Below are 1,153,433 nucleotides of genomic sequence, written 5' to 3' on the forward strand. Positions count from 1 at the left end.
TCCTTTGTGACTAACGTCACACCGAAGTTAAATAACTCATTCCATGGGGCTATCATTTCTACTATGCTGCAGCAACAGTTATTAAAATAAATAATAAGTGAGATGCTTCTGTTTGGGTGGCTGGACTCAGACTCAGTTTAGAGCCCTAACTGAAAGATTTGTGCTTCAAATACAAATGCTTAGGAGAAATTAAGATTTTTTCCCTCAACCAAATGTGCAAAAGAAAGCAAGGTTGACTACATTAGTCTGTAATCATCACATTGAAGAAGCATCTCATTCTTCTTTGAAAAGGGAAGCAGGGGAAAATAAAGACTTCAGAAAAGGGGAAAGAAAGTATATGGAGTAACAAAGCCAAGTCTCTCTGAAGAGGAATGGAGTTCAATTGTTGTGTCCAGGAATACTTGTCACATTCATGTTATATTCAAGCAACAGGAAGTGAGATTAGGGGAGGAAGGATTGATTTCTAAAGACATTTATGCTTCTGTGTATCTGCTCTATAGAGCCACCAGTTGGGATATTTTCCTGGGGTTTGTGGCATTCATTGGGCAGATTGACTTCAGATTAAGGAAATTTTACTAAGTCTAGAATGAGTTTTAATTATTGTCATGAATAAGCCTGCAGAAGCTGAGGTCTGACAGACAGATGAACATGAAATTTGCAATAATATCAATAAAAAGTTTCCATTAGATCAAAAATTTGGGTATTTATGGTTTTAATACAAATAGAGGGAAGATTAATGAACAAAAACCAAGGGATTCAATTGAAGTAGAGATTTGACTATGTGATTATACAGGACTTTTCACATCTTAAAATCTTTGGATTTGGACTCAGAGTTCCCTCCAAAGTGCATTGAAGCCAGTGGAACAAATGTCTTTTACTTCATATTTACATTTTGGATGAATATACTTCTAAACAAAACCAATGCAAAGGTAAATGACCTTTTGGAGAAGTTCCTGCCTCTGATTTTATGAAAGCATATGGAAGCAGCGTACGGAAACTTGTTAACACTGAAAAGTAAGGAGAAAAGTGGCAATGAGTAATGAACTTCCTGGAAACATTTAAAAACCTGAATCACAGTCATTTGCAGAATTCCTGATGGAGCATGTGGAGATTGATATGAAGTCAAGAAATTTCCAAAGCTCTCCATCACCTGAATGATAGCAAAGGGCCAGACACTAACCATATGTCAACCACGCAATGCAGGAAGATCTGTCTCCTGAGAAAAGAGGGTGTGAAATCATTAGCAGCCCAGAAATGTGAAAAGCAAGGGATTGTCATGTAACCTCACAAAGAAAACTACCCACAAAGATTATATCAGCTAATGAGCTTTTCGCACTCCTGGCTAGAACAAGGGAAAGTTTTGCATTTTTATCTCAAATAGAATCAGAGGAGTAGTTGAAAAAACATCTGTAAGATCAGCAGGGGTGAATTTGGCACCTCTGCATGGAGAAGATACTCTTACTTTAGCAATTTATCATGGAATGGCAGAACTGAATCCAATAGTAATTAGTGTTTAATTGACTTTGCTGGCACTTTCATTGCTTTGTACCTCCTCTAATTATGGAATACCCTCTGTGGATAAGCATTTTCTTCAAAGCTGATTTTTTCAAGAATACTGACTATATTAGAATGGCTTAAGGTCTTATGTTACAACTGATGGACTAGTTTATGAGTCATTCTTGGCACCATCCCTTAGAAAGTAATAAACAAACAATAGCCTCTTTCATCTTAGTAAATCCCAAAGTTCTGTACAAAATAAATAATAATCAAACAGATGAACATTTAATGAAAGTGTCTACATCAAAGAAGATTCATATCACATTAAAAATATATTTAGCTTCAAAACATTCCCACCATCTTGCTATTGCTTATCAGGTTCAACCACATACAGTGATGAAAGAATTGTCTGATTCCACAGCCTTTATAATTAGTGATTCTTTTCCCATTACCTTCAAATTTGGCAAGTCTGTATTACTATTATTCTACTGTATCTCTTCCTAAGATGTTATATTGCTTCTGTATTTTACTATGCCGATTAGGGTTTGTGTCTTGAGGCCTGCTGAATCCAATGAGAATCTTTTCAGTTACTTCAACAGTTGCTGGATCAGGATTACGGTAAATTATAACTTGTTTCTTTATGTCTGCTTCATTTGCTTGCGTAGCTGGGGCCAAGTGCCAGTACACTCTCCTTGAGACTAGTGTTTGGTGTCCATTCATTTTCAGTTGTTGTTTGGATGAAGCCAAAAATGCAGATTCATGCATGAAGTAGTAAAAATATCAGCTCCAGCATTATCTGGAATAATGAGATGCAGATGGGTTTACATGATCTAAATCATATTTTTCACATACGTGGAAAAGCCAGCTGTGGAGAAAAAAGGACTGCCCTCAGTGGACTTTTCCATACATACCCTTGAAATTTGTTCATGTAGTGCATGATTTTTGAAAGTTTCATAGCCTTACTCACCTCACTGAATCATGAAATCTATGGCTGTTGATGCTGTGGGGACTGGCAAAATTTGTTGCCAGCCAGGAGGAACTACATTTCTTTATGAATGGTGATGTCCACAGGCGCTCCTGTTCTACTGTCCCAACATGCTGTGCAAGTTGGTTTAGAGAATTTCTCTTCCTGCTGTTGTTATTAGTTTACATCTTCTCCATGGAAATAGATTCTGTGAGTGGGTCTAGCACAAGGTATGATGGATAAGGGCAAACCACTATCAAGGAGTCTCAAAATCTGCATTAATCTCTGCAAATATGCGCTTATGTTTTTCTTCCTAGAAAATAATGTGCAGTAAAAGGACTGATACCTGGAACTGTGCATGAATACAACAGATTATCTTCTACTGCCACCCAAAAAAACCAGTGCCTTCTGTTACAAACAGATCTTTCAGAAACAGCAACAGCAGTGGAAACTGTCCTTTCTGAAGTAACTCATTGAATTTCTAAACAATTGCCTAGAAATCAGTTCAGAAAAATAAAAATGGGATGGCTAATTATGCTTTATTTCATTTTGGTATTGGTGTGAATGTGACCCAGCAAACCAGGTGAAAATTTTCCATGTAGAGACAGAGGAAAGTCATTGAAATTCTCTTAAAGTTCCTTCTTTCCTGTCAAGATCAGATCAACAATTCGAAAGTTTTCAGAAACCTAGCAGATGAAGAGGCAGCCTTATCTATGCGATGGGACTGTAGACTTCTGCATTTTATGTATATTCTTTTGTCCTGAGTAAATTTATGCTCCCTTTGAAAGATAAAGAGCTTTACAACTTCAGCAAATTTTAGCCACCTTTCTTCTAACTTTTCCATCCCTAAGGGTAAACTGAAGTTCACATCATTTTAAAGTGAACTCCCAGCTATAAATCAGGTATGATTCAAGTCCTACTTCAGTTACACGCTTTCTCCCCACCTACCCACTCAGCACAGGATGACAATCTTTAAGAGGCAGTATTTTAGACTAGGGGCAAACTGTTCTCAGAGGGCAAGAAAACACCATCACTTATTTTCTTCCCTCTCTGTAGGCTTCTTTTTCTAAACCACCTCCACCAAACACAATCCAAGCCCAATTTATTAATGTTCAGCAATTTTACCAGCATTCACTGCCTGGCTCCATAAAGCCTCTCTCTGTCATGCTGACCTATGGTGAAGTTGTGGTGTTAGGTTAGCCTCAGAGAAGCCCCTAGGAGTTGAAGTAGATGTAATTAGAGGTTTTCAGTTACAGGGCTGTCAAATCCTTTTGTATATCTGTTTTGGCAAGTACTTCAAATCCTACGGCAATATTAAATAGACCATCTGCTAACCTTCGTTAGGCTCTCACACATCAACAGCACTATTAAATATAACTAAGCATGCGAAAGGAAACCTTGACATCTGAGTTTTCGATTGGAACAGTAATCAATATTAATAAGAAAACTATTTCACCTAGATTTATTATTAATAGAAAGTTAAATACAGCATAAATATGCATGTTTTGCCCTAGAACACGCCTTTAATATGGCTAATCTACAAGATACAGTGAAGTTCAACTTTATTACTATCAGTATCTCTAATGCCAAAGGTGCCTAAAGAGCTCTGTAAGACTGGCACTGTTCTGAAAACATGTGAAAGATTGATCACTGCCTTCTTTGTTAAAAGACAGTGTAGCTGGGACCATGATAAATGCAAGGTGTATAACAGAAAAAGAGCTACAATTACAAAATATCCAGTGGATTTTGGTGATATATTGTTCCCTTTTTCTTTTTATCAGTTCCTTATATATCTGAAAATAAAATATGTTCCTTGATTGCTTCTTGTATGTATCAAAACAAGTTTCCTAAGTGCTCCTCAGAGTGCTCACCATTTTCCTTTGGTCTCTAAGCATTTCCTTTGTCTGTTATTGAAACATGGAGTTATTCACCAATTCTTTACTATACCAGCTGAGGGATGTCAGACAAATTCTTTCACAAGGTTAACCCAAAATACTTGCATTACATAATAATAATTTTTATTTATTTATTTTCTTTCCTCTAAAGAAGGACAAGCCTTATCATTCCACATTTTGTGTCAGTATAAATAATTCTTCCCAGTCTGGGACTGGTTTTAATCGTTTATTACTATGCGACATTTTATAATTTTATATTCACATAAATATATAAAAAATATTCCCTAGAACATCTCTGTAACCAAGTTCTTCGTGTTGAACTTATTGTATCGAAGAAATGTCCAAGTATTTATCCTGTTTTTGCATGATAAAATATTTTTGTGAGTGAGATGTGATCCACATCTGTTGGTTTACATTGCTGATGCAGCTCCAAGCATAGTCATTTATCAGAATCCTAAATACAAATGGACAGATGCACAGCTGAATTTGCTACACCACATTCCAGTCTGGCCTGCTATTTTGCCTGATTTCCTTCATACTGTAAACAAATGAAGTGAACAGGGTTCAGTACAACTCCTGCTTTCTTCAAAAGCTATCCAGCCATAATTTGAGTCTTTCTACTTTCAGAGATTGTCTGGTTTATATTTCATGGCAATTTAACCTCCTATGAGAAAAATGATCTGTTTCATTCATGCTATCCTGAAAAAAAAAAAAAAAAAAAAAAAAAAAAAAAAAGGAAAAAAGAAAACCCACCACAGATTAAGTTTGCTATTTTCAGAATAAAAGATTTTTATAAGTGGTTTAAATTGCATTAAGTCTATATGATTATGTTTTTCTGTATTTGTGCAACTAGTACCCAATACTTTAGACAGTCGCATTTTATGACTCAATATGCCCTCAATTTGCCCTAAAAAGAGCAGCAGAGAGAAAAAAAAACACGAGCTTTTTCTAACCTAAGTCTTTTCGAGAGCTGTGATTCTCCAGGTTCATGGATCAACAACAAAACTGTTACAAGTAGGTGTAACTCAAATCAGAGAGCAGTTAGTTTACAGAATTTTGTCACATGTAAATCAGATACCATCATCTAGATCAACTGAGAACTATTCTCAGGTCTTACAATCCCTTACCTATTTCTGTAACTAATCCATTACATCACTTCTATCACAAAAGTGAAAACAATAAGCAGAAGCATCAAAAGCCAGTGGAATATCTGGGAGAAGTCATGGAAAAAGCTCACCAGAAAGCTAAGACTGAATAAAACCAAGGCATATATCATTTCTCAACTGCTGTATTGTCAAGGAATGTAATTTCTATCTTATAGTTAGCTGTGATGTTCAATGAATATGATTTTGCTTTGGTACCTAAGGATACTTAAGCAATCTGAGCATTTCTTAATAACTGAAAACAGAGAAAAAAGCCCCTGAGCATAATTAAAAGATCTAATTGTTTACATAGAATTTACAGTTTTCATGGATCCAACATAAAAACAAGTATTGGGTCATCTACTTACATGGTACTGACCTTCACACAATACGGTTTGTGGCATGTGCAATGACAATTGTGACTTTCCTTTACCTGTCTGCTTTCTGCTTTGCATTGGTGAAACAAAAATACAGTTGGAAAGATGTGGCTTCAACATGCCTTCACAAAGCACAGACTGATGGTTCCCATGAACACTACTATTGCTTAAATGACCGAGTGTGACATGTCAATTTGTATTCTTCAGCATTCTTGAAGATGGATCATCTTGATTAATTCTCTGACCTAAATGCTTGAAAAATACAAATGAATGGAGTGTTTCTAAATCCCTTTTTAATACTGCATGCCTTCTATTCATACCATCTCACCATTATACTGCCATGAAGAAAATTTTTGAGTTATAGTCCTGATTACATTTCTATGAAAATCTTTTGCTTTAGGTGTGAACTGTGACTTTATGATCCTTAAAATTGAAGGACATCTTTGCATTACTTAATAAGAAACTCCATAGTGTGCATGTTCAAGTTCTGTACCTATTATGACAAAGTGAAAAGTAATGATAGAGTTCTGATTTTCTCTATCTAATTACTGAACTTCAAACTAACAGATCCTCTTGGGCTTGAAAAACTGGGCCAGACATGCCATGAGAATAGATTGTCTCCTGGTAATATTGCATGAAACAAGGACATATTAATAATGGAAAAAAAAAATGAAAAATAATTAAAAATAGATTGCCCAATTCTCACTGCGTCAGAACTTCCATTGGTACGTTGCTGGAATGTGAAGTCTTGTTTACCATAGGACTGGGTCTAAATTAGCTATTGCTTTTTTTTTCTTTTTTCTTTTTTCAAAACCAGTTAAAGACATTTCTAATTCTCAATAAAGGTGAACCACATTTTTATTTCCTCTAAATGAACTCCCATTTGCTTGTGTATTATAACTGAAATAATTCTGTATTGTCTAGATGAATAGTTTTCTGAGGTTGAACTAGTAGCTAAGGGTGAATAAATTAAATGACTCAGTCATTCTCTTCTGTCTTCATTCTGCAGCTGTTCAGAGCCTGTGTAATGTTTCTACGACCTTCACTACAGGATTAATGGGAATTATTTCCTCTATTGGTGCAAAGCAATTATGCATGCCATCTTGCTTTGAGATGGTTTAAATAAAAGTTGCCACTAGAAATGTTAACCTTCACCTGTCATAATGCTATTATGTTATCTTTGGCTAATGGTGAAAAGAAGTCATGATTTCATTTTATTTAAATTTCAGCTGACTATTTGACCATAAAATTATTTATGAAAGGAAACACAATAAAGACAGTGGATCAGGAGTTCAACAGAGAAAAAGAAAAGTGTTGTTCTATTGTCTGGAATGTAATTATAGAAATAGCTTTAGTGTAAACCAGAATGTAGTACTCAAAAGATTCTATGGAAGTGAAGGGGCTGACTGTGTTATTGTTCTAGGAGAATTCTAGCATTTGCCTATTTTATTCTCATGGCTTTAGTAAGTACTAATGATAATAGTTGAACTGGTATCAAACTTTAAGTTTTGAATCAAAACATCCGTTCTCAAATAAATCTATCCTAAGAGTGAGTAAGACCCTTACGACAAGACAATTTTAATATTTATTTAGTATTCTCTTATTCTTTATAAGCAGTGGTTTGATGAAAATGGAGACTAGATAGTAGGGACTCTTCAAGAGTAGCATTAAACTTAGAATAGTGCTGCTACATCTGATCTTTTGCTTGCATGTGTGATTGCGTGAGAGAAGTGTAAAAAACGTAAATCAGAGCATGTGGGTTGAAGTGGAAATGGGTTTTCATTTGAATATATATATCAAATGGGTTGGCTGAGAATATATATATATATACATATACACTAATTGTAGCTGTTTGAAGATATATGAAAACTAAAATATTATTCTGGGCACAGTGTAGGAGAAACAGGCTCCACAGTCCAACTCTGTGACTGGTGTTCAGATTCCTATTTTAAATCGCTAAAGCAGTGTTTGTTCTTGGTTATAGAAGTCTACAGGAATGTATAGACAGAAGTCCCACCGTTCACCAATTTCCAGTGATTGTGATCAGAGGCAATTTTTCATTTTTTCATGATCAAACAAACAGAAATGGATTCAGTGGGGTATATCGTTCTGTCTTGTAGCAGATATAATTTCACTGTGCATTCCATTCTCCTTTCATAATTTGCCTGCTAGATTTTTTAGACTGGAAATCCTCTGGAAGGAGGTTTGCTCACATAGTATGTATACAGTGTGAGATCTATAGAGCTTCTGTTTTGGCTGGGAGCTGTAAAGGCTGCTGTAATACAAATGATTAATGAGGATATCAGATTGAACATATCCCTGTGGTTTTGTAACTTAAAGACTTGGTATTTAAAGATAGTACAAAGATACCGTTTTTCACTATTTGATGCTTGTACATATCCAGTTTCCATGACTCATTTTGTTCTCAGGGAGAATCATATTTGGAGAGATATGTGAAAACTGTGCAGTTTTGTCACACATTTTCTCACTTTTTTTTTAATGCTATTTTTCTTAATATATTTTAGAATACAGAGGCTGGAAGTACATGGTGGTCAATGTGTATAAACACAGAAAATTAAATCCAGCTGCCTTGGCCAGGGAAAGGTGGCATCATGATATACTTGTTCTGTTACTACTGATCGTAGGCAATGTGCCAAACTACTGCATCCTCCTGGCAAAATGGCACAAACAAAAACCTGCAGTCAAGAAAAGCATAAGAAGTTAAATAATTCAGTGATAGGAATGGATTCTGTTTTAAGGAAGTTCTGGAAAACCTACTCTTCACCAATCCGGATCATTTTATGTTTTCCAAAATGTATGAACTCCAGCCCCACTTCTGGGATTTTTTCATAACTTCCAGTGAAATACAGTCATAGCACTTAATAGCATAATTTCATTTTCCTAACGATCCATACTAATTTTTAATCCTTGTAGTTCATTTAGATTATGCTCTGAGTGGAATAATCATTTTTCCCTTCCTTTCATTATGAGGACAGGAGTAGAGAGAACTTAGTAAATATATCAGTGAGACTTCCCATAGGATAACTATTAATAACTATACAGAACTTGGGTCAAGCACAAGATACAGTCTAAGTAGCAAACTTGTAGACAGTTAAATTGCATCTTGGCACCTATGTGGAATACCTTGTACTGCTATAATTACATTATCAAGGTGAAAGATGGGCAAGTATGAAACAGTCATTGAAATGAATAGCATGAAGTGTAGTATTTACAAAAGGAATATATTATATTTGTTTCAGCTGATGTTGAAAAGGGCATGTGGAATTACAATTTTGTATCTTTTAATATCTTCCAGTTGTAAAGGATCTTTTGTTTAATGTCATCTCAGCAGGAGTTTAGCAAATATGTTACGAGCTTTTATAATGAGATCGTTTTAGGGAGATATTTCTGCTCTTATTCTCATATCTACTCTGTATTTCTTCTCCTGAAACTTCTTGCCACATTTTTATGGGCTTTTAGAGAATACAATACTGCCAGCCTTCTCATCTTCGCATGTCTAACCTGTACATTGTTTGTAGTGTTAGAATATGAGCACATGCTCATGGTATCACTGTGGTGAAGCTTACACTTTTCCACTGAAATTTTCTGCTACTGTATTGCAGATATGGTGATGAAGTAATATAGCTTTATTTCAAAGTCTAAAGTAGGAGTAATAGAGACATTTATCAGTTATTTATTAGTTACTGAACTTTTATACAGAACAAGTGTAAAAGAGGTTAAAATAGTTGATGTTTTTTGATCATACTTCTAAGCTGAGCAAGGAGCTGTGCAAATGAAATGCAACTTGTTTGCCTCAAAGACTTTTTACTTAAAATGACAACACAGATAAAGGGAATACTACTCATGTTTTAATGCAAAAGATAAAGTTGCAGATAGATCAAATGATGTGTCTGGATTCAAGCAGAGAGATTGCTGGAGACCTGGCACTTGACTTGAAAACCTGCATTATCAGGCAGCATTGCACTACAAAATCACTGGGTCTCCTGACCTGTCATTCAGATTGTCCCCTAATTTCCAATGTACTTTCTCTCCACGAAGAGATTGAAACAAATTAAAACAAGTCAGTTTCTTCTGAACCTGCGTGAAATAATTAAATGGATGCATATACTTGCATTTATAAAGTTCAGCTCTATATGGATGAATCTTAGAGGGGTACATGAAATGTTCTGGAAATGCATGTGACTTGGTATAAACTCTTCAGATTTATTTAGAGAACTTAGTATTTAACAACATTAGTAATTATAGTTGAGTTAGAATTGAGGGAATGAAGAAATGTCCTTAAGATGGATTGACCTGCTCTGATTTAGAATTATGGTGTGCTTGCTCTCAAACAAAAATCTTCAACCCAATGAGCAACTCCAGTTTTCAGGACCAGAATGTGTGAAAGGATAAGGACTCCCAAGCTGATTCGTTTACTGCTATTTCTATGCTACCATTAGATGAGAATTAAGTACACACACCAAAATTACGTGATAGGTGGAAAATAAAAACTAAAAGTATTACTTCAGAGAAGCAATTTCTTAGGACTTCCTTACTGGTTCATCATACCCAGAATTATGAGGCAGGAAATTACCATAGTATTCCATTTCTCATGCTGTGTGAAGATCAGACCAAAGCAACACTTATTTCAATCACCCAAGCAGAGCAGAACAGTACTTGTCTCTTCTACTCTGCAGAAAAATCACCAGCTCCTTTGTTTCAGAAGGAAGAATGAGTGCAAAGTGAGCAGCCACTTGTCTTTACTTTGTCACTGTCTCTCCTATAGTCTACTCGCTTAACAAGATGAGGTACAACCACATGTTGTGGGCTTCTCTATTTGATAGACAGAGCAGCAGCACCTCCAACCTGTGAGGCACTATTTATAGCTACTATTTATAAAACACTTTAAGGCTTTCTCCTGGAAAACATTCTGAAAGAAGTCCTTCAGTGCTGCCACAATACAAATATCATAGGGCAATGTTTACTATGTAGTTAAGCTACCACCTGATGATACATCAACTTCCCACTCCCTGTGCTATTCTGACACTCTAATGGCAGCATTACCTTAGAGTGCATGCAAGTCGCTCACATCTGCTTGAAAAAAAATAAAATCAGCAGTATATGCAAGGCTGGATCAATTCTTCCTCATCCTAAAAACTCCTTATTTCAGTGTGGACCCATACATGCGTATAAACCAGCTCCTACCATTTGCACTGGCTGCCCTGCTGCTGTCTTGCTCTTCAAGCACAGAAACAAGCAACAAAAAACAATAATATCATGAAGGGGAAGGAGCAATATGAACAGGCAGCAGTTCAATTTTGCTGGATTTCAGTGAGATTGAAAATGAGTTGAGAAACCTGCACTCAACTCAAATACAGCTTCAGTTGGAACAGGAAACGTCAGTTATAGGTTGCACCATTTTGATGACAAGGAAGTAGATGTGAAGGACTATATTACATGAGGAAGTTGCAGACCTTAGCAAAGCAAGATTTTTTTGAGGAAGTAAACAAATATTTGTCAGGGTTATTTTATGTATGGTTTCTCTGGCTCTGATATAGCCAGCACATCTCCTGCAAATATCTTCCAAATCTACTTGTCTGTTATGCTAGTCACTGTTCAGTCCAAGCTCAAGAGTACTGAAAATACCTAGGAAGAACTGGAAAAGCATTACATAAATTATAGAATTTCATTTTATTCAAAATTTATGCATTTGAAATGAAATTGAAGAAAATTTTGGAAAGTCATTTCAGGCTGTAATGATGTTTAATGCTGAACAGCTCATCAGGAGCTCTAATTACCTAACAACCAGTTATACAGAATTTTGCTCATTTTCAACACTGGTGTTCATTTTTACAAATTCTCAGTATTATTTAACTTACATTTGATATGTGACTCATAATGAGGACTCCCAGATCCTTGAAAAACCAGCAGATAAGAGATTATAAAAGCAGAAACAAGCAGATTATAATGACCTTTAATTGAGTTAGATTACAGAAAAGACACTGATTTCATTCTTCATCATCTATTCTTAAATGCATTTAGATGCTTCATACTATTAAATGGTGTTTACCTGTTTACTGTCTCCTCACATGACATTTTTTATGATTCAAAGGGTGTCAAAGAAAGAGAGTAAATACAGAAAGATGTAAAATATGTTCTTTTGTGTTATGGTTCTTAGATATTTTTTCTTCCTTTCAGTTGTTGGATCATCTCTTCAGTAGTATAAAATTAGACTTAAATGGGTGCACAGAGCTAATTTTCCTCAAGTAATCCCTCAAATTAAGGGTCGTGTTGATCCTGACATACTGTATCAGCACATTTGTATACTAAACAAAGGCTTTTCTTCCCCCTAGGTATTAACAGATATTTTAATGAACTCCCAATTAATTTTATCAAAAATATCTAAATAAATAAAAGATGAATAGAGAGATGATGTAGAACTCTGCTCTCTAATGTAGAAAATGAGCAGAAATAAAGGATTGGGTTTTTTTCTTCTTCATTTTTGGTTAATTAACTTTGTCTTTTGGGAATGAATTTGAGACTTAAATTGAAAAAGCATATGAAAGAACAAAAGTGTATATAAATCAAGATTCTCAAAGGAATAAATGGAAGGGGTAAAGAAAAGCAAGCAATTTTTTGAAGATCCCTATTGTCTTATATTTCAATGTATTAAATTTATAGTTAATGCCAACATCAGTTTAAAATTGCTAAAAACCCAAATTACAGTGCTTAAAGTTTAAGGCAAGTTATTTTGACAGCATCCTATGCAACCTTACTTCACAGTAATTGTGAAGTAAAAAACCCACTCCTCTTCCTTTGGGTCACTCCTGATCATTACTTACACACTGGACTATCTGGATTACAGGCCTGAGTTGCCAGAGACATTCCTAATTTTTTGATGCATTATCCAAATAAAGGGAAAAGTGTGCTCTTGACAAATGATGTATTCAGATTAGTGTGGGGTAGAAAAGGCAACTGTTCTACTCTTTCAACACACTTGAAAACTTATCAGCTGAATATTCACCAATGATTATGACTCACTTTACATTGTAAAGTGTTTTATCTTCCTTCTTTTAGTTTCTAATATGCAAAGGTCTTTTTCTCTTTTCCTCTTCTATCTTCACATCCATTCAAAGCAAAGTTCTCATTGACTTTGTTCTCCCAGGAAAAACCTACTTGAGTTTTATGCAGGCATTTTTGTATACAATCACCTTTTTTGAAAAAATCTAATCCCCACAGCTCAGGTCTGAATTTTGGTGTTGGTTATTTGGAATTGACAGTAATAAGCACTGCATTTTTGATAACACATTTACTGGTGTGTTAGACAGGATAATTTATAAAGGTTGCATAGGAGAGTTTGATGAATTAGGTGAAATATTTCTCAATCAAGCACTGCCACACAGTTTAACTCTCAATGCAGCATTAGCTCACTCTGGTGAGAGCTCTGAGATGGAGGCACACCACAAGATACAGCAAATACTGCACTGTATAAATCCATCAAAGGCAGCTTGTAGCCACAAAGTATAACACTACTGGAAACTGCTAAAACTCTAAGCTCTCTGCAGTGAGGAAAAAAATCTCAGTGCACAATCATTTGCTACTGGGTGTTATGGACAAAATATTTTAGTTCTATTGGGAGTAAGTACTGCTCCAAGCAATATCAATCAGTAACCACTTGATTTTTCTGCATCGAGGCAGTTTGTCCTCCATCTTAGTGTAAATTCAAAGGTAAAAATCAGAAGCTGTTATTCACATAGAATCAGTTTGATAGAGATGTTTTATCTCCTGTCTTACACATATCAGATGTTAATATCAGTAAGTCAGGACTCACAGATCAGGCAGGCCTACAGATACTGTTCCACTGCTTTTGTATTTTTAATGTCTCTTCCATACTGAACTATGTAATTTCAGTTCCCTGTAACAGTATTTGGCCTTTGACCTGGTGGAAGTTACCAACACTGTGAGGTAACAGCAAGAAAACACCTTGTTTCCTTCATATCTACCATTTTTTTTTGGATCACTGTGAGGCGAATACAGAGAAAAGTATGAACACTGAGAAACAAGAAGATCTAAGTAAGGATGAGCCTCCAGCATAGGTTCTGGCTTCCATGATCTTTTGTTTAGATGAAATAAATGACCTCAGACCGTGCAGAAACATGAATGAATTTGTGTGGATTCCTCTTTTGAGGACAGTAATCATTCTCAATGTTTTCAACCAATTTAGTTTTTGTCTTGCTTTCTTTTTAATCCTGCCCATTTTATATCCATTGTTTTTCTTCTGAATGGGACCTCTTCTCCTTAACCTATTTTTCTATGAAAATAGAGAAATCCCTTCCTTCTTCAGAATGTGCCCTAGTTAATATTGCTCCTGGATTGAGAAGATATCAGACTGAAATAAAATCTCTTCCTCCACTGTTAAGGACTTACACGCAGGATTCAAGGACTTCTCAGACGATATAGTCACACAAAACCTCAGATCCATAGAAGACAACCAGTTCTCCACCTCCAGAAAAAACACACTCATCTAAGCTACAGATTGACACTAAAGCTTTATATATAATAAGACAAACAAACTTCCAAACACAGCAATATGTACTCCCACCAGCTCCACAACTAAATGCTAAATTTGGTCTGCCAATTTATAACTGATTATTGCCAAACTGGTTTCTTATATTGTGCCTTGAATACTAAAAAAAAAAACCCACGCAGGTGTTTATGTTTCACCAAATCTCTGAACCAGAGAGTGTCAAGGTGCTTTCCAGGTTCTAGAGCTGGACTCTATGATAGCCTATTCCAGGCAATAGCCTCATAGTTAATTTATATCAGATACCTGATTGCCTTAATATTTCAATATTTGAATATGGAAAAATATCCATGCTTATGTCATTCAGCAATATTGCCAAGGCTACCTTACATTTAACTACAAGAATGCTTACAATTATCTATCCATATAAAAATTGATCAGTTGTAAATGTGAAGCTGTAGCACCCAGACAATTTTATTATGCACAAATTTATGTTATTCTCTCTTCTCAAATGAAAATTCCTCTAAGTTTTCATTTAATCCCTGCTCAAAGTGCAAATTCAGTTTAATTCATTTTTAACCATGTGGTTAGCAGTGGTCCTTTTTTAACAAGGTAGAATCTTCAAATGTGGGGAACCAGCTAGAATCAGAAATTGTTTGGCCTTGAGGATCTATTATCTGTTACCATTTATTAGAACAAGTGTAACTAGATTTACTGTATCACCTGAAGCTACTCAAGCATGGGAAGTCTAATGTAACCTCAAAAAAAATTATTGCACATGCACAGAATAATGATATAACAGAAAATATTTAACACTGCCTGGGAATCTTGGATAGAAATAGACGAATACTACTGAGAGCCTAAAGGGAGATTGAGGTAGTACAATCTCAGGCAGAAAAGACACTTCTGCCTTATGGAGGTAATTGATATTTCAAAATATTTTTTAGTTCTGTTAGGAGAAGTAGTCCTCAAACTTTTCAATTATCTGTGAAAGACTATAGAATTCTTACCATAGGTATCTCCATAGTTAACTGTTGAGCGGACTACCCTAAACTCTGACTTGAGGGAGGACTCAGACAAAATACCTGATAAATATCTTTAGAATTAAAAATGATGAAAGCCCTGGGATTCTGAAGCTCACAAAACTACTTGTTCCACAGTTCTGGAACATAAAGCTCTGAGATTACTGAGGCAATTTCTTGTCCAGAGATCATGATATAAAAAAACTTTTGGTATTAACTACCTCCATACTGTCTACAGAATGGAGTGAAATCCATTGCTGAGACCAAATTTCCAGCACAGTGAAGAGATTAATCAGTAGGAAATTATTTAGGTTGCTCCGAAAGTAATGCCTCCTATTTATTTCCAGACGGATACCTTATATGGTATGCAGAATGTAAAATATACCTTACAGATACAAAGATTACAATTAAACTATTTAATAGAGCAAATTCCCATTTACAAAACACTATTTTGTAACACAGTCACCATCATTGGCCAGTTTGCACAAATGGGCCAGCTGTGCATGGCTGTCTGGAATATGACTTGGTTTTCACATTGCTTTTGCCACTGCTGAAATGTACCATCTACTGCCTCACCATGATAGCATCACTGTTTGGTCTACACAGATATTCAGCAAGCATTGATGAATGTCAGTGGGAGCAAGTTTTTCCATATGAACGATGGACACACCTTCAACTCATATACACTTCCACATCAGAAGCTGCTTTGTCAGGCTGTCCCTCTGCTGCCATCCATCACACAGCAACAAAATGTAATGAAATATTGTGGAAAATGTTCAATCTCTACTGCCATAGCACCAACATCCACCTCTGATATCATAGGCCAACTTCATAAAATAGGAGACATTACTTTTGGAGCAGCCTCCATTCTAAGTATAGGAGCTGTGTTCAAATTTTATGACCAATTCTACCATACTGATAGCGTTAATCATTCTTTTTCACACATACATGAAGATCAGCATGTATAGAAATGTAAAAGTTTCTTAGTTACTTTAGCATTCCTAATCGCCTTACTATAGAAGCCTCTAATAATAGCTTTAAAAAGGTCAGACCAAAAAAAAAAACACTTTCCAAGATTTTGTTCAGACTTCTAAGAATATTACCACCAATTCACTCTTCCTTTAAGTTGGACCTTCCTGAAACATGATTATAAGACAAAAAATGAATCTAGCCAGGAAAGAAATTACAAACTTGATAATACAACATTTAGGAACTCAACAAATACCCTAGTTATTCTTCAACTATTTGTGTGAGCTTTCATCCCATTTTCAAGAAACTGCTCAACTGGGCAGTACTGGTATGAGAAATTTATTGCCACTTTACTCCCAAATAAAAACATGACTTGGTTTTGGATAGTAATATAGATAACTGGTAATATTTTGTCGCTGTTCCTACCAGGGTTTACTTAGGTATATTAGCATTAATGTCTCTCTGGTAATTAGTATTAAATTATATTAATTCATATTCATATAAAATTCATTTTATATCATCTACATAACGAATATCATTGTTCCCTCTCTTTTTTTTTTCTCCACAGTACTTAATTAAATTTAATATTTTCTGGTGAATGGTCACTGGAGAGGAGATGAAATATCCATTTCAGCTTTTGGAACCAAGAGTAATTATTCAATAAAACTGAATAAGTAAGAGAGACAGAAACACTTTAATGGTCTGCTTGTTAAGGAGTGAGAAAAGTTGATGGTGTGAGAGACATGGCCCAAATTTGATCATCAGAATTATGGATAAAACACTATTGCTGGTGAACTATCTGATAATTTATGGAGTTGAGTGGATCTTGGTTTAACTCTGTACATGTGCGTATGTGAGTATACAGTGAATACTTCATATATACAGTTTGACAGGACAAAAGGCAGCTTTAAAATAAAAGAGGGTAGCTTTAGGTTAGATTTTTTTACTCAGAGAATGGTGAGTTGCTGGAATAGGTTCTCCAGAGACGCTCTGGATGTCCCATCCCTGGAGACATTCAAGGCCAAGTTGAATGTGATCCTGGGCAGCCTGATCTGGTGGGTGGCAACCAGCCCATGGCAGAAGGATCTGAAATAAACGAGTTTTAAGTCCCCTCCAACCTAAGCCATTCTATGATTTTACGAATGTGAAACTTCGTGCAAAAAGCCGTTTTACACTATGTAGATATTTATATACTTGATACAGACTGGCCCAGTGACCACAGCACAGCTCTTCATTTTGCCAGTTCTCTCCTTCTATCATGTTATTGGGGCATTGGATTTTGATTTTTCTCCTGCAAGCTTCAAGTCATCTGGAGAGTATTTAGAAAACTTCTGTGGAGTAAATGTCTTCTGGGCAAGCATAAGTTGGCATTTCTTATACACTGTTTCATAATCTTGAGATTTCCCAGAAACAAGGGTTATCCTCAATGCTTAGAAAGGCCCAAGCAAGTTACAGGTGCTTTCCTTAAAGAGGCCACCAAATGCAGTGAAGGTGTATTCTAGCCTTTTTTGTACGATTCAGTATTTTTCTCTGTTAAGAAGTAGAAGGGAATGGAGAAGTCATGATTTATTCTAGCCAAAAATATTCAAATAGAAATATATCTTAAAGCACCACCCTATGTATCTTGTCAGCAACTTGTCTTTTCTTTACATGATGGCTAAAATATATTTTTTCCCATACCCCTTGATTTGTTAAACCATAATCTTGAAATTGAATTACAGGACAGGCACGATAAAAATAGATGAAACTATTATGTGTCATGGAGAGGCAATTATACTGTAGCTAATGATCTTTACTAATAGGAAAAGATATACTGCCACATGTGCCTTGAAGATCATCATTCAATAAAATGGAGTAATCTATCAACTGAACCTTTAAGGTAGTGTTTAATTTGAGAAGTGAAAGAAATGAAATTGGGCTTTGGAGAATGCTGCGAATTCCATCCATGTAATGAGATAGAATACTGATCTAATGAATTATTTGAAGTCTAGACCATGGAGCCTTGACCTGGAGCCTTGAGCAATTGGTTGTACACACATGCATAACCAAAAGCATGGTGGAGGAAAAATTAACATTTCTTACTCAAAGGCATTACGGTGTTCTGTATAAATTTGAATACAATTATGTCCACCATCATACAGGATTTCTACTGAATTCTGCATGATTCAATCAGAGAACCTGGATGATGGGATTCTTTGGTTCTTTGACAGGGAACAAATGATATAACATTGGTATAGTCACTTTGGTCTATGGTAACAAGTACAGCAGTGTAATAAGGAGCACGTGGGACAATCCAGTGTTAAAGTCCATTTCCTGCTACATATTTTGTATGTTCTACTTTCTAGTAGATCACACCACAGACTACATTCTTCTCAATGATAGATGTATACATGAGTATCCTGATGATGATCAGATGCTACTTTTTAGAAGACTTTTCTCTGTTGTCCATTGCTCTGCTTCCCTTCTCCCATCCTTTCACATTTCTTTCCTTGTTGCCCTCTTCCATCCCCTTCTGCCCTCTCCATCTTTACTCCATAATCACATATTTTGAAACAGAGACTGATAGTGACCGTAGACCTACAAGTTTGAGCTACTATCATCACTGTCTTATCCACTCTTACCTTCTCCTCGGTTTAACAACAAATAGCTATGAGGCAAGAAAACAAATTTCTCATTACACAGTCACCTCCAAATAGACTAGGCTTTCTTGCTATACAAGGCTGTCATTGACTCTGTGAGCAATGAACAACTCAGGATTTGTGCGTAAATAAAAGGACTAGGATTGAAGGATATCAGAAGAAGGCCTTCGTATACTTATCAGCTGTGTTTTTCAGGGATCTTTAGCCAGAAGTTTAGGGAAATTTTGAGATAATTAATAGATAAAACTCCAACCCGGGATAAGAAAAGAGGTGTGAGATTTGAGAGAGTTTTCCTAATATGGAGGGAAAGAATTTGGCTGGCTTTGCTGGTGCTTTGAGGACATAGGTTTTCTTAGGAGATAAATTGGATGGAGTAGGTTGTTACATTGATGGGAAGCTGAAGGAGGACAGATTGTATGTAGGGCTGGCCTGGTCTATACAGTCTTAAAAAATCAGAGTTAGAAGTATAAATCTTTCCCAGGAGACAAGAGGAAAAAAAGGTTTTTTTGACAACAGTCACGGCCTTTTTTGTGTGTTTTTCTTTACTGGTTTATTTGCCTTTTATTAGTTGTATCCATTCATCCATCATTTTCTGCTACGCTCAGCTGTGAAACTAATTCTTTAGGCCGCTCTGTCCAATGGCAACAGAGGTTACTCTTGGGCCACTTGCACCAACAGAGCTGTCTGGTTATAGCTGATAGCAAATGGTTGACTGGATTATTTTCATGATGAATATCCTTATGCACCAAGAGAAGGAGGTATTTAATTTTGTATCCAAAAGAGAAATGTCTATGTGTAATTGTGTGGGGGATAATTTTTTTTTTTTTCTAAAGTCGCTCATTAAACTGAATGGCATCTAAAACAATTGCAATTCATTTTCAACAGCCTGAGGGAAGAAAATGCCAATAGACAGAAATGACATTTATAAATACCTACTAACTGAACAGTGTAAAATCCAAATAAACCCCAAATCCCTGTGCTTTTCCCATCCTTCTCAAAAGAACTCATTCATTCCCTTCAACCTTTAAAATAAAGACAATAAAACAGAAAGGGAATGATCAACTTTTTAAATATTAACTGACTTTTTTTTGAGTTTTCCATGTGACATACATTTAGAATTTGTGTGTAAATCTGAGCAAGAAGGGCTAATAATGAATACCTCCCATTTACCTCCACTATTTATTTCATGCATATTGAGTATTGACAAAAACATTATTGATTAAGGAGTTTGGAAAAAGCATGCTTTCATTCTTAGAGCAGTGGTAAGTCTGATATAGGCTCCCAGTATATGCCAGGGAATTTGCACAAGCCTGAGTCTGTTACCTAAGATTTAACAAGTGAAATGGCAGGAGAAGACAATCGGAGTTAATCTAAACAAGTTCAGTTTGAGTCAAGAGGCTGCATAACCTCAGAAAGGTATGAACATAATTCTGGTTAAATGCAATGTGAAATGCAGAGAGATTCAAGACATCAGTGAAAGAGTTGAGAAACTACTGATGCTTCTGGCATTCTTGTTTTCTTCGTGCATTTAGATGTGTTTCCTATAAATTGTCACAAACAGAGGATTAACCTAAAGAAAATCTCTAACTCGCTATGGATTTCCTCTTAAATTATATTATCTAGCATAATTACTCCCTCAAAGAAAGTACTTCTTGCACTTCAATGTAATAAAAACAACTCATAAGATAATCCTACCAATTGCTTGTTATGCCTTATTTTTTTTTTCCACTACTGTATAATCAATGAATATAAAGATGCTATAATTATAAAATAAACAAGATTGCTTCAGCTAAAGAGGTTATAATAACAAAAAGAGAATAGATAGAATGCTTGCCCACATCCTGGACTCACTGCAAAACTCCAGAGAAGGGATATCCAGAAGAGATCCTTTCTCACTGGTAGTCAGCTCATAAATGGGTCTAGGAGAGTGGAGCCAGGCTCCACCCCTTCTGGCACAGGTGAATTGCCTTCACCTCAGGTGATCAATCAGAGTTTCAGGCCACGATTCAGCAGTTCCCATGCAACTGCATATGTGAGAGAGACATCAGTAGCAAACAGCTATTTGAAATTGTTAAAAAATTCAGTCCATCCTGATAGAAGAATCTGTGAAATTTCACTTTGAATACACTTTAAATCTTCTTCTCTATCAATTAGATGGCATAATATTAGTAAATGATTAATCATATTAAATACAAACAAAAATTGACTGGAAAACAATGAATGCTTAGTGGCATCGAGGACTAAGCCAAAGAGTATAGTAATTTACTGAATTTGAGTCTTCTACATAAGATAGAAAAATAAAGTAGATGGGAATTTACCTCACAGAGGAAAGTAGAAGTGTGATGTGTCAGATCTACAAATCCCATGAAGTACCATGGAGCCTCATAATGTAAAAAAAAAATATATATACATATAATTTCAAAAAGTCTGATTTTCACTGCCAACCATGAGCGCTCTTTAGCTGCTGGTTTTATATTATGATCCAAACAGCAGTAATTAACCCACTGGGAATGTCCAGAGCAGATAACATTGGCGTATTTTAATGGAAAACCTCCAGGAATCTTGGATGCCTGTTTCATCTGCGTTCAACCAATATGGATACACATTTAATCTATTAGACACTGCAGTATGTATATATATTCCATGTAAATACGGTGACAATATCAATGTCCTGACTTGGTTTAATTAAATTTTCATAATTTTCTCAATTTCTGGATACTGAGAGAATCATGTTTTTTGTGAACATCTTCTCAAATTCAGGCTTCAGACTTAGTTGGCCAGATTCGAATCAGATTCCCTGGAAAGTGAATGTTTAATTTTTCTGAATTTTCTAAGCTTTGAAATTTTCATCAGGAGTACATGTTTCTCTGTACACCATAGATCAAAGTAATACTGTTCTCATACTATAATGATTGATTCAAAAATGAAGATCTCTTAAAATTCTACAGCAAGTAAGTTTAGGATTTTAAGGAACTGTTTATGTATAATTAAATATTCATGGCTGCCTTTGCAAAAGACCTGGATTTACTTTCTGTCCCAACATTTGTCTGAGCAATCCCCTCCAAAATCAGACACATTGAATCAGTGTAATATAGCCTAGAATTTAAATGGTATGGAAAAGGGAAATAAGTAATTTTTTTATTCATTTTCTTATTAGAAACAAAATCAACTTGCATTTTGAGATAATCTAGAATGACTTTTCTCCAAGCTGATACTCAGTGAGATACTGCATCACACTGGGCTAACCCACAGTTTCAGCCTTACCATAAGGAATTTCTTTATGTTCACATACACTTTTAGAGTGAAAACCGGTATAATTTTAAAATATTGCATAATGAGTTTTTTTTAATGCCAAAAAAAATTTTGTTTTTCACCATCTTCCTGTATTTTTCCATCCAAACTAATTGAAAGTATAACTTCAAATGTCTCAGAAACAACGTGAAATAATGCTATTCATTCTCTTTATTTCTTCTCCATTTCCCTTTTACATCAGGGTCATCATGCCAAGGCTTAGTGGTCAGCCTGACGTGCAGTTTCAAAACCTTATGAAAGGTATTGCTGTGACAGGTTGGATGAGACATGACAAGATAAATCCATGTAAAACAATTCTAGATGTTGTTAGGCCTCAATTTAGGACAGGAGTTCTAAAGAATTTTTGCCCTGTGGGAAAGATCTGTAAAAGCCCAACAATATGAAGCATTCCACTTGTTCCACAGTGAAGGTGATACTTAATTAGCGTGCTGGCATGAAAAGTACCAGAGGTTACACTGGCTCCTCGGGGAGTTCTTCTTTGATTAAATACAAGCTCTTAGGTTGCTTTAGTGCAGGGGTCAGGAAGGCAAAAGATGCAAATTCATTCACCCACATTGTTTGCATTTTAATTGTCAAGCTTTGCTGTTTTAATGTGAGCTAAGAGTGAGCCCAACATGTAGATGTGTCTACAAGAAACATTAAGTCTTTAAGTCATTCTTCCTTCCTTATGCTGGTATAGGACCCCCATGGACTTGACCAAGAGAGCTGCTGCAGGATTGTAATGGAGTCCATGGAAGAGGGATATGGTTTCTGACTGGCCATGAGAAAGTAAGCAATCCAAAACTCAAAATGAGCTTTTGCTTATTATTCAACTTGCTGAGAGTGTCCTTGGGCATATACAAGAAAAAATATAGTGAAGATATTATTCCTTAATATATGATATTCTTTAATATATGATGAAATCCCCATTGCAAATGCTTCTCAAACCTGACTTGGAGCTACATAGTTCTATAGCTAACTTACAAATAATATGTACAGCAACGTGTCACTAAACTCTGTAAAAGAGAAAGTGAGACCAAGTCACTGACTGAAAATATGCCATGAAGCAGGTAATAACAGGAAACTTATCAGTCATCTCCCTTAAGAACACAAATTGCTTAAGGGTGACTTTCCAATGATTTTTGAAATACTAAAAATGTTGCTCTTTTCCCTGCATATAGAAGTATTTAAATAAGTTGATGTGAATGAAAAAGGCAAAACCACCCCTCCTCTCACTCTTGTTTTAAATATTAAGCATGTGAAAAATTGTCCTTTTTGAGGTGCTTAGAATTTTATTTGGCCTGAGACACTTTAAATAAGTTTTTGATAGAATTTCAAATAAAGCTGTCCAGGATTTATCTTTCATCTTTTAAAAATGTTCAGCATTTGGCTGGTTACTTAATTTTACAGGAAAAAAAAAAAAAAAGATTGGAAGATTCAGGGACAGAATAAGCTCCCACCCACTACAGAAAAGTTTTGGTTAAAGTACCTCTCCAAGACAAAATGTAGGTCCAGTTCTTGCCTGAACCTATATACTTCAAAATATCATGTGTGTCTCTATGGAACATTTTTTTACTTGGGGACTTCAGTTGAATGCAGCATACAGTAAGAAATTAATGTATAAGGAAGTGATATTAAATGGAGAATGGAAACTATTGCATGTATATCATTTGATAGGAGATTCTGTGCAATTAGAAAGCTCACAATAATGTGAAACAAAATCAGATGAAATCAAACCTAGGTTATAATCAAGAGAAGGTATTTCATATTTCAAAATAACTGGTGACAGAAGGAAGGTAGCCCCAACAATAAAACTACTTCCTTTACATTCACTCAAGATGGAGTCAAGTTTTCCCTGAGCTTACTGATAGTGCCTTCATTCAATGTTCAATTTTCTTTATCAGATCACTGCTATTAGGGTAGTATGTTGAATAATAGCAAGCAAAGTCCAAAATTGCTTTCTCACATTTCTCTTTTCCTGTGATTGCTCTCAGGCTATTATTTCAAGACATTGTTCAGCTTGTACTGTAATGCCCAACTTGGGTAATGGGAATATATTTCTAAAGTTTCCCACTGCAAAGAAGAGCCTGCTATGGTGCAGTTGGCCATGTTCCATTTGAACATTATCAGTGTGAGATCATCACTGCCACTAAAAAGTAAAGTGTTAAGCAGAGTGCACAAATATTCTGGGTTTTAAGACAAAAAGCCACCACCACAACAACAAAAATACAAGAAAATCCAGGATAATTCTGGGCAACTAAATATCTGAACATTTTAACCACTTTTGAGCTATGCACGAATATATGAAATGGAAATTAAATTAGATGGCTCGATGTAAACCTTCTGTTGAGAAAAAACAATAAAACAAAACAAGAAGAGAGCTTAAAAGATAGAGAGAATGAGAGGAAGAGAGAAAGGACAGTTGAAACTGAGTTGAGTGTCCCTCTAGGCTTTAGTGAAAATTGAATAGACATTGATGGATTTGTTTTCCTTTCAGATTAAATTGAACTTTTGATTTGAAATTATTTTGCCTGCTCCTGCTTTTGAAGGCTACATTTTTCCTTGACTAATTTTCTCTTGTTAAGGCATTCTAGTTTCAGAGTGGTTGATAGTGTTTTCCAGATTGGCACTGTAATCCCCTGGAAAGAGCAAGGAAAGAGAATCACATAAATAACACTGAGCTATACTTTCTTGTATTGCTTTACCCCCACAATGTCATGGCTTTTAAAAATTCCATCTTGTGCAGTTATGATTTTAAATACAATTGAACCGTTTCCTAGGATCACATGTTACCAGTTCCATGGAGTTAAAATCTTTCTGGACATTTTAAAATTGCTGCTGAAGTATAAATAGCAAATACTTGTACTGTTCTCCAAATGATTAAGCAGCCTACACTATGGCTGCGCAAACTACTTTATGGTCTTTGTGGTTTCTGCTTCTCTGGCCCTCACGGTCTCAGCCTTAATCTCAGATCAGCTTTGCTTACAGTGGAGACCCACTCAGCATAAGTCAGGGAAACATTTTGCTCTACCCTCAATCTTATGTTAGTCTCAAGATTATGCTGTAGATCTAGGAATAGGCTATTATGCCCCACGCCTGGGCTGAATGTCAAACTTGTCCCAGCTACTCTGTGACAGCACCATGTGCTTAGCTTTGGGAAGACTGGAGTGATTTCTTCCCACAGTGATCTCATCGTTGCCTGCCTAAGTTAGAGAGGAGCTTCAAAATGTGTATAAACTCATGCTATGTTGTTGCTACTTGCAATGCAGCATAGGTCTGGGTCTCACTCTGGAAGGTCTGATTCTGTCTAAATTGGGCAAGTATGCACTAAGTAACTGTATGGGAACTGCTGAGTCACGGCCTGAACCTCTGATAGATCACCTGAGGCAAGCCATGAGTCAGCCAGAGGAGCACAGGTGAAGGCAATTCACCTGTGCTGCTAGAAGGGGTGGAGCCTGGCTGCACCCCTCCTAGATCTATTGAAGAGCTGGCTAGCAGTGGGGAAGGATCTCTGCTGGAGATTGCCTCTCTTGGTGTTTTGTGGTGAGCCCAGCTGAAGGGTAAGCTCTTCTACTTATTCTCTTTTGTTATCGTTGTCTACTTTGCCTAACTCTCTTGATTATATTGTGATTATAACATCTTGATATCCATTGATTATACAATTATATTGTGATTATAACATCTTGATATCTATTGATTATACAGTAAGCAAGCTGAAACTTTGATCCACAGTGCATCTCAGGGAATATCTGTCTCAAAAAGAGAAGTCATTGTACTTGTTTTATTGGGCTTGTTTTATTAAGTGAAGCTATATTCGTTTCTAGAAAACAAACAAACAAAACAAAACATAGATCAAAGCAATTAAAAAACCCAACCAACCAGCCAAAAACCCTTTTCCAGATTAAATACGCTAGAGAGTATATCCTACCGTTGTGCAGGGAAATTAAGGCACACAGACCTTGCTTAGCTTGACAGAATCTCATCTTATAATGACAAAACTAAAAACAGATTTCCTAAGAAAATTCCAGTAGTCAAACCAGGTATACCAGCCACCAGAACTGTCAAACTAAATAACATGACTCTATAGGCTCAGGACATTTTGTCAGTAAATTCTATGGAAATAGCTACAGGTAAGAGACTGAATTTTAAACTCTGTAAATAAAAACAAACAAAACACCTAAAACTCTGCAGAGCAATCTTGTTACTATGTTGAGAATGTATTCTTAGCACGTAAATGATTTACTGCATGTGGATTGGTTGGACCAATCATTCAGAAACACCATAAACTATGTCTTAATCCTTCAGGAAAGGTACCAGATTGCCTTTGTTTTGCACATTCCTTCTCTTTAGTACTTTGCATGTGTAGCATCTGTTCCTGGGAAATATCAATCAGTGGGTTCTCTGTTTCATGCACAGATTAATCTCATAACATCAAAGATTAATGTCATATGCTCAATGAAAAGTCAGAATTTATTTATTTACCTCAGCATCCTGCCATATTCCTTGTTACTTCTTGCTCTCCAGATCCTTGTATCGTGCAATAGAGGAGTGGACTTGTAAAAAAAGGAACTGAGATAACCCAATAAAATCTTCTGAAGCATTAAAAAGAAGCTTTGGGGAGGCAGAGTGAGATGTAGGTGGGTGAAAATTAACACTGTTTTGCATCTGCCTGCTAAAAGCATCACACAAAAAAAAAAAAAAGGAAAAAAGCCAACAACACACCCATAGCATCTTTTTATGCCCCTTGTCATTTTCCTGAATACGTTATCAGATTATAAATTGTGAGAATAAGAATCTGGCTTCAACTAGAAATCTCTCTCTCCTTGTTTCATTTTCAAATACACAGACATAATCAGCCTAGAAACATAATTTGATTTTTTTAAATGTATTTTACAAAGGAAATGATTTCCTGCAGCATCAGTTGCCCAGGGCTCAAATATTCAAGAGAAGTACCTATCTGGCTATATTCTCTTACAGAAAAGATGTGATCTGTTTGGTTATCATGATCCTTTCAGTCTAGGAGTTGCTTCAGAAGCTTCTGTCTCTAGTGGTAGGATTTAGGGAGGTATTCATCTCCAAATTCAGCCTTGATACCCAAACCATCTGTAGAGGAACTGTTATGTCACAGCCTGAACTGATGATTGAGCACCCGGTGAAGGAAGAGGAGGGGGGAGGGGAAGGGGGGTTTGGCTGGCTCAGGAATTACAGGTACAAGCCATTCACCTGTGCTTCCCACATGACTGGAGGCTAGACCTTAAATGAGCCCAGGGTTCTCTCCTCCCCATTCTTAGGGCTAGCTTCCAAAAGGAGAATGACTCTTGGATGATGGTCACTTCCTGAAAAGTAGTGCTCTATGGCTAGAGACTCTATCTGTAGCTGGGTGAGTTGACTTCTTTCTGTATATGCTTATTGATATTCCTAACGGTGCTCGGCCTGATATTCTCAGGATCAATGATATCAAATCACTTCTAGCTGATAACCAGTTTTGTTAATAGATAAAAGGCAGGGGATGATTATGAGGCTTTAAGTTAAACCTTACGTATAATTAAGCACTTATGTTATGGTTTAGAAGAAGCTCTGCCAAGCAGAGATATGGAGCAGCACTTGCAGGACAAATTCTATAGCTGCAGTTGGTGAGTCTCTCAAACAGAGAGAGAAAAAAAAAAAAAGTTATGGAAGAATTTTAGTATTGCACTGAGAGAAGTAGATTAAAAGATGCATCTTATTTCTTAATCTTCTATGATGTAATCAGGCACTCTTGTTTGCTTGTTTTCTAATTTTGAAACAAAAGTGTGAGAGCTGGGAAACAATGGTGAGCCTAAAGTCTGTTTCTGATGTGTAAACCTTAAAATTTTACCTTTTGAATAATCCAGCTAAAATAAAATTCAGACAAGTACTTCTTGCAGAGTACCAAGAGTTTATATTTCCCCTGATTCTTAGAACTAGGGGATCCCACCCTTTAACTCATTTGTTTTGGGATATAGGCAAATAGAATGGCTACTGTTACTTGTGTAAAAAGAGCAGATGGGAAAAATCAATTCTATAATTTCTGGAAGAAAATTCAGTGCATCTTCTGAACTACAAGGGATAAACAGTGGAAAATGTTAGAACTTGCCTTCAGGTATTGATGTTATAGTTTGTTTTGAGTCTTGTTTAAGATGTGAATTAAGGTTTCAATAACAGTCTTTGCTCTGTCTTCTGAGCAGCTAACACATTCCTTGTTGTTTCCTTGTTTTAATATGTGATAAAGTAATTCAGAAGGAGAATAGTGAGTGTCAGGCTGTGTATTCCACAAAAACCCTCTGAGCTGCTTTTCAAGCTCTTTTAAGTAAGAATTTAACTTTTTCTGCAGTGCTTGTTCTCTTCTTGCTGTTTCCTCCTCCAAGAACTCTAGGAAAGTATTCACAGACAGCAAAGATATCAGCACCAACAGTGGCTCAAATTCATTTCTGAGCAGACTGAAATACTGTCGGAACAGCTGGAGTTTCATCAGGAATGTGTGCAGCCATGTGGGCAGGAGAGCTGCACGCACTTACATGTACTTTCTTGATCCAAATTCAGGTGGAGTTTGAGTGAAGTTTTTAAAATTTCTGTTTGGGAGGTCTAGGATCACAATGCTGTGTAGTACGATGTATCATATTTCATAATATAAGGCTTTTATTTAAAATCTGTGACAATGCCAAATGCTGCTGCTTACTGAAATCCAATTACTTGAGAAACATTCAAGACATCGCACTTGAAGATGTCATCTCTAAGGGGAACCAACTGCATTAAAACAGTCATGAAACTTCAGGACCAAACACTTAGAAAAAAAATCAGCTGTAAAATTTTAAGTGCTGATTTTCATTTTCCCTCTTCTTCAGTAATGTTATGCAAATACATTTCATTGGGATTCACCACAGGCACAATTATCAATATTTTTTTCTGCTGTATTGCAACTGGAAAAAGTATGTACCCAGACGCTTGATAAAATGCTTCTGATTTCACTCTTTGTGAAGCACAGGGTTATTAATTATTACTGTTCTCACTCTTCTGGATATGGCAAAGAAATAGCAAAATCAAATCAAATTTGTCTCTGTATTTAGCATACGATATTTTGATTAAAGAAGGCACTATAATAACTGGAGTATAGTTGCATCAAATATTGATTAATTGGAGATCTCGCAACAAATTTAAGTGCTACTCTGTTTTTATGTAAGGTTGAAAGTACTCTACAAAAACTCTGTTTTACATCCCAGGAATTATGTCATTTTTGCTAACATTTTCATAACTTGTTAGTTGTTTATAAGAAGCAATATGGGATAGGTTAGCAAACGTTAATATTTTCACAAAAAAATTGTTTCTTTAATTCTTTTTTCCTAAGCAAAGGAGTCTTTAGAAAATGCAATACAGCTTAAACTGAGATTGCCATAGCGCAAGATGTGTGAGGTCATGTATCAAGTAATGAGGATATGTTAAGCAGTTAACAGGAAACACTAGCCATCCCATTACTTGCTTATGTATTCAGCTCTTTTTAACACCAACTATTTCAGGCTCTGAAAGATTCAGATGTATTTTATCTCCTGTTGTTCTTGTTAACATAAATTTTAATGGCAGGCTAAACTTTCTGGGCTTTTATTTTTTTAAATTCAGCTTTTCTTTGCCTTAATTCACTTTAATTCATTTTTCATATGAATTAAATCTGTTAGGGTGAGACTATGAACCTCTCGTCTTTAACTGACTCCAGTACTGGGCTGGATGAGATCTTCAGTACTGAGAATTGCTTTACTAATTAGTACAAATTACTTCATTTTCATAATTGATTCTTTCATAGGTTCTTTCAAAGAACCGTTTGAAGCACCTTTGGTAAACATGCATTCTTTAAATATGGCACTCAGGTAGACTGACAGCAGATCAAGTGTTAGTCCAGGCTAGTATATGTAAAGTAATCCATGAAGTCTTCTCTAGATTTCTTGTTAAAAGTTTTGCTCTTCCTCCAGCTTGTTTATCAACAGAAGACCTAATACACTGAAATACTTTGACGTTATAGTGGATACTTGAAATTCATAAGCCAGCATCCTACTCAAGTCACATCTTAACTATCTTTAGAAAATGAGCTACAGGAGGTCTAACCAAGTATCTTAAGAGAAACAAAAATGAGCATAAGCAAAATAATTCAAAACTGTTGGAACAGCTTTGGTCATGCTTGCATGTGGAGTGTTCTTTAAAAGGTGATTACAATTTGTGAGAGTGTTGGCTTTTTGACCTCAGGAAGCAAGTGAAATTCTAGGAAAAATTTTATTTGTGGCTGTTGAGTGTATAATAGTTTTACTGCAAGAAATAGGATGATGAAGTAATACTCAGAAGTTACTAAGTGGCTTCTCCAAAATATATTTTTCATAAATTGCTCTTTTCTTCTAACTCTTTCTACATCAACCTCCAGGGGGCTTTCAGAAGAGCAAGAAGAAATGAAGATGCTCTTCACCTGAATTTTTTCTTTAAGTCCTATTTTCAATGAGCAATAGAAATAAAAGATTTTCTTCCATCAAATACTTTCTGTGATGGCAGCAGTTTGGTGTGAATGTGTGATAAGAATATCTGCAATGTAAAGATAGCTGGGAACTTTGAATCAGTCCCTTGGCTGACAGTGGGCAGCCCAGTGTGTTACAAAGGAGGGTTTGAGAAATCCTGTGCCTGGCAGATGTGAAACAGTTTGCAGCCATGCTAATTGCTATTGCCTTGGAATTGATTTGACCCTGGAACATGAAGTGAGGCTTTATTTTCGTCTTCTCTTGCTTGCTCTGGATATTTTTAACAGAGTAAATGCTTCTTTTCCCCCCTCAGTCTGAGATAGAGAGCTATATTTGTTACTGGTGAAAACCTGTAGCAATGAGTTTAACTGTTTAACTATTCAGTAAGAATACAGGTCTTTTAATATGGGAAATTATCATCTTTTATCAAAATATTTTCCCTTTTCTTGTAGTTGCTTCCTTTGAATTTAAGTATCACTCTTCCTTCTCGTACTGAAAGATGCGAAATCGCAATGCTTCATTTTTCACTTCAAGTACTTTTTTGTAGACTGCCTTATTCATCTACATATTTTCTCAATGTAAACAAGCCTGGTGCTTTTAATTCCTTTTCTAGGCAAGTTGTCTTGATGATTTAGCCACCTTTGTCTGGACCTCCTTTAACTACTCTGCTTTTTGGATGCTTTTCCTTAATCTGAGTTGCTTCTCAAGGTATTACATCTCATTTATGTAATTGCTTTATATTCTTAGACTTCAGTCAAACAAAACAGAGTTGAATCTTCAAAGAGATTGACAGATGTCATACTGCCTGCCAAAATTATCATAGAAATATGTACACAAATTAAATTCTACTTCAATGCACGCTGCTTTATTTTTTTTTTTTAAGGCTCGGTGAATATATATGTTATTTGTCATAGTTTTGTCCATTGATCTTGTTAATTTAGTTAAAGGTCTGACTTCCCTAGCCCAATGATTTAGGCCACCTACTCATTTTATGTCACTTACAGTTTCCTATAATTAATTACTTCATTCAAGTCGAAAGCTTGCAGCACAATTACTGATAAATCTCTTGAGAAGAATAGCAGAAGAACAAATAATAGCCTAGAAAACAAAGAGTAGATTTTTCTTCGAGTAATCATTTTAATTTCTTTGCAAGTAAAAAGATTCATTGATTTTCTTAATTTTCCACTCACGGAGAATTCCAGCTTATCCATGGGCTACTTTTTGAGATGACTTCACTGAAGCATAGAGAAGGCAGACTTTCATTAGGATGCTGCTGACAAACCACGTGCAACACCACAAACTATTGTTCTTAAAAACAATCAATGAAAAATCACTGAGAAGGGCAGATGGGGAACAGAGGCTTGTTAGCTAAGCTGAATGTATTGAAAAATACATCACTAAGATATTAGAGGATCTTATACATTGTAGCTTTCTTTAATTGCAGTGACACTCAGCATGTCTCCAGGTTCCATTGAGTTGATAACATAGGTTTGCTTACATGTGTCCTTATTTCCAGACTTGAGGAGCTACTGTTAAAACATTTCAGGCAAAGCAAGCAGCTGTAATGTTCAAGGAACATAGAAATTCCACCTATTTTACAGATGAAAGGAAGAATCTATGTGCAAAGAGCAATTTCATGCAATCACTATAGTTAAAAATACATAAAAAATTAGGTTGATAACAATAATATTCATGTTCTTGACAGTAATTAAATTGGAATGGATGTAGCTGTGGGGCTAGGGCTCCTCTACGGAGTCAGCAAGATATTAGGTGTAGATGAAAATGTACAAATTGTGGCTTTTTATTGGTTTGCAGTGTGTAGATGTGTAATTATGTCTTTGTGTCCAACATAATCATAAGATGAATGACAACCAGCTAGAGGAACACAGGAGGTCATCAGTTAGATTCCAGTCTGAGAACTGAATTAAAGGTATAAAAATCTACTCATGTGTCGTAAGCAACAGATTGCACATGGAGGTTTGCTGCAGAATGAGATGAAGTTCTTAAAAACACTCCTTATGCTACCTTCAAAATATGGTGTTTATGGATAGAAAGCCTGCTTGCTGCTTATTTGGCTTGGAAGAAGTGACAAAGCAGAACAGATGCTTTTTCTTTTGCTGCTTGAGTGGAATAATTCCAAAGAAATTTGGAAAAAAGTACTGGAATTTTAAGAGTCTTCAGAGAGATGTTACTGAAATTTATCTTCTACAGTGCATGTGACTTAGAAATTCGTTCTCAGATAATAAAATAAAGCAGAACAGTATTCAAATAGAGCTGAAAATATATTTCTGCTGTGAAACTAACAGACATAGGCAACTAGGAAGGGTGGAGGCAATGCCTCTGTTATATATAATAAATGACTTCCTGTGGAAAATGGTAGGTATATGTAGGGATAAGAAAGCCTAGAAAACCCTTTTTCTTTGAGGGTAGAAAGGGGTTTCCGTAAACTTGAATTTACCACTAGCATGGGCATGTTTATCTTCTGACAATTCATGGTGTGAAATGGTGGAGAGGGTTTATTTTAACCACACAAATCCCCCTAGGTCTCATTGCTGTCTCTATGTTTGGCTGGTGCTTGGCACAAAGAAAGTTTTTACTGAGCAGACCATTGGCTGAGGCATTTACTAGGCAAACTTGAAAATCTAATGCCACATATGGTTAATAGTAAGAGTTCTGCAAAGAGAAGATATCAGAATTAGAATCATGTTCAAGCACTGTATGCCAACAGACTTTGTTCTGTCACTCAATTACAAATAAAGTTATCCATCATTGATATTAAAGATGCACATCATGGATAATGTGAATAGTGGATAATGTGAGATCCTGTAGGAAATGGGTTTTTTTTTTTGTTTGTTTTTTGCTGCAATTGCAACCAATGTCCTTGCCAACTTCCTGTCATGATCAGAACCCTGAGATCATGGATTTCGTTTCCCTTGGGGGGGGGGGGAAAAAAAAAAGATTTGGGAGACCTTTGTTTTCATGCCACTTCTGCTGTTGTATACATTATCTAACTGCCACAGTGGTCACTCAGGCTCTATGCCAGGGTAACCATAAGCCTTCAGGATGAGAGAGATGGCATTGGTATTCAGCAGAAATACCAGCACAGAGGAGGCAACTTTCTGGAGTCCTTTCACTCCCATTTCAGAGCAGATTGCATGTGCCGCTTTGAGAGATGTACAACATTTCCCAGAAGTTATTTGGTAGGAAGTCAGACTACAAGCCAAGGACAATGAAATGAGTGAACTGAGGGGGTATTTTTGGACACCTTAAGTGCAGTTCCTCTGAATACACAGGCATTGCAACCAATGTTCTGTGATCAGCTGTTTGTATGCCTCTGAAATGTGCAGGTATGGTACCATCAGTGGTAAGCCACATGGAGCTCATAAAACAAAGCCTAGAAGTTAATTATTAATCAAAGCCAGCAAAAAATGTATTTTGCTTTAATATGACAATGCAGTACATAAACTCTTGAGTTAACAGACACTTTAGAAAATGAATAGTGATTACTGTTATAGCAGCTGTTTTGTCAGCTGCTTTAGAACCACAATATGTTAGCCAGCAATACATTAGCAAATGACATAAGGACAGATAAGAGTTGAGACTTTCCATGCTGCTAGCTCCTCTGAGATAAGTAGCATCAATAGATACTCTGTTTAGAACCTCAACAGACAAACTAGAGGCAGGGTATGGGAAGGGGTCATCACAACAGTGGGAGGTGTTGGATATTGCATATTTGAACAGTTGTCTGCCCTCTGAAGAGGCTTAGTTAAGTGAGTGTACAACTGGGGACAAAGGCGGGGAACTTACCTTTTTGTCCTGCTTAAACTGTAAGCTCTCTGGGGCAGAGACCCTCTACTGCACTTTGCTTTGTTCTGCACTTCACTTTCAGATATTGTTGTACTATACGCAGTATATTATTTAATTACAAGGGCTTTACTTTTTGACGGTTTTCAATTCACTACCTATACAAGTTCAAAGTTCTTAAGCTGTGCCTTATGTATGTTAATTCTACAAATGTTTATTCAAGGGATTGGAAGAAGTCATTCTTTAACAGGTTGAAATACTGAGTAGTGGATTTGTGAAGATTTTAAGATCAACACTGGCATATCCATTTTAAATATGACACTTGTCTGCATTTCACACTAAAATAAGTTCTTGCATTTTCAAGTAACTTGCTTATGATCTAAGAACAGGATCATCCTTAAGTTATTTTGTTGGCATTTCATGTGGAATTGTAGGCATGAATTAATAAAAATGGCTTCAGAGATAAACCAAACAAGGTGGTAGAAGCCTTAATGTCTGTGTCTGTGGGGAGGGATAGGGTGAGGGAGGGAACACTTGCTGGTAGACAAAGTAAACCTACACTCACAAATATATGCTTATTTCATAGTCTTTGTATCTTCTGGTATTTGTCATCACAGTTTTTTTGAGACGTCAGTATAATATTTGTATAGTGGAAATTGACTTGAAGACTCTCCTACCATGAAAGTACAAGAGCCTGTTGAAAAGTATAATTATGACTTCCCCTCTCTTTCTCTTCCCTTTTTCCCCTTGCTGCTTCACAGCACTAATGAGAAAGCTTACATTAATTTCTTGCAAATGGTGCTGATTTGAGCAGTTTAGGTAAGGATCTCAGTTTGCATTTCTTGAGTTTTGTTCAGTACCACATGATGGTAAGAGACTTAAAAAAAAAAAAAAAAAAAAAAAAAAAGTAAAAGAAACTCCACAACTCTGGAGGTTTTACTCTGAAATGTGTTCTGTATTTCTGTGCTTTAACTGCTGTGTATGCTCAATATCTGTAGTATTTGATGCCATTTATCTTGAAGTTTCAAGGTAGAAAGAATCCACAGAAAATGAATGAACAAAAAAAACCACCCTTAAGTCTTTGTGCTTTATTCTTTTTCTTTGCATTGAGAGACTCAGGGGAAAAAAAGCAGTAAGCATGTTGCTTTATAATAAGTCTGTCCAACAATGAAACAGTTGTGCTTACACCCTTAGCTTCATTGTCTTACAAGTTTTCTAGACAGTTTAGGGAAGTTCAGCACTCTGCAGTGGTAAGTCTCCTGTAAAAGCATTGTCAGCAAAACCATACAATGATTAACCTTTGATATGGAATCAGTGCTGTGGGAAGCAGCACGGGGCAAAGAGAGGTTCACTTGGCCATAGTCAGAAGCAGACATAATTCAGATTGACCAAGCACTATTTAGAAGCTCCTTTGTGATTCACCTGTTTGTGTGCACAGGTGCTGAGAGGCATCAAATTCTTATTCTGTTAATTTTAGTTGCTAAAGGATTGTTGCCAATATCTCTGTTACAGATCAGATCCATAATGTATGCTCAAATTTCATTGAGATGCCCTTTTTTTTTATTCCACAGCTAAAATTTCAGCTGGTTTATGGTACCAGACTCAGTAATCTAGTAGACAGGCATGGCGTTATTTACTTATGATGCTGAATTAGTCATAGTGGCAGACCTGAGGGCACATCTATTTCTAGAATCTCCAATTTAATTTATGATTCTATCTTGTTTTTCACTGTTTTTTTTTTTTTTTTTCCTCAGTAATGCTTCTAATTCCACAGGTTTACCCATCCAAGGAATTTCCCTGACAACAAAAATATGATTCTGCGCTCTCTCATAAAGATGTAGACTGTTATTGATTCACCCCTTTTTTTTTTTTTTTTTTGAGCATTGGTTTCTCTGGACGGTATGCAAAGGGTAGTTCTCAAATTCTCTTCCATTTCTGGCCTAGATGAATAATGCCAGCAATGCTTCAATGCAGAATTTATTATAGTGCACTCTTTGTCCTCTTGATCGTTATTACTCAGGCACTCTTTCCACCTGCTTATTCTTTGCCAGCTGCAGTAAGTATTCACAGGCTGACTAATAGGGCAAGGAAAAGACTTCACTTTCCCTGCTGAGTGGGGAGACAGCAGGCATGCCTTCTAATCTTTGCGCTGCCTTTGAGCTGTGACACAGTGATTACTTCAGCAGCTTTCTTTTTAGGGTTCATTATATTCATTGCATGTAAGTTGAACTGGAAACTCCCTGAAATATATAGAAGTAGATTATGTGGAAGGTCTCAGCTTGTCCTGATGTGGACAAAGATCCTGTTCTACATATGGAATTTTTCTGACATGGAGAAATTTACTGTTCTACAAGCAAGATTTCACCATGTCATTTCTATTGCTGGTGTTTGGCTCACTTATACAGTTCTGGTAGAAGACTATGCCTATAAATCTACATTTAGAACCTGTAGGGTTACTGTGACATTAACTGGCAGCAGAGATATTTGCTTTTCTGTTTCAGAAATATCATAGAGAATTTCTTCAGATTATTTCATATTTGTTCCATACTTCTGTTTTCAAAACCAAACTCTATGATTTCCTACAGTTTCTGTCGAGTCTGTGATGCTCTACACTTCCAGTTGGTACCTATCATGTTGCCAGCTCTTCCTTGAAGTCCTGTAGCATACTAAGATTTCAAGTAGTATGTATTATATTTAAATGTCCGTATTTCTTGATTATCATATTCTGCACATGCTCCAAATATGACTTCATATTACTTGGCATAATGACAGAAATGTCATGTACTTACAGGAAAAGGAAACCACATCTGATTTTTTTTTTTTTTTTTTAAAAGAGCACAATTTCATAATTTTTTTTGGTACAGACATTACAATGAAATTAGAATGTAATCTTTGGATTCCAGAGCTTTCCTCTTGGTATGCCTGTGTGCTTTAAGATGAAACCCTCCTGTTGTTAAAATGCGTTTTAGAAACAGTGTTTCCAGTGCATATGACTTAGAGCTGCTATCCAGATCTTATCTATATAGTGGACTGCAGTACCTGAAGGGGAACCTAAAGGAAAGATGGACAGGGACTTTTTACAAGGGAATGTAATAACAGAATGATGGGAAATGGCTTTAAGCAGGAAAAGAGTACATTTAGACTTGTAATTAGGAAGAAATTCTTCACTGCGAGAGTGGTGACACACTGAAACAGATAGCCTGGATGTTGTGGACAACCCCTCTCTGGTGGTGTTCAAGGCCAGGCTGGATGGGGCTTTGTGCAACATGATCTGGAGGGAAGTGTCCCTACCTATAGCAGGATAGTTGGAACTACGTTATCTTAAAGATCCCTTCTAACCCAAACCATTCTGATTCTATGATATGCTGTTTTTTAGCATGATGTGAAAAGGCACTTGTGGAAATTCTTTTAGTTGAGAGTGTGCACGAGTGCTTTCTCTGAAGTAGAGGAATGGGTAGATATTCTTTTTGTAGGTAACAGGAGAGAGATTCTTATTTAGGCAAATAGTTAAGAGATGCTTTAGTGAAGAGGGCAAAATGGCTCCCCAGGTCTCAGAAGCACTCTATGTTCATGCTGTCATTTTGAATTTACTAACTTGCAGAGTGGATGGCTTGTAGCTGTCAGTCAGCAGAGTAACGTGTGTTAACAAGATTAACAGTGTTTGAACGCTGCCTCATGTGCTGACAGTACTTCATTTGAAGTGCACTTCAGTCATTCACCTAGGCAGAAGAAATCTGTAGGCACTTTTGGGCCAGGTTTTGCTCTATTCAAAATCAACTGGCGTTTTGTCATTGAATTTAGTAGGTGTTGGATCAGACCCTTAGTACTGCCTAAGTGGTAGACAGAAGAGAAATTGAGACTGAGTGGGGGAAAAAGGTATACTGTCTTTATTTTTATTTGCCAATGAATATGTGCTAGTGAATTCAACTGTCTGATTACAAAAACAGAAGCTCTTAAAATGATGCTGTATTGCAGCCATTCTGTGTTTGCTAAAACTGCAGTCTTGTTACCCTGATAAAAGGTAAATCTATTTGCAGGGTTCATTGTAATTTCAAGCTGAAATTTAATATTTCGGTTTGTTCTACCCACCTTTAAAATTGCCATTGTGAAAAACATTGCTTGCATAATAAAAAAAATTCTTACATGCAAAACTTCAGATGATGTCATTCAGTGATACCAGTGCGCACCTCTTTCACAGCAGCTCTTGACTGATCACCCACATAATCAAATATGCCTCTGGTGGTAGCTGTTATCGTATGTCCCTTTTCAGTAGTAGATAATCCCAGACCATGCTTGCATGCTTCATGGCACAAAAATACAGAGATCACAGGAGGTTTCCTTTAACTTTAGCTGCTTAAGCTGCAGGCACTGTCTGCTCTTCCTTCTGAGTTGTTTTGTGTGTGGTGAAACTAAAGTGTTGCACCAGAAAAGGTGTGTTCTGAAATGGATTTTTTTTTTCTCCTTATTTTGCATTCTTCAGAAAGAAATGCAAATAATTCTGTTAAGCTTTATGCTCATTGATAGACAAACCCCACAGGAGGTGGTGAGGAAGAAAAAGAAAGTATATTTATAGTGGAAAGTGAAAGGAGAAGGTAAGAAAATATTTGTGTGTGTGTCCAGCTGTCCCAAAGTTTAACAGGGGAATCCATAGCAATGATGACTGTGGAGTTCTTCTTGTTTTTAGGAAAAAGTATCTTCACTTTATTGCAACTGTTTCTAGTATGGAAACTGAAGAACCAGAGCAATGAAGTTTGGCTTTTTGCCTTTTCAGGAGGAGGTTCATTTCTAGCCTAGCAAATGTGACTTATGTAACAACAATGATAATCTGTCATCTGGGAGATATGGAAGCCCTATTAGTGAGAGATGAGAAAAGTATGTTCAGCTGCAGTAGGCTGCTAGAAACATGTTTCGGAAAGAATCCTAGCCTGATGTCCCAGGAGGTAAATATTGAGTCTGTCTCAAGTCTTAGGTGGATGTGAGAAGGAATATGTTGCGACCGAAAATGTAACGGTTGGAGTACACTACAGAAGGGTTGCTGAGATGTGTGGAACATGACTGAGACTACTGTTGTTCAGGCACCACTGAATTCGTCTAAATGTATCCACACCATAAGGAGAGGAGAAGATCTTACTGTTGGCAGCATTCACTAGCTAGTGTAGCAGTTGCTTCATGTGACAGACTGGAAGATGGTTCAGCTGTTTCTAATGTAACCGATCTGTTCCAGATGGAAATTCAAGAGATCTGGTACATTCAAACTGGATAAAGAGGCATCAGCTGTGAGTTCTGTACCTCTTGTGCTGTCCTTGCTCTTTTAGGCTACTCTGCATTAACTATGTGGACAAACTTATTTATTCAAAACAGCTCATTTCCTAGCTTTTGATGTTTTACTTTAAGTGCATGTCTCCATCTGTATCTCTGGTCTCTGCATCACCTCTTTTGGGAGGCCTTGTCACTGCTCTACCTGCCAGGTGTGTTTCAGGCTGGACTTTATGGATTCTGTGGTTAAGGCTGACGCAGCATGTGAAAATGCACTGCTAATTCTGTGGTATCAAATCCTGCTGCTTATCTCTAGCTAAAAGAGTATAGATAGATAATAGCGCTAACCTGTCAGAAGAGATCTGAAGGCTCTACTTCAGGACATAGACCTGTATACCTTGCAGGTATTTTATTTATTTTTGGTATGAGGTTCCTGTCACTTTTAGACATAGAGAACTGGATTAGCAATATCACGGTTATCACCACATTGACAATTCCTAATAGTAATAACAGCCTTTGTTCAACAGAAGGAACTTTGTTGTTGGATATGAAGATATTAAGAGAGACCGCTAATTAAGTTATACAATTTTTTTTGCTAATAAGAAAATTAATTTGATTTTTTTTTCTTTTTGTTAAGCATTTGGAATACATGTAATTCCAAATACGTGTGGGTGTTTGGTCTGGAAAACTAAAGTAGGAATAATGAAAAAGCAGAGTTTATGTGAGAAGAAAGGTGAATAACAAGAGAAGTGTGGGTAGATAAGGAAAGGCTTAGAATATTTTAAGGCTAACAGATGAAAAATACAGTTTAGTATAGGTAAGTGATGAATACTGAGTTAATTGCCAGTGTTCCTAGCTGCTTCATACACTTGGAGAAATAAAAACAAGGGAACATAGCATGCTGTAAATTTGCATAATATTATAATAATATATTTGTATTATATATTATACAATATATAATATAATAATAATATTGCTTGCACTGAGGCCAATAGAGATTTGCAGTTTTACACCTCTGAAGGACTGGACACTTAAAGAGCATCAGCTATGAATAGTGAGAAATATAGAAGTGTCAGCTTTTTCAGAAACTCTGGATAGAGGAATAGGGTTACATTATTTGCTTTCTCATTAGTATTTAATTTACACAAGTTGTTAAGGCAATAGAGAGCATAATAAACATTCTGTATGCTACTTTAGAAATAGTTGAAATAAAAATTTAGAAATCATCTGAACTCCCTAAGTCTACTGAAGGAAAAGTTTTTACAAGTCCATAAAGAGCTGCTATACTTTAAACTGTAAAGAAAAAAAAAAAAAGACTTGGAAGTGTTTTCAGTTACTGTTAGATGTAGTCTGAAGGCACTTGATATCTGTGCAGTTCTGCCTTGTTTATTTTGGCAGTTAATGTTTTCATCATAGTTAGATTGTTTAATTTAAGCTGTAACTGCTTTGAGTATTTACAAGATTAAAATATGGCACAGAACTACAGAATTGTAGGGGTTGGAAGGGACCTCTAGAGCTCAAGTCCAACACCCTGCTAGAGCAGGTTCCCTACACAGGTCACAGAAGGAGGTGTCCAGTTGGGTCATGAGTAATTCCAGAGGAGGCGACTCTACAAACTCTCTGGGCAGTCTGTTCCAATGTTCTGTAACTCTGACAGTGAGGAGCTTCTTCCTTGAATTAGTATGGAACTTTTTGTTCCAGTTTCTGCTCACGGCCTTTTGTTCTACTGTTGCTTGCCAAATTTTACATGTGTATGGGAACTGCTGAGTCACGGCCTGAACCTCTGATTGATCACCTGAGGTGAGCCATGAGTCAGCCAGAGGAGCACAGGTGAAGGCAATTCACCTGTGCTGCCGGAAGGGGTGGAGCCTGGCTGCACCCCTCCTAGATCTATTGAAGAGCTGGCTAGCGGTGGGGAAGGATCTCTGCTGGGGATCACCTTTGCTGGTGTTTTGTGAGCGAGCCCAGGATAGGGGTAAGCTTTCTATTTATTCTCTTTGTTATCTCAGTCTGCTTTGCCTAACTCTTTTGTTTATTTCGTGATTATAACATCCTGAAATTCTTTGATTATACAGTGACAAATGCTAATTTTCAAGGATGATGATCACACAGTACCATTGATACACAGCGGTATCTGTACAGGGCGAAAAGAATTTCTATCTGCCACTTCTGTTCTAACAAATAATCAGTGTTATGTTCTCAGTATTTCATAGCTTCAGAACTTAAGTGTATACACTGCATGTAGGGAAGCACATATGAAAAGATACAGAAACTACTTCAGCTCCTCACTTGCAAGAGGTTTTTGCAAAGGGTCGCTAAGCACCCACAATGGAAATTCTATCTGTGCCTTCTATGTAACAGCCTGGTTTTCAACATGGTGTAAGGGATTTATCTCTGAAACTGGATGATGTTTGGAAGGAGAGAGTTGTTCATGGATATCCCATAATTGATAACATAATGGAGAAAGATAAATACAGAAACCTTCCTGGTTCCTGAGGTTTTTGAATTCTTTTACTAGATAAAACTGTTTCCTACTTCATGTTGAATACTGCTTGTGACCAACCTTAAAGTTGAGTCCATTTCACTGCTAGTATTTCCTGAAGGTAGCTTGTATTTACTAAGTCTGATCTCATGAAGTAATGCCACTGGGCTTATTACTTAATGTTTCTCGAACTTGTTTCCCTCTTTCAGTGGATAAATAAATCATTTCAGATCAAATGATGGAATTTACCAGAGCTTGCTCTGCAACAGTGCTTAATTTCCTTCTCAATTCCACTAGTGGATCACAAGTAATTCCTCTAAATTTGATGAGAGCTATGCTAACTGCAGAAGTGAAGTAAGCAGCAGAAAATCCAGCGTTTTCTGGATAAATTTTAAGAGCATAAAGCAATTAGCTGATCAGTCAGCTACATAAACTTGAACCATTGTACAAAAACTGAACTTGTGATAAAGATGTTTGCTCTTTGAGTGTTTATTTAAAATGAAACAAATTCTGCATCAGCTTTTAGTAGTGGGGAATTACATCACTGTAGTGTGTATTTGACTGAAATAGGGCATGCTAACTCATACAGTGTCATACAAAGCAGTGCTCTAGATTTTGTAATGAAACTATTTATTATCTGTGGTAGTTCATATCCAATTCACAGAAGTGTGATAACATTGAGGTTTTCTCTGCTTTTGTCTTTATTTGAGATGAATTTGACCTCCCTTCTTCAGCCACGTTAGCATTTCTTTTTCCTTTTTAAAATCCTTTTGCATAGTCCTTGGCTGTTATGAGATTAATGTTTGGTGCCCATCCTACCCTTGTAGCTACAGGGATTGTCACAAGTGGATTGATTTCATCTATTGTTCTAGCCTTTAAAATATATTTGTCAATGAAATGTATGTAAGGAAAATCCTTTGGGACAAACATTGATTCATTTTCACTACCATGAAACTGGTTGGAAAGGATATGAAGTAAAATAATCTGTTCCTGTGATAAACCTGGTTGTATTTAGGATAAATACTACTCTACTTCTCTGCTGAAGGCAAAGTACATTATACTGAGAAATAGAAACTGAAAAAGATAAAATTACTCTCCTAACCTCATTTGTTTCCAGATGCACTTCAATTCTTCTTATTTGAAGAAATCTATACCTAGAGTAGAACAGGAGGTCTTATAATTTTTGCCACAATTATTGCGTTGACTGGATGTATCTTCATCTCACCCTTGCAGCAGTGGAAGTATGAAATTAATTTTCTTTTCCTGCTCTTAGTAACTTCGTGTATTCGCCTAGTGGTGGTATTACATCTTCAGCTGATGTATCAGACATTCAAATACCACGTGATTGGTTTATGTGTACTAAGGTTCTTGTAAAATTATATGTTTTGAACACAGTTAATTTTGCTGTCCAGACCCCACAGTTCTTTGTGCTCCTTTCCAATTTTCAAAATATCTTTGCAGCTCTGGCTGGAAGATATTTTTATATATAAGATATTTTCATATATAAGGGGAAAACAATTTCAAAAAAACCCCACCAAATCTCAAAATCTTGGAGTGGAATTTAATACACTGCCATGCTTTCTTGCCAAAGTTTTCTGAATTGAAAAATATTTTCATGTTTTTTATTCTTCTAAATTTCCTTGAAATAATCACCTTTCTTGTAAGATGATTGAAACGATGTGGTGTCTTAAGTGTACATTCAGCAGTTTGGGGAATTTTAGTATGGAGAGAAGAAACTGGAGCTTGTTCTGTAAAAGATGATGTAGTAACTCAGATGCTTCAAGCATTAGATCCAATGATCTCAGCAGACAGAGCAAGGAAGATGTGGCCTACCAGCCTTAGTCTTCAGAACATTTTTCCCAGATTGGTCAACTAATCTGCCTTTATAGACAGTGGACAAAATTGCAAGGAGAGATTCACCTCATCCTAAGCCCATGCCTAGAAGCTGCAGCTTGAGCTTCTAGATGTCTTCTGCAGTGTTTTTACACATGAAAAGGTAACCCTGCGGTTTTCCATCACCCTGTAATGCAAAAAATAGCCATGATAATAGCTTCTGGTAGACCCACTAGTGGACACAATCATGTGTGAAATGGGGGTAGGGAGAGTTTTCTTCTTGTTAAGTATGCAAATTGCTCCAAAAAGTAATGCCCCCTACTGATTTGCATGGAAAATACCACAGCTAGAAAGAAAGCAATAACATTATTTGTTTAAGCAAATTCTCAAATACAAAACTTGGTTTCTACATAGTCACCACTATTAGCCATGTGTTTTCCCTAGTGATGAATATGAGCCTACATGACATGCTTGTAAAAATCTATGCCAGTGAAGGTGACCTACTGTCTCTGCTGCCACTACTGCCTCACTGTTCTCCCTTCCACTGTTTGGTCCCCATCACATTCAGCACGCATCAATGAATGTCCATGAGTGCATGGAGGAATTCAGTGATACTCTTTTGCTTCATATATGCATCCATGTCAGACATTTTTTTTTGTCAGACTGTCTCTTTGCTGGTTAGAAAAAAATATGTAATGGAATTTTAGTGTGAAGGTTCAACCTCTGCTGCCATACCACCACTAATGTTGTGGGGTGACACAATAAAATAGGAGGCATCATTTTCAGAGCAGTCAATATAGCATTGGTGTTGTGATAAATGTTCCTTCTAAGGACACTGGGGTAATGCTTTAGCTTTCAGATTTTTTTTATGAAGGTGCTTCTTGAACAACTTTGTCATTCAAAAAACAGACAGTACTTAAGGAATGGTCATGCTGATTTTGATCAATATTTATTACATAAAGTAATTTTAATATAATCCATTGTTGTCACCTTCTGACCCTTCCAGTACTGCTTTTCTCTTCTCACAAATTCCAATCTCCCTTTCTTTTGTCAAATGCACTCTTTTGTTTGAACTTAATATCTGGCAAATAATAGTTTCATAGACTTTTATATTAAAAGAGTGCTTTCTATCTAGACCATTACCAAGACCTATATACTTTCATTTATAAATTATGGATCAGTTCTTTAGTCAGTGCTAAGCTTGCTTAAGATCAGTAAGGCTGTATTGAATTGCATCATTTTAGACTCCTATGTTTTATGGAATAATTTTATTTTCTATTATAGTGCAGGTAGCTATTGCCAGAATATGATACAGCAACAATTTAATAGTTTGTAATTGGAAGTAAGACTTCTCAGTCCTGTATCATGTGACTTCCACCTTTTCTGCCATCTCCCCCCCTTCCCCGCCCCCCCCCAAAAAAATCGTATCATCCGAAGTACAACTTGTTCTATCTTGAGTGAGAGAAGTGAACTAAACAACATCTGAGAATTTTCTATGCCTACCTTCTACATTTCTGTGCTTTATAACTTGAAAACATACTGACCATTTGGTAATTTCATCTTAATAACATTATTTATATGCAAATTTGGCAAGGATTTTCAATCTCACAAAAAAAATGAAGAAAAAAGTGCTGGAATTTTTAGGTCAGTGCTAGTGGACAAAAGCTGGTTTATATTTCAGCTGTGTGATTAGAAGCCTAACAGTGCAGTGTCCATCAGAGTGGAGGGAAGTGATTTAGTCTTGAATTACAGAGATGATACTTGGTGATGCTACAAACTCTTACTTATTTCTCAGGTTTAGGATGTATTTTCTACTTGGTGAAAACTTGGTGTTGGAGGGTAGTATTAAAGCAGAAGGATCTATTATTCTGACCAGCAGGAGATGATTGAAACTGTTTTATTTTGCTCTCTATATGGAATTATTTTAGTTTGCTCAACTGAACATGCATTTTCTATGTTAGCTATATGTGCTCAACTGCGGAAGGCCTATCAATTTAACAGTATGAACTTTTTTGCCTTAGCAAGATGCATGATCATGATTTGGTCCTTGTTCTGACTTTCATTGCCATTGTAATGCATTTTAGTTTCAAAGTTAGTCAGCAAAGATAGACGGCATCATATGGTAAAATATATCAGATTACCAAACTGACGAACCAGCACTAGCAGGTACATTCAGAACTATCAAAATCCCAGTATGATGGATATGAAGGATAATTTCCAGAATAATAAAGAATAATGATTGATGTCCAGCTCATATAACAATACCCTAAAATCCTAATGCTATTCTTTTTTCAATCTCATATTGTGGTAGCCATGCATGAATTACTCAGCTGCCTATATTAAGCCTTGAGAATGAGAGATTTCCTAAGGGTTTTTCCAGTGAACCGTTGACAAGTTTGCTTCCATGAAGTCTGGACAGATAGTGCTCAATAGCACTCAACAGGCTTGAAGGCCATACCCTATATTTTTTTTTTTTGAGAAGGATTAATCGTCACAGTGCAAAACGGCATTTTCTGAAGTATTCTTCATTAAAACAAGTTAACAACATAGACACCAGGGAACGAAGAGCAATCTGTTGGGATACCAAAGCATGACTGTTATAGCACATATACATACATGTATATGTAAGCCAGAACTTCCTGTTCATGTCCAGAGTTTAACATCTCCCATTACCAAGGATATTTGGAATTACTCCAGTCAGAGACAGGACAAATTGAGAAATTTTTCTAGATTTCAGGGAGGCTTTAGAAAATCAATGTCAAAAGAAATCGTTATTTAAGTTGCGAAGTCTTACGGAGGTGAGTATTATTGGCATCTGTTAGAAATCATGATTTAGAGGAATAATTCTGATAATAACATTTTCCACGTTACTGAGTGCTGATCAATTCAAACTGTTTTTCAATCATCTTGTCAGAATTTTATTTCATTTTCATAATGATTATTAACATGTGCCCATGAACCTGGTAAAAGCATTTCCATCGTAAATATGATTTCAGGTAACTTCATGATTTTCTAGTTATTTGTGGGGAAATATGGGAGCAGATTAGTTAAAAATATCGATGATGAATTGAAACTGAATTCTTCCACTTAGTTCTTGAAAGATCTGTAAATTATATCTTATCTAGTACTTTAAGCTTGCTTATTCTGCAGATATATAGTATGAGAAATGGTGAGCAACATTTGAGTATGACCTTGATGTACAATCTCTTTATTTATAATACCTATTGGGAACAGAATGAGGTAGTTTACACTTTCCTCACATCAGCCTCAGTTAATTTGCAGGAGAATGAGAAAAACACCAGAGCTAAGTGATTTGTTGTTTTTGTTTGTTTTTAATTACCTTATTCCTCAACTATGTGTTTTTTCAGTCCCTTCAAGACCCTCTTTAGTGCTGATGTTTCTCATCAGCTTTCAGCTTCTTCTAGCTGAGTTGAAACATCTTTCAGTTTGGCATTTAGCATTTCTTGTGGATAGAGGGAGTTTGGTCTTCATGAACTGCTGAAATAAAGGAAAAAATCTGAATGATCTTTTGAAGCTACTGAAGGAGCAGAAGTTCAGAGTATGACTATTTCTAATTAATCACTAAATCCATTGTTGTTAATGCTTGTGAAGTACTTGATCTATTAAAGTATTAGAATTCGCTTCTAGTAATTCCTGCAAAATATAAATGACAGGCATGTCAGCCTTTCCCTGCTCAAACCAATATGCTTTACTGCAGAAAAGGGAAAGTACACAGAGTAGATTTGATTACCATTATTATTAACTTCTTGATAAATGTATAAAAGAGTATTCATAGAGGCTGCTAGTTGTCTGCACAGTGCAAAGTTGTTTGCATTTTATACAAACTCATTGTGAGGAAGGAATCATTAGTGTGAAAAGAATGGGTTTAATCTATAAAACTACTCACAGTCATTCTGTGGAGACAAAGGAGGCTTCAGAATAAGTTAGACTGTGTTATAAGCTTAGAAAAAAATTCATGCTCTAGTTTACTTTGTGGTAGCTTACATTTGCACAGAGATATGGATCATACAGAACATATCACATCAAAGAATGTCCATCCCATCTTCCCTCTGTGACACTAGGTTATTCTGCTGCTTTCTTACAAAACAAGGGCTAACAAGTGCAGATCGGCAGAATTCTAAGCACAAGAAAATGCATTGATGATTTATGATTTCTTCTGGCCTATTTCTCCAGTTCTCCCTTGAAGAGAAAACATGGAAACAGCTTTTTCTCAATAACAGCTATAAAATAAATCTCATGTTCATTTTACAGTTAAACAAAACTATATGTTAAACTCGTTTGGATATAAGAAACATGAAATGAGCTTATACAATCTATTATACTTGAAAGGACAGATTTGCTGGTGCATTGTAAACTGATTGTTTAACAGCATTCCAATAATGGCATTAAAACCATACTTAAAGCCACTGAATGTCATTTGAAAGGCAAGAACTGTGTAGTGCACTTTAGTCAATTTATTATTAATCCAGCAGAAGACATTACTGATGTTTTTCTTTTTACCTTTTGAGCTGCCTAGTGAATGTGATCTTAATCTAGGAGAGAACTTATGGCTTTTCAAAACAAACTCCTGAGTAAATTCCATCAACATTATTTATATAAATAATAGAGTAATCCAGCAATTAAAAAAAAAAATCTATTAATTGTGACTAGAAGTGAAAACAAAGCAAACACTGAGTTCTGATCTCTGAATCTTAGCAGAGTTTAAATATAAAACAGACTTATGGAGAAAGTGTCATTTCCTAAGTTTTGTTAGTATCAGCTGGCTTAATGAAAAACAAGTACTAAGGACATAAGAATACTGGAGACAGTTAAGGAATTACTAACATATCTCAAATGATTCAAATGTATCTCTTTCATTACTCTATCACTACTTTTCTAGCATTGTTTCAGACCACCCTGTGTATATGTGTTTGTAATGTTACACTGCCAGGATGAATTTGCCTGGTTCCTTGCTTTAGGTCTTCAGGTTGGTGAAATTCTACCAGTGTGCTTTAATGCTACAGAAGTCATGCTCTCTACCCATTAGGTAAACCAGCTTTTCTTGTTCAGTTGATTTACTGAATGGTGTATGGTCTACCATATGAGTGTGAAATCTCACAGCTCTGTCCCAGCATGTATATCTTTAAAACCCATTGTGTAGAGTGTTCTATAGATCTCATTACCATTGATTAGTACTTTTATGCTGCTGTCTAGCTGTTACCATTCTATACATTGTGTGAGAGTGCTTTAAGAAGTTTGGTGTCTAAGTAGAAAGGAGAGACATGAGAAAAGAAATGAAGACATAGACGACTTAACCAAAGCCTTATTCATGCTTTTGGGCTTGGTATTAGAATCCAGATCTCCTGACTTAATTTGATGCCCTGTTTTTATACATTTCTGTACACATGATCTTTCATGCTGGTGGTATTTGTAAGAATACCCGCTTCATTCGTTCTCAGCCTCTTCTCTGAAAAAGGCTTTCAGAGCAGCCCTTGTACTTTCTTGGCACATTGGAATATATCAAGACAGACTCTGTCTCAGCTGATATCTTAGGATTTTCCACTTCTTTTTCCAATTTGGATATATTGCTTCTATCAGCATGTCTCTAGCCAACATATGTCCAAAGATTATTTTAAAAGCCTGACCTATCAAGCTGCTTCCTGTACTGCTTAACAGCAATTTGGAAGCTCAAGCACCACAGATAGCAAGCAGGAATCATCAACCTAAAATTCTGACCTAGAGGCCCTTCCCTAGCATTGGATTCATGTTTATACAAATTGCCAACAAAAAGCTATGCCTCTAAATCTGGGTAATAAGTAGCTCACTGCATAACATGGGTATTTTAAGACTTAGTATTTTATTTATAAAGTGGAACAGATGGTAATGACAAAATTGTGTTTTATTGCAACTTTATCTTGCTGGCAAATTTCCAAAATTTTCAACCAGCTTTAACTGTAAGAAAGAAATAATTTTTCCTTATCAATATTTTTTCTATTTTTGCCAATTAGTGGGCGGACAGTAGAACAGTTTAAAGTCAACTATATTGTCTTTGTAGATTTGTAGTAGTTTCTGAGTGAAATGAATTTATATCCCCTATTATAACACAGGAAAGACCAAGTGTCATGATTGGTTGAATGATAAATCTACTGACTGCTTCATATATAATGTAGTAACATGAAAGATTTCCTTGTGGAAACTTTTTTCTAAATGAACTTCTGGACTTCCAGGATGACGCACAGAGAAACAGATATCATTCTTTGGGTAATACCTTGTGCTAGTTGGAGTAGCCTCAGGCAATCTGGATTAATTTGTCAGTGGCTTGGAACTGGCAGAATAAAGACAAAAATGAAGTTAATTGAAGTTATTTGGTATACTGTAGAATGAAATGGCAAAGCTCTGTGTGGGTCAGGATGACAAAATTATACTTCCAAAGACATTCATCCAGCCTTGTTTCTTAATTTTATTTCCTGGGAAACTCTAAATGTTCCCAGGTCTACCAGTATAAGTTATAGGTAGCTACATTCCTTGCACAACTGACTTGAAATGCCCCCTGTAGGATTTGGATTGATAGGCACATGTCAAATACTACTTTGGTGTTGTTTTTCATGCGATTAGAATCTTAGGCAATAAATCAGGACCTCAGTGTGCAATTTTCATAAGTGCATGTCTGGTGTCATTAAACAAACAAAAATGTAATATACCAGATTAGAGGAGTGAATGGAAGAATGATACATTGACTTAAGAACACAATTTGAAGCAGCTGTTAATAATCTATATTTCTCCAATGATTACCCTTAAACACAATGTTGACCTGACTGATGTCTTTTATCACTTGCCTTGTTTTTTCCTTGGTTTTACACTTCATAAATAACTTTCTGAATCAGCCCTTTCGATCTCTTTAGATCGAATATTTTACACAATAGATGAATTACAGTAACAAATGAAGAGTAATGAATAAGATCATTCTGACCCATTCTGGCAATAACATCTTCACTTACATCTGTACCTGTTTTCCCTTGTTCAGCTGTGTTATTACAATGACTTCAGAAAAGACATGGGCTCTTACAGTAGGTACTATTTAAGCAAGGGCTTTGCCTGAAGAAAGTAGGTACTGACAAAATACAGAAGCATCAAATCTTAGGGAAGAACCATATATAGTTTTGGAGTCCTAATTGGAAATTATGCTGCATGAGATTTTTTTTTTCCTCATGTAGAATCACTATGTATTTGGTGGCAAAAAATTCAGAGTAAAGAGTTTATGTGAACCTCAAAGAAGTTCTTCAGTATTATCAGCGAGAACTTGACTGTTCAGGGAAGCGTGAGATAAATGTTTGCTTGCTTCAGCTTACTTCAGTGGAAGAAACATTTTACCAAGTGAAATGTGAAGAACTTTAATTGCTGGGTATACTACTTAGAGTTTTGTCCACCTATTAACCTTTTAAAATGTTGTAATAAAATCAACAATAGAAATGTCATCTAATATCATTTAGATGATTGAGTTTGTAGATCAAATGCTTTGTTAAATATTCTGTGTCAGAAGTACTACTTCTGCAGACTTAGTTTTCCTGGGTCATGCATTTAGTCATGCATATATCTCGGATAACAGGGTGACAAGTTTCCTTTCTGTTGACAAATAAAATACACTGCCTATCTGAAAGGTAGACAAGTGAACCAAATAAAAGGTTATGTGCAAGCTAAATTTTCAGTTTTAAAGTACAAAATCTTCTGGGTCAGAACATGTGCACTTATGTCATCAAAGCTTATCAACAAAACCAGAACAGCACTGCTTGATGCAAGTCCAAAAAAAAAAAACAAAAAAAAAAACAGTGCAGTAAATTCAGAAAACTGCTTTTTTTTTTTTTTTTTTTTCAGGTTGTGATGATCTTGATTTATCATCAGGCACAAAAGTTAACTCTTGTCCTTGATCAGGTTGTGTAAAGTTTGTTATGTTTTTTGTGCATGTTACTTTTGTGTACTGTATCATTTAAGTTTGACAGACAGGAAGAGATTGTAATTTTCTTTTCAGTGCTATCCATATCACCACTGTATTTACCTGTCATCTTTACATATGTTAATAAGCAGGTCTAAAATTTTCATGGAGTTGTCTGTTCTTTTCACTCCTGCCCATGGGTAGAAGTCTAGGTGAACATTTGGAGGCCACATAGTCCAGCCTCTGAAACAGAACTAGTGCCAGCACTGAAGTGTTGTTTTGTCCACCACCTGTTCCAATGTCCAGCCTGAAGTCTGCAAGATGAAGTTTGGCTCTTGTTTCACTGTCTGGTGCTATGTAGCACCACTTGACTCCATCATCCTTGTAGCAACCCTTCAAGCAATGGAAGATTTCTGTTAATTGCTTCTCAGTTTTCCCTTTGCCAGACTGATCAAGTTGGATACCACTAATCTCCTTGTGAAGGTCATACTATCTGTGACCTACTGTTCCTATTGCTGTCTGCTGGATACTCCCTAGTTTCTTCAATAAGAACCAAAAATGGGTGCAGTTGTCCAGCTGGTGCCTCTTCATTTCTGAGTACAGGGGAAGATGAATCAATAATTTTCACCCATATCGTAATGATTTTATAGAACAGAAAAAAGCATGACCAAAAAAAAACACCTTCCCTTCAAAAATAAGGTAGTGAATTTTTGACTTGCTTTGTACCTTAACGTAGACTAATTCCAAAATATAAAATGTCCTTCATAGTGTTTGTCCTCTCAAGTAAGATTACGCGAATTCTAGAAAGCTCTACTTTTCTGGAATAGCCAAGGTAACCATGATTTGTCTCCTGCCTGTACTAGTCAAACTTGTAAGAAACTTGAAGATAATTGAAGGTCACAACTATAAATTCAGGGGGAGAGATAGGTGCTTATTTGCTGCAAGTAAGCCCAGTCCTATCTTAACTTCTCATTCTGTCTTTAATAGAAAACACATTTGTTACCTGAATTCTGCTTACTGGAGAATCATCAAGGTTAGGTTAGTTCTGCCATTTGTAATGCAGTAGATTCAATATTATCACACTGAATGAGCTGACCAGGGAGATAAGGAAGAAAACTTCCTTCTCTTCTCCCTACTCCAATCACATGCAGTGCCATTAAATACAGAAGCTTTCAGAACAGATCATTGCTTATTTGATGCAGTGGATGGAAATTCTCATTTCAATCAGGCAGCAAGCCTTCAAGGGAAAGGATGATCAGGAGGAATGGGAGAGACCTTGATATATCAAAACAAGCCTTTAAATAATAAGCACATTTCATACCCAGGGCTTGTCCCACATATAAAGCATAATATCTAGAAGCATTTCAATGTAAGAAGTGTTTATAAGGCTATTTTATATGCAATACAAAACTGGTTACTTTTATACTCACATATAAGGTATCTTTTCATCCTGAATCACAAATAAATAGTTCTTCTCATGAATCCAAAAGAAGATTTGCGGTTTTAGTCCCATATTTTGGCACAGAAAATTGACACCTCTTTGAAACTGCCAGCATAATAATAGGTAGGAAGAATCTAGACACCATGAATCTTTCTCAATACGCTTAATGGATTTTGTCTGTCCTCTGTATTTTCAGCCCTGCTACTTCAGAACAAAGAAATGCGAAAAAGCTTCCTACAGTCTATTCTCTCTGGGTGAATGCTTGTTTTAAAGAGGTGCAGTAGAAAGTTGCTGTGTTCAGAGTACCTTTGTATTCTGTTTGGTCCAACCAGGTTATCTTCTTACACAGTCTATGGAGAATAGAAATACAGATTCTCTTAGGCACCACTTAATGTAATATGGCCAAACAAAATAAGATCTAATTTCTTTATTTTTTTTAAATACCAATATCCTCTTTTAGACTATGTATTAGGAGTAATGGGTCAAAAAATGTGCCCTATTTGTATTCCATAACATTTTAAAAGACATTTTAAATGTAAGAAAAAAACTTTTGTGCCCTATACATACATATAAGGTGTGTGCCAATAGGAAAGGAACATGTGATGGCAGAACTGTTATAGTAAATCACAGCAAAACAGATCCTTAGTTAATATCAACTGAGCTTTGAGATTCAGAATAGGTACAACATTAGAGGAGATTTAAAAGTTTAGAAAGACTGCATATGCCCTATGTGAAGGTATTGGTTTGACCTGAAGATCTTCCCCTTGCAAGGAAGAATATATATGTTGGATGTCAAGGTCAGCATTAATGGAAGTGTATCAGTATAAGGGCATCAATAAATTCATAGATTATTAATGTTGCAAAGTAATAGAGAAACTTCAAGGATAGTTTTGAAAGTGAGTATGGGAATATTTTTGCTACATGAAATGGGAAAAGGAACCTGACATGAGACACTGACAGAGGTGACTCGTCTAAGCAGTGGATATTTCTACAGCAATGTTCTCATTGGCCTGAAAGAGAAAGGGAAACAAGATTATCAAAGCCAATATAGAAAAGGTTCAATTATTGAGTTACTATTGCTCCATTATCCTGTTGGCTATGCGTTAGTTTTTATTATCCATGAGAAGCAGTGGTTATTGGCTGCATTCCAGGTTGGTACTTCTGTAATTGCAGCAGAGCAGTAAAAATAGAATAAAAGAAAGAAAAATTAATTAAAACCTGGAAGTTGGATGTACAAAGTTGATGGAAAACGGAATGTTCACAATTCCTAACTTTTAGAGTAGGAAGTCTAAGTTCCAGCCAAGAAGTGAGGCTCTTGGAGAGTCAGTGAAACTCTCGATAGGTTTCTTCAAGTAGCAACTCACAGATTAAGTCCCTGATTGTTTTTCCCTCTCAAAAAATCTGCGCCTTCCTAAAAAATGTACTTATAGTAGCCTTGGATAGATGACGTGAACTATTTTCCCTGTCCTTATCCAAGCTTCTGTTTCAGGTATCATCTATAAGTAAAAAGTTTGGCTTAAATAATGTGTTATTTACTGTATTTTCTTCTCACTGAATGTACAAGGAAGGAGAAGAATCTGTAGTAAGCACTTCTTATCAAATCAGTAGAAGAGCTGTGGAAAAAGTTTTGATGGGAGTTCAGACATATTGATTTGCCATGCTGAACAGAAAACTGCACAGATTGATGTATGAATAGCATACGTTGAAGAGTGGAGACAATCACATAAATCATTTCCCTCCTGGTTATTTTGGGGGAAATTATCTCTCTTCCTTCAGAAAATACTCTGTGGGATGCATCCTTCTCAAAGTGACATAGACCATTATATTGATATAAGCTATTTTATCTTATTAGTCTAGCTCTACGCCATAGTGACTGAGAGCAGAAGTTGGACATATATTATCTTGAAAGTTATTCATTAAAATTTAATGAACAGTAACCCCCCATCCTTTCACCTCCCCCCTCAAAATACTAATTACATGAAGGATGGTAAGACTACCATGCTTCTCACTATTTTCTTCCTACTATCTATTTAATTAGTTACGTAGAAAATCTCCAGTAAGACAGCTTGAGAAAGACAGTAACCTGATGGGTAGGATCCTTTTTCTTTCTGTCAGAAACATTTGAATTCCTTGTATACGTAAAGTGAAGCAGCACTTGAGCAGACTTTAGCAGATGCCACTTCCTATTTAAAATAATCAGAATTTTGCCAAGTGTGAAACATGGCAGTTTAAAAACAACTGTAACAGAGAAAATAAATCTTTGATGGATTCCAGTATTCAGCTGGAATTTTATGTGCATTTCTTATAATTCATAGATGTTTCCAAAACTGAAAAATATAACAAACAATGATGGTTTGTTTTTGATTTGACACTGGGAAAAATAGATGTTTATTGTAAAACACACTAGTTTCTAAAATAGACTATATCTTAGTCGATCTAGCCTTTGCCCGTAGAAATCTCCTAAGAGCTATAGAGCAAAGGTGATTTTCTTGTTACATCTTATTGTGGGACTCACTTTTGGAGTGGGAAAGATGCAAGGTGTTTCAGCAGGTCATTTCACTGCATATGAGCTCAAAACAAAAAAAAAAAAAAGGGAATTTTCACAACTAAATGAAGAGTTCAGTGCTTTGGACTTGCAAGGTTCAGAAAAGCCCTTTTTATTAAGAAAAGTAATCCCTTTTTATTGTACTTCAGAATCCTATCATCCCTCATGGTTTCCAACCTTGTCCTCTTTATTAGCATTCCTGGCAGTTTTATAATATTCAAAATAATACTCTGCTTTATTGAGGTTAGTACAATAATTTCACAGTACTAGTTAGCAGCGTATGAGCACTGAGTTCCAGGGCGTAGCAGACAGATTCTGGTTTTGTTATGCAGTAGACATTGCCAAGACAACCTTGTCAACTGAATTTTATAGTGGTATTTAATTGCTAGAGGTAATCTCTCTGCTTTTACCCACAGACAAAGTCTTCTCACTCAGATTCATAGTAATGCATGTATAGAATGCATGGATTCACTAGCATTGAAAGAGTTTTTCCCCAGTGACTTCTGTCTGTTTAGGGAACTAACAATTCTGTTGAAGTGGAATTTCTTTCTGCTTCACTGATAAGAACAGTTTTGGTACTTTTATCCTAACTTTCGAGGTAAGATGTTTTGATGAAGCATACAATGCAATTGGTTATTTTCTACCAAAGTACACATGTCACAAAGCTTTACTCTGAGGCTCGTGCTTTTCTGTTCTGCCCTGCTCTGCTGCTCATTGTGTTGCTGAAGTTCAGCAAATGTCTACATGAGCAGATCAAAGTGTAATCTTGGCTTTTGCTGCTTCTCTGTGGTTTCTGGTGCTTATGTTAATCCTACTTAGACTAAGTGGTCAGAGATTTGGGAGATTTGAAATACAAAATATATTCTAACCTTGAGATGGATTAGGGTTGTCAGATGATACAAAGCTGTCATGTAGGACTAATGTTATGAAAACAAGAGCTGAAAATACTATTTTAGTGCAGCTGACAACAGAGATTTACCTTAGAAGAGACATGGATGTGTTTGAATAAAGCATCTTCTCAGCGAAAATGCAGCCTGGATGCCTCGCAAGGTTATTGATTATGTAATTAAGTTAAAGAAACAGATTTTTGTCCAAGAAACTTTATCATTTTCATCAAGTAAACACAATAGCCTTCAGAACATGGATATGTTTTTTAACCAAAAGCTTTATTTTGCATGATAAGGAGAGGATTGACTTGTATTGTAATGACTTATCTTTGACCTTTTCTTCAGGAAACCCTCTTGTATGGAAACTTATTTTCAAACAATATTGAAGCTTCCTAGCTGAAACTCATTTAACAGGACCCAATGGGACAATCTGCTACGCTTTGCAAGGGGGAGGTGACATTGGATGTGCTCCTGTTGGCTATTATAAAGGAGGAAACCATTACAATGTAGGCTATGAGTTTAAATTATTGTTAAGAGAACAGAAAATAGTTTGTAGGCAAGTGTTTTTACTTCAACAGAGGCTGCAACCAGAAAAGGGTTTTATGAATCTTTCAAAAGATTTCTGCACCTTTAGTTTGAGAAAAGAAAGCCATCTCAAAAGGATTTTCTAGTGTTTTAAGACTTTTATCTCCCTTTTTTTGATAGTAACATAGCTTTTTAAAATGGATTTTTTTTTTCTGTTGCTAATAGTTACAAAGTCCTTTAGACCAGAACTAAGTGGCTTGGCCATATTTGTGACTAGTGGAAATTAATATCCATCCTGGATTAAGCCTATTCTGTAAGCTTGAACAGTTGCCGCTTTACTCACAATTCTACTCAGAAATGGTAAGAAATGTGATGCTAACATAGTGAACCTCCTGTCCCCCTCTTCCCCGCTTTCTACCACAGCTTTCTAATTTATACAAACACTGATCAGGAGAGTAATCTCTCTCTTAAAGACCTTAAAATAGGCATGAATTTGGATTGAATGGTACCTCTTACAACTACACTTAGCTCATGTCCAACCTTGGATTTCTAGGTCTAGAGAGGGATCTTGAGACTTAGACTGGGTCGGGGAGAGACTGCATAAATTTTCTCAGCATGTATTGCTTGAAGAATAGGCATTTAAATTTTTTTTTCCTTTTGCTCTTAACAGTAGTGTAAGGATGCACCAAGATACACTGGAGCACCCAGCTTATCCCTGTTCTGTTTTGGTGGACACTATAAAGTAAATTTTTGGAGGAGACTCACCATATCTTTACAGTAGATGCATGTCTAATGTAGCCTCTGTGCTGGTGGGGCAGTATTCTATGACACATACATGTTTTTATCCAAGTTAGATGTTTTCATTAAATTCAGGTATGGCTGTTTCTTGATATGAAATAAATGAAACCCACCCAGAACTGACCTTTTGTAGTAGGAAAACATGCTTTCTAAAATCTGGTTTTCCCTATAGGAACCAGATATAATAAAAAGTGACAATATCCATGGAGGGGTTCCCCACACTGCCCTGCAGTTTTAAAGAATTGCAATAATACGGTCTTTTTCAGGCTGGCTGTTGTTACGTATCTAGATTTGGGAAGCAGGTGGTAAAAAATTATCAAGGTAAAGAGCTACTTAGATCAATCAAAAAAAATGCAACCTTCCTAAAATAGAGGACATTTGTGATGGAGCTGTCTTTAGCTGTCTTCAGTGTGAACAGAGTTGGTAGAAGAACCATGAGAAAACAAGAAGAGGACCCTGAACAGCCCCCAGTTCTCAATCTGCTGCAGGACTTTTCCTTATCTTTTCCAAATGTAAGCATTTCACTCTTCTATTTGCTATCTGGAAAAAACAGTCAATATCTGCCACTTTCCACCCAAAAAGGGCTGAGGCAGGTAATGCAGCAGAGCTGGGGATTTCTGTAACGCATTACATATACAGTGTGAAATTGCAAGAGATAAAATTGCCTTGTATCCATTGTAGATTTAGTGTAGATTTAAATCCATGTAGATTTAGTGGATGAACAAAACATTGGAAATGAAAAGATAGAGCTAAATTTTAAATTCGTTACTCTGAAAATATTCTTTGAGAAGTAACTTGTATTTATTTATTTATTTATTTATTTCATCTGCTTGCCAATATTCTATAATGAAGCTCCATTCTGGATGAATAAACAGCAAGGGAAAATGTTTCACTTGTTTGTAAATTGCAGGTGAAATGCATTCTTATTTCCTGGTACAGATCTGCAGAATGAATCACTGCTAAACTGTATTGTGTAAATAACAAAGCTATAAGGACAACTGTCTTCCTTATCCAGACTACAGAAAAGATTTAAATCATATCTCCTAACATATTAATAACCTTTAAGCATCTGTTATTTCCTCTTGTAGACAAGGAAAATCATCTTGGAAAAGATGTAAAGTAGTCATGATCAATTAGGCAAGAGATTTATACTCATGAAGGTTCAGAATGAGATACTTCCCAATTTAACACATCTTTCATAATTTTTGTAGAAAATGAACCATCATAGTAAGAAACATCAGTATGGTGAAAAAAATCAAAGTTATTTTACAATGACAAAAATCTTATGTTATCTGTGCTAACAACTGGAGCAGTCATAGATATGGGACCAAATATCCTGTCCCTCTAAGAATCTAGGCAACTGTCAATGCCTTTGTGTCTTCAGTTCTCAAGTGCAAACGATAATAGCTTCCAAATAGGAGTGAACTGATCCAATACTAATTGCTCTTCATACACTTTCAGACTAAACCAACAATAAAGGATGTTTCCTAAAAATCGCCTAAATCAGTGGAGATCACTTTTGGCCAGATACAAGAAAAAAATCCCATTTTATGAGTCACACCTCAATTAACAATGAACACAATTTGTACAGTATCTGTGAATAATATATCTTTTCCCGAATCAGTGTATAGCAGCCAACAGTTTTGGGGAAAATATGATGCACTTTCAGAAAATGTGTTTTCTTCTCCTTCAACTAATTTTGCTGTCAGGATTAATTATTTAAGTTGCTTTGGTGATGAATAACTTGGTCAAAGGTATTGTTCATGATCACAGTGAAAAAACTTTATACTTGTTCATGTGATGGAACATACTTAATTCTAATTCTTAGAAAAGAACAATAAAATAGAGCTGTTTATTTAGTGATAGAGAAAGACATCCACTCTGAAATCGAGGTTACATTATAAAATATACTTAATATGGAGCATGTCTCCTTGTTTTAATTTGAGGCCAGGGATTTAAACTGTATTAAGTCTTATGTAGCAATGGCCTTCCAGGGCAAAATTTCAAGAGATGTTAGTTTTAAATCTTTTTGAACTATCTGTTTGCTTTTGTTTTTGATGTCATTTTATACATTTTTAAAGAAGTCTTTGAGATGTGTGCATGGCTGAAATCTCTGTATCTGTCAGCTTTTTTTTGTCAGCCGTTCTTTCAGATTTATTTTCTTTCTTTCAGTCTCAGCAGAAAAAAATAAAATGACAGAAAATAAGCTCCTATGGCTCACATAAGGCAGTGATTGCCCCCAGGTTATGCATTTAGAAACACTACATCAATTAGTGTGTTCCTTTATATTGGTTTATTAGTTCCATTTCATTCTTATTTCTTTGTTTCCTCGTTTTCATATAAGCATGCATGTGTTTTTGATTTTAAGTATTTCATCACTGTGTGGACCAACATATGATATGACATGTTTGTAATTCGGATATGATTACCTTCTCTGTAGAAATATTGATAAAAATGGAACATAAATATGCAATGGACACCTATCTATTACTTAAATCATGTAGAAATTATATTATGATAGAAAAGTATTAGGAAGTAAACAGGGATAGGAGGACTTATCAAAAAGAAGACACATTTTTTGTTGCTGTCTTTCTATCTTATAGGCTGCCAGAGAACACATTCTGCAGCTGTAGTTTTGACTCCCACTTGTAATATTAATCTTTCATTATCCTCTTTGAGGAACTTCCTTTCTCATCACAATTGACTACTATGCCAGGCACAGATAAATATTTGGTCTTGGATGAGTTTTATGATGAAATGTAAGCAGTTTTAAAATCCTAAAGGGAAGACTTGTTTACTGTAGTGTGAGGGTTATTGATCTGGGGAAATAATAAAGGTAAGACCTCTGGACAAAAGAGTTAAACTAAGAACAATTCAACTAAAACTTTTAATTGTTATTCTATACTGTCAGAACTGTTTTGAATTAAAAAAAAAAAAAACAACAAAAAAAACCAACAAAACAAATCTCTCTCTATGAAAAACACCACAATGAGATCACCTTTCATTCAGAAAAGAGGAACAAATCTGAAACGTTAAAATGTCCTGTAATAAAAATGACAACGTTTAAGAAATCAAGTTTTTTTTTTTTTTTTTAATGCATTACCATATTTACTGAAAGTCTTGTTTCACCCCAAATTTGTCAAGCTATTTTTATGAGCTATTTTAAGTTATGACCTGAAACTGCAATAAGATGCTTTAGACATAGCAGTTTAGGAACAGATATATCCATACACTCAAACTAGCACATATGCTATACTTTTGCCTTATTTATGAACCTTATTCAACATAATGAGCTTTTATTTTTTAATGTACTCTTGTTTTTTCAGAACAGTTTTTAATGGATACAAATTTGATGTTAATAGCTTACAAATGATTAATGGATAATATTTCAAGACGCAAACAACAAAGAGGCAATTAGAAAAAAGCCATAGTAGATTTTCTTTTCCACAAATCATATAGCTTTTCCTATAGGGATTATGTATTACCAATTAAAAAGGTTATTGAAGATTGTAAAAAAAAAAAAAAAAAAAAAAAAAAAAAAAAAAAAAAAAGGCAAATGTATATAACAGAAAAAAGTATTGGAAATAACACAATTGGCCATGCAATGTCAATCTATCCGCATTTTAAAACATACAGTATTCAAATGCCAAGAATGGCAAAAAATGTGAAGGGTTAGAGAAGTGTTAATAAAGCTAATTTGGTTACATGATGCTAACTGCCACCAGAATTAAGTCCATAAATGAATTAAGAGTTTATCAGAGGAAATGTTTGTTCTGAGTTAATAAGTGTCTAGATGTGCATCCTGAATGAAGCAGTGAAGAGTGTTGCTGAAGGAATTAAACCAGCCTGCCAGTTCTAAGCAGTTACAGGCTTCTAGAAAGTCCACTCTGCCTAGCAGAGTCGCAACAAATTTCTTTGCTGAAGTGTAAAGTCAGAGCAAGGCTACAAAAATTCTCAAAGTTGGAAGAAGGATTAAATCAAATTAACATTGTGCGCTGCTGAATTTGCTCAGTACTATAAGAATTTAATTCCATAGGATTTGCTCATGGGAAGTGAGTTTTGCCTGTGGGATGTATGGGGAGGCAAGGACATCATAAAATCATAGAACAACTTAGGTTGGAAGGGATCTCAGGGATCACCAAGTTCCAACCCCTCTGCCACAGGTAGTGTTGCCAACTGCTAGACCAGGTTGCCCTGGGCCCCATCCAACTTGGCCTTAAACTTCTCCAGGGATGAGATATCCATCATTTTGTGCCTGCTGCCTCCTGCTCTAATTTGGGTCGCCCTCTCCCAAGTCGCAGGATATACAGATTCTGGATTTTCTCCAACACTTTACACAGTGGAACACTAAAGCTCTGACTGCTAATGAAGCATACAATACTCCTTGTAATCCTTTAGGATTTTTGATGTGTCTTTTTGTTCTGCTTTAAAAAGTGCAATTATGTGACACTTCTGTGTTGGACTGTGCAGCTAAAATTCTTCATAGCATTAGATGAATGATCTTCTTCAAAGCTCTTTTCTCATTTTATGATGAACACTCTCATGAGAACAGATAAATATTGTACCATTTTATTTTCTTGACACAATCATTGTTACACGAATGAGACAGTAACTCTTAATGTCTCATGCCTCCTGTGAATTACAGAAATCCGATGTTAACTTTCTGACCTCTGCAGTAAGCTATGTTTCTGATACTTGGCTATTCTGCTCCATTTTATCAGCTACAGCTAATTTGTGGGGAAGGAACAGGTGTATCTAAAAGCAAATACTTGAAAGTCTTTCCTGTTGTGCTCGCAGGATGATATTTCACAGGTGATATTCAGCATTAGCATCCTGATGAGTTATCAAATTAGGAAACAGAAAATCAGGCAAATAGTAATGTATTCTTACAGCATCAATGAGAAGAACTGTAGAACCACAGAATGGCTTGGTTTGGAAAGGACAAAGATACCACAAATTCCAAACACAGCTAAAGGGATTGCTTCAATTACTTATTGTACTTATTGTTCTAACTTATGCATCCAATAATATGATTGCTATAATTGTAATTACTTTGTCTTTTATTTGCTATGTCAAAATACTCATGGTAGTGAAATTTTGTTCACCATGTTGTAATAGGCACAAATTGAATGGAGCTAAGAGCACCTGTGCAAATCCAACTATAATTATGCACGTTTTCAAAAAAAAAAAAAAAAAAATCAAATCCTGGTGGGCTTTGTAGTTGGTCAGGTTTATAGATGATTTTAGACAGCTAACTGCAGACTACAGGTAAAGAATTGGAATGGGAGGCATTCAGTCACATAATGGAATTTTTGAACAATCCATGGATTTGCAGCATTAATGAAAAAATGTTTATTGAATAGTTGAGATTAATGAATGCTGCTGTAGATGAATGTCTGTTATTATTTTGTAAGTATAAAAGAAAAAGGCTCAGTTTGGTGCAGCTGGTTCAGCTGTAAACCTGTGAACAATTTTATATGAAATGCATTCTTTTGAGATTTTCAGGTTTGAGTCTCATCATTTATACAATAACATCCAGTACTGTCAAAGCTCTTCACTAACGCTAACAAGACTTTCCTCCCTATTGATCTTCTCTAGAAAGGGAACCAATGTTAACAATTAGAGTGTTATATAAGTGCCAGTGTTCTTGAAGTAATTGTTTGCCATTAAATGAAAGTTCAGTTCATACTGGATATAAGAAAGAATATTTTAAGACTAAAGGATGTGTCAATTTCTTGAATGCTAGTGTTAATTGTAGGTAGACCACTAGGAAAAGCAGCCTGTGACTTCCTATCTCCCGGTTCTTGTTTAATAATGGTTTGCACAGAGAAGCACATCTAACTCCTAATACAAAATGCAGCAAAGAAAAATAAGTTCAGATAATTTTTAGTGTTAACTGTAGATCTTAATGTTTACAATCAGCCTCTAAACTAAGAACAACTGTGCTGCTGATTTATTTTTACCCAATGCACAATTAACGCTCCATTAAATATTACAGTTGCAGTGCATTTTACTTTTAATCTGTTGCTGTCTTTTTTCCCATTCTCCCTGCACCTTAAACAAGCATGCTCTGGAATGTCTATGGTTTTTTTTTTTTTTTTTTTTTTTTCTTCTCTTAATGATTTCAAGTTCTTGGCTGATAAAGATTCCTTATTTGCAGAATATGCATAAGAGGAATTCCCCAGTGTATGTAATTACTTAGCTAGTATGAAAGAAAACAAGAAGCACAGAACTGTATTTTCCCCAGTGTGTTTTCACAGGCTACAGAATATGGATTTCTTGAGTTAGAATTTGTGATTGTGGAACCATTTTTGGCTACCAATTCTAAGTTTTCTGCAAACATCTAAAGAATTAGCAATTGGCTAAGTTTGCCCACCACTGTGTTCCCCTCTTCTCTTGGATGGTTCCTGCTGGGGACCCCACAGAGCGCAGATGTGCTTTCTTTTGGCTTGCAGAAAAGGCCACTGGAGTGTGTCAGAGCAGCCTTGTGTGGAAACTGAACCTGCTCTGCTTGGATGCATGCTCTTAGCACTCACTTAGGTTAAACTTGGGGTACTTTTCTTAAAATTGTCTGAAGATCTGGGTTATGATTTGCTATGTTTGAAACAGCCCAAGCCCTGCACTGTTGCTTTCAAGATAATCAACACAGGAAAATAGTTGTCATTCCTATCAATCTGATTTCATAGAATTATAGACTGGCTTAGGAAAGGACCTTAAAGACCACCTAGTTCCAACTTGCTGGATAGGTCTGGTAGAGGGCTGCTACCTACTAGATCAGGCTGTCCAGGACTCCATCCAACCTGACCTTGTACACATCCAGGGATGGGGCATCCACAACTTGCCTGAGTAATCTGGTTTGAATTAGCTGCAGGTAGGTCAATAATTCACCCCAACACTGACTTTTCAGCCTCCTCACAGAAACCTTGTCTTCTGAACATAACAGGTCTTATTACAAATAATTCAAAAAGAGCATTTGGACAGGGGGGAATTCAACCAAGACAAGAAAGCGTCAGGCTTACAGACTTGCAGACTTACTTCCCATCACTTAAACATACTGAATTCAGAACTGGATGCAGACAACTGCTGTGGTGTGCGCACTTGTCCTGCCTGCAATCGGAGCCTGGCAGACGTATATAGGCTCTGACCTGGAAAAATGCTTAAGCTGCTGTTAGTGCAGCACTGGACCTGGCTAATGAAACCACATGGGGCTGTCAGTCTGGATGTGCATGTCTTTGGCTGGCAGGGCACATGGGTAGCATGCACTCACATCTGTCTGCCAAAGCCCACGTAGATGCACCTTGAGTAAAGTCCATCTGGAGGGAAAAACATGTTGGCCTTTTATTTAAAGGTTGTTGAACTGAGCTCTGCATTCACAGTGTTAGCTGTTAATATTATTTCCCTAGTCTACAGCTTTAGGAAAGACCTTTATGGGAAAATTTACTGCACACACACTTTAATTCCTTGTAAACCAAAAGCAAACAGTTTAATCCCTGCTGGTATTACTTGTGCTCTGTTTGTCAGAGGGAAACAGAGAGGTGTAATTAATTGTCATGTTCTGCTGGGACAACTGGCTCACAAAGAAAATAAATAAATAAGGTAGAAAGTGAAACTGAAGGCCTTGTGATGCCCCTGTATAGTATTCCAGACTGCAGTTCATGTTTTTAATAAGAAAGATGGCTCATATTCACAAGGGCCTCCCATTTGGGTCTTAAAACATAAAGGTTTTCCATAATTGCCACCAACCTTCTCTTCCTCTTGATTAACTGAATTTACAGATTAGATTTGGGTCTGTTTAAAAATCACTATAATTAAGCAAGGGAAAAAAAAAGACCTTTCCTATGCTTACTAGTGCATTTTTCCTCAAAAAAAAAAAAAAACCAAAAAAAACAAAACCCCACCATAACCTATTTTCTACACAACAGATTGCAATGTCTTCCAGTCTGAAAATGACAAGAGCGTTATGCTGTTACATGCTTTCCTGACTTCAAGCCCAAATAGTCCGATTCATATTCAATTCATCAGAAGTATGTTTCAGTAGAGGAACAGCCAGATGATTGTCTTTTCATCTTTCAGTGTGGAGACTGTATGCTCCAGTCAGCCTCCACCTGTGCTGGGACAACTGATGAAGTTCCCAGTTTTCTGTACAGATGAGTTGACTCGTTATTAGGCATCTATACATATGTGCAATAAACTTATGCTGATTTCATATAAAAATGAGGAATTACATAATCTTTCAGGATTAGAATAGTATTTAGACTTAATCATCGATAGTACAAATGAATAGGAACAAGCTGTCATTAATTTGGGTGTTTGTCAAACTAGAGAAAAGGTGTAGGAACAAGAGATAAAGAAACTTTCTCATACTTGTGAACTTAATTCAGTGCATTATGAACAGCACAGCAGGTTTCCTCTTGAGTTAGGTATGACTCACCTCTCCTGCCTACACCTACTGCCTCTCCCCTGAATGAGATTAAATAAAGATCTAAAGATCATTAAACAAAGCCCAGATACTAAAAGAAATTCAATTCATCATATAGATGAAGATGAGCAAAAAGAACTATCAATCTCTTTTAGCTTCTGTGTTTCTTCCTCCAGTCATTCCCTCTTCTTTATGGCTCTTAATTTTTGCAGGTTTAATCTATTAGTTTTAAACCCTAGGAGCATTTGAAGATAATATATGTCTTTGATAAGGTACCCACATCTGATTGACATGCACAATGCTGCTCTAAAAAGTGTGATGAAGAACTGAAAAAATCAGAACATCTGATTTTGTTTTGGCACCTTGGCTTATTTTTAATATCTTTTTCCCATGTTCCACTGTAAGTCTTAATTCTCTTGAATTTTGAATTTACTTTTCTGAACTCACAGTAATGTTTCTTCTGTTTTGAGATTCAGATAACAATTTTTAAATTTTTGTTTGGCTTTTATGCATCAGTCTGTATCGTATAACTATCTATGGTTCCTTGCTGTTATGTCATTCAGCTAATTCTGTTGTTACCTTTGCTATTAAACCTTATCTTTAGATGCCAATTTTCAAGCTTTGAAAGTTTGTTATATCTGTTAATTAGAAAGATGATCTCTCTTCAAGATCTACCTGTCATGCTGACTAGACAGGAATAAGTGGCATCTCTCTCCAGAGACAGGTGGAGATCTGAATCTAGTCTCCAACTCCACCAACAGACTACACCAAATAGCAAACACTTGATGGGTACAAAGTAGAAGGAGAGGTTAAGAACAAGGCACTTTAGAAAAATCAAGAGCACCTGAAGAAACTGTAATGTGAGGTGAGAGTGAATGAGAATCATAGAATCATAGAATTGCTCAGGTTGGAAAAGAGCTTGAAGATCATTGAGTCCAACCACAAACTAACTATATTACCCTAACTAACAACTCTCTGCTTAATCAAGTTCCTGAGCACCATATCCAAATGGATGGTGACTTACCCACTTCCCTGGGGAGCTTATGGGAGGGTATATTTGGATATATTTACTTAACTGAGCCTCCAAGGAGGAGGAAACAGTTTCTTTGGTGTATGTGTAAAGTTTGTCTGTGATATCAAAACTGAAGCTAGATGTAATGTTGGGCAGGATGCCACTTATTCCCTGTTTGGTTAGCTAAGTCACTAGAGGAAGAGGCAGAGGAGAGCATCTTTACAGCTTATCCTCTTGTATTCCCTGACGGTATTTTAACTATATAGAATAAATACAACAGTTATACTTTTCTCTTCCTCAAATTTTCTCTACTTCTATGATGAAGACACAGAAAATCTCCTCTCCATTTAAAATGCATAGATGTTTCCTGTTGAAGAGTACACGTGAAAAAATAACAAAAATATTATTTAAGGAGTCATCAGAATCTTAAAAAGACACCTCAATTATTTCTGTAGTGAAGACAGCAAAGGGAGCCGTTTGAAGAAAATCTGTGAATTAAAAGGAGGAAATAAAAGAGAAACTGGTCTAGTGGAGGCCCTGTGATCTTCCTTTACCTGTTCATTATTCTTAAAAAACATTTTAGTCTTTTTTGTCTACTGTAATTCTCTACCAACACTCCATCAGGATGCAAGAAACTGTGCAATAAGGCACAAAGAATATGTTTCATTTCATTATATTATTTAGCACATTTGGAAGAGATTTATCGTAATTAATCTCAAGAGCAAGAAAATGAATTAGATACTTCTGCTGTAAATCAGCTTTGCAAATGATGAGCTAAACAATTTTATCTTGGGTAATTAGAAATGCAAGTTTGCCACAACATGAATCCTTCAATTTAAAACGTATGTTTAAAAACCTATTCCTCTTCAGAACTGAAAAGTGAAGCATATACTTAATTTAAGCACCCAAGTTTTGCAGAATGTGCTTTGGCACTGCAAAGAAGAATGATGGATTTAGGTACTTTGAAGTGCCTTCCTGATGTCTCATTTTCTGGTTTTACAGTGGCCATCATTCTCTCCTCCACCCACATACAGTTTGTTATGGCCTCCAGGTTTGAGCCTTTCTACCTATAAAGTTTTTTCCTGTCTGACATTCTGCTGTTTATACAGACTTTAACAGACACTGCCTACAAATATATCTCTGATGTATGCAGCCGCAGCCTATATCTTTGCACTGCACCCACCCCAAGAGTTCAACAGCAGCAGTTCAGTGAGATTCTCTGATTGCATCTACCTTGAAAGGGCAGCTGGTACTTTGAGCCCAGTTTGGCTATTGAGTGACTGAAAGTAGTGAAAAGAAACAGCAAGTTCACCAATCTCTGTACTCATATTTGTGTTTCATACTGATAACTGACCTTAATGTGCAATTTAGTTTATATTCAGAAATGTACAAACAGCCATCGCTTATGCTTGCTTCTTACTTTATCTCTGTATGAAAGAACTTCTGCTGTGAAAGATCCTCAATGTGTGTCAAGACAGAAATCCATGAAGTTATATAGCGTTCAATCCAAAAGGAGTTTCAGACCAAATCCTCCTAGAGATTTAGCACTGGCACTTTCCTTGCCTGGTAGGCTAGATTTCCTCTCCAGGCTGAAGGCGATTTTCATTAATTTTAAATTATCAAGTAATGGGATGAAATATTACGAACAATGTAAGTAATTTTTCCCCCCATCTTCCAGTTCATTCCCAAAAGGATATTTACCACAGCAAATAATATGACATACAGCTGGCTTGATCAAAAGAAATCAGTTTTTGATATTAAGGTTGCAAGCAAAATTCTTCCTTTCTTGTCTAAAACCCACCTTCCAGGGAATTTTATTTGTCCCTTGCCAAATGAAAAAACTTTCTGTGTTATGAAAGGCTTTATCTTTCTCCTCCTTTTCTTGTCTACACCAAACTAATTGAAACTGAAACTGCATGGTAGGCTGAAATGGCTGCTTAACAGATTGACCAGTGTCCAGCCTTTATCTAGAAGAAAACCATTTACCAAGAACTTGATTGTAGTAATTGTACTTAACAATTCCTTTAAATGAGTATATCGTTCCAAAGTGCAGGATACCAATTTTAATTAAAAAAAGCTTAAACAATGTTTAAATTGACCAGATAAACTGAATCCCTAATGTGAAATGTTCTTTGTGGCTAATGAACCATTCCCTTGACAGTAAAATCTTGGTACAAAATCACTGGTGTTCATAATGTGCCCAACAATAACACTGTTCATTATACTGCGATTATTTCTTGCTGCAGTGCAGCTTCAGGGGAAAGAAGTTTCATTAATAAATTCCCATTCTTTTTTCTTCTAGAAATTATTACCTTTCCTTTTTGAATGGGCATGACGCTTAGATTCAAAGGTTAAATAACCAGCCCTAGATATGAGATGGTCCTATTGCACAGCTGAGGATATAGTATCCATGGATATTTACGTGATTCTATCAATATCTGAGGCTTCTTGCACCAACTGTGTAATGAGTTTATGATACATCACATCAAAACTGATGTTAGATCTTCATATTTTTCTCTTCTAGGAGAATTAGTATTGCAAAAGGCTTGAAAATAATATGAAGAAATGAGAACAAATGGACACCTTCCTGTGGGAATATGTAGCTTCTATTGTTGCTAACAGCTGGGATACTCTAGACTAACTATGAATGTGATTTTGGCTTTGCAAATATATTCATGTAAGCAGTAAAATATAAGAGATTTTGCATGTCTTCTTTCACTGTGACCAAGAGGGAGACTTGACAGGACATTTTAATGCTAGATGTTATGATGAAGTATTGCAGGGATCTGCCTCTGATGGCAGCACTTGTTTTCCCACTGTGGTAGTCCAGATACCTTTTTGGTCATCTTTGGAGAATTCATTATAAGGACATAGTCCAAATGAATCCATCTCATATGTGGAGTCAGGTCTCTGTTACAGCTTCCATGAAACAAGTACTTTTATTTTTTTTAGGGTACCAAGACATAGCACAAAAGTAAAGCCAGTGTATTAACCTTAACTTGAATTTAATCCACATCTCTCTTCTCACCTTATTGAGATTTCAGGATTCAATTACTTTCCTTATTTTGTTCAAAGTAGATGTAATGTCACTGCCATTACCAGTGCAATGCCCATAGACTGCTCTTTTCTAACCTCATTTAAGTCCTTGGAAAACTTTTACTATTCATTTTGTTTTGAATTCACTCAAACCCTGGGAAGACAGATGAATTCTTTAGCTGTGTGCTGTTATTTCTCTTTGTTTGTTTGCTTCTATGCAACAGTATGTTCACGGTAGAGGTATTTTGTCTGATCATTCACCTTTATTTGATTATAAATAGTTATACCAGCAGCACTCTGATTTCAGTGTGTAACAGAAAAACATAGTATGCTTGAGGTTATTTGAATGCTAGTATTACGACATAGTTTGGATAATTATGTGTAAAAATTCTTTATAATTCAACACTGGATTTCTACAGTAGACTCCTATCTCACACTTGACTGGTGGGGAAAGTTTTGGGAGGAGAACATTTGGGAGAAGTGCATGTTTTTGAAGGAATGATGTTCTGTCTTCTTTCCCAGGGTGTCTGTGAAGTCTGGATAAAATCCAACTATATTATTGACATTGTTAGGAGCTTTAATAAAATAAACTGTGATTTGCTTTTTGCAAAAAATGGGTTTTTATTTGTACTGACATCTGAACACAACAGAGAAATCTGATTGAACTTCAGAGATAGAAAGAAGTGCATGTATCCCTAAGGTCAGAAAAGAAAAGCAACACTTAAAGTTTCAAATGGGAAGAAATTATATAGAATATGAGTAATGTCAACAAAGAGAATACAATAAGAGAAGCAGATCTTCCTGGGCAGGACAGGCATTAAATATACTGCAGAAGAACTATAATGTGTTGCACCTCTCTTTTAGAAGTGAATTTTGGAGACTCTGCTGAACTCCACCAAAACAATGGGCTGTGCTCTTAAAATGCCTTCATTTCTTACTGTCCACAGAACATAGAAATAAACACAAATTAACTGGTTTACTTGGCATATAACGACTAGAAAGGTTGTTGCACCATAGGAGGTGCTCCATAAACTGTAGGAGCCTGTCATTATGATAAGATATTAACGATTCTTTTTTACATCACTTTATGAGAAGAAGTATTTTTAAAGAGTTACATTTACTTAGAGGAGTGTGCACACTCATACAAATATCACAAAGACTTCAGAACAAAAACACAGGGAAACAGGAACCAGAGGTGAAAATGAACTTTACATACTAAAATGATGTCACCATTTTCAGCCTGTATCTTGATAGAGTGCTGAGTCCAGTATAAAGCAAAACAGATTATGTCTTTTATTTGATATTTCACTTTAAAAAACTGATTGTGAAAAGGAAAAGTTTGTTTGTTTTTTCACTGAGAAGGATGGGACTAATTGGACATGGAAAAAAAAGATATATTGAAAAGATATGAAAGAATGAACAAGGTAAAGGAAGGGACAGCTCAAGTGGAAATCACAGCTATGGACTGTCCCAGCATTAGATTGAGTAAACAAATTTGGATTATACCACTCAGTACTTTCAAACTGAATCTTCTTAGAGAACCATAAAACTGTTTCAGTTCCTCTTCTACTCTCATCCATTGCTTAGTTGCACCCAAAACTGAAAAAACAAGTGCTTGCAAAGTCATAGCGGGACACATACTTGTGGCTATATCTGTTTCTTGTACAAGAAGGTAGTTTCAGTTGTCTGAGGTTATTGTGAATTCGGGCTGAAGTACATTTAACAGTCTGAGTCACAATGCATTTAAATGTTTGCTTTTAAACAGAATATCATTTTGACATTTTCAATATTGTTTTCAAATCTGAATTCAAAAGGATAAGAAGGAGAAGGAAGAACTGAAAATATACATATTGTTCTAAGGTAGGCAAAGTACTTACATTGATGAAATCATTGCTATTTTTGTTTGATAAATAATGCAAACTAACAGGTGTTCCAGCAGTTATAATTTGGACATGTTTAGTCCTTTTTTATTAGACCTCTTCCTAGGAATGTCTGTGTCAAAGTCTGTATACATTTTATTAAGAAACTGCCTGTGAAGAAAGATTGCAATTAGAATGAGAAAATAGAAAAGGCGACCATTACTGGGTTTGCTGCTCTGCTCAAAGACATTCAATAGGAATTGGACTCTAAATCTCTAGTCTTAAATAATTTGTACTATGCATATTTCAGAATATGCAAGTTCTAATTGTTCCAACTGCTATAATCTTTGGGATGAAACCAAGAAGTTTAGTGGGATAGACCAAAAATTAAAAGTAAAGAGCACTTTGATTATCTTTGTAATCTGATGAAAATTTTCCTCTACTAAATGCCTACACTTTAGTTGTCAAAGTCTATTGAAAATTTTAAAATTACAGATTTTTCGGTACCATTATTTTTTCCTCTGCTGTTGAAATCAAATGATTTTATCATATCTCTTAAATTCTGTTCAGGGAGGAGTTTTGTGTGGGATGCTGCCTGGTTAAAATCTTTGATGTGATGTGTTCATTTAATTGTAATAAGTATTTCCTATTCAGTGATGTTTGTCGGAAAAGCTTGGTTAAAAGTAAGGATCTTCCTGCTCATTTTTGGGGTAGGCAAAATTCCAAAGAATGGTGTAAATAACGTCAGGTCAGTAGCTCAGTAATCATAGTCCTTTATAGTCAATTTGAATGGGACGTGCTATAGAAATCTTTAGATGTGCTCAAGGCTCAGTACATCTTTCTAGTTCTCTTACCACAAGAAACTTGAAGCAACAAGAGTTGAAATATGTATCATAAGGAGAAATATAATTATCAGACAAGAAATTAATCATATAGCAGTAGATGAGGAAAAGGAATTTTTCCATGTGTAACATCTTTGATGATCCTATTATCTTTGCATATGCATCATTTATGTGATGAGAGCGTTTAGTGTGCATTTACAAAAAACTACCATTCTAAATTTGAGAGAGATGTGCCTCACTTGAGAATCTTTTTTAGCGAGAGGACCACAAGCAAAAAAGCAAGCATGACCTTTTGCACCACAAAATTAGATTGTAAGGGAGATGAATGTCTCCTGACAGAGGGACAAAGACAAACTAATGAAGCAGGGATTTGATTGACAGCATATTGACTGACAAAAATATTATCCATGTCATGCTGTAGCTTGCTTTGCTGTGATTCCTTAAATTGGAAATCAAAGACATAACAGATCCAAAGTCTATGAACTTCAGGGTGCAAAACTAATTTTTCTTATGATAACACCTAACTGGGAAAGATATGAAAGAATGTTCTATTCAGTGATGAAAATATTAACTAAGCTTTAACACTGAGAAGAAGGAGAGGTTTTTGTTTTTTATTTTTTCTGTGATTTGATTGGTTTTTGTTTGGTTTTTCATCTGCCTTGACCTGCCATGCTTTCCAAATGCTCTCTGTGGCCCTTATTCTTGTAATTTCTAGTTTGGTCTTCCTTTAAAAAAACATAAATCTGAAAAAAATTCAATCACAGAGTGATTTAAAAAAGAAAGTTTTTACCCAAAGTTATGAATCAAAGGCACTTTTTTCACTTTACAATTTGGAGAGTTCCATGGTTCTTCAGCCAGCTTGGGTAAAGTTCCTAAAAAGAAAACCAGAATTTACATATCCATGAATTCAAAAACAGTGAAAAGTTCTGATCTGCAGATATCACTTAAAAAATCAGCTTAAAAAATGGAATCAAGAGGAACTTAACAGGGTTGCAGTTGGTTTATCTTTGAATTCTCAAATATACTGGAGGTCAAAATTTATTCCGGGACCATCTACATAGGTACAAAAAAGCAATGTGAAGATGAAATCAATGCCATAGGAAGAATTGAAACTGCTAGAGAAAATAAGATGATTTTTAATTTAATTTTATTTAATTTTTATTTTATTTTATTTTATTTTATTTTATTTTATTTTATTTTATTTTATTTTATATTATTTTATTGCTGTTTGAACATCAGTGCATCCTCCGTAGGATAGGTTCTGCTTACATCACTGAGACAATGAAAAGATGAAATATTGAGAATACTGGATGCAAAGGGTTTTCACCTGCTCAGGAATAGAACAGACAAGTGTATTAAGCAGAAAGTTCCACATGGGTTTGACTCACCACTATACTCTTAAGCTCAATAAATGAGGCAAAATTAAGTGATTAAGCCAAGAAAATATATTCTCTTTCTATGGGTACTACACAAGAATTATTGTCAGTCTTGAAGCCTACGACATATCCTTATAGAAGTTTTCTTGGCTAAGATATGAAAGGTAAAACAGCACTGGAGACCTGAGATGGCCCTTAAATCTACAAACTAAATGCCTGTATTTTCCCAAAAAGCAAATGGAACAAAAAACCAATTATGGACCTCTACTGCATGTCCAGCCACACCACTGATCTAGTCTTTCATTTTAATTTGTGCTTTATTTGATCCTGATGTAACGTTGTACTTCATAAGAAAAAAAAGTATTTTATCCTTTCAAAGCGTCCCTCACAGTGACAGTAGCTTAGTAAAGACATAAATAAGGTGTCCATCAGCTCTTTGTAGTGAGTGAACGTGTGATGTTTAAGTAAACAGACTGGGTATTTGATGCAGTATTTTGTATTTCTCTGCTAGCTCTCACTGATTATACATAGCTCTTGAAAAAAATGTAGAAGAAACGAAAATGGTATGAGACGGCAGGCTGTTGTTGTTTAACCTGACAAGCAGCTAAACACAACATACTCTTTTACTTATTCCCCTCCTTCCAGTCAGATGGGGGAGAAAATTGGAAGAAAAAAGGTAGAACTGATAGGTTGAGATAGAAACTATTTACTAAGGCAGAAAAGGAAGAGATAAGTAATATTAATTTTAATTACATATGCATTTATATATACAAAACAATGCACATTGCTTACCCCATCGGCCAATACCCAACAACTTCCAGAGCACTCTTCTGGCCAGCTTCCCTCTGTTTTATAATTTTTTCACATGATGTCATATGGCATGTATTATCCCTTTTTCTAGTTTAGGAAAGCTGTCCTGATTCCATCCCCTTCCAGTTCCTTGTGTGCCCTGCATCCCCCTTCCTGGCAGGGCAGTATGAGAAGCTGAAAAACTGAAATGTCCTTGGTTCTGTGCAGCACTGCGTAGCAACAACTCAAACATTGGTGTTATCAACATTGTTTTCTCATAAAGCCAAAACATAACTTCATATCAGCCACTGTGAAAAAAGTCAACTCTGTCCCAGCTGAAATATGGACACAGACTAATTCAGTCTCTACATAAAAAAAAATAACTGTCTACATTATAAACCTTATCTATGCTTGTAGTTTTGAAGCATATTTCAAAAGGAAATGGAATTTGAAAAATTAGGGGAAATTTAGGGAAAAGCCCAATTGGCAAAATATGATTAAAATGTCACCCCACTGCTGCTTTCCTTCATTCTGCCACTAACATAGACTCAGCATTGCAAGAAATTTGATTTCTGGCCTTGCTCCCTTTATAACTGGTGAAAATTTCCATTAATTTCCATAGAAGTAGGCTCAGATTTTTCATTTGCAATATCTGTTTCCCAGTGGAAAGTATACGTTGTCTCAGCAGCACGCTTCTGTGCTATAATAGCTGTTGGGGACTGGGAGCTGACTCAGCTTCTGCCCTTCTGACTGCTGTTTTTAAGATCTTGAAACAAAACTTCTCTTGAGGTGCTGATATCTACATTGGATTGGTAATACAGTCCAGTGAAGAAAAAAGTCCTGAGAAAAAAAGAAAGGCCTCTAGATTTTTACTTTGGGTGCTAAGAACATTCATAACTAGGAAAGAGCCCATCTGTTTCTGTCTCTGCCCTGGAAGCATTTTCTTTACGTTTGATAATGAGAAATATCAACAGAAAATCCAGACCACAAGGACAGAAATCCACATTTCCTGCTCTGATCTGAAACCAACCAATGTTAAAAAAATAAACTCATCTAGAGAGAAATATGCCAAAATAGGTTTGTAAAAGATAGCCCCAAACATACAACGACATTTATGAAGAATAAGAGAAGTACAGAGCAAGAATCAGAGGTGATGTATGCAATTATGTGTATCGAGTTCAACTCTAAACATTTTGCATTACTGCACTTCACTGAGTGCCATGGTAGGAACAGCGAATGCACAGTACTGCCTAAGAAAGTTTTCTGACCCCTCCAGCAGTTACTTGGACTAGCATCTTGGAAAACATATTGAAGTTTATTCTGACAGGAAACATTTTCCTTCTGTCATAAATGACCTAATAATCCTTTGTGAGTGGCTGAAGTTATTGAAACTTCCTGCACTGAAGTAATATATTCCTTCCTCCAACAGACAAGACTTGTTTTCTGAAGGTTTATTGAAAAATGAAAGTCTCTCATAAAATGTGCTCTAGATCATTTAACTGTTCTATCTCCTTTTATAATCCAATGAATTTTATTCATTTTAGTAATCTCCTTGTGAGCCTGAGTACTGTGGGGCTCAGATTAAAATACAATGCGTAAGAACCTGTGTTCATAAAAGAAATGAAGGCTCTTCTTGCTTATAAGTTTTCAGTCACTTGAATCAACCGATATAGGTGAGAAATAGGATAAGAGTAAACTGCCTGCTAACTAATTTTTGTTCTCCTGTGCCTACACAAATCAAGTTCAGATAGTTCAACTACTATCTAAACTAAGGTTTATAAAGCTGACGTATATCTGCAGGGAGTTCTTTCTTGTGATTATTAAAGCCTGAAGTCCATATCAGTATTTTTGGAGCATTCCCAACTAGTGTGATCAGTGACAAAGATTAGCTGTGAGCTGATGTCCATGACGATATTTCCTCACTCTGTTTCAGCAGAGATGAGTGGAGAGCTGTAAGCACAGACATGACTGATTGTAAATTTGCAGCCCTTGACTTACAACAAAAAGCTGAAACACCTAAATAAGGTACTTATTCTAGGAACTCTTGTTCAAATTCCTTCCTTTGCTATACTTTGCTAAAATGACATGTATGGACTCACTCCTTTGAAGTATGAACACTGCTTCCTGCTTCTGTAGATTAATAGGAAATTGTTTCCCTAGCATAACAGTGAAGGAATGCATTTCAATTTGTGCTGCTGTTGGATATTTTGTCCCTAACCCAAAACTACTTCTCAAAGAGCAATTTCTCATATGTCCCATTGAGTACCATCTTTATGTCTGTTGTAATTTTATTCCTACAGATATATAGCAATCAATGCCTATAAAGTGATTGGAAGCATAATTTTATATGACACTAAGGAAAATGGTCAAAGCTGTTATGGAGAAAGAGAAATACAAGCAGAACTTTGTACCATTAAATGAAGAGAAACATTTATTGGACAATCAGAAATCAGAATATGCTCTAAGAAAGGAAGGTTATGGAGTTCATGACTTGCAGTGAGATTTACCTGCCACTGTTGTATTTCTATGATAATTTGTATGCAATAAGCAAACTATTCAGAACTGCACTGTCTTTCTGTTGAGTAAACTTCCCAAACTTTTTTCCTTTACATATAACTGAAATATTCATTAGAATAACATAGACTTTTGAGACTTGAAATGAAATGAAAAATAGATTTGGATTCAGGGTGATATAATTACAGTTTTCCATTATACATGGTGAGCAGAGTAAGTTCAGGATTAGTTTTTCTTGCTGTATTATACAATTTGAAAGAAAATGTCACACACATCATGCTAAAATAGGATGGAATTCTTCCTACACAAGCGCAGACAATGCACTAATGAGCTGACTCTTCTGTCAGACTGGGAACATGCAGGAGTTGACCAGAGAGCATCAAGGAAGTTTCTGAAGTATATAATTTGACCGGTAAATAATTGGGAAAGTAGCTCAATTTGTGTTTACTACTCTCCCCAAACAGTGAATTTTCTCTGAAAAAGATTGGCTAAATGGCATTGAAAAAAAGTTGTGTTAAAATTTGGAACTTGTAAATTAGTAGAGCATTGCCTGAAAATCAGGAGAGCTGAAGTATTACAATGAGGCATGCTCAGCTGATGAGAGAAAAACTTTTCAGATAACTTTGGAAACAAGAATGCAGCCAGAATCAAGAGTCATAAATGGATGATAAGATGTGAATAGCCACCCACTTTTCCCACTGAGAGAATCTGATGTAGTTGATCCACAGTAGTAGTTCTTAATGGAAAACTGGAACTCCGTTCCCAATTTAACAGTCTTATGATGGTCAAGCTTAGAGTTGCTAATATTGTACTGAGGCTTGGACATGAAATGCTGATCTCCTAAGCTAAATTTTGTCTTCAGCCCAAGTATAAAAAAAGTGTGGGTATTTTCATGTTTGTTATCCTTGTGGTTTATAACGGAGAAGAAACAATGGCTCTTGATCCACTTGGCTCAAAATTAACAATTTTTGATGTACTAGCAAGCATTTGCCCTGTATTGCTACTGGGTTCTGTGTGACATCCTAACGCTCCTAAGTCAATATATAATTATTCAAGCTAAAACTTTGTTAGTACAAGATTATATCCGTATCTACAAGCCTAGTATTTGGGAAAGGGAAGACATTCATAAGTTCCACATTTTGTAATTAATTATTAACCTCACGCCCTCACGCTTCAACTGAATTAACTTCTCCAATTAATCAATATTAGGGGTACCTCAAAAAAACAAAAAAACAACAACAAAAAAAAAAACAACCCCAACATGTTGCATATTCCCCATCCTGTAAGTAGGTCACAAAACCACATAACTTCTGGGGCTGGTTCACACTATAAATTCAAGCAGATTCTGAAGGTGTTTATCCCTTTCCATGTTGTCCAAGTCACAGTGCAACTGTGATAACTTCTTTTTAGCAAGCAAGGTATTTAGAAAAAAGTTTGCATGTCAAATAATTTGGCTCATTCAACCAAGCTAGGCAAGGGATAATGAAACATATCAAGACCTTAGTTTCACTAAAATTAAAATAATTCCTGTTACTATGACATAACTTCTATGCTTCATTCAGAGACAAGTCAAGGAAGGCAAATAGGATGCAGCTGAACAACTTAGTCTTCATTTTACTTGGGTTGGGAAAAAATAAAAGAAGCCATACACATTTCAATTTATGGAGCAATAAATGGACTGAATAGTGGAATAAACATCAGTAGAGAACATAAAGATGCCATGAAATATTTCCACCAAAATGGCTGAAGCCTCCCTTCCCTTACAAATCCACCAAGAGACATTTTTATTCCTCTGTATTTTTGTAAAACTAAATATAGTCTGAACAAAGGAAAAAGATATCATTAAGAGATTAAAAACAAAAGAAGTTTTAACTTTACACATTACATGTCTTTCAGTGATGCTATTAGGGAAATTAATGAAACCCATTTTCCTTACTCTGGGGCTGTGGAAAAGCCATTAGATTGGAATGAATATATAACACTACATCAATCTAATTTTGAGAGAGGGAATTGGCAAACCAATGAGCGGATGTAGCTTCAAAAAATTCACCTTAATGGCTGCAATGTAAGTTTCATGAGTTACAGTAGAAAACAAATTAAAAACAACACAAAGAGACAATGATTCAATGAAGCACAAAAACAACAGTTAAGTTCTTCTGTCTATTCAGCATCAAGTTGACAATTAACCATGCCATTTTACTAATCTAAGTATTTGGCTTGTCCTATTTGTCTGGATGACTCTCCCTGCACACTCTTCCTAAAATACAGATTGAACGTGTGTTCCTTTGAAGAGCTGAGCAATGGTGACTTTGAAATTCCACTAAGGACACAACTTCTCAGGATGTTCACTTCAGGGAGGGGAGAAAGGATTTTCTTGTAGAGTTTTAAAATTTAATTACTTTAAAACTGTACCTACTTTCAAACATCTATTTGAAACCTTAGTACATTCTTTTTCTCTTTATGAAGTACGCATATTTGTTCTTTTAATTACTTTTTATTGCTAGTACTTGCTTTTTATGAGTCACTCTGTAGCCAAAATAAAATAACACTGATGTGTTAATACAACAAAACAAAATTGAACAACAAAAAAAACAAACCACATACAAACATTACTTGTCTCTGTGGAACCAACAAAATCGGGGCAGCTGAAAAGAGAACATGCCAGATGATTGCTGTATTAACAACTAAAGCTCCCACTTCCTTCTGAAGTATCACAAATGAAGATTCCTGTTGATTTTTAGATATTTTGCACACCTCCTGTCTATACTAACATTTGAAAGAAGCTCAAATTCTTCCTAGAGATTTTGTCAATAGAATAATACTTCACAATGTAAAAAATGCTCCATAATTCCTTGAATACAGCTGAGGGACCTAGTGCTCCCTGGCAACAACGAGCATTTGATCTTACCTTTTGCAGGTAGCTGCAAGCAAATATTGGGCTCTTCTGTGAACCCATAAACAGTGTGAATAATGCTGTGTCAGGTTTGTACTGAGAACAATATCACATTTGACAGCTTCTAGCTTAGCCTTTGGAGATGGCTTTTGGGCAAGTGGCCAAGCAAAGCAAAACCAAACCCAAGTTCCTTTTGTGCAACCAGACAGGGTTTTCAGACCAGGTTCTAGCACAGCATCTCCTCCCACCAACCTCTACTTCCTTTGTAAGAGTTTCTTGGATCTTAACACCATATTCTGCATTTCTATTCAAAATTTCAGAGGTAAACAGTTCTACGTTTGAAACTCCTAATTGTTATTGATGAGAGTGAAATAATTTCTATGAGTTGTTCTATGATATGTTGTTAATACTAACATTTAATACTCATGTGTGTATATCCATACAGAAGGTAAATCATTCTCGATTCCTTCTTTACTCCGTTTGTCAGTGCTTTTTTTTTTTTTTTTTTTTTTGTAGTTTAGAATAGTTCATCTTCTAATTAATCAGTATCAGTACAGTATAACAGAAGGAGTGAAGCACGCAATGTGAATATCAAACATCAACACTCCAGTTCACTGAAATCTGCTGCTTGTACTTTTGCTGCTGGTGAGAAGCAGTGAGTAATGTCCAGTGGAAACAGACAAACTGCTGACATCAAATCAACAGCAACAGACGCTAAGGTTTCTAGACAGCCATTTAACCTTAGCAGCGATTCTTGGATCTTCAGGATATGCTCAAAAGAGAACAGAGATCACAAACTGGCCAAAATAATCACTTGTGCAGTGACTGTAACTGATGCTGTCTACCAAGTGCCCTTGTATAAAAATAAAAGACTGTGTGACCCAGCATCTCTCCAACAGATATGATTCTCTCAACAATCCTCATCAATCTACAGTTAAGATTTAGTGTGACAACTGACTGACTTGCCATAACAAACAGGTTTGGAAGCAGTATATGTTGCATCTTCCCGTGAAGATATTGTATGTTGCAGAGTGGTAACTGTCACTTTATGAAATTTAATGAAAGCCAAGTATACATCAGAGATTTACAATCCCATCCGTTTACTGCTTCTGCAGCAATGTTTTTGTAATCAACAAAGGAGCTACCCTGTAAATGTACTTTATACTTTTTTTTTCTGGCAGAAAGTTTTTATAACACTTTATAAATGTCAAGAAAGGTAGAAAAAGAAAAAGAAAAAGAAAAAGAAAAAGAAAAAGAAAAAGAAAAAGAAAAAGAAAAAGAAAAAGAAAAAGAAAAAGAAAAAGAAAAAGAAAAAGAAAAAGAAAAAGAAAAAGAAAAAGAAAAAGAAAAAGAGGGGTAGAGGAACCTGGAGGAAATCTTAACTGTTTATTTATTTCTGTCTCTTGACTGTTGAATTCAAGATATCAGAATGCAACTTCTGAATAAATGGCACATTTTCAGAAACAAGCACATTGCCATGAAAAAGAAGTACTTGAAATTTTTTGATGCTAAAAGGAATTATTGTAATTGAGAAACGAACAAACAGAAAAACACCTTCTAGGCTATGCTTTAACATATAGATTAGAGAGCTAAAAAGATCTCTACATTTTTAATATGCCTTTTGGATGTGGTTTAGGTAAGTACTTGGAGCAGATTCCAACAGAAAGAGCAGTGCTTACTCTTTGTCCAGCAGAAGTTGGTCTGCAATGACAACAGTAGTCACTGTCATCAGTGAAGAGAAAAAAAAGGTAGCAGATTCAGGTTAGAAATTTCTTGCTAGAAAAAGCATTGACAAAGGCTCCCTGCACTGACAGAGCTCTACATTGGTTCTTCTCTCATGTGATACCTTAGGAGTAGGAGTGAGCTGCCCATGGAAGGTGAAGAAAAATAACCACTCTTTCTGCATCAGCCTATTGGTTATCTGAGGTAGCTGTTATGTAAAACTGATCTTTAGCCAGAATACCTGCTTCTGAGACTGCTCAGACTGGACACCAGTCCCAGTTAGTGTGCTGTAGTCAAGCAGACCCTGATGCAGTGTGAAACCTGATGCAACAAGTTCAGCCATCTGAATATTTTTAAACAAGCTTGAGCTAGCAGTGTGGCTGATGTCTATTCACACAGCTGTGACATTTTTGAAGTGATATTAGGGGATGGAAAACTGAATTTACTGTATCATCAAACCTTAGCCTCAGGCATGATGCCTCCTGAGACTCCTTTTCAGCTGGTGAACCTTATGCATATCTCATTGCCCAAGGCCGAGCCTCAAATTCCTTGGATTATTAGAAGAGAAAGAAGTAACATAAGCAGAAATGTTTTACATTGAGGAAGCAGAAAGTCCTCTTAAACAACCACTGCTCTTAGTACTAATCTATTTATAATATTAGTCTCCAGATGCTAGCTGTTAATGGACGTATTCACAGCTATAAACAGCTACACACACGCAGCTCTGGGACTAACTTTTTGAGAACTTTGTTCTGCTCTTTTACAGGAGGAATTATTGTTGCTGCTCAGGTCTTAGAGAGACCTTATATTTGGGAAAAGTTCCCTATTTCTGTGTAGTTAGCTATTCATCAATATATCTCCCTGTCCAAAATTACAAGCACCTTCCTTACCAAAATGCTGGATAAAACATGCCTTAAGAAGTCTTCCTACTCATCTTAACTGTTTTTTGTTTTAATGGTATGCACACAGAGGTATATGAGCACTTGTGAACATCTTCTGCTCTTCTTGTATTGCTGTAGAAATACTGTTCAAGGAAGTTTCATAAATATGAAAAGCAATTCAGATCATAAGATTATGGTATTTTTCTTATGAATCTTAGACTCTGCTTTCAGCAATTAACTAACTCAAATAATGAGATGGCCTGGAGGTGGGCTGTAGATTGGGATGTTTCTTTGACTATTGATTTTTCCTCACTGACTCTTATCTGTCTTCTTGGGATTTCTGGGGAAAGAAACACACAGAAAACTATTGATAAGTAGTGGTTCAAGCTATTAAATTTGAACATTCAGACACATGGCTCAAGGAAACCTGAATGCTTTTACACTGTCAGCTTATAAAGTAGTGCTTAAGGATAACAGCGGCCATGTTTGTAGAAAAGCAGATCTTACAGCTCAAAAGCTAAAAGCTATTGGTTTTTTTTTCATTGACTCAGAATGAAGCCTATGAGGGAAAGAGCCTTTCTCCTTGATTTGCGTACTTAAAGAAACCCTGTGAACTCTTAATCCTTTCTGAGTCTGCACATTAAAACTAGTTTACATTTTCCATGTGTGTTACACTGTTAGAGTCTGTATCTCGTCCTTTATCTTGCAGTGATATCCCAGCCACATGAAGTCATGTTCAAAAACCCGTGAGAAGAAAAAAAAAACCCAAACAACAAAACAACAGAGTAAGGTTTATGTATTTAAAAACAAGAACTGCTGTTACAATCACTTTAGGCTAAAATAAAATTGATAATAACTGAGATCCCAAGAGTAGCTGTCTGACCTGAAAATGCCAGCCTTATTCACACATTCATTCGTACAGCCTCATTTTCTTTACTTGTAGAGTAGGTACTATTCAGTATGCAGAAGCATGAAGCACTATGAATAGACGTGGGCTTAGACTCTGCTGTTTGTACTTGTGATGATTAATATTGTACCAGAGCTGTGTGAAAAATGGATTTCTTTGTTTGTCAGCCAACAAAGTAAACAAATGGGAAAAAAATGGTGACTGAATAAATATTCAATTCTAGGCATTTAATTTTTTGGGGTCTCCATTTTATTTATTTTTAAAAGCAAATTTTGTCTGAAAACACAATTCAGATGGAAACATACCAAAGTATTATTGGTAGGAAAAAAAAAAACAACAAGAAAGGGCTTTTTTGCTTTGTGAATTCAGTTTTCTCAGAGTCTGTTTGCTGCAATCAGTTTTAATTCACGAGCTTAATTGCAGTTGTCCTATGATTTTTGATGCCTTACTCTGCCTCAGACTTTGTACTGCTATGAGCTTTTCCTCCACACAACTGTAGCATGGCACAGAGCTGTTCTGCTACTGCTTTGGGGAAGTCCCAGTGACAGCCCTGTATCATCCTCCATGCCCCCAGTCTGAACTTTTGGCCCCTCAGGGGCTGCCAGCATGGCATCTATCTGAATTGGAACTAAAATCCCTTTTACCTGTACAATAAGTGTTCGCAGGTGTGGTGGGAGAATAGTCAAATGTAGCATTGTTTGTCTCCTGAAGAAAAACCCAAAGAATTGAACAAAAGTCTTCCCAACTTCAACTCACATATCTTCTACCTTGTGGACTCAGTTTGGTTTCAATTTATTTTATAAATTTTCTTAAAAGAAGCTTAGCTCATTTTTCAAAATATTAAATAAGAAAGAAAGATAAAAAGTAGAATTAAGGATCAGGAGTGTAGGAAAAAAGACTACCCTGACAACACAGGCAATCAATACAGGTGGATAGGTCTTGGGCCACTGTCATCTCCTTCCTTGCTTTATTTCACAGCTCAGTGCACCGTATCTTCTCATCTGGTGTGAGGTGGGCATTTACAGGTCATTTCAAACATCGCATGCAGCTCTGAATGTATCACAATTAACAACACCTGCTCTACACCACTGTGCTCATCTGCTAGACACATCCAATGAACAATCCTTAACAGCGCTTGTATTTTTAGCTGTCAATTGGTAGTCTGCTGATTGTGAATTTGTCTTTGATGGTAATAGAGGCAATGAGTCACTGTTTACCTTGTATGCAACCTGCTTGCAACTCCTAAAATGGCATGAAACTGCATCAGGAGAAGCTCAGGCTGAGTACTAGAAAAAGGCTCTTCATTGAGAGAAAGGTCAAGCACTGTCACAAACTCCCCAGGGCAGTGATCAGAGTCCCAGGCTGCCACAGTTAGAGTATTTGGACAATGCTCTCAGAAATATGGTTTGAATTTTTGGTGGTGCTGTGTGTGCCAGAAGTCCTTGGGGGACTCAAGGACCTCAGTGGTCCTTGGGGGTCCTTTTCAACTGAAGATGTTCTGATCTCTTCTTGTCATTACTGCAGTTGATGGACTACTAGGAATTCAAGTACACCTGAGGTCAGGAAGAAAGGAGTATTTGTAGTATAACTTATCAGCTGAAGAGAGTAATCAGTGCCAGTTGGTACATTAACACAATTCAGCAAGTAGTATTTCCACTGAGAGAAGATACCAAGTCCTGAGGAATTCTGATACATGAAAGACATTGCAAGAACCAGCAATGAAATAAATAAACAGAAACAGCAGGTGGAATTCTGTGGAAGGGTTACTATATGGTCCTGCATGCTGTTCCTGATCCTTTGTAATGTTTGACCCCATTTGCACTACCATGCAAAAGGTACTCTGTAATTTCTCCATTGCTGGTTTTGTAGCTTTTTTGGAGCCAGTGGAGGAGAATGAGATCTGTGTTTTTCTATGCATGAGATGTTATGCATTCTGCTGATAAGCACTTCACACTTTTTCATTCCCATTCTCAGAACTTTGTATCTCACAGTGTTAACAGAATAGGTTTAACCTACTCGTGTGTTTATCTGTTTTGCTTCTTGCAGATTTGCTTTATCTATGTCATCCCTTTGAATTGAAACATTGAGTTGCTGTTCCTTGTTACCTGAGATAAAATCTTAATTATTGCAAAATGAATTTCATTCTGCAGTCTTAAAAATTCATAGCTGTCTACATTCATAAGCACATAAGAAGCAGACACCACTCCTGCTGCTACTTCTAAGGCTTCATTGCACTGAGGAGTAAATACAGTCACAGCTGATGACACAGGATAACAGGGCTCTCTTAGGACTTCCTCCAGCCACCTGCTTCTTGACATAAAATATCTTCTCTTTCCTTCTGAACACTCCAGGGCAGGGGAGTGTTGGCAAACAGCTCTGTATTTGGCGTATTCAACATTCAAATGGTTTGTATGCACTATTCCTCAATGATTCCCTCCCTCACACCCTGCTTTGCATGCAAAATCATTAGTTCTTGCTAGTATACAGGACATGGAAATGATAATGAGTGATTGACAATTATTTAAGATACATTGAATGGCTGACCTTTAGCTGATCTGATCTCTCCTCACACATTCCTGTGACTGAGCATTACCCAGTGTGACCCATGTGGGCCATTTCCTGAAGGTCTGCTCTTAATCTGAGGAAAGAGGAGACACTTCAGGTTTTCTGAAAGCCACTGTAACATTTATGGGACAGAAAAAAATCCTGAGAAAGCCTTCATGGAAGGCTGGCCCAAACACCTGCAGTTCCCCTCTTAACATGATTCTCCTCTCCAAATGATGCAAGGGAAAAAAAGGTCTTACATGATCCCTTTCATTTCTATGGTGCCTTTTGAGTACTGTTGTTGCTCCTGTTAATTCGTTCCAGTACCTAAAGGGAGCCTACAAAAAATGAGGAGAATCATAGAATCACAAGGTTGGAAACGACCTATAAGATCACCTAGTCCAACCATCTCCTCATCACAATTGCCACCACAAGTACTAAACCACATCACGCAGTACGTCATCCAGACGCCTCTTGAACACTGCCAGGGATGGCGACTCCATCACCTCCCTGGGCAGGCCATTCCAGTGCCTGACCACTCGCTGAGAGAAATAGTTCTTCCTTATGTCCAATCTAAACCTCCTCTGATACAGCTTGCAGCCATTTCTCTGGGTCCTGTTCGTTGCTTGGGAGAAGAGGCCAAATCCCTCTTCAGGAAGTTGTAGAGTGCAATGAGATCTCTCCTGAGCCTCCTCTTCTCCAGACTAAACAATCCCAGCTCCCTCAGCTCCTCCTCATAAGGTTTGTGCTCCAGACCCCTCACCAGTTGTTGCCCTTCTCTGGACACGCTCCAGGACCTCAACATCTTTCCTGTAGTGAGGGGCCCAAAACTGAACACAGTACTCGAGGTGCAGCCTCACCAATGCTGAGTACAGGGGGACAATCACCTCCCTGCTCCTGCTGGCCACACTATTTCTAATGCAGGCCAGGGTGCCATTGGCCCTCTTGGCTGCCTGGGCGCACTGTCGGCTCATGTTCAGCCGAGCATCAACCAACACCCCCAGGTCCCTCTCTTCTTCAATCATCCCCAAGCCTATAACACTGCATGGGGTTGTTGTGCCCAAAGTGCAGGACCCGACACTTGGCCTTGCTGAATCTCATCCCATTCAACTCAGCCCAGTGATCCATCTTATCTAAATCAATGCTTTACAAGGGTAGATAATGTCAGGACAAAGGGAAATGGTTTTAAGTTGAAGGAGGGAAGATTAAAGTTGCATATCTGGGGGAAGTTCTTTAGCATGAGAGTAGTGAGGTTCTGGAACAGGCTGCCCAGAGAGGTTGTGAATGCCCTGTCCCTGAATGTGTTCAAGGCCAGATTGGATGGGGCCCTGAGCAGCCTGGTCTAGTATTAGATATGGAGATTGCATGAGGCAGGGGATTGGAGCTTGATGATCCTTGAGGTCCCTTCCAACCAAAGCCATTCTATGATTCTATGATGATGTTGAACACATTATTCAGGTATGCTGACATTCAACTTGCTCAGGGCTGAAGAAAGCTACAAGTGAGCAGAACTCTAAGCCAGCCAGATGTCCTAATGTAACTGTTGAGAGGGTGTCACAGTCTAACAAGCTTTGTTTTACTTAAATATCAAGGTGGAAGAGGCATGAAGGACTCAACACAGATGACAGTAACATAACACACGTGCGTTTAAATCTGGATCATCCAGACCATCTACTATCATCATTTCTTCATCCAAATTCAATTGCTCCCTCTTCTTGAGCAGAGATTTGTAGTGATCTCTAATGGAAAAAAAAAAGCCAAATTGCCACAAGCAGTGTGAATAATTTATGCTTATATTCGAACACAATAATCCAAGGCTGTAATTATGCTTATGAAATTTTATGGTTTCAGTGAACATAAAACTTAAATATTTCTATTTCAATTGCATGATGTTGAACTTAATAACAATTCTAAGACTTTATAGACCACACTGGTACAGGAAAGTGTACCAAAACACATACATACATTTCTATTCCTCTATAATCCACACGAGACTTCTTTTCAATGAATCCCTATGTTCCCTGTACACATTCTGCTCCTCCCTATTAAAATGCCCATGGATATTTTTCTCTTTGTCCCACAGACAGGAGAATTTACCAAATGTATTTCCTTAAAATGGTCGCTCATCTTTTCCCTTTGAGAAGCCATCAAAAATTCTCCATTTCCACATCATAGAATATACCTGTCCAAAACTTTGCACCTTGCTGATGGGATGCCTGGTCTGTAGTCATCTGTTCAGAGTCTTCCCAGTCCACTTATCCTTGCGGAACAGACTTGACACAAATTACAGGCTACATCATCAATCAATTGGAAGCTCAATGCAAAGTAATATGATCAAAAGTATATGACAGATATTTTCAATCTAAATAAAAAATGTATAACCTTAATATAGGGATTATACACTGGACTTGCAACGCATCTTCTTTATTAAAAAAATAAAGCACATACAACTAATGTTGTCGATAATGGCAAGTTGTCTTCTCTAACAATCAGGTTTAATTGTTCATTCTGACACACTCCGGCACTCTATTAAACACAGATTACTCAGGACTGAATAAATGAATACAAACTAAACTGCCCTACTGCTCTGCACACATCGGTGGAAATAATGAATTACATCATTTCATGAAAATGCATAAGGGACCAGGGAAGGTCAAGAGCTTGTTATAATTTCACGTTGACCATTCCAGTTTTCCCAAACAGAATATGTTCTGAGAGTGGATTATTACTTGCATGAGAAATCATCCTATTTTTTAAAAAAATGGATTTTTTTTTAAATGAGAATTTTATGCAATTCAGATGTTAGAATATTTGCTTTTAAATGTTTTAAAATTCAACAGCCCATATACATATGTGTCAAGAAGCATTTATAAAATGATTTTTGTTGTTGCTCCTTAGTATGATAGTTGGTTTTGCTAGCGAATGCATAGCAAGCAGAACACAAACATCCACTAGCAAGGGGACCGGAGTTAGAGTCTTAGGGTTTGTTTCCATTGTTCTTGCAGAACCCTGAGATCACTGCGGAGGATCCTGTTTCCCAGGTACAAGTATGCAGTGACAGAATGAGGCAATCCTAGCACTACTGGCTTCAGAATTTATATAAATACAAAACCTTAATTGAAAAAAAAAATTGAGGCTTTCCAAGTTTATGCTTTAACAGATTTGGTTAGTTTGTGAGAGAAAGCATAAAAAAACGAAACCACCACACAAATAGAGAGACCATCAGTGTTATTGCCTTATGTGCTAATAAACTCAGTGCAGCTATTACACAGGTAATGTTCTGTAGAAGTTACAGTATACAAATGATTCACATGAACAGTGTCTGGTTTACTAATCCCACCAAATTCTTGTTCAGTCTGTGGGACAAATTCATGTTTTCTGTAATATTCCACATCTGTAATTGAACAGAAATAATGTCCTTTTTCTCTCACCAGTGTTTTGATATTTTTTTTAGTCTATGCATTTGAAAGTTATTAAATTCCTGGAAAGTATAAAAGCAGAAGGTGTTATAACAGTACAAATGTTCCCTAAAGATTTCTTTTTCCTTTAAAGCATTTAAGGAAAATATTGAAAGCTCTAAAACATTCTGTATAAGAATTTCATCCAACTGAAAGCAGATCGTTCAAAAAAACATTTACAAATGTGTATATAAAAAAAAAAATTAGCATCTCAAACTGCTCCTTTGGGCAAGAAGTGTGACTCCAAATCATGACTCAAAATTATAAACACAAATTATGACTCTTTATGCCCTTTATGGACTTTATGAACAGAAGGTAATCCAATGCCTCTTGTAATCATCAAAGCTCATAATAACTAATGAAGACTCAAATAGCAAACCTCTACTTATCTGGGAAGATCCCAGTCTTCTTCTGTTTTATTTTAACTACTTATATTCCAACACCATACAGAGGTCTTAACTGAAAGCACACACTCCTTCACTCAGCTTCCTACCATACACCCACACACATTTCTAGACAATTGGATACAGATCAGACAGCCTTTGAAGCTTCAAATTGTCAAATATTCCTTCAGTTTCTGTGGAGGAATTCGTGGTAATATTTATTAGTAAGAGAGATGTTTGCTCTGCTCTACAGCTAGAGATCCTGTCTTTCCCAAACAAAAGACAAGGTTATAATTTTTTTTATATGTTTCTTAAAAGCATAGTCAGATACACTCCAAAGTCCATGGCTCTTGAGAACATGGGAAGCTGCATTATGCCCTCCTGGAAAGAGTACAAGCTCACCAAAGTTACATGAAAATGCAATAGGATAAAAGAAACTATCACAAAGCCATAGTAAAGAAAGTTGTGGGAAAGGCATAGTGGAACCTTATTCTCAGGCCTAATGTTAGAGCCTGAGACAGAGCAACCCAGTGACTACCGCTAATTGTTGGATATGCAGGATGTCCAAGAGCCCTGTCTTTTGGTTACAGCAAAGGCTTCTTCAAAACTGTTTTAATCACAGCAGACAACAAATAGTTGTACTTGAAACATATGTACAGTGATTAAAAAACTTGCAAGTAACCAAAAAGCACTGCTACAGCCTGGCATTCTGAATCTAAATGATGAAATTATGTTTTCTTTCCCTCATATGCTGTGTCATATCATCTTGTATTAATCATAGCCTCCCATTGTGTAATTTCAAAGTGATTAATTACCTCATCCATGCACAGTGGGAACACAAACTGCAGTCATTAGCAACATCATGTGTTCAGTTCATGTCACAGATCTTTAAATAGTGCTCTGGTCTGTCCCCTGTACACAGCAGCAGTGTCCTCCATGGTGTCTTGTACAGACATTTGGCAATCATTTGATGGATGACAGGCATCTTGCTCATTAATTTTCTAACCATTTATCAGTCATACTCCGAGGTCCCCATTATTTCAATTGCATGACTACAATAATTAGATTTCATGTCTTTAGCCCTCCTTAGGCTTGCTTCAGGCCATGGTGCTGACCTCTGCTGAGTTTAAAGTTTACTCTAAAATTCACGTATTTATTCATTTCCCAGGTGTTGTATTCTAATACTTAGTGGAGCTTTCCAAACACTTTAAAGAAGATAGCTAAAAGAAATATGAATCCCAAAGCCACCAGAACTTGTAATTGAGTAAGGTTAGGCAGTAATAACCTCAGATTATTACATGTGGATTCATTAGCAGAATGACTCGGTATTCATGAAATAAACCACAGAATAACTAGATGGACCAAATGCCAACTTGCTAAAGATGCGTGACTCAAAATACATCTCTTCATTTTTTCATGATTTATTACTACTCTACCAGACTCATCACATGTCTATTACAACACATGTCCTCTGTCCCTACAAAATTGTGGATCTATGTACTGTGGGAGGGCAGTGATGAGACGTGTGCCTTGGGACTGGTACTCTTACATCTTCATCAGTGACATAGATGATGGGATCAAGGTCATCCTCCGCAAGTTTGCAGACAGAAACAGATTGAATGGTGCAGTTGATATGACAAGGAAAGGATGCAATCCAAAGAGACCTAAAAAAACCTGATATGTGGGCCCACATGAACTAAATCAGTTATTTTCAACAAAGCCATGTGCAAGGTGTTGCACTTAGGTTAGGACAGTCCCAGATAAGTGTACAGACTGGGAGAACTCCTTGAGGGCAGCCTTGTCGAGAAGGACTTAACATGAGCTAGCAGTGTGCAACTGTGTCCTGGAAGGCCAATGGTATTCTGGGCTGCAGGTGTTCAAGGCAAGGTTGAACAGGCCCTGGGCAACCTATGTGGTGCTTGAGGTAGTGGTTGGCAATCCTGTCTGCAGCAAGGAGGTTGGAAATGCATGATCTTTGAGGTCTCTTCCAATCTAAGTTCTATGACTTTACGATGAATGCTTTGTATTTTCCTTCCATAGTGATTTTTAGACTGTGTGAGTGTAGAATAAAATCTTGCTGACCCATTGTAAAGAATGAGATTGTATTAATGACCTGAAATAAATTTGGCATCCTGGTTAGTATTTATTTTAAATACTTTTCTATTGCCACAAAATAACAAAAATATTCATAAAGACAAACAACTTGAAATTAAAGGTCATAAATTTGATTAAATATAGGCAGGAATAAACCGATGTATTTCTACAGATGAAAATACAAGTACAAAAGAACAGTGGGAAGCAATGGGAGACTTAATCTGTTAAAAATTCCAATTCAGCTCTAATAAGTACTTGAAATATTTTCAGAAGTTGTTTGAGTAGATGCTGTGGGTGTTTTCCATCATTACTGAGATATAAAGTAGCAAAGGTAGCCAGTGCAAGTCCCATTTAATTTTTATCTATAATTAAAGAAAAACCTAACCAGAAATCCCATAACCGTAAGAAACAGATTATCTGAACTAAATAAACCAAACCAAGAAACAAACAAAAATAAATAAATTAAAAAAATAAAATAAAACCCCATATGAACCACAAGACTTGCAGGTTTTTGAATCCTTGTGATACATTTCCTGGTTGTAGTTTCTGGAACAGCATTCTGGAATGTATCTATCTATAGCTTTGACAGGCAATTCAATTGGCTTGTATCTTCCTTTGTGCATAATGAAAACACCTGGAGAGAGTTCTTTCCTCAGTATCTTGGCATTTCTGACTTGTTCCTGTGAGTTCTCAAAAAATGATTTGTGTATAAACATGTGCAAATAATATTTACTGTGGTGGGGTTTTTTGGTGAACATCAGCATTTACTAGTGTAAAACATATAGGATAACAAGACGCATGACTTGTAAATGAAACCAGTGCAGACTCGCAGATATCTTCAACATGTCATTCTGAATATGCATGATGAGGAAGGGTAGAAAAAACTTATAGATTCTGGCCTGAAAGTGGTCTCTCTTCAAAATTCTTTATAAGCCTACTTACTCTTTGTGAACTATAAATTTTGATGATTAAAGTTATGATGGCTCATCTCTGACTTTTGCTTATCCTCAAATACATGAACTTCGCTTACTTACATATAGATTAATTTTACAGCCTCATTATGCTCATGAGAGGGATGACATTTTAAAATTCTACTTAATAAGTGCATCATCTGATTGCATGTATTTTAACCCTAGTTAACCAGGCTTTGTCTCATTGCATAATTAGATTATTTACATAAAGCCTTGAAATCTAAATGGCATTCTTTACCATGTAATCATTTTGTGTGCATAAGTTGTCAGAGCTGCAGTATAACTACAGTATTACTTTTTTTTTTTTTTTTAAAGAATAAAAAAAATGCTTTTAGAATTTGCAGCATAAACAGAATATATTTGAAATTTATAAAAATTGTTACTAATGAGAATATTAAAATAATATATTAATTACTTTTTTTCACTCTTCAGAACAGTTCTTTACTTAATGAAACTAGTAGCACTATTCAAAGAATAAAATTGTATGCAAAGGTGTGAGAATTTCAGGCTGTAATACTTTGTGGAACTGGAAAAGTCCATCAGAGTTTGATGGGGGATGAGAATGGGTGCAATCTTATTAAAGTCTGCACACTTTAATAAGATGGAGAAAAGATTCATAGTCTGTTTTGTACAAAGGCAATGATAGCATTTGTGTTACTGAAAAGCATACTGACAGGAAGCAGGAAAGTAAAAGAAGTGCAATTTCAACTGTTAATATTAATAATATTAATAATTGTTATTAATAGCAAAAAGTCCTTTTTAAAAAAATTGAAATGCTTCCTTCATGTTTCTCATTGCTTGTAAAACACAAGAGTGTAAGAACCCAGATGAAAACTATTCTGAATTCAGTGAAGGCAAGATGAAGAAATACAATCACTTGGCTGACAAATCATGGGGAAAAAAACGCAGAGGTTTCAGCCCCCAGAAAACTTTACTGTAGTTTGAATAAAAGAGGTAACAGAGAACATCTGGGCTAGTTTCAATTTATGCTTTTCAAAGTTGTACTGTCAACCAAGAGTATGCTAGAGAAAACAACATGTTTATGATTTATGCAGTATTTGTTTTGCTTTACATAGCATTCAGGAAAAAAGTACCAGGAATTCTCCTATGTCATGTATTATTCTGCATAGTGCTGGTTATTATAGTGCTGAAGCACACAGAACAATGAGAAGAAAATACAAAGGACAACAACAAAAACAGTGCATAGATTAGAAAATGAGATAGATGAGCTGACATGGAGGGAGCTAAACTAATATATGATGGAGAAGGACAGACTCAGGAGGGACATGATCAAAGTCTATAAATACCTTCTACAGTCTATAAACACCTTCAAGGTAACCATAAAAATAAAGGATAGAAGTCTAAAGCATCAGAAGATGTAGGAGAAGGATCAATGAGGTGAAACTAAAGAAGGAAAAAAAAATCAGATAAAATGTTGGGCAACAACTGACCCCAAACCAGCCTGGCAATACAGTACTATCCCTAATGATACTCCAGAACAGGGTTGAAGCTATTACTATTAATATTTTATAATAAATACACCTCTGAATTTCATGATGACTGAAAATAGAATGGGCTTTTTGGAACCACCGTCTAGACAAAGAATTAACAAGGTGGGCATATTTTTAAATGCAAGGACAATAAGTTGCATTTAAACACATAAATCTGTTACCAAGAACCCAAAGTAATGTAACAGAAACGGGTACACACCCGAAAGTTATCTCTGAGAGCCATTGAAAAAGTGTAACAGTGCTTCACAGAGTTACCCGAGTAAGACACATTCTTTCTGACCTTTTGTTGGTACTTTGGGTTTTAGTGAACAGGCTGGGTCCCTGACCTCATGTAAGAGTAATGAAAAGCTGGCCCTACTGAAGTCAGTAGCAAAACTTTGGTTACAGTAGATCCAGGATTTTACTGTATGAACTTCTGATAAAGCACTAACTAATTTGACTATAATGTTTGCCTTTTTTTTTAGGATTTGAAATAATAGAGATCTCCTGAAAAGCTTCTTTTTGCTACACCAAGACTACAGACAGAAAAACAAGCCCAGTTTTTCTTGGGAGTCAGTGGCAAAGCATCAGATGTCTGGATCTATCCTAAACAAAGGTAAGTGAAATGCAGACTAGAAACCCCCCTTTCAGGAGAGGGAGTTCAGAATTTTGCAAATATTTACAAGCTACCAGTGCAATGGATGGCACAAAATCTGCAACTAACATGCTGGTTTCTAACTTACATGTTAGCTCTTTATCAGAACAAGAGAAAAAAATGAAAAATACAACAGTAGAGTGCTGATAGAGTTACTGAACAAATCCCCATTTAGTTTTTTTTTTTTTTTTTACAAGCTACCAGTGCAATGGATGGCACAAAATCTGCAACTAACATGCTGGTTTCTAACTTACATGTTAGCTCTTTATCAGAACAAGAGAAAAAAATGAATAATACGACAGTAGAGTGCTGATAGAGTTACTGAACAAATCCCCATTTAGTTCTATTGGAGACTCTGGTGAACTTATACTCTTAAAATCTTAAAATAACATGTGATATCTCAAATCAGTGACAAATTAGTTGACTATTTTCCAGTCAGTTGGTTTTAATTGACTTTCCAAATTTACTCAACCAGTATTTGGAAGAGAGAAAACTCTGTAAATCTGCTTGTAAATACAAGCAACCACCAATTTCACCTGTGTTTTTGTTGTCGTTGTTTGTTTTCCTACATGAAACAAGTGACAGCTGTGAAACTGCTATTATCTGAAAGTAAATAAGGAGCAGATTTGAAAAGCAGGGAAGTATTAATCTTCAATATTAAGAAAAAAGTCTGTGGATTGTAGAAATCAGGCTAAGATAAATTTTGAAAGAAAAATGGGAACAGAAAAAGCATTAAAAAATATGATAAAATGTATCAGTCATTAAGAAGCAGAGATGAAACTATTTTAAAAATTCTGCACTATGGTTAAAAAAAAAAAAAAGGTGTCTGTTCTTGTTAAATATTTTTGGTCTTTGATTTCATGTTAGAAAGAGAATATTTATGTATAGGTCAGTCTTCAATATTATTTTCAGAACAAACGTTCAATTTTGCCTGAAAATCCTTGAATTAGTCTGGAAATGTCAGAAACTTCTTGGTAACTATGGTTACTTTCTGGCAAAAGATAAAGAAATGTTGCATTGTTTGTGACCATCGTGACCAATCTGGGACAGAAGTTATCTACTCTCGAATTTTACTTCTAATAATCATCAATGCAAAGGGTTCAGAAAAGAACAAATTGTCGTAATGCAGTTGAAGTTCTTCTAGTTTGTTCTGCTTCAGTTTGGTTCTTTTCAGTTAAATAACAATTCTTTAATTACTCTTGTGCTCTTGAAGCACTGGCATAATTGATACAGTAAATTATAGCAGTCAGTATATTTGAAACTCTCTTCTGAGAGTTCTCTGTTTGCGTGACATTCCAGAGACTTTTGGAAATTATCTAATCCAGATAATTTATTTGGGTATATTTTACTCATATGTGTGTGTGTGTGTGTGTTTAGATTTCTTCCCATAAAGATTGAAAGGATGTATTTCAGAAGTGAAAGAATGTGGGAAGAATTATCAACATAATGAGAAGTACTTAACCTAGCTAGTATGGTACATTACATTCTACCTTAATTCTGGATGTTTTCTTAACTGTAGGGAAATCTAAGTAGTTTGGATTAACAGTTCTAAACTCTGAATTGTTAGGGAACTTCATTCTCAAATGCACAAAGGCAAGGAAAAGTGGGACTGGTCCAAGTTGATGATTAGTGCCCTTGCCCGGCATGAGGTAAGTAATTCTTATGACTTCTTATAAAGACATAGCAACAACTAAACTAGATCTGTGCTAAAGAATTACAGGAAAGTCAGACTACTCTTGTTCACTTTCAGATACTGGTGATTTGCAGGATGTTCAAAATGCGTATTGAAAAGATTGAATTAGATTGAATTAAGAAAGCGTGACTGCTCTGTCTGTTTATGTGACAGACTTGACTCAGGTTTAAATATTGCAGTGTATTAAATCCAGTTGTCCACACAATTTATTTCTTGAGGATGTTTTGTATCAGGAGGGTTTTGCTTGTCCTTTCGTGAAAAAATAGTGGGACTACCAAGCAAGAATTAATAAAACAGAGGAATATAACTGAAGCATTAATTTTTAAAATGAGAAATCAAATGAAGAGGTATTGTTCTATCAAAGCAATCATACAGTTATGCAATTATTAATTAACTCTGTCTTGTACGGAAGGTTCATGAACCTAGACAAGATATAACCTTGTAATGAAATCAGAAACCAGGATCAGTTGTCATGGTTTCCAGTGTTATAGCAACATTTCCACAGAGCTGCAGAGATAAAACAATTGAATACAGAAATTTAAATTACTTTCTTACACGTTAATATGTTAAAAAAGTGTGATGTAAAGCATAGTAGTATCCCGTTGGAAATTTTAAAATTGTATCTATCATAGGATTCAATAATTCATGCTTAAGTAGGAATGTTTCTACATTTGCATAGTATATAAAAGCAACAACAACAGCTATCAATATTATTCATCAAAACTGTAAGGACATTTTTGGTCTTTGCTCCTCTGATGATCAAAAAGGCAATTAATCTATTTCTTATCTGTTAATTTTATCATACAAAAAAAAAAAAAATCCATCCTTAGTCTGATTATGTAGAAGTTACGGAGATGCTGGGCAGCTTGGGCACATGGGAATGCATTTCCAGAACTCCATGACCCCATGAAATATATAAACATCTTAGATTTTGATTCTATCACATCAGATTTTCCAGCATGATATTATTCTCTCAACTGACTCCTGAGATAGGTTTGTGTTATGCAAAGAAGAGCAGTAAAGTAGAGTCCACAGATATCTCAAAGCCTGTGAGTGAATACTTCAAGATTTTTTTTCTTAGCCTGGTCGATTTCAAATATGGAGCTAAATTTATGTTTGAATGAAGCTAATCTTGTATTTCCCATGATATGGTAGCTTGCATCACAATCAAAAATCACAAATGATTGACTCTCAGCTCAAGCATCTGTATAAATAATAATTTTCAGAAAACTCGAAATCGTGAAGTCTAGATTTTCTTAACATTTTGTATGTGCCCTTTAATGACTCTTGCAGTACTATTTATAAAAGGGGATATTCTTTTTTTTTTTTTTTTTTTTTTAAAAAAAAAAAACAAACCTTGCTGTGAAAGAATAGGACCTTTTCACTTGTTTTGCAGTGAAACTAGTTTGGTACTAAGTGTGTGTGTGTGTTTACTTCTAATAAAGTAAGGTGGAGAGGAGGTAAAGAAGAGAAGAGCGGTTTTCATTTGGGGATTTTCCTGTTCCCTTCAGTGTTATGCCCATTCCTCAAATTCAGAAAACAGGGGTCCTTCCTTATGAGGCATTCCTCATTCTTCCTTTTTGAGGTGACTGAAGTGTGCAATAAATACTGCTCTCAAACCAAATCTTACAATTCTTTAACTCATACTAGATGAGGTTGTGAAGATAAAGAAATGGGAATATGATGGGAAGCATGCAGTGAGTTTTTTGATTGATTTGCATGTAAAGGATTTGCCCAGAATTTTCATGTTTATAGTCCTTTAGAACTCTCAAAAGTTCTCAGGTTTTGGTTTGTTTTTGGACAGGGTCTCCAAGTAGAAGGCAAAGATTATTTGAAAGACCTGGTTCTGACAAATCAGAGGACCTATTCTCTTCTTGAATTTGAGACTCTAGTAGGAGATGCACTTGAATGCTGAATAGCTTTTTGGATAGATGCCCTTTCTCCCTGGAAAAATAAATGAGATCCTCCTAAAAAGGAAACTGAAATTGATGTTGCTGAGAAGTACCTCTGAGTGTTAGAATTAACATTACATCTGGTTACTTCAGAGGATTTCATCTGTGCATAGTTTCCACTGTTTCTCATAATTCTCAAGTGTATGTTTCAGCAAGATCACGCTGATTCTGTTTTTCTCTACATACTTCAAAAAAAGATTTATATTAGGGTTACGGTCGTGTGAAAAGTATTCTTTTAGTTCTTGTTGAGATTGGTTGGCAAAAGCAAGGTATAGTAAGTTAGATATTTAATTAAAATACTGTTCAGTGTGGACTCAATAAATATCAATTTTCAAATACATTAAATACAGCCAAGAGGAATCTGTTACTGCATTTCTATAGCTTCTGTAACATCTAGTGTGGATTTGGCACATTTCTTAAAATTCTCATAATTAAATTGGTAGGAAGGGGATAGGATCCTTACTATTAAGCACTTCTGGTTACCTATACTGGAGTTAATGAGAGAGACTTTCTGCTTTTTAAGTTTTCTCATTAGTTGCTGGGCAGTAGGAGGAATATACTGCAACAAATCCGTCTCACATTTCTGACAATTAAAGTACGGGGTCATTTATTTTCTTGGTTTGTCAACAACAACAACAAAAAAACAACAACATGCTTCTCCTGCCAGGATTGCGCATACTGTCATAATTCCTCCCACAAAGGATGCACATGCAGTTCAAGTTAATGGAATGGCATCGGTATAGAAACAATGCCATAAGATTTAATGGAATCATATTACAGCTAACCATACACTCATCATTTTAAACAGTTTTGTTTCTCTAAAACCCTTTTCTACACGGATAGTAATAGGAATTGTATGTAATAGCAGGTTTTACAGTCAGCAATTAGAGTCCACCTACTAAGATCTGAAAAGGTACCAGTGCTCCAGGAAAATTATCTTTTGCAAACAGAAATCATTAATGTCTTGGTAAAAGGATTTTCTTCTTGTATGTATGCATGCGTGTGCGTTTATGGTTACATATTTGCTATGAATAAAATATAAAGTGAAACCCCAACTGTAAAAACTAATTACATCGTTTAGAATATTGAAAGTCTTAAAAGAATACAAAACAAAAAAAATCCAAACCCACACCAACAATGTTTTAGGCATCATTTCATCTGAAGTTTATAAATAATAATGACTAAAATTCAGCAAAATACCAGCTAGTTATTTATACAAAATAGAATACAAAAATATATGCATTTAATTCATCCTCTGAAAATACTATTTTCAGCTCATTAACCTATGCAGGAGCTTTTATTGAGTAGTCATATGTATTTTTATTAATATTTCTGTCTCTCTGTCCCTCTTTTTCAGTCCCATCTCATTACTTTCTCACTAAGTGTAACTGAATGTTTGTTTGTAAGGTCCTTGAGAAGAGTTGCAGTGTGTCTTCCTATTCTGGGAGTATACTGTTAAACACTGAGAACAGTAAAACCAGTGACTACAGTAAACAATGACGGTTTTGCTGAATTTCTCATTAGAGGACTTGCCATATCGGAAATCTTCAAGTTGAAATAAAGGCTCTTGAAGCAGTAAAAAGCCAAGCTGGTTCAAATTCATGGTAGCTTAAAGCAAGATGGAGCTTTAAGATGTAATTCTGCATCTCTTGAATGATGATATTTGGGTTTGTATTTTTTTGTCTGCAAATGTGCTAAATATGTTTCAGTGCAAACATTTCACTCAAAGATGCCAAAACTTTTCATCAACTTCATTTGGCTAGGGATGGAAACAGTAATAAGTTTAAAATACAGATCAGTATTAAAATGTTCACTGGGAGGCTGTCTGCTGAGGTTAGTGAGGTTCTTGCAAATGCTGCTTTTTACCTGAAGAAATGCATTGTGAATGAAATATTTAATCAAGCTTGTGATCCCAGAACATTTTCCTATACTCATACCAGATGGACTAGATTAGATTCTAGTGAGGATTAGCTGCAAGGTAGGTTCCCTTGGTTTGTTATACAGAGAGTTCTATGTGAGTGTGGAAATACAGAAATACAATAGCTTTGGAAGACCATGGGAGATCGTCTTGTCCGTGCTTGTATACAGAGGCAGGATCAAACACAACCACCACTGAGACATATGGAGGAAATTATGATTTCCTTAGATTTCTTGGTCTAGTATTTATTGATTCTTTGAGGAGATATTAACTTGGATAAAGCCCTTGTGACTTTGCTGATTTTGTCTTCACTCATAGTTGTGCATCAAAATGGCAGGATGCAGATTTAGGATGTTTTCTATTAAGAAAATACAGTTTTCTGATTATTTCAATGGTGGAAAAAAAAGTGCAGCAGTCAGACCACTTGTGTTCTTGCAAATATCTCCATGTGACTTTTAGCTGTAAGGTTATGATGAAAGGAAAAACCATTGTGAAAATATCCCATGGCTGTCTAAACCTTTCAGCACTGAAATATTTCTAAAGGATTTTACATTTACAACAGGGAAAAACAGGATAGAATTATAGATTTCTGGCTATAGAAATCTTGATGGACAAATCATAGAATTGGTTTGTCATTTTATATCAGCTGCCTTCTACCCAGAAGGAAAGAGTAGTGTTACTACAGGTACTTATTCAGTTCTTCACCGGACTATTTATTATGAATTTTACATGATTGATTCCCAAAGAAACCTGTTAAACTTTGTTTCATCGGAATAAAAATCACATTCTTTCCCTAAGAAAATTAAATTACCATGTATTTTCTAACAAGTATTTTACTTTTTCCAGGCTCTCCTTTTTTTTTTTCCTTTTTTTTTTCTTCAGTTTTTCTTTCTCCTTCTGTTTTTTATTTTTCATTTCATGTTTTATATAGCATTTGTACAGTTTCAATACTGATTTATATATATGAATAATTTATATTATGGCATTCCTGTGGAATCTTTCCTCATACCATTCAAATGCATTCTGTATTGCTTCAAAAGCTGAAGTGAAACTTTCCTTCAAAGCAATGTTTGTCTAGAAACATTGAAAGAAATACCATTTCTCTGGAAGGAGTTTCAAGTAAAGCATCATCTCCATCATTTTCATAAGAAGGAGCAGAAAGGGCCTGGGCAATTAAAAATAGACAAGAAAGTGTAAAACCTTGGCCAACTTAGGTGCGAACTGCTTGTGCTGTAAATTTTTCCCTTCTCCACTTTGGAGTCTGAGGCACCAACAGATTAGTCCTCATGAATTCTTCCTACACACTATTGAAAGAGATATGTGGTTCCAAAAATGCAAGGAATTCTGTGTTAGTATGCTATGTTCCAGAATGTCTAACTTAGGTGACCTAATGCTAAATACTTGAGTGTGGACATATGTTTTGAGATTGTAATAAATCTATAAAACATATCCTTTCCTTAGGACTTTATCTCGAAAAGCATTCTAGGGACTATTAGAAGTGAACGTGACTTTGGTTAAAAGTCTTATAATGAGAAATACCAAAAGTACATTCCATGGACAGGACTAAGAATTGGTGTCAAAATTAACAAACACTAATGACAATGGCAGCATTGGCTTTTTTGCCATTATCTAATAGCCAAACTATGCAACAACAGTGGCTGGCATGTCAAGATGTAGGGATAAAAAATATATATCCTCTTCTGTGGAAAATCTCAAATCTTATATTACTTATCTCTGCTTGGAATACTTCTGGGATTTGTCAAAGTTATCAGCATTCCTTGTTTAAGATAGTCTACTCCATTGCTAATGGTAAGCCTCTAAAATTCATTTCATCATGTATTCACATATAGGACAGGATGTTTTATTTCACTCTTGCATTCAAGCTCCATTACTTCACATGAAAAAAACTATCAGAAAACCTACAAAAGAAAAAGGCAAATTCTCTTTATGAATAATGAGTTTATGGCAGATACCTTTGCATGTATCCTCTTGTCTTCTGGTCTGGGTGAAAATTAAGTAGTGGAAATTACCTTATTCAAGTTGTTGAAAAGAATTTTCTCATAATCATAATGATGGACTTCACTGTAGAATTCAAATATGCATGTGCAGTTTTCCAGCAAGTCAGCTGTCTACAAGTCAGTAGACAGTTAGGGTAAGGAGAATTTAAAAGCAGATGGGATCTCAGATTGTGTAGTCAACAGTATTTTAACTACTAATCTTGAGCTGTTTCTGTTTGAATATGTATAAAACTGTGTGTCCTGAATGATCAAATTGTGATTTACAGTGATCTTGCCAGCGTTTAATTCTCAGAAGCTTTCAAAGCAGGCTAAGCTTAAAAAATTATCCTGATATACACTTTATATCCTTTATTGATTCTAGCTCTTTCAAAAAGTGATCTATGTTTCTTTAACTCACCATGACCTCATGATTTCAGACAGAATTTGAGTTCTGCTCACTGGCAGCACATTGCAGGGGAATCTGCATTCTGTCTAATCCCTCAAGCAGCCTTCACTTTTGTCTTTCTTGTTTTACCCTTGTCAATGCTCTTGTGCCTTTGAAAGTCTGTGGGAAAGCTTTCAGATTTGAACAGGTTTGGGATCAGATATTTCGGAAACAGACTTATGCTTAGAAGAGAGTTCTGACTGTGTGCACATAAGCAATAAGAGCTCAGAGAAACGTAATTTTTTTTAAAAATTTTCTTTTACTATGTCCAAATGCACTTTATGGCATTAGTCTAGACTATTCAAGTGATACTTTAAAGGTTTCAAAAGAGCACTGATTTATTTTTTAATCCAAATAAGAGGTTATCTTCCTTCAAAGTAAAAGACTCATGCACTAGAAAATTCTTTATTCAGATCAATACTTCCTTATTGAAATGATTTACTGACGTTTTGTGTAATTGTGGCAATTTTTATTGAGTAGAGTAGGACTATCATAGTCATACTGAGTATTGTTTTTTTGCTACCACTTTGGTGTTTGTTTGCATATATTCCTTGGCCAAATAACGCATTTTCAGAGTGCTTTTGAAAGAATCTTACCTGCCTCAATAAGAAGTTAAGGACTTAGTCAAGTCATCGTATGATTGCAAATCGTGACTATACACAGCATGTTGTACAGGTATTCTGATTTTAGCTGGGATAATTATAATTTTCTTTGCTAGCAAAGGATACTGGGAACACATGAGAAGCTGGGAGGGGTCACAGCCAGGACAGGCGGTCCCAGCTGACCAAGGGGAAATCCATACTGTATGACATCATCATGATCAGTTTTAAAAGCTGGGAGGTGATGGCATTTGTCTTCCAGAGTAACTGTTTTGCATGATGAACGCCCTCTTTATTAAAATTGGTGAACATTTGTCTTTCAGTGCCCTGCTTAAATGTGCAGCTTTTGCTTACTTATTAAAGTGCCCTTATGTCAATCCACAAATATTCTCTAACCTTCCCAATTCTCTCCCACATCTGACTGTAGGGGAGAGAGTAACTTGAGCAGTGCTGAAGTGCCTAGCAGGGTTAAGCCTCAAAACAGGTCCACCCTGTTGTTCTTATATCATCCACTAACACAAGGGTGCCCAATCTTTTGACTTATTTAGGCCACACTGAGTGAAGAAGAATTGTCTTGGGCTGCATAGAAAATATGTAATTTGCTCAAATATAATGCCTCCTCCTTGTTTCCCTGGAAACTACAACAGATACAAAGAATACAAGCACACTGTTTGATAGAGGAAACTCTCAGCTATGCTGAGAAAATGCTGATTTTCAGCATATTTCCCACCATTCTCTATGCACTTTTACCAGGGATGAACAAGAGCCTGCATGCCATGTTTGTCAAAATATGCACCAGCACAGATAACACACTGCCACTGTCACCACTTCTGAAATGCATCACCCACTGCCTCATTGTGCTCACATCTACTGTTTGGTTTCTGTAAACATTCAGCAAATGCACATGAATGTCAGTGGGAGCCATTTTTTCTGAACAGAGGAATTCAGTGACACGTCTTTCCTTCACACGCACTTCCATGTCAGACGCCATTTTGTCAGACTGCCCCTCTGCCGCCATCTGTCTCACAGTGACAAATTGGTGGGAAGGTTCAACCTCTACTGCCACAGCACCGACATCCACCTCCCTGTTTTGGGCCAACGTAATAAATTAGGAGGCATTATTTTCAGAGAAGCCCTCGTAAGTAATATAGTTAATGTATATAAGAAACAGTTTTTTTTTTTTTTTTTTTTTTTTAAATATTATTTATTAGAACGTAAAAAAGAGAGAGAAACAAAAGCATAAAACTAGTGGGATACATGACCTCATTTCTGTGAAACCAATTCCTCAGCCTGGTTCTACAGAAGTGGTTGCAATTCTTAGCGAGTTCCCAAGGTGCTCAGCAGAGATTTTTGATGAAACTTCACTTTTCCTGTGCTTCATCCTTGAAATCAGTGGTTCACAAATCACCAAAAGGCGATGAGGTGAAGAAGGTGTAACTGCAAAGAGAGGGACATTTCTCTCTGATAAGATAGGTGTTATGGAAGTCTGGTGAAGACACATGAGCAAATATTTCAGTTGAACGTCTAATTGTCATTTGAAAATTTGAAGATAGTTTATGTTGACTGAAAATGGAGTTGCAAATATACAAAAAAATTGTGATTTTTTTTTTTTGCAATCTTGAAATCTATTGTCAAATTCCTGTACCAAATCACACAGCGCAGCTGCATATTTTTCACTGTTTCAAGGATTGTGTATGGATGGTGTGCCACAATGCATACATTTTTTTGGTGCTGGGCAGGGGGTAGCTGCAGGACAGACAGCTTGGACATGCTGGTGCTAACAAAATGAGTGGATCTCAAATGCAGTAGACACACCATCTGTGTTCAAACCACGTGCGTGGGACATGCACAGATGCTGCTTCTTGCTGCAAACCACACACAAGTGTCTGGTTGGGAAATTCAAGACAGATAGGTAACACTTTCCTAGGAGATGGGAACTCTCTGACGGAATTGTGGAGAAATTTTGAAGCCACCCTTGAGAGAACATAGAGGTCAGTGATATAGTAGAACAATATTACACTTTAAAACTGTCTAGCTCCTCTGAGCAATTGAGCTGCATGAGGTACTGAGAGTACTACATGAAGTAAAGCTCAGGAAGACTTATGTTTCATGACATATTAACAACTCAGACAAATAATAAAGTCTGTTCAAATCCAGTATTCTCCATGATGTGCTCTTTCACTTTTGTTTCATAATGAGGCAAAGAAGAAAAGTCCTGGAAGGATATCATTGTTAAAATATGATGGTCTGAGTTAACTGTATCTTGTACTGTATTCACCTAGAACCTGTAAAAGTCCACACGAATTATAAAATTTGGAAAATGAGAGACAGATGACTGATTTGCTGATGACCATTTTAACAGTTCCTATTCAACTCTATAACACAGGTCATAATATTTCTGTCACATCAGTACTCCTGAGTGGAAGGAAAAATGAATGACTGAGAAAACACTTGCACTTAATTTGAAAAAAATCTGAATATTAAGTGCATCATCAAGAAGTCATAGCAATAATGCAGCATCTTAGAACACACTTTTAGGAATATTCACTTGCTTGCAGAGAAATTGGCAATTCCTCTCCTGGTCTGGGAAGATTTAAAAATTCAAGCGTACACATACCCAAAGAACAACAACAAACTTAAATGAGAATGCTTCAGATACAAGCAATTCTTTACAATCTCTATCAAAAGGTTACAATAGAGAGGAAAGACTGTGGATGGTAACTGCTGAAAGTAAGCAACTAAGATGGGACATAATTAAGCATCTGAGATTTCCAGTTTTGCAAGAACTTATTCTATCATAGAAGGAACTGATTTCTGTCTCAAGGGAGTAATTATCAGACAGGCAATTTACTAATTTATTATCAAACAGGCATTTACTTACTAGGTCCCTTCTTTCTCCAGGCACTGCTACAATAGTTTGGTGCTTGTTATAGGGAGGGCAGAACTGCAGCACAGAAAAGCCATGGTGGTGGATTCATAACACCTGAACACAGTGTACAGTTCTTCTCTAAGTACATTGCAGCAGGTTATAAAAAGAGCCTGAGAACATTCAGGGATTAGAAAGATTTTTTGAAACTTTTTCCATTCCACATTACCAACATTTCCCTTTCATATAAAAATTAACATAACTGATAATTAATAATAGCAATACTAGCACTAATGCAACACACCCATCATTACATAACTTAAGAAATTGATGTTATATAAACTATAAGGTTATAATTGTTACTTGCTTTGCTTTTGAAAAACAAATTAGAATAAGCCCTATATGCAAATGAAAAATGGTGATTCACTGACTAAATTTGCTTCATATAAACTTGGCAGCCTTGATTGACATTGTAAAGAATGTCTTTCACATCACATGGAAGACTGCGTACTCACTGGTAACACAAATTAGATGCTTTACGGATAGGTGTAGAGAGAGGGTTGGTAAGGTAGTGGTAAGTTTGGCCATAAAAAGAATCTGTGATGCTGATGTAAGTTCTTCAGTATATATAACTGAAGATGTGTGGGTATTTGATTTAATTTTATGATATGCTGGGACAAAGGAAAAAACTGAGGAAACAATTTGTTCAAAGATAAAAGTCCAAAAACATGACTGTAGCAATTATATGCTTTACATCTAATTTACATTCCTGAACAATGATGCAGAATATCTAGAGAAAAGACTTACTGTGTGCTTTAAGAACAACTGTGTCACGAGCAATGAGAAAATACTGACAGGCAAGAAATGTCAGTGCTTTTTTAAAATCAGAATTACCATTTATGGGATGATAGGAATATAGCAGAGGCACTGTTAGTGACTAGAGCATTTGATACTGTGAGATGATCTCTTGGTGAAAGATTAATTCCAAATTGACTTTGATGAGAATGCTTATGGAGACTGGTATTTTAAGTCCAAATAGCAGGAGACAGAAAGTAAGTGAAAATGGCAGTATGTAAAGCCTAGGGTATATAATGTATATAAAGCATAAAAAGGCCTATGAAATAGTACAGTTGTTAATGTGAGGTCTTGTCTGGGAAAAATCAAAATATTGAAAACACACACTGAGACCATCCACTAGAATACTTGCACTGAACTTGGGACACAAAAGGGCTTGTTACTTTGCAGGATCATGTGTTAAAAATAAAACACAAAGTCAAGGCAGTGGAGATGCAAGTCCAAGAATGCCATCTGTGCAGTACAAGCAACATTTTGCACAGCAACAATGCAAGAAGACACATTGTCTTCTTAGATAGATGAAAACACATTGAGGTGTTATACAGAAAAACACTTGCATGGAGAGTGCATATGTCTAAAGAGTTATCCTTGTTCCTAGTCTGCTCTTGTTCCACAGTGTCAGTAGACAGCTACCCCTTCTAAACATGGAGAAAGTGTAAAGTAGCGCATTCCTAAAGCTACATTCAGCTGAAGCCCAAAACTGTGCCGTCTCCTACAACATTGAGGTCTCTTCCCAACTTGGCAGCATTACCTGTGTTTACTTCTAAAGGGGAAAATTAATGGGCTTCTTGAATGGCTGAGCTTCATAAGCACCCTTCTTTTTCAGAGAAGTAAATTATTTCAGCAGAGCAAGTTACTGACACTTGTAACAACCATCATCAGTAGGCTTTATCTGAGTATTTCAGAGCACCAAAACAATGAACTGAACCAGACCTTTTAATTTTTTAATTATCATTTTTTTTTTTTATTCTACATTTTATCACCTTTGTAAAATGGAAGATGGGGAAATCCAGCAATTTGAGAAAAGCTAAACAATCAATATGGGCACCAGAAATATAATGCATTAATACTAACTACACATTTACTCTTTACTTTCTAATAAACACCGTCTCTCTAAATTTGATAGTCAGAAGGCCTGATTTAACCATACTTGAGCTTATTCACTTTCACTTTACTCTTTATTGTATTTCACTACTACTTCTTTATATTTCTCTTGTAACTCTGATGCATTGTGTGCCATGTAAAATCCACAGAGAGAAGTGAATGCTTGTCACTGATGGTATATGACATTGCAGCCTCCCAAACTTCATGCTGTTATAGAAAACATATATTTCTGCACATGTAAACAAAGAGTTTTATGGCTATCATTTTGGTTCCAGACTTGTTCAGTACAATCATCTTTGTTTGACTCTGGGTATGTGAATTTCTGGGATTGAGTTATTTTCTCCAGATGGAAGCAGATAAAATTCTTCAGAGTAACTTCTGTAACTGTTGACATATATTCTGCTGACAACCAGCCTTGCCAAGCAAAAAACTTGGCGCTTAAGATCCTAAGAAAGAAATCTTTGCATCCATGAATTTCCACTGTTTAATCATCTTTCCATGGCTTTATATTATGTGTTGATAAAGGCATTGAAACAAAGATATTTCAATTTTTAGTCAAACTAAAGATCTTCACACCTTCTTTCTTTACAGAAAGAGTAAAACTTGTGATCATTTGAAACAAGTTACAGGTGCTGATTTTGTTCTTCTGTTTTTGTATAAGTGAAGTAACTCTAGTCTGTGGTGCCTGATTCTGGTTAATTCTCCTATATACTACTATGTTCTCTGAGCTACAATGGTTTAAGAAGGCATTATTATAAAAATGGCTTAAGTTGACTGGAATTATGTTGATATGTTGAAGCATGGGGGAGGACATACAGACCCCTAAGTCTTTCAATTATAGTGCAAAAGTGAATGGAGTGTCAAGATGTGGTTTACTGAAGAATGCATTGGAAAAAATTCACTGGATCAGCTGCTACCCATGCTTTTGTTGCAGGTAATCTCTTGGCCCATATTTACCTGAGTTTCTTATCTGATAAGGGACAATCTGGTAAAGTCTCTTGTCAACATTACACATTTGTGTAGGAGCACATGGCACTGGAGGCTACTGCTGCAGTTTTGTGGTTTAGAATGCACAGAAATACCTTTTTATTATTTTTTTTTCTTTTTTCTTTTTTTCTCCGGGTAGAACCTAGAACCCTCTTTCTTACTTTTCGGGAAATGTCATAATTAGGTCTCAGCAGTATTTAGAGTCTAATTACTAGCCACCATTTCACAGAAAGACGTCACAAACAATGCAATAGGCAGCAATGGCTGCATCTATCTTTTAAGACAAATTGAAGGGTGAATTACATTCTGCTGAATACTGCTGTTTCCTATTTATTGTGGAAGTATCTTTTTTTATTTCTTGCAACAAAATTAATCCCTTTAAATGTTTTTGTCCTCTCCAAAAGCAGCCATTGTATCGATGAAGTTTGTGAACTGGTAGTTTACTTGAAGTAGTGCTTGGTTTGGGCTGGGATAGAGTTAATTTTCTTCCTAATAACTGATCTGTTGGTGTGTTCTGGATTTATGATTAATAACGTTGATAACACACCAGTGTTTTAGTTCTTGCTGAGTGGTGCTTACACTAAGTCAAAGACTTGTCACAGCATCTTGCCTGCAAAGGGGCTGTGGGTGCACGAGAATCTGGGAGGGGACAGAGCCAGAACAGCTAACTCAAACACACCAAAGATATATTCCATACCAGGAATCTATGACAGCTGTGTCACTCTGAACAACAAACCTCAGGTATTTAGCTGGGGGAGGCTGCCACTGCTTGGGAGCCGGCTAGATGTAGGCCAACAAGTGGTGAGCAACTGCTCTGTGCATCACAAAACCATTTTGTAACAGTAAGTTACAGTATTCTCTGGTCCATACCTGTGTGGACCTAATGGCTAGAACAAAGCATGGATTTATAAAACAGATGGAGAAAATGTAGCATAAGCAAACTGACTCGTGATGTCCAAAAGTTGTGAAACTCAAAGATAAAAACCTTAATCTGTTTCTATCTGGTAATATTATTCCAGAAGTCCCTTCTCTCCTTCCTCAGAAATCTGACATTCCATATTTATTTCAGATGGCCTGCAGTATGGCCTGCAATGTCATTCAAGCAGTGTTCAGCTGGCTGAGTAGCACTAAAATTTGTGCTGCTCAGCAAATATATTACTTGATTTACTCATCCTTACAGAATGGCCTTGTTCATTCCAATTGCCACTGCATCAAGCATAAAAAAATCATCCACGCAGCTCTAGCTTTTATTATTACTCTTATCTTATGAAGAGGTAACCTGGATAAAGATACAGTTTAAGTGAGTAAAAATTCTTTGCATCATCAGCTAATAGTTTGGATATTAATACTAATCTGAAGGAGAGCTACTGGTCAGAAAAACTATAACTGAGGAAAACAAATTGGAGTTTAGATTAACAGTGAGGGTATTTGGAGAGAATAAAACTGAAATGTGCGCTGCACTGAATGGCAACAACAATAGTGAAATCAGATATCATGAAAGTACCAATTCTGGCTGGGCACCATGGCAGTCAATGGTGACAAACAGAGATTTATGTAAAAGATGTATCCTGGCAAAGACAAATGGGTCTGATTTATTCATTTAAAATGTTACTCTCTGGGATAGCCTCAGGAGACATATATCTCATTTCCCAGTGGACCTTAGAAGGATATGGTATTAGAGTTAATAAACATGATTTTTTTTCACAGAAATTCAGTTTTATTCTTTAAGGAAGATGTGTTGCTGCAGAAGTTATATGATGCTTATTTTTTAAAAGTTAAATCAATTTTAACAAACCAGCAGGTTTGACAATCCAGAGTTCCACTGGAACAAGAACACCAACTCCTCTTCCATAGTCTGCTCTGCTGGAGAAGCTCAGCACCATCAAACAGGGAAATGTGAGACAGCAGATCTGAAGCACTGTCCCCGTGGATAATTCATTCTGCAGCATTAATTCTCTGACTATCAATATCAGACTGTCCAATTAGACCCAGCTGCACAGAGATTTTGACACATGCCCTTTGGCAAGCAGGTTAACACCACGCCATCATTTTGCTCAGGCTGTAGCCAGCAGTGAAATGTTTTTTAACAATGAGTGAACCCATTTTTTGCCACCTACATCCCCCCAAGGCTAAAAAGATCCACAGAGGCGTTAGTAGTCCTGGCCTCAGTTTTTCTAAAGCACTTCTGTTTCTTATGAGAGAGATAGAATTGTCCCTCTCCAGATAAAAAATTAAAAGTGTGACTAAAAGAAAATATTTCTTTATTGAATTGGTGCTGTGAACATGTGACATTTGGGAATAACTGTAGCCCCCTCACATTAGGTAGTAAAAAGAAATTGTTAGACTCTGTGTCCAAGTGGATCATTTCCAATACAAGCACTTCTTGCTTCTTCCTGTATTTCCAATTCTATGTGGCTTCTTTTCTCTATTGATGTATTTGCTCTATAGGTGAAAACGTTGTAAGTAGTTTTGTCCAGTTAATGTATTGAGAATTGACACCATAATAAAACAGCAAAGCCTGAAGGCAATATTTGGTGGAGGGATACATTCCCTATGCTTATCTTTAGTGTAGAAGGCTTACCTGACTGTTTCTAAGTCTTTATCCCAGTCAGTTCATGCTAAAATAAGCATAAAATGGAAAAGCATCAGAGTGCAAATCAGCCAGAAATAAAAGTTCTAAATAGGCAGGCAGTCATTTAACTAACAACTCCAATCCTATAATTCTTAATATTTTATCTTTTTCAGTGCTAATTACACTCTCTAAAAGTGTGCAGAGTGCACCTAAGATACTGGAAAAGTCATTAGCTCATTATGTGCTTTAGGTAACACATTGGTCATACTGGAACAAGCTTTCTAGATAGATGGCTGATGTCCCAATACCTATCAGTGTTCAAGAGGTATTTGGATAACATGCTTTATCGTTTTATTAGCCCTGAAGTTGTTGGGCAATTGTGCTGGATGGTCTTTGTAGCTCCCTGTCTATGGAACTATGCTATTGTATTAAATATGTGTTTTTAACTTCTGGAAAGACAGAAATATATGTTTGTTTTGTTTTGTTTTTTCCTGCACCTGAATTAAGTATTTTTTAAAGTCCTGTTGGGTAAAAATGAGCAAGTAAATTAAAGTAATAAGATATATAATTATAAACTAGATCTACATCCTTGTAAGCTTCCAGGTGTCTGAAAACTAAGCCTGGACTTTTACAGAAAATAAGCATTCCAATAGTCAATGTGCTTGTATGTCTCTTAGTAAAAACACACGGAAGGTGTTAATTCCTTTCTCATTTTACAAGATCGTCTGAAAGCAAAAGATTTCACTACAGAGCAGAGTACATTAAAAAGAGTAAGCATGCATTTGGTTATAGAGATATTTAATGCAATCACATAACGTGTAAGTATTATTATCTTTGCTAGAGGATCAGTGTATTTATTCAGAACTTTTCTGCATCTCTGATGTAACATTATCTTCCTTAATTACAAAAGAACATATTTACCTATCATGTTTTATGGGGTTATAAAAGAAGCTACATTAGTAATAAGATGCAACCTCATTACAACTAGACTGTGCCTGTGAGTATACCAGCTAAGCTGAGGAGTCTAAGAAATATACCTTATTCCCCTCTTCAGCCTATTGTCTCCTGGAGCTGACAAACTAGAATCTCATGCACTTGAATTTTGAAGATAAACAAGAAACAAATGACAATAGAAGAAATGTAATTCTACTTTTGTATGGGAACTGCTGAACCACGGCCTGAACCTCTGATTGATCACCTGAGGCGAGCAATGAGTCAGCCATGGGAGCACAGCTGAAGGCAATTCACCTGTGCTGCTGGAAGGGGGTGGAGCTGGCTCTACCTCTCCTAGACCCATTTCAGAGCTGACTACCAGTGTGGAAGGATCTCTTCTGGAGGTCTGCTCTGCTGGATTTTCATAAGGATATGGGTAAGCTTTCTGTCTGTTTTCTTTTTGTTATCGTAATCTGCTTTGCCTAACTCTCTTGTTTATTTTGTAATTATAGCATTTTAGTATTCATTGATTATACAACTTTTTGTCTGTGATGTCTTTGCACTAAAGAAGAAGTAAAAAAAGAGAAATTGTCTTTCCATTTGTGTTCTTTTCTCATAAAATGGGGAATGTCTGCATCAGATAAGCAGTGTAAAGCATAATCAATAAGTACAAAAAAATCAACTGCAATTTGAGGGTGGAAATAGAGGAATTTTGTGATTTGCTGTGTAACCAAACTGAGATTTTGCTCTAGAAAAACAGTTGAAACTGTAAGTGATACATTTACCCTGACTGTGAACTATCAGCAGCAGTTTAAGTGTGTGTGTATATAAATATATAAACACATATAAAAGTTTACATTTCTGTGCACCATCTATAGATAAAGCTGAAGAGAACAGCAAGGAGTTCTTCCTTGGCAACTTGTGGCTGAGAGGTGTTTTCTGCAATTTCATTAAGTCAGGGTGAAAAGACTTCTGCATAGTTAGCAGAAAATGCCCTACTGTTTATTCTGCCCACTGGGCAGAATAACGTTCAGAACTAAAGCAGGTAAATTGTGAACAGGGTGTTTGTATTTGACACCAAAAAAAATATTGAATAGACTCATAGAACTATAATTTTTTTTTTCATTTTCAAAGCAAACAATTAGATTCCCTACCACTTCACTACAGAAGTTAAGAATGCACTTTTTGTAGCTATAAGAGAACTGTTAGGTCACAGCCTGAAGCACTGATTGAGCACCTGGTGAAGAAGTGTGGGCGGCCCTGGGAGCACAGGTGCAAGAAATTCACTGGTGTCACCCTGGGTTCACCCCTCCCTGACATCGTTTAAGGGCTGGCAGCTGAGAGGGAAACATTCTTATTTGGAGATTGCGTTCTTCTGTGACTTTTCTAGCATGTTTTTATCTTCTGAGCAGGGTAAGTTATTCCTTTTTATTACCAGCTTGTGACTTATATCTTTCTTGGGTTATCAGAAGGCTGGTCAGAAGAAAGGATGTATCTCTATTTCAGATGACACAGTAACCTTAAAATGAGAGTAGTCTCTACAGCACCTGAGTTTTGATGGTGCATTGTTCATTTATTAAATCATTTTTAATGAAATTAAAGTAGATTTCTGAGTGTGTTAGGAGCTGATAACAAAAACAATTAAAAATAAAGACAAAAATTGATTTCTTCTACATGTGTTGCACATAAATTGATCCAAGTGTAATGCTTCCTTTTCATTTTCACCAAAATCTACAGTAGGTGCAAGAGCAAGATAATGCTTTATCATAGAGGAAATTCTCAACTATGAAACAGTTTCTTAACGTAGTCATTACCATTAGCAGTATAATTTTGTCCATGCTGAATAAAAGCCTGCTTGCTGCACTCATAAAAATCTGCACCAAGGCACATGGCCCACTGTTGCTATCACCACTGCTGAAATGTACCACTTGCCACCCCACTGTGCTCACACTGTGTTTGGTGTCCATAAATGTTCAGTAAGTGTCAATCCATGTCAATGGTGTACTTTTTTCCAGAGGAATTCAATCGCATACCTCTGCTTAATGTGTGCTTCCATGTCAGAGACAGCTGCTCACAATACAGGCCATTAGGATTTAGAAGACCAGGGACAGTTTGTGCAATGTGTTTAACAAATGCTAACCTACAATCATAATTAATGTGCAGGACTGTGTATTTTTGTGTTTTTCCAAGCTGCTTTGGAAGTTCATGCAAGACAACATGATACGACTGTTCAGTTTATCAGAGTTCATTGAGACTTCATGCTGCCTTAGATCTAGTCTTCTCTATTTACCTTATTGTTTCCTACAACTGGGGAAGTGTGCTCCTACCTTAAGCACGAATTGTAAACTCAACTAATGGCAGAGGCAGTTCCACTCCTCCCAAGACAAAAAATTGTCTGAACAGTAGGAAGTGGGAAGACCAGAGGGATGAAGAAGGAAAGCAAGGAGCTGAAGTAGCACACAGCTGTTTATAAAGAAAAACACTTGTGCAGTGTTTTTTTTTTTTTTTTTCCATACCAAGTAAGGTGATTTACATGTGGAGTTGTTTGCACAAAGGCTTGACTGGCTAGTGCTCTAGATAAAGATACATAGTTTTACTGTGTTCTCAGTACTTCAGATAAACACTTTAAATGGAATTTTCTTTAAAAATACTATGCTTACAATTGTAGTAAGGAATTTGTTTCAAATTACATAGTCATCTTTTCCAGTAAAGAGTCATTTGCAAAACTTCTGAATATCAACTAGCGTGTTTGTTGCTAAAATGTTTCTGATTTTTACCACTTAAAGAAAAAATAGCCGAGACTGTCTAACTGCATGGATTAATTTGATGCTTCATCTTGATGTAGTAACAATATTTAGCATTCTACCAGCTGGCCAGCAAGATTGGAATGGTTTTCCACTCTGCAATACATTGCAAATAGTGTTATAATCAGGAAGACTGATTGACAATAACTTGATTGGTTAACTTTATTTTAATTTTTAAAATTCAATGAATAGTTAAAGCATCGATTTAAGAAAACTTTGCTAAAAACTGATTTGATTAGGAATGAGAATACATAAAATCTGAAACTTATTTTCTTATAATTATGATGAAAATCTAGAGTTCTGGATAGTTACTGGGATAGAACTATTTAAAAAAATAATATCATTTCCAATTGCCTTAAGTTCCTTTTAGGCTTGGCCCAAGAAAAGGCAATATTTTTATATGCTATGAGAAGGAAAAAAATACACTGTTACTTGCAATGGCACATCTGGCCTGAAGCAGGCAATAGATCCATTAAACAAACATGATCACACCCACCCACCCACACCATGTTTTGTAGAGTTTGATTGCCTACAAGAACAGTAAATCTAGCCATTCCAATTTTGATGGTCATTTGGCCAAAGGCTTTACAACTGAGAAATCTCTGCTGCCAAAAATAGGCAACTGAACATCAGTACTGACAGCTGCAATCTCATCTGTGACAGCAGGGAAGGGAGTGCTAAGGACCTTAGGGAGGTAGGCCACAGCTTAGCAGAACACTTGAGTATATTCTTTGTGGTAGAGAACTCAAAAAAAAAAAAAAAAAAGAAAGTAAACAACAACAAAAAAAGTGGGATTGTGACTCTAACATCATTAAGCACTAACGTCGTTAAGCATATACTTAAATGTTCTAATGAAGGAGTGGCTGCAGGAAAGTGTGTAATAGAAGATGGCATTTTGCTATTTAGAAATTAGATTATACTTCCTTAACTAGAGTGATTTGTTTAGTGTGAAACTGTTGTATAATGCCTGGAAGTGATGCAGGAGATAACTTACACCTAGGACTCTAGGAATGAGGTTGTCATGGGGAAGGAGAAAAGAAAAAGTCATAAAATCTGTTGTCATCTTTTCCTTCTCATGGGCAGAGGTTGTACCTTGGCTTCATTTATTTATTTGGACTTCATTCCAAAAGTGGCCAACAGACTTCTTCAGTGCTCTGATGTTTATGGGTTTTCTTTTGTCCTCCAGGTTAATCAAATCCTTTCTGCTTTTTTTTCTGATTTTTTTTTTTTGGTAACTAATGCAGTGACAAATACAAGGTGATAAGCTAGGCACCAGCTACTTTACATAACTCAGCCTGTCACTCATTGTAAGAGTAGATTAGTAAGATGATAGTAACTGACGTTTGTTTAGTTTCAGTTAGCTCCAGAGTTAAGCTACAGAGCTAATAGAGCAGCTGAAAACAAGAGTTCACAAATAAGGAGGTATAAGATTAATACTTGAATCTGTTCTGTTGTTCTGTTTTAATTAGCTCTACCTAAGTATTTGGAGACTACAGTGTTTAGCCTTATTCTGATTGACTTGGAGTATTGGCTTGCGGAATGTTTTTGACAAAGCTTTTTGCTGACACTTATTCTGCGGATGTTCACTGCAGTTATGTGATTCCTAATGAGGTTCCACATGAAACCAACACCTGATGTGTTTTATGCATAGATGTGACAGCTGAGTTCTGTGCTGAGCCGTTTTTTAGTTCATCTGTGACTAAACTTGAGAATAAGTATGATAAAACTTTTTATCTTAACTAAAGGAAAACTGATTTTACAGGTGGAATCTTTTACTTCTAGGTCCAGGCTGGATTTTCTTGCCTTACTTGTGAGCAGGCAAACATCTTCCAGAAGAAAAATCTAAGAGGTCCATGTCCACTTAGAGATACATCATGGTAAGTTTGCATTTGAAATTTTTGTTTTATTCTTGTTATTAGTTTGAATATGTCTGACTTTTTTATTTTTAAAGCTTGATGTTGGTCAGGTTTGCATTTCCTACTCAAAAAGAATAATTTTTGGTGCATCTCATGCATAAATGTATCTGAAGGCAGTCTTCGGGTAAGCTGCCAATCATAAGTTATGTCCTCTGAATGATGTGTGATGCAGGGGAATGGTAGATGTGATTTATTTTTTTTTTTTCCTCTGAGATAATAAACATTATGTTAATCCTATTGTCCTTTGAACTTGGCTATAAAGTACTGTACTGTATTCTATGTCAAAGAAATGTTTGGTGGTTGTTGGTTTTGGTTTTTTTTTCTGCCACAAAACAACTGAGACTGATGTTGCTGTATTAAGTGCTCGTTATAGTCATGTTGGCAATCAATACCTCTTTCTGAAGAAGCAGAAAAGTGAATGGATATTTATTGCTACAAAATAATTTGTTTGGTCAATTACATTACATGTTTTAATTTTTTTAATCAATATTTTGGCTAGAAAATGATACTGACTTAGTGTCAAGCAAAGTAGTAGAGATGTGGATACTTCTTCATTAAGCAAATAATGGAATTTTAGTTAAACGAGGGTTCACACATATAGCTTTTTCCCATCATAAACAGAGAATACCTATTTTTATGTTAATTAGAAACTTTTAAAAAATCATTTATTAGGAGCCCAGGTAGGTGTTAACATTTAAAATCCTGTAGGTGATTCCACTGATTTTCAAACTACGTAATTTTAAAACATTTATATTTCTTAAACTGTGTTGTTGAGAGAAGGCTGCAGTTTCTTTTTGCTGTGGATCAAAAAGATGCAGAACAAAACTACTATCTGTGACCCAGAGAGTAGGACTAGAGACTACATGTATCTTTATTATATTCCTCCGAGTTCCTATAAAGTTCAAAGGAAGATAAAACAGGGAAAAAAGCTATGCACTCAGGTTTCAGTGAAAGATTCTTACTAATACTAACATTAAATGTAATCATAAGGAGCTAGAAACTCAAATTTTCCACGTGTTCATCAATAACATTACATGTTTTGACAGAATCCAAAGGTCAGAGAGTTAAACCACATATACCTCAATTCAGAACTGCATTTGGAAGTTTGGATTTGTAATGAAATGGAGTTGTATATGAAATTTTTATTCATCAAACTGTATTGAGGTCTGGAGAAGAATTGCAGTTGAATCCAGTTTATCTGGCTTACAAGGACTGGGGAGTTATTTTCTGTTCTTGTTTTTAAGATCGACTACAATGAAAGAGAAATGAAAGAAATCTACTTTTCAAATGGCTTTTCATTGAAAATCTAGCATCAAATAAAAAACAGTGCTATGGAAAATGTTGGCTTTGAATTCCCTTCCTCAACTAATCACTGCACAAAGCCAATTTAGAATTTAAAATTTAGGATGGATGAGCAGTTTAGGAATGAGGAAGAGAACGAAATAAAACTCCTATCTGTATGGGAGAGAGCAGGTCTTCTGTTTCAGTGTGACAATACCATACTGTTCAGAAACTCTAATTCTAAATGCTGCCCAAACCATTGCTGGTATTGTTTTGAGTACATTATTTAGCCTAAAAGTCAGTAGTGTTGCCAAGAATGTGGCTTATTTTCAGTATAATGGGATTTTTTTTTAGAGAGATATGGATAACTATGTGAGAAATTGCTCAAAATTGTCCATGTAACATTATGAGATCCCTATTAACATATTTAAGTATTCAATTTGTCTTAAGATTTGCAGTGTCTGTCAGTAAGAAATATTTTATGTAAGTTTATTGTATGTATGCATAATGCTTAAAGAGTAAAGGGAACTACTCATCAGATCAGCCAGCTGCACCTCAGACACCTACATTAAATGCAATTTGCAAACAGAGCAGGTCCATTTGTTCCCTTAAACTTATGGCTTTGTGACTGTTATTCATCTAAATGTTTACGGTTCTTTCAAAGATGATATTACAGAAATGTATCCATTATCTTAGAAGATCGTGCGTCAGAATCCTTGTTCTAGGAAAAGTCTAACAAGGGCTGTTATAGAGAAACCTTCCTCAGCAGTTCACTGAAATATGTGGTTATTTGTACATATGTCAGGCCCTCTTTGTCAGAGGCAGCATGTTAGAGTAGTTGGGTTTCCATTTTGATTTGTTTTGGCAATTACTGTAGTACCTTGCACATATATTTCATTCTCATTTATGTTAAAATTACATATGTACACTTAAAAATAAGCCAGCAGTAGCTACTTGGTTGTCTAAGTTTGTGTTTTGTACAGAGCTCAGCCTGGGAAATAAAAGCAAATTACACTTCTGTTCAAATAACTTTCTTTTCTAATGTGTGGGCAAAGACCTGAGATACATTCAGGTTGCAGTAATGATGATTGTTTCCTTTAATTCAAGTAAAATGCTGTTTCAATGCAGAGTGGATTTGAAATACTGAAAAGCAGTATGCACATAGAAATATAGCCCTCATACTCAGGGGAATTTGGGTAACTCTGTTAGAAAATATGAAAAATGTTGATCTGCCAAGTATAATACGACAGACCACAAACATCTTCAAAAACCCAAATGAAGAAAACTTTAGTCAACAATCTGTATGTATGTTTATCTATGGTATTTCTCTTTTTAATTTATCCATTTATTCCATCAAGATCAAAATTTTCTCTGAGAAAAATGAGTTTTCTTACCGAATCGTTACTACTTCTGGCACTGTTTTCTTTCACATTTCATTTTTATAAAAAAGCTCTTGGGGATGAAGAGTTCAACTTCCATAACATCAAGAAAATAGCAGACATAGACACAAGTAACATTCTTGAAAGCCCAAAGAATGCAGCTGCTAATTATACCTTAATGCGTTGGAAAGAGCCTAAAAATCCATTAACAGTCAGAGAACTTCATTTTCTCATACAATCTTCCCTGAAAGGAAACTATGAGCAAATAGAACTGCTAAGAGGTCTCCTGGGATCAAATCTTTGATGGTTTATTGATCTCATTTGATGCTTTTAGAATCATTAAAAGTCACCTTTCTTTTGTCATTCAGTCCTAGGGAGTAAATTGAACATTATGTTCGAGTAGGTCATTGAGTACTTTTTACAGTAGTTTATTCAAGCAAATGGAGCAGCGTGCTCCTACTAACTGACTGGCAAGATTAGGATATCAGAGAAGAACAAAGATTGTTAAAGAGAAACAAAGCACCAATTTGCTTTGGAATAGGCTGCTCTTGAAAAGCAAAAGATTCAATTACTTAAGAAAGCAAAGTGTCTGGGGGGCATGGACTTTGTATCTGCTTTTTTTGTGAAAGACCTTGTCTAAAACAAATCCTTATAGTAAAAACCACATTTCTTTTTTCTGTGCTAAGGAAGCAAAAAAAAAAAATCAACAATAAACAACAACAGCAATGTTCTTTCGCCGTCTCCAGGCAATTAACTGTTTAAAAAAGCACGTGTTCCAAATAAAACTTTAAATGAAGAGATTATTCTTGAGAAAATGAGAGCAAATACCAGCAGAAAAAGTGTCTTCTCCTGGGAAGAGCTTCAGTATGTGTAGTATTGAATAAAGCTTAAGACAGCTGCTAAATTAAGACACCTTTATTAAAAAGTAAACACAAGAAAATACCCTGTATCTGGATTAAGTTTTCTCCAGCAGCAGGAAAATATGATTGTTTTGCTTACAAGTATGTCGCTACCCAAAAAACCAAAAGTCACCAAAAAGGACTTAACTTCTGTAGTACTAGGCAGTAAATGGGTGACAAGAAGTCTGGTTCCCACCCACCCACCCACGGGCTCTGCTGTTACACTGAATTACAACACCCAGTGGGAACTTCTTATTGGTTGCAAAACAAATCAGTTTGCTCGAGGCTAATTTAACAGGTACCTGCCAATTGCATCTGCCTGTTTTACCTCTCTGATTTAAGAGCACTTAAACTGTCCAGCTGAATGACTCTCCCTTCATTAGAGTGCAACCAAGGTACATAACCTGTCATCTGCATTACTGACCGCAGTCATGATCTTCATTTGTGTTGTAATATAAGCCACTTTCTCTGGTGGTTTCTTTACCTTTTCCAGTAAAGACCCTGGCTTAGAAGTGCTGTTAGGTTCTGTGTGCAGGTAGTAAACCTGTTTCCTGGCATGTTGAATTCATCCTGTATAACCCAGCAATTATTAGAGCCTTATTAACTTCTCCTCTCAGCTTTAAAAAGATGGATTCAGATGAAGTTTTAGCAGTTCACTTTGTAAGCTCTAGAGGATACATCTATTATACCCCATTTGCCCTTACCTCTGTTTAGATGTGCTGCTTATTTCTGTGTATATAATAAGTAAAGTGTATGTGTGAGGGTTGATTTGGTGGAAAGAAAACCGCCAACCTCTGATCCAAGGATTTCTTACTTTCCATTCCTTCGTTTGCAATTTGAAGTCATTTTCTGAAGATTATAGTTCTTGCTTCTAGGCAAGAACCCTCATTGAATATATGCTGCTTTGAGCCAAACCTCTTATCAGTCCTGCTTCCCGCTCTTACTTTGGAAAAGTTAATAATAATATTGAGATTTACTTTCTTTTTCTGTCTACAGTGACCTAATCTTTAGTTCTGTGTTTGACTTCCGAATTTAGGAATGCATGAATTCTTTGGCACGTTGAACAGATGAAATTCTGTTCTTGGAAAGTACATTGTGCTTCATTATGTGGTCCTTTAACTGAAGTGACCAGTGATTTAATTATGTCACTCTACAATGTCATAGTGTATACATCAGGCAGATATGCTGTTTTTTTTTAATAAATGTTCTAATGCATGAAAAAAGTTCAATGCCAGGGCTTTTAAGTTTTCAAATTTCATTGTTAATAACTTCAAGAACAAATAGAACAGGAAAAGCTTATTTCTTTGGTGGCAGGACTTGCTATCTTTGTCTTCTTGCATGCTTTTTTAAAGATCAATACCAAATATTTTAAGGACACAATATAGCAAGTGATTAAAACTGCATATAAAGTGTCACTTTCCTTTTTACCTGGAGATCTAGGTGCATCAGAAGATTGCTGATTTAAATAAAAACAAAAAACAGTGGCGCGTTACTAGTCAAGCAAGATTTATTTTTCCTCTTTAATTCTCAAATTCCATACATATGAAGTTGTTTGTCTGTTTGATCCTCTGTCATTCTGACACCCCTCGCCCTGCAGTTTTAACTAGAGCAGCTAGCAGATGACATACCTTTTACTGCACGTTTCATCATTGTATAGTGCAAAGGGCCCATCAGATGCTGATGCCACTGGGAAATTGCTATGAGATAGATGGAGATTATTTTTGTTTTACTTTTTTTTATGTCCCCTGTTCTATTCTCCCTCTTCCCTCCTTTTGCTTAAGGGGATCATGGTGGAGGAATTGTAAGTGTGTGATGAATCGATCAGCAGGGTGCGATAGCAGCATTAAGCTATCCATCCATCAGGTCTGCAGTGTATTTGTGCAAGAGGGTACTGGTTGGCTGGTATCTCAGGACTGTTCTCTAGTGATGGAGAGGCTTTCACTTCTGAATTCCAGACTCTGCTGTGTTAGAAATCTTTCTAACTTGAAATTGTTTCTGTGTATATAGAAATAGTAAATAATAGGATAAAAGATTTGTTCTCAGGGGGATATTTCTGCAAAGCACAAGAAGCTGCTTTTATATTGACTGTTTAAAAAAAAAAAAAAGACATCCATTTTTTTTATTGTAAAGAGGTCACTGTGGACTTGAAGTAACAGATGAAAAGATCTCTTTATCTAGTTTATTTGGCTGTGGAGTATAGAATGGATTAAAATTCCCAAGTACTGTAGGACTTGTTTTATCACTTTGGAGTTCTGTATATGTTGTCAAATGACATGCTGCCACGAACAGATATTGAATTGCAACTATGGCTATAGTAATCATATGAATCTTGCTGGAGATGTATCTGAAAATCTTGCAGCTGCATGGAAAAAAACCTTTATGTAGAGATTAGCCAATGTTTGGGCTCCTGAGAATAGTGATAGCTGAGGAGTGTGGATATCTGACATATACGTGCTATCTTACTGATTTCATTAATTCTCCCTGAACAACTTGTGACTTTTTTTTTTTTGAACACTCATAAATTGAGGCCGCTGTGCTGAATGCTATTCCTTAAAAAGGGAAGTTATTTTCAAATGTTAGACTTCAGTTTGTGCTGCAAATTTTCCATGACTTGAACCATTAGAAAGCTGTTTAGGATAATAAGCTTAGTAGTGTAAAATCGAAAGATAATAAAGATTGTCTTCACATTTTCCTTCAGTTAAGGAAAAAAAAGGACTGGAACCAAACAGAAATCCAAAAGACGCTGTGTAACAGAGATGAGACTTCACAGTGATGAATCAGAAAAGGGATAAAAATGCTTCCCCATAAGTATAGGAACAGTCTTGTCAGTGCTGACCTGCAAAGTGTCTCATATTTCCAACAAATGAAGTGAATATAGACCTGATGTGAACCTGTCAGAACAGATTTTACCAGAAATGATTCTAGTGCATCTTGTGTCTGGAAAAATTCAGTGATTTTTAAAGCACATTAATAAGAGTAGGCAACAGATGATCTGGAGAAGCTCTCTGGTGACCTTGATTCAGACGATGAAGGCACCCTTACAAAGGCAACTATACTGGAGGAAGACCTTTGTTAGCCTCCTTCCTAAACTCCCACTAGAGGAATTAGAATTCATTGGTATAACTACTAGTTGCTGTAGAAACCCATTTAAAAATTTCTGCTTTTTGCCAGAGAATGGGAAGTGATCAGAGTACGGAGAGCCTCTTGTATCACACATGAACCAACCGTGAGGTGTTTTTCAGAAGTAGAATGATCTGATATAGATGTGCAGTAAAAGGAAAAGTGCATGTACATTTTAATGAGGTCCATTTTCCTTAGGGAAAAATCATGCCATAATGATAAAAGATGTAAAAGCCCCAATCAAAATTGAATGTTTTTTTTTATTTTTATTTTTCCTACAGTAACATAGTATTCATTCCATATTTATTTCAACACTATAAATATTCTGTAATGACATCAGAAGGTCTCTCTGTGCTACAGACTGTTATCACAAGTAAGTCTTTGTTCACATGTGCTGGCTTAGGATTAATACTAATTTATTTGGATAGGGTTTTATTTCAAGCAAACAATGTATCCAACAGACCAAATTGATTGAAATCTTAAGACCTAATGTACAACAGTAAATTTTTAAATGCAAGCCACTAGATATCAGAAAAAGACCAGTAACTTGGAAAAACTCAATATGAAATGCCATACCAAAATGCCATTTTATGTGCTGATAAATAAATAGAAAACATTAATAAATCATATTTGCTTCTGCTTTTATAAACCTGAGGTCGATTAAAAATTTTGCATGTAGACTGGATTCCAGGCACAGCTTAAATGAATGTGTAATGAAAAAAGTTAAATTTATGGCATAAACACTAACTGAAATTATAGCAAAGTAGATCAGTGCTAAGCTACTGATTTTTATAGCACAAAAGGGACGTCATTTGTAGAACAAATTAACAAAAAAAAAAAAAAAGAGAAAAACCAAGTAAAAAAAAAAAAAAAAAAGCAAAAATATTTGAAAATCAAGTACAGACTGGTTCCAGTGCGCTCATTTTCATTAATGATATTCCCAAGTGCTTTCTTATAACTCATCATTGCTAGTGTTTCATTTTGACCCCACTGTTCAGAGCTCAAAATATTAGTACTTCAGATGGGCATTGACATTATCAGCTTTATCAAGCATGACATCTCCTTGGAGTCTGTAATATTGCTTACAGATGGTGTGTCTCAACATGAACCACTTTGTCAAATGTGACACTTATTCACAAGGTTGCTGTCCTGCTTGTGGGACTTTGCTGTACTCACACAGCTCAAACCCTCCTAGGCAGCTTTGCACACTCACTAGGGGCACTAATCTTGGTCGTCCTAATTGGATAACTTGCTTCTTCATTTGCTGATCTGCCTTGCAAGGCTGTCAGAAAAATTTAGTGGTGATTTTAAAAAGTGAAAACTCCAACTTGCATTTCTGCTTTTAAAGACTGCTTCTGCTCTGGTTTTTCAATCTAAATTGTTGCTGAGAGAAATTGGTCTAATTTTAAGTTATGCTGACAGTATGCTACAGTTTTTACTGTGCCTTTTTCTACACTCTTAAATAAGAAAACTGACTTTAAAAAAAAAAAAAGTCTAGCACAGGAGTAAGTTTCTTCGTGTCTTTTAGGAATGGTAGAGGTTGTTGCTGGAGGAGTTACTCAAATATATTTTAAGCTTATTTAGTCTTAACCTTAAAACAAGAGCAGATGTCTGGAAGTCTTTATTATGTGAAACATGACAAGAAACTGAACTAAACAGAGTTTAGTCCCCCTGCATTCCCCATTGGGCACTGCACAGCAGGGTTTTCTGAGTAGGAAGATTTTTGTGTGTGTGTGTGTGTGTGTGTGTGTGTGTGTGTGTGTGTGTGTGTGTGAGGTTTGTACTTAGTTTCCTACTGTGTTGTCTGTAAGCACCAATGTGCATTTAGAGAAATTCACAAACTGGTCCCCACTTTCACTTGAACCATCACCTAGTCTCATGCTTTTATAATCAGGGTGAGTTTATTCATGTTTTATTAGAAGTCAGTTGGTTGGTTGAGATTTAAAAAAAAAAAAAAAAGTTGTGAAGGAAAAAAATATTGGTATTTCAATAATTTCCCTTAAATTTTCCCTTTGAACCACTGAAATTTTCTTCTGTGTTAAACTGCCACTGTAGTTTATACAAAAATAGTTATTTCTGATCATGTTTGTCCACACTAGCAACAAAAAAGAAGTGATATAAAAGGTGACACTGATTATCAATGTTTTACTTTCTCTTTTACCAGTAAGATTCAATACACTGAAATTTTTTGGTTTTTTTGAAACTAAAATTAAATTTTCCATCAAAATTTTGAGGTTTTTAATAAATTCAGCAGCTCTTGTTTAGATATGTTTCAAGAATTTTTAGATTGCATACAATTCAATAATGCATGTGGACTGAAAATATGAGTAACTGGATGTGTTTTCATTAAAGATAATATCATATTCCAGAAACTGGGAATATGGATTTGCAGTTTATAACTACTCATTCCCTTTCCTTTAGACACCTGATAAACCTGCAGTCACTATGTACATCTTAGTGTCAGGCTGTGTATCTTAATCTTCAGTTCCCAATAAGGTTTCAAAACATGCTGTTCATGCGCATTCCAGGAGGTGATGCACCCTGTTCTGCAGTGATTTCTTTTTTCATGTTATCATGACTGTGTGTATTCTATCAGTAGTGGGATCAGGCAAGACTCAAAAAATTAAAAAACAAAACAACAAAGGAACAGCACCACCACCAAAAACCAAAAAACCCGAATAAGACCAGCAACAAAACCCACAAGAACAGAAAGAGGTTTTCTGGTTTTACTCATCTGCATTTCAATGGAGACTGACGCTGCCATTTGAATTCTCCAAAGGAGTTCAGGACACTTGTTAAGAATTGGGATTCTAAATCTCCTTTTGACAGTGGATGCTAGTTATGAATTATATACTTTTTAAAAGCCACATCTTTTTTTATTCACTTTTGATTTCTTACAACTTTTGTGGACAACTGATCAAATATCACCAGTGACACACACAGCTGATAAGGCAAAATGCTGAAAGCTAGGCTTTTCACTAACAGACGGTATAAACTCAGTGGAATTTGACAGATATCAGTGCAAATTTCATTAATGGAATATTTATAGAAATGTAGACCTGATATGTGGCAGCAGGTGTATTCCTATGTGTTAATCATTTCTTATCATCTTTTATTTCTTACCTCTGTTTAAGACCTTTGATGACAGGATGATGTTTTCCTGGCATCTTGTCAGATTAATGGTGAAAGGGTTGGTGACTCTTAAGAGTGACTGAGAAAAGAGGCAGTTTTAAGAAAAAAAGAGTTTGATTAACTCTTAGTAAATCAGTAATCTTATATAAGCCTATTTTAACATCATACATACCTATTCTTTTTTACTTCTTGTGCCTCTGTGCTTGCTGTTTCAGATGCTACCTTGGTAAAGCAAACAACTCCTCCACATCTTGGTCTTAGTATATATGTTATATATATGCACACATACATAGGCATGTATACCTATATCTGTAACTGTACATTCAGATGTTCACTTGACTGTTCCAGACTTCCAAATGTAATGGCTCAAACTCCATCAAGATCTGATAGCCGTCTGTGAGCAGACTTTATACTATGATATATTTTTGAGAACTGATGTTGAATGAGATGCTGCCATGTGACAAGTGGCAAAAATTCTGGTATGTGCACCACTAGGAGAGTAATGAGGTATTCATGAGAAGACAGTGGCCTTGTCCTTTTAGTCTGCACAGTGATGACCTGTGCAATTAACACTGGTTGTCTTGCATTTTATATAGCACCAGAAGCTAACAGAAAGACAGGGTGATTTGCTCTATTATGAAATATTTAAACATGATTGAAATGAAAGAATTAAGTCAAGCACTTATGTATATCTGTTTTCATTCCACTTTACTGGAAGTGCTTATTTTTTCTTAAGGAAGAAGAATGACTCATTGAAAGTCTTCATATGTGTAGTAATTGTCCTCATTACTTGTCTAAGATTTAAATTTGAAGTAGATAAGCTGCTTGCTAAGTGTAAGCAAATGGTTTCATAAAAATAAAATCTTTTGGTAACCTCTATGGTTACAGATGTTACTGTAACACATTGAAGGTCACTGAAATCCTGGAGGGGTTTACTGGAACAAGTATTTTCTCTCTGTGGAAGGAAGTGTATCAGCTCTGATGTGTGCGTGGCATTTTGGATGAGAACTAATCTACAGCAGAAAAAAAGCCCATAAGCGACCAAGCTAGGAAAACAACTGTACCAATCCTTGCACAGTATTTAGTAAAGCTGATAAGTAGGAAGGAGCTGTGAATGATGTATTGGTGGCTTTTGAAGGAAGTAGGAAGCCTACTTGATTGGCGGAAGTTTCTTCCTTCTTTTCTGCTACTAACTATAACTTACCATCTGCTGGAATTATTATAGAAGGCAGTGTGTACAATTAGGTGAAAAAATAATGGATGTATAGGGTGTCAAATGTTTTCTGACTTAAAGAGAGGAGGATACTTGGAATGTTTCTAACAGTTTTCTGACAATCTTGAGAAGATAATAGCAATAAACTCAACATACTTCCATTACTGAAGCTTGTAGTAACCCACATAGTCTGAACAAGAAAAAGGAAAAAAAAAACAAACTCCATCTTCCCTTTTTGGGATTAATATCCATATTGTGTTTTGTTGTTCAGAAGTTCTTTTTGCCTTCGTATGACCAAGATCTTAATTTAGAGGTCTAGCGGTCTGGGTGGTGGAGAGAGAACAAGATGTGCTCCAAGTTCTCACAATGCCTTAAGCTGTATTTGGTATGAATTGGATCATTACAATCTCACGTACAAATTCCTGATAGATCAAGTCTCTGCTGTGATTCAGACTCTTTGCTGAACTACTTCATAACTCTTGATTAGCTATGGATGTTATAGAAATTGGGTCTTTTAAATATCTACCTTTCCAGAGTGGTGTTAATTAAATTGGTTCATTAAAATAATAGCCATAGAAGAAAAATGGAAGAGAGAACCCAGAGATATACACAATATTTCCAGATCTTGCAATTCCTTCAAATACTGTATCCATAAACCCTTTGAGAACGCTACAGTGGTTGCTACTGTACAATTAACTTGTGCTATTAAGTGGGTGCAGAAAATGTCTTCATGTCAAATGAAAGGACAGGAGCAAGTATTTTTGCCCAACACTACAGATTTTTATTACCCATATTCATTCAAGCAATAACCATGCTTGAAAAAAAAATTTGTGTCCAGATGCCAATTGACAAAAGCACAGGGACTCATTAAATCAGTAATATTGTGACAAACTGTAGAATCTTGTGTATTTGGCTCTAGGGAGCTAATCCAGTGAAGCATTTAAGAAACTGCTTAATTTTAAGCAAAGAAGGACTCCCCAGAGGAGGCATAAGCAGATGCTAAAGCGTCTTCCTGGCTGGAACACACAGTTGGTCAAAACTTGATTGTGTGTGTATTTCTTGTTTTCCTTTGTCTTATAGAAAGTTGTAAATATTGTACTGATGCCTAATAAACATCTAAATGAATGCTAAATACTCAGATCGTAATACAAAACATGAGTAAAATAAATAGGAGCATTTCAACATCATGAAGAGATTTAGTAAATATAAAAAAAGCTGTGCTATATATGGTGCTTACATAAAGCAAATATCATTAGTTTCAGAACAATTTGAGGTAAATGGCCTTAGTCTGTAGTTCTCAATGTGTACTGTACTACTTTACTAGACTAGGTGTCTAGTTCTAATCAATGGAGATTATGACAATGGAGTATCTCTTGGTTGGAAATGGTTTAATTTGATCCAAGCTATTATTTAACGTGTTAACAACAATATTTTTCTCTCTGTATATGTGGTTACGTGAGCGCCTTATGTTCCCAGTGCCATGCTATGAAGAATCACATAGCTGACAAACTATTGCACTGCTTATGCTCTTCAATGCACAACTATTCCTCCCTCTTGATTCCTTGTAGCTCAGTTTCTATTCATGTAAGCTGGTCTGGTAATGAATTTCAAACACTTGTGTCTTTTAGAAGTTATGAATCTGACAGTACAATAAGTGGACAGAAGAAAATATCCAGAATGACTATTTACTCATTCTAAATATAATAATTCCATAGAAACTGAGGAAAAACTGTGCAATAAAAGCTTAGTACTTGCTCTTCATTAAAGATTTGTTGTAACATCCTAATGCTCTTTAAAATTAACCTGAAAGGACAAAAGTTGTATCTATACTTCCAAAGCCCTGCTTACAGAATGATGTCTAAATCAAAACCAAGAATATGATTCTTAGTTCACAGGCTTTTACTGCCTGCATCTTATTGTCTCTAAACAACAGTGTTTTTCCTATTTAAAGTCTCAGGACTTCTTTGATTCTGACCTATTTTTATTCCTGTCCTTCACTATTACACTAACATGTAATGAAAAATTGCATTTTTTAAATTTTAAAAAAAAGTAATTAGCATGGCACCAGTGGAAGATGAGAGTTTCTCTTTTCATTTAATTGACAATCCTGAAGGTAATCAATTGAATCAGTACTAATTAAGTTACAAAGCATGTTCAGGAACTATTCTGATTTACACCAGAAAACAATCTTAAATAGTTTATAGTATGTCTATTTTAAAAGCATAAGCAAGGTTATATTATACACTATATTTAACAGGAAACATGAGTTCAAATTCTTATGCAATAAGAGCTTGCATAAGAACTCCACAGAACCATTTCAATTACCAGAAGTTTTGTTCATGTGATTTTTTTCTTAACTGATTTCAACTTGTTCTAGCTGGTTCCAGCCAATGGAAACTAGTTCACAATAATTTGAACAAGGAATCTGCACAATAATCTTTTTTTTTTTTTTTTTTTCAAAAGATGCTGATGATTGTGGGCCATCATTGTCCTGCGAAGAAAGTAAACTACAAATCCATTAATCTGCCTTATATATCACATCCACTATGGTTTCACAGAAAAAATAAAACACTTCCATGTGCATCTTTGTAGGCTAATGACCATAGATTTTTCTGTTAAGATTGTTCTGTGTAATAAACAAAACCAGCTTTGAGAAGGTGTTCACTAAGAAAGGAAAATAATCTGGAGAATGTATGTTTCCATTGTTTTCTTTTGATCTTGTATTATTTCCTTAATGATACATCAAAATATCTTCAGTTATCAAATAGATTAGAAGTTGCATTAATTCTATTTTCTACCAAGGGATGCTTGTCTAGATTAGAAGGCAATGTCTGGGACTTATTCTGATTTGAGTTAAAGAATTAATTACATTATTAATTAAGTTTTTAGACAGAAGGATAATTGAATCATGAAATCAGACTGACATGTAATTTTCTGATGACAAATTTATTGATAAATCTGAAGCCAAAAATTCAGTTTTATTATTTACCACATCTGATATGTACAATACCTTAATCAGCGTGAGAAAACAGAGCAGTTGGAATAGAACAGGTGAAAAGTAAATGAGTTGCTTTATTTTAAATATCTTTTTAATACATACTTTTTAGATCCCTGAAGAAAAATGACACGCATCTGAAATATCTCATTTTTACCTGAAAGATGTTAATACACCTAGCCATAAATTCGTTTTTTTCTTATTGTACCTTGCATACATATTAATTCTGAGTTTTGCACATTAAGCCTACATGTAAATTCACTTGATAACTTGTTATCAAACTTTGTGTGGAATCAGAGTAAGCTGATTTTCAGATGTGTTTTTTTTCTTAATAGACTGAATATGATTATAAAATGGCAAAGATGGTTAACTGAATCTCTGAGCAAAATCTGCCTCTAATGGGGATGAAAGGAAATTGCCATTTACTGATAATGAATGTGTTAATTTGATATTGAAAACCATGTGCGATCATTCTGCTTATCTTCTTACCTCCCCAGAATTAGGAGTTTTCTTCCTAAGGCTCCAGTAGTACTCATAACATGTATATGTTTATTTGTGCGTTTGTGTCATATATGTATGTTTATACACATGCATTTAAATACTACATGTATATCCAGGGATTTTAATAATTTCTCTTCACAACACAAGAAGTACTTATAGACTCCAGGTCCTAAAATATGCATCAAAAATCCATTTGATTAGATCTTCCTTCAGAGATTTTACTTTTGCTGTGGTTGAGTAGCCAGATATATTTTCTTCCTTTCTGTAGCAGAAGAAAAAATCTGAAGCCCTCTGCAATTTTTTTTCTCCTTGTGACAGGAATTTTTATATATTCCTTTTATATTCCTGAGTTGAGGCTAATAGAGCCCATTTGTTTTGTCTGCCAAGTGAGTCAGCAATGTAACTGCATTTCTAAGTAAGGTGATAAAGAAAAAATACAAATGTGATTTCTTTAAATATCTGATGAAATACTTGCTGACACAGATGATTTTTGACAACTTTAAAAGACTTTTGATGCCATCAATATAAATTTCGGGCACTTATTTGAGCCAGACTTAAGAAAAAAAGACTTATAAAAATGCCTCTTTTTTTAGTGCTTTTTTTTTTTTTTTTTTTTTTTTTTCCAGTGTAGCAGTTTAGCTTTGTTACTCATTTTCAAATCAGTAAGTAATTTACAGAGAGATCAAATCACATGCCTGAGGTAAGAAGGGAAATGTGTGGGAATAGACCTCAAGTCACCTTACACCTATTATTGAATTCTTCTCTGAAGATGATGGAAATGTGTAGGAGGTAGGCTGGAAAAGTCAGGCTGAATTCCTGTTACCTTGATTCTTTGAGGCTGTGTGGTAAACGCTGCATCCGCAAGAATTCCAGTAGGAAAAATGAGTGAGCTGTAATTAAATACATGATACATGCATGGAGATAGAATAACTATAGTGAGTTCTTTGGAAATACACAAGAAGAGGAAAAGAATGCAAAATATAGGTAAGATTTCTTTCTTTTTTAAAAAACGAGGTAGGCTTATTAGTTTAGAAAGCATCATAAAATAAACAGTATGCAAAACTAATCCTCTATAAACCAGCTTTTCAATATGCCTATAGCAATCTTCCAAGATGATTTATTTAAAAAAAAAAAAAAAAAGCTGAAATTTAATTCAGTGTTGCCCTAAGAATTTCTTGTTAGCTGGACACCCCACTCCAGAAGTGACTTAAGTATTCCATAAAACGGATGTTTATCTACTTCATCTGAGATAAGTGGCCAGGTCACCCAAATACAGATCATCACATTTGTGAGGTCAACAATGGATTTAGGCCTACTTACACAAGCTGATTGTTAAACATACAGTATACACACTGTGGACCATACAGGTAGTGTTTCTTCTCATAAAATGTACTGGACATATGAAGATCTAGATCTTAAACAATAAATCAACTTGTGGAGCAGTAGGAAATGGATTGCTGTGTATTTGTCTGTTTAGGCTCCAGTTTTAATGATCTGCTTTACAGTGCCTCATCACTGATATTCTGACAAGGTCTATTTGTTGCTTTCTGTTGTATTGTTCATAAACTGTGGTAGTCTAGAGATGCTGAGAGCAGCAAGCTCTTCAGAGAAGAGGTCACAAATGAATAGCACTGGATTTCAGAAATACAAGTGACTGCAGTGGAGGAATGACACGATAAAATGACTGGAGGGGCATCAATCCTGCAAGTTAAATTTGTGTTTAAAAAAGCATAAGAGATAAGTGCAATCAAGAGTTCTAATAACCTCCACTAATAGTTGTAGATGCATTTTACCTTTACAGGGTAACATTGTTAGTGATTTTTATATGACAGGTTTTATCGAAGTATGTCACACAAAATGTTCTTTGACCTCACTTGAAACTTATCTGTTTTTTGACGTTGGCAAAAGCACATCCTAGAAAGGTAGTTGAGTCAATCGAGAAACAGCAAAACATCCCAAAATTATCAAATACTCTGATAATTATCAAAACATTTAGTTTATACATCTTATTTACTACACGACTTCTGCAATTGCATGTTCATAAAATAAATATATACAATACGTGAAGGATAGCTCATAAAAGAGCAGTTTTGAGAAACAGAGCGAGTGATCATTTTGAAGAATCCAATTAATGTACGACCACCAACCTTCCGTCCAGTGAAAAGTGTCTCTACTTTAAATGAACTGGCTTCATAATTTGTACTTCTACATGGCTTTGTGTATCTTGTTATCAGATCTATTGCTAAAGATCTATTACTAATTGAGATTGTAATATTGTCCTTTGCCCCTTTCGATCCCATAAGACAGCTGAGATAATCTTTGCTAAGCAGGTTTAAACTCCTTAGAGTGGGTGTGAAATACTGTGAAAAAATATTTGCACTGTTGCTGGAGAAATACTCAAAAAAGTTTGTGTCTTCTAATGCACTTAATCACAGTAAAATATTTAGTCAAACCAGTATAGCAACTGTTAATTCACTAAGTTGTAACCAACCTGATGAGGGCTAGTGACAGATTTAACATGTATTAGAAATTCTTTTAACTCTTCCTTTTTTTTTCTTTTTTCCCTTTTTCTTTCATTCTTTTAAAATTTCTTTACTATAAGGATATAAACAGGTTTCTGCCATAGTTGAATTACTATGTAGTCAGACAGTACTAAAATAAGAAACTTCACTTACACAATTTAAAATTTAATTTTAAAATGCGCAATATGAAGTTGTATGACGTGACTTCAAATCTAGGAATACGGCCATTAAGTGGGGAGTTCAAATGAAAATAATTTCCGTCCAGACTGAAGGCATAGAAAATATTTAGGTGCCAAATAACACAAGTTTTGAACAAACTCAAATAATTACAAGGAAAACAAACAAACAAAGCAAATGAAAGTCAGGCAAAACTTTTATGGATTTGTAGTTAAAATGTATTTCTGGATTAACATGAAAGTTCTGATGTAATTGACTGAAACTGTAAGGATTCGTGACATTCAGATCTCCCATATTTTCTCAATATGCCTGTGTGCTGCCTTCATACTTGCACTTCACTGCTTAGGCGAAGGGTATCCTAGAGTTCTGTACTGGTCTGGACATTTTGGTTTCCTACCTTGGTGCCCACAAAAGTTTGTTTGGCAAACTGTTCCTGTGACTTAATGCTCTAAGCACTCTGTGCAATGCTTAACATGGTGTGAGTAGACACTTTCTTAAGATTAAGCTGATACTGCAGTGTCCGTAATTTGTGAGCTATTTGTTTCAAAAGGAACATAGATCTTTAAAGGAAAGACAGGATAGTTACACACTGAAATACCTTTGAAAATCAGAATCTTCAGATTTTCACTGATAACTCAGGCGACTGTATTTGTTAATCTCTGAAAATCTTTTGGAATTTTGATTTAAAGTTCATAATCATAAGAAATTCCCTACTGCTTGTGAGAACTGAGGTCTATTGCTGTGTCTTAAGCCAAAGGTTATGTTTATAAAGGCATCCAGAGAATTTTATGAATTTTATTCTTGGTTAATTTATGGAATTGAGTTTCCAGCTTTTGCAACAAGTGGACAGTTTGGAAAATATTACTGACCTATTATTTAACAAATTTACAGCTGACAAACCACCTACATTTCTTCTAACATATTCTAACAGACTTTTTACATGGCCTGGTAGTAATAGGACAGGGGGAAATGGTTTTAAACTGAGACGGGGAGGTTTAGGTTGAATATTTAGGAAGTTTTTCACACAGAGGGTGGTGACGCACTGGAACAGGTTGCCCAAGGAAGTTGTGGATCACTGGAGGCATTCAAGGCCAGGCTGGATGTGGCTCTGGGCAGTGTTGTCTGGTGGTTGGTGACCCTGCACATAGTGTGGGGGGGTTGAAACTAGATGATCATTGTGGTCCTTTTCAACTCAGGCCATGCTATGATTCTATGAGAGTTTTAAATTAGGTGTTAAGGGAAAATTTTTCTCTGAGTAATGATGTTCTAGAACAGGCTGTCTAGCAAAGTTACAGATGCCTTATTCCTGGTGGTGTTCAAGGCCAGGAACAACTTGATCTAGTACTGATCTTCCCTAGTGGTGGGAAGGTTGGAAACTGATGATCTTTAAAGTCCTTTCCAACTCAAGCCATTCTACAATTCTTTATAATTCTTTCTTTCTTTAATGGATTCTTTTATAACTAAAACAGAGAGCTGGGGCATTATTATTTGAGCACTATGGTATGATAAGCAGTTCACTAAATAAAATTTATGTCTTGCAACTGCTACAAAAATATGTTTTAGGAAAACACTACCAAAGCACGGAAATCAAATTAGATCCTGTATGCTTGTTTTGGCTCAGATGAGTTCTTGTTTACTCTTGGCACATTGTTTTCAAGATGTTAAGCTTCAATGCTGCTGTATTTCCAGCTTTAAATAATTTTTCATTGTTCAGATAGTTAAACCTTCAGAGCTTCAGCAGAGCTGCAACTAACAGGTATCTTGGGATGCTGTGAATCCAAATGTTGACATTTTGTAGGAAAGCTTGCTAGAGCATTTGCCAGGGAACTAAATTCTGCAGCATTTTCAAGTGTCTGACTGTTCTTAAACACCTTTGGCAGTTATGTTATTCCTTCCAAACATTTTTGGAGTTGGATTGGGATTGTGCTGCAGTGGCCAGGCAATCTGTCTACCAAATATCCATTTCTACTCTCCATTTGTTAACAGTCAAGTACACAGGTGATAGATTTCTCAGTGCCAATTAAAGTGAAAGAGTCACCTAGCTAGAGGGGATAATGTGAATAAGACTGCTACAGCATTTTGCATTTCACTATATTTTTAATTTCCAAATCTCAAAAATAATAGGTTAACCAGAAGTCCTTCCAATTGTATATTGTTAGCCTTTTGAAAAAAGCTAGAATTAGATTCTTAATTAACATCAAGTATATGAACCTGATATCCGCATCTTGTATGGTCGCAGTTGGAGCTCTACTAACCATGAAAAAATTCACAATCCAAATGTGCTAGCAATTAATATACTTCATACAAATTAACAATTTTTTTTTTTTAAGAATAAGAACATATTTCTATTAATATCTAATAATTCAAACTGCTCAGAAAATCATCTGCAATGCAAAGGAATACTTGTTACCTTGAAACATGATTTCATGCCATGCAAATGTTATTTTTAATACGAAATTTTTTAATGATCCAAGTTTGGGAAAGTACCCAGAACTGAAATGTGGAGTGACTGTTTTTGGATCTCTGTAAGTTAATTTAAACACTTAAATATGAAAATGAAAGGCTGCATCAAAAGTATATGCTTTCCCCCCTTCCCCCCCCCCCCCCCCCCCCCTCCAGAAGTGCTAATCAGTGATCAAATATTCCATTTGACTCAAGTTAACGTATTATTGCGTATGTTTATTAATTACCTGTTTCAGTTTGAAATGTTATTTTGGAATTTTCATTGTTGCTTTGGAAAAACTTTCTTTCAGTATGAAAATGTGTGACATCACCATAGTACATCAATAGTTATTAGGAAAATTTGACAGAGGTTCAAATGTAACATTTAGAAGAAATTGAGGAGTAATCCTTAAAAAGAGACAGGTATTAGAAAAGAAAAATGAGATAAAGTAACAGCAGAAATACAGTCTTCTATATACAGAATTTTCTTTTTATTTCAGTGACTTCAAAAAAATCTGCTCGTTTCTCACAATCCAAGTAAACCAATGCAAAGATACAGGCCGTTATGAAGCAGATTAATTCTAGTATAAGCAGTAAAAAAAATCCCTAAAACAACTAAAAATATTTTTAGTGTGTCAGTCTTTTTTTTTTTTTTTTTTTTTTTTTTTTTTTTTGCTATAACTACTTACTAATATGTTTTTGTTTGTTAAAAAAAGCCTTAAGCTCAGTGTAGTATGTTAGCACAGGATACCAAGAACTTGCCTGACCTCCACATGGCCGGCTCCATACTGATGCTCAAATAGAAAAAGATTCACAGCACCTTATTCAACAACTTGTGCTTAGCTGTAGAAAACAGCTACAGTATACCAGTAGCTTCTGGGGTAAAAGGGAAGGAGGAGGTAATCACTGGGTTATGGTTGGAGGCAGTCTAAAGAAGCAGGTCAATGTTGAGGCAGTTCCATTGTGTGTGGCCTAGGGAGAGGCTGAAATGCAAATAAGTTTTGGAGAAATGTAGTTGCTGTCTTCTGCTGGTGCTTTTTACCCTATGTGAGTTAGGTTTGTTGATCAGGTAAGAATGCTGTTATTGTTTTCCCTGCAGCAACTGTCTCCTGGCTAATTTTCTGCAATTCTTTTTTTTTTTCCATGGTGTCATGTGATATTGAATGTATTTCTGGCCAGTTTGACCATTATCCTGGTTTTGTACCCTTCTAGCTCCTTGTGACTTTTCAGTCCCTCACACTAGCTGGACTGTATGAGGTTGAAACATCCTTGGCTCTGTGCAGCTACTGGTCAGCAATAAGTTATATACGATTGTGTTATTGTTTTTTTTTTTCCCCCAAAGCTAAAGCATGGCATCATACTAGATAATATGAAGAGGAAAAATTCTTCTGCAATGCAGGCTCTTGTTCATAGATGGTGAAAATGCATAGCAGTTAGTAGTGACTGTACTGAAAAATACAGCTTCATACCTGAGAGTTTACCAAAAAGTGTTATTTTTCTCTTTGTGTTTATTGTAGTTTCCTTGAAAATAAACAAGAGACAACATTTTTGGAGCAATGTATGCCTTTTCAATTTACACCCATGCGCTAGGAAGCACAAAGGCATGCATTGTGACTTGTGCCTTTCTGCAATATATGTTGTTTAGTAGATTGAAAGAAAACTGACAATCGTTTTTATTTCATGTGAACATCATATGAGCACATATATGCTATCTTATGCATTTCACATTGAGCAAAATGAAAGACTGTAAAATAAAAGGCAATTAGACAGACTCTTAGACTCCTATCTATTACTATTATTCTTAAAACAAATCAATAGCAGCCAAATTCCAAATGCAAGTCGGAAAGAATAAAGGCTTCCTTTCTCATTTGTATCCTAAAATATGATACTGCATAGCAACTCTCAGCAGGAAACTCAGAGAGAATTATATAAAGCACATTAATGCAAATTGTCAGAGCATAGCTCATTGCAAAAGTTGCCATGTAAAGGAAACAAGTTCCTCTAATTAAATCTAAAACCTCTACAGCTGTGAAACTATGAATTTTTATCTACACTACCAATAGCTGTAAAATTTTATCTAAATTGAAGTATTAGGTTTTCCTCCCTCTCCCAGATAAAGACTTACATGAAATTAGAACATGCTTTTTAACTTCTTCCACATGAGTACTGCCTCTGAGATGTCAGTGTGCTCTTCCCAGCAGAAATGTTTTCTAGATTTATGCTCATTAACTAGTCTCTTTCGTCCTCTTACTTTCCTTTGCTATCCATTTGATTTTCAGTGAGAGAAAAGCACAGAGTTTTTGTGATCTTGGTTCTGATGCTTCTGCCTTGAAAAGCATAGAGTCTGAGTGGTGCTGACAGCTGTGTCAGCTTTGGTTCAAGGCAGTCTGGTTGGAGGTGATTTATAACTAGTGTAACTTGGTCACAGTTTCTTGTACTGCTTATATCAGAAGATCCCTGAAAACTTGCTACGCCTCCAGACTTGTTTTTGAAACTTCATGAGACAGATTTGTAGCAGTTCAAATCAAAGTATTCATGGATTTTAGTAGATTAGGTATTCACTTGTAAAAATAAAGATCCTAGAAGGTGTGCAGGTGGAAGGAATAGTTTTCACAACCCAAAAATAATGTGATTCCTCTCTTGCACCCATAGACTCGCAGAATCATAGAATCACTTGGGTCACTAGACTAAAGGTCACCTATTCCATCTTCCATGTAGTGAACAACAAATTTCCAATTTATCAGGTTCTTAAGGCATTTTCATATATATCTTGATTTGCAGTTATAGTGCTCATTGTTACTACTTTTCATTTCTAACTGTTCTCAAGTCATACAGTATTTAAAGATTCTGTAAATGCTATAGCAAGGAGAAATTAAAACCACAGTCTTTTTGTTTTTAATTTGGACTTCTAATATGCATTCTTGGGCAGAATAAGCCCATTGCTTTTTCTTAATATCAAATATTTTTCAGCCCGGGCATTAAGCATTTTTTTTTCTAGACGCAGAAACAACCATGATCTACATTCCTCCTTGGAGTAATCTTCTCTTGTAACAGGACTCAGAGTTCTGGTGGGGAAATGGAGATCTAAGCTGCAAAATAAGTTAAACTTTAATGTACTTTATGGTGATAAAGAAGAAAGATAGTTATGCTCCTCTCTGCTTCAGTATTGTAAGTACGTAAGTGCGCTGCTTAGAGTGTTCTTGACAGATTGTGCTGTATAGATATGAATCTGGCTGATGAAAATCCATGAGGTGCCTTTTGCCTCCAATGTTTGAACCTAATTTTCTGTCATTCTCCAAGCAGTAGCCTTTTAGCTGGGACGTAATAATCTTGTCCATTGTAGTCCCCTGCTGGACCACATTCAGATATTTTGCAAGCCAAAGCTTCTCTACCAAAAGTGCAGTCATACTAACACTGGAGCCACCACAGTCTACTAGAAACATGCTCTGAGAATTGGGGATTTCTGGAGTGTCTTAGAATCCAATCCTCTGGTGAAGGCAACAATGCAAGTGTGTCAGTGTTATTCTCTGCTGATAGTTGTGTGAGGGGTGCTGCCTCTCCGTATTAGCTGGATGTCTATAAACACGTCAAAGTGAAGGAAAATATCACTGCAGTAGTAGAAGGCTATGGGGAGGACAAAGTACAAGGGCATCAAGGTATGAGTGATATGTCTTTGTTTGTTTCTTACTGAGGGCATAGGTTATGTAATATCGTTCTGTGTTCATTCTCAAACTGCAAATGAAATCCTTTTATTTTCTGTAAGACTATAAAGCAAAGCTGAGGATGGACTTTTATTATGCTGATGTGTAGCACTTAGAACTCTTAATAACCCAATCCTAAGTGAAGTGTCCAAGTACTATGAATAATAATCAAACCATAGCAGCAAGAAGGACCTAATGAACAGAGTTAATGTATTCCTTGTTCCAATTTTGTAAGATTAGTAAACTTGCTACAGTCCTAGTGATGAATACCTGGCACTGACATCCTCACTATTGGAGGATCTTTTGATTGCATCTTCTCAATGTTAATTTCCCTTTTTCCCAAAGGACTTGCTGGATATTAATAGCTATATGCCCAAGATCACGTTCTTGTGTGTCATTCCTGACTGATCTGTTGTAAAATTAGCCTGAAAGCTTCTCTAGTATTTTCATTTCCTGGTCATCAATATCTACACTTGAAACAGTACAAATAAATAAACTTTTCTTTCACAGTAAATCAAGAAAATATTAGCTTGTGTTAGAGGTTCTTATTTGGACTATTATTCCTACAGACAGAGATGAATTGACATGATTCATTTTGATGCAAAACAATTGTTTAGATATATTTTATAAACACAGCAGAAATGTGTTTTAAAAGCAACAAAACTGTTTTCAGAGCTCACACATGTAAGGCGTTGTTTTCCATTATTTTGTTGGAGAACAGGAGCAAGTGCATTGAAGATATTTATCTAATTCAGAAATGTAATAAAAGACCAGAAAATAAGATACACTGCCAGAAACACACTTTTCTCTTGTCAGTTCTTTGTCTGTGACCTGTGTCAAGTCTCTTTATTTTTTCCAAATCATTCCTATTTGTAAACATAAAAAAATATTTTATTTTTCTTCCAAGTTTCAGATACCGCAGTGGGAATATTTCTTAGTAAAGCAAAGCATCAATTTTCAGCTTAAAAAATGACACTTAGTATTGCAATATTAGCTGGCATAAATTATGAACTTTGCAAATTTAGTTCATTTTTCTGCTTCCAGCCATTCATCTTAGGAAACACATCTTTTTAATGCTGCACAATTTCAGTGTCTCAAAAGAAATTCGCATCAGATCTCACTTTGAGTGGAATGACACTAAGTTGCTCTAAAAGCCTTAATATATAGCAGGAGAAGTAGTTGGATTTCTTAAGTCAAGGAAGAGGAAGCTAAGGACGGGGATGAATCTTCTTGAGGCTTTTTTCTTTCTAAAAGGACAGAAGACAGAGCCAGGCTCTTAGAGGTGTAAATTGAAAGGTATAAATTACCAATGGAAGTAAAACTCCAAGCAGTTAATGGGGAGGAAAAAAAAAAAAAAAAAGAAAAATCACCACAAAAAGTGGTCAAATAACAAAACTGAAGAGAAATGTTATCTCCATTTCTGGACACTTCTGAAGCCTATCTGGAGAAACCTTATACATCCCAAACTTATTTTATGGCTAAATCTGCTTTGAGCAGGGGGTTGTATCAGACATACTACAGAGCTCCCTTACACCATGCGCTGTTCTGACTGCAGATGGGAAAAGCTGGGAAATGTTGATCTATGTGTGCTTATTATAACGTATTGCGTATAACATTACATAAAAAATGCAATATGTATAAGGAAGTGTACCAAATAAATTGACAAATGTAAGATGAAAGTCTATTTTTCATAAAGGTACAGACATCTGTCATGTTTTTTATATTATTTTGTTATTAATTTTTCCTTACCCTCAAGGGCTTGTCTGCATATGGATCTCAATTTGCAGAATGCACAGGAAAAAATCTGTAGTAGGGTTTGTGTTTTATACTATCTTCCTCCATCCAGACACCATTCCTGAGGGACAATTTATGCTGGCAGATCTGAGATCTGTTTGACCTACTGTTCCTGCAGGCTTCTCAGGAAGCAATTTTTTCTCCCCCTCAGTTTACGGCTGTCTTTTAAGAAGAACCAACATGCTTCAGACCAGCAGTCTCTCCAGATTCTTGAACTGTTTTCTCATGGTGCTTTCTTGTCTTTGAGATGGGGAATAAAGTAGGATATTTAAAGTAGGATTATTATTATAAACAATAACCTCAACAGGCTTGCAGACTTGCTTTGTGTACTGTAATACCATATTTATCATATCTTTTCTATGAGGATCAAAGCTAATATTTCTTACTTCTAAAACAAAGGTTTAACCCTATGAGCATACTTCAGTGTTTGTTCATAGGGTAAGCTTTGCTATTAACTCCACAAAGAAAAACGTTTGTCACTAATTACCACTGCTGTCACCCTGAATTCACCTGTAAATAATTCGCCATTCCGTCTTCAAAAAACCACATGTGCATCACAAGTTCCTAGTAGGGTGCTATGTCCAGGTAGTTATTTCATTTGTCTTTTTCAAGAAATTCCTTCCTCAGATTTATTGGTAAGCTTCCCAATAGGAATTTTCTAATTTTTTTTATTTTATTTTTGTGTGTGTGTGTGTGTGTGTGTGTGTGTCTCTGCTTTCCAATGCTGGAAGAAAAATAATATACATTTACTAGAAACAGTTTGGGGATAATGCTGAATCTTTAAAAATATAACTAGATTTTCATGCTTTCATCAAAAAGATAAAACTTTAATTGTATTTGCAGTCTATTCCAGAAACACAAAAGCTACTTGTATTAGGAGCAAAAAACTTTTCCAAAAAGTTTTAGCTGTATGTTGTGTGTATCAATTAACTTTGAGCTTATATTGCTTGCTTACAAATGAATGAAGGATGTCAGTGCAATTAATTTGATATATTTTAGTTTAGTTCCCATGACTGAATCCTCTACCTTGGTTAATTCATGATTTGAGGTGTTCTGTGCATCATTACCTGGAACCTTGTTTTTTGTGGCGATTTCTTTTCCACCTCGCCCCAACCTAAATATTTATGATCACAAGAAGGGTTGAAAACACCTATTTTGGAAGGATATAAGAGCACCTAGTTTTTTTTTCCATTGTGTGACAAAAACCAAAGCAATCACTGCACAATAGCAATGGCTTCTTATTCATACTATGAACAATTGTTAGTTTTAAAACTTTTCAACAAATTGTAACATCAGGGGAATGGATTTCAAAAAGCAATTACACTTCAACTCATGGAAATATTACTTCCCAAATGAAAATTCACATTACACGAATGAAAATTCACACAGGAGTCAAAATAAATTCTAATGCTAAGGTTCCTAAACTAACGCTAGCTAGAGCTGGCTAATGTTGCTGATACCTTTGAAGGCAAATCAGCACTGCCAGGAATTCATATACCTATGTTTATATAAAGCAGTTCCTGATAAAACATATATCATAATGTCAAGTACTGCTTCTGGAGCAGATTCTTGGTAGCAGTGGCTACAATAGAAATAAATATATTAGTCCTGTTCATATGTAGAAAGTTCTCCGTCCCTTTAGTAGCTTTATTGTTTGTACTAGGATATTATATAGATATTGGATATAGATGTTGGATATAGATTATATCCAACATGTATCCAATCCAATGTAAAATGGATTTCACACCTGACATTTAGCAGAACAGCTTCTAGAAACTTAACCTACAAAAGGGCAAGCCTTGGTTCACTGGTAGAAGTGATACAGCTGCCATTTCTGACACGGGCCTGAGAGAGTAGAGAATATAACATTATGTGATGAGTTTTACGAAATTCTGAGTTGCGTTCAGCCTTTTAAATTCGGTAGGGAACTTAACATAGCTTCAGCTGAGCAGCTTTTTCCATACACACATCTATAGACCGATAGGCGTTATTTAGCTATATATTTAGGCTATTTTAAAGCCTGTTTGGGAGAGTCTTAGTAATTAGATAGGGGCTGGGATGATTCCTGTACAGAAGGCCAATCACTCACATCAGTGAAGATTTATTTCATAATCCTGGATGCAGTGAAATATTAGTGCCTGATGATGAAATGGGCTGTTGAATCTGTGGGCTTGTATGCTAAATATTCTTTTGATTAAAAAAAAAAAAAAAAGAAAATGAAAGATGTTAGAGAACAAATTAATGTTATTTTTTCTCTTGATTAACTGCTTAATATTCCTAATGTGCTCAAGGTACTGGAAACACTTGGAGGGTAAACAAAGATAGAACTGGGGACCTTGGAGTGAAAGCCGGTGAGGACAGATCTTAATTAAATTTAAATTAAAAAGAGGAAATTAAAGTATCTAGCACATTTAAAAAAATAAAAAAGAGTCCAACCATGTTCAACACCTAAAACAAACAAACAAACAAAAAAAGCCCCAGTTGAAAACTAATGCTTTAATCTTAAGCAATCCACAGATAATTTATTGTCACAGCTGAAGGAATTTTCATGATCTTCTAATGTAAAAAAATCATTTGGTTCTTATGCTGCTAAAGAATCAGTATTCATATAAACGTATAGCATAAAATTTAAGGCAATTTAAAAAGTGGAATCCTGATGAGACTGTAACTTTGCCAAGGAAAACTGTCCATGTAAGTGAAGGCAAAATTTAAACTTAAGTGCTTTTGCTGTGTTTGAATTCCAGCCATTTGATAATGTTACTATGTTGCATATTGTTTACAACATTTAATTAATATGTGTGAACAGTGGACCCATCTGCTGCATTTGAGTTCACTGAAAGTTACTTTAGAAGGTGGCTGACAAAGGGGGAAGAATAAGAGGTCCATAAACTGATGTGTGCTTCCAGTTACAAATATGGTAAAAAACTTTATTGTATTTAATTTAAAGTATTTTCAACCTTTTCAGTTAACAGAAGTGCTTTAGAGGCTTGCCAATGAACTCTGCCCCTCCCTTTTTGACTGCAATGCTCTCACTGATAGCTCTGACCAATTCTCAGGGAGCAGTATATCACAAGACCTATCAGTTGTTTCCAGCTTGCCACGTTCCTTGTCTGATTCTGTTCATTGTTATCAGCTATCATCAAACTTGTAAATGATTGACCAGTTAGTTCTATTCAGGTTTGAGCTTCTGGTTTCAGATGACTTCATTGAAAGTTTAACAATCACATCTACATTTTCAGCTCTCATTAGCATCTTATAGGTATAGCTTTCCATAATGGAATAAGTAAGTTTAAAAAAATACTTTTATTTATCTGTTGGCAATTCGCCTCAGGCTGTTATTCTCCCACAGCTGTTAAATTTTTCATTTTCAAAAAAGGATCATTGATCTCAGAGATTTTGGTCATTATCACATTTAGTGATACCAGCGTGGATATGTAGTGGAAATGCCAAGTCCCAGCCTGGACCGGTTATTGAGCACCTGGAGGGAAGGCAGGGCCAAGCCAGGGTAGCTCAGATACATGCAATGCACTTGAGTGACTAGAAGGCATGGAGCCAGGATCCACCCCTTCCCAGACCTCATTTAAGGATTAGTAGGGGAGGTAAGGGCATCTCTTGTTGGAGATCCCTGCCTACCTGAGGCCTTCTAAAGGTAAAGTAAGCAGCTCTTTTCCTTTACTTCTGCATCCATGGCTGCTGCTTTTGGGCTCATTCTCATTTCCTGTGGTCAAAGACTTTGCTACCCCATTATTAGTCTGGTACTTTCCATCCCATTATAGCATTACATGGTACTTCTAGATAAATTATCTGAGATATTAATCATAATGACATCCATCTAAAGGGACTAAATCTTATACAGGCAGTCTTAGTACTTAAAGTGACAGGTCAGATTTCTTTTTGATTTTTATCCTCTGCTGTGTTACGTTCTTTTGTTTGCTTACTGCTGCTTAACCATTTGAACTATTCAGCAAAACAAAAATATACAACCGCCAGGCCTTGTTGTGCAGTTTGCTGGAAAGAAGGTCTGGGGTGTCCCTGAAAAGAATGTTGGATGACTTACCCTGAATGCAGAATGGCATAATGAAAAATTCAGACTTCAGTTGCCGCAAGGCAGAAAAGGAATATTTCTTGTAGGTTTGTGCATTAGGGCTAAGGTGGTTGGTTTTTGTTGTTGTTGAGGGGAAATTATACTCAATTTCAGTCCAGATCTAATTAAGTACTTCACAAAATTTATCCTGATGTTTCTGTCTTTTGTCTTGATGTTTCTGTAGTTTAAAAAAATAGTGATAATTTTCTGACAGGAATGCAAAATCCTTTTGTCTACAAGTTACCCTGACATTTGTTTATATATGTGTACTGAGAAACTCCTCAGCCACAGAATTAAGTGCCTATAATAAATGAGAACTTTAAGCAATACTTCTGTATACAGTGCTTAAAAGATGGCTTTGCACTTATGGTTAGTTGAGAGGTAATCTAACTTTTACAGAGGTAGTGCTGGAGCTACATCTAGTTGTTTGTTTCCCTTGTGTTACTGGAACAGCTCAATGTTTTTATATGGTATTTTTATTTAAAAAAGAGGAATACAAGAAGGAAATTATGCTTCAGGCTGGCTGCAACATTTGCATTAAGGAGGAAAATAATGATATTTGTTATGGGAGGATTTACTCCATGAACTTTACACAAACCAGAGGAGTAAAGGTGGGCTTTAAAGTGCTCCAGCTAGACAGAGTTGAAACCTTCGTACTGTTGGGTGAACTGTTTTTTTTTTTTTTTTTGTTTGTTTGTTTGTTTAATTCGTGATCAATATGAAGTAAGAATTTCATTCTATAAAACATAACAAGACCTTTTCTGATCACATTTTCACTCTAATATAGATATGTAAGAATAGTCAACATCAGCAACTTTATTTCTTTCTGAGGAGTGACTTCTGAGCAGCTGGAAGATGAAGACAGAAAGAGAATAGATAGGAGATCACATTAAAATCCTATGAGCCAGAATTTTAACCAGAGTAAATCGGATGAACTCCCTGGGGTTAGATGGAGTCCTGCTTTTTGGAAGCAATCAGAAATTCTTCGCCTTATCTGCACTCTGAAATTCTGGTAACATTCAAGTGACTGAAAGTTATATTTCCACTAACTATTGTGCAGAGTTTAAGCCACAAAACTTCCATTACAGTTAATGCTTTTTTTTTGTGGCAACACTTAGAAAGCATACAAAAATATTCTTAATACTTTAAAGGGAATACTTACCGGTGGTGATTTTCTTGCTGAAAACTGGGATGCAGTTGGTGGTGGTAGTCAAATGCTGTATTGAATGTCATCCACTACTTGAAGAATAAACCAGATAATTTGCTCTCTCTTTGTTTTACTGTCAAACCACAAATATTTAGCATTATTGTGTGATAATAGAAGAATGTTGGACCAAGCAAAATTCTCTTCAGGGCTTGATGTGACCAAAAGGCATTGACAAGATGCAGTGTAGCACAACAAAGGGAGCTGTCAGTGTAGGATAGCTGCTTTTTCAGCCTTGTAGTGTCCTTGTCTGTTTTCTAGCCTGCGTATACACATCAGCCTGATTGTCTGCTGCACTGCCTTATGTTTGAAGTCATGTTGGTGGAAATCTAAACCTGCAGTAATGTAATGAGTGATCAGGCCCAGAATCAGCAAAGATCCCTTGTGTGACACAACATCACATGAGTCTTGATAGTGTTGACTTCACCATATCTAATTTCGCCAAAATTTACAGCTGCTTCTGTACTGTTCAGTCTTAGTAGGCTTTGGAGATAATATACTTTGTGGAAGAACATACTGAAAAGCAAAGTACCTTGCTGAAGCATCAATGAGTTTTGAATTCTTACACCTGTGCAACTTGGCCAATTACTCAGTTGGATGGCATCCTACAAGTGCTTATTACTCTTTTCTCAATGTTGAACAACTTTCTGATTATCCTAGCAAAATCAGGACTGGATTCATCTGTCAAGGATCCTCATTAGTGCCTTTTTTTCTTCTAAATCCGATCTTCAGTACACCTAGACATTTAAGATCAAGTGATTTCAATTGAGTAGTTGTACTACAGAGAAAGATGATATGGTATAGATATACTGTTTGCCAATGGCATACTTAGCTAATAAAATACAGAGTACTCATAATAATAAGTCAGCTGTCATCTCTTTTTAAAGGGGAAAAAAAAAAAACCACGAGAATTTTGATGGAGGGATGTCTATGGAGAAAGTACTCATTTTTTCTTGAAGTATTATTTCTTCTTCCCTTAGGCAAAAGTACAGCGTAATTTCTTCAAGGTGTGGGTGAGAAACTTCGCTAGAAATTATCTGTGCGATTTTCATATGTTTTCTGGAGTTCTGATTTCATAGGAGTGAGTTCTATTGCAGAGTATTGTGTAGTCATTTTGAAAAACTCTGGGCAGTCTGGGAAAAGTATTGATGAGATGAACTCCATCCCGACATTATAAGCCAGACTGATGGTCTGTGTTTGAATAACAAATTAATAGAGATTGTATTTTGTTTCTGATTACTTGTTCCTCCTGCATACATAAACACAAGGAGTAATTGGAGAAAGAAATCATCTAAGAAAATGCAAATTATGAAAGCATTTGCTAAACCATTTGGTTTGTACCCATAAGAAACTTCTGTACTAAAAAGGAGACGTGTCTGCTCTGTCAACATTACATTGATTGTGTACAGTAGGGTAAGAAAAATTTCGTTAGTTCTCATCTTAAGTACTGTGTGCATAAGAATAACAGGTAAAAAATCAACTTCTTAGCATCATTAAACATAACTGAACAGAATTTGCTATCATAAGTAAATATTCTTCAGCATAAAAAGGGTAGTAAAATGTATTTCTTTACTGTCTCCATACTCTTTTTAAAGTGATGTTATTTAAGTGGGTTTCTGCAAAGCAAGCAAGAAAATATTGTCTTTGATGGAAGTGTAAACTCCTCTACTGAAGGTCATCTAAAGGCTTCTCATTGACTGTTGGGCTTGGATTCAGCTCTTAATGTACTGTGTCAGGCATCTTAAAAGAATGTTTATGTGGGTAATAACTTCTCCCAACCCTACATTCTCTATTTAAGGTCATAGCAGATCAAGACTTTAAGACTTCAAAGAATCCTTCTTCTGGCTTGCTTTTGCAGCTTCCTATTTTGCCTGGTTTTCCATTATTGAAAATTTGTCTCCAGTCTCCATTCACATTGATCTAGGCTGCTGTTGAAGGAGTAACTTACAAGCTCGTAACAGCAGATCACAAAACCAACAAGAAAAAAAGACAGTAAGTCAGCATGAAACTTTCTGCTGGCCAGCACTTCTGAGGAACAAGCTGTTGAAGGAGAGCATTGAAAAGAAGTCAGCTGTGCAGTGGACAATAATGTGGGGCACTGTCCTTATTTCTTTTAAGCACAGTCTCTGAAGAGAATAGAAATATTGAGGGAACTGGTTATGAAAACTATTTGCAAGAAATTCTTTCTGGTAAATTTGGTTTTACAAGCCCAGTGACATTTTTGTTTCAACTCTTCCAAAACATTGTTGCTTTTTAATATAAAGGATTCAGTAAGTAACTGCTGGATTGGCTTGAATGAGTCTGTAGCTACATCTATTTGAAACTCACCACAGTATGACAGGTTTAGGTATGCACTGTAGTATTCTTAAAAACGAATGTCTTAAGGTCTACAGAACTTAAAATCTTTGCAGTATTTATGCAGCATAGTGACTATGCAATTTGTATGCTTGCAGCAAGGGAATGAACATGGCTGCCTACATAGTCTCATGGAACAGCCCCTCACAGAGCCCTTTCACTCAGCTGTCTGATCAGACACGCTTCTGAACCACTGATCATGAGCTGATCATTAATTTGTCAAATTAAACTCCTGGTTATACTGTAGAGGTCACATCTTTTGCTGAAAAGTTCTCCTTCCTGCTGCTCTGTGCATTTCATTTCTTTCAGCTTTTTGTATTTCATTGTTGTTTTTTTTTTTTTCTAGCCAAAAAGAAACTTGTAATTCTGACCCTATAACAGTAAGGTCTATGTAGACTCTGGATGATCTCTCTAGGAAGATAAAAGAATGTTTTCTTAGAGATCACCTCCCAACAAAAAGCAAACTACATATTAATAAAAATCATCTTCTTGAAAAACAGAATTATTTATATGAAAATAAATCCATAAGGTAAAAAAAAATTGTAGGTAAGTTGAATTATCATGCCTATTGTGTGATGTTTAGGTATCAAATCTGTATAAGAGTAGCTACTTACATAACTTTGTGTATTCATTTTCATATACTGCTGTAGGACAGAACAACATACTATTTTAGTAACTGACAAGTTATTACCAACTTGTCTTCATCTCTGCTGATTAAAAAAGCTATAAAATACCAACTGTATTTCCATGCATGTCATTTATATACTTCACTATATTAATTGTCCAAAATACATATTTAAAAGAAGAGATTTCAAGGCTAATGTCTTTCTGACATAAAAATGGACAGTTGTCACAGAATCACAAAAATCACAGAAAAACCAAGGTTGGAAAGACCTACAAGATCATCCAGTTCAACCATCCACCTATCACAAATAGTTCTCACTAAACTATATCCCTTGACACAAAATTCAAATGTTCCTTGAACATCTCTAGGGTTGGTGACTCCACCACCTCCCTGGGCAGCCCATTCCACTGCCTGACCACTCTTTCAGAGAAGTATTTCCTAATATCCAGCCTAAATCTCCCCTGGCGCAGCTTGAAGCCATTCCCTCTAGTCCTATCACCAGTCACATGAGAGAAGAGCCCGAACCCCAGCTCACTACAACCTCCCTTCAGGTTGTTATAGAGAGCAATAAGGTCTTCCCTGAGCCTCTTCTCCAGGCTGAACATTCCCAGCTCCTTCAGCCGCTCCTCATAAGGCCTGTGCTCCAGACCCCTCACCAGCTTTGTCACCCTTCTTTGAACCCACTCCAGGGCTTCAGTGTTTTTCTTGCAGTGAGGGGTCCAAAACTGGGCAGTACTTGAGGTGTGGCCTCACCAGAGTGGATTACAGGGGTACAATCACTTCCCTGTTCCTGCTGGCAACACTATTTCTGATGCAAATTAGGAACAATTAAGAAAAATGTAGTTTTATGGAAAAAAAATTTTGCTGCCTGCAGCTATAATCAATTTGAGTTGTAATTTTAACTATTTAGCTTAAATTTCTATACTTTGCCACTATAGTATAGTATATTTTGAGACAAAATGGAATTTTTAGAGAACATGACTTGATATTTTATATAGATACTTTGTGAATTACTTACAAGTCATGACATGATTTTGCATGTAATGAAGTGGTACAGAAGTAGAAAGTAAATTTTGCTGTTACTTCTGATTTCTACCAGCATCAAAGGTAAGTATGTAGCTTGATATTCCTTGATTTCGGAGATCTGTTCCCTTATTACATAGTCTATTAAATTTCCAAATTTGTATGTTTGGAATGAAAATCCTCAGAGCTGTCACAAATTTCTCTCTTTTTTCAGTTTTGATATCTTTTCAAATATTTCCCTTCTTTCTTGGCATGCATTATTTCTGAATTTTGAATCTGGTGAAAAAGAGGAAAGAAAAGGAGCCAAGATTTTTTTAAAAGATCATATTACTCCCTAATAATAAAAAAAAAGACTGCTATATTTTATCAGACCTGTAAAATATGCCGTAGAAGAGGGTATCTTTTTAGTGAGAATGAAAGCCTATAGTTTAAATGTAAACAAACTACCTTAGGCAAACCCTTAATGAAACTTGTTTCCTGTGTAAGCAGTCTAAATGTTCGCACTTTAAGATTTAAGGACTGAAAAATGTTACACAGTATTTATGACATCTAAGAAAGATTTTCATTTTGAAGGTGAATATCTAGTTGCTATTTCATGCTTGAGCATGAAATTATTTAACATTGCAAAAAATGTTTGCCTATTAGGCTTTTTCTGCCTAATGGAATTTTTCTGTACATTACTTTTGCTGAATATTTTGCTATTTTGCCTGATATTGTGAGTAGTGAGATGATGTAGGTAAAATGTAGCAAGTTTACTGATAATCCTCAATTTCTTTCTAAAATAACAAGCTGTTTGAAGTTTAAAAATATGGAGATTAGTTGGAAAATTACTAATTATCTGGCAAGACTTAGGCAACATCTTACCAAAATATAAAGACAGGCTTTACTTTGCCACTGGTTGATAAGAAGAAAAGACAATGGTTTCTTTGAAGTCTTCTTTTTCTAAAAGTCTTGAAGTGAGATTTCAGTTTTTTTAAAAAGAACTATTTTTAGAGCATAAGACTTTAATAAAACTGGAGCATGAGCTATTTTGAAACTAATTTCCACTTCCTATTTTTAACTCTGATTGATATAAATGTCATAGAAAATCATACCAAAAAGAAGAGAAACTCTGGCTTTAAATATAGCACAGGAATTTTCTCTTAAGTTCCATACCAATGATAAATGTGCTGTATTGGCAGCTGCACACTCAAGACCTAATGATGCTAGCAATACCACTTCAAATACACTGTGCCAGCTAAAAGAGTTGACAACCCATAACTAAATCCAATAAACTCCATAGGGACGTGCTTAGGATCATAGATAAAACTCTCGTCACCATTCCTTCCAAAAGCAGATTCCTGAAGTGGTTCCAAATGGCAGCGAATGAAAGCATCTCTGTACTGTATGCCGCTAGTCCTCAGCAGTGTTGTGAGTCGTCCTGGCCTGGCAGGCCACAACCACTTGCTCATATTTACCTTTCAGTAGGACAACGAGAAAATGGAGAAAAAGGAGCAAGACGCAAGAAGACATATGGATTAAAATAGATAAAGGTCACTTACAGATTACTGTCATGGGCAAATCAGCTGATCCTTTGTGGGTCTTCCAGAGGCTGCAGTCCTTTCCAGTCTATCTTGAAAGGCTTTAAGGGTGGATATGACAGGAAGACAGGCAGTCACAACTTTCTGCTTCACTTTTCTGGATGGTAGATGAAAAAAAAATGTGTGTCCTGCTAATCCTGTTTCCTCATATGGCTTCCAGTGAGGTTGGCCGAGGAAACGGCCAGAAGTTGTACCAGAGGAGGTTTAGGTTGGACATTAGGAGAAACTTTTTCTCTCAGAGGGTGGTCAGGCACTGGAATGGCCTGCCCATGGAGGTGGTGAAATGGATGAGGAGCTACGAGATATGGTTTAGTAGCTTGTGGTACTAATAGGAATGGGACTAGGTGATGTTGCAGGTCGTTTCCAACCTTGCGATTCTGTGATTCTGTGGGTGTTTTCCACCAGCTTGTATGATATGACCTTAAATTACACGTGAGGCAAACAAAGAGATGCTGAGAGAGGTGGAACCATATAGCCTCAAAAAGAGAATGGTCAGAGAAGATCTTACGAAAATGTATAAATTCTTGATGGAAGACTTAAAAAGATGGTGATAGACTCTTCAGTGGTGTCCAGTGGTAGGATGACAGACAATGGACAAAAAAGCAATGCCTTAAGCATAAGAAAACAATTTTTACTGTGAAGAGCTGATCTATCTATTGCTTACTTTATTTCTACTGCTGTTTCTATTACCTATAATACCCATTCCTACCTATGTAACAGACTTAGCTTAAAATAAGATCAAATACATCTGTGGACTATTCAAGATCACAGTGATATTTAGTGTGACAATGTCATCCTTCTATTCATCATATCACAATAAAGTGAAAGAAATGCAGTCTGTTGCTTGCATCTGCAAAGTTTTATTAGCTGCAGTACGTAAGCATAAAGGTGTTAACACGTGACAAGTTTGAACATTTGATTTAAAATTTGTTCTATGAAGACTAATAAAATGGAACAACATTGACCTAATAGGTTTGTTATTTTATGGATCAAGTCAAATGGAGCACAGAATATTTTTATTCTCACTAGCTAAATGTATCTAGTTATGTAATGGTCAGAGTATTGCAGTGGGAATACTGATAACAGTAAACAGACAGGATACTCTATTCCAAATCAAATGGGCTCAGAGATTACTCATTTTCTTTTAGAATAACAAATGGACTTGTCAAGAGTAAACAGAAGGAAACCATAAAAATGAAACACCTGTTATTTCTTTTTCACAGATGTGGATGCATATGGGCAGAGATACATAAATATAAAATGCTTGAAATATTATCCAGAAAATTAATCTCTCTGTGGTCTCATAGCATCAAACAGAGCTAATAACAAAAGCAAGGGACCTCTGAAATCTTTACCCATGCAGTACCAATGAATCTTCTGTCAGTACTACATTCATGTTATTGTTTTCCCAAAGATTTTTATGAGATATTTGTCTTTAAGCTTCAAATTGTCATATGATAATTTGAATAGCAAGTCATTAACATTGATAGTTTGATTGTTCAGTACACTGAACAACAGTATCAGATATGTGCTTCATCTGTTGTGATTTAACCTTGCCAGTAGTTAAGCACCACACAGTTGTTTGCTCGCTCTCCATGCACCCAGTGGGATGAGGGAGAGAAATGGGAGAAGGGGGGGGGGAGGGGAAGCAAAGTAGAACTCATGGATTGAGATAAAAAAATATTTACTAAGACAAAAGAAGAAAGATGAAAAAAAGGATAATAGTTACTATAATTATATTTATATAAATCTAGTGCTGTACAAGCAATTGCTCACCACCCACTGATTGAAGTCCAGTCAGTCCCCAAGCAGTGACAGCCCCCCTAGTTAACTCTCCACTGTTTTTAAGTTTTTTTCCCATTATGCTACATGGCATGGAAGATCCTTTTGGCCAATTTAGGTCAAGTATCCCTGTTTTGTCCCCTCGTAACAACTTATGTACTCCAAGCTCTCTTGCTGACAGGTCAGTACAAGAGGCTGAAATATTTTTGGTTCTGTACAGCACTGCTCAGCAACAGCCTTAACGTTGTTGTGCTATCAACATTTTCTCCTAAAGATATATTTAATATATTAAAGATACTTAAGATATCAAATACGTAAAATGTTAAATTTGTTTTTTTTTTGGAACCTAGCACCAGTCAGATCTAGATAAACTGTGATAATATTTAGTTAGGTTTCAATGCCCTATAGGAATATTTAGGCATAATTTTGTTCATAGTCAACCAGCAACTATTGCATAGATAACAGAATTTTTTTAAATATAGAATTATGATTAATTAAATGGTCCAAAATATAAAGAATATGAATTTAACTCTTCCTTCAGACTTCCATACAGTATGCATCCTGACACTTTTCCATATCCACAGTTGATGTTCTCATCATCATGCATCAATAGTTACTGCAAATCTGTAGTGGAATTTTGTCTATAAGGAGTTTGTGATAAAGTGGGAGTCAGCCTCTTCTCCCAAGTAACTAGCTATAGAACAAGAGGGAGTGGCCTCAAGTTGTGCCAGGGAAGGTTTAGGTTGGATATTAGGAACAACTTAATCTGTGAAAGAGTGTTCAGGCAGTGGAATGGGCTGCCAGGGAGGTGGTGAAGTCACCAACCCTGAAGATGTTCAAGAAATGTTTATACATTGTACTAAGGGACATAGTTTAGTGGGAAAATATTGGTGGTAGGTGGATGGTTGGACCCGATGATCTTGGATTTTTAGATCTTGATTCTTTTCCAACCTTGGTGATTCTATGCTGTTTTATCCTATATCTTACTTGCCATTTATAAAACAGATGTGTAAGTACTTCTAGATGCGTTCCCTATCTCTCATTTGGTTTTATTTCTTAATAGGTAAATATGCCATTCACTGTGACCCCTGTTCCTGCTAGGATAAATCATTAAAATAAAAAAATCTCAAAAAGGTCCTTCTTCGATCACCCCACTTTGGTGAAAGAAGTGTGATAGTGCCTCATAAAACATTCCTTCTTTTGCATAAAAGTCTTTTATAACTAACTATTACTATTCCTGAAAGATTGCTGAAAGTTAATGTGATAATATACGATTTCATGTAGGTTATATTCATTAGCAAATATTCAATTATAAGGTACAATACATCACATGTGTAATTTTGAAAGTGTCACTGTGTCCAAGTCCTAATTTTCCCATTCTCTGTGCTGATGAGAAGTGGCTATTTCCAAACATACTGCAACACTTGAAAAGAGTGAGTGTGATATTCTTGGAAATGGTAAATGAGACAAAAAACCAGAAACAAGACAGATTCGATTAAGTATGAAAGTTAGCTAAATGATGAGGAGAGAACTGAATGATGAAGAGGTAAATAAATCTCAGGATAACAGAGGGTGAAATGGGATAGTCCTAGTGTTTGGGGATATTATTTAGGAATTCTCTAGGCAATTTCCTAGACCTGTACACTTACTTTCTACAACTCATGCAAAAGGAGTCAAGAGACTGTATTTCTATCTGTGAAGATTTTCTCTCTGTTTTCCTTCTTCAACTCCTGTGCTATTCCATATCATCCCCCATGAGGTGGGAATGGTAATATAACTGTAACAGAAGGCTGTGAGTGTATACTGTGCTGTGCAGTGAGAGTGCTGCCCAGGTACAGGAATGCACATGGGTTGACTGACCTCATTCCCCTAGTGTTTATCATGCACTGTCTCTGTTGTTGAAGATAAGAGGTTATTTGCTGGATGTGCTTTCCACTGAGCTCTTTTCTGACACAGAAAATTACTGCAGTGCTTTCAGAGCTGTCTGACAGAAGATTACTCTTTTCTCTCTCTGTGTCTTGTTTCCCAAGAGTTCCCAAGGGTCTCATTTGTGCTTGAAAACAAAGGTCTCTCTGCAAAAGTGTTTGTGGTGACTAAGATGAAGAGAGGACATAGATGGATAAACTTGGAAAGCATGCAGGTGTAGCTCATACTTTGAGTGTTTGCTGACTTGCTTGTCCGTATGGCCCAGTAAAGTGCTGGCAGCTAAGATCCTGAAGTTGTGTACATATAACTCATGCCTCTCACTGTGCAAACTGGCTTCTAAGATGTGTGCTTTGGAGCAGATGATGAATCATGATTAAACATGGTTATACACTTAGATATCTAGTTTAATTCGAATAAATCGTCTTTTCAGAAACTTGAAGAAACCTTTGAATTCTTGAGTGATTCTTACTCTGGCTATTTATTTCTTCTGGGTTGGTCAGTTAACTCAATCATAAATATTATTTACTCCTCTAAACTACCTTGCAAAGAATAAGCTACATTCAGGCCTGTAATAATTCAGTAGTAAATCATTTATCGCTCTTCTGTGTCTGTGGAAGCTGCTTCATTAATTCAGTAGACTTTACTGATAGTGCATGTCAAAAGTCTGATAGATTAAGATTATAGCAAGAGTAAAGGTTTAGCTAAAATTTAGGCTTAACTGGGTGTGCTGATGTTGTTTTACTGGATATTTTACCTATGATATTTTTTGTACAACTTACAATTTCTGTGAACAAAATGGAATTTGAAAAGCAAAACAGTACCAGACTGCTGAGCAGAAACACTCATTTGTCATCATTGTAAATAAGTTCAGCTGTAAAGGATATTGTTACCTCAATTTCAGAGCAACCGCTGGTTGCAGGTCTGGCAGGTCTTAGGTCAAATAGAATGGAATAAAATACTCCAAACCATAACGAAATAACCAAGTGTTTTAGGGAACATACAGAATGTTTAATGTGTGAAGAAGTCAGAGTCATTAGGGTGCAAATAAGGATTATGGTCTGATTAGCCTCACCTGCATCCTCCAGCCACACCTGTGTCATCAGGAGCACTATTTAGGCTTGAGTAGTAAAACTTCACATGGGTTTCTCAGTCTGATCTCTGCATAGTTATGGATTTTGCTGCTCTTGATCCTCTTGGTCTAACTTCCTAGAGTTGTCTGGTGCTCGAGAGTGCTGTACTTGTAATCTTCCTCAGCTTCCAGCCCTCTTTGGGCACTGGAAAAAAGAAACAAAACAAAAATCAGCCAATCAAGAAACAAAAGCCATAAGAGGTAATGTTTTTGAAGCTATTTTAATAGAATATGAATATCTCATTAACTAAATGGAGAAAGAAGTATTAGACTTGTCTTTAAAGTGAAATTATTTTTTACTTTTAGAGAGTTGTCTGGTTCACTCCTTATATAGCAATGTAATAACATTAATTCAAGTGTATTGGTATTCTCTAGAAACCTGTTGTAGCCCTGAAATGATTGTAACAAACAACTCAAGGAGGCAAAATTATTATTCGTCAAGGTGACTCCTGTGTTCTTGGCTATATATAGCAGTTAGTTGTTCAACAGTCTTGTTCAGGGTTTTTGCTTATAGCTAGATATCTAGCATTTTCGATAGCCCTTGGGTGACTCTGGGAAGTGTATTGCACTAAGTATTATTAACTCAGTATTCATGAAGAAGACCTTGTTAGTGCGCTTGGCCTTGCTAATCAAATACATCAGATTGGTGCTCTCATGACAGCTGGTTTTGAAATGAAAGAAAGCACTTAGTATTTTAGCATAACGGTGATTGTACTCATTAGTAGTAGAAAAAAGACTCATGTGCCTCCTACAAACAGTTTGTAGATAATGGTTAGTATTTGTTAGCTGTGCTTAGCAATTCTTTAAACCTAGTTATAATTATTTTGCACGCCTCCATTCAAAGCTTATGCTAAGATAACAATCCTTGAAACTCTCATATGATCTTAAGGCACAGAAATCAAAGACCAGAATGGGAAGTTAAGCACTTAAAAGGCCATTGAATATAAAGAGTAGTGCACGTTATTCAAGTAGATTATGAAGTACAGATTTCTACAAAATCTTGGGAAAACCAGCAGCACAGTAATGCTAACAGATGTTGCTGGAACTTAGTTATAGATGAATATACAACTGTACACGCTTCTATGTTACAATTTTAGATCAACCAGATTTCGATGAATATCATATTTGCTTCATATTTCATTCCTGCTTTGTATTTGAAAATTTCTCTAGTGTTTTCAAGAGTCTGAAACTAAAATCTTAACACTAGCTGTGTATAAATTATCAATGTGATCCTATCTTTTGCTCACTTTCTTGATCCTCCCTGCCCACTCTTGCAGTTTTCTAGTAGTTCGTTGGTAACCATCTGAGTACTCTGAACACATGCTGCTCTAAAGCATGATGTATTCTCAGACTCTCTCAGCTGGTGTACAGGTCCATGTGTTTTAGTCCCTGTGAGCCCAGGTATTTTGAAGTATCAACTATAAGTCACGTGGTGTCAGGTTCCTCACATGAAAGGACATCACTTACTGGATGTAATGCAACCTTTGCTGCTTATCCATGCAGAAGTTAGAGGTGACATTTATTGGGGATGTCACTAATCCTTTATTGGGGGTGTCACTAATGGAGGATTAGTGTTGTAGAACATCTTCACTTTTCTCTGCGCAAAAGTTTTCTGAATCATTTTACCTAAGTCCAGAACTTGATACAGTATGAAGAGAGACTCGTGAGTTAGTACAGGAGATAATAACTGTACTTATGCTGTCAGGGAGTCAAGTAGGCTAATAATTTGAAGGTGGAGCTAGGGGCTTGTAAAGATTTGTCTAGGGCTGTTTGAATTCTGGCCTGAAATATCTTCAGTTATTAGCTATGCTGGTGCAACTCCAGTTATGCTTGGCTGCAAAAAGTTACTTTAACTGTAATACAGACATATGAGAAGGTGTCATATGACAAAAAATTATTCTCATACTTTAAATTAAAAGGAAGAATCACTTTGTGTGACATAAATGGCTCTTTTTAAACCAGTGTCAGTAAACTTTGGATTGGGAAACTTGCTTTCTGCTGTTGCTTTTTTGTTTGTGTTCCTGAATTCAACTCTTTTCAGTAATTTAATTCACCATGTTGGTCTCCTGCTAGACTTAGTCAACAGGGCTACCAAATATATATGGAAAAATACACGGCACAAGAGTGAGCTTAGAAACCCAGAGCTTCAAATATTTCCTAATAATGCATTCTCTAGAGTCAAAGTACACACTTCTGTGAGAAGAACCTGTACAAGACCTCATAACTGTGTTCTTAACCCTTGCCTGTCCTGCTAATATTTGCAAAAGCATGTTTTCTTATTAAGGAAAATAAAATGTATATATTAATATTAGATCAGAAGCACAGAAGAAATGATAATCTAAGGCATCATCTTCACGGTTTTTTCCTGTTTGTAGATAGCTGTTTCTCTGAGGATTCAGTTGGACTAAGTATTATTACATTCTGAATTTCTCTGTAGATCTTTATTCAACATGCCTCAGACAAGAAAGTTTGGAGTAGAGATTTAAGCAGTCACTGTTCCAATTGGAATCACTTTCAGGAGGAGCACCAGGAGTATCTTAATGTTTCATAATTCAATTTTTTTTCTAAATTGGCAATAGATGCACTGTGGCACGTTGGAAAGATCTGGATTTTCTTCCTCTGACTGTTGCATGAAGTTATTACATTGCTTTGCAAAAGTTTCTATACCTTCTTCGTAAGGGATAGGTGATATTAATGCAAAGAAGATTCTGTGAACATCTAAAAATGAGACTTGCATATTACTCTGAAAGCTTTTCATAAAAGCTTGAATTACCAAATAAAAATCTTTTTTCATCATTTCCTATTATATTTGGAAGGTTCAGAACAGTTGGTTTTCAATGACTTTTTTGAAAGTGTATCAAATATGGAATCTTAAAGATAATTTGGAGCCTGAGAGACCTAAAAAGTACCTTATTAGCCTTATGGTGAAACCAAGAGTGTGAATTCAATGTGAGTGAAACATGATCACTTTGATTTGTGGGATGTCATGAAGTAGAACATACTGTACACCAGAACAATTTAAACATTTTTCTTTATTTGGTTATATATACATTTTTTTTTTTTCCTACTCTGTGTTGCAAGAAACAAGTTAAATCTGGGAAAAGGAAAGATATGATTGAAAATTGAACAGCGAAGATCACAATATTCATTAGCAACACTCTAATCAACGTTTGTTTATTAAGTACCATTATATTTATTTTATATATTCTGTGACTGTAAGCATAGAATAGCTCCAAAACTGTCTGGGGGAAAAAATATTGCAATGATAACATGCAGTTTAAGTATAGCATTCAGCTTCTGCAACAATCCACAGATGGTCTGCTTTTAAGACAAGGAAACAGATAGAAGCATCAGTTTTGTGCCTATCACTGTAAGAGGCTGGTGTTCAATGGGTGGTTTATTTGGTTTTGTCAAGGAGGGATAAGTGCAGCACTGAAAACTTCCTCTGCATGTTTTGACAGATTTCTATATAAACGGGTGGTGCTAGTGAAGGGCTGGTATGAGGGACTGGTTTTGTCTGCTTAGAGCATGTTAGTTAACTCCATGCCTTGTAGGAATATTATTTTGCCATTGCAAGTCCTTTCGTCTATGAAGGTCTAATTATATAAGGTAGATTAGAGAACAATCTCATTGCAAGAATAATAAAGAGTTCTAACAGCATATACTTAGGCTATTGCTTAGCTATAGTAGTTGGCATGAAATAAGTAGAAAAACTTAAGACCAGAACAAGACAAAAATACCCAAATGAAAGCTTCTAAAAATTGTGTCCATATGAGGTTTCCTTGAGAATTGTAATTATAACCTTTAGGTCATAATGATAACTGTCAGGGAGGACAGGACAGCACCCAAACTTATTTGATTCCCTTGCTTGTTTTTAAAAGTGCCCCTTCATACCTTTTACCCTTTAGAGAACATAATTCTCCTTGTTTACATGTGCTGAGGTCATTTGTCCTTGGTAGAATTATTTCAGCTTTATACCACTACAAGGACAATGTCAAGCCCGGTGAACCAATGTTCGCTCAAGTAAAGAGAAGGAAATCTCCATGCAGTCACAAATCAAAGACTTGAGCCCTTCCCTGCACTGCTGATGGTTATATAGTGCTGCTCACATACAGTTAAATTCTTGAGGTGCTTGGCAGCAGTTGATCATTCACAGCAATGTATAGATGCAAAAAAAAGTTTCTGTATATAGGCACTGGTGTATGCATAGGTATGTACAGACATGAGCATGTATATCCTTGTGATACTTATTTTATTATGAGGAGCTATTTCTAATATTTCCAAATACAAGAACTATTTCAGTAAAATGTTTGAAGAAAACAGTTAAGGCGGATCTAGATGCTGCTAGTTCTGCTGTTTGTTTGTTTGTTTGTTTGTTGTATTTTCCTAGTTCTTCTGAGAGGAGAGCTTTATAACAGTTTTCCCAACAGTCTGCCCTTCTCATCACTTCCTTACTGTAGGAGTTTGGATGAAAGCTTAAAATAAAGCAACAGTTCCCTTGAATAGTATGTACTGATGTTGAGTTCAAAATGGATGTTTATTCCCCTGTGACAGCTCACTACACCTCTGATCTAATGAAAATATAAGTAATGTTTATGATAAAAAATTATCTTGAAAACAGTGCCTTTTTGGTCAATGTGTGTGAAACTTACTGGTATCTCCTACAGTTTCACTTGCAAATAGTTCTGTGTAGTTTAACTGGTCTACAGGTGCAGTGGCTAGGTTTAGGTAAACTGTCGAAGCAATTCAAGTTATGCAAGTAATTGGCAATCGCATATTCAACATGCAGTTACAATATATATCAGGCTGAACTACAAACATTAGTCTTTGGAAAGAAATCTCTAACCTGAGAGATATTGCTGGCCTTTCAAATTTTTTCCTCAAAAATTACACTATTGTAAAAAAATAAATTAGTTCAACTCTAAATATTAGGAGACATTTAGCCAAGCACACTTGCTGGCTGCAGAATCTGGTTTGACATAGTCCTATTTTTCTGCAGATTGACAACTTTTAAACTAGGTTCTCTACAGTCTGTAAACTATGATTTTATTTCCAGCAGTGATTTGAAAAACTAAAGTTAATGCAGATTTGTAATAACCAGTTTTCAGTGAATATCCCCATTAGCTGCCCTATTTTCAAGACCTCTCTTCTAATATTAAAAGTTGCCTTTTTTTACTTAATGCGATTTTTTTTTTTTTTTTTTTTTGTCTCGCCTTTTTGCTATTACTGTTTTCAATAGAAAAACTCCTAATTATCCTGACTACTCAGTCCCTTCTACTTATAATGGTTTCCTTATCCATCATTACAGTGTGATCACACTAATGATAGCTTCTCATACCTCTGTGGTGTCATTAATGTAATATTGCAGGCTGAAAAACATCATTTTCAAAAAGCCTCTTAACTTTTATATATTCATTTGCAGCTACTAAATAATGTGCACTGGAACATAGGAGCTGTCATACGAGAGCCCAGCAGAGGTCCATCTAATGTCCAGTCCATAGCCAATCACATATATTCCAAAACCAAAATAATTTCCCTATTGACCATTATAGTGAAAATAACTGAGTTATAGTACCTTATCCATAGGGAAAGTTTGTTGCTATTACCTTTAAGTGTTATAGCATATAGCCTGTAGAAAGCCCTGCTAAATACAGGGATGGGGCATTCTAGTTATCAAGGACGGTAAAGTTGGGGAGGTATCTGTGCCACAGTGAAACAAAAGGATGCCTCAGCAGTCATTCCCTTCAGTTTAACACCCAAAGCATTTCCGGGCTTTGCACTCTCTTTCCTTTCAGTTTTTTATGGGACAAGCACTACTCTCAGGACTACCCAAAGAGGTCTTCATCCTAATGGAAGTCTGGGCTGTGCATATATTTCGGTATTCTGCACACTTCTTGCTACCTTCCCTGGTTATGCTGTGATTTCCTGAATTTTCCTGAATTTTATCCTGTGATTCAGGATGGTTGATGACAAAACATAACATTTTTTGACTGGTATTTATGATTATTTTCAAATGCCAGTTTGTTAATTGGAATGAGGGGATTTGGGAAGTAGAGCAGACTCAGACAGTCAAGTGTGGATGCATCTTCAATATTGCATCTCCATGTGATAGTGCAACCTTATCTGAAGTTGTTAGGTAAACTCGGAGAGGATTCACAGTGTAGAGCCTTATGTGGCATGAACTTCACTTAATTTTCAAAAACTTCCTGCTCATTTTTCATTGGAGGATATTAATCTAGGTCACTCTGAAATTAATGCTTCCTATTTATTTCCGTGGAAACTACAATGGATACAAAGAACACGATAACAATTTCCAGAGCAAATTCTCAGCTACAAAATGCTTTTTAAACATGGTCACCACCACTAGCTATGCTTTTGCACCAGGTGGGAATAAGAGCCTGCATGCTGCACTTATGAAAATCTGCACCAGTGGAGATGATCCACAGTTTTGCAGCTGCTACGATGGCATCATTGCTGAAATGCACCATTCACCACCTCGCTGTGCTTAAATCTGCTGCTCGGTCTCCATAAACATTCAACAAGCATCAGTGAATGTCAGTGGGTGCCATTTTTATGCATAGAGGAATTCAGTTCCACACCTTTGCTTCATGTACTCTTCCATGAAGGGCACCATTTTGTCAGACTGCCCCTTTGCTGTGATCTTTGATATGGCATCAAAATACAAAGGAATATCGATGGGAAGGTTCAGCCTCTCCTGTCATATCACCGACATCCACTTTCAGTGTTGTGGGCTGACATAAAATAGGAAGCATTCCTTTCAGATCAACCCTGATAGACACCTTTCTGGCATTCTAGCCTGGCTGCTATTACTTAAGTCGCCGCAGTGCCTGGTCAGCCCAGAAGTTGAAGGGCAGTATATATATAGACCTTTCAAGCATTAACATTGTTACTTTCTAATACTTGGGCAGACTTTCACAGTCTCTTGCTGCTGCAAATCTTTCAAATGCCTGTAAATTTTTCCCTTGTTTCCAGCTGAATTGCCGGAACTCCTAATTTCTCTGTTGATATTAAAGTAGCTCTAATTCTGTGGCAGCTGGTGGGAGATTTAAGTCATTACAATATCATCTTAAACCTAAAGTCTGTCTGTGGAGTGACATTTGCCAAATAAGTGCCGTATAACCAGCACACAAAGAATTTTATTAAAACCATTCCTAGGCTCACACCATCTGTTTGGAAGGAAGACAAAATTCATCAAGCAAAGTGACCCAATCAAACAAACTGATGTGCAGAATGTTATAGTAAAAACAAAACAAAGCAAATACAAACTGGCAAATCCTGGGTTATGTTATTTTCCTCTGTGATGTGTACCCTGCTTTTTATTTTGGAATTATGGGATATGAATTTGATGGTCATGGTAAGCTTATTTGGATCATGATGCTCAGCCCACAAGTGTTTGCATTTGTTACTCATCTGGGGCTAATTTAGTACAGCTCTTCTCTAAGAAGTATTTGGTCCAGTGGGTAAACAGTCAGGAGGCAGGCCATCTACTCCTGCCTTCGCTAGCATTTTAGTTAGTGTATTTAGACTTGTTGCTTTTTCTAGGATATTTCTCTTTTTGTCTATTTACTCCTGTCTGTACAACAAGCGCATAGTATAAGGGTTCATAGTGAGCACTAAGATATTGGTTGATACTATAATATTTGGAGATACATAACTCACATTGGCAATCTCTTATTGCTTGTTTCCAAAGTCAAATTCAGAGTTTTCTTTCTTTCCTTGAATTAGCTGCAGAGATGCTGTGCTGCTGCTAATTCCAAAGGAATTCTCTCTGATTGGAGAGATGACCAAAGACCCAAATGATCAAAAAGCTGTTGAGTTTTAACTTCACTCTTCCAAGTCCCATTTGCAGTGAGATTTCCCTCACAGACTGCAAACCTACTTTGAGTCCAGCACTAGCTTTGGTCTCTGTCTAGCAGACGGATTTGACAACTTCTGACAACTTAGTTAAAGATGTGTCAAGGCATCACACAGTCAAAGAGCTGTTGGGCTTGCAAGAGACCTGCTTTAAGCTATTATTTTTAGTTTATATATAGCAAGATGAAGAACAAAAAATCATTTTGCTTGGGTTGGATCTAATATCCAAAACTTCTTTTGGTCTTCACTCAGGTATTAAGGTAAAGCCTTATAAGAGTGTGGTGAATGACCAAGGGAAGTTACCACTATAAGCTGTCAGTTCTAGCTTTCAGAAAACTGCTCATATGCTTACTTCATATGGAAACATTTAAGATGCGAAACACTGTATTCTCTTCTGTGTCAGGAACAAATGGTGCTTGCAGCATTAGAGAGGTCTACACCATTTAGGAGATTTACCTTACTGACCATGTGTATGTAAAGCAGGGAAATATTTTATCTATAAAGGGGAAAATTTTAAATAGAGAGGCCTTAAGAAAGGCAGATTGGCCTGAAATCAAGCAAAAATTGTCTCAATAGAGTACTTATTTTGATAGCCAGGTTGTCTACACCCAGAAATTTTCCTGGGGTTTTGATTAATTCTTTTCATTACAGTCAACTTCCCTTTCCTGTAGAAATAAAGGTAGAATTGATTCCAAGACTCAGATCTCAGCATTTGGATTTTTCATTTGGTTATTTCAAATTGGGAAATCACATTTGCTGAACAGTTATGATACCCTCAGCAGTGATTCCAGTCTTGGAAATCAAGAGTAAGATGGGATCATCCTTTAAAATAAATCTCAATAATAGATTACCTTTCCTTCCCTGTTCGCAAATTGTTGTCTAAGCACTCATCTGGAGGGAGAAATCTCTCAGCTGAGTTTCTAGAGACACTTGCTTCCCATTATCAGAGCTGACGTTTTCTGGATCTTATTCATTTCTGGGAGATGGTGGCTTAACAGATGGAAAGACATTTGTGACTTTTGCAAATAAGGACAAAAGCAACAACAGAAATCAGGAGGAAGATGAGAGGGATGTTTCCGAAGTAGTAATGCTTTTGCTACTGTAAGCATAGAAGGTGATATATCTCGTAATTAGAGTTTTGTTTCCTCGTTTCATCATACATTTACTGTTCTCAGATGTATTCAGGAGGCAAGTGCTATGGAATGCTTTTAAATGACAAGTGATGTGCTTTCCTTTCTCAGCTCACTTAGCTGAAAAGACTAAATTCCTTGACGGTGTAAGGGCAAAATGATAGGTATGATGGAATGCGCACAATTCAAGTTGTGAATAGCAAAGCACTTGCTCAGAAATATATCTCTGGGATGAACTTCTGCAGAAATTAGTTCTGTTTCAGGGGTGGGGATATATTCACATGCATTAACTGCAGTTGGACTTGACAAAGAAACATTCTCTATTTCTTTAACATGTGAATTGCAAAAATGGGTTTTCTAAATGAAAGATTTCCACCACTAAATCCTCTTAAGTGTGTCCTAGTTCTCCAAAGACAGCTTGGAAATTGCTCCCAGGCAGCAGACACTTATTTCAATGTGCAATATTCAGTGAACCTTTCAAAATATTCTTAATAGCAAAAGCCCCGTGTGTGGACATGAGACTAATATAGGTGATTTATTGATTACATTTCCTCTGAAATATGAACTGGACTGGTTGACTTGATGCCCCTATAGAACCTGAGAAGTACAAACTATAGAGGACTGACTGGAGAATATAAACAGAAACACCTGCCTCTGCAAATTAAGAGGTGTGTGAATCCTGTTCTCTAAGCAAACAGCAGAAGTAGTGATTTAAATCCTTGGATAACTTGCATTTCTGTTGCAGAAGAAGAGAATGGCCATGATTTTGGTAGTGAAAAACCACCTAGTCAAGAGTGGTGGACGTATTATAATACATTTACACATCAGATGTGCATTGTATCTTTGTGAACTGTTACTTACCTCTCCAGTACTTATTCATACCAGGCATCCTTTTAATTTTAATAGGATTACTTGAGGTGAATCTCAGCATTCCTTTTAACTTCAGACATGGCATTAAATAAAAATAGTATATTGACCATATAGGGTGGATTCTAAAAAAAAAACAAAACAGTGAGGCATAGGTAAGTTGAATTCACCCATAGAGCAGAAAAAGCAAGTCAAACTGATTTCCTGGGAATTTCTAAATATTGAAGTTATTAACTTGTATTGGCCAGACTATCTTCAATTCAGAAAATAGAATGCAAATAGTTGCTCTGACTTAAAGGTTCAATCATACAGTGGGAGCTTTTATCTTGTTTATTAGAGACTACAGAAGGGAAACTGGTAACGGTTTCTGAAAAGCTGTCACCTTAAAAAGAAAGTCGGTGGATCTGGGAAGTAATGTTGAGTAACTGAAGGAAATGGTAAAAAGTTCCCAAAATGATTTGAGTTTCCTAAGATGAACAGGAACAAGTGTTAGTGGTGCATCAACAGTGTTGAAGAGATGTATCTTCTGGCATATCTATCCATCTGCAATTGTAATGGAACAAAACAGAACAAGTGAGAGATTGCAGTGTGCAGTTATTCTGTATATACTAGTGTGAATAGATTAAAAAAAAAATCTCTAGGAAATTGACAGCAAGCAGCCAGCAGAAGATGGATGTTTGCGTATTACCATTTTATAAGATGTTTTCTGAGAGGTAGACTTGAATCTGTGCAGAACTTATTCTGGGAAGATTCAAGCTCTCTGGGTTTTTTCTTTTCCCTGTACAGAACATGACATAATTGATTACACTGAGAATGTCCCTAATCTGTGCATATTCAAGTTTTAAACCTAACTGTCATGTTGAGCTGATGTACACCTGATGGAACCTTCTGGATTGCTGTTCCTTCAGCTGCATAATTGTATGAATTTCAAAAGGCTCTTTATGGGATTACTCAGGCAATGTGTTTGCACACAGTTTTTTATCTTAATGCTACAATTTAATGATTTAGGTCCCAAAGTATGAATGCACAACTGTGTTACATACGTGTAATACCATGGTACATAAATGGACATTGTAGAGGATTGTTGTAGGTGTTTATATCTTCTATATGGAAATTTTTTGCTTAGTACGCATTACTGTAATCATGCGAGTTACTATCCTGTGCACCTGACCCTGTTATATTTAATACAATAGTGACAACTGAGCACAAATTGTACTGACAGACCCTTCCTGAGCATAATTATTTCCCCAGATTCCATACTGAATCAATTAATAGTGTAACTCAACTTTAATTTTGAGGCAATCTAGAATTCAGAAAGGTAATCAGTCTTGTGGCATGGAGCCAAATGTTGTACTGCCCACCAGTAGTTTTTGACGCAAGGGAATCACTTATTTATATCACGTTGGCATAAGGGGAATGAATAAAATGGCCGAGTTTAAACCTTGTGCACTGACTCAAGGCAGTTCATCTAGCCAGCAACATAGAGAAAGATATTTTCATTCTGCTTTAATTTTCAAATCTAATGAGGTCTCCATTCACAACTGCCTATGGGCGTGAAAGCCTCAGTAAAAGTGGTAACTACATTTTTTTTTTTTATTGCCCTGTGGCAAGTAAAAGACAGAGCTTTTCTTAATATCCAGAGCATGAGGAACCTCATTACCATAAGGTGTACTCTGTAAAAATAAAGACTGAGCAAAAGATGGGAGCACTTCTTTGCCCCTCTTTTCCTTCAAAGAGACCTTTCTCACCCTCCCTCAGGATGGTCGTAATATATGATGTTATAACATGTCAAAGATGACCACCATGCTGATGAATTGTGCAATGCTGCCTAGTTAATAAGGAGCTATATATCTTCTCTAGGTAAATAATGTTCATTCCTAAGGTTGTGAAAGGGGGCAATTTCCATAACCATTTTTCCCCAGTGTATTTTATCATGTTTTGCTTAAACATCTGTTAAATTAATATTAGTGGCTACTTAAGATAGCTTGTGGGCCTGTATTGAGGAATAAGTAATAATGTGGCAAAAGGAAGCCACAGTAGATAAGTATTATCCCGTCAAGTCTGAATGATTCTTTTTCATATATATCATGGTTACTCATTATTACCCTGACCCTTGGGTCAAGACTTCTATAATTTCAATTCACTTAGAAATTAGAGTTGAAATATTCAACCTAGATATCCTTCATGAGAGGTTCACTGTGGAACTGCTCTTGGATCTAAATGCACGTTTCTATCCCTGAAGTCCTGAAATCCTTTAAAGTTGTATCACAGATGTCTTTTTTCCAGCAGAGAGTAATAGTATGTCTTTGTGAAGAGAAGGAATCTTTGAGTATCAGCTAATACATGCTGCTAAATACTAATATTAAAATGCAGAATTTGAGTCTTAGATGGCAATAAGCACACTACAATACAAAAATGATTATTAATAATAATTCTTGGACTCTAGTAAATATTTGTCCTCTATAATTTTTTCAGAAAATATCTGATGATCAAACTTAATTTTTCATTTTGATGGGTATAGACTAAAAAAGGAGAGACAAAAAACAAAAACCACAGTATAACCACAAAACCACAATCTTTGTAAAATTATCTGATGACCACAGCATTGCACTTCACTGAGCAGTTTTCCCTTTGTGTAGGGGATTATGAACACCTAACCAAAATGAATTCTGCAAATCCTAGTTTTCATTACTGTCCTTTTTGATATTATGCTTTTCTATAATCAATACTATATAACAATGTGTATGCATACATACATATTGAGTTCTGCAGAATATTTAAGTTAATGCTGGAGTGACTATCGAGTAAATAATATTTGTCATCTCCTTCTGTAAGCCTGTCCTATAAAGTGATCGCATGAGAGCAGCTTTCCTTGCCCCATTTACTTGATGAGTATGATAGCTGGTGTCCAGTAATTTTTGGTGCTGAAATTAAACGAGATTCTCATCTCTGCATGTTGAGGGATTCTCATATGTATTAACACATCTACTTGTCTGAGGAGAGAGATTCATTCTCTAATTAAAGTAAAAATGAATTTTTTTCATTGACTTGTGTAGTGGCAGGATGACTATTATTGCACATATATGATATAGTAAATGACAGTCTTACTCATAAATGTTTCAAAAATCCTGTGTGGTCAATAAGGTGATACAGTAAGCAGGTAAAAGCTTCCTTAAAAAAGGCAGTAATTTTCCCTATTTCTACCTGTTATGAATAACAAGTTCTGGTGTGTAATCTCTGTAAGAGCAAGAACAATTTTTAATGAAACTAGCTACAGTTTGGGAAAACATGCAGAAAAATATTCTCTGCAGTATATTGCAGGTTTCAGGCAAGCTTGGCCTTCCCAAGGTTATGACATAATTTTTCATTTCATAAAATATTTTATCTACTTCTATCATGTTATGTATTTATCTTTCTCATCCATAAGTGTATTTTTTCTCCCTAATACAAATACTTTTTTTGTCTGACTAAATGGAAAAACAGAAGTGACTAGGGATCAGCTTTTCTACCAGGTTCTCAACCTGTAAATGAAACAGAACTTCCACAAAAAGTCCTTTCCAAAAATTGATTTTTCATTCTCACCCCATCTCTTACTATTGTAGTGCTAAATTAGCTCCTGATCAAACAAGCTCAAAAGGTTTTCTTTCACCTAGCACCCTGCAGGAATGGGAAATTCATTTCAACAGTGACAACTACTCCCTTCATGCTTAACTTTTGCCATATCTGCTGAAATCTGCTTGACCAAGTTTTAAAGCTATGAAAGAATGTTTGTAGTAGTGGAACGAGATAGCATATAACAAGGAATTCATATAATTGAGTTTAATTGAGTGCAAACAATATTAGAACTAGGAAAACTACACTGAAAAGAAAATCATATTTGTTTACACCTAATGACTGCCCAAATTTACGACATGCTTCAGTATCTTTATTATACAGAATTGATTTTTTTTTTCGCTTACAGTCAAAATCTAGAAATAAAAAAGGTGTTTCAGAAATATCTGCAGTATTATTAGGAGGGTTAGTGGTGAGCAGCCTGCTCATCTTTGCTGTACAATTAGCATGGAGGTGGAAGTTTTTCCAAGATGCCTATCCTCTCTCACGGCTTAATTTGATAAGTTCATACTACATCTTCAAAAATGAAGTACAAAAAAACAACAGCACTGCCCTCTCCCTACCCAGTGAAGACTCAAGCTGAGTGAGAGGCTACAGAAAATGCCAGGTGTGATTTCCTTTTACTTGACCTTTCTCCATACATCTTCTGATATTTGCCCTTAGTCTGCTTTTTATTTTTTGAAACAAACCAAAAATCACATTGATGACGAATCCCAATGGAAGAGCTTGTCTGTCTTGCTGAATCTGAGAAAACCCATAGAGAAGCTAAAAAATAGTGTTTCTTCGCTTGTCCTTCGGAAGGCATAAACCCTGTGTGAAAATATGATACTATCTTATCACTAACTGCTTTTTTGCCCCCCTGGCTTCTGTTTTATTTTACTGCAGGTGAATTTTTCCAGCTGGGATTTCTTAATTGCTGCTTTCTTCTGATTCTCCCTTTCTCCTTGGTTTCTTTCTGTTTTTGTTACACTTTCTACTCAGATGAGGTCAGCTTTGTCTATTCACCACATGCCCAAGCTCATTCCTTTTACATACATATTTTACAATCACTTCTCCTGCAGATGTACATAAACACCTTTTTTTGGTGGCCCACAGTTATTTGTGATCTGTCTTGGCATCCTGTCTTCCTTTTGGTAACAGCTTTCTTGTTAGCAACATGAGAATAGCACTAAGGCTGTATCGGCTATTGATGTGTTAATTGTCTGTAACGTATGATAACAAGTAGCTTATTTAGTGCAAGAAGGTATGTCCCTGAATGCTTGATTTTTCTTGTGTGTTAAGGTAGGTTTAAGCATAGGCAAAAGTCTGAATTTTATTTGGTTAGTGTCTGTTGATATCTTTGTGGGGTTAAGTCCAGCCATCTTTCTAACAAACAAGTCCTGTAGCTTTTAAAGAATCTAACTGAACTCCGTGGTTCTTGACTGGCTCGAGTCCGATCCATAAAGTGATGTGGAGTTTTAAGGAGAATCTGATGAAATCTCCATAATCTTACATCCTACTCTTCTGTATGTTTAGTGGATCATAACTTCTGGATCAAAGATGCTTAATTGTCCCTCGTTGCCTTTCTTAGAGCACGGGTTTTTCTTTCTGCATTCACTTGCTCTTTTCTATGACTCCTCATCACAGACTGGAAGGTATCCTTCATGAAATACTGCCACCTGCAATGGTTTGTATTCAGTTAGTCTCTTCACCATCCAGGTAAACTATGAATTTCAATAGGGCCAAGAGTTGGGTCCTGCATTTTGTTCACAGCGACCCCAGGTAACCCTACAGGTTTAGGGTAGAGTGGCTGGAAAGCTGCCTGATAGAAAGGGACCTTGGTGTACTGATGGAACAGTTGGCTGAATGTGAGCCAGCATTGTGCCCCAAGAAGGCCAATGGCATCCTGGCTTGTATCAGGAACGATGTGATGAGCAGGACTAGGGAAGTAATCCTGCCCCTGTACTCAACATTGGTGAGGCCTCACCTCAAGTACTGTGTTCAGTTTTGGGCACCTCAGTACAGAAAGGACATTGACCTGCTGGAGCAGGTCCAAAGAAGGGGAACAAGGTTTGTGAACAACTTGGAGAATGTGTCCTGTGAGGAGAGGCTGAAGGAACTAGGGCTGTTAAGTCTGGGGAAAAGGAGGCTGAGGGGAGACGTTATTGCTCTCTTCAAATACCTGAAAGGTGCTTACAGCAAGAGTGGGGGTTGGTCTCTTCTCACTGGTGACAGGTGGCAGGATGAGGGGAAATGGCCTCAAATTGCTCCAGGGTAAGTTTAGGTTGGATATCAGGAAAAAGTTCTTTACAGAAAGGGTTTTTAAGCACTGGGATAGGCTTCCCAGACAGGTGGTTCAGTCATCATGCCTAGATGTGTTTAAAAACTGTTTGGATGTGGTACTCAGGGACATGATTTAGCAGAGGGCTGTTAGGGTAGTTTAGTTAGGTGATAGTTGGACTTGATGATCTTTAAGATTTCTTCCAACCTGAGAGATTCTATGATTCACATGCTCTCATAATTTAGAGTGATTTCAATATCTGTTATGGAGCTTACTACAAGGTGCTTAAACAAAGCTTTGACTTTTTTATTATGAAACATGAATTAATTTTCTGTTAATTTGTTTTTATGATAACTTTTTAAAGAATCCACATGATAAGTTTAAAAGTACCAGCAGAAGCAAAAAATAAATAAGTGAATGATAATGTCAGTTGATTGTGTTGTGCATTAGAAAGCAAGAAGTTTGATGGCACAGTGAATTTAGAATTAAAAGGAGAAAAAACAACCATTTTTGCAACTATGGGCTATGATTTTTCCTGAACAATTTTTTTTTTTTTTTTGTAATTAAAACAAGTTTTAATGGCTCTTATTTTGCAGCCTTGCAGAATACACAAGTACATTGATCCCTTTGCAGTTTCCTAGAAATACCATCTGCACCAAAGCAAAGCACTCTGTCCTCTATATCCTGTTGCCTCATCCTCAAACGAAGTGTTACAGGCTCACTTCAATTCAATGCTAGCTCTCAGCATCAGGCTTTAAGTGGCTTATTTCTTATATGTGTAAGTTCTCCATCCAGGTTACATAAAATAACACTCTTTCTATGATTTCTAGTATTCATAAAGCTCTGGAAACACAAAATGAGGTAATCCTTCATTCTAACTTCTGGGTGCCATACCAAGGATCCTTTAATTTTCTCCTCTGAGAAGAGAAATAAGCTGTGTGACATTCTTTCACTTTTCCTTTACAACAAATTCTGCCAGAATTCCATAGACAAATGAAAGCTAAATGTCCTCATCACTCCTGGGGCTTGAATTTGTAGTGTCTTACATGTATTGCTTAGCACTTCCCCTTCTCGTCTTGACTTACAGATGCAAGTGCCCCAATCCATCTCCCAACCCCTCTTTTTTTTTTTCATGTAGATGCTATATTTAAGGAAACAAGCTTAATTCTTTTATGAGATCAGATGTTCAAATGAGGTCTTCATGAATCTCTTCTCCTTTGGAATGAAGCCTACATAATCACCATTACAACCATGAAAGAAATTGGAAGAAAACTAAAGCAGTTGAATATCATCTTTTTGGAAATTTTTTTCTACAGTGAGAAATTTCAAGCTTATCTCAGGCAAAAAATTAAATTGTCCCTAATGTTTGAGCGGCCAATAGCAGCAGGAGACTTTGACCTGGGGCTGTAATCAGAAGGATGTTTGCCAGAAAAGAGAAGGTAGACCCAATTGCCCTGGGAGTGCAGGCTGAGCTTTGCACAGATCTCCCCCTCTTGTATTCTGGGAACCTGAGCTACCTGCAGTTTCTATAGGAAAACTATTTCATGCAAGTGAAAGTATCTGTTAAGGAAAGAATAAATTTGAAAAAATGCTAAAGGTTTTTTTTTTGTTTTTTTTTTTTTTTTTAATCCAGATAATTGAAGAAATTTTGTCAGTGTTGGTGGAAAAGAATCAAGATATAATAGCAGGAAAACTGGCTTGGAGTTATTGTTGGTACATGAAGCTGAAAAATAGAAGAATTAGGAGGGACAAAAATCCTTACGTATTTCTAAACACGTCAGTCTCATATTAATCATGTGTTTCTTTGAGCAGGCCAGATGAAAAAAAGGAAATGCATGTTTTGCTCTCAGTTATTCTTGAGTAATTCTAAAGACTTCTCAGTTACCCAGTGCAGTTAATGTAGATTTACTCCCAGATAGATGGCAGCAGGATTTCCTTCACTTGTTTATGAAGAGAGATACAATTTCTCTTCCAACCTTAGCAGCAGAGGAATGAGCAGGTGCTGGGTAATGGAGAAAGGTTCAGAGCAAACCTCTCTCATTACTAACTACTGGGAAAGCATTCTTCAATTATTCACTAAGCCTAAAGGGATGTAACAATTGTGAAAGGCTATTTTTGTCCTATTGGAGAAAAGCAATTTTCTCTGGGGGAAAAATATAAATAAATAAAAACAGAGTAATAATCACATTTCCCCAAGTATGTCTTCTAAAAACTCTGAGAAAAAGGGCGGAGAAAGGAATGTTGTGCAGCCTCAGAAGAAAGTAGCCAGATCAGAGAGGAAAGACAAAGAGAATAAAAAATTGTGACTGCCTGTTTAGGATTTGGTTGTTTGCCTTTCACGTTTGTCTGGACATTTATTGAATATGACTTCAATAGATAAACTCCACAACTGCTAATCTTCTTTTCCTCATTTATATACTCTTCCTTTAACTAGTTTTTCTCATCTAGTAGTCGTAAAACCTGCTTTCTTCTATTTACTGATTACACTGAGCAGTACATACTTTTTTCAAGGTAGAGTGAAGGGATTAAAAGAAATCTGCATCACTTGTTTTTAAAATTCAATGTAAATTATTCTTAACATGAATTCCCCTACAATCTAATTACCTGTGCAAATTTTAATGTGTTCTCTAAAAGTAAGTCTTCTCTTCACTATTATTAAAAACAGTTACTAGTTTCATAAACCTTAGCACTTAATTAGCAAAAAAGGATCATAGCCTTGCAGACTCATCAGCTTCTTCATTGGTTTTATTATGGCATTAAAAATAAGGTTTTAAGCATTTACAAAATATCCACAAATAGTGCTTGTCGGTGACACCCACTTGTGGGAGCAAACATACTCCTATTCTTTAAAACACTTGTGATGAATATTTTCCTCATTAGCAACAGGAACTGTTAAAACTTGGCACTTTTGATCTTCAGCAGTTTACAGGATGTAGTTTTGGTTCCTAGGGAAATGAAACTTGCACTTCTACTGTCTGTCTTTAATTAGTTGAATAGCAAAGAGAGAACCTATTTCAGTTGTACCTGAGCAGCAAGCTCTACTGTCGTTTCAGGCACTGTTAGATATTCTAACCCTGTGCCTGAGTTTCTCCATGCAAGGTGGGCCATTTGTGAACTCTGTTGTCTGGCTGGCACTTCTTTAACATGGAGGATATTTTTGGGTGCACAAGACCCACCTTCTAAAAGAGCAAGGCTGAGAGCAAGCCATCTCATCGCAGCTTTGGAAAAGGTCAGGACATATGCATGAGAGATAAGGATTGCAGGATGTCTGCAAAACAGGCCTGTGCTCCTGTACTGCTTGAGGTTTTTTTTGTTGTTGTTGTTTTTTGGTTTTTTTTTGTGCCAAAATAGACGACAAGACACAAATCCTAGGTAAAATCAATCTTGAGTGGTTCCAGTGTTCACATACTACTTGCTTCCTTTGTATCCTGCTTTGGAAAAATGGACAAGTGGTAATAATAGCTAGTCTGCTTGAGCTTGCAGGCATGTCCATGCCTGTTTAGTAAGTGAGAGAGCACTTACACATGTTCTACTAAGGCTTGTAATGTCTAAAATGAATGGAGGAAACTGAATACACAGGCAATAACCAGGAATTGAAAAATGCGTGTATCTCATGCCTGTGCCTCTACTCAGAAAGTGGTTTTAGATTCAGATTCTCATGCTGGTGAGTTTGGTCTGCAAATCTCAACACAGAGCTAAGATTAGTATATCATCGAAACCCTAGTGTGAAGATTCAAAATTCATGTCTGAAAGAGTCAAAGAACCAGATGGAGTTTTTTAGTTCCAGGAGTAGCAGAATCTTTGTGTAATTTCATGACTGTTTCAGACCCCCAAATTTACTGTCTTTGGTATTAAGCTTTGTACCTTTTAGAGGGTTGAGTATCCAATTGAAGTTATTGTGTATCTGCATACTTGCAAGACTTCCCATTGAGATTTTTAGTACCAAATAATGTAATACTAAGCATTAAGAGAATATCTAATCCTCTAAAAAGCATTACATTAACTTTTGCAGAAGAAGCACTGCTTTTGAAAAGCACAGAAAAGGAATTTTAAATCTATAGGCAGCTCTACGTTACAGCTTGTCATACACAGAGGATGCCATAAGAGACACTGAAATTTTTTACATCCTTTGTCCTGGGTCACAACCTCTCTCTTTTAAACAACACTATATTGAGGTAGTGGGTCTTTTTTTCAGCTTCTTCCAACAAGCACGCCTTTCATCTCAGTTGAAAGCTTTTTCCTGTCATTTTATCTTAATAACCTTTTAAAGGTCGGCACATCTGCCAAATTTTCTCTTCCCGTTTGTTTTTCTGGATGACTCCCTACTATTATCTCTACTCTAAGTACAACCAGGAACAACTTCTACTTTAAATCGCCCACAGTTTTGTTGAGCTGATCCACATCTACTGTGTTCAGATATCACTCGAACCTGTATAAAGCAGGAGCCACTTCTCTCCAGAGAAAGGAAAAGGCCACTAAGACTCATGTCTTCCTGACATGAAAATATACAACAAAACGAGTGCCTAGAACCTCAGATCCTTGTCTGAGGCTTCATCACCCCACTTTTAGAGTCATTTGGGCAGAGGAATCTCAGAATTTTAATGCAGGTCAATGAGTTCTTTTCAGAGTGACTGAACTTTCCTCTTTTTACTTCAGCATCTTTACCATAAAAGGTTATATTGATTCACTGTCATGTTTTTTTTTTTTTTTTCTTCTCAGCTTCATTGTTAGTTCTCAAGCTCTCTCAGTAAGGCTTTAGAGGCTCCAGGTTGTTTATTGATGTGTACGTTGAGGTTTTCTTCTTTCCTGCCTAGTATCTGATCAAAGCAATCAATAAATGAGTGCTGTTATTTTATTTCCAAACTCTTTGAGGATCTGTTACAGAGAAGGCATTGCCTGCTTAATTGATGGAAGCAAAGCTAAAAAGAGCCACATTAGTGGACCATATAGACACATGAGAAGTGAAGAAAGAAAGACATCTCCCTTTCCTTTTGACCTTGAAGTTTGGCTTGAAAGATTTTAATTTTGTTGTGTGCTGGCGACATTTTGTCTTAGAAACCTCTGAATCATCTGCAGCCACAGCTGCATCATACTCCAGGTTGGCAGCATAAGCAAAGTACCACATCCTCTGTGTTGTTTTTCTTCAACACTGTTTCCTTAGTTAGCAAAAGTTAGAAATCACTAATTTAGTGTATGTTCAGTGAAAAGAGCTGAGATATCTGAAAAAAAAATTGCAGAATTGAATTGTCATACCAGCTAAAATGTTGCTTAGAATCATAGGAATTAGGAGTTCGAAAGTACCTGATTTGCATTATTTATAATTACAATAGACAGCTTATAATATTTTTTCTTGTGTCACACTTGACTTCTTAGGCTTTCAGAAGACCTTGATCATTCTGAAAATAATCCCACCAAAGCTTTTTCACTATAAATCTATGGATTTTAGATCAACTCTGAAGTGTAATTAATTTAGAAAAAGGCACACCCACCTGATTGACAGTTCTTAGCATGCACAGCAGAGACTGGTTATGTCTTCTGATTCCTCTATTGTATCTGTAGCATTATTTCATTCTTGAGAGCTGAAGTCAGTTTCAGTTCTCAGTCATTCTGCTTTTATTTCCCATTTTGGTACTGACTTTGCCTGTGAAATTGTTCTGTTGGGACATTTTGTAGCTACAGACATGGGGTAAGTCCATCCAGGCCTAACATTACTGACCCCAGTATTTTAACTTCTTGTGTTAGGTTGCCTCAGAGTAGAATTAGCAGGCTTATTACAACATCTTGGTGAAACACATTGCCTGGGCACATATCCTCAATGTTTTCTGAAGGCTGAGCTTTCTGTGACAGTGATCTCATAGAAATGTTGAACCTATGTTCAGCCTATGACAGCTGAAATCTGTAGGGCTGCTCCTCAACAGAAGTGCTCCTGGGAGATCATGGCTCCTGGGAGGTGCTGGCAGTGGGATGTGATGGAAAGTAACAGCAAGGAGTCCAAGAGGCCAAATTAATTTTCATTTGGGGATATAGGAAGCAATGTTGTAGCTTATTTTTTTTTAAATATGGAATACTACTGAATAATTTTTTTTTTCTTGCCAAAGCTCCAAATGGCTGTCAGAAAAGTAATGTTACATTTATTTTTAGTCTGTTTTCCCAAGGAAATATGGCTACTTTGATCATGCTCTATGTGTCTGTGCAACAATGTGTGTATAACTGTCTAAATGTCTGATTTTGTCCCTCTCCCACCATAATGTTGAGCTGACTGGGCAATTTCAACCACATTTTTGACAGGAGGACAGTGGTCTCAGGGAAATTACTTTCTACATCTTGAAAATAGAATGGCAGGTAAAGGCAAGAGACCCATTTAATTTGCTCCCATGAGAAAAAAGCTATACCATGAGCTCATTTCTTATTAGATATTTGAGAGTGCACATTGCTCAAGCTGATAGCATAAATCCACCAGGTTCCTTCTGCTGCTTGCATATACATCAGTTTTATTCAGAACTCTTTCCCTCTTCTAAGGACTGTATGATCTTCTGGAAACTTTTCCTACACTCTTTTAACAGATCACATTTCTATTTAGAATAACAATTTGAATCTAAGAGTTGGAAGGTCCCCTGAATGGAGCACTGAAATTAGGAATATGAAATTTAGGTTGGCCATGAAGCTGCCAGCAGATAATAAACTAATAAAATCTCTGGACCCCAGTTTCCCCTTGACACTTCAAAGTGTGTAGAATACCTTCCCTTCTCTTTTTGGTTTAATATTTATGTACTTTACCACACCTCCTTGCAATACAGCTGGAAAGTTTTACATTTCAAACAAGAATTTGAGATGGGAGTGTATCTTCCTTTTTTATTGAAGCAATTTACTCAGGGTAACAGTGCAAACTGATAAAATTAAAGCATTCTTCCAGAAAGTTCCACTAGGATCTTAACTTATCAACGTGTGTACTCTGAAAAGCACTGAACTCACAGCTTAAAAGCCTTTGTTAGATTCACAGTGATATTTGTTTTAAAATTCGTGTGCTGTGAAGACCCCAGGAGTGGTCTTTATAGGACTAAACTTACCAGCCTCTGCAGACATTAGTGAACCTAAGGCAACAGAGGGGATATCGTAAGCCTTTTAATATCACCAACTAGAGTAGAACTGATGAAAAGAAAAATCACACTACATGTGAACTGAGAATATAAAAAAAGGAGTAACCCCCCAATAATTGCATTCTATTTTAAATAGATATCAATAATTACCAAAAATGAAAAAGAAAAAAAAAGTGAAATGTCACTCTTGATGAGAACGCTAATATAAAGTAGAATTTCTGTCTCACAAGAGACTGATATTTTGCCACTTGATTCTAGGTCAAGATCAAGAAAAATTCATAGGGAAAAAGACTAATGCGAAGAACTGGAGTCTGTAAATGAAAATCACAATAATTTGATTAATTTCATATTGATGATAAACATCCACTAGTCTCTTGGAGTGGTGGCTCTTCATCACTCTTTCCTAAAGGATTTCCCCTTGCTTATTTCAACCCTGTGAGAAACTTCTCCCTTTCATTTGGCTAAACTCTCCTGGGAGCTGAAGTGCCCGGCTCAGATTGATCAATTTCTCAGATGCTAATTTTCTCTTGAATCCATAATCCACAGAGGAAGAAATGATCCTTACAAAATATTTTTCCCTAGGATAAATCTCAGTCAGATACTAGGGAAGGTACGTGCTAAATATGATTTTCTTAACTGACCTTATTTACTGAGCTTGTGGAAATAAGCAAAACAAGGCCACACAGCTTGTTCAGTCTCCTCCAAACAGTAGAAGTGTGATTCCTTTCTCATGGACCCATCTGGACTTAAATACCTTTAACTTGGCATGTCTTGATGACAAAGGTTCTTCATTTGCCATGTGACATGAGTACTGAAAACACAGCCCCAGCATGGTTTTCAGATCTTGTGGGTGTTGGTTTTTTTTTTTTTCATTTTCATTTGCTGTTCTCTGCAAACGTTATCTGTAAACATTTGCACCACTGAATTTCCTTAGTAAATTCCAACTAGACAAATAAACAGAGAAAGCAAAGTATGTAAACCACTTAATTTACCTCAGATATAGATACTTAGGAAAAACAAAACTTCAGTTTGAATTCTCTTCCTTTGAAAACAGGATGCTATATAGATCCCAAGGAGGCATAGGTAAGCACTTTTCAGTATTATTTTCTTAAGCAATATCCAGTTGTAGTTTATTATTACGGGGTGCATAGAAATATGATGACATTATAGCTTGGGATTGTTCAAATTATTGAAAGACTGAGTATCTTGCCTTGATCTTTCTCACCCAGCAGTCAATTTCATTGGAATTAGACTTGTCCCATTAACATGTTTTTGTTTCATTTGTTGAGACGTAGATAATTTCTCTGTATCTGATTGAGTTTATTGTATTTCCAGGCTTTTTTCTCAAAGAAAATACTTCCTAGAACATACTTCCTATCTCCTTATTGTTGAAATTCTGGGGAAAACAAAAACAAAAACAAACAAACAAAAAAAAACAACTACAAACAAAGAAATCCCACAAAATGAAATAGCACTGATTCTGTGGGGAAGTTAAACATATGTCATTTAATTTGCCCTGGGAGGTGATGGAGTTACCACCTCAGGAGGTTTTCATGAAATGTGTACGTATCACACAGACTGACATAGTTAGTGGACATGGTAGCAGTGATGAGTTGACAGTTGGACTAGATAATCTTAGCGTTTTTTTCCAACCCCAATGATTCTATGATTCTTTGTGGTCATTACAATTTTGTTTTGCTTTGTTTTCTGTGGAGATGGGCAACATTTTGGATTTTTTTATTTTTCCCTATAAAAATATCTGCTAACAGTTAAAGCATCATCTACATCGTCTTCCATCAGTGAGAAGAAGGAAAATGTTTTTCTTATGTTTTTGTGCTAGATGTTAATTAAGCTATCATCAACGTCAACTAAAAGCAAACAAACAAAACCAGGAGCACTTGTGACTTCTGACAGTTGTACAGCAGTAAAAATAATTCCATCAGCCTCTGTAAAGATGATTGTAAAGTTTCCATAGTACTGCATGCTTCAGCCTGACTTATACCCTTGTGTGTTCATGTGTGGACTGAAGCAATGGAACACTGCAAGCACTAAGCTGACAGCTGCCCACTGATACCTTGTAAATGGGTGATTAAATCCAGTGCTTCTTTCGAGAACTCTTTAAAACGATGCCTCCAGCTGGTCAGAGCACTCATTGCAGTCTAGAAGACTTTAAGAACACAAAGGTTACTCCGTGCGACTCAAGAATGGTTTCCATGCCATTATTCCCCAACGAGGCTGAGCATCATTGTCACCACCTGCAAAAAAATATCCAGCTACTGTCTCTATCTTGAACATGCATGTGAGGAGGAAAATTTCCTTAGAAAGAGGATCATAGATGAGTTCCTTCTACAACAATAATGGCTGTCTAAAATTAAAAGGGTTTTGGTTTTTTTTCCCAGTTTTGTTTGTTTACTTACTTTCAGTTGCACAGGTAAGAGGAGCAAATACAAGTTTTGCAAGTTCTGTTACCATCTTCCTATTCGAAAAAAGTTATGTTCCATATTTAATTTTAGCCAGCTCAGCTGCCAATGCCCTGTTACGGTACACTTTCCATGTAGAATAAGAATACATTTGTGCAGTCATTCTTTTGTAGGTAGATAGAGAACAAGGCAACTTTTGGTTTTTGTGAGGAGGATTTAGGCATTACCAATTCAGCCCTGGATGTTGGTGACAAATTCTTGGCATTTAACTGTACCCATCCGTTCAGACAAATGCATTATTTCTACAAATTTTAATTAATTAATATTGCTTGTCATTGTTATCTTCTCTGTTAATGAATTAGCAATTATAATGAAGTGCAAAAGCTGGATGAACTATTAAAAATTGTTTTATGTGAGAAGAGTACGCCATATTTAAATATAAATCATTCCCTGTATTTTCTGGTAAGCGCAATGGGCCAGGTTCTCAGTGGTAAGGTAAAGGTGATTTAAGAGAGATTCCCAAAGGCTGTCTGCATTATCTGCCTTCACATCTATGCTTGAAACTGTTTTGTGACAGAGTCGCAGTAGTTTGGCTGCTGATCTGCTGCATTCTGGCCAATATTTTTGGGACTAGTTGCATATGTCTGTTTTGGTCACTTATGCTTAAAATGTAAACTCTTTGGCACAGGGAATGACTTATGTTGTGTCTTTTTACAGCCTGTAGCATCACAGGCTTTGATCCAAGCCTGAGAACAAAGAAATTTTATGGCTTTGTCTATGCTACAAGACCATGAAGTGCTTCCCTGTGCTCCTGGGACTGGGTGAATATTTTGATGCATCCAACCTCTATTTTCTGCCAACATTTGAAGAATGAATCATCCCTATGGGAAGGAAAATCCAATTAGTGTGCGATGGCATGTTCTGGTCTAGGCGATCAGGGTACTGAACCTTTTTGTGGACTTATCTAACTTTGAATACCTTATGCAGTGGTCAGCACTGAATTATAATGATGCAACTAGGATTCAGTATGATTAGTTATATTCAACAGAACAACTTCACGAGAAAACAAGCATCACTGTAGAAAGGGGAAAATAAAGGAAACTGGTATTTCTTTTTGACTAATAATATTTTTGATTTCATAAGATCTTTCTAATATTAGAAAAGTAATAACTCTAGTCTAAGAATGGAGAATCATGTTCTTAGTACTAATTAATCTACAAATTACACAAAGTGATGCTGAATATATATTATTTTGAGGAGGTAGAGCAAGAAAACATGTTTTAAAAGTACATACATTTTCTGAATCTGAAAGTGCAAGTCATCACTTTAAGGTGCATGGATTTAATTCAAACCCACTGTGGGGAATGGAATAACTACCATTGACTTTACTGGGTTCTGGGTCAAGGAATGTGGCTTGAAGTCCTAACATATTGATTTTAATTAAAAATGCCTGTCTTCCCTACTTCATAGATTCTTCAACACAGTTTAAAAAAAATTAAAAAAAAAAAAAATCAATCAACTAGAAGGAAAAATATATATTTGTTATATATATCTGTTTTGAACCTATGATCTTTGATCCCCCCTGAGTGTTTCTGGAAGCAATTTTTTTCTTTTCCTGTGTCTTTCAGGCTTGGTATTTTCCTTCTCTACTCTTACGTAGATATAAGCTAGAAGAAAGTTAAGTAGTTTACAGAATGTACAAATGACAACTACTTTCTTTCCATGACCTATGCTTTCCCACTATGCTACACTTTTTAAAAGCAGACAAAAACCCCAACACACTGAGAACATCTTCCAACTGAAGAAAGATGCACCTGTCTCTTGTACTATCATGATGGATCATCTTGTGCAGGCTTTGTAATCATTGTCTTAACCCCAGCTTATTTTCCTTCCTACCGTCTACTAGTATCTGAAACCCTCAACCCAAAACCAGATCCTTGGGGAAAATATCTCCCCACCATTCCTTCTCTTTATATTTATCAGAGCCCTACAGTTTCTCTGTCTTGTCAAGGGAGCCAGCTGTCCTGCACTGGCAGGATGGAAGAAGGAACCTTCCTAAATCCTCTGAGCGTCCTAGAAGTTGTACAGCCTGATAGAATGCCTTTGAGGGATTTTCTTGAGCTTTGATCTACATTATAGTATTTGGCTACTTTGGTAAGCTCTCGGACTATGCTGATGGAAATACTGGAGAAAGGCTCTGCTTTTTCTCTGCAGCTTGTCTATGAAAGGAAGGAAGATGGGAAGGAGTGAAGGCATCTCCCTGCTTAGTCAGCTACCTGCTAACGCAGTACTTGGCTGCAAAATCTGTATTGAAGTGCTTCTTGATATGTGAAGAAGCATGATTCATGTAACTGCAGGGGAAGCCTAAAGGAAATGGCTAAGGTGTTTAGGCCAGTATGTGGGACTTAAGGGTGAAGAGACAGATCTCTCAGGAAAAAAGAATAGAGATAAGGGAAGAGAAATCTTAGGAAGGCTTACAACTAATGTCAAAGCTTCTACCTGTGTACCTATAACAACTGTAAACATTTCAGCAGTCATAAGATTAATACAAGAAAAAACTTTTTGTACGTATTCACCTCTGCTTATGAGAAGGAAGAGTTGTCAAATTCAGCTTTTCTGTATGAGTTAGGGAAGGGCATATATCCAGACTCTTTTTTTTCTCTTGTATTTGCACAGACACATTAATAGACTAGTTTTGCTTTCACTTATAAGATTTCCTATTTGCGTGCTAGCTGTGCAGTTTTTCCCATTTCCAGCAGTGCTGGCAATAAGACAGTGGCTGACTGACACAGCAATATCAATAGCATGCCTTATTGTGGCCTTAATGAAAGTGTGTGGTATCTGTATTGCAGTACCTATAGCACAGTCTGTACTTGTTTCTTGCCTCGTCCTATAACAGCTCCCTCTGCATCCCTTGAGGAGCTGAGCAAATCACAATTTTAGGAATTGCTCTCCTATTGCTACAGAAATATTTCCTGTTAGAGTTCACATCACCATGATGTGAACTCTAACAGAATTCAGAGGAGTGGAGAAAAGGAGTTAACCTTGAACCTCTCCTAAATGTCTTGCTCGTTCTCTAAGTGTACAATTTTCTGCTTCTCTTCCCAAAGATTCTTCGTTTACAGTTACATAATTGATAGCTTAACCCTCTGTCCCCTCAGACCATTTTAAAATCCAATATAAGTAACACCTCAGAAACAACCTCTTTGGCCTTTTACTCTTGGCAGCAGAAACTGGGTGTGGGTTGCTTTTGCTTTGCTTGCTATGTGAAAACGGTTCTTTTGTTTAATAAAATGTTCTTAAACTCTCTAGCCATCCATTTAACTTTGTAGCTTCCAATTCCCTAGGCACGTGATTCCTTTCAGCACTTCATGTGAAGATAAAGATGTTAAGATTTCATTTTCTATGAGAAATATAGTGAGTAATGCTGCATGAGAAAAATGGCATGGAGAATTTTCAGACCTCTTGCTTGCTTTTAGCTTGATTGTCTGATTAGCTTTAAAATGGATTGGGACAGGGAGGGGGCAAGCAATCCTGACCAAAGACAGTTAAAGATGATCCATACTCTTTCACTTGCTTTGGCTTGTATTTGGAATTTTAAATATTTTATAATACTGTAGCAGAATTCTATAGATCAAAGAACAGTTTTCCTAAAATATGGGTAACACAGACGCTATAAAGTAACAAATAGTTTTTGTAAAGACAACACAATAAATGAAATAGGCTTACTCATACTTTGTTAAGGGTTCACATCTCTAGAAGGGACAGGTCCTTGACTTTGGATATTTCTAGGAAAAGGGAACAAGAAACTTGTCTTACTGTCGGCTGGGATAGAATTGTTTTCTTCAGTGTACGGTATGAAGCTATTTTTTGGATCTAGGAGAAACGTTGGTGATAACACACTGCTTTTTGTGGTTTTGCTAAGGAGCCAAGGTCATTATCAGCAAAGGACCCAAGAAGCTGGGAGGGAACAGAATAAGGAGAGCTGACTTAAACTGTCCAAGGAGATATTCCATGCCATATAACACCGTACATGAGGAGTTTTGAAGGGGGTAGGATTTCATTTTACTCTTTCCACTCACTGAGGGACTAACTAGGCAATGACATGGTGAGCAATTGCTCGAGAATCACTTGTTCTATACTTTTATATATAAACATATATGTATGTGTGTGTTATAATTATTATCCTTTTCATTTTCTCTATCTTAGTAAATTGCTTTGTCTCAACCCACAAATTCTACTTTTTTTTTTTTCCTAATTCTCTTCTCCATCCTACCGGGAAGGGAGAGGAGTGAGCAAATGACAGTGTGATGCTTAGCCACCTGTAGGGTTAAACCACAAGAACAATTCAGTAGGATGTCCAAGATTCTGTGCAGCAAGATAAGTGAGAGAAACTTTATGACATGAGGATTGAGCACTGCAAAAGAACCCTAAGAGCATAATCTCCCACACTGAGACCACATGGAAAGCACAGAGTGCATGCTGTTTAAGACATCTCCAGAAGCCTGAATGCCTGTGAAGGACGGCTTAAAAAGAACAACCATCTTGTTGACTCTTTTTCAGTTTGCTGGTGTCTCATGTCCTTTTCCTCCCAAACCACAATGTTCTACAAAGCATATATGTGATGTTCCTTTGGTTTCAGAAAAAAAACCAAACATATCTTGGAAGGGTTCACGCTTAGTAATTTTCCTCTCCTGCTGCACAAGTGCTCTTTTCTCCTCATCAGTGCAAGTTAGTACATAAGCAAATGAAACCATTGGCTGATTAATGATGAAAGTTAAAATGTAGGTATCATTATTTTTTTAATCTCTTGAGCAGTATTGGACTGAACTTGGTAATTCTTGTCTTGGATGTCATCAGAAAATTAGTAATATCTTTCTTGCAGGCCACATACCACAGTCATGGTTTAAATATACTTGGATCATTGTTAAGCTCTTGAAGTTAGTAGCAACTAAATTCTTTAGGATCCCAAATAGGGAAAAAGAAGAAAAAAATTAAGACAAAAATATGTATACCCTCAATGAAGCCCTTTTAGTTCTCCAATATAAGCACTCTGAGATGCTATTAACTTAGATAAAGTGTGAGGCTCTGAGTCAGATCCTCAAATTTGTAATGAGTAATGCTCAGTCTTTTGGAAAGATGCTTTAGATTTCTTTTTGTGTATTTTCCATATTCAAATCCATCTTTACTTTCAAAATTAGATTTTCTCCTTCATTTCCATGAATCATTTTGCATACTTGTTGTGTATGCTCCAAAATTGCAAGTTATATCTAGTAGTTTAACATTTCAAAACTATTCTAGATTCTCTGCTAACTGGAAAATATATTATTTGGGATAAAATACTGCCCTCAACTCAGGTTTAATATCAGTCTTATTTATCAGTGTGAAGATTGTAGTATGTTTTCAGTCTGCAAAAATGCAGAAAAGAAAGGGCAAAGCTCCCAGAGCCTTCAATGCCAAGCACTGTCAGCCTGTGAAAGAAGAAAAAAAGATTGTTCGAATTAGATGTATGCTGGATCTAGCCTAAATGTTGCTAGTTGCTACACACTGTACATATTCAGTGAAGAGCTAGAAAAAGAAAATACCAAAAAGGAAAAGACCACTCACTTGCCTTATATTTTGATGGTCCATATCTAGGAAATGGCAAGTGGCAAAGGCCATTGGCCAAAAATGGGAAAGGCTAAGGCAAGTCAGGCAAACCCAAATACTTTGATAATGAATTCCTAGTGTGACTGTGAATAAAATCCATCACGTATAAAACTGTTCTTGGAAAACTATTATTCTCAAATAACTTTTAAAATGATATGGATAAAATATTTTTAAGACATTCATGTTATTAATTTTAATGAAATGAGGGCAATATTTAATGGAAATATTTTTTACAGTATCCATATGTTTGTCAATTTCCTCTTTTCTGAGTACTATTTAGATTGGTAGCTGTAACCAGACTTCATGACATAGGAGCAGATTTAAAGTGGAAGAGCCACTGGAAATTGTCCAGCCATGATCATACAAGGAAACTGTTCTGTACCAATGTTAGAAAGCCATACCCTGTGGTAAAAGCAGGCTGTACCAATGAAAGTATAGTTTTACTGTTAGATCCTTGCCTATTGACGGCTAAGCTGTTCTTTTCCAATATCATATCTATTGAACCGGTTGACTGCAAATCTGTTTATGTACATCTTTCACGTCTACACGATTTTGGAACGACCCGATGAATATAAAGGAATATCCTAAGAGTACAAAGCTAAGCATAAAGCTGATAAAGTAGTTCACAAGTTTCTAGTGAGTTTCACAAACTGACTAGATCTCCCTGCTACCTCTGGCTTTTTTTGTGAAAATCTGTGGATTTGGGGTTAGATCAAGAAAACAATGGGATACTCTGTTTCCAGATCATATCAGTTCCATGGGTAGTGCTTCTGGGAGCTGCTAGTATGATAATTTGTAGAATAGGAAGAACACGATCACTGATAATGAGCCACTTTTATTTCTGTGAGTGATATAATTAACATATTTCTGTACAATTATGCACTACAACTAGAAAATGTTCTCTTAAATCTTACCAAGTGTAGAATTCTTGTTCTCTAACAATGCAGCTCTGGGCGTCTGACTGGTTGTAATGTGTGCTGATGCCTTTCTGTTATGGCTGTTCTGTGTATAAAGACAGACAACTAGATCTCATAGAGAGTCTTGTTAAACAAACGTAAATCTTGAATGATTCTATTGATTTCACGATATACCAATTTCAGTGTTGTTATTTGGAATATTTATGCTTCAGATTTACACTAAATGACTGAAAAACCCTGACTGAATATTTTCAACTAAAATGGAAACTTCATATTTTGCCATTTGTAATACCAAAAATATATAGAGACCTTGCACTGTTATATCCAACAGATTCATGTTTGAAATTCACTCTATAGTGAGATAATAAGAGCTGTGATTCCTCTTTCACAAGCCCAGGCTTTACACCAGAATAATCCCAGTATTAAAAATGAAGTTACTCCAAATTTATCATGTTGGAAAAGCAATAAGATTTCCGTCTGGAAACTCAGTGTTACGAGCTAAAGAAAGAAGAAATGCTTTGTGCCTTTCATGGTACTTTTATATTGATAGATGATTTTTTTTCTCAAGGCTAAGTAGCGTATGCAGAGGCAATAAGAGCTTTTAAAATTCTGAGTGGAACTCATTTTAGTTCTTTCCACTACATAACTTTATGCAATTGGTGTGATGGTTTATATAGTCACAGGCTGTAGGTTCAAAAGGAATGAAAAGCAAAAAACTTGTTAAAATAACTTTAAAGTTGAGACTGAATGCTTCCAAGAAACTAAATATGCTGCAGTGCAGCCCTTGTTTAACCTTCATGCTGTATAACACTGCTGTGCTGAGGTACCAGCTCCCTTAAGGGAGCGAATAAAAAAAAAAAAAAAATTAATATCAACTCTCTTAAGGGAGAGAAAAGAAGAAAAAAAATTCAAAGTCTGAGCACATGATTTTTTTTATACTGAAAAATTTTTACTGTTCAATTTCTACTTTTTTCCCCTTGAAGAGAATTAAAAAGTGAAATCAAGACCCAAAGCAATTTAAAACAAATTACAAGTTTCCAAGGTGAAGAAGAGGATGTTTTCAAGAAGAGCATAGATGTGACACTGAGTGACATGGTTAGTACACACGGTGAGAATAGGTTGATAGTTGGACTAAATGGTCTTAAAGGTCTTTTCCTAATTTAATGATTCTATGATAATAAATAAAAGTAATTTTCCAACTGGTTCTAATCCAAAAGGAGATACAAGATAAAACTCTCTTAGTTTTACTGAATGTTCTTTTTGACTCTGATTCACAATCATACTTTAAATACTAGTGCATTCCATCATCATTTAATTTCAGAAAACTGTGATTTAGAAATAAGAAATTAGTGTGATACTGTTATCTACGTTGTTATATGTCTTGTTAATTGTTATTGATATGAGCAGATGAAATTAAATGTCACTATTTGGCTCTTTGTATCACTTTTAAATGTTCTTTTGTATGTAAACCTAGGAATTCCAATCAGGGGAAATGTACTGTAATTCCTGCTAATTCAGAATGTCCTTAACTCAGTAGAAGGTTTCTGAGGAAAGGAATAAAATGCCTAAAATGGAAAACTGATATACTGTCAGGACTTCTTGGTTTTGGCTCTCATGCCAGAACTTGCAATACTTTGCTTTCTATCTGGTTTGCTTGCTGCTGGGACATTGTCAAAAGGTGGTGTTATAACTTATTTTACATGTCTACCTGAGGTAAAGGTCTTTGCTGACTGGCAAGCTCAGTTGCTTGTATGAATTGCTTCTTCACCCACTTGAGTCAAAATGATCTACATTTTCTATGTCAGTTGAAGTAGCAGGTCCTTACTAACCTCATTTATTTTTGCTCAAGATGAGTTAGGAGTGCTCACATGAGTGCCTCAGCAGGCAGAGGTAGGGGGAGTAAAAAACTGCTGCATAGCTGGAGGGAGATGATGTGAGAAATTTGTTTAGCTGTCAAAGTGGCAATGGGAAGGAATATGGGGGCAGATTTGCATTGCTGAAAAGCAGAATGTGAAGCACTTTGGGATTCAAAGTATGGAAGAAAAACACTAGGGTTCACTGGTGACAGAGAAGCAACATCCATTTAGGTACAGCTTTGTTTTGGAACAGGCTTTGACTCCTGTGGGGAATTGAATTGAAGGAGCCTGTGTCAGTAGTTCTGTGTTGGTAATCCCCATAATCTCATCCCATTGGAGACTGCAAGAAAATATGAGGCGGTTTTTTTCTGGAAACAAGCTAAATTTGTTCCTTGGTCTTCTCTTTTTGTCTTTTGGTTTCTGACTCTTGGTCTCATTCTGAGGCTATTGCTGCTGCTGGAAAATTTCTCTGAACTATCTCTGCTTCATTTCATAATAACGTTTCATTCCCCATTCCTGGAGATGTGCAAGGAGAAGGATTGGATGGGGCCCTGGGCAGCCTGATCTAGTGCCTAATCTAGTGATTGGCAACACTACCCATAGCAGGCGCGTTGAAACTAAATAATCTTTAATATTCCTTTCAACTCAGACTGCTCTATGAGTCCATGTTTCTTGGAATGTGAGAGACAAAAATTGTACTTTAAAACATTCACCCACTGTATGCTAATTGCAGACTGTTGATGTATTGTAAGGTCTTGTTTAATCAGAGTTAGTTAATTCTAAATTAAATACAATCAGGAAAATATTAAATTGCTTTACATTTATTTTCCTGTTTTCTACATTTACATACAGCTAACAGAGTAACTCAGTCATTATACAACATCGGATCTCAAGGAAGGAGAATTCAGCTGCTACTGAGCCTCTTTAAAGTTTTACTGTCAGATTCAAGTTTATTAATATTTCGCCTACTTAGGGTACATAAATACAAAGTCATAAGATAATTCTGTCCTGTTAATAAATTAACCAAGCACTAAATGTTCCTTAATGGAGATTCCACAGAGACATATGGGAAAATTTACCAGGGACATGAAGTTTGTATAACACTGAGATGTAGGTCCTGAGCAACTGAGAGCCGGTTACTGATTTCATTTTTTCCTATCTGGTTTACTGAGGAAGGGAAATACTCAGGAAAGGGGTGAACAACTTTGGGTAGTCATGCTCAGGGAAAGGAAACGGAGTATTGCATTGGTGGAGTGCAAGACTCCAGTAAAGAGCAGGAGAGCTTCCTGGATTGGAATAGAAAATAAAAGAAATCAGGGAATGGCCTGGCAGAGATTACTTTTTTGATTCATAAGGCAGAAGATGAGATTCGAATATGACTCTTGAGCATCATAGCTTGGTTCATTGGTGTATTCCCGGAATAAATAGAAGTAACCAGGATAAATTCAAAAGCATTATGTTCTAATATGGCAAAGAATCTTGAATAGAAATTTAAACCATCAATCATCTGAGGTTACATTAAAAAAGCTTAGTTCTACATATATGTTAATGTTTTTGCTTCAGAGAATAAATTTGTCAGGAAAATGAAAGTAATAGCTTTGCTGTCTTTGAGCACTTTTTTTTTGGTGTGCATGTAAGGTATTCTTTGACAAGTGTTCTACGCATCTCACCCTGACAAAACCGAGCATCCTCACTCAGAAATGGACATAAGTTCAACATCTGAGAAGTATTAACAAATTAAAAAACAAGGCACTTATGTTTTCCTTATATCTTGAGTCCAGTACTAGTTTAAGGATCTAAGTTAGGACTAGCACTGTAAAAGACAAATAGAGATACCATCTCAAAATAATGCATGTATGAAATCTGACCTTATAATTACTCTTTATGCAATCTTTATGACTGTGATCAAAATGCTAAAGCAGAATTTCTGTGTTTGATACAACTCAAATCATACAAAATACGAAGTCAATTCTAAAAAAAAAGCCCACAAAACATTCTGCCATTAATCAAGAATCTAAAGCAATTCTAAATTGCTACATTAATTTTATGAATTACTGTTTCTTTCTTTCTTATAATTTAATTATTAAAGACAAATTGACTGCCATCCACCACAGTAGTATTTCCTGTTTAAATAAAGTTTAAGAAATAGTAAAAGGTTTTGAATAACAAAAAAAGAAACAAACAACAAAAAAAAAAAAACAACCAAGAATTCTTAGTATCATGAGCTACTAAGTTTGTGTGTATTTTCCTAAGTAGATCATATGCATGTATATTAATGCAGTTTCCCAGCTTTCAAAAGTACAACTCCTTTAGACTGCAAATTAGATACATTTAAATTTATATATATATATATTTTTTAAGTACTGAAAGTAATTAACTTAGGAATTATGGCTGATCTTCATCAGCAGCAACTTTTAAGAATGGACATCATAGTTTTCATGACAGAATTTAGTTCAAATATTAATTCAAGCTATTTTTGTGACTGTTTTGTAAGAAAACAGCTTAACCACATTGGTTTCTGCTGGCCTGAGAACCTATGAGAAGCATCAGTGTGTAGTGAAAATCAGAATGATTTCAGTATTTTATCTGAATTTTAGGCAGACATGTATTGCTTTCACATGCACACACATGATAATCATTAGCCAAACAATTACTGTGATTTGCACATTGTGACTTTGCACATAGATAACTGTGATTGAGTTTCACGGCAGTCGGCAGCCAAAGATGCCTTTCTCTCAGTAGCAGTCTAGAAACAAATAAGCAATACTCACATGAGGGAGCATTATAGTTTTCTATGCAATTAACTATAGCTCATTCATACATAGGCTGCTGTCAAAAATTGGTGATACTAGCATCATGCAGAAGCTATATATTGACATTCATTTTCCTATGGAATATGAGTACATTTCAGATCCCTTTAATCTTAGGCAGTCTCTTCCTTGTCTTATGCAACCTGATAATTTTTCATTGAAACTGCAGAGTGATAGATATGTTTTTACATACATATATATACACACAGGAACACATGTACATTTCCTTAGTATTTTCCTACATGGGACGAGATTTGGTCCTGTAAAATGTTTCTAAAGTAATGCTGTACGTGATGTAGCAGAGGGTCTGAAAGGATGATTGTTAAGTGATTGTAGTTGCATTTTATCACTGAATCATTACTGTTTCTATGAGCACTATCTCCTAAATTTCAAACACATTTTTTTCAAGGTTATCTTTTCCCTGAGTGAAGAATTTTGCACCTAAATGCACTCAATACTACTTGACTATTAAAGGTCTGGTAAAATGTCAGTGTGTTCTTCATAAACTTTCCCTCATTCACCCTTTTCCTTTTTTATTGCTTTTTCACTTCTCTCTTGTCTTTTCCCAATTCACAGCTCTTTGTGTCTCTCCTGATAAGTGGGGTTTTCCAGCCAACACCCAATCCACTTAACAGATGGCTGGCAGGCAGAAACCAGATGTGTAGTGAATCCTTGTCCAACATTATGACTTTGGCTCTGTTGCATCCCTGGCTTTTCTAGGCAAGAGGCCCAGATTTCAAGAGCTGTGCCTTCATCCTCTTTTGGCTTCAAGTATGTTGTACCAGAGGGACTGACACACACAAAAGAACACAGATTAATGGTGACTGATAGAGCATTTACAGAAATTCTTCAGACTGAGAAAGAATGGTCTCTTTCTCATCTTAAGGGGAGTCAGGACTCTCTTTAAATATCCTCAGTCCCTGTTAGATTTGAAGCTTAAGAAGCAATAACTTTCAGGAGCATTCAAACTGGTGAACTGAGTAATTCTCAGCAATCTTTTGCTGCAATGTGCCCATGACCTTGAATGCTTGCTATATAGGTTATAAGAAATGATGTTAAGTTAGTGTCAGGAAGGTTTTGTTTCTCAAAATTAACGTGGAAAAGATGTTACTATGGTTTCCTGCTCTGTTTGGTGATTATAAACGAATGGGAAAATGGACACAGAAGATAGTAGCTAAAAGCAGGTTTGTGTACTACAGAGCAGCTTGCACACCCTCCTTGGACCAGGCAAGATTATTTCTGAAAATGATCACAACTAGTGTGCCTGATATACCTAGTTAGGAATCATTGTCACTCTTGCCGATAGAAGCTAAATCCAAAGAAGTTAAATGAAATTGCTCTGGAGTGCTTACTAACACAAGACAACATTTGTGAAAGTCTTGTGAAGTCTGAGATGGCTAGTTAGGGACTGTCCTTGTGGAAACTGCTAATTTTGAATCAGTGAACAATTCAAAACTGCTTTTCCTGGCCTCTGTCTTTGTTTTGAAGTGTCCTCCAGAAAATCTCTGGAAAGTCAATCTCTTTTCATGTTTTGATGCATCATACCGCTCATATCACTGTGAAAGATGGTCTTGTCTGTTGCTGTTGGTCAAAACAGAGTAATGAAGTTTCTGCCATCACAAAGGTGGACACCTTTGAAGTCCAGGGTTGAATTTGGCAAACCAAATCTGAAATCTGTGTAGAACCATAGTGATAAATGCAATGTAGTAATCAGACATAAAGGTAGCAAGGTGTTTCATTGAACCATGTGCAAAAGGAAAGGGAAAGGGAAATATCTATTTTACATAGTTTGTAATGTTGTAAAGACATTTTGTTGTTTTCTTTTCTATGATTGAAGGGGCTGGTCACAGGGTGTTGTATATTTTTCTTCTGCCCTGTTTTCCATTTGAATCAGAACTCCACAACAGATCACAGCAGCTGACAGAAATTGGTGGGGTAGGACACTAGCAGCAGAATTTAATGGATGTACAAGAAGGGAGCACGTATTCTTCTAGCTTTCAAACTTCAAAACCTGCTCATCAGAAGCTAAATATTTTTGACAGAGCAGAACCTAATGCCTTTCTATGAATCTTAATGGATTGCATTTGCTCCATGGCAGTGTTTATAGAGAGCATGATTTTATACATGATTTGTTAATTAAGTAAATTACTGTTAACAGCTTTCTCAAAACCCCATTACCTTTATATCAATTGACTTTTTACAAATTAACATGATTAATTTAAAAAGCATAAAAAATGAGAAACAAGGCTAAGAATGTAAGGATGAATCTTGAGGCCACTCTGGATGTAGAAACACTTTCTTGTATGAAATTTTCACTAACTGTCCACAGCAAAATTTTAAAAACATATTGAAAAAAGAAAAAAGGGAGAAATTTACAGTCAGCTGTATCAAATAATCAGCTGTCTGTTGACTTTAAAATCACCTCCAAACTTTTGGAAAAAAGATGAGCCAAAACAAGAGTAAAGAACCCCCTTCAGAAAGAGAACAAAAACAAAAACAAACAAACAAGAAACAATAACAGAAAGATTATGAAATCTTCTGAGAAATTGAGAATGGAAAAAAAAAAAAAAAAAAAAAAAAAAAAGAGAAGCCAGATCTAGCTTTGAGTTTGTCTTCGCTCTGAGTAGGGCTGGTGGACCAGGTAATTTCCATTGTTTCTTTCCAGGCTTATTTTGGGAATCTAAGTTTCCATATTCTCACTGATGAGGACGGTTAACTTTGGGAGCACACATATAAAAGGAACAGGACTCTCCTTCACTCTTCTACTGCCTGCAGTTTAGTAAGAGAGGGCTTAGCAGTCAAGCACAAGTTAGTAAGCTGGAAAAGTGGAGTTAGGCAAGCTTGTGTTATTTCAACTGAATAAATTAAAAAAAGAAAAAAGAAAAAAAAAAAACAAAAGGAAATGTTTTACATGATCTCTGCCTTGAACAATTTACAGTTAAAGTAGATGAACCAGAAGGGAAGGGAACAGTGTATTGTTCAGGGAAATAAAGTAACCAACTTTGGGTTAGCTGAGAAGTCAAGAGAAATGAATTTAGTTGTCAGAATCCATGTTTGTCAGTAGAAACATGAGACTATCTTTCCACTTCAAGTCTAATCTGTCAAGTCTATAAGTAATAGTAGGAAAAACAGTTCCTCTGCACTTTTTCAGTATGTTTCCTCTTTCTATTTGACCTTGCTTTCACTCATGTTCCCACATTCTTTGTATAATTTTTCAGACAGCATTGTATTTTGGTATGGATATCTTAGGCAGCCATGAGGGAGGGGAAAATGTATGCAACAGAAAATATGTACTTGTCAAAAATTGGCTTGGGGACTGTGGAACCTGCACCTATCCTGAAACTGCTTTTAACTTCAGTTTTTTGCTGACTGCATTTTTCTATACATACACAGAAGGAATTGTAAAATTCCAGTTTGCTCTGTATGTTTATTTCTCATTTTATTTTTACAGTATGTTAGAGACCAGTTATGGCAGTAAATTCTAGTACTGCAAATCTGCTTGTATTTGCTGACCCACTTTTTCTTATGATAGAAAAGTCTGTTGGCTGGGGCTTATCCATACCTTAAAAAAAAAAAAAAACAACCAACAAGAAGTTCATATGTTTAACACGATATTGTACCTATTCTAAACATCTAGAGTACTTTGAACCCTTGGACTTCATATTTATCACCAAGTAACTGTAAGAAAAGAGTGTAATGTGATGCCACTAACAAGTAACATTGTCCCCTTTGGATCAATTAGAATAATAACTACTGAGTACTAAACAAATTTATAAAGGAGATAGAAGTATTCCTGACTTTTCAAATCTCAGCTGCAGATGGTTTTAATTCTGCTTCCTACTTCTAGATGGCTTCATTGCAGTATTAGTCATGATTAGACTAGACAGTCCTTTACTGAATAACAGAAAGATATTACGAGAAGGACCAAAGCCATCCAGATACATTTGGGTTTATATTCCCATTTTTTGCCACTGTCTTCCCTTCTTGCCCATACAGTATTAGCAGTTTGCACACATTGCTCTTGCAAAAATCCTGATACATCTATTCTTGTAAAGTGGGTCTCATTTCCATTTAAGAACTCCCACTTCATTTATTGTGTGTACATGGTGAAAATTTTATCCTGTATCATGGAGCAGATATTCTCTTGGGTAATGATTATGAATTTGTTCCCAACACAGTGAGATCTGAAGTTTCAGTACTAAACAAAATGTCATGGTAGCACTGGACTCCCAGTGACCCTGGGAGTGCTGCCCATTAATTTTTATGGTTGCTAGTTTTTTTTCAAATCAGTGAAAATTCATTTCTTACCAGGGCCTCTGCCTGAGGCAAGGAATGTCTTATTGTTTTCTGTTTACACATTTGCAACACCAACTTTTGTTTTCAATGAGAAGATGGTTCATATTTGTACAGATACAGCTACACAAAGAAAAAGATTTCAGCACAAACAAGGAAAGTCTGTTTTAGCAGAGACCTGAGAGCATGATCTGAGATGTACTTTCATTGTTATACCTTCCTGCAGGGAAGTGAAAATGACCGCTTAAGTATTTCAAGTACTTCATTTCAGAAAGCAAGCAGCTTGACAGAGCAATGCATGTTGGGTTAAAGGGAAGGTGTCTAGCCTTTGAATAACTATGGAATTCAAAGAGCTCCGTCTGGATTTAATTTTATTATTTTACTTTATTTGTTTTATTTTATTTTATTTTTAAATGTTTAATTTAGAAGGCTTTGGTGTATATTCAACAGCCATTCAAATATCCATGCTGGCATATAATATCCAAATGAAGCTCCTACTGGGAAGTATCGGGGCAATGACAGCTTCTACTGAGATACTACTCACAGTTATGGAGCTAGTAAAACTGAGCTGTATAAATGCAGTAAATCTTTATTTAAGCGCCTGTGGGTCAAAGCCTGTAAAAGCAAGCACAGGAAAAATAATCAACCTGGGATCTAAGGTGAGGCTGAAGGATGAGGCAGTACAGCATTCAGCCCCCTGTGGTATTTTGTGCAGATCCACAATTGCAGTGCAACTAGGAGGGCTGTAATTTTCCTGTGAGGTAATTTTTTAAAAACAAAGCAAAGCAGGCTACGGAGCAGTTGTTTTGCAAACAATGTAACATTCAAACAGAAATCACAGAATCACAGAATCACCCGGGTTGGAAGGGACCTCAAGGATCATGTATTTCCAACCCCCCTGCCTAGCAAGCTAGAAGAACAATGAACATAGTGCAGAAGAAAGAAAACCTTTAGCTGTTCTGATTTCTTTTCAAAAAGTCTTCAGTCTCTTCCCATCGTCACATTTGTGTGATAGCACGGGCAAAATACACCATTTCTCCTCCTTCTGGTCATTCTCCTCACCAGTGGAGGGGATCTGTATTTGTTTGCTTAGCATCAATCTCTCTGTAACTCCAAGAAGTAGAATCAGCTCATACTGAGCATTGTGCTGCTGCAAGGTGACTGAGTCTCAGGATCTAACCCAGCTCATTTAAAGCAAACTCAAATGTATTCACACAGCACTGCAGACTGCAGTATAGACACATCCTGAGTAAAGTACCAGGGAAAATTTAAAGAGTTTCTTCATATCTTGTGTCTTGGGAGCTATAAAATGAAAAGAAAAAGGGGAGATCCAAGTGGAAGATGTGTTTTTGGGAACTGCAGCCAGCAGTTTGTCAGTGAAGTTTTATCTTCTTATTCACATCTTTTCTTTTCAAGTAGTAAATCATGCTCTGAGGCAACGAGCCCTAATAGGACCTGGCTGTGGTGCTTGCTTCTTTTCTCTCCAGTGATGACACAATCCCTACAGTTTAAATATTACGAGCTCCTGGTCATTTAAATCCAGGCAAATGGTTTCCATTTCCAGCAGAACCAAGACACCTAATGATGCTTCTAGATGACAGAGTTTGATGTCTCTAGCTGTAGGGAGATCTTTAAGAAAAGTTATCATGTACGGCCACAGCACTGTGACCTCAGACTTCCAACAATGTAGCTAGAAGTGTTATCCATATGGGCAAAAATATCCTAGTCGGTTAGGTATCTAATAGTGTGATTATGTCACTGATTTCAACTGCCCTGTAGGTTTTACAGGTAGCATGGTCCATAGCTCTTCACAGGAACTTTACTAGATGCTTTAAGAGTTTATTTCCCTTTGTACCATTCCTTTCCTATCTAAAACCTGCAAGGAATTAAGGCAGGAAATCCTTTTCAAGTTAATGTTTTCTTTGTTGTTAACGATTTCTACAGAACTGGTCCAAGAACTGCACATGGCTTCAGGGACCAGTATCTGGAGAACTAGAGGAAGAGAGATTTCTGTGGGACACAGATGAAAAATAATAATAATAAATGCTTGTTCTAATGTTATGCTTTGGAGTTTAATACAACATTGATGAAAATGCACAGTGGTCTTTGCATACAACCCTTAATGGATAAGCCCACAGTCTGGTTTCTGATATCTTGTTCTGAGAGTAGATTCTGGGGAGACAAAGAGACATAGCAAAAATCCACTAGCACACTGTAAATTATTACAAGATAAAAGGAAATGGAAGCAAAACAAACTTCCAATTAGTAGTTTTTCAGTCAGTATTTCCATCTTGGCTCACTATGTTGCTCATAAATAAGAAGAATCATGACAATAATACAGGAGTGTTAAACCAGATCTCTGGGGAAGAATGAACAAAGATATCAAATAGCTTTAACACAGAACTTAGAACCCAATCAAGTGCCTGTGAGGTTCTCAACTTGAAGGTTGAGAAGTGTGGATGAGTTATGAAGCTGTGCTTAACAGATTAGGAACAGGATACATTTAGAAGACAATTGTCCTTTCAGAATTCACATTGCTTTCAGATTAAAGAACAGGTACAACTGCTTAAAAGCCAAAATATTTGAGGATCTCTTCAGAACAAGCCTTCTGAATACAGCCAAACAGATAAATACTCAGTGACCGTTGCTCTACTTCTAAAAATATTTTAACTGTTTTTGGTGGGTGAGCAGGAAGGAGATTTGGATTCCATGTTAGGGACCATGAAAGATTTCCTGTATAATCATAGGAAGACCCTTAGAGCACATTTTAAGGCTCTAATTTTTTTTTTTACTTGCCCACATTGTGGCAGCCAAATCCAATAAACTGAATCTAGAAACGAGGGATAAAAACTGTTTAATGCTTTGAAGGCCTTGACTTTAATTTCCTTGTGCTATAGATTTTCCAACTATGATCTCTGTTTTTCCCAGAGTTGGTCTACAACTAATGTAACCATCATTCAGAAAGAAGCTGGGCTATTGCTAAAACTATAAATCTGTGTTTGGAACCATGAAGACTGGAGTACATCTCATTGTTTTGCTGTTGCTGCAATATTTTTGGTGTTGCTACTAATGCATTTCTGTCTACTGAGTTCTAAAATTATTTCACCAACATCCTGTGTTATCTATTAGGGGTGGGTAAAACTTTTCATGCACACTGATGAAATAATGTTCATCTAAAACTGAATCTGAGCCAACTCTGAGAGATAATCAGCAAGACTCTCTTATCCTGAGATTTTGTCAGGGTTGTGGGGTTGAAAGCACGGTCAAGAACTGACCCCTCTAGATTGTATCTCTGAATACTTTCCTGAGCTTTCTTACATGTCCTAATTTTTATGATTCAGGTTCATTTATCTGACTTAAGACACATTATAAGTGAGGTGATATTTTAAATGAGTTGGATACTCACTGCTCATCATTGACTATATAGTTTGCTTCAGGCATCTGTGTTTAACACTTAGTTGTCTTACGTAAGTGCTTAAAGCTAGGTGAAGCTGGATTTCTCTGAACAGAATATTCTCAGCAGATTTTAATTAAGGTTTATAAACTGAAGTTGTAATTTTTGTATTCAGCTTCCTAAAGAGTGAATATATGATGGGTATATATCACAGATTCTTTTCCGTCTCATGAAAAAATATATATATATATATATATATATATTTATATAAAGATCTGAACATTAGTACTTGGTCTACACAATTATTCTTCATATGGAATTAAGAAATGAATGACAGGCTGATGCAAAACACTTTGCTGTTTTAAAGAAGTATAACTAGAAGCAATTCACATCATGTAAGATACAAACACTTTATGCATATTCTGTTTTATGGCTTTTCCTGATTTAATATTCTCAGCAATTCTGCTTTTTGACAAAGAAATATTTTTCTACTCAGCATTTCAAAGACAGTCAGGAAGAAGAAGAAGAAATACTGTAACTGACTTTTTACTGTCATTATCAGAGGAAAAATATTATATTACTGCAAACATGCCAAACATTTCAGAGCACAAAATCTCAATGGCTGTCTGCTGCCAGTGATATTTTAATAGGACCACTACCTTACTTCACTGCATACCTTGGCTGGCTGCAGGGAAGTTAAAACTGAAAATACTTTAGCTTTGAAATACCTCAAATATGAAGTTTGGCAGGATACTTAGAAGACAAAAAAAAAAGTTGTGCACAATTTTTTTAATTGATGAAATTAAAGCATATCAGAAATGAGTAAGATGCAGAAGTCTAGAAAATATATGCTGTCAGACCTGAGCTGGCCCTGTGTTGGTCTAGGGTGAATGTTTCTGCACAGAGATTTTGAAACCGAATACGCTTATATGACAATTTAAATTCAGTAATATCTTGCTGATAGGACCAAAAAGAAAAAGATCTCAGGATGAGTAACTGTAGGTGATCCTAGATACCATCTAATAGTAAATCTGTAATAGTGTGCTTCTACAATACAATCAAAATTAAATTCAAATGTAATGTAAAAATGTTTCCATTCTTGAAGGCAAGAACCATTTTTCCTTATTAATAATGTACTGGACTTGACATACAGGATGATGTTCCCATTCCTTCAGTGGTCTCAATGTTAGCACATTTTCATCTCCAGGAAAATAGAGGGGAAAAATAAAAGGACATTTATTTCAGAAATAGTGGTGAGGAACTCGCTGTGAACCAACACAGACAATTACACCTCTGCACTCTGGGATGGAATTTACTTGCATTGATATACCCTAATCTGGAAATGAGTACACTTTTATCATCTCTTGTTCTTACTTTGTGGTCCAATTTCATACACAAGCAAGATGCTAATGTAATATTTTCAGTCTCTAGTCCTAGGTAATTTTCTTTTCTACTTTAATGGGATTAGCATGGAATATGCCATGACTTACTTTAGGATATGAAATTTTAACTGCATACTACACAGCACTAAGAATAGCTCAGGCGGTAACAAGAAGAGAATGATTTATCATTCCTACTCAGTTTGTGTGAGAATACATCTGGAGTGTTGTGTCCAGTTTGGATATTCCCACTATGGGAAAGAGGTCAGCTAACTGGAGGAAATTCAAATTCACCAAGATTTGTGAAGCACTGCATGCCTTGGGAGAGGTATCCAAACTGGAGAAGGCCATGTAGAGTATTTTTCTTCAGTCTTCATCTCCTCTATAACCAATAATTATGAAGATAAATCAAACTCTTATTAAATCACAGTGGCTGGAGAGGAGATGGACACAAAGTTGCAGGAAGGAAAATTCTGGTTGGATTTCAGGAAAAAAAATCACAGTGGTCAATTCTCTGAGTCAGAACACATAGAGAAATTAGAGAATTTCTATTCTTTGAAATATATATATGTATATATCTATAAAAAGAAAGACTTTCAAATGCTAAAAAAAGTTGGCAATTTACATTGGTGGTTTGTTGATTTATTTTTGCATGATTAGGGGAAGAAAGGAAAAAAATAGAAACAAATAAATATCTTCATCACAGGATATGTGAAAAAAAAAAGACAAAAATTGTTCCAGAAAAACGTGCATTTAAACACTTTCAGTGGATAATTCAATTAATTCAATTATGTTTTTCTCCCTGCTGATACTTTCTTTTGGAGAAAAGACCAAGACATCTTCCCTGGCATCTCAAATATTGCCATCATTTTTCCGAGGAATAGTGCAAGTGGGAAGTAAAATAAAACTTCTATTTTTTACAAGGTTTTTCTAGAATTTTTCTTGTCTGTCATGGCAGTGCTGATACCTAGTAAATCAACTGCAACGTCTGCTAGCACCTTCCCATCCCAAACTGAGAATACTAACTTTTCATGCTATGTATACATGATACCATGACCAAAGTTTATATTTTGTGTTCTTTGTGGACAAGAAATGGAATAACAGATGGTTCCAATTAAAAAACTACTGAACACTATTTATTTATTTATTTGTTTATAGATTTAGACTGTATTATATGGGTCATAGATGCGTGAAAAAAAACCAAAAAAACGCTGTTTCTTTGTCTTCTGAATGATCCTGAAATTGCAAAAGTGAAATTGAAAAGTTCTAGATAAATAAATAAATAAATAATGACTAAAGATCTGTGAAAAAAAGAACTGTAATTAAATTTAGTGGAAATCTGGCTGCCTTATAATATCTCTTAACAGGCAGAGGGATGGAATAAGACCTAAGGTAATATAAGATATCCTTTGGAAAACGGAGGAATAACATTCCCTCCTCAGTCTGTATTGTATTTCCCTGTCATTCCCAATGCTTTGGATAATCTAGCATAAATGCAACTTGTCTATATAATTTGTTCAATGTAAACAGCTTGTGGGTTGGGAGGATTACTATTTTTCTTATTGCTAAACAAATGGTGTTGATCAAAACACCTCACTGAGTGCAAACACACCAAAATAAAATAAGAAACATTCTTACTCTGCTGACTGCTCACAGAAATAGTGTTATGATTTATGCTAATCTGTCACTGTGACAATCTGGCACAGGAGTGTTATCATTGCCAAGGGTTGGTTGTACAAGAGATAAGAAATTTATGGCGCTGGTGGCGAGGTGATCCAGTTTCTGAATGCGGCAGAAATCAGTGGCAAGAGATCTGAAATCAGAGCTGATCTTCAACTTCTGCGCAGTTTGTATGAGCGTCTATTGAATATTCAGGATATCTTGGATAGTCAGTACCTATGTCTTAAATCAGAGCAGAACTGGTTTACACAGATAATGGAAACTAATTTCCACAATCTCATAAAAGAGCTGCTTTTTAACTTCCAAGGTCTTAGAATTCTGTCCTGATATCTAAGATGCTTGCAGCATCTTAGCATTAACATCAATCGCCCTGCGTATAAAGTGTTTACCATATTTCTCACTGCCAGTGAGAAATCAGCCACTTAAAACTGAAAAATAAATACATTGAAAAGTAGTTGTTTAAACTAGAAATAGCACCAGCAGTTAAAAGGTGGTGCTTTATGTAATTAATATCTAGCAACTAACATATTTCTTTAATAGTAATTAAATGCTAATTAAATATTTTCCTCAGGAATATATTTTCTAATGGTATTACTAGATACTCCTTTTCCTTTTAATGTTTCATTGGTGTTGTTGAGTAATTAATGTTCACTAATTAATTTTGAAGTAAGAGTCTTGACCTTCAAGCAATCTAGGAATGGAATTCCCTTAGCTGATGTGTATTCATTTGAAACAATTCATATCATAGTACAACCGAAAAATAGGATGCTTAAGACTCCTGTAACCAATAGATTCTCGGTGAGGCTTGGACTCCTTGAGGCACGTGTACAAAGATTCAGGCTGGGAATACTTTATGGGTGCTTTAAGGGCCGCCAGGAGCATACAACTGGTCAGGTAGGTCATTAGGTCATCTTCCCTATGTCAACCTTGGGCACAAGATTCCCAAAGGAATCAATGCCTAGTCCATCCTACTCACTGGAAATTTTGCTGATGAGGACTGGTTTTTTCAAGGAATTGACAACTATATTTGGGTGGTGAATTTTTCATTTTCTCCCAGTTCCAAGAGGAAACCTTTTCCTCTTTCTCTATTCCCCAGTTTCTGACAAAAAGGAATCTGTCATGAAGATCAGGAGCATTTCAGTCTGAGAGATATTCATGGTCCTTGAAACTGCAGACATATCCTGGCAAATAGATAAGGTTTCCACAGTCAACCTTGAGGGACTGGATGCAGAGATTTGAAGTAGTCAGTGCCAGATACATTGAAAAGGCAGTTCTGCTTTTTGGATGGAGATTCAGTGTATGAAATGCCTCTAGCCTCACTTTCTGAGGACTGCAGCAGGACTCTCTTAGCCACTGCTGTAGAAGTTAGCTATATGAAATGAATTAGTTTAGGCTTAAAGTATTTTTAAATGAAAATTTGCATTGTTTGAAGATTTCTGAGCATGTCTCTCACATCAAGGGTAATTCTTCAAGGGGCTACAGCTTATAATAGCATCTCTAGCTGGATTTTTGGCAGTAGGATTAAATATGGTGGTTTTAATTTTAAAGCACAAGCTGCAGCTCCAATTTCACAGGCTGAAATCTCATTTCCATTAACAATGGCTGTAGAAGGGTCAAGAAGCTCTGTCTCAGTCAGTCAATATCACAAGATCATGGTTAACACAATGAATGGGTTACGCGCATTCAAGCAGCTATGACCTGTGCTTACTGGTAATTAACTTCAGACTGACAATAAGTAGGCATTAAGTCAGATCATATTCTTAAGTTCATGGAGGTACTCAAAGGCAGAGCCTTGTCTTCAAACAGTGTTTTTCAATCCGTATAGATCTATAGCATTTAGCAACTAATGAATTACAAAAATCACCCTACATTTTAAGTATTAAAAAAAAAAAAAATAGAACAATTTGTTTCTACTTCTGCATTGAAAAGCATGGATTTCAGTTCATTATGGCCCCAAGATAATCATAGGAAAAATAAGAAAAAGAAATAATCTCAACCTGAAAGGTAGACTCAATTCTGCTTTTATTCATGCGGTGGTAAATCTGGAACAACTCATGTACAGCCTGAGGGTGGCCTTTATTCTTAATTGCTGTGTTTTAGTGCTATTTATTCAGCACAAAAAGGGAAGGAATCAGCCTGGGAAGCAGAGGTGGTGATATGTGAAAGATAATTCTATACTGTGAAAATCCTGTCTTTGGAACAGTAAAAAAAATACCTGTGACTTAGCAGGAAAAATAATTAAGGGATATTGGTGACATATTCTTTTTTCCAATTGAAAATGTATACTTTGCTTGCTTTCAGTTGATGAAACAATGACTAATTTCATCAACTAATTGCACTGATAGAGAACTCTGTGTTTTAAGTTGACATACCCCTTAATTTTGCATTATTTTTCATGAACCTAGTAATTTCAAATGAGTATCATTTAATTCTAAGGACAATGAATGAAATAAAAGAGACCATGGAAGATATGGTACAATACAGGGGAGTTTCTTCTACTCTAATCAAGCCTATATCATTGCTTTTCTCCTGCTGTTTTTATAATACATTATTCTGCGAAAGTCTCTGTGAGGTCACTTTCTACAAAGCCTGCAAAATCCTCAAATTGCTAGCTGTGAGGTGCAGCTCTGCTTACTAATCCTAACTTCACTTTGAGTCACCTATGGATGATTTCAGCAAACTAGATGTTTTAAGCTCTGTCATTCTGCACTGAGGTGGAGGCAAGTTTGTTGCAGCATCGCTACTTGTCCCTAAAGCCCTCTCTGGCATTCCCAGTGCAGGTCAGGCAAGTTCTCTGAAAGTCAGCAGAGAAAGGCTCCTAATATGCATCCTGCTAGGAATCATAGGGTGGAGAAGCACTGTGCACAAATGTCTGGCTGTAAATTAAATAAGTTTACAGTAGCACAGGAAGACCGTTTCTGGGGGAACAGTGGTGGCCTTTGTGATGCTACCACAGGCAAACTGAACAGCAAAAACTCATCAGCTGTGACAGGCAGAGGGTGACTGGAGGAGCTGAAAAGAAGCAATAGATGAAGTTGTATCAGATGTTAATAAGACATACTGGATTAAAAGCACATGTTCCCTGAGTCTTGGGTGATTCTCTTAAACCTAAGATTATCTGCTCATCATTTGGCCCCAAAGGGATTCTGTGTGAGGAGCAAAGTAGGAAAGGAAGCTGCAGCTGGTGCTCTGACAAATGCTTACTTAATTTTCTTTGTATCACCTATGCAACTCTCCTGTGCAGCCAGGAAATGTAATGACAGTTTTGCTCAGTAAATTAACCCAAATGACATATGTATTGAAACTGTAGGCATTTCTTAAGCAACATCCCCTCCCCAAGATAAATCTGAATATGCATTAAAGCCATGTGGGAATTTTGTAAATGCAAAGAACAGATTCAGATGAAGGACAGCACGATATACAGCTGGGATCTTGCTGCTTATTGCTGAATTTGGACTGTGCAAGTAAGTGAGAACAAAATGTGCATGTTTAGCTGTGTCTCCCAGCTGTGTTCATTTATTAAAAACTGTTTATGTGCAGATGGGATCTTAAGCAATAAAGTATAGTGAATGGTTGTGATGCTCAAGTGCTGGGCACACCACACTGATGAAAGAGCTTGCATTTCTGAAGGTGCACTTTGTGAGATGTTGCCCTCTAGGTGCTTAATTTCTGCTTTGAGATTGTGTTGCACAGGTAGTCATATAACCTGCATCTGCATTTCCAGCATGTAGCATTAGTTTAAAATCAAATTCCCATCCAGAACTGCCTTGCAGAACCTAACTGGCATGAGCAGGGAAATGTAAGGTAGCTTGGAAGATTCCTTGTCATAAGTGTTTTAGAGGAAGTCATTGTGTGTAGTGACTTTCCAGACAGTCTGAGTAGCACAGGAGACATGAAGTAAGATAATAATAACAAATGAAACAAGCAGAAAAAATTGCAAAATAAGCCTGCTGTTCTCACCAAAATTTTTCTTTTTCTTTTTCTTTTTCTTTTTCTTTTTCTTTTTCTTTTTCTTTTTCTTTTTCTTTTTCTTTTTCTTTTTCTTTTTCTTTTTCTTTTTCTTTTTCTTTTCCTTTTCCTTTTCCTTTTCCTTTTCCTTTTCCTTTTCCTTTTCCTTTTCCTTTTCCTTTTCCTTTTCCTTTTCCTTTTCCTTTTCCTTTTCCTTTTTCTTTTTCACCATTTTTACCTTAAGAAAATTAATTTTTATCTCCATCTGCTTTGTGGATATGTAAGATAAGATCAGTATTTAAATTTGAGAACCAACAGAAGGTCAGCAGTTAAAGCAGTTATCCAGCCAAGAGGTATGAATCTTGATGAGACAAAAATAGTTTGGCACTATTATATCAAAAAGACTTGAGTTCTGCGCATCAATTAAATATCATGAAGATTTAGCTGAGCAGGAAGAGAAACTTTACTTGGCTTTCCTTATGTTTTGATGAAAGTGGAGATTATGTAATGACTTTATATTCCCATTGCTCTTCAAATTTCAAATGGGCTCAGATTCATGAGACTGTGAAGTTGGTTCAAGCTGGCAATAATTTTTATTTCTAGAAGGATATGACCTAGATATCAATCTAGAAGGAGTGACCTAAAGGTTAACCAAGTTCACTTACTGCTTTGGGAGAAAATGGGAGTAAGAAAAAAGTTTATGACACAAAGGAAATTGTCTGGTTCTGTTCTCTGCTATTCAATATCTTTGGTCATGTATGTGGACATCCCAGTTATGTTTCAGTTTTCCCACTTCTCTAAAATGTGTGCAATTAGGTGTATGCTTACAACGATGTTTTAAAGAATGTCAATAAATGCAGTTATCACTTATTTGAGGGTTGATTATTTTGACTGTTAGTGTTTTTTTGAAGGCAGGTAGTGACCTGACTTGTATGGGTAAACTGGCATGAGAAGGTGAAAGAATAGTTTGAGACACAACAAAATAGCATTAACCTTACATCTAGAAATCTTATCTTCCTCTTCACATCAATCACTTTCAAAGGAAAGAACTGTAAGGAAGGATCACTGCTTAAGAGAGTACCTGATGTGGAAGCATCAGGATTCAGGAGGCAGATGAGAGAAAAGGGCCTGCTATGGGGTTAGAAGATGTAGATAAAGTTAATGCTACTTTGTTGTGTCTCAAACTATTCTTTCACCTTGTCATGCCAGTTTAATAGATCGTCTCTATAGACAGCAAGGTTTTCTATTTGAATGTATCTTTAGATTTTCTGTTCTAGCCCAACTAGAACAGAATCTTTCTTACCTTTCTCTAACAACTTGTTTTTATAAGGGATAAAATTATTGTTCATTAACAGTGTAGTTTTTGTGGTTTTTTAAAACTCCATCTATCCTTGCTTAGCATAAAGTTGTCAACAGTTCTGCGACTTCTGATTTGCATCATTTACATTTCTTTGTCGCCTTTTTCTGCTGAGAACTCATACTCTTCTGGCTGAACTAGTTGAAGGAGAGTTATGACTAGACCTTCCAAATAAACTGGAGGAAGCAATTATAAATTATTCAAATAGATGTGTGAAGATCTTTGAAGATGGGTACTGACTACTGCTGTTTCTTCTGAAAGCTTCCTGCCTTATTAAGAACTTCTCCCATCTTGCAGGTAGATGCACTGCCCCAGTAGAGAGGGAGGAAACTGAAACCATCTTGCTGTGGCCAAACCTGGTGTGACACCAGATCTTTTTGCCTCCAAATGGAGATAATCAGCTTCTTGAAGTTTATGTTTTAGAAATGAACTTGATAATGAAGATGAAGTTAATGAGAACAGATAATAATGAGGGATGGAAAAACATGATAAAACTTTACTTCTCTTGGGAGGGGGAGTTGCACAGAGGGCAGCAATTTGTTAGCATTTGTATATATTGGAGAGTGGTGAAGATAAATGAAGTTTCAAAAAATGTGGGGAAGAAATAATGTTTCCTGAAATGCCTTTGATGTCTCAGACTTGTCTGCAGCTCATGACTTATAAACTCATTATTTGACCTTCAGCTTTGCATGTTTTTCTGGTATTAAATAGAACCTTAAGTCTGCAAAAGAGGGAAAGAAAATACATTTTAGTTGGTTACTGTTTGTTACCAAACACTAACAGCTAGTTTTGTAAGTATTTGAGAGCTAAATTCTCTCTCCAGAGCATATTTGATACCACATCCTCTAGTTTATTACTGTGTGAATACTTGTAGTTTCTATGTGGTCTTTTTTTTTGGTTGTTTTTTTTTTTTTTTCAGGATAAACATCCCCATTATGCTCTGTTGCTTGGTAGTTAGCTTGCTCTTCTGGTAGGGAAGGCATGAATTTGAATTCATATTTTGGAGTGAATTGATTAGATTTTTCTTTTATTTCATGCAATTCTTATTCTGAATAAGTAAACAAATTTAGGAGAAGCCAATGAAATAGGAAAGGTGCCCCTGATAGCTTATCTGAATAGTTTATACAGAACTCAACACGTGTTCTGGATATGCTTACCAGATGGGTATATTATGGCAGAGGAGCTATATGTTTCTTGCCCCTGAGTAGACCTGGGCATCTGGTTCAAACTCTGTTAAGATGAAGACAACCCTCATTCAAGCTTAACAGTAGAATTCCAAATATCCAGGAGATGTAAAATTATTCTGCATGTGGTACTCAGGTGACTACAAGAAAAACTGGTAGCTGAAATCAGGAATTAAGTGTTGTGTGTGATTCACAGATCAAGCCACCAGCCTTTGTCTGTGAAAGTATAACAAGGCAATGTTGTTTGGGTGGTATCCATACCTTCTTAAGTTATTTAAGTGCATTTTTACTGGTTTAAGTAGAGTGATAGTCCTGTAAACTGTCATATTTACTGGGAATATTCAATTTGATTGTAATCAGAGACCTTTGGTGAATAATAAGATCTCGCAAGCAGAGTACTAATTATATGAAGGATGAATGAGCCCTAACTGAGAGATAAAATAACCTGTTTGTGAGTGATAGCCCAGCAAACGCCAACTTGAAGCCACTGAGATTCCTCACTTACTGAGTTTCCAGGCAGCTTCCTAGGTTCAGATGTGATACATGCATTGGGTTTGACAATGTCCTTATGGGATTTTTGTATTTTAAATGTTGCTTTAGGCTTAAAAGAAGAAATGTCAGTGCAAGTCTTTGCAGCTTGGTAGACAACTTCAGCTTGTCAGTCAGGTCTTCTTAATGTACCCTGCTGCTTGAAAAGATATCTTTTCAAAGGGATACTAGGCTGAGCCCTGTGATTATCTGGTGTGAGATTTTTACAATGCATGAGTCATGCTGATAATTGAGTACCATCTGATATGACACATAATAGGTTCCATGAATCTTCATTCCATTTGGTATGAGTAATACACCATTTAGCATACTTCACAGCAATCACAGACTGTTTTTTTTCAAAAAACTTTTTAATCCGACTAAGTCAAAGTTTATCATTAAACAACCATGAAAAGCCACTAGGGTTTCCATTCCATGCAGCTCAAGTGTATTTTTTCCCCCTCTTGGCCATTTCTGAACTACAGTGCCATTTTAACAGGCTCTCTTGAGGTCCAGAAGAGCATGTAAATTTCAGCTACTCCCTGATGTCCAATTCAAGAATTCCCAGAATAAGGCTGTTTGTTAAGCAACAAAGTAATTCTCATTTTCTAATTGTCCCTGTTTCTAATTGTCGCCTTCATTTGTCTTGAGGGAAGTCTAGTCCTTGATGACTAATAAATTTCTTTTTGTAGAGTTTTACTGAAGGGTTTAAGGTTCCTCTTGGAGAGATGGTTAATTATAAGTCACATGCAATTTCTGGCAAACCTTAGGGATGTTAAACTAATGATAACTTCTGGCTTTGTCAGTCAAAGAAAAGTTAGTAACAAAAAGTTTTGCAGCAAGAAGATGCCTGTGTTGATATCTTACATAGCCTAAATTTAAACTGTTAGCAGTCCTTCTTTGAGATGAGAGAGCTTTTAGGCTGCAGATGGTATCAGGCAGTGAGCATCAAGCATGCCATAATTTTCATTCTTTAAAATAGCTTTGGAGTTCAAATGATTCCCTGGATTGTACATCCTTTACCAATCAGAGAAAAGAAAATCATATTCTTTTCAGAAAATCGAAATTCTCTGGGGAAAGAAAAAAATACTGATATTTTTACAAGTAAATATGAAAAGTTCTGTTCTGGTTAACTCTGAATAAGTCATTAAGTTGAAATTGGCTTGACAACACTTGTGAAAAAGGAGGGAGTGCACCTCTAGGTTTAACAATAACTCTATAAACAGTGGGTCTTTCTTTCATGAAGCTTGCACATGGAGACAAATAACAAGTAAATAATGAATGCAATATTTGACAGTAAAATATTTCCAATCAAAGTCATTCTGTGGAGAAAACATTTGAAAAGGTGGAAGCTGGCTGTACAATTTTTAATGCGAAGTGCCCATATTGTTTTTAAATTGCAGGAAAATTATTCTTTTACATGCTAATTACAACAGTTACTGTAAGAGATACAGGAGGATCTATATAGCATATACCTCAAAGATATTAAGATTTTATAACAGTTAAAAAACATATATTCTTACTCAGATTATAGTCCAGCAAATATCATTCAGAAAAAAAAAATTAAAAAGCAGCTATAAGAAATCAATATATTTCATGAATTTAATAAACATTCTCATTTATCTCTTGCAGCACAAAAATGTCAGAAGTTTGAAAAATTTATAAAATGTGACTCATTTTTATGGACACATTTTTTCAGTCTTCCTTTTACCAAAAGCTGTGGTCATGTTAGCTAAATAAATAAAATGCCAAATAATTTTCATTCCTGATTTTGCTTTTGATGTCTTCATGTGCAACTAGCATGAACATTTTAAAAGGTTAAATAAGGGTCAACATCCAACCTGGCAATAGCTGGCCTGAAGACTTACAGCTCCTTGTAACGCTGGTCTGACAACCAATTTATTTCTCTTCTCTCTTTGGTGAGAGTTCAGACTCATTCAAACTGAACTATTTCAAAATGATTAAACTGAGTTTCTAGTGCTCTAGGTAGGTTTTCACCTTTTTCTGCTTGGTTAAATTATGTTACCTTGAAATAAGAGTATGGAGAATAAGCTTGTATAATCTCTTAAGTATGAGAGGTATTTGACTGGTGGGAGTTGCTCCATGACTGAAAGCAGGAATATTCCAGTCATTGATCTAAAGGGAGCATTACCAGTTTTGGTGAGCTAAGTAACTAGCAATTTTTCCCCCTCTTAAAATTAATCTTTTCAGGACAGTAATCAGCTGAATTGCATTAATACATGCTGGATAGGAACAGATTGCTGAACCAGAGCTTGTAAAACATTGGTGTGGAAGAAGGAGAATATTAGAAACTGAAGTTCTACAATTTTTTTTAGTTGTCAACTTATTTTGAAAATTTCATTTTGCTGAGAATATATTTTTTTCAACTGTTCTGTTTGGTGATTCTAAAAACATTAAGTTTTCCAAACCAATCTGCCTTTAGGGCCTCTCATCTTTTGTCCAAGAAAATTAGGGTCTCTACCCCTCAGATTCCCTGCATTTAAGCAGCCAAATTATCAACAACTTGGGGATTTTTTTTTTCTTCCATTCTGCAGCATTTTTTTGGTCTCTCTGAAACAAGCCCATGTAACCATCCATTGTTATTTCTCTGATGTATGGAAAACTACTTGAACTGGATCCAGAGGAGGCTATGAGGATGATCAGAGGGCTGGAGCAGCTCCCTTATGAAGAAAGGTTGAGGCAGCTGAGTTTAGCCTGAAGCAGAGAAGGCTCCAGAGACATCTCATTGCAGCCTTTCAGTATTTAAAGGAAGTTCACAATCGGGAGGGAGACCAGCTTTTTACATGGTCTGATAGTGATAGGACAAGTGGCGATGGATTTAAGCTAAAAGAGCGGAGACTTGGATTAGATGTTATGAGGAAATTCTCACAGGATGATGCGGCACTGGCAAAGGCTGCCCAGAGAAGCTGGGCATATCCCATCCCTGGAGCAGTTTGGTGCCAGCTTGGATGGCGCCCTAGGCAGCCTGATCTGGTAGTGGGCAATCATGCCCATGGAAGAAGGTTGGAACAAGGTGATTTGAATGTCCCTTCCAATTCAAACCGTTCCACGATTCTATGATATTTTTCACGCACATTGCCTCATTTCCAAGAATTCAATTTTTCTGCTAGTTTCCCTGATCTGCCTTGTCTTGACACATTTCTGCCAATAGGGTGGAATTATTTGTCAATATGAGTATGTTAAACATGAAAATATCTTATCTGAGAATGGAGTTTTTCATCTTCAAGTTTCACGTATCTTTCTCCTTACAGGGCTATGATACTACAGTGATAAATGCATTAGAAATTAATGATGGCTGTGTAAAAACGACTAAAATGACTTTGCATTTATAAATAGTAATCTTCCATAAGTCTTTCCTGTCTTTCTCCCACAGAACCTATTCCATTTTTAAGCAAGATCACACTTTGTGAAGGTAGAGTTCATGGACAGCCTTGTATGATCTCTGTGAGCAGGGATATAGAAAGAGTTTGCAATGAAAAGCCAGAGCTGAAGGATGAGAACTAAATAGCAAGTGGTCAATGAACACAGGAATAGACAAGACGATTTGGCTGATTCTTTTCCTCCTTGGCTCACAACAGATTTTAAAAACTCTACTTTCTCCAGTGAGTATTCATGGCAATGATCCAATTCCCATTGCAGCTGCAAGGCCAGTGCACCTGCTCATAAACGTTTTTGCCTATTTTTAGTAATTTGATATGTAAAGTTAGTTAGCGGGATGGAGAACTGGTACAAGGAATGAAAACAAGTATGCTGATAGCCAAAAGCCAGAACTAGCCCCTGCCCTTCTCAAGCAATTGCATATTTATATCCTCCATGAATTGTCATTACTACATACTCATCCTTTGAGTCTGACTTCTTCCCACATTTCAGAAGGCTTGGGAGCAAATTGCTTGCCCTCTGGTGATCTCATCCTGGCCAAACAATGATCTTTGTAAATCCTCCTCCCAAACAATGTGGAAGAGTGTGTGTCGGATATAAGTAGTGTCTTATGCTACCCTACTGTAGGCCATGGCCTTAAAACAAAAGGATACAATGCAGATTACTGTAGTCAAGGTAACATCATGCCTTTAAATGGTTCCTGCTGTGCCTCTCAGGGTAGGAATAAAGAGCAGCTGACTAGGACCTCACTCAACAAATAAGCCATTTTCACACTCCCCTGAAATCCTATTTTAGGTCTGAGAATAGTGATGCTGCAGTTTAAGTAGCTAATAAAACCTTCTTAAATTTCTTTTGTTGGCATCTGCATTGTGAGTGTCCCTTGCCTTTATCTGTTAGAAGTAGCTTGTTGGAATACTGCAGCATTTACCTTTGTACTGTTGGCTGATCAGTGCTATGCTTAATACAACTAGAAAATGTGTATGCTATTTTAAGAAAAAAAAAATTGGTTTTGGCCAATTTACTTTTTGAATGAGAATTTTCTTCTGTCCAATATGCCTCTGAGAATAGGGCTTAGATTTGTCTTTTTCAGCTTTAAGAACAGAAAAAAATTCAATACTGGCTAACAAAGCATTTCAGCCAAAGTTCTGATTAGTATAACAGTGACAACCCTGAGATTTCTGGGATCTTGCTTCTTTTCAAATGACACAAATAGTAATTATTTCTTGAAATATGGAGTGATTTTGAGTCTTGTATGTGGCAATTGTATGTGTATGTTAGCTTCTATGTGGCAATTTTATGGCATACAGCTAAAAGTCAGTAATGAAGATGAAAGGTTTTCCATGGCTACACTCTTACATGTCAGACACAGTGCTACTCAGCTCTGAGTGCTGGTCACAAAGGTAAACATAGAGCTGCTCAGATTGTATTTGATCTCTAGGATGAACTGGAAGCAATTTGAACACTGTCTTGAATTAAGCAGCTGTCAGGAATTCTGTACATTTCAATGGCATCTGAGTTATAGCAGCAGATGATAGCAGCTGTATCCTGCATGTTAGGGGCAAAAAAACACCCATATTTTGTACCTACTGATATCAAACCTACAGGCTGGTCTCAGTTCCATTTTTTTTAATACCTACTTTGAATCAACTGATGAGAAAGATGTCCTAGTTCATAGATTTGCAACACTAAGTAAACTTTCATCATAGGAGCTAAAACTACTTTTTTTTTTTTTTTTTTTCAAGAGACCAAATCATAAAAGTGACACTTATTCCACTACAATTTTTTAGATGCTTTCCTGATGTTTTTCTCTTCTTCCATGTAGAATAAATGGAGATCAGATATGTGTCTATAAGCATATACATAGTACAAAGTGCATATGTGTGTATATATAAATACATATATATATAAATATATTGTATATATACAGAAATATTCTCATAGATGGAGGAATTTAAAATATCTAAACCAACTATAGATTTTTAGTTCTTATTTTGATATTTTTGTGCTTCAGCTAATTTTGCTTTGGAGTGGAAGTGGCAGACAGAAGAAAAAAGGAAAACTTATCTTGATAAAACCTTTAGTGGTATTAGCACATTTGTCTTCTAACACAGCAACATGCAAGATAATTGTTCATAACAGATTTGCAAAAATGTAACTTAACTGTACAAGTTGTAGCATATAATAAGTTTCTTGGGAGGAATACTTGAAAGGAGAGTGAACTGTCATTCTGGATCTGTCCTGGATTGAAATCTGAATTGAAATGTCTGTGCTAGGTAATGTGATTAGTAGAGTTAATGACTGTTAGAGTTAATGGCTGTTATCTGACCTTTTATTGTCATAATCTGTCACAATTTCTTCTTTGGTAGAAGCTGTGTTTGAGAGGATCTGTATTTTAATGAAAGCTGATGGTGAGCTGTACCAAGTACAAAATATATACCATTCGGATCTTTGCTTTACTGGCTTCATGTTTCTAATGTGATTCTTAGAAGCTGTGCTTCATTTACTTTTTTGAATGTCTGTCACAGACAGATTGCATATTTGCAACCCTACAAATGTTCACTTATCAATTTTATTTCCTAAAAGAGGGACAAAAGACAAAAGTTTTACGACTTCTAGAAAATGTACATTAGAGGAGAAAGAATGCAGTAGGCTGGTGTGGCATAACCCACATAGAACTGTAAATAAATATATTGTTTCTGCTACTTGGGATTTATTAAGATTGCCATCTATTGATGTGAATATCGCTTAGGCTGCACTTTTCATCGCTAGAGCTCTTAATGAAATGCTGGATGCTGATCACTCCAGGCAACACTTGCAGCTTCAAAATTTGTTTGATATCTCAGTGCAAACGAAAAATATCAGGAATTGTTTCCAAATGCCTGTTTTTTTCAGATTAAAGCCCAAGCTTTTAACTTCAGTAAGTCTTGTAGGCTTGAGAGAGGATGTGTTATTGAATGCCTGGATCTGAGAGAACAAGTATTACATCCTCACTAAGGTAATTCAATGCACTGCTTTCACTTTAATTCAGCCAGATGGAAAAGTCTCAAAACTGTTGAGACTATTGCCTTAACCACAGGGGTACAGATCCTTCTTTGGCCACTGCTGGAACATTCTGAGTCTATCAAATTTGATTTAATTTTTTCATTATTATTATTTGGTAACCTGAAGTGCTGTACGTCTACCCAGGGAGATGGTGGAGTCACTGTTCCTGGAAGTGTTCATGAAAAGGGCAAATGTGACACTGAGGGACATGGTTTAGTGGGCATAATGGGGATGGGTTGATAGTTGGACAAGATGATAATAGTGGTCTTTTCCAACTTTAACAATTCTATGAACCGTCCAGCCAGCTGTCCAGCAAATTTGTCTTTATGAGCAATGAGTGTGGCTACTTTGCACAACTGCACTAGATATAAATATTTACTTATTTTTCGTAGTACAAATCACAGAAATCCATTTGTTCTTGTTCCGTATTCAATCTTACTCAAACGTATCCAGCAAGAGCTTTTATTCCTTAGCTGTTATATCTGAAGTACTCATAGCTTCTCTGCATCTTAGACTTCGGTGCCATTTTTGGTTAAATATATTTCCCAAACTGCTGTAACCAAAGTCTGCTTTTGGCCTTAATAGCATAAAGAATCACTAAAGAAATAAGTACAAAATGTGCTCTAAACACCGCATCAAACCTTTTAATCACATAGTTTCCAGTCACATTAACTTATAAAATTATTGTTCTTTTTTCTAAGTCAACACAACCCTGAGAGGAGTCTGTCATGGAGAGACAGATTAACTAGCAGTATAGACTGCATCAAGGGCAGCCTGCCTCTTTTACCTCATGCAAAGCTACTTGGAAGCATGGTAAGGTGAAGTGGGCTCCTAAATCCTGCGAGGGAGGAAGGACTTATAGTTGTATCCCAGCTTTCTGTAATGTTTATAGCGTTACATCTTAACAGGATGATAAATCTGAAATAAAAGCCTCTCAGTGAGGGAAATATCCATAGGACCTCTAGAGACAAGGCTGTCCACAGGGAAATAGCTAGATCAAAAAGGAAAAGGAAAATTGGGTCCAGTTGTCTGATCACAGACAGTCTTGAATTGGCAGACAGAAGCTTGTCAGTGGGCATGAGGCTAAAAAGGAAACAGGGAAGGGAAATAGGCCTTCCTCCTGAGAAGGAAGGGCAGTGAAGGACGTAGGTGACCCTTTCCTTTAAATGGCTATTTCCGTTGCAAATGGCTCTCCCTGTGGCTGCTTCATGTACTTTTAAAATACAATTTGACTACAGAACATACTGGAATGGAAAATACTGTGGTTTTCAATTGCAGAAAACTAAAAATGGGAAAAGAATAAAAAAAACCTCCAAACATATTTTGCCCTTGTTATTGCTATATTAAATATAGAGGGTGAAAGCTAATACATCCCAAATAACTCTCATGGGTAATACTGCAGTTGATGAGCAAAGTACAGAGAGCTGAATGGCTGTGCCAATGGCACAGAAACTTCTTTAGCTGGCAGAGCCTCACTGCATTGTAGTGGTGGAAAGAGAATAACAGCTTCATCTTTCTTATGGATATGCTGGCACATCTCCCTGCAAGCTAAAAGCAAACCAACAGAAAAGAACACCAACAAAACCAACCTGAATTTATACATGGGGTTTGAGACTGTCCAGCTTTTTAAAATAAATCAGCCTGAGTTGCTGTTACAAAACAACCACTCCATCCAACTGAAGTGGAAATGCATCCTGATTGCCTGTGAAAAATGAAATGTCAGCTGTTGACCTTCACCTAAAGAAAGAAATTTTAGGAGAAGCACATGCCCAGATCTGTGTCCTGCCTATATTTTGTGTCAGGATGCAGAGCATCTTCAGGTCTGAGGTTGATGCCAGCAGTACTAGGGGAGAAGTTAAACAATGGGACAAGTTTTAATAAAACAGGAGATTTCTGTACATAATGTCAAGATTGACAACAATACTAACAAAGTCCAAGGTAAGGAAGCAGCAGAGGGTACGTTTAATAGCTCCTTAATGGCACTTAACTCTCTAGTGAAGCAGTCTCTTCTGATTTCTAGAAGAAAACAGGCTGCATCAAGGAGGAAAGAGGGGGAAAGAACATCTTTAAATGGTAATGGACACAGAGTGGTAAAAATAGAGGATAAGATTTGTGAGGATGAGCTCTAGTGCTAACACCACCAAGAGGCTTACCTAGAATTTGAAGTTAAGTCACAGTGCTATATATTGGAGAATTAATCAGGAGGAAAATTGCTTGTGATTCAATCAGATTTATTTAAATGCTAGAAAATTCCCTGTTATTATCCATTTAACAAATAACAATTCATAATATTTGATATGAGCTTTATTCTTTAGAACAGTGTTCTTTTAATCTAGCAGTTAGCCTAGACAGCCTAAGCTTAAGCAGAGGACAGAAATATGACTGTGAATCTGTTCAGCAAGTAGTCGTATGTTTGTCGCATAGTTATCAGTTGTGCTCCGTTTCTGTTGCATAGCTCACTTTTTGGACAGCACTTTGATACCTCAATTTTATTCTACCAGATTAGTACAGAGCAATTCTAGATTGACACTTGTACATGTAGTGTGAAACTTACACATGATGCAGTTTGGAACTGAGCAGATGTTCTTGTCTTGTGCTGTGATCATGGAGTTTACTAAAGCAAGCGGCACTTCCTCACTGCAGTCTTTTGTATACCAAATTATTTCCACAGTAATTGCTATACATCAGTTACCACCTAGCTCTGGTATGTTTTGTTCCAAATCCAGCCTCTGTAACTCTTCTAATCATTACTTTTCTCCTTATGAAAGATAACTATTGGATGTACTTGCATTCCTTAGTTTTCTTAATAGATGTGAATCTGCTTCACTGATCTGACTTTGCTCTGAGGACCTTATGGAGAGACTAAACAAATTATTATAGATTTGATGAATGTCTTTATAACTCTGAGTGAATAATTCTGAAAACGAGGTAGTGTTTTGTCTTTTGTTCAGCAGTAATGTATACAATGCAGGAAGGAGAGCTTTGAAGTGTTCAAGTGGTGGGCATTCTCTAAACACAGCTATCTCCAGCTGGTACCCTTAAAACTGTGTATAGGGTTTTGTAGGTCTAAAGGCTTACCCCTGAAAAATCCTGGGCTCTTCTTTCTCTGGACAGTAGAGGAAGGTCAATGAATAAGTGTTTCAACCCGTGCGATCATCAGATTTTGTAAGATGATCTGTTGGGCACTGTCATGTTCAGGACTCCCATCTCTGCTAGCTGTGGCTCTTGTTCTGAGTTCTGAGCCATTCAGTGGGTCATGCTGGAATTGGGAATCAAATCCCAAAGGGATGCTTCTTAAGGGAAGAAGAGGAGATGGAAATTGCTGACAAGAACACGAATTATTTTGATGTTCTTGTGCAAAAGTAGAAGCATTTTGTAACAGTTTCTTGTGGTTATTATTTACTTGTACACCTGGAATCCTTAGAATGTTCTTATTCTGGATAAATCCTGTGCTCTGTGGACTCTATCTTGTGTTTCAAAGAACAAAATAAACAACTCTGCTGCTACTATACTGAATAATGCAATAATAAATAAAGATAGCAATAGAGCCTGGTGCATTCATATCATGCAAAGCAGACAGGATCAGTTGATTACATAAATGGTGTCATACTCCTGAAATATATCTATCTTCAGGAAGGGATGCTGCAAGTATTGACACACAGCAGAAAAAAAATTGAAATAGGAGTGGTAAAGATACTAGATAAAACAGTCTCAGTGCTTAAATTTATACAAAGATATTAGATGTTTCCACTATATTGTCTTGCATATAAAATTCAGAACTATATCTGATTCAGAAAAAAAGTCAAAGCGGTGCATGATTATCCCTCTTCTCCCAGTCAGTACAATCACCCCAGCAGAGTAGTTTATTCAAAAACACTCATCCTATCTCCTTTGTGTTAAGAAAGACTCTTATCACCTCCATATGGTTTAATGACAGCGAGTATTTTTCTAATGCTTCTTCCATTTCAGGCATTGAACATGGATCAGGGTCACAGATGTGGCCAGAGAAAAACAAACATAATCCGCTTTTTGCAAAGCTAAAAACTTTGAAAGCAACCATGACTCACTAAGTTTACAGTTATGAATTGAGCCTTACTAATAAATCATAGACTTGTGTTTCAAGCTGAACTGTATAGTAGACCCTTGCCTGCCAACTTTCTTCTTCACTGGGGTAACTCCCTCTTTCTTCCTTTGAAAAACTCCATTTACATCTCTCAGTCACTAGACTGTATTTCACTTTCCTTCTGTGCTTTGGAGGAACCTCTCCTTATATTTCTTGCAGAGTCTCTACATTCATTTTTGTGTTGCAGACATACTTTCTTAGCTAAAAGATGTTCACTAGCAAAGCAGGGTAGAAGGGCAAGTGTACTATTACTTAAACATGCATCCAGGCCTACTGCTACAACCAATTTGCCATCCACCTACACTATTACATTTCAAGCCTTGTTAACGTACTTTTTTTGAACTGTTGGCTGTTTTTGGATAGTCAGGAGTTCTGACGTAGCACTCAGTGCTTCACCACACTTTATTATTGATTTTGTCTGTGTCTATTTCTTTGGTGAACTGAAAATAGCCACCTCACCTCTACAGGGTGATTTAGTTCAACTGAAATCTAAATCCAAGCAAGCGAGATCTCATCAAGTATCATTCTAATCGTATCATTGATTGCTTACTCTGGCAAAAAAAAAATCAGCACCACAGATATTGACTAAGTAATTAAGGAAGGCAAAGATATACAAGAACTGATTAAAAAAAGATTTAATAAGTATCATAAAATATCTTCTTGCGTACACTCAGTTCTGAATGGGAATTTGTCAATGATGTTAAAAATGTCTCTTGTTAATGAACATATAGGGCTAAAATTAACTGTGAATAGAGGAATACACCAATTCTTTCTGTGCAGTTTGTGATCTGGACAATTCATGACCTTTCTATCACAGCAGCAGCCAAATATCTTAACAATCACATGAAACTTAACCAAGAATGATAACAATGGTTTATTTTATTATAAATGTATTATTGTTAAAATGCTTATCTGACAAGTGCATTTTCAACTCCACATGCAGTGAAATGCATTTTCGTCAGCCTCTACTTTGGAAGGTCTATGCACTATAATACCATCTATTAGAATCTATGTGCTGTATCATTGCACATTATGGATAAACTTATAGATTTTCACCTAATGTTTAGGGGGTTGTAAAGAAGGAATAGAAATACAGAAAATGCTATAATCTCTTTAGCTTCTTTATGCACTTCATTTACAAAAAATCATAAAATGGATAGTAAAATATTTACTAGTACTTTGCAGTTCTCAAATAGCAAAAATTGAACTGTATAGTATCTCACTTCTGTGGAAAGACAGCTTGAGTCCCAGGAGTGCAGCCATTGAAAGAACCAGTGTGCTGTGAGGACTAATACAAATCTTGTATTTGTTCCTGCATCACTGGAACTGGGGCTTTTAGTGTTTACTGTAGCTGCAACAGCCAGATTTGTGGTTGAGTTTTATTATGATTATTTCAGTATTTATCAACTTAGTTGAGAAACTAAGAGTATTTTTTGAGAAACTAAGAGTTTTGATTGCTGCAAATAATCTAATTGAAGTGATACAAGAAATATAAATTTTCAGCGAGACTATTGGATTTTATATTATAGTAACCTGTGAGCTCATGTGTAAATGTATACCTACTGCATCTCAGCTGAGGAATGATAAACGTTTAATTCTGTGTAACTGTACATAACAAAGTACATGTTTTGGTAGGAAATGTCTTAATTCAGTAATGGTCTTGAACTTGTACCTTATCAGAGCAACTTATTTAAGTGACACAGAGTGTGTGTTTCGAGTTCGAGTCAGAAACTTCTCCCAGCATTATACTTCCACAAAAGTAGAGATGCTGTTATGATTTTGAATCATAATATAATGCAACGTGCTGGAAACACACTATTTACAGTCATTATTTTGAAAAGCTCTATTTCACAGACCTTAAAGTTGCAATCGTTCAGATCAGCCTTTTTCTAATTTCACCTCTACCTTACATGAACCAGGGTGTCCAGCCTAAGCTGTTTTCATTTCAGCTGGGCTGAAAAGCAACTCCTGCCTTGATTGTACCACCCACAATAGCGATGCAGGGATAATCCTCTTTCCAGTGCAAATCATAATCTGAACATAGTTAACTCATGCAATCTGTGTGGATTTTATGGATTTTTTCATCCATTTGATGACACTTGAGGATGACTCTATAAAGATTTAAGCACATCCCATTGTTCTACTACTTTACAAATTGATTTCTACTTCTCTAGGCAGAAAATCTTTTATATTAATATTTTAGAGGGCTTAAAAATTCTGTGCACTTCATTCTGTCCTCTTCCACATGTATTATATTTCCTCCATTATCTTTTTTCAGTGAAGTAGTGTATTCTATAGGAAATGTAAATATATGCATCCTGACATTTCACGCCTGGGAAAGATATCTAGCATTATCATTCTGGAAACCAGCTCAGTATCTACAAAGGTGTGGAAAACCACAAAGAGATATGAAGTAGAAATGTATATACACCTTGGAATTGCCTGCAGAATACAGAATAGAGGAAAGGCTTTATTAATTTAATCTTTAACAAGATTTTATTTGACAAAAAAGTTTGTTCATTGAGGGAGAAAAGACTGCTAAGACATTACCTTCATTAACTGCACCTCTTGTTGTGTACTGGACTAACTTCCATACGAAATAGCCACCACCAATTGTTAACTTGAGCCACAATGAATGAATGCATCCTTGTATGAAAAGAACAGTATTATCTCTTTTTACCAATAGAGGGTTCTGCTCACTAAGAGTTTTCTCTGTTAGGCTGCCCAGTATTGATGCTTCCATTTCCAGTGTTTGGCCACTGAATTCCCAGGGACGCAACTGTGGCACTCCAGCTGTTAGTAGGTGAGCTAATAGCTCTGTCCTACTGGGAGAAATGAGCACAGTGGCATGATTTGTCTCTGACATGACAGTCTGATTCTTCTGAGCAGGAATTCACTTCAACTGGCCAAACAAATGCTAAAAAGTATGGATTACCAAATCTTCTACCCTTTCTGGGAGCAGAACATTCTCCTCAGAGGGTGGGGTTTAGGTTCTAGTTTTGTCTCACTGAACCAGGGACACTGTCCAGATGTTGGTGAGTGAGTGAGTGAGGTGACTGGGTGGCCTCTTCTTGTCTACTGACATTCAAAAAAAAAAACACAAATAAAAACATGCTGAAGTGTCATCTGTAAAATCACAGTCCTGGTGTGGCTCCTTTTGATTCTCTCCTAAAGAGATAATTTTCAGCTCCTTTGAATGTGGCCAGTTTTTAGTCATATTTCTGAAATACTTAGATTTTTTTTTTTTTACATAGCACCTAAATCTCCTCTATTTCTCACATTGCAATCTGTTTTGGGCTGTATTGATAGACACTTTGAGGTCAACCACAGTTTTTATGTATAATACATAATGTAAATAAATAAATATTTGTATGTGAGGAAAATTACCATTGCTGCAAGACATGATTATGCAACAGCTTGGAGTGTAATCAGCAAAGATTCTTTTTTATTTTTTACAATTGCTCTTGCAGTTCTCAAAACATGCAAATGAGCTCATAAAAACTACTCTGTACTTAGACAAAATAAAATCTTGTTGTTGCTGGCAACAACGGAAAGATCACTTTAGAATTATTAAAATAGCTCAGAAGATGTTATTTCTCTTATGAATCAGAAGGTGAAAAGCAAAATGAGATGAACAGATTTCACAGCCACTTTAGTTAATTGACGGGAACTCTGTCAAAATTCTCTGAGTTCACTCAACCGTACAAATAAAGAAACATGAGAGCTGCTCCAAAAGTTTTTTTTTTATTTTACAGTGTTGGCCTACAATGTCAGAGGCAGACATTGGTAGTATGGCAGTAGTAGCTGAACCTTCTCAACAGTATTCCAGTACATTTTGTTGCCATGTGACAGATGGCAGCAGAAAGGCAGTCTGACATGGAAGACCATATGAAGAAAAGGTGTGGAATTGAATTCCTCCATGATGAAAAAAATTGCACCCATTGCAATTTTCATTCACTGATATTTGCTGAACGTTCGTGAATACCAAACAGAGGATGTGAGCACACTGAGAAGGTGGTTGGTGTATTTCAGCAGAGGTGATAGAAGCAATGTGTTACTTCTGATTTTGCAGATTTTTATTACTGATGGAAAAAATGCATAGTTGGTGGTGGTGATTTCTGTTGAAAAATAGCAATTTGTAGCTTAGAATTTGCTCTTTGTATCTGTGCATTTTGCATAGAGATAAATGGAAGGCATTACTTTTGGAGTGACCTACATATATCCACTTGTACAGATACAGATATCTCAATACAGTGATATCAAATGTGGTTCAACTAAATATCCTCTTTCTTCAACTAAATATCCTCTTTCCACAAACTGAGTCTTCTATGAAGGAGAACAAGAATTGCAAAAGGCAGCCTGAGATAAGACTATGCCTTGAGCTTGGTTGTGATTTATGCAGGGTAATTGCAGCTTTTTCATTTTTTGTGTTTGCTACTTTAGTTCCACCAACATAAGTAGAAGATTTTCCATTGTTTCTAATGAAACTGTAGCTTTTACTGAAGATTTACCAAAGAAGTTTTTTCAATGTTATTTACTGAATGTTGCAAGGTCTAGATAATGGACTTGGCAAAGGATTTGTACCAAAAAACTTTTTGAATTAAGCTGACTGAGTTTGCACTGAAGTAGGTGAAAAGTTCTTCTACAATCTGTTCTGCAGTTTCAGCTCTACTTGGTTGATTCTGGTTTGAGATATAGCAATGGACAGCAGTGGTGGGTGGAAGATAACAGCTCTGTTGCTGCAGATATCTTCTCTAAACTTTTCCCAAAACATGTCTAAGGAGCAATCAGAAAACTCACTAAGCTGAGACTTTTCTGCTGCAGCTCTTTTGGTGGTCTGTCCGGGTTTTTCAATTCCTTTGTTTAATTTCAATTCCTTAGTGCAATGCAGCACAGTGTGTAACATGGCAGAAACTTTGGCCAAAATGAGTATATAAAATGTACCTAGATATACTTTGCTTTGATGCAAATGAGTGATTAAGTTTAGGCAACACAAAAGAATAGCCCTTGTGGAAACAGGATTAGTGAGATGTTTTGTGTTGTGCTTTATGTGTACATAAGGTACTTAACTATTAAATGGCTTTCCTTTTCATCAGCAAGTTAAGCTGTCAGAAGTTTATGGAATGCTGTAGCATGGGGGAAATTGCTTGAACTGTTAAAAAAAAAAGAAAAAGCCAAATCACTTATTTATCATTTATCTGCTTTTATCATCTGTCAGTATAATTTTCCTGTCTCCACTGATTGTATTTTTGCTGTCTGTTCCTTAACAGATTTTATTTTGATTGCTTCTATTCAGACTTATTCTTTCATCCCAGTGTATAAGCCGACCATATGCTAGCTTGACCCACTATCAAAAAATATTCACTGAGAGTTCACTGGAGAAGTTGCTCTCGTTATTATTTGCAGATTTATTAATTTGTCAATAGCATCTGGTCTTTATCACCTATCTTGAAATCTGCTCCTGAGTTTTTAGTGCTGGGTAAAAATAATATTTCCTTCAAACATATTCAGAAATAATATTTTTTCGAGCCTTTCTTCCTGCCATAAGGTGTTTGGCAAGAAGAAATCATCTTTGTGCTACTGAAATGTGTTCTAGCTGAGACCACAGTGGGGAGAAGTACTACTGCCATTTTGTCACTTCAAAAATTGGGACATAGATGAACAGACTGATTCAGCTGACATTAGTCAAAAAGAAGGTGGTAAAATGAAGGCTACTTCTAGACTTATCATCATTGATGGAGAAGAATAATACTTTCTCCTTAATCTTTGAGGTGGCAGAATTCAATCAATCAGAAAGCACAGTCTTCAAGCTCTACCCTCTTTCATTTCTTGGTGAAGCTTACTACTTCCTTTACATCTCCTGCAAGAGCAATGGAGGAGATGCCAAGAATGGTCTAGAGGCTCAACACTGGTATTTTGTCTGTCTGTACCTAACACTGGCTTTGAAGAGGATGACAAACTGAGCCACTCTCTCTAGACTTTCCAGCTCATGGCATAATAATTCTCTCTTGCTAAATGAGACGCCTAACTAAAAGTTTGCAAACAGGGGATACTACTTCCATTCAGCTACTTTGGCAATACCCCAAGGATTGCACTTTTGGTCATTCAGTCTTCTGATAAAAATTCCTCAAAGCTTACATCTGAGTCTTGTATTTCTGCATGAAGATGAGACCTCTGCACCTCAGATGCAAAGTTGCATTTGTTGTAATGAATTGTCCAACTTCCCTCTTTAATTCTCTGCTGAAACACTGCTGGTATTATGTTTCATTGAGCTTAGCCCTTCGAAGCAGGATGATGTATGTGAGCCATATGTGCTGGAAAACACCCATGACAGTGAAGATACCCCAGGTGACTGTTGTGCTAGAAACAGGTAGTTATTATTTGAACAATACGGGGATTTAACTTGCAAATTCATTCTTACTATAATGACCACCACTGAACTAACAGACACTGAAGATAAGTCAGACCAAATATCTCTCTTGGAGAGATTTACTCTTGGAGAGTATTTTTCCCATGTTTTGACTATATAGTTCCCATCTTTTCCCTTCCACTAGCCAAATAATATACAGCACCTTTGCTAAATACTTGTGTTGTTTGTGTTGTCTCTCCACTTGCTCAGAAGTATAACAGGGTGTTTATCTACTGAATAAAAAACAGCTTCTCATTTACTCTGCAAAGCACTCCACTGCCTTCACAGTATCTGTTGCTGCAATTATCATTGTTGGCATCCAGAGACAGTGATTTTTCTATTTACACTTCATGTCTGGCCCTTGTGAAGTTTAATAAATGAAGTCAGCAGTTACATTATCGTTTGATAGACTCATCACTCGAATAGTAGATTTCAGTAGCTGCTGAAATATGCAATAAATATTGTCCTAGAGAGAAGGAAAGAAGCTAGAAAAAACATTATATTTTTTCGAAGAGAATTGCTTCTTTTTCTTTACCTTGTATGAAGAAATTTAATTACACTTTTTCTGTTTTGTATAGTTCCTATAAGAAGTCACCTTCAGGAGTTCATTAGTCTGAGCAAAATTTATCTCAGGTTGCTAGACATGAATGGAAAAGTGGCAATGAGAAGAGTGGCTGGACAGTTTTCTCCACTGGCTGCTGATGGGTTGGACTTGTGTATTTTTGATAGAGGCACTCCAATTGGGAGCATGCTTCCAACAGCATCCTCTAGTACGGATGATGTGATGCTCCATTGAGAATTTTGAAACTAGATTCTCCCCCTGGAACCAGCCAAACCAAGAGGAGGCAAAAAAGATTTAGCTTTAACATCAAGCGCAAGCATGGAGAGGAATTGTTCTTTCTAGAGTGAAGTGAATGGCAAAAATCTCATTTCAGCGTAAGGTTGAAGATCAGTGAATTTTACCAGTTTATCAGGGGGGTTTCTTGGCTTATTTTCTCTTTGAGCCAAGCAGCAAACACTATCATGACCAACAGTGTTTTTTTGGTAATAAATGCTGAGCATAAACTCAGACAGACTATTCACCACTAAACAAATTCTAATGCCAATCTACATACATATATGTTTATCATGGATCCTCCTCTCGTATTTTTCAAGCAGGCAAGTGATAAAGTCATTGGAAGAGTTTAGCTCACTGGCTGTTAAAGAATTTCTCTAGCTGGAATGCAGAAACGAATAGTTCTAGTCACTGCAAAATCTTAATGAGAAATACAGTAGAAAGGTTCAGATGGAAGGGACCTATGAAGATAATCAAATCCAACTGCCAGACCACCTTATAAATACCTAAGATTAAAAGCATATTACTGAGGTCATTGTCCAAATGTCTCATGAACACTGACAGACATCGGGCATCTACTGCCTCCCTAGAAATTTTGGCCAATGTTTTACCACACTCATGATAAAGAAACTTATCCCAGTGTCCTTTCTGAACCTCTGTTGGTGCAGCTTTGTGCTGTTCCTATGTGCTTTGTCATGGATTACCAGGAGAGGCCAGCAGCTCCCTCTCCATTTCCCCTCTTCAGGGAGGTACAGAAAGCAGTGAAGTCTCCTCTCAGTCTCCTTTTCTCTACACTCAACAGATGATACCTGCAACTCATATGTTTCTATCTGGATCCTTCAGGGAACTTTGGATGAGCAGTGATTCCTACAAGCTGAACATTCAGAAGTTCAAAAGGTTTCAAGGAAAGGTCTTAATGAACTAATAAATTCTAGGAAATGTTTTCCTTTTCTCAATGACATGATCAGAGATGGCCCAAGATCATTTGTGCTGCAGAGTCTGCTAATAAGTATAGCAGTGATCACCACTCCCTCTAGTCTACTGTGATGGTTAAAACATTTAGGCACCTCAGCCTTTTATTAGAAACATTTGGGGTTCTAATTCTCATTCAGACAGTTAGCCTTTCTTGTCCATCTGACCTTCCTGAGTCCCAGCCAGTGGCTGCAAATATGACCTTTAAATAATAAATATATGTTAAGAGATATTTTCACAGATTAGATATATGTGATATCACGAGATATATAAAATATAAAATAATAGAAAATATAAAAATGGTCCTGGCAACATAGACTTATCACAAAGCTGTTTTCAAAATGTTTGAACTATCTATGCTTTCATTTTACTCCTTAATAAAATAAAAAAAAAATGTGGAAGGGCACAGAGCTGAAGCCTATTGCAAACACCTTTTTAATAACTATTCATAGCTTTGTGTGTTGGGCATGAAAGCTGTTACAAAAAACTGACTTCAAACAATAACTGCAGAAAAATGGAAAGATTTTAAATATATCTGGATCAGGTATTCTGATAAATTTCAGCCTAGGCAATTGTCAGTCATAAAAGAAATCAATAAACAGAAAATGTAAGGCACTGCCAAATCACTCAGAGTGTTCTTTGCAAATTCTGTGGTACACAAGAAAAGCCAAAAAAGATTAGACTGCTTCACACTAGATAGCAAGAACACTTAAATAATCATCATAATAAATCACCTAAGCTAAAATTTTCACAACCTAACTTGGGTGGAAGATGTTATGCTTCCAGTTTCCCCAAAATAATTTGTTTTTGTAAACATTGTTTTTTACCCATGATCCCCAGTAATTGTGCTGCCAGTCTCAGATGAACTGGAACAGAAGCTCACAGGTGAAGACAGAATATGTGGAGTGACTTCTCCCAGCTGTGTCACTCAATGGTGCAGGGCAGGGCAGGTGCAACGTGCAACTCGGGAACATAGTTTAATACTTCTCACAATACAAAAAGATATCAGAAGTTTAAAGTATATGTAGAATTTGTGATATTCCTCATTTTTTACCCAGTTGGAAAAACTAGGTAGAGCAAATAATGCTTGAAACTGCCATAATTAATTTTAATCCTATGAAACCTTGCTGCAGTATCTTATGATAACAAAAAAACTACTACACATTTCTCTGTGTAATGGCTCAGGGTGTGCATTTTACTCAATGCAGATAAGCCGTTTGGAAGGAGCAGTGCATTCTGAACAGTAGGCATATGCAATATTTCAAAGTCACCAGAAATCTACAGGAGTGTGTTCTTTTTCTACCATGAGTTTTGGATAAAGAGCGTTATGAAACATTGCCTACTGACACCTTCCTGTTCCACAGAGAAATGAGTTTACCGATTAAGACAATTTCTGAACTGAATTGAAACTTATACATTATGGATGATCTGATTGTAAGTTTTAGCATGAAAGCCAAGCCTCTTTTATATCAATACGAAAGCTCCCATTAAACTCAATAGGGTTAAAATTTCTATCTGGATCCTTGAGGGAACTTTGGATCAGATTAGAATGTTAAATCTAGCCAGTTCCCAAAACAGGCAGAAAAAATGCAAACACACACATGCCAGGAAATTCGAAGTTAACATAGCTTTGATGCTTAACTCACCTTGGGAGCCTTTATTTTTAGAAACAACAAAGATAGGGAAAAGATGGTGCCTGTTGAGCTTTAACAGGCTTTGTCATTTTGCATTGCAAAGTTACTTAGATCTTAGGATTTATATTATCTGTGAATATCAACTCCAGGTTTGCAATTCTAAATACTATACAGTGAGAAAAGCTGCTGAAATGTTGCCTGTCTTTGTGATGCTGAAACATGCAAGTGTCTTTCTGAGATGTCAAAAGCAACTCTTACAAAACACCAAATCCTAATCAACAGAAGATATCATAGTAATTTTTTTTATTACTCTCTATATCAGCTTGTTTTCATAACAGAGACATTTTACTTTATGCAAGAACAGATGTATTTGTGACTATTTGCACTGAAATATCCAAACATTGCAATAAAGTAGCAATTTACAGTTGGCTGACTCTGTCATCTTTAGTATACAATTAGTGAACAATGAAAAACTCATTTTCTTCTTATTTCCTTACAGTTAGGGAAGCAAACAATTAAATTTGGTGGGTTAAAAAAAAAAAAAATACAAACAAACAGAAAGCATCTTGACTTTCCAGAAAGAAAAAAGTGCAAGTCTTTCTATCAACAGCGTTGAACCAAAATTCATAAAAGGTTAAACACAGTTGCTCTTAAATGCTTTTTTTTTTTTTTTTTTTTTTTTTTTTTTTTTTCACTTTCAGGCTTAGATAGAAAATAATAGAATATAGAATTATGCATCCACCACCATCAAGATAGTTTTAATATAAGATGGTACATATATAACAAGTATAAGAATATAAACATCTCCAAGAAGTCTGAAAATATTTTGTTTTCATTTATTTTTTTTTTCCTTTTCATATTTGGTTGATGTTTGACTTAGGCCAAGAAGCAATAGATCTTATTCCTAAAGTGTTCTCTGTAAGCCTCTGTATCTATAGCTGTTTCATTAGCTGTAGGAATGATTAGTTATTGCCTGAATCTCAGGAAACTCATGGGTATAGAAGATTTCATATTGCAGAAATGTAGGAAGGTTAATTTTTGATTGATGAACTCAAATCACATAGTTTTAAATATATTATTTCCCAAATTTACTTATAATGTATTTATTCTCATGCTTATGTTACTAAAGAGAAATAAGTAAAATCTCAGCACAATGAAATCCATCAATACTGCTGTTAGTATATAGAAATCTGTTCTACCTCTTATCTTTCTGGTAGTAGCTTTTCTTTTATAAAAGTCAAGTATCCAGGAATCTTCATTGTCATCATCAAGACATTCATATTTTGCATGTGAGATACAGTAACTCAGGCAATTATCAGATTCACAGATTAATCTACCTTATCTACCTTATCTACCTATCTATCAACTACCTTAGCAAAAAAGTGGACCCTGTTCCTCATACATCCTCATATGCTATAACTTGAGTAGCTTGGATTTAGAATCTGCATGGTAGACAAGGATTGCTTATTTTTATGCAGGTCTGTCAACACTGAATTTCACCAAGCTATCCAATCTCCTAGTTCAATAGTTCGATGCTCTGGAATGCCCTCAGTTTTTTTTCCCTTCCTTTCTCCCATGTCATTGGAAGGAAAAAAAAAAAAAAAAAAAAAAAAAAAAAAAAAAAGAATAATTCAAAGTCTTCCTGCAGTCCAGACTCTTCTGTAGTACACTAAACAATATGTGTCCTAAAGTGCTAATTTGTAAAAGTTTGTTTGAACTTACTAGTGCTACTTGCATACCACTGAACAGAGCCAAAGGGTACAAAGCCACTGCAGTTTGCAACACTGTGATAGATCTTTTCCTCTATGACTCAGGACTGTAGAGAAAAAGATGTTCAAAAGCAGAATGAGTTGTCATTTCTTACTTCATGTTGATATTCACAAAGAATCAAGAAGGCTGTAGAGAACTTTCTTTTATCAATTCAGGCTTACTTGTCCTTCTTATATCCTATGTCATTCTTCAGTCATTTTTTCACCACTTGATATTGACTGATCCTGCTCACTTATTGCCCTTTAGCTTTCATGACCATCCACTTTTAAAATGTTAATTCTATTATTTGAGGAGACTTGCCTGTGAATAGACACCTAATCTCATCTACTTCCTCCATGATAATCAGAGGAGAGTACTAGAATTAGGAAGGTGAGTCTTTCTGTGTGCTCTTACCATGGAGAAAGCTTTCTCTGGTAGAACCTACGGATACTTAGGGAACAAAGACGATGCAGTCTCTGCTGTGATTATTGACAGAGAATGGCTGATTAGCTTCAGCTAGGTGCCTAACTTTAAATGACTCACATTAGGTATGACAAATTCTGTCTTGGTGCTAAAAGGCAAACATAAATTCAGGATGATACATCATGATTTCTTCCCAGCCTGGGAAAAAGCAGATTGTAGCAGAAAGTAAGTTTTGATAACTAAACAGCACATATATCAGGCGTATATGATACTGAAGGGGACAGATTAGATTAAGTAATGTGGTCCCTTCCTTATCTTCTTATTCCATACCTTTTATTTTTATTTTTATTTTTTTCCTGAATGACAGAAAACCAACAGCAGTTGTTTTGAAGGCAGATACAAACGTCAGAGCAAAAGCTATTGAAAATGACACTGATTACTGCTGTTCAAAATCCCTATCCCATGGGAAGCACTGATATTTTGACATCTGTTTTCTTATCAAAATGAGAATTGAAAGGTTTAAATATCGGCAATTGTCATGATAATATTCCTTCACGAATGCTGAAATGAAAAGCAAATACTTCATTTTGAAATAGCTACGCTTTCAACATTTAAAAACATGATTTGAAATGTTTCATTTTAGTCTAGGGTTTCTATGTTTAAAATACTTATTTATGTATACGTATGTGTGACCATGTGCATGTGTGTATGCAAATTAGATGTAGATGTGTTCCTTTTGAGACTAAAACAGTGATTTTTAAAATTTCTGCATCTTGCAAGGAAAATGCTTCAGTCACTGTGTTTTGATCAGTCACAATAATCACAATAATGGCACAGCAGTCCCATTCCTTAAATGAATTCCAAACACCAAGTCAGTCACCATGACAGACAGAAAGCTGCCAAAGACAGAATCCCATCAGAAAATGATTCACAGATTGGTTGTGAAATTTTTCCTTTTAATAGTTACATATCACCATCTTTCATTTTATTGACCTAGCAAGGGGCAGGGAATAATCTAATCAATATCTTGCAGGAAAGCACACTAAAAGAAAATTACAATAGCAAAAGAAATACAAATAACAATTTTTTTCATAATGTGTTCTCCTAGCACCTTCATGGTGCTTTATACTAAAATAAAACATAGAGATGGAGATAAAGATGTGTTTGACTCTTTAGTACACTCTAAAAAAGGTTTTTAAATCTGAAATATAATCTAATATTTAGAAAGAAAACAACTACTATAAATAAATAGGCACTATTATTAATGCAATAATGATCTTTCAAAAATGGTATTGAATAGAGAAATCTTTCAAATGCTGTTTATGAGAGAAGGATATCTATATTTTTGCTAGGTAAGATGAAAGGATGAAAGACATTAATAAACATGCATAAATAGTTAATAAAGAAGCGGGATCATTCCTGAATTAATTCATTGGCTATGTTCTCTGATACAGGACCTGTATCTTGTTCTATAGGTGACCCAGAACCTTTTTGAAACTATCATGGATGTCATCCCTGACTCTGTCTATCTGGACATTTGCATGGTGAATTCACTTTCTCAATCAGCTTGCTGTAGATTTACAAAGTTGTAGGTGAGGTCCCTTTGGTTAGAAAGTATATAGGAACTGATGAACCTCTGATTGATCACCTGTGGCGAGCAATGAGTCAGCCACAGGAGCACAGCTGAAGGCAATTCACCTGTGCTGCCAGAAGGGGTGGAGCCTGGCTGCACCTCTCCTAGACCCATTTAAGAGCTGACCAGTGGTAGGAAAGGGTTTCTTCTGGAGATCCCTCTACTGGAGTTTTGTGGAGAGCCCAGGATACAGGTAAATTTTCTATCCTTTCTATCTATTTTCTTTCTGTTGTTATGTAATTATAATCTGCTCTGTCAAACTCTCTTGTTTATTTTGTAATTATAACATCTTTGTATTTGTTGACTATACAGAGATCATTGAACTCTGTTTGGTTAAGACAGGGTGAAAGTGTCCTTCTTTCATTTTAAATGACAGCTGAATCCATTTAAACACTCAAAGAGGAGGTTTAAAGAGCCAGGCTGATTATGTGTAGATCTAGAACTCCACCCAAGCAGGGAACTTTGAAATTAATTCCTTTGGTTTCTGTCAAAACTGACTTTCTAGTTTTTCAGTCAGCTTCAGCATCAAACTCTTCACTGCAGTTGTATAGGCTGGGTTACCTCGTTTGAAAAGGTGTATTTTGCTCTATAGCCTCTAATTCATTGCTTAGTACTCTGGGAGTGTGAATATAGGCCTGCTAAAATTAAACTTTTCAAAGACTGTTATTACATAATCGAAGTTAAGGATCTGCTTTCATAGTAAGAGTTCTTAGACTCTGAAAACATTGAACCACTACTACGCATTAATTGTTTGAGGTTAGGGAATCCAAAATATACTTTTAAAGTTTCCTGGCTTAATGCCTGCCATGTTTATTTGGAGCCTGATTATTTTAGCACAGGCTATTTCCAGGGCTGTGCTTAGTATCTAGGACACCAATGGAACCTGTTCAGGTTACTGGCTGCCATTGTAAAAGCTGTCATTAAAAACACAGCAGGAAACCAACTTAGTGACTTTACATCAGTTCATAATGGATGTTTTCACCTCAAGATGTGGATTACACTAGAATGTTTATTGGACAAAAGAAAAGTTTGTGAAGTTCAAATTGCAATTGATTCATAGTCCATGAATAGCAATAAGAAAGTTCTTACTAATTTGGGGGGGGGGGAGGGATTTTAATCTCTATTTCCATACCTCAACCTTCAAAACTGCATTAGCTTGGGATTTTTTTCTTCGAATTGCAAAGAAAAATGGTAATTTGTCATAAATGGTAATTTGAAAAAAATGGACAATAAATGTTTAGTATCATAAATGATACTTATATGGGAATATGTGCATGCATTAAATTAATACAATGAAATGTTAATTTATTTCTTGCCCCAAAACATATGATTGTGCAATATTATTGCAATTTCCTGTCTTTAAAGAAAAGTATTAACCTGAGTTGTGACAATGTAAAGAAAGCGCTATGTAGTAACAGTATGTATTTCTTTTAAGATCTTTTCATCTCAGAGAAACCATATTAGAGAAACATAGACTCATTGAATCATTTTAGTTGGACCCTTAAAGGCCATCTAGTCCAACTCCCCTGCCATGAGGAGGGACATCTGCAGCTAGATCAGGTTGCTCAGAACCTCATTCTGCCTGACCTTGAATGTCTCTGTGGGTGAACATACACATGTATAAAGTAGGAATGGGCACACTGAGTAGAGTTCATGTGTTAACATCTTTTTCTTACTTGGCAATCTAAGATGGAGTAGGCGTAGAGGATAGTTTTGTTGGATGAAGCTCAATAGTTGCACATGACACTGAGTGTCTCAAAGAAGTCAGATGCCGTTTTGTGAATGTTATGGTTTTATTATTTTTGGTTATAGGCTGAACCAACCTGTAAACCACTGATCATGGGATAGTATAATGAAAAGGAAGACATTACTTTCCGAGTAGTGCTCATATTTCCAAGATACCCTATATACGCATGATGCAGATATTTCTTTATTTAAGAAATCTAAATCTAATCCACTTTTTTGGTAATATTTAATTGTGGGATTTCAGCTTAGAATATATGTTTTCTACTTTTTTTTGGTAGTTTTCCCTTTTGAAACATTAATTTTTTTTAAGAAATAAAAAGATAAAGCAACTCAAGAAGATGAATCGGCATACGGCAGTAACAAGAACTACATTCTCTTTACTTTAAAACACAGACTTTATCAGCAGCTCTTCAGCTTTTGTATATAAGTGGGTATTGCTAATCATCACTGCAATCTGAATTGTGGTCTGTGAGTGCAAGCAATGCTAGAGCAACAAGAAATAACAAGTAACCCACAATCCAGTCTCAAGAAAACAGAGACTGTAGATGTTACCAATCAAAAATAGAACTGTTCAAGCACATATACAGAGAAGCACTGCCACTCTCTTAGCTATAAATCCAGGGTTTCTGCGATGCAACCCTTATCTGCAACAATAGTCATTGCTTTTCTTATATATCTTGGCTGTTGCAGCTTATCCTGCCCTGGGTGGCTGATAGGGTAGTTGAAGTGGTTCAGATGAAATAAGGAATGACCCAGAGTTTCACTCCAGACCTGAAATGAATTAATATATTTGTTTGAAATACTTCTGATATTTTCTCTGTTTTTAAATAAATGCAGCGAACATAGGAAAACATCAGACAAAAGAAAATAAAGAAAAATTAAAATAAGGCTAGTCTTGCAGGATTTCATGGTCCTCATCCAAGCAGATATCCACAAATGAATTCAGAGTAAAGTTCCCCCATTTCTCTTCGGAGGAAACTTATTCTAAAATGAATGAACATATAAATTTTATTTCCAATCATTCAAAAATTTACCAATCAGATTGCCAGTAGCTGGTGAGCTTTTGGTAAGGTATTTTTGGAAGTCTGAAGACTGACTACACAACAAGGAAAAAAAAGAGCATCCAGGTGTTCCAATCTAGCATCCAAAAGCAATATTTTGCAAAAATGTTTATTGTCAGTGGTGATCCAATTATTTTTAGAAACAAGCATTGTTACCAAAAGTTGTTCTCTTTCTCAACAATCCCCTGCCTGAGGGTATGCTTGTTCTGTGTTCCCAAGGTATGTTTCCAGCTCAGGTAGTTATATTGTAGTTATATATATATATATATATATATAATATATATATATATTGTTTTAGGTCTAATTTAGCTGGTGCAAATAGCAATAAAAACTAAAGAACTTCATAGAGTGCATGTAGGTACTGGGCTTTGGGTGCTGTCTTGACTTGCTACTGCAGCACAGCCTGTGCTGCTGCATTGTCATTGCTACTGGTTAAAAACTAATTTATGGAAACGTGTCTCCTGTAATACATAGAATCATAAAATGGCTTAAGTTGGAGGGGATGTTAAAGACCACCTAGTTCCAACCTCCAGTTGTGGACTGGTTGCCCCCCACTAGATCAGACTGCCAGGGCCCCATCCAACCTCATCTTGAACACTTCCAGGAATGGGACATCCATAACCTCTCTGGGCAGGCTGTGCTTTGCTTCACCATCCTCTGATTTCTTCCTAACATCTAATCTAAGTTTCTCCTCTTTTAGTGTAAAGCCATTCTCCCTTGTCCTATCACTATCAGACCATTTAAAACATTGATCCTCCTCCTCTCTTTACAGAGAAGTACTGGAACAGGCAGCCTGGAGAGGCTGTGGATGCCCTGTCCCTGAAGGTTTTCAAGGCCAGATTGGATGGGGCCCTGGGCAGCCTGCTCCAGTATTAAATTGGGAGGTTGGTAGCCCTGCATGTGACAGGGGGTTGGAGATTCATGAAGATTCATGATCCTTGAGGTCCCTTCCAACCCTGGCCATTCTGTGATTCTCCTGCTTGTAAGCTCCCTTCTAAGTGCTGGGAGCCCCAGACCTGGATGCAGTACTGCAGATGGGTCCTCACCAGAGCAGAGGGGAACGTTATCTCTCTTGCCCTGCTGGCCACAAATGTATTTTCCGCATAAGTAGACACTTCTCTCTTTTCTTGGCAGAGTTTATGGGTGCCAGCGTTCCTCCATTTCAACAGGAACCAGAGATTTATGGTTATGGATGGGCTGAATAGCTAAGCAACTCACCCAAAATGTTTTGTCTCATAATCTTCTGACTCACCAGATGTAAGCCACAAGACATTAGAATGTTTAATCAGTGGCTGTAATGTGAAAGGCTCATGTTTTCCCCTGCAAAACTTGCTGTGATTGAAAGCATATTTTTTCACAGTTTTTTCTTTCTTGTTCTGATTTTAAGGACAGTTTCTCAAAGACAAGCAGTCTTTGAGCAGTGATCTTGGCTACAGAGGATGTCAAGGACTGATTTAGATTGCCTGCCTGTAATGATGGCTGGAGGGAGCATCAGCTCCATTTGCTCTTGCAAAGCTTGAGAGGAAAGAGAAATTTCAAGTTTCTTCTTCCTCTTGTTTCCTCTCCTTTGTGAAACGGGTATATTTTCCTGAACTGGATGTTTTGAGACTTATTTTGAACGCTGCTCTGCTGAGAGCCTGTTACTGTCAGGAAGGGTTTCCTCCTACACACTGTTAACAAATGTTGCTTCCTGGCTTTGCACTTTGAAAGGCCATGGAGCTCATGCTGAAAACCTTGCAAGCCACCACTGGAAAAGGAGAGGTCTCTTGTCATATTTCTTCCCTTTTGCTCCCAAGCTGAAATGATTGAGAGCATGGAGATTTTCCCGGTGGCTGGAACACCTTTCTCCTTAATACATCTGTGTGACCAGGGCTAAACCCCAGCTATCGTTGATTATGTTTCAGTCTTGCTAATTTAGGTTGCAACATTTCAGAAGCATGAGTTTGCTCTTGTTTATATCACACTGCTGAGGCAGAGTCATGACGTCAGTTAGTAAGTGCTGCTGTACATAGCATCCCAGCTGCACGGAGGGGTCCTTTAATAGTGACAGAAGGAAAGAGATGAGATGAGTTTTTCCACAGAAAAAAGCTTGTATTAATCTGTATTTAAAGTGAAAAGTTCTTGATTCCTTGCTCTTTATTAGCTGCTAGATGTTTCAGTGCTGAATCATCCAGGCTCTGCCTGCTCCAGAACACCAAGTGACACTATATGACAAAATGACATATTGCAGTTGGACTGAAGATATCTATGTTTTTCACTGAGAAACAAATTCAGATGAGATTTTATGGCCTAGTATGGTAACTATAATTCTAGCTTGCCATTAACCTCCATGATATGGAAGTCTCTGACACCCAAACTTTGCCTGTTTTGAGGTGTTTCTGAAAAGATGAAGGGGAGTAACAAAGTTTTCTGTTAGTCATTGGCTTGGAAAATTTGCATTGTATTCCTGTCTGGAAGTAAGTCTCTAGTGTTACCCTGGGTGGGTCACTGAGATTCTCACTGGGCATCCTCCATGTCCGTTTTCCCATATTTTGACTATTTAGATTGACAGCTCTCAAGTGGAAGCTAGGCTCTTTCTCAGTGCTAGCACTACATGTAGCCCAACCTACCTTATTTCTTGCTTGCAGCTGGTACTGCACTGTAAAACAACAATTATATGTTCATGAGAAAGCTGTATTAGAATGATGACTTAAAAATAGAGGACTTAAAGTGCTCCTTAAGGATTTAAAAAATGCCCTTTTGTGGAAATGCATTAAGATGCTGCCTTTAGAGTGCTTTTTATTCCTAGAAGACTGCTGTTTCCTTTCACACAGAAAACAAAATGAGCTTAGAGAATGACCCAGCTAATCAATACTTTGTCCAGCCATTGAATCAGGGGATGTTGATTTTTGTCTTTTATTTTCTCTCTCTTCTTTTCCTCTTGAAGCTGACCCAGAGGTTGCAAAGAATGAGTGATTGATCTTTTCATGAAATTATGAAGTTCTAGAGAACTCTTCAGCAAAACACCACATTCTTCCAAAAACATGAATTAGATAATGTAAGTATTATGCTGCTTAGGCTGTGCCAATAGAAGGTGCAAAATTAATTCTCTCTGAAAGGGACAATTTACAACATGCTGAGAACTAGGCATTAAGTCCTTCAGTAGAGTAAGAAGATGTGAATAGGTGCTCTTCTCTGTGGTGCAGAAGCTGGATGGTTGCTTCATGGAAATTAAATATTATGTTGACGAGTATGAAACCTAAGTTACCATTCTTTTAGCTATGATGTGGTTTCTTTTGAAATTTCACATCCTGCTTTATAAGTCACTGGTACTTCAATGTGTCTTATTTTACATCTTGCTATAAACTTTGAGGGGAAAAAAGGGAAGGCATTAGTTTAAACAATATGTTACAATCATTATTTCTGTTCCTTGACTTGAGTCTTTAAACCAGCAATAATATCATCTTTTTAACTTAATAGAATTTTTTTCCCATGAAAGAATGCTTTCAGTCATTCTGCAAAAACATCTCATTGTGGTTGCTTTTACTTCAGAGGTTTTGGACCTCATAATAATTTTGTTTTTGTTGTTGTTTCTTTTTACTTCCTAATTATCCTGAAAAGATTAAAAAAAAATTTTCTGAATTGACTTTAAAAAGCTTCCTTAATATATATGTACATATTCACACTTTTTTTTTTTCTCCCTTCTGATTTTATGCCATGCATACTGCTTACAAGATATCTCTTATTCCAGGTCATAAATTAAGGGTTTATTCTATCCCTTACAGCCAAAGCATCAGAATTACAGAATTACAAAGCAAGAAAATGGTGCAGTAATAACAAGCTGGCAACAAACATGGGGTGCATTTCACACATCTTACATCACTCTTCTCACTCTGTGCTTTTTCTCCTTTTCCTTTTCTCCATTTTTCCTTTGATACCTGATAATGCATGTATAACTATCAGCATGTTTCCACCACCTTTTACTAATGTTAATGAGTAGAAGTTCTAAACATTTCTAGCCATCTTGCATATGCCTCTTTACTCTTTTCTCTAGGTCATCCACTTGCTTCTTTCCTCCTACTCTAAACATACTTATTACTAGGTAGCTCACAGCCCTTTGGGCATATATTAATTTATCTAGGAACACTTTCCATTTCTCCTCTATGCCCTTTACCTCTGTTGCCTCATTCCATTGATTTCCATGAACAGTTCTAGCATGTCTGCACAAATTCTCTTCGCTGAAATTCAGTGTCTTTACTTATTATTTTTTACTGTCTTTATGGCCCCTATAATTTATATCATACATTTTTCTCATTTCAGCTATCATCAGTTCGTTCTGCAGTAAGCTAATCAGGAATTGCTGCCTTCTTACAATACTTTTAGATCATTTAGTCATATAGTAAAAAGACTCCAAGGACTTTCATACCACCTACTATTTCTCCTTAAAGAGTAGTAGGATTGATCTGAAAAAAAATCTCATTTTTTTTAAGGGAAAGTTCTTTTTGAAAAATGTTTTCAAAATACAAGTTCTTCATTTAGGAAGTTTGTCGACCTTTTTCATTCTTCTAGAAAACTGAAATCCTTCTGGGATAGTTTACAAACTCACGAATGAATCAGCGTTCTACAGGAAATGGCAGAATTCTCAACATCATAGGAAAAATATACCAATTTTCTGACCAATTCATTCTTCTCAAACATGAATTGCCTTTTTTCTGGAGACTGAGACATCCTTATTTAAAAAGTTATTAGTAAATTTTTTTGTCTTTTCAGCAAACATAAAAATAATAACTGGGATGGATTCTAAACTGGAATGAATTCATTATGTTAAATAAATGGAAATTTTTGGTCAAGCTTGTTGTGATCCTAACTGAATGTTATAATTTTAAAATAGACTGATTTTGGTATTTTGTCTTATTGGATATAAGTGTAACCAGTAGCTGTATGGTGAAAAACAAGTAGCCATGCTATGGTAAAGAGGAAATTCTAATGGAAGTTTTCAATGTGTTTGTGAAGCTCCACATATTACTGGAATGTTTTCCTCAAATTTAGGTGAAGTGTTAGGTAGAAAACAAAAAGTGTTCTATCATGAATTCCATTGCCCAACTTGGTCTCTGGGTGCTAACAGGTAGTAGATAATTTGTCATCTGCAAAACCTGGTGATAAGCAAGGTTTTTAAGGAACTTGATAGGTTTCATGCTTGTAGAGGTTTGTTCTTAAGTAAAATTATGTTACTCTATGCTGTCTCTTTGGATCATAACCCTGGACTTGCCTAATGTATGCCAGAATGTCTTTAGGTTTTGCCTACTTTTAAAATATTTCAGGCCCACAGGAATTCAGAGCCATGGTAAAGGAGGCACTTCTTGGTTCAGAGAGATGGGAGAAGCACATAGATCAAAAGCGATGGGCCCACAGCAGCTTTACATGGATAGAAATAGATAACATGCTCTCCTATTGTTTTTTTAATAAATTAGTCACTTCCATTTGTTGGCTTTGTTCTTAGATGCCACTTTCCAGTTTGTTGTTCTCACTTCCACTGCTGATCCACCAGAACATCCTGGTTGCGTTTTCTCTGTCAGCTACTTACAGAGTAAGCTGCTCACTGTAGTGATATTTTCTATCTGCCAGCTTTCGTGTAGATTCTCATTGCAGCTGTATTTTTCTCTCTTGCTCTTTGCTTGTGCATGGTCTCTCCTAAGGATACTATATATTCATTATGAGCTAGAATTACCCGTGCTGTAACTCTCAATACTCCAAAGCCCAAATGTATGACTCAGGCTTCTGAAGTAAGTGAGAGAGACCTAGGGCAAGGTACATAACAAAAATAGCAGTGGGAATGATGTGAGATTATTAGATACATATGTGTGTATATATATATATATATATATATATATATATATATATATATATATTTTAATTAGAGATGGTCCCAAACCAAGTCAGTCATTCCCAATGCACTCAAGTTGAGTGAGTTTGATATGAGATCTGGATATGAACTTTGCAGTTCAGTCTCACCTCTAATTTTAATATTTATGTAGTTTTCTACAACCTCCGCTTTGAAGGTCAAAACTGATAGCCAGCTATCTAAGCAAAGGAGGTTTTTACAGCCAGCTTTTGTGGAGCACCAAACGGCTATATAGTAAGAATGATCAGTGTTTTATCTAGCTCACTAAACCAATGTGAGTTTTTAATATGAGCCTCTTATTGAGCTAGACAGTACTACGAGATGCACTGATGAAGAGGCATTACCAACTGCCCTAGAGTCTGAGGAATCAGTGCATCCACTTGTGACATAGAGGTAGTCATAATTAAATCTTTATTTTCTTTTTTTTTTGGCCTGTTTATGCTGGTGTGGAAAAAATGTAGTCATATGTTAGGAAAAAATGGATTGCAACTCAGACTGAATTGTAAATAAGTATAGAAGGCCTTTAGGTTATTAAAAATAGGTATCCAAGTGGAATATTGTGTCCATTCATTGTATCTACTTACAAAGACAGTATGCAGTATCTGGAAGAGTTGGAAGTGTTGCACTGTCTTCAGCCAACTAGGCTGAATTGAGTAGCACAGCTCTGTTCTACTGTACATTCATTGTACCTTTATATGGGGGCTGCTCTGAAAGTAGTGCTTTCTATTTGATTACGTTGGCCCACAGTATCAGAGGCAGTGTTGGTAGTATGAAAGTAGGGGCTGAATCTTCCACCCAATATTCTGTTACATGTTGTTGCTGCGCAACAAATGGCAGAGGAGGGGCAGTCTGACAATATGGTGTCTGACACAGAAGTGCATATTAAAAAAAGGTGTGTCACTGTGTGTGTTCCTCCATGAAGAAAAAAGGTCCCCTCTGCCATTCAACGATGCTTGCTGAGAATTGTTGGAGACCAAACAGTGTATGTTAACACACGGAGGGGATGCGTGGTGCCTTTCAGCAGCAGTGACACTGACTACAGGTCACCTCCAATAGTGCAGATTTTATGAAAACAGTATGCCAGCTCTTGCTCACTGCTGGCAAAAATGCACAAATAATGGTGATGATTCTGTTGAAAAATATTTTTCTGTAGCTGAGAATTTTCTCTATCAAAGAGTGTTATTGAGCTCTTTGTGCCTGTTGTATTTTCCATGAAAATAAATGGAGGCATTAATTTTGGAGCAACTTACATACAATCTGTCCCTTCCCATGCTGCCTGTCTTCGATTACTCTTTTTTTAAGACATTAAAATGTATGAAAACTGTTGGAACGTGTAAAATGGAAAGTTCACCTGAAGTGGCTGCTGCCTCAAAACTTTCACTTGAAAGTTTGAAGTGTGGTATTAAGTTTGAAAAATGAATGAATGTGGTGAAAAAGCAAGCTTTATGCCCAACAGCTCAGTAGAATTGATTAGGAAAGATGGTTTACAGGCTTTGGTGGCATATAAGTGACATGAGAGTTGACTCAGATAATAAGTTTAGACCTAGCTGTGACCTCTGCTGCTGCTTTTGTTTGTGTATAGTTATTTGCACCCCTCTTTATTAGAAGCTATTGGGAAGATGAACATGCAGAGTTTTTTAAATCTTCAGGTTTCCTATCCTTAAATATTTTAGAAGTGCTTTCAAAAGATATTCTGTCCACCTTTGTACTTTTCTGTCAAGATTTTCAAATTATTTTGCAAGCGTTAACATTTTGTAATTGACCTGTTAACTTGTTTAGTTAAAAACTCGTTTTATGGTGTGAAGGCTTTATATCATGGGCAAAATTTATGTAACATTTCTGACATTCTATGGCTTGGTGATGGGCTTTCAGGTTTTTTTTCTTTGCAGGTGCACATATGTGTATGTTTGTGCACACATTTAAGTCTGTGTGTGATAACATCCACATGCGTACATTATCCCAATTTATCCTGGGAGGAGAATATGTTCAGTAGATTAGATAAAATATGGTTGTTTAAGCAATGATTTCCCACTTCATTTACTCTCAATTTGTTTCAAATCCAATTCTTAAAATATACTTTGTCCTTTGCTTGTAATTGTTAATTTCCTATTAAATATAATACTGTCTTCATAAGCAGGAAAAATGCTTAAATATGCCCATCCTATGATGTAGTTCTGGAATTCTTGTCTACAGCTTATAACAGATTTCTATTTGTTCTGTGCTGTTTAAGGACTCTGAGGTCTGTGCTGCAACAGAATGCAGTTCTTCTAAGGTATGAAAGTGTTGAAATCAGTTGAAATCACTGCTATTTTAGAGAATGAATAGAAAAGGAGGTAAAACTAACTCATAGAATGGAGAAGCCATTTTTTCCTTTACCTGTTTAGTGAATAAGAGAATTCTTGACTGAGAAGGTTCTACAAGAAAAGGAATTTATCCTTTAGCTTCTCTAGCTGAGTATTAATTGTAATGGTTCCAACCAGCGTGATGAGAACTGTAGGGCCAAGCATGACATTTTGCCTTCAATTTAAAAATCTGTATTCACTGTTAAGCAAATTAGTTTATCTTGCTGCAAAGATTACTGTATCTTCTCTTAATATCTAATATATGCATGAAGACATATGTGTGAATACTGCTTCTTGTCCTCTTGTCATCTGCATGGACAGTCCAAATCTTTACACGCCAGGTCATAGATGTATAAAGTCTAGTTAGAGCTATAAACCTAATCCAGCAATGCAACTCAGAGAGACAGCCTGAAAACTGTGCCTCTATGACTTACAGGATTTCAGAGTTTTTTCAGCCAAATTGTAAGTTCAATGTAAAAGTTGCATAAGTGACATCAAAGACAAAATGAAAGGAATGCTGGTGGTGATGATGCAGTATCAATAAAACAAAGCTTGACTGGTATGATAACACAGACAAATTAGTTGATATTCAAGGGTGAAAATAAGCTACTGGGTTTCCAGTGTTTTTTGTTTATTTTTTGTTTTTTTAGGAAATCATTGTGAGAATAAGAATTGTAAGAATTCTTGAGCAAACATTGAGATGAAGTAAGATTTAACTCACAAAAGCACAGCACAGGGTCCCCCTCCCTTACAATCATTACATTTGCACAACTGTCATATCAACATAAGAAAAAATAGCTTCTCTAGGTACAAAAAAGACAGTTCTAAACATGCATATGGAATGGATCCAACCAAGCCTGCAATAACTAATTACCTTTTTAACAGTCAGAGTGAAGTGAAAAAAATCTTATCCCTAGACACAAACCTTTATATTCTCACCCAGGATTTGGTTGACAATTTTTCCCAAATGAAAATAGATTGAAAAATTAAACATTCAAGTCACAACAATTCAATCAGGATCATTTATTTATGAGTCATTTTGCAAAACACTCAGTGTATATTTTCTCATCTCTTTCCTTGGATGCACTTTGAGCTTTCTAGTATTGTAAACAGTGCATGCATTATCATTTAGCACAGAGGAATTTGAAGTGGGTTAATAAAGAAAATTGTGCCTTTCATTTCACCTCTCTAAAAAAAACCTGCACAGCACTTCAAATGCTTGTTAATTATATGTAAAATGAATCAAAATTTGACATGTGTGTATAGTGAGAATCTGTGGCCATTTCAGGATGTCTGAATTTATTTAGACTACCCTTCACTTAGGGTTTATTTTAAGCTTATTGCGAACAATACCCATATTAGGCCTCTCCAACCATCATCTATCTTTTTGTCTGTCAAAAACCTCTCCTTATTTTCTGCCAATCTTTCTCTCCATGTCCTTGGGCGACAAGAACAAATAGCAGTTTAGAAAAAACCTTTCTCTGATGCCTGAGCTAGTCCTTCTCTTTCCAGGCTGAAGTCTGGTGGGAACCGTAAATCCTTCAGTGTAAGTATGCCTGCTCCTCTTGTTCTGCGGATTACTTGCCTTTGCACAGATGATGAGTGTGTTCTCTCAGTCACTCTGCCAACTGCTTTGCTCCCTTTGAAACCATACCTACATCCCTTGTTCTTGATGTGTCTTAAACTTAAAAAGTCATTTTTGGGCCTGACCTTGTACCTCTCATCTTGATCAGAATACCTGTATTCACTCAGTTCTGGATCAGAAAAATTACTGAAGCAGGGAAGAGAAGGAACTCTTTCTCAAGAGTGAAGTTATGGACATGTCCCTTGTAAGTGTTGTTAGTAACCGTACTTTCTGTCTTCTATTACCCTGGATTCCTGTTCTCACACCTCCTTTTTAGTTTTGCCACAGCAACTTCATGTGAAACTAGGCAGGGAAGTGAGTTATGGAACTGACCAAAGATAAAAGTAAACCTTAAAAAAAAAAAAAAAAAAAAAAAAAAAAAAAAAAAAAAAAAGGAAGAGAGAAGAGTATTTTTATCATGGGTAAATCTTTTAGACTGGTTCCCTGCCAGCCACCAAAAATGTCCATGTAACATCTATGTAACACCAGCATAAAAAATGAGTGATGCAGGGGTGAGAATTTGTATGTGCAATGTTGGAGAGGAGGCAACACAGGATGGGTGCGAAATGCTCTCATGAAATATACCCTTGGAATTATGACTGTACTTAAGTAAAATACAGTCCTCTCCAATTACCCTTAAAAAGGTATCATTAAAATGCAAAGAAATGCAAAGAAACCAAATAAGGAAAGAGAAATACTTGGAAAGTATACGTTTGGTGTACCGCAAAACACTTGAACTAAATACAGCTCAAGCTCCAGCTTTGTGCCTCTGGTTTATTAAAGGCTGTCACCAATCCTATATTTCCTGTATTGCTAGAAAAAATCCAGTGGCTTCATGACAGTCTGAAAGCAAATGTATTATTGCAATACCAGTTGAAACCGGGTTTCAGGAAAATATTCCTTTAGACAACACTCTCAGATGTATGGTTTAATTTTTAGTAGTCCTGTATGGAGGCAGAGTGGGACTCAATGATCCTTGTACATTCCCTCCAACTCAGAGTATTCTATGAGTCTATGATTCAAATAAATATTTACATTTTGGTACTAAACAAGAATATGTAACAGAAGACAAAATCTAGACAAAGTTGCCTGAAATTTAATAAAACTAAAATAATGTGACCTCAACTATTCTGGGAGATAGACTGTGCTTGCCCGGCTTGCTGGAAACTGGCAGCATTTAATGGATATTGGGAATTCAAACTTTCATTTGGTTTCAGTACAAAAGCGTCAGATCTGAGTGAAAATTCCAGGGTTAATTGCAGAAGGCGAAGGATATTGATGCCTTTGAAAATGTTAGTGACTTTTCAGAGCTAAATGGGCAATATCTGGTTAAACATAATGTTGGTAAGCAAAAGGAGATGTTGTGTGACCTGTTCTGCTGCTTCTATTTGAATAATTTGAACAAGCTGAAGAACTGTGGATCAGAAAAATCCTGGTGTAAAAGAAACTTTTTAAAGAATATCTTGCTTTGCCTCACCATTTCCAGTTTTTTAAGCTCACAGACTAATTTCTTTATTCATCCCATTGTTAAAGAAAAGAATGATTTTCATCTTCCCCAGGTTATATATTTAATTGCAATTGTGAAAACATTAATGGAGATACTGGGATAGTGAATAAAATAGTTGCCTTCTACTTCTCATTAGTGAATGCAAGCTGTGCTGATGCATGGCTCTTTCCCTATAGTCTATTCCAGAAAGCTGTAATACATTTTGACTCTGTCTCAGTGCTGCATCTTCCAACGTTCTGGCCAGATCTGTTCCTTCAGGGCATTGCACTGTATTTGTATTATGTATATGCAAATGTACATGTATGATATTATACATATGAAATATAATTAGAGAGATCATAGATCCACTGAATAATTTAGGAAGAGAACTCAGATTCTAGTCCTTCTTGAAACGAGGTGGGATGGGTTGAATCGGATGACCTCCTATTAGATCATGCTTCAAAGTTAAATGAGCTTACATAGGGGCTATTCCTTGCTTGAAATGTATGTAATACATCTCATCCATATAAACGTATGTATCTTTGTATATATGTACTAGGGCCGCAGCTATTTGAAAACGTTCATTCCCCAAACTGAACAATAATCTTGCACTAAAAAAGCAGTACTGAGGGTGATACATAAATTTGCTATTCACTGAACAACTAAGGTCTTAATAATACACACTCCTACTGATTTTGAATACAATACATAGCTGTATAAACCTGAAAGGAATTAAAACTGAACTGAGGAGTACTTTCTTGTTTAAGGTGTTCACAGGGACTTTTGGAGTTTTTCTAAAGCTTGTTTACTTGCTTCATCCAGATCTTTTAGATCTCCAGCTGACAGATATGCATCAAGGAGAAATGATTTTACACTGAAAGCAGTAACTGCTTATGTTGCTAATGACTTCATTGATCATAGCAGCTGAATAACACATGTTTACAGCTGTACAGACAGTGATAGCTCTTTGCCTTTGTCTTAAATGGTATTGTTTGTGGACAAGTAAGCTTTGAGTTATTGAGATTTGGTTCAGATCTCATTTCCCACAAGCACTAAACTGGCATATCCCTATTTGTTGTGACAGAGCTTTTCCAGGTGTACCCATGTGTAAGGATCCAATCTATCCTTTGTGGTCTTTACTACTGCCATGTATTAATACATGTTGTACCATTTTCTTCATCCTTTGTTCTCTGAGTTTAATAGTTAGATTTCTGCACAAAATGTCATCATCTAATGTGCTTTAAAAAACCTGTTACTTATTAGAACTGCGACTTGATGCTATTGGGGACATCTTATTTTCCCACCAGGAAAATTAAAATGTCATTCAGATCTAACCAGACCCCTGAGGTTTTCAGACAGAAGAAAATTGTTTCTAGGTTTCCCTGCAGGACCTGGTAGCCTTTGTGCGCACACAGTATGTCTGAAATACAATCTCCCATTCATTTATCCCCCCTGTTCTTCCCAAAAACTCATGACACTGTACATTAAGGCTCCTAGTTCCGCTGTATTATGTTGCTTGTTTAAATGTGACACTGGATCTATGAGATTATCCTGGCAGGAGTCATCGCTGCATTTTTTAGTTGTTGCTCTAAAAGCTGGGTTGCTATCCCAGGTGCAGCCCTGAGCAAGGAATCATGTATAAATTTCCTGTTTCCTTCTCCTAAAGTAACTCAGAGGAACAGTGTAGCAGATATGCTAGGATTTCCCTGCTTTTTCCCATTTAAAGCAAGACTGGTTTGCTTCAGCTTTCTGTGCAAACCTCCTCTGTGCCTCTACCACTGACTCTACCCACCATGCTGTGTAATCCTGGATGTGAACTTTCATGACTGGATTCTCCCACCATTCACAAGATTAATCTTCAATACTCTGTTGTTTGGCTACTTTGTTCCAAGCTCTGTGCTTGTTGGAAAGGGATGAAGTACTTGACACATCACCACTCATCTTTGGTCATACTTATATGATCTGGAAGCAGAGGATGGCTAGCAGAGAACCATCAATTCTACCAAATGGTGTTCTGCAGTTTAAGTTCTGTGCAAAAATGAAAAACGCAAATGAGACTTTCAAATGCCACAGTGAAAACTCCAGAGCTTTTGGTGGTTCAACTATAGAGATCTCTGGCTTGGGTCAGAAGCTCTGATCTCCAGGTGAAAGCCAGATGAATCACTTCAGCTTTGCCTGTTGCTATCCCTGAGAGACTCACTGCAGTGATAGATCTTTTGGCAACATGAAGATGTGTAGATTCATGATTCAGAGAGAAAAGTGCCCAATAGCACAGTAGAATTTAGCTGGTAGCTGGTTCAAAAAATGATACTCAAGCTATAAGCCAGACCTCTTATATTCTCCATTGGGTATTCCTTTTTGTCAGAGTTGAGAATGAAGTGGAAACACTGCAACTGATAATTCAACTACGTCTCTCTAATACTGAGTGTTTCCTCTGATAATCTCTATCAGAAATAGTGGCTGCATTGCATTTTCTAAATCCTAGATCATAGAAATGGAGAAGTGACTCACAGAAATGTTTATTTTTTTTAAAATTTGGCACTACTAAGAACCTATCCTCTAATGAGTAGTAATTTCATAAATGAAGATGATGAAAAGCACCTGAGTTAGAGCTAGTGAGAGTTCTGGGACTGAATGTTTTTTAATTTAAAAATATTTTTTATATTCTCTATAGGAAGTATTCATTCTGCTTTACATTTCCTGAATTTCCAATTCAGTGTTGCGCACCATTGCCTGCAATCAACTGTGTTGCAAAGTTGAATGAACTAGACAAGGATTCAAGCTTTGCTTTCCTTCTAATTCATTAGCAGATGCAGTGAGTGTTTGTATTTATCAAATGTCTTTGTTTCCTACTTTCCTCAGATTTAAACAAAATGTGACTTTAATAGATAAGTCAAATGTTTGTGAAACAAAAAAAAAAAAAAGGTAAGTCAAATCATGTGTTATAACAATGAGCAATTTAGCAGTTTAGGTATTCCAAAGATGGAATTCATTTTAGGAACATCTAATATTTCTGTCACTTTGCTTTTCCTTTCAAGTTTCCTACCTAAAGGCGCAGAGTTAGCTAAGCTCACAAAAGATTTGATCTGTTCCTATCATAAAGGTTAGAAAGAAGCAGGTTTCATTTGTCTTTCTCTTTTAAGAGTGTCTTCAGATGTGTATATTGTAATTTAAACCTAATTTACCAGAAGGACTTGATGTGACCTCACGGTATACTTTTGCTCTTTGTATTGTTTTCATTTCTGTCTGTGTATGGACTCGGCAAATTTGAAGCATGACAAACATTTTACTGATGTCCACATAAAATAAGCAGTATTTCTCAATGTGAGTCACAGGGATTGTTCTAGATTTAAATAAATATATTAAGATTCCAACATTAGAGGACAAAGAGATCAGAATATTGTGTCTTAAAAAGCAATGAAAAATCAGCATATTTTATGAGCAATGAAAAGATCAAAACCTTTCTTATCTGCTACGGGTGAAGACAAAATTCACAGAGGAAATCGTATCAAGCAAAGATGAATAATATAGTTATGTAGCTGGTCAGAATATGGAGTTGGTCATCACTAATTAAGAGTATAGAGAAGCTTTCTGTAAACAGATCTTAATTTTCAGTCAATGAGCAACAATGCTGAACAAGTAATGTGCAGTGACCTTATTGAATTGTGCACTTGCTGTTGGCTTCAATTGTAGGTTTCAAAATTCTTATGAGTGAGCAACAATGAAGAATCTCACTGGTAATTTGTCATCTATGAGTGCCGGGTTGCAGATCACTTCTAAAAGGAATTAAGAGATCATATGAAAGCTTTTTTGGGTTCCTTCCAAAACAAAGGTGAAGAAGATATATAGACAATAAAAAGAGGTAGAAGTGGTGTTTGGAGCATGGAAGATGAACTATGAGCAGCTGAAGGAGCACCTTGAAGCAGAAATCCATTTCAGACAGAGAGAAATAAACTCACTTGAAATTATGTAGGCATTTGTGAGATTTTACACAGGAACTGCTCAGAACTATCTGGCAAAAATGAGTAAAGCACAAACAGCTGGACATCTGCAGACAGTTGAAGTTTTCTTGTAATTGCAGGATATGGGTCTTGTCCAAAGTGACGGGAGACAGAAAAATCAGGGAAATCATTTGAGCAAGAAACTCATGAAGATTTACAGACCATCTGTGAGGTTTAGAGCTTGGAAAATGAAATACAACTACAAATCGAATACAGACTTAATATATCAAATTCAGGAGGAAATGCTGATATTAATTATGATCTATCCACTGAATTTAATTACTATGTTCAGGAGTTCATCTTGTGTTGAATCTTAGGCTATCTGTTTTTCCTAAAGGAGCTGGCAACTTTAAGGAAGTTTTGTCCCTTTGCGGTTCTTATCAGCTCCAGGTGGTTTCCACTGTTTTCCATATGGAGGCATATCCTCTTATGTTTGTGGTTTAGTGGACAGTACTGATGTTGGTGGATGATTGCACTAGATGACCTAAGGGATCTTTTCCAACCCTAATGATTCTATGATTCTATACAGTTGGGTCTTCAGGGCTCTAATGCCTCCTTCAGTGTCTATTAGGATCATATTTGATTTTGCTTCTTCATATACTGTAAACATGTGACAGTTTTTAATGGAAATATTACTTGGAAGCTATTTTTTACTTTTGTGAACTTTTGAATTCCAAATCAAATACTAAAAGATGAACAATGAGGGTGTCTTCATTTTCAAATAACCCCAGAAAGAGCCTCAGCTAATTGTGCAAGAGAACACTTGAATTTGGTGTAGAGAAGATAAGGAAGAGAAAATTGATCTACTTGAACTGGGAGAGCAATTAAAAGCATTAATAAGGGAAGATAAGGGTTTTGGGAAAGTAATTTTGAGCTGGCACAATGCAAAGAGAGGATTCTTTTAGCATACTGGAGAAAAATATTACCCCTAGAGTAACTCTACTACACCTAAAGCTATATTTAGTAGATTATAAGGAAATCATTCTATAAATATTAGTGTTCAGTATCTGAGAAGGATGATTTAATTTAGCAAGTGAAAATGATAAAACATTTTTCAGTTCACAGGTAACTAAGAACTTTAAGGTAAAATAAATTTCCTTTATAAGGAATATATATTTTAAAAGACCAGTTTCAGACCAATTCACTCAGGATTCCCCAAAGGTTTTGCTGAGAAAATCTTCGTTTAGCCATTACTCTAATTCCTGGAGAAAAATGAAAAGCTTTGGAGGGAACATGAATGACTTTAGTAGCTGTGGACTTTTAGTCTAACAGTAATCATATGTAAAATAATGGGAAACTGATTAAGTTTTAAATTAACTTACAACTAAGACCTAGGAATGAAACCAAAGTTATGTTATGGAAAATACAACTTTTCAAATTCTTTCTTCTGAGTTTGTGAATAATTGCAAGGATGAACTAGTTTCCAATTTCTCTGGGACATTTGATTAAGTACTACAAAATATCCTGAAAAAAGAAAAACCTCTATATAATATTAAAAGAACTCATAATTAACTGATTAATAATTGCATAACTGAATGTCTTATTGCTGGATCTTGTGGTAGCTTGATGCTATTGATGCACTGATTTTGACAGTGAATTTTGTGTAATATTACTGGTTATAAATCTGGGATATGACATGGACAGTGGTAAAATCATGAGCAATGGCAAAAAGAAAGCAGATAAGAAAAATATGTTTGAATAAATCCAAATTCTTAGCTTTACACTTTTCGCTATATATGAAGCCATTCCATAGAGTAGTTGGAAAAAATGCCTGGATAAAGATATATAAACAAGAAAATCTTCCATCTCTGACACGATGATGAGCCAAACCTAAGAGAATACGATCTTTGGATTTGTAAGCTGTGAGGCAGTAGCTACAAGGAGCTGGTTTTTAGCCTTGTATATCATGCTGATGAGACTGATAAATTAGACTGAAAATCTGTCTACTTCTGGTTTTAGTTTTAATTGGTTGTTTGAAAACTGGAACAGATGCAGAAAATAATAAGATGATTAGGGAAAAGGGAAAATGTTTTACAGTGACCTTACATGGACATCAACTTAACATCTGGTTCGGAGTGCAGCCTTTCTAGAAAGGATGCCCAGAATCAAAGGGAATGAGTGGATAGAGAAATAGGATGTTAACTGAAATGTGCGAAGCAAAATCTGCCTTTCTGAAGTGAGTTGGTACAGAACTTGCTTAATTTAACCTTGTAATAATATGAAGCCTAGACTAGATCCATAGGCTCTTTCCCATAGGCAATGCAGAGGATTGGTCACTTCTTGAAGATGATTTATCCATTTCTCTAATCACCATTTTCGATTGGGCTTGTGTTATGCTCTTCATATATTCCATGCTCCATGGATTGCAGAGAGCCTGGGTAACTAGATGCTTAACTTTTAGAAAGCTAAAAATAAATAGAAAGAACTTCACTTGTAATTTTTCTCTTGTGTGTGGAAAATCATAAGCTGAAAATCTATCATTTATGCTGGATCTATCCAATTTTAATGAAGGAACCATGGAGCTATGTTAGTTCTGCGTGTAGTTGTAATCCTGGCTAAAAACCTGGGTATGTTCATTACAGGAAAACATTCCTTTCACGTGGCTACACAGCTTTTTGACAGGTTAATTCTGTGTTGCAGAGGAGGAAATTTTATGCAGCTACGCAGGCACATACTTAAAAACTCAGATTCCTCATTCTCATTCTTGAAAGTCTACATATCCAGGCAAATTTTTGCAGAATTCTCAATTGCCAGGAATTAAACTATGGTGCCATAAACTGTCTTTGCCATCTGTGACTGTATAAGTCATACTGAAGTTTACTTCTCCAAAATGTGCCTGCTGGTTACTTTTGTACTGTAGCAATACACTCTGAAATTATGCCAGTTTATTTTAATTACTCTGGCTTATTATTCAGACCACTCTCAGAAGGAAGGCAATTATCTGTAGACACAAATGCAATATTGTAGTAGATGAGCCTTCTGTGATTAGAACAGTAAGAACAATATTAATCACATTATGAGGTATTACAATTGCTGCTTCCTTGGATCAGGAAGAAAAAGAGAAGCACAATTAAATTTATTGCTGTATAAATATGTCATGTTTATTCAGCCACTAGCTAGGAAATCTCTCTTTTTTAATCATCTCGGTTTGAAAGGCATTTTTTCCAAAATGTAAGATTTTTTTTCTTAACACTGATCAGAAACTGTCTGGAGGCAACACCCTTAGCAGGTATAAATCAGCGTGACTTCATTGGAGCCACCTTACCGTCTGTTCTTGCATTGAGTTGTATGGACCCTTTCTACTGAGAAAAGGAAAAGACCTGCATGCTTATGAGTGACTTTTCTGTACCTATTTAAAACAACAGTACAGATCTTTGTTATTTATGAATTTATCCTATAGACATGGGGGGCAAATCCTCCCTTTGCAGAAGGAGTGTTTGGACTTCCTATGAAGCAGAAGAGATGAAAAGAGAGGCAAGACAAGATTTTGAGTGTTCCCTGAATACTTCAGAAATGTATAAAGAATGAACCAATTATTTATTTCAAAATTATGGCAGTTATTATTACTTCCTTATCAGTCAAATTAATATTCATTCCCCTGGGCAATGAAACAAATAGAGTATCATCCTCTGTTTTCCCAGACTGATAGGAAATTCTGTTTAGATTTAAGGGGTTTTTATCTCCTGATAAAGTGTATCTTAAAAGCAACATGGTGCAGAAAATAAACACAAAATCAGATAATGGGTTTTTCTACTTTTTGTTTTTTCTTTTCCAATCTTCGAACAAAGAAAAAGAGTTTCTTTATTCTTGTTTCTTTATGCTTTAACACCTCATCCTACGCATGTCACTTTATTGACAATGTCAAAACTGGAAGACTGCTGCAGCAGTTCCATTTGAAAATTTACTGAGTTGTCCCTAATAATTAAAAAAAATATTAAAAAGCAGTATAATTTAGTTATGTTATTTTCTCTCTCCATTTACTCTGGAGTAAACACTGGTGCAGTGAGCGTAGTTTGATATCTGAATCAGTTTGTGAGAGTGTACACAGTTGAACTGTTGAACAGTTTCTTCAAAGCTTAATGGTCAGGAATGCTCCAGGAGCTGATGGTGTCTTTTAAATAATAATGTATGCATTTAATCGTTACATATCAGTCAACATTTAGTTTGAACTGACTGTCTACGATCCTTCTAGAACCAGTAAATAGACAGAAACCAAACACATTTTCAAAGAAGATATATGTTAGATCTACTGAATCCATTGACAGGATATGCCATATGGCATTAACCTCTACAAGGAACATGAAGTTACTTGAGGCAGGTCCCACCAAAGGCTTCAAGAGAATATCTTCAATTTATGAACTGACAGCAATAGAGACTATACAGGATCTGATGTTGCCAAGTTTGGCATTTTGACCTGGACCTGTCATTTAAACCATCAAATACACTGGTAGCATTGCTAAAAGTATTTGTACCGAGTTTTGTAAATATAATCTCTGGAATACATTAGTCTGCATCCTAGGAATCTGATATAGCACAGTAAATCTGATTTGTGCTTAAATTTAATGTTATTAAAATATAGAATATGAATACGTTTTTGTTAAATATTTGGTAGAAGTTAATCAGAATGTAGGAAAAATATGAGACTAAAAGCCTAGATGCTGAAGTGCTTGAAGGAATGAATAAGCCATCCATCCAACTAAATTTAGTGTCTTGGTCCTCAGACTACTGCAAGATCTCAGAGAACTTTATCAAAGGCCTATGTAGAATGAGGGAACGGTTAAGAAACAGCTAATGGTAGGTGTAGCAACAAGAATAATACTTTCTTTTTCTTTTCTGCTTTTCTGCTGGTGTACATCTGTTGGTGCCATATTGTGTATTGTACTGGCACAAATAAAATTAGACTTGACCATTATAAAATCATGAAGAGGATTAAAATAACTGTTAAATGGCCATATTTACAGTGTCTGATTTTTAAGATTGTAGAGCTGTTTGTTTATTACGAGGGATACCTCATTCTTGCTTTATAGATAATGTCTATCTTATTTCTATTTTTTTTTTTAATTTTGTTGTTTATTTTGTTGTTTTTGCATCTTAGTGAAGTTAGTGCAGAGTAACATTTTATTCCTTTTTCCATTGTGCACAGATAATTGTGGGGTTATATTAGACTACTGGGAATTCTTGTAATCTTCTGTGATTATGATTAACCTTAGCAAAACAAAAATTGTGTTTGAAAATGAAACAACATAGAACACAGAAACCAATGAAGAACAGAGAAATTAATTTAATTTACTAATTAAGAACCCAGTCTGTGTGATGATGGGACAATACCTAGCTCAGAACGACTCAGGCTTTCTTTTTTTGTCGGTTTGAAACTCCATTATATCATATTCAGCATAGAATTATATACTACTGGGAATATACTTGACTGAAGTACCCACATGTCTTCTGTCTTCAAGGTATGCAGCACTCATTATACTCCTAGAGTATGTAATTGTCTTGTAACAGCTACAAACCTTGGTGCATTATATAATCTCTTTAAAACTTTATACTTATTGTTTCCTTCTAAAGCCTCAGGCAGACAAAAAGTTTGTAACAGAACGATTGAAATATCTTGCTACAAACCTGGAGATTCAAATCTCATCCCACTTGAACTTATTTGGAAAGCTTCTTTCAGTTGGTAACATTTTAAAAGAGAATTTGTTTCCCTGTTTCAGGGAATTGGTTTAATATTGAATCTAATAAGCTGATCTGACCTGTTATGTAGGGCTGACCAACAAAAGAAATTGATTTGCTATACTAGCTTGGCGGACTATCCGAGTTCCTGGGAAACACTTAACCTAATATTATTCATAACAAAGTTTTCAAAAATTATGTTTTCCAAATCTATGTGATTCTGTGACTATTAAAGATAATGAAGATGTTTTCTAATACTGTCAGAAGGTTTTGATCAAGACTTTTATTTGTTTTGATTGCCTTATGAGGAGGAAGGTCCTTTTAAGATCCTTTTCCAGTTTTCACCATCAACCCTCACAAGGTCATAGAATCATAGATCATCCCAAGTTGGAAGGGCAGTTATTTTGAAAATCTGAGTGATGAGCAAAGCTTTATCATTTCGCTGATCCCTCGCTTTCCCAAATCATCAAGAATACTGAATAGATCTCTGCAACATGTTACTAGTGGCATCCTTTCCTTTGCATTTGCCACTAATCTTACATTAATTTTCCTTTTTAATTCTCAGGGCGTAAGAGTTAATTCAGTACAAGAATGCCTTATTAGTCACAAAGCCTTAGGCAAGTCATTGCTTACTGTCAATGGAAGGTTTAAAAAAAAAAAAAAAAAAAAAAGCTGTTCTTTTGTTTTAAATTTACCTTTGGATTTTTCTTTTCTGTTTGTGCATTACTCTTGAAGCTAATACACTTTTTCCCTTGCTGTAAATCTATCATGTCTTGCATATAAATGAATATGAGATTTTTCTGTTCTCAGTTGAGAAACAGGAAAACTTCAGCTGTTCATGGCTCAGTTTCACAGATTCAGCACTTGTACCATAAGAAATGCAACAGTTTCTCAGTGAATTACATGAGTTATTCCAGATTTACATCAGGAAAACATAGAATGTGGTTCAGTCTCCCACAAAGATTTTCATGCTACTTTGATTTACAAGCTGCTAAGCAGAGGTATCTAATGCTTATTTACTTTCAGTATATTCATGTACTGCTCTTACTAGCACATTTATGGTCAGTTACAATAGCTTTTGCTAGTAAACTAGTTGTCAGTAGTGATTTATGAAACAAAATACGTTCACATAAGATGGCAGAAAATAAAATCCTTCAAGTTATTCTGTGCTTTCAATCATTTCAAGTAATCGTCCTCGCTCTTGATTTTTTTCTTCCCTACTGTATATATTGATTTTGTATTAAATGTTGATTAACAGATGTGCCCATTTTGGGGGATTTTAAAAATCAGAAACTAATGACATCTGAAGAAATCAGTCAATCCTAAAAGGTATACGCCAGTTACATCACGTGGTGTACTGTCATAATCTCCAAGCAAAGATCAATTGCTTTTTCATATATATTTCCTTTTACTTTGTTCAGTGTAGTTTTAAATGACACATGCAATAGAATGCTGATCGGGACAACAGAGGTTATAGAGCAAGCCGTAGACTAGTTTTGCCCTACTGTCTACACAATCTTTGTCATGGAATTAGTGGTAGAACTTGTGTTAGTGATAGAATACTTGTGTTATCCAATATATCCTAGAGACAGAGGTAAATTAAGGCAGCAATGAACATTGAAAAGGAAGCACAGGCCTACAGAAAAATACTTATTTGGTTTTGTTGGAAGATCAGCTATAGTGTTCATTAGAAAAAACTTTTCAGTATTCCACAGATTCTGTACTTTTTATACAGACAGTCATTCTTACTTGGCTATTTAATAACTCCCTCGTGGGGCAATAGGTTAGCTTGCATCTCTGAGCTGAGTCAGGGAGTTTCTCAGTAAGGGTTAATCAAAGCTTCAGACAGTATTGCTAACAAAGTCAAAATTGCAATAAGTGCCTGCTTGCTTTTGGGTCTGATGTAATTTGAATTTTCCAATTAACTCTTTTTTACTGATGCAAGATCTTTGGATTTTCCCATTTCTAAATCTTCCCTTGTTTTGTATTTCCTCTCTGCAGTGAGAGGTGAGGAGAGCCTAGTTTCTGCATGATTGGCATGGAGGCTATGTATCTATCAGATGCTAGTAGCAATGATGAGGCAATCAAGGTGATATATGTGCTGTACCTTTTGCACACAGATGTGAGAGGTGCTGGTGGGTATCTCTATAATCTAGCTACTTTTAAAAAAATACAGCTAGGGACTCCTTGTATTTTCCCACAAGTATCCTTCTTGTTGTGTACAGCAATGTATCACAAGTAGTCTTATTCCAGAGTTGACTTCAGCTGTGTTACTTTGGTCTGTGATATGAAACCCTTGATTGTGCAAACCAGAATCCACACCAGAATTTTTCCCCCTGCTAATGATTTTAGCTGAGGTTTTATTTTTTTTTCTTTGCGTTGGGCCCTTATTGCTACATAGTTTTTCAGATTCTTTTTATTTTTTTTTTGTTTGTGTTTGTTTATTGTCCAATATATTTTTGTTTGTTTCACTTTATCTATCATGTCTCTGCTGATACTGTCTTTCTGGGAACTTCCATCCATGAATATGTATAAATTAGCTTTCACTCATCGCATTACATGCTTTAGGCCAAGGTGGAGCCTGTACTGATTTCTGCTGATTTTCAGATCTCTTTCTGCTTGTATAATTTTTTCTTTCTCACAGTTGTTTGCAAAATATCCCAATTCAGTTGGATCCACAGACTTTCATTAATGTCCTTTTAGGTTCTTCTACAAGGCCAGTAATAATGCTGTTAAGTAAAAGCAGGCCTAACATCTAGTTCTCTTTCATATTGCTGAGTAGGCTTTCATCTTCATGACTGATTATTTTTGCCTCGTGTTTATGATCCTTTAGTCACTTCTCAGCCAACAAGACATTGTTCCCCTTCAAAACTGACTGTGATTCAAATTTAAAACAATTTCTGGAAGAAAATATAAGTATTCATAAATGTTGTTGCTTGTTTTACTGCAGTCATGTGTCAATCTTATGCAAGAAGTTTACTGTCTGCTTTTCTAAGTAGCCTTCTATACTGGGGGTATTATCTCACTTGAGTCACTGTACTGGAATGTGCACTCATATAAAGAAAGCAATGGTGATAGAGCTACTCCTATAAAATACAAAACAAACTTGAGTCAAGGTCCAAAGGGACAGCTGGTATTATTTATGATATCTGCACTGAAATCAATAATCTTAAGCTCTTATTTTTATATCAAGAAAAATAATCACTGGACTGATCCTGCATGGTATTTTGGAGGTTTCTTTTATCTATCTTTTGACTAAAGTCAAACTGGAGAATGGTTTAAAGGAACTTGCTGTAATAGAGCATTTTGGTTCGTATGAAGTTACATGCTTGAGTCTAAATTCAGCATAGTGGTGCAGTGCTGCACCTAACCTAACTAGCCCTGAGTGATATAGTCATAGATTTGAACTGACTCTTACAGTTTCAGTCCAAGAGCTACAGCGGTAGGGCAAGCTCTTCCCTATTCCTCTTTATCGATACTGCTCTACCAATAGTGCACTTAAGGAGGACTGAACAGGTTTAAGTAGACTTAACACTGGGCTCACAAAAAATCTGCCTAGAGAAGGTATGGTTTGCTATGGCAATTACAGTTCTTGAAATACCCCAATTCTGGAACTGTCAGTTTTGTTTTTTTTCTCTACAGCTTTACAGCATTGTGGTAATACTGGGTGTGGGTTTCTTTTTCCCTTTTTTTTTTTGATTTTTTTTTTTTGTAATGTAGGATGAATAACGATGAGGTAATTTGCAGTCTTTATACAACTGGCAGATGGATTATATTAATATCATAAGAACATATTGTTCCCAATGCATGCTTAAAAACAGAAATGCTATATCAGGCCTGCGTTCAGCAAAGTGCCAAGGCACGTGCCTGTATTTATTCCTCTTTAGCAAAGTAGCTATGTATATACCTGACTTAATTGAAATGGACATTTTAACTAATGTTCAACAGGGTAGAGGTGTTAGTAGCATGTGAGAAAGTTCATTATCCTTTCCCAGTGCTTTTCTTCTGATTGTTTAATAGCCTTCCCTGACTCAGCATGAAAATGCTACATACAGCTTCCTTAAAGTAAATGCACCAGGATGGTGTTAATACTTGAGTACATGAAAGATTATAAGTACCAAATATGAAAGGTTATAAATAACAGGACTTGGTATTTTAAGACAGGGGAGATTATTTCAGTTGTTGAACTGTGATCTCACAGATGTGCAAGACTTCCAATATGGCTGAGATTCTCATACATTGAGTCACTGGGAACATCATCTCAATTTCTTTGTTTACATGCATTCAGTGTACAGACACCACTTATACATACTATCCCTCTGCACTTCACATGAGGGAGAGGGTTGTATTGTGATGGTTGTGCAATCTTAAATTCAGAATAGACATTGTAGTACACAGTTAATGAACAATCAGACACACCAGTAGCTTTCTCATAACTCCTATTATATGGGCACTTATGGTGTTTTCTACAGCTATTGTAAGATTCATTTGTGTGTGATAATAGCTCTAACATGTCTTAAAACTATGCTGCTACTTCAAATCCTCAACCTTATATCTTGGAGGGACTCATCAGTTCACAGATGAAATGATTTCTTATTCACTTGTCAGGGATCTGCAGAACACTTCTTCTTTTTGGTGGCCTTTCTCCAAAGAAAGCAAACAAGATTTCTTCTTTTATCTAAAAATCACATTATCAGCACAGAAAGTACAAAAGGAAATATTTCTGACTAGATCATATCTTCTTTAGTTCTTCTTCAACCTCTATAACAGGAACAGCATTTCTAAGCTTTGAACAAGTTGCATTAAAATTAATACTGATTTATTGAAAAAAGCTGCTACATTCCAGCAGCTCTAGTCAGGATGCACAGAGATTATAAGGTACCAGGGGTAGAAGAAGATTGTTCTGGTTGAAAGGCATTGTTTGTATTGCAAGTTGACAATTAAACAAAAAATAAATGAACACAAATATGAGCATGGGAGTTGCTCTCTTTCTCTCTCTCTTTTCCTGAAGGGAGGGATGTAACTGTGATAACAGGCCATTTCCAGAGGATTAATAACCTGAACCCTCAGCCAATCTTCTCTTGTACTCTCCATGCATTCTATTCAACTGTTTAATTCTGGCTTGCAAAATGGATTGCAACAAGGAAAAAGGAATAATACTATTCTGATTCTTCAAATTTCTCTGCACTGGAATTTTTATTACTATATTATTTATTTATTAATGTATGAAGAGCATGGAAAGCCTTTGGCTTCTTTATGTCAACCCCTGTACTGTCATTTGACAAAAAAGGCAGTGCCTGGGAACATTAGTTTAATCAAAGACCTGTTATATTTACATTATAACTGTGGGACTCAAGTACACAACTAATTGCTGATTTTAGGTAACAAAGGCTCCTTTACCACTGGATAAAACAGTTTTGGGTGAAACAGAAAGATAGGAAGCTGAACACTTGGATTTCATTGCTCTTGCCTCCAGGAGACAGCTAACCTTTCAGAGGCAGGGACTGTGGAGAACATATTCATCAAGGAGGGAAGGAAACTGATGGATTTACTAGCATCTTCTTTTTATTTTATTACCAAAACAAACAGCTGTCTTTTTGATATACAATTCCATAGGTTGGCTTGCAAGAACATGTAAGGTGAAACACTGAAATGTAATCACCTCTGATTTCAGCAAGGCCGAGACTTCAAGACTTCAATCTACTGTGGGTTTCACTGAGTGTTTTAACTTAGGTCTTCAATATCCATCTTCTCTATCTGTTCTCCTTTTCTTTTTACTTTTTTTTTTTTTTTTCCTTCCCCTCTCTTTTTAATGTTTTCTTTCTTTTTAGTGAATCATAACCCCTAATGCTTTTTGAAATTACTGAAGTCTTTTGACCAAATATGGCAGGCAGGCAGGCAGTTATCTGTTTTACAAATCACCCAGCTAGAGGATAAATATTTAGATAATGCTTCTAATTGCAGAAAGCCAGTTCATACCTGTATCCATTTTAAGAAGAAGAAGACAGTGGCAGGTGTACTGTCTACACTGTACAAGTACAGGAAAGATTTGAATGTATATGAACTAAGATCATATGCAGATCAGATCACAGACAGAATTCCTACAATTTGCCTAACCAAATTTATAAAAGATTTTGAGGAAGGTAAGCAAGATTAGAGGAGAGGGAGCAAAAATTCTTAACTCGGAGTTTTAGTTCCAATTTTCACTGATCTTGTTAGAAAACACTACTAATTCTCTATCGTATATGATCCTTTTCACAATTGTTTTATACTTCTGGACTTTCATTTGGAAGAACTTAAGCCAATCTTTTTCTTCAAAGTGCTAAAAATCTGGAAAAAACTTCACAAGTGTTGAGGAAACCTATTTACTTCAATGTTTAAAGACATGATGCTCTCTTCTGTCTTTCCCAGTACTGAGTTGGTAACAAGACTTCTACAGAAGAGTTCACCTTGAATTTGTTGCTTCTACCTCTCTGCTGATGTACATAACATTTTCACAGAAATTTATAGTAGGGCATTCAAACGAAGCTCATTGTAAACAGAAGAATTTACTAATAACAGGAAGAAAAGAGCTTCAGCTGTAGAACTTAGATTTCTTAATTGAATACATAACCCTAATCACTCTTACCTATAAATCAGTGGAGTAGCCTCACTTATAGGTCATTTCTGTCAGACCTGAGACATTGAAAACAGCCATGGTACTCGTACATGCTTTTTTTTTCTGACCTGTGGGGAAATGTGACAAAAAGGAGCCAGGTCTGTACTCCATTTCATGTGCTGACATACTTGTACCTGCTCTGGCTTATAAAATAGGGCTAGAGAAAGATACTGGATGGTTGAGCAGTAGAGCTACTCAAGGGGTGCTGATTCAAGGTCTCCCTTTTCATGTTCCTAGCTTAATGATCTTAGAGCAACTGGTGAGGTACACGGTATGGTAACTGCCTTGGCAGGCAGATGATGCAGTCTGTACACTTTTGGATAGAATGCATGTCTGTGTGACTCTTTAACTACTTAACTGCATGGAGAAAGGGAATGCTGGTGGGTCCTTCTGAAGCACCTTGTGTGGTGTCCAAACTGCTGCTGTGGAAAATCTAACTCACTGCTGAAAGAAATGTCTTGCCCTGGAAAATCTATGGGTTTTATCTACTGCTGAGTTTCACAGTTTGTTTTTTGGACCTTTACTAATATTTATTATTCGAAAAATACAGGATCTGTAGGTGTTATATTTTCTGAGGGCTACATTAATGAAATTTGGGTATTTGTTTAATCTAGGTGATCTGATCTATGGCCTGTCTTGGGGCTTGTATATTGCTGTAGTGGAGCAAATTCTTGCATGGAATAAATCATTATTTACTTCCTTGGCTGTGGTAAGATGCTAAATACTCATATGATTTGAAAAGATTAATGCTTGCTCAGACTGAAGCTAGTAAGATATTTGTTGGTCCTTGAAGATTTCGTAGGACCTGTCAGAAGTCTGGAAAAGTTCTTCCAGGTAGAAACACAACACAATCTCTGGGCTTTCTCAGTCAGCTGGGGCTAATTAAGATAACTGGGCTATAAAATGGCAATGGAAAGCATTTCCTTTCTCTTCTGGGTAGCTGGGTTAGGGGGATGATCTTTGTTGTATTGCAAACTGGGAGAGATGAAACATGCTAATGCTATCAGCGAGGGAGAAGGGGAAGTTGTGGATTTCACTGCTGTGCTAGAAACTTGCCCTCTTAATGAGATGATCGTAAAATGCCAATTCCCCAGAGCCAGCACATATTTTTGTGTAGTGTTTTTATTTTTATACGAGGTAGGGATGGTTATTTTTCCACTTTCTCTGACAGCAACCTGACCAAATACTACTCTAAGGACCATTGTGGCTGCTCTATACTTTCCTCTTTCCTTTGGCTGTACAGTTCTCAATTAGCTTTTAAGTTGCATTATAGATCTGCTAACAGTTGTGCAGTTAAATCATTAATTACCTTCTTAGTCAATTGGGAGCACAATTTGACTTTGGTTTGCAGTTTGTGCTCCTCAGTAGATTACTTAGCTAATCCATAAACATCTTCAGACAATATAATTTAAAGAAGTTACTGATGAGGAAGTTCAGACAATTTTATCACAAAATAATTCTTAGTTAGACTTGTGAAATAAAAAGCATTTATGAAGGAGAGGGTTTTAGCTATGCAAATACCAGACAAGTCCTTTTGGTAAATGGAATGAGAAATTATGAGGTTGTGTTTTTTCCTCTCAGAGAATATTAGATATTAGAGAATTAAATATTAGAGAATATTCTAGAATGTCTAGAATATTAGAGGAGAAATATGGATTCAGCAGAACTGGACTGGGAATGAAAACATCTGGGACTTGTTTCTAGCTCTGTTCCTGAACTCATGTGTTCTAAGCAAGTTTGTGCTTCTATATTCTAGTCTAATTTCTGCCTTTCATCTTGTGTATTTACATTAGAAATTCTTGAGCACAGTCTGCTTCTCTTGCCTATATTTTTACAGCTACCACAATACACTCTTAATTTCAGTTTGAATGCTAATACTCTAATGCTCACAACAAATGTACAGTCAAATGCAGAAAGCTTTTAGATGTGTTACAGGTTTCCTCTTGGAATGTGAATGCATGCAAAGATTTCTACCATAAGATTTTCAAAGGCTGTTGACATCCTAATTAATCTAATTTCTCCACTGTGTTCCAAAGCTGCCTCAGTCTAAGCATTATCTATTTCAGAGTAGTGGCCTTGTTTCTGAAGTCAGGAGAGAAAGTCTACCTAGAGAGATTGTTATCACCCTGTCTAAATACTAAATCATGATAGCTGCAGTGACAAGCAGAGATTTGTATTATTGCCTGATGGTCATTTAATGGGAAGAAGGAATTCCAAGATGAAAATTTGACGGGCTGATAGTAAAGGAATTTTTCTCATTTAAATTTTAGGAATAAACTTCTGCTAGATAGTTACTTTCTAAGAACTGCTGAAACACTTCTGCAAGAGGTGTAGCTTTGAGAAAGCACTTAAAACAAAAGCTGCTGCTTCATCACATGTTGTCAGGGAGGGGCAGTCTTAAGTTTCCTTCTCCCCCAGACTGAAAAACAAACTGCAAACAGAACTCCAACTCATGTAGCTGTGCTAGAGCGAGAAACAGTGGAATTATCTTTCTCCTGGGACATGAAGCTAGAACAGAGATATGTTAGTGGAGAAACTGCTGTGTGAATGTGGGAGATTTTCACTCACTTGGGAGAAGATGATGGATTGAACAGTGCAGAATCAGTCACATGAATCGAAAATGGAAGTATAGATTATGCACCTGGGATGAAAAAGGTGGGAAGAGACACAGAAAGCCATGCAGAATTATAGAAAGTTGGTCAGGTTTTATGAGCACTGATCTGAGTTTTATTTGGTCCGAGCAGTTAAAAATAGAGTATGACAAAGAAAATGATGTGGAATATAAAATTGAATGATAACATAAATACTGAACAAGGGACACTGCTCATATCTTGTTTTGAGTTTAACTCCCCACTGTTTACTGGGACAGGCCAGCATATAAAATATCTTAATATTCCATCAATAATAATTTTTCTCAATTATGTCAAGTAGTCTTGTTCCTCTTGTGCTGCAAGAGGGTGAAAAAGGTTTATTTCATAATTATACTCATTTTATTGTTATTATACTAAAAAGGGAATGTTATGTTAGAAATACATAATTTTCTCTGTTTTCTGTAGTCAATTTTTAGCTGTGGCTCTAGACAGTTGACTGATTTACTAGCAATGAATTATTAGCTATGATTGAAGAGGGCAGCAATGAAAAAATGCACATTATTTCACATATTTTTTTTCATATTTTATCTTTTTTTAAATTACATGTAGAAAGTACTGAAAATCAAATAAGGTTTAACACTTCTTTTTCCCCTGAAATTGCATCTTCACTAAAGTTGTGTCAATCTTAATACTGGGACAATATCGAGTAAGGTGTTTTGTTTTATCCTATTTGTAGATCCCTTCTTCATTTGCCCTGCTTTTAGGAAAGGATTTGTGATAATTACGTATTTACTAAATTGCTCCCATTCTGGCTCCTCAAACAACTATCAGAGCATGGTCACCTTTCCGAAAGGCTGATGAATTGTACAGGCCAAATTAATTGTCTAAATAATATATTCATCTCTCTAGTCTAAGCACAGATATGGGATATGTTGTCCATCTGTCCATGTGAAAAGTCACACCTCTAGCAAAGCTCTGAGGAAGCCATTGTAAATGCTCTCATCTGACTAACAATCATATCAGGAGAACAGCTGTGTCTTCTGTCACATTTTTGACTGTAGCATTTGGCATTTAAGTGTTTTATAATAAGCCTCATGATCTACACCTCCATGTGTTACGTTAACAGGAGCTTGATATTTGTGATTTATTTGGATCCTTGATGTGCAAAGAAAGGCTCACCTGGGCATGTATTTCCCCTCTTTGCTAAGGAAGTAGAAACAGGAGAAACATGAACTTCACATAAGAGTTTGCCTCAAACTTCCAAGGCGATGGAATTGTACAGGACTTCCTTGAAGTCTTTATAAATGGGTTGGCATAACACAATAAACAGAGTACAGAGGCAGCTTTATGTTCCACATGGCAGTAATAGTAAAGTTACTAGCTTTCATTGCTCAAAGTAGGTTACTGAAACACCTTCAAAAGAAAAACAGGAAGTTAAATTCTCCCCATGCTGGATCACTTAAAAAGCAATCCTTCTTAGGAGGATTTTGTGTCTGAATTGTTCCCTCTTGCTGATGAAGAGTATCTGCAGAATTTGGCTCTCCTACAAGTACAACTATGAATAATGCATGGTGACTAGAAAAGAATGGACAGCAAATAACAACAGGAAACAAATACCACACTTTGCAGGACAAATTTCCAGGTGCACAATAATTCCTTCTTAAATCTGTGAACCTCTCGGGATTCTCATATATTTTCATGAGCACCTGTGAGCAATAAATATCCTGATGCTGCATATTGCAGCTGAATTTGCTGCCTTCAATTGTGGGGGAAAAATCATATTCATATAACTCATTTATCTCCTGTGTCAAGCTCCTTTGCTCTGCTTCCCAGTTCTGCAATTCAATGTAAACAGTGGGCTAGTTTGCAACTACTGCACTCACTGAACAGCTTCTAGAGGGTATTATGCTTGTAGGTAGGTGAAGTATTGCCACAGGAGCTGATTAAATTTCTAGGGAGTAATGGACATTGCTGGGGTTCTATTAAAGGGTCTGATCCTTTCTACTCTCAAACTTGGAAGTTTTCAGGAAAAAGATAGACGTTGCACTGAATTATGTGCTTTAGAGAGCATGGTGGGGTTGAGTTTATGGTTGGACTGGATGATCTTACTGATTTTTTCCCTGGATGACCTTAGTGATTTTTTCCAACCTTAATGATTCTATGATCCTATTCAGGCATCTCCTATCCAACTGGTGTAACAAATAGTGATATTAGAGGGGCTTTTTGGTCTGTACCCAACAGTGAACATTTATTCTGCCATCTACTATATTTTAACAGTCTTAAGAATGAGACACATTCTTAAGAGTCTTGTCTTTGGATAGCATTGATAAGACCATGACTGCAGTGGCTCTTGAAGTTAAGGCTGCTTAGATGATACAGGCATCTATATGTTTGTGGACTGCATTGACAAAAGATTTTCAGGAGCAAAAGGAGTGCACAAAAGGTTCCTATATTCTGTATTATCAAGGTGACATGGACCTTCTCTATGAAGAACTGCTACAAATGCTGTGATTTATTTATTTATTTCAGTTGAAAAGAGTCTTAAAATAAATAAATGGAATTACAGAGAAGTTACTTGCAGAGAAGTGCTGTGCCAACAGTGGTATTTGTCTGGAAAGTAAGAGAAACACATCCTGAGAAGGCTGGAGTTTGTGACTGAAGGAAGAGGGACAGGGTTGCCAAATCAGCAGGCTTTAATCTAACTTCAGCAATGCTGTTCAGCTGAAGCAAAATCACTTCTGTTAGTGTCTTCTCAGTTTGCGTTTCTGAGAATGTCTTCAATTTAGTCAATGAGAATGTTAATCTTTATTCAGTTCAGGTGGAGAAATAGGGGTAAAATATGACAGGAGTCCATCTGTTTGACTTTTGGATTGTTGAAATAGACTTAACAGAACTTCAAAGGCAGGGGTAATACTGTGTAAATGAAAACAATAGATCCAAGAAAACGCTCTGAAGATGAGAAAAGCACTTGCATCCAGGGAGATAAAATCTGTCTTTTTGAGAGAGATTCTGAGGCATAATCCAAGTCGGTGTACTACCAATCACCAATCCTACAATTTTTCCACTCCGTATTTTTCAGTGTCCGTACACTGAGATGGTTGCAGGATTTCAAATACTTGAACAGAACAATATGTTTCCGTTGTTTATTCTTTAACTTATTCTTTCTTCAGTTCTTTTAGGGGTGAAAGAAAAAGCTTCAGTGAATTCTGGTAGAATTAACCTGTTTCACTCACCCCAAGGTGAGTCGATGTCTACACAAATTGGTATAAGAAACATTTCACACAAGTGTTCATGGCTTGTTAATTTACGTTTGTGCCAAGAGGTATTTTCATGAGGAAGCAAGTAGACCAAAGTGGCCTTTGTAACAGATCCAAATATATTGTCTTGGGTTTTTTTGTTTGCCTTTTCTCCCCATTAAACACTTCAATAAAGAATGCACACGCTTGGTCAGTGCAGAAACTTTGTAATCCATAAGCGGAAAACCTGGAGTTCATTAATCAGTCTGCAAACAGCAAGGAGGTGAGCCTCTGGCTGTATGTTTTAGAACTAAAGCCTTTAGTTAATATAAATGACGTATTTTGGATATTTCACTAGCTAAGAAAGCATTATGTAAATAGTAACACAGACTTCTCAGACTGGGATAATAACTGTTTTGTTGAAAGAAAGACCAAAAACATCCAATATGAGACAAAAACTAACTTAAGTTATTCCATGAGGGTGCTTGTATGTCCACCTATCTGCATTGTCTGAGCCCAGTCTTCTTGTTTCATGTAAAAAACCTTAGCTGTTCAGACTGGTCTCACAGAAGGTGATGAGTGGAGAGTATTATATTTTCACTTGCTGTCTATTCCCTGTGGCCATTCCTTACACAAAGATTGGCTATGCTAACCTCCTCCTTTACCTGCTGCTTAGGTGAACATATGTGTGCTGTCTTGAGGGAAATAACCTTTTCAACACAGAAGCAACATCCTCTTGGCAGAAGATAAGGAAGAAAAGTTGCAGTTTGTTCTTACTCCTTTTAAGCTATTTGGCAACGTACTGTTTATTCGTATTTAGGGGCCATGTATTCTGTAGTTGGTGACTGTTCCTGCCTTAGAACATTTGCACTTTAATTGATGAGGTGTACTAACTGGCATAAACAAAGCGAGGGTGGAGAAAGGAAAACATCTGATGGTGAGGTTGGATGCCGACTAACTGTGAGCGTAGCTTATAACGAGTCTGTGTCTGTGATTCCAAAGAGTATAACATATTTTTTCCCTTGCTCATTTGGAAAGATGAAGCTGCAGTTGAGTGGGATGAGATGGATTTCCCACACAATGCAGAAGAGTCGCTCTCTAAGACAACAGGCAGCAGGGTGCAAAGGTAAGCAGATGTGAGGTTATCTCTGCAGAGAAGATAATTAGAGTTCAGGGACACCATTGTGGCTCCAGACTTCTCTAGGTTCAGATTCTTTAAGAGTCATTCCAAGCCCCTGGGAAGATGGTACCATGTGGTATATGGTGCATAAGACCCAAGGGAAAGCCAAGGCTAACCACAATGCCATCATGGCACAGAGAAGGGGAAAAAGGCTGAAAAAAGGCTGACACAGGGAAGGGAGAATAAATGTACTTTTTATGCAGATAAGATGAGCGCATCCAGCAGATGAAATAATGTTTAATTCCTCTAAGTCAGCTTCATTTTGGTAAATAGTAAGGGTCAGCACAGAGCACTAATAGTGCACTGCGTACTACTGTTTGCTGACTGCTGCTCTGAAAATGCACTGAGCTGCTTGCAGCAGTGAAACAAACAGTGAGAAGGGCCTTACAAACATGACTGCCGCATAATTCATGGATGATTTCCCTCAAAGTATATATTCTTTTAATGAGCCTCTTTTAAGTGCAGTGATTGTAATTTTTGGTAAGCATTTTCCTTTTGAGAAAGCAATAAAATGTAAGTGATAACATAAAAAAAAAAAATCCTTATTCCAATTGCAGTGCACAGTGTTTCTGACTATAAGTTAATGGTTTACATATTAATTTTCTCATCTCTCTGATGGGCAGAAAATTGCTTTAATATAAATTGTGTTAAATTTGTCATTTTATATCTACACAGCTTAAGTTTAGAAATTTATTACAAGCAGTATCAAATTGTTTCACAGCAGCTTAGCAGCTTCTGTGGAAGGAAAATTCTTCTATTGGAGGTCGAGGTAAAAGTTTTCTTGTGCCATAATTAACGTACATTTTATGTTTATTGTCTAATCAATTATTTTAAAGGATAATTGAAGAATGTAATAGTAGCATTTGATTGATTCTTGGAGAAGTTAGGCTAGGTTTCCGAGTGGGCAGTGGGCTTTATTTTTTTCCACTCAAATTAAAAGAATTAAAATTTACTTTTTTACAAGGAAAGATTCTATATTTCACCAAGATCAGTCTGAAAGTTCTCAGCTTTCCTTTTGAAAACTGTTCTTCTGTCTCTTAATGCTTTCAGCAATTCACTGGACAATCTAATAAAGCGTGGTCTTGTACTGGGACTTATTATCAGCTTCTGTTAGGCTGTTCAGAACCATTTCATATTCACTTCACATATTCACATATGCACACGAGCACTTTTGTTGCTAAATGTGTGATTCAGATCTGGTCATATTCAAACAGAATTTGTTGTTTTTCTTTTCCAACCTGTATAAACTGTTGGGCTGACCCAGCATCTTCAAACTTGCTTACATCATTTGATGTTAAACGGTTCTAATAATTCAGAAATATAAATGAGCATATTGTAATTCTCATGAACATATGCTACGTTGATTGTTCATTGTTCTTAGTCAAAGGGTACCAAGTGAAATGCTGTGCCCAAATCTGTTACACTTTTTAACTGAACTGATATGTCATAAAAATATGACATCAATTATTCGTAAAACTGTAGATTGGCATTAATTATTTCAAATTTTGTTAGTTCTTCATTAAGTCTTGTACTGCTGTTCTGGTATTTTGCCCAAGATCAGTGTGATGCTGACAGACCTACAATTATGCTACTAATTCCATTTATATTTTTCAAATAATTTTTCTAAGCTCCTGGAGGAAAAAAAGGACATGGTTAAAAAGGGATGGATCCTTCACATATTATTGTTAGTGCTTTCTGTATTTGTTCTTAACTGTTAATTTTTTTTAAATATAAAATGTGTGGGTTTTTTTTTTTTTTTTTTTTTTTTTTGGCTATCATTTCTCCATCTCTCTTTTTTTTTTTTTTTTTTTTTTTTTTCTCCTTACTGAAATGTTTTCAAATTTACTGTGGAGAATAAGCAAGAGATATAGCAAAAACTTTAATACATATATATCAATATATATAAAAATCTAGTATTTCTATGCCAGTGCAAATATTTTAACTTCTTTAACTTACAGTAATTAATATCTGGAAAGTTTAAAATATTGAACTGCTTCAGTGGGAATGTAACTTCAAAAACGGCACTAAATGATTTTAGTTTTTTTTTTTTTTTTAAATGCAGGCTTAGTGAGCTAGAGCTTTCTCTGAATGCAATTCTTTGCTACTTAGCAGAAGTAAATACATAGCTAGCCAATTTGGTTAACAGGGAAGTTCAGTAGCCCTATAAAGCCTAGGAGCATTTCAGATTTAAACTGAAAAAATGGGTAAATTTAGATTGGCTATTTGGAAGAAAAATGTCATGTTGAGGATTGTGAGACACTAGAATAGTTTGCCAGATTCATGGATGCCCTGTCCTTGTAAGCATTCAAGGACATGTTGAACAGAACTTTGATATCCTGAGCCAGTGAAAAAGGCTCCTGCCCATGGGAGGGATGTTGGAACTAGATGATTCTGAAAGGTCCCTTTGAACCTAAACCATTCTATTATTCTGTATGAATCTATGAATTCTCTCCCCTCATCTAATTCCAGATATACTCTGGGTAATAGTATTTGTCCAGCAGAAGAGAGTCAGACTGGCAAGGCCGGACTCTTTTCAGTGGTGAGTGGAGACAGGACAAGGGGAAACGGCTGGAAATTGCAGCACAGGAAGTTCCGCACAAACGTGCGCAAGAACTTCTTTACAGTGAGGTGACGGAGCACTGGAACAGGCTGCCCAGGGAGGTGGTGGAGTCTCCTTCTCTGGAGATGTTCAAGACCTGCCTGGATGCCTACCTGTGTGACCTGCTGTAGGGAACCTGCTTTGGCAGGGGGGTTGGTCTCGCTGATCTCTGGAGGTCCCTTCCAACCCCTACAATTCTGCGACTCTGTGAAAATCAGCAACTGTGGTCTCCATGTTGTCAGGTCTATCAATCTTTCATCCTGGATGAATCCTTGCAACGTGAAGAAGGGGCACCCAGAGAAATGCTTAGAAAGTGGGAGAACGTAATAAAATATAAATATTTTGGACCAAAGAGACAGTCAAATCTCATAAAAGAGTCATAGAGACCTATCTGTAATTCTTATTTAATAATAAAGTGAGGCAATTTACAAGGTTGAGTGAGATTTTAACCCCTTTGTGGAAAACTATTAGCTGACAACATGTAATACAAAGCATGTATGAGAACAGCCTGTCTCAGAGCTTGCTAAGTGCTTTGGATTTTATACCATCTGCGTGCTGCTATCTTTAACTAGCTAAGGATTTTGTTTATGCATCTATATTTAGTACATTGAAAAGAAAAAAAAATAGATATTGATTTTGTTTTCTATTTTCAAATTAACCTAGGACAAGATCCCAAACTCCACATTGTAGAAAAATTGAACAGGGACAAATCTCAGGGTAAGACTGGCAATGATTTGCAATGTAAGCACGTGATTTTCCTTCAAAGAAAATATTTATGAAATCAAGAGAAAAGTAAAATCCTAACAGCCTTTAAACATCTCTTACATGAGAGACAACTTCTTGTTCTTAAACATATATGTCAAGGCAACCTATGAATCTATTGAACACTGACACATGCAACAACAGAACTAAGGGAACTGTGTCCAGGAATAATGAGACTCGGAGGCAGGAAATGGCTGTAGGGAGTGTTCACAATGGCACTGAATTCTGCTAGTATTCAGGTGAGATGACCAGAAGACAATAGGGTTGAAAAATCCTCAAGGATGCTCATGGGACTGGTGTCTCAAAAGAGTTATACAGGATTGGAAGGGTGAGGAAATATTTGGACCCAGTCAAAGACCCTATCAAAATACCTCATTGAAGTTTAGTGGTGTGAATGAATCTTGACTAAGATTAGCATAATTCACTCACTGTGTAAGTGGGAAAATCAGTTTTGCTTTCTGTCTTCTTCCCATTGGAATGGAATTCAAACTCATTTTCAATTCATTGTTTTGTAGAAAATGAAAACCATGACTCTCAGATGCTTTTCTGACACAGGTATAATACTGTGAGCTATTTTCTGGATAAGCAAAGCCTTTACATGACAAGGCAAGGGACTATGTGGGTGGGAAGGCTTGAACTCCAAGTTCCTCTGCATGCTTTCTATTGAGATTGGATAAATAATTTAACGCCTGTATGCCTAGTTTGTTAGGTGGCATTTGGAAGAGGAAGGTCAAATAAGGTTTTCAAAAGATGCATAAATCTAATCAACATAATTTTTTGCATGCATCTATAATTCTAGGAAATTGTATCTAGTAATCTTAATTTTCCAAGTAAATGGCCCAACATTCTTTTCTCTTAGGAGTTTTAGATTTTTTTTTTTTCCTTTATGGTTTTTATACCTATTTTAAGTGACAAAGTTCTGCTATTTAATTAAACCAATTTTAACTTAGACTGACCAGGAATAATAGTAAACTAGAAATAAGAAAAAAGACTGGGGAAGAAAGATTTGTATTGTAAGCTGCAGTCCCTTGATCAGTAGTAAGCATTTGTTTCCAATGTGTGAGTAACTTGAATGCTTGGCAGCACATCTGATCAGTCAGGTTAGTTTAGCCTTGTTTTAAGCAAAGTCTGGCCTGTGTTGGGATTTTCTAGGGATTTCATTAGCAAATCTTTCTTGTAGTCCATGGCTTTCACTGGTTTTCCACTCTAACATTTATACCTGGGGGAATAGCTCCTAAAAGATGCGGTTTCTTTCTGTGACTTTTTCTAGCCAGTGGTGTCAATTAAAAAAGCATTTGTCTGTTCTCTCCAGAAAGGTATTGTAGAATGCTAAATGAACAGATTTTTAACTCTTCCTGCTCAGTGTAGTTTCTCTCTAAGTGTTGAGTTATGATGGATTATTATGATAACAGTCTGTGGACTACTTGTGCTGCCAAGACGTATCCCATCAGAGAAGGTGGAGTGCTCAGTTTTAACTCTGCTGATCTTACTACATGATACTGCATCCTAAAAGACCCAGAAGTCACAATGCCAGCTGGGATAAGAACAAAGAATGAGACCATATGGTGCTTTTATATGTTATAAGATGCAATTGTGAAATTTGGCATGTCTTTCTTTGTCAACTAAGAATGCTGGGAGATAAGTCATCTTGCATATACAACACAAGACTGAAGCTCACATCTCTGCTAAAACTGTTTTGATCTTATCTACAAACTTATCCCCATACTACGTTACAGTACTGTCAGTTATCAGTGGCATATCGTATCTGCAGAAAAGCTGAAGTTTTGGATTTCAAGCCATCACGAAGCAGAATTTTGCCACTGCTGAGCTGAGTGACAGATGACTTATTTAGTCTTTTCTACAAAGCTGGGTGTTCATGACCTCCCATAGCATGGACAGCTGCCTATCTTTTAAAATTACCAGACTCTCCAATCTTTTCTGTGTGCCTCTGTGTAAAATGGGTTTAGATGAGTGGAAATGTAAAGTATTATTTTTAGAGGCTATTTTCAGTATTTAGCTTGTATTCAGGGACAGAAATACTTCTTGCTTACAAAATCATTTGGTCTGATAGAGGTGAAACAACACGTATGGAAAGGTAAAGGGAAAAGGAAAGGGAAAACAAAAGGGAAGGGAAAGGACTTAAAATTCAGGCTTCTGAAAAAGCCTCTTCATACTGACAGATGAAGTGGGATCACGAACAGGAATCAGTGAACTAACTTGTTCACCATATCAGCCATATGCAACAGAAAGGCATCAAAATGACTTTTTGATAAATCATTCATACCTTATAAATGCATTTGCATTGCTTTATGCTGATACACCAATGCATGAGCATTTGATTTAATCTGATGTCACTCTCCAGCCACAGTTCTGGTCTCCCAAGCTCTTACAGCTGCTGTGAGACAAGGCAAATGCCATCAACCAGGGAGGAATATGTGGCAGAGCTTATTTCTAGAGCAGGTATAATTACCATTGTATATGCCAATTAATATTAGATTAAAAAAAAAAAGACATCCTCCAAAGGAACCTATTTATTATTTAAAAGCCCCCCAGGGTATCTTCTGACATGGATTGGTGATATGAGGCATGAAAGCAGCTGAAAGCAGACAAACTGTTAAGCAGCATTTAATCCTTTATGCATGTTTTATACATAAACAAATTGGAATGTGTAGATCAATGTCCTCCAGCTGTTTTTCAAACCCCATTCTGCCTTCATTAAAGATTTAGAGAGGAAGCTTCCAAACATAGATATGATATTGGGAAAAACAGGATAGGATTTTTTCTATTTTCTTCCCTGAGAGCTTTTCTTAAAACCACCACTGCCTCTCACTCGAGTAACAGTGCATTCTGAAGTGTTCCTTTGCCACTGCAGCCTGCACATTAAATCGCTTATACAGTCTTTTAGTGCTGAGTCCCATTAATTAGACAAAAGATATAACTCCCTGATAAAGCGTCCTGAGAGAGCGCCAATTTGGCCACATTAAGTTCATATGGGAGCCATAAAATACCAGGATCGAATCAATTCAATGTAAACTAGGCCTATTTTCAATAACGTAGTGTTCTATGGCTCCTTGAGCATTTATTCTAAAAGCCACGGTGAGAATTCATTGATTTAATCAGGAGGGTTTTCTATTTAGTCTTCCTTGTCTAGAGGTTTTTACTACAGGGGAATAATTTTGTCTCAAGATTGAGGTGGAGCAGAGCAGGGTGAAGAAAGGATGTTGGTGGCCTGCTCAGTATTTAAGAGGTCAACTTTGCAGGGACACTGACTTTGTAGTACACTGCTCTTCTTACTCCATAGACCTTTCCTCTCCTGAGGACTGAATTTCTCTCTCAGCCTGGTGGCATGTTAGGGTTTCAGAGCAGGGAGATGTCATAGCCAAGTCTCTACTGCAGCTATCAGAAGGCCGTTAGGAAAACATTTTTTTCAATAGCTTTGTCCATGCAGCTGTAGGCTTTACCTGCTACATACTCACTGTAAGTCCCCAAAGCTGAATCCTCTCCTACCTTTTATGCTTGTGAGTAATGTGGTGACTTGTTGAGATCTCCTGGCAAGGCATGTAGTCTTGTTTCCTGGCTCCTTCATCCATCAGCACATGCCTCTGCCTTCACCACATCCCATTAATGGCAGCTTGAGTTTTCTGTATTTACTATCTATTTGTGTGCCTGCTGAAGATACTAAGCTCGGTCCTGAAACCACTGTTAGGAAATGTGGGTATCTGAGCTCTATGCAGTGTAATCCCTTCCTTTTTTTAGATAAACATTTCAAATCTGGCATGAGTTTCAGAGTCAGATCCCTTACCTGGCTACTACCTGCAGTTAGTAAAATGGTCCTGAAACCACTGTTAGGAAATGTGGGTATCTGAGCTCTATGCAGTGTAATCCCTTCCTTTTTTTAGATAAACATTTCAAATCTGGCATGAGTTTCAGAGTCAGATCCCTTACCTGGCTACTACCTGCAGTTAGTAAAATGGGCTGCCACAGTGCCAGATGGGTTTGTTTCTCACTTTTCCATTATTTGGCTCCTTCAAATGTACAGAACAGAAAGAATAACCTTTCCACAGCAAAAGATGAGCTGGGATTTCCACTCTGTGTGCCTTGAATTTAGGTTTATGAGACCTGATTATTTAGAGGTGCATGCAGCAGCACTACAAAGACAGTGAGTCTTGCAGATGCTCCAAATCTGTAAAAATCATACACACAGAAGCATCTAGAGACCTGCCAACTCAAAGGCCTCTCAGCAGCTGCTGTTAGATACAGCACTCATTTACCCTTTAATCCTTCACTAAGGTTATTACTACTTAGAATTAATATACAGCTGCTGTATCCTAGAACTGTGGGCCACGTTTTTGGAGTTAGTGATTCCTGTCCACAGAAAGCTTGCAGAGTGCTTTGTGTTGAATGGCGCCATATAAATGTGGTAGATTATTAGAGCACGCAGCATGTATTAAGTGTTCCCAGCACATAAGCACCCTAGCCTTCCTAGCTGGAGAAATTAAAATGTAAACACAAGATGCTGCTTTCCTATAGTCACATCTGGTATTGTAGCTGGTGTTTTCCTGTGAATATTTTGAAAACAGCCAGATTGTTCCAAATAAAATTGCAAATACTACATCTGCTCCCTGAGGCCGCTGAAAGCCTTGCACCCGGATGAAGGCAAATAAAAGGAAACTGAGCAGCACTTGGTAATATATCAAGAAATATAGGGAAATTTAGTCATGAGCACTTTGGCTGATTTTGCATTAGGAAGAAAATTACTTTCTGACAAGACAGGCTACGTACCTGAAATATACCAAGTATGAAATTTCATCACCTTTGTTGTATATGATCTGTGTTTTAATAATATAATTTGCAACTCAATTATCTAACTCCATTTGAGATGTAGAAGTAAGAACGCATATTAGCTGGAAATTCTGGGCACATTGTCTTTTACTGCAATTTGCTTGAAAACATTTTTACTAATCAGAGGAAAGGGACATTTCTATATGTATAGCTACAAGGAATTGTCACTGAAGTGTTTTCCTAGTCAGTTTCCTATCGGCTAACACAGGGGGTGATAAGTGGAGAATTAACTAGCAAGGAAGAAATCTGTAATGTTTTTGCACTGTTTGCTGTCTTGAGGTCAGAATGTTGATCTGTCTTCCCAATCATCTGCAAGATTGGAATTCCTCCTTTCCTTTACTTCATCTTGCTTCTAGGCTGCAATGATGCTGCCCTAAACCCGGGTAATTTATAGATACCTCTTTCCACTCCTGTCTCAGGTATTCTTTGCAATGATCTGAAGATCCAAGAAAGAAAATGCAATTTTTCACAGATCTACTAGCAGGACTATTATTTTATTTATTTATTTTAAATAGCTGCCCATTATTTACCTCCCTGCTGTGTGAAATCTTCACCCCTATTTACCAGTGATATAACTGGATACTGTTGCTTGTTTGCAGGGCTATTAATAGAAGTTGGCTTTGGCTGAACTTTTGTGAGCAAAAAAAGATAACACGAAAAATTTCATGTCTACATAGTACAGTCTGTGATTGCAAAGATGCTTATAAACCCATGTGCGTGGGTTTGAATCCTCAACGTCCTCTTAGCGTCAGTCAGTTTTAAAATTGTCAGCATTATATCAGCTGTAATTGAGCCCAACAGACCAATCTAGAAATTAGAACAACGAAGACACAAGCTGTCCAGCCATCACTGTGCATTGTACTGATTTGGTGTCACTAGACAATCCTTATCTGACAAATTGCTGAGTTTGTTCTAAGTTATGATGAGTATAGAAAATTTGCTTATAGATGTGGGCTAAACTTGAGCCTAGGTGTCTGTCCAAAATATTTTGGGTACAACATACTAATATTTATTTAATTAAAAAAAAAAAATAACACCCAAGAGTCAGTTGATTTTCTGAACTGATAAATAAATAGACCTTTTTGGTTTTTTTTTTTTTCCAACTAGACTATCTGCAGATCTGCCCTTTGTGGTCTTGTGGTGTCTTCTTGACCTTGTTTGCTTGTTTGGTTTGGTTTTTTTTTTGGTATAATCCATTTTCTGAAATATAAACTTGAACAAAATGATTAAGAAAAAAGGCTATGGCTGAGATAGCTCATTCTTTGGACCTAGCCAAATTCCTTCACTTAAACCAAGCATGGGTCTCTAGCTGTGGTTTTGCAGATTTCTGTTCCTGATGACTTTTATTATGACATTTATTCCCCTGGCAAGATTTATTTATTTATCACCAAGAGGTCTTTGATTTTTACTGGGTTACAATGCATGCTGTTGCATGCTGCAGTTAGTTCATGAATAGTACAGTGGGTTTTTTTTCTTAACAGCAGCTTGTTTGATTACATGGGTTATAGGCTGTGAATTAGGCTTTTCAAAGCAATAGAATACAAAGAAAATGAGTGCAGGATATACAATCTGGTAATTGCTACTTGAGGTAAATAAGCACAAAATTGTCACTAAAAATAGATGTGTATATATTAATTCAACAGACTTTAATCATTAAATTAAATAAATTAATAAAAACAAGATTGACAATAAATTAATTTATTGTCAATAACCAATTCTTTAAAATGGTCCCCTGCTTTTACTGAAAAACAAATAAGCTACTGAAAAGAAATACTTTCTGTATTACTGCTGCAGTGCTCTACTTTTCCTTGTTAAGATGATAATTTTTCTAGTGGTATAAGAGTGTCTCTTGTGGCAATTTCAGGTAATTATGATATAGTATGAGGAAAACTGGAAAACGCATGTAGAAATGACCGTAAGGTTTAAAAATCACTGTGGAGAACAAAAGTCATAAGACAGCTGACAGCCAGGTTGTCTGTATTCCTTTATCTCTCCTATCTTGTTTAAAGGCAAAGATTTTAATAGTGAAGGTTTTTTAGTTATTTTACAGTCCTTTTCCTAGGGATGTCATCTGAGGGTGCAGGCTCTGCCTAAGTGGATCGATAGCTTTGCAGTTCAGCCACTATATGCTTACATGGGCATTTTGAAGGGAATAAGAACAAGATGTGTGAGAAGGTGGTAGCTTGCAACATGCAGATGTGTGCAGGTGCAAGAATCCACAAAATAAAGCCTTCCTTGAGTAATGATGACTATACAGGCTTATGAGTTCTCTGAAGCAATCTACTGAAGCAACAGAGATATAAAAGCAGTGGGGAAAAACAAAAAGCAAGGCAACCACACTTGCAAACTTCTGGGCAGTGAGCAATCTCCCTCTCTGTAAGTATCACTGTCTGGCCCAGACATAACAATCTTACTTTTGTAAAGATCATCTGCTGAAACTTCATCAGAAAAACAGTTATTATACTAAAATTGGCATTTAACTGTGGAAATGAAAAAGACTATTTGCAGGCCTAGGGACAGAAAGGATTATAGCAGTCATCTGAACTTCCATTGCATTGTAATTGGTCATAAATATCTAGCTTCCTTTGACCCCAAGAAGTATATTGTTATCTCTAATATGTTTTCTGATTCTGCGGTTTCCTTCTGCATTTTCTTTTGCTAATTCTAGTCTTTACTATGAAAGTCATTGTTGCTGTTTGAGCTGTGAAGTCTATAATGAAATGAAACTAAAAATTACATATGCTTTATAAACATGATAAAACAGGTCATAGCACATCCTGCTTGAGCACTACATTCTCTGTCAACAATCCATAAGGTTGCCTGTAATCTGAATAGTGTAAGTCCCTTTTAAAGTATGTTATATGGCAAAGAAAAACAAAACAAAACAGAAAACTCTACTTACTGGCTTATTGCAAGAACTACAATTCTTCGATGTGATGTAAAACTTAAAAGCAGAATATAAGAGCCTAGCCTTGTCAGTAATATATGTGTATTCAGTATACTCAGAGATAATCTAACTTTTGAATGACTGCCTTCAAAAAGAGAAATGAAGCAATTTAAATGTAACTGAATGAACTTCAGGTGATGAAAGAGAATATACAAAAGCAAAAAGCAGTAGAGGGATAATTTCAGCTAATAAAACTACACTTTATAACAGCTATAAAGTAACCATTTCTGTGAATCAATATTAAGACCTAGTATTTGTGACAAGATAATAGTTAACATTTTCAAGTTAAACATGCTGTACAGAGAGTAACTGATGCTTGAAATAACATGGAAAGTGGGAAAACACATATTTTTGTGATTTTTAGGTTTTATAATCAGGGATCCTAAGAGATACAGTCAATGTGACTCACCCAAAACCAAAAAATAGTCAATGGTTGAATGAAGTCTAAAAATCAGGACTGCCTAATTTCTACTTCTGTATTCTTTCTCACAAACCTCTCCACTTATCTTTTAATGGAAAAGCTATTATAAAATATGAAAGTAGATAGTTTTTCCAACTATCCCTTCAAATTATTCATCTCCTCATATTCTATGAAGTACAAACAGTTTAATTTGGAATGCTGGCCTCAGGGAATACCCAGAAAAGATTAAAAAAAAAAAATATATATATCTGCCCCCTTTTTATCAGTCTTGGTTTTTATTAGTTAAATATTCATGTCACAACTTTTCTTAGCTGCAACTTTTATTGCTGTAGATGCTAAGTAGTATCAGTTGAATGCCTCTAATGAAAACCAGCATATATTTACTTTCAGTATAACCAAGATACGTTTCATCCAAAAATTCACCTGTTGCTGGACACAAAGCATTGATAATTTTTGTGATTCTATCTCAGTGTGATAGACTCATAATTGATCCTGTATCCATGCTTTTGAGACGTAAATACAGAATAAGAACAGAGGTCTACCTTCTGCATCAACCTTTGGAGACACCAACTAAGTCCAAGAGGATAAGGATTTCCAGCCTGGAAATCCCTGTGAAGCCACTGAAGGCAAGCAGGGATGCAAAAAGCACAAGAAAGCTTTTACTTATGCACCCATTCTTTATAAAATGAAAAAAACTAGGCTCACCCATCCCACAGTCTATTTGGGGGTTACATTAGCAAGCTCTCCCTGGCAAATGTGAGAGTTAGTGGGCAGAAGCAAAAGAGGAACAAAAAGAGATCTGGTTGCAGTTGAGTATGATGAATCGCATCCAGCCTGAGCCAGAGTTGGGAACATGCATCTCGTTTACCTGAAAGGTATTTAGTCTGAGCTTCTAAATCAGGGTGCTGTCACAGTTAGTGGAAAAAGAAAGGCATCATGGAGAATGAACCATCACATCTTAAACTAGCTGCCTGTAGTCAATGAAAAGACTGTTCCACCATGGCTCAACAGACTCTCTAATCAATCAGCAGAAAGTGGCTGCCTATTAAACATTTCCATGTAGATCCAATGAACTCTTTGTTCATTTGCCTTTTGGGATATTTATACCATAAAGCAGGTTCGGATTCAGTAGTTTAAAGAAAGCTTTATTACCATTCTTTGCAGACTGTAAGAAGTGCAATTCACATCTGACTCTTCTTTCAACACATCAAAGATCATACTCTCTTTCTCACCTTTCACTTGGTCGCTCTTGCAACAGTCAAGATGCCTTCAGAGTTCCCAGGTGCAAAGTGTTCTGTAGCTTCATTCACTGCTTCCTTTTGAAAACTCTTGAAATATTTTTCCTTCAAATATCAATAAAAAAATGATCACTCACTGGAAGAAGTCATGATGGGGTGTGTTTCTTGGACCAGAATTCAACTCTGTTCAGCTTCATTCAGTCCACATAATTTCTAGAGGAAATCTGTTACTATTATTATTAAAAAAAAAAAAAAAAAAGCATTGAAAAGATAAAGAAGTCTTGACTCTGTTTGAATTGCTGAATGATTATTCTTGTGGGTTTTTATTTATTCTGCATCTTAAGTGTCATTGCCAAAAAGGCACAAATTGCATCATGAAATTGTTCACTTAGTGATCTCATCAGCTTAAGATTTTTCCATAAGCAATTTCTTAATGCTAGAGATTACACTTTGTTTTTTTCCCTTTCCTCTCTCCTGTTTCTTCAGCTGGTTTGAAGGATAAACAGATTTTAAAATCGAGTGTATTTTGAAAGCTGTGTTAGAAATTTGCATGTTTATTTGTTTTGTTATTGTATGTTCTTGGTTGCTTCTTCTTTTTCATTATAAATGATTAAGTTGTTTTTATGTAGTAAAAGTTTGATTTTCTTTTGCTTGGCTAGCCTGGTTTTTGGTATCACAGAAGAACTGGTAACCTCTGGTTCTTGTTCTTCCTATTGCTTTGGCCTTCTAACCTATTGCACAATGAGATTTTAGAAGAGCAGTTCAACATCTGTAAGAGGTTTTTCTTTCACTAAACTATTGAGGCTAAGTTATACTTCCCCTGCTGCCTTTTATCTGGTATTAATTTATATTTCATAGGAAAAGGTGGAAGGGAAGGGATTATTTCATGTTTCACATCAAATGCTGGCAGTGGATTAAAAAAAAAAAGAGCAGGGGAAAAGAGCATTATGCAGCTCTGTGTTTCTGCTTACTTCCAAATTCACTTATTTCTTATTAAGAGGAAGAGTAGAAAGTGTCCATGGTAACAATGCTATCTCTATTTATAGAGGCTGCAGAGAGCACTTGGCCCTGAAGGATATGAATATTTTGGGAATAAGGTTTTCTTCCTGTTAGATTCATAATATTTCTAATGTCTTGTGACTCTGATAATCTTTTCTGACCCAAAAATTGAGAAACATTAGTACGGTTGGTGCAGGGATCATTCCTTGAAGAACCGCTGTGAAGGAAGGTAGGGTTTCAAAATCTTTACCCTTCTGATTGATGTAAGCTTGATAGGTGAGAGAAAATAACTGGCCTCGGCCCTGTTATTTATGGTCAGTATCCACAGATCTGACATCAAAAGCCTGTTCTAACACGTAAGCATGGTGTTTGACTTCACTTGGGATTGAGAGTCTTTGCTCATCACTGCAAAGCATACAGTGATGTAGTTATATTCTTTTCTTGTAAGATTTTCTCTTACCATGTGGTTGGAACTCCTTCTTGCATTCAAATTCCTTATGTCCCGTGGTTGTGGCCTGAATGTGATTTGTACTTAAACGGACCTCTGTTTCTAGCTTTGCGTCTGAATTTCTACATAAGCAGAGAAAAGGGACACAGTGTCCTTGTCCTGTTTGGGCTGCTGGTCAATCAACTCTCAGAATGTTTGCCTCGATCCATATTCCCAAGTGAGAATATATAAAATCTTTCATGTGCAATATCTAACTCCAAGGAAGAAGGCACAACAGTGTTAAAGCCTGTTGAGAGAGTTGATTTGTTCCTATAACACTGTGCATGGAAGTAAATGCAAGGAATGAGTATTCTGGAAAGTGCTTAGGTGATCTTCCCCAGTCCACACTGCATTGAGAAAATTTTCAGTGGCCGCAAAAGCCATTTTCTCCACTTGAAGGTTTTCTTCTTAACAATCAGATATGACTCTTACCTCAAAACTTCCATGTCTTTTGCTGAGATGAGTGATTTTTTTCTCCCTATGGAAAGTGAAGGCATTTATAGATCCCAGAGTTAAATCACACTAATCTTATGAGTTAGACAGTTGAAGGGAAATAAAGGTTATGCTGCTTGATTCTCTACTGAAAAGTTTTCTGAAAATAAATATCCACGACCATTTAACTTCAATTGAAATACCAACCATTTAAGAGAACGTATCTAAATTACATGAGTGTGTATAGACAGTGAATGGAGAATAACATTTCAAATTCAAACTGCAGGGGAAATTGAGTAGGCAGAACATTATTGCCTGGATTAGAATTAGTTTCTGTTATCAGTTATTAGCTTTAAATACTACAAGCTTTGTATGCATACACATCGAAACACATGTGGAAAATATTTGAGCAATTTCCTTCGTCTTTCAGTAACAAAATAATGTATTTTTTTCCAAGTTATGGCTCTCTGTATAAACAGACACAAGGCTTCCTTAATAATCCCATTTCCATTCAGACAGGTTGAGTAATTGTGCAAGCCAACTGAACATAGTGAAACCATTGAAAATTTGCTCATAGCAGCAAAGAAATTAATAGAGGGGAAAGTGGAGTGTAGATTTCTCTTTAAGAGATCCAAAAATGAACCAACAGAATAAGCATTTTTCTATTGTTTGCAGACTTTCTTACAATACATCATATTCAACCCTCACAGATGTGCAAAAAAAAAAAAAAAATTTAAAAAGCCTTTAAGGTAAAATATTTATCAGACCATTTCATTCTCACCATAGGAAATCTTCATATGCACTTCTGGTCTCATATTGTTATCAGTATTATTCCTTTGTTTATGTATGACATTTTTAGGCTTTTGGGGTGATTTTTTAATTCATACTTTGGAATTTATGATATATGGTGTAGAATAGTGTCATTCTGAGTTTCTTCACTCGTTATTCTGTGAAAGAATCCTGGAAGAGCAGTATATGACTTGCTTAGTATTTGTTATGCCTAAAAAATAAATTATGACAGTTATTGAATTATTAAAACTGTGACATTTTCAGAAACTGAATCTGATTCTTTCCAACATTAAGAAACTTTGCCCTGGACTCTCAAAGGAATTTAGACAACAGACTCAGTTTCACTGACAAAGCTGACTAGAAGTTTTTTAGCTACCTTATTTATGAGTAATTGATTCACAGTCTCCATTTTAGAATGTCTAATATATTAATCAGAATTATGTAGTAAATATGTGCTGTAGTTTTTAAATTCCTCTCCATAGAGACAGCTTCAGCTGCAGACTGTCTTTATTCCGAAATACATGCACTAATTCCAGAATGCAAATATTTTTCTATTTTTGAGGTACTTGGCTGTCTATGCAATAAAAAGGGGGAAGTTCTAATTGTAAGTAATATAGTCTTATAATTTTTATAAATAAAATAATCTTATAACTTTAAAAACTTTGCAGTTTTTCTCAAATTCGTGTAAAGTTTGTCAAATTGTTTTATTTCTCTGAAATGACATTATAGTTAGAAATTCCTGCAAAATATTCTTAATTGAGTGGCTGTTCAGAATAGGAAATGTTTCCCAAATCAAACACAACGCTTTGGTCACAAAGGGAATGAATTGGCTGGCCAGCAGTAGTAATCAGGTTTCAGAACTACTACTTCATTGAAAAGTATGGGAGTCTGCAAATCTCTGCTCAATAACGTTGCTTTCTGAGGAACGAGGAATTCAGACAATTTTCCACATATTAGCACTATACTAAGAAAAGTAAAGCTGAAGGATTGTAGAATTCAGTGTGAGCTGTGAAAATTATTCAGGATACTGCAAACTTGTAGATGTACTGATTTCTATGGACTGTATCATCCATTGCTACTGGTACTCATGCTTTTGTTTTTAAGTCCAGTTTGTCCAAGACTAATATGCCTGTACAAGCTTCACTTGGTTCTATAAATTATAGTATTGATTTATATGGGCAGAAAGAAATGAACTTGCAGACCAATTTTGGTGCCTCATCGCATGAAGTCCTTGATGTCTCCTTCCAGCTCTTGTTGTGAGGAAATATATCTCTTTTAAATAATATATTGGTTGCAGCAGTAGTTGGAAAATTTGGTATGTTTGTGTTAGACTCAAGCAGCACAACCCTGTAGCTGACAAAATCAGTGAGGATCAGTTGTCTTCAACAGAGTATTTTTTCAGATGATAACTGTCTCCAGTGTTTAGTATACCTCGTATCCTTGCTAATTTACAGATGTTTTTCTATCCAAACTTTCTCTTCCTCTGCCTGTTATTGTTGTTAACGAAACAGCTGCTTACACAAAACAGCTTCACAACTTCGGTAAAGGAACAATAATGATCTGACCTGTCTGTGTCATAAATAAGGCACTGCAGAATCATTGTGTTGCACATAATAATGACTATAGCTGAACCTACTAGTAACTACTCATTGACTAACTCTTCTAGCATGTACAAATTATTAGAGAGAAGACATATTTTTCTAATTTCACTAGCCACAAAGGGTGAAAATTTAATCTTTACAATAAAACATAAATTTTAATCTTCTTATGAATCATAGAATAGCTTAGGTAGGAGAGGACCTTAAAGATAATCTGGTTCCAACCCTCTGCCATGGGCTGGTTGCCACCCACTAGCTCAGGTTGCCCAGGGCCCCATCCAACCTGGCCTTGAGCACCTCTGGGGATGGGGCACCAGAGCTCTCTGGGCAGCTGTGCCAGGGCCTCACCGCCCTCTGAGTAAAGATTTTTTTCTCACATCTAATCTAAATCTTCCCTCTTTTAGTTTAAAGCTATTACCCCTTGTCCTATCACTATCAAACCATGTAAAATATCAGTCCCCTTCCTGTTAGTAAACTCCTCTCTAGTGCTGGAAGGCCATAATGAGGTCTCCCCAGAGCCTCCACTTCTTCAAGCTAAACAAGTCCAGCTCCCTCAACCTTTCTTCACAAGAGAGGTGCTCCAGCTCTCTGAACATGCCAAATCAAAGGTACTTTGTACTGAAATCAAAATTATGTTTGCAAATAAAGGATTCATGTACATTATGCAGTCCCTATCCCACAACTTCAGTTATGAAAATAACCTTTAGAAGCAGGAAAATAACTCACTCTTAGCAGCTGCTCAGTGGTTTAAAATCTTGGTCTGTGTCATGAATAGGGTTTCATGAGAGTAACAATTCTAATCCCCTCGTACTGATGAGTGAATATATATGAAATATTGAGCAAAGGTAATCAAATTCCCTTCATTTCTTACAAGAGGACAGAAAGAAGTGCCAGAAAAAGGAGACAGACTTGCACTAAACAGATGTGGCTGCATATGTGCAAGGTGAAGAGTCTTGGAAAATTTGGTTGTTTATCCTGTCAACGTAGCCCATTAATGCTCTTTACATCATACAGAAGATATATACTTTGCAGTGGAATTTCTTAATTTGTGAATGTTTATCAATTCCATCATTTAGAATTTGCGACAGTGGCTGGGATTCCGTTGCAGGGACTGAACTCTGCAAAGATGTTCTTTTTAAGATGTTGCATCTTAATAGATTCATGGGTAGATACTAAATTTGTTGTGATGAACTGCAAATTTTTTATGGTGCACCTAAAAGGTCATTTGCTGGAATATTGCCCTTAGAAATTCTTTTTATTTATCTGGCTATTGCATTATTTTTTCTCCACACTTAGCTTTTACAGGGTAACCTGCAACAAGCCAGAGCTGAAGCAGTCTAAAGGTCTAAGAAGGTTTAAGTGTAGGGGAATAGGTTTTGATGTGGTGAGACTTGAAGCAAATGAAGCAGAGAGATGGTACTGAAGCAGAACTTGTAATTCATATTACAAGGCAAAAATTGTTCTTCATTCAGATGAAAGCCCATGAGCAGTGGTTATAAATTAATTAATGCTACATAGCCTCCTAGTTTTGTATTGTTTTGTAGAATTAGTATTGTAGAATCACTGAGGTCGGAAAAGACCCAAAGATCAAGTCCAATCACGAACTCACCCCCACCATGCCCACAAACCATGTCTTAGACTCATAGGATTGTTAGAGTTGGAAAAGAGCACTAATATCATCCAGCCCAACCGTAACTCGCCGCCACCAACCACATCCCTCAGTGCCATATCTCCACGTTTCCTGAGCACCTTCAGGAACAATGACTCCACCATCTCACTGTGTAGCCTGTGCCACTGCAGCACCGCTCTTTCAGAAAAGCTAACTTAATGCCACTCCTTCTCATCCTATTGCTGCTACCTGGGAGAAGAGGCCAACTCCCACCTTACTGCAGCTTCCTTTCAGGAGCTGTAGAGAGCAGTGAGGTCTCTCCTAAGCCTCTTCTTCTCCAGACTGAACCATTCCATTTCCTCAGTCACTCCTCATAAGACCTCATTGTGCTCCAGATCCTTTACAGCTCCTTTGCCCCTCTCTGGACGCACTCCAGGGTCTCAGTATCCCTAATGCTCTAAAAAAAAAAATAATAATAATAAAAGAAATTGTCCAAAAAGAGATTAAGAGAACTTCATAGCCCATTCACACAAAGAAGCATTTTCAATCTGGGTGGTGGAAGGAAGAGACTACTTTTGCATTAAAGTAGTCATGTGATGAAAAGCATATATGGTATTTTTAGAGAGGAAGACCTACATTTCTGTTTCCAAGTGAAACCATAAGAGCATAGAGTCAGGCTCCACTGCAGTCTTTCTCATCCCCTCCAATCTTCTGTGCAATGTGGAATAGATTTTTACAGAAGAAATGGAAAATGCCAACTCATGTTAGCCAGTTGATTAGCGCTTATTGCACTCTCAAGAAGAGTAGATTTTCATCTTAAAAAGAGTTAAATTTAGTTTCCCTCCTTTTAGCAGAATACTTTAGATGGATGCATATTGTTTATATTACCACATAACTGACAAGTCCCAAGAACATCTGTTGAATTGGGTGCCTCTCTGTGATACTTGGTGGAATGCCAAAAGTATGGACCACAAAGGGCTGAGGAGCTGGATAGTCCTTGTGTGAATCAGACCTGAAGAGCTACTGCATGTTTTACCTAAGAATATGTAAAAACAGAACTTGAGGCAACCAGAGCACATCACCTCCAAATTTTGGTGCCAGCTAAATGGAAGTTTTTGAGATTATGAACCATGTATTTCCTGCAGAGGTCTCTTTCCTACTTCTAAAACGTCTCTATTAGTAGTCAGCACGGGTTCACAAGGGGGAGGTCGTGCTTGACCAACCTGGTAGCCTTCTATGATGTTGTCTCTGGCTGGGTGGATAGGGGGAGAGCAGTGGATGTAGTCTACCTTGATTTCAGCAAGGCATTTGATACTGTCCCCCACGACATCCTTATAACAAAGCTGAGGAAGTGTGGGATAGATGAGTGGACAGTGAGGTGGGTTGAGAACTGGCTGACTGACAGAGCACAGAGGGTCGTTGTTGGTGGTGAAGAGTCCGGTTGGAGACCTGTAAGCAGCGGTGTTCCTCAGGGGTCTGTGCTGGGTCCGGTCTTGTTCAACATCTTCATCAATGACCTTGATGAGGGGATAATGGCCACCCTCAGCAAGTTTGCTGATGATATGAAGTTGGGAGGATTGGCTGACACGCCTGAAGGCTGTGTTGCCATTCAGCAAGACCTGGATAGGCTGGAGAGCTGGGCAGAAAAAAACCGCATGAGGTTTAACAAAAGCAAGTGTAGAGTCTTGCATCTGGGGAGGAATAATTCCATGCACCAGTACAGGTTGGGGGATGACCTGCTGGAGGGGAGCTCTGTGGAAAGGGACCTGGGTGTCCTGGTGGATGACAGGTTGGCCATGAGCCAGCAGTGTGCCCTTGTGGCCAAAAAGGCCAATGGCTTATTGGGGTGCATTAAAAAGAGCGTGTCCAGCAGGTCGAAGGAGGTGATCCTCCCCCTCTACTCTGCCCTGGTAAGACCTCATCTGGAGTACTGCATCCAGTTCTGGGCTCCCCAGTACAAAGAAGACAAGGATCTCTTGGAAAGAGTCCAGCGGAGGGCCACGAAGATGGTGAAGGGCCTGGAGCATCTCTCCTATGAGGAAAGGCTGAGTGAACTGGGTCTGTTCAGCCTTGAGAAAAGAAGACTGAGAGGGGACCTGATCCAGGTCTATAAATATCTAAGGTGTGGGGGGCAGAATGGTGAGGCCAGACTGTTTTCAGCGGTGAGTGGAGACAGGACAAGGGGAAACGGCTGGAAACTGCAGCATAGGAAGTTCCACACAAATATGCGCAAGAACTTCTTTACAGTGAGGTGACGGAGCACTGGAACAGGCTGCCCAGGGAGGTGGTGGAGTCTCCTTCTCTGGAGATGTTCAAGATCTGCCTGGATGCCTACCTATGCGACCTACTGTAGGGAACCTGCTTTGTCAGGGGGGTTGGACTCGATGATCTCTAGAGGTCCCTTCCAACACCTACAATTCTGTGATTCTGTGATTCTATTTCTAGAGGCGTGATACTGCAGAGCTGTCCATAGTATCATCATAGCTATGGTCTATGAAAATGTCAGACTGCTTAGAGGGAGAAGCTTATTCTTTCAGAGCTGGACTTTCTTGAACTACTTTTTATGGTTTTACAGAGTGCCCGTCATATACGTTAATAACACTTTTTTTTTTTTTTTTTTTTTAAGAAAAGCAAAAAAAAATAAAAAATAAAAAAATAAAAATCATCAAACTTGGAAAACAAACAGGCAAAGAATTCCCAGCAGCCAAAATATTGTTAACAGCATTATATGTAGTAGCTATGTAGTGGTTCCAATTAGTTGGAACCACACTAGACATCATGAGGGAGAGTAGGAGCAGTTCTGACTTAGTAAAAAAGTGACAAACTAAACAGGACAGGTGGAAATCGTCTTACTACAGGCCTCAGAAGTACAGGATAAAAGCATGAACTGAGGTCCCTTGAATCCCAGGGTAAGACAGTGGATTACAATTTTTGTGGACACATGTTGGAAGCTGGAACATTAAGATATCAAATGGTTATTAGCTTTTCAGAAATAATTGGAAAGAAAGCAGCTGCAACACCATTGACTTTCAACAGCCTCTACTGTTGCCAGCTGTAGCCCTTAATAGTAGGTTTGAGAGGTAACCTGATCTCTGTCAAGCAGCTGTTGTTTTTTACTCAAGGAAAGGGCCGTTCTTGTAGAGTAACACAAAATTTGTTTAGCATTACCCATAACATTTTATGATTGCTTTCATAGAACTCCCACTTACTGGCAGCTTTTCTTATCCAATAAAGTGTGTGAAGAAAGGAAGTAGAACCAAGAATAGTTCTTCTACTCTTTACCAGAGGACTTAAGATGGAGGAAAGTCTTTAAATAGGGGGATTAACTCAGAAGTGGGTGGAAGAAAATTTGTATGAATTTGCCTTCAACAGTTTTATTTACCCTGACTTCTTTCAATCTGTTTTTATTTATCTACTGCTGAAGAAGTGTGTCTCAACCTATTTTTTCCCTCCTTTTTGTAGTTTTAAGTTATTTTTTTCAAAAATAGAATTAAAAAAAATAAAACAGAAAAAATGCCATGGCTCTATCAGGCATCCTTGACAAATCTTTCCTGTGATGCAGTTTTTCCTAAATTATTTGCTTTCATCTCTCCTCCACTACACTATGTATAAGGTTCAACATAATCTGGAAGTATTCTACACATCACATTCACTGACTGACAGCCTGACTCATTAGCTCAACCTTATTTTATCAGCAGTTCAACTTAGGAAGTGAAGCTGGGTTCTGGGGTTGATAAGCTTCCCGTTTGCCTTCTAATTCTGCTCCAGGGGTGATTCTATCTGGCAGGAGAGCAAGTGCAATAACATGTTAAATCAATCCAGGAGTCAGACAGAGGTTGCCTGTATGAAGATCAGATCCCTCTATCTATCTCTCTGCCTCACAGCAACTTTATGGTATTTTAGAATTTCCTTGTTTCTTCCACATCCCTCAGGGAGGCTAATTTCATGGCTGAGTGCATCTCCTCTGTCCAGATTATTGTTTTTCCCTTCTGGATAGTTAGACTGAATTTCCCTCTTACACTAGCCCTATCAGTTACTTACATGATTAAACTAAGTGGGTGAGCTTGACAGAGTGTGAATTGTTGAAAATCCTCCAGTTTTGGAGAGTGTGGGTTTGCAATCTGCATTTGATTTGTATAATATTCTTCTGATTAAATTCTCTGTTGTCATGGTAATGAAAAATTAAAAATAAAAGTAATTGAAATCTATACACAAAATCAACTTCTAAGGTAAAAAAGGAAACCTTTACAGCTTATTGTGGCGGTGATCTGATTGTGAATCCGGGATCCCTTGAATGAATGTCTTCTCATTTGTATTATATGCCATCTTCTACCATCTCAATAGTTGTCCAAATTATTTTAAATCCTTTTAGTCTATTTTCTTAAACAGAGATTTAGTCTCTACTTGAATTGAAATAATTTAAGGGAAAAAATTCTGCTATTTACTGTACTCACTTGTTGTAAGTGTCCAACATTTTTCCATTGTAGTGCTTCTCTCTTCTTCAGTTATCCAATGTTCTGTCATTTGCTTCTTAGTTGGGTGCAGGGAAAAATAAAACAAGCTAAAACCTTCCACTAAACCCCTGCAGAATATGATTGAATTCTCCTGTATCTATCATTAGGTGCTTCATGAGCAAGAGAATAAATCATTTATACAGTTATGTCCATGTTTCCAAAATAAAAAATAAGTAATCTTGGAGTAGGAGAATAATAAGAGAGAATTCCTCATTTTTTCTCCCAGATTTTTGAAGAATGGAGTGTGTCTGAGACCATAGGCATACAGTGTAAGCACTGGATCTAATCAAGGTTAATCAGCTTGGTTTTATAAATGAGAATGTTTTTTCAGGGCATCGATATTTTTTTGCACATTTAGCCATCTCATTTAAAAATATGCCAGCACGATGTTATTTATTTATAATTAAATATTACAAATTAACACCTATATGATATTCATTGATATCACAGAGGCAAAAAATAATTTAGACCTTAATTGGACCCCTGAAGGTAATTACTTTTGTGGTGATTTTTGATAAGAATATTCTCTCCTTAATTTATTAAAGCAGAAGTCTAACTAAGATGTTCATGCATCTGAGCATACTCCGGTCATAAATAGAGAGCTTAGGAATGCCCCAAACTCTTCTTCTACTACTTTTTTTGTCTTCTTTTTTTTTCTTTTTTCTATTGTGTCAGTAGACTGTGGCATGGAAGTCGTAGGAGTACAAAAGTTATGCCTTGAAAGATTTAGTAGCTGAAGCCCTAATCCATAACCAAATATCAGTACAGGCTGACATTTAATATGAGGATTTATATTTGAATCTAAGTCCTTGAGTGTGTTTATTTAATGGAACATAGTGTATTTACTCAGAGGGACCTAGACTTTTTACTGAACTGAAGCTTAAATGAATAGAGAATAAAGGACATGAGGGAAGTGGGACAGTAGTTTTTGTGTTTGGGATATACAGATCCTTAGAAGATCCATGCAATATTTCCAAGAGGTTTGTAGCTAGGAAAGACTAGACTGTTTTTAATAGGCTTGCATTTGTTGTAACTGCATGAATATTATCTAACATTACACAAAAACATACATACAATCATACAAACACATACAATCTGTTGTGTTTTTTTGTTGTTGTTGTGGTGGTTTTATTATTTTTTCTTGCAGTGGTGTTTTTTCTTTTCCCTTGTAAGAAAAACTTTAGTAATGTAATGTAAGGACTTGGCTCAATAAGACACTGCGCTCTTCCTTTAGGCTTCATTTTTTACGTGAGATCACAAGGCCCTTGCCTCAGAACACTCCCCTGCTCGCCCTGTGCACTCATCCTCCGTGTGCTTACAGCTTAGGCTTCATTTGGAGCAGTTATTTGTAGGGACTCCCAGATTTTATTCCATACATACATGAGCAGCTCTAAAGCCACTTCGTGCCACTCTTAAAGGTACAACGTGAAACAGCAGTCCTTTTTGGTCTTACAGTGAGCCATGGCAGCAGTTCCTTCTCTCACTATCTTACAAATTCATTTAAAATCTTGTCTTTGCTGTAAGTCAATGGTAAGATTCCCACTGGATACTAAGAGATGTTGTCACTTCAGGTTGCACAATCATCAGATGGTGGAGATAGTGTTAATCTCAGCCTAATTCTGCAACAGGGCAGGTAATGTTAGTTGGGACTGTGAAATGGTTGGAGAATATTTTCTCCTTCTGAGAATGCAAATAATTGGCACGTGTGTAACTTTTTAACGGTTAAATGGGGAAGCTCTAGTCCTCAGTAACACCCTTAGCAAAATAATAAAAAAATCCTTACTATTACACAATCTGTTGAAAACTGTGTTCATCGAGTTTGCTGGCTTCAAGCACATAGAAGAGGTTATAACTCTTGTTTTGCAGTAGAAAAGATAACTGCTGATTCACTGATGACCAAGGAATAGAAAATAAAATTCAGATATTTGTAAATAAATGTCTATGACAGTTATCAAGAGCACTTTACTTTAGAAAGGGGGCAGGTTGCCCAAACTGCTCAACCTATTCATATGGCTGGAAAGTTGGTTTCACTGGCAATGACAGAATTGAAACAATTGCTCAGTTTCTTCTACATTTTAAAAGAAATAAATTACAGCAGAATAAAATTGTTCAAAATAGAGTACAAATTTTCCTCGGTGCTCATCCCAATACAATGCAATGAGGTAATCCTCTAACAATCAGCATGAGACTTTCCTTTTCTTTCTCCCATGAACTTGTAACAATGCTTAATTGTTGGTAATCTTAATCTAGCCAGGCAGTTGTTTTCTTTAAGCCTATCTAATGATTACAAGACTCAGGAGAAAAAAAAAAAGGCACAAGGCAACACCTTCAGCCCTGTACAAGCAGAGGAAAGTACATTTGATTTCAAGTATTGTCACAAGAATGCTCTGAGGCTAGAAACTGGCCATTTAAATTGTACTATTTTCCCTGAGAAAAGATAGTCTCATAATTCAGCAGTATTTTCTGTAGCTTCGAAAACTCTTTTCTAGTGACTTAAGCAGGAGGTAGTAAGCGTATCTACTGCTATCTGATCTGTGCACCAGAATTAGTGTTCCGATGTCCCAGCAAAATGACCCTTACTGAAGCAAGGGAACTCAGTTCTCTAGTCTACCAACTTACTTCTGTGACACAATTTAATTGTCTCTGACTTATTAAAAATAATGAGTATTATTTGGAAATTAAATAAATTTTAATTTTCTCCTTGTTGAATATGCAGAGCAAACATTTAAAATCCTATGGAGATTGGTGATCTGCTGATAGATAGCATTTCTTGCTCTATATCATCAAAATGAGTTAGTTAATTATTGCAAGTCTCACACTTAGCATGACATATGAACAACTATATATTTAGATTTATAGCTTATGTATTTGTGACCAGAGGTGCTCATGAGTGAATTTTTCTGTATGTTAGAGTTATAACAGGGGATATTACATAAGTTTTATTTAGATATTCAACTGCTCTACCTGGAAAACTACTCAATGTGCTTCAAGCATAATAGTGACTTCTGTGTGATTTTCTCCTTGCATTTACTAAAGCTTTCAAATGAATATATTAACATACGGTTAATTATAACTTCTGTTAATGGAAACTGCAATGTTCAGTAAATTTCCTTCTAAACTGATGGTGGAATTGTGATTTCTGTGGAATTTCTAAGGACTGAGATAACTTCTGTCCTTACTCAGAACATGTAAAGAATCCAGGGGACAATTTCCTGTGCAGAACCTCAGCTGACACAGGCTGACACTGCTCCTTTGGTTTCCTACAGCTGAAGATGGGACTCTTCTCATGAAGTTCCCAGGAACTTTAAAATGGGCAGAGATTTCCTGCTCAATTGAAGCATGCATTAAAGTAGTGTGGGATATTACTTTTGATTTCTGATAATCTACAAATGACAATATAATTTCCATAACAACAAGGAGCAAATAGCTTACTGATAATTTCCTTTGGCATCCTGAATCTGATCTAAAGAAATATCAAGATACTCAAACATATTGAGTGTTTATGCCCCCAACCCCCCTTTTTTTTGTTTCGGGATGATTTGTTTATTGTCAATCCAGATGAAAAATAGGCCCTGGGGATGCTTATTTGTGAAAATACTGATATTTGGAATTAAACTTTTGATGCATCTTTTTATTTCTGCATCTTGATTCTGTCATCTTTGAACTTTGAGATTACATAAAGTGTAATCATCTTTGATTTCAATTTTTACAGTAACTAGATAAAAAAATTACTGGAAGTGTGGAAGTCTTAAATTACATTAGACCTTTTCCAGTATTACTTATTTGAGTAGACAGAGAGCATTAAATGGATGCATTTAATGATTATAATTTTGTTTTGATGTAAATCCATAAAACATCATTCAAAGTGAGAAAATGGTCGTGAATTGAAACAGCCAACATCTAGACAGTTTTAAACTTGAAAGTCAAATCCTTCCGATCCGTGGATTCAAGTGGAGAATAATGTCTCTGTGGGCAGTTGTCATTATGTAAGGATTATATGGAAAGGTCTGGGTGACACTGATTTTAGGAATCCAGGACTTTGTATTTAATTCAGCCACATAGGATACTCACATCCCCAGGCTTTGGCATCAAAATGAAGGGTTTTGATTAGAATGAGTTAATTTATGCAAAAGAAGAGAAAAAACCTAGCTGTAGTAAACTGAAAGCTCTGTTGATCAGATGGGAAGAACAAAAATCTCATCTAGCTACCAAAACAAGAAGTTTATAGATCTCTTGGTATAAGAACACTCTGCTATCCCAGAAGCAGCCACAAGTTAAGTTTGAGCTGTTTTGATCCAAGTTTTTTTTCTCTAGAGCAGGAAAATGTTTATAACCTTTAGAAGGACTTTACATTTCCATCTGTTTACTGAAGAAAAGAGCAAGAATCTTTCAACAGCACCTTTAAATATTTGTTTATACAAAAGTTGCTGTAAAGTGCTAGTTATTAAATGCTTGCTAGGCTTAGCAAAAACAGATCTCTTAGAATTAAGTAGATATGCCACTAGCAAAAAGACATATTGAATAATAAAATGCTCAGTATGCCCAGCATTGTTTTGTGTAAGTCTAAGTTTATTTATAGATTCTGACTTTATAATAGACTTCAGTGTATCTCTACTTTATGGTTTGCCAGTGTACCCACAGGGAAAGTTCATTCTAATCAAATTTAGTATCACAAAAATAAGCAAAGGAGCAAAGCAACAAACTTCTAGCATTGTAAACATTGTAAAAAGACAGATTATTATTTTCCTAACTTTCTTCTACCTTGAAACTAATTCTCCATGGTTCAGTTGTTGCTTTCCTAACCATGCTGCTGCAGTGACATCCTGTCCTCCAAGGCAGAGAATTACAGTGTGTGGGTAGGAAATGTGGCCAGATGAGACATCTTTGCATTGTGTTCATGTCTGGAGTCATTCATTAGGAGACGGGCCAGTGAAACATCTCACATTATTTGGAAATGCCTAAGATAAAGTTTTGGAACATAAACAACTCTTTTCTTTTTGCTCATAGAATCATCATCAAGAACTGTTGCAGACAACTTTTTTATAGATAAGGATGGGGACATGGAATTTTTGCTGTCATTAGCAGTAGTTTTCAGCTGGTTATCATCTTCATTTTCTCTAGAAAGTTATTTAATCCTCTTCAGGCTTTCTTTAGTTATCATAACATTATTCTTTCCAGGAGTTTCTGTTTTCTCATACTCAATACTGCTAAAGAGATGGCTGCCTTTACTCATGCCATTTGTCCTTGCTGTGAGAAGCTGTGCTGGTGAGATAGCACTTCAAAAAGGGAGGGTCATGGTGCTAATTGGTTAAACATATCCTGGCATTTTGCTGAAACTCTTATGCTGATTGAAGACCTATGTGTTTTCAGGAGATGATGGTACCTGGGACATATGAGAAAAAGGAAATGGTAAAGAAAATTGTAAAGAGATCTAGGTTGACCCTCCAAGTGCTACTTGGAAATATTTTGTAATTGCAAAAATACATTTCCTATTTTTATATTATATGTAATATTTTATGAAAATGTATTTATATATGAAAGCTTTTCAGAAAGTAATGCCTCTGTTTGATTATGTTGGCCCACAGCATCAAGGGTGTTGGTGATATGGCAGTAGAGGTTGAACCTTCCCGCTAATATTCCATTACATATTGTTGACATATCAGAGATGGCAGCAGAAGGGCAGTCTGATAAAATGGTGTCTGACATGAAAGTGCAAACAAAGCAAAAGTGCGTCACTGAATTCCTCCATGAGGAAAAAATGGCAGCCGTTGACATGCACTGATGATTACTGAATATTGACAGACATCCAACAGTGGATCTGAGCACAGTAAAACAGTGAGAGTTTTGTTTCAGCAATAATGACATCATGGCAGCTGTGAAACAGTGGGTCACCTCTGCTGGTGCAGTTTTTTATGATTGCAGTATGCAGACTCGTCTTCTATCTATGCAAAAATGCATAGATAATGGTAGTAATTATGTCAGAAAGCAGCGTTTTGTAGCTGAAAATTTTCCCTAACAAATAGTGTTATTATGCTCTTTCTATTTGTTGTAATTTCCATGGAAATATGAGGCATTATTTTTGGACCAAAGATCATATATCTATTATACGCTAATAATCCTCAGATTAAAAAGAAAGTCTCTAGGAGTGCTTGTATTTCTTCAAATAAAAAGCTAATATGTGTAGAAAGCAAATTCTGTTTGCAAAAATTATTAGTTCTAATCAAAACCTATTACGTTATCAAAAATTTTCAGCAGAAAACATTTACCAGGACTCATAATTAGTTTTCAGTGTTTTCTCATCTCCTATATCCTGTCTGTTTTATGCTATTTGTACTGTATTCTATTGTTAGAGTGACAGACTTCATTAAATACCATGGGAGTGTGACTACTCCCTGTCTAACGAGCCAAGAAAATCAAACCTGAGAATTTCGAGAGGCCTTTTCCAACCTAAATGACTCTCTGAGTATGTGATTTTTCTGCCTTTTGTGAGTGGAAAATATCAACCCATTTTGATATTATTTCCAGCTACTTAATGTAAATGGTTGTGCAGTATCAGGATACAGGCACCTACAGTGCTTGATCTAGGCAAATTTACAAGCTCTTTTTCTTTTATTCACCACTCTTTTTCTTTTTTCTTTTTTATTCACCTTCTTTTTGTGGGTTCTCAGCTAAGATGCAATAGCTGCCAAGGGCTGCAAGTGAATGAACTATATTCATTTAAAACAGGTTAGGCCATGTTATGTCCTGGAGAATTTTGTTGTACTTGACCTTTGGCTTCATGTGTTACCATGAAATGATCACCTCCTGTACTTTCATTAGTATATCATTTAAGAAACAGAATATGTAAATACACAAAAAGGTTATGGTTACCTATAGACCCAGAAAGCCATAGAGAAGCCAAGTTATTCATCAGTTTGTTTGTTTGTTTTAAAAAGATGACAGCTAAACCAAACACATGCAATTATTAACAAAGATTACTTTTTTTGTAGTATTATAATACCTCAGGTATTTGTGCCTGGAAATCTCGCAGCTGAGAATCTGACTGAAATATTCCAAAACTTGGATGTAGAAGGAGGAGTCCATGAAGGGTAGATAACCAGCTAGGGAGAGAAATTAAACTAGGTGTTACTAAAAAGGATTGGGACTTTTTCTTCACATGGTGGAATATCTGCACATCTAAATTTCATGGTTTGTTGTGTTGTAACTCCTTTGAGACCACTTAATGCTTTATCAAAGAAAGACTCACAGCATCATCCTTTAGGTGCACTTGTTGAGTTTGGCATTTCACTTTTGTGTTCAAAAAAATGTCAGTGGTTTGAAGAACACAAAACCCATAAACTTTGGATAAGGTGAATTTGATTCTGTCATCTTCATGACCATGATCTCTAAGCCTTAAAAGTTGCAGCTGGCTGTATTTCACTCTGTGCTCAGTATTGATGAAGCAATAAAAGGTGGGTATTAACATCAAAGAACCGATATCCAAATAATTGTTTAGCTGTGTGGGAGACAGCTGGTCTGCAGTCAAAAGTACATAAATTTGAAAACAGCATGCAAGCCAATAGTGAAATCTATGGAGAGATGTCAGAAAAGGCAGGTTAGAAAAATCATATGATGTTCAGAAACTATTATTCTTTTCCATGATTTATCCAGTGTTAAAAAAAAATAAACTAAATGAGTGTTTTAGAGACAGGTCTGAAGATAGGATAGGAATTCAAATGGTGAAAATATTTTTTTAGTGTTTAATAATGCAGAGCATCATCTAAGAAAGATCAATGTGCATATATTTTGTTCATCATTTGCTTTTCAGTTTAGGTCACAAACTTCTGAAGGGCCACCTAACTTTGCAAGCCAGGCTATGAATAGTGGCGCGTTAACTGATCTGTGTTAAAACTAACTCCTTTATCTGCTTGGCTGAGTGAGGAAAGTGCTTTGTGCTCATACATGGATGCAAACTAGAGCAGATGAAAGGTGGTCACACTGCTCACTTTGCAGTGAACCAGGAGCTGAACTTGAATTTTCCACATCCCAAGTCATCTCTCTGCCTCCAGGGAATATTTCACTGAATGTCTTTGCATAATGGATGGAAAAGCAAGTGTTTCCTCACTCCTGCTTTTTGGGCTTGTCTAAAGCAAGCAAGGACTCATGGCATTTCCACAGAAATGTCATTTCCTTGCATGTTTCTGTGCCAGGATTACAGGCATCAACTCCTGCAGAATTATCTTGGGACTATAAAAGGAGCTGCCTGCAGGTAGTTATCATATTTGTTTCCCTGATTTTCCAGTGATTCAGACTTCCTAGAGAATATATGGGGACAAAGATTATTCCACGATTAAAAGCAAAAACAAAGAAGTAGACACATCTCAGGAAACATTCCTATATGAAAGGATGATGGATTGAATTTGTCAGTGGGATTTTGTTGTTGTTTTCAAAAGGTAAATTAAGGTACAGATTCAGAATCCTGGCATTTCAAGATTATTCTCTTGGAACTTCTCTTTGTCAGGGACATTTCAGTCACTTACAAGAGCCCTCTGTTCATTTCACACTCTAGATTACGTATGCAGCAAGGTCCACATCACAGCACATCATTTCTCTAGCTAGTATGAAGAACCAGAGGCTGTGGATAAACGCTAACTTGTAGGGCCATCCCATAATTCACTGAAAGATTTAGCTGCTGAGTCTGAGAGGGTCAATTCCTCAGTCTAATGCCTCATTTACAATAGCAATTCTAGCCTGGATATGGATGCTTAATCTTTTTTCATTATTATTATTCTTTCTGAACAATAGTAATTTTTAGATTGTGGATACGCCATGCTAATCCCTTCTTTTCTCAAAGGCTGCATAAATTATTAAGGTTATATTTTGTTTTGCAGGAGCCACTACTGCTGATATTAGTTTAAAAAAAAATGTAGCTTAGTTCTAGCTCTGATCACTGAATGGCCTCAAGAAATAATAAAAGGCGTATAAATCATTTCCTGTTACAAATTCAACTGATGGAGAATGAGAAAAAATGTTTTTAAAAATGCCTACTTTGAAAAAAAAAAATTGGCCACAAAAACAAATGTTCATATCTTATAAAAAACGGAACATGGCAGCTAAATGGGCTAACTAGGACAAGTCAACCTATTCCAGTTTAAAGGCCTGCAAACAAAACTGGAAATCCCTGAAGAATGAGGTAATCCACCCAAAATAAATTTACATGTAGATTATTTGAAAATGACTTTGATTCTTTTCTTGTTGAAATGTTAAACCACCAAGTGCACTGTGCCATAGTCATCCCCATGTCTATCAGTATCTGTGTATTTACAAGGCAGACCAGCTACAGTCAATGATTTACATTAGGAGAGTTATATTTTTTGGAGGAATCTTTAGCATCTGATGTTTTTATGTGATTTTCTAGGCCATTCCAGTAGGAACCAGAATGAAGCTATTGTTGCCACCCAGCTTTCAGCTCTCCTGGTAATGTTCATGAAGCCTGAAACCTGTTTAGAGATGAAAGATCTGCTTCTATGATACCCAGGTATGTGTAGCTTAGAGATGCTTCGTTTGCATTCTTTATTCTCTGTGAAAAGACAGTGATTCCTAATGAAAAATACTCTAAATTAGTACCATGACTGAAACTGTAATTTAAATGGGAAAATCCATATTTTGTCTAAACATAATTATGTGAAAATGTTTCAAAGGAGAGCATCAAATTGGGAAAAAAAAAAAAAAAAAGGTAGTGCAAAAGTATGTAGAGATATGGACATACAGATAATATCTTATGCAACTGGTTAGATGTATCAAAGCAACCACAGATTTTGTTCAGTATGTGGAAATGTAACTGTTTCTGATTAGCTTTATTTCTAAATGAAGATTTTGAAAAAAAAAATGGAATTGTTGCTAGATCCATGTGATAACAAAACAGTTTCAACTTTAAAAAATTGGAAACAGTAGAACTAGTCACCTGCTTAATGTTGAGTGCTTAAATAGATTAATAGAGTAGGTTACCTTGTTCTCCAAAGAACAAAACTCTTATTTCTTTGTTAATCAATGGTATCTCATTCATTAAGGTTATAATGAGCATTCACAAGCTAAATCCTCTCCTTCTTATCTTTGTCAAAGCATATTGTCCTAGCAAAGGAACTAAGATAACAGAAGCAAAAGGCAGGATTTCTCTAAATTTGGGATGCCCAGAGAATTGTGTCCACAAGAGCTGAATAAGGTCTCAGGGAAATTTAACATTTTATGTTCCTTGATATTGTGAAGAGGAACTTTTCTAAAGCATATCTATCCATCTATCCTTATAATATATGGGTAAATGGAAAATTCTTTTGAAGAAAATTATTTCTGGTTTTCAATACCGTATTTATTCCAATAAGGTGTTTTCACTGGAAAATGTCCATTTGTAGGAAGTAGTACTTTTCATGAGCTTCTCCTTCAGTGGTGTAATTTATTTTAAAAGAGAAAAGAAGAAAAAAACACAAAAAACTGCCAAGATTTATAAACTAAAGTATTTAATTTTGAAACTATTTCCAGATGAAGAACTTCCTATTTTAAAATAGCAGCTAAAATTCAGCTCAACAAGATAAAAAGTTGAAATGATAAGCACTGTAACATCATATAGCAGTAATATTTGTTTTGATCAAAGCTATATTTATGATTGTATCACAATTATTATTGTTTTATTCATATGTTAAAAGTTGTGCCTCAATATGAGAGAGAAATATGTTTCAGATTCTCAAAAGTTTTACAATGGTGGAAAATATTTTATATTTAAAAAACCCTCTCTTTCCACCAGTGACATCCTGGTATACAGACTGAATTCAAAATTCAGTTCCCAAAAGACTGGTAGATATGTCTTCCTTGTTACTTTCATTGACACACTAAATGTTCATCTCTTGTTCAGTCATAGCGTCTTCCTCCATAATAGTTTTGTATGAACTTGAGAGGCTGACTTCCTTATTTAAGGTTCCCTTGATCCTTGCACTTTGAACGTTGTTAGCAGTGGTGCTATTTATCAAACATACAATTTTTGAAGTTGCTACTGAAACTGCTTCCCTAGAGAAGTCTTTTCTTCTTCAGGCCTGACAGTACCATAAATTATTTTAAGATGTTACAACCTTTTACATTTACTAGTGAGTTGTACTGCTAGTTAAAAAGGGTTCTATGTTTCTGCAGTCTCCTATCTGATTGCTTGATCAGCATTGAATGTGAGCTTGAATGTGAGCAGCATTATAGAGAAAACCCAGCCACTGGTCTTGGGCTCAGATATCATCTCATAACAAATGGTCTCAATTAAAGGCAATTTAGTGAAGTCTATGGAATTATAGTGGGAGAGAGTTGCATTTATCAAAACCTGAGAGGGAAATGCTTTGAAAATTCAATTCAGCTTAATTTTGTGAGTTATAAAAAAGTGTGCAGTACAAATACAACAGAAAAATAAAGTCATACCAGGCAGAAAACAATGGAATAGAATACAGAGGAGACCCGGTTTTCCTGCACCTGAAACTTCTTTCCTAACTTCATTAATAATACATAAAATCCTTACTTCTAGTAAGCACTTGAATGAGTTTTCATTTAAGTCCATCTAGTCTGCTTTGTCTGAAATTTATTAAAAGTGCCACTTGAGTCAAAAGTTAAAGGCAAGGTGAGGAACCTGAAAAATTAAAATATTTTGCATTATGAAGGAAAGCATTCATCTTGTCTCTGCAAACACCCTCAGCTGTTTTGTGAGGCATGGAAAATGAACACCACTACAATTATTACCTTAACTTCATCCAGTTCCTTCGGAATCATAAGAAAATAAAGATGCTGATATAATAAGGAATAGTACTTGTTATAGTTGTACTCATCTACATTTTAACAGAAGTTTCAGTGCAATAGCAATTTCATATTTAATATTAAGCCCAAATCAAGGTATTATTTTGGGCAGGAGCTAATGTGTTACATCAGAGGCATTCTTATAAGTTACAATTAGGATGTTTTGTATCAGGCATTTCAAACTACTCAGACTGAGAATAAAAGTAAATATGTGTAAACATAGTTATCAAAATTCATCTGCTGAAAATGTCCCCAATAGGAAACAATTTGAAAATCTCCATCAGATTCTGCTCCTATTTTCAGAGCTATCTAAGGGGAAAAACAGTGCTCCTGAAAAGCAGAAGGATGCTTTTAACCACTGGCTTGATCCAGCAAAATTCCTTCCCTCCAAAAAAAGGAGATGGATCATGAGCTTAACACCAGCCCTACAGGATTTAGACATGTGGAATGGTATTTCATGAATCAAGGCCAAAATATCTTGTGTTGTATATAAGCACCTCACTTGAAGGCAGCTGGGTTTGGAAATGTTTTTCTAGTTCCTCTGCAAGCTGCCAGTTTGTTTTGGCTGCTGCAATCCAATAAATAACAAAAGTAGCAATCAAATAGTAAATATTTAATACCGTAAGAACAACATTGCTGAGTACACAGCATTCTAAGTGACAGATCTGTATTTGTTAGTAATATTAACTAAAGAGAGAGCGCTTTGCCATTCCTTTAATAGTTACAGTATTAATCATACGGATTAATATTGCTGCCATTCACAGATGGAAAATGATTTCTTCCAGCACTACCTTTCTTCTCGCTAAGAAGAATGTTTTTGGCTGAAATACATAGCGACACATGAATGAGTACCTCAGCTCCTTAAAATCAATATATATATATATTTTTTTAAATCCACAAGTTTTCTTCAGAGACTCAGTTTTTCCATTCAGACGGGATGTGCTCCACATGCTGAGAAGTCAAATAATTTTATTCATCCAGAAAGGGCAAAGTGTCTCCCCACCATGGCTCATCCCTCACATGGTACCCCACACTCCACTCAGCACAGGGTAGATCGCTCAGCTGGTGCGGTGCAATGGGAGTGCAACAATGAGCACGAGGAATGGAACTTCCCCACCCAAGCACATCCTGGAGTATGTGTAAAACATTATGTGAAAAAGAATAAAGATGTTTTTCTTGGTCTGGATCAAGACAGTGGTAAAGACATAAGCAGCACAGAATAGAAATGCGTTAGCTAATTCCTGTTGTAAAAGACAGAAAAGAGATAAGCACAACACTTTAGAAGCCTAAAATCCTTGATTAGGAGCGCTGTGCACTGTCCTTTTCTCTAGCCAGATTGAAATGGAGACAAAGTGACCCATACTGAGCCAAAGTCCAAGGCAGTGTTTTGCTGAACGAGCTTCTACATTTCTGTGCTATCCCCACAATTACAGCTGGTTGCCACATGAAGCTGATGTGCATTGAGTGGATGACTTGGTATCAAGTCTGACTCTGAGCAATAATGAGTTTTACTTGAAGAGCCGTTGTTTGAAAATTCAGGTTATGTGTTCAAACAGCTGTATTTGATGTAGGATTTCTAGGCCATATAAAGGCCTATTCTAACTGTATTCAGGGACAATACTGTACCCTACAGGATCAAAGTACAATGTAACACCAAGTACTACATAAATTATTGTCAGACTGCTGGGAGAAAAAGCAGAGTCATTAGTTTTCTATAAGAAATTTTTACTTTGGAGTTTATAGTCTCCAGTAGCTTGAAACGAGGGATGCAACTGGCTAAATTGAAGGTAGGGTTTTATGAATATATTAGATGCCCAGAGAGTCTTACATATACACACACACAGAGAACCTTGCATTGCCTTTTGAAATGAGAGAAACAAAGTGGATTTCTTTTGAAAACTGGAAGCTTTTTTGCAAAATACCCTTTTTTCCTACAGCTGTGATAAAAACTATTGCTTTGCAGATAACTCTTTCTAACAACAATATTGAATAATATGTCACATGCTATGCAGTATTATATCAAAGTAAAATTCCCAAATTCAGAATAATTCAGCCAGCAGGGACAGATACATTTGGAGATGAGATTTCAGCTGTGATGAGAAACTTCATTGCTCCTTTCAAGGATTCCTTGAGTAATAAACTTTGTTTAAAAATAAGAATAATAGAATGTATAAAGGGAGAAATGAATGGTAGTGTTCCGCATGCATTATTCTAATTAGAAAATATTTTACAATTGAAAGCTGTTAAATATTTCCTTAAAAAATTGTATTTTATCTGCATGCAGAAATGTTTGTTTATTCACTTTCTTTTTTGCTATTGAAGCCTTTACACAAAATCTCATCACAATCTGGATACTTCCTAATAGAATTTGAGAATCTGAGGACGGAAAGCAAATTAGCAATGCTTGTATTAAAAAGGAAAGTAAGAATGTCAACAGATTCACTTCTTAGATAAAAGGAAATAGTCTGTTTTCAGTTTAAATAGAGATTATTTGCCTGAATGTTTGGTCAGCAAAAATAGAGGAGAATTACGTAGTTCCCATGGCTCCAGAGCATCTCTAAAATTAGAGGAAGTCCTAAAATAATTCCTTTATTATTGTCATCAACTCCTAGAAACAACTTCATCAGTGTTTTGTACCTTCTGGTCGCAGTGAACAAAACCACCAGTGATTAATGGGTAATATGGGCCCTAACATCCTTTCAGTCCTCTTCACCATTAATTTTCCAGTATCTATTATTCCCTAAGTTCAATTCAGAGCAGAACTGACTCCCATTAAGTAATGCATTCTGTGGTAACTGAGAGACAGTAGATAAACTAAGAGCCTGACCAAAGCTCCATTGCAGTAAATCAGATTTCTTTTGTACCAAAGTCAGGCTGAAGCATCTTGCTCTTGTCCTGTAATCCCCAATCCTTGAAATGCTGCCATCAGTGTACATCAGTACACTGTACATCAGTGCTGTCTGCTGAAGGTATGAACCTGCTTTTGAATTAACATGCTTTGAAAACAACTGCAATACTTCATTGCTTGATGCCTCTTAAAGAATGGGGGAAAAATTATCAGGAGTTGATTGCTCTGATTCTAGAAAGAAGTTTTATTTTATTTCTTAAGTGTGAAAAAAATAAATAATGAATGCAAATACTGGTATACTGGTGAAAAGAAGAGGCAAATCTGCTTCTGTTCACTGGAAGAATGAATTTTAAGTTGCATGTCAAATACTTAGGTTGTTCAAATAGACTAACATTATCATTACTGTTGTTACTGTTGTTGTTTTGGAGATTTTTATTTTATTCCATACAAAATATATAAGTTGTAACAAATGCCTTGAATTTAGATTCAAGTAATTAATCTTATATATTCCTGAAGAAAATAATAATAATAATAATAAAGAAACAGAATAGAAGAACAGATCTGTTGGCTGTTTGCTCCTGTTCCTGACAGGCTTTCAGAGATGATTTTGAATGATGCACTTGTCTTATGAAACAGAAGAAGTACCCTAAGTCTTCTAATAGAAGAGGTATTGCTGAGCATCTTGTTTCAGCTTCCTCTGTACCCCAGTGAAGAGCAAAGATTAATCGCTCAGAGGGTGTTTGTTCCCATCCAAAAGCTGATGCATAGACTGACTATAAAGCACAGCAAACCTGCATTTCTCCTTCTCTCCAGTGAATATAAAGGGATACTAGAAAGCCAGGTTAGATTGTACATCACCATTTTACCAAAACTTCAGGAACTTTTAACCAAGGTGAAAGAGAAGGTGAACGACTGGCAATGTCTTTACTGATTTGTCAATGTGGAGGTGGTATTTTAAATAGATCTAAGATTGGCAAACTCACCAGATTTCCTTTAGGGTATCTCTAGTCAGGAAATCTAGTCCTGCCTACTAAGGAGGATTTCTGTTTTTTTTTTTTTTGTTTTTTTTTGTTTTTTTTTTTAAGCAGTAGATGTTGGGAGAAAAGGAAATATTTGGAGCAACACTAATAACATATGTAGAAACATTAAAAATCTCATCAGAGTCTCACATGACAACTGGAGTAAAAAAAAAATAAAAAAAAAATTAAAGAAACAAATCCATGCAAACAACAACAAAGATCTAGGGAATTTGTTTAGTTGTGGTCAGGAGTCAGTGGCACACAGAGTTACCAACAGAACTTCAGCTCTGCTTTTCCACTTGCTGAGACCCATTTAATTGTTACTTTTAAGTAGTCTGTATATAAAGACAAGACAACGGAACCAGAACTTGACTAGGTTCAGAGATCTGAGCATTTTCCCCCAGTATCAAATGCCCTTTTGCCAAAACATTAATAAAATTGTGATGCAGAATGAATCTAGCAACAGATCTCCTTTTGTCAGCTCATTTCTGTGATCTTCCTTGTCTCAGCTTGTCTCCTCTTGAGAAAGTTATTAGCGTTATTATCATCAGTAGAGTTCCGCATGGATTCACAGCCTCTCCCATGAGTCCCTAAACAAACAGATTAGCTGCTGCAGGATTTCCCCGGGTGCACAAAGAGGAAAATGCCACAGACCTTTTCTGTTTGCCTGGGAGCAGCCACACAATGTTTGTTGGTACTTATTCTCTCAACTTACATGCAAAAATAACAAGTTCTTTCCATGTAATGTATTTTCCCAGGTTATACAGTAGCAGAAGGTTCCAGTTCCACATATGTTCACTGGAACTAATGAATGTATGAAAATTTATGTGAAGAAAGCTTCTGAATCTGCAGAGATTTTTCCTCCCTATAGTGCTAGTGGAAATAACCATGTCTGCTTTTAACCAAATTTCATGCTAAGGCAACTCAATTTTGAACTTAAAATGGAAGATGACTAGGGAGAATTGCCTTTAAAGGAGACTTTTCTGGCTCACTTAAACCAAAGAAATAGCAGAGTGGCTGTGTATGAATCACTGTTTAAAGCAAGCAGTGCTGTAGCTGAGCACACAGTTTCTGGCTCCAGGTGTGAATACTTGGCACAAAGCAAAGGAAACAGCAAGTCTGAAATTAGTCTTGCCATCCTCTATCCTCCCAGCTTTCATCAAACATTTTAGAGACTTTTTAGCAACATGTTGCATTTAGATGGTTACATTCAATAGTTGGTGATGAGTTCAGTCTCAACGCATCTGTCTGATCTCTATTTTAAACTTAGACTTGGACCCAGAGCAACCAGATGAACATAGGAAAATCACAGGCATCCAGCCTTGACTCTTGTATATCATCATGTAGGCATATTACATGCGATCTGCTTTGCTATGTCTCAGCTCCTTTCAGCTCCTCTGCCTTCAGTTAGCAGTGTCCCCAACAGAGATTTTTGTAAAATAGGACAAATTGTTCTCAGTTTTCAGACCACAGAGGTGGTCTTTGGGGGTGCTTTGATGGGGCTGCTGAGAGTTTCTGCGTTCACCATCTTGAAAACTCTGAAGTGAGAGTGAGTAATTCCAGATCAGGTCACTGCACAAAGCTCTCTGCCAGACTGGGTTCACAGTACATGGCATGCAATCCTGTTGTTCCACACTGAAGCCATTTTTGGAGTTTATTTATATACCTGAGTTTTGGTTTTGTTTTTTGTTTGTTTGTTTGGTTGGTTGTTGTTTGTTTGGGGTTTTTTTGTTTTGTTTTTGTTTTTTAATTGAGATGAATATAATAATGGGAATTCATATTAATCACCCTCTTTTCTGCTCTTCAAAGAGCTAAAGAAGAAAGAAGATATCAGTAATACTGTCCAGAGCTCAAACTAAGACGTCTCTCAGTCCTCATCATTTTAAAAAATTTTGCTATACACTGTGGCTTATCTGAATAGGTAATTATTCTGTCTACCCCACAATGGCAACATTTTGGGTGGAGCTACTCCTCTCTTACATATAAGGAAATGATCTAATACACTGTCTAAAAAAAACCCATAATATTCTGAGATATTTACTTTTTTAATTTCCGTAAAAAAAGTCCAGGTTATCCTCCAGTTTTTGCTGGCATTGCATTGGAAAGGGACATTTGAAAACATTTTTGTGATGTTTATTTTCCAAGACAATTACATCACAAAATGTCATTTAGTCTTATTGAATGCTTTTTGACATGAATTCTTGCCAAAAAATGATATGGCAGCAACAGTTACTGCAGCCAGGCTCCTTGTATCCAACATTGTGCTCAGAAAGAACTTAGCTGCACAGATGGGTGACAGGAGAATAAAACATGGACAAATTCATTGAGTGCATATAACACAGGAACAAAGGAGCCAGGTGGGTGCAGAAATCCTGTTTTATAGTTTGCCTTAGGTGATATCATAATTTCTCCTAAAATACTCATTTAAGCCTATACAAACATTGTGACTTTGGAGAAGTCCCCTCACAGATTTTTAAACTAACCTTCAAATCTGTGAAATTATCTCATTTTACTTCCAATACAGCTGACATTTGCATTGATGTATGTTACCTCCAGCTCTCTTTCTTATGATTATGTAAGATACATAAAAATTGGAAATAGTTAAATGTGTAACTATTCATTCTATAAGGACTTAGATTAAATGACAGTAATAAGGAGCCCTTTGTACACAATTCTTCTAGGAGAGCTGTACAGTGATATTAAAAAGCCCTCTCAAAAAATGTAACTTCAAAGTAAAGTAGGAGTCTCAGTGTGGCTTCATTGTCTTTCCAATGCCCTATTAAATCCATTAAGCTTGAAAACTGAAATCATTTATTGCTTCTGCAATATGATCAGCCAAAAAATTGTTAGCTTTAATTTCATTTAACCAACTTGGTTTGGTGTAAAGGAGTGGGAAATGAATCTTCATCTGCTTTGTTCTTCCTCAGCAAAACTGTCGGCCAGTTCCCAAAGCACTTCTGTTCAAACTAGTTCATTAAAACAAAGAACTATACAGAGATATAATGTACAGTTGTATTTGGCCTGGAGTTGCTGGAGGGGCTCCTGTGGGGAAAATGTCCTGACAGCTTTGATGCAGAAATGCTTCAATATAGAGATTATGAAGTTGATACTACAGAACAACTTTTCCTTCTCTAGTGATTATAAAATGTATAGTTTGCCAACACATAAGGAACTCCATAATTCCCTGGTACTCCTCAGTAGGCAGTAAAAAATGTCTAGACAGACTGAAAAAAATAAGACTAACATTTAATGAAGAAGTGATTTGTCATTGCAGGAATATGTGGGGAGTCAGCGTGTTCAGATTTCACTTCCTTCTTCCTTCTTTGTGCCTGTTACTCTATCTGAATGTTTGTGACTCCACCATTTTAATTGATTGTTTTGGCTGTTAAAAAGCATCTAATGCAATTGGAGCAGAATTATTTTAAATAATTTTTGTGTTCTCAGTAGAAAAACCTATTAGTGAAATAATGTATATTCCACTAGAAGTGGAAGTATATTCCACTACAACTAAAGTTACATAGAAAAAATATGTAAGCATTTTTATTAATATATATTTGCATTAGATACTTGTTCTTTATATGTCTATATTTTACTTTTATCTTTGGATTGCAAGAAGCAAAATATTCTCCATCAATTTGCCAATAAAATCTTTCAGGTAGTTCTACCACATATAGGGGGTACGTTCAGCTCTCTTTACCTTTCTTTTACCTTTTCTACACATTTTTATCCATGCAAATCCTCCTCTGTAGTTTCTCTTGTTTTATTTTCTGAGTGATTTCACTTCTTTTCCAGTATCTTCTCCAAACTCATTTCGAGCTACTGTCCAGCTATTTCTGTCCCTATCACCACTACCTGCTCCTACTCCTCTTCTAAATCAATAAATAAGTAAACAGTTGAGAGATGTGTAAAAAGTTATATGATCAGGTTTCTGCAAAAAAAAAAAAAAGATCTCTTCTTGTGTTTATTCTCACCTTTCTTAGCTCTGAAAGTCTATTATGGATAATGATGGAAGAAAATGAAATAGCTTATTATTGTTTAGAGAGGAGTAGATTTGGAAAATTCATAGTATTGAGAGATATGACCTAAAGAAGGTAAATCTGACATTCTTATTTACTCTCCCAGAACAAAGAAATTATTCTGTCCAGATGTAAAATTCAGAGGATGAATTACTGTTCGATAGAGCACACTCTGGGGCTCACTGCCACAAGATATTGAGGGCACAATAAAGATGCTGCAGGATGAGTGGGAAAAGACATAAAGCTATGAAGAAAGAAAAACGCGATGGTGAACAGAACAGTGGGAAATCTCCTTTTGTTTATTACCAGACCCGCAGCCATGGCAGTTTGCTCACTTATCCTATGCCTGGCTCCTGTGGCCAGGCAGTGCTACGCACGGGGAGCTCGAGTTGCCTGAACAAAGGTGAAATGAAACAACAGCTTCTCATCCTTGGGATCAGGAATTTCCCAAAGAAATGCAGGCGCATACCTGGGAGAAGAAAAGTCCTTGGCTCTAAGTAAGCACTGCTCTGGAACAACTGAAATATTGGTTAGTTATCACCACTATTTCCATCAAAAATTCAAAACATGGCATCACGTAAGATTCTGTGAAGAAAATTAAAGTTTATCTCAGCCAAAACTCTGATAAAGGAGTTTGAACTGCTGAAATCTCTGTGTGCATATCAATGAATTCACCATCAAGTTCAGTATGCATTGGTTAAGAAGCATAAGAGAGGACACACAAACTAGCTTGTGTATTAACATCCCAAGAGTGCCTCACCATTTGAGAGGCAGCAAAAAGAGATGATGCACAGAAGCATTCATATGGCTTGCTAAAAAATACAAACCACTGCTTTGAAAACGGATCAGTCCAGCATGCCTCATGGCCATTAAAATAATCACAGAACAGAAAGATTTTGAGATGAAAATTCGTAATTCATGCATCTCATATTCAGATTTGATATGAAGGAAATGGAACACGATATTGTTAATTTTTAAGGTAAGGCTTGAAAATGAAAGGAACAGGTGTCTGAGATTGCCTTAGATTCTCTCACAGGAAAAAATCAGTGAAGAAAGATCTGAGACTAACTTTACTACGGTGGGTCAGATTATAAATGGCTATAACCAAGTGAAGTGTTACCCTTGATTTTGCATTAGTCTGTAATAGCAATTTGCCTTTTAAGTTCAACAGACCTATCTTATTAGAAGAAAACTATGTCTCTGAGTTACAGAGAAGAAACGTAAAAAAGCATATCAGAAAATCTATGAATAAATGAGAACACAACACTATGAATTGACTATGAATTGCAACACTATTATTGGCAAAGGCTGCCAAGGTAGATGATGGAGTCATTGTCCCTGGAGATGTTCAGGAACTGTGGAGACATGGCACTGAATGACATGGTTAGTGGGCATACTGAAAGTGGGCCAATGGTTGGAATGGATTATCTTAGTTATCTTTCACAACCTTAATGATTCTCTGATTCTATGATCTGTTTACACTAGAAGCTCATGGTGCGGCTCATTTACAACATAATTAAAAATCTCATAATTTGTAGACTGTTTCTTAAAGTTTAAGCTTTTCACGTTTTCAAATTTTGATAAAAAGGATGAGCCAGAAACGATACCGTACATTTGTGAAGGTTAAGTTATCCATGAGCAAAGTACTGCAATATCTTCTGGTGATTTTCTTTATGTAGGTGAGGTATTACTGCAGAGTTCAAAGTAGAAAAGGATCAAAAATACGTAATATTTTTTGCTGTCAATCTCACAGTTTTTAAATTTTTTGTCAAAGGAAAAAATTGGAGAACAAGGGGTAACCTCATTTTATTGTGCTCCAAAGGACCCCCAAAGAGATGTCAAGGATGTAGGTTTGGCAGCCATTCTTCCAGCTCCCACCTAAATCCCTGGGTCTTGCAGGCAAGCTTGAGATCTGCACTCAGTTAGAGCTGTAGCCAAGTTTTTCAATTTTCAAAACCCTAAGTCACAGTTATTATAGACTACTTTTACTGCAAACCTTTGCTTTCTGGCTATATACATCTGCACTGAGACTCAGACTCGCTATTATTCATCTGCCACTTCCCAACGTACCAGATGACTGCTCCAGTATCTAAAATATAAAGTCTCTGCAAAGTTCCAGATAACAGATACTGAATGAGAGCAGCAGTTTGCTCACCTGCATCCATACAAATAGCAATGGTAATGCATCCCTTAATTAACTCCAATCTGGACAGTTTGGACAAAGGCATGTTTCTCTCCTTTCTCCTATTCAGTCTTTCATATGTTGTTATTAACCACTTGACTTCATCAGCATCCAGTAGAAAAATAATTTAGCTGAAAATGCAGAATTAGATTAGAAAGATTAGAAAACAGCTGTGACTTTTTAACATTGGGTAGCTGGAAACAGTAACAGCCATGAAGCTTTCCTACATGCCTGCAGTTTCTCTCAAGGCAGACACTTCCATGTACAGCTTCACATCAGACTGCAAAATGCCTGTCATATCTCTCTAGGTCAGAGCTGAGAGCAGAAGGAACACAGAGTCTGTACTTCCACTTTTTTTTATGGTTATCATTTATTTCTGTCTTTTCATATATATTCTTGTATTAGTCACACTTACTTATTAAAGTCCAGAGCATCACTATATAGTCAGAGGAATAATCAGAGATTGGTATCACTCTAATCAAGAGCAGAATAGAATTTGTTATTTTGTACTGATACAAGAAGCACAGCATTGAATAAATACACTACACTTACACAGTGCTACCTTGTATCTCGAAAGTGTACTACACATATATGAATGTGCTCAGCATAATAGTTACAAAGGACAGCATCTAATTCTAATGCAGAAGGTCCACTTTTTCAGACTAGTTGGAAAACTGCATGAAAAAAATCAAAAGACTGTTGGAGAGCTGTGGTTTGTTGATGAATTTGACTGTATAAGCTAGCACATGCATCTGTAGGGTTTCAAAGGTGAAACCTCTCATGCATTAACCCAAATTCTTCAATGAGCCTAACAACTTGGTAGCTGAATTCTCAGTCTGCTAAAGTTCAAGCTCTTTTTTTTTTTTTTTTTTTCTTTTCCATTTTGCCTAGTGGCTTCTTCATGCAAATATAGATGATTATAAACAGTCACATGCACAAAGGCTCTTAATAAAAGATGGTGAATAAAAGATTTATGGAGGATTGTGCATACAGTTTGTAGCAATATGCCAGATAGAAAACAAAACGCTGGCAGTAGTTCCTTCCTTCATCTGTTTGACAAGAACAAAGGAGATGGCAGATTACACACAAAGGAGATTTTAAATGCAAGGTAAAATCTCTAGAACAAATCTTAAAGTAACACCTCTGTTATACGGGGGAAACAATTTAAACCCAAGTTGAATAATCAGGTTCTTATTTTAAAGAGGGAGATCTTCATCTAACATTCTTTCCCCTCCTAAGTTGATTATCTGACTTCTGTAAGGAATGATTGTTGAGTTTCTCTCCCAACTCAACATGCAGATAAGAAAGGTACCTTCATTTACTAATTTTATTCTTGCATAATGTGCTATTAAGCAGTTTGGTACATGTGAATTTGAATGTAGATCTGACCAATACCAACCATACAGACATAGGTAATTTTTCATGCAAAGACACTGCTTTAAAAAACGCCAAGCTAAATTGTTGAGATACTGTGTGAAATAGCACACTGAATTTTGCACCCTGCAATGGAAACAATTAAAACAGAATATCTGATGGATGCAAACCAGCCAGGACACACCCAGATGCATCACCCATGCTTACAACAAGGCCAGGGCCACCATGTGACAATGGAAAACAAACACATGACAGAGCAGATGGGAAAGATTGATGGGTGTTGAAGGCCAAACTTTGTTTCCTCTCTTCTCCCCCAGTTCCTGTCTGCTCAGCTCTGAGAAACACATCCTTCACATGACTTTCTTTATCATAAGCGAGTGAGCGGTGCAGAGCTTGAATCCCTCTGCTTGGAAACACCTCATTTCCAAACTTTCTAATTTTTACCATGGACTGAGGGATCTTATCAGCACTTGGTGAAATTCTTCCTCTTACAGGACTTGCTGCCGTCATTTCTCTCAGTACTAGTACAAGGGCCCCCAGGATCTGCTGTACAAAGAGCCAGAGCTTTCTTCCCTCTTGTGCCGTTCACTTCCTCCTTATGAAATGGGATAGGACACCAAGAACCATTAGAAACCTGTCTGTATGGAGCGTGTGCCATGCAGTCTATGCCAGTGTCTTAGGATTGCCTCTCATAAGGCATTTCACAAGCTGTAGAGCTGTGGAAAAGTTTAAATCTTTTGTTTGATCAAAGGATATGTCTGGCTCAAGCTTTTTTTTATTTTAATGTGGTCATAAATAAACATGACTTTCCAAATTTTATAGTGATGTTGGAAGGTTTAGTAACTTGAAATCCATAGGGAATGGATTAGCATTCCCTAATCCATTTCAGACTAAATGAGTGGGGGTAAATTCAATCCACTTTCCTTAATGTCTTAATGAGTCTGTTTGAAGCAGATTAAGGAGAGGTCATGCAACCTCAGTGTCTAGCAGAGGGACAATAAGAAATATTTAAGAGTGATTTGCAGAATGAGCATCTATTTAACTGCTGTTCAAATCAGTGACTTCCTTCGGTAAAGAGTAATAAAGAAAACAGTCATTTTTATATTAAGTTTTAATAATTTATTTAAATCTTCTAAATATGAGACAGTATCCCCTCTTGTAACATCTTTTACAGCCTACTCTCCATTTCCATGTCTCACCAGCTGAGGAGAGGCCAGCTCACCAACCCCACCCTGCCCTGGTACCAACTTTCCAGCAAATACTCTTGGATTTCATGCTTCTCTGCATGCTGTCTGGGAGAAGCTTCTCAAGGAACCCTAAAAACATCCCCACTGTACTTTGTCAAATCCTCTGTTAGTTTTTTTTTAGATGCCTGCAAAAATACTGTCAGCAGATAAATTGTGAGACCATGACTGATCTTACCATCGAATATTCTATTGGATTCAGTTGTACTATTCACTTGTTTTCTCTTACTTTATTTTCTTGTGGAATTGGAATGAATGTTCTCTTTTGGTTCCTAATTTTGATATTATGCTCATAAAGAAAAGTCCTAATTCAAGTCTAAAATTTATGAAGACTGTGATAAAGCTGCATAATGATCAGGAGAGCATGAAATGCTCTATACCACTTATTCTTCATGCATCTGGGATCTTGCTATGGGGATATCAGAAGAAAAGTGCATTCATTTCACATACAGCTTCTTTGAAGTTCCAGTAGGTTTTTTTTTGTTGGTTTTTTTTTTTTTTTTTTTTTTTTTTGTGAGAGCTGAATTGTTCAGAAACATTTCTGGCAGACAATGCTAAGATATTCACCAGTCCCTTGATCTAATTCAAACTCACATTTGCAAATTCCTTTATTCCTAATTCTAAATGCCGGAGAGAGAATAATAGGTGTATGCCGCCTTAATACTTGCTGCGTTACTTCTCTTAAAATACTGGAATTACAATACATGCTCATTTTTAAGCATTACTCAATTATCTGCAGTTGAATAAGGAATCTCTATAGTGTTAAAGCTCCAGTTTGCTGACATATCAAAGTTACTTCCTGCAAACCTTTTGTTTGAAGAGATGTTTGATACAATTTTCCTGAAATACGAGAAACTGGGATTTTTCTGGTCTTGGGCCATTTATTTATACAATGCAGCTTTGTGCAAGGGATGCCCATTAGACTGATGAACAGGGGCTGCTGAAGGTGAAGCTTTGCTGCAAAAGCAGACATCACAATCTTACTGAGAGTGACATGAACAATGAAGACAAGCTGTTTTATTGGTGAACTCTTTTTTTCTGTCATAATTACAAAAGAACAGTAACAAACCAGGAAGCTGCTTTGCAAGTTAACGTGAGCTTCTGTTGCCTGGATTCCTGTTTTGTTTTGCTTTTTATCTTTTCAATTCACGTAGAGAAATAAAAGGAAAATATAATATCTGAAAGGTCTTGTCAAAGAGTGAATAGTGTTAGCAGAGTACCTGAGAATTTGCATAAATAAGTTCATAAGTAGTCCCACTAGGTCTGAATTTATCATCAAGTGGTTACATGCATGCTCTTAGACTGGAGTCAAGGAGATGTTTATTAGACAGCTAAGTAATGGAGGAACTAAACAGTGAGCCAAAAGTTCACCACCTGATTTCTCCTATCAACAGAGGCTCTTACTACAACTCTGTTGTAGCTTGTTCCATCCTGATCCTTGCTGAAGTCAAAGAGAGATTTCTGTAGAATAATTCATTGCAAGCTGGACTGGGCTCATTTTATCCATATGTTTCTGTTCCCTGTAGGTAAAAAAAGAGGCAGTGAAGTTCTATGTTTAGCTGTGAAGAGTGGGTGCAGGAGCTGGCAAAGATATATTTAGTTAAAACTTTTTTAGGAGACTTGTGACCCCTTAATTTCCAAATTCTAATTCCCTCCTCTATTCCTCTCTTGTATGTGTCAGTAGGTACATAAATAAATGCACACGTAATCCTCTGAGATTCCTGATAAAATCTAAATAGATAAAATAGATTAAATAAAAACAAACTTCATATAATTACTGAGAGATTACTGAATGATTTGCAGCTTCTAATTATAAAATGGAGGAATTATTTCACTAAAATATCCATAAAAACGTAAGAGGGATTGGCCTTCCTCCATTCTGAGCCTCAGCTATGTCATATGTTAGAAAGCTATGTTTTATCAACCAGGATTCACTCTGATTTCCTGATGAAAAGCTCAGCACCTTTCTTTATTGATTTGTGGATCCAATAACCTGGGGTGGACCAGCACTGCCTTCAGCACCCCATGTATTCAAACACAGAACCAAACCATGTATGAGTTATGTCTTTCTTCCATCCCTTTTTAATGGACACACTGTGTGTACTCGTCCAGCTACCTATTTTCTGGTGTCAGTGACATAAAATGAATTGTGTAGGGCACTTTCTCTGAGTCTGATGGGCAGAGATTCAATGGCATTTGTCTCTGGGCCAATGAGCAATCTGGCACAGCCAAAATAAGGTTTGATGTGTTAGCTGGGGAGGAGTTAACTCCTGGATCAGGAGTCACACCCAGTTCACACACTGTTTGCCATCTCCGGGCTTCTTCCCTCCACTGACGTATATCTGTGTCTACTGATTCATACAAGGCTTTTGAATTCAGTGATATCACACAAGCAGGAGAGACACAGCAAGTGCTATAAGCACAATGCCCCTGTCTCTGGTGACTGCCTTTTCCATCTGAAATACATAAATTCACTTCCTGTGCTATAGCACTCCCGGCACAGTGCGTTCAGAAATACGGCCATCTGGTGGCCACATCAGAGATATACTGCTGTTATCAGAGATGTTGTCTCTTAAAGGCTTGTAAGATTTTAAAAATTCTCATTAGGAACATGTACATGGCACAAGAATGTGTCTCAACAGAATTACTCCCCTAACTTGTATTAAAACAAAGTTTTACTTTCTCCTGGATTCTGCTGGGACACAGAGGCCCAGATCCTTGCCTGATATAAATCAGTGTAGCACTCCTACAATCAATAAAGCTACATCAATATACACCAGCTGTGGGACCCATTTGACTTACACCAAGACAAGAACTGCTCTGAATTGCTGCATTTTTTCCACACATAAGCAAGACAAAACTTAAGGGAAAACATAAACATTTTTCATGACACTGAAAATTCAATCTCCTTTACTGATTAGTTATTCTAAAGTTCCTTTAAAGTGAAATTTCCCATAGAACTTCATGCAGAGTATTAACAGAAGTAATAGAGGAGAAATGTGTAAAAATTGCTGTCTGTAGTCCCTGCTCTGCTGGGACATTGTCATTTCCCAGAAAAAGTTGTGATGTCAAAGCATTCTAAAGGTGATCAAAAGTAGGGAATGGTTTTCTTTTGAAGAATGACAAAAAAGGACCCCTGAGCCTCAAACAGAGGCACTGGATGTAAAATGAGCAAGGAAGATCAGTGATTGCTTATGGCTTTTCAAAACACAAAACTTGGAGGAGCCCAGTGTAACATTCATGTGATGGGTTCCACACAAAGAACAGTTGGCATTTTGCAAAATGTGTTTGCATAACTCATGCTGCAGAAGGCTGTGCATCCCACAAAGTGCTTCTGACAAACAGATGAATAAAAACTATACAAGGCTGTCAAACACCAAGACTTCATCTCTGACTCAGAAAGTTTCTGAGCTGAGAATTAGGTGAAACAGAGCCCTGGGCAACCTCATCTAGTACCTGATTCATTGGGTGGCAAGCCTGCCCATGGCAGGCAGTTTGATCTGTATGATCTTTGAGGTCTCTTCCAACCCAAACCATTCTGTGATTCTACAATCCTGTGAAATCAGAGAAGATATTGTAAGAAAGCATTATTCTTTTCTTTTTCATTCCTGTTTTTTTTTATTATTCCCTTTCCCAACTATCTGTGACTAGTCCTGCCTGGACACTGAGCTAAGTGAACCACAGTCTGAATGACTGTGACCATCCTGCTGTTAATTTGTGTTTATGAACTCTTACAGCTAATACCATATGTAGTTGTGATTGCATTGATTTGGTACTTTGTATATTCAATATTTACAAGATTTACATTTCTTACAGGAGCATAACACCTAGAGCAAAGTCTGGAAGACTCTGCAGCCTGTGAACGTGGGCAGACTCAAATCACCACAACTAATCTGTGCAGGTAACAAAGAGTTCCTTCTGAAACTAGTTCTTAAAAAACCTTGAGGTGACAATAATGGCGTGGCACAATAGGCAGAAAGAATCTGAATCCTCAGTGCCACAAAAAGGAGTCATTTCATAAAATATCTCAGATTAAGAACAGCAGAGAGCTATAAAAATAGAGCATTAATGTTTCATGAGGGAGGGACACTGCTAACCAGTACTAAATGTAGAAAAGCCAGGAAACATAAATAATAATTTCTGCATCAATATTTAATCAGAAAATTTATCTTTAGTTGTTGTTTCTTCAGATTATTTTTATTATTTGGGCTGAGTTCTCTTGAAGGAAATGCAGATATGATCAAATATTACTGAGTTAGCATAATACTGATAGGTAACTTCACAATTAACAATGGCTTGAAGGTTAAATGGGGTTAATTTCCACTCAGTGCAATGGTATTTGAAGTATAAAGTTTTTTTTGAAAGCAAGAAGAAAGCCACTGTTTGCAGCATTTACAGTTGTTCAAATGTCACTTATTCCAAGGTCTGTAGTTGTTACTTATTTTGTTTAGGAACTCAGTAGCAACCATAATATGGTGATTTTTTGGTTGTTTGTTTTGTTGGTTGGGTTCTTTGTGGCCTGTGAGGTCACAGCTATTTGCCCTCTCACTTGTGAACTGCACAGTTTTTAGTGGGTTTGTACTAGTGACATTTTCAGGATGAACACTGAAGCATGTTTTGAAAATAGAGAAGGTCAGAGAGTGAACATTTCCAAAAGTATTGAAGTAATGAGGGACCTAATTTCGTTCAGCCTTTAATTAAGAGTCTTAATTTTATCCTCAGAATTTTGCCCAGATTAAACAAGAATTTGTGGTAGAACAGAGAATTAAACCAGATCATCTCAACTCATCCGTGTCTCATGGGATTCACACTAAGTCTTTGGGCCCTTTAAAGGATTACAATTACCATTTCTGGAAACATATCAAAATCTCTTTCAAGTTCGATTGTATTTTGAACAAAACTTTTTATCAGTTTCTGTTCTAAATGGAACACCTCCCACTCCCTCCTTTCACCCCTTTAGCACCAGATCTATATGCAAACATCACCATGCTCAGTTGTGCCCGTTTTGCACTAACACAGCACTAACAGTTCAGCTTTAAAGTATCACATGTGACATGTGATTTCACATGCCTAATTACCTCACCATGCCAAGGCTTTAGGCAGTAATATGCACCATTTAGTGAGATTTGGTGCAATTCAGAATTTTGAAGTCTTGTGGAAATGAGGGCCACTCAGTTACTTGACTCCAAACAGGGATTTTCCATGCAGCCTGCTTTTGCAACTTGAATACATAAGAGGCAGGAACTTCATTTTCCTTTAAAAAATGTAATACATAATTCATACAGGAAAAAAAAAAATATGTTGGAAAGCTAGCTGTGAGGTGGGAAAGAAGAGAATATAGCAAGGTGAGAGGGCATGATGAGAAGAAAAAAGATAGGGAAGAGATGATGAAAGACAGGACTCAGGGATGGGTGGGGACAGAAAGAGAATCATAGAATCATTGGGATTGGAAAGATCACTAATATCATCCAGTCAAACTGCAACAACATTATGCTCACTAACTACATCCCTCAGTGCCACATTTCCACAGTTCTTGACACCCCCAGGGATGGTGAATCCACCACCTCCCTGGACAGCCTGTGCAGTGCCTGACCACTCTCTCTGAGAAGGAATTTTTCTTAAAATCCAACCTGAACCTCTCCTGGTGCTACTTAAGTCCATCACCTCTCATCCTATGGCTAGTTATATGGGAAAAGAGGCCAGCAACCACGGGGAAGGGACTGAAAGACCTCAACGACAGTAAATGGGATTCCCAGGAAGAAATTGCCAAGTGATGTGACAAGCACAAGAATGCTGTGGGGGGAATGGAAGTATGCATAGAGTCACTTTTGGGTGCTCTTCGCTCAACACACATTTTCAGAAGCCCCCAGGTTATATTTCATTTTGTTTCCTGGTGGATTTAAATTGAACTGAAAGAATTGGCTCATTTACATCTAATTTCCAAGCACCTCAAACACAATTCCTCTCTACTGGTAATAGAGGAGCAGAGGGACCTTGGAGAAGGACAACATAAGTCAGTTTTTTTCATCGAGATCTTTTAACATTAAGTATAAAGGTTGCTGGAAGGGAAACGAAATGTAGTCAAACCGAGCAACATCAGTTTTTTACCCAGTTTTTTGTAATCCTCCTACATTCACCGTCATGTCTTGCCTGGGACTCAGGTTTCTGTGAGGCTATACTGTTGGTAGCTAGACTGCTGCTGTTCCCAAAATGATGATGGTAATCATAAAAAGAAAGAAATTATGCATTTTTTCAATAAAAGGAATCTATAAGAGAGTAAGTGTAATGGAATATAAATCACACCAACCCTTTTTTTTTTTTTTTTTTTTTTTTTTTTTTGCCTTTCTTGATGTCTTTGTTATTTGCTTCTTTCAGAAGCGGTGAGTTGTCTAAAATGCAAACCCAAGCAAACCCTAATTTTGCTGACTACAGCCTTGTGTATTCTAGTAAATTATGGCCTGCACAACTAACAGCTGCTTGTACAGTTCCCAAATTGTGTTTATTTTTTAAACTTTAAAGCCCCTAGCTTTTTTTTTTTCCCCTCAATTTTTTTTCTTCTCTTCTTCCAGAATAGCAAAGAGAGAAGAAATGTTCTAGAGAAATTTGACAAGAGCTAGCAAAAGGGAAAGGCAGAAAAATAAATAAAGGAAAGCAGAAAAATAGCTGACAGCTCACCGCTCCTGCAGGGAAACTTCACTTTTTATTAGGAAGTGCATTCGTGTACTTTAAGATGACTTGAGCTGAGTGATGAATTAGGATCTGAAAAGGAGGGGAAAAAAATGCAATACACTACAAAATATTCTGCTATTTTATTACAAATGATCCCGGAAGAGCCTCAGTCACTTTTCACAAGTATTTTGCATCAGGAGAGGCAAGGGTTAACTCATGTGTCTCATGTGTTTCTAGTTGTGAGTAATTCTGTGAGAAAGGCCTGATACAGTAAGGAGTAGTAATGATGCACTAAGAATTTCAACTTCTCAACAGTCTGTGGCCCAGTATTATAAAATCACTGCTTATTCAGTATTGTCATTTGATTAAAAATAAAATTCCTAGCTAAAGCGGATCTGGAAAAATTAAGGCTATCTTTAACCAACAGCTGCTAATTGAGGCATTATGACCAGAGTGCTTAAAAAATCATAACTGAAAGGGAACAATAACAAATAAAGATTTTGCACTATAATTCTCATATCCCAAGCAAGCTGCATGCATTGACAGCTACCAGAGCCTGTGCATGAATGAAACTTCTTTCCTAATACTGAGAGGGCAGAGGAACAGATGCTGCTCTTGGTAGAGATTGTGCTTTCAGGCTTCTAAAGAGCAGAACAGATACTATCACCACTCCCAGCGCTCATACCACTTAGTGGGGGTTCCTGAGCAACAGTGGAACGTGGTCCCAGAGCTGACAAACCAAAAAGCTATGATTGTTACTGGTGAAAGGGGAGCGGGAAATGGGTCCTCCAAACTGATGCTTGCTCACATCAGTGTAGCATTAGTTAGCCACGGGCATTGAGGGCAGCCAAAGCCAGCTGCATGAATAATGGAGTGGTAGGAGTGTCAGTGACAATTATAATATCCACTGCAGCCAGGCAGGCAGTGCTAATGCAGGAGCTTTAGTGCTCTTGGCCATCATGGCTAAATCTGCATCTGCATTAGAAAACATAGAGCAGCAATTGCAGACTTACTAGAAACACCATCAAGCCAGAGCAGTCAGTATAGCCCAATGTGTTGTCTCCAGCAGTGGCTGCTGCAAAGGGTGTAAGAAATGGGCAAGCATGAAGAAACAGTATAAAGAATATCAGAGAATCCTATAAATGTTTGAATTGGAAGAGACCTTTAAAGGTCATCTTGTCCAACTCCAAATACAGTGCTACCTGAAAGTGATAATGCTAACCTGACAAGAAGAGGATCTGGATACAGGTCCTAAGAGTGAGAAAGAAAGGGGCATGTAACACTGTGGAAGATTATCACCACCTTGCAAATATTAGAAACTATTCACATCAATTTATGGGGTATGGAATAGAAGATAATTGCAGTTCACAACAATCTGACAAGTGATCCGTAATAGGATGTTATTAGATGTCCCTGACACGCTGTGAATTATATGCTGATAAAAGAGGATGTTCCAAATGTTTAATTGTGCAATTTACATTTTGTTTTTACAATAGCTGTGAACAAAAAGCACAAACAAAACTCAAATAATGAGCATAAAAAGCAGAAGATGACTTCTTTTTCTGCTGCCTTTGTAGTGTTGAACTTATTTTCTGACTCCTAAACCAGTTCTTCTGTTTATTTAAATGAACCCTTGAAAAAATCTAATTAAAAATGCAAGGAAAAATTAACTGTATTTTCCCATTTCCAGAGTCACTTTCATTGAAGGAACAAAAAATCCTATAAAATGATTTACATCTCCCACTTAATACTTGTTTCTATACAGTAGGTAAGTAATCATTAGTTCTGCTGTACAATGGTTTTCCTAATGAGGAAAGCTTTAAGGCTGGCCCCAAACGAGATAGAGAAATTTCTCAAGTCACTGATATCTGCAGTGACATTGACTGGAAGTGGCAAGAGAAGTACTCAGGGTTTTTGAAAATTATGCCTGGCAGGAGTTAAGGGCAAAAGCTTCAATGTGCTCCTCCAGCAGCTGGGTTCTTCCCCTGCTGCTAAAGAGTCCTTTGGAAGAAAGCACCAGATAGTTCATGACCCTAACTAATGATAGAATCATAGAATTATTAAGGTTGGCAAGACCAATAAGATCATCTAATCCAACCACTAAAACATGTCCGTGACCTCTCTAGACAACAGGATTAGTTCATGTCAGCCTCTCTTTTTCCACATGCCAGTTGTACTCACACTACCTCTTCAGTATCTGCAATAGATCTTGGAAGATTTTTATTGGCTTATCACAGTATTTCCCATTTAAAAAAATCACAAAACAAACCCCAAAACACATGTGTTTCTCCCTTCACATTCACATAAGGAGAACATCCCAAAATTTCATAAGATTTGTTCAAAGGAAAGAAAATTATTTTAAAGCTGCAAACTTCCCTGGGCAAAAACATCCTCAAAAGAGTCCACATCAACACTGCTGGTTTAAAACTTTCTAGTTTCTGTGTTTCTATAGGAAAAAAAAAAATTCCTTTTTATGGCAAATGGAAAGGAATAAAAAAATCGGATATCTTCTCGTCAAAAAACATTCTGGTTTGATTACTTTTTAGCAAAAAATCCTACATATGCTTATCTAGAAAAGCAAAGACTGCTTAAAATCTTGACTGCAAAAGAGAAACATTAAACTTGACTTTAACAATTCCAGGACAACTCTGTGTTCACAAAAGATCTGAGCTTGTTTCTTGTTCTCTCAGACTCATGCTTTCTGTGTGGTTTCTCATAGAATTGTTTTGTTTGTCTGCTTGCTGTTCTGTGGTTTGTGTATGTGTGTGTGCTTTATTATTATGATTATTATTGTTTTATTTTATGAAGGATTTCTCTGAGAATAAGGGCTCAACCTTCTGGGAAGTTTCAGCTTCTCTGGAAGAGTTTGTGTTTTAAATAAGAGGAAAGAGGAGAGTGTTCTGAGAAAGAGATAAGAGTCTATGTAGGATCTCTGGCAAGCAGGGCTGCGTCAGCTCTACCCATCCTGGATGAAAAAGCTTGCACTGCTTGTACACACACACAGAGGCTGGCAGGAACTGTGATTCGTAATTGAAGTCAATGGAGGATGAGGAGTGCTTGCGAAACAACGCTTCACATTTTTATGCTTGGACAAAATCAGAGCATTGAAAGCACTCACAGATGCTGTTTTAAGGGCTTGCTTTTCACTCATTTTCTCCTAGTCTCTTTTCTGCTTCTGGGAAAAGATATGACAGCTTCCTACCCTGACTGCCATCATTTCTGTGTACTGAAACCCTGTTTTTTTCAGTAAGTGAACTTCTTCATCCATGGCTTCTTTTATTAAACCAACAGCAAAGGCATTCAGAAGAAGAGGATACTTTTGGAGACAGTCAGTAACCTCAGGATCCAGAGCTTAGCTTGAGGGCAGATATCTTTAAGTGACTAATCTAGAGAGAAGAGAGAGACTTGCTGCCCTGACCATCAGTCTGGGAGAGATGGTGGTGAAATGATCTCTGCAGTTGCTCTCCAGTAGGATAGAAATCCTGTAGATGACTTTTTGCTTTTATTTCAAGCCACTTTGTGCTATCTGAACTCTAAGACAGCCAGAGATCTGCCTTTGTATATTCAAAGCACTATGCAAGCAACATATAATTAATTCACACAAAACTCTTATGAGGGATAAGTTGTTGTGTATGAATTGCTCCCCACTAATCATAAAAGAGAGAAGGCTTTGGAGAACAAACGCCTTATATCTACTGAGCTTTCTACGTGAAACCTTTGTTACCACTGTAGCATCACTGAGCAGCCAAAAAGCTCCAGCCAAGATCAGGGACCTGTTTTAAGCACAGCCTTGTGTTGTTGGTTTTGTAAGTTTCCCCAAAAGAGATTTTAGCTTAAAAAGAAAAGGAGAGTGAGAAGAATCAGAGGCAGAAAGAGAAGAAGCCAAGATGCCCTCAGCAATATAACTGGCTACCAGGAGGAACATGGGCTATTACAGGAACTGTTTTATGGCAGACTGTGAACCTCTTCCAGGGATGCCTACTGTCTAACCTATCTTTGCTGATATAATTTAACAGCATATCACATTGACAGCACCCCCAGCTCTCACCAAGGAAAAGCCAGATCTTTCCTCCAGAATTAATGTGATAACTTCAGAAGTATCCTTCAATCTTTAAACACTAAAAGTTATATCGTGCATCATCCTTGAAAACAGGAAAATAAAAATCTATAAAATGTGAAAAAAACAACACTTCAAATATTAAAAATCAAAGTATTTTAAAAGACTGAAAAAAGCAAGGAAAAAAAGCTTCTGGATATTTTTTTTCAGATTGCAAATAATTGTTTCATACAAAATCACAAAAAAACTAATTTCAATGGCTAACAGACTATTGTAATCGTTAGTAATTCCTCAGAGTATCCCTGCTCAAGCTCCATTTATCACTTTTGGTTTTGCATTACTGGTTCATCCTACGTGCTATCACAGCACACATCATGCCTGCAATTTCAAGCCTTATTAAAATAATCATTTTTATCCAAAATGGAGAGCTGTTACTTACCACTGGAAATATATTATTAGCTCATCCAAGCTAAATCGTTCATTCCTCCCCACTAAAAGTTAGATGCCTGTCAACATTTCAATATTATCCATAACATTGTGAAACTCTGTAATTATGGAGAATTTTGTTGGTGGCTTGTTTATAAAAGATAATAGGTGGAAAATTCTGTCTTGTCTTTTCCATGTTTGGAAGGGAAGAATATGTGCTAGGAAAAATGAGCTGTATTTTACCTTCTATTTTTTTTTCCACCAGAAATGTCTTTCTTTCTTTCTCATATTAATTAGAATAGTAATCTGTCGAGGCACTGGCACAAGCTATCCAGGGAGATAGTGGAGTCACCATCCCTGGAGGTGTTCAAGAACCATGGAGATGTGGTACTGAAGGTCATGGTTAGTGTGCATGGTGGAGATGGATTGTGGTTCGACTGCATGATATTTGTGGTCTTTCCAATCCCAATGATTTAATGATTCTATGATAATCCAGTAAAATTAAAATAGGTCTCAGATCTTTAAAAGAGGCACTGTGAAAATCGTTTGGGGTCTGTATTTCTGAACAAGTGTATGCCAATCTCACATAAATGTACATAGGGAATGTTATTACAGAATGGACTACAATCTGATTCAGAGGAAAAATTTAAAATAAATTTTCCAAAAAAAAAAAGGTTTTCCAGCAGAAGATTATCCAGAAGATCTATGGTAATGAGCAGGCTTTTTTCTCAAGGTGAGAGCTAAGCAAATGACTATCAAGGAAAAGGACATAGCAGCCACCTCACATGGCAGGTTATTTATCTGACCTCCATGTTGGCTGGAACAGGACTTCCTGATGAGACTACTCCTCATTCTTTACACTGCTTGGTTTCTATTTTGCTTATTTCCATTTTTCTATTTTATGATTACTCCTGTCTTTACATTTTCACTCATTCTTTATTTACATTAGGTAGATGTCATGCAGGTTTATTTCTCATTCTCTATAAGGTGCACTTCCATCAGTGTTCAGCCTCTTTCTCTTACAGGTTCCATTTTCAGGTAAGCCCCTCAACCAGACTCTTATGTACGTCTTGAGAACACTATAAATAACAAAAAAACTTCTTATTTTTCCCCTTCAAATCACTTTCTAAAATTTTCCTCCAACTCAAGGTCCACAAATAAATCAGTTTAACTGGTGCCGAATCCACTATCCATCCCTTTTACTGTTTTTATGTGATGCCCAGGATGACGATGAGGGTTTCTAGTTGCTGATAACATAAACAAATAAAGTAAAGCATGAAACATCCTGACCAGTGTTCTGCCTGAACACAAAAGCTTGGGAGCAGTTTAAAAAAGGTTAAGATGGCAGGATAAGAAAGGAGATGCCGTGTTGTTTATCACAGCCACTGAATATATGGTAGAGTACACGTGCCAAGGTAATGCATACAGCAACGTGAGATATCTGCATGGAGCACAAGGCCTGTGTGAGGCTTGTACCCTTCTGGAGAGGCAGTAAGCAGCCCAACAGGAACCTCTGCAACATCTCAGATAACACTGTGTTCTCATACTTAAGTGGCTGAGTCCCACCCCTAGAGCCTTTACACGATGGAAAAAAACATTTCATCAGATAAAAAAGAGCAAGAGCAACTACACGCACCAAATAGCAAATACATTTCGACATATACACAGATGAAATATGAAAGCACTAGGCCAGATGAATCTAATACGTGGTTGCTTCACAGTCATAAAACAGCCATCAATCAAGAAGACGAGGTTGTAGTGAAATCTTGCATAGAAAAGTTTGAACATTTTAGCCATTGGCTTTAGCCCTGCAGCTCTACTATCAGCAATATTTCCTTCATGTAGCGAGATGCACAGCCTGCCCTCCACTTTTTAATTCAAGGGCAGACAGTGACAGTGAAGATAGGTTTGTAAAGATAGTAATAACAAAACAACATGTAAAGCAATGAAAAAGAGTGAGTAGGAAAATTACCCATGGTGGGATAGAAGTGTTTCTCCCAAACTGGAGAACAGGAAGCAAAACTGAAGCTATCAAAGCTCTCACTGGAGCTGCCTCAGCCTGGTGGAGTTTTAATGGAAGAGTCAGAAAGCAGAGATAGAAATGCAATGTGGAAAATATGATAGACTTTCAGGGAAGAAAGAAGCAATTACAAAGAATATTAATTTCAAACAGGAAAAATAAAAAATAAAAAGTAAACCACACATCACTAATGATTTTAGGAATAGCATGAGAGCCAAAGGGATCTTGAGCATGGGTGTAATTTTATGGCATGTGACCTGACCGGTCCATGAACTACTGGAGAAGAAAAAGGGTGTTGATAGACTACTGAGAAGAAAGTGGATGGGAGACAAAGAGGTGAAAAGATTCACACAGGGAAGTATGGGAAAAAAACAGGGAAGCATAAGAGAAGTTCAGCCATATTCTGTCTAGACAGATGAACAGCAGTAACTTACAAGACACACTTCCCTGGGATTCATGCAGTTCCTCTGACTGCATGTTTAACAATTACTATCTCAATTGTGATTTCTTTACAAGTGGGAAAAAGTCATGGAAGGGAAGCTCTTTACAGCTCTGGGCTTCCTGTGAACCCTGGGAGAAAGCACCATGGACACATCAGCAAAGTAACATTCAAAGTATACAACAAACACAACTACAATCTCCTGCTGAGATGCCTGCCTACCTCACCACCCACACCAAGAATATATGTGCTATTTGAAGTGAAATTCCCCCAATAATTGCAGCCTCTCTTCCAACATACAAAGAATGTACCTGTTTGCTGATTAAGAGACTTTTTAAAAACTCAACAAAGGCTTTGTTTAATTTTGTTGCACAGTGGCATCTCCAATGACCAAAAATGCTAGCTCTCCTCTGAGAAAAGAACTTGCTCAGCATGGCATGGTGACAGGAGTGGCAGAACAGTAAAGCAGTGTGTCAGGGAAATGGAAGGTTTCAAAAGGAAAAACATAAAGGTGCCTCCAGGTTTATCCAAGTCTATTTTTTTCTTTGAGATTGTAATTACTCCACAGTACAAGATTTCTTCTGAATATCTGCAGGGGGTTTTGTGCTGTTTTTTTTTTTTCTTCCTCTTCTTGAGAGCATCTCCTGCTGACATCAGACTGACAGTCATTACACCTTCCTAGTAATGTCGATGAAAATCTTCCCAGATGTATTTTTGCACTGTATAGCTCATCTGGACTTAAACAGAGAAACCCACAGATGGCAGAAAGCTCAAGGACTTCACAATGATTATGCAATCTCCTGTTCCATTAAAATAACTGTTTATCTTTAGAAAAGTATATAATAGAGAAGGAAAGCATATAATTTAGTCATTCAGCAGACAAAAAGCTGAACAGCAGACATGTGGCCATTTTTCTTGCCTTCAAGGAATTCTGAATTGAGGGAAGTTTCTAGCTTGTCATCTTGGTGTGAGAATGTTTGGCCCCATGTGTGGGTGAGATAGAATTTCAGTCAACAGCCCGAAAAAAGAAAGACATTAAGGTCAAAGCAATGATATTTAATGTCTGTGGTGGAGTTTAGTTCAACTTTTTCAGACCATTTTAACATGCAGGGGATCCACTGTTCAGCACTCATGAATTACATTGTGCAATGCCCTCCAATTCCAAATCCCTTGACATCAAAAAGGCAAAACTTGCCTTTTTCTTAATATGTCTTTCTCACCACTGCTTTATGGTTCATCGTTTGATAACATGGATGCAGATTATTGGTTGTATTGAAGGTCAGATCTCAAGGAAAAACAGGGCTAGGAATCACTTTTTGTTTCAAATGTTGGTGTCCTTATAAAATGAGATACAATAAGAGATATGTATATTCAGCAGTGTCCTCCTAACTGGATTGTTTTAAGAAAAGCTTATAAATTAATTAATTTTTTTTAATGGTGAAGATTAGCACAGAATATAATAACATCCATTTGCTCCATGTCTTCTTCTTTTGATGTTGACTTGTTTTGTATCAATGTGAGACAAGTTAGCACAAGATCCCCAGAGCTAAATGCCCCTGATTTCACCAGATAGTATGAAATGATATAAAACCTTTAGAATTAGGTTTTTGCATTTTACTTTAGTGCCACATGATATCCAGCTGATGTAAGTCAGCATTAAAATTAGCTGGAGCCACACAGAGTTCCATCAGGGGATGCTCTAACCCAGAAAATTTGGGAAGTAGCTTTCAAAATAGCAATTCCCAAGGGCAACGTGGTATATTCAGCAGGTATCAGAGTTTAATAATTTTTAGAAAGGAGCACGTCTGGAAGTCTGGAATAGGTGCAAGAAGCATAAACTGGAATCCTGGTATATAATTTAACAAACATAACATCACAGACATCATCTTGACCTTTTATTTCTATGACAGCTGAGGTGATAAACAAGAGAAGGGATTTAACTGGGTATAGCCAGTGTTTAATTTGTCATTAAGCTTTCTTTTGTCTTTTCACACTAACCAAGAATTTAATTTTCAAAAAACACATTTGCTAACATAGTACCAAAATGATTGTTAAATAGTCTATTCTGGATTTAAAATCTACAGACCTGAAACCAGTATGTTATGGATTTGCTACAGTTGCTGACATGAAGTAGTATCGTTTTTGTAAGATACCTCAGTAATGCAATCATCACAAGTGAATGTGTCAGCAAAGAGGAAGGTATCCACTTAATGAAATGGATACAAAAGTAATGTTAAACCACACAATACATCACCACTAACATGCACTCCTAATAGAGGAGTTAACCCTCCATCCACCCAAGCACTTCGTGACTCCTATTTCGCCTTCAGCCACCAAACTTTTTACACACTGCTGTGCTTGCACATTGCTGTCTCTGTAATGACTGACCTACTGCAATATCATCCAAACATTTACAGCTATCTTATTTGGGACAGGACTACAGTATGTATACATATAGAATGGAAAAAGTCTTTCTCAAAGGCTTATGGTCTAAATGGAAGAAAAATGTAGACAGAGGAAGAGCAGAAGTAGAAGGACAATGACCATAGCTGGTCATTGCCACAACTTAGCTTTTGTCAAGGAGAACCTGATGAACAGAATGGCTCTCTTATACTAGTTTTGGAGATGCTAGTTTTAGCTTCGCTAGTTTTAGTGATACTTATATTAGGGAATAACTTAATTTGTATAATTTACACATTCATATTTCCTTGTCTGACAGACTTTCAAAGCTTTATTAATCAGTGTTTCATGCAAACAGTTAAAAGCAGTGAAGCTAGAATTATGTGATCATTGTCATAAAGCGAACAGTATATTGCATCTTGTTTATCCATCTGCTATAATTGCACTATGGGAATTGAGTTGCTTATAATAAATGCAATGACATAAGTGGTACTAACACATTTAGAGGGTACGTGTCAATACCTACTGTTAATTTCCACTTTTGCTTTTACACAGTAGCCAGTGTCAAAGGTTTCTGAGTGGCACATCTGAGTACCTGTCACTGCTGAGACTTCCTGCTGCCTGGATCTGCCTGGGGTGAGCATCATAACCCCCAAAATGGAGAAACAAAGTCAAATGAGAGTTGTATGCTGTAGTTCACTGCCTATTTGGGTATGATTTTAGTCATATGTTGATGTCCCACATGAATATAATCCTCTTGAGTTGATGCATTTACAAAACTAATTTGCAATCTGAAGAAGAGCGAATGGCATAGATTACAATTGAGAAAGCAAAGACATCTTGGGCTAACATCCTAGCTCTGCCACATTCTTCATCTCTGGCATAATGCTGACTTTTGACCCCAGATCTCTGCAAACTTTGAAAGTAAGCCTAAATCTAGTATCAAACTGAAACTCACCTCATGTTCAAACCATGTGAATGACAGCTTAAAGTGAGGTCTGGGATGTTGGTGGGCTCCAGGGCATAACCTGCTGCTCTTTACCCTCTGCCTTCAGCCCTGCACACAGCCAGGAGGGCCTTCCTTCATGTCAGCTCAATGAAATCTCAACGGCACTGTTTCACGCTTTTTGCCTGAACCTCAGCTGACTTGACACACATCTGAGGAGTGAACAGAAAGTTTGACTGTCTGTGATTTTCTCCCCTTCATGGGAACCTAGAGGGACTTGTTCACTCTTATTTAAATCCGGTGCGTAAAAACTCTCAACAGAAAGTTTGATTTTAAATCCTGGGCATTAAAACTCTCAACAAGAAGTTTGATTTTCTTTTCCTTGCCTTGGAATTCACAGCATCATCCCAGTATCATTAAAACAAGCAGAGAACAGCCCCTGAGAGTCAAGAAAAAAATGCATCGAATAGGAATTTTTTTAAAAATTTTGACTTAGTTTTGATAGTGGCTGCTCAAAATCACTAAGGATTTTTTTTTTAACTAATGCAAGCAAAATACATTGATTGCAGAAGAACCCCTGAATATCCAGTGCTCTACATAGCTACATTATTTTAATATTCTCATGTTGTCAGCAGATCTTTACGAACTAGGAGGGATTCATTAACTCCAGTGTAATCGGCAATTCAGGCTGGCAGAAAGCAGAGGTTCCTGTACTTCAAGCTGGCTCTAGTCAGAAGTAATGTGAGCGTATCTGACTCAGGCCTAGACATTATGGTATAATCAGCTAGCCCTCATGGAGTTAAAATCACTTTGCTTTGAAAAGACAGTGGTAGGTCTACACGGAATTGTTTTGTTCTAATGCAAATGCATCCACTTCCTAGAGGAAATAAACAATTTAAGTCAGTAAGTATGTGATAAATTGATCTCCTAGAGAGAGGTGAGTTTACCTTGTTTGATTTCTCATTTTACACGTATTTCTGTGTGTGTATATCTATGTGCATATGCATATATACATATGTGTGTATATATATATGCATATATATGCAAAGTAAGATGTATATATATACTTCAGCCCAGGCTTTCAGCCCAGCCCTCAGCGACAACCTTGTCCAGAAGAATCCCAAAGACACTGTGATTCAGCCACCTCTAATAATCCCATTTTCTATTCCATTTCCTGCCATGACTGCATCAGAAAATGCAACCTCAGAAAGGCAGGATGCTTTGAAAACATCAGCTCAGGACCCCAGACCATCCATATATGGGCCTGAGAAATGAACAACACAGGAGTACTCAGGTGCAGCTCATTTCTGCAGGATTAAATGTAGAAATCCTGATGGCATATGAGGGTATATTCAGAGGAGTTTAAATTACAGTCTTACCTCCCATTATTCACAGTTGGCTCCTTCTATATGGTAATTGCAGCAAGGTTAAAAATGACCTAATGATTGCATTAGTTTCCACATAACTTCCCTCTCCTCACTCCTCTCCGACCTCTATCATAACAGAGATTACTGAAGGACAAGCAGAAAAGTAAAAAGAATGCCTGAATATAGGTTGTCATACCCAGCCCAGCTGTTGCTAATAATAATTTTCCGAGTCCTAGCACTGGATGAGCCGTTTGTCACAAATGATTTATTTGGTGAAATTAGCTCTCTTTCACTCCTTGCAAACTTCCTCTGCCAAATGATGGAGATGTTCAAAATTGTTCATTGTGAATGTAGGCCCAGGTGGCTGTTTCCCTCCTCAAGCATGAGTCTATGGATTAAGTGGTGTTCTGAGGTACAAGTGTTCAATGGACTCTAATGATTGTGGATGTCTCTCCTTTTAGTTCTACTGTTTGGGCAGACAGATCATGGTACTGATGTTCAGCAGGCAAAGGCCACATTGTTCTGAAAAACTGCCCCTTAAGGGATATCCTGGTTGTTCATGCAAAATCAGTAATCGCTTCTGAAAATTCAGCCCGGTATCTGTTCATTTATGTCATTACTTACATCTGTAATGTGGCAGGTATTATCATTCCACGACTGAATGAATAAATTTCTGCAAAATGAAGAGCGGGTACCCACTAATGAATGAAAAAGAAAGTTGCTTTCCTTACAGATGGAAATAGGTGTTCATATAAATAGCTTTTGCCTCCCTTCTGATGCTACCAAACTGAGATTTTTTCCTAACATACCTGTCATATTTTATCATTTTATTCCTCTAGTTAGCCTTGAAGCTTCTGAGAACTGGAGGATAGATGCTGGGCTTTGACCTCAGCTGGGACTCATAGTTCTTATTATATTACATTCCTATTAGTTAGCACGCTTTTCTTCAAGGATTAAATTCATCCAGTGACAGTGTCCTGGGACCATTCTGGGCTTTGTTTGCTCCAACTTCAAACTGTATGACTTTGAAAAAGGAAAAAAAAAAAAAAAAAAAAAAAAAAGCATTATTTAGTTTGTGTACATTCCTCCCTTTAGGGATGATTATTGTTGATTTGATCACAGGAATGGTTTTTACATTTATGCCAGTGCCTTCTAAAGTCCTTCCTTCCATTAAGCAGGTTGCCCAGAGAAGATGTGGGTGCTCCACCCCTAGAGATGCTCAAGGCCAGGTTGGATGGAATACTGTTCTGGTGGGTGGCAGTCCTATCCATGGCACAGGGCTTGGAGTCAGATGATCTCTATGGTCGTCTCCAAGCTAAGCCATTCTTATTATGTTATGATTTTATGATCTTGTCAGTGCCCATCCGTAGTCCTTACACTCACAGGTCTTCCCTGAGTGGTGGATAAGAGCTTCTAGAACAGTAAATGCACCTGGATGACTGCAGTTAATTTAAAAAAACAAAAAAAAACAGAAACACAGCTTGGGGAGAACTGTGGATGGTCCACATGAAGAATGTGTCCTATATAAGGCCTATTGAAGTCCCTAGCCATTTGTAGCCAGTTTTTAGCCACTTTGTAGCCATTTGTACTATTATTTAGTCAAGTTATAGATCTATTAAGCTTGGTAGCTATATGTAGCCATGATTGACACATATGCCTTTAAAGGCAGATAAGATAATGTAATGAAAACCATAATAAGAGAAGATAGGGGCAAAGTAAAATAGGGAAAGGCAAGGGGGAAGAAAAGGTGATTTTAGTTCTTTGTCTTCCAATAATCACTGCACAGCTTGACAACTGATTTCTTTTACCCTAATCTCAGCATGCATCTCAAAAATGCTACTGGCCATCAGATTATCCCAGCAGATCATTAAATTTTCTTATCCTCCGGACTTATGTATGCTGTGGAACCATCCACGGATAATGAGCAGCCTGCTGTTGCACTCACCTGGTGAGGGTCGATGTGTTTTATGGAAGCTTTCCACATATTCTCTTTAATGAATGAGTCCATTCTTTTTATAGAATTCTCCAAGGGGAAAAAAAAAAGCAAAAAAAAAGCTTTTTTTTTTTTTTGCTTTTTTTTTTGAGTAGAAACATGATATTCTTCAGACAAATTCCGTGTTATCAACAGGAAACAGCAATAGGTGATCCAAAAGCCATCTATGATAGTTTGTGGGAATATATGCTCTTCAAAATTCATATACATAGTGCTGTTCTCTGTGAGGGCTCTAAGTTTGGGGAAAGACAAATATCTGTAATCTGTAAGGTTCCATCTGTAATTACTCAAATAGCCAAACAGATTGAACACGAGGGCTGAACTGTTACAGCTTCTAGTGACAAACTCTACCTGGGCTACAGCAGTACTGACACTACTTGCTGACACTACTAAAGAAAATCAGTGTATCTGATTACAGACAAACTTACCACCTCAGATAAACAAGTGCAAGACACACTTTTTGTCTGAACAGCTTTAATAGTAATTAATAAATTTGCTCTAATAAAAATCTTGCTGGCAAAGAGCCCTTAAATGTGACATTATTTACATAATTTCCTGCAAAGAACAGCTGCGTAGCCCTCCACTCTGGCCATAACTTCTCAGTTGTAGTGCTTATGCACCCAAACATTCACAAATCTTAATGCACCTGCCTGCCATTTATGATGCAGAGCAGCTTATGGAAGAGGTGCGCCTCTGGGAAAGCAGCACCTCATATCTGCAACGTAAACATCAACAGAGTCATCTGGGTCCAGATCTGCAGTCAGATACATACTGGTAACCACTGGGATGTATTATATTGGGCTCATATTTACTGCTGGCTTTTAATTAGTCTGCATAGTTCATTTCCACATCTGCTTTCCTATAAACAAACCACTAATTAGTTCAGTGAGTCAGTTAAAAACTGTACCATTGTGCCAGATAGTTGAAAGAGACTGAAAATATTTGAAGCACAGTCCATTTAATTTTAATTATTTTTTAAAAGGAATGTATGAAAAAAAAAATAATAATCTCCTTCCTCTGAATTCCTCTGCCAATTTCAGGATAGATGAGAAGTTGTGACTGTGTCAAAGACTTGTGTGTCTCCTGAGCAAGCCCACTCTGGCTTTAAGATTTCTGATATATTCTGCTGCTTAGGTTTACTCAAGTGGTAGCTCTGGAAGCACTGCTGGTACTTCTGAAGCCTGATTACTCACCTGAAAAAGTCAAGTTAATAACATAATTTTCTCAATACTCAGCCCTCCTGACCTGCAGTAAAGCAATGCAGTTCTCTGAGCCAGATTATTGTACGCGCTCTGTACAACTTATGGAGATAAGGCATTTCTTATAGGACCAAAAGGTGAGAACATCTCTCTCCCCACTCACCATGGGAAATGAGCAGAGCTCCCTATTTCCTTCTCAGGGAAGGTCCTGTCTGCATCCTTGCACAAACATCTCCTGGATAAGCAATTCCTTCAGGGCGTTTCAGTATCTAAATGGGGTTTGTAAGAACGAAGATGACAGACTCATAAGCAAAGACTGTTGTGATAGGACAGGGGGAAATTGTTAAAAACTAGAAGAGGGGAGATTTAGACTGAATATAAGGAAGAAATTTTTTGCAGTAAGAGTGGTGAGGCACTGGCACAGGTTGCCCAGAGATGCAGTGGAAGCCCCATCCATGGAGATATTCAAGATAAGGCTGGAGGGGCTCTGAGCTCTGATGGAGCTTTAAGTGTCCCTTTTCATTGCTGGGAGTTGGACCAGGTGGACTTTAAGGGTCCCTTGCAACTCAATTCTACAAATCTATGATTCTTCAGATAGGAGTGCAGACATTTCATTTAGAGGTGTTATTCTCTGACTGATCCCTACCCCAAGCTTCTGAAATCTCAGTGGGTTCAGGCATTAAGTGAAGAACAGAGGATTGGGTCAGGCCTGCATGGGGACAGATACAACCTTGGTGTATGCAAATGCATTTAAACAAAAAATGAAAGACTTAGAGATCTAATTAGACTTTGAGGTTCCTCATAAGTCTTGGTTTTACATAACTAAATCACTTATAGATTCTGATTGAGAGCCTCAGGACAATACGACTATCCTTCCTACTTAACCTTCTATCACTTGTAACAACAGAAGGTGAAATAATTAGGCCATTTTTTTAAACATGGGCTTTTGCTTCCCAAGCTGACTGCTCCTTCAGAGCCAAGAGCCTAGCTTTGGGTGTCCCCCTGATGCCTGCTCTTTGAGCTAGCGCCTAATCATAGAATGGCTTAGGATGGAAGGGACCTTTCCAGCCCTCTTCTGTCGGCTGGCTGCCATCCACCAGATTGGGCTGCCCAGGGCCTCATCCAACCTGGCCTCATACATCTCCAGGACATTCAAACACAACAAATTTCCTCCATCCTCCTTACACTAATATGAACCTGCTAGCATGCCAGCAATTCAAATCTCTGCTCTCCACTGGTGAGACACTGGCTCAGATAAACTTCTAATTATTCCTCAATAGGAGACTGTGGCTGAGGACCAGCATCTTTACCTCACAAGGACTTTAATGGTCCAAATACACTCTCCTTACTCACATAAGGGGAATCACTGATGCAGTTTTGACCTCACTTTGATGCAGCGATCTATTGATGTGAGGTAACGCTGCAGCAAAGCAACAAGGTTAGATCTCAGCAGTGATTAAAGCTGAGTTCCTGAAGGGATGTTTACATCCTGTGTTTGCAAGCATGCAGGGAGGTGACTGCAAACAGCACAAGGTGCTGCTCTGAGCGTGCTCTAGCTGCCTGCACACAAACCAGGGGAAAGGAAGATGGTTTTAAACTCAGCTTTCCTTTACCCTCCAATTTCTCACCCCTCTGGGGAATAACCACAGCCTGTCCACTCGGCTAATCAGTCAATCAATCAACCACAAAATCCAGCTGGGTGGGAGGTTGCAGTACTTTGCACGTGGTTCTGGAAGCACCCAGAACCAGGGGCTCCAGTTGAACTAGATGATCTTAGAAGCCTTTTCCAACCTTAACGATTCAAAGATCCCCTGGGGGTGATGCCGAGCACCGGGACCTGTAAGGATGTATTGACACTACAAGCAGTAAGATATATGAATATATTATTTGAAAGGAAACAAACAACCGAGCTGAGGGCGCTTTAAAAATGTTCCAGCCACGGCGATACCCGGGTGGGAGGGAGGAGAAAAAAAAATTTTTTTTTTTCTTTCCCTCCAGGCATCTGATTTACTCCGTGACTCTGATGATTATCAACAACGCGTGAAGATTGCAATAAGGATCCTCCCTGGAAGGCGAGGAGGAGTGACTTCCAGGGGGTTGGGAGGAGGTGGAGTGCAGCTCTCGCCTATAAGGAGGTGCCCAGCGCCTGGTGCCGCTTCTAGCCGCAGCTCGCGAGGTGCATTGCCGCGGCGGCAGCTGGGCTGAGCGCTCGGCTCGGGCGCTGCCGCCGCCGCTGTTCGGAACGACTCCCCCCACCAGGGCCTCCGAGCGGCGTCTCTCGCCTGCTCCTGCACCCGGAGTGCCTGGATGCTGCATGGAGTAAATGAGCGGAGAAAAAGGGAGAGCACAGAGGCTGAGAAGCACTCAGAGAGCGAGAGCGGGGGAGACAGGTGTGCGTCTGCTGGCTTCCCCCCGCTGGGCTGAAGATGGATTCCCCAGCCCTCGGGGCTGTCGCTCTGCTGCTCGCCGGTTTTTGGCGCCTGGGATTAACGGCGACAAATTGTGAGTAACGGACGCGAGCAGAGTTCCTCGGTTTTGGGATGGGGCTGGGTGGAGGCGTGTGAAGGGAGAGAAAATCCCCTGAAAGCTGAGGTTATTGCACCGTAACCTCTAAGAAAGTTAGCCCGGCTCCGGTGTGCTAACCGAGCTAGGAAACGCAAAGTTGCGGCCAGATGGAAGGGCTGGCTGCTCGCCGCCGTCCTGCCGCTGTGGACGCGGAAGCGAAGGGGAGCCACCAGAACCTGCACTGCCGGCTTCTTTTTGCAGCCGCTGCCCTCCCTGCGCTGGCTGCTGGACCGGGCCACGCGGCAATGCGAACGGACGGCTCCTATATCCTGGGTCGGGGCTGTTGGGTTTGGGCGCGTGCAGCCGCGCTTCAACACGAGAAGTGGCGGCAGGGTAGCGCGGGTGCCGTCGATTCTCGCTTGTCGTTCCTCTTCTTTCTCTCCAGCATTCTGGTTGGGAAACCGCGGGTCGCGCCTTTCTCCTCCTTTTTTGTCCTCTTGGAAGTTTCCCACGCGCTAAGGGCGGTGCCGCCGGGGTCCGCCCGGACGGTGCTGTCGGGGGGAGCGGAGCGGCACGGGGCGGAGGAGCCGCCTGGGCGCGATAGCCGCCAGAGGGCGCTGTTGTTCCGCCGACGGCGTGGGGCTCTGCTAGGCAGCTGCGGGGTGCGGCCTCGCTCGTGCCCTGTGCGCTCCCAACTTCTGTACAGAGCAGGAACAACTTCTCTATTCCGTCCTTTTTTTCTTCCTTTCTTCCTTTCCCTCCCCCCTTTTTTTCTTCTCAGTCGATTAAATTATGGTTAATATGTTTTAATAACGTTCCCTCACGCTAAATGGCAGGCGATTTAAGGCTGAGGCTTGCCGTTACTGATGCAGTAATAAAGTTAATTCCTAACACTTAAAAAGAAACTCTGCATTAATGAGTTTTAGTATTTCACGGGTGACAGCTTAATTTCCCAGTGCCAATAAACATTGAATACACGCTCCTTCCTAAATATTTAGGAGTCAATCTTTTTAAAGCATAATGATCAATGGTTTTATTATACTGTACGGTTTTTACTTATTCATTGCTCTGTGAATTAGCACAGAATCAGCTGTAAGCGCTTTCTTAGGAGCTGAGTAAAGGAGCCTGTGAATCTGCAATAGCTGCAAGTTCCCCAGAAACCTCATTAGGTTTCGATGTGCAGATATCTGTATGCACGTGGGCCTCAGTAATTGCCAGAAATTCATCACCTTCTTAAATAAATCATCTCTGCATCTCGGGAAAGCTGGAGATGAGTTCTGGGAACATTGGCCCTTCCTCAGCTTTGGGCTAACAAATCTCATAAATACTTTGAATGCTAAGTAAGGAGGAGTGCTACAGGATATTTAAACATCTGCATTGGAATGTTATTCTCATATGGTTTGTTAAGCTCCTGGACATGCTATGCGTTTTCCAAAAGAGGAAATCTCCAAATTTCACAAATGGGAACCTTAGCACAGGCTACTGTCAGGGATGACTTAAGTGCTGTTTCTTGCCATCTCCAAGCCATCTCCAATTTGAGTGGTTTGGTTGAAGGAATCGCATTCAGATGTTTGTTTGCTCGTTTATCAGTGAGCCTTTAACAGGCTCTTTTCTGACGAGTTCTGCAAACAAGAACAGAATAGGAGACAGATTATTATAGTGGAAAAGGAATATGCTTCTGGGAGGCAGAATGCAAATCATTTAGTTTTTTCTGGATATCTAACTCAGCATTAACTTAATTAATTTTCCTTTTCTAAATTAAGAAACTCTTAAAAAATGACAAAAAAGGAAAATCCTGATTAAGTCAAAACATTTCTTACCACTAGTATGTGTTTCTAATTTCTTCTTTGTGGAGTTTGTAATTAAACAAAGAATTGCTAAAGAAACAGCTCTGAAACACAGCTACAGGCTAGGGGTCAGTAGACATCATTAGAGAAGATCAGAATTCCCAAACTATTAACAAAACCAAGTAATTTCCTCCCAGTTTGCTGCTTGTGATTAATTTGTGGCATTAGGATTTCTCTCCAGGACACTAATTAGTAGAAAATGGCTATATATATACACACATACATAATATTGGAATGGGTTGTATACACAGTCTGGTGGAATTGGAATTTCTGCATTCATCAGGTAGACAAGAAGCCCCAGTGCCTCTCCTGCCATGTAACTTGTTAGTTGCCCTTTATGGTACTCTCTGTCACCCGGAAGCATTAGTAGCTTTAGTAGCTCTAGATGGACGGTTGTTGAACATGGCTTTTGTTTCTTCCTCTTTTTCCAAGTGAGCTGGAAATGGGCCGATGCTTCTTCCTGTTGCCCTGAGTAGCATTGCTGGTCTGTGTCTGCGGACAGGAAATATGGATCATTCCTGGGTTATGGTCCTCAGTCTGGTGTTTGTTTCCTTTTGTTATTTTGCACATTCTATCCCCCTCCTTTATTTAGCTTTCTTGACCGTTCTTTCCTATGTGGCAAGGAAGATGAAGCAGACTAAATCACCTCCTGGAGGACTGACACCTTCCAACTCTCATTGCTGAAATTATTCTCTGTAACAATGGCATTTCCATTCCTAACCCCAGCCCTCTCCTCCTCCCATAGAATCACAACCATTTATTACCTGAACAAGAGGCTTTCAAACCTTTCAATTAAATCCAGTCGTGATTGTCAGCTGAAGATACAGAAATCCAATGTGTTTTAGAATTCCAATTCCTATTGAATTTATTGAAATATGTGGGCAGTGAATGGTCCACTAATCTGCTGCAGATTTAAATCTGGCCTTGGAATAGACAGCCTTTTCAGTTAAGGGGCAGGCAGTATGTATCGGTCTGTCTCTTTATCCTGAAAAAAAAAAAAAAAGTTCTTTTTGGTTTAGAAAAAATCAAATATTTTCCTGGAAAAGCAGCCCTTTGTTTGGTAGTGTTAACTGATGATTTCAGTCTTCCTTTGTGGTGATCTGAATTGACAACAATTGTGTAGGAATCAAACAAGTGTAAGTGAAAAACTTGGAGGGGAAATTCTGATTCTAAATATTAGAGCCATCAAGATCAGGAGGTGTATTTGGGAGTCGTAATAGCATGGATGAGACCTGTCAGGTCAGCATTGATAAAGACAAGGGGTCTGATAAAAAGTAACCTTTATATACCTGTGGTCAGCAATGCTAAGTTTTGAAAAGATCTGCTGAAAAAGGGAGAACATTGATCTTCAGATTGTGGTCTGAGGCTTATTTTCTTGGAGGCTGAGTAAACAGAATCAGATGCACATCTCCGGTTCTTCCTCTGCCTCCAGTACTTAAGTATTCTTCACAAGGGACAAGTATTCAGATGTGCTTTCTTCCTCTTAGCTGCATGGAGGGAGAAAAAGGCCTATTCAAATGTTAGCTTTTTCATGCCTTCCCATGCAACGATGGAAGGAATGAAATTTCCTGAGAGACAGGCTGTGAATGCCATTGCTGCCACAGCAAAGTATGGTAAGACTGATGCTGATAAGTGCCTCTGTTGCATGTCTGTCATTATTGATCATTCAAACAGTTTGACTCAGCTAGCCCTTGTATACTTTTGATGCACATTCCTCCAACTGCAATGGTTTTTGCCACTGCCAGCCCACAGGGATCTTTCCTTTTGCTGGTGGGAAACTGAGTCAGTATATCCTAAGCATGCATGGAGATGGATACTTAAATGTATAATCAATGTGAGAATCTAAAATAAGTCCCTTGAGGTCAATTGAATTGATCCTGTTTGGTGTGATCTTGTCCCGTGCTCTTTTGTGTTGTATTCATTTTTGCCTAGCTACATATAATCTAAATCCATAGTTTATTCCCTTCTTCCTCTTTCCCTCCTCTATCTCTGCTGATATTTTCAGCAAGTGGAGCCCAAATAACTAAATACTGAAACGAGTAAGAGTATGAATGCAGTGGGAGCATCACTTTGTAAAGCAGGAAGTAGCAGCAGACAATTTAGCATGCCTCCATAGTGTCAGGAAAAAGTAAAAACAAACAAAAACCAACATTTTTTTGTTACACATTGGTATTATTGATAATTAATTTGTTTGTATTAATCTTCTCTGAATTTGCTAATTGCCCTGTCCATGTTCTTGTGGGCTGACAATACCATCTGTTCAATGGATCAGCACAATTAATGATGTTTTAAATAATGAAAACAATGCAATGTAAAATACTCTCTAGTTTTAAAACCATGTGTTGAAACTCAGATAGCATGGTCCATTTCCTGCAGAACTTCGTGCTTAGATATAGTCAGAACACGATCTGAATAAAACAGATTCTTCTAGGTAATGGTGCCTTTTATTTCACCCAGTGTCTATTTACCATAATGAATATTTCACCATGGGCACTAATAACCAAATGTACCAGAATGTATGTGTGCTCCATACAGTGCAAGAGAATGTGATGAGTTAACAGACATCTGCAAGAAGATTTCTCTTCAGTGATAGAAGCTGTCTCTGGAAAAGGGATGCTTGTTTCACTTTTTTCCCCCAAGGGCTGTCTATGTATTTTGAGGCTATTTCCCAGATAAGAGAGGACTTAGTTTCAGGAAGAGTGGTCAAGAAGTGGTTTGCATGGCTACCGTGAGTGATGCCAGTGACTTAATCACCTCTATCAGTTGCAGTGCATCTGTGTAGATTTTGCATTCATCCTATGTTGGCGCTAAATAAGGGGAGGAGTCGGGCTTATTTAGGTGTCTAGTGAATGGGAGTGCAAATGTTCTTTTCAGGTGAACAAATGGATTTCCCTTTGATTCAAGTCTTATTGAAACTGGCTCTGGGTAACAGAAGCTTGAGGAGTTGTTTTGTGGTGATGATTACCTAAGTAAATAAAGGATTATTTAGCAGCAGCATTGTGATTCATGATGAGGATTTTGGCTCCAGGCTTGTGTTGGTGTGTTTGTATTGAGCTAGGGAGGTCCAGATTCTGGGCAACAGAACTGATTCACCAATGAGTTGGACGCAGGTGCTGGAGACTTTCTGGGAAGAGTTTCTTTGATTCCCTCCTGTCTTAGTCAACTGCAGACACATTACCCCAGTAACTAGTTTTATAATGTGCCAACAGTATTTGTGTTGCACTGCATAGCTCCAAATCTGTTATTATGGGATATTCTCAATATGGATTCTTAGCAAGTTTTCCCTATTATTGCTACTAAGTTTCAATTGCTTGTTTAATGCAATTCTTAACTTGAAAAGGCTTTTAGTGGCCAGCGTTAATGCACTCTTTTCCAAACCATTAATTGTGTGGATTCTGTGTAATCTTTATGGAATAAAAAAGCATCAAGATGCATTGGGACACACTGGTCTCCTCTCGATCCTGTGCCCAAAAGTACCCAAAATGTTCAGTAACACATGTAGCAGTGGAATCTGCTAACTACATGGTATCATGGTGGGGGAGACTTCCCTTTTGACATGATTGAGTCTGGCACAGAGCCTCAGAGCATGATACAGAATTGTATGCACTACTAACTGTTGCAGCACAGTAGGAATTGCAATGGAAAGGAAATAAATACGTTTTCATGCACAGTTCTATTATATGTATTGAGAAGGATTGAGTGTGGGCCCTTAGGAATTCTGGAGCATAAATTTTTCTTCCAAAGGTGCTCAGTGCACTGTGTTGCCAATATAGTAGTAAATAATAATAATAATTTTCAGATGGGTAAAATCCTCTATTTGTTCCCAGCTGGGCTATAAGGAATTAATGAATGCTGTACTACCTGGATAAGAATTGGCAAGTTTCATTTGCTTCTGCTCTAAATGGTGAGGTATTGTTCTTTGATGACAGTAGTTCTTCAGTGATGACAGCTCATCAGCAGTCCAGGAACAGAGACTAATGCCATGTGATGTATGTCAATGGTGACATAGCTGTAGTCATTCTCATCTTAGTTCAGTGATATCTCTATATGTTTGGACATAAATTGCCCCCATTTCTGCTGTAGGTGCTACAAGCCATTGCTCTCTGTTCTCTTTCTAGGTCAGAAAATCAATCCACTGAACATTAACAAAGCTGTTGTCTTTCTCTTCATGCAAATTTATCACTGGAGCAGCAGGGGAAAGGCATTTTGTTATTGGAGAATATTTGGCATGTCTGTAAAATTATGCGTATGGAAAGTAGATGGAGATGGAGATGCTTCTTTGTAGAGAGAGAGGCGAGGTCACAAGGGATCTTCTCCCAGTTTCACCATTACATGTGGCAGCTTCCTAATGCACTAGAGGAGGTCTGAATTAATGGTCCAAGTGAGTCATCAGTGAACCTTTAGGAGTAACACATGCATTTATAGTAATCAGGATTGATTTATGAAAAGGACAAAAGGGACTAAATATGCTCTGAAAATGCATGTTGCAGCTTTTCCACCTCCACACCAATGAATAATTCATCCTCTCTTAGTATCCATGAAAACAAAAACACTGTGCAGAAGAACCCATTAGAAAAGTTAATCCCACAAATGGTTGAACACAAAAAATCAGCTTTTGTTTTAAAAGGTAGATTTACTCAAATCTTCTCTAATTTGATTTGCCTGTGGGATATAATTTAAATCAAACAAGTTTGCAGCGTCACTCGCAATATGAAGATCTAAATATTTAATAGATGATGTGTATCTGCCCCACGTGATAATGAGCTAAGGAGCACTCCTTCTCCACAGTCCTAAAGCAAAGGGAATGCTAAAACCAACAGAAATATTTTTTGATGCACCTTAGCTCCTGAGGACCATGCTAACTGGAAGGGGGGGAAGAAGCCTAGAGCAACATCAATCAATCAAATAAAAACTGATAGAATATGAAACCGGACATGTGCTACCTTAGGCGGGCACTTGATTGCTAGACTGCCCTATACTTGGAGCAAGTGTTTGTGTGAGCACTAAACAGAGCAGCACAGAAAAGAGTGGAGAGGCCTTACATAGTCCCTTGGATTTCTTATCTGTCCTGAAGAACTCAGTTCAGTCTGTGTGGTTTTGTTTACTTATTTATTGTAAGTTTTGTATCGAAATAACTTTCTTTTTAATTCTAGAGGAAGAACCTCCTTCAGCAACCCCTAGCAAGATTAAACAGTTATGACGCTTTTCACAGAGACTGTTTGTTTGGAAAAGAAAATGAAAATTTGATGAATTTCAATCAGATGTAGCTTGCAGTATTCAAATATTTATAGATCATCAAATCCCTTTTCCCCAGCTCTGCTTCTTAAGTGCAGAGCTCATCTTATATGTAATATTAATTCTCATTATTTTTGGACAGTTATTCACTGAATTTGTGTTCAGACTCAGTTCATCTAGGACCTGGTCGAAACTCCATGAAAATGAAAGGAATGACTCTTATTGAATTTCAGATCAACTTTCCCTCAGAAGGCAGATTTTCCAGTGTGTAAATCCTTGTTATTGTTCTCCTGTGAAGTTTATTTTTCTTAAAACCTGTCTGCCAATGTATGCAATATGAGGTGTGTTTGTACCTGTCAATACGAAGAACTATTCATTTTCCTGATGGCTGCTGTTCCTTTGAGTACGTCATCTAAAAGTGCTTTGCTCTGCTCTTTTGTCAGATTTTATGCCAACTCCGTATCCAACTCACTGACAACAGAATAAGTTAAAGATGCACACCTTTTTGTATTCTTTATATATATTTATATATATATTACTAACAGCAGTTAGTAGAAATACAGGTATTTAAATAAATAACATTACGTTATTCTGTCATAATCATTTTTGCACAAGCATCACAGAAAATACTTTAAATGTTCTTAAGAGCAAATAGTCTAAAAGATATTCTTGGTTTTCTTTCTTCCAGGCAGGAGCCTGGTTGTCAGTGCTGTTGGATGGACAGATGAAAGCTTATTGCAGTCTGCAAACTGTATAGCTAGCTGTAATAGTGTTATGTACGTGGTGTTGCTTATCACAGTGCTCAGAAGTCTGCATAGATACACTTTAAAAGTTTCAATCTCACATTTTTTACTGTCTCCTTGCTCTGAAAAAATGTATTAATGGTTATTTCCATCCCAAGGTTTGTGCTAGCCTCATCTTTAGCATTGGCTGAGCCTGTAAGAACAGGGAACTTCTGAGGCACTTTTCTGACTTTCTGTTCTGGTTTCCTAGTGGAGAACTACAGCATGATTTCTGTACTCAAAGCCACCAAAACTTTATTTGGCTTTGTCGTTCAAGAGAGACCCATTGGCTTGGAAGCAGGTATCATGGGCTGAAGGCTAGTATTGTCAGTCACATTCCTGAGTTCCAGATGCCTCTAAAATAACTGTAACACATTAGGTATTTTAACTAAAACATGAGATTTGTTTGCAAATTATAAATGCTTGTCTTGAATTTTGCATTTGGTAGCTGGTACTGCTCCATAGGGCCTTCTTCAGAGAGTCTGTGCATGAGTCCGAGTAATCTATTTACTGCACCATTATGAGTTTGGATTACAATCTTCTTACACATCCACATTTTCAGTGACAGTTTTCAAAAGCCTAGACGTTTTTAGACAACTAATGGAGATGTGCTTTTCATCTTTACTTTTGCTCAGGAGCTGCAGTTGGCTTTGTTGGGCAAGGTCAACAAGTATGAAAGACATGTTCTACTTCCTTAAGACCTGAGCAGAAATGATAAAAAAGGATTTTTTTTTTTACTACACTGTAAGTAATTTTCTACTTTAGAAGGAGGTAGTAACCTCCATGACTCATCTCATTTCAAGACAAATGTATGCAATTTCACTTGCTTTGACAGGCTTGATCCAAGCCCCACCAGTTCTGTCATTGGGTCTGGACTTCAATGACTTCTGTGAATTAAATGAGGAAGTCCTGATTTGACAGCCTTTCTCTGATTACAAGCAGACAGTGAGTCAGAGCTATAATAGAACAGATTTTCCTCCTACCCTCTACAACCCCTAAGCCTTAGTACAATGTGATGTACAGTACTTGTTTTCTCAACTTCATCTAATTAGCATAGGCACAAAGGTCACTATTCTAACACCTGACAGACTTTACAAGGCAACACCACAATTACAAGTGCAATTATCTGTTTTTCTACTGCAATGAAAAATGTAGCATATGAAAATTAGCATAAAGCCCCTAAATGTTAGGATAAAGGATGGATGTTAGAAGAGAGAAAGGCCTGGGTCTGCTGCTTGGTGTTTTTAAGTTTCTCTGGATATCTTTGTGACACATTTAATTGCTTTGAGCTTGAGCGTACCTGATTTATCTCACCATAGTTAAATATTCATCTCTTAGTGTATAAAGAGTACACTAGCAGTTATTAGAGAAAGAGACCCTTATGCCTAGACAGTGATGTAATACAGGCAATAATACTCTTGGTGCACTGCTTTTGAAAGTACTTACAGTACCAACAAAAAGTTTTGAAACCATTGTAATCTGTGCTCCCTATGGAGACTTCCCTAGGGGTCTGTATGCAGCAGCTTTTAGAATCTCCATGTAAACCTACAGATACAAAATGTGAGAGCTGTGTGGTTGGCTGTGAGTCAGGAATTTTATTTTTTATTTTTTAGTACTGTTCCCTTCCAGTCATTTCTGTATGGCATGTGGGTAGAGCTAACTTGCCACTGGTGCTAAACTAAAATCGTTTGGCTGGAATAGCGCATTTATGTTAAGTTAAAGAATAATAACCTGTTAAATATGACTATAAAGTAACATTCTGATGTAGCCAAAAGAAATGCACAATAGAAAGGTTATTCCCTTTTATTTCTTACGTTAAGGGAAACTATAATCTTGGCTTAGACAGAATTTAGAGCAAATCTATAAAGTCATGTTCAAGCTAAGCTTTGTAAATTCCAAGACATGCACTTATTTCAGAATTCAGGCAGAGAGAAAAAGTTCACAGCTGGAAATGCCTGTTCTTTTCCATGAGATGGATTTTCTTGTGTTGGTGATGATAGAAGTAGAGTCTGCTCTAAAGACTACCTACAAACACATCTCATCTTCTACTGCCACTGCATATTCATACATTACTGTTCAGTGTTGTCTTTGAGAGCTAGTGAGGACAGCCTGTTGGTTTGCAGGGCCTAGAGCACTAACTCACAAACCTCAGGGAATGGAGGTTGTTTTTGTGGTTTTTTTTTTTTTTTTTTTAACAGCTCTTAACAAAGGGACAGTAAGCTCACTAATGTAGTTCCTAAGGCAGCAATGTTTAGCTCTTGTTAGGCACCTACAAGCTCAGTAGAGTTGTGGAAATTCTTCAGAATAATGATGATAGAAAAGCTCCACTTCTTCACCAATTCTTAACCTACTTTTGAGAGTAAGTGTATGGAAGAAGGTGGGAAATATTCTTGATATTCCAAAGCCGTGCTAATCAGTAAGCTCTTTTGTTTAATTGAGGATATTCATGTAGGAAGCAGAGTACCAAAGAGAACATCTGAGACTATGCTAGTATTTTTAAAGCCAAATGCAACAATGACTTTTTTTTTTTACTTTGTGATAGTTTTGTTAGAGTGATAGTTTTTTTTTTTTTTTTTTTTTTTTTTTTTTTTCTTGTAATATTCTCATATATACTAGCAAAAAAAAAATCTTATCCTTTTACTTAGCATAAGTATTATGAATAAACAGCATGTAACACATAGCCTCACTTCATTCTCTGGAATGACCAGGAAGATCAAAGCAAAGACAAACAGTCATCAGTTATGCAAATGAACAAGGCTTAGAGCAAAGCTGCCTCTGTTAAGTCAGTAATTTGATGGGTTGTTTTTTTGATTAAGCTTCCCTGGAGGGAAGGAAAGATTTAATTAAAAAGAGATTCAAGAGGAATTCAGAATAGTAAGTCATGTCTATTTCTTTGTTGCCAGAGCCTTGGAAAGTTGGTGGCTGCTGATGGAGCTGCTGAGGTGCCAAGAGGAAGGTGGGGGAAGTTGGCCCACCTCCTTCATAAGTTTGGACCCGATCTGTGCTACCTACTGTTTTCAGTCTTTTCTACTCTTCCTGCAGTATATACTTTATATACCTTATTCTTTTAATGGCTAGAACAATTTCGGTGAATAATAAATTGCACTGGTATTTTACAGGCAGGTAAAGTATTTTTTTTCAAATGCATATCAGCTAGCAATGGCAGAAGAGGTTGTTGATCAGTTTTGATGAAAGAAACAAAGCAAGAGAGCACTGTGGTTCTAAGGTTCTTTGGGGAAAATGGTCTTCATTTTTCAAGTTGCATTAGGTTTCTGTTCTTGGTGCCCTGTTTATTTAATATTTAAATATCTGCCATTCTAGCTCTGAAAAAGTAATGGCTACAAAATCTCATTAGGACTGTTGAAGTTAAATTTTACATCATAAATGTGTTTCACTTGAGCCCAGTGAATTTAATTCTTAGTGTATCACTTACAAATGTGATAGGGCATTTTGCAGTGGTACCCAGGATGAACTGAAAAGTTCTCTATATGCTCACCGAAACCAAATGTTCTGGTAAACAGTGTCAGAACCCAGAATGGTTCAACTGGAAGAAAAAGGTTTTATTAGTAATTCCTACTAGTTTCCGAACACTAAAATTTATGTAGAGCTGGTAAAAAGAAATTTTCTCTGTTCCCCTTCTTTTAGGAGAATTTGACTTTTTTTAAATTTCCATCATCAAAACTTTTGTTTATTCATCTTGAATTGAAATAAACAATGTTGAAGCCTGTCGATGGATATTACATCCTCAAAATATGCTGTTCCTGATTTCTGCTGACTGCTCAATTCACAATTTCCTATTGTAAATATAAAACTTAATAGTGTATAGGTATACCCAGATTCTTTTTATAGATTTCTGTGTGTGAAATTATCAGTACAAGATGTAAATTAACACTGAAGTCGTATGTGTATGTAACTTCAGTTCTTTGTATGGAGCAGGACAATATTTTTTTTACAGAAACCCATTTCTTTGCAATTAAAAAAAAATGTAGTGGAATCAAAGAGTTTCCCAATTAAATAATGCATTTCCATTTTGATATATATATACTTTTTTATTGCCTTCATTATATTCTTTCCTTTTGGGGAAAGAATCTTATTCTCATCTTGAGTAGCTTCAATATTCTGTTTAATGTCAGTTACAATTTTTTAAGATGAATCATTAGTTTTTTGAGTCTTGCATGCAATCTTTTCAGGGTATTTCTCTAATTGTGACTTTCTAATATTTCTCATTTAATGATGTCTAGTAAGCCCTTAATGCTCTGCAATACCAAGTAAAATATGTTGTGATTAGCTAAGAGAATCTGCTTTGATTAAAGTCTCAGTTTTCCACCATGCAATTCATACTCAGGAAATTTTCTGTGGCGTGAGGGGTGGATTGTTTGCACTGATTTGATTATGCTTTTATTGATTTGATTATGCCCCATATTAGGAATACCAAAGAAATTGCTTAAGAAAGGACAGGGGATTGCTGTTTATTTCATCTTGCGTCATAGCTTCATAGTTACCCCTGTACCTTCTGAGCCATCTTCTCAGGAGCTTGCTGCTTTTTTTTTCTGGTACAAAGAAAGATCAGATCCAGAAGAACCTTTATGTAGGATGTGGGCTGTGATTCATCTCTGCTTTCTCTAGTACCATTTAGTGCATTCTTTTCTGTTTGTCTTCAGTCCCACTCTTGCTTGCTCTGTTCAACCCTCTCATTCAATGACTAATCTCAAAGTATCTCAAAGCCAAAGAAATCACATGATGAACTAGTTTTTTTTTTTTTTTTTTTTTTTTTTTTTTTTTTTTGCCATCATCTCTTTAATTCTCATCACTTTTAAATGCAGTAACACTGTCCTTTGTGTCCTTCAGGCTTACCACTGCAGGTTCCCTCTAATTCAGCCTGAGAATGAATCTTTTTACTTCTGTCCTGAAAAGTAAATACGGTTTTCAGCCCTTTCATGTTGTGCAGAGGGAGAAAATCCTGCTCCCCTACTATTGGGTAAGATTAGTAGAAGTGATGGCTTATGATGAAGTCTATGTGAAGCAGGAAGAGGTGAATCTGGGAGTCTTCTGATGTAATAATGAAAAGTACCAGCAATGTTCTTGCTTTAAAGGAAACTGCCTTCCAAACCAATAGTCACAGCCCCTATTAGAAGAAGGAGATGCATGTAAATTTACCTGAAAATGCAGATCAGGTTTGCTTATCTTCAGGCTAAATGAGCAGCTCATAGAGAGGCATCAGAATCTGCTATATTTATTTGCTTAAGTCTAGCACCTCCCTACTGTAGCTGTTGCTTATCTGGCTTTGGAAAACCCTTTCCTCCAAGACATGAGGTCCAGAACCTTGTAAAAAAAAAAAAAAAAGGGTGATGACCATTTCCTTTGACTGCATTTATATTTGCTTATGTGTTGTGTGTGTATGTAGATTGTATGTAGATAAGTATCTACACCTTATGAGTGCAATTATATATATATATGTACTAACAAACATATATATTATTATACATATTTTATGTGACAGCTTTCAGGTGTTTATGTTCCAAAAAGAAAAAAAAAAAAGTCTCTTCTGCTTCTTTTGAAGCACAGCCTGGGCCCTACCTTGAGATATGTCACATGTAGCATCTCATCTGAGGGGGGGGGAAACAGATTCTGGGTTTTAAATTCATGGAATTTGCCTGCTTTAAAAGATCTTGCAGTTAAATCTAAGACATAAATAAGCTCCCTGCAGGCTATTCCTTTTTGTGACAAATATATGGTGGTTTTATGTGGTAACAAGAATTTTAAATCCTGCATCTAGTATGTTGGCTGGACAGCAACATGATTAAGAAGAAGAGATTTCTTGTGTGGGCTTGAACAAAGTACCAACTTGCTCTGTTCCCCTGTTCCTGCTGGAGCTTCCTACATGCTTTTCAGAAGCACAGAGAGTGGCTTGGCAGTGCTTTAATCACCTTTTCTCCCTAAAAAAATGCTGACTCAGGCCATGGAAGATTTGTCAGGGGATGTTTTAACATAACATGGAAGTTATTTGCATTATTGAACTACTAGTATTTTCTTGTTTCATATTCTATATTAATTAAAATCGTATTATGCAAATTATTTTTATTGTTACAATTTATGTTCTATTTGAGAGTAAAGTGGGAGGAGAAGAGGCTGATAACATATTCAAGATTAAATTTTTACAAGAAAGGTTGACACTACTTTCTGGATCTCCTTAGAAGTATCTTTTATAAGATAAGCTTTACTTTTTTGTTTTGGTTTGTTTTAAAGGAAAATTTGGTGCAATGTGAAATATATAGCAAAATAACATTAGCAGAATTGTTGTTTATATATTAATGCAGCATGACTATACATATGCAGTTGCCTATAATATAATTAAGGTTTATTGTTAAGGAAAACTAACGGATAGAAATATTTTAACTCTCATGTTCAAAAATTCACATAATTTTTTCTGTCTGCCTCACGGGAAAGTAGTTGCTATACCAGAATAGTGGAAATAGAATATGAGACTGGTAGACTAGCCTGAATATTCATAAGGATGTACGTGTGTACACCAACACAGTGACACATTGTGCCTCAAAGATCAAGTGAGAGCTTCAAACCAGTACTTTGGAGGCACTGTGCCAGTACTTCCATGTACTATACCTGCGTACATATTGGTTGTAAATATCCTACAGCTTACTTTGCTTGCTCTTGTTGGCAAACACAGGGCTTAAGTGTGATCCACAACTACCCTGGGGTCTTTCTCATGCTTTCTTTCCTGAACTTCATACAGTATCTTATTTTTCATCCCTAATCTCATTACCTTGCACTCTCTAGAGGGAGCTGCACAAGACTCCTATCTGCCAGTAAGACAAATCCACTTGTGTTATTTTGATTTTGATTGTAGTGCCTCCTTCATTGGTGTGTGTGCATGTGTGTCATCAAGACCAATACAGTTCAGGATGAATTGGGGGATATTTCTCAGTTGGTATCAGTGAAGTTACTGCTATAAATCTTTCCCAAGCTCTTCTTTGAAACATGCCTTTTTAGACTATTTCTAATAGGATTTTGCCCCCTCTCATTTCCAATCCTGTATCATTTGCCTTGGCAGACTGACCGTACCAGGGATGACTCAAAGTGAGACGTTTGGCTGGTAATGCCTTTTCTTTTTTGCTTTTCTGGCAAGGAGAAAACAGCATGGTGGCAGGATTTCCAAAACCTTTTTTCTGTTAAGTAAGCTGACCAAACAGGAACCACATTGCATCTCAGTTGCTTGCAATCTGAGTTATGGAGGATAACTGGTATGAAATGAGGAGCATTTTCTCCATGTACTTTTTAAGCTCTGTCTTCAGTATTCAAGTATGAAACTCAAGCTAAGACTTTGGAATCTCTTGAGAACCAAGAAAAAAGAGTTCAGTAGTGTGAGTGTGAAGTGTGTGGAGCTGTATGTCTAGAAGATGTTTTTTCTGGAGGAAGGTCCAGTTTCAGAATCTGTGGCAGGAAATAAACTTGTCCACAGTGTGAACAGCAGTATTCATCTCATTAAAAATAAAGTAAAATGAAGTTTTTGTCTGAATGTTATTTGAAAACAAGATGTAAATTTTGATGACCCCTTGCTGAGAACTATCTCAAGCAGAGCAAAATGAAGATGAGAAGGAAAGGGAGGTGGTTTTAAATTCTCTTTATCCTTTCATAGGGACACATGCTTTGAAAGCCATTAACAGGGCAAATGTATGCGGAGAAAAATCTGCAGAGAAATACTTATTTCTGTAATGCACAGAAGAAGTGGAATAAGCATGATTCAGAGTATTTTTACACGGGAAGGTTTGGTAGTTGGAATGAGAAGTTTTGTTACTGAAAAATGTGTTTGATTGTTAATAAATTTAGGCTTAATAAATTTAGGCTTGTCATTTAGCTCTGTTTTTAGTTCAAAGAGTCAACATCTTAGGTTTTCTCTTTTCCCTCTCTATTTTTTTTTTTTTTGCTTTACTTCCTTTCGCTTTCTTATCTTTGTAATTCTCTCAAAGCTGTAGTAGTTTAAAAAGAGAATAAGTCTCTCCATCTGGAGAGAGAGAAACAGAATTAAGAAAGAATGACTTGTTTTCCGCTTCAAAACCAGTTTCCATTTTTTAACATAAAAATGAAAATTTGAATTCAAATGGAAATATACCAAACAAGAACTTGTAAGAGGAGGCTTTTTTTTTTTCCTTCTCATTGTTTATTCTTTAACATTTATTTGATTGTTTCTGAAATGCATATCATAATATTCTCTGCCAGGCAGCCTACTAACAGCCATGGACTTGAACATTTTTATCAGACAGTGGATTCAGTCTTCCATCAGCAAAGTGACTGGAAATTTATCAGCATCATTTTAGCATGCTGGCTTGATCAAATGATGCTGTAGATTTCTGTTTCTACTTGGCATTATCCTTCATGCCTTGCAATTTGTGCTATTCATGTAAATTGCTCCCAACAATGGTATTCAAAGCCAAATTTAAACATACCACTAAACTATGGGAACAGAGAACATAAGTTACAATGAAATCCAAGAAGTATTGGATCACATGATCACCTTCAGCTTAGAAATACCTAATGAATGGTAAATGCAGTTCAGTTCAGCTAAATGTTGAATAATGAGCTCAGAAATAATGATGAAAGAAAGCTGATCTGATGAAGGGCTGGCAGCACAGTAAGTGAGGAATAAATGAAAGGGAGTTATAAGATACACGTCTCCTACAACTTTGGAGCAATGATTGAGGTTTGCTGCAAAGCAATAGCTTAGGAAAAAGAAATGTGCAGCCAGAGAAAAGCAAACCACAGGATACAAGATGTTTACTTGTGATTCTGCAGTGGTGAACTGAGAAAACTTTCAGTTGTAAACAAAATATACCTTACATGTGAGGTAAAATATGTAAGTAACCTATACTGCACAAATTTATCTCAATCAACATAGAGAAAGGGAGCTGTCAGTCAGGTTAATGAACAGTTATAACATCTTCCTTGGGAGGTAGAAGAGAATCATCAACTGGTGGCTGAGTGGGTCTCCAGGTAGCTCATAACCCTCCAATTAGTATTGCCTACTATTGCCTGCACGCATCATTTGGCATGGAAGGGAGTGGGTCACCACACAGTGCTCTCAACCCAGGTTGGGTACAACTCAAGTTATCCCCTTTTTCCTAAGTGCTCTGGGCTCTACCTGTGTTCCTTTTTTGGCATCTGGCTCTCTCCCTCTGGGGATTTTACTTTTTTTTTCTCTTTTCTGCCAACCAGATCCTGTTAATCTCTTCCTAGCACTGAAAATCTGGCATCCATCCACGTGTAAATGCTTCTGGGTCCAGGAGTTGAAGTACAGCTCTCCTTTCCAGCATACAAGAAGCCTCCAACATGATAGGGATTGATCTCACACTTATCATATACCAGGGTGGAAAAGCTGGGGGAAATGTGTAATGAACTTCTAAGCCTGATGTCAAGGGGGTAAAAAAAAAAAAAAAAAAGAAAGCAAATTATTTTGGGTACAGTTCATATTGAGATGGTTTAATTAATGTACCTGCTGCAGCCTCATTTTTATGGCCTGTGTACTCTACAATACTCTGTTCTCTGCTACAATACTCTTTTCTCTGAGTATGGATTTTATTTTCCTCCTTATTTCTCTTCCTTTTTCTATGCAGTGGGGAAACAACAAAACTTTTGAGGTAATGGAACATTTCAGTGTCATTTGTGATGAGCTATGGTCCTCAGTATTACAAAATACTTCAAATAGGAGGTGTTTCTTTTTCTCTAAGTAATATTTAATTAAAATTAATGTTTCAGTGAAAGACTATAATTACAAAAGAGCATTTTGCAATGGAAACATTTTCCATAGGTAAATAAATATTTGCTTATTCTTAGATATTTTAGGTATTTAGATATTTTCAATAATTTCAATACTTTCAAGCTTTCTTCAGTGAAGCATTTTTTGTTAGACTGAATCTTTTTAATTGTAAGAGTGTGCAAATACAACTCTGCTCTGCTGAACACTGCATAGTGCAGATCAACTCAGCAGCTGAAAGACAGAGACACATCAACGCTTGACTTTTTTTTCTGGTGTCTGCAGAGTAGACCTGCTTGCAGGATCAGACCAAGTGTGCTGATGCTCAGAGATTCAATCTCAAGGATACAGCAGTGCAGGAGAAAGAAGGTTGGGAATTAAAGGCAATGTGAGTGGAGGAAACAGTGTAAATTGTAGTGGAAATGGTAGCAGAGAGAGTGAAGGCAAATAAAGGATCATACTTGGGGAGAAAGAATAAAAACAGCACAACATGATATTTAATCTTTTCTACATTTCTTCCTCTCCCTACCTCTGATCCTGTGACATGTCCCTCTTCATTTAAAAACCCATTTGCTGTGCTGCGCAATTAATGTTCCTTTAGCACTCACTTTCTCTGAGAATCATGGACATATCTGTTGAGCCTGTCAGAGGCTTCAGGGTACCTTAAGTGAAGCAGCAAGCTCTTGGCAAGGGTTAAATAGGCACCAACACAGTAGCACTCAGTTGTCAATCCCAATGTGCTCTGTGAGCAATTCCTTAGAAGCCTTAAATTGGGAGGAAACAGCTCTATATTACTGGATCTTTCCTTTTTCCACTGCAGTCTCTTGCTTGTCTTGTAAGTGTGTGAACTGCAAGCAAGAAGACTGTCCAGCTAAAATATAATTTGCTCTGCAAGGTGCTGAATGAATAATTTATTGAGCAAACTATTTGAGTACAGCATATCTAAGCACTTGATCAGCTACCCTTAACTTTTTGTGTGGGTGACAGGGAAAGCCAGGTGAACTTTATACCATTACAGAAGCTGATGAAATAACCTAAGAGTAGCAAAATTCACTGCTTTCTGGGTATGGAATTGCAGGTACTTATTGAATAAATTTAAAGAATATGTTTTGTAGAAACTTCTGACATTCTGATGTGTTATATTTATCAGTGCAGGAATAGTGTTTGTGTCAGTGATGCTGTGTATTCTAAAATGCATGGTGCATAAAAATTATTGATCCTTTCTAGAAGCCCAGATTATTTTTACCTTAGCCTCAGGCTCTATTAGCAATGTGGAAAATTGAAAAGGGCTCTCAAGAAAAAACTAGCATGAGATTGAAACTGCAACCAAAGACCTGTCAAGTAGAGAGATACTTATGAATTATAATGAGCATGATCTAAAGATGACATTATCCTTTAGGAGCCTGGTTAAATCTTTCCTCCTGTTGTATGACTCATGAAGTCCCTTAGAACAAACAAACCCAACCAATTTAAGAAATGCATTTAGAAGTGGTGTACAACAAATACAAAAGGGCTTATGGTATAATGGGCAGTGGGAATAGGGCTGGAAGGGTGCTACAGGAAAGTCTCAAATTATAAGGCTGGCACAGGGATGCAAGCTGGCTTTGGCAGAAATTCTCTTACATCTGCAGAAATACATACATATTGCAGGATTCTCACTTCCACATTTATTGATATCCATGTAGACATTTAACTTTGGAAGGAAGGAGGAACTAACTGTTTCAGAGGTTGCCTGGCCTTGGCTGCGTACTGAAGTTGCATGTGGTCTGAGGTGAAAGGAAACTTGTCTTTTTCTGAGGGTGTCTCAAATACCTTTCACAGGGTGGCACATTAACAGCTATGTTGGCACTCACTAGTAATAATATGAGAAAAAAATATTCCTTTGAAATATGACTGGCTCTCTGGGCCATGTTTTGTCCACTAGCCACTGCCTTAAGGAACTGGCTATAAGCACCTCCTAACAGTATTTCATTTTGAGGAAATCTTATTTATATGGCCTTTTTTTGTGTGTGTATTCAAACCATAAACGTAGGTTTGTATTTAACCTCATGCACTCAAATTGACCAAACAAATAGACTTTTTACGAAATTGCTGCTGTGTTGATAAAGTGGAAGACAAATGCGGTAAAAGCAGGTTCTGAAACAATTTTTTTTTTTTTTTTTTTATCAGAAGAAGGATTCTATCAAACTTCCACTACATACTTTGGTTCTACTAATACTGCTTTCTTGGATGTCTTCCAGGTTATATCTGTTTGGGTTTGTTGCCAAAGGAAACTGTTTGGTTTTACTGTTGTCAGCACTCTGGAGACCGTATGAATGTAGAAAGACTCACAGGATTTTTCTCTGCTTCCATGCATTTGAGAATATATAAATCAGAAAATTGCTGGCATTGAATTATGTGACGCAGGAGATGCTTGGCCCTTTCCAGTTTCCATTCCAAAATCAGTATGTGAACAACCAGTTAGAAAAATCTTAACTTGCAAGGTATCATGCAACCCACTGAAAGAAAATAAATGCGGAAAAAGAGAGTTTTTTACCACTGTTTCTATGAATACATCTCAAGTGCTGGTCCAGTCTTTTAGTGAAAGACTTTAGTACCTCCTGGAGTTACTTCCTCACACCATACAAATATCTGCTTCTTTCAGAAGTAATGCATGAACTCATGATGCACCTATGTTTAGACAGCTGTAAACAAAATTAATTGTAACACAATTGATAAAAGCTTGCTAGAGAGATTATATTACCAGTTAAACTGTGATGCATTAGACATACTGCAAATCAGTTTTATTTTCCACTGTTACATAACCCTGTCAAAATTTCCTGTGGTGACTGAGCTGAGATTAGAGATAGCTGAGATTTCTCCATTGACTTTGCTTTTACGCAGCAAAGGGATGGAGCCTAGCCCCATGTGTTTGCCTGGAGGTGAGACTGGAGAGAGATTTAACTGTCTTGTTTGGCTATTTGTTGCTTATCTGCCAGATGGAGATGGTGGTTATGCCAGGGAGTAACCTAGCTCTCTAGTAGGGCTGCTGTCAGCTGCTCTGCCCTTGAGAGCACAGAACCTCATGTCTGTCTCCGTATTTATGTATATAGAGGCAAGTACTGGTGTTCCCTGTGTGCACACTTCCACTGTTTATTGTGAAAATAAATGTTTGGGTATGAATTTCAGAATCAGAGACCAAGTAGGCATAATGATGCACACTGCTTCCTCTTCTGCTTTGTTTGAAGGTCTTCAAGAAAAGATCTTGTGTTTGCATCTGTTCTAGTTAGATGTTAGACTAACTGTACCCACTCTGAGTTATAATACTGAAGAAATATGGTAGAGAACTGCTGTTTATCTCTTTGTCAGTACTTAGGCAGATACCTTATTTAAGGAATATTTCTAGATGGCTAAGATCAAATAAATTCAACTGTTTTTCTTTCGATTGTTATAATTATTTCAAAGTTAAATGCAAGCTTCCCACAGACTTGCTAAGAACATACGTGAAATAAAACCTTCCTTTTGTGAAGCTAAGAAAGTGTTCTGTAATACTGCCTGCACTGAGCAAAGTGCTTTGCCCTGCACATTACTCTTCATCTCCTGGTGAAGAGTAAGTTCCATTGCTCTAAAGCAGTCTCTTTTTCAGAGGGCAATGGGAAACCAATCTCATATTTAGAAAGCTCAGTAAAGAATTTTTTTTAGACATTAAATTCTATGTTAGGGTCTAATCTCAAACTTGGGGAAAAATGAGGGAGTGTCAGATTGCGTCTTATCACTTGGGAAGCCTTTATCAAGGTAAATGGATAGTGTTGTAATTACATTTCCAAAACCTTTCCCCCAGCAGAAAATTATTTTTCACTGATTAAAACGTGCTTCTCCTGATACTGACTTGGTGCTTGGAACTAATTTTGAACAGCTGCCAATAGTTATATCATTTAATCTTTCATTTTCTGGCTACTTTAAATTATGTTCATTTGTTAAGACTTTTAATTCCTGATATGCTGTCTAAAAACAATAAGCTTGTAAATCTTGGATGGATTTCATCTATTAGGCATATGAATGGTTTTGTCATGATCTGTAAAGTGTAGCTTGACATCAGTGTTGAAGGCTACCTTGCTGCAATTTGAATTGTGTTGGAACAGCTTTGCCAAGGCTGTGCATGGAGAATTTGACCTTGCGTGGATGTCAAAGCCTCATGGGCGAGGGTCTTTGCACAAGTCTATTGTAATCCTCCTTTGAATTCCTGCATGCTTCATCCTGCTGTTTCATCTTTTCTGTAGTCAGAACTGAACTTCTGAAGATGGGCCCTGCCCTTGTCTATAGAGACCAACACAGAGGGATAGAAATACAAATGAAGGGCTAGGGTGTCACAGGGTCTGGCCTAGGTGATGGCTGTCATGCTGCTTGCTGATAATTTCCTTGCGGAAAAGTTAGTGCATCACAAACATCAGTGTCAGCTGTTTCCCTAGGGACACCATTGACAGCTCATCTCTGCCAAGGTGAAGCTTGCTCTTTCTTACTGGAGAAATTATTTCAAGATAAAAGCTTTCTTTTAAGCAGCTTTGCCTGTAATAGGTGCTGAACATACACATACTGAGGAATCTTGGAGTAGTGAATAGTGTCAGAGTATATGCTTTTATTTTTTTCAGGTACATTCCCAATGTCTTTACTTCTGCTCAAAGAGGAGCAGGCTGATAATGTTCAATTGTTCCTAAACCCACCTGGTAGATCAGCAGGCATGCTCTACTCTTTTTCTGTGCTGTCCTATAAAATAAAAGTATTTACTCATTGGTTATGATGAATTCTTTGTGGCTATTTTGTGCCCTGCTACTATGGTGTGTTCAAATAGTTAGGAAACAACTGTTAATCTACAGGGATTGTTAATGATCTTTTAGTTGGAGGAAATTTGGAGAATGCAGGAATAGATGTTGCTGTGAGCTATGCAGAAGAATTCCTCAACCAAGGCTAGCTGGATTTTATCATTCCCTTTAGTGTCCAAATACAGTTGTTCTTTCTCATAGTAGTGACAAAACATAGTTTATGCTTTTTCATATTTTGCAATTGGCAAGTTTTATGCAAGTCATAACTGGAACCTCATGTGAGGAGCTGCTATTTGCAATCACTAACGTTACATCAGCATTCAATAATGTTCTGTGGATCTGGTAACTTATCACTGGATGAGGGTAAAACATGCAGAAGAGCAAAGAAGGCTGACAAAATCTGTATTCTTTCAGACAGTTCTGAAGGGTTAAGATAACTGAAGGAAAATTTGGAAAAAAAAAGTCGATTTTTTTTTTTTTTTAAAGAAAAAACATCTGGACCTCATTTAAATGTACATTTGTAACATCTTCATATCTAATTAGTGATGTTCTTGCTGTTACTGTGTGCAACATTTTCTATAGATCTGAGACTTTTACAAATTGTTTTTTAAGTACAGCAGTTGTTAGATTCAGTTTTGTAAATAAAAATACAGAGAAAGAGAATATTAGGGAAATGTTAGAGTATTGTTACAATTTAAAATGTTTTAGGTCAGAGTTTGGGCTTCAGGTGAGAGATCAAGGCATTGTGTGAGTTCTGAATTCTGTGAAAGTCAGCCAGCAAAGTGCATGGAGAAGAAACACTGCGTAAGTAAGATTTCAGAGGTCACACAGTAGAAGAGATTCCTACTTCAAGGTTACTTCGGTACCTGATTTTTCAAGTAGCTTCCTTTAAATGTCAGGAAAACAAAATGATTTCATTCTACTCCTGATGTCTCCCTGTTGCATGATTTGTCAAACATTAAATCACACATATAAAATACTGTAGATTTCTAGTAAGAATTAAGGGTTCTGACTCAAATTGAACTCCGTATGTGAGTAAGAGTTTTTCCTAAACATAAAAAACAGGATGTTCCTAGCACTGCTCTTAGTTGTTGCTTTTTGGCTATATGAGGAAGTTTATCTTTAAAAATAAAAAACTAAAATGGCAAGAAGATACTGTGTAGTTCTAGCTTAATGAGATTCAAAATCTTTGCTTCAGTAGTCTTAAAACAGGGAGGGGAAGAAAGAACACTAGAGGACACAATAACAGATGCCGTGATTTGATGTAGCTGCTCTTGAGACATTTTTCTTCTCAATATCCTGCATTTCAAAACATAATGGGATGAAGGAGGGAAAATTTTCATGTTGAATTTTTGCTAATTTGTAAAGGCCAAAGCCTAACTAATGTACATTTCTCACTACAGTGCCTCAGCAAGTTCATGTGGCTGTTCATTCAAAAGGCTCATTAGGGATCTAATCCATCTCTCATGCTGCTGTTGTAATGAAAGTAAGAGTTACAAGGACAATGAGATTTTCTTCATTTAGGGAAAAGAGGTGCAGTGCTATTAAAGCTTTCACCATCCTAATTAAGTTGTGGAAAAAATACGAGTAGAATCTTCATGGCATTTACATTAATTGCACTTAGGCTGTGGCTAGTAATGATGGTTTCATTAATGCAACAGTAGTTTTGGAACAATATACAGAAAGTTTCCATTAGATGAAATGCTACTGCATTCTCTGTATCTATTTATTATCTGGTTAGCCACAGAAAGAATTCTGTAATGATAGTACATAGACAAACGTTAACTTTAGGCAAGTTCAATGGTGTTTTTAAACAGTGCAGAATCTGACTTTTTTTCCTTTTTGTTTTTGTTTTTAGGGGTTGGGACTGGGGGAGAGGGAGTAAAATTTCCAAACAAACAATGAGAAGTACAGGAGTCTTCAAAATAATGAAGCTCATGGTTATAACTCAGAATCTGATAGTTTATTTTCTTCTTCTAAAATTGATAGCAGCAAATTTCACAAAAATTTAGAAGTCCTGCTTAGAGGTGTCAGGTTTTGCTTCATTGTCCACATTTCTGGGCTTTGTATGTCTGGTAGTAAGGGCTTTTCAAGAATACATCTGAGTTCCTTTGGAAAAATGGCAGTGATTTATAAAAGGAGCTTTAAAATGTTGAATACGTATTTCATACATTACAGGTGGGTGTGAGCTGCCTTGTCAAGGAGGTGGGGAGCATACTTAGTCTTTATTGCCCATTTGACATATTCATGTTACCACACAGATACTAACTAATAATTTCGATAGCTCTAAGGTAAATTAATAAATGTTGTTAACCCCTTTTTTGTACAGGAGGAAATGGATGAATTGCCTTGACCCTTGCAGAAAATAGGTAGAGCCATGGACAGAATCTCATTTATTACTCACGCATAACCTCGTACCATTTCATTTCATCCTTACTATCTAATGCACTGAATAGACATTCACAATGTAAACAGCTGTATCTGCTGGAAATACCAGCCCCTTTACTTTAATATTTTTTTTGCCCTTGGGCACTATCTTTGTGACAGCTTCACTTCAGTGAGTTCACCTGCCTGGCCTCACCGAGCTGCTCTGAGCAGGACCAATTGATGTGGCCTCAAGCAGACCTCAAAGGAAGAGCAAGGGCCTCTTTACCTGTTAAGGAGGAGGGAACATCCTGATGGCAAGTGGTGACAAGTTGTGGGGACAAATGCCATCTAGAGCCAGTTAGGTCTAGGAGAAATAATGTAATTCTCCTTTAACAAGTTCTTAAAAACTTCGTATCACCTGTGATTAACAAATCTATTAGCAGATACTGTTGCAACACTCAATTTGCTTTACTCAGGTCCATCTTAAGAGCCACTTCTCTAAGTTAGAAAGCTGTGATCACATTTACTAAGTTTAACCTGAAGGTTTTGCAAATAAGATGACATTTACTTTGAAGATAATAAAAGGCAGCCACATCTGACACCATTAAAAAATCTGGAATGGTTTTCAAGATAGACTACATATATAGCAATTTCATTGAGAAAAATACTCTGTAAATACTGATGTACTACTTCAGTACAAGCAGTGGAATAGGATTTTTATGCCAACTCCTAAACAAGTCCTTCCTTAAATTGGTTGAATGTTTACTGATATGGAGGGCTTCTGAAAGCCTTTCCCATATTCTTGTGGGTTTCACTTTTATAGTACCAGAAAAGATAAGGAGAGAGATCAACCTATGCCAAATATTTGTTCTTCAGGTCTTTATATGCCTAAGTTCTTCTCCGTCATTCTGATGTTATGGAGTGTGTGTTAGAAGCATCTTATGCTATGTCTGGAACTAATAAGATTGTTCATTGAAGGAAATCTATGCAAGATGACCCAAATCCTTCTCTCATGCTGCTCTAACTGTAAATAGACCCATGCATTATAAGGCTTTTGGATTTTGTTGATTTAGGATTTTTGTGGTAGACCTGGAACTGCAAGCCCCCTTCAACAGAGGACAGAAGTATTTATTTCTACTGCTCTTCTTTCCCTTAATTTTTTTTTTAGCTTCTTCTTAGTACTTCTACTGCTCATATAATGTGATAAGTTTATCAGCAGGGAAAAAGTGCATCTTCCAATTGCTATCAAGTTAATAAAACAGAAAATGGAGGAAATATCTAAATACATATGTATTTTTAAAATATTTCTTCATATATATTTTTTTTCTTCATATATATAATATGTAATGATCTCAGAAAATTATCTATGAGATTTTTGCATTTTTGAGATGAGAGAAAAGTTTTAGTTAGCTGCAAATTCCTGCTATCTAATTTAGGTTCAGATCATACAGGAGATTGTGCTTTCTGAAGAAACTGACAGTTTGAGCAATCCGAGATTCTCTTTCCAAGTCATCCTGAGTTTTGACCTCTATTTCCTCATATACTGGAATCTTGTAATTAGTACACCCTATACATAATTTTAGTTTCAAAGGTAAGACATATTTTGATGATATTGCCAGTCCTCAAATCCAGGCTTCTTTCTCTGTAGCTTTGCATGGAATGAAAAAATACAATACTTTTTGCTTTCCTTAGGAGTTTGCATGTTATTGTGATGAGCCATCTATGCGTAACACTGAGATAGAGGCTGAGAACAAGCATCTCTACTTGGAGAGATTCCTCTCTTCCCTAATCTCATTTTCTCTTCCCCAAATGCAGTTATTCAAGCTGCATGGAAGGGATTAAATTTATCCTTTTGATATTTTCATGTCCTACAGCAACATAATTAAGATGGTATTGCTATATTCATGGTTTAGTGGAAAATCTACCATGATCTTGAACAGTATGTTATGTGTGGGTAGATTTTGTTCAGGGAATTTAAATTGGATCAATTTCACATAACTGCATATGGCAAATAACTCAATGTAAAAATAGACATCTTGTCCACATAAATACCATTCATTTCAATTGACTTTTATTTTTATGTTTCTTTAGAGCAATTTCTGTCTGTCAAGTTGTATATATTTTCCTGCAGCCTTTAAAAAAAAAAAAAAAAGAAAGAAAAAAACACTAGTTATTTCTTAGCTTTGATTTCCATTAGGCATCTAGTAAGGAAGAGTCTCTCTTTGTTGTATATATAGAAAAAGACTAGTAATTCAGTGAGTATACAGACTATAATTCAGGTTTATCAATAAACTTAGATTAACTAGTGCAGAGCTCATTTAAAAAAAAAAAAAAAAACAGAAAGCTTTGAAGTTTACTGGTTGAGCAGCATCGTTACCACAGGTGGCCACTCACACCTGGTGCAGCCTGCAGGACCCTGAATGGTTTCACCTGATTGCCCCAGTGTGGGCTTCACATGGGTTCTGGAGAGAACACTTTTGCAGTTGGGCTGTTGAGTTGCAGCCTCGAGGTGTGGACTGAGAAAGGAGTGAGTAAGTGGGATAATCTGCCAACGTCGAGAGAGGCTTGCAACTATAGAAGGTTAGTGTTGTTTTTTTCCCTTCAGAGTGGATGTTCCAAAGAAAAAAATGCCAGGTGATAGCAGTTGCAGGCTGGGAAGTGGTTTTATGTCTCATAGTGCAGTCTTGAGGTACTCTGTGGTGTCTTGGAAATGTCCTGTTATGCATTGTAAGTAGAGGTGGTACAGCCTTTGCCAGCTCTGAGTGGCACAAGTGGGAGACATTTTGTTGGAGGACAGTTATGAGGTGGTGCCTGACGTGCCAGTGGAAGCCTTCAGAGAGCGTGGCTATTTGATCAGGTTCTTAAAAGAAAATTAGTTCTGAACAGTTTAAATTGACTTTGTTGTGGAAGCACTTTATCAACTGTGTGGAACTTGTGTAGCTGTGCTATGCGTTGGTCTCTGGGAAAGATCTGCCAGTGAAATAAAGCTCCTGTAACTTTGGTGTTTTAGTTAAGCACATCCCGTACGAGCGCTTAGAACTGTAACTTTTACTAGGATCTCTGTGAAAGCCAATCAAGATAGACGGTAGCTAAAGATTTTTTGGTATTCAGAAAGCGGTGGGGAGAGCTGTTAACTTCGATGCTCTTGTCTTTGTCATCAAATATGTTACCAGCTCTAATTTACAAAACAATAAAAGGTCAAAAGAGCTCTAGACTTTCAAATGCCTTTTTCAGGAGAAGGAAAGAAAAGCTGACGTTTCTGTGGAGTGTAGAGAGAAACAGCTTTTGAAATTAAAGGGGCCACAGGATCCAAATTAGTTATACTAGGAAATGTATGAGACTTACTTAAGGGCAGCAAAAGCAGGGCTGGCCAAAGCGTGACCTAATAGTTGCAGGTGGGAGGAAGCCTGAATGTAGCACAGCTGAGAGCAGGGTCAACGATCTGTCGTTGTACGAAGTTCCTTGTCCAGCTGAGGATCTCAGTGTGGGCTGTAGGCACCTGCATGTTTTGTAGAATAATGCAAAATTGCCAGCTGATCCATGGGTTCAAACTGAATGTACTTCTGCAGACACTGGTAGTGAATTTGAGATGGCTACAAAGCAATGAGTTTGCAAGCTGTGACCAAAGCACTGTTACAGAGCCCTGTGTTTAAGGTTAACAAGAGGCAATTTCCTGCTTTCTGCTGTAAGGTTTATAAATTTATACTCCATCAACTACAAGAAAATCCTATATCTTCCTGACAGCATACCATGAGTTTCGCATCTTGACTGCACTGCAGTTTTGTCTGCTGTAGAAGTTCTATGTTTCTCTCATGAAATGTTTAAATAATAAATTGTGCTTTTAATATTTAAATTGCTCAAGCTGTCTTTCTTAATTACTTGGGGGCTTAGGGGCATTTGAACACTTGCAACAAGTTGGACAAACAGCAGGTATTTCTTTGCCGGCATGTCTACTTTTCCTTTGGAGTTTTTTTTTATGAATTTTTCAGAGACTGCAGTGCAAATATCACAGCCCAAAGAGGCTTCAAATGTATAGTGCTGCAAACAAAAACAGCGGGAGCATGGACTTGTGGAGTTTATGCCACTGAATAAGACTGGTGTCAAAAATAACGAGGCAAACTAAAAGGATATTCTGTATGCTCCCCAAAGAAAAAGGGGAAATGATTCCTATTATTAGCAAAAGGGACTGGGAGTGAAAAGGAACTGAATTATGGAAGCTTCAGCTCTAATAAAAGTTAGTAAGGCAATAAGTGAGCTGCATCAGTAGAAAGATAACAGTTTTTTGCAGAATTTGTAAGTAAAAAGGGTTGGTAATATCCAAATAATTTTGTCAGGACAGTATCTCTGATAAAAGCAGATTTTTTTTCGCAATTGCAATGGTGGACATCCCACAAGCAGGAACATTCATAAGGTCACAGTGACAACTTTTGTACCTTGTTTCCCCATTGGCTGTGTATTCCAGGTTCACAATCTTATCAAAGTTTACATCTGTTAGTTGGTGTGTTATCTGGTGTCGGTCAGTAACCATCCTGTTGTTTCCAAGATGTCTCAGTGCTCTTCTTGTCGTATTGATAAGGTGATTCTCTTCAAAGTCTTCACTAAACAAAGAGTGCCGGGAGGCGGGGGATGCCGATGTCTTTTTAGGCACTTCCTAGGGCATGCCATGACTTTTCTGGCTTGATCAATATCATGCAGCATATTCCTAAAATCTGTGTGATAAAATATACATACATACATCTATATACCGAGTGTGCATTCCTGGGGAAGGTTCGTCTAGAGGATAAGTGCAAAAAGAGGATAATGCAAATTATCAGAGACCGCCCCCCCCAACTAAAGTAGAAAGACTCCCAAAAATAACTATGGCAGCGAGACCATGAAATAAAAAAAATATTGTCCAATTCTAATGCAAAAACAATGTTTGATTCCCACAAAGGGAAGTCTCAAAGTTTAAAAGATAAATGACTGCAGTTTGGAAAGGAAGGATTAAATTTGTTGCACCACAAACTCATTAAACAATGAATGAAGAACTGATATCCATGAAGTTATTTGCGTTTTTTCCTTTTGTCTCTTATTCTAATTGCAATTTAATTTTTTTCCCCCTTCTGTGTCAGAGTGATGATGGATTTCTGTTGTTGCTGCACTTTAAGCCTAACCTGAACGGTTTTTAGCCAGTTTGCTAGTTGAAGGTAGTCATGTTGTGGTAGAAACCAGAGGTGTTTTTCTGTGTTGTTAAAGCCATTTAGTTGGATAATTGGAAAATAACTGGTATATAGTAATAATCTTTCACTCCCTTTATTTTTCTTCTGAGTCATTGTTATGCTAGCTGTAACTCCTTTAGCTTCAGTAGCATTATTCATTTCTTAGTGTTTTTTGTTGGTACCTCAAGGGAAGATGTTTTTGAAGGACTATGTGTGCTGTTTGGAGGAAGAGAGATTTGTAGAGCTTTCAAGAGAAGTATCATCACCAAGTGTAGTTGTTCTTTTGAGTGTCTGTAATTTAATTCCCAAAGCAGACAAGTTAACAGATGTATAGTTGAATGATGTGGAGAAATTTGAAGAATGTATTTCATTCCTCTGTAGTGGGAGGACAAGGAAATACCAGGAAATGTTCAGAATGAGACAGACTTTTTGTGTTGAGTCCAACACAACTGCTCACTGTATTTATAGCTTCTTGATTCTGCTTTCTTTAAAAAATGTGAAGCCTTTTTAATGCTAACGTATCAATAAAGACCACCAATTGCTATGTTTGCCTCTTGTTCCTAGAAGAGAGAAGTGCTCGTTCTTGTCAGAAAGTCCATTTGTTTACCCAACATTAATCAGACTGTACCAGACAAGGAAACCACTTGTTACATTCCCATAGTAGAAGAAGGAAAGTATGTGGTGCCTCACTTTCTTCATGCTGTGGTGGAGGGTGTGTATTGTTTTTCCCCCTCTTCAGGTGTAGTCATGGTGTAACTTGCATTTGCTCCTTCCAGATTGGATTGTTACAGCAAGCTAGATCCTTACAAGAGTGATTTGTTCAGTGTTTTCTATTGGTATTTCACATATTCCATTTTCTTGGTTCTTGAAGTATGTTGATGAGATGAGTTGCATAGAATGGAGTAGTTCAGTTGTAATGAACCTACAAAGGTTATCAAGTCCAAAGATGTTCTACAGTAAAGACTTGCTCTGTTCACAGCTTACTGAGAACATCCTCTTCTGTGAAGGTGTAAGGAGGAACATCAAAAACTCTACAGAGGAAATAATCAGGAGCTTCTTTGTCTGAGATGGCTAGGCAGGATCGAAACCTGTGTTGCTGATAGGGAACTATCAACTTGTACAATGAAAGGAGATCCAAAGAGGAAAATCAAGCGAGATTCTCCAAGCACGGTGCTCTATAGTTCTAAATGGCTGTATTTGTATTTTGTGTCTTGATGCTGTAGTGTAAGGAGCTCTGGCAATAATGACTATGCAGTGCAGGACTGTGAAAAAGATACCAACTGAATTTTATTGTTCATTTTTTTAAGCGGGAATGGAACTAGCTGACTCTCAATGGATTTTTATGTTTCTTAAATTACACTTAGTGGGTCTTTATTCTAAAGTATCTGAACATGTATCATTTTTTGTAATGTTGATCTGCTGTGATGAAACATGGTTATCACTGTAGCTTTGCATAATGCTGTCCTCTTTCAGCAGGACTATGCCTCAAGAGCAAATGCTAAAATTTAATACACTTTAAAAGTATCTACTATCTCCCTCTATTAAGAAGGAGACATACTCCTTTATAGTGTGTTTAACTATCCTTGGATTTCTCAGAAACTATTGTAAGTGCTTTTTTTTCACTGTCTAAGCATTCTTTACTTAAAAAATAAGTACTATTTAAACTAGTTTATTTATTTATTTTTTTTTTAAGCCCAATTAGTCTACAGTCTCTCCAGTTAAGACTTGTTCTGTTTCTGGTTAAATCTTAGGTGCTGTTGTGTGCATGCCTCAACTAAAATTGAGTGTCTCATTTATTTTACTGATCTGTTTTATTGGGTAACTGCCTGTTTATCTTCTCCACCTTGAGTACTGGGTGATGTCTCTGCAATTTCTCTCCTGAAGTCTGGTGTTCATTGAGGCAAATGATGTTCTTTCAGTCTGGAGCTTCAAAACTGGGAGGATAAAACCAAGATGGCCACTGTTTTATCCATTCACTACTGTCCTGTCCTTGTCAGGAGGGATTCAGGTGCTCCAGAAGCTGGAAGCAAAGTGAGTGAAGGACGAATGTAGAGTATTAATGTTGCTGGTTGCCTGTGGTAGAGTTCAGTGTGTGTGTGAAGTAGCAAGGTTAAAAACTGTGTGTGGGGTAAACCACAAGATGTTCTCTTGAATTCTGCTTTTTACTTATAAGCATTGACTATTAAGCACATACTCCCTGGAATACGCTGTAGTTAGTCTGATATGTTACATGCTTATGTTTTTACTCTCATCGACTATGTCAGTAGTGGTTCTGTAATTCAGTTGTTCAATGTCTGCACAAGTCAAGTACATTTCCATGGAGCTCAGCTTTTTTTATTCTGTAGCAAGCAGCTGCTGGTGCAAATAATAAACATTCATGCTGCTTCATCTTTTAATTCCTGACAGCTGTAGGCACCCACATTGTGCATTGTTCATTCCTGGTATGTTTTTCTATCTTATAGCCTCTTCATTTAATCCTAATTCATTCAAAACAGCCATTAAATTCATTCATAATTGTGCTTGAGTGAAATACAGTCTGCCTGGGAAACTGAGGAGGATCTACGTGGTGAACCAGCTCAGTGTCTATCTTGATGTCTCTGAACATCAGGAAATGCATTGAGTAGGAGTAGGATTTATGAATGAAAGAAAGCTCCCTTGCACCATGTCCGCCATTCACAGCCAAGGTGGTTTGGAGGTAATTGTTAGAGCTTTTGGTGGGAAGACTGCAAGCTGAGTTGAGAGTTTGTGTGTGAGATAACCACAGAGTTTGCAGCTCTGTGGTTATCAGCTGGTAGATGTCTCCAGTGCAATTGAACTTAGGTTTTATTTTTTTCTGTCTGCAGCATGAAAGAGAGAGGAAGTGAGAATTTGCACACCCTCATGTCAGTTTAAGATCTCTGAGAAACCAGGAAGCTTCTTTTATTTATTTTTAATTTTTTTTTGGAGATGAAAGAATATGTAGCATATATTTTGTGAGTAGTAGATTAGAAGCTGCTTCTTATATTGGAAACTGATAGTTAAGATGTCTTCACTTTCCAAGTCAGGATTTTCAATAAAAAATGTTGGGGGTTTTTAAAATTAATACCAATACAGCAAAATTAAGGCTTTGAAATGTAAAGGCATTTTTCCTTTTTCTACAACATAGTTGTCTCTTGTTTAGAAATTGCTCATGTGAAAGAATTTCTCATTTTCATTTCTCTGTTGTTCTCTTTGTTTGGAGCTTTAAGATGAAGAAAAGCCCCTTACATTTTCAGATTCTTTCGGAAGACAATTTAGGTGAGCATGTGGAAATGAACCTACAGATTTTGGGTGACGTGTCTGAATTCTGTGTTGGAAAGTTGTGCGTTTCTGAGGGACTTGGGAAGGAAGGATAGAATGCCTGAAAAACCTCTCTTGAATTTCACCAGTGTTGGACTGCAATAATTTTTTTCCCTTTTCCCCACTGCATCATTTTTGGTGTGTTAGAGCCCTAGAATTAAAAAGACCTAAGGAAGCATTTATCATGCTAAACAAACAAACAGGGAAAAAAAATAAAAATAAAAAAAAAATCCATATTTTTACGTGCAAGATAAACCTGGAGGGGAATATCAGTCATTCTTATTAGGAGTTTGTGAGAACAATATTTTTTTTTTTGTTTTGTTCTTTGTAATGATACTTTCTGTCTTTTTAAAATGAAAAAAGATATGCTGTATCCCTCTAAGAGAAGCTCCTAGCAGGATGAGAGGTTTCGTGTTATATTAGCCTTTTCTTTATCACCTAATGGCAGTAGGGAGGGACTGATTTTGAGAACATGACTGCCTATCCTTCCGATGTTGAAACAGACTGTAGTTTACTTCTGGATGCCAGTGAGGAGAGTGGATATGTTTATGGTTTTAGTATCCAGTTTTCTTTATTTTTCTAGAATCATGGCAGCTTTGGTCTCTATTTCAGGATAGAGTCTTGTACTTTCCTCTTTCAAAATCTGCTGAATCTATAGGAGGAATCCCTAAGCTGATAGTTCCGCTTTGGTCTTTTCGTTGATACTCTATTTCAGTGAGAACAATGTATTCAAGGGCCACTGCTTGGAAGCAGTGCTTCATAGTATGCCATGTTTAGACTTGACACTGAAAATTTCTGCACTTTCCAGGTTTGGTGGGGGATGGTGTTAGCTGTGGAGGCTGTAACTGTACCTGGACTTATCTTCCATGTGAAATGATTGCCTTTCTTTATCATTTTTAACTATTGCCTATTAAATGATTGCGATGAATTGGATTTAGATTTGTGCAGTAATGTAAAATAACAATAACTTTCCTGGAACTTTTCATTCGCAGTGAAAAGTAAACTTTATTTAGAACTAGCTGTAGCTCATTGTAAAGGCTTTTCAGTACAAGTCCATATGGGATGGTTGATTTATGTGCTCATAAGTTAAAATAGAAATGGCGAGAAAGCTCTGTGGCTTAAAATGTCCTCATTGTGAGAGCACAAAAGATCCAGAAATGGGTGGAACTGGGGCTCTTATGACTTCGTATCAGTGTTCAGAAAAAGTAATTGTCTCCATAAACAGGTGTATGAGGCAGTGCTGTAGTTAGCTGCTTATTTATCTGTGGGGCACAAAAACAAGCCAGTCCTACAGTTAGCAGCTGTTGAGCTGTATGCAGGGCATGGACTGCATTACACATGCTATTGTTCAGTTTAAAATTAACATGCCACAAACCTCATTAAAACATCATATGTGAAATTTAATTCTGGTTATTATACTGCTCTCATTAAGGCAAATTTTATTTCTGAGTTGCATTTAATAATGCAATGCACTGTAACAGTCGCATGTACTTCAATTAGAAATCAGATTGTGCCTGCAGGACAACTTAACATTTTGTTTCACTCTTTAACAAGTTAAATTTTGTATGTGGAACACTCACGTGTTTGGGGGTTTGGATTTTTTTTTTGTTTTTTTTTTTTCTGAGATTCTTTTTTTTTTTTTTCCTTGTTTGTTCAGGTGTCTTTGCCACCTCACACACAGTCTTTGCAAAGATTTTGCTTTAATGCTGAATGTCTGGATGAAGGTGGAAATAACATCAGCAGGACAAGCTCTGAGAGGGTAAAAATTAGTCATGCTCTGACTACCTTTTATCTATTTTTCTAAGTGCACAGGAAAATTTATTTTCGCTGCAGCCAATCTCTGCTTCTACTAGCTTTTAATTTACCATAGCTCTAGAAATTTAAATGTAGTAGGTCACATTCTTATCTTAGTGAAGCCCTGGGCTGCTTTTTGCTGTGAAAGTGGCCTGGTTGTCATCATTACCTTCCTCCAAGAATCAGCTAGGACGTGGTTAAAAATTTTCCACAGCATCGCTGCAGCCAACGTAAAGTGTCAGGTTCAATTCTGGTCTTGTTGTTTTCAGAGCTCATCTTTGGTCTGACATTGTGTGTTTCACTGTGAGTCTGACACAACCTAATATGTGAATTTTCTCTGGAATTTCCATATCAGCTTGTTATACATGATCAATAACAGATGCCTAAAAGAGAACACAGGTGCATGCTTATAGGTTCAGGTACTTCCCCCCCACCACCCACCCACACACACACACACACACACTTCTGGAAACGCCTCTGCTCTACAGAAAAGTGTGGTAAAATCTACTAAGCTAGTTAAGGAGGCTAGAGTTAAGTGTGTATGGGCTAGCATCAACAGCCAAAATGCAAGTGAACTGCAGCTGTTTGTAAATATGTGTTCCTCCTTTGGAAGGCTGGCAGACCAGTTTGCATTCAAATTATGGATTTGTGAGAGAGGTGTCTAATTCTGTAAGCGAAATTGTATTTACATAGCTATTGTGCAATAAGTACTGTTGGAAGATAAATGCATGAGTGAAAAAACATATCTGCGTCACATTCATATGCTCTCTGCAGCAGTGCACGCGTGATGAACAGCTTCACACCCAACACATTTGAGGTGGGATCGTCTTTGCCTAGTGTAGAGTATCTGAAGAAGAACTAAGTTACTTCTGTGCCTTCACTCCTTTTCACAACTAGATAGCAGAACTAATTATTTCACAGAACATCTTCTGCTTTTAATGTGTTGGGAATATTACATTCTTTAGGATGATCTATTATAAGACTCATGGGGCCATAATGCTGTAATGGACAATGTCACCACCTCAATAGAGAAGGGCATACTTGTGCTCAGTTACACAAGAGCCTAGAGGTAATCTTAAGAGACATCTCCTGAAGATTGTGCAAAGTATGTGGGGACCCTGTGCTGCTGTGTGTAGTAAGAAAGGCTTTAATGTGGAAAAATTAACAAACTCATCTGGGAAGAAAAGGGCTCTTGGTGCAGTCTCAAACAGTGTAATTCTAAACCAGAAGTCATATCCTTTAGCCCTTACTCGTTCAGCTTTACCTGAAAAAAAATAAAAACAAACTGAAAAGAAAGTTGGAGCCAATTTAGTTCTCTGAGTTTTCTTTGTACTCTGCTGAACACAAAAACCTGGACAAATGAGAGAACACTTGTGATGGACAAGGGCCTGAATTTTCCTAATGTTAAGGACTCCTTGCCTGTGCACTCTTAAAAAACAACCCCAGACAAAGGCTGAATTTTCTCTTGATTGCTGCTTAAAGGATATGGAGTTTGACTGGAAATGGTAGGCTGTCCCTGCCATTAGTTAAGCAGCATGATAGGAAAGAATGTGAAATGATAATTTGACATCTGGACATTAAGGAGTGGAAAAGAAAAAAAGAGACAAAATACGTCTGAATGTAATCAGGGGACCTAAAAAGAAAAATAATAATAATCCGTAATATTAGTTAATGTAGTATGATACCTGGATTATGAAGTCTGGAAATTCTTGTCTCTGAGGTTTTTCATGTTTTCTCCAATTGCCTTTGGGCTTGTATATGGTACTAATTTGTTAGTGTTTACTTCCTTTGTAATGGGCAGATAAAAGTATAAAGTGTATTAGCATTTTCCATTATCTTTGTCTTCAACAAAACTAGGAGGAAAATTGTTTCTTTGCTCTCCTGTTTGTCATAGACCATGGAGAGTTCTCATTGTAGTGGAAGGCTTAAGTGTGTTTGCAGTTTTCTCTCTGCTGTTTCTTTATGCAGTACTTGGTGCACTGATACAAATTTCCACTGAAAATGTGGAATGATTTAAGTATTAATAGTGCTTCCTGGTGATGATATGTGTATGGAGACTGCACTCCCTTGGTGGGAAAGAAAGGGAAATGCTGAAATAAAGTTATTGGCAAAGCAGCTGTTCAAAATGTTATTAGCTGTTCAATGGGAAGGCATTAGCTTTATGTGAAACAAAACAAAAACAAAAAAAAACAAAACAAAAAAAGCAAAAAACCATCCTTATTTAATGACTTGAAAATGTTTCTTTAGGAAATGTTTTTTCTTCTTTCACGTCTTAGCAAATTGCAGTGAAGAAACTTTATATATTTGCTGTGTACAAAAGGGGATAGAGAGCCTTTGTTTTTCACTTCTTTGTCAAGTGAGGAAGTCCAGGCTGTGCAGAGACGTGCAGGCAGATGCTCTGAGTCTGCCACACTGGAAGTGTGCTGTTTTGAACTGTACTGGTATACTGCAGTGAGAAACTACAGTGTCATGATGCACTGATTTTCAAAATGTGTATTGTGGTTACTTTCTATTTATTTATTTATGCGTAATTGAAGAAAATACAATGTTTTGCTCTGTTTAAATAATTTCACTTTAGCTTTCGTTCAGAGAAAACATATGCTATGGGAGATTGAGGCTTGGTAGAGACTGCTTTTGAAATCAGGAAACTTTGACAGAAAAGTTCCAGTGAGCTCTAGGAATGCAGAGAAGGGATCTTAACTTACATACTATACATACTATAATAGTAATGATATAAAACTAATTATACTTAAAGGGAATTAGATATGAAGAGGAAAAAAAAATGATAACTTCAGTACTATCAACTTGAAATGTTGTGCTCAACTTAGTGATGTAGGAGAAGATATTATGAACGTCTCATGTGTAGTTTTACATTTGTCCTCGTTTACTTGCTGAGCACTACATAAAAATCCTTCTGAAATAAGTTGTGTCAGACTTTTGGCTGAAATAACTGAACTGAAGATGGAAATATGTCAAGCTGGGCTCCCAGCCACATCACGTACTTGAAGGAGATGTGGAAAGATATAACATTTTGTATACAAGCCACACTATTATTAGGAATCATGGCATCATTATTTAAATGTTGAAGTCGTATTTAGAAGAAATAACTGTACTTTGCTGTATATTCTTGCTTATATCCATTTCCATCCTGTTTGGGTGATTCAAATTCCTGGTTGAAACCAGAAAAAATCTTAAACAGTATCATGACAGAATCTCTTCCTCCATAGTGTGGGCTAAGACCAGAAGCTGTAGAAGTTTGACTGATTTGCTTGTCCCTAAATAATTTACTGTTTAACTGAAGAAATTACAAATAAAGCTGAAATAAACCTCAAGTTTCATATCTCACTGTTGAGGTGAATTTTAGACTGGAAGAAAGAAGAACTATGTTTCTAGAAGTGCATGTCATGCATATTTATTAGTTCCCAATTGAAAGGTGACTTTAAATCAGTGTTCAGCTCGTAATATTAGCGTAGAATTATTCTAGTATGAAAATGCAAAACCAGTTGACTTTCAAGAATACTCATGCTTTTGCTACCTGTAAATGCTTTTTTATTTTATTTTATTTTATTTTTTTAAATGCTGTTTCTTACAGACCTGGGAAGTATGTAATAATAGAAATTAAGATAGCATTCTGAATATGATTATCTACAACAATCTAAGCAGAGTAGAGGATTTTCTAGCCTGATTTGTCTGAAGGCATGTGTGCTCTAATTTCCTTTCACTCAAACCCTCCAAAACCTCCACAGCTTTCAAAGGATTAACAGAACTTCAGTGCATCTTTGATAAATTTTATTTTTTTAGGCTTCAGCAGCTGTTACTTTACCTCAAACTTTCTCCCTGCAGCTGATTATACATATTATACAATAGTTCTTTCAACACCTTTGTCCAGTTCAGGTAGATCTTGGTAGAGAAATGAAAATGTAACTTGTTTTTTCTGGTGATTTTTAGAAAGCTTCTCCTCTGAACTGTTTTGATGAATGTCTTTTGCAGCAATTAAGTTGGAAAGGAAGTTGATGAATACAAAGATTTATTTTTTTTTTATGACAAAGCTATCTTTAAAACTAAAGAAATCAATAGCAGTAATGAATAACAACCTTATTCTTGCATTAAAAATAGATGCCTTTAAATAGTTAAGTATGTCATATGCCTTCTACATGAGAGACTGAAAATAGCTGTAAATCAGAGCTGGCACTGATCCATATCCCATTTTTGCCCAGGGAAGTCCTTAAGCAGTTAATTAAGCTGGTTCTGTGGTTATTTTGCACAGTGGCTGATGTTAAGCCCCTCTCTACAAAGGAGAGACAAGTTTGCCTCGGCTTTTACACTTTAACACAGTATTACCTTTTAGAAAATGTCTTGTTCTATTTTCAGCTCCCTGAAAGATTTTTTGGGCAAAGGTAAGGGCTGAAAGTGCCTCAATCAATCGATCAATTTTCTCCTCTATCCGCTAGGTATTTTCCAACATGAGCAAGGAGGGCTGGCCTGCAGGAAAATTCTGTAGGATAATGATCCTTCGTGCTGTCCATCTTACAAACTTTATTCAAGAGCCTTTAATTTTCATCTTGTGTGCTGAGTGATCAAGAAACTCCAGAATAACTAATGATCCTAGTGGTGTGTCATGAAAGACTTCAGATTCAGGAGAGTCTAATCAGAGTTTTGTAAACATCAATCATTCTGGCACTTCTGAGACTTTGCAACCTTTCATTTATTTAAAAAAGAAAAAAAAAAAGCATTAGCTGTTGGTTATAGCACCTTTAAATACCTCCATGTTCCTTAGTTCTTTATAAAAACAAATTGCTTGAAAGTGCTCTCCAGTGAAATAGTTCACTGCTTGTAGTTCATGCGTCTTATGATTGACATAATTATCTGCAAAGCTCCTTTTCACCACTCAGCGTTTGCAGTAGAAATACTGCCATTTTAACTTTGAGTGCACTCAATTTCAGCTTCAACCTAAGAGGGCATTTCTTTTGAACAATGAAGCCCTGTATTTCCTCATAGGAAATAATGTAGCTACCCCAGTGGAACTATATGTTCCACCTCCTCTCCCCTCTACTTCTTCGGTGGAGATTGTGTTCAGACAAAACAAGCTTTAAAACAACTGAGATTTCTGTTTTAACAGAAATACCTGCAAAGACAAATGCTTTTATTCTAACCAGAGTTATGGAGAAGACAGCTTCCTGTGTACATGACAACTTTCAGTACTACCAAGAGACTGCTTTTTATAGATGTAGGTAAATATTTGGTAGGCAGGGATAGACTAGCAAAGGCTGTCTTCAGCATAACAAGCTGATTATGCAGGTGAATTTGATGAAAGGTCATCTCTTCTTCAGGGTAAGTTACTTTATGTTCATCAGGTGTCTGTTCCCTTGCTCAATAACACGTGGATTACAGCAGCGTTCAATCAGAAGCTAAATTCCATAAAGCTGTTCAGAACTTCAACAACTTCTCCAGTGTTTCTTCTTTAAGCCATTGTGTGGCACTTGCTTTAAGACATAGTACCTGCACTGCCTGAGCAATTAAAAACACAGGAATTCTTAGGGAAAAGGAAAAGGGGAGAAATAGATGTTATGCTACTGTTAAACCTCAGACTGCTCACATAAAAATCAGAGGTAGAAACTTGTGTGTGTTCTACACGCGGTTTTAGAGGGCTTGTAGTACAATTTGCTGGAAATGTTGGGCGATTGATTTTGAGCTAAGAGAAAGTGGATTTCAGTAGTGTGATTATGCTTTTTTGAGTTCAGATATCAGGAACTCAAGTATATGAAAGAATACCTTATGATGAAAATCTGCATTCTGGACAGTACAAAGCAAAGTGGGGCACACGTTTGATTAGAATTAGTTCCTCATCTGTGCTTTACTTCTTTTTAAAAATTCATTTCCCTTATCTGTGAAAGGTACTTGATTTAAAAAATTTGTTTCCTTCTCCTACGTCTTCCTGACTCTGTGTGCAGTAGAACCATATCTCAATTTGGAATAGTCAATAGGAAAGAAATAATAAAGATGAACAACTGTCGGTATCTGTTGGTTATGTTTATAAAGTCTCCTGTTTGTTCATGTGAGTAAGGGTTTGCATTTTGATGATGCTGAGTCATCAAAGGCAAAACAATTTTTGCAGTTGTTTGAGATATTCTGGAATGGAAGTTTTCTGCAAATTCCTGCTGGCATGTCTGTTCTTTTCTTAATTGCTTAATATCTTTATGTTGTGAAGGAGCCAGATTTCAGTCTTTTCCTTATTTCCTTGGTTCCCTTTTACAGACATTCTTTTCCCTTTTTAGAAAAGGTGAGGTGTTTCATGTTAGGAGAGAGGATTCTTTTAATTTTTACTTTAATGTGGAAGTTTCTTTTTTGCATTAATTTTTTTCTGTATCCCTTCTTTTATTTGTAAGTAAGTAATCTACACAGTCTTGTACTTCTAATGCAGTTACTGGTGCTGGCATTGGATACTGGTTTTTTGGCCATAAATTTCTGCATACTACACTCCTATCTGTGGAGTGTGGAAAGGATGGCTGTTGCTAACTGCTCTTATCATTGGACAAACATCTGCAGTTGACCTACTCTGTTGTATGCCCTGTGGATGTATCCCTGAATGTTGTTTTGTTGAACTTTCCTATATGTGAACAACTCTTCACTTCTCGCTGTCCGTTCAGTGAGACTCAGAGAGAATCAAAGCTTTGTGGGTTAGTAATGCGCTGAAGCTTTGTAGAAGTATTGCTCTGGTTTCTTGCAGTCTGAGTAATCTTACCTCTTCAGGTGGAACTCAAGTTGTAGGTCACTCATCTATTAAATATATCCTTCATCCAGTGTGCATTTTGCACTGTTTGTCCCTCTTTATCTACTTTCTATTGATGCAGTGGATAATATCCATCTCTACACTTACTTCAGACTTCGTCCTTCCAGAGTTGCACGAGGCCCTTGATGGCTTTGGGGGAGTACTGTCTGTGCTCCTGGTAGTTTCAGCTTTGTATGGCATTGGTACCAGGGTTTATTTATTGATGTTTTGCTTTGGTGTATTTTCCCTCCATAAATAACAATCAAACCCAACATTGGCTTAATTATAATACTTAAAATTATTTAAGCTAATTTTCTTCACATGCCTTTCCCCGGTTATCTGCAATGTGACGTAGGAATGCAAGTGCTGGAGATCTTGACCAACAGATTGTACAAGAAGTGTAGTAAGGTTCATAGGGATATGCATGAAAAACAGAACTGGCAGAATCTCATGTAGGAGCCAGTGTGACCTTCGTTCTTGTCATCTTACCAGCACAGCTTTACTTTTGCTCATTTACATAGCAATATCATTCAGTGATTTGGAGGGATCTTTAAATAACACCTTTGTTAGGTTTCTTATGCAGGAAAAGCACAAAAAGGAATGTCTTCAGACTTGCTTTTAGCAACTGGATGTAGTCAGTGCTGACCCTGCAAATGTTCAGAGATGTAAATAATGGTTGGATTATAGCAATTCACAGAGCAGGAAGGAAGCACAAGATTGAACATTAAAGAAAAATAATAAAAAAAAATCCTTGTGCATCTTAAAAAAAAAATAAAATAAAATACTGTGAGTTCTTTCCTATATCTTTTTGCTTTGGTAATTTTCTTTTCTCTTACAAAATTAATATTTGTGCTGTTTGCCTGTTTATAAATAAAAAGTCAAATAAGTTTTCCAGTATTTTAGGTAACTAGAGTCTACTGCGTTTGGTGTAAGAGTTGTTGTCTGGAATTACAAAGCTCAAGTTACTTGGGAGCTTAACCTCCAAAATAAAAAAAGTGTTGCAGCTCTTTTGAGTTGATGCCTTGGGTGGAAGAAGCTGGTGGGTGGTACTCGATGCATCTCATTTGGGGAATTAGGAACTTGTGGCTCTTTTCTCTCACATGTTGATCAAATAATCTGCAAACCCATGAAGGAGTAGCCTTTAGGGAAACTTACTCAGGATGTTGTGTGATGATTAATTTTTTAGCAAGTCTAGCTAAAAGCTTATCAAAGTTTGTTAACTGGTGTGTTATCTGGTGTCAGTCAGTAGCCATGCTGTTGTTTCCAAGATGTCTCAGTTCTCTCCTTGTATTGATAAGGTGCTTTTCTTCAAAGCCTTCGTTAAAAAAAGAGTTCCAGGGGGCGGGGGATGCCAGGCTTTCCCGAATCTCTTCAGATGCTTCCTTGGGCATTCCATTACTTGTTTTTTGGCTTGATCAATCTCTTTCAGGATATTCTTAAAATATGTATAGTAAAATATATACACACACATCTATATACCAAGCGTGCATTCCTGGGGAAGGTTCATCTAGAGGATAAGTGATGCAAACTATCAGAGACTCCCCCCGCCCCCAAGTAAAGTAGAAAGACTTCCAAAATTAACTATGTCAGCAGAGACCATGATATAAAAAATATTATCCAATTCTAATGTAAAAACAACATTTGATTCCCACAGAAGGATGTAAATAGATATAACTGAAGTTTGATAGAACAAATGCTGGATGTTTCTAGTTTACTGCTACACTTCACATCTTAATTGCTGAGGGTTTTCTCAATACCACATTTATTGAATTATAGAGAGAATACTTCATGTCATGTTAATAGGAAGGTGTTATAATATTTTGGACTTGTATTTTCTTCTATTTGCCTCATTTGCAAGTTTGGATTTTTTAAAATCAAAACAGGCCTAAAATGTAAAAGTTCTGTACCTGTCCTGATTACCTATGTTTTTATGGGGTATTTGCTGAGATATAGAGCTCTAATCAGCTTGTGCAAGAAGTAAAGATAGATAAATATAGTAATTAAAAAAGGACAAGGTTTACTAGTGGTTTAAAAACAAAACAAAATAACTCAGACCTGCTCCATACTTGGGTGATCAAAAGACACTTTTCTTTACAGAGATCTTTGTTCTTAGGAGAAGTGTTATGATAATAAACATAGCCAGAAATCCATTTAGACTATGTGAGGTGTGAAAAGCCTAATTATGAATGAGTACACACACTCCATTTGGTGTGGAGTTACAGAAGGTAATTTTGCGCCTGTCATATTTTCATGCTGCAGTTGCTTGGCTTATTAGCTGTTACTTTTCTGTTAGCTCCAAGATCCAAACTCTGCTTTCTGATCTTCCAAAAATAATGAAGTTGTGCTTTTGACGGGGGACTCCACACATGGGAAGCATGACAAAGTCCACGCAAGACTTTGTCTTGTTTCTGAAAAAAATATCTTAGTTTGAACTCAAGTGGCTCACTTTCTTGACTGTTGTCCTTGGTATATTGAAACTGAAGATGTCTAGATGCTGTAATGCAGACCACTGCAAAGTAAATAGACCTCACTAAGTACTCATGAGTGGTTATGCATACCAAGTTTTCCAGAGTAGTGCCTATTTTTTTTTCCCCAATTGTACTCTGGAATAACTGACCCTCTGTGCTCTTGTTGAGAAATGATTTTGATTAGTACTATTTGCAGATATAGCAGATTTGATTAGTACCATCAAGATGGTAAAGAGAAACTGGTAAGAACCAGTTTCTTGGACATACAGAGTACACAGCAGAATTTGAATCATAAATAAATCTGGCCATACACTGCAGCTATACAATCTTGGCTTTATAATGAACCAAAAGAAGTCATTTCTCTTTTGGAAGAAATATAAATAGTAGCAGGCAAGCAGGCAAATGGGTGTTCTACAGACATATCTGACCAACTCTAGTTTTGATAAGTGAGGCTAATCCAATTGATGTCAGAGATACTGTTGAAACTTAAAGATTTTATTTTTGGAACGTAATTACATCAGTGGTGTTGTAGGAAGTTGACAGTATGAGTCATGTTTCTAAAAGTTGCCAGTGCTGTGAATTACTATGAAAAAGAGCATGTACACTGGTGACACAATATATTTAAAAACAAACAAGTAAACCATAACAACAACCACAAAAGATTAAAAAAAAAAAATCTGCATTTTCCAAAAAGAGTGAAACAAGATGAACTCTTATTCAACTTAAGTCTTTCAGACCATCTATAGGGCAACTTACTTGCCTCTAACATTTGTCAAATTTGATATTTATGGAAGGGGAAAGACCTAGCAGATTGGACAAGTGATATGAGGCACAACACCAAATAACAGTTCTGTTGAATGGCTTGCACACGGTTTAGTGCATCTCCACAGGGTCTTATTTGAGATAGTAAAGTACGTAAAAGCAGAAGTTGGGCATTGTGATTATTCTTACAAGATTAGTGTCCTAGCTCTGAATTCAAAGTAGTTTCCAGCTTCCCATATGTGTCTCATAGGTACTGCTTGGTAGGCAGGTCTAGTGATGGGAAAAGGCAGTGCAATTTAATTCATTTCCCCCTGTGAATTTTCTTGATTCTACAATCTGTTAATAAAATTAAAAAGGGTATTTTCAAGCTAATTGTCATTAAATCTTTCAAATTTCAGAGAGGAGGCTCTGAGTCTTCAGCAGATGGTTGGAAATGAAATGCGCATTGGGGGGAATAGAGGCCCTGCCAAATCTGGACCTTGAACAGAGCTAGTCAAATAAGCAGAAGTGAGGCACAGCAGGGATGACTTGGAATAGGCTTTATTATGGTCAGAAAGCTTCAGGCTGTGAATGACCTAATCAACCCAAGCTCCATACATGTGCCTAAATTAGCTTCTACTCTACCATCCTCACAGCACTCAATTTTGCTTCATTCAAATACTATACTAGCAGATCTGAACTCTTTTAAAAGAGGAAGGTTGTAACTGTTCTGGCTTTTCATTTTCTCATTGAATCTGTCCTCTTCAACTTTTCTAATACCTGTGTTCTTAATTTTCTCCTTTTAGTGTCCCCTGCTCTTTTCCCAGGCTTAATTCTAGTACTTTCCATTCATTTGATGAGTTTCAAATGACTTGTTATTGTGATTTCTTGAGAACAAGAAGGAGAAGTAATGGTAGCAGAGCTGCTTGGTTTGGGGGGCTCCAGAGGACAGTTCAGTTCAGAGTTCTCTCAAAGAGTTCTTAACTTCTGGGACAACATTAATACAGTTTTGCCATGAATTCAGTGGTTCACAGAGTCATATGCATAGTTTATGGTAGATGAGATAGGTTTCCCATTGTCATTCTGGTTTTGAAGTCTCCATAGTCAGAATGATTTACTGGGATTTAAATTCCCCTTACAATTAGCAGGCATGTTGGAGTCACCAGCTTTTATTTGGAGCCCGTTGAAGTTAATGGAGGAGGAAAAATATCCCTTTGATCTCATTTGGCATCAGCTCAAGCCCTTTGTGGCTGAAGTTGATGGCTTCATCAAAATCCACTTAACCTTCCAGGGATGAATGTGTGACAGGGGCTGCTCAGATCATTCTGGAACTTCATGTGTTTCTTGGGAGAGGTTGATCATTTCCCCTAGTTAACATTCTTTATTAGCAATCTAGGTGAAAGAAACTATTAGAAAAGTAGCAACAGCTTGTGTGATAATTCATATTGCCTCTAATAACGTGTGATCCAGTCTCAATGTTTTTTGGGCAACATAGGATTCGTGTGTTAAAAGAGTCTAACAGGAAAATGGAATTTAGAATTAACTTTATTGCAAGCTTCTTTTCACAATTTGAAAAGTCTTCAAGGTGAAAAAGCAGATAACCCACCTGCAGTTATTCAGGAGTACTTCTGAATGTTTGCCCATTTGAGCTCTTCTCTTTCTCTCTCCATTCTCCTCTTTAATGGGATATTTGGAAGGAATGTGACTGTGAAGTATAAATTTACCTGAATAAAATATCTAAATGTAAGCAGCTAGCTTTCTGATTTGAAACTTGATTTTCATTCCTCCAAGAAAACCAAAAAACAAACAGAAAGAACACGAGATAAAATGAACTTACCTCCTTTACCCTTTCTAGTAGACAGGTGATAATCTGTATCATCATCTCTGTAGTATATTTCTCTGTATTATCATATATACAAAAATTCTGAGACACCATTAGCATATAAGAAATTTCTTCCCTGGAGAACTAATTTTTTTCAAGCTTTTCCACTTGAGTTAATTTTTTCTTGAAGTTCAACTTTGTACCACACAGAGTATGATATTTCATGGAGTTTCTTCTGCTTACAGCCCTCCAGGACACTGGAAGAGAGCTTTGTTATTTCTGAACGATGTTTTGTATATTTCTGTAAGATAGGACAAATGCAATGAATCTATGAAGTGGACTTTATTTCTCTGTCCCTAGAGTTAAGAAGAAAGCCTTACCAGCACCACTGTATGTACGTACGTGGTTCTGGGCAGTCTGCTATAGGAAACCCTGGTCAAGCAGTGAGACTGGACCAGATGACCTCCAGAGGCCCACCTCAGCCACTCTGCAATTTTGAGTTTTATGAGTAAATCTGTTTAGTGGCAACAATAAAAGAAGTAGGAGCTGAATGTCAAGTGCTTCAGGGCAAAATAAGGAAAAAGCTCTCTTATGGTTTTATTTTGTTTGTTTTTTTGTTTGGTTTTGTTTGTTTGTTTTTACTGAACTGTCGTACTGAGTTAAGATGCTGCAAAGTCAGTTGTGGTAAGACAGCTGGGCATCTCATTTCTTAGTCTAGAGGCTTTGACCATGGATCTTCCAGTACTTTATTCCTGGGTCCTTTGAAAAGTGCTAGTTGTTATCTGCTTCCTCTATGGAAGGGTTTGTCTACAAAGCAATGTGCAGGACTTTGGTGTGTGTGACACCATTAAATGTTAATGTGCATTTTTCAAAGAGAGCCTCAAGGCTACAGTTAATTCTTTGATCTTTAAAAAGCTTGCCACGCAGGGGAGTAAGTTTGAATGTATACTTATGTGTGTGAACACTTGCAGGTAATTAGACTTAGTTTCAAGGCTGCAGGACTTTGCAGAAATGATTCAGATTTCAGAAGGCTCAAAACAAACACTTATTTCTTATTTATCTCAAGGGATTTAGAGAAGTATAAAATAAACCTTTAATGACTTGAGCCATCCTTTATTAATTGCTTTGCCAAAGAGATAAAAACCTGTGGGAGTTCATGTATTAAAGTGGGGTGTGAAGCTGCAGAAATCTGCAGAAGGATCTGAATTGAATTTAAAGAGTAAGAAAACAAACAGCTTGGTGTACCTCTGCATTTAAAGGTTATTACCTTAATATAGACAATTTCTTTGATTTTAAGAAAATGTCCTTGGAGTGAGCCATAATGGTATGTGAAAGCATTTATAGTAGTCATTTGGTATCAAAAGAGTAGGATGTCTAAACAAAATGGCAAGTTGTTATGGAGCCTGGGGGAGTTCTCTATTTGTCGTACCTAAAAATAAAGTTATCAAATTATTACTCAAGTAATGTTTCAAGTCTGACATCTGTATCTACAAAGACTCCTCGCTATATTTTAGCATAGATGGATTTTTTATATTGTTCTTGACAAGGGACAATGGAATGCAGTACTGTGGTTTTGTGTTGGTATGATTTTTTTTTTGTAGTTTGATAGTTTTGGGGTTTTTTACTAAGGATTATCATTTTTCCCCATATACAAAATCGCAAGAAGTACTGATAGAGGATGAACTTTTTTCCTTGTTAGGTGCAAAGTGGCCTTTTTCAACAAAATGAAAGATACAGTCTTTAAGACTTTTTACCTGACTGCTGGAATTCTGCAGGCTTTTAAATTGCTAGTCAATATTTTAAATTTCCTACTTTTCATTTTTTACTTCCTTGTATATGCAGCGTGCTTTTTAAAATGACAAAAGGATGTTTTTTTTTCTTTATTTGATTTAGAAAAAGTACAGCATTGCAATGCTTTGCCTATTAAAATTTTCAACTCTGCTGGTGTTGGTAATCTTATTACAGAACAAATAAATTTTGTGAAGTCTCAATGTGAATGGTCCTGCAGTATTCTGTATAGGGTGTGAGTTTTCTCTCTTACCCTCCCGTCCTCCTATACTCCATGTTAAATCCAGGAAATCAATCTCTTTAACAATGTCTTTAACACTGGAATCAAGTTATCGCCATAATTTTTATGAAACATATATCCTTTGTTTGCCTGTGAAACTTGTAGTTGATTTGGGACTGGACTGGGATGTGAGGCTCTAGCCAAGTGTGACAAGTGTGGTCTTGGCAGCTCTGCTCTAGTTGGCTTCTATGATTGCTACTTTAAAAAAAAAAAAAAAAAAAAAAAAAAAAGTCATACTTTGGGACTGTCAAAGGCATTCCTGCATTCATACAGATTTTTCTGGATGTTGCATTCATCAGTGTGGGTGAAGAGAGTACTGAATCCACAACTAATAGATATTATAAATATTGGATCTTCTGGGGGGAAATATCTGTTTTCTAAAGCATCTTTAGTATCGATTTGGAAAGATACTGTGCACACAAAAAATTTAGTTTTTAATAATCCTTTTGGCTCCTGAGTGGCTCTGTGTATTTGCCCAGGTTGGACTCTGAACTCTGTTACCCTTTCCTCCACCATGGCTGAGAAACATCTTGTCCTCCATCCTTCTTCATTGGCTGTAGGGTTGCAATTGAGAGTTATGGATAGGGCATGACTGGAAATGTTGATGGTGCCATCAGTCTTGCCATGTGCCCCAGTCCAAGAGAACTGCTTGTTACCGACTCCTTTGTTTTTGTGTTTGCGGGTGTCTTCTGGCATACTTGCTTAACATCAGCAGGTGATGAAAGTTTTTCAAAAGGCTGAGTAATAACTTGCACATTAGAAAAAAAAAAAAAATGAAAAATAAATAAGTATATAAAATCAATGACATAATAGCTGAAGTGAGTCTAAGGCGTGGATCATATCTTTAGTGATGTGAAAATTGAGAAATGTGATAACTTAGTGCCAGGATCTTGTTTGTGTCAAGGTATGGATACAGAACAGAAAGTAAGAATGTAAGCAAAGACTATGGCACAAGGGGTTCATTACTAATCCCCAAAGTAGTCATGAATGGTCAGAGACAAAAAACAAGATCTGTATAGAAACTTTCTTGTCTACTTGACAACATGCTCAGTGGTAATAGGCTAGTGGGTTTTTTTTGTTGGTTTTTTTTTTCCCCCACTTAGATGAAGAGAGAACACGCTGTCCTAAGAAATGGCAGAAAATTTTCGTCAGTAAATTGACATGGAAGGTGCTTTCACCTTGGCTAAGAATGGGAATTTCTAACTTTTTTCAATACAGTTCCTTATCTAAGCCATTAACTTGCACAGAAGAGTCTTAAAAATGGGTATTTTTGAGCTAAATAAGGTGCTTTTGTTGGAGGTTACTGAGACATGAAATGATTACTTATCATCCCTTGAAATGACATTACATTTAAATTCAGTGGTACATGGGCACTTACTTACTACCTTCATCTCTGTTAATCCTTGCTCACAGCCTGCAAATTGAACATTCTCTCAGCCTTATGGGATATACTGAAATTCTCAGAGTTATAATTGCTTTTCAGTATGCCGTCTTGTATGTTGCACAATTTGAAGAGGTTTTCTTCTAAACAGAAAATGTTTAGTGAACCCCATGCTCTTTATTTTTTCCCCTCTTTAATCAATTTTATCCATGAATTCATCAAAGATTCAAAGGAAAAGTAAAAATTGAACTCACTTGACCGTGATTGATTTGAAAATTCAAGGGACAACCTCTAGGTTATTGATGGCTTTTAAATTGCTGTTACCTGGGTATGCCTCAAATTCATCAGCATTCTGTGCCTTTGTTGTTGCTTCTGTTGTTTGCTTAGGCATAGGGGCTGTAAATTTAGATATCTGCAAAATAACCTCATAAGACAAAGGCACAGAATTGTCTGAAAGTCTTTGCCTGAATAAATGAACCCTTTTCACAGAGGTTCGTAGGAAAAATCAGAACAGAAAAATTTTGTTTAAGAATGAGAGAGCTACGAACTATTAAATTTTATCATGTGATGGAGACTGCTGAAATTCATTGCCCTTCTGGAATGGTGTTTGGGTTACAGGGAAAGTGGGAGCGGAGCATCCAGCGCTCGTAGGTCTGGTTCCATGGGAATCGGATCACGATTTTTGTTGTCCGAGGCATTTCTACTGGCACTGCGTACTTCTACAAATCCGGTATAGTGTAATGAGAGCCCTCACTTAAGGGGCTTGTATATCTCTGGAAACAGGTGTGAAGGTCAGTGTTAAGATGTTTCACTGAAATTTGCAGCAGTGCTTCTGCATGCGTGCTGAATTTGAAGACCACTAAAGATGTGAGGAATACCGCAGATGTTTATCTGAAAGATCTGTCCAATTTGGAGAAATAGAACTGTATTTCTGTCTCTGGGCTGGAGATCAGGTGGTGCCAGAGTTCTACTAAGGTTGTTGAAGCTGTTTCCAGATTGGGCTAGGAAACGGACTTCTCCCCCAAAAGTGTTAGTTACCCACTCCCTGCAGATAAAGCATTTGCATTTCCCAAATTTGCTTTGATGTGCCTGTCAGCATGCAAATTTATTTGCTGCTCTTGCTCCACAGATTAAAAAAAAAACTTTTTTCCTGCTCTCCACTCGTTTCCCAATAAACTTTGAAACAGGTATTTACATTTCCATTTCAAAAATTGTATTTAGACAACATGCAAAAACTGCTCACCAGTGAATTCCTGAATAATCTTAACACAGAGTTACATTAGCAGAAAATCTGCCTTAGCCTCTCTGCATTTTAATTTTAGGCTGTACATGCCTGCACTGAACTCAGTTCAGCCGCCTCTCATCTTTCTTGTATTTTTTTTTTCCTCTAATAATGAGACTGGCAGCTTGCTGATGAGTGCAGATGCGTTTACATTTCTGTTCTGCAACTGCAGTGCTTTAAATTTACATATTATGGTGTTTTAAAGCAAATGTTGTATTTTTGTATCCACATAAAAAAAAATAACAATATTTATGAAGTCCTGAACTCCTGTTTCAGTTGTGACTTTTGAAGGATGATTAGGTGCAAGCTTGTGCATTTGTGTTAGTACTGCTGAAAGTTGTAAACTAGAAGACAGTAATGATCACTGAATGATACCAACAACTTCATTATGATGCACAACTAAGGAGTCTCATGTAGATAAGGCTAAAAGGAATGCTTATGGTGCTATGTGGCCATAATAAAGAATCTCTGTCTTCTTGTATTGACTTCCTTTGTAACATGGGAAAGTCTGTACTGTCCTATAGAGAAGGGCAACCTCTGGCTCTACTGCTCTCCTAGGGATGGAAGGGATTTATGCTGATTGTCCACTGAAGTGTGCCACAAGATGAAGGGGCAAACTTCAGATACAGAATCCCGTCTACCTGCTGGGTCAGCTTTGTAGCTCTCTGATTTCATCTCTAAGATAGAGCACTCTTAAATAACGCACATGCAAATTAAAACAAGCAAATAGGCTGAAGAATGATATTCTGCAAGTAGAAAGAACCCCTGACAATTGCTGTTCTACCTGCTGAGAGGAAATCACAGCTTTGGGCAGTGATCTGCTTTTGCAGATTTCTTCGTTGAAATATGTGTTGACAAGCTGAGACACCACATCCTTTTAATGTGTTCTTTTGTGTTGGTTTTTTTTTGTTGTTTTTTTCCTGTTTTTCTTTCCTCATGTACAGGTAACAACGATTTTGGTAATTGTTGAGATCTGACTGTCCTCTTATTCAGCAGATCTCTCTCATGGATTTGCTGTTGTTGACATCAGCTGACATATCTGTTTAAAAAAAGCTTAAGTGATCTAGTGAAAAGCACATCGTAGAGGATGTGAATGGAACTTCATTCTGCTTATGCAGTCATCATGACTAACCTAAACAGCGTGGACAATGACAGGGCTGGAATCTTTTGTTACTTATACATAAGAACATTTTTCCTAACTTTTCTCAATATTTAGTTTGTCAAATGTTCTTTGACCCTCTTGAAACAAAATTCTGTATCTGTATTTTAGTTCATTACAGCTGCATTGATGATTATTTGAAATTCACCTTTTGACTTTATGAGCACAGATATTGCATGATTGCTTTGCTCAGCTCTGCCTTCCTTATATAAGTTAGATTGCTCATTTCAGAGTAAATAAAGAGCTTTTTGAGAGGCCTTTGCATCGTTCAAAACCAAACTTGACTGCTTTTTGTAAGGCAAAGTTACTAGTACATAATGTGTCATAAGAAAAGATGCTCTATAAATACTGTGACTGAATAATAGTTGTATGTCAAAATTTAAAGGCACATTGAAGAAAATTTATGTAATTTACAGTCATTTGGGAAGAGTTCGTGATTAGCTAAACTATTGGTTTTTACTTGCATTACAGCAAGGCAGGAGAAAGGAACACTGTGCTGTTAACTACCTTCTCTTATGTTTTACAACTTGAAAAATACACAATGTCTATCTGCTAACAGATGGAGTTCACAGCTGTGCATGCAAGTGTAGGCCAGTCTCAAGAAATAAAAAAAAAAATAAAAGAAAAAATATCCAACAAAACCCATAGAGTTTTCCTTTACTGAAATAAAAATATATACATTTATATTTTTTTCCTGCACTTTCCCCAGAATTTCTTCCTACATATTCATGGTAGTAGAACCTAGTAGAATCAGATAGGCATGAGATGCTTTGTGTAGGGACTCTTGACATAGATATCATCTCCAAATCTCTATACGCTTGTTTCTGCATTTCCTCTTTCTTTTGTCTTACTGTGTGTCTGTTTTGTTTTATTGTGCTGTGGTCTTCCACCTCTTCTTTCTCCCTTGGTGAATGTTCCAGAATCTCCACCTTCTCCCATATACATAAAAACTTCAACTGTAAAGGTGGAAGGTTAATTTTCATATTAATATTCAATTATTTATTTCTCGTATTTACAAAGAAATGTACCTGCAGAAGGGAGGAGAAAAACAGATGAACTGGAAGTCATCAGTTGTCATTTCTGAACACTGTTGGAGGCATTGTACAAAATGCATGTTTTATGTCTTTAAAACAAAGTACACCATTAAGTGTGTGGTGCTAAAGAGAATTTTTCCTAGCCTGTAAATACCAGAGAATCTTTTCAATTTCAAATCCCAATATGGAAACAATTTACAGTTGCAATCAGATGATGCACACAGTTTAACTTCAGCATTATCTGTAACTCTGCTGGTATTTTGATAATGAATAAAATTACGTCTTGGCAACAAAAGTCGTGCTTAAATACCTTTAAATTCCAAGCAAGGCCTTGAATAGGAAGCTATGATGCCACTTATTCTGCCTAAAATCTCCTTCATGTTTACTATAAAATAGTAAACCACAGTCTTAGTTTGGCTTGTCAGATACTTTCTTTTTACAGTGGAACCAGCTTGTTGCAGCATACACGATCCTGACTAACAATATAATGGGGAGAAGTAATACAAACTTTCTAGTCAAAGATTTCCTGCAAATTTGTCTCGATGAGGACACACAGTGTTATTAAAAGTAGTTCAAGTTTGAAATATGGGAAATCCATGAAACTCAAGGGCTAGTGATCTTTCCCTGATTGTGTCTTCTTCATCAAAACTTTCATTAAGGAAATGTTCATGTCCTTTCTGGATGGCCTTCACAAATGGAAATCAATGTGTTTTGTCCTGCTGACTCTTTAAGCAGACAAGGAAATAGCAGCAGGCTGAGTTTGTTAATGCATCTCCATGATGACTGGTAACTATTAGTCTGTGTTCCAGGGATTGATCCTCCTCAAAAGAGGGTGAAAGAAACATTAGTGTAATCTGGGAGTTTACTGCTCTCTGAATATCTTCAGAGCCCACTGATTGGAAATCTAATTCACATTGGTTGCTGCAGCAAAATATTATCTCAGAATTGAAGAAAGTTAAAAGCTGGATCCCACTTACATAAACTTGTACTGGAAGAATTAGCAGAGTGGGGCTGTCCATATTCTATGCAGAAAACAATTTTGCTAAAATACCAGCTTCATTCTGCATGTTTATGAAGCATGGTAGACTTCCGATGTTCTATTTCTCCAGGATTTAGATGCATTTTTCTAAATAACTTTTTTCATAATCATAATTCATTGCATTTGGTGAACGCTGTCATAAAGTGTAGATCTTAATCAGATATTTTGACACAAAACCTTTAACAAAGTTCACAAACTTATGAATTTTTAGCTAAAATTTTTATTAGCTGGCATCTTTCACAGGGTCCCAAAATTAGTATCTAAGTCCTAATTAAATGTCTTTGAAATTTAAAATGATGATGTTCATATTTCTGTTTTAAAATGAATGTTGTTGAACAAAATAGAAATATGTGGAGATTAAAGGAAAGAGAAGACATTTTTACTTGGAAGGAAATTAAAGCTGCAAGAAAGAAATGAAAAACAATAAACCAAACAACTTCTTTATAGACTGGGAGTTGTTTGGTTTTTTTTTGTTAACTTATTGTCATTTTCTAAAAAATAGGAGTGAATAAAAATCAGAAAAATTGATTCAATGCAGGTAAATGTGCATTTTTTCCCCTTTCAGAAGCAACATTCAACTCAATTAATTTACATTAAATTGCAAATGTTATCCATAATTGCTTGTTTCTCAGAACTTAACGTAGTCAAGGTCAAAATCCATTTCTGAAATGCTAGTCAACATCTGTATTGTCATGTGATTTGCATGTAGAATGCAGTTATAGGTACAATTAGATGCTCTTTTTTCATGATTGTTCTTTGCTAATTATCTGGCTGGCAAGAGAATGTAGGGAAAAAACAACAGGATAGCAGTGATTTTCTTTGTCCAGATGTTTTAAATGATTTTGTAGAATGGAATGGTCGCTTCGTTAAAATCAATACATTCTATGGAATGCACTGACTCAAAGAAGTAAAGCTTTTATTATTCTGACAAATTTCCAGAGCTTTTTTGACTAGTAGAGTAGATTGAGAAAGTAGAAATCTAGAATAAAGGCTTTTTCTGTCACAGCAAATGAGAGAGAGAATATTTCTTGAAATGTTGGCTTTGCTGTTAGTATTACTGTGAATCCTCTCTGACCCTAAATGTGTGCAAATGTTTCACCTCTTTCTAATTCTACGCTATCAAAAAAGGAAATAAAATAAAATTCTTTCTTAGGGAATTTTGTAACATTGATATATGTATGTGTGCTTTCTTTTGACTTTTCAAAGACGTGGGGATTATGGGATGATCCCCACTCTGTTCACATCCAACCTTTTTGAAACCCATTGTCTATTTCAGCAAAGTGAGGAGATCTCAATCTGTACATTTCATGTGTGTAGCGTGTCAGACAGGGACATACCAGAGCATATGGCCTGGATTGTTGACTGATGCATCCTAAATACTTCGCTCTGCTTTAACATTATATTTAGCTTGTAAAGCTATGGCATGCCCTGAATTGTAAGTCTGTATGTTTAGGGTTGTTAGGTCCAGACTCTGTTATTGTGAAATTAGCTTTGAAGGAAGAGCAGAAGAGTGGAAGAAAGGAAGGAAGAATGACCTTGCATCTTGTCAGAGTATCCACTCAAGAATCAGCTTTGCTTGGAGGCTGTTCCTTAAAGTCAGTCATTCTCTTATCTGTAGAGAGGAAAACTGTATTTGTTCTGGAGCTCTCTGAGCTATCTTCAAATTGTTAATGCTCTTCCTAAATCCTAAAGCCTTAAAATTACATGTTTTTATATTTAGTTATGGATTCCTTCTCGTAGCACATTCTTTTCTTGAGAAAACCATTAGAGGATTCCAGAATTTGGTGTGAAAATGACACTATAATGTTGTAGCAGCTGCGATCCAGGTGACTGTGTTTGGGGACTGGAGCAACAGCTATGGAATTGTAGATAAAGCATCTGGCAGTTAAAAGAGGTAATTGTCATTTTCCATGATGTATCCTCCAGAGATCTTGGCTAACCTCCTGAATGCATTGCTCTGAAAAGGTTTACACTTGCTGTAGTTCTGAGATGCTTGATGTCCTATATGTATCTAATGATGACATCCAATAATTGTTAGAATCCAGATATTGCTGTTGTGGTTCTAGTCATGGGCAGCTGGTGGATGACAGACTGGTATGCTCAGATCTGAGGTGAGCCAGCCATTTAGACATTACTTACATTAAAATTTCCTCCCTTATATCCCAGCCTCTATTTCCAAGTGGTGCTTAGTAGTCCTTACGACAGTAAGCATTTACAGCTAGAGAAAGCTATCTTGTATATGATAGATAATGCAATTTTAATATTTGCGATGCCAATTTAAAATGTAAATATGGTTCATTTACAAATCTAGGCATCATTGATGTTGTTACACAGAGGAAAAGAACAATGTTTTTTTTGTCGATTTATACTATGTGTGAAGCTGGCAGGCAATTCCCTGAGCATAGTTTCATTAAAAAATACACTTGGCATTTTTTAATAGATAAAATCAGGGCTCTTAGTTTCATCTCCTCTTAATGATCTAAGAAGGGTATTCATGACAGTTCATTTGGTGTCAGATAACCAAGCACAGAAATCTCAGGGGGAAGGTGGTTTCTTGGAGGATGACCAAGAGAACGATGGGGGTCTCTCCTGGAGCAGACTGTCCTACTCTTTGGTCCCATATAGGCACTTTGGCAGTGTAACACAGAGCTGATGTCGCTTCTATCTTAATGTAGATCTGTCACATGGACCTTGAACCTCTTCTTGAGAGTTTCTAAATCCCTTTGCTGGAGTTTATAGAATGCTGAAGTTTGAGGGAGTTTGGTGTGCTGATATATGTACTGGTTGACATCTTTGTTTAAATTGCTGTTCAGGTCACAAGTGAGAGTGAAATTAGGAGGCTTATTTTAATTTACAGGTTGCTTTGAGTTATATTGGTTATGCTGATTTTGATATAGACGTGGTTTTAATCTAGACATGAGTAGTGTTAAAATACTTTTAGAACTAAGTGTAATAAATGTATGTTTCCTACTCTTACTAATTACAATGTCTTAATGAAGTAGTACTAAGCTTGTTTAATTTGATTTTTTCTGGGATAAATGTGCTAGACAAAACCTCTTAAAGCTGACATTTTTATCTCCTCGTGGGCTGAATTTCTCATCAGCCCTTGCATTATTTTGCATGAAATCATTCTCATGTAACCTGGCCTGTGGTTCATGTTCTGCTGTTTGGAGCTTAAGTTCTAAACTAGTGAATCAAATATTTTAATCCAGTTTGTGGGCTGGTAACTAAATCTGTATTAATAGTTTTCCACGTCTGCCACCCCCTCTTATTTGCTAATCCATCAGAGTATTATTTTTGTACACATTTAGAAAACTAATATATCATCCGGATTCTTTCAGAATATCAATTGGATTTATGTTTAATATTATTTACAATCCATCATGAAGATCAGTTTTGCAATGTATTTGTCAGCATAAAAATCCATACTGAAAAATCTGCTGCGTTAAAAGTGTTCTTGCCTAATGTTTTCAGCATTTTGAGCCATGTGCTCTATGTTCTTTTAGCAAACCTCACCACGATTTTTACTTTCTAACTGCTCATTTAGAGCTGCAGACTTGAGCTTATTCATCTTTCACAGTGGTGTAATACTTGTTTTATTTATACTCTTTTATGAACAGAGTAATTTTCTTGAAAAGCTACTTACCTGTATATAAATGCAGAACTGAGTTAATTTTCAAACAGTTTTTCCCACTGTTGTTCACATAAAATTCCCCACTACTTTTGCACAACAATTATTTTCATTTTATGGAAATTTTCCACTTTAAAACATCCAGCATATGTTTAAATGACCCAATCAAACATATTTGCATTTAGAAAGAGATTTATGGCTGCTTCAGGAATTTCGTATCATAATGTTTGTTAGCTCACATCTGAGTATTAGTAAGATAATTTCATTTTACTTCCATGTGTGGATTGATAAAGGAGTAGTCCATGCTACGGAATGGATCCAGAGGCTGCCTATTCTTCCTCTCTAGCAGAAGTTTATTGATGGAAGTTTCCTATCTGTCCCTCAGCCTAGCATGCACAGGGATGCTGAAGGTAGCTAGCAGTGTTGTTCTCCCACTGAGCAAACAAGCAGAGAACCTCCTACAATAAAGGGAGGACTTTGACAAAATATCCATGCTGTTCTATAGAAAAATTGCAGAAAGAGATGAATAGTATTTCAGCTATAATCAGGCTAATACGGGAAACATCTCACGCAATTCTGGACGATCCTACGCTTGCTGTCACAACCATGAAGTCCTATCTGTTTCCATTCCTTGCTTTCTGTAACCATAAAGTACCACTCATGCATCTCTTCCTCACCCGTTGCAAATTAAGTATTTACTGTGTGAGTTTGAGAGCACTGCGATGTCTGAGATCTTGCTAGCTTGCAGGACATTTCCAGTAGTTTGATCTGTGTTTCTTCCATGGGAGATTCACTGAAAGTGTGCCATGGGTTTGTTCCATGAGGGGTTATTTTAATTTTTTTTTTAATTGTTATTCCCCATTGAAAACCTGCACTATATTCTTGAATATGTATGTGACAATGATATACAGAAAAAAAAAAAAAAAAAATACTGTATCTAATTTCATTGTTCTTCAAACATTATAGGCTTGAAATTTTAATTGCATTGTGTGGAAGTGTGCAAGCATACTTGTAGTTGTCCTCAGATGAGAATATGAAGGAGGGGGAGGAGGAGGCGTCCCTGACCACTCACTTGACTTGTAAAACTAATTTGGGATATAATTTTATGTGTTGTGAAAGGTCCTATATTCCTGTGTGTTGCTTATGTACAGAAATAAGAAGTTGTAACTTCTACGTTGTATATCTGCTCAGCAGATAAATATTTTACTGCGCACAGCACTTGCGGCGTTACATAAAGTCTGCTGGGCATTACTGCATAGTTTCAATGGCTTTTGCAACCAGAAGTGCTGCCTTCTTAAAGGAGAATGTATATCACAAGATTGCATTCTCTGAAAGGAAATATTTTCAAGTATTCAGTGTTTTAAAAACAATTTACATCAGATTGCAGTTCTACCAGACTGCTGGTCTGGAAGATAAATTTCACTTGCATGCAACAGTGATGATATACTTCATTCTAAGAGATTACACACAAGTTTAATCCTTCTCTAATCTGTGTCTACTGAGTAGAAACATAGACCACTATGGAATAGTAGAAGTTGACATATTCTTGTTTTTTGCTTTATTTTAGATAATTGTGACGGTGCGTTGGTGTCTACCTTACCTTCATCAGCCTTTACCAGTTCTTCTGAGTTCCTCAGTACGCACAGTCCCAGCTTTGCGAAGCTCAACAGGCGAGATGGTAAGGTTGCAGTGGGAAATGCCTAAAATATTCATTCTAATCATTGTGATGAAGAATAATTATTTGTATGCAGTGCATTCAGAGCCAAGTTTTAGTAGAGCTGTTAACTTCAGCTTTTGTGAGATCTTTATTTAGGAGCAATTCATTCCTTTTATTGTAGAAAATTTATACTTAATTTGAAGTTCTCTCATTGTAGAGAAATTGTGTAGGAAGCTTGGGTTGTTATTTTGCTTTTGAATAATTTTGCTATGATTTTTAGAGCTTGAAGCTTACTAGACTTGAGAACTTATTCTGAAGTGTAGGTGTTTATTAAGGGCAGTAGCAACTCGATATGCAACTTCTAGTGGAATTCAGTGATTACGCAGCTCAGCAGAAATATTAACAATGAATGGAAAAACTGCAGGCATTTGTAACAAGGAGTCCTTGAGGCCCTGATAACGAGCTCATATTTGAGGTGAAACTATTGGGATCTAACTTGATATTAGAAAAAAAAAAAAAAAAAAGAAGTCGGCAATATCTAGGACATCATTAGACATTTCGTTGCAGACTTTGGTTATTGGGTCTCATTCCCAAATTAGAGCGTCAAAAAGAGGAAAGTCCTGTATGTCATAATGATGCTATGTATGATTATGATTATTAAAAACACTAATTAGTATGTTACTAATAGAGAGACTTTAATTGAAAATAAATGAGAATTTTCCTACTTGAATATAATCTATGCAGTGTGTCATTTAACTGAACATTATTGTTTGGTAAATCTGTAGGAGGGTACTAAAGGAATCTCACTTAAAGAGTTGGCACTAGGGATTGGGAGTTGGTATGTCATTAAAGAAGTCTTAAATGGAAGCCACTGTCTTAAATTTAAACTCCTGAACCAGAGATCCTCAGCAAGTAGAAAGTGATACTGTAGTTGCCTGACATACAGAAATTTTGAAGACATTGACCACAGAATTTCAGTTTGCTTTGCCTTTATCTTGAGCAATAGCTGAGATAGTGAGTAGGCATGCTTATGTAACTTGGCTTAAATCACTAATTTTGTCTTCTGATAAAAGGAAAAGATTTGAAATGAATCTTATTGCAATTTCAGCTTTGGGTGTACTGAATCTTAAAATCAACAATGCCTAAAATAAACTTACATGGATCGTAAATTTAGTGAAGGAAAAAATAAAGTCTTATTTAAGTGTGCTAAGATAGTATTGCCACGTAGTGGGCAGTCATGTATTTTAGTTCTTTAGATGTACATTATTACATCTGTAAGATTCATGTGGTTTATGGATGTATAAGCAAATTCTGTTTCATGTTTTGAAGTTTTATTTGATAACTGAGGAGCTAAACCCAACAGAGAGACCTAGAATTTGATTCTACTTTGCTTAATTCTTTTATTGCATGGACTGTTTTAGAAACACGCAGGTGTAATTCCAACTGACTTCACGTGGCTTGGGAGAAGAAGTAGTAATAGGTGGTGGCTGAAGGAAATTGCTTAGGCTGATATTTGATTAAATAAAATAGACACCTTTGCAAGAAACATCATTTTGAGGAATTATATAATTCTTGTATTTTTAGTTATGTTGGAGTGTTTTGATGCATTTTATTTTCATTCATAATTGATATAATTGATAAAACATGGCTGTAAGTAATGGTACTTCAAGATAGAAAGCAAAATAATTGTATTTGTTAATATGAATTTATTAATGTAAATACAAATATAACAAGGAAATATGAATTTATAAAATACAGAATGTTTAAATTCATTTATGTTTAAACAGAATGTTTAAATTCATTGAGATGATTCAGTAGAAGATAACAATAACAAAAAAGCTGCATTTAAAAAAAAGCCTGCGGCAGTGGAATATGCCATTAAAAAAATAATAATCACAAACACAAAACAAACAGAAAATAAAACGTAAGGAAAGCTTAGCATGCAGTCCTGAAAGTGCTCAATTAAAATGCTGATAAATCTGTACTTGTAGTAGTACAAGCAGTTAATAAAATTCTGATGAACATTATTCTGAGATGTGATATATATTACTTATCCATGAGAGGGATTAATCAGTCACTTTGTTTTGAGTAAATAAATAATTAAAAAAAAAGAGAGAGAGAATTGCTACAATGAACTGAGCTTTTCCAACTCTCTCTTAGCTCTCAGTTTGAGTAGTCAGAATAGGTAATTATGTATAGGAATATAAAACATACGTAATGTCAAAAGGAATTTGTCTTGTGGCTGAGAAGTATTTGATCTGGGCATTAAAGTAAAACTGTGCAGCAGGAATGCACTTAGCTTCAGCAGGAAGTTCAAGAGTTTGTAGCACAATATAAAGCTATTTGAGCTGCTTGCAAAACACTGTGGAATGGAAAAGAACGTTTCCTTTTGGTTAGTGTTAATAAGATATAAATAAACATGGGCATCTTGAGTAGTTCTGTGGAACATCAAGGAACATTGATTGCATAGCTGTGGACTTAAGTGGTGATTTTTGAACAATTATAGCAAAATATACAAATATGGTTTGAAAAAAGTGTTTGATAATATTTTTTGGAATCATTTGGATCTCCAGCTGAGAAACCATGTGATCTTCTTCCTCATTGTTCTAGTATTATTCTTTGTTGCCATGGAGCAATATGAACATGGAACAATATACATTCCTATGGCATGATATTTCTACTAGGATATTTCTTTTCTACCACACTGAACCATTTTCTTGCTGTTTTACTATGTACTGGATTCCTTTAATCCCAGTGGAAATCTGGTAACAGAATGGGGAAATGGCCTACTTCTCAGACATCAAATTGTGAAGTGCCAAATGTATTGACTTTGATCACGCTCTCTCACTTTCTTGAGAGAGGTAATGTGGCATCTTCATACATTATTATTTTCCAGGTTACCTAAAAAACCAAAAATCATGATTTAGTAACTGTAGTCTGTGCCACATTTTGTCCATTTTATGTTTATGCCACTCTATTAATAAAAGATGTCTGATCCTGTTCAATTCCTTTGTCATAGAATCATAGAATGGCCTGGGTTGAAAAGGACCACAATGATCATTGAGTTTCAACCCCCCTGCTACTTGCATGGTCACCAACCTCTAGAGCAGGCTGCCCAGAGCCACATCCAGCCTGGCCTTGAATGCCTCCAGGGATGGGGCATCCACAGCCTCCTCGGGCAACCTCTTCCAGTGTATCACCACTCTCTGTGAGAAGAACTTAAGCCCAGTTGGAGGAAAGTAACATCAGGGTTTATAGTATCTATTCAGAGGACATTGTCTTCAGTAACACTGTTTTTGGTAGTCTTTGTTGCAGAGAAATGTTACCTGCCATTCTCACAAGTCAATGTAATTACTGCAGAAATTATAATGGTGAAAGATTTGGGAAGGGGAACAGTGTAGGTTTTTGGGGTGCTTCTATTTGGCTCCCTCCCCAGGGAAAGTGTGAGGTGAAAGGGTGCTATCTGTAACCCCTAACATCTCTTACAAGTCTGGGTTCTTGACTGCAAGATCAACAAAACCTACAGAGGTAATGCTAAAAGATGTCATTGCTGCATTATTTAGTGCTCATATGTAAAGAATGATACTTTTTACAATGTGTTACAATGACGAATGTGCTCATGTGAAGTGAAATGCTGTTCAGAGATGTCTTATAATCTGTGATTTGAGAGCTTTGAGCCCAGTGCAAACCTCCACATTTCCATTCAGTGTCTATCATTCTTTTGACTTCCTTCCAAAGGATAAACCTATTGTGCTGTGCTCAGAATGGAAAACAATGGTGCATAATAAAGCAGAATACTTCCACGCAAAGCATATCATAATGTCTAAACTAGCAGTAGGAATAGGAGAGTACAAACAGCATAGAATGGGTGCTAGTTATAATATTTAACAAACTACTGTAAACTCATCTCAAATAAGTTATGGGTGACTTGTCACCATCTTGTAGTTGCTGATGTGTTGGAGAATGACTGACTGAAGATAGAACAGAGGAAAGAGGAAAATGCCCACATCTCTCTTAATACTCACTGAATACATCTAGAATAAGCTCTTTAGAGTGGTGAAAGGAACAACTTTGTACCATTACCTGCCAGAACATCTGAGGTAAATTTCTATGGCCTTCTGTGTTGATTCAGTCTGTGCCAAGGATGTGGAGGTTTTGTCTAAAAGGTCGTCTTTGGCTCCAAGTGCGTTAGTCACAATTCCTTATAAGCTGAATTTGCAGCTGGATGATTTTGAACAGTAATATGTTTGTGACTTAAAAGAAAAAAACAAAAAACAATAAACCTTAGTATAGTACTAAAATAATAGTACTAAAATATATTTTAGGAGTTTCAGCTGCAGGCTTCTGGGATTCTTCAAGCTGTGTGTCTGCACAGGGTTGAAACAGTCAGATAATAAGTGAAATTCCTAATATTTTGGTTAGATTTTCATGATACACTAATAGGCAAGAGGAGTGTTCTATTTTAGGCAAATAAAACAATATTTTTGGCAATATTAAGATGTACGTTGTCATTGAAAAAAATAAATTTTGGTGTTAGCAAGCAGTGCACATTGGTTTGGTTACAAACTGTTTTCCCTGGAGCATTCTGGTAGAGCAGTGCAGACTGAGTCACTGAGTATACACCAAGTAGGTATCATACTCAATTCTAGCTGGAATAAGCACACTTTTTCAGGAACTGGAACTAAATCCTATTTTAATGAAATGAATAATGAAACTTTTAGTATCTATTTTTAGACAAAAAAAGAAAAAAATCACTTTTGGGTTGTCAAATCCAATATAGTCCAGGGAAATCAAGAATGCTTTTAAAAGGCAAAGTCGTTGAAATACAGTTCTTTGATATCAGCCACACTTATTGATCATTTAGCTCAGTTCACTTTAATACTCTACTAAAAGGATCAACTTTGAGACAGAGTAGTTAATAAAATATAAAGGTAAACCCAGATGTTTATAACCAATATTTATTGATATTTTTTTTCTTTGGAAGTGTATATTTGGAATATTCTTGTAGTTTATTTGTAGATTTGTTAATGCTCCATTCTCAACACCATATTTCCCCTTTCTAGTGGAGTTTCATTAATGTAATTGCATGAAGCTACTCTTGTAAGCTTTGATAATAATGGTGAAGCAAGATGATGAGTTGCTGAAGCAATGGCAGCCTGAAAATTTGCTGCTTTGAGTACTTTGGAACAAGTGCCTTCTCTGTTTTTCATAGCTGTATTGTTGTTCACTTATTTGTAAGGCTGGAATGAATGCTGAATGTATATAGAGAATAAATGTGTGCAAGTGGAAAACAGGTAACAGAAATACTAACTATAATTAAAAAGCATAGGAATAAGCTAGAGAAAGTGAGATTATGTATTGCAATCTGGGAAAACTTGCCTTTTTAACAATAAGCACACATTTATTGTAGTGAGTGGAGTGTTATAATTGAGGCAGTGATTGCAGTTCCATGTTTCATTGCTCTAACATTATCCAGTGCCAGTTTAACTACTAGAAGCATTTGAGACAGTATTCAGGTATTGTAAGAGATTTGTTACACTTGAGTTACAAACCTTGAGCTTACATGTGGACATGACTTCAAAAATCTCCAATCAAGAACGGAGAGTGGAAGTTGATAACTGTTGATGCTTGTAGTTTATTTTAAAAGAGAAAACAAAATCTTCACATGCAACTTGTATGAAGAAGAGACTACTATGTGAAGGCACTCCTTTTAGTTATTTGTCCAAATGTTCTCTAGCTTTACAATGTATTATTTGCGTGCATTTACAACCTCTAATGGAACTGTTTTGTTTTTTTTTTTTCCAACACTTAGGGCACACATGAAGATAACTAACATTTTTCTTCATCCTTCAAAATGCAGCAAAAAAGAAAATACCAAATTAGAAATTAGACATCATTTCCAGAGCTGTAGAAGCAGCTGAGGGAAAAGATGATTTCTGTGTGTGTGTGTGTGTGATGTGCCATACTTCATAACCTTTTTCCAGCTGACAGTGAATAGATTTCCTAAAAATTCTTCAATTCAGAATTCCTTATAAATTTTGGGTTAAGGTATTTTCTAATATAAAATCATGAGCGAACAATTTTGCATTTAGGAATTGGACTCCTCTCTAACAACCTGAATTAATAATGTTCTTTTTTCTTGTGTTTAATTTCTTGAGTTCCTATAAGTTACCTACACTGCTTTTCTACTGTCTCTCCTAGGAGCTGGAGGCTGGTCCCCTCTGGACTCCAACAAGCAGCAGTGGCTCCAGGTTGATCTTGGAGACAGAGTGGAGATTGTTGGGGTCGCTACCCAGGGCAGGTATGGGAGCTCTGACTGGGTAACCAGCTACACACTGATGTTCAGTGACACCGGTCGCAACTGGAAGCAGTACAGAAAAGATGACACTGTTTGGGTAGGTGTGAACTCGAGATACCTTTTAGATTTTCTGGTTTAGGCTCAATAAGGAATTTGGAGAAATGGCTTCAGTTTCTGATCAGAGAACTGGGATAGCAGTAAGGAAAGCAGACGTGAATGAATTTACGGGCTGTTTTGATCTAGCCTGATTGTGTCTTCATTGCCAACTGTGTAATATATGTTTAGGCCCTCAGGACTACGTTGTTTTTCAAATTATGAGGATACTCAGGACACTTGAAATGACCTGCATGCTTCTTTGCATGCCTGGCTTTGATTCAGGCACATAGGACTAAATGGGGGCTAATCACATAGGTACTTTCTCTGAGAAGTATGGAAATTAACTCAATTTTATGCACACTTGCTGGTCAGAACAACGGCACGCATGCTGGGGGAGGCGGATGGTAAATTGCTCCTCAGCTTGAGAAAGTTGGAACTACAGCATGGCTTGTAGGATGATTTAGCAGATGAACTGAAAATGCTTAAGGCTTTTCCTAAAATTTTTATGCAGGAGTCGTACTTGCTGTGTTGCAGGTTTAATCTGTGGCCATAGCAGGTGCAGTTGGCAAGTCTATGTGCCATTAGCAGTACAGCAGTACCACCTCATATGTGAATGGAGAAGCTTAAAATATAATGTGGAAAATATGAATTGTTAGTGAGTTTTTAATGAGTTGTACTATCTTCTCCGTACTGTGTTCACTGTTGTGAGGATCAATAGCTTTGGTAGCATGGCAGTATTTGGTGGTTAATGAAGTATATACTTCATGAATATAAAAGGGAACATTATAAGGATGATCAAGTAAACTTCTGGCTTTGTCGTATTCTTGTTTTTTTTGGTTTTTTTTTGTTTTTTTTTGCTAACACCTTGATTAAACATTGTGTTACAGAAGACTATTCCAAAACATACTGATGTTGAGTTAGGAGAGTTGAGGATCAGCAGGAGGAATGGAGAAGGGCTCCATAATTCTTTTCTTGCGCATGTTGCAGACATTTGAAATGCATGTATAGGAAGGTCAACTTCTGTGGTTTCAAAATCCACTGCATTGTCACTGTCTTTGTTTTATCATAGTTTGATTTAGGGAAAGCTAATGAAAGCTGGCTTTCTTTAGGAGAATATTTTGGTCCAAAGATGATCATAAAATTGTCAAGTGTGGCTCTGCTTCATGTGTCACTTAAGTTATATTATGTTAGCTTCACTCCCACTAGGTATACTTTTAAAAAATGTTTTAAAACAATGAAATTTCATTCTTAACTGAATATAGTTGAGAACTTAATCTAGTACTGGACTTCCACATTTAGGTCTCTGAAATCCAAAATGGAGAGAGATTTACAGCTTCGGTATCATTAAATGATGCTTCCTTCTCTGATATTATGTGACTTGTTTAAATTATATATTAAAATTAAATTTAAATATTTGATTACATATCCAGCTATTCAGTCTGTCTCTTTTTTGTAGACTCCTGGACCTTTTATTTTATTTTTTAACTTTCTTCTTAAGTGGAAATTTGAAAAGGCAATACATAAAACTTAGCTAATCTTCATGCCCTATGGATTCTGTTTTGTGAGTTTCTCATCTAGCACCAGTATTGCATGCAAGAATAAGAATAAGCCCAGCAGGAATTTATCAGCGAATCAGAATTTACGAAGAAACTAAGCTCTCCTTTATTTGTTAAATGATCAGGCATGAAGGTGATTCAGGAGAATCTATAATGAATTTACAGCTTCAGTAGATTTTTTTTTTTTTTTGAGAGATAATTTTTGTACATTCTTGTAATGAAAACCACAAAGGAAGATACTTATTTAGTTGAGGAAAATTGAAACAGAACTTCGTTGTGGAAGAACGTGGTGGTAAATTAGGGGAAGGATTTGGATATTCTTCCCCTGCACATTAGTTTCTAAAAGTCACGCTGACTATGCATGCCAGTAGTATAATTCTAATCCAGAGGAGCCATTTTCTCCATGTCCCAAGGCGGAGGGCTTGACGTAGTTTTTGGGATGCATCACTAGACTTGGTTGCAAAAATCTGACAGTGAAAGTCTGAAATGAACTGACTTTGTGGTTTGTTAGAACCTGCAGTTTGGATAAACTGGCACAAGTTTAAGTAACACAAGTAAGAGTTTGTATGCCTGCCCATGCAATTAATGAAAATCAAGTTAGTCCTGTACAATCTGTATTCCAACTTATGGGACCTGCTGAATCATGGTCTGAACCTCTGATTGATCACCTGAGGTGAGCAATGAGTCAGCCCTGGGAACACAGGTGAAGGCAAATCCTGTGCTGCCAGAAGTGGTGGAGCCTTGCTCTACCTCTCCTAGATGCATTTAAGAGCTGACTACCAGTGGGAAAAGATCTCTTCTGGAGATCCCTCCTCTGGAGTTTTGCAGTAAGCCTAGGACGTGGGTAAGCATTCTATCTATTCTCTCTGATATTGTAACCTGCTTAGCCAAACTCTCTTGTTTATTTCATAATTATAACATCTTTATATTCATTGATTATACACAACTAAAGAAAAAATTGTTTTGCTTTTTTTTATTTCCTTGAAACTTTCAGAGATCTGTGCTGTTCCAGACTATGCGTGGGCAGTTCTGTGACTCATGTCTCAGAAAGGGCTCTGAAATCTAAGCCATCATTGCTTGAGGTTTCTGACATGGATTTTGCTGCTGTATCAATATAGGATATTGTTATGTGTTGGATCTGTTAGGGTCCGTGATACAGCGTTCAGGTGTTGTTTTATTTTGCTGGAAGTTTGTGTTTGATGTATGGCTGTTACTAAATGCCTTTCACCAAGCACTCCTTGTTGATAATTAGTCACTTATTGCTGTTGGGAGTGGGAATTATGTATCAGTGTAAGGGACCTATTTGGTAAATCAATTTTTTTTTTTTTTTTTTTTTTTTTTTTTTTTTTTAAAGTAGTGGAGCTTTGTTAGGAGCAGTCTGATAGAATAATTATTAATTGAAGTGGAAAGAGAGGTGTAGAAATTACATTTGATAGTTATCATTTGTTTCTACGTAGAAACGTGTGGCTTCTTTCATTTTTATTCGTTTCCATATCAGTAAAGGAAAGCAGGGTCTTGAAATGCCTTCTCCACTCTGTTAGAGTAAAAATGACATGAATTCTTAACATATTCTCAACCCTAATCAGATTGAAACTCCAGTTTTTCCCAGTCTATCTGCATGACCCAAAGATAAAGTTACGGGGCGTTATCAGCTGCTTTTAACGTAGTGCTCTCAAAGAAGGGTTTACTGGCACAGCCCTTCCCCCCTGCATGTTATGGGCCATCAGCCACATTTGGTGGAATTAGCCAAATCCCTGAGTAAATTTGATCCTGGATGAAACTTTTCATCATAATTTCTTCATTAATGTGTGATATTCCCTATTGCAAGTCATTCTCCTGAGTTGTTTTCAGCCATTGGGGTATAGGTTTTGTCTGCCCAACTAGTGTATGTGACCTTCAATGCATCTGAGACCTCGGTACAGAAGGTCTTTATTGGACTGCAGTTAAGACAGATGTTTGCACACCAGTTCATATGACCATATCACTAGTTTAAATTCCTTTCTGTTCGTAGATATTACAAGGCTTGCAGAGTGCATTATCCTCCTCTCAAAGAGCTCATACAGCTCCCATCAACTTCACCATTAATGAGAGCACTGCACAGACAGATCGCGAGGAGAATCGGAAAACCTCTTACATTTTCACTCAGCTTGTGTTTATGATGTTAGTAAATTCTGCAGCTGGAGCTGAAGACAAGACAGATTAGCCATTTAAAACCTATTTTCTACCCCCATTTGTATTTAAATAATCTTGTTACAAAAGGACTCTGTGGTTCAGGACAAACTAGGCTTATAATTATGTTTTCAATATGGATAAATCAGCTGTGTGTGGACACACTAGCTATTGATTGGGAGACATAAAACATTAATCTTATGACTTGTAACAAGAAAATGATTTTCCAATGTTTTTAAGTGTTGAATAATTCAGAATTTTACTTTACCTGCATATGTGCTGCAGCTTGAGTTGGTCCAAGTTGTATATATTAGTGGGACAAAATATAATGCTATTTCTTTTTAGGTAGCAATTTTTATGCCATTTGTATTGAGAAAGCTGAAAAACACAATTATACAAAAAGATACAAAGAAATGGAGGGAAGGATGCATAGAAGTATGTAGTAAAAAGAGAAAGGGGATATTATTCAGTAATGGTTTTGAAAAGAAAGAATGGAACTGGAAATGAAGTGAGACTGTTCTGAATGTCAGAGCTGGTTCTTATATCGGGACTATGAAGCTATGTGGAAAATAGCATAGTTAGCAAGGAGATACTCCACACTCTGCTCAGATAATTGCACTAATGAAGTACATGTTTGAGTTCCCTGTTAGCTGATGAAGTTCTTCCACTGTGAACAGCAAGTGGAAGGGACAAGATGGCTTTGGGTGGAAGCAGGGAACAGTGAGATCACAAGACAGGAAGAGCATCTGTGGTGCTGGACAATGATACCTTGTTCACAAGAGGTATAGAGCACAACTTACGTCAAGAATTGCTATAACACCAGCCCTACATCTTGCAAGTGCTTATGAGAGGACTGACAGGAGGCTAACGATGCCTTAGAATATGTAACTCTCAGGGGAGTAGGAAGAGTCTTTAATAGAGGTGATAAAGATCCTTCGTGTCCTCTTTCCTCAGGAAAACCCTTGCATGTGTGAGATTTTGCTGAATCAGAGGCTTTTCTAATGAAATCTAGAGGAGGGTCATTTTTAATTGGCTTATAAATCTACTGAAGTGCTGTAAACTTTTCCATTTCCTCTCTAGCTGGATGATGATTGTAGAACTGTTTGGTGAGTTAATTATTGTCAACACAGTTGGAATATTAATCCTCTTGTTAGATTTATAGTTGCACTGATGTGTTCTCAAGTATTTTTTAGCTCCAACTTTTGTTGCCCTCCAAGTAAGATAAGAGCAAAATTCTACCTGTAGTAAAGACAGGTCCTACATAGTTTACTTAGATGAGAGAACAAGTTTGCCTTTTTATAGTGTTTCATAGTGTACTAGTATTCTGATATATTTAATCTCCTTTATACATAGTAATTATTGCCAGGCAAGCAGGTGTTAAAAAAATATCTGTGGATTATTTTCTCTTCAATTACAATTTTCTCTCAGAAGTGGAAAAGGTGAAGTCAAGAGAATTTAATGCAGATATTAGCACAATGCCCATCACAGATGTTTTTAGTAATTCTCTGTGCTTGGTATGTGGCATCCTAACCCAGGAAATGACAAGAAATATGGCTATGTGCAGGCATTGCCTTAATTACTGACTTCCTAAACCTGTTTGCACGTTCCCAAAAAATTACCTATTCTGTAACTGTTCAGCTCAGAATGGCGATGGAAGCACCACTTGCATTCCAATTTCATACTTTTAGTGGAGAGCTGTGGTTGGACTCAATAATTTTAGAAGTCTTTCCCAACCTCAATAATTCTATGATTCTATCCCTTAATTTATTGAAGAACTGGTCTCTTCAAAAGCCAAATGATATCTCTTGACACTACTCCAGTGTGGTTGCAGTGCTGTTTTTTATCAGATTAGAATGTGAAGTGGTCGTGCGTGGTTCTGGTTGTTTTAGACTGATCATAAAATATTTGTGCCCTCCGAAGATCTTCGGCAGATTTGTGTGCCATAATCCCAAAGCTACTCTTTTCCCTTCCTCGCTTCCAAGAAGAGAGTAAATGTTCGTGGCAGTGTGTTAAGATGCCCATTGTGGTAAACAGTGAACATTTCCTCTCAGATGAAGGATTTCAACCATATCGCTAGATCAAATCTCTTTACTATTTGCAAATCATATTGAATGGCATGTGAAGCTATAAATACGTACCTTTACAAATTATAAATATGGAACAAAAAAAATGTTTCCGTCCACTTACACTTTCACTTCCGGTGAGCAAATGACCGCTTGCATATGGACTAAAATGAGAAAGCAGCATAGAGCAAAGAACAAATAGTAAAGCTGTTTAGTTAAAAGAGAATGCATCATTAATTTGTTTGTAGCAAACAATTTACAAAGATTAGCCAAATAAAGATGTCCCAGGGATAAGCACTAAAGCTGATCCACGCACAGCTGAAAGCCATTTTGAGACAATAATAGTTGGATTGACTGCAGTGCTGTGCAGAGAGGTTACCTGAGTCCTTCAATTGCTTCCACAGCCAGTTTGTATGTATTCAATCAAGAAAGAGCCTTTACAGAATACAGTATGCAAATATTTTCTGCTACAATGTTCCCAATGAAGTCTATGCTAATTTCCGTAGTCCCTTCTGGGTCATATTAATCAGGATTGAGTGGCTTCTGGGGTTAGTAATGAGATCTGGAGTTTTTATAATTATAAAAAGCCTGTTTAAATCCAAATGAAATGATTCTAATGCGAAAATCTTGCTTACATTTTGTGCTGCTGAGTGGCAGGCAGATGATGGTGAAATGCACAGGGAGAAGCACTTGACATCCTTGGCAGTTATTTGTGTGGAGTCCTTAGTGTGAAGAGAGTGGGATCTTTGTTCGTGGAGTATCTTGTTTGTTTGAAAGGAAAACTCCAGAAAATAGCACCATTAGTCAGAATATATTTCTAGAGCCTGATCTTGATGATTTCTTTGCAGTTGTTTGGCACTCTGGGGGACAAATGAGAATGGATCTAGTTTTCCTAACATCTAATTGTTTTTAAAACTCTTGTCTTCTGACTGTTCTTTCTGTACTGTTCTGTACTATAATATAAGATGGCTTGTTCTGCTGCTGAAAACTGTGCTGCTTCTACTGATTCTTTCTTAGTAAGATTAATCTTAAGAATTACGTACTTTTTCAGCTCCTCTCTTTGACTTGGAATGTTTGGGTCTTTAGTAATTGCTATAGGTTTGTACCTATTTTTCTCTGAAGCCTTTCTAAACTTTGGATTATTCCTGCAGCAAGAAGCTCGTGAACAGAGAACTGGAATCCTGTTGCTTGGGACTTGTCAAAATGACATGTAATAAAAAGAGCTAAGCTATAAATAAGTCCATTGCAAGCCATTCTAGGCCCAGAATTTTACTGATATTAAACATCAGAATATTAGCTAAGCAAAGGATTGTGGTGTTGTAGATATCAGACTTACTAATAAGACATGATAATAAACTGGTGGATGTTTTGGAGGGAGAAATGAAAAAAAATTAGCATGATACTTGTAAGACGGAAGAAGATAGAGATGGAAACTGAGTTGTATTTGATGGCCAAAGCTTTAATACATAAAGTGGAAATGAAGATCTGTTTCATTAGTTTGTCAGTAAGATTACCAGCAGAGAAACCAAGAATCTTCTATCTCTGCTTGTTCACTTCTTATTTATGTGGTTAGCAGATTTCTATCCTATTTTGAGTTAATAGACTCACTGTATCTTACCTCTAGATTCCCAACAGAAGCAAGAGGCTATTGATAATACTTCTCCTGAAAAAGTACTGTATTCACAGAAACATCTCTTCAACATTAGAATTGGATTTAGGTGATAGAGGTGATGCAGGGGGATAAAAAGTCAGATATCGTGCAAGGGTCTGGAGGGCTTATAGAGAGGACACAGAGATAATGAAATATTTTTATTTCTGTATATACAATTTAATATTTGTATTTATACTTTTTAGGATGTTTGTTAAAGTTAGTGTTGGCAATGCACTCTTTATAGATTTTTCCTCCCTGCCCAAATTCCTGGGAGTTTCAGCATATTGTTTGTTTGGTTTTTTGGATGCTGGAAAAAGCTTTTTTTTTTTTTTTTTTTAACTTGTGGAGAGAACTTAAAAATTCATTCTCATTAAGCAGCAATTCTATCAGTTCTTTTTTAACTGTCTGTGCCTATAATAGAGTATTCCAAGTTGGAAGTAGAATTCCCTAATGCCTAATACAAGCAAAATATAAATATTTAATATATTCTATTGGATATGTTTCCTAATTAAACAAAAAAGAATTAGGGGTATTATCAATATTTTAAAAGAAAAAAAAAAAAAAGAAACAACGGAACTATCATTCTTAACATGGAACAGCTCTTCTAATTCGTTGCCTTTCCAAATGTATGATGTATGTTTCATATTTTTTCAGTGGCTTCCAAGTGTATTTCATGAGAACTTTTTTTTTTAAAAAAACCAAACCATTAATAATCCTTCATCAGGAGGGTCATTACATTAATTGCAGTTTTATTCTCAAAGTTGTTTGTCATGGGAGTGGGGAAGGAGATAAACCCTTAGATGGACACTAGGAACAAATACTGTTATTAGCAGGAGATGTTCCTTTGAAATGTAACTTAATAGTGAAACTTCTAATATGTATCTGGTGCTCTTTAGGGAGCTGCATATGCCTGTTTCGCAATGTTCAGATTTTGTTTCTGGAGTTAACAAAATGTAAGCAAACCAAGATAGACCATAGTCCTTATTACTTAAACTTCATCCTTCAGGGAATAAATATTCATGATCTGGGAGCACAAATAAAAAAATCCTGAAAATACTATAAAAATTGCATATATATACCTTTACATAATACCTCCTCTCTTGGAGGGGAGATGAGATTCAGCTCAGAAATAAAACTGAGTCAAGCACTCGAATGTACTAAGGGAACACTTAATGTGAGCCACTTATTTTTTTATCCAAATATGTAGATTTCTGCATCAGTGCTAAGAATCAAAAAGTCTTCTGTGGAGAAGATTCTTCTTTTCTTTCATCAGAGTTTGGTAGGTTTTGGCAAAATTAAGTGGGAAGTCCAACTTCCTTTGAGAACTAAACCTAAACATGAAATACCATAAAATAATAATTTTGTTAACAACGTATATTTGTATATTAGACCCATTGGTTTAGAAAATGCTTCACAGTTGTTTCAGGTGGGTCACTGTCTTGATAGTAAAGTCAGAATTTGTACCAGTTCACTAAATAAAGCTGATCCAAAAAGAACTTCATATCTTCACCTCAGAGTTGTCTTAAAGACTAAAGCTATTGTGGCAGAGTATAGCAATTCTGTATAATCTCCTTCAATAAATCCCTGCAAATCTGAGGTTCAGGTTCTCTCTGATGTCACTGAGATGATAACTGATTTTGGCTGTTGCTTTCAATTTTTTTTTTTTTTTTTTTTTTTTTTTTGGATGATATGGGGGGATAATAAGTGCCTTGAGATTGCAAGATGGGAGTTTTATAGCAGCATCAAAAGAAAACTGCAGTCTGACTTCTGGATCTTGCTTTTCTAATTCTACTTTACTGTCTTGTTGTCATCAAGAGACTTCTAAATGTCTCCTGATAATACACCAAAGTGAATGTACTATGTTTTCCAAGCCAGACCCAAGCCTATATTTTCATGGTAGTTTCTGGGCACTGATGTTCACTCCCTATTGCAGTGCTGGTCCACAGCTATTCAACTCTCCCTGTCAAGTCATTCATACCTGATAGTATTTTAATGCTAGTCATGTATAATATGAGCCTGGTGACCAAACTATTTCTACTAATCATTTAGTGATAACAACTGTGAGTTACTTGTGTGTCACTTAGCTTCCTTGTTTGGATTTCAGTTTAAAAAAAAAAAAAAGAGAGAGAAATAGTGCCTGCTGAAAAAGCCTTCAGTAGTTCATTACTCAGTAAATACGGATACAATTTAGTCAGGGGAGCCAATACCAAGATCCATCCTCTTTGAAGGATATTCTTCAATTATTACTTTTTTGCAATTAACTGGTTCTTCAGGGTAAAGATTTTCTCCCCAAATAAGAGAGAATTTTTTTCTTCTTCAGTGAAGCAGTCTTTCTATTCAGAAATTTAAGAAAAGTTTCTACCTCATGCCTTTGAAGTTCTTTGGCAATAGTATCACTGTTCAAGCATCAATCATTATATTCATTGCATGTCTTTAGAACAGATAGTTTTCCTTTCTTCTCGTTTGTGACTCAGAACACAAAAATTTTGTCTCTTTTTTTGTGTATCCATTATGTGCTTTTTAATAAGCACTCACTTTAAACTTTCTAATTTTGATTTGTTTCATATTACGAGGTCACAAACTCAAATGAAAGCAGAAATGCTTTACTCTGAAGAAGAGTTGCAGCCAATGCAGTGTTAAATGTAGTCCTCTCTTGGTTTAGCTTTCTGTGAAAGAAAAATCAAAACTTCCTTATTTTTGGTATTGAAAGCAGTCTGTAACATCCAAGCAGAGTTGGGAAATGATCTAAGCTTTTCACTCCTTTTTGTCAGTGTAGACAGATGAAGTATGCAGTTGACTTGTGTAAAGAGCACATTGTATTTACAAATTATACCCAAGAAACCATAGCGAAGTTTAGTCAGCCAAAGCAGAAACTGTCCTAGTAGAATGATTTAGAAAATTTCCAGTCACTGTGATTTGTATAGCAGTCATGTAGCTCATGATTGACACATTTACATGTAGCAACTTCTTGTTGGCAATAAACCTCAAGATTTGGTTACTATAGTGAAAGCATTCAGATGTGCTTTCCTGTCTTGCTGTCTTCAGAACCTTTGGGAGTTGTAAATCCACACACGCAAAAATGTATGAATTTTAAAACAGCAAGCACAGAATTCTGCATCTGGGATGGGGCAACCCTGAATGAATGTAGGGAGTGTGGCCAAGAGGCTGGTGAGCAGCCCCATGGAAAGGGATCTAGGGGGTTCTGGTTGGCACAATTTGAATCTCAGTTAGCACTTTGCCCTGAGAGAGAGAGAGAGACAGAGAGCCAGCTGTACCCTGGGGTGCATCAGGCTCAGCACTGCCACTGGGTGAAGAGAGGGATTGTCCCACCCTGTGCTGTGTGGTGTTGTCTCCAGCACTGGGAGCAGCTCTGGGTAGTGCAATATGGTGGCTACAGCTTCTCACAGGAAGCCGAGGGGCAGCACTGAACTCTGCTCTCTGAGAGAATGGCTTGGAGCTGTGTCAGGGGAGAGTCAGGTGGGGAGATAAGATAAGGTTCTGTGCCAGAGGATGGTGTTGGGCATGGCACTGAACTGCTGGAGTTCAAGAAGCATTTGGGTCAGGATTTCATCTGAAACCTTGAATCATGTGCTGAACATTACCTATTTTAGTCTGGGAGCTACACAATTATGTACTTTCTGAACTTGAAAGTTACTTGTTTCTCTCATTTGCTTTGAAGTTTGTTTTTCTTTTTATCTAGAAAACAGTTTTGCTGCCCATTTTATCTAGAGAGGTTTACTACATTGTGTGTCTGTCCAGACTTACTGGAAGTAACTGTGTATCTGATGCCTTATTGTTAAGACAAGACATGTGGCAATGCTTTTCAGTGAAATAAGGCTTGGACTTTTCACTGTCTTCCACTCAACTCTGTATTTTCCCTCTGGAGGTCAGCTTTTAGTGTTAAGTCTTGGTATTTGAAGGCTTATAATAGTACCTATGTTTATAATCTTTATTTGGATTATCCCAGACATTTGGTTACGGCTTTGTGAAATATGTGCTGCTTCAGCCTGAGATGTGTGTATGTGGTAAAGCATACATTGCTATAAAGGTTAATAGAAATATTGCTCTTATGAAATTAGTTATGAAATTAGTTTTACAGATACTTAAGACAGGATTGAAGAATTATTGGCAAACATGCTGAGCAGGTATGCATGTATATTGTGTAAAAGTAAATGTGTGGGAGAATGGAGAAGCAAATCAGAGAGATGGAAAGCGGAATTTCAGGTGGCATTCATCCAGCTATGCCTGCAAGAATGCGATGATGATTTATAATTACTTTGAAAATAACGATGATTCTGCTGCCACATTCTAACTATGGCCTCATGAGTATCAATCATTATGCAATGATCAGATGATTCTACATATTTACAATTTAGGTGTTTATCATAATTGGTTTATTCTCTTGGATTTTGTCCAGACTCTTATTTTATACACTTGGTTGTAAAAAGGGCAAATGGAAAGAAGCAAATTTTCTTCTATTTGCATGTACCAAATCAAAGATGTTTGTACTAATGGAAATCATAAGATCAATTGCAATGGCTTTTTATTCCAGGTTTAAAACAAACAAAAAATTACCAAACATACGCATGCACACAAACCAACATACACACTGCAGTTGTTATAATAAAAAATATCTTCTGTGACTCTTCTGTGTGAAGAGATACCTCAATCACTCCTTTGGAGATTTTCAGTGTTTGCATGAAGATAAGCTTATTAATACTTCACTCTTTTTTCTGCCTATACCTATATAAAAGTTGGCTGTTTAGTGATAAAATTAGATGGAATTCAGAAGCTCCAGCTTTCATATTTAATTCCATGACTAGCAAAGCCTTTCTGTGTAGCTATCTCCATCTCGGTATTGTCATCCATGAAAAAAAAATGCTGTTTAGGAGCTTCAAAAACCTTTGTTTCTTATAAAGCCATTATATTATAAGCTGTTTTTTAATACCTTTGTAAGTGCCAGAAAATATTTTGTCCCAACCACTTTGCCTTCCCAAAAAAAGACCCCTGGTTTTGACGATAGAAAGAAAGGGACGCACTAAAAATCTTCTGGTGGATGTTCAGGTGTATGGACAAATTGCACATTGTGTTTTACACCGATCCTTTCCTGCTGTTTCTATAGTGTTACAAAGAGGCTGAAGTATTAAATAGATGGAAAACATTATGTTCCAAATTAGTTGTGACAATTTTACTATAAGTTTCATGTCTCTTTCAAAGCCTTAGATTTTCTTGTTGTTGGTTTTTTTTTTTGTTGGTTTTTTTTATTATTTTTATTTTTTATTTTCATTCCACAACAGGATGTCAAATTTCTACCATCTTGACAGTTTGGACTTAGGCAATATTTCTCTTACAGTTTTCTGGGGTAAAAAGAAGAAAATCAGTGAAAAGACACTTTTCTGTATTTTATTTTTTATTTAATCCCAGAATCCATTGACATACTGGAACACACTTAAACACTTAATATACGGATAGTGGCTTCCTGCAGTCTAACTGTACTTTATGTACAATAGCTATATTTTCTTTTTCTATTTATTTGAACACCGATAGGCAAGCTGCTTATCTATCTAATGCTGGCTCTTGCATGATCCTCTTGCTGCCCTCTAGGGGCTCTTGTATGTTCAGTCACAAAGCAATGTAGTATCAAATGGTTGTAGAGGGTTTCTTTGCTTGGGAGGCAGCAAGCAGAGTAATTAAAAACAAAATCATAGTGCTGCTGTCAAGTAGCAGCACCATCAGGTCTAGACGTCTAGCAGCCCTGGTGCAAGGACAGCAAACCATGGCCTGCCTTTTATCATTTTGTCTTAAATCTTCTGTTTACACGTTTCTTTATATGTTAATCACTATCCTCCTGGCCCAATTATATTTAACTAGCTTTCAAGCATGTGGTTTTATGAATGGATTCATCTTAATTCAGATTTGGCAGATATACTAAATTTTTACTATACTCTTTAGAGTTGGTTGAAATCTGAAAATCTAGTGTTTATATAATGTCATTTGTGTGTAGCCATATACTCCCCCCTACCGTGGGCCCTTCAGGGATCAAAGCATCACTGCTGCATTGCTGTGCTGGAAGCAGCTTTGATGTACAGTGAATGCTTCATTTTCTGAGACTTCCCCATGACAAGAGTGAGGGGCTTTGGCCCAGAGTTGTGCTTGGTTATGTCTTTCTTTCCCATCTTCTGGTCCAGTAAGCCAGAATGAAATGACCATCAGGAGCAGTAGCAGACAGTGGGGGAAACATGACTTGGTGGTGAGGCCTTTTGGATGAACCCAGAGCTAGACTTGGCTGGCTGAGGATAGCACTGAAGGTATCTGTTTTTTCTCCTGGCTGCTTAGGTGTGTAATGGCACCCGGGGTGATGATAATGTTAGAAAGTACTTAATGGTACTTGTACCTTCAGTTAGTACTAGGTTAGGTAGCAGCAAAATGTACCACTGCTTGGACTCACTTCTATCGCATGCATTGAAACAGAGCTGTAGGAAACTGGGGAATTTCCAGGTTAAGTCGTCAAAGAGCTGAGGAATCTCCAGGGTTGACCATATACTTAGCTGAGAAGTTTAGAAATATGATTTTGAACTTCAAAGGCTTAAATCTGTTCAAAGTCTTTACTTTGAATCTCATTTTATGGTCATATAAATTTTGGGGCAGTAGTAGAAGAGATTGTTTCATCATGGAAGAGTTGTAATGAAAAAGCAGTAGACTTAGGCAGATCAATATCACTTTTCTATACAATTTAAAAAAACAAAAGTTGAGAAGTCAGTTATTGCAGTGCTACTTAATTCACTTAGTAATAGAGTGCATTGACTGTTATTGTCATAAATAACAAAATGCTTCATCTGTCCCTCTTTGTCGCCCTATCACATTATGCATTGAGACAAAAAAAAAAAAAAAAAAAAAAAAAAGCTACAGCTCTTCTGAGCCTCAGGCTAACAAGCCTTATTGATTGTGCTTGTCATGAGTAATCTGAAACTAAAGGATAGCAACTCATAGGATTTGTATATAACTATTGTAGGCCAGGCTTGAACCTACCATATTTTCTATAGGGGCAGTGTATATAGAAGCTGTCCTGATGTCTAAGCAGGTGACACGTTTTACTGGAAGCAGAGTGCAAACAGAAGCCTCATGTTCTAAGCGGTGACTGGTAAAATCAGTCTTAATTAGGTTCAGATATTCAAGGCCGCTTCTGAACCTGAGCCTTTTCTTGATCCCCTTTAATTACGTATTCAGTTCAAAATGACATCCTGAGCTATTATCCTGCTTGTTAAACCCACTCAGTCACTTGTTGTCTGAGTAAATGCATCTACATTTTACTAAGCAGCATAAATGGTTTCCTCTGTTGTTCCTCTTGCTGTGGGAGCTGCAGCTGTGTCCTTCAGCATCTCAGTTTCCTGAGCTTGTACAAAATTTCAGATTCATTCAATGGAAGTTACTTTCTGTTCAGACCGTCCTGAGCTGTCATTTATCCTCTGTCCTCTGGATTCCAGGAGCACCTCAGTTCCTGAACTGTAGGTCAGAATATTTTTAAATCACGTGTAAGGAAACAAAAATATTTCTTACGCTTATTTTATATTTATCTCATTTGTGATTACTCACTCCCTTGTACTTCTCAGGAAGAGGCAAAGAAGGACACATTAGGTGTGGGAGCTTGGACACTTCTGTTTTCTAATTAGCAACGCTGACATGTAGGAATTCAGAGCAAAGGGAATTAAACCCAGTGTGAACTGGGATTAAGTTAGTGTTGTACATGTGACCTTTTCTTTAAAAACATGCTGCAAATACTGATTCCTTGGGTCTCTTTGGTATATTGAGCTGTGAGAAGATAAGTGAAACTGAACAAATTACCTCAGCTAGTATAAAATTCTCTCTACTTACATACAGGTAAGATGCAGATGGAATAGGAAGGTAACAAATTTGACAAAATTTGATTTCTAATCTCTCAAATTACCATGGGAATACCATGAGACAGGGCACCATAGTCCTGAGTCTGCTCATTTGGTAGAGAGCCAACTTGAATATGAAAATGAATATTAAGAAAATTGCAAGAGTTTAAACAAAATCATTGCTACTGGTGGCACTGGCCACCAGTAATGTCAATAAGTGTCTTTGGTTTATGTGGAGATTAGCACATTACAGTGATTATTCAGACCAGCTGCTCATATTTCCTAGTTATAGACTAGTTCTAGTTCTAGAGTTATATAGTCTAGTTATATGGTTCTGTTTGGCAATACTCTTATTGTAGGAGCTCTTCTTGTTTATCCCCTTTCATTTCAGATTTCTTTTTCTTGTTTGTACTCCTTTTAGTGGATCCTTGCTACTTCTATTATTTAGTCCTTCTTGTAAAGTTTTGTTAGATGTAATTTCCGTAGTTTATTGTAGGGGTTGTATTTACTATTATAGGAGTAGTTTTACTAGTACCTAGATCCAAAACATTAATACAGTGCAGACAAAAATATACTGAATGCTACCTCTGATGAATAGTGAAGGGAATACTATCATGCCAGCCCTGTAAAAAATAATATGAACTCAAATTTTCTGAAATAAAGTAAGAAATAATTTCAGCTACTTCAAGCTTAGTTCTCTGTATCCCAATTTATCTAGAAGATACAATTTCAAATCTGGAAAGTTTTTACTTTGCCTTCAGGATACAACTGATAACTCCATTCCACTGCTGCATTCAGAAAGAAAGCTGTGAGTAAAGCTTTTATTTCTGTCTGTTGTATTGGACATTAGAATTAAATCTGTGATGCACTAAATAAGAAGAAAGTGTTCTTGACAGTTCGAGGATTTATTAGTCCTTTGAGCTCTTTAATTTTCTAGTAATGGTTAAGACTTCTGTGGACCTGCTACACAGAGAGCAAGTCTTTGGAGAACTGTTTGGACACGTATAGAGAATAATGTTGTTTATGTACTAATATGTCTTGATTTAGCTGGTAATTGCTTTCCTCAAACTTTGTCAGTAGCTTGGTTTTGTTTTTAGTTTCTCTAATATCAGTTTTGACCCAAGTTATCACTTTCGCTACTTTGAAATAGTCTACTTTTTAAGCTGCTCTTGCCATGAAAAAGTCGCACAGGAATTCCCTACTGTGCTTGAGGGAGGACCTGAGAAGTATTCTGACCAGGTGTCAAAATCAGAGAAAAGATCATGTTGTGTGCATGCATGTTAATAGATTGTTTGTTGTGCATTGCTATTCACTTTTTTTGTCTCCAAAAGATTAAATACAGTGAGATAGTTTTGTATATATATATATATATATATATATACATATATATATATATATATATATATATAAATAGATAACATAGCTTTATAATATGGCTTATATTTTTGAGTTGCAAGCCTGGTTGTTAAGTTGATGTTTTTTCCTCTTTTTTGTCTTTGAAATTTGAGAAGAAAAACTTGCGGAGCTGAGAAGACATTATCTCTAAAAGACATATCTAAAATATTAAGTATCTTAAGTTACATACTGACTCTTAATTCATTACCATATTGGTGAATACCTCTTAGTACATAGTCCTGCAGTCCTATTAGTAAACAATGAATCAATAATTCCTAACAGTTTCTTACTATACCCTTTAGATAAGCATTCTAAACTTCACAATTGGATTTCATACTGTTTATTTGTAATCTTTAATATACTTTTTTCTAAGTTTTGACATGTCCTGGAAAGTATTAGGCGAGATATTAGGCGAGATATTAGGCGAGATATTAGGCGAGATATTAGGCGAGATATTAGGCGAGATATTAGGTGGAAGTTTTTCACACAGAAGGTGGTGATGTAGTGGAAGAGGTTTCCAAAGGAGGCTGTGGATGCCCCATCCCTGAAGGCATTCAAGACCAGGCTGGATGTGGCTCTGGGCAGCCTGGTCTGGTTGTAGGTGATCCTGTACATAGTGGGGGGTTGAAATTTGATGATCATTGTGGTCCTTTTCTACCTAGGTGATTCTATGATTCTATTAGGGACTTATTTATTTACTTTTGCCTTCTGGGCAAAATCATGACCTTCAGTTTTCCAGCACTGCTGCTTGCTAATTACCAACTTTCAAATTAATATTCTTCACTGTAAATGATTCACAGAATCACCCGGGTTGGAAGGGACCTCAAGGATCATGTAGTTCCAACCCCCCTGCCTAGCAGGGCCACCAAACATACACATTCAGATCAGGTTGCCCAGGACCCCGTCCAACCTGGCCTTGAACACGTCCAAGGACGGGGCATCCACAGCCTCCCTGGGCAGCCTGTTCCAGGGCCTAACTACTCTCCTTGTAAAGAACTTCCCCCTAACATCCAACCTAAATCTTCCCTCCTTCAACTTGGATCCATTTCCCCTAGTCCTGCTGTTGTCAGCCCTTCTGAAGAGTTTACTCCCCTCCTGGGTGTAGGTTCCCTTCAGGTATTGATAGGCTGCAATGAGGTCACCCCGCAGCCTTCTCTTCTCCAGGCTGAACAAGCCCAACTCCCTCAGCCTGTCCTCATAGGGGAGGTGCTCCAGCCCCCTGATCATCTTAGTGGCCCTCCTCTGGACCCTTTCCAAAATCTCAATGTCTTTCTTGCACTGGGGGCTCCACACCTGGACACAGTATTCCAGATGGGGCCTCACAAGAGCTGAGTAGAGAGGGACAATCACCTCCCTGTCCCTGCTGACCACCCCTCTCCTGATGGAGCCCAGGATCCCATTTGCCTTTCGAGCTGCCAGAGCGCACTGCTGGCTCATGTTCAGTCTCTCATCCATCAGGACCCCCAGGTCCTTCTCTGCTGAGCTGCTCTCAAGGACCACTCCTCCCAGCCTGTACGGGTGCCTGGGGTTCTTCCGGCCCAAATGCAAAACCTTGCACTTTGCCGTGTTGAACCTCATTAGGTTCACCCGAGCCCAGCTGATTCTTGCAGCATGACCTTAGGAATTTAGCTTGAATTTTAGTGCGGATTCGTGTAGGTCTAGATTTATAATGCATTCTTGCTAGGTATACATGAAGTATACTTTGTCTTCCTGAGAATATCAGACACTCTCAAAAGTAACATGCAGTAGCAGTAATGTTATTTTTAGTAGTCGTGATCTTGGTTGTCTGGAAGCCTTAAGAAACACGTAATGATCCTTGGGATCGGAGCTGAACCTGACCTTTTATCACCCAGGACAAAACAGAGGGTAAACAAATATTTTCAGATAGAGATTAAGATTAATTCAACCTCGCCTTCTCAAACTGCCAGATATCACAATTTGTCTGGGCTATTAAAATGCTAGACGTTACACTTCACAGACTGAGAGGGGGGAAAAAAAGAATTACTGGCTCTTGGCGAAACGATTCTTTCACCCACCACTGGAAATCTGTTTATACTGAGGTCTTTACTTCCCGCTTTCTCTAGATTACATTCATGAATGTCATGTTTTGAAATGATAACTTGGTGGAGCGCTGAATCTTTATTTGAGCTAATTAGCTACTCTGTCTTTGATATGAGCTTTTGACAGTGTAGCATTATCCCTTCAAGAAGTATCCTGTTCTGCTTCCAAGCATACTGATTTTCCAGCTATGCTATTAGCAATTGTTTGCAGTAACACATCAGTTTAAAATGAAACTATTTGTCTAAGAGTTATTGCTATAAAGCTCAGTGCTTTATTACCATAACTAGCCAGTAACGGATGGGAAGAATCAGGCTTGGAGAAGCTAGAGTACAAGCAGCAGAACAACTTAACTGAAGTCAAATCTAAGAATACAACTCCTTCCAATTTCTTCTTTATGACGTATTTTAATTGTCAGACTGTGCCTAGTGTAGAAAATGCCCGAAGGCATATTGTCCTTTCTTTTTCCATTTTGTTCAGGATGCATAGGAAAACACCATCAATGCAATTCTTAAGTAGATTAGGCATCTAGGATTGATTCTTTTTCAAGAGGGATATGAACTAAGTGATTTCCCAAGGTTCTCTGGCTGCATAAGTGAGGGGGACTTGAAAGAAGCTGAAAAACATACTCATGCACCCTAAATTTATTTAGCTTGGATATCAGCATGAGACATATTGTCCTCCCCATTCTGTCATACTAGCTGCCACTGGAAATCTGGGATTGGCCTGGAAGAGCACACAGCAACTTACAAGTTCCCGCAGTGAGCAAAACTGGGGGCTAAGGCAGTGAGGCTGCCTGTGAGACTCTCGTTCTGCTTTTCAAACAGAGCTTCTGTATTTTCATAGTTATGCACCAGTAGGGATTTCTGTTTGAAGAGTCTGATAGTAACCGTGACAGATAACTTCGAAAGTGCCCTTTCGTTATTGCAGGCTAACGTGTGTGTTGCAAACTATAAAGTCACACATAACATTTATGATGGTGAAATACATCACTGATATGCTACAACAGTCTTGCTGCAGGACCCAGTTCTGTGAGTCATCGGCAATTTATGGAAATAGGATGATTTATTTCCTCCCAGACAGTAAAAGTAAGAATCTAGTTGATGATAAAGCATATTTAGAAGGAACAACCCCTTTGTTTCCCTTCCTCCCGTCCCCCCCGACCCTGTTCCCAAGGTGAGCTATTTAAGATGACAGAACAAGAAAAGAAAATGGTCCCCATGAATACAGGACTCTCTTCCTGTTACTAAGTTAAGAGCCACGCAGAACCAACTTACTAATTGTGTAAGTCTTGCTCTCTGCTCATTGGTGATACTGCATCTGGGCAACTGTGTTCAGTTCTGGGCTCCCCAATATAAAAGAGAGATGGAAATAGTGGGGAGAGTTTAACAGACACAAAGTTGATAAAATAACTCATGAGAAAAGGAAGAGTGAGATGAGATGGAACTCCTTAGTCTGAAGGAGGCTTGGGGGGGGGGGGATCCACATCAGTGTCTGTAAATACCTGAAAGGAAGATGCAGTGAAGATGGAACCATGGTCTTTTCAGTTGTGCACAGCAACAGGATAAGAGAGTTAACTGAGCAACAGAACAAACACCCTGGAGAAGTTGTGGAGTCTCCCTCCAGGGACGAAGCAACTTGCTCCTGATCCCAGTGCTTGAGAAGGACATTTGGCCCAGCTGTCCTCCAGGGTTGCCTTTCAACCTCAGCCATTTTGTGATTCTGTAATGGTAAACTTTTATTTCTGAGATTAGTGTGTAATTTAACACATAACATCTTATGTTTACAATAAGAAAGGTAGCACTCTGCTAGTGATGCATGTGGTATCAGATGAGGCAAAAGTTTATCGGGTGGCGTGCCTAAGCATGGTCTATATGTGCACCTCTTAAATTTTCTTTTGTGGGAACTACTCCCAAAGTGTATGCCACTTCATTTGATGTTTTCTTTCTCCCACAGAATTTTCCACTTGGCAATTTTTTTGCTTCGTTGTGAAGTATTTGGTGTTTCTCAGTGCATGACATATGGATGGAAATTATATTTGTGTTTGCAAGGAGTTATGTCTTTGCCTGAGACAGGAGAATCTTCAAAAAGCATGGACTGATTTTTCCACTATTAAAATTACTAAGGATGAATTTCTGAAGTTTGCGCTACGTTGCATTAAGCAGTTCTGCTATTGGTTTATTATGATACAGATTCTGTTTTCACCTCCTGTTTTCTATATCTCAGTTTATCATGGTAATTCTGTTCCTTCACCCCATTCTATGCCGTATTGCAGGGAGTCTCAAATCTTCATAAGAAAGATCACCTAATAGTGTGAAAGAAATTAAATATCATTACAACAGTGGAACAGTGTCTCATCCTGTATTGCAAGTGTGGGGAAAAAAAAAAGCTTCCTATAGGCTTTGGAGTTGTTTCTAGTTTCTCTCTGTAGTTTAGGACTATATTATTAATTTCGATATTAATGAGTGATACACTTAGCACAATAGGGAGCACTTATCTGTGCATATTGCAAACTCTTACAAATCTATTAATGATCATGTTCAGATATGCAACTATGTACAGATATAAATAGCAAGGCTACAAAGTCAAGCAGATTGTTAGGAAACAGCAGAGCTTGTTGCCTGGGTAACATTAATCAGGTTCATTTAATTACATGTGTTTCATGTATTTTGATCTAGACTTAAAGGCCAGATTGGTGAGGTTTTTTTTTTGATTTTGTTGTTTTTTTTTATCTGTATGGAAGATGTCTAGCAAGAAAAAGGTAGAAGTTTACAAACTCTCATATTAAGCATGAGATAACTATAATAAGGGGCTCTCACAGAACTCCTGTAATAACCTTTATCTTTATTGCATAGATGGAATGAAAGGTCAAGATCTGTTCAAATAGTATCTTCATGTAACAGACTTAGTGTTCACTCCATGCTTTATATACATAATGGGTCCTCAGAGATCACCAGGAAAGCAAACAGACCTCATCAATTTCTCTAACGATTCCTCTGAAAGATACCTTTTTTTTTTTTTTCCTGGTTTGTATTTTTAGCTCACTCTAGCAACACCTCTATTACCAGACTGTCAGAGACCTCGTACATAGAATTTATGTTGGCTTTCATAAAGAAAAATTAGATGCTATCTCAAGGACAGACTCTACTTTTAATGTCATTAAAACTAAATGAGTTATTGTTGACATTCACTGAGGAACAGCAAATAGAATTAGATGGAGAAAAATCTTAGTGATAAGAAGATGCGGTAACTTAAACTGTCCGCTGCTGAGAAGAGGTAATTTATAAGAATTGCTTTCTTAATGTATGTGTAACCTGTGCTTTATGCTGTGATCGCTCGTTCTATTAATCACTGGGGAGGGAGGAAAGCTATGGAGAAGAGGTGTGGATTATACTTATAACAGTTTGTGTTTTTACAGTAGTATTAAGTTCTGGGCTTCCTCAGCAAGGTGGCAAAGGAGAAGGCAACATTCAGGGCCCTTGGTTGCTGGTGCCTAGTTGCTGTCAAACTGTCTGGAGGAAAGCAGAGTTCAAAGAAAGGGGAAAGATTTTAAATTTAGGAGTGAAAAATAGCTTTTGTAAACACAGTACCACATGACATCTCTGTTTTTGGGTCTGCAGTTTTGTGCTTCTTGAGATACAGTAAGAAAAAACCTCACTTTGTATTAGAATAAAGAAAGAGACCAAAGATAGCAATGTTTCGTATGCAAGAGGATTCCCATGACTTTTAAATTTGTGCTCTTTGCTTTCAGCTGTCTGGTTCTGTAGAAGAGAAACGAGAAAAGCAACTTGGATTTGAAGATGTGGTCTTACTTGCCTTGCCCAGGCTTATAGGAAAAGCAGAAGGCTCTGGAGAAAGAGTTTTGTAAAACTCTGGGAAATGGCTGTTCTGTATGCTAATCCCATCTATTTGTAGATCTGTGGTACAGATGTTCCCAGCTTTGTTTCTTGTGTAACTGGGAGGTTTTCAGCTGTTAACTCCAAAGCCAGAGTAAAGCTAAACATGGATAAGCCCACAGCATAATCTAAGGGCTCAAAATATCTGGGGAAAAGTGAGATCCTAGGTTTCCTGGCAGGCATGAAAGCACTCCTGTGACATAAAGACTGAGAAGATGTACATATGTGTATGTGTGTATATATATATATATATATAAATTATTTTTAAGTACGTATGTTATACATGATATCTTAATGCTCTGGCAAAACATTTATACATTGTAAAGAGTTATTAAAAATGAAGAAGTGTTAAGAGAACATTATTAAGCTGTGAAGTTAGGAACATGAAGGATAGAAAATGTCACTGCAAACTTAATTAGGCCCCCTAATGTGAATTCAGTAGGAAGGACATTAATTACCTGATCACAGACTATTTTTGCACAGCATTCCCCAGTCCTTTCAGCATAGAAACTGGATATTAATAATCAACTTTTAGGTACTTCCTTTAGGTACTTTTAGGTACTTCCTTTTCTCCTCAGTGTGAGGATCTAAGTTTTATTTACTGTATACTCTTCAAACCTAGCTCCAAAAACACAGTAATTTATTTCTTGATGGGAAATTCTGAAGTACACTTCACAGGAAGATTATTTCACAAATATTTATTTTCACACCATCCACAAGGGATGATGGGTTATTATGATTTTTCAGACAGTGAATTGTCATAAAGAGAAAGCATATGTTAATTAGGGAAGCTTATTTTAAAGCAGATAAATTTATTTTTCAGCATTATATATGCATTTCAAGGAAAAAAATTAGGTTTACTTCCATTCCCTACGCTAACTGGTGAAGCAAATCAGGTCATAGAATTCAAAATAGGTATTTTTACCCACTCATGTTCCAGAAAAAATGACCTTGACTTGTTCAAAGTAAGTACGTGCCTTCTTCCAGGTTGCCTCTCCTCTTGCTCACTTGCTGCTGACCATGAGTTCTGCAGGAATGAAAATGTTGGGGCAGCACTTGCTTTACTGAGGAATTGCAATTAGCACTATAGCTTTCTACTAGCATTTTCCACTGTCTGACTGAAACCTGTTGGCCGGGAATGACAATGTGCTCAGGAGGGTGGGCATCCACCCTCTCTCTAGTTATAGAGTAGTCTCTACAGCACTGAACACCGACATTTCCTGGTGGGTTTTTCTTTTTTTTCTTTTTTTTTTTTTTTTGAGTAGTTGCTTGGCAGCCTTAATGCTTTTGATGAACAATAGTGAATGGATGAATGTGTTGATATGTGTTTATTTGTCTGTATGTTCATGCTTTAAAAAAAAGCAACAAACAAATTTGAAGAAACAAGCCTTATTGTATAGCATCATCTGTTTTCGCATAGCTCAAAACCAGTTAGAACTGCATAACTGCTACTCAGATGTCTGCCACAAGCAGAAGCACCTTGTAATTCCCTGTGCAGCTGTTGGCAGAAGAGCCTGAAAAACTTGACGAGATTTTTTTTTTTTTAAAGAGATACAATTAACACAATAATTTTGAAGGGAGGATGGCCACAACAGAATTACATTATTTCTTTGGGTCATTGCTGTGAAGTCTTATGTTCTATAGGGCTGAGTAAAGCATTCAAATAATCTGCTCTATATCTGTTGGTGAGGTCTATTGCTGTGTTCCTCAGAGGCAATCTCTCTTATCCCTGGGATGCCTACTTATAAAAGGAAATTCTATCTTTTGGGGATGGAAGGGATTAATCTGTGATGAAGAATTCAGCATGCTAATTGCTAGCAATTCTGCCTTCAATCAAAAGTACATGGAGAGACTATGGGGAAGAATAATAATGGTCTCTGGATTACGCTTAAATCCACTGAAATGTGCCACTCCAACTTGTGTCAGCACTTTCTGGTTCGAGCCAGATAATCAGCACATTTGTCTTGCCAAAGAAATAAGTTACTCCAGTTTTAAACACGCATATGACATTCAAATCCACCTCATTTGTTTTATTTAATCCTACCAAAATATGATCACTTTTTTCTTTTAAAGATTTCAATCAGTCTGTACATTTTAGGTGATGATGTGGAGCCTCAGGCAGTTCAATTCCTTTAACCTAAAATGTGACACTAAACAACATAGCTTCACTGCTGCATCATGGGATCATTAATTATGACTTACTTCATTTATAGCTGAGAGACACTGCTTAAAATATCCTCTATAAAAAGATTATGCAACATTTGAATGGGTTCTAAAACTAAAGAATATTTTTAAATTTTAGTTTTAGTGTATGTCTGTGTACATATTGGACTATTCCATTAACTTTTTTTTTTTTTTTTACAAACTATGTCCTTCATGTTTAGCATCCTCACAACTCCTCCATCCATTTTTAAACTGTTTAACTATTGTGGTTTTTATGTACCTTGAAAACAATAGTGCATTTACTTACAGATTAGTTCTTTAATTTTTAGTACTTTACAAAAGCCTCAAGCTTTTTTCTATCTATGGTTAGTGGCAGCTACTTAGTGTACTCTGGATAATGATTTTCTAGTGAAGGAGAAAGAAGTACTTTTTTTTCTGAGCTATATGAAGAGCTAAGGCCAGAGCTGTACTTAGCCATACACTAAAAAAAATCTCATGAAAGATTATTTTTGCTAAATAGAAATTGTCAGTTGATAACCAAGACTGATATAGTAGTATTTCCCCTATTTTACAAGTGGGGATCCTTGACATGCATGCTGCCTGGTTTAAGCATCAGGAAAATAAGATAACATCCTTGGGTGCTGGTGTGCTCTGTTGTTCAGAACAGGGTCTTGGACTTGGAGTATCCTAGAAGTTCCTTTTGGTTTATGCCATCATGTTTCTCTGTTATGGAAAGTAGGATAGAGAAGAAAATACTGATGAGTAATCAATTTTGGGACAAGGGAAAGGCATGCAAACGGACTGAGGAGCTTGGTAAGGGCCCTGTTGATGCAACCTGGGAGATAGCGTACCCTGCCTGTGAGCAGCCAAGTCTGTTAAATTGCAGACTGGCAGTTAACCAGCCAAATGTCTTTAATGGTTAGTTCTGATCTAGCAGGTGCTAAAGTCACTCGTATAGAACCCATTAGAAAACCCTTTTTCTCACTTGAAATATTCTATTTTCAATTTTAATTTTAGGAATAGCAACTAAAAAACCAACAACAAACAAACACAATAACCAGCACAACAGTGCTATATTTGACAGAAATAACTTTTTTGTTTCTTTTTGGAACAGAGCCCCATAGACAAATACCTTTTCTTCAGCAAATGCTGGAGATTCCTGTACTATAGTTCTCACTTTGGTGGGATCATAGTAGCTTGAACTTGACTGCAGGTGCAATAGCTAGGCATGTCATTTTGTCTTATTCACTTGAAACGACACTACTGCATGAGAATGCTGAATTAGCTCTCCTTCTGTGCAATCCAAGATGAGCTGGAGTTGAGTAATTACAGTGTCAGAATGAGAAGTAGCTCACTAGCGTAAAGGGAATGTGATTTCTGTATGTACTTCATGGCTCAAAATAGCATGGGTTGGACTGTTCATGGACATCACTTGTGGGAGGGAATATTATTTTCCAGCTATCTGTAATAATATTAAATCTAATTAATGCTTTCACATTCATTGCTGGACTGTTATGTAGACTTGGCAAGTAATTACAGACAAAACAGTGTTCAGTGCTCTGCAATGAAGCAGAACAAATCAAGACTCTGGGGTCTTCAGCAGAAAGTTTGTACATAGAGTGGAAAGAACACATTGCTGTCTTGGAAATTTTGGTGCCGAGTTGTAGCCTGAGCAAATCTTGTCTGTCTGGAAGTGTCGTGATACTGCAGTAAATTAGGTACATTTTCTTGTACATAATTTCAGAGTGGAGAGTGCAGGATAAAGCAACTGAAAAAAAAATCATACCGTCTGCCTTTTTCCACATCATGAAATTCAAGCTGTGCTATTTCTTTAGAATGTTTGCTGCCCATCTCCTCTGTCAACCTGAATGTGTTTTAATGCACCTCTTCACCACCAAATCCAGTTTCAGTGGAAACTATTTCAGCTTTTCTAAAAATAGGTTCCAGGTGCATCTTCATTACTACTTTGCTACAGTACTGCTTCTTCAATTGCATGCTACTTTAACAGCCGTGTCCACCTGATAGGTGACTGTGGCTGAAGAAATGTAGTTCTGAATTGGGAAGAGGAAGGCACAGGATTTTAGGTGTAAGTGAAACTAGTTTTCATTTTGCTGCCTTTATATATATATATATATATATATATATATATCCAAAGCATATTGAAAATCATGATTACAACATGTAGTGCTTTTGGTTTGTAGCAGTGCTAAAGCAAACTTCAGGTGTGAATTAAAATATCTCCCAGTGAAAGGAGCTTTATTTCAGTGATAAAACAATGCATTGCTGAGAATCATTTTAATTCAATTATGATCTCAGAAAGTGACATTGTATACATATTCACATTGTAGTAAATGTTGTCATCCACTCTAGCATATTGCTTGAGAGAGGTATATGTGCATTGATAGCAGTGTTTAAGCTTCTGCATGTCACTGAGTAGAGCCTGTTACTCCTTCTTATCCCATCTAACTTTGCAAATTCAAGTTGGTTGCAACATCCTCCTACAATGAGCAGGCTGAGGGCCAAGGGTTGGCAGGCCTTCATGAGAGGCTGGTGGAGAACACTGAATCACCATGAGTGAGACCAGTCAGTGGTATAACACATGCAGGAATGGTCTTGCCAGTGGTTGTTGTAAGTGCCTGTGAAATGGTTTTCATATTGTCAGCATTCTGTGTGAAGAGCCCAGCTGAAGTGAAAGTATCTAATTCCTGCTTTTTAGAAATCTAATAATGGTAGAAATATCAGTAGAGACCTTTAGTCACTTAAAGTACATTACAGGTAGTCAGTAGAACAGAATTGTTTTTTTCTCAGTCTGAATTTTTGTCTCCTTGATATCAGTTAGGTGTATTTCTCATAGCTGGGAATTTTGGGAACTCCAAAAAAAAAAAAAAAAAAAAATTTGCAACTCCACTCTGCAAAATAAACAGCAGAAATGAGTGAACAAAAACAGCAAAACAGCAACAACCCTCCCCCCCCTCCAAAAAACAAAACAAAACAAAAAAACAACCAACAACCAACCATTCAAAACAAAACAAAAACCAACAAAGAAGCTCCATGTACTCTTCTCTTGTAAATCATTATCAGCACATTGATTTGCTTGGTTTATGTCACGTTCCAGGCCCTGTTAGTTCATATACCTGCAAGCAAGTATTCAAGGGGTTATTTGTGAGACTGACATTGGGGCAAGCTGCAGATCCTTTAGAATATTTGGCTGTGATTCCTATTGAGTAGAATATAGTGGTGGTTTGTCATACAGGAAATGAATGCCCTTTTAGGAGCTCTTGAAATGGATAAGAGATTGTTATTCTCCTTAAATATCTAGGCAATGCAGAAAACCAGAGGAAGAAATGAAAATATAATTACAATAGGCTTAGCCTAAAAAGGACAATAAGCTCATAGTTCAAGCTGATATTAATTATGTTTTGATGAGCTCATAGTAAAGAAATTTCTGACAGCAGCATTTTTAAGAAACAAGATATTGTCACTAGGATATTCTTGGCTGGAAGCAGCCATCATATCCACTGAGACTTTGTAGTAATGTTTGTGCAAAGTATGTTTTTCTTTCCTTAAAAGTGAAGAATGCCAATTTCAAATCCTGGTATTGTGTTATTTCAAGTTCCAAGATGTTGGTTACTCACTAAACTACGTACAGACAGAGGATGTCTATATATGTACAGGTGAATTTCAGTGTTTAGCTTCTGGTTTCATTATCCCCAAGAGTTGCAAAACTCCTGTAATTATTTGCCAGTACCCCCATCAATACTTTCTGGTGAAGTAGGTTTTGTATTTGTGATTTCCTTTTGATTTTGTGTTTAAGTTTTGAGTTCAGTGACATTCACTAACAATGCTGGTTTACAAGATGTAAGGTGGGTTTGGGATTAGAGGAAAACTGCAGCTTTGAACTTCACTACCTGATCATTCCTGGTTTTGGAGCTGAGGGACTGGATCAGCAGGGTTACCTAGACTTGTTCATCTTCAGAAATGTTTGGTTTCGAATTTTGCAACTTCCAAAGCAGGGAGGCATTTAAAAATATGCACTCATTTGGATGTTTTTTATTTAAATATGTAAACTGTGATTTGAGACAGATGATTAATTTTTGCTAATCCTACTACAGACTCCTTTCCTGACTTGGGGCAATTTTCTTTGTGATTCAGCAACCACTTATGACAAGAGAGATGGGAATTTTCTACAGTTAAGCTTTTGTCTTCTACATGGACTTGGGAACATTTTGTTCAGAAGAATCATCCTTTGAAATTCCTGGTAGAATGCAGTCTGACTTCTGTCTGGGGTTTCTGTATTTGAGCATTATGCAGTGTCATTTGGGGAAAATAGGACAGCTAGGAATATGGCATCTTTTTTTTTTCCATCATCAATGTTTTCTTATTTCAATTTTTTCTTGTTTAATTTCTTTCCTTCATCAAATATTTAAAACTAACTAGCAGAAACAAACTGGAAGAAAAGAAAAACAGCTTGAAAGACTAAAAATCAAACAAACCTTCTAGTTTATATAATTTAATTGAACATACTCTTCCAATGATGCATTGAGGATATGTGTTATTACAAACACAAATCATTTTGTAGTGTTGCATTATTAATTGCTTCTGGGACCAGATGATTTTTCTGTCATATTAGACAGAAGGACAAACAGGTTATCAGTTATCCTAGTTGTTATACCTCTTTCAACATTAGGGAATTTGGGATTGGATAAGTTTGCAGAAAGAAAAGGAAAAGATGTGCTTTTTTACACATACTACTGTAGGCCACACTTCTGGGTAAGGGTTTGCCCTGGAACTTGAGGATTGAAAATATTCGATCATTGTTACTTGGTGGCAAATTGCCATTCATTGTACCCCAGGAAACAGCGATGTGGTTTTGGCAATATAAAGTCTAAAGAACTCTCCTCTGAGAATGAGAGGTGCAAGCATTGTTTGGTATCTTAATAAAATCTTTATTTACTATAATCGGCAGGGTAGCGAATACATTGCAGGAATTCCTTGAATGTTGTTTTGCTTTGCTAATTCAAATATCTGTAGATTTCATTAAAATGCCAGATAAAATTATCACAGAAAAAGATGCATAAAGTGCATAAAGCACCATAAAATGTTGGAGGACAGAATTAGGTGATTTAAGGCAGCCTTGATCCATCAACCTGAGTGGAGAGAGAGAGGCAAGTACCTCCAGCATCACAGTAGCTGATAGGTGCATCTAGATGTCCTGTCTGAGAATAGAAAGTGCATATTACACTTGGAGAAACTGATGATGGAAAGCCAGTTATTTAATTAAAACTCCTTTATTTTGAAGCCTCCTTCACAGTTTTCTTTCCAAGAGATTTATTCCAGTTATTTCAAAAGTCCTAAATTTCAGAATTTTATTTTAAATTCCCTGGAGATCGTCTCTGTGATAGTTGTGCATGCATTGCCTGGGAATTAAAAATAGACTATTTATAATTAATTGGATGGTGGAATGCTGGAGATTTCTCACATCACTCTGATAGCATATTTAAGATTTTACTCATGTCTAAATAATGCCATCTGGATTTGTTTATATCACTGATAGCCTGTTGCAGGAGACCAAGTAGCTGTCTGAAAACCAACATAGAAGCAAACTAGCAAGCAAACAGTAAGCCATGCAACATCCCCTTCCAGTTTCTTGAACTACAGAATTTTTTGCTTATGTGCAGACTGGAAGAGTGGGTGCTATAATGGGTCAAAGTTGTAGAAATGAAGACAGTGCTATAAAAAAAATGATACATGACGACATAGAGTTTAGATTAGAAAAGACATTTAACATCCAGTCCAAGCATCACCTTACATTACCAAGTCCAGTAATAACCACATCCCTCAGCTCCACGTCTGCACATCTCATGAATGTCTCCAGGGATGGTGACTCCGCCAGTTCCTTGGGCAGCCTGTTCCAATATGGAATCATAAGAATTAGAAGGTCAAACCCCAGTTTTCAACATTTTTAATGTCTTGCCTTTTTTCTTTGATTTTTTTCACCTCTGAATCACACTGACTTACATGGGCATAAATTTATTTTTCTTACACATTTTATGTCATCTACCAGTATAATAGAGGGTGCAATGGATGTTAGCAGGAAGTCAAGATAAACAGGAAAACTGACTCTGCAAATTGCTTGTAAAAGATTCAGGTGAGGAGAGGAAGCATTCCAAAACACTATATCATTGGAGTTTTTTTTGCAAGGGAAGGAAAGGAAGAAACAAACAAACAACGCAACAGCTGAAGATGCTCAAATAAGATTTTAATCAGCATGATCAGATTTAGCCTTGAGTGTTTTCTGATAATGAAGTGCATGCTTTGCAATATTTGATCCAATTGTGGTTAAAAGTAACACCAGAGGTGACCTTACAAATAAACCTTAAGAGTATACAGAAATGAGAAAAAAAAAAAAGTTCATCAATTTAAAACGTTCAGTTTTGTTTTTCCTTAGTAGCTATCAATTGTGCTCAGTAATATTTAAGAGTGCTCCATCTGCACAACAGAAGAGTAAAGTCAGCATGAATGCCTTTATCGTAAAACTGAGGAAAAGAACAATAAGAAGGATTTTCAGTAAAGCATCCTGATGTGCAAGGAGGATAAATTTGCAGTTCAGTTGACCATCACAGCTCTGTAGCAGAGCTGTGTCCTGAGAGAGGATGTTAGCCAGGCCTGGCTGCCTGCCAGGCCTGGGATCACAGAAGTGTTGGAGCTGCAGCTCATGGCTGCATCCTGGCTTTTCTGAGTTCTGCTCTTTGCAGAGGAGTGAGTGGCCGGTACTGTCAGAATTGAACACCTGAGTGTTTGCTGCACCTCTCTCCATCTGTTTGTATTTGGAACTGGAAATATCATTTGGACTATGAACCTTGGAGAATATCAACGTGTGAGCAGCACATCCCCAGAGCTGTTGAACACTGTACTTGTCTGTGGCTGCTATAACGCCTTTTGACTTGGAGGTAGAGGGGAACATAAATAAGGGTTCATTGTTGCTGGGATGCAGCTGGGCTTGTCTTGCCTTGTCTAATCCATGGCATAACAGTGACATAAATTAGGTTTTTTAAAGGGGCTGCATTTTGTAGCTAAGTAGGACTTGGAAACATCAATTGATGGCAACTGCCAGCAAACAAAATTTATCCACTTGTAAATTGGGATTATGAAGGGTGCCCATAGATTCCTGCCTAGAACACCCAAATGTGGAGATTACTGGTCTTATAACTCCCATTCAACTGCTCCTTGGGGAAGCATAATAAGACCTTAAGAACAAGTCAAAAAAAGATATGTTTTTTTTTTTTTTTTTTTGTAAAAGCCATTAAAAATATTCAAATAATGTATTTCTGCTTGATTGTTTAATATTTCTTTCTCTGATTTAATTTGAGGCAGAAATATCCCTTTGAAATAATGAATATATGCAGGGAAATTAGGCACCATTAAAAGGAGCTGTTTTCTTCAGCTGCGTGAATATCCATGGAGCTACTAAAGCTTCATAAACATAATATAAGATATGAAGATGGTCAGCTATGCAGGAATTCAAGGAAGCTAATGGACTTACAGTAAAAACCGTATTTGGTTTTCAATAACTTTTCAGTTATAATTCCAGGTTCTGACTAGTTAGTTTTGGAGGAATTTTCCCTTTGAAAAACTACACGTCAGTAGCATTTTTTTTTCCAAGGGAAAAGAACACTTTAAGTGGCTTTTTTTTTTTTTTTTTTTTTTTTTTTTCCCATGGAGAAAGTTTAAAAGAAAATTCATTTTCTATTTTTTTTTTTTTTTTTTTCCAGAATTGTTCTGTTCAGTAGTTGTTGGAAAATAAGCCTATGAATAGATATTCTGGAAATAAAAACAACTTTTAATTGGAGCCCAAAATTTCCTGTGAGATATCACCAACTCCAAATAAGAAACTTTTTAAAACGTCTGTCTTCACTGAGGGAAAAGGAGTAGAGTAGAGGTTGTTGAGCTCTTTTGTTTGTCAGTGAATACCCCCAAGGCACTGAATAATTGTGAATCTATATAACCACCTGTATCTAAACATTTATTAGTTTTTTCATTTCTATAATCTTTTTTTTTCTATGTTGATCTCTTCACCAATTCTCTAAAATTTAGCAGTAGGCTTGACACTTAATAAGACAAACTTAACAGTATGATGAAAAAAGACTGAGAAATATGAAGAAAACCAAAGGTGCCAGGTCTGCAAGTTGTCTGAAAATGTTATTTGTTTAGGCTTAAAGTGCTAATAAACGTGGATAACATTTCCCCAATCTCCTATGATGTCTTTATATCATTTCTTACTTTTTTAAAACCCAGTGTTGTATCATACTTCAGACTTAATTTCTTCCGGCTGAAAAGTCTTGTTTTGTTCAAAGACACTTGATGCCATTGTAAACTTTGTTTCCATTTCTTTTTTCTTTTTTCTTTTTTTTCCCAGTTTTAGAATGTTTGTTTTTTTTTTTAGATAGAGCAATGAAAACTTCAACATTTCCAAGTTACAAGCACATAGTCGTTCAAATTATATGAAAAGATATTGATACTTTTTGGTTTGTTTTCTCTATTTTTTTTTTTTTTTTTAACTATTTCTAATAAACTCATTGGTTTTTTTGCCACATATGAATTTTTTTTAATTTTTTTTATTTTTTTTTATTTTTTTTGTAGATCTGCATTGTACATCTTGCTGTTAAATGTAAAACTTGGTTTCTCTGAGGTGATTCTCCTTGGTAAAAGCAAAAGAACGCAGCTCATTTTGAAGGGTTGTGGGCTGTCCAGTATAATGCACTCCAGTGTGCATATTCACAGGTAACTGTTGCATACAAAATCCTCTAGTTGCAAGAAATAAATTCCAAATTCCTTCCCATACATTAAGCAACACAGTGGCTGTGCTCACTTTGAAATATGTTTTCAATATGTCCTGAAATTTCCAATTCACCAAGCAATTCCTCTCCTCTTTCCATTTACAAAAATAAAAGTTATGGAACACTTTTTATTTATGGCCTATTCTGATCTTGGACCTGCCTAATGCATCATGACTTGATTTAATGCACTGCCATAACAACAGTTACAGGCTTTTTGCGTATGCTGGTAAAATTTACGCTTCAGAGTCAGAATGCCAGGCTACCTCCTCCTTAGATCACTAACATAAAGTTCCCTTTTATGTGCTGCAGCTGAGAGAATGTCATGATCTTCAGATCCTACTGCTGAGGATTTTTGGTGTGGTTTGCCTAATAAAATGTGCGGTTAAAACTTAATGAGCAAAAGTATTTGAAAGATATTGTACGTATGCCCACAGAAATATTGCAAAAGCTCATCTTATTCTATTTCAGGAGGAAGTGAAGTGGTTTCTTTAAGTTGCTTTAGTGTCCTAGAGATTAATTTAATGTGTTCGGTGATGGACCCCTATGTGAAACTAGAATAATAAGTCTCAAATGTAGGATTCTACAAGCTTTACATTAATGGCTTTCTAGGAGGAAGCTATGTCAATTAGATTTAATTCTCCTGTGGTAAGGAAGTAGCCTATGTAACTCACCTTGCCAAAGCTACCGTCAGTGTACCTGAAAATGGCTTTGCTACTGAGAAGGATGCTGTAATGATTTATTCCAATGCAGGCTGCAAATCATGATCTACTGACACAGCAGAATTTACAGTTTAGTGAAGCTTAGTTAAAAAGTCTAGAGAAATACATGTGCAAAAGTCTCTGTTTTTCCTAATTTGCAGCTACATTATGCTTTTTCAAGTAGAGCATAGCAAGCATTAGAAATGGTTGTTGTTGTTAATGTATTATTATTAACCTTACATTTGTTTACTTTGTTCATGATGATGGCAGTCCTGAGAGGAGATCATGAGTAACAGCACAGTGAGGTCAATTAGAGTGCCCTCTTGACAATTTAACTCTTGTTGACTGAGATATGATTTTTTTTCCTATTCATATGAGGAAAAAGCAGAAGGCAGCGTATGCCTGAAATATATGTATGCACGTGCACTTCAATGCATTTTACAGCACTGGGGAAAATGAAGGCTACCTATTTGTCCTTTTCCACAGGGTATTACTTTACTGATCCAAATGAAACTGCCATCTAACTCTGTAACAGAGCGTAATGTAAGATAATGAAGCACAATATTCATCCGAGGTCAGTGTTGCATGCAATAGCTAACACCTCTCTGGTGTCATCTTGTTGGATCTGTCTGGCAAATTATGACCAGAGAAATACTATGTATCTATTTAAATGCACTTTGTTGAAGCTAATACAGAGAAGGTTCCCAGAGTTCCCCAATATTGCTAGATATAAACATATTCATTGTGTTGTTAATCCTACTAATTTAATACAAATCATGAAGGTCTTAATGTGATTAATGCAAAAGAATAGCTGAAATCTGTGATTAACATTGGCAGTGGAAAGAGCAGTTTCAGTGTGTTGGCTAAGGTTAATCTAGTCAAGGTATTGGGGGAATATTTATCCTTTGCTGTGATATAGCTTAAAATGCTAGCTATATATAGGATTGCCTTTAAAATAAAGTGCAGGAAGCTGAGCAGAAACAGGAATTAGCTGCTGATTTTTATCTTAGACTTGTAATTTAAGTGTTTAATTTTGCTGCTTCCTGCTTCCATTATTATTAATTTATGTAGTAGTGATTATAATAAAAACAGCAATAATAGTTTCACCTCCAGTTGCTCTAAAGACAGAGATGATACTAAAAACTGAAAGTGGGGATCAATTCTCCATCACTGAAATGCACCTGTAGGTGAGACGCAGGGTCACATTTCTTGACATAAAGTGTCTCAGTAGGCTAAGAAAATTGTGCTTAGTCCAACACTGAAAATGGGCAGACTGCCCAGCTTCAAGTTGGATAAGGTATTTGGGCTATGTCTGCAGAAGTAAACAGAAATGTAAAGAAACAACATTGTAATCCTGAAGTCAATTGATTTAACTCAAAATATTCCCCATTCCCAGCTGCCTGTTGGGAATGATCTGTGGCTTATTGACACCAACAAAAACTATACCGTGTCAGATGGAAACAGTTACATAGCATGGATATTTATGATCAAATACCTGAATCCCTTCCTTTCTCTGTTTTGTTTACTAAGTTATTAAAAAAAAAAAAAAAAACAAAAAAAAAAAACAAAGCCACCACCATCAGGAGAAAAAAACTATTTAGTAAATAAAATTTATTTTGGTACCTAAACGATGCGAGTAGTTCAACATTTAAAATCATACTGTCCATTCCAGCTTAGAAATCCAACATTTTGTTAGGTACTGCTGACTACTAGGAAAGTAAAACAAATTAGAATTTTCTAGGCGTAAAGTAAAGCAAAAGCAAGCAGATAAAATCCACAAAAGTTTTGCAATATTTTTTTTTCATTTTATTTGGTCTAAGTAGAAAGGTTTTATTATCCTGAATGGACATACGAAGCTTCATGTTTTTAATGTCAACATCACTAAATGGGTGTTTTCTTTTTTGATACAGACCTCTGGGAGAAAAATGATATATTATGTCAATGGATACTCTTTAAAGATTGTTTTAAAATATTTTCTATTATGAAGTATTTGCCATTTAAAAATTGATGTTCGTTTATTAATAGTTTTAATTTTAGATAATAGTTTTAATTCCAATAATATAACTTAATTGGAAAAATCTTTGAGCAGTTCTGCTCATTCTTAGTACAAGGATAACAAACAGCATCCTTAATATAAGTATGGTTTGTTCTGGGCAGTCATCAGAGACTAATGATATTGCTGACAGTATTTGTTCCTATATTTGGAAAGTAACTAACCAGAGAGAAGGGTGCTCGGCATAATGGTTCAGCAGATTGGAGGCAAATAGCCCTCCCACTTCTGCAGGATGAGGTAGTATGAATTTCATTGTATCTTCTTTTCCCCTGACCACTGTCATTTCTTCAGCTATTCTGTGATGGGAGGATAGTTTTGACAGGTGTCCCTTATTTTTTTTTCCCCCATGTCCCTCCCCAGCAGCAGCTTAGACAATGTGCCTGGGGATGTTGCTTCTGAGGTCCGTGTCAAGGGCAAGTGTTTTGAAGAGAAAAAGAGAGGTGCTATTAGGAAAGAAGAAAAGAAGATATAAGCAGAATGTTCTGTTCTTTATGAAGATGTGAAAGGCTTTAGGCTGGTGTTATGAATCTTGTTTGTCATTTAGACAATGGTGCATTAGCAGGAAAGAGAGATGTGAAGTAGAAAGTGATGCCTGGGGATGAGCAATGTGATAAAAGGACACATCCACCCCTCCTGATTCCTGTTCTGGCCTCCAGCCTTTGGACCATGCTGGCAGATGGCTCTTGTGGGCTCAGCCTGAAACTTCAAAACAATGAAAAAAGCTTCTATGCCTTTGCAAAGTAGGCAAACTTTTACTTCTGTTTTAGAGATTGTGTTGGGTTTTCTGAAAGAAAAGTTGTCTCTTTAGGAGGAAAAGATGAAATAAAATATATAGGGTTATATTGCGTATGCCAAATGTCTGCTTTGTAGTTGATTGCAAAAAACCAAGAATGCAGGTCTCTAGAGTCATGCAACCATTTGTTGTCTTTTGCTTTTCCTTTTAGTATGGCCCCCTCTAATAGCAAAATAATTTTTTAGACTGAAGGAGAGCAACATCCTGGGGCCAGGTCTTTTTATGAACTCCATTCTGGAGAGCTGCTTTAATTCGCTTTCCAAATGAGTTTAGATCTTTTAGTGGCTCCCAGCTTGGACACAGGGTGATTGAGACAACAGGAAAGCCATTTCAGTGCATGTTTATCATGATTGATATAGGTATGGCTCTGGCTCGATGGGCAGGGCTTTTTCCTTTACATTAGTAAAGCAACATTTTTCACTGTTGAAATGCATGGTATGTAGAAAAGGTGAAATATACAAATACATCTTGACTTTGAATATTATTTTTTTTTACTTTCACATTCTTTTCTCTTTTTTCTTACATCTGTGTCTATGCTCTTAAGAGACTGAGGTGTGAAAATGAAAGTCTTCAGTCTTGCCAAAACCAACAGTTGCTTTTATTGTGCAGTTGAAACCTAATAGAATTCTTGATTTTAATTGCCATAAGAAGTCAAAACATCTACCAGAAACCCATCCAGGCCCTAGGTGTTCCTAGCAGGCACTGATGCAATATTATTATTTTGTGAAAATAGTAGCATCACATTAAAATCAGCTGCTGAGTTTCCATATGGTGCATTGTGGCTTGCTTTTTTTTTTTTTTTTTTTTTTTGTCCTTGTTATTGTACCATTCAGTCTTTTTCCATGCATACAGGTAGAGATGAACAACTCTTACCATAACTTGGTTTCAGGTTCTGCAAAAAACTGAATTTAATTCCCATGCTTAGTAGTATCACAGTTGCATCACGGTAAACACTGATTTGAGCAGAATTGAAATGCTGTTGCCTCTTGCAAATATGACAGCTGTCTGTGACTCAGAGCTTATTTCAGCGTAGAATATGTAGAAAGTAAGGCAATGTTTTCTCCTTCATGCTTCAAATTTCTTTGTTTCTTATTGAAAATTCATGTTTTCTTGTACAAGTATTGGAGGAAGTCTTGCAAGGAGTGGAATAATACAGAATGTTCTGTATCTCAGTGCTAAGTTCTTCCAGGTTGTGATCTTTCCCACTCTAGAAAGAAATTTTGAAGTGGAGAATGGTATTGTTTTACATTAAGTGTTGCAGTTCTGGGATTTATGACAAGCTTGGCTGCTTTTTATTCCACTTTGGTTCCTTCACTAACCTACTGGATACCTTGAATTAAGTGTGCGCTTGTCCTCATTTCTTTAGACAGGGGATGAAACATACCATGATTTCATGGGTGAAATTTGAAGGTGGAGTACTCTTTTCTGTATCTGTATTCTCTTTCAGTGAAGATTGAAATGTTGTAAATTGCCAACATCTGTGTTATGTGCCCTTTGCACATTTCTAATCTATTTTGTTGGGTTTCTTTTCCTCAGCTCTGTTCATCAGAGCAACTTTGGCAGATATGAGAGTACTCAATGCATCCCTAGAAAGTAGTTAACCTCAAGTCTGCCTGATCACCATTCAGGGCTGATAGTGCCTATGTTGCTGCTCACATACGGATTTTGAACCCGTCCCGTTACCTGCCTAACAAAGTAGAAGAGCAAAATATATTCAGCAGAATCATTATGGGAGCCACCTTCTGCAGGTCTGTAAATAAGTTGCTGTTTGGTGTGCAGAGTTTGTGTACAAGGAGACTGAGATGAAGTCCAGAGTCTGATGCTATTTTTTGAATTGACTGGACTTTCATGAGCAGAAAATTTTCTTGCACCAAAGTTCCATGTCTGTCTTCTCCTGCAAACAAGTCTAAGAGAGTTTTGTCAAAGTGCAATCTGAAGTTGAGCACGTCATATGCTTGACTGGTATGATCTGGTATAGATCTGAATTAATATATCAAGTAGAGAAATAAATGTTTGCAAGGTTATTAAACAGCTGTTGCAGTTCATCACAGTTGCGTGACATTTTCTTGAGGTGCCTATAAGTAGCTTTTGAGATCTCTTTGAATGGAAATGTTGTATAAAAAAATTCATTTGCATTGATTCTGTTTTTCCTGTGGGAGTTGCACATCTATGGTTCTAGGCATTACCAGTGATTTTCAAACTAGAACATCTTTTGAAATCTTCATTTTTAATGTGTTTTATTTTCATTCCTAATACAAAACTAAATTGGAATTCTCTTTTATTCCCCTTCAATATAACTCATAAGCAAGCAACGGCCTGGCTAGACCCTGCTCCAAACCACAGCAGCTGTTACTATGTCACCTCTTCATGCAAGTGGGCCCTGCCTCTGCTGACTCATAAAAAACACATAAAATATTACTGTTGTGCCACAGCCTGGGTCACAGTGGGGCACCATGCAACCAGGCACCATAAAACAAACTTGGTCCAAGGTGAAGCCCAGCTCATGGTAAGCTGTTAACCTTACAGCTGCTAGCGCTAAGGAAAGGGCTACACAGTGCCTTCAGGAATCTGGTAGCAATATTTGGTGCTAATGGAGTTTTCTTATTTGTAAGCCTCATATAATTCCAGAACCAGAATATCCCAGGTAAATTCTCAGTCTGCTAAGTTTACAGGGCTTTTGAGAAGCCTCAGATTTCAGTGTTATATTCCTTCCCAGAGCATCTGCATCATTTGGGAAATTCCATATGAGTGCTTCATTGCCTGTGCCAGTTTGCCATTTTGTTCCTGTGAATTAATCCCTGTCAGCAACAGGTTGTTACAGAGCCTGTTTCTGAATAAGTATTTCTGTCATTCTTACTGGTAAGTTTACTGTTAATCAATATTTGAACCACTAGGGCTAAGAAATCTGATGCTACATCCTTGTTTCATCTTCTTTAATGGATGGATCATTTCCCTGTCAGCTGTGGATCTGAGTTTTCAAGTGACTATCTGAAGCAATTGGTGTTATTCAATCAATGGTCTCCAGCCCACAGGTGGTCCATAAAACATCAGAAGATAATCTGTAGAGCAGTGGGAATTGAAAGTGAAAATCAAAACAATCCTGAAGGCGTGCACAGCAATGCCCTGTGGTTAGCCACAAGCAGTGTTCTTCTGGCTGCATGCAAAACTATATCAATGGTGCAGGTTGATGTGGATTATTTTTTTTTCCCCAAGTTTCACTGAGAAGCCTGAGAAACACCACTACAAGGACATCTTGTTTTTTTTTTATGAAAGGTTTGTTATTACCAGCTCAGTTTCAGTGTGAGAAGGGTAGTTAAGGAGTTGCACAGCAGATTGGGTTCTGACTATGTTGCAGTCCTGAGGCTTGCTACTCTGGCTCTTGAGGTGTTATGAAGGAAATATCTTGGCATGGATGCCTGTGAACTAGGCCTATGGGGGCATACCTGGGCCTCGTTATAGACAGCAGGGTACAGATATCCCTGTGCTATCTCTTGAAAGGAGGTTGTATGGAGATGAGATTTTTGCCTCTTTTCCCAGGAAACCAGATAGAACAAGAGGTAATGACTTTAAGTTGTGCTCAGGAAGTTCAGGTTGAGTGTTTATTCTCAGCAAGGGTGGTTGGGCACTGGAACAACTGCCCAGAAAGGTGAAGGCATCACTGTCCCTGGAGGTATTCAAGAAATGTGACACTGGGAGGTATGATTAGCAGGCATGGAGGAGATGAGTTAATTGTTGGTTATGGTCTTAGTAATCATTTACAGCCTTAATGATTCTAAGATTCTATACCTGGCACAAAGGTGAGATTCCTTTGATAACACAAAGCAGTGCCTGGAGTGTGCTGCGCACACCAGCTCTATCCACCATGATGCTCTCATGAGTTGGATCTGATTGTCTGGTTTGTGTGAACTCTGGGGGGAAAAAAATGTCATTACACGATTGTCCTGTTAGGATCCCCCTTAGCAACAGCTTGGAGTAGTTGTGACCTGATTCACCAGTGATCATGAGGGCCCTCTGAACAGCATGAAGTGTGTGTGTGTGTCAGCAGGCTGCATTCCCACTGGCTTCAAAAGCAGAAATGTGTGCACTGTTCAGAGCACAGCCATATGCACAAATCTCACCTAGCTACTGTTACCTAAATATTTCTAGAGATGTGGTGCTTTTCATCATGGTCTTCCAGAATGTTTCTTTTTCGTATATATCAGAAAATGACTACCTTGTGGCCTATGATGCAGTGTGCTCTACTGATAGCTCTGTGTATTAGAGTATTACGAGAAGAAAAGAAATCACAGACTCTGAAATTGTTTCACGGTACTGCTATATTGAGATGTGCTTTTTCTTTTGTCTCTTAATTTTCACCTCTCGCTTACATTCTAGTTATTACATTTTCAGCTTTTTTTCCCACAACTGGTAAGACTCAAAAATTTTTGCTTCAACTTTTGTGTTTTTCCATTCTCCTTTTCCTTCCTATGAAAGATGAAATTTTTACATAATCACAGGATTTCAGGTGATGAGCTTTCTAAATATACATACACTTCCCTTCGACCACCTTGTATATCCAAGAGTATCTTAATAAAAATGTGAGTGCTGCCACAGCTCCGACTATGAGGCTTATTTTCTGTTGACGGTTTCATTACTGAAAAGAACAAGATCATTTCACTTGAAATATACGGGAAAAAAAACCCCTCTGAAATTATCTCTGCTGGAATTTGAATCGGACTCCCATACAGAAAGCAGAAAGCCCTTGAAGTAGCCATCTTGAAGTGCTACTTGTGGTACTCTTCAAAATGTATCTGATGGTTGCTAAATTGTCATTTGTAGCTAACATTTAATTAAGTATCCCCATCCAGATAGTTTTAATTATACATTGGTTGTTCTGAAAGTAATGCCTCTTATTTTTTTGCGTGAAAACTACAATAAATATGAAGTTCACAATAATACAATTTAAAATAGCAAACTCTCACAAAATACTTTTTTTTTTTTTTTTTTTTTTTTTTTTTTTTTTACACAACATAGTCATATCCATTAGCTACATGGTTTCACCAGTGATGAACAAGAGACCGCATTTCATGATGTGACAGCTGTGCATGGCTGTCTGGAATATGGCTTGTCTTTCATGTCACTGTTGCCTCTGCCTCATTGTGCTGCATCCACTGTTTGGTCTCCATAAATGTTTAATGAGTGTTGACGAATGTCAGTGGGAGCCATTTTTTCCATGTGGAGGAATTCAGTGACCTCCCTTTGCTTCACACACACTTTCATGTCAGACCCATTTTGTCAGACTGCCCCTCTGCTGCAGTGTGTCACACAGCTACATAATGTAATGTATTATTGTGGTAAGGTTCAACCTCTACTGCCTACCTCCAACATCCACCTCTGTTGTGGGCCAACATAATAAAATAGGAGGCATTACTTTTGGAGCAACGTTCATGTGATATGGCTGAATATGAAAGAAGTTTGTCAACCATCTGCAACCAACAGCAATGTAATCCTTGCCAAAAATAAGATCTGGTGCATAGAAAAAATAAGAGATAGGAAATGACTTGGGAGACAATTGGAATTAGGTATCAGAATTATGTACCCTTTTCAGCCTCATAAGCTTCTAATAAAAATAATTTTACAAATCACACGTTCCTCTTTCCTTCATTAAAGTACCTGGTGTTGTGGTGATGATTTCACTAGGATTGTTGATCTTCACAGGAAATCAGTGCCAGCAACGAAAGACGCTTGCTAAACATGTTTTAGCAATGGAGGTATATGCTATCTTTTGCTGTCATGACCAGAAAATAAAGCTTAGTACATAAAAGGATTTCTTATTTCTTTTCTTATTTCAGAGTTTTTAAGATAAAATGAAAAGAGCATGATAAATTTTCAAAGCATTCTGCCTTATAAATGTTCAAGAATATTTTTTGTTGAATGTAGATCTAATGAAACAATGTCTTACTGGATCTAGTAAAACAAAAACTTTAAAATAGAAGTTTTATTCCATTTCTAATAACATTTGTGGAAAAAAAAGTGAATATTTGTCTTTGAGTAAAAAATTTAAATGGAAAGTTTCCTTTTGTTAAGTGTTAATTCTAAGTAGGGCCATTAATTCTGTCTTGCAGTTTCAGGCAATTAATCAAACAGGCAAGAAAAAAATTATTACCGTTTGCAAGCTTAAATTTTCTTGAGTGCAAACCGTCAAAACTCTCATGTGTCCTGACTCAGGCTTTCATCTTTTCCTGAGTTTGCAGTGGTGTTCATCTTTCCTGTTCTTGCCAGTCTCTGACCAACCACAATATCTCGTGGCCACCTCTTTCTGCTAACCTGAATGCACCAAGCACTAATCTGAGCCCTGTCCCTCACTGTACTGAAGGGACTGTGATTTATGTTAGAGGCTGGTGGAGCATTATGAAGAATATCCTGAGCTTGGGGAAATAGTGCAACATCTTCCATAATGTCTGCTTCCACAACTTACTTTAATAACATCCTGTATGTGTTCCCCCAAATCCTGCTGAGGCACTTTGTGTGCTCTCATGTCCCTCTTCACTGTCTGCAAAGATGCACAGAACTTAGAAGAAAACTTAGCAATGAATTTAAATAATTCTAAGCAATTTTTTTAGAATAAAAATTACAAAGTTGTTTATGTCCTTAATTTCAAATTTAATGTTAAATGTTTCACCAAGGCTCTCTGTCCTTCCAGGTTTTCACAGGAAACAGCAATGCTGACAGTGTGGTTCACCACAAACTCCTGTACTCCATGAAAGCTCGCTTCTTGCGCTTCATCCCTCTGAAGTGGAATTTTGGTGGTCACATAGGGCTGAGAGTGGAGGTCTTCGGCTGCTCTTATAGTAAGTGGCTAGCTCTTATCTCACGTTTTCTTAAGAAGCTTTTGTTGGTGGTGTCAATACTTCAGTAGGAATCCAGCAAGGAATGAGTTAAAATCTAATATGAATTATATAACTGTTATTTCTTTTTCTTCAGCAGTAGTGCTTGTCTTTCTGTATGGGGATGTGCTCCCATCTAGCTCTGCTGGTAAAGCTTTGTCAGAGATGAGTAAAACTGTATGATGCTATGATCTCATGTCTCACCTCTTGCTTCTATGGAGGTTTGTACAGGGTTTTATTTAGGAATGTCACTGCCATCTCCTTAAGGGTAGTTTTTGCATGTGATGACTTATTTATATTTTTTTAAGGCAAGCTATCTAAGGAAAGTGCTAAGCTTGTGCAGCTAGTGTTTCTGTTTGAGACTGATGACTTTATAACTCTAGAGACAAGACAACTTATCAGCTGCTTTACAGTTTTTGCATGGTACTTTTCTTCAAGACAGGGTGATGACCTTCTGAGACACCATCTGCAGCACATTGTCATGGGATCAGTTTATAAACACTGTTACTTCCAGGCATTTCAGCCACATAATTATCTCTGGGTGGTGCAAATGTATGATGTATGACCATGTTAGTGTATGAAAGTAAAGAAAAAGGCCCAGTGTTGCTCTCAGACGCAAATACAGACAAGTCCCCAAGTGAGGAAACAATTACAATATTTGTTCCTTAGGTGACTGTGGGTTTATTTCTGCTGAGGTCAAATATGACTTCATAATGCACAGAAACTTCTGGAGACAGGCAATGTTTGATTGAAAAGCTCAGAGGATTAACAGCATTTTGGCCAGTAAATTTGACGTGATGTGGAACAGCTTACCATTATGTGACGGTACCATAATTCTATCTCTGCCCATTTAGATTTACTCCTCATCTGCTGCTCATATGTGAAGAAAAAGAGTTGTAAGATAAAAAGTGGGAAAGCTGTCTGGGAGAATTGTTGAATTTGTCTCAGCAGGATGAAGAGTGGAGTGTGTCTCAAAAGTTTTGGTTGTCATGATCTCCTTGAACAGAGCGTACACTCAGATCTTAAAAGCAGTGCACATGGTTTCACATTAAGGTCCTTGTTATTTGTGTGTAGATCCAAAAGCCTCATTCAGCTTTTTTTAGATGCTGTCTCTCCACCTACTTTTATACTTAGACATTATAAACTATTCATTACATAGTGACCTGCAATGTCCTGTTCTAGACAGACTGCTGCTTACATAAGATACCTTTTTCCGGCCACACCAATGAACATGGAAACTGAAACTTACATATAAATTAAAACTAACTGCCCTTGATGTCGTCGTTTCAAAATAACTATCTTGTCAATTTTCAAGGAGCTTTTTTCCATTATTATGACCAAATCTCTGCCATGAAGAGTGTAGTCCAGTCTTGCAGCAAATGAGACTGAAACTAAAACTTGAATTTTTTTTAGCTGAAAGCATTTTGATGTTGCTCCATGTGAAATGCTATATGGGCCCTACATCCATGTCAGTCTGCGGTTGTATCTTCTATGATACGAAGAAAACATCAGAGTGACTTGCTGGCTGAGTTTCTTTATGCTAATATCATCTAAGTCTTCATCTTCATCCTGTACCCTGCAGTTAACAGGGAATAAAAATGGTTGTGGAGAATTAAGGTATGAAGTTGAAGTGAAGCAGAAAAGAAATATAGGGATTCATAAAAGTTTTACAGGGTGTTGAAATATTCATTCCATTTATATAAATGTGCCATTCAGATTTCTATTCGGCAAATTTTGTATGCCAAGCAATTTCTGTCTACAAGTTTTGTTTATATAGCTTCACAGTCTTGCCTACTCCTAAAGCCAGGCACTCCAGCATGATACAAAGATGTATGATCATTTATAAAATGTCATCTTTACTCTTAAACTGATGGAATGTCTACAGCGGATCTTGAGCTGGTGAACACCTACAAGTGCTTTTTGTATTGCTTGACAGCATACAGGCTCATCCACTGTGTTCAGTTCTGGGAGAAGAATTACAGTAATAATTGGGGGAAAAAAAAATTAAATGACAAAAATAACACTAGACACAGTGTGGTCACAAACCAGGAAGAATGTGGAGCTTAAGAGAGAACGATGGACCAAATGTACAGCATGTCTAAGAGATGACCCTTTATGCAAGTGTCTCTGTATATGAAAGAAGGGACGTGAGGCCTGGGAGTAGGAACAGCATTATTATCACCTTCAAGTACCAAAAGCTTAAACTGATATAAGTTCATCAATGAAAATCTATTTCCTATTGATGCCCAATCCTCTCTACACTGTTGGAATGCTTGTCAGGCTTCAATATGTAAAAAAACCCAGAGTATTTGCTATTAAGTCCACCAAGGTTGAAAAAAAAAATTTTTCAGTGCCATGTTTGCTTTGGATCCAGTTGTGAAGCATAAGAAAAACTGAAAACATGCATGAGGAACACAGATGAGCCAGATCATGCACAAATATTCACGTGCAACCGCTGAGTTGCACTGATAGCAAGTTAAAAGTCAGATGGTGCTGGACTTTTGGTTGTCTATTCCACCTTTCAAGCAACTTCTGTCCCTAATGTATGGTACCTGGTCTGAAAATGGTGTTGCGTTATATTGATATCCTGGGCAGAAAATTGGAAAAGCAATTATTTGCAGGCAAGCTGGAGGTCCATTTTGTGGAAGTGGCAGCATTCTTTGAATGACTTAAATAAAAGTTTGAGGGTACTGACAGCTTAGGCCATCTGAATTTAATGAGCTGCTGCACATCTGTTAAAAATCTTGGGACTAATGCCAAATATGCAGCTGAGCACTTCAGTAGTACACCAAGGAGTGCAAAATAGCCTGTGGCCCTTTGTATGGTCTCCAACCACATCAGCTCCTTTTTAACCTTGTACATTTGAGCGTAAGATGGCAGCTGAAGGAAGATTTTGTGGTTTTGCTGCTGCATAAGCATTTTTGTAATGGCAGATCTCAGTAAATGTGACACCTTTGTGCCTGCGCAAGGCTTTGACTTTTCATTTTTTGGAGCGTGACTGTCCTCTGCTGAAAAGGTCCCAGGAACACAACCTTGTGCTAACTTTTGGCAAATGCAGCTTTCAATGTTGACTGCTTAGCAGGGAGCAGATGGAAGGCATCCGTCAGGCCTTCTTGGTCTCCAAGATCTCTACCAGGACACAGTAACAAATAAAAAATATTGAAGAGTCATATTATAGATTAAGTACAATATGCACAGGATGCCAAAGTGGCTAGCTTAGCATTTGACTGCAATGTACTGCTGTGCGGCATTCACTGTTGTTTACTACTCCTGATATAGGCCGTTTACTGTTGTGAATTTATCCCAAGCACTCCTCTGGAAAACGAAAGTACTTTCAATTTTTTCTCGTTTCTTCCTGTTTCTTCCCTTTCTCTCTTTAACTGGCTACCAGTCGACAATGTTTATTTGGAACATACAAACATATATTTACCAACAAAGCTGTCTCATGCAGATGAGTATCTTGACCTTATCATAATATGGATCAAAGCTCCTTTGGGTAAAAAAATCACATAAGGCTGTCAGATAAACTGGAATTCACAGAGGATGTGTGTGTATTGATGTTTTCTTTCTCAGAGAAACTATGTATTTCAATGAAATATAATTGCATTTATTTGAAGTTTCTGCAAAAGTTCTATCCTCAAAACAGATACTGAAATAGGAGCAAGATCTCAAAAAAATCTCAAAAAATATACAGGGATGCTTTCTGCTCAGGAAACATAATATGTGTTGTGTTAAGTGGAAATTTCCATCTAGTGGTGTGTGTATGCTTCACTGGCCATTTTCAGTGAGGAATCCAGAAGCAGTGTGCTTGCAACAGATAACTGGAGTTGCCACAGAGGAGGTGTTCAGACAAATGGCAAACCAATTGCTTTGGATGCTGGAGGGAATGGGTCTATCTTTATACTTGGGAATAGTCTTGTTAGCACAGGGGAAAAAATCTGACACAATTGCTTTTATAGAATAAGATTTATAGTTGCGTTGAAGATGCTGATTTGTATTCTATAACTAGTTAAAGGCCCAAAATGCATCAGCAGGATCAGGGAATGTTCAGTTAACAGGCTGGGGAATCACAGGAGAAACAATGATAGGATCTGAGATAGGGTATCTTCTGCCTTTGAGAGATGAATTTTCATTTGCAGTTCAGCACTCTGATTTCTCATCTTTTGCTCTCCTTGCTTCAGGGAATACAATCTGATATTGTACTCTCGATGAAATGATACTTTTGCTTGATCTTTCTTTTTGCCTCTTTCTCTTTCCCTCCGTGCCCCCTTGCCTTCTTCCATCTTCTCCTTCGTCTTCTGACAAGACAAAAGAAGGAGAACACAAAAAGCCACATCCTGTGTGAGAGACATTAACCCAGTCTAAGTCAAATACCCAAAGGAGTACTTACCAAGAGACAGAGAGATTTGTGATTAAAAACAAATCTGCCTAGCAGAACAGTCACCTTTGAGGTGCTCATCCACATTTTTCCCTTGAGATACACGATTGAGAGAACTGTGGAGCAGGAGGTTGTATTGCTTCAGATGTCCTGAAGCCAGCAAGGCCTGGACATCTGTTCATACAGAGAACAGAGTTCCTACCTGCCACAGGGAGCCAAGGCTTCTGCTCATTGATACAGGTGCAAGAGTAAGAGTTTTTATCTCAAATTGCAGCAGTTCTTAGAAGATATTTTCATATTGAGAAGTAACTTTGCTGAGTAACTAGTGACTTTTCTCCAAAATAATTAGTAGGAGCGTGTTTGTAAGAAAAAACATGTATCTTCTGTTCTGCCTCCTTGTTTGTTCCTGCACAAGTAAACTCCATTCTCTCACCTTGTTTTCAGTCTGTCATCTGCCAGCATAGCTAGTCCCGTAGGTTGAGCCCTTAGGTCCTGTACTTTTATGCATTTTATTTATTCTTTATTTTTAGTGCTGAATTAACCTGATAATTCAGCTTCAACTGACTGTTTCTACCCACCGCTAAGTGATTTTAATGTTGGGATCTGTTTTGGGAAAGCAAATTGAAGCACAGGAAGCATATGAAGACTGAATGAAGCCACAGAGTCACAGAATTGTAGGGGTTGGAAAGGACCTCTAGAAATCGTCGAGACCAACCCCCCTGCCAAAGCAGGTTCCCTACACCAGGTCGCACAGGTAGGCGTCCAGGCGAGACTGGAATATCTCCAGGGAAGGAAACTCCACAACCCCCCTGGGCAGCCTGTTCCAGTGCTCCGTCACCCTCACCGTAAAGAAGTTCTTGCGCACATACATGTGGAACTTCCTATGCTGCATCTTATGTCCGTTTCCCCTTGTCTTGTCTCTACATACCACTGAAAAGAGACTGGCCTCACCACTATGGCCCCCACACCTCAGATATTTATAAACCTGGATTAGATCCCCTCTCAGTCATCTTTTCTCAGGCTAAACAGACCCAGTTCACTCAGCCTTTCTTCATAGGGAAGATGCTCCAGGCCCTTCGGCATTTTTTGTGCCCCTCCACTGGACTCTCTCCAACAGCTCCCTGTCTTTTTTGTACTGGGGAGCCCAGAACTGGACACAGTACTCCAGATGAGGCCTTACCAGGGCAAAGTAGTGGGGGAGGATCACCTCCCTCAATCTGCTGGACACGCTCTTTTTAGTGCACCCCAGAATGCCATTGGCCTTTTTGGCCACGAGGGCACACTGCTGGCTCATGGCCGACCTGTCAACCAGCAGGATGCCAGGTCCCTCTCTGCAGAGCTCCTCTCCAGCAGGTCATCCCACAGCCTATACTGGTGCATGCAATTATTCCTCCCTAGGTGTAAGACTCTATATGTGCTTTTGTTGTCTCTCTTCAGTGAGCACCAGAAAACCAGCATGTAGTGCAGAATGAAATCGCATCTTGTATTTTAGTTTTTTTACTTCTGTAGATTTTCTTAGACTTATATTTCTTATCTTTGTCTTTCACAGGTGAGTTACAAACATATGTGTGTTCTAAATAAATACAAACACTCCAGTTTTCTGCAATAACTACTATATTAGCACTGGATCTTCCAGTTTTTTATAGGAAACAATCATTTGTTGTCATATAAACTGCCACTAATGAATTCTGGATGCCAATATTAGCATATATTTGATATATTCACATTTTATTCTGGGTTATTTGTTGGCTAGTGTCTTCACAACTGATAATGAGTGAAGGAGCACTTACCAGAAGTAGATTTCCTGTTGTACTGTTCTTTGTAAATGTTGAGGTCAGAACTGTTCTAGAAATTATGTTATCTTGTTAGAGCTTAGAGTTAAGATTTTAAATACAAACCTCTTTACACGTTAGTCTGGTTTAAAATGTAAAAAAGGAAAAGAAAAATGGAAAAAAAATCCCAAACTCAAACAAACTATTACTAAAAATGAAAGTAAAATTAAACTCCAAGGAGTTTAAGAACTCTCAAAGGAGCTTAAAAGACTTAAAATCAACATCTTTAATACAGTTGCTGACCTGGAAGTCTTGATTATTTTACATGTGGACCTTTAAGTTATTTTTAAAAGAAAATAAAAAACTGATTGCTTTAGGTTATCATTAAAACATGGTTTGCAAACAAAGATAGCCTTTACTTTTTCTTCTTTGTTACTGCAAAGATATTCTTTGTCTTTACACATGTATTCCCAGCAGTTTTGTAGCATGGTAAATGCTTGTTCAGATTTTTTTCTTCCAATGTCCTTTAAGATTTTTCGTAACAAAGAAAAAGCTAATTTACAGAATTTACATATTTGTAATTTACAAGTAGATACTTCATTTGTAATTTGTGACAGATTTGGATAGACTTAGAACTGAATTTATGTAGGTTGCTCCGAAAGGAATGCTTCCTATTTATTTCCATGGAGAGTACAGTGGATACAAAGAGCACAATAATGCTATTTGATAGAGCAAATTCTCAGTTACAAAACACTGTTGCAGCTATCTTTCAACATAGTCACAACCATTAGCTATGCATTTTCATCAATGATGATCAAGAGGCTGCGTGCCATCCATGTAAAAACGTGCACTAGCAGAGATGACCAACTGTTTTACAGTTGCTGTAACAGCCTCATTGCTAGAAAAATGTTGGCCATGCAGTCCGATTTTCATTTTGCTGACATCCACTATTCGATCTTCATAAACGTTCAGCAAGCGTCAATGAATAGTTAGTGGGTGCCATTTTGGAGGAATTTAGTGATACACCTTTGCTTCATATGCTCTTCCATGTCAGACAGCATTCTATCAGTCTGACCTGTTGTTGCTGTCTGTTGAATAGCAATAAGATGTAATAAGAATATAGTAGGGAAGGTTCAACCTCTTCTGCCATATCAGCAACATCTGCCTCTGATGTTGTGTACGAATGTAATAAAACAGGAGGCATTAGTTTTGGAGCAGTCCTTGCATACATCAGTCATATTTCACTATGATGCCTAATTTAAGAGTACCTCAAATTTTCTGGCTATATATGGAGAAAAAGAAAATTTTCCAAAAACATATTTCACTTAACATACCATTTTGTTATGCAAATAGAGTATTGTATTCTTCTGTGCTGAAGGAAATATTTATTGGAATTGAAGAGCTGGTAGCTTGTTTCCCATCACTGTGATTGGGTTTTAAAGTCTGGCTGAAGAGGGAAGTATGTTTTCAAATAGGATTTTCAAAAGTGTGTAATCAGTTTAGGTGCTCAGTTCCCATGAAATCCCTTCAAAAGTTTTTGAACTGATATTTGAACAGTTCTGCCAGCATACTCAATTTGCATGCAGAAATATGATTGATAAAAATCCATCACAAGCATGCAGCCAACCCTAGAGGCTAAGATGGTGCTTATTTGCATGCAAAGGTAGATGCAGATATGGCCGTGCAAAAACATCTCACCAGGCATTTCTGAAGGTACAAAACCTTGAGTGAGAGCTCATGTAATTCAAAGTAATGAATAATATCCTGGGTGTGTTTAAGAGACAAACAACAAGTGTGACAAGGAATGCTCTGGAGTTCTGAATCTAAAGGAAGGTTTGTTTTAAAAAGTGAAGAGACAAAACAAACCTCACATGAGTAGGAGGAGGAAAGGTGCAGAGTACTTCTGTTTTTTCATAGTGTTTCCCTTTCTCCCAAACAGAGCAAGAGTGCTTGTAAATGAATGAAATGTTGTTTGGTTCCCGGGTTGCACAGCTTCTATGTATGTCCTGTGGATTTATACTTCTGAGAATACCAAGCTCCAAGCAGTAATTGAAACAATCCTGAATCATTTTGGTCCTTCTCCTGATGCTATCTCCTCTTCATTTTGTCATCTTCTTTTCTCCAGAGTCAGATATTGCAGACTTTGATGGCAGAAGTTCCCTCCTCTACAGGTTCAATCAGAAGCTTATGAGCACGTTCAAAGATGTGGTTTCCTTAAAGTTCAAGAGCATGCAGGAGGATGGAGTCTTATTCCATGGAGAAGGACAACGAGGAGACTATATTACCCTGGAACTACAGAAGGGGAAGCTCTCCTTGCACATCAACCTGGGTGAGAGCAATTAAGCTTGCTGGTTCACATATTAGTCTAACAAGGATTGCCTTAGTTTTTGTTGTTGTTGTTGTTGTTTCTTTGTTTGTTTTGTTATATTAAGCACGAACTAGAAAGTTCAGCTCAGATCAGTAGTGATTCTATGGCTTGGAGTTCAAAGAGTTTATTGTCTTTTTTTTTCTTTTTTTTTTTTTTCTGTTTAGTAATCAAAACTTTGCAGAAAACACAGAGATGAAATGAAGTATCTTTGATCAAAATATTGTGTATTTGGATATTGCATTGTTTCTAGAGATGGTTGCTGTTGAGTACTGTGAATATCTGGAAGACTATCACCATGTGATCATGTTGGGTTGCAGGGGCAGATTAAAGACTGGATTAGTTTCTCTTTGTAGAAGAGCATTTGCTTTTTACTGGTGAATGTACTAAAGCACTTTGATGTCAGGTGCAACTGTAAGTAGGAGTGATCAATCTCTATCCTCTAGCCTTATTGCAAAAATCTTAATTAGCTTAAGTTGTGGGAGAGCCGTGGTTATTGTCTCAGCAGTCCTTGCTAACTCACATTTCTCATACTGATTTGTCCTCTGCTCCCAAGTGTTTCATACTGGGATAAGAATAAGATATAGTTAAATATATTGTTACAATTTCCTCAGGAGAGACTCTGTGAATGCGTCATCTTAGATAAGAGTTATTTTCTTTCAGCAGTAGCCCCAAATCTACAGATTTTAGTCATTTCATATTCTCTGTGTGCATTCATGTGCCACAGACAAGGATTTTGATGTCTATTCTTCAGTGTGCTTGCACATTGATTGGCAGTTTTGGAGCAGGTCGTCTTTCTATTCTGCTGGGATATATAAAAGGACACACGCTCCTTTTCAGACCCTCTGATTTAAGTGTTTAGACATACAGCCAGCCAGAATACAGAAGAGTGCTATAAATCAGTGAGGTTAGGGCCTAAATATTTTTATGATTCTTGATCTAAACTTGTGGAGATCTGGAATGGGTTTAAGAATCTTTTTGAACTACATGAAACCCTTGCATTTATGCTTCTCCACTGATTTGTGATTGTATTGCTTGTTTTTCCTCCAAAAATAATCATATGCAATATTATCATTAAAATACGAGAAAAACACATAGTTGCAACTGAGACATCAGGTGTAGCTTTTTTGTGTGAATAGGCAGCAGATTTTAGTGCTACAGAAAGGGGAGCTCTTAAGACACGAAGGAAAGAAATGTCTGTGTACATGCAGGTATAAATGAGAGGCCCAAAGAATCTAAGAGGGAAGCTTTGTGAAAGATCTGTTTCTGGACAGGATCTGGTTTGTTTTTAGTAGCACATGAGCTCATCTTGAGCCCTAATTCTTTAGATAAGGGCATTGAGGTTACTCTGGTGTCTTACGCCTGTTTCTTCCCCTTCAGGGGATTCCAACCTGCACTTCACTAACAGCCACACATCCATCACCCTGGGTAGCCTCCTGGATGACCAACACTGGCACTCAGTTCTCATAGAGCGCTTCAACAAGCAGGTGAACTTCACAGTGGACAAGCATACTCAGCATTTTCGAACGAAGGGGGACTCGGATCACTTAGATATTGATTACGAGGTGTGTGAAACCCTTTTAATGAAAATCTGGGTGTAAAATGAATGTGATGAAAAACATCCACTCAGCAAAGCTGTTTCTTTCCAGCAGAGATCTTTATTTAATGTTTCCTTCCCAGAAAGCTCCTTTAGCAAGCATAAAGTATATTAGTGCAATTCTACCTGTGACAGTCTTAGTAAATAAACAGTCTGTTGGCAAATACATACTGGATTATGATTATATTAAAATTAAGCGAGAATTTGATCTAAATCTGTATATCTGCCTTGGTGGGGATCTGGCTTTTGGCCAAATCTCCAGGGAGAACTCTTGTATGCAGAAAGAGATTCTGTGACACCATCTCCAATATTATTTTAATGGGACCATTGAGCACTATCCCTGCATCCTCTGACTGACATGACTAGGGGCATTCTGGCTCCGAGCTGTGCCACCACCATACTCAAATGATTCTATGTAGAGATGAGCAGGTAGAGACTACCCCCTTCCTTGTAGAAGTGGGAGGCTCTGACAAAAGCCATTGAAAGATCTGGCTGTGACCCAGGCCCCTTCATATTTAGGGGTGTGATTCTGAGCATACTGGTAAACAGAAGAAACATCCTTCCCATCAAAACCAGTTGTACTCCTCTGTGATGATGCCGAAGTTTGGCAGAGAGCAGCAATTCAGTGCTTATGGCTCATAGTGAAAAATAACTAGAAAATAAAAAACAGCAACGCTCTTAAATCTACATCATATCTATATGCAAGACAGTTCATCATCTGCTCTTTCCACTTATACACACCTACTTGCAAATTATACATGTTCATTTTTATCCCCATGTGCTTGTCTACCAAGTTTTGTTAGCCCTCAAGGTCATGCTTGCACAGTCAGAGCCATCACCCTGCCTGGATCTGCTGAGGTGTCATGGTTCATTTCTCCGAGACCAGAAGCTTCCTCTCTGCACTTTGAATTCATTTCTCTACAAAGGATCAATTCCCAGTGCATGTTAGTGACAAATGTGGATGGCTCAGTAGTGGCAGGTACTCTACTCCTCTCATGTTCCAGCTGAATTTCCCCTCCATGCATTTCACAAAGCATAGTGAGGAAAGTAGTACCCATCTCTGTTAACTAACCATTTGGGTAATAAGATTTTGAAACAGCTACAGACAACACTAACCAGAGTCAAAGCTGTATCTGTTTTTAAGGTGAAGTTGGGAAGACCAAACAATTAATTCATCAGCTTTTCTAATTCCAAAATCATAAAATTTCTTGCTTTCTGCTGCAAGATTGATGCCAACTTGGGAAAACACAGGCTCCAATGTAATTGGCAGAACATTTTTCCAGATGTTCTGAAATGGGAAGCATAGTGAAGATCTTCAGCAGAAATAAATCACCGTGTCAGCACTGACCTCTGTGGCACTCAGTCCTGGCCCCTGGTGCTCAGTATTTTATACAAGGTGTTTTCTTCTATTTGCACTGATATGGTCTTTCAATTGAACCTAACACCAATATATTCTAATGAAAGTTTATCTCAGCACACGTTGGGGATTAAAGGCCTTACTGAAGGTAATAAAACCATTAGTTTGGTAATTAAAATTATTACCAATCACAAAAAAAAAAACTTTCTTTATAATGCACTGTTGTAATTAATACTGATTTTTCTTCTGGTTTTGAAACCCAATGTGGAGTCTCTAAACAGCAGATGGAAAGAACAGAACATGAAAGAAGGAAAGTATGGTGCTTTAAGGAAGAGCTAATGTTTCTCTCTGGAAAAAAAACATTGCTTATAACATAGGCCTGCATGCCAATAACAAATTTGCAAGTGATGCAAAGTAACTGTCTGTTCACTCTTTATTTCTGCAAAATTATCAATTAATACAACTGAGGCACATGTTCATTAAGGACTTGTTTTCAAAGAAGTGCTATCAAGGTTATCCAGGGAGATTTAACTTGCTCATGTGTCCTGGCTTGCTAGATGGAGTGAGAGGAAAAATAATCCCCAAATTTCCCTTTACTTTTGTAATAATGAGCTGAGGCATTAGGAGTAGCAACCGAGGAATAAGGTTGACCAGGTTCCAGCAGCCATCAGCATCTGTGGTGCCTCACAGCACTACTGTGCTGAGATCAATACAGTAGGTTTGGAGCATAGCTCCCAACATGCTGAAAACACTAAGAAGTGTGGGAGCTGCAGAATCCTCTCTTGCATTGTATCATTTATGAAGCTGCTTCCTGCAAGGGGAAAATGAAGGGAAAGAAAAAAACAAACAAGAAAAGAAATGAGAGGTGTAGACAATAAGATTTTGCAAAAAAAGCTAATTAGAAATGAGCTGTGTGTCTGGAAAATGGAAATATGCTTAATGGAAGTTTTAGGCTTGGAGTTGGTGTTGTGTTAAAGGACAACGTTCTGAGTGATGCCCAGTTTGGCACAAGAAGTCCAATTGTGTTCAATATATGAATGATCACGATTATAGATTCACGAATAGTACAAATAATTATTTTCAATTTTCTTTAGGAACATAATGGGATTGTGTTCCAAGGATTTTTAAAGCTTTATTGACTTACTTTCTCTGTTCCCTGTAAAGTTTTAGCCCTCCTCTAAAGTGATTAGTTGTTACCTGTGTAATACATATTCTAGTACTTAAAAAATAAAAAATCTTAACTTTTGTTTGGATGCGTAACCTGCAGTACTTTTCCACTACACTGCTCACTCTCAAATACTGTGTGCAAGCCCAAACCACAGTGAAATTTGAGACAAAACATTTGCAAGATGTACATGGGGTAGTCTATGAGCTGAAGCAAGAACTGTTCAAATACCTGGTGGGTGGAAAGGTGTGACTCCAGTTCACAGGTACTTCCATTGCACTGTGGGAATTTTATTTCCCTATTTCTCCAGCCTCCTATTGTGTTTCCTGGCTGCTGTGCTTTGCTGCTCAGTCCCCTGGTCAGAGGGGCTTGGAGTCTGAGTGTTCCTGGTGGAGGACTAGTTGATGAGATGCTGCATAATGGCACATGAAAGCCTTTTGCAAATGAGAGAGCTCACTGCGGCAGCAGTGTTTCTCAAACAGCTGTAATGCTACACTGTGTAATTCCCATGCTGAGCAGCATGTGCTCTACTCTGTGCTCAGATGTGATGCTGTAAACATGATTTGTCTCTGAGATAATAACCCAATTGTCTGTATGGAGCTTTCGGTGTGGTAATTAAATGCTGCTCTTGTTCTTTCTAAAAGCTCAGCTTTGGAGGCATTCCTGTCCCAGGGAAACCAGGAACCTTTCAGAGAAAAAACTTCCATGGCTGCATTGAGAACCTCTATTACAATGGAGTCAATATAATTGACCTGGCAAAAAGGCGCAAACCTCAGATCTATACTGTGGTAAGAGACAGTGCTGTTTACTTTCCTTCTTACTTCCCTGCTGTTGGTGCTGCTGGCTGTACTGAATGAATGGAGTTCAGATTTAGATAGCTATCGCATATTTACTTTGTTAAAATAGTATTGCTGATGCTAGCAGTCATCTAGCTCTGACTGCTGTTGGACATGTTAAAAGCTACATGTGTAAATGAGTTTCTCTGACTTTGCAAGTATATTAGAATTTGTTTGGAAAAACTTTTTACTTGTGCAAGATGAAAATATATCTTTCTGATGGCATGAGAGGTAACAGAGTTTTTTGTCTGAATAACTGAGATAAAATCTTATTTTCTGAGCCATTCCCCATCTTTATTGTGTACACTAGAAGCAAAGTTTTATTCTGCTATTTCATTTGGTATTACAGAGACAAAAGATTGTTTTTCTTACTAAGAAAAATATTTTCCTTTATAACAACCCTTATATTTAGTGTATTATTAACAATTCTGAAAGCCATTCACCTGTTTCTTATGTCTCTAAATGTGAGCAGAGCTAAAGCAAAAGGAATTAGTCTTATCCAGGCTGCTAAGATAAGGTATACAAGTAACTCACACCTAATAGTTTCCAAAGTTACAAATTTATTTAATTATAATGTAAGCAAAATAAACCTTTCATATTGTAATTACAGAAAGCAGTACGCTCTTGAGCAGTGTTCAGAAATATTAAATAATTCATCTGTTTATTTTGCTTAATCCTTACTCCTTCGCCATGTTTGCAATCAAACCTTTGGCTAATAGTGCGTCTTTGGAGAATACTGAATCAAAAGTACTTCTGGCTTTCATTACGTTTTCTGGTTTGTAGTAAGGCGTGTGAACAGATTGAAGGTGCAACAGAGCAAACCAGAAATCCAAGAGAAATCCTTACTTTACTCACTTTCCCTGCCTAGGGCTAGACTGAATATACAAGGAAACAGACAACAGAACATGGATAGGTAAGAAGTCCTGCATCACGTTGCTGGCTGTTGAGATTGTCTCCAGGATGCTCCCCTAGCATGAGACTGAGACCTTTCTTTAACAACTCAAGTTTGATTGCTCTGACTCAGGAATCTAAGGTATAAATCTTACGAACTGCATAGGCTGGCTGCTCTACTGCATTTTGCAAAATTTGTGAGCTGTTATGTTCTGTGTCTGTGCCACTTAGTTTACACACAGTACCCAGAAAATTACTGCATTCACAGATGCCTCATACTCTTGTTTGAAAATCCTTCCATAAGTAAGCATCTCCTGCAAATCTGCTATCTTCTAGCATCCTTTCTACCACAGCTATTTATATCTTCTGGCAATTTTCAGGTACTCCTAGCCATCGCAGGTTAATATCCCTCTCCCATCTTCTTGCTCTTCCCTATCCATTAGGCATTTGTTTATTCAAATTAAAATATCTTGTTCTTGCTAAATGTACTTTTTTGTCTGCCAGATTTCTTCTGTGCCTAAAAGCAGAAATACTTCAAATTTGGAGTAAAAACTCCAAGTTCATTGAGGTTTTCAAGCAGCAGTCCGTATCCATAGGGAGCTACAAGCTTATAAGCTTTTTGTCTCTGTAGTTACTAAGGCTGTCTGGAATAGAAATGCAATTAAAGGAACAGCACAGGAATAGAATTAAATATATCAAGGGCTTTTGATCATTTCTTCCAACAACCTTTGATCCTTTCCCCCAAGCTCGAGATTGCCACAGGAGGTTCTGTGTTGTTAGTCCACAAAATATCTTTGTCTCCGAACAAAAGATAAGGACAAGCCAAACAGATTGGGATTAGAAAGTCTTTAGTGCTCAGAGACATTATTTTTTTGGCCTCCAAAGTGGAGGTGGCCTTCAGCACACAGACTCTGCTTCATTCTGTGTTCATTTGGGCTCACTGACACAGTTAATGGGCTGAACTTGTTGGATTTTCATACCCAGCAACTTCTTTGTTTTGTTTTGTTCTGCTGCTTACATCTGTCGGAATGTCAGCTTTAGAAGTATACGTTTCCTGTTATGAAGTTCCTCATCCATAGAAATAATAGTCCCGCATCAGCTGCATTTAAAGTCAGGGTAAGAAACTAGGGGTTGTCAGTGACAGAGTGCTGTGCTACGTTGTACTCTCAGGTTGTGGGTATGATCATCATTCTGACTGTTCTTTTCTATAACTCATTTGCAGTTGTCAGATTTGCAACAAATCCTCTTGAGAATACATCTTAAGATAATAAGGCAACTAATCTCTTTTGGACTGCATTTGCCTTCAGAATTACTTTTTTTTTTTTTTTTTTTTTAATTGCTTCATGTTTCACCTCTCTCTGTGGTGGCCCTATTTGGCCAGACCATCTCTGGTGCTCCTTCTGTCACCAATGGCATGTTGCAATTTTTAAAAAATTCCCTTAGGTTCTTGAGTGTGGTGAAATGCCAGGGGATCTTTTATTTTTTCTCCTAAGCAGTTACTAGTTTAAATTGCAAGTGGTCTGAAGAAGTCAAATTTCTGAAATTAATACTTTCATGATTATAAGGCTGTATCCTCGGGAAGCCTTTGAAAATACTTTGAAATAGTAATTTAAAAATCTTTCCTATTACTAGTTGTGTCTGGGTTCTCAACATAAAAGCAGCACAGACTGCTCATCATGAGGAGTTACAGCAGCCACTCTTCCTGGGCCGCTAGTTAGGAGCAGGAGCTACGTTTACAAGAAACAGAAGATTTTCCCCATGGGTTACTTGAGTTATTGATATCCGAGATTCTGAAGTCCATGCTGAAGGATTTTGACTATGCTAAAAATGTATAAATTCAGGAGCAGACTGAATAAGATTTAGGAAGGTAAATCCATTAATGATTGCTAAATAATGGAAACTGCGTTTTCAACCCAGGCCATTCTATGATTCTATTATGTCTGACTGAAGGAGTAGTTAGTGGAAAATAGTTAAAGACTCAGAGATCACTAGCAGGAGATATCAGCTGTTTTGGTATTCTTCTTCAGACAGCCATCTATAAGTGCTTATGAAGGCAAGATGGACCTTAGGTCTGCCCCAATACAGCTGCTGTTATGTGAGGGTGCAGAAATTTCTTTAATGCGATTCTCACTATGGTGCTGGGTGTCACTAGGTTGTAGACAGAGGAGTGTAGGGAATCCCCAGATTCATACACATCTTACAGATGAGAATAGATAAATTTAAGGAGCAGTAACTATTTCCTTCTCTGTACTAAATCCAAAGGGAAGTATCTCTGGCAGAGTAATTTAGGCACCATTTTCTACTTAGATCTGTATTCATACCACTAGAAACTGCCCTAACATGAAGACCTGTGACCAGGGTGTAAGACTTGTTCTGTCTCAGTTGCTTCTGGTGCCAAAATAGGCAGCTGTCTAGCTAAAGGAAAGAAATGAAGAGGTCATGAAAACTTGTAGTTATGATCTTGTCAGTATTCTACTGTATGCATTTGGTGTAATTGAGGAAAACACTCTCCCTCTTTCTCTTCCTTTACCTTTGCCTAACAGGAATTGTAGTTGTATTTTTATTTAGCAGACTAAAACATACACTGACTTGAGAGGAGTGCAGGATATTTGTACGTTAGAAGTTGTCGGCTCTCAGACATGCTTGAATTTCTACGTCAGCTTGTAGTGTTGAATCTGGGACTGACAATTCAACACAGCAAGGGATGTGATGACATGTAAATGCATCACTGTAGTGCCTCAAGGAAATAACCAATTGTGAGCATCAAAGAGCAAGGAGAGATACCTAGTGACAGGAGAATGTAAACTAATAATTCATTCCCTTTATAGAAAATCCAAACATGCTGTTTTATCAAGTTGATTTGAGATACCTTCGTTTTGAGAAGAATTTGCTTGTCTATACACATTTCCTTTTACCAAAGTGTTCTTGTGAGTGTTAATTTATATGTGAATATCAGGCTGGTAATCCAAGAAGGTATCTACTATGGTTTGAAGAACCAGGAATTTGATACATAAAATATTTTTTTTTCTCTTTCTTTTAGTTTTCAACTGCAACCAGACTGTAGGAAAGATTAAAAAAAAATAATAATAAAATGAAACTATTCAGTGACATTGTTCACAAATTCCTGTAAGTCTAAGGCAAATGTATTAAAAAAAAAAAAATGTCCACTTATTTAATGAATATGTGTGTGTTTAACAACTGTAAAAAAGAGAACAACTGAGTTTGCTGTTCTTTTGATAAAGCACATGAAAACAGACTCTGGAAATATCTGGTTCCTGTAAAAATACCTAACAGACTATAGGACAGCCAGAAAGTCTATATAAATAGCATTCATTAAGGTCCCATTTTGTTGTTGCTCAATGATGTGACAGAACAGCTTAGGAAGAAATTTTGTCACCTCAATCAAAGTCTTGAAATAAAGTGTATTTAAATGACAATTTTTCCATTTATTTCAGTTGGTTTTGTCCACAATTCTAAAGACTTTCAGTTTGTAAATATTTAATCCACTAGCTACAATAATGCACTTTTCTTTTCTTGATAAAATAGTTTGTGTTAGGATTTTGATAGTTGTGAAAAAGCCAATAGAAGCAAATCTTTCAGCGAGTTCTACCGTATTTTTTTGTAAGACTAGATAGCATGTGCAAAAAATGACAAAGTTCTGAGCAAACAAGGCCTCTTTTGAAAGTCATTAGCCTTTGGCAAATTGCAGGTTAGAAACAATTCAGAGATTAATTTATTACATGATCTGCATAGTCAAAGTGAATGAACGGGGCAGTTGGTACCCACTGAGCAGAGGAGAATGTTACAATGAGGGAGGTGATAAGGCAGTTTGTCTCTGTAGGAGAGCAAGAGAGATGGCTAATTATTGTCATAGAAGTTAGTAGGGTGTAAAGAAAGTGGGGGAGAGTGTAATTTACAGTAAAGTCAAGGCTTAAATGTCTTTTTTTTAAGGTCTAATTCCAATTGGCAAGGTCCAGCCTGATATTTGGCTGCCTAGAAAAACAAGAGTGCAAGCTGATCACCATCAGTGAGGAGCCTGAAGTCTAGGCAACTCTTACCAACCATTTAGATTGGTGCTGTGATATGGTAGAGAAATGACTGAAATTTGAAAGAGGAAAGCCTAATAAAGAAAACTAATAATAATAATAAAAATCTGATCAGAATTGCTTTCTATGCATTTCTCTGTTTTAAGGTAGATGTGACTCTGTTTCAACAATAATAATTTAAAAAGTCTCCTTGCTGCTATATTTTGTTCCAGATAAAACAAAATAAACATAAACCAGATCAGTTTACCCTGAACTGGAAGAAAAGAAAGAAAAAAAAAAAAAAAAAAAAAAAAAAAGGGCTTGCATTATGCTTTTTTGCCTCCTTGATTTTAAACATCTGTCTTAAGTCACTTTTAGCAAGGTGATTTTGAAAGCCTGGCTTCATTCCTGCTCATTATTTAAAGGATGGAAAATGCTAAGTGATTCATATTTTGTTTGCATTTCCTGCTATATACTTATGGTCTTTTTCTCTTTCTGTGTAAACAATGTATGATTTTTCCAAATTAGCTTTTATTTTCTCCAATCTTTTGCCAGCAAAACTTAGCTACCGTGACATAAAATGAAACATCAAAGTACAGTTACTATGATCATAACGATGGTAAGATCCTTAGTTTTGTTGTTGTTCAGAAACCTAGTCAGGTTAAAAGACAGAGAATGCCTGAGCTAAAGAGTATCTGGAAATGTCTAACCATGCATCTCATCCCTGATTCTGTCACAGTCAAAATGCTTTGGGTTTTTTTGGAAGCTTGCATTTTGTTAAATGCTTTTTCCACATAGGAACATTATCTTAATGTAAATAACTAAAATCGACATGATAGACAGTTAGCTTTTTGTTGACAAATGTTATGTCTAGGGTCAGTGAAGACGGGAGTTGTCTGTCATAAGGATGATTAACACAAGAATGTGTTAATTTCAGAGAAAGCTAGGTCAGGATAGCTTTCAGTTTTCCATCGTGAAATTTAGATCAAAGAAAGAGAAACCCGCATCAGTATAAGAGTTTTTCTCTTTTCACTGCTTCTGCTGCGGTGGAGTTGGACTTGCTCACTCAGAGGACAAATCCTAGCTCAAGTAACAGCAAACATCTTGGTGTTACCACATCTCATTTGAAGATAATTTACATCAACATGCCAGCAGCCTGAAGCTGGTATCTCACTTAGCAGTGTCTTGACTTGAGATGCTTTTTTAAACTATGTTAAACTATTTTAATCTATATTAAAATATGTCTCATGATAGTTTTGCTTGAGGTAGTTACTATAAAAAAAAGTAAAGTTTCCCAAGATTCCCCATTCTTGGAATCTGGTTACTAAGAGATAAGTGTCAGTCTTTCATTTTACCATTTTAAAACTGTCAGAAATCACTTTTTTCTTCTATTACTCTCTTTACAAATTCAACTGCAACCTCACTCATCACAGCTAGAAATACCTTCCGTTTTCCAACCTGGAGATATTCTTGCCAATTTATTCTTGTTTATATCTCAGGCAGGGCTGGGATTTTATTTCCCTAACCTGTCACGTGAAATCTTCCTTTCTAACCCTCTACAGAAAACTAGATATCCTTGTCATTGGATAGTATCCATAGAATCATTAATGAGGAAGCTTTGTGCCTACTCGATGCTTCAACCCACGGGTAGAGGGAGAGGTTAGAAATAGTTGTTTATTTGTTCTTCCTTTTCAAGCTGTATCTTGGTCTGCATTCTTTGGTACGCTAAATGTTGAGGATTTCAGTTCAGCTGTCAATTTGAGTAATTTCCTGGTGCATATTACTTTGGATTAGTATTCCATGAGAGCAAGGAAGATGTATTAGAAACTTATAGAATCATAAAATGGCTTGGTTTGGAAGAGACCTTAAAGATTATCTGGTTTCAATCCACCTGCCATTGTAACAGTCCTCGGCCAGAAAAAGCTGAAATGGTTCGTTAAGTTTATACAGGTTTTATTGAAGTCCCACAGAAGTCACTGGGTAGACTCCAGTCAGTTTCAGATCAGGCTTATGGTTCAAAGGGTTTTCCTCTGTGTAATCCACTAATATCCTCATCACGTAGCTACTGTGTTCTTTCATTCTTTTTTTAACGGGCGAAATGCTGATTCTTTCTTAAAATACTGTAAATTTCTGACACTTGTTCAACAGCTTACTTAAACAAGGGCAATCTCTGCAACTGTACAACTTGTGCAGAAATCTGGAGTGATTACACTCTTTTCTTGTAGAACTGCCATTTTAAGTGTTATGGCAGCTATTGAACACATTGAGAATATATCAATTTAATTTATAAGTTCAGATAGTTTCTTATGTAAGTTATAATAAAAACTCTTTTGGAAAGATTTAATTGCTTATCAGAGTAATCATTAATCAGTCTGGAGACACTGAACTCAGTGGAATTCTCAGATGCCGCATCATAGCTGGAGTTCCTAGCAGCTGTGTAGAGCCGATCATCTTCTCTAGGGATTACAATCTTCTTATCCCATTTTCTAGCCAATGAACATTTACTTTTCAGTTAAATGGGGTTCAGTTACAAAATCAAGTGTCTGCCAGAAATCTTGCATGTGCCCTGGAGAGTTCAAGAACTGCTTCCAGTTAAAGCAAAATGCTCCTGATAAAAAGCAGGTTTAGAGGGAACTGTTTACTTTTCTGATTAGACCTGCTAGAATAATTTCTTTAAGGATATAATTCAGGGCAAATTTAGCAGTTTTTATAATTGGAAACTGTCCCACTTGTGAATGAAAATTTGCTGTTATTTCTTTTACAAATGTTCATGTTACTGTCCCTAGGAAGGTAGAATCATAGAATGTCTTGAAAGGGACCTTTAAAGATCATCTAGTTCCAGCTCAGCTGTTTCTTATTTCCCCAACAAACTGGCTGAGGGGACCCTCAGGATAGCAGCCTATCAGTGCTGGTGAATGAAGAGGATGGCCACTGGCTCACTGGCGGAATGTGCCTCCCTTCTCGTGTTTCCCTTCTTAATGGACCTGTTTAACTGACTTAAGTTCCCATGATACAAGTTGGTTCCTTTAAACTTTTCTTTTTCCCAAATTCTTTGGCTTTTAGCTCTAAAATTATTTTTCATAGAATTGTAGAATTTCTCAGATTGGAAAGGACCTTAAAGATCATCAAGTTGAACCACAACTTAACCATACTACCCTAACTATAACAACCCTCTGCTAAATCATGTCCCTGAGTACCACATCCAAATGTTTCTTAAACACATTCAGAGATGGTAACTGAACCACCTCATTGGGAAGCCTATCCCGGTGCTTAACAACCCTTTCTGTACAGAACTTTTTCCTGATATCCAACCTAAACTTACCCTGGAACAACTTGAGGCCATTTCCCCTCATCCTGTCACCTGTCATCAGTGAGAAGAGACCAACCCCACTCTCGCTGTAAGCACCTTTCAAATATTGGAAGAGAGCAATAATGTCTCCCCTCAGCTTCCTTTCCCCCAGACTAAAACAGCCCCAGTTCCTTCAGTCTCTCCTCACAGGACACATTCTCCAAGCCCTTCACAAGCCTTGTTGCCCTTTTTTGGACCTACTTCAGCACCTCAATGTCCTTTCTGTACTGAGGTGCCCAAAACTAAACACAGTACTCAAAATGAGGCCTCATGAATGAGGCCTCATGGGTAGAGGGGCGGGATTATTTCCCTAGTCCTGCTCACCACACCATTCCTGATTCCTTGGCCCTGTTCATAAATTCATACAGTTGAACTTGGCCCATTGATTAGTCATCTATCCAGGTCCTTCCGTAGTGCCTTTCTCCCCTCTGGCAGATGAACACTCCCTCCCGACCAATTTTGTTTTAACCTACATAATTGTCATCTCAATCCTTTAGCAAGGGTAACAAAATTGCCTTTTTAAAAGAAATTCCAACTGCCACTCTGAAACCCAAAGTAAGACTTCTCCAAATGTGCGGAGAACATCACGGCAAAGATTTTGTATGTTCCCACCTGCTTACTCTTGTGGCAGATGGGATCAAACCTGTTCCATCTATTTTTAGTCACAGGGGGCTGCAGTGCCTGAAGTCTCTGCTGGATTAGCAGGGCAGGGAAGAGCATACGTTCTTCCAGAACGTCCAAGCATGGGCTATGGGTTCACTCCACACTTGCTTTCAAATTCTTTCCAGCTATAAGCTTCTGTGTAGTGCAAATGACTAGTGAGTGTTACTGAGTTTTGGAAGGAGTTTAAGTCTAGTTGCATGTATTGAGAACCTGATATAAAAGCAGATGGAAACTTGGCCTTACATTTCAGACCATGCATGTGCGTCAAGGATAATTTGCTTTAAAATCTATGATATTATTACAAACAACTGAAACTACGCTTACTATTGGCTTATTTTAAGGTCATCTGAAAGCTTGTTATACATTGGAAACACCTTTTTTCATCTCTAGTTTTCATTTTCATTGACATTAAGTCAGTCCAGTCACAGTTTGTTCTGCTGGTAGTTAAAATCTGCAAAGAACTTTGAGACAAATATCCTGCATGTTGCCAATTTTTTCCTCTTGCAAAGCCTTTCATTGCCAGTGAGGTGAATTAGATACTTGAGTGCAGACTCAGCATTTAAAATTTCCTCCAACCTCCAACATTGTGTATTTATAAGATCTGTAAATGTCTTTAACTACTTTGGTTGGATATACTCGAATCACTGTAAATGTCTAAGATTCTAAAGATTTGTCATCACATTTCAATTTGTAAATCTTTAAAATGCTCTAAAGAAAGATAGCTTTATTTGTTTATATCTTTGCAGTTGACTGCTTTCTGTAATTTGTCTGTCTGTCATGAATTAGATAGAAAATGGAGGTGGAAATACAGCAACAGAAATAACTATGACAACAACAACAAAAAAAACATCCAGGGGAAAAAAAACCCAGAAAACAACCAAAACCCTCTGGTGTCTCTTTTGCAGAAAAACCCAGCAGGTAGCAGAAAAGGCTGAGAGAGCAAATTTCCATTTTACTTCCCCCCTGACTAATGTTCAGATAAGTTTGGATAAGCTCTGGATTATATTTCAAAACTCATTTTAACATGATATACCCAAGGATACCTTTTGCATTCTTAAATCTTCTCTGTAGCATTTGCCTAACAAGGCAGGGAATACATAAATTGATATAGATATATATCTGTCAAAGGTTGTTTCATGCAGAGATAAACTCAGTCTCTTTCTGGCACTTTATTTATTTTCCATTTTAGAATAAAGGTTAGAAAGACATTTGAAAGCAGTAGGGAACTAGTTCCATCAGCTGTCTTAGATTTCAGTAAGGAATTCCCCAAGTACTGTACAACTTCTACACATCCATCAAGTGCTGTTCATTATAATTATCCTGTTAGAGCGAGATACCAGCTCTGATGAGAAGTGGTACCATGGAGGAAGCCATTTATTCAGATATTTTTATCAGATTCCAGTTGTATTTTAGAAAGACTAGTTCAAAGCAACCTGGCTGCAACACTTGCCTGGAAGTGCTTTGAAAAACATAGCTCCTTGAACATATTCTCTCTTTATACGTAGGTAAGGTTTTATTGTATGGCTTGAATGACCTGTTTGGGTTATATGCAATGGCTGAACAAAACAGCACAGTTGGTGTTTTACCAGCACTTATCACTACCACAGTGATATATGCTGGTACAGATTCTGCTATTGCTTTGAGTAAATGTGGTGGCAGATAGCACCATTGTTTCAGAGTTGAAAGACTAATGTAATCAATTAAGCTTAGTGTTGAAGTGATGTTGGATTTCACCATTATTGCTGTATATGTAACATTTTAATATTTCCTCAACATTTCCCCCGTAAGTAGTGAGACCTAGCATAGGTCAAGAAATCTAACAAATATTGTTTCATTCCACTATGAATACTGTATTTAAGTGACTTCTAGTTTGAATTTTCTTATGAATTTTGAATTTTCTTTTTTTTTAAATAATCATTTCTAACTGTGTTATTATTAAGTGGACTCTTGTTATTTTGGAGTAGCGTAAGGCTGTGTCATGTCCTTTATAGGCTGTGCCACACTGGGTGAATGAAAACATTACTACTACTGCTATTGCGGGTTATGTATTGAATTTTGGAATATAGCCAAACTTGCCTCATGTTTGGCCCCTTGAATTCAATTGAATAAGGGAGACTTGAATTAAAGATTTTATGCTATCAGTAAATGGGCAAAAAACTCCAAAACTATTATACAGGTATGTTTTAGCCTATATTTAGAATATATCTAGTCTATTTTTGAGGATTCCTGTGCATTTGAAGATACTTTTTCAGTTGCATCTTTCCTTACTCGCAGCTGTGTAATCCCATCAGTACAGAGCCAATGCAAGACCTTTGTATCACGTGCCACAGTATGTGAAGGTTCAGGAAAATTTGCTAGCACTTCAGTATCAGTTCTTGAAGTCAGCATAGATCCAAATGACATATAGCTAAATTTGGGCTTAAAAATTTTGAAATGAAAGGCTCTTGGAAACATGGAGCAGAGACAGCCACGTGAAGATGGTCCGTCTGGGCTAGAACTGACTTGCACAAATATGCCCTTCTGCACCTAGGTGTGGACCTGATACAGAACATTTAGAGCATGTCTAAATCCTTATAGGAACTCAGATTTTTGTTTTATGTATGTATGTATGTATTTTATTTTTGAGGTGAGAATACAAACTTTCATATATATTTTCCTTAAAAAAATACGTACCCTAATGAGATCCAAGACTTTGAGTAAAAATACCAATTTCAGCCTTTAGCACCATTAGAAATCCAATGAATTTATTTAAATATGATATTTTTAAAGACATTTTAAAAGTTTGCTTTCTATTATTTTCAGGGGAATGTGACCTTTTCCTGCTCAGAACCACAAATTGTTCCCATCACCTTTGTCAACTCCAGTAGAAGCTACTTGTTACTGCCTGGAACTCCTCAAATTGATGGGTTGTCAGTCAGTTTTCAGTTTCGAACATGGAATAAAGATGGCTTACTCCTGTCCACCGAATTGTCTGAAAATTCAGGATCTCTTTTGGTTTATCTCCATGGTGGGAGATTGACACTTCTTATTCAGAAAATGGCAGAAGACCCAGTGGAAATCAGTGAAGGTATTTTATTTTTGTTTTCTCTCACCTTTCCCTATTAAAACACCAGAAGCTTGACTCCATGGGAAGAAAGGGTAACAAAGTGAGGAAGTACTGTACATTCCTCTTTGTTTACAGATTGTTTCTCACTTTTCAGTGGTAGAACCATTCCGTAGATTGAGATATATCTGAATATAGAAAGTTGGCATCCTGAGATCTTCAGGCTAATTGTGCTTGACAGTTATCTTAGTCGCTGTGTTTTCTAAGTCATGCTAAATCTTCTTCAGTCAGGTCACATGAAGACCTTAATGCTACTTGTCCTCATATTGTGCTGAAGTCAGCTGGGAGCCAGTTTGGCAGCAGTGCCTTTCAGCACAAGTTAACAGCTTCAGAGCTGATTTTCTTCCTCTTAACTGTTGCTTTGTATGAGAATACTACCCTTTATGCTCCACTCAGAGAAGACCGACCATAGGCTTCCTCTCCTCCTCAGTCCACCTTAGCCAGTTTGCAAGATGTTTTGTGCAGCTGGAGAGATGCAAGTGGGTGAGATTGGGCTTATCTCTGGCTTAAAATTCAGGAGAAGTTACTTGTATACGCTAAACATGAAGTTGTGCTTTGGCTCCAAGAAACAACAAGAAAATTTCAGACTGAACACCAGCGTGGCCCAGCTGCCATCTGAGTTTGCCTTGTATATGTCCTACTGATGATCCGAGCAGAAACATTCTGTCCTAGGGCCTTACACATCCCATGCTGCTTTGCACCCACACTGAGTGGGAGACCCAGAAATTTATGACCACATAGACTGAATACTTGGTTCCTAAATGTGGATGGATAATAGGCTGATGGAACTCAGAGGTCTGAAGAATAACATTATTTTCTAAAAGAATATCTGTTTAAAAATATGTAATGTTAAAATATTCCCAGTGCAGAATTAAAGAGGACAGATGTGTCTATTAAAAGAAGTAAAGAGAAAATCTGAAGGAGCTGTCAAAGATGAGCTGTTCTGTATGTGCGTTTCATTCCCTTTTGTAAAAAGAAAATGAGGCAGCCGCGGATCTATTCTTATTCATGTGGATTGTTAAAACCTCTGCTTGCCAAAACTGAATGTTGAAAATGGCGTTTCAAGTCTTTATTGCAGGTCCTAATGAGACTGTTGACAAAGCTGAGAGAGAATGCCAATATTTGGTTGTATTTGCTTTTATGTAGTTCTGAAATTATGAACCCGATCCCAGCCTTTGGTGCCACCCAAAACACTGCTAAACTGCCTACTTACACATGGAAAATATGCAAAAATTGCAAATACCACCTCCTACATATGTTGGATTCTCACAATATACTCGTGCATGCTCAAGAGTGGACCTGGTTTTGACCCAAATGTAACCTGTGTTGTCATGACATCTTTTCAAATTTAACCACAATATTTCACTTCAAAATTGACTTGTTTTAGCTGAAAACTCATTCACATTTCTCTGGGAAATTGCTGTCTTATTGTATGAAAATTGTGTCTGCGTTAGCAGCCGTTTCTCTGGAAATTGTCTCATTTCCAAATTCATAATGAAATGGCTTTTCATACATTTAACACCCGCAATTTTTTTATTTTGTTTTGAGCTGATCTCACACCTCTTTGTGTCACTAAGTGCTCGTTTGTTTCTTCTGAAAGCTACAATAACAAAAATTGTCCAATTAGAGAGGGGAGTAAACGCTAATTTCCTCAGCCTGGTCTCAGTGACTGCAGTTTGATGATAGCACATGTCGAAATGCGATTAGGTTACTTTTGATCTTCACTGCTGTATGTGAATTTATAACTTTGCTCACTGGTTTTCCTGGCTTTCGAGAAGATGATGTGGAGTTTCTTTTTAGCTTGATGATGCCATTTCAAGAACACTGATATACAACACTGATTTTCAGAATATGGAGAGAGGTTATTTCACACTGTGCATAAGTACGTAACAGGGAGAGAGATTGCTCAGTACCTTAGTCTCCCACATCCCTTCATAGGTTTCAGGACAGAGCAATAATCCAAGCTCTCAGAAAATCCATGTAAAAATCCATAAAACATATAAGAGACTTTGGTACATGTTTCCAGTAAGACTGTGTGCTAACTTAGTGCTGAAAGTTTTAAAGAAAAGGTTTTAAGAACAGATCCTACTGAAACATATTCGAGCTTGTCAGCTTTCATGTAGTGACCAAGATAGGATATGACCTTCTCACTGAATCTAGTTTCAGTCACATGCTTATTCCCAAAAATGCAACAGAAATCTGCTCTGCATACTCCAATGAGCTATTAGCTTTTCCTAATATACTCAAAGTAGACCTAATCCCAAAAAACACTATGTGCTACCATAAATGTAAAGAGTCCTGACATCTTGCTGAGTGCCTGCAGAATAGCTAGCAGATTGGATTAATAGGATCTGCTTACATGTTCTCAGAAACTTTCCCCTTCTTAGGCCTTTTCTCCTATGGCAATTTACTTCCAGAAGTAGAGGTTTTTCAAGCTACCAGTTCAGGCCATGTTGGATTCTGCTGTACTTTTATAGTCACAAGTTGGAAGCAAAGATTTGAAGTATACAGTTATATCCAGAGCTTCTATTATCTCCCTTCATATATATATTTTTTTTTCTAGGCACCAATCTCCATGATGGGCTTTGGCATTCACTTAGCATCAACGCTAGAAGACATCGCATTACCCTGACACTGGATAACAATGCTGCCACTGCTAACCATGCAACCACTGTCTCAAGAATTTACTCAGGGAACAGCTACTATTTTGGAGGTAGGTTGTTTCAAATGGACACGTGGCAGATTTTCATGATATAGATTTTCAAATGCTGATCCCTGGAGTCTCCCAAGTATATTCTGCAGCCACATGCAAATTCTGCAATAACTGATTTTTGTCTACCTATTGTGTTGCATACAGTGTTGTGTGTGAGACGATCAAAGATCTTGGTCAGGAGAGGAGGGGGGAGAGAAAGGGGGAGAAAAAACTAACACAGCTGTAGAAGTGAACTTGCCAAGGAGTAGCTACACCTAGCTGGAAAAGCATTAAAACGCTACATAGCTGTGTTAGCCACGTTTGGCACAAAAAAAACACTCAATATAATGAGCCTCTGAGCTCTTGCATTAGGGAATCCCAACAGGAAAAGATAATCATTCCAATATTTTTTTCTGCTTCATTTTTTTTTTTCTTTTTTTTTTTTCCCCTACAGGGTGCCCTGACAACTTCACTGATTCCCAATGTTTAAATCCCATTACTGCTTTTCAAGGCTGTATGAGGCTCATCTTTATTGATAACCAGCCCAAGGACCTCATTTTAGTTCAGCAAGGCTTCCTGGGGAATTTTAGTGATTTACACATTGATCTATGTGACATCAAAGACAGGTAATTATTGTTTTCTATTTCTTTTGTTTTTTTTTTTTTGGTTTTTTTTTTTTTTCATCCTAGTGTTTTATAAATACAGATCACATTAAGTGAAAATTCTAATCTGCCAACGTTACAGATATTAGGCAAAATAGAGCTGCTAATAGAAAATATCATGACAAAGATAGAAAGGACTGGAGGGGAAATGATTTCAATTACATGAGGCTCTCTCCACATTGACTTGTAGGAAATAGAGTATGCAAATCCAATAAAATGCAGATTGATAAAATGATTAAATTTTATGCATAAACAACGTTTGATTGCTTTGAGTTTTAGAGAGAAATGAAAGAGAAGGAAAAATTATTTGATTCATCAGAACATGTCATCTTAATATAGTAGCTGTTTTTGTTTATGCAGAACATCTATAGTTTTTCTTGTTAGCCATTATAGCACATTTATAATGAAGATATCATAGAATCATAGAACAATTTAAGTTGAAAGGGACTTTTAAGTTCATCTAGTTCCAATCTCCCTGCTATAGGCAGGGACAACTCCCTGTTAGACCAGTTTGCTGAAAGCCCCATCCAGCCTGGCCTTGAATGCTTCCAGGGAGAGGCATGCACAGCCTTGCTGGTCAACCTGTACCAGTGTCTCACCCCTCTCACAGTAAATAATTTCTTCCTTACATCTAGTCTAAATCTATCCTCTTTCAGTTTAAAACCATTTCCCCTTGTGCTGTTGCAACATACCCTTGTGAAAAGTCCCTCTCCATGTTTCCTGTAGGCCCTCTTCGGGTACTGGAAAGCTGCTATAAGGTCTCCCCAGAGCCATTTCTTCTCTACACTGAAGAGTCCCAATACTCATAGCCTGCCTTTGTAGGGGTGGTACTCCAACCCTCTGATCACCATTGTAGCCCACCTTTGGGTCTGCTCCAATACTTCAGTGTCCTTCTCATGTTAGGGGCCCCAGAACTGGCCACAGTACCTGCACATGGGTGTCATGAGAGCAGAATAGAGGGGCAGAATCACCTCTCTTGACGTACTGGTCACACTTCTCTTGATGCAACCCCGGATGTGTGATTGGCCTTCTGGGCAGTGTCCCCACTTTACTGGCTCATGTTGAATATTTCATCAACTGACAATGATGGTACACCTCATTATGGCATAAAGTCAATATGGTACAGCTCAGGTAGCATATCGAGCATTTGGTAAGAAAGTGTTATTATGAAATATCTGTATCTACCAAAGAAATATTTCATATTTGTTACATATTAATATGGATCACTCATAAGTTGAAATCTGAGAGGAAGCCCAGCTTTTCTCACCAAATCTGTAAGCTTAACTCATCAAATCTGTAAGCTTAACTATGGCAAAATTCATGCAGATGCAAATTTCACTTAGTGTTCCTAGAATGGTAGACTGAATTTGCAAGACGCAGTTGATTTAACATATAAAAGTATAGACGTCTCTAGGAATTAAAAGAAAGAATTTTGCTTTTTTCTTGGAAGAACAGATTGTTTAAGATTAAACGGGCCATTTGATTTAAATTCATCTGTTGAAACAGAAGACTTCTGGTATGTGGCAGAGGTGTTTTGAGGCATCTTGACGCTTTCATTATCACCAGGTTTGGACTGCAGTGTAAATCAGTGGTGCTACTCTAGCTGTCTTCCATATCGTCAGTATCCTAAGCATGACAATCGTAAGTCTGTGATCATGCAATAAAACTACTTAAGGCAAAGATACACACATAATAAGAAAAGTGGGTCTTTATTTTACATAATGATTATCTGGAATCTATTACACACACAAATAAAAACTATACATAGTCTAGTGAAGATTTAAGTGGTGTCTTACAGTACAATTCTCTGGATAGGCTTAAGTTTATGTCTCCACTATATGATCTAGGTGAAAAAGAGAGAGCCAATTAAAAAAGAAAAAAGAGGGTTAGAGTCACAGTTGACAAAAGTGATTCTTTTATAGCTGAATTCAGTATATCAGTGCAACTGCCATGAAGGGGAAGAAAGAAGCTTGCAGTGCAGTAAAGTACCGTACTGAAATTCAGAAATTCTCCTGATAAATGAAAGGCATGAGCATTGCTAAAGCTTGTAGGGATTGCAGCTTTCACACTTAGTGAAACATCCAATGTGCTCTCCCTTCCTGAAATCTCTAATAATTATTCTGGAACAGTTTTGTGGGGAAGAAAGGAGGATTTTTTTTTCTGAATCATGTTGCACATTTCAACTAATCTGGGATAGGGTCTTGAGAGAGGCTAAAGTTACAAAATTGATTTCAAGAAGTTAGAAAAGTTGTTCTAAAACTCAGAGGGTGAAATACTGCTAGTGCAGAACTGAAGTCCTGAGTGGTCATAGCAGCAGTAGTTGGGAAGAGGTACAAAATTAAAAGAAAATACAGAAAATAAACAAATCCTCTGTGCTATTTGTCAACACAGTTGATCCTAATTCAGTCCTAGATAGTTAATCCAGGAAAAGGCTGAAAACAAAAATGTTCTTCTTACTAACCATTTTTAAATGGTCTAGGTTCTACAAGTCTGTTTTATGGCCTAATTAGTTACAACAAATTATACGTGAAACATTTGGGAGAAGATTTGAATTCAGAATTCTGCCAGATTGGAAGTCTGCCTTGTTGTCCAGTCTAGCGTAGAATCATTGAATCATTAAGGTTGGAAAAGACTAGTAAGATTGCCTAATCCAATCATCAACTCATCCTCACCATGCCCACTGAAATACATCCTTCCATCACAACAGCTCTTGGTTTTTTGGAAAGTTGGGATCTAACTCCAGGTGTGCAACACACGGTTGCTCGTTCCTATTATATAAGGAGTGTTAAAATTCTGTAAAAGCACTATCCACAAGAAATATAATCTTTCTTAATTGTAAGATTTATTGCTATGTGCACTGTAAAGCACATGTTTTTGTAATTTTAACGCGTGTGGGAATTATGTTTCTTAATTAACATGTAAATAAGATATTTGTCTTAGTTATCTGTGCAAAAAAAAGCTCTTTGAGGAATATGCTGCTATTTAGAAAGCAATTCGTTTGTTACAGAGTTGTAGGCCAAGCTCATTCAGACCTGGGCTCTGAAAGCAATGCTTAAGCAGCTCACTGCAACTTGTGCCGGCCCTTAAAAAGAAAATGAACAGGTTTATTTTGAAAGATGACAAGCTGGGACTACTGCTGATGCCAGCAGTATGTTTTTGAGAAAGCATCTAATTGTGTAAGCTTATTATGCACACGCTGGGATTCCCAGAATAAAGCAACGAGCCTCCATTAATCTAAATGGAGTGATTTGAGGGACTAAAACTTAAAATCTCATCACTTCATCTCAAGTATTTGAACTATATGTGTGCTCAAGTGAACTTCGGGTGAATGCCTTCTGTCTTCTTCTGTTTGTTATTTCCATCCTTCGGTTGCTTTTTCTGGGAGATAAATACTGTGACACTAGCTGAGCTATCAAGGAATACACAGAAGAGATGGAGTTGTCTCTAGGAATATTCAGAGTTTGCCTTTCTTTCCATTGGTGTCTGAGTAGACAGTGCCTACTGAAAATGCTTTTGCAGACACAAGAGAATCTGCTGTCACTGATTCTGCTTTGCCAGAGACCTCCAGGATTGCCTTTCAGCCTCAGCCATCCTGTGAATGAAACCACCCAGTAGGCACTCTGGTCCTGACTGAATGGGCCAGAAGGTATATGGGAAAGCTGGAATTAGCAGATAATATGCAGAAAATTCACTTCTCTGCTTTCAGTGGGATGTTAAGACCTTGTCTGAACAGTCTGGAGTTCAGCACAGCAGTCAATTTAGCCTTTCATCATCTTTCTGATGATCTGCTATCTCCTATTAAAAGACTGCCTGTTCCCAGCCCTAGCTGCAGTGTCAACACCACTTATGTTTATCCTATGACAGTTAAAGTTGTTTCTGATTTGCCGCCTTCTTGTTTGGTACCTACATATTGCCCTTAGTTGACACATCCTGTGCGAAGAGCGGCATCCCCAGTTGGTTCATATCAAAGCACTGTCTGCTCCGCGAGCCCTTAAAAATAGTGTCATATTCCCTTTGCCTCCTTCAAGGCAAAGTTCTTGTTTCCCAACACCTTGTGTTGGGAAAGTAAAATCTGCAGAAGAAAATAACATTTCTTATACTAGTGCACTTGTAAACCTCATGGCATGACTCCCTCTGCCTGTGTGCATTTAATCCATCCAGCAATGTTTTGTTTACAGTAGGTGTATTTGCTGTGGTTGTCCAAATACGCAGATTGCTCTGTGTTTTCTGAGGGTATTGCAAAGTGTGGTGCTTATACTGCTCTTGTTATGAAGCATTAGATGTCATAGAGCTTTCAATGCATTTTTCCCCAGGTAAAGAAAAAATGAGAAAACGAGATAATATCCCACTAAGCTAGAGAAGCCTGTTTCATATTTAAAAGAAAGTGGATATGTTACATTTTATCTCTCTTTGTTGTTGCCTCTTCAGAATTTCTGCATGATTAGGAGTGCAGATATGCAGCAGGGTGTGTTTGCTTTACACTGAATTAATGAGTGAGAAAATACAGTGTCTTGCAGCATGGTACAGAGCAGAAAGTAACAAGGCAGAGGTGAAACATGAAGTGAAAGTGCCATGAAGTCCCCAAATTCAAAGACTTCTGAGGAGGGTAAGAGGTGTCTGGGTATCTATGGATTCTTTTGGAGCAGTATATGTCCAACACTGACCTTTTCTGACCAAAAGTCATCTAGTATAGGCCCAAGCATATAAATAGAACTTCTCTTTGCAGATTTATTTTCAGTTTAGAATAAGATAGATAAAGTTCATGACTACAGGGACTGTACAGCCCTCATTCTTGGGACTTAGCACTGTTTTTTGAGAAAGAGAGCATCTTCTGAAGTAATATATCCAACCAAAAAGTTTCCAGGGAAAAGTTTGACCAAGAGAAAGCTTAATGATGACAGAATGATGCTTTCTGTCTTTAGTCTTTAATCTTTACAGTTTATTAGCACTTTCGCTCCTAAATTTCTATTTTTGTGAACATATTCAGAGCCTGAACAGAATTGAAATAGAAAACATTCTCTGCAAAGAAAGATTAAGTGTGGTTCTTTAACCAGAAAAGTGATTGCTGAAGGAAAGCATCATAATGGGCCTCAGGGGTAAAAGGCTGCTGTGCAGAAGGGACTGATCACCTCAGCCTGGATGTATGGAGAGCAGCCATGGCATAGGCTGTCTGCAGGAACCGCCAAGTCTCCAACACTGGTGGAAGGCTTTAAGAACAGGTTAGGTGAATCTGTGAGAAACAGCAAACACGGCTATAAATGATCCTGCCTTGGGGTATAGCATGGACTTACTGATCTCCTGTGTTCCCTTCCAGCTCTGCATGATTCCGTTGCATTTGCTCAGGCTTCTCCTCCAGCTAGAACAGCTGTGGCTTGTTCTTGCTTTAGGGGGGTCTGAAATGTCAACAGCAATAATATTGCTTAAGGGAAAAAAAAAAAAAAAAGAAAAAAAAAACAACACCAAAAAACTGTAGGAAATATGTCAGGAATTCAACTCAGAATTTTATTGCATACCTGTGAGAGCTCATTTGGGATGCATCTCTCAGATGCTGTAAGGAAATGCTTTGGAAGAGGAGCAGATAGCCCTCAGGTAAGGTATTGGTGAGGGTTTTTGGTTTGTTTATTTTTTTTAATAACTTGGGAAGTATGTGTTACGCATAGAGTGTAAGGAAATAAATGACCAGAACGCTTCTTGCTTCTAACAACACGCTATTCTTTTTAGTGGCTGTAGTGTGATGTTCTGTGAATGGCCGAGTTTGTTTTTCCTTTTTTCTTAGGATTTCATCTTAGTGGATTCCATGATGTTTAGAATGAGGATTCATCCCAGGCTGTATGTTTTCCTTTGATGATCACTAACTTGATTCCTTTCTATCTGACTCTATTTTCATGAGATTGTGTATCGTCTTGGACTTTATATGTCTGTCCCTCTTACAGGCGTGGTCAAAAATGAAGGTGAGGAGTTTCTGGGGTGTTAGGAGGAGGCAGGGACTAAGACACTGAACAATTATGGGAACATCTTCACCTTTGTAAATCAAGCAAATGACTGTGTGTTGATGCTAACATCTGTGTGTTGATCCCTTCACAACCTCTGTGTTAGATGTAGAAGAAGGAAAAATCTAGTTGGATGCATTCACAGAATCACAGAATCACCCGGGTTGGAAGGGACCTCAAGGATCATGTAGTTCCAACCCCCCTGCCTAGCAGGGCCACCAAACATACACATTCAGATCAGGTTGCCCAGGACCCCGTCCAACCTGGCCTTGAACACGTCCAAGGACGGGACATCCACAACCTCCCTGGGCAGCCCGTTCCAGGGCCTAACCACTCTCCTTGTAAAGAACTTCCCCCTAACATCCAATCTAAATCTTCCCTCCTTCAACTTGGATCCATTTCCCCTAGTCCTGCTGTTGTCAGCCCTTTTGAAGAGTTTACTCCCCTCCTGGGTGTGGAGGCATTCACTGACCTCAGCCTTGGCCTGACCAACCCTTTTCAGGAAGTATATTCTCTTCAGGTCACTTGGAGTTGATTTTGTGTGCAACTCTTAAGACTATGATTCAGGTCATATGGCTGTTTCTAAAACTGATCCTCTGCTCTTATGTGTGTCACAAACTGCTCTCTACAAGGAGAGTTTAAGTAGGCTTGTACTGTTCTGCCTAGAGAAGAGATCTAGGCAGAGTTGTGCAGTGAGGAAGAGCTTGAAGGATGTGAATAATAAACAGCTATTTGCTGCTTCTCACAAGTCAAATCTTACACAGCATCAAAATGGGTATCATTAGATGATATAAAGGTGAAATATAAAGGAAAAGAACAAAAAGTCATACATGAAGCCTTAAGGTGCAGATTGGTGGAAGCTAGCCAGGTGGTCAGTGAGATGCTCTTAAACTCACTTCATCAGCATTGTTGACCCAAAATGAAGTCTGGAGAGAGGTAATCATTTTAAGATTGAGAAGCTGAAGCTCCTTACTGTTTTAAAAACATTCTTTTTCCTGTGGGCAACTCTTTCTACCTCAATTTTTCAATGTAGAAATGTCATAGCTGTGCTCATCGCAAAGTATGCTGGAATCTGTGCATTTTATTAGGTAATGATTCTTTCTGCACAGCGTTTTCTCTTTCTGCATGGCAGTGGGTCAGTGGGCGCATGGATCTGGCTCTGTATGGATGACAAACAATGGAAGGTACAGCCTAGGAGAAATTCAAGCAGCCTCTCAATTAAAAAATAAATGAAATGGGTAGGAATATGCAGGTGCTGAGAACTTGGCCACACTGTTGAGAAGCTCTGGGATTTCCCTTTCAGCAATTGTTTGGAATGCCAGATTTTTGAACTGGAAATACTAGCTTCAGTCCAGAAGCTGAGTTGGTTGTTTACAGTAGCTGGCATCCCATTCAGTTAATAAATAGAGGAATGTGGGCTCATGAGATACTGCAGCTCAGGAGTTGTCATGGATATTCAGAAAATCATGCCAGAAAGTCATTAAACTTCAGTCCAGAAACAGTCATTTTCCAGCACTTCATCATATGGCACAGATGTTCCCTTTGGGCTGCGCAAGGCTCTTATAGCAGATGGACCCCTTGGTGTACAGCAGCAAGGGCTGAGGTGTTGCCGGCAGCTTGAAAGCATGGGTTCACTTATGTAATACTCTTACTATGTCTAATGGGACAAACTCTGCTTTGCAGTTTTAGTCACAAAGGAGAAAATTTTGTTTCCAGAAGTTCTGAAGAGATGAGATCGGGCATGGTTTCTCATACCAGCTCCTCCAAATTCTCTAAAGAAACCTTCTTTAGAAGCCCTGACTGCAATTGTGATAGCCTGCAGCAGACAACTGTAGTGAGGAAAAAAAAACTGGCTTTGTTTCCTATGAGTTCCAATGAGTTCTCGTTAAACTAGTCCGGTCTGCCTCTCAAGATGGTGCTAGGTGAATTTTGCTTCCATCAGGGTTTTGAGAGAGAAGGAATAAACACATCCTTAATAAAGACATTGGTTTCATTAATGCTTTTGAACTTCTCAACCTGCATCGCAATGGACATGCTGTTTGGGTTGTCCATTGACAGAGAAATCCGTTAAAGACCCTGGACTTCTCACATGATTCTACCCTCCCAGCTTTGTCTGAAAAAGCTTAAAGCTGTTGACTTTTTGATAGTAAAGTTTAACTGGACAGAGGTAGGACTAAGGAAAATGGAGAAGCATGATACACCCATTTTTGTATTGTTTAAAGTTACACTATTTTTGCTTATGTATTTGAGACTTGATAATCTTGGGATTAAGAAAGGCAGTTATCTGTTGAACCTGTCGTTCGTAAATGAACTATGAAGGTAGTGAGAGCCTCCTTTTCTTTAGGCACAGATCCCTATGAATGCATAAATACATTCATTGCTGTCTGCTATGGGTACTTAATCTGATTGCTGCAGTTAGTGTTGATTTTACGCTGATGAAGCTTTCACTTTGTTGTCCTATCTTTACTTGGCTGGCACCCTGCCCTCACTATAGCAAATACTGACAGTACTTGTCAAGGACAACAGTGAGACCTTCTCTTCCCTTAAACAGCCTAAGGGAAACAAACAAACAAACAAACAAAAAAAGAAAAAAGAAAAAAAACAACAACAAAAAAAAACACCACCAAGAATGAAACACAAAGCTCAAAAAAAGAACAGGATTTGTGCTAAATCCATTGTGGTGCATGGTGATGGTGTGTCTTGCAGAGCATCCTGGGAATTCCAGGGATTTGCAATTAGGAAAGCAAACTTGACCTCAGACATCTCCTTACAAATCCTGACAGTGTTCATCACTGAAGCATCAGCAGGCGGACACAAACACACACTGCTATTGCCATCCTTATTAAACCAAGATCTATCTGCATATTTCAATTCTCCTAGCAAATACAAGTGGAGAAAACAGTATGTGGTATACATAATAATTACTGCAATGGGATTGGCATTAACAGTTTACTTCGTTAGGGAGAGGCATACTGAGTTGATTCATGAGTTTTCATCTCTGTGCTACTTGAGTTATAGAGCACAAAGAAGTGGAGGAAAGTAGTGTCTTTCATTCCGTACCCTTTTATCCTTGCCCATGTTTTATCTGTGAAAGTTCCTCATATTTTCTAAATAAATTAGCTTCAAGTGTTCTTTTTTTCTTGCCAAATAGAGGCGACCTTTTAAATCCTGCTTTTTTACATACTTAGTTTGTAGATTCCATTAGATTTTATTATCAGTTTTTACTTGTAAGAAATAATAATTTCTGACTTTTTCCTTCTTTTCTTCTAGTACTGAACTTAATATTCATGTGTTGTACTGTCAAAATGGATTTTTGGGAAATTAATTACTATTACAGGTGAAGCAGGTTAGAATAAATCCGATAAAAGTACAAACTCTTTTTGCATTTCCCAGATTTATTCTAAGATTTAATATATGCCCTACAGCCAAAACCTAACTTTATATGACTTTTAAAAATTGATCATGCAAATGAGAAAAAAACCTATTTAGTTATGCCCAGTGAGTTTTAATTGTTTACTACAGTCCCAAGGTAGGACTGAAAAAGTAAGCACATGATATAACATTCACTAGCCCATAAATATCTGCAGTGCAAGTCATAAGGAATTTAAAAAAATAAAATAAAATAAAATAAAAAATCTCATCCATTCTTATTCTCTCTACTGTTTCTGTTTTCAGTATTTAGTGTCTTTTCTGCGGAAATGATAATTATTTCACAGCTCAATTTTTTTTTTCCTCTTTCCAAAAGTTCCTCATCCTCTAAACATTTCCCTTTTTGGTTTTATAACAATGAGTCATACCTTTTAGATCCCACTCCTTGAATTTGGCCAGTGATCAAAACCAAGACAAGTTGATGACGTTAAAAAAAAAAAAAAAAAAAAAAAAAAAGGATGTCATTCTTCCCCTTTAATTTTATTTTTCTTATTATTATTATTATTAAATGTGTATTTTAGATGTGTATTTAGATAATTAAGATGTGTATTTTAATTTTGCCAGTCTATAACATTGTCAGTAGAGTGTTTGAAACAGCACACCTCCAGATGCTGGAATACATGGATATTTTATTTTAATTATTCCACTGAAATGCTATGGGGTCAGATAATTCAGGTTAAAGTGTGTCTGATCTTGTGTCAGTTCTTTGGATGATTATCTTTCTCCTCTCTTTTTGTCTGTCTTACCTCTTTCAAATGTAGGCTCCAGTGGACATGTTTACAAATAGCACTAAGAGCACTGAAGATCCTTTCTGTTTCTATTTTAATGAAAGAAATGGAGGACAGGATTTTAAAGAATTTCCCCTTCTCCTTCTTATTTTGGTTCTTTCTAAACACTGATCATTTGTTCTATGTGTTGCAAGTTCAGTATTGTCGGAAATTGCTCTTTTTCATTGAATTTTCCTTAGAAAATTTTACTTTTTCCTTTTTATTAAAAACAAAGCAAAGTAATGGTAAGGGAAGGGAAGGGAGGAATTCTTTAATCCAAACTATGCTATGTGATGGGAAAACAAAAACAACAAAGTATGTTAATGACTTGCTTGTAAGGATAAATATGCATTGGAAAAGAAAAAAAGGTGGGCAGGGGAATACATGTGTTCTGTGCAGATGAGGAATCCCTTGGTATCTTTTCCCTGCTGTATGTTTCTACATCACTAATTAAACATGCAAACATATGAATGAATGAAACCATAGAAGGTTGCTCATTCTGGGGTGTGTGTCTTGGAAATCCACTCAACAGCACACTAGTTTTAGGATGAAAGGGTAGTGTTTTCAGTAAAACTGAGCACGATTTAAGTAAATGAAATCAATTTGAGCCACCCCAAAATCTGAGTGTCAGATTTTAAATCCCTGAAGTTCTGCAAAACATCCCCACACCTTCTCTGGTTTAAAGGAAGTTCTCTGTAAAATAAGCAATCACGCTGTAAGTTGCTACCTCTGAAGAAGAGGCAATTTTCTGTCCTTTGTCTATAATATGAAAAAAAAGTTAATATTCAGTTTATTTGGATGATATAATGAATTGATTTTGCTTATCCTGAGTAAATTTTAAAGATTTTTGTTTTCCCTGACTTTGTTTCATACATGCAGCTCCATCTGCAGAAAACAATGATTTGAGACCACTAATAGTACACCAGTCTGTAGATATACTGTGTTTCAGAGCAAAATAGGTTCTTCAGACTCATATGCTGCATTCGTATCCTACATCTGAATTGAGGATATGCTGTAAGTTAACTTAGTCCTGTTCTTTTCTAGATAAATTTGACTATTTATTTTTTTATTTTTCATGAAAAATAAGAAAATAGTGTTGACTTCAAATCTCTATTATGTGCTGTCAGCATAGGGTAACTAAAATCTGATCCTTGAAATGTGTTTAATAAATGCCGTAAGGGCTAATTACCAAAACTAGAACAGCTCTCATAGATTCTTTCCTGTATCTGTGTGACCCATATATGTAGATATAGGAAGATGATGAAGTTGGAGATACTTACCTTTTGTATTTGATATGAAGTGGAGAGCCTCTCCATTAATGCTGCAGAAAGGCTTTCTCACTGATTGAGGCCCCTGTATAGAAAGAAGGCAGCTGGAAGGTTGATAGAGGGCTTTTGAAGTGCCATTTGAAATCCAACTGGCACGTGACATTAAGTTTTTAGGGGGACCTAAGTAGTGTTTGCTCCCACTGTTAATCATGCAGTGTGCAACCTTATGCTTTATTAAAGGCTAACTGTGTGTATATATATATATATATATATAGTAAAATACCCTGTCCTTGTTTGTTTGTTTGTTTGATTTTTGCAGATCGCTTTTCTGCTTTTGCTTTGTAAAATGATGAATTCTAAATGGAACAGCTGTCTGTACAGGATGGTTTATTTGTCTTTTTTTTTTTTTTTTTTTTTTTTTTTTAAGTTTTCAGATTTATTCGTATAAAAACCTGTCTGCTGATGCCAAGCCGAACTGTCAGCACATTTACCTCTATTAAAATGTAGGTGTTCTGACAACAAAGCAAAGAAATGCTGAAAAAATGCCTTTTATCTAGGCATGGATAACAGGCTTTTTTTCCTTGCACTTGCATCAGTCCCTGAACAGCCTCCTCCCACAGTTCTGATGTACCTGTGGGCAGTTAGCCTCAATTTCAGATCTACTGAATTTTGGTCTCATGGTGGTATTCAAGTGTAGAAACTGAGAACCGAATTGTCCAACAGTAGCAGGTGCTTATTTTAAAAGTTTTGTTATTAAAGTTTTGTAAATCTCAGGAATAAGAAAAAACCATCTTTGTGCCACATTATTCTAATGATCCAAAATGCTCTTCTTTAGCTAATTTTATATCTATTAAGTATGGTACAGTAAATGACTTCTAGCACAGAAGAGAAAAGTCCTTTGTTCATGTTACTCTCGTTCTTTTTGTACTCTTATCTTAACATAATATATTTAGAGAAGAAAATAGAGATGACTTTAAAATTTTAAAAATGAAGTATGCCACAACAGTTTTTTAAAGTTGTAGAGTTTTCTAAAGCTGAATGAAGAGGGAGAACTTGGGAAGTACAGTACAGTAAGGAGAATGTGCTCTGAGTTAAAACAGATCTGGAAAGCATTAATTCTTTGCTGCTTATGTTAATATAGTGTAGAAACCAAGAGAAAAGAAAGAAACAACACAAGTTTTGAGGCTTACTATTTCATAATTCTCTCTTCTGCTTTGAGTAGTTCTCTTTAGTTAAGGAGATCTAGCTCACAATATTGCCACAAATGGGTATCAAGAGAAAAACAGCTTCTTTTGGGGTACCTTCTTTTCTAATGCAGTCTAGTCTTCATTTGTTTTCTCTTTGGTAAATCCCTGAGGTTATTATACTTTGTCAGTGTAGGATTTTTTTGCTTTCATCTTACCTTTCCCTTTCAAATACTCGCTTGGAATTCCCTTGCATCCATTTCTTATACCCGAAATGTACATTGGCAAGGAATTCAAATCCGCCATTCCACAGAGTAAGGCAAAAAGCTGTGTTCTTGTCATTGGTCTGAATCTTCTGAATTTAGTGGGAAGACACTATCATGGCAAAAGTAGATTGTTGTGATAACATCATGAGTTTCATGGTACGTGAATGCTAACTATATAAAATCATCACTGTTAATATTCCATGTTGTTGGTTTTACATGAAATAGCCACTGCCCTGAAATAAGAAAACATGCTGAAAGGATGGGAATTGTCAACAATTTAAAGCAAATGCTGCATATGCTGCATTAGAAAAGATGCTTCTCACTTTTGTATCTTTTCTTGTTACAGTATTATTGAGTTGCCTCAAAATGATACAAATTGAGTATCTTAATATTGGAAGCATGCCCTCTGGCATGTGGTTTTCGTGGTTTTTTTTTTTCTTTTTTTTTTTATGGTGGATTTTTCTTCCTCTCAGATTTTTCTTTTCTTTTTTTTTCCTTTCCTTTTCCTTTTTTTTCATTTTTTTTTTTTTTCTTTTCTTTTCTTTTTTTTCCCCTCTATATTTGGGAGGAATACAGAGTGGTATAGTCAGGATGTGTTGTGCCGATTGTAAAAAAAATCTGTGCAGTGCTTATTGAAAGTACCAGCTTTATTTCCAGTCAAGTGTAGAAATACATAGAATCCCTTCAGCCTTCCCACTCAGGTAATTTTGCCATTGTTATTTCTTCCTCGTTCCTATCAAAGGGCCAAATTTTGCCTTCTCATATCTATGTGGCTTGTGCTTTGAATTTAAAAGAAGCACATACATTTTTTTGGAGATGTTTTATCTACAGATAGTGAATGCTTTTGTGCAGGCCTTGCTTAATGCTCCCTTAGATGGCTAACGTATGTGTTTTCTAGCTTGACTGAAGGAAGCAAAATTTTATTTGGCTCATTCATTTATTTGAGAAGACTCATTCACCATGAGATACTTTATGAATTAATCTGGAATCTGGAAGATCAGAGTCCCTGGACTGTCATAACTTGTTTTAGACAAGTCATTAAATTTCAAAGTGTTCTATTTATCATGTTAACAAAAAATCAGCCAATTTCTGTGCTCCTTTCAGTTACAAATAGGTCAGAAGCTGCTTGATGCAAATTTTTGTCTATGGAACTTTCTATGATACTACTGTGATCTTTGCTAGAATTGCTTAATTTCACTAAAATGCAAATATGAATCTAAACTTTAAATATATATGTATTTGAATGCTTCAACATAATGATCCAGAACAATAAGCAAATAAAACAACCTATGATTTATCATGTCCTGATTAATTTTAATCATAGTTATTTCTTAATTTAGACCTCTCCGATAATTAGGGTAAATTTTGCTTCTAATGAGGACACAACTGCTTGCTTAGAGTGGGATTATGGTAATTATTAGAGTTGCAGAGAAATTTGTTCCATAAGCTCTTAGAGGGGTTAGTTATCTGACCAAAACCAAGATCAGTATGGTTGGTGCTAATTAAAGCAAATAGACTAAGGAATAAAAAAGATTTAATTGTGAATTTATGAATATCATTAAAAGCTTACATGGCTAGTTTAACTTGTGTTATGCATTGTTGGGGGAAGAAAGAGCATCTGCATTCATAAGACAAACAGAAATGAGAAGTGACCTTCAATTTTGTAAAGCCTTTATAAGGAAGTTGTTTTAATGGAATAAATGTGGCTAAGCCTCTGATGTGGGCCTTTGGCAAACCATAAATGATGAGTAATTAGCTCTACTGTGTGGGGTTAATTAATAAGAGATAGCTTAAAAATAAGCAGAAAATATGTTTGTCCAATACACTAGTAATGTAAATTACGATGATAATAAATTGCTGGTATTTTTTTATCTCTTTGTAGAGGTTTATAAATGTCAGCCATTTCTTGTCTTCAGCACCCTTATGACATGAATATAGCTACTTCTCTTTTGCAGGTGACACAAATGCATGTTTATCACCAAAGAGCTGGTAGAAGTGAAGGCAATATGCTGAGGGCAAAGGCAGGCATGACCAGAGTGTAAACGTGAGCAAATATCTCTTCCAGGCAGAATTTATATATAGGTAGATATGTCACTGTAAAGCTGTTGAGCCACAGTATTTCTTCTTCAGCCTCTGGGAAAAAGCAGATGGGAAGGTGCTGTTTTGAGAGATCTTGCACCATCCGGTCCTCCCTGTGAAATCCCATAGGCTGCTCTTGCTTCTTCAGAAATGACCCATAGCTTAATATCTTCTCCATTACCAAGAGGAGATGCAACAGCAGAAGGGCTACTTCAGCTGTCACTTTACTGGCTAGATGATTCCCCAGCATACAATTGAAAACCAAAATTTCATCCTTTCTCAGATTACCCTGTCAGGATGAGCGAAGTCAACAGCTTTGCTCATCCCTTCTGTCCTTTAAAGTGTCTGAATAAAAATCCTGAGAAATGGTGTACAGTACAGACTAACAGACAAGTTGGAGTTTTAGATGCAAGTTCTTACTTCCCTTGCAGTTCAGCTCAGGTTCACCCTCACAGTTTTCACCCAGTTCCTTACAATATTGCTAGAAACTCCTTGATGAGCAGGAAAACTAGGCCTACATTTACCTTCTCTTTCCTCATTCTATATTTGAGCCCAATAATTAGTGGAAGCTATAAAGTTGATTTTTATAAAAGCAGTGTACCTTATAATTGCCTCAGTAGATGTTACTGATAATTTTAGTAACATATTCTCGTCTTGAATTTCTTATGTCTCTAATATTTGAATAATAAATAATGACTGTATTGATTAAGCAATAATAAAAATGGAATAATCTTTCGCTTGATATTTTATCCGTGTAATTATATGACCACTAGTGACATGCCAGTTTTCTGTTTCCACACAAGTGTGCTTTAATTGTCAGGATTCTCAAAGAAATGTGTTGAAGGACACAATTAAAGACAACGTGCACAGTTAAATGCAAAAAAATGTTTGCTTGGGATGAGATAATCTGCAAGAAAGTCAGATCTTCAGCTGGTACAAGCCGAAGTAGCTTCATTGACTTTGTCTCTTGCTAATGTTGTTGAAAAATCTGGGCTATAAAAATGATTTTGAAGTTCTGTTTACAGCCAAGCAGACCCTAATGAAATGCTGACATGCGTGAGATGGATTGATTGTCTGTTTTCTATCTACCCATCACAATTGAATCAGTGATATAAATAAGTTACTCAACATACAGTGTAAAAGAGATTATCTAACATACAGTAAGGGGAAAAAAAACTAAAAGGGAAGAAAAGATGAACAATGCAATAAGCTCTGTTACCACATAGGCTGGTGTAACTCCATTATTCTGCCTGCATTTACACTGTTGTTGTTCAGATCAGCATTCACCTCTTGTCTTAGAAATTGAATTTTTGTTTTTGTTTTTGCTCACATCCCAAGTTGCATGCTGCTATGCCACTTTTTTCTTTTAATAATTTGTTTTGTAATAATTCTTTGGAGGCATACCAACTGAAACAAGGAAGAGAGAATACAAAACTCGTAATTGAAGCATATTTTCCCCTTCACTTTAGAGATTTCCATGAGATTTGTATTACCACAAAATGTAATGCAGCCTAATTTCAATAACAATTCCTGTTTAATGAGAAAACTGGGGATTCTTCTTTGAAACAAGATTTCAGGAGCATTTTCACCTGTTATTTGTACTCTTTTGCTCTCACATTGTGGCACTTTTTGCTGAAAGCGGAGACAAGTTGAATATTTTTTTGGATCTTTACTTTCTTATTGACTTTATGAAACATTGTTGTCTTTAGTGCTTGCATTCGAAGTGAATCAAAAATTAGAGGAATAGTAATTATTTCAGGTACTACACAGCAATGCAGCTCTGGGAAACTCTTCCATGAATGGGGAAGAGGGACAGTTCTTTTTGTGTGTTTTGTGTGTGTTTTATTTTTAATGAAATATTTACAATTAATTACATTTTAAAAATTGTCTTTAATTAGATGTTTGCCTAACTACTGTGAACATGGAGGAAAATGTTCTCAGTCCTGGACCACCTTTTACTGCGACTGTAATGACACGAGTTATATGGGGGCAACCTGTCATAACTGTAAGTAAACCCACGTGTTCAATGTTTTCTACTACGGCTGGTATCTCAAAGTGAGTGTAAGTCAGAGAGGAGTTTTATGAAAGATAATCATATATCATAGGATGCTATATGCTGTGACATAGCTATACCAGGTCAAGGATTGGTCTAGGAGTACCCACAGAAATCCACTTGTACATATGTTTATTTATGGACAAATATTTTGGAGAAAACAAAATCTAATTATTTTAACTGTTTTCCACATTCTTTCCTACTTTGTATATTGATTTGGGAAATCTTGCATTCATTTATATTATATATGCATCACTGGCATGTTGGTCATTAGATTTTCTCACTGGGTGATGTATGAGGGGAAATGGCCTCAAGTTGCTCCAGGGAAGGTGTTTAGGTTGGATATCAAGAAAAACTTTACAGAAAGGGTTGTTAAGCATTGGGATAGGCATCCAAGGGAGGTGGTTGAGTCACCATCCCCGGATGTGTTTAAAAACCCTTTGGATGTGGTGCTTAGGGACATTATTTAGCAGAGTCTTGTTAGATTTAGGGTAGTGTGATTAAGTTGTGGTTGAATTTGATGATCTTGAGGGCCTTTTCCAGCCTGAGCAATTATGTGACTATGTTTCATTGAATTTAGCTAGGCTAAGATGGGTGATGTTTATCTCTTGTTGGGATTTTAAGTTAATTTTGGCACCAGTAATGAATATCTGATATAAAAATTATTCGCTTTTTGTTAGTCTGTCTTCTATTGTTATTCTGCACCAAACGTGTAGGCCAGTAGAGGGTATATGTGCCATCTTTCTTATATGTTATCTTGAAGCTCAGATTGCAAGCATTTTGGTGAATGATTTAGATTGCTGCTATTAGGAAGGATACAGGATCTGAAATGCTGGCAGTACATGAAGCATGCAGCTACTGAAATCCATGGCAGTGAGTATTAAGGTGATTGAAAAACTTTAAGAAATGTACCAAATGCAGCACACTGGTAATTCTAACAAAACATATTCTAACAAAACAGAAAGGAGAAAATGGAATAACATCAGTTCATAAAGCAAACTAAAAGAAAAAAGCAACAACAGCAACAAAAAGCCAAAATGAATGCAAAACTGGAGAAAAAGGGGTGTTATAAGTTCTACAGTTCTAAGAATACAGCTGTAATCTCTCCAGGTGTTTGCTGAACACTCAGGGGGCAGACTGGGTAACATTGATAAGATATTAATTTTTCTGTTAAGATAAAAAGTAGAGGAGGAGATATTCAGTGGTATGAAGCTAAGAATATTGGCAACTGTACTCTAATTCAGGAGATCCTAATTATTTGCTAATTAATAATGACATCATTTGTGGTGTGGAGTCTGTAGTAAATGGAAGAGGTAGTTGAGAGGTCTATTTATAGATTTGCCTTCCAAGCTGAGAGCACCTGACCACTACATTGTAAGTACAAAGCAAGCTAAGCAGTACAAAAATCATCTGGATTATACCAAGTCAGATTGAAGGATGTGAAGAAAAAAGAGTTTATAGTTTGGAAAAGAGGAGTTACTGTTTGCCCAATGTTTCTGTTGTTCCAAAAAGCATGTGAGATCACTGTGGCTTGTGTCTGAAGGAGGAGACCATATTTATTGCTCAGGGCTGGTTCTTGGCTAGTTTTCCATACAAACATTCATATAGAGTTAGTAAAGCCTCTTCTATGAACTCATGTATTTGCTGTCCCTCAGCTCTAAAGGCACACAGAGATCTGCAGTTATTTAAGGTTTACTGATGTAAAAACTGCTCTGAAAAGTTTCTTGAGAAGATCTATGTTAAGACTTTACAGCAGATCAAGCTGTGCACACGTGATATGCAGCTATTCAGCTGCTGAGCTTATTTACAACCACATTAACAACTAATTTGATTCCAGCTGGATTGTGGAGCCAGCGGTCCTGTAAGCCAAGCAACACTGATAAACAGCAACATTAAACCAGAGGAATGCATTCATTTGCTTGAGATGTCTGATGAAATCATTTCAAAGCCAGTGGGCAAATGTTGGCTGCTGATAAGGCACCTACAGAACAAGAGACATTATCGCTTTCAGCTGATAGTGGTTGACATACAGGAGTAGCTTGTAGCAGGGTGAATGAAAGTCTCAGATCTGATCACTATACCAGTACTATACCAGAATATCCTCACTATATAGGCAACTCCTCCAATCATGTTATTCAGTGTAGTTCTGTCAAAAGCAAGCATCTAATTTCCAAGTTTTGAAACATTATCTCAACAGGTTTTGATTTTTACTACAACATGAAAGCTAACAGGCCTGAAATTGAACTAGAAACATTTTATTTTTTTACTTATTTGTACAAAACTGCCCTTCAGACATAAGTTTGCACAGAAACAGTGGAAAGATTTAAATGACAATCTGCTGCAAATCGAAATTAGTGTGAGTAGTATCATTGTCAGCTGTATTTCCTCTCTTCTAGAGTTGCATCAGTGTGATTTTTTTTTTACCTGTCACTGATACGAGAAGGCAAGCCTGTAAGAAGTTTGTCTTGGTTTCAGGAAGAACTGCATCATGCATATTTACAAATCAGAATTAAATGGTTTATGTTTTATCAGCTCTGACTGGGGGATCTTACCATTTAAGAAGGGATATCTGAAGATATATTGACCCTGACTGTATGCCTTCATTTGTAAAATTGTGAGTGATATATTTCATGTTCAATAATTAAGCAATCTCAGTGGTTTCTTCCAAGAATTCATGGGATGCACTGGATCCCACTGTGAGGAACAGCTGATAGTATAGATTATCCCTGCTCCAAAGAGTTTTTCCTTTATGTTTTTGAGGGCAGAAAACATCCTGATGCATAGGATGGAGTATCAGAAAGTCTTCATCAGCATCATGTGCAGTGATTTTAGTCTACCAGGTACATAATTATTATGATGCTTCCTTGTAGGCAAAAAGTAATAAGGTAGATTAAAAAGAGGAAGAAATGGAATGCTCACAGACATGAAGGAGTTATGTAGGAGAAAGCAATAATGTACTTGTTTGAAAAATATAAGGTTGTGGCCAGAGTAGTCTTGACATTTTTGACAGGGCAAATGCCAAAGTCGTGACAGGTAGACTGGTTGGTAATATGCTGTGAAAAGCAAGGATAAATAGTTTGCCTTTGACACAACAGAAGGAAAGTATACAGTGGTAGGACAGAACAATAAGTTGATAGAAGACACAACTGGGACAATGTTTGCATGACCACGGCAGATAAATGGGACAAGATTGTGTCTGCCATGACTCAAAATGGGTATAGCTGAAATTCAAGATGTGTGGATGAAGAGCAGAAGCACACATTTCAAAATAAATATAAAGAACTAGGTGACCTGCACATATAATCCTTCCAGATATAGTCTTTCCAGCAGCGATTCATGTGCTTCAAACCTCAGGCATCCTCCTGCTCATTCAAAATCCCTTCTGATTCTGATAAATCTATCAGAAACAGTTACAGAAGGTATGGCAATCTACCTTATCCAGATAAGGGGCCACCAACAAAAGGGTGTAGGGTCATGTACCTTTAAGTAGATATTCCACAGCAGACAGGTTTCACCTTGAAGTCTCATTTAGTCCTGCTTCTCCTCTTCTCTTGTCTGAACTTAACTGTCTATACAAATAACAAATCCTTTAGTGTTTTTTGGATTTCTGTGACATATAGGAGGAGAGTGAAGGCAGGTTGTTTGCTTGTGCAGCTTGTTGCCCGATGCATAAGCCCATTTCTCTTAGCAACCACTAATTCTCCTTCACACATTTCCACGTGGAATATTTACTAACACCTTCCAAGTCTTCCCGTCACCCCAGTGGAGGAAGAGGATTTGAACTTACCTTTCATCCTTCCAGCTTCCAATGGAATTCATGTCTCCTTGCCAGCTTGTCACAGCACAGGTTAGCAATGATGTGGATATGCAGTACAGTGGGAAATAAGGAACTTGTGCCGACTATCCCCAGATACTCATTTCACTGCCTAGTTTAGGGAGATAAGTCAGGGAATAAACCCGTGTGACATGCTCATCTATGAGTTTCACTGTGCTTTGATTTCTCTTCCTCTGTTGGGAATAACATCCAATCTGCAGGTATACTGGAAGGTGCATAATCCATATGTTATAAAGAAATGATACGATTTATTTCTCTTGAAACTACTGTTTGCTTTCTGCTTCTTGAGCTGATCCAGACTTAAGACAGTGCTTTGAGCATGCAGTCTTTGTATCAAGCCTGTAAAATGCCTGGTTTTGATTTCTGGTTAATCTTTTAAGTGTGCTTCACCCAGCTTGTATTTACATAGGTTAGGAGTTTAGGTGGGTCAAAAGCTTAATTAAATATGCTTTCCCAGTTGTTCTGTGTGGTGTGTAGCCTACTGATCTGTCAGCTGCTGCACTTCATTGCTACATGTGTGAAACATGGCAGAGTATATGGTAATGTAATCTTTGTTTTCTGTTTTTCTATTTTAGATAGAAACACTGATTCTAGTGAACAGTGTAGGAAAAAGATCTGGGCAGGGTTCAGTTCATTTAGTTTTCACTCTCAGGTGAACATCTTTGTGACATCTAATCTAAGTTAGTGATCTCACCTCTGCAACAGAGTGAGCTATTTTGTGAAGTTAATTGCATTGTATGACAGGGTGTCCATGGCAGGAACCTCCACTGCAATGTGCCAGTTTGTCTATTGGCTCCAGTTGCAGGCTGTCCTACCTTAGGCAAACAGTAGGCACTGGATCAGAGTTATAGGTGTATATATACAGAGAGAAAAGAACAGAGAGAGGAATTGTAGGTGTATAGATAATGTTTTAATTGAAAGGTCACAGTTTAAAACCTGAACAGTCATCTCTTTCATGCTGTTAAATCTGCTTGTAATTACCATGTGACAGAGAAAGCAATAGACCACTCTAAAATAGCCCTGAGATACAGACTGTTATCATTTTATTGCAAGGTAATGATTGGTAATTTCCTCTTTCGGTGACTTATGTTACTCCTTTACAAAGCCTCATCTTCCCCTTCTGTATTTCTGTTATTTTTATGTATGACAGTTTTCAAGATGACCTTTAGTCTTTTTTTATTCCAAAGAATACTGAACATTGATATAAAGGATGATGAGAAATATAGAATAATGGTTTTATTCTTCATGTTCTGGGGATGACAACATGTCCCAAAGCTTTGCAAGGTGATAATTAACAAAATATAATTTAATTCTGGATGTTTGCTTTGGTGTGTGATCTATCTTGCACATACAGGCATGTGTCTTACTGGCCTAGGTAATTGCTGGAGGAAAGATCCATCTAATAATGGAAATGTCATAAAGTCACTGAACATGACAAACTTAACATGACTTCAGGCTTTGAAAATGTATTTTTTAATACTAATATACTTACTGAATATGTAATTTTCATCTGAAGAACTTAATATAACTTCAGCCAGATCCTTAGAAGCCCTGGAATTGCATCTTAAAGAGCCAGCCATGGATTTCATAATTCTCCTGTGTTTCAAAGCAGGGAGATGTTTACGCAGTTCATTGGCTTGGCAGTCAAAGTTCAGAGAGCTTCAATCTGCCAGATGTCTAATGGTGAATCTGGTCATGTAATTTGTATGTCCTGAGGAGCCAATTCTCCTGTTTGTCCTGTTGGATATTCTGATATATTTTTCCATGTGTATTTAAAAACATTTCTATTCTTTAACTTAAAAAAAAAAAAAAAAAAAAAAAAAAAAAAAAAAAAAAAAAAAAGTTTAATATTTAATATTCATATCAAAGGCTTTGGTGCAGTACTTGATATTCCTGCATATTTTTATTCACATCATGGTTCTGACATATGAATTTTCATTGTTTATTTTGTAATAAGATACTGTCTTATTATTGTTCTCCCCTCAGTTTGTGTGAGTTGTACGTCTGTGTTTCTCAGTAGTGTTTGTTTAAAAAAAACAAAATTTTCTCTTGCCTGACTTTTTCTTGTATATAATGTAGAAACTTTGGGCTGTGACTGCAGATTAGAATATGTGGGAGACTGAGTCAGTACCATTTGAAGGCCGCCTTTGTCAGGCACAGCTATGACCCTATGAATGCCAGTACTTTAAGAGTAAGACTGAAATGCTATGCTTAGTGTCCTGCAAGTTGTCAATTTTTACCTGCCCTCCAGCATTACTCTTAACAACGTAGATCTCCCTGACTGCACACTCAGCACAGCAAGGCATGCAGGTCACCCTGCATCAGCTACAGGCTGTGGAGGGCAAGGGTCTTACACAGCTGCCTTCAAGCCTCAGTAGGGAAGCAACAGAGGATGGGCTTACCTGGCCTTTCCCTATCCAAGGCCAGGGACAGCCAGCATTTGAATTGTAGGAAATGGTGTAATCCCATATTGAATGGAAGGTTCCCTTCCCAACATCCATTTAGGTGACATTGTGGTAGAAGTCTTTTTAAAGCTATCTTTATTTATCAGGTGAGTAAATACACATTTTTAAAAGGTAAAATAAGCCATCTGTCATCTGTGTACATCAGAGTGGGGACTGTATTATTAGTCTGTCAATAGCGGGGCTGTCGAAATCCAGTTTTGGAGAGTATAAATTTCATTTTCTGGCATTTAACAAGGCAATTGAGTATAGGGGTAACAATAACAACCATTCCCAGAATTCATAGCTTGTGTAAATCCCTCTGCTGTAGAAAAGAGAAGAAATCTACGATTGCACACCGCTTAGTTGATATTTAGAAAAATCTGTGACTGAATGCTCATTATTCTGAGCATGCAAGAGCAAATTTGTCAGGCTGGAGGTGTATAAGTAGAGGGTGAAATAGCCATCTCCAATCTGTCTCCCAGGAGTTCTGAGAATTTTGTTGTGAACGCTCAATTCAGTTTGTGGTGAGTATTTGTGCTTATCAGCTTATCCAAGATCAGGTTATGGATGGTTGCATATGCAAAGAGGATCCCCAGATCTTTCTGGACTTTCTGGTCTTATCAGAATATTTTTTTTTTTTGCACCTGAGGCTGCATTGTAATAATGGTTATTATTCTAAGAGTTATTTTTACTTTTTGCATTGAAGGTTCAAAGTACTATGAAGTAAATAAATGAGTCTCAAATGATCCACCAGCATGTATTCTGCCTACAGTATTCCATGATTGTGCAATTGTTAGGTGTGGTAAAAGCAACATACATCTCTGCAGTATTCTATCTGGGGCCTGAATGATGTTAGCTTATGCCAATGACATCAAGAAATAATGTTCTTTAGGCATATTTAACTTATTATAGCACCATAAAATGTAATCTCCCTTTGAGTAATTGAAAATTATCAGCTGCTTTTATTAGATTATGAGAATTCTATCTAGAAATAGCAATATCACTTCCCATTTTGGTAGTCATAACTAGTGCAACCCAAAGATAAAAAAGAATTGGTTGTGATTTGCATTTTACAGTTTGGGTTTTATCTTTATTGGTAACATACATGTGGGTGAAGGAGAGAGAATAATCTTGCCCAGTCTCCCAAGGTAAAACTGAAGTCCAAGTGTAGCTTCAACCTTTGTAATGGGTCCAGCGCCCAGGGAGTGGGTCTATTGGGTGAATAATAGGTTAATTCTTTCACTGAAGAGACTTCAAACATGTTGCTCCCTAAGGGTCATTTGCCAAAGATCAATTAGTTGCACCAGAAACAGACTTATCTCTTGCCAGGATAGAGTCAGGAATGGAAAATGAGGTGAAAGTGGTCTGGAAGAGAGGTTTTGTAAATTAGGAACACAGAGCAGAGGAAACAGTGTTGTTAAGTACTAAGGAATTATATTAAAGATTTACATGCAAGGAGTTCAGTAATGAAACAGCAAATGTGTGCTTAGTGAAGACTAACTTGACGGCAGATAAACTGTTAAGGGCAAAAAGAGATTGGGATCCAGTGTCAATACAGTAACAGGTTGTCAGAACAGAACTGGATAGAAACATCTTTTATTGGAAACGATTGAGAAGCTTGACCTTGCAAATATTTGTGCTCAGATAGCACAAGTGTCTCCTGTTAGTGCAGCACAGTGGGAATACAATCTCTTCTAGTTTAAGGACAATAATTAGAACAGCTGGATTAACAGGTTTCAAATAATTTAGAGTGAACGCTGACAAAAATGCTTGCACTTAAAACCATTCAAGCTCTCACGGCATATTGAATTAAGTCTGGAGTTTCAACTGCAGAGCTGAGCTAAGAAGGATATGACTTTTCGGGGGGCAGTGAGTTCATGAGTGTACTGACCATAAAGGCACTTGATGCAGGAGTTAGAAAATGAGTTCTGTAGATAATTTTACTCAAAAGTTTGAAGTTGATTGTTAAATAGGCATTCAAATCCTTTTTGGCTTTGAAATCTTGAATCATGAATCTATGTCTTGGACATTGATTAATCAAACATGTTTAGAGTTTTGCTAGCAGCCTTCCATAGGGAGGCTACATATGTAGTGTATGTAGTGTATGTAGAGTCTTGGAGAAAAAATTAAGGGATGCATACATCTCAGTATCAGGCCGTATTTTTTATTTTTGATCTCATGAATCTTCATATCTCTGGAGAAACCATCTAGAGTTGAGTGTTGTTGCTCTGGCTGAAAAAAAATATGTTTTTTCTTTATAAATGCTGAACAAAATTTCATATATCATTTCTTAAACACTCGGGAAGATGAAAAGTGAGAATGAAAGGAAAAGATAGCTATTATGATTGGTGAACATCAAAATTAATACTTGGATGAAATGAGGAGTTGTTGGACTGAAAAGCCAGCGTCATTTGAGATACTTAAGACTGCAATCTATCTCTGAAAATATGGATGTGGAGGTGGATCATTTTGAACTCTGTCAATACTGTGTGTATCTGCACAGGATCAGCACAGCTTGTACTGGCAAGTAGACAAGAGCACATATAGCACTAGGGAAGCAGCTCTTGATATGAAGGATGAGGCTCTCAGGCTGCATTAGTTTAAGTAGCCAGATCTGTGAGGATTTTAGATTTCTCTGTAAAATACAGCAGTAGCCCTTAAAAATTTCCATAGAGTACTGTCCTATGTGAGCTGCAAAAATGTGACTAAGTAAAACACATTTCTAATCTCCAAATTCTTGTAGTAAATTCGGTTCTAACATTAAATATTCCTACCTTCCATGTCTGACTGTATTATTCAAACCATACATGCAGAGGGACAGCACAAGTTATTGTGTGTTGCTGACAGCTCTTTCCAGTGGCCACTAGAATAATGCAACTCCTTGAAGCAGACAATTTCACATCCAGTGCCTGCAGAAACTCTGTGGTAGGGATTGCAGTGCTGTTGCTCCATGGCCACACACCTTGCTTCTAAAAGTGCCTGAAGATATGCAGCAGGGGCTGAAAATCACAAATTACAATTTTCTGTGGTTGGGACTCAGTGTAGCAAATATCTTTGGGAAGTTGTCTTTTTGTCTTCAGTGGTTGATACCACTGGAAAAAAAAAAAAAAAAAAAGTGTGGGACAGTTAGAAAAAGAACACTGATCTTGTTTCCTTGAGACAAATGGCATCTTATTGGTTTCATTTTTGAAAAAGGATTTCAAGAAGTGTACAATTAAACATTTTAATGAGTAAATGAGTTCTCAATGAGCATTCATTTTTTTTAGTCCCATTTTGGTAAACATTTTGAAGTTTGTAAACAAACTTGAAAGCGTGAACGTGAACACTGTTAAAAATGCTTCAGAAAAAAAGGAATAGCTTTTAATTTAAAATTTAAAATAATGCTTGAAAATTGTTGCCAAATTCTACTCAGAATGAACTGAGATGAAATGCTCTCCTTTATTAAAAAAGGTGTAATTACTGTACATGTTGTTTGACATTAAAATGTACGCATTCTTTCAATACTTCCATAATTACAATTGTTGCTTGCTTTTTAAAAGTTAGGCCCTGTAATGTGCATAAATGAGTGGTGACTCTTTAATGACAACTACAGTAATGATTTCCTGTTCCCAAGATTACAAACATCTTCATCACATCAAAGAACTTTGGCACAAAGTGAAACATAAATCTGAAGACAATTCTCTAAACTAAGGCTCTGGGATCTTAATAGTCACAGTTGACTGTCTGGTTTTCACTTTTGTGTGACATTTCTGATTGCAAGACGTGGCAAATGACTACGAAGAGATCTTGTATTTCATTGAACCATAAGATGGCTTCATGTTGTTGTCAATGGAGTAATAAGGCTTTTTCAGCAAATGGAGTTCTGTAACTTTATTCTCAAGCAACCAACACAGCCTGCAAAAATGATGAGGAGAACATGGAATGGATGGTGCACATGAAATGTCTGAGAGGGGATCTGCCAATGACTGAAAATATCATTCAAATATCATTTTCTCCTATTTAGCATAAAATAGGAAGGGGGAAAAAAGACCTAAAAGCAATGGCCCATCTGGTTTAGAAGTGTAGTACCAATTGCCTAAGATACAAAACTTGATATGTGCAGCCACAGAATGATCTGTACAATAAAAGAACTATTCTTTAACTCATGATAATTAGAATATGTTTTATGTGCCAGAACTTGAGGTTTTTAGCTTTTTCAAACTTCTACTGCTGTTCCCTAATATCTGCTGTTAGAATACTCATTTAACCAAAGCAAAAACATAGCAGAATAATTTTCTTCTGACAAACATAACAAGCTTCACAGAAGCTTGCACATCCTTCCTGACTTATGCCCCTTGAGCACCTCTAGTCTGAATTCTTGTTCTATTCAGCCTTTTCTCCCTACTCTCCCTAAAAAAGAAGATGCAGTGACAAAGAGGCTATCTAAAGTAAATAGATCATCTCTGTTTGTGTCTGTCCACATTATTAATGGTTGAATCTTCACATCTTTCCTTACTAATTAAAAAAAAAAAAAAAAAAGAAAACATGTAGGCTCCAGGCAACATGACAGTCAAAAACCAGGAAAGCACAAAGGAATAAAAAGTTTATGATGAAGAATGACAGTTTACTGACAGCATATTCTTTTTATGTATCTGCTCCTTGCACTATCCTTTATCTTCAAAAATACTCACCAAACAATTCAGGGGAGGCAGTTGGCATGGTTCCTAATGAAACAAGATAAAGTATTCTGTAATGATGATGACAGCAAATTCACTAAATGTACTGCAGCTTGTGAACTCTGCAAATTGATCAAACCAAGATTCCTCGATTGCTTACTTAATTGACTGTTACACTTTCTCTCCTGACCCTCTGTAGCCCAGTTGCTTTTCTCAGCACTTTGGCAACTTATGGACTCCCTGTTTCCTCCTCTAGTTATGAATACTGGAAGAAATGAAGGCCCAGCTGGATGTGGCCCTCGGCAGCCTGGTCTGGTGGTTAGTGACCCTGCAAATAGCAGGGGGTTGAAACTAGATGATCATTGTGGTCCTTTTCAATCCAGGCCATTCTATGATTCCTTGCATCGGCCTAATGACCTTCAAGAAGGAGCTGTCTTAATTAACTTCTTGATAGAATGGATATTAATTGAAGAACTATTTCAGCCAGTGGTACAACTCATTGTTTTGGAGAGACTGTTACTTCATAGCGATGTGATCCCTTAGAATTGTGGTTCTGTTTTGTTGGCAGAAGCAAAGAAATTTCCAAATTTTGTTAAAATCTTAGTGATGATTTTCTATTGTAGAGATTTCTTCATACTGAGAAAAATGAGTCAGTAGTCAAACTAGTCTGCTTCAAGTTGGCCATTCAAGTCTTTCTGAAACTTGCTTCATTGGGGAAACTTCCTCTAGGGAAACTGGGGGAAAGAGGGATGCCAGTTTTTGTGCATGCACAACATTGGGAATGAGGAATTATTCTTGCCTTGTGCAGAGCAATTGCTGCCTTCTACAGGAGAGGCTTAGATGGCATTCAAAAAGCGGTGAAGATATGCTCTGCCTATGCTCAGTCTGCAAATCTTCTGATCCTTCCAGATGAAAGATACTGGGAATTTTGCAGTAGTATTTACGACCTCAACTCAGCAAACATTATGTATATCAATTTTAAGTGTAGTGCTCTGATGCCTGAAGAATTGAAGGGGCTTGCGAAAAAATTTACAAGTGTCTTACAAATGGCCTATTCATAAGTTCCTCTGGGTATGTTTCAGTCTGTGTAACTCATGTATTTGCTGTACGATGATGTGTGAATGTGCAAATAGTGGTTAAAATGTGCTCATAAAATTAAGGGGTAAAGAAAAAGATAGTTTTGACCTTGTAACAACCAAAAATGATGTCCAAATATATTGCTGTGTGTTTTGCTAATGGTAGCTCTCAGAAGCTTACCAAGAGAGCATTTGCTTACATTTCTGTTACTGTCAACCAAGTAAATGTCCCAAAGAAAGAAGAAGGAAGGTTCTGATCCATGTGTTAAGTCAGTCTGATTTTTATTTGTTAACAGCTGAAAAATTGTAAGCTTGTCTTTACTAATGATGTGGGTTCTCATAGGCAATATCCTCTAGAAGAAAAATATTGATAAGCAGAAAGGAAGAGCTGGTTGTGTAAAAATAGGACTAAAGCATAAAGATGTCTCCCTGGATGGAGGACATACCTGAGCTCAAGCTTTTTTGCTAGACGAAATAGCTTATTTTCATTTGGAGTAGTAGAAGTGACAGGAAAGCTGAGAAATAAAATTGTCTTTTATCTTGACAAGACTTAAGTACTTGTCCAAGTAATAGATAATGTATATGCATGTGTTTGTATATGTGCATCTGAAATATCATGTGGATGTGTGTGTATATCACTCCGCTATTGAATGGGAACACCTTTGAACATTCTTATTTCCTTAGGTTTTCACATACTTTAGAATAAGAACAACATTCATACTTATTAAAGCAGTGCCTACTCAAGTTCATGAAGGCAGTTACCTTCATGCCTGAATTTGAGCACAAACTCAGGACCAAATGCAGTAAATTTTCGCATGCTAGGCAGCAGTGAATCAAAAGGTTTTATTCCAGCAGAGTTTCAAGAAATGCTGTTATCTATAAAAGGTTTTCCCTCTGTTTATGTGAAACACTTTCTGTATCTCTTTTTAAGCCATCTATGAACAATCATGTGAGGCTTACCGGCACCAAGGGAAGACGTCAGATTTCTTCTACATTGACTCTGATGGAAGTGGACCACTTGGACCGCTTCGGGTTTTTTGCAATATAACAGGTAACATGTTTAACATGTAATGTTAAAGACTTAACTCTGCACTTGGTGCTTTATGCGGGCTCTAATGTTATTGTCATGTCTGTCATTGTGCTTATGAAGAAGATGCCAGAACCATTATTCCTTCAGTAGTGGAAAAAACAGAGAACTGGTAGTAACTGAGGTTTGGTTTTGGAGTGTTTCCTTAAATAGGATCCAAGCAAAATTGATTTCTAAAACTTAAGCTTAAAGGGTTCACTTCCTCCTGTTATTACTAAATGATATTAACAATGGTATTTGCACCTTGTAAAGGGCACAGCATAGTATCATAACTTTCAGTGAGATGTCTGTGGTTTTTACTAAAGATCTGGAGACTTAGAATTCAACCTTTCTTCAGTAACTGAGTAGGTCTTTTGCTTTAGTAAAACACTACATGTGGAATTCAAATCAAATCCTGCAGAAATAAATCCATTACATGGAATCTGGACCATTCACTTTCCAGACTAGCATACAGCTTCCACTAAAAGCAGAGGGTCTACTTGTGCCAGAGTCTTGAAATAGAACTGTGCCTTTGTAAATGGGGCGATAAAGAGAAGCACAACAATAAATAGATTTTGTTTAAATAAAAGGAAGTTGTTATTTCTCATCGTAGCCTGAGATCATTGTCGAGACATGGCAGAAAAAGAGCTGCCTGTGGTCTCTCCAGATATTTAGCTGGCACTACATGTATCAGAACAGGAGGTTCACAGACACACAAAGCGGATCTTTGTTCACAATTAGAGAATGAAAGTCCTTGCCTTATAAACTGGTGATGATTTTAAGATCCTTGTACTGAGCTGGCTGTTGATTTTTCCAGTCTAGCCCTAACAGGAATTCTTTCCCTCACGTGAGTGTGCTGCTTTTGGTGTTTAACAGTGTCACGAAGTTAACTAGATCAATCTATGCCCATGACAGGAGGGCAGTAGGCCCCTGCCACCCCCCCTAGCCCCACAAAATTTGGGAAGGAAGGAAAGAAAAACAGCGGCAACGATCTATGGAGGAAAACTTATTTTACTAACTATGATATTGGAATGTAAGATAATACAGTGTAATACAATCCAATTGAAATTGAGACTAATAAATCAAATAAGATAGGAGAGAGAGCCTGAGACCGAGTCAAACCTGAAAAGCTTGGAACGGCTTGGAGGAAAGCACTCTCCAGCACCCACTGCAAGGCAGCAAGAGAGTGCCCCATCCAGAAGGGCCAGATCCCATGACTTCTGTGATATATAGGGTTAGGTACCTGGAGTTGGAGCATTAACACTTCAATTCCCAGCGCACTACCTGATGCGGAATATTGAAGACCAAGAAATATAAAACCGTGACAAAGAGAATGCCTTCGTCTTTGTGTATAGATGAGGAGGAATGATGCTGTCAGGAGTAGGGTCACCGAAGTAAGAGAGCAAGTGCAGAGCAAGTGCCTGGAAGGGTGACCTATTCATTAAGACACCTCAAACTTATAGGTCTGTAGTTTTAAAATAAATGAAATCAAATGAAAATCCCTATCTGGCAAAGTCTCCCTACCAGTAACTGGTGCCTGCTTTGTATGTAGGGCTGTCTTGCGAAATATCATAGAGCCTTGTTTCTGCAATACAGTGGAAATTTCCTGCACTTCTTCCTATATGACTTTCTGTGTTTCCTGTGGCCAGGCGAGAGTGAAAGAATACCTTATTATCTAAATTGCTAATTCTGCATGAGTATAGTTTGCTAAATATATCAATCCAGAAAACAAAGCACTCAGAATATTCATTTTTCCTTAATCTCCTTGTACTTAGAGTGTCTCAAATCAAATTTTTATTTTGATTTAATTGAGCAATCATTATGTTCATTAAATGCACGCTAGTTAATTATTAAATATGTTTTTCATTCAAGTGTAACATATATTTAACAAGATTTGTTGTCTTTGCTGTCATTGGATTTCGTAAGCATTGGAACTGTTTCACCTTTGTCTGAATATCCTTCCTTGATCTCTAGTGTGGGAAATGTGCTCATTTTTATTATTTATCAGATAAATATCTGTGATCAAAACATTGTCAGTACTTTTTATGTCTGCTTAAAATGCAGAATTTTTTACAAACTCCTTGCAGAAAGCACCTGTTTTCTTCAAATAAATTTTATTTGGCAGAAATCCAGAGGGCCTGATTTTCTCTCTGTAGTGAACTTGCTGACATTCTTATTTTATTTTGGTTACAAGAAAATTGAAGGTGGGGAAAACTGACAGAACCTGCTAGCCTGGAAAATTTTATTCTACGTATTTCTACTTTTCCCCTAGATATCTCATTTAAAATAGGGGAAGGTCATTTGTCTTTGATACCTCTGTTATTCCTAGTGCATAAAAGAGGACCAAGACACAGAAGAAGAATTACTATTTTTTTAATTATCTAGACAGCTTGTGGTACAATTGGATTATGTTTTTGTATCATCAAAATATATGAGGGCTTCTCCAAAAGTAATGTCTTCTATTTTATTATGTTGGCCCACAATGTCAGAGGCAGGTATTAGTGGTATAGCAATGTGGTTTCCATCAATATTCTATTACATGTTGTTGCTGTGCAACAGATGGCAGCACAGGGCAGTCTGACGTGCAAGTGCATATAAAGCAAACGGATGGAATGGAATTCCTCCAAAAATGGCGAGGGTTGATATTCATTGATGTTTGGTGAATGTTTATGGAGACCAAGCAGTGGGTATGAGCATGGTGAGGTGATGGGTGGTGAATTTCAGCAGTGGTGACAGTGAGTTACCTCCACTGTTGCAGGTTTTTATGAGTGTGGCATACAGGATCTTGTTGTTGTTGTTGAAAATGCATAGCTAATGCTGGTGACTCTGTTGCAAAACAGAGTTTTGTAGCTGAGAATCTGTGCTATCAAATGGTGTTATTATGCTCTTTGTAGCTGTTGTCATTTTCATGGAAATAAATAGGAGTCATTACTTTTGGTGTAACCTATGTAGTTTGGGCACCTTAATCACAAAAACTTTATTTTCCTGGGAACTTCTGCAGATAAGAATTAAATGTGTACAGTAATAGACTAAGTACAGGACAGTGGAAAAAATAACTTTTATCTTTACCCTCAAAGACATAGATTCAGAATTTTGTTATTACTTTCAGATTATATTCCTGTATAGTTTTCTGAAAGTATAGATATTCAAGGAAAGTGAATAAACTCATTTCGATCTTGTTATATTAAGGAAGAAATAAAGGAGAGGACCACATTACCATTCAGTGACATACTGCAGATACTATGCATGGAAAAATACAGATAGTCAGAAATGTGGATGGCTATCGTGTATGGAAAAAGTAAATAGACTGAAGAGATGATGAAGGGAACTGCCACAGGAAAGCATGGAAGATATAAGTGTGAGGAAGAAAGAAAAAAATAAATTGATTCCTTCTCATAATATGGGAGCTAAGGAACTATTCAGTTAGCCGGATTTAAGTATTTATTATTACTATTCATATTTTTATTCTTGACACAACCAACAACTCAATTGTGATTGTGTATGTTGAGAAGGAATTGAACAGTCAGACACAGGGTAAAGAGGGAGAAAGAAATAAGAGAAAGGAAATTCTGCAGGGAAAAAAGGAAAAAAGAAAATGTATAGAGCCAATTTTCAGCATGGCAAAAATTTAACAGTATAGTGTCACAGGATATCTGCTGATAGTAGAGTGGATAAATATATTCACTGTCTGGAGAAGTAGCTGAAAAAGCAAAGTGACAAAAGTTATAGGTGACATGCTGTTATTTAAGTTGGTCAAGAATAGGGAAGAATATGTGAGGCACTTCAGAAGGATCTTGTCCTGAAGGCTGTTTATTTCAAGTCAAAGTAAAATACCTTTTTGAAAATAGGCAGTGATCAAGAATAGTAATAAGCCTAATTAAAGTCATAGAAAGACATCTGTATAAAGAGAGGCTAGAAGTAAATAATCCATGGCTATTTAGATTAGAAAGACTCTAAGTGAATGGGCCTCACTTACAGCAGTGATGTTCATTTGCATTTTCTTACAATAGAAATAAAGAGATAATTCAATGACAGTGAAGGACGACTAGATTAAAAAAAAAAAAAGGACAACACCTTATTAACATATTGTTTTCTTCACCTTTTATACCCATTACACCCAGAGCAAAATCACTTTAATAGAGTAATTCAATAGTTGTAATAAACAAAGAATGTTCTACACCATCTATGTGCATATTGAAGGAAGAAAATCAGGCATGTGTACCCAAACCATGAGAACGTGTAGGTAGATGATAGGAGAGGCAACATGAGGGAAGAGTTTTTCCCTGTAATATGATTGCTTGATGATTTGCCCAATCGAATTAATTTTTACTTCCTGCTGAAATGGCTGATAACAATCAATATCAGAAAATGGCTAATGGACCACCTCAACCTCTCATGCTATCATTGTGAGGCTTATTCTTTTTCTCTTGCTTAGAAATCTATTGATGTCTTCATCTCCTCTGGAGTAGTTTTTACCTTTGATCTCTCAAAGATTTGCTTACAATATACTGAGTCATTCTGTTGTCTTATTTTTTTACTGATACTGGTTCACTGTGTGCATACCCTGGGCTATCAAATCAATAATGCTTAGAAATCACTACGAAAAGTTCAGTGCTTAATTTTATCTTGGCCAGATATTTATGCAGTTCTCAAATGACTTTCTCCTTTTCCTCCAGAAGTGCAAACTGAAGAGAGATGAGTCCTAGTCTTAGCCTTTGCTGCTAGTCAAAGGTCTGTTCTTGAAAATACTGTAATGAAAAAAACAAATCATTAATGAAAAAATCTTTTCTGGTTTTACATTCTCCTCTGAAAATGCAATTACTGCTTATTTTCCTGATGCAAGACAAGTAAAGCTTTATCTTCTCTATTACAGACTGTTATATGCAAAATGTGTTTTTATCTCGATCCAGTAAGGAATTGTAAAAATATGCGAAGGAGATTGCAATAGTTGTACTTGTAATACTTTACAAAATTGCTTCTAGCCTTCTATTCTCTATTTGTTTAGCTGACAATAATAAAGATTATATTTTTCTACTTGGTACATATTCTATGGTATTTAAACAGCCAGGGCTGAATTCAGGAAGATAGAAGTTATGTTCATAGTGAAGTGTCTAAATACTTCAGATATCTCAATAGTCTCTCCCTCATTTGATATCCTAGCAGTCATCGATCTCTGATGCTCCCAACATAATTGTAGGACTGGTAGTGTTTCTTCCTCTGGCATTCATCTTTTATTTTGACGCAGAAATCTAGTTCATTAGCTTATATAAGTTATCTATTTTTTCCATATGATATTATTGCCTCTTCTTAATTTATATAGCAGTTACGCTGGTACAGAAGTCAATCTGTCAGCTGAAAGTAGGACTAACATCAGTTAGGCTGAAGCAATAAAAGAGTGGAGCAGGATATCATGCTCATAATTCTGATTATGCTACCTGCAACTATGTGACTGTGGGACAAGAACTATAATGGTGAAGTCCCTTAAATTGTCAAAATGAGCTAGATACAGCTTTTAATATCTCTGTGAAGTTTTCGGGTATGGTTGTTTTTGTTTTTTGTTTTTGATTGGTTGCTTTTTTGTTTGTTTGTATATGAATATACCTTGCAGTTTAATGTCTATATATAAATTGTGATTGACTTTATCACTGGAGAAAACAATGAACAGGAATCCTTTAAAAATTATTTACTACAACTTAGATAGAAGACAGTCCTTAAAAATTTAGTTTATCCCCTCAAACACTGCAGGTTTTTTGACACAATGCATTTCTGACAACTTATACATTTCTGTTCTGAGTTTTCATTAAAAATTTCAAAATATCATAAAATGAAAAACATTTAATGTTATGTCAGAAGTGTTGTGCTGTCACTAGCTGCCTTGCCGTTTTCAGCAAACTCTGTGCTGTGAAACTGCTGTGTTTCTGATGAACTTTGCAGCACGTGTCCCACAGGCTTTCTTCACCCTCATATATGCAGGAGACCACTGTGGAAATTTTATTACAGGTGAACGTAACAGATGTTTTACTCTAACCTTTAACCAAGGCTTACTGCAACTTGATTGATCTCCCATGCTCACAGAAACTGTAAGTAACCTGTGGCTCTCTGAAAATCACTCCAGCTGTCTCACCAGGTTAGGATTCATTTTCCCCCAACACAGTTGCTTTGTGCTGTGTTGGAAACCTTCAGATGTGCTCTCCAGCTCCTGGTGTTGCTGCAGAAGGGAAGTAAGTCACCCGTGGACTCTTCTTCTTCTCTGCTGGATTCATGAAGGTGCTTGAATCTCATAAGGCATCTGAAATACTGCAAGAATCATATGTTCCAGGGGAAGTTCAGGTTGGACATTAGGAAAAATTTCTTCTCAGAAAGATAGTGAGGCACTGGCACAGAGGCGCCCAGAGATGTGATAGAGTCAAAGTCCCTGGAGGTGCTCAAGAACTGTGGAGATATGAGGCATGTGTTTTTAGTATGATGCTGATGAGTTGGCAGTTGGACTGGATGCTCTTAGAGGCTTTTTCTGTTCTGTGATTCTGTGCTGAGGCTCTCAAAAGTCACCTGGCATGAAGCAGCTTGAATCAGAGAGGACTGAGTTGTTGTCGCCATTTCAGTGGACATGAGTGCAGGAGATAAGCATTTGTTTTGCGTTAGGAATTAATTCAGTAGCTCCATCTATTTCTCACTGTTTGTAGATACCATGTACTACAAGAAATATGGAAGTTGGCTGGCAGGGTGATGGTTTAGCATCTCTGGCCTTCGTTATAACGGGGGAATGAGGGTGCAGGGAGTCTTGGATAAGGTAGCTCACTCTCATCTATCAGAGCCAGTGCTATCATGGTTGTTATGCCGTCAGACTTACCTTAAACCTTAAGCTTAGATTGAGCAAGCATCATGCCTGGGGAGTATGGAGTGCAGTCCTTCCCCTCCCTGCTGGGGCTGGGGTGGGGTGGAACTGGGTATTTCATTGCAACACTTGTGCCTTCGTGATGCTGGCAACTGAGAGCTGGGAGGGATTCATAGGATGGACACCCTTCTAGATATGGACATTCCTGGGGAACACACATCTGAAGGTATAGTATTGCCAGCACCATTAGAGAGCAGACTGCAATGAGAGGTGGGGGATGGGAACCACCCCAGAATAGTTTCCATGGAAATGTAGTGCTTGTGCACTGTCTGGAAGTAGCTGAATCATAAACCAGGAGGAGGCTGAAGAGCATGAAACAACCTGCAAAAAGCACATATCCTTGGGTCAGCCAACAGAAAAGAAAATGTGTGAGAGGAGAAAGAAAAAAAAAAATTAAGTGGGTTTCCTAGCAGTCTCAGAAAACACCTTGGAGTTAGTGAATTAAAGCTTTTTGCTTAAAGAAATTATCTTTTATTGTTCTCCAGGGATATAGTAGAGTGTCTGGGTTAAACTGCCACTGCAGCTTTAAACAATGCAGTGTTAAAAGGGAGAGTCTGTCTTTTGTGTAGTTACTCCTGTAATTATAGGTACAGCTTTCAGAACAGTATTTGGTATTCAGTGTAGAGCAGCACAAAACAAATGCATCGTATGAGCTCTCAAAGCAATTTCTCTCTCTCTCATGTAACATTTACCGGATGTTTGGCTTGTTGGCAATTTAATCAGTCTGAACAATCTTGTTTGGTGACAAACCTCCTAAATCACAAAGGAGTGATGCAGTTTGTATGGGTGAAATGTGTTCCACAGAGATATTTCAAGTTGAAAAATAAAAATGAGAATTAGACAATACAGAACTCATTGAAAGCCAGTTTTCCAGCTGTTCTAATTTCCCACAATTTAATTTGTGTGCCATCAAAAGCAACTTGGAGACTTCTAGAAAGATGATAGAACTAAGGTTGAGACTAAGTAGAGGGTCTAAATTGTGCTGAATGCATTGCAGTCCCATGCTGTAAAAACATCTCCTAGGACCAAATACAGGCAGCATAATATCCTTGTAAATTGGACCATTAAATAAAACTGCAAAGTCATAAAGCTGTAGCATTACCCTGAAATTAATATATTGTCACCTTTGAATTATGAAACAATTTAACAAGCATTTAGACAATCTGCTTTTCAAGGCTGTATCTAACTATTCCAGGTTATATAGCAGAAGCTGTGGCTATGCTCTCCTATCGGGTTTTGAATTACTTGCAGCTTGTGTGTGGTTCAGAATCTTACCAAGCTGAGAAACTAATAAAATAAAAAGGTGGAATAATAGAAGGTAAAAATAAACAGTGACCTTTGCTTAGAGAACAACTTTCTTGTTCTCACTGCAAATTCTCAAGTGCAGAGAGAGCTCATTAAGTTGAGTAAACAGGAAAAAAGCATACAACATGGACAGATAGAAAAAGATAATGATAGTCTCTTTGTTGAAATAAAAAGGGAGAGCCTTATCTGCCTAGATTAGCAGTTTCCAAACATTGAATTGGCTATAAGAAGCCAGTGACGCTCAGTTTGGCTTGTGTCTATGTCACTTCCAAAAAATATAATGAAACCATACCCCAAAATAGTAAAGATTTTAAAAGCAAACACAAACAGAGTGAAATAGGAACATTGTTTAGAGACCCACTTGCAAATAACACAGGTGTAATTTTTACAGAGATGTCTCTGCAAAGGTATATGCAAATTGCAAAGTTAATCTGCAGACAGCTGCTGTACTTCTTTCTAACTGAAATGATGCGTGTGCATGTCCAGACTGCAGCTACACTACTTGCCTAGGCCCTGAAGCATGTCTGAAATGCAAGCTCACAGATCACTTTCAGTAAGTTTCAGAGTACACACTGACTGAACTGTAGGAGGAGAATTCATTGCCCTCATTATGAGGCAGACAACTCTATTCTGGGAGCAGTCTTAGCTAAAATTGCAGATGTGAATTTGAGAAAATAGATTGATCTTTTTCCCACAGACCACTGGGTTTCAGGTTGAGAAAATGGTATTAGAATAAAGAACTTGACCTTAATGGTGAGGGTCTTCAGGAGAAAGGTTGCCCTCTGATCTGCAGAAGCCTATGGACGTGGTTTTGCTCTCATCTTGAAATGGTCTGAGAATTTGTTGTGCTCCAGTTCAGCTGTTTTTCCTTCAGTTAGAAGTCTTTTTCATTGACTCTGGGGAGGAAAAAAAAACAACAAAAGGTGCTGAGGTAGCAGAAAATATGTACAGCAAAGGTATGCAGGCAACAGAAAAAAAACTTTTAAGAGTTGGTAGCTTTTGTCATCTCACATATATGCTTGATAGTGACTCTCCTTTAATTAGATCAGTGGGATAAATATTTATATCTTTTGAGGTTTGCTGTTCATTATCTTTACCTCAAAGATGGAGCACAGAAGAAATCTTGGAAGTAAAACACAGATCTGACCTATAAAACTAATGAGCATAATAAATCAGGCATATGTAGATTAGAAAACAACTGAAATGTAACTGTGATTTTTTTCCTTTCTGCTTCTCCTTTTTCTTCTTCCTCTCTGTTCTGATTTACTTGCTAAATCACAATTACATTCAGTACAGACAGAAATTCAATTTGTTTTTCCTTTTCCCCTGCAAACCAGAAGATGGATAATCTGCAGTTAATTTCTCATTTCCACAAAATACTGTGGAGAAAAGCAGCCCTTAAATGTCAAAGTTCAGATCTCAGAGTCACAGATGAGTGCATCAGTGATGATAACAAGACCATTGAAAATTAATCCATAGTTAGGGAGAAGACAAAAGAGAGACCAGTCCATCTTGTCTGTTCAATATGTTTGTCAATAAGTAATTGTCTCTGATAGTATGTTTTCTGATGCTTTGTCCAACCTCATTTCAAACATGTCAATTGATTACATTTCCAATGCTCCTTGGGAAAACTGTTTCATGTTATGATAATTTTTTAGGGTGTTGGTTGGTTGGTTTTTTGGCTTTTCAAGTACCCGCATGGCACCATTCCTGGTGTACAAGTACAAAACCTGGAAAATATTGAAGTGTTAATCACTCTGCAACTCTAATATTAAAGGTCGTTGTATTTCCTAACTAGTAGTGTAGACAGTATTACAAACATTGATTTTATTATATGAGGATTGTTCTGAAAGTAATGCCTCCTATTTTATTATGTTGGCCCATGAAGTCAGAGGTGAATGTTGATGTTAGGGCAGTGGAGGTTGAACCTTCATACCAGCATTCTTTTACATGTTGACTTGTGACAGATGGCCACAGAGGGTCTGTCTGACAAAATGGCATATGATGTGGAAGGGTGTATGAAGCAAAGGTTTGTCACTGAATTCCTCCATGTGAAAAAAATGAATTGATATTCATTGACGTTTGCTGAATGTTTATGGAGACCAAACAGTGGATGTGAGTACAGTGAAGCGGTGGGTGATGCATTTCCACAGTAGTGACAGTAACATGAAAGAAAAGCCACATTCCTGACAACCATGCACAGCTGTCACACAATGAAACGAAAGCATCTCTATGACCTCATCCACACAAATCAGTGGATTGTGACTAGGGAACTGCATAATGCGTACTGACTGCAGTGCGTTGGAAACAATAGTGAAAATGATAGAATATCACAAGGATCACAAAGTTTGTGCCAGGGGAGTCCCACAAATGCTCACACAAGAATGGAAAAGAACACAGTATGCAAGTTTGTCAGAAACTATAGAAGCAATACGAAGCTGAAGGTGACAATTTCCTGGATTATATCATTACTGGTGAAAAGACATGTCACCACTATGAGCTGGAGTTAAAAGGCAGTCTGTGGAGTCGTGCATTTGAATTTCTCACTGAAGAAAAAATTCAAGACACAGTCCTCAGAGGTAAAGTGATGTGCACTCTCTTTTCGGGTGGGAAAGGGATGATCCTTCTGGATTTCCTGGGACCTGGAAAAAACATCAATTCTGACTGCTACATCATGACGTGAGCTGAAGGCTCCAACTTCAGAAATTGCATCAGAGAAGATAGCCTTTCACTTGCACAATAATGTCAGGCCCTATACCAATTTAAAGACCATGGAGCACATTGTCAGTATTGGCTGCACGTACCCACCGCACTTACCATGTAGTCTAGATTTGGTGCCTTCTGACTTTCATCTGTTCATGCCATTGTAAGATGGTCTGCATAGGCAACATTTTCCTAATAATGATACCATCATACAATAATAATAGCAGCTGTGAAACAATGGCTCACCTCTGCCTGTGCTTTTAGGTTTTACAAGCATAACATGCAGGCTCTTGTCCATTGCTGGTGAAAATGCACAGCTAATGGTGGTGACTGTGTTGAAAAATAGGGTTTGGTGGCTGAAAATTTGGTCTGTCAGATGATGTTATTTTGTTCTTTGAAACTGTTGTAGCTTCCGTGGATATAGATAGGGGACATTACTTTCACAGCAGCCTACATAGTTTCTCAAATGTGTGTTAATGATGCTCAATAGAAGAGCTTATGACTGCCCATCTGGAATTTCTAGTGAACAGCTCATTCCCTTCTCTTGTTTTACATCTCACTTAACATCTGACTTATAGTACTGGCAACTTAACATTTGTTGTAATGTATGTTTTTCAGTGAAAGCAAAGGTTTCAACTTTCACCAGCTTCATTGAGAGGAATGCTGGTTCACTCTCAATTACTTGGGAAAAATCCACTCCATTTATGTCAATCCTTAAGAAAACAAATGAAAAATAAACAAAAAGACTTTGGCTGATGAGAATCACTTTTTCAGATATGTAAGATGCGTTATGATTTAATTGACTTATATCGTATTGGAAGCTGTCTATTGTGCAGAGCTGTGTAGTTTTATATTGTGCTACTGCATTGCCTGTGTTACAGGCACTGGGGCAAGATTTAAAAACAGTAGATTTGTAGTATTTCTTATGGTTTTAATCTAACCTTTATGTATTACACATTGCTCAGTACTTTCTTGACTTCCATCTCAAAGGATCCACAATCAGCATCCTGAACTCTGTAAGAATCTCATAATAATAGATCTATGAGGAAACTGCTTCCATCCACCATCGCAGAAATGATGAGAATGCTGTGAGTAGATCTCTAGTTTGCTGAGTATAAATTATCCTTACAGTCTCCAGCGTTCAAGATCAAGTTGTAAATTACTCAGAGAAAAATTTCTTCCAAAGTTGGGCCAGATGCATTTGTATGATTCTCAGATGCTGCTCATTACTTGCCTGTCATCTGAATGACTCTATAATGGCAATTCAATAACTTACGAGTGTCTTTGAAAAGATTGTCCACTTAGGGTTTATATATACGTGTTAGAGTTCTATGGAAGTCATCTGTGAGATGTCTGAAGCTTAAAAAGTATAGATCATCTGTAACACATAACAGTGGCCACAAAGCTGCTAAGCTCATTGTAAAGATAGTGCTGTATGAGAATCCACCCACGTTATTTGGCAGTAAAATCATCTGAATACTTCAGTGCACAGTTTTTAAGAGCGGATTTGCTTCCTTTTATTTTTGCCTTGTGTCTTCCCTGAGTAAACACATTCTTGGGTAAAGAGGGATTTTACTGTGTGTGTATCTTGGTAAGAGCATGTGGAAGACTCAGTCCTGTGAATCCTCGTTTAAAAATTTGCCTTTTATTCTGGGTCAGCTCAGCAGACTGGCCATTCAGGCTTCCCTTTTTATCTTGTCCCTTGCTATCTCATGTGAACCTACTGGGCAATAGCCTCCCTGCTAAGCTAATTGCTTCTAATTGCAATCTTCTTATCACACCAACCTCAATGCTGGTAGTGAGCTGTGCTGTTGCAGCTTGAATTGTGAGTAAACCTAGATTCTGCTTTGTATGACCTGAGAAATACACTGCCTCATCAGTAAATGCAGTGAAAGAAGTGAGGTTGTGGTCCCCAGCATGGGCAAGCATCAAAATTTACACTTATTTACAGATGCTGAGTCATAAATTGTTCTGCATTGCTCAGCTTTCATGCTGAAAAATGTGACAGTTGAGTAAAATGCATTCTCTGCCTTGTAACTGGGCAGTAGGAACACGTTCACAATTGCAGTTTTTTGTCAGTAATTCTGTTTGCGATGACTCTGTGTGAGCTCATCAGCTGCAGTTACTATTTGTTATAACAGTGGTCTGTTCTCTTAGGTAAAGCTATGTTTATAAAAGATGAATGTTACCATCCCGAAACATATTACTAAGTCTTTTCCCAGGACTGAAGCCAGTTGAAATGCATCTAATTTTCTCTGTATGCTGGCAACAGAAGATGCTGAAGATTTTCCATTTTTCCTGTGAAGTTCTAACAATTTTTCTCCAGCACAGCAAGCTGTAGCATTTGCTTGAGCTGGTTCAGGGAGAAACAGCTCTTGGGCTCTATGTTGACCTGCAGGTTTTCATCACGTAGGAACCATTTCAGAGGTGACCTTGTCTGTAATGCAGTAAAATGTTAGATTTGGGTTGGCTTTTGTGCCCTGCTTGTTGCAGATTTTTGGCTGTTAACTTCCTGTTCAATCCCTTTTTCATTTAACAGAAGACAAGATCTGGACTGCAGTGCAGCACAACAACACAGGGCTAACCAGAGTGCAAGGAGCTGGTCCAGAGAAGCCCTACACCATGTCCTTTAACTACAACAGCAGCTCAGAGCAGCTTGAAGCTGTGATAAACAGTGCGGAGTACTGCGAACAGGAGGCAGCCTACCACTGCAAAAAGTCACGTCTCCTCAACACCCCGAGTAAGTGTCATGAGCCCAAGTCTTTCCTTGTTAACTGCTATTGATTATACAGCAGGTGCAGGCTGCACTGCGACTAAGGAGAAAGAAAACTGCCTGGATAGTAGCAATTCAGGCTAAAGTGAAAAGCCTTTGACTTCCTTGGGTCCTGCTGTGTGCTGGCTGTCCTCTGACATCAGATGGACAGAGCTCTGCAGGGGAGTTTCCCAGTGTGTAAGTCCTTGAGTACAAAGGGTCTGAAAGCTTCTGCAATGGAAAACAGCTCTTGGAAAGCACTTACGCTGTGCCGGCTGGTGGCAAATGATTGTTGGTTTTTTGCTTGTTTGTTTGTTTTTGTTTTGTTTTCATTTACAGGTTTGTAGCTGTATTAAAAGGAAAGTGTAAGACTCTAAACTTACGTATTTCTAGTCAGGAAAGTTGTACCAGTCCAATAGTCCTGAATGTGATGTTTAAAATGCTTAAATAGTTCCTGGGGCAAAAATTATTTTTACCTCTTGGTAGAAGGAACCAATTTTTTGCACTGATTTAACATGGTAGCAACTAGAGAGCAGAGAGGGTCTGATCAGTTTGTGTCTTTTTGTGATGGCAAATCACCAGTGGCTACTCAGGGTGGCTATTGTGTGACCTTCTGATGAAGCCTGGAGTTTACATCTGGTAATCCAAAAAAGGAGGAATGTCCTTGAAGGCAGGCTTCTGGATGCTTCCAATTTTTTGTTTGGTTGTTTATAATCTCTGTATGGTCCCAATGATTCTCCATTTATTAGGAACCCTTAAATTTATTAGTAGGCTAGGAGAGATCCCATGGGAAACCTTACGGGAATCTTGTAATGGGAGATCCTATTGTGTTAAAAATACACTGCCTAATGAGATGTAGAAAAAACTTGACTGGTTTCGGTAAAGTTATTATAAATCTGAATATTTATGGATCCAGTAATCTGATGCCTTACGAACAGTTTATTTTCAAAAGCTGCTAGTCATGTCTTTTGTTACCATCAGAATTTACCAGTTGAGAACTGTTTGTATTGCTGATAATTTTTTGAAGAGTGAAATTTTAGCATCAGCACCCAGAGTAGAGCAGAAAGGGGAAATAAAGCACAGACATAGCTGCTCATGAAAACAAGGAAGAATGTTTTGACAATACTTTGTGTCATTGGCTGCTGTTATTCCACGCCACCCATGATGTGTTACAAAGACATAGTCACCACAGAGATTATTTCTGGATTATTTCTTTTTTTTTTAAGACCACAGTGTTACAGCAGGTCTGCATATATTTAATTCTTCTTCTGTCTGATATTTTTTTCATGTGCATGCAGAAAGAAACAATATATGTTGTAGTACTTCTTGTATATAGAACCTCTGTAAAGCAGCTTGCAGACTTGCTAAGACAATTCCTGATAGGCACTTGTCCAGGAATAAAGGTGTGACACCAATACCTTGAGGGAGAGGGTATTAGGATGATATCCTGCATACCAGCTTGCTCTCTTGCAGCTGTTGCAGTGCCACTGGGCTCCTGACAGTTGACCATGCAAGACTCATAACTCTTTAATACATGATAAATCAGAAAAAATTACAATCTTGAGCTCTGCATGTGGCAGACTATCATTTTTCCCCTTTCTCTTTCTTCTTTTTGTACGCTTTTTAATTACGCTTTCAATTTTTCATCGTGAACTTTCTCTGTAGCCTGAGGCTATAAGTTTGACTAGACTTGGAACATGCTCAAAAATAAATTGTCTGAGCTGCTGAAATGATGAGGTTTGGGGAACACTCTTGTTCTTAGCTTAGTGTTACATGTTTTTAAGTAGTAGAAAGGAATATATTTCTCCAAAGCCTTCTGTATTTTTGTTAACTGATATTCATTTTGAGGTGAACGATTGCTGTATTAGAGAAGAACCTAGAGCCTAGTGGTGCGTATCTTGAAGAGTCCTAAGATTTAAAAATTTCCACTACTAAGCTTATAGGTGTGTGTGTATTCAGGGCATTTTTCTGGGCACACTGTGGAAGACTCCCACCTGTTTATGCCCAGTAGTAATTGATCGCTAAAATTGATTAGTACAAAAATCAGAACTCCTGGGGTTTGCTTGTTGATTTGGCCCAGGTTTCTGAATACCTGAAGCATTTTGTTCTGCAACAGTAATGCTTAATTTTGATTAACAGACAACATTTATATATTCCTTCAAAAGTCAGTATATAACTGCATGTGGTGATGAGAACGTTGCATTCATGGGCCAGTAGGGAACATTATGTCACCTAATCCATCTTGATGAATATCATCATTCGTTAATAGTTCTGGACCAAGCCCAGCAGTGTGTATTTGATGGAAAGACATCTTCCAAAAGTGTATCTGATCTTGACAGATGTACAGAGTTCCCCCGCCATCAAGGGATCTAATTCATTTCTGTGCTTCATCTACTATAGAATTTTGTTCTTATTTCTTTTTCTTTTTTTTGTCCTAGGAGATAGAATATATGATTAAGATATCTCAGCTGGTAGCAACAAAACCCCAAATCCTTGCCTTCAGGATCTAAACACTATCATGCTTCATAGAGAAACAATAAAGAGATTTCTCTTTTCTTTTTCTTCCTTGACTTCACTTTGCAAGGAAGATTTGTGCTGTTACATAGTAACTTTGACTTTCATAGCTTTGACATGGCAGGAAAGAAAGACAAAAATTAATGTGCCCAGGCAAAGGGACAAGTACTCTGGGCAGCCTTTGAGAGAAACCAAGGGAGGTTTCTGGCTTGCGTAAGATTGTTTGAGTTTATATCAGGGAATTTGTCTTTTTGTTCTTTTTCCTACCTCTTGCCTTGAAGGCATAGGCACCTCCTCAGTGGGTGTAATTCAGCGTAGTCTCCCCATTGAGTTACTTGGATTTACATCTGCAATGTGTCAGACAGGCAATCTGGCAGTTGGCAAAGGAGTTTACTCATCTCCACCTCCTGCTGTCTGAAAAAGGCTTATCAGTTCTCACTGTCATACTACAGCTTAGCTGCAAACATGTCTTTGAAAACTGAAATTAAATTCCTTTGAACTGTGTTTTTGAGCATCTCTGCTATCAGCTAGATTTTCAGGAGGTTTTTGAATGTCAGAATAGATGTCTGTTCATCAAAGCTGGCTTTCACAATGCTGCCAAATGAAACTTCCAATTTATGACCAGTAATTGTAATTCTCTTGTGACTTCTCCATTCCTGTTGGAGAGACACCCACATAACAAGAGCAAGTATGACAGTTGGCATTAATTAGAAAAGTTATCCACAGGAGACTGGAGATTTTACCACTGCCTCATCCTTTGAAGCACATACTGTCTGCTGAGGAGCAGATGAGCTAGTAGGAGAAGAAGGGGTGTGGGCAGGAAGCTTGGGTACTTCTGTATGTGCTGTCTGTATGCTTGGAATTTGAAGACAGATTTAGGTCATAGGGGTCTGATTTCCTTTCCTTGAGGAGCGTGTCAGGTAAGAACTTAGGACAGGAGTACATGAACAATAATAGGTATGTGTGAGCACTTTTAATTACACTGTTAGCAGACAAGATTTTTGAAGGTATGAAAACAGTTCATTAATCAACTAACATTAATTAGCTGAGCTATGACTCAATTTGCTCAGGTTTCTAGAAGCAGTGCATTCTTAGGAGTAACCTCAAAGGCTTAACGTTTGCAAAGAAACTTCACATCCACCATATCAAGGATTTAACACAGTGATAGCTGTGTCAGTGGCAGGATACTTGGTTCACAATACATATACGTGGCTGACAGTCTGTCAAATTTGTAGCATATTTATGTAGGCAGAAACTGAGAAAAGATCAGTCTTAGAGCAAAATCAAAGAAATAGGAATGTCCTTTTTTTTTCTTTTGCCTTCCTCCTTTTATTTTTTCTTGTCTCTTTCCAGTATAATCCCACACTACGTTGCTTTAAGTTTGGATTTCAAATGTCTATTCTAAAATACACGTCTTTTCTGAACCTTTTCCCTGTCTCAGCACTGAGGTGTACCATATGTTGTTTCCAGCTCTGTGACCCTATCGTGACAGACATAGCTGTTCTTCCCTACCTCTGTCCTTTTGTGTTTTGTACCCCTCTTACCAGAGGAAAACACAGTTGCAAGAAGTGTGTCCTACTCTGAATTTAGACTTGATTCTCATTGTTGAGACAAATTGGTCGTATCTCCGTAGCCCTTAGCAAGCAGTAATTTACCCTTGGGTTTTTGCTCGTTACTACTTTGTGCCATCCAAATCTGTTATTCCATGGTTCCAGACACTTGAAGTTGTTACTGTGTTACCAGGAGAAGATTTGCCTTTGTCTATAACAGGGCAGTCTGCCCTGAAGAAGTGGATCGTATTAAAGAGAGTGTTGGGCAAGCGGCAGCTCTAGATTGCATGATGTAGTGATTCCAGGCTAACTTGGATCCTCTTCTTGAGAGTAATTGGCTTGGCATCTGTGTTTCCACCAGTGCACTTTGTCTCTCCCCTCCAGTGTAGCAGTTCAGACAAACTGCTGTATTTAGAGACTTTGAACAAAGTTTGCCATAGTAATTTAATATGGGTGTTTGTCAGCTCTCTTTCTCACAGAGACCGATTTAGAGGCCATTTTGAAAGATGCTATATTGTTAGCAGTATGCAGGTGGTCTAACAAAAATGAAAAACATACTGCATGGACAAAGTAACTTGACATTTAGTACTCGTGCACCTGTGAGTAATGGAATATCATTATCCCAATTTCTGACCTTGTACCTCCCACACACAGTCCCTCCTGAGTGACAATAGACAAATATTGCTATATCTGCTAAGGAAAGAATACCAGCTGCTTGGATTACTTCTGCTCTAGTCCCATTGGTGTTCTCTGAGACTGCAATGCAGCAAAGAGGCCAAGCAATGAGAAAGACATGGACAAGAAATCTTTGCAGGGATACACTGGGTGACTTCTGATTCAGTGGAAGGAAAATGCACTCTTGTCTTGAATCTAGCTGCAGAAGACAGCCTAATGCTTCCTGATGTGTTTCTGGAATGACACCAGAAGGGCACAAGTCTCTTCACCATTATCTGTGTTTGCCTTAGGCATGCTACGTCAGGTGAATTTAAAAAATGCTTATTGAGGGGATGTCTGATAGAAAGGTGGAGGAGCTTGTATGGTTAAATGCTATTTATTTATGTGGAATGTGTCCTTCATATTTCTGCTATACTTCTGCTGCTACTGAATATTTCTGTTGCAAATCTCCCCTCATTTTACTCTGCAGTAAAAATAAGATTTTAGAAATTGATAGTCTTATGAGATACACAAGTACACCAGAACCAAACATGTTCTAGTGATACTTGAGATTTGATGGACGCAGTCATGTAAGTTTTTTGCACACAAATTTTGAAGAAAGAAAGAAATACACAATTTTTTCAGACTATTCTAGGCAGCATTCCCTAATCATGAGCAGTGATAGTCTTTTTTAATTTGCAGAACTCTGCATATTGTTAACAATAAATACTGGTAATTATAAAAGCAGCTAATCTATTGTTCATTATAACACCTCATTAGCTATGACAGCAACCTCTCCACCATTCAAAACAGAAAGCAGTACTGCTCAGACTGTGCAGAAAAGTGCACTTTTTTCCTTATTAGAGCCACAGCAGGGAGTATGTTCTCATCACACTTGTATTTGTCTGCTTCATTCACCTGTCCTACTTTGAGCATCCTGGGCTCCATTTGACTGAAAGATTCTTACTGACATTAAACTAATTTCCCCTTCAAATTTGGCCTTAGGTGTGTGTGTTTGTGTGAGATGTTTCCAATTCTGGAGCATGGAAAATGTAAATTATAGCGGTGGAAGTGTTCACAGCTGCCTTGATGCCATATGAGTAAAGAAATAATTTACATTTCTATTCATGTTATCTTTAAGGATAGCAAAGCATCTCGTGTTGTAATCTCTGTTTTGTGGGTGTTTGGGGTTTATTTGACTTCAATTCTATATCTGGAGGAGAAAAGTATGTTCAAAGCAAGGTACTAAATGAAAGTCAGGTGGAACTGACTGAACAAGTGAGAGGGACAGAACCAATAGTTGCATAATTTAATTATATAATGTTACTAGGAGAATGGAAAGTGTTAGCATAATAAAAAAGGAATCATGTTCTTTGTCTGACTCAGATCCACTGCCTGTGAATTTTAAGTACAGGAATTCCATCCTTTTTACTGTGTGAGGATAGCCTATTGGAAATGTGTTGTTTGTTGTTTTTTTTTAAAGTATGAAGGCAGAGACAGAGGAAAAGAAACAATGAGAATCAGCTGAATGCTGTGCTTTCAGATTACTTGGTGGTTTTTGTTCTAACAGCAAGAGAAAAAGAGTCTTCCCTAGGAGTATATATAGCTCAGTGTTTTGCTTTTGTGAACCACCATATTTTTATGCAGGGTAGCATAAAAATAGTCCTTCAAAGTGTCAGTTTCTTTCTTGAAAAAAAAAACCAAACCCACAATCCCTTTACTCTAAAAAAAAAAAAAATCTTTGAGGGTAAGGAAGCATGCAAGGAACACACATATTCAGACCTTTAAGGAAAAATTGCATTCCCAAGAAGCTACTGAAAGCAATCAAGAATTGCTTACCTCCCTCCAAACCAGACTGATGTGTGTGCTGGGGATGGATCAGACTTGATAAGTAGCTATAAGATGTGTTGGGTTAAAAGAAAGAAAACAGCCCTTTTCAAATTTTCCTTAGAGTAGCTTTTTAATGTCTGCTGGGCTAGAAAGATGGAGAACAAAACAAAAAACCTTTCGAGCCTGAATGTGTACTGAGCTGCTGTGACAGGAGGAAGACTCAGACTTTAATGGGGACTGATTTAGGCAAGGAGTGTGTTTCTTCTTGAGCTGTCCGGGTCTTAAAGCCAACATCAAGAGCCTTCTTCCTTTGTTATCAAGAAGAGAATTCAAAAGTCCCAGAAGAAAACTTTCTTTTTTTTTTTAACATTAGCATTTTTAAAGGTCAACCAATTAATCTATATGCAGTCCTCCACTAAAAGTAGTTTTCTTACCTCGTTTAACAGAGAGGAAAAATGAGGCATGAGTCTTCTGCTGGTGATGGCTTCTACTGAAATCAGTTTAAGCAATTAAATCTATTTGAAATTAGCAATTCAAAACAAACGGCAAAGTTTGTCCAAGAATTAAAAAGAACCATAAAAAGAGTGATTCCTGCCAAATCTGCAACTCTGAAGTCTGCACGTGAAATGTAAAATCTAGACACCTCCTGTGCCTTTTCCTTGTGCTGTTAGGGCAGAATAAGCACACTGCCCTTGAGTGGTACATTTGTTTTTTGTGGACGGTAATTGGGTGTATGGTGTATTCTGCTGGGTAAGGAGAGAAAGCTGTGATTCTGTAGCTTAGCCCTTGGAATAGTTTCTAGTATCTGTCAAGATTCCAAATTTCTTTTTTTTTTTTTTTTTTTTTCCTAGACAGAATTTATGTTTTGTTTTGCTGCAGTGGTTGGTTCTAAAGGGAGAGGTGTGAGTAACTTTCTTTAGACTCTTGGATGCCATGCAGACAGGCCTGTCTTTCTTTTTCAAAGATGTTTTGAGAAAAAGTAAGCTGACCTGAGAATGTGTGCAACACATTGAGAAACAGTTGGCTTTACAACTATGGCTTCTCTAGAAAATCAGGTAAAGATTCATATCTATAGCCCATTAGCATTAACAGGGTTAGAGCATACTATATTGATCCTTCTGTCCCTAAATGTTCTAGAGCTGGTAGAAAATTTGGGCTAAAATGAAATGCACTTATTTTTTATCATACCAGAGATACAGATGCCTATCTCCTCCACAACATAAGAACTTTAACAAATACACATTCTAAACTTAATTAACCCATCAGTTTTTCATACATTTTAGTCCACATGCTACTAGCAATAGCTGTGCTAGGTTTCTTTCAGACTGTTTCCAATCTGCTTCATGTCCTTTATCTGACGTGTTTAATTCCATGTCTCCCATTCCCTATGTCTTTGGTCTGCCTAAAAAGTTTAAAATGACAGGGCTAGTTTACAGCATCTAGTGATTCCAATCCATTATCATTAATAGTGCATGAAAAGTGCTCCCAGTAGCTTAGTCTGCATTCAGTAGCCCTTTTTTATTCTTTTATTGTTATTGTTCAGACTGTGTCATTCAGTGTTATCAAAATGTTGGTGGGAAAGAAAACATTATAATGGTTCCTGCCTGTCCTCCTCCTTAGTTTTCTGTAACTGAACCTAATTCAAGCCTTACAGGTGTGTTTTACTTATGAATTGTAAGCGTATGGAGGAAAGTTTTCAAAAATGAAGGGAGGTTTGAAAGAAAACTGAAGAAAAAGTGACATCAGTTAGGTTAGTAGGTTTATTTTAGATATGTACCTTTATTTTACCTGCTGTTTCAAATGGTCAGAATAATCTTGTAAAATTATCTCTTGCTTATACATACTGAGTACTCTCTTTTTCAGAAAGTATGTGTTTGCATATTTGTATAGATACGTGCAGATAGGTTAGGAGAGAAAGAAGAATGGTGATTAACTGTAATTTACTTCTTTGTGAATGATCTACTGTCAGAGTTGGAAGGAGATGAGATAGTTTGGTTACTCTTTCATCCATTGAACTGAAGGCTTTCTCTACATAGCATTTCCTTACTTTCCATTGTTACTGTGATTTCAAGCTCTGATGCAAGCAACTACTTTGATGTGTAGGAAAAGTTTAGGGGCTGGCCTCCACAGAAAGATGTTTGTAAATTAATGCTAACATTACAGCAAAGGGTGGGATTCTAGGGCAAATTGATGTCTCTTAAAGTAGGTTCTGGTTCAGCTCTGTTGGGCCTTTTCTCTGGTTCTGGATAGGTAGTTTCGCTGTCCTGCTTTGCCATTTTAACAGCTATCACTGAACTGAGATGGTTCTCTTGGCACTGGTATTTCTCAAGGCTTTATTGTAGACTTTGGTTCCTGGAACATCTGTCTTTAAAGCACAGTCCTCTTTCTAGCTCACTTCCCTCACAGTGCACGTTTATGCTCAGGATTCAGACAGAGAGGTTCAGTGTTGTATTTTTGTTTACTGCTTCTGTGATTCAAGCTATGGCCACCAGTCAATCCTCAGAACATTAGAAGTACCTGCTTAATAGAGGTAGAATTTTATTGAGTGAATCATTACATCCTATTATTGTTGAAGTAATCACCTTACGTACAGCCAATGCCTCCAGAGGGAGGTATGTTCTTTCCAAAATGCTGCCATTCTGCTTCTGTACAAAGCACCAGAATCTCTCTGACCATATTGTACTACAGGTTGCCATGTTTTCAAAGAGTGAAATTTATGTGCCATGAAGTATTCCATTGCCAAAATTAATAGGTAAATGAACAAAGTGAAACAGACCATTAGACCCACTGTAATATTGTAGTTGCTGGATTGTGGCACAAAAACAGAAACTAATGGGTAAATATAATCATATTATAGTGACAAGAGCTATCTATGCATAGTACACAACTATGATTCTACAATTGAAGGCAGTCAACCATTATGAAATATGATTTAGTAGACAGACCAATTGCAGGTAATCTTGCTTAGAACAATACTATCGTTGGTCAGTTTGTTTTAGCCGATGGAAAATGATAAATGGCAGCTATTTCTTTTCTAGCTTTTCAGAATTTCATTTCAATTTTGCTGTGATAATTTTCATAATCCTTTACTTTTTTATATTATCCTGGACTACAGCACTTGAATTTTTGTTTGCAAAAATGTTCCTGAGGCACGAAAAGTTTGTTCCTGAATATTCATGAAAATAAGAATTTAGCCAGAGGTCTTCAGTGTAAATGTTCACTCTACCACCCTGAAATCTTTCTGATGCCCTTTTCTATTTCTGCTTTAAAATAATGCTTCATGATTTTAAGTGAATACTCAACATCTAATCAAGGTAAGCATTTCATAAGCTGAACTATGTTTGTATAATAAGATTAAAAATCTCTGAATAGCTAACATAATTATAGATTCTTTTAATGACCAGCTTGAGAGAGGCTGCAATATTGAATAATTCAGAGGAAAGGATACAAAAGTATGCAGGTTTATTTCCATTGGACTTATTATACTGAATAGGCCAATAAGATGGTGAGTTAACTCCTTAGTTACTGCATCTTTCATGAAGTTTCACTCTAGTATGAAATAAATGAATAACTGCAAAAACACTAAAATTCAGATACATAGAGAAAAGAATATGTCAATCCAGAGCTTGTTGTTAATGCAAATTGATGGTCAGAAACTAAACACTGATGGATTGAAAAAGCCAATGTTGTGTTCTTGTATGGGAATAGACAGGTGTATCTTGCACAATTTAAATGAGCACCTCTAAGTCTGTTTATTGGAGTCATCCAATGTAACTTAAAACACCTTTTTGGGCCATCTCTGAGAGCCAGGAAAGAGAACGAAGTTTTTTCAGATTATGGCACTCAAGAATTTACAAGTCACATAAATAGATTTAATGCTGCTTTATTCTGCTCAAGTATATCCAAATATTTTAAAAGCAGGAGAGAGTTGAGTTGCACTCCATAGATATGTGGAAATGATCATTTGCTTCAAATTATTTTCACTGATGAATAACTTTTGAAGAAATATATAGTCATAGTAACGTGTTGTAGGTTCAAGGAGAAGTCTAAAATAAGGCACATAACTAGCCTGTGCTAGAGCCAGCACTGCTCATTTCATCTTCGATGGCAGACCACCCATGGATTTTTCTATACAGCAAAATTAAACTCTGCAGAAATACCTGAGATAATTTAGAGGGATATCTAAATATGTGTTTTAGCATACTTTTCATACCTGTTTTCACTGAACAGTACATTAATTTGTATTGCTAATGCCATATGGTTTGTTACTTGGATCCATTTTTTTTTTTTTCCACTGGATTTTATTGAATGGACACACTTTTTTTAGAAACAAAGAATGATTTGGGTTGGAAGAAACCTTTATATATCATCTAGTCCAACTCCTGTGCAGTGAACAGGGACGCCTACAGCTCAGTCAGTTTACTCAGGAACTGGTCCAGCCTTACCATGAATGTCTCCAAGAATCTCACAGAATCACAGAATGGCCTGATTTGGAAGGGACCTCAAAGATCATGAATGTCCAACCTCCCTCGCCACAGGCAGGGCCACCAACCTCCACTTTTAATACTAAACCAGGATGCCTGGAGTCCCATCCAAGCTGGCCTTGAAGGACCTCGAAGGACAAGTTATCATCCACACCTCTGGGGAATCTGTTCCAGTGCCTCATCACCCTTATTGTAAAAAACTTTTTCCTTATATCCAATCTAAATCTCCCTCTTTTAGTTTGAAACCACTTCCCCATCCTTTCACAACAGAGCTGCTATGACTCTGTCCCCTTCCTTCTTGCAGCCCCCCTTTAGATACTGAAAGGCCGCTTTCAGGTCTCCCCTGAGCTTTCTCTTCTCCAGGCTGAACAGCCACAGCTTTCTCAGATTGTCCTCATAAGAGAGGTGTTCCATCCCTTTGATGATTTATGTGGCCCTTCTGTGGATGCACTCCAATAGGTCCATATCTTCCCTGTGCTGAGGACTCCACATCTGGATGCAGTACTCTAGATGAGGTCTCACCAACACAGAGCAGAGGGCCAGGAGCACATCTGTGACTCCTGGCCATGCTGCTTTTGATGCACAGTTTTTTATGTTTTTCTTTTTATGTCGAGAGGGCACAATTCTGGTTCATGTCCAACTTGCCATCCACCAATACTTCCAAGTCCTTCTTGAATCAATCCTTTTATCCTCAGCTTGAATTGATAGTGGAGTTTGCCAGGACCCAGTGGCATGACCTTGCTGATTTGTTGAACCATAAGAGATTCTCCTGGGTCCACTGTTCAGCCTGTCTAGATCTCTCTGGATAGTATCCGATCCCTCAGACACATTGTTTGCACCACACAACTTGGTGTCATCCATAAACTTGCTGAGGATGCACTTGATCTTACAGTCTGTGTCACTGATGAAGGAAAAGCAGTTGCCAGTGAAGACTGAGGCAAAAAGTTGTTGAATACTTTTTATTGCTTTCATTCTCAAAAATGAAGGACAGCCAACAGAACTTGTGAATACAGATGTAGATCTTGAAACTTTAGTCCTCAAAGTCCTGCTTCCATTTATCAAATAACTATTGTTGCAGCACACTGCTTAATGTGAGCCATTGCTATGATGAGTGAAACCTATGACAAAACAATAAAATCTTGAATGCTCTAAATGCAGAATTAGGTGGCTAGTTGAGTGATAATATATTGCCTAACCTAATGAGAAGACATTACCTTTAAATAATGGACCACATCATAGATTTAATTATCCCAAGGCAAGGTAGTAGGTGCTTCATGCAGACAAGGTCAATTACCTTATCCAGAAGAGCCTGTTTGAAGTGTATTATGAATAATTCACAGACTTAGAAATTAGCTTTGAAAAAGTGTCCCAACTATAATGTGGTGAAAGCATTCAATTTCTTTCTTAACGTATTTAAGATAACACCCAAAGGACAATTATGGCTGCTTAACCATAAGACTACTCAAGTGACAAGAAATGACAATTGTATGGTCAAATTCATGTTCATGCATTTTGCAGAGCGAAATATTGTCATCGTAGCATATTCATATGAGGTCACAAAAAGCTGATTTCAAACATCATCTTGGTAGCTTTAAATGCCAAATGAAATTTAATCCAATATGGATACCTTTATTAATCTTTCTCAGTAGAGAAAATCAGTTGTCGCTGTACTAGCTTTGGCTAATAAGGGTTTTTACTTCTTTGGCTTTCTACTCTTAAAACAAAGGTTCACAGAAATTGACTAACTTTTATAGTTTTGTAGTGTCTGCTAAACCTGAAAGTGGAACCAAAACATTTCATTTTCCATCTTTAATTGGAAGACCAGTCTTCTGCTGTGAGAGCTAAATCACGCTGTTTCAAGGAAAGTATTGTTGCCGTCTAAGACTATTTAGCATTAGAGTTAAAATGTGACACTAGCTATGGTAACAAAATACATACTCACTTGACATATGGTGACCTTATGTGTGAATTAGAAATGCAATAAACCTGAAAGTCTGGGGAATAACGTGCTCTCTCAGCATATTTTGATTCCACAGGCAAAACAATAACCTTAGCTTTCTCTCTTTGACTTTGCAATAAGTGATAATGGCCAGGGGAAATCCCTTGGGGGCTGCAGAATTCTAAGATGCCTGGCAAGAAGATGGCTAATTTGTCAGGTACCTCAGTTTAAGTGTCTAAATGTAATCATGACATTTCATGGCCTTTGAGTTTACTTGTTTTATTTGCTTGAAAGGGAAAGTTCAGCAGAATTTTAGAGGGTGCTACAGAATTGCGTATCTAATGAGGCATACAGCCAGCCTAATCCTGTTTCCATTCAAGTCAATGTCAAGAATCCCATTTAGTTCAGCAGGCACTGGCCCAGGATTCCTAGCACTTTCAAAAGGTAATAAGCTACTAAAATAAGTGATGAAGTCGAAACAACCAAAAAGAGACAGGAAAGAAAATTTGCATTAATGCAGAAATAGTGGAAAACAGAAAGCATGGGAGCTGTGATTTTGGTATACTCACTCATCTATCCTCTGTTTTGAACCTATTCACAAAAAAAAAAAAAAAAAAAAAAAAAAAAAAGCCTCCTTTACGCTGTCACAGGCCTCCACCCCAGTGGTTTCTGATAAGACAGGAAGACTTGATGAAGATGAGTTTGAGTTTAAGAGTCTTGCTAGGTGATGTACTTATCCACATGCATTAATCTGAGCAGATGTTTACATAGTAGTGTTAAGTAAACCAGCTGTTTGGGAGTCATCTATGTATTTTATTTAGAAGTAAAGCTGTATGTTTAAATGCTTAAAAACCTTTAGTCACAACGCAGAGAAGAAAAGAAACCCAATTTTAGATGAATAAACCTCATCCTGTATTTGGGGATTGTTACCTTTACATGCATCAGCTTTCTATATATCTGAATTTACAGTGCAGTAGAGCTGTATCTTCCCTGAATCTCAGGGCATCTACTTTTTGTCTTGAACAGTTGCACGTGAGTGGAGTGGAAGAAAACAAAGAGCACAGAACCAAATGCTGAGTTGAGGGGGGGGAAATAATCACACATCACTTTTCATTACGAGAGGTTGTATATTGCTAATTATTTTTGCATGTCTGTCTAATAATAAGGCATGCATCAGGGTAATGTTCATCTTTGTGTTTGTTCTACTTTTCAGATTCAAGAAAAAGTGTAATCTTTAGGACTGTGTTACAGCCATAAGCATGTAACTTTTTTTTTTTAATTCCTTAATGTCAAAGAAACTGAAAAAGCTTCTTATGTGAAGGCGTGCATAGGTACAGAGAGAAGAATTTGGAGACAGAAGCTCTTGCATGTTTTTCAGAGTAGCTTGCCTTTCACAGACTCCCTCTATGTTCAGTGGGACTAGCTGTAAAATCTGAAACTTTGCTATGATTTTGGTACTACTGGTTTGTACTCGTTTTGAGTAAGGCACATTTACTTAAGGAGAATTACTGTTGGAAGGAAAAATGATGGTGTATGTGGTGATCTTGTGGGATTCTGTTTCTGTTTCTGGTTGTGATCCAGCTTTCAAGATTCACCTTTAATCATCAGCAATTAAAGACCTGTGGTAGAAAGAAGTGTTGTGCGTGTAAAGGTCTTGATTCTTATTTCATTAAGTTTGTAGGCTGGCTGAATTGTTCTGATGATGATTCTTTCATTACTCATAGAGAGGACACCTAGAGGTAGCCATCTTAGTTGTGGTGAAAATGAGAGGAAGTAAACATGAAAATAATTACTGTGGAAAATTAGGACTGTAAACCCGTAGAGTGTATATTCCATGAGAAGAAGAAAAAAAAAAAAGAAAAAAAGAAAAAGTATTTTATTCACTTACTGCAGCCTATAGTGCTGTGGCAGCTAGAGTCCTTGAAGTTGGGGGCTCTGCTCCAGTAGTGCCAAGAAATCAATAGATGAGGCCAGGTCATCTTCAGCTGTACTGGGGTAAGATGCGTGGAACTTTCACTGAGAACAGAGAGTGTGATGTCTGAAAACTTTCAAGCTTTGTGGCTTGATGCATAGTTATTTTTGTTTTGTAACCTCTGCCCATTCCAGTATTCACTACAGTGGTGAAGCTACAGCCAAGTTCTTCCTTCTGCTTCAGGAGCAGAAAATTGCCTCTTGAGCTGAATATTATTCCGCGTTAGTGAGTCTAGATCTACAGAGTAGTTCATACTCTATCCGGTGAAGAAATATAAATACGCACTTGTATATATATTCCTCAGTTTGCTGCAGTTGTACAGAGATATATACAGGTGCCTGAGAGCAATTAAAAAGCAAAAACTAAGTAGAAGATCTATTTTAACGATGTAAACTCATTTTAACAGGGTGAATGAAAAAAGAGCTGCAAATTGATTAAGCTGCTCCACAGAGAAGACAGATTGTTGTCATTCTGACCTTTAAAGCTGTTCAGGATCTAACAATAGGAGGATCTTCTGAGTACAGTGTTCTCTAATTTTTTTCATTTATATTCTCTTGTTTTTCTCCTTACATGCTGGCTTGGAGCCAGTTCATTTCATGGTTTTGCATATGTTCTGCTACAGGCGTATTTTTCCAAAGTGCCCAATTTCACTGCACTGCAACCTACCTTAGGATGATAAATGATTCCCCTACTGCTCCAACCAACAGAAGTGTAATTGCAGGCTGAGAAGGGAACAGCTGAACCAATGCCATGCTATTAGTTGGAGTATATCCTTAAGTTGAAACTGACTGCATTTGTTTATTGCAGTTGAATTTCCAGTTCCTCCTCTTAAGGCATTAACTACTGACGTTAATTGTAACATTGAGAAAAGCAGAATTGCTTAGCAGTTGAAAGCAATGTCAAATCAACAGTTATTTATTTACCATTTCTCTGCAATGTAACACATCAGACTATAAAGAAGTTTAACGAGTTGCAGTAGTACTTCTGGCCTTTCAGAGATACCGGAAAGCTGTACGAGTGGTTTTGATAGTGCTTGTAGCTGAGCATTCTCCTCTGTGGTGCTGGGCATCTAGATGAATGCAGTTAGGATCATAGAAAGTGCAGCTGAGTGTTGTCTTTTTCTGATTAATGTGTTTCGGGGGCACTAAGTAAACATAAAGTAAAGTTCACTTGGCTCTCAAAGAGTTCAGAAGAGTAGGAGAAGAGGGGCTGAATCTGGTTTTCACTCTGCTTGCTGGCCCCCAGTTAGTATAAGACTTGGAATTATGCCTGGAATATTCTCTAAACACTGGGTATTTGTCTCTTCCCTCTTTTTTTTTAACGTTGTTCATCTTCTAGAGTACAGCATATTTTGTGTTCTTATATTTTAAACAGTCTAGTATAAATCTAAACACATAGCTATGTTGCGCTTTTTTTTTTTTTTTTTTTTTTTTTTTTTTTTTTTTTTTTTTTTTTGACTCTGACCATTATATAAAGCTTTATGGAGAACAATACCAGATTTCTCCAATCAAATATACACACTTGCCCAATTAATGTTACAGGTAATTTCAATTGTTCACATCTAATTTTCCAAACGGCTCTTTCCAAAACAGAAGCACTATACCACTAATGATTCTGATCGCTATTATCAGTTTTGAGAAAATCCCCTCATTTATTCAAGTAGGGATTTCAGCTTCAAAGTGATTAACAAAATGTTATTACCTCTTCTAATTCATGTTCTAATAGGAACATTTTTAAAAAATTTTCATTCCTGTTCAAAATTTTAGCATATTTACCAATGACGATTTGTGATTTCTTTAAGATTAATCTAAGTCTTGGAAGTCAGTACTTATTATCAGTCACATACAGGAACCAGTTCATGGTTACACTTCAAAAAGACACTGTGGAAATGACACTGTCTCAATGACTTTCTGATCAAATTCACTATGTGTAAGTAGATGTTATTCTCTGTCTGGCATGCTGGTATTAGAAAGGCAAGGTGTGTTCTTGTGGTTTTGTGAATCAATATTGCTAACAACTATTCTCTTTACCTAAATCTAGTTTTTATTATTCCTATAGGCTTTCATCACAAGTTTGATGACAACAAAATTAACCTGTCTTTTTCAGAGAGTTGTCAAACCAAGACAATGTATTTCAGTCACTAGTAGCTGTGCTAGTGCAGTGTAAGCAGGAGAGAAAAAAAAAGGGGGGGGGGGGAAATAGTAATAAGGATACTTTTTTTGTTAATGCGTATCCTGGAAGAAGTTCTATTGAGTAAGGTAGTTCCATTTTTACTCAGATACTTTTCAAAATAAAGGGATGGAGGGTAACTATTATTAGCATATGTAATATCTCCCGAAGGACTAAGCAGAGATTGCACTCCACAGCATGTTTTCCTGTAACTTACCCAGTTTCTTATTAGATAGCCCAAGTGTCCCCATTTTACCCATTTTCATCTTCTAATCTATCAAATTGCATTTTGCTGTGGGCATGATCCAACAGACTTCCACAAATAACTGCAAGTATTGGATTAAGCCTTGTATTATTTCCACTCAACCTTAATCCAGTTGACTTGTGACTATAAACTTAGGCAACGTACCAGGTTGTAGACCCGGATTTTTTTAGACTTCGATTTCTTGACAAAGAGCTTAAGCAGACAGACAGATGAGAGTATATGGGGCTGGGAGCTTTGCAAATTTGGGGACTTTGCTGTACAGATTCACTGTCGCAGCACATTGAGTGTGTGAGATGTAAAGAGTTGTGTGCAAGATCTCTCTGTTACTCTCCATCCGTGCCCCATCCCAAGTGCTTGAGCTCCCACTATGGCTCTCTCAGGATCAAATGGATAAATACATAATTATCTTCCCTCTTCTACCACCTTCAAAAATGGATTATTCAGGTCTTTTTTTTCAGTCTCTTAGTACTTATGGATCTTCGTCTTTTTTTTTCTGCCCAGTGACATCCATTCATTGTCTAATGAATTCTTACAGCCTGAATCTGTTTATAAAAGCTTGAAGCAGTCACTAAAATGGATGCTCACAAAAGGTCCCATCCAGCTTCAACCAGTCTGTGCTTCTGTGAATAAGTCATCCCTAGTGAGCACAAGTAAGCCCAAGTAGCCTGATTTCCCTGGAACCAGATCCACTTGTAACAGTTGCTGCATCTGGACAGTTTTATCCCCAGAAAGTTATAGTGAATGGATGAGCTGTGAAGTGTTTCTTCTTGGCAGTATTGCCAGGGGCAGTTGCTTGTAATATCATTTTTACAGTGCTGTAAAAGTAGTTGCTTTAACATTTCCATGAATAACAGGTGCACACTAAGTTTTCTCCTGATGAAATGATTGGCATACAGTTTGTTGCACCATTCACAGTCTTTGATGCTTCTGCTGTTGACCCCTATCCAGTCTGATGTATTTCTAGTCTCCGAAATTTCTTCCTCTATGGAAACTTCAATGGCATTTCCCCATTGCAGGAGATGGCCTTCCAGTAGAAATGAGCAAGTTGGTACTGGTGAAAGTATGAGGCTGAGGAACAGAATAAGCAATTAAATGACAACATATGCGAGCATCATCTTATTTCTCTTGTTTTTGCTAATTATACCTTTAAACTCCAGACTTTTTCTGAGCTGGACCTGCTTCTCTGGCCCAGGCAGGGCCAGGCTAGAAACACTGTGGCTTACCCATTGCCATTATTCACTTGCAATTGAATCCAGACCACTGGCACAGATCTGGACCCAGCACAGAGGAGGGATGTGCAGTGATGCTGTGGGCCTATCTGTTAAGGAAGTGTAGAGTTGGTTTATCTGAATTTACTAGCTAGTATTAATATAAACAGAGAAAATGAGAATGGGAAAGAAAACTTGAATGAGGGAGAAAGATTTGAAAGCATGACGGACAGATCTGAAGTGAAACTGAGCTGAAATATGGAAGATGAAAGGAATGAGGGAGAATGCTTTGTTTCAACAGGATAGAATATCCAGTCCATTATCAGCAAAAGGAAAGCTCCTGAAGGTTCACAGCTGAAGTTTTCTGTTTTCTAAATGTCTTGAAAGCTGTAATCTTCTCTGCATTTTTTGTTTTAGATTGTTTTTGTTGTTGGGTTTTCTTCCTCACCTGTCTTAAGCTGTTCACATAGTCTCTCTTTCTGGCTCAAGTCCCACTTGGCATCTTTCAAGAAAGTTGTCACTTGGCCAGAAATTTATTGAGAAAACAATCCAGCCTGAGCTGTCAGGCTGCTCATAATATTTTCAGTCATCTTTGGCCTTCTGCAAAAATGACATGTACTAAGCATAAAATTTTACTCTGGTTCTAGATTCAATCTTCCTCATCATATAAGACTCTTGGAGTCTCAAATCCCTATCTGTTCTCAACTCTGTGTCTCCAAGGGTTGATGCTAATTTTGCTTTACTGAAGTACTTTAAGTGTGGTACAGAATAAATCTGTCATTGCATTGGCATGGGGAACTTGTGGGTAAAACGGAGTGAGTATTAATTGGACATTATAGATTTACTGAAAAGAGAGGGAGAAAGCATAAAACAAGCATGTGTCATATAACAGCATCGTAGTATGGTACAAAAGTATTTGGACAATCTGGTGGCTCAGTAAACAATGTTCAAAGGAATCAGTCACTGGGGGATTTTTTTCCATGTATCATATTAAATACATTATTGTTTTCCAAGACCTTAAGTTAAAAATAGGGTTTTTGTTGTGATATGCAGAAAACTCAGTATCTCCTCAGAAAAAGATGCTGCTTTCTACCTGCTGCAGCGGAGCCACAAGAATCTCACAAGGGTCTGTAAAACCAAAGAGCAGTTTTTTCACCATTAATTCCCAGAACCTGCTTCAAGAAGAGACAGAATATACTAGTAAATGCAGCACAACCCAAGTTCCTATCACTATGTATTAGAATGATATTCTCCCAATGTTCTGAACTATTGTTCAAACCAATGCAGGTTGAGTCATTAGTACTGTAGACTTCTTTGTTGAGCAGATAGCTGATACAAATTTTTATTTTGCATTATTCATTCAGTGTAGAATAATTCTCCAATTTATCCAAAATTTTGACCAAAATTATTGTAAACATTTCTTCTATTTTTTTTTTCCAGCTGAAAAGGTCAAAGGGGCTGACTTAGATTGCAGTTCAGGCTAGGGATATGTTGCAATGGAAACAAATCAGAAGCATGGTAAGATCTTAGAAAATACATCTTTGGAATTCTTCTTTGTTCTCACTCTCTTACTACTTTCTCCTCTTCTTTTGAGAGGTTTTTAAGAATGGATCAGCTGGGTGCATAACTTGGCCTCTGAATTGGTTTTTGGATTCAGTTATTCAGGTTGGCATTGCAGTGTGTATGCGTATATGTCTACTAACTAATCGTTTCATGTGACATACAAGATACTGGGTGAGGTTTCGATGCTGTTGAAGCGGTTGATGCAAACAGATATTTTATATTCTTGACTGCTAGCAGCCAGCTGCCTTCAATTGCTTTATTCTATTCAACAATCAATATTTTTCCAGTTTTCATTGTTGAGGTGTTTTCCACTTAAGAGAAAACAGCATAGATGTAACTTAGTCTATTTTTTTATTGATAGGATATGTAGGATATGTAAACATGAGATTTAATTCAGTTCTCTGCTGAACTCAGTGTGACTTCAGAGAGAAAACTGAACATAAGACTGCCAAAAGAATGTTGTTTCAGTACAATATGGTTGGTTTCAATAGTTCAAATACATACAAATAAATTGGCTTGCTGTGGTAGTTGAAAAAACCTTAAACTGACTTGCTTTAATATCTTGGATAACCCTAGAAGCCTTCTCTGTGTTAGCATATGCAATTATTGGAGATGGATTTTCAGTTTGTACAGCACAGGACTTTAACATGGAATATACTTTATCTTGTTATATTTCTATCATTAGATTTTTGTTTGTAGCAATAACAAGAGCCACCTGGCAAATGATGTCGACAAATCTTGAAAAATATTCAAAATATAATACTGTTAAAAACACATGGCTTATTTTAACTCATGCTTTATAAACATAAAAGTCAATGGCAAGACTTTCTGCCTATATATAAGTAAATTTTCTCCATGTAAGTTGCTAGGGATCAATATACACTGTAATTTAGTGCAAAATGCTGTTTCAATATGCTGCTTTCCCCATCCTCCAGCTTCTGAGTGTCTATACAAAAATATTTTTGAAATAACTTCTGCTATTCAAACATGAACAAACCTAAAACCTTTAAAATAATTCATATTTCTAGCAATACCAATGTATTCTAATAGAGAAAGAAAGAAAGAAGGGTGAACTGTCACTACAACAGAGATTTAAACGGACAGACATTTTCTAGTAAGTTTTTTAGAGGGACATCTAATCCCAGTATGTGCTCAGCCACTCTCATGACTAGAAGAGCAATACGCGATGCAAATGAATTTAATCTCAAGACCCATCTCCTTCTAAGGATCACTAGAGACAACCTACGCATGTCTCACTGCTACTGTCCTCATAGTCTTCAGCCTCTGTGCTCATGATCTGTACTGACTGCTCCAATTTTGCTTCAGGTGAAATACATTTTGTAGAACTAACAGTGAACTGTGCAGTTAAGCACACTGATAGAGCAGATAGTGGCAATCTGCTGAAGAACTGGCATCTGAAAGGAGCTTACTTTGTGCCTCTCAGGATGGAGGAAAATTGAGTTTTTGTCTGTGTGCTTTAGTATGCCAGGGTATGTGTATATATAACAAGGTTTTCAATCTTACTTGGGCATCTGGATGCTTAGTATGCTTAGTAGCTGTTGAATAAATCAGTAGATGCAAAGAGCAAGACTGTAGAGGTAGAAAAAAACATCAAGATGGTCAACTGAAGATAAGACCTCTTACTCTTTCCTTTCAAATACCTATGCCAACTTTTCAGTGAGCAAATTGAGCAGATGGGAAGGAATAACTTGTAAGAAACTATTTTCTAGTTTTCTTAGAGATTGACTTGGTCACTTAAGGCTTGTTTGCTTTGTCTGGTTTGGGATTGTTCCACGCATTTTCTCCTTTGGTACCATGGTATGAAGTTCAAAGACAGCCTTAAAATAATTATTATAACTGATTTTTCTTCAGCTCTAAATAGACAAAAATGCATAGGAAATTGTACTTTTATTTATTCCATAGTGGTTTTACTTCACTGTTTGTTTGTTTGTTTACTAAATAGGACGTTATTGGGTACAATTTAAGCAAATAATGAAAAATTAATAACATTTGATTTTAAGTGGACCTTTTGTCTTAGATATTTTAGGTGAAATTCTACAGACTTATGCAACCATTATTAGTTTCTTGGACAATTTTAATGAGGAGCTATTGGGAATAGGTGAACGGTTGGACTGGGTGATCTTTTAGGTCTTTTCCAACCTTGGTGATTCTATGATTCTATGATTCTATCCTTGATTAATGTTACTGGCCTAAGTCAGAGGCTTCATCATTACAGAAGTAAAATTGCTTTATGTAGAGATGGAGAAGAATTGGTAATGCTTTGAAAAAAAATAAATAAAATCATACCAGGATGACTGAATGGAAGGTGTTGTAACACACTTACAGACTTAGAAGAACCTTAGTGAACAACTATTGATCGAGCCCAGTCTCAATGCCGGACACCGTCCAGTATAGAATTATATAAAATTTCTAGGAAGAATTTAAGGATAGATTGATTGGTGTTGTTAGTGAAATATTACATTACTTCAGCATTACAAGTATATAGCATACAGTTTGTCTCAGTAATCCCTAAATGCTTCATGTATTGCTTTGAGTCCCACAGATTTAAGAGCTTTGCTTGAATAGCTCAGTAATTTCTCATGTGTTATAATATAAACAGATGGAAAAGATTTTTGAAGAAACTGGGCATAATTTTCCTTAATAGTACAATTGATCTCAAAGGGACCAGTTAGGGAGAAAGAATTTTCTCATCTTCTCTAAAGGGCAACAGAACTGTGCCTAATAAAAAGAATTTTTGAGAAGATTTTGGTTTGGTCTGTTCCCTTGACAAACTAAGACTGTTCCTGATAGTGTTGAATTCCAAGTTGTTTTTTTTTAGCATATTTAATTCAGTTTTAAATGACTATGGTACTTCTACAACTTCCTCGCTCTATATCATAAATCTATATGTTTGCTTGATATTGGTTGATAAAACATATCAGAAATTGAAAGATGTTAGAAAACTGTTAATTCTTAATTACTGAGATTGATTGCTTATTTTACTGTTATGCAAAGGTATATAATTATTTCTGCCAAAAAAAATCTAAGAAACAGGTTGAATTTGGTTAATGAATACTATTATTTGCTTATAGTCTGAAAGGCTTATCTTAATCTAAATTTTTTTTTCCAAAATGGGCACTTTTGAAATTAAATTAAACATATCTATATAAAGGCCTATTTCAACTGCTAGACAAATAATTCTCTCATTCAGTACAGGTTACTATTCCAAGCTTTATCAAGTAATTTCCCAATAATATAGTAAACTGTTTCACTGGCCACAACAATCAACTTACGCAACAACAGCTAAAGGGAAAAGAATAAAAACATTCTTTGTGTTGACAGTAATATGAAACAGAAAATGATTGTGCACGTTTTTGTATGATGAATCCTTAGATGTTCTAGGATTATGGTTTTGTAATGAGTATCACTGCATATTGGTCAGAATCTTCTTGTTTTAATTGTTTGTATCATGAGAAAGGAATTACTTCCTATTTTTATTTTCCTTTTTTCATGAGTTTACAGTTCAGCAGCCTAAGCTTGGAAGGAAAACATATATGAATTAATTTTACCATGTGATTCTAAAACTCGTTTTAATTAGTCTCTTGGAATCTACTGTTAGCCTTGATTGCATTTCATATTTTACACTTTCTTGCTTTGTATAATGGGGAATGCTGCCTACTAATAATGTTAGTAGAGCAGAAGAACATACTGATACATTTTTCTACATTAGATTTGCATTTTATTTTTGGAAGCACCTGTGATCAGAAAGTCTTGATATTTCAATTTAGCTAATTTTTACCATCTACCTGTACAATGTAATTCATTATATTTCTTGATTTAAGGATTAAGAAGTCAATGAAAAAGTTATCTGAGCTGGAAGACAAATTCAATTTTAGAAAAATGTTAATCTGAGGATTTAATTGTATCTGAATCTGCTTGACATATCTATTAATATTGGATGTTTGATGTATAAGAAATTATGAAATTTAAACAAAAACTATTTTGGTTTATATAAATACATAGAGCTCCTGTAGATAGAAAATAGTTTCATAGAGATAATTCATAAGTAGGGAAATCTTTTTCCACTCTTATCTCCTACCTGAGTCCTTAATCCAGAATGTTTGAATGTCTCACAGAGCTTAGCATTAGCAAATTTCACCCTTGGAAATCATATTAAAATCCCAAGTCCTGCTCCACTAGAAACTGATAAAATTTTTGTTCTAGTTTCACGAGGAGCTGAATTAAACTCATAGTAATAGATGAGAATTTGTGTTATTTCAAAAAGATTTTTGCACCTTGTATATGATTTTAACGTAAAGATCCCATTCTAAGAGCTGGAATTTACTTCACGAATGGCCAGTTTTGCAAGAAGTCTTTGGTCAATACTAGGTGGTTCAAGATAGCTGTGTAGTGTGATTTCATGTTAGAATTGCTATCAGACTCCTTCAGTGGTGAGGTCTCTGCTCTAGCATCATGCAAACTCTCTGGATAGAGGTGATGCAGACAGTGATGTTAGGATTGCATGTCAAAAATCCTTACAGCTGAAATGCACCAAAATTCTCAGGGTCAATTGGCACGTAAGCCTTGTGAGGAAAACATCTGCTCCTCAAACCAAACGGTATTACCACAAAGCTACTCTTTTCCCAACATGTATTCATTAAAATAGAATTTGGGCAAAGTTTATGGTTTGTTATTTCTAAAGTTTGCATCTTTTCTTTCAATATTATTTAACACGTCCACTTCCATTCTCTTTCTCATTCTCAAGAGAATCAAATTTGCTTATCAAATTCTTTCTTTCTCTTTTTCTCTTTTTTTCCTCCTTCTGTACCTTTCATCCAGATGGAATACCATTTGCTTGGTGGGTTGGACGTGCCAATGAAAAGCATCTTTACTGGGGAGGATCACTTCCGGGCATTCAGCAGTGTGCATGTGGACTCGAAGAAAGTTGTCTGGATATGAGATATTTTTGCAACTGTGACGCAGATAGAGAAGAATGGTAATAATTTTCACAAGTGTGGTGTTTTGTCGGTGTGACAACTGCTGGTAGGAAGCAGGGCAAGAAGGATTAAATCTTCTGTTTTTCTATGTCTGGGGAAATCTGAATGGTTTGAGTGTAAACAAATTAGAAGGAAAGTCAAACTAGAATTTGGATTCTGATTTCAGCTTATTTTTCTTCTTTGAACCAATGACATAATATCTGGTTAAAGAAGATTTCTGGGATGGGTTGTCCTCAAAAACATTTGTTGCTAAATGTCAATTCCAGGGTTTTTATTTTTTTGAAAGTTTCCAGTGATTCAGTCGCAGCACTGCATGAATAAAAGCTATAGGAAGTTGGTGCGTGATGATATGTGACAGCAGAAGTTTCAGGCATATACTGCAAAATTCAGGTACAGACAGTCAAAGAACAAGAAATCTGTACTATCAGAAGAGTTTGTATTTCTCTTACGAAACAGCATATCTGTATATTCCTTAATTTTCTTTTAGGTTGAGATCCAAGCTTTTTAAAGTCAATGGAAAAACTTCCTTTGGCTTCTGTAGGTTATGCTTCAGTCTCCATAAGAAGTTTTAGATTTACGACACCAAGACTCAAAGCCTTCCATGGGTTTAGAGCTTTCTTGTGCCCAGATGTTTCAAACTAACAAACAAAAAAAGTCAGAAATGACTTGTCATTTGAAGTCTTAGGCTTTTTTTGGTTACTCACTGTGTGGCATTTGCAATAAGGCCTCATTTCCAGACAATGTGCTTATTCATCTGGGCATCTTATATCCCCAGAGTCACTTTTCAGTGTCAAAAATCATAGTTGTAGGGATTTCTGTAGAAGCTCTTTATGTAAATGTTGGTTTATGAATGTGATTTGTATCAGTTTGTTTAGATAGGCTTCACTGTACACGTTCATCTATCTTTTCTTTAATGTTTGGTTACCAAAAACACTTCATGAGGTTTGTACATGAGTATCAAAAGCATCTGATTTACACAGTTCCTGATTGTGTCATCCACGTTTTTCTTTATTGGGTGAGCTGCTGTTCTAAACTGTACTGTGGTGGCAATCTGAGATTGCAGGACAGTGCACTACAAGGTCATAGTAGCCAATGCTAGGTGAAGGCTAATGTAGTTTTATAGCATTTCTCCTAAGAAATGAAGCCTAAGCAAGTTATGCTGGATGTGTTTATCTCTATCCCCACAGTGATTTTGAACAGGCAAACACTTTTCAAATATATTTAACAGAGGAGCAGTAATTACATATTCTATGAAAAAGTATGCCAGGTTAAGGAGAAAAAAAACAATTAAAATCTGCAAGAAAGAAGTTAAGGAACAATAAGCCTATACTTAGATGCTCACATTAAATTTTGGAAAACCCTCATGAGACAAGGATGTTACATGTCAGGGTTCATTATCTTGATTGCTCACAGAGTTTCCCGTCTCTCCTAATTTCTTGATAATATCAGGACACACGTAGAGATTTCCTTAGCTAAACTACCCTACTGTTTGTTGGGGGGGCAGATGTCTTTCTTGGGTTTCTTTTTTGTTTCTTTTTTCTTTTTTTAATCCATTAGAAGTCTGGTCATCTGTTGGGTGGTATTCTAAGTTGCAGGTTGCTTGTTTAAAACCTAGAAATTCCAAGATCTTTGAAAAAAGTTTCTAAACATAAGAAATTTCATGCCTTTTGAAGATTACTCTTCTGTTTCTCTGCTTGAACACTGATTCCCCGATATATAATGAGCATTTGAATCTGAAACCTGCTGAGATCTGAACTGTGACTTTAACCCACTATACATTATCTTGGAAGGTACAAGTAGTAGATGTATTTATTTGCCTTAGCATGAAATAAAATGAGTGCTACAGAGTGGAAAACCAGAAAATTGTTTTAGCTCTTTTTAGATAAATCAGGCTGCTCAGGGCTGCTCAGAGGTAGAAATTCACCAGAATGGCTGAAGCATCCTTCTGAAGCTGAGAAGGCTGAAGACTTTCTTTCCTTAGACTGTCTTCATGCAGAAGAACCTACAAATTTCTCAGAGCAGCAAAAGAAACAGAAAATGAGAAAACAAATCTGAAAGAAGTCCTGAGCCAGGTGTTTGGCAGAACAGAATATGCACTTCTAGGCATGCTGACTTTTAAATGACACCTGAGCCCAGCTGCCAACTCCAGTCTCCTGCTTTATGTTAGTCTCCCTGGAGTTATGCCAGCCAGATGAACAGGAATGTAATTAGTTGCATTATATATGAGGAAGGCTTTTGCATTTTTTCCCTTTTTAATTTAAATCATTTTAGTGAAAAGTACGTTTTTCCATCTAGATCCTCACTTTTTTCCATACTGCTTCCAAACTCCAGTATGATGACAGCTAATTCTGTCACTGCAGAACACTAAAGCAGTATCATGGTATTTTACTAGAGAATGAGAGACCACCTCTGCCGGGGGAGCAGAGGCATGAACTGGCACCCTGACCCCACGTAAGGGATCTGGGAAGATGCTAAATGTGACCATTCTGTAGTTTATGCATATCTTCAAAAAAGAGAGTCCTGACTATTGAAAGCTCTTGCTGGTGGATGGGAAAATTCACTGAGTGGCTGCAAGATGAAATAAAAACTAGTCCAAAAAATATTTTCTTTTGCTCTATCACCTTCCCAGCAATGAGAATAGTTAGCTGTTGAAACAAGTTATGTATAGGTGATCTGGATTTGCCATTGCTTCAAGTGTTTCCATTAAAAGTGACTAGCTTCCTAAAAGCTATGGACTATTTCAAAAAGAAGGTGTGATCTTGGTGCAGGCATTACTTGGGGAAAGGTATTAAACTGATCTAAAGAATAAAGCATTTATGAAAAGCATGAGAGTTGAACTATCTTTAGTCCCTTTCAGAGGTCTTTAGATCCTTTACTTTCCCACATTGTCTTTCATCTCAAGCAGAATTCTCTTGCTTTGGCAATAAAAGACCTGCTGCTCACCAAGCCTTTCATTTAAATGGGAGGAATCCCTTTCATGTCTTGTTGGCGCATTACTGTTCTGAAGTCTGCTACTTGGATTCTGGACACTGAGACCATTTTTGACTTCAAATGCAACTATTTGATTGAAGACAATCATCAAACCAGATGTATTTCTTGCCGACTGAATTCAATGGCAAACCTAGTGAATTTGGGGAACTTTATGGCTTTTTTCTTTGTACAGAAAAAATGCTGTGGAAGTCTTTTGTACAGGAAGTTCAGATGTCTCAGAAGAGTGTGGTGAGTGGGCGCTTGTTGATTATGACCAACAATGGATTGGCCATCTTTTACTTAATTTTCTAGTCTTAATTTTCAAATCACAGAAGTCCCCTATGTAGAACTATATACAATAAACTGGTATAGAAATATCCTCCTCCAGTACCTTCTAGAGCAGACATCTTCACTGGGAAACTAAGCCTCAGTCTTCACATTTCCAAAAGAACATATATTCATTATGCTTCACATTTGTACAGAGCCGTTGCCAGAACTGGGATGCTAAAACTGAAAGGGCTGAGGAGAGCAAGACAAAGAAACTCAGCTGCTGATGAGCTTGGTTTTGAGAGGTTTTGTTTGCTTATGCACTATCCCATGCTGACTCCCCTGCCTCAGAAGCAGGATAGGCAGCTCCACAGAACACTGCATTATAGGCTCATAAATAAACCCTGACAGACATGACCCAGCCTGTATAGAGCTGTCTTGGATATCTGCCTTCACAGCTGCATTTGTCAACAAAGTAGAAAAGCTGCCTGTGGAGAGCTGACTGTAGCAGGCCCCTTGAGGTGATAGGAATCATTTCATTATTATCATTACCAAACTCTCTATTCCTGTTTTCTAATTCCAGGAGCAACTGCATTTTGTCTTCACCAGTTACATACAATCATGTCTGCTGCTGTTCTTTATTTAATGGCCTTTAATGTTATTTTACTCAAAAAAGCATTTTGGATGCATCAGATAGGCAAGATAGTAACTAAAATTTATTCCTTTGCATTATGATCTGTCCCACACAACATTCAAACCTTGCTCTGAGGGAAACCTGTTTTTCTCGCTCATTCGTAATCCTGTTCATTGACATCTGCTGCTGATAGTATTCTTTTTCCCAAATACACTCTATTCATGAAAATCTGTCCTGAATATCTGAGCTACTGAAGCTCAGACCCCACCAGAGTTTTCATTACTGTACAAAAAGATAACATACCAATAGGGGGTCGTATAAGAAGAAATTACATTTAGTGGCACCGCTGCTCTGCCATCTGTTTGAAAAAAATAGGGAAACAGCTTCTTTGAGGTTACCAATTTATGATAGTTTATGCTGTCAGTATACCACAGAATGGGAACTTCTGGAGTGCGCTTTTATTACTATGCAGGAAAAAGAAAAATGCTATCAAAACAGTTATTCATCGTTTACAAGTAGGACTACCTGTTCTGTGATTGAAAGTATGCAGATGCTGCGCTCTCATTTTTGATATTGTTGCATTTGCAATGAATATACTTTTTATATGAAGAAAATTTGATTAACACTTCTCATAACTTATTGAAGAAGTCCTTTGCATTTTTAAGTGTATATGAAGTGTTAAAATGCACCTATGTAAAATCTAGCTTAGGGAACAAACACAAAATTAATGAATCTAATGAGGTTTTGTTTTTGTTTAAAATAATTTGTGTGCATGTTGTCCTTCAGATGCTTTCTAACCTAGTGACAACACCTTTTCCTTGAAACCTGAAGTAATTTAAAGGGAATCCCCACACCCTCTTCAGTCCAAAATCTAAATGTTTTGTCTAAACTCTGGAGTATTTGTTGTGCCTACAGGAAATTATTGCACAGGTACACAAAGCTCTCTTGCTCCTCTCTCAGACGTGATAGGCTATGTTTGCGAGGCTGCCATGATGCACCACTTAAGGAGAAAGGAATCATGGTACTTCACAAGCAATTGAGTTTGAAATAAGTTCACTTTAAAGAAGACTGAGAATTAAGACACTCCAGCTGCAGCTCCCGTAAGGCAATTCATAGTGTCTTCAAATCTCTTTTTTGACTTCTTTAGCTGAAACGTGCTAGGTGTTGAATGTTGCCCAAAACTCACCATGAAATAATGATAATAATAATAATAGTAGATATTTTGTTTCCATTATTAAAGCATTCTCAAAAGGTTATAATAAATGTTATGTCTGCTTATATGAGAATATGTATTCTTCCATAAGACTTATTTTCCATGTTTGGGAGAGTAAAATACATAAAATGTGCTTTTCAAGCTTCCAGAGGAACTTGATTGAGTTTCCAAGACGTTACCATAGAAGTGATGATTTTTATTAGTTATAGAATATTTTTCTTTCTCACAGTTGAGCTGTGCTGCTGGAGTTCGCAGTAACATTGGCATATAACTAGCAAAAATTCTGAGTCATAAAGTTCGGTATAAAAGAACTTCATGCAATATAATGGAATATCTAATAAGCAATGCAGTTCTCAGAGATGTGGAATAGATACCTTTAAAATGTCACCATTTTCTTTTTCTTTTTTTCTTTTTTTTTTTTTTTTTTTTAAATCTTCAGCAGTAGCTGCAGGAAGACGGTGATTTTTACTGCAATACAGATCACTGCTAGTCAAAAGTTTACATTATTTTTTGAATTGAAATGAATTTGCAGGAACACCCCATGAATGTATGGTGAAAAATCTTTTTATTTTTTAATGTAAATGCCAGCTTAGTTATTCCTGTGTATACTGCATATTTTATGTGCTCTTTCTGTGCATCTTTCTGCCTTTCTTTCATTCATTCTGCCTACTCTTCTTCCTTCCATGCACACAAAAACCTCATTTAATTACCCTCCTAAGAAATGCAGATCAGCTTTTGTTACAACTGTTTCACAGTCTGCTGAGAGCATTTGCCTTAGCTTTCAAAGGTTGATGCAGTAAGCTATATGGGAATGTTTATAATAGACCTTAGTAGAGAGATTTAGAGACCATGTATTTTTGATTCATACATGGTACCTTTCCGTGTTACTCTTTATTGAATGTATCTCTCTGCTTTCAGTAGAGTGGGAGTTTCATCTTTCTGCACTTTGTAATTAACTGGATGTCAGACACCACCTGAAGCAAAAAAAAAAGTTAAGTTTAGAGAAAGTACCTTTACTTTACTCCTTGGAATTACAAGACAACTAATTGTGCTGCATGCAGTTAGAAACAATGAAAAACAAATGAAATATTTACAGCCTTTATCAAAGAGATGAAAATGCCCCTTCTATTTCTTGTAACATTAATCAGAATAGGGTACTTAGCAAAGTAAACACCTGAGGTTGTGTGTCACAGCACAGCTGTGTTGTTCATTTTGATTGTTTCTTTGCTGAAATGCCATCTCTTCCCACAGCTTGGAACCATAAGGAGGGGTATGTTTGTGGATGCTGGCATTCTGAGCCACATAAAGCTAATCTGGGAACCTGCTTGTGGTGTCAGACTTCTCAGCAATGGTTTCATTGAAGAAGGGAAAGCTATTTCCTGAGGTTTTCTTTCTTAATTGTGTAAAAAAACAGAAGCTGTAAATTTGGAATTACTGTTATCTTGTATCTGGTCACTCTTGCTGTGCCCATGTGCACCATGTAGTCTTAGACCTGTGAGCATGTGGGTGAGAGCAGACCCTGCATACAGGTTGTTTGGATCTGCAGAGCTGGGGTTCCTTTTTCTCCAAAAATACGGAGACCTGGTTCAATGGTCTGACAGGTCTACGTGCCCAGATTCACAGCAGACTTCATGCCTGAGCAAAAGAGATGAGAGAAGAAAAGCTCGTCACTGTGGAGATGAGATGTAATCGCACTTGTCTTTCCATGATCAATGGATAGAAAACTATCTCCAGAGGGTATTTCAGCTCTGGTAAGGTCAGGTTTGGGTGCCTGAGGGACTCGCTGAAGTTCAGGAAAAAGGGTGGGATGAATGCTCATCTGTACACAGAGCCAAAGCTACTGAATCATTTCAGGGACCAGAGGGCTGCCATGAAATGTCATGCGTCATTCTGAGGACGATGGTTTCCCCAGGGCTCTCAGACTAAACAGAAAATGATCTTCTCATTCCTCTTCCTTTTTAACAGCCATGTGTAGGTTACAGCTGAGCAATAAACACTGCTGATACAAAGAAAAGGCTGTTGTTGGGTGTTACAGTAAATCAGCCTTTATTGTTTCAGTTGCTGAACAACAATTTCACAGGTGTGTACTCACTCTGCCAATTCAACCACCTTCATAGTGTGCTGAGTCAATTATATGCTAGCTGTCTCGAAGCTGGATCAGACATAGTCTGGCTGCCCATGCTAACAGTATGCTGCAGCTGGTATCTCATGTTCCCCTGCTGCTAGGACAAACCATAATGCCAGAAAAGTGCCATTATCTGTCTCTGGTTAACTTAACAGGAATGCATATTGAGCTTATATCAGATCACAACAAATTCATCCTGCTGAGAAAACCCACTAGGGTCTGTTTTACATTAATGTCCATCACACAGAAGAACAGCACTCTACCTCTTCTTTACCATCATTCTGCACACTAAAACACAGCTAGAGTTTATACCATGTCAACATGCAGCATCTTCAGGGTCAGCACTGTGTATGAGAAAAGAGCACAATCGTGCACATAGGTATCTTAAGCAATGGGTGCTGGTCACAAGTCTTCTAGGTAAATCTGTAAATGCCTTAAGTAAGCATCTTTCAAATATTGCCTTCTGTGAGGAATGCTGGGCATCTGTCTGTGCTTAATGTCTCTTTTTGTTTGTTTATTATAATCCAGGACAAATGATACTGGCCTCCTTGCTTTCAAAGACCATTTGCCCGTAACTCAGATAGTGATCACTGATACAAACAGATCAAATTCTGAAGCTGCTTGGAAAATCGGTCCTTTGCGTTGCTATGGAGACAGTGAGTACTAGCTCTTCTCAATTTCCATAGGTACAGAATGTTCCCATTTTTGTGTTTTCTTTTATTTCATTTCTTAAACACATTTCATGAAAGACATCTTTCCACATGCAGCTCACAGCTGCTGTCCTGTGCCAATTAACTATAGAGAAAGGGGGTTGTGTTTACAGGGCAGTTCTGGAACGCTGCTTCCTTCAACACAGAGGCTTCCTACCTGCACTTCCCAACCTTCCATGCTGAGGTCAGTGCAGACATCTCCTTCTTCTTCAAAACTACGTCTCTCTCTGGAGTATTCTTGGAAAACCTTGGGATGAAAGACTTCATACGAATTGAAATAACATGTAAGTTTTACAGTGGAGAAATGACAATTTGTTTCCCAGTTTGGCAGGCGTAGAGAACTGAGAAGGATATTTTTTTGTCTGTCAGGGGGCAGTTGGAAGAGGTTGGCGGGGATGAGACGTAAAGAGACTCATTGGTCTAGACTTACTTCCTCCTGTCAGTGTTTCCCTGTATAACCTTGGTCAGTTCATATCACTTTGTGATTCACTATGTCTTTCCTAAACAGAGAAGTGATTACATTTACATGATTTTTCCCTATTTTAGCTCATTGGAGGAAGGACTACTTGGCAGATACACTGTAGGCTGTAATTTTATTTGAGAGATGAAAAATTTAATACATATAACTCTTATAGTTACTTTTATTTCTGTGTCAATGATATATGCAGTGCAATGCAACCTCAGTGTTTCAGATGAATTTGATCGTAGGGTACAGTACTGTGAGAGTGTATGAAGGACATGGTGCTAGTGTGGAGTAAGTCATTCGCAGCAGTCGTTCGTAATGGGCCTTGAATGCTCCGAAATCTGTTAAGTGACTGCAGTATGACTGCAGCTTAATGTGTAAAAGAGATGAGTAAGGAATGTATTTAGTGAGTAGATTTACCTCATTCCAGTTCTGATTACTTCAAATTTTTATTAGTGGCAAAAGGGAACTGTGGTTTTGACACGAAATATTACTTCTGTTTTCCGAATTCTGTCAAACTTAGGAAAAACAAAATGAGCGCTATGCATTTTATAATATGCTTATAATAACCCCAATATAAAATTTAATATAACAGGGCCCTAAGGCCCTTTGATTCATCAAACCAATGATAAATGTCACGGTGCGTTATCACAAGGTAATGAGGTATGATTTAATGCTAACTGCGCATCTAAGTCCTATTTGGATGTACTTTGGTGTACTGCATTTTATTTGCAGGGATACGGAAAGAAAAATAGGCATTTTGGTATCAAATATGACAAATACTATGAGTTACTAAAAGGATTGTTTAGTGAAAGCTTTAGTGTATGTGTTAAACTCGTGCTTCCCAAAAAATGACTTACTTTAAAGTTTGGGGAAATACTTGTCTCTTAAACATACACTTCTCATTAGTAGTTTTATGTTGTGTTTCTTGCTGCCAGATGGAATTTGCAGCCTAAAGGCCTCGTATCAAGGAAGCTCCACAGACCAGCTGCTTTGAAAGGAAACGGCCTTTTTAGCAAATGCAGGGGCTCAGAATAGATCTTTGTCTATCCCTATGGAGTGTTTCCTAACTTAGGTGTCTAAGAAGTGGCTTCCAAAACCAGACCTATCCAATTTGTGGGACTTGAAATAACAGGTTTTTATGAATTTTCAATCCTCAACCTTGTGATTGTTGTGCGGTCTGTGGACCTTGTTCTTATTCTTTCTGATGTCTTCAGCATTATAAGAAGAGGGAAAAATAATAGAACAAGAATGCTAAAGAGTTCTGGCACCCATTCAGGTGGCTTGCAGCAGAGTGAGATAACACTCCTTCTTATGACTGTTATTTTTCGTGTTACCACTGTGTTTCTAGGATCCTTGCTATTTCTGGACACCAATTAGTGATTTTTTAATCTGTACATCCCTGCTCCTTGAGTCAGGCTGATTTGTGCAAACAAATGCTCGAGGTTCTCTTCTTACCGTATAGAACCACATTTTGTTCTTGTTAAGCACATGTATTTTGAATATTTAGTCAAAAAGAGCTCCTCCTTCATCCTTTCCACCGTATTAGCATTATTTGTTCAAATACTTTTTGTGACGTTAGTACAGAATTTGACATTTTTACTTCCAAAAGAGAACAAATTACAATTTGTAGTGCAGCATGATTTTTCTGTTAAAAAAAAAAAAAAATCTGCAACCAAGCTTTGTTACAACAGAGATCACACAGTGAGGCCGCAGATTCACATTTACATATAAGCTGCTGGGTAAGACGTGGGAGGTAAATAACGATAAAAGCTAATGGACCCTATATTTATGTAGGATTTCTTGAGGTCAAAAGCACTATTTAATTCAGACCGTCACTTTCTCTTTGTCTCTGTTTGTCTACTCCAGCCCCCAAAGAGATCACCTTCTCCATAGATGTTGGAAATGGCCCCGCAGAAGCAACCGTGCAGTCTCCCACACCCCTGAATGACAATCAGTGGCACTATGTCCGAGCAGAGCGGAACCTCAAGCAAACCAGTCTCCAGGTGGACAACCTCCCTGAGAAGGTCCTGGAGGCACCTGCAGAGGGGCACTTTCGGTTGCAACTCAACAGCCAATTATTTGTAGGTACGAGCCATTTAAGAGCTTCAGCAGGTGTATGCAATATTTCTATGTTCGTACTTTGGTAATGCTGCTATTGTGTAGCTGAGCTCGGATGTGGTGAACTAATTCTACTGCCTCCTCTTTCCCTCCAGCACAGACTACACAAAGCAAACCCAAGCTACTACCTACACTTAGCACTTGCCGAAGAATTCACTCTTTCCTCTTCTACATTACTGATTGCGTAATTTACTGTAGGAAATGTGATCCATCTTTTGTGATGAAACGTAAAAGGCATGCATTCAAGTAGGTTACTGTGAGATTGCAAAGGGTCTTCTTTTTAAATATCCAAACACTACTTTTCTGAGTAGTTTGCACTGTGGTGGGAGTGGGTTGAAGCCCATTTCTTATTCAGAGCCATGCAGATAATTACAGATTCTTTCCTTAAAACAGATTCTCATATTTGACTGAAATGCTATACTAAGTATCAATCTACCAATTAGTTTTAATGAAATTTACCTGCGTATCCACATCCTTTGAATTAAGAAGATTTTGAGGCATTTAAGTTAGCTATAGTGTACACGTGCAATCATTTCTGGGCTACGAACAAAAGGAAAGAGTTTGTTAATAAATATATATGCAGTTACTTCAATGGCTTTCCCTCATAGCAGTTGGTTCAAATGTTCTCTGATAAAACTTGGCTGAAGAACTCACTAATTTTCCATTAAGACTCACAGAGCAGTGTTTCTGCTTTCAAGTGAGAGGCAAAGTCTGGAAACAGTAAGGATGAAAAGCTAAACACCTTAAAAACACCAGAGAAATTTAACCAAGGTACTGTTTGCAAACAGAAGACATAAGAGTACTTATTGTGTGGACAGAGTTTTGCAAAATTTTAGTCTACTTCTTTGTAAAGGAGTAAAAGTGAAGGTATTATCATATGTCATTATCAGAATGTGACCTAGCTGCTTCCTATCTCACATCTGGAAAGCAGTATCTGCCTATAAGCTTTCTTCTCTGCAAAATGAACAGATCACTTGAACCAACTTCACAGTGACTTTAATGTGGTGTAATCATTGAATTGCATCATGGAAATCTGGGGTAGTTAAGGACCTCCAAAATTTGAGAATTGTGCCAACAGAAACTTTTATCAGTAAAGACAAATGCAAAGCCCTGTACCTGGAGCAAAAGTGTCATTCATCCAAACAAGCTGCGGATTGATTGGATGGGTAGCCACTGTCCAAAAAAGGTCCTTTTGGTCTTGGTAATTAAGTGAATTTTAAAGTGTGCTCTTGCAGAGGTGAAGACTGACCACAGACTGGGCCAATGAACAAAGATGTAGCCCACAGACTGCAGCAAAGGAAGGAAAATAGTGATCTTCAAAATGAGAGCAGTGCAGCACTGAAGCAGAGAGACTGTGGGATCTCCATTCTCAGAAACAATCAAAACTTTCTTGGAAGAGGCCCTGAGCAAACATGATCTAACAATGAATGTAGCTGGGTTTTGAAGAAGAGGTTGGACTAGTTGATTTCCAGCAGTGACTTCCATCCCAACCTATTTTCCCTGATTTTACTTAATATTAAAAAAACTTTACAATAACCTCGGTCATAGTTACTTCTCAGCTGAGGGATGAAAACTTCTCACTGCGCAGTAATTTGATTGCTGTTATCCATCCACACTTTTACTGAACTCTGAACAAAAGGTTCAGTAAAAACTGATGCTTTTAAGAGTTAAATGTTGGCCCTTAAATCTACCACAGAAAGCCTTAATGGAGGTCAAAACTGTCTGTAACCATCTGAGTTTTTCTAAGCGTGAACAGAAGAGATGGAAACCTGAACAGTCTTTTCATTCTAACATTGTCCCCGGGTCCTTCAGGGAAAGGTGGCAGAAGTCCAACAATGCACAGATGTGGAGTCATTTGTCTCTACTGAAGGTCTCATTCCAGTCTCTAATAGAAAGCAACTGATTTAATACCTGAACCACAGCAACAGAATTTTATCCGATCTGAAAAACAAATACATAAACAACACTGATTCTATTTAAAAGGACAGAAGTAGCAACACATAATATTATTCTTCTCTCCTCCTCTTCAGTCCCCATAACAACATTTGTTTTTGCAGCATTATGCATACTGAGAGTGATTAAGGAGTTTCCACAATCAGTATGCACATTCTTAATTAATAATCTAACTGACGTGTTTTGCTATCTTAAAAATGTTTCAAATATACTTTAATCTCCTTGTTTCCATAGTAGAGTTAGCTACTCATTAAGATATAACCTCTTTTTTTTTCTTGATTCTTCTTCAGAATCAATTCATACATTTTATAAATCTCATAAATAAAGCTCAATGTCAAGAATTAATTCAGTTTATTTATCTTTTGGAAGGATTTATTGATCCTTTGAGTGAAGGAACTATATTAGTATCATGTAGCATTATGATGATGATTGAACGGAGACTTACTGTAGCGTTCAAACTATGGTCATTTTCACATTACATGAGAGCCATCGGCGTACGTACAGTATACGTCTGTCAGTTTTGTCTCTATTCATTTGGGGAAGTCATATACAGTAGATCGCATGTGTGAGATAAATTTGGACTTTTGTAAAATTTGACTATGGGGGCAACTGGCATCTAATATAAATTTAAATGAGTTCTGCTAATCTGGATCAGCTAATTCCTCATCAAGCATTTCTACCTGTCTTCTGACCAATTTGTTTAGTTCATTTTGCTCAGATTTTTTATCTTAACCCAAGAATCAAACACCTTTAAGATCACGTATAACTGAATGATTTTGCTCCTTGAGTTTTGTGTTCATGGTGGTTTTATTTTGTTTTAAAGTTGGCCTGAAGAGCAAGCCAATTTTCACACTTTCTGTAATTCGTTGTGAAGAAAATTGAACAGAAGCCTTCTCCGGAAATATTAAAAAAGCTGTCAATTATAAACAGCCTTGGAGGTGTGCTTCATTTACTTCTGATTCAATGATACTGAAGTTCTGAGCAAGTTAATTGGCCTTTAAATATTTCCTAAGGATTGGAGTTAAGAAGGCCTGGCTTTCCTTGGAAGTGTATGTTGAGATTGACCAACCTTGGGAGATTTAGTGTTTGCTGAAGATTTTCCAACAACTAAGCACATAAAAAGATTTCTCTTTTATATGTGTTAGGCTCTTTTATGTCTAGTAAGGGCTGAAATCACACTTTAGTCTTACTGAACGGAGATTGTAATGCCGTTTCTTATTTGCCTTGCTACTAGTTTTTGTGAATTATGGGAGAACATTATATTCTCTCCGTTAAATTTGGAAAAGGAATTTAAAAAGACTGGATTCAGAGATAAAAATAAACCACATGTATGTAAGTAAGAAACTAAATTAAAAAAATTCAAATCACAATAAGGGTCCAGTCCTGGATGGAGAAAATACTGATTGTGAGTTAATGCAAAGATGTGTCCTGAACACTGAAAGATGTGAGCTTCAGTTGTCTCAGAGGGATGCTAACTGTATTCAGACAGTGAATTCAGCGTTGCTACATCGTGATTGCTCTAGCAGAGAAATTCAGATCCCTAGAGACTACAGGCTGAATCTAGGAATTTCACTGATTTGTGTCTATGCTAATTTTGAGTTGTGCTTGTTCTTCAACTTCTGCCTGCCTGGGACACTGCTAGGCTACAAGTCAATTTTCAGTTTGCTCTTGTGTACTTCTGTATAACCATTGGTGTGTTTAATATTCCTAATCTGCAATTTGATGGTGTAGCTCTGAATGTTACTCATATCTTATTGATACAGAACTGACGTCGCATATCTTAGATTCACAGTGCTGCCTGCTAGAAACTTTCCTCACTCACCTAAAGGCCTTGAGTTCCACAAAGTAGCCATAACTCGTTATTTGCATGCTAATGCAGCCACAGATATTTCTATTTTAGAGCTTATACAACACTGCAGGTTGAGGAGTTCACACCAATTTTACACTGCCTGGAAAGATGCACTCACGTGATTTTTGTTTACCCAAGGCCTCTTACATAGATTAGTACTGTATGAAAGGAATTGATAGAGCTGTTTCAGATCCATACGCTCATACTACTCTGTTTTGCAGAAATGCTAGAATCACTTCTTTTCATACCATCTGTTCTCCATCTAGGTCTGTCCTGACACTGTTCATTACTCAGATATGGACTTACATCAGTGTTCTTGACTATTTTGCATTTTGCCAGGCTGGCATCTTCCCTGCATATCTGTCTTGGGGATGTGCTCCCCCTTAGGGGAGCAGAACCTAAGCATTTGCTCCAGCTGAGCATGTCAGCATGCCACACGCTGTGTGCAAGAAATCATCAGTGCCTGACATTACTGTAATTCCACTGCAACAATGATTTCTTTCACATGTTATTCAAAATAAACCACAGAAAATGGACTCTTCCTTTCTGGACTTACCTGGACTTGAAATAGAACAGTACAAATCTAATCTCTCTCTTTTAACTCCCTCTCACCCATAGCAACACAATATGACTAGGTTCAAATTCACAATTCTTTTTTTTATTCCATCACTTCCTATAAAAGTCAGACTATATTCTGTACAGTTTGAGTATATTAAAATATAATTTCTCTCAGTTAAAGGAAAACAGTTATGCATAGTCATTAAAAGTAGATTCAACAAAATATGTACAATTAACTTATTTATTGTGCAGTTAATTCTCAAGGCACTTGTGTATTTATCTAGAAAGCTTTTTTTCTATGGCTGCTCTCGTTAAAATAATTTAGAATAAAAACAGTCTGCTTAAGGCTAGCACTGGCACACTTTGAGTATGTGAAAGACTTCTGAGATAGAATTCTGTGTGTGTGCATAGCGAAAGGAGAAATGAATTTTCATTGCAGTATGTTGAGGATTACTTAAAATCAAACAAGTTGAAATGTTAAAGCAATCTAAAGGGGTTGGAAACCCATTTCTCACTTTTTTTCAGAGATTATTTGGAATTTAACTGCTTCATACTGCTAATCCACAGGAAAAGGTTGGATATCCTTGCACCTGGTTATATTTCTTCAGTTAAATTTTAAAAATCGCCATACAGAGAGCAAATCCCAAACAAATTTACAGGCTATATTATGTCAGCTTGACCAAAATATGTGCAGCGGTAGGCCAGTTTGGCACAAGACTCGATCTGAATGGAAAGGCTAAAATCCTTCCTTTTTACAAGGACATTACTAAAAATTTTGTGTGATGTGTTTGGTTTTGAAACAAAATCTCCAACAAAAAGGGTCAGGTGTGCACAATGCAGCAAATGCAGAAGGCCCAGTTGTTATCTTCAGTGGGCCTGAATATAAGTAAGCTAACATTTGTTTGTCTGGAGAGAGTAATCGGCAAAAGGAGATTGTGAACATATTTGTTTCACTGTGAAGGGTACCATAAACTTAGTGTAAAGTAAGTCTCTCACACATTCACACATCTAGAATTTAGTTATTCTAATTCAGATCCAGTATTTCAGCTATTAGCGTAACAGATAGAAAAATATGTCAGAATAATATGGCAGAACAATAGGGTTTTGGTGAGATTGATTTTCAGACTGCTATTTCATTCTCATCGTTCTCAGAAGTCTGCTTTAATTAAACAATTTATGAGAGAACAGATCTCTCAAAAAAATCTGTTATCTCATGCATTTTGATATAGAACAAACTTCTATAGAAGAAAAATTTGGAAAGATAACTTTTCATGTTCTTTACTTATTTACTGGTGCATCACCAAAAAAACTAGCATTTCAGAACCACAAGTGCTATTAACTCTTTGGCCAGAGTTTGATTTCGTAGTGGCAATCAAAATTGCAGTGAATTCAGAAGTAAAGCATTGGCAACCACCAAACAAAGCCTACAGTATCAAAGATGTTGATATTTTCACAGTCTATCATCAGTAATTATAATCTCTGTGAGAGACCATCTCTTAAGGCAAACTGTTTTCACTGTTAGCAATTGCAGTGAGTTGATAAGAACGTAGCCTGTCGAGACTAGACTGTGCTCTTGCTGAAATCTGTACATCTATATTCTTCATTAGGAGATGCAGTTGTGTTTCACGGTTGTAATAAATTGCAACTGTAACCCAAAGTCACATTTCTTGCCTACACCAAACATTTACGTGCAACATCGGGTTGATCAGTCATGCATAAATTCTGTCTCTAAAGTCATTTCCCTTCATCCAGCAAACCTGGTGTTGAACACAATTCATCTGTGCTATCTGGACTCATCAGCATGTGTAACTCATCTGCTGTTGGAATTAGGGTGTTATTTGTACTCTGGCAAGAAATAAAAAAAAATAGTTTGGGATTTCTCATGTATTAGATGGTATGCAGGCATATGGTAAAGAGGGGTTTTACCAAATGAATTTGCATTTTAAATACCTAACAAGATGGTAGATAAGGCAGAAAAGAATGGCAACTGGAACCTCACAGACAGCTTTAGTCCTTTCTTAAAGGAAGAGACTCTTAGTTTCCTGGGCTGTCTATACATCCATCTTTTGCTACAATGTGCACTGATACGTAATAGGTAATATTTTAAAGTTCTATGGATTCCTGTTTGTACCTCTGTATTTGTATCTTCAGGGCTTTGATTATTTTGTGGGCTGTTCAATGAATGCATTTGATTTTTTTCTTCTCTGTTTCAGGAGGAACAGCTTCCAGACAAAAGGGCTTTTTGGGATGCATTCGATCTCTGCACTTAAATGGACAAAAACTTGACCTTGAAGAAAGAGCTAAAATGACTCCTGGTGTTAAACCTGGATGTCCGGGGCACTGCAGTAGTTATGGTAATCTATGCCATAATGGAGGAAAATGCGTGGAGAAGTACAATGGGTATTCTTGTGATTGCACCGGCTCAGCCTACGAAGGGCCCTTCTGCAAAGAAGGTAGGCAAAGAGCTTTGATTTGAAGTCTTTAGTGGTTTCCGAATGTCTGTAACACAATATCATCCACATCAGCTTGTCCACTGTACTACGAGGGGATGTTCTAATATGAGCTTTCCCTTGAGCATTAAGTGTTTACCTTAAGTGGACTTGAATTCCTCCACTTGATGACTTCAGTACTCAGAAATTACAATAATGCTAGTTTTACTGTTATTTAAATTATCAACAGTATCACACTATGATTCCTCTATTCAGTTGCATATAACGTGGTCCAGATATTTACAGACAGGGCTGAAAGTTTCACTGATAGTTCTCTGCCTGTGTCTGAATGTTTCATTTGCTTGATTTTAAACTTCATCTGATTTTGTCCACCTTGAGAAAATAAGATCTTTACAGAGATCTAAGCAATGGTGTGACAAAAAGGGGGAGTCTTTTTACGTTTGTCGTGATCCCTGTCTCAACCCATCTAAACTTGGCCACAAGAAGAATTATCAAAAATAAATCCAGTTCAGGAAAGAAACTGATTTGTACGGTTCGCTTTCTGAGGATCTTGTCCACACTGAACCTGTTTGCTGGCTTTTAGAAGACATTGCCAACACCTGAAAAAGGAGTGGGGCAAATAAAGAGCATCCAATTTTTATAGCATGCTCTTGGAGAAAAGAAGAAACCACCAAAATCCCTTTGCTTAATAGCAGCAAATTGCAATGCTAGTATTTTAATTTCCATGACTATCCCTCATCTTACAAGTGTGACAGGTTGACTAAGTGGATCACATCATCTGCTAGTGTAAATTGGCTTAGTTACACTGAAGTCCACGGAACTGTGCCCACTTCCAGGAGCTGAAGATTTGACACCAGTGTCACGAGAGGCATAGCAAATAACCATGTAGTATCCTGTTAGGAGATGCTGCTGTAGAGGGTAGATCTACTTTACTGGAAAACAGCTATTGTAACTTGCATGTGTTTTGTGGCCAAATTACGTTGTGCATCATGAAAACACAATATGAGTTCTTGTGTTCTGAGCATCTAATGGCAGTTGTTTCTCTTGGAGCTGCTGCTCTCCCTCAGTGACTTTCTTTGAATTAATGTGTTGCTTTAATGATTATTTTGCTTAAAAAGAAGACCAGAAAGGGCAATTACGTTGTTGTCTTTTCTGTAGGGGGAAGATAGAGAATATTGCCCAACAAATTAACAGTGAGAAGATGGTAAAACTAACAATTTATTTGACTAACAAACTCTTTGGGCTGTTTGTAGAGCAATGATTCAAGCACTATAATAGTTGAATATATATGCTTGCCTGTATATATTGCCCTTCTCTGTGTCAAACATACAGTCTGTGAGGAAGGGCTTTCTGCTCATCCAAATCAAGGAATGTTGTATCAGCCAGGTCAAGAGCATTTTGCAGTGTTCTCTTTCTGAGGCGGCCAGTTTGTGTGCATACCTGTCTGAAATGTCTGAAAATGCAGTAGCTGAAACTGTTCCTTTGGTTTATATATTCTTTCAGAGGTTTCTGCTTTATTTGAAGCTGGCACTTCTATTACCTATATTTTCCAAGAACCTTATCCTGTCACAAAAAACGCAAGCACTTCAAGTTCTGCCATTTATGCGGATGCCATCATGTCCAAGGAAAATATCGCATTTAGCTTTCTTACGGCACATGCTCCAAGCCTTCTGCTCTACGTCAACACCTACTTTCATGAATATTTGGCTGTGATTCTCTCCAAGAATGGTAAGCACTCTTGATTTGCTACCATAGCGAGACCTGTGTGCACCGTGTTTTTTTTTGGGAGAATGCTATCTGCAACTTTATCAGCTTTGTGGTATTCAGCTCACACAAATAGCCATCAGTCTTGTTTATGTCGTTTTATTTGGCATTCAATGCTACACTTGCCTAATTGCTCTTTGAATAATCACGTTGTTGGGGCTTAAAATGTGCTTTGACTCCCATTTGGCAAGACTGTACAATGGCAATTCCCTGCTATTTATTCCACAATGAGATCCATTAGATCTCCAAGATAAGGGAATGAGAAATTCCATGACTGTACATCAACACTTGGTGCAGAAATATGTTTTATCTTTTGCATTCTTTCTTTCCTTGTTTATTTCTCTTTATTGCATTATTTCAATGGAATATGGCCAGTATCTATGAATATTAAAGCCAGAGAATGTCTCGATCTTCTAGGTTCATAGTCAAGAACACCAGGTGTAATGTCATTAGTTATTAAAAGGTACATGGTATGGGGACTTTCTGAAAAGATGTGAAGATTTTAGGGCATAGACCTTACGTATTCTCAGTATGAATCTGGCTCCCGAGTTCTCACAGTGCATTCAGGAAACTCAATCTAGCCACACGCTATCCTACTCAGAAGACAACGTTTGAATTGTTCAAGAGATATCAGTCACTGGAGCAGTGGTAATGATGAGTAAGCTTGTTGGTGAGTCACCAACCTGTGGCAGAAATGGAAAGTTTATGCTATATGCTTGAATATGCACATTTGACTGAATGACCCAGTCCACAATGAAACTTCACAAATTCCATAACAGCTGGGGTCTCAAGTACCATCAGCTTAAAGTGTAAAGGGGGAAAAAAAACACCTTTTATTCTCTATATGGACTTTGCTGTAGCTTACCTGGTTATGTAACAGTATTTGAGCAGGCACGGAATGAGTATCCAAATGTCCTGGACCCGTCTCCCACTTTGCTCTTAGAGGCAAGCATCAATGTTCATGATTCTTAGATATATGAATATCCCAGTGTGTAGATTCATGGTTGGAGGGGTTAGTCCCTGCTGAGGTGATATCTTGGAATCTACTTCTCAGTTACACTCAAGTCTTTTTATTCCAATTAAGCAATGAAAAATAGCCTTAAAGTGAATGAAAAAGTAATATCCGATCACTGCAATATTGCTATTACTAAAAGCAATATTCAGATCACTGTAATGTAGTGTAAAATAGCCTTAGAACCATGAGCCAATTGCTGTTTATTGATGAAATACTACCAACTGCAAACTGCAGTTGTGAGGTCTCTGTTCTGGAGTTAGGAACTCCCTGGCAGCGGTTGGAAAAGGAGCTGGGATCAGAACACTGAGATTTCTCTTAATAGCTCAGGAAGATCATAGATTTTACAGTGTCTTGCATTTTGGCAGCTGCACCACTTGCAGATCTCCTCTTTGGTTCAGAAAGAGATTCAGATTCTCAGCACTCCCTTAAATTAGGTGGAGCAGCACTCAGCACACTCGGAATCAGGAATCAATTTAGACAGCAGTGCCTCTCTCATCTCTGTACCTCTCTCTAATCATTGTAAAATGAAGATAACATTAGTTTAAAGGGTTGGTGAGCAGTTAGGTTCCAAAATCCTGAACTGTGAAACATAGCACTGTGCTCAAAGAATTATTAGGATAACTAGGTGACCTTGATTATGTCTTGAAAGTCTCTTTCAGAGTTGCTCTGTGGCTTTCTGTCAAGACAGTCATTTTAGTCATGTATATTCTCTGCATTTTGTCATTAATTTAGTCATTTTTAAAAAAAATCTCATATGCTCTTATTTTTCAGTCATGTTGGAATTGAAATTATTCCAATGAAAATGATGTTAAGATATGTTACTCTTCCTTCCTCCAAGAGGTTTATGCTTGCCATAAAGTTACTAGACTATGAATAATAATGTCCTTTGTAGCATTAAAAGTGAGTGCAATTCCTTCTCTCTTATTGGCTCATTTTCAATGTATTTGCTGAGCCTGGCAGTGTATAGCCGGACCTAGATGGGCCTGTATTGGATAACTGATAGTTACATAAATGTTACTCTCCTGGTGAAACAGACATTCTGATTCAAAATACAAGTAGTAGTGTTTTTTGCCATAATCCTAAGACTCTTTCTACTTGTTAAGAAAATATATGTCTATGTATATATTTTAATGCTTCACAAGCTAACATTTTAAAGTATTTTTTAAGCTGCTAATGAGATGTCCTGTTAGATCTCTTTTCTATTATCCATAAAAGAACTGCAAATTAGTAGTTAATAAAAATAACAATAAGAAAAACATTCCTGGTATTTTAAGTTTCTCATGTTAAATTATTAGCATAAAACAAGTAAAATTAACTGTGAGGGTTGGTTATGTTTGGACAGTATCGAAAGGGGCTTGTGTGAAAATGAACTTGTGTAGACAGCTTGCATAGTCAGGTGTGAAGTATTCCCTGTAAAATCAATTGGCTTCAGTAAAATTAATAAATAATCACATTTAACCCCAAGGCAGTTTCCAGTGTCAGTCTGTAAAGGAGGTCATATCATTAGAACTTGCAGTACATATTGATTGAGACACCAGAATTACGGTTGTAAAAGGATTCACTTAGAGTTATCCGTTAGGTCAGTTTCAGATTTAGGAATGGAAATAAAATATCCTCATTCTTGGTCAGTGTTTTATGTATGCGGCACACCGTCAGGCAGGCAGAAGGCCCTTCCAGTGTCTTGGTGTAGTAGAGGACAGGTACTCAGAATGAGGTAAAGGTACAACTGATGTTGGGTACCATCATGTGTCCGTTTACAAACGACCATTCTGGGTCTATACAGATGACCTCTTTCTCTAAAATTAGATGCTCTGTAGCACCTGGAAACTAGTATTTATAGAAGCAATCCCCATCCAGAAATGTATCTACATCACAGTATTGTCCTTGTCTCAGCTGAAGAATTCATACCATGAAATCTTATAGGCAAGTTTTCAAAAGTTGATGTTTTTAAAGATGGCTCAGGAGAGATTCTTTGTGTCATTAGTTAGTTTTTGGTCTTCTAAATCATGCATGCTCCTTTGAAAATGTGCTCAATAACATAGCGTTGTCTTCTCTTCCCCAGTTCTACCTATTATATCCATGGATTTTTAAATTATATGTATGTATAAATAAATGTATGTTGTATACATGTGCATACATATTATTAACTTACAGCCATTTTGAAGAGGACTTTTTCTAGCATTTTTTTCAGAGGATGCATGCCCTTGAACACCTGTATTTTTAACACTGATTAATCGAAAGATTAGAATCAAATAGTGAGGAATCTGGTTTAATTAATTAGAGGGAAGAAATATATTCATACCTTATAAAACTGCGCTCTCTTATGAGTAGTGCCACGAGCTCATGTGCTTTGAGATCTTTCACACTTGACAAGTGTCTGAATAATTTGATTATACTATATATAATAATCTCGGGAACCATCACGGACCAATTAAAGGTCAACAAGGGGATCAGGCCCAGTCAGCATGGGTTTATGAATAGTAGATCCTTTCTGACAAACCTGATTCCATTCTATGACAAGGTGACCCACTTAGTGGATGAGGGTTAGGCTGTCAATGTGGGGTCTACCCGGACTTCAGTAAGGCCTTTGACACTGTCCCTCATAACATTCTCATTGAGAAGCCGGCTGACCATGGTCTGAATGGGTGTACACTCCGCTGGGTGAAGAACTGGCTTGATGGCCAGGCCCAAAGAGTCGTGGTCAATAGAGTTGGATCTAGTTGGTCACAAGCGGTGTTCCCCAAGGCTCAGTACTGGAGCCGCTTCTGTTTAACATCTTCATAGATGATCTTGATGAGGAGATTGAGTGCACCCTCAGTAAGTTTGCAGATGACACCAAGCTGGGAGGAAGTGTTGATCTGCCAGAGGGGAGAAAGGCACTGCAGAGGGACCTGGACAGACTGGATCAACGGGCCAAGGTTAATGGCATGGGTTTCAATAGGTCCAAGTGTCAGGTCCTGCATTTTGGTCACAACAACCCTGGGCAACCCTACAGGCTTGGGGAGGCGTGGCTGGAAAACTGCCTGACGGAAAGGGACCTTGGTGTACTGATGGACAGTTGGCTGAACATGAGTCAGCAGTGTGTCCTGGTGGCTAAGAAAGCCAATGGCATCCTGGCTTGTATCAGGAATGATGGGGTGAGCAGGACTAGGGAAGTCATCCTGCCCCTGTACTCTGCACTGGTGAGGCCTCACCTCAAGCACCATGTTCAGTTTTGGGCACCTCAGTACAGAAAGGATGTGGAGATACTGGAGAAGGTCCGGAGAAAGGCAATGAGGCTAGTGAAGGGCTTGGAAAATCAGCCCTATGGGGAGAGGCTGAGGGAGCTGGGGCTGTTTAGTCTGAGGAAGAGGCAACTGAGGGAAGATCTATTACCCTCTTCCAGTACCTGAAAGGTGCTTACAGTGTGAGCAGGATTGGTCTCTTCTCACTGGTGACAGGTGACAAGATGAGGGGAAATGGCCTCAAGTTGCACCAAGGTAAGTTTAGGTTGGACGTTAGGAAACACTTCTTTACAGAAAGGGTGGTTAAACACTGGAATAGGCTTCCAAGGGAGGTGGTTGAATCACTATCCCTGGATATCTTTGAGAGCGGTTTGGATGTGGTGCTCGGAGATATGATTTAGAATAGGATTGTTAGAGTTAGGGTACTATGGTTAGGCTGCGGTTAGACTTGATGATCCTTGAGGTCCCATCCAACCTGAGTAATTCTATGATTCTATGATACTGTGACTGTGGACAGAGTTGTGGTGCAGGAGAATTGCTGCAGAAGTGCTGTACCCTCCAGGGTTATCTAAGTAATTTGAAGTCCGGTCCGTTTATAAATAGCTCTCGGCAGTACCAACATTATAGAAGGGCACTGTGTTATGTAAACACAGCTGATCACCACTTGGAGATCATCTCTGATGGGTACTGGGCCTATTTTAGGGGAGCAGAACCTGCTTGCTTGCTGTAACTGCTGCATTGATCCCCCATCCAAAAGATTAACAGTGATGCAGTAATTGCAATAACAGTGCTGTAGAACTTTCAAATAATAGTGCCCATTACCAAGCTACAGAAAATGGCTAAACAGCTCTAATTAGCCTTTTCAATCTGTCAGTCCACGGAAGTTATTCACATCACGGGAATCTACTGCCAAGAATTTTTTTTCTGTCTTTCTCAGGTTGAATTTTCACTGTGCATTTTGGCTAATTTTCATGATTTCAGTAAATTACCAATAACTTAGTATTATAATGCACTCAGCTTGATACCTAAAGATAGTAATTGCTGGGGGTGAGGAGGGGGGTATGTTAGGATGGAAATTGTGTCTCTCCCTTCTGCATTCTTCCTTCCCCCTGCAAGTAATCAAACGCAACGTGAATATAATGAAGTACGTTTGTCTAGAAAATGCTTCCCTATGCATTCTCCAATCTCAGCGCGTCTGGATTTCTCTGACTCCAAACCTAGAGATGAAGCAGATAGTTATCATCAAAGAAAAAAGATAGAATCTCAAACTATCCTAGAGTGATTGAAAATTTATCTGAATTTATTATCTGACCTCCTAAGAATCTAAGCAATTTGAGTCCTTTTTTCTATCTCCATTCTTCTACCCAGGACCTACTGGCATTTGAGCAAGCTCTGTTCTCTATTTTGGAAAGCAAGTCTCTGAAATTGTGTAGGAAAGATTAAAGGCAAGAAAAAAGCACATTACAGGCAAAAGTAAAAATGAAAACATCTTGTGAAGTTATTCAGTGAGGTCTGAGATATGCAGCATATAGAAGCAGGGCCTAGATCAACTTTAGTGACCTCTCCTAAAAGCTCTTGAAGTCAACCCATGCTTAAAGTAAATAGGAAAATGAACCAAAAGCTATAATAGATGTAGCATTAATTAACACTCAAAAAAAAAAAAAAAAAAAAAAAAAAAGTAACTGAGAAGCTACTGATTTTTTTTCTTTTTAATAAACTACTAATTTACTTTCTTGAAGTCAGCAGCTGTCCTTTCTGTTGAAAGTGTGTAAATTCTCCTTGCTTTTGCCGTGTTGAGCTGCATCTCCAACAACTTTTCTCAAATAAAATTGAAGACTTTGTCATTCAGAGATAAAGAGGCAGGTAAAGGAACTAATTCATTCTTTGAGGCAAATAATCTTTTGATTCTGTTCCTGCTGTACACTCTGAGGTTTAACAGGGCAAAGCTAAATTAGGAAAAAATAGGTTTTAGTGCTGATTGTCAAGTCTTTTCTGATTCTTGGGGTGTTAGCACTTGGTGTTTTTTTATTTGTGATGTGCATATCACAGAGCATAACTGCTCTAGAAAGACCAACTAGAGTAAGTTATTGACAGTGCAGTAATTTTATCCTCTGAGAATACCTTCTGGCTTAAAGAGTTTCACAATCCATTGAACAACCTGCACAATTTATGTGACTGTGAAATGGAAAATGATGCCAAGGTTAAGGTATAGTTATTTTTAAGAGACCGGGAACAGAAAAGTGAGTCAGGTTGGGAAGACAGCTTTGTTGTGGAGGCTCAAGCAACTCTGTGAGGAGACTAAGTATTGTTCCTTGTCAAACTCTAGGTTAACAGCCATTGAATTGTCTTTCATATGGCAGATACAACTATATATCTTCTAACGATCTTTCCAATCAATTACTGTCCTAAATCTTATGTTACATATTGGGGGGAAGGGAGTAGTGAGAGTTTGATTGGGAATATAAAAGAAATTGTCCCAGATCGACTGTAAATGGGATGTTCTCTATGGCACAAGCAGTAGGGAGGATTGAGTGGTAGATTTTCCAGTTTCTTTACACAACTAGAGAAAGTTCTGTGGTAGAAATACCTCATATCCGTTGGGTGAGCACACTTCACGGAAAATGGAAATACTGATTAATTTTCAGTTTGATTCCGGCCACAAAAAGTTATTAAGACAGTAGCTGCACTGGGCACCTAAAGCCTTTTTTGCTTATTGTCTTTAGTTTTGCTTTCTTTCAGTACATGACGCTGTAGATCTCTAAGTGTGTAAGACTTCTTTGAAAGGAGCTATTCAGCCAAGGACTTTGGCAGATTTTTTTATCTGCTTTCCAAGAGGAGGGAAGTGGAAGTCTGTCTCATTACCTCAATTCGTGGACATATTTGTACTTACAAAGATAATTTTACTTTACTGAAGGGTCAAGTGATGTTCTGGAAACCCAGAAGGGAAAAACAAGGGAACTGTAATTGGATTGCACTGAGCAGAAAGTGCTGAGCACGCAGTCAATAATTGACCTGTGCTCTGCATACATAGAGACTTACTTTGAACTTGCTGGTATCTGGCATAAAACCCCAGACCAAAAGCTTCAGATAATCAGCTAGAAAGAAAATAGACATTCACTTTTGCTAGAAGGAGATCTTTATCTCCCGGAAATAAATACCTGAAGCAAAAGTGCAAAGAGGACAGAGCCAGTTTCTTTTCATTTGTGCCTAGAGGACAAAAAGCAGTGAGCAGAGCCTGAAACACAGGAAGTTCCTCCTGAAAAGTGGGAAACACTCTGTGGGTGGCAGCAGTGAAATGGGCTGAGGTGAAGTCTCTGTGGAGATCCTCAGAAGCTGCCTGGACACGGCCCAAGGCTGCAATCTGTGGTGCACTTGCTTCAGCAGGGTTTGGACTAGACGACCTCCAGATGTCTCCCAGTTTCAACCGTTCTGTGATTCTGTGCAAAATTCCAGTAGATAAAATAGCAAACAGATCTGTGTATAAGCATTCATTTTGCTAAGAAAAGGCATAATGCTACCATTATATAACTCTTGTAATAGGATTGTTATCTGAAACTCAAATATATCCCTTGAGAACTTGCATTAATCAGGAGAGGGTCTCCGGTTAGAGAGTCTAACTTCTGCAGTCAAGGAGGCTGGCAAAACTCATGAAATAGGCAGTGCTCAGATGGACTTATTTACCAGAGGAGCAGAACGTTTCCAAGAGATTCATGACCAGCAGGGAGTGCTGTTAAAGCTTAACACAAAGATCATTAACTCCAGAAAGTCATTAATCCACAAAGTTCTGTTCAACCTTTATTATGCGCTGAGAATGTAAAGGATGTTTGAGAAAAGAGGCACGATTATTTTTCTCTTGTTTTATTTAGAAGATTATTGCTTACTTTCCTGTTCCACTGACATCATATAGCACTCAAATTGATTCTTTTTTTTTCTGCTCTCTTCAGACCACCTTTTTCCGTGTTCTCGTTGCTAAACATTACAGTTTTTAGGTCAGTATGCGAAATGTTCTTGACCGAACAGGAAGATATTAGGAGGAGAATGGAAACTGTGAGCCAGGATCTTGGTGAGGGCAGGGTAGCGTGAATTTCTCAGGGTATCACAGCAGAGGATCTCAGTCCTTTTCACCTGGGAGATGTTCGTGCAGACTTGGAGATACGTATAAGTTGCAAAGCTGAATTGAGCTTGTGGAATATAACTCGTAGGATGATAGCTTTTGTTTTGTTGACTGGATAAGAGAAAAAGTTCTTCCTGCAATCCTGGCTGCAACACCAGTCTTAAATGAAAAGTGCAGCATGAAATCAAAACCCAGCAATAGAAGATGAGTAAACCATAGGGCCTACTGCGTGTCTGACCATGAGAAGACTCATGGCATCCGTTGTGTGTTTAATGATGGGAAGAAAGAGATCTAAGCATCAGATTATACAGATGGTTTTTGTTAATGGAGGGTTTTAAAGCAACCTAAAGGAAGTTAAACTTGAAGGAACTTAGGAAGTATAGAAGAGGTGTAGATTAAAATTATACAGAATAAATCTCACAATCTGAAAGCACGTATTTTCGGGGAGATTTAAGTGCATCTGGTGTTTTGAGCTCTCCATCTTTACATTAGGTTACCTTTGGGAAAAAGTAGTAATTGATGATGTTGCAACATGTGAAAGAAAATGTAATCAGTAATTCACCAAGAAATAGCTAGAGATGATGTTAATGACTAATAATGTTATTTGAAACTGCCTCATCTAGAGGTTACCTGTAATTTTCCAAAGGATATGAGTATACATCTAATTCATCAATGGATAAACCGGAGCACAAAGAAAGAAAATTACGTCAGCAGGCATCAATCCGGTAGATATAGAACAGTGGCAGTGACAAGTATTATATTCCACATCAATTGTTTAGCGCTGTTTCCATTATAGTTCCAGCCGTATAAGCATGAATGTGGGTTGTTTTGTTTAGGACGTTTCCCTTAAAATCACTGAAATAACCTTGGTGTATAAGCCTCTGTATGATGAGCTCTTTGACTGTCGTCATCTTTTAGACATACAGTATTTCAATATTTGCAATATTTTGTAGCTTTGGAGCGAGAAGCATCTGCCACTTGCTTTTGGCTTGCTGGTCAGCCTGTGTTGAGCCAACTGGTGGCCATTGGGAATGAAAATCCTACAAGGTTATACTCATCTGTCAGTCACAGATGGGGAACAGTAAGGGAACCAGCCACATTTGCTGACGTTTAAACGATATTCCCAATCTGGTTCCAGACACCTAGCAGAATTGCAAAGTAAACTGATGTCATAGACCTTCAGGCAGAATCTTTTTCTGTTTTTTTTTTTCAGTTCGGTTTTCTGTCAGGGAAAGGCGAGCGATTTGTTAGGCTTATTTCTCGTTGTTTCAGTACAGGTTTGGTTTTGTGTGGATTTTTTCACCTCTAAACTGAAGAAATGCAATGCGAAAGTGTGTTGTCTATACAGGATAGCTTGAATATGATCCGTAAGTCCTGAATGTATTTGAGTGGGAAGTTTTGAGTGAAAAGCATTCAAATAAGAACCTTTTTTCCCACTACTACAAGAGATTAACAAAAATTGGGGAGCTTTGATTTATTTATTTTTTAACCCCATAAAACAGTCTCTAAACCAATGCTGTAGATAACCAATCATATCAGCAAACAGATTTGGTGGCTTCTCCTCTTTGTTTTCCCTGAGCAAAGCAAATAGTAAGAGTCACCTTCTAAAAATATGCAAGTACTTTCTTAGTTAAAAGCCAGTGGATGGGAAGAGATTGGCCCCGTTCTTTGAATTGCCAGCAGCACTTCCATTGAAGAGTAATTTACTGAGGAAATATCCCTGGGGAGAAACTGCTAATTAAGGAGCAGGTTTCTTAGCCAGCTGCTCCTAACCAAGAAAGCAGTTGTTCATTTTTAAATATCTAGACTATAAAGAGTGACGCTGAAGTTGTGCAAGTTGTCAGAGAGGTATTTCCTGGTAGAGATGACAGAAAACTGTCATTTGATATTCTGCAACCAGCAATGAACAAACAGCATTTTCACTTGATGAGTTTCAAATGGCTTTCTGGCCTGAATACTTTAATTTTTTCATAATTGCAATATCAGTAGCCTCACTAATGTTTCCCTCCAGTTGTTTAATTGGTGCATTCCTTCTTTATTTTCTTTTTTATCAGCAGCTCAGATATGTGCTGAAGTTGGGTAAGGATAGCATTCTTAATACTTCACTGTCTGTTACAAGTAACCATTGGTTTGAGCCAACTGCACGAGGTTCTGTTGCTCCTTAACATCTGGGTGCTTCTGTTTCAGTGAGACATGCAAGTATATTCTAAAGTCCTCATCCTAATGAAACATTTGATTTTCTACATATATATTTCTCTCAAACTGGACCTGTCAGCTGCCTTGATTTAAATGATATTTTTCTGAGTTATAAGATGATGATAAAGTTGTACATTTCACATACACCAGCTACACGTGCTCCCTGGACTAACTTCAGCTTCTCTGAGGGGTGCAAGATTTCTTGCCAGCTGCTCCAGCCAGTTTGAGTCATTAAAAGCTGCTACTGAAGTTGTTATAGATATTGGGTTCAATCTGGGCTCGTTTAAAACCTGTTTCTATAAACAGAAGTCCTGCAGAGGATTCCCAGACCCCAAGGGCATGTCATTCCCTTTCTCGCTGTTTGGTTCTTCATGACAAAATTACACAATACCTGTAGTCCCTGTGATGTCTGTGTCAAGAGCGTGGCTTACAAATAACATTTGTTCTTCAGGCTAAGCACTTTGAAGTCTTTATACTGGCATAGCATCCTTGTATTACCAGTGCCCTCAGGAGCTTCTGCTTCATCATTCTCATCCTCAGCAAAAAGATGAGCAGTTGGAAAGCACCACGCTATTCCTGTCACTACCTGGTGGTTGGTTACGCTGACACTGATAGTTTGTGTACTGCAAGCAGTAGCCCTGGCCTCCATCATCGCCGAAACAGTTTCTCGAGCGTTCTGTTTCAGAAGCAGCATCCCCTACCTATTCACCAGCATGGGGTGGCATAAATACTGCTGTTTGGTCTCTGTTTCCTGAAACTTTACTCAGCACACAGGGAGCCCTCAGAAATCTTGTTGAATTGGCTCTGCAGCTGCTTGATACAAGCACAGCGATGTCATTCAGCCCTACAGGCAGGGATTATACTGCTGAAGATTTCAGTCTGAAAGCCACAGTGGTGTGTAGAAAGCCATCTTTGATACCGGCTATGGCCTAGTCACAGTAGCATTGCAGCCCACATGGACTCGTTTCCTGCAGAAGTAGAGAAGAGAGGTCATGCTGTGGCTGAACTATGCCTGTTCCAGGCCGTTCTGGAGGGTAGCACAGCACATCTCCATGCTGATCTGCAGTCTGCGATGGTACCTACCTACGGAATTCAAAGCTAAAAGGGATGGCTGTAATAATCAAGTGAGAATCTACTCTTACCTCGTACTGCTGGGGTAATATCCTGCATAAAATTCTCCTGCCTGAGGCTGAAGCCATGATGCCTCTCTCTTTTCTTCCTGCTCTCTTTTATGGACTTTATAGAAATTGCCTCCAGCAATTCCACATATATTAGAGAAGGAAGAAAACACAACATGCAGTGCATTACTTGAGCATTATGGCACTCCAGGTGTGCATGCCCAGACACAGGCAACTGAAAAGAGGTTGACAAGCATGACTGTGACAAGACTGCCAGAAATTGCACTGGTTATGGTTATCGTGAATCCTTTTTTTGAGGCAGAAGTGATGCAACAGTGAGAACAGTGCTGATTTATATATGCAGATTTTTATTTGTGATTAGTGACACTGGGATGATGTGAATAGATAAATTCAGTAGACCGGATAATCAAAATTCAGAGGAAAAAAAAAAAAAAAATGCCTAATAACTATTTAATTAATAATTCATTTATTTTGCTAGTCAAATAGCAAAATGGTAACGTGTATTCCATCAAATATGTGATTCTGTATTCTGCCAACATAAGAAATTTTGATAAGTGCGTAGCAAAATTAGCTCTCAGCTACACTGATGTAAATTCCCAAACACCTCTGGAGACACAAGCCCATGTGTTCCTGACTTACATTAATGCAAAGCTGACTGCAGGAAAAATGCCAATTTGAATAAAATGATTCTGAAGACCATCAATCAGAAGAAAAAAAAAAAGTTGCTATTGGAATTTAAAGGAATTGATGAGAAGCTATTCATTCATCTCTTTAAACAATTGAAGTTTAAAATTGTACCTCTATAGACATGGAAGATGTGTTTTTAATGGACATCGAGAATCTGCTCCAATGTCCCCCAGCAAACGGAACGAATGATTTCTGCTTTAAAATGGAGTTTCTCTGATCTAACACAATGGGTAAATCCGTACCCGAGAGTTGAGATAGATCACATATCTGATGGCTGCGTTTGAGCACAAACACACTGTTGACTACATTGATTGCCTGACCATAGGAGAACTGTTTATATTTCAAACTCTAGTGTGACCGTAGCATTTGACAAGAGCAGACAAGTGCATTTACATTTACAAACTAATCAACTGGTACAAGGTCGTGCTCCATTTTCTGCACTAAGATCCTTTCAAAGGCTTCGGGTAAAAGGTGTATGAGTGGCTGATAGAGTTCCGGGACACGATTTTCAATTAGAATCGATCTGTTTCTCTTTCGCAATGCATTTCAGCTTACTCCGTGTGGTCATCTCAGCTGTGGTGCGCAGGGTCAGGCAACTTTTCCACTTTTATTGACTCTCCGCTGCCCAAACAAGCAGGTCTGAAAAGGTCCCTTAACTTCTTTGCACTATGGCTTCTTTTCTCATGTTTTTCTGGAGTAAAGAGATTATAAGACATTTACATTTTTATTCCCTGTAGATGCATCCTTCATTTGGTAGCAGGAAATGGGATTAAGATTTAAGTATGAACTTGCAAGTGCAACAAGAGTGGTGATAAGCAGCAGCTCCTTGGCCTGGCTGTGAGGGGACAGGAGCTCTGCAGTATGAATCGAAGCGGCTGAATCTGGACCTATAATATCACTTTGAATAATGTAGTAGTTGTTACTGACCTTGATATCTTCAAAAATATTCCCCTCTGATGTGTGTGAGAAAATGCCTTTAAATCATTTTTTTTTTTTTTTTTAAACCTCACCCGATCCAGTAAACCTCTCAATCAGCTAAAAAGCCTTCATCCTAATAATGTGTTATCATGTTCCTTCTCATCTTTGGTAACTTCATCTCTGTCCTGCAAAGCTCAGAAAGAGATGGGGGCTCAAATGGGATTGTACAGACTGTTAGAAAAAGACAATCTGAGTGAGCTGTTTTTTAACAATTCAATGATTCTATGACGTTAACAGTACTTTGAGTCTAGTTTGGCAGAATTATTAACAATAACTGTGAGTTTTATAGAGGTGGTCAAATTCTGCAGGAATTTTATAAGTTTTATTTTAAAATTTTATAATTTTATAAGTTTCTCTGCAGGAACTTTATAAGTTGTTTTAAACTCATAAGGTGGTTTTGCAGTAGCCTGTAGGACAGGAAAGTTGACCTTATCGCAGGAGAATTTGCAAGGCTAAAAAGAGAAGTTGTGTCCATGCTATGCAGTGAGGAGAGCAGCCTCTTGTTGCCCCTCAGTAACATCACTATGCACCACGCACTTGTGACAGCTCATGCAGCCATGCCTCAGGCTGCTCTTGCCGCCTTGTGACTTGTATGCAAACATTGCCTCTGTGAACGCTGAGGCCAGTCTTAGAGCTAACGCTGCGTGAAAACATCCTTCCGTGACAATGAGTCAGTCAGTCCCCTTCGTTCAGCATTGGTAATGTTTGCCTGTAGCCTTCTGCAAAACCTAGTGGCTCTTGGAATAGTCTGGCTTTGCGCTGATGCGAGCGAACACTGAAATGGAAGGAGATGGGAGTTTTTACAATGGTTTTCCAAACAAGGAATGAATGAAAGAGCCTTCGCTCAAGGTTGCAATGCCGTCCTTTGCTTTGTCCTTTGAGACACTAAGAAAATAGCCTTGGAAAAGCTTTTTAACTCTCTAGTACCGCTGTTGCTTGACCCGTTTTGGTTGCAGTGCATAAAAAGCGCCCCAAAAAAGCTTAGTATTTTTTTTCTCTCCGCTGCTTTATTCACAGAAAAGTAAGCTTGACAGGATTTTATCTGAACACTTTCTTCCCTTCTAAATTTTGTGTCTGTAGTTCTTCTGGTCATTTGTGAAAGATAAAAATTCATATTGAATTCCTTGCTTTCTTATGCATTCTGATTTGTTATGCTACTGTTGTTTATATCAGTTTTCTTTTTTTCCTACAAAGACTAAAAGAAATACTTGAGATTTGTTTTTAACTTAATTGTTTTTTAAATAGTTTAGTTAACCAAGGTCAAAGTTGTTTATTTTCTGACATCTTTTACAGTATATCTTTTCTTGCATCGCTTATAAATCACAATAAGTCCAGGCATTTAAATGCTTGAAATGAAGTTACAGCTGTCATGGTTTTCATTATTTTCTGTATTGTCTGTTACGTCTGGGTGAAACCTTTACTTGAAGCAGTAAAGTCTGCAAGTATTAGTTTACCAGAACAGTGCAAGACCTGCATGCCCTCTGGTGGAAGCAACCCTTCGCAGACTAATGTACGAAGATAAAACTCCCAAGGCCTTGCTTGGTCTGGCTTGTGGACAGAAACTCTCCTTTGATATACTCAGTTACTCAATTAAGTTAGTTTCTCCACAGCAGAGTTTATTAGCTAGTAAGAAGGAAAAGTCTTCTATGAGTCTTCTTTCATTAGAGTGTGAATTCTTTCATTTCTTCTCAACCTTTTTCTTGACTTTTTAACCGTGTTTCTTCACTGTAATAAAAAGAAAATGAGTTATATGTTGTATATCTCATTGTAGACACAGATTTTATAGAATTCTGTTCTTCTTTTAAGGAAGTTTACAGGTTCGATACAAGTTGAGTAAGGATGGACTGCTCATCTTCACAATTGACTCTGGAAATTTTGCCAATCGAGAGATGCATCATGTGAAGATAAACAGAGAAGGCAGAGAGCTCATCATTCAGGTACGTCATGGCTTGTTTTTGGGTCTAGATTCCCATGGGAGATGAGGTCTTTGCTTTGCCCTGTTCCCACACGTCGCCTGTTTTACCGAGTCAGGATAAAGAGGACCATCTTACTCCTCGTGTTTTCCTTCTGAGCCTAATTTCTACACTTCAAATTACAAAACAAAATTTGGCAGGTCTGAGCCACACCCATTTAATAGAGAAGAGTGGCGGGGACTGAACAAAAGCTGAACGATGATAAAAGAAAAGAATGAGAAAGGGAAAGGAACGCATGGAGTGCTGTCATTTTTCTTTCCTTGGCGATTTCCATTTCTGGGTGGTAAATGATCCATGGTTAATGCAGCAACTAAGATAGGTAGGCCTAATTCTGCAGGAAGGAGGTTTACGCTGTCAGGATTCTCCTCTAGTAGCAGTCTTCTATTGTCTGCTGCACCGTGGTTTTCTTTATTTTATGCAGACCTAATTCTCCACAGCAATTTACAGAGAAGCCTCTTTTGTGTGCACTTTGCAGCACCTAGACATGGATTTTGGGAAGCAGAGGAATTTCAGCATTAAGCATTTAAACTTTTCTGCAGGGAAAGTTTCTTTAAGGCCTTTATATGACTATTCTTGTGCGCCTTTCAGCTTCTCATGCAAGAATCAAAGTGTATTCACTTGGTTATCTTTAGAAACTGAATCACGCGGACAGAATTATTTGCAGCTGGGGTTCTTCCCACAAGTCTGCAGGACAAAGGTCTAGGTGTGTCTACGTGCTATTGTAATGAACTAATTGTACTGACCTCTTCCAGGTTGATCAAGTTATCAAACTCAAACACAACTTTTCTGAGATTGATTTTAAGGCCATCAAATCTCTTACTTTGGGCAAGGTCACAGGTAGGTTTTACTAAAAACATTCCTGAGTCATCATTTTAATAGCGTTTAAGTTAACCTGTGTTATGTGCTGGATTTTTAATAGAATTGGGTTTTTTTTGTGTGTGTGTGGTTGATTTAGCTGCAGGGGTTATCCGAGCAGTCTACTACTCTTACTTATATAGCTCATCAGTGCAAAAATTTGGCAGCTCTACTTGTTTGTACTCATAGCAATGTTAGCGTCTCCCATTGCTCATTCCAGTAAAGTGATTCATATTGCCTGTGTGGCTGCACAGAGTGGCATCTTGGCCTAATGATATCATTTTGCTGACTGTAGCTTGCTCCTCTGAAGCCACTTCTGTTTCCTAATGATAAGAAGAACAGCGCTTTGAGCCTTCATCCTCTTTACCCTTTTGCACTCCCTGTCCTTTTCTATTTGAATTCTGCAAGGAATTTTTTTGTTACATATTGCACTGCCAGCACAATTTTGCATGCTCTGTGCACGTATGTTTTTTGAATTTACTCTTTCATGCTGCAAAGCTTATACAAGACTGGGAAAATTTTGCCAGAAATTTGGAAATTACAATCCTATTTTGCTGTCAGGTTATGTCTTATTTCTTTATATAAGTCTTATGCATTCCCAGTAAGATTCTAAATGTTCCTTTGGTTATAAAGATTTTAGTCCTTTGATAGAATTGGACCTCCATACGAAGCTTGCCATCTGTTTCACTACTTCAATTTATATGCTTTATTAACAGCACCCACAGCCTCCAGGACCGGTAGCTTGACAGAAATAATAAATGTCCTCTAACATCTACTACAATGCAATGTAATTGTATATGATGACATCAGTGCATTTTGCACTACGTAGGTTAAAGACAGAAACTGATTTTCCCCTTCAATAAACTCATGTTTATCTAAAAAAGCAGCAAGCTTTCAAACCCTTGTGGGTAGGTTTGAGAACCTGACACTTTTCAGCCCAAAGCAGAGCTGAACTAAAATCTCAGTTTGTCAAGTTTCGTCTATAGTGATGAAAACAAATATTGCTCATATCGTGACCACTGCATACAGTTCCACCTATAGATAACCAATCAATAAAACTAAGAGAAGAACCATCAGATGGAAAATAGCACAAAGACCTTGAAAAACGTAACCAGAAAATTTTCAAGGTGCAACTCAGCCTCATGGGGGAAACTAGATGTAGCCACAAAACTAGGAGTACTTTTAGAAGTTTCTTGCAATGTCAGAAAGCCCGTATCTCTAAGGGTTTGGCACTCAGTTAACCACCACAGATTTGTCTCTGGATAAATTTTAATGGATATGTCCTTCCCCATTTTTTTTTTGTCTTTTCTCCAAGGTTTCTAGATATTTCCATTAGTAATAATAAGGTAGCAATAATTTTATGTAATGGCACTAGAGCAATAAACTTGCTCACCCAGCTCACTGGAGACCTTATTGTTGTACCAGGAATCACACAATCCCAGAAAGTCAATTTAATTTCACCCTAATCCTAGATCAGGTTTCTTCTTCACATATTAAATGAAATTCCTCAGACTTTTCTCTTTTGTGTCAGGAATTCATTTGCCAAGTTAAATCTGACAGCTGTGCTAACGAGAGTCCTTAAACCTTCCCAGAATAGCAATTCAAAGGCCCAGCGCTCTCTCATACATTTCTCATAGAAAGGACGCTCCCGTTCTTTAATCATCTGAGTAGGCCTTCTTTGCTGGACTCTCTGTAATCAATCCGTCATCTGCTCGGAAGCCTAGAATGGGAACCTATATTCAAGCTGCACAAAATCCAGGCAAGATAGAAATGAAGGAACATGTTCTCTTTGCTGGCATTGCTCCACACAAGAATGTTCTGATGCCATGCAAAAATGGACCACCTATCTAGACAAGGCATACTGGGGTCTCATGGTCAAGTGTGCTGCCATTATACAAGAAATGATTTCGTGTCGCTGATTTTCTGAGAAGAAAAGAGAGGGGAGGAGAAGATGAGGATTGGGATAGATGGGATGGGATGACATGGGATGAGATTAAGTTAGACGGGATGAGATGGGCATGAGAAGAGGATGAGACGAGATGATGAGATGACATGAGATTGAGATGAGATGATTGAGATGAGATGAGATGATTGAGATGAGATGATTGAGATGAGATGATTGAGATGAGATGATTGAGATGATTGAGATGAGATGATTGAGATGAGATGAGATGATTGAGATGAGATGAGATGATTGAGATGATTGAGATGAGATGATTGAGATGATTGAGATGAGATGATTGAGATGAGATGATTGAGATGAGATGAGATGAGATGGGATGAGATGGGATGGATAGTTTAGTTGGGATGGGATGGGAATGGGATGGGAATGGGATGGGATGGGAATGGGATGGGGAATGGGATGGGATGGATAGTTTAGTTGGGATGGGATGGGAATGGGATGGGAATGGGATGGGAATGGGATGAGATGGATAGTTTAGTTGGGATGGGATGGGAATGGGATGGGAATGGGATGGGAATGGGATGAGATGGATAGTTTAGTTGGGATGGGATGGGAATGGGATGGGAATGGGATGGGAATGGGATGGGAATGGGATGGGAATGGGATGGGAATGGGATGGGAATGGGATGAGATGGATAGTTTAGTGGGGATGGGATGGGAATGGGATGGGAATGGGATGGGAATGGGAAGGGAATGGGAATGGGAAGGGAATGGGATGGGGATGGAATGGGGATGGGGATGGGATGGGGATGGGAATGGGATGGGAATGGGATGGGGATGGGGATGGGGATGGGAATGGGATGGGAATGGGAATGGGATGGGAATGGGATGGGAATGGGATGGGAATGGGAATGGGATGGGAATGGGATGGGAATGGGATGGGATGGATAGTTTAGTTGGGATGGGATGGGAATGGGATGGGAATGGGATGGGATGGATAGTTTAGTTGGGATGGGATGGGAATGGGATGGGAATGGGATGGGAATGGGATGAGATGGATAGTTTAGTTGGGATGGGATGGGAATGGGATGGGAATGGGATGGGAATGGGATGGGAATGGGATGGGAATGGGATGGGAATGGGATGAGATGGATAGTTTAGTGGGAATGGGATGGGAATGGGATGGGAATGGGAATGGGATGGGAATGGGAAGGGGATGGGATGGGGAATGGGATGGGGAATGGGATGGGGAATGGGATGGGGAATGGGATGGGGATGGGAATGGGATGGGGATGGGGATGGGATGGGGATGGGATGGGGAATGGGATGGGGATGGGGATGGGGATGGGCATGGGGATGGGGAATGGGGATGGGCATGGGGATGAGATGAGATGAGATGAGATGATGAGATGATGAGATGAGATTGAGATGAGATGAGATGAGATTGAGATTGAGATTGAGATGAGATGATGAGATGATGAGATGAGATGAGATGAGATTGAGATTGAGATTGAGATGAGATGATGAGATGAGATGAGATGAGATGACATGAGATTGAGATTGAGATGAGATGATGAGATGAGATGAGATTGAGATGAGATGAGATGAGATGAGATTGAGATGAGATGAGATGAGATTGAGATGAGATGATGAGATGATGAGATTGAGATTGAGATTGAGATTGAGATTGAGATTGAGATTGAGATTGAGATGAGATGAGATGAGATGATGAGATGAGATGATGAGATGAGATGAGATGAGATGAGATGAGATGAGATGAGATGATGAGATGATGAGATGAGAAGAGATGATGAGATGAGATGAGATGATGAGATGATGAGATGAGGTGAGGTGAGGTGAGGTGAGGTGAGGTGAGGTGATGTGATGTGATGAGGTGAGGTGAGGTGAGGTGATGTGATGAGGTGAGGTGATGTGGTGAGGTGAGGTGATGAGGTGAGGTGAGGTGAGGTGAGGTGAGGTGAGGTGAGGTGAGGTGATGAGGTGAGGTGGTGAGGTGATGAGGTGAGGTGGTGAGGTGAGGTGAGGTGAGGTGGTGAGGTGAGGTGAGGTGAGGTGAGGTGAGGTGGTGAGGTGAGGTGAGGTGAGGTGAGGTGAGGTGAGGTGAGGTGAGGTGGTGAGGTGAGGTGAGGTGAGGTGAGGTGAGGTGAGGTGAGGTGAGGTGGTGAGGTGAGGTGAGGTGAGGTGAGGTGGTGAGGTGAGGTGAGGTGAGGTGAGGTGAGGTGAGGTGAGGTGAGGTGAGGTGAGGTGAGGTGGTGAGGTGAGGTGGTGAGGTGAGGTGAGGTGAGGTGAGGTGGTGAGGTGAGGTGAGGTGGTGAGGTGAGGTGAGGTGGTGAGGTGAGGTGAGGTGAGGTGAGGTGGTGAGGTGAGGTGAGGTGAGGTGAGGTGAGGTGAGGTGAGGTGGTGAGGTGAGGTGAGGTGGTGAGGTGAGGTGAGGTGAGGTGGTGAGGTGAGGTGAGGTGGTGTGAGGTGAGGTGAGGTGAGGTGAGGTGGTGAGGTGAGGTGAGGTGAGGTGGTGAGGTGAGGTGAGGTGAGGTGAGGTGAGGTGGTGAGGTGAGGTGAGGTGAGGTGGTGAGGTGAGGTGAGGTGAGGTGAGGTGAGGTGGTGAGGTGAGGTGGTGAGGTGAGGTGGTGAGGTGAGGTGAGGTGAGGTGAGGTGGTGAGGTGAGGTGGTGAGGTGAGGTGAGGTGAGGTGGTGAGGTGGTGAGGTGAGGTGGTGAGGTGAGGTGAGGTGAGGTGGTGAGGTGAGGTGAGGTGAGGTGAGGTGGTGAGGTGAGGTGGTGAGGTGAGGTGGTGAGGTGAGGTGAGGTGGTGAGGTGAGGTGAGGTGAGGTGGTGAGGTGAGGTGAGGTGGTGAGGTGAGGTGAGGTGGTGAGGTGAGGTGAGGTGAGGTGGTGAGGTGAGGTGAGGTGAGGTGAGGTGAGGTGAGGTGAGGTGAGGTGAGGTGAGGTGAGGTGGTGAGGTGAGGTGAGGTGGTGAGGTGAGGTGAGGTGGTGAGGTGAGGTGAGGTGAGGTGGTGAGGTGGTGAGGTGAGGTGGTGAGGTGGTGAGGTGAGGTGAGGTGAGGTGGTGAGGTGAGGTGGTGAGGTGAGGTGAGGTGAGGTGGTGAGGTGAGGTGGTGAGGTGAGGTGAGGTGAGGTGAGGTGAGGTGAGGTGAGGTGAGGTGGTGAGGTGAGGTGGTGAGGTGAGGTGAGGTGAGGTGGTGAGGTGAGGTGGTGAGGTGGTGAGGTGAGGTGGTGAGGTGAGGTGAGGTGAGGTGGTGAGGTGAGGTGAGGTGAGGTGAGGTGAGGTGGTGAGGTGAGGTGGTGAGGTGAGGTGGTGAGGTGGTGAGGTGGTGAAGTGAGGTGGTGAGGTGAGGTGAGGTGAGGTGAGGTGAGGTGGTGAGGTGAGGTGAGGTGAGGTGGTGAGGTGAGGTGGTGAGGTGAGGTGAGGTGAGGTGAGGTGAGGTGGTGAGGTGAGGTGAGGTGGTGAGGTGAGGTGAGGTGGTGAGGTGAGGTGGTGAGGTGAGGTGGTGAGGTGAGGTGAGGTGGTGAGGTGAGGTGAGATGAGATGATGAGATGATGAGATGAGATGAGATGATGAGATGAGATGAGATAGATGAGATGAGATAGATGAGATGAGATGATGAGATGAGATAGATGAGATGAGATGATGAGATGATGAGATGATGAGATGATGAGATGATGAGATGAGATGAGATGAGATGAGATGAGATGAGATGATGAGATGAGATGAGATGAGATGAGGAGATGAGATGATGAGATAGATGAGATGATGAGATGAGATAGATGAGATGAGATGAGATAGATGAGATGAGATAGATGAGATGAGATAGATGAGATGAGATGAGATAGATGAGATGATGAGATGAGATGAGATGATGAGATGAGATGAGATGGATGAGATGGGATGGATGGGATGGATGGGATGGGATGGATGGGATGGGATGAGATGAGATGAGATGATGAGATGAGATGAGATGGATGGGATGGGATGGGATGAGATGAGATGGATGAGATGAGATGAGATGAGATGAGATGAGATGAGATGAGATGAGATGAGATGGATGGGATGGGATGGGATGAGATGAGATGATGAGATGAGATGAGATGATGAGATGATGAGATGAGATGATGAGATGAGATGAGATGAGATGAGATGAGATGGATGGGATGGGATGAGATGATGAGATGAGATGATGAGATGAGATGGGATGAGATGAGATGATGAGATGAGATGAGATGAGATGATGAGATGAGATGAGATGATGAGATGAGATGAGATGATGAGATGAGATGAGATGAGATGAGATGAGATGAGATGATGAGATGAGATGAGATGAGATGATGAGATGAGATGAGATGAGATGAGATGAGATGAGATGAGATGAGATGAGATGAGATGGATGGGATGGGATGGGATGGGATGGGATGAGATGATGAGATGAGATGATGAGATGGGATGGATGGGATGGGATGGGATGAGATGATGAGATGGGATGGATGGGATGGGATGGGATGAGATGATGAGATGGGATGGGATGGGATGGGATGAGATGAGATGGGATGGGATGGGATGATGGGATGGGATGGGATGATGGGATGGGATGGGATGGGATGATGGGATGGGATGAGATGATGAGATGAGATGATGAGATGGGATGGATGGGATGGGATGGGATGAGATGATGAGATGGGATGGATGGGATGGGATGGGATGAGATGATGAGATGGGATGGGATGGGATGGGATGAGATGGGATGATGGGATGGGATGGGATGGGATGATGGGATGGGATGGGATGGGATGATGGGATGGGATGGGATGGGATGATGGGATGGGATGGGATGGGATGATGGGATGGGATGGGATGATGGGATGGGATGGGATGATGGGATGGGATGGGATGGGATGATGGGATGGGATGGGATGATGGGATGGGATGGGATGATGGGATGGGATGGGATGGGATGATGGGATGGGATGGGATGATGGGATGGGATGGGATGGGATGATGGGATGGGATGGGATGATGGGATGGGATGATGGGATGGGATGGGATGATGGGATGGGATGGGATGATGGGATGGGATGGGATGGGATGATGGGATGGGATGGGATGGGATGATGGGATGGGATGGGATGGGATGATGGGATGGGATGGGATGGGATGATGGGATGGGATGGGATGATGGGATGGGATGGGATGGGATGATGGGATGGGATGGGATGATGGGATGGGATGGGATGATGGGATGGGATGGGATGGGATGATGGGATGGGATGGGATGGGATGATGGGATGGGATGGGATGGGATGATGGGATGGGATGGGATGGGATGATGGGATGGGATGGGATGGGATGATGGGATGGGATGGGATGGGATGATGGGATGGGATGATGGGATGATGGGATGGGATGGGATGGGATGATGGGATGGGATGATGGGATGATGGGATGGGATGGGATGATGGGATGGGATGATGGGATGATGGGATGGGATGATGGGATGATGGGATGGGATGATGGGATGGGATGGGATGGGATGATGGGATGGGATGGGATGGGATGATGGGATGGGATGGGATGATGGGATGATGGGATGGGATGGGATGATGGGATGATGGGATGGGATGGGATGATGGGATGATGGGATGGGATGGGATGATGGGATGGGATGGGATGGGATGGGATGATGGGATGGGATGGGATGGGATGGGATGATGGGATGGGATGGGATGATGGGATGATGGGATGGGATGGGATGATGGGATGGGATGGGATGGGATGGGATGATGGGATGGGATGGGATGGGATGGGATGATGGGATGGGATGGGATGGGATGATGGGATGAGATGGGATGGGATGGGATGATGGGATGAGATGAGATGAGATGAGATGAGATGAGATGGGATGATGGGATGAGATGAGATGAGATGGGATGGGATGATGGGATGAGATGAGATGAGATGAGATGAGATGGGATGATGGGATGAGATGAGATGAGATGGGATGGGATGATGGGATGAGATGAGATGAGATGAGATGAGATGGGATGATGGGATGAGATGAGATGAGATGGGATGGGATGATGGGATGAGATGAGATGAGATGAGATGAGATGGGATGATGGGATGAGATGAGATGAGATGGGATGGGATGATGGGATGAGATGAGATGAGATGAGATGAGATGATGGGATGATGAGATTGAGATGAGATGAGATGAGATGAGATGAGATGAGATGATGGGATGATGAGATTGAGATGAGATGAGATGAGATGAGATGAGATGATGGGATGATGAGATTGAGATGAGATGAGATGAGATGAGATTGAGATGAGATTGAGATGAGATGAGATGAGATGAGATTGAGATGAGATTGAGATGAGATGAGATGAGATGAGATTGAGATGAGATGGGATGATGAGATTGAGATGAGATTGAGATGAGATGGGATGATGAGATGGGATGATGAGATTGAGATGAGATTGAGATGAGATGGGATGATGAGATGGGATGATGAGATTGAGATGAGATGGGATGATGAGATGGGATGATGAGATGGGATGATGAGATGGGATGATGAGATTGAGATGAGATGGGATGATGAGATGGGATGATGAGATGGGATGATGAGATTGAGATGAGATGGGATGATGAGATGGGATGATGAGATGGGATGATGAGATTGAGATGAGATGGGATGATGAGATGGGATGATGAGATGGGATGATGAGATTGAGATGAGATGGGATGATGAGATGGGATGATGAGATTGAGATGAGATTGAGATGAGATGAGATGGGATGATGAGATAGATGGGATGATGAGATTGAGATGAGATTGAGATGAGATGGGATGATGAGATGGGATGATGAGATTGAGATGAGATGGGATGATGAGATGGGATGATGAGATTGAGATGAGATTGAGATGAGATTGAGATGAGATGGGATGATGAGATGGGATGATGAGATTGAGATGAGATGATTGAGATGAGATGGGATGATGAGATGGGATGATGAGATTGAGATGAGATTGAGATGAGATGGGATGATGAGATGGGATGATGAGATGGGATGATGAGATGAGATGAGATTGAGATGGGATGATGAGATGGGATGATGAGATGGGATGATGAGATGGGATGATGAGATGGGATGATGAGATTGAGATGAGATGAGATGATGGGATGATGAGATTGAGATGAGATGAGATGAGATGAGATGAGATGATGGGATGATGAGATTGAGATGAGATGAGATGAGATGAGATGATGGGATGATGAGATGAGATGAGATGAGATGAGATGAGATGATGGGATGATGAGATTGAGATTGAGATGAGATGATGGGATGATGAGATGAGATGAGATGAGATGAGATGAGATGATGGGATGATGAGATTGAGATTGAGATGAGATGATGGGATGATGAGATGAGATGAGATGAGATGAGATGAGATGATGGGATGATGAGATTGAGATTGAGATGAGATGATGGGATGATGAGATTGAGATTGAGATGAGATGATGGGATGATGAGATTGAGATTGAGATTGAGATTGAGATGAGATGAGATTGAGATTGAGATGAGATGATGGGATGATGAGATGAGATGAGATGAGATGAGATGAGATGATGGGATGATGAGATTGAGATTGAGATGAGATGATGGGATGATGAGATTGAGATTGAGATGAGATGATGGGATGATGAGATTGAGATTGAGATTGAGATGAGATGAGATTGAGATTGAGATGAGATGATGGGATGATGAGATGAGATGAGATGAGATGAGATGATGGGATGATGAGATTGAGATTGAGATGAGATGATGGGATGATGAGATTGAGATTGAGATTGAGATTGAGATGAGATGAGATTGAGATTGAGATGAGATGATGGGATGATGAGATGAGATGAGATTGAGATGAGATTGAGATTGAGATTGAGATTGAGATTGAGATTGAGATTGAGATTGAGATTGAGATTGAGATTGAGATTGAGATGAGATGAGATTGAGATTGAGATGAGATGATGGGATGATGAGATGAGATGAGATGAGATGATGGGATGATGAGATGAGATGAGATGATGGGATGATGAGATGAGATGATGGGATGATGAGATGAGATGAGATGAGATGAGATGAGATGAGATGAGATGAGATGATGGGATGATGAGATGAGATGAGATGAGATGAGATGAGATGATGGGATGATGAGATGAGATGAGATGAGATGAGATGAGATGAGATGATGGGATGATGAGATGAGATGAGATGAGATGAGATGAGATGATGGGATGATGAGATGAGATGAGATGAGATGAGATGAGATGAGATGATGGGATGATGAGATGAGATGAGATGAGATGAGATGAGATGAGATGATGGGATGATGAGATGAGATGAGATGAGATGAGATGAGATGAGATGATGGGATGATGAGATGAGATGAGATGAGATGAGATGAGATGATGGGATGATGAGATGAGATGAGATGAGATGAGATGAGATGAGATGATGGGATGATGAGATGAGATGAGATGAGATGAGATGAGATGAGATGATGGGATGATGAGATGAGATGAGATGAGATGAGATGAGATGATGGGATGATGAGATGAGATGAGATGAGATGAGATGAGATGAGATGATGGGATGATGAGATGAGATGAGATGAGATGAGATGAGATGATGGGATGATGAGATGAGATGAGATGAGATGAGATGAGATGAGATGATGGGATGATGAGATGAGATGAGATGAGATGAGATGAGATGAGATGATGGGATGATGAGATGAGATGAGATGAGATGAGATGAGATGATGGGATGATGAGATGAGATGAGATGAGATGAGATGAGATGATGGGATGATGAGATGAGATGAGATGAGATGAGATGATGGGATGATGAGATGAGATGAGATGAGATGAGATGATGGGATGATGAGATGAGATGAGATGAGATGAGATGAGATGAGATGATGGGATGATGAGATGAGATGAGATGAGATGAGATGAGATGATGAGATGAGATGATGGGATGATGAGATGAGATGATGGGATGATGGGATGATGAGATGAGATGATGGGATGATGGGATGATGAGATGAGATGATGGGATGATGGGATGATGAGATGAGATGATGGGATGATGGGATGATGAGATGAGATGATGGGATGATGGGATGATGAGATGAGATGATGGGATGATGAGATGAGATGATGGGATGATGGGATGATGAGATGAGATGATGGGATGATGGGATGATGGGATGAGATGATGGGATGATGGGATGATGGGATGATGGGATGATGGGATGATGGGATGATGGGATGATGGGATGATGGGATGATGGGATGATGGGATGATGGGATGATGGGATGAGATGATGGGATGATGGGATGATGGGATGAGATGATGGGATGAGATGATGGGATGATGGGATGATGGGATGATGGGATGAGATGATGGGATGATGGGATGGGATGATGGGATGATGGGATGATGGGATGAGATGATGGGATGAGATGATGGGATGATGGGATGATGGGATGATGGGATGATGGGATGAGATGATGGGATGATGGGATGATGGGATGAGATGATGGGATGATGGGATGGGATGATGGGATGATGGGATGATGGGATGGGATGATGGGATGATGGGATGGGATGATGGGATGATGGGATGGGATGATGGGATGATGGGATGGGATGATGGGATGATGGGATGGGATGATGGGATGATGGGATGATGGGATGGGATGATGGGATGATGGGATGATGGGATGATGGGATGAGATGATGGGATGATGAGATGAGATGATGGGATGATGAGATGAGATGAGATGAGATGAGATGATGGGATGATGAGATGAGATGAGATGAGATGAGATGATGGGATGATGAGATGAGATGAGATGATGGGATGATGAGATGAGATGAGATGAGATGAGATGAGATGATGAGATGAGATGAGATGAGATGAGATGAGATGATGGGATGATGAGATGAGATGAGATGATGGGATGATGAGATGAGATGAGATGAGATGAGATGAGATGAGATGATGAGATGAGATGAGATGAGATGAGATGAGATGATGGGATGATGAGATGAGATGAGATGAGATGAGATGATGGGATGATGAGATGAGATGAGATGAGATGAGATGATGGGATGATGAGATGAGATGAGATGAGATGAGATGATGGGATGATGAGATGATGGGATGATGAGATGAGATGAGATGAGATGAGATGAGATGATGGGATGATGAGATGAGATGAGATGAGATGAGATGAGATGAGATGAGATGAGATGAGATGAGATGAGATGAGATGAGATGAGATGAGATGAGATGAGATGAGATGAGATGAGATGAGATGAGATGAGATGAGATGAGATGAGATGATGGGAGGATGGGAGGATGGGATGATGGGATGATGGGATGATGGGATGATGGGATGATGGGATGATGGGATGATGGGATGATGGGATGATGGGATGATGGGATGATGGGATGATGGGATGATGGGGGGATGGGATGATGGGATGATGGGGGGATGGGGGGATGGGGGGATGGGGGGATGGGGGGATGGGGGGATGGGGGGATGGGGGGATGGGGGGATGGGGGGATGGGGGGATGGGGGGATGGGATGGGATGGGATGGGATTGAGAGATGAGATGAGATAGATGAGATGAGAGATGAGAGATGAGATGAGAGAGATGAGACGAGACGAGACGAGACGAGACGAGACGAGACGAGACGAGACGAGACGAGACGAGACGAGACGAGACGAGACGAGACGAGACGAGACGAGACGAGACGAGACGAGACGAGACGAGACGAGACGAGACGAGACGAGACGAGACGAGACGAGACGAGACGAGACGAGACGAGACGAGACGAGACGAGACGAGACGAGATGAGATGGAGACTCCAACACCATCTGTTTCTTTTCATTTATTCAGTTTCTTTTCTTCAGAGCTCTTCTGTGCTGTCTCACTCTGCTGTCCATTTCATCATGTACTTTTCTTCTGTGGCAATACCTGTAATCTTACCCTTTTACACCCATGCTCGTGGCAGTCCACCATTTACTCTTTGGTCTTACTGGGAAGCTTCGGTGTCAGGCTGCTTTTGTGAGACCGACTTGGAGGCAGACATTCTCCAGCTATCGGTGTTTCACTTATATGTCTCTGCACAGCCCAGCATGGTTCCGTGGAGCAGTATTTTACACATAATCCTTGCAGCTATTTCAGAGTGTTTTAGGAGCTAGTTTACTCTACTGAAAATAACCAGGCTACAATAACACAACCGCTTCATGCAATCCAAGGCCCGTGTTTTTTTTCCCCATTCCTTTTTTTTTTCCCCAATATGTTACATTTCAAGCTCATGCAGAACCATGTAGGGCTGGCAATGTTGAGACTGATTTTATTTCCTACATTCCAAACTTTCACATCATGAATTTCACAGTGTAATCCAAGGTGAAATTTCTTCTTCTGTGACAAGCTGTCTTTTTGATACCATACCAATTGCGTGACCAAAATTATCTTCTCTCAGGCCAATGAAATCATTATCTCAAATCTTTCCTCTTGGCACTCTTTTTTCAGTTGTTTGCAAGGAAATCCTGTAATATTCTTTCCATTCCTGGGAAAACATGAGAACAAATACTTTCAGTTCCTTCTCATTGTCCTTTCCTGATTCAGAGCTATTTCTGAAGTACATTTCATATCTGGTACCCTACTTCTTGATCAAGCTTACAGTGTACCTAATGAAGAGGAAGAGTAATTTTTTTCCTCAGAAATACAAAGAACTATGTTTTGAGGGATGAACAGTTCAATTCCACAAAAGCACAATTACTTTTCTCACAATCCCACTCCTCTGTACACAAGTCATTTAACTTAACACAGTTACATCCTGTTATCATCTCCGACATACATTATCCACACAAGGATTCATAAAGCACCTGATACCATTTGCCTCCAAGTCCTATAGGAGTCTTGTTGACTGCAGATAAAGACCTGATGTCTCAGAAACCCCTATCTGCATACATGGAATTTTTACCAGAAGCCTCCGGTGTTTTTGTCAGTTTTTTCCTTAGATTTTTTTTTTTTTTTTTTAAAAACCCTAATTTCAAAACCTTCTAACAAATCACCTCTTTCTCATTCGTGCAAAGAATAGTTCAACAACAGACTATAATAATTTGCCCATAAATTGACTTTCTTTTATGAATAAGTCTTCAACAGTACTCCTGGACTTTTCAAGCTATGGTACCATAAAAAAAAAAAATAATTCAATACTTTATTTTACCTTTTGCACATTGGGACAAAACAGAACCATTTAGATTGCCTGATGCCTGAAAGACACCAACACATCCACTGTTTGTGTCCAAGTTAATAAAATAGTAAGTGCTGACAGTACTGATGTTTACACACAAAACATCAGTATACAACAAAAAGGTTTTTGTTAATTTAACAATGATGACAAATACTACAAAAAAAACTATTTTCTATAAACCTTCATGCAGAAACTTGGACCCTTGTCTGCTTCTTAGGACCTCCACCAGAATCTCATTAAAAACCTGAATGCTACAGGGTTTTTTCAGTGTCCAAGTCTTACTACTTACCTTCACATCTCTCTGGCAGTTGTTCGGTCATTCCCAGCCCAGAGATTGTCCTCTTAACTCCTCTGGCAGCAGTAGTTCATCCATCCATCAGAGTATTTAGTCTTCTAACTTAATAGACTTTTCTTGTTCCCTCTGGCTGCATGACATCATGGACACAGATCCTAAGTGCCAAAGTTCAGATGGCTTAGTATGGTTTTACACATAAAAGATGTCTTTGTTACTCAGGTGGCAAAATCAGTTTCAAAGATCAAAGAGGCACCCTACTTTGTTCCTAAATTCCTTTGGCTGAAAGTTTGATAGTAGAAAAACTGGAGTCCATTTTAACGTTTAACATCATTATCTTTCAAGCAATGAAAATAAACTTGAAAAGCTGAGAATCCTTGTTTTCCAGCATTGTCGGAACTACTTACGTCCGGAGTTTTCAGTGCTGGAGTACTTTCCACAGCAGGTAGTTTCTACAGTTCTGAAGAACTACTGATACTGTTTTTGAACACATCTAGGTTTTGTCTTGTATCAAAGTCAATTAAAAGAGAAAAGAGGAAAAAAAAAAAACTAAAAGCAAGCCACTTGTGCTTGTTCTGTTGACCTCTTAACAATACAAATTTGTATTTCTGCCAAGTAAATAAAAGCTTCAGGGAAAGGGATGATGGCTTTGCTGTCCTTCACAAGCTTAAAAAGAGAACCTTTGATATTAAGTAAAGTAACCAAATAAAGAAGGCCTGCTTTTGAGCTTACTTCATATTTGTGAAATTTAAGTAAATGCAGACACACACATTAATTCTACCATCTCATCTTTGGAGAGTACAGAGGCACTAGTTTGGCTTTGGATGCAGAGTAAACCAAGTATAGTTTTCAATTTTTTTGTCTCAGTGCAATAGGGCTAACGACTGTTATGACAGCCAAACTCGTAACTTGAATGATTCTTAACAACTCAGACTATAAAAATAACAAATGCCAATGCTACTGACATGATTAGGTGGACTGCAAAAGTAAGTTAAAGAATAGACACCCAGAGAAGGGTGGAAGGCTATATTAGTAAGCTATTTAATACTGAGCCAGATAAAGTGATGTTTAATAGACAATAGAGAGTAATCCAAAAGCTGAAAAGGATCATCTCACCGATTCCGTGATGTTCATTGTTTTTCTTTTTACTGTTTACTACTATTTTTTAATTGCTACTACTGTAGTGATTCACATCCACTATGTGTTACGTACTGTCAAAACAATAGAAGAAAGGGATAAGAAAAGAAATGTAACGCAGTCTGCTGTTCAAGCCATCTTGATAGTAAGCTAAGGGAACACCTAAACAACCACTTGAGATTAAATGAAATAAAGCAGTCAATACAATAAAATAATTAATAATTTTTTTAACCTGTCTTCCTCAAACTGACAATCTCCAGACTGTTTTTCTGTTGTGTCGCAGACAGTTTAGCACTGGACCCTGAAGTCTCAAAGGCAAATGTCTACGGTTTCACTGGCTGCATGTCTTCTGTTTGGTATAACCACATCGCTCCCCTGAAAGCTGCCTTACGCCATCCCAGCATTGCTCCCGTGACGGTCAAGGGTTCCTTGACCGAATCCAGCTGCTCATCCCTAACGGAAGCAGATGTGAACACAGCAACCACCATATACTCCTCTTCAGGTACGTCCTGCCAAAAGGAAAAAAGGAATTTAAAAGAATACTGGAGTGCAATGTTCCCTTCATTTTTACTGTAATGCACTTGTGAGAATGTTATAAACACTGGAACCGCTAAGTTACTTTGTCTCTAAGAATTTAAAGTGTTAAGAATGGGCATTAAGATTAGCCAGTGCTGCTTTAGAAAGACATTTACCACATTTTCTTTAAAGCGAATAGAAAACCTGTCATAGCATTCACAGCATCTGAAGTATGGTTATGTGCCTCATTGGTCGTTCCCATCCACTCTAGGTAGCTCCAGTGCTGCAGATCTGAAAGGAAAACATAAACATCACACAGATTTCATATCCCAGTGGCGATCAGCCATAGGCATCTTATAACAATCAAATCTGTTTCTGCTCTAGCAGAAAGGAGGAAAAAAAAAAAAACCTTTGTACAAACCCCTTGACAGATATGTATGACATCCACTAAAATCACTACTTGATTCTCTCAGGCAAAAGAGAAGCAACAGCGCGGAGTGTTATCAGTAAGGTGATTCCAACAGTTTGCATGTGTCTTTCAATCCCGAGACCGTCCTCTGAAATATTTTACATACATGAATTTTATGCAGTCAAGGAGACTCAGAGCAGCTGGGAGCATCCTCACCACTGGCAGGGGTAATTGAGTTGCCACTTCAGTCTGCAGCAGATGCAGCAAGGATCCTAACAACCAGAAATGGGTACAAATTAACAGATGGTTTTTGCCCCTTGACCACCAAAGCCTCTTTGTCTTCTGAGAACTATTATAAGCTCATATCCTATCACGATTCCTTTTACATTTGGACTTGCATCAAATCTCATTTTCCTGCAGCTTCTAATTAAGATATTTAACAGAAAACAAATGATGCTCTTTTGCATCAGAGGCTGCTGATTACTCTGAGCGCACTGCTTATGTGCCGACTCCCACCTCTAGCTTTCTTCCCTCCACCCAAAGGAGTCTGAATTGTCTGCTATGAAGCACACCAGAAACATGCACCGCAAATACAAAATGGACGGTAACACTGAAAATATCTCCCCTCTTTATAAGGTTTAATTTGACTTGTATATGTTCATCTACAAATATAGGTCAGAGTTACAGCATTCCCATATTTCCCTTCTTTTGGTATCTTTTCTTAGGTATTAAAAAAAAAAAAAAAAAAAGAACTACGAGTAAAGCTCCCAACGTGCTATTTAGCTCAAATTTCTATCAGTGATTTCACTACAGATACACTGAAAAAACACTTTCAGGTGTTAGAGTAGTTGTAAGCTTTTCCATTTTTTCTTAAATACATCTTTATCAGTGAAGATGTAGGAGAAATTTGTCTCGCAAGCTTAGAGACATTTTCGGTTTAATTTTCCAAAACCCCAAATGACATCTTCCTAAAAAAGTTACAATTCACAAGATTAAGAGGACACTTCTCTCTAAGCCACATAAAAAAAAAAAAAATGAAATAGTTGATAGAAATAATTCATCTTATTCCATTTAACCAATAGATCCATTTGGGAAGACAGACGAAAGAGAGCCTCTCACCAATGCTGTCAGAAGTGATTCTGCTGTGATTGGAGGTAACAACTTTTGACTATTACAATTGAAAAGTAATTGTTAGATGATAAAACACTTTTACCTAATGCACTTCCATTATTTTCTTGGTACATACCTATAACTAAGCTACCTATGTAGGAATATACACTTTCAACTAAGGCAATAGTGGGTATCCACCACATTAATCAGTAACTGCTTTGCGCACCACACCGATGAGAGCCTCAACACCTTACTCACGCATCCTCTACTCCTTGAGCACTCTGTGAGTTGGTGTTATGGAAGAGCTTGCTAGATTGTATGGAAGCATCTATATAGATAAGGAAAGTTGTCTTTATAGCTTTATGTAGGGTTTTCATCTTCCTTTAACAACCAGGAAGGCAATTCATCTCTGTTTATTATTGAAGGCAGCTCCCTACAGGGCATCCTATAAAATAATCTAGAAGCTATAAATCTAATTGTACAAGGCTCATGCCAACTATGTTATCTCTGAAAGGAGAAAATACGACAGAGCAGGGATTTGTTTGAACATACGTATCTAGTTTTGTTTTTATAAACAAACACTGATCCAACTTTGCTTCTAGTGAAGTCAGAAGTTGATCCAAATCAGAAGGTCAATTATATCAGTGCTCACTGTCCATGTCACCCAAGTAGATAAAAATCCAAATACAGCTAATCAAGAAGAGCACAACAGAGACAGAAGACTGAGTACAAAGATTCATTGTTCTATCATATCGTTGAAACTGAAATGCACCAGTAATGTATTTTTTACATAACTGAGTCTTTATTTCTGCATTTTACCCTTTCTACCCTTCCCTTTTTTTTTTTCCCCACCTCTCCTCAGGTGTAATAGCAGTTGTGATATTCATCATCTTTTGCATCATCGCCATCATGAGCAGATTCCTCTATCAGCACAAACAGGCACATCGAAGTAGCCAAACAAAGGAGAAGGAATACCCAGAAAATCTTGAGAGCTCTTTTAAAGCTGACATTGACTTGCAGAACACAGTGAGCGAGTGCAAACGAGAATATTTTATTTGATGGACAATGCAATTTCTTTTTACTCTTACTCCCCTGAACTTCCTTCCTCCCTTCCTTTCTTCCCCCTACTCTTCCTCCCTCCCCCTTCCCCCCCCCCACCTTTTTTTAAATGTTCATTTTCTTTTGCTTCATTTTTTTTTTTTTTTAATTTGGGAAAGATCACCCTGCAAAACAAACACTGACAACAATCGCAGTGCCTCATTCTCTGCATAACAACCTGGCAATCGCAGTTTACTTCTGTGGCTCAAGAGACCTGTTATCCCACTCTAAACAAAGTTAGGTCCACACACTCACCTAGTTTCTGCTGTGACTTCCTGGATGTTCTGAAGTCCATACTTTAACTCTTGTTAAACTCTTGTGTTTTTTGCATTGTGTTGTTTCCCTCCCCCCCACTCTTCAACCACACTTACACTAGTCACACTTACAATAGAGCTGGACTACGTAAGTACATAGCTCCACAGATCCTGGGACAGCAGAGAGGGAAAGAGTGAGACCAAACCACCTGACTTACTTCACAGGCTTATTTAAACAGCTGTAACAAACAAGAACAATTCTCAAATGATACGAACAGACATATCTCAATTGATTTCAGCAATCACATTAATTTATACCAGTTGAGTCACCAGTATGAGGTAACAAAAAAAAAAAAAAAAAAAAAAAAATCAAACTGTCTTTCTTATTTAAGTTCCTTCCCCCAACCTCCTGTCCTTTTACTGTAACTTTTAGGCTTACTGATTCTTTTCCAAGAATGTATGTATCAACAACAAATATCATTCCCATACACCTCTTTCACCTCCATCTCATAAGGCTGGCTTTGTAGACCCAACATACTCTAGCATATCTCTAGCTGTAGCATGGTAAGTAGTAGCTTGAATCTCCAAGGGTTTTAGGAAGCTGCTAGGACTTAGGTGTACTATATTTGTCTGAAATGTTATAAATGCAGCATATGTTCATGACATATGGAGGATTATCACATGCTGAGGTTAAACACTGTTACCACTGAGGCAAATAAAATACACAAAAGGAAAAGTAGCAATAGTTTTATCTTAAATGTTATTCACCAGTAATTAAAATAAAAATAATTAGAAACAATTTCAAGTGCTCAAAAAAATCCTGCAAAAACTGCATGAAAGATTGAGTGATAGTTCTTTGTAGAACAGAGGTTTAACATTATGTCTTAAAAGGTTAATATTTAATCAAGCCTATGAAATCTGTGAGAAAAATCCCAAATGCTACAATTAAGACAAACAGTAGAGAAGATTAAAGCCTTCTGTCCTTTCCTGACTAGGAACACCAAAGGCTCAAATCCTGCCCATTTTAATCGTTCTGCATAGCTTTAGTATGAGCCTTTTTAGTCATAGATGTTGTAACGCTAGGGAATTGAGAAGTCCCTCCAAGGTGAGGTTTTTCCACACCTCGCCTATTTTCTTCCCAGGGCTGCTGAAGAGTATTTAGAATTTGCTGTCAGACACCTGCATCTGTGTTAAAACATTTTCATTTAGAGCAACCCCTGTGTGTGCTGACTCTGATAACCTAATGTTCTTAATAAGCTTTATGAAGAACAGAACAGGAAGGAAGGGAAAGCATACAGGTGCTTTTTTCTCATCCTGTAAAACTATCTTTCTCCATTCAGACTGATAGACACAAGCCATCCTTCTGCTTTGCTACACGTTAGTTCATAGGAATGAAAATACTACAAATTGCAGCTATAGAGTTCAAAACACAGCGGAATACCTGGAGAAGGGATGTTAAGCAATGAAACAGTCCTCTCATTTTTGAAGTAACTAGATTGCTTTCAGTCATCAGAATTGGATTCTGCAAGACACTTAAATTTCTCAAGGAGAATCGAGTTCCCATCACCAAATGTAGATACTAGCACATTTCAGATAAACTTCAGTGGCTTGGTTCTGGGAGAGGTGTAAGTGGTATGCTATGTGCAAGCACAGAACAGGAATACAACATGTCAGCTTGATTTATTTTCCTTTCCCTAGTTCATTATAGTACAGACTGGTAAAACTTCTTGAAAGTACATCAGTGTACTTCTGTAAAGAAAAAGAACTGCACATACATAAAGGCATGCTCAAGTATAAAGAAACACATGCATCTGTACCCATGGATGTAGTGAGTGTGAATGTTTATATGCTACAGAGCTGGATAAAAGAACACTTCTGTAGAGGCATGCATGTAAGATCCTGCTTTTAAATCAGGTTGTTGATGCTCTAACTAAAAAAAAAAAAAAAAAAAAAAAACAAAAAAAACCAAAAAAACAAAAAACTAAATAGGCAAGAAGGTAAGATAAACCCTTCCGCTATTTATTTAATTTGTTTATTTATTTTATTGCAGTGCTTTCTATAGTGAAGGCATCATTGGTTTACTTTAGTAAAAGTTAGTGACAATTAAAATTATAAAAAATAAATATGATTTTTCAAAAATCTCCCAATGTTAAGACTGCCTTCATTTTTCACAGCTCAAATTAAATCACTACCCCCCCCCCCCCCCCCCCCAAATTGCAAACCGCTCATGCTATTTTTATTAAAAGGGCTTTAATCCAAAGGTGGTGGGGGGGTTTCTACCCTATTTTTTTTTTTACTACCATCCTAAGTAACAGCTTTCAGTAAACATCAAGAAAAATACTTTGTATGTATACAATGTCAGGACTTATTTTAATATAAAACCAAAGAGCACTAGAGGTTTTTGAAGGGTTTCTGTTAGGGAAAAGAACAGAAACTATTCCACAAGAAAAGCCTCAGAGAATATAAGGGGAATTCGGAAGGATCCCAAAACCCTTTTTTTCTTCTAGAATTCTGTAACCTCTGAAAATTATTTTTTCCTAGGTATTTTTAGGCTACCAAATACCGAGATACAGATTTAGGCACTGCAAATTCCTATTTCCCAGAAATGACTTAGTCAGTAATAGCCACACTTTGTGCATCTGCTTTGCTGCGAGATGTTTTAAGTACTACAAAGCATTTAAGGACCTCTGAAAGTTGAGTCTCATTTCTCTATTAGAAATAAAGCATTAGTCCAAATAGCCAGCAGTGTAATCTGCAGTAAGTTTTTCCACTGTCCTTATTTACTTACTGGAGAAAGGACAAGTGTATTTTTTAAATGCATACCCCCTCCCCTCCCCTCCCACCCCCCCTTTTTCTTGTCATGGCACTACAATGAAGACTAAGCCAATCAGGAGAAAGGCTGTCAACTCAGACTAACTAAACTCATTTGGGTGAAAGTAGCTTTTAAAAAAAAAAAAAAACCCACTATTTAGAGCTATGCTAAGATTAACTTCAACCACAAGACTCCCCTAACAATTAGTTATGTTAAAATAGATGACAAAAAAAAAAAAAAGCATCATCTCTATTTTAACTCTGTCTTTCCAGACTCAACCCATCCCATTTATCAATACTTAGGTTTTCATAGTGTAGGCCAAAACATTAAAATAATGACATTCGCCCACATTAGCATTTACCTGATCGTACATTTGGTGAGGAACAATTTGCGGAATGTGGTTTTGCTAGGCTGGGGGGAGGGGGAGATGTGAATCTTCACACATTGAAATCTGCCAGTGATTTTGCTAAGCATAGGATTGAGCCCTAGGCCACCAAGAAGTTGAAGGCTGTCTTTGAGTCTTTTCCTTTTGTTTTGGTTGGCATTTGTTTTCACAGGTTAATTGTTCCATGCTTGTCATTAAGCAAGGACAGCAGGAGTCTCACACTTAAAGATGAAAGATCAGGCTCCAGAGGTGAATCTTTCTCTCTACTGATCATAGAGAGAGAGGAGGATCCTGGCAATAGGCTAGCTACATATACCAGTATTTGCCTATATAAAGGAATCTTGAACTACCCTTGCAGCTCCAGTAGATGCATCTGCACAAGGCTTACAAGAAATGCATTCCTTTCAGAGGTGCCAGCTGGGACTGGGGAACATCCTCCTAGTATCTAAAACAACCCTAGGCATCTCTGGTTGGGAAATGCCTGTGTCTGCTTATAGCTGAACATATGAAAGTAATGTGTCAAAGCACCCTTTTGAGTCAGTAATCCAGAGCTCAGAGATAATAGGTCTGTCTCCAATCTATTCAAGATCCAGAATCCATTTGCTGATTAGTATGGGAAATTGACAAATAGCATACATGTAAACAGTTCTTCACATTTCATAATCCAGAGCTAAATCAGATCACCTAAAGATGCCTTTCTACCCATGTAGGTCTGGTGCTATTTGAAATAAACCAGATTTTCTGCAGCTGTAGCATGAATGAGAGTCTCCCAACTGACACGTCTGTTGTCTGCTAGCCCCAAGCAGCTACATCACTGATGCCTGTTGGCTTTTCATATTACAGTAAGCATCCCTCCAGAATCCACAACATCTAAATGAGATGAACCTTGAAAAAAATAAACAAAACAACTCATCTTCAGGACAAAAAAAATCAGCCTTCCCTCCTATCACTGTAAGCCAATTGGTTGAAGTACTTTCTTCACCCTGGATAGCAGAGTCTAAGAGGAGGCAGGATTTGACTCCTTCAGACTCTGCCATCTCCTGCCATCGTTGTTTCTTGTCTTCACCTACACTAAGTTTACACTGAAGATGAATTTCAAGTATTGTTTTGCACTGCTACATTTCCACAAAGTCTCTTTTACTACTATGGTTTTTCAGAAAGCAACACTATAAAAGAGTTGAGCAGAAGCTGAGAGCTTGTGAGGCTCTCTAAGACAAGTGCTATTTCAAAGCTTTCATGCAGTTTTGCAATGCTTACTTATCAAACAAGCCAAGCAGTACAGCTACATCCATACCAAAACAAAAGCCTTATCCAGAGCTCTTTGAGGTTGGTAGGAGGCCTCTTGGTTGGCTACTGTTCGAGTTGCACCATGCCCCTTGTTTCCTTGACAAGTTACTTTCTCAGCCATGCAGTTTTAAAGTATAATTTGTTTCTTTTGGATATGAATTCTGTTGGGCTTCCTTTTCCAATGAAAAGTCCTCCGTGTCCCCTTTCAGTGCAAGTCCCCTTTTCTGTGCTCCTTTTGTACATGAAATTTCTAAACACTCTCTTCGGGGTCTGAAAAGTTCCACCCCCCCCCCCCCGGTTGTTTATTTTTGAGCCATGCCTGTAGGAGTCTGGATATTTCTACGTATCAGTACTTATTTTTGTGATCTTTTGCACAAAGTTTCTGACAAAAATTGGAAAAAAAAAAAAGCACTGGAACTATCGTAATTTGTAAGCTTGTTATTTGTCATTTGTAATGTACTGAGTCTACAAGCCAAGCTAAGGAAGGATTAAGGCAACAATTTCTGCTGACAGTTGCTCCGTATATAATTCACCTTCGATTTATTTCTCTCTCTTTTTTCTTTAAACCAGGGGGCTACTGAATTAGTGGTAGGAGATAGAAAAATTCATGTTGTCGTGCTAAGGTTGTTGCTTTTCTCCTGGCAGTCATGGAAACCAGGAATTTGAAGAAATGACATGATTGTCAAAATGTCAGCCAGATAATCAGCTACTACTCCACCACAAGTTGTCGTCACCTAGGGATGGTGACCTGTAAGAACAAACGGGGACGTGACCTCACCCAATTACAATTGCAATGGGGCAGTGCATGAGGGATATACTCTCAGAAAGGTAAAGCTGTTGGAACTCATCCATGGTAACCCTCAGGTGAAAGTGGGTGGTTTCAATTTTTTTTTTTTTCCTCTCTCCACAATAGATTTTTCTGTGGAATGAATTAGTAGTTAACTGGCCAAAACATAGCTCTCATTTTCCCAACGATCTGTAAAATATTGGTGACGCGCTTTGGCCATTGGAGAGAATATCTAACCCCTACCTGGTAATTATCTGAAGCTCCCTAGTAGAATCACTAGGGTTCTCCCAGATACACGGAAGCAGAACAATGCTGTCCTTCAGACAATCCTAACATTTAATGCGACGTTGGGTACGAGAGCAGTGTTTGCTTGGAGACTCTCCTCTTCCCCATCCCCTTCTCACCTGAGGTGCCAACAGCTTTTTTCTAAGATTACTGTTTGCATATCAACACCCTTTGCTTCCTGATATGCTAGTCATACAACGCTAATGAAAGTCCATTTGATACGATTTCTGCATGTGAAATTATTTACTGGCTTTCATATGCCACAACCTATTACAATGTCACCTCATATCATTGAGGCACACTGTTTTCTGGCACGTTTTGTCATTGCTTCCAAAGCTGAGCACACCTATCATTAAGAAAGAAAACTGAGGTAAAGCTTATACGCAGTGAGCTGCAGCCTTGAATGCCACTCACAACACAGCTAACACACCTGAGCCCACTCCACAAGCTTTCAGATAGAGGTTAAGAGAAGGTTAAGAGAGCAAGCAGGGGTCTCTTTTTTTTTTTTTCCTTCTTTTTTCAGGCATCTAGCCATAGAAATCTGTGAGCTTTGCAAAATAAATATTTGACATAGACTATAATACCTAAGTGATAGCAAGAAGATAAGTGTCATAATACATGCTCAAATACTGCTTTGAAACTCATTTTGTGAAAGAAACAGCCAGCTTCAGACCTGGTTGTAATCCTGTTGAGGTCAACATAGACGCGTCACAGATGAATTTAGCCTTAGGTTGCCCTAGGCAAGGGCAGCAATGATCTCCTGCAAACCGAGCCTGACATGCACGAATTCAAGTCAGGACCTTATATTCATCATCCCCTACTGCTGTCAACAAGAGTTGCATTCACTGCAATTATGCGCGTCTTCTAGCAGAACTCTGGTTAAAATTCAGGATAAGGCAATGTGCTTCAGTTCCACTTAAGCCCATGACATGGCTTAAGTCACTTTCAGGAGTCCCCAAATGTATACAGGGGGAAGGGTGCTCTGCTGTCAGCCAGCCCAGGAGCCCACACTGACTCAAAGAGGATTTTATGGAGCTTAATGGAACCCACATCTGAACGCAATATTATGAACTGTAAGCTACTTGAAAAATGAAGGCACCCTAAAAAAGTTGGGGGGGGGGGGGGGGGGGGGGGGAGAAGGGGGAGGGAGAAAATAGGAAGCATTTCAGGATGAAAGCTAGCTGAGATTAAGTACTTATGAGAATAAAAAGAATTCATCCTTCTGGAGAGGTACCCTTCGTCATTCATTTCACTTTGTTCTACTTAAATTACGTTAATTAAATCTCTCAGAACACTGCTTATTTCCATAGCAGAGCAAATACTAAAAAAAAAAAAAAAAAAAACGACTTTTCTTTTAATGGTCTGTCAAAGGGTAAAGCAAGAGTCTCTCAGTTACAGTAAAAAGCAAAAATGGAGATTTAGGATATTCCCCTTCCGCTATCTGGTTTTCTAGACAGAATTCCACAGGACATTGCCTCAGTCCAAGTCAGTTTTATAGACAATGTAATATGTCTTAATACACTGTTCGGGGATTGAGAAGATTTAGCCTTAGCTTCTTTTGTTTTCTATGGTTACTGTTGTACAGAAAAAAGACTTAAACTGTAAATAATGTATATTTAATAAAGAGAGACTTTTTGTATGATTTTGTGTGGAAGACAAATGCCTCCTGCTGTGTTTCTATTTTACCTTATAGCTGAATAGACGTTGAAGAAAGCGGTGATTATGGGAAAACTAATTCTCAGAATTTACACGTTAACTCTAAACTAACAGATCTCACTGGATATTAATAAAAGCTGAAGTGTCCATAACTTAAGATCTCTTTATTTCAGCTACCACTAAAAGTTATTGTCATAAGACATTTGATCATCACCATATCCCTGACATAAGTCATTAATGCAGGTTTGTGACACCTCCCTGGAGCATAAAAAACAGTTACCCAAGGAGTTAAAAGTCACATCTGGAGACACAGTTTAGTTCTGGTTAGGAAGCATGTTTCAGCATAGCTCCGTAGCCTTCCAGGTACTCGTGCACATACACTCTCCCTAGCCTGCCATATGTGCTCTGCAGCATCCACGTGCCTGTGTGCAAGAACCACACTTCAGCAATTCACACACACTGCCACCATTACACCCATCCCCGGGGTGATGAACAACAGCTGGCTTACAGGGTTCTGCCCTGACATCTGGCTTCCAATCTCACTACCTAGCACATAGTAACTGAGCACACAGATCTCTTACACTCCCTTGAAAAACCACAGCCTTCGATACTATCACAATGAACCAGTACAACCAGTTTAGGGTTTGAAAAAAAACAAAAAACAAAAAAAAAAAAAAAATCTTAAATACAATGAGGATTTTTTCCAAGACCTTCACAGAATTCGACGTGGGACTGACTTCATTCTGAACTTTCAATACTTACGCATCCTATGTTTCCATCAGTCAGATTTCTATATTAGCTGATGAGCTCATTATCTTAGGAAATTCTCTAAAGTTTTTATTTATTTACTCTCCCCTCCCCCGCGGCATTTTTGGGTGGCCTACCACAACACAATGGAAAGCACAGCAATGATAGCAGAGTAGCAAAGCCCCACGCTGCAGTGAGCAAGCATATCTCAAACGTAATAGCTGTAGACACATAAACAAAGGAAAGAATCTGCTTATCCTTGGAAGGCTTCAGGCACACTGGGATCTCCAGTGGAATCCCCCCACCTCCACTGCCAATCCTTAGACGAGGTCAGGATGGATTCTGCCTCTACCACTCCGGTTCACTTAACACACTCCGTGCACCTGAGCTCCACTAGATTGCCCCTGCCTTCACACCAGGTGCTCAATCACTGTTTCAAGCCCGTGATTCAGCATTTCCACTATGACTGCTGTCCAGAAAATGAGGTTAACAACTGTCTGCATTCCTACACAAAGCTGTGCACGAAGCTGTGAACTGTCAGGATAACTTTGCAGTACATATGTTGGGGTTCTGCTGGAGACCACAGTAAAAAGTTCCCATCTCACAGGATGCTGTAACCTACTACAGGCATCCCAGTCCAAAGCCAGCCATACAACACACTGAGAGGCAACAGCCACATTACCCAGCAGCACTCTCCTACTATCCCATTGCTCCTGATGAATGGGAGAGGAGGGGCTTAGAGAGTACACAATCTAGCACAAACTGCCTCAGAAAGAAGGATGAGCAAGACCAATGCTACGGAGTCAAACAAACAGCATAGCAATACAGTGGGAGCAGTAAGTTTACAAAGGTGAACACTACAATTTTAATTGTAATCCAGCCCTTGGAAATTGACTTTGCATGGTTTACAGCCTGAAAATATTAGCATGACTTGTTTTCTTTCTCTGAAAGAGTAGACTTCCTTTTTAATTCCATAGGGGAATCTTTAGGCCTCCCACCTACGCATACTTTGTTTTCCCTTAAATTCTCATGATGATGAACAAAGACTTCATTTAGGAAATTGTGTAGTTAATTCAACTGACTTAATGGAAAAGCATACATCTAGTTGGTGGGCTAACAAAACATTGTTAATTGCAATATATGGATAGTTAGCCACATCTGAGAGAACACAAGATACTATACTGTTGTCATCAACCTCCCTCAGCACTTGCTGTTTTTCTTTCAGGCAAAATAAAAATAACCATCTTCCTCACAACAGCCACATAAGCAGAAAGTTATAAGCAAAAGAGATGGCAGATACAGTTCCTTTAAACCATTCTCAGATTACCCAAGAAAAGTAGTAGTCTCAATTCAGTAATAAAGGAATACACTTACCCCTTCCTAAGGATTGGGCTCACCAAACATTCCAAAGAAGCCAATCTCCAAGCTGATGCCTCTCTAGCAAATGCCAGCCCTTAAATGATGTTAGGGAGAGGTGGACCCTGGGTCACACCCATGATTTGCTTGCACCTGTGCTCCCAGGGCTGGCTACACCCCTTCACCAGGTGCTCAATCACTGCTTCAGGCCGTGACCTAATGGTTCCCATTTACTATGTTATTATGTTTTTACATTAAAGTCTTACCCTAAAGTTTTGTTGATTCATCCAAAGTCCCATTGCAAAATGTACATAGGCAAATACCATTAAGTAAAAACTGCTGAGAAAGAAATGCAGGAGAGCCTTGCTGTAGTAATCTCCAGTATTTGCTTGCTTTTTCCACACAGCATAAGTACTAGGCTGATGCAGTCAGTGCTTATTTTTTTACACCTGTTCGCCTTGCAAAAAGTCATAGAAAGCAACTGCACAAGGTCACGTTGTTCTTGCAGCCCTTCTGATGATGTCTGTATTTAATTGTTCTTAAGACTACCACTCTCTCTTTCTCAAAATGTAAGTTAAACAGCCTTTGCCACAACTTGAGCCCATCACGTTTTGTCCAGTTCCCAAGGGAACAGAAAGATCACCACACTCCTTTGCTGTCATGCAGCAGCCTCTTTTCTCTAACAGCTATTGTACTCCTCCAGCTTCACCACACTCTTCAGTTCTCATCTTTTTCACACGCTCCAACCCCACTTCCCTTACAGCTTTTCTTGCACACCGTGTTTTTAACCCTATAGAATCATAGGAAATGCTCAGATAAGAAGAACTTTTTATTAGAATTTTACCCTCTGCAGTGTCAATGTGCAGAATTGGTTGGCAACCCTGCACATAGCAGGGGAGTTGAAACTAGATGATCATTGTAGTCCTTTTCAACCCAGGCCATTCTATGATTCTACGAATTCCTTTTCCTTCTCTATGTTTCTTTTACTCAGCCTTACTCCCTGCACCCTTTCCCAACAAGACGTCACTAAAGCTATGCAGCAGTGCGGGCCGAGCCTTGCTGGAAACCATACCCCAACAGCAAGGAACCAACAGTATGACCTTGAGTTCACTGCAAACAGCTCATATGAATATTTTGTCTTATATAATTTGTAGTACTATGAAGAGTAATAGATGGGACAGATCAGAAAATGACCAAGATACGATAGAAAGAGCATGCATTCAAAAAGAACGATCGATGCAGGAAAGGCAACAAGTTGCTGTACAACAAATGAAGGACTCAGTGTGAAATTGTTCAGCTTCAGTAGACTAAACTAACAATCTACTTGCAAACTGATTCAGTTTAAATGAGGCATTTTTTCTGAATGAACAGCTGGATCTAGAAGCTGGTGTCTTCCAGACCAAACAACTGCTGGAGATGGGCAGACAAATTCGTTTCCCTACTGAGTGTTGAAGAACTTGTTACATATTATATATATTTAATTTTGGATCCCAGTTTCAGTCCTGGTTAGGACCTACTATTCTTCATGTTCCCCCATCACCTGAATTTTGTAGAGGAGTCAGACTACTATGAACAATCTCTCTACCCATTTCCCTCAGTCACTCTAAGCCAAGGTAAACACACTGGGAACAAGGATCGTGGGACTGTTCTGCCTCTGGACACATCTAAACACACACACACACACACGAGCTGTCTTCCATGGATAGGATTTACGGATTTACTTGAGTGTATGGGAACTGTTGAATCACCACCAGTGCCTCTGACTGATCACCTAAGGGAGGCACTAAGTCAGCCGTGGCAATTCACCTGTGTGACTGGAAGGGGTGGAGCCTGGCTCCACCTCTCCTAGACCCTATTTAAGGGCTGACTGCCACTAAGTAAGGATTTCTCTCTAGGGATTGCTTCTTGTGGAGTTTCTTCTGAGTCTACAATACCGGTGAGCACTTTTTAATCTCTGATCATCTTTTCCAATGTAATAATCTTATTAGCCTAACTTCTCTGTATACATACTGATCATACAACATCTGTATACTTATTGTACATTTGAGTCTTATGCAAAAGTTCCACAGCTGCCAATTTTACTTACATTTGTTAAAAAAAATCCTTATACACATCAGATGTAACTAATAAGACTGTGCCTTGCAGGAAGTTTCTCTGGTTGTGTATAGAGCCACAGAATCTAACCATAGATTAAGAAAGACATTAATATCATCCTGTCCAACTACCAACCCACTCCTACCATGCCTATGAACTGTATTCCCAAGTACTACATCTAGGAGAGAAAGAGGTATTGTGTGTGTGTCTATATATTTGGTTGCAAATACACATGCTTATACACATGTTTTTACCTACGTATATGCATATATATATTTACACACACACACACATATATACATACATATATATAAATACACAAACAATAATATATATCTAGATGCTGCCTCTGTCTGGCTTCGGTTTCCATTTCTCATGCAGTAAAACTTCTTTGATTCCTATGTCCGTAGAATAAGGCTTCTTCTTACGCAGTAGGAGAACCAGGTTTCAATAAGGAGGAAAGAAAAAACTCATCAAGCTATGCAATGCTTCCTGCTTCTCCCCCAATACAGTGTTTAAAATCCCAAACCCAGATTGCTGACTAGCGCTAAGTACACCTAAACTCAATGCATTTGAGATCCAGAGCCATATGCTGAGCTGCTGATTCCAGGTACAAGAATGTGAAAGGAAAGTCTGACTCTGATGATCTGTTTTGGTGAAATCTAGGTTTGTAAGCTCCTAAAGAAATTGAGAACCATTCTTAGGATGGCAATAACAAGGCTAATTAGTGAAGGTATTATGATGCACCAAAATGAGCAGGTGACAAAGACCGTAAATCAGGCAGAACATAAGTATTATGTTCAAAATTAAAAAAATATATATAAATAACTCATTTTACTTCAGCCCATTTTTCCAGATCTGCCCAGTAATGATTAGTCCTGGAGAGCGCCTGTAGACATTGTACATTACCATGCACTTCCCTGCATGGGAAATATTCACAGAAGCACTGTGTGTATGTACTAAGGAAGTGGTTTCTGCACCTGGAGACATAATCCAAGTGGATTTTCTGAGTAGGAATTATGTTTGACGCCCAGCCTATCAATGTGTTAATGTAAACTAATCATCAAAGGGTTCTGTTCTCTGGTAGGGAACTAATTACATTTAAATGTGCATTGGACTTGCTAAAGATCTCATAAAACACCAAAATCTATTCAGAAGACTGGTGATTGACTGAATATTTCTGAGATTTTATGCACGTGGGACCTAAATCTCCATGATGTCATCTCTTCTACTGACATTTGACAACCATGTGCCAATAAACCTGTCAATGTTTGCTTGTCTCCTAATAGAATTTCTTTTGCTGAATGTCCTTTCATTCAGTCTGTTGCAGGAAAACATCTCTAGGGGAATACTATGAACAGCTAACTTGTGGGCTGCTAAAATGCAAAAGATGGACCAAGCTTGCCCTTAGCTCCAGGCATATATAAAAACTATGTTGCAGATGCTATGATATGGGATACAGAAATAGGATAAAAAAAGGAAATATTCAGTCTCAAGGACTTGGATCAGAACAACTTCCATTAGTATTCGCTGGTGTCTAAACTTAAAGTTTCAATATGACATTAATTGAAACAGTTTGGTTATGATAAGTGGTGGGAATCGCACAAATGTACCATTTGTTTCCCAAGGCTTTTGGGTGCTCAGCACCACCAAAAAGCCTGGCATTGAGAGTGCAAAAACATCAATGTAGTTGTCAGTACTACTCTTCGGTTTAATGACATTACGCATAATTGGAAAACTGGCTTTCCCGTATAGAATTTCATACTACACGTGCATTTTGAAAGTGGAGATTTTGTATTTGTGCGCTCTCACAGCTATTTTCTCATGAGAATTATCAATACACCTGACTAAGAGACTAAACACAAACTTACAATGTTTGTAATCTCATAATTACAGTGACAGGGACAGGACTGGAAAGGTCTACTGAAAAGTTGATGGGGTACCTATGCTTGTCAAACATGGATAGAAGAGCCAGCACAGAGCTCATGTAATTGTTAAATAGAATGCAATGTCTTTCTAAGGTTAGACACCTACCTTCTCTACTTAACAAGTTTAAGATATGAACATAAGGTTGAAATCTATTCTGACTGCTCGACCAGGATGTGACTCAGCTTCAGACAGACGCACATAATCTAGAGGTTCAATTCCCACCCTCTGCAATACTTGACACAAACACATAGTTGATGAATATGATAGAGGACTTTTGAGAGATTAGTTTCCTCCTGAAATTGTAGTTTGACTTGAGGTAGCGTGTCCCAAACCACCTACAATGGCTCCAGATGCCAATATTTATGAAGCCAGATTTCACCCTTAGCTCAACCATCGGCACATAAATGTGTCACAATTTGCAAGGCGAATTCCAACACAATTCAAAGCTTCGCAGAAAGGGCGAGGAGCAAAAGCCAAATAATGAAAAAATCATTTTCTGAAACATAGAAGTCTGAAGCATAAAAGCTGCATGAAGCTTATTATAATCTCGAGAATGCAGTACATTCTTCTGTGGAAAAAGTCAAGAGAAAAGGAAAACAAGTGCTGCTGCTAAGCATCTATAGGCAAAGAAACACATTTCAAGTGGCAATTGCCAGAAGTCAGATTTCTCAGAAGCACAGCGCTAAGGATTAAAGAGATAGTGAAAGAAAAGTAATCAATGTAGTTAAAAAATATTGAACAGTTGGATGTTACAGCTAATGTTCACCTTATTCAGGCTGCAGCTACTGTCATTTAGGTGAAACAATGAAACTGACTGCTCTTCAAAAGAAACACCTGGGCTTTCAGGACTGGCTGACATTTCAGCTCTAAGTTGTCCCCTGCCTTCCTCCCCACTGTACCCCATTGCTCCAAGAGCCTTTGGGCAGTTCATCAGTACCTGTGTCAAAGTCACCTGAAAATCAGCAGGAATTTTTCCAATGGCTCCAATAGGTCACAAGTCTCTTCTCAGTCTGAGGCAGCTGTATATAGGAAGCTGTGGCTTTCCTATTATTAGGCAGAGCAATCAAAAAGTCCAGCTCAGCTCTTCCAGTATCTTCATGTTTTCATAGCTTCCTCCCATTCAAAGTACTTGAAAATTACTTTTCTGGAAACGGTGTGTTTGAGTTTTACATATTTATATTTGTATTATTAATATTAACACTTATTTTTATGTATAAAAAGCGTCTCCTGCTAAATAGAAGCCTCCACTTTCTCTGCCCAACAAAAAGATCTTTCCTCCTGTTTGCACTACAGACCAAGATATTCAGAGGAAAAAAAAAAAAAAAAACCAAAACCTGAACCATAATAAATTCCTTTATAGTTCAATGGAATTATTACAGCAAAGAACTACGTGCTTACCTTTCACCTCATTAGCGTCTTTACAGGACGGTTAACTAATGCAAGGTGGGGGTCAAATTCGCCAGTAACTCTTAAGGACTAGATCACCTTGAGAGCTCTGCATTTACATCATTAAAATCCTAACAAAATTTAATGCAACTCAGAAACAAATCAAGCCCACAATTTCTCCCGACTAAAGCTGAGCTGAGTTTTACAGCCTTTTGTCAAAGTTGCAATAGAATAACGTAAAATAATACACGATTGTCCACCTCCCGCATTTACGCTTCCCTGGAGACCTGGGAAAAACCCAGTTCATTGGGTTTTTTTCCTGTTTTGTTTTGCTTTTCTCTTTCCCCTGAGTCCCTAAAGCATTCATTAACTGCTTATACTTTTCTCCAAATAATAGATAGTGACACACTTTGGCAACCTAGCTAGGGCATTTATCCTAGAACCAGTATCCCTTGTTACTAATACACAGCTTTCCTGGGATTACAGTGTGGGACATAGAAAGTCATTACCTTGCAAATGAATAGACAAGCTTGGTAGCTACTCGTGCCAGATGTAAACATGCACGAGGTGTCTAGTAGGTACATGTGACCAAGGGGTTGTTGCACAGGTATAAAAGGTTGTAAGCACATGCAATGAAGGTCTTTGTTCTGCACCAGCAGCAGAGTCTGTGACTCTTCGGCCACATTACAGTTTCTATTACCTCCTGAACCATCACCCGTGTCTCAGCAGGAATTTCCCCCTTAGCATTTCTTAGCTCAGCCATAGATTTGGGGTTGGTTTGTATTTGTTTGTTTTGTTTTTGTTTTTTAAAGTTGTCGCTTTTTCAGTTTTTATGCAGTTTTCAGTCTTTAACACCCGTGTATTCCTACCATTATCCTCCAGAGATGCATTCAATTCTTGCTGTTTGCTGAATTCTGCAGTTAATTTTTTAGTTTTTTGTTTGTTTGTTTTGTTTTTTTACCTATTCAATCTATGCTCAAGGCTCAATCAGACCTAAACAAGGTCTCACTCTTTGCCTCTATCCAGGCCCTATTTCTCCATCTATCTATTCACCTCTCTGCAATCTTACACAATGTTTTAGTGCTTATTGTAGGAGGTCAAATTAGATTACTTAATCTCTCTTCAGGATATAAATTATATGAATTTAGGAAGAAGTGAATCTGTAGCACAAGTCCTGCAATCCATTCTGAGCTGACTTACTTTGAGAGTCGGGCAAAATAAGTCCTCAATCCAACACAGGCTGGAGCAAGTAGGAATATTTACCTGGTTTCAAGGAGAATACGATTGGATCCTTTATGATTAAGGGTCTGTGTGCGAGCTTTGTTCACAGAAAGATTCTCACTGGCAGAACAGTGCTTGAAACAATAAGGCGTTATTGTCCCTGTTCACCGAAGAGGAGTTGGACCAGATGACCTTTAAGAATCCTTTCCAATTCAATAGATTTGATGATTCTATGATCACAAAATGGGAATATAAATTTGGGTCACCAAGTCTGGATGCAAGGTTTCATGAAATTCTAAAATAGCCTTCCAGGAAAAGGTTTGTAAAAAACAAATGCAAATTTAGGCAATAATGAGAATTCTGGAGAAAGTTCCTAATGGAAAAAAATGTTGATTTATTTGCATATATACAATTTGTGGAAATGTACAGCAATGTGAAGATTTTGTAAACACTTTCATGAGTAAATTATTCAAAATCTTCTACACAGTATAAAGTAGGTGATATTTATAAGGCTAAAAAAAAGGTGCTCAAATGTATTGTATTATGTGGCAAAAAAGTAAAGGTGAAATTGTTTACAACTATGTGAAAGTAAACAAAAAGGGTTTGACCTTCTCAACACTGTGCATTTGCTTCAGGATAAATTATCAAAAATGTTATTCAGGTGTTCATTTGGGATGAAAAGGTGCTTTGCAATGCTTGGCTTTCCAAGGGGCACAGATGCATAATTTTGCCAATTACTCTGGCACAGTGCTAGCAGGATTTCTCTCACACATTAAGGCATGCTGTTGGCCTCCATCTACAGCCCTGAGGTCCCTTGTGGTAGAGCTGCTGGAAAAACAGTAAGTCATATCTACGAAAAAATGCATAAATTCCATATTCATAAACAAGCACACCTTATATTTATCTCTCCTTTTTTTGTTTTTCAGCCACAATAAATCTCTCCAGCCCAGCCTTTGTTGTAGAAAGGAGTAACAGGCTGTGGAACACGTAACTTACGCAACTTATGTAGTGCAAAAGCAGCATGAAAAAAATCTTTGTAAGGTACCTTGAAAGCCTTTCAGCATTGCTGTACAAAGCTTTGAAGAAAGTGTGAAGACTGGGTCAACGGGAGCAGGAATGTTTTTTTGCCTTGCCCTTAATAAAAGGTATCTGGAGAGGCAAAGTGGAACACTGCCTTTTCCTGCAATGGGATCTCCTGGCAGCCACTGTCATGCATTGGAATATTTCACTATGCGATGGCTGTAATCTCTTCAAATGGCAGCACGATGCATGAAGGCGAGGTGCCGCTCCTTCAGCATTGATTTCCACCAGCATCAATAGTTCTTAATTTAATGCTCTTCTGCTGTCACTACTCTCTCAAGACCTCCTTCTGCTCATGTTGCATTCTGTGTGCAGTGTTTTGCTGTGGAGGCTAATGGGAATGACTTAAGCAGGAGAGAAAGAAGCAGAACTATAAGGAGGGGGAACTTCAGGTAAGGTCTTATTTCCCAGGTAAACCTTCCTCTATGCTTTCAGAGCCACAGAGCCTGTCATTCAAGAGGCATAACAGCATCTCTGTATTGGAAGGGTACAATAAAATGTCAAATTTTCCCAGGGGAAAGGAACCTGCCCCTTCATACTAGCCTAAAGGTGGCCTTTAGCATTCAGAAGAAAACAGAATATCTGCATGCAAAACCAACGTCCCTAACAGGACGGCGCCTGTTGCAACCAACTCCAAGCTTGGCACAGCTCTGCGCAGCTGGCAGGAGACTCCTGAGAAGGGGCCCCTGGTGCTGGTGATAGGAAAAGTTCTACCCACATTATACAATCACAGCACAAAAGAGCAGCATTTATCCACTACAAAATCCGGGAATAGCACTGCATATTCTCAAGCGCCATCTACTGGTATTTTACCCAAGAACTGCTTGTATGTGAACAATCAACCTTTATTTTGAATCAAACCCTAAATAAGGAAAAGATGAGGGTGTGAGAGACATGCCAAAAGTTCCACGGTTATGGGGGAGGGAAGAGATGCACTGCTTTAGCGCTGCATGTAGGGAAAGGTATTCAACCTGCACCCAGCCACCTAAACACATCAGACATACGCAAAAGTTTAGACTGTGTGTCCGTTAGTGTCATTCTCGCTCACCTCTGAAGCTTCTGCAGTCACCAGATAACAGCGATGGCATTCACCAATCAGAGTGAGTTTTAACTTTTTTTTTTTTTTTTTTTTTTTTTTTTTTTAATGTTCCTATGAGTTTCAACTATACAGCCAAGCCAATCACAAAAAAAGTTAAGAGGGATCCTTCCTCCCCTCCTCCCCTCTTCCACTGATTCAAGGCTGCTGCTAGAACCATCTCCAGGAAAAGCTTCAGTCAGGTTATCATTAGATGAGCTCAGATAATTCAATCAGGACATCCTAATCCATGTAAAACCAGACTCCGCTCTTTTTTCTGATTCTGAAACAGTTTGCTTCAATTTCTTTGCATGTGGAAGGAAAGTCATGAAACACGACGTGTGTATTCAGTAAATCAAGACCTCCTTGATCATATAAGTAAAGCCCCAGAGCCTGCAAGACTGTTTTTCTACAAAACCTCCCTAAATGCTGAATTTCTCTCACCCCAGTGAAGCAAAATATCTTTGCTGGCTGACCGGTGCTGTCTATCATTTCCATCAGCAAAACTAATTACTAAAAGCCATTTACTTTTTATTTTCTTTCCTGATTATCTATCTTCCCTCCCATCCTTTTAAAAACAGTTTTATGAAAGCACTTTTTGTTTCTTTTCTGTTAAAACTTCATTGAATTTTAGCTACATTTGCCAAATTTTTGGTTAAGATAAGGATAAATGCTTACTAAGAAATGCATAATGTAAAAGGCATATTCAAGGCACCTTTGAATAGTCTCAATTCTGAAAAAAAATCCTTGAAGGTACAGTCCAAGTTCTCTCCCCTGGGACTTCCTTACCCTGAAGAAGCAAAAACAAGTATACAGACTCTCATTCTCTCAGAAATCATTATGATACCGCATTCCTAAAATGTGAGAGACTGCTTCCTGGCAGAAATCATTTTTACATATTTCTGAAGTGTGCAGAGCACATACGTAGTGTTGACTACCATTACAAATTGCTAATAGGTGAGCAACATTCAATGGGTTTCAAATGCCCACACTTCCCACAGTGGTAAGATTACCTGAGAGGACCACAGACTTTCATCTACTCTCAGTCATAATAGATTTGGAAAATAGGTTAATATAGAAAGGCATAAGCCTTTGCTCAACAGTCAAAGTCTCTGCAAGCACTGTCTGCACAATATGGATTGAAGTGTACCTTTGTATGTTCCCAAACAGCAAGTTAAATCCTTATTAAAGAATGGAGTGGTTTTCAAACCATTTTAAAGAAACTGGGACTTGAAATAAAATTCAGTAGTGACTGCCACTAAATTATTTGGTATAAATGTCCAAACTTTGGTGAGATTTTGATGCAGAAATCTTTCTCTGCCCAAGAAGTCAATTAACTGTACAATGGTCCGCACGGGTCTCAGAAGATGGTTTGGTATCAGTAATAGTCCTTCTAAACAACAAATTGATGCCATTTCCCATGAATGAAAAGAATAAATCACAAAGAGAAGTAAAGTGTCCTGAATAATGGATTCAGGAACCAATCTCCTCATTGAGGGGAAAGATTCCAGAGCAAGTCACCGCTGAACCTTTAGCAATAGACTTCTACCATGGTCCTACATGCTTTGTCACTTGTGAGAAATTACAGCTCTTGAAAATATATGGCACTTCAGCTGTTGCTTCTTGAAATTAATGAAATTGCTTTCATTCATTGGAGCCTCTGTAGAAAGAGCAATGTTGGCCTGTGGCTAACAAACTTTCTACTTCGGACAGGTTGCACTGTTAGCCAGGCTTATCAGAGAGGCTGCATCTTTCTGCAGACAAATTAGACTTTGTGGCTTTTGGTTTGGTCTTCGCAAAGTATTCAGTGGCTGAACCGACTTGATATGTATTTTTTGGGTTAGCAGATTGGCTTTATATTGTGAGAGTCAGTGATGATTACAGAGATCCTAATCTTATATTGCAGTACAATACAACAAATTCCTATTTCAAAGGAGGCTTTCATAATGTGGGTGTACTACTCAAATTGCCTGTTCTCTGATCTAAGCCCCAAATAAAACTAATTGTCACAGCAATCCTTATATCCTGGTTCCCTCCTCATATAATAGCTATAATAAAAACAAACTTTTAGTATCAAAAATCTACCTCTTTGTCCAGTTGCATTTTCCTTCATGTCAGAGGTTAGTGAGATAGTCATAGAAGAGTTGGGTAAAGGTTAATTTTCTTCTCCTGTTTACTGACTAATCTTAAAATCCCAGACGTTAGAGGAAGTAAAGAGCAATTTCAAAGTCATTTTGCTGAGAACTCTGAGGATACTTCATCACTGTTATTATTATTGCAATTGTTAATGCTTCCCCCCCTATGGATATGTAGAGCATAGAAATTGTTATGGCCAGCGTAGACAGACTACACATTTGTGCACTAAAGGTCAGATAAGATTTTAAAAGCTAGTGATTTTGTAAGTGTCTGAAGGAAGACAGAATGAAACTGTTGAGCTTCATAGACTTCATTTAAAAAAAATACAAGAGATAAGCAGGGACCTTTGTAAGTCATCAGGAATGAGTGTCAGCTGATTACTAAGGCACGCTTCACCTAGAGTAATCAATACGTTATAGTCCCAGCAAAAATTGTACCAGGAAGTGGTCAGATATGCTTAAAGAATGGTCAACACCTGAGGTAAATGTTTCTGGGTTCCTCTGAAATCTGATAGTCTGTCTTCAATACCAGTAATGCAGCAGTTCTATGCAAAGCAAGCCTGTCCTCTTATGTCCTACAACCATACTCCTTCTTATGCTCTTAAAACCACCAAATTCTCCTCACAGAGAATGCCACTCTCAAATGACTTCAGCAAAGGCCAGACATAACATGGAGAACGTATTAAAATTTAACATGTGTGTTTGGCAGAATTGTATTGGCATTTGTTTCCTATCTCCTCTCCATGCAGGCATCTTTTGCTGCCTTACAAAAATTCTGCAGAATACAAATGCTCTTAGGCACCTCAGAGCCAGTAACTGTACAGTTGAACCCAATCCATCTAACTGTTTCTAATAACAGGGAATACTGCAGTTGACATTTGGGACAGTCAAAGAGCTCTTTGGGCATGCTATATCACAGTGTGTAAGGAGCACAGGCTCAACAACACCACAAGCTTTCTGGCCTCAAAACAAGCTGCAAGCCTAAGATTGGCCATGCCTCTTGTGCAATGCACCTGCACCTGTAACAACCCTAAAGCAGCCACAGTTCAGTATATTGCAGCAATTCCTATTGACAACAGAGCTCTCCCAAAAAACCATGGCTTACTGGGCTGCTTCGTGTCAGCCCCATGACTTTTCCATCAGTTAAAATGGTTGTGGTTAGCTGCACTGCTGGATGGGGTGTACTTGGCCTCCATGTTTTCTTTCCAGGGTTCACAGCTCTCAGTCATTGCACCGCACAGAACATCATTCACTTACATCTTATCTCAGAGCCAGGCTGGATGAGGCCCCAAGCACTCTGATTGAGCTGTAGATCCCTGTTCATGGCAGGGAGCTGGACCAGATGACCTTCAATGCTCCCTTCCAAATCAAATGATTCTGTGATTAGGACAGGAATATGTACCACAGTTTTAAATGCCATGCTGGCCATTCCCTACACGCAACTATGGAGCAGGTGAAGTCTGTAAATTCTTGCCCTCGCTCCTGATATTTTGTTTACACATTTTGTCAGATCCTGCCTCTGTACCAGGTCTATGGCTATGAAGTCCCCTTACAATTCCCAGCAATGCTTGACTAATGTTCCTGCCCATTAACCCCCGTAAGCCTTAATGAGCTTAACTTCTATTTGTCCTTACTCATTTAATCCATAGACTATCACTAGTTCTTACAACACTCTGGATTTTACTCTTTTTTTTTTTTTTTTTAATTAGCGGTAGCTAATTAAAGAATAAATGCTGGATTAAAAAACAAGACCAGAAAAATCCCCAGAAAATAAATGCACGGAACTGCTGTACTGTACCAAGTTACTAGAAATGAAAAAACTTTTACTACATCCTTTTAAAAAGCAGCACTTTCAAAAGCTGTATATATACACCTGCATGTGTATACATATACTTACACCAGAGAACATAATTCATTCACCTTTTTCAACTGGGCAGGAGGAGAATGCTAGCATCCATGTACAACACAATCATAACCTTCATCCCAAGTGCCCATGAGAATTTTATGAATACAAATATTGTGCAGGAGTTATTTCAAACACTGCTGACATGAACGCAGCCATCTCTGCAGCAGTAGAAATAAAACCACCCAAGAGCACTTAGTAAATATTCATAGGGGCACACAAACAATAATAAAAGTAAAACAGAGTATAGTATTCCTACACGTAGGAAGACAGGACCAGCAGGTGCCTTATAATGGAACTAGGACTAGCAGCCTCATCTCACCATCTACATTCACACTGAGGAAAGATCTATGGCCAGGCAGCACTTAAGGATGTTCAGTGAGTCCTACAGGAACCAGTACACGGCTACTGAAATACTTGTTTCTTTTTTTAATGGCTGTATGGGAATTATTGAGTCATGGCCTGAACCACTGGTTGAGCAGCTGGGGAAAGGATCCAGTCTGCCCTGGAAGCACAGGTGAAGGCAATTCAGCTGTGTGACTAAAAGGGGTGGAGACTGGCTGCACCTCTCTTAGACCCATTTAAGGGCTGACTGTCACTGGGGAAGGATCTCTTTCTGGAGATCCCTCCCTGGTAGACCTTCCTCCTACAGACCTACAATCTTCTGATACAGGTTAGCAATCTCCTTCCCTTCCTTTATAGGACCTTTCTTCCATCGTTACACCACTGGTGGAACATCTTATCCCATCATATTGATCTGTCCAATTACTATAGTGAATGACCTTTTTTGTGATGTTGACTATAGAGCTCAGTTCAATTGCCTCTTGTATATTGCAATCTCAAACCATAGCTAAATGTTCCCAGAATTAGGGTACTTCCTTAGCTGTACTGCCAGAGATAAGATTCTTGTTGATGACAAAAATTACTTTATAATTTGAATATTATTTTTCTTAATTGCTATAAATGTCACTGCAGTTAATAGATGACATTCAGACTCTCAAAATTATTTAAAAGCCTAATGCCAATTTAGTTCCTTAATTCTCACTGGTTTCACTGGGAATTAGAGAGCAAAATACCTCTAAGAAGCTGGGCTCTAGTCCCTGTCAGAAAATTAACATATGCCCTCAAGAAAGATTATAAATTATTTGATATGAAATATGCCAAAGTCAATGGCTTTATGTTTTATAAATGGAAGATTTGTTTCAAAAGCTTGAAACCTTTTAAAGCAAGACACAGTTTCTGAAGACATGATCTCATTATTCCTTAGCCAGCTTCAGAGAATGCTATATCTATGCACACAGCCACAGATACTTTATCTATTTATCTACAGATATATATATATATAGATTTAGAAACAGGCTATTAACACTACATTGTATTCTAAGAGAATTTGAAAAAGGAATGTGTCCAACTCAATAGACTATGTCTCCAACTCTTATTTTGCTTAATGCTTTTCTAGATAGAACATTCTGTTTAACTCCAGAAAACATCGTGTTTAACAGTAAGTTCAGCTCCTATAAAAAATTATTGCAGGTCAGAGTAACTCAGATTGTATTGAATACATCTAAAACTAATTGATTTGACACAGAAGACCAAAACATCTCAATTCAACGTGACTACACAAAATATCAGAAAAAATACATAGAATATCTCCCAGAAGCACCAAGTTAGGCCAAGAAATAAGACAATGTGCTTTTTTTCCCAATTTTTGTTCAGAAATTTTCAGTTTTCTGCAACTCTGTTTCCAATAGAAAAAGAAAGGAAAGAGTTACCAGAAACCCTAAAATCTGACAGATGCTGGGGGTGAGCAGCAGTTGGACTGAGGGCTTTCTGTGCACATAATAACTTAGTGCTCCAATTACAAAGCTCCTCAAGTTGTAAAAGCAGCTAAGTATCTACTTTAGAGCTGCTGGAAAATGAACCTGTGTGAAATGCAAGTGGAAAAATTGTTAATTGAATTGTTAATTCAAGCAAAGGGAACAGACTCCTTAGCAGGAGATCACAGCCCCTTGTTGCTGGAATTTAGAAGTGGCATACTTAGAATAATTTAGGGTATTGAGTTATTTCTTTCTGAGGTATTGAGTTATTTCTATAGTCAGATTAGCAGGTTTTCTAGTGATCTGAAGCCCAGAAAGTCTCAGGGAGTAGAAGAAACTTGACAAAGATAATGGATAGGAAACATCAATGAAAGTTCAGGCATCTCAACATCCAGTCTTTGTTATAGTTTCTGAGCTTTGCTGACTATCGGGGAACATTAAAAAAATGAAATAAAATAAAAAAATCACTGCTTACAAAAACAGGCTCGAGCAAAGTCAGTAAACCTTCCATGAACAACTATCTGATAGAAAAAGCAGCACAGTTGCCACTTTTGCACTAAGGGCTGAGAAGTTTTTCCTGGTGTTTTGCTCTCTGCCGTCTTTCCCATTTGATTCATATTCCCTTCTTACCTTTCCTGTACTGTCAGCAGAAGCAGTGGCGTGCTTTCTTCTTTGCCTTCTGATGTAGACACAAACCATGTACAGCAAACTTCAGGTTTAGTCCAGCAGAGGGTTACAGAGCCACAGTATGATAGCCAGTCTGCAAAACACAAAATGACTGAACTCGTGCTGCAGCATGAAGCATGCCTAAATGTCATCTCCAGCTGGTGGGAAGATATTTACTGGAAGGGGAACCAGTGAACAAGAAGTCTTTTTGTTCATAAAGATCTTCATTCTCTTTATTTGGGGAAAAATCTCTGGTACACAAGAATTGGGTATGAAGGAAACAGGAAAAAACACGGGGTATGATATTGGATAATCAACGTAATAGCTAATTTACCTGTGTGAGGTTGGAATATTTTGGGTAATGACACCACAGACTAATTTTGATTATTGAAAATAATAGTAAAGATGTGGTTAAAAAAGGGATGTAAGATATTCTATTGCTTCTCTCAATCATATGGGCACCAAATGTTTGATTCCTTTGACATCCACCAGTAGAAGAGAGCAGTAAAAAGCGTAATTTCCATTTAACTACAAAGATAACTGCTGACCTATTAGAATTTGCAGAGTATGTTTATATTATTCAATTGTCTGAATTTCCTGAGGAGCACATATTTTCCAATCTCAGCTACAGTTCATATGAACTCTATTGCCTACCAACTAATTTACTGATATGGAGCTTTCAAGTGTTTAATTGGAAATATCTTCTCCTCTGCTGTCACTCCATTACACTGATACAGAAACTTCATACCAAATGCTTTCCATGAAAACAATTTCTAAATCAAATTATTTTTAATGTTGTGAGTTTTTTGCACATGAATGAGTACCTCAATTGAGATGTATAAAACCAATTAGACCCCCATTTATCTCTGCTAAGCAACTTGGTTCCGCTAATTTCTTTGGTCACCGTGTTTCACTTTGGAGCTCGCTCTGTTCATACATTCTGATGATTGAATTACTCAACATTTATTTTAGATTGCATCTATTTATTGGTGTCCTTCACAAACAGTTTCTTTTTTACGTAATTCTGAAAGCCCTGCAGTATTATTGCATGAAACTGCCGTAAAGAAAATGCATTAATTACTTGTACATGCTTGCATAATTCAAAAATTTTAAGCAATAAACATTTAGTAATTGTCAGAAAGAAGAAATGTACTTCATTGGTTTCCCATTAGCATAGTAAATCTTCCTTTCTGTAAAACATCTAAACACAATATCTGGTTGTTTGGCAGTTCTTTGTTTCTTTTCCGCCAATCACAGACAAATCAGGAATCACATTACAATTTTCTTTCATGCCCACAATGCACTCTCTTAAACTTCTATGTTCTTCTTTGTCACCTGGATACATTGGGCAATGACTCTTGCTCTGTGCCAGATAGAAGAGCATCTTTTTCTTTAGGTAGACTTTTTTTTTTTTTTTTTTTTTTTTTTTTTTTTAAATAAGAATACAGATCGCAAAAGAAGGAAGTTATCCTTCCAAAGCTGTGCCAGTTGTGTGCTGATACTCACTTTAAAAAGTTAAAAATAAGTGGTATCATACAGCAATAGCCAGATGCTGAAAAGTGATCTAGTCCTCAGGACAAAATATAATTATATCATGACTAGCAGGTGTTTTCTCAGCCTATTCATATTCATTTTCTGCAATGTAAGGGAGCCTGTTGCGTATGATCCACAAGTTCAGTCATTACAACTTTTCCTAATGTCATAAGGAATTGCATTCTAAGCATGCTGTTTTTCTAGGAATATGAACAGTGTTATTTCTTTTTACACACACACACATTTTGGAAGCATTCTATTTTAAATCTATATAATATGTGCGTATATTGTACATAATATTTTATTTACTTCAAGTTCTTTTAAATTCCTCCTCCTGCCTTTTTCACTGACTAGTGTTATTCATTATCACTTGAACCATGAACAATCAGCAAGAAAATGTGTATTAGTAGTTTTTATGAATTATAATTCAGCTGAGAAGAATTCAAAATATCTATGCATCATGAATTCATAACTCATTTATTTAAAACAAAGATGCCCCATTGGACATTTAATTTGTTACCTTAATCTTGCAGGCCAGTTGTTCTTAGCTTCTTGTCTCAGCCAGAATATCACATTTTGCTGGTGAGCAGGCTACAGAGATATCTAATCTTGTTGATCTCATGGTACAGTGGGCCTGATGATGAAGCATGAAAAAGATATAAACATCAGGAGGAACATTAATCTCATCTTAATTTTCCAGTCAGTATTTTCCAGATGTCCTAAAGAACATTAATATTTGATATCACATTGTGAATCATCATTACTGAAGTACAGAACACACATCTTCTCCATTGTTTGTTTAAAAAATAATTTAAAAAAAAAAAAAAAAAAAAAAAAAAAAGAGGAGCTCTTCTCCATGCTGAGGAAGCGGTAACACAGAAGTAAATACAGTCACTGCCCCTGGGCTCGCAGGAAGGTCTCACCTCATCCAACTTCAAAAACATGCAATAATACCAGGTAGTAAGGTTTTTTTGTTTATTCACATTGGGCTTAATACATCCCAAAGTTGGGGAGCACTATGCTACTTCGTATGATAGTAATAATAATTAATATTATCATTACAACGTAATTGTTGTAAAAACAATAGCAATCATATGCTGTCTGAGATTTCAAGATCTTTGGGCAAGGACCTGTTTCTTAGTTAATACACATATAGCAAAAGAGACCCTGGATCATGGTAAGAGAACTTCCTAGTGCAAACGAATATATGTATATATATTTTTGTTTCTAGGGACATCAGGATCTAAAATAGATCCTGTAGAATAAAACCAAATTCCTTTCTATGAATCTCCTGATGTCATCTTTTAAAGGGAGAGGAATCACCTTTGTGAAGTCACTATTACTAAATTAACTGGAAATGAACCAAAGAACTACAGCTGCATTTGAAGCCAGAATCATATATTGCTACAGAATTTTTGTTTGGTTCTGTAAGAAGGGAAAGTTTATCTTGGAGCCATGCAGAGAATAGCAAATTTACTATAACTGCCACAGACAAGTGGGCATGAAAAATGATCAGTTCCTAAAAGCTTTTAAAGCAGCAATGTTTGTCCTTCTCAGCTTTATGAAGGTCATAAGTCTCTGGTATGATCTAAGAAATGCTATAACAAGGTTCACTTAAATGCAGCTGTGTCCTGAATCTGTGCTCAGAGAGACAAAATTCCTTTACAGAAATAGGCACTCAACTTTTATCTCTGGGAGACAATATTCTGCAACAGACTTATTCAGAGATGCTGCCAACTTAAGACCACAGGCCAGTGGCAGAATGATATATAGGACTTTTCCTGCCAGAAAAGCACTGTCCAAAACTAACATAATCTTTATATACTATTTGCTTGGCTTAGAAATTTCTTTACTGTGGCTTCACGTGCTATACAGTGTGTACACAAACACACACACAAATATACATATGCATATTTTTATAGATAGGTACATATACAGACTATATGTATGCAGACGTATATACACGATTGATTTCACACGTTATCTAGGGCACTGTACAGGATGGCACAAACAAGGGACTGGGCAGGGATGTGCAACCCCTAGCGCAAAGAAATGACTGAGCTAAAGTTCACTTTTCTTTCAAGGAACTCACCTGCAGGAGGTCTTCCTTAGCATAACTAAGTCCTATGTTTGTGTTGACTTTACTATTCTGGACACAACCCGAGCAGAAGGAAGAACTGCTCATCTAGACCCCAGTCTACCCATCTGCATGACATGGGAAACTGGCAGCTCTCTGGGTCCCCACGCATTATTACTCTCTGTATCTTCAGAGATGTACAGCAAGACTAAAGCAAAGCCTACTGAAAGAACTTTCTAATGGGTAGCAGGGTTCCTCCCAGTATCCTCTGTGATGCAGTGGAGCAGATATCATGTATAGTGACTGATGTTCAGTGCCATTAGTTACGGTCCGTGGAATAACTCCTTGCAATATTATTCCAAAGGAATAGCTGGCAGCAAATAATTCACAAGTGCTGGAACTCGTACCAGCAAGAATAACATCAACTTGAACATCAGAATGGTCTTGGGTTATAGAACTCTTGCTATTTTGCCTCAAGCTACTTTTGGAATGAATTCCAGAAATAACCCCCTTTAGAAGGGGACCTCAGCTTGCTCTCTTCTCTGTGTGACCCCAATAAAAGTGGCCTCCTTTCTGGTGAATATCCAGAATATCTGGTTAATATCTCTGAACTCTTCTTCAAAATGCTCAATTATAGAAAATTCACAATCTTTCTAAGTAAAGACTGTAGGGTATTGTCAGTGTCAGTGCTCCTCGTCTTATTAATCTGTGTGTTGCAGTCAATATGAGGTGAAACTCGGAAAGTGGCTTTATCCAGCTGACTTCTTGAACTCAGAAGACACAAATATGTACATAATGTTAGAGAAAAAAGAAAACAAGTAGGAACCTCTTCTCTATCTACTTCTTCAATAGCAGTTTACCATCAGAAAATTCATGCGGATTTTATAAAGAAAAGATCTGCTCTGTAATTCCTTAATAGATGTAGCAAACGGGGCAGTGTGCAAAGTAATTTCCAAAATTCTTCCACTAATTTACTGGAGGGGTGGGGGGAGGGGATAGATATGTTTGACTAAACGCTATCTGCTTTCATACTTCATTCTTTTGAGGCTGTTTTGAAAATAGTGTCCCAAATGACCGAGGGAAGGTGAATTACAGTCACCTAAGGTAAATCCACAGAACATGGAACTGAAGATATACCTTTCCATCAACTTTAATGGATGTTAGATGAGATCCAGAAGCTTTAAAGTGAGTGTTTATAGTGCTGTTAGTACCTTGGAATAAAAAAATTATTTACTCAATCATGAATAATTACATGAGCTCAACCTTTCAAAATATGAAAAACATCTCTTTTTATCACCTACCACATTTATGGTTATACTAACGGAGTTGGGAAGTACATTATATAGTCCCAAACTAAAGTTTGATGATTAACCTTTCGAAAGAGCCATGTAAGAAGAAGCAATATGCTGTGATCTCCTGCATCTGAATAGCTTGAAATACAAAAATCCAGGTTAACTCATCAATGCCAAACATGCAACTGTTTTTTAATGCTTTGCTTTTACTTTAAAGGTACAGTGATATCTTATCATCACAGAGTAACTGCAAGAAGGAATGGATTCAAAGGATGCTTCATCTTCAGAGAGTGATATGAAGGAAATAATCATCATGCTGGCTCTAAGATAGACTTTTTCAATTAAAGACTTAGGCAAAGTAGGGACAGCGAGCAAATGGTGTCACTTCAAGAAAGCAGTTTAAAACTACTTTATATCCCACAATCACACTTGGATATCTAAATTAAGTTGGACTTCCCCTTCCTTCCTTCCTCTATTTCCTGGTAGTAACAACAGATAGTAGGGCATGGTGAACCAAGGGTAAAGCTTGCCATGCAGTACTCTGAGAGTAAAGATCTTCAATGTGTTGTTAGAGAACAGCTGAACTCTCCTAAACCTTCACCCTTCAATCCCTACTCATGAAATGAGGAGCATAATTGTAATGGTCGCTGTGGGATTAAAAAGATTTAATTTAAGAATAAAAGACTTATTCTGAAGACCAGGCTGGAAAAACACCTTAAATCAAACACAAAGGGTTTCTACACATTATAACTCACTTTTACCTCTTCCTTTTTTTCTTTATTTTTTATTTTTTCTTCTTTTTCAAATTCACAGTCTATATCAAAGGTATAAGACTCAGCTGGAACCTGAAACCAAATTCAAAACACAATAACAGTCACAGTTAGCTTGGGGGAACTGTGAGAAACAAGAACAAAATCACACTTTCTGACAAGTAGGGATTCACAAATCAATGGAGGCAGAAAGAAAGCAGCACGAAGCTCACTTTGGAAGTCTGTGCTACAATTTGACGACAGGGAGGCTGCCTCATCATTTAGCCATTCCTCCAGGTATAGTAAACTTCGAAGGACTGCAGAATCACTAAGTATATCAAATACTACAGCTATATTTAAAACAAACAAATAATAAAAACCAAAAAAAAAACCAAAAAACAAAAAACTACAAACCCTAAAACTCTGAACAACAAATACACAGGCCAAAAATAACAGCTTTCTAGTTTCAAATCCAATATAAATGAGGGTAGGTTTTTGTTGGGTCATCCTCAAGACTTTAGGGGATCAGCTTGAAAATTTGCTTTGGAGAACACAACAACATGAAGTACAACTAAGGTATGAAAAAAAGGCTGAAAAAAATATGCGTCAATCACCTGCTGGCTCTTAATACCATTTCTGAGCATATCTGAAATTCCTTTTGCCACTGAATGCAGCAAACACTTTCAATGTCTCTCTCGTGGAGCCAGGATCTCAAGATTAAGAATATAGTAAAAATACATTCATAATACTGCTAATGTATTTCTGGTACTAATAAACTAATAGATTGTTAATATCACTCTTAATCTCCCCCTGGAAGTCTTCAGAAAATGAGAAGATGTAGCACTGAGGGACACAGTTTAGTGGGCATGGCGATGATGAGTTGATGATTGGACTAGATGATCTTAGTGGTCTTTCCAACCTTAAAGATTCTATGATTCAAGTGGCAATGCAGTTGCCACTGTGTAAATGTGTGCCTGTCAATCAGTAGAGTAAAACCAAGACATTTCAGTGTACTTCAGAATAAGGGGAAAAAAACCAGTATTTTAAAATATAATTTGCAATTACACTGTTAAAAATTTTTTTTAGCAAAATATGAAGGCTAATTTTAAGACTGCATGGACTGCTTTGAGTCACAGTCACAGTTGTGAGGTACTTCTTCAGAGGGACAAAGTCTCGTATCTGATAGAACTTCAATAAGCATTTGGGCGCTTCACACATATCAATTCATTTCAAAAGAACAAACCAATGAGAATGGAAGAGGCAAATTAAGTAAACTCAGATCAGTTCAGCTATACTGACATCCTGATTTTATCATTGGGAAAATATATGAAGTTTGATGATTAAGTCATAACTGAAGTAAGCATCAAATGTAAGTGCTAGGAAACATTTCAGCATGAGACAAAAATACTATACTAAGCCATGGAACATATTTAGAAGAGAATTGCAAATATATGTTATGGTTGTTTGTTTTTTTTTTCCTGACGTGCTCAGGTGTTAATATAAAGATATAAGTATCATGAGCACTTCTTTCTTTTCCCTAAACACAAGAGCAATAAACAATAATCGCTACAAAGTACTCCCAATACCTCCTAGAGATGAACAAATCTACAATTACAAGAACAGTAATAATAAAGAATGAAAAAAATTCTGCAGCTCTCTCTTGAGGTCAGAAAAGTCAGGCAGTAAACAGCAATCTACTCTTACAAAAGGAGTGTTAAGAAAAGAAAGATAGCTCAATATATGCCTAATTTATACCAGTCACAAGCCAGTGCGTGTTCATTCTTGCACACTTATATACAAGCACATAGACATATTAAGTGTTGCTAGGAAAAATGAAAAATAACTAGTTTCCTTTCCTGTTGTTGAGAGGAACAAGAACCTGTGTCAAAATTGAGATTTTGGAGCTCTCTACAATCAGCTCTGAAGCGGTTGCTTGCAGGCAAAAGAGCCCATTGTGTGACCTCGCCAAGAATTATCGTGGTATGGGAATAAAGAAAATCACTGACACAAGAAAAATGTGCATTTGTTTGCTTTAGAGCTCACATAGTTTACAGCAGCAGAAGGCCAAGTGCATAAAATTCAAGACACTGATGCTGTGCCTGATCAAATGAAAATTTCATGTCAGATAAATGCTTGAGTGAGTCAGCTTGGTTTTATTTCCACTTTCTAGAGTATCCAGCAAGAGATGGCTGGTGCCATCAGTGCAAGTTGCCACCAAAAATCAGCACACAAGGAAAATTTACCATGGTACTTAAGCTACTTCCTTGGATTGAACAGGGAATGTCAGAATTTCCCAGTCTGGATAATGATTGCGTAGATGATGAGTAAGTCAGGCTGTAACTGAAGTTCATGTTGGAATTATGCCACCTTTATCCTTTTAAGAATCCCTCTTTTCTAGCTTCTTTTCCCCCCTATTTTCCTCAAGCCATTTGGTATACACCCAAAGGTGCAGCTTTACAGGCCAAGAAGGGAAGACACTCCATTTCTGGTAGAGATTCCTGAAACCAAGCATATGTGCTTTGTGTTTGGTAGGAAGATAATAGCTTTACCATTTCAGAAGACTTTTGCATCCCAGAATCTGCTTCTGGGAAATGTTTGCAGTATATTATAATTATCTGCTTTGCGGTTTTGTATTTTTATCCAAGAAGTAAACATGGGAAGATGGTTAACTCTCACACTTGTTTCATTTCATCAGAAAATCCCTTTCATCTCTCAGACATATTCTAAATGTTTCTAGCCTTAACAAACCGTTGGACTAGACACTTTGCTGATAACCTGTCACCTGCTTCTTGCCACACTTTTTGCCTCTGATAAATAGAAATTAGCACCCAATCACATGCAAAGCTATATTAATGATTTTGACATTTCATATACCGTACCTCGTTTCACCTACACGAATCTACCATCTGAGTGTGAAAAGAAATTACTTCTTCCTGTTCTCTGTTCTGGCTCACATACATTATATAATATTTTGTTGGAATCTAGCTAATTTGAAAGGATAGAGTAGGATAAACTCGAGAATGGCCTCAAGACCAGACATGTTACATCCTACACATTGAGCTATTGACAGCGTTCATAGTTGAACCCCTCTGGGCTACCTAACAGTTAGCAGATATTTTAGCATCCCACATCTCTTCATTTCTTTCTCACAATGTTCCCTGTGAGATAAGTTGCATTTTTCAGTTAAAAAAAAAGGCAAACTAAACTATTCAAACTAAACTAAACTATTCAGACAAGAATCCAAGATCTTTTAAATTCTGTTGAACTATTTGGGGGGAGTTCTAGTCTTTTGTCCCTCTAAGACTAGGAAACCACCATTCAATTTCCATTATATCTACGTAGTTTATATATCTATGTAGTTTATGCCCATTTTAAAAAACATTAACATTGCCTGCCTTTTTGTTGATTTCTGGATTTTTTTTTCTTTTTTTTTTTTCCCCTCAAGGTAAGTAAATAAAGCATGTACTGTAAGGAAATATGGGAATATCCATCACCTTTTTCTGTTGTTCCTAGTGTCAGGGAACCAAACACCTTCACCTATGATGCCTTTAGTAGAGTTTGAGTTTGCAGAGCCAGTGCACTCTATCAACTGTATCCATGCTGCTGGACACAACTGAGTGAGTTGTACAACTACTGCTAGATAGGACTGAGTTGGCAAGCAGACTGGTCTCACTATTGGGATGCTCCCATACCAAAATGAAGCCTCCGTGTGCACAATGGGGCTAAGCGTAGCCTCGGAGTAAAGCACATCACTAGCTAACATCTCCATATATACCTTATCTAGAAGAGGAATTGAAAAAACAGCTTGAACTATTAGTGGAAACCCTCAGCAAAACAAACCAGCATCCTTTCTACAACACTGGGCTGTAACTATAAAAGCTAATGTCTGTTTTATAATCCACCATAATAATCATTCGTGATGGAACTTCAAGCTCTTTTTTTCTTTTTTTTTTCTTTTTTTTTTTTTTTTCATAATCTAATATGTGCGTGTGTTAAAACCAAATAAAATCTTGAGTCATGACCAACAGTAACATTACAGAAACAAAGAAATCAAAATTGAGTGAAACAGCATAGTCAAAATGCCCCCATTTCACATGTACCCAGAGATTAGGCTGCTCTTCACAATGTGATAGAGTGAAAGTTAGTGCAGTACCATGCAGATCTCAGCTCCACAGAAGGTACATGCATACCCCTAGATAAATGACCCTCATCCAAAACAGTACCTAAATATCAAAGAAGACTGCAGCCTTGGAAACTTGTGTCTGTGAGGATCTGGGAGTCATTAAAATATGTCTAAATTCTCTAAATTCTGTTAAGAATAAGGTGAGTTGATTTTTTCTTACCTTTTTCCATTGCTTTCTTATCTTCTCATATCCTATCATCTGTAGACCGGGACTCCTCCCTCCTGTATGCACATGGAATCTCATCTTCACTTATCTTCACTTCTCAAGGCCTGCATACATCGATTAAACAAAATCAGTGTCATTACTGTATTGCATCTTTCTGCACACTAATAGACACTAATGGTTCTTCATTCTTTCTTCTCTATCCTGGTTTCCTAAGCACAGAAATCTCCTGTGTTTATCTGTCATTTACAAGCCCATCCTCCTTGGTAATATTTTACCCTGCTGACTATTTTCCATCAAATTTGTCAGAGCTGAATGTAAAATTTTCCTACAAATTCCATGATCAGATAAATGATGGAGATCCAAAAATAATTCCACCTTATTTCTAGAATTATCTTAGCTTTACTAGGAATGTTGCCTCAATCATATGTCAGGCTCAAATATGATCTCAAAGGTAGATTACTCAACCTAGTCAAGAAACTAATTACATCAGAACTCTACAAATACATAAATTGCAGGTACTTTGCAATGTAAACGAAACCAATCACACCTTCAAAATACCTGAATGTTTCAATTTATTTTATTTTTAGTTAGAAACAAGGTTCATAGATCCTGCTGTATGAGAACAAATTGAATGAAACAAACATAAACATTCCATAAAGAGGTCTAGAGAAAAACAACATTATTAAATTCAGGGGTTCTGAAACAAAAGAAAGCCAAAACAAGCTATGTGAGAAAACCATTTATCTAGGCCAACCCAATCTTGCAAGAAAGGAAAGCTCCAAAAGGCATTAATTCCACTTCTGTATTATTATCCTCGAAATACATCACTGCAATTTGAACATAAAAAATGCCTCCAACAAGCTTGGAGAGTAACATGTTGACAAAGAAATATGTGTTATTAGTTTGAGCTGCTAGGTCACCTGTGGGCCAGCAATATGAACAACCTGGCAAATTTAGCCAAAAATTAAGCGAGCAGTTCAGACTATAGGCAGAGTAGGAGCGGGGGGATAAAAGAATCACTAATGTAATGAAGAAGGACAGAAAATGAATACCAGGTTGAGAAGAAACACGTTTGTGGAACAGGTGTGTCAAGAGAAATAGCTGCATAGTTCATCTAAATGACAATATGAATGCTCTCTCCATGGGCTCCATTTCTTTCTTTGTCTTATATATTTATTTTTTTCTGATGTTCTTGCTTACAGCAAGTTGCTAGAAGGGAAACAGTATAAACCAATGAATGACTACCTGAGTGGTCTTTTAAACCTTCAGACCTAAAAGTATTCCCCTCTCCAGAGGCAACCCAGAAAATAAAAAACAATTATTTTAGGTAGTGTGGTAGTATGGTAGAGAAAAATGTAACACGTTTGCAGTTTTGTGCTCAACCCTTGTTAATAGACAGTTTTAAAGGTGAAAAATTATAAATTATTAAGTTATCTGTGGGGCTGCTGTAATCATGCACTTATTTTCAATTGATTATTATTTTTTGCTATTTCTCAATGACCTGCCAACTGTCTAAAGGACCCCATATATCTTATTTCAGCTCCTTCAGACTGTACTCTGATGGGGTTTTTTGTTAGATACATGGTAGCAGGGAGAAGACTTCAGGAGAAAAAATGCAGGAAATCTTTCAGTGTTTCTATTTGAAAGAAAAGCAGCCTAGACCAACAGTATTCTGGGCTTCATCATAAGAGGGGTGGTCAGCAAGAAGAGAGAGGGGATTGTCCCCTTCTACTCTGCCCCCTGAGGCCCCATCTGGAGTACTGCATCCCAGTTTGGGGCCCCCAGAACAAGAAGGATATGGAGCTGTTGGACCAGGTCCAGAGAAGGGTCAAGAAGATGATCAGAGGGCTGGAGTACCTCTCCTATGAAAAAAAAAAGGTTGAAAGAGTTTGACTTGCTTAGCTTGGAGAAGACGTGGAGGAGGCCTGTCAGCAGCTTTCAAGCAAGAGATGGAACTGGATGATCTTTGAGTTCCCTTCCAACCTAAGTTGCTGAATGATTCTGTGAAAAGCATTTAGAAACATGGAAATATTGGAATTCACTTATAGGTAAACCCCCTGGGGCTAGAAAGCACTATAACATGCATTTCACTTCACATCTATATTACATGTGGCAATGTCTGTATCCAGCACGGACTAGTGCTGATGGCTCCTATCTGTTCAAAGATAATCAATGAGGGTTTGTAGGCTTCTGTTTCCTCCATCCTAATGTCAAAAATAGCTAAATGTAACAAGGAGAGGGATACAGCAAAGTAGGAGCAATGGATTTATGAGAAGAATCTTACTCTGAGGGTCAATCACATGAGTCCCCTTGAAGGATCCTAGAAAAGCTTCAGCAATGATCATGATGCTGCATAAAGAAGAGTAGCAAAGCCAGTGAATGGGCTAGAAAACAAGACTTTTGAGAATTGACTGGGGAAATTGTTAAGTCTGAATTGTTAAGTCACCATCACTCCAAACAACCATGTGAAAGGGGGTTGCAGGAGGAAAGGAGGGTACCAGTGGATTTTTGTTTTCTATCTAGGTGATTCCATGATTCTATGAAAAGTATGGGATTCCTTGAAGAGTTCTCAAGTTCTAAAACAAAACAAAGTGAAAACAAACAAATCTGGAACCTGTAAATACATTTAATTTCAGGAAAATTTTTCTTTGAGATGTGTATGTATTTTATTCTAATATAGAACTGAATATCCAGCTTATAAACCATAGACGTTACCAGGGCTATTCAAAGTGTGCTGAAAGCTGACTGAATGATATTACCACATTAACAGAAATAGCACATGAACTGCTTTTGAAAAATCTGATCTCCAAAGCCAACCAGAGTGCTTAATCTATTCCTCAAATCCAACATGAGTTTGTGATCCAAATTATATACTATTATTTGATATATTATTATATCGAATTTTTAAGCAACCCTCACCATAAAATTCAGTATTCTTCCACAGCCTTATGAACATTCTCCCTAGAAATATTTCCTTACCTTCAGACCATTTCTAACTGTTCTAGCCTTACTTTCAACTGGTTTTGGTGTCTAGGCAGAAGAGGCATTAGAAAGCCCTCAAGAAAATTCCCTGCTAGGCATTGAGTACTACCACAGTTGCCCACTGTACTGAAATGAATGTAGAGGGGAAAAAAAAAAAAAAAAGCAAAAGCTTTCCATTCAATGACACAATGAAATGAAGCAGAATGTTGAGAAAGTGTGACATCAAATTTGTCCACACTTCTCTTAAGTCATCCTTTATATATGTCCTTTTTTTTTTTCTTTTTTTTTTTTTTTTTTCTCCTCCCTAAACAAGATGAAAAGCCAAGAACTGGGTTGATTCACAATGTCTGCATTGATTCCTGCTAGGATGTAGTAACCATACATCGGCAAGATCACACATACAGTTTGGATGCGAAACAAAAGCAATCTCAGCTTAGTCATATTGAGGAAGTGAAAAAAAGATAAGTCTTTACAATCATATTTGCAAGTTTAGCTGCTATTGCCTGCTAGTCTCAAATTTTAATGTTGACAATCACACGAGTGCCACAGCAACATGCCACAGACCCGTACACAAGGCTCAGACACAGCTGAAATGGTAAAGTCCATAGAAACTGCAGTGCATAAAAGCTTTTTCCTCACATGTCGTTTCCAAATAGCGATACCTCTTCAAGACAAGCCTGAACATGAGCAGATCAATAAAACAGGTATACGAACTACATGAACTAGTAAAGGAGGTTCCAGATTGGCCCATATTTCTAGCCCAGCTGTCACGTGACATGAAAATAGAATTTTACTCCAGAGCACACTAAGAGAGGATTTACCAGGTCAGCTAAGGCAGCTACGAGTTTGCAGTTCCTTTCATCTCACAACAAAGGCAGAAGGAGCATATTTCTTGTGAGCTACTATGCTGTTGAAGAGCATGTAGACAGCAGAAGAGGAAAGATTAGGCTGAAACAACCCTATAGAAAGTATGTGTGATGCTACAGAGCTAGGAACATTGGTTGTGCAGCGCAACAGCCTTTCCTAACTTGTAGTACCAAAGATAAATTAGAACTGGCAAATATTCAGGGAAGAGTAACAGTGTATAGTAAATATGTAGAAAATTCTTAGAATGAAAAAAAAACCAAACAACCATGGAAACAGGAGGAACAAGAAGAAGATGGGAACTGGTTGTTCAGTCCTCCACCAGTATTAAAATTAGAGCATACTATATGAACCAACTCAGTGCCAAGCTCAAACCAAACACAAAAAGAGATTTGTAGCTGCTCAGGACATAGAGCACTTCTAGAACATGTTGCAGTTGTTAAAATATGTTAAATAGCAGATTGGATAAATTCAAACCAGATCATACACTGACAATTAGAAATATATAGAAATCACATGTGGATAACAGAATCTCTGAGCTTAAAAGAGCCAGCATTATAGAAAACACTGGGGAAGAGACATACGTGCTTATTCTGTTTTTCATCTGCTCTAGATATTTACTTGTAAGCACAGTTAGAGACTGTGCTAGAAGGATTTATTTTTTCCTTTTTTAATCTGACACACTACATCTTTTCATACATTCAAAGAGTGTGGCCACAACCAGGGTAGCTTCAATGCAAATGCCAGCAGGGCTGTGCTGACTGGGAAGGTCGGAGAAGTGCTGAGATGAAACTCACTTTCTTCACCCCAGTGAGCTCAACCTTGGAGTGAATCTGGAGAAGTTTCCTCATCACTGACAAAGCAAGTTCAGATATTTCTTGCTGTCATGCTTTCCAGCTGGCATGTAATCTCCCCGCTCCCTTTCAAATGACTTTTTAAAACATTGCTTTGCAGCCATTGTTTCAGTCCCATTCAGACCCATTCGCCTGGCAAGAGGGAACACTGGAGTTGGATAGAAGCTGCAAGTGGATTGGGAAATGCAGAACTAACAAAAATTTGGTATGGCGTTTTTTCACATGTGGGTTTTTGTTTGTTTGTTTGTTTGTTATTGCTTTTTTTTTTCCCCTCAGGTTGTTGACAGAAAGCACTGCCTGTAACAATTCTGTGCCTAATTTGATTTTCAAGCTGTTAGAGACCTGGCACAGGCCAGCAGGTTCTGTCAGTGTTGAGGAATTTTTTTTTCCAAGAGACTAAATAAACTCTGCCTTTTCTTCTGAACAATATTGACTTATGTGGAGCAACAACAAACAAAACCAAACGAAAAATACTCAAAAGGTCTGACCATGCAGAGGAAGAAGAGCAACTAGATTCCTTATTTTAGCCTGCCCACAGGTATTGGCAAACCTTAGGGTGAGACACAAACGGAGACACCTGAAATGAAGCACTGACCCTTTGGGTAATGTGTTTTTTTTTTTTTTTTTTTTTTTTTTTTTGTAGCTTGTTTTGTTTTGTTATGCTGAACTCTTCTTTTTCTGACTCTCCCAAAATATTAATCTGGAACAGACAGTATTAAATCATCACCTGTAATAAACCATTTCTTAGAGAAAATTGAATAAATATATAGTCACAAGAACTTCCAGTTCTCCTCTTGTTGAGATACAAATGCCAAAATCTAAAGTGTTACACTTAGCTGTACTTCAGTAGGAGAAAAAAAAGGGATGGACTCACAGGTGTTACTCAGAGAGATATACTGTATCTTTAGATAACTGAGTAAACTGAAAATATTTCTTGAGCAACATTAAGTGTGCTTTGTGGAAGGGCAAGTTCCACAGGAAATCTTGCCTTTAGCTGCATGTTTCTGGAGATACTCAAAGTCAGGCTAAACCAGCCTCAGAGCACCCTGATATAGATGTCCCTGTTCATTGCAGGGGAGTTGGATCAGATGTCCATTAAGGATTCCTTTACACTCAAATGATTCTACAATTTTTTTCCATTCTTTTGTCTGTGAGGGATTACTACTTCCATATTTGATAGAGCCTTGGAGGATCTGTATATGAAAAAAACAAAAATAAAAGCAGGCAGTGAAGAGACCTGAATTCAAATCCTGATGCCTCAAAAGGACCTAATTCCTGGACAGCAACAGACCTTGCCACTGTTTGGTTCTCTATAGAATCAGAGCATCCAAGCCCATAGCAGATCCAGTGCAACGAGCATAGGAACGGCCACTCTGTGCTCAGTTCACCTCTGCATAACTCAGTTTATCTTTTTTTTTTTGTGAGAATTGTGAGATGTGAGAATTGTTCCTCTTACACAAGCGATTCGTAAATCACCTTGAGGAATCTGAAAATAGCAACAGCAAAAATTTGTATCTTAAACTGTGAGAGTCTATCTTGCCTGTTCACAAGTGAGCTGAATTTCCTAACAGGCTTTGTATTTTAAGAAATGTCTCGCTTGAACACATTTTGGGCCACATTTTTCTGATGAGTATTTTGTTTCCTGAGTCTTCAAAGACATGAGGTGCAATGCTAAGAAAGGCAGAAGATAAAGTTGTGGATTCTTTTTTGACATGCAGGGCAACTAATTGCTAAAGAGAATAAGCTTTTGAATAGCCTTGACATTTTCACTGAATGCACACCTGCAGATTCTGTAGTTTTCTTCCCTCATTTCTAGGATGTGCCTACAGAAAAGAGGAAGACAAGGCCCTTTTTCAGGGCTCTGACCTTCAGAGAGAAATGGAAAGATGGGGGTCAGCTACCTATGTACCTGCATAAAAGAGATAAATCAAATTCTCTGCTCCAGAGGGAACACATGCAGGGTGTCCTCCATATGCAAGCAAGGAGAGGTTGAGAAAAAGGCACTGTGGTGCATATACCTTTCACCAGGCAGCCTAACAAATGACACATTCTGGAAATTTAAAGTCTCTGTGATTTTATCTACAGTAAACTTTTTTTTTTTTTTTTCTCTCCCCTATTCATTTCTGAATAGAAGTGAAAGAGAAAAAACATAAGGGTATTTACCCATCTGCAGTACGAACCAAACTTATAGCTGATTTTATGAGGTACAAAGCTCCAATGAATGAGACATTCAACTGTTTAAGCCATATATGCAGAGTGCCTGGAAGCCACTGTTATTTCTTAGGGAAATAAACTATTAATACAAAATTATTGATATGATAACAGTATAAAATAATATACAAATGTATCAGACAAAAGCTGTACATATCACTGACAGTGGAAAGTGGCCATGTGCATATAAGCAGAGTAAGCAACAAGCTGCGTTTGCCTACGCTGAACCAACAGGATATTAAGAGCCAGAAATACCATCCTTTCTTCTAACACCATCCTGCTATTTATCTTGCCAGACAAAATTAATTAATGTGAAAATTAATTTTAAAAAGGGCTTTCTAAAGAGTTTTTTTTTCCCCCACTTAATTGATTTTACTTTCACTTTCCTTTCTGTTTCCTCTCCTTGAAAGAAGCGCTACAGGCATTAGAGGAGGTACCTTAATACCAAAATTATCCTAGAAAATAAGCGTAATCACACACCCCAAGTTTTTCAAAAAGGAGGATGTAAAATATGGCATATTTTGGCAAATGCAAGGAAGAAATATCTTGAGCTGGAGTAGCTGGAAACTTTTCTTGAGAAACTCCTGTTTTGTCCTTTTGTTTTACATATTTTTTGAGTTTCATATAACTTAGATGCCGGCTTCTTCCCGTGTTGTGACAGTTCATACATTAGGTTAAGTTCCCCACAAAACCATTCAGACACAGAGCAGTGATGCAGCTGCAGGACAATGCTGAGGAGTAGGAGGATTCCTCGATACTCAAGCACTGCTGCTTTGCTCCGTACTCCCACAGTTCATTTGTGTCACAGACAGTGAACAGGAAGATTTCTTCATCCTATGAAAATGGGACAAAACCAGCTCTGCAGACACAGGGCAAAAACACAAGCCTGACTTCTGAGCCTCATTTCAATGCATTCTTTAATTCCACGCCTCTGAGACCTTGAGCACTGTGACAAGAGAGGCAGCTCAGCTTTCAAAAAGCACAGGAGGACTGAGTGGGTGAAAAAAAAATAAAAGCAAACCATCTGATAAAAGCATAACTCAGAGACTGGATAGAAGCCAGGGAAGTGTAGCAAAGTGCTGATTGCAAAGCGATAGACAGAGGTTTCCATTTCACACACTGTCATTATAATCTTGCGGATCCAGTTCCACAACATCATGACAAATTCCTCCTACAGAGAGGAATTAGAAAGGAGTGAAAGAGGAGAAATAACTACACAGCCCAGGAAAGGAAACATAGGAAGGGGAGGGAGCATTTGTTTATGCATGCAGCAATTTACAGCATAGAGATATTCCATTCACAATCTGAACTCTCATGTTACTGAAGGCAAAGACAAAAGGGCAAGATAAAACTGGAAAGTGTCTTGGAGTAGCTGGATGACATGTTCCATTTCCAGATATAATTGACACAGACTAAATTCCAAGAGTGCAAGTGCCAGGAAACTCACAGAGCTGTCAGACAATCAGAAGATCCTCTTATGACTCACTCTAATCCTCTGAGATAGCTGCCTGTCTCTTGTGAAGAGCCAGAGCCCTTCAGAGAAGAGGACGATGACATAACAAATACCTCTGTTGCCCAGCTCTTAGGAGCCTCTATATGCTCTATATGAAAAAATTTCAATTTCAGTCTATCTATGGAGGTACAATTGAGAAAATGCTATAGCTCAAAATCCTCAAAAAAAAAAAAAAAAAAAAAAAAAAATATATATATATATATATATATATATATATATATATATATATACACATCACTGGGAGTCTTGCCTTGAATGGAAGCAAAAGCATATTGTAACACTAATTGCCACAGAGCGTTGTTAATAACTGAAAAATAAAATCAATGACAAGGGAAAGGGGATGTTTGGATCTCTGTTTTGGGTTTTTTTTTCCCCATAGGAAAAATAGAGAAATAAAATGCAAAGAAGGAAGAGAAGTTCACCTTAAGGCTAAAAGCTATTCCTGTGCTTCCTTCTGTTTATAAAACAAAACTTGAAAAATACAGAGGGGCATAAAAGACATCACGGAGAAGCTGAAGGAGAAGACAGAAAAGCAGATGTCACACCTGAGAAGAAAGGAAGTGACCAAATGGTGGGCAGAATGAAAAGTAAAGTCATTGTTCTTGTCACTTGCGCTGTTTCATCTCTAGCAGTAAGATACAGTGTTCATGTGTTCATATGTATTCATATTCCCTAAGAACACTCCAGACTCTCCACTGCTGTACTCTTAAAAAATGCGTCTTTAAAATGATAATAATTCACTAAATACTTACATCAGACTTAATTTCATTTCAAGATTTCAACTGAACTGGAATAGAAAACCTTCATTTTCTTAGTAAAACTTTGCACCTCATAAAGGTTTTATCTGTTGCTATGGCACAGGTTTTACCCAAAGGAGTTACTTGCAGAACAGCACAAGAAGGGGGAATTTTTCAGTTCCTTTCACATACACATTTTCATACCTCAGATATTTTAATTTAGTTGTATTTTTCGTTCATCCTTTAGAGAGTTTATTTTATTTCTGAATAAGCTGCATGTCTACCTCAGCAGCATAGAGGGATTCATTCTTATCCTCCTCCCCACTGTAAATCAAAATCTACTTTTAATTACAGAATATCAGCTATTTCTCTTTGATGATATTCAAGTGCTTATTCTAAATTGAAAGAGCAATAGAGCAACTGCCATGGTATTTTCATACATAGAGCAATGACCTTTTTAATATGATTTCTTGGAAACAATGGAAGTACATTCATCAGGTTATACAGAAATTGGTGCTGCTTTTCTTTTTTTCCAGACATTCCACTTTCAATTCACAATGACATTTGATAAGAGACATAAAAATGTCAATAGATCGGCTTTTTTCTTTTTTTTTCCTCCAGCAACCTCATCTGACAAGAATTCCCCCATCCCTGTTTCTTTTTTACAGCACTATGTTGTTCACTCATTTGGACCTACTTCAATTCGCTTATTAAATATGTAAGATCTTCATTATGCAACCAAGAGTTGAATCATGTAAGATTAAAACAAAGCCCGAATGAGAAGATTCTTTTTTAACATTATTAATATTAATAGTATGTGCAGCTCACATATTTCTGTGCTTCCCAAACCCAAATGTCAATACAGTGGATAAGTTGTATTTTCCTTTCTCATCTTGTCTTCTCTAAAAAAAGGATGACATTCAACTTAAATAAAAGCAAAAACTCACACATTTCCTCACAGCTAAGTTCCATTTCTGAATCCAAAGATTCATGGTTACGATGGACTGCCTAGCTACTGATACAAGAGAAAGGGTAACCTGAGGATATAGCTAAAAGCATTTCTATTCCTTGTATTGACTTGTGCAACTTCATAAATCACACGGTTCATACACAAGTAGAGGATTTTGCTAACGACCTAATGGGCATTGTTATGTTTTACTAGAAGGAACCTGGTCTTGAATCCTTGCAGGGGACTTGAGGAAAATTGAGATGCTTAGATGGTACACAAAGCAGACAAGGCAAGGTGAGGAGGAGCAGCTTCACTGCTTAATCAGTATGCAATCATGGAAGAAAAATCCATCTTAAATCTACTCTTGTCAGACTTTACCCTGAAACTTGCTCCTGAGAGGCTAGCTTAGACACTCTTTTTTCATAGAGCTTAACACACCTCAGTCCTCTCTTTCCAAGAGCACATGGAGGAGGAAGTATTACATACTTCCCCTGGACACACAGTAGCTTTAGCAAGTGAACGTTCACTCAAAAAATGGCTTCAGTTTTTTTTCTATGTTCTGCCATGACTCAAAGTCGTATCTCCTGGAGAAGATACAGTGAAACATTTTAACAATTATTGTGTTTTTCCACACATCCCCATCCCATCTTTTGACTTTTTTTTGATTACCTCCTGCTTTCACAGACTACAGCATAACTGTGGGATCTGCTCTTGGAAGGCAAGGATAGAAAGCAGAGAGAGCCTGGCTCTACTTCAGCGCTCTTGGTTCTGAGGGCCAGACTCCTGAACAGCTTTATTGGCAATATGCAAACAACCTTCTTGTCCCTATAGAAAGAGTTCTCTCCTCCCAGAGAGAACTCTCTGGAGAACTCTCCTCTTTCCATTTCTCCTCCCAGAACAAACTTTTACCACCAGACAAAATACAGAACCAAATGTTAAGGCTTCTTCTAAAGAACAGCCTTCCCTTCTCCCTAAAGGAGAGAGAGCTGTTAACTGGCATGCAGAATCCTTCTCTCTCTCACCTCCTGTTTCATGATCAATTAATGTGAGTGCATATATATAAATATATATATAATATATGTGCGTGTGTGTGTGTGTGTGTGTGTGTGTGTGTGTGGCTGTGTGTATGTGCTTTCTTTTACAGGGAAACAGTTTCAGAAGTGGAAGACCTTTATGGTCTCATACCTGTGTCACACTGCAGGGAGAGAAGAGGCACAGAATAGCAACTGATAGAGGCAGGAACTGAAAGAATCTGATTATTCTCCTTACTTCAGGTTTTCTATAAAGGAGAAAAAAAGTATAATTAGCATGTCCATCTCCAGTTACATCTTAAAAGAAAGTGAAAGTACTATTGTGATCTCTGGAGGATTTACTCTATGTTCACATTCTGTGACACTGATAATAAAATTCATAACATTCAAATTTATATTTCAAGTCCAGAGCCCAGCAGAAGAGAACGGAAGTTCACTGAAATCATGTTGGATGTACAGCACTGAAGCTGTAAAAGAATAAAAATACTTTGAAGTATTATAGAGTTAATCCTAAAGCTGTCAGATAGGTCAAGATGAGACAGTTCTCTTAATTCAAACTGATACCAAGTGACAACTTGTGCGTAGCTTCTACATTCAGAAGTGACCAAAATGACTTCCTATTCAGACAACTTGCTTATTGCGGAACAGATCATTCTTCCAAGTTTAATGTTTTCAAATATTGTTGCTGGTGGGCTTTTTTGTTATAGATATTCTTCTTTTCTTTCTTGATCTCTTCTGCTTCTGACATACAGGAGTGTCAGGACTAGAACTAAACATTTTGAACAGAAGAGTAATTTAAAAAATATTCACACTGGGCACAAGACGCATTGGCATTGTAAGAAAGGGTCTTTTCACGTAATAGTTGCTTAGGACACTCTCAAGATTTTAAGGGTAAGATTTTGATAAAAAATAAAACATTCAAAAATCGATTTACTTTCACTCTATGCTGTGAAAGGGAACTTTTATTTATTTAACCCATTGGGACAACTCTTGATTTGAGGTGGCTATGGCTTGAACTTGAAGATAAGTAAACAAGGAAAGAAACTCTCTTCTGTGACGAAAATAAGTCTTTACAGTGCATATACATGTAAACTAATCTGTGTTCTCGGAGTGACTCAAAATCAATCACATTTATAAGCATCTTGTGACCTTTACCCATTTCCCTGGAAAAGAAATAAAATGAAGACAATGGTACCTTAGTTTCCACAGTGTTGTCTAGGTGCTTGATTGGAAACAGACTGGAAAATGATACAGACAGCTAGATAACAAGAAAACCCATTTATCACTGTGACAGGTACTTGGTTTCATATAAGTTTAAATAACCAGTGATGGAGTGGGGTTATCTTTCTCTCGTCTCAACCTCATAGCCAATGTTTAGACTCAACTAAAGTTTCCACTTCATAGTAATCAAGTTACAAGGGTTCAAATTGTTATTCATGAATTCAAGGAGGTTAAAGCTTGAGATTCATTAATGCAGCATTGTCAGCAGCAGCAAGCATGTCCATGGCCTAGAACAGTGTGGTGATTGGTAAATCTGAATGCTGGCTGGTTAATGGCTGTTTATTAGCCTCTAATACATTCTGCGTTACAAGATTTGACATTAGATATTCCTACTGAGCCACAGCATCCTGGCAGTTCACCTTTCTTGTACGTCAGTGGACACGTGTCAGAGCTTAACTGTGCCGTGGAGAAAAAGGAATACAATTCACCACTCCTTATATATATATACTTGCATATATTCTGCCATGCAGTGTGGTCTTCCCCATTTAAACACTGAGACTTAATGAACACTACAGCCCTGAAACACAGAGCATCACTTATCAACAAGAATATATCAGGCAGTGTCACTTCTCTCATTTCTGTGTGTGTTGAGTAACTACAACCTATTCTGGTGTATAACAGATGTAGGTGTTTGTTTATTCATTTTTTAAGGAAACTCTACCCACTTAACTGGCAAGAGAAAAAATATTTATAATTTTTATGAAACTTATACTTTTCCCAGTGAAATAAACTTACAGTTTATATAGAAACATGACCTTTGTCCATCTATTCTGATTCAGTTTTGAAGCACAAAATTCTAGAAAGAATGAATCTGTAGCAGGAATATCTCTTTTCACATCTCTCCTTGTCTGCCTATGTGAAAGTCCACAAGTCATTCACAGCATAACACTCAACTATAGAGGAAGGCATGTGTAAGCCTAGGCAAGATTCAGCTGAGTCATCAGCTCCATCACAGGCTATCAGAGTCCTGTCAACAGTTGCCACCTTGAATAATTTCTTCTACTGATATAGATCTCTGCTTATCTTTGCTTACATAGGCAGGTTTCTCATCACTCAATATAGGATAGACTATCATAACTCTAAAAATGAATATTTTTCTTCTGATTTCCAGCCTGAATTTAATTATACATACTTTGTTCTTTGCCCACCATGCCCTTTATATCACATCATTTCTGCAGGTACTCTCTCCTGAGAAATTTACAGAGAGCAGTCAGACTCGAGCTTATTATATGAAAAAATGTCAAAATCTTACACTCTTCTACATGAGAAGCTTTCCAATTCAGATGTTTTCTGCACACTTCAGTTTGAATTATTTAAAACAGATGAATAGAAAAATATATAGGAAATAACAAAATAGAACTATACAAGCTTTACATAGGTTTGTTAATCCTTTGCTATTTCTATTTCACATACTTTGTCTAAGGCACATTAGTGCCAAATCAGCTTCTTTCCATAGGTGTTCTGTAGTAGTATGACAATTGACCGAAACACTCAGGATATTTTTCTTCTTTCCTACTGCTAAATACTGACAGGGCTCAGTATTTTGTATTAATTCTGGCACGCACGACCTTCTGTTTTCATCACTGCAGGACCTCAAGGTCACTCACTAAATTCTGCATAGTATCTGGATCCTCTTTCTTTATTGGCATCCTTTCTACCTTCAGAATGTTAACACATTTCAAAAGCATTATTTACCCTGATATTCATAATGACTAGTGCAATAGACAGTACTAAACAAGATGAGGGTGTGAGGATTTCAGCTACTAAACTCCCTTCAACCTAATGATTTTCCTTTGTTGCATTCACAGAATTACAGAATTGCAGTTGTTTTAGAGGGACCTCTCTGAAGATCTAGTCCAAACTCCCTGCTAAATTCTAGTTTCATTGGTAATCTACAGTTCTTTTTTCTAATTCTTTAAGGTTTTGTGTGGTTGTTTTTTTTCCTATCTTGATAATGCTTACAGTAAGATATGAAAAATCTTCACTGACATCCAGCTAGATCAGATCTGTGGAAGTTAAGACTGGCAGGGAGTTTTCCACAGTATCGTCCGATTGATATGCTTTTATCAAAAATACATACCAGTATTTAAAATGAAACTCAAAATAATCAGAAACACCCTGGTATTTATGCTTTACAGTATACTCTGGATTCTTGCCTAGTTTCTCAGAAGGCTCCACATATATATCAAGCCAGGTTTTTCACAAAACCCACAGATTTACAAAGCTTTTAGTAAAGTAGAAAAGAAGTAAAATCAGGCAATTCTAAATCTTTTGCCTTTCATTTGGAGTAAAGGTTGTTCAGATGCAAACTCAAGGCACAACTCTGTGTGCATGTACTGAGGCAGGGTTAATTGAAGGTCTTTCAGTGAAACTCTGTAGTATTAAACTTACACAAAGCTCAAAAGCCTAACTATGAGAAAATTAGTTTCCATGTATACTAAGAGCCTGACTGCTCTTTATGAAGTGTATGTAACAAAGGTATTGCACACATAAATTAACATTTCATATATCTTGAAAATATGAACTAGGATGGAGGCTAAGAAAAGACACTGAAAACTTATTTAGAGTGGGTGATTTGGCTCTTAAATTGCATACCATCATGAGAACAACAACAGTAAAATAAACAATTCAGGCTTGATACATTTCATATTGAGATGCAGTGCCATGCATGTTAATCACCATAATGAAACTCATCCCAAATTATTCACGTGCTGCATAATCAGCTTTGTAAAGTGATGCATTTCATTTTTTGGCAATAACACAATGTTCAAATCAGTAGCAATTGGAGCAAAAACTGTCTTTGTACTATTGTCTTTGTACTAATTTTCTTGATCCAAATAAAGTTTTAATAGAATCTAAAGATAAACCTTGAAGAAGTATGAAAATCCTTCTTTTTCTCTCAGTGAGCAATGGACTCAGCATTAGACAATGGAAGAGTGCTAGACTATTACAAAAAGCTGCCACACATGATGGGTTAAACTTCCCACTCACAATGGGTTGTTGAGCCCTTCCAAAATTATCACAGCAGTCTCTATTCATCCATGTACTACACTGGTAGTACAGACAATGAAAGTGACACAATTGCTTTCATTATTAGTGTCATTAAATGATCTGTAACATTATTAGCAGCAAGAGTGCAAATACAGGAGGCAAGCTGCTAAAGTAATCAGCATCAGACAAACGCTGAAAAGTTGTCAATAATCTGCAATCTGCATAAAAACAGATGCCTACTAAAATCAGAGAAGAAGCAAAGAACTCAAAGGTAAAGGCAGAAGTTTTTCAGGAGAAAACACAATAAATCATACAAAACTTGGAAAAGGAAAGGCATCTTTCAAATGTATTTTCTGCAGCGTGACCATAAATAATAACAATAATTAGTATTATTGTTGCCATTTGTAGTGCTATTACTTCAAGTAACCACAATCAAGAACCAAAATCCTGCTGAGGCAAACTGTTTACCCAAGTGTAAAACACCCTGTTTGCCCCAAATAGATGATGAGCTAAACTCAGTGGGACAAATGCTTAAGTGGCTTGTTGAATAGGAACTACTGCAACATATGCCTAAGGTTGGTATGTACTATACAGTCTTTCTCTTACTGGGAATTTATTTATTTACATAGGTCACTCCAAAAATAACGGTTCCTATTTATTTCCACAGAAACTACAACAGATACAAAGAGCACAATCACACAATTTGACAGAGCAAATTCACAGCTGCAAACCCTGTTTTTCAACACAGTCACCATCATCATCTATGAATTTTCACCAGCAAAGAGCAAGAAACCAGCTTCTTGTGCTCATAAAAATCTACACCAACAGAGGTGACCCACTGACATTGTCATCACCGCTGAAATGCACCATGGCCTCACTGTACTCATACCCGCTGCTTAGTCTCCATAAATGTTCAGTAAGCACAGATGTCAGTGGGTGCAACTTTAATTTTTTTTTTTTTTTTTTTTTTTCAGGGAGTAATTCATATACATCTTTATTTCATATTCACTTCCATGTCAGAAGCCATTTCGTCAGACTGCTCCTCTGCTGTCATCTACTGCACAGCAACAAAACATAATGAAACATTGGTGGGAAAGTTCAGTTTCTACTGCCATACCACCAACATCCTACTCTGACCTAGTGAGCCAACATAATAAAATAGGAGGCATTGCTTTCAGATCAGTTCAGTATAATATAAATAGCAAGGTTGCAGCCATGACTGGTTCAGTCAAATTGTTTAGACCAAATTTTTACAAAAACAAAGTCCTTGAATACTTGTTTTTAACCCATTAATTCTTCTTGATCATAAGAAAGGAAAGAAAGCTTCCGTTTTCAGCAAAACTTCATTATGACTGACAGCTTAGTGTGTACTTCTGAAGTCTAAACTTGAACTATGGCAAATCTGAAGCAAAATAAAACGAAATTGCAGGAATGCAACAACACACTCAATGAATTTTACCAACACTTGGTTACTCCAAAGTTTATCTTGCATGCATGGTGATGCATGGCAATACTACTGCCACATGATGAAGTCACCATATGGCAAGATCCATGAAAGTGTTCAGACCATTCATCTGGGCAGAGGACCTGGATAAACTGCATGCCTTTTGCCTTTTTGTTCTCTTCCAGGTATAAACTGCTGTAGCCTCTATGTTTTTGCAGTATTCATAAATCAGTGGTTTTAATTACAGTGTAGGTTTAATCTCAGCCACTAAGGATAAATGTTTAAATACTTTATGTATATAAATATAGTGATGACTTCATCAGAAGAAAAGTTAGGGTCTTTAAGGATGTTATGGCTGTTTGTTAACTGGAGTCAGGGATGGGTTAATTTTAATGAGAAATCTCAAGTACCAGAGGTCTCTGCAATTTGCTGTAGTACTTGTTTCTCAGGGGAACTGATTCTGAACTAAACCTCAAAAAATTCATCATAAAAATATTACCATAAAACCGGATAAGACACACAAATCCCTCTTCAAGAAAATAAATAAAACATCAGGTTTTATCCCTCTTCTCTAATTAACACAGCAACCTTTCTACTCCTTCCTCAAGCCTCCAGGGCAAATGATGTCAGACAGTGACATGATGCAAACACCCCAGTGAAAACAGGAAGCAGCTGGTGTGTTTGAAGAGGGAGTTATTGCCTAGAAATGTACACTGCTCTGCAACTCATTTCACACCTTTTGCGAATAAATAAATTGAACATGCTGACAGTAAGTCAGCTTTGGAGAAATTATAGTACGTATAGTGTGCAAATTTTATAGAGCCACCACACATTTTGATTTTTTTCCCATTTGCAGAAATGGGAAAGATATACAACATAAAGAGAAACAAAGAGGACTGTGTAGTCACAGGCAGAGAAAACCATCAGTAAATGATGACAGAGGAAGACACCCACATCTGACATTCTGATAATAGGCTTATAAAGGTGAGAAAGACTTACAGTCCTCTTATCTCCCACTCTGGCAAGTTCACATCTTGCAGTTCAAGAAATATTCGTTACGATAAACATGTGGATGACTATATCTCCGGCATTGGGAAAGTTTAGACTGTGATCAAAATAATCTCTTTGGCCCTTAAAGTCTGTCATTACTTAGTCTGCATTTTAACGTGGTAGAGACTAACCAATATTCTGAACTGTCTGGATAAATACCGATTTTTTCCATCCACCTCATAACTAAATAGTGAAGTCTATCTCCAGACTTCTCTCCTAGGACAAGTTAGTCTGAAATTTGGTTCATATGGAATAAAACGTACAGAAGACAACACTGTGACAAGCAATCCTCTGTACATTTTGATAGCAGAAAAGCTTTGGTGATTATTTCTTCAGCTGGGCCTAAGTAGGAATCTGATCGAAAGATTAATGCAATAGGATTCTTTACTTTGAGTTCAAATGTCTCCAGATCACAGGAATTATTCTAAACTACTCTCAACTTCTTGGCCAAGACAACGGACAGAGTATCACAGAATCATTTATGTTGTATTTCCTTGTAAAAAAAAAACCCTTAAGATCGTCGGTTCCAGACATCAAACTAACTCTACCAAGTACATCAATAAACCAAGTCCCTATGGATCATATCCACATGTCTCTTAAATATCTCCAGTGCCAGGGACTCTACCACTTTTACTGACAGTCTGTTCCAAAGCCTACCTACCTATTCCATGAAGCAATTTTTTCTGATATTTAATCTAAACCTCCCTCGGCTCAGCTTGAGGATGTTTCCTCATACGTGTAGACAGCAGTCAAGTATCCACAGTCCACAAATCCTGATAAGACTTTAAAGCTTCTAGAACCTAAGCAGTAGCATAATTAGATTGGAAATCCTGACGTACAGGGAGAGCAGTGATAGCTATGTTTCTGTAGTATTCCCACACTGTTAACAGTATTTTGAGGAGAGGGACCACTGATAAGTCAGATCACAGTCAATGAGTATATATTGCTTCGAACAAGGCTGTCCAAAGATCAAATTACTGAACACATTGGTCCTTCTTTGGTTGGCATTTAGCCAACAGACTGGCAGCCGCAGGGCAAAGTTAACATGGGTGCACATTAATGAGCAATGTCTAATTCAAAATACCTCTTCTGACGTTTTCTAAGAGGCCCAGAGGAAGCGCACAGTGAGGATATACCAAGACAAGATCTTATTTTGGAGGAAGATCTGCCATACAGCCTGCCATATTTAGCATTGATGAAGAACGCAAAACAACTGTTCCTTATTAGTTTGCAGCTTTGTTAACTTTGGAGCCACTACAAGAGGCAGGAGGTTATATCAGTAGACAACAGACAATGACAATGGTGAGAAAAAGATGTCTGTTTTCTGGATATTATAAAGAGCAAATCACAACATCCTGCAAATTGCTAGTACACAAAAGGTGGGATGGCAATATTTTCTCAGTGTTAGCGCCTTTCACCAGAGGTCACAATTTTTTTGCCTTTATGAAAGAAATCCGAAAGTTAATGGTAACAATACCCCAAAGTATGGTTGGATGAGGGGAATGAATACTACTGTATTTGGGGAAATCTTGAGGATGTGTAATAGACAATGCAAAACTTCACCACACTTTTGTGCTGCAAAGGGCCTGAAGGCACATGCACAGACACTGTTGATCCTACCTTGAGTTCTGCAAAAATCTGTATCAGTGTCACAAATCTTATGCAACAACAGTCAATAAATTGGAGTACACAACAGGAAAGAACAAAGCAAAGGCAACCTACAGTGTAAATAATTGGTTGATCAGTGAATCCAACATAAAATGCAGTGCATTAACATCTTTGCAGATGACATGTAAGACATTTTACCCTATTACAATAGCAATCCCAGAGAGTTTCAATTCATCCATTTACCATCATGCAGTAACCTAGTACAGCATCTTGGCAAATACTTAATTTAAGAGATAGTACTTATAAGTATGGTATGATTTGTTTCACAGATTAAAGAAACTTGACTCAAAATCAAACTTGACACAGGAACTGTGTTTTCCTTCAGTTTCATCAGAATTTTCAGAGTCTGCATGAAAGGATGAGGGTGATTTTGAGGGAAAACAACAGCAGTAGAAACAGCAAGTCACGTTAGCATTCTGACTTTGATAAACTATTTAAGGAGCATATGTTCCTAATTGTCAAAATGCCTGTTTAAAATGACCTGAAGTATCTAATGTGAATTCAGCTTCACAGCGTAGACAGTAAAAGTGTGAATACTTTTGTTTTCTTCAAAGAAAGCAGCTCTGAAACAGATTGCATGTGACACTGGAACTTAATTCACATCCAAAGATCTCTACTTTGCTGAAAGATACAACATCATACATGTAACATCAGCTCCTTGTCATCCTGCCACAGCACGGATTCCTGTCTGAACTGATGAATCAACAAACAAATTATACTACGAGCATAATAAGTGCTCGTAGGTGTGAATGTTCCAGAGCAAGAAAAAGGATAGCCAGAAGATTCTAGTTATTTGAGTACTGTATGGTGAACTGTGAAATGTCCTTACCATTCTTCACTCCTAAAAATCAAGAGACGGGAGGTTCTAATTCTTCAAGCTTTTACTGTAGTATCAGTAATGTGTAGCCAGTCACATATTTGTATAGCATTTTAGCAATCTGTGCGCAAAAGATGTTTATCTATGGATTCAAGAAAGCCATTGTAAATTCACTATTAACAGCAGCATTTGCTGGGTACATTTCTTAAGATCTGGATACGTTTTCTTTGAAGAGTGATCCACAAATGGATTGTTAAATAAAAATTAAAAAAAAAAAAAAAAAGAAAAGAAAAAAAGAAAAAAAAGTGTTTTCACTTTTACAGTTTCTGGGAGGTTCCAACAGCAAACTGCAGAAAACTGCAACGTTGTTGCAAATACAACAAAGAATATCCTGGCGTAAAACAACAGTAAAAGAAAATAAGAAATCAATAAGTTTTTAGGACGATGATAGAAGAACCAATGAGATAATTTGGACAGAATAATATAAGATACATCAAAATAGTCTTATTGATGCACGTCTAGGTGCCAGTACTGTCATTTAAGGTATGTCTAAGCATTTTGACTCTAATCAATATGTTCTGCTTGCTGTAAGAGAGATTAAGCCCCAGTGATATATGACTACTTTTTATACATGTTCAATATAATTGCTGATCCACTGTTTTCAATCAGCATTTCCAAGGACATGATAGAGATCCCCACTTAATCATTCTTCAGCCTCAGAAAGACGAAAGAGGAGAGTCAATAAATACTTGTAAATAAGCACTCTGGAGGATGGGCTAAAGTTACCTTCAATTTCCCACTGAGAGAATGGATTGTCCACACCTCATCCTGGGATGACAGATAGAAGTGTGGAGGCCCTTCAAATGATTGTGTATAAATCAAGCAATGCAGACTCTGCAGAAGATGCCTTCGTAACATAAGGAGCAGGGTCCAGCTGCAAAAGGAAAACAAAACAAAACAGTTAGAATTCTGGAATTCTAACAAGATGTTCTGATTTTCAATTTTGATAATCACAGAATTGTAAAGGTTGGAAAGACAAACAGATCTTCAAGTCCAACCATCAACTCGTACCTGGGACCACTCTAAACCATGTCAACTCAGTGCCACATCTACTGTTTTCTTGAATATCTCCAGACACGGTGACTTCACCACCTCCGCCACTAAAATTTTGTTTTAAAATATAAGGTGTTGTTTCTTTAACAGAAGTACACACCAAGTGATTGCTTGCTATACTCATTTGTACTTCTCGTTGGTCATCACAGTGGTTTCTGAGGTTCTTCACTCAATGGAAATCAAACACATTTGTGAACTCCTTAGGCTATTAATGCACACATAACCAAACAAAACTTTGCTGCTATTGCACAGAACAACAAGCATTCTTATAAGCTTCTCATTCCTGACAATATCTGATGGAACAAGTGTGCCTTATATAAAATCAAAGCAGAGCTGCTGCATGTGTTGTTATTTAAATATTTATCAAGAACCATGTATGCATCCTGGCGTGGTAGAAAACATAAAAGTACACGATGTCCATGCCACACGGAACGTACTCTCTCAGCATACGCGGTGGTGTGCGACTGTGGATAGTAATTGTTTTGCTCACTAACACTTTAATGCTTTATCTGACACTCAGATTCTGAACGTGTTGAGCCCTCCAGTGTTCACAGTGTTTGAGAAGCTCTAGATAAACTCAAAGAGAACTCTCCTTTTCACACCTGTTTTTTTTTCTTTTGCTGTATGCTTCATGCCACCAAAACCTAGGGCCGGTATGAGAGAGTAAGTACAGCTAGCAGCTACAGTACGCTGAAGTATCAGTGTTAGCCTTTTAATGGGCTCAAATTGTCCTTTCCTGGTATGAATTAGCCTCACATTTACACTAAAAGTCACAGGAGACTCTCTGGGGCATCATGCTGTGCCTCTGTTATTTGGGCTGCCTGCAGCCATGCCCTGCGGGTGCACCATCTCCTGCTGGGCAGAGCCTGGGTGCAGCAGGGATCAACAACCTGCATGCATGCAATGCGAGCATGCAATTCAAAAGCAGTAATAGATTGAGTCAGACCAAACCCTGAACCTTTCCTCTTTTTTTCTTTCCCTTCCACTGCACTGTTGGGTAACGTATACAAATCTGGGAATTCTGCCTTTTATGTACTACTGATGCAGGTTGCAACCACAGTCAAGGCTTATGCCCAAGTGGCAGTGGATATTACACCTAATGCATGTGACCTTTAAATAAGCAGCCTGAGTTTAACTGCTGCTTATCTCTGAGATTTCCCAGTGGCAACCTTATATCGAAAGCAAGGTGTTATCAGCACTTAGAGAGACCATACCAATGCATCACATCTTTGCAAGGATCACAGGAGCCTGAAAGGTCTGAAGGAAAACCGATAGTGCCATCATTTGTTTCATCTCAAAACTATTGTGTTTTTGAATGCTCTTTCCCTTAGGATGCACTGCAGAAATGAAAATGGGATATTTTTTGCACCATCACTATGTGATTTAAGTCAACTAAAGCAGGTTTCTCCAAAGGCCTGTCTCACCTAGTAATCCTGGTTGGATTGTAGCTGATGATAGTTACTGGTAGATGTAATTACATAATGGGTTCACTCTGTAGAACAAACAATAACGATAACAACCACATATCTAATTTCCAAGGACAGGAAACAAAATAAACAAACAGTAGAACAAAATGGAATAATGTTTCAGAGAAAGTTTATAAAGATTTCAAGGTCAGTCACAACAGTGCTTTCTGTAATGAAAAATTCAATTCTAAAATTAGGATATATTTTACACTGGAATTTGGCTTCCAATAGAGCTTAAAGGATCATCCTGCAAGGTCAGTATTTCTGTTTCCCATGCCCACAGCCCATAAAGGAGATAACTATGGCATTTTGAAATTCTCATGTTATTACTGTGCTTAAGTCACACATTTTATTTTCATTTGGTTGCTTGGTTAGTGATAGATCCCACCGTCACTCACGTGTAGAATACCCTCCTAAGGAATTTTTTAGTGCCTTTAGTGACAGGTCCCAAAACACTCTGAGTTGTATAGAATTTATTATACTTAGCACAAACAGCAATTTTGGCAGCATCTGTCACAGGAGTACAAGTGATATCTTGTTATGAAAAAATATGCAGAGAGAAGAAAGCAAGAAGTTTTGGTGCAATGCCTCCCAGGGGAAATGGTCTGCCTGACCATATTTTGGCTCATTTGTCCGTGGTGATAGTTATCTGCTAAGCTGCCATTATCAGGAAATCTGAAGTGAGAGCATGTCACTGCTGGCAGAATTCCCAGTAGGTATAAATCAAATTCCAACTTCTGAAATGCCGAATCAAGAAACAGATCTTTCTTTCTCAGAGTCCTAACTCCCATAAGCAGGCGCTTTTATCCAAATAAACCAAAATAATTAAAAACATATTTCTTTTTTATTTTTTATTAAAAAGCAAAACTTGCATGCAACTTAAACACGAGGTTGCAGCAAAGAGATAAGGTGTACTATAATAAAGGTTAAGATAAACACAGACTAATAGTTTGTTATAAAACCTAAATTATAATATGCTACTAAAACATAAGATTTATGTAAATAGCAGCTCAGATTAACCATTTTTAAAGTCTAAGGTCTGTATGAGACTGTGATCCGTTCATTTCTTCCAGTGCTCTCTGTAGTACAGGCTAAATTACTTTGTCTAGCAATTTCTACATCAAGGCTACAATTCTAATTTGATCTAGATTTCAAAACATTCTCAGTCTTTGATTTCCAGGGATAGAGATAAAAACATATCCCTAGATATCAATTACGCCAACAATTAAACTACCCTGTACCAAAAATGTGCGTTCTGTCCTTGGGATGAAATTGTCTTCAATTCCCTCCATCAAATGCCATTTTCTGATATAAAATAACCATCTACTTTCATTTTGATATGGTCAGAGATCGTTTTGCCTGGTCAGTATCTCTTGACCTTGCTTGAATCATATCCTAATCCATTCCCTGTCTAAAATACAAAAATAGCTGTTGTGAGCAGTGGACTCAGAACAAGTTTGCTTTATGTGGAACATTTTTACAGGTTATATTTGAACCTTTCCATTCCAGTTCTACAGATAAATAACTCACTAAAAAAAAAAAAAAATAGTCTTCCTCCATCTCAAAAGAATTGAAGTATGCACCAAAACATTTTAGCCCACTGGACTCTGCCAAACTTCAGAACTATAAACACATTGATTAGGTATCAGATCAGATCCACATGGAGAGTTTGCTTTCTACTATTACATTTCTGAACCAGTGCTTAGTGATATATATACTGCCCTCTGAATAGTTATAACATTAATACATTGAAATGAAAAAGCATCTGCTTCTTCATCTTTGTCCCTTTGGTATTTCTTTTTCATTTTTTATGACAGATACTTGTTTCCATTCAACGTTACATGCAGTACATTCTTTGACCTCTGTGCTAAGACCTGGTAGCAGGTCTGTAAGTAAAATGCTATTTCCCATTACAGTTTCTGATACTGCCATCAGCAGTAAGCCAGTGCTGGGGAGGCTACTGTGAGGTCAGAATAAAATGGCCATCCCAGCTGAAAGCCTGTAAATGCTCTGGAAATTCCCTTCTACAAGAAAAACAGTTTTCCCAACTAGAAGACAAAGTGACATACATGATTTTTTCAACATTCCTAGGTTTTAATACCACCAAAGATACACATACAAACAGAAACAAAGAAAGAAAAAAAAAAAAGATGCCCAAAACATAGCAATTTTTAATATGAAATGCAGTGTTTACTACTGGAATGGTCTTGTTCATTATCAGGGATTAATTAACATAATCAGAGAAGCACTTTATAATATGCTTGAAGACTCATTACCTACATTTATGCTTAACTCTGAATTTTTGCCAAAAGCTAGGATGAAATGTTTTGTTTTAAAAGAATGGATTTCAACACGTTTAACTGACTTGTCAAGTAGAGTATCCTTTCAAATCAATGAAGAACCTAACTTCTACTAAATTATTATTGGTTTTGAATTTGTGCTTTGGAGGAGCTGAGCCAAAGGTCTGTGGAAAGGATTAAAAACATAAATCATAAGCATGATAGTTCTAAAATATCTAACATAAGATACTGAATAAATAAATTAATTTTGCTATCTTGTTACTGTGATAATTTTATGCATTAAACACAGCCCATTCTTGTGAGGAAACATTAGCCACTATAGTATTTTGGAGCTTGCATAATGTAAGAGTTCAGGAAAAATATGCATGCTAGCTGATAATAGCTTCAAGAGCTTATTTTTCTTTCTTTTTTTTTTTTCCTCCCTTCCTTAAAGAGGATTAATCTTACTTTGTCTGGTTCTTAGCAGCTAAAGACAATAATATGTATGAAATTAAACTGAAATTACTTTCAAAATATAAAAGAATGTTTGGGGAATAAAGTTATAAAAATACGGTCAACAGCCTGCAATACAATTAAATCCAGAACCCACCACCAAATAAACTCTGCAAGTCAATGGTCACAAAACTGCTTATAGAAAGTCACTAATTTTCCAATTTTTCACAACAGATACTTAATTAAAAAAGAGATATGTACTTCAGATTTGTACATGTATTAAAAAAAAAAAAAACCAAAAAAAGGAAAAATAGGAAAGGAAAACAGGTTAATGTTGCTTTGAGTGAATGAGGATTCAGATCACCTACAAATTACAGGCATTCACAGAACTGAGTATAAAAGAGTTGCATGGTAATCACAAATGAGAACTGCTTAAAATTGAAGGGTTTGGTAAGTGCCAACTAATTAATGCTCTTAAGAACACTAAGTTCTAAGTCAACAAATATAACCAGTTTCATCTTAAGTGAAGCAACATAAAAGATGGATAAACTCTAATCATCCCAGCCCTGACAGATGTTTCTCTAATCCATTAGTTCCTATACACCCTTGGCAATCCCTCATGGCACCCTGATTTTTTCCAGAAGTCTAACCTGGATGTACCTTGATTCAAATCAAATTCACGGCTTCCAAAGCCATCCTCAGAAAGCAAGTTTTCTCTTTGCCATTTCAGGGACCTTTTTAATATTTTAACATCACTACAACTTCATTGAGTTTTCTTTCTCTACACTAATAACCTCAAATGTATTAATTTTTTCCTCTTTCTATAATGCTATAATGAACTTTGAACATTCTTGTCCAGTTCTGGACTCTCATCTCTACACACCTTCCTAAAAATAAAGGGTTTGTATGCAAACAAACATTATCATCCCCATCACCATTGTACTGAGATATTAAATTATCTGCTTCTAAAAGTTTCAAGGCTGGAACGAGGCAGATTTGAAAAGGAAACAGTTCTGAGCAGTTCTGGATAGTAATGACTGTTTTAGGACTTTCCAAATCAAATTTTAAGTTTCACAGAGAATTTGCCATTAGCCCTACAGTGTTGATTCTAGATGATCTAACATCCACTGCATTTATTAAAATACTTTCACTAATTTTGATGGGCTTTCAGAACACTTTCTCCACCCATTCCTCTGGTAGGCAGACATTGGTTCTTGTGAATGATTAGGGAAGAACTGATGAAAATTTTGCATTTCTAGAATTTTTTCATTTGAAGTGCTGGAATTAGTCACCTCTGCACTTTCAAAAGATCGAGACTTTTTGAAATATGTTGGTCGTTTATACAAATCCACAGTAGTCACCTCAAACTGCAGAATTTATCACATCTACATTATCCTTCTATATGTAACATTCACTGCAAAACTGTCAGAAAACCCTTTGACCTAAATACAAACACAGAAAAATGCATCTTTCTAAATAAGAGTGGTATGGAGCGCACAAAACCAAAACTGGTTCATACACAGGTGTGGATGATAATCAGAAATCAGATACAGGGGTTGAAAAAAAATTGAAAGCTCCAAATATTCAATTAATATTTTTCAGGGAGATAAACCTAAACCAAACAAAAAGTCCAACAACTCTGGATGCTGTGCTTTTAGATTCTAATACATTTCTTATAAATGTCAATAGAAGTGTCCTATTATTGCTTGGGATCTTTTCAAACAGTCTTATCCAATTTCTAATGCCGTTAGTGGTGGTCTTTCTGCTTGCTTCTGTGGGATCTGGATTTTCATTTCACCTTAAATCCCCATGAACACATCCAGCATTAAGTCCTACACATCAAGTAAGTCCTTTAGCTCTTATAAACGTGACTCTAATCCAAATCTGGGGCCTGACAAGGGGCTCACAGGAGTCATCAGAAAAGTAATTGCCCAGGAGATCCAATTCTTTATTTGCAAAGGGAGTGTCAGGCAGCTGGTAATCTGTGTTTGACCTAGGTTGATGGAAGGAAATGCAACCTCAAATAGAAGTTGGAATTAGCGTCCTGTTGCTCATACATTCTAGCATTAGACAAACAGGCTTCTACCCACAGATAATAGTGATAAGGTAAAAGCAAGTCTTTACCTTCTCTCACCTACAGCATCATTTTTAAAATTTATTTATATGTATATTTTTAAGTCACAGCTAGTCATTCCCATGAAAATATCTGAAAATAGAATGGCTGATTTTGGTCAACACTGAAAACTTTTGGTCCTTTTGTGAACTATGACAATACAACAATATAACATTTGTGGATGCCCCACCCCTGGAGGCATTCAACACCAGGCTGGATGTGGCTCTAGCCTGGCCTAGCAGTTTGCAACCCTGCACATAGCAGGGGGGGTTAAAACTAGATGATCATTGTGGTTCTTTTCAGCCCAGGCCATGCCAATGATTCTATGATAACAATCAAAATGATAACAAAAACTCAACCTTTCATACAGGATATCTGTTACTTCTCTGCTACCCACTGAACAATAATCAAAGATGTACATAAACACTAACTATTGCAATTACCACCGTTACAAAAAAAAAGTCTACAAGGTAAGGATAGATAATGTGATGGTCAAGCTTTTTCAGCTGAAACATTTAAATAATTAATCTTTTGTTTCTCTACAATTTGTAGGCAGAAAGAACAAATTATTAGCGTTTTGAAAGTTTCAATTTCAATGAAATACACAACAGTATTTTGCAAATCATTTTTCAAACCACTGGTACTGGTATTTGCAAAGAAGGAAAAACAACACATTACCTATTACCTCAGCATAGCTAGGAAAACTGAGGTGAGCATTACTAGAGTGTTTGGTCACTGAGATGTTCTTCCAGTTTGCTCTTCCACACTGTCCACCAAACTGTATGAGTATTGTTGTTCTTACTGAACAGGAACAGTCCATCCAAATGAATTACTGAAGAGTGCTTAGGGATCACCTTTGTTTACTAACAAGCAGACTAAGACATCTATGATCTTTTTGTTGGAAAGTGAGATGCTAGCTAAAACCCAAAGACCGAACCAAACAAATAAAAAACAAACAAAAAACCACAAACCAAAGAAACCCATGGACTCAGTTCTTCCTCTGCTCAATTTTTTTTCAGCTAGATGCACAGTTATCAAAATAAAAAATATGAACAACTACTTTGAAGCATAAAGCATTCAAAACAACAAGAAAGGCCAGACTCTTAGTTACAAACAAATCTAGTTCTCATACCATGTCTCCTCTCTAAAGCACAATGAAGTTGACAAACAAGGCACTGTTCTTTTCGTTTTCCTTAATCAGAAATCAGTAGAGTAAAAAAAAAAACTAAAAGACAACTGTGTACTTAGAAAATGTATATCCCCTTATTCACAAATGTACCATTTTAGTAAACATGTAAAACTGTATAGCTATTGTCAAACAAAAGATGCGTTGGGATAAATCCAACACTAAATGTATCTGACCATAAGGAGAGCTTCAAATAAAAATACTAATGTGATAATTTAGATGATGTCAGGTTCCTACATTAAATGATGACTGTAGTCAAATGTGAAAACATACCATATTTCAGGAGTCCCACATATGCTACTAGACTAAAGTGGCAGAGATGGTGTTGAAGAATAAGCATCAACATGTCTTTTGTGTTTATTACTGTATATGATCATACTGATTGGACATAACAGCCTACAAACATGAACTGAGAAAATATCAGATTGCCCAATTATGACCTCTTTGATGTAGATGTGGACTAGTGACCCAGCTGTTAGGCTTGAAGGGTAAAAGGGACTTACAGGGCTCAAGTTTTTCTGAGCTCTCTTGAAATTTACTCCAAATGTCAGATTTAAATCTACAATACAGCAATGCTTGAAGTAAGAAAGTTCAAAAAGTTAAAAGGGTTAGGGAGACTTTTTATTTTTTATCATAAATCAATACTTCAACCTATTTTAGAAAAATATGAACACAATGGATTAGCTAAAGGTGTTTCTTCTTGATAGTCTCAGTTTAAGAAGTCACAAAGTTGAAAACAGTTTTACAAATGGAAACCAGTGTTTTGGAATGTGCAGTTCACGTGAACATAGAGTCCAGCAAACTCAAATCTCTCTATTTTATAAAAAAACAAAATTCCACATGCATTGACACCAAACACTTTACAATGATAAATTTAACAGCAAAAAGTAGCAGTAATTGGGGAGGAAAATGGAAGAGAAAAATCAGTGCAAGAATACAGACTCCAGTTTTGTTTTTCCTTTCTAAGACTTTCCTCCATGATGATTCCTGCCATAACACTGAGGCATCTGAAGTCACTGCAAGTGATTGGAAACTTGCATGAATGCAAAATGATTTCCACTGACTGGCAATGGCCAGCTAAGACCTATCAATTTTGTCAGAAGTTTAGATGATAATTACAAAAAGCTGGTTGACTGCTTAGATAGTTTGCTGCCATACGTTCCACTGAACTCCTATGTTAATATTTCTCCTGCCACGTGAGATTCAGTCAGTCCCCAAGAGCAGATTTCTGGACCCAGCCCACGCTTCCTCTACTCAAAAAGTCTACAGTTGCAGAGGTCAAAAGAAATGAATAACACTCTTGCAGGAAGAAAGCTGGAAATATCTCAATGTTGTCTGTGACTCCTCCATGAAAAATGTTTTTAAAAAACATGTTTAGATTTCAGGTTTTTTCTTTGTTCTTACCGATAGAAAATTATAGCATTTTAGATATATTTGTATTTCTTAGCTTTTCTATGACTGCCTCTGTGGAAACAAATTTGAACTTTGCTTATGCAAGAGGAACAGCAGTATAGTTGTCACTCTCCAGGGCTAGTCATATTTGGAAGATTTGTCAGAAAGATGGTATTTGTGGCCATAATGCATATTTTCCAAACAAACAGCAGCAGTTGTTTTTCAGGTATTACATATTATAATGACTTCTGCTTATCTGCTTATTTATTTTGCTTAAAACAAATGCATGTAAATATATGCCATTTCAGCCGTAAAATCATCCCTCCTCACCCACTGGTACCATCCTATTTTTTTTATTTTTTTTTTTAATTTTTTTATTATTATTATTATTTAACATTTTTACATAGTAGTATGACTATCCAGCGTGGGGAGTAGAGCCTTTCATTGACAAATGAGACCAAGGAAAGCAGATGAATCAAAAGTCCATGGCGAAAAAAGCGTATCAAGACTTAAAAATAATATAGGTAATGGCTTCTTCCAACATGTAAAATCCTCCTTCCCTTCAGAGTATTTGTATTTCTATCAGTAACGTCTAACTAAAGAAACGCATATTACAGTGTTTGAATTCAGTAATTCAGCATTGTTTCTGTTTCTTCACATACGTAATAATCATAACAAGCCTATCAGGGCATCAAGTAATAAAGCTTTTAATTTAGAACTGAAATTTCCGTACATATTCAATGTTCTTTCTTACCTTTTATTAGCTAAATACTTAAGTCAAGATACGTGACCTTTTTTTTTTTTTTTTTAGCTTATATGGACTACATCTTCTATGTTTATTTATATCCTGTAGTCCTGGAGAACATGGATATAACAGACTGAAAGTCAGAAGCTTTTTTGATCCAGTTGTATGAATAATATACCATAAAGTTTATATTAAAGACTGACTGTTTCTCAACAAAAGTGACTTAGAAATAAAGATGGAAACAAAATATATGGAAAGATTTCTGAAATCTAAACACGGGGTTTATACTATTACAAAAAGATAGAAATTGTCTCAGACTGCAAGAGAAAGGGTCCAAAAAGGGTTTCTAGTAATTGAAATTAGAAGTCATATTTTAACACAATCATGTATGTTTTGCCAAAGGTTAATTCTTCTAGGTAGGTAAAGTATTATTTTAATAAAATGTTAGTTATCTATCATTTTCTTTTATTCCAAGGAAACCAGCAAAGCATTTCTGGCTTTTATAAACCATTTCTTATAACATTAGATGTTTCAAGCCCAACAACATTGAATCAATTGAGGTTTCTGCCTTCATTTTCCATCTTCAGCTTTTTCAATGTTTTTAAGCAGATTTTATTGCTCGTGATTTTGAAGAAAAGAAAGAAAATGTGATTTAAGTGCAAAATGAGCACTTTGAAATGATAAAAAATCCATCAAATTGAAATTAGACTTTTATTGCTATTAAAAGAACAATCACACTTCTCTGGTTTCTCATAATCTCTTGGGATCTGAGATTTAAATGCTTTGTGGTAGACACTACAGCTTTTTCTTTTCTTTTTTTAAAGTAGCCTCAATATATTTAAGAGCACACAGAAGAAACAGTAAAATGTAATATGAACGTCTTGAATAATATTTAGCTTAGTTATCAGCCAACAGAATACCTGCCTTATAGAGGGCCATTTCCATGTGCCTGGACTATGTAAAGCTCCCTGTTCACATGTTCGGAATGGCTGGTCATTCTGAAAGCTTTCTGCTTACTGCATGGAAGTAGAGAAGTTGCTGATATAAAACAGAATCTTCAAATCGCACTTTAAGCCCATTGCTGCGGGTTGGGGGGGATGCTGCCAATCCAACATCATCACAACACACTTGGGCTTTCTGTACCTCAGAGATACTCAGCACAAACTATACTTCACTCACTGACCTCAACATTTTGTCACTAGTGGTTTTACAAGGATCCTGTCCACATCATTCAAGGATAGAAGCTGCAAAAGTTGGCATTCCACCAAAGATTTGAAGAGACTGATGCCCACTGCCAGAACAGATCCTCCTCTCTGGGTCTGAGGGGGCAGATAAGTTCTGGTTCAGGCAAAGGCCACACAAGAAGCACAAGCAATGCCAATGGCAGAGGTGGCATTCTCTTGGGCCAAGCCTAACTTTCTGTTTCATGGTGAGAAGCAGAGAGATATTGACATCTAATGCTCTTCAATCTTTTGGAAATGAATACTTTTATCAGGAAACCTCAGACAATTTTAGTCAATTACCAACACCTTTTTCATGTTTACTTCTCAAATGTAGGAATTTTTACGCTTTTTAAACATTATTTGCTAGCACAGAGATTAAATGACTTAATGCATAAAAACTTGCAGATTAGAGTGCTCTTAAGTGATACACAGATACACACTACTCATTGATATCTGTCAGGTAGATTAAGATCATCAGGGATTTTCACATCCTCTCCCCTTAGCTGGTCCTTAAGAACATGGATTTATTACGACATGATTCTATCATCACTTACTCTTAATGCTCTGAGATTCAACTCTCATAGTTCTCTTTACAAAACCTTAATGCTTTAGCCCTTGAAGTTGCTAAGCTCATTGCACATTGCCAGGTATAGGTAAGATGGGAAGGAATTCAGCCTTGTTACAGACTGGAGTACCACACTGCACAATATTCTTTTAGAGCCTATGCTTAATGAAATCCCAAATCTACTTAGAAACACTTCAAACTAATTTAAGTGAGCAATGTCATAAGCCGAAATGTCATTTGTCGTATGTTAATGCTGTACTATTCCTGGAGAAAACAAATTTCATAAATAGCCTAATTAAAAAGGATTTGCCAGAACGTAAGTAAGCAAAGTCAAAGAAATGAGTTTTGTGTTTTAAATATGGACATTCTCAGGGGCAGGAAGGAAAAACACAAGCTGTGTGGAGAGAAGAAGTGGGATAGAGATCTGTGTTTGCCAGCTCTGCATCTATGCAGGCTCTCAGGCCAAGAGAAGCAGCCTGACAGCTTCACTCAAGAGCCACATTTACTGCCAACTGACACAAAGCACTCATTTTCTGCCTTTTCAAAGGGTGCTTTCTCTAAGCAAAGGCAGAATAAGAGGTACAGCAGAACAGCATTATTTATTCTTTAGATCTGCATTATTGTTGTTATTCAGAATGACCGAAGCTTCTGATATCTGCAGAACTGGCGAGAAAATCTCCAGAGCATTGCAATAGCAACATTCCAAGTGAAAACAGCCACCAAGGGTGTTCCATGTCCTGCTTTGCCTGGCAGCAAAGTAAATCAAAATTAAATTTTCTCTCAATAAGGACCACAATGAGAATCGGGTCATCTGAGGATAAATATGATTTTGTATCTCCTTGCATTTACATTTTTTGAAAAATAAAAACAAGCCTATTTTACCCGAACACTTCGTTTCCAAAGCTTTCTAAGAGAAAAAAAAGTGATGAAGACAATCAGTGAAACGTCAACAAAAAATGAATTCCATTTCACTCTGCTGCTCAGAAGGGAACAGAAAATAATCATCTAGTTTTAACTGGAAATCAGAACCTTTTGCTTTCCTGTTCTGAAGAACTCAAGATGTTTGTGGCTGCTGTAACAATTACAATCAAAGGGACTGATCAAATGCTCATCCAAGTACCCTGCAAAATTTCACCAACTCCAGCTGGTACAAAACGGCAGAGTTCCTCCAATCAATGAAGTAAGCAAAAAAAAAAAAAAAAAAAAAGCACTGGAAGGAGCAATATAGCAATATTAAATTATTCCTCACAAAGGCACTGTCTGGATCTGGAGTAAGAAAATACCTGCCCACATCACTTCCCAGCGAAACGAATTCTGTGAATTCCCAGTGATACATCTGACAAATCTAACCTATTATTTTTGCTCATCTGTTGGGAGGGTAGACATCTTGAAGCATACTCACCATCTAGAATTTTATACTGATTTATTTGATTCAAATATTAAGCCAGTAGAGGATTATGAGCCATTGGAGCTGCCATTTTGTTCAAAGGGTCAGAAGAATCATGGCTAGTTCCACAGTCTCTTTGATAGAGTGCTAGCTTCAGATATTTTTTTCACCAATTCATGCATGGCTTTGAAATTCTCTGTGATTGCTCGTGCTAATCAAAGCTGATTGGTGAGATGTCAATAGAAGGTGAAATTCTGGTTGATTGTGTCAGGCTGCTGCATTATTGAAGTCTGGAAGTACTTAAGCCACATTTTTGTTGTAGAAAAGGAAAAAAAGACATACTAGGATCATAGAATAATAAATGTTGGACAAGAACTTTAAGATCATCTAGTCCAACCACCCACCCAACTTTACTGAAGGGTTTTTAATAACGAAATCATATTTTGTCCTTTTTATGTCATGCAGAGCCACACCATATGTATACAAATACATACAGAAAGCAATTAGTATGGAGATAGTAAGATTTTGACTCAAATTGTACACAGATTAATTCTTTCCTCATAGCTTTGATCCAGCTGTCACATTCAGTAAGTACCTGTGATTGTATGGTACAAAAAGACATCTCTTAAAGCACAGTGACAGTGCTGCCTTTAATTGCTTCAGCCAAGCAGGCATGCAGCTCACCTTGGAGCAGAAGGCAATGCTGCAAGACTGGTTAACCTGCCCCTGGGTGAACCTGTTTTGTTGTTGCTGCTTTTGTTGTGGAAAGATGAAAGCCAACCAGAGAATGGCTGGAAGGGAGCCGGTAGCTGCACTCCTGGCCTGCTTTGCTGGAAGCAAAGGTCTGTCATGTCAGGTGAGTACTGGCTAGAGTGCGGATCTTTAGAGAAGGACAAAGCAACACTATTGTGTAAGCTCACCTGGCATCCTCCAGCAGTGGGCTCCCGGTCCTTCTGCAGGGACAGTGAGACAGACCTTGCCCTGACCCACTGGGTCACACTGCTGCTCACGCACAGCCAGGTTCCCTCCTCACTTCCCAGGCAAACCTGCTGAGAAACTTCCAACCTCAAAACTACTTGTCAGATGGCTGCACTGATTTATTGATGTATCGTGCAGTCTGTGAGCACTGGAGGCAAGGCTGGGTGAGAATGTATAGCACATCAGCTGGCTACAAGCCCACTGCACACAGAGAGGAACAGGGTAAGCTGCTTTGCATTTACTGTCAAGAACAGCCAGCACACCAGCAGTGACTACAGGGTTACTTGCTCTGCATTCACACCCCCGTGTACCTCACATTAGCCACATCCTTGGGCTGCTGCACTGAATGTAAAAGCAATTTGCTGTTCTATTTCTGTGCAGAAGACCCCATCAGCATACTCTTGCCTGGGGTGTCCATATATAACATCACTGATACTTGTCTTGCAGATTACTAGTATATGCTTATGCCACAAGAAAATTTTCAGAATCATGGCTAAGATGACAACATGCTCTCCCCTGGATAGAGGTTGGCAGAGATTTTCCAGCTCCTGCTCTCTTGGTGAAGGCAGGGCAGAGATAGTTATAATTCCCTGGCTTCTGAAACCATCTGTCCCATGTTCTAAATGCAAGAACTTGCACAAGGTTGGTGAGGCACTAGCGCAGGATGCCCAGAGGTGTTGTGGATGCCCTGTTCCTGAAGACACTCGAGGTCTGGCTGGATGGGGCTCTGAGCAGTCTGACTGAGCTGCAGGCGTCCCCGTTCTTTGCAGAGGAATTGAACCAGATATCCTTTAAAGGCCCCTTCCAACTCAAATAATTCTTCAATTCCGTGGGAACCATAAGTGCCCCAGTGGAACACAAGGAAATGCGAGCACCAGACAAATGGCAATTGTATCATCTCACACATGAATCATGAATCGCATGAATCTGACCACCAAGAATTTAATGCAACATGCTCGTATTTTAGGAACTCCAGCTGCACTGATTTGAGACCTCTGCTGTCATTGGTTGATCCCAGTTCCTGCACTTCCCACTCCCATGAGTCATCCAAGTAAGAAAGAACCTGGATGTGTCTCCATGACTAATGCCTCTAACATCAGCCGTAGCAGAACTGATAGTCCAGGCTGTTCTGACATTCAAATACCTTGAAATAAAAGAAAAAACCTTTTTAACATGAAGCTAGTTCAACAGGTTTCCCAGAGAGGCTCTAAACTTTCCATCCTTGGAGACACTAAAAAAAAACTGGATAAAGCCAGAGGCAACCCTCTCCCAGTTCATTTGGAAAGCAGCTTAGAAATCCCATGAGCATGTGCTGGAGCTCTGGATTTAAATTCTCACTTGAGAAAGGCAGAAGGGTTATGAAGGCAGAAGAGACTGGAGCTCTCAACTACACATTTCTTCTCAAATAGACACAGCAAATCTACTTACTGATTCCACTAATAGTGTACCAACTCCTGATTAGTTTTCGGATTTGTTTCCTCAGCAACAGAAAATTGCAGAGACAGTTATTTAGTGAACAAACTGAGGATTAGCTTGGAAAAGAGTTACATTCTGCACACTTTTCAGCAAACATTTAAATAAGTTTCCTTGAGATATATTCATAAACCTCTAGAAGTTTCATCACCAAATTCATACATGGGCTTACATTTTTACTAAAAAAAATTTAAAAGTAAGAATATTTCAGATTTAATGCAAAGAGCAATTATTTTTTTAAAAAAGCTCTGCAACTCTGCTCCTGCTTGCTTACCATTCAAATAGGAGACACAAAGCCTCAAAGCTAGAGAACCTAATTGAAAAAGCTTGAACACTGAATCTCAGGGCTCAGTAAATGCTGTCCTTATAGAAGATATATATAGTCAAAGAATTATCATTCCTTCTTCCTTTTTCCAGTCAAACTTCATACTTCTATGTCCCTAATTATTCTCACACCGAATAACTTTGAGAAAATGGCGATCTGCTCACCAGCAGTCCACAAATAGAAGGGGAAAAAAAGGTTCATTTTCAAAAAAAAGTGCTGCATTGTACCCAGCCCTACAAGGTAGTTAATACTGAATCCTGCAGATAGAATTTGAGCTTCTGTGGAACAATAAGGAAATAAGGGGAAAACTATATTTAACTGTATTTATGTTCACAGCCTCCTACAATGTGAGAAAAAAAATCCTTTAAGATCAAGAGAGTAGGCACAGATAGCCCCTTGTTATCTTGCTCCAGGTAGGATAAATAATAGGCACTGAGCACAGCTTAAGTAGGCATAATTTTAGGGCTGTAGACAATGAGCTTGAACCTAATCTTAGATGTGCTACTGCCAACCCTGGCCAAACTGCTGGGCTGGGGAAAGGCTCCCAGGGAACTGGAAACAGTTCTCTGTTGGGAAAATCTCCACACACTTCATGCACAGCTCCCACGCTTTGTTATACCACAATTAGGTGTAAATGATTATAAAGTTCCCATAGATTTACAATAACTCAGATTTTCTAAATTCTCTATCCTTGGGCATATGTAGGATTGTGTTAATATTTTTTGTCACACAGGGAAGCGTGAAGGAGATTTTTGCATATCTACTTTCAGATAAAAACCTTTTGGGATAGAGAGAACATTCTTGCTATGACTGATTTTTCAGTGCACATCTGCTCTTGTACAAAGCATAAAAATTGTTCTTGTTGGAGCCTAAAACTAACAGAATAGTTGCCAACATGCATCCTCACATTTTGCCCAACAGCTGTTTGGCTGAAAAGTGTCAACATTACACTAGGGAACAGCTTCAATAGGTCAAACCAAATCCTAGTAATCTGCCTCCAGTGGTAACCAAAAGATGACTAGTAAAGAATATGCAGCTGGAGCAAGCATATTTCTCCCTCCAGTCATTTTCAGCTCAGGGATTTTCTGGAAAGTGTTTCAAACCAGGCTCAGAAAAAGAAAATCTCTCTAACCCTTGAAATTAGTAGATATTATACCTAGTATGAAAATTAACAAAATGAACGTAGCTCAAAGCTTTCATATATAAAATCATAGAATCATTTTGAGTTGGAGGGACCATGGAAGATTACTTTGTCCAATTCCTCTGCAATTAATAAGAGAACCATATAATGGCTTGGGTTGGAAGGGACCTTAGAATCACTGAGCTCCAACCTGCCTGCCATGGACAGGGTTGCCAACCACAAGATCAGTGGTTGAGTAGTCTGATCACTATATATATAACCCATATATATCCTTAAGATCAGATGTGGCTGTTGCAACTAGTCCCATACACAGTTGGTCCAATTTCCAATGTTTTCTACTGGTAAGTCCAGTAGAATCTAGAGTCCTAGTAAGCAGCTGCTCTGGAAAAACATACAGATCAGCCTTAAACTCCTAATAGCGGAGCTCACATGCAGTTGGAAATATCTGGAATGCTGTGCTCTGCCTAAGTGCTAGGAAGTACACAAGAAGATTCAAGAAACAAGGAAGTTTTAGCCTTAGTTACCTGCACAGCCTTGCTTTGTTGCTGGCCCTGTTATATTCAGTGTCTAAAGAGAGGCTATAAGAAATAAAGGGACAGATGCTTTAGCACAGCCTGTGGCAATGAGACAAAGGGAAATCATTTCAAACTAAAAGGGGAAGACTTGGACTGGATATAAACTTTTTTTTTTTTTAATTAAAGGGTGGTGAGGCACAGAACAGGTTGACAAGAGAAGTAGTAGGTGCCCCGTCCCTAGAGAAATTCAAGCTGAGGCTGGAGGGACTTTGAACACCTGATCGAGCTATAGGTGTCTCTGCTCATTGCAAGGAATTGAACCAGGTGATCTGTAAGAATCCCTGACAACTCAAACAATTCTATGATTTGTTGGATGACTGGGGCAGCATTGCAGGAACCCTTTTTACCCACTGTGTGCTTGTGAAGAAATGCAAGATTTCAGAGGGCAGCTGGAAGCTCAATCCTTCCCTTCTAAATATTCATCCAGAAGAGATGTCTCTGCTGCCTGGGAGGAGTGCTCTCCCCTGATATCAAACATGCTTAATACAGTCAAATCCAGTACCAAGTTCTGCAGGCAGCAAACTGTACTGGGGAAGAAGGCTCTGCCCCTGCCTGTCTACTTACTGTTGAGGTTGCAGCAAGATAGTCTCACTAAAAGATGCTTCTATTTTTTCTTTTTTTTTTTTTTTTTTTAAAATGCTAACGCTTGCCAAAAGGCATTACCGTTGCAGAAAAACTCATCTCTAATATCTGCATCTTATTCCTAAAACAGTTTAGCTTTTTATTGCCACTGTTTATAGGAAGCCTACAGTAATATAAACTGCTTTCATAAAAGTTGCCAGGTTTTTAGCAGCATGCTGTGCCTCAACAGCAGTTACAACAATTCTGCTGCTACGAAATAGGATCCAATTGCAGTATCTACTGGCAGAAGCACAAATTGTTCTCTTAGGTTGGGCACTGCTAGAATAAGACCACATTTGCTAACACCTTTGTTGTTGCTGTTTTTGTTTTTTTGGCAGGATGAAATGTTTCTCTTTCTTTTGCCATATAAAAAGAAAGGAATGGGGAGTTGTTTGGGTTTGTGCCCTGTTAGGGGAATGATTTTGTTGTTCTTCTGATATGAGGCTTAATTATGCTTCCCTGCTTGATACTAATATTAGAAATTCAGCTTCCAACAACTGTATTTCTCCATGGAAGTTATTCAGTGTGTCTAGAGAGACCCGAACTTCTCTTATGACACGATGCCAAGACTTTGAACCATACTACTTGCTCTCAGGCACTCTAAAGGGCTGCCTTAGAGATAACCAGGCATAAGCCTGTTTTTTCCTCAATAAGTCAGACTATACCCAAAACAACTACTGTGCTGGCGAAACCTATCTGGTGGAAGGATATCAATAAATGTAAACGTACAAATTAGAAAAGAGCATGAGCTTTGACCTACAGAAAGCATTTTGATGTGCAATCAGAAATCTACAAAGCCAGTACCAGACATCAAAAAGATTAGAAAACTTTTCAGTGTAGGATAATGTCCCTGGACAATTTCATGCCCTGTACACATTTATTTGTAGGCAGTATAGTGTGGCCCCTCATACATCTAGGGGGATAAAATAAGTGATTGCAGGGCACAAAAGGCAGTTCCTTGTCAACCCCATCTGGCAAAATTATCTCCAGCAACGCGCGTTACCACAGCTTTTGAAATCTCTCTGTAACCAAATCAGAGCTGCAGTGCATTTTTGCCCTCTCTCTTCCAAGAAAAAGCACTGAAAGTTCATGAAACTGCTGCTGTGATCCCTGCAAGTGGCCAGAGACATGCCATTTACTACCAGAGCCTTTTGATCTTAAGACTGAGAATAGGGTTTGTTGAGAAAGATCTCAGTACCTTGAAAGGATGTGTGTTTTTCGCAGGTTCACAGACTGTTTATGATGGCCTGTCTGGCATCTGGCTGTAGCGTTGAATTTCAAATTTGTTTTTCCTCCAGGGAGCCAGAGTACTAATCTACAGTAACACAGGCTGTAGGAATCTAATCATTGTACCATGACCCCAAATGATCTTGTTATGCATTCAGCTTCTGCCCAGTCTATCTCAGGGATTGACAAAAGTTTCTGCAATGTGAAGATAAGGAACACAGTTGCGTCCATTTACTGTCACTTTACTAGCCTGGAGACAGCAATATATTCCAGTCATTCAGATGAAAGGCTTTCTGATGAACGCATGGGAATAAATGGAAACCAGTGAATTGTGTGTTAAACCACGGCACGGCTCTAGCAAAGGGGGAAGTGTACAGTGACATACTGCAGAGAGAATCAAAAAGGTTAAGAAGACATCCCACTTCATGGGACACATTGCTTACCATAGTATGGTCAGTTTAGGTAATTTCTGAAGTCACAACTGGCCAGTTTTCCACATTTTAGTGTTGATTCCACAGCGTCATTCCCCATTGTCAGTCTTTTCCACTGACTGTGTTTCACAGGAAAGCAAGTAATCTGCCTTGCCCCATAAATCCCCCTCCCCTCCACAAGCCTTATTCTATGTGCATGTAAGTCATGGAAACAGCCTTCAGCTTCAATGAGATACTGCAGGTAATCTGACATATCTTCAAGAGACAAGTGTAATACAGTATGAACTAAGTTACTTTGATTCTAGCTTGGTGCACTGCCAGTGAAATAATTATCATTTAAAGGTTAATTAAAGAATCTGCTTTTGAAGGTTGTGAGGAAGATACTTAACAGCAGGAACTGAGCTCAGGAATTGCTGGGTTGTGTGCATAATGTTACAGGCACTAAAATTCTTACATCTCCCAGTCTCACTCTGATCTTGCCTGTAGTAAACACCACTCATCTCCTCTGGATTTGGTGGAACTACTCTGGATTCACATGCTATGCATCAAAGGAAGCTCAGGAAATAGAAATGCTCAAAAAAAAAATAAAAATAATAATAATAATAATTAAAAAATCCATAATCTCTTCTTACTTGCAGTCCCCTATTCCTGTCCTTTTTCTGATATAGGAGAGTTACACTCCGAGTAATACACTCAGCAGATAAAACTGCATTTCTGGGTGATGTTCAGCTCTCAAGAGCTGTTCAATGAATGAGTGAAGGACTGAGACCTTACACCCTAGAATTACATGGCTCACCCCATTCTTGCTGCAAGGAGTAACCCCAAAACGGTAGTCATCCATTTAGCCTTCAATGCCACGGTGAAGAAGTCTGTACGACCTGTACACAGTAGTTTATTTTATTCCTTCACTGACATACATTACTATCACTGGAGCTATTCTGAATTCCTACCTATACTAAACCAAGAAGAACAACACTTTTGAAATAACTTTTTTGCTTGGCCTCCACACTGAATCTGCATGACCTTGTCTGATTTCCACATGTGATTTCACTGCATCCTCATTATATAGATACGTCTTAAGTGTTTTCTCCCTCCTGTTTTGGAATGTTCTATTGCAGCAAAAAAGTATACATTACGATTGTAGTTATTTTACTTGAAGTAGTGTGTGCACTACAAGTAGTGATTTACTTTGTTGCCTCTGCCTCTGTTCAAGAGAAGAGCAAATCAGAAGAAGGGAATCCCAGGAGTAGAATGAGATGAGGGAGGAAAAGAGAAAATGTAGCAGACAAGGAAAGAGTCCAAAACAAACTGAAAATGTGAACATAACATGTATGAGACCCAAATCTCTAGGGCAGCCATTGAGGCTTTTCCATAGTTAACTTCCACTATGTCCTTCAGTTCTGTTTTCCTTGTATTCGTTTTATCTGAGCTCCAGCAACCCAAAGGTGAAAACTTGGGAAAAGATGCTATTACCAATTTGGAAACAGTAACTAACAAGCTAGCTACCTGAGATACACCTTCCCCCCCCCTCCCCCCCCCCAGTCAAACCTCAAAAGGTTTTATTCATGTGATGAAGAGCAGACAGAACAACTGTGAAGCAGGAACAATGATAAACAACAAATCTAAAGCTACTTAGAACCACATACTAAAAAATATGTGGTTTAATTTATTTATTTATATTTAAATAAGGCAGTCAGCATCTTATCTTTCTGATAAATAGCTACTGTCTACTAGGAAAGACTTTCCTGTAACAGCTAGCTACTATTTTCTTATTCTTATTTTTCTACTGGGATCCAACATCAAGGATGTGATGCCCTTACACTTAGCAAACATTTAACCAATAAATGTTTAATCATTTAAAAAAAAGCATCATAAATAAAAATGCTTTGTGAATGAGAACCGTCAGGGAGTAATTAGAACTCCTAATGCCTACAGAATAAATATCACATCCTCCTGTTTCAGAATCACTTTCTGACTCTCCCAGAGAGCAGAAACACACAGGAAGCAATTAAGCAAACAACAACAAAAAAAGAAAAATAGAAAGAGGTGTTTTAAGGGGAAATAGTTGAGTGTGTCTGGGGACTCTGGGCCCCCACAGAGAGCAACAACCCTAACAATCATTCTGATTTCAAGTAAAGTAGTCAATTTGGACATCTTTTGCCAATGAACAGACTCAGCTTTGAATGATCAAAATGACCTCAGTTGGTTTTAGAGTGAAAAAAGTGAAAGTAAAATTGGCACCTAGGGGAAAACATTTCCACAGCACGTCCATAAGTGTTTGGCTGCTTATTGGCATGATAGTCTCAGAGTGCCGTCACCTGGCACTCAGTTGAAGCCAGTGGAAAAATCTTTAAGCTACAAAACAGGGGTAGGATGTGCCTGGAACTTTTGAACTCTGAAAACTCGGTCATTCCAGTGTCAATCACTATGAGCAGCAGTGTCATTTGCTGTCTCTCATTGATTTTTTTTAAAGAGAATCTTTAAAATCTTGATGGATTTTAAATCCATCAAGATCTTGATGGATTTTGAATCAAATCAACAGCATCCACATTTCTTCTGAAAAGAGATACTGAGGTGCTTCACTCATTTTCCCAATCTATTCTTTTGTCTCATAACACAACTAGAAAAAAAATCAAGCTTCATAAGCTGCATCATTTTTAACAGTAATAGTCAGAATTCACCCAGCACTTTTTTTAAAAAAATGATTTTTTAAGAGAATATATTTACATAAGCCACAAAAAGAAATACTCTTCAAATTAATCCAGTCATTTTCAGATCTCCTTGCCAGAGTACCAAACACTATTTGCTACCCAGCACATCCTGTGCAGGAGAATAAGAGACCGCAAGGGAATTGTATGAACAGATTATGAGTTATTACCAAACATTTCCTTCTTCTTCACAGATAATTCAAGAAAAGCATGCTTTGAAGTCACAGAGGGAACATCTGAATGCATTGTGGAAGCACTTCAACATGTGTTACAATGCACATTACTTTTTTGTAACATTCATATTAATACATAAACATAAAAGACTGGCTGAATGGAACCATATTCTCTTTGTAGCTGGAGGTGAATGGGCAACTTCAGTTTTCTCTTCAAAATGGGTAATAAGGAACTCCAAGAGATAGACAGTATAACTGCAGCATTTCTTCAAGAATTAAATATGAAAACTTGGAAAAGACATCCTCTGAACTCAACCTGAGGGAAACAAAAATGGCATCATCCTATAAACAGAGAATCACAATTCAACAAAAGCTCCACAGATCACAGATTTCCTTTTCTGTCAGAAGATGAGGCCTACTGCACCTCCACAACCTTGTATGAGATTAGTTCATAGAAAAGGGGATGCAGAGATCTCATGGTCTATTCTACCTGTCTCTTCATTTCTACATCCCACTTCTCAGACCTGCATGTTCTTTAGTGATCTCAAAACTTCTGCCTTTTTTTTTTTTTTTGAGTAAAGACAGGATAAGACATAAACATCTTCACTTTTCAAGAAATTTCTCTTCAGTCCTGCAGCGTGTTGAGATTTATTTGATCCTCCCATTCCAAATCCTTTAATTTGATGTGGCTACCTGTGCTTCACATTGGCAAAATCAAAGAGCTTGTCATGGTCTTGTTTTTTTGTTTTTTTACTATTCTACATCATAACAGCATGTATTGATGCGTTAATGTAGAGTGTGGGGCGGTTTCTAACTGCCTTGCAGTGGGTACTGGAGGGTGCTTTCCTAGCCGTTCCAAGCTTTTCAAGTTTGACTCGATCTCAGGAACTCTATCTTACTTGATTTAATAGCCCCAATTTCAATTACATTGTATTACACTGTATTATATTGTGTTATCTTGTGTTATCTTGCATATCTTCCGATATCATAGTTAGTAAAATAAGTTTTCCTCCATAGACCGTTGCAGCTGTTTCTTTCTCCCTTCCTGGAGCCCAGCTCCCATCTCCCTATCCCTTTTCCTTTTCCCTTCCCATTTCGTGGGGCCCGGGAGGGGAGAATGAAGGCAGGGGCCTACTGCCCCCCTGTCATGGGCATAGATTGATCTAATTAACTCCGTGACAGAGTTTCAAAGGAAAAAGCAGAAAACAAATCTAAGTCTTGCCAATCATCCTTCCTGCTTTGTAGGGCTCTAATTTGTGACTAACCCTAGTAAAATCTCCACTAAGAAAAATGAGTGAGATTATGGACTACTACTTTTATCTGTAGTGAGACAGTGCGTGCTCTGGGGCTGTATGAGGAGGGCTATTTTCTTTAAGTAATCCAGTTTGTTCTCTCTGCGCTTAGATTTCAGGGACTGCCTTGCCTTTAATGCTTGCATTTTGCCCTTTCTAACCAAGCAAAGGTCCAGCCAAGCTAACATGCCCTGTGCTAATGCTTATTTTCAGACCTGGTCTAAGAAGGAACTAGTTTCATTAACTAGTTACCACCAGGCTTTAGTATAATGTAATGAAGGCAACGGAAAGGGTCTATCTGGATTGTTTAATTTAGTAATTAACATTCCAGATTAAGAAATAAATTCATGTTATTTAAGTTCAAGGATGATTTAAATTTAGAAGAAGCTGCAAACAACAAGACAAAAATAACAAAGGACTCTGAAGTGATTGTGGAGAAGAACAAAAGAAAATACAAAGATTTTGTTCAAGAAGTAATGTCACAGAGTGATAATAAGAAGAGGAAGTTACCAACCAGATAAGTAAAGATAGAAGGAAGGAACTGCAATAAAGTTTTTTCAGTGCTACGGGAGGGTAATAAAAGAAATACCAACTCTATCTCTGGCAAAAACAAGGATTCCATTAGCAGTGCCATACAGTTGAACCCATAGCCATACACTGGTACCTTGTGGGGACGCAGGGAGAACCTACCCTGCAAGGCATCACACACATCCTCCACAAAGACCAGTCTTTGTTTTCACTTAGCCATTAACCACTCACCCATGCCTTCTCCATTTTTTAATTCTTCTATTAGTCACTTCTTCTCTATCTCATCCTTACCACCTCCCAGCTGATGGTATTAATCCATTGAGAACACCTTGGCAACAAGACAGCTTATAAAACTACAGGCCCAGTTGGCCAACCCAATAAAATATTTGCTGACTGGGAATCTGTACAAACTTTAAGTCAGTAAAGCATAAGCACAAGAAAAATCAGGTCCAGAAAAATCAGGAAATCACATTCAAAAAAAAAAAGAAGTTTAGAAAAGACACAAAATAGGAAATGGGATAGGGATTTTATTTTCCTGGGAAACTTGGGAAGCAGAAACAGACTTTGGGTGGGCAGAGTTGGGAAAAAAAAATAAGCAATACAGTATGGAAAAGCTAGGAAAAAGATATGGGTACATTTTCTGTAGTTTTTAATTATGTTGTCCTTATTTGAAACGGCAAAGCTATTATTATGAATAGTTTTTGACCACCCCATCTCCCATCCAGACTCCACTACTTTCTTTCTAAGAAAATAAAGGAAATACAAGGAGAAAATTCACAGAACAGTGATTTGACCCCAAACCTATCTCCCAGTCTCTGGCCTGGTATATTATTCTAACACCTAAATTAGCCCGAGGCATCTGGTGGTCAAGCAAGACAAGAATGAGAACTAATTATTCAGTCCTGTTTCTTCAGGAAATGCTACCAATAACATCTGTGCATGCAACCATGCCTCCCTAATAATTTCTTAGCTCTTTGGCAAGTATCAGTCAGACTTGATATCAGGAGATTAGGCTGAATGATATTAAATTTTCACACGAAAATAAATAGCAACCATCTGTAGGAAAAGTAATTATCTCACAAGGAGAAGAACAGAAACTAAAATGTGAGTTCAGATGGTATTAAATGGCCAAAATCTAAAGGAGAGAGGGAAAGGGAAATAGCCCATGTGCTAGAAAGTTTTTAATCAGGTTTCAAGGTTTAGTAAGGAATGGAGAAGACACCATAACAAAACCCATGGAAACCTGCTTTCATCAGGATTGACCTTTGTTTGGCATTCTTGTCAGTTTGGGCATATGAGATCTACGTTCAGATAGGACTTGTTTGTGGTTATCAGCCTTGCTGGAGAACAAAAATCAGTAATCAAGTTCCATCAGCTGAAAAGCTCATTATTTTCCATTAAAAACAGATACATAGCATTTCATCTCACATGTCAAGAAAAGAGAAAAAGCAGTTTTTAAAAATATTTCAACTCTATTCTAAATTGTGTACAAGAATATAGTTTGGATCATGCAGATTTTGCTTGCCAGAGCACAAAGCTTACTATTTAGCTAACTCAGTAGACATTATTACATACTTCTGCTACAGCTGTTTATTACATTGAAGCCCTTGGATTTTCTGTAGGCATTAATTTTTCAGTACCCCTGTCTGATCAAGCAGAATATTTTCCTAATTGGCACATAGACTTCTGTTCACTACGTACTTGACTCTTAGATTCTTGATTCAAGCTATGATCTACTGAGGAAAAGTGTAGACGATAAGTTCAGTACTGAAAGAAAAAACAGTTGACATGGGGAAAGATGCATTACATCTGTAATTGCAAGGACTGCTGATTAGGACACCTAATTTCAGCAGCTGAGCTGATAATTCCCCCCCACCCTTCAATCACAGGGCTTTTTTCAGTGCTAAGTCAACAGCTATTTGTAGAGACAAATTTCTTGGGCTAAAAATAACACAGAAAGGTAATAATATTCCACTGTTAAAAAATGCAAGACAGAAATAAACAATAAGCCACATTATTTTTCATGTATGAACTATCATTATCTCATTTTATTACACGTTGAATTTTCAGCATCCTTTCATTTCTCAGATGAGGCTTTTACAAATGAAGCGATTCTGGAAAAATATCAGGATTTCTGCTAGGCATATCAGAGTGCAAGGAAGATGTCTCTCCTATTTATTCTATTTTAAGAGGTCACTGATTACAGCAACTTACTTCCAAATTAAATATCTCAATATAGTTTTAGATGGTGGGGCCTTTTCAGATGGAAGCTTTACATGAAATCATTGATACCTGCAGGTGGAAAAATCTGAAAACTAATCACTTCTTCATAAGTCTGCTGTACTTTGTCAGTATAAACAGACTAGCTCTCAGCAGAAGATTATTTTGATTTTTTTCTGTAGATTTCTTGCTTTATTTTTTTTAAAATAGACAAAATGCAAAATCTTATTGCATTCTGAGTAGTACTTAACAAGAGATAAAAAGCGAAAACATCTCTTAGCAAGAAGATTATACCATAGAAAATCTCATACAGTATAATTGTGCCTGAGATCCTTGGTTACCTGACAAAACAAACTAGAGCCTGGAACCTTTGTAAGCTCCTTAACCTCAGTCAGATTTGGGGAGAGAAGCTGCTATGCAATTTTTGAACAGAAGCATTTCAGACCTTGCCAATTAGACTACAATATTCATTGAATGACTCTTACGCTTGATTAGCTTGATGTACCAGCATATAACCCAGAGAAAACAACCTTCACTTAATTTACACCTCAAGAAGATATCACAAAGGTTAGAAATAACAGTCATCCCTTGATTTCAAGGCATAAGTAATATAATTGCTACATGATGTATCCAGCACAATATTGATTTTAGGATAAATCAGCTCCAAAGATGAAAACAAATCTGAGTTCTGCATTATGCTAAGCACAGGTGATTTCAGCCTTCCAGTACTCCACTTTCCTCAACTCTATCTCATGTTACCATTATAACTGAGAGTGAAAGATGAAAAGAAGATGAACAGTTCATTCGAGTCTTCTGCATTTGCAAAGTAGCACTTCATAATCTCATTAGAGCCAATGACTTCACTTAAAGCATGGATTTTTCTTAATTCAAGATGTTGAGGCAACCACCACACTTTCTAAGAAAGTCCTTCCAGTAGCAAATCTGACAAGCTTTGAAGTAATGAATAGTAACCAAAAATACAGAAACAAAACATATCTTCTATTACCTGAAATCTATTCCTCCAATTGAATCCATTAAAAGTTATTTTTCTAGTTAGGCATACAAAATATGCTTATATACAGTGTAAATTTTCTTTCTCAGTAGACAGCTCCAAATAAACATGTTTAATATGGTCCTTTGAACCATTTGCCTCCAGGTTGTACAGTAGGTACAATAGACAAATTTAAACAGAGAACAGACTCTGGACAGAAGCTGTACATTCATCTCTATGGCTGCTTCAAGATTTGGCAATACTGCCAACAATATATAAGCCCATTGGGCTTCCTACCTCATAATCATTCACCTCAAAAGATTGAAAAATAAGGTTGGGCAAATACCAGCACAAAATCGTCATGGCAAACAAAGGGTAACACAATAGAAAGCTTTACATTGACAGCAGAGCAGTAAGATCCTAGGCTGCAGCAAATAAGGATTTGCTCCAACACAACAGTCATGAGCACAGAAACAAAGGAAAGAAGCTTACCTTCAGAAGGCCTCAGGTATGCAGGGATCTCCAGCAAAATATCCTCAACTCCAGTGCCAACCCTTACATGAGGTCTGGAAGGGATGGAACCTGGCTCCTCCCCTTCCAGTCACTTAGGGGCATTGTTTGTACCTGCACTCTCCTGGGTTGGCCCTGCCTTCCCACCAGGTGCTCAATCATGCTCCAGGCCATGACTCAGCACTTCTGCTAGACAAAGACATCTCAAATTCAAAGTAGAAGCTCTGGATGTGCCTGCTAGAAGCTATGAACTTAGCTTCACCTGTCCTATCACCAGTAAATTCAGAAAAGGGGAAATTTTTATACCAAAAGAAGCACAAGCCTTTCCAAGGCAAAAATACCTATGGAATTCATGTACCATGCTCCAGGTCCATATCTGCTAGGGCTGTAATTAAAAAAAAAAAAATCAAGAAAACAAAGCAATGGAAAGCATCAAATTTTGCAGGGAAAATTGCAAAATAAAACTAACATCCTGGAGCTTCAGGTCAAATTAAGTCTCTGGTTCCTCTCTTCCAGGGTAGCAGAGAAGAAATTCTTCCATTTGAACTTATCTAACTGCCAAAATGTTTAAAAACTCCAAAGAAATAAGTAAAAAGAGCATTAACTGCTTGACAAAAGCTTCAGCATCCCTTCCTTCATCCCTTAAAGAAACATCCAATTTCCATACATTATTTATCACGCTGCTATTTTCTTGAGCAGCTAAATTTGCCATAATTTCCTTCTTTATTCAAAGTGATTTTTAGTGTTTAGTACATCACTCAGCTTAGCAGTGATGCCATGCCTGCCTACAGCGCCTTGAGCACAGATCTGAGGCTCCTGAGCACTGCACTAGGAGCCATGCAGTAGAGCACGAGACAGTAATCACCCCACATATCCCTTCAGTCCCACAGAGAGCACATCAGGTTGGATGTTAGGAAAAAATTCTTCTCTGAAAGAGTGGTCAGGCAGTGGAACAGGCAGCCCAGTGGAGTCACTTGGAAGTATTCAAGAAACAGAGATATGGTACATAGGGACATGGTTGATGGCTGGATGGATGATCTTATTATTGGTATTTGGTAATTGGTATTATTGGTATTTTCCAACCTTCATCATTCTATGATTCTATGCTGAGGACTTCCCTCTCTCATTTTGAGGTCACAGTTTGGAATACAGTGAAGCTCTCATAAGTAATGGGAGAAAGGCTTTTTCTGAACTGCAGTTGCGTTCAGTGCTGTTGCTACTCTGGCCTTACAAAGGCAAAGCTAAAACTCTGCCTCAGAGAGAGCATATCCAAAGGCATAGTACTGTGAACACAAAAAACCCAACCATTTCCTTGGTGTTAGTTCAGGGTTTTTCAGAAAGCAAATGAGCTTGAGCTAATATGCCATGATCAAACTGACAAACTGAATCTGGGTTTTTTTCAACGGTAATCACAATAACTGACCTTCAGCTCCAAAATACAGTATTTTTTTGTAATGGCAGCTCAGAAACCCTTCCAGATCCCTAACGCAATTAGTGGAGAAATAGCATTTTTCCCGCTTTTGTTCCTATTATTGCCTTGCTCCAAAATGAATACTTACCTTATTGTTGACTTTCTCCCATTTGCTTAAAAACTACAAAACTGGGTTTTTCAAATGCGCATTATCCTACCCCTTCTCCCTTAGACCTGGTATGAGATATTGAATCCACACGGCATCAGAGATCCCACTCTTAGCACCATCTCACCCTCCCTGAGCACTCTTGAACTTTCCCTTCATCTTCTGCCACACTTAGAGCCCAATAACCCTCACTGCAATGATCAACACAGCAGGAGCTATTTTTTAATTTCCATTTGCTGTAGTTCTGCTTCTCCCTAGTACAGCAAGGCTAACCACTCATGTAAACTTTCCCTGATTATAAGGGCTTATTTATACAGATCACAGAGGCAGCCTATGGATGGCAAACCTATTTTTGTGAAATTGGGTGGTCTCTCCCCACACTGATTTTCTGAAGTCAGAGAAGATGCCTGAGCAGCTCTGAAGCAGTTATTTCACTCAAGTCAAGATTCATCAAGATGATTTGGGAATTCTTCCCTCCACTACACTTATATCACTGTGAGTGAAAGTTGAAAGCTGAATTTCAAAATCGACTGAAGCAGATAGTTATAGCCATATATTAGTTCTGAAACCTTAAGATCATGAATGAGAAAAATGAAAGAAAAAGGAAGGAAATCACTTTAGCCTAAACCGCGATGAAAAAGCAAACAAGACCATTAATGTTTTATAGCATCAAATGCACTTATTTATCTTGCTTTTGTACAGGAAAGAGTGTTTGGTATTAATTGATTTGAGGTGGCTGCTAAGAGGAAAGGATCTCAAACTTAGCTGTTTCCTACCATTTTTTCCCCATTACGCATTTTAATCCGCTGCTTTAAAGAGCTTTAATAGTGATGGGTTTGTGGTGCTAATATTGATAACTGTATAGTGCCATGACTATTTGTCAGTTTAATGATTATCTACATGAGAAAAAATGTTGCCTTCCTTCAGAATATGATGAGCTCTTCAACACAATATTACCAGAATAAATGTGAAAAGTAAAGTAAAAATTTTCAGTGGAGGGAGTAATTAAACAACCTCACTACTGAATTTTAATTAGTGATACAAGGACTATTTCATTGCTAAGCTCTAAATGTGCTTTCTGATGAGAGCATAATATCTAAATAGATCTTGCAGAATGCTCCTTTTGGAAGACAGGGAGAAGGCTGTGGTGTGAAGCTAGAGCAGCATTCCTCCCAAGTCGTAGCCTGCTCAATTTCAGCAGTAACGTTATCAGGATATACTAGTTTTAGATCGTTTTTAGAAAACAGAAGGAGGGGTTGGATCTGCCTCTGGGAAAGCTTCAGGGTCACACAAGCAAGACACTGAACAGTTTAGAAGAAAAGGGAAGTTCAGCTCAAGCTCAGCTCAGTATTTTGCTGTGTGTTGCTGGATCCTTAGAGATATGTACAAAGGAGCATCTTGAGGAGCACCAAGCTGCCAGAAGCGTTCAAGAGCTTTTGTGGGATCTAGATGCAAAAGATGTTCCTGATAATTAAAATCTGAAGAGAGAAGAAAGTTGACTGTTTAAAAAAATTAACATACTGCAGAAGAAGAAATAGAAATAAATTATATTAAGATAAAGACATTTAAATATTGGTGTTAAATATTAGTTGGAAGTTTAAATCATTGATTGACTGATTAGCCACCATTCAAATTTTAAAAAATATGTATAGATTGTCTTTCAAGAAAATCAAGGACAAACTATAGGTTTACCAGACTAAAGATAAGGACTGTAGTCTGTAATACACACAGGTGGGGGTGAGAAAAAAATGATAACAAAAGGTCCTTCCTTACCCTTGTACCCTTAGAAATTCAAGGCACAAAAACTAATCACAGACTGTCTCTTCTACTAAGGGAGAAAAATGCAGTTTATGCCAAAATTTGAACTCCTCCAAAAGCTGGATAGCTCAAAGCTTTTATTATTTTGCTGTCATCAGAAAGCAAGGTTGACTGTAAGACTGCTTACTACAGCCCAGTTGTTCGCCAAAATTTTGCCCCAGAAATCACGGCTAACCCTCAAGATTTCTCAGAAAGCATCATATCCCCATTTTTAATCATACTCTCAGTGTTATATATCTAAGGTGTGCATTTACCATAAGCTCAAAGATCCTTAATGCCTGAGCACCTTGCCTAGCAAATACTACTCATGTTTTCTTCTACTATGCTGTCCTGATATCCTACTCATTTCTAATGGCACTGTGTTTTTTTGTTATGAGGAGAACACTTTCAGTGAAAAATGATCTTACTTAAAATACTTACTTAAATTCAAAATACTCTTTCAAAGCTTTGAATTCACTGGATCAGGATTTGTATGTGATTGTCTTTTTGCATGTTTATACATACATGTATGAGTGCTAACCCTGTGCTATCACATGACATTAATGAACTCAAAACCACAGGCTGCAGTATTAATATGCAAAAGCCATTAAGTTCCTGAACACACTACTGTGATGAAACTCTTAATAGGATGTAGACTGCTGAATTAATGACATTCATCGTGATTATAGTGAGGTGCCAAGACTAATTGGAAAAGGTGTTTGATCATAAAAATAACTATCAGGGATTTTTTTTCCTAATTTTTTCCATAATGAATTTAAATGTGCAATGAATAGAGAGGGAAAGCAGGGGAGGTTAAAAAATTATGGCTGGTATTATGTGAGTTAGAAATACAAGCTAAATTAATTGCACATTTAGTGCAACAATCTTTCATGTTTTGTCAGATTTCTGTTTTTAAAGCCCAAGTCTAGATCAATCTTTGTGTAAGCACAATTCTCTTGATAGAGTTACACACCTGAGCAAAACTATTCAGAGTTGTTTCACCTCTACAGAGATATACATGTAGGTAAAAAATAGAAAATTAAACACGGGACTAATTTCTTTATCTTCTCCAGATTCTTATTAGCTTGCAGCTCACATGTTTGAAGAGCTGGCAATTTGAAATTTTTTTAATGATTTTATACATGTGAAGACTAATAGTATCTAAAATAATTCTGAACAAAGACCAGAGTAAGAATAATTTTTTTTCTATTTTAGCCCACAATTAATTTATTCTAAATATGAGATTTTAAGTTTAAAAAGAAAATAAAATTTAAGAAACTTTTTCTCCTCTCTTTTTTTAATAGAAGAAATTTGTTACTATTTTCCTTTCCTAGAGAACATTTTCAGGAAGAGGTCTTGAAACTAATTATGAAGGAGAGGGAGAAATCCTTGTGTACCTGTGATGCAAGAAAATCAGCTGCAAATGGAATCAGTAGTATTCTTTATCTCAGCTTAACTTGAGCAAATCAAAGATATTTCTGTAAAAGCTACCTCTGTGGTGAAAACAAAATATTCTTCTTAACTTGAGCTGAATATTAATTCGGAAAACTAAGGATCTGACCATTTAACAGAGATGTGTCTACAATGAAGCAGGTTTGCATGATTCAGATTAAAGCCTCCCTTCCTCCATACCTCTCTTCAGGATGCCGTTCTGTAAGTTCATTAGTCAATGCTTAATTTAATAAAACAAAAAAGAAGAAACACATTTCCTTTAATCATTTTTAATATGCTTCTGGAGAGCTTAATTATAGTTTGATTATGTAATAAAAGAAAATGGAAACAGACGTAACTGGGCAACCTTTCTTCAGATATCTGTCAGCTTCCCTCAACTTTTCCTTTCAACTTATCCAATGCTTTCAGTCTCCTTTTATACTGAATTCTTCTCATGCTTCCTATCCTTTTTATTTCCTCATTCTCATCCCCTACCACTACAGAAGCCTTAGAAGAGCAACTGAAAGTGCTCAGGCAAGATACAGGCAAAGGTCATTTCCAGTCCATTTTGTCTTGCTGATCTATGGTAGCCTCTAGTACAAGGGGTGCCTCTTCTCCAGAGATGGACCACATGCACAGGAGGAAGCAAACTGAAGACTCCAGTTCCCTTAAATTGCACTACAGCTGTCTCATGAAGTTCACCTTCATTAGTGTAAGAGCATTTATTTGGTAACTTCAGGCCAGGATCAAAGTGTCATATGATGCATCACAACAGTGCTACGTGTGCCAACTTATATTTTTTTCTTGGCTGATTCAGACTCCCTTGAATATTCAGGTATTTGAAAACAGCTCTCAGATACCCTCTACCTCATGAAGTTTCTTCTCAGGAAGAAACAGAGCAACTCATGGAGAAATCAGAGAACTCCAAGATGGAAAAAATCTCTAGGTTAAATCTCCTCTTGCATGACAGACATTTATCACCATCTTAAATTGTATTTACAAAAATGTATATGTAAGTACGTACACACACACTGCAAAGGACTTTATAGAGCAAGCTGCATCTCCAGACTAAATCAAGTAAGACCTTGTGAGATTCTCTTGAGACATGACAAGATCATAACTTGAGGTTGAATGGTTTTGGAAAACACCAAGTATGGCAAAGACCAAATTAGTTGTCTTTACTTGAGGATTAACAGAGATAAGTCATTTGTAAAAATACAGTAAATAAATAAATATTGCTAAAACTGTTTGGTACAGGCAGACTAAGCAGACATGTACAAGCTCCACGACATTTGCAGACTAAATGAAAATTTCTGCTTAAAAACCTGCAAGTACACTGATCTTTAAAAGGAATGGGGAAAACAAAGTGATTTGCCTCAATAACACTTCTAAACTAGTGGCATTTTGCAACATAAATTGATCTGAAATGTTTTAGTGACTGAAGTTCTTCATTTCAACTTTAAATTGACTATTTATTATATTAAAACTATATTACAATGTAAAACAACAACAAAGTTTTAATCTTATCAGGGAGAAAAAAAAAAAAAAGAAACAACAAAAAAAATTTCCCTTCATGCATTCTGTGATATTATAACTTCATGTTACTCTGTTATAAGGAAATTTGTAAACATTGGAATTCCCTACGGTTGAAAATCCAAGCTTAAGAAAATACCCGAAAATACCCAAGCTCAGCACATTTTACATAGTCTTACATAGAAGACCAGTGCACTTTAAATAGGGAATTTCAGAGATGAAGTTCTACTTCATTACATTATCTTCTCATGCAAATGTATGCAATATTGCTTTTCTGAATCATTTATAAACATTGCATATTAAGCAGAACCAGAAGTCATCAGTCATTGTTCAATAGAAAGACGATGTATCAAAACAAGAACATCAAGAGCAAAAGAAAATAGAAACTGGTGCTCTTGAATCAAACACTTCAATATATACAGGACACTCTGGAAGTAATGCCTCCTATTTATTTCCATGGAAACAACAATAGATACAAAGAGAACAACTATTTGATTGAGCAAATTCTCAGTAACAGAAAGCTATTTTTCAATATAGTCACCACCATTGTCTATGCATTTTCACCAGCAATGAACAAAAGCCTGTATGTAGCACTCATAGAAACCTGCACCAGCGGAGGTGGTCCATCTTTAGCTCTGCTGAAACACACTGTTCACTGCCTCACTGCTCTCACTTCCACTGTTTAGTCTCCAACAAGCATTAATGAACGTCCATTTTTTCCACAAGGAGGAATTCAGTGACAGACCTTTGTTTCATATGCACTTCCAGGTCAGATACCATCTTGTCAGACTGCCCCTTTGTTGCCATCTGTCACACAACAACAACATGTAATAGAATGTTGGTGGGAAAGTTCAATCCCTGCTGCCATACCACCAGCATCTACCTCTGATGCTGTGGACAAACATAATAAAATTGGAGGCATTACTTTTAGAGCAGCCCTCATAAAATGCACAGACCTAATTTCAAGATAGCTACACTATTTCATTGTTCCCTATATTTGAAGACAAATAAATAATTAGAAAGAAGCACAGCCTCCAGTAAAAAGACAAAATTGTCAAGCCCGAGCTCTTCCTCAGGCTTCTCTTTGCACAATCCAACAAGGAATATTTTACAAAACTGCCAATCTCTCACACTTTCCTCTCTGCATTCCTGGTACACCAGAATCCATGGAAATTCTAGCAAGATGAAAAAGGGAAGTATTTGCAGATATTCAGCCAACTGAATCAACATCAACCCCAAACTTTAAACTAGAAGCTTTGAGAATGAGAAGATAAAGATATCCTTGGCGGGGCAACTATCCATAGGATGCGCTTGAAGATACTACTGTGTTTGTACGCAGTGCACACACAGGAGGAATATATCACTGGGCAAAGAACAACCAAGCAATCTCTTAATAAATAAATAAACACCTCAAGATAAAGCATGCAGTTTTACAGTGTGTGTTTTAGCAGACTCCATAGTATCCCTTCCAGAAGAAGAACATGATGGAAAGAACCATGGCGAAGGAAAGCATAGGAGATGGCAAATATCTAAGTACACTGAACGAACATGAAAAAGGAAGAGAAACTGTGCACTAGGGAAATGATGTACCACAGCCACCGGTGTTAGTGTAGGGAAAGGGATAGAAAGAAGCAGTACAAGAAACAACTCTAGCTGATCTAACATTTAAGAAGTGCTTTTGAAATGTTGGTACATAACAGTAGATTTTTGTGCATAGTAATGAGTATGAACTTATTGGATGGAGCTTATAAGGCATGTGAAGTTATTGAAAATTTAATTCATGTTGTATTGCCTTTGGAATCCTGCTCTAATCATAAAGGCTGAAAAATGTAAAAAAAAAAAAAAAAAGAACTTAAAAAAGTTTAACTTTTTAAAAGAGAGAAAACAAAGCTTTGGGAACAGCTTTTATTCTGGCAGAGTTTTCACTACTTGTTTAATTTGGTTCTCAGACTCTGTCCTCTTTTAATTCCCTTGTCATCCAGAATCTATTACAGGGAGCTAATGCCCTCATGGCACCATCTGGCATTATTTAATATGTAACACCATCTTATAAATCAAATTATAATTTATAATTAATCAGACAATTTGTATTTTTAATAATCAAAATCTCAATTAAGAAAAAAAAATGAATATATTAACCTATCATAGCATTTTGAAAATATTTACAGTCTGTGACTTTTCTTTTTTCACCCTTTTCCTTCTTGAAGAGAAAGAGTTTAGTTTCAAAAGCAGTTATTAATTGAAATGAGTCTTGAAATGCAGTACAAGAAATTCTTCCAAAGTTTTGCAAAAATACACCAATGGCTTTCCAAATTGTCATCTGAAATAACAGACGCTTTAGATAGTCTTGAGTACAGTTTAACTAGAAATGGCTTTCCACTATACTCACTGCCTTTGTCAATCAATCACTATAAACCCTAGACGGTGTTTTGTGTAGTTGGAACCAGCAGCAGGAATCTTCACCCTCAGTTTAAGTGTTCCCTACTACCTGACTCTTCAATGTATCCAGCCATACAATCATGGCATCATTTGTGTTGGAAGGGACCCTTATTGCCATCTGGTCCAACTCCCCTGCAATGAACAGAGACAACTACATATACAAAGACAAACATATTTATCAATTAGATACTGACTGTGCCTATTCAATATTTAGTCTTTCTTTCATCCTGCACTGAAAAAACACATGGTGATTGGCATAATGAAAGGAGACCAATAGGATATAAGTGTCGTACCACAAAACTCAGTATCATCACCTTTTTTCTACATATAAATCATTAGATATATACTAAACCAATGACTATTTCACTCTGGGATAATTCACTCAAGCTCTGAGAAGAGAGCTAAAAGCAAAAGGCCTAAGCTGAGAAATTAGTAATGTCTGAGTCATGCTGCTTCACATTACAGTCTGAACTCTGCTACAATGATTTTGAGTGCGCACATATAGGACATAGATTAAGATATTTGTCCTCAAACACTCCAGTACTATAAAACTTGTTTCTCAGACAGTAAGTCTCCGGGACTTCTCCGGGACCTCCGGAAGGCTTCTGCTTCCATTCTCAATGAAATACTGGCAGGGGTTGCAAGGCAAAAACGGCTTTCATGAAATTAATGAAGAATTGTACAATTACAAGAATTGTAACAGAGTCAGAAGGCACCTTGCAGCAAATGCTGCTCATCTTGTTCTGCTCAGAAAAGCCTGGGGCAGGAGAAAAAGAGCAGAGAGCAGCCATTAGTGTCCCTCAGCTCCTTTTGAAAGAGCAAAATGAGTTGGACATCTGAGGTTCTCATCCACAGCTGTATCTCAAACCATGGCCTTAACCCTGTGGAGACACATGGTTGAACTGAGTTCAATGCTAGATACGCATTGACAGGCAAGATGGCAAGGAAAAGCAGTAAAGATGTGAAGAAAAGGAGTGCTCTGAGCCTGACCAGATCCCTATTCAGAAACCAGGTCATGTGACACATGAGCTTGGTTACAGGGGACACACTGGAGACAGGCACCCTGTGACAGCACCTGGGTTAGTTGAGCTGAGCCTGGGAAAACAGATACTGAAAAAAAAAAAAAACAAAAAAAAAAAACAACCAAAAAAACAGATTTTATGTCCATTTTCTCATTTTAGCGTCAGAACGTGCTTTTTGTTTAAAAATTCCTTCAAAGCCTCAAAACTGTTTCAAAGAGACATTCCCAATCAGGTTTTAAAAGAAGCAATATTCACTTAGCTTGATGACTTCACACAGCAACAAAATTTTACACTGGTTTTCAAACAACACCTGGTAAATGTTATCTTGCATTAATCTTAGTAATTTTTTTTTCATTCTTTTACAATTGTTTGTAAGACACATGAAAAACAGGAACTTAGGCTAACAGAGTGGAAATTTAGATTAGATATAAGGAAGAAATTCTTTACTGAGCAGGCAGTGAGGCAGTGGCACAGGCTGCCCAGAAAGGTCGTGGGTGCTCCATCCCTGGAGGTACTCAAATTCAGGTGGGATGGGGCCCTGGGCAGCTTGAGCTGGTTGGGGGGCAACCAGCCCACGGCACGAGGGTGGAATTTGGTGATCTTTGAGGCCCCCTCCAACTCCGAGCCATTCTATAATTTTGTGATTAAAGAGACCTTTAAAGTGCACGTTTCTCTACTACCCATTCCCTACCTGCAAGCATAATCCTCTGTTTGTAATGTTACAGTTGGTGCTTGCGCATAGAGAAGATTAATTTGTAAGAACCAGAGGATTACATGCTGAGCAGGGTGGAGACAGGGTAGTGTGGTGCACCCCTGGGAGGAGAGCTCTGCCAGCATGCAGGCCTCGTATTTAGTCCTCCTAAGGAAATAGCCCATGGAAAATTGAAGAGCTGGAGCAGTAAGAAGAATCTGGCACCCAAAAGTTGTCATAATAAAAGTAATATACAATATTAGTATCCTACAATAAAGATATGGATCGTGAGATATGTGGGTATGGGGGACAATGGGATGGAATATGGGGGGACTGGGATGAGATATGGGGACACAACGATGATGGATGGGGGTAAGAGGATAAATAAAAACAATAAAGTTCATGGTACTTGCAGAACATGGGCTGTCTCCTGTTTGTAGAGAAGAAATGATAGAATCATTAAGGTTGGAAAAGACATCTAAGATCACTAGTTCTACCATCACCCATCCCAATAACCATGTCTCTAAAACCTAATTTCCTCTGATTAGAAGCGAAGGAGTGCTCTAAGTCTTCACCTCAGTCTTACATTCTGCTGTGCAATTGACTCCAGGTGACCAGCAAAGCACTCTGGGTTAAAACTATATTGTTCTTGTACTGGTCAGTACATGTGAGAATAAGGCCTGGGATGTGAGATCCAAAGGACACTTACAGCATTGTCAAACAGAGAGAGACCAGCATCTGCTGCCTCTGGGAAGGACAGAGCTGGAGGAAGAATACACAACACTTTGTTTATTTGAGGGGCAAAATCTTTTTGTTCCCTCCTAGCTATAGTGCAATTCAGATCACATCATGGAAAAAAAAAAAAAAGAAAAAAGAAAAAAGAAAAAAAAAAAAGCAGAAAATGGATTTCTGTAGAAAGAAGAAAGCTGCTTTCTATGCTCTGCCAGTGTAAGAAGGGTTTTAGCAAAGAGCAGAGGATGTGAGATATTTACCTTTGGATCCATTTGTATTTTTCTCCCTCCATTCTTAGAGCTTTTATTTACTTTGTTACAAGCCAACTAAGGGGCTAAAATAATGCACGCAGCTTACACCTTTTGTGAAGCTTTTCACAAACACTGGTCAGACACAGATGAGTCCTTAGTCTGCTGTAATGCACAAACAGTCCCCAGATGCCAAAATGCCTACAAAAGCAACCCTGAGAGCCAGCAGCACTGTGATGGCAGCTTTTTGCTGCTCTCAGTCCCCTTGTCTTTTCAGGCCTCCTTGATCAGCAACGGTAATGAATTAAGCAGGAGATTGTGGAAATGGGCTCTGGTAAGGTGAAGTAAATCCTTGCATTTTATTCTAGCTCATATAATTCATAATATGTTGCATTCAGGATATTCAGATGTTCATGGATTTGTTCAGTCAGACTGAGGTCCCATTATAGCACATCAGGGAGTGGAGCTTGTACCAATCAAGCTATGTGGCTACACCAGTTTGTAGCCAGCTATAGAAGTGCCTTGGCTCTTCCTTGCTTGAGCAATGAACAAGAAACAAGCCAGGCTTCAGGCTTTGTAATGCAGCCAAAGAGGAAGATAGCTTGCCTCTGAGATGTAGGCACTTGCAGCTGAGTGCCTTGCGCCCTGGTGAAAGTCCTACAGGTCAGTGAGAGGTACTTGTTCTATAGGTATGTATCTAAAGCCTATTCCAGTTTGGATAACCAGAGCACTCAACTCCATTCAAATCATGTGCATAAATCTTCCTGGAATTGGGATCTTTAGGAGTCTGTATGTTGCTACTAACAATATATTATTGCAGGAAGAGAATGCCTACAAAATTGCAGGTTACACTGCTACTAATTTATTGCTGTTGGCACCACTTTCTGCCTTAAATATTATACAAACTTACTTTTCAAATACACTTTGAGTATATATATGTCTAAGGGTGAATATTTTATCAGATGGACATTTCAATGAAATACTTTATTTCTAAGGTGGGACTAATGGAAAGTAGTTAAAGAAATATGCTCATACTAAAATATACAGTCAAGGAAAGCACTTTGATAGCAGTAGCAGCAGCTGTGTGAATGACTTGCAGAAAAGAATAAATTCTGTTTTATAAATAAGCACATGAGGGTAACTTTAATAGATATATTTAATTGAAACCTGTAAAGCCAGTGAAGTTTTTATCTCCTACACTTCAGCACAGTTTGTACCTGGGAAAAAAGTCTGGGAAGATGGTGAGGGGGAATAAATGCAAAGCATGTGATGCTTAATAAAAGGAAAAAATGTTGCCCTGGTTCATGCTTACCTATTTGCCTCCTCAGAAACATGAGTCTAACTCTCAAATGAATCTAAGTTGCACATCTGCAAATTAGGTTGGGATCCTGTTGTCCTCACTCCCAAATTAAGTACTTATGGAGAGCAGTGATTTGGGCCCATGACACTGGGATTTTGCATAGGAAAAGCCATGAGCTGGGGGTAGCTCTGAGATCCACCAGAAGAGAAGCTTTTTAGTCCCCGTTCTGCCACCAGATGAGTAACTCTAAGACACAGTCAGAAGCAGAGTTTTCTGTATTAGGTTTGATGTGGGCAAAAAGCAGCTTTATTCCATGCATGGAAAAGAATGAGCACAATAGCTGCTCACTCATTCGTCACTGAGTCTGGTCCAGGCTGCCTTTTATTCATTCTTTCATATTTATTCCTTTCTTCCACTTACTCTAATTAGCAGCTTGTGTACCAGACCCAACAGATGTCTTGTTCTCTTTGTTTCTCTTGGGACCTCAAGACAGAGCCTTGGGTAAAGGTCTCTGGGCTCTGCACATCCTGTAATACCTCCTGCACAGGGAGGGTGAGCCCCAACTGTTCCCCTTCCCCTGCAGAGACTGGTATCAATGGGGATAACAAATGACTTTCCTGGGCAGAAAGCCCGAGAATGAAGGGAGAGGCAAGATGCAGGCAAAAGACCTGCCATCTTCCAGTTCTCACCAGTTACCATAATGGTATGAAAAAATACGTGGAGAAAAGCTAGATGGCAGAGCTTAAATTGCCTGATTCTTCTTTGCATTTACTTCCTTTAAACTGTTCACTTTTCTAGAAATTTGACTTTGTGTTTTCATTTTATGGTACTTGCAGTTGTTTCTCCAAGAATAATTGCAGTATCTCTGCTTTTCTTGATGCCGGTTGTTTTTTGTTTTGTTTTGTTTTAACTTAAGGACATTTGACATATGCTAAACCTTAACTTGATCTAACATTTCTATGTTAGGTGAAAATTAATACCAATGCATTCATCTCCAGCTTCCTGAAATCTAAAGCAATGCTGTGTTTAATGGATACAGAATTTGCATGTGTCCACTTTGTGTTGTAAATAAAATCTGCTTAATCACCCTAAGGAAGTAATTCCCTCCTTTCTCTTATATCTCCCATAAACCTATATCACCCTCATACTGTGGCACACTCTGAAAATGTTATACGCCTTCACTCCTCCACTGCTACTTCATAAATATATTCTGTACCTAGTAGAAAAAATGTTTCATCAGATGGTCAGCTTGCTAAAATATTTTACTTCTAAGAGGGGATGAACAGCAGGCAATGAAAGAAATACAGCTACAATAAAAGACACAGGCCGTGAAAAGGCTGTGGTAAAATCAGCATAAATGTCACCCCTTCCCCCCCCAAGCCAGAATAAATTTTCTTTATAAATAAATATTGCAAGAATAACATTAATATCTTTAGCTGAGAGTAGAGGGGTGTAAAAACCAGTAAAAACTGTGCTCTTGTGTATGCATATGTATCTCTTAAAATGCAGGAGATATAGGATGCAAGCTGTAGCACTCATTTAACTCCAGCTTGTTCCATAATGAGTTCTTCAGATGGAGATGAGAATGGCCACTCCTGTGAGCCTTGGACAAGAGTAGGCCAAATATCTGGTAGTCAGCAAGCTTAATTTTAGTCTTTCTTGGCTACTGACCTATTGCATGGTATCATCTAGTTTTATTCACATCTTTAGACTTTCCTCCTCACTCTGCTTTGTTTGTTGAGAGTGTTTCCAATTTAGGGCCATAATTAAATGCACAGTACCTCTCCCACCAGGTCCTTCCAAGAGCCACCGTATCACAACTCAAGGTGAAGGGTGTTTGCATTCTGCATTACATTCACTGGTGAAACAGAGTTTGAGATAACTGAGGCATGTTATTTTCTATGAGTCTTTCTCACTCTCTCTAGTGTTTTATTTTTTAAAATTCTTTACAAATAATGAACACATCATTAGCAAAGGAGGACAGGAATTTGGTTGAGAAAGCTAATTAATATAAAGAAGGTTGATCAGCTGAGAAGCAGCAGCAGAGGAAGCATCAGGTAAAACCTATTGCTTCTAGGAAACAAACTAAAACCTGGCTTCTACTGAGACTAGTGATGGACTTAGATGGGAATATATCTGTAGGACATCAACTTAGTCTGTGTTGGAACTGTAAGACAAAATAAGAGATGAAAAGTTGAAAAATTGGACCAAACATCTTGCATCTTGGAGGCGGGGTCTGTCTCAAAATTAAAACAACAACAACAACAAAAAACCAACAACAACAACAAAAAAAAACCACCCTTAAATGCTGACTTAAGATTATGTACATTATGTTTGACTTGCTGATTTTGCTTACTTTCACATTTGCTTCAGTACTCGCACTATAGTAGCCTATAAGGAACCCAACACCTGAAACCCAATTGGTTTTGGGGTTGGGAGGGATGGTCCAGTGGCAACTCTTGCTTCGGTAGAACTATTTAGATTCGAAATACCAGTCCCTTCACATCAACTCAAAACTTCATATGGACAAACGTGCAATTTACCACATCCTTAGCGGACACACAGATGTACCCACAGTAACATGTCCACAACTTCAGTCTCTAATTCATTTCCTGTTTTTTGACTTGTGTTAGACATACTGCTGACAGTATAGTAACATTTGAACTGCACCCAAAAAACAACCTGAGCTCCCTGCTCAGAGCCCCCAACCTCCAACCAACAGCCTCTTAGTCCTGGGAGGCTGTTTAGACCAGACAGACCTTGATTCACTTTCAATTTACAATGGAAAAACTGAAAGAATGATAGTTTTTCCCCATCACGGCTACAGGTCTTTTCATCATATAACAGGAACATCTGCTGTGGTGATACCAGAAACGTTAAGCAAATAATTTGAATACTGTCAGAGTTTATACCTAGGGCTATGGAGTCCTGGCTTGTCTTCTGATGTTGTTCACCTTTCCTAGAGCAGGAAGTTACTGAGATGGGAAAAAGGGCAGAGGAAAGGAGATGCTGTGGTAGCAGGGGACAAGTGGAAGAGGCTAAGATTATTAAGATTTGGAAACTTCTTTTGAGGGAGAAATTCCTTGCTATTCTTACTGCATGATTCTTCACCCCCACCCAACTCATCTTTTATTCACAATCTATCTCCCACCCACAATGACAAATTAATCCTTCAGTCTATTCTCCTGTGCCTCATAGTGAAAAAAATGACCTGCTGCATATTTAATTAAATGCAGAGAGCTCAGAGTGAGTAATTAGAAGATTTTCTTAACCTTGTCTTAAAATTCTGAATCAAGTTAAACATCGGGGTGTGAGGGGCAATTCAGCAGTTCATCTTGTGCAAAATTACAAATACATAAACCAAGATGTAGATTATACATTTTTTGTATTTATTTCTACCTAGTTCTGTGTGCTTGCTAGCATACATGATATGGGCTAGTTGGATTTCTTTTGATGAATCATTTTTATAGCCTTTCGGAGCCCATAAAGAGTTGATAGAAAACAGTGATTAAATACTACAGCTATCTAAACACCTTCAGCTTGCTAATTCCTTAGCTGCTTTTAACTGCCCTTGAATTTGTGACTTCTCATTTGCACCTTGGTTTTGACCCACTTGTGTGCAACCAGGAGAGCAAGAAACCTACAGAAACATTCATTTATTAGGTATGTACACAGCCCTGATGTGTGATACAGCTCTGATATGTCCTACAAATGTATTCTGCCCCACTGGCATCATCTTGAACACCCAGAAAAGCCAAGCCCTCCAAGTTCAGTGCATGACAGAAGTCCCTCAAAATATCTGCAGACTTGATCAGCACTGAGCATCGTGAAAATGGACTGAAACAAATGGAATGGAATTAAATGAATGGAATGAGGATTTGTAGCCAAATTAACAAAATTATTTAAAAAAAAAAAAAAAAAGAACAAAAAAAAAGAACAAACCCAAAGATTACTTTTGAAGTCATTATAGTTTGGCCAAAGTTTTAATAGCTTTCTCCCTAAAAACAGAGGGTCTGGAATGATACGACAGAATCATGTCACAGAGCTAAAATGAGTTGAATAGTTTGGACTTGATACCATCCTCTACTTGATAAGAATAACTTCGATTTTTAATTACTATGGAAAAAAGAAAAATACAGGCCAATTTTTTACCTTTATGTATAATAATAGTTGTACTTCCCTTTTTCATTCTCCTCGAAAACTTTAACAATTCAGCCTAAGGCAGACACCGTTTGGCGCAGAAAATGTCAGGACATAAAGAGTAGACAGGGGAGAACAGAATCAAATATGAGAAAGGCCTTAGCGAACGTCACTGTAGAGACATTTAGACAGACTCCACACACAGAAGAGAGACACAAACAAGACAAGCACATGTCAAAAGTGAGAATTGCATACTGAACACTGTCTACCCTTCTCTATCTGTTTTCCCTTCTTGCTCCCTTGTTCCCTCAGCTTGGAAATGCCAGCTATAACAAGAAGTGAAAAATCAAAAAAGGAAGGAAAAAAAAAAAAAAAACAACACAAAAAAACTACCTCCAGTTCTCCAGTTTCTGTTATTGAATATGTTTCCTTACATTCTCAGTATGGAGGGTTGTCTGAGTGGATCTTTATGCCACAATCTGTTAGACTATGCACGAATCCATTTTTGGTGTCTCCCCATAAGGCTGATGCTAGAGAGAAAGCCAATAGTGCATGCTAATATTTCAAGATATGTCCTGATGAGATATACAAAGCAATTTATTTCACAAGGAGCAGATAGCTTGCAGAACAGAAGCAGATGGGTGATCTCAAATCATTTCAAAAATAAAACATGGAAAGTTCACAGCATGCCAACTATAGCATTACTACATGCTTTAACAACTGGAAGTATTCTTCACATATATTCTCCCACCACTTTCTTTCATTAGTGATAGTTATATTTACATATCTATTATTATAGATCTGCTTTGTCTGCAAAGGAAGCTGCCTTCGTTTCACTGTATGCTGAGCATACACACCAACGTGAGTTCTCCACATTTATGTCTTTTCTCTGCTTCTGAGGGCCAATTCAGCCATCAGTCTTATCCCAGTTATTACTTTCCTAGGCAGTGCAACCTGGTGAGAGTTACTAGTCAGAAATATATAGTTCCTCTAAATCACAGTTCTGCTTCTGTCCATGGCCACAGGTCAGATGTTTGGTTTTTACTATTGTCTGTTTTTTTTAAGATATTATTTGAAAAAGGTGATAACTTTGAAATACAAATCTTTCTGAATATTTTTTCCCTTAAAAACACATTCATAACTAAATAGTTTAAAATACAAAAAGCAGTTTGTTTTCTTGATCAGTGCTTTCACTTGAAAATCAGTTGATTCTGTGTAGAAGAACCACATCACAAGATATGCAACTGCACCTGGGTCATTTTTACCATGTCCTTCATTTAGAAGTGATGGACAGGAACCACTGTTCTTGTGTAGATGCTTGTTAGTTTTCAGGGATGCACAGCAGCTATTCCATTTTCACTGCTTCCTGTTGATTCTCAGCTGTTTGTGGTGAGGGATTGGAACAGGCTACCCAGGTTGGTGGTGGAGTCACTATCCCTAGAAGTGTTCAAGAACAGGATGGATGTCACACTGAGTGATGTGGTCTAGAGAGGTCACAGGCATGGGCTGATGTTGGACTAGATGATCTTAGAGATCTTTACAACTATAATGATTCTGTGATTCTGAGTTTGCCTAGCTTGTTATATTCCCACATGAAATCAGAGTGGATGATGTGACCAAAGATCTTTCCATGACACAAGGCAACATACAGAGGTCTTGAGGGAAATCACTGCAGTGCCAGTCTGCAGCATTTTTCCCAAAGGATTTTCCCCACTTTCTCTTCTCAAGCTGTGAACTAAAAGACAAACCCATTCCCACTACATGTGCAGGAACAGAGAAGCCAGACTAGAAATACACTGACCAAATCTGCTAGGTCTGGTAGCCTATGCAGGCAGAACATTTCATCTGATAGCCCCTGGAGCGTTATCCCTTGAATACCTTCCATGGGGGAACAGATCAGCACAAAACAATAGTATGGCCATCCAGGGATCTTTCAGGCTCTGGTAATGCACGTCATCTGTGTTCTTTGCTACACAGGTGGAGTGAGACAACACAAATATTGTCAGACAGGTTAGTGTAATGGTACCATCCGAGATTCACTCATTTCTCTTTTTGTACTTCACAACTATGTTTTTACTGGAGTTTTCTGCTGTCAGCTACCTACAAAGCCAACATAAATCATTCGCTAAACCATATCATGTTTATAGCTATTGTACCAAATTAAGCGCTGGTGTAAGCGCGTGCAACTCAAAGCCATAGCTGGCTGTAATCCATTTTGTCTAGAAAGAAACATTTGTTATACTCCCAGTGATACTTTTATACTGTTACCTTAGTAAAGACTACTGTTCTTGTAAATCAGTGCATTTTCATTGCCTTCAGTGGATCTATACTGACATAATTCTTTTTCATCTTTATCTGCCATCATACTTGTGATTCTACCCCTATATTTTCTGCCTAGTTGCATTGTTCCTGCCTATGTCAGACTCTCTATATCAAACTCAGATTTTTTTCTATAAAGTTTTACATGTATGGTGGACAAAAGCATTGAATTGAGGTGGAGGTGAGTCCATCCAGTTCAGCTTCCCAGCTCCAGCAGGACTACAGGACTATTTATGAAATAAAATAATCAGAACAAACAGAGAGAAATTTTTTTCCTCAGCACAGTTTCTTGGCTTATTGTAATTAGTGGTGCAGAGGCACCTGAGGTTGAAAGTAATCACTAGGCTACTGTTAAGAGGAATGAATTCGTCTAACCCTTCAGAGAACAGAATGCTCAGTCAGTGAGCGGTGCAGAAATCTTTAATGGGGCAGGCACAAGCACCAGCCTTTCACTGCTCTAAAAAAATGTGTACCCGAGGTTCATTTTTACAGAATGAAAATCTGAGAGTGAAAACAGTCCTACCTCTTGGAGTTCCAGAAAGAAAGATGGTGAAATTAAATACGTTTGCATTAAACTTGGAGGTAAATAGAAGTTGTTGGCGTATAGGACTATGTGGTGCAGAACTGATGGAGATGCAATTTCCCCTACACCAACCTGAAACTGTTGTTCTCCAGGTGCCTTTATGACTGCTCTTTAAAGTTTTTTCTGTAGTTTCATCCATCTGAAAAGATGCATCAAAAACAGGCCTGAACTCCAGCCCATCTTTTAGGATTTGTATTAGTAGCTTTTCATCAGCAATAGGCAATCAGAAAAGGTACAGAGTAATAAGAAATTATAAGCCAGAAGGGACCATCTGAAACAAAGCTTCATTAAACCTGCTGAAAGCATTACTGCATGCCAAGTGTTTACTGTTCTTCTAGCAGCAGTGAGCTCCAGGTGCATCCTCAAATGTTATACATTAATTCCAGGTCATTTCTGTACCTGAGCTTTCTCTCATCCTACTAACCATACTATGAGTTCAGATCAGAGTTTGTCTATTGGCCTGCATGCAAAAAATCTTTGGAAAATGGCAGACCTCACAACAGTGCGATCTCAGTATGTAATTTATTCCAGCCTTGTAATTTCTTTTTTTTTTTTCTTTCCCCTTGTGTGTGTTCATTAAATTGGCTTACTGTGAAGTAAGGCTTTGTTTTTAAAAGGCCTCCTTTGATATTCAAATGTTTACAGAACATTCACTCCTGCTTGCTTGGTTGGAAAGCTGAACTATTTCTTCCCACTTTCAGGTCATTTGTACAGGGCCTTCTGGTGGCTCCCATGAACATGTTTGCAAATCCCTGGATAATCAAACTTTGTTTTGTTCCCTTTTCACATGCAGCTAACCTTTGAAAATCATTTCTGAGGGCTATTCTGAATAGCAGAACCCCAGCTGGAGCTTTTTAAGGTCATGACATAAGATTTATCTTTAACACACATTCTGATTTTATTTGCTTTGCTTTTCTTTGATATTTTTTTCTCTGCTGTTTTGCTTTGTATAGTATTATGCTTTTTGTGACCATAAACCATTACTGCTGGCTTGCAACTAAATTACTTTATTGTAAGCAGTGCCTTGCTATTATGTAAAGCTGCTCATTGGTGAGGGAGGATGTACACCAGGAGATAAAAATGAGAAAAGAGAGGAGAGATCATCATTTAGTCTTCACCGTGACAGAAAAGAATGCAGCTTTTACTGTGCAGCTAAATGTTTACCACCACGAAGTGCACAGTGGTAAATACTGAGTGTGGTAAGCAGAGAGTTTATAAGGGCCAAGAGCCAAAGGACTTCTAGCTAGAGATGTGAGGATTCATAGGACCTTGGTGCTTTTCTGTTACAGAATCACTTCTTCAGGCAGCCCCCAGCAACAGAGTTTCAACACTTTATTGTACAACATGGAACTACTGGGGAGAATTACTTAATATCATTGAGATTAGTGGAAATTTCATGAATGAGTTTACAAAGAATCACAGAATCACAGAATTGTAGGGGTTGGAAAGGACCTCCGGAGATCATCGAGTCCAACCCCCCTGCCAAAGCAGGTTCCCTAAACCAGGTCACACAATTAGGTGTCCAGGCGAGTCTTGAACATCATCAGAGAAGGAGACTTCAAAACCTCCCTGGGCAACCTGTGCCAGTGCTCGGTCACCCTCACTGCAAAGAAGTTCCTTCACACATTTGTGCGAAACTTCCTATGCTGCAGTTTCTGGCCATTTCCCCTTGTCCTGTCTCCACACACTGCTGAAAACAGTCTGGCTTCACCACTCTACCCCCCACACCTTAGACATTTATTGACCTGGATCAGGTTCCTTCTCAGTCATCTTTTCTCAAGACTAAACAGACCCATTTCACTTAGCTTTTCTTCATAGGGGAGATGCCTCCAGGCCTTTCATCATCTTTGTGGCCTTCCACTGGACTCTTTCCAAGAGATCCCTGTCTTTTTTGTACTGGGGAGTCCAGAAGTGGACACAGTACTCCAGATGAGGCCTTAACAGGGCAGTGTAATTTAGCGAAGAGGTAGACAGGCCTTTAAATACTGTGATCTGAACATACTCAAGGTAATGAGGGAGGGACAGCAAAAAACGGACATTATCAAATAGACAGGAATTGTACAATACACCACTCTAGGTGTCAGAACAAAAGAGGTCATTCCTTCTTGCCAGTCATACATTCAGGGAAGATAGGGGCTCCTCCACCAGACATTCATTCACAGTACTTCCATTAAAGCCTCTACACAGATTAAAATATCACCCCGAAATGTCTTATTTATTTTCCTTTTTCTAATTTTCCCAACATTTTTCTGGAGCGAGGAACATGTGCAGCTGAAGACACCGAATCCCAGTAGCACTGCACAAGCCAGTGCCCACAGAGGAGTGACAGAGAGTTGCAGCATTTTGTCTGGATGTAGAGTCCCAGTTGCCCGAGATTTGCCTCATAACTAATTAGTAAATGTCAGACAGACTACCTTGAGCTTACATAAATTAATAATGAGGTAAAGCACACAATTTCTGGTTGTGTCCATCTTGTGTTGACTGGTCAATTACTTTCTGCCGGCAGGCCATGGTTTAGCACATATTTAAAGATTAGCTTATTGATCTAGCAACTCAGCTCCTAACTTTGACTTCAGAAATAGAAACAAAAGGCCGCTCAATATTCATAGGCTTGGCATTCCCATAAAGTCAAGTGCATTCAGATTTGAGTGCTAGCAGAGTAAGGTTTAGTCCATCGTGAATATAATATTAATGGTGCATGAGGTGTAACTCAAGGAAATAGTCACCAAGAGGAAAAAAAAAACAATTAAGTTACATTTTAAAGCATCCACTACATCCTCAAATATATTGACCACATCCTCATCTGATACAAACTGATTCAGTTCTGCTGGCTTCAGCAGAGTTCTTCCTATCCAGATTAGCAAAACATGAAGACCTTTAGCTACTGACCTTCTTGGCTCAGCTCAGGAGCATGCTTTTGAATACCAACTGTATCTGAAAAAAATTCCAGTTCTATGTTGTGAAAAGATATTCTTTGTGTTTGACAACGAGATGTAGCAAGAAAAAGGATTGACTGCTTGCTGTCTATCTAGTAAAACATGAGATCAGCAGACTTTGAATACAAAGCCAGAACACATCACTACAGACTTGCAGATTACCTATCCATATCCTAATGAAATGGCAAATAAAGTTTGTTGTTTTTTTTTAAATAGAATGTGTGCATGCGTGTGTACGTGTTTGTTTATGCACTGCCTTTGTGAAATCTCATGGGGAAAGGTAATTAACCATAGAAGAAAAATGATCTTCTGAGACCAGTCTGCCTAAGAACAGCTAATGAATTTCAGCTGCTATTGTAAAGTGACAACAAATAGACATCATCTGATAGTCCAGCGTGAAGTCCAAATTCCAGTGAAAAAGATTCTAACTAGTTGGGGCCAGTACAATCTGCTCACTGCTTTCGGCAGGAGAAAAATATAAGTAGAAAAATGTTACAGCAAAACTCCTTAAGACAGTGACAGACAGACTATACATTTTTGCTGCTGCAGTTTAATGTCTTATCAGCTTCAACTGCAAGCTTCATCTTCTGTGGGGAGCTTACTTTTCTTGCAACAGGCACAACAAAGAGAAGCCATGCTGACTCCTCAGCTATTATACTTCAGCCTGGCACTTCCCGTCTAAGTGCCAGAGAAGGTGTGTTTGCACTGTGACAGTGAAGAAAACCTGCTTCCCCTTTCCCACTGCTGCTACGAAGTGCAGATTCCCTGTGAAACAGGCAAGGCTGTGACTTGTGTTTTGAAGGCTGGCTGTTTTCCACTTGAATCAGTCCAACAGCACAACACAACTATTTTGGTGCTTGGATGTAAATCCTAGGGTCACAAGCAGAGAGATGGAGTATTTGAATACTTTCACTTCCCACCACTGCCAACACTGTGCAAGCCACAGTTCTTACAAGGCATTCTGGACCCAAATCAAAACCTGCCTGCTCATACACCAGTACAACAACACAGCTCACAAAAACTTCATCGACATATCAACTCACAAACACACAGTCAAAATCTAAGATAGGAGAAGATCATAGAATCATAGAGTGGCTTGGTTTGGAAGGGACCTCAAGGATCATCAAGCTCCAACCCCATTGCCACAGACAGGACCACCAACCTCCATATCAAATACTAGACCAGGCTGCCCAGGATGACAATCCCAAATAGGGATGCAGTATCTAAAGGTCAACCACAGCTCTTCTGTATGCTCTCGATTTGTTGGTGAGATGCTATATACTTATTTCAGTCACCTCCTTTCAAATCTGTGCTTCACAATATTTTGACAAGATCATTTATTTGCTAATAATTAAAATAAATATTTTTGTGCATCCTTGACACTGACAAAGAAGTTCTATGAGCATCTTTAGAACCTATCTGTATCTAGATTGATATTTAAATGCACACATCACAAAAAAATCTACAGTTATTTTCTGCTAGGAGTTACTTTTTTTCTCCAATATATTTTACATTCAAATAAGAAATTTAAGTCAGTCAGGATCAGATACTGACTACAACACGGTTCTTAATTTCTCATTAACTATGTGTCAGAAGAACTGATTTATCAGGAAATCTGTCTTCCTGTGAACAGCATTACAAGAGCACCTGTAGTTCTCTTTCTAATTGATTTAGCTATGGAACTCTGCCTCTGGTTCATCTCCAGCAAGAAAAAAAGAAGAAAAAAAAAAAGGATCTGTGATTGCATTGAAATACCTATTAAAAGGATGTCGTTCTCAGAGGAGGAATAAGGAAATAATCCAAGAAGACCCGTTTGCTAGTATCCTTTACCAGATGCCCACGGCTCTTGTGATGTGAGAAACAATGGAATTCATACCAGATGTCTGCATTTCAATTCAATTACTGACATACTATTTTAAATTGTTAATTTCTGGGGGGAAAGAAAAGACAGTTGCAAAAATGCTTGTGCCATTTTTTTGAATTTTGTATTATTGTTAAAGCTACATTAACATTATACAGATGCTTAAAATATTACAGGCAACAAAGTGGGGTGATCCTGCAGAGGAAGGCTCGAAAGCATGGATTTCGACACTCTTCCTCAGAAGCACTTTAAGTGCTGCATATTTCACATTTCCAAGCACCAGGAAGCATTTTGGAGTCATGGCTGATTGCTTGTGGGTTTGGGTGTTTGTCTTGCTTTTTGTCTGAATGACTCAAGGGACTCACACAGCACTTTATGAAGTTCATGAAGGATTTTTAGGCTGTTTTGGAGAGACCCAGCCCAGGAGTGGGAGGCATGCACCACATGTTCATATATGTTGATATATGAACTAAACCAACAGTTGGATTTTGGATCTATTTTTGACTCAGCAAATCCATCTGTAGCAGTCTGGAGCAATGCACTTGCCCTCCCTACCGCTGCTCCCTCTCTGAGTGAGGCATACCCTCCTCCTCCTGTGTTAGAATCATTAAGGTTGGAAAAGACCTCTACAATCACCTAAAGCCCAACCAACCATCTACTACCAACACTGCCCAGTAACCCACATCCCTCAGTACTACATCTGCACATTTCTAGAATCAACTCCCTGGGCAGTCTGATCCAGTGCCCTCATGTTTACTTGTTCTTTCCTAGATCTCTGTGCAGGAAACTGAAATGAGTTGGCAGAAATTCCAGTGCCCAGCTAAGCCAGTAGAGGTTTAACCTCCAAGGGGTCACAAAACCCACCAAGTGGTTCCAGTGACCACAGGGCATCCAGTGTTAGAGCAGTGATCCCCCAGTCAGGAAATTGCTGCAATGTAAATTTCTGCAATGTAAAAGCACATCCCATTTTTTTCCATTGCACTACTTCTGAGCTTTGTTTTCGCATGAAGATTTTGGTCCCCTAAACTCCCCCCTCTTTGTAGATTAAATTATTTTGTAAGCAAGTACTATGAGAGAGGTTCCTCTTGAGCATGCACAGAATGGAAATTAGTCATTAATCAACTGAATCCCCACAGTACCACTAACTTAACGCAGCAAAATGAATGATGGAAGGAAAAATGAATGCTTCTGAGTTTAACAAAGCAGAAATATTATCTCAACGAAAACACAACACACACAGGCTGTGTGTGTGTGTAGGGGGGGAATCTTTTTTAGATTTATTATTTGGATTATTAATACTGATGTGTCTGGGAGAAGGAGTGAGAAAATCAGTCTTCCATTCTGTGGTGCAGAAACAAAATATCATGCAGCCCAGAAAGGAATGTCTGGAATGATTTTGTAGCAAAGATCGACATTTTGTGTGTGTTGTTGTTTTCCCTCACTTTTCTTATTTATGAAGGAATCTGTGTAAGTTTTCTGCCACAAAAAAAGAATTGTGCACCGCCAAGATCTGGAAGATGGGTCCTGTTAGCAGTTCTCTGTACAAAACTAACCTGCCATTTCAGGGTAGGAGAGGATTAGAGAGAAATGAGATCTTTTGTGAAGTGATTCTGTATCCATTTTACTGAAAAAGTTTCTGCTGTAATGAAACAGATCCCAGACAGGCCAAAAGAACCAGATGCACCTTCTGGTTTAGAAGGTTCTAAACTAGAGACATCTCCTCATCTTGGGATGTGAGAAAATAAGCTCGCACTCTTGGAAAATGAGATCTTGCATATGAAGCTTGATATTCTCTGCCTTTGGGGCACAAAGATTTTGCTGAGAGCCTGATCCTCAGTCCATCACACAGTGCATCAGCCAAGGGCTGGCAACGCTCCTCTGCTTCCCCATCAACCAGTCCTGCTGGGAGCATCACATTCTTGGTTCTTTATGAAAAGAAATAAGTTCTGGTAGCATGGGACCAGGGAAGGGAATGAAGAAGACAGAATAGCCTCAGGCCTTCACTCAGGCCCCATTTGTGCTCTTGTTGGTTTATAGGCTTTGGTTGGGTCCAGGAAAATTAGCTTCAAATTAAAATGAGCTGCTGTGAGTTTCATTAGCTGTAAATAATCTGTGTTTTATTAAGAGGCATGAGACCAAGAGCATGAGTGGCTCTCCTAGAAAAAAAAGCTGTACTAAATCAACAACTGGATATTAGAGGTATAAAATAGGGAGTACCACAATATGGGAGGGAAAAATCAGAGCTTCAGAGATGCAAATTCTTCCAATTTTTTATTAAACACACTAGAGTCTGCAGCTGATCAAAATTTCAGCCACTGATGAGAGAACGGATTAGGATTTCAAAAAGCATTTGAAATCAGTCCAGTTGGGATCAAATACTATTTCTGGCAAGAGGATTTGCATATGGACTTTCATATCTAACTGCATGGCAAGGAAGTGAAGATACTGAACATCCTTACACGCACCTTTTCCCTTGAGAACAAGTTCTGTTAAAGACCTTTATTTTGTCTGTATCTAAGATTTCCCACACATGGTCCACTCCATTCAAAAAATTCAGTTTGCACTTTTCTGTCTCAGCTGAAGAGTGCCCCAGCAGCAAGCTGGTGTGCAAGCAAATGAATGAGATTCCAACTAAAGAAATGCGCTGTAGCAAAAGCCACTCCATGCCTCTGTGCCAAGCAATGGGTAAAATCAGCCCTAAACTCTTTCTTAGGCTTTACTGAAATGTGCTGGTTTTTCCATACAGGACTGCTACCCCCTGATATGTACAATGCATTACAAACTCACAGTTCTGTGTACATGATTTTGGATAATCAAAAGCAGCAAGCATGCCAGAAATCTGTTTACTCTATGCAAACAGTGTTCCCTTGTATTGATTTCCATAGTGCACGTTAACATAACTCTGACATTAACATCAGCTCACCCACTACTCTTTTCATTAAGGAGACACTGATCTATAAACTGTGTTAACACAGGCTGTTTTCAGACTAACAGCTCTTGGTACTCCCAGCAGAGCAATGGGGCATCCTTTGCCATCACCAGTCAGCTGCCTTGACTGTGCACAATTTTTGTCTGATTTCTTTTTCTCTGATGGCTTTGTCATATTACTAGTCTGTTTTTCTGGGTTCTACTATAATACTTTGCCATTATGCCAGGCAGCACAAGGACTCAATTAAATATTCTTTTTTTTCCTAAGATCCCAACAGGGATGACTGCAAGGAAGCACTCAGGAGATGGACTTGCACTCCTATAATTTATTAGATGTCATATAGTCACTCAACCTTCATTTACGTACCTTAAAAACAACTTGTCTCTGCCTCCCCAAAGAGAAAAACCGCCACACTTATTCACAGCTCATTTGACACATTTCCTCTCTAGTTAAAACTAGCTCCCTCTTCTATTCTATTTGATGACTTCAAACATGTTTTCAAAGATAATTTCAACTATTTTGCACAGGATTATGTGTTTTTAACAAGATTTCTCTCTTTTTTTAATCTTCCCTTTCAGGGAAGGCATACCAACATAAAGAATGCCTTTTGCAGAACATTTCCAGGATTCCAGAAAGACTTGATAGCAGCTTTCAGTATCTAAAGGGGGGCTATAAGAAAGAGGGGGACAGACTCTAGCAGGATCTGTTGTAGTAGGAGAAGGGGAAATGATTTCAAAGGGAAATGGTTTCAAACTAAAAGAGGGGAGATGTAGATTGGATACAAGGAAAATGCTATTATGAGAAGGGTGGCAAAGCACTGGAATGGATTTCTCAGAGAGATGGCAGACGTCCTATCCCCTGGAGGAGCTCTGAGCACCTGAGTGAGATGTAGATATCCCTGCTTGGTGCAGGGAGTTGGACTAGATGGTCTTTAAGGGTCTCTTCCAATTCAAATGATCATATGATTCTATTAGTCTATTTTTTCTGGCATTCACTCCATTGTAGGGTAATAAGTGTCTTACCTTTCTATCTTTGATAAAGAAAAAAAAAAAAAAGCAAAAATTTCAATTAAAGACATCTAACCCACCCAATAAAACATTGCCAATAACTACTGGCTCCCGCAGTAGTTATTGGAGACTTGGCAGCTGGGTACAAAAGAAAGAGAGAGAGGGAGGTATTTGTGAAAACATTTAAATTGCAAAGCTGTTTGCTTCTATTGGGTTAGATGCTGCAAATGAAGCACTTTGTGTGTCAGCCCATAAAAGTGCAGTGGCAGAATCGTCAAAAAACAAAATATTTTTTCAAAAATAAAAATAAATTAAAATTGTTCATTTTGTTTTGTTTTGTATACGTAGTCAGTACTACCCAATAATTAGCCCCCACAATACACACACACACACACATATATATATACACATACACATATGTGTGTGCGTGGTTTGCACTGTTCGCAGAAATGTGAGGTTGTGTTTTTGGCTTCCACAAGGTGGCCCCTTCCAGTAACTTTGCCTAGCGGAGGTACCTCTGTGCAGAGCTGTACATCTTGTAGGCACAGCCTTACTTCTGCTTCCTCCCTTCAGCCCCTCTTTCCCTGAACCAAATGGATGGATAGCATTTGAGAAACATTTTAATATCACGAAAACAAAAGGAACTTCTGAAAATTTGTATAGTTTTCCCCAGATCATGCCCAAAGTTGCCAATCCCTAGATTTTCTGAAAATGCTCCAAACCTACTGGCATCAATAATTCTAACAGCTCAAACCTACAGATTGTGCGAGCCCACCTTGGTCTGCTACATTCTCATGGGATCTGCCTAGCTTCACATTACTCAGTCTGTTTCTCCAGCCTTGGGGACGTTCAGGGACCATAAACAAGTAAATCCAGAAAAATAGTAACGCCTGGTCTGTGCTGGTATATGCTTTCCTACACTGTTCATGCTGAAAAGACAAGATACCTCTTTTGTCTCAACTAGCACTGCAAATGATCACCAACCATAGTGGTCAGGGATCTAATCTTATAGTAAGGTTTTAGTTACTCAGATTCTTTTTTGGTACAGATCCACTAGATACAGGTCAGCAGAACTCTTTTCACATAGAGAAGCCTTCACAATAAACAGTCCATTTCCTGCATTTTTTTTTTTTTTTTCCCCCTAAACTCCATACAAAATAAAGCCAGTATGGCTCTAGGAAAAAATAAAATGCTGAGGTTGAATATCAGGTGTCAGCACAAATATCAAATGACTGCAAACTTCTGGATGAAGGGATATTTTCACAATCGTGATGCTGTCCTCAGATTCAGAAAGCCTGGTTAAATCACAACTCTTGGGTGACCTTGATTGAGGACTGAATTTCAGGTTCCAGCACTCACAGAAGGGCTGGATCTTCTTTTCTCCTTCTTGTCCTTCTGTCTATTTGCCCTACTTAGTTTCTTCAGCATAGGAAATGTAGATATTGCATCTTTATTCTGTCTCATGAAGTGTGGGTCTGTTTCTCTAGTGACATTCACTTTAACTATAATAGAATAAATAAGGCAAAGAGGGAGCCCATACAAAAAAAAAAAAAAAAAATCATTTAAGCTCTAATTCTTTACCTGGAAACAATTCATACAGCAAGGTCATGAGCTGTTTTAAGTCCGGGGTTGTAAAATTGTTCCATCTTTGACATATGTGAGAGACCCCTAATTCTTTTAGTGGCATGATGCAAGTTATACAAGCAAAAAAGTTACACACAGTGTAACTCCCCATTCAAAAAGAAAAGCCAGAATCCTCACATTTCTATTTTGGTAGTTTCCACAATTACTTCATAAATGGTCAACATCCGTTTAAAATAGAGCTCTTTGTGCAAAACTCTATATTTTATTCACAGCATGATTTATCTTCTGGACAAAAACTTTTTCTATTGTAATAAACAAACATATCAGAGAAAAGATGAAATTAAAAGAATGCTCTGGGTTTCAGCAGATTGCAGCTTACAAGTGGCTGTGTATTTTCTCCCCCATGCAGTCTCTTTTTGGCCATCAATTGCCATGTTTTCCAATTTTTAAACTCACTCCTTCAAAGCTACAATTCTGCTGCAGTATTTCTATACACAAATACTGAGGATGTCATATAAATGAACCTCCCAGGCCTAAATGAATCTCTGGCATTCATGACTGAATTTGAAGGCATTGATTGTCCCTGCAGGAGACCACTGTGTGTTTGTTCAGAAGGAAGACAGAAGTTGGTAACAGACTGAAAGTTGGGGTGCAGAGTCACAGTGAGGGCAAAGGACTGCCTCAATCTGCAATATATGGCCCTGCCTTCATGGACTGAGAAGGAAAAGCCAGAATAATGAGGTCAGAGCTATTGGTTAGGACTGGATAGGTCTAGAAATGTGTTTCTACATTTTTCTGGGGGAAAAAAAAAGCCACATCGTATGCTATGAGAATGCATGAAGTTGGAAGAAATGAGACGGAGAGCATCTGTGAAAGCAGAGTGCACATCATCTCCTGACAAAACTGCAGAAGCTTTGAAAGCTTATCAAAAATAGAAAGCAAAAGAGTTCTAAGTCATAGCTTGTATATCGAAGTGAACTTAGGAGGAAGGCAAAGATTTTATGTTAGGATCTGTTTCACATGGTCTCCATACTTGCAGATAGCCTCCTGGGGATGATGGAGAAAACTGGCTTGTGGAGATTGTTCTTCATCAGGAAGACCTTGGCTAATCATATAAGACTTAGCCTGGTAAGATAAATTCATTGTCAAGGGAAATAAGAGATCCTGATCACTGATACATTCCTCTCATCTTGATTACATTTTTTCTGTACTGTTACCTCACATCTTCTCACTGGCATTCCACTGGCCTTGCTAAATGTAACAGAACAGGCATTCCCAAACAGGTAAATATTCCAGAGCAGTCTATATCCCTTATATCTGCTATGGTGAAAAATGGCCTTAAAATCACCCTTCAGAATGAATTTTTAGAGAGTAGCTTCTTACACAAAATGGACATGAAAAAAAGTAAGGAGCTTCTAATCACAACTAGTTTTTCTTCACGTTTTCTTAATCAAAATTAAGAAAGAAACAAGCTGGACACATTTTATCCCCTTAAAAATCCAGCTGTATGGGAAGGTCCTGGAAATCTACAGAGGTGCCCAAATCTCAGTATCCATTTTTCTCAGATGGGAATCATATTCTCCTGCACTCCTGAGAGATTCAAAAGAGATCAAGTACTGCCTCAGTGTTCAAGCAGGGCAGAAATTGCAGGTTGGGAGGAAAGGTCTTCAACAAGAAATTGCTTCCAATCTCAAGGTAGCACAACCCCAATTTATCTATCTTCCACCACCAAATAGTGAAGCCCATCATATTTTCTTTATTTTTGAGCTTTATTTCTGCTCGAATGAAGGACTAGACACAGATGACTGGCATTGGTATTTTTTAGCATGGTGACTGGGAGGATGTTACCAGAATTTTAAAGTCATTTTATTTTTGTCATATTTCTTCATACATTCTAATACCAAAATAAATAAAACAAACCTCTGCTGTATTTTCACTCTTGAACATAGGATAAAAAACAAATGCCCATTTTCAACCCTAGAAATGACTACAGACACTTCAATTTTTCCAATCCTTATTTGAAAATTCCTCACAGAGGACAACTCCTTAATGTTTTCAGACAAGCATTCACTGAAAAACAAACACTTTTGCAGCCATCTAAAGGAGGCATTCAATTTCAAAATTCAGTGTGCACTGAAAGACATTGAACTGTGCAGAGAAGCAGCTACCTCATATCATCACAGTATGTTTAACCTGCAGAGTGACAACAGAACAGCTTTTTCCTCTCCATCACCAGAAGAAATATTGCTCAAGCCTCTATTTTCACATGAACTTTTTTGTCCCTATTTTTCTTAAGCTAATCTTGTTTGTTCAGTGTATTTAGAAGACATTTATCTCACTCTATCGGCAAAGATTAAAGACTCATACTACCTAGTAATCCAATTACCTTACATGAGAAAAGTAAATGTATCTTTGGTCAGCTCCCACAGAACTCCAGGAATTCATTGCAACAGAAAATGAAATCTAATTAATCGTGTGCTTTGGTTTAGCTTCATCCACATCATTATTTTATTTGTTTTAATGCATATGTTAGTAGAGATTTAGCAGTCTTAAATACAAAGAACCACTGGGTCAGCATACCTTAGGGTGAATGTCTGAGTAATTATAATGCTAAAGAATAATATCTGAAAAAAGTAACTTGCGATGAGAGTCTTAAAAAAAAAAGGAAGACAGCTACAGACCCTTGAAAGACAGCTACAGACCTTTGGGGTATTGTAGTTCTCATGAAGAAATCTAATCATTTCACCAATTCCACTAACCCTTATTTTACATTTCTGCTATTTCACATTTTCTGCTTCAGTGGAAACATTTATTCTCACAAGACTTATCAAAGCATTTAGATTAACTCCAAAATAGCACAGCATATTTCTTTATCAGAAGCATAGAGGTAACCAAGTATCTGAATAAGAATTGGTGGAATAAAATAACCCCAGCAGCATGATACTGTGGATTAAAGGGTTGGCATGATACCTTGAAAGTACTCTGTAAAGGGAAAGAATTTTAGTCCTCCCTAAGGTTATGGTGGAAGAGCAACTACATCTAAGGCTGAAGAGAATCACAAAAGAACTGTAAGAGCCATTAGAGGACAAGGTAACACTGTGCATGAAGTTCCAAAAGCAAATAAAGCCTCTTAATATCAAGCAACTTGCCTGCAATTGACAAGCAGGGTTTTAAGATAGTAAGAGCAAATTTATGTATATCAGAGTATGAGAGTGTTAACACACTGTTAACAGTGAACCGATTAGCCATTAGGAGAAATCATCAATAGATCAAAGCTAGAGTCTTTCTAAAATGTATGGTATAACTCAAGTAGAAGTTACAAGGTTAAAAATACACAGAAAGCATTAAAAATGGATCAAATCAGGTAATAATAAAGACTTCCTATCAACTTTTGAAGTCAGTGGAAACAACATTATTTACTTGAACTTATTAATAGGCAACTTCTTTCATGCATCTTACTGTCTCTGAATGCTTTGGCTTCAGGAAAAAGAGTGCTTTGTAGCCTTTAAATGGTTAATACCTTGTTTAATCAGTGCTTCAAATTTATGATATACCATAACTCTAGGAAAGTAATTGGAAAAGAGCAACAAAATCTGTCCCACCAAATAAACACACTCTTACAACTATTAACATATATACTTTAAGAAAAATATGAATGAAATTTAGTTACACAGCCCTATTAATTTTCAAAAGGAAAAATTACCAGCTGTGTTGTCCATAGGTTTTTAATAACTGAATACTCTGTCATCTGCTATTACCTTTTTGTTGTTGTTGTTGTTATATATCCCAGAAACTCACACTAAGAAAACAAGATTCTCTTAGTCTATGCACCAAGAATATGTTTTTTATAAATTGTTATTCCAATCTGTAGGTCAATACACACTCATAGAAAAGAAAACCTTCTGTTTAATTTTAATATCAAAAAACCATTTAATTCAAACTTTGTTTTCAGATTGTTGAAGATGTTATTTTAAATATCAGTTGCTGAACATTCTTTCAAAACAAAGAACATCTAATAAAAAAACAAACTACAGTATCGCACAAGGATCACAAAATTTTATTTTTCTTACATGCAAACCTCACTCAGGAGTCTGACAGCTCCAGCAGAGTCAACACACAGCCACAGGTAACTATAGAGATGATGCCAACTGCCATGTATTTTACAACTCCAAACTCAAAGCCCCCCTCTAGAGAAACGCTACGAAGCACCTGATGTGGCAAAAGAATTCTACTTTTACAGGAGCTTCTGAGCTGCCAGGCTATCATATCCAAAAGCTCTGTAGAGAGAAGTCATGGGAAATGGCTTTATTCCCATAGCAACTATCAGAACAGCATAATTGTCACACAAACTCACGCTGAGTTTGTGTTCGTGCATTCACATATGCTGCATTTTGAAGACAAAGATGTGGCATATGCTTCCAGCCTTATGTTCTGGATCCAAAGCCAGTTAGAAACAGCAGCAGCTCTACTAGTGTCATGTGCATCATTAATAGAAGGCAACACCCAGACACCCAGCCCACGTGTTCTGCGTAGGCTTGGACCATAACAGAATGAGGGTATTAAACCAACCACAAAACACTGATGTAAAAATAAACAAACAAAACAAACAAACAAAAATACATCCTAATAATAAAACGGGGGGAAAGAAGTGAAGGAGAAGAGGATAATTAGAACAGTTTACAACAACACATAACAAAAAGATGACTACTGCTGCTAAAGCTCTAGTGCTGGTATTGAAGTTAGCTAGTTTACAATGCCAATCTCAAAGACAGATACAAAGGGAAAGTTAGTAAAAAGATTAATGCTAGTCTCCCAATTCCCAGCAGCTCTATAGCATCCATCAATGAAATAACTTATGCAATCAATACTTCTTCTACAGAGTGGGATCTTAAAAACGGTAGAACGAACCACTACAAGAAATTACATGAAGAATCATGGAAAGCTTTTACAAAATTAAATTTTTTTTGAGAACTCAAATGAAGATAAATGATGACTCATTTAGCCTTCCTTTGCCCAGGGGAAGCTCAGTAGGGAATCCCATCCATGTGTTCACAACTAAGACTTTCTCATTCTCGTTAATAAAAAGCAAAAATCCTACTGAACGGTTTGCAAAGTGACCAGAGGCACAAAACTACAGTTTTTCAAAATCACAGCTTGTATCTTTCCAAAAGACTGAAGAATGGCTAAAAAAACAGGGGATTTGTTAACTAAAAGCAAATGAACCTTATCTGAACTGAACATAATCTATTAACTGACCATCATATCTATACATAAAGCAGTTATGGAAGAATCAAACAGCCTCTTAAACTGCAAGGAAAATATTTCAATGAACCAGAACTGGAAGCCTGCACAGTTTTTTCTACTTAACCTTGGAGAAAGGTTATATTAAAGCAGACTAACTGCAAAATATTACAAAGGTATATCCACCTATTGGACTGAGGTAAACATAGAGAACATAATTGCAAAAGTGGTGGCCCAGATTTAGGACCCAGGTTCTCAAAATCAACACAACGGTGCCTTACTGACATCAGATACATGATTAAGAAATAAGTTTTGTTTCTTAAAACTTTGCATAATTGTAGTTGGAGATACCACATCACAAACTCCATGTGTCAACCAGTACAGAAAAGCTGCATAGGCTTTGGATACCAGCTGGAATAGTATAGCCACTTACATGCAACAATTAACCAGTTTCATTTTCCTGGCAGTAAAGAAATGGTGCTTGACTTTCTATTAGGAGGTATGTTGAAATTACAACAGATGTTACAAGGTAGTTGTGAGTTTTAACAGCTTTTGTTATTACTCACATCAGACAATCCCATCAAAGAGATGGGGGTACAACTTGGTAGCTCCCACAGAGATCAGTGGGATTTGTGGATGTTCAACAACTGCATGGATATGGCTCTGTGATGCACATAATGCACTACACCTTGGAAAGCAACAGCACAAGGAAGGTGAAAAACACTGTTTTCATCAAGGAAGCCTAAAGATAGTATGGTCCCTGGGGGTCCCAAGGTTCTCTCTGCCTGCAAAGCCACAGGCTTTGCTCAAACAAGAATACCTGCAAAGGAGAAAAAGGTGTGTAGTCAAGTTCTTTGCACATTTCATGCTGAAACAAGCTGGTGCCCATCATGCACCTTTTCTAAGTGGTAATATGAAGAGTGAGTTTTGAGCAATGGAGCTGATGCCGGATATAGAACTATTCCCAAGGTCTGAGATACAAGAGTCTGTCAGCATCTTTTATCAACACATATATTGCTTAGCTAATGGAGCTTGGAAAGGATCTACTATTTTTCAATATTTTTCCCATTACTATAAATAGATGAGATTCTGCTCCAGGCCACATATGAAAGATGAAAAATTAGGAGAAAGACATGAATAAGTACAGCGTATGTGAAAGAAAGAGTGTGATTGCTCATATTCCTTTGCCTTAGAAAGGCATATTCTTCCCCTTCATGAAATCAGAAGTTTCCTCAAAGGAAGAAAGCTGGTGTTACAGGTTTTGGTGAGCAAGAAGGAAATAGTAATCAAAAGAAGCAATCCTTGCAGAAAAAAAAAAAAAAAAAAAAAAAAAAACCAACAAACAAAAAAACACCACAACCAAACAACAAAAACTCTTTATGGAAAAACAACAATTAATTGATGAATTTCTCAGCACTTTAACCTGTATAAATACCATATAAAATTATGGAAGCACTCAAAACCAGACAGTCCTTATTTGGAGAAAATACGCCTCCATTTGCAGGTTTAGATGATTTTCAGTGTTGGGTTTTTTTCCTGAAATTATTTTTACCTTTATCTTCTGATAGAAGCTCATTTAGGCTTTCAGTATTCCTCAGCTGGCATATGTTGTATATATATTATATATGCTTATGTTTTTCTGTGGATGTTATAAGGAAAACCAAAACAAATCTGGGAAGAGATAAACACCATACCACTTTCAGTCCTGACAAGTCCATGCTGCAAGAAATTCAGAGTTTCCTTGCTCTGGAGAATTCATAGGGAACTTTAAAAGAAGTAAACAGATTGGTAACCCTGCCATAATATTATTTCCAAAAATACAATCTAGATTCCCTTCCTTCTCTATTTTTTTAAGAATAACTTAACTAGTTAGGCATAGATTCTTCAACACAAAATGAACACAATAGAAATTATAACATCCCAACTACCATAGTCCTGGCTGCTGGGCTGAATTCTAAGGGTATGATTTAGTATTCTTATGCTCAAAATTAGATTTAAATAACATTAGGGTGAGGCTGTGGTAAAAAACAACAGATGTTGGCAATTCAAAGTTAAGGATGACACTTCATCACCACTGTTCTTAATACAAAGAAGGAAAAGTGTGTATGTTAAGGACATAATTTCAGCCTTTCACATGAATTCTTCAGGGATTATTGGCTTGTACAATGGTAATGCTATTTTAAGCACAGTTTTCTGTACTTTAAATGCCAAAGGATTTCTCCATATTCCAGTAATGATAAGTTTACAAAACTGAAAGAAAAGCAAATGATAAAACTGAGGAGCCACATTCCCAGGGAAAAAATTAAAAAAAAAAAAAAAAAAAAAAAAATCACAGTAAAATCCATCTTTCTGGGAGGAGTGGAAAGAAGGAAGTGATGGTGCAAACATTTGACATGATGCCAAATGCAAACACAGAACATGATGCTTGACAAAAACTCTGAATGAACGGAACTGAAATACTACTCACATGGGGAACATAAAATATTGCAGAATTTATAGTTCTATTTAAACTCTCAATTTTATAATTTTTTAATTGAGATGTAAATACATCTGCAGCAGTAAGAGTCAGACAATACCAAGCTTAAATGAGCAGAACTAATTCTGAGACAACCATAAGTATCAGCAGCATTCATTTTAAAACACAGAATTGAGAAAACAGTCATTTTCTCATGCACAGAGATTAATTCTATACCAGAAAATACTAAGATTTAATTTAAGTGATAAATAAACAAGAAAAAAGGTGGTAGAAAAATGGTGGGTTTGATTTGATCATTTCTTTGCTTTCTGCAATTAATTGCAGTTATCTAATTTATTAAACTAGAAAAAGTCCACATGACCCTTTCAAGTTAAGTCAACTTAATATGATAAGATCACAGAATCACACAGAATCACCCGGGTTGGAAGGGACCTCAAGGATCATGTAGTTCCAACCCCTCTGCCTAGCAGGGCCACCAAACGTACACATTCAGATCAGGTTGCCCAGGACCCCGTCCAACCTGGCCTCGAACACTTTCCAGTCACATCTGACCCTGTTCAGGAAAGGAAAAGGAAAGAGAGAAAAGCTGTAGCTTTTATATATAAAGCTTATATAGAAATATAAGCATATTTTCAACTGAGAACTGAGATTTTTGAGCTGTTTGCAAGTTGAGCCACACCCACAATACAGGCATATGTATAGAAATTATTATTAAAAAAGAGAGAGAAAAAGAGACTTCAACAATGCAATGCACAAACTTGCACGAACGTGAATTAAAGAAAGTGACAAAAAAAGAACTCGGGGGAAGGAAAAGTATCCAGTTCAGAAAAGATTACAAGAGCAGATAGTGTAACATATTCAAAGTATCTAAACTTAAAAACACAAAGAAAGTCTTTCAAACATATACATGCAAAGAAGTACTTAAGAGGTACAGATAAAACTGTAACATAACTTTTGAGACAATTCAACCGTATGTTCGCAGGATTGTTTTCCTGTATCCATAGCCTTTTCTTTCAATGCTTTATTAGAAGTCAAGGCACATGAGACATTTCCAGTTCTCTTTAGGGTTAGATTTCTACACAAAATCCCACTCAAAATGAAAGATTTAGGCTTGGAGTGACAATGCTAAGAACTGCCCAAGTATCACGAAGAAAAATAAAACCAAACAAATACAAAACAGAATACTTGCTAGATGGAAGCAGCCAGAAAGCAACAGGTCTTTGTGATACAGGTACAGAAGAGGAAATGGGGAGAGAGAAAAATTAATAATAATAATAATTAAGCCCTGTTACACCTCTTTGTCCCAATTTAAAGAGCCAGCCCCACCACAACTGGTGGAGAAGAGCTCCTGTAAGAAAACTGTTGTATGTGAATGATCCTTCCAGAAAAGAGAATTCTTATCTTGTTATGTTGGTTTTAGAATAGTGTGTTAAATAAAGCATTTAAAATTGTTAGTGGTAACAAATTTATTCAGGTTCTTAAGAAGAAAAGTATAATCTGGAAAGAAATGTATGTTTTTAGTTTCACTGAATTGCCCTACTAAAGTCTTTTGAATTTGCAAGAGAGAGGATGAAAGCAGCCCAGACTTCTTTGATTATAGAGAACTTGAACGTTAGGCTGTCCAAAGTTAGAATACGAAATAGTTATTTGATAAAACACAAAGGAAATTATTCAGCATGCAATCCACAATCCATCAGCACCTATCGCTAATGTTATACTTGGGGATATAATTACTGGGCATGGTGGTGATGGCTGGACTTGGTGATCTTAAAGATGTTTTCCAACCTTAAGGATTCTGTGGTAATATTCTATGAATCACGTAGTATTATAGTATTAAAAAAAAAAAAAAAAAAAAAAAACAAAAAAAACTAACTAACAAACAAAACACAGAAGAAAAAGAATAATAGGAAAATAATGTATTTCTAAAGGAATGTGTTCTTAAGCCCTATTCTTTGTATTGGTTGAAAAAAGATAAACAACATTAAAACTATTTTCAACTGTTTCTCAGACCCAGAATATCCCAAATGCTTTTCCTCCTGCAGAGCTGTAGCATCCCAGCAGCAACCAGAAATAGGCCAGCAGGACTTGCCCTTCGGTGAGTGGAGGATTTTCCCCTGCATCCTCCTCTCACAGGAGCAGAGGCTTGCTGCTTCCAGCCCACTAGCATCTCCCAAGGATGATGTGCAGGGTGTTTTCTCACCCTGAAGCAATTTACTGACACATTAATGGGAAATCTGTGGGCTTTCTTTTGTTTATGATCGAGCTAATGAAGTGTTTGTTCGTCTGTGTGCCAGTGCTTTAGAGAATAAACTTGCAATTTATCACACTTGTATTGATGTTTCTTCATCTGCAGCCTAAATACAAGCAGAGATTGCACAACAGTCTTGTGGATGGTTTAATATCTTATCTAGAGCAGAAATGAGAGCCAGCTGGAAAAATAGCCAGTTTGAAGTAAGCCTTTCTCTAATTTACCACTGGATTAGGATTTGTTTAGTTGTATGACACAGGGTGTTCTTGTTCTTACAGCCTGGTGAAGAGTACAAAGAATAGTGGAAAAGGAACAACTTGATCACCAGAGCAACTTTTCTTTAAAAGTTCCCTTTTAAAGTGGCAGATTATTCAATATACGTATCTGTAATAGGCTTGAACTCATTGGGAAATTTACCGCTGTATAGGAGAAGGCAACGTGCTGATGAACAAAAGCGCTGCTGCTATCCAGGAGAAATAAAGTGAAAAGGAATAGGAAAAAGAAATCAATCTCTCTTATCACTCTCCAGCTGCACATTGCATTTCTGCCTGCCACGCTTATAGGCAAATCATTGTATTACCTTTCCTCTTGTGAACAGTCCCACTGAAACATTTATGAAATGGAGGACATATATGGCTCATCAAAGGCTATGACCCCGTGGATAAATCTATGTACCTTTGTGAAGAAGTCCTTACCATACTCCTCTTGCATTGATGTGCACTAGAGCACACAGGCTCACTGACAGCTCTATAACATCTGGGGGCTTTTCATCTACCACAGAATTCAGTCTGAGACAAAGCAGAGTTTTAAAATATTTGCCATGTCCCTGTCAGCTACACTTTATCATGGTGCTTGCAGAAGCTCTGCAAAATCTGCAGCACTGGTCAGGCCACTGTGAAAGGGGTGTCCAGGTACTGCTTTGACCATTAGCCACTGTAACACATACCATCTTAATAGAAAATGTATTTACCTGTCTCTCATGAGTACAGCAATTAATGCTAAGAACTGCTCTCTCTTTGTGAAGGAGCATGAGACTGAATAGCATAGTTCCTCCTCACAGCCTTTGCAGGCATGTGCCATCCTTCCCACCCAGCCCCAGGAGTTCAGCAGCATCCTTTAATACATATGTTCTTTTCTTTTGTTGTTGTTGTTGCTCTTGAGCTCAGGACTAAAATGGGATGAACACAATGGGACACTACCATGGCATGGAGAGAGCTGCTAGCTTCCCTGGCCTGCTCTTAGTCCCTATTGCCACCATCTTTGCAGCAAATGAGGATTCTCACAGTACAGACAGCCCCAAGAAGCTCCTGCAAACTCTGAAGTACTGGTCGTTTACATTCCTTTACCCTCTGAGCAATCAACATTTAAATAATAATAATTAAAAAAAAATTATTAGGGAACCAAATTTTCTTTCTTTGTACTGAAAATTGTCCTATTTTTATAGTTCACAATGAAAGACCTGTGAGCAAAGGAATACTTAATGCATAGTAAACAGGCACAAGCAACATCAGAGAAGATTTGATAGCCTAGTGCAGCTCAGGATCTTTCCCCATCTCCTCTCCCAACCCATAAATCTGTAGTCATTCAATTAAGCGTCTTAGGATTTGGGGTTGGAAGGTGCTAGGAGGATGCCAGTCATCATTAGTATAATTATCAGGCTTAGACATTATGTATTATTCCAAATATTTATTCATTATTGTGTCCCAGCTTAATATAAGCTACTTCATGCAAATATATTTCTTACAGAAGTATTACTAAGAGAAATTCTGAACTAGAGAAAACAAACAGACAGATATAAACAAGCAAATAAACTTTGCCAAGTTCCTTCAAGGAAGAGAAAGCAAGAGAAAAGGAAGTTTTAATAAGATGATCGATCCTAAAGCTGTCAGCTTGTATTACTGCCAGTAAGCAAGCCTGTTCTGGGAGCACAGATGCTGATCTAATATATCTGGTTGGTGATCTAATTTAATACGTTAGATCTTCTCATGGTAGACAGTAGTTTTTTTCCAATTCTTCAGGGGAAAAAATAAGAAAAAAATATCAGAACTGTAAAAGCCATATGCTCAAGATTTTTTTAGTAAGTTTGAATGTTATGTAATGTAATCTGGCACAGTTCTGTTGGAACCAATAGCACTATTTTGATTTCTGTCTGTCAAAATCCAGTTTAGCATCACTTGCACAGAAAGTGGCACTGTAGTTTCTAAAAATTTCACCTTAATTTTGCTGTCTGTTGTTGTTCTCAGTAAGATTTACTATTTTTATTATTAGCATTACAGTGACAGCAAAGGACCAGAAGGCAGTTCATCTTATGCATTATACAGACATGCAGTGTAACAGAAGATGGATATTCACCAAGAGGCAAATGTTAGAAATACCTAGAACAGATCAGTGGTGCAAGCTGAAATGGAGGCAAATTAAGCTAAGCAATTTGCTCAGTTTCTTGGGCTCATCACCAATAGTAGAGCCAGCTGAGCTCTGTAAGCTTTTCTGAGTTGATGTTATAAAAATCTACCTTAAAAAATGGCATTTTCTTTGTATGTACATTTTTAAATGAAATAGCTTTGCAAAATAAAAAAAATAAATATAATATATGGAGGTGCAAAGACATTAGCAACCCCTATTCCTGAGGCCACTGCTCAATTCTGTCATGTTTTTCATTAGTATTTTCCTATAATTGCATTTGTCTATAACCTCTTATATTTACATTGGAAGCCCTGAGGAAAGGAAGAAATCTTTCTATTCTGTGTTTGCACTTCATCTGGACACAGGAAACAATCCCATATACAATCCAACACAAATTTACCTTACTTTAGTGTATTTCCTCTTTTTAACTATTTCATCTCCTGCATTTTTAAAAACTCATAAGGGATCAAAAGTGATGGAACAAGAAAAATAAATTCATATGTCCCAGTGCAACACAAACACCAAACGTGATCTGATTTGCTCTTGCTAAGTTCCCTTTCCTCTGTCTCAACATTTGAAATGGTAAGAGAAGATGCGGACATATTGAGCAGTCCTTCCACACCACTATGTAATGAAGACAGGAATCGTTTACTTGGCCATATCTAACCATAATGTGCCACTCTATTAAAGATCAAAACTCAGTTAGGCTTACTTCTGTTGCCAGTCACTGCCAGGATACACAGACTTTCATGTAAAGCAAGATCAGTGCTCCTGTACTTCCAGGGAAGGCTCCCCTAACCACCAGAAAATAACACCATTAGCAAACATCAAGAAATAAACACAGAATTAGCACTATTCTATCATATCTCCTTGGGATACTCCAAATTTCCAGTGATCTGCTGGTAGTTTATTTTTAAAACAAAAGTGAGCCCAGTGGCTGAATCTCACCAGGAATCTCTTTGGGTCTTGATTTATGACAAGTAAGAAGGAAAAACCGTGATGCTGTCATGACATAAATACACAAATGTTTTCATCTGAGAATACATAAAGAAAAAGGTGAGTGGCAGGTTAATTGCATTCTAATGGGAAATTCTATTTCTTAATTTTGGTCTCTCTGTTTCTCTCTTTCCCTAACGCTGTCAACTTCTTGCTGTTGGCTTACTGTAAATGGGATTTAAGTAATACATATTTATATTCTTGCTGTCATGGTTCACATTATGGTTGAGGAAAAGTAAACAGTAGCCTACCAGCAAGCTGGAAGCAGAAGGGAAAGTGAGGGAAGAATGTGTCTATTTTACAGAAAATTAGAAAACTTCCTCAAAGGATTTAAAACCAGATTGGTATTTGTATGTGAATGACCTGTGTGTTTATCACAGCAGGAGACTGATTGATGTGAACACATCAACCCACTGTATATAGGTCTCGGGGATACTACTTGAAAGTTTCTCCTGTCCTGAGGCAGAGCAGAAAAGTTCTGCCTTATCTCTTTTAATTCAAATCATGTAAAGAAAGGAGAAAAGAAAGAGGCTGCAAATCTAAAATTTAACTTCAGAAAGCAAGAATAAATAGCAGGCTCAAATTCTCCTTTTTTACCAAGAAAGGGACAAAAACCACCTCCTATTAACTTAATGATGAGCAATGATTTTGACTGAGATTATCTTTCAAATAAAGATTTTTCTTTTACCATTTTCTGTATGCAAATACGAGGAAGAAAAGATGAAGCATTTTTAACTTTTCAAGAAAATTCTACTTGGATTTCAATTTAAAACAACTTTTCAGATTTCCGTTTGACCATTTAATCATTCCCTCATGAAAAGGCCTTACAAGATTCTGCATTTGTCTCATCCTACCTTGTTTCATGTCTACAGAGTTAGTATGAGCTATATTATTTTAGCAACCTATAAACCATGGAGTCTGACTACGGCATCATTCCTCAAACATGAAAGACCATCTTCATCTAGATTAATATGGGTTATTTGAGGTTATGTTATATTTAATTGCTTTCCCAGTCCTGCAAAAAAGTCTATGATTAAACAGAGAATTGAAGCCTAATCTGAAAATCAATTCAGAAACAAATGTTTAAACTCATCTCCTATCCAGTATGGATGAAGGAAGTAGCTGATGGAGGGTTACATATTATTCAATCACCTTTTAATGGAGGGTACTCAGAGACATGATGCTAGATCTGAGACTTTCATATCATGATTCCTTGGCTTCTTTCAGATCAGAAAATGTATTTGATTTTTGTTATAACTTTGCTATGGCCACACTTTTAAAATAGTGGCCCTACTTCTTAAAATGTCCTGGAAGAGTTTGCAAAACAGAGAAAAAAAAGAAAACAGACTAAATTAGGCTAAAGAAAGACGAAAGTCAGAACGAACAGCTTGCGCAAAGTTGCACAACAGCAGTTTCCAAAGCAGTGATAAGATAGGTTAATGATCTCTTCTCCAAATTCTTTGATATTGAATATTTCCATCTGTCTCCCTTAAGGAAAAAGAATGTCTGATCTGAAAATGCTCAATACAACTTCCATCTTTTAACTTCTCTCCTTTCACTTATGCTTGAGTAGCTCAACCCTCTCACCTCTTCTTTATCTTTTCCCTATGTTACACTTCTGTTTCAATAATGAAATACTCAGCATGATTTTCCTGTACTGTTAGAGCTATTCTAATATCTTGTCAGATGTTAGGGCTACATTGGAAAGCCAAGAATGGAAATAGTGGTTGGGGTGGGGGGGGGACGACAAACCTTAGGACACCTGAATGGCTGACAAACATTTCTTTGAGATGAAAGTGCTATTGTATGACAGAAAGCACAGCAATACAGAACAAAACCAACAATGTTTTGGCACTAACAGAGGGAAGGAATGTCTACAGAGAAAGCTTGGGAGTACAAGCTGAATGCTGCTGGAAAGATAGTGCGGAGTTGAGCTTAAGATCTGCATGAAGTAACTGACTAGAACTAACTTACTGTGCCTGCTATGTTCTCAGTGATACACAGTTCTAACCACTATACACGGTTCCACTGCCTCTATATTTACATATCAATTAGTAGAGCCGGGTAATGCCAGTTTGGCATAATGCAAAGTGAATTTGCACTTCGTCAGGTTCTGGTTCTTAACTTCATCTGAAACTGGAGATCAGACTAAGCTTCAGATGAAAAACATAATGACCTATAACCATTCTCTGCAATTTAAAGTGATTGGTAGAAGATCCAGTAGAATGATGTAAAAAGTGGTGTCAAAGATCAGTAGCTCTTCAGTGGCAAAAAAGACACCTTTCTAATTAAAACAGAGGTGACAGCGTAATGTATCTTGATTCTTACTTCATTAAAGTGAGTCTTGCTCCAAGACTTTCAGAGACACAGTGGACTTTTCTACATCCAATTTTCCCTGTTTACTGAACCAGCTAAGCCAGCAAAACTATTTTAGTATTTCATTCACAGAATGGTTTAAGATGGAAACGATCTTAAAAATCATCTAGTTCCAATCCCCTGCTGTAGGCAGAGAAGTCAACTGCTGGAATTCTGTTGGAGGTCTGTCTGGGTGCCTATGTACATGTGGATGTGCTTACGCTTCTGCACCTCTTCCTGCCCCACAGACTCATTAGCTTTCCATGAGGACTGATGGCTCTGGGTATCTCTAGATGGGTCACTCCTTGCCCTGGCTTCTTCTCAAATGCCCTCTCACATAGCAATTCCCCTGTCCACTACAAAAAGATTACCACATTGATGAAGATTGCCTTAGAATATCATTCATTGTGTTTTAATTCTGCCAAAAAAATCCATCCAATTCTCCTTTAAGATTTTGAGATTCTCCTACATGAATCTGTCAGCAGTGAAAAGCAATGCTATTGAAAAGGAAAACACAGCAGGTCTCTGTGATAAATAGCAGAACGGCCTTTGGTGACAGTGATGTGCTTTATTTATTTATTTACCTACTGTATATTTATTTATTTTACACGAATGCATTCAATAGCCCTTACTTATATAGCACAGCTTGTAATGTCCTATGGATATTCCCTAGCTGTGATATTCCTCCCACCACTTGGCTCTGATGCCCCACGAACTGTCATTTTCAAATGTCCACATCAGTTCATCCCTCATAAATTCAAGCCCTTGCAGCACATAAAGTCTGCCCACGTGACTCCATGCTCTTGTTCTCTCCAAAATTTAGATTTCAGCTGTCAGCTGAATGGCAAACTTCTCATTGAAATGTCATTTCATGCACTGCTAGGTTTCCTCTTCTCCCCCCCCCCTCTCCTTGTCACTAACAGAGCTGTTTTGAATCCAGATAGTCCCGATCTACATGACAAAAGGGTAACAAGACTTAACTGCAGTTCACATTTCTACAGATGCAGCAGAGAATTTCAGGTAGACAAATGATGGGTGCTGTCTGGTACCCGGATTGGTTCCCTAAACACATTGGACTTAGAGTCATCCACACATTCAACTTGTGGGAAACAGCTGTCACAAAGGCAGAACATATCTGATGTGGATCAAAACAAACACTTAGGAAGAAAATCCCTGGCCAACAATCAGTCAACTGGCAAAATCTGTAAGAATCCTATGTACAATCTCTAAATTTTAGATAAACTCATAGACATACCTTCTCTTTCTACTGAATACAACAGGAATTCACTGTGCATACACCCTTAATCCCATTATAAATGCCTAAATTTAGAGTGGATTAGTTTGGGATTAAAGAGCCTAGCTTTGTGAAACGGATGCTATAATAGATCATTGATGATTGTGAACTATCCTTCTTGATTGAATCCAAGAAGATTTAGGAGTTTTTCTTCCTTTAGCGGTGCTGTGACTGAAATATCCATATGTGAGTCTAGTGCCATTCTGTGCCCTTGAGTGCCTGATACTTTCAAGCTGTACTGCTGGCTGTGCTACTCAAACAGAAATACTATTAAAACAGCAGTTCAGGGCGTGGTGGAGTCCTCTAGATGGTTACATTATGTTAATCCCACTCAAATACAGACTCAATCTATTGCAAGCCTGTTTATCTGATCCTGTTGCCAGATCTCTGATGTGAGTGCAAAAGAGCCTTTCTGCCACGGGCTAAATGACAGCTCAGAACCTAAAAGCTGAGCTTTTAGGTGCTGAGCTCCACATGCTGGATTTACTACAGCATTATTATTCCAGAGGGCTACCAGACTGCTGTAAGCAAACCTTGAGGCCCATTTAAAACCTTTATTCTGTCTGAAGAGTCCTGCCTTGTTGGTATGGAATTGAATTTTGAAGTGGTGCCTTGGCTTCTGGGTCAGTGATTCTGGTTCAACACAGCTTGCTGAACTTGGCTCTCGGGCTGGATGATGCTAAACTGCCTCAACCTAGATCAGTGCCTGAGCTAATAATGAGAAAATCCAATTAAACTGCACTGGGATCTGGACTCTCACATATGCAAGTAGTTCAGGTACTGCTGGGTAGACACAATCATGACTCAAAAATTAAATCCTGTTTCCTCTGTTGTATTCTTTATGCAATGATACAGTATTTGGGAAGGAGTCAACTTCAGACTCAGTGCTTCAAGAACAACCTGGTTTCTTTTATATGAGTAGCAATTAGCCAGAAGAATGATTGCTAAGAGCTGTAGTTTTACTAGGCAAATTAAAGTTAAAATGGTAAGATTGTGTGTTCAAACTTCAAAATCTAAATGCAAACATCTTTCCGAAGTAACAGAATTAAAATCACAGAATCATAGAATGGAAGAGGGGAAAGGGACCTCAAAAGACCATCCAGTTTCAAGCCCCTCTCCATGGGCTGACTGCCAAACACTACATCAAGTACTAGATTTTTAAAAGAGAGGAAAAAGAGAAAACCGGTAACTTCGAAATTAAAATACTTTTATTTGACAAGTACTTTCATATTCACTCAAGAGAGGAGAAATATAGGAATATATATTTTTCCCTCATGTATTAGCGAGACTGCTGATTGTTACATAAAGAAATGCCACAGGTTAAAAAAGACGAGGGTTATTTGTACCAAAAATGCTTTGACTTTGTGCTTTGTGATGCCCTGAAAACTGAAGTAAGCATTAAAATGAACACTTTTCCCCTGCAAAGGTTTGATTTTTCTTTTGATGTTCTGGGTTAGGGAACAAAGACAGTAAAAAGTAAAAAAAAAGCCATCCCAAAAGAACTAAACAAGGTGAAGAGGAGAAAATGGAAAATAACATATTCTATGTTAGAGTCTTGATGTCCTCTAACCTACACTTATCACACCTTCAACAAACACAGCAAATAATTGGAAGGAAACTATCATTTGTAAACAGAGATAAGGTGCCCAGAGGACTGTTTACAAGCAGAAATGCAAATTTTTATTGCAGTTGAAAAAAATGAGCTAGTATCTCTTCATAAAATATATAATTATATTGGAAAATGTTCTATTTGGTGATTTTCCCATGCTGCCTCCTCGTGGTCCAGTTTGCCATCATCCTTAGGTGATGGACGCAGATTTGTTCATATTATTCACCAAAGCTGAACTATTTCATACCTGTTTAACCCTCCTTAAAATTCTTTAACTCAGGTTTTAAATCTAAAAGTTAGGAAAAGTGTTATGTTTTGTTTCTTTCCTGCATGTGAAATATTTCACAGCCAAATTACTCCTCCAAATGCTCCGTTGTGAAAAGAAACTGATCTGACAGCAAATGGAAGCTCCTGGTATCAGACCCTTTCTCTTGTATGGAGCAGACTGAGTGCTCCTGTTCTCCTGCTGTGCTCTTTTCTATTCAGGAGGAGCTTTGAAGAAGTGTGAGTCACTCTGTGCTCCTTCCCCATAGCATCACAGTAGACCCTAAGGAAGGAATAGTAAGACCTCACAACAGAAGCATGGTACACTTCATAGCTGCTGATGTTTCTGAAAACACCATGCAGGAGAAAGCCAATTCAAACATGGGCCAAAACAAAATTCTACAATGTGATGGCAGATTTGGTGAGGTTTTTGTGTGTGTGTGTGTGTGTGTGTGCATATGAAGACATCCACCTAGTCTTTTGATTGGTTTCTTATAGGAACATAGACCAATATAATCTATAGTACAGCAAAATGTTTAGTAGCAGTTACCTGGGCCACGTAGCATGAAGACCTCCAGCCCAATATCTACACTCACCAGCATCTCCCCAGCCAGAACAAAGCAATGGCCTTTCCCCATTTATCTTTTCAATTCTGTCACTCTTGAGAAGGATATCAGAAGGACAGGAAGAAAGAGGGGTTACAAAGACCGTAAGAGTTACAGTTGGGCTGTACAGGAGTACAATGAGTGTGAAGGAAAGATGTGCCATTGGGACAGTTTTCTGAAGGACTGCACAGTTTAAGCATTTTCTCCTGGAAGTAGAAGGCTTCAAGCTTGGAAACAACATCGATTAACATTCTGAACAGCTCTTGCTGCCAGAGAGGAAGACAGATAATCTCACCTTGAGCCTCTGCATACTGTTGCTTTTCTGATTATTCCTCCACGGAGTCAGATGGAAGCCATAATCTTACAGTGCTGTTAGAAGGTTTTCACTCCAATTAAGAGGTGAGTCAGCAGCAATGTATTTCTTTCAACCTTGCCAATTAGAGCCAGCTATAATAAATCTATTTTCTAGGAGAGCATAAGAAAATGCCAGTGAAGATAATTCAATCATCATAGTTTGTTATTTAAATGATTTATTACATATATTTATTATAGGTATCTAATTTGTGCAGATTTATCAATCTACTACCTAAGGAAATGACAGGAGAGTAAGAATCATAACCAATTTATTCTTCTAGCTCCCAAGATAGGTATACAAGAAATTTAAGATAAGTGTGGGTATTTGCAGTCACACTACCTGCCATTACAAAGCACAGAATGATCTTTTCTCACTTGTATACAATAGAAGGTCTCAGGCTATCAAACAAAGGAATAAGGAAATCAGCAACCTAAAATTCTAGTATCTAATCTGTGTTACTCACGTCATCTTTCACTAGAGACAAAAGAGAAAGATTATCTTCTAAGATGATTAATCCCAACCTGAGAGGAGTGTCTGAAACTGGAGGTATTCTTCACACTCTGCTAACTAGAGAGGGAGCTCTGACAAGAAGGTCAGATTAGACATGTGCCCTGCAGATAGCTAAGGTCAGAGAGACAAATGCTTGCCTATTCACTCTGTTGAAGTGGACTCTCATTATCTACACATGTTGCATTTAGAGTAGCTCAGTTCTGTTTCAGTAGCTGCTCAGATTGCAAACTGCAGTAATATTAATCGGAAATGTTTCTAGTCCCTTGTGTTGGACATATAACTTCAGAGTTTCATATGCACAAATTATGTTTGGGAGATCCTTGTTTACAGCTCCACTTTTTTTCTTATTCTAGATGCCACTGAGCATCATTTGCTTGCTGCTACTCACTCACTAGTTGGAAAAGAGGGCTCAACCAAATGACTGAAGTCATATGAGAGATAAAAACTTCCAACTCAGTTTTTTCTGTGATATTACAAAACCATGAAGTGTAAACTAGAGTCTAGCAAGTACAATTTCACCTTTGAAACACAGTGAATTTTCCAGAGAAAAATAGCAGCCATTTAAATAAATACAGAAACAGAATCAAGTCACAATTCTTCAGTTGCCTAAAGCAACTGAAACAATGCAGGAACAAACAGGATGGCTCAAACTAACAGTCACACTGCAAGTCATCTGAGCAATCCCCTTTCTTAAGTCAAAACTGGTTGGGAATTAGATTCATCACTTGGATGAGAGCAGGTAAGACAGCAATGTCATTGTACATTGCTGTCAACCATAATATGGTTATTGGACCGTCTACACAGAGTAAATGAAGGTTTAGATTTTTATAAATTATTTTTGCTCCATCAATCTGTAATGAGTACTCCTGATAAGCACTTATAACTGCTGTCTATTTAAAAAATAACAAGATATGGAGGGACAAAAGCGGCAGACAAAAATCGGAAAGCCCAGAAATCCCGCAGGTTTATAGCCTAACACGTCTTTCTACTTTGGGGTAGGAAAAACCTATTCCACACACCATGCTGGAGCTGGTGTCATGCTTCTGACCAAGGCCCATGAACAAGGCTGCAAAGAGTACTGAGTATGAGCTAAGATCCAACCAGAGGGATCATCACAGCCTTCTGGTTCTGCTTCTCTCCTCTGCTCCTCCCCAGCCACCGAAAAACAGCATTTCCATGCATGACCAGTTCGGGAACACGAGCAGCATTGGTTCAGTTTAGTGAAATCCAAAAGGACAGCACTGTGAAAGGAAGGAATACTCTTACTTGATTTGGCAGTAGGATTTCTAAATGTCCAAAATAAGATGACTAAAAGCAGGCACGTACATGTGACCTGGATGGTCCAAAGGATGGTCCAAAGGAACTTTATCCATTCACTCTCTGTGGCTACACTGATCTTTGTCATTCAGTATCTGTTCTACATGCTAGAGACACTTTTCAGCAGCTCCCAGACTAAGTGTGAATGCCTTCAGCAGAAGCAGAACATTTCCAGTAAAATATGTTGTGGGAATCAAAGGCAGAGCTTGGAGTGAAACTTGCCCCAAGCCTTGCTTGGTCTTCCTCCAGCATGGGTTTTCCCTGGTAGTGAAGTTAGTTTAAAAGCATGGAACAGTAACCACCTCCTGCACACACAGTGAACTTGAAACTTCTGACAATTTTTCCCTAGTTTAATATTGAATAAAGAATATCAACGTCAAATTGGTTCCTACATTCTTGGAGCTCCTGATATGTAAGAAATACCTTTAGGAACTGCCTATTGATCTATTGTGAAAAGTGAACAAATTTAACCAAAAATGAAAACCAAAACACTTCAAGAACTGTTCTACGCACCAAGTGGTTTTTCTGGCAGTTTCACTGTTAATATCAGGTTATGGCCTTTTGTAGCTTTCTGCATTTCAGAAATCTTCTAGTGTGCACATCCATTGTCCTGCAGTAAGTTAACTTTCTTGCCTACCTGCTTGTTACATCTGTCAATCATGTGTGAAAACCCATGCCAGAAAGTAATCTGATGCCACAGTTATACTCAATAGCAGTGATAATGATGAACTATAAAGCTCAAAGGACTTTGGTGGCAGCAAACTATCCACGATCCAAACTCCAGCATTTACTCTCAGGATAACTTTCAATAAGCCCTTACCAGCAAAAGAAAAAAAAGAAAATCCTAACAAAATAGAAAGAAACTAATATTAAAATGTGAACTTCTGACAGGAGCTAAAGCTTACACAAAGGGTTTTTTTCCAAATCTTGCACAGAGAAAGACAGTGGGGAAACTTAAGCAGAGGAAATTATTCTTCATTTCCTATGCACTCTTGATTCCTATACATATTCTCAGAAAAACAAGCTTGCTCTGTACCTACATGAAGCGTTTTGCATCCAGAGGGTTGGAGCCATGCAGATGGGCAATTGGAACCCAGCAGAAAGGAACTTTAAACAAAACAAAACAACAAAAAAGGAGGGAAAATAACACCTTCACCTAGGTTCTTCTCTGCCTATCTTTATATCTGAGACACTAGGAAGTACTTGACTTTACAGGAGACAGAGATAGATGGAAAGAGATGTAAGATATAAAATGTTTTTGTTTGTTTAACTTGTCTGACTATTCATGTAATGCTTTCCATCAGTATATAACAGCTCAGACCATCTCGACAAACAGGTCACAAGTCCAACTTGAAACAAACTTCACTAAGACCAAGAGAGTCTTGTGATTTAAACAAGTGAAAAGTATTTTCTATCATATTTCCTCCCTTACTTCCCAAGGAAAGAAGAATTATGTAGAGAAATATTTTCTGCTCTGTAGAAAGTCTGCTCATGCTTGACCCCAAACACAATCAGATGAGCAAGAAGCCTATCATGATGTATGTATACCAACTACTGTCATCTGGATAGACCTCTCTACTTTAGATTCTACAAAACTAGACCAATGCATCCATCTAGGTCTGGGGTACGCCAACCACAACAGGGCAGCTTCTTATAAGATAAGCACGAGTGCACCTTCCATGCCAGCATCAGAGATGAGCAAAAAGAAGGAAGTCTTGGCAGTCTGATTAAAGCAAACTCCAGGGTAAAGAAAAGCAAAACAAAGCAGAAAAACAAGAGAATTAGTAGTAAAGGATGAGAAGTGTCTTAAATGCCCTTGAGACCCCCTTCTTACCTATAAACCTGCATGTACAGTCTGCTACAAGACTGACAGAGAGGCTGGGACCAAACTGGTTGACGCATTCGTCTCCCTAAGGACTGGTACTGGCTCACTCAAAGCTGGCAGCAGCACTTTTTAGCAAGGATGTACACCCACCCTTACCTTCCCAGAGCCTTCACAGTTCTACGCAATTAGAGCTGAGACAAAGTTAATTTATTAGATGACGTTTTTATAGATATTTCTCTTCTTCCTCCTACTCTACCCCATGGAGAAGTTGTGTTTAAAAGTATGGGCAGAAATAATTTCAGATACAGATATACTGTAGATTTTGACAGTAGCTTCAGCACAAGCAACTTTTTTCAATTAATGCGTTATCATATTTTCATCATGCATTGCTTTCTATCTGGAGGGGAAAAAATGTAGGAAAAAAGATTTAATTAAAAAAAAATAATTTATGAGTTTGCGGTTACTAACACAGCACACATTTTAATTAGTATTGGATGCGTCCTCCCAGAAATCCTGCATTAAATATTTTAAATAGATACATACAAGAACGGTTCTTTTTTTTTTTTTTTTTTTTAACCTGAGGGCAAATCTCTCATTTACGTAAATCAATATGTATTGATTTATGATGATGTTCGTGTCTTTACATATTACATCAGCTTGGACTGATTCCTTAGCGTTTCTTTCTAGATTCACTCGTTTGCCTTAAAAGATAATGTGCTTTGTTCAACAAAGGCAATAGAAACACTGCTCAAACATGCATTGTCATTCACATCTCCCAGTCTGTATTTAAGACAATATCTCTGGTTTACATGCTTGTACAATTTAAATCAGGCATGCACAAAAGCTCAGCAACAACAGACCTTGGTAGAAAGATGGACCACATGGAAAACCCAAGTGTCTGTGTATAACCTGGAAAAGTTTTGGCCCTGGACTTCATGGAAAGGTTAGCAAAATGTCAGCCTGTCACATCTTATTAACAGTAATAGTAACAACTCTCACTTCAAAACACAAATGCCACCTGCAGATCTTAAAGTTCTCAGCAAACGTTAGGACATTAGCCGTAGAAAGGTAATGCTTTGCTTTTATCTGCCTCCAACTCAGGCAGGATGAGCAGAGAATGATTCCAGACTGTGCCCAAAGATGTACCAGAGGTGAGAGCAGAGAAAGGAGAAAAAGCAGATTTCACAGAGGAAAACACTGGAGCAGTCAAGGCAGAATCAAATGCAGCGGGAGAAAGCTCTCTTCTTATTTCACTATCTTTTATTTTTAAATCATACCCAAATCTGGTGTAAACCAGGGTTAAACTGAATTGTGCAAGTGTTATACCCAGCCCAGCACAGTTGTTCAGTAAATATCAGAAGAGATTGGTAACAGATCGACAGAGTGGGTTTTTGATCTGCTTCATACTTCACACATGCTGCAGATGCCCTTTACTTAAAATAAAAGAGGCCAACCAAAAGCAAATTTAGCAATAAGTTTCACTAACTTGACTCTAATTGAACTGTCATGTGTGTAACCATTCCAGAGAAATGGCAATCCCTGCAATCAGCTCAAAGCAAAGAGGCTGCAGGAAAAATAAGGCAGAGGCACAGATAAGAAGATTTTATTCTGCTTTACTTGACAAGTTTTATTATACTGAGAAAACATAACATATCTAATCTCTTCGCAGCTGTTGCAGCCCTTCAGCCTTTATTACTTAAATTCTATTAGATATAAAATTGTTTCTATTTGTCAGTGGCATGATATCTTCTTTTATTATTATTATTATTATTATTATCATCAGAGAGTCTTGCAAGTATGGCTAGGAACATAATTTCTGGCCCATCTTCTCACCAATAGTTAAGGTTACCCTGTAATGTTTGCCTGTTTAAATGACATACTTTTTCAAAAGGCCTAGAAAGCAGCGCATGTTGTTAGTACATACACAGTGGCACTAAATAAAACTCAGCAAGTAATGAAAACCTCTGCAAACTAACTGGGAGAGCTAATTATTTCTATTATGGGTGCTGAAATTACAGTCACACTGGGCTCAGCTGAATACCTATTCATGTGAAAGCCTTGAAACAAAGCCTTTCACCACTGTACATGGGTTTTTCTGTTTGTCGTTTGTGAAACTTTAATTCTCTATTTTTGATAGAGATGAAGGACATTCTTTTCCCAACAGGAATTCTTTCTATTACCGGGAAAGCAGTAGGCAGTAGCTACAACAAAGCAGCTGCACTGCCTGTTTCTCTCTTTGTCCCTAGTACAACACCTGAAACCCTAACTGGATGAGAGGGGAGCACTCATCACAATTTCATGGTTCATGGAAAGCTGCGACAAAAAGCTATGACTACCCTCCGCCCTTGGCCACAAGGTATGCACACCTCACTTCCACATGCACACACTTTTCATTTTTGAGGGGAAATATTTTACTTTCTGGGAAAGTGATTTTCCTAGCATCACTGCCAAAGAAAATCAGAACATGTCATCATAAAAATTCGCTTACAGCTGGTTTCAACAGACGATTTTTGACCAGATGTTCTTGCAGTGTCAGCAGATTAAGACAGAGAAAGGGTAGGAGAAACATTAAGGCAAATGTGCCTTGCCCACAAAACTCCAGCAGACAAAAATGTAATATTAGCATCTCCCCAGATGCCTGCTCTTGTTTGCACTGGGAGCATCATATTCATCCTGCTAAAAAGGGCACTTTCATACTGAACAAAATTAGTATTTGAGATTCCCAGTGCCATAAAAGTTTAACAAATGAGTAAGATACTGATTCTGGATGCATAACAATAAGGAGAGGGAGTTGTTTTCTCTTTTGCCTATTGTTTTTTATTGATATTGTAATCTCTTTCTCTCTTTTTATTAGTTTAATTTTCTTTTGTGTAATTTTGTTTTTATGGAGCAGATTTGTCCCTGCTGTACCTCTTGTAGAATTTCAGTAGAAACAAAGATATCCCGTTGTGTTTTCAAGAGATAAATAAAACATTAATACCTTTCTCCAAGCTTTCATATTTAGATATTATGGGTAATTTTTCTGTAGCTTCTCTTTATTGCATATAATAGTCATGGCCAAGACATGGCTCATGAGCAGTTCATGATCTGCTTGCTTATGAAATGTGCTGATTTTCTGACTGCATATTTTAGTATGCTGAAATGTGAAAAGCATTCATTTTGGACAGCAATATGTATGGAAATGAAGTGAAAAGTTCAGGAGCTGGGAGTCACTGCCTCAAGCAGGAACAAGACACTGTGAAGCAGTTGATCTTTGATAACTTGCTCCCCTAGGAATCAAAAGCTTTTCTCTCTTGCTGTCCAACTGTGCAACGTGGAGTGTCTCACAAATTAATTCCCTCAAAACAGTGACCAACATTTTTGAAAGATAGGCAGCTCTCCTAAGTGGCAGCAGAGGGTCAAGAAGCTAGATGAGATCACAGATGTAAGAACGAATACATCCAGAAGCAATCAGGTCTTCCAAGACAGCAGGTAGAGGTATGCTTTGGAGAGGTAGAAGGATATCAAAGAAGAGTGAGAAACACATGAAAAATGCAGTGATAAACCTGATTTTGAAAGATACAGGTATATGGGGGGGGAGTTAAAATTTTACAGAAATATCTGAAGTAAGACTGGAAAGAAGGAACAAGAAGTCACAGCTAAATGGTGATTTTCCTAATTAGCATGTTGTGAAGGGTCATGCTTTCATGAAACACTATTTCAAGGCAACTTGGTGAGTACATGGTAAGTCCTCAGAATCATGTATTTTATCAATCATGTATTTTAGTGACCTATTCGATCAATGTTTTAGGTTGTATTTCTGATAGTCAACCACAGTTTGGAGATAAAAAGTCCAATGAGTGTCTACAGAAAGCCACGACAATTCGCATACAATTAGAACTGAGTTACTAAAGGAGGAAGACCTCACCTACCTCCTGCCTGCCAAGCAGCATGGAGAGTACAAAACAAGGGCTGCGATCAGCCCATAATCTTTCCTCTCTGCTGCTCCTTTTTGGTCACTGTCTGCCCCTGCTCTAGCATGGGATTCCTCCCACACAATAATTCTCTCCTGTACTGATCCTACATGGACTTGCCATAGGCTGCAGCTTTCCAAGAACTGCTCCAACAAGTCTGTACTACAGGGTCCATGCTTTATGAGTGATTGCTCAAGCATGCTCACAGGTGGCAGCTCCTCCAGACCTTCTACTCCACTATGGGCTCCTTTCCATAAGCTTCAGCTCTGGCCCAGAGCCTGCTGCTGCTTGGATTCTCCATGGGCTGCATCCTCCTTCAGGCTATATCCACTGCTGCACCATGGGCTCCCCTCCACAGGCTGCAGGGACAACCAGCATGGTGTGCTAGCTAAGCTCTGGCCAGCGAAGGATCTCTTTTGAAGTCAACTAGAGCATTCTTCTATCCAGTATAGAGCAGCTGCTGGATTCTGCTCACAGACACAAACTCCACAGCCTCCTACAACCACACCTTGCCACATAAACACAATATAACACATCAAACTGCGCTTGACAGTAATATTTAAAACCTTGTAGGGATGGAGACTGGGATATCCTTAAAGTACGTAAATATCAACTTCATCACAAAATCCTTCTGTCATAGCCAGAAGTCAGGCCTCCTCCACCTCCATGGTGTTCCACCACTGTGCTCTGAGGGATATACAAAAAGACATCTACCTGCCCAGGGGCAAATTCAACAGGACATACATGATCAAAGCACCAGTGTCCTGAAGGAAGAATATGTCTTTTTAGTGCAACAGTTAGAGCACAGCACATAGGGCATTATCAGAGGCAATTGAATCATATAGTCATTTTTGGAATTGTTTCTATTTATTTATAGCACTTTTATATATCCAACAAAACTTAATGTGAAGTACTTTCACAATTTCTAGACCCCTTAGTCATGTTCTTTCTTGCTTTGCTCTCCATCCCCTGTAACTGGGCTGTGTGGAGTTGGGTTGGTAACTATTTTGCTTAGAGACTCAGGCAAGTGGAATCAAATAAATGTAACCCACTCAAAATGACAATGCTCATTACAAGTGGTTGCTAAAACCAGAGAGTGTGGAGTGTTGAGGCCTGATGCCACTGACTCACTATAAAAAAGAACAATCTTTCTCCTGCTAGAATATTCAATGACTCGGTTTTCCTATTTTCTTTTCTTGAATGCATATACTAAAACTGTTTTCCAATTAGTAAGCAATGAGCTTTTATTAGACTTCTCAACACTACTAGAGGCATGGTTTTGAACACATCTGAAATTTAATCATATAAATAACTCTATCCTCTGAAGATGAATTTGGAAATAACATGAAAACACAGTTCAGACCACAGGAAGATGACAGAAAATCCAAGAGTCTTCCTGAGATTACAGAAAGCATGGCAGGATTTTTTTCATCCGGTTGGGTGCTTTTGCCAAATTTCTTTTGTTTGTTTTTATAAAATGATAGGGTTTCTGCTGTGTTAGGAGCAAATAAAACATTGCATGCACTGGAGTATTAGAATTATTAAAATGTAATATTTCTGTTTTGATATTTGTTGCTTTGCACACAGAGTATTATTCAGATTTTTAGAATCTAAATATGAAAAAATAAAAAGCAAGCAGAGCTGCAAGGAGGTGATGCAACATCAACTGTCCAGAACTGATACGTTAAATAATTATAAGGTTCTTAGCACAGACAAACTACAGTCCAAGCAAAAACCAACAAGAACCTTCATTACACTGCTCTGAGACAGAAACTATTCCTACTTTGTAGATGGGAAAGTATTAAAAAAAAAAAAAAAAAAAAGCAAAATCTTTATTGTTCTATAATAACTTTGACCAAATGATTGTATTGTCCATCACTCATGTTAGCTGACTTACACAAAGTATTATGCAAGAATTAGAAATGGTTTATGCTAAAAACTACAACAAAAAAAAGGCAATAAAAAGCTCAAAACCTGAAAAATTTCACTTATCAACAATAACAACAAAAACCCTGGTTTTCTGTTTGCTCTGGATTTAGTCTACAAATCTACATAAAAGGAATGTATGTTTTCAAAGACATTATCATTCTGGGAGCATAATTATGTGGCTCTACAGAAACTGGAATGTTACTTCTGAAAAGAATCACATTTAGTCCATAAAGACAATCTAATTAATTTAATAACATTTAATAGAAAATGATTTTGCCCATCTCTGGAGGACTTGCAAAACCAACAGGTGAGATATAATTATATAGAATCATGATTTGGAGGGAAGAATCAGTGTCCTCTCCATCTTTGGCACCCTACTCTTTCTAAAGTACTTCTGAGAACTGGTTCCCATTAAAGCTACATCTAATATAAAGCATCTTTATATCGAGGCCACAGAAGTGAGACACTGATGCATCAGTGCAGGCTTTGGATAGAGGACTCTTCAAAGCTATGCTCTGTATAACAAACAATACTTCATCTTTCCTGCTTGTTATGACAGTGTATTCAAGATGGCATAGACCTGTGCTAGGTTCAGTGTACATTTTGAGTAAGCAATAGGATGGCTAAAAATAACTATGAAGATTAATCTAAACTAATACAGCTGCTGAAAAAAAAAAAAATTGTTTCACTGCAGCTGGTTGTGGATACCTGTCTTTTTCACTGCCATGAGAGGTATCAGGGTACTCAGGAGAATGCAGGTTATTCTTTTGTTTCTTCGGTTTTTTGTGTGTGCATGTATGTGCGTCTTTTGTTATTGTTTGGTTGGTTTTGTTTTTTGAAATTAGTTTTGAGCCAGCACAGCTCTGTGATCTGACTCATCAGACACCTACACCAGCATTAGGTCTGGCCAAAGGAAGATGGGGAAACAAATAGCCTGGGATGAAAGGAAAAGCAGCACTGCTCTTTTCCAGCTTAGATTTAAACAGCATTAAATCCAGTGCAAAACTGCAGCTATTGAATCTGCTCCCAAATAACAAAACAAACAGTACAAAAACATTAGGGAAATAAATACGGTCAACAGAAAAATACCACCTCTGATAGCTAAGAAAAGAAAACCATACAATTCTCAGCTCTATAATTCAATCCTAATAAGCAGTCTGGCTAATAGAACTGGATAATATATTATATTTGATGATTTATCAGTTACTGAAATACATGGACACTTCCTGTAATTTTTCAGCTGAAAGGACTGTGGAGCTGTTAGCATAAACACACGTGGCAATGTTATGAACAAATTCAGAAAAAGGGATCTCAGTGTACTTAGCAGAGAAAAGGGCTGGCCAAGGCTCAAAAATGTTATTGTGTGGTAGGTTCAGTTTGCCAAAAAATGGTGTTCCTGGAAAATAATCACTTTTTATTATTTAAACAAATGCCTAGGGATTTGCTATCACCTCATTTGATAATCAGTCCACTCCAGTTTTGTTTTATATATATGTACGCACAGGATCACAGAATTGTAGGGGTTGGAAAGGGCCTCTGGAGATCAAGTACAAGCCTCCCTGCTAAAGCAGGTTACCTACAGCAGATTTAATCTCAAATCATTAGTAGTTTCACAAATTGGAAGAATACTGACCAGTTTTACTTTACAGTATGTCTTTTTTTTTTCATGTAAGAAATCTGAATTGCACATAAACCTCACTAAAATTGCTCAATTTTAATTGTAGTTCACACATTCTGTACATACACACAAAGCATACACACACATAACTAGTCTGTTTTTGCTTAAAAAACAAAACAAAACCTACTTTTCCACCCCCACCGCCTGATTTTGGGAATCTGAGTTACAGACAGTCTTGTGTTCTATGCTGGTCAGACTTTCCTGCTTCACAAAGGATTGCATCTGAATTTAGCCAGCTTTATAAACTGCTGTGTACTTAATTAGACTTTCCAACAGAGTAGAGTTTCATCAACATGTCAGCAAGGGATTTCAACCTTGGGAACAGTAGAATAAATTACTGATGCATTAACTAACTTGTATATCTGGTACAATAGCTATAAAAGGATAAATAGGAAAAAAACAGATTTTTCTACCAGCTTTCTATGCTGAAAACCAAGATGGCTTCCATTTCTTTTTCATCTGCTTACTGTATTTGTTACATTTGTGATTCCTGATCACATTCTGGAAGCCTTCAGGCATGTTCCTAACATCTCTGCCAGTTAGAAATCAGGCTCAGAGAGATTATAGGCTTTCCAAATCTAATTCAGGACTGTAAAGTATTATTCCCCTCCAGTTTGATCCACATTCTGCTACTGGTTATCACCCTAAGTATTGGACCCTGATAGGGAACATGTGGTTATATTTTGTATACCCAATTCCGGAGACAGCACATTAGCTTAAGTCACACTTGAGGCTGTCCTTACCTTAGAATCATAATCACAGAATCATAGAATAGCTTGGGTTGGAAGGGACCTCAAGGATCATCAAACTCCAACCCTCCTGCCATGGCCACCAGCCTCCATATCTAATACTAGACCAGGCTGCCCAGGGCCCCATTACCTGCTAACATGAAGATTTCAAAATATGTTGGGGGCAACTGCTTTTGCCAGCTGAGAGTGGGAACACTTCACTTCAGTACACAGAAACGAGAATTGCAAGGGCCACATTTTGAGATGTGCAAAATCTTCCAGCTTGAAACAAAGACTTGAACACACTCTGAAGTAATTTCACTCAGTACCTATTCTAAAAGCACATGAAGCATGAGGATTTGATGTGTTTTTGGTCATATGTTGTGCAGTGTGCATGGCAACAGAAAAACACTACAGAGTGAAAGGTTGCTTGAGAAGTCTCATGAAGACTCACTGCATAACTCAATCTTTAAAAGTACTTCCTTTGTTAGAGTTAAAACGGTGCACTGAGAATACAGTTCCTAGATTTTAATCACATGAACGTGCTATTTCCTCATTTAATACACTACGGATTTTCCACTTACATACAATATTTTCATTAGCATTTTCCCAGACAATCTAGCTGATATGTTGGAGAAAATCCATTTTCTTCAGGATGAAGCATTGCTTTCTGACTGAAGGACAGCTTTTCAATTTTGAAAAATGAATAGACTAACAAAATCTCAATAATTTTTCCCAGATTATTCCTTTCTGAGGGTATTTTCACAAATATATTTTATTCATGCAAAACAATATAAACCAGTAAATGGAAACAGCTGAAATATGTTGTTGCTCAATAAATGGTCTGCCTTATGTCACTCATATAAGCCCAACTGCAGCATACTCTTGAGTTTTACATAGTTGAATTTGAGGAGATAGTAGCACAGGATGACTTGCTGAAATCTGCTCAGAATTCTTCATTACTTTTTTTATACACACACATGCATTTAGGAAGCATCTCCTTCTAGAAAGGAATGGATGATGAACCAGGAAATGGACATGTAAAAAGGCAAGAACAAATAAATCCATGTCATGAACTATACTATAAACACACACTGACCAAGAAAAATGAAAGTCTTCTCTTTCTATGCATGAAACAGTTATGGGAGAAACTGTATGGTACTGACTGACTTTTCTTTGTGAGAAATAGGCTGAAACTGACACGCACCCATTAGAGATAACCAGATCAGTAAGACAACAAGATACGGGTAGTTGTTTTTCCTTACCATAAAGCTCTACTGTAATTAGATCCCACAAGCAAATCTGAACTAGGGAAAGAGCTTCCAAGATACAGCATGTTAAAAAAACCTATCACCTTTACAGAAATTTAACTGACAAAAATCATACCACTCAGGCAGTCAGCACCTGCTTCTTCCCTTGCACAATATGGCAAGAGCCTTAGCAGTATTACTATTATCAGTTTAGGCTTCATAAGGAAGAGGCTTTATTATATACACTTTTCAGGAGGAACTAGTGTAATCAGAAGATGACTGCTCAGAAGTTAGCTTTCCCTATTCTGAAGTTTCCAAAATAGCAACAATTCAGCAGTCCCCAAATGCCTGTCTTTCTATGTGTGAATCAGAAAAATGATAAGGTGCCCCGTGAGTCCATTCCTTTGAAAGGATCTGTCACTCGCATAAGAAATAGTTTTACATTTTATTTCCTATCTATTTGCACTCAGATATGTTTGGGGATAATTTCACTTCAGACCCTGCAAATAGACCGCATTGGCTACAGATAGTTCTTTTATGTTCTACCTGTCCCACATCAACATTTAAATAATCCAGCCCTCTTGTAGGACTTTATGGGATCTTTCTGATTAATGATCAGAGAGAAGTCTGAAAGCTTTCCCAGTACGTGGAGTGAGTCTAATTTACAGAATCAACATTGGGTGTCTTCATATCTATGTAAAGGAGAAGTTCTTTAAAACAGCAGCAACTCAGTAATAAACATCATCCAGTGACTTTAGTTCAGCCCTGAAATTCTCATGTCACCTCCTGAGGGTCACTGGATTTGGCCTGGAGGTTTCTTCAGTCAAATAAGCCCCAGTCCTGACCCTACTTAGTTTGCAAAATCTGACATCACTATTCAAGTAGCATGGCTTTAGGCTTATTGCAGCTCTAAAATATCTGCAGAGAGGAGGTGAAATGCAAAACCTCATATTTTCTAGGCTGTCCACAAACTTGCAAAGAAACTTTCTGTGAATGCTGACGTTAATATATAACGTGACAGATTAGCACTTACAGGTGTGGGTAATGTAAAGAAGAAAATTCATCTAGTTGGCAATTTTTTACACTTTTTTTTGCTCAGATATGAATATGCTTTAAAAGGCTGCACAGAGCATCGCCTCCCAAGCTTTTTTTTTTTTGTTTCTAAAATACAGCATTTGCAGGAGTGAAAGAGATACAGGTTTCTTTCTCATATTTTTTCCTGGTTTTAGCCCAAAGCCAGAGAAACATGATTTCTGCAATATCTTTCATCAACCATTTTCACAACTTAACTACCCCTTGTGTGAAGGCTTATACCTTATAACTTGGCTTTCATAATTTTCATCATTTCACTTTCCCCACTTTTTCCTGCTCCTCAAGATAATCTCTCTTTGATAATGTGACAGAGCCATGCAAGAGGGACATTAAATTGGGAGGTTGGTAGCACAAGAAAAGCCACTAAAATGCTGCATATGGAAAACTGCCTTCCTCAGCCCTTCTGAGTTATTTGAACCCTGAAATTTAAACTTAACGAACTGATGGTCATAAGCAGATAAGCAGGCCTAGAGAAACGGTGGTGAAGCTGAGAGTTGTGACTGGTTTCAGAGCAAGCTGTTGTGTAGTGGGCACCTCTGGGATGTAGTGAGCTGCAGTGAGGTGGGAAGTGGGAGCCAACCATTCAGGACTTCATTTCTGCACACTTTGCAAGAGAAAGTCAGGCAGTAAAGAAGTTTGTTTTTGCTTTTTTCCTGAAAACAAATACAGAAGATATAAATGGTAGGTGCTGCCAGAAGCCTTTATACAAACACAGCTGATATCTCATTCTTTCAACCTGCAGGGAAATAAAACACCCTCTTTGCCAATATGGAATGCCAAACACTTAGGGTGGCTCCAGAGGCACTTCAATTCACAGATCCTCTCATATGTCTTTCCCTGGGAGCCTAAATGTGTCCATCATTCTCTCTTTCTTCCCAGATGGAGGCCAGGGTATCCATTTTTCACATCCGGTTGGACTAAGACTGAAGGAACTGGGGCTGTTTAGTCTGGGGAAAAGGAGGCTTATTGCTTTCTTCCAATATCTGAAAAGTGCTTACAGAGAGAGCAGAGTTGGTCTCTTCTCACTGGTGACAGGACAAGGGGAAATGGCCTTAAGTTGTGCCAAGGTAAGTTTAGGTTGGATATCAGGAAAAACTGATTTAAAAAAAAGGGCTGTTAAGTACTGAAATAGGTTCTCCAGGAAGGTGAATGCACATCTCTGAATGTTTAAAATCTGCTTGGATGTGGTGCTCAGGGACATGATTTAGCAGAGGGTTGTTAGAGTTAGGTGGTATGGTTAGGTTGTGGTTGGATTCAATCTTCCAGCTCTTTTCCAACCTGAGCAATTCTATGATTCTATGCTGCAGTTTAGCCTCCAGCTCCACTTAGTTCAAACCCAGAGTCTCTCTTCCGTATTCCAGGCACCTGCTTATCACCCACCTTCCCTTCCCCTCCTCCAAGATCTCATTCTAACCAGGAAAATAAATGAAACAAACAGTGTTACTGTTGCCATTTACCTTAATGACATCTAATGCCTCCTCTGATAGATACTGACCAGACAGTAAAAATAAAATGAGCATAAATATGGCATAAGAATCTGCTGTTAATTAAGTGAACTGATTGCATGAGAACAATTTCTCATCGCTTGTAATCCTTTTCAATGGTCCTGTCTTTCCATCCTGATCCAGCTGATGTGCGAGTACAGCACTGCCCTCTCCTGGTTGTTGTCTGCTCTTTAGATCTCATAAGCAGTTAAACTGGATACTATCACAATTTTAAAAAGTTTCACACAAATATAAATCAAACTTTCTTAGGGGATGATTTGTCCTGATTTAGGCTGTACAGACTGCTCCAAATCTTTGTCTGTGTCTCTGCTGAAGATCGGTCACGATGCTGTACCTCACAAAGATAATACAACAGTGTCATGGTTTTGTGATTTTTGGTTTTCGGTATTCTGCATCATAACATCATGTGGGGCACTGCGAGTTTAATTGTTAATGCTCAAGTTCTGCGTGCCTGCCCAGAAGAGAAGAAGAACTACATTCCCCACGGGACTTTGCAGTCACAGAGAGGAGATAGAATTCCTGGCAAGGTCACCTGATGCGCTCTTTTTCATCTGCTCCTTCTTCATCGGCTCTCTTCCCATCTCCCTGCTGCTCAACTGCACTGCACATCTCACCTCAGTGTTATGATGAGGCCTATCCACCTTTCAGACATTCTCTCTCTCATTACATTTGATTTATTATTTTCAATTCTGATTATATATTATCATGGTGTGTTATCTTGTATTCCAATACTATATTTAGTAAATTAGTTTGTTTCTCCTCAGATCGTTGCTGCTGTTTTTAATTATTTTGGGATCCCCTGTTCCCTTTTTCCTTGGGGGCATGGATTTTGCAAAATCCCTCTACCCCCGCTAGTCACGGAAATGGGCTGAACCAGCCCATACACCATTGACAAATGCCAATTTCTTAACAATTCCTAACCTGTACTGAATTTTCTGGTTCCACTTGAAACACACCTGGAAAAGCCTTGCTTTAGTGTATAAGTGGTGTAGATGCTTGCAGAAAGCTTCCTGCTAGCACAAATAACATCCATCTGCAAATACCCTTCCTATCCAGCCAGTCACACTCACCATCGAAAACATTCATGAAATCAATGACAAAGTCAATAAAACAATCATTATCCAAATGAATGACGTAGACAACAGCTTAATGTACACAATGTAGAATTCCCCAGTAATTCGTGGTAACCAGACTTGAAGTGGGAAGAGGTCTTCTGATGGTTTTAAATGAGTTATAAATGCCCCACCTCATCTTCACACAGCAGTATTTTGGGAAATATCCCTAAGTAAGGCAGAAAATTTTCAACAATAATCTTCTATCTTCTGTACTAGGCTGCTATCACCTTATTCTCTATTTTAAGATATCTGAATCCAGAAAAGAGAAGATGGATAAGAGACTTCAGAGACCGTCTGAAAAACAACCCAGCAGCTGTTCAGCCAATGTGCACTGTATACAAATGTTGGAGATTATTCCTATCTTTTTTTTTTCCAAAGCCTTAGTTTTCATCCAGTTTTACTGTCAAATGACAAACAGCAAGGAACAGCCACAACACCCCACCTCCAGCTGTGATAATTAATAACCTGTCAAGACAGAGATCAGGCTGTCTTAGGAAATCTAATGTCTGGCTAGAGGTGATGAAAAATACTGAAGAAAAAAAAACACAAAGAGGGGGAAAAAGTGCATTATTAAGTTACACTCAATGGGAGAAAAAAGCAGAAACACAAACTAAAAAAGAAAACATACTTCTTTAATAAAACAACTTTTTTCTATATTCATGCATATTTAAAATGGAGTTAAAGCTTGTTCAAGGACTCTGTTTTCTAAGAGGGACAAAATCCTTAGGGGAAGAGTTCTGTGCAAACTGTTCCTATGATTTCCAATTCAGTTGTAAAGGCTGTTCAGATACTCTTCTTCCTGCAAAATTAATTCTTTCCACTTATAACCAAAACCCACTGAAGTTCACACAGTCTTCCATCAATATTGGCAGACTTTAGATTTTTAATAAAACAGATTTGGTTCACTCTAACATTGAATACTCATTTTGGAAGTATATGAAGAAAGTTAATTTTGAAGTCTGTTTTTGAATAGCTGATCCATTTCTTTAGAATTATAGGACTTAAACCCCTCCTGCAAGCCACAGTGATGTAACTCTTAAACCTAGGAATAATCACTACTGCTCAATGGCCTACATGACAAATACTAAAACAACAAAAAAATCTGCTTTGGTCTGAACAAACACAGCTTTGTCTTCTACCTTTGTTTCTTCAGACAGAGATATTCCTGTTTTAATCCTTGTCATTACCAGTCAATCAAAAGGGGCCTATTCTAAGGTCATCTTGCTGCGGAAGCTCAGTATCACAGCATCATTACCAAAACATTGAAAATCAGCCTGGGTAACGAGCTGAACTAACCTATGAGGCCAACAGTTGTGCAAAGAGAGCTAGAAGATATACAAGCAAGTTGTTCAGCAAAAACAGTACAACTATGTTTTTATTCAGAATGTTCCACAGGAAGAGCAAAAAGCAGAAAGACTCAGTATGCAGGTACCCTTCAAAGCAGGCATACATATTTTTCTACTACTCGTATTCTAAGATAGAGAGAAACTGAAAAGCCTTTCCTGCACACAAAAAAATGAAGTTGAAATAGACCTTTTATTTGGAATTTGTGTCACTTGAGAACTGAAGGTAGGCACACATAGGGGAAAATAGCTTTTCAATTTTATGTTGCAAAGCACTCTGCTCTCCAAGGAAATATGAGTACACGGGAACTAATTGAAACCAGCAGTCACCTTTGACTAAGTAGGATGTGATTAGCAAACTAGAACTTCGCCAAGCATCCTGATCCACACTTCTACTCTTCTCTATCTTCTTTCTTTCAAAGTTCTTGACTGCAATCTATCACTGTACAGGTATATTTAGCTCAGCTTTTCATTCCATTGGAGACAATTACATGTGGAGAACACCTGTTAATCAACTGTGCTAATTTAAAAGGAAAACAAATCCAATTTAATTTCACAACATGTTCCCATTAAGATGACGTTACAAATTTTAATTAATATCTTGATTAGATACTATTATTCATAGTTCTATTCCAGTCAATGAGATCAAACCTTCATTGCAATATTGCTATTTTGACACAGACCTATGGTGCTTTTCTTACAAAGGCAGATGTAAATCAGAGTTAAGCTAATTGAAACCACTGGCACGATTAAACCAGTGGGAGTGTCAGTCCTTGTTTGCATTTTGTCAGGATGTAAATTTATCTTGATGACAACTGCAAATAACGTGTCCAAGAGAGAATAACAAAATTAATTAAATAATTAACAGCATTACTTGTACAGGCAATAATATCTGCAGTATGAACCTCACCCAATGGTGAGTCATCTGCAGCATTTGGCTTATGAACAACTAGATGAAATATTAGTTATAATCAGAAAAACGCTTTAGGCTATAATCTTTACTTTTATGGTAGAAATACTCTTTCAGACTTTAGCACAGTTGTATACAAGCAGAGTTAAGATTCTTCTCCTCCACTGCACCTCACAAGAGAAGCATCCTTGATTTCTAAAGAATCCCCTGCAATATCTGTGACTCACACAAGGAATACAACCTCCTTCTTTGGAAATCCTGACTGTTCTGCACAAGGGAGGATTCCACATATCATCCTCCAGAACTCAGGCAGATTCTTGCTGGTGTTTCAAGACTGCCGAACCTCATTGCTCAAGCCAATGCTGACCCAGAAGACAAACTCATAAACACAGCCAGACGCTGCCCTAGAAGAACCCATGTACCCTTGACTCTATATTGCTTGATTACACACTCTGGAAAACATCAAAATAGCCAGAACAAGTAGCCAACAGTCTGCCTAAAAGTTTGGAAAAGCTGCCAGAGAGCCTCTTCTAAGCCATGAGCAGGCAGGGTGGCTCTTAGAAGGGGAGTTGGAGCAGCTGGGCTCTGCATTGCCCACAGGTGGGACAGCCTCACCTTCTGTTCCTTCCAGGCAAGTTTTGCTTCCCCACGTGGCACCACCATGGTCCACTGATTCATGGATATTAAACAAACACAAAAGACTCAATTTCCTCCTGTCAGGGTGCTCCGTGCTGCTGACAAGCAGTAGTCAACTGACATTTAAAGTGGGGAAAGCTTGGCTTTGAAGCCTCAGCAGATCCTTTTGCCCTATTGCTTCTTGCTCACTGGCTTTGTTCACATAAAACAGGCTGAAACATGCTGCCAATCATAGCAGAGGGTGAGGACTACTCCTCCACAGCATTCTGCCAGCTGGAGACACTTATCCTGACCTGCTCTCAGAAGAAACAGACACTGGATGCACCGCTGTGGGTAGGAAGAGGATGCTGACTCCTGGTTTTGTGCGTTTGCTTTCAAGAGGCTTAAAGACAGACTTCAGAATAAAAAAAGGCCTTTTTTTTTTTTTTTTTTTTAAGGTAAAGAATGAGTGTATTATAATCCAAAATTTGCCGAAAGAATAATGAAATAAAGATCAAATATTGAAGCACATTCTCTGTTTATTCACAATGGTGATTATGCAATTAAAAACACTAAGGAATTCACACGGTTTTATTACTCTGTTCCTTTCTTCAGAAAAGAACAAAAAACAACAACAACAAAAGAAAAAGATGATGAAGTTATCTAAGCAACTCTTGAAATGGAGTGAAAGAACAGTGGGAGTTCAATAACGACTGGAGTCAGACTTACAAAGTTAAATTTTGATTAATTTCATACCAAAGAACTTGGGATAGATCCAAAAAGGGAATAAAAAGGACACAAAGCCCTCCAGTTGAAAACAAAATCCAGAACAGTCCTAATCACGCTGTGTGTGTACTCAGGAGCAGTGCCTTTCGGTGAACTTTCTCCCTTGGCCAAGATTTTTCACAGACCGTGGCACAGAATCCCAAACAACCAAAGTGATCTGAGATCTCCTGGCCTACACCCCTCCCTGGATCTCAGTCATATAGGCAGACACATGCTCTGCTCTGACACCGTCACAGGTGTTTAATGCGCACCAATGGGATCAGGCCCTTGTGAAATACAACAAGGGAAATACAACAAGAATTTGAAGAGCATCAGCTAGACCTTGAAAGACAAATATTCTTAATGTTCTCCTAATATCCCCCCTGATTTATGTACCTTTATTCTATTCCTACATTCTATTACATCTCTGCAAAAAATACACACAAGCTGTCTGTTTTAAAGTGACAGTAGAGGATCAGCATACACATATAACTTCATACGTGAGCTATTTAAAACACTCATGAATTTGAATGATTTCTTATGGTTAATTAAGACAAATCCAGCTGGACTCACGATGAATCTGCAGGATACTTTGTACCCCATAATGCCTTTGCTACAGCCATAATTTCCTCTAATAGAAAAATCTCTGTTCTCTGCTCATTTTCTTTCCTCATCTAGGAGGAATGAGCCAAACGCTCAGTCAGAATGACTGCCTCTACACAACCTTCAAATGAGAAGGACATATTGAAATTGTTCATATCAGAGTAACTGACACTGAACTCTGTGTCTCACTTCCCTGTAACACTGAAAGAAAAGAAAAATATTACAATTTGGCTTTGAGACCCTGATAGTACAAATGATCAGTGTGATTGCCAGGTAAGATTTTTTTTTTTTTTTTTTTTTTTTTAATATCTACATTAGATTATACTTGAACTTGAAGTCACCATTCAAACTTAAGTTCATATCTTTTTTTTTTTTTTTTCCTTTACTTAACTCATTTATCCAATTAGCCCATGTGATGTTTTGGATTTATTTCCCTCTGGATCAGACTTTAAGAAGTCCCAAGATTGCATTTAATTAAGCCATCATCTGAGAATGGAAAGTACTTCATTTATATAATTAACCCTCTCCTAAAGACAAATACTACTTTATTTCCCCCCTCACTTTGGAGAACAGGGTGAAGATGTTTATTAGAACAGTCAGCTTCACAAAGATGAAAGCTTCTCCTATTTATTTGATGTTTCGGTTCCTTGTTGGACATTATCAGATGAAATAGAAAAGATTCTCATTACCACATTGAGATGTCAGCTCTAAAAAAATGGGTCTTGAGCTTTATGAAAAAGGAGCACAATATTTCTAAACGGAAGGGTTGGCCCATGAAAATACTCCAGGATACGATTTGCAGTGACACTCACAGATAGAAAGGAGGAGCCTGGACTTCAGGAAATAGGCCTGGGTGATTTTCTCCCTAGCAAGTTCTTTAAATATTGATTTTGACCCACTGTTCAGAGCCTGGGTGCCTCCTCTTGTATGTGATTGATAATCAGAGAACTTTCTTGAGAGTACAGAACTCTTAATAAGGAAACAGAATCCGAGAACAAAATTTTCTACCTGAACTGAACAAGAAGAGGAACAGAATGAACAAACTTTATAAGACAGTAATTCAGATACCACAGCACCTGAGACAAGGATCTGCACTTTTAATTCTCTCCAAGAACCTGATGAAACGTTATGATTCTGCAATTGGTCAGACTGGGCAATACTGATCAGTTATTGTTCTTTCCTTGACTCCATATATTTAAGAGATTAAAAAAGAAAAAAAAAAAAAAAAAAGGCAACTTAGTTTATATAAAGAAAGCTAGTACTCCAGAGCTAATAGAAAAATAAATGATAAATAAAACATTATTTCTCTCCCCAGAGAAAATATTATGACTTAGAACACACTCACTGATGTGTATCATTAAGTAATAAGGCAGCATTTTTTCCCTGCAATAGTTTTCATGCTAATAATCTCAGTTTGAATACCCAATCCACAAGCAAAGTTGATCATAGTAGCATTTATGCTTATTCAACAAAAGGTAAATTTTATTTAGCCTTTGTCCTTGAAATTATATTTCTCCCATGCTAAGAAATTAAGAAATATTCAGCTTGCCATACAAATGTAAATATATCAGAATAAAAAACTGGAGTTTCATTTCTTAAAACGTAATTTAAATATTTTCGTTACAACAGGTCACCTCAAAATTCCATGCATTTTTCTAAGCAAACTTCAGAATACACAAAGCAATCTTGAAATAATTTACTGGAAATCATTCTTATGATTCTGCAAGTATATTAGCAAATAAAAGTAATAATAATAAAAATAATGCTTTCCTGTTGATAGTGGAACTTAAATGCTTTTACATAATTTCTAGGCGCAAACAATTCATCCAAAAACACATTTTAAAATGTGTTTCTCTGTTCTATTTAATGCATCACACATAGCTAATAAATTGCTAATACAGCTACTATATTAGTGCTTTTACCGACCATCAAAACCATTTGTTACTTTGTGTCTTTTTCAGTCAAAGATGCAACAGAAAATTGAGATTAGAGATGCATTAACAGCATAGAAGATATTTTTTGAGGTGCTGTTTCAAACTAATTTCTGTATTTGCAGAAAACAAGAAGATAGACCCGAGGTTACTGCTTTGTTGATCCCAGAAAAATATGACAAATAAAAAAGCCATTTCTCATTTGCATTTATTTTCAACACTAACTTTGTCTTGTGTGAGACAGGTTGACCCTGAGATACTCATCTGAGGAAATCAGGTGACTGAGAAAGTTTGTCAGCTATATAAAGGAGTGCTTCTCATATAGCTCAATCAAGAACTACTATTACAAAACAACATTAATATTCAAATCAAGCATTCCCTCAGGCACACTGTCTCTGGAGAGCAATAGGGCAGAATTCATGCGCATGTGTTGGCAGGGTGTTTTCAGAAGGGCTACGAAACCATCTCTCTCCTTCTCCTTAATCCTAGTGCATGGAAGTATTTTCAGTTTTTCCACCAAATGTTAAGATAGGGAGGTCTGTGTAGCTGCTGAGGTGCGTTGGACCAGAAGACTTCCAGTGGCCCCTTCAAGTCTCAACTGTTTCGTGATTCAAAAATTCTTCATACTCACACTAAACTCAATGAGAATAAACAATGACCGCTGATTTTCTCCAACAGAAACAATCTAATAGAGAACTAAGAGAGCTCGTAAGGACCTTTTCAATCACCACAAATTGATGTCTTATCTACAAATGCAGGTAGCTCTCCAGTACTTCCTGGTAAGTGTATCCAGGAATGACTGGGCTTGGAGCTTTTTTAATTTCTCTGTATTTAAAGGAAAGAGTAAAAATTATACATTTGTTTGCTGGCTGAGTAGGCTTTATGGAACAATCTTTTGTCTGCAACAATTACACATACAAAAATACATTGAAAGACAGATACACAGCCCTCTTAGTTTTATGTTAGGGATTCAAACTCAATAGCAATTTGCATTCCTGTAGTGCCTAAGGATTCAACTAGTTTTAGAGAAGTGATTAAATCTATGGTTGCAAGACATTAAATGAAATGACTATGAGAGCATTCACCATGGCTGAAATCCCCTTGCATCACATGACTACTGAAAATTTTTGCTAATTAGGGGAGGACTGGGTTTCATTACTTCATTTATTCAAAAGTATGGGCTAGATTTCGGCAGAGACATCAGTGTGAAAAATGCCATGACTGCAGTTGTACACTGTTGGATGGTATTATCTTAGAAAAAACTGGTCTCATTCACCAGTAATTGAAGGGGGAAGGAGAAAGGAAAATTCTGCTTCATTTCCCATTGTTTCTATTTTGGCTAAGAATAGGAAAAACAGACCCATTCACAGACAGGAAACCAGACATTTTCCCTAGTCTGAAGATTTGAAAAAGACAGTAAAAAACAAAGAGTTACATGGATACTTCTATCCTTTCAAACACCATATTTTATACCATTTAAGTATGGATACATTTTTAAGACAAGCACAGTGTATACAGAATTATTTGTTTATCTACAATGATCAGATTCCAGTGGATTCTCCCTGACTTGAAGGATTCACTAACTATTATTACTCAGGTTTCCTCTTCCTTTTTGCCTCATGCTCTTGAGTTTGCTTTCCAGCATCAAATGGAAAATGGGAATTTTTTCCTCTAATTTTGTACAGTGTACTCAGATGCTTTCAGATAATTCCTTTAATAATTTGGTTAAGTAAATGCATAAACATATTGCAAGACCTGCAGGGCTTTGCTTCAGAAGGTCAGTGTTTCTCCAGCTTAAAGCAGTGCATAATTGCCATCCAGAAGCAGCAACACAGCTGCCATGAGAGAGAAAGGCTCAGAGCTTGCATGCCTCCAAGATAACTGAGGTGAAGAAAGTCTCTTCAAGCAGCTGTTGTTTCATTTGCTTGACCACTCATCCCATGGTTGAAGATTATAATTAGCACTGCAACCATAGGAGATTTTGCAGAAATCACAGTGGGTAGGAACTTTGGGAATGACAGAATTCTCACAAGAGCCCCATGGAACACAGAGTTGTTATTCTTACTTTACAAGTACAAGCAAGTACTATGTGAGACACACAGAGCACAGTATTCTGCATTATGTTGGGAATTAGAGACCCAATTGTTGTTCATTTTGGTTGAAGTGAATGGAAACTCAAAATGAAATAAGCCTTCTGAGTCTCAACCCACTCGCTACCAGATCATCTTTCTGAACATATCTTTTATTTAATATCAAATACAAACTACTGTGGGCATCTATGGCTTTATACAGATTGTCTGCTAAGGAGCTGACACCAAAAGAGAAAGCTCTGGCGTATGTAGTTACAGACATGTCATTTCAGATTAAGTTTCCAACATCCTGAAAACAAATCACTATCATAGGGGATATTTCCTATCACAAGAAAACAGTTTCATCTTCCATTTGTATATGAATCATAAACACAATGTAAGTGATGCAGGCTGTGTTCTGAGACCTACATACCTTTATGCTACTTCTCTCCCCTAGCTGTCTCTATGATGCAATTATGAGTTACTTTTTCTCTCTCTCTTTTTTCCTACTTGTAATTAGAGGGCAAAACAGATGCTAGTAGCTTACTTTAAAGTGGTGTCTTTATTAAAGCACTTCTCCGTATGCTGCCTATGTTGTGCACAACAGCAAAGAAATTAGCCTAGTTATGGGCAAATCTTAAAAAGCTTTGATGTTCATTGAAGAAACACATCAACATCTCAGAAACTTTCTGGCACTACTGCCAATCACATGTATGTAAACATTAAGAGTCAGAATCTCTCCTTGCAAATTTATAAGTGGCTTAACCATTAAACTCCTGAACAGAGACAAAAAGAGAATGGCATTTACTATTTGGTATTTAAAGCATTAGAGAGCAACTACCTAAAATTGTCCCATGTCTCCCACTCTTGTAAAGAAACAAAATTCAATCTTATAAGCTCTAGTGCCATGTACTATTCACTGGCTTATTTCACTTCAATTACTGTTCCTTGTAACACACTATCATCCCACATTCCTTCACACTGTACTCCACCCCATTTCTTCCACCTTCCACATCCCCTGCAGGTCTCCAGCCTGTCATGAAAGCCAGGAAAACAGTAGTAGTTTTGTTTGGGTCACATAAAATTATAGAATCACAAGGTTGGAAATGACTTATAAGATCATCTAATCCAACCGTCTTCTCATTACCACTGCTACTATAAGCTACTAAACCATATCTCGCAGCTCCTCATCCAGATACCTCTTGAACACTGCCAGGGACAGCAATTCCATCACCTCCCTGGGCAGCCATTCCAGTGCCAGTCCACTTTGAGAGAAAAAGTTTATCCTCATGTCTAACCTAAACCTCCTCTGATACAGCTTGCAGCTATTTCCCCGGGTCCTGTTTGTTGCCTGGGAGAAGAGGCCAAATCCCTCTCCACCCCAACCTCCCTTCAGGAGGTTGTAGACTTCCCCTGAGCCTCCTCTTCTCCAGGCTAAACAATCCCAGCTCCCTCAACCACTCCTCATAACACTTGTGCTCCAGACCCCTCACCAGTTTCGTTGCCCTTCTCTGGACATGCTCCAGGGCCTCACAGTCTTTCTTGTGAGTGAGGAGCCCAAAACTGAACACAATACTTGAGGTGCAGCCTCAGCAGTGCTGAGTAGAGGGGGACAATCACCTCCCTGCTCCTGCTGGCCACCCTATTTCTAATGCAGGTCAGGATGCCTTTGGCCCTCTTGGCCACCTGGGCACACTGTCAGCTCATGTTCAGCAGAGCATCAACCAACACCCACAGGTCCCTTTCTTCTTCACAATCATCTAGCCACCTGTCTCCAAGCCATAATGCTGCATGGGGTTGTTGCAGCCAAAGTGCTGGACCTGACACTTGGCCTTGTTGAGCCTCATCTCATTCACCTCAGCCCAGTGATCCAGCTTATCTAGATCCCTCCATAGGGCCTCCCTGCCCTCAGGCAGATCAACACCACCTCCCAGCTTGGCATCATCTGCAAACGTACTGAGGGTGCACTCAATCCCCTCATCTAGGTCATCAGTAAAGACACCAAACAAGATGGGCCCCAGTACCGACCCCTGGGGGACACCACTTGTAACAGGTCACCAGTTGGACTTCACACCATTCACCACTACCCATTGGGCACAGCCCTCTAGCCAGTCTCTTACCTAAAGAAGGGTAGACCTGTCCAGACCACAGGCAGCCAGTTTCCCCAGAAAAAGTCTATGAGAGACAGTGTCAAAGGCTTTGCTGAAGTCTAGGTACACCACATCAACAGCCCTTCCCTCATCTACCAGACTGGTCACCCTGTCATATAAGGAGATGAGGTTGGTCAAGTATGACCCGCCTTTCATGAACCTGTGCTGGCTTGGCCTGATCTCCTGTTCACCGCACACGTGCCGTATGATCTCACCCAAAATGATTAAAGGCAAATGTAAAGAAGGCATTGAGGACCTCAGCCTTCTCCTTGCCCACAGTGGCCACACTCCCTGCTGCATCAAGTATAGGATGAGAATTACCCTTGGTTCTTCTTTCGCCATTGATATATTTATAAAAGGATTTTTTATTGTCTACATATGTTTCTTTAAGCAAATAAAGAGCAGGGCCCTAGGCAGCCAGATCAGGTGGTTGGCAACACTGCCCACAGAAGGGGCTTTGGAACAGGATGATCCTTGAGGTCCCGTGATTCATATTGTTCACCCCCACGAAGATCACAGTCATACTGGAATCTTCAAAATAGCAATATACAGTGTACTTAGAAAAGACTCAGAGTATAGAGACATCTTCTCCTTTACAATATCAAACTGCAAATATAGGGAGGAATGAAATCAGTTCAACTCAGAGGGTTTCCCTCTAGCCCAGATGATGGGTCAGCTAAACTGGGTGGCACCTCCAACCACTGCTGCAGCATGCTGAGCAGAGCCTACTCCTGTCTTCTTCTAGCACCTTAGCTTCTGTTTTATTCTATCTTAGAAGTGTTGGCTTCAATGATACAGTCCTTCAGGGAGCACTAACTAATTTCTGGCATCCTCAGACAAAAATCCCCATGATTTACAAACGCTAAATACAAAGTTTCAGCTGTTTAATGGTTCTGAAACCCATACTGTAATGATATATTTGTACTATATGTAGCATGCAGCATTCATCATTATGCAACAGTTAGCAACTTAATAGCTATCAGAAAAAAATACTGGTCAGAGCTTTGAGGGATTTTGTGTGCGCCTGCCCAAATCTGGCTCACTTCTAGCTTCCTTGTTACAATGTCTCCTCTTTAACTCAGCCTTGTAAAGAGACCAAGATTTCTAGGAGTAATTCTAAGTAGGAAAGCACTATTACATTTAGCAGCACAATTTAGTAACTGCTACTCACAAGTGTCTCAATTCCTGTTATTAACCACTCTGTATTTTAATTTCTCACCATGACTGAATTCAGCACTTGGCAAATTTTCTTGTGTATTTCCAGACTAAGACCTAAAAAAGACCTAAATTAGCTCAGGACAGACAATGCAACAAACAGAACAGATGATTTCTTAGTCCCATTGTACATGTATTAATAATACATACGTTTGATGGAACACATGAAAATTGATTTTATCGTTCTTTGATGCTTTCTACTTGATAATTTGTCTAGAAAATTGTATTACAAAGCTATGATTACAAGGGTTAAAATACAACCACCTTTAGCTCTGTATAGAAGCATGAGAATCAACAGTACATTTTAATGAGGCATATCCCTAAAGGCTCCATCAAATTCAGTGTTTCATTCCAAAAACTTTAGGGTGACCTACTGCTTCACAGGTAAACATTTGTTGATTTATTAGTAAAAGAAAAGGGATGCTCCAAAGACTCGTTCTCAAGATTCTAGATTAAAGGCTTGCCTCATCATTTTAATTTGCTACTTTTTCCTAACTGATCAGTACACCACGCTCTGCTCCCTCCCCCCCCCCCCCCTTTTTTTTTTTTTTTTAAATGCTTTCCTATTCTCTCTCTTGTCACCTATAATTAGCTGATGAAACCAGTCAGAAATTCACAGTACTAATATTCACCTTGCAAATTAATTAGAACTAGTTAGCAAAACAGAAGAAAGCAAGCAGTGATGCTGCTTCAAGACTTTATGTCCATGTCTGCATTATATTCTCAGTTCTTCATGTTGTATCATTTTAAAACCTATATTAATTGCTAAATCTTACTGTGCATCTGGTTCCTAACACAGATGTTTTGTCTCAGCCAACCAGAACATGCCAATAGATGCATTAGCACCATGTCTCAATAATGATTTAGTCTAATTACAAATACAAGAGCTGGGCTTAAAAAAAATAAAGTAATCACAAAGAAGTGCTCAGTACGCAAAGGCCAAAGAACTCTACGTGTGGAACAGTGATGCATACTGAAAATCTTAATTAGTAAGCATGGAGAACATGGAAATGAACCTCAAGATTTTGCTGTAGTGTTCCATGGAAGTGTCTTCCAGACTTAGTTTTTATTTAAGTACCCAGTGAGTAAATATGGATTTTCTTCTAAAAACAAAACAAAACAAAAACAAAAACTTCACAGTGTAGACAATCCATGTGTCGACTAGCTAATTATAGTGTGGTTTAAGTAAATCAATGCAAACTCCTCTATTTATCATTGTTGATATAAACCTCATAAGATAGTATCTATTTGGACTGGACTGCAGAAATAACAAGCAGGGATAGGAAAATAACTTGCCTTCCTTCTCATCACAAAGGTTTAAATCTGAAGAATATTTTATTGATCAATCCTGTTCTTCATCCCTCTACTTGGCTTTGTTTTATAGCATTGTATTAAACACCCAAATTGTGCACCTTAACTAGAAGGCGTGACTACGCAGCTCTGCAGATAATATCAAGGCCATATTACCCACTAAGAAACTCCAACAATTTCCTCTACCAAAACAGCAAATGGAAATACCCACTGATACTAAGAATGATCGTTTCAGATACTTCATCCATTAAGGACAAAAACACAACATCAAGTAATCAGAATTATATTTTCAGACTAGATTTGGTGTGTATCTAGGTAAGGATTTTCACTAGAACTATATATTAGGCAGGATTCCTTCACACTGAGATCTGAAAGAACATTAATCCTTTAACTTGGAAAAGGAAGCTTAATCAACATTTGACAAGACTTCAGTTTTCCTGTATTTGATTGAACAGGCTTCAAATGAAGAATCAGAAAAGGGATGGATAGTCTTGCAGAAAGCAGGTAGCAGGAAACATAGTTGGATAATTTTTCCTCAAAGCCAGGGCAGAGGGGTTCTACTTTGTGCTAGAAACATAAATCACTCATGAACCAACAAAATAACACATCCTTACGTAACTGCAGACAATGGAAACACTTCTCATTCCTCAATTTATTACAGAACAGAATAGCTTCAGGTCAGAAAGCCAATGGCATGCACCAGGCAACAGTAGTACAGGTCACTATCATTGTCCAAGGCCTTCATAACAGAACTTAAAAACTTACCCTGAGCAACTTTACTCAGTTACAACTTAGTCTAACAAAAAGCTTAACTTCACAACCTTACCCACACTTTCCCTTTTTCCTTAGTAAAGAATGAATCCTTCTGCTAATGAATTTTTGTGGATTGAATACTGAGACTTTTCATTCCTCTTCCCATCGTTCAGATAGGAGCCTAAGGATGAGAGGAAATCAAGGGAATCTGCAATCTTATATCTCTTTTATATCTTGGTAAAGCTGTGAAGACAACCCCACTGTCGACTAATTCAGCATTTCAGCATACAGGTAGTCAAATAAGAAAAAAGCTCAGTGTTTCTCATGGCCCCAGTCCCTAGACCACTAAGATTTTCCTTAAACATTTCATGATGTCTTTATTTCATTGTGCACGTTTTTTCTCTATTTGATTGTATCTCTAAATTGCTTTATGTATCCTGATGTGCTTAGAAGACTGGATATACCAATAAAATGTACGAGAACAAACTGAGAGAAATAATTACTGAGATATAGGATCCAATATCTTGGAAAATCAATTTAGAGTAATTGTTGAAGAGTAAGATGCATCCCTTGTATCTATTTAGAATAAGCTATCAGAGGGGAAGGGGGAAGGGAATTGGAAAAACTGAAGAAAATTTGTTTTAAATTCATCTTCCTAGAAATAATAACTTTAGAACTTCTACATCGTACTGCAAAGTAGGGAAAAGGTCAAGTGCTATAAAACCCAATCAATTTAACAAATAAAAAAAACCACATAGGTTGACAAAATCAAAATGGTCTTTTCCAACAACACTCAGACTCCAGGACAGCAAGTTTCTTCGCTTCTTTGGCACAGAAATATTTGCATTGCTAACTTTTCATGTGGCAGTAACTTTTACTGAAGTACTATCAAAAAAGTACCAGTAACTTCATTCTGTTGTAAAATGTTCAAATATTTTCCTTCTCAGACCAAATCTTACAATTTAGGGACAGTTTTCAAGCAAGCCTACTGGCCTGCTCATTCCTCCTGCCTCAATCTCCAACAGCCTCTTCTCTATCTCACAGAATATCTAAATTCCAAACTTTGCCTGCTACTGATATGAAATTCTGTCTGTGTAAACAGACGCTACTTCTATCAACATAGGGTGTGAATTTCCATTCCTCAACGTCTACAAAGTTCAGATTTAAATAGAAATGTTGCTCTCTACAGCAGAAAGCTCAGGAAGCTGCTGGGAACCATGAAGTGAGGAAAGGGAGAGGAAAAAACAAACAAACAAACACAGAGAACAAGGAAGAACTAAGATTGCCACAAAGGGAAGAAAGGAAAAATGCATCTGGTCTTATATCTCTTGGAGACTGACCTGACATTTGAGATTATATAAAATATGACAGGATGAGGTACAACACATTCATTTCTCAGTCTGCAACATTATCCTCATGACTTTTGCCATATTATGTTTACTAAGTAATATCGAGCACGTCTGAGTAAATGGAGGAGAGAACAACTTGGAAACACAAGGTTGTGCTGACAGCAGGAGCTGTCTGTAGTGCTCTTCCCTCCAGGGCTAAACTGAGCCAATCTCTTACAGCAGCAGTGCTGGTGGAGGGGGTGGACTTCAGTTGCAGATAAAAGAGGAAACCTATATCTTAAAAGCTCCGGTATTCTCTCAGCAGGAGGCATTCCTTCTGCAGCCAAGTTTCTCTCTCTCTTAGATGTGTGTAATCGACCAAAACGAATGCATGCTACCCAATACGTGTCGTCCCTCTCTGTCTCTGAAAGCTTGGATCTCCTCCGGGTTCCAATTGCTCTAAAATACACATTTCACTTCCCTGACTTTCCTTTGAGGATCAGCATTACAGGTGAAACTGTGAAATATTAATTTATAGCAAAGCAAAAGACCTGTACATAACTGACATCATCTCCAACAAATTAGGCTGGGGAAGGAATACAGAGGAGCAGACAGCTGCCAATAGGGAGAAGGCAGTAGAACTTAGACCACAAATTAAACATGGACTGGCAGCACAAATCAGGGAAAGGATACATGCAAATATAAAAAAAAAAAAAATGCTGCTGACTTAGCATGTATTCTGATATTTAATGTAAAATGTTAACTTTGTTCAAAAAAGGAAAAGTTTTTGTAGTTAAACACAGCTAGAAGACTCTAGCTTTTGAGACTCAAAACTCAAATGAATAAAGCTGGCATCCTGGCTATCCAAGTTGTTTAGCTTTTCAGAACCTACCATCTTAAAGGAAAGCAGTAGACCTTGCTTTGAAGGACATCTTGAAGCTTAGAACTTTACCCCTATTTTATTTATGGAGACTACACTCCCTCAAACAACACAGTAAAATTGCAAAGGTTCATTACACAAATAACAAACATTCCCTTGCAAGATCCATACATTTGAAGTTTGAATTGTTTTGCTACCAGCATCTAATGCATGAAGTTGGCAGTAATCTATTAGTTGGCAAAGGATCAACAACTTTGTTGTTACAGCTAAAACCATACATCTGAAGATTGCAGTGATGGAATATTTTAAACTCTGCTAGGTGAAATTTTTAGATGTCTACTACAGTCATTAAGGAAAAGGTCTTGAAGAGATCAATTGCATCATTGGAAAACTAAAAAGAGTGGATGTGCCACATTCCTTCAATTGCTTGGTAATTTGGTAGGACAGAGTTCTGCCTTCCATCTTCAATGAACTCAAATAACTAGACCAAAATTATATATAACAATACAACAAATTATTTGTTATGTATTGCACAATTCTGTCTTGTAAAGCCTTCAAATGAGGAAAAAGAAATGAAAGACAGACAGACGTGCAGACAGCTTTCAAAAGATTCCTAAGTAAGTTCTGATGTACTAATTTTTGGCATCAGATAGATCTTAGATAGATCCCTTCAACATGCAAGCCAGTGGTCTTACCAAACAACCCAAATAACCCAAACAATCCAAACAAACATGCTCTGGCTCATTCCCTGATATCAGATGAAAGAAAGGAATTTGAACAATCATGAAAAATCCCTAAAAACTTTAGCACAAAAGTTGTTGACAATAATATATCTACCATGAAATGAGCTGAACTAGGATGTTATGTGCAGCCCATCTCAGACCTAAGGAAAACCTCTGAAGAACCACCTTTGGCAATAAAACCTACAAGCTCTTACATGCACTAAAATCTGTACATTATGCAACTGGTGCATTACCATTTTTTTAAGAAATGCGATTTTGAAGTCTTGTTTAAACATTTGTTTTATACTTAGGTTGGAGGAGCCTGCAAAATCTCTCACTAGGAAGAACTCAGAATTGCATCAAAGAAATCATTCCCCCATGTAGCACAACTCAGTGTAGGTGCCTACAGGAAATTCTTTCTACTGGCAGATTTTATAGCGTCCTTTCAGCCAGAAAATAATGGCTTCAATGCTTTTGTAACTTGTGGCATACTAAAACTGTCATCTATGGATTGTTTTTTGAGGAAGACGTTTGTTAGACTCCGAACACTCTAACAAATATTAGGACCAAATGAACAGTGAAATGCTGTCTTCCTGAGAAGTGTTATATTCTCTGAATTTCCCAGATTGAAATATAAACTACATACACAAACACAAATACAGAATGACCTATTTAATATTTAATATGCCTATGTAAATCAACAAGAGAATTCATTTTATGACAATCTCCCACATTTTCATGAATTGTTGGACTCATACACAACTAACTCACATGTGAATGGAGAAGTGTCAGCATGCAACAGACATGCTAAAGGCAGATAGCACACTAACAGGTATACAGACACATAATTGTCAAATGGAAAACTAAATCTTGGCTGTCTCCAAAGAGGAAAACAATGACAGCAACAGATCTCAGACATGTAGCAACCTGAAGAAAGGAATGCAATACTGTAAGCCTCAAGTCCTGATTTCACAACTTTCCCAGCTCCTCTGCACTTGAATTCTCCTGCCTCTTTCCCCACCCTGAAACACAGACCACAGAATACTGGAGAGATTGTGTACTTAATTCATTGTATCCAAGACCCCTGTCCACCGTGGCTGCAATACAAACTCTTTGGGCTTCAGAATAGCATCTTCGTGGGTTTTGCTAAAAATTTTGCAAGTTATGGAGCATTCCTGAGCAAGTTTCACAAAGCCCAGCTTTTATTCCAAAAAAAGGGCATAACTGTGTTTTCAGAAGTAGAACGTAACCACTTCTTTTAACATGTCAAGGTATTTAACTTTTTCTCCACATAAATTGAAATGCATGTAATTTAACTCTGAAAATTATACTGTTGTCACCATCCTCTCTTGTAATGCCTCAGTCCCCAAAGAAAATGAATCTTAGGTGGGCACTTAATGTAATTTCATGTCTAACACTTAAGATAAGTAAAACACTTCACACCTGTAGCTATTCTCCTACCCTGTACTCACTCAGCCACAACTTTGCTCTCAAGATGGCATGTGGACTCTGGTAAAATGGAAAGGCAATGAACTGGTGAGGAGTTCAATATCTGGAGCACACAAAACAGCATGCATCAGGTCTAAGTCAGGTTTTGTTTTAAAATAGTTACTCCTTTTACAGTCTATATTTTGTTTGTTTCCTCTTTTAAGGACCTTTATTAAAAAGCCAATATAAGCTTTATTAACTATTTCTGTCTACATTAGTGAAAGGCATTTGGAAAATTAATAAATTCTGAAATCGTTTAGAATACCGAATAATCCTTACTTAAATAGCAGAGGTTACAAACAGGTATTAAGCATGTACACATTCAGCAGGAGATGACTTGATGTAAATGCCCAATATATCAATCTGTCGGTGCAGCAAAATAATCCCACAGAATAAGTGAAAGTGTTTTAGAAAACATTAAAAATTCATGTTTTTTTTTTTTGTTTATTTTCTTTTTTTAATTCAGGAGTCTTCTTAATCATACTGATCTTTGCTTCCCAACTAAATGGGCTTCTACAGATGTCAAGATTCATAGACAAAACTGAATTGATTTACATCTCCCAGTGATGTAGATAGCTTTGGTACTGCTACAAAGGGATGGAGGCACAATGGGCAAACACAGGTTTGACTTTCATCTTCTACCATTACAGAAAGGCAAGTCTAACATACAGTAAATAATTCACCTTGGCTAAAATAATCAAAAGGTCTCCTGTGGTGCTTGAGATTAATGCCTTTCTCAATAATTTCTTTTAATATTGAAAGACTAAAGACCGTATGATAATTGACAAGATTGTCCCTGACACACTACTTTCCTGACAAGCTAATCATTTCATTGTAGCACATTCACTGAAATGCAGATTCTCTGCACAGACTACCTCTTCAAAGATGAATGTACCTTAAATATCAACACCTCTAGATACGCACCGATCAGAAATAATACTGTTAGCAACCTTGAACAGAGAAAGACAAAATTGCTTTATATTGACATAAATTTCCAGACATATCACAAAAATAATACACAATTATCTTAAGAAACTTCTTGCTCATAATCAAACTGAAGGTCCTCAGGGCAGTTAAGATCTTGAAACTTTCTGATCTCAGCTAAGAAAGCACATGAACATTTAATGGCATAAAGATAAACCTTCAGCCTGCTTGACTGAAAAAGGAGCAGAAGACAGCTTGCTTACTGTAGATGCTACATAAATATGATAACATCACACCTTTGATAATAGAATCACAGACTTAGTAACTAATGTTGTGCTATTACTTCATTTAGGCTTTACATTTCCCTCAGAGAACTGCCTCTGTTGCTTAGAGGATGCTGATTTTAGCTGGAGGGTAATAAATTAGGTTGCCTTTGCACAACAAATTTCAGAACCGAGTTTTCCAGTGCTGTGAACAAACATGCCTCTAAACTATACTGGTTTCCACCAGCTGAGTATTTAATTCATAGAAGGTACCAGTTGAACTTTCACGAAGTGCAATTTCTTAAATAAGAAACATTTGTTTGTGTTATCTTCATTGACCCTTCATTATATCCATGGTGATGATACAGACCATTCAATGAAACTGAAACCCTAAATCTATCTGGCTTTGCTATTGCACAGATTTGCTTATTCATTTCTTCAGGTTACGAAAAAAACCTCTTGTCTTCTGAAACCATCTGTCTTCCATAAGCACAGGCTGACTAACTTGCCAGCTTTAATCTTTGGTCTTCCTTTACCGTTGCAAGTCATTAATCAGTTACTTCCATCACTGTAACCAGTAGTGACCCTATCTATAATCATCTCCTATGAATCTTTGAGAGTTTGCTATCCTACAGTGTCAGTGTCACTTAGGTTATAAAAATGCGCTACTCTAAATGTCATACATGCATTAATCACTTGCCAAGGTTTTGCTGTTACAGTTTGCTGAGTTCTCACTGCAGCTATGCATCTTTTACACAGGATGGTATTAATTGTAATAATATTATAAGACATTGCTCCAGGAAAGCCAGATAAAGGTAATCAAAAGATAATTAATCTTGCAGTTCTATATCTGTCTTGCAGCAGCCTGAGCACAAGTATTCCCCTTGTTATTCTTACTGTGCAAGAGAAGAGGAAGACAAACATTTAATTTTGATAAACTGAGCTGGTAATAGATTCATAGATTTCATGCTAGGAGGGATCATTAGCTCATCAAGTCTGCCTCCCCGTATAACATGCCAAAGACTGTCAACTCTAACTGCTACACTGGCCAAAAAGTAATGAGAATCCTAGTGTTCAACAAATACCACATATTTCCAAAAAAAATATAAATAAATAAATAAACACGCGGCCTGGTTCTTTACTTGAAGGAGCATTGCCAGCTTTGCTAAGACAGTTAAAAATGAAGAATCAGAACACATCTTGCCCAGTAATCTAGACCTTTTGCATCATTTTCAGGCTGTTTCCCTGTTCAGTTTTTGTCAGCATTCACACAACAGCTCTTTCCCCTGCCACTACCACCACCATGCCCCTCAATTCTCATTCTGCTTCTACCTACACCCACCACCTACTTGCTTTTCTGTCCAAAAAATGTATGACAGGAGGCTGGGCTCTGACAGTATCTGGACTGAGGCTGCAAAAGGAATGATTGCTTGCTTCCTGTATCCAGGATACTTTTGGTTGCACCTAACAGGTTCCTTTCTGTTTTCAGACCAATGCAACACACAATTACTTTAAAATAATGAAAGTGTATAGAATAATCAGAACTCCTGTTAACAAATAGACACTAAATCTGCAAAATCTATTTCCTCCGATAGTTTCTCCTAGTAGCTGAATTTCTTCACTGCGACCTATTTGTGACTTGTTTCTCTACTGTTATTTGAATTGCACCAGAATTAATTCCCTGCTGTTCTTTATTAGTTTGTTTCCCAGAATAAACACAAAACTTAAATATTATTCGCATTTTCTTTAATTTTAAAAAACATGCATTGAGAAAGGAATAAAGATCCCCTTCTCTCCATCATCGCCTATAGTTCCAGCACCTATCTCCTTGATTTTTTTCCCCATAAGAAAAAAGTGAGGAAGGAAAGCTGAGTAAACACACAATGTGAAAAAGAAAACTTGAAATATTAGATATGTTTGAGGTCAACTTACACACACTTCAAAAAAATTCTCCTTCCTAAGGAAAAAGATGCTTAAAAATCTTTTGGCTTTCGCTCTAAGTTCAAGTTAAATTTCTACTGCCATTTCAGTGCTGTTGGTGGTGCAACTATTTATCACTCTGTAGTCCTATCTCTAAATCTCCTCTGGCTGCCCTCAGTACACAGCTCTCAAGCTACTTATCCTGGTCAGCAAGAACATTCACAGCTTTGCTGCTTATCTCTTTCCATTCCTTATTCATCACCTTACAGCAGTTTCAGATCCCACTTGCCATCTTTCTCAATCACATTCATTCTGTTCCCATCTCCCCCTTCACACAGAGCACTTCACTTAAAGATGCCAGTGTTCAACTTCTTTTTAGACTCAGTAGTTCATGTCTCAAAAATCTTGTTGCATTGATTTATTAAGTAAATTAGAGGTAGTACTTAAATCCACTGCTCTCACAATTTAAGTGAAGCTCAGATACACAGTTGTCATCCAAGCACACAGAAAAGGGAAAGCTTCATTGTCTTATCAGACAGGTTATCTCCCTCTAGATGCTTTCATCAGCTATTGACACCCTAGGAGGTACTACCACATCAGCCTAGGCAGCAGCTTCTTCCTGGGAAGGGCAAACAGAAAGGACATATGATGACCGACTTCTGGCAGAGTAGATGGCCTCATATCTGCATTTTGCTTCCAATCCATTTAACTTGTTTAAATTATAGTGTCAAACTAGGTACTTTCACTAGACATCTGGTCTTTTACAGGGCTTTTAAGGTTAACAAAAATACATTCAAATTCAATCAAAACTAATTCCATTGACTTCCAAAGTGAATTACGTTAAACCAACTTAAAACGGCTTTAATCCTCTTTGAGAGCATTATCCACAGTCTTACTCCAGTTTAGTAATCCACTTGAAAATTAACAGGTTCTCTTGATTGCAAGAAACTGTCCCCAGTATCTCTTCACAGACAAATCTGTACTGTCTTACAGGCAATATCTAGCCTAGGAAACACCAGTAGTAACAGACAGTATACCAGTAGCTGAATCCAATTTTTTTCAGGAAAAGTTATTTTCTTCTGAAATACTGATTTGGTCAGAATCAGTTTTGTCAATTAAACTAGCACAAGAAAAATCACTATATATAAAGTATTTCTAAGTACTTGTTGCTCATCTTAAACATGAAGTCACGCTCATAAATCATATAAGGACAATTTAATCTGACGAGAGGAAAAAAGATGTTATCACACAAAAAAGAAAATATTGGGGCATGATTATTAAAATCTGTTTCAGGCTTTTGAGAAACAGCTTTCTGATATGTACTTCATGCCACTCTGGAGGCATGCAGCATGAAAATAAAAGCCTGGATTTAAATTCAGACATTACTGCGGTCCTAGCTTGCCTGAACGGATGTAGGTTTTGAATCAGGGAAACAGACAGCAGACAAGAATAAGATGACAAGGGTTAAAGCATCTTAAACTGCTAAATAAATGGGCCAATATTTAACCCCAGATGGCGTTGATGAGTCAACACTCATTTATGTTTCACTAACCTACTAAAGACTTTTCACACAGCTGCTCAAATCTCAGAGTCAGTCAGGAGAGATCAGGTTGGTGCTCATGGCCACTTGGGAGATGGAAATGCTGAGAAAGTCTGAGCTCAGGGGGATTTGGAAGACTTGTTTAATTCTTTGCCCATATCCCAGGCTGGATAAGGCCAACCTCTGTGCTAAACAAGACTTGATCTGTGGGGCTAAAATGAAAAAGGAACATTATCCCTAGGTACAGCAGTCATCCTGCTACCTATCAAATGGGAAAGAAAATGTTCCAGGAATCTAGAGAAAAATATGGTTTGTAAAAACTGCCTGCAAAAATGTGACACTTCTAAAGGGAATTCATTTTAAAATAAACCAAATGCACAGAATTATTTTTCCCTTCTTCTCATAGCTTGTAACATATTGTTAATATCAAAATTCAAGACATGATATAGTAGGTAGAGATTTCAAGACTACCATAGTCAAAGCTCTCTAGAATTTTGCATAAGACGAAGCTGTTGTACAGAGTAAAAATCACAGAATCATAGAATTGTAAGTGTCGGAAGGGACCTCTAAAAATCGGGACCAACTTCCCTGCCAAAGCAGGTTCCCTACACCAGGTCGCACAGGTAGGCGTCCAGGCGAGACTGGAATATCTCCAGAGAAGAAAACTCCACAACCCTCCTGCGCAGCCTGTTCCAGTGCTCCGTCACCCTCACCGTAAAGAAGTTCTTGTGCACATACATGTGGAACTTCCTATGCTGCAGCTTATGTCCGTTTCCCCTTGTCTTGTCTCTACATACCACTGAAAAGAGACTGGCCTCACCACTATGGCCCCCACACCTCAGATATTTATAAACCTGGATCAGGTCCCCTCTCAGTCATCTTTTCTCAAGGCTAAATAGACCCATTTCAATTAGCCTTTCTTCATAGGGGAGATGCTCCAGACCCCTCACCATTTTTGTGGCCCTCCGCTGGACTCTTTCCAAAAATGAAATGTTTTTTTTCTTTCCAATTTATAGATCAAAATAAATCATTGCCATAGTAGGAAAACAAATTATTTTCCTGAAAAACATCATGATTTTGGGGATACCTTGACAAGATTTATAAAAATTTGCTCTTGAATTGAAAACAATTTGACAAATAGCATCTAACCAAGGCATCTTGCAGTTGCCCTTTCTGCCAAAATGAATGTCCTGAATGAAAATTCTTAATTCTGTGAAGCATTTATGGAAGTAATCCTTTATCTTTTTAAGTACAGAATGGTAAGTGGTATTTCTCCTTAGATTTCACTTAAAAGGGCACAAGATTTAATCCTATACAAGTTCCTAAAAACTTAGCCTTGCATCAGTTGACTGTTTGGTCCTCAAAGTCAAATTTAATTGGCATAGAAAAACAACTCCTATTAACTCTACCACTGTTTGTATTTATGCCCAAGTGGAGTTTGCTGTGTGGAAGTTATTAGAAGATTAAGTCATTGATATCAGAGTATTCATCATCTTAGAGGAATTGAAAGATATTAGATTTAGAGTAGACTTTATGGTAATTTATTAAGTGATAGAATAACTTGCATGTCTACTTATTTTGAATAATTGCATAAAATATCGCTCTAATTACTGGAATAGATTAGTCCTATGTTGTCTATACAATCTTTATTTTTCTATTAGCATTTTGTCTTCTAATTTATATGCTTAATCATACTGCTGAGAAGTAAAAGAAGTGCATTAAAGGAGAAGAATCTTCAAGTCTGAATGATGATACCAGTAAGTCCTTTGTACTGCCAAAGTACTGCAGTGCTTTATCTTTACAAGGAAATGTGTGTACTTTATACATGCATAACATGTTAATTTACAAGGACATATAATGCATGATGTACTACTTCCCAGATGCTACACAGATCTTGGAGGAGAGAGGAAGTTTCTTTCAGATGGGGAAAGCCTCAACCAAAATGATCTTCAGAACACATCCAGAAAATTTACTCCTCCATTTTAGAAGCTATTGCATCAACACCATTTCACCAGGAAAGAAGAGAGCATTTAACTTTCAGTGCTTAACAAATGCTTCCCCTATGAAAGATGGGAGATGCCACAGCATGGATCCATGGATGGGGACCAGCAATACGAAAAAAACAGTGTATGAAAATCTTAATAATACTATTTCACAAACAACTTCTCTCATTTATTTTTAACCAACAAAAAAGAACCACAAAGAAATCTCCCCAGGCCACACCCATATGTCAGCTGTCAGGCTTCCTGTGTGTTATCCGCATTGCTTGTACTGCTCTTTCAGTGAAAACTGCATATTCCTGAAACAGAAAATAACTCTCATCTTTCATAAGAAAAAAAAAAAAAAAAAAAGGGGCCTACATTTTATAAAACAGTGCTTTCTGTTTAAGCAGCTATTCTCTTTTTCTAATCCAAAACGGTACCTTGCTACTTTGCTTCTATGCCTAGGGACCACAACAGCTTGCAAGAAAAACTAACCATCAGAAGAAAAAAAGGGACAGAAATGCACATTCAAATTTTGCTGGCCAAAATAATTATTTTCCTGTTCTCTTTAGTCCAGCACTAAGTTATATTGTCCTCTACTTAAACAATCTTAAAATCTACACAGTAAACACACAAATAAAATTTGTTTATTTTTAAATGTAGGGATTCACTCTTTCCTAGTTTGTGAGAATTTTCTATTCCAAATGTGGCTTTTCTAAGTGCCTGTTACTTTCTTTCTTACTTTTATCCTTTTACTTTTGTGCTCAATTTGCCTCACTGCATTCTTATATTTGCATGTTCATTATAGCTTCCACTTCAAAACCAAAGAACAAATCATTAGACCTCAGAGAAATTATATTATTTAATTTCAAAATCAGTAGCTTTTTAAATCATAATAGACAGCTATGAGATATCTTACAATCCATAAATAAGACGTGAAGTTTCCCTACTGAATTTTTATTTAATACTGTGATTAAAACTTAAGGGAAGATAATCAATTTTCAGATGGAAAAAATTAATGGATAATTAGATGTTTATTATACCCAATATAGACCAAGTAGTATATTTATACACAGTCAATTGTTATTGGCCATCATAGCATGCGAAGTATTTAGGAATCAAAATGAAATACTCTTCTGCTATTCACCTGAAATCCAAATATCTGCTATTTCTTAGAGCTTTTCAGGCTTCTTAGTTTAGTTACTCTAGCAAAACAGCTAAGTCTTCTTCTGATAATTAGGCCAAGGTCATAGAAAGTGCCAAGTTAAAATCCTCCTGGAGAAACAAGGCAGAAAACTTCAGGACCTGAAGGGGGACCATGGGAAATCTGGGGAGGGACTTTACAGAAAGGCATATAGCAACAGGACCAGTAGAAAAGGCTTTAAACTGGAAGAGGGTAGATTTAGATTAGGTATCAGGAAGAAATTCTTTACAGAGATAGTGGTGAGACACTAGAATAGGTTGCCCAGAGAGGTTGTGGATGCCCCTCCCCAAAGCACTGAAGGCCAGGCTGGATGGGGCTTTGAGCAACCTGGTCCTGTGGGAGGTGTCCCTGCCTGTAGCAGAAATGTTGGAACTAGATGATCTTAAGGATCCTTTCCAATCCAAACCATTCTCTGAACACAATATTAGTAGTAGAACTGGTTCTGAAAATGCTGACTTTATATTCCATAGATTCACTGCAAAAAAAAATAATAATAATGATTAAATGATTATGGCCTTAAACATACAAACCATGCGGAGTTACTCTGATGTTTTATGTTAGCATGTGGAGTAGAAATAGTAATATTTATATAAGTACAAAGGACCAAAGAGCCTTCCCTTGAGTTACACTTTCAGGCACACTGCACAGAAGACAACTCAGCTATCCATAAGGTAGAACCGTCTGGACTTTCTCATCAAAGTTAAAGTTCAAAAACATGTTCCTTTTTGGCAACATAACAGCATTATGTTCTATCTCTGAACACTACAAGTATTGCTTTCTGTGGCTAAATTTCTTATGATTTCCTCAGTCTTTCTGCAAAAAAAGTACAAAATAACATTTTAAAAAATAAAAACCCTCATAGCAATAAAGTTTTTTTAAAAATGCTATTTTACTTTTAGATGGAATTAAAAGAACCATATCAAAAATCGGTTAAAACTCCAGGAACACTTAAAATTCAGAATTATTTTTTCAGATTCAAAGCCATGCCAGTTGTTAATTTTCCAAATTCTGCTTGAGTTATCTTTCTTTTAAATGATTGGCATTCTGTACAAAAGGATGAGAACAAAAGTGTCTAGCCTGCATACCACAAATGGAAAAAAAATTCATTACCATCTGATAGAAACCAAGAGACCAGAAGTGCCTGCGTTGCTAACTACAAAGCTGTTTTTTGTCAGCATCTACATTAGAGATGTGCCTCAGAGCACAGTTGTCCCTTGTTGGTAATCACCTTCTGTTTCAAGAGAACTAGGTTCCCATGGTATGACAGAGTTCCATTCAATGCAACCCCATTTATTCCTACTTGCTGCAAATCCCATTGGTGGCCCAGTTGACTTGGTGCTGTGCCCATACACAACACCTGGAAAGCTGGCTTGATGAACTCAATGTTTCTTGGATATTTGCTTTCTTCTGAATGTGCCTCTGATGGCTGTAGCATTAGGCCACTACCGTCTCCCCAGGAGCTCAATTTTGTCATTCTGAGACAAACATTTTGTTAAAGAGTATACAGATGATCTTGGTTGGAAGGCCATGCAATTAATGATGAGTTAGTTAATTAATGGTGAATGTTGTAGCAGGTGGCAGTTCTACTCCAGCTGGTCCAGCCACCTGCTAATGGCTCTCTGTTAGCCTGGCTGCCCTGCACCTAACACTAGGAAATTTTTATCCCAAACTGCAATTAATAAGATGCCCTTTAAGCACAGTCCCTTTAGTGGGGATAAGAGCATGAAGCACCACTCCAAATTCCAAAACATTTCTTTTCACAGAACCCCTTTGTACATTTTGTATTAGCACATCAATGGAGGAGGGAATAAATCATCTATCAGTCTTTACCTTTTATATCAATAAGTGTCTAAATTGCACACAGGAGTGTCCTTTTATAGGAGTAAGCATACATATTAACAAGGATATTATACATAACTAGGACAAAGAATAATTTAAAAAATCCTCATCTGTTCAGGAAACAAATCCATTAAGCAGTAAGTCACATCATGAAGTTATGCCTCTATATCTACAATGTTGGTCTCTTTGATCTATCTGATAAATGAACTTACTTATCAAAGATACCTGGAATTAAGGTCATGACACTATTTCACCTACAATGATAGGACACATACCTCATAAAAAGAAGACCCCAAATTTACTATGAGGAATGTTGTCCTGAAAAGTCTTCACTAAGAGACATGGCCTTCCCTCCCTTCAGGGGCTGAGTCACAAACACTAGGAAGCCACTTCAAATGTGATAGACGTGGCTGAGAGATTCCAGAACTAATTTATTAACTTCATACATATAAAGCAATTCTTCAGAGCCATGTTCAATCAGAACAACACTGTATGAGATAATGGAAAAAAAAATATCAAAACGTCACTCATAGAAATTACCGTCTCATTATTACTCCGTCCTTCCAAACACACTGCTACAATAAAATTTAACTAAAATTTAGTGACAGGAAAGGCCGTAAACACACCCCTTATTAAAAGTTGTTTATGTATCTGATAATTACGTATACTGATCATCTTTCTTCTGACCTGCTGTAGATCACACATGAAGACTTCATTGCACTGGTTCATTCAGTAGTTAATCATAAAAAAGAACCACAAAATCACAGAACTGTAAAGGCTGGAAGGTATGACATTGCAGGGAACGTGGAACGATTCAAATAGATCTAGATTGGGATACTGGCATTTGATTTTTTCTTGTTCTTTCTAAAATATACTTCAATCTTAGGAAAAAATATACACTTCTAACTTTGAATTTTTATATTAAAAATATTTTTGGAAAACATGTAGGAGACCTCTATCACCTTCTCAGCAAGTAAGATAAGGATTAAAGAGAGATCAGATTGAAAAGTGAGACATTTTTCAAGGAATCACTTTTTACCTCTCCATCTTGGTCTCAAGTGAAAGTTTTGAGGATCAATAGAACAAACTAACTAGGAAATGAGAAAAAACAACTACTGTGATCACTTTTGTGATCTACTGAACAGAACAGACCAGAGAATATCATCCAAAAAAGACATCTACAAGTAGCTCATATTTTTCCCTGAAGTTAGAACATATATTTTTAGACAGCCATCCATTTTATATATAAAGATTCCAGATAACACTGGCCTCACTACATTTTTTAGATATGCTTTTCCATTAGACAGCCATCCCTCATGTGAAAACCATACACCTTATTTCTAATAAGACTGCCTATACCTTCTTTTCCAGCTATTGGATTTCATTATGCCTTTTTCAGACAAATTGAATATCTTCCTGTCACTACTATTTCATTTGTCATTGCTGAGGCATGCCATTCTACCTTACGTGAGCTTTAAGCGTGAAGTATAGAATAGATGGGAGGTAAAAATCTGTGGAAACCACTCACCACACTGTATGACAGTTCATCCCTGCCAAATTTAATGGACAGCTACTACAAAAGCACGTTAATTAAAAAAAAGTCCTTGAAAGGGCAGGCATTTCAGTAATGATATGGTAATTATTAAGATAAAACTTGCAGGAAGGAAGTAGCGTCCAGATTTTATGAAAGCACGAGACCTTGCCAGGTTCGTCTAAGTTTCAGAGTTAAATCATGCCATTTCAAATAATTGTAAACTTACGATTCTGGATTTCTTGAGATATATATACATATTCAAATAAAAAAAACCTCACTTTTTATTATCTCTCAATTGCACAGAACTCATATACTTTTAGTTCTGTCAGAAGTTTTAATGCTTATTTTATGTGTTCATTATCAGTGAAATCAAAGAAAAACTCTTTGCTGGATCATAATGACTCAGCATCATAATCTTCTTTCTCAAAAGAGACCATACAGCAAATACCACAATATTGTTAACTACTATCACAACTGCAAAAAAAAAGTAAAGTGTACTGATAGGAAATAATTATTTTAATAGGAATGTTAAGAAGAGCTAGCTGGAAATTCCCACAGGTCTTTGCTGCAAGAAGTCACGGACTGACATGGTAAACTTCAAGGTTCAATTCTTAAGTCAGTTGTTAAGAGAGTTGATCACTTTAAGCCATGCAGCTACGAAATCATCTGCCTGCCACAGTTCCATCTAAAGCATGGACAGCCAGCTACGCTGCATACAGAATTTCAATTTGAAAATGTCTTTAATAAGCCCCAAGAGTTCAACTGTTCTTTCTTCAAGGCTGTGGAAAGGAGCACTGATGAATTACTAAAACTATTGCTACAGGTTGCCACGAGGTGAAGTTGGTATTATTGAATTACGCTGAAATCCAGACAAGTGGGACAGTTTTAGTAAATCAGCAGTATTCATTTTTAATCACTGTTGGTTGTGCCATAGAAGGGTCAATAAAACAGACACTACAAGCGTCATTGGAACATTGTAGCTATGAGAGATATAAGATATTCAAGACCTATTGATATTCTCAAGCTCAAAAGTAATGATTTTAGACCAAATCATTCTTTTCCAAACTCCTCCTCCTCTCCGATAACCAGTTGTAGTCTCAGTCACACACAGAGTAAGAAATATTGCTCCCTGGGATCTTTGCTATCACTTTTCAATCCTTAATGTGCAAGATTTAGACTTTCTCCATAGGCTTCCTATCCTACCATTGCCCCTGAGAAGCAATTGCAACAGGATGTACAAGCCTTGTCTCCAAACAAGTAGGGTTTATTCTGGTTCAATTTGTTTTAAATAACTTTTCATACTCGAGGCAAATTTCAACCAAATTTATTACAGAAGTAGAAGTACCCAAGATAATAAATTTCTGCACATCTATCAAATGGCTAGATGACTAAAGAAGATAAGTGTTCTAATTCTCTTCCAATTAGTGAAAAGAAAAAAAATACCCAACTGAGATCTCAAATATTTCAAAAGCATAACCTAGCAGTCCCATGGTGACTTTCCAATCTGTACATACACATTTCTGAACTAGACAGTATGAACTATTTCAACCCATACACATAAGGGATGTGGTACAGTATCAAAAATACACATATTTTAGTGAGGGAGATTACCGAACTTATAAGCAGCTGGAATGACTGAGGTGCAGAGAGAAGGACATATGAAATAAATGCATACATATGCAACAAGGCTTCATTTGTTTTGAATGCCCTCTATTTTAATTTGTGGTCACAGGACAGAAATATGAGTACAAATGTATTTTGGAATTCTAGTGCCAAAAGGACTAACTACTGATTACATCATCTTGATTCTAATTAGATATTAAATAGCATCAAAACATCTAGTGATTCATCTAGTTACTTAAATACTACTAAAGCACTGCACTCTACTGAAGTTTACATTCTTGTATTTTTGTTAGAAACTAAAAATTGCACTGATGCTGAAGGCAACTTCAGTGGCATTGAGTTGATGGAGATACATCAAGATTTATTGTTTATTAAAAATTATTCATAGTAAAGAAGACAGCCAGCTGTGTGAAAATGCTGAAGGACCTTACCACTGCAACATAAAGTGGGAGCTAAAATTCAGTGTCTATTAGTACAGCACATGAGGGACCAAACAATCAGAGCTTTACCAATAAAACAACAAACTCTCAGATGTAGTGAGATCTTTGGGTTTACTGTCAAAGTACCTATTAACAGCTGCTTGACAGCTCTGCTCCCATCTAGCACTAATACTTCCTAATATAATACCAATTCCTTCCTTGGGCAGTCAGTTGAAGTGAAAAGGTTCCTGCTCTTTCCTGACAGAAACCTGTTTTGTTGGTAAATTTTAGCAAACTGCAACATTAGCTGCTAAATGTCTTGCCAGTCACTTGTGTTGGGTTTCACACAGTATAAGGACCAGAACTTGAAAGAGTAATCTGGTGTAGCTTCACAGCCCTGGCCTCAAACAGCTCTCAAATGATGTAAGTTCCCCTCTTATACACTATATTATATTTTTACCGTAAATGAATACATTAGCCTCCTATTGCTATGGCAAGATCTAGGATGAAGAGTGTCTCCCTACAAATTAATGCATCCAAAGTTGATTTTATCCAAATGCAGTTATGAAACCTCGTTCTCAAGTAGGCCGCAAAAATGTTAGAAAACTGCTTAACCTATGACCTCTAAATTGAGTAATTCTGATCACCTTTCAAAGTGTTCTTTCCTCCTCTTTTCTTGCTATCCTGTCAGTCATAGCACCGTCCTTTGCTGTTTCAGTGTGGACAAAAAGCAGTAAGAAATGGGAAAAAAATACAAATACTGCAGCCGATTCCTTTTCTTTTCAGATAAATATTCTCAAGTTTACCAGAGAAAAGTCAAGCATATTTGTGGTTTATGAGAAATCATTGAAGAGAGATTGAACAGGCTTTGTCAGAGAAAACTTATTATGCATATAGGCTAACACAGAAGCCCAAACTTTTGTGAACCATATTCTATGTGGTTTGTTATAAACAGAATCACAGAATCACCAAGGTTGGAAAAGACCTACAAGATCATCCAGTCCAACCATCCACCTATCACCAATAGTTGTCACTAAACCATGCCCTTCAAAACAATGTCCAAATGTTCCTTGAACACTTTCAGGGTAGTTGACTCCACCACCTCCCTGGATAGCCCATTCCACTGCCTGATTCTTTCAGAGAAGCAGTATTTCCTACCATCCAGCCTGACTCTCCCCTGGTGCAGCTTGAAGCCATTCCCTCTAGTCCTAACTGATAAAAACCAGCTGACAATTGCAAGAATAGACTAGTTTAGGGAACACATAGTCAACTGGGAGCGGCTTTGTGTCTAGAAGGCAGGTGATGAGATTTGTCAGTTGCTACGCATAAGAAATGTGGCCACTACACTCATTAATTCCTAAGCACACATTAACGCTTACAAGGTGGTGTGACATTTAGGTCACCTTTAGTTTGAAGCTGGCATTTGCCTTACAATTATAATAGTGAACATTCACGGAAAGATCAGCAAATGCTGGAATTCAATGCAATTAGAAATGCTTGTGTTCACCCTAGCAGTTACATTTGATCAGATAAGAAAATACATTTCCTTCGTAGCCACAGAAAAGAGTGCATGTTTTTCCATTGCATCCTTTCTTGGATGCAGGAGTACACCACTTTCCTATCCTCCATGTAGTAATAGAATTATGACATCCTAGAGGGTAACCTGTATCATAATAGAATCAAGACAACCTTATTCTAAGTTCTATGATCCTGATAGATTCCACTCAGCTTTAGCTAGGAACTTCTAGAGAAATACCTGTCATTCACATACTTCAGATTTAAGCATGTATTCTACAGATAGCTGTCTTCCAGTAACAGTAACCTATAAGGCTATTTGTGATTCACTATTTACTTAGACTTTCCAGCCATATCTCAATTTATATTTTCAGATTTACAGGTCGTGTATGCCCATTCACGTACTCTGAGAAGACTAGTGCTTCACATTGCTAGTTTTTCATAGCAACACGTTTTTCACAGAATCAGCTAAGATGGTGACAATGCAAGTAACTAGATAATAATAATTCTAAAAAACCAAAACATTTAGAGTACCTACCACACTCAGCAGACTGATCTGGCATGCCTGGCTTTAGAACTCTGAAGGGAGGAATATCTTAGTAGAGAATCAGAAGACATGATAAAAACCACCGTGAACTTTAAACATCCATGACATCAAAACAACCTTCAACAGTTCCTTCAATAAACATACCTCGAATTATTCTGGATAGCATAAATCAATTCTGCATTCTTCTACCCTTAAATCCACCAATTCTTTTTCTGTTTAGATTTTGATGAGATTTTATTTGATATACTAAAACATCTAAACGAAGAAAAAATTTTTGTAACATGAGAGAGAAACTTGCTATAAAAAGTTACTCATTACTTCTGAGATATACAGGTCTTACCAGCAAATAGGAACGGAAGAACCAATACAGCCTCAATATGTATATAGACTGTGCAATCATTTGGGCAATCTGCATCACATGAGAAAGCATGCATAGAATAAATTGGTAGTACTGGAGATGGGGCTATAGACACTTCTCCCTGCTCCCTCTAGTAAACCGAGGCTAATTCAATGTTCTTATATCTAAAGATGAGAGACTTTTATAAGCTCTGTATAAAATGTAATATCGTAAAGTAACAAGGTCATACTGATAAAGATTAATAACAAGACTAAGATGGTATCTCACTGACTAAGAAAAAATAAAGGGGAAAGACCCTATGTGAATTGTCACTCCAGGGATGATGATGAGCAATTAATTTTGTGTGACCGTGAAAAAGGCAAATGCAAAGACAAAAGTTGAGGTGCTTCCACCAATGATACAAGAGAACAAGCAGGACTGTACAAAGCCTCATCGAATTCTGCACATAGTTCTGACTACATATATTCAAGATCTCTTGGTTCAAATAATAACAGATTAAGAGGTTGGCTACTAGGATACCCATGGGAATGGAGAAACCAGAACTATGCCTAAAGGAGCTCATCTTGAATACTTAATTCTACTAGGAGTGATAACACAATATTCAAGAAATGAGATATTCTAGAAACTGACCTTAGAATGAGTTGGTTTCTTGTCTGTCCTCCCAACCACACCCCTTTTAGCTCTTCTTCCAGGAGAGCCAAAAAACATCTTCAAAGTCAGATAAATTATTATCTTCAGAGTCTTAACAATTAAGCCTTGCTTTGCTTTAGTAATTCTATTTTTAAATATGACATAATATATTCTTACATATTTTAAAGATGTTTTGTATAGAACTACACCATGCAATTAGGTTTGCTTTATTGGGAGAGTATTTTTAAAATTATCTTCTGATAACCTCTTAAAAAGGAACAACATTGTATATATAATTGCCTAAAACAGTAAACACACAGGATACAATAACCCAGGTCTCATCCAGATTCATATTCTAAGAACTACATTGTGTGTTGTTTCTCACAATTTTCTGAAGTTTTCTATTTTGCTTTTTTAGGTCATTTTCCTAGTCCTCCCAGTAAATCTGTTGAGTACTTAAAGATGAGAAAGCAATAGTCTTTTCTTTAGTCCAGACTGCAACTCATGACATCTGCTTCATTATCAGTTAGTTGAGCTTGGAATGGCAAAATATTGTCCAAAGGTTCTTAAAAAGAACAACGAAGATGACTTTGCTAAAAGGTTATATGCCTATTGTACAGGGTACATTATCTTAGTACAAGTAAAACTATACTGCTTTTAATCAAAACATACCAAAAGAAGCACATCCAAATCGATATATGGAAAATGTAATCCTACAAGCTGTCAGAATCACAAATAGAGAGGATGAATTTTAAAGACAGGAAAGCAAACATACTCAATGTGAGAAAGGTTACTGCTGAAAAGACTAATCTGACTTTTTAGAAGAGCATGGAAGAGATATTACATTTTGACCTTAGAATGTGTCACCAACCGTTCTTCAGAAAAACGTACCAAGTTCTAACACTCTTTATGTTTTCCAGTAACAAAACACATCTCTAAACATCCAGCTTGTCATCTCTGCAACTTTGCCCTTTACGTGCAAGAGCTCCAACGTGAATATGCGTATTACTACAGATTTTTAGCTCTGGCTAAAAAGACAATAACAAAGTCAGTTGCCCTTAGCAGTTGTTTATGAGGTGGGGTGGCTGGTTTCACTCCATTTTTTTAATTTTTTTTTTCAATTAATATTTTTTATTTAGCAGGCTCTATATCTAGTTTTCAGCTTATATAATATCTCAAGAAACCCTCAGACAGAGTTAAAAAGTATATCTCTATATATCTTTACAGCTAGTCTGTAGGTATAATTTCACAGGTATAAATATTTCTGCCCAAAGAGAGTTCTTAAATTGCAGTCTTGATTCAAGAAAGGAGAAATCATGTAACTTGGAATTTAATTCTAGTTTGCCTAAGCACTGTATCTAATGTTAATTAAAAGAGTAGATGCGATTAGACAGCACTGCAGGAAATCTGGCCAGGTTCCAGAGAAAAGGGGTGATGATAGAGCTGTTTACACTCTACGAACTATTCTGGATATCTAGCTTAATCCTACTGACTGTGTCGCTCCAACTGAACACGATAATACCATGTTTATGTGAGCTATTCAAACCACTTGAATTTGCAAGGTATCCTGAAAATCACGAGAGAAAAGCCAATTTACTGTTTTAGTGTAATACCTAATTTCTTTTGATGGAAAGCAGTTGAGAGAATTGTTGTATTTCCAGAGAAAAGAGACAACAAATCAAGAAATATTGTATTTTGAATGAAGAACCCTTGCCCATAACTGCAACAAAGCTCCTACTCACATAATACAAGAGCTTGAAAACAGTTCTTCACCTAAGAAAAAAGGTCCTGTTTTAGTTTTACTTTAAGTTTTGCATTCATTACTCTGAGAGGCCAGGACACTCTCTAGTTACAGTGAAAGATATTCTATATCATGAAGCAATGAGTCTTGAACATCTTCAATGGCTGACTGCCCTCAGATTCTCTTATCCCACAAAACACAGGTTCCCCTCTTTCTCCAGAGGGGCTGATACAAAAATAAAACTTCCTATCTATTCCTTCTCCATGCCATTTTTCTAGTCACAGGTGAGAGCTCTGGTCTGTGGGAGATAATGGAGGAAGAAATCTGTGCCTTCTCTTAAATGGAATAAATTAGATTAGCAGCTTTAGTTCAATAGCTGAGCTGTTGCTTCAGTGATGATTTTTGCCCATAATTAATTGGCTGCTGTAGCTGGTAAGTGACCCATGGATTCATATTACCTCCAATTGTCATCAAAAGAAAACCTTCCCACATGCAAGAGCCCAGAAGAACTTGGAGTTAGTTGATTAATGGATTTACACAGACTAACTTAAAAAAGAGAAGAAAAAATGTGAAAAGTAGAAAGAAATAACCTTAAAACTCTTTATGTGAGATCAGGAGACATGCAAAAGACAAGCACACGTCCAAATGAGCATACAGGGAATCTGATATCCTTCCAGCAATTAAGAACAAGAACACAAGAGAAAGCTTCAGTGGTTTATAGGTCTAACAAGACTGGAAGCTACTCTTCTTAAAGGCTACACTTCTCTGTGCCTTTCCATGTCAGAAATTACTACATTACAGGTAAAAAAGAAAGTCTGCAAAGAATATAGTAAGACCAACTAGAACTACACAATTTTTTTTTTTTTTTTTTTTTAACTGCTTTATGATTTGATGAAGTTTTTGAGTAGCTAATAAAATTCAAAGCCAAATACAAAGTCCTGCATCTGGATTGGAGCCATTCCTAACATGAATATAGGCTGGGCAATGCCAGGATTGATAGCAGCCCAAGGAAGAGTTGGGGACATTGGTGGATAAAAATCTGAGCATTAGACAGCAGCGCACATTCGTAGCCCAGAAAGCCAACCTTGCTGAACGAATTTCAGGCCCACCCAACCACATGTTAAGTATAACTACTTCTAGAAGAACTAAGAGACTAAGAGCTCATTAGAAAGGCATGTACTGAATTGCAAAGACTATGAAAAGATACATCCAAACTTGCTAACAGTTGCTTTCATGAGAGCTTTCTAGTGAAAAAGTTGCAGAAGAGCTTGACTTCTCTGATACAATTTACCATGAAATTCTGCAGTACTTGGCTTGAATTACAGGAAGTTCTAACGTGGAGAGACTTAGAACAACTAGGGAGAGAAGTTTCGAGAATCAGAGGCAGCAAGGTCAGTGTTACATCTGTGGCATTCAAGACAATGATAAGATAAAGAATATGGGAAGAATACAGCAGATGTATTACCACATATCATGCTTAACTGATACACAGGCATGAAGATACACATACACGTGCATACATCTATGCTTAATTTTTTAATCTATAATATGCCTCCTCATACAATGAAAAGAGGCCAACTGGATGCAGTCTTGGATTAACTCCTTGTTTTACAGGAAGCTTTACAGCTCATCCATTCCTTGGAAAGTAGGCAAACAGGAGATGCAGCCCTTTGAAATCCAAGTGTTACACTCACTTCACCTCTTTATAAAGCAGACAAACAAACCACCATCGCTATATTTGACATTTTCTTCTTTGAAGTTTTTCCTCAGACCTCTACTAAGACCAGCTTGATTTGTACAGATGGATTTGTACATTTCCAGGGCTAGTAATACAGAGTTCAAGATTCCCTGAGCTCTGCTAGATGAGAATTTCACACATTGAGTAGTGGAAGTCCATAGTTTTGGAAAATCGTAGAATCACCAACGAAAAGACCTGTAAGATCATCCAAGTCCACACTGCTGGCTCACGTACAGCCAAACATTGACCAGTTCCCCAGGTCCCTTTACTCACTGCAGTCTTCCAGTCACTGCCCCAAGCCTGTAACATTGCCTGGGGTTGTTGTGGCCAAAATGCAGGACCTAGCACTTGGTCTTGTTGAAACTTATCCCACTGGCCTTAGACCAACTATCCAGCCAACTATCCAGATCACCCTGTAGAGCTTTCCTACTCCCAGGCAGACACTTCCTGCAAACTTGGTGTCATTTGCAAACTAAGGGTGCACTCAATGCCCTCATCCAGATAACCAACAAAGATACTGAACAGGACAGGTCCTAATATCAACCCCTGGGGAACATCACTCATAACCGGACACCAGCTGGTTTTAACTCTACCCACCACCACTCTTTGGGTCCAGCCCTCCAGCCAGTTGCTTACCCAGCAAAGAGTGTACTTGTCCAAAAAACAGACCACCAGCTTGCCCAGGAGAGTACTGCAGAAGACAGAATCAAAGGCTTTGCTGAAGTCTAAGAAGACTATGTCAACAGCATTTCCCTCAACCATCAAGGCGGGTCACACAATCACAGGAGATCAGGTTGATCAAGCAGGAATTGCATTTCATGAACCCATGCTGGCTAGGCCTGATCCCCTGGCTACCCCACCTACATATGCTATGACCTCCCCCAAGATGATCTCCATTGTTGTTTCACTCTATTTGTCTGTGTTCAGGGTAAAGCTGGTCCATTAAAAGCTTTATGTAACTTCTATCCCTCGTTCAGACAAAGAATAAGGCAAGAATTTTATTTACTCATTTTCCCTCATCAAATGTTATTTTAAATCCTTCCAGCAGGTTACAGATTAACACCAAATACAAATTTCCTTCCTTTCAGTAAGTACTGTGAAGGAAGTAGAAAGCCTTTGAGCTTTGGGACTATCATCATATGATACGGGACATACCACAAGGCTAGAAGTAATGGAAGATCTAACAATAAAAGAAAACATCTGTTAGAGCCTTGCCTTATTTTGCTGCTGTGGCTGTGCTATTAAAAATAAAGTATCTTCCAGTCATGTCAAATGAAGTCACAGATCTTATTGGATCCACAAGCTCTCCACCCCAGTATCATGATGACTCTTCTTCACCTTCTTGAAGTTTATTTATCCCCTTTACTGTATAAAAACAGCCACATCACAGGTGAAACCTGACAGCATAAAAGGTGAAATTCACTCATCACATTTACAACAGACATGTCTGCCTGATTTATCTGGTAAAAAGACCATGAAGCAGAGGACTCGGGTCTTGTTCTTCCATTGATACTGGATACACTGAAACCACAACTTAGTTACAGAGAGTGCTAGAAAAACTGACAATGTGACCAACGTTAACCAACACAACCAAGAAAATTCAAACTTTCTTGGGTTTCCCCTCCTGAAGATTATGTACTGTTTTGCTGGCTGGTGAGAAGAACTAAGCAACACAAACATATTGCTGCAATTCCTTTTCATAGCCAGCATATATAAATTGAAGTTCAAGTGCAAGTTCAAGTATAAACAATAAGTTAAAGGCTCATAACAAAGCAGTAGGTCAGAATGGAAGATATATTCTCCAGAAGGAAATATTTAAGGAAAAATAAAAGGATCTATATGCTCCACAACACTACTTGAACTAGCTGTACTATAGATGCTCTAGACATTCCTGGTAACCTTCCCCATTATAAGCACTCCAGACTAAGAACTCATTAAATGACACAGGGACTGTTTCTAATGTTTCCATTGTAATACCAAACGAGGGATCACATTCTCTCATAAGTACAGATTTGTGCACAGCTTGAATAAGCCTCCAGATGGGAAGCTCAAGATTGCTAGGTATTGGCAAACACACCACAGCGGGAGTTAAGTGATCCAGCAGCCTGAAACCAAGCCTCAGATCCTCTTCTAAACACAGTTAATCAGGCCCTTCTGTAGCACACTAGTCATCTTACTGCCAGCCATCATCCTATGTCATATATTTAGCCCTCATTTCAGACAAGCCAATGATTTTATGTAGTTTCTGACTTTCACATACATTCTTAAGATCAATGCAGGTTCAGCTCATGCCGTATAACTATACTTGATATATTCGTATGTTGTCCTGTCAGCATCAACTCCTTGTGCTCATATTTCCACCACACTTTCAGTACATGAACATTCTGCTTTTTATTCTATTTTCTCACTGCTCCTCAGTCACAATCTGAATTTTCACTTTGATTCAATTGAGAGGAACAGTAAACAGCTGACAAACACATGCTCAAAGCTCGCAAACCACTTTAGCTTTACATTATCACAGGCTTATTCAAAAAAAAAAAAAAAAAAAAATTTGAAAAATCAAAAGAGTTTAATGATTTTAAATTGCACTTACCTACTTTCCAGGATCCAAACTTGGATTTTCCTCATAATAGATCTAAAGGACCGGTTGTTCTGTTGTTTTCAAGTTCTTAAGTTGGCAGTCAGATCCTACAATAGAACACAACACATTTGCAAAGCTCAGCCATGAAATAGAAATTAATTTCCACAGCTTTAAGGTCATTGTTTGGGTAAGTCCTGCTTTTACAGATATACATATTATTCAGCTTTGACAACTACTTGCTGCAAATAATTTCTCCAGGAAAATCATCATCAGATGAGCAAGTTGTATCATTTCAGAAAAGTCTTACAGTATTTTTGTATTGGATTTTCTGAATACATAAAAGATTTAAGCAATACAATCTCCATGTGTCACTGTCATATAACTTTCATATGTCCTATTGGAATAACTTGAAACATTAAGCAAATTTCAGCTACGGATATGAGACTACAACAACTGTTTTCATGTACCTTATCTATAATGACACATATCACTTAAGACATATGGTATTTCAAGAATGGAACATACAAATCCCACACATAGTAACAAAGGATGGCTGCAGTTATGAACTGCAAAACCTTGAGTATTCAAAGCACTTTTGCAGACAGTACTCAGACAGATGCCAATACTCTGCAGGCTCTTTTTTAAGGTCAGCAACCACTTAAGTATTTCTCACTCTAAAATCATGTTCAGCATCAAATGAGTTAACATTTTCTGCGATCATTTTTTAATGTTCTTCTGTGAACAAGTTATCTGAAAATAAGGGCTTTTTAAATGTTAAATCTTCAACCTTCTAAAAATATTTCATATCAAAACCTGCATCAAGCACAAGAAAAAAAGACACTAATTACTTACTTCCAGTTGGCTGAATTAATTACTCTTCCAAAAATGCATATGCTTAGGAAAAAAAAAAACCTGTCAGCTTTTTGACAGTTTGATCTAATACCCTAATACAATATGCACCAGTGGCACATGATGAATGGAAAACTAAACCAAAATGGAAAACAAATGAGAGAGAGAGAGAGAGAAAGAGGGAGAGAAAGATTGAAAAGATAAATGATTTTTTTCTTTGGACATCTCCTCCTAAAAAATGATACCAAAATGTTGCTTCCTGTAGTTAGATTCTTTGTATACAGGTAGAAATGAAGCATTACAAAGTATGCAGCAATTTTTTCTCTATACAATGCCTGCAGTATCTTTTCACCTTACAAAAGCTGCATATTGATAGCACTGTCATATGCAAGGAAAATAAATCCCCAAAATTTCAAATAAATGTTTAAAAATCATTCAGGACAGAATAGATTCTATTTGTATGTTTCCAGGATGTGGATTTTAGTAAAGTTGGTAATTTAGCAAATAAAGGCACTGAAACAGTCACGTAAATATCTTCTTTAAAGACATATCCAAACTTTGAAATTGGAGAAACAAGAGAAAAGGGAGTAAGAACCTTCCCTCTAATTCTAAGCAAGTGGAAGTGTAACTCATTGAGACCTAGAAATCATTTGCAGTCTGGTAACTTGCTATTGAAGAATTTCCCCCCAAAGAGGAGAATGAAAGTCTGAATTGTATGCATTGCATAAAGGAGACAGCTATCTGACTTGTGATACAAAACCAGGGTTATCTTCCCACACAGATATGCATTTTTGTTATAGTTGAGTCCTGTTCCTTGGTGCCTGCCGCTAGACACCATTTAGCAGTTATTTTTCCATTGCCTGCAGACATCCCTCCTCCAAGGAGGCGACAAGGCCAGCTGCCCAGATGAAGTGTCTCTACATTAAGGTACACAGCTTGGGAAACAAAGAGCAGGTCAAAGAAAGTGATCCTGCCATTCCACTCCACACAGGTGAGACATCTTTTGGAGTACTGCACACAGATACAAAGTCCTTGGTACAGGAGAGACATGGATCTGTTGCAGAATATTCACAGAAGGGCCACAAAAAATATCCGAGTAGTGGAAAACTTTCCCTATGAGCACAGAATGAGAAAGCTGGAGCCATTCAGCCTGGAGAAAAGAAGGCTCCAGGAGCAGCCTTTTGGTATCTAAACAGGGTCTGTAAGAAAGAACAGACTTTATCAGGGTCTGTTGTGATAGAACAAGGGGAAATCAAACTTGAAAGAGGAAGATTTAGATTGGATATAAGAAGGGGTTTTTTTTGTTTGTTTTTGTTTTTTTCCCCAATAAGGGTGGTGAAACATTGGCACAGTTTACCCAGACAGGTGGTCAATGTCTCAACCTTGGAGACATTCAAGGTCTGAGAAGCTGATGAAGCTGTTCCTGTTCACTGCAGAGTATTGAACCACCACATGTCCTTTAAGGGTCCCTTCCTATTCAAACAATTTTAAATCAGTTTAATCTCATGAGGAAGCTTTAATTTTCTGACATTTATTTTCCGCAGATTTTGATTATTTTATTTAAAAAAAAAGATATACAAAGAAACCTCCACAAAAGCTAAATACCGAGCTACACGCTTTCTTGAATATATATATAGCCAGAATCACATCTCAAAGTCCGCAAGCAGAGAGCTCCCAAGCTTATGAACTCATTCTTATGTTTAATAACATCTATCCTGTGCTTCAGAAATCTTAACAAAGTCAGAATTCTTGCCATAATAAAATATGTTCAAGCCAGAGAAACACAACTTCCATCTTATTTTCCTTGCTTTACTTGGGTGAATTTGAAGTATTTTTTTAAAGCTTGATTTGCAGTTGCAGACATGCAGAGATTCAATCCTTACCATATGGGAGCAGCTAAAAAAAAAAAAAAAAAGAAAGAAAAAAAAAGCATAGACTGAGAAATACCATTGGGAAAAACAATTTAAACAAATGCATGCTACAGGAATAAGTTGAGCACAGGCCACTTCAGAAAGCGCTGTTTCTTATGAATTTTTTCTGAAGGATAGATTGGACACTGCCTAAGCTGTAATAACAATTATCCTGTCATTGTTTCAGATATTACTGAAATCTGGAGCAACATCTTTTTTTTTTTTTTTTCTTTCCCAGATATACAATATCAATCTGAAATTATAGGTCTTTAAAATGCATTAAAAGAACAGCACTGGCATCTATTGTTTTCATTTCAAGCACATCTCTAGCAGATTTGAAAACACCATAGCATTTCAAAAGCAGCCTCTAATTATTCCAGCCCTAGAAATGGTGGTCACATCAGCTTACAATATTATTACAGAAATTTAAAGAAGCTATGCACAGAGGCTTCAAACCAAGGGAGTTTACAGTGGAAATATCGATGGAAGTCTTAATTAAAATGTTGCCCTACTGTAATACAATGAAAATCACAAAACATTTTAAAAGGTGTCAAATTGCCATGAGAATTCACATTCATAAATTATATAACCAATCCCCAAACGTTTACACCTTCAGTTCTCCCGATTTATTTTAATATCTTTAATTACCTTAAGACAACATGGAAATAAAAGCAACGTGATTCACACTGACCAAAAACAACAGAAGTTAACGGCCTAAGATGAAAATGATAATTAACAGCGATAAAGCAAAAATATAACTCATCAGAATCCCCCCAAGGAAGTTCATTTTTCCTAAGCTTTTGTATTTCGAATCTACTTACCTGCCATTCTCTAGTTCTTTAGTACTTTTGCTACAATATCCTCACCATACTTCCATCATTAAACACTACCTGACAATAGTCCAAGTTCTAGAAACAACTGGGAGACCACACTCCCAGTATCTTTAGCTCCATTTCACATCCTTAGCTGAGAAATAAACCAATTTGCTGTGGCTAAGCTCAAGGTTTATATTTTGACCATGAACTGACCATTCCCACTGAACAAACTAAGTAAAAATCACCAGGAGCTCACTTTTCTTCACTATCCTCTCAGTAGATTTCCCTCATCTACTTAGCATCTGACTGGCACCAATCCTGTAGGAATTTACTGTCTATACACACCTGCTGCATTTACACTGAAATCAGCTAACACATTTCAAAGTTATTAAAGGGGCAAGGGAACTGACAGCCATCCAGTTTGGTCATAATAATCCTCTTTTTCTAAGAAACCAGGTTTCCCCACTCTTTTCAAGCTTCAGAAATACATAAAATTATTTTAGCAAGCAAAATGTGAGAAAATTTGCATTTTGAGATGAAACTAGACATCTCAGCAAGAACATCTGACCAAGTTATAGAAAAAGCATTGACAACCTAAGAGATGGAAGCATTCCCTTTTTTCTCCCTCTCAAGCCTTTCTTTTTCAACTTTTCCAGTTTATCTACCATATTACAATCCTTTACTCCCAGGCTCTTGTTCAGAGATTTTGTTAATTGAAATGTAGGAAAATGATAATGGAGCAAACAGATTTTGATTCACAGATGTTTAAAGCTGCAAGAGATTGTTTAAACTATTTATTTTGATGTCTCATAACTGAACCACTTGTTTCCAGCAGTGGAAGAATAAAAAAAATATATATTCTGCATCAAGGAAATGTTCTGACATTCCTTACTTGTCCCACATATCACATGCAGATATACAGACTCAGAAATTCATTAACCAAAATATTCAAAGTAATTCAACTTCCAGAAAGCTCAACAAGAATGTCAGTATTGCCAGAAAATGCTGCAGGTTTTGCTTTGTGCCTTAGTCCAGAGCTAAGGAAAAATAGTCAGTGAAAGTGACCTTATTACTGACAGATCGGAATTTCTGTCACATCTTCAAGGAGCCCTGTCTGTTCACTGTGAAAGTTAATTTGAATAACATCAGATGAAGATAAAACTAGTAAGGTTGTTCTACTCTGGTTTCTGACAAATACCGGAAAAATATACTTATGTATTTTGCAAAACTATGTATGCATTTTTCTTGTAATTTCAGCCTTCAAATGAATGCCTCCACATACATCTTGGATCTATTCTGCTTGTTTTAATTAGGGACCGGAAAGGAGTCCCATACTCATAAAAAAAGAACATCAGAAAGAAACTCTAGTAAAGCTCTACATATACAAGAAACATGGACAGTGATAGTCTCTTACGCACACTAATAACAAAAATAATTATAGTAACAATATAACTACAAGTTGTGGTTATAATAGAAAAAAATGATAGCAACACTTGCTAAAATTTTTGCAAGCATTCGTTATTTAACTAACCTAACGTGGGACAGGGGTACACATGGGAACAGAAACACAGGGGCACAAGGATGGAAGAACTTGATTTCAAGAATATGAGAGTTCAGAGAAGAGCCAGCACTGAGTACAGGTGTCAAAATCCCTCAGCCATCAGAATCCCCGACTCTGCCATAGTCTATTATATTCTTCCTCATGCACAATATTCCCACAGGACTCTGCTCCCCCTGGGAAGAGTTTAAGTTTAGACATCATCTTATATCTCAAAAAGAAGGTAAGTCAATTCCAGGCACATATATCCTACTGGGAAATGACTAGGTAATGCTCCTTATACCAGAGCTGAATTTGGCCTGGGGGCCTGATTTACAAAGGAGATTTTACTTTTGATCTCCTTCGTTCCCTTTGAGTAAACCATTTTTACACGACTTGTCTTGCACAGAGAAGGAGGGAATGTTTTCTGTGAACTCTTCTACTGAAGCTGAGCTCATAAATATCAAAGAGGAAAGAAATTTAGATGAGTGGCAGCAACAGTGAAAATGCTGGGACAAGGAAGTGAAACAGGATAACAGGGAAAAACACGTAGGAGAATCATTTAAAAACTGTAAAATAAAGCTATTTGTTTTCCAGCAATGGAAACATCTGAAATGAAAAAGCAATTTGCAGGCTATTTGGTCTCAAAGCTCTGGCACAATCAAATAAATACACCTGCAAAGAAAAAAATACCAGGATCTTTTATGTTGTTAAGATCCTCTCTTCCTGGTTTCCCACCTCCCTACAAAATTACACAAGTGATTCTCAGTATTACATTTCCCTTCCTGCATTTCAATGACAGGTCCAAACCAGGTCACCCTCACTCCAGAACCTGGGGGTTATATTTCTCAGACAAACTCAACAATCCCACAGATTGAGAATGAAGTAATGAAACAACCCAACTCTCCCCACCCTTTTCAAATTTTTCCTTTTCAATTCATTTTTTCTTCATCTTAAGTTCTTCCTTTCCTCTGTAATTTCCTTCTCCCTCCTTGTCAACATTAACTACCTCGTGTAACACAGGAACAAACCTAATGCACAACTATACTAAGAAGGATCCTCATTCAAAGTAGGCAGCTAAATACATTGATATGTAGATAGCAAGTAAAGACCAAAGGATCAGCCTAATGGAAGGATGCTGGTGAAGGTAGCCACTGGAGCTGCTGAACTCAGAAAACTCAGCACTGGCAATCAGAACTACATTAATCTGGTTAACTGTGATTTAAGTCTCTTAACACTGAAAACAACTAACATAAAGCCAATTCGCCTCAAAATGTGGTGCATCCTTTCCATCACAATAAATCCAGTTCCACCAGTATTTACCAGTCCATTCACTACTGACAACTACTATAGCTGACCACTACTGAGAGCTAACCAGTTGGTTATAGATATCAGGACAAATTTCCAATAGTAATTCTTCCCACCATCATTACCCCACACACTGTCTACAACGAGCTCCTGTCTCCTGCTTCACAGATAGAAAGAGATCCTGTTTTGTCACAGCATTTCTCCTCTGAGGAACTTGTGCAACCTCATCCTGATAGAAATGTGCAACACCAATTGTAGTGACCCAAACAAGAATTCAGAGGAATACATCTTCCAGGAGTAATAGTCTAGATATTATTCCTTCATCCAGTTCCAAATCAGACCTAATCATCAACTACTGAACTTCAACTGCATTATTGGAATGCCCTGATAACATATCTTTGATGCCTATATGCAATAGCCTTATGGACACAATGGGGTAATACATGAAGGGTTATAAACGTGACTTAAAGCTGATTGTTACAGAGACATCAGTCTTGAATCAATTCAAGATTTCATCTTTTCTTCAGATCTGAAAAGGCCTTTGAACATTATTTATGCAAGCAAAGAATACTGCATTGCTATTCAGTTAAACCAGTAGAAATTTACCCAAGTGAAGGCAAGAATTAGATGAAGAAAAAGTTAGTTTACACTTTTTTGTTAAACTACAGAAACACACACTTTGATGCCATCGTATTATGAAATCAGGAAGTGAGATCATTCAGGTATAAAACACAATTGTCACTTCAACAGACATAATTGCTGAATTAAAGTATCTGCAGTATGTGTTTATATTATTTAAAAAAAAATTCTGAAAAAAACTTGAAGTTAATTAGATTCAAATTGCATCTTTTTACATGCCTCATTCTATCTCATTATAGGAAACAATTCTTGTCTGGCTTCTTACCACAAACCATTGCTAAAAATAAATGCAAACTTCTGGCAAAGTCAAGAAAAAAATTAGATAAGCAGTTATACAGATATTTTTTTTTAACCAATTATCCATTAGAGCAACATGCTATTTCTAGCACCTGTTTGTTGTGAGTTTTTTGCTTTTGCTTTTTTTTTTTTTTTTAAAAAAAAAAAAAAAGACAACAGCTAAGGACACAAAATTGTATAGTAATTGTACAGTGCTTTACATAGGGAAAAAAATAAAGTAGTTCAGTGATATACTAATGCCCTGAGGCATGAACACAGACTAACCTGATCTTGCAGGTAAAGCTAAAAATTTTATGGATGACCATAAAGTTAGGTGGCACCCTTTAAAGGAAGTGCAGCTATACTGTTTGATTCTGACCTCCAGCATAATCTGAAGTGCCTTGTGAAGAAATATTTGATTTCATATGCTTGAAATTTACCCATGATTAGCTTCGTGTGACCTCATGTTCTTTAATTATGAAAGAGCGTATCAAGTCTAGGGTTGATTGGTTTTTTAATATATCCCTTATATCTCCAGTGCTTAAATTAAAGCCATGCTAGACTTTCCACTGCTAAGAAATCCTAAATTCTGAGAAATGTCAGGATGCAGTTTGTCATACATCAAAATGACATGTTTTCCAAAATCTTACTTGCTCACATAATTAGAATTAGACTTCCATATCATATGAACATCTATTTGATTTTAAGATATTCCTTGTTTTATGAAGGATTACTAGAATTAGACTCCCACTGACATGAACAATGATGGAATAAAATAAGAATCTATGTAATCTTCTTTGTGAAGGAGCACAAGTGAGTAATGGACATTGGAAACTGAAAAAGCAGTGAGCTCCCCTGTTCCAGAAGAAAGTTACGCACTATGAACCTGAATATTACTTCAGATTTGTTGAACTCTCTGGTAGACAAATCCATCACTTTTCACTGGCATCCCAGCTCCCAAGCTGAAGTGTATCACCCTCAGATCACTGGACACCTGCTACAGTATTGATAAATCTTGCTAGTGTCAAGTACAGACAATTTAAAAAAGCACATTTTTGGTTCTAGGGTTTGTGTTCTTTTCAGGAAAGAGAAAAGAAATTATTATTACCTACAAAGCAAGTAGATTTTAGACCTGTCTTAGGCTTGGTAATACATAAATACAAATAGTAGCTTTACTAATCAAGATTTCACTCTAGGATTGGAAGCTTCTAGATCAATCTGTTCACCTATCTAAGTCATAGAAAAGATGGAAAAGATTCTGGAGAGAGAAAAAAATACAAAAAGAAACATCTCTACTATCACATACCTATTAAAAACATAAAGGCACTGGTGGTCTGGTGGAGTTCTTCTAGTTATCTTAAATATAATCTGACTGTATCCATAAAACCATGGAGCTTCTTTAATTCCCTTTGATCTTGAAGTCTTATTTATAGAAGGACCTTCAATTGCTTTTAGAGAAAACTGCTAATACTAGAATATTTAGAGTTCCCAGCATTTAATAGTCTCTGAAAATATTAAAATTAAAATTAAATAATTAAAAACAATAGAATTAAAAATGCACTTCAATAATATCCTATGAGGAATAATCTTAGAAACACTGATATATCAACAGATAGCTGGAAATGTATGGGGACAATATTTCATAGACAAAATCATTAGTTCAGACTAAACATCACTAATTATTCATAAAATATCATTCAATGCCAAGTATCATTTCAAAGACAAACACCTCTTTTAGTGCATTTTTTTTTAACACCGGGCTAAGGATTACTCATGAACACAAAAACGCTCCTTAATTACTTACATTGCTCCTGCCTACAGTCTCCATCAAGAATGGCTTTGCCATTGAGTGGGTCTGCTAGGATCACAGATAGAAATGTCTTTTCAAACATTTAAGCTCAGTTTAAACACCAATCTTCTTAACCTTACATACTCCAGAAAATTCCTGCCTTCCTTTCCCAAAGTCTTCTGAAGTCAGGCCCAAGCCAGTGGATAATGGCATCCAACACATCAACAATTCACATACGGATTGGTGAAAGCAAAGGTCTGGATTGGTGAAAGCAAAGGTCTTAAAATGTATGAGCAGAAGTCATTTCTTTCTCTCCTATGAAAGTTTTTTATTCCTTTGCTTTTTAAGACCTGTTAAGAAATAATTTTGGGCATATTTCTCAAGGACCAACCCAGAGAGGAGACATGTTTTAACAAAATCTATTAGTGGGCAATAATTCACACTATCTATCATATTGTACCGTTCATTCATGCATTATCTAACAAGATGACATTTAATACAAAATAAGAATGATGAAGGTCACAGGAATTTGCACAATTTATTACTGGTGTCAAGCCAGATTAGTTTAGCTAGTGCTTGACTAAAATTTGCTTAGTATGTCTGAGTAAAACATTCTTTTTCTAGTGGATTTTTTTTCCTCTCGTACTCTATCTTAAACTAAGTACTGAAGTGACTGTATGGAGCTCTCTGAATCACACCTGAAGAGGGTTATTGAGGTGCATTCATCACACTTCTGTTTCAGCTTTCGCTTACTACGTCTTCAGATCCCAACAGTCACTCTCAAGGGTCCGTGTAAGGACTGTAATGAGATGGAGTAACAATGCTAGGCTTTTGGGCAAGTCTGATAGATAAAAACCCTTGTAAGATGATGATCTCAGTTTAAGATTAAAAAAAAAAAACAAAACAAAAAAAAAACCTTCATATGCACAAGAAAAGTCTTTTTCCAGATAGCCTTTTTTCAAAACCTTTTTAATCTACATTTGAGTGCTGGCCTGAATAATAAGCCATGGAAACTAATCGCCCCTACAGCGGTTTCACCTGGTGAGCAGCTGAACACTACACAGCCTTTTGCTCAATTCCTCCACCACAGTAGGATAGGGAAGAGGATCAGATAAAGGAGAATCCATAGGTTGAGATCAAAACTACTTTTAAGACAGAAAAAAAAGAGATAAATCACAGTAATAATATGTAGCAATTACATATATAAATTTACATAACAAGTGATTCACAAAACAGTTGTTTACTATCCACTGACCAATGCTCAACCAATCCCCAAGCAGTTGCTAAATCCTCCCTCCAAAGATAGAATATAGCATCATATAAGCCACTATGAAGAAAATCAATTGTACTGTAGCTGAAACCAGGACAGCCCTACTGAACACAAATCAAAAGACTCCACTTCATTATCAACCCACCTGATAACTCCAGGTAGAACCAATTTTGTTCTTTGGTTGGAAGAAGTACAAGTTGAAACGAACCCCAGTCTTTGGTGGAATCTAATCTCTAACAGGCAGCTCTATAAACAACATCTGTTCAACACTTTTCAGAAAATTAACCAAGTTTTCTTCCTTTAAGATTCTTGCCACAAATGTTGTTGTGGTTTTTATTTTTTTATTTTTTTTTTTTTTTTTTTTATTTTTTTTTTTTGTGTGTGTGTGTGTGTGTGTGTACCTTTTTAAAATGCCACATTTTTGCTTCTGTAAACGATTTAGACAACTCTCTTATCTACCTTTAACGAAGTTGTCAGAGTTACTCCAGGGTTAATTAAACCCAAGAGGTGCAAAACTACAGCATGGCTTTGAAAGGATACTTCACAATTGTTAGATATGCAGATGAATAAAATTCAGAGCTGACAAACACTTCTCATTCCCATAGCATTTCTGCACATATCCAGGTCTGGGTCTCGCAGCACATGACAGATGCAGAGCTCTTGGAGCATTGGTCAGTGGATGGCATACTTGGAGGGACACAGTACTTTCCTAAAAGGACAGGCTGAGAGAGCAAGGCTTTTTCAGTCTGGAGAAGAAAAGACTCTGGGGAGACCTCACCTGCTGCTTTCCAATACTTACAGAGATATTATAAACGGGAAGAAAACGAACTTTTTACCTGGATAGATAGTGTCAGATAAAGAGATTTTCCTGTGATAAGGTGGTGAGGTGTTGGAACAGGCTGCCCAGAGAAGTTATAGATACTTAATGTCGTAAGAGCCCTAGTACAAACTTTTTTTTTTTTTTTTTTTTACATCAGTAGTAACTATTTTCTTAAAACTGAAGTTGTTTGGATAGATATTTTATTATTATGTAGTTTAGGGCTAAAGAGGAATTTATTTGTAGAGTGACAGAATAAGGAGGTGTGACTAGTGTATTTGCCAGGGATAAGAGAGCAAAACCAAATGTTATTACACTTTCTCTAAGAAGTATTTCCTTCTCTCCAAGTCACTTTGCTCACAGAGTTACTTTGCTCAACTGTGTGGAAGCTGGGTTACAGAACAAGATAACTTTTAAAAGTATTCTTCAGGCAGACCAGTTTTCCAATCTGACTTGCTAGACTGACATATTGACGTTAGACCAGCACAAAACAGTGTGAGAGAAGAATAACTGACCAGGGCACCTTCTGGTGATACTCTGTGCCATGCTTCGGCATATCTCTGAGTCAAGGCCTCTCACAAAGTTAAACATACTGAATAAAATAAACACTTTCCTTCAAAGGTAAGTAGACCTGCGTGACAGGGCACATGCAGAAATCATAACGTAGAAAGTGAAAGTGTTGTTTCTGCATTGAACATTGAAAAGGACAATTGATCTAAAGAATTAAGCTGTAACATATCCTTAGAAATAGCTGATGTGGAAAGTAAGAATGCCATATACACATTAGTAACATATTTTAGAAACATAGTTACCGAATTACTTAACAAATACTTTCTCACAAAGCTGCAACAGATTTTGAGTGTTCTAATCAATGTGGGTATAGTATTCTGAACTAGGAAACATATTGTAAGGTTGTTCATTAGATCAGCAGAAGCAAAATACATTTAAACAAACTTTCAAGGAGTCAGGGCCTTTACACAAAGCAGAACTGCCCCACCTTGTGGGAATGTTAGGATGCCATAGACAGGCTCCAAGATACTCCCCTCTATCTTCCTTCTGAGCTTATCTCTATGCAAGGAAGATGAATGATCAGAACAATGACCCAGGAGTACAAATATTAGGGGGTAATTAAACAATTCAGACTATGTCTATGTTGTAAAACTGACATCCGAAAAGTTATGACCAAGTGTTTGTTAAGAAAGCAATTGTTAGAAGCCAATTAACCTACTAAGACATTTGTTTTTGGGCAGCAAAGATTTGTGTCTACTTGGTGTTTGTATGATTAGTGAGGCGTTATGAACAAGTGTGAACCTGCAGTACTCAGCCAACGAGGAACCAGGGGAGAAAGAGATAAGCGGCAGGTAATAGGGGATAAAAGATGTAACACTGTTTTCTCGGGGCTCTCCTGCTTGCAGGAGGCCTGCCATTGCAAATGCGAATAAAATCTGCTTTATCAGAGAAACCATCCTAGAAAATTATTTGGATATTTCCAACAATAAGAGCCAAGAGGAACAAGCCAGTGCCATCTGCTCACTGCTGTAGGATGAACAGATGTTCTTACATCACCTTCACTAAAATCCAATGTATTTTATGAGTTAAAATCCACCGCTTGGTGTCCCAATTCCTAGCTCAACAGTATTCATTCAGTCACAGCTTCCAGACTGCAAGGTATCACCTTTCTGAAGGGAACCCCCCTGCCTGCACATGATCTCATAGAAAAGAAAGCCACCAATTCAGAAAATAAAACAAGTCCTCAGGCACAGAGACTTAGCAGAGATTGCTAAAGCAGTTTCAGGCAAGCTAGCTGACTTTGCACAGAGGAGCATAAGGAACCTTCCAGTAAAGATAGGCAGCAGCAGATATTGTTGCCTTTGATCAGTTTTGAATTACTCAAGAAAGGCAATGGTCGCAGCCTAGTAACAAAGAAGAAATAACTTACCCCTTGCTAAGGATCAGGATTTGTTAGAAACTTCCAAAGGAGGCAATCTCCAAGTAGAGATCCTTCTGTTCTGGTTGTCAGCCTTTAAATGAGGTTAGGGAAAAGTAGACCCTGGTCCACCCTTTCTGGTCATGCCAGATAATTGCATGCACTTGTGCTCCCAGGGTTAGCTACACCCCTTCACCAGGTGCTCAATCACTGGTTCAGGCCACGTCCTAAGGTTTCCCACACAATCCCATAATCAGGTTCTGTCAACCTCACTACACAGGCAGTAGCTAACAGCAGAACTGTTCTAATGTACTGGTGGAAGAGGAAAAAAGGAGTAAAGTCAAGCCATCAAAATTATTTTGGAAGAAATGGTCTGATCTCAGCTGTTCAGAGTACTGTTCACACAGACAGGTGTCTGGGTTGGGCATCATAAGTTCAGAAGTGATGTGCATTTCCTTATCAGTGAGGCAAAGCAGGCAATTTCAGCACCATTCAAACTCTCCCCATCCCAGCTGATGTGATTTAAGTTCCTTTCCCCCACTCCACTTCACAGGCATGGTAGGTCAGAGAAGTCACTCCTGAGTACCATTTTACGCACTTCCTCTCTTTCCCTCAGTTGTAGTAGTGCAACTAAAAAGCTAACTCTGAATAAAATCAAGCCTGCAAAAGACTCTGTGAAAGTACTAATGTCAGATCATTACTAAAGTATTCAATTTTGCACTGCTTACAAAACCAACACAACTGACGAAAATCAAACTCTGCATGTTACTGGTTACACCCAATCACATCACATTTTGAAAGTTTCTCTTGGGTCAGAATTGCTTTTCACGTGTTTTTAGGTAAGAAAAAGCCATGCTCAAAGCACACAGATGGGTCTGTATAACAGTAACCATGAGCAGGCCTGCTGCCTTAGTAGTGCCACAATAACTCCATTGATCATGGTTGTTTTCATTTTTAAATGAAGTATAACATTTTAATTAAAGAAATTTAACTATAATAAAACAAAAGATAAGCCCATGAGGAGGCAGTAACCTTCAGGGAAAAGATTTTCATGTGAAAGTCCTTCAGTACAACATACACACCATACTTAGCCCTCAGTGAAGGACATAGTATTGTGCCCTGTACCTACAAATCTCAAGTACATTTTGGTCACTCGGTGAAGAGTAACAAGAACTGGACACCAGATTATATTCCAAAATCCTGTACAGAGTATGTAGAAAAATGTAAGGACATTTATAGAAAAAAGCACCTGCATCTTTATCCTGGGAAAATCACACTTCGTTTATATGCAATTATAGCTGCTTAAACATGTAGCATGATATGTGGAAAACGTTTGAGTAGGTAGAGGTTGAAGAAATTAACCGAAAAGATTTCACTTTTTCTGACAAACCTTAACAAGACTTACTGGTTTTGGAAACTATTTCAGGTTCTAGGCATAAAGATGTTGTTCATTACCTACTGTGTCTAAAAGATTCTTTGCTAGCAGTATCATACCACATTAATACATGAAACTCGGAGCTTTCAATTTCATACTCTTTGAGTTCATAGTAGATTGGAAGATACATCACCACAAAAAGTACCAAAAGTGCAGAAAAACCCATGCACAAGTTTTAATCAATAAACTGTAAGACTGTTTTTTTCATTGGCAAGTACAAGATGTTCACATCTAGTGCCAAAGATTCTCACACCTGTTGAAAATTAAGTGAGCAGATTTCCCAGTCTGTAAAATAACAGAAAGCTAAAAATAATCAATCTTGGAAATGACTGGACTATCAGTATCTGTATCCTACCAAATAAATCTATGTGCTTTGAAACTTCTGGAAGCTGTTTGTGTAAATTAGGATGTCTTTTTTCCAAAAATCAAGAACAAGCCATTTGCACCACAAGAAAAACACTTTGTAGGTATTAGCTCACGACCCATAGACTCTCCATTATCAGTGACCAGTAATAGAACTGCACACTCTCCAGTTTATTATCAAGGAAAAAAAGATCTTCAGAAGTAAAGGATGTATTTTTTAAAATATAAGCTAAATTGAATCAGCTTAACTTTCTTTTTCTCAGCTCTATTTCCATCTCATTTCACATTCTAAACAAATACCAAAGATTCTTCTCATGGTCTGGAAATTAGATATAAATGAAGACTAACAGGAATCCCCTTACATTTCTTGCAAAGGCCTTCCAAGGAGATCCAAATAAACCTCTTGACATCAGAAGTGAAATCTACCTAAAACCAATCTGGTTCTCAGTAGGAAATATAGGCATCACCTCTAGTAGTGGAGAGGATTTTGATCTGTACTGCAGAGCTTAAGCCTTAATCGAATAATACTTTTATAAAGCCACATGCTGCTTGCACATGCACAAGCTACTTGCACCATCTCCCACCTCAGTGTATTCCAGCGCCAGCGATAGTACTTCACCCAATAACTCCCACGGACTAAGCCAGGAGCTGAATAAAAGAACCTTCCTCATCTATATAAACCTACTGGGACTTACCAGAATAGGTTAAGGTGTAGAAGTGAGTCAAAATCAAGGTGAGAGGAAGAGGATTTTACTTCATTATGAAGTTGGACACCCTTTGTTTATTCTTACAGAAATTTTGGTATCAATGACTACAGTATTCCTCAACAACCCTAACAGAAGTCTGTTCCACCCTTACAGACTAATTGCTCAGAACTGCAGAGGAATCCCTATTTTCTTTAATCCAAGGAGAAGTCAGCTTTGAGGTTTCAGAGCATTTTAAGTCAGTGTCCACCCAAGGTAGAAAATAATACAGCATAAGAGATTCACCTGCACAGCAAGGTGAAAGAAGGAAAGATGCTTTGAGCTGAAACAGGCAATTAAGGCAGGGCTGCAAGGGGAACCTCAGGATGATTTCTCAATGTTTTCAGTAAAGTCTTCTCTCTGACTTTTCAGTGATCAAAGGCAGAAGAATCTATGGATACAGATATGTGCTTTTTGCCTGTGGTTGACGGTCTCATAGGGAGCAGAAAGCAGACAGACTAAAGTTACACAGAGCACTCAGCAAACAAAGGTGTCTGACAGCAGTGAAGGCACCTGACACAATTCTGCAGTCTGTGAGGTGAGCACAAGCAGCATAGGGCATGCAGCAACACACTTTAAGAGCAGCTGGCTGGCCTTGTGAGAAATGCCCACCTTCAGTGCTGGCACAGCGGTGGTACACCAGCAAACACACAAGCCCATGGGCGCAGAACAGCAGAGACATGAATGGTAGAGAAAGGCCAACAGCTACAATATGCTTGCTCTGATCAAGTCATGATATTTATAAAGCCTTGGCTTGATTAGGAGATTTTAAGCAGTGGGGACTGAAATACTACAAGATAACCTAAATACCCCTCAGTACGTTCTGCTGCTTTCTTGGTACATCTCTCACGTACTTACCTGTGTAAGAAAGCCCAGTATGGGAGGACTGCTCTTACAGCTTTCCATTAGAGGTACTCTCTGGACGTGTCAGAACATGTCCTCTTACACTCTGAATAGCCAGTCATTCAGAACTTAGCACATTTCTGAGGCTCTGCTTAAAACACTAATTTAAAAGAGAAGCACAGAAGCACTATTGAGACAAACTGCTTGCAGGAGGCCAGAGTAAAACCAATGCCTCTTCATTTTCCACACGCACACAGGGGAGAAGAATTTAGGTTTAAAACCACTATGCTTTTGTCAGAATCTTGGTTCGCTTGGCGGTGGACAGAGACACTACTGGGCTGTAGGACATAATTTGCATTCTAATTAGCTTGTATTGCAAGTACAAATCCATGCTCCATTTACACTGAGGCAAGAGCTGGGATTTTATCTCTGTGTCAGAACAGTAGCAAAGAGGTTTGCAAGGCCGGGTGCAAAGGCTCAAATCCTCACCCTGCAAATGATCAAACAAAGCCTGCCCATCTTGTTTGTCAGTTTGACCATAGGGCTGGAGAAATTCTTCAAACTGTCCTCTCGTTCCAAGGTAATGACTAATGACATGTTACACAGAATCACAGAATCACAGAATCACCCGGGTTGGAAGAGACTTCAAGGATCATGTAGTTCCAACCCCCCTGCCTAGCAGGGCCACCAAACGTACACATTCAGATCAGGTTGCCCAGGACCCCGTCCAACCTGGCCTTGAACACGTCCAAGGATGGGGCATCCACAACCTCCCTGGGCAGCCCATTCCAGGGCCTAACTACTCTCCTTGTGAAGAACTTCCCCCTAACATCCAACCTAAATCTTTCCTCCTTCAACTTGGATCCATTTCCTCTAGTCCTGCTGTTGTCAGCCCTTCTGAAGAGTTTACTCCCCTCCTGGCTGTAGGTTCCCTTCAGGTATTGATAGGCTGCAATGAGGTCACCCCGCAGCCTTCTCTTCTCCAGGCTGAACAAGCCCAACTCCCTCAGCCTGTCCTCATAGGGGAGGTGCTCCAGCCCCCTGATCATCTTAGTGGCCCTCCTCTGGACCCTTTCCAAAATCTCAATGTCTTTCTTGCACTGGGGGCTCCACACCTGGACACAGTACTCCAGGTGGGGCCTCACAAGAGCCGAGTAGAGAGGGACAATCACCTCCCTGTCCCTGCTGACCACCCCTCTCCTGATGGAGCCCAGGATCCCATTTGCCTTTCGAGCTGCCAGAGCACACTGCTGGCTCATGTTAAGTCTCTCCCCAAGGTCCTTCTCTGCCGAGCTGCTCTCAAGGACAACTCCTCCCAGCCTGTACGGGTGCCTGGGGTTCTTCCGGCCCAAATGCAAAACCTTGCACTTAGCCGTGTTGAACCTCATTAGGTTCACCCGAGCCCAGCCCTCAAGCCTGTTGAGGTCCCTCTGAATGGCATCCCTTCCTTCCACCGTATCAACCGCACCACTCAGCTTGGTGTCGTCAGCAAACTTGCTGAGTGTGCACTCAATTCCCTCATCGATGTCATTAATAAAGATGTTAAAGAGCAAAGGAGGTGGAAGAACAGAGCATACTGCAAGCAGCCTCCTTTCTTCTCCTAGGCATGACAAATCGTTCCCAACCACAGCTACAGCTCTGATTAAAATACACATTTCTGAAGCACACAAGTGTAAACTGTGAAATCTGTATTACCTGATACTTTATGAAGAAAGGCAATTTTCATTCTTAGGGAAAAAAGATAAACAAGTCCAGCTTGACTTCATTGAACTGTCCTAGCACCAGGGAAGAGTATAGCCTTATATTTTCTGTTCTAGGGCAAATTTTAACTTGTGCTCCTATAATGCAAAGATCTACACGAAATTTGAGACTACATAAGAAACAAAACTCACCCACGGAAACTATACTAACAGTAAGCAGTCTGTGCCACTAATTACAATTGCTTAGGGATCCTACACTGGAAAAAATGCAGTAGCTCCATTGCTAAAGAGTCAGGGAAGACAGATATGGATTTCCTCTGGTACACTCAGCATTTACGTCTTTTGACTTATATTCTTGTAATAACTTTTTGTTTCTGTTCATTAGAAATTGATTAGATAATTTGAAAACTTGGGTTGGTAGTATAAGTCTCAAACATCATCACATAAAGCTGATAAATGGCAACAAGTTGCACTACTCGTAGACATCCTCACTTAAAGAAATCAATTTACCAGGCTGAGGCTGACAAATTTGAAATGTACACAGGATCATCTTTGATTTTCATTTTCTTACATACTGAGGTTTTATTGTAATACTTGTGCAAAAATATTGTGCAAGTATTGTACAAGCACTTGTACTTCTACAGGTATTCATTTCCCACTCTCAATAGTAGTCTGTGCCGAACACTTGAGAAAATGCCAGAAGCAGCACCTGCTAAGAAATTCACAGAGCCAAACCACCAGGTAAATCATATAGTAAGTCAGATGCAATTGATCACCACAAATGAAATTTTTTTCTTCCATAGTCCCCCTGTCTCTTCCCCTCTGCATGTATTAAACGTAGGATAATTCAAACTCCTTTTAATTATGTGTCTTGATTTTTAATACTCCATTTTTGTTGTTGTTTTAAACTAGTGCGAATACCACTTCAGAAAAATTCTGATAGATGAAAATAAAGCTACAGGGAAAACAAAACTTCACATTAGAACTAAGAAGAAATTGCTGCTCTTATGCCTGATTCAGGATAGTCTGAGTTCAGAATGTTGTCCAGAAGAATTATGGTCAATGAGAAGAATAGAATATTTCCCTGATTTATATCAGCTGCAGGTTTATTCAATTAATGAAATATGGGCAGTTTGGGCAACAAGCCATGTATCATTGATTTCCAAGATAACGCAGTTAAATTGATAAAACAAATGAAGATATGTTTACATAATTCTGAAGACAAATTATTTCAGCACAACTTATTCTCTCATATTTTAAATAAAATACTAAAGCTGAAACAGCAGTTTTCTACTAATAGGAGAGCACTTCTATCTGGAAGCCACTAACTACAGCAGTATCTAATCAGTATTACTTTAAAATCTACCGCACAACTATATTTGGATCAGACATAAGAGAACCCTGGGGGATATTGGGATAACTGATCCTGTTCCGAGAACACGCTATGTGACTTCTCTGGGAATCAATCCTTTAAGGTTTCTTTTATCATTTTTTAATGTATTTCCTGACTTCCATTCAGCATGTCCCAGAGTTGATATTTAATAACATAAAGAAAATGCACAGGTAGGCTTTCGTGCGAAGCTGCCTCTCAACAACTTCTGCTGACAAAAGGGAAACTCAAGAGCTGGCTCTGCAAAGTTGGCTTTTAATAACTGTTTCCTCCTCTTTTTAGATTTAAAGACCAATTTGTGTTTCTTCTGGAAATGACTATTCTGGGACAGCTCCAGAACTCCTGACAGCCCCAGCCCTGAGCTGCACTCCACAGGCAGTAGCTGGTGTGCTCACTGCTGTGTTTCTTCCCTCTTTATCAATCACTGTCTCTTTGATAACAACACTGAGATCATCATCTTCCTTTAATTCCCCAGCTATACCACACAAAAAAAAAAGTCTCTATCTGCTCCCAGACAACTTCCCCAAATTTATATGCTACTCCCTTATTTTTGTCCATTTCACACTGCTGCTGACTTCACCACAGAGAACCAGGCCTCTTCATCTAAATTGTCCCAGTTTCTCATCCTTGGACATTTCTTTATAAGTAATTTTACCATAACCACCACACTTGCTCCATATTTTTGCATGCTAAAGCCAAACTAATTTTACAGTCCAATCCAGTAATTCCACCTCCACTCAAATACTCCTTTTTTTCCCCCATGCATAGGGGGGGGGAAAAAAAAAAAAAAATCTACTTTCAACTGCTAAAGAGAAAAGTCTGACCCAAGTGACAAGGGATAAAGGGAAGACATGGATTCCCCTTCCACCTCCCCTGGAATTTCTGTAAATTTGAAAGCACTGTTTCCACCAAATATTTAATGCAAATCAACATAAGCCCTGCTTATGAATTCTCAGAAGTCATACTGTCTCGTTTCAGCACAACAAGACCATATACTGACACACATCCAGCAAAGGAAACGGCACTGCATGGAGCTCAGGAGCTCTGGTACCCAAATTGAGATTTCTTAGACACACTGCCTCCAAAAACTGAACCTTACAACAAACGCGCAACTGGAGAGTTCATCTCATAGTAAGTGAACACTCCAATGCTTTGAGTCAAAATTAAGTATTCCATGCATCATTAATACATGTTAAGGTTGAACCAAATAGTTTGTCAATAAATGTCTTCAAAACTGCATTAAGATTTAGAACTACTGTACTTCAGATAGTTGCAACCAAGCATATTGGAAAAAGCCTGCCTGCACTCAATTGTACCAACTGAATTAAGCAGCACACACACACACACACGAAAAATCAAGCTGAGTAGAAAATTGGTCAGAAATTGGAAATCAAATTGTAACGGGTAATGGTTTATGAAAGAGACAAACAGGATAGAAAATGAGGCTTCTCGTTCTCCATCTCTATCAATTACTTAGATGAAGGAACTAGAATCTACAATTCATGTATTTGCCTCAACATTAGCATAAAAGATATTGGTTCCCAAATGCTGTCCCAGCAGCACTTTGATTTTGAAGTCTAAAAAATAGAATTTAATACACATAAGGGGACTTCGCATAATGGAAGTTAAATATTAATTGTAACCACAAAGTAAAGAGCAAATAATGCAGACAACAAATATTAAAAGGATTAATGAAGTGTAATAGATTGTTTCTCTCTAGCTGCAAGAGCAAGAAAATAGGAGAGCACGGTGGTTGGCTGACCGCAAATCCTGTCTATGTTAGATAATAAGTAAAAAAAAATCTATACTTACTGCACTAAATTCAGTTTGGGCTCATTATTTATGAAAAGGTATTTAGGAAATAAAGCGCACTGTATGTGTTAGCATAGTCACAGCCATAATAATTACCGTGGACTTTTATTTCTCACTGTTTTTAAATGATACCGCAGTAAATGCTTAAGAGTAGATGACAAAGTACATATATTAATATCAACAGGTTTATTATTTCTCACAGGTGCTTATTTATGAGGGTTCCTTTAGGTTGAAGCAAAACATATTCATTGCCTGGATTTCATTTAAGTAAACATGTTTATTATTACTGATGGGAAGAATTATGTGACAGCAATGCAGAACAGTGAAAACACGCAGTAAGACTCACCAAGCTGCATTCATCCAAACAAAAGTGATCGCATTACTAACAGCCAGTAAGCGTACAAATTCAGTGCTCACGTTGCATTCTGTGACATGAGGGTCAAGTATATGAAATAGACTGGTATAACTAATTTAGAATCCTGATATATTTTGATGCAACTTTAAAAGTTTCCAGCAGAGCACAGGATATAGCATAGTAAGCCATTCCACTCATAAATGAGGATTGTCATGTCTAATAGAGCCAGGACTAAACTCTAGAAAACATATATTCAAATTAACTTATTTTCCTCTCAACCTACCTTTCCATGAATTCATTTTCTATTTCTCTACTATTTCCATTGCATTCTTTCTAATCATTGTCTAGATTGTTTTATTTAAAACAAAAACAAAACAATCTGAACTCAAGCCATCAAAATATGCCACAGGAGCAAAATTCTTGGATTGAAAGCCTGTGACTTCTGAAAAGTAGGAATCCTCACCCAGATCACTAATTGTCCTACAGAATCTCTGTATTAAAAGTTATTGCATGAACAAAATAACTGTACCACAGATTTCTTACGTTACTAATTTATGTCCCTAATGTTTAAACAGGCAAGATATTCCACTCATACAAGATTCCAAAGCAGAGCAGTATGCTTTCTTCTTCTGCGGCTTTCACTGTTGTTGGAGGTCTTCTTTCTCAGTGTGTTTAAGGAGCAATGCTTCCACTTTATTTTTATTATTATTTTATGAATTTTGGCAATAACCACCTTTGTTGGTAAGGCTCGATTTCCCAAACTGGATCAAGACAATCTACTCTAAACAAACAGTAATAAGTATGTCTAGAAACAGGTTCCAGTCACATCAGAGAAATCCTTAACGTATATATAAATAAATCTATAGAGGAGCAAAAAGCCTGTAAGAAACAGCCTCAGGAGGACATTTTTACACCCCCCCCCACCCCCCCCCCCCCCCCCACCCCCCCCCTCCCAAAAAAAAAAAAAAAAAACAACCAGAAGATGCAGTTTTCTGAGGGACTTTTGTACAGATGTTTCTCTGCTATGTGGAGATAACACAAAGTGTTTTCATTTTGCTTAAAAGGAGCAGAGTTTAAGAATTAAAATGTGCATATGCTGGATCTGAGTGGAACTTTGCTCCTTTATGGGTTGCTCAACATCCAGTTTCACAGACAGACCACTGGAGGATGAGCCAAGACGTTTATTTCGACTTCAAAAAGAATTGGAAAAAAGAAACTTAAAGAAACAACTGTTCAGTTAAAATAATGGCAGTACTTCCTCACAAGGCTGGCATAATAGATGTTCCTGTACAGAACTCAAAATGCATGCTTTGTATTTTTGCTAATGAATGACTGAGCCAGTAATAGAAATTTTGATAGACAACGGTGAAATTAAGAGTCTTATTCAACTGCAGATTTTATTTGTATCCAACACAATGAGATTTTCATGATGCATTGCAACCCTGGGCACAGTATATCATTTCAGCAACATGAATACGATTACAACTCAGAGTCTAAGAATGACTCTGTGGACAACCCTTCAAATAGAAATGTATATTTAAAAAAAAAAAAATCAATTTGTTTGCATTAGTTGAGCTTCTAAATTTTATCAATAGCTGGATCAAGGCCACTGGACCAGATTTGCAGCTGATATAAATCAATATAGCCACTGGAGCTCCAAAGTACTGCAACAGCAGACTGTTCACAATAGTCATAATGAACTAAGATGAGTGAAATCACAATGTAACGATTCAACTGGTGATTGAATTTTCATCCCAAAGGGGAGAGGGGGGAAGAGAAAAAAAAAAAAATTAAAGAGAGAATCGGGTGTTAGGGAATCCGAAAAATGCTCATTGAGAACGGACTATAGAAAGCCATTTAAACTAATCAGGAAATACACTTTTGAAACCCTGTTTCCAATGTTAATCTCTAAAAATGTAGGTTTCCACTTAAACTGACAGTAGAAGATACTTAAGTAGAAATGATTAAAGACTAGTAACATGAAACAACCACCCCCAAGATGGGTAGATCAATTGCTACTGAAAGATTACAGTCAGTGCTGTGCGCAATTTAAATCCAACATTCTATTGGCTAAGTTTCAACTGATTTTGGCCCTCTGTGAGTAATAGACTTAGTTACTTTTCCTTATCCCTTCCTCATTAAGGATCATAATCAATTGCAAAATCAATACGTACGGGATAATTCATTTTACATTGAAAAAAATTTGGTTTATGGATAGAAATTTGGGAAAGCATCATTCCTGGTTTGATTTGGAACTGGGAAAGCATAAGCACCACATATTGCAATAACAATATGAATGATTCTATAGAAGTACACAGCACAGATAGAACAAGCTTCCTATATTAACATCTGACACAAAATAAACTAACATCCTGAAACTTAAGCTGTGGCTAACTAATCCAATTTATTTAACTTAAAGCAGTTGAAGTTACTGGACATGAAAATGCAAAACAAATTTATCTGAGAAATATGAATCAGCATCTGTATCAGAGACTAAGTTCTTGCACATCCAAGATTCTGTATTCAGGAATGGGGCAATTCTTCTATGCAATCTTTTTGAGAGTATCTCCTTCATCCAGAATTTTTCTCTACATGAAAAATAATAATCCTTTGTTCTTACAAGCAGATTCATGCCAATGATACGCTCTCTATCAAAGGTTCAGCCTATCACCAAAAAGATTAAACAAATCACATTGTGTCTGCTTAGAATGTTTAATTGTTGCAGAGAAACACTAACTTGACTGGAAAGGACAATACAAGCAGATACTTTCCTGTGTAATTTGCTCTTGGGAATCTCCTTTCGCACAGGTGTGGGTCTAGATATCTTCAGAGGGTCCATTTCAATCTCTATGATTCTGTCAAGGAAAAATCTCTGTCCAAATACTAGTGAACAATTTTTACATTTGCTCAATGCACAGCAAGTGAAAGGATGCAAATGACTCCAGTTGAATGGATAAGCCATCTCAGACCCGAATTCACGTTTACAAAAATAATAAACTTCTCCCACCACACAGCCATCCTGAATACAAAGCCTATGATTTGCAAACTCAACTTATTAAAATCTTACATTCATAGAAAGACTTGATTTAATGACTATGGCCCATGCCCTCAAAGGCTTCAGTTACCCATACAAATTCCCCATCACTTCTGTCAAAGTGAATTATGACAGTTTTCCTATACATTTCCTACACTTTAAGTTTACATTTTTTAGATCTCTCATGAATCAAGCAGGCACAGAAATTAATCTCGTGTTCAGAAACCTGCAACTATATCCATTTATTTAAAATTTGCCTACATGGCCAGACTTACTTTTGAAAAAAGTCTCCCACAGGACAGGATTAATTCAACTCTTCCCTAGCAAACTTTATTAAACTCCAACTAACACCGCAAAACACCCCTATCAGAACTGAGACAGTACCGAGATGTTACAGCTTAGGCTCTATTGTTATGCTTGGAAAATAAAGGATTATAAAGCTTCTTAAATCTAAAAATATCTCTCAGGAAAAAACACTTCCTGATTAAAAATTAAGAAAATAAATCCAACAAATGCTTAAAGAAAGTAAATAATACAACCTTCAATCAGCAAATACTGAATGAATTCCTGCGTGGAACACCAGAGACAGCTATATTTGGTTAATGTCCTAAATCAAAGTGGGATGTAAATAATTCATAAATCCTGTTTTAGGTCCTCAGAGTTAAGTAAGCTTTATTGCCAACACTGTCCACATACCTTCTCTTTCCTCTCCCACTCTTGAAAAATGGGGAGAAGGGAAGGAAATATATTTGCGTGGTCTGGTATTCTCTTCTGTGTAGTCAGCAAGGGCTGACCACAATCTAGAGATAGTTGGTCTCTTCCATGTAAGAATCAAACACTATTCCTTTTGGAGAATACTTTGTTTTCCTTCATTAGATGGCTGAAGTCACCGCTTGTTTCCTCAGGTGATCTTTAACTTCAGATTTACACAGTTAATAGTAAATTCTCCAACAAGCTATACCAAAGTCATCCAGAAAAGATCTCAGAGTCCTTCAAGAAGCAGAAACTATAGGCAAAGTGCCTGTTCACCTCTATCTAATGCCCCTACAAGAAGTGAACTAGAGGAAAGAAAAAAAAAAGTTTCATGACCTTTTGTTAATAAATAGCAGTGGATTAAATTTCCTGTTTCAAAACAGATTGATCAAACATTGATATGTAGTGCAGACTTAAGACTAGAAAAGGCGTCCCTAAACAATCCTAGAATGATTCCGATTGGATTTTCAATATTAACTAGTTACATCTCCCTTGCCATGGACAGAGATACTTCCCATTAGACCAGGCTGCCTAAAGCCCCATCCAGCCTGCCCTTGAACACCTCCCCAGGGATGAGGCATACAAAGATTCTTGTCATCTTATTCCAGAGTCTCACTACCCTCAGAGGTGAAGAATATCTTTCAAATATGTGATGGATGATCCTGCCAAGGATGTGTCATCAAATAATGCAAACATCAAATGACATCTTTCAGATAAGCATTATGTAAGAAATAATAGTAATGGTGGATCATCCTTTTTGTTAAGTTCAGATTGAAATTTTTCCTTAGCCCTAGATGCTTGCCTATCTATCTCAAGCCACAAATACTAGATTAATCCTAAAATTTACATTCAATCTCTGTTCTCATGCTGATCGAAAAATAGCTTTTTAAAGCCATGATTGATTTTAAATCAAGAAATCAAGTCCTGGCCTTCCATAATTACATGGTCAAAAATTTACTCTTATTAGCAGTAATGTTTAACATCCAGTAAACTTCACTTTGCCACCAGAATAACTCCACTACCCTAAATAGAATCAATCTAGTCAACATTATGCTAACAATTTAATAGAACTCATCTGAGACACATGAATCAAGCTTTTTTACTCCAGCATACTCAAACAGTAAGATTTAGTGGATCCAAAGCTTCATGGCCTTAATTTATTTACCTCATTAGAGGCATTCATAGAAAGCTATCAAAAACTGTGTTGTAACAGAACACACAGAACAAGACTTTTGTTAAGATGAATCCATAAGGACAAATCTTTCTTAACTGAAATTGCCACCCAACAGCTAGCACCTCTGGGTGCCAACATGAAATGCAGTCACATGGAATTCAGCAGCAAAGGTCTGCCTCAAACGCTGCTAACTTCATCAGCTGACATGCTGCTGCAGTCATTTTGGATTCTATCTTTCTAATTAAGTGTGTCTACTCTTAACATTTTCAAAGACCTGAAAATAAGGAGGTCCTAGTTTTATCAACTGTCCTAAATTTTAAAGGGAGTCAATTTGCAGCAACAGGTTATCCTTAAATAGTTTCATTCCTTGCTGCTAAAGCTGAAATTGAATATGATAATATAACAAGATGAAGAGCATCACTTGGAATTTTCGTATGTATATACGTAAACAAACATAGGGATCCTCATTAAAAACATCTCTCAAGCATTATTTTCAGAAAACTCATTTGTGAACAGTAGAGAATAACTGACTTCAGCCAGTTCCTCCAACAGTGAAATTTCTAGGTTTCATGGATTACATAAAATCACTGTAAATGATGAATTCCAACCATGCCTGCTGGGTATAGTGAGGAAGCAACACAAAGAAAGATAAGCAACTATAGTTACGCAAATTTTGCCTGGTTTATCTTTTGCTAAGGTTAACAACAATGCAGTTGCACCAAGCATTATACTATGAAGTATAAAAATGAAAATGCCAGTGGTAAGAGACTATGATGAAAGGAAGAAAGGAAAAAAAGGAGCGTTACCTTACGTTTCATTCACAGAAGTGTTTTAAAGATATTTGATCTCACTTCCAAAAAGAGCCTGTGCAATCATAATCTTTAGATCTCGGCCTCAGTTGTAAGCAACTGCAATATCTGGATTCTGCAGTTTTCTGCCATTCAAAGTAGATATTTAAAAGATATTCCAACCTTTCTTATTTCTTTTTGCTCCTGTTAGATCCTCCAATAGCCATAAAAGATGTGGGATAAAACTCTGCCTTAACTGAGCCATTGTAAGAAGTCTACTGATTCCTGCAGAAGCAGTTCCATTTGTGATTAAAAGAATTATCTTGGTTTGCCCAAACTCACTGTCACTGAACCTCTCTGTTAACTTCCCGTTCATGATGTATGTAGCAACTCTTATTGTTTAAGGACATGCATTCACCCTACCTAGATTCCACACAAAACCAGACTTCATATTCTGCCATTTATTCATAGGGCTCCAAAGAGAAACTACCGACTCTTCATTTTTTTCTATATTAACAGCAAGAGGTCTTCATGGCTACTCAGTTTCAAGGCATAGAGAGCTTACTTCCTGTCTGAATTAATTATAAACACTATCTCATCCAGTTTGAGCTTCACTAAACAGTTAATAGTATTCACAAACTTGTGCTTACATTCAACCTTTTTTTCTCTGCTGCATAAAAGATAAGAAACTGAACGACATATCGATACTTAGAAACAGATCTAGCATAAACAGGTGAGAATACTTCCATCTAGGCTTGCTGTATAGCCCAAGGACTTAAAATAGTCAGTACTCCAACTAACACTAACGCACCCTGAAGAACAGGAATGGTCCTCCACATCTTTCTTGATGTTTGTCAGTGCTGAAAGATATTCAAGAACTTAATTCTAACGTCAAAGTTCCACTTTGCCCCAACTAGATCCAAATTATCTACATACTTCCTAGATCGTGTTTTGATTTGAACTTCTTGAGAGCAAACACAGAACAGAGGAAACAGATACACAGCAAATGCTAGGATGCTATTTTGCCCTAAGCCCCATCATGCAGAGGACAGCAACTCAGCAGCTGCCAAATGCTTACAGATTCCAGTCTCACACACGCACAGTAAGTCTTATTCCAGAGCAAAAGCACTTATGGCACCTTGAAGCTGCTGCCACAGACTAAAAAAGAAAATAATTTATTGAGAAGAATACAGCAACACCTCTAGCGCACACCACTGCACATCTCCTCTTATACACACATTCAGCTACATCTCCTCCTCTTATCCCCTTAGTATTGGGGTTTGCAAGAAAAAAAGTTGCAGTCTGAAAATGGATTTTTAAAAGTTTCCCCATTATAAACAGCATTAAAATCTCAACGCTGGCTGTTATAAATCAGCAGTACTGTCACGGCTTTGAAACTGTCCTGAATTACAGTGATGGAGGATCTAGCAATACACCCACTGTATTTTCAATTCCTGATATGATTCAAAAAAGAAGAAAAACTTCATTTTCATGGTGCACCTGAGAACACACACGTAAGCAAGCAATCTGTCTAAATTAAAGCTATATACTGCATCCAATATTGTTCACCATCTCCAAGATTAACAAAGGTAAACTAAATTGGAGCTCCACAGATAGGAAAGCATGTTAAAAGGAAGCACTTTTTTTGTTTGTATGGTATTCTCCAAGGGACCTTTATGACAATAAATCACATTTAGGTTCACATAGAACATTTAGCAGACTTGCGCATGATGCACTGAAACAGAAGTAAGATATAATTAACTAGTGATATGACAGCTAACAAATGTATTTCTGGGCAGTTACTGCATGCCTCATGTGGCATTACGAGGCACCAAAGCCAAAAGCTCTGGGCACATTAACTATCAGAAAGGGGCCATAACTCTCCCCAGCTGTGCATCCTGCCACATTTCTATTTTGAATTCACAGAATCACATTTTGAAATGTGATTTGTTGATGAGAAAGAAAGAAAGAAAAAAGGAAAGAAAACTAAACCTGTGCGTTGCAAAATATAAGCATGAAATTCACAGCAGGCTACCTAAAGGTCTTCCAGATTTCACGGTCATCTTGGAGTAAACCATATGGTGGATACCAAAGACAGATAATAAGTTTGAGATCTAGTGTTAGGCTTCCTTTTAGTTGAAGAGCTTTCTTTTTATGCAAAAAAAAAAAAAAAAAAAAATTGTATAAATGCCAGACTTCAGTAGCATAACCCACAATGTCGTGAAAAAAAAATTATTAAAGACAACAGCCAACAGTACAGCAGCCACTAGAATTTTGGAAGGAGGAAACTTTGCTGAAGAACTCGTGCTCAAGCAGATTAATGCTTCCTCTGCCTGAATCATAGTCATGCTGGGAAAAAAATATATATATACTGTGATGCTGGAGTTCTGGAAAGTGTCATTCCTTCACATAGTATATGACTGCAGCACTAGTCACATAAATTCAACAGCACCAGACACTTAAATTCAACGGCAACTGTTAATTACTTAGCACCTACTGGCAGTTTGTCCCCTGTAGCCAATAAGCAGGGCTGCAAAGGTCTACGGGCCCCATCATGCTGATTAGTGGTGATTAACAGAGATTTGCCTGTTTGATCCAGGATTTATACACAGCGCAGGCTGTGCTGGAAATCAATCTGCATAACTGGGATTTACATCCGAGCTGCTGTGGAAGATGTCCCTGTTTTGCTGGTTGTCAGAAATAGGCAGCATGCCAACAAAAGAAATCAAGCATGCAAACAAACACTTTAATTTCTGCCACTGGAGCCTGCAGCATCTTCAGTGAACATTGCCAGCATTGATACTTCAACATGCATAAGAGTATATCTGAACATGGCAGAGTAACAGCATTTTCAGAGCCTGCTCCCTAAACAATACAGTGTGTAAAAAAAGTCCTTGTGCCACAAACCAGTCTGTCACACTCAATATATTAAGAGCAGCGTTCACACATCTCAACTGTAAGCAATTACCTTGGACAGGCACGTTAAGCTCTTCATCTCTCAAGATATGCTCTGGAGTCGAAACACCTGCCACTTTCCTTCCACGGAGATTAGCCTTGTAAATTCACTGCACAAAATTTAGTTTCTCAAGCACTAACTTGCAGTACCACCTCTCACTGATTTTTTCCTCTAAACAGCATTTCAAGTAAGCTTCAGTACAAATAGAAATTTTGATGAAGAAACCAAGTCCATCCCAATGAAGAGATCTCAGCTGCCCCATGAGGCAGAAGGCCAAAGTTTTTTTTGCTGACTTTAGAAGTCAAGCAATTGGGAACCTCTCATAAAACCAAATCAGTTAATTAATACACACACACACCAGAAATAGTTTTAATTTCATTAAACTGCTTTCAAAGACTGTCACCGCTAAGCCTATAGTTACAAGACAAACAATTCATTACACATTGTGTCTTTTTTTTCCTGAAGACATTCATTGTTCTAATACTTCTTATAGAACATCTTAGAAAACTGCCTTACGATTTAGATTTTGAAGTTGATGCTTTATTAACTGTTAAGGTATATTTTAAGGATTACCAGTCTTAAATTTTAATTCACAGAAAATTATTCAGATATTTTGTTCTTAAACTTCCGATTAAACAGAGAAATCAGCCATTTGCACAGTTGTGTTGCAGAACTACCCAAGAGAAAACAAGGTGGCTCAACTGAGGTTAAATGACATTGAACACTCTCAGGGCCTGGCTTCACCAAAGCCCTGAACCCCAGGATGCCAGATGGAAAATCAGAACAGCACTGCAGATCACCAGAAAGAATTTGACCTCCTGGTATAGGAGAACATTCTCTACAGAGCTGGGAAGTTATAGCCACTGCTCAAACTGTCAACTCAAATGCCCAGCTCTGGACATTTTAGTCCCAGTTTATAAACCAAGATGACATTGATTAAACACTCTCCTACACTCCTGAGCTGCTTTGTTATAAAGTCCTCTTCAGCCTCCCTCCTCTTTTGTCATTGAAATAATTTGATTGCATTAGTGCTGTAATTAAAGTCAAGTTCCCCTGTGCAAATCATCTGGGTAAGCACTTTCTGTCTCTACACAAGAACATCTCTACATCATGAATGCCCGTGGTTACTGGGTACAGGACAAGCTGCAGAAAATGTGAATTAAATATTATTACACCTCATCCAAATGCCTTAACATGAATTTCAGAAGGTGCTTTATGAGCTACAACAAAAAGAGTATTAAAGCACCCTTCCCCCACTCTTTTATCTCTGCTATCTCAAGGACTGAAGTGCTCTGCCCAAATGAAAAGTAGTTTAAGTAAGAGTGGATTTTCACTATAACAGCAAACAGCCATATTAAATAGGTCTCAACAATATTACAGAAAATGAAGAGACCTTAAGCACGCAGTGCAGCTACATCAGACACCAGATGGACAAGTATAATACGAGAAGATGGAGGCTGTGAAGTACCATAAGAACTTCAATTAAAAGAATAAATCAATGGATGGTTATAAAATACAATCTTTTGCCACATTCGCTGGAGGTCACAGATGCTATTCAGGATCTAGAAGGATCAGTATAACCAGTAAGAACAAAACTCAGCTATCCCAAGTGGCCAATAGCCACCCTTGATGAGAAATACTGTACATGATTCTCTCCTGTGTGGTAAAGGAGAATTTTAGTTTGAATTCTTAACTCATTGAAATCTAGCCACTCAATGTTTGCTTGTATTTGATCCAACAGAGACAACTAGCAGAAGTGAAGGTGTGCAGAAGTGAAGGGGCTGACTGCAAATATGCATGGGACAAAAGGAAATCCTTGATAATTAGCAAACAGAACAGGGAACACTAAGGAAAGCTAAGTCGTTCAGCCTGACAAAAAAGACCATTCTTCATCAAAAAGTACAAAAGGCATAATATTACCACATGGACCAGAAGGAATGAGTAATTCTACACTTCTTTAACATTAACCTCCATGTTGCATTACTTCCAAACATCCTTACCATACTGTGTTGTAAAGGATTTACTGCCTTCAAGCCTTCAGGTCTTGAAGATTCAAAGATCAGGCTCAGCTGATCCTCAAATATTAGTGTGGTCAGCCAACAGGAAAACCCAGCAGTAGATGTCTTTTTCTAAGCTTTGGTGCATACTCAGAGCAAAAGCGGCCATAGTGAGAAACACCACATGGCGTACATAAGACCTCCACTTAAGTCCTTGTTCGGTCAGGTGCTTGGCACACTCCTTCCTCCAGATAGTAGGGGTGCTGATGGCCAGGGATTCATCTACATTTGCACAGCACAGCCTTGATCTAGGTACAACACTTCTGCCACAAGAAATCTATTACTTGAAACCTTAAATCCATTCAGTATTTTCCCTCACCCACATCATTAAATCACATTTCTAATTTCCAAAGATGAATTGGGGCACAGAAAAGTCTGGATTTCAGAAATGCGGATTTTGAAATGTCTAACCCCACAGCTGAATTCATCTCACAGTTTTTGTCTCCAGGGAAGCACTTACTCCTCTCCTCTACACTTTTCCTCACCGACTAGTTCCATTAAAAAAAGAGAAAAAAACCCTACAACCACACATATCTCCCCCAAAAATACCATACATCACACCAGCTCTGATAGTTCTATCCCTGCCAAATTTAGTTGAAGTTGGGCAACAAGTTCCTAAATTTCTTGGAAGAACTAACAAGCATACACAAAGTACTACATGATGAACTTTGTTTTCTCAGTAAATCTTCTTGATAATAGAAAGCCAACAGAGCAGGAATTAGAATTAAGCTTCCCCATCTCAGTGCAAAACAAAAAACAAACAAAAAAAAAAAAAAACCCAAAAAGCACCAATATAGTACAAATATCAGCAATTCTTTTTAGGTTCAAGTCTTTTAAACAATATACTGTTTACATAGGAGCTTTGTCCCTACTCCACCAGTACTATTCTTATTAGTTTTATGTAGAAGTTTTAGGAGACAGCGTCTCCTAAAAAGGAGTATAAAAAAGTAAGTAACTCCATTGGAAAAGTTTAACACAAGGTAAATTTCAAACAGGTTATAGCTTCCTAAATACAGAATACAGAGGTTGCCTCTAGTAGCCTTAAGTAAGGACAGAAGTGTTTTGTTTTTTCTCTCTAACAAAGTTACAATTTCTGCCATAACAACGGTCCCACTCATCTGCGCATGAGTTTCCCAGTCTCACCATCAATACTGGTGATCTCACATCCCATGTATAAGGACCACAGCTAGCAATGTACCTTCCGATCAGCCTTGCAACAAAAGCAGAAGACACAAAGCATGAAGGACCATGTCTGTATAAGTGCATGATTACTCTCCAGCAGAATCCAATTATACTCTTTTTGCTGCAGTTAAGAAAAATTAAAGCAACCCTCTGGATTGTCGTCATCAAAAAAAGAAAAGAAAGAAAGACACATGCCATTTTAACAAGGCCGTCATTCATATCACTAGGTGTAGGAGACGTAAGCAGTCAGAAATCAACTAGAAATAATCCAGCCGGTGGGAACCAAGTGAAAATGCTCATCTTTATTTGTTCCAATGCATACTAAAAAAAAAAAAAAAAAAAAAAAAAAAAAGCTGATTCTGAGGAGTTTTACTTAAATCCTATTAAAGCTAAAAGGGTTTGCTTTGCTTTGTAACTGAATCAAAGATGACCCTTGCCAACAGTATGGCAGTACAGCACAGAGAAGGGTTAAAATAACAAAGGCATCCATTTGAAAGCACATCTACCCCTCATGTACATGACAGATTAGTTTGTCCCGAAGCCTATAACTAGTTTTGTTGAATTCACAACCTTACACACTTTTAGGCTAATCACAAAGTTGTTAGTCCTTTGCAGCCACCACACGCATTTTTTTTCTGATGCACACAGGTCCCTCATTCTTACCTCATTCTCTAAATAATTTCTCAACAAGCAAGTTCAAGATCTGAAAGCACCCTAGGCTTATAGAAAATAGAGAATCTTGAAGGTGTAAAAGATTATTCCTCTGCTACTCATTTTGCAAAATGTTCGTTTCTCTCCCACAGTGCTTTGCAAGTACCTACATCAGGTGGAGAGCTTTCTCTTTGAGAAAACAATTACTGACTTCCTTACCTTCCTGCTGATTTCTGTTTGTGAATAATAGCCAGTCTTTCCCCTCTAGTTACCAATTAGTACCTTCGATGAGAAGGTGAGAAAAACCACTTACCAGACGCATTGTGACTTTGGTCAGGGCTTTAATGCAGTTTCTTATCTTATAAAGGGTCATTTAGAGTGAATATCCTATTGTATCCAGAGTGAAGGTTAACTGCTATTCTTTGTGATTCTGGGGATACAAACAGCATGACTATACTAGAAAACAATGTTGCTTGAAAGGTAGTAGGGAACAACATTTTCCATTCAGTTTTCACTTTTACCTCCTTTTTGGCCACAACAGAAAATACAATGACACTTTGAAGCACCACGCTGTTTTCAATACTTGCGTTTATCTTAAACAAACAAACAAAAAACTCTGTACAATTGAAATATTTGTGTTATAAGAAAACATCCTAAAAATAATTTGCACATTGTATTCCCTAATTAGTGTCTTCCATTTATATTTTAGTTAAAAATGCTTTACATAGAGCTTTTTATTCAACATCCAGTCCAACCCTTTCTCATATGAATTTTTTTTTTAATGCTTAAAATAAAAAGAACAAATATATCTTGCTGAATTTTCACTGAAATCATAATGCTTGCATAAATCATTTGGCACTGATACATTTTACATATTCCCAGTAACTGATAAGATTCAAAACATTCTTATGCAAAAATAAAAAAATACATGGTACTATTATATGTCTTTAAAATGTTATGGAAGAGGGAGAGAAAAACTTCAACAAAAAAACTAGTAACTTCAGCTAGTACCTAAGCAGAGCACATATACCAGAGATAAGCACACACTCACTGATATAGACAGGACACTGACATGAATGGTCACACAGGTTGCCCAAGCCAAGGGGAGCCTTTAGCAGCATTTAAACACAGGACTCAAGTAAAACTGTAGACAGTTGAGCCCCCATCCTCTTCTCCAGTTGGTAGAGATAGAAATATACGAGCAAAAAGATAGAGATATACGAGCAAAAAAATGCATGCAGCACTCTCCAGGTGCACAAGCATTCACACATTCATGGATGCTTTGAGCACCAGCACCCCTACCCAGATCCTAAGCTCCTTACCCTATTCGTGGGCTGCTTAGTTCAGCTTGAAATTCACTGTGAGCATATGTCCATTGACTTCCTTGTCCCTCATCTGTCAGTCATACCACATCCACAAATGTTTCTGAGTGTACCAGCACGGACTTCTTGTCTGACTGATGTTCTGGCCCAGACCTGAGGACCTGCTGGCTGGGAGTGCAGAACCCCAGCAGCTGACACAGACATCCTACTTGCCCCAGTAGTTTACAGCACAGTTAGCAGCCCTACACCCAAGGTCTGACTTCAGGAGCTGGTACCTAGTTCACTCACCAATCCACCAGTAGCTGTCCAGGCTAAAACTCTGCACAGTTCACCCTAGTCCCAGAGAGGACCATCCAATCAGCAATGCCAAGATCCTCACTCATTCCAGTAGCTGGAAACACAGCCAACAGCAGCTGTACCCCCAACCTCCAAACTCCAGTATGTGGTACTAAATTTTACTCAGAGACCCACTTGCTACCTGGTACTGTGGGTGCATAGTCTGTGGAATCATTCTTAGATCCTGAGAGCTATGGCCCCTCCAGCTGCTGAGATTAGCCCCCACTCTCACCGCAGTAGCTGGCAACATCATCTGCAGGCCTACAGCCCTGGCCTGACTCCAGTAACTGGCACTCAGTGCACTCACCCACATCCAGGTATCTGCACACACACACAGGAGAAAGTATGTCAAACACACTGAAATAAACATTCCCATGTGCCATCATTATTTGGTGGCAATGACTAGATTTGGTTCCTATCTCAGCCTCCCTTTCTCACTATCCCTTGTTGCTTTGGAAAATGTCCTTGGCCATGTACACTCAAAGGAGCAGACACTTCGCTTTTCCATATCCTTACATTCTTAACAGTACATTTTTTTTTTTCTTTCTTTCTTTTTTTTTTTTTTTTAAGCTTGACTGGCACTAAATCTGTCTTCAAAGAACAAAAGTAGAAGTAGTATATTGCAAGAAGCTTGATAAGGAATACGTTCACTGGAATAGGATTCCAGAGAGGTGGTTGATGACCCATACATGTCAGCATTTAACTAATGCTGCAGCAATTTAACTTTTTAACTTTTAAAATTTTAACTTTTGCTTAGCCCTGAGGTGATCAGATATGGATGATCTTTATTGGTCCCTTCTACCATAGAATAAACAATATACAAATAAATAGAAGAAATCTCTGCAGAATTTTGTCTTAATACCTCTGGAGATTGGATGAAAGGAAACACTATGTCTTACAAATGAACATTTTTCAGGAAATTAACATTTTTCAAGAAAAGGAAAAGGGAAATAAGTAGTTGCAGACCTCCTCTGTTTCGATCAGAGTTGGATATTGCCTCACTATTTTAGCTTCTGCTACTTTGTTCAAAGATTTTAACCTCATCTGATCAAACCAGTTGCCTTACAGCAATAAAGCTCCCAGATGAATCATTTGCACATCATTTGGTTAAGTACTTAATGTAAAAAAGAATTGCTAAAAATGAAATGTTTCAGAAGCAAGGACAAGATCACAAGAAATCTACAATACTTTGACTGTTATTTCTTGAAGTAGTTTGGAATCTAAATATCCAGTGAGCACGCCTGCCTTCTGTCTGGAAACCACAGGGAAAACTCCATAAATATCAGATCCTCTGTGTTCTGAGCAGTCCTTAAATATCCCCTTCCCCCCCCCCCCCCCCTCCCTCCCCACACCATATGCATCTGCCTTGTTACATACTGGTAACCAGATTTATGACAATGTACTTCTCTGCATCACTTTGTCCACACAGTTAACTTAGTGGTGAATAAGAGCCAGGTCTCTAACTTCTAATTTGTACTTCTAACCAGTAACTTAACAGGAAGATGTCCAGGTCTATGCTACACCAACCAGAGAGATGAGATCGTCTGAGAAACACTGCCTCTTTCTTTTACTTACATTACTGCCAAAGTAATGAATAAAGCAAAGTTAGAAATGCGGCAGGAATGGAAACTATTTCAAAAAGGTAAAATATTTCAGATATAGTTTGAGGCCAAGAATGATTTCTTTCTTCTTAGCTCTACATATTAATCTATGGAGGTTCAATCTCCCTACATAAATGAAGGCAGGGCATTCTTCACAGAGAGTTGCTATAAACTGTAGAGAATTGGCTTATGGGATTAAACGCTGGCAGAAGTCTAAAATAATACTTATCCATGGATGAAATCTATTAGGCATGAAAGAATTATAGGTGAGAAGCAATCAAAGATCAGTGATGCAGTGTGTGCTTCCTTGAGATGAATATATATGAAGGTTACATGAGATCTGAAAAACGCTCATACTGCAGAGAACATGAAGAGAATATTAGTAATGAAACACTTCAAATAAAATATTTACTCAAGAGCATCAGGAGACTATTGAAATGATTAAAATAAACAGGTGAAGTCAGAGTTCTCTTGTACTGTTATCAGAGTTATTCTCCTACATGAGTGCCACTTTGCTCTCAACCATTTCAAAGAATCACAGAGTCATAGAATATCTTGGGTTGGAAGCAGTCTTGAAGCTCATCTTGTTCCACCCCTTGCTATGGGCAGGGACATCTTCCACATGACCAGGTTTCTCAAAGCCACATCCAACCTGGCCTTGAACACCTCTAGGGACAGGACATCCACAGAGTCTCTGGGCAATTTCAATATTTAGATTTAAAAAAACATTAAAAACCCCAAAACAACAACAAAAACAGCAACATGCTACTGGAAATAGCGAAAAGTTCAGAGCAAATGATTTGTTGGTGGTGGTGGTTTTGACCAGAATGGTGATAACGACAAGCTCTAGCAGAGTATTGTTTTTCTAAGTACAAAAACATAATTTTCCCTCAAGATAACCCAGTATAACATCAGTAAGCACTTCAAAGCATCAAATCACACATACAAGGATGTAAGTATATAGAATGAGTATATCCATTCAATTTACGCAGTTTTACTTTTTAAAGGTATGGGAAACCTTTATGCATATGCAGCAATAAAATTACAAATCTAGTCTAATCTCAGTGTCAGGACTGTGGATTCCTTCTGTCAGTGGATCCATGTATGCCATATAAAACAAGTCTACCCATTCTCTCTGGCCTTGCAGGCAATGGCTGTATACTTATAGATCAGAATGAAACTGTTTTCTAATTATAGCTAGGTAGGAGCAAGGAGGAGATAATTCATAGAAACAGGGCAGTGAAAGGTTTATAAGAACTGTGTCCTTGCATGGGTAGCATTGACTACATTGACTATCTCTTAATGAAGCTCGTAAAATCCATAGAGACTGACAAGACCATGCGATGACACTCACCTGCTAAACATAGATGCTTCTGCATAGATGGGTTTTTTTGTGCTGGGGGAAGCTAATTGAAGTGGAACCTGAAAATGCCAGTGACACTTTCCAAATTTAATGACAAACACTGCTGTTTAGCTTACATACAATAAAGATTCAATTCACACATGCAGTCTCTCCAGGAGACAAGACGCCCCTTCCTCTTTCAGTTTAGACTTACAGATCATTACATCTACAGCTGATAGGTTGATGAACAATTCCTAAGCCTAACAGCATTCTTCTTTCATGGATTAAAAAAAAAAAAAAAGATTCCAAATGACCTTGAAAATCACAAGAATAAGTACTATGATTGCTGGTATACAAGACACGAGGATAATACATCAGTGGCAATACACATCATCAAAATGAAACAGACCCAGGAATAATAAAATTTGATAGCAGTGACTCAAGCCAGGGACAGCATCTGCAAGTGCTCCCTTATTTGCTCTATTTAAATTAATGTTAATTTCTATTCCAAATACCATGTTGTCCATGGAAATGCAACTGTCAGAAGCACAATACAAACTTGTGGTCTACGTGTACTGGGAACTCTTTCACTGCAAAAGACTAATGAATGCTCACTTCAAAAGGTTAATACTGAAAGTAGCATTTCTTTGTGACTCAGCAGTTCACAGGACGCCTGGTTTGCAATGAATCAGGAAGGCTAGCAGAAGTCAGAAGCCTATAGCTGTGTTATTGACTCTCTTGCTGATTCATTGCATGCCTTGATTGAATTCCTACAAACTCACTTTCCTAAATATGGAGAAAAATATTTTTTCGAAACATTATATATATATTCAGTGAATGATTAAAATAGTGATTGCATGACATCAGTGCTAGTTACCTGATCATTCTACTAACTTTATGAAAAATATTAAATGGAAAAAAAAAACTAAAATCAAGCTACATAAAAAAAAAACAACCACCAAAAACAAAGCAAAACAAAAACTTACAAAAAAGTAATGTAGTCACACATCAGTCAAATATTGTGACACAAACTGGAACAAGTAATAGAATTGAAAGCTAACATCAATCATGCAGACATTCATTCTGGCCACTTCAAATACAAAAGGGAAAGAAAAAAAGCAGCATGACTTGTCTCAAAACTCAATTATCTGATTTTCTTTTCCTGGCTTTTAAAATTGTTTCTAATCCCAATCATTATTTATAGGGAAATTTATGCATTTCTGCTATGTCATTTGACCACTTCCCTAAAATAATGCAAAATTAATATTAAAAGTAATAGCATCATATACTTATAAGCACAAACAAATATACGCATCTTCCCAGACAAACTGAATTTCAGGATGTTTTGTTGTCTTTGAAACTATTTTAGAACTTAACTGTTTACCAAAATTCTTTCCCTAGCTCGTTCGTTGGCCACCTCAGTTACTGAAAAATAAGTAAAGAAACTGTAAAATGAAGATAATTAAGATGTTACCTTCATGCGTTGCAAGAAGTCCCTGGAAGAATCTTTGAAAAGATTCAAACAGATTTTTGCCTGAGGATCTGTCACATAGTCTTGAAAATGATTTGTCAAGTCTTACCTCAGAATTGGCCTATGGACATAAGTTTCCCAGAATCCATACATCAAACAGTCATACAGTCAGATTATTTAGCAGATCGTGAATAAAAGAAAACAAATATTCATGCAATGAAGACATTGCTCTTTAACGTGAGAAACAGACAAATTCATCGCAGAAAATTTTTTATATTTAATAATCTACTGATAATACCAATTTGTAAATTGTGGGAAATCAGAAAAACAACATATAAAAAATAAGTGTGAAAAACCAGACAGATGAGCGTTTGTTCACATCATTATGGTACAACTAGGCAACAGTGAAGATAATAGAGTGCAATGGTGCTAGGAGGGCTTAAATGACAAAAGCAATAAGCATGAAGTTTTCCAGAAATTTGAAAGCATTTATTATAGAAAAAGACAGGAGAGATTACTAAACAAAAGGGTGAAAAAAGAGACTTACAGAAATTGCTTTTGTTTACAGCAGGCCAAACATAACTGGGAAAGGAATCAGTCCCTTAAAAATAAGAGCAGCAAGGATTAAGTTAGCAAGGAATTTGCTAGACGTATCAGTAAAGTTTTGATAAAGCATGAATTGAAAAATCAATAATGAACGGGACAGATTTTGACATCCCTGCTGGTTAAATAACATTCAGGTGTGAGAATAAGTTGCTATAATCAGACACTACACATCTAATATACATATCGCCAACATTAAGGGCCTCCTCAGTCCTTAAAAATAACCTGACTGCAGCCCAAACTCCTTCACTGTAGCATCCTAAAAAAAGTGGCCACAGTGAGGTAAAAGCAAAGAGAATTAAGACCTCTTCTTCTCAGACCTGTTTGCCTCCTTCTTTTTTTACACCTCTGGATAGTAAGCACGTGTACTTTGCTTGGCTGCAACTGGGCTTGTACAACTGAAACATTTCATCACTGGCAATGCTAACAGAGTTATGTCTGGTTCTTGCTCTTCACTCAAGAAGAATAGGATGCAAAGGATATTTTCCAAGTCAATGTACATACAGCTATTTATTTAGTCTTTGGAGGTTCCTGGGTCAGTCCCAGATTAGAAAATAAACCAAAGTGCAATTGCATGCACGTACATGAAAGGAAAATGCATTTTAATTGACAGTTACAAAGAAAACAATTTCTACTGTGAACCTGAATCTACTAGCACAATAAACACCTGCTTTTATCCCTCAGTAACTGCCCTGTATCTTGGACCGTTTTCACTGTAGATCTCTAGTAGCTTTTCCTATGGATTCCAATTCACAGAGCCTTAACCACAGCTGTCAGCAGTGAACTCCCTAAGGTATATAGAATTCTCCATAAGAGCGCTCATCCTTATTCTTACATGCAGTGGTAATCATGCCAGGGCAAATCAGGGACCTTAAAGGATACGGTTTGATGAGTTAACACTACAGTGTATACATGAGTAAGATCAGAAACGCACGCCATGCAAAATTCCTGATAAGTAGCTGGCAGAAACAGGCCCAGAATATGTGCACTTGTGCAGTGAATAGATCTGTCCTCTTTCAAATATTTTTGCATCCCAATTTCATCATTTTTTTTAACCCTCATAATTTTTGCAATTTGTGTCAATCATAACAAAAGCATTCTGTCCCTACCTGTCATGGGAACATATTTTCATATGTTTCATTTTGCCTTCTGGAGGCAAGATATTATTTTTTAAAAACGTCAGCAACATTAAAAAAAAGTCAGTCCTACAAATCATCCTAGACATACAGGCTCATCTTGGGGACTTGCTGCACTGAAATCATTGAAGGTCACCACAGGATTAATATGGATGGATTAAAATAGGTAATAGCAATGTGAAAATGGATGGAGATATGTAGAGCTAGGCAGGGAAAGCAGGAAAAAGGATGAAACTTATAATTATTTCTCAGATTGAGGAAAAAAGAAGTCTTGTCCATGATGCATAACAATGCTATTTTTAGAACGGAGAGAAAATCGGTTTGTTTTATCTTGAACTGCTGTTGTGGGTTAACCCCAGTAGGCAGCTCAGCTCCACACAAATGCTTGCTCACTCCCCCCCAAGTGGGTTTGGGGAAAGAACTGGAAGGGTAAAAGTGAGAAAATGCATGGGTTGAGACAGTTTAATAAGTAAAGCAATAACTATGTATGTAAGCAAAGAACAATAAGGAATTCGTGCACCGCTTCTAATAGGCTGGCAGATGTTCAGCCATTTCCAGGAAAGCAGGGCTCCATCACACAAAATGGTCAATTGGGAAAACACCATCATTCTGAACTCCTGGCACTTTTTTCCCCTCAGCTTTTATTGAGGAGCATTACATCATGTGGTTTTGAATATCCTTCTGGTCAGTTGGGACCAGCTGTCCTGGTTTTGCCTCATTCTAGATTCTTCTGTACCTCATCAGCAGGGCAGAGTGGGTGCTATCTGTGCAAGCACTGCTCAGCAGCAACTAGAACGTCAATGTTCTGTGTACAAATTCTATTTGTACACAAATCTAAAACACAGCACCATATGAGAAACTATGAGTTAACCCTATCCCAAGCCAAATCAATAGCACCATTTATATTAATTGAATTTCTGAGTTTGTGCAAAGTGCAGATCTTTTAGCCTGATTTAATAAAGCAGTGCACAAGTAATTACTTTCAGCACAAGTGTTTGATTATAGGATGTAGCACCAGTCCATCCTCATCTCCTCTTTGAAAACTTGTTTAGAAAACTGTCCACATGTGGAAAACTAGAAGTCTCTCAATATCAATTTTCTGAAACACCTACAAAATCAGCTAACACCACAGATACACACTTACTAGCCTTGCAGAGGAGAAAGCCACCGAGCTTTTAGATCCAAATTCAGACAAAACCACTCTCCTGTAGCTGACCCCATACTCCTAAATCCAGTTGCTGCATCCAGAACTTGGTGAAATAAATTAACGGGACTAAATTTTAACAAACCTATTGCCATTTAATCATTGTAGTGGATCAGTAAGCATCAGCTTGGGTGTTTTTGCCTCAAAACTTCATGTGCTGCTCCACATTCGGAGAGGGATTAATGTATGAAGAATGAACAGCTGGCTGGTTTTTCATCCAATTGTGCCTATTTTGTCATTTTAATATTAGAAAGTAACCGTAAGATTTTGAATTAATCACAATCTGCTAAAAAGATATGATACCTCATTGACTTCTAAAATAAAAGTAAGATTCCTTTAGTCTAAGCGCTTATTTTTAAAGTACCCCATTATCTGGGAAAATTGCTATTCTTCAAGTCTCCACTTGCAAGGGACATTTTGTCTCCTAAAACTCTTGAGATTATCCACATTTCTTACTCCGTAATCATAGAACAGGTTCACAGTACAACTACTGGCGTGCCAAGATTTCCCAGTCCAGGATGCTACTGAATAATAGTGAGAATGTATCTCTGCTACATCCTGGGCAAAAGGCAGGTTAACTATATGGCAATCATCAGTGCACTCCCATAAAAACAGCAGTCAAATGGGAACAGTCAATGTCAGCATGACAAGCTGCAGCTGGATCTGGATCTTACTGCCCATAATAGATTCCACATTCATTGTTGCTGTTGTCCAAGGGTACAGCTAGAATACAAAGGAAAAACCTGTTTGGATATACAGGAAAGGTACATGAGGGCATCAGTGACCAGAGAGATGCAAAGAAAACACCTTGTGTGTAAGATAAGTTCCATAAGAAGTATTTGTGTGTTATCAGCATGCCTATTACTGAGACTTGTACCTGTCTGACAAAATATAAATTTCTTGCATTAAGACACCTTGGTCAGTTTCTCAGTCTCAGACCTTCAGCTCTGTGACAAGGTCAAAAAAAAAAAATAAATTCTGATATAACAGAGAATGCATTTTTTAAACCACTGCTCCATGCCTCTTAAGAGGGAAAACATTAGGTTTACTACTACATTCGAGTGTGGATTTACAAGGTGCTTATTCATATCAGAAGATCTCATCTTATGTTCCCCCTTTGCTGATATACCGCGGAGCTGAGCACATAAGTTGAACAACTTGTGTATTATTCTTATTTTAGAATTCCCTTCTTTCAGTGCTTCCAGAAACACCATCTAGTTTCAAAACCTGGGTTTGCTTTTGTTTGTTAATAACTTCTTTTCCTTGATAGTGAGACACCAAACTATATTTGTGTGACTTCTTGCTTGGATTATTGACATTTGTCTTTTCTTCTACTGCTTTAATTATGTAACCAGGCTGCATTCAAGCTTTTACTTATTCCAAATTTGCCTTTTGCCACATTTCTCCCATTTTACATGTGCTGCACTGAATTCTATTAAACACTCCATTGATTTTAAAGTCCTTACTTTAGCATTTAAAAGTTTATGTTCTCTTGCTTGCTGGGATTCAACAGAATGTAAGATTGTTAATTTCTCTCTTTTTCTTTTTCTTTTTCTTTAATAAGTATATTTCTCTGTTTATTTCAAACCAGAGTCTCTTACTCTCTGGTCAAAATCCCTTTGATTTTTATACTTAGCTTTCAGAAATCACTCTCAAAAGCTTCAAAGGAGACAGACTCCAGATTAACTGCAAAATGATTTTTTTTCATATACACCAATGGAATGGAAGCTGACTAACAGTACAGTCAGGGGAGGCAGCTGAACTCTCTATTGTGCTACCTAACTAATCTTAACATTAATAAATCACTAATTCATTTTTATTCCAAGTTAAAATTGATTGGTTCTTTTAGAACATTTTCACAAAGCAGTAGATTCCGTGGACGTATAAAAAGAGGAAATCCTGTGCTTTGTGCTCTACTATGCATGCAGTTCTTCCATGTCCCAGGCATCAAATGTGCAGAACAAGTAGGATAACCATACTCCGAAGAGCAATTGAAGACAGAATGCTCCCCAGTCACAGCACTCTCTATAGATTATTGCTCTGCTACTCCTGCAGCCTTAACTATGTGACACGGCCTGCCACTCTCTCAGTTACTCTTTCCTTCTCGTTACCTGAGAACAATGCCTGGGGTCTCACAGGTTGAGAGAAGGAATTTGGACTTATCTTCTGATTGTATTCAGCATGTAGCCTGTGCTTGCTAGTGCAGGTCTTCAGGGAAAAAATGCATTGGAAACAGGTCTGAAGAAGATTAAAACCAGGAAAGTGATTAGGAGAACAAACAATTCTATGTCTTGCTAGTGCCAATGATCAGAGCCACAGTGAAGTTATTGGTGTGTGAAAAAAGAAAGATCTACTGATTACAAGATAAACATTGAGGTATCTATGAACTGGAAATTAACAGGAAAGAAATCCTTTGAGTAGAAATAAATACCCTAAAGGTAGAAAGAAACAAAAACACCAGTTGTCTCAAGAACTAGTGCATGAAGTTAACAACCGGGTGAGGAAATAATAGCAATGACAGTGAAAGGTAACTTCCATCTTATAAATAGTCTACAGGCATTTGCTTAAAACAGATCTCAGATGCGCATATGGGATGTAAATATTAGAAAGATCATGAATATTACCTAAAAATACTTACTTTGAAGAGCATAAAGCATGTCTGTAGAAGAGAGAGGAGAGGAATGAAAGCGAGGGAACAATTTTACAAACTCTCAGGTTCCAGACAGGAGAGATTTTAGCAAGAATCAAAAATCCATCAGATGATGAGCACTGTGGAAAGAAGAAGCTCAAGAGATGCTACTTTTCCAAGACCTGAACGTATCACATGATGCTGCCATGAGAAAGGATGAATAATCCCATAATAATTAATTAGACAAATTAAGAACTGTGTTAGAACTATGCCTTGGGAACCTTAGCAAGCTCAGGGATACTTTCCAGCATCAAGCATGTGAGCAAATAATCCTAAAGTACAGTGTTAACAGGTAAAATACCAGGTGAAAACATTCAGGCAAGTAAAGAGAATTGACTGTTTTGGCACAAAACACATTCTGAGTAATCCAATCCCAAATTACCCTCCTACCTCATTGGTTTCCTAGCACATCTAGACATCTCATAAACTGTGTAAGAAGGAAAGAAAAGCAGAAGATTATTCCAATAAAAAAACATGGAAAGTCTGATTTTGTTGCCAGATCTTTAAAATGAAAATAAAAAAAATAAAAAAAGAAAAATCCCACAAACCCCAGAAGTTGACTTAATGAAAAACAATTTAAGAACACAATCATCAAGTTAATTTCAGTGCTTCAAAGCAAAGCAAGAAGAAACATATTTGATCAGGAAAGCGTTCAAGAAACTTTTTAACAGCAAAATATCAGGTTTGTTTTTCAGATAATATCTTTAGCAAAGTTTACATGAATTAATCACTGTAATAAAACACGAATTAAAAATTTAGAAAACAAAACGCTAGACACCCAAATTGCACCCATTATACAGGATAACCTGATGACTACATACAGGTCTATATCCTAATTCGGATTTCAAGAAGGTGTTGGTAGCAATCTAATATAAAACAATTTATGTTTCATGAATTTTAGAAGTACAGAGTGAAGGAATACATTGAAATTGATGCATAGATCAGCAGAGCTCAGATTATTGACAGAGCTCTGAAGTTGAATACTGTGAAGATGGATGCAACCTGTAGTAAGGTTTTCTAAATGCTGACATCTAACTTAGCATTACATCACGTAAGTCCTAAATGAAATCTTTTGTAAAAAAAATAAATTCAGAAGACACCACCAAGGAGCCAGCAGCAGCTACTGGGACCAGAGACCCCTTTTCTAAACAGAAATGTAGTTAGATTAGAAGTGATGGTTTCAGAACAATTTCTTTTATTTAGCTAAATGGAATTTCAAATGAAAATTTTACTTAAAAAATCCTTGTCACTAACAACAGAATCCTAAATGAAAAAGCCTGTTACTAAGAAGGAATTTACTTTCAGTCTACTAAGACTGGAGTGAAAACTCAAAAATAGAATGCAAAAATCTAAAAGCAAATGAATCTCCTAAGAAGTATTTTTCATTCAACTCCTGAAAGCATCCTAATATTAATGGAACTATGAAATTAACATACTGTTACATGTCACATCAATATGTTAAACATAATGTAAAGGGCCTTGTTCCTACAGATTACCTTTTGAAGAGAAAAAAAAAAAAAAAAAAAAACACTGAACTTATTTCCAGTGTTGTTGTGAGCAGTTTCTAAGAACATGACTGGATTCGCTCTAATTTCAAAGAGCTAGCTTTTGTTTCCCTTCTGTTCTTTCTAGTTTAGGCAATGTTGTATTCCACTATATAACTAAATAACCTAATATTTCAGGAGGGCAGATAGAACTTGGATTTCTTCGAAATCCCCACGGAAGACACCCCAAGGTTCACTGGCATTAGCAAGTATGCTCTGAGTTCCCATCAGTGCTTCCTGTCCACCCACAGTATCCTGCAGTTGTCAGCTAAAAGCAACCTCGAGAGCATTACTCCATGAGGCTTGGACACCAAGCAAGAGAAACAGAGCTGAAGAGATCACTGCTCTCCTCAGTCAGTACCTTGCTTGACAGGCAGCCAGTAAATCCTATGGGATGCACAACCATGCATAGAACTACTTCTTCATCAGTATCCAACTCTCAGCGTTTTCTTCATAAAACAGGGAAGGTAATTCCATTTCTGATTGCTTTCTGACGGTTAAAGCCTTTGGTAGGGAATTTGAGCCCTCAAATCCCAGGCCAATGCTCTGTGTGTGGTAAGGAAGTAAAGGTAACAAAACAAGTCCAGCACACACCAAGGGATGGAGAGGACTATCTGTCTGTTCTCAAGCAGAGATGGTACAAAAAGTGGAGCAACATCTCATATAACTGTAAGAAGCCATCCCCCATCAGAGCTCTATGCAAATGCATCCGCAGAGCAGAAATGACACTGACTTTAGAAAGTACACTATAATTTCCATACACAAATCCCCATAAAGTTATTCTTCTTATCCTGTGCCAGAACTACTGCAGAATAATTTAGCATTACTGTTCAATAAAGCAAGTAAACACACCTCTAAATCAGAGCACCAAGATAGACTATAGCAGTCAGTGAGGTGGCAAAGAGGCTTCTGATCTCTGCTAGTTAATGCCTGAGGGTGCTCCGCAATTTCTAGTAGGATGGATAAGCACCACTTCATGAAGATTTTTTTAAAAATTTGTTTATAAGGAAAGGCATTGTATCAATTAAATGTCCTGTTATTAACTTAACTCTCTTTTGTCTCTGATGGTGATATTATGGGATGGATACGTTTCCCTCAAAAATACAAACCTGTGTAAGTGGATAATAGGCTCAGCAATGATCATGATACCAAGATTTGCATTCAGTAGAAACACTCGTGCTCTTGCCTAAACAAAGTTCCTAAAGCCATAAGATAGATTTATTAGGGACATGATCTTTATTGTCTAATTACAACATCCAATAATTGTACATCTTCAACAGTCAGGAACAATTGAATTTTCCCTGGGTTTCTTTTTCCTGATATTTCCAGCACTGACAAAACCTATGGCATGCATCAAAAGCTTATTTATTTATGCATATGGCTTGCATATCTGAAGGCTAGATGCATAAATTTTTAAGAGCTGACATACTCTTCAGGGAAAAAAAGTTCCCCCTCTGAATTATTTTATTCACTCTGCAGCTATCCAGTGCTACCCCTTGTTTATCAGCTCATTACCGTGACTGAAAATGAGTTTGTCAGGAGAGATATAATTTAAAGAATGAAAACATGAACACTGAGGGCATCTTGATAACTCAGCAAATACACAATTTTTTTCTTTTAAACTGAGAAATAAACCTTTTCCCCCTAACATTCTTTCAAAATGGAACATTTTTCAAAGCTTTTGTGGAAAAAAAAAAATCAGAATAATTTTTACATGAATGTTCTGGAAGCTGTTTTGCCTTGCTATACATGGGCTTCCACATAAACATAAAAGTCATCATCAGAATAATCTTTTAAAAAGAAGGTCAATGTTTTTTAGTCTTAACCTGCCACAACCCTGAAGCACAGGTCAAATATTTGTTCAGAAGGATTTCTAAATCACATCCCAAATTTTAAAAAACTAAAACCCTTGCAAATCTCCATTTTTCTCAGTGCGTATATTTGTTTGGTAGGGAAGGGGGAAGAAAAAAAATAATCACAGAATTGCAGGGGTTAGAAGAGACTTCTGGAGATGATCACATCTAACCCCCTCTCTCTGCCCCTCCCCCCCCAAACAGTTTTCCTACAATAGGTTGTAAATAAGACAGAACACCTTCTGAATGAATTTGGCTGTCCAAACTAATACGTTAAGGATTTTTCAGATTTTGGCTAAAGTCCATTTTGAGTTCCTGAGTAGTGTGATATTGTAGATCCTCTTCCTACAACAAAGCAGCTCCATGGAGAGGTGGCAGTGGGTTTCATCAGCCCCCTGTGGCTTCGACACTATTTTTAAGAAAGTGATTATGCACCAAAATGGATATAAAGAGCTGCTGAGGTATGTGAACAGATGTTTTATGAAAGGCAGCAAAAGCTGCCTCTTCATTTATGAGCCAGCAGTTTGCTCCAAAACTAATGCCTCCTAACTGTTTCCATGGAAACTACAAGAAAAAGCACAATAACACTATCAGATTGGAAAAAATTTTCAGCTACAAAACACTTTCTTCCACACAGTCATTGCCATTAACTATGCATTTCATCAGTGATGAACAAGATTCTATATGCTTCACTTGTAGAAATCTGCAGCAATGGAGGTGATCCATAGTTTTTCAGCTGCCGTGACAGCATGGTTGCTAGGAAGATGTTGCCCATGCAGTCCAGCTTTCACTATGTTCACATTCACTTTCGGGGCTCCTTAAACAAAAAGAAATTGTCAATGGGTGCAATTTTCCCACATAGAGGAATTCAGTGACAAACCTCTGCCCCATACATACTTCTACGTCACATGCCATTCTGTCAGGTTATTCCTCTGCTGCTGACAGTCACATGGCAACAAAAACGTAACAGAATTGGTAGAAACACCAAATTTGTACTGCCACGACACCAACATCCACCTCATACACTGTGGGACAACACAGTAAGCTAGGAGGCACTACATTTGAAGCAGCCATCCCATGTGTTGAAGAAAACTCTGTCTCTTCACCTCATCCAGCTTAGGGACTAGCAGAGCATCAAGTGTTGAAACAAAATGGAACACAAGTGCTTTTCAATGTCCCTGGAACAAACTGACCCAAAAGTTACACAGAATTGCACCCAGAAGTAAACAGAAAACTACCAAAGTACATTTTACCTGTGAAATGCACCCAGCTCCATTAAGACAACAAAGCCACCCATCACCTTTCTCAGCCAAAATTTGCAAGTGGTCTTCAGGTGGGATCCAAAAGGGTCTCAACATGAGCCAGCAATGTGCTCTTGCAGCCCAGCAGGTCAACAGTATCCTAGTCTATACGGAAAGAAGTGTGATCTGTAGGGCAACTGAGGTGACACTCAGCCTCAGTCCTCACAAGAGTCCACAGGGAGTACTGTTTTCAATTCTGGAGCCCTCAGTACATGAAGGCAATAAACCTGTTGGAGTGCATCCAGAGGAGGTCACAAGGATGACCAGAGGGCTGGAGCACCTCCCTTGTGAAGATAAGAGAAGCTGGGCCCAAGTAGTAGTTGTTATTCTGGCTGATGGACAGCACTTCAGACCATGAAGTCAAGCTCCTGCTCATCTATATTCCAAATATTGTAAGCCAGTCCCCAGTTGCCTGCATTTATTCCAATGCCTCCCTCATTTTGCCATGCAAATTGTTAACTGGTCTGTATGTTCCAAATATGCTTGCACATCTCCCTGAATCATTTTAGGCAATAACCTTTCTAACTAGCTTAATACTGTTTTCTGGAATGCTAAACCAACTACACTCACTTTGTGCCATATGAGGGATGAATACCATGGATAAATTTATGCGATACAAATTAAATTTTACAATGCCTTGTATATCCAAAGCTGTCAAACAGAAGACCTTGAGACAGTTTAATCCGAAGTCTGTCCAATACAGACATTTATACTTCTGATCCAATAGTCTAATATAATACCAGTCTGACTGGGATGGACTGACATCTCAACTTGCAGCCTAATTTCTGTGGTCCTCAGATTGCAATTTCTGAGAAGAGCTGCAACAAAAGGCTAGGGGATCTCACTATATTAGCCTGTGAATTTGAGTGTATGAAGTTCATCTGGGATTTTTCGGTCTTTTTTTTTTTTTTTTTTTTTTTTTTTGTCTTTCCACATTTTTGTTACCAACTTGATGATTGATTGGACAAACCAAACTTTCACATTGCAAGGTAAGGCAAGGTAATAGACAAGTAGCTGATAGGAAAACATGCCCAAAATGGCACTTCCTTTTCCTCCGTATGTATTCTCCTAATACTCCCTTCAACTCCCAACTCCTGATGGGACTGCAGTATTACTAATTTCACAAACAGACTGCAAAATACTTTAGGCCAAGACCTCCCTTTTAATTGTTTCATAAAAACATCAGCCAGACCAGCAGCATTACATAAATAAAATAAAATAATCATGATAATGGATGATAGTAATGATTAAAAATTCATATCCCCCCTAGACACAAATATTCACAGCTTCCCAATTTGACACAGAAGGGATGAAAAGTGGATGTAAAAACACAGAGAAGCCAGGCAGAGAACCACAATCAGGGAAAGAGCAAAACAACAACAAAAAGAAAAACAAAGACAAGTTCAAGGAATCCCTAGAGACCTCTACCTTTTGAAGTCCCTCTCATGCACTCACAGCAAGGAGCCTGTGACAGCTGCTGCTGTTCCTGATACCCTCCCGGCACCAGTTCTGTCATTTATCAAGCTATCCTGTCATCAGCCAGCGCACAAATAGAGCGTGAGTTACCCTAGGTCCCATTCTCACTTCTCAGAAAGTCAAAGCCTACTCACAGATCAGAGATGTTTTGAATGTAAGTTTGAAGAAGCAGAGATGCCATCAAAGCACTATTCTGGGCTTTTTCCCTTGCTTTGCTGATACTGTAAGAATTGGGCAAACATTTCTAGATGAAAGGCAGCCATGGTTAAGAAAATGAAGAAAAGAACTTTAACTCCGGATCCTACAGCTTAGATATATTTAGTGAATTATTTTCACTAAGTTCCTCAGTTTTTAAAAAATTAAAAGAATATATCTGTAGAAGTGAAGAATTATACTACAGGTTTTATAAGTCTCTTTAAGCCTTGTCAGTATTGTTAGACTCGGCAGATACAGATTTATATTTGCACTGTAAACAGTCCTTTCACATCTCGCTGCTTGTTTTCCATTTCATACAAAGATATGGTCAGAACTTTCTGCCTTGATTACTATTATTGTCAGTCCACATCTGCTCTTCTCCACTTCTACCTTTAGAGCTCAAACAGTAATCCTAGCAGGAAGCAGAAGAGACTGCAGGTGTTTGTTTAGAGGTGAAACAAATCAAAGAAAGACAAGAATTGTCCAATAAGTTAGAAATGCCTTTCAGAAGACAGATGTAAGTTCCCATCTCTTGTAACCAAGCAGAATGGGAATTCTCGTCACCTAGCAATGAAATTCTGAGTCACCAATCACTAAATTTATCAATCTTTTTAAAGTGCTTTACTGGTGCATAAACACTCATCAGAACTGAAAGTTTATTATTATTTCACTGTCAAACCTATCTCATGTTTAGCACTTATCTCCAGTAATTCTTCATTAAGGGAACTATTGCATTTCCTATACAATAAGAATATAAGAGTGCAAGTTTCAAGAGTTACTGGCAAAATCTGAATTGCTTAATTCCTGCTACCAGTTCTGAAAAATATCCTCTCTAAAAACAAGACGTATTCATTGCATTTAAAACGTCAGCAAAGTTCTAGTATTTTAAGACTTTGGTTTGTAGGTTGTTAAAAAGTAAGCTTACGTATATAAACAGCCCCTGTAGTATAAATCAAGCACTAGTACCATTAACCAAAATGGATACTTATTTCCAGCAGTATTTCACCAAACACAAGAAAGGTCGATTCTCAAAATAAATGATTTCTTTAAATGATTTTTTCTTCGTGCATATAAGGAATCATCAAATTAATAAAACAAAAACAAAGTGTCTACATGGATAATGTCCCCATAAAAAGTATGTTTTGGAGACCTTAATTTCTTTTGCTATGAGAAAAAGCAGCTATTAAACAATTGCAATCTGATTTTGTGCTTTCAAGAGTAGTATTTATGTGCAAAACTAGTGCAGTGCAGAACTCATTAGCTTTACTGAACTGTACATGCATAATATGTAGTAGGAAGTGAAACAGAGCTACTAAACCAAACCAAAGATCTGGAAAGAGAGAAAGGATGAGTAAAATGACGAGAAAGTCTTCAAGTATTGTCAAAGCTGTATCAATAGCATGTGTTTGTGTATATGTAAATATGAAGAGTACATAGCTGTATTGAAGTTTCCTGCTGCCAAAAAATGATTTTAAGAAGTAAACTTCCCAGTAAAAAAAAAAAAAAAAAAGCACTTCTCAGCAAAAATCTAATTCTGACATTTCGCCCTGTGCTATTTCATCAGAGAATCACAGGCATCTCCTACGAAAGGTATTTCTTGGTTATTTTGGACCCTTTCTTTTCCTACAAACTTTCTCAGCCTTCCTTCACTGCAGCCCTCGGCCCCCTTCAGACTTCAGTTTTTAATGCCCCGTTATTCCTATCTATTGCTTCAACTCACAAACTCTTACCTAACATGTACTCCAGCACTCAGCACATGCCATATTAGAGCTGTAGATCTACCACTGTTTTCCTATCTCCTTTCCATCTCTCTTCTGTGGAAATACTGGCAGATCAGATATCAAGGGAATGCAAAGAGCTATCTATATTGCTATGAATTTTTCCTCCCAACAGATACAAATCATTAGCAAAAATATCTCCATCTATTTCTTTTGGAGGGCAATGCTAAGAAGAAGTGGGGGGGGGGGGGGGGGGGAGGGGAGGGGAAGGTAATAACAATACTAGAAAGATTTTAAAAAGCTCTAAAAATTTCCTCTAAGGATAGAAAAAAAAAAAGTGTATGACTGAAATACTCAATCTCCTTATCAGAAAAGAAGAATGAGAGGTGACTGCTAAAATATGTATCTTCACAGAGAAGTACGAGACATAAAGGACACTAATCTCTTGAGGAAAAGCACGACCAGATATTGGCAACTTAAATTAGATTAGCGAGAAATTTGCTATGTGAATGCTTGACAAGGAGATTGACTAAGAAAATCTTAAGGAAATGAGTAGTCTTTCTCACCTCTTTCCTTCAAAGCCATGATTCGATGTCTTTGCTTAACCAAATTCTTATGTTATACTCTGAAATAATCTGTTACAAGGAGAAACGTACGGAATTTAACACTGAGATGAGACCAGACATATAAATCTCAGTCCCTCCTAGCTTTGACAAATTTGCGATTCATTTCAAAAGATGAGTAAACTAAGCATTGAAAAATACAATTCCATCCAGCATTATTAATCCTGAAGGATATCTGACATTGCAGAGATTGGTTCAATTGCTTGGGCCTTTGGCATTGCAAAAACATAGTTGAAAACACAGCAATTCTACCAACGTATTTCAATTTCTTGAATTCCCAGGTTATAATCAACCAAGATATCATTTATTGATTTTTCTTTAAATTATTCATGGCGATAATATGGATATATAACCAGAGCACCCTCTCTTGTTTTCTAGATGTTAAAATTAGCAAGCCATAAATGTAAGGCATTTTTATTTCCTCCCACAAAAAAAATAAGTGAGGAATTATGCACTTCCTCTAAACGAGGAAACAATCATGTGGCTACCTGCATGGTAACTGGAAGCAACTAATTGATGGTAGGCATGAAAAGAATTAACATTCAGTTCACAGAAAAGATAACAATAACACATCCAAATGAAAATAGACTGGGAATATAGCGAGAGAATGAAGACAAATTATTTCTTAATAACAGATTGCTGTAAGTTGAGAATTTTCAGGCATGTAACAACAGATAGGAAGAAGAACCTAAATTATTTAGGCTGCCTCCAGGCTACATATGGGGAATACTATTTGGAAAAGCTTGGGTTTGTGTTCTGGGATTTGTATTGAAAGGGGAAAAAAAAAAAAAAAACAAATTCCCTTGCTGGTAGCTAATTAGTTACAACCCAGAATCTGGGTGATTATCTATGACTCGATTTACTAAGGGGTACTATGAAAATGTTGGAGATTTGCAGCATAGCATGGAGGTGCTTGTTGCATCCATGTCCCTCTCCACTGGATTCCATCTACACAAAAATTAAACTCAAGCTTGTCAGTAAAACAAAAACTGGGGATGCCATGGAAATGGCATGGAGGAGGGCAACATTCCAGAGGGCCAAATTAATTTCCCTAGGGATCCCTTGCTTGTAAAATCCCATAAACAAAGTGTCACTTCTAATTCGCTAAGCCAGTTTGATTGCTAACAGCAAACACATGCCTTACTTTGGCAAAGAGCTGCACACCATCAAATTAAATAATGTTATTTTATTTTTTCTTCCCCCCAACAATCTGTCTCACACATTCCTTGGCTGCTTTTAAAAGTCACTTGTAAAGTTTCACACTTGCATGCTGCAAACAGTGAAGCTGAAAAGCTGAGAGTCTCTGAGGATCAATAAGCTTTGAGTCGTTTCGGTTCAAATGGGGTGAAACAAGTCCAGCAACTGACAACTGCCATCTCATGGCGATTACAGGAAATGAAGAGGTAGGTATCCAGATGATTTCTTATGGGTGAATGGGAACATCATGTGAAGGCGTGATGAAACTACATGTTGCTTACACTTGGGGATATCAGAGATTCAGCAAAATACTACAGGTGAAACACTCTTGAGTTCACCATCAGTACAATAACAAACGTTCCTTCCTTATACACAACGATGCCAGTGTTCTTCAGTGTCAGCACACAGCTACCTTCAAAAGTCTTTACAAATGACAGCAGAAACTGCATTTTATAAAGGCCAAGCTCACAATGCCCAAATTTGCACTGAAAACTTAAATTAGAGAGGAAAAAGCGCAATTTAGGTACCCTACCAGAGTGAGTCCCCAAAGCAGATGAGATAATTATTATATCAATAAAAACAAGGGTGTGTTTGAGGCACTGTTGGAAATTTCAAGGAAAAAGTGAACAAGCTTCAAAGAATTCCCTTTAAAAAAAAAAAAAAAAAAATCTAAACAAACAAATCTAACAAAGACAACTCTAAAAAACCCTACTTGTTTTAGAAAAAAAATCAGCAAAAAATACACTTAAGGTAGCATTAAAAACCGTATCTTTTCATGTACATTATGGTAGATATATTTCTAGGACCTTCAGGTCCTAACTATTCCAGAATGTTTTGCTCCAAGAAAGGAAGAAAAGTCCAGGGCTTGTTTCAGAGCAAAAGTGAGACTCTGAAATGGTTTTAGGAAGAATTTCCACTGACCAGAACTTGAGTATATAAACAACAGAAACCTAGCACCTCTCTATCAGTTCAAATTGTGTCCCTTTCCCAGTTTCATGTGAGTCATCCCACTGAACAAATGCTCTGCATACCTAACTGAATGCTATTTCTCAAACCAAGCCCATGTCCATCCTGCTGTAATTGGAGCACATAGTTTATCCAGTACTGTCTGCTGCTCAAGTCCATTTACATTATAAAAGTCATTGGCTGATAAAAATCTGCACTTCATGTATTTGAAATAAGCGTTTTTCTTTTCCTCCCCAGCTGAAGTGGTAATAGAAGTTGAACAGAGGTAGATGTTGGTATTATGTAGACATAAATCACATCAAGTGTTATTCCAATATCTATCACTAATTGCTCTCACTACCTTACCTAGAAATAATTAGCAAATTTCCTCCTGAAAAAAGTCTTGATTCTGCTCTTTTCCACAATAAAATTACTTAGGCTTTACACCAGTATAACTAAGGAAAGGATTACCATTATTGCCTACAGTTTTAAAACACTTCTTGCCTGCTGAGTGAGCATTGTTTTTTCAGTGCAAGATATCAGGAACTGATTTCCTTGGGAATTACAAAACATAAAACCTGAAGACAGATATACACTTAGCAGTAAGCCCAAGATTACATGTTTGTACTGATAACAGAGAAGTAATAAAAGGAAGAAAACACTTAACTTAAACTCCAAGCATATGGAACAAGAGTGCGTGTGGAGGAGGAACTCAATTATTTAATGAAATAGCATTTTCAAGATAGTAGGAGTTGCATTTTCATGCCCTGATGCTCCTTCCATGCTACTTGTTCCTTTGGTTTATTTTCAACCCCCACATAACTCTAGAGCAGCTGATAGAACTTGTTAATAAAGACTCAGGATAGTAAACCTGGGTTCTGGCCCTGTTGCAGACTTCTGCCATTGCAAACAAATGGTCTTTTCCAATACCAAACTCAAGGGACTTGCTTTACCAGCCTTATTCAGCTTACTGAAAATTGCACCCTTAGCAAGATAATAGACTCTGGTTCTTGTAACACCAGTGAAACACTCAAAGCTGAAACAGAGATCTGGCAACTGTTAAACTTTGAGTTTAACTTCATGCATGCCAAGTATCACTGATATTTCCATACCCCTTGGTAGGGATGTCAGAAATTACTTAAGAGTTTGCCACAAGGCGTGCTACAAAGTTAACACTGTATCTAAATAAACTCTACCAGCTTCACTTTTCACACTTTTCACCCAACTAAGCGACCAGGGACAAACATCTCATTTCTCAAAATTGCAATTACCCTTTCAGGTAAGATGTCTAAGAAAGAAGAAATGGTGGTACCTCGCCAGCTATTAGCTTAGCAGCTAGCACTGCTGTGAAAAGCAGAGTAGTCCCACACTCCAACACATCCCTCACCTTTAGTTTGAATCTGTAATCCCTGGATTCAAGGATAGGAGACGGCAGATACAGTTGATTTAAACCAGCTTTAGACCACCCAAGAAAGGTAATAAAGATTTGGTAATAAAGAAAGAATAACTTACCCCTTTCCAAGGATCAGGGCTCACCAAACAATCCAAAGGAAATGATCTCTAAGCAGAGATTCTTACCTTCTTGCTAACACACTGTAAATGAAATTAGTGAGGGGTGAACCCACATGGCTGAATTGCTTGCACCTGTGCTCCCAGGTGCTACACTTCTTCACCAGGTGTTCAATCACTGGTTCAGACTGTGACCTAACAGCTCCCATACACATGCTCTACTAGCTTGATGCATATTTCAATAAGAGTTTTCTTGACCCTGCATATCAAAGTAACATTGATTTGTCTAGAACTATGAAGATGGTAATAAGCAGAAATATATTTTTGCATTGAGCTGAATATAAAAAAAAAACACTAAATTCCATTAGAGTCTGTTTTGGGAAGACTAACACCAAAAATTTACCTGTCTCAACAGAGAACTCTGAAATGTGGGCAGTCTATTTCTATATTTCCATTCACTCTGTATGACAGCCTCTCACCTATACTCATACACATTTGCATATCCTCATACAAAGCGTATGCTATATCCTTCCACAGCACGTATCACAAATCTACCACATTTATAATTATTTTTTTTTCTAGCAAGCTGTGTATCTATACATCTCAGGGCACCCTTCTCTAAAAAAAATCAAGCGCTGAACTCTCTTTTACAGTAACGTGTAGTTCATGGACACCAGTCAAGCCATTTGCTGTCTCTGGGTTCAAACCCCCACAGTGACTAACCATGTTTAGACAAGCTTACTGATAAACTCCAGCTCACCTTTGATTACAAGGGCTGAAATTTAGCAAATGTGGATGTTGGGTCCTCCAGCATCTAGACTAGCAAAGAAAATGCAGCGGAGCTGGTTTGGTAACGAGAGCATGCCTGATCTCTTCCCTTCCCTTGAGCCACTAAGAACAACTTTACATCACCCTTGAAGGACAAGGTAACAAGAGAGGTCCAATAAATGCCCTCAGTTAGCAGTTAAGAAAATAAGTGAAACAAAAAAGTACATGGAATGGGCTCTTTTTGGCTGTTCTTCTGCAGACAGATAAATACCAGGGTAGAAAATACAACTATCCTGTCGATGAGGAAGAAAGTGGTCAACACAGGATATGTATTTCTGGTATATATATGTTATATCAAGATGTATGTCCGAAGTATGAAGGAACAAACAGCAGTTTGTTTAACACTGTCAGTCAAAAATGCTTCTTAGAAACAGAGCCAGCTGGAAGCCTTCTGAAGAACTGTATTGCGCTTCACTACTATCTGTAGTCAGTAGATTTCTGAATTTAAGATTTGTGATTTCTTTCATCCACTCTTTAGTCATACATCATTTCTTGACATTTTAAAATGAAGAGTAGCAAATTTTTGTTGTCTCAACTTTGTTTTCAAATAGTAGAGCCAAATAACAAACATTAAATGGCAGAAACAGAATGTTTTAAAAGATGTTCAAATGAGTATTTTATGTAAATGAAACTGAACATTTTAAAGACCTTAACTTATGACATGAAAAATGTTTGAGGACTCAAAGATTTTGAGACTGGAAAACAATTTCCCCTCCTTACTCCAGTAATGCAGCTGTTCAGAATACAGCAGTTATTTTACACTTTTCCATTGCACTCCTCCCACACTTGAACTCAAATAAATAGAACCAGCTTCAAATCCTTCACAAGCATCCACTTTAACCACATACCTAATGGAAAAAAAAAAACCAAAATACAAAAAACAAAACAAAAAATAGTTGGGATGACGCTAGATTGACTTTACATATCAGGTCAAATGAATAACATAATAAATGCCTTTTGCAGAGATTCTTTGATCATCATCATGTATCCAGCTTTCAATCACAGCAGCTTTGTAGCTACAAAGACTGTGGGAGCACTGTATCACTTACAGTCTAAATGTTTTTTTTCTTGCCAGTCCCATCATGTTTTTGATGTCGATTCAAACCACTCTACCCCACCATAATCCCAAAAAAGAAAGGAAAAGCACAAAATATCTCAAATAACTAAACAAGGTAAAATTTCAGTTCCTCATCATAGCAGGCATAAGAACACAGAATTCACTACCAAACTGCCAGCAGTTTTTGATGCTTAAAAGATCTAGTTAAACTCAAGAGAGTGAATTTTTGATCTGGTCTTTCTCCTGCCTGACTTTCATTTCTCAGCAAGCTTCACCTGCACTTTGAGGACTAAACCAGAGCAATTAGCTTTTAGCCCTATCTTTTATGGCTAATTGCCCTTGAGGCAACTGCACAGATTCCCAGGTGTCAGCTTTCCGTGGTGCTGTTGCAGCTCCCTGAAGGAAGCAAGCAAGCAAGCAAAGGCACTAAAATAGAAAAGTTCTTCAGCACACGCATGGAAAACAGGAGCTTAAAAAGCCAACAAAGTAAGATGATCATTAATTTTCTATGTATATCACGTTCACTTGCTGAATTACACAATGTAATAACATTACAAGCAGAAAAAGCTTCTTAAAGACAAGGATTAAAAAAATTCCTCCAATTTCTGCAACCTTACAATGACCCCTAATTGGCACTTGAAATCCTGTGGCCACCAATTATATTATATTCCTAAAGCCCTGGAGAGTGTTTTGGTTTATTTTTTATTTTCTTTGTCTCTCAACATTCATCTAACAAGCCTATGTGTTTGCCTGAAACAGAGGTCAGCTCACATTGTAGGAAATAATTTTCTGCTGCTTGGAAGAGAAAGTTTCTTTTAGAGTCACTGTAGCTGAACTCACCTATTCATGCCAGCAGGAAATACAACCACAGATCTAGTAATCAGCTGAGATTTCAATCTATTAATTTGGTTTTAGGTCCCTTCAGTGGTGTCCCTATCACCCCAAAGAGGAGGACATGAACACTGAACCCACAATATGCTGCCACTCAATACCCTTCATTCAAGGACGAGGCCCTGTGAAGGTTCCATTAAGATGAAGCTTGAGGCATTTAGAAATCCAACAGTGCTAATGGATGTTGACTAAAACGACATTTGTTTTAAGGAGCTAAGCTATTCTGGACAAGTCCAGTATTAATGTGGGAGATGGCTTGGAAAACCATATTATTTCTTATGTAGTCAAAAATGTCAGACTTGTAAACATCTCAACATTTACCATTATCTTATCACCTGTCTTACAGTTCTCCTCACTGATCCCAATTACCACGACAAACCTCTCTTACTGTGCTGTCAGCTTGGGAACAAGAGTTTGCAGCTCAGTGAAACTGTTCAGTCCAGGTTTATAAAGGACAAGGGGGAATAGCCTCAAGTTGCACTGGAACTGGCTGCCCAGGGAGATGGTGGAGTCACATTCCCTAGAGGTGTTGTTGAACATCTGGCAGTATTCAGGAAGTGTTGAGATGTGGCACTCAGGAACATGGGTTAGCGGGCATTGTTGGTGGTGAATGGACAGTTGGCCTAAACGATCCTAGAGGTCTTTTCCAACATCAGTGATTCCATAATTCTCTGATTCTGTATTGTACCTTACCCACATGGATCCATGCAGAGATGTTCATGTGGCATTTCTATGTCCACACAGTGGACAAAGGACAAAGGCAAAAAATAACAAATGAGGTGGTTTCATCATGTGTGTCTCTGTTAAGGCCAGGTGTTCGTACATGCTCAGTTACTCACAAATCTACTGGTTTCTGACTAATTAGCAATCTTTGAGCAGTCCTGCTAAGCAGGTGGCAAACTGGAATGCATTGTTTTGCTTTGGTGCCCATATTTCACCATGCTCCATTACTGCCTTTTTATTTGTATTTATTTATTTTTTTGCTGCCTTGCTTTGTTTTATAAGTGTGCAGAGTACTGCACAGCATTATGGTACACTATCATTTTTCAAACCATTAAATGTTAACTTCATTTTCTTGTGTGAATTATGCTTTGCTCTTTTAGTTTTGTAATGAAAAATAAGTACAGGTTATGCAAGCAATAACCCCTGTGTAAGCAGCAGCTATCTTTTTAAACGGTTTATTATGCCACAGTCTGGTACTCCATTAAATATAGATTACAGACTGTTGAATAAATGAATATCAACTAAGCAGCCCTATCCTTCTGTACATATCAATGCAAATAATGAATCGTGGCACCTCATGAAAATGTATAACCCAGAAGAGTGGGTCAAGAAGTAATTACACATTTGTCTTATCTCATGCTTCTTGCTCTCAAAACAGCAAAATGCATCTGTTATGGTTAGGGGACACTGAGAAAGCACTTACGACCTGCTTTTCCTGGACAGTGAAAAAACATTCTCTCTCATAGTTCAATGTAGATAAATTTAGATTTCCAGGTATACTTTTGATAATCCCTCTTGGAAAAATATGCCTTTATAGTTAAGGACCCAACTGAAAAATCTGTATTCATATCTTAGCTCTTTTTAAGATTCTCTGCTTTAAAAATGAAAGACTGACTGAATGATTCATTTTGGAAATGTAGGTGATTATTAAATTAAATGGGCCAGCATATGATTTTGATATTTACCATACTCCATCATGTACAAAAAACTAAGCACACCTTTTTTTGGACTTAGAAACATACGAAGTGTATCTTTTAGTCACAGACGGAAAACATGAATATGATGCTCTCTGAAACCAGCAAGATTAAAAATGATATTCACTAGAGATAACTAAAATTTGGAAACAAGGATTTAAATTATGCTTGCTTAGAGCTTAAATAGACTAACTTGTTGCATATGGAACAGATTAAGAACTGGAATGAATTAATCATTGGCTATTAAAATAATACCACTAACGTGAGCTGTATAGCAAGAAAAGTTATTTTTAGCTGCTCAGGAGGAATTATCTGCTGATCCCAGCTTGAATAAATGGAAACTCAGAGAAGAGACTGTATCAGCAAGGAGAAAAATAAGCCAAACAATTAACTTGCTTAAATATCTCTTGCCCATAATTTCCAAGGCAAGTTCTCAGCTGCTTTTCCCCTGATTTCACTACTGATATACCAATTCATCCTGCTTGTGTACAATAATTAATGTACATCTCATATTAATCTCATATTAATATTAAAAATATATTTACAGTCACATTTGTCTGGGATTTTGTAACATTTCCACTAGAAATCTGGAAAAAGAGATTCAATTTTCTAGGATGAGAAATGAAAGAACCTTGACTTTTTTGGCTAGAAATAGCTTTTTAATATTTTGTTAAAGGAAAAAACATTTTAATTAAAAGAATACTATTCGTGCAAACAGGCTAAATAATTACTCCATATACATTTCCTGCACACCCTCCCCCCAACCAGCTATGGCAGTTAATGCCTGGAACCATCCAAGTTACAGATAACAGCTGTCCAGCTTAGGTCAGATTAAGTCCTGGTCAAGCCAATACTGAGCACTTTTCAGTGGCTGAGTTCCTCAAGAGTACCACATGCAGGTAGGGAGAAAGGGAGAGGCAAACCCTTTTACTAAATGAGATCGCCATTTTTATTTTTATTAGTCTTGGTGACTAATGAGAAAAAATCTCTGGTTTTGTTTTTCTGTGTTCATCAAATGAGAGGTTCTACAAACTGCTTACTGTTTGAACATAGAAGCAAAAAATGAAAGAGCAAAATGGGAGAAAATAAGGCATAGAAGTAATTCTTTTCTACAATTCTGTGATTCTTTCATCTGCTCATCAACTATTCATTGTTACATATGGCAGATATATTCCTCTCTTGCCCATACAGATTCATTGTTATTCTGCGCTATTTTTAGACACAGTGTTTTATCAACATCTCAGATATGGACCAGTCAAAAAAACAAAAGGTTTATGACAATTTATGGCTCCAAAATCAAACTGGCTTTCTTATCCTTTAAAACACAGAGGAAGCTGACAATAAACATCCTCAAAATTAGCACCAAGCTATATTTTTAAATACACTTTATCTGAGAATATGTTGCTTCTCCAAAGTCTGGAAGTTCACTAAAAATTTGGGGAAAATGCTAGTATTTCCTTTTGAGAAGCTAAGAGAGTAAAGGAATGAAAGGAAGAAAAGACCAAGGTCATACAGCATTCCAGATCTGTTATCTTTTTTCATTATACATCCTTATCATGCAGTAGCACAAGGTATCATTCAAAACAGTGTTTGTTCATAGCCACCTACCAGCAAGGAGCACAAATCAACACACACACACCCCATGTATGGTCCCAATTATTCTGTTTCCAGGCAATTTTCTACCAACTACTTGAATTCTTATGTAATCACCATACAGTAAACATTGCTATTCTCAATTTCTAGGCAGAGTGAAGCTTTTTTACTTAGACAAGATAATAGAGCAGAATGAAACAGTATTAATCAAACATTGATTTTTTTAATATCTTCATAGCAAGCATAGATATATATTGTATGTACCTGGAAAGATCCACATATAGTTACATTTGCTCGTGTGAAAATACACACTGATTTCTATTCTATTTCCCAGAGAAAAGAACTACACATTTTCTTTAGAAAAATTCCTTGCAGCTTATTGTTTTTGAATATTTGATGATACTATTAAATTCTTGCAGTTATGCTTTCCTGGTCACTCGGTGTGTGGTGCATTCAACTGCAAATAGGATGTGTTTGTTGGTATGGTAAAGAGACGGCACTGAATTTCAGACTGTGGGATTATGGCAGGAGAAAGGTAGTACTTTCATTTATCACAGTTGATCCTACCCTATGCATATGGAATTTCTCAGGTCACAACTGCAATAAATAATTCAGCACAAGGTACTGATCAATCTAAGGTCGTCGCCTGCATACAGCCAGTGGGACTGCACAAAGAGTGGTCCAAAAGTTGCACCACCTATTTTATTATGTTAGCCCACTACATCAGAGGTGGTTGTTGGTATGGCAGTAGAGGTTGAACCTTCCTGCCGATATTCTGCTGTGCAACAGATAGCAGCAGAGGAGCAGTATGACAAAACAGTGTCTGACATGGATGTGTGTATGAAGAAAAGGTGTGTCACTGAATTCCTCCTTGTGGAAAAAATTGCATCCACTGACATTCATTAACGCTTGCTGAATGTTTTGAAAACCTAATAGAGAATGTGAGATCAGTGAAGTGGGGGTGGTGGATTTCAGTGGCATGGCATGAAAGACAGCCACGTTCTGGAAGGCCGTGCAGATTTTTACAAGCGCAGCATACAGGCTCTTATTCATTGCTGGTGAAAATACATACCTAATGGTGGTGACTATGTTAAAAAATAGTATTATGTAGCTGACAATTTGCTTTATCAGGCACTATTATTTTTCTCTTTGTCTCTGTTGTGATTTCCATGGAAATAAATAGGAGACATTACTTTTGGAGCAAAATAAGTATACTGTGTTCTACATTGTTATCTATCCAGAGATGACAGTAAAAAATAAACCTGAAACTGAAAAAAAAAACAACCAAGGAATCCACCTAATACACTACTGGCTTTGCATGTTTTATTAGCTGAAAAGCAGGGGTGATTCCGGGAGTATTTAAAATTCAAGAGTGCAATTATTATAAAATGCAGTGAGCAGCAAATCTTCTAATGATAAAGAAGAAACGTGAAAAGTAATGGCTAAATCAATAACAGCTAGGTCTTGGAGTACATTTAGCACGTCTTATGTGAATTATCAATAATTATTTATAGCATACAAAGATGTCATTTGTTTTCAAATGATATGCAGACAAGAAGCACAACACAATGAATTATATACTTAGGTGTACTGCAGGCAGTTCAGTTCCATTTTTAAAGTAGGCTATTAACTAGGTCTTTCCAAGAAGCCCCACAAACTGCTGCTGTATGCTTTCTAGACCTTCCTGTTCTTGAGGCAGTTGCACCTAACCCAGCTCCTTCCCTAGCTGCTAGTTCACAAGAACAACTTCCTTCTTACTAAGACTTAAATCAAAGACCTAAATCTTGTCCAAAGATCCAACTGTGAATAGTGTTAATGGTTCTTTAGCCTTCAAATCTGCAAGCAGAGTCTGGGTACCGACTGTTATTTGCCACAGCGCTGCAAGTTTGGCATATAGTCATAATAATTACTATTACTTAGGCTCATCATTTTAGTATCTATCATATGTCTGTCAGTAATAACCATTTAAGCAGGTAGGTGCTCTGTGACCTATCTACTCCAAAGCAGATCCTTGATTAAAAAAAAAAACCTAATTGTGGTGGTCACTAGCTATAGGTCACTAGGTAGAGGACAGTTTGTCCTCTACGAGCTTGTAAACCAATGAGAGGGAAGAGTCTGAATAACACTGTAAATCTAAGCCAGAGAGTTTGGGCAGAAATTTCCTAGTGTCCCTCTGACAGCAAACCACTTTAGTACTTACAAATTAGACTGATCATAAGGTATGCAACATAACAAGTATTTCCCATCTAATTTTCAATTCCATAATACATAACATATTTCAGACGTTCCATACTAACAGGATTGTAGTGCCCAAAGGCACAAATCATTCTTCAGGCTCTATTATGCTAGGAGTTATTCAGAGACAGTAAGAGGGCCTTTTCCCACACAGCTCATGAGTCTAAAATATAGCACTGTGCACAGGCTGGAAAAATATGGTTACAGTCACATACATAAAAGTTGATGTATTGATACTTCATGTTTTATATTAATGATGGAAAAATAAATGTAACTGCCAATAAATATAATCTGCTGTTCATCAAGATCTCATTTGTTGCCTGATTTTATAGCGGAGAGGACTGTGAAGAAGCTTTGCATTAGAAGAAACTAATAATAGCTTTCTGCATCAACTAAGGAAGCTCTCTGATGTGGTATGCCAGACAATGCATTACATGCTGACAAAACAAGGATATGTAAAACAAGTATATAAAAGAGGGTATATTTTATATACCCTGTTCAGTCAGACTCAGATGTCTGGCTATCTTGCACAGCAATGGAACGTTCTAGGATGAGAGTTAATGGCCTCAAGATGCAGCAGAGAAGTTCAGATTGGATATTAGGAAAAGCTTTTTCTCAGAAAGAGTGGTGATGCACTGGCAAAGGCTGCCCAGGGAGGTGCTGGAGTCACTGTCCCTGGAGGTATTCAAGTACCGTGGAGATGTGGCACTCAGGAACAGGTTTTAGTGAGCACAGTGGGAATGGGCTCACAGTTGGACTAAATGATATCAGAGGTCTCCTCCAACCATAATGATTCTATGACTTTTATGAAATGTTTTCTGTACATGTGATTCCACTGATAAACATACCCAGACCAATTCATGTTCTTTCATTCCTATGATGTCTGAATGGTTACAAAGTATTTGATGTATACATTGTCAGGATGCAAAAGACTACTTTCTTTTAATGAAGATCAACGATACCAGAATTGTCATCAAACTACAAGACATAATTTTTTAATCCCAGACCACCTAAGCTGTTATAATGACCATGTGTGTATTCTTAGTCTAGAAATAACTGCACTTGCCAGAGTCAATTCTCATTAAAAGGTGACAGAAGCTTTCTTAAATTGTATTTGCCGCATGTAACAATAATTTCCAGCATGGCCATCCCAGCTCAGAAGCTGGGCTGGTAACACGTAATAACCTGGTTGCGCTCCTCAGCAACTATCAAAACCCTAAAAATTCAGCCAGTTCTTTTGAAAATGAGCAGAAGAAAAAAACAATGCCACAACTAGACAGATGGCAGCAGAGGAGGGCAGGAGCAACACTCCTTCAGCTCTGAAAAAGGCACAGATCTTGTAACGTCCATAATCCAGTGCTTGATCTAGCAGCTGGTGACCCTTTCTGAAGCAAGATTTGGAACTAGGTGATCTTTGAGGTTCCTTCCAACCGAAGTTTTGTGATTCTATGAGCTCCTTTTCATGGTTTCAAGTCCAGAAATAGGAAGAACACTTACTTACTACATGTCTACCTGAACACATGTGTATACCAAAACTGCTTTCATCTACCAGCCCATCAACAGTCCCAGGGTTACTTTTAAATAAAATATGGTAGTGGCTGAGTTTGGGTGACTATGAGCCTGAAATATGAAATCCTGATTAGTTCAAAAATTCTACTATATATATGATTGACAAAAAGCAGAAATAATTTTTCCCAAGAAACTTCCATAGGTCAAAGCTGCCAAAATAATATGGGATGGGGAGAGTGGAGGAGAAAAATACAATCATAAATTGAATGGTCTTTGAACTGATGAACCCAGAAAAGATTTTGTTTTGCATGAAAGGGAAAGCTGGGAACTTTGAAGAAATTGGTCTTTGTTCTTAATGTTATATGATTAATTACAGATAAGATGTTTCAAAACATCTTTCTTCATTTAGTTGTAATTCCCAATAATTTATTATTTTAACTTGGTTCTATGAGAAAATTTCAATCTACTAAAAACAAAAAAGAAAGAAATCTTTCTCGTGCTCCCTTTTTGTGTGGTTTGCTCTATTTTTCTATTTTTCTTTTTGTTTCTGTTTTTTTGTTTGTTTGTTTTTGTTTTGTTTTGTTTTTTGAGAGAGAGAAATAGAATATTTAAAGAGGAAAAAGGAAAGCTATTATTCTTTCTTTCTTTTTTTTTTAGATCTTTGATCCATAAATGGCATATTGACAGATTTCCTTATAATGTACAAACAGAATTATATTTATTTTATCTATAATATGTTGAATTTTGTTATTATTATACTGGACTGTTTCCATAATCTTCCCAACATTCTCAGATTCTATTTAGATACCACAGCACATGCAAAATTCCACTGCTATTCTGGGACTATTCAATGGAAACTGCTGTATCTAAGGTGTTAGAGCTTAATAAATGTGTTCAAAATTCATGACTTTTGAGTCTTCCTGTAACAAATCTTTCTAAATATTGGATCACTTAAAAAGTATTCTAATGAGTGTTTACTAAGAACTCTGCTTCATTGTGCAACTAGGCATGCTATTTTCTTATAGTGTGTGATAGCTCATTGCTTTAAAATTCCATACGAAATTAATCCATTTTAAAGAAAAAATCTAATTACACATGAAATGCTTACATAATTTTAAACTAATTACACAACTACTATTAAATGATTCCTACATTACCATAAACCCCCCCAAAATATAATTTTACTGTTCAGCTAATACTTCATTACCATAAAAATCATATCTCAATAGATCTAAATTAAATCCTTAAAGAAGATACTGTGAGGATGAATATGACTGATTTCTAATTAAAATGAAAGGTTACATCAGTTAGGCCAATATTTAATGCTGAGCTGGTGATGACTGGAAAGGCAACATTCCCAGCTGCTTCGAGACTCTTGGGCTGCAGTTCTTGATAGTAGAAATAAGGAACCATTCAATCTGCACACATACTTTATGCTAACATTGGGAAATCAAAGGCTGCTCACTGAGATTTTCCATGGCCTGGTAAGAAACTTCATTAAGAAGTTTGAAATGTGGATAGTATTACTGGACAAGAAGCCACAGGCAGATGTCTTACAATGAATATCTTGTGAACAAAAATAAATTATTTCCTAGTTTTGGAAAGACAGAAATCTCTAAGGCTCTTAAAAACATGTCAGAAAGAACATTCGCAACCATAATCAACTAAAAAAATTAAAGCTGGTGTTTCAGATTGATGAAGTCCTACCTAGTGAAGCAAACAAGCTGTAGCTGTGATTAGAAACGTGTTTAACAGAGGTACCTAGGATTGATTAGTGAGGTCTATGATTACCAATTCCTTCCTTTTTTCACTTAATTGTTTCAGACGTTTTCAGTCATCAATCTCTGCCATTCCCTCATTATTTTTTTTTTTCTGGAAAACCTACCAGAACATGTAAAAACAATTTCATGTGTCTCATTTCTCCTGTTTATCTTCTACATAAAATAAATATCAACCATCGTCATCATCTTTCCTGTAACCAGAAGCCATTGCCTACTTCTCCAGCAGAAAAGAAACCTGACAAACATCCTATCAAGTTTTGCTTTACACTCTGAACTTCCACCAGAATTCCACTGCAGTTTATCATCAGTTTTCCCTCTCTTGGTTGGTCCTACCTTCTCCCTGAGCAATACTGAGGTAGAGGCATGATGATAGGCTTCAGGCTCTGATGCTCATTACCCAAGGTAATTCTATGAATCCATAAATCTTATCAATACTGCCCTGCCAATAGTTGTAGCTCTGATTCCTCACACACAACAAGTTGTGGAAGATCTGAGAGGGTAGCACCTTGGTTTATTGTTGCCACATAGTCAACTTGACTTTGGCTAAATCTTCTTTTTGTTGTCTCCTAGATTTAGTCTCTCCCAGCATGGCAGCACATAGCTTCCTTTACCCAGAGACCTTGCTGAAGACAGACAAATAACAGTTCTTCAAACAACTTGCTGCAAAGCTTTACCTGTGAAACAAAGCACCCTGCAACTCTGATATTTGAAGCAGAGGAAACATAACATGGGACTCTTCCAGAAGACTTTAGTACAGTTCTCCAAAAGCTTTCTCAGGAATTAAAGAGAAAAAGTCATGGTCAGCTCATATCCTGACCATGTTACTGACCCTCTCACCTGGCATCATTTAGGTCTATAGTGATAGGACAAGGTGAAATGGCTTCAAACTAAATGAAGAGAGATTTAGATTGAATATAAGGAAAAAGTTTTCTATGACATGGATAGTGAGGCACTGGAACAGGTTGCCTGGAGAGGTGATGGATGCCCTGTGCCTGGAGACACTTAAGTTCAAACTGAGCACCTGTCTGAGCTGTACGTGTCCCTGTTCATTGCATGAGAATTTAAACAAATGGCCTTTAAGGGTCCCTTCCAACTTAAATGATTCTATGAGGTTCACCTCCTCTTCCTCTCTGTCCAAATCAGTTTGTACTCAGTTTAACAGTATTTCTTCAAAAATTGGATACCTTTATACCACTGGCCAGCAGTGGGGATGTTTCCATAGGAGAGTGAAAAATTGTTCCCCAGTAACTTGAATAACAACAATGGATTGCTGGCATGAAGTAGAGTTATTCTTTAGTCAAATAGCACCCATTTCCCCATCTTTGTCCTTTTCATTCACCACAAGGATGTTCCCATTCATCTGCAGGTGACGTGCTGCACTTGCATTGAATGATAGAATAAAGTTGGAAAGACCAATAATATCATCCAGAACAACCATCAACCCACGCCTGTGGACGCTCATGACCACATAACTCAGTGCCATATCTAGTCTTTTATTGAACACTTCCAGGGATGGCAACTCCACCACCTACCTGGTCATCCTGCTCCAATCTTTCACCATTTTTTCTGAGAATAAATTTTTCCAAATTTCCAACCTGAACATCCCCTGGCACAACTTGAGGCAATTCCCACTTGTTACTGTTACCTAGAAGACTCCCACCTCACAACAACCTCCTTTCAGGTCATGTGATAAGGTCTCCCATGAACCTCTTCTTCTTCTGACCAACAATCCCAGTTCCCTCAGCCACTCCTCATAAGTCCCTTTTCCAGTTACACCGCCCTTCTCTGAACAAATGACATTACACTTGTAGATTTCTCTTGTCATTACTTCAGTTTGACAGAAGCTGTGTGACCATCATACCCATCCAGACTTCTCACCAGTAAGTCACAAACCTGCAAGTCAGCTCCAACATGGCAGAGAGAGGGAAACTCACTCCAGCTGCAGCTGCACTCCAACACGTACCACCCTAACATGTCCCCTTGTCCATTTCCACTGACTGAGACAGGGGAGGGATCTACTACAGATCAACAAGAGATCCTCCTTATCGCTGTGCAAAGGAGGAGGACCTCTGAGAGCTGAAATGTACATCTCTGCTGCTTCCTTTATCTGCCCCATAGAAGTATGCTAGAGAAGTACAGTTACCCCATGGGGCAGAGGTACTGGCGATGCAGGGTGACAAATACTTCTGATAGGAACTGGAACTTCACAGCCGCAGTTGTCATCTTCCTGCTGCCCTCTCTCAGCAAAGACTACAGCAGAGACTAACAAAAGGTACAGTCAGGTCAGGCTTTTGAACTTCTACTTGCTTTTTGGTAAAAAAAAAAAAAAATGTTTGGAAAATTTATCAGTGCCTGTATGAATTTTGCAAGTGCATCCATATGCAGAGTCTGAAGTTTAACTGCATTTTAATTCTCAAAGCTCTTGCAGCTCCCTTATATAAGTGTCTTTTCTTGTGCAAAGGCAGAGACCCATATTAAGATACTCAGCTGAAATAATCCTCATAGCTCTGCAGCTTAAGATAAAACTGACAACTTCTATCAGGTTTTATTCTTCAGGACATAAACTGAGGGTCAAGAATGTACTTTTCTCCACATGATAACACAGCAAATTTTGTCCCTATCAGAATTTTTTCTTTTCTCTGATCTATCCTAGCACTACACAACTAGAACTGGCTTAACAGTTTTCTACAAAAATATATTTGGGCTTTATTCAACTAACATGAACAGAAACCTTTCCTTGACCTCCTCCCCTGCATTAGCAGACACTCATTCTTCATCCCAGATGCCACTCTTAAAAAAAAAAAAACAAAAAAACAACATGAATGAGGGCAAAATCCTTCCTGTATTCAATCCTTTTTAGATGTTTTTAAAGCATCTGACAAGGTAAAACAAAGTGCAGAAAGTAAGGGACATACACTAGCTGTACTGTGATTTTGTTTTCAAAATGAAATTGAAGTATGTGCAAAAGCGCAAAACAAGATGTTCTAATTTCCTCTTCTTCATCTTACATTTGGCTTACCCAAAGAACAAATAGAGCTTCTATAAGAGCTAATAGCATGCACTCTCCTCCTGTATAAATATATGTAGGCAAGAATCTTGTTCACTGAATGGCGTTAGACAGTGTTGACTGCAGGGAAACTGTTTAGACAAAATCATTCTGATGTTTTTAGTAAAACATTTAATTTTCTATGCAAACAAATGTGGTTTTAATGTTCTTTCAGCTTTTTTGGATTTATTTACTTTAAGATTTGGAATCAAAATAGGCTGCAGAAACCTTCCCACCAAGTAAAAATTATAACACGTGTTGGGGACTGTCAAAACAGAAAAAGAACTGGGTCATGCAAATCTAGTCCGAACTGATCTGGGACTAGAAGGACAGATTCTCTGCAGGAACGTATCAGCAGGGTTCATCTGGCTTCCACACAGCTTTTCTCATTTATAACAATAAAAATATATATATATATATATGAAATTTCTTGAAGGGATGCTAATGTCTGCAAAGACAATTATTGTAAATCTCATTCCTAGGAGAGAACCTAATTATTACTCTCTGCCAGATGTAACAAGTCAGGCAGACGTGACCCCAAATTTCAGATGCGTGAAAGCAGCATTCAATTATTAAGTATGATTTATGCTTCTTTTACTAGTAGCTCCATTTAGGAATCTGTTTATGCATAAATTCAAAAAGAGACAGAATTTAGAATGTGGGAGTTTTGAATACCAAAGCGTACCACACAAGCATGGAATTGTTTTAGTTGGAAGGGACACTTAAAGGTCATCTGGACCAACTGCTCTGCAATGAAAAGAGACAGCTCAGGTATTTTTCTCATGGCTTAATTTTTCTTTTGTTTTGAATGTGCTCTCCCACACTTTCCCTTTTATGTTCAATATGAGACACAGAAAACATGATTTCATTCCTGCCTAACTCTGAGAAGCTTATCTTATTGCAAGTCTAGAGTCTTAATTTGAATATGAAAGGATTTTTAATTAATTAGTTGAAATTAAGCAAATAATTTAATTATGGATAAAAGTAATGGATGAGTATTCGGCACAACTGCTAACACAGAAATTTCTTTCTCCTCAAATAACCACAACCATGGATTTAGAGGCTGCAAAAAATGTGAAAAAGCAAGTGGATGTGTGATTAGAGACAGGAAATCTTTCTCAACTTTGAAACAGAAGATGGTACTTAAAAATCATAAGTTTATGATGGCCAAAACTGAAGAAGAGGAATAAAAGTTGTTACCCAGAGAGGTGGCTGAAGTTCCGTCACCTGAAACACTCAAGGTCAGGTTGGATGGGACTCTGAGCACCCTGATGGATCTGTAGGTGTCACTATTCATCGCAGAGGAGTTGGACCAGATGGCCTTCAAAGATCCCTTCCAACTCAAATAACTCTGTGAGTCTACAATTCTATGAAAGTCCATCTGCAACAGAATGGGAATTTCTATATATGCCATGTATCAGACTTGTTAAAAATAGTAATAATATTACTAAGCATAAAAAAGTTTCTTCAGTGTTATGAACTGCCATAAATTCAACTTCCAGTGACCATGCTTGAAATGAAGTCACAACACAGATGGCTTGGTAGGTAGATAACCCACTCTGACTAAAGGCATCTTCACCCACACAGTAAGTGTAAGATACCAAAGAGCTCTTACCAGGATACCAAAATGAAGAGCTTAAAAAGAATAAGAGAGTTCTTAAAGTTTCTTACCAGAACTTTGCCAGTACTTAATAAGCCTGGAGAGTAATGGAATAGGGAAAAGAAGCAATACATTCCATATATCTTCCTCCAGTTGACAGTATAATACTTCCAAAGAACATAGTGAATTTCCAAGAATGAAACCTTTGACCAAGAGAAATTAAAACTACCTAGAGACTAAAAATATTTAAAGGAATTAAAGATTAAGCTTTATTTATTCAAATGAAAGCTTGGCAACCAAGTGCCTGTAATAATCTAGCCTAAGTGACTAAGAACCTTGGGCTGTACAGAACAGAACAGAAAATTAAGACAGGATTCAGACATTTGTGTTTTGTCCTCAGAGCATTTCCCACCTGCCTTATCCCTCTCTGCCATCTTTCATCTCCTCAAAGCTCTGATACAGAACAAAGACTAGAAGAAATATTTTTTAGAAAAGGATTAGTAATACTAAATTTTCATATAAAAAGCCAGATTCAGAATTGTCCACCCCTGAAGCAAAGAAATTGATGTAATTAATCAAAGGTTTGGGTTTTTTCCTTCTTGATGGGAAGAGGTGTTTTTGTTTTAAAGAAGAATTTGGGTATGAAATAAGTAAGGAGTGTAAAGAGGGCTGGTATGACCCACTCCTTTATTTTAAGTTGTCATGTTGTGCTACCAAGTCTGGGATCATGTCAGCTTGTGTCAGTCAAACTGTGTTGCAGTGCATAAAGCAACATGATAGATTGCCAGCCAGCTGTCCTTAATACACAACAGGCTGAATATCGCCAACAAACTGAAACAGCACCAAGGGAAGATCTAAAGGACAACTGCAGTGATTAGCGTGAAGACCTGAGGCAGTTAAATAGCTGTTTGCTAATGAGGGATGGAGCATGACCATCTTGTACTTGAATTGACTGGTCAGAGACAATAGATGATTCCCAAGCTGAGTTAGCAAGGGTCACCCAAACCTCAGTTCCAGAAGTAAGGAGAGTGCAAGAGGATGAGAGAGAGCTGGTTTTCAGCAGGACACACAGCCAGAACGAGGACAGTTGGAGTAGAAATGGAGTAAGCAGAAAAGGCAATGCTCTGTACATTATTTATTCTACTAATGGTCAAATTAAAGGATGGGCTCAATGGGAAAAAAATATATATATATCCGCTGGTTAAACATGGGTTTAATTGGATGTTTCACTCATAAGGACACACAACATGCTTATACGGCGCACGAAATAGCTCTTAAAAAAAGCCCTTGAAAACAGTCTGGAAGCTTAACATTTAATTATTCAGGAATCAATACATTGTGTTCTCTTTTGTTGTTTAATCACCCCACACTGCCAAATTCAGGTCTTTTTTGTTATGATTCTGTCATGGTTCTATGTTCTTTTGTTTTTTGGGTTTCAGTATTCCACATCAAAATATCATGTAGTGTATGGGGCATTAAAGTGTTAATGCCCCAATCCCAGCTACCTATTGCTTATGTTTACAGAAGTCATGGGATCTGGCCCTTCCGTGTGGGGGGGGCGCTATCTTGCTGCCCGGCAGTGGGTGCTGGAGGTGCTTTCCTAGCCGTTCCAAGCTTTTCAGGTTTGACTCGGTCACGGGAACTCTCTCTCTCTCATCTTGTCTGATTCATTAATCTCAATTTCAATTAAATTGTATTATATTTTGTTATCTTGTATTCCAGTATTATAGTAAAATAAGTTTTCCTCCATAGATTGTTGCCGCTGTTCTTTTCCTCCCTTCCTTCCTTCCCATTTTTGTGGGACTGGGGTGGAGGGGGAGGGCAGAGGCCTGTTGCCCCTGTCACGGACATAGATTGGTCTAGTCAACTCCATGACAGATTCTTTCAAAAAATCACTCTCCTTAAAATTTCACCTCTTGGGATGCAGATAAGACTGCAAACTTCTAGTCTTTTATTTGAAGTCACATGTAAAGGTGTTTACATGAATGTTTGGAACCTTTGGCACTTTGAGATAGTTTAAATATCTCAATGCACGTAGTCTCATCAGTTCAAAGAATCTTTGTGAGAGAAATTATAAATTAAGAGGAAAGGCTTCAGAACGAAAGGACAATTTAAACACTGTTTTAAAACTACTTGAAATCAATCTCTTGAAATGCGGTTCTAATTCACAGCATTCAAAACCTGACATTGAATATTTTCTTTATGAAACTTTCACACAGCTTAAAATCTACAAAACATGAAAACAACAACAACAACAAAAGCCAGGGCTAGATAAACCATATCCAAGGTAAAATCTACCCAAAAAAGGCCAGAGAATTTCCAATTATTGAGTGTTTATCAGTAAGAACATGCTTAGACAAAACATCTGAACTGCCCATAATCCATTAGACCAGTGGCTCAGTAGAAGATGGGAGAAGAAAAAAGATGCAGAGAAAAGAGTCGAGATTTACACAAAATTTGCATGAGAAGTTATAGCACAGAAAACAGTTCACAGTATGTATCAGTACACTTGTTTTTGCATCCTGTCATCTAAATCCTTTGCCATACCTGAAAAATTCATGTGTTTCACAGAGCATACATGAAAAGTAAGAAGCTTTTACATGACCTAGGTAAAATAAAATCAAGATATCTGAAATTCACACTGCTTTGTCAAAAATCCCATATAAATCCCAGCAACTCACAACTCAACTACTTTTTAGAAAGCCTTGTGATACATTGTTCTCCTGATGCTCTGCTTCATTGGTACTTTATGTGGAAGGTTAAAAAAAAATTGTCATGCATTTTATTTGATTTTGTTTATTTTTAATCTCCAGCTTTCAGCTATTCCATTGCTAGTGACTAGATCAAAGGGACCTCTAGTGTCAGAACAGATTTTCCTCAGTAAGAATAAATCTCAAGGAAGATGGACACCTATCATGTTCCTCAGTACCAGAGAGTTCTACTGCCTCATATTTAAATTTTTTAAGCACAATTTTTAAAATATCACTCACTCCATTAAAAAAGTCCTATCTTTTCCTTCCTAATAGCTTGTTACTAAGCTAAAATAATTTAAGCAGTTAATAAAGAACAGTTCTTCACCATCTACACAATTCTTCTATGTATGCTGTGTTATCTATTTCATCTCCTCTCAGAAACAGCCTCAATTCACCCTTGTCTGAACCTAAACTGGAACAGTTTTCCTGTCTGAATTCATTATACATAGACTACTTTTCTAGTTGAAATAATGAAGGCATTTTCCTGTTTTCTACTTTGTCTAATTTCTTTCAGTACCAACCATACAACTACCAGTCATATATCTCAGATACCCTTACTAGTAAGGAGTGGAGAGCCTGAATCATCTACCACTATTTCCAGGCAAAGCTTTGACTCTCATTTGTAGCAGAGCATACAGAAATGGAGTTTAGTTAACATATTTCAATGTTATAGCCATTTTTCTCCTGCATCACCTTGGGCCAAGCACCTTTGCTTTTTCAAATTTCAGTTTTCCATGCTGAAATAGAGATAATGACAGAATTCCGCTTTCCAAAGTACCTTGAAATCCACTCATCATTATATTTTCAAAGTCTGAATATTACTGATATATTAGCCACTGGTTTTAACTAAGCTTCACTAGTGAGCTGATTGACTCCCCGATGAATATATTCTAGTTCTTCAGGACTAATAAGTACTCTTTCATCTTCACCTCTTCCACATTCATATCTCCACTAGACAGATCCTTGACTATGCTTACACAGAATCTTGCTCCTCTGTTCAATCACTTTCAATACAACGGCTGTTTTTATTACAGTGTCTCAGAAATGGAATGACAAGCATCATGTATCCAGCCAGTAGTGCATTCCCACAGTGGAAGAAAAGACTGCTCAGAGAGGCTGTGGGTGCCCCATCCGTGGAGATGCTCAAAGCCTGGCTGGATGCAGCCCTGGGCAGCCCAAGTAAATGTGTGGTAGCCCTGCTCTGGGCAGGGAGTAGGAACTGGACAAAGTTGAAGGTTCCTCCCAACCCAAGCCATTCTATGATTCTTTGAACTCAAGAACAGTAAAGGAAACAACATCCATGTTATATTCATGTGGGAATAGCTGGGGAGTACTGCAGACTAAGTCCCATAGCCTACAGCTCACTAGCAGCCGAATAGCACTAGAAGGTTTGGCTTCGTTCAACAGGAAGTCATTTTCTGTATTTTGAGGCTTCTCTGTAAGGTAACTCAAAGTTTAGCAAGTGATGATGATGAGAAGCATCACAATCATATCACTAAAAGAAACTAAAAAACTTCTGTACATGCAGCCTCAGTATTCAAATAATTGCCACAAGCTGGAATTACAAAGTTATAGCTATATTTTCTGCCCTCAGCTGCTAATTTAACAATTTTATGTTTTCAGAAAAATAATCATAACAACCTTAGGCCCTCCTTTCTGAACGGTAAAAGGACATTTATAGTCCATTAATACATGTATAGCCAGAGTAATTCACACTGTGGGCGTACACTTTCATTTCTCTGCGCTAAATTTCACAACAACTTTCCATTGCCCAGTTCCTGAGGGAGATATAACTGCAGTCTTCCCTGATATCTCTTCATTTACATGGATTATTATGAATAAATTTGTGCCACTTTTGCTCTATACTTTATTCATCTCTTTACTATATAACTTAAGAAAATGACAAGCAGGGGTTTTAGTATCGATCATTGTGACAACCCAGGAGACTTTCTATGCAGTGTAAAAATTTACTTTTTCACATCCTCACTCTTCCTTATGATTTAGTAAGTTACTAGGGTATGACAGATGTTTTTAAATTTGTTTTTAATCCTTTTCCTACCTCTTGTTTCAAACCAGCTAAATTTCATTTAGACACTTTGCAGTCCCCAGGTTTATCACTTCTTTGCTTCTTCTATCTCTGAAAACAGTTAACAAGTTTTCAAAGAAGATGCACCTCCACAAAAAAATGTGTGGCTCCTTCCTGCTACATCACTAATAATTTTACTATCTGCTACAGTCTCTACTATTCCCTTAACACAGAATATTAGTCAGGCTTTTGGGTACGTTTCTTAAGAATTAGAAATCACTTTCCATTCTCACTGCTCTCTTCAGCAAGAGCTTATAAACCATAGCAAAGTCCAGAAATCTCATAAGTAAAGAGAACTTTACCTTTGCAATTGCTAACGTTCAACTACTGTAAGACCTCCTTAGACCACAAAGAAGTTTTAGAAAAGCCCTCCAATCACTTTTTCCTTTAAGTAGCAATTCATCTTCCCAAGTACTCTTCACAGTCAGCAGCAATACAACAGAATCATTTAGCTTCTCAGCCATTGCCTCATAATTTTCAATATTACATTTAAGTTGTGATTATTTGCTGAATTTCCCTGAGTTCTGGTAAACAATCCTGCATTTTATGTTTGAGGATGCTTTTTAAATGTTCTTAAAATTCTTCCTAATTTGTATTCATTTTTATCTTTAATTTAATAAAGGTGCTCTTCTTCTGTCTGAATGTCTGCAGAAAGAAATAAATCATTAACCAGACAAACTTTTAATTGAAACTTAGTGTTCACCACAAAGAAAACAACTGAGTCACAGTCGCACAGCATCCTTTAATGTCACTAAACTAAATTTATAAATCTACAAGAATCCATCCAATGTATCCTGGAATAAATTTCCCTATGATTAGCATTGAATAATTTACTGAATTAGTTTAAAAGTCAGAAAGCTCTGCATGTAGAACTATTCCATTTTCCTTCAATATTTTCCATATTTATTCCATTATTTTACAAAACACAAACACTAAAGCATCAGAGTTTAAATTTACTAGAAAACATAGTTTAAATTAAGCCTTAGCACACTTTATAGACAAATGAAAATACGGATTTGAAAACATTGTCAAATTTAATATCTAAAAAAATATTTTCAGGTTTTTTTTTTTTAGAAGACTTTCTTAATTTAGCTTTTCTCCAAATAATGGACTTGGCTTAGATGAAGAAAATGTAAATACTGATCATTTCATACAGAAACTTCTCTACTCATGTTCACAATTTAAGTATGAACTTTTTGAGTAAGCAAGTTTATACCAAGCATTTGAAAAGCATAGTTATAGATTAATATTTTCTTCTGCAAACATTTTTTACCTGTTTAGACAATATAACAGTAAATAAATTTTCTATCAGCTATTGTTAAAGGTTTTCCAGAATAGGAATTAGATCTTACATTAACCTTTTACAGAAGAAAGAAAAATTATCTTCTAAAACCAGAATGTACTCAGAAATAAAAATCCCATCCTGCTTTGTTGTAAAACCATTGGAAAATGTGTTGGGAGTTGAAAAATTGCAGACATTAGAAAAAATAGAACCTCCATTTTTCATTTATCTCCAGTTCTGCAGGCAACTCATCTGCAAAGGAGAATCTGAAGATGAACATGAAGTGAGATGTTGGTCTCTTAATGAAGAGGTCACTTTTATAATACTGGAATTTCACAAGATGTCAACTTAATTGAATTTTGCATGAGAGGACAGAGTGGAAAGTTATTTGTGTTAGTGTAGTTAGTCTATACTAAATGATGTTGTATATTCCAGCCATTTTACCCATGGTTTTATTGCACAATGAAATGGCAGTAACTACTGACTAACATCAGTAACCCCGATGTTAGTCTACTTTTTGATATATGCAACACTATTAACATTTTTCACAAATACAGTGACGCCTCTGAATGTCCGAAAGAAGATGAGACTTTTGATTTAATATGTTCCTTGCTAGCAACAGTAATATTAATATTTACTTGTCCAGGATTCTTGCAGTGGATTTTACTGTATTCATAACAAGCACAGCAACACATATGAAGTAAATAGAATTACACTGGGGTAAAACCAGTAAAAGAGGCAAGAGTCAGCACCATATGGAAATTTTTTTGATGAACTTTGAAAGATACTTGTCTATATTCCCAATAGCATTTAAGAAAAAAATGAATATCATTACAGATGGTCTGCATTCTGTGTGTAATTGGACTTATTTCATGGAGCTAATTTCCAACTTTCAAACAGATGTTTCTGTTATTTGCTTTTTTATTAGTTAAGCTTTGCTTCTGTCATAAGTAGATTTGCTGGTTAAGTCCCCTTGAGCTTAATATACTTTATCATGTTATAACAAAAATAATGCTGGAGAAAAGCTGAATCTGTTGGAAAAATCCTGACATCAGCTCTAAGCCCTATAAATATTCTGCCTGCCACTATTCAGAGAAGGAAAGGTAACAACTGCATCAAAACTCCTACCTTCCTATTGTCCCATGTTGTCCCAGAAACATCTCATGACCTCCACGGGTCTTTGGGGGAAAGAAGGCTTAGTACTCAGTCTTCATCAGGAGAAAGAAGGAACAAAACTCTGAAAGAAAATCTCTTAATGAGGAGAGCTGTCAAAATATGGAAAGCAGTCCAAGCAAGAAAAGTCATGCTGAATATGAAAAAAATACATGGATTTCTAAGTCCGTGTATCGTTCTACTAGAATCTGAATTCAAAAGGTGTTTGCTTAACTTGGCTTTGACTGTTTTCCTACATAGCCCATGTGAAGTCTCCAGTGGCCTGACAGTCTTCAAGAATAACTTCAACATGTGAGCCCTATTAACTGTTTATATTCCTTCTTTTTGCGGAAATAATAGGAAAAAGTCTCCAGAAACTGTTCAATCAATTTGATCAATTAATCTGATTTATTTGGATCAGTTTGAAAATTTCAGAATATATTTCAATATTCCAAGGCTTGCTTTCGTGAGCATATTTCGATGTTCTCCCGATAAGGTATCATCTGAAAATGCAAGGAAAGGATCCTGTATCCGGGACTGACTGTAAATTCTACACAGCCATTGAGAGTTAATTGCAGTTACCTACCCTACATGCTATTCCAACAATACAATATTCATCCATAGAAGAGAATTTTATTTAGTATTTATTTCTCTGGTTTAGATATCAGAATGTCATGTAAAACACTCAGAAATTTTATTGAAGTCAAAATATGACATTTACTATTTTCATTTATACTCTAGTGTTGTCATAGAACACAATTATATTTACTCAACATGATTTGTTCCTGATACATCTATGTTGACTGACTGACTGTTAGATTTTTAAGTTATTTAAAGTTGTTTGTTTTAATATGGTTCATTTTTTGCTGTCATTGTTTTCCTGAGATGGAGTTTAAACTAGAGGTTTATGGAGTTCTGTATAGAATTCTAGCCCATTGTCTTTTTCTATTTGGTCTGTAAACTATTAAGTTGTAGATTTATTAATCTGTAGAAACATTGCCCAGTACATTAAGGCTATTAACATCACTGGCTATAATACCAAGCATTATTAAGCATAATAATATATTACCAAGTCTGTATGACATTTGAAGTGAGATAGCCCTGGGATATGTACACTACGAAAATTGACTTAATAATCTTCTATTGGATAGTCATTAGAGGACAATTAAAAGTGCCTATTTCCTTGCTTCTTTTGACGCATCATCAGATTATCATTGGCCTATCCCAAACAGAGCTAATGGGAATCTTCTACTTTGTTTCTTTGGCTAACTAGCCTTTGATGCAGCCACAACAGACAAAACTCTGTCACTTTCACATCTAGAGTTCAGGGCTGTTCTATGTCACTCATTAGTGCAGGACTTAAGTCACTCACAACATATGCATTCATAAGTATAGATGGATGGTATTCCTTGATCACAATCAATGATCTCCTAGCACTCAGAAAAAAAGTTATCAAAATGTAAGAAAAACGGTTTTCAGAGATAGAAGTATTTAATCTTTGATATTCCTTTTTTTCCTTTTTTTTTTTTTTTTTTTTTTTTTGGTTAAGATACAAAGAAAACATCTCTGTTGTCTTCAGTATTTAGAAGATACAGCTTATTCTATGAAATTGAAAAACAGGGTGATAATTTTGCTCATTCAATGGTATCACCTCTCTAGTTACTATGGAAGTCTTCCTTCCTGTGAGTTCTGTGGTCTGTGATAACTGACTTCTTGGCTGAAATATCAGGCATCTCTATGAGAATGTTTATGTCAGAGGAGCAGGCTCTCTGGATGATTGGTTTTCAGTAGACTTTCATCCAATGGCCAATACACATGTGAAAGAGTGTAGACACAAACTTACGAGTTTAGCATTTCTTTGCATTTGTTTCTTTGCTCATGTTTTTCATTTTTGCAAACACCCTTAAAACTACTCACTGAACAATAAATTGTAATCTGTTGCCATTTCCCTCCATTTCCCTCCTTTCTGCCTCTGCAGTGCTTTGAAGAGCTGTGTAAGTCACACCAAACAGTTCCAGAACAACATCTCAAGTCCATATGTCTTAAAGATGTATTGGAAAAATAAAGCTTTCTGTCAAAAAGATTCTAAGGACTGCAAATTGCTTAAATGAAAGAAAATACTCTTCCATCAGCTTGAGGAATCTTGGATACAAAACTGTACAGACACTGCATTTTCCTGAGCTGATACACCAATATCTTGTTACTGTAAACTCCATGTGGTAGGTAATGAAGTACCAAACAGAGAGCAAGTGATAACTTCTTAATCAGTTCTGATGAAAAGGTCAGCAAAGTTCTGATTTCTCTTGACCCTTTAAGCCCAAAATGATGACTTTAATCATCGTTGGAGCCCTGCCAAGCTCTCTCATCTGGTGTGCTCCAAGAGACAGGATTTCAATCGCAAAAATGCAGTGCTGCCTCATTTAAAGAGCAAAAAAAAAAAAAAAAAAAAAAAAAAAGCAAAAAGAAATAAGCAAAAAAACCCTTACAGCATTGCTAATTGACCTTAATCCAATGTGATGTGCAATACTCTCAGAGTCTCAGCATGCAACTCTGGCAGAGATACAAACTAAGAGTAGAAACAGTTCCTAAAACTTAATTAAATTTGAAATAGTGGATTAGATTATTCCCTACATCCTCAAACAAACCACCGCACACCAAAATTTATCTTGAGATTTCCAAGAGCATTAGGGGCTTCCTACATGACAACTACAATGTACACTGAATACAGCTTGGAAAAGTTACTTGGATTCAAGCTCAAACATCTTCATTGTTGATAGAAAAACTCCTGTGGTTGCAAAGAATGATTATATTCTACCACATCAGAGAAAATATTCTTTGGTTTAATTACTGAAATACATTCGTCTTTTTCTTTAAAAACAAGAAAAAAAATAAAAAAATCAACTACCTCTCATTCTATAGAAAGCACAAATTCTATTTTGACTTTTCATACTTTGAAAAGGGTTGTGTCAGTTCTACTGAGCACAGAACAAAAATAACAAGAACTTTAAGACCTCACTCTTGTGCAGCTGAACCAATGCAGAATAATGGACAGCATTTTGTAGACGGCAGGCAGGAAATCTGGATTTTATTCTGGTTTCATGAAGCTTGTTATGTCCCTAAATTCCCTCTCAGCTTTTATATTCTGTGCCTTTTTCAGCTGCTGTTTCATCTGGCAAAGAATTTTCATAATATATTCAAAGGACATTTCACCTGATCAATCTCTGATTAAGTCTTCTAATTAGCTATAGATTTCAGTCTACCTGTCAGATGTCATTTCATCAAACTCACTATTATATACCATTATCTATCCCATAAAAAACAGACTACACTGTTTTTGCAGTAAATACCATGAAAACAAGGATTTATAAGTGAAAAAGAATGTTAAAAGTAGAAATCTTTTTGTTCCTATACTTTTGTAAGTATAGGAACATTCGTAAAAATTTTTGTAAAAGTTCCTATGTACTTTTGCCAACTTATTTTTGTAATAAAGTTTATTTATAGATGCGTGAACCAATATTTTACCTAAATATTGTTAATGGTAGCAAGAGATGCATAATCAGCCCAGTACATTCTTATTTTCAGCCACCTCCAGTAGCGTATATTAAACACATATCCACATAAACATATTCGTTTATCCAATCTGATCACTTTGACAAATCACCTTACTGTTTGTTCACTGTTTTTCATAACCAACATAGTCAACTAACCAGACAGTTCTGTATAATGGTCATTATTTCTATCTAGCCTCAGGCATTATAAGTGAACCTAATAACTCATACAATCATAGAATTTTTGGGCTGGAAAGCAGAAAGGATCTGAAAGACGACCTAGTTCCAACATTCTGCCATATTTAGGGACACCTTCCGCTAAACCACATTGCCCAAATCACCATCCAGCGTGACCTGAAAACCTCCAGGACTGGGGCAACGTCTGGTTTTCTGGGAAAATTGTTCGGTGCCTCACCTCCTTCATAGAGAGGAAAATATTTCAAATATCTAATCTAAAGATACCTTCCACTTTAAGACATTATCCTTTGTCCTATCACTACACTCCCTGACAAAGAGTTGCTCTCCTTCTTTTCTGTAGGCCATCTCAAAGGATTTGAATGCTACTATAAGGGATTCCCAGATACTTCTCAAGGTTAAATAACTCCTGTTTTCTCAACATGTCTTTATAGGAGAGGTACTCCAAACGTCTGATAATTCATGGCCTTTCTTTAGACCCACTCTAACAGGTCCATGTCCTTCATGTACTGGGGGGTCCCAAAGCTGAATTCAGTACCACAGGTTAGGTCTCATAAAGAGAGGAGAGAGTGAAGAATAATCTCTCTCACCTGCAAAGATTTCTAATGATCAATAAATCTTCTATTCTAATTAACCTGTTATAAGTAACACACTTTCATCTTAGCAAACAATTAGCTTTTATTTGTACAGACATAGTAGGAAAAAAGCACTGGGTTGACATTCGGAATGGCTGAGCAGCTAGAACTCCCACTGAAATCAGTCTATGCTGTAGTTTCTGGGAAATAAAGAGGACATTAAAAAAACTTGGGGGGGGAACTTTCATTGTAGAATAAAGTTGACTCACCCTATGTGATGTATAGAGATGCTAGGGGTGAAATATGTACTCTGGTAAAGTGATAAAAAACACCACAATGAGTGGTGTCCATTACAATGAGGACAGGATTTCTCCCCCTCAGGATTTCAGTTCAGGAAAATATTGCAACCTTCAGTCACATATGCTCAATTTAACAGGAAAATACTTGTTAAAATATATTTGGCTGCTCTTTGTTGGAGCTACTTAGACCTAAATCCAAGCCAAGATAACAGAAAGATACCCTTGTAACTTTTGGGAAAGTGAAGCCAGGACCATCATAACCAGATGTTGATTGCTTTAAGAGACCTGGTTTTCAGTCCTCTCCTGAACATTTCAATCTTTTAGACTCTCTTTAAAGCACAGAGAATATTACCTAAAAAGTTACTGTATTTATCCCCCAGACTTTTCTTCACATCACTAATCTCTGTCACCTTGATTTGTATGTTTTCTTTAACATGATCTACTGAGAGACAGACCTCCAAATGATTTCTAACAGTGAGGTGTGTTTCTACTGCACATATATTAAACGGTTTCTTGGAAAATTTCATGTCAGTACTACTCTTGCTTCGAACTGCTGCAATACTAGCTGTGCTATGAATATGCTGAATAAAAAGGTGATCCTCCACACAGTTTACAGTGTAGTTATAAGTTAAAGGTGGAGATGATGAAGCAGCAAGAAAACAGTGAAAGAGAACAAAGTGCTGTGGTAGAAAATAGCTTCAGCCCTCTTTTGACCTCAGTCATTAAAGTTTGGATGTGGGGTTTTTTTTAATCTTGAAGCAGAGGAGGGCTACAAAGACCCATTTACAGAAGAATACCAAGGCATCTTTCTTCATCTCACTGCAAGAAGCTCACGGCAGAAAGCTCAAAATTTGGTTGTCTTTGCTTTCCAGAAGTTTAACAATGCACAACTGGGATCAGTTTGACAGAAACCATTCAGGAGAAGATATCTAAGTAGCAAGAAAATTACAACAGTTCTTTTAACAACAGACTACAAAAAAATTATGCTATTCTTGATACCTCATGATTCTGTGCATTTTATCTATCACTGAAAAAAATGCATGGGTAATAGAAAGACCTTTGTTTAGCAACACTGTTTATGCTCTGTTTGAGAATGTTCTATTCATTGCAAGTATTAGTTGACTGTTAAGGTTGTTTTCTGCTAAAACAACACACATTAATAGGTTCTCATTCTATAACATAAAGAGTTTTTCAAAGAATTCATGTTCTCCCCTACTTCACTGACATCAGTGGTTGGGACTAAGCTCATAAAATTCATCTTAGACCTCTATTTTCTTCAATTTACAGATAAACTTTTCATTTTATTTATTTATTTATTTTTCTCCACCTAATGGATTGTCAATTCCTGCCCTCAAATCAGTTATCTTTCAATTAGCAAGTAAAATTAATTTTCACACTTCATATGCTAACATGAGAATAACAGAAATGCTTAACATTTGTTAAATCTGCCAATGCACAAGAAAAAGACAAATTTAGCGTTACATTTTTCAGAAGAGTTTAGTGTCTCTTCTTAGTTCAGTTGTTACTTCATAAAGATGCTCTTCATCCTGTGGTATTTAGAAAATGAAAGTATTTGCATAAAAGACATGCTGGTTTGCTTTTACAATAAATTATGTCAGTGATTCTGGAAGGAACTTGTGCAGCATTTGGTTCTTCACATGCCTGCTTTCTTAGAGTGAGAGAAAAGTCTAATTTAGAGTTTATGTCCAAGATAAAATCAATAAGGGATGAAAGAAAACAGTTTGCAGTTCCACATGGAGTGGAAGCTAAAGATTTTCAAGTAGAACTAAGAGAGCAAAATTCTGGTGAACTTCCATATGGAGTAACCCATGTGGTGACCTTGGCAACCATTAATAAAGTTGAAGTCACATCTCAGTGCTTTCCTTACTAGCAGCACTAAAATATTTTCTTTCACTTTTTCCTCTGAAAAGTATCTGGAGTCACAGAAAGCCATTGTTACAAGCATGTCAGATTGCTGAAGAACTGGGAACAAACAACAGGAATTGGAACCCTGTGGCACAGTTAGAGGCAGCATAATGTAGAAGTGTCAAAAATCCAACCCAGTAGCACAGAAAATGCAACTCAAAATTATCCTTACTTACTGAGACACAAAGGAGTATGTTATGATCACGCTAACCTAAGATCATCCCAAATATGGTGCTAGGATTTGGTAATTTAGAGGCAACTCCCCACTTCAGCAAAAGATGTTTTATACTCAGTCCATTCTGCTTTCTCGTTTCCCATTACCTTCTAGTTCTGAGGCCAGAAACTAAATGAGTAAGAAGTTTGTTAACAGATAGGGAAAGAAAAAAAGAAAGAATAAGAGGAAAAAATAATTTCCATCTCAGAAGGAATGCACTGGTCATACCTGAAGATCTTGGTAAAGTGCTGATGTGAATGTTCTCATACAGAAGCTTAAGTAACCTAGAAAATAGTATCTCTTCATATTTCAGGAACATTCTTAGTAGTATTGTACTTCCAACTTAATAACTAGGCTACCAATCACCTCTAGCAACTTACACACCAGCTGTTTATATGATAAATTATGTAATTTCTAAGGTCAGTTCAACATTTTAGAAATTCTTCCTTAATTCCTCTGTGAGGTGAAAGGTAAACCCTGCTCTCAAAGGTTACTCCCATCCTAGGTGGAAAACACGTCACATATTGTGTAACAGAAGATGAATATTCCATTTTACTCTACTATTAATTGCCTTATTCTCCCTAACTACAATGGCAAGTGACCTTTGCATATTGTTGATGCCAAGTGGAAAGAAAGTATAATAATGTTTTTTTAATTGATTGGTAAATTATTGAACGGGACTGCTAATATGAACCCGTTTCTGACTGGAAGAGTGATTACGTTCTCTGTATTTGTTATTTAGTATTGTGCATTTTTCAGTCTCATGTCCATTTTCAGTTATTGAAATTTATCTTGAATAGGAACGTAGCATTACTGCAAAAATCTATCAACATGAAATGTGAACGTGTAAAATGCACTCAACTGTAAAACTCCAAATTTCAAGATAGAGAAATATGGGAAAAGCACCTAATAAGAGATTAATGTATGTTTCCAGACATCAGTGGATCTTAAAACAGAAGCTCTTCAAGTCCTCAAACAGTTCCTCTTGGTAAATTGTGGCAACCCATTCCTACTATGATCATTTACACAATCCCTGAGGACTTCCAAAAATAAACACTCTTCTTCTCTCTGGGAACTATCCTACTGCGTTACTATTCTTACTGCCATATATCTTTCTTGACTGCAGAATCAGTCTCCTCTGCTGTAATGTAATTCCTATACTTCTACGAGAACAGTAGAGAGTCCTTGATAGCTATTCAAATAGAAAGCATGTTTTGTTTTTTGTTTTTTTTTTCAATCATCTTTGCAACCTCCTTGTAGAACTCCAATCAGAAACCCTTTCCTAATCTTGCATTTGAGAAAGTGGTGTGAGAAAATAAGAGAAAGTTTCCTCTAGTCAAGATAAGCTTAATGGAACTGGGCCTTGATTGTCTTCTCCATTCTGAGCGTGGCCGTCCTCTGTCTCTTCGTTGAAACACTCAGCCAAATTACCTTCTGCCTTCACATCTTCAATGAGTTATTATCACTTTACTAGAGTGAAAAATACACAATTTTCCTCTAATAATTTCATATAGTTTCTATATACAATTTATCTACTGAAGTACTCCAAAGAACTTGCCCAATCATCTAAGCATTGATGTACTTAATTCCTAGCAAATGCCTAGCTAGTCAAAACCCTTGCCCAAAACAAAGTACAGGATTTACTGTAGGTTTTCAGTTGTTCAAAGTTACTTTTCACCTGATCTAACTTTGGTTTTTCAAGGTGAATGCCCACCGTAATAGAGTCCCTGTTAATTTGTTAACTTGACTCCTCACCCCTTGAGGTTTTTACCAGAACTAGAATGTAAATCACCTACTATCCATATTCACAGTGTTGCTTCATGCACAGGATCACCCTTTCCCCCATTTTTTCATTTCTCCATCTTAAATAAACTCCCACACTACCTACACCAGAAACTTCAGTTATTCCACTAAGCTTTAGATTTTAAGTCATTTTGGTTAAATCAATTCATCCTTCTAGTTGGATAGAATTATTCCAGGTTATATATATATATATATATATAATATATATATAATAATTGTTCCAGGTTATCCCTATCTGTTTATCAGTTTACAGTTTTGCCATCCAGTAGATCAGCTCACTAGGTCTTCATCCCTTCCTAAGAAAAAGGGATTTCTAGTTCAATAGCTTTGCCTGTATAATTGTGGACAAGAAATTTCCCCTTCTCTTTTTCTTCCATTGCTCTTATTCTTCTAAATATTAAGATTTTTCAGAGATATTGGGTAGCCATCGCAAAAGCTAAGTACAACAGCATCCTAACTTCACTTAGCCCTATGGCAAAATCTCCTAAGAAAACAACTGTTGCACACCCCAAAATCTTACTGAAATAGTTTCTTGTGGAAAGAAAGGGAAGAAAACAAAAGAAGGGGGGAAATCCCCACAAAAACAAACCTGAACTCTTACTCAGCTGATTAACATAATGTAGTTTCCTTACCCTTTTGTCCCTTCACGCTAAATCTCACTGTGGTTCAGTATGAAAGTTGAGGTAATTAAATGATCTTAAATAACTGTGTGTGTGCGCTGTCATTTCCTTAGATGTCTGTAACCAAATTTTAGTGTTCAGTGGAAGTAACACATCTGTTTTTCAAGACAATTAAGTTATTAGATAAAGATTAATTCAATAAGCCCCACAGATGATCTAAGAATTCTGAAGTGTAATCAATAAACCCAGAATGTGAGAAATGGAAATTGGATTTGGAAGATTAACAAAGCCTGCCATTGAAAAATTGATTTTTTTCCAAAAGTAGTTGTTTTAATCAGAAGTCCAAGGGGACCTCATGCAATAACTAATCGATAATATTTGTTAGAAGGAAATATGAAGAAAAAAAGAATAAATATTGAGGAGGAGGCCTTCAAGCTTCCCTACCAATTGCACCAAAAATAATCCTTTTATTTCAAAGCCTTCAGGGAAACAAAACCAGCCTCTTCTTTAAATACACACTGCAGAATACTGTGAGTTCTTTAAAATTTCTTTAGCCAAAGTTTAAAAGGAGTGGAAAACAGACTTGAAGGAACACAAAATAATGTTACTATACTACAGACTTAGTACCACAAAATAAAACACAACACTACAGAGTTCTGTGACACAGAGCATGAGAAAACAGTTTTCTGATTTCTTGTAATTTTACAGCCCTTTTACAGGGATTGTTCCTAGTACCTCAAAATGCTCAGGCCATAGATGATTTATGGTTAAGGCCTTCAGTCTAAAGTTGATTGTCCAAATAACAGCCATTTTTAGAGCTCTGTGTGATGTTAATTCAGGAAAATTGATGTTTCATTAGAGACTTATTAACTATAGTGTGCTTCTGTCACAACATCTCCGTGCAAGGATGAGCTGCTTTTGTAATAAACAGTGAATGCAAGCATGGCCTGGAAAGCTTCTGGCTGCTGGTATGCAATTGTCTATGATACTGAAAGTGAGAGCACACCTGTGTGTTTGGGCCGCTACAAACAGTTCCCCAGCACACTCACACTTTATATCAAGATTTCAGAGTAGAAATCTTCCACAATTTGATTTATACCATGGAGGAATTGCTCTAGATGAGCAGACTCTCAGGTGGTTTCTTTTTCTGTACTGATGGAGAATATCATGTTTTTAATTCAAGCTTTTCTCATTCACAATCGCTATTTAAAGAAGGAAAAACCTTAATAGCTAAGGATTCCAACATTACGCAGAAAAAATGAAGACATCTAAGTAGTACTGTGTTCTTTCTGTGCTAGAATCTTTAGGAAGGAGAGATACTCCATATATCTCAAATAATTTAGTTTTCAGTCTTATCACAAAGTCTTTCTCACACTAAGAGAGAAAAGACAAGACTAGGGTGCAAGTGTGACAGTTCAAGTAGATAAGGTAGCTAAGATCATTTATTTATATAGCTTTTTTTATTAATCTAAGGCAAACAGAAGGGTAGTTTCATCCAAAAGCTCCATAAATAAGGTGTCTAGGAATTAATTCTAAAGGCAATCAAATTTCCTTTATTTTGCTGCCTTCAGTGTCAACAAACTCTGAATTATGCATGGAGGCTGTGATATCCTGATATTCACTTTCAGTGACTTTAATAAAAAATTGAGAGAAATCAATATTGGTTTCAGTACGGAAAAATGCTGGACAGCTTAATGATCTAAGGAAGCAGCCAAAGATATTAAAAAGTCAGTGTCTGGTTTGATTTTTGAAGATTAAGCAACCTCATGCTTCAGAAACTTGGTTCTTTAAAACTTGTAGGTTTGCATTACACTTTTTTAGAAATATCCTTAGAAAGACACTTCTGTTCTTTTTCTCTGGTACTACTGCTGTCTCCTTAATTTTGCTATTTACACTGATGGATTTCCATGTTTGGCTCTGGTTTGTCCCAACAATGGGAACCAGTGCTTAATGCGCTTCATGTGCCTCCTAATTCATTAACTATTTCTGTCTCCTTTCAAACCCATTTTACTTTTGTCCTCCAGACAAGCTATGTCAATGCATTCTACTGCTGAATTAGCCTTTGATAAAAAGGTATTCTTCATTGGCTTAAAACTTGTTTAACTTATGGTGGCATAGCTCCTGTCTCAGTAACTGCATTGTAAGAAAGTTAATACTCATTCTGCATACACCTTTTTCCACTTTATTTCATGGATTTCTACTGTTCAAATTCTTTTTAGCTTATTCTATTGTTTGCTTGGTCTATCTGCCTGCATAATTTATTCCAACTTTCTGATCTTTTTGCCCTTCACCTTCTTCTTTGCCTTTTCTCATGCAGTGGGGGGGGGGGGGGTGAAGATGGTCAGAGCTGTATTCTGTAGTCAAGATAAGTCAAGATACATGGCTTAGATTTGTTCTGTGTTTTGCTACCTAATCCTCTGCCAATAACTTGCAGTATTTAATTCATCAGTTTGTTAGCTTATGAGAACTGAGTTCGCAATGCATTATAAAGAATAACTTCAATACAATTAGAAAAACATAGCCATATTATAAGGCACACAGCTCAAAATGTTATAGATTTGAGCTAAAATTTCACAACTACCTACTTAGAAAAGCAAAAAAATTTCAATAGAGCTCAATATCATTATCAGTGGAATAATCTTAAAATCTTCATCATTGAAACAGAGAAAGAATAAAATATCAGATCCAAAATAGAGGGAAGTGAGCAGGAGATAGAACAGCCAAGAGTGGGGAAAATTCAGTATCACTAAGTTAGTAATGAATTTGAGGGAAATAAAAATAAAAAGGACTTACTCAGAAAAAAAACAGTTCACAAGGAAGATGTTAGGGTAATTTAGTATTCAAATGTAAAAGAACAAAGAAGGTCAATATGCCTTAGAAAATGGTAGTTTGAAATTGTCATGATTCTTGTCCACTTTGAGAGTTATTCAAGTAAATATCTAGTGTCAAAAATACAAGTATAACTGATAGTCATTATAGTTGAACTCTAATTGTTTTGTAGTTAGACTTCTGTTCCTCCAGATTATTCTCTCGGCAAGCTTAGAAACAGAAGTTGCTATCCTAATCTTCTATAACCTTTCATTGCAGAATTCTGCTATTAGATCACTAGAGAAATTAGAATTGTGTCAGCACAGTAATGCACAGGCAAAAGAGTACTGCTACTGCAGTAAGAGTGCTATCAGCAATATGCTATGTACTTAACATTGACCTCATATGTTTTGGTCCCTGTCTGAACTAATACTGCATCTTGGGCTGCCTTTGTTTCACCAGGTTATCGTGTATTTTCCCAACATGAAATAATGCACCCTGAGGCTAAATAAGATCTTTTATCTTAACTAAGCAAATACTACTTAGGTAAAGCCTTTGACAGATGAGGAGAGCCTTTGCCAATGTGAATTTAAAGGACTTGAAGAGTTTCCATGAAATTTTTTCCCTGTAACTACAATAAAAACCTGAGATTAAGCCCAAGAAACCAATGGACTCATGGGGAATTTGGCCTTTGCCTTAAACGTTAATCATAATTTACCCAGAAGTATCTAGGAAAGTGAATAAATAGTTCAGCATTATTAATTATAATACAAAATACAAAAATTTAAGTGGTAAATTCCTTTTTCCTCCACCCCTGTCCTCCTTTCCCAAGCCAAAAACATATATCAGTAAACCTGAGACCTCACTCTTTAACCCTCCCCTCACCCCTCTCACCCCCCCCCCCCCCCCCCCTTTCTTTTTTCTTTTTTTTTTTTATTTAAATAAAGTAACTGCTTTGACTCTGTTTTAAGGGGATATTGCATCTGCGGAGATGTCTCTTCCAAGATTAGGATCTGCCTTTGTCTTTTACACCTATCTCTTAAACACTGTATCTGTGCATCACAGAAGCAGCTGATCAGAGCATCAACACTTTGATTGCACTCCTGGAGATACATGAAAGGAGGGATCCTCTTGTGGGCAAATCAGCAGCTGGAAGCATTATAGAGAAAAATTCTTATTGCAGTGTGCCACAGTTCCATATCTGTCCTCAGGCAAAATTATAGCCCTGTACCTCAATTTCCCCAGCTGCCTCAGAACACCTCTACCTCAGGGCTATCGTGAAGATTCATCTGTGTTAATTGGTTGATACTACACAAGCAGAAAGTTGTCAGAACTGTTACATCATATCTCAGTGTATGTCACAGTTACCAGAAAAATTAAATTATATCAAGTTTTTTTCTGGGTATATATACATACACGCACACACAAAAATCATAAAATGTCAATTCCATAAGTAGCTCACTTCTAATAATAACAAAAATGAAGTAAGATTCCTGATGAATTGCACACAAATGGCTTACTTCAATAAAACTTTTTTGCAGAAACATTCCAAAGTTTCTAGCACCATTATTAATTAGAACTGTTATGAGTAATAAGCCTTCATGTTACATGCTATTAAATTATTAATTGATTCACAGGATATTTTTGTTGTTTTCTTGGGTGTCACGGTGTAATTTCTTTCCCCCCACGTCTAATTTTATCTAGCCAAACTGAGACCTAATAGAAAGAAGGGACTCGCACGTGACTTGTATAACTTGAAAGGAAAACACAGTGATTCATCCTACAAAGCTCCCAGTCTTTACTCAGCTACTATAGAAAAAATAATGTAATGCAGGGTGTCTGCTATAGAGCCATCAAGGGATTGGGGAGCTGTTATTTCTCACTGCAATTGCTGCTGTATTTGAGGTTTGCCACACAAGCTTTCACTGGGTGCATGCTTAGGTCATAAATATTTATAGTATATGGCCAAAGAGATGTGTTTCTGTTACTACTAGATTTTTCTGAAAGTGTATGCAAGTTAGTTTGACAGCTGAAAAAAACCAGATGATAATGAACATTGTTTTTTTCCTTGCATATCATGAAAGGAAAGAGCCACATAATGCTTTAATGAGCATATAAATATGTAAACATATTAAAGATCTCATGAATAAAGTATGGGAAAAATGACTTCAAGCTCTATATCTGAACTGTAGCATGACACTTTCTTCATGCTTTGGGCTTTCTAGTCCTTTCCAATGGTGGCAAAGAGCCTCCAGGGCTCTGTTCTTGCATTTGATTTTTTTACCTTTTTTTTAATTATTATTAGTAGTAGTAGTAGTATTAAAAGTCAGTCATTCACAACATTTATCTCATTAGATATTTCCTTCTTTTGCCAAATATTGTCTCACTATGCTGCACCAGAGCACTGTAGCAAATGTTAGAAAAGAACAGGTACAAAGTAAAGCCCCAGGATTCAGAGCATTCAAAAGTCTCGTGAATTAATATAGTACTGTATTTTCACTTATTTTCTTAAATTGTAGACACCAAATCACAGCATAGTCTTACAAAGGCTAGGAACAGAGAAAAAGTCTCCTTAATTCTAGGAAACATTGGATTTTCTGGTTAACAATATCCTTTTCACTACCACACTTGGCTTTGTGCTTTTCCTCAGCATTTTTTTCCCATTTTACTTTATTTTGGATTGTTTTTTATACAGGTCGTATATACACATGTATACACATGCACATGCAAATATACACACATGCACAATTTTCTTCACATAGCTAACAGCCATCCTTGGTAATAAGAGAAAACAACAGTCTGGCAGGTCACTAAGCAAGCACATACTGCATTAAGAGGTTGGACTGGATGACCTTGTATGTCTTTTCCAATCTCGGTGTTTCTGTGATTCTGTGAAAAGTCATATAGTGCTTCGGATATTGAACTTAGGAGATGTTTTTCTCAATCTTCCAGTCACAAATCAGATGCCTTCACTGCAAGTCTTGGGGAAATACAGTGTTGTTAACATACGGCATCATCAACGTCTAATAACGATATTTAATAGGACCATATTTCTAAGCTAAGATAGTTGATCAGAATATTTGTAATCTGTGATATGAAATATGCATCCTAATTTCCAATATAATCTTGGTAGCTAGGAATTGATTGAATAGCTTATATAAAAACCACAGTAATGTGTACATTGGAAAAGATCTTCAAGATCAGTAAGACCAGCCATCAAACTGATCTAACAGTTCCCACAACTAAATTACGTCCTAATGCTATGCCCTTATATCTCTTAAATACCTCCAGTGTTGGACTTCTTCCCAAAATTTACTTCTTCCCTCAAAAACCTTCTAAGTTGTTTTCAGATCTATATAATTAGAATCTGCAAAATTTAACTGTACACATGTATATACACACAATTCAGGAGTTTACCTACTTTTAAATAGGTCATTTTGAATGATCACAGACTGAATGTAAACTTTTCTTGGAGCTAGCAATTTTCTAGTATCAGTTGAAGTCTTCTCAAGTTAAGAAAAAGATTAAGAACATAAGTAATCAGGATGTAAACTAATAACACACAAATAAAGATACCCCACTGAACAGCCTCTCTACACTACACTGTGTTTCCTTTGCTGCACTTAATTTTGTTAATTGGTTTTTCTTTGTTGGTTTTAAATCACACTAGGAGTGCAGAATTCCTTTAAGATCTTCAAGTGATCTAAGAGAACTACAGCAATTAACAGCTCTCAACATTGTTCCCCATGAAGTAGCCAGGATTGATTCATGACTGGGCCAGAATTGCTAGCAGATATGCAGTGAAACTTAACAGTTCACCATCTTTATTAGGAGACCAGAATAAAATCACTCAGGCTAGTCCCAGCTCAATTGAGACTTTCAATATCCACGACGAGTGTTGTTCTTCACAGTGTTGTATGAGCACTATCAGTTGGAATCTTTATCAATACACTCTTGCCATGCTTCTATTCAGTATTTTATTTGAACTAACCACACCAGGATACCTCTTCTCCCTGCTCTGCTCACATGTGTAATGCTCAGCACAGCACAGTTCCTACAGTTTGGGGTAAGGGAACATTTCTATATTTAATACTTAAAGAAAAACAATAAAAATGGAAACAGCCTAGAGAAAGCCTGGAGCTAGCAGGCAGATTCAAGCTGGAAATCAGCATCTCAGTATGTTGGAGCACATAGAGATGAGTTCTAAACTGTACATTTCTGGACTAGTAATGAAACAGTAGAGAAGCTTATCATTAAAAGGAAGAAAGACAAAAAAAAGTTTAAAAAAAAAAAAAAAAAGTAATCAAACCAGGCATGATCTCTGATACAGGTTCAGCTCACTTTTGATAATACGTTCAAACTTAAATACTGATGATTCCCAAAACTCCTACTGAGTAAATATGTATTTGTCAAACAAACACATACACATTTGACTCACTGCAACAGATTCCATTTATCATTCTTACCTTATTTTCTTGTATCTCATAGTCCTTTCAATTTTATTAGTCTTTCCATACAAAGATAAGTTGCATGTTATTAAGAATATATATATATATACACACACATATATATACACATTTAGGAGCACTAGTGGACACAATATACTAGATTAACTAACAAATTACCATATAGCACCTTACACAACATGGATCTCCCCATATGTCCTTTAAAGAAATAACAACAGCATGTATTTATAAAACAGGATAATCTGTTACTTCAATAAATCTGTATGCTGTCTTGTTGCTGATTTTTCTATATTAATTCTATTTATACTCTTTCTATTGCTACTATTAATACAGTTCTTTTTATGTATTTTTCCTTCAGAAGAGTCATAAGAAGCAGCACGTTTTCTTACAGAAAAAAAGAAAACTTTTTTTGTAAATATTGTTTCTGGTTTAGATTTGAAAGCTCAGTATAGATCTGCAGTATAAATAATGCCTTGGTAACTCAGATGCTCGAACCCCATTATTATAATCTGTGTAGAAATGCTGCCATCTGCTTGAGGAAGTGCTGGGGCTACTGTAATACTTTCCACTTGGTGACAGCCTGCCATGTCACTCAGTACCACCACATTCTACATAAACAGTCTAGGTGATTCAAAACCACAGGGGAAAAAAGGTGGTTCATAAAATTGCCAGTAGAACAGACTTAAACAACTCTTTTTTGTACTCTGGAGTTTATTAAGTCTAGTATGTGTGAGCTTTTCTCTCTCTAGTGGCTGCAGTCTCCTCATCTCAATGCTGGTTTCTTCAGTACAACCTCTACATTTCTCCTGCCAAATATCCAAATTCCATTGCCCAGTAAAGCACCTATCCACCCAGGCAAGGGCAACTCACGATGCTATCAGGAACAGTGAACATATAAAGGACATACAGATAAAGCATCCTACAAAAGAGCAAGTTGGCCATAAATACATTCATATTGGAAAGCAGATCAAAATTTAAAGCTTTCACAGCACTGAAATTCTAGAAAAGTCTCGCCTTTCACTAGCAAAGTCAAAGGCATGTCATCATCCTTTTATTTTTAAAACTGAGTTTCATCTGTTTATGAACAGTGTTGTATATAATAAGAAGAGATTGGACTTGAATACTCAAAAACTGAGTACAGTTCTGTATTCCCCTGTGATTATAAGACTTTGTTTTTTAGCTAGAGTGCATTGCATAGTTCCTCATGGGGTTTCAAAAATCTAATGCTTCTAATTCATTTTCTATATATTTCCAATTCTTTCAGCACTTTCCTTCTACTTGGAATGAGAATTTTAAACCTTTCAATTTTTTCCTCTCTCTGAGCAATAAAAAACCTGAAATATTATCACAGTTATTTTATTTGGGTACTTCATGGATGAGGAGAAAATTTGAAAGTTTAGTTTGACCAATTCTGGTTCAGTTACACACATCTGAGTTTATGGAGAAGTAGGCATCATCATGCTGCACAATGTTGGCTTCCCATTTCTTACGTTAGGCTCCCTAAACTGGTTTCTACCACCCCACAAAAGGAGTCTGTGTATGGGAGAACCTTTCACCTCTGTGAGAGAGGGAGCAAAACCCTAAGCTTGAGCTATGTGTCTGAACTGTTCCTTATCAGAGAGCAGGGAAGCAGTTGCTTGTTCAGTAAGACTTTCACTTCTCCTTTGCTATAATAGAAACTGGTTCATAAAAGGCATCCTTTAGCAGGAGTATGGACCCAACATGATTGCCTCACTTGACAAATTAAGTGCTTTTCCTTTCCGTCTCAAGTGTTCCTCATTATTGTTGATCATTATATCTTATATCATTTTTAATCATAGGAACACAAAAAGAGCAGTGTGTTCATGGTCAGTAGAACAAATATTCAACTTTGCATTTAGGAAATATGCACAGTCCATTTCCATACTTGTCATTCAGATTAAACAAATGGTGTTTATCCACAGTACATCATCTGTTCGAGTTATTACAAAGTTTTTCTATAGAGCCACAGATTCTGCATAACAGCTAAATACAACAGTATGAACAGACTTTATTCCATCTGTCCCATGGAAAGTATGCTACACTGTATTTTTACAAGACATGACATATCCAGTGCTACTGTTTTCACATTACGTGAGACACAGGAGTGACTTCCAGAGAGCTAGGCAGCCAGGCAGGCACACCATGAATAGTGAAATAGTGTTGAATTGCTTATTGATAAGCAAAAACAAAACAAAACAACCCTCCCCAAAGAGGGGAGGAAAAAAAAAGAAAAAGTAGCATCATTAGCCAAGCAAACAAAAACCCCTCAGATACGTAGTTTACTAATAAGGATAGCCATGCAATCAAGTAGGATAAAGGCAGAGCTGTGTCATGTCACACACTGCAGGCAACAGAGTAACGAGCTTTGCCACAGTAGTATCTCACTTTGCATTACGGCTTCTGTTCACATTTTCAGAGCGGGAAAACTCCTTAAAGGATTTGGAACTTTCTCTTGTAAGATATCTGACCCATCATCTCATTAGCACTTTCCGTAGTCATACCCTGTTTTGTCTCAGTGTGCAAAGTACTGTGTTCTGCAGCACTCAACTACTTTTCTTACACAATGCTCCAGCAAAAGCAAAGCAAAACAATACAAGGAAACAAATATCTTCCATCTCCAGTGATGAATTTGCAGCCTAAGTACAAGTGAAAGAGTCTAAGAAGTGACAGGCTCCTGCTACAGAAGGGAAGAGACAGACTGGTCACTAATAGAAGCTTCCTGAATTCAAGTAGCAAAGCAATTCCCTAGAAAAGGTGTCAGCAGCTCTCTCACTGGATGTTTTTATGAAGACAGACACAGGCAAAGTTGATCTTGTGCTGGGACAAGGAAATAGAAACCCCTTTAGTTCAGTTTCCCCCCATGGTTTAGTGGGAAAGGGCTAGAAGACAGTACTAATCAAAATCATTGGTCTCCTGTGAGCAGGGAAACACTTCACCTTCACCTGACATTAAAATGTAACACAATTGCTTGGTCTCTTTAATAGCTTTAGTCTTGATTTTATATTAAAGCAATATGATGGAATGTGCTTGGTTAAGAAAAAAACACAGCTATTTCCCACACACTGTTTATGAGCATTTTCAGAAATAGCGCAGGTTCTCTTTCCCCACAGGGAAGACATGCTGTGATTTATGGACTGTAATAGCAAGCTTAATTGGGAAGGAGATATCATTGTTGACAGCTTTGTCTTCATCTAGTAAATAATGGAATAAATCTGCAGGGAATACTTACTCCCTTTCGGACAGTGACTTTTGGAGGCCGCACACTTTCTAATGCATTTGCAGTATAGCTTGCATGCTGAGGCCACTGCCACCACATCAGTGAACAGCTGTCCCCGGAGCCCCATTTGTTTCATCAGTGAGGCTGACTGCGCTCAAGATAGGAACTGCGTAGTGGAAGGGAGGAGCACAGGACTATGATGCAGATATCCATCTACACTGCACAATGGAGGGTCAAGCAAGCAACCTCAGCCCAAGAACCTTGAGCCTTCCACAAAGTGCAGAGATCCACAGATAGGTCAGAGAGAGCTAGGGGAATTTGGCATTTGATGGACTTACCTCTGATTCTACTCAGATTTGTATCTTGGTTCTCTACTACCCATAACCATTAGTGATTTCAGTTAGAGAGAGGGTATTATCAAACATCTCCAGCTTGTTTGGCATTTGTTGTTAATTTAGTAACAAAAAAAAAAAAAAAATTGCTCAGTAAAAGGCCTTTTAGGTTTCTCTTAATCTTGCCTTCACTGTTTCTGCCAGTACATCACATTTCCCCATATCAACAATTTCAAGACAGTTTGCAAAGCCAAGGGGTACACATCAGACACATCTACATCACCTGTAAAAATGAAGTTCAAATGAACAGCATGTCATTCTTCCTGTCCAGAGGTACAGGAAGCTAACACTAACCATACAAACCATGTGCTACAGCACTACTGCGTATTCCTTGCACTGACAAGTGCCACAAATACTGTGGACTGTAGTAGAAGCTGGTGGATGTCAAATCATGTCACCTCTTTGCCCTGATAAATGAAGATGTCTGACTCCTTTTAAAATGCTACCTGAATCATACTGGTGAAGTAATTTGAAAACAATAGCTAACAAGCAATGGGATGTTACTCTAAGCTCTGCTCCATTCCTGAAGATCTGTTTCCATTTTGAATGGCACTTTATTAATTTTACTTTGCTTTTAAGCAGAAAGCCATAAAGTTAACACATAGTAAAGTAAAAAATGTTTAAGTAAACTCTGCAGAAATTTCAAGTTCTAATTAGATTCTTCTTCCTAAAAGGAAAAAATATATCAGAAATATATTAACTATGTGCATAGACACTGAGATGCTGAAATACCCTTCTTAACTGTTGTTTAGAAACATATTAGGAGACAGGAAAAATATGAAACATCAAGGTTAAAGCCAATCTCCATCTAGAAAATAAGTAGGATTTCTAATACAGGAATTCTAATGATGGAAGTTCTTATACCCTCTTCTGAAGATTATGATGCCTGCCACTATTAGATACAGAATATGGACGACAGAGACCTTATCTCTGCTCTGACCCAATAGTACTCAAGTATACTCATCCCTATGGATGCCATATGAAACATGGACCTGATAGTAAAAAATGGCAGCTGCAAAAGTAGCTAATGACTTCATAGAATGTAATCCAGATAAGGAGCGTGAATAAAGATCACCAGTTTTTTAAAAATACAAAACATTCGTAAAGAATGCTTGAGGAATGGTCAAGAAGCAGATGTTACTCTCCTCTTTGCTGTTTAGCAAAGCATCCCTAATGTCCAGGAAATTTCTGCCATAAGAATACAGGAACATAGGTTGACCAACATGATAGCTATAACATAACCCTTTTCTCCCCTAGAAATGAAATTATTACAAAAATCTCTAATAAAACACAGGGAAACCAAAAACAGCTGATTGAACTTCAGCATCTAGGCAAGGAATCAAAGAACTTCCCTAGCTACTTTCTATCAGAGTGAACTTCTGGCGCAATTCAGAGATTTCCTCTTTTTTTGGCCCTATATTCTTATGCATTGGCATTGCTAGAAAATGCCTGTCTACTGGAAGACAAATAGACAAGGATTTTAACATTCCTTGCACTAATAACAATAATGCAGAAAATCACTGATGATGATTCAGACCTCATAGCATCTCATCAGAAGTGAATTGCCAGCTCACACATCTAATTATTTACAGATGTTCATGACATAAGAGGGCAGTTATCACATCTTTGGCTAGCACCTTTCTTGTATTCATAGAAAATCCTCCTATATATACAGTTATCATTTTTCCATTCTGCCCTGTTTCCCATTCTTCCCCACACAACCCCTTGAATCTATTTCAGCAGTTTTAACTCCCAGAAAAGTAGGTGACAGAAGCAAGTGGCAATATTGCTTTCTCCAGCTTCACAATAGGTAATTCCTTGCAATATCAGTTTAGCAACAGGAGGACAATAAAATGTTATCTGAGAAAAGCATGAGAGACAGAAAAAGACATAAGCAAACAATTTAGTCCAAGGGCGAAAAAGCGCATAGGGAAGTCCTCCCTTTTCTCTGTCCATCAACTCCGCAGTATAACAGCGCAATATGGAAAATAGTCCCCTTTCTTAAGTCCTACAGTTTAAAGTCTGGTAACAAGCTTTTATTTAGAAAATGGGAACATCCATGTCAAGTCAGGAAACACAAGTGCATGGTATCTATCATTTCAGTGAGATATGGGACTTAGATGCTTTTCCACACGGATGAGGAAAGCATCCCAAAATTAAAAGCAGTATTTCCAAAAATGCCTGCCTATTCTCAAGCGACAGCATAGAAATATAGGATTGTTGACTCACTAATCATTCAGTTTCTGTTTCTACTGCTCACCACATAAAAGCTAACCTTCTATGGACTAAACAGTTACAAGCATAAGTACTTCCAGGTATCTCTGTGAGAAATTTGTATTACGTAATTCAATTCCGTTTACCATAGAGAGAGAATTTGGGATCTTAAAAATGAAAGGGTGCTTTATCCATCCTTACCAAGCAGAGGGGTTTTCTTTTATAGAAATGAAGGATTTGTATATCCCAAAGTGCATTTTAAAGGCATATATACCAAAAAGAGGAAAGATCAATGTGATCTTCAAAGCTTCATGTATCACGTAGGTCATATCCTCACAGCAAATCTATATCAATCCCTAAGCACCCTCTTCTCCACTGCGATTAGAAGTATCAGAGAGATTTCTTCAGTGAAAGTTACTGTTTGAACTTTCTCCTCATTTAAGTTTGTTATGCTTTTGTTTGTGATGTAGACATAAATTTTAACCTCTGCACATCCACCAGCAAGCCATCAGTTAACTCTTATGCCTTAATTCTTAAACTATTATTTAAGTAATGGTAGAATTTCCCCTGGAGTGTTAAATGCCTTCATCTAATGGGTATTAAATCCAGTTTTCAGGACAGATATTAGGTGCTCTTTAAATACCACACTTACTTTGAAAGATTGACTGACTGACTCCAAATTGCTTAAGAAACACGTGACTACAACCTAATCCTAACATTTAAAGGAGATGTTCACATCTTTTTGCTGATATTCAGACAGAATAGCTGGAATGTACATGCAGACACCCAATTAATCAATATACCCTTTGTTTGATTGAGATAGATACAGCTCCTGCAACCCCCCAGTGGGGCCTCCTGATGGTGACAGATGTCTGTCATGTCCCACACTTAATAGCAGCAACCCAAACTCCCCCATCTCATCCTTTAGCAACATATTTCCCCGTTTGTGTACCAGCTTGTCTTGTGTGTACGTCAGGTTCATGTTCACTTTGTAAATGCAGTCCTAGAAAACAGCTAATTGCAGACAACCTGCAGTTATTTTAAGACATTAACTAGAGATAACTGCCTGCTTCTTGGGGCTAACAGAAAAGGCTCTAAGTAGGGAGCATAAGTAGGAAAACAGTATCCCTTACAACTTGAGCTACATCCTGCAGTCAGAAAAAGAGAACTCAGGTAAATACATCTTTAACAGCACCTAATATAGTCAAAAACCATCTCTACTGCATGCAATAACTCCACCTGGTGATTCTCAACACGATATGGTCAGACTTAAAGCTGTTCGTATAAAAGATAGGGGAGCATCACTGTTGTGCAAACTAAAGACCTAATTTGCAATGTAAGCAGCATAGTTCTGCATATAATAAGCCCTTCAGTTTGCTTTTAGGCTTTGACTTGACCTGTAGATCACATTTCAGACTTAAAACGTTTATAAATTGGAAAATAGCATTCATTTTGTCCTCAGAATATGTACTCAAGACTCAGTAGAGTAGTAAAACTATGTATACCCCACAGGAGATTAAACAGTTCTTAAAATATCTTCTAAATTATCATATTCATAGGCAGAATATAAAAAGCATCCCCCCCTTCCTTAATAACTTACTCTTTTTTTTCCAGAAAAAGAAAACAGTGCAGCTGACATTCTAAGAACAAAGCTGAGAAGCAAATATATCACCCCTCCCTCTTTTAAAGCACTGTCCAAGCTGATCCTTCAGAGGAAATTGATTTTTGATACTAGAGCCACATACTATTGTGGGCTGAAAGGAGTGTATTGTTATCCTATAGCTGTAACAATAACATTCATCACACCTTTCAGTCTGAAAGGGGAAGTGCTGAGCTATATATACACATTTGCCTCTAACACAGTATTCTTAATGCAAGAAGTCTTCCAAACACTACAAAGAACCTCTCAGAAAAAGATGGATCTAATTTTCTGCAATATATTGTCAAAGCTTCTACCTTTAATTGGCACAGACCCAGAATTGTGTGTGTGCACACATCCAAAGACTTCATATTTAGACTTCAATTCCTACATGTTCTGCTAGAGAGTAACTGGAGGGGGTTGAGTACAATAAGGGCAGTGAGGTACCAGCACAGGTTGCCCAGAGAGGTGGTAGATGCCCCATCCCTGGAAACACTCAAGGTCAGGCTGAAGGGTCTCTGGGCACTGATGGAGCTGGAGGTATCTGCTCATTGCAGGGGTTTAGACCAGGTGACCTTTAAAGGCTCCTTCCAATTCAATTGATTCTATGAGTAGGAAACTCATCTGACTGGGAGAAAGTCTCAAACATCTTTTACTGTGGCGATTTACACCTTTCAGTTCTGTGCCACTGCTCTCTGAAGAACAATCTTAATAATAAAGTACCACTGGATAAATGCCCCATTGTAGTGAGGCATGAGCTAATAATTTTTTTTTTTTTTTTTTTTTTTTTTTTTGCCTGTTTTTGGTGTGGTTTTTTTGGAGCACAAGTTAAGTACTTACTAAAGACATCAATTAAATGGAAGGGAACCATTCCTGATGACCGCTAAGGAAGACTTTAATTAGTACAAATATTAGAGAACTGCACCTTGGAAATGAAAGGAACAGAATTTCTAATGACTGCATTTGTCATTAGCTTGGTAAAATACAGGACTAGGGTTTGCTATCTCTTTTTATTGCAGGTGTCAGACTCAGATGATGAAGCCACATCTGTGTCAGCTACCTCTGACAGCGCTGCAAGTGCAACAGATAACTACACTACCATGAAGAAGCAAAAGGAAAATAAAGCCAGTTGAAAGTTTTCAGATGATTACCACTTTTCCTTAATACTGTACTTGTATCACAAAAGAGAAACCATGGGATGATTCATCCCAAGTCACTCAAAAGTTAGAGAAGTAGACAGAAGAGCTCTTTGCAATACTGAGCTGAGAAGAGACAACAAGGCATTTATTTCTTGCAGCAGCACTGTCTTGGCTCATTCGCTAATGCAGTTATACCATTCACAGCTACATGCAGCGTTTCCTTGTTACTGCACAAAGTCATGACCCAACACTAATGCTGAGTGACTGCCCAGAGTAATCATTCTGAAGGCTTCAGAAGCGTTGTCCACCTTAGTCTGATGCAATGTTTTCCTGCAATTATTTCTTTGTGAAGGATCAATATTACTGTGAACAGTAGGTAATACATACCATCTCCCCAATACCATATAAAAATTCCTTGTTAACACTTCTGCTTCTTCAGCAGTAACTGGATATATCTTGGCTAAGTTTAGATGTCTAAAGAAAGTTTATCAGCTTACTGGTTCACAGTCAGTAGAAAGAGAGAGGAGCCTCTGGAGATCAATTAATGTCAGAGACATCTAGTACAGACTCACTCTGTAAACACTTCTTTTTGCCTATGACAAGTGAAGACAGATCAGACAGTTTGGACTACACAATTCTGTGGTTTGTGTTAGACCTTCAGCAGATGACCCATGCATTTAAAACAGAAAAAGAATGGATACCAAACATATTACAACTTAAACATGATTCTTACAAGCAAATAACTGCAAGTTTAGGATACATTCACCGAGAAACCAAATATTGCCAGATACTGTCCAATGAATAGCAAGCATTACTCCACTGAACAACAGTAAACACTTCTCTTTCATTCACAAAATAATTTCTGAACTACCTCACAAGTTCTACCCTTCAAGAACCTTACATTAAGAATTCAATAACAGCAGTTCTGAGCATAGTAACATTTTTCAAGGCTGCAGTTCCTGGAATCATTACTGTAGAAATATCATACCCATGTATAAGGCAGATGTAAGCACATTTATTTTTATTCCTTGCAACAAGTCCAGAATGAGTTCATAAAAAGATGGAAATTGCATGCAATGCCATTATATCAAGCATGAAAATCTGACATTTTCTGTAGTTAACAATAAATTACTCCCAGTGTTTGCCTGTTTTAGAAACATTACCTAGAAGAACCAACCTCACATTGTCCTTCAGTTATTTCAGATATAGCAGACCACGGAAAGCATTCAATGACATGTATGCATACCAGGTAACTTTGTATTCTAAGATAGGAAGAGTGGTATTGTCAAAGATAGGAAAGCCTACGCACATACAGCACATATCATGGACTCCTTTACAGTTGACCAGCCCTTCTCTGCTCTCTCACTAAGCCCATCTGTAAGAAATGAGGAACACCCACTCCCAAGTGGGTATCATCAACACTGAAATCTGTACTGAACTTTATGATGTTAGCAATTAGCTGCTAACAGCTATGTAGACGGCTGTGATTTCAGAGGAATTGTCATCTCCTACTGAAACAGACACATGGTCACAGTCCTGCAGCTCTTCACTGAGAGTAGCACTGGAAGCTTTGCATTAAATTGTGAGAAACCTTGGAAAAAAACGGGTCAAAGGATAGTTTAATGTCTCAGCTCTTAGCGTTTAATATCTTTTTCTTCACAAAAAATATATATACTTATTATTCACTATGGGTTAGCTATTATAACACAAGGATTTTTTCAATCCTTTTCAAAAACAACAACCTGTTGTTTCACTTGGCATAAGTAATATAACTGAGTTTCACCAATGAGCTGAACATGCTGCAAAAACAAAACCAAAAACATTTATCTCAGATTTTAAATAAAATCTTTTTATTATTGTTATTCAAAGAGAAATAATTTTATTGGACAACTGGCTACAGCTACACTTGAGCAGATTTTTAGTATCACAGAGGAATGATTGATTGAGGGCTATAGGATGAGGGTCCCATTTCCTGCTTACACCAAGTCATGAAGTCAGATGGGACTGCGACACTTTCAGCCACCCTGAGAGCCACTCTCTCCCTTTTCCTACCAAGGATGGAACAGTTGAATTCTCCTTTGGAAAAGAAAAACTGTCTGGCAGACGAAAATGAGAACTCACCCATAACTGTGTTATTCTTTATCATAATCAAGCTTGAAATTATACCATTTCTTATTATTTATGGGCACAGATAAAGCAGAACCTGTGGTGCTTTCTGGAACAATTAAAGGACAAATAGCCTTTCGCACTTTGTGAAACTTCTGGGAAAATCTGTAAAATTCAGTATAGATAAATGAATTCATAGCAGATTTTTGAAATCAATACCCCTAAACACACATATTGTAAGAACCTATTTTGTTTACCTGCATCCTTGAGGAATTACTGTCATGGAAGCTTCTGCAATTCTTTAGTATACCTCTGCTTGATAAGTTTCACTTCCAGGATTCAGACATGGAGTATGCTTGTTCCCTCCCTGCTGTTTGCTCAGGCAAGGGCAACCAGAATCATGACTTGAAAAACTTGAAGCCTCTAAGCCAAACAGACAAGGAGAGAAATGGAGTGGGAAGAGATAACACCAGTTTTGGCATTCCATATTGTTGACTATTGAATATTTAATTGCGGCTAGTGTCTTCATCAGTGGTTATTTGGAGGGAGGACGAAAGGAAGCTGAACTGGTGACTGTCACCCACAGCTGATAATTCGTGCTGTGAGACAGAGAAATATCAACTGCACTGCTAATTTCTGTATTATGGAAATTAATCCTCTCATTTGCACAGCAGGAAGCCAAATTACACCATCACACGCTCAAATAAATCTGACATTTTGAGAATCTGACACTGCAGCACAGCGCTAGTTCCAGCAATACCTCCCACCTCATAGAGAAGGTAAAAAGACATCTTCTGCAGAAAAGACATTGATAGAAAAGCAACCACATCATCAGCTGATTAAATTTGGCAGAGTTCTCCACATTTGAAGAGAACAGCTGCCATCCAACTGCCAGAAACATGGAATATAAGGAAAGGTGCACTTGTGCAACAGGCAGAAGGAAATATCTTTCTAAATTAAACCCCCAAAGCTACCACACCTTGAAGTTCCATCCTCAGGTGCCCCAAGTGTGGGGATTCATATCTGCCATAGAGAACTTTAGTCCTACAACGCATTGCAACAGACAAAACACAGCTAAAATAGGAAAGATAAGTTTACGTGCAATAACACAGCACTAAGGAGTCTTGTTGCCTGTCGCCTGACTCGACTAACAACTGCAAAACACTGGAGGAAGTTTAGGGTAGTTTCTCCTTAGTTTGGTTTTATGTTGTTAAATTTAATTATTAGCCTGAATACCATGTCAAATTTTCATAATAATAACAGCTTCCCTAATGGGGAAATTTTATCCACCTGCTGATTTTCTCTCATTTATTCCTCTCCCCTTTGTGAAGCCAATCCTCTCAGTCTTTATTTTTAAGTATCAAAAGCTTAGACATAAAAACTGCACTGTTGAAAAACATACAATTTCATTTGTTAAAAACAAATAGCCACAAGAACAATCACATTTTTTCTTGAGTCATTGATTAGCAAAGGATACTTAAAAGTTAGTGTGCATCTGAGCATTTTGTACAATCTCAGCTGTTGACTATGAACAGCCTGATTGCAACCACTTAACACACAAAGCTTATATCCAAAGCACACCTACATATCTTCTCAAACTACTTTGAACTATTTAAAATTGAGCCTTCTCTTACAAAATACAATCAAAAAGACAAGGATCTTCTACAGCGAAAAGAAACCACACCTGCCAATTGAAGTCTAGTGAGGGTTGCTCACACCATTAGTGGGTACCATTTGTGACAGTGTTTGCTTCTCCCTGCTGAGCCCTGGCACAACCCACCCTCGCTAACTGTCACTCAGTATGGTGACAACCTGAGAATATGGGCTTCAAAGCACTGCACTGACAGAAGCCTGTTTCTCCCCTCCCAAATTAAATAGAGAAAGGTCAAAAAGTGTCAGCTTTCAGACATCATCTGACAGCTTAGAAATTTTATCACGTAGACCCCAAGATCTATTTTCTATACTTAGAAATGTAAACATATGTTCTTGCTTGACTCCAGGAGCTTGGGCCTTAGGAATACACGCAACGATCTGAAGACAATAACAAAATAAAGTGTTAACATAATCAAGTGAAATTTTATTAAAAAAATTTTTTTTCAAGAATTTTCCCCCCCCTTTCTAACCTGCCTATAAGTCAGTTAAGCATAGCATTGAGGTTTGTTCTTCTATACAGAAACATAATTAAGAACTGATCTGTGACCACATGCCTTAAATAAAAGGCAGCTGCTCATCTGGTCTGCTCATTAAATGCTGCATTCCAAATACATACAAAGATGCTAAGGTAATTAACAAGGCACAAAAGCTCTTGGGAATTAAAGGTACAATAGGAGCTAGGTTGAGACTGCTCTTCGCATTTATAGGCTAATAGCAAATCTATGAAAATAGATTTAAAATCTCTTTACTCCTCATTATTCTCATTGAAAAAAATATAATTTATTTCCTACGCTTACAGGTCCTGAAAGAGTAGTTTTACTACTTTTATGACATGCTCTTTCTTCTCCCACTCAAGACTTCTCAATAACATCTTATGGAAGGATTCAAACATCTTTGTATGTATGAAGTTTTATAGTATAACAAATCCTTTTTACATTAGCTATCATCTCCAAACATCCCACCCCTTCTTCCCTAACCACCCCAACCTCTATACTTTCTTCCTATGCTATACTACCAACCCTAACTTTTCCAAATATCTATATAGCTATTTCATTTTCAAGAAATTGTGGAAAGAGAATTCAGCTGTGCTGAGATAGATATCTTCTCACAGGTGCAATCACTTATCCTTTAAAAAGAAAGAGAAGAGGACTTGCTATTGTCTAGTTCATCAAATGTGTTTTACAACTTTCTTAGCTTTTATTTCTTGTTATGTACAAAGTTAAATTCCTGAGTTGCTGCTAGCTCCTCAGTAGCAGATATATGCTTCTCTATTTTTCTCTCATGAAAGCCTGAGACTTAGTTATGCAACCGAAAACTAAGCAAAAAATGTACGACTGAAATCTCATACAATAATCACAATGTTAGCTAGAAAATGTCCTGGGGAAGGCTGTGAGACAATGAGATGTGCAGTGCACCAGCCAGTTCCTCTATTTTTGAAGTTTGAAGGAGTCCACTTGGACTTCACCGCAGACACAGACATCTCAGATGGCTTCCTAAGATTAAGAGGTATGAATGTGGGCCTTGAGGCCCTTTTAAAATCTGGCTGTATTTCAATTGGCTAAGAGCAATAATAAGCATGATCCTGACTCTCTAGAGTCAGGAAGAGAGCATCACATAGAGATGAAGGAATTTTATAACAGGCCTAAGCTGCTGAATGTCTCTTTTTCCCTTAGGGTATCTGGTCCTCAAGGCCCTTCAAAGACTGAAATGCAGTTCTTATATGCTGACTTTGCTAAGTTTTCATCCAGAGAGGAAAAAAGAGAGAAGAAAAACAAAACACCTAACAGTTACGTCTGCTGTATAGAGAAATAATAAATACCAGATACAGATTTCTTTTCTTCAAACAAAGCAAAGGGGACTGCAAAAGTTTTGTTCTCGTTTCTTATCAAAACTTAAAATAGTGAGCCTATCCACAGCAATAATAATAGCATTAATAAAGATGGTAATGAAAAGGTATGCCCTAGACTGAAAACAAAATATCCTCCTGGATTTGATAAATAGAAACATGCGGGAAAATGAAATAGATGAGCACATCAAAAGCAACAACAGACAAAGGAGACAAGTAATTCTGAAGACCACTGAAGTAAAGAAGAACAAAGAATATAAAAAACAGATGGATTTTCAAGTCAAGCATAAGAAAGACCTGAATGAATCTGCAGAGTGAAACAAAGACAGTGAGGGGATGACCATGAAAACATTTAGCAGCCTTTCAGGAAATATGAAAAGCTCAGTGCTTTCAGACACAAATTTTCAGTGCCTGTACACAGGTTTATTGCTGTGATCTGCCAGGGCTCTGGTTGTCTTGGCTTCCTTCCACAGAGTCCAGGTAGAACCAAAAGCTGTCAGCATTGCATGGCAGCTGCATGTAACTGAGGTCAGGGAGCATAGGTTGGTGCTATCAAACTGCTGGATGCGGTAGAATCAGGGCAGCTAGACTTGTCCAACACTAACCTCACAGGCCGAAGATATTTATGCATTAATGCACTGTATTGCAATTGAAGACACAAACCTCTATATAATAATAATAAGCAATAATAACTCCTTGTTCCAGTTTTCTTAACCAAAAAGTGATGCCTGACTTGACTAATACCCTGAGATAGCTGGTAGGAGTAGACTGACATTATTCCATTTCAGCCACACTGCATGCTTTTTCATAGTCACCACTACAGTGTTTGTTTCTTACCTCAAGGACTTATTCTTTGCATTATATATGAGGAATTTACTCTGCCAGAGAATGTACTCCCCTGTGTCAACCACCTTTTGTCCCCAGCGGCCTCATTAAAAAAAGAAATATTAACTTAAAGCAAGCAGATTAAAAAATGGAAACACAAAGAAAATAGCTGAATAATTCAAACTGCTCCCCAGTCATCATGATCATTATAATGCATATAACCCTGATTTCATTTGCATTTTTGAAGATGCACTTGATGATTGCCTTTTCCACAACAGTTCCCAGAAAAAGCAGACAATTAGCTGTACCAGAATAGTTGTCCAAACTTTTCTGAATGCTCCTTTCCCAGTCTCCTAAAAACCTTACTTCACAGCCTGGGAATCAAATTGCAAACTGATTCATCAGAATTTCTGCAGATAATGAAAGCTGCAGTATCAGGTGTTTTGTTTTTTTTTCAAGGGGACTTGTTTTCCCTTATAGAAAGGAAGTAGACACTGAAATACTCAATATACTTTCCCAAAGCAGCTAAAATTCACTTACAATTTTTTGTCTCTTTCAAACTACAACCAAGTCAATGATCTAGATGAGTGAAATCTCAGAAAAATATTACAGTGGTTCAGCCCTCTCACATTGCTTTACGTTTTCATCACTCTGGTCATTCACTTTCCAGCATCCTCCCACTCAGGAGATACACCAGTGGATATTTAAAAGCAATCAGAGACTGTCTCGTAATAAAACTGCTGATTGAAAAAGAAATGCAGTGTTCTGGATGATGGGAGTCTAAGATATTTCTGGAGCACTGGGTCACTTCCTCCACTGAACTGCTTTGTCTCTTGCAGTATGTAAAATATGACTAAGTTTTCATGAGGTGACTACTACTATAGTAACAAGAGCCCCATTTCCTGTTATGATCCCATGCCTCATCTTTGCATTGGCAGAAAAATTTCATTTCTCATTTCTCTATGTCATTCACTTTCATGAACACAGAGATCCCACCATATAAATGTGACAGATTCTTTCCCATTCTGTCAGAATATCCAGTGCTGGTGATTTAGTGCTTGGAAACAGCTCTGAAACCTCTATGCACATCTTTTGGTAGGCTGGAAAAATATCTGTGAGGAGACTGGCAAGGATAAATCAAAGTGTGAGAGACTTTACTAAACTAGAACTATTTTTATAGCATTTAGATGATACCGCAACACTTAACCAGAGTTTAAATGATTGAACAGGTGATGAATTCCCCGGAGGAAAAAGCCATTAGGCAGTTTTAAATCCATAAAATAACAGTATTATGCGCTATAAAGAGCAACAAAATGTCCCTTTCTTTCTTTTCTAATACAATCTTCATCAGATTACTCCTATATAGTCTTCCCAAGGCATTTTATAAACACATCCCAAAATCTCCCTTCTTGAATTTCAATATGATCTACAAATTAGCATTCGAAGGGAAACGCTGCACAGTTTTCATCCACATGAGGATCTCAACCTACCAAGGATATGCAGAATGTATTTATTGGCACCTGGATTTGATATATCTCTCCTCCCAACCTGCTCTCCAAGCAGATTTAATTTCACAAATCCAGTGAAATCCTTTTCTCACAGGTTATGTTTGCATTTGAAAAACAAACAAACAAAAACAATGAAACAAAGTCTTTAGGAAATGCATTTGCAGAGGACTCCACATTCTGTCCTCTGGATATATGAGTAAGAAACTCCACCACAAGTTTTCTGTCTTTTCAGCAGAGTGTCTGAGTCAACAAACTTATTAGATCTCAGTTGTGTCCTCTGAAACTGTCCAACTTTGTTTAACTAATTAAATAACCACTGGAGCAGTAACCTGACTTTCCTCTCTCACGCATGACTTCCCTAACCTCTTTCTTGTCTGATGAATGTTTAATTACTGAGGTAAAGCAAAACATTTGCAAGAGAAGAGATGAAGAAAGCTTGCTCACAGCATGCTTAATAGACTAGTTATTCAGGCAGTCTAATGAACCGGTAGGTAAGATGGGGTTAAGCATATCTTCCGGAACTCAAATCTTCTAAACTCAAACCTCATGAACATTAGGAACCCAATCTTCAAAGGAAAGGTAAGAGGTGCAGTGCAGTTAGCTCACCTTTTTTAAACTTACTTAAGAATCTAAGCGAATAATTTTCACTTTCATTATCACCTTTCACATATGCTATGCCTTTGGGATGTCACCCAATATTTTTAACTCCAAGCTCTACAACTGAATTTTTAAAGTTAGGTGACTGACCACTTCAAGTCACTACAAAAACTGGCAAATTTTCCTCCAGGAGAACTTGTTCATATCATGCCTTGTATACCTGTACAAAAACTTCCTTCGTCAAATAACATATACCCAATAGAATAGCTAATGAATAAAGATATAATCTGGATAGATTTATAACCTATATGGACAACAGACAATGTCTAGAAAGACATATTGATTAAAGATAGAAAAACAGCTTTCATTTTCTTCCCACTGACTGCAGGTGTCTCGACTACCAGGACTTCTAGAACAAATTCAGGCCTTGAATCAAAACTCCACTCAAAATAAGGAAATCAAACAGCAGCCCTCATTTTTAAATAGCAACTAGGATCCTATAGGATTGCAGGGTTCTTTACATTTTCTTAACACGATACATCTTCCTAAATCCATCCAGGTTTCAGAACCATACATATTGGATCTTCTTTGTCAAAAGAGCAAAAAGAAATGTTCCCTTGTGTCTGCAGCCTACCATGCAGATGACCCCTGAAGAAGCATATTACCACTTCTATGCTTCAAATTCTGCTTCTCTCATAGCAACCACTTCCTCTCTCTTCTCTGTAAAGTAACCAGCTACCTGCAATTTAAATAGGGCAGTGAGAACTGCTCCAAGACTTGACTACTTCAAGGAAACAAGGAAAACTTCTCTTGGCTCCCAGCTGAGGCTCCTGCTTCCTGGGCTCAAGATTTTTTTATTTTTTTTTTTTCCTCAGGCCACTGTTTTCCAGCAGTTTATCTCCTGTATGAATTCTCTGTGTGTGTCCTTTGAAGTCTGGGAGGTGAGCTAAGTTTTCATTTTCTTGTAAGTCTCAGAAGTGTGCTATAAAATAATGCAGGTCAAGGAGCAAAAAGTGTGCCTATTCTGTACCTGAATTTGAGAAGCAAAGGATGCTATAACCTAAATCGCCTGTCACAAATGGAAGTTGTCACAGCTCATTCTAAAGGAAAGAAAAACTCTATACCACATCAGTAGTCTTCTTGTCTGTTATCACAGTTGTCAACCAGAAGGAAAAGGGCCTAGCAGAAAGGTGACAGCAAAATAACGATGCTGTTAATAACTTGTTGGATTAGGAACAATCTTTCCAATGGAGAGAGAAATCTAATGCTGGCTCTAATTATTGTAGGGTTTAGAGGTAGTATCTTCTTTCTTCTAAAAAATAAAGGGCTGCAGTTTTGTCACTCACTGTTCTTTTGGGATTCCATTAGCAAAACACTGAAACAGACAGGTTGACTTAAGTGATGAAGACAGGATTGTTCATATACATAAAATAATGCATGTGATTAAGAGTTTTGCTGAAAAAGATTTAAATCACCGTTCTGTTATTCCCTGATGTTGCTAATAATAATGTATTCCACTATTTTCTGTTGCTTCCTCTAAATTTTCTGTTGGCAATAGTTCTTCACCCCTGAGTTGCTAATGCATCCATTGTAGTGAAACAATGGTAATAAATACATTCACCTGGACATTCTTTCTTTACCTGGTGAAGGAGATGATAGCCTGTACAAGTAAAGCAGATTTTCTCCCCAGTGAAATATCTGTTTCAGTTTAGTTTAACTCCATCAGTTTAACTCCATTTGTACACAAGCCAACCTCTAAGGGATGATTTGAGTGTACTGACTGTTTCTTTCTCTTCTGACAGTTTTGTGATCCAGAGCTAAAGCAGTAGGGACAAAGATGCCAGCACTGCCATCTCTTCTGATGCCCACTCCAAAAATATGAAAATGAAAATCTCCTGGGGGAAGATGCTTAATGGGGCAATGAGCTAATTGAATATCTGACATTCAGAACGTTCTCATTTTCTGAATGAGAAACATTTTCAATTCTCATGAGAAGAGTATTGCTATCCCTTTCAATCATGTCTATATCCATGTCTGTCCACATGCTTCTGTAGCGGAAAATATCACAACACAACAGGCAAAAATACAGTTTTATAATAAGGAAAAACTCATTCACATATCAGTGTGTGGAGACACTGGCCTGCATTACGTATACATGAGGAGTGTAGTGTACTATAGGCTTAAAATCTTTGGCAGCCTCTATTGGATGATTATTCTTTCCCCAGTTCAGTGAGATGAAGTGCAGACAGTAACAGACTGCACCCTACACAGGACTGCAGAGGAAAGTAAAAAAAAAAAAAAAAAAAAAAAACAGAAAGAAAAAGAGACATTCACATTCAGTGGTGAGTGGAGACAGGACAAGGGGAAACGGCTGGAAACTGCAGCATAGGAAGTTCCTCACAAACATGCGCAAGAACTTCTTTACAGTGAGGTGACGGAGCACTGGAACAGGCTGCCCAGGGAGGTGGTGGAGTCTCCTTCTCTGGAGATGTTCAAGACCTGCCTGGATGCCTACCTGTGCGACCTGCTATAAGGAACCTGCTTTGGCAGGGGGGTTGGACTCGATGATCTCTGGAGGTCCCTTCCAACCCCTACAATTCTGTGATTCTGTGATTTCTAAGCAATTGTCACCTATGCCTTTAATTATTCTGTCATAATGTGACTAGCGGTCACACATTACACACAAAAACTGATTCACATCTGTCACAAACATGGAGTTTCTTTTCAGGATCCCCAAAGTCATTCAGATACTACAGAATAAAGCAGTATGTGTGACCAGTATGTCTGCAAGTGTACCACAAATAGCATTTTTGCCAGGAAGGAAATGCTAACTTTTTTACTCATCTGTTAAAAATTCCTAACGATTTCAGCTTTACCTAGAGCTTCTGATTATATTTTCTATCTAAGTTTCAAAAACAGTTTTATTAATTTTCTTATCATTAATTTACGTGTTGCTCTGGCTTTCATGTTTCTCTGCTGTTTTCAAGATAAAAACGTTAACTAAAATAAATGTGTTTAATACCCTTGCTGCAATCTAATAACCAACTGGAATAAATCTTCATCAGTTTTGTCTTTTTATTTTTAACATTTTGAAACTCCATCAAAAATAATACAAAAAGAATTTAAATAAAAGGAAATTAGAAAGTATGGATAATTTCTGTTGTTGTTTTTATCTTTCGGATGTTTGTTTTGAGATTTTGTTATTATTTTCTTCCAGGTCTTTATCTTTGCTTTGTAGGCAAATAGCTTTATAAAAGTGTTAGAAGTGGCCTTTTGACAGCTAAATAGGATAGAAGCAGAATTTCCATTTTATTCAAAGCCTCCTTCACAAACCATGCAATTTTCCTTGTCCACTCAGTTTAAATTCAAGGCTTCTGCAGTGATATCACACTCAGTCAAATGCGACAGGTTATTTCTATTAAAGTTTGGGGCTGAATGGAGACTAACTAGAATGTCGATGCTATTGCTTATATTTCATTCCAGTGACAGAATATAGTAGCTTGTATGAGTTTAAGATGATGAAATTTATAACACTGCAGGAACTGAAAAGCTCTTTGTTGATATGGTTCAACTCGTTTAAATAAATAATATTTCTTCTGATGAACTTAGGTGATATTTTCTCTCTAATTGGTTTTAATTATTTTTGGTGGCATGGCCTTAATTATTTGGCAGTGTAACCATTTGTCATTTAAAGGATTTTGCAGTACCTTATAACCTAAGTCATGTATTGTATGATCAATGCTATTTACTTACCATTTTCTGTTATCTTACTAAAGAAAAACACAATTTATCATTTAAACTCAAGAGAAAAAATTGTGTAGTCAACAGCTCCCTAGCATCAATTACACTTTAGAACTTGCTTTGTTTAACCTAATGTAGTGGAAGCTCATTCATTGCTTTTCTGCTTCTTTCCCTTCAATGGATATTCTCTGGTAGGATTAGGATGTTACCAGAGGTCAGATGAGAAAATACCAATTACTGCAGTTCATTAGCAATTACTGGAGAAAGACTTGTGTGAAGCAATGGGTATTTCAGTGGGAAGGTGGAGGGTTGTCCTCTAAAAGAATGCATCTTCTGCAATGAGAATATGACATTAAATGTAAAGATGTAGAACTATAAAACAATTAAATAAAAATAAAAAAATATATGTGACTTTTTTTTTTATCCAAATGCTACTTAATTTTGCATGTGCTATTTAGGTTTCCCATATTGGCAATTAACCAATTACAGTTTACCTAACTCACTATTCAACTGTATTTTATATAATTTTATATAATACATATAACGTATTTCTGACAGCTGGAGTGAAGTTTGCTAGCATGCAGAGGACAAGCTAAAACTCATGAAACTGATGTCATGTGTGAGGCTTTTCGTAAGCTGCCTTCATATCTCAGGTTTAGGCTGATGTGGCAATGCAGCTTGAAAAGTTAAGTCAGATTTCTTGACTCTTTCTACATTGATCTGTGCCTCTGGATCAATTATTTACATCAATTTCCTCATTGTACGACTTTCATTGCATTCTATTTATCCATGAGATATGTTTTGTGGTGTTAGTGTTACCAATTGCACCAGTCTTCTGTCTCTGGAAATCTACATGTTATTACAAAATTAACAGCAAAATATCAGCAAAAAATTTGTATCTATACTACTACAGTCATGGTGTCTGCACATGAATTTGAACAGCCAAGTTAACTCATGCACACAGACTACTCAGCTAAGGCTGTTTGTAAACAAACTCATTGTTTTCTGTATATTTTCCAAGACAGTATTGTTGGATCTTGATCATTTAATGAATGTGTTGCAGTGTGCATTTTGGTGCACTGTAGGATTATTTCATCTTTCTTACCACTGACATCTGCCCGTTTTTGCTGATTTATACAGCGTACTGCTAGAAAATGAACTGCAAATGATAAAATGGAATAGACAAACTGGAATTTGTCTTCAGGGAATATCCCAGCATTTGAGCTTAATATTTGCTATTCATGAGTGTTTTTCTCCAGCTATGCTTTACTGCTCAGTGCTCCCAGAAAGTAAATGAGGCACCATTTTAACATGAGCAAGATGAAAATTTCCCTAATCTCCCTATCTTATCATAGAATCACCAAGGGTAGAAAAGGCCTTCAAGATTGTGTGGTCCAACTGTTCACCTACCACCAACATTTCCCCAATAAACCATGTACCTTAGTACAACATCTACCTTTTTCTTAAATACCTCCTATCACAGTGATTATCACTTCCCTGGGCAGCCCATCCCAGTGCCTCACCAGTCTTACAAAGAAATGTTTCCTAATATCTAGCCTGAACTTCCCCTGGCACAACTTGAGGCCATTCCCTCTCGTCCTACTGCTGCTACCTGAGAGAAGAGGCCAAACCCCACATCTCTACAACCCCCATTCAGATAATTGTAGAGAGCTATACAAGGTCTCCCCTGAGCCTTCTTTTCTAACAGATTTCATTTTCCCTGTTATTTAGTTGTCTTAAAGAAGTTCTATATCATAAAGCTAGGTATATGAACAACTATCAAACTTTGAATGAGGTAGTTATCCATTAAAATCTCTAAACTTCTCTCCATCTGGTACATAAGACAGAGCTGCATAGACAGGGAAAAAATATTATACTTCCCAGCCCAAGCATCCCTAGGCACCCAAAATTAGCAGTGTATTTGACATTTGACTAGTTACTACTTTCTGCTTTTGGTCTGAGGACAGCTGTTCTTCTGTTCTCATATATTTGCAGTTATTAATGGAATTTAGTTAATATTGCTTCTGAAACAGGTCAAGCAAAAGATTTTTTTTTTTTTTTTTTACAAAATGACCTCTATATCTATTTGCTAGAGTACATCTCAAACTTTAGGAATACAAAAGTCATTCTCAAAGAACAGTTTTGAACAACACTCTGAAATGCACCAGAGTCTGTGGGGCAAGTTTGAGTGTAAAGCGTACGGGTTTAGTGGTTTTCTCTTCAGCATTTTCAATAAGGTAGACATCTACACTTCTCACAAAATGTGTCTATCTCTATTGATATGAGGTGTCAGAAGTTTTACAAATGAGATTCTTTTATTAATTACCTGGTAGGATTTTAGATGCTTTCAGACATCCAGCATGGCATTCAAATTCACCTACAATAGGACAGGGAAATGTAGGGAAGGATGCATACCTGAGATTTTTTAGAGACATTCAGTATGTTGGCTACACCCTCATCTGTTCATGTTTTGGTGTGGTGGTTCTATACGCCATATCAGTGAGTCCCCAAAGACAAACTACAAATATGGCTGCTTTGAAAGAGGCGATCCAATCGATTTCCTCTGTACTGGAATTTTCCAACCTAATTTTATATCCCTCGGAACACAGCTATCTGTCTAGGTGTATTGACAAGACTTGATGTACATAGGTCATTTAAAAGATAAAGGTCACATACTTACCATGCCTGCAGACCGCATTTATTAAGATCACCCTCCTGACTTTCAACATCATCAGTGTCATCTGGACTAATGCTGGAGTAAATGAAATGTGGCAGAACAAGAAACTGTTGCCAAGTGTGTAGATGTACATACATCAGCAACACATAGGGAAGTTCAGACTTATTAGGCCCTGAAAAACCAAACTCTTTCATAAAGGCAGCAAAAAGAATAGTCTTTGCAGAAGACTGCCTAGCCTGTGATTTTGTAGTGCTTTCAATCAAGTGGAGAATAAAAAGGAAATTGCTGACCTGAGGTTTATGGAATAGTACTTATATAGAAGGAACAAGTTCTCAATAAGGGCATGTTTACTGCTGTTTAATATTCACATTTCAGGAACACACAAAATCCAAAATCCACTGGGAATCCCCAGTGAGAACTATTGTACTGGTGTCCATTACTGTTATTTTTGGAAATTGCTCTGGATTAATACTGACTTTCATACAGTTGCTTGGAATCTGCATGTCTGACTGAAGATCTGAGCAGCTCCCTGTAGGAAATGCGTGGCCCCAGTGGAAGTGCCTTTCTGATTACAAGTTATTACACTGGCTGTGAGGCCTGTATTAAATAGCCCTGAGTACAGCCATTGTTAGTATTACAGCATAGGTTTCTTTGCACCTCTTTTTCAGGATTAGATGCTAGTCAATAGGAGAGTTTGGCAAAACTGTACTCATGAGAGAACTGTTCATGAGTAAACATTCCAGGAGATATTTTTATCAACATTTATTCAATTTCACTATAAATGAATAATTCTATTTGTATCTTATGTTAATTCAAAATTTGAAGATTTAGTATTATCTTCCATGATCTTGAGGAGATATAAGCTGGGTCTCTATCTTGCAAATTGGTCACTACCTCTAAACAAGCACAAATCTCTTTCGCTGTTTAAGTTGCACAGAAAAATAAACCTTGAGGGGCTGCTAACTTGGTCTTCTTGCACTAAGAAAACATACAAGCGTATAAGGTTTTAATTTGTTCTAGACAAGTATGCATCATTTTCACACTTCTAGATCCAGAGTTCCATTAAATCTATTTCACTCTAAAGTATTCAGTGCACAGCAGAGACGTTTTCTTGCTTTGAGCTCTCATTCTCCAGACTATTCAGAGTCTGAGTTTACATTTCCCATGATACACCACCATTTTCTTTGCTGCTTGCTTACCATATGTACTATGAGTACCCTGCCATAACAAACAACACAGAAGAAAAGATCTGGATGGGAAGTCCTGGCATAAAGATGAAAGGAAAATGCAACATACTCAAACTTTACGTTCTACAAAGTACCATCTCAGTTCTTTAAGACTAATGCTTCCAAGAAAACAGGCACTTCCAAGGGAGAAAAAAAAAAAAGGCTTTAGCTTTTAAACACTTAAAAAAAAAATCTTTCAGAGGAAAATTTCCAGCAAAACTTCCTTTACTTCTGAAAAGAAAATACTTTTTGCTCATACATTCCAAGCTCGGAGTGCTAAAGAGGAGACCTCCCAGAGAGAATAAACGCATGCCAGTGCAGAAAACTATGCCAGGAAGGATTTGATTTATTATTGAGGCTTCTTCAGATTGCAGATTTCACAGTATCCATTCAGATGCACTTTCTCGCTGAGAGTTTTGTCTAATGCATGCTTCAAAAAGGAGCTTTAAGTGCACTTCTTAAAAATAAGATTCTCTGAGAACTTGGTAAAGCTTAACCTTTGAATAACATGCTGCCAAAGGGTTACCATTAGGTTCTGTTCTCATGGATAGCCAAGACTCAAAGACCCTCACACTTCACCATATCTAAGCTGTAACTGCACATTCTTTATGGGGACTAAGGCTCATCTCAAGTTCCTACATGCAGTGCCAGAAGACATTATCTGCTCATAAGTGAGCTGAGAGCAGAACACAGGTTCTTCTGTTTCCATTGCACATTTTATATCATTGCAATAAAATTGTTGTTGAATGAGAGTGCAAAATGTTGCACCCAAGAAAATTCAGAGAAGAAAATTACATTGTCAGTTTGCTGGGAGTTATCTAGCCCTATCTCTTGTCCCATGGCAGGATGGGCTAATCTTAAACTATTCCTGGCAAGGGCTTGTGATAAAGATGGACAAAACTCCCATGAGTCAATCTCTTTCCTACTACAAAATTGTTTTCCACATATTAAAACCAAATCTCTTTTCTGAAATTTAAACTCAAAGTCTGTTTGCTCGATAAAGAAAGGTAGAGAACAAATTATTCCTTCTGGTAGCTGTTTCCTGCTGCATGTTTGAAGACTCCTCTCATATCTTCACTCTTCTGCAATACAGATAAGATAGACCATAAATACATCTGCCCTTTCACAGTGTATTGCAATGGCTATTGAAATCCAGGAATCAATTACACAGATTACAAGGGACTTGAATGACAGCGTAACAGGATATAATACCCAGCTTGTGTATGAATGAACAATATGTGAATACTTATTTAACATCAGTATTTGCCTATGGTGATGGCTTTATCTAATTAATTACTTTATGAAGTGCTTGATTATGATAGCAGTGAATGTCTTTCCTGCCCACTCTTATCATTTACTTAAAACTTCTCTGTTCAATTGAGATATACATGCTTACGAGAGCTCATTTAAATACTAGGTAGCAAACAGTGGCTTCTCAGTCCCACATTTTCTTTCTTTTTTTCCCAAAACCTGTTATCTGATGATCACAGCTACTAAATAAAGACTCTTAATACCTCTAGCAGATCAGATTATTATAAAGTCAAATGAGAAAAAAGCAGCAGCCTTTCTTCATTTCTCCATTTTTAAGATCTTTCTCATATTTTCTCTATTTGTGCCAAACTTTCAAGATGCAATTGGAAATGTTGGATACACTCCTTTAAAAACATTCTTAGAACAAATTACCAAGTACAATTCTGTGAAAGAAGAGCAGGCAAGCTGATATTCAAGTATTCAGCGCTTTTTTTTTGTTGCCAATCACTGCTTCAGAACATTCTTAGGAACCAAATTATCTTCTTGATTTTTTCCTCAAGTCCAACTCTTTCCGGGGCATTCCTGATTTCACTAACCATTTAAATTGATTGTTTTCATACAATTCCATGAAAAATTTCATTTCAGATACATTCACATCTGGGAGATTATCTTGATCTCTGCCAAATTCATTATCATATCTGTTTTGTGAATCATTATTGCTTTAGGATTCCTTTTAATCATGTGTGTATACCATCCTACATCTTTAAAATGTACAGGCCAAAGGTGCAATGAAGAAACAAAGCTTAAAAAAATAAAAAATAAAAATAAAATACCCCCCATAGCAGATCTAAAAGTTGAATAAAGAAAAATTTCTCTTGTCTACAATAAAGTATGTCATTCATATGTCATTTCCCAGTCTCCTTATTCATGAAGCAACTAATTGCTAATGTGTGAGCTGTGTTACAGACTATTTATCCATAAGCATAGATAATAGGTTCAGCTGAGGTGTGAGAAAACCGTGTTGTCTTTATATATTGAGCCTGTGAGATCTCTTGCAGTGCAGAGCAGTGTGATCAGAGCTGTTGAGAGCAGCATGGACACACATAAGCTTAATGACTCAATTTACTGCTACTGTCCTGACAGAGTAGTGAAAGTGAGACATCATGGACCTTTATACAGATGATGCTTTTACTGAGTCAGAATCAGAACGTGGAAGACTTCAGTCCACACTTGTGTCCATGTCTGACATCTAGGGGTTTCACAGCACAAAATTATAGGCCGTTACTGAAAAAAAATAAAAAAATAAAAAATAAATCCACCAAACACCCTTGCTTGTACATAGACTCAGAAGCAACAGCCAAGACCACCTAAATAAACTTGTTTTGGGGGAGTAAACATAAATACAGGGAGACTTGAGAGCAACAGTTACCTGTAGAAAGTCTACATTAGGGCTAAAACAGCAAGAAGAATCTATAAGTCCTTTACTCCAAAAAACAATTAGCATTGTTTTCATTTACCATTTTTTCTGGGCACCGTGTGGACACAAGACAAATCTTCCCATGCCAAATCTGCAAGGAAGCAAATGCAACAAAAGGTGCGTAGAGAAGCAGCAGAGAGCTGAAGGTAGTACCTGAAGTCTGTGTGAATTCAGTGTAGAATTATCTTTTTCAGGCTGTGAATTACATATGGAGGCATTGGTTCATAACCCTGAGGCCAAACTGATGTTTGTTTCTGAAGATAGCATTCCTTGGATGACAAAGAAGCAGGACTGCTCTAGGTGTCTCTGTCCACCACAAATGGCAGAATATTAACTGGCTGATTTAAGCAGAATAAACAGTAGTATATGAACCCCAAATAGACCGAGCAAGGGTCATTATCCTTCTACTGCTGATAGTACAGAACAAAAATTGCAAGGCAAGACTCTCAGACATTAACCTAACCACTATGATGAGATTTCTCATCTCCTTGCAAAGTTTATACAGAACAGAAAAAAAAAAGCCACTTTATTTTGCTATTATTTTTTCAAATTCCAGTGAATGGTGAGACTGAGTAGGGAAGAATAATTAAATGCTGCAGTAATTAGGCTGATTAATACTGGGATCATATCTGACATTTGTAATGTGAACTGAAGGACAACCCACAACATGGATATATGTGATTATGACATTTCTTAAAGTGCATTCAGAGATTGAAATCAGTAGATAAATGTGAGTCATTACACACTTGTCTTTTTGCTTTCTGTTTTTAAGATCCTTTTTTGCAGTGACTTCAGGAAAAAAGTGAAAGGGATGATGTTTACAAGCTTTTATGAAAAGTCCTTTTTTTTTTTTTTTTTTTTTGCCCTGACTGCTTTAACATCTAAGCAAACAGCATCTGAAGAGACAGACTAAAACATTCTTGTCTGTTGAATTCAGAACAATGCACATAGCCATGAAATATATTCCTCTGCTTGTTGCAAGGTAGACACATTATCATCTTGCAATGTTCAGCCCTTGAGACCAGCTGTCTCTGACCCAAGTCTGAGTTTGGTTCAGTACAACTGTGTGACCTTGGGTAAGATTTGCTGAGAAAAATGTTCTTGAGGTGTGAAAAAGTCCATGAACTCAAGTGACATGAGATAAGAAAAGCAAAAACACAGAATTGTAATTGTTGAGGTAGTGATAGAAGCTTGAGGAAAAAATATTCACAAGAAAAGCCAAAAAATCCCACAGGAAAAAATAAAAAGGGATAAGAAAAGAATTAAAAGGTGCACAAGCAGTGAACAAACAACCCACTCTCCTAGGAGTGATGGAGATCTGCCTTTCTCCACCAGCATGATGAGTGTCCGCCAGCACAGGGGACTCAACAGAAGCAATGATCTTATTAATGCTTAAACTCACAGCCCATTAGTCCTACCCACCTCCTATGAACACAGCAGATAATATCAGTAATATCCTGATGCCAGAGACTCCTTGTTCATGGGGAAAGGCATCCATACAAAAGTGACAGAGGGATGGGGAGGGTTATGGTCTTTGTCATACTTTGCTTTCCTAGTTTGCTATCCTAGAAGCTCAGTCAAACACTGCTAGCTGTAGTTCAAGAACAGAACAAGCACTGAAGGATGCTTCCTTCCCAGACAGCATCCAGTCACAATGTTCATCTGGGAGAGGCTCTGACTTCAGAGACTTCTGCATTTTAACAGAGGCCACAATTAATATTCCCATTCACATAGCACTGATATGAATTCACTCCAGCTAGGAAGTGGCCCTGTTAGCAGGTTTAAGGTGGAAAGTAGGCACCAATTTCCATCTGTATCTTAAAGGCCAAAGAGTAAGTGAACACCACATCTCTAAGGAGAACAACACTGGTAGGACACATGCTTCATAAAGACATAGTAAACATTTGGACACTTTTTCTCATACAAATAGGGCCTTGCACACATTCCTTAGTTGCCACTAAAAGAACAACTGCAGGGACATTGTGATTTAGCACAGTGAAAGGTGTCCGTTGACAATGCCCTGGAAAAACATCTGAAGATGGAGTAAATTTTAGCTGTTTGGTTTTCTTCTCCTTAGAGATCTAGGACAGACATTTGAATGAAACTGATTTTTAGTAGTTGTTAATTCTAAAGACTGCTAAAGTAAACATGAGTTTTTACACAAATTTCTGGACTTTCTGAAATAGAGAAAAGAAATAGAAGAATTCTGTTTTTGCCACGGAAAACAATTGGAAACTGTATTTATTGTGAAAGTCACATTGTAGTTGTGATTAAATAGATGTAAGCAAGGAAAACTTCAATGGTAAATGAACAAAGATTGTTAGCAAGTAATAGTACTTCATTATTATTTTGGTCAATTTTGTTTCAGATCTAAAGAAAGATTTAGAAGCCTGAAAATTTCTTTTTTATTTCCCAGTTATGTCATCTGCTCTAATAAAATATATTTCACTTGCCAGCAAATCCTGTTGCGATAAAATAAACTTTTCTTTCCTCTCTCCACCTCACTGTAGTCTATGCTCAATATCAGGAGTGTTGCAGGAGACCACACTGATGAGACAGCTGAAAAACTGTACAGACATCAAAATTTTTCATTCATATACTTAAGGTTCTAAATTAACTAATCTTCATTTACATATATGTATTAAGGGCATAATTAGAGGATAGTTGTGGGCATGAGACAATAATGAGCTGTTCTCATCAACCACACCCTCATGAGTACGGCAAGCTTTTACTTCAGGAGTAGTAAGACAGTCATGCAGGTCAGACCAAAGAAATAACTAAACATCTTTCTATATTTCCTTCTCTGTAAGTCACTCTGCTTTTGTGTTGATGCATTCAGGAGCCTCTTAAAAATATTTAATTGAACCTGGCTATAGTGTGGATGAAGGATCAGGATGCAGTTATAGCTCTGGAAATCTGGAATAATGCAAATAAAGGATTGCAGGAAGGAACAGATTTCTTTTTCTGCTTCTACAATTCTGAGCATAAACAAACCTTCTAATCTGCTGGTTTCCTCTTATAATTGCCAAGTAAAATGACATGTTTCAAATATTGCCAGGGGACTGTTATACCTTCTCCGAACTTTGCAATTGGTCTTCTATTTTTCAAATATAATCTTTCAATGTATCTGCCACTGCAGTGTTAAGAACATTTAAGAAGTTTCAATTTGGAACATTTGTCTTTCAAATGTGACCAGTCTTTCCCAATATTTATTTCCATACTTTTCATCCAAAAATAATATTTGATGTCATCCGCTACTGACAGGTCTATCAGTTCTGTATTTGACACACATATATCATCCCCCATACTGCTAAGCATACCAAATGGAGAATAGATCCATGAAGGCCATCAGTCAATCATATTGTTCATCTTTTGCTCACCATAGATCAAGTAGATCTTAATTATTCCAAGAATGTTTGTCCATTCTGCTCTTTAAAGGCTTTTATGATGATAAAGTTTCTGCAGCCTCCCCTGGCAATCTATTTCAGTACCTAATTATCCTTACTTCTGGAAAGTGTTTCTTTTTAATGTCTAAGTTAAATTTCCCTTGCCACTATTAATAAGGCCATTACTTTTTGTACTATCCACAGTGGACATGAAGGAAAGATTATTCACTTCTTTGCAACAACTTTTTATGTGTTTGGAGATTACTATCATGTTCCTTATCTGTTTTTCTTACTTTTAAATCAAACAATCCAAATGACTGTAGTCATTGTAGTGCATTTATCAGACAGACGTTTTCAGACCTTTCTTACAGGTCATACTTCCAGAGACTTACAACATCTTCATTGTACTCTGGATATTTTTAAATAGGTCCAGTACCATTGTCTATGTGCAGTTAGTGTCTTAACATCTGTTGTATCACACAAAATGTTGTCAGGAGTTAGACAGATGTAAAATTAAATATTCTGAATATGCATATTTCTTTCTCAATTTACAGTTAATCTTTCTTTATGGCAGATCCACTCTGTGTGAGTATTCTGGAGCTGCATAAAACAGAGACAATTGTGAGTGTTCACTTATGTCAGCCCAGGATCTCCTTTTACCATTCCCACTTAAGCCATCCATATGTCCACCAAATGTTCTTTTATTTACTGGTCCTGCTGCTTTAAGCAAGAATATTTTGGTTTCAAATTGCTGGTCATGTGCAAAGTCAGTGCTTGAGGTTCTAGACCCTACTCACATAATTTAAGTCTGCCATATAACCACCTCCTAGCATTTCTGAACATTATCTAAAATTTGGATCAATCCCTAGCATAGCCATGTAAGTAAGTTAATTTAAATAACATTTATTAACCTATGGTATCTCATCCAGCAGAGGCTACCAGTGATCTTGTTCTCAGCTTCAGCTGTTCACTTTGTAAATCCTATCAAGCCTTCTGTGAGGGCATTTGCACCTACTACTTCACAGATGTACTACTGATGGCTGCAGAGGCCCTATGTAAGCTTCTGGTCTAATCTATGCCTTGAAGGAGAACTGTCATCAGTCTGATCTGATCATTCACGCCTCTGCACAGATGTTATTCACTAGTGATGTAAACCCAATGAGAGCCCTGATTTAATAATCTAATGTAACATATGGTTGATGCCGCTCTGCAAAAATTTAAAAAAGCTGCTCAGGTACTTACATTCAAACTAAAGTTGAGGCTAAAATGGCAGAATCATCTGCAGAGGAAAAACAAATAGTTCTTTGAGAGAATACTGCAAAAATTGAAATAAGGCAGTTGATGTGTTCTGTGATTAAATGCATCTATGTACAGGAATCTTTCTGTTAGTTTTCTGGTATATTAATGGTCACACTGGGAAAAATCCAGTCCTAAGGAACCTGGGAGATCAGGTCACATGAGGAAAGGTGGCCATTCTAAGTGTAAGCCATCAGTTCCACTCCAAATATTAGTCACTAGCCACAGAAGTCAAGCCCAATCTCAAACTTGCCTGAACCTCAATCCTCATGAACTACCTGTGAATTCTGCTGTGGCAGGCATTGATTGGTGATTATAAGATTATCTGAAGGATGAAGAAATCATTGTGCTAGATGCGAATAATGTGCATTTGTGGTAGATGTTCCCAATCCAGCAAGATAGATCTCACTGTGGCTTAGTCTCCTGGGTCCTGGAAGGCCCAATACCTACTCTTTAAAGATAGAGCTCATATTCATATTATTAATTTTGGTTCAAACTTGAGAACAGTGAACAAATAGGTAAAAATAGCAAAATGATGGTTGGTTTGAAATGCATAAGCCATCACTCCTGAAGCCACACTCCTCCTGTGGCTGTATTTCATTCCTTAATCTAGTTTCAGCAACCTTCCACACAGATCCATACATGCCCGAATACCAGCCCTTTCCGCATGTTTTGCCTGGACTGAGGGATTTCAACCTTCTAGTGTTTAATGCTTTGCTCCAGTAACCCTCCAGCTTGCATTTAAGAACTAAAGCCTGAGACTTCTCAGAAGTCTGCTGCCCTCCTACAGTCAGTGAGAAGAGGCACTTTGGCAAACCCGTGTAGTCAGCGGAAGCAGTCTGACTTTAATCAAAACTGGATATAAGCATATTTTGTATACCTCTTGTGAAATATAAGCAGCTGAAACATTATTCATTATGATCCAGATAAGACAATAAGATGAAATTTTTTTAAAAAAGGAAGTCATTTTGCAATATTAAATTTAAACATACTATTTGGAAATGTATCAGAAGGAGCACTACATAGAATCATAGAATTGCAAGCTTGGAAACGACCTGCAAGACCATCTAGTCCAACCACACTCCCATTCCTATCAGTACCACAAGCTACTAAACCATATCTTGTAGCTCCTCATCCAGGCACCTCTTGAATACTGCCAGAGACAGTGACTCCACCACCTCCCTGGGCAGGCCATTCCAGTGCCTGACCACTCTCTGAGAGAAAAAGTTTCTCCTAACGTTCAACCTAAATCTCCTCTGGTACAACTTCTGGCCATTTCCTCGGGTCCTACTATTTGCCTGAGAGAAGAGGCCAGACCCTTTTTCATCACAAACTCCCTTCAGGGAGTTGTAAAATGCAATGAGGTCTCCCTCGAGCCTCCTCTTCTCCAGACTAAACAATCCCAGCTCCCTCAGCCACTCCTCATAAGACTTGGAAAGCATATTCAAATGGTTCATTTTTGTATTTCTTTTCTCCCATTGATCATCATGATTTTACATCAATAAATGCATTGTAAGGTAAATTTTAGTTTTGATGGAATTATATTCTATTTCAGAAACAGTATTTGAACCAGTTTGAAATACAATATCTGTGCTTTGTAAACAAAATATAATGATTCTATGAATTCTATAAAAGAGTCAATCAAATTATTTAGCAAATAATAAAAGCCTTAGAAATATAAAAAAAGAATTTTTAAAATTGAAAATTGTGTCTTTTTTTCCTCTTTCTTTTATTGCCAGCTTTAATTATCTTCTGCTTTGGCTGAGGACTATGGAAGTGTCTGCACACTTAAAATGAATACGTATGCATATCTAACTGACTCGTGCTCCTTCAGAGATTTATTCTTTACTCTTTCCCTATTTCAAGGATGAAAGGAATAAGAAGGCTGAATCCATTTTAAAAATTGTTGTTATTTTTAATTATTATTACTTCACCTTTGTCCTATTCTGCACCTGATGTCAATTCTTTATGTTAAGAACTCAGAGAAAAAGAAAGAAAACAAAAAACTTTGAAGTATTTTCCTTCATGGCATGACATTCCTCACAGTTCTACACACTACTACTGAGGCCTTTTCTACTCATAAATTACACTTTCATTGATTCATATTGTTTTGTATCATTTTTTTTCTTTTGAAAGAGAGAAAGAGTGTTGTTTCTATGCTAAACAAGATAAAACAATCAGAATTGATCAGGAAACGTGATCTAAACTATTGTATCTATAAGGTAAACCCTAAAATCAATTTCCATCCCACTCTGACATAAGGATGAAGAAACAAAAGAAACAATTAGAACAAACACAGCATTTATAGAAATACCAGGGTTGCAAAAGCAAATATATCAATCAGCAGTGATATTCCTTAAATGAAATAAAGAAGAGTAGGAACAATTCCATCAGAGATGTTGTGGAAAACATGTCAGGCAGTTTCCTTTCATGGCATTAATCCTAAATGGCCCAACGTCCATGGCAGAATGAATTGACGTCTTAGCTATGTTTTCTGGGTTCTTTTTCTGAATTTTAGAAATGACAAAGGTAAAGGAAAAAGCAAAGAAGCTGAAGATGGTCCACAGTGAGTATAAATCAGTACAATCCTGCCAAATTAAAGAGAGCTTTCTTGATTTACAGCTGGGAAGACCATACAAACAAATTACATGTATGGTAAAATAAGTGAAAAGAAAATCAAGGAACAGAATATGATTTGTTTTTAAAGACAAGAATATGTTAATTAGAAATATTTAAGTTTGGCAGTTAACATTTATGGAAGTTCTTTAGGGAGCTGCATCACAAGATATGATTCAGAAAATAGCTGTTTTCCATCACCTTCTCCTTCTTAGCTGCCTAGAAGCCTGGAGTGCCAATTACCCTTGTCATTACCTCACAAAGGGCTGGATGAAATACTCCATCATTCATTGATCATGCATAGTGCATGGCCTGTAAAGACACTGGCTCTAACAAATATAGTTATGAACATTATATATATATTTAGCATAAAAGCTAAATAAATAAATGTCGTTTTGTGCACTTAATCTAATGTCAATATCTGTGGAATCAAGAGGTATTTAGGCTTAAAATTCATTTCCATGGCAGAGAGGTCTTTTATTCGACACATTTTTCTTTCATTTCAGTAGATTTTCCATTAAGAATAAAACTACTGACTTACAGCCTGTGGTGCTTTGTAAATCCTTCATGTTATACCTAAATGACAAAAATGGGTAGAAGTAACAATAAGGAGTAAAAGAACATAGAATCCCAGGAAAGGGCTAATATCTTTTATTCATTCTTACTGTTGAGCTGTGGGACAGGTAGAGGGGCAGAATTTTGATACTCTTCTTGAACTCGAACAAAGTGCTTTAAGTTGACTTTTTATTTTCTAGAGGTTGAGAAGCTGGGAAAGAAATGATAAACTGAATATTGTATTCCCAGTCTGACATCACCTGCCTTGGTGGTATCTAATCATCCACTTCTAAAATAGCCAAGCAGTCTTCTGCTTCTAGCCAACTTTAATCAATTCAATTTATTTTTTTTTTTTTTAAGCAGCAGATATTTTCCTGATCTCTCACTGGTGCTGTAAAACAAAAGTGACATCTTAGAAAATTACTCTTGAAGCTGACTCCCGTAGAGAAGATAATGTATATTTTAAGATCTTCTTTCAGAAATTAAACCTTCTGAGAGGTTGTCAGAGGTCAGGAAACAGACATTGCTTTAGAGATTTATGCATTAAAGAAACACTTAATTATCAATTATACACAAAGGCAGTTCGTAAATGATCTTTAAAAATGAAAAAAGAGCAAACTTTGTAAAAAAAGTTAAAGATGCATGCCTTTGGCACTGCTCAGTGCATGGATTAGACACATTTTACCTCTTAGTCCCTCTTCTAAGGCTGTTTTCTAAATTTCTAACAAAGGCTTATAAAGCACTACGAGAGACTTCACCTTATGTGAGTTATGATTTATTTTTTTTTTTTTTGTAATTGCTGGTATATTTGGGAAAAAAAAAAGCTCCTTTTCTGCTACATTAATTAACAACAATTCAAAATTTGCTGAAATCTCAACTGCCTTTCACACGAATAATGATGAAGATCAATTTTATCATCTTATATGTCGCTGAGTTTCTTGTAAGTCAATCAGGTTGATGTTTTTAGTTAAAACTGGAATTACCTCTATCTTGAGATTCAGCGGGGATGGTAGGAACAAGCAGAAGGAGAAAAAAAACAAACAAGAAAGGGCACAGACACACTGCTTCTAGACAATTTGTTGGCTTGAGAGAAGGTTTGCGATCAACTTTGGTTATGCAGTTATTAGTCGGAAAATCTGGCTTAGATCATGGCTACTTTAAAGAGGTTTTGGGATACTGAACAGAAGTAGGCTAGGAAGAGTATTTATAGTAACTTTAAGGGGTTTAGACACTTTGTTTGCCTTACCTATAACAGATAACGTTTCTTGAGAACCTAGCATAGGGTTGGAGCAAGTATTTCTAGAACAATTCTTACTAATTTAAGATTGCAAAGAAAATCTAAATTTAAAGTCAGGAATATAATAAAATAATAATAAAAAAATCAGTGTAAATAAGCTCTGATTTTATGCAATCTTTTAGTTTAACTAAATCTTTCAGTTAGTCAGAGTCCTCTCCATCAATTGTAGCTGGGAGTAGAACAACAGCTCAAGGACAATCAATTCTTTAACATGACTTCAGGAAAAAAATGATGCTGAGAAATGCAGTCCACTCTGGGGCATTTGGGGAATCTCTACGTTGTAAAATTCAGTGTAACTCAATAAGCAAAAGCAAAATATCTTTTCTATTCTGTATTTACTTAGCTGACAGAGATACCACGGGGACAGAAGTAGGCTTACGTGTAAGTAGGCTTACGTGTCTGGAGAAAAAAAAAAGAGAGAACACAGGCTTAAATCTGACTATAACTGACAACAGTATTTATAAATGATTGAGAAACTGTCATTAAGCCTCCCATACAGATTTACTTCCAGAAAATTAGGCTTTAATCATGTGATCCATAAAAGGATCAAACAGGGCTCTATCTACGGCAAGTTAATTAGTGCTATGTGGGACTACATCACCCAGCGAGAACGGTTTCAGAGAGCAAAATCCTCTCCTTGGTTTTGCCCTCAATTTTATGAATAAGACAAGTTGCTGCTTCTGTTCTCCTTATCATTCTCCATTCTAAAACTGTATACATGCTTTCTAGTGCTTATCTATCGTTACTTATACTATAAGTCTCTGTTTTCACCTTGTCCTCTCAATAGCACTGCACAATATTTAACGCATTATTAGTGAGAGTAAACCTATGCTAAGCAGCAGAGATGTCTACCTACGAAGGCAGGAGTATTAGCAGGGCAGTGGAGCCAGCAGGTTTACAAGGATGGTAGGAAGCCCAGAGAGGACAGATGAAATTCTGCAGTATAAAACAGACTTGCTTTGTTGCCTGTAATATGGTCTAACTTAACAATAGCTGAACATAACAAGAATATAAAAGGCAGACTGAGCATTTAATACCGTTCCAAAAAGAAAAAAAAAAAAAGGCATCCATTTATTCATTTCCCACTAGCCCACTCTTGTCAAGGGAGATAACGCCTACCTTTAAAAGGGAATAGAATGTGCCTGCTGGTTTGTATGCTATTGAATTGACCTCTGATTTTCAGAGATGCATTTGGAAAGTTTACTTCTTAAATGGGATTTCTACTAAAGGATATAAAAATCCCTCCAAGGGTATTTACAGTGACTGGTTAGCTGGTGTTGACATTAATTGTGCTGGCATATTTTGCAGAACAGCCTCCAGTGTAACATTAGCTGAACTGTAAGCCCCTTCCATATATAACAGTCTAGATTAATATACTTCATAGATTCATCTCCTACTTTGTGCTTATAGCTCAGCTGAAAGAATTTGGGCAATTTTATGCAGATGTCTCTTGGGCTGAGCCCTGTAGGTGCATTCATAATGTTTAAGAATGTGCTTTTATTTACTGCATATCTTATACTACATAGACTTCTTTCACAAATCTATTCTCCACAGACAAGATAACCTTTCAGAGAATAAATCTCAAAATCAAACTACCCAACATCCTATATGAAGTGTGAAGCTTTTCATTTTTCAGATTATAATCTTCCTACATATCCAGCCCTTCTTCAGTTCATAGTGTCATTTATCAGAATCACAGAATGGTTGATGTTGGAAGAGGCCTCTGGAGGTCAGTCATGTAGTCCAACTCCCATGCGCAATCAGGAAAACCCAGAGCAAATCAATGGGACAATGTCCGACCTGTTTTTTATTATCTCAGATGAGGAGACTCCACAACCTCTCTGGGCACTCTGTTCCTATGGTCCACAGCCTCAAAGGGAACCTCTTGCATTCCAGTTTGTACTTCTTGTCTCTTATCCTGGCACTAACATCGCTGAAAAAGCTTCACTCCATCTTCACTGCAACATCCCCACAACTAAGCACCAATAAGGTCACTGCCTGAGCATTCTCTTCTCAATTTTTGTGGCACCTATGTCCACCAAATATTTATTTCTATTGATTTTAATAACACACCTCAAAGTTGAACAGCAGCCCCCACTCCTTGGAAAAATTAAAGAAACTGAGACTTTAAATGAACACCGGGTTGTTCTCCAAAAGGCCCAATCACAAATTAGTTATTGGTTCTTACACAGGAGAAATTGGAATGGTTCAGGAACAGAGAAAAAGTAATGGAAATACACCTTGGAATTTGGTAGTTGCTTCAATACATTGCAATACACGTAGTGCATTCACATTAAGTGATGTTGTACTGGAGAATGATGAAAAAAAATTACTGAGTGATGTTGTCATATATAAATATGAAACAGAAGATGCATTCCTTATTATTGACAGTGTATATAAAGCACAAATCCCAGGTTCAAATTGGACTGAAATCCCTGCTATTTATTCTGTTCTGACACTGTATTTGACACTACAAGTAGAATCACTCCTAATTTTTATAGAAGTTATTTTTTTCCCAGTATTACCTTGATTTTATTTTTCAGTGCTTCAAAATGACTAGTGCTTGGAGACTTTCAAATGAAAGACAGAGAGGCATAAACAGTTACAGAACAAATTGCTGGATAATTACTGTAGTGACTTTAATGAAGTCACAATCACTACAACAAAATCTTGAATTGCCTCTGTTGCTTTTGCAACTCCTATCATACTCACACTATTAAACATTTCACACTGAACATCTCAGTGAAAACGATGATTAAGATAGAGCTGGGGTGAGGATGCAGAAACACAACTGTCTAAACATATCTAAAGAGCTCGACTATCATTTACTATATCTGTAGGCAGCATGGGTGAGCCGGAGACTTTTCCTATGCAATTCCTTCCTATTGCTGCTGATATTGAATTTCAGGTCTCATGATATACTTGACTACACTGTATTTTTCTTTATCCATCACCAGTTAAAAAGCTCTTGTTAAAGCTATCAAGCAGAAGATAGTTCAAGACACGAAGGAGTCTATCAGGAGGCTGTAGTTATTTTCAGGAACCACTCTGAAAACCAAAGCATTTAAACAACTCATTTCACATGGTGCCAAGCAGCTTTATTTTTGCAGAATGAACTGAGCCAACCAAATCCATCCAGAAGGACAGGAAATCACTAGGAATACCTAAAGCTCCAGCACATTTTTTTTAAACTCCATTTTAAACTCTGAAAATCACTGATTCAGCTGGAAGCAGCAACCAAACCCTATATATTCAGCATTATAGTGTCAGAGAATGGCTTGAGTTAGAGGGAACCTTAAAGATTATTGATTTCTAAACCTCCTGCTGTGGGCTGGTTGCCACCCACCAAATCAGTCTGCCCAGGTCCTGTTCAACCTGACCTTGAATATCTCCAGAGACAAGCATCCACAGCTTCTCCAGGCAGTCTGCACCTGTGCTTCACCACCAACCCTAGTGGATCTATTTGGTATTTTCTCATCTCACAAAGGAGTGGAGTAAGGAAGAAAAGAGTCTCCTCACAGGAGATCCTCCAAAGTAGACAGAGGGGTACGCTATAGACATCCACCACCTATCAAGTTCCACTGGCCTTCTCTCCATGTTTTCTGATCCAACTTAGTGGCATTGCAGACTGCTCTCCCTAGACACCTAAGTCTCACAGGATAGGCATGAGTGTTCTGACACCAGGCTGCAGCCCTAGGTGCCATCATACTAGCTCCAGCTATGGTCATTCAGCTTGGGCTCTGACAGTTTCAGGCCTCCTAGGGTGAAATATTATTCTGTCAAGCATACTCTCAGTACTAAAGTGTTTCCATCAACTTTGCCAGCTGTGGATCAATCTCGGTGATGAGGATTTAAAGGCCTTCATATGTTAGGACTCCTGTTGAATGATTATAGAAGACCATCATGTTTGTTTCAGAAGGAATTCTCAAAGAGATGACAGATGACTAGAGTGCTTGCAATCAGACTCGGCAGTTAAAGTAAAAAGGGAGCTTAACAGTAGGACAGTGGTTTCCTGACTTCTTACGTTCTTTCCCTAAGTATTCACGACTGGTCCTCTAAGAGATATACTAGTAGTGCTGGAGGTACCTGGATTTGACAGCCCATGTACTGGGCTCATTTCTTACTATCAGGGAGTAGAGAACAGGACAAAATTGACACTAAACATTCTGTGTTGCAATCTATCACTTAAAAATAAAAACCACAGATCACACAAGGAAGTATGAGTGTGGCAGGTCATTAATATCACCTACCATGTGACGCATTGCTTGTCATGCTTCCTTTATACTCTTTTATGAGTAAAGAGTACTGTCTGAAATGAGAAGCTATACATATTTTTCACATAGTCCCATTTGTTAAGAAAGATGATTTCCTGAAGTTTCCTACTGCTTTGAGGAGTTGATTCAAAGATTAAAATAAGAGAAACAAAAAAACCAAACAAATTTATGATCATGGGAACTTCGTGGACTTTGACATGTAAGCAACTGACTTAATATAGTAAATTCTACATATCTTATTTCTGCTCAGAACTGGATGACTTTATATTTGAAAATAATCATAATCATCAGTGATGTTTTTCTCTATGGCAGAAAACCCATATCTGTAATGGAAACTGGTTGGGAGGTAGGCATTAATATTTTTGCAACTCCAAAAGCATTTAATCATTGTGAAAGCATCAGTGAACTCCATTCCATTCAAAATAATCTGTTTTCTTGGTGCAGATGTTGTCATTTACATCAGAGACTTCAAATTTTCCTCAAGTACAATCTTTCAATAAGTGCAAGCCAAGAAGAAAATCCAGAAAAACTGAGAAAAGTAGATATTTCCAGTAGGCAGAACATCCTTAAGTCAGATTAGGACAAACATCTCATAGAGCAGACAGCATTACACATACGAATCAGCCAAGTCCAGATTTCAAAGGAAGATAGTAATGGGAATCTAAACTGATTAAGTCAGCATAACCAGCCTGATATTCTAATTAAGGTGTTTCTTTTCCACCACCCTTCTGTTCTCATCTACAAGCCTATGCTGGAACAGCTTAGCATTTTTGTCACTGAGAACCACATCTCAGTTGCTGTCCTAGGATATTTTCCACTTCCAAGTTGAGAATTCAAGCATAGCATTAAAATGACTCATGCTCAGATTTCTTCAGCAATATTTCATTTTCCCTGCCCCCTTTTTTTTTTTTTTTTGTGTGTGTGTGTGTGTTTTATCTCCTTGGTGTTTCCAAACAAACATATATTTTTCAGGAAGAATTTAAGCTAGAGAGTTTGGTATTCCGCTGCTAAAAGTAGACAAGTAACAGTCACACAGCCTATACTACCTGATGTTAAATACCTGAAATAAGGGCAGAAAATATACTCATACTAGATGAGAATATTACGCTCACTGAGGAAAATCATGCTCTGAGAATGTTCTGAGTGGCTGAAAGCAATCATGTTCTTTTAATGAACAGTTCTGACAGTTTCAAGATAAGTTAAAAAATGCATCAAAAAAAGAAAATCCAAGTCTAACATTAGTTTCTCTGTTGATGCAAACTGATTTTGTTTCATTGATTTCATTGTTGCTATTCTAGTTTAGCACAGAGCAAAATAAGTATAACATATGTTACTTAGGATTGGTTTCTACTGATGCTATTGGAACTGATGAGGAACATCAATAACCCAATTCACAGAATTGAGATAAATAATGCTCTGTGGTCCTAATTCTACCTTTCTTAGCTTCTATAAATAACAGCTCCCTCAGATATATTTTTAGAACTATATCTCAGAATGTTGGTGGAAAAAAAATATGTATGATAATAATACAGATACAGAATGTTGGTATGTGAGTTTCTAACAGAGATATTAATGAGAAAGTATGGATTCAAGACTAAGTCATAATTTTATGTTAAGAAAATTTAGAGTTAAGCTCTTTTGTGCTGGAAAAATCTCCCTTGACCTTAGTGAGTTAAAGAATCCAAAAGCAAAACTCATACCTGCTTCGAGAATTCTTTTAGAAAATGTAAATTCTTTAACTGGGCTATCACTCATATTGTACTTCAGCTACACAAAAATACAATGTCCCAGACACAGCAAGAGTTGCTGGAGATTTTGTCAGATTACCTCCAACATTCTCTACCTTATTAAATGATTCCCTAACTCAGCTTTCCATAAAACTCCTTATCGTTAGACAATTCAGATGTGTGTTAATATACATTCCTTTGAAAAACAACCAACATGTATAGGAATTTGGGGGAGGGGGGGGAGAGGGGAGGGGTGCAAATACTTTAAGACTGAAATCTTTACTATATTCCAACTTCATGATCAAGATCTTAATAGATAGGCATAGAATAAAGACCACAAATGACATCACATATCACTTTTACTCAAAATACTGAGAGTAGTTACTTTCTGAGGCATGAACACAGAGGCACAGAGTTCAGAATACCACTCACCCTGACATCCAATGAGGAGACATGATTTCCCAGCCACTAATTGCCTGAGATGCAACTCCATGGCTCAGTGCAATTCTTTTAAAAGTGCAGCCAAGCCCTGGGTGACCCTGGCAAGGTCACACACCATAATGCTACACCATATAGTGATAATAACTTGTTATAGGACTAAATAACTATAGTGGCAATAATTCTTCCCAGCAGGTACAATTAGGTCAAGCATACCACTGCACTGGTTCATCTGTACTTCTTCCAGTCCCTAAATTAGCTCATCAAGCTCTGACAAGTTTCCACAGATGGATAAGTTTCCAAGGATAAAAAGAAGTCTTTTCTGGTATGCATGCATGTAGATATCTATAGTTATATAGAAAAGTGTATAAATACATTTTTATCAGGCCTTCCTTCAATTGGCATTGCACTGCTCTTTGGAAGAGCAACTGTTAGCATGAAACACTTTGTGACTTGTAATTCATCATCTACAGCCTTATGCTAAGATGCTTCTGTCAAAAAGATCCGCTGCAAACAAAAGAAAGAAAAAAACAGTAAAAGTAGCAGGAATAACATTTAACATCAGCTCAGTTCACCACAGTACAGCAATCTTACTTGCTTAGAGATATTTAACTCTTTCTGTAAGTGAAGGTAATGGACACTTCTTGATTTCCCTTCACCTCTGCAAGGACCATCAAGCATGGTGTTTTAGAGAAAGATGGTGGGATGAACCTATCAGCCTGTAATTTTGAAAAGCAAATAAAGTACTGGTAAGGCTTTACTAGATCTTTTTCTCTTTTTTTTGAAATTAAGACAATTATACAAAAGTCAAGGGCAAAGCCAAAGAGACAGCTTACCCATTTAATGGCTATTCCATTTAAAATCATAGCTTCTGAAAAGGTCACATTTCTACATTCTCTGGGGTTCTTTTAGATCAAAATAGCCTATCATCACCAGAGTATCATTCGCCCCATCATTTTTCTGTTTATTTTTTCCACTGTCCAAATGATAATTCCAAAGAAATTTAAATACAGAATATTTTTTGAAAAGTTATTTCCAATTAAAGTAAGCACTGTAATGGAGCTCTAAATTTGACCAGGTGCACAAAACAAATCAAGATGACTTTCCTACAAATAAATCTTCTTATCTGTGTATTTCATGTCTCCAAGAGAAGAAAAACATCTTCTCTAGATAAAAGTTTTACATGCAACTCTTTTTTTTTTTTCGAGATTTTTTCTTTGGGTCAATGTTCCACATGCTGCAGGTTTACTGAAATTGCACAGAGTCATGCAAGTTGATGTTCACACCTGGTGTCAAGTAGACAGATTTCACCCTACATCAATAAGGTCTGAGACAAAAGGGCTGAATGTAAAATGGCAGCAGAAGCAAACATCTTAACCCAGATTTACTGAGATATTTAGTCAGAGTTTTATATCTCAGAATTGAAGTCTCAGATTATAATGCTGTCAGCTGTTTTTTTTGTCAATGATTCTATAACAATAAAGAACCCACAATTCTTACTGGGGTAGATATTATAAAAACTTGTGAGAGAAAGGAACGACTGAATGCTATAATGGAGGCAGCCAAACTTCAGTTATAGCTTTAAGAACTCTACTATACAGTCAGGAATCTGCCTTGCCTAAACTGATCATCTAGGCTTTGTATAGTTCAACCCACTTGCACAGGATACTTTTAGGTTATCTTAGCTTAAGGCAGATGAAATTCAGTAAGAGTGAGTTAGGTCATCCTTAAGATGTGCTTCTATTCTTCTAAGAAAACATTTGCACTGGATGTCTCGTTCCTACAGAGTTAAGGTCCCACCAGATGTATCCTATTCACAATCTTTATTCATGAGCTCTCTCCTTCCCTTCAAAATTATGTAATCTGTCCCTCAGGTAGAAGGTTTAACAATCAGGTTCCCAGATTCAGGTAAATGTTACCATTAAGTAGAGCTTTCATGTGTTGAGTTCCTTGTATGGAGAGCAGCCATATTATGCTTTGCTTTGGAAGAAGGATTGCCCTTGAATATGAAGCTAATATTTAATAAGAGTCATTGTTATAGCATCATTTTACCGATGCTGGTGAAAAGCCATTCATAAAACCGACAAACTATGCAGACATTCTTCTGAATATTCACAGCACATTTCCTACTTTGTATTCGCACAGAACACTTAGCAGTGACAGTTTACCAATTTCTTCCCCACAAGTAGCACATAAAACTTACCCCAAAAATCAAAATTGCTTTAATCATGTTGGAAATGCATACAGATCATGCCTCCCATATAGCCTAGGGAGTGGAAATCATTTGCAGCAACATGTACCACACCAAGCATGTCTAGATTTCACTTAGGATGATTTACAAACAGCAGGAGGGATAAAATCATTACATAATATATTAAGATTTCTAGCTTCCTAAGAAACTTGATTAAGTTTCTGGCTACTGAAGGCTCTTATGCATTATGATGCACGTTACTACAGAAATTTCAGGGATTCTATTTATTAGCTGATTTTCTTTAGGGAAAGTTTGTAGAGAACTTCAGAACAAACAGCCTTATCTCATGACCAACTGTAAGGTAGCACAGGTAATTTCTCTTCCTTTTAGTACATAGATAGCAAGTATGCACAGAACAAACTTTCAGACTCCAACTTATCCAAACTGATGCGATCAGAAGAACAGTGAAGAAAAGCACGATTCCAGTCCCCATGGTAGTGTGGCTGTACAAGCAGTGTATTATGCTTCTGGGTTATTCCTTTCTTAGTTCTTGAGCCAGACATGTCTGCTGCCTTAGGTGACTGCTCATCAAACTTCACTACGCAACGACAACCACTCGACAAAGATTTCTAAATCCTACTCTCTTAGCAAATGCTACTCTTTGATGTTAGGAATTCTGGGTCTGTGTTAAGTTACCTCAGGCCAAAAAAAAAAAAAAGTCAGTGTAACACTACAGACACTCCAGATCAATTGTTCAAGAGCACACTAACATGTTTTGAATCCATGATAAGACTTGTGGAAGAGCTGTGAACGCACATTTCTAGTTTTATTTGCCATAATGTAGGTGAAGCACTACAGATTGCACTAGAGGCAATGCCTTTTTTATTTTTTTTTCCAGGAAAAAAAAATCAGATATACATTAAATGATTTTTTTTTTTTTTGCGAATACATATTACCTTCCATCTACCATAAGTAGCATCAATATAAGTAACAAACCAACAAAAGACTTTGAGAATAAGATAATTGTAAATAATAAGATTACTATTACATAAGTTATAAAAGGTTACTCTCACTTTACAAAATGGATCCCTCCGTGAAACTTCATATTTTCACTGCAGATAAATCCTTCAAAGTTTAAAAAAAAAAAACAAAAAACCTACTGATGAGTCTCTAGAAACCAGTCATTCACTTGAATCTGAGTCTCAGCATTGAATATGCAATTTCATCCATGTTGCTTTGTATTACCACCCAGAAGCAGAGAGCAAAGGGACAGAATAGCCTGCATAGACTAAAGCAGGTCTAACCATTACTGGCAGATAAATAGATTTATGGGGAAATTTTGACTGTGAAGTGCTTTCAATGGCTGTTGGAAAAAGGACAAGAGACACCGAGTCCCCAGAAGGTCCAGCCCCCTTTTGTAAAAGATGGGCACAACGTATCTGAGAGGAATCTTCTAGAAGGGAATGTCCATCTACTGATTACAAAAGTTGAGCAGCTTAAATTCAATACCAAATCCTTGGAAGACTAAAAATATCTGAAATTAAACCAGTGTATCCATGCATCCATTCGTAAGACACTGTAGGTTAATGTTGATAGTGATGAGATAAAAAATTTGGAGAAAACAGGCATGGTACTTCATTAGAAAGCATTTTCATTATAGAACTCTGTTTATAGAAGACCAGTTCATTATACTTATACTAAAAATTGAACTTTATGACAGTGCTGTTATGACTCCCAACAATGTCAATGGCATTTAAACTCTCCACTTGCACTGATCTGCCCAACAGTACCCTTCAAGTACACATGTGGAAAAAAAAAAAAAAAGACTGGATCATTATCTTGCCATCAATAGTAGTATTTTAAGAACTCTCCTTTGGACATGAGCTACGCTTTGTCACAAGCTGTCACAAGGCTAAGGCGAAATGGCACAATTTGTAAATAAAGCCACCAGTCAGTCCATGAGGTCACAACAGATTTGATGGAAAATATTTATTGATTTATTTTCTGCTCAGTTGTGGCAGTAGTTACCTTAAAGGATCCTCAAGGGTCAAGCCAGAGACACATACCACCTATGCATGCAAAAAATCCAGTTTTCTCTTGTTCCACTTGGCCCTTTTTCAGAAACATTGTCCAGTATCATTACTGGTAATGAAGAGTGCTTCTGGATGTCATTTGTATCTGTCACATAGCTATTGAGAAGACAGTAAGAAGTCTTCTCAAAGAGAATTATGTCCTGGGATGACTGGATTGCCCAAAGTTTTTTTCTCTCTTTCTTTACTAAATGTGGAGTTAGGTGGTTTGAGTCTTGATTGAGAGCTGGATTTTTCAAAGCCTTCAAACAGAGAAGCTGTTATTGTTCCCTCTATTGTTCCTCTAGAGAATCTGTGAGGATACATGCCGATATTATCATTTTGTTTGATTGCTTGTTTTCACCTAGCCCTTGTAATTGTTTAAATTTCTTTTCAGATTTCATTTTAGTGTTCATCAGAAGAATAAATGAGTAAAGAGAGCTGGGAATTAGAAAATAGGACAAACAGTGAAGAAACAGCAGGCACAAAGTGACTCATTGTGGGGTAAAAGAGGTAATGCTTCATTCCTTCCCAAACTCATCTTTTTTACATTTTTACTTAACTGCCGTCTCATTTTTCATGCTTATAGATGTTTGTGAGACTGCTTCTCTGCGATCAGGGTGCATACTGAACACCCAGTGAGGTGCATAGCATCAGTGGTTGTGATGAGCAACTGGAACTGCTCAGAACTTCTGACATCTGAAAAAAGTCATAACGTAAGATTTCCAATTTCACAAAGCAGTGGGATTGAGTTCCAGATTTGAACTCAATATTCAAATGATTATTTCTTCTTACTAGCTGGCTGGACATAACTGAAAAGCTTGAACTATCCAAAAGAGAATAAATTTTAATTACTGGATCTGAGCTGAAATTTAGATGCTTTAACTTGGATATCGCTAGTTTCCCAGAAAACAACATTCAGTTCAAAGAACAACCTGCATGGGCAGCCTTGATGCACTCAACAGCACAGTAGTTTGAGTTCTCACTTGATTGTATTAGGGTAGAAAGTTCATTCCTGTTGTTGAGAAGCAAATCTTGTATTTCTCCAACTTCCAGGAATCCTATACTTTTCGAGTCTTGGAGTTTGTTTCTCTTAATTACTACTTTTTGAACTGTCAAAATTTTACAGTAATTAAAATGTAAGATAACATGGAAACACTGACAATGTACAGAACCTTTAAATTCTCTACTCTGCATTTTTAGTAACAAAAGAAACAAATCAGTTGTTTTGCACCAGCATTAAGTGCTCAATTCACATAGATTTTGAACTGATTTGACTACCTTATCTGATGCAGAAATCCAGCACAATAAGACCAAAGATGCATCACTTAGATTTGATAAAGTTTGTAATTGTCTGTTCTCTTACACTTGAAAGTTAACTTCATTACCTGAGAGAAAGGTGAATAATCCATTAGAAATGCCATTTAGATTGTGTGCACTCTAAGCATGGAAGTAGAAGTGGAATCATCAAAAGTCACTATATATAATAAATGAATATTATTGCTACAGGCAAATGTGTATATACCTGAGAGAACAGTATACATAATTCAGTTATAAATATAAATGTTACTTTATGTTTTATGGTTAAAAAGAAAGCAATGTTGGTATCAATTTTGAAGCACCTTTCTTATGCTCATAAAAAATACAGGAAGTGTTCAGTGGGATTTAATAAATAATAAGCAGACAGCAGTATAGTGGATAGAGGTGATGAATAACCAAGAGGAAGAGACTAAATACAATATTTGTGTATAATTAAAGCACTGAGCTATTGCTGGTTGATTTAATTAATGGCACCTTCTTAATTATAAAGTGTCTTTACTCATAATTTAAAACTGCGACAGAATGTCTTTTGCTCATCCAGAAGCAAGAGACAGTGGAGAGATGAAGTGTTTTATTATCTTTCTTGAATAAAGATGAGTTCTAATATAAGGCAAGCACACTGCAGTGCCAAAGTGCATGAGAGGTTAAGGGAGCCACAGGTTAGGATTTACAACCAGCAGATGGCACTCATTTTATTTAATTCCATTCTATTGAACAATCTTCCATTCCATCATGCAATTTTTTTATTTATTCATTCATTTTAAGATAGAGACCAACTTTTGCAGAAGGTAAATAAAGTTTCTCATGTTGATCATGTTGAAAAGGTGAAAGAGAGGTTCAACTTGTTTTAAAATTTCCCAAAATTTCACTTTTTAATTGGACAAGCAAGCAAACAAGAACGCAAGCTTAAAAGAAATCTAAAAAAAAAAATTATTTCAATTTACACTAAATGTTTCTAATAGACACACAAAGAAAATTCACTTGTTTTGCCAAAAATTCCATCCTAATAATATATTTAGATTAACTCAAATCTTTTCCCTCTATCAATCTCTTTATTAAAATCTTCTGCCAAGCAGTACCATCAGAATATCTTTTGCAAGCCAATATCGTTGCTCAAACTACAGAAATGTCACTTGTCAGTTTAGACTCAAAATTCAACAACTGCTCTCCAATCACAGGGAGGGCCCTTTCCATTGTTGGAGGCAAAGCTCATTTATTCCATTTCTTAAATTCAGGCAGATTTGGCACAAGAAAAGCAAGTCCGTAGAGGAATAGTTACAACGCTAATTTCTACTCTAAAACCCAGAAACTAGACAAGGAATTTCATATTGGGTCATCAATAAACAGCTACTTTCAAGTCAGAGCCTACTAACACCTTTATAATTACTTGTAAAACTATCCAGTTCCCACTCAGTTCATCACTAGAAGAGCATGCCTTTTTTGCTAATACTCAATAGCACCTTAACAGGTGATTGTTACCACTGGATCTGTGAGGGTTATTTGCAGGCTATGCATAATTGCAATTGGGTATGCCTAAAAGCAGAAAGAAGAGGGTTTAATCTGGTTTTAAGTTCCATGCCCCTGTGCTGGTTTCATGTTTCCTGGCAATGGTGTAAACAGCAGCATGGCAGATACAAACATCACCCAGGATCGAAGAACAGAGCCAACACAGACAACTCAGCTGCCAGCTACTCACATCATTTCATACAGTATGCTGGTCTTCCTCTAGCTGTAATCTAAGTATTCAATAGAACTAACTTGATTTACTTATTAAGTTGCTTGATCAAAAAAATGAAAGAAAAATTGAAATAACATTTGCCTTCAGGTCTTGACAATATGATCACTCCCACTATTACAACAGTGCTTCTGGCAAGTAAACTGGATGAATGAAATAACCTGTTCTACAGATAAAATGCTAGTGAGCTTGTAATCTCTTCTGCCTGAATAAACTGATCCATGTCTGTTTGGCATAGTTCTAATGGCAAATTCCATGCCGCAGAAGGACTGTGAAACAAGATTCCTGGAATGCAGCCAAAAAGGTCTGGATTTTTATAGAGCGATCATATTTTCTCTGGATGCCTCTGGCACAGAAGTGACCTCTAATAAAACTGGGTTTTATGTCCCAGCTTCATAGTTACTGAGAAGAATACTATCATACTACCCTTTTTCCCCATCATCTCTAGCAGAACATGGATTGGATTAAGAATTAAGGAAGTGCCCAAGATTTAACCTTGCTGAATTCGAAATAATTTTCAGTGAAGGTACTTACAAGATTTAGAAGAAATCTATCCAAAATCTATCTAGCTAAAAAGCTAGATTCAAAGGCACAGAAGCTCTGAGGTTTGGGCATCTCAACTATTACATCTGTATGATATACATACAGCGCAGTAAAGCAAAAAAACAATAATTCTACTTGTTCAGTTACCACCTGGTCTATGTAGACAATGTAGTGTTGAGTAAAATAAATAATTCTGAAGTAAACTGTGAAAAGACAAGACTGTTGAGTAGAGAGCTTAAGAAAGCAAAGACTCCACCATTCTCACTCTACCCAAACTCTGGAGTTGGCAGTGAGTTCTGTGGTAAAGCACATAGAAATTTATATATGGCTTGCCTAGTATGTGAACTTTTTCCATTTACCCAAAGCCACGCATGCCTCTGCTTCCCTTTCTTCTACATCAAACCCACTGAAAACTCTGAAAAATGGCATCTAATAGCCACTGCTCTCAGTGAAAAACCAAGGTGAGAGACAGTGTTTACAAAGGTCTAGCATAAAATGAAAGGGGTCATCAATTTGTTGCTAGTGCATTAGGTACAAGCTGGGCATGTACCTATCTGGGCAATCCAGATACACTCATCCTAGAGTGCATCAACCACTCCAGTTCAGCAACAGTGGAATGCAACTCAAATTCATTACAGGTTTAAGTTTAAAGATTTTCCTTATAAAAGAATATTTTCTTAAACTAAAAGTCGACAGGACACAAACTTTGTCATGGAGTGCAGAACCACTTGAAGTAAGCAACTCTTAATAGACATACTGGAGATCAATTGAAAATCTTTGACCTACAGATTCCTAAAAAAAATCTAAAGCCCTCCTGGGTGAAAATACTTAACACATATCCAACTAGAGCAAGATATCATGGCATTAAAAAAATCTTTTACTATAGATCCACTTTTTTCCTTATATCATTCATTTCTACATATATGAAGCATCAGCAAAATGGAGATTTTCAATTCTTTACTATATGGGAGGAAAGCATAGATACTTGGAGCTAAAGAGTTTTTTCCATTTCTTTATATATTCAAGGATTGTTTTGACTGATCATATCAATATTTAAGTAAATTCAGTAAGTTCATGTTTTGTCCCCTGGTCTTTTGAATCTCCACAAAAAGCAAAAGGAAGACTGAATAAGTTACCAAAGGCAGAATTAACTATTTGATCACAGAAGTGGTCTAGATTTAAAGCGGTACATAGCAAGCTTTTTTTCCGCTACTTCTGCCCACCGTTTTTCATACTCAGCAGAGGACCTGGACTATTTTGATGCCCCTCTTAAGGAGCTGAGCCAGATGTTTCTATCATGCACAGTGCTGAGATAATCGAAGTACATCTGAAAGCTAGATGATTTGCCTTTCATTACTCTGCATTACTGCTACTAAATTGCCCTGAGCAAGCTAGTTTGGCCATCTTCAAACAACATTCCTAAACAGAGTGGAAACCATCAGAAATACTGAATCTTCATATGCTGGGGATTTGGGCAGATTTGGGCAGATCAGTGTCAAAACCCGGGTAGAGCTTTACTATGAAAGAATTAAGAAAAGAGTCATCATGGCAATATATAGGAGTTGTTTATCACAGAGCCATATGAATTCAAACCGAGCAGAAGTGATAATTTAACCCCTTGGTTAATATCATTCCTCTGGCAGAGGATCCATGGGATGGATGATTGTGAATTGATTGCCTCGTGCAATTAATTTAGAAATAATGTAGAAATAAACTGCAGCAATATTTCATGTATTTCAGTTTGTGTCAATGAATTTCCATCAGTAATGGCTTTAGGTCCAGGGTAGCAAATAGGACACTGAGATTTGATTTTTTTTTGTAGTGTCTCCATAGAATAAAAAGAACACTTTATTACAAATGTATCAGTACACAATGAAAGGTGTTCTCACCATTGCCATCCCTCCTGATATTTATTATGGGATTTGGAACACACCATTTTTGTTACCCTTAACTTTTATTAGAAAAGAAAAAATTAGTTCTATTCATCATAACATCCATCTGTAAAATGTCAAACTGAAACATTTCATAGCAAAGAAAAATAAGAATTAGAATTTCACTACAGTGAAATCAAGTCATGATTGCTGAACATTTCAGTATGCTTTTACTTTCCACTGTCATAATGCTATAAAAGTCGAAAGTCACAATGGAAATAAAGTAGTCATTCTGTTTCCTCTAAAAAAAAAAAAAAAAAACAAACCTCAAAACTCTGAAAAATAAAGTTATTTATCTAATGCCTCATACAGTTTGTGCAACTTGCCCTCCTTTTCAGATAAATATTATCCAGTTCTGAGTCATGTAAATGAATAGAGCTTGTCAAAGAAGTTAGGAATCCAGAATCCAAACGAAAGTTCATATCTGCTCAAACAGTATTATCAATAGCTGAAAACAAGTATGATGTAATTTTTGCTGTTCAATAATTTAATTTCAGACAGTTCCACTATTACTGAAATAACATTTCCTGATTATATCTCATCTTAAGAAGTTTAAAAAAAACACTGAAAAGCAAACCATATAAGAACTTTAAAAACTGAACTTCTATTTGCAGACATTAGAACAAGATTATTTTAACATCTCAACAGCCCTCCATCAGCCTAGATGATTATCAATATAGAAATCTTAATGAGTCAGCTAACATGCAGTGACAAGCTGTCTACTTGATAATGTTTAAAAAGGATCTATTTATTCTTGAGGCTCAGTGGGAAGATGGGATGTGCTTTATGGAAAAAAAAAAAAAAAAATGGATACGAAATCCCTGTATTCTAATCTTATCTTAGTTGCCCTGTGAAGTTGTAAACACAGTTTCAGGGAGCCTAACTGCAGTTCATCACAGTCTTTGGAATAAACATAAAATCTTCTCTTCAAAAGCATAGGGATAAATGTTAGAGAACATTTGATTCCAGAAATCCCATTAAGATCCACAAATCAGGAAACCAAAACAATGCCATGGGACTCTTCAGAGCAATTCCCCATTGAGAGGCTCCTTTTGCTGTTTTAAGTAGTTGTTTGTACTTGCACCAAGATATAAACCACATTATCACTGACCTGTAAAGAAGTAAATCTTCTCTTGCTCTGAGTCCCTACTTGGAATTATTTCACAAGCTGCTATGTTCATTTAAAATTACCTTCTAATTCTTTAAGCATAGTAACTATGTTTTGCTCAATGTAATAATATCTTTCTCCATTTCTAAGTAATTTTCTCTTGTACCTTTTGTTAACCTTACTAACATCAGAGTAACTAATCCTCTTGACCAGCAGACAAAACATCAGCATACCAGTAGATGAGAAGCTGTTCCTTCCTATTAATGATTCCTTACACTCTATTACTTTTCTCTTTCTCCCACACTTCAAACGCTTCTCATTCAAAATGCCAGTATAACTTAGACTTTTCTTCTAGTATTTAATGGCTCCATCACTGTCCTGTCTTCAGTATCTTTTCTTGCTTTTCCTCAGGAAAAAAAAAAAAGTTCAAGCCATTCCTCTTCCAATTTGGGATTCTAGACTTTCTTCCTGTTCTAAATCCTTCCTTTATGAGTTACTCTTCCTGACAGTTTATCGTGAATTGCTTTGAGTCAAGAAACCAGATGTATTAATTAGTCGCTTGTCTCAGTTAACTTTTTCCATTGAAGATAGAGTTATTTCATACTGCTGATGTGCTTAAAAGCTACATGAATTCCACAAACAGAAAAGATAATTCTCTAGGATCAGCAAAATAACTGATGTTTGTGTTTCTGCAAAATTTCTGAGGTGAATTCTGTGTAAGTATTTAAATGCATAAATGTTTAACTATTTTACTGGACAGCAGGCATAACATTGTAGATGCAATCTTGTGGGAAATTAGTCCTGCAGATGTACTTACAACCTTAGAAAAACAGCAATACCCATGTTATCAGCAGTTCTCCATACAAATAAGTGAGTGAAACTACATTAAGGTTCAGACAAGAGGGGAAAGATATATTCTTTGAGTAAAATGCAATTCTAATCTATCAGTATTTATTTTGAGACCAAAAAAAAAAAGATAGATTTTGGACCTTTTAGCTGACTCTTCCTTGAGAGCTTTGAATCTAGAACTCAGATTTCAGGGAAGAGAATCGGGAGGTGCATTGAACAAAAGGAAAGATTTAGATTGTCTGCACTTTCAAGAGATGAATTCAGGAATACAATTCACATTACCCCATCCCAAACACAGCTGGAAAACAAAAGTGCCTTTTCTTTCTTGCTATCCAAAGTCTAGCCCGAATTCTTTGAAAACAAACTCACTGAAAGATAAATTAAGTCCACCTAAGGGGCCCAAAGTGGCCATCATTACACTTGTTACAAGAGGTCTGCCAAGCCATACAGCTTCCTATGACAAATTCACCCTGTAGCAAATTTAGCATCTTTTTAAGCTAATCCAAAGAGAATGATTTACTGGCAAGTTGCCAAAATGAAGTAGAAAATACTCACTTCCTCCATCATTTTAATACTTGTAGTTTATTGCTGGTGTAAATAGGTTTATAACCTTCCAGTATGAAGCAGAGACATCTGCTCCACTCAACACTAAACATCTGGTTATTCCAACAAAGCATATAATTATATTTAATGGATGAGAAGTGTTTGATGGATTACATCCAAGTATCTGAATAAGACATTTATGCATAAAGACTATTTGCATGGATTATCTTGACAGGATAACAAGACACAGTAGAACATTATTTTGCCTGATATTTATATTGATTTTGACTGAAGCTTTGCATTGCAGAGGCTGCAGATATTTTGGTTGTGTCATGGTTTCAGCCACGACAGTATTAACAGCACTGATGTTAGACAGTTGCTGAGTGCCAGGTCATAGCATATATGTTATAAATGTGTATAATATATTACATATATAATATACATATGAACAAACATTGGTGTTATATATAGCTTTTGAGATATATATATATATATATATATATATACACATATATATATAAACACCAGAATTTTTCTCATTTCCTTTTCTGTGTTAGTAAGTAATTTTTATCTCAACCCACATATTCTATTTTGTTTCCAATTCTCTCCCTCATCCACATGGGAAACAGTGAGCAAACAGCTATGTGGTGCCAAGCTGCCTGCTGGACTAAGCTACAGAAGGCTGCAATCACAAACTCCTTTTTTCCTTAGACAGAATGTAAGATGTAGAAATTTTGATTTGCTATACCAACAGTCCAGCCCACTTACACTCTAATATTGTTCTGTATTACACTTTGACAGTGGATTATGTTTTTCAACCTAAGCATTAAATGTTCAAAGAACCAACTCCTCTACTTGTTCTCATAACCTACTGTCATCATCTAAAATATGGTTTTATCAGGCAGCTGAAAAAAAACAAAACAAAAAAAAAAAAGGTCATTTTTCAGTTAATTGATGCAAGCAAGTAGCTCACCAAAAATGATAAAACAACAGATAGTCTTAAATAGAGAACTATTGTTCTAGAAACAGTAATCATAAAATTCTTCCAAGATTACATTTTTCATTAAGAATTATGACACAGAAATAGGAGTGTTCTAATCAAGCTGAAAGGTTTTGTTAATAAAGGATGATCAGAATAGCAGACAGGAAGAACTGAGTAACATTGAGAGGTCTAGCAGAACTGGGATAAAACTTCTTTGTTTAAACTCCAAAGTAATATTTTTAGAGGCTACAGGCCATGATTCTGCCTATTTTCTGTCATTCCCAGTTCCAAAGCTCATGAGTGGTGGACAAGACTGAACTACCTCAGACACAAATTGGTTTTATTGTGGACAAGAAGATATTAAAAAGCATTTAGTAGTGAGTAGGTATGCACATGTTCCACAAACTTCTTGTTCTGTATATTTGCTTTTCTGAACAGGACAAGGCTTTCATACAAATATATATATGAAAGCCAGTATTCCCATCTTCACCTTCATGAAACACATGCCAGTAACAACTATGAATATCAAAATACACTACACATTCCTATAGACACACACCTCAATACATATAAAATAACCATGACACTGGGGGAAAGATCTTTTCCCCGGGATTTTATACTTCATAGAGGCTACAGGATGAGTCCTGAAAGCCTTATTTATGTCACTTGATGAGGAGTCCAAATGTTCAGTGCTTGCCAGGAATGCTCTTTTGCAAATAGATCGAGCCTTCACATTGTGACTTTCTGAACTCTTTTGTGTTTCTTTTCAGTTTCCTTTGAAGAGCAATTTGCATCGCAGGCAGCACTGGGAAGCTGAGAATTCACAGATCCCACAGATTTTATGTTAGTTTGCTTGGGAAGACGATGGAGCAAAAATTGCCTAAAAAAAAAATATAAGCAAGCACCTTCACATGAATAAATATTAATAGCAAAGTTTCGCACTTATAGAGCAGCTTCCATCTGGAGGTCCTGTCTGGCTTCATAAATATTAACAACCCAGTTCTGTCAAAATCTATCAGAACATTTCCACTAGGATTTCTTGAAAATGTGTCTTGGGGTTATTTTTTTTTTTTTAATAATTGTTTTTAATGCCTCCTTCTGCATCGCAGCAAACATTCTCTTCTGGATCTCTCCTGTGCTCTGAACAGGCTTCCATTTGAACTCCTTGATCATAGAATCATTTGAGTCAGAAGAGATCCTTAAAGGCCACCTGGTCCAACTCCCCTGCAATGAACAGGACACTGACAGCTTTACCAGGCTTCTCAGAGCCACATCCAACCTGACCTTTAACATCTCCAGGAACAGGACATCCACCACTTGTCTGAGCAACCTGTTCCAGCCTGTTCTTGGAGCTTAATTAGTCCTGCAGTGACTCTTTTCAAGAAATGTTGACTCCTTACGTTTGCTTGTCCCCTACTGTACAAGCCTTAAGGGAGACATGATCAGAAAAATTTCAAGAGAACAAGCATGTTTGCATCACTAGGAAGTTAATGGCATTCCTTAAAGCAGGATTCAACATATTTCTCTCATTTAACAAACCTTTCTCCTTGTTAACAATTTCCCTGCCTCCAAGAGTCCCATGCGTTAAAAAAGAGCTCTGGACAGAAATAATGTTAATGTGAATATAAAGCAGACCCTTGTGGAAAGAGTGCTAAAGAGGCAGTAGGTGAGATAACAAATGGCATCATATGTATCAAATTTGTGTTTTTTTTTCCATAAGTTTACCCCATGGCAGTGCTTCTGTGAAGATTCTCTATACTGCAAGATGGTTGGATGAAGAGCCACATTGGAGGCAGAGCTGCTGCTCCTTGTGACAGAGGTGACACTTGGATTGTGAAGCAGCAGTCTGGAGTTACTTCACTATGAAGCCAAATAAAATTTGTTTTCCCATTAGGACACTTGTTGCTTGCTCACGAGGGTTTTTTGCTTATTTTACTATCTACTGCCATTTTTTCCCTTCCTCAAGTGTTAATTCACTGAATAGTTTCTCTCACAGTAGCATAATTCTTTATCCAGTTATCCACAATCTGGATTTCTGTTGTGGAAGAATTTCCTTTACAGCAAAGTTTACATTCGCATAGCAATTGGACAGATCATACAATACAAAAAGGCATTACAACAGAGGTGTGATGACAGAAGGACTAGCACAATAGAAAGATGCTATAAAAGAAGATTATTCACCCATATCAGAAGATTCCAAGTTTGTAGGGGAAAGCTTCACCAAGGAGGGACCTCCAGAAAGAGAACCCTCCCCAGTGGCAGTCAACCCTTAAATGAGATCTAGAAAAATGCAGCCGTGCTCCACCCCTTCCAGTCACACAGCTGAATTGCCTTCACCTGTGCTCCAAGTGCTGATGGAGTCCTTTCCCCAGGTGCTCAATTAGTAGTTCAGGCCATGACTCTACAATTCCCATACAATCCATAAAACTGTGAGATACTGCTGAACATTCTTCTGCTTTTGCAGCATTTCCAGTGCATTTAATAATATTTAAAGAATATTTGGTATTTTAAAGCATGAAAAAAATTGCTTATTTTACAGAATAAAATAAATATTTGATGTTTTATGTGCACAAGGAAAATTGTTTTCCATTCTCCCACTTCCTACCTCTGCCAATGACAAAACATGTTCAGGTAAGGAGTTCATAAGATGTTTTGGCAGATATTTTGGAAAAGAAAAGTAGAGAGAAGGAGCATAGTTTTTATGAAAGCCAAACAAATCATGACTCATGCATTCAGACACAAATGTGATTCCATGCTGATTTTTAAAAACCACATACAAAACAGCACTGAAGCGGTCTGATTCATCATGCTTTTAAAGCAGAGAACTTCAAATAAATTTAATAGAAGCATTTTTTAAAAATCCATTCAGCTTTACAAAATAGAAAATGTTAATGCTGTCTGCAAGGAATCCAAGCCTACGACACATATCAAAAGCCAAAATCCTTACTAATAGGGAGAGAGTGGGAGGATCTTTTCAGGTGCCTTACCCTTAGTGTTTTGTGTTATGATTTTGTCCTGAATAAACTGTTTTATAATTGAGCAGATGAAGTAAGTTGCCTTCAAATTATATTATGAATGAATTGCAAATAGCAAGATCTTCACAGCTTGAAGAAGAAATGTTACGTTCAGCTTTTTTATTCTGGTATTTAAAAGCCCTGAACAACAAGTACATGATGTAAACATCACAGCATCTTTGTTTACTTAGAAAAGTTGCATCCCACTCCATAAGAGACAAGGAGTCAGTCCCTACCACAGACATCAGAAATCTAGGGTCATAGACAACATGGCTCAACCAACAATCAGTATGCCCTTTCTGCTGTCTAAGACAGCAGAACATTGATTCACACAAGAGAGTAGTAAGAGCAAGAAGTCACTGCTCATAGCCCAGCCATCAGCTGCCAGGCACTAACAACATTCGATTCCTAACCGACCCATCTAATTTCTTAGATGAATTAGCACCCTGTGACTATTCTGTGAGCTAGACAGTCATGCCTTACAATTCCACTTGGAAATATGAATTGCTTTAAAAAAAAATAAACTTCCTTGATTGCTTAGAATTTGACCTCTGACAGTGATAACGTGAAAAGAAACAGTGCTACATGAAAGTAAACACCCTATACCTTCTGATATGCAATTCACTGCTTAAAATTTCGCTGTATTACATCACAAAACCTACTTCATTTATCTTTCTGCTCCCGGGAAAACATACCCCTTACTCTTCCCAGATGGCCCGGTGATTTGGTAGGAATTTCTCCACAAGAATTGGTTTGATTTTTGTTGTTGTTGTTGTTTTGTTTTACTTTTTCTTTTGGTGCAAAATAATAAAAACAAAGCAGCTAAACAACATTCATACACCAGGACTTCTCTCCTCCAAGCTAAACAAGCTCAGCTTCCTCACCTGTCTTTGCAGGATGTGCTCCAGCTCTTTGTGGCCCTCCTCTGGACTAGCTCCAACAGCCCCACATCCTTCCTGTACTGGGGCTGCAGGCTTGGACATAATACTTCAGATGGGGCCTCATGAGGGCAGACTAGACTTGCGAAACCCCTCCTTCTGGCTGGGGATTAACAGTAGGTTTTCTTGTTTATTTAAGACAGAAAACGCTCCCAAGGAAAGGAAAAAGTGAAAGAGAAGCATCCAAGATCAAGCCTTTGCTGGAATGCTTTTTCCTTCCTGTAAGACAGTCCCCTGAGAGCAGGACTCGTGGGTGTGAGACAAATGACATCCCCTTCCTGCAGTGTGTTTACACAGGATTCACTCAGCCACATGGGCATCTAAAATAATACATCTTCTCACAATCTTTCTCAGTGCACCCACCCCATCCCTACCTAAGTGCTTAGACACACATTGAAGGCCAACTGAAAATCTCCCAGGTAAGACAGAGGCAAGTTCATCTTGCCAAGAGATGCAAATGCTACAACCTTGGAGACACTCAAGGTCAGGCTGGATGGAGCTTTGTGCACCTGATCAAGTTTTAGGTGCCTCTTTTTATTGCAGAGGAGTTAGACCAGTTGGCCTTCAAGGGCTCATTCCAACTCAAAACATTCTAAGATCTTTCTGCTTCTGGCCTTTTAGTTCCTGAGAGATATCTTGTGCTGCAGTGCTGTATCAGGGGAATACACTCTTCCCAGGGCTCTTTTGATTCAAGAGGGGTAGCTGAGTGCTTAAGCCATCTCTTTCCCTGCTGGTGACCAGATCACCTGTTCTTAATGCTGCTTAAAGATATTCATCTCTAGCACAAATCTGTCTTATCTTTCTCCCATAAAAGAGACTGTCTGATATGCACCTGGGAGCACTGGAGATGAATGCATGTTTATCTCCTGCCACTTTCAGGATGCCTTATTGCAGAGATAGGGAGAAGGATGCTAGATGTGTTGCTTCCACTTGTGAAGAAAAGTCTAGACCCTAGGAATTGCTAAGCAACTTTACATGAGAAAAAAGACACCTTGGGGTGGAGGGGAGTAAAAAAAAAAAAAGTAAAAAAAAAAATTGTTCCACAAAGGATGATAAGAACACAAGAAAGAAAAGAAATAAAAGAAATACATCTGTATGAAAAGGAAATGGGCAAAACAGATACAAAGGGCAATTGGGCAATGGGGAGAGCTAATGAAGCAGCTAGGCATGAAGGGAATGGAAGAACCACTTTCTAGAGAAGCAGCACAGGTCTGAATTCTGTAGGCCACATTATTTCTGAAGGGAAAAGAAAAGTTATTCTCTCCTTTCCAAACAGCAAACAAAACAAAACACACACCATGCCATCCTCTCATGACACCTTGCAATAGAAAACCGTATGGGACTGCAGGCTGCTGTTCCACGGGGGAAGAATTTGAGGTTGCAAAGTGCTAAGGGTGTTTCTGGCTGTCTGCCTAAGCTGCCCTGCTCTGCATGCACACAAATTTCTTCCTGGAAATCTGGACTATGTGGTAGCTGTTGAATTATATCCTGCCTCCAGCAATGCAAAGATCCTCCCAGTGAAATTCAAGAGGATGGAGCCAATGCAGGTGTTAGTACTGCCAGGACATCACCCTGACCTTGTGGTTCCCTCCTTCCCTTTCCCATCAAAATGATTCCAACTGCTGTTATTGTTTTCATTTTGGGTTCTTTGTATTTGGACTGTGATAGAAATTAGGTCTCCCAGTTCCACTACAAGGAAAAGGGGAGTTATTACAGATTTTACATGTTACATAATGAATCAAAAAGAGAACAGAAATAAAGAACATAACAATATTTCCCTGCCCTAAGACAGCCAGGCCTCTTTCCCAGGGCTTTTTTGTTATCCTTCTACATTGGATGCATTGTTTTCCTTACAAATCTCTCACAGCAAACACCGATGCCACTGCTCCTACTGACACAGATAAATTTCTGAAAATAAATGTTAATACAATCTACTTCACACTCCAGAAAGAGGCTTTCATTTTGACAGTATGGAAGAGTATATTTCCAGTTTTACCCACCAAAGCCCAGAACAAACACAAGTTACAGACTGGAAAGAAAACCACTTCTAAATTAAAACTTCAAAATTCCCTACATAAATAGTTAAAATACAAGTTTCTTTATCATCATTATTATTATTACTTAGTAGATATACAAGGGATCTAATATGCCACCCAGCCTTGCAGTTTTGAAGTCCAAACTAATTAGCCAAGTAGAATTAACTAATTCCTTTGATACTTCCCAGTTTTAAAGTTTTTGTTTTAATTTTTATTGTTGTTTTTAACCTTCAGACTGATATCTGGGAGAAATAATTACTTTTCAACAAAGTGAAATATGCTCACCCTGGAAAAAGGTATTTTTTCCTCTTTCTAGAAGATTTAGACTGTCTCTTCACATCGCCATTTTTCCTATTAGTGTCTTTTTCATTCTCTACCGGTTCAGATGCTGAAAATATAAACTTTAGCTCAGGCCCAAATTAGGGCAAGGCAATAAAAACAATTAGAACTGATGGAAAGGGCCTAATCCACTATTTCTTTCTTTTAATGTTTCATCACAGATCACGTTCACTATAACAATGATCATTCACTTGGAAGCCCCTGAATTCTCTCAGCAGCTTCACGTTTTCTGCATGAGTGTGTAAGAACTTATACACCATGGTTTATACAAAGCCTCGTTAACTATCAGACAACTTTCTACACTTTACTAGTGATATTCTTATTTCCCATGAAACCATAAACCTAAAATGACTTGCTCAGCTATTATAAGCCTCCAGCTATCTAAACTAGCTGTGTTATGATGCTATCTACCAATTCCTTACCCTCTGTTTGTGCTTTTGCTTTTTCATTCTAATGTCTCATCCTTTCTACTGTTGTATTATCCCAGATTCTTTCCAACCATGTCTCCAACACACCAGAATTAGTTTGAATTTTTACCTTCCCCACTGTCTTTGCAATTCTCTGCCCAGTTAAACTCTACAGTTTTAATTTACTCTTTCTATTGCATCTGGCAAGTTACTAAAGAAAATGTTAAAAGAAAGAAATTCAGGCTACAATCCTGCAGACTTGTATACAAAACATTGTTTTCATACTGAACCACCAGTAACTGCTTTTTCACAGAAGCTGGTGAAATTGGACATCTATTCATTACATTAGCCTCCTTCCATCAGTTTGTTATTGTCTCAGTAAGCCCCTATGTATCCCTTTCCTAATAGCATCAGAAATACCAAATCATTATGCAAAATGTCCTCCAAGGTCTGAATGGCCAGTGTTCCTCAGTGCCTGCCCACAAGTCTGCTAGACCAAGTTACATCTGCTTCTTTACTTCCCTGAAAAACTAACAAATTACCACTTGCTTCTTGTTTTTTTTTTTTCTTTTCCTGGGGCCTGGGTAAACATATCTTTCAATTAAAGACCACAAATAGCTTCCTAGTATTGTCCCATCAATGATGAATCTACTCCTTTCCTTCTTCCTGGATATATAAAAATGTTTGTCCAGCCATGTCATACTGCCTGCTTTGTTATTCACATGCTGAAGGAACACCAATCAAAACAAATCCTTGCCCAGATAAATTAATAAAACTTTGCAGAGTAAAGAACTGAAGTCCAGACTATCCAAAGACACTTAACGCAGTAAAATCCTTTTTTAATTATGTGTCAACCACTGTTGTTTTATTATACCTAATATACTTGTGAGTCTATACTCAAGAATCCTATAACATTTCAAGACCACATTCAGACTGCGTACTGCAGCATCTAATGTAGATTTAATCTCTATTATCATCTCTATTGCCAGGAACCAATAGGCAATATAGGCACAGATGGTGAGACCTATGGTGAAATTCACAATACCCAATATGTAAACTCTTCAGGGTTTGTATCCACATCTGAAGTAGATAGTCTAGACCCCCCTGTATGAAAAGCGGACAAAACTAGGAATTTGTGGTTTCTCACTGCCTAACCATGTTTAAAAAGAATTAGAATAATCATGGACTGGAAACATTTATGACTAAGGGAAAGCAATGCAAGTGATCAGTGTATTCAGTATATTCATCAATTTTACACGTTAAAATTTATAAAAGTGGAACCTCAGCTCAAAGCTGACATCTCACAAAATGCACAGAAAAGTCCAATTTGTGCTCAAATGATCATCATGCTCTGTCCTTTCTTTTCTGACCTGATTGGAATCAGTATAAGGCAGCTGTGAAAACACACAGGCCTTGGAAGCATCACCATTCCCCAGGAACTGAGGACTGTATTAAGGGCTCAAACTTCTTCCTTTTGTGCTAAATATCAAAAGGTGTAAGACTGATGAACAGAGAGACTGTTGTAGTTCATGTCTAGCTTTTCTTCTAGAAGCAGCCTTTTGATTTCTCAACTTGAGTGGAAGTGATACATTACCAGGAAAGTGAAGGCATTTATTAGGCAAGCAGACATCTTTGAGAAAGCATCACTTGAAAGAAGCCTGATTCACAGCTTTGAAGGCATTATATAGGATCCTTTGAAGTGTGGAGCAATGGACGTGTCTTACACAGATTTCAGCAGAATCTTTGATACATCATCATGAGTAAGCAAGTTGTGAACAAGATCAGTGAAGGCAGGGAAAGGGACCAGGGGTTTAGTTTGCAAAAATCCAAAGATATAACATCTAAGCATAGCAGGTACCCAGAAACCAGTGCTCATAAATACAGCAGGAGGATCTAGCAGAAGCAAGAAGCCTGTTGCCCATTTACCCACGCTTTTTTTTTTTTAAGCTTAAATTCTAATTATGATTAATGGCAGGTGTTTAGAAAAGACAAGATTTGCTTGGGATATGCAGGACCAGACCCTCCATTTGGAGGAATCAAGTTTAAGCATATTAGTTGAAAGAATTAAAATACCAGATAACTATAAATGGGACTCATAGCTAAGTAACAAAATGTTCATCAAGAGATCTCCCATGTTTCAGAAAGCATATAGCAACACATCAGGAGAAAGGAAGCAAAGCAGTCAAACCCTCAACTAAGACAAACTCCTTTGTTTCTTTTAAAACTAAGTAGAGGTTTTGCAAGAGCAGGAGAAGCAGTGGAACTGGTGAGGATCTGAACAAGCAACACCATAAGTACATTCTACTCAATATTTTTCTTTACATAGATGTATAGAACTATCATCACACAACACAAAGCCAAGCCTCAGTAACAAACAGCGATAGCTGAATGGATAGAGGAATAACTTGCTTATGGTCTGAAATTGAGAAAGCCTCCAAAAAACTCAAGAGAATAAACACATCGAACTTAGGAAGCTAGTTAATTTCACTACAGTTTCAGATACCTTCAGGGAAAAAGCAGTTCTTTAGAGTGACCCAGTTGGTTTTTCTCTGTGAATCCACTTTCCTCCTGTCACAAAAACATACCACTACTGCATACCACAAAGATCTACTTTCTTTAAATTTTGTCTGTTTTATTAGGAAAAAAATAGATGGCTTCCCATTTCCAAGGATAGCCAGAAGGCAGGCAGCAAGTACACTGCTTGCTTCACCTCACCAAGTGCTTTACACATTAGGAAATCCAGGATAAGCAGAAAGCTTCAGCAGTCCTTTCATTCTGGGACAATTTTGCATTGCTCCAGACCATCAAATGGTTGTATATTCTACCCGCATTAAAGGGTGCTAAGCAGAGACTTCAGCTTTTGTAAGTTTTAATAACTCTCTATTAACATGTTGCTCAGCTACTACAGTCATTACTATGACTGACTTGCAGTTGACTAGATGAGATAAGGGCAGACAGAATCCATTCAGTCTTCAGCACTTATAGAGGTAGAACTGTATACTACATGTTGAGGATGCTGTTTCCTTTTCCAGATTCTAGACTACGGCACTATAAGAACAAGTCTTCCAGAATTTGAGCTTGGTCCCACTGTGAATATGATGTATATGGAACCAAGGTTTTCTGAAGAACAGGAAGAACTGAGGTGACTGATCCACATAGGCAATTAACCTTGTACTTGCATAAACTGTCTTAATTTGTGCAAGAGTTATGAACCATCTTACTATTGTATCAGCAGACCTCACAGACACGTGAATTTTTGCCATATTTAAAAACAGCGTTACACCAAATATTTTTGGTGATTGAGGTATTGTTACTTGTTTGCTTTTGTCTACAGATATATCTGCACATACAAGAATGACATTATTTTCTAATTGCTTGGCATAGAACTAATACTCAACAGTTTTAAAACCATGAAAAATATTTATCATAGGAAAAGGAGGAATCCATAACATTTAAGAAGGCAAATTATGATGCAAGAATTTGCCAAGACACTTTTTATTAGTACACTTAAATAAGGAAGGCCATAACTGTAGATCAAGAACTATTACAGGATCCTCTACATGAAGGAAGAATAAAATATCTGCGCTGACCTTGACAAAGCAATATTTCTCTTGTGATGGCATCCACCATCAGCTGCCTTGTGAGGTAATACGAAGATTCATCATTGATGAATCATTCATTGGTTTGGAAGTCACCTCTCTACCAAAGCATTGACAATAGGAGTTCATCCATATTCCTCTCCATCTTTCTCATTGTCTCCCAAGAAGTTATTTCCCTGCTAGCAAGATGCATAAATACATCTGAGACATTTGAAGTCTAATGGTAAATCTGTACTGGCACAGCATTAGAAAGAAAAATTTTCCAAGAGAGCATCAATTGATCCTAGAGCCTGCAACTCCATTCTAGGACACACAGTGCTACTTCGCCACAAGCTCCTTTCAGAACCTTCAGTAGATCTGTAGATTATATAATCTGAACCGAGTTAACATAGTAACAGGCTCTCTCAGCTTTCAAAGCAGATGCCTCATAAGCATCATCCAGACATTAGAAAACCTGATCCTGAAAGACTGATAGGAACTTCACATAAGATAAAATGAGATAAAATGTATCTATTGAGATAAACGTTTCTAGGAATGTTTGCTTGAACTGACAACAATTACCAAGATAGACCAGAGAGTATCAGCTACAAAAGGAAGGAGCAAAAACTTATGTTTTACACTGCTTGACAGAGCAGAGAGACTGTATTTCTCACTGTGAAAAGCTATTTGAGACAAGGAGTTAGCCCAGCTCATGAGCATCCATAATATTTGGCTCCCAGGAATCTAGAAAAGCTGGCTTGATTACATTATTAAACATTGCCTTTGTAATTCAGGTACTCAAACTTAGCTCAAAAGAAGCCTCGTGTGATCTCTTTCATGTGGTTTAGAAAATGCCTACTCTGTGTGTGACATGCAAAGATAGTTTACTTAGTAGATATACATCCAGAAGCAACACGGCTATGTAAGAACAGAACTTTGCCAGGGATGCTTTCCTTTCTAGCAGAGAACAGCACACCCACCCTGCTTCCTGACACTGTGAACAGCAGAGTACATTCAGAGGTAGCTTGGTTTACTTTACTGCATCCCCACTGTGGACAGAATAGTCATCATCTTCATTTTTCCTTTGTTTGATTCTAAAACAATGGAGAATACACCCCCCCACACTCCTTTTGCTTCCTTACTTCATTGTGCAACATTATCTAATTTCCTATTGTTATTAGAACTACTACTACCACCTTTTATCTTTTACTTAACCACATGATTAACTCCTACTTCTCACTGTCACACACCTAACCATCCTAGACTTGTTTACCATATATTCTGTTAGCTTTTACCATTAATGCCACATCCTTTCCAAAGCATTTGAGGAAAGTAACACCAAGGCAGTTTCTGTTCGTAGAATTTATTTGTCCCATCAAGGAAAAAGAGGCTACATCACAAGGAACATGTCACGTTGTACAGAGGACACAAAACTCTTTAGAAACTGTAAGTGCAGGTGTGAGAGAGCTGTGGCATCACACTAATGTTTGCAGCAGGTTATCAGAGAAAGTCTGTAGTGAATGACTCTACAGCAGAAAACTTTGATGACTTGGGTTCATGCTGAGAAAAGTAGTTGTACTGAAGTCATGGAATAAAGTAGAAAACAATTTATCTTCCCACTTAGTTACTCTCTCTGAGCAAAGAGCTCTGGGTCAGGATCTCTTATTTCCAGCTGAGCCCTATCATTTTACATCAGCAAAGAATCTGGCCTTCTCTTTTAAGAGAGAAAAACATGAATCATGTTGCATACACTTAATGAGAAATCCGGAGTTACCATGCTCTTTTAAGTTCACAGGACCAAGCACAAATGCAACAGACTTATTCTTTTATGGTGGGATAATGGAAAATTGGCTGCACCTCAGTAATGTAGGCCCAGAAGTAACAAAGTAAAAGGACTAATCATCCAAACTAACAATGAGTATTGTACAAATACAGGAAATAAAAATCTCTATAGGCAAAAGAGTTAATGCTCTGCTTGATATTATAATCTATCTTTCTCTTCTGGTAGAAGGTTTACCAGACCTGATATATCAGCTGCTGTCTCTGATACACATCCACTGCCTCCGTATGTGCTTCATGTGTATGCTTGCATATCACTCTGCAGTCAGCCAGCAGCTTTAAAATACCACACTGATAGCTCACATGATGACATGCCTCATCCTGTGCTCATGAAACTTAATTTCTAGGTCTCAAGTCTACATACATACACGCAACAGCAGAATCAAAGAGGCAGTTTACAGTGACTACTGGGCTAGCAACTGTTTCTTGGGCCATTTTATAACAGCAAACTCTGGAGTGAGCTAATACAGATGGTTTCATCAGCATGTAGCCTCTAGGAACGGAAGAGATATCACAATCATGTAATCAGATACTGTGTGCTTTACAGGCCACAAATTTTCATCAGCTGATTCAGAGATTAATATCTTCGAGGCCACTCAAATCACAGGATGATACCAGCTAATAACTTGCTTTATTTTTTTTTTTTTTCCCCAGCAAGGTATGTGGAATATTTAAATGGAAAAAAGTACTTATTCTCAATACTTTGTTCCAAACCTTACTTTAAAATTGTGGGGTTTTTTTCCCCTCATTTGCATTGTTATGAAGTAGATCCTCAACTCTTAGCTCTCAAAAAACTTTATTCCACTAGATTCAAAGCCCACTATATTACACTCACAGAGATATACTCACAAGCAATAATCATATTACCTCTTGACTTTCTTTTTACTAAGCCAAGCAGATGCATTTCTGCAGCAAGGTCTTAGTCACATATGAATCATAAACCTATTGCACTTCAATATATACCTATTCCTTGCTGTCAAAAAGGAAAGGAAGAGCTCTGCCACTGAACTTCTTGAATCTGCAGTTGGAATTCACCCAGTTCACAAAACCCTTTGAGGCCATCCTTCAAGTCAAACAAGACTCATAGCTACAAGTAGGAGAAGTAGGAGCTGTGGAAAGTAGAGGCCTATGCTCATTACATACAGTAAACCATGTAACACACAGTTTGTTTCACTCTGTGTGTGAAGCTTTGTTGCTGCACTAGGGAGAACCAACACCACAAATGCTAAATTTTTGTTGTTTTGTACTGTGAGGTATGTTACAGTACTGTGAGCAGACTGTTACCTTTGAAGTTATCATGTTATATATGATAGTCCCATTCAGTTTCCCATCAAGAACTAAACAGTGCCAGAGGATCAAGCTTCTCATACTCTTCATTGCAGGAAAAAAAAAAAACTGTTTCATGGGGCATAAAGGAAACTGAGCATATAGTGCTCAGGAGGCTTTCAGAAAACATTCAAAAAAATAACAAGCTGGAAAGAGGTCAGTGAAGCTTGTTTTACAAAATATTTGCAAGACAGCGGGAGTTAGTTTAGGACACTACAATTCCCAGAAGATGTGAGGTCAGCCATTGATGTCTTTTTACAAAGATCTGTAAATGATAAGATTCTCATAGTACTTTTTAAAGTTTAGTTTCAAGAAGACACCTGCTCTTCCCAGGTGCTTCAGACAATAGAAAGATTAATGCACACTTCCATGTCAGACACCATTTTGTCAGACTGCCCCACTCCTGCCATCTGTCACACAGCAACAAAACATAACGGAATATTGTCAGGAAGTTCAACTTCTGCCATATCACAGAAATCTGCCTCTGATATTGCATGATAACTTAATAGAAGGCATTACTTTTGGAAAAACCGTCATACCTACATTTTTCTAATTAATATTTGAACTGTAGGATTCTTCCCCCCCAATGATAAAAAAAATTCAATATTTTCAACCTTTTCTATCAGCACATTAAAACCGTACTTCTATTCGTTTAAGGAATCCAAATAACTAAGCTCTCTGCCAGCAAACTATGAAATTCTGCCATATCAGCTCAGTAGCAGTATGGAGAATTGCTAGAAACAGTCCTTCCTCTACTATTAGAGTAAGCTCATGAATACTATTTATGAGTCACCCTTCCAAAACTTATAAGATACCAACCTAGTGCTGTTTAAAAAGCAGACTGTAAACACATGCATATACACACAGAAATATGCGTGTTATCAATGCATACATATTGTCCATAGTTATTCAATTTGCCACTAAATTCACTAGTAAGTCAATGGCAACTCTAGGGTTACATTGTTCTTACACATGAACAGCTAATTTATTACCAGGTGCAGCTAACTGGATACAATTGTTAACACATTCTGCATCAAGGCTGGAGTAACACTAGGGTAGTTGTACCACAGGACCAGTTAGAGATTAGAGATTAAGATTAGCTCATACTACACCTGGGCTAGCAGCAAAAGTAGTACCTGATAACAAACGAAATAGGAAACTGCCTTTTTTTTTTTTTTTCCAGACAAATTTTGAATTTCCCTAATTGAAATTTCTCATTTTGAATTTCTCAGGAGGACAAAACTTGTTAAGCAGTATCTTATGCTTAACCACATTGACTTCATATACAGAAAACATCAAGTACCTATCATTACCTATTCAGTGAGATCAGATACAAGGAAAATGCTACAATTGCCCATGCCAGCTAACTGCTGCTCTCAGGGTCACATCTCCATGGCTCTTGAACACCTCCAGGGACACTGACTCCACCACCTCCCTGTGCAGCCTGTGCCAGTGGTCAACCACTCTTTCGGAGGAGATATTTTTCCTCACACTCAACCTGAACCTCCCCTGGCACAACTTGAAGCCATTATCTTTTATCCTATTGCCATAACGCGATAAAAGAAGCCAACTCCTCACCTTGCCAAAACCTCTTTTCAGGGAGCTGCAGAGAGCAATAAGGTCTATCCTGAGCATCCAGACTGATGGAGCATCCAGACTCCAGACTGAACCATCCCAAATTCCTCAGTCACAGCCCACAAGACTTGTGCTCGAGGCCCTTTACAGCTCATTGCCCTTCTCATGACCTCAGGGCCTCAGTGTTTTTCTCGTACAGAGGAGTCCAACATTCAACATAGTTCTTAAAGCGTGGCCTATCCAAGGTCGAACACAGAGACAATCAAACTTTCGTAGATTGCACAGTAAAATATGTGATGAGATGTAAGGAGAAATTGCACTTAATTAAGGTTCCTATTTATTTTAATCCAGTTCTAGTGTTCTTTTAAAAAAAAAAAAGTTAGCTCTTCAAAGCTTCACAGCAAATTAACACTAAGATCACGTGCACATGCATGTGAAAGAGAAAACAAAACCCCATCGTTACTTAAGGAAACATTTAAGTATTCAGCAGCAGCCATTGTTGAAGCACAGACTTTGCTTCACATCATTGTGCAGAACAACACTAACGTTCTCATTTACAATTTACAGAAATTTTAAAAGGAACGTAACTAAGGCAATATTTTGATCTCAAGTTTCTCACGATCCAAAGACACCAAAGCAACGATTCTCACATGCACTAAGCAAATTCATTCCAATATTAATAGGGAGCCAAAGACACAATTCAAAATGACAATAAGATCACTGTAGCGTGTTTCAAGCTCAAAGCACTCAACAAGTACTAGAAAAAAAAAAAACCCAGGCTCTATCTAGCCTAACACACCAGGGCGTCAAGAACTTGCCTGAACTCCGTGCAGCTCCATCCACGCTGGCTCTCAGACGAAAAAACATTCACTGCTCCTTGCTCAATAACTTGTACTTTGCTGCAAGAAGCAGGTGCAGTACATCAACGGTTTCTGGGGCAAACAAAAGAAAGGGAGGCTCCCTCTCTTCTTATTGGACACAGCTGATTGCCTCACTGGGCCAGCTGTGATTGAACGTTATGTTACCTTAATCTCATGGTAAGTAACACATGTGCATGTAGGCATAAAGGTTTTTTTCCTTAGCATACATCACCTGGAAAATGAGGAAGAAGTGTTTCTACATTCTAACCATAAGCTTATTCCAGGGTTTTAGTCAGGATTCCAAAAAAAACTCATATCTGTTGATTTGTGAATTGTTTAGAATAAAATTAAAAGTAAAACAACAGTATCCATAGAGAAGTGAGCTGGGAGCTTGTAAACTCGTTTGTGATCATGAGGTATACCCTGCCTGTGGTAATCACTTGCAACTTTGGAAATGATTTGTGAGAGCCTATAGATTCATAAACACTGCAACTAGTGATTAGTGGGGAACACTGCCTAGAGGTGCTTGAGAGGAGCTGGATCTGCACTTTGTTCCTGAGCTACTGGTGTGATCCTACTAAACTCAATTAGGATTGTCAACTACATCTCCTAGTTATTTAATTAATCACTTAACAATGGAAGCAACTTGACTTAGTAAACATAAACATATTTATATTTCCTTAAGCAAGTTGCAGAATGAAAGAAAAAGATTATATGAGCTTGAGGTTGTGTAAAAATAAATAAAAATGAAATCGTGAGCTGTGAGAAAAATGAAGTTCCCCTGGGCTAAAGAATTTTGTGGAGTTATTTTTAGCAAAGTGATAGGAGCAGTGCTAAGCAACAGGGTCTCAGGGTCTTTGCATACGTCCTCATGGTGCTGCAGTTTCACTTAGCGTAACTATGTTTTTATCACATGCCAGCTTTGTGCTCAGATAATGCATTGGAATGCTAAAGTCTGCGCTGCAATATCTCTGCTTTTATAATTAATCCAAGTCTGTGGAAAGCAGTCTGATAATAAAACTAAGTCAGACTGTTACAACACCAATAAGATGTTACAGATATCTAGCAAAGCTATTAAAAAAGTGTACTTATAAAAATTCTAAGACAGCATTATTTTGTAGGATAAGTACCTTTGAATAGCTGGCAATCTTGCACAGAGACTCTGAGCTGCAGATTCACCAGTAGCAGTGAAGAGAAGAAAGAGTTTTTTGATCTTGCATTTGTAGAAGAAAAAAATCTTAATTTGGTGTCCTTTCCTCCACAGAGGACAGTACAGGCAAGCTAAAAATGAGAGCAAATACTTCAGTTATTATATTTCAGGAAGTGCAATCTGCCAATCTGACTGTGCCTGTGTTGCAATAACACAGAAAGTGGACTTAAAGCACATACACTCATCCAACACCCTTGTTGGATGTACCCCATCAGCAGTGTTGATCAAAACAATTAGAAAAATCTCAGTATTTGATGTGTCCTGCCCATGTCTGATCCATCCAGAATAGAAAGATTAAAGAAGGTGAAACCCTTGCTAAAGTTCAAGAGATTTTCGCCCATAGCTCATATTACACAAAGACAGCAAAGATGATGGACAACCAACTTCTGAGAGGATCTTGACGAGCAGTGAGAGCATAACTTAGCACTTGGGTAATAAAACACATCAGCCTCCAGAGGTATCAAGAGTCTTTAACTTTCCATTTTCCAGACATTTTGGAGATCTGCAATTTTAGAGTCCCAGAAAGAAAATATCTTATTGAAATTGTGCTACAGATAATATAGTTCCAATTACGTAAACAGGAAAGGCAGTTTGCAAACTGAAGATTTAATTAAACTCCTAGCAATGATGATTTCCACTCATTAATTCTGTGTTGTTTGAGAAAGCTTTCCATTTTGTTTGTTTTAAAATTGAGCATAATTAGCTTTATAATATTTATCTTTAGTTCTTTTGTTATGAGAAATTCAAGCACCAAAGCCTGCTTTCAGATTTCCTGAGCTCAGCAAGAGCTGATATTAGGAAGTACCTCCACCACATCCACCTAGCTTGTGTTTCTGCTGTTTGGAACGTGCACTATCAAACAGCATGTCAGCATCCTGTTGTCTGGTCTAGAGTACAAGTACAGTGATATGTGTTTCAGTGATATCAGGTATTAGATTCGAGAGAAGCAGAAATCAGTTGCTTTAAGGCAATCTGTTTGATCTTTGGATATGAAAATATTCTACACAGTGACAGAGTGTTTGTGGTTCTTTGTCCATTGAGCTATTGGCCTTACCCATTTTACCTTCATTATAAAATTAAACTAACTACTGTTAAAGGAAAGCCAAGCATTGTGCAAAAGAGAAGGCACAGAGTCTTCTTATATATCTGTTTCACTGACTGTCCTACAAAGAATGATGGCTTGTTTTGAGGATTTGTATTGTATGGATATTGGAGGTTCTCCTGAGAAAATATTTACATACAAAAAAAAAATAAAAGATGCAACAGCATGCGGTAACAAATAAATAGAATATTTTTTCCTTCCGGAAATGAGAGGAAGATAATTTGTAGAAAATGGTGTTTCAGAGGGTTCAGAGACAAATTATTTCCTGGAGCACTTTTTGTATGAAGTGTCCCTTTGTCAGGACATAGCCTAGCAACTGCTGTGCTGTAGCTTTATCCCTCCTTAGCCTGCAATAAGTCTTCATACTTTGGGATCCATCCCAACCATACACAGCCAAGTATGTTTATGACAGACTGAAGTTTGTAGCCAGCAGAGGTGAAGAGAAAGCCAACACCATCATGGCATTGTAGACAGGTGGTCACGGCACACTGCCTGCTGGTACGCATTGCCATGTAATTGCAGTCATCAATACAAGCATGGGACACTTCCAGAACTCACAACAGAATAGAACTTCAGCTGCCTCTATAATCACTCCTCAAAGGTCCTGGCGGGGAATCCAAACACCTCCTCTGAGGCTTGAAGGCTGCACTGAGTGGGCAGGAAAGGATACTACTGAGAGCTTTTGAATCAGCTTCTTTGAGTCTTACCATGATTTTTGCAGTCTGAGACTACAAGCTTTGCATTATGTTTTGTCACAAAAATCCAAAAAATACAGGGATTTTTAATTTGATTTCCTAGTCAGGCATAGCTTCCTGGAAAGATACGTTTTCCTTTAGCTTATTTATTCATTTTCCTTTCAGTGCAACCTAAACCTTTCCTTCCTGTTGGGAGCAACAGCTGCAGCCCATGACATGGACTTGCTAAGCCTGAACGACTGTAAAATATCATTTACCTTGGAGCAAGATAGTATCAAAGAGAACAACCACATGGGCCTGATTATGAATTCATTACATGGCTCTGCTTAAGAGAAGGAGAAGTTGCAGTTATCACCAGGTCTCTCTTCTGAGCTGCCACCTGAAAGGGCTGTTATATTTGAAAGCACTATTGAGACAAAAAGGGATTTTTTGTTTCTTTGCTTAGAAAAACGTTCTCAGCTTTCAAAGGTTGGAGATACGAAAGTATTCACCAGAGCAGGAAACAAATACTTCTATAGGTTAATGAGGTTGTGATGGCCACAGAAGAACAGGTAATTGGCTAATTAAGGCCACAGAGCTGACACACTTCTCAGCATCCCCACATTGTCCTACAAATCTGGTAGACCCTGTGTGAGTGCCATTGCCTTTGGATTAAAAAATGCTTTCAGGTATCTTTGTGCTACCTCCATGTTTTTGACTTTTAGGTGGACTTTTCTGATAGAAGCAACCTTTAAAGTTTAAGAGGCTGTTCAGATGAGCTGAAAAGCAATGATTTATCACATATTTTGTTCCACTGTAGTCTTTCTCTCTAGGTCCATTTGATTTCTCCTGTCCCCCAAGGGCAGATGGCAGGCTGGGGGAGGCAGAGACCACTGGGTTGCTCTTTGTTTCCTACCCTGGTCTCAAGCTCCTCCGGAAGTGTGCTGGACTGTCGTGCTCACTTCCTTTTTCAGCCTCACGTATTTCCCATTAATGATGAGTGGGAAAGGTCAAGGAGGGTCTCTTCAATGGTTTACTTGAGGGCAAGAAACAGCCTAGGGAAATGGGTCCCAGGCTTCCTGATTTCCTGAGATTTCGAGTCTATTCAATAAGCAAAAAATACATCTTAAGAAAAGTGAAAAAATAAAGGGATTAAAGGGGATGTTACCATGTGGGCTTGGTTCTACCAGAATTTCATTATGTAAGCTTCAGCAATTCTTTTCCCAGTGATTTTAGTGATAAAAGAGTAGCCTGAAAAAGAACCAAGACAGATAAAGGAAACATTGCATCGATGTGTGGGGTTAAGCAGTAGAAGATAATGACGCTCAGTTTAAGGTAGCTCAGGTGTAGTGTGCTTGAAATTTTAAGTGACCCTTCACAAAATGTCTAAGTGCTTCGACCACTGTTAATAACATAATGAAGGCAGGAGTGCTTTCAGCTCAGTTACAATGGCTGAGAACTCTTTCCATCAGGAGTTCAGAAAATATTAAGGGATCTGGATAACTATGGACTTAAACATAGCCAATTTGCACAACAACATTTCTCATGCCCCAGGACAGAAAGGCGTAATTTTACCTGTGCACACTGTGCTTCACATACAGAAGTAACATGCCTTTCAGTATTTCCATGCAGAAGCTATTTGGTGTAAATCAGTTTTGCCAGTTGAAGCCAAGGTAATAATGTCAGGAGTTTTTTCGCTGTTATCTTTCCCTCTTTGTTTTTTGCCTCGCTTTGTTGTGTCTATCACTGAATGTTCCAGAGCTCTCTACAGTGAGCTTGGAAAGTGCTGACCCAAGTCATTTACTGTATCTGCGCTCACAAACAAGCTGTTATTTGGCTTTGGCATGTAAATACGTCACTGGTCTTTCCATCTTATAGCTGTTAAGTAAATGCTATGAACCAAGTCCACAGCAATGATTTCTTGCAGGAGGTTACTGAGATGATTTCACAGAAATATCCTACAACAATTTTACAAAACAGGATGAGTCTCAGCCTGAATTTCATGAGTCTGTTTTTTTCCATTTCCATTCCAATGGGCACTGTGTTTTTGCTGTCACAGACAGGCAGCTAACTCATCCTGACTCACAGAGGCTAGGAAAACGAAAACTTCACCCACTCTTCATACTGTCTAAGAGAGATGTGTTATAAAGGAATTGTATTTTGGTAGGACCTAGAAGTCCCAGTTCATGTTGCTCACTGTATATGCACACTTATAGTAACTGCAGTGTGCAGTAATAGAAAATGTGCATATACAGTGGATGCACCATAGCACAGAAATAGCTAGTGGTACCAATATAAACAGAGGAGCTGGTAGCCTAGTTCAAGCTGAAAACCTTGCTGCAGAGTAGGAATAATCAACCCATGCAGACCAATGAAAATATTCTATTTATAAAGAGCGCTTATAAATCCATACCTGTGGATTAAAATACAAATACTGAGACTAGAAGGAAAAAAACATCATCTTTTTTCTGCAGATGACAAGCTGAGGCAGAGATGAAGTGCTTTGTCCAAGATGCCACAAGAATCCTGTGTTAGAGCCAGAACTGGAGACACCCATGTGTCTCAGTCACACGTTATTCCTCACTCTGAATGCAGTTCAGATTCACGCTCTATGCAGATGCAACCCCTCTGACCCAGTGAACTCCATTCTCAACTTTCACCCATTAAAAGGACAGGATCAGACTGTGAGTGTAAGGATGCTGCTGGGCAATAAAAATTGGAAGCTCTGATCTTGATCTCACCTACTAATGACGGGCATTTTTTGAGGGGACTCACAAGGCAGTGAGTTTTGCACTTAAGTAAGGGCTTGGGAGGTGAAACTAATAGGTGCGTCTGTATTTGGCTGAGAATGTAAAGAGCATTTTCTTTCCACTGGTTGCTGGCTTGTAAAAGCAAAAGGATGGAATACATCCAACTTGCAAAACTTGAATACAGTTACTGCTATCTGCAAATGTGTGCCCCTCCCCGCTCATGTGAGCTACACAGGCAAAAGAGAATGACACATGTGCTGTTTCCTTTTCCAGTTGTAAAGGGGTCAGGAGCCAGGAAAGGAGAGCCTGAACAAGAGCCGCATTTTCCTGGGCTCTTCCAGCTGTTCTGTTCAATCCCGCCGTCGGTTCTGAGCAGGGAAGAGAGGCTGTCAACACAAATAAGGCATTTTTCAAAGGCGTAAATTATGAGTTACCAAAACAATACGACATCTCAACCACGTGAGTACCCTTATCCCCCCTCCTTGCAGTAAGAGTGGGTTTACCAATCTGACGCTTAAGTAAAGGATTGTCAAATGTGTTTCATGTGAAAGGGAAAAAGAAAAAAAAAAAGAATGCCTGAGATTCATCCTGAAAGAGAAAAGTTGCGATGAAACTGTTTTCCTTTTTAATTCTTTGTGTGTGTGTGCGTGTGTGAAGAACTGAAACGGCTCTGCAGATTCCAGCTCCTGAATAGAACCAAGCAAACTCAGTAATGTTTCCGTCTAAACCCTGGTTTAAGAAAATTTAAATGTTTTTCCCTCCCTACTCCACCTCCAGGAATGAAAATATAGAGCATTTCGAAAGCTTCCTGATGCTTTTCTAAACTATTAATGGTGCTGCCCAACTTCTGTTTAGAGTCCCAGGCTGTCTGCGTGTAACATGAGACGCAAAGCCACAAACGGACCGTCTATATTTAAAGTCACAATGTGTTTCTGCTCTGGAAATGTAGAAACGTGGGCTTAAGGACAAGCAAGTTCGCTTCTCAGCAAGGGAGGATACAGGAGGTCAAGTTCTCTGCTGGCATAACTCTGCATATTTTAGTGAACTTGGAAAGAGAGTTTGGCCTGAACAGTCAAGTGAACACAGATGCTTAACGGCAGCATGCCTGCATTCCTTTTGGGTTAGCATAAAAAAAGAAAGTGGAAGAGAAGGGGATGGATTCTGGTCTGATAAACTAAGGAAAGTTTTCACCGCTGAAACAGCAGGATGCAACCCTGTCCTTCATGATTTTGGTATAATCTTTCCTGTTTTAATTTGAGGCAGTAATTTTGTAATATTTTTGATAAACAAAATGCCAATAGCATAATTGTTTATCGTTCCATGGTATCAGTAATGAAGACAAAATGTACAGACAGGATTGCTGAGAGCTGCTGGAAATTCAGGCTATGCTGTCAGAGTATTTGGTCTGCATGGAGGCTAATGGCAGCGGTGCTTCCTGAGCTTTGAATGGGACAGGCTGATCCAGCAGAAACACCACAGCGAGCAGTAGCTCTGGAATCCCAGGCAGCAATTTCTGTTTACCCTTTATTCCTTTTTGCAAGTTCCAACAAACTCTAAAGATTAGATGATAGGTTTATCTTATACGTTATTCTACATTATTCAGCAGTTTAGGAGATAATGACTTGTTTACTATTGTTTCTGTTACCGTTTGTTTTCTATTATAGACAGGAAAGCAACAGGCAGGCTAATTCAGGATTCTGAGAGATTGCGTTTACAAAAGCTTGAATAAATGAGTTCCACTGGTGCTCTCAATACATGTGCAGGAGAGTGGTAGTGACTCAGTGAGGTTCATTTTGCTCCTTGTGCAGTATCTCCAAGGGTCCAGACCCAAATTACCATCTCTAGTTACAGACTTGGCCAGCTGACAAGCCAAGGGCCAGTTCAAAACACCAAATAAGTGGTTTCCAATCTAGCTAGAATAAGAATTCAGCCTGAAAAATAAAAAAAGACTCTATTCTTTACTTCCGTCATATTTTCTGTCACTGATTCAGACAGAATGTATCTTATTTCACTTTGTGTCCCTCAGTTTATTGTTTTTGGTGTTTTTTGTTTTGTTTATCTGTTTATTTTTTAATTACCTGGCTCAAATGACACAGAAAGAATAAAATTAAAGATAATTCTGTAACATACGCTGGTACTATACATACTCTGGTAAAACCAGGGCATTATTTGTATAACGGTTGAAGTTTTGGGAGTCAAGTCTGGAGACGAAGGTCTTATTTGTTAGTAAAATTCCAGTAATTTTAGTAAGTTACAAGACATCAAAAGGTTGGTGTACTACCAGGAGAAGTACAGTACAGATGGCAGATGTTTACCAGAAAGGCAGAATATTTGGGAAAACACATTTTCTTCAGAACTATAGTGAAAATCTTTGAAATGGGCGTGAAAATGTATAAAGAATCACCAAACCTTTTGATTAGACTGAATGAATTAATTATTACTGACTATATTAATTATTCCTAGGTACCCGCAGATGAGACTGCAGAGCAGCTACCTACTGATGTAAATTAAGCAGGGTTAAGTTACCTAATTGCTTGTGTTCTTTGCTTATCTCCTTGTGTTCACTTGCAGCTGATAAGGGATTTTTATTAATTCTATAAGTACAGTATGATCCTACCAATCCAGGTGGGAGCAGACTTCTGTTTCAGATTTAAACCGTTCACCTCTGCAAAGACAGCAAACGTATTCTGCTTCTGAATGGAGGTGCCATACCATATAATGTCAGGGAGCCATGCCTGGCTCCAATATCCCATCGCTCACAGGGGGGTCTCTGTATGCTCAATGGAGAGTTGGGTGAGCCAGTAGTTCAGCCTGCTGATATTAGGCAGTGTGTAAAATATTTACTCCATCATTCTTCTGTAACGGACATTTGCATGTAGCTAGAATCCAGGAATATCTAAGGAAAGAAGTCTGATAACAAAGCCAAAAATGGAGCTGGGACCTCAAATTCATTGGCTTGGATTCAGTACAATATTGTGCTCTGAATGTATGTCCATTTTCTTTCTTCTTTTTTTTTCATACCATTATTGTCATTTTAATTGACTAGCCTCACTAAAGAGATGTAAACTTCCCGACTTTGAAACACATAATTTCTAAGTATATCACCATCTAGTGACATATTTGCTTCTTCCAAACTATGTTCAGATGCACAGGAAGTAACTGCCCGACTTATTACAAAATTGGAAGAATTCCACAAGTTGGGCAATCTCTACTCTAACTGCAGCTTTTGCCTTCTTCCTGTTGGACTGCAGTGACTCAGTTCTGAGTCAGTGAGCAACATGAGGTGAAGTATTCACATAAGCCAGCATCGCTGGGTAGAAAGTGCAGTCTGGAGAGTCAGTGAGCTATGCAAAGCCATTGCTGGGGTTCAAAGATGTCTATCCCAACAGAAAAGGCAAGACTGAATCTCAAGGGCTGTAAAGTGGTCCTTTGAATGTTCCTGGAGCAATACTTTCACATGTGGCATGTGGAAAGCTCAAATAGTCTTTTAGCCTTTAAACAGCACTGTTCACTGCTTTGGAGGCAGATCTAATTTCATCAGCCTCAATCACTTGCCTGTGACAGTAACTAACAAACAAAAAATAGGGGTTACTGATTACAAAAACACTGGTCTTCATTGGTAAATCTGTGAGTACTTATAAGTGAGGAAACCTGTAGATTATAATAACCTCCCATTTTTAGCATAGAAGGCTCAAAATGTGTGCCACAAAGCATTTATGTAAATTGAATGCCTCTGTCAGTATATTTGTTATCCACTACTGCGCATATGAATTGGAAAATTTTGCTTTATACTCCAGGGTTTCTCCTCAACATCTCAATGCCTGAGATGGGGATGTGAAAGTCTGCAAATTGGAAGGCGTAGAACACACCTGAAATTTCAGTAATTAATAGCAGAAGTGCTGGTGAATTGCTAAACTGGGTCAGAGGACAGATGTCCATTGAGATAGAAGCTTGCTTTTATAAAATATAGACTTTCCAGCAATTCTGAGATCTGCTTCTCACAAAATAAAAATTAAAAATGGAGAAATTTTCCAACCAACAGTTCACACAATAGGTGTTAAAGATTCAGCTTTGGCTTTTTGTGTTTAAGCCTATTACTAACACAGAATTGTGCCGTGTCTGCATCTCATTGCTGATACTGCTGCACCTTTCTTTCGAGGTTCTTGTGGAACATACGCTGTACCCATCACTGTTCAAATGACTGAGTCCAATCAGCAGAGCCTTTTGTAAAACAGGCTTTGGGGACTGCATTCTCTAATGAAAGTCTGTTTGTGTGTCTGCTCTGCAGAGTGCCTGTCTCTATTGTTGAGGAGGGATTAGTATTCCTATAGCACAGAGAAATTCAAGCCAACAGAGAGATCTGATTGTGTGAGGTGCTGTGCAGTCACTCTTTCCCCAAAAAGCTGGTAGACTACATAGAGATTTTACAGGTAGTAGAAAAATGACTGCTTTCCCTGGCTAGTCTTGGGTATGGAAAGTCACTGATAACAAGTAGGAGACAGAAAAAAGAACAGATCCCAACAGATCCAGTGTGCAACAGCTCTCTGCTTCCTACTCTATAATTTTCTAGTACACGCTTGGAAAAAAGATGCAGCTTAGAAGTCATTTAGCAACTGGCAAAATTATTTTGTGGCAACCTTATCCATGACAGTGGGGTTGGAACTGGATGATCTAAAAGGTCCCTTCAAACCTAAACTATTTTAGGAATCCATAGTTCTACAAAATACAGTGCTTGCCACAAGGGGGATCTTTGTTGTTTTGTTGTGATGAGTTTTTCAGTTTGATTTGTTTTATGGGGGAGGAATTTGTTGTTTTTTGTTTTTTGTTTTCTGTTTTTTTTTTTTTGGCTTCACATTTGAGTTGTAATAAGAAATGCACGAAAAATTGGGGTCAACACAATACTGCAGTGACAAAGGTACCTGAACACCGTAGCCGAGCAGGTACTTGGGCAGCACACAGACCATGCTTTAAACTTATTTCTGAAAGACTTCAGTTCCTAAGTCAAATGAATTTGACAGTTACCCCAGTAATGAGTTCCTGAGAAATCCACTGGCTACAGAGCATTCTGTAAAACTGCTCTGTGAAAGAATAAAAGTGGCATTCATTCTGGGTCTGCCAGCAAGTTATAAGCAAATAGAGAAAAGGACTGTTTTCTCTGCATAATTTATTTCTAACGCATAACTCAACTATATCAAGCAATGATCATGCAGCATGATAACAGGCATGTACCTTGTAATTTGTAGCTGAAATCAGATCCATGCTCCTCAATTTCTCCAAGGGTCAGCATGATCTAATTCACACTAGTCTCCTCTCTAATGTTAGCAAAGAAGTCAAATGCACTGTCTTTGCTCTGCTGATCTCTCATTGCAGATGTACCTTGCACGTATAGTTTCACCAATGAGACATCTGGCTAAGTGATTTCTCTCTTAATTAATCTTCTCATCTGCAAAGAAGACCACTTTCTCATATCTGCTTCTCTTCTGACATATGTTTCACTGCAGGATTCTTCCTGATGAAGCAGAAAACTTTACTGAAAATCTCAGTGGGTTAAAATTGTTCTGCTGCATTTGTTCTTCTGCACCTTCCCTTTCTTTCTCTTTTTCCATCCTTGAAAAAAATTCAGTTATTTCATGAGGGTCTACCTCTTTCTTCTTCAGATAAGCCCTGAAACAGAGTTAAGCTTTTTATCAGTAAGTTGCAGGGGTGCTTTTGAACACACCCTGTGACAGTTTCATGTTATCGTGAGTGATAAATTCCTATTTTCCTGGGGACTGCATGTTTAAAATATTTACTTTGAGGAGGCAGTCCACATTACAAAGAGCATGTGTAAAAAGCTTATAGCTCAGCATAATCAAACATCAAGCCTTTATGTATGTGCAGGTGTTTAGATTTGTTTTTTCAGCAACAGCAAACCTGCAAAATGGATTTGAATTCTTTTTATACAGACACATACATCATACACACAGTGTATGCATATAAGAAGTTTACATCTGTGTGCAGACTTACACTTACTTACGTACAGACACCCCTCTTCAGTATTTATGCACTTTTTCACTAATCAGACTTATGGGTATGGAGAGTTTTATTTCTCTAACTGCATCTCCATTCACAGACCAACACCCACAAGCTTATCTTTTCCTTTTTATATGAAAGACACCTCCAAAAGCAGCAGAAAAATGACTAGATTTTTGAAGTCTTGGCAGAGGCATAAACTCAACAATGAGGAAGAAAGCAAGAAAGAGATTTAGGCTATATATAAAGAGTTGGAAAATATTTTTAAAAATCCTTTTTGTATGATACAGTAAAGCATCAGTGAAGCAGCCTTATTCAAACTCTTTCTTGTAGACACCAGATTCAACTCTCTCTCTGCTGACTATTTATACAGCCTGTCAGCTCACAAAGGTGTCGACACTGAATCACTCCATATTTTGAATTTAGGCATCACAACATTTGCTTTATCTTGTACACCAGTGCAAGACTCATGTCTCCATAAGCAAAAATCTAGAGGAAATCAATTAAATTGCATTCTGTATTTCTGTGTCTATCTCAAAATATTATGAGACAAATGAATTTATACTGGAACAGACGTCACAAATTTTGTTTCAGATTGACTTCATGCCTCTGTGTAATAAACATTTATTCTCTCTATAAAACAACAAAAAACCCCACCTTGCTTTCTTTGAAAAAACATCTGTTAACCTGAAAACAAGGTGCTTCTCATCCCTTAATTGGATATTTCAATCACTTAATAAAGGATGAAAAAACAGGTGCTGATGGCCAGCTTTAATTAAACCAGATAACTGATAGGTTAAGCAAATAATTCAGAAATCACTTAACACCAGTTATTAAAGAGCTTCACGTTTGAAAAGCAGAGAGAAAAGTATTTCTAGTGGATTAAGAAGAATTAGTGTGAAAATGTCATCCTTGAATTCAGAATATTTGGGGAACTTTTCAAAAATTCTCAATTAACTTCAAAATTATACTATTTTTATATTTCATTTCTATATTCTGAGATCTATGTATATATATATTGCTGAATTCAATTTTGAAGGTTTACTTAATGCATATTAGAGCTAGAAATTTACTAGTTTATTACAAAATCACATTTTCAGTTGAGACTATTATTTCCTGAAACTTTAAAGAAGTCCTTATATAACCAGAATTTGTAATCCAGCAGAGATTGTCTTTCCAACTGTACAACAGTTCATTCCAGTGTCATGAGCACAGTCCTTCTGATGAACAGTACAGAGAGCAGAAAATTAAGATTCTTGGTGTATCTTTATGCAAGGATGCTCACAGAGAGCAGACCAGTCTCTGCTTGTTATCTTTCTCTCACAGCTGCCTTCTCAGGTTGTCTAGTTCAGATATCCTCTTCCCCTCTTACCCCCCCTCTTCCCCACCTTCATGCTGGTCTCTTTCTCAGCCTACAGGTAAGGGCTCATATCTCAGCAAAGGAGAGACAGCCCAGTTACTAAACATAATTTCCTTGCTTCTTTCAAGGATGTTCCACAGTCGCAGCAGTGGGAAGGAAGAAAGCACAGGCAAGGAAGACATAAATCTTCATTTGTCAAGCAATGCGCTGAGGCCGTGTTTCCTTTGGGAGTTGTCCCCTCTTCCACCACCATCCCTTTTCTCCATTGGTTTCTCTTTGCTCTCCCATCTCCACAACTTGCTGCGAAACTATCTTCCTGCCTCCAGATCTTTCCTGTCATAGGAATTTTCATTTAGAACCTGGGACTTATTTTTTACATTCTGGATCCCACAATTGGGACAGTTTATTATTGTCTGTCTCCCTTCAATGTCCATAATAACATCAGCAGACTTCAATTTTGGGAGTCTCTGTTCTACAAAGATCCAGTTTTCCCTCACTGAACACAGTGGGATTTATTTCTATTTTAAGCCAGGCTGTACTATCAGTAACTAATAGCAATTAAGCCCTTGGTGGAAACAGGGGGATGTGCACAGGATTAGTCTGCAGAAAAACCTGCATAAAGCATTGAGCAGAATAGACCAGAAAACAAAACTGCCGTTCAGTGCCATGATTCTGTTCCTGCTTCCTCTTTGCTTTACAAAAAGAAGAACTCATAGCTTTCTTGTTCTTTTTCAAAATCTCTTCAAAGCTTTCAAATTTTTTTTCAAAATGAAGGATGCTTTGCATTCCTGGCCATGTTTCCTGTCATTCATACCACTCCTGCAGTAGTCATGGAGAAGAGTGGAGTGAATGTCTTCTGCTAACATCAGCATGCCAACACCAGCAAGTCCAGATACAACAGCACAAAGTCAGGGAGAAAAAGGATGATCTGTAGGTTGCTCCTTTGCAGATTTTGATCTCCTAATGGAAAGGGACCAATTCAAATGAAACCTTGTTGATTATCTTTGATGTTTTTCCCATTCCCAGTGAGAGGTGACTTCTCCTCCATGTCTAGAACTCAAGCAGTGGTTAGCTTTAGGGCTGTAGATTATAGATTATAGATCTTAAACAAATCCAATTCCAAATGGCAGTCGTGCACGGTGGTTTCATGTGGTGAGATGGGAAAGATGAGCTTGCAAAGCCTTCATAAAGTTGCTGGCTTGATCTATAGCCTGACATAGCCAAATTTTTCCTCTATTTCCAGCTCTCTAGTCAATGTCTCCTTCCTAATCGTATCACTAGCAGTTCTTACCATCTTTTCCCTCACATTCTTCCCATTCTTTCTTGATAAAATACAACATTTTTATTTTGCTTTGTTTAGCTGTAAATAATAATTCATCTCTTATTCTATCTACTTTGTAAACAAAAATCACCAAAGAATTGCTTGCCACGTCAGTGCCCAACAAGGGATGCTGAACACATCCATCTTCCATGGGAAGATATGATTAATCTTCATGGATGGGTCTTCCCTCATTATGTTGCTCATTCTGGAGGAGATGGAGGCCTCCTGAAACATGAAGATAAAACGCAAAAAAAAACCCCTTAGAAATGACATCAACTAGTGAAGCATATCAAGTTGGAAGGACTTTAGGGTTTTCTCCTTGAAAATAAATTTCCCCTAAATATATTCATTTATATTCTATGAGAAAGTCTTTAGACAGTGGAGATCAAACCAAACTGGAATTCCAGCAGAGTTCTTAAGTGCATTACATGTAGCGTGTTTCAAAGCCTTCTGCCTGAACATTTAAGCACCATAGAAGAAGAGAAGTAGCAGGTGGTAATACATGATTGCTCTAATCCTTATACTTTTCAACTTGTCAAAGCTAACTTTCCAGCACAATATATGACAAAGTGCAAAAATAAGGGATGCTGTATGCACATGCATACACACATGGAAGAGCATAAAATCCAGGGTCACCAACCAGCTCTAGATTTTCTTTCAGACACATTTCTGATCTTGTAAATCATTCACAGAAATAAGGACATAGATTTATGCAGAACCTGGAAAATCTGTGCTTGGAGAGAGTGCTGTTTCTGAGGCTGGTGTAATTCTCTGCAGTCTTACTTTTTGGCAAGTAAGTTTCACCCAGGTAAAAGATACAAAATTAGTGACATAGTTTGGCAGGTGATATTGGTGAGTAGGTGGACAATTGGACTAGATGATCTTAGAGGCCTTTTCCAACCTTAATGATTCTGTGATCATACAAAAATGCCATCCATTACAGCTAGTGAACGTGCTTCAAATGCAGTTCCATCTACTATCATTACAAATTTCAATGAAGGCAAAATGATTTATCAGTGGTAAGTCAGAGTTCCTGTGGGAAGCAGAAGTGTAGGCATGTAGTAGTGGGGAACAAATAAAGATAGACAGATCCTGTATGATCCCACCAAAGAATATTTCCTGTTGATCTAAGTTCTTTGCACATGTAGATGTTTGTGGCTTCTAAGTTCATTCTTCCTCTAGGACCCTTTTTACCAAAGAGGAGTAAACTAACCCTCCCACTTTTGGCAGGCAGGAATGCAACCAGGGAGATAAATGCTTTTGCATTTTTCTGAACTTTGCTTTTGCTCCTTAGTAAAAGATTTCCCCTTCTGGAAGCCATTAAAATTCGTGAATCTCAGACAAAAACTTTTCTTCCTCCTCCCACATTCTGTGCAAGATGCTTAATGTCTGCATCCTGGGGACATAACCATGAGCTGGAAGCAGAGCACAAGCCAAGCCCTTCTCTTGCATTACTACTGCTCTTTGCCTTTGCTTGGGATGAACGAATCTTTTCATCTTATCTGCATTTGAGTCGTGTCAGAAGGTTCATGGAGCAACAATGGGGCGACAGAGATGTTGAAACAGTTTTAAAAGTGTCATTTCCTAATAAGTCAGGCTCGGCTTTAAGCGCTGACAGAAAAAGCAGGAGCAGAACAGGTACAACAGTTTGACACAATTTTACGATGAAATGCAGCATAAAATAGTGGACTTTACCCCCTTCACGACTTGCACTTCCTTTAAGGAAAAAGTCATGTCTTTGCTCCCAGCTGTTCTGAGTCCTCCCCAGGCAGGAAGAATATCCTGTGTCCTGTGTTCTCCAGGGGCCAGCAGCAAAGCAGAGGGAGGAGCATGGCTTCCACCTCCCTGCTCCCTCTGTTCTGTTCTTAAGTGATGTGATCCTCAAGCACTAGGAAGATCTCCCTCCCTTCCAAACATGATGCAGCTCACAGAGGACCCCAGCAGCTGGCGGAAGTGGCCAGAGAGGGAAATACAAGCTATTCCCTTTAGGCCTCAGAGCCTATTTTTGTCAGGTATGAAATTGCAGTCACTGGGGGAGGGGAAGTAAATGTCCTGTGATTAAAGATTATGTCTATCATTTCTTCCCGAGAGATGGGTGTATTTTCCTCACTGGATGAGAAATTGGAAAATCGAATAAGTGTTGTTTTCTACCTAAACAATTTCCTTCAAGATAACAACTGAGAAGAAGCTCTCAGACCCTAAGGGATGTAACCTCCTGTTCATGCACACAGCAAGATTCAGGGCTTGTGAGAGGCTGAAGGAAGTCTGCCATGGAGATAGGGATACATGCTGATGTCCAGCTTAGTAAACAATTGTGCTTGCTGCTGTGTGCCATATTGAGGTAGCAGCTTGTTATCTATGGGCAAAAGCATCTCTTATCCCTAAAAGGATATGTACATCTTTTCCCTCACACTATACATAACTCTGGGTGAAGGGGAGATGTAGAAAGAAATGCAAAATCAGTGCAAAGATACGGCACGAAACTGTGGCTGAGGGTCATATAATCTCTTCAGATTCTCAGGGCACATTTCTCTGTCTTTCCTGTTCCCCATCCTTGTTGGGATATTTCTTATCTACCTTCCAGCTAATAGGACTTGGAAAATTTTTCACATCCCTTCATTGACATCACATGATGAAGCAACATTGTGGTTTTACCAGACCTGCCTGTGTTTCCCATGGCTCTCTCCAGCTGGTTATCTTAAACACCAGTATTAAGAAAAGGAGAACTTCTTTCCCAAGGACACTATCACCTCTGTTAAAGCATCCAGGAAAAGTGGTTGCCAAGATCAGTTTGATCCTGATGGCACTGAGCTTTCTCACTTAATCAGACCTTAAATGCTTTTACAGCTCTGGCCATGAACGTGTTGTGAGAAGCACAGAGCTGATGGGCCATTTTCCCTGTTAGTCATCTGATGGAAAGTAAAGGACAGCCATCTAGGAGGTCTGAAACACAGCAAATTCTTGAACCTGAATTAGTATTTCAGTGTTTAGAGAGGTGTGCTGGGTTACAAAAGCCTTTGCACTTACCAGAGTTTCTGCTATGAAACACTTGAACTTCTTGCTCAAAGCTTGGCAGAATTGAGCCTCACCTCCCCCTCTTCCCTCTCTTTGAATGAGCTCTTATACCTTGTAATTGAAGGAATTCAATCCTGGGAGATCAGCGCTGCTGAACGCACGGCTTGTATCAGGGAACGAGGCATCACCCCACCCTGTCCAAATACCAACGACCAGGAGGTTAACTTGGTGGATGCAGAAAGAGTCATTCAGGTCTGAGGATCAAAAGGAGAGGAGAGAATCAAAATTGAAAGGCATTGTGAAACTTGGGACTGTTTTATTTACCTCTTTAAGAATTCTGTTCCATCTATACAGGGGAAACAATACAAAAGGGATGTGGGCTCTTCTCTTTGATTTGTAATGGATACACACTTCTGACTGAGCCTTGCTCTGAAGTACAGTACAGCTCCCCCTGAACATAAACTGCAGCTAACACATATCTCAGGGCGGAACTTGGCTCTTAAACAGAGTTTAATGGGAGTCTGTTCTGGCTGAACTCTACTGATGACTTCATATTTTCCAGGGCTGCGCTGGTGCTGTTGGCTCATTCTTTTTTGTTGTTGTTGTTTTTTCTCTCTCTTTATAATAATAGGTGTTTCAGTGGAATAAATTGACCTTCCGGTACTATTCCAAAGAACATTCCTTTGGAGATGATTATAAGTAGTTTGGGGATGTTATAAAAAGGACATTGATAAATTTTCAAGCACTTTCATGATTGCTGAGAAGGCAAAGATTTTCAGCCTCTAGCATCAACTGGTGAAAAAATCTGGGAACTGGAAAAACAGAAAGGATGAGCAGATGCATCTGGTGATCTTAATGCTGGAACAACAGTTCTATCATGTTTCTAATATTTTTAACATGGATTTTTTTTAAAGATTTCACCACTGGCCAATTTTGCAGTTGAAATTTATGGGAGATCTGCAACTAACTTCAAAGGGACCAAAAGCAGCATCACAGAGCATGCTTTTACAAATTGTACCTTGCATGTGTGCAACTCAGTATTTCACTTCGTGTGTTGGAATGATGCCCTGCTTTGCTTCATGTGTAAATGAGACAGGAAGGATTGCTGTTGGTGTTAGCTGCTGATTCAGCTATGGCAGAGCAACATCCCTCCAGACAGGCAGGCAGGCAGTGGGGAGCAGAGTCACAGAGTCCCTGTTTGTACAGTTGAAAGAGGGCCCTTACTTCTATACGTTCTTACACAGAAAATACCATGCCCTCAACATTTGCCAAGCCACTGTATTTCAAAGGAGTCACTTGTCCATGAAAAACTGGAGTTTTCTGTTAAGAGCAATCTAATGAGGAATTACCCGGCTTTTTCCAGCTCTTTTTCACCTTGTGCTTCTCTTTTAGGGGAACCTGTTCTAGTACAGATTAATAAAGTACTTCACTTGCTTGAAAGTGCATTCCTGCCTTCCTCTCTGTCTACACAAACCCCATTCCTCTTCACAGAATAACTGACAGTCAGACCACACACTGACTTTGAATCAGTTTGCCAATAAGTAAATACCCCCTGCCTCTTTCTTTTCAGTGGGCCAGTTTTCTGCTGAATCAGCTTGAATGGAAAAGAGTTAGCAGCAAGAATGCACTTTTCAGCTGCAATATAGCAACCATCTCAAATCACAGCAATTCACCCTCAGCTTTCCTGCATGTACATTCCATATATTTAGGAAGGGATCAGTCCAAGGGCTTTGCAGTAAGCCAAAAATATGGTGATTAGAGAAGTGCCTTTGCAAGCATTTGTTGCTATTGAAAAGTATTAGACCATATTTCTTTGCTTAATGACACACATTAATCCTCCATTGAAATTGCCAGGGCTGTCCAAGTTGCATTTGGCTTTAAAGATTTAAAATATAGTCCAAACTATAAAAATGTAATATTCTGGCCAAACAAGAAGCTGAAAAAAAAATCTCAGCACTGTGTCTTTAGCTTTTCCTTTTCCACTAGAGACATTGCCTATATTCTTTGAATCTGCTGCAAAAAAAAATGGCAATTTTAATTGATGACCATTATATGAACATCATCCAAGTACTTCCACCCACTGCCACTTCTGTTTTCAGTCCAGTTTCCTAATGAAATGAGTCTTATGAGTTCCTGCTGTCTATCTGTCTGCTTAATCATCTGTTCATCCATCTGTCACTTTTCATCAAGAACTTTTGTATCCACTAACCAGTTTCAACCAGATTCGAAAGAGAAGCAGAAGCCTCAGAGATTATTATGGCCCTCCATGTTGTATGAAAGTCAACTTTTGTCTAGAAAGAGACAATCAAGAGATAAGTAACACAAAAATGACTCCTTACTAGAAGATGAACCTAAATAGGATTCTTTTCTATTTAGGAGTGTATTAATATCCAATTTAAGCAAAACAAGTTTGCTTCAGAAAATATGCATGCAAGATAGTAGGCCTAATGCAGAGACATATATAATGCAGAAACATGTATCAAGAGTCTATTGGAGAGAGATCTGGCATTGATGACTAGCACATGTCAAAAGCTTTATGAAAAAGCTCTGATTACCTTTAAGAAAGGCTAAGCCGTTGGTGCAAGTTTTGCAAAGGAATGGCTGAACAATGCTAAAAGTAATAGTTGGGATTTATTTTCCCTAATTATAGACTCCAGAAACCCAGGCCTCTTATTTAAGCCAGTCTTCTATGTTAGCTTCCTAGTTGATGGGGAGAGAAATTCCCATTCCTTCCCCCAGGGTTCATCATACCTCTGCAAAGGCTGAATCGATTTTCCTGCAAGGGGTGTCCTCTGTGCAGCATCTGTGAAGACAGCACAGATCACCTAGACTCCCTTTCAGGGATCAAACATCTCACCAAGCCGATTATTATCTTTCCACCTAGATGCTACTGACTGTTTACTGTTCATTAAGAGAGAGGAACGTTATTAATGAATTTCTAATGAATCTCACAACAGTGTAGATTCGTCAATGAAAAATATTCTGTATATGGCTTCAGTTCAGGCTTTTTATGCTCAGCTGTTAAAGTCTTCAATATGCTGTTTGTCAAATCATGCTAGACAACTGTCCAAAAACAATAGATAAGCAAGAATTTCTTTTTCTATTTTTTTTTCCAACAATTATTGCACAATCTGTCCAGAATTGCTCAAATGACTGATAGATATTAAAGAAGTTTTACTAAAATTGCTCAACTCAATTCAGACAGCTTGGACTGATACATATAAATGCTTTTCAGATAATGAAACAGGCCTTCTCTCTTTAAATGCAGCAGATATGCAAAAGAAATCTGCATATTCATTGCAGAATCCTTGGAAAATGGAAGTGTTTTTGCCGTGAGCTATTATTTGCCTTGCAAGTTTCTTAGGTGTTTCAATATGTCTTATTTTCTTTGTTTAATATGTTCAATATTTAAAGCATTAGAAAACTTGTTTCCACTGCAGATATCTCCATTAATAATACTAACCTCATCAGTGTTCTATGAAAGATCTCTGTGTCCCTAAAGAGCAAATGCTAAACATCCTGACATTTCTACTTGCAGTGCTTTGCAAACAGTGCCTTAGGCTAGCACTGGTATAGGAATTGGATGTAGCTGAATACAGTTCATACCAAATAAGCAAGGGGATGCAGTACAGACTGCTCTTGTTTCCAAGAATTATCACCTGTAGAACCACTTTGCAACAAACTATTGGTGGTGAGAATGAGACGTAGAAGAAGAAACTTGCCCCTGTTGGAAAAATTACTATACTTTTCCAAGGAAGGTAGCTAGACTCTAGATTCTTCAAATTGTCAGGATAATATCTTTGTACATAATTGCAGGCTTTCACCAGGTATCAGATGATTTCTAGGTCGCATGATCTGTAATTTAAGCACAAGGTCAAGTCTTTTCATCTCAAAACTAGAAATAGACATTTAGCAGCCTTAATAAAGTAATGGCCACATTTCTTTCTTTTCATGTCTGTGTTTCTTAGAACAAGCTTTTTGCTAGCAGCAGAACCAGGGAAACACTCTTACTTTTGGATTTATGTCCCTGACTGCTAAATCCCACCACTGCATATAGTGGCTCACTTCCACAGCATCTCAGATTGGGAATGGAAAGTACATTGCTGCAGCTCCTGTTTACCTACATGAATGACCACTGGAAGGCATGTGGTGACTGGTCAACCAGTTGCTGCTAAACAGAGCTTAGAATTGCTGAGTCCTCACTGCCTTTCCTTCACTGCTGGTCTAACCTGATCTTCTTTTTCTCTCCAGCCTACCGTTTTCACAGAAATTGAGGTAAAGTGTTTGTCTTTGCCTGCTCTTCCTTCAAAAGCTGAAGAATGGAGCCAAGATTTCCAAAGGTTGTAAGGACAGATATACAGACACAAAGGAAGAATAGATATATCCCTAGACAAAGGCAGGGCAAAATGATACCAAATATATTTGAAGGAAATATTTAGGAAAAAAACAATTCTTCTTGTCTTAGTTGAGGGGACTAATTTTGGCTAATGTTTGTCTTCAATCATACCGCACCCAGAAAAATTGTGTGTTTCAGATGTAATTTAAATCTTACATAGTTGTTAAGGTTATAAAATCAAGCTCAGTAATGTGAAGAAATATGGAAATTACTTTATACTCTGCTGACACCATCCAATGTCCTGAGAATCAAGACAGGCTGGTAGACCTGTTAGGTACACATTAAAAAACATCTTGGTAAATAATTACACACAGTTTAGCGGTCGAACTCTCTTAATACATCATGTAACCATCTACACAAATGAAGGAACTATCAATACATCTCCTAAAAGACATCTTAGCCTCTGACTTCCCACTGAAAGGTTCAAATTTTTGTGCTTACCTTTCTAACATACAAAGTTTAGGTCAGTGCGATGTGCTTTTTCATGGACTGTTTCTCAACTGTTACAAGTAAAGTATCTGTTACATGTTGTGAGATGAATTTTCACTATATCCATCCTCAGCTACTTTGATTACCTGACAATGGTTAATCAATTGATTCCTTTCCATTCAGTGCATTATTTTGATCTCAGTGAATGAGCAAATGGCTGTTTTGTTTCCATTTTGATTCAGCAAAAATGACTAGAGCTTGAAGATTTTGAAGGAATCAAGACTTTGAAGGAAAGTCAGTCATAAATTATTAGGCAAATTCTCTGGCTATTTGGTGTTTATTTCAAAAGTTTCCTCAAAAACAAATGCTCAGTTCTAATGAGGAATGGGGAGCTGGAAGGACACATACAGGAAGACTGTCTGAACATGGACCATAGCTTCTGGATTGATTTTTACCCCATTTGTCACTCCTTTAATGAAGCAATAACAGATCAATTTATCTTCCCCAGCAAGATGTGCATTTCGAGTGTGAGCCAACTTTCTTGTAGAGGAGAAATCTGCCCTTTCTAAAGGGGAAAAAGCCATTTAAAAGCTCATACTGGATGCACTGTGCTTAATTGACATTAGAATATGTAGTTGATATTCAGCCACTTTAAGTGAAGGAGCTAAATTACTTTTATGTCAGTCTCTAGTAAGTGCAAGCAAAACTATGTCTATGTACACATATGTGTGGATCAAACTTAAAGGAGTTTTATTAGTTCCTTCTGGAAATGAACAGACATGTTTGACTTGGTTTAAAAAAAAATCTGTGCTTTGTTTAGATTATGCATCCCTTTAAGCAAATTTCTTAATTTTCAGCCAAAATTTTTATTTCAAAATGTCGACTATCTGTTCAGTTTTAAGAAAATCCTTATCTTATGCAATTAAAATAATTTCTCATATTTTATGATCACTTTCGCCTTTCTCCTTCTTATCATTAAAGGCTTCATAACAATACTTTTTTGACAAAATCTCCATCTCTGACTTTCCCAAAATGCCAAGTGAAGCTCAGTTTAACAAAAGAAGAAGAAACTATGTCGATGATGCCATTGCCAAAATCAAAAGTGAACTGCTGAAATTATGTGGCAATACTAACCTAATTAAACTAATTTAATAATGCCCTTTATTCCTCACTGAATTACACAGTTTGGAAACTTTGGAACAAGCCTTGATTTTAATTGAATAAGACTGGATTTTTCCTTCTCAGAATTAATGACAAAGTACTTAGCTAGGATAGCAAAGGGATTGAGCATGGTGAATTTTTATACTGTAGATATTTCTATCTGCTTTATTTAACTCAAACGTGGCACACAGGCCATTTACTTACCCAAAAGATCATGCGGCTGTTGTACCTCACCATTATTATCATTACAATAATTTAGAACATAAATGGCAGCCAAATTATTCTGTCTCTTGTCCAGATTGACAGATGAGTATCTGTTCCTTAATTCTGAAAGAACAGCCTTGATGTGTTTCATTATCTAATGGGAGATGGTGATGGCCTTTTCAGCAGAATGTGTTAAATTGACGGGTTCAGACCGATGACCCTTTGGAATAAGAGATGCCAGCTCTGGCTGGGCATTACACACTTAGTGCAAATATTAAAATAGGTAATTACTTTTTTTTTTTTTTTTTGCTCTAGGAAAAACTCAGTGTGATGCATCTGATATTGGAACACAGGCTAGGGAGCAACTTAAGCAATTAAGTTTTCAGAAGTTTGTTCTCATTTTACTTGTGCAGCCATAGAGAACTAGTTCTAACTATAGTTTGTAAATTAAATCAGTATGTTAAGGTTAATAGATTAATGATTTTCTCAAGATTGCAATGTGTTGGCAAAGCACAAATATAAGCCAAAGGGCAAGTCAGACATACAATGTTTTCATAAACAAGGGGAGACATTAAGACTTCATAAGATTTTCAGCACTATGGCAAAAGATATACTAAGAACTGCCTTTACAGTCAAAAGGAGTGGTCACTGCAGAAGAGCACACAAGGAACAGAAAGAGTCCTTGAGGGAATAAAAGTTAAAATATTTTTTAATATAAGGAATATTAAAAGATAAAAGAAATGGAAAAATGATTAAGGATTGAACAGTTGCATTAACTTCCTAGTGGTGTCTATAGATTCAGAAGCTTAAAATGTGTTACTGAAACCAAACAAGCAGCATACTATCATCTTCAGCAGTAGCAGTGATGAATGGTTTGAAACCCCATTCAAATTCCTTAGATAAAAATGTGATCACCCTTTAAAATTAAGACCTTTTTAAATAAGGCAAGATTTGTATGATATCTTGTATTATGCCAATTGACATACAAAAAAAAAACAAAAACAAAAAAGACACAGTATAGTAGACTCTCTGTAGCTACTGCTGAATAAAGTGTGTTTTATTAGTCTCAAGTTACAGTTAAAATTCTTTCAAATCAAATCTATAATGTGTGAAAGATCAATCAATAAAGAGGTAAAATCTTTCTCTCAACTCCTTTTATATGTGGGCTGAATCATGAACTGGATCTTATTCACTTTGAACATATCTCCTGTTTATCAAAAATCCACAGAAAGCTTGTATGCATATTTAAGACAAAACCATTAAACATTAAGTAGCTGAATTCCCAAGGTACATTTCAGCCTACAGATTGCTTACTCATTGCTTGCTCTGTAGTCAGTATCTGGGGTAGCTCTGCAAAGAATATGGAGACTAAACTAAAGCTGGGTTGTTCCTCACCTGTAAGGTGAGCAGCAGTGTTTTTCATACAGAGGTAATGTGAACCTATTAAAGAGGAGAGTGTGTTTCCTACTTTGCATGTCTAAGAAAGCCCTAAGAAGAGAAGGGCTGCATAACAAGCTCAGCTCATCATTCCAGTGGATTAAATGACTTTCAAGTGTTTCTTGTGCAACAAACATGCACATCAAGAGAGAATGCGGGTTGCCCAAGGAAGCACTTAGAGACCAACTTAAGTGTAACTTAGCAGCCAAGACTTCTGAGATAATAACCACAAGCAGGCAGCAACAGAGCATCATATTAAGGGTTGGCTTAGGTTTCTATGAATCAGAAGCATAAGCTTGTGGGCAGGAAAATCCTGAAAGGCAGGAGCAGCAGCAGTGCTGCTTCAATAGTTTCAAGTGGCTTTGTAAATTATATTGCAAAAGCAGCTTATCACACGTAGATATCTGTCTACTTATTCAGCTTGACTCATCCACTCCAAAACAGCAGTGTAACTGGACTACAGCTATAAGGGATTCATTACAATCTAAGTTGTAAGGCTGTAAGCTCAGGCTTTTCTTTATATATTTGATACTGCAGAGCAGTAAACACTTGTCCTACTTTGAAGCTTTATCATAGGAAATAACAGACACTGAGAAGTTTGAGTTAAGGTATATGTTTCCCCATCAGGTAGTCCTTTAGATTACACAGCAGAATCAGAATCACAGAATATCCTGAGTTGGAAGGGGCCCACAAGGATCATCAAGTCCAACTGATGTAAAGAAACTGTCACAACTGCCAGGAGCAGCGTAAAACAAAATAAGAAGAGTGCTGAACTTCAAACTTTTTCACTGCTGGACTTGTCTTATTCAAACAAGTGCTCCTCAGCAAAAATCAAACGAGAGCAGTTTGAAATAAAAGTCAAAATTAATAAAAGTCAAGTTTTATTTCAAAATCATGCCTAGAGTAGAAGGTTTAACAAATTTACTGGAATTCACTGGAAAAAAACGATCACTGGTTACATTAACATGAAAGCTAGTTGTACCGGGTTTTCACTTTTGAGGTCTTAAGCCAGAGATCTACTTGCAGTATTTCAGACTCAGAAAATTTCCTGGGGTTTTCAGAGGCTGCTGCCTTCTCAGCATGATTTGATTGATGAGAATGAGGCAGGTAGCAATTGTTGTTCTACTGCAAAATCTTATCTGTAAACTTAGGGACAGAACTGGAATTTGATGAATTTCAGGTCATGGCACGAAAGCATTTTTCCCCTTCATTCTAGCTTTTAGAAACTTGCTTTTCCAACACTAAGCAATTTGATTTCTATGTTCTATTCTTGATTTAGGCAACCCATTCTGATGGCCAGGGTTTTTAAAACTTTTGATTTTTGCGTGTCATGGTAACCAATGGCACTAAATAACAACACTGTGTAAACACATTTGAGACCAGATTGCAGCTATGGACGAGGGCCAGTATAACAGTGAGAGGAAGTTTTGCAAGGACAGTTTAGCAGTAGATAACAAAATTTGTCCTTGAAACAAAGGAAAATAACCAAAACAGGTGCAAAAGCAGTTAATGAAATATAGACCTTTGAGTGCTCTGTGTGTTAACAGCAGAATGAAGAAGGAATAAAGTGATCTGGATGGTTTCACCTCCACTCTGGGAAAATGACCTTATTTTCTTTAGTCATTTTTTGTAAAAGATGATACCATTAGAAACTTGAATGACACTGATACCTTCCCCCCACCTTGAAATATTATTATATTGCCATAGAATCACTTGAGACTTTCAAGATCATCAAGTCCAACCTCAACTTATCTGTACTACCCTAACAACCCACCGCCAAATCACATTTGCTATGTACCACATTCCTATTTCCTAGTTGGAAATACCAATAATATCATGTCACCCAGTGCAACATCTACTCTTTTCCTGAACACTTCCAGGGATGGTGACTCCACCACCTTCTTGAGCAGCCTGACTCTGTGTTTCGACAAAGTGAAATCTTAAGGGCTGTGAAACAGGTACTAAGGATAACCGTCTCCCTTTCCTCATCCTTGCTTCATAATTGACTTAGGGAGCAGACCTTGGAAAATTCTGATCACTGATGGCTGCAATTTCCTAGCACTCCAGAAGTTGCAGCAAAACCCAGTCAAGGACAGGTAAAATGTAAATGCACGAAAGAAAAGTAAGACTTTCACATACTTGCAGTAAAATGAGAGCCCTGCTGAATGAAGCTTTATCACACTGCTAGTGATTTGCTGAATGGCAGAACACTGTCTGATAAGCTGCTAACTACACAATAGCTCAAGATGGGACCAACGTACTTCTGAAAACTTAGCACAGTATTGAAATGAAAACTTTTCTGCAAAGTGATGATTCTGTAATCCATTATCAAAAAGTACTTCTGTGCTAAGTGCTAGAGATAAGACACCTGCTTGTTATCTGAGAGACACATGGGAAGAACGGAAAAGAGCTGACAGTTACTCACTTACCTTCTTATAATTAAAGGGATAATGATTTGATCCAGAATTAATGTTTGGAAGCAAACTGTGTAGCTAGGAAAGTATTTCAGAATTCACACCTTTAAGAATTTTATTGTTGTAGAGGAGCTTTCTTCTTTTGCATGCAGTGCATATTTGTTGTATTAAGAACTACTCCACAGTTTGACCTTGAAGCAATTAACCCCTTCTGAGGCCTTCTTATGTACACATAATTAGAGTTTTTAAATTACACAAGGCGTGCCCAGTCCTTCCATCAGGATACAGCCAGAAGAAAATGTGGGAAGAACTTCTGTGGGAGAGAAAAGGTCCTCTCCTTTCCAGAGAAAGCACTTCACATGACTGTGAAGAATTTATAGAATCCCATCAATTTGATATGAAACTGGGCACGAGTAAGAAGAAAGCTTCTGTGAGATTTTTCCTTGCAACGTCTGTCACAGATCTAGCAAAAAAGCCAGAGTCAGCCCCAGTGCCACTGTTGAATTTATGAGAGGATTTGGTATTAGCATTTTTGTTTTCAAGATAACTTTTCTATCTGTTGTATATATTAATAAGGAAGAAAGAAAAAAAAATTATAAAAAAACAACTCACCTAAAGCTACCTGCCTTGTTAGGAAACTGACAGCACTTAGAAATGCATAAACAGTACAACAATACACAAAGATTGTCCTGTCATAAAACTAGTATGGACAAACACCAAGAGTTTATGACCTTCCCAGACACACACATAATTCAGGAGTAAATGGGCTGATACCAGTGATGCGAGATAAGGATCCGAAAACAAGACTGTATGTTGATCAGCTACAGAGATGCTGGTTAGGAAATGCTTATCTATGTGAATTTACTTTCACTAAAGGTTTGTATCAGATAAGGAGAGCCAAATTCTCACTGCTTTTTAGAATTTGCTTTTCCACTCCCCTTTAAAACACTTTGCCTATTCGTTAGCTGTTTTGAATGTTTCTAATAAGCGTTATAGTTCAGATTAGAATCTTTCACCTTACAAGCTTCTCCGTTCAATCTCCCACCCCTTAAAACGATGTGGTCAAATACTTCTCTCTAGGTTTCAATTCACAAAAATATGTTTGTTTGTTTAAGAATTTATAATCCAGTAAAGAAAGTAATTTGATTTATCAGAACCAAACTTAGACTTACTCCAAATGAGGACTGTGTTTAAAGCCATACATATAACATGACATATTGTAAGATTAAAAGTAAATGCTAAAATTAAAAGCAGAATATTGCAGGCAAATAAGTAGTAATTAAAATCAAAAGAACTAATTTGATTTACAAAATCCAGACCACAGACTGAAGAGCCATACAGAGAAAAGTAAATAGGTGCTAACTTTTTTTCCTCCACAAAAAAACCTGCCTTTCTGAGAGTAATCACAGTACCTGATGCCCTTAATTTAATCATTCACTGGAGGATGTTACAGGTAAGTGCTCATAATACACAGTATGTGTTTCCCTGAGGACCACAATAGTTTGCATAATGTGCTAGTTATTTTTTATCCAGTGTTATGGTGACAGAAAACAGACAATTCTAATGAGATGTTTTATAAATGTATTTTGCTAACAAGGGATCTTATTTAAGTTCTGAGTTTCGGAGGTTAAAATAATACAGCTCTGCTAGAACAGTCACTGCCGCTACGTGTGATCCAAGTCCTTTTTCTTTAATTAACTTTTGTATCTTCTCATCTATTTATAGATGGGGATGTTGAGAATTCCTCAGCTGGAGCAGATGTGGCTGTGATTGGAGGTAGGAAGCAGGCTGTACTTAGCAGAACCATTAGAATTAAAACAGCAGGTTGGTTGCTTTCCTGCATTTTGCAAAACTCCTACTTTGCTGACAAGACAACAGGAGTGGCACAATTAGAGTTAATTAGGCCAGTGGGAAATCTACTCCCACAGGGGCTATTGGCAAAGATAATGAGATAAGATAATGAGCATGAACCATTGAGCTGTACCACCTCCATCTATTCCTTCTTTTAGGACAAAATATCCAAGCACCCAGTAGCAAAGTCAACCTCTGATATTTCTCATCATTCCATGGACCAAGACTTTCACACAATACAAAATTGGAATGCTGCCTTTGATTTGAGCAGGCTGTCACCAGCTGACCTTTTATTCTTACAGAACATGCCACAGAGCCCATCCTAGTGTTCCATTAAAAAACCCTCATGCATTTAAACTAAATACAGTTGTCAGAAGAAACGAGCAAAGCTATGTTCACAGAGAGAACCCTGTCTTTTTACTTTTATTGTGTTTGTTCATTTCATGCTAATGCGCTAATTTAAGTTATTCACAAGGGGGTATACCAATCATTAGTGCAAATTGGTGAGGCTCTGCTATATTTCCCTCAGGTCCCATCTCACGTACCTTTAATTTCAGCTTTCTATGAACAAGTAGCAGGTAAATTGATTTGTACTTAGTCCCTCAGGCTTATTAATACTGTGCTATATCTAAAGCTTATTAAAACCTCTTGTGTCAAGGGATACCAGCCCGAAAAATTGATGAAATCCCCACCATAACTGAAATATCACTGTAAACCTAAAGTTCCCAGTATGAGTAATTTAATTTCTGCCAGCAATAACTTTGCTTTCTAGAATCAAGCACCATAAAACCTGTGGGATGATGTTGCAGGCATGTTTTTTAAGATAGAGTTATTATTTCTATTCACCTTGCTAATATTCTGTCCAGATCCCCATCTTCATGTCAGTACAGTATCTGAACTTAGTTTACAGATGCTCCTAAATGTAGAGCTTTGGAGACGATCTCTTTACTCATATCTTGAATACAGGGAACAAAAGAGAGACACTTTCTACACAGCTGTCATTGTCACTGTGGAATTGTTCTTATTTCCAGAGAACGATTCATCTGATCAAACGCAGACTTCTATTTCTAGAAGAACAGGAATCATCCCCTCCATATCACTGACTGCAGAAGCAGTCGGATGGGACTAACTCAAATGGAACCTTCTCTACCATAGATGCCTACAATTAGTCAGATGAGCTCCTATCCACTGCATTCTCACAGCAGCTGCAAAATCCACATATGGGGGATTTTCCTAGGAATACCCTCTTCTGGTGCTTTTCATTTTCCTTGAATGCTTGGTTTACTCCTTTAATCCCCTTGGTCCTGGAGTCACATGAATATAGAAACAGCTCAGTATCATGAACTTGTACAGAACAGCAGCTATAGAGCTTAGAAGAACATCCAAGTTATACACAAATGCAAAAGGAAGAAAAAAACAAAAAATCAAAATTGAATAAATCAGCTTCATACTATCTTATTTATTGTCAAGATTCTTAAAAAACTGATTTTATCTGACAGGAGGGTATACAACTTGTAATTTTTTAGCTATGAACTTGTCAGTGGTGCCTTTTTTGTTCTGGACTTCCGCCTTTCACAGGGAAAAAGGGAAAAAAGGAAAAGACTCTGCAAAGTAAGGACAAAAAGCAAAGCCAGGATATAGAGTGTTCACTGCACAGCCATTCCTGGAGCCTGGAATTACCTTCCTTACCTAGGAATGCTTTCATTCATAGTTCAGTCCCATGTGATTTTGGGGTTACCTGTGGAAATTTTTGTCCAGTCAGCATAGGGATAATAATTAGTCTTAGTCTAGGAAATGTAGAAGTTCTACCCACAATCCCTCCTAGGTGTAGGAGAAGTAAACTTTCATGTTTACTGCAATAAGATTTTCCTAATTAGAGCACAACACGACGTGACAACTCCCAAACAGAAAGCAGTACTGCAGACACATTGCTCCTGCTACTTGTTGAATGTCTCCAAAGAAATGTTCAGTGCCCTTTACTCCTCCTGAAATTGAGTACACTCACTGGGGTAGGATCAGGCTGCCTGCATAATCCCCCAGATATATACTACCACTGGGACGGCAGTGAATTTTTGAATGTATTTCCAATGAATTCAACAAAATCAAGCTATTGATTTGAAAGAAAGCTATCAAGAATTCGACTTGCATTTCTGCAGTATGTATATCCCATCTGAGTTCTTCAATTTGTTCCTTTCAGAACCTTTTCTAACCTCAGCCATTACAATTTGTGAATATCTTACATTACGCAGATTTTTTTTCTGATCAAGTAACTCAAGCTGTGACGCCTGCCTGTAATATGCTGCTTGTATTTTATTTCTGACAATAGTACTTTTCCTCTAGGTGTGATAGCTGCGGTGGTATTTGTCCTCATTTGCCTGCTGGTTGTGATGGTCCGGTACATGTACAGGCATAAGGGCACCTACCACACCAATGAGGCCAAAGGAACTGAGTTTGCTGAAAGCGCTGATGCTGCTTTGAAAAATGACCCTGCTCTCCAGGAAGCTGTGGATGAGAGTAAAAAAGAATATTTCATCTGAAAGGCAAGAATTTCCACGGAGACTTCCCCACGGGAATCAATCACATATACTACAACAAAAGTGCCAAGAGATGGATAATATTAGGATGCAGGCAAGCATCCTGATTGAAAAGTATCTCTTTATTTTGTCGCTGAGTTGTTTCTTTTTCTCTACCCATGAAGAGCTAAATGCCAGATACTTGCCCGTTGATTTTATAAGCAACACAGCTGGTCACAGTTGAAATCAATATCAGATAAGAAGAAACAAAATCTCAGTATGAGTGATACACCCAAACCAGATAACGATAGCAAATGTCAAGTCTTGACATTTGGTGAAAACAGCAGATGCCAATGGAAAACATCCTCTCAGAGTTAATGATGCATTCTATGCTGATATTATACAGAACTACCTGAAATTGAATTTCAAATGGTCACAGAACAAACATTAAACTAGTAGCTGGAACAAAAATAGCTTTGTAGCCCAGATATTTCCCCCATCCCCATAAATGTGCAATTTTATTGCAACAGGGGAGTTTGCTTTGTTTGTTTGGGGAGTTTGATTGAGACCTTTTTTTTTCTTCTTCTTCTTTTTAGTTTTTAGGATTTTATAAACATAAAAGTCCAAGACAATTCAAAGGAATAAAACTGTTGGGAAACATGGAAAATGAAAGAATGAAGAATTTATTTCTAACTTGCTCTTCATGGCAGTTTGAGAACTGCAAAATGTTGGAATTTATAGTGTAGAATATAATAGCCAGTAAACTTGCAAATGTGATTTCAATTAGTCGGTAGGCTCCCTGCATGCATGCATAATTAGATACGCATTAAAAGGTAAAGTATCTTGGTTTGAGCAGGCCTTTTAAAACAACTGAGCTCAACCAGATTTTTTTGAGTAAGATATTTTTGCCTGGGTATTTATTTATTTATTTTGCATTGGAACATTCTCTTGAATGCTTGCCAGCAAGATTTTGCATTTTTGCAGGAAAAGGAATTCAGTTCTGGTGCATATAGTGATAAATCTTTTACAGATGAAACCACAAGACTGCCAATAGAAGGAAGCTTGTTCAGCTGCATGCCATTGGCAAGTACTGATGTCTCCCTCTGCATGGCCTCTGTACATCCTTTGCATTCTCCTCAGTAAGAGAATTACAGTGACTATCAATGCTTTAATATAAATAAATATATAGAATGGTCGTGGTGGATCACATGACAAGACCTTATGCCTCACCTAAGAATCAGTGATGATGAGTTTCTTTAACCTAGTAAGCTGGCTTCTTAATTAAAGCCCAAGAGTAGCTCCAGAAATAGAGTAATTGTTCTCTGCACCTGCTCATTCCCAGCTCCACTGGTGCCCTGAACTACTGAAAATACAGAGGGATAAATATGTGATAACATGTATTTTCTATCTCTTATGTATATATATATATATATATATATATATATATATATATATATATACACACACACATATGTAGAGCAATGTATACATCAAGTCATGTACAACTGCTTTCAAGACACTGTTACTGATCACTTGTGCTCTCTTCTTGGCACCAAAGCACAAAATTCTCCAGGACTCCAGCATACATTACCAATGTTGACCACAAAAGCGCAAACAGATCTGACAAGAAAAGACTGTGAGGACTCAAGTGGAGAACTGGGATATTTTTGTCTTTTCAATCACAATCTCATTCTTTTCTCAGAAGCTGAAGGAGATGGACTTTGAACTGCTCTTCAAATCCTAATACCTTAGATCTCAAGTACCTGTGTGTCTGCATTTTTACCAAAGAATATAAAAATCCTGCCACATTTACTAAATGCATCAGGCATTTTTTTCAGAACATACTGTTCCAAAGCCAAATTGTATTCTGTGGCTCAAGTATAAAGTATATGTAATACAGAACTAGCAGAGAACAAATATTTTGATATTATGCACCTGACTATTTTTTTTCTAGATTCCTTGCTATTTTCATCTTTTTACCGCTTTTGAAAAAGGAATCTGTTTTTATTTTTTCTGGGCCAAGCGTTGCATACATTAACTAATCTTAGCTGTAAAACTGAGTTTGTAAAACTGAAGACCCTCTAGTTCAATGAGAATGTAAATATTACCTCTGAGGAGATGCTAAATGGGGTGACAAGCTCTGCTGCTTTTGTCATATAAGGCATGGAAACACCAAAATCCTCTCTTCAAGCATTAGAAGGACCTATAGAAGAGTGCCAACCTTTCATCACTTTCTGTCCCTATTAGCTACAAACGACCAGGTGATATAGGTTTGGATGTTGAAGAAAATTCACTATAGAGCAAGGTATGGGGATCACGGAGAATAAATTCCTTCCTTCCCCACTCATGAAATTCTGCTTTTGCAACTTGAAAACACTGACTCTAATTAGTCAGTGGTGACATACCTGATACGAGATGGGGAAACATGAATTAGTGTCTCCTTTTGGGGGAAGTTAAGTTTATAAATTATGAAATGGATTAAGTCAGACTAAGTGTCTGCATTTGAACCACAGGGTCAGATTCTCTGGTGAAATGACATGAATTCAGAAGATTTAAGCCAATTCTTACAAGTTCAGTCAACATCAGACATTTTGTCATTTCTTCCCCTACTGAATACAACTACTAGTCTTTGACTATATGCCTTTTTTAGTAGCTTAATTAAATCTCTTTATCCCATTTTCTCTATTCATCCGGGCTAACAAACAGTACAGCAACAGCTTCCTAGCAGTAATGAGCCACAATGAATGTTTGCAGAGCAATGAATTTGGCAAGAGCTTCAGTTTCAGTTAGTTTATTTTTTAACAGAGTCCTTTTGGGCCCCAGGACTTTGTGTATTTAGAAATGACTCAAGCATGCTGAACATAGAGATGCTTTTTGGAAATTTTCTGCTTATTTCTTTTTTGAGGACAAATTTTGCTTTGTAATGAAGAAACCCATGACTTCTGAATGACTGGCAGAACTCTAATGGCCTCATCCTGCTATTTTTTTTTTCTCCACTCAAACAGTAACTCTACTGTTTTGAGTCATTCAATTTAGTTGTAAAAAGATGGCATTACAAACTTCCTACTGCTTTAAGAACTAATAATTAGCAAAAAATCCTCCTGCAAGCAACATGCTGTGCTAAAGTAAACACTGTGCACAACACTGAACTGTCTTGGTTGGCAGCCATAGCTTTTCATCAGCAATGATCAATCAGTTTTAACAATTTGCTTCCTGAACAGGAAAAAGAAGGAAATACTTTATTTTCCCCTCATGTGCTTTTATCCCATGCTTCTCTACTGCTGCAGGCCACGCTGACCTGTGACTCTCGGGCACTCCATTTCCCCAGCTATGCCTGCTCTTCCCATCTGCAGTCCCTTGGGCTCCCAGTTAGATCTCCCTTGCCTTCCCCATGGCATCTATATGGCAAAGGATAGACTGTTTAAACATTTATTCATTGTTATCAGTGAGTATGCTCTGTCCCTCTCTGCCAGCTAAGAACTAATTTTCACAAAAGTCTGACACTACCCATTCTATGTCAAACCTCTTCCCAATCTGTCCTGAGTGATTTACAAAGTGATCACATTTGCTTGCTAGTTTGTTAAACATATTACTGATAAACTTCTGGCATCCATTAAGGAAAGGATCTGGATGAAGGTCCCTCAAGCAGCCTGGTTTTGTCCCGATGCCTTAATTCCTCTTGAAAGGTTGGGGAATCCCCCTGTATTTTGGTCACTACCTTCCTCCTAGGGGCCAAAGTGCCATTGCACATGAATGCAATCCTGCAAGGGATTTAAACAGACACTAGTCACACTAATTGTATATATTTCTTTCTTTTTAGAGCAAAAGGACCAAATCACTTTGGGAGACTCTTAGTACCATAGGATCCCTTTAGTACTCTCAATGTGGATTTTTCTTTTAAATCAAACTTTGGAATCGTTGAGAGAATTTCACAAAGGGAATATTAAAAGGACTGCTCCTCTTCAGTGGGGAACACAAAGTGCTGCAACACTTACAGTAGAAGAACAGGTAGGATTGTACTGTTAGCCAAAACCATGTAAGGATGTCTCACACAGAGCACAGAAAAAGCTGATACAAGATGTAAATTAGTAAAAAAAGATACAGAGTGAGAAGAGGTAATTAGATGAGAGCACTTTTTCATCAAACAAAATAGATGGTGCTATTTGGAGAAATCAAAGTGTTTTTGCAGAAGGCAACTGATGACGATAAATTTCTTAGATTTATACAAGACGTTTGAATTCCTTGCATGTGCTAGTCCAATCAAAAAAATGCTGGTAAATACACACCAAAAAAGCACCCTTACTAAGCCTATTAAGAGCTGTTTATTCCCTTTTCTAAAATCTCTCAGTAATTCACATAAGAAAGCTTTTGTGTTTGGAAAATGTAAAAGCTTCACAGCAGCAGTTCATAAAGGAGAGAACACTAAAGAACCTCTGAACAAGCAATGAAAACACATCCAAGGTTTGGAAACACAGCCAGCTGTAAAGGAAGCTAGTGATAGCAAAGAAAAACATATATCCAACTGTATAACAAAGAAATGAAATGTTTGTAGAAATAGTGGTCTTTGCCTAGTCCAAGGTGGCAAAATTAGCAGTGACTGAAAATAAGGAATCCTTATTCTATGTGACAGTTCCCTGTGTGACTGGGATAAACTCCTACCAAATTCAGTGGGACAAGAATTTCACTGACTATCTATTCTTCTTGCAAGAAAATTGTATTCCCATGTCAAGAGAGAAACACTCTAAAGCAAGGTAGAAATCCATATAAGAGTCAATCCTTCAGCATAATTTCATATCTTTTTCACATCCTTTTTCTGTTGTTTCGATCTGTACATATGGTTGAAAGTGTCTGGTATGTTGTATTAAAGTATCTGAAGTGCAGCATTGCTACAAGAGAGAACACAGCATTCAAAGCTTACTGCTGATTGTATGTTAAAGCTGACTATAATGTTTGTATTTTTCAAAGCTATTAATACAACACTGGTGTAAATTACTTTAAATTGGAAAAAAAAACTTAAATATAAAGGAACAAATAACTTTATAATTAAAGTTGTAATTTTCAGCATTTAAGAGACTGTTCTATTTTTATTATTTTTGAAAATATCCTGAACTTTCAGAATCACCAACTATGCTGTTTTCTTTGGGATGTAGGTCAAAAAGGATAAGTAGGTTAGAATTGTTCTCAATAGAGCATGCAAGCACTGAAAGATAGACTAGTAGAGTTTGCTTGTGAAAAAGCAAGAGATTCTTTTAATACATAGACGAAGGAGTCAAACGTGGAGTATGAAATCAAACAATAACTCTCTCTGAAAGAGCATTACCCTATGGATGTCAGCATGCAGCTGAACAGTGGTCTATTATCTAAGATAGCGTTTGTAAAAACTCCAGGCAGGCTCATAAACACCTAATGGATATTTACTGATGGATGGCCTGCCTTCCATCCAACTGCTACCATGTGTGAACATTTCTGCTTTTCTTCATTCTTTCCATACAGTTTCAGTTTTATCTTAGTATATCCCCAGTGAAAAAAACAATCAGATGCAATGCCTAGCACAACGTGTATTGTAATCTTTCTTTTGCCACTTCTTTCAAAGACCATTATTGGTAATGGGAAAAAAGAAAAAAAAATAAAGGGGGGGGAGGGGGAAGAAAACTTACTCTTGTACAATATGTGATTTGGTCAAAATGATGCCTGAAAATGGTCACATTGTGAAAGGAACCAAAAGGTCAGGGTAAATTTTAATATCCATAAGCAGAGAAGCTGAGGTAAAAACAAATCTTTGAGCCTTTCACATACCTCAGGACTTAAATGTGCAGGGCTGTTCGGGGGCCAGCAGTAGCCAAATGCTTCCTTAGTATTGTTCTTGCTGGGATGATAAGTAGCGGGATAGAATAAGTAGAGGAATACTGAATAACAACAACTGTATATTCCATGACTAGCCAGCAGATTATGGAATTTTGACCTTGACTTCAAAATACATCTAACTGTGGGATTTGGTGCCATTGGAGTTGCTTCAGCAATCAAAATGTGTGAACTAGTAATGTTAACAGTGGCACTGAATGGTATGTAATGCCATGGAGATCGGCCACTGGCTGTTTGCCAAGAAAGTGTGTTGGGACAAAATTCATCCTTTAAGGCTAATCAGTAGCTGACAAGCTTAAAGAAGAAACAAAGTACAAAGTAAAGGAAAAAAATACTAAAAAAAGGAAACGACAAGAGTGCTCAGTATTTTGTGGCTCCACATAGCAGCATCTTACATGCATGATTTGCTTAACATCTTGTGTATCATCTGTGCTGAACTTAGAGTCTTAATACTGGATATTCTGATTAGAGTGAGGAAGAAAAGGGTCATTACAGCAATGAACTTGTTTCCCAGAAAGGACTTTGATTAACAATTTCAGCTTTAAATATATATATACCTATATCAATATCTATCTATCTATATATAAACATATTAACATCCAACCTTTCCACAGTTAGTCTTTTCAGGAGTGCATGCAGAGAGGTTTTCTAATTTTTGAGGTTTGGCTAGTGACCAAGAAGAGTTGAGTGGTCACCCAGCTTCTAGCATCTTTGAAAGCAAGTATCTAATCTCCCAGAAGGATCAACTAGCAGATTCAATTGAAAGCTCTTCTTACTGTGATATATGGATATGCTCATAAAATGCAACTCAACACCACATTCACAGAGACTGAGAACAATCATCTTTATCCATTCTAACACCTAATGGAATGATCAATAGCATTTTAATAAAGCCTGCTATAAGTCATATTTAACTCAAATAAGATTTTGTATTGTATTTCAATTAACTTACACTTTCTTCCATTCCTTACTGTCAAATTCTGCTTTCCTTTCCATTCATACAATTTTGTTTCACAAAAGCATGTGTGACCCTGAGAACTCCCTATACTTTTTCCAATATTCCTGTAATGTTATGCATAAATAGAGCCTCGTGTTCAAAAATTCTTCCATAATACTGAAATATCTCCATTCCCTTCAGCTCAACAGCAGTACAGCTTACCTGCCAGAACAGAAGTGGAGAGATTATTACATCTCTCAGTTTACTGGTAAGGGGATAAAGACCACTGTTCCATGAAGGGAGCCCAGGACTCTCTAAGTCTTTCTTCTTGCATGACATGAGTGATGCTTCTGGCACTGGGATGTAAGAAAGCAGAATGAAAAATGAAAGGCACAGCAAAGAATCAGGAACAAGATGATTCCCCTGAACAGCGAGGTGCTGAACACATGCCAAAAGTTAAGCCGCAGGAATCAGTCACAGAGACTCCTGCCCAGCCCCCAAAGAATTATTTTTCTTAGTCTTCTCATTCAATATCTTACCTCCCTCCTTTCCCCTGAAAAACATCTGGCAGCTGTTTTTAAGTTTAACCAGATCTCTCATCTCTGCTGTTCCAATGACTGCAGTGAAAAATGAATTACAGGCCCAAACAGCAGAGCAAATAGTTCAGGTTCAGATTACTTTAAACCTCATCTGACCTACCAAGTCAGCACAATCACCGTCCCACCCAGACATACACAAGTTTTGAAAACCTGTCCAGATTTCTCATTTTGCCCCAGTCCCATAAGTCCTGTTTTTGTCCTCCCATCCTTAAGATCAGGAACATTCTTATTACATCCTGGATGACCTTTACAGAGATCTGCTTTTGATAAGTGTGCAGGGATTGTTGTATTTTTGGCATCCAGTACCAAAAACAGTTTTGCCAAGCCCAAAAAACAGTGATGTTTCAGTAAGGAAGATAATGGTACAGTCCCGAAGTGAAGGTCACATTCTCAAAGAAAGTCAGCCTGCCTTCCTACCCAAAGTAGGGAGACAGTGAAGATGTAGAAGAAATCTTTACCAGAGTACCGTTATATAAGTTTTATATAAAACAAATTCTTGGCCAAAGTTGAATTGTTTTTGGAAAAAAGAAAGTAAAATCTTCTAACTCCCTGTAATTATCTCCTCTCTGTAATCAAGGGTAAATAAATTCTCAGTCTGAGAAAAAATCATTTCTAATTAAACAGGTGAATAAGAGGTCACTATTCACAAGATCTATTTATCTTCCTACAGTTCTGTGCTGTATATAGTAAACTTTTCACGAAGTACTATTTTTGTTCCATCTTCCTTTTGCAGCAGCATTTGTGGAATGTGTTTGTGTCATTTTATCTAATAATCATTTTTCTTGTGCAGTATCTTCTCAGGTCTTGCCCTCTTCTTTTTACATGCAGTGGGTTAAGGCGGAGCTGGGAAAACACATATAATCACTCATTTCTTTCCTCTGCCTTCTTTGAGTCCAGGCAGGAGTTCACACCTTCCAAGGGCTCTGTTTCATTTTATTGCTATTATTATGGAAAATTAAACCTCTGAGAAAGTGCCATACAGTTTCCTAAAATTATGTATTTAATATATATTTATAGATATCTGTAGTCACTATTGACAGCACCTGAAAGAGAATATCTTTGTTTTTTATTTACTACCTATACAGGGACATTTTTCAGCATTGCTCCCCTACACTATTGCTGTGAAGGTCATTTTAAGATGGTATTTCTAAACTGCTCTTAAGCTCTCTAACAGTATTTTTCCAGAAAGTATCTTCTATCAGGGCAAGGCTGCATAGGAATGCATTAAAGTCATGGCATATTCTGTGGCTACTAAAGATTACAAGGAATTTCATTTCATTTCAGTTGGTAATCAAAGCTGACTTGGGATCTCCTCTTTGATTTCCACAGTAAGGTCAGTGCAAGAACACCAGAAAACACTTTGGATTCTAAAGGTAAGCCAAAAGCCTCATGTACCTCAGAGAAAGCTTGATTATTCCTAACAGAAACACTTTATAATCTATCATCTTCAAATATTAAGATTTATACAGTTACACATGTTACATGGTAACTTAAAGCTGTTGGTTACTAGAAAGCTAGAAGTTTGATCACTAGAACTAAAAGCAGAAGTTTCTTCAGATTTAGTTAAGCCAGTGAAAGTTTCCGGCTGACACCGGTGCCTCTCTCAGATGCTGTATGTCAGGAACACAGTCAGCATATAGGTATAAACATGCAGTGGGATAGCATATAATAAATACACAAGTGTCTTTCAGCAGGCCACTATGCACCACAGTGCAGTATTTATGCAGTGAGTATCCGTTTCCCATAACCTATAGCAAAAATAAATTTTAGTCCTCTCTGCCCTGACAAGAAGCTGACATGAATGCTTTCTCCCGCTACAGCATTTCAGAAGAGGTTCCCTTCAACAGTACAGTGTTTAACAGGTGAAGGAGCACCACAAGCCCTCTGAGTTAAGGAAAAGAAAAACAATCAGTTCCCAAGAAGAGCAGAAACGTTCACCTGTTCCAATCCACTTGCTTAGCAAAGCCCTGCAAACTAGGAATTATGAACTCCTGAGAAATATAAAGAATATTTAAAATAGCCATTTGCAACATATTAAAAATAGTTAAATCTTAGCTTATTTTTTCTAAGATTTTATAGACCACAAAGGGCCAAGTTCACCTAATAAAAGTATTTCTCATGTGAAAAATCCCCTCAGTTAAAAACAGGTGATGTGCATTGTCAGTACTGAAAAGCTCAGGAGATGAAACTCCTTGCCAAGAGGAAAAAAAATATTTAAGGTATCAGCTGGTAAACACTTGAACCAACAAGATCTACTGACTTTAAAGAAAATTGGGGTTGTTGAGATTTTAAATGTTCTGCTAATTAAGACACTTGAATGGGGGATAAGAACTGGCAGCCAGCCCAAGTGTTTGACATGAGTTTTCCAGGATAATTTGGCCAGACTGGCATTCCCAGACAAAAAAGCCATCAAGATTTACGAGGAGCTGGGAAAGCAGGAGTGAGGAACTCCATTTGTCATTATGAGGAAGACTACTGAGTGCGCTAGTTTGAAGTGAGTCTCAATTAAAGTACTCATTTTTCTTCTCCTTCTTTTTCTCTTTATTTTCCCTCTTTTTTCTCAAGAGCAACATAGCTTAGCTGATGAAATTCCTGATAGGAGTAAAATAAAATGATCCTTCCAAAATATATAGCCTGCTGCTCCAGAACTGTTGGCATGCAGAACATTATGCTCACTTGTCTCATCAGTCTAAAACTATAAAGAAGGAAAGCATCAGCTCTTTTGAGGGCACCTGGTCAATAACCTTTTCCAATGAAACAACAGATAATAAGAAAGGGAGTAAAGAGACAAGGACCTAGTCTGGTCAGTTGTACTAATTGATATGGAAAGAGATGGAACATAGGAATGTTGATTCAAGTAAGGTTGTCTAAGTGAGGATTTCTGGATTGGTATGATAATAAGAAGAGAGAACAGTAAGCAAAATGCTGAGACACAGCTTCATTCCCTCAGCCTGGTCAGAGACCTTGGGCCCCTTGGAAATGGGATGGGTCCCAGAGGTCAGATGAGAAGCAGCCCTGGGATGGAGCAGCTGGAGGAGTCAGCCTTGCTTGTCACCTCCCTTAGCAGTCAGTGGGTGCTTTGGCAGTGCTCTGAGCAACATAACCTGTTTGCACAATATCTCATTAAAACAACCTTGCAAACCACAGCATTTCATGTTAAAGCTAGCAGGACAAGATATCAGTGCAAATCATATTTCTTAAAGTCTTTTGTTAAGCCCATATGTAGAATATTAAGCTTTGCACTGATATGCCTCTTAACCCCAAAGGGAACAAGATCAAGGAATGATTTGTATACTTAGGTATGTCCTAGTTTTGGATGTATCCTTTTAACAGGAATACCAGCAAATGTTCCACTTTGCTTCACAGAATAGGAGAGCTATCTAGAATCTGACCACCCATACTTGCACTGTTTGCTGTGGCTGTGTTTCAGAGCAGCTGCTCCCTCCCACCACTACCACCAGCAGCTCCGCTACCTCACATCTCTCAGATCTACATGCAACCTCAGTAATCTCCGCAACATCTGCTTGAAGCTTGCAAGGGCCATTCGCTACAGTCAAAATAATTCCATGAGGGTCTTACCACCTCTGACTGAACCAGGGAAAATGGACTTTGAAATTACTTTAGAAATGGCTGAAAGGCTACAGATGCTGAGCATAACTTGCAAAAGCAGCTGGATCACATGCTGTGAGACCGGGACACCCTGTGGGCTAGAAATGCTAAGTTGGTGGGCAAACACATAAACACACAGACTGGGGAAGGCAGATGAGTTCTCTCTTCCTATTTTGGGAGCTATGGAAAATGAGCAAATCCTAGCACCTGTGTTATGTAAAATACAACAAGACTTATAGAATCATTTGGGTTGGAAGTAACCCTTACTGTCATCTATTTCATCTCCCCTACAATGAACAGACACCTACAGCTCCATCAAGTTCTCAGAGCCCCTCCAGCCTGACCTTGAGTCTCTCCAGGAACGGGGCATCCACCAGCTCTCTCTGGGCAAACTGTGCCAGTGCTTCACCAACCTTACTGTAAAAAACTTCTTCCTCATATCCACTGTAATTCTCCTGTTTTTTGTTTGAAAGCTTTTCTCCTTGTCTCATCAAAACAGACCTTGCCAAAGAGTCTGTCCCCTTCTTTATTATAGCTTCCCATTCTTGTGATTCAAGAGCTGCCTGGCCCCAAAGACTGGTTGAATTAACCTGGTACCTATTTCTGGTTGTTCAAACCCATTTAACACATAGTGTGAGAAAAATCTCTTCCGACAGATGAGTTCAGACAGAAGCAGGAATTGATGGTGGTCACTCACTATAACTGTATAGCTCTGCATCTCACAAATATTTTATCACTACACAGTACAGAGATCTTCTCCTTGGAATTCTCTGCGTTTGTGTACTGACAGGCAAAGCCTGAGCAGAATTGCCCAGCAACTGTTTTGTTGGTGCTGGATCCAGCAGCCTACAGGCAGCTGGTACCAATTAATACAGATCTCCCGACAGCATCATCACTGCTTTGACTTAAAAGAGAACTGAGTAATGCAGATTGGTCAAGGATCTGATACAAAAATATGCAAAATTTGAGATCTGAATAAATAGTTCAGAATCCAAGACTTAATACTTTTCATTAAGTTGCTGGCAAAAATTCATACAGCAATAGGTAAATTGGAAAATTAAAATGACCTGAAAAACAGCAAACAAGCAACAGAGGGATCTGATCCTTTTAAATGATGTTGGCAGAGTCTTAATTTTGCAGAACTGATGGCTTTTGTTTTATCTCCCCAGCACAGTTAATCTGACAATGTGCTACTGTAATTATGAGCCAAGGCAACTTGCGTACATTGAAGGGGGAGTATTTTTTTTTAAACAGGAAAAAAAAAAATGAAGAGATCTGTTATTGTGCATTAATGACTTCATTAAACAAATTTCTCACAACTTTAGGAGGGGGGTTGATATGATGGGAAAGAATTATTTTCTTCAAACATCTGGGACCAGAGCACAGCTGGCTCACTATTGGAGCTTGGCACTCAGTTTGCTAAGAGACATACTTGAGTACATAAGAGAGGCTCTTATAAAGCTGAATCATTTGGGCAATTAACACTCAAAGCAATTTTCACACAAGCCCTTGATATATGAAATTTGAGTTTTACATAAGTTACGGGCAAGATTCTGTATGCAGACAGCTCCAGCATTGCTGTAACACTTCAAGGTTTATGAAGGGGAAAACGCTTTCCATGATGGAAGGTACTTTAGATAAGTTTTTCAGCTCATTTAAAAAGGAAGACTTACTAACAATGTTTTGAAGTTACAGGCCTGTACACAGTGAGTTAACTCACAGGAATATTCAATCTGAGGGAAAAAAAAAAAAAATTCAAGTTCTACATTTTAATGTCTTAAAGGACTGAAAAAAACTAAACCCAACTTCTGATTTTCACCTTTTGTACAAGATCTAGGCGCAACCTGGAGAGCCTGCCTTAAGAGTAGGACATTAGTAAGAATAAGAGAATAGCATATTAAGATATTAGGATATTAAATTTATGCTCAGAAGAAATGGTCAAGCACTGGCATAGGCTGCCCAGGGAGATGGTGGAGTCACTGTCCCTGCAGTCGCTCAAGATCTGTGGAGATGTGGTGCTGAGGGACATGGTTCAGTGGGCATGGACAGATGGTTTGACTTGATGATCTTATTAGTCTTTCCAACTTAAAGGATTCCTTGAAAATACACAGTTTTGCTCTCATTTTCTGCAGTCAGCAGCATTTTAAGTAAAGGCAATAAATCAGAACAGAAAGAATATGGATTTCATACATGTAATTACTTTCAGTGACTACTGAAATGTCATTGATTATAAAAACCTAAACTATGAAAGAGCCAACGATATTAAAACTGCTTATTAATGTTAAAAAGGCCACACACAATGTAGTTCACTGACTCAGAATTCCCAGAGACCTGGGAATTGACTGCTGGATCTATAATGATTAGAATGGCTAATCCTGTTCATTTGGCAGCCATAAATTACGTCAGGCAAGTAAAGATGTTAAGACATATAGCTAGTCACAGACAAGAAGGACAGGAATGGAAAATACAGTTTGTTCTACTATCATCCATAATGCAAGCACTTTTCAGAGTAATTACATCACTCTAAAAACTAAAGCATAACAGGAAGAACAAGTTTCTTCTCCCACCTGTCTGTGAATTGAGAGTAAAAGCTCACTGTTCACAAAAGTAGTTTTATTGATTTTTTTAATGTTAGGTTTATTTTTCCCCATTTTTAAAGTGCAGGACTGAGTGAAATAGAAAACAGAATACACTGAGTTTTACTGCTCTTTTGATTCTGCAAGGAACTGATTTCAGATACTCTTTGAAGGGGACTACTGTGATTTAAAGCAATACAATGAAGTTTATTTAGAAAACCAAGTTACATAGAGCATACACTGCCCACCACTATGCTGTTAGACAATCAGCTGCTTTAGTAAGGCCACTCAATTTCCACAGAGATAACCGAGAACAAAATCAGTTGATTAAAGTTTCTGAAGTCAGAGTTGGACCTATCCATAGAAGCAGCCTTCCTATCAGTCCCACAGTAAGAAATAAATGGTCAGATTCTTCAGACTTAAAATTGAACAGAAATGCCTTTGAGAGGTAGACCTATGCATTGGAGGTATCTCAGAAAGCCTGTACTTACTTCCCATCAAGGTCAATAACAAAGTATTTATTTATTGCTACTAAGCCTGACAATAGCACTTCACCATTCAATGGCTCAAACTCATATCAGCCTGAACCCACTACCAAAGCTATTTTAGACTTCAGTGACCAGGAACATTCTATCAATGACTTCAGCTTCCCAGCATACATTGCTTCTTGACACTGAGTCAGTCTCTACACCCCAGGCTTCATTCTCAAAAATGTTGCTGTTATCCAGGAAGTATGAATCCCACCAGTTACCTATGCTTTGCAATCTAATACAGCAGCTCAGGGCAGTTAACTTTCTGTACTGCCTTCCACTAAAAAGCTAACCCTCTCCTATTCAGTAAATAACCACAGCTGGGGAGCACCTTTATATTTTATTTTTTCAGTTGGTCCAATTTGGCTAGAGAGGTGCAAAAGAGACTGTTTTTCACTTGAGTTTCAGAATAATTTTGTACCAAAGATAAAACACAGAGAAGTCTGAAGGAGGAAAAACTGCAGTGAAAAATGCAATGATGTTCAGTGAAGGGAACCTAAAAATAACTTCTCAGAGAACAAGATATTCTGAATTAGGGTAGTGGATCTATATTTCTGTATAGTGCTATATGGCTTTTCTATGTAAGGCTGATGTTTCTGGAAGAGCAGGGTGCTTAGAGAAGGTGTAATTTCCTCCTCCCTCTTCCTGTGTCTTCACATACCTCATCCAGTATGGATACTTCTCAGGGAGATCTCATAGAAGAGAACCATACAATCATTAAGGTTGGAAGATCATCTAGCCCAACTCTGCCTCATCCATCTCCTCAATGTGTTGTGCCAGCTGTGCTCATTAAGACATGAGCTACACCCAGTGCAGCTCACACACTCTGGCCTTCACAGGAAGGAACACAGCACCTCATCACCATACTTTCCTGTTACCATCCCATCTTATCTGTAGCCAGATCTTTTTTTTGTTTTTTTTTTTTTTTTTTGTTTGTTTTTGTTTTTTTTTTTTTTTGTAATTAGAACAGCTGCTTACCACCAGTCAATACTGAGTCGGATTCCCTATGTAGCGAGATTCTCCTTCAGCTTACTTTGTCTCCAGTTAGTTGAGGGCAACAAATCTCTTCCTCATAATAACATCCCACTAAAATCTAGAAGAAATTAGCTGACTCCATTATTGTAGATAACGTGTACAAGTCTGTAAGAAGGTAAATGCTACCTAAGAAAGGTCTACTGGGTTAGAGCTCCAGTTCTTACCAGCAGAAACAAAGGAAGAGTACAAAAACAGAGAATTACGTTGAAATTTCTCTGGAACACAGAATCATAGAATCACTTCAGTTAGAAATAATCCTTAAAAGTCATCTGGTCCAACTCCTCAGCATGAATAGGGACATTTACAACTCTATCAGGTACTAAGAGCCTGGTCCAGCCTGACCTTGAGTATCCGCAAGAATGGAGCATCTGGCATTGCCTCTCTGTTTTGGTGCCTCAACATCCTTACTGTAAAAACACTTCTTCCTTATATCCAATCTATATTCCCCCATTCAGTTTGAAGCCATTTTACCTTGTCCTGTCACAACACAACTTGCTAAAGAGTCTGTTTCCTTTCTTTTTGTAGCCCCTCTTTAGACACTGAAAGGCTGCTCTCAGATCTCCTCAGAAAACACTGCGAGGCTTTTTCTTCCATTACCTTATAAGGTAATGTTTTGAAATCACATAATTCTTGTGTCTGAGAAATGCTAAAGCAAGGAGTTCTACAGCTTAACAGTGAACTTAATAAAGTAGGTTCTTTGTTCTAAATTTATCCCTGATGGTTTCCCAGCAGTCTGCTAGCTTTTGAATCAGAACAGATGATAAACATTAATTTCAATTTAATTTCTCAGAAGTCTTCATACTGCTTGGAAGCCCATTGCACCATCTGAGTTGTTTGAGAGTGCTCCAGTGATGTGCCCTGTCCTGTAGGAGGGAAGCTGCAGCAGCACTTTCAAATAATATGAGAGCAAGTTAGCTGGAAAGTAACATTCTTTAGATTTTTCTTATTGTTTTCAGTTTCTGTTAAATCACTCTTAAGAGCTTGACGCTTTTGCTCTGCATAATACAGTCAGCAAGACACTGTCTTTGTGGCTGCAGCTTTGTTTGATAAGAAACCAGACTTCTATGCAAGAGACAGGATTTTAATCTTCTTGTTATTATAGACCACTAGAGGGTTTTTAGAACTGGCCTCATGTGTAACCTTGATATTTAAAAAAAAAAAAGATATTTGGCTTTCACTTTGTGAAAAGCTATTCTACTCTTCAGATAATGAATTGTTGTGTCAGAGCTCATTGGACAGAACTAGGATAATTTGCCAGGCAAAGACCTGATGGATACCTAACTGACTTGAGCCCAAAGTTTTTTGTATCTTAGGTGAACTTGTTTATGGAATCCAGACAAATTGGTGGCAAAAATCTTTGCTAACACAAAGCAGCTGCAAGCTGGAGAAAGGATAAATTCTAGTCATGGAGGTGGTATATTTCACACTAGCTGACAGCACTGGAATATTGACAGAATGTTTCACCTACATGTCACTCTCCAGTTTCTTTTCAAAATCATAATGCTATTCTTTACCAAGGTTAAACAGGACTTGCCTCATCTTTCTGTGAAATATGAAACAGACCTACATTAGAATTTACGGTACTACAAGCCTGGATAGTGGAGTTCCTATTCCACCTTCCTATGACATATCTATAGGTGAGCTAAAGGTAAATACAAAATTGTTCCTCAGAGAAGAATATGATAAATAATGGTCAATAAGAGCAATTACAGATTTTGCTTTGAAAGTTTTGCCCATCTGAAGTGCATCTTAGCCAAAGGAAACACAGAATTACTGAACTAAATTATATACCAAGCGAGGAACAGAATCCTACTAACCAATGAGTAATATTTATAGTTCATAACAAAGGAAAAACTCAATGTACTTTGAAAGGGTGATAAAATAGGTGAACAAACTCATTCCTTGGATGAGGAAAGCACTGAGGAGAAGATGAGCAATAACTTTAGTTTCCTGTCTGGCAATACTTACCTGATGCTGGCACGTTTCCTCCATACTGGAATGGCATGTCCAGTTCTGATGTTGACATTTTAAAGAGGATGTTGGAAAAACTACAGGGTGTGCAGGGAAGAGACACAAACACAGCTCAAGGGATGGAGAAAAATATTTACAGAGAGACAATTTGATCTTATCTCAAAGAAGACTTGAGACAGCCATGATTAGACTATTAGTAGCCTTCCTAAGGGGGAAAATAAGATACACAAAATGGCCCTTTAATCTTGCAGAGAAAACTTAACAGCCAATTTACAGATACTCATTTAAAAATATTTAATATGAATTTGCTCAATTTCAGTATGATTAATCACTGACATACACTGAAACAGAGCATAACAAGTTTTTGTTCGTTGCATCTGTACTAATATTAAAAGAAGCCAAGGCTTTCATCAGCAAAACTAGAATCTTTCTTATTTACCTTAATACAGGCTTAAAGAATCATGCTTACACTTCTATGGCTTCAGGTCAAGACTAGCTATGTTTCCTGCAGTGACATGTAAACCAAAGGACAGCACAAGCTCTTGGACTCCACCCAAGAGTAACAGTGTGAGACTGAGTGAGACTGAATGTTGATTAACAGTATAGACTTTTTCATCTGAGGATCATATTTTAGCTATCAGATGTACAAATCCACACAACCTACCTTGGTTTGCAAAACGTATCTTGAATACTCATACTTGCCCAAAGCAAACTTGCTTGCGAAAATCATTTACCTGCATAGAGGGCAAGTACTGCAAGAGGTAATAAAACCAGCATTACAACTGTGCCTCATGCATGAATGAAGCTGGTAGATACTGCCTCCTGGAAATAACAGTGCAGGAGTCGTATCAGCTGCTCAGGTACTGTTTAACCTGCAGGCACTGTTGTTTGTATTGCTTTACATGAAAATGCGTTAGTGTTATCGTTGACTCCAGCAGATATAGCACTGCTAATTATCCTATCATGTAGTCACTTTGCAGTGATATAAATAGCCCAGTTTGTGTCACTCTGCATTATCCAGGAGGGAAACTCCGAAGCCTGGATAGGGCATAGAAGTTGTCTAAAAAGAAAAGCAGGTCACTCAAGACATGCTGCACATTTTTCCCCATACACTTCTGGTGCTGCTGTTTGCTTGAATCAAATCACAGAGAAGGAAAATGGGAATGCGTAATAAAATGATGAAAGAGATGAATTAATGAAATCCTGCTGCTGAGAATTCACCCAAACCAGACATCCCAAGGTTAATATGGATGGTATTTCCTCCAGTGTCTCCTAGATTCTATACTTCACACTTCCCTCCTCCAGCTAACTCTGCTACTTGCATCTCTTTTACTTCCTGCAATGGTTCATGTTTCCTTTTTGCCACAAAAGTGACTTATTCTAGAATCTTGACTTTTTTAATGATTGATGATGCTCACCCTTGAGATCCACCTGACATCTGTGAAGCACTGCTGTACTTTAGTTGAGCCATTTCAAGCAAGAGGTACAGAAGAATATGTTTTGGACACTGAGGAAATGATGATGGGCAGCTGTGGGGCAGCTGCAAAAGCCTGCACAGCATCTGTGGACCAAGACTCTTTATCAGGACCTGCTGTGATAGGACAAGGGGAAAAGCTTTCAAATTAAAAGACAGGAGATTTAGATTGGATATAAAGTTGCTTTTTTTTTTTTTTTTTTTTTTTTTAATACAATTAGGATGGTGAGGCACTGGCACAGGTTACCCAGATAGCTGGAGGATGCCCCATGTCTGGAGAGACTCAAGGTCAGGCTGGAGGGGCTCCAAGCACCTGATGCAGCTGTAGATGTCCCTGCTCATTGAAAGGGAGTTGGACCAGATGGCCTTCAAGGCTACTACCAACTAAAATGATTCAGTGAATACAATTTCTACAGCCTTGAACATCAAGTGCTTCTCCCCTAAATTTGTGCTGCAGTCACAAAAATTTTGTGTCATAAATACTTTAAGGTGAAGAATTGATTTGCAAGTTCCAAAGCAACCGTAGGATATTATTTTCTGAGCAAACATCTCTAAAATGAATGTTGTAAATTTCATGCATTCCTTGAGATGACACACAGCCACCTGCATGTCTCATGGCAGAAGCAAAGTTTCAAACAACTTGCATACAGTTGTCCAGGGAATTTTTCACACACATCTCAGGCACTGTTTGCTATGCAAATTGAATAGTAGCATACCCAAAAGAAGTTACTTGTCTATTTGCAAATCAAACGACGTAAGTTAATATGCAGCATAAAACAGGGCCCCCACAGCTAAGTACATAGACTTACAATTTATAAGTCAGCAACCCCTCTCTATTACTGCTTCATAACTCCATTGCCCAATGAAATTACCCAACTCACACACTTCTAGCAAAAGTTGTTTTTCTTCTGCCAGTCCTTCTAACACCACCATTAGTAAGTATGCCACGCCTCTACAGGCCAGTTACAGAGACCATTTAAATCAGTACGAAACCACTCATTCTTTTCAGCTGGTTATGGAGTAGCCAGGAAAGAAATAGCATATTACATGCATTGCTCTTCGGAGACTTTCTTCATGCCAAGTTAATCAAGGTATAATTGCGAAGAATTCAGAAGTGGCTTGATGGAAGTGAATATGAGTCCTGCAAAGTCTGGACAGCTGAAGCTGAAGCCCAGGAGCTCAGGATGCTGCTAGTAGTGCACGTATCAACATTTTTCTAAAGATAAATTCACAGCACTTGTCAGCATAACTAGTTCTGATAGACCAGGCAGTATTTCACCTCCACAGTTTTCACTGCTAGAAACAATGCAGTGATGATCATCTCCATAGGCTTTCTGATTATTATTATTATTATTATTATTTTTAAGACAACCGGAAATCCTATTCACTGAATATTTCTCCTTTCAAAACAAATTGTTTTCTTCAGAAAAGAATTGGAATCGATCCATTTTGATGAGGAAAGGAAAAAGTTGAAATGATCTACTTTGATGTGCTGTGACAGAACATCTTCCATTCCATCAACATTTTGTTTGGAGACCATTTAAAAAAAAAATAAAAATTGAAAAGTCACTGCTAATGCTTTGAAATGATAATTGTGATGGTTTTTTGCTCATCAATTCATTATCCTAATTGTTGCTATCAATGCATTTCCAGATTTTGCTTCTATTGCTTGGTTTGTGCACTGAAAATATGACAAGATTATGCTTTTTGCCCCACCCCCTGCCCATTTTCACAGGCCTAGGAGAACTGTATTTTCACCCTTCACGTTAGCAGCTCATCACTGACACCTTCTGTTATTCTCTTTGTGTTCGCACAAGCTGCTGTATTTTTAAATTCTTTAGCCAAGCAGCTTTCCTACACATCTCCTACACAAACGAGATCAATCTGGTTTAGAGGAATAGTGCAATTGATCCTTTTCCTGAATGAAGTGTTCACTGCTGCACCATTAACTCTGCAAAATTTGCACCACACCTCTGACACAAAGCACTCTAAGCATTTTGCAACCCCAAACTTAGTATTTGCTGGGCTAGGAATGCAGCCTGATGGGCAATACACGGCAAATGCTCAGGCACATTTCCTTTGTGAGGCATAACTCTATTAGAAACCTACATACTGGGACTTCTGTATAGGTAAGTGAACAAGAAAGGATTTCTGTGCTTCACTTGGGTGTCTCTATGGGGATTTCTGTTCTGCATGAATACAAACAGAAGGATAGAAGCTGGGGTGATTTTTGCAGCTGCACTCTTCACATAGCACAATATTCTTAGTCATCTCTGTGGGTTTTTGAATATTAGAGTGAATTATTATTCTTAGCACTGTGCATACTGAGACTAAATAGCTGAAGAATGACAGAAAAAATGATATGATGTGTGTATCAACACAACCTGATTTTAGGTTTGCAGACCTTGGGAACAGCTGCATTTGAAACCATACCTAGTTGAAAATGACTTCAACACCACTCCTGATACCTAACCACATGGTTTGATCAAGGACAGCAATATTCCTGCCATTTCTTATGCAAAAAGCACTGGTGATCAACAGGATACTTGATACAATCAATACACAAGCTACTCTGTAGTACACACCTGCAAAGAGCTGGATTTTGGGAAGACCCAGGAGGTCCTCTTACTCCTTCTTTTTAACAGGATTTGGAAAGAAGAATAAAAGGCGCGAGCTTTCAACCACCTCCAGCCTAAATCAGTGTTTTCCCTATTGCTGCTGGGAACTCATGTTGAGACAGGTCATTGAAAGATCTGTAAATGCAAAGATGAAAGCAATCGAACCTCTTAAGGGAAAGGCAGAGAGGATAAAGCTGGAGGTAGCAGCAGGATGCCACATGGTGGGAGGGGAAATCTGGAAAGAAACCCTGATATTTGTTCTTCCTTGCCTGGCAGGGCTGGAGTTGTTCTTGCCTCCCTTAAGAAGGCTTGCTGTTTCTGTAATGGGGTTGTTATCAGTTGAAGACTAATTATCTTTCACAGAAAAAGAGATGCTGGGAGAGGGTGAAATTTTAAAGTGAAACCTAGCAGATATATATAACAGGGCCTCTCCCCAGTCCTATCCAAATGGGCATACTGAAAGAAACCCTCCTGTTCTACCAGAGAGCTGCTACCAACCTATCCTGTGAATAACTATGTGCTAACTCTTCTTGTTAAGCAAGTAACTCTCTTTCCTTGCAACTTCAGAATACTCAGCAAAAAAAAAAAAAAAAAAAAAAAATCCCAAATGCCAATTTTTCCCCGTCTCCATGAAAAGGGAGGTGAGAAAAGGAAAGGAGGGGCACAGAAATGTGGTGTTTGTGGAGAATAACAATTCTTGTTTGTTACACTCCATCTTCTCATCTAGTGCAGGTCATAGCATGATTCCAACTACAGCACTGCACTGTGGTAGCACTGTATGTAATCCTCATGATGCACATTTCTGCAGGCATAGAAGTTGCTGCTGTTGAATTTTGCAAGCTCCTTTATCCTTCATTTGCTCTGCACTAGAATTGGATAAATCCAGCTAAAACTGAAAAGTTTAGCAATTTGGCACTATTAGCCACTTATAACTACAATATGTGAGCACAAGTCAGTACTGGGAACATTGAAAATTGTGCCACTATTTCTTTGAACTACTCTCTCAGCTGCAATTAATAAGGCCTGTAAGTCTGGCAGGCAAAATCTGCCAAACACAGGGAGAATATACCCTTAGATCTTTGATCTATAATATTCATTAGTACCCTGCATGTTCCCAAGAAATTGTTCCTTTGGTTTTCATCTGGTTTTGTTTAAATGTTTGAGTTCACGGGATGTTTTGATTGTCTTTCCAATATCTTTACACACAAACTCTCTGCTATAAAGCTGCCATCTGTGTCTGAAATATACACCAAGCATGCTGAGGCTTCTCTCCCTGGAGAGCTCCTGTTCACTATGAAACACTGAGTAAAATTCATATTGGTGTTTCAAAGCAAATAATAAAAAGGAAAAAAAAAACCAAAAAAAATAAAAAAGAGAACACCTTTTGTAAGAGTAAGACAATCAGATTTAAACATCTTTACCAGCATTATGTCATCCAAGCAATGTTATCACTATTTTTGTAGTTAGACCATACTACTCATCCTCAGATTATACAAATATTTGGAAGCTTGTGCTACATGTGAAATTTACACCCTCCAGTCCTAAGAAAAAACATAGGGGATGATTTGGCCTGTACAATAAAATGATGACAATAAGCACTGAATAAAACTCAAAGGCACCACTCAGTGAATAATAACAATCATTTTCAGTGGCTGTAATTACTGTTCTTTCATTGTCACTGGTCTAAACCTACTCCAATACCATTGCTTCAGAGTTGAGTAGAGTAGAAGTAATTCAGATGAAAGGCACCTTGAAAAGTAGAAGGTTCAACTGCAATGTCACAAATCTAGTCTGTATTCTGAAGATACCTGAGGACTTTCTGGAAGGTAAGTCAGATCACTAGATGAGGCTCATCACCAGTTTGGGCAGCAAAGCTTTTGATCACAAATTCTGGTAGGTCCAGCAGCTGCTCAAGGGCATATAGGGCATCCTGAGCTTTCCAGAATCCTTAGCAGGACACATACACCTAAACCTACAAGATGACCTTATCAAACTATGGGCAGAATTTTATGTTAACCTGAGCAGACAGTGTCACATGAGCAATGTGGGCAAAGGCTACATGAGCTGATTCAGCCCTCTGCTTTATCTACAAGCTGGGACACTCACGTGAGAGTCCTCTTCCCATCAGTGATTTATATTATAATAATGCTCAGAATCCCATTCAGAAGCCAGCTGCCATCTTCTGTGATCTCCATTATAAGAAAATACAAATTGGCTCCATAGTGGATTTCTTTCTATCCCTTATCAGAAAGCCTGCTTAGTTAGGTCTATCTCTGGTCACAGGCAGCAATAGTGTGCTAAAGGCAGTCTCTGCACCCAGAAGCTTCCAAAGGCTTTTATTAGAGATTAATAGGCAGCAATGTTGTGAAGCAACTTGCTTCTCTCTTCTGATGACGGATGAAATGGAAGGTTCAGCTTCTGCTAAAGAAAGTGTAAGTGCACAATGCAGCCTTCAAGAGCTACACTGGAAGGATTTTCTGATACACTTATTGGGGCCTGCTGCAAAGTGCTGCATCAAGCAACTCATTCACTACTAAAAGCAGCAATATGCTGTATCAGACCTACAGATCTCAGACATTATGCTTGGTCAAAGTCCCTGACATACACGTTCTTTAAGAATACAGCTGCTGTTGTCATGACACAGCAGTTACTCACAGTTATCTGAGCCTCTTGCAGAATGAGAACAAATGCTTAGGCTTTGGAAGACATGCCATCATTATTTAGCTTGTAACACAGAGCAAGAAGATACAGCAGAAATGTGTCTTCTACACAGACGACTTAGTAGGATTTGACAGAATAAAATCTAGGTAAGGATTCCCCCAGAGGGAGCAGATAGAGGATTTCTCAGAAGGGGTCTCTGAGAAATACCACTGAAACATGGTATTTGGTTGACTTCATCTGCCACGGCTCTGTTTCATCACACTGAACCTTGTGTGACACAGAGCAGAAAGAACACTTTTCTTCCTCTGAGCTGTATAATGACACTGAAGTAGAATTAAGGAAAGAAGCTGAGAGTCTTCAGTTTTAATGTCTTCCTATTCTAGTGGTAGGTAACCATTTATCATAACTAAAACAGAGGAGTCCTTCCACTTTAAATGATGTTGCAGCTTTCACGTAAAGAGTTGTTTATTTCTATCGCCTCCAAGGTGCCAGGCCATAAAAAAAAAAAAAGATTGTTTCCCTTGCTGAAAATGGCATCTGTTGCTGCGATCAAATTCTGCATACCATCCTCTGGATAAAATGGGACACAGCTGAAGATTCAAAGCTTGCTGATATAGAGGGAAAATTTTCCACTGACTTTCTCAGGGGCTGACTGAGGCCTTTGTTCAACTAACCTACGAATGTTCAGTATTAAATGTTTCTTTTTTATAGGGTTATTATGTGTAGGTCTGATGTTAACAGGACACTGGAAAGCACTTTTACTGCTAGCTCTCCGTTTGAACTGATGGGCAGTTTGGCACATTATGGTCCATTATTTTTGACTGAGACTCTAAACTATCCCGTAAAAATGTTGTCCTTGTTGTTAGTTTGCTATCCTGAGTGTTGCCATAAACAGAGATTCTTGTCATCCAGGAGACAAGAACGGTTATTTCTGATGTCCCAATGAACCCTTGGCTCCTCCCACATTGCAGTAGAGTGCCTGAGCTGGGATCAAAGGGATCTAAATATTTGTCTGATTTGGAAATGGGGGCGTACACTCCTTTTGGAGGTACATCTCTTCCTAGGCTACTTATCCACTGAATGGCAGCAACCCACACATGGAAGGATGACCCAAAAAGAGCCCAGCTCGCACATTTTCCCTAATCTAAAATGAAGTCTGTTAAAGCTTTTAACATGCCTTATAAGCCAGTGAGCAGGAGACTCCCTCCAGGCTGATAAGCACAGCATTTACCAACCCTGTTTAGTCACTGCTGCTCTAAAGAAAATGGTGGTTTTGTGCCAGCAGCAGCACTGGAGGGAGAACAACCTATGCTTCCCAACAGGTTTCCAGCAGCTTTCCAAAAACCATATTACATAACACTGTGTAGCTTTATCAATCTATGCTAAACAGAGAAATAAGGAAAACTTAAGAGAACGGCACTAAACATCCCTGCTATACCCAATTTTGACATCTGTCTGGGTGTGTGATAACGTGCTTTCTTGGAGTCTGCAATTGGCATCACTACAGAGAGGATCACACCCCTAGCTTCCCTCTTCCAGACGTTTATGATGGCCAGGTGCACGGCTCTTTTGTGACAAATTAGAAAAAGCATGAAGGCTTCCTCAGACAGGAGCATATCAACAATATACAGAGCTTCACTGTTTAGTCATACATTTTTTCTTTGAAATCAGAGAATTTCACAAATGCCTACTCTATACTTTTGTAAATCTCTCCTCTACAGCATTACAGTTAATAAATAATTGTACTTTTTTAACCTCCTGATTTGAGAATGGCAGGTGTTTATCCATGACACTAACAATCAGCTTCAAATAAATGCAACCCTACAATATTCCTGCAAAAATTGGCAAGAGCTGCTAAAGTTTCAGGAATAGTGAATCCTATGGTGGGGTAAAGGAGCAGAACAGATGATTAGATCACAGAATTTTTTGAGTTGGAAGGGACGCTTAGAGGTCATTTGGTCCAACTCCCTGCAATGAGCAGGAACACCTACAGCACCATCAGGTTGCTCAGAGCCCAGTTCAGCCTGACCTTGAGTGTCTCCAAGGACAGCACTTCCAGATAATTGCAAATACATCATGTCCCACCAGCACTGCTGAGCCTGTAGGATCAAGTGGTCATGTTATCATGGCTTGAGTTCATTAAGTGTTTGTGAACTCTCACTGTTCTCTTAAAGAGGGGGCATTTTGAAGATACCTTATACCCTTTCTCTTACATCACCGGAAAGCAATGCCTGATGGTGGCTTTTCTTGCTGAGTTACTTGTGCTTGCCACTGCAGGCAAGTGAAAGAAGCAGGTATCTTTGGCAATTGATTTTAAACACCCAGGGATTAAAAGAAAATCAGTTAAGGTTAAAATATCTGAAAAAAAAAAAAAAAAAAAAATCAAGGTCATACTTATTCATAATGAATCCTTCTACCATCCCTTTTAATTCAAAAGAATTCCTTAGGTTGAAAAGTCTATTATCAGTAAATGCTCCTCTTTGGAACAAAAAAAAGAGAAAAAAAGGGAAAGAAAAAAGGACGAAAGGAAGAAAATACCTGTTAAGAGCTGAGTGCTAGCAAGTTTAATTGGCCAAGATTAAACATGCTTTTACTGAAATATAACAACTATCCAAGAGAGAGAGAAAGAAATGAAATAAAAGTTTTTGCCTATGAGGTCTGCTTAATGCACTGAAATGCAGTAACTTGCATCTTTCAACTCCTGTGCTACAATTCCCCGCCCCCCCGCCCCTCCCCCCTTCAATGTGGGACACTTTTCCCAATTCTCTTCCTGCTTGATTATTGCTTTGGGTTTCTTTTCCAGCCAAGGATGAATTGGTCCCTAAATGGAAAGCTATAAATTGTTAGAGTAAACTGATATTTGGCACAAAACTTCGTAATAGAGAGGAGTGTATGAATATACAGAATGCTAAGTCCATCCCAGTGTTACTACATTGACTAGCTGCCTTTGTAACTAGCTATGAATCACGGTCAAAGTGAAGACAAACGGGAATATCTCTATGAGTTCATTTAACACTTCTAAAAGTGTCCACAAGCAGTACTTCATCATGGCAGGAACACACCTGAAGACAACACAGAGGCAACCCTTACTCCTAAACAAAGGATAGGGATCTTCCAGTTTCAGTCGAGTGGGGAAAACTTAACTGCCCATGCTCACAACAAATATGCAGCCATCATTGAGATGCAACAGATCAATCATCATGTCCAAGTTTAAAATAAAAAAAATAAAAATAAAAAAAAAAAACACAATAACAAAACCACCTTTGAAAATAACCAAGCTGTAGCTGCTGTAGGTAAAGTAAATCAAGGCACTGCCCTGCCTAAAGAGCCCTAATATTTTCTTTTTAATACATGTGCTTGTCTTTATCCAGAAACATATCCTCTTTTATATCTTCTTCACTACTTATTTTACTATCTATAACATGAGGGATTTTGAACTTCTGAAAATCTGAAAATATACTTTCATGTTGCTTTTGAAATCTTCATTTGTTCAAGGGAATGTAGGGAAGAGAATTAATTCAACTCAGGCCCACATAATTTCTGCTTGGTGCCATGATCTCTCACATACTAGTTAACAATGGATGGAGCACATGGCAAAGGGAACAAACTCATGAGACAATACAGTATTCCAGTCATCAGCACACACTTCCTCAACCGCAGACCTTTTCCAGCTGGATGTATTCACAACAATCCTCATAGCTACATCTGGAAATGACTGGTGACTCCAGCTGTGCCACCGTGACTCTAGGAAGCTCCTGCAGACTAATTAAGACAGGAAGACAGTGATGGTCACTTGATTCTCCACACACTGACCCCAGCACCTGCCTCTAGCTTCTTCCCTTGCTGAGCTTCAACATTAGCTAATGTATTCTTGATTGCTGCAGCACTTAAGCAAATGAACTAAGGGAAAGTTGTTAAATTCAGAGTAAATAGTTAATTAAACACTTCATTTTTTTTTCTGATGTTTAGAAAAGGAAAAAATAAGCCAAAATGTTACACTATTCCCTAGCCATTTCCACCTCTCACACATTTTTTTTCTATCAGCATGGCAATGGCTCTGCTAATGACTTGCCCTTTCATAACATAGACTTAATGGCTCAATAAACACCACTGTGTGACAGATAGGTTCAGTTAGTTTCACAACCTCACCCCAACTGTTTACAAAATATTTTGTTGGCATTTTAGGGCTCTGTTTTATGGACTGCTCACAACTGTAAGGTCAAAACCTTCTACAAATTGCACCAGGAGTTGCTGTGTTTCAGAATTCATTCACCTTTAGCTTTTATAGACTTTAAATTGTAAGGTTCCCTAATTAAGTAAGAAATTTTTTGATTAAAAATTTTGTCCCAAGAATTATGTTCCAGAAGCATATAAACCCCTTGGAGGGAATTGGGCTTCTCTATGAAAGTAACTGGACTTGTAAAAATATCTATTCCTATAGGTTCTAACAAATTTGATTTTAGACTTGATTTTTTGAGGTGCTGTAGATAGCAGTGTTTCAGGGTAGTTCACAGAATCATTAAGGTTGGAAAAGACCTCTAAGATCATCTAAGTCCAACCATCCACCTACCACCAACATTGCTCACTAACCCACATCCCTGAGTACCACATCTACACAGTTCTTGAACACCTCCAGGGATGAAGAGTCCACCACCTCCCTGAGCAGCCTGTGTCTATGCATCTACACTCTTCCCGAGAATAGTTTTTCCTTCTATCCAACATGAAATCTGCACAGTTTATGCTGTAAAGGAGCCATTCAGGAAGCAGGAAACTCAAGAGCTAGAGAACAAAGGGTCCAAGTAATAGATAGATGTTGACCAGGTTTTGAAATCACAGTTCGAAACCACATTAACATCCTCTCTCGGGAATGTGCTCTGTTAATCCCTCTTTATCTATTCTCAACTTTCAGAGGGTGTCCAACTCAGTTGGAATATTGCTTCTGGGCAAAAACTTATGCTTTCAGTCAGAAATCAATTTGGTTTTGCATACCTTGAAGAAAAGAGTCTGGTGAGTGATCTCGCAGAGTTTGAAACAAAAAATTAAAAAAAGAGACTAAAGCAAATTAAAGTTAGTTTTCCTGAAGATGCTCTTCAATATTTACATAATAGGTTTGTATTTCAAAAAAGAAAATTTTGCAGACCATTGAACCACAACACAGCAACTAAGTGAGTTTGCTACTGAATCATTCAAATCAAGAGTTATTTAGCTCTTAGAAGAAGTAAAACATACAGTTGCATAAGGCTCTGAAAGGACTATTAAAGTTTCTGTGCCTCATTAAAACAAAGCCCCAAAATAATCCCTTAGTAAGTACATTGAGAAACCATAAACTGTAATGAAGCTATGAATATTTATTATATATTTATTATAGCACAACTACAGCAAGTAAGAAGTGGCTTAGTCCTAATAGTCTATAATGCTACTGGGTGGATAATCTGAATATTCCAAAATTGCGAATTTACTAGAGCTAAATTAAAGAAAGCAGTTGTTCAAGGAATGCAGCTACAAAAACGAGCAGATACAAACTTCCCCACTGTGTTGGACCAAAGGGCCTGCTCTAACAGCCTTCTGCTCCCATTGGAGGTCAGCAGTGAATGGGAAGGGTCAGCAGTATCATAAGTCATTAACCATCCTCTACTAATTCAATCTCATAAGATAACAGTCCTGAACCTCTCCCCTCACCCTCCTCAGGTCCTACTATTACCCATATATTCAAAATGTGTCAGCTTGTGGCATGCTGTATACAGACTCAGCCCAGATTTAAAGAGAGCATTAATGGTGTTTCCCACTGTTGTCTTATTACTTTCCTCAATTTCCAACAGAGGTTTTTGATTCTCTGATCATAACTGGCATTTCTTTACTAAGATCTGGCTGATGTTTTTGACCTCTGCCAACCACAGGAATATTGTTTTCAGAGAAATCTACAATGACTAATTTAGAACCGATATGGCATGGATAGCAGGAGCTATTTTTCCTCTTGTGCATTGCTTCACACCTAGCAACACTGAATTTCATTTACAGTTTTATTACTCAGTCTCTGTTTCATCCATCTGCAAAATTTTACCTGCACCATCAGCTTCAGAACTGACAAATCTAAATAAGTTTGTGTTAACACAAACTTGATCACTTCACTACTCCCTCCTTTCCCCATATCATATCATTCATGAATATTCTAAACAGCTCCAGTTCCCTGGTATCTTTCATTCTTCTGCATTCACTGCACTTTTAGTAGTGGCCATTGTAAAGCAATCATGTTGAATAAACCACTATTTAGTCATAAAATATTCTGTCTTATCTCACAATGACATTATGCCTTGCTCAAGCACATTTGTTTTACACAGATTTACATTTCACCAAAGTAACCTTCTGAAAATCTAGGCATATTTTAGCAGCCCAAGGAATCCTTTCCAGCTGGTGCTTTGACTGCTCTAGTGAGCTATGATCTGCATGACTTTATCCTCCACTGACATTTCAGTTTGGGACCTTTTTCTTTCCAGATTCATTCCCTGTATGAGAATGTCCCAATTTCCCCCAGAGCAAGCATCAAGATGGATTGCTCATTTAGCTTTCCTGTTAGTGTCTTCACTGGGTGCTTACGAATATTCTACAGTTTAAAGGTCACTAATAACTCTCCATATGAGTAGAACTGAGAACTATATCCACATCTTATTGCTTCCCAGGGGTGTCACACTGTCAATCTATCTGCATATTTATAACTTGACCAGGCCAACTCTTCATTCAATATAAAAGTTCAGATCTGTAAAATGCTCTTGACCTTGATGCCACGGTGACTGAAGTTTCATTTAGTCACATCAGGCTGTTTGTTTCTGCACCATGTAAGTGTTTCAGCACTTTTCTCCTTTCCCCACCTTTATCTTATAATTCTTGTTAGAAGGCCTGTTCTTTCTGAAAAGAATCAAAAGGCAAAGCTTCCATCTGGTCATCTGATGCTGTCTAACCAAGACAGCATCAAGTTCGAGTTTCCATTATGTTGACAAAAAGACTAACAAGGACTTTCTAGGTCTACTCTGTACCTGTGCCCACCCTACTTCTTCCACAGTTCAACATCACTGGTAGCACAGACCTCTTCTGTGCTGATCCCTTTCATGATGGGACCAACATCTCCAGATGTGATGGTGCAAGGCAATGACATGCAGTTGCTTAGTCCCCATATGAACTCATTTTTTCTTTTTATGCAAAAATCATACCCTTTCTGTGAATGGGAATACAGTTCCTAACCCCATCTGGGGCAAACTGACACAATTCTCCTAATGTCAGATTCCAAAAAACACTGGTTAAAAAGGGGGCCCAATTAAAACAAGACACACTCTGCTTCTCTAGGTTTCAAGTTATTAATTCAAAGTAAACCTGCACACACAGGCTGCTCTTCACTGGAGAAAATAATCTTGGAGAGCAGTATTTCAGTTTTACTTTTCCCAGATCAAATTTCCTTACCACTGGTATTTGAAATTCACCAGGATCTTTTAAAATTAATAAAGGAAAATCTTCCAACTCCTGCTTAAGAACAATAAAGATTTAGTGGTATTTTATTTCTTGGTGTTTAAAAAGATGCATATTTCTTTCCCATTCCCTTAAGGGCTACACAAATTGTCTTGATCTAAATAATATAACCTTCTTGCTAACATTAATTAATCCTCCATTACAGGCACACGTTTTCCCACAGAGCATTTCTCCTTCCCTCTGGCAATGCAGTCAACCAAAGAAAGAATAGAAAAATCAGCTCCTTTGTACAAACATGTGTGAATGTGTGCACACATAGGGGCACCCCCATGAGATTATCTAGGAGAACCAGCATGGACACTGGAGATCTGCCCCTTTTCTTCTCCAAAAGAAGCTGTCTGCTGCCCGCTGAGGATTCTGCAAGCCTGATTGTGATGTAAAACATTAGTTAGGATTGCTCTAGTTGGCAGAAGGGCTAAAACTGACAGCAAGTAGCTACTCATATTTAGCAGTAAAAATGATCAAATTCTTTCTGATATACGACCAGTGCAAAAGAATTTATTTGTACTTCATTTCTTCCTATTCTCCACTCTCAACACAGTGAGCAGACTACAAATTTTTGAAAAGTAACTGCTATTCAAACATTTTGTAACACACTTTCTTTTTTTGGTGCTGACATACATTGCTGAGACTGATGATTTGTCCTAATTTACCTGCCCAGGGAGGTGGTGGAGTCACCATCCCTAGCAGTGTACAAGAGGCACCTGGATGATGACCTACAAGATACGGTTTAGAGGATTGTGATAGCAATGGTAATGGAAGGATGGTTGGACTAGATGATCTTGCAGGCTGATTCTATGATTCTAAAGGAAACCTGCATTAAATTCTCCACTGCTGGGCACATACCACTGGGAAGCTTAGGGGAAAAAAATGTGGTTTTTTTGCAGTTAGCACGTTATTGCATGTCATCTAAATTACACTAAATAACTATGTAGGTGTTAATATCTCACAAACAAAAAAAAAAGTGGTAATAGGCAGCTTCATCCAATTCCTTTTCACCTTGTGTCAAAAGAAAGCAGAATACAGGCTACCTGTGAATTTGAGCAGAGGAACTCCAGCTAGCTCTGCTGCCAAAAGAAATATTCATGGAGCCATGGCCTTGAGTGGCATTGACACAGCAGCCTATGGCAATTCAATTGCATGCTAAGCAAGCACAAAGCTAACTTACTGCTTGGAATCAAAAAAAAAAAAACCAAACAGTTAATTGCTTTCATCTAGCTCTGTGTGCTGAACTGGCCCAACAAAGTGTCCAAAAAAACCCTGAAGTTAACAGTTGTATTGGAGTTACAGGGCTCTTCTACACTGATTTTCTTTTTTGCTGTTGCACTTTGAGCTTAGTCTGGTCCAAAGTTTTTAAAGACAAACTCATCCGTTTGTTCTTTAAAAGGTCTATTTCATGTCTCTGACAGTGCTGCTCTATTATAAGTGAAACCACAACACTACCATAACAGTAACCAATAATAGAAACTAATGTGTTTCCCCCTGGCATTATCTGGGCACATCATGTTGCATCAAAATAGTATTTTTATGCCAGGACATGTAAAGAAATCCAGTCATTACCATTAATTATACTATTTTAGTAAGCTATTTAATGTTACAATAAAAAAGATTGTGACAGGTCAGACTTCATATTAAATTCCATTTGAAGGGATCTGAAGAAGAAATCTCCACACCCCAAGGCCAAGACAGTTCTGCTAAAGCCAGCAGACTCCCTACCCTGACCTCATCTCTCAGAGAACACCATGGGTGCTAGGGACAGGTCTACTTGCAAGTAGCCACGTCACTCCCACTACCGTTAAACTTACCACTTCCTCAAGGTGCTTTCACAGCTGCATCCTGCACACCTACCACACTTTTTCCATCCAACATTGCTCTTCATCTCTCCCTTAAAAAAAGCTCATGCCACTATAAGGATTGAAATGGCACCCCTGTTCACTAGTCTCAGCAAAAAAATACTTTAACACCAAAAGTAGCACACTATTCAGATGTTACAAACAGATTCTCATCACCTCTTTTCTAAAGAAATATAACATTCCTAAAAGAATTACATTGTAAAATACTTCATAACTTCAGCTCAACCTCCTTCCTTGCTTCATGCACATATACAAACACAGATTCCTCTATAATTTGGCTATGCCCAACGTTAAAATCACCAAAAATTTGAAAAATGGGCAGCATGAAAATGCTGCTGTAATATCAAGAGACATTTCTCAGTCAGTACACGACTACTTTTCAAGAATGATAAAAGACTCTGGAAGGGAAAAAAAAAAGTCAATTTTAGAAGAGTTTATTTAAAACAAACAAACAAACAAACAAACTCTGTCCTACTTGCAGTTAGCTAAAAAACACATTAACCTACCTTGGAAAATGCTTCTTAATAAAAATGGAAAACAATTAGGGCATGTACAGTCAACAAAGTACAGTTGAAAAGAGTACCATAGTGAGATAGCAAAGGAACAAACAGAGAAGGAATGCTCACCCGTACCTGAAGATTTAGGCTTGCAATGAAAAGCACTACAAAGAAGAGATCTCCAGAAAGAAACCCTTCCCCAGTAGTAGTCAGCCCTTAAATGGGGTCTAGGACAGGTGGAGCCAGGTTCCACCCCTTCACCTGTGCTCCCACGGCTGACCCAGTCCTTGCCTCAAGTGATCAATCAGTGGTTCAGGCCATGACTCAGCAATTCCCATACAGGGTGGGACAAGAGAAGCCAAAGCACTGAATCTCTTGTCTCCTTCCATGACTTTAGCCCCACCAAAATCTACTGGCTCACTGAGCCAAAAAGGTCTGAGCACCTAGCTGAGGTGCCCTAATGAGCGCCATGAGGCGCGTGGCTCCCTGTCGTACCCCTGGACTAACAGTACTGCTTTACCTCATAGCGATCAGGTGAAGTAAAATGTCATTAAGATTATGAAATATTCACATATTTTAGCACAGAAAGTAAATCATAAATAGGAATGAAAAAGACCTTGAAAAATCCTCCGTTCCATTATTTAAAACAGATAGGTAAATATAACTTCTGCTCCTTCTCCCTCCATCCATCTTGTCTTTCCTTCATCTTCTCCTTTTCTCTCTTTCTTTCTAACTCTGTAAATGGTTTCTTTAACCCCCTAAAGCAGCTGGGAGTGTGTTCTTACTCTAAGGTACTACTACTACTAGAAATAAAGCTGATTGTAATAAATAAAGAGGCTGAAAACCGCCACAGATAAAATAAAATGCAACACGTGTCATTAAATATTGAATGAAATTCAGGCTGCATAGCCAGCCTCAACCTGTTTTTATTCATGGTAAATGATGGGTTTATATAATTTCTAACATCCTGATGGATAATACGAAGTCAGCTGTTTTGGTTGAGGAAGACAGAGTGGAAACGGTGCCTTTTACTTTTCTTATTAAAAGGCCAATTCTGTGCAGTGCTGAAGGGTCGGGATGGCTCACTACATTTCTGGTTGGACTCTCAGTTTCTCCAGTGTTAATAAAAGCTTCAGTGTTTTGGAGCAGTTTGGTTCAGTCAGTATGTAAAAGATCTCCAAATAAAAGCTTAAGAATTGATTACACTTGTCTAGTTTTAATGAAAATGAACAATGTGTATGGGAGCAGTTTTATAATTACTAGGCCACTGAAATTGAAAATAGAGGAGACGTTTCCCAAACTTCTGAAATACCATTTCCTTTCAGCCACATTCATCACCACACATGGTGACTGAAGGCAGACATGCTCTGCTAAAGAAACATTGTTCTGCTGCAAGGGAGAGAAAATAAAAATTAACCTCTGATCCACAAAGGCTCTGGAGCTGCTGGCAATTAAGATATTATTTAATAAGATGGCATGCTTTGAATCAATAAAATGAAGGGTTGTAGGACTTTCTCTGCCACACTATTCCTTTCACCACTCTCAGATTCAGGTATATCTGCCACCTGAGGAGGTTAGAGAGCTGTAATTAAATTAATAAAGCATTGCCTGTTTACTAGAGAGAAAGGCAGAGAGAAAAGTGATTGCAGGTAATTGCTGGACATGCTGCTGACATACATATATATTATCATTCCTTCTGCACTTGAAACTGGAAATTTTTTGCTGCTTTTGTGTTTGATGGGGTCTTCAGCTGGAGATCACAAGCCATGCCATAATTTTACATCAGAAGCTAAAAGAGTTTGAGATGACAAAAAATCGTTACAGCTTCCCTCAAAAAAAAGAAAAAAAAAATTACTTTTTTGACAGCTGACTGAAAATGTAAAAAATTTTCTGATATTTTTGTTGAGATAAAGTGCCATTTTTGAGAACATTAAAAACAAAAGGATAAGTTTATTAATTGCTGGAACCACCTCCTTTAAGAAGATTGAATATCTCTAAAATAGTTTTGTTTCAAGTATCCTAAGTTTGTTGCTTGATAACTTGAGGACACCTTGTCTCTTGAGATGCTTCATCAGGAGCTGATATTTAAACAGGGTGTGTTTTGACTCTTGGCAGTCATTTTGATTCTTCCTTCCTGAAATCTGCATTCTGACTTCCAGATCCTCAGAGATTGTTGTTGCCCATTCCAAAGGCATTTTTATCTACATACCCTTGAGCTTTGCCCCATGACTGAAGTCCTGATTTAAAGTCCTTGGTGCCTGTGAAACATCTCCCTGGGCTGTGAATCAGTCCTTCACTCTGTGCTTGACAGGCCAAGTCAAAAATATGTGTTTGGATCAGAGCTCAATTATTCTATAGATGAAATGACATACAAAGGAGGCTCTGAAAGTAATACCTCCTATTTATTTCTACGGAAACTACAATAAAGAGCACAATAGCGTTATTTGATAGAACAAATTCTCAGCTACAGAACATTACTCTTTTCAGCATAGTTACCACCATTATCTATACATTTTCACCAGCAATAAACAAGAAGCTGCACGCTGCACTTACAAAATTCTGCACCAGTACATGTGTTTCAGAGCATCATTACTAAAATGCTAAGGCTCACATCCACTGTTTGGTCTCCATAAACATTCAGCAAGCATTGGCTAATGTCAGTGGGTGCCATTTTTTCCACATAGAGAAATCCAGTTATACACCTTTGCTTCATATGCACTTCCACATCAGAAACCATTCTGTCAGACTTCCCCTCTGCTGCCATCTGTCACACAGCAAAAACATGCAATGGGAAGGTTCAGCTTCTATTGCCATAACACCAACATTTGCCTCTAATGTCGTGGGCCAATATAATAAATAGGAGGCATTACTTTTGGAACAGATCTCATATTTTTTCACAGCAATGACTTGCACCTTTTCATTTAAGCACATCCTGTGGCTTATGCAGGACACAGCCCCAAGTTGAGGCAGGACAAAAAAAATACTGTCTTGTAGATGAGCAGTGTGTTGATGTCTCCTTGGATAGAGCCCAGCTCTCACCACAGACCTCAGTGGCGCACTGTGCTTAGGGTGAGAGTTTTAGATGTAGGGATTTGGTTCCACTTATCAGAAAAAGAAAGGCCACCTGCAAGATTTGGATCTATATCCCCATAATGGCTTTTTGAACTTCCTCAAAAGTGTTTTTATTTGGCGTGTTTGATTCAGGCTCACCTACTTTTGCTTATCAAGGTTGGTTTCTTCCCTGTTTAGTACATACTCTCAGCTTTGCTTTCAAAAGCTGTAGGGTGAATTACAACTCCTAAGTAAAACATGAAACAGTGAGGGAGTCATTTTGCTAAAACTTTCCTAGAAAGTGAACCTTAAGATGGCAGTGGTCTCTCCGATCAAGCAAATGGCTGTCAGTCTGGATGTGCAGCAAAAGACAAGAACTGTCTGTTCTGGGTGTAGAAGAGGTAGAGAGAGAAGATTGCTGCCGTAGACAACTCTGATTTGTTTTCTCAGTAGGACAATACCAATGACCCATCTGAGAGGAATCCAATTTTTCTGCTTCCCAACCTTGACCAACATACAGCTGTATCAGACATGAAAGATAAGCACCAGCAGGCAAAACCTTACTCAGGCTTTTGCCTTGGGAACTGTTGCAATTTTCTTTTCTGGAACTGCCTTCCCCAGAAGCTGGTATTAGCAGAAAGACACTTATTTTTCACTCTTCTGGTAAAATGACAGCAGGTCATTTCTATGCCTTGCAGCTTTTCAGCTCTCATGTAGACAGATATCCACAATGGGAAAAGCAGGGATTGTGGAAGACCAACCTTAGCAATTCCTTTATCAGATTGCTATCCATTAACTGGGTTAGTGTGCCTCTCTATCCATCTTTCCCTGTGTTGTTGAGGTAATACAGCCTTCTGGAAGGAAACAGCAATGCATATTCATGGACCTGCCTGTGATGAATGCCATCATCAATTCAGTGCTTTGAGGTTTTGTTAGCAGTGGGGTTTTTTTCTGCCTTTACAAACCCCATGTAACCTCAAATTTAGATTAAGAAAAAGTGTTTGACTTGCCCTTGATTTAGTGCAGAGTAGAGCACAGCTCACTTGAGCGGTCACACCAGGACTTTTTCTGCCTGTGGTTCTGAGAAAGAAACTCTGAGTCTATTACACAATTGAGTAAACAAAAGGAAGAGCTGCGGCAGAGCTGGAATATGAAGCCCTGTGGTTGAGGGAGAACAGAAGGAAGAGGATGCACCTAAAGTCTTTATATTTGCAATAATTTCAGATAACCTGCAACTGCTATTGTCCTGACTGAAAGTTTTTTTGCGTGTGTTTTTTTGGTTGTTTTTTTTTGTTTGTTTGGTTGGTTGGTTGGTTTTTTTGCATGCTTTGCTATACTGATCCTGATCCCTTTGGCTTGTTGATAGGACAAGAGGGAATGGCCTCAAGTCACGCCAGGGGAGATTCAGGTTGAATATTATGAAAACTTCTTGTCTGAAACAGCGGTTGAGCACTGGCACAGGCTGCCCACAGAGGTGGTGGATTCACCATCCCTGGAGATGTTCAAGAACCATGGAGCTGTTTTAGTGGCAATACCTGTGGTATGAACAGTTGGTCCAGATGGTTTTAAAAGTCATTTTCAACCTTAATGATTTTATGAGTCTGTGATTATTTGAGAAGGCAGAGCTTACTGCACCATGGTGACAAGATTTGATATCTCACAAAGTGGCACAGATCTATATAAATTTCAGGTGGAAAACATCAGAATCCCTAGAAGCCCAGCTGTTTTCGAATAACTCTTGTCTGAAGGAGCACTGGAGGAAAACACTTGTTCAGACAAGGCATACAGTGCCCAACATCCAAATCAAACATCAGTGGGAAGGCCAGGAAGAATTCTTAGCGAAACCCTGACTTGAATCAGAAGCCAAATTTTGAAACATTTTGAGAAGCTCCGCATAGTGCCCTGGGGACTCTATCCCCAGCATTAAGGCTCAGACCCATTACTGAGGAAAGACTCACACCAGGGCGCCAGCACTTCTGCCTGCATCCTCCCACAGGCTATATAGACTGTCCATGCACTGCAACACTCAGCACTGAGAGTTAAAGGCTGTGCCTGGAAGCTGACAAAAAGGTGACCAGTGAAGCTCTGTCATCACTACCCAGGAGAACGGCAGGTGTTTCCAGGGTAAGACTCTCATTTCTGGGCTGAAGCAGATATTTGTGTGGGCTTTGGTAATTCCCTGGGTCAAAACACAGAGAATTACCACAGAAGGGATTCAGAGGAAACTGGAAAGTATATAACTTTGACATCTTTATTTTTTCTTCAATCTTTGCTCAGGTTTGTGGATTTCCTCAGTTATTTCAGTAGGGCAAAAATGCAGCCACTGCATTTAACAAAGAGTAGTGTGTAGGTGATGCTTTAATGTTAGAAAAGCATGCAAGCTATTGGATATACCACTCCTTTACCAGCCCTAACAAAGATGCAGCAAAGGTCTAGCTGTGACCACTGGTTAGAACCAATGCCCCCAGGTTAGCCTAAATGCCTTCATCAGTTAGGTACCTGAAGAGAAAGGGACACTGGTACCCAACAGGGATAAAAATGGTAACAAAAGAAAAAAGATTACAAAACCTGAGGAAGAGAGACAAGCAGAGAGCATCTGGGAAACAGATAGGGGTTAGCAGAGGGCAGAGGAGCATTTTGTTACAAGACAGAAAAATCAACATAATTGCTGGGTTTTCATTGCATTTGTGCAGCTAGGTATCAGCACGCTTTTGACCCTGCCTGAGCAGCATGCAGGCATGGACAAAGCCTTTGCCAGGAGAAGAACCTGCCTAGCCCCAGATCTGCTGGAAGCACTGAGCACATCCTCCACGTGCACAGAAGCACTTCTAGTTGATCTGCATTTCACTCAAAACTTTGCAGCACGTTCCCCAGCTGTTACATTTCAGCCTCAGGGCAACACATTCGGGGTGAATGGCAGCTCCTCACTCTGCTTGCTCTCCTCCACAGAGGGTGTTTGTTTTGAGTGCTCACTACATCTGGCTTTCTTGTTTGTGCTTCTAGTTTGAGTAATTGCCTTAATCTGAATTTCAAGGCTGACACCCTGCCTGAACTTTTTCTGCTCACTTCTCTTCAGCGTATTACATCCAGTCTTCCTACTTTTTGTTTAATTAGAAACTAGACAAGTCTAATGACTCACTTCTCAATCATATTTGTTTCCCAAAAACAATATTCATTTATGCATGCATGTTTATGTATCGCAGGATTTAACTTTTGGTTTTCAGTACTTGGTAGCATGCATTTACATTACAAAGATTTCTGAAAAATGATAAAAATAGGTGCCTTTAACTTAAAAGTGTGCCCCATGAAAACACTGCTGCATTTACTGGTTTCCTCATCAGCATGTGAGATGCTCATTCTTTTTCACCCTCCAGCTGCTACTACCAAGGCAGACTGTCCTGGCAATGGCAGTGATCCGCTATCCAGGTGCATACACACACGTACAGATGCAGCAGGTTTAATTGCTGTTTGCTTTGCAATTTAAGCCTCTTTAATTTTCCATTTGTTAAATGAGAAACACGTAACATTTACGTAATTAATTTGCTCAAATAGTTCAGCAATTAAGCTCACCAGCTTGGTATCTGTCTCTGAGGCCATGTCAGCATGGCCTTCCTGCCTTCTCCAGCCCTGGAGTCCTCTTTCCCGGCAGTGCATAACAACTTTCTCCAAAAGAGCACATTGAACTTTCTCTCACACCTTCCTGTCCAGCTGCTTTACACCTGAACTTGCTGATCCCATCATCTAATTTTCCCTTCTCCTTCTCTTTCACTCTGCCCCCTGCCTCCTTGCCGTACTCCCATCACCTCCTCCCACATCCATTCATTCTTTAGTTCAGCCATCACTACTCTGCCCTGCTTAGAAGGCTGCTCTCCATCCACATGGTCTTTTGTTCTCTGATGCCGTCTTGATGAGCCTGCTGATCTTTATGTCCCTTCCAACCTAGACCATTCTATGAAGACTACAGTGTTACTGAACACCCAACACAAGAGTTATGAAGGTAATTATGCTCATCTAAGAAAAAGATTAGAGATTATACAAAAAATTATGAATCTAAAATTCTCACTACAAAACTACTGCTAATATTTTTTAAGTTGCAAGATTGGTAAAGATCTGCAAAATATGTTTTATTCTAATGTGTTGCTTCTAGTTATCCAGAAAACAGTATTAAAGACAAACAGCTCTCTTCCTGGCTCTAAATCTTTATTTGTTAAAAGCGTATATATCAACTGAGTACTGCATACAGATGTGGAGTCCTCAGTATTGGAGAGATATGGAACTGTTGGAACATGTCCAGAGGAGAGCCACAAAAATGATTCATGGATTGGAACACCTCTCCTATGAGGATGGTCTGAGAGAGCTGGAGCTGTTCAGTGTGGGGAAGTGAAGGCTCCAGGGAGACCTGAGATCAGCCTTTCAGTATCTAAAAGGGGGGGCTGTAAGAAAGAAGGGGATGGATTCTTTAGCAGAGTCTGTTGGGATTTGACAAGGGAAAATGGTTTCAAACTAAGAGAGATGTACCCGAAGATGTGGTGGAAGCCCTGTCCTTGGAGAACTGAAGGTCAGGCTGGAGGGGCTCTGAGCACCTGATGGAGCTGTAGGTGTCCCTGTTCATTGCTGGGAGTTGGACCAGATGGCCTTTACTGGCCCCTTCCAACTCAAATGATTCTGTGATTCTATGTATAACAAGAGCGTGGCCAGCAGGACAAGGGAAGTGATCCTCCCCCTCTACTCTGCCTGGTGAGGCCTCATCTGGAGTACTGTGTCCAGTTCTGGGCTCCCCAGTACAAAAAAGACAGGGACCTCTTGGAAGGAGTCCAGCAGAGGGCCACAAAGATGGTGAAGGGCCTGGAGCATCTCTGCTATGAGGAAAGGCTGAGTGAACTGGGTCTGTTCAGCCTTGAGAAAAGAAGACTGAGAGGGGACCTGATCCAGGTCTGTAAGTATCTACAGTGGGGGGGACAGAGTGGCGAGGCCGGACTTTTCAGCAGTGCGTGGAGACAGGACAAGGGGAAATGGCCAGAAACTGCAGGATAGGAAGTTCCTCACAAATGTGCATTAGAACTTCTTTATGGTGAGGGTGACGGAGCACTGGAACAGGCTGCCCAGGGAGGTTGTGGAGTCTCCTTCTCTGGAGATGTTCAAGACCTGCCTGGACACCTAATTGTGTGACCTGGTGTAGGGAACCTGCTTTGGAAGGGGGGTTGGACTCGATGATCTCTGGAGGTCCATTCTGACCCCTATGATTCTGTGATTCCAGAACAAACAAATAACTGACTATTCACAGGTATCTGCCTGGTATTGTGATTTGTCTATGATGTTAATGACAAGATTGCTTGAAGAAGGAGATCACCTAGCAGACAGGCACATTAGGACTTACATCATCACGTCAGGCATTTATATCAGTTAATAGTTAAAATATTTGCATAAAAACTGTACCAGCTTGATAATTGTAAGTGGCTGGATGCAAAAAAGATATTTTTAACTTCAGCTGTTGCGAACTTCCTGTATATTTATAAAAATAAAATGTTCCTTTCACACTTGAAGTAATTTGTACTGATTTTTTTGTCTATCAGTTTACTGGATTTTTTTCTTATTGAACCAAAGTGAATCATGACTATTCCTTGGCTGACAACACTAAGAGTCTTTATGTTCCATAATGCAATAAGAAATTTTGCTATGATGCATTCATCACTGGTTTCTTTTCTTCCTTATTTTTCCCCCTGAAATCATCAATTTCTCACCCTTAAGAAAGCGCTGCCGTAACACTTCGTTTTCATTGTGTACTTCCAGCTCTGGGCTTTGCTCTGTTCTGTTAGCAGATCTCAGAGCCTGCCCTACCTCCAGATATCTCACAGAGCCATCTACCGGTGCAAGAACGCAAATTTTACCTTTTCCCAGTTTTTTTGTTTTTTGGTTTTTGGTTTTTGGTTTTTTTTTCCTCTCATAAAGCCCCTCCTGTCCCTCTCTGTTCAGGCTGGTCTAGGGATGCATGAGGTGGAGGGGTGTTGCTATGGGGCTTCTCCCTCAATCATTTTCACTTTCTGCAGACCAAGAAATAATTTCAAAGGTACATATGTCATAAATTCATTTAAGTAAGCAATATACTGTTGATTAAAAAAAACAGCTTATGCACGTTAATCATCTGAGTTGATTTGCTGTGAGAAGTACCTATTTGCTTTGCTTCAGTAAATTAAAACAGAGGTATGTGAGTTCTCACCATTTATATTCATGGTGAATCACTTGAAAAATGAATATACCAAATAAAATGCCCTGGGTCCTGAACTGACTGCCTTCTGATGTTCAAAAAACAGCTCCACATCGTATACGTCCTTGAAATTTCCTCATGCTTTAATTTCAACCACAAATATGTGTAGCTGTAATAATTGATCCCTCCTGCATTTTTCTAACAGAAAGCAAAGCATACTCAATCTGGTATCTGCACAGTGATCCATGACAAGGGGCTAGCCTGGTATTATCCATGCTTTTGTCCTAAGTTTTTTGCTGATGGAGAAAATGAGACACTGCTGGTGAAACATCAAATGATAATCATAGCAAAACTAATTAATAGTTCCACAGTATTCTGAATTTTCAAAGTAAATTCCATATACCATTTGTGTCTATAGCACACCTTGGAGTAACAATCATTGCACACCTCCATATTTTTCTCACTGGATTAATCAGGTGATGGCATGTATTTTCATGTATAGTAGTAGCGCGTAAACATTTTCAAGGAACATCATGATGCTGATTTGCAAATTTTCTCCTCACCCTGTCAAAAAAGAATCTCTATGGCTTTGCAGACAGTTAATTTGATCACTTCTTTATCAGTTCTCACTGTCTCACTATTTATAAACTTGTTTTTTAACCTGACCCCAGGTGTGGCAAATAGAGTTGTTACTGATGAGGATTTTCTCAGAGCTCGATGATCAAAATTACACTAAGGACGTAGAAAAACAGTTCAAATATCTCTGCAAAAACAGCACGTGCAGAACGAGAAGCCAAATATAATCCTGCCCTGTGATCAGCCAATGTTAGTTTTGACAGTGTGATGCCAGCACAGCCATCCATTTATCTGTTTGCATGCCATATGTTTAGAGCAGAATGTAACTTTGCTTTGCAAATGGAATGGGAATAAATTATTCTAATTGCCATTAAAAGGTTTCCATTCAAATATCATCTTCCACCAGCTGTTACCCAGCAATGGGTCCATGGGTGGTGCAAAGGCAGGTGCTGTAGATGCATGAACGAGTGATCCACGAGTGGAAGCTGTGAGAGAAGAAAATCCTACAGAGTTAAACTAAAGCGATTGTCTCTTTTGTAGGATGTTTTGCAGTTTCACTTAGGTTAAATTTATCACTTCCAGAAAATAAAATATAAAAATTTAGTTATTGTTCCCTTTGGGAACCTCAGGGTTCTTGGTCCTATTTTTCTGTAAGTGATACCCACGATGATTTCTCTCTCTTTCTTTCAAAAAGAGTGCATTTTCAGATGGCAACCAGCTATTAGGAAAGGCTTTTAAAATGTGTGCTATGGAAGCTACAGTACAGCTTCAGTGTAACAGTATAACCTTGGTTCATCTGCCCCTCAGTGCTCCAAAACTTTCTATTATCCAAAACACAGCCTTATCCCCCGATATCTATTAATTATGCTGACATTTCCTTTGAATTTGTGAAACCTCTGCTATCCAGGCTTATTCAGCTTTCCCTATGGCATCTGGATAATCAGTGCTCTACTGTATTTCATTATTTTTCATAATGCTTTCTCCTTTTCAGAGACTAGAGGCAGTCCCTCTTCCTTTTTCCATTGCAGAATGCTTTACTCTAGCCCAACAAATGGATATGGCCAGATGGGAAATATGACCTCTGTGTCCCAAATGTTACTTCATACTGTTTTGTAATGCCAGCACTATGGATGTTGCTGCAGAATACATAGTCAACATATTCAGCAAGAGAAAGATGGGATTTTTCTGTTCAGTTTAAATCAGAAAGGACAGAAGGATGGAAAAGAAAAAATCTGATGATCAAGAATTGCAAAACAATCAATAAAAGCCACGTTGCCTTTCCTGAATTGCCCTGTTCTTCCAGCAGTGACTCTATCAGCAGTGTCACAGTAGTACACAGAAATTTGTATGCTAATTCTCACAGCCCCTGTTGGAAGGTAAAGAACTTCTCTTCCATCACACAGGGAGACTGCAATGTGCTTTGTAGTGCTCAGTGGCAGCTTATGTACAGCTGGATGCATAGCTCTGTCTCCCAGTGCCAAGTGCCAAGACTGGCCACAAGATTGACCCAATTTACTGGGAAGAAGTAATGCCGTGAAGTTCCATGATTAACTAGTAAGAAGACTGTTGTGTAAAACCAGCTGTAAGCTTCCAAATGCTCTCCTTTTGTCTTCAATTAGAGCATCATAATGAGGAAAATGTCAACAAATAGGGGATTTACTACAGAAGGGTAAACTCTCCCTAAGCGATCTAAGATTATCTGAATTATGTGATCACTACTTTGTTGAGGGTTCATGATTTGAAGCTTAAAAATGGATTAAAAGGACAGGGCAGCACACCCCTGAGGTGGTTCTCCCTGCAAATAGGGGGCTCAGAGTCCTCCCGAGCCTGAGCTTGTTTCTTTCTGCATAAAATCACTTGCAGATTTTTATTCCTAGAATTTATTAAATCTCTTCTTGAACTTCTCTGTTTGAATGCATCCTGAGTTCAAAAGTTTAATTGTGCACAGTGTGGGGAATGAAGTGTATCTTTTCATTTGCTTTCTGTCCATCACCTCACAGTTTCCTGTACTGTGCAAAACTGTAATAGTTCTCTATTCATATTCTCCACGCAAGTCAGGATTTTACTGACCTTTGCCAAGGCATCATGAGGTCAAGGCAGACAAGCAACAGTTGAGCTATAAACTAAATAAAGGGAAGAGAGTTATGTGTGTAGAGTCCACTCCTGAATTTACTGCAGAGTGAAAGAAAAATCAAATATCAAGCAAATAGAAATGAAGAGAACAACAGCAACCAGGAAATGAACAGCAAAGAAAAAGGTAGCCTAGTGCTGCTAAGACAGACATATTATGATTGAAGTAAACCAGACCGAAGGTTCTTACTGCCCAGTGGTTTACACTGGTCTCATCAGTGTTTAATAACTGAGATTCCTCAGTAACTGGAATGGAGACACAGCTATTAAAATGGCCACACTAGGTTTAGTTAAGAAATTAAGGATTGCCAGTGAAAGACTACAATAAAGCAAGTTACCCATATCATAAAGTAGATGACCTACAGCAACCTATAGATTGGAGTAGCATAAAGTTAACAAAATAATCATTAAGGTGGAAAATTCCACTAGGATCATCTAGTTCAAATATCCACCCATCCCCTCTAATACATCCCTCAGTGCCACACCTCCATGTTTCTTGAACACTGCCAGGGCTGGTGACTCCACTGCCTCCCTGTGCAGCATTTCTAATGCCTAACCACTCTTTCTGAGAAGTAACTGATCATAGTTAACAATGGCTATGGAAAAAAAAAAGATAGATATAGATGTCTATGGGGCCTTACTTGGTGCAGCAGAACGAATGAGAAGGGGTAAAATAGATAAAACAGAGTACATTTGTGTAAAATTGCTTACAGGAAGGATAATAAGAGATTCTATTGAGTAGTCGTGGAAGTTTCTTACAGATGCCCCCCTATTTTTCCAGCTTTGGATATGAATAGCAATTTCTGTAATGTGATTAGAGGAAAACAAGAGAGAGTTGAATCATTAAGGTAGACTGGCTCCCAGGTATATACTGAAAAATAAATGTGACCAATAATCCTAAAGCTAAGATACTCCTTCAGGTGACAGGAACAGATTAAGCCTCTAAATAGTGAGGGTGGTGTAGAGATGAAAGATAATCTCAGTGTGGACCTGCGTACTTTGTCTCAGCTTTCAATAATGGCAGAGGTGTCAGCCCTGGGCACAAAAGCAGGCTGGGGACAAGAGCATAGAAAAAGTGTGACCACATCTGACACAGAAAGAAAATTTGGAATTGAATGAGCTAAAACTGAGGAAATCAGACTGTCTTAACCCACTTCCTAAAAACTTCATATGAATGGGACTACATGCTTGAGCAATAACAAATGTATTACCTGTATAGAGGAAATAGGGCTAGGGGAAGCAGAAAGTAAGCAATTTCAAGTCTCTGCTTCTGACCTTTGTAACATGCAACAGTTGTGGACTCTCCAAGAACATATTTAGCCAAAAAATAAAAAAAATTTTCCCCGTCTGCCAGAGCAGCAGAGCTAGAAAGAGTAGAGTGCTCTAGAGTAATTTCCTAACTGAAATTATTGTGGAAATGTGATTCAGGGCACCAAAATAAAATCATATGAAATGGTATTGCAGGCAACTAGGGGCTGGATACAGTAACATCACCAGTGCCACTCCTCCAATCACCACAAGGTCTTGACTTTTTTTAAGATACTAAAGTATATACATAGCTTTAAGATTAGGATTTTAATCTACTGAAGTTAAAAAGTGGATTTTCAAAAACTACTTGTTAAATGACAACACGGATATCTTTATGTCCTGTCAGCTAAAATCCCTGGTTGTGCTTTGAACACCTCAGTCTCAGTTCTCTGTTGGATCTATTTATTTGCTTCAAGTGAGGCACATACAGTAATACTGTCTTTAAATAAGATCTTGGTCAACACTGTATTCACTTTACCTACTCTAACTCCAAATGCTGCAGGTAGGTTGGTGCTACAAGTCAGCTTTCTTACCATGTGTTCACACAGGGGTTTCTGAGGCATCTCTCAATCCCTTCACTCCCATTGTTGCTGTTCCTCCTGTCATATTCCACAGTTTGCTCCAACCTCAGCATCTCATTTGTATTGCTAGCAAATGCTGAAGCCCCAGCATGGTTGTAGATTTTAGTGATCATCAGACATATAAGCACTAACACTTATTTCTGTATTAATTTCCAAAGGGATGTCAAATGGCTGCTCACATGTCATGTACTTCATTTTCCCACCAAACATTCTAAAGAAGAAAGTAATACAAGCATGGCACTTTGACTGGGATGTAACAGCTAAATGCTAAATTCTGTCCTCGAGAGACTATAGATAATGAAATAAGAGATTTCTAAAGCATACAAATACTGGCAGCCCTTTAGAAAAAAAAAAAAAAAAAAGTCATCCAACCCCCTTTACTTCTCACCAAAAGGGAATGACATAAAAAAAAAAAGTAAAAAAAAAACAAAAACCTTGTACAAACATGGCTGGTGCTGAGTGCTCCAGCATCCCTGAGCCACTCATGTGTCACCTCATCTCAGAAACTTCACCAACCACAATAATTCACCCAAACAACACCCCTGTATTCACAGCCATTACTCTCTGGAAATTCAGCCTGTGTTTCTGTTCCAGAGCTGGCACCTTTTCAGCAACCCTTTTCCCAGGGGAGAATGTTTTTCCTTCTTAAAATAGCACCTTCTGGTACACCTTACAAAGAGGCCAATGTTTGAGAAACATATCTACACATATTCAAATAGCTCACTGAAGAAAAAGGTGTCAGTAGATGGATGTCAAGAATGTGTGGCCTAGTTACTAGAAGTTACTAAGTTTTGTGAGACCAATTAAAATAGGCACCATCGTTCTGCATGACAAATGACTTCCTCTGGTTGTTCTTTACTTCAGTTCTTGGCATGTGTTATCTCTAACTACATTTATCTCAAGGGGAGTCTGAAGTACTTTTTTACTGCAAGCAAGCATGGTGTTATTGTTTGTTGTGAAATGAGTCTTCACCTTATTTCTGAGGACTTCCCACCGCATCTCTCAGAATCACAAGTGCTCAAGTGCTGTAAAGCTCATTCCTGTGCTCCTCGTTCATTTCTATGCAATGGATTACAACTACATACAGCAGCCCTGGGGAGGACCTAAAGCAGATGAAGAAGAGACTGAAGCTGCTTCCCAAATCCATCCTATATTGGATAATTTGGGCTTGATCTCTGAATCCTGATTGAGAAGTCTACCAGCAACAGGGAGGTGATGGTCCTCCTGTACTCTGCACTAGTGAGGCCATACCTCAAGTACTTTGTTCAGCCTTGGGCCCTCTCTAGAGGGAAAAAGAAAGATATGGAGGCCCTGAAGCATGTACAGAGAAAGGCAACAAAGCTGTGAAAGGTATGGAACATGGGTCTTACAGGCAGCAGCTGAGGGAACTGGGATCATTCAGTCTGAAGAAGAAGAGGCTCAAAGGAGACCTTATCGCTCTCTGTAACTCCCTGAAAGGAGATTGTAGCAAGGTGGATGTCAGTCTCTTCTCCTGGGCAACAGCAATGGGACAAGAGGTGATGGCCTCAAGTTGTGCCAAGGGAGATTCAGGTTGGAAAAACATCTCAAAAAAAGTGGTTAGGCACTGGCACATGCTGCCCAGGAAGGTAGTGATATCACTGTCCCTGGAGATTTTCAAGAAATGCGTAGATGTGTTACATAGGGATGTGGCTTACTGGGCAATATTGGTGGTAAGTGGACAGTTGGACTAGCTGATCTTAGAAGCTTTTTCAAACTTAACAATTCTTTGATAGCCATCACACAGAAGTCCCTTGCCGAAGTTCTGGCTCTCAGACAAGGCAATAATAGGATTTTATCTCATTAAATGACAGAGAGGGAATAGCAAAAAAAGGAGGTCAAGAGAATAACAAGGTTTGCAAAAGGGCCAAATTGCTACAAGAAAATGAAGATCTCAAAAGGAAGCAGTGCAGCAGGTTGCTAGGAGGAGGTATCCGGTTGCAGCTGGCTGAAGATTAGAGGGAGGCTAAAGTAAAGGAGAGCACACTGAGGGTTCTGGTGAAAACTAAGCTGTCAATAAACGTTTCAGATTACAGGATATATCAGACTGTGAGAGGGAGAGGGTGAAAATAGCAGCACTTCTGGAGCATGTGAGCTGCTTCTCTCACTATTAGGAGATATGGTAGTTTGTAATTAACAGAGCTGCCTGCCCTGCTGGCACCTTCCTGCTCTGCTCTCAGCACAGATAACAGTTTGTTAGCTCTGCAGCAGCATGGCGTGCTCCGAGTTAATTAGGAGATGGAACTGCTTTCTAGGGCAAGAAAGGTGGCAAAAAATACAGCAGCAGATTTCACCAGGATAGGGACTTAAGATGGAAGCAGCTTAAGTTGTTTCCACTTCCTGTGTAAATAACAGGGCTCCTGACCCCTTCTGATGGTTTTCTTCCCCAGATGCACAGATCTGGCCTCAATTCACCCATCACAGCATTGCTGCTGTACAAGTTTTGTGGGAATTTTGGGTTGCAAATCCCAGACATAGAGCAAAGGAAGGGCAAGAGAAGCTGCTGAGCTCAGTGCTCATTATCCACAGTGCTTGTCAAAGGCCAGCCGTGGTTTGAGAGCTTGAAATATGGCAGGTCATAGGAAAGGAATGGACAGCTCTTTCTAATAACCAGAGGGAGAACTATCTGTTCCCATTAGCACGTTCACCTCCCAGATAACCTTCCATCTCAGAGGAACTGGAGTTGCCCCAGTCGTCAGAAAGACTACAAAATCAAATACTTTCAGAAAAGCAGAGGGGGGAAGAGGGGAGGGGGGAATTAAACTGTGAAACAGAGCCTAAAAAAGAAGTAAAAAAAGTAATTGTCAAAGGAAGAACAGCAAAGCAAACAAGAAATTACCATCTTGATCTATGCTCAAGCTTAAAATGGAGAATAGTAGGCAAGAATGAACAGTATAAAATACCAAAGACAATGAAATCTACTGTGAATTTAGAAAAAAATAATCCTTGATAATACTTGCTGTTTGGCACCAGGAACATTTCCACACATATGAGAGTTAATGCAGTATTATTTGTGTATGGACACACATCTGCGCCATGTGATGAAATTGGGTCAGATAGGAAGGAACACAGACCCAATGGCTGTCATTGTCTATGCAGCATAATTAAAAGCATGCTCAGAAGAGCAAAACTTCTTAAGTACAGTGAGAAAATATATTTGCAAGCCTAAGCCAACATGAAATGAATTGAATTTGTAGTTAATAAAGCCAAACAGGAGAATTAGTAGAGAAATTAATTGAGTTACAACAGGCAGTGATGGCAGATGTTCTAAACCAATGGTAGACAAGTTTGTAATATTTTGTTTTTCCAAAGGAGAAGCAGATGTCAGCTGATGGAAGTGTTTAGGTATCTTTACTGAATTGTTTCAGTTAATAGCTTAAAAATACATCAGAAAATAATTATGATTGATTGTGATTAAAATAATAATAATAATAATAATAATCACAGTATTTTCTAAATGATTTCTTCCCCATCAGCTGATAGTGGGTGTTACATCTTTCATTGAAGGCACACAATGGAGTAAAAAGTAAAAGGTATTTCCGCAAAACAAACACACACAATTTTTTCATGCAGGAAGAGGTAAACAAAACATTCTGTTTAGCCCTAAACCAGTGGTTTATTTTGCCTCTTAAATTTATACGTATTGAAAAATTTCATAATGCTTTGCTTCTGGTTAAACTGGATATAAAATTCTAATTTATTTATTTTTGATTATCATAACTAATAGAGACCGAAAAGTTATTTATGGCACAATTCTAAACAGAATCATGAAAATGAAGAATGTTACAGATTGCCTCATTTCAATCATTTTACAGCCAATCTGGAAGACTTGCTGCCTTTCTTGAACAGTGATAAAATGGCTGGGCAGAGAAGAGGATGGTATTGCCACAATATCAGTCAGTGCAACAGTTTTCAGTCCTAGATGTTTTAATGCAGAAGGAGCAGAAGCATGGTCTAACAGAGGAGAGAGGAGGGGATTCCATGTAAAAGATCTAGCAAGAGGCAAGAGCACATGAACTGGAAAGGTAAAAAGAAAGGAAGGAGAAGCATGTTTCTGTCAGCAAATCCTTCTCTCCTCCCTTCCTCTTGAGTTTGGTTAAACACATCTGAAATTCTTCTGCTGATAATCGTTACCAATAATTAGTAAGCCTTTGCAAGGAAATCTTGTTGCCAATTATATTAAAAAAAAAAAAAAGAAAAAAAAAAAAAAAAAGAAAAAAAAAAAAGGAAAATGTCAAAATCAGTGGAACTAAATGATTAAAGAAAGAGTGAGAAACATGCTTGTAAAATAAGATAAGGGTCATGCTAGCATTTTTAATAGCAAATGTTTATTTGCTGAAGCAGAGAGATGTCAACAATTTAGTGGTGAGGAAAGAAAAAGACTAATTTCTCGTAATACGGAAAACAAAGATAATCTTTCCCAGTAGGGTGTGGAAATGGAAATAGGGACATCTTAGATCCTTGCAGCTCTGGGACATTTGTAGTAGTCCACTAAAGAGAGGACTTCCTGCTGAGAGCTACTGCCTTTCAATTGACTTAAATACTTCTTAGTTTAAATCATGTTCTTCATCCCACTGACATGATATTTGCACAGCTGAAATCAAGCCTTGAAATATTTCCTGAGACACACTGAGAGTTTACTGTTATGAGGGACAGATCTATGTTTGGACAACTATGCTTGTGACTCCACCACTGTAATACCTGAAATCTGTCCTTTTATTTATTTAACGGAAGATGTATACTAAATAGCCCCAGAAGTAGAAAGGTGTATTAGTTCAGATCTCTATTTTTTAAAGTTTCTTGCTATTCATTCACCAACATCCAGCCCTTTCCTTTGTGTTTCCTTACAATAAACATACAACTATAGGGGAAAAGAGGCTTTATAAACATTCAAGATGCTAGCTGCAGGCTATGATCTAACGAGAGGAAAGATGAAAAGTATACAGGCATATAATGAACCTTTGGTAGATAACTCAATTCTAGTTGAGAAAATCTGTTGCATTTTTTAGACACTTTTCTCCTTTCCTTATAGATAATACTGTTAAGGAGAATGTGATTATTTCTAAAATCATCAATCAGAGCTATAGGAAATTCATGCTGAAAGCCAGTATGTCCAGAAAAAAAATAAAGAATCCAGATTTCCCAAAACATGGCAGTTCCCAGAGAAGGCCACAAGCTCTGCCAGGAGCATAATTGACTGCAGAGATGCTGTGTGATAGCTGGGGAGGCAGCAGGCAGCAGCACAGCTTGCAAGGTTGCAAGCAAGCTGTGATTTTACCTATTTATTTAAAAAATTCACAACTTTGTCAGTTCTGGCAACAGGGTAATATTTTCAAGGCAAGTTCCATAAGGTAAAGGTCTAGATTGTTTTTTTCTCTTTAATTAAAAGAAGGCTTTAAATTGTTGTTTGAAATGTTTACGCCTCTCTCATACTCCTTGATGAGTCCTTTAGGGAATCCAGATCACTGGACAGCAACTTGTCAAAAGCTTCTTTTGCTGCTAGGACAGTTTACTGATTAGCAAAGGGTATTCCTTTCCTCCTGAATGTAGTGCATCTCATTATGGACTTCACAAGGAGTTCCTAGGACAAGTTACTTTGGAGATCAGACATGAAGGTATGGAAGATGGTTTCAAACCATTCAGCCATTAGTACCCTTCTTTTCAGCTTTCATCTTTAATTGAATTCCCAGGATTCACATTTCAAAAATAGCAGACTGAAAACAAATTCAGGCTTGGGCAAGAGATTGTCTGCTCAACATGAGTCTTCTCTATAGATAGGAGATCACTGTCTCTTAAATGGCAAGAAAAAAATGGAGTTTGCAGTAGAAAGTTGGCAAGAAATTCACCATCCTTCTGAAGAAAACACACCCATGGTACTGTAAGCATATGTCTTTGTTAACTAAATTTAATGCATTATGAAAGGTTTACAGATGCTTACAGACACCCTGTGAAGCAACATTCAACCACAATCAAATCACTTGATCTGCATTGTCCTAGGAGACAAAAAATGAAGCTGCAATAATGCTATGATTTAGTGTGTTTTTATTTATTCCCAAATATAACGTGCTTGTGTAGCAAACAATTTTTCTGCAGAAAAAAAGATGTACAGTCACTTGAAACTAACATCACACTAACTACTACTGGAATCCTGCTGCCTCTTATTGCACTGCATATAATAACTTGACAAATATATTCAGATCTGGCATGATTTTAACTCTTGTTCTGTGTCTGCTCTCTTTCAGCCAGCATGGTCTAATCCACTTAAGAGAGGATAATGAAAAAAGCCTGATAAATCCTTACCTAGAATTTGTTATCTGTATGAGCTTTCTGCAGCTCCCAATCCAGTTAGTTTTAAACTAACTCAGGCACCTCAGAATAAGCTACAGTCTATTCTATGTTTGGTTCCACATACCCTGAAGACAGACTTAACTTTCCATTAAATAAGATAACTTCCAGGAAGACTTTTCAGCAAAGGAAGGAAAGGAAATGCCACCTCTGCCTGCTATATCCACTAAAGAAGTGGAGGGCCAAGGAGGAAAACACCCATCTTAAATCAAAAGTGGTTGAATAGGAGTAGGTTTGTGCTGGAGGCCTTTGGTATGGCCCTTGAAAATAGGTGTACGCCTAACTCTGACGGCCACAGTCTCTAAAAATCAATTATGTTTTGGATTATTTTTTTAACACAGTTGTGGGGTTTTTTTTGTTTGTTTGTTTTTGATATATTCTGTACCTCACCTCTAAGCCAACTTCTAATTCACTGCATAACAGTCCAAAGTAACTCCTCCTTTCAGCTGGTCCTAGTTATGGTTTAGCAGCCATCCTAAAACCATCAGAACATGTAGCAAGATACCTTCTGACTTTGAGTTGAACTAATACCCACAATTTCACATCTTTCTTCCTAGCTGGCTGTGTTATGGGTGTAATATGGGATTTTCACTCTTCCTAGCTTGGCAGAAAGCCATTCTAGGCAGAAAAAGAAAAAAAAAAAAACCAGAGTCCAAAAGTAAAAGTAAAAATACTGTGCTCTATGTCAGTAACTTTCCAGAGGGAAAGAGCAACAACAACAACAACAACAACAACAACAACAACAACAACAAAAAAAAAAAAACACTAACTTGGCTCCAGTAGACTTTAGACAAGAACATAAGATCTTCATCCACATGCATTTGTTCCACTGAGAAAAACGTCTGGCCACCTCCTGGTAGCCATCCCCATGAAGGCCTACAGCATGTGCCATCAATCTCAAACTCATTTCAGTTGTAATGGCTGGAACCAGTTAGATTCCGCTACAGACACCCACCCAAGTGAATCACATTACAGTACCTCAGGTGGCAAATTTGAAGGACAGCAATGTCTAGCCCCCCCGTGACACGCAGCTGGAGATAGTGTGGGAACCACTGCATTTTCCTCAATCCTCTGATTAGAGAGCAGCTGTCAACTGACATCCTTAATTGGAGGTAACACATCTCATCAGGGCCTGGTGCCTCAGAAAGCCACCTTGTGTGCAGAAAAGAGCCGCTATGGGGGAGACTGGGGAACAGATAAAATGCAAAGATCCCCTTTGATGGGCTCAGGGTTAACTGCCATTACCATCAATTATTCACAGTTCCCATGTGGACTTAAGGCAAACGTATTAAAAATTTACATCTCACTTCCACTCCTCTTTTAAGAAGGGATGTGGATGTGAGCACTTGCTGTTAATTAGCTGTAATGATAATTGCAAAGAAAGTACAAATGACTTAACTGGGGAGATATGATACATTTCTCATTAAACCCAGACTAATAGAAAACTCTTTTCCTGCCTCTCTTTTCTACCAGAATCTCTGATCCAACATTAATTTAATACTTACTATAATTGAAGATACAGGGCTAGATATTGGTCTGCCTAACATGTCTGAAGGCCACAATAAGTACATGGTTTATGTAGTTTTAGATGTGAGGTAATTTGGTATAATAACTGTTTATTTTGTAGATATTTTGGTCTTCATAAAAAATCCAGTAAAAATCGTAACAAAAGTAAAAAAAGTAATCACAGAATCAATCATAAAATCAATCTAAGTGACTTAGGTTGGAAGGGACCTTAAGGATCATCCAGTTCCAACCCCCTACCATAGACAAGGTTGTCACCCACCAGTTCAGGCTGCTCAGGGCCCCATCCAACCTCCATCTGTGTTAAAAAAATAAAAATTAAAAGATCTTCACATATTTTTTAAAAAGTTTTCACCCTCTGTGTTGGGTTCCATTTTTCATTTCCTAAATTAAGAAGAGTGGCCCAAAACCAGCTCATCTCAGATTTGTCTATACTGTTTCATTTTTTAGTTGTCAGCGGTGTAAGCTGCCTCAGCACAAGTAGTTTCCAGGCTTGAGAACGTCCTGTAGTCCCTTCCAATTCACAAAGCCTGGAGTCTATTAAAATTCAGACTGAATTAATAACTTCTTTTTTATTCTAGATCACCAGCTCGGTGACGGGTATGCTATGCAAGGTGGTAACAACCACAGTGCTGTTTCTTCTAATTCCCATTTCCTTATAAACTGTCACAAGTATTGCATGCCTCTAATAGAGCTGATGAAAAATCTTCCACAATGTTTCTTTTTTTTTCTGTTGCAAAAGGCAAACTGGATCAAAGCCAAAATACGTTAATTCTCATATGCCCAGAATAGCCAATACAACACCCATGATAAAGCTTCTCACCTGGGCTGTCTCTTACTTGGAAGAGCACCCCAGGCTACAAACTCAGTCTCTTTTCTGTGGCTTACTGAATATTTCATTGTTTATACTAAGTGGAACAGCTTCAGGAGGAGAAATGGAAAATGCTTTCTATGTCAGGATGACAAATGGGCAAGTAATTCATTCAGGGCTTTACTAAAATTTTTTAAAAGCAAAACTTGGACTTTCACATTCAAAAAATTCAACCATGGCCTAAGCAGTGTATCCCAACAATCAGAAGAAAGAGAATAAAACATTCTCTTTAGTGTGCACCTGGCTCGCCACTGTTGTGTGCTGTAATATAAACCTGTAGACATTACCAAGCTGTTTCGTTTTATACAATCACATCATGAGCAATGTGAAAGCTGAGAATTCTCAGAAGACCAATTGGAAATAGACTGGACTGAGTATATTTGCAGTTCACATACACTGCTTAGAACAGGCTGGACTTAGATTGCTTTGCATTTGTCCCTTGGAGAGGACCTTGAGACGCTGTTATGGATCATTCCTCTCTGCTGCTGACCTCCAAACTGCACAGGTAAATTGCAGAAGCTGCCACAGTCAGCTAAAAGCAATTTCTTTGGGAAAGGGGTAAATCAGCAAGGTAGGAAATGGGAAAACCTCAAAGCATAAAAGTAGACATGATTGTTGAGAAGATTCCACATTACCCATGAAAGCATATTTTTAATTTTGGCATATGGCAGGGAGACCATTGTCAAGAAATCCAACTCCCTTCTTATCCTTTTCCTGCTTATTGAACAAAATGCTGTAGCAGTGCACCAAAACCAGTGGAGACTCATGAAGATTCACCTGCCTTCAGGAAGCACTAGACACAGTATTTGCTACCTGTTTGATCATAGAATCATTAAATTATTAAGGTTGGAAAAGACTTCTAAGATCATCTACTCCAACTGCCCATTCACCACCAAAACCACCCACTAAACCATATTCCTCTGTAGCATATCTACATGCCTTGAACACCTCCAAGGATGGTGACTCTACCACCTCCCTGGGCAGCCTGTTCCAACTCCTCACCACTCTTTCTGAGAAGTTTTTCCTAATATCCAACCTGAACCTACCCTGAGACAACTGTCCTCTCACTATTAGCTGGGAGAAGAGACCAACTCCCACCTCACTTCAACATCCTTTCAGGGAGTTTTAGAGAGCAGTAAGCTCTCCCCTGAGCCTGTTTTTCTCCAGATAAATAATCCTAGCTCCCTCAAGGCTGGGAGAAACACTGAGCAGTCTACCCTTGCACTTACAATGCAATCCTCCCTTGGCATTTCTTGGTAAGACTTTCTTGAGCAGCTAGTGGTTCATGAAGCCTTCACCATGCACAGCATAACATCTACAGAAGAGTAAGGTCTCATTTGATTGGTATATTCCCCTGGGGAATAAAGCTCAGGTCCACCTTTCTGCATACACAAAAAAAACTTCAGTGAACCTACTCTTAAGTTTAAATAAATGCCTAAAGCCAAAGTTCATTAAGAGACTTATGCACATGGATACTTAAGCAGAACTCAGGTACTTGCATTAGAGAAAGTGATGAATGAATCAGGTTTCCCTTTGCTTAGGCTGCCAACTCCCAGCTCCCTCTTGGTGCCGGAGCAGATACAGCAACTCTATGTCTGATGCCAGCCTCTCTGCCATCTGCCCTGGGAGCCAGTCTCTGGGCACTGTCTGGCCCAGGTGGTCCAAATCACTTGTGACTCTTTTTAATTTAAACACTACAATCTGATATCCATCCTAGGCAAGTTTATGTCCTGCCTGGGACATAGGAACCATCACAGTTTTCCATCTCCCTTCAGCATGCATTCATGAGCCTAGGAAGGAAGCATGCTGCAAGTTCCACATTGTCCCAGCAGATTCCAGCTTCACTTTCTGAAGAAATAACCAGAATGAGGTAAGAAAACAAAATCCATTAAGTCTTTATAAACTGTATAGACTCTAACTCACAGAGCACATTTTCAAAGGACAGAGAAAAGGAAAATTATCAGTTAGAACTAATTGCACTTCCTATTTCTTTTCCTCTCCACTTTTTAAAAGTCAAAGGCAGGTTTATTTTCTCAGAGCAATATGTTAGCCTTACCTCTCCAGAATTCTTTTTTCAAAGCAAGCCCTAAGAGTCATCTTGCAATAACATATTACAGGAAACATAATTGAGGAGAAAGAGAGGAAGCAAAAAGGAGACTATGTATTTCTCCAGAGAATGTAAGTGTATACTACATAATCATAAGCAATATACAATGACATAAACTCTGCCATAAATATTCTCATACGTACCATTCTCTAATCGTGATGAAAGGGAAAACTGGGGCATCCTCATGGGATGGTGTGTTCTCATTTGTAATCATATCTGTCTTCTCACCATGAAGCATTTTAAGTTTCAACCAGTTTTCGTCACTCTGCAAAGATTTAAAGAAAAAGGCCATTAAGTTTGTGTAAAGAGAGGAAACTTGAAAATATATCTGAACTCAGAGGTTAAAATGGAAATGCAAAATTCCCATATGAAACTTGTCCCTTCGGTAGGTCATGTCTGCAAAGAACCAGTATCTCTACTTGGCATTCTTAGAAGTGTCACTGTAGTTTTCCAAGCACATTACAACCACTGATTGTTCTCCAAAGACTCATTTGTCTCACTGGAGCAATGCTGGCTGCAGGGCTGCCTTCAATTCTCAGCAGTAACATAAAGCAAGGGAGGCAGTAAACAGCCCACAAACAAAAGAATGTCTTTTCCCTAAAAATGATGTGTCAATTTAAGTGGGAAGTGTGTTAATTTAACTGGAGAGCAAATGTTTACCACCACAAAAAGAGAGTTCTGCTATAGGGCAAGAGACCAACAAACAGCAACTTCAGACTGCCTACGAGACAAAAGGTTAAAAACCTAAGGCTGAATTCTGCCCGAAGTAACTGCAGTTTGATTGTAATAAATATAATTACTACCTGTGACTGTATACCTCATTAACAACAATCTCATGTAATTTATTAGAAATCCAAGTTTGTTTTGGCGCAGTTTTTCATATACATAGATAACATTCTAAAAACTGTCAGATACGTGATATTTTAAATGAATTGCTGCCTGTCCTTCCACAGCATCCCAAAGGTCTTGGCAAAGACTGCATCTAGTCCTGCGAGAACTGTCTGCCACTGTGACATGAATTTTTCTCAGTCTGTATTGAGGAACAAGTATGCATAGTGCATCACTAGTATGCAGACAGAGCTGGGGAAAAAAGTCATGATCTAAGCTTGCCATTGAAGAAGCATAGCAAGAAACTAACTTGGTAGGAAATTAAATACAAGCTCCACTTGGAGCCAAGTGGCTCAGCTGTTGGCAGGGTGAAAGCAAAGTGCACCAATTTCTAATACCAATGATATACAGTCTGCCTCACATCCAGTGCCTTTGATTCCTACTCCCAAACCAGCTGCTGTGCAGCTGAATCTACCAAGGAGATTGCCTTAATTGCAAGACCAGATCAAGCCCCATGGATCTGTAGTGTAAGACTTAAACTGTTTTACTACTGGCTCACAGAATTGTTCAGCAGTCTAAGCTGAAAGTCAAGTCCATATTATAGCATTCAGGTTTGCTGACAGATTGCAGGAAAAGAAAAATTGCAGCACGCATAGACTCATTCTGCTGGCAAACCCACTCTATGCAAAGGAACTTACACTGGCTAAATGAACATTTTAGTGAAGTATCTGTTGTTCAAGTGCGTAATTTATCTACAAATGCAAAAGTCCTGCTGCCAGAATAAATCAGACTTCCACTAGGAGCCCAAGCCATCTCTCACGGTGTAACCTTTGTAATGCAAACCAGCCCAAAGATTCTCTTTAAAAAAATATTCATAAAAGAAAGATGGATTTATGATTAGCAGAGATTAGGATGAGATTTGGAGAAGACATTACTCTTTGAGGAATCTAAATTCAGTGAGTTCACTATTAAAAGCAAGGAGTGTCACCTTGAAATGTCTGTGTTGCTGGTTGAAAACACATTTCATCAAAATATGAAAGAATTAAACACAAATGATACAATTTTTGAAAGCTTCATAGACCATGTTCTGTGAAGTATGTAAGCCTTTTCTTAATTTTATGCAAGTAAATGATTTTCTTTAAAGAATCAACCTTTAATTGTGCACTTAACTACTTGCTACTTGATACCTGTAAGAAATGGCATCCACTTCCACTGATAAAGACTCTTAATGGATGAAAGGACACCTGAATGATATCATGTTGGCATCATTCCCTCTATAGAAAGGCTCTCAAGCCGTGTGCTTTGGGATAATCAATACTATGTTCTTCATAAGATCAGGAAAATGGGCACTCATTTCTGGTGCAAGCCAAAGCCCATCCTCCTGGTAGAACAGGGAAACAGAAGAGTTGTGCTCAGCATGCAGGTGATATCATGTGATTGTTCAGATGAAACAGAGAGGAAGTGATTAAACTGGCAAACCAAAAGAGGGAAGCAGTAAAGGTTCAGGTTCTGAAAGGGATTTAGGCACCCAGCTCCTATTTACATGACTAAAAGCCTATTTCCTAGGAAATGCCAAGGGAACTGTTGTAAAGCCTGTGGATAATCTTACATCATGTCACCTCTGGATCAAAAACTAAAAATACTCAGGAAATCAAAGGGAAAGTGATTGCTTAAAGAGGGATTAGGTTCTGAAATCCTTTTGGAAATCTTGCCTGGGCAACTCTGTTAGCCACCAAATAGTCCCAGGTGGTAAGTAGTAGCCCGGCAAGGATATGACTTCTTACCTTGCATAAGCAGGCAGTTATGATAAAAGACCATTTTTATATCTCTTGTAAAGAAAAGTCAATGTTCATTTGTTTGGGAGGCCTTCTTGAAAGAAAGCTTTATCAGCCATGAAATTAGCCCTTCATGCTCTCTTAAGCCAATAGGCCAGGATGGAGATGCCTTCTGCACCTGAAGTTTGCAGTTAGTTCTGATTAGCAGCCCCTCACGGATTTCAAGCAGCGGCCTCCTTAAATGCAGGCTGTAAAACTTCACTGGCTGCATTAAATCAATAGGGAGGTGAGAGATGGGACTAGAGAAGAGAGGGGAGAAATAAACAGACACTAAAGCTGCAATGTTATTATCTGCTTTGGCAGATAGCCACCAAAATTGCTCAATATACTATATACACACAAACATACACTCACATGCACACATAGAGCCTGCCTGGCAAGCAAAAAAGAAAACAGTGTTTAAATAATATGTTAGTTTTCTTGGGCAAATAAGAACCAGGCAACTATATTTAGCAAAGAAATAATACTGCATTGCAAAGCCCCGGAGACCTATTATGGCAATGCCCTCTGAGCTATCAGTGTTTAAAAGACGCTGCTTCATTTGAGTGTGACAAGGCTGCCAGTGTCACCAGGAAGCCCAGATGAGGCTCCAACCTCTTGGTGGCTGTGGGGTGTGACCATTAGCTACCCAAATCTTCACAGCAGTGCTATTACGGGGTTCATATCCCTGTGCAGTGGGAACTGTGATTCCCAAGGATACTCAGGAATTTATAAACTTGCAATACAGGAAATAGGTTGGAAATAGAAAACTCATCCTGGAAGTTGGACTAGATGACCACCAGACATCCCTTCCAAACTCTGCAATTCTATGATTCTGTAATATTCCTGCATGGGACTGGATCCATTAAAATAAGAAGGAAAAAATGTAAACCTAAACGTGTGATAGGTTTTCAGGAGAAGATCCCTAAGGACTTGATGAAGAGTCCGTGGAAGGATTGACATTGAATGCTCAGTTCCTGACATCACACAGGAAATCAGCAGCATAGCTCAATAGAGGGAGAAAAGGAGAATAAAATAGGTTTCTCATCCAATTCTCAGCATATGTAGACTGTGACATACACTACTATAGCTGAACTAACTTCCCTTTGCTCATTCTTGGTCCTCAAAGAAAACTGTCACTCTCTTTAAGGTGCAATTCACCTGACTTCATCTTTTGATTAAATGACTTTTGCTCTGAAACTGTCTACTGAATATAAAAAAAAAACATAGGGCAAGTCCTATTCAGGGTGACCAGTGACAATGTCAAAGACTGACATAGAACAAATTCCTTCAATATGAAAAGTTATTAGAAAATGTGTTTTTTTATAGTTTGCTTAAGATAATCTTGCAGAGTAGAACAGAATGATTTTTTTCTAATAATATTTTATTAAATAGGCTTAAAAATCCCTCTCTCTCAATTTTATAGGAAGCACCTTTAAGAGGAATTTCTTTGAATGATTTAATTTCTCTTCCACACCACAAATGTCTTCCCTGTAGATTCAGATCAGAACCAGGGACCTTCCCAGAATGAATCTGAGTGGATTTTGACCACACATTGATAACATTGCATTTAGAAACATAATGAAATTACCTGAATGGAATGAAACTGGGTGCACTAGGGAGAGACTGAAATTTGGAAAGACTGTTATTTTCAGATTGAGTGAACAGTTCTACATTTCTGGACTGCAACTGAGACTTGAAGCAAGGTCAGTACCTTGAAAACTCAATGAATAGTTCATTATCATGCATAGATCCAGTCTGTGCATTAGAGAATACAGCTGGGGAAGATTCTGTGAGTGTGGGAGTTTGGCACTTTAATATCAGCTCAGCATCCCCCTCTGCTTCTATGTCCCCGTGTGTAAAATTAGGATAATAATATTGCTTCCATCTTCCCCACCATGGTGTTGTGACTATTAATTAGTTAGCATGTGCAGAGACCTGGATAAATGCTAAATTTTAATTAGGTCTTGATGAGCTCGGGGAATGTAGAGAGGTCTAAGCCAAGGGTGGAAGAGCGAGGCATACTGATCCAGTCTGCCTGGCACAGGTCAGTGCCAATGGCATTGCCCCTAATCAGTCCCCATCCTTGCACTCCTCCAAGCAGCAGCTGTAGCCTTCAGTATAGAGAAACTGTTTCTCCAGCTGATCTGAATCAGGATATCTCTTCATAGAATCAGGAATGTTGGAAAAGACCACTGAGATCATCTAGTCCAACCAGCAACGCATCCCGACTAAGCCATGTCCCTTAGTGCAACATTCCCACAGTTCTTGAACACCTCCAGAGATGGTGACTCCACCACCTCCCTGGGCAGCTTGTGCCAGTACTTGACCACTCTTTCTGAGAAGTTCTTCCTAATATCCAACCTGAACCTTCTCTGGTGTAACTTGAGGCTGTTCAGTAGTTCACGTGACTCATCTTTGGGCTGGTCCATGCTTCTACCACTAGGAAAAGGAGCTTCGAGCAACCTTCAACAGCTACTCCTATTGCCTGCACAACCCCACTAAATTTCTTGCTGACAAATGGTTGCAGGAGTTGAAACTAGGATTCAGTTCCACCCACTGTTTTGAACGTGTATTTTTAAGCTCAATAGCCAGCAACTCATCTATGCCATATAATAGAAAATAAAGGAATGTTATGAGTGGAATAGCGACCAGAGTTTGCATCTTTGCAACACAACTTTTTCTCCTTCTTTTTTAAGAGTGTTACTTATTGCTTGCTGTTTTTTTGTTAGTGGTGGGTTTTTGTTTCATTTTTAAGTATTATTTAAAAGTCTGCAGTGATTAGCCCTTTTTGAAATGAATCAAATGTACTCCTTTATTTTCTCCAGGAGCATCACCTACCATATATACACCTGTCAACTGTTTTTGCTGCCACTCGTGCACCCAAATCTGCTTCTGAGACCTATGATGTTTCATAGGACAAAATACTCCCAAACATTATGTAATCTTTTGTAAAGCACCAAACCAAGTTCCACAGGAAGCTGAAGACAATATCCACAAGTGGGAACTCAGGAATATGCGTAAAACAAGTACTTCTGTCGTGGGTGGAATAGAGAACTCAGGAAAGGCAGAAGCATAACCCCCTGAATTAATGATGAATCTCAGCACTCAGAGATGTGTCTTTTAAACAACCTTTGATAATTGGCCTCTTGGTAGCATGTAGTGCACATCCTGAAATAATGGAATGGAAATCAGCATCAATCAACACAGCATGAGGCTCCTTCTTTTCCAGCAAACACATATCCTTGCTAAACACTGGTGGCTGTTTGTCCTAAATTTAACACCAATTAGGGCCTAATCCTCAACTCTGCCTGAAGGGATGAACGTCCTCCACACCCATCAGAGTCCATCACAAAACACAGAAATATCTTAGCATCTCTTTGAAATATTCTGCAGAGTCAGACTCCTAATAGTTTGATATCTTGAATGCTAACATTGCCCAGAGCACTAAAACTGATAAACAATCAGAGACATCCTTGTACATTTATAAACAACAAAGAAAAGGAAACAATAATAGGGAAAAAAAATGCTATTGCTGTGCTTCACATGTGTATCTGTAGACCCAGGAAAACTGCAGCAGAGTTAAGAAGGGCTAGTAAAAGGAAAGAGGTGGCATTGACTGGGGAAGAATAAATCATTGCAGTGAAGATTCTCTTCCCATCAGAAAGACAAACCAGGATAATTTTCTAAGAATACCCCAGAAAGGAATTAGTCTATTTCTGCTTGGTCAGCTATGCAAAAAAAAAAAAAAAAAAAAAAAAAAAGACTATTCTATGTTGTTTCTTTTCTAGTGTAAAAAGGAAGAAAAATCTTTAACATGGTATTAAACCATTTCTCAAGGTTGAAATGGCCTTCCTCAGTAGTGCCACCAGTGTGTGAGATATTTTGGAGAGAGTAGGCATACCTGGAAAAGCTCTGCTGAGACAGAAAAGATCCTAAAAAATGTCCTCCCTGCTTTGAGATAAATGAGAATTTATCTCATTGGCCAGAATCAGCCACTCATCATTTTGGTGGCTGATAAGGAGAGGGAATATGATGCTCTGGCTTCTTATCTGCCATCTGAGTGATGACAAACCAAAGTGAAGCAAGTCTGACCTACTGCTACTGGCATCTACAAGCACTCAATAACTCAAAGATAACTTTCAGAAGTGAAGAATATAGTAAATTCATCACCCTTGATAGGTAAGTAAAGGAAAACCCATTGAGGACACAAACACAGCACTTCTTCCTTTGTCCAACTGGTACCAGGAGAGTTCAGATGAAATCTGCTGAAGTCAATGAATTACAATTGGTATTCCAAGTCAACAGAAAACATGAACTATCTCCCTCAATTTGTATACTTTTCTTGAATTTGGAACATATACAATTAATACACTATCATTTTCTTTGAGGTTTATACTGAGAAGATTCAATGCAAATCAAGGAAAAGCTGAAAAATGCTTGCCTTTGGAAGTGCCAAGTTTCATAGTAATATCTTGATTGGGAAGTTCCACTAGAAAGAAATTGCCTAAGCAAGGTCAAATGTCTAATTTTCAATACATTTTAAAGACTCACATTTAATTTTCTGTGATATAGTACTGCTCGAAAAAGTACTGAAGATGATGGGTTTTTCTTCTTCTGCCACGTTCAACTTTTATGTAAATTAAATATTTGTGAAAGAGTGAAGTGAAACCTTTTCATAACAGGAGAACTAATATCTATGTAAACAGCAATATGTTAAACATGTATGATAATACCAATAAAAGGATAGCAGTAACATGATGTCTATCAAGTTCAGGGTAACATCAAATCCTCTTTCTTCTAGAGAATTTCTATGTAATTAATATTTTTTTTTCAACCAGTTCTACCTCCCTTGGAGGCCTTCAAGGGCTTCCCAGGGCTTGATCAACAGGAGTAAAACCCTCCTGTATTTTCCCAATAGGACAACTTGAATGAGCAAACAGAAGAAAGCATTTGAAGAACTATTTTTTTGAGTGATTGCACCACATTAAACATAAAGCTCATATTTAGAGGCCTGCTTAGTTGGCCCAGGTGTGCTTGGTGACACAATAACTCATTGGGCATGCAAGATCCTTGTGTCTGGAGGGTGCAGTCCAGCATTTCTACAGGGAAGGTCTGCATATCTGATCCTGAAGGGTAGCAGAGAAAAGTTCTTAGTTGGAGATGTGGTGGAGGTAAAAATCTCATTTCTGGTGAGCTCAGGCACCTATAAAATAATAAATTACCTAAAAAAATCAAGGAAGAAAAAAAATACAAACAGCTTGAATAGCAGTTTACAAAGTTGCTCAGCACAGCAATATTTAAAGCTGTTCTTTATGATATGCCATTTTCAGATAAGTTAATAAAGAAATATAAGAGAGAATCAATTTTTAGTAATCATTACCACGTACAGTAGTGAAACCTCCAGGCTATTCAATTAATTCTAGACCATAATTATGACCCAGGAACAAAACTGTATAAATCAGCATTTTTTTATTTAACTATACAAATCAGACTCTGATCTTGAGTGCAAATCAAGAGTTGCATATTTCACAGCTCTTGCTGTCCCAGAAAATAGGCTCTCCAAGGATTCAAGCCGCTTGAGGCATAAACTGCAGACACTTCAAATTCCACAGGGATCACAGTAATTATAGTAATTTTTAACTCAACATGTCACAGTGCCCCAAAGACACTTGGACTCCTTAGCAGAATGCAGAAAAGAGCCGGTGAAATTAGCTGGCTAAGCTAACAAATTCTAGGTGTGAACTAAAAAAAGAAAATTTAAATAAAAATCTGAAAGCCACAATTTAAGTTCAGGATCATGCTCACCTGAAAGACAAGATACAACAAAGAAAATGGATGAATTTCCTACACTAAGTAAACTTTTGTGTTGCTACTGCAATTATCCTTTGTGGATCTTGAAATACAGTGTGGTTAAAGCACTACAATTACTGATTGAGTCTTACAGCGTGTTTTAGCAGGCAGCCCTGAAGTAAGAGGTAAAGACCTTTGCATACAGTCAGCAAGCATCAAAAATCTCAAACTGAACTCAGGAATTCAGGAGGTCTCCATACTCCATAGCTAAGTGCACTTGTGAAGGGACACAAGCAATTCACAGACCCTCCCATTGGATGAATTCACAAGACATTTTCAAAATCAGTGACAATTCTTTTCAGGTCCCCTGATGTTTTAGAGAGCATTGATACCATCCACCAATTTGGTCAGCTCACTTCTTTCCTCCACAGCATCAGTCTCCCATTCATGCTATGTATCCATTAGTTCACTCCTGACTTTCAATCCATTAAGTGTAAATGTGGCCCATGGGTTTGTAATTTTTCAGTGGAATATTTTAATTAAAAAACTGTTGTTTGTATGAAAGTGAAATACACATTGACAGATGGCTTGTCAATTTTTTTCACGCAGACTAATATTTGGACCTAAGCTCACTTACAGAGACCAATCTTACCATCTAGGGATAAAAGAAATGGATCCCTCTGTGCTGACATTCTACTACTTCACCAAAAATCTGAGTGTTCTCAGCTACTACAGATTTGTCTGTGATGTCATTTTTCTATACGTTCCCTTAAAATTAAGGGAAAACTTTCAGTGAGGAAACCCAGGTAATGCTACAAATTCAGCTGCAAAATCCTAATTCTGCATACACTTTCTGACTGTACATTTTCATCTGTGGCCAGGTAGTGCTAGAATCACAGAAATTCTAAAATGAATTATGATGGCTACCAAAAAAGAAAAAAAAAAAAAAAAAAGAAGCAATACAGTTTGTAAAACTCACACTGACAGAATGGAACTTGAAAAATTTACGTAAGTTGGAGATTGCTTTAGAAGATGGAACACTGACTTCTGAAAATAAGATCTGGGCTGGGAAATTAGTTTAGCTAAAATGAGATTCAATCACAGTGAATCTCCATAGTAAATTGTAAACAAATCTCTTTAGTTTAACCTCCCAACATACTTTGCCACCATGGGTTTAAAGGAACAGAAAATAGAAATTCACCTTTGCATCTTAATTTCATCTTTCTTCCCAGAATGCTTTCTTTGCAGATACCTCTTTAAAAACAACCTAATGTCACCAGATATCCAGCCCAGTTTGAAAACACAAAAGAATCAGCTGAAGTGTCAGACTTGGAATGACTTACCTAAATTTCCTAAATTTCCAAACAGCATTTGTAACTTACAGTAAGCTAAGGTTGTAAGTAATGAATGTCATCCGTAATGTGACTAAGATGTAGCAGTTAAAAAAAAAAATTAAACATGCAAAAGAATAAACTTGAATTTAATAAGCACTTTGTGCAATCTATTACAGAAAATATTGACATATGATACTTCACTATATATATATGTTCCAATAACAAGTTCATCACTGTGTTTTGAAGTATATTTCAGATTAATATGCACTTATCCTGGTTACAGTTTAAGTATATAATTTACTTACATTAATACATACTCAGGAAAAAAATTAAACCTATCTATATATGGTAGGCATAATCAGTACAACACAAAAATGGTAATAAAAAAATTGAGAACCTGGACTAACTACCACAAGTCAAGTCAATATAGTTCCCTAGTATCAAAACAAGTCAATAAAAGTTAAATCTACCCTCTCTTCCTTTTCTACTTTTCTTCCCTATTTTTAAGTGACTTGGTTAAGACAGTGCTTTAAGGACTATGATATTCAGATTACAAGAAATCAACTAGAAGAACAAAATCTCAAGCTAAAATACTCTAGCTTATATATAGAATGCATATATATATATATATAAATATGAATATATATGAACCCATATATATAGCATATATATATATATATATATATGCTTTTTTTGTTTATCTGATATCTGCAACGGAAGCTTGGGAAGACAGATGAAGACAAGCATGACAGGTGATGCATGCTGAATCATTTTGTGCACCAGCACTAAGCTCATTCTAGAAATCACTCGCTCATCAGTTGTTTCAAGGAGCATTCACCATATGATGTGTACAGCTGTAGCACAGCATTAGGCTAGCTAGTTTGAACCAAGGTCCCATTCTGCACCTAAACACATGTACAAAAGAACCATCCTTCAAAAACCGAGGAGACTCCAGGTAGATTCAGTGATGTCTCCAAGTCCCACTTTCTGGATAGCTCTGATATCCTTGCCTGATTCATACAGAAAAGGCTCGACTGATGCAGCCAGTGAGTTAGGGATGTTTTATACAACATAAGGCTTGCATCTTACCCAATGATTTGTAGCACATGAAAGCATTTGGTGTTTCTGACTGTGGCTTCCAGCTTAGAGGCACAGAAAATTTTCTGTTTTAAATCAGACTCCTGAGAAGACGCCACCTTAGAACAGATCCATCAAAAGAAAGTATCATTTAAACATTTGTGAATGTCACATCCTCTAATTCCTGCAGTTATTCTGTGAGGATATTTGTTTGCCCCTCTTCAAAAGGATGGACTTCAAATTAATCACTCCCAAACATAAATCGAATTTAAGTATAATAAAAATGCTGCTTTGAAGCACTCATTTATCTTATTTAAATTTCTAAAGATATATATACACAAGGGCAGCTCTTAAAGTAATTTCTCCTGACCATGATATCAGAGGTGGGTGTTGGTTATATGGCAGTAGAGGCTGAAGCTTCCCACCAATATTCCATCACATTTTGTTGCTGTGTGATAGATGGCAGCAGAGAGGCAGTCTGACAAAATGGCATCTGACATGGAAATGTGCTCCATGTGAAAAAAAAAAAAAAAATGGCCTCATTGACATCTGTGGATGCTAGCTGAATGTTTATGGAGATCAAACAGTGGATGTGAGCACAGTGAGGCAGCAGGTGGTGTGTTTCAGCAGCAGTAGCAGCAGTGTGAAATACAAGCCACGTTCCAGATGGCCACACAGACTTTTATGAGCGCTGTATGTAGGCTCTTGTCTGCTGGTGAAAATGCAGAGTTAACAGTAGTGACTGTGCTGAAAACTAGCATTTTGTAGCTGAGTTTGGTCTACTAAACAGCACTATTGTGTTCTTTGTATCAGCTGTAGTTTCCCTGGAAATAAACAGGAGGCATTGTTTTCAGAGTGACCTGTATCTAACAGTGCTCATGCAGAAGTTGATTTCTAAAGTAGGCTAGTTGCAACATTGCCCAGCTATAAGAAAGCTGACATGAAGAACCAGACGTAGAATAAGGAATCTTTTCGTTATCTGTGACAGCAAAATTTGCTGGCGTTTCCTTTCATTTCCTCCTCTCACTCATCTACCATTAAGCTCTAGATTGCAGTTCAATAAATAAAGCTGCATCTATGCCTCTATGTGGAGATAAGGGGTTGCCCAGACATCAAAGAAGAGCTCCAGTCCAGCCAGCATTCCTCCTCCTAACTAAGCTGCCATGACTGTCCCCATGTTGCTTTCTTCAGTTCTATTTTCAGATTATTACATTAGGGTCTGAGTGTGAGGTTTACGGCAAACACCTCACACATGCACTCACACACACAAAAAAAGAAAAACCACAACCCTTTTACTCCACACTTGCTCTTTTGTTGCTACACAAGCTGGCAAAGCTGGAAAACTCAAACAGAAATCAGACATGTTTCTTAACCTTTTGTCCTCTCCAAGCCACCTAACTTGCCCAGCACAGAGCTCTCTGAATGCAGAAAGACATGTTGCTTAGTTGAACCATGCCTTTTCTTTCATTAAGACATATAGGTTTTTCTTCCAGATATGCTCAATTGCACACTGACTACAGGAAAGCAAAGCTTTGAATTACTTCCCTGTTCATTTTATCTTGTTCACAGTTTCCACACCAAATCTGGTAACTGCACTACAGAAGGTATATTCAAGGGATGATAGGCCTGCAGTTATTTATGAGTTTACAGTGTGGGTAATTAAGTCATTTTAATGTATGGTTCAAATTCACATTTGTTTTAGTAGGAAAAAAAAATGTTGAAATGGACATACAGTCCACTGTTCTGCTCTGTGGTGGAATAAAAACCCTCCAAGTGTTTCTTTCTTGAGTTCTAAATCACGTTTGGCACAATGTAAGTGTGAAGAGATGCATTATCGTCTCTGGAAAGGAACAGCAACCAGAGGGAATGATGTTAAATTATAGATAAAAAATATAGCAGCATTTATCTATAAATCCAATAAGAAAGGGTGCTGAATATATAGCAATCATAGAACAGTTTAAAACAAAATGAAGATCTGTAGTCATTCAGAGTGTAAATTGGACTCGAATGGTACATTACAAAACTTGATATATGGAACAAGTTAAAATAAAATAAAACCATAACACAAAGCTTATTAACCAATTTGTGAACAGCTTTAAACAACCACAGGCATATGCTCACTGTGACCTCAGCCTTTTTGTATTTTTACATTCCCAGCTCATTTCTTCACAGGGGGTACTAAGAAGAAGGGCTAGATAATGAGAAGAAGTTCTTGGATCTAAATTGGAGAATGATATTATTTTTAAAAAAGTGCACATTTTACTGGGTTTTGTTATGATAGTATTATTCCAATGATGCGCTTCAATTTAGTATTCAGAGGCACTTATCTTGCAGATTAGTATAATTTTCTATGATTCTAATCCGCACATTTGTTAGAACAAGTTCAGATTTCTGACCTCGTACAAGATACAGCTGTACTGGATACTACAGATCAAGTACTGTTTGCATTCCTTGTGTAAGAAGCTAGATTCAAAAGAAAAAAAAAAAATCCAACCATGTTAACATTGAAGTGAATGCAATGGAATATATCTGCCCACTGTAATATAGCTAGCTACATGGCTCTAGCTGGAAGACTACACAGAGTCTTTTCGTGTCTGCTTGCAATTTTATAAATACTGACTGGAAGGTGTTCTATCTAGGTTTATGACTGTGGTGCTTTTCTGCCAGTCTTCTTCAGAACCTTAAAAAGACCACACCCATACTGGTCCATGAAAAGACTTCCAGAGATCTGAAATTCTTTTTCTGCAGGAATGTAGTTGCTGATCATTTTGCACAGCCATTCATTTATCTCTCTCAGCTTTGTTTATATTGGTGCCTTATCATCTTCAGGATGACTTGTTGCAGCAAGCAGGTATGTTGTATCAGGCTCTAAAAAAAGTCTCTATAGATTTTCATGTGTATTCACTTGAAGGAGAGTAGAAATAAAGTTTGTCAGTCATCACAACTTTCACAAAATTAGGAAAATAATCAGTCACACTATTTATGAAAGATGTATTCACTTCATAATGGCAAAGATCGCACACAGTAGAGAAAAATAACTGATTTTACATGAAAACTTTCCCCCCTGGGTAAGAGAGCCTTTTTTCTCAGTCTTTCTTAAAACGTAGAATTTCCAGGAGGAAAAATCTGCTTTCCCATCATTTGCTTGCTTCATAAAATATGCAAGACAGAGCTGGCAATGAACCCTGCATCAATTCATCAGCATACCATTCCTGAAGATTCAGTGCTCACCGTGCAGGAGAAAAGTCACCATCTGATAGTAGGTTAGATCCATACTAGTGCTCTCAACACATCAATAATTAAGCAAGACCTTCAACCACATCATTTAGTATGACAAAATGTTTCTTAAGAATTGTGAAATTACCACAAAAAAAAAAAAAAAATTACCATGATTATAAAGAGCTCATCACATTCAGTGGCCTATGTTCAGAGACATAGAGCATTTCTTCCACTTACTTTAACACAGCAGTAGCGTTCAATGGCTTCAGGCTGTAATTAACAGCACAAAGCTCTCTTACTGGGAGACAGGATAACAATTCAACAAAGTATATCTATATTCTGCAGCAGGTTCCCAAGATGCTTAGGGTTTAAATCGCTTTTAAAGCAGAGGAAAAGGAAGTTGCACAAATTGTAGTTAGTATAGGTGAAGAAAAGCAACAGAACCCAATCACTAATATAGGAAAATAATGTCCCTAATTAATTCTTCTGCCTTTGCCTGTTAGCTCACATCAAAAAACGTTGTACAGTAAGTCGGCCTCACAGTTTAGGGGCTTTTGAAACATGTATCAAATTGCTCCTAAAGCAAATGCCATGCATTCTCTTGCAGTAATACTACAGAGTTGGAAGTAGTACCCAATAGGATGCTCTGAGCTGCAGAGCTCATGCAAAATATTTTGAAACGAAAATAGCAGATTTCAAGACTATTTTGCAAAGACCAGATATTTATCCTTCAACCTCCAAACACTGCACAACACACAGGGACAATTTCTTCATGCTTTAGTCCATTTCAGGTAGCTTCTTAGGACAGAAAGGTGAAGACATAAGGGTTAGGCAAACTGCTCTGATGGTGGGAGCCTGCTACCAGACATCATCATTCCTGAGGGCTCAATCTTCCCTGCTTTCATAGATGGAAAGGAATACGGTGAGAGAACAGCTGCACTCTCACCGTGTGTCAGTGCTTAAGGACATTCTCACACCATCACAAATATGAGTCAACCCAGTTCATCCTGTTCATAGCCAAGCTGCACAGCATCGCTATGAAAGCATTCTCTGTGCCAGTTCATTGCCTCCAAGAGATACTGACTTTCTAGTGCCTTTGCAGAAAATGGATTGGTTGCAACAAGCAGGCTGGCCTGAACTTGTTAGACAGAAATTCTACATGGGGGGAAATATATATATTTATCTAAAATACCCTAAATATACATACATATACATATATATATATATACACACACACTGTAAGATTATGCTGGTCTCCTGACACCTTGATTTTTCTCAGCCATGGTAAGAGTGCCCTTTCTTGCTGAGCTGCACTGGTGCACCATGCAGCCATTACATGGAGATGCCAAGCACTGTGCTGTTTAGAATTACACTCACCTTGGCCACTTGCAGGTGATAATGTGAAGCTTTTATGGTTGAGACAATTGAACTGTATGATGCATGACGAACACCCAAAGCTGTAATTTCCTGTGAGGTGGGAAATCACTGTCTTCATTCTGTCTCTGTTTGGCAAACTTAAAAACAGGCTGAAGATGTTCTATTCTGTTCTTCTTAGCTATTTTTACTGCAAATTGACTGAGAAAGGGATTTTCTTACATCAGCTGTGTATCTAGTGACTGTCAAAGAAGAATCCTGTTAGCTCAGATCTTTGACATTTTCTTTTGATAATACAGCTAATAATAACAGTAAAAGTGCCATTTTTTCTTGTCAGGAACTCGAGCCCCAGTGTACTCTGCAATCCATATTCTCACCAGTTTCCTCTAAACCCCAGGAAGAGTAACTGCAGTAGCAATCAGTGCATAACAATCAGTGTAATACAGAGGCTAGAGCATTTCTTCTGAAACTGGAACTTAATTGTTATTTGAGTTGGAAGGAAAACCAAAAAAGTATTTGTAAGCCTCTGCAGCAAAGCTTTTCTAATCTCCCATCTGGAAAAGGTAAAGGATCATGATTGAAAAGCGTGGAGTTTTTTTTTTTATTTGTTTTAAATCTATGTTGTCATAAACTACTTGGAATCAATTCAGTTATTATCAGTAAGAAGAAATAGAGCTTGTGACATCAGGGTTTTTTTTACAACAATTCAAAATACTGAGAATTTTTTTTTTAATAGCTGAAGTGTCCTAAAGCATCCTTTTCTGGCTTATTTCTGTTTACAGAAGATATATTCTTTCTTCTGCTGCTCCTAATAAGGGAGGAAACAAAACACAAAAACAGCAGTAGAACTAACTGTTGTAACATCCCTTCAGAGCTCTTTGTCAGCAGTTGGGGTCATGTCACCACTATGGGAGATAGTGAGAAACAAAGTCCTCACCTCAGAGAGATCAGTTTGTATAAGAAAATTCATCACAAATTCTGCGGGGAAAAAAAAAAAAAAAAAGGTTTTTCTTGTGACTTACGAATCACTGCTTAAATCGGAGCAAAAACAAACGAGGAACAGAGTGCTGGATTCACAGAAAGAAACATGCCTGGTTCACAAGAACAAGTTTCAGTCATTTTAATAATATACTTATTAGAGAAGAAACTGAAGACAGGGATTTTCTTTATCTCCTCGTACCAGGTAAGTGTCATTTTATCAGATTGCCAGACCTATCTTCAAAATGAAAAAAAAGTAAAAGTTTTGAAAGGCTCAGCTTCAAGTTTGCTAAGGTAATTGAATAATGGACCTGCAGTGGAATCACTGTCAAATAGGTGTGTCAAGAGTAACGTTAAAGACTTCTTCAGATAAGGTCTGGATGGATTTCCATGCTGACCAGCAACCTTGGGGAAGATTCAATAAAGGTTTTGACAGCAGCATATAACACATTTGAAGAAAGGTTTAGAGAATAGTTAACTCTCGACCTAGACATCATCTCCACCGAGTTAGGTTCAGAAAATGCCTGAACTAAGGAGTTAAACTTGTAACATTAACCTTTAGAAGTGCCAGTGTTGAAAGCTTGCATACCATGACAATCTATGGATCATAAAACTAGAAGGATTCACGTCAAGCAAGCAAAGGTTGCTCTAGTAAATAAAGGTATTAATTACTTTTCAGAATAAGGATGTACTCCATCCATTTTAAGAGGCCTGGTTGCCCGAACAAAGTACTTATGAAATATATTGTGAAGGCACAAACCAATAAGACCAGACAGCAAACATTCTCAAAGGACTCACAAAAATATCAACCATTCTGCACCAGTCAAATAGGGATGAAGTATTCATTTGGATCCTATTCTTCTACTGCTGAATCTCACTCTTGGCAGTTAGAGATGTGAAGGCAAAAGTAGGCAAAACTTCTCTAAATCTTGGGCCACATTTCATTGTCATATCTTTCACATTACATCTTCTCCCTGATGTGTCTTTTATTCGCACAGTAACCCAATCCAAATTTCAAAGGCTTTCCAGGAATTGTAATAACCCCTAAACAAGCAAACAAAAAACCTCCATAACTGGGCAGGAATTCCATAACTGTAGGACTTCCTACAGAAACTTGATTCTAAAAGTGCTGAAAACACTTTTAATAGGAGGAAATAACTCCCAATGTGGTTTAAAATATAAAATGAAAATCATACCGCCACTTCGTTTTCAGTCTATATGTTATTCCCTCTAGAACGAGAAATAATATATACTTGTAAGCAAGAAGACCACAATATCAGGAGCTAGTAGAAAAAAGAAATCAAAGAAGGCAAGCATTTATTTTATATAGCTGACAACATCAGAAAACAGAGCAAACTTCTTGCTCCCTTATCTGCCTCTGATTTCTGAGTCCTAGAGAATGAGTGAGACTTCTAAAACACACAGAGCACTTTGTGCTCTCTCAGACATAGCTGCTGAAGCAGATATTATTTCTGTCCGCCTGAGAGGATTCACAGCCACAAAGAGGTGACAGTCAGTCATTTCTGAAGATAAATACAGGCAGTCCTCCTGGACTTCACAGGGCCACAGCCATAAGAAGTCCCCAAGGAAAGCAGAGCTGCTGCCAAGTAGCAAGCTGGGTTCCCATAGCAGAAATCCCATGTGTGAATTGACTGAGCTCCATGGCCCTTCAGTATTTTGGTACTGCTCCCAGTATCTGCCTAGGATGAACCAGATAGAGATAGCTCTCTGGAACAGCCCCTATCAGGTTTTTTTTTGTTTTGGTTTGGTTTTTTTTTTTTTTTTTTGTTTTTTTGTTTTGGCTTCATTTTTTTAATTGTTGTTTTTTAAATGATGGAGAAACTCCATGAAATTTAGCGAAGAAAAAAAGAACATTTTAATCTTCCATCAAGGCTGAAGAACTGACACATTCATCCACGTGGATCCTCTCAGAGTCACAGCTATGATCAGATCTTTCTTCCCCAGATGTTAAGGGCGTGGGGGGAGGGGGAGGGGGGGGGGGAAAAGAGGGAAGATTATGTTCCCTGTCTCCCTGTCTTTCCATCATTTCTCTGTATCCCATGACTAATTTCCTATGATAAGGACAAGCAGAACAAACCATCAGATTGGTTTCTTAGTTCAAGAATCTTTTTCCTATCAGCAAAGAACCAACTCAGATTTTTTTAACCTGAGCAGTTGATCAGCAGCTGCATTTACAAAGCATATATATTGCCTTAAAAATGGAAGGAGCCAGGAATAATGGCCTATAAACCAAACTGTAATTCTGCTGGCTCATGAAAGTACACAGCAGAAGCCCAGCCATTAAGATTAAAGCAAAGCAAAGAGGCAAGTATGTTTATACCAGGAGAAAAAGAATAACACCGCCCCAGGAGCCCCTCACTGTCTTCCTTAATGTCTTGTAAGAACTTCCCTGAATACACTTTTGTCTCCAAAGCAAAAAGACATATCAGTGCCCATGTCACATCAACAGAAAAATACAGAGCAACGCAATCAGTGTAACTTTGATGACATTTTTTACACTGTGATATCATATATACCTGAAATTTTTTTTGTATGTTTTTGTTTTTTGTTTGTTTTTGCTGCGGTGTAGTAGGAAGAGTGCTAGTGAAGCGAGGAAGGGATATACAGAAATGATTAAATTGTGGTTTACTTTCAGTGACTTCAGACATACAAAGTTTGTGAAAGAAGGAAAATATCTGGTAGTCACAAATCATGGTACTGTACATTTCTCTCAGGTCACTTTTTAACACTATTCACAGAAACACCAGGGATTGGAAAGAACCTACGAGATCATCCAGTCCAACCATCTACCAATAGTTCTCACTAAACCATGTCCCTCAACACAGCATCTAGACATTCCTTGATCCCTCCAGGGTTGGTGACTCCACCACCTAACTGGGCAGCCCATTCCACTGCCTGACCACTCTTTCAGAGAAGTAGTATTTCCTAATGTCCAGCCTAAATCTCCCCTGGCGCAGCCATTCCCTCTAGTCCTATCACCAGTCACATGAGATAAGAGCCCGGCTTCCTTCAGGAAGTTATAGAGAGCAATAACGTCTTCCCTGAGCCTCCTCTTCTCCAGACTGAACAATCCCAGCTCCTTCAGCTGATCCTCATAAGATCTGTGTTCCAGACCCCTCAACAGCTTTGTTGCCCTTCTTGGAACCCGCTTCAGGGCCTCAATGTCTTTCAGTGAAGGGCCCAAAACTGAACACAATACTTGAGGCGCAGCCTCACCAGAGCTAAGTACAGGGGGACAATCACTTCCCTGTTCCTGCTGGCAACATCATTCCCGACGCAAGCCAGGATGCCATTGGCCTTTTTGGCCACCTTGGCACAGTGCTGGCTCATGCTCATCCAAGCATCGATCAATACCCCCAGGACCATTTCCTCTACACAGTCTTCCACCACTTTACCCCAATTCAATTAAGTACAGCCTCTTCTGTTCGAGAAATTTCAGATACAACAAACCATGAGGAAAGAGAGCAGAAATCTGCTTCTTTTAAATCAGTGAGCACTCAACTGTACTGAACTGCCCAGGGGAAACTTGTTCAAGATTATCAAGAAATGAATTCTAATTTCCATATCCCCTCACGAAGGATGCACAGGCATTTGTTATCACCATTAATTTATTTAAAAGGCACAGGCACTAACAATCAGCAAACTCATTACAAACTAAAAGAATCTTATTGTAAATTACACCGAGGGCAGGACAAGAGAAATTAATTGCCCACACAAAACCTAACTGCAAAATGGGGCTATATAGAGCATTATCCTTTGAATAGTGTTTGTGAGAATACAGACAGATTTAATTAACTACTTAATGCTCAATTATTCCTGCAATATCTGGATTTGGAGACAAAGATGAACAGGGCCCAAAATCTGACTGATTTGCACTGTCTGCAATATTTCAGAACTGGCTTACAGAAAAACTGCCTCTGAATGTCTGCAGACATTCAGAGTTTAGCAACTCTCCTCTCTGTTCCCTTTTCATCTAGAGATTTTCTATTCTTTTCCTTCTTTGTGAAGTCTTCATCCAGCTCAAAACATCTATGGAATATTACCCTCCAGACAAGTAGAGAGCTTTTCAGATTGGTATGACACACTCTTACACTACATGCATATACTTCAGCCAACATCACATGAACAACGTGGATATTACCCTGAGGTCTGTGATGGGTTCCAGACTGCAAGGGCAAATTCTCCTGAAACATCTACACTCCGCTGAGCATTTTTAGCCCCTGTAGGCAATCCTCATTGAGAAAAGGGAAAGGAATATAAAACCTGGGACAACTTTGCACTAGCTGCAAGGCAGTCATTTAACAGCACAAGTAAATAGGTTGCCTCCTGCCATCAGACTCTTTGTGCTGAACTGCAGCCTGCTTGACTCTCCTTCAGACTGGTTTACATAGTTAGCCCAGAAATCTGCTTAGCACCAATACATGCTTGTCTAAAAAAAAAATTTCATTAAAACAGTTGTTCATAAAAACCTGTAAATCATGAAAAACCTTGTCCAGATGTAGTGATACTTCCTTTCTTACTCGCACAAACTTGGCCAAACTTGCAGTGATTTCTATCAGAACACAGAATTTTTAAGAAATCCAAGCAACTCCTTAGCCTCCTCATCAAGCTGAAGAGGCTTCACGTTATAAAGCCTAAGGAAAAATTCACTTAGAGTTGTACAAGAGCTTCAAGGACTAGCACAGTTAAGGATTGCTTGCTCTGGGGCCTTAACAGCTTTTAGAGGAAAGGCTTAGAGCTCAGCACTCTTGAAGGCATCAGTCTTCATGGAGAGGCAAGTGTGGCAAGGGGCTGCAGAGCTGAAAGCACATTTCATTCTCCCCTGCAAACGACCAGAACTACTTTGCGCTCCTACTGATTTCTTTTTCAGAAACCAAAGGCTTTTCTCACCACACTTCATATGCATGGAAAACATACCTGGGAGGAAGCAATAACAAAAAAGTGTTCTCTCCATTCTCACATCCAATACTTACTGCCAAGCCTTGAAAGTGATGCTGCTTCCCTTTCTACTTTCTTTTTCTCTCCAATCATGCTAACTCACCTGGACACTTGAGAAACTTAACTTTGAATCACTCCCTTTGTTATCTTGCTTTTCAGCTCCCTTGAAGATACCCCTGCCACTCATTCATCTCCCAGGAGCCTTTCCTCCTCACCTTGCTTTCTGCCAGCATGCCATGCCCTCACAAAAGAAAGCATGTTTTATGTATGACTCACTGAGCATTCGGGTGCTGGTGCTGCTTGGTGTTAATTTGCTTTTTTAGTAAATAATTTAGTGCTTTTAGCTGGAGGCACACAGCTGAAACAAGGCAGTCATTGCTGAAAAACCACAGGTGGTTTACCCACCCAAACAAATCCTGCCCAACACTATTGGTGCTTTTACTTAGCATGAGGCACCAATAATTTCTAGCCCATTCGCTCTGAAATTCTAGCCTGTTATTATCATTTATGTTGCAGTTGTACCTAGAAACCTTATCTCTTGATCACTGAGATACCCCATGACCTGCATCAGGAGCATAACAAGAGGCCACAAGCATAAGGAAAGACCAAACTCACCTCCCTCAGTATTCATCTAGGTGCTGGGGTGCCAAAAAAGCACAGTCTGGTCTGTCTTTGCCTTTGACCCTCGTCTTACTCCTCATTATCTTCCTTGTTCTCGTGTAGTCAGAGGCTTGTATCTTTTTGCATGGAGATGTCTCTGGGGTCCCCCTTCCAGAGAATATTTCTTCATGTCAAATCTCACTCTTTTGCCTTCCTCCAGTTTAGGGTAGAAGTGCAGGGGTGATATAGGGGAAGAGGACATTATCACAGGCCACATAGCAACACCAGGAGTCCGCTGAAATCACTGGGGGGCTCCCAGGAGCCCCACACTGTCTTAGTGACAAACATTTCTCCCAGTCTCCCTCGCATATCAAAAAGGAGCAGATGCTGATGAACTTTCTACCTCCGCAGAGCCCTATATTTTTTTTTTTCTTTTCTATGAATTGGTGCATATTCACTTGTACACTTTCAGATGAAAACAGCCTTGTTTTGCCAGCCTTGTTTTCTCGCTGTGCCCACAGACAGCCCATGTTAGCCCCACCCAGAGACTTCTGTTCAGGACCTGAGGTGCTATCTGTAGCACAACCACAGCTCATCAGACACCCTACTAGCATCACTCTCATCAAGTAGCCCAACAATGGCAGTTTACTCCCAACTCTAACAATATTTCAGCCTCCTACTAAATTCTTGTGCACGATCAAGTTGTATGTGCCAATGCTACCAACTCAGCCTATGCTCCCTATGGCTGAAGACAGGAAGCTCCAGGGATGTCTCCCTGGGAATACTGTCTTCTTTCATCCTGAATATCTAGAGAAAATAATGGCTTGCAAAATGGGGAAGTTTACCAAAATTATGATGAAATTTTCTAGTCTACCCTGATTAATATACTTCTTTGAATTTAACTAGCACTTCCCCCAGAATCAGAGCAGAGATAACAGATGTGCAGACCCTGATTAACAGGTCAGTCCCAGCTCATGTACCATACACGACAAAAGCTGTGTCTTTTTCTCAATGGTGTGGTAGGGCTGAGGAATAAAAGGGCTGGATTTGTCATTACAAGATGAAGCAGAAACACTCCTGTTGTATTGAATACTGAAAGACCTGTAAACATTGCTGTCCTGAAGTAGGAAAGTGGCAAAACTCCTGTAGGTGATTATGTCTCATCCTGCTATGTTGTAATGAAAACAGGTTATAATGAAGTGTTAATTTCTCTAAGACCCATATTAAGTTTGAACCATGATCTCAGTAGACAGCAGTGATTTGACACTGAGCTACTTCCTATCTGATGACAGCAAAATGGGTATCTGACTCACCAGAGCAGAGCTGTACTGTCACAGCGGGCTCTCGTGTCTTTCCTGCAGCTGTGGGGATCCAATTTATGTTCTCACAAGAAGTGCTTTTACTCTCAAAATGGCAGAGGCAAGAAGGATTCAGATTTAACTTGCATTAAATGAAATTAATGAGAGATTAATCTGAGCTGCATTCAAATGACTCAAAATAAAAATGATGAGATGTAAGGACATCAGGGCAAAGAGAACATCTCACAGTGGTGTTGGCTGGACTTTCCTGGATGGCAGAACTGGAGAGTGATATGTAGTACCACGCTGAGGTTCTTTACTCAGAGCAGAGCTGAGGTTACTTTATAGAAAGGTAATCTTTTCACTAATGTTTAGCAGTGATAACACTTTACTCTTAAATTTTGTGTCCTGAGTAAGAATCAAACTCAGAGGAAAATAGCTATGTAATAGCCCAGTGAGAAGAAATATATTTATTAGTTATACAGTATTATTGGCACACAATAACAGGAATGCAACCCATACCTTCTCTCACAGGGCAGCTTGTGATCGCAGTTAAATTGCACCAGATCCTGTGTGACTGCAGATGCACATTTTAACCTGAACAAGCATACACCTTAGATGCCCTTCAAATATTTGGGCATCTGACTCAGCATAGGCACCTAACAACTGCCCGTGGCTTCCATATGCACGTTAAGGATCTCAGTGCCTTAACTCATCTGTACATAGATAAATTAAAGAAAAATAAAGCTCTAATGATGGATAAATTAAAGAAATGAAGGGATATAATTTAACAAAGCAGATCCCAGGTTTGTTCCTGGAGAAACTGGATCATTAGCTATAGGTTTTCTAGACTGATCTTAGCATGTCCAAAACTGTATGGAGATTTACTTCATCCTACAAGTCTCTGTAGCTTGGAGGAGCAGCAGCAATAGAGATCAGGAACATTTCTGGGACATGCAAGAATCTTCTTCATCCAGAAATGTGGAGTTAGCTGGCTACAGTGTGAGGAAAGCCAGTCCAAAGCCTTATAACAGTGAAGGGATATTTAGCTCTCTGCTCAGCTTTAACAAGCGTGAGTACTGTGAGCTCTGGGGCATCTTACAACTGCAGGGAAATTATTTACAAGAAGTACTTTAGAGCCACTGTATGGCCCATTCAGGACAGGTGCCAAGAAGGAGAGAGGTGCAGAGACAATCCTCTGATCCCTCCTCTTAGTGAACAACAGTTATACCTGACAAATCTGACTGTTTATCACTTCCTCAGCTTTACACAAAGATGCTAATGCACCTGCTCTTCACGATGAACGACAGCAAGGCTGGTGAGAGAAGCAGGAAGTTCACGGGTGCAGAAAAGCATATGATACACGTCAGGGCCAATCTGGCTCACACTTTTATTGTGTCTGGTCTTCTCAGGCTGCTGAGAAGAATAGTACAGCAGGATGTGATCTCTAGTCACTGGGTAGGAGCAAGGGAAGGGCAGCAGTAGCCAGTTGCAGAAGGGCTCCGGTGAATTGCATGTGTGAACCCCAGCACTTGCTCTGCTAACAACAGGGATTCACTCACATGCTGTTTTTTCTCAGCAGCACTATCTAATTGCAGCATATGCCTGTGCTCTTTGAAATGCTAAGGGAGAGCCTGGAGATGTTGTTCCTTTGCATGAGATGCAGATATCCTGCAAGAATTAACCAGCAGCACACTAGGGGTGCCTGGCAGAATGAATCTTCAGCCCATGTGGATCAGTGCACCCTCACAAGGGGTCAGTGCTGCCTCTTCTGCACACTGGTGTTTCTGGTGTCAGCTGGGATGGTCTGCTTTTTGGTTTCTGAAGAAGCACCAAGTAGACTTTCATTACCATGCCCAGTAGATGAAAAGAAGACATTATAGAAACAAGACAAACAGGAGTACAAAGCCACCTTCATGGCTCTCCAAGGCAGAAAAGAACAGAGATGTAGGACTTTGTATTCCCTTTATAGCCAAAATTCCTCTTAGCTAGAATAGAAATTTCACTTCAGTTTCTTGGACTGTAGTTGCAGTAAAACTGTAAATCAAATTTCTATGAGTCATTGGTTTCAAAATGGAAGGGAGAAGGATTTTGCTTGATTTGCCCTTTGAATTTTGAGCTTCAGCATTTTTAAACTCCTCTCTACAGTCATCAGCATTAAAGGGTTACTCAAGTAAAGCAAATAAGCAACAACAAAAAAAGTAAAGTTATTGTTGTTGTTTTATCCATCCACAATTTCTATTACAGTATAGCCTAATGTACATCCCATTGCATCCCAGTGTACACACAAAGAGAGACAGCAACAGTCCGAGAGGGAAAGAAAAGGACATAAGGTGGCTCAGTGTTTCTTTGTGCAGTGGCAGGGTACAGCCTTGATCGCTCCAACACAGACTAGATTGTCAGCTACAAGGTCATTCAAAGTTTTAAATTGTACTATTAAAATAACATTTTTATATTTCATTATTCAGATTTCATTATTCAGATTGAATGCAGTTCTTTCAATTCTTGTAGATACATGCCCTAAGAAGTATACCTCAGCAAAATATGATATTACACTGTGCCTTGCACATGGGATTGCAGTCCAGCAGTGTCCTAACGCCTATCCATCTCTTTAACTGAAGAAGTATGAAGAAGATATCATGGAATTAGAATTTGTACCCATCAAAAGCAAGATTGTGACTGACTGGCCCCCAGGCTGGCTTTACATCTTCCAGTGTTCATAGAATTGTTTGGGACAAGTAAAGTAAGAAAAAGAAATGAAGAAAATATCTTCATCTTTAGGCTAGGTTTTCAGTTAGGATCAGATTTTACCTCTAGTGGAGAGGGCAGGTGCTTTACTGCAGACTGTGAGCAGCCAAGTGCTGACCCTGAGTAGCTAATGCAATAAAAATCTAGCCCATGCAATAATAAATCTCCTGATTAATAATGGACAAGGGGACAGAAAGGAAAAAAAATAAATAAAAGAGCGTGACTGCACAGAGGCTGAGCTCAATTTTTGTGCTGAACTGTGCGGAGAAATAAGGAATGCCCTTCCCACAGGTCTGTAGATATGGTCAAAGGTGTTCCCATTTGTTATGGCAATGTGGCAGCTCAGAAATAAAATTGGGCTATTTCCGGGACAGAGGTGGACTCATTTTTACTGCCCTGCCACACTGCCTTTTGATGGTCTTTGGCTGTTTTAATGGCTTTGCTTTGTATGCTGCTGAAAGACAAAAAGTGTGCCACTTCTGCATCGAGAGAGAAAAATATCTGCTTTTCTCAAATTAGATGAAAGAGGAAAAAGGAAGGAGAAAAGGTTTTATGTGACCCGTGACAGTGTGGAGCCTGATATACGCTCCCACAATAGTCATCAGTTGAAAGAGTCCAAGTTTATCTGTAGTTTGGATTTTCTCTTCTGGGATCCAAAGATTAAATTCCCTTTCCTGTCCCAGAGATCCTGATACAAACCAAAGACAAAAGGAAAATTTATTTCAGTTTTGGCAAATCAGGCCCAAAACTCGGCAGCAATTATAGCAAGAGAAGAGGAACAGTGCTCATATGTGATCAATACAAATGGACAAATGGATCTGGGAGTGGAGGATAAATGACATGCAGGTCATTAATTTGTGACACTGGATGTAAGGAGAACTTGGTATAGTGTACCTGGCTTTTAACTGTGTGTTGTCTTCCTTTATAGTTTTACACTTAGACATTTAAGGCACTACAAGAGGATTACTGATGAAAAAATTGTGTCAGTCTCGCATGGTAAGCTCCCAGCAAACTTAATCAAAGTTTTGCAGAAACTATTCCTATCGTCTCCATGAGCTGAGTTCAGGCTGTCCTCACTGCCATTTGGTCTGCTGCTACCACAGTCCTTTTCTTCTCTCTTATGATCCAGCATGTCACCAAAGCTGATGAGAAGCATCCTTCCAGCTGAGCTCCAACGAAGTACAGTGAGCTCCAACAAAGTACAGCAAGATCCATCATTGTGACCTTATAATTCTCTAGAACTTCTGTTGAACATGAGGAGGACAAAATAGCAGTCAGAGTACTGCAAAGGGGGATGCTGAATTTGGGAGTTTTTTTTTATGTGTAATAGCATTATAATTCTCACAACAGTAATAAATAAGCAGGCACTTTTCAAAGATTCATTAATGTATGAGATCTGGAAATCAAGGCAATATGTTTCCCTACTTAATGTTATTTACTTACTTGGGAGGCAAAATAAAGTGTATTTTTAAATATTCCTCAATTCTGTGCTTTAGAGTGACTCCTTTTCAATAGCAGAAAAGACCAAGAATAATTCCAGTGTCACATTCTATATATAATACTTTGTTTTATGCTCATTCATCAAATCCTTCTGATATATCTTCACCCAAACTTAAACAGACATCATTCTTTCAGTGTATATAGAAAAAAGATTTACATTAGGACCATTTTGACCCTTCACATGCTTTATTATTATACTCAGATATTCCTCTTTTTTCTTCTTTCTATTTGCAATGCAAGAAGCAGAATGTGACTGCCTACTATCTGGATGCAGATACAAGCCCACAGGCTGTGGAGGCTGCCTAAATTAACCTCAAATAGACACAAGTGTCTCAAAGCTCTGACTTTGGCATCAGCATTTTTCATCTAAGTGCCCCAATGCCTTGCAGGCATGGTCATTTATTAATGAAACAGGCATAACTCAACTGGAGAAAGGCAAATGCACAAAAGGGAAAAAAAATGTGCTTTGGTTGCATCAATAACAAGGTAATAAAAGAAACCACCTAGAAAGGAAGCCATGATTAATGGTAACAAATATAAGAAATTGGAAATATAAACAATAGGAAAGGATCTTTAGTTTCAACATTTTGAAAGTTCAGGTCTATTAGTAAAACATGACATAAAACATGTAACATGCAGAATAAACAGTAGTAGGAATAAGAAAATAAGCAATAATATTAAGAAAGCTGCATAAATAAGATACACGGTGCATAAACAAAATAGCCCACAGAGCTGTGGATAGTAAAAGAGGAGACGTCTTTGTTGCAAACATTTGTCTGAAATATATTCAATTAATTGCTACTGTCATCTGCAGCCTAAACTCCTAAAGGGCTGCACAGTCCATTATTCTCATCCACTGAAGGTCATGAAGGATTGCAATGTCTCTTGCAATGCATGCTCCAATATCAGTATAGCTGGGGCTATAGGATACCTCTATTCAGTGACACATGCAGAAGATGCTGCAAGGAATTTGGGTGTCCCATCAAATCTACATCCTGGATTTTGGGCTTCTACCAGGACCCAAGGTTTCTCTAGTTTCTACCTTCCAGGGTTGCAGGTGGCCTTGTGTCTCATTTTCAACACATGTGGATTTGAATTATTTCTGGATTAATTCTGCGAGCAACTGAACACCCCATATTCTATCAGACCTGTTAGTTCAGCCTCTGGGAGAGCAGTTAATCATAAAGGAAAACAATTTCCATAATGTCTTTGTTTTAGCATGTCTCAGCTGCTCTGCCGTGATGTTTTCTCAGGCTAAATAGGTCTTCAATGTGGGATCCTAAACAGACATTTTAATAGACAGTTTCAAGAGGCTGTGGGAAAATATGATTGCTTGCCTTTTTTAATGTATACTGTAAAATCTATTTTGTAAAAGTAGCAAAGACCTTCACTTCCATACCTGAACAAAATTATCGTTTGAGATAATTATAGTACACTATTTTCTACTCTAATACTTATGACATAGTAATGGATAGAAAGTGAACTCAGGACCTTGGGCTAGAAGCCATGTAGCACAGAAAATATTTAATCCCTTGCCAGAAAAAATGTATTTATTCTTCTCTGAAGACATGAATGCACTGACACGGGTCTTGATAGCACAATAACCAATTAGTTAGTTCAACAGCACATGTTAATTAAAATGTGTTAATTGACAAAACATGAATTCTTGGAAGTCTCAGATGACACCCTCAGATGGCAATGGACATTTATTGCTGCCACTGCTTATTGATCACTTCTAGTGGCCATCCCCATAGCTACCCAAGGCTATGCTCTTACTCTGATGGGAACATTTCCAAGGTGGTAATCAGTATTCAAGAGAAAGAAAAAAAATGTAATGACATTACAACCTTGAGGGGGCGGGGGAATGCCTTCCATCTGAGAACTACCCCTGAATTCAGAAACCCTCAGTGGATACATATGTATTCACTTAGAAGAAATCTGCATTTAGCTTTCTTGGGAATAATTCACGTCCACGGAAAAGGCCATTCTAGTTTTTTAATTTTTGGAAAAATATCTAATGACGCCAGGTCCAAAAATTCTATTCTAATTAAGTTCAAACCCTTTTTTCCCAAGAGCAATGCCATCTTAAGTCAGTTAACGTTCTCATGACAAATCCCCAATAAACACCTTCAATTATTCCACCACCTGGGAAACACGCTTAACAGCATTCTTAGCACATTCATTTCCCTGCTGATATGATTCTAAAACATCACTTTACAAGATGATCATTAAATTGTTTGTCTCTGGTTGGTGTTTTAAGTGTGAAAAAAAAAATATGCCAAGATATCACTCCAGATGGTTGGTCCTGACGGCTTGTCAAAAAACACATGCATATGGAGTTTACATGGCCACAAAACATAGCCCTGTCAGCAAGGAAACTGTCTGGTCGGAACAAAGGACAGTGATTAGCTTGAAAAAATAGAGTTGTTCTCCCATTTCTCACATCAGAAGACAGTTAGAAGGAGCATTAAACAGACTGTAAATATTGATTCTTGACAATCCTTTGTATGTGGATTTGCAACCATTGTTTTAGCACTAAAAACATTTCTAAACATGAAAAGGGGAAGAACTAAAAAACCTGAAACTAAAACAAATTTTAAAAAATTCCAACCTTAATGATTCTATGGTTCTACAAAATCTGATGTCCTTCAAAATAAGGGCACTATTGTAGCATCGCCACTGACATGTCACCCTGTGGACAAAGGACAGGGACGTAAAAAGATGTTTGATTCCTTAAACACCAGTCTAGGGAAACATGCTCTGCTGTTGACTCCTGCAGGACAACTTGGGAAGCCTAAGTGATGGCAGAGGAGGGCTTCCGGTAAAGTTTCTGTAACCCATTTTCTCTTTCTTGATTCAAAAATCTTACAGAAGATCAATTCACACTTGCTTTTTTATTCCTCTCTTTGGCCCCATTTATTTCAAGCATGACAAATGTACAGAAATGTGAAAAATATCAGTGTATTTTACATTTATGGAAAGCGGCTCATTTCATGTGATCTCAAAAGTTTTGTGTTGAATTTCAAAGGAGGCAGAACTAGCTGCCAGTGTCTGCAGAGGGAATAGAAAAATAAGCCTTAATTCAATCCCTGTAATCACTGAGGCTTGTAACCACCAGCTATGACATATTTACATCTTCTGTTGCTAGTGTGTTCAACAACATGAGTGACATATTTACCCATCACAACAATAATAATAAAAAATCAAATAGCATGTTTAGCTGAGTATATAAGATAGGAGGCAGTTGATCAAAACCTACCTCACATCAAAATTATCCCTAAAGAGGTGTGAAAGAGATACAGATCAAGCTGTCATCTCCCAGATAGCCTGTCTGCTGTAACAGGGGCTGTCAGACAGACAGGTTTGAAAACATCAGTGGTAATAAATTGCAGAAGGGACTATAGAAAACTCAAGCAACTTCCATAGCCTGCTCGCTATGGTCCCGTGGGGTGGGTTTCCTTTGTAACTGTTTCTCTTGAGGCATGATGAGAGCCTGGATTTTATTGAGCTCTAAATGCTCAGGACTCCTCAGGATACAGGCGCGTGAGTGGAAATGATGGCGTTACCACAGCTCATCGAGTTGCCATCTGTCAGTGAAGACGTTCAGGCACCAGGAATGACCTTGTGAACACTCCTAACCTACCCTCATTAGGAAAGAAAATGGAACATAAACCACAGCGGTTTAAGTTAATACATTTCATTTTACGGCCGGAGCAAGCCACGGATGTGTGCTCAGGCAGTTGCACAGGCTCAACTGACAGGCAAGGACTTGATGTGTTGCAGTACTATAAATGCTTTCAGTCATGTGTTTCTTTCCTCATTTTCAGTCCATTTATCATTTAGCAAAGCTATCATGTCCCACACTTAACAATTTTCTTTTTCTAAACAGATCATACCCAATACCTATGATAACACTGCTCCTTCAGAGGCAGAAGTAGGCCCACATCACGCACACATGCACCTCAGATGCACTGTACTCTGAGAGTATTAATGCATTAATATTTGCATTTTTTGACAGTACAGAATCATAGAATGGTGTGGGTTGAAATGGAACTTAAAGATGTTTCTGATACCAAGCTGGAGCAAATGCCAGTCTCTGGCTCACTTGTCTCCAGAAGTTATCTTGGTCTTGACAAGTCAATTTTGTACCTAGCCTTTGCCAGGACCCACATAGAAAACATTCCTCCACTTTTCTACAACTCAGGCTTAAGGTATACTCAGAGTCTCTCCCCCAGATCGGTGCTGCATAACACACTGTGGTAGCTTATATTTCTCATCAAAATTCTATCAGAAATAATCCTATGTTACACAAAAGCCCAAGGGTTAGAGAACTCATTCTGAGGAAATTCACACCCACAGCTCCCTCTTCCTTGGAAATTACTGTACCTCATTAGTTCACAGGAGAGAGAAGAAGAGGACTTCTTGATGGAGGAGGGTTGTCCAAATTCAACTTTAGAAAGAACATCTAGCTCTTTTTCACCATTAGTCAGTTGATTATTCAATGTACCTTCCCCATCCACGTGTTTTTTTTTTTTTCAAGAAACAATGCCTGTATTGTTGCTCTGAGAAATACAGCTATACAGTCCTGGCTTAGGGTTAGGTTTTCAGCAAATAAGCAGCACCCTACCTTGTTCTAATTTCCTGTCCTGAGCAATACTGTAAAACTTGGCCTGTATTTTGTGAGGTTCTTTCCCTGAAACTAGGAACTCTTCATGGAAAGCAAGGAAGGTACGATGTTGAAGTGATCTAAGCTTTGCTTAAAATGTCTAAAATTGAACATACAGCTACTTTCCAAGGCATAGTAAACATCTTACAAACTCTCTTCAAACTACTTCCCACTGAGATGCATTTATTTGCATGACCACGTTCCACAAAAACTCGGCAAAACACAACATGGCCCATTTCTAACAGTTTCTCATTGCATACAGATATTCTTAAACCTAAATCAATTATATGGCATAAAGGTCTGGATTTCTGATTTTGGTGCTGCTGATTTTTTCCTGATAATGCTTTCTGCTCATGTGTGCCATATGCTGCCTTGATTTTGTGCTGCTGTGCTTTATTAAAGCTCAGATTTTCCTTTGCCATTAAAAGAAAAATAGAATGTTTTAAATGGAGTGTGAAATAAGGTAAAGAAAAGTTTAATCATGCTAAAATCAATTCAGTGGAGTGGCTGTATTAATAGTTATTGCCTTCTGTATCACATTGCTTATTAAATACTGTGCATTTTATGAAACTGTACCATTTTGTGCTGCAGTAGCACTGTACTTTAGCAAGTGGCTAGATCTAACTTCATGCAAGATTTAGAGACACATACTTTTTGTCCATTGACAGATCACATCACTGGAAACAGAGAAATCATCTAGCTGGAGGAAATTATGGACCATTTAGTACAATATCTTGTCCCTGGAACAATGTCTGATACCATATTCTCAAGAAGAAAGGGTCAGAGAATTCACAGTTGACAAATACACATTACTGTGTCAAATTCCTACTCATTAAATGCTAGATTATATCAAGATTCATAGACTTTTCTATATAATTTTCACTTTTATACATCAATTTATGTAATTTTAAAAATTTCTTTGCCCTATGTAAATAACCTGTATGTTTTTCATTTGAAGTGGAATCTAAGATATTAGTGTACCTTGAAGCAATATGTGCCGCAGATTGACTGGAGGCTCAGCAAGATTAAGTGCAGCGTCCTGCACTTCAGCCACAACAACCCTATGCATTGCTACAGGCTTGGGCAGAGAGGCTGGAAAGCTGTGTGGCAGAAAAGAATGTGGGGATGTCAGTTGGCATCTGGCTGAGCATGAGCCAGCAGTGTGCACAGGTGGCCAAGAAGGCCAATGGAATCCTGGCTAGAACTAGTGCAGTCAGCAGGACTAGGCAATCATCCCTCTGTACTTGCTGGTGAGGCCACACCTCAAGTGCTATGTTCATTTTGGGGCTTCTTGCTACAAGAAAGACATTGAGGATTTAGAGTGTGTCCAGAGAAGAGCAATGAAGCTGCAAAAGATCTGGAGCAGAAGTCTTGTGGGGGGCAGTTGAGAGAACCTGGATTGTTAAGTCTGGAGAAGAGGAGGCTCAGGGGTGGCTCTCTATAACTTCCTGAAAGGAGGTTGGAGCAAGGTGGGAGTTAGTCTCCTATCCTTGCTAACAGCAAAAGGACAGGAGGCAACATTCAAGTTGTCTCAAGGGAGGTTCAGGTTGGATATCAGGAAAAACTTCTTCTCAGAAAGAGTGGTGTCTTTCCCAACTTAATGATTCTGTGATTCTGTGATTATGTAATATATAAATATTCTCTTTTTTTTGGGGAAGTAACTTTGTTTTGGGACAGCCATCTTAGGTATAAGGCAACCATCATTGTTACTAGTCCTGTAAACATCAAAAGTCCTTACTTTATGACAAAACATTTTTCTTTTTACTTTCTTCTATCATCTTTCCCATTTCATCCCCTTTTTCTTGTTCTTAGAAAATAATCTAGAATATTCACCTGGTCTTTTAATGTACAAGTTTTATTTGCTTTTTAAAGAACCTTCAGTATGGACTTCACAGCTCTTTGTGAGAGAGATTAATGAAAATGGGAAAAAAGAAAAGTAAACTATGGCAAATCCCATTGTATGTGACCCCCCTTCTGATTACAGAATGGAGGACCATTCTAACGTGTTTTAATTTATACCTGCTCCTGCTGAATGACCCTTCTGAGATTGTTTTCTAGTGTCTGCTTCACCCTAGAAGCAATAGAAGTCATTGATTTTCATCATACACATCTGAGAATCACATACACGAAAATGCTGTCTCTTTTTTGAGCTTTGGATAATGAATACATACACATTTCTTGAGTTTCTACGCAATGAAGTACTTAATAATCCACAGTTGGATGTAGGCTTTTGTAGGGAAGTAAATATAAGCAGCTGCAGCTTCAAAGAGTGGCGAATCTATTGAGTACTGAGAAATTTAATAATTCAAAAATATCTTTTCCTACTTCCCTTTATACTCTTTTTTTTATCAGGACAGTTTCCTTACATGGCCATGGGGTGTGTGCACATGTGTATGTCCATCTGTTTAGTTTCCAAAGAAGTTTTCACTATCTTGGCCAAGATAAATGCAATGTGACAAATGAACAGAGATCTTGAAGATATTAAATGTTTCCAGAAATACACAAAATGGAAACTCATTGCACCCCTGAACTTCTGGCTCAGTTTTTCTTTCTACTTCCTGACTCTTGCTTTGTTCTCATGCCTTTATCCTCTTCCATCTTTTTAAGTGACAATAAACTCCCAATAGGAAAGCCTGTCTGTGCTGCCCACAAATTTAAGGAAAATAAAGTAGCCTGGAAAATTAAGCAGACCATGCAGGTATTATCAATTCAGGGAAAGTCCTAATATCACTGAATCTACAATGCTTCTTTCCTGTAAATGGTAGATAAGATTGTTTAGTAAGTAATTGCACAGGTGGTCAGACTTTGTTATCACTTGTGTCTTCACTTTGAGTCTTCATTTGAGACTCAAAACCCATACTCCCATCCTAAGTATGGATTTTATTATGTCATTGATCTTCATAAAATTTTGGCACGTTCCACATGAAGTTAATTAGCAATTGTGAATTGTCTGATACATGTACAATAAGTTTTCATAATGAAGTAAGAATGTTTCACATATGGTTGGTTGCCTTATGCCATTACTAGCTTCACATTCTTAGTTTACCTGAGATTTCAAGACCATGTCTTGTTCCTAGCTTTTCCCCCAGAAATTGCACTTTTTTTTCCCTAATTTGTCTCTTCCTAAATATCCTGTCCACCATGGGGGAAGGAAGGGTTTATCCTGCTTCCTTGCAGTCAGAAGAATGTGGTAACTTCTACAGATCCCATCTAGCTGCATGTGTACATTGCCATGAAAAGCCAGAAATACAGTTATAGTCATGTTTTCCACAACATCCTACAAACTCTGCTATTTCTGTGAGACAGTAGAATTTAGGGATATATAAGCACTGTACCTCAGGAAAAATCTAACAGTCATCTTTTGGGGTCATAAATGAAGTACATTTTACTAATCCCATATTCTTGCTTTTCCTAAAAGCAGAATTTGGACCCAAAATCAAAAGAAGTTTGGAACGTCATAAGAACTGAATATATTTATTTATTTGTGGAAATTGCTTGGAGCCTGCAATGATAGTTGGGTTATAAACTATGAGATACACAGATAAATAGAAACCAGAAAGAATATTCATGGCTCCAGACTCCATTACATATTGATTCAGAGTCAGATTCTGACTTGTGATAAGGAATTAATGCTAAAGTGCAAAATTTTTCAGAAAAGCTAAAGGAAGCTGCTCCTATCCAATGTCCCACTGGGTAATCCAGCCTTATTATTAAGTATGTCAAGAGACAGAGAAAAATGTTCCACTTTTAATGAAGAAGAAGAGATAGTGCAAAATAGTTTACTAAATTCCAGCCATGGCATTTAAACCTATTCATGTGATTCAAACTCATTTACTTCCCCTGAAGTTTCCTGACAAGAACATATATTTCCCTGGAAATGTAGCATACTAAAGCCATTGTAAATAAGCTGCATGAAAAATAGTGCTTTTATTTACATTATGATTTACCATTCCTAGCTCCTTATCAATCTAGGCTCCTGGTATGCCTGCTACAAGGCTGAACATGAATCAGTGTTTTCTCTTGGTGTCTCTTCCAAACCTCATGAAAATCACTTTCTGATCATAGGGACAGCTGTTGAGCTTCATCCTTGGACTGCTATTTCCTAGTAGGTAGCAGTAAGGAAATGAAACTATATTCTAAAAAGATTTTATTTATCTAAGATACAACATATACCCACATTGTTCTCTGCTGGCAATAACTGAAAATACCAATTTGCAATCAGACACAAGTTGAATGACTGTAGAATAAAATGGAGACATATCTCATAAAACCCAGAGTCTTGTTGCCTGGTAGTCCTTACATCTGCAGATATAAGTCTACATCTGTATATCTTGTGCCCTCCTGTATGAAATCTCTCAGCATTTTCCACTCAGTTTTCCTTCACTTCTGCCTGGCTCATTGGATATGGCACTCTGCCTTGAAACAGTTGTCCCGTTTTGATTTTGACACAGTTGCATCTCTGTCATCCCTGTAAGCAGCCAAAACACTATATGAAAAAGATGGGTCCTATTATTTCCCATGAAGAAAAATTCCGTTGATTCCCCTAGTAATTTAAGAGAAGCTTTTTTAAAAATGGAGCTGACAGACACATAGAAAAAGAATGTTTTCACCAGTAAATGTTAAGTTTTATAAAATTAATATAAAAGCAGTGTGATAATGCAGTGTTTTTAGTAAAAGGACATGACAAAAAATCTTGGGAAAGTTCTGAAAAAGTACTTGCACAAGAAACCAATAAAGGAGAAAATGTATGTCCTAATCAGGGTCAGATTCACTTCATTCTCAGCTTCATGGAGGGAAACCCAAAGAATTGCCATCTAAAAATAGAAGACAAGAGAAGCACTAATATTATTTACATAATGAGGAAAGAACTACATTGACTAAGCCATAGAAGTAATAGAACTCTCCTGAGTGCCAGAGTAACAGTGAGCTGTTCTGTGATGGGAAGCTGGAAATAAGCAAGTTGAAAGAAGAAAGAGAGAAGTTCTGATATCAGTCAATAGACTCCCTAGTTTCTATTTTTAAAAATTACAGTTTTCAGTTTGTTCTATATTTGCAAATGTTATGACCATGAATCTATGCTTCTATACTCCTTTACATCCTGTCCTGCATTACCAAAAATTTGAAATGGACTTTCAAGAAAATGTTGGCTTAATATGAAAATATAGGCTCACTTGCGCTGTCCTGTCTTTACTTAAATTCTCATGTACAGCCTTTCTAAGATACTGAAGTGGCTCACCTGCCATGAATAGAGGTTATCCTGCTGCAGAAAAGGATTATGGTGTCAGCGTCCAACAACAAAGCTGTTGTGCCTGTAAGTCTGAACCTTCACTATGTGGAGGCAAGAACTTCCTCCAGGTGGGTGTTAGAGACCAGGCTAATGAAACACAAGTCCTAATTAAGCCTATAGACTGCTGCTATAAATTTAGAATAGGTTATTTCTTATCCAGATACAACACACAGGAAGAGAGTTACTACTGTGATTGTTATAATAAGGCTCTTTCAAAAGTAAGCTTATTGTAACCATTGGCCTACTGGTATAGGAGTCAAGCTTAATGAAAGCTTTCACTGCCCAGATGCTGGCCTGTTTTTTAAAATTCTATTAAAAATACATGACTTTTCATTACAAATCTTGCTTTTTTGTATACCTATTATTAACCTTTCTCTTGTAAACAGGAGTGAACTCTTCCAGATTATGCCCCAAAATTTTTTAACTTCCAATCATTGGTCATTAACGACCCTCTCGGGACACTCTAAATGAATAGAGAACCAAAGAGCGAGAGCATTACCATATTCAGTTGAAGTTCTGATGAGAAGTGTGTAAGTCAGTCGGCATGAAATGTAAAGAACTTGTAAGAAAACGTTAACATTGATCAGAGTTCAAAGGTCCAATAAACTGCTTTAGGATTTGTGATCTCAAGAAGGTTTATCTCTGTTCAAACAAACTTCCCAAACTATTATATCTGTTCTGGAGCAATGGAAAAATTCCCTATCTTGTTCAGGTGCTGACTGTATATGCCAGTATAACCTCACATGCATATCCATGAAGGAAGAAGCAGAACTTTTACACACACAGAAGCTTGTTTTCATAAATGCCTGTTCCTCAATCTTCTTCCTATTCTATTTTGAGCAAGAATGGAAAAACAAATGTGTTCCTTCTTGTTTCAGTAATCCACATCCTGCTCACTCATTCCCACCCTGCATGGCATTTATTTTTCAACATTTTCCTTGGGCCCTCCGCAGTCCTGGCAAACTGCTCCTAATATCCATGCAGCAGTGAGATGTCTATGTGGTAGCCTGCAGTTTAACATTTTATGTCAAGGCATAATTCCAGAAGCATGAAAATGTCTCACAGCATTACAGATCTAAGTGGAGATGTGCTGCCACACTTTCATAACTTCTATGCTATGGAAGCTTCTTTCCTGAGTGAAAAAGTTCCTCACAGACCAGACCCCATGACCTTCTTGCAGATCAATGCTATACAGAGATTTATGTGTTGGGGTATTCAGTTCTGGACATTAGTTCCTGCTATTTCTTCCTCAGAGATGCACCCTCAGAATCACACAATCATCCCTTGCTTTCTTCATGATGCTTTATTCACAAACTTTATCTTCAGCATTTCCTGTAATCACCCCAAATACCATCCATGATACAGTTTTCAGAATCACAGTAATAGCTAAAAAGCATGTCAAGAAGGAGAACAGATACAAATAGGATACAGAATCACAGAATTACGGAGGTTGGAAAGGACTTCAAGAGATCATTGAATCCAACCCCCCTGCTAAAGCAGATACCCTACAATAGGTGGCACAGGTAGGCATCCAGCCAAATCTTGAATAGCTCCATAGAAAGAGACTCCACATTCTCTCTGGGCAGCCTGTTCCAGTGCTCCATCACCCTTACCATAAAGAAGTTCCTCTGCATGTTAGTATAGAACTTCCTGTGCTCAAGTTTTAGGCCATTACTCCTTGTCCTATTACTGTGAATCACTGAAAAAAGCCTGGCCTCATCCATTTGCCTCCCACCTCCTATAGATATTTATAAACATTTACCTGATCCTATCTCAGTCATCTTTTCCCCAGGCTAAACAGACACAGGTTACTCAGCCTTTCCTCATATGGGAGATGCTCTGGGCCCTTTATCACCTTTGTGGTGCTCCACTAGACAACTTCTTGTCTTTTTTTTAACAGGGAAGCCTAGAACTGAACACAGTATTCTAAATGTGGCCTTACCACGGCAGAGTAGATGGGGACAATCACCTCCATTGACTTACTGGCCACACTCTTTTTAATCCACCCCAGGATAACAATGGCCCACAGGGGCACACTGCTGGCTCATGGGCAACCTGTTGTCCACCAGGACACCCAGGTTCTTCTCCCCAGAGCTCATCCCTTGCAGGTCATCCCCTAACCTTTTCCTTTTTTCCTGGAGCGGTCTTATTTGTTTATCCTGTTTCTGGGTATCTTTACAGTATCCCCAGTATTCAATGGGGTGTCACCTGTGATGCGTATATCCCATGGATACTGAAGAACTGGCTGTAGAGTAGATTAGGTGGCAGCACAAAAATCCTGTTTAATTTTTTATCTCTTCAAAGGAAATGCAGATTAAACAAAAGGCAAGTTGCCACCTTGCTCAGAAGAGGAATACTTTCTTCCTATTTCTGAAAGGTGGACAGCCTCAAAGAAAGCTTTTAGGACAGTCATATAAACTGAAATAATATAGAGACAACTCTGGCCAAGATTTCATTAATGAGAGATATTATGCCCCGAAGTATGAAGACTTATATCCTAACATCTTTCTGCACTACAACAGAAGGTCTATAAGTTGTCAAAATATTACTGTTCATCCTACCAAATTCTTCTCATGGGTGATGTCTAGTGTCATTGAGTTCCAGTGACAAATTATTTTCTCTGAGAAGAACAAACACAGAAAAGATTTCCTTCTGTCAGCTCACATTTCAGTCCTCCCACCTGAAAAACTGCTTCTGTTGAGGTGTTAATTAAAACCATCCACTATACTCTTATGGAATAAGTATATTTTAAATCAGCCAGAGAAAACAACTTATAGTTATTAAACCCATAGGTTATAATATGTCCAAAATGCTCGTCCTCCTAAATCCACTGCAAGATGTGTTTCGAGGGATTCTAATAAATAAAATAAAAAGTGTTTGTATACCATTAGGTTTTGTAGATAACACCCATCTGTTCAATTGTTGCAGGTAGCACGTAGGCCTTTTCATTTCCATAAAACAGTAGTGAAATCAACAGTCCTCGTTGCCCAGCATCATTTCTGTAATTTCCAGGAACTGCTTTGATTGCTTCCTTTAGTCTTTTAAAATTCTGCATACCAAAACTAAGCAGACTTGCTTCTATGTTGATTTTTGTTTCCTTTAAAACTCTCATCTAAATCCTATCAAAACAGTAGCTTCTCTGATGACTGAATTCATACACTTGCACTGTGTGATGGTGACATCTACAATAACTTTTTAGACAAAAAAAGAATGAGAGCTTCTTGGCCAAATATCAAATTGGTTTGACTTGGATCCTCGTACTTATGTGGGTCACACAGCGATGGCCTCAACATCTGCTGAATTTTTTTCTAAATTCACTTCTAAACTATTTTATAGATGACCAAAGTGGTAAGGAACAAGAAAGTAAATAGAGAGATGTAGGAAGCCAGTTGCAAACAATTGGTGATTTTCTAGCTTACATTGATGTCCTAGTCAGGATATATTACCAAGACTTAATTTTAGAAAAGTGAACTCTACCTTTGAATAAATATTTTGAAAACTCCCAACTTCATGTCCTGTTAATATAAATGAATAGGAAAGGAGCTGGGAAGAGAGGCAGGAGACATGAGAAGGAAAAGAGATCATGTAGCAGAACAACAAACAAACAAACAAAAAGAAATAATAATAATAATAAATCAGTGAAATTAAAGGATTAGGATGGACGGATAATTGTTCACAAATTTCACATGAAAAAAAAAATGCAAATAGTAAGATGAGTTAGCCTGCAAAATAACATGCCAGGGAAAGTGATGGGAGCACTAGAGCTTGAGACACTTAAATTACTTTGGATAATGCACTGGGGTATGGAATATAAAGAGAAGCATCAAATGTGTTGCATGTAACTTAACAGCTCATTTCCCTCTCCTCAGGGTCCACTTCCTCACTGTCCAAGGACAGGCGTGGTCCCTCCAGCCTCAGGACATGAGTTTCCAGCTCTATGTTATTCCCTGAGAGTGCCATGGGGATGCAGGAATATGGTGAGAAAAGGGATGGCCCTGTCCTGCTTACTCACCTCTAATAAATATCTTCTTACCCTAACACAGGTCACCACAAGCACCACCCAGTACTGGCAGTGGCTCCAGTGGCAAATATGTTCTGCAAATAAGTGATGTCCCTCTCTCTCCCTTTATGGGTGATTAAACTATTTGAGACCCCTCTCTGACTCCCCATCACAATGGTTTCTGTGTACCAAACACCTTCCGCTCTGTCCCAAGACAAATTTCAGGCTCAGGAGCAACTACCACATACAAAGCATATATGTTGTGATTCCCTCTCCTTTGTAGAAGGTGTGACTGTTTTGTCCTCCCAGCAAGGGCAGAAAGGGATAGCCCCAGAGCATGGCAGCTGTTTGCTTTGAGTGAACAGCCCAAGAAGAAAATCCATAAAAAGAAAATAAGGGCAAGATCTTGAGTTTTAGCTATAGCTTGTTCCTACTGATCATGTGTTAGACAATGTGATGTGTGTCGCGCTGCAGGGATCTCTGTACTCCTTCCCTCATCCAATGGACAACCAGCGTAATGGGACAATGATTAATCCATTGCTTTCTTTATATATAGACTTTAAACCAAATGCCAGACTCATCAAATTCATAGTGACTCTAATGAGAGCCAGGCTTGTTTTTTCAATGCAAAATCTTGCTTACTGGTACAGAAGCCCAACTCAGTGAGTGGCAGGGGTCAAGGTATATATTGTAACATACTCAGAGATCTGGGTAATCTGCAGGTGTAATTCTAAACTACAAATAGTTACAGCTGCTTTCAGGACTCCATCAAAGCTTTATCCAACACATTTTATTCTCAGCATCAGTTTGATAATAGCCTATTGGAGTTTCTAACCATTACTTCTCACTCTGCAGGAAGATAGTGGTACATTTGAAAATAAGTAAATGGCTTCAGAAAATTTCTTTCCTGTGTTTCATGTGGAAAATAAAAGCAGAAGAAGAAACAGAGCACAACCTCTATGACTGCAGTATAAATAGAATTGCTGGTAAATGTTCAAAAGGCAGGACAGGGCATATTAGAATGCTATGTGAAACACACATGCTAGTCTCTTTTCCAGCTTTACCTGAATGGGAATGAATGCAATTTTTCACGTGGCTGTTGTACTGACAAAAACCAAGTGTCTTGTGGTAATATTGCAGCTGAGATATTCAGGGTTAGGCTGAATGGTGCTCTGAGCATCCTTTTCTATCCGTAGGTGTCCCTGTTCATTGCAGGGGACATGCACTTAAGGGTTTCTTCAAGCTCAAATGATCCTATGATTCTGTGACAGTATCCTTTGGAAGTTTTTACACACCAAGAAAACAGACCTGCTCAATCTGCAAAGATTGAGGAAGCCAGCCCAGCATCATGGTAAAAAGAAACTCTCCCATTCATATTATGACATGACTTCAAACCACTTTTGTGGGGGTGTGTAATAGCAGAACTTAATACACTTGTGTTATAGCCCCTATAACGCTCCACAATCAAGGAACTCATTCAGCTGACCCCATGATCATTTAACCTCCATTTTTTCCTGACTAGGAAGTAATTCTGGTTCTTCTCTTGTCACTTTTATTGCATTTTCTGGACTTTCTCCATTTAGTCCTTCATTTAAATGGGACCTGATGGCCAAGCAGCCTCATTTAGACTCCTAAACCGTAAAGGAAATCTTTTCCAGATTCTATTTGTTCTGAGTTGATCTAGTTGGATGACACACATTAGTACAAGACACTTCAGTAACTGTTTCCTTTAGCTAATACAAGAAAACAGACTTCTTCTAAAACTAATGTGTGTTTCTGTGTATTTAACCTGCTTGCTTTTCAGCCATCATGAGGTATGCTATAAGAGTTTTTTGGATATTAGTTCTCTACAAGGGATCAAGGAAACCACTCAGTTCTGAACAGGAGTATATGACTGTTCTTCTGACTGTCCTTCTCTGCTCAGACCTTCTCAGCATATCCGGTGAGAGAACATTTATAACCTCTAATCTCCATAGTCAGGGCATTCCCTGACAAGCCTTATTGAGTGGTCAACATTTCTCAGTATCTGATTCACTGTCTAGTTTCTTCTGCCTCCCTTGAGAGAACAGACTTGAAATAATGGTTCATCTTGAACTGAGGTATCTTGTTACCTAGCAAGCTTCATTTTAATGGATGACTTTCAGCATTCTCTCTACTAGTCTTGTAGTAGCTCTATTCTTTCTCTACAGTTTTGGCTCAACAGGGAGGAATATGAAAGAAAAAAGAGAAGCCTCACATTCTTTTACAGAAGAAGGGGGATTTACATAGTGATTTCCCACTATCAAAGAGTTCATAAACTGAGCCCAGAAATATTCTTCAAACTGTCACACAGTGCTTCAATTAAATAATGATTCTATGTAAGATATTAGATGGCTTTTTTAATATGATTATTCAGGGGAATAATTCCATGGTTATAACACCATCATGGAAACAAGATACAAAAAGATTAATTTTCTTTATTATCAACAAAGACAACTATATTAACGCTATTTGCACCTTTTTCCTGCTTTTTCTCCTCTCATTCGAAACAGATTGAAACCCAATTGCTTTGATCCATTTTCAGCTATCTCATGATGGACTTTACAAAAAGTAAACTCTACAGAATCCCACAGACTGAAATCCTAAACCTATTACTTGTTTTTAACCACAGATAGATTCAATCCTGCTCAGCGAAGATCTTCAACCTGTGCTGAAGAAATCACTTGATTGATTTCAACTCATACTTCTGCTGATAGGTGTTAGGAAGTTTCCCCTCTGTTTTCAGTCACACCAGTTCTCAATCACTGATCAATTTTTTCATGGGATGCCATGCCTTGATGATTGTTTAGCTGCTCTTGAGTGGCAGGTCATTAATCACAGAACAAAGCCAATCATTAAAGAAAATTCATGCATTGTCTTTGAATGCAGGATAAAGTCATACTCCTCCAATAGCTACATCTGAATCTGTCACATCATTAATAATATCAGACTTCTGAAACGTCACTCTTTCCAGTGGTATGTAAAACAGAAAGAGAAGTTGACTTGATTTTGCTTTTCTAATCACACTGTTTTCATGGTGACAGTAACACCCCCTGCTAGATTGCTGAAATTGTCTGTGTCTGCTTCAGTACCACACAACACTGACATAGGAAGAGCTGGATCTTTAATGCCACTGACAAGGTTTGTAAAAAGAGAATAGGAAAAAAAAAAAAAAAAAGAAAAAAGAAAAAAAAGGATCAATTTCTGGGTTTGGGGTTTTGTATTATTTTGGCTTTTAAGTCTTTAAAAAGTGCATGAAGACAGTTCTAGAGATAGTATTTTTCTTGAGCCTGCCATTCAGTGTAAGTGCTGCAAAGGGGTAACTGAGAGGAGCCAAACACAGAAGTACCTTATACCAGGATGTAACAAACCATGCTACCAGTTTAATAAGCAAACTGAAATCCTTCATCCTTTTCGCTTGGAAAGGGAGTAAAGAGTTCCTGTCCCTATTAAGTCTTTTAGTTCATAACCTCAGGGCTTTGCCTTACAGACATAGAATCACAGAATCATTAAGGTTGGGAAAGATCTCCATGATCACCTGTCCACCTACCATCAATATTGCCCACTAAACCATATCTCTCAGTGCCACATCTCCACATTTCTTGAGTATCTCCGGGGATGGTGACTGCACCACATCCCTGGGCAGCCTGTGCCAGTGCCTGACCACTATCCTTTCCTCTATCTGAGAGGAAATTTTTCCAAATATCCAACCTAAACCTCCCCTCGCACAGCTTGATGCCATTCCCATGCTCACAAGTGAACATATTGAGCTCCAAACATCAGGAGATGAGCAGCCACTTCTTACCAGTTGAGCTGCTCTAGCAACATGAACAAGCAAAGAGTTGCAGAGGTGATGTGGGTCTGAAAAGCCCTACAGACACCCCAAAATGGGCTACTCATATTTCTAAACGACAGCTTTTAGATTGAAATGATTTCAGGATACAGTAGGGAATCAGGAAATAGTTTAATAATTATTTTTCTAAAAGTCTTTTCTGCCTGTTTAAGATTTGCAGAAATTATTTATTATCACTGCAAAATAAGTTTAGGGAAAAAGTTTTAGCATTAAATTAACTTTTCATTGCATTTTAGCATTTTTAATCCAGCAGACAAAAAAATCATTATTTTCTTAAATTTAATTAATTTACTAAACTCCTCACGGTTCATTGAATTCAATCCTGTATCTGCGATCTTTCTGGGTCCATTAAGCTCCTGGGGTTCAACTTCATCTCTTCTAACTCATAAAAATCTCATCAAAATGGAAATAAAATGCAATTTTGAACTTGCTAATGAAGGGAAAAAATGTTAACTTTCCAGTGCTGTTGAATTAATAGATTATCTTTGCCAACCCATTTTAAAGGAGAAAACTTTCACATTGGGGCAAACTTATAAAAGTGGGAATAATTGCACAAAGAGGCATTAGCTGTGTCACTATTTTTCATTGCTTTTTTCTACCACTCTCTAAGATATTACTGCGTTATGATTTCTTTCCCCTGAGCTTGCTTTGTCTTCTATCCAAGCAAGATGGATATGAAAGTTCCTATGCCATATCACATATTGTTATTAACTGCAGAAATAGTCCTAGATGTCAAATGCTCATTATGGCTTCAGTTCAGTAAAGCGCAGAAGCATCTGCAAAATTTTAAGCTTGGGGTCTAATCATAGGTTATGAGTTTAGGGAAAGGATATTTTAAGGGATGAAGAGAAAGTAGGGAAACACTTAAACAGATATTAAATCACAGGTGCAGGGAGGGTGGAGAGCTTTAGTTTTGATATTTTCACAGATCAGGTGTTGTTTCATCACCAAATAACATTTTAGGACACTGCTGGCCTAGTTCTGCAGTGTCAGCTGGATTTGGTATCATCTTCTGATCTTAAATCAGGACAGAATAACAAATTTGCAGACTGCTATTCAGTCCCATAAGAAATAGCATGAAATTCTTCCAATCCCTAAGCATATAAAGGAGAACTCAAATCTGGAAGGTAGAAGGCTAATTCTATTTTTTCTAAGAATTTTAATTGACACAAGTCTTTATTACATCTTGTCTAGTTTTTACCTTCCCTTAAAATTATTATTATTATTATTTTCTTGTAATTTCATACTGTTTTGCTTCTTTTTAATAGTAGCATCTCTCAAGAACTTTTTCCTCTAAGAAACAGCTGGAAAAAGAACCTTGAGAAATAAAGGAAAAAAGTTCTTCTTGTTTTGTTCTTTTAAGCCTACAGAAGTAGAAAAACAATATGGAGGAATTGAAATTTTTATCCTGAAAGCAGGATAAAAAGAGCTTATGTCTGTGAAATAAAAACTAATTCAGAATTTCACAAAGCAAAAAATGTAATTTCTCAAACATTTTTAACATAGTGCGATGTGTCTTTATAAATAGATACATACATTGCTCAAGAAATAAGTGCTCACTATTTTTACTGTCGTTACCATCATTATTATTATCTGCATAACTGAATCATGCTCATGGAGCAAGCCAGACTAGGTTAATGCCTGTGCAAATCATGCACAAACAGTGATTGGATCAATGATTTTCTCACATTAATAGCTCTTAATTGCCATCCTCTGAACACAAAACCTGAATGACAGATGAGCATGCCTCTAAGAATAAAGCTGATTATATTTCAGATTGACAAGGAGTTGATCTGATGACCCCAGATCCATAGTTTTTTTTCCTCCCCATGACTTTCTTCCTGCATGGAGCTGAATGAGGGGTTGATGGGGTGTGGATACTCTTCTCTGAATAAGTGTGTCTGTAGGGCTCTCAGACAAGTTTGCATGTTTGATTCAGACATTTCTGGCTTCTGCTCTGGGAAAAAAAAACAAATCAAAGTGTTCCACACAGGCTGCCTCCAATGGGCCTGTTCTGCCCTGTGCTGACACTGATGAAATGCTCTCAGTGGAGGTTTTAATGTGAGTCTGAATCTCTCTGCTCTTCCAAAGTGGCTGATTTCTGTTCTCTCTTCAACCCATTTGTGAATGCCAGTTAATTAGCTAGCTAATTTTCCCACCTACATGCATGGGTGCTTGATGAAGCTTTGCCACACTAAGAAAGCTTCAGGAGTTCAACTCTGGAATAAACATTCAAGAGCTGAGCTGTAGCCTTTAGATATGCAAAACATGGACCAGAAGCTTTGCAGGAACAAGTTTCTCCCACCATCTTCCAAATTCAGAGTTGTGCTGGATCACTGACTCATGGAGGAAGAGGGAGAGAGGCACTCTGAGTGAGCTTCACACTCTCCCTGAGCTCTGTTGATGCCTCTGCACTGCCCATCAGGTCTCAGTGCACTCATCATTCTTCAAGGCCTCAGCGATGGTAAATCATCAAGCTCCCCTAGCAGTTATTTCCAGTGCAAGACTAACTTACTGCTAGAAAGCACTTCTTGGTGTCTAACAGAAATATCTATCTACAATTTAAGCTCACTGCATCTTGTCCTTTTCACAAGGAATGGGGGGAGCAATTTTCTCCCTTCTTCTGTCTAGTAGATTGCCATGCACAAGCCTGCCTTTGGTTATCACTTCTCTAGGCTGCACCACACAAAATATGGTTTCCAAACTAAAAACCTGATAACACAATGAGGCCTTACTGATTCCCAAGGATGGTTATACAAACATCCTGGAGGAAACCTCCCTAATCTATGTCTCAGAATGAGATCTGTATTATTTTCATGGTCTGAAACTGCTTAATTTTTTATCCTTTCTCCCACTATCCTAGAAATAGTACCTGCCTATTTTCTTCTTTGCATTTGCACTCCACATCGTTCAGGCCAAGCAGAGGACCTTACTATCACATTGTTGAATTGCGTATTATTTCCTTTTCCAAATTATGTTCCCATTTTTGTTCTCCAGCACTTTTACAGCATCTCCTCATTCAACATTAGCCTCAGATCAATAATAATAATTGTATTCCATCACTCAAGTTGTTAGGCACAGTTTCAGGACAGGAGCTTTTGGTTTCCCTCTCAATACATCCTTCCAGTTTAACTACAGATCTCTATTTTCCCTGCATGGTTTCCATGCCATTCCTCACCCCAAGTACAGTACTAACCCTTAGCCCATTCATCCATGCTGCCACCTAGGGACAAATTGTTCCTCATTTTTTTTTCACACTCTGCTCAAGATATCTTCAAGTGAGCCAAGGAATCCTAACCCACCACTCCATGTGTCACAGTAACATCACTGCTCACCCACATGTCATCCAAGAGTGAACAGTCCAACCCACTCAAATTTATCTTTTCTGTCATCATAAAATGACAATGTTTAGGACACTTTAACAATTAATGACAGGAATTAATATAATGGTTATTGTTATTAATGTCAGTGACAAAAGGACAAGTTCTACCTGAGGAGAGAGTGATGGAACACCTACCAGCCAGTGGTTCCTAAGACTTCCAGTCCTCACAGATGAATGTATACCATCACCTCTGCTAAGGGACAGCTTTGAAAATGGCTGAGGATTTTTATAAGGAAAGTTCTTAGAAACAAGTTGACCCAGCTGGGTTTTTAGTACTCTGATTTAAATGTTAAGGCCAATTTTGGATGATTAATATTCTGTCTACATTTCACATTAATCTCTGCTGTCTAAAATATCAAAAAGTAGTCTAATTGAACTGAGGCTCTATAACCGCTGTAGTTTCCTTCCTTCTGTTTCTCCTATTCTGTACCTTTGCACAAAGCTGAGGAAAATTAAAAGATTACCCAAGAACAGTCCAATTAATAATGATGGATTCTGTGACCTCCACTCATACTAAAAAGCTTTTCACATTGCATAGGTACTGGAAGGCACCTTGGACATGGCAGAAGTGTGGTGCTGTAGTCCCAGCATGGTGACCGAGTGCCACAGACAATTCCTCTCAAAAGAGAGTGTTCTTACTTTGACTCTGTGTGATCTCCAATCCTGTATTTGTACAGATCTTTATACAACGAGTGCCAACAGTGGGAAGATAGCCTGGGCTGTGGTGGTGGATGGTGGAATCACTGTCCCTGGTGGTATTCAGAGAATGTGTAGATGTGGCACTGAGGGACATGCTGGGGGTGGGCTGAAGTTGGACTAGATGATTTCAGTGGTCTTTTCCAATCTTAACAATTTTATGAAAATCCATCCCATTTCACTTGATCTGGATTCTCTTCCCTGGGTTCACTCCATGTGTGCAAACACTTGACTGAGCTTTATAAGCTGCCTCGCCATATTCTGCATTCAGAATAAAAACAGACTCTTCCAAAGGACTACCATGAGCCTACAAGGCTTCTCTGTTGCCTGCTTCTCCTATTGAGTACAGGTGAAAGTGGTCTCATTCTCACTTTAATTACTGAAAAATAAATTGAATAAATCTAAATAATTTTCCTTTGTTTGCTACTTATTCATAATGGAGGTGTAACCACTGGAAAGAAAACAGAATTCTCTCCTAATCGCTTCTGAATAGCCAGTTTGTCTGAGTTTACCCAGCTGTGACATCACCTCTTGTCAGTTAAAACCAAGGACAGTGGGGACTCAGGGAATTAGATGTGACACAGAGCCGTGACTGGAGGAGCACCACTTCCTGGCGTGTTCCATGTTACAGTCCCTGCACCTACTGCCAAGCTGGCAACACGTGTGATTGCTTTCTTATTCTCAGCTCTTGGAGTCCCATATTTTATGCTTCAGCTATCATTTTTTAAGTACTTCACTAAGCTGAACAAAATTAAAAGAAATAAATAAATAAAATCAAGATTCAAAATCTAGGAGGGAAAGATTCCTAAGCATTCAATTTTTAGAAACTGTCATATGAGAAGATGGGGCTGAGTGGCAGAAAGCAGTTAATTCAGAATTCTTCTTGGCAGTACCATCCATTTTTGGAGTGGTTCAGTGCCCAAATTCCCTATCCAGGCAATGAGTTGCAATATCATTAAGAAAAAGACCAACAACATCTTCCCCCTCCCCCTCCCAAAAAAAAACAAGCAACTCTCTAGAAGCAGTTATTCATTCATCTCCCCACAGGTGTGCTGAGAATAACTCAGTAACATCCATTCATTTCTATTCCAGTCCTATTTTTGATATGTTCCTTTCTTTTTAATTTTTTCAGACTGTGGTTTTTTTCAATACAAAAGTATTTTAAGAAATCATTGAGTCTTGATGATTTACTGCCACTAGTTCGTCAAAACTCTTTTTACTCATTCCTTCTCATAATCACATGCACACTTGTTGACCACTGTAATTATGTTGGTTTTATTAATTGAAGAAATATGCTAAAATTGCCTCTCCACTGGGGTGCCATTGTTTGCTTCATGGAGATTTTATTCAGCTGGTGATTGATGGCAATTAACTTGTGCCCTAATTATTAAATGATTCACCAATATAATTATGTATTTTATGTCTAGCCACTGATAAACTGATAATTAATAATGCTGCTTAGTCAGATAAATCACTTCTTCCTAAAGATTTGACTGCTGCATTTGTACTTTTGGTTGTAATTAATATTTCCTTGGATTTCCTTGCATTCTCTAAGGGCTGTTGATTTGAAAAGGATTGTGCTGAAGGCAGGCTTCTCTAACCTGTGGAAAGGGGTACATGAACACCATGGTCCCAGCCCTGATGCTACACCTGAAAAGAACATTCCGGTGAAGCAGTGCGTCAAGGGAAGTTTTCCTCTGAAACTGAACTCCCTGGCATAGCTCAGGTTGAATGCACAGAGCTGCCAGGCAAGGCATTCCTCAGCCACTCCCCCACCAAATTCTGTCCCTCTCACTCAGAATGTGGGGAATGTGCCTCCCAGAGACTCCTATCATGTTACTGGAGCAACTGGTACCGTATAGGACAGCTGCCTTCTCCCTTTACAAAGTGTCGAAGTCTGGAGGCACCATCTCTATTGTGGAGCCAGGAGTTGGATGGAGTCCATAATCTTTATGGGTCCCTTACAACTTGGAATATCTATGAATCCATGTTGTCTTTCTACCACCAGCCCCAAATATCACCTATATCCAGCTATGAGGATTCTTCCTCCCTCTTGTTCATCTGCACATAGATATGCAACGTCCAGACCAAAACATTATTCATGATTCAAGCCATCATCTTTACCACCCCACAGTATCCACAGTAATATTCAAAACATGAGGCAAACAAGATATCATTGCAGAACCTGGGTCAGTTGCACCCCGCACCATTGCACCAGCTATTTATCACAGAAACGCTTTCAGTCAAGTTAATTCAAGATGTGTCTTGATGTTCTGTCATTTAAAACCAGGACTATAACTATAAGGAAAATCATTTTGGCAAGTGTATAATGCTGTGTTAAAATGCATTACCTTAAATCATATCCTCTTACACATAGCACTGCAGTTTGAATACATTAAATTTCTATGGCCTCAGTTTTGTAGCCTTCACTGAAGGTTGCACATAAAAATCAATATTTGTGACTGTGTCATGTATCCACATGGGACTTAGGGACACCCCTAAAGTCAGAGACTAACTCCCCACAGTTCACCCCAATCCTATGTCACAGATCTAAAAGATCAATAGGCAACTCAAAAGCTATGTGTCACTTTCCTAAAACAGCAGGGAGCAGAGATCACAGAACCTGCCTAAAGACAAAACCAGAGCCTGTGGCAGAACCAGAAAACATCCAAACCCTCCTAGGCCCGTGCTTTCCCCATGTAAGAAATATTGCTGCAAATGCTTTTAGTTTCTCATATATGGGGATTAGTTTCCTTATTACTCCTGTGAGAGGTTTTACAGAAGGACGAGGAAGACAGATTGATATTGAAAACTTTGCTAATAAAGCGAATAAAGTTGCCTAAATTTGATGGCTGTGTTTGTACATTCATTTGAACATCTAAATGACTTCATCTTTCAGATTTTTAGGGTGGCAAAGACAGGCAGAAATACAGAAGAATAAAACAGGAAAGTTATGATGCATAGTTTAAAATAGATTTCCAGATGTTTCTTGAAATTTGACACAGAGATTATTATTTATCCTGGAAAGACTTGACGGTCTGCCAACAGCTTTTCCATCTTATGAGATCTGCTGCAAAAGGAAAATGTTTCCCATCCCAGTTGTGGATAAAAATTTTGCATTTGAAAATATATACACATGGAAAGCTAGGGAAGAAATTGATTTAATGAATTCATAGAACTGTTTATTTCCATCAACTTCCAACCTATCTTTACAGTGAACTGATGACATTTCTGCATGTTGGCTCTGAAAATGTGTCACAGCTCAGAAAATATACAAAAGCAATGCTTTCTTCATTTCAAAACGTCTTCCCTACAATATTTTCAAGAACAATAATAATAAAAATTCCTCAATATCTTCAGACAAATCAAGATGTTTATGTGAAAATAAATCACAGCTTCCTTGAAAAAGAAATGTCCCTTTAGATCTGCTGGAGGCCAAGACTGAAAGCACTTAGAAATCAATAGGAGAGCCAGCACTGACGGGAGCAAAGTGGATGCCCTCAGAGATACACGAGCAGCGTTTTCCTTTTTAAATGGCTTTCTGATACAAATTGAAATGTTTGACCCAATTAAGTTCCTTGCACTCCACACCTTCCAGCCATACTGTGAGCTGGGGACTGTGAAAGATGGATGGTGTTCACCAATCTGAACAAAGTCTCTTCCACTTAGGCAGAGCTCCTAATCCTATGGGCTGACAGCTTCTGAGACCTGCAGGTCCTATGCCTATAGTCAGGCAACTGTGCCAACAGTGACGGTTGTACAATCTGACCCAGAGCAAGAAACAGTAAATGTTAGTTGTGCAGTGTGACCGACTTAATGCCACTGCAGGAGCCTTAATTTTTTTTTTTTCTTTTCATTTCTTGGCTGTTTTAATGTTAACTCCACAGCTTTAATGGAACTGTAATGAACTCCTTTGTGAGACTGCATTTGGAAAGTTATGCCAGTAAATCTTTATTTCACACCTTATTGCAGCCCTTACTGCATAAGGCTGCCCAAAGTGTTATTACAGTGCGGACGGTGCAGCTCAGCACAAATGGCCTAAATAGCTGTGATGATGCTAGGTGCCTTACAGTATCTGCCTCAGAAGAAAATAACAGCTGCTTCATTCTCGTACATGTCCCATTTCCAAAAGGGTAATAGCCATGAGATGCACTGCCAAGCAAAGTGTGAAATTTTCATTGTCACCTCTGACAAGCCTTTCTAACAGGAGCCCAGTAGATACGTGTCCTTCTTGAACAGAGTTTGCAGGCAACAAACAGAGGCAAGTCAGTCTTCTCCAGGTCCCTACCCACATCCACACTTGTTTCCAGAGTTCATAACAGTAGCAATGCTCTGGACTGGGGGGGATCAGAAGTTCATGACTACTCCAAATTCAACACTATATAATGAGAAGAACATCAAGTGTGCCACAGTTTAGAAGACAATCACTGTCTTTTTAATTTTAGCTTCCCATTCAACATGTGCAAGCCTTAACCCTCAGCCTTGTGCTGCCACTGGTACTTACATCCTTTTGCGGTGGGACAGCTAAAGGAGTTGATGGAAAACTGGTGACTGTCCAGTTACATGAATATCAATGATTCCTGAAGCAGAAAGAGGCTTCAGGTCCAAAGCCAGCACTGCAATGACTTCAGTGCAGACGGGGTTCAGCTGCAGTGGCACAACATCCTTCATAAAGGTACTCCACTCCTACACCTGAAGTTATGAATTCTTCAGCTTTAGGGGCTTTAAAGTGAGGAGGTAATGCTTAGGACTTACTGTAGCCTTAGTAATTGAGCCTAGACCTCTGTAGATTGCTACTTTAGAAGTAGTTTCTTCCAACCATACTGCTTTAGAACACTCCTACAGCTATAAGCACTACTGTTTGCATATGCTTGATTTGTATTACTCCTCATCAAATCCAGTGGGCACTTATAAGATAATAGGGCTGGATTTTCTCTGTAAATAATCAAACGTACAACTCTGGGTACAGATTCCTGTACAATTGCATGCTGTTATCATAACCATTCCCCTTTCTTCCCAAATATGAATGTTACTCAGATCCAGGCACAAAATGTTTGCATTTGGAAATTCCAGGTTTTCAAATATCTGAGAAACCTCAGTGTAAATTGCAGAATAAACATGGCTGGTGCTAGCACTACAGTAGTGCAGGACTCATTCCATGGAAGAACTTATAAATGGCCAAGACTAAGCACGGAGCTTAAGAAAATTGCTAGAGGATGGCATTTTACATTCATTAGCAATGCGTCATGAACATGGTAATTTCTGATCTGCCTCCCTTTTGCCCCTTTCAGTGGTGAAGTGTGAACAAATAGCAACTTTCATGGTTCAATTAAAATTTTGAAGAGTTACCGCTGTGTATTGCTCTCTCAAAAATGAAGTTTAAGCTGAAAAATTAAAAAAATAAAATAAAAACAAGAAAGAAAAAATAAATTAAAAAATCTCTCATAAGGATAGAATTGTGCTCTCTGACCATTTTAGCATCTGTAAGACAGCAGAATTCAGTGCCGGATTCTTTGTTATTCTTTTCTAAGTTGTAGATCAAAACACAACTCGCTGCAAGTAAAAATGAATTCTGATAAATGAAATTGAACTCAAAATGGAATTGTTGAAGCTGATATTGAGGGAAGAAATAGTCATTATTCAAGGCAAGTTATATTTTTTCACTGTAGAAATGAGCCCAAGTGGATTTTTCTCTACTTTTCTCTGGCCTTTCTGTATACTCAGCCTGCACTACAGCTTTAACAGGTCTCATTCACATCCAGAAAAACCTTGAACTTTCCAAATCAGTTGTACCCCAGATCTCTAATAAGTACCATGCTGTTAGGAAATGCTGAATAGACATACCATCTTCATGCTGTCAAGCTATTCAGTCCACATACAGCAAATCCAGCTGAAAGCTCTGGGTACACTGCACACATTCCAGCTGACTAGGACAAAATGACAGAAACTGTCCACTTACATGTCCAATTCTAACAAACCAACTTGAGGTACAGGTTATTTGTGATTTTTAGCATTTCCTATAGAATGATAATGTCTGGCCATTCAATTGCTGCCATTTACAATAAAAGAACAAAGAAGACGTGAACAAAAGCTGAAAAGGAAAATTTTGTGTAAGTCACAAACACGTACTACTTGAAATCAAATCTGATTTTTAAATCAGCAAAGATCATTTACTGCTTCGAGCTGGCAATGTCACCTCCAGCCTCCTGATGCAACCTGTATGGCTGTTCTACAGTCAGGTGAAAGCCTTAAAGGTTATTTTAATCTGCAGAAAGTCTTGGATTTTTACTGCCTAAATAATCCCCGTAGTGACGGATGAGTGGGTCACCTGCAGGTGAAGAGATCAAAGATCCATGATAATTGCAATTTAGCAACAAAGGACAAAGCAGAGGGACAGGAAGCTTTGTGAAATGAGAGTAACAGGAAAGATACGAATGTCTAGCCTCCATAGTTTCTAATGAGTCAACTTAATGTAAGGTGATAAATTACCTGCCAGCTTTGACTTTACAGATAGAGCAGCATCACTCTGATATTCATTCGTGACAGGGAAAAGAGAAGGTGGTTCTTGCAAAACGTTTTATTGCCATTTCCAAAAGAGACCTTGCTGTGGATGTAAGCCTGGTCAAGCTGATTTGCATTTTGCTACAGCAGAGACAATCCTTTTCAAGCTTTGTAACAGTGACAAGACAGTGACTTTTCTGACGCATCAAGGAGGCTACTGGGAGATATCTCTGTTACTAGTTCTGAAAAAGAATTTCAACTTGATGGTTTCTTGCCCTGCGTTGTCCTCATGAGTTAAGTGGTAAGAAGCCCAAACTTTCCAGATTGTATCTCTACTCACTTTAACCAGCTTGTTGGTGCTTTTCAAAGGCAAAAGTCCAGATGAGGTATCTCTGGGCAATCATCTATAAAAATCACATCCTCAAGGCTTTGCTCCCAATCACACATTAAAGTCAGTGGTCCAGGTGTATCTGCAGGCTGGTTTAAAGTATGTCACAAGGCAGTAACAAATCTCATCTATATACTGCCATTCAGAACCTTCAGCCTTGATACAGCACAGCCAGGCTCCTTGTTTGTACAAACATCACAAACCTAACATTTCTTTCAAAGTGAACAAAGGCTGGCCCTTTACTCTTGTTTCTGCCTACATTCCTTAACCTTGCACTCATTTTTCCAGTTGAACGCCTTTAGGCTGAATGTTTCATCCTCTTTCTTTTATTATTTTTTTTCTCAAGCATTTCTTTAACGACCTACCCAGAGGAAAAGCAAGGGCTAAAATATTTATGCATGCAGATGAAACTGTTCCTTTAGTTGCTGTTAATGATGTTTGCTTCCATTTCTAATACCCCCTCTCCCAAAATGACATGTATGATCATGAGGCTTAATATTATTCATCTCTCTCAATCTTAATGAAGCTCTTCAAAGCTTTCTCTCAGCTAGCACATTTAATCCTTCTAATACCTTTAATGCCCCTGACCCTGTCTGCTGAATCTGGGTGTGAGCAGACTCTGTTTCTGAACTTACATTTGTCTTTGATAAATTTACTTGCTAGATACATAAAAATACTGTCCTCCCTTTGTAAACATGCTGGTGATTAAACTGCAAACAGAATTAAACTATTCTCAGCAGCTGCTGTTGGGCAAAAAGTAGAGATGTGGATATCTGGATGGGTCTATTTATTGTTTTGATTTAATCTGATCATGATCTTACCCACACACATCAGAACGTAATGTGTGCCCCCCATTGTTTTGCTCAGGTTAATTATGTGCTTAGGCTTTGCCAGACAACTTGATGTCAAAGGTCCAAATGAGGACCTCTCTTCCCTACAGAACAACGTGGAGAGAGATGCTAAAATTGTCCAAAGGTTTTATTCTGTGGTTGGAGGAGATTTAAACTCTCACAAAATAAAATTCGTCAGAACAGAAAAGGGCTGAGTACTACCTTTCACGGTGTCTTTCTGGGGCACCAACACATTAAAGCTTAAGATAGAACATTTGTGAGCTCTGTGATGTCAGCCTAGCCTAAAATGGCAGGAAGACTTCAGGTTCCTTCTCGATCAGTATGGGTGACAAGTCATGGAATACCAGAGAAGGAATCAAGGTTTGATTTTTTTCTTAAAATCATCATGTAGCCTCACAAGAATAAAGTTCTACAACATTTGGGCTGATCTTGCTTTTTGAGAGGGAAGTTAGGCTAGATGACCTACTAAGGTCTTTTCCAACCAGAATGATCTTTTAATACCAAAGCCAATCTCATTACTTTTGTTGGAGAGAAAGAAAAAGGGATTAACTAATGACTTTCGACCACCTATATTTTCCTAATTTTTAAATATCTATTTTTATGTTCTATGCATACATCTTCTGATTGGTAATGTCACAACAAATAGCTAGAATGAAATTTGTCAAGAACTCAAGTGTTGTGTCCACTCCGTCTATTTTTTACTCAACAGTCACAAAGAGAAATACAGTTTTAATGATCCAACACAAAATGTTAATAATCTTCTCCATCACATTAGTTCCATGTATATCTAAATCCAGAGTGTTTTCACCTATAAAGAGCAGAAGAGAACTGACCAGAAAGCACTATACTTTTATCTGCTCCAAAAAGTAAATCCCATGTTAGACCCTAATTTAAGAAGCTCCCTCTAGTTACAGCAGTCACACACCCATATTAGTAAACAGCCCAGTTTGAGTAAAACGAAGATTCAGAGCAATGAGATATAGACAATACTGAGGCAAGGGCATGCAGTAAGTTTGGGAGAACTGATTGCCTCTGGATGCAGTGGGGTCATGGACTTTTTGAGTAGAACCTCTCTGTCACAGCAATACGAGCTTAAACAAATGTGTTCCTGCAGTCCTGGTGTTACTCTTGCAATTGTACAGATTGGATTGAAACACTGCCATCCCTAGATTCATTTTTTTCCTTTGTCAATTTAGTAAGTTTTAAACCTTGAACATTTTAATAAAAACACAGAAGTACAAAGCAAAACTGGGTGGTTTATATTTTATTCAACCGCATGGCTGAATAAAAGACATTCCCCTTAGGGCAAAACTAAACAAAAAAAATCTATCACTTCCATGTCATATTGCACTTATTTTCTTAATATCTCCTAAATGATTATTTGCCAAGAAGCATGTTATGGTATCATCATTTTTCCTTCTTCCTCCCAGCACAAAGGCTGTTTCTACTTCTGCCTCTACAGTTAGTTTTATTTTTTTAAACTGTGCATGTGCTGGCAAATTCAACCTGCATTATAAACAGCAATTCTACATGCCAAGCAAGATGCTCTGCAACCTTAGCATCATGCTTCTTCAGAACAGCATCCCCAGAGGAGTGACTTTACGGGTTACTAGTAACATCCACAGAAATGACAACAGATATTCCATCCCATCCTTCCTATGTATTATTCATAAGGCTGTAGATTTGTCATGATAATTTATGTGGTAAATCACAGTCTCCTCTCACTGGAGCATAGTCTGTAGACCTTGAAGAGAATAACAGCCAGTTGTGGACATTCCACAGTATGTACTGAAGTTTCAAAGTGCCACCCTAAGATGCAGGGAATCTACACTCAAGTTTGTCTCCCTAAAGATAATTCAGGTAAGAATGATAAGAAACTGCAAGTGCCAGGAAAAATTTATACAGATTTTGTAATGTGAATATTTATCAGGTTAAAAATGAGCTGAAATCCATGAATGCCTTCAAGGAACTAGCAGGCGATAACTTTCCTTTATTATTAGCCTGGGATGTAGCTGAATCATGATAGGGAAATGTATTGGAACTCATTTTCAATTCATCAAATCATCAAGAATTGATTTTTCCCAAAGACAGAGATGCCCTTAAACTGAGCATCTAAATCCCTTATGCTCATTTGAACTTCTTTGTCACTTTAAACTGAAATGCAAGTGAAAAAACTTCAACAATTCAGGAAGATCCAACAGGAGAGTGTAATTATATTATCTCTAAAAAATAAGAAAGATGACAGCACGTATAAAGAAAAGAAAAGCATACATGCATTTATGGAACATACGTTTATAAGGAAGTGATATTATGAAATAAGTACACGTCCAGTACTTTCAGGTCTTGAATCCTAAGTTATTTACATTCATTTGTGGTCTGTAATTTTAGAGACTGTGATTGAATGTGGTGAATGCACGAATTCTCTGCCCAGCTCTCAGATGCCACATGCAATTGCAAACATCTATTGGAAGGACCACAGAAGAGGAACAGGGAAGACGAGTAGAGAAGACGCACAGACTATCAGAGATTCAGAGTAGCTTCTTCAGTAAGCAAAATTAATAATTTAGGACTCTTCAGCCTGGGTAAAGATGACTCAGGAGACTGTAGCAGAGGTCCATAAAAACACTAGAGACAGAAAGAAGAAAAATACAGAAATGAGGTATTTGGAACTTCCCAGCAAAAGAAACCAAGGAAAAAATTGGTACTTTTAGAGCAAACAGAAGAGCTTTCTCACTCAGTACATACATGCTATGAGGATAACTTTGAAGTATGTAAATAGGCTCAAAAAGAAATTAGACAAATTCAGGGAAGATAGGCCCATCAGGAACTATTGATCTCGATAATCTGTTGAATTCTGCAACACAAGAAATCTTATCATGTACTTGTGTGGATGCTGAATAGATGTGTCAGAGAAAAGTACATCCAATCGAGTACAAAAATTAAAGAGCTTCAAATGAAACTGGGAGGAGGAAAGGTCAAAATAAGTTCCTCTAGGAATGTGTCATCAGGCTCTGAAACTTTGAATGCAAACAATTTAAATGTGTTTAAGGGAAGATCAGAAAAAAAAAAATTGAAAGAGAATTTGATTCAGGATTACCATTGTGAAGTCTCTAATCTATAGGTGTTTAAAATACTCAATGTAAGCATCGTATAAGCTCGCTAGATAGATATTAAATAGGTATTGCATAGGTATTAAATACAGAAATTTGAGAGTTTCTTAATTAGTGTTTTTTCTTGTGCTATTCACCTAGAAATTACTTTGGCTCCACTTGTCTGCAGAAGATGATATGGCTTCATCTCTGTAGCACACACTGTGGCCTATCAGTAGGGAAAAGAAGTGATCTGGTAAATGACAAAAGCCTTAAACTCACCTGTCTGAAAAAAAGATCAGCTCTCTACTATCAGACATGGGCAGATCACACTAAGTAAGGATTTCATTCTGCTATTCAACAGTGAATATTCTGGGAACAGAAGGCAAGCTAACCCTATGAAAGAAAGCTCAAGACTGACAAATGATGCTCTGATTCTCCTCCCCATGCAACCTCTTCAAAGAATGAAGAAAAGCATGAAGGCAGCCACTAAAGGTTTGCAATGCAATGCTATAAGGAGAAACAGCAAGAGCTAAGGAAAGAGAGAGAGACGGTGTTGCATCTGTGGTCAGACTTTCATCCTGAGCTTTTCTGGGAAAAGGACAGAAGCAGCTCTTATGGAGGTAGCTATTGCAAACCATCGAGTTGCTTGTGATCTCCCACGTGGTCCCACTTTATTTGGATCTACTTCACATTGTGGAAATGGCATTTTTGCCAAGTCCTAGACTAAGTATCTACCAAATCCTTTGATGATCTAGCACCTGTTCTTATTAGAATAGAGTTTTATCCTCAGATTTCCCCAGTAAGGCGGATAACACAGGAGGTGCTTACCCATAACAAAATATGAAGTTGGTGTGGGGTTTGTTCCAGGGTAGGAATAACCTGGATGCATTCCCTAGCTGGGAAGCTGATATTATCTTTCACATTCAAAAGGCCGACATATTCACCAGGGATGTTTCTGTCCTCAAGATAAGAAACGATTCAGACATTAGGCTACCTTCAGTGGCAGGAGTTAGCTCACAGACTTAGAGGTGGCATGACTTTCCCACCTCACCTGTTCAAAAAAAGATCAAAGTTTGCATATTTTTTAATATCTGTGAGCTCAGTTAAATGACTAAGGTAAAAGTGCAGAAGATCATTACCTTGAACTGAAATATCATAACCTTAGACTTTCCTTCTATGTTTTGGAATTTTTTAGCATTTCCTTCATTTTTCTCATGCTAAGATGTGCTTGTGAAACCAGAAGCAGTGCCTTCTGGTTTCCTAGATAGTCCCAACCTCACTTGTGAAGGAAATTCTTTCCCATTCTTGCCTGTTTGTAAGGGAAGAGTGGTCATTTCTATAATGCACCTGACAGCTGAACCAGGGGAGAAAGTCAATTCTACAGTTCATGAATCTAATCAGCCGCTCCTCTGTGCATGAGAGATTTTGTAGTATAAGTTCCACTCCTACTCCCCCCCAGCCAAATTGCCATATCTAGTGTATATGTTCAGATGTAAAATCTACAAGAGGTAATTACTTTCTAAGACTGTTATCAAGGCTTGGGCACTCTCCTCAATACATAAATCTGAGACAACTACACATCTCTCCAGACCTGAGGAGGCTCTGTGAAGAAGTAATAAAAACTCTAAATTTCCCTTTTCTTATTTAAATGCCTGTGAGTTCTACACAGAGGCAGCAAGAACAGAAGCCCCACAAAAATGGTTTGTAACACAGTTCTGAATCAAGTTGTTAAAGATTATTAAAGTAACCCATCTTACTTATATTAAAAAACTGTTACTGGCCTTACATAATAATGTTTCATTTATAATTTCCATTTACATCTGCTTTCATCCCTCTCATGCCTTCCTCTTTCCCTTACTCCTTTTTCTATCTTCAAGCAGAATTACCACACACCTTCGAAACTCAATGGAATACACTGAGGGTGGCTGTATGATCTTGTAATTGCGGCAGAGGTCTTAAGAATAATGACACTTCCGATTTTTTTAGTTATGTCTTTGACCAAGGTTCTCATTTTCATGAGCAAAGTTCTAGTCACCTTGAAGTTCCAGACATGAGTAGAGAGAAATATGAAATGCCATAAAAGCTCACCTCTGTCTCAACATACTTTTGTCTTATCATTTACATTACCTGTGCCTTTTGTGCCAATAAAATATGCCTTCTCAGAGGGATGTTGCATCTCTTAATGTCTGCAATAGGGTCCCAAATAGGAAGAGTAAATTATTATTCTTTGCTAGAAGAATGATTATGAGTGTAGCATGATAAAGACTTCAGAAGATATACACCTGCAGTCTCTACTGATTCCACATTATTGTCATTCGTATTCAGGTGATGTTATGAATTCCAACAACACAAAATAACTGAGACCTAAGAAGAAGCATATGAGAATTTTTGCTCAGACATTTTTCAATGTAATATTCTTTGGTGAGCCTTGCTTCAGTCTCCTCTGTTTACAAGATGATGGGTGAAATAATTCAGCCATACTTCAGTCTGAGTCATTAGCAATAGAAGGTTGTTAACAAGAATCACTCATTTCCTAGATTAATCAAAATCAGTACTGCATATTCAGCTGCCTCCTTTCTCTTCTGAGAACTCGTGGACATGCCCCTCTCTTTTCAATCCTGCGTGACTCAGGGAATCCCTTTTACTTCTCCACTATCTCTAAAAAACCTCAATGCAATGAAGTGACTTCCTACCTCTGCATCTCAAAACATTCTTCTCATCTTTTTATTGTAACTTGGGTCCTCGAGCTCTTAGAAGGCCCTCATAGCTATCTTTTCTAGATTTTATTTCAATAAAACTCTTGCATCCTATCCACTATAAGACAGTAGAATAGGATCAAGTATAGTAGAACCTCTCTCAGACACAGTATTTGTTGTCCACAGCTATGTGCAGCTATGGGCTCAAAGTTTCAGCCAATTGGCTCTGTTGACTTAAGGTGATCTGCTGAATGACTCAGACATATGCTACTTAACATTAAAAATGGAAGAAAACAAAAAACAAACAAACAAAATACACAAACTGAGTTGGTTTTTTTGTTGTTGTTGCTGTTTTACACTTGAGAAAAAAACAAGCAGGAATTATAATGCTCAACAAGAGCTCAACTAACCACAAGGGAATCTGCTTCTTGACAATTCAAGCGACCTCATGAAACTCTTGTTTCTTCCAGTCAGTTGCAACACATATATTATTTACATTAATTTTTTTATAATTAAACTTAAGTCATTTATTACCCCTTCACCACATATAGAATCTGATCCAAAATGCTTCTCACATAGACATACTTTCTTTCTCCTTTTTTATGGGGCTTGTTAAGGCACTATATTGGAACAGAACAAGTATTCTCGATTTTACAAATGCAATGCTTGAGAAAATAGAAACACAAAATTGATCCCTCAGGTTAGCTGAGAATCTTACTACGCAAATGTCTACCTTGAATAATTTCTGATCATATTACAGTCCGTATTATTATGAAGACATCAAGCTTAGAAGTTTTGCCTAATTTATGTGGGAAAGAGAAAACTGGTTTATGGCAAACCCTGCTACAGATTGTTTCCAAGATTAAAATTTAATTGAGTCAGTTATTCTCCTCTTGCACACCCGTGGAAGAAAAGGTTAAGGTAAATTTAAATAAGCCATGTTGATCTTTACATTATTCATTCAGCCATTGATATATCACTGTCTTGGTAATTTATGGGTTCTAAATACTACCTTGATGTTTACCTCCGGTCCCAACAGCTTGGGGGATCATCAATTAAGATGTCCCTTTTTTCTCAATTCGTTTCAACTGTGATAGATATGTAGAATTGATCAAAATTATTATTCAACCATTATTTCATGTGGAGCTTTCTTACTTCACTGCATGGCATCAATGTTCTTTTTGTGATGATGTTTCCAAGCTAAAGCTCCAGAAATTAAATATCTGACATTTATGCTATCTGCTATCCAATGTTCCCTCACTTGTAGGTCTACCTATATATGCAAGCTTTACATAAAATCTGCTTTCTTTGGGAAAGAATTACATTTTGTGTTTTGCTTTTAAGCATGATTTAAGCAGTATTTTCAGATACAGGAAAAAAACCACAGCACTTAAGCACCATTTTCAAGAAGTATTTAGGCAATGGGACCCATGATAACAGTAGACCTGCTTGTGAAGACTTGGAAGTCTAGATTCAGTGATTCACTAAATTTATATTTAAAAGTCATCATCAAGTCTAATCTTGTTTTCTGGGCTGCTTTTGGGCTCACACTGTTCACTGAATATAAAGCAAGCTGTTATGGGCAACCCATCCACCCTAAGTGTTTGTAAGGAAGACAGGGAAAGTCTCTTCTTGCAGGTATTCATATTTCTCCTCAAAGGGAACACAGACAACTAACTCTGACTAGAATAGCAGTGCAGTATACAGTCAGAAACAATATAAATAAAGAAGACAGTTAATAACATTGACTTGCAGCAAGTAACATTGCATTTAATAGAGAATGAGGGTAACTCAAACAAATCAGACTAATTTTTAAAGTGACTTAAACAACTGGAAGCTGAAGACCCTTCAACAATACTGGGTCCCAGGGCTCCACCTGTAGACATGTTTGAGTGCTGCTCTCCTTTGTGTTATAATATCTAAGCAATAGGTCAAAAAGTCACATTTTGTGAAATTGACTTTAGCACTGGGAAATGATTTCATCTCAAACTGTAATCCTCAAAACCTAGCTTTCTAATCACTGTTCTAATATGCACCCTTGTGAGGCATCGTATTCCTATACGATTATTCCTATATGCTACTAGCGTAGCCCAGTCTTCACAGAATCACACTCCTCTCCTTAGTAAAGCTGAGTACAGAAAACAAACTATGCCAGAAAATTAGAGAGATAACAGATCCATCTAGCATCAGGCAGTCATCATAATGTATTCCTGTGTCACACTTCCTACGATGAAATGATCATTAAAATCAATGATCCATACATTAATACTTAGCATTTCACCCACAAGAGTTACAGGGGGAGTGGAAGGGGAAGCAACAGGGAGAGCAAAGTATTTTTGGAAGACTGGGGGGCACATCTTTGTAGGTCTTAATGACAGGTCCAGATCTGCAACAACATTTCATTGCTCCTGTTGGGTTTGTCAGTCATCAGCTAATAATGAAGGAAACAGCAGCCTTCAGAAGCAAGAGAAGAAGAGGTCAAAAGATTTCTGATGGAAAACAGCACTGAAGCTATCATGAGCTCAGTGAGCATACAGGAACATGTCAATCATTGTCAAACACTCAAGAGATTGAAAAGTATACAAAAACTGTGTAAATAACAGCACTGGAATGGTGGTTGTTAAGCCACAGGACTGCTCAGAATACCACCAATGGAGGTATGGGTCACTACTCCCCACTGCTGATGGCATATCAGGCTAGAAATTAGAAAAGGAAGCTGGCTTCGAGGAATCTAACAGGCAAGAGGAGAAAGAGAAGTCTCTGCACCAACCGATATCAATGCAGCATCTGTTCCCAAACATAACCAGGCTTTTTGGAAGGCCCAGACACCGTTTTGCCCCTTCCCATCCCATGGTGCCATCCATGATGTGTGACTTGCTGGAAGGAGAAGACTTTGCTGTCAGAGTGGATGGCAACTGCCAAAGGGTACACCCAGTATAGACTTCAGAGGCACAATCACTGCTGGATGGACAGAGGAAGAGGAATTTGCCCTTACTGCCATGAGCTGAACTGCAAAGGCACCTGTCTTCATTTCAAGAGTAAAGAGTCTCTCTCCTGCTTTCTGCCTGGCTTTGCAAAACCTTCAGTCACATACATACACACAAAGACAGAGAAAACCCCAAATTACAACCTGCTCACATACTCCGTATACTCTGCTGTGTTGAAAGTGTTAATAAAAAATTGGCAGTTGGTCCCAGAACAATGTCACTATCAGACCCCATCTAGCACAAGGCATTTGTCAACTTTGTGTTCATGTTCTTCTGTGTGTTTGATTTTATTTTCTCCCCTCCATCTCCCTCCAGTTGCCCTAAAGCTATAAGAATAATATAAGATACGTCTCATCCAGTGTCTGTGACAGGTACAGCACTGCACACACAGCCATGCAGAAGCAAGAGGTCCCCAGGCCTCCTGCGGCTGGTTGACAAGTGTGAATTAAGTCCACCGCCATTGCCAGGCATTTCAGATCCAAGTGAGAATTTCTGCTCAATGGTATCCAGGCTGCCCTTTTTCCTATCCTTCTTGGTTATTTGTGGGCTTTATTTCCCTATGTACTATGTGCTACAACGCTGTAGGAGATAGTGAGAGAACTTAAGAGCTGACTGCTTTGGTTAATGATCCAGCTGCAAAGCAGCATCACAGTGCACCCCGCGCCAGACTTCATGAAATGGTCAATCCCTCGCCCCAAATCTTTCCTTCATGTTTTCTTTTCCTGTCTTGTTTATAACACCATCTCACAACGGATTTTGTGAGATGTGGGGTGAGCTACAGCAGAGCTTTCTGTGAGCAGAGTCGCACTGGTTTAACATGGACTGAAGAATAAATCACTTTGTTACGAAATGGCAAAAAGGGCTCCACATTCTTACAGCACGGCACAGCCTGATGTTATGAATCACAGACAGATGTGTGATGGTGAAACTTCAAATGGCCATTTGTAAATGTGAAGTGTTCCCACCATAACTCTAAGTATTCATGCATTATGTAAAACAAACTGTTGGAATCATAAATAGTGAGCAGGCTGAGAGCCCTTTTGAGATTGGCAGTGGCATGACAGGGTCTCCCCTTGAGTGGGAACACCTCTTGAGGTTACACCTGCTCAGAGATCCCTTACATCTTGATGTCAAGATGCTTTACCTATACAGATCATCGATAAGTAAATAATGGTTTATTTTCAGTTTTGTTAGCTTTTCTAAGATAAAATCTAAGATTGATTTTAATCTTTGTTACCTTTGCTAAGATTGTATCAAATCAATTGTTTTTTACAATTCTTTAGATGCAAACCATTGACCAACTCTGGAGTGGATCCAGAATACCTAGGCTTTGTGGTTCAAGGAGTCTAGAAAGCAAGAGGCTCCACTCTGAACCTTGTGTCTCAATGGGAGGATCCTCTTACATGAGCACATTTACTTTATTTTCTATGCAAAAAGGAATCAAATGTTTTCAGCCATCTTAAACCTTGTTAATTCACTGCTAAATCACTACATAATACCTGTATTAAATCAATAAACATATTTTTGCTTCTCTGTAGCAAAGTGTGTTGTGTTATTGTTTCCATCCATGGCAACACTCAAAGGCTGCTTACCTAATTTGTCTTATCTGTCCCTTAGACTGATGCAGTTCATATTGGAGAAGGAGAGTTATGTGTGCCTGCTCTAGTGCAACAGTGCCATTAAAGTTACCATAAATGCAGATGGTGCATAGTACTCAACATGAAGGATCCATGCCTCCTAACTGTGGCTTTCAGATGCACATTGACCTCTGGACTGCATAGCCAGAGGTAGAGTGAAAGATAGGCACAGTCAGGAATCTGGATTAGATGCCCTAGGGAAGCCCTCTCATCTCAGCTTGAATCTCCAGAAGGTTTTCATGGCCTTAAATGAGGCTGTTGCTAGGCTGACTGCTGCAGATGCCCCTTGGCATTTCAGTCTTCCTCCAGTGACAGGTACATGTGTCTGAGGAAAGCTGAAGTGCACAGGAGTGACCAGTTGTTCCTGACACAAACTGCACTGTTTTTTCAGTCTGTTTGCTAATGGAATCTGAGAGCGAAAAAGACACTGGTAGTTCTTCATTAAAGTTGTCTGTTCCCTCTGTCTGTTTATTTCCATTTTTAAAAGGCCACATTCATAACTCAGAGCAGCCTGCTCTCCTTGCTGTTACCAAAGAGAATTTCAAGCAGGCTTAGGCTTTATCCTCTTTCCAGACTAATACATCCTCTATTTCAAAACACCACTCTGCACTCTGCAGGACATAAGAAAAAATTGCAGCAAGGCAACGCTCAACAGGAAGAAAAGATCTATTCTCTCCAGAAGCATAAATACTCAGCGCACCAGCTACAACTTTTGGCTCTCCTCAGCTCAGCCTACAATGTTATGTTGCAAATTTATGACACCGTCTTAAGCACCAAGGGTAGCTTCCTGGCCCTATTTTTTTTGTTCTATTTTTCCTGTCTGACAGATACCTGCCCATATCTTCTGTTCCTGGCTCTGATTTAAAGTTGTCTTTGCCAGTCAAATTTAGCACTTGCTTATTCAAGATGACTGAAAGTAAAGCCAGGTGTGAGAAGGCAGCTTTGAGCTATATTGTGCAGCTGCCAAGGATGCAAGGTAGTTACACTGAGTGCTTCCTATGATGTCTTTTACAAAAAATAAAATAAAATAGAAATAAAAAGAACACAAAAGAAGGAATTTACTGGTGTTTTTTTACCTGGGATTTTTTTCCTTCATTTCTTACAAAATCATTAAGATTGGAAAAGACCTCTAAGATCATGTAGTCCAGCCATCCACCTACCACCAAAAATGCCCATTGAACCACATCCCCTAGTGCCATATTTCTTATATCTGCAGTGACAGTAACTCAGGCAGCCTCTGCCACTGCCCAACCACTCTTTTCAGAGTGGAAGTTTTGACTAACACCCAGCCTGAACCTCTCCTAGCACAACTAGATGCCATTCTCAAGCATTCCACGGAGCAAGGTACCACTGATCTTAGAATAAAACTGCCCAGGCCCCAGATAACTCAAGGAGAAGCCTTGATTAAGAAATAATGCAAACCACCTCCCAGAAATACTCATCTACCTATGCTTGAGGACCCTGCAAACCATGCATGCGTACTGCCTAGGCAACATACATGTCTTATGGGGAAGAAGTCATGGCATAGGAGAAGTAGAAAAACAAAAGGTAAGATAAACAACACCTTCTCTGCTACATAACTATGGGTTTTGAAGTCTGCTTAGTAGAAATTTCCTGAGTCAGAAATTGCATGCCAATCTCTACACTAATAGACTTAGGTAGATGAATTTTTTAACTTGTTTGGGGTTTGACCCACTGCTGATTGCTAATAGTGTAGTGGCTGCAATTACCACAGCTTTGTTTTAATCCCATTGGTTGACTGCTTCACTGTGCTCTTTTGTCACAGTGAATTCACTATTTTTCTTTCTCAGGTTTCTTGTGATTTTAGATGTCTCTGTCAAAGGCCTAACTCTGTCACCTTTCTTCTGCATTTTGGCTTCTAGCTTCATCCCCAGATACCTGGGGAGGTTCTGGCTCTCCACAAAGAAAAATTCAACCTCAGAGGCAAAAGACTGCAGAAATTTGGGGGAATAAATCAGAAAAAAATGAGACATCCCCCAAACAGTTTACAACATGGCAGAATGCTCTTTTTGGGGTGTCCCTCAAGAGCAGCAGTGTCCCAGGACTGTGAGATCCTCTGCTGCTGATTGCCATTGCCAAGTGACAGCCTTAGCATGACCCCCATCTTAGATAGGATGAGAGAAACATATTTGTTTCAGGGTATTCTAGTTCCAACCCATCTTTACTAAGAAGATGAGAGAATAAACCTTTTCTGCTTCGCACTTCCTACAAGAAAATTCATTATTCAGCCTACATGTACAGCAAAGTTCTGACGAGATTTAATGGGATTATAAGTTCTCTTTATGTACATGCTGGGAACCGAAAGCAAGGATGCAAATTCATTTTCTGAGGGGCATTTACAATCCCTACCCACAAAATAAAGATAGAATGTTTCATTCATTTATTTTCCTTTGTTAAAGTCCGATGCTTGCTACTGAAAAACGTAAAGAAATATTAGGAGAAACATGTTTTCCTTTAGACTTCTTGCAATACTTAAGGTATATGTTATTTATTACATATATTCAAGTATCCTGATTAATCCCTGAGAAATGTATAGTGTTGCAGATTACCAAATTGTCACATACCAGCATTAAGGAGACTAGAAAAACTTCTTGTTCATCTCTCAAAATCGTCTTACAGCAAAAGGAGCAGAGAGATGAAATGCTTGATCACTCATGATCAGTACAGCAAGGGAACACATTTTCAGTGAGTAGTTTGCAGGGTGTCCCTCTATCTCCCCTTATACAAACCCTATCTCCTGTTGAAAATGTGTCTAGCTTTGAAGTTTGGGGGTTGCTAAGAGAATTTTGGCAATAAAATGATAATCACAGTTCTTCCTCTCTCCCTTCCTGTTAATTTCAAGTTATGAAATTGTGCATTGTGGCCTAAAGGGCTGCATAAGGGTATGTATTCCTATACTTTTGCTGCTTTTGTTGGGATGGAGATAGAATTCAGGCATGCTACCGATCTTGAGTAAATGACCTGAATCATGCAAAGATATGCAGAGGCACACATCGCTTCATGGATAATCTTAGATAAATGCATAAATCTGTGCCAGATTGTTGCTGGAGGAGTTCCATCAATATAGACTCATAAACAAATAAACCCTCCTCATCTGGATAGCCTGGTCTGCTAACGTTGCAATTTCTGAACTGTACTGTGTACTGAAATCACAGCACCATAAAAGCAGAAGATAATGATGTCTTAGGCTTACTTTGATCTCATCTTCCTGTGATAGTGCCTTAATAGGTAATTAGTCTTATCCTACAAGGCATACAGGGGCAAACAATGACATAATACCATGAAGGTTGATAAATTACCAAAAGATCTGCAAAGATAAATTACCAAAAGATCATGTTTCTGAAGATTGAAAAAGATGATGTTATTTAATGTTGTGTGCTGACCTCATGATCTGTGTTTAGTGATCATACTTGGGCCTTTCCATGGAAGGTATTCACTATCTTGTTAACTGTAAAACATTTGTTTAACATTAAATTTCTCCTCCACCCATATTGTAAATTCTTATTTCATTAGTACATCATCTCTAATGATTTTAAGGAAATTAAATGTAGTGTGTGATCACCACTAATTCAAAACAGTCACAGTAAGAGAGAGTAGAATTTAGCTGGAATTTTCTTTAAAGTTTCTAAGATGTTCAGCATCACTTTTTTCTGATAGAAATATGGAATTGAGTGATAGGAAAGCAAAGGTTCTGTCTGCAGTGCGATTCAAGTGACAGGTTCTAAGTGAGAAGAGGTGGAAGGTGAAGCTGAAGTTAATAAAGTACATCTGATGGTAATGTGATCCCAGAGCACTTGCTTTTGTCTGGCGTGATAGCAAAGGGAAATATTCATCCCATTCTGCTGATGAGGGAGAGAATTGCAGAGAGGTGCACTGCCTTTGGTGAAGCACAGAGACAACAGCACATCTTCCATACCAAGGTAAATGGTAGCCTCCACTGTGAGAGATTCTCTGCACTCCTTGGAGCACTCTTGTTTTGCCTGCACTGAGAACATAGGGCATAACAACAGGTCCCACAAACCTAGTTCACACTTAGGTTCCCCGCTGGGAGGGTGGTCCTTGACAAACCACAATGCAGAGCCCATGCAGGAGCCATCACTACGGCAGTGTGGACAGTTAGAGGAGCAAGAAGCTGGAACAGCATCACAAGACAAGGGGCATGGCTAAATCAGTCTCCCCAGGCTGAAAGTGAGAGAGCGTGTGAGAGCAGAACCCAAGAAGGAGGCTGGACCTAGCAGCAGTGGTAAGGAGCACAGCTTGCAGTTCCACAAGTCCTGCTGGATGTCCTGGTGATGCAGAGCTGGAGGAAGCCTCTTTATCCAAGGCTAACACAGCCAACTTGCAAAAAGTTCAAATGTAGTACAGCGATTAACCATGTTGCTCACTCACTGCTGTTTCTCCATGTGCACATTCAGGGCTGTGAAACCAGACCCATTCCAGTAAGGGAGATTTGGAGAAAAGCAAGGATTTAACATCACATTAAGAACCTATTTACTGAAACAGTGAGATGCCGACCAAAACTTGGCATGAAACAAAACCGATTGCATCTTATTGCCTAAATGCTCAGCCTAATAACAGTCTTTATCTGTTGAGCACAATGCAAATTTGAGTTGCAGGGGACAACACAGGCCTAAAGTACAGGGTGTTCTGCAGCAAACTCAAGCTATTTTCAATGCTTGAGATTTGTGAAGTGGTTTGCTGCAATTGCTGGATATAATAGTCCTATTAATCAAGGCCTGAATATCTTCCTTTTCTGCTTAGCCACAAAACTTTCTGAGAAGCATAAACAAAAATAGTGAGAATGATACATAGTTATATTTATTTTAATTACTATTATTACTTCAATCATCATTACCATTATTATTTCACTCTGCTCAGGATCCAAACAAACTAAAACACCATATTTTAATGTTATCACCCCCTTCAGTATTTTCAAGGCTCCCATTAATGCCAGTTTTGGAAGGATGCATATCTCACAATAAAACTAATTTCCAATTGACATCATGCTGCTTTAATATTCCCTCTGGCCTTCTGCCCTTCTGGAATCTCAGTGTGCTATATATGATTTTGTGTTCCAGATTTCCTTCAGCTTCTTCTACATTTGTCAGTCTCATCTTGGATTTTCAATCAAATTTTATCACTGAAAGTGAGGATGAATTCCACACTCTTCACCTTTTTTTCCCATTAAATTGCATGTCTCCTAGTAGAATTGAAGGAAAACTACATAAACAGATGAACAAAAAAAAAAAAAAAATCACCAAAAAAGCTCAAAAAAGCATAATTTATAGTCTTTCTTTTTCAACTTTATCAGATGTGTAGTTCTTAATTTTTTCTCAAGATCAAACCCATTGTGACCTATTTTCTTCAGTGTGAGAGGTTCAATATGCCACTACAAGGCTGATCATTCATCTGTTTGCTTCTTCAGCCCCACAGCCAGCCAGGATTACAAAAGAAGAGGTAAAAAAAACAAATCTTTGGAAATTTCAGAGAGTTTCAGCCAGCTGCGTAGCCCAAGCCTGGTTGACCTTTCCATCCCAGTTCTACTGGCTGGGCAGCTTTAGGCAAACAGCCCAAAACAGAGACCAGTCTCCAACTAATACAGTGCCAACTATGTTTCAGGATTCCTCTGCCTTCTTTCAAACAAATCATTCAATACTTGTCTGGGCAGCTCAGTCAAAGAAGTCCCTTTCCTGTTTCTTTGAAAATACATTGCTTCTGCCTACAAAGTCAATGTCAATCAATTTATTTTAGCTAATTTCCTCAGTTAATAGACAGCAGCAACAACAAAGAAACAATAAAAACAGATGAAAGGTGAGCCTTTAGCCAATTTAGACAAGTGTTTCTCACTGCAAAATTCTGACTCATCTGGTTACCTTGGTGCTTTGCATTTGTACACATTTTCTTTGACTTGTAGGTTTAAATGATTGCATGCTGCCCAAATGAAATACCCTCCAGAATGGATGAGACTGTGCAATACTGTGCACTTAGATAAATAATTTGTACCTTTCTTCAGGGCAGTATGGACTGTTCATTTGTAAAGAACTCAAACAATTTCCAAACGTGCCTCATAATCCTTCATAGGGTATACTTAGAAAATTAAGAGCTGGTCGGGATTAGCTTCTGTCTACCTCAAAGTATATTTCTTGGGTTATATCTAGTCCATGCAATTAGCTAAATTATAGTGTAGGTGATTATACTTTGTAAACCTGAATTTCTGACAACTCCAGTTATATCCTCTGTTTTTCATTACCTCCATCTCCTCTTTTGCCTCATGAGAAACAAAGCAATACTTTTACTCTGAAGGTAGAAAACACTAAAATTTTTCTGAAAAAGAAATCTCAGAAAGAAATGTCACTTGCAATGCTTTGGCTCAGCTTGACTATAAGTTATGCCTGTTTGTGGCAGTTTGCATGGCTGGGGCTCCCATGGCCATCAGCCACACTCCTCCAGCAGCAGAAAGCAGCAACTTGGGGTGTTTGAGCAAAAAAAAAAAAAAAAAATCATATTCAGCATTGCGTCAGCTCAGGCGAGCACAGTCTGCCCTCTAAGAAATCTGCATTTCATCCTGATTTTCTGACATCTCTTCCCTCGAAAAAGCAAAGCGTAAATATCTGCCATGGTAAATATCTTTTAAAAATGCTGTAAATATTTTCCAATGAAACATAAAAAAAAAAAAAAATTCTTGACATTTCAGTCAATTCATAGTGCTGTAATCGTAATCGCATACTCTGGGAATGGTTAATGACTGTCAAAGTGAATTAGTTCACCTTTTTTAAAGAGAGCTTTTCATTTTCTTACCCTCAAACACAATAGGGTTGGGCATGTATCATTTAAAGAAGACTACAAAGAACTTAAAATAATGCATAAGAACATTACTTGTACTGAAAGAGAAAAATTTTTTAGAAAGCAGTAGATTCATCTGTTTTAAATCAGACATCTTGCAGGTTTCTAATTGAATTTGATTTTGTGTAAATGCATTTTTTCTGCTGATATTTTCTGTTAGTGAAATTGTACGCTAAGTGAAACATTTTTGGTACGATGAATCAGAAAGAGATTTGATTTCTCCATGGAAAATGTCATTAAAGAAATCATTGCCATTCTTTGTGAGACATTTTAATGCTTTATTTAAAAAAAAATAAATTATTTGGAATTTGCTTGGGTTTGGGTTTTTTTTTTCCATTACATCTTCAGATTTGTGCAGAAACCTGGCCTATATAACATTAAAAATGCTTACAACCCCACTTCCTCTCAAAAACAGTTTAGATAGGATATTTTTCAGCAAATTGTAGTGAAGAAATTTTGACATTTTATCTTTCAAGTTATATATATCATTTGGAGAATATGTTACAGACTGCATGTAGGTTTATACAACTTTGCTAAGATCAGTCAGCACATATCTCAGAAGACAAGTAAGGAAAAACATGTTCATAATTACACATTAATATTTTTAAAATTGTAAGGGATTTTTTAAAAGGAGCACAGAATTAATTGAACATGCAATAAGAAATTGCAGAAATAGAAAAATTAGGAAAATCCACTCTACTGCTGCGGGTTCTCGTCAAGACATTTTTCTTTTCTATTTTACGCAAAGTTTACTGTATTTTGGAAATACTTTTGTGGTTTTCTCTACTAAACATATTGTTTTTGCAGGTGAAAGATAATTTATTGTGTGGGGTAACTTGTCATTTGAAGTGCAAAAATATATTCTGTTCATGACATATGTCCAGCAAAAGTAGAAAAGAAAGTGACACATCTCATGTCCTGCTTTGCTTCATCTTGTTTCCCCCAGGTACAAAAAAATAAAGCAACTCTTAGCACAGCTCTGTTGATAAATTCACATTATGTCCTCCTTCTCATACAGTAAAAATAAATAAAATAAAGCAAAACTTGTTTCTGCTTCTATTGAAATGTCAAAACCCTCAGTGACTTTGATAGGCGCTGATAAGGCCCTAAATAAATAAATGTGAGCTAATCCTTGGGATTTCAAACACCAGCTTTTCTAGTAGAGTGCTTGTTCCTAAGAAGAACTATTCTTTATAGAGTATCTGCAAAGCAATGCAGACAATAGAAAATAATTAATTGTACACACACACAACTTGTGTGGCCACCTCCTGCCTGCCTTTTAAATGTAATTGGTCCTCTTACCCCACGGACATGGCAGCTGCATTCAGCCCTGTGTTGACCAAGGTAGGATATATTTACCTTTGCATGTCTCAACCAGTGCACAGTGGTATTTGTCCTGTCCCCATACCCACAGCCAAGGCTCAGCCTGGTGAAGCCCATGATGGGAGGCTGGAGCCAGCATGCCCAGGGTGCAGGAATGTCTTCCATATTGTGTGTGCCAAATCCTAACATCCATCTACCCATCTGGAGAGAGCCTCAAATGCTCTTGCAAAGTCAAGAATGTGTCACCTCATCTCTTTGGGCAAGTGAAAGCAACAACAGACCTTTGTTACTACCATTTGTTCAAGGAGAGTATAGATGTAGATGTAGCATCTAGGGATGTGGGTTAGTGGGCAATGTTGGTGGTAGGTGGATGGCTGGACTAGAGGATCTTAGAGATCTTTTCCAACCTTAACTACTCTATGATTCTATGATATTCTCTACAAAATACACTTTTTATTTTCTGGTACCTTTCTCCCAGCTCTTTCTGAGTGACCTCTGAACCTCTGAAGTTCCTTTCCACTTCACTCTACCAAGGCACCCTCTGCTACAGCCATCTGACAATCACAATTTCCAAAATACTTCTTGACATTCAGATGCATTCTCAGACGTAAATGTTGATAGCAATCAGCTTTAAAACAAGCCTTTGCCCTGACAGATCACTAGGCTGTGAATAAAACATGGAGATAGATACCAGGATTTCTGATCAGCAGTAGAAACGTTGATGACTTTCATGCGAGGCACAAATTGTACGTGTGACAGGACTCATTATCCATAAATCACCAGCTGGATTGTGGTTAACTTTCCGTGGTAACAAAGATAAAACACACTCTCTCTCCCTCATTAGCTGAGCACTGACAAAGCACTGCAGGGATCTTTCTGCGGCACGGAAAACATCTGCCTGGATTAAACTTCAGGAGATCTCTCACAAAACCTTTTCATCCGAAGTGTCTCTCCAGATGAAGCATCACACAGCCGTCCCCAGCTCCTGCCCTGGGGCAGGTATAGCCTCTCTGTCTCTCTTCTTTCTATTTACCTTTGGTGCCATGAAACATGCAACAAAACTGCTTGTGTGCTCAGTATGCTGGGATCTCAACTTTTCATCATCATCGTATTGTGTTTTCTTTACTGTTTCTCTCACTGTGTGGCAGGGTAGTAAAACCCTCAGAACAGGGATTACACATTAGCAGTGAGTTTTGCAGGGCTCCAGAATAAATGAAGGTCATTATCTGAAGCCTAGAAATGTTATTTCTCTACAAGGAGACTGACACCATATTTGCATTCATGAATTCACACATTAGACAATTGTTGCCCTTCTAAGAGCATTTCTCCCACAAAGTAGATCTTTAGATAACTACATCTCAGATAATCCACAAAAAAAAAAATTAAGAACAGAGGCTCTTTCTCAAAAAAACAGAAGAGCATCTGAAAGTTCAAATAAATGGGTGAAAAAGAGAAGAATGTGAGGTATACTACCTCCAATACTATCATAGCATGATCATGATGCTGCTAGATGATGATTTTTTTACAGATAATATTAGCTATTAAAAGATTACTAAGACTTTAACTAGCAAATATTCTCCTACAAAAAGTGAAAGACAATAGTGAAAGCTTTGTGTAAAAACAGCATCCTGTCCTGGAAACCTGGAAGATGAAATGAACTATTGGCTGTTTTTTGGTAGGTTTGGTTTTTGTTGGTTTTTTTTTTTTTTTTTTTTTTTTTTTTTTTTTTGCTGTGCTCTTGTGAGAGGAGTGACTAGAGAGCAATTCAGAAAATGGAAGGTAAGTGCTTCTTGGCTCTAGCTCAGGAAAGATCCTTTTCTATCAGAGCAAGAAAGCATGTACTGAGACCAGGCACCTTCTCTAAGTTTCACTTTGTCACTTTTTTACAGCTTCTTTGTCTTTAGTCAACTTTATTACTGCTCAGGCTGATGTCAGTATAGCAAAATGGAACCAGCAACATTTAAAGTGACCAATAATGTACAGGGAAAGCCTAAAGGTGAGTGAATGACAAGCAAAAGGCCTAAGGATGAATGAAAGACAAAGTGGAGTGTCAAAGAGGATCCATCTCCTAGTGCAAAGGAGACAAAATAATAGTTAACTTTTATGGGTTGCAGCTGTGTTGATGGCCCTTTCTCCTTCCTTAATCACACACATTTACCTTGTATTGATGCTTGGATGATTTGTATGCCCAGGATTTCTGCTGAATTTCAAGAAGAAATATAATAACCCAAAACGTATAGCATTGTGTCAGTTGAGGATGAGTATTTATTTCTGGTGCGTTACATTTCTTTTCTGCTGTGCTGTCAAATTGTCTGCAGGGCAGCAGCACCCAGCGTAGCAGGTGAATCACTGCGCTTCATTCCACAGTGTGATTTATACTTCTACATTTTTGGTCATGCTGCTTCTGCTTCTTGTATTTATTGCCTTTTTTCAGGTGTTACACTTAAAAGTAAGATCTTGCTCCTCTGTGCTCTCACTGCTCACAAAACCATTTATGCCTACCAGGATGGTAAGTCACTGGGTTGAAAAGGTTGATTAATACCTAATTCGTACATCAGGTTAGGTTTTTTTTTGTTTTGACTTTTTTTGGTTTTTAACATATGGACAGAGTATGCTATTGAAGCTACAATCAAAATCTACTAAGGGCTGTAAGATGAGAACTTTTAGCAAGCATGAAGGAGACTGAAACATCTAACTGCAATTGTGCAAAGGTGGATGTCCTGGGCTTCACCTTCCTTGAAGATCTCATTGTTAGACTATCAAGAGTTTATCTCAGTTAGGAGGTTCTACAGTCTTAAGACTGTTCTCCACCTGTTTCTACAATTTCCAAGGAGGTTTCCTGTTACCCCAGAACTTCTCTTTCTCTGGTTGTTAGCATGCCACTGCCTGTGGTGTGTCTGAAAGATGAGCTCAGTACCAATGTACAATGGGATTCCAGTGCGGCTAGGAATAGCATTGGAAGAACTCAACCACCTGCCACAGGAATCAAGGAGTTACTCAGTTACAGCCACTTCTTGAGAAAGTCATTGCAGCTACTGACAGCCTGCACCATGCTTCTGCTTCCCAAATCCTTCAAGGACCGTTATTATTTGGCAAAGAAATGTGTATTACTGAGTGGAATGTAGCCAACAAGACACTATTCTTTATCTCCTGCAGAGGCACTAAGTCAGTGCAGGAACAGATCACAAGAACAAGCTAGAAATTCTCTTTTAAAACACCATCATTAATGGCTTGGCTGTTGATGACTGCAACAATTTGCAAAAGCAAATTTGCAAAGCAGTTCTTGATGGTTTTTAAATTCCTAAGGTGGAGAGTAAAGAAAAGTCACCTAGAAATTTCTGAACTGCACTGTTAATTGACATAACTGCCCTTGTTGGAAAAGCAGTATTTTGCAAATAGTATGGAACAAAAAAAAATTTTTGTGCAGTGTGGACTGTCTTGTGTGTTCTGGCTATTTGCATGACTGGGAGAATTAGTATCCTTGCGATAAGATAAGCAGTAATGGCTGTGTCCGCAGGTCATGAACAGAAGAAAATACAGACACAAATATGTAGCAATATTTGCTACATAGGAATAGGAATGTAGGCAGCCTTCAAAACAGTTGCTGAGTGCTACAAAGAGTACCATTTATTACTGCTTTCTCCAATTTCATAAATAAACAAGGAGACTCTCCTTGTTCTTCCTTCATTCATCCATCCCCACTGAACAGCCATTTAAAATCTTTGGCAAAGCAGGATAGAGGTCATGTACTAGCATCTATAGACTAGAACCTGCATACTAGCTTGGGCTTCAGTGGAAATCTGCAAACATTTTTACACTTCTGCTAATTCTCCATGATACTTTTGGTATTTCAAATTCAGTTTTTAATAACATGATGCCTTTTCTTATCCAGGCTGGATTTGATGACCTAAAAGTTCTTATCCAGCGCTACATTTCAGCATGTTATGCTTGTGACAGTTTCAACTGGCTGCAACGGATAAGCAAATAACCCTGATTAATCACTTCAGAAAGAAGGAAGTAGAGGGCATCAAATCCATGCAAAGTGCAAAAGCAGTCAAAACTATCCTAAAACCTTGAAAGGGATAAGCATCACTCTTTTCATGACATTGAAACCTGAGAAATCCCCAATACAACTGAAAATGGATAAAGGAGAGGTTTTCCTTTTTAGTCACCCTGAATGCGAAAATCTACTTGACAGGTGTCACAACATCCTGACTGCTGTCTAACCCCCAAGGAGCACAGGCAATGTGTTAACCTGGCATATTCCTACTGGAGGTGTCAATCCCAGCCAAAATGAAACCCCACACCAACATTCTTGCTCAAGGACCAGTGTAGAGGGCAAGAAAGGTAACGGTGGTAGCAGCGTCCCTGGGTTAGCTCTGTAGACAGAACAGTTCACACAGTCACTCACTCCAGAGCTATGAAAGAATGGATAGGTCAAACATAGCAAAATACAACCAGTGCTCACATCTAATAACAGCCTTCTCTCTCCAAGAGACAGGATTTAAAACATTCACTCGGTGGCCTTTCCTGGAATGGACCTAAGTTTTTGTATTTTTTTTTTTTTTTTTCCCAATTCTGGATGAAAATAAAATGCTGAGAATCCAAATTTTTCTCATGCAGGTCCAGCAGTAATACTTATTTTCAATTTCAAGAAGAGTTCCTGAGAAATAACTGTCAGTCACATTCATGTCAACTTCTCTATGCTCTCTTGTTTACTGAATGTCCCCTTGAAACTTCTATTCCCCTAGTGCATCCTTCAATCCACCACTGACACTGAGCTGTCAAGGTATAAAATCAGAGGAGAGAGAACAGAAAAAAAAAAACCACAAAAAACAGAAATGGCAAGACGCAGTAAGGAGGTCTGGAAGGAGAAGCCTACAAAGAGGTAACAGAACAGAAAAAGAAATCAGGAGGATGTATGCTCTGGAAAGGAGGTTCTGTTGATCAAGTGTTTCAAAAGCAGCTGATACAACTTTTAGTGTCCACATCTGGATTTTTTTGCAGGTTCTCAAGACTATTTTGGAAAAACCTCTCTAGGACACAGAGGGCAGACAAAACTCCTATTTACCTTGTTTTCCTTGTGATTTAATTCCTTCTGAAGCTCTGAAGTGACCTCTAGAGAGATAGCTTTTAGCATTCCAAACAAGAAATAATAGAAATACAGATTCTTACTACATCAAATTGCTAAGGGGATTTCCTGGGTTGCTATATTCGCTCCCTGATGTATATCCTAAAATCATGAATTCATACAGTGAACAAGCTCATTTCCTGCTCACTCTGCATCCTTCCCAGAATAGATTTCCATACTGCTGAGAAATCCTCTCACTTTCACACTTTTTTGCAGTGTTCCCAGTATACAAAAAAGAAGTGCTCCCTGCTGTGCTTTGCATTGGTCACCCTTCAGTTCCATCTCTTCTGAACACCAGCCATTCTTCTTCTCACATGGCTTACTTTCCAGGCTTTTAACTCTTGCTTGAGTTGACCCCTTTCCTTTAAAAAACAACATCTTTTCACCCAAACTGTCTCTGTTTAAGTTTGTGTGGAATAAACACCTTCTTTCTGCTTGTAATACATGATACTTTTATTAAGATAACCTCAATATAGCATTTCCTTTTTTGTGACTCTGCCATTTTCAGTTTATCATCCCCTCTATAAATCCCAGCTCCTCTATCCTTCTCAGTGGCATTAGTGCCTCTTCAGGATGATTATGAACTCAGTGGTAGACTACCAACTACTTAAAAGCAATAAAAGAGATGTGCTGCACTTTATCTCAAGCTCAGGATATGTTGGGGTATCTATTCCTTATCAGCTTTATTTCTCCCTTCTTTTTTTCCATTTCCAGCAGCTGCTTGCAACAATAGCAATGATAACAATAAAGCAGTTGAAAATGTTGCTGTTATTTTGATTTAACGAGCTCCTATTTTGTAAAAGAGTCAATACTTCCCAAAAATAACACCAGTGCTTTCTGTAAGACTTTTAGAGGGTGCAGAAAAGTTTGTGAGAGCAGCAGAGTCTTTTTTTCCTCAGTCACTATACATCCTTTGGTGACTGATGGAAGAACAAAAGGGTTGTAGTGTTTAACATGTCTGGTAAATCTAGGCCAAGCAGAGAAAGATTCTGATAATTTCTGTGGTAGCAGAAGAGGATCTTTTATCTGAAAACAAAGGCTCTCATTATGACAAAATGTTTTCACCATAAATAGGGTTGGATGTTTTTTGTCACCTATGCAGGCAACCGAGAGGAAAAGCTCCCTGCATATAGGGGCAGGCAAAAATAAGGATGCTTGTTTCAGTAAACTGAAGTATGAGACCACTGCAGAAAGCAGCACATATGCTTGCTGAAAGCCATGAATCATTCAAAGTGGAGACAGTTTGCACCAGAATGATCAGGTGTGCAGGAGGATCATGATTTCAGGACAGGAACAGTTGAGGAGCAAAAATTATTACTCTGTGCTTGCCTGAGCTTGCAGGTGGCATCGTAAACATAAGAGTCATTCCCACAAAAAGAAATACAGGACAGAAGAAAGTCGACAGGACCAGCCCTCAAAAGCCTGCATCTTACATAGTTACAGGCAATTTAATAATTACGAGCCTTGTTCAGATCACAGTGATAGTCCCCACTTACGTAAATGTTAATTCCAGCTAAATGGAATTCACCTACTAACTAAACAATGATTTTCACATACAGCTTTTGTACATGTGTTCACATATGATAGCGAGAATATCCTTCAAAATGATATTCAGTCTTAATAAAAGGATGCCCTGCCTGAAGAATCCAAGTAACCTTCAGTAGTTTAGTTTTATGACTACTTCCACTGCCAATTAGAAAAGTGATTTATTTCTTGTTTGAACCATGGTGAACCATGCCTTGTTATACCCAGTCAGGAACTAGCACGCACCTCTTGGCAACCTTGAATGATGGCTGGATCCAATCAGAGCCAGATAGAGCTGGCTGCTTCTCACAACAGTTTGGTATCTGTTCTGATAATCAATGACGGACTGGAAATTTATTTACTCTATGGGTGGTCAAACAACAGAACAGGCTTCCTAGAGAGTTGGTTGATGCTCCATGCCTGCCATTGTCCAAGAAGCATTTGTACAAGGTACTCCTAAACATCCTTTTGCCTTTTGTGAGCCCTGAAGATGTCAGATCTAGACATGAAATAGATGATCTTTGACAGACTTTTCCAACTGAATTATTCTAGTCTAATTTTATTTTTTTATGAAGGTATGAAAAACTTTGTTTTGCATATAAGGAAAAGCATAAAAAGCTTATACAGGCATTTCATAAGCCATGAAACACTTTTTTACTCTTGATAACTTAAGATTTATGAAAAAATTTTAATGAGTGGTTTAAAAAATTGGTAGATAAGACAAATAGTTTGAAACACAGAATAACTAGATCTACAAAAAAGTAAAAGAAGGAAACTAAGTGAGAGAAAAAAAAATGCAAGATGTGTAGAAATCTTCACTAAAAAAATAATGCTATGATCCTGTAAATTAAGATGTCTCCAGTTACAGGAATCATGCACTGACTGATGTTCTGGGCTTAAGACTTCCATTTCAGCCCTTTTTCTGCTAGACAGAAAAGCCATTTTTCACCAAACTTTCAAGGCATGTATGTGCAGTTATTTTTGTGACTCTTATAACCACACTTTACCAGCATCGAGATTAGCATAGATTTCCCCTAGTTCTTGTGCCACAGCTGCCTATCCCATGCATAAACCTCAGATAGCCTACAAAAATTCAAATTACTTAAGTTTCTGACTCAAAGAACTGAAGAGAGTCCCTTTTTCCCATACAAACAACTGTCCTCAAATACTTTTATCCAGTGGTCTTAATCTGGAGCTGAATCCCATAGAGGCAAGTTTCAGTTCTTCAAGCATAGGTCTCTAATGCCATCCTCGGCACACACACAGAGCTGCCTGAGGTGGCTTAGGACTTACTGTCCTGTTCTAGAGTAAAGTTGTAAATTAGGCAGTCTATGCACAACATCACATAAAGCTGTAAGTAAAGAACAAAATAGAAATGTTCACTCCAACTGCTGTGTGGCCAGGAGATCAGTCCTGTTAAGCTCAATCTGTTTATTGATTAAGGATCTATAATATATGTTGTAAGAGAAACAAAATGTATGCTTCCAAATCCATAACCTACAGTTTTGTCACAGATGTTACAGAAACTCAAAGTAAAGCCAGATTAATATGCACAAATCACAAACAACATTTATCCTTGCTGTTGATTACACTTAACAAACTTTCCATCATGTCACTTAATTCCCACATGCCTCCTTCTGAAGCATAAATTAGAATGTCAGCCACAAGAACACCCTTCAGAAACTTTCCTTCAGAAAGAGTCAGCATTCCTGGAAGAAAAAGAACGCAGGAGAGAACACAGAATACAAGTCTCATCTATTTTTTCTACCAACAAGAATGGGAACCATCAGGTAAATAAATTGCAAATACATGTAATGAAGCTGTGGTTGTCAATGTCTACCCAAGCTCCCAATACAGCATTATAGAAGTTTGGTTGGTTGCTCGTCCAGTCAGTACTAATCCCTTATCCTAATAAGTACATGTACTAAAAACAACATATAAGTAATAAATGAGCCACTAGAGCTCTAGACAAGTTACTTTTGGTATCATAGAAAGGCTGTTCATAATCATATGGAGCTTTTCATAAGCAAGCTGATAAGCTCCTCAATAGCTTTTCAATTTGTGCTCTTTGTTTACAGCCATCTCAAGCACTGTGCAGTGCAGACATATCTATAGAGCAAGCTATCTCATGGTACCATCCCAAGACACATCTCCAACCAATGTCCCATTCATGTATTTTTGAAGTCAAAGACAAAATTTTCATTGATGCCTGTGTTTATTGCTTTTAGGTTTTCTAGGCTTCTTTATCTGCCACAGAGGGACAGTGTTGTGACAACAGATGCTTTCTGAGCTCATCAGTTAGTGCTGCATATTCCCATTTGAATCCCTGGTTGTTTCTCTGGCTGGCTGCCTGATTTGTATATTTCTAAGGCATTCATCTATTGCAGCATCAGTTGCTCTGCAAATGATTAGAAATGGAACAAACGCACAGGTTTTGCACTGACTTTTAAAAGCAGCCCTCCCCTTCACACTGAATAAAGCAACAGCAACCACTGGGATCAGAGCCACGGAGGAGCAGAATTAAATTTTTGTGCCATAAGACTATGTCAGCTGCCAGTGACCTTTACTGAAGCACAAACATATGGGAAGCATGACCTCAGAGGAGAGGCTGAAAGAATCAGCATTGTTTAGTCTAGAGGAGAATAATGAGATACATGACAACAACATTCAAATACGTGAAAGGTAACTTTAGTGAGCAGTGTTCTCCATAAGCCACTTGAGAGATGGCAGGAAGAGCTGAAAGGGCAATTTTAAGGAAGACTTAGACTGGACCTGCGAAAAGAGTTCCTCAATTTAAGGATTGTGAAACTGGAGAGACTTGCTCATGGAAAGCTGTTTGTCCAACCTGTCAGAAAAGCATTTCCCAAGAATGATTTATGTCAAACTACTTGTGTTTGGGGGTGTCATGCTTTTGGCCGAAATAATTTTCTTCACGTGATGTCTTGGTCTGGACTTTTGATTACATAGCGGTGATAACACACCAATGCTTTTAGTTGTTGTGGAGCAGTGTTTAAACAGAGTCAAGGACTTTTCTACTTCTCACACTGCTCTCAGAACCAGGACAACTAACGCAAACTGGCCAAAGGGATGCCCTCTACTATATGGTGTCACACTCAGCAATAAAAGCTGAGATATAGAAGGAATGATGGCATTCGTCTTTCCAATAAACCATTACATGTGATGGGTAGAAAAAAAAACACCAGCCAATGGGAAGTAGCAGATGGATTCCTTATTTCACTTTGCTTGTACACAGCTCTTGCTTTACCTATTAAATTGTCTCCACTTTCATCCTATTGATTCTCCAGTCCTACATGGGGAGAGTGAGAAAACAGCCATGTGCTGCTGAGCTGCCCGTTAGCGTTACATCACAATAGAGGCAGCACTTGGGACTAGATGGACCAGGGAAAGCATTTCCAACACTGTCTTCTAGACTTCTGTGATACAAAAATACACATGATACAAAGGCAGAATAGAATAGCAGAGCTGTAAGGTGCTGGCATCCCAGTAAAACCCTTCTTCCAGATGGCCTTCATGGCTGAGATGGTACAGATGTGCTTATTTATCATTCCTCCATCAAGATGGAGGACACAAGTTTGTCTTTGAAAATAGGACTCACTGACAAACTGTACTGACTTGTATATAGATATGCATTGCAATCTAATGCCAGACCTATCCTAATTACACAGTGGACTTCAACTTTACTGACAGACAAAGAAGTGGTTGAGGAACAATTCAGTATATTTGGTAATGAGGAGGGTGTGTCTTTAAAGAGAATACCATTTAGGATTTTTGTGAAAGATAATTTTTTTTTTTTTTTTTTTTTTTTTTTTTTTTTAAGTCCCATTGCATTTTGCCATGCAGCTATTACATGTGATCTTCACCAAGAAACAGCTGAGTATTAGTAAGTTCAAAGCATAAGACAAGCTGCACATCAGCAACTCTTTCTTGTTAGGCTTCTCTTTCTTCCTGAAAATCCTTTATAAACAAAGAGGACAGCATATAGATTCCCTGCCAAATGGCTAAATCCAGTTCCTGTCACTTTCCAGGTGGAATCCCCTCAGAAAAACAGGAAGCAAGTTTTCATCATTGAAATGGCTGGATCTGAACCAAACAGGCACATTTGCGTAGCAGAGATTTTTTGGTTGTTTTCAAGTATAACTTTGAAGCAGCAAGAATCAGTGCTCCACATCTCTTATTGATTTTGGCTGCTGAATGTTTTATGACAAGGAGTCACCCTGCATGAATTCTGAATAGGAGATCAATAGACTGCTTAGGATGTCATGCTGTGTTTAGCTGACTGACGCACTTCCTTTCCATCATCATCATCTCCTCTGCTAACCCTTTCCCCTCAACACCTCATTCAAACTTAGACAGTTTTCCACAAGTATCCCTTGTACAATTTCACCTACAGTGTCATAGCCTTTCTGGTGTGCATACTTATAGCTTGGACATTCATTCAGCCCGTGACTTTTCCTATTACCAATATAATTAGCACTAGGGCACAGTCTACAAGGAGGAAAGAAGTGAGTTCATAAAAAAAAAAAAAAATCTGCTTTTTTCCCTGTTTTTGATGTTTCCAACCCAAGAACGGATCTCTAGAAAACAAGTCCTTTACATAAGGAGTATAGTATTTCTTCTCTTTTCAAAGGACTTTACGTCTCATCCTTATCAGGATACATTTTTAGAGATTTCACCAAACTTCATTCAGTGAAGCAAAAATCAATTTTGAGTCACTGCCTTTCAGTTCCTTCCCTCTTCTCAAAATAATAAATTCTGGTTCAAAAAGATATATTCCAATTTATGAATAATGAAAAAATATCCAAATTAACTTTTTTTTCCTCAACTACTGGCTCCCAAAAAAACTCCCTCCCTTCCACCTCCCCCTCCCCCTTCTCTCTCCCAATTACTTATATTTATAGCAGAAAAGGGCTTAAGAGGTGTAGCTCAGTTTCTATCCTAAGAGAGTATTCAGAATCTGGATACTAGTGATCTTAATCCAAAAGCTATTAAATGAAACAACAAATAAGTCATTCTAGGGACTTTTGTCTTAATTAGCTCCTTCCAATTAAGCGGGGGGAAAAAAAAAAAAAAAAAAAAAAAATCAACACAACATGAATCTGAGGAAGAAAGAATCTGTCAGACAAACAAGTCAGAAGAGAATACACTTCTAAGTCTATCTGTTCTGTGCCATTTCCAAGAGTAATAATTAGTCATCAGTCATTAACAGCAGCTGCAGATCCTTTCCTTCTCTCTGTTGTCACTTGATCACCTTTTTTCCCCAAGAGGAAACAGAGTAAGGAAAGGAGATAGCTCTTATAGGAAAGTTTTTACTTTCCCAGAAGCAGCATCATTAAAGTTTTTATATAACAGAACATTATATAAACTACTATACTGACATAGGACTTCATATCACAAAAGACATGCACAGTCATTTTCAAATCCCTCTCCAAAAGAGGTGTTAATGTTCCTGCCAGAATCTGCAATACATTGGAAAATGTATTATCAGTCTTACGTACAGAACAGAACCAGCAAAACTAAAGTCAGGCAAGATTTTGATTTCACTTACATATTACCCTTTTTTTTTTTTTTTTTTCCATAAACAGAAACAACAAAACTTTTCCTTAAAAATGTCTTGAGCTCTCCCGGTAAAAAAAGACTTTGAACATTTCCAGGAATGGGGCATCCACAACTTCACTAGGCAACCTACTCCACTGTCTCACCACTCTTGCAGTGAATAATTTCTTCCACATACCTAAGCTAAACCTACTCCATTTCTAGTTCTGTACCATCATCCTTTCTTCTATCACTATACTCTCTAATGAGGGAGCCTTTCCTGTAGGCCTCTCTCACAGGAACATTACAAGGTCTCCCTGAAACCGTCTCTTCTTCAGGCTAAATAAGCCCAAATCTGTCAGCCTTTCTTCATAGGAAAAGTACTCCAACCCTCTGACCATCCTTGCAGCCCTCCTATGGAGCCCACAACAGGTCCATGTCTTTCTTCTGCTGGGGATTCCAGATCTGCACTCCATAATATTCTTTCAAAAGACAAATATCTCTCTGGACTGGAGACTAGAAAAGGTTATGTGCCAAAAACTTCACAGCATTTTCATCTTCTTTTATTACACCTCATGGGTATTTTATTTTTCTTTCAGGAAATTAGATTTACTGGCCTTAAGAATGGAAGGAAGACCACATTGTAGATACACAATCCCTGAGGCCTCAGGACTAGCTTGCAGCGTCCCCAGCCTAATTTTCCACTCTGTTACAATCATGCTGGAGTCCCAAACACGTTTTCTAAAAGTACTCATTTCAACTGAAAAAAAAAAAAGTCTTCACATTTGCTTGATTTTCTAACGCAGCTTGACTACTGCTCCCATAACTCTGGTGCATTCAAAAGGCAGTGGATGAAGAACGAGAGCATGTGTGGGAGTCTCCTCTGTTTTTGTGCTTTTCAATTAAATACCTTTTACTAGCATGGATGCTTTAACCTCAGTGTAATCCAAACTAATGGGAACTGGCAGAGAGCATACAGAACAGACCCCCCAGACTGAGAAGCATAAGCTAAGCATAAACTTCACACGCTTCTCCTTACATATTAATTGTCCCCAAGTGTAATGCAGCATTTTCTGAGCTGATTCCCTTACGCAATCCTTTAAAAATCACCTCTTTAGAGAGGAGCTAAACTGTTTCCCGCTGGATATAATCGAAATGGAGCCTGCACTCCCCATCTCTACAAAGAGATTTGACAAATCTTTCTCCTAGAGATAGGGATGGTCTGGCACAACAATTCTGCTCTCCCCCACAGAGCTCTCAGAGATGCTTTGATATTCCTCAATATTACTATAAGACTCTAAATCCTCCAGCCTTTTAATCCCACTTCAGGGACTTTTTCCTTCTGAATATAAAGAGCTACTGATATATTCAGTCAAATAGTTACAGTGTCACAGTTTACAGCAGGTGTAAGATGTCTCAGACTTTCTCTTGGAGCTGAAAGACCAACATCTATGACTGTTACTAGGAATCAGTTGTTCCAATACCACACAGAGCTTCACAGATAATCACTGGAGCTTCCTGTTCCTTCCTTTTGTCTCTTAGTTACCATCTTAAGCAACTTGAACTTACAGAGTATACACCTTTTCGTCAAAAAAATGCCTATCAAATGCTATATATATATATATATATATATACATATACACACACATATACATATATATACACACACACACACACACACTTCTAGCTGCACAAAAATGTGTCTACTTAAATAATTTTAATTTTTCTTTTTAAAAATCATTTTCATATTTGGAAATGTTTTCTTACTTCATGTAAGAAATGCCAACATTCTTCTTCAATTTTTAGGTTTCATCACAGCTCACGAACCATTCAGCATCCCTCCTTTGTCAATCACTGAGGCTCCCACCACAATCAAAGCAGAAAGTACAGTTCCTGAAGGAATTTATTCTGAGGCAGAGGCACAACACTAGTAGAAGAAATCACAGTGAAAAGCTGCTTCTTTCTCTATGCTGATATTCTTGAAAAAGGTTAAAGAGTCTGTAAATTGAGGAGATCATATTGGATTCTTTCAGGAAACCTAGCCAACATAAAAGAAGTTGAAAAGATAAGTTTAGGAGTTGAAAGTGAATTCCCACATGGGAGGGAAATGAACAGTGGAGCAGCACAGGGGTCTGTGCTAATAATATCTACAATACTAAATATATGATACATCTTAGAACACCTCTTGAACCTCTCTTACAAGCAGCTGGTCCCCACTTCTTTTAGTCAACTGACTTTCATAGACAACATCAATACTTACCTCATCTACTGGTGCTTTTTGCCATGAAAACTCAATGGAATCAATAAAATTTTAGCATTAAGAAAATCTGGTACGCTCCGAGGGCTAGCAAAGACATTTCTTTATAAATTAGCAAATTTTACGTTGCTTTAATTATTTACACCACTTATTTGTTGTTTACAATACTTATAGAAAGAAATCCTCTCAGTCAACTGAATAGCGCTGAGTGTACTTCATCTGGGAGAGTTTTTAGTGAAAAACATTACATCCATGTCCACTGAAGACTAGTTAGTCCTCCTGTTATTAAGCTGGAATTTATTCTTCATTTAGGTTATTTTTATTTTATTCCAATAAAGCTCCACGTGTCTTATACCACAGGGGTAGCTTAGTTCAACTCCAGTTGATATACAGTGAGTACAGTGTACAAGTATGTAACATAATCATTACAGAGAGACCTACTGAGAGTTCACATGAAGTTCTATTTTTAACAATAAATTGACAGCAAATGCAATTCACTGAACCTCAAAAAAGGAGATAAAAATCAAGCTGCAATTTAAATAAATGTCAAAGTTAATATTTTCCAACCCAGCTGATTTCTTCCATGAGCATCCAAACCCAATGATAGCAACTAGTTAACACCACCTGATCGAG

General features: G+C 37.6%; 2 protein-coding genes and 6 long non-coding RNA genes across 14 annotated transcripts in view; 3 read left to right on the forward strand and 5 right to left on the reverse strand.

Moving 5' to 3' along the window:
• Nucleotides 1-112,872: 112,872 nt before the first annotated feature.
• Nucleotides 112,873-114,232, reverse strand: LOC128077353 (uncharacterized). Its single transcript, XR_008204942.1, has 3 exons — nucleotides 114,202-114,232; nucleotides 113,174-113,210; nucleotides 112,873-113,034 (listed from the first exon to the last, which is right to left on the reverse strand). It is a non-coding gene; the product is annotated as an uncharacterized LOC128077353 (long non-coding RNA).
• Nucleotides 114,233-114,293: 61 nt separating this feature from the next.
• Nucleotides 114,294-143,072, forward strand: LOC128077218 (uncharacterized). The gene is made up of 4 exons (XR_008204883.1): nucleotides 114,294-114,533; nucleotides 118,684-118,778; nucleotides 139,691-139,767; nucleotides 141,477-143,072. It is a non-coding gene; the product is annotated as an uncharacterized LOC128077218 (long non-coding RNA).
• A 203,852-nt stretch (nucleotides 143,073-346,924) lies between these two features.
• Nucleotides 346,925-609,936, forward strand: CNTNAP5 (contactin associated protein family member 5). Of its 2 annotated transcripts, XM_052675060.1 has the most exons (24): nucleotides 346,925-347,372; nucleotides 407,443-407,553; nucleotides 413,734-413,927; nucleotides 457,821-457,968; nucleotides 466,280-466,483; nucleotides 467,900-468,084; nucleotides 471,283-471,426; nucleotides 483,205-483,469; nucleotides 486,069-486,218; nucleotides 486,652-486,823; nucleotides 503,741-503,847; nucleotides 516,837-516,956; nucleotides 530,414-530,614; nucleotides 555,614-555,770; nucleotides 563,509-563,636; nucleotides 563,804-563,974; nucleotides 566,023-566,241; nucleotides 572,848-573,087; nucleotides 574,588-574,812; nucleotides 590,008-590,138; nucleotides 590,927-591,011; nucleotides 607,015-607,233; nucleotides 608,739-608,810; nucleotides 609,629-609,936. In XM_052675060.1, the coding sequence occupies exons 1-24, from the start codon at nucleotides 347,297-347,299 to the stop codon at nucleotides 609,823-609,825; spliced, it is 3,921 nt and encodes a 1,306-aa protein (XP_052531020.1). In that variant the 5' UTR covers nucleotides 346,925-347,296; the 3' UTR covers nucleotides 609,826-609,936. The 2 variants fall into 2 exon arrangements, with proteins under 2 accessions (XP_052531020.1, XP_052531021.1); XM_052675061.1 differs by lacking the exons at nucleotides 346,925-347,372; nucleotides 407,443-407,553; nucleotides 413,734-413,927 and adding an exon at nucleotides 416,222-416,326.
• Nucleotides 604,034-860,076, reverse strand: LOC128076838 (uncharacterized). 5 transcript variants are annotated; one of them, XR_008204669.1, is made up of 13 exons: nucleotides 860,006-860,076; nucleotides 801,577-801,671; nucleotides 665,918-666,065; nucleotides 656,035-656,128; nucleotides 644,734-644,843; nucleotides 640,397-640,486; nucleotides 639,672-639,779; nucleotides 636,793-636,906; nucleotides 634,704-634,833; nucleotides 607,823-607,928; nucleotides 606,964-607,240; nucleotides 605,592-605,752; nucleotides 604,034-604,612 (listed from the first exon to the last, which is right to left on the reverse strand). It is a non-coding gene; the product is annotated as an uncharacterized LOC128076838 (long non-coding RNA). The 5 variants fall into 5 exon arrangements; XR_008204672.1 differs by lacking the exon at nucleotides 860,006-860,076 and adding an exon at nucleotides 814,714-814,814 and having other exon boundaries at nucleotides 607,873-607,928; XR_008204670.1 differs by lacking the exon at nucleotides 860,006-860,076 and adding an exon at nucleotides 814,714-814,814 and having other exon boundaries at nucleotides 607,123-607,240.
• Nucleotides 860,077-956,669: 96,593 nt separating this feature from the next.
• LOC128076840 (uncharacterized) lies at nucleotides 956,670-969,873 on the reverse strand. The gene is made up of 2 exons (XR_008204675.1): nucleotides 969,791-969,873; nucleotides 956,670-957,235 (listed from the first exon to the last, which is right to left on the reverse strand). It is a non-coding gene; the product is annotated as an uncharacterized LOC128076840 (long non-coding RNA).
• Nucleotides 969,874-978,251: 8,378 nt separating this feature from the next.
• On the forward strand, nucleotides 978,252-1,009,185 carry GYPC (glycophorin C (Gerbich blood group)). Of its 2 annotated transcripts, none has more exons than XM_052675062.1 (3): nucleotides 978,252-978,462; nucleotides 1,001,478-1,001,576; nucleotides 1,003,944-1,009,185. In XM_052675062.1, exons 1-3 carry the CDS (start codon nucleotides 978,429-978,431, stop codon nucleotides 1,004,138-1,004,140), a joined length of 330 nt encoding a protein of 109 aa, XP_052531022.1. In that variant the 5' UTR covers nucleotides 978,252-978,428; the 3' UTR covers nucleotides 1,004,141-1,009,185. The 2 variants fall into 2 exon arrangements, with proteins under 2 accessions (XP_052531022.1, XP_052531023.1); XM_052675063.1 differs by having other exon boundaries at nucleotides 978,254-978,462; nucleotides 1,001,478-1,001,528.
• On the reverse strand, nucleotides 984,623-989,964 carry LOC128076839 (uncharacterized). Its single transcript, XR_008204674.1, has 2 exons — nucleotides 989,823-989,964; nucleotides 984,623-986,921 (listed from the first exon to the last, which is right to left on the reverse strand). It is a non-coding gene; the product is annotated as an uncharacterized LOC128076839 (long non-coding RNA).
• Nucleotides 1,009,186-1,153,064: 143,879 nt separating the features above from the next.
• The window catches only part of LOC128077008 (uncharacterized), a 6,814-nt gene continuing 6,445 nt past the window's right edge, over nucleotides 1,153,065-1,153,433 (reverse strand). Inside the window, exon 3 of the long non-coding RNA XR_008204773.1 lies at nucleotides 1,153,065-1,153,433. This exon is cut by the window's right edge and continues 2,765 nt beyond it. This is a non-coding gene — a long non-coding RNA (uncharacterized LOC128077008).

The sequence above is a fragment of the Tympanuchus pallidicinctus genome, unplaced genomic scaffold (genome assembly GCF_026119805.1).
Source record: "Tympanuchus pallidicinctus isolate F22 unplaced genomic scaffold, pur_lepc_1.0 scaffold15, whole genome shotgun sequence".
Taxonomy (NCBI): domain Eukaryota; kingdom Metazoa; phylum Chordata; class Aves; order Galliformes; family Phasianidae; genus Tympanuchus; species Tympanuchus pallidicinctus.

Excerpts from the sequence above, each read along its gene's own strand:
- CNTNAP5 (XM_052675060.1), top strand. The coding sequence starts at position 347,297 with ATGGATTCCCCAGCCCTCGGGGCTGTCGCTCTGCTGCTCGCCGGTTTT. Across the intron at positions 555,771-563,508 it reads GACGCAGATAGAGAAGAATG|GACAAATGATACTGGCCTCC; the intron begins GTAATAATTTTC and ends ATTATAATCCAG. Across the intron at positions 573,088-574,587 it reads AGGGCCCTTCTGCAAAGAAG|AGGTTTCTGCTTTATTTGAA; the intron begins GTAGGCAAAGAG and ends ATATTCTTTCAG.
- GYPC (XM_052675062.1), top strand. The coding sequence starts at position 978,429 with ATGAGTTACCAAAACAATACGACATCTCAACCAC. Across the intron at positions 978,463-1,001,477 it reads CAATACGACATCTCAACCAC|ATGGGGATGTTGAGAATTCC; the intron begins GTGAGTACCCTT and ends ATCTATTTATAG. Across the intron at positions 1,001,577-1,003,943 it reads CATTAGAATTAAAACAGCAG|GTGTGATAGCTGCGGTGGTA; the intron begins GTTGGTTGCTTT and ends CTTTTCCTCTAG.